The 975175-nt window shown below is 47.6% G+C and overlaps 5 protein-coding genes across 8 annotated transcripts; 3 read left to right on the forward strand and 2 right to left on the reverse strand.

The window, feature by feature from the left end:
- Positions 1–481137: 481137 nt before the first annotated feature.
- Positions 481138–514916, forward strand: TMEM106B (transmembrane protein 106B). The gene is made up of 8 exons (XM_063924406.1): positions 481138–481362; positions 485094–485309; positions 495748–495811; positions 510563–510722; positions 510834–510974; positions 511065–511114; positions 512271–512324; positions 513740–514916. The coding sequence occupies exons 2-8, from the start codon at positions 485102–485104 to the stop codon at positions 513843–513845; spliced, it is 783 nt and encodes a 260-aa protein (XP_063780476.1). The 5' UTR covers positions 481138–481362; positions 485094–485101; the 3' UTR covers positions 513846–514916.
- Positions 514917–546068: 31152 nt separating this feature from the next.
- BZW2 (basic leucine zipper and W2 domains 2) lies at positions 546069–753206 on the reverse strand. Of its 4 annotated transcripts, none has more exons than XM_063924410.1 (12): positions 753114–753206; positions 606074–606138; positions 603797–603973; positions 597623–597726; positions 589697–589762; positions 588806–588941; positions 584960–585069; positions 578017–578187; positions 574618–574764; positions 562130–562268; positions 561279–561401; positions 546069–546487 (listed from the first exon to the last, which is right to left on the reverse strand). In XM_063924410.1, the coding sequence occupies exons 2-12, from the start codon at positions 606129–606131 to the stop codon at positions 546459–546461; spliced, it is 1260 nt and encodes a 419-aa protein (XP_063780480.1). In that variant the 5' UTR covers positions 606132–606138; positions 753114–753206; the 3' UTR covers positions 546069–546458. The 4 variants fall into 4 exon arrangements, with proteins under 4 accessions (XP_063780480.1, XP_063780477.1, XP_063780478.1 ...); XM_063924407.1 differs by lacking the exon at positions 753114–753206 and adding an exon at positions 742661–742851; XM_063924408.1 differs by lacking the exon at positions 753114–753206 and adding an exon at positions 662777–662874.
- A 304-nt stretch (positions 753207–753510) lies between these two features.
- On the forward strand, positions 753511–855840 carry ANKMY2 (ankyrin repeat and MYND domain containing 2). Its single transcript, XM_063924412.1, has 10 exons — positions 753511–753711; positions 792481–792545; positions 805910–806048; positions 811969–812067; positions 818325–818485; positions 828930–829144; positions 831693–831828; positions 839004–839132; positions 840700–840841; positions 854043–855840. Exons 1-10 carry the CDS (start codon positions 753648–753650, stop codon positions 854231–854233), a joined length of 1341 nt encoding a protein of 446 aa, XP_063780482.1. The 5' UTR covers positions 753511–753647; the 3' UTR covers positions 854234–855840.
- Positions 855841–856301: 461 nt separating this feature from the next.
- Positions 856302–954378, reverse strand: LRRC72 (leucine rich repeat containing 72). Its single transcript, XM_063924414.1, has 9 exons — positions 954293–954378; positions 951049–951122; positions 946717–946786; positions 909424–909505; positions 887332–887445; positions 862057–862146; positions 860838–860996; positions 858167–858197; positions 856302–856728 (listed from the first exon to the last, which is right to left on the reverse strand). The coding sequence occupies exons 1-9, from the start codon at positions 954356–954358 to the stop codon at positions 856563–856565; spliced, it is 852 nt and encodes a 283-aa protein (XP_063780484.1). The 5' UTR covers positions 954359–954378; the 3' UTR covers positions 856302–856562.
- Positions 954377–974622, forward strand: SYF2 (SYF2 pre-mRNA splicing factor). Its single transcript, XM_063924413.1, has 7 exons — positions 954377–954536; positions 955763–955864; positions 961933–962058; positions 963635–963752; positions 972197–972287; positions 973228–973326; positions 974333–974622. The coding sequence occupies exons 1-7, from the start codon at positions 954492–954494 to the stop codon at positions 974496–974498; spliced, it is 747 nt and encodes a 248-aa protein (XP_063780483.1). The 5' UTR covers positions 954377–954491; the 3' UTR covers positions 974499–974622.
- The last annotated feature ends 553 nt before the right edge of the window (positions 974623–975175 follow it).

Consider the following 975175-nt stretch of genomic DNA (forward strand, 5'->3'; position numbering starts at 1 on the left):
CCTGCTCTAAGGTGTCAAAGTCGAAAAATATTGCAGTACACACATCATGTATAAACTACACACAGATGGCCTCCATGCGCGTACTTGCTCTGCTTTGCGTGCGCATATTCGCAATTTGCGTATGGTCGCTCCCGCGGTCCTGCTCATTAGCGCGTGGTATGAGTATTTACGGTAGAGTTTGTTAACACATGGAAGGCTATCAAAATACATTACATATTTAATCCAAATAGTGCACAATGTACACATAGTCTCCTTGCACCACATCAGAAATTAACATCAGTTTAAATTGTAACAGAACAAAGGGATTCACCCTTACAGGATAGGAGGGGACAGAACAAGGTTACAAGGTGATGTTTGGTATCCAGCTGTAGGGTATTTTAAGGGAAACATTCCGGTGTTGGTTTGAGGAAGATTGCATGTTCCTGCGGATAGTTGTGTGCAGGAGCAGAATATAGATATAAACTGTATTTACTGTACATTATGTATGCGGCGGGAATCCAGAGGAGACCACCCACAAGAGCAGTGAAAATAGACATCGCCCACCTATTCAAACAGACCTATGACCTCTCCTGTACTGTAAATGACCACCCCTGTGTCCAATGGACAAAGAGATTACAGTATCCATTGTGTTATGTTTTGGATGAAGTGAATAAAGAGAGCCTGCAGCAGGCCTGGTCAGACACAAGGCTCACCAAGTTATGTATCAGATGATCGAGGACCGGCCGGGTTGCGCAAGCTTGTCCACTCACGTATGTACCATTGACTGTAGCCATTTACTCGGTTATATTGTATTGTATTATTTGTATTGTAACCCCCTTTCAGCAATAATACCCTGTGGTGTCGGATCCCAGAGGTTTAATTACAATCTGGTGTCGTGTCTTCATTGCCCTGCTAAGGTTTAAAGTGTATTATCATTGCATTGCATTGCTGTATAAGGTTTAAAGTGTATTAAAGTGTATTATTATTGCATTGTATTGCTGTAAAAGGTTTAAAGTGTATCTCTGGGTGTGTACGGGCTGTGAGTACTTTGTACCGTCAGCGCGGCATTTGTACGCTAAGTCCGTACACAGCACGGGACTTTGTACGCTAATAGCGTACAAAGTACGTAGAGTGTGTATTAAGTACAGCGGCCGCAGCGGCTCCATGGTAAAATGTATTAAGGTGTGTTTAAGGTATAGCTTTCATTCCTGCATATAAAACGGCATTGTCAAAGGGAAAGGATTGGGGCAAAGTTGGCCCATGACCTTAGAACAATTAAAGTCAGTGCAGAGACTAGGTGTGGTGCCAAGAGCTGGGCCATAAAAGCTGGAATTGTCCATATAGGCCAAGACCAGTGAGGGCCGGGGTGACTACTAGGCCCAAAGTGAACTTAAAAACATTCTCTAGTCCAGAGTTGGTTAAGGTCAGGTGTCACAAACACCCAGACAAGAATGAAGCAACTTCCTCAGTAGCCAGTAAATCTGAGCCCTATACGGGAAACATCCCTAAAGGTGGAAAGGTGAAGAGAAGAGGAATTTTAGTGGGCAACAGGAAGTTGTCCATTAAAATGACCACTTCGGCCACTATGCGAAAGGGAAGGTGGCACAGTGGAGTCAGTGCCACAACCTTTAATGGGAATAGTTTCCAAGGCCAGTTAAAAGGGCCTCAGGCGTGTACTTGGGAGAGGAACTTGGGACACAGGTGTATGGGCCCAAGTTATGTCCCAAAGATTTATCAGCCTAAAGTCACTGGCAAATGTGAAACCTTGCCAATGTCACATGCCGCTTTTCTGAGCTAGGAAAAGCTGAGGGAAAGGGTATGTGGCAGGAGAGGTACTTTGCCACCTGTAAGCAATACACAGGGAAGTGTGGATGGACCAGGTTCCCATCCATTTGGCCCAGAACAGGTCTTACAGGCTTCTTAGCCCAAGAAGCTGCTTCATCAGTCAGCACCTGGGTGCTGGGTTAAAAAGCCTCTCCCATGAGTCAGGGCTCCCGAAGGCAGTTAGTGTCCAGGTGATAGGCCTGCTAGGGACAGAGGGATCTGGAGGGCTGGGCCACTAGTATCAGGATGCTGGGACCTGAAGGGTTCCTTATTAAGTAAGAGGGAGTGAGGCAGAGCCTATCCTCCCTGGTAGTTTATACTAAAGACATGGTGGTCATTCCGAGTTGTTCGCTCGTTGCCGATTTTCGCTATACTGCGATTATCCGCTAACTGCGCATGCGCTTAGTTATTTTACACAAAAGTTAAGTATTTTACTCACGGCATTACGAAGTTTTTTCATCGCTCTGCTGATCGTAGTGTGATTGACAGGAAGTGGGTGTTTCTGGGCGGAAACTGGCCGTTTTATGGGAGTGTGCGGAAAAACGCAGGCGTTCGAGTTCCAAAACGCGGGAGTGTCTGGAGAAACGGGGGAGTGGCTGGACGAACGCTGGGTGTGTTTGTGACGTCAAACCAGGAACGAAAAGGACTGAGCTGGTCGCAATGGCTGAGTAAGTCTGGAGCTACTCAGAAACTGCGGGGTAATCGTTACGAGAAAATTAGCGAAGCTTTCGTTCGCAATTCTGCTATGCTAAGATACACTCCCAGTAGGCGGCGGCTTAGCGTGTGTAATGCTGCTAAAATCAGCTAGCGAGCGAACAACTCGGAATCACCCCCAGTGATCTTTGTTTTATGTATATCTTTGCTTTTGAGCTACCTGAATAAAAGGTATTTGTTGTTTTTGCACAAGCCTGGAGTTGGTCATTGGAATTTTTGTAGCAGAGCACATTATAGCAAGACTCCTGTTACAACACGCAATGACTTGGCTATGCATGATGGTGTTTATATACAAGCTCTAAGGAGAACGTTGATTGTCAGAAGTGCAGAGACACACACTGCGCTAAAGTGTAAACGCCACATCACAGCCCAATCTGACAGTAGCCTGATATATGACTTATACTAAACATGAAAGTGTGGGGACATAAGGTGTATCTTTACTACAGTACATGCAGTATTTCTGTGTGTCTGAAACTTTTTGCTACATTCTTTTATGTATCACATTGTGTGTAGTGCACCAAGAAAATACACCTCTCTGTCAGAGGGCAACATCAGGGCCATCTTAACAGCAGTGTAGGCCATTGGGCAAAGCAATGCACTGGGGCCCCTACCCATTCTCCAGCGGTAGTGGTTGGTGGGTGCTATCAGCGGCAGCTTTGATGTCCCGCAGGCAGTAGGGGGTAATCTCTCTTCCACTCAGCATGTAGGACCTGGAGCAGTAATTTCTGCTAATTACTCCTTTACTCCACAGATGGTGGGAGATGAGGTGGGAGGGAGAACATTAAACTATAGAAGGGGGCATTGGGCTGAATGAAGGGTGGATAGTGGAGTGGGCTTAATATTCATAATTTTCTGGTGGGAGTGCAGCTTGGTTGACTGCAGATATCTCCAGTTCCTGGCAATAGATTTCTTAGCTTTCAAAGGTGTAGAGAGCCCCACCTTTCAGGAGGTACTGGGGACCTGGGGATCAGAATTCAGGAGCCAGAGCAATCCACTGACAAAAATATAAAACTGCATACCAGGCATGTGGAGCTGGAGCAGGGACCAGCTGCTGGAAGGCTGGTTCTGGGCATAGTAGGGACAAGCTACCAGTGTCGACTGAAAGAGGAGAGTCCCAGCTTTTGGAGTATACTCTCAGAAAAACTCTAAGTCAGACAGAACCTGAGATATCTGGCTGGGAAGAGCAATTAATATGCTTGGATGGGGGCCACTACTTTGAAGTCAGATATCTCTGGTTCCCCAGGGCCAATTTTCAAAAATCTGGTACCCCTGGAAAAAGGGAACCCTCAGCTATCAGCCTAGTGCCCTTATACTTCTGGGGTCCTTGGGCAAGAGCCCATATGAAAAGACGGACCTGGGCAACATGGAAGCACATTACAGGTCCCATTGAAAAAAGACAAAACTTGAAGATCAGCAACTGTGCCCCTCCACACAGCAAGGCAAGATCCTTACTATGCATCCCCCTCCCCCCTCCATCTCATTTGATAAGCCTTAGTCTGCAAAATGAAATATTGTTTCTGCCTAAAAAATCCCTACTGCCCCTAACCATAATTGAATTACTTTTTGCGGTTCGCCATTTTATCAAAATAAATTTCTGGGGTATAACCGAAAACACCCCTTTTTGGGTGATATCCGCAAATTTAAAGTATACCCAGAATATATCTAGGAGGGCGACCGCAGCAGATATTGGAAATATCCATCACCCAGAGCAGAGTGCCTAGGGGGTTGCACTGTTGATCCCCCATGGCATCAGCATTTGGCTTTTAGGCTTGTAGGGTGCCTAGAACAGCAACTTACAGCCTCAGTGTGCTGCCGCAGAGCAGTTCATTGTTAGTGCCAGTGGTCCCGTCATTATGTCACATGTGTGGTGGTGGGGCCAAAACAGGGTGAAATCTTGCCCTGCTATGTCCTTATCTATGTATGCAAATTTACGTTAGTACATACAGTACTTGTCAAAAGTCTGAGCACCAGTATAGTTTAAGGAATTGTAAATTTAACTGCACAGTAACAAAATAAAACCTGTTTTATTGGCTTTGTTTACAAAATAAACAACTGTGTGAACAAAAAGGAAACAACAAAAAAATACTTGTAGGCAACTTTATTTAGGTAGTCTGCTTTCATCGAAATGACGACCCTTAGCTTTGATAAGCGCTTTGCATCCTTGGCATCCTATTTACTAATTTTTCCAGCTTTTGGCGATTCATTTGACTCCAGCAGCTTTGAAGAGCCTCCCAGAGGCCCTCAGTGTTGGTAGGCATCTTTTTTCGGACTTCCCTGTCTAGTTTTTCCCACAAAAGCTCGATGGGTGAAACATCTGGTGATTGAGGTGGCCATTCCATTTTTTGTTACGACTTGAGCGTCTTCTTTCTTTTGCAAATAATTAGTACACAACTTGGACGTATGTTTTGGATTGTTATCTTGTTGGAAAACGAAGTTCTGACCCACAAGTCGCCTTCCGGAGGGAATCGCATGACGCACTAATATTTTGTGGTACACCTTTTGATCCATTATTCCGTCAATTCTGACGAAGTCTCCAACTTAGTTGCCCCCCAAACCATCACATTGCTTCTTCCATGCTTATCTGTTGGTGCTACACAGTCTGGGAGAAGCGCTCACCTAGCCGACGACACACAAAGCCCGGCGATGCGAGCCAAAAAGTTCAAATTTATTGGTCCAAAGCATCATCTTCCACTGTTCCTCAGTCCAATCCCTATGCTTCTTAGCCCATGCGTACCTTTTTGCTACTTTTGTATCACGTAGAAGTGGTTTTCTTACCGCAGCCCTACCACTAAGGCCATATTCCTGCAAGCGCCTGGTCACCGTCCTATCGGACACAGGTTGGGAACGACTTTCCCGCAACTCCCTTCCTATTTCCGAAGCGGTCAAACATCTGTTACGCTTGCTTATAGTCACAATGAAGTTGTCCTGACGAACAGTTGTTGTTTTTGGATGACCAGTTCGTTTTCTTGTAACATTTTGACCGGTACTTGACTTTCGTTCAATAGCCCAACGCACGGCCCCAACGGATACCTTCAACCGTTTGTGGATTTGCCGCAAAGAATAACCTTCCCTCAAAACAATGATTTGAGCACATGTTTCCACACTTAACTAACAGTTCTTTTTGGCCATTTTTGTACGATAAACAAGCTTCTTTTTGATTTCAGGAGGTGTGCTCAGACTTTTTACAAGTACTGTCAAAAGTGTCCTGTGCCAACCTCGACCCCTAAGCACATAACAAGTTGATGTCACGCTGAGGGGCGGGACCGCCAGCATAGGGAAGAGCAACACTGCCCAGTGTCCGGAGGACGCTCTGAGTGGCTGCACAGACTGAAGTGTGCCTACCTGCGGCATCAGAAGCAAGGGCCATGTGGCAGTGACGGTGTCGCCCATAGAACACTGTGGCCTGATTCATGTTTGTATGGATTTGCACAGCCATAAGCAGAAGATGCTTGTACAGAATTGCACAGCCGACGACGCAGACCCTGTACCCGTCACACCCTCAAAACGGGGCAACACGTGGTTACAGGTGCCGCCCGTGCTCTGCCCCCAAACGCTGCAGCATATCAATCAGGCCTTGGCTGACTGGGGGCTGCGATCGATATTGCATTTCATATATGCCTATATATGCCTATAGCTTTACATACAACCCTCAACCACGCCTTGTCAGTGCATATCTACAGTACATTGCGTTTTATAAACAGGCGACACCATAATGTAAAGTAAATGCCTTTAGGCTATACAATACATATCAGCTGAGTGTAACGTTTTACGATAATGTAAAGACTTTACCCGGAACTATTCTTTACTGATGTTTGACTCATCTATATTTAAACCTGTTTTATAATCTCAGAAGAAACTCAGTGGAAAAACTGCCAATTATTTCAGCCACCTTCTAGAGGACCTGAACATTTTTCGCCCTAGATCCTAGTAGCCTGGATCCTGCTGTTCATGCTGAAAGGCGCAGTCACTGCACATCAGAGGTTTGACATACGTACCGCTACCGCCTGCATGTCGGCCTGAAACACAGAGGCAGCACAGGCTCTTTCATCATACCCAATTTAAGATATGACTAGTTAATGCTGGGGCTGTAGTCTCCGGCTCATTGTGAGTTTGCTAGGTCTTTAATGCGCTCAGAGTATTTTCTTTTTCTTACAATATAATTTCCTGCTGTATTAATTCCCATTAGTTTGTGCCTACTCTCTTTGACATGACGGCTAATCCTCTGCTTTAGTTCAGTGCAAAAGAAAAAGCTTCCCCGTCTCAAATAATGGAATTTAAAAGTAATGCGTCAAATTGGATTTAAAAAAATTCAGCCTGGGAGTTTTTATCTGTGATTCTTTTCATCCCAGAGGATGAGGCATGAATCGGACACACACAGAAAATTGGACTTGAGGTTGAAGATCAGGTCACTGTCCCTGCGCCGGATAGCAACGCTTATGCTGACCGCGGTGATTTAATCTGCTAATTGGTAGCTAGGAAATAGCTGCACATGCTGCAATATCGGGCAATTAGACAAGATACTGTAATTGAAAAGAGAACGATGCTTGATGATAATCCAGATAGAAAGTGACAGGATTATTTTTGAGCCTGTCGGAGAAAGTGGCCGGAATGTTACCTCTATCATGCGTGTGCGGCCATCATTAGACTTTACTTACAGGCTCCGGGGTAAGCCACATGCTGTCCAGACACCTGGCCTGAGCGCTGAACGGCAGGATTGATCAGATTGTGTATGGGGATGCTTGTAAATAAGGTTGGCCAATGTTCCTATAGATATGTAGTCATTGGTGTCCCATTCCGGGATCCTTCTCAGCCTGTAAATTCAGGGGCGTTACATTTGAAAGATGGGCTCACACTTTCCAATGATGCTGCCCCCTAATAGTCAGTGAGCCTGATTCCATCAGTAGACGTTATGCAAATGCTGCTACAAACTCCTTCCCTTGTGTACATCCGTAAGGCCGAATGTGCAAGGACTGAGATGCCCATATTTAATGCCCATGCACACTACACTACAATACCAATTAGTGCATCCTTATCGCCACCATCGGTCGCACCATCGAAAAATTGCACCCCTATGGCAGGTGCAGTTTCTTTGACCACAGCCTCCTATGCTTGCAGTGGTGCACTTGAGAATGCAGCCTCTTGCACTGACACGCCCTCCATACTCCCATAACACGCCCACTGAAGGGACCACTTTTGTGTGCACTACTACCCACCTCCCAGACGCCGCCTAGGAATGTCCACACTTCTGAAACTGCCTGAATCCTCTGCAATAGCGGCTACACCTGCCTATTAAGTACTGCTTTGGGCACCCAGGTGCCGATTTATCACACATTTCAGCTCACACCTCGGCAGACTGCGAGCTGAAATGTGTACCCCGCACCTATTCGCGCCCAAACGGAGCTACATCTGAATTGCTCTGTTTGACACCATCTAGTGGCAGTCTCAGGGTAGAACAATTGAATTACTTCCATTGTCTGATGATAACCTCCATTGATGGGGGGGAGGGCAAGTTCTCCCCCATACTAACTTGAGCACGTGTGGCGATACCTTTGTTTGGAAGAGTTGAGTCTCTTCTTTCAAACGATTGTTGTTAATCACCATACATTGACAGTGGGGCATACCATGCACGTAAGAGTGGCTGTTGCCAGGATACTTTGCAATATGTAGCCCCTAGGCTACAATGGCTAACAACATTTTCAGATGGCCTGGTCCGACTGTATTATGGCCCTGTACATACAGCCTAAGTGCGCCGTTTATTGGAGCAGATTGGGATTATACTGTATGTAACATGATCCTGGGCTCTTGCCTACAGCTTCTTCCCATACCTCCCAACTGTCCGGATTTCAGTGGGACAGTCCTGGTTTTTGGGCGCTCTCCCGGACTGCAGTGTCCCGCAGGCAGAGGCTGGGAGACACTTCTTCACACCGCTGCTTCATTCAGAGCCAGGAGGAGGCTGGGGGCAACCCAGTAGCTGCCGGAGTGCAGGGCTTCTCCTAGTGTGTCGGACAAAGTCGGTGTGACATGTGGTGACGTCACCTAAAAAATCAATTGGACAATTGAACATGAGGCCATGCCCACTTTTGATGAGACTTCACCCTTTTTTGAGCACTTGCAGCATCTACTCACTAGAGAAAGCCAAGCATGACGAAAACTGGGGGCAAGGCCACACCGCCTTTATTAGACGTCTCTCCTCTCTTCTGAAAAATGGGGGGAGTATGTGGTAGGCAAAACAAATATGGGATGATGGGCATAAAATATATAAGAAAGATGATGGGCAAAGGGGGTGATGGGCATAAAAATATAAGTGAGATGATTGGCATAAAGTCATAGGTGTGCGCAGGGTGGGGTGCCTGGTGCGCACAGGCACCCCCTAATGTCTGGCACCCCGATCTCACATGCCTGATGCAGCGATAGCCGAGCAGGCTGATTACTGTCCCCTCTGCGCTGCACCCTGTCAGGACTGCATTACTGACCGGACGCCTGGGTTAATCAAGGGTGCCACTGCCACCGGCTTTCCACCTCCATGTACAAAAACAGCGTGATGTGATGTGATTACATCATGCTGCTCCCACCCGCCACATGCCCCCCTCTCTCCTTCTATGCTATGCCAACGCCAGCCACTGATGAGGATGAGCATGCAGCCAGTGTTCTTCTTAGGAAGACAAATTCAATACTGGCAGGTGGTCAGCAGCAGCATTGACACGTCACTAGTTTTTCCAGCAGCAGCAGTACTAGTCTGCGACTGTCAGTGTCAGTGAGTGACTGACTTGTAAGTAAGCTGCTGCAGCTTGCAGGGGAAAGAGAGGGGGAGCCAGACGAGGCTGAGGAGGAGCAGTGTAATTGCAGTGAGTGCCATCAGTGGTGTTTGTTTGGTGCACACAACAACATCTGACAATGTATCTGCTTTATTAGGATTGGTACAAGGGTGGATATTTTATATTGCATTGGCCATCAATAGATGGTGCTAGACACGTCCAAAAAGCGGTGCTAATCACACCCCTCCGACGGTGCACCCCCTAATAAAATGTGCTGCGCACGCCTATGCATAAAGTATATACTGTATATAAAAAAATGTTTTTTAAAAATTGTGATATTTATTAATATATTGGGGCACTTTTTCTGGGTCCTATAATTTTTTTTATTGTCAGGCAGGGTCCCAGAGCAAAACAGTCCAAGAACTCTTGCCCTACTCTAACCCTAACACTAAAATTGGGTGTACACATCTGACTGCATACCCCATGAGAAGCAGGAATTGCGCACTGATAGGACACAATGGGGGTCATTCCGAGATGATCGTAGCTGTGCTAAATTTAGCACAGCTACGATCATTCACACAGACATGCAGGGGGACGCCCAGCACAGGGCTATCCCGCCCCACGTCAGTGCGGCCCCAACCCCCGCAGAAGTGCAAAGGCATCGCACAGCGGCGATGCCTTTGCACTGCAAGAGGAGCTCCCGACCAGCGCAGCTTTAGCATGCTGGCCGGAGCTACTCTTCTCTCCCCGGCCCGCAGCGGCTGCGTGTGAGGTCACGTAGCCGCTGCAGCCCGCCCCCCCGTCCCACGAAACGGCGGCTAAACGCCGCCGTTCCGTCCCCCCGCCCAGCGACCGCCTCTGCCTGTAAATCAGGCAGAGGCAATTGTAGCGATTGTAGTGGCCCGACGTCCTTCGGCCGTCTGGCTTGCGCCGGCGCACTGTGGCGCTGGAGCATGCGCAGTTCTGACCCGATCGCACCGCTGCGATAAACTGCAGCGTGTGATCGGGTCAGAATGACCCCCAGTGGCCTGATTACTGCATGCAGCTTCCTGCACTGGATGATTGCACCAGTGACAACTAAATCACCATACAGGGATAGAGGACAAGGTGAGCAGGCGAGGTCCTAATCATACTACACAAAGGATTTCACTGTTACCCCTTATACTAAATACCATTAAACAATATTGTTGAATTATTGATAAGTAGATAAGTATATATTTTTTCCCAGATGTTCAGTGACAAATAGAAATTCTTAAATAATTAAGATCACTTTAGGAAAACTCTTTTTTCACGAGCCGCCTCCCTCCACTAGGACCGTTGTGATGCTGGCCCAGAAATTGTACAACATTTTTTTTTTAAGGCAAATGGACTGAGGAAGTCTAAATGGGTTACGGTCATTAGGTCGACAGCACTTAGGTTGACATGTACTAGGTCGACATGGGGAAAAGTCGACATGAGTTTTTCACACTTTTTTTTCCATTTTTTGAACTTTTTTGTACTGTACGATCCACGTGGACTGCAATTGGGAATGGTAACCTGTGCTGAGCGCAGCGAGGCACCTTGCCCGATGCGAGGGGACACAGTGCACTAATTGTAGTTCCCCGTCACTTTACGAAGAAAACGACACCAAAAACAGTCAAAAAACTCATGTCGACCTTTTTCCATGTCTACCTAGTATATATCGACCTATTGACCATGTCGACCTATTGACCATGTCGACCTACTGCATGTCAACTAATAGTGGTCGACCTAATGACCCATACCTGTTTGAATGGGTGTAGTATGGTTTGCCGGCGGTTAGGGTCCCGGTGACCAGCTGGGCGAGCGCAAATGAGCACCTTGCAGGCTCCCTGCGCTCGCCACACTATCTATTCTCCCTCCAGGGTGGTCGTGGATCCCCAAGAGGGAGAAAATATGTCGGTATGCCGGCAGTCGGGATTCCGGCGCCGGTATGGTGGTCGCCGGGATCCGGCCGCCGGCAACCTGAAGACCACCCGTCTGAATGTATTGTATATTGCACGGTGTGGGAAGCTGTCTCTGGAAGTGATTGGACAAGCCTCTAACAGACGTCCAATCAGCTGCAGCATAGTCTCCTATAGCTGGTAATTTGTATTCCAGTCAGATTATTCAGGCTGTTACTGTTAGACCAGGAGATGCATAAGGTTCCGGAACTGGTAACATAGTAACGAGAAAAGTATCTATAACCAAGTGAACCAACTGTAAACTCAGTTGTAGTTTAGGCACAGGGATAAATTGTTTTATAAAACATTAGATATGCACATCGGCTCAAACGTGGGCACCTGCGCTGCGCAATTCTGGGGAGAGAGTTGCTACAGTTATTGTAAAGCAGCAATCAGTTCTAAGGTAACACCAACCGATTTAAATCTAGTGGCTATCTTGGCAGAAACGATCCAGAGCCTGTAGATTATTCCATTCGGTCCACAGATTTAGGGGAAGATGTATAAAAACGTGGAGATAGAAATAAAGTACCAACCAATCAGCTACTAACTTTCATTTTTCAAACACAGCATGTAACATGAGATAGAAGCTGATTGGTTGGTGCTTTATCTCTCTCCACTGTATCTCTCTCCTAGGTTTGATAAATACATCTCTTGACAGAACGACGGCAATTCCACATCAGCGGCACTGGCCACATCATTTGTTGGTTGGAGAAATAGATAAAGCAGGTAGCAGCAGATGATTACTGTATATCTGAGAATGAACATAAGTGCCCAACGGTAAAATACATAAACTAAATGTAGCCAAAGGGGTTAATTCAGGTTGGATCGCAAATCGCGATTCGACCGGAATTATTACAATCGACCCGCGGGCGCATGCGCAGCTCCTGTCCTGTGCATGCCCCTGCACTCTCTGCGGGAGGGCGCAGAAAATGCGATCGACTCTGCCTGTCAGTCAAGCAGAGGCGGTTGCGGGGCGGTGGCAATGCTCAGTTTCCAGGGCGGAGACGGAGCATTGCGGGGGTGGTGCGGTGCAAAGAGGAGGTGGTGTGGTGCAAACAGGGGCGTGGCGGGGGCTTGACTGCAGCGGCTGCATAACGTCACACGCAGCCGCCACGATGGGGAACATGGGGGGCGGGCCTCTGCCGGCGCGAGGCATCACTAATTTCTACGATGAAGCAGAAATTGCGATGTGATCGCAATTTCTGCTTCATCAAGAGGGGGGAGGTGGCGGTCAGCATGCTGGGCGGCCTTACCTTGCAATGGGCGGCCCCCAGCGTGCTAGCAAAAGGATTGCAAATTTGCAATCCTTACTGAATTAGGCCCAAAGTACGGAGCAGATTAATCACTTAATATTAGCCCGTCAAATTGATAAAAGTACAGTGGGATCTGAATTACAGAAGCTTCAGCATTGTCTAGTGTTACTGACCAATGTGGTCTCACTGACGAATGTATATCCTACCTAGGAGCCACTACATTTTCGATAAACTAACATTGGGCTACAACTCCCGGCATTAACGCCCAGATCTATTCAATTAGCAGCCTGTTTTCTCATGTGATAAGCATTTGCCGGTCAATGTGTTCTAACCCACAAGAATCTGGGTGCCTGGAGCTATGTGTTCAGGGCCGTATTAAGGCTAGTGGAGGCCTCGGGAAACAAAGGCGTGGAGGCCCCCACCAATAAAATTGACTATGCTCCCCGCCGCTGTCACTACTACGCCCCTTAGCAGAGTAGGGAGATAGTGAGGGGAGTGAGAGACAAAGAGGGTGTCAGGGAGAGAGAGAGAGGGGGGGCTAAGGTAGACAGAGAGGGGGGAGAACAAGAGAGAGAGGGGGGTCAGGGAGTCAGAGAAGGTGTTGGAGCGAGAGAGAGAGAGAGAGGGTGTCAGAGAAAGAGAAGGAATGAGAGAAAAATAGGGTGTCGGAGAGAGAGAGGGGGAGAGGGCGAGAGATTAAGAAAGTGTCAGGGAGAGAGAGAGAGAGAGAGCGAGAAAGAGGGTGTCAGAGAAGGAGAGAAAGACACAGATAGAGAAGGGGGAGCAAGAGGGAGAGAGTGAGGAAAACGAGAGAGAGGGAGGGGGAGTGAGCAGGAGAAAGTCAGTGATGGAGAGAGAGACAGAGCAAGAGGGAGGAACATAGAGAGAGGGAAAGAGAAAGAGAGTGTCAGTGAGGGAGAGAGAGAGAGGGGAGCAATAGAGAGAGGGAGCGAGTCAGGAAGACAGGGGGAGAAGGACCAAGCGGGAGAGAGAGAAAGGGTATCAGTGAGGGAGAGATAGAGGGAGGATAAACACTACCTGTTAGGCTACAGCAATAGCAGCATCAGGTCACTTTAGGAAGTTAGGCCCCGCCCCCTTCCCCATAAACCCGTGAATCGCGGCATTATACTACAAGCTCCTGGGTTCAGCTTGCTTTTACCCAAGGTTTATATACAATTTTGTTATGTCTCTTATTTGAGTTCATATATAAGGTGTGTCCCCATAGTGCCCTTAAAGTCATGCATTCATTATTTTATTATCTTTTAATTAGAAAGCGCTGACATATTGTGCAGCTCGCTATATAAAGGGGATCATGACATAAACTAATGACATACCAATATATGAAACCAAAAGAGTAAGATAGCCCTGGCAGAATGAGTTTACAATCTGGGAGAGGAACACTTGATATATAAGGTAATGAAATAACAATTGTACCTGCTTGTGGGGAAAAGTAAATCACTATTACAATGAGGAGACAGCAGAAAGCGGAGACACGAAACATGAACCAGTCCCAGCCGATGTCACCCTTTCTCTGTCCTTCACTATTTATCTAACGGAGGAGATGATGCAGAGCTGGGAACAGAGCAAAACCAGTAAGTTTGCACCTTGGCAAAACCATGGTGAACTGCAGGTGGGGCAGGTGTAAAACGTGCAGAGAGGTAGAGAGCTGGGAGGGACGTGTGTCTTAGATGAACTAAATTGCAGTGTAACAATAAAGCTATCCAGCAATTGTAGGCTACATGCAAATACAGACAGTATTTACCTTCCATGCAATTTTTGTTTTTATGTATTTGCCCCCAACATAATTTGTCCAGGTGTAAAGTTGCACATATTTCTGCAACCAAGTCACTCTTATCAATCAGCTTGTTCACAGAGCCACCATCATTATCAGCAAACACTTCAGAAGTGCTATACCTGGGCCGGGATGTAATTAAGGGCCTAATTCAGACCTGATCGAAGCAATGCAAAATTTTGCACGGCTACGATCAGTTACTCAGACATGCGGGGGGACGCCCAGCACAGGGCTAGTCCGCCCGGCATGTCTGGCTCTGCCTCCCCCCCCCGCACACGTACAAAAGCATCACACAGCGGCGATGCTTTTGTACTTGACGCGTAGCTCCCAGCCAGCGCAGCTCCTGCGCGCTGGCAGGGAGCTACTCATCGCTGTCCGGGTCGCAGCAGCTGCGTGTGACGTCACACAGACGCCGTGCCCCCCCCGCACTGTCCGGGCATGCCTGCTTTGCCCGGACCGCACCCCCAAAATGGCGGGCAAACTCCATTGGCCCGCCCCCTTCCGCCCAGCGACCGCCTCTGCCAGTCAATCAGGCAGAGGCAATCGCTGGACTGAGATGGCCATCGGCTCTCTGGCATGCGCAGTTCAGACCTGATCGGCTGCTGTGCGAAAACGCACAGCAGCGATCAGGTCTGAATTAAGCCCAATGTCCGAGTTCGGCGGCTGTGTGGGAGGCCGGCCGAACTCGGATGTTTTTTAAAGGGGCAATCATTTGCAAGGCATGGTTTAGCCGTGTAAATTATTATCCTTTTAAAAAAAAGTCAGAGTTTGTCGGGCATCCCGCACGGCCACCATACGCGGACTTTATTACATCCTGCCCCTCGTGCAAGAAATCAGATGGATCTCCATGAACATACAATTCAGCATTGCCCACTATTACACCCCTGGCACACACTCACACAATATTGCCTATGCACAAACACCCTGCAACGCTCATTCACCCGCAAGAGGACGTGTCTTTGCCCATGGATGCATCCTTTCCATATCACTGGGACAACTAATGAACTCTGTGTAGCCTGGCACACACTGTTGCAAACTCAGCCCCAATCACAGTAATTGATTGCAGTTGGGATCTGTTTCAGAGGGATCTCTTCTGCCCACCCATGGAGCTGGAGGAAGTCCAGATAATAATGATAATGGCTGAAGCACGAACGCAAAATTACAGAGGAGTGGAGTGAACAAATGACAAAAGCTTTTCTTTAAAAGAGCTGGTCACATGTGAGAGGCATGTAGGGGAGGTCTGATGGGAGTATGGGGGGGGGGGGGAGTCTGATGGACATATTGAGGAGGTCTGATGGACATATGGGCGATGTCTGATGAGCATATGGAAGAGTTCTGATGGTTATATGGGGGAGGAGTGATGGATGCATGGAGGAGGTCTGATGGGCATATGGAGAAGGTCTGATGGGCATATGGAGAAGGTCTGATGGACATATGGGGGAGGTCTGATGGACATATGGGCGATGTCTGATGAGCATATGGAAGAGTTCTGATGGTTATATGGGGGAGGAGTGATGGATGCATGGAGGAGGTCTGATGGGCATATGGAGAAGGTCTGATGGACATATGGGGGATGTCTGATGGACATATGGGGGAGGTCTGATGGACATATGGGGGATGTCTGATAGACATAAGGAGAAATTCTGATGGTCATATGAAGGATGCCTGATGGTCATATGGGGGAGGGCTGATGAGCATATGGAAGAGTTCTGCTGGTCATATGGAGGACGTGTGATGGACGTATGAAGGAGGTCTGATGGGCATATGGAGGAGGTCTGATGGGCATATGGAGGAGGTATGATGGGCATAGGGGAGATGTCTGATAGACATATGGAGAAATTCTGATGTTCATATGAAGGATGTCTGATGGTCATATGGGCTGATGGGTATGTCAGGAAGACTGAGTGACATATTGTGGTGATATTTGACTAGCATGTGGGAGAAATTTGGAGCACATGGGGGGTCTGAGGGTTTGGGTGTAAGTGCATGTGCATACCTCCCAACCATTCCAGTGTTGGCAGCACAGTCATAATTTGAGTGGACTGTCCTGTTGTCCCACACTCTGAACATTTGCCGAGATTTGAGAAGGGTGAATGGTTTAGGAGGTATGCCTCCCTTGCATGGACCAATCCAGGGGCGGATTGGGACGCCGGGACCACGGATCAGATCCCGGCCAGCCAGGTCCCATGCTCCCCTCATTGGCCATTCTCCCCACCACGCATGGCTGTCGCACACGAGTGAAGCTCATTAAAGCCGGAGGGCGGGATGCATCAAAGGTCTCCGGTAGGGCTGGGAGGTACGCTCCTTACCGGTGCGCTACAAATTCTGCTAGCGCCGGCATGCACCATTTCTCCTTCAGCATCGCGGTGATTGCGTTAGCAAGCAGTCACCGCGATGCCTCTGTCATCCGTGCTGTCTGTTTCTTCATGCTGCGCAATACAGACATGCGCAATAGCATCTCTGGCGCTGCCCGCACAAAGGGGTCTATTCATGTAAGAATGCGATGTTTATGTTTAACTTATCACTAAACATCGCATTCTTATTTCAGGGTTTTTTTCAGATGTTTAACGCAATTCATTAATACTTACCTGTTCCCTGATGCGATGCGGTATCCGGCTGTTCCGCGATCCCGGCTTCCCCAGTCTTCTCTCTTCATACCGCGGCTGGGATCTTCTGCACATGCGCAGTGTCCCCCTCCTGCCTCCAGGTGTCATCTGCGCATGCGCCGGGGAAACGAGACCTCCAGCGGCGGGCAAGGGCAGCAAGGAGGAGGTGACCCGGCATATGCAAATGCATATGCACTGGGCTCCTCTGATTGGCTCTTGTCACGGAAGGGGGCGGGGAGAAGGCAGGAGATGGACGTCTTCACTGCTCTTCTCCTGTACAAGCCTCCCCATCGCCTGTCTGAGATGGCGATGAGGTTTTGCGAAGGGTAACGGAAAGCTGGGCTTTCCGTTCCTACATGAATTGCAGTCACCATACAAACGTATGGTGATGCGATTCAGCCACAGAGCGGGGGTGCCGCTGGGGAAGTCAGGGACTTCTCAACGGTAACCCGCTCTGTGAATTGCGGTAAGCAGAGAAAAGCCCTGTTTACCGCAAAACAGGGCTTTTCTCTGCTGCATGAATAGACCCCAAAGTGTTAATTGAAATCCTCTGCCTCCTCACTAGCTCCCGCGCTGTCATTCCCCGAGTCCTCACATTGTCTGTGCTGCCGCTGAGTGCCGGCCGGCCATTGACTGAGGAGCCGGTTAGTAAGTTTACTGTGGTGGGACAGCAGCTCCTGGGTGAGCAGGAGGAGTGGGGGTGGGGGGGGGTCGTGGGGTGGTAAGAGACAGCGTCCTGGTGAGTGTGTGGGGGGTGGGTAGTAAGAAACCAAAATTTAGAAATAAAATTATCCATATAATACCAAGGCGTACTATTAATGTAGCAGGAGGGGTCTAATAAACAATGTATTGTTTTGTTTGCCATCCTCTTATTTAAATGTGGAAACAGGATGAATAAATTATTGTAATATATTGTGTTAATATATTATAAAAAATGATTTAACCTGTGTCTTCATTTAAATAACATGATGGTAAACAATAAGTCATTATTGTTTATTAGTCATCTCATGCTACATTAATAGTACCTGGTTCTTATGATTTGCCGATGGACGGTATGCCAGTATATCGAATGTGCTTTACCTGGCGCAAAGTGTATAACTTGCTCTACCTGGCGCAAAGTGTATAACATGCTCTGCCTGGTGCAAAGTGTATAATATGCTTTACCTGGGGCAATGTGTATAATGTGCTCTACCTGGTGCAATGTGTATAACGTGCTTTACCTGGTGCAATGTGTATAACGTGCTCTACCTGGCGCAATGTGTATAACGTGCTCTACCTCGCGCAATGTGTATAATGTGCTCTACCTGGTGCAAAGTGTATACCGTGCTGTACCTGGTGCAAAGTGTAGAACGTGCTCTGTCTGGCGGAATATGTATAACGTGCTCTATCTGGCGCAAAGTGTATAACGTGCTCTACCTGGCGCAATGTGTATAATGTGCTCTGCCTGGCGCAAAGTGTATAACGTGCTCTACCTGGCGCAATGTGTATAACGTGCTCTACCTGGTGCAAAGTGTATACCGTGCTCTACCTGGTGCAAAGTGTAGAACGTGCTCTGTCTGGCGGAATATGTATAACGTGCTCTACCTGGCGCAAAGTGTATAACGTGCTCTACCTGGCGCAATGTGCATACCGTGCTCTACCTGGTGCAAAGTGTAGAACGTGCTCTGTCTGGCGGAATATGTATAACGTGCTCTACCTGGCGCAAAGTGTATAACGTGCTCTACCTGGCGCAATGTGTATAATGTGCTCTGCCTGGCGCAAAGTGTATAACGTGCTCTACCTGGCGCAATGTGCATAACGTGCTCTACCTGGTGCAAAGTGTAGAACGTGCTCTGTCTGGCGGAATATGTATAACTGCTCTATCTGGCGGAATATGTATAACAGGTTCTACCTGGTGCAATGTGTATAAGCGGCACTACTGTTTGGTGTAATGTGAATTGGCATTATTATGTGGCCAAGCACCTCCCCCATGAATCCACACCCCTACAATTTGCAGCGCGCATTTTCCTTCCTTCGTATTAACAGGCTTTCTGCGCAGTAATTCCTCCAACTTGACAGACTCCACCACCCTCAACAGACCCCACCCCCTATTAGGGCTGCTTCCATACATTTCCCAGGCTGGTTTTCGATCCCAATCCACCCCTGCACCAATCAAATGGTGTTGTGTTATTCTGAAATGTGGTACAACTTTGCAGTAAGTGAGGGGGCATGTGGGAACATTTTGGGATATGTGAGATGAGTGTTCTGAAGTCGCTTTCTGGTTGATTTTTCATTCTTGAAACTAAAGACATACACCAGACCAACTAGTTGGTTAGTTGGAATGAAAATCTGGCAATGTATGGGAGGAAATAACAATCAGAAATTTGCCCACAAATGCCAGAAAATGGACAAAAACTGTTGTTCAGTCAAGTTGTTTAAATTAAACAGATTTACAGTGACAAATTAATTGTTTGTTTTCCACAGGTTAGGAGCAAGTTGCAGATTGTCATTTGCTCCTATACATTACCAGATTTGAAATCCAACCAACTAACTAGTTGGATTAAGTTGGTCTAGTGCACGGCCGGCTTTAGGGTAATTTAAGCAACTTTTGAAGGTTGGAGTACTTCACTGGCATCCCTGGTGTCGGTGTTACCCAGTGCTCCAATTAGACCCAGGAGTGTGTCGAAGGTGCATGTGGCCAAAAACAAGGGAGCATGGCCACACGGCAAATGGTGGATGACCTCATGGCACACCCACATTGTCATTACTCTGGGGGCGTGCCCAGCACTCCTAGAGATGCTGGGCTGCCCCCGAAGACTCCCCTTCAATGTCAGCTCCTGCTCAGTGACCCAGAGGGGTGCGCTACACCACAACACCACAGGCACCCGGTCACTGAGGCAGCGTCTGCATTTTGGTGTCACCCCCTCAGATGGTGACATCTGGTGCGGTCCGCACCCCCTTTAGTGACACCACTGGAGAACTTGAAGTATACCCAGTTGCCCATCATTGACTTAAGTTATAGGAGCTCTGACTTAAGTTATAGGAGCACTACAGATTGACCCCCATGACTTAAACACGCGTGTACTGTATAATTGTGACAGTCCAGAAAGAATATATCATGGAGATGCCTCTATGAACTATGACGTTCATTTGGATGCTACCATAAAATTTACTACCCCTTATATCCCGGTCTAGCTAAGATTCATGCTTGCAAGAGGCATTGCAAACAGTTTCTTAAGTCCGATTCTTAAGGAGGTCAAACATGAGAGATAAATTTGATGTTCTGATAAAACAGCACCTTGGAAGGAGAAATTATTTGCATATATATTATACTATTAATCAGCTGTGACCCTCTTCGTTGTCATTAGCCATCCATTCAGTATGCTAATATCTTCTATGGCACAGACTATAATTTACAGATCTCTCTTATGACAACTGTGAAACATATTTAATACAGACACAATATAAAGTGCATTTGGGACATTGCAAACTACAAACAGATAATTCATATGGACATAAACTCTTCCTGGCAATAATACTGCAAATGCATCAAGTTATTCAAAATGCAAAATGTATATAAAAATTGTTGCTGACATATAAAACCTGCTTATAGTAGAACTCCATATTTGCATCCTAAATCTGCGCTTTTGGAAGTGTTCATCTAGTAATAATAACTCTTTATGTCCATAAGATATACATTTGGTACATGCTAATTGGGAGTTTAATGCTTATAACACTTTTGGACCAATTTTCTGTTTTAATAAATCTCACTTGCAATTTCCTCCTCTTTAATCTCTGGCATCACCTGGCTGTTCCCATCACCCCATCACACCCCTAAGCACCTGCAGTCACACACTCCTTTATGTAAGGCATACATTTCAATATACTCTTATACTTCCCATACAGGAGCAAATAGTTCCATGAGTAAGGTGTATGACTGCAATGTGGAAGGTCATGGTTTGAATCCTCTATGACAATATTTTGAAATGTGTGCTTTAAATAAAGGAGGATGTGACTGAAGGTGTTGGGTGTGACTGCTAAGAAATGTACAATGTAACCAAATGAGCTCTATAATTAAGTATATAAATAATGGTATAAGAGGATTTTCCTGGGAGTGTTCTGTAAGTATAGGTGTTCTTTAATTATATACAGTGCCTTGCTAAAGTATTCACCCCCTTGGCTTATTACCTATTTTGTTACATTACAACCTGTAATTTATTTATTTTTTTATCTGAATTTTATATGATGGATCTGCACAAAATAGTGTAAGTTGGCGAAGTGTAATGAGAAAAATTGATATAAAAAATATTTTTTTAAATAAAAATCAGAAAATTGGCATGTGCATATGTATTCACCCCCTTTGCTATGAAGCCCCTCAAAAGTTCTTGTGCAACCAGTTACCTTCAGAAGTCACATAATTAGTGAAATGAAGTCCACCTGTGTGCAATCTAAGTTTCACATGATCTATCAGTATAAACACTAGGGATGTGCACTTGAAATTTTTCGGGTTTTGTGTTTTGGTTTTGGGTTCGGTTCCGTGGCCGTGTTTTGGGTTCGACCGCGTTTTGGCAAAACCTCACCGAATTTTTTTTGTCGGATTCGGGTGTGTTTTGGATTCGGGTGATTTTTTCAAAAAACCCTAAAAAACAGCTTAAATCATAGAATGTGGGGGTCATTTTGATCCCAAAGTATTATTAACCTCAAAAACCATAATTTCCACTCATTTTCAGTCTATTCTGAATACCTCACACCTCACAATATTATTTTTAGTCCTAAAATTTGCACCGAGGTCGCTGAATGACTAAGCTAAGCGACCCTAGTGGCCGACACAAACACCTGGCCCCTCTAGGAGTGGCACTGCAGTGTCACGCAGGATGGCCCTTCCAAAAAACACTCCCCAAACAGCACATGACGCAAAGAAAAAAAGAGGCGCAATGAGGTAGCTGTGTGAGTAAGCTAAGCGACCCTAGTGGCCGACACAAACACCTGGCCCATCTAGGAGTGGCACTGCAGTGTCACGCAGGATGGCCCTTCCAAAAAACACTCCCCAAACAGCACATGACGCAAAGAAGAAAAAAAGAGGCGCAATGAGGTAGCTGTGTGAGTAAGCTAAGCGACCCTAGTGGCCGACACAAACACCTGGCCCATCTAGGAGTGGCACTGCAGTGTCACGCAGGATGGCCCTTCCAAAAAACACTCCCCAAACAGCACATGACGCAAAGAAGAAAAAAAGAGGCGCAATGAGGTAGCTGTGTGAGTAAGATAAGCGACCCTAGTGGCCGACACAAACACCTGGCCCATCTAGGAGTGGCACTGCAGTGTCACGCAGGATGGCCCTTCCAAAAAACACTCCCCAAACAGCACATGACGCAAAGAAGAAAAAAAGAGGCGCAATGAGGTAGCTGTGTGAGTAAGATAAGCGACCCTAGTGGCCGACACAAACACCTGGCCCATCTAGGAGTGGCACTGCAGTGTCACACAGGATGGCCCTTCCAAAAAACACTCCCCAAACAGCACATGACGCAAAGAAGAAAAAAAGAGGCGCAATGAGGTAGCTGTGTGAGTAAGATAAGCGACCCTAGTGGCCGACACAAACACCTGGCCCATCTAGGAGTGGCACTGCAGTGTCACGCAGGATGGCCCTTCCAAAAAACACTCCCCAAACAGCACATGACGCAAATAAAAATGAAAGAAAAAAGAGGTGCAAGATGGAATTGTCCTTGGGCCCTCCCACCCACCCTTATGTTGTATAAACAGGACATGCACACTTTAACCAACCCATCATTTCAGTGACAGGGTCTGCCACACGACTGTGACTGAAATGACGGGTTGGTTTGGACCCCCACCGAAAAAGAAGCAATTAATCTCTCCTTGCACAAACTGGCTCTACAGAGGCAAGATGTCCACCTCATCATCATCCTCCGATATATCACCGTGTACATCCCGCTCCTCGCAGATTATCAATTCGTCCCCACTGGAATCCACCATCTCAGCTCCCTGTGTACTTTGTGGAGGCAATTGCTGCTGGTCAATGTCTCCACGGAGGAATTGATTATAATTCATTTTAATGAACATCATCTTCTCCACATTTTCTGGAAGTAACCTCGTACGCAGATTGCTGACAAGGTGAGCGGCGGCACTAAACACTCTTTTGGAGTACACACTTGTGGGAGGGCAACTTAGGTAGAATAAAGCCAGTTTGTGCAAGGGCCTCCAAATTGCCTCTTTTTCCTGCCAGTATAAGTACGGACTGTCTGACGTGCCTACTTGGATGCGGTCACTCATATAATCCTCCACCATTCTTTCAATGGTGAGAGAATCATATGCAGTGACAGTAGACGACATGTCCGTAATCGTTGTCAGGTCCTTCAGTCCGGACCAGATGTCAGCATCAGCAGTCGCTCCAGACTGCCCTGCATCACCGCCAGCGGGTGGGCTCGGAATTCTGAGCCTTTTCCTCGCACCCCCAGTTGCGGGAGAATGTGAAGGAGGAGATGTTGACAGGTCGCGTTCCGCTTGACTTGACAATTTTGTCACCAGCAGGTCTTTGAACCCCAGCAGACTTGTGTCTGCCGGAAAGAGAGATCCAAGGTAGGTTTTAAATCTAGGATCGAGCACGGTGGCCAAAATGTAGTGCTCTGATTTCAACAGATTGACCACCCGTGAATCCTTGTTAAGCGAATTAAGGGCTCCATCCACAAGTCCCACATGCCTAGCGGAATCGCTCCCTTTTAGCTCCTCCTTCAATGCCTCCAGCTTCTTCTGCAAAAGCCTGATGAGGGGAATGACCTGACTCAGGCTGGCAGTGTCTGAACTGACTTCACGTGTGGCAAGTTCAAAAGGTTGCAGAACCTTGCACAACGTTGAAATCATTCTCCACTGCACTTGAGACAGGTACATTCCACCTCCTATATCGTGCTCAATTGTATAGGCTTGAATGGCCTTTTGCTGCTCCTCCAACCTCTGAAGCATATAGAGGGTTGAATTCCACCTCGTTACCACTTCTTGCTTCAGATGATGGCAGGGCAGGTTCAGGCGTTTTTGGTGGTGCTCCAGTCTTCTGTACGTGGTGCCTGTACGCCGAAAGTGTCCCGCAATTCTTCTGGCCACCGACAGCATCTCTTGCACGCCCCTGTCGTTTTTTTAAAAATTCTGCACCACCAAATTCAAGGTATGTGCAAAACATGGGACGTGCTGGAATTTGCCCATATTTAATGCACACACAATATTGCTGGCGTTGTCCGATGCCACAAATCCACAGGAGAGTCCAATTGGGGTAAGCCATTCCGCGATGATCTTCCTCAGTTGCCGTAAGAGGTTTTCAGCTGTGTGCGTATTCTGGAAACCGGTGATACAAAGCGTAGCCTGCCTAGGAAAGAGTTGGCGTTTGCGAGATGCTGCTACTGGTGCCGCCGCTGCTGTTCTTGCTGCGGGAGTCCATACATCTACCCAGTGGGCTGTCACAGTCATATAGTCCTGACCCTGCCCTGCTCCACTTGTCCACATGTCCGTGATTAAGTGGACATTGGGTACAACTGCATTTTTTAGGACACTGGTGAGTCTTTTTCTGACGTCCGTGTACATTCTCGGTATCGCCTGCCTAGAGAAGTGGAACCTAGATGGTATTTGGTAACGGGGGCACACTACCTCAAGAAATTGTCTAGTTCCCTGTGAACTAACGGCGGATACCGGACGCACGTCTAACACCAACATAGTTGTCAAGGCCTCAGTTATCCGCTTTGCAACAGGATGACTGCTGTGATATTTCATCTTCCTCGCAAAGGACTGTTGGACAGTCAATTGCTTGGTGGAAGTAGTAAAAGTGGGCTTACGAATTCCCCTCTGGGATGACCATCGACTCCCGGCAGCAACAACAGCAGCGCCAGCAGCAGTAGGCGTTACACGCAAGGATGCATCGGAGGAATCCCAGGCAGGAGAGGACTCATCAGAATTGCCAGTGACATGGCCTGCAGGACTATTGGCATTCCTGGGGAAGGAGGAAATTGACACTGAGGGAGTTGGTGGGGTGGTTTGCGTGAGCTTGGTTACAAGAGGAAGGGATTTACTGGTCAGTGGACTGCTTCCGCTGTCGCCCAAAGTTTTTGAACTTGTCACTGACTTATTATGAATGCGCTGCAGGTGACGTATAAGGGAGGATGTTCCGAGGTGGTTAACGTCCTTACCCCTACTTATTACAGCTTGACAAAGGCAACACACGGCTTGACAAATGTTGTCCGCATTTCTGGTGAAATACTTCCACACCGAAGAGCTGATTTTTTTGGTATTTTCACCAGGCATGTCAACGGCCCTATTCCTCCCACGGACAACAGGTGTCTCCCCGGGTGCCTGACTTAAACAAACCACCTCACCATCAGAATCCTCCTTGTCAATTTCCTCCCCAGCGCCAGCAACACCCATATCCTCCTCATCCTGGTGTACTTCAACACTGACATCTTCAATCTGACTATCAGGAACTGGACTGCGGGTGCTCCTTCCAGCACTTGCAGGGGGCGTGCAAATGGTGGAAGGCGCATGCTCTTCACGTCCAGTGTTGGGAAGGTCAGGCATCGCAACCGACACAATTGGACTCTCCTTGTGGATTTGGGATTTCGAAGAACGCACAGTTCTTTGCGGTGCTTTTGCCAGCTTGAGTCTTTTCATTTTTCTAGCGAGAGGCTGAGTGCTTCCATCCTCATGTGAAGCTGAACCACTAGCCATGAACATAGGCCAGGGCCTCAGCCGTTCCTTGCCACTCCGTGTGGTAAATGGCATATTGGCAAGTTTACGCTTCTCCTCCGACAATTTTATTTTAGATTTTGGAGTCCTTTTTTTACTGATATTTTGTGTTTTGGATTTTACATGCTCTGTACTATGACATTGGGCATCGGCCTTGGCAGACGACGTTGCTGGCATTTCATCGTCTCGGCCATGACTAGTGGCAGCAGCTTCAGCACGAGGTGGAAGTGGATCTTGATCTTTCCCTAATTTTGGAACCTCAACATTTTTGTTCTCCATATTTTAATAGGCACAACTAAAAGACACAGAGGTAGCTACAGCCGTGGACTACCGTACTGTGTCTGCTGCTAATATAGACTGGATGATAATGAGATGAAATCAATATATATATATATAATATCACTAGTACTGCAGCCGGACAGGTATATATATTTATTATGTAATGACTGATGACGGACCTGCTGGACACTGTCAGCTCAGCAGCACCGCAGACTGCTACAGTAAGCTACTATAGTAGTATGTATAAAGAAGAAAGAAAAAAAAAAAAACACGGGTAGGTGGTATACAATTATGGATGGACGAGCGACTGCCGACACAGAGGTAGCTACAGCCGTGGACTACCGTACTGTGTCTGCTGCTAATATAGACTGGATGATAATGAGATGAAATCAATATATATTATATCACACTAGTACTGCAGCCGGACAGGTAGATATATTTATTATGTAATGACTGATGACGGACCTGCTGGAAACTGTCAGCTCAGCAGCACCGCAGACTGCTACAGTAAGCTACTATAGTAGTATGTATAAAGAAGAAAGAAAAAGAAAAAAACCACGGGTAGGTGGTATACAATTATGGATGGACGAGCGACTGCCGACACAGAGGTAGCTACAGCCGTGGACTACCGTACTGTGTCTGCTGCTAATATAGACTGGATGATAATGAGCTGAAATCAATATATATATATATATATAATATCACACTAGTACTGCAGCCGGACAGGTAGATATATTTATTATGTAATGACTGATGACGGACCTGCTGGACACTGTCAGCTCAGCAGCACCGCAGACTGCTACAGTAAGCTACTATAGTAGTATGTATAAAGAAGAAAGAAAAAAAAAAAACACGGGTAGGTGGTATACAATTATGGATGGACGAGCGACTGCCGACACAGAGGTAGCTACAGCCGTGGACTACCGTACTGTGTCTGCTGCTAATATAGACTGGATGATAATGAGATGAAATCAATATATATTATATCACACTAGTACTGCAGCCGGACAGGTAGATATATTTATTATGTAATGACTGATGACGGACCTGCTGGACACTGTCAGCTCAGCAGCACCGCAGACTGCTACAGTAAGCTACTATAGTAGTATGTATAAAGAAGAAAGAAAAAGAAAAAAACCACGGGTAGGTGGTATACAATTATGGATGGACGAGCGACTGCCGACACAGAGGTAGCTACAGCCGTGGACTACCGTACTGTGTCTGCTGCTAATATAGACTGGATGATAATGAGCTGAAATCAATATATATATATATATATATATAATATCACACTAGTACTGCAGCCGGACAGGTAGATATATTTATTATGTAATGACTGATGACGGACCTGCTGGACACTGTCAGCTCAGCAGCACCGCAGACTGCTACAGTAAGCTACTATAGTAGTATGTATAAAGAAGAAAGAAAAAAAAAACCACGGGTAGGTGGTATACAATTATGGATGGACGAGCGACTGCCGACACAGAGGTAGCTACAGCCGTGGACTACCGTACTGTGTCTGCTGCTAATATAGACTGGATGATAATGAGATGAAATCAATATATATATATATATAATATCACACTAGTACTGCAGCCGGACAGGTAGATATATTTATTATGTAATGACTGATGACGGACCTGCTGGACACTGTCAGCTCAGCAGCACCGCAGACTGCTACAATAAGCTACTATAGTAGTATGTATAAAGAAGAAAGAAGAAAAAAAAACACGGTTAGGTGGTATACAATTATGGATGGACGAGCGACTGCCGACACAGAGGTAGCTACAGCTGTGGACTACCGTACTGTGTCTGCTGCTAATATAGACTGGATGATAATGAGATGAAATCAATATATATATAATATCACTAGTACTGCAGCCGGACAGGTATATATATTTATTATGTAATGACTGATGACGGACCTGCTGGACACTGTCAGCTCAGCAGCACCGCAGACTGCTACAGTAAGCTACTATAGTAGTATGTATAAAGAAGAAAGAAAAAAAAACCACGGGTAGGTGGTATACAATTATGGATGGACGAGCGACTGCCGACACAGAGGTAGCTACAGCCGTGGACTACCGTACTGTGTCTGCTGCTAATATAGACTGGATGATAATGAGATGAAATCAATATATATTATATCACACTAGTACTGCAGCCGGACAGGTAGATATATTTATTATGTAATGACTGATGACGGACCTGCTGGACACTGTCAGCTCAGCAGCACCGCAGACTGCTACAGTAAGCTACTATAGTAGTATGTATAAAGAAGAAAGAAAAAAAAACCACGGGTAGGTGGTATACAATTATGGATGGACGAGCGACTGCCGACACAGAGGTAGCTACAGCCGTGGACTACCGTACTGTGTCTGCTGCTAATATAGACTGGATGATAATGAGATGAAATCAATATATATATATATATAATATCACACTAGTACTGCAGCCGGACAGGTAGATATATTTATTATGTAATGACTGATGACGGACCTGCTGGACACTCAGCTCAGCAGCACCGCAGACTGCTACAGTAAGCTACTATAGTAGTATGTATAAAGAAGAAAGAAAAAAAAAACCACGGGTAGGTGGTATACAATTATGGATGGACGAGCGACTGCCGACACAGAGGTAGCTACAGCCGTGGACTACCGTACTGTGTCTGCTGCTAATATAGACTGGATGATAATGAGATGAAATCAATATATATATATATAATATCACTAGTACTGCAGCCGGACAGGTATATATATTTATTATGTAATGACTGATGACGGACCTGCTGGACACTGTCAGCTCAGCAGCACCGCAGACTGCTACAGTAAGCTACTATAGTAGTATGTATAAAGAAGAAAGAAAAAAAAAAAACCACGGTTAGGTGGTATACAATTATGGATGGACGAGCGACTGCCGACACAGAGGTAGCTACAGCCGTGGACTACCGTACTGTGTCTGCTGCTAATATAGACTGGATGATAATGAGATGAAATCAATATATATATATATATAATATCACTAGTACTGCAGCCGGACAGGTATATATATTTATTATGTAATGACTGATGACGGACCTGCAGGACACTGTCAGCTCAGCAGCACCGCAGACTGCTACAGTAAGCTACTATAGTAGTATGTATAAAGAAGAAAGAAAAAAAAAACCACGGGTAGGTGGTATACAATATTATATCTATATTATATACAATTTTATATATATATATATATATATATATATATTAAACTCACTGGTGGTGATTATTAAACTGGTGGTCAGGTCACTGGTCAGTGGTCACACTATCAGCAACTTGCAAGTAGTACTCCTAAGCAGACAATCACAATATATATTATACTGGTGGTCAGTGTGGTCACAATGGCAGTGTGGCACTCTGGCAGCAAAAGTGTGCACTGTACGTTATATGTACTCCTGAGTCCTGCTCTCAGACTCTAACTGCTCCCCACTGTCAGTGTCTCCCCCACAAGTCAGATAATACAGTCACACTATCTATCACTTCAGCAAGTAACTACTAGTACTCCTCCTAATGCTCCCCAAAATTACTACTGTGTCTCTCTCTACTGTCTCACTCTCTTCTCTATAAACGGAGAGGACGCCAGCCACGTCCTCTCCCTATGAATCTCAATGCACGTGTGAAAATGGCGGCGACGCGCGGCTCCTTATATAGAATCCGAGTCTCGCGATAGAATCCGAGCCTCGCGAGAATCCGACAGCGGGATGATGACGTTCAGGCGCGCTCGGGTTAACCGAGCAAGGCGGGAAGATCCGAGTCGCTCGGCCCCGTGTGAAAAAAACTGAAGTTCGGGCGGGTTCGGATTCCGAGGAACCGAACCCGCTCATCCCTAATAAACACACCTTTTCTGAAAGGCCCCAGAAGCTGCAACACCACTAAGCAAGAGGCATCACACCGTGAAGACCAAGGTGCTCTCCAAACAATTCAGGGGCAAAGTTGTTGAGAAGCACACGTCAGGTTTGGGTTATAAAAAAATATCCAAATCTTTGATGATCCCCCGGAGCACCATCAAATCCATCATCTTCAAATGGAAAGAATATGGTACCACAACAAACCTGCCAAGAGACCTAGACGGCCACCATAACTCACAGACCGGGCAAGGAGGGCATTAATCAGAGAGGCAGCACAGAGACCAAAGGTAACCCTGAAGGAGACTGGTGTATCTGCACATGTGACCACAATAAGCCATAAACTCCATAGAGCTGGGCTTTATGGAAGACTGGCCAGAAAAAAGCCATTACTTACTGTTAAAAATAAGAAGGCATGTTTTGAGTTTTCCAAAAGGCATGTGGACTACTCCCCAAATGTATGGAGGAAGGTGCTCTGTCAGATGAGACTAAAATTAAACTTTTCGGCCAACAAGGAAAATGCTATGGCGCAAACCCAACACTTTCCATCACCCCAAGAACACCAACCCCACTGTGAAACATGGTGGTGGCAGCATCATGCTGTGGGGATGTTTTTCAGCAGCAGGGACTGGGAAACTGTTTCGAGTCGAGGGAAAGATGGATGGTGCTAAATACAGAGATATTCTTGAGCAAAACCTGTTTCAGTCTGCCTGTGATTTGAAACTGGGACGGAGGTTCACCTTCCAGTAGGAAAATGACCCGAAGCATACTGCTAAAGCAACACTCGAGTGGTTTGAGGGGAAACATTTAAATGTGCTGGAATGGCCTAGTCAAAGCCCAGATCTTAATCCAACTGAGAATCTGTGGTCAGAGTTGAAGATTGCTGTTCACAAGCGGAAGCTATCCAACATGAAGGAGCTGGAGCAGTTTTGCCTTGATGAATTGGCAAAAATCCCAGTGGCAAGATGTGGCAAGCTCATAGAGACTTATCCAAAGCGACTTGCAGCTGTAATTGCCGCAAAAGGTGACTCTACAAAGTACTGACTTTAGGGGGGTGAATACTTTAGCAAGGCACTGTATATATACAACCATTACGGTATGTAAAGGGTACGTCTATTATTATCGATGTGTATTGTCTCCATAGCAGCCTGATTATCCAGCAATAGTTTCACCTTCTGTCTGGGCAGTATTAATTCTCCTTCCTGCCACTCTGATCTCACAAGTTGGTTATGAACCTGGAGTGATGGATTGCAGTTGTATAGGAACTTCATTCCCTGGAGGTGTTATGATAAAGGTAATACGTTCCCACTCCTGGAGGATACTTGTGAGGCACCTGAGAAAGATCAAAGATCCACCAATGAATGTGATCAAATGGTTCCTAAAGATATATATCTAGCGCCTCCTACCATTCCTTCTACACTCCCAAAAAAATATTGGCAGGTTAACTTTTTTTTTTAATCAAAAAGTTAACCCTAGTGTGTACAGTATGTGTGACTTTGTAATATAGATTGTGAGCTATACTAGGGCAGATGCTGGTGTGAATGGCTGAAATCTGTGTAGCACTGCATAATACGTATGCTCAAGATCAGTGCTTCTCAAACTGTGTTTCGCGGCATCTAAGTGCATCACAAGTTGGTCCCTGGTTTGTCACGCACAATGACTGGGAAGTTTGAAAAAAAAAAACTGTCTGAATCCTGCAGGACACGCTCTGGCAATCAGCAGAGCAAGGGGAGGAAAGTGTGATTTCATGCTTTCCCCGTCCTGGGACACGCTCTGGCCAATCAGCAGAGCAAGGATAGGAGAGTGTGATTTCATGCTCTCCCCGTCCTGTGACACGCTCTGGCAATCAGCAGAGCAAGGATAGGAGAGTGTGATTTCATGCTCTCCCCGTCCTGGGACACGCTCTGGCCAATCAGCAGAGCAAGGGAAGGACAGTGTGCTTTCCCGCTCTACTCCTTGCTCAACTGGATACTGCGTGGGTTTGTCCAAACAAAGTCCCATCCATCCCTGGCTTCATGCAGCATCAGAGAGGATCCAGGAGCAGGTAGCCGAAGACTCAGTAGGAGGGAGACTAACACCCCTTTTCCAACTAAGGGGGTAATTCCAAGTTGATCGCAGCAGGAAATTTTTTAGCAGTTGGGCAAAACCATGTGCACTGCAGGGGGGGCAGATATAACATGTGCAGAGAGAGTTAGATTTGGGTGTGGTGAGTTCAATCTGCAATCTAAATTGCAGTGTAAAAATAAAGCAGCCAGTATTTACCCTGCACAGAAACAATATAACCCACCCAAATCTAACTCTCTCTGCAAATGTTATATCTGCCCCCCCTGCAGTGCACATGGTTTTGCCCAACTGATAAAAAATTTCCTGCTGCGATCAACTTGGAATTACCCCCTAAGTACCGGATCTGACCCAACATTTGGAACACAGTTCCAAACTGGGTCAGACCGGGGACTGACCCCTTCCACTGTGGCTCCGACTCAGATAATTCCCGAGTCAGAGTCATTTACACTGCACATGTATGCAGTAGCACTGGGAGTCCTCTCTGCAGCAGCTGCATTAGCGATGGCACCAAAACCTACTCCGCCCCCTGATGTCACTAGCCCCGCCCCTGGTTCAGTAAACGCGCGGCAGGAAGTTCAGAACAGCGTCCTGTGTGCAGGTATACCCGTTTACACTGCCCCTTAACCCGGGTCCTTCCCAGGACCAACCCTGCAAGGTATCCAGGTTGGATTCATGGGTCACTGGACCTTAAGGCACCTTAATGCAGGGCCGGATTAAGCCTTGCGGGTGCCCAGGTCACTTAAGACAGGGGGGCCCCGTTGGAAGGTGTATATTAAATTGTGCATACCTCCCAACAGGGGAGGATTGGGAACAAAAAGCGGCCCTGGAAAAATTTGTACTAGTGGCCCCACATGGGCAGCACCAGAGGTGTAAGGTCTAGCCATGGGCCATGGCAGCAACACCCTCCCCTCAAGACTTTCCAGATAGTGGGCATGTCCAGCATCAAGGGGGAAGTTAAAAAGAAATAAAATTAAATATTATGAGCACATTATATGATACACCTTCAGAATTTAGGAAACTATATAATTCTTTAGAAAGATATACAGGTTGAGTCTCCCTTATCCAAAATGCTTGGGACCAGAGGTATTTTGGATATCGGATTTTTCCGTATTTTGGAATAATTGCATACCATAATGAGATATCATGGTGATGGGACCTAAATATAAGCACAGAATGCATTTATGTTACATATACACCTTATACACACAGCCTGAAGGTCATTTTAGACAATATTTTTTATAACTTTGTGCATTAAACAAAGTGTGTGTACAGTCACACAATTCATTTATGTTTCATATACACCTTATACACACAGCCTAAAGGTCATTTAATACAATATTTTTAATAACTTTGTGTATTAAACAAAGCTTGTGTACATTGAGCCATCAAAAAACAAAGGTTTCACTATCTCAGTCTCACTCAAAAAAGTCTGTATTTCGGAATATTCCGTATTTTGGAATATTTGGATATGGGATACTCAACCTGTATTTTCTTGCTTATTACACCAACCATATCCCAATCACTATTCAATCAATCTTATATGTCAGCCAAGCAGGCAGACAGAGCATACACTAGATCATCTGCAATCACAGGCTAAGTGGCAAAGTCATTTTCATATATGCAAATTAGTTTGCATCTTATTCATTATGTCTATAAAAAGGACCACATGTGCTCAAACAAAACAGGCCCCACGGGGGAGTCGGCCCACCGGGAATCTGCCCTGTAGGCCCTATGGCCAATCCGCCTCTGCCTCCCAACATGTCCCATTCCAGGAGGGACAAAATGCTCTCTACCTGGACTTTCCACTAGGGATGAGCGGGTTCGGTTCCTCGGAATCCGAACCCGCCCGAACTTCATGTTTTTTTACACGGGGCCGAGCGACTCGGATCTTCCCGCCTTGCTCGGTTAACCCGAGCGCGCCCGAACGTCATCATCCCGCTGTCGGATTCTCGCGAGGCTCGGATTCTATCGCGAGACTCGGATTCTATATAAGGAGCTGCGCGTCGCCGCCATTTTCACACGTGCATTGAGATTCATAGGGAGAGGACGTGGCTGGCGTCCTCTCCGTTTATAGAGAAGAGAGTGAGACAGTAGAGAGAGACACAGTAGTAATTTTGGGGAGCATTAGGAGGAGTACTAGTTACTTGCTGAAGTGATAGATAGTGTGACTGTATATTATCTGACTTGTGGGGGAGACACTGACAGTGGGGAGCAGTTAGAGTGTGAGAGCAGGACTCAGGAGTACATATAACGTACAGTGCACACTTTTGCTGCCAGAGTGCCACACTGCCATTGTGACCACACTGACCACCAGTATAATATATATTGTGATTGTCTGCTTAGGAGTACTACTTGCAAGTTGCTGATAGTGTGACCAGTGACCTGACCACCAGTCACCACCAGTTTAATATATATATATATATATATATATATATATATATAATTGTATATAATATATATATAATATTGTATACCACCTACCCGTGGGTTTTTTTTTTTCTTTCTTCTTTATACTTACTACTATAGTAGCTTACTGTAGCAGTCTGCAGTGCTGCTGAGCTGACAGTGTCCAGCAGGTCCGTCATCAGTCATTACATAATAAATATATATACCTGTCCGGCTGCAGTACTAGTGATATTATATATATATATATATTGATTTCATCTCCTTATCATCCAGTCTATATTAGCAGCAGACACAGTACGGTAGTCCACGGCTGTAGCTACCTCTGTGTCGGCAGTCGCTCGTCCATCCATAATTGTATACCACCTACCCGTGGTTTTTTTTTTTTTCTTTCTTCTTTATACATACTACTATAGTAGCTTACTGTAGCAGTCTGCGGTGCTGCTGAGCTGACAGTGTCCAGCAGGTCCGTCATCAGTCATTACATAATAAATATATATACCTGTCCTGCTGCAGTACTAGTGATATTATATATATATATATTGATTTCATCTCATTATCATCCAGTCTATATTAGCAGCAGACACAGTACGGTAGTCCACGGCTGTAGCTACCTCTGTGTCGGCAGTCGCTCGTCCATCCATAATTGTATACCACCTACCCATGTTTTTTTTTTTCTTTCTTCTTTATACATACTACTATAGTAGCTTACTGTAGCAGTCTGCGGTGCTGCTGAGCTGACAGTGTCCAGCAGGTCCGTCATCAGTCATTACATAATAAATATATATACCTGTCCGGCTGCAGTACTAGTGATATTATATATATATATATTGATTTCATCTCATTATCATCCAGTCTATATTAGCAGCAGACACAGTACGGTAGTCCACGGCTGTAGCTACCTCTGTGTCGGCAGTCGCTCGTCCATCCATAATTGTATACCACCTACCCGTGTTTTTTTTTTTTCTTTCTTCTTTATACTTACTACTATAGTAGCTTACTGTAGCAGTCTGCGGTGCTGCTGAGCTGACAGTGTCCAGCAGGTCCGTCATCAGTCATTACATAATAAATATATATACCTGTCCGGCTGCAGTACTAGTGATATTATATATATATATATTGATTTCATCTCATTATCATCCAGTCTATATTAGCAGCAGACACAGTACGGTAGTCCACGGCTGTAGCTACCTCTGTGTCGGCAGTCGCTCGTCCATCCATAATTGTATACCACCTACCCGTGGTTTTTTTTTTCTTTCTTTCTTCTTTATACATACTACTATAGTAGCTTACTGTAGCAGTCTGCGGTGCTGCTGAGCTGACAGTGTCCAGCAGGTCCGTCATCAGTCATTACATAATAAATATATATACCTGTCCGGCTGCAGTACTAGTGATATTATATATATATATATTTTGATTTCATCTCATTATCATCCAGTCTATATTAGCAGCAGACACAGTACGGTAGTCCACGGCTGTAGCTACCTCTGTGTCGGCAGTCGCTCGTCCATCCATAAGTATACTAGTATATATCCATCTCCATTGTTTACCTGAGGTGCCTTTTAGTTGTGCCTATTAAAATATGGAGAACAAAAATGTTGAGGTTCCAAAATTAGGGAAAGATCAAGATCCACTTCCACCTCGTGCTGAAGCTGCTGCCACTAGTCATGGCCGAGACGATGAAATGCCAGCAACGTCGTCTGCCAAGGCCGATGCCCAATGTCATAGTACAGAGCATGTAAAATCCAAAACACCAAATATCAGTAAAAAAAGGACTCCAAAATCTAAAATAAAATTGTCGGAGGAGAAGCGTAAACTTGCCAATATGCCATTTACCACACGGAGTGGCAAGGAACGGCTGAGGCCCTGGCCTATGTTCATGGCTAGTGGTTCAGCTTCACATGAGGATGGAAGCACTCAGCCTCTCGCTAGAAAACTGAAAAGACTCAAGCTGGCAAAAGCACCGCAAAGAACTGTGCGTTCTTCGAAATCCCAAATCCACAAGGAGAGTCCAATTGTGTCGGTTGCGATGCCTGACCTTCCCAACACTGGACGTGAAGAGCATGCGCCTTCCACCATTTGCACGCCCCCTGCAAGTGCTGGAAGGAGCACCCGCAGTCCAGTTCCTGATAGTCAGATTGAAGATGTCAGTGTTGAAGTACACCAGGATGAGGAGGATATGGGTGTTGCTGGCGCTGGGGAGGAAATTGACAAGGAGGATTCTGATGGTGAGGTGGTTTGTTTAAGTCAGGCACCCGGGGAGACACCTGTTGTCCGTGGGAGGAATAGGGCCGTTGACATGCCTGGTGAAAATACCAAAAAAATCAGCTCTTCGGTGTGGAAGTATTTCACCAGAAATGCGGACAACATTTGTCAAGCCGTGTGTTGCCTTTGTCAAGCTGTAATAAGTAGGGGTAAGGACGTTAACCACCTCGGAACATCCTCCCTTATACGTCACCTGCAGCGCATTCATAATAAGTCAGTGACAAGTTCAAAAACTTTGGGCGACAGCGGAAGCAGTCCACTGACCAGTAAATCCCTTCCTCTTGTAACCAAGCTCACGCAAACCACCCCACCAACTCCCTCAGTGTCAATTTCCTCCTTCCCCAGGAATGCCAATAGTCCTGCATGCCATGTCACTGGCAATTCTGACGAGTCCTCTCCTGCCTGGGATTCCTCCGATGCATCCTTGCGTGTAACGCCTACTGCTGCTGGCGCTGCTGTTGTTGCTGCTGGGAGTCGATGGTCATCCCAGAGGGGAAGTCGTAAGCCCACTTTTACTACTTCCACCAAGCAATTGACTGTCCAACAGTCCTTTGCGAGGAAGATGAAATATCACAGCAGTCATCCTGTTGCAAAGCGGATAACTGAGGCCTTGACAACTATGTTGGTGTTAGACGTGCGTCCGGTATCCGCCGTTAGTTCACAGGGAACTAGACAATTTCTTGAGGCAGTGTGCCCCCGTTACCAAATACCATCTAGGTTCCACTTCTCTAGGCAGGCGATAGCGAGAATGTACACGGACGTCAGAAAAAGACTCACCAGTGTCCTAAAAAATGCAGTTGTACCCAATGTCCACTTAACCACGGACATGTGGACAAGTGAAGCAGGGCAGGGTCAGGACTATATGACTGTGACAGCCCACTGGGTAGATGTATGGACTCCCGCCGCAAGAACAGCAGCGGCGGCACCAGTAGCAGCATCTCGCAAACGCCAACTCTTTCCTAGGCAGGCTACGCTTTGTATCACCGGTTTCCAGAATACGCACACAGCTGAAAACCTCTTACGGCAACTGAGGAAGATCATCGCGGAATGGCTTACCCCAATTGGACTCTCCTGTGGATTTGTGGCATCGGACAACGCCAGCAATATTGTGTGTGCATTAAATATGGGCAAATTCCAGCACGTCCCATGTTTTGCACATACCTTGAATTTGGTGGTGCAGAATTTTTTAAAAAACGACAGGGGCGTGCAAGAGATGCTGTCGGTGGCCAGAAGAATTGCGGGACACTTTCGGTGTACAGGCACCACGTACAGAAGACTGGAGCACCACCAAAAACGCCTGAACCTGCCCTGCCATCATCTGAAGCAAGAAGTGGTAACGAGGTGGAATTCAACCCTCTATATGCTTCAGAGGTTGGAGGAGCAGCAAAAGGCCATTCAAGCCTATACAATTGAGCACGATATAGGAGGTGGAATGTACCTGTCTCAAGCGCAGTGGAGAATGATTTCAACGTTGTGCAAGGTTCTGCAACCTTTTGAACTTGCCACACGTGAAGTCAGTTCAGACACTGCCAGCCTGAGTCAGGTCATTCCCCTCATCAGGCTTTTGCAGAAGAAGCTGGAGGCATTGAAGGAGGAGCTAAAAGGGAGCGATTCCGCTAGGCATGTGGGACTTGTGGATGGAGCCCTTAATTCGCTTAACAAGGATTCACGGGTGGTCAATCTGTTGAAATCAGAGCACTACATTTTGGCCACCGTGCTCGATCCTAGATTTAAAACCTACCTTGGATCTCTCTTTCCGGCAGACACAAGTCTGCTGGGGTTCAAAGACCTGCTGGTGAGAAAATTGTCAAGTCAAGCGGAACGCGACCTGTCAACATCTCCTCCTTCACATTCTCCCGCAACTGGGGGTGCGAGGAAAAGGCTCAGAATTCCGAGCCCACCCGCTGGCGGTGATGCAGGGCAGTCTGGAGCGACTGCTGATGCTGACATCTGGTCCGAACTGAAGGACCTGACAACGATTACGGACATGTCGTCTACTGTCACTGCATATGATTCTCTCACCATTGAAAGAATGGTGGAGGATTATATGAGTGACCGCATCCAAGTAGGCACGTCAGACAGTTCGTACTTATACTGGCAGGAAAAAGAGGCAATTTGGAGGCCCTTGCACAAACTGGCTTTATTCTACCTAAGTTGCCCTCCCACAAGTGTGTACTCCGAAAGAGTGTTTAGTGCCGCCGCTCACCTTGTCAGCAATCGGCGTACGAGGTTACTTCCAGAAAATGTGGAGAAGATGATGTTCATTAAAATGAATTATAATCAATTCCTCCGTGGAGACATTGACCAGCAGCAATTGCCTCCACAAAGTACACAGGGAGCTGAGATGGTGGATTCCAGTGGGGACGAATTGATAATCTGTGAGGAGCGGGATGTACATGGTGATATATCGGAGGATGATGATGAGGTGGACATCTTGCCTCTGTAGAGCCAGTTTGTGCAAGGAGAGATTAATTGCTTCTTTTTCGGTGGGGGTCCAAACCAACCCGTCATTTCAGTCACAGTCGTGTGGCAGACCCTGTCACTGAAATGATGGGTTGGTTAAAGTGTGCATGTCCTGTTTATACAACATAAGGGTGGGTGGGAGGGCCCAAGGACAATTCCATCTTGCACCTCTTTTTTCTTTCATTTTTATTTGCGTCATGTGCTGTTTGGGGAGTGTTTTTTGGAAGGGCCATCCTGCGTGACACTGCAGTGCCACTCCTAGATGGGCCAGGTGTTTGTGTCGGCCACTAGGGTCGCTTAGCTTACTCTCACAGCTACCTCATTGCGCCTCTTTTTTTCTTCTTTGCATCATGTGCTGTTTGGGGAGTGTTTTTTGGAAGGGCCATCCTGCGTGACACTGCAGTGCCACTCCTAGATGGGCCAGGTGTTTGTGTCGGCCACTAGGGTCGCTTATCTTACTCACACAGCTACCTCATTGCGCCTCTTTTTTTCTTCTTTGCGTCATGTGCTGTTTGGGGAGTGTTTTTTGGAAGGGCCATCCTGCGTGACACTGCAGTGCCACTCCTAGATGGGCCAGGTGTTTGTGTCGGCCACTAGGGTCGCTTAGCTTACTCACACAGCTACCTCATTGCGCCTCTTTTTTTCTTCTTTGCGTCATGTGCTGTTTGGGGAGTGTTTTTTGGAAGGGCCATCCTGCGTGACACTGCAGTGCTACTCCTAGATGGGCCAGGTGTTTGTGTCGGCCACTAGGGTCGCTTATCTTACTCACACAGCTACCTCATTGCGCCTCTTTTTTTCTCCTTTGCGTCATGTGCGGTTTGGGGAGTGTTTTTTGGAAGGGCCATCCTGCGTGACACTGCAGTGCCACTCCTAGATGGGCCAGGTGTTTGTGTCGGCCACTAGGGTCGCTTAGCTTACTCACACAGCTACCTCATTGCGCCTCTTTTTTTCTTCTTTGCGTCATGTGCTGTTTGGGGAGTGTTTTTTGGAAGGGCCATCCTGCGTTACACTGCAGTGCCACTCCTAGATGGGCCAGGTGTTTGTGTCGGCCACTAGGGTCGCTTAGCTTACTCACACAGCTACCTCATTGCGCCTCTTTTTTTCTTCTTTGCGTCATGTGCTGTTTGGGGAGTGTTTTTTGGAAGGGCCATCCTGCGTGACACTGCAGTGCCACTCCTAGATGGGCCAGGTGTTTGTGTCGGCCACTAGGGTCGCTTATCTTACTCACACAGCTACCTCATTGCGCCTCTTTTTTTCTTCTTTGCGTCATGTGCTTTTTGGGGAGTGTTTTTTGGAAGGGCCATCCTGCGTGACACTGCAGTGCCACTCCTAGATGGGCCAGGTGTTTGTGTCGGCCACTAGGGTCGCTTAGCTTACTCACACAGCTACCTCATTGCGCCTCTTTTTTTCTTCTTTGCGTCATGTGCTGTTTGGGGAGTGTTTTTTGGAAGGGCCATCCTGCGTGACACTGCAGTGCCACTCCTAGATGGGCCAGGTGTTTGTGTCGGCCACTAGGGTCGCTTAGCTTAGTCATCCAGCGACCTCGGTGCAAATTTTAGGACTAAAAATAATATTGTGAGGTATTCAGAATAGACTGAAAATGAGTGGAAATTATGGTTTTTGAGGTTAATAATACTTTGGGATCAAAATGACCCCCAAATTCTATGATTTAAGCTGTTTTTTAGGGTTTTTTGAAAAAAACACCCGAATCCAAAACACACCCGAATCCGACAAAAAAAATTCGGTTAGGTTTTGCCAAAACGCGGTCGAACCCAAAACACGGCCGCGGAACCGAACCCAAAACCAAAACACAAAACCCGAAAAATTTCAAGTGCACATCCCTTCTTTCCACTTAATATATGATTGGCGTCACCTGTGTTGAACTATTTATTTAATTGATAAGAAAGGTATTTCAACACAGGTGATTGCAATCATAAATTAAGAAGGAAGTCCAGGAAGAAAGCATTTTGTCCCTCCTGAAATAGGTCAGGGTGGGAGGTATGAATTGTGTATAATAAATTAAACCAATGGTGTATATTAGTTTTAAACTAATAGTTTAATAATGCCTGGGTAGATCCACCTTTGAAAGATAACTATTTTATAAAAAAATTCTTGTAGTGGAATAAAGACAACTTAACCTTAAAATTAGTGATGAGCGGGTTCGGTTCCTCGGAAACCGAACCCCCCCCAACTTCACCCATTTTACACGGGTCCGAGGCATACTCGGATTCTCCCGTATGGCTCAGTTAATCCGAGCGCGCCCGAACGTCATCATCCCGCTGTCGGATTGTTGCGAGATTCGGATTCTATATAAGCAGCCGCGCGTCGCCGCCATTTTCACTCGTGTATTGGAAATGTTAGGGAGAGGACGTGGCTGGCGTCCTCTCCGTTTATTAATCTTGAATTCTTGATGCAAAAATATTTGTGCTTATTGCTTAATTGTAGGGACTGGGGAGCAGCAGCTGTATTATATAGGAGGAGTACAGTGCAGAGTTTTGCTGACCAGTGACCACCAGTATACGTTGTCTGCCTGAAAAACACTCCATATCTGTGCTCGGTGTGCTGCATATATCTGTGCTCACACTGCTTAATTGTGGGGACTGGGGAGCAGCTGTATTATATAGGAGGAATACAGTGCAGAGTTTTGCTGACAGTGACCACCAGTATACGTTGTCTGCCTGAAAAACACTCCATATCTGTGCTCAGTGTGCTGCATATATCTGTGCTCACACTGCTTTATTGTGGGGACTGGGGACCACCAGTATATTATATAGGAGGAGTACAGTGCAGAGTTTTGCTGACCAGTGACCACCAGTATACGTTGTCTGCCTGAAAAACACTCCATATCTGTGCTCAGTGTGCTGCATATATCTGTGCTCACACTGCTTTATTGTGGGGACTGGGGACCACCAGTATATTATATAGGAGGAGTACAGTGCAGAGTTTTGCTGACCAGTGACCACCAGTATATATAGCAGTACGGTACGGAAGGCCACTGCTCTACCTACCTCTGTGTCGTCAAGTATACTATCCATCTAGATTCTATACCTGTGGTGCATTTTAGTTTTGCAGTTTGCTGACAGTGACCACCAGTATATATTAGAGATGAGCGGGTTCGGTTTCTCTGAATCCGAACCCGCCAGAACTTCATGTTTTTTTTCACGGGTCCGAGCGACTCGGATCTTCCCGCCTTGCTCGGTTAACCCGAGCGCGCCCGAACGTCATCATGACGCTGTCGGATTCTCGCGAGGCTCGGATTCTATCGCGAGACTCGGATTCTATATAAGGAGCCGCGCATCGCCGCCATTTTCACACGTGCATTGAGATTGATAGGGAGAGGACGTGGCTGGCGTCCTCTCCGTTTAGAATAGATTAGAGAGACACTTGATTTACTAATTTTGGGGAGCATTAGGAGTACTCAGTACAGTGCAGAGTTTTGCTGATAGTGACCAGTGACCACCAGTTTTATTTATAATCCGTTCTCTGCCTGAAAAAAGCGATACACAGCACACAGTGACTCAGTCACATACCATATCTGTGTGCACTGCTCAGGCTCAGGCCAGTGTGCTGCATCATCTATTATCTATATATAATATTATATATATCTGTCTGACTGCTCAGCTCACACAGCTTATAATTGTGGGGGAGACTGGGGAGCACTACTGCAGTGCCAGTTATAGGTTATAGCAGGAGCCAGGAGTACATAATATATTATATAGTGAGTGACCACCAGACACACAGTGCAGTTTATTTAATATATCCGTTCTCTGCCTGAAAAAAGCGATACACACAGTGACTCAGTCAGTCACATACCATATCTGTGTGCACTGCTCAGGCTCAGGCCAGTGTGCTGCATCATCTATATATATTATATATCTGTCTGACTGCTCAGCTCACACAGCTTATAATTGTGGGGGAGACTGGGGAGCACTACTGCAGTGCCAGTTATAGGTTATAGCAGGAGCCAGTAGTACATAATATTATATTAAAATTAAACAGTGCACACTTTTGCTGCAGGAGTGCCACTGCCAGTGTGACTAGTGACCAGTGACCTGACCACCAGTATATATAATATTAGTAGTATACTATCTCTTTATCAACCAGTCTATATATTAGCAGCAGACACAGTACAGTGCGGTAGTTCACGGCTGTGGCTACCTCTGTGTCGGCACTCGGCAGCCCGTCCATAATTGTATATACCACCTAACCGTGGTTTTTTTTTCTTTCTTTATACATACATACTAGTTACGAGTATACTATCTCTTTATCAACCAGTCTATATTAGCAGCAGACACAGTACAGTGCGGTAGTTCACGGCTGTGGCTACCTCTGTGTCGGCACTCGGCAGCCCGTCCATAATTGTATATACCACCTAACCGTGGTTTTTTTTTCTTTCTTTATACATACATACTAGTTACGAGTATACTATCTCTTTATCAACCAGTCTATATATTAGCAGCAGACACAGTACAGTGCGGTAGTTCACGGCTGTGGCTACCTCTGTGTCGGCACTCGGCAGCCCGTCCATAATTGTATATACCACCTAACCGTGGTTTTTTTTTCTTTCTTTATACATACTTACTAGTTACGAGTATACTATCTCTTTATCAACCAGTCTATATTAGCAGCAGACACAGTACAGTGCGGTAGTTCACGGCTGTGGCTACCTCTGTGTCGGCACTCGGCAGCCCGTCCATAATTGTATATACCACCTAACCGTGGTTTTTTTTTCTTTCTTTATACATACATACTAGTTACGAGTATACTATCTCTTTATCAACCAGTCTATATTAGCAGCAGACACAGTACAGTGCGGTAGTTCACGGCTGTGGCTACCTCTGTGTCGGCACTCGGCAGCCCGTCCATAATTGTATATACCACCTAACCGTGGTTTTTTTTTCTTTCTTTATACATACATACTAGTTACGAGTATACTATCTCTTTATCAACCAGTCTATATATTAGCAGCAGACACAGTACAGTGCGGTAGTTCACGGCTGTGGCTACCTCTGTGTCGGCACTCGGCAGCCCGTCCATAATTGTATATACCACCTAACCGTGGTTTTTTTTTCTTTCTTTATACATACATACTAGTTACGAGTATACTATCTCTTTATCAACCAGTCTATATTAGCAGCAGACACAGTACAGTGCGGTAGTTCACGGCTGTGGCTACCTCTGTGTCGGCACTCGGCAGCCCGTCCATAATTGTATATACCACCTAACCGTGGTTTTTTTTTCTTTCTTTATACATACATACTAGTTACGAGTATACTATCTCTTTATCAACCAGTCTATATATTAGCAGCAGACACAGTACAGTGCGGTAGTTCACGGCTGTGGCTACCTCTGTGTCGGCACTCGGCAGCCCGTCCATAATTGTATATACCACCTAACCGTGGTTTTTTTTTCTTTCTTTATACATACATACTAGTTACGAGTATACTATCTCTTTATCAACCAGTCTATATATTAGCAGCAGACACAGTACAGTGCGGTAGTTCACGGCTGTGGCTACCTCTGTGTCGGCACTCGGCAGCCCGTCCATAATTGTATATACCACCTAACCGTGGTTTTTTTTTCTTTCTTTATACATACATACTAGTTACGAGTATACTATCTCTTTATCAACCAGTCTATATATTAGCAGCAGACACAGTACAGTGCGGTAGTTCACGGCTGTGGCTACCTCTGTGTCGGCACTCGGCAGCCCGTCCATAATTGTATACTAGTATCCAATCCATCCATCTCCATTGTTTACCTGAGGTGCCTTTTAGTTGTGCCTATTAAAATATGGAGAACAAAAATGTTGAGGTTCCAAAATTAGGGAAAGATCAAGATCCACTTCCACCTCGTGCTGAAGCTGCTGCCACTAGTCATGGCCGAGACGATGAAATGCCAGCAACGTCGTCTGCCAAGGCCGATGCCCAATGTCATAGTACAGAGCATGTCAAATCCAAAACACCAAATATCAGTAAAAAAAGGACTCCAAAACCTAAAATAAAATTGTCGGAGGAGAAGCGTAAACTTGCCAATATGCCATTTACCACACGGAGTGGCAAGGAACGGCTGAGGCCCTGGCCTATGTTCATGGCTAGTGGTTCAGCTTCACATGAGGATGGAAGCACTCAGCCTCTCGCTAGAAAAATGAAAAGACTCAAGCTGGCAAAAGCAGCACAGCAAAGAACTGTGCATTCTTCGAAATCCCAAATCCACAAGGAGAGTCCAATTGTGTCGGTTGCGATGCCTGACCTTCCCAACACTGGACGTGAAGAGCATGCGCCTTCCACCATTTGCACGCCCCCTGCAAGTGCTGGAAGGAGCACCCGCAGTCCAGTTCCTGATAGTCAGATTGAAGATGTCAGTGTTGAAGTACACCAGGATGAGGAGGTTATGGGTGTTGCTGGCGCTGGGGAGGAAATTGACCAGGAGGATTCTGATGGTGAGGTGGTTTGTTTAAGTCAGGCACCCGGGGAGACACCTGTTGTCCGTGGGAGGAATATGGCCGTTGACATGCCAGGTGAAAATACCAAAAAAATCAGCTCTTCGGTGTGGAGGTATTTCACCAGAAATGCGGACAACAGGTGTCAAGCCGTGTGTTCCCTTTGTCAAGCTGTAATAAGTAGGGGTAAGGACGTTAACCACCTCGGAACATCCTCCCTTATACGTCACCTGCAGCGCATTCATAATAAGTCAGTGACAAGTTCAAAAACTTTGGGTGACAGCGGAAGCAGTCCACTGACCAGTAAATCCCTTCCTCTTGTAACTAAGCTCACGCAAACCACCCCACCAACTCCCTCAGTGTCAATTTCCTCCTTCCCCAGGAATGCCAATAGTCCTGCAGGCCATGTCACTGGCAATTCTGACGAGTCCTCTCCTGCCTGGGATTCCTCCGATGCATCCTTGCGTGTAACGCCTACTGCTGCTGGCGCTGCTGTTGTTGCCGCTGGGAGTCGATGGTCATCCCAGAGGGGAAGTCGTAAGCCCACTTGTACTACTTCCAGTAAGCAATTGACTGTTCAACAGTCCTTTGCGAGGAAGATGAAATATCACAGCAGTCATCCTACTGCAAAGCGGATAACTGAGTCCTTGACAACTATGTTGGTGTTAGACGTGCGTCCGGTATCCGCCGTTAGTTCACAGGGAACTAGACAATTTATTGAGGCAGTGTGCCCCCGTTACCAAATACCATCTAGGTTCCACTTCTCTAGGCAGGCGATACCGAGAATGTACACGGACGTCAGAAAAAGACTCACCAGTGTCCTAAAAAATGCAGTTGTACCCAATGTCCACTTAACCACGGACATGTGGACAAGTGGAGCAGGGCAGGGTCAGGACTATATGACTGTGACAGCCCACTGGGTAGATGTATGGACTCCCGCCGCAAGAACAGCAGCGGCGGCACCAGTAGCAGCATCTCGCAAACGCCAACTCTTTCCTAGGCAGGCTACGCTTTGTATCACCGCTTTCCAGAATACGCACACAGCTGAAAACCTCTTACGGCAACTGAGGAAGATCATTGCGGAATGGCTTACCCCAATTGGACTCTCCTGTGGATTTGTGGCATCGGACAACGCCAGCAATATTGTGTGTGCATTAAATATGGGCAAATTCCAGCACGTCCCATGTTTTGCACATACCTTGAATTTGGTGGTGCAGAATTTTTTAAAAAACGACAGGGGCGTGCAAGAGATGCTGTCGGTGGCCAGAAGAATTGCGGGACACTTTCGGCGTACAGGCACCACGTACAGAAGACTGGAGCACCACCAAAAACTACTGAACCTGCCCTGCCATCATCTGAAGCAAGAAGTGGTAACGAGGTGGAATTCAACCCTCTATATGCTTCAGAGGTTGGAGGAGCAGCAAAAGGCCATTCAAGCCTATACAATTGAGCACGATATAGTAGGTGGAATGCACCTGTCTCAGGCGCAGTGGAGAATGATTTCAACGTTGTGCAAGGTTCTGATGCCCTTTGAACTTGCCACACGTGAAGTCAGTTCAGACACTGCCAGCCTGAGTCAGGTCATTCCCCTCATCAGGCTTTTGCAGAAGAAGCTGGAGGCATTGAAGAAGGAGCTAAAAGGGAGCGATTCCGCTAGGCATGTGGGACTTGTGGATGCAGCCCTTAATTCGCTTAACAAGGATTCACGGGTGGTCAATCTGTTGAAATCAGAGCACTACATTTTGGCCACCGTGCTCGATCCTAGATTTAAAGCCTACCTTGGATCTCTCTTTCCGGCAGACACAGGTCTGCTGGGGTTGAAAGACCTGCTGGTGACAAAATTGTCAAGTCAAGCGGAACGCGACCTGTCAACATCTCCTCCTTCACATTCTCCCGCAACTGGGGGTGCGAGGAAAAGGCTCAGAATTCCGAGCCCACCCGCTGGCGGTGATGCAGGGCAGTCTGGAGCGACTGCTGATGCTGACATCTGGTCCGGACTGAAGGACCTGACAACGATTACGGACATGTCGTCTACTGTCACTGCATATGATTCTCTCAACATTGATAGAATGGTGGAGGATTATATGAGTGACCGCATCCAAGTAGGCACGTCACACAGTCCGTACTTATACTGGCAGGAAAAAGAGGCAATTTGGAGGCCCTTGCACAAACTGGCTTTATTCTACCTAAGTTGCCCTCCCACAAGTGTGTACTCCGAAAGAGTGTTTAGTGCCGCCGCTCACCTTGTCAGCAATCGGCGTACGAGGTTACATCCAGAAAATGTGGAGAAGATGATGTTCATTAAAATGAATTATAATCAATTCCTCCGCGGAGACATTGACCAGCAGCAATTGCCTCCACAAAGTACACAGGGAGCTGAGATGGTGGATTCCAGTGGGGACGAATTGATAATCTGTGAGGAGGGGGATGTACACGGTGATATATCGGAGGGTGAAGATGAGGTGGACATTTTGCCTCTGTAGAGCCAGTTTGTGCAAGGAGAGATTAATTGCTTCTTTTTTGGGGGGGGTCCAAACCAACCCGTCATATCAGTCACAGTCGTGTGGCAGACCCTGTCACTGAAATGATGGGTTGGTTAAAGTGTGCATGTCCTGTTTTGTTTATACAACATAAGGGTGGGTGGGAGGGCCCAAGGACAATTCCATCTTGCACCTCTTTTTTCTTTTCTTTTTCTTTGCATCATGTGCTGATTGGGGAGGGTTTTTTGGAAGGGACATCCTGCGTGACACTGCAGTGCCACTCCTAGATGGGCCCGGTGTTTGTGTCGGCCACTAGGGTCGCTAATCTTACTCACACAGTCAGCTACCTCATTGCGCCTCTTTTTTTCTTTGCGTCATGTGCTGTTTGGGGAGGGTTTTTTGGAAGGGACATCCTGCGTGACACTGCAGTGCCACTCCTAGATGGGCCCGGTGTTTGTGTCGGCCACTAGGGTCGCTAATCTTACTCACACAGCTACCTCATTGCGCCTCTTTTTTTCTTTGCGTCATGTGCTGTTTGGGGAGGGTTTTTTGGAAGGGACATCCTGCGTGACACTGCAGTGCCACTCCTAGATGGGCCCGGTGTTTGTGTCGGCCACTAGGGTCGCTAATCTTACTCACACAGCTACCTCATTGCGCCTCTTTTTTTCTTTGCGTCATGTGCTGTTTGGGGAGGGTTTTTTGGAAGGGCCATCCTGCGTGACACTGCAGTGCCACTCCTAGATGGGCCCGGTGTTTGTGTCGGCCACTAGGGTCGCTAATCTTACTCACACAGCTACCTCATTGCGCCTCTTTTTTTCTTTGCGTCATGTGCTGTTTGGGGAGGGTTTTTTGGAAGGGACATCCTGCGTGACACTGCAGTGCCACTCCTAGATGGGCCCGGTGTTTGTGTCGGCCACTAGGGTCGCTTATCTTACTCACACAGCGACCTCGGTGCAAATTTTAGGACTAAAAATAATATTGTGAGGTGTGAGGTATTCAGAATAGACTGAAAATGAGTGTAAATTATGGTTTTTGAGGTTAATAATACTTTGGGATCAAAATGACCCCCAAATTCTATGATTTAAGCTGTTTTTTAGTGTTTTTTGAAAAAAACACCCGAATCCAAAACACACCCGAATCCGACAAAAAAAATTCGGTGAGGTTTTGCCAAAACGCGTTCGAACCCAAAACACGGCCGCGGAACCGAACCCAAAACCAAAACACAAAACCCGAAAAATTTCAGGCGCTCATCTCTAGTATATATAGCAGTACGGTACGGAAGGCCACTGCTCTACCTACCTCTGTGTCGTCAAGTATACTATCCATCCATATCTGTGGTGCATTTCAGTTGTGCGCAGTATATATATAGTAGTAGGCCATTGCTATTGATACTGGCATATAATTCCACACATTAAAAAATGGAGAACAAAAATGTGGAGGGTAAAATAGGGAAAGATCAAGATCCACTTCCACCTCGTGCTGAAGCTGCTGCCACTAGTCATGGCCGAGACGATGAAATGCCATCAACGTCGTCTGCCAAGGCCGATGCCCAATGTCATAGTAGAGAGCATGTTAAATCCAAAAAACAAAAGTTCAGTAAAATGACCCAAAAATCAAAATTAAAAGCGTCTGAGGAGAAGCGTAAACTTGCCAATATGCCATTTACGACACGGAGTGGCAAGGAACGGCTGAGGCCCTGGCCTATGTTCATGGCTAGTCGTTCAGCTTCACATGAGGATGGAAGCACTCATCCTCTCGCTAGAAAACTGCAGTGCCACTCGTAGATGGGCCAGGTGTTTGTGTCGGCCAGTTGTGTCGCTTAGCTTAGTCACACAGCGACCTTGGTGCGCCTCTTTTTTTCTTTGCATCATGTGCTGTTTGGGGACTTTTTTTTTGAAGTGCCATCCTGTCTGACACTGCAGTGCCACTCCTAGATGGGCCAGGTGTTTGTGTCGGCCACTTGTGTCGCTTAGCTTAGTCACACAGCGACCTTGGTGCGCCTCCTTTTTTCTTTGCATCATGTGCTGTTTGGGGACTATTTTTTTGAAGTGCCATCCTGCCTGACACTGCAGTGCCACTCCTAGATGGGCCAGGTGTTTGTGTCGGCCACTTGTGTCGCTTAGCTTAGTCACACAGCGACCTTGGTGCGCCTCTTTTTTTCTTTGCATCATGTGCTGTTTGGGGACAATTTTTTTGAAGTGCCATCCTGCCTGACACTGCAGTGCCACTCCTAGATGGGCCAGGTGTTTGTGTCGGCCACTTGTGTCGCTTAGCTTAGCCATCCAGCGACCTCGGTGCAAATTTTAGGACTAAAAATAATATTGTGAGGTGTTCAGAATAGACTGAAAATTAGTGGAAATTATGGTTATTGAGGTTAATAATACTATGGTATCAAAATGACCCCCAAATTCTATGATTTAAGCTGTTTTTGAGGGTTTTTTGTAAAAAAACACCCGAATCTAAAACACACCCGAATCCGACAAAACATTTTCAGGGAGGTTTTGCCAAAACGCGCCCGAATCCAAAACACGGCCGCGGAACCGAATCCAAAACCAAAACACAACACCCGAAAAATTTACGGTGCACATCACTACTTAAAATACACATAGAAAAATAAAATAATGTATCTTGTCACATGCAAGAATAGTAGCAGCCTCTGTACTACTTACACACTGGACAGGACTCAGGAGGACTCTCTGTGTGTCTCTATCTCTAGACCCAAATGGTTTAGTTGCATAACAGTTTACACAAGACTCACACACCCAGGCAGGGAAGAGGAGAAGCTGAGATCCCTGTGTCACTTACAGCTCTCTCCACCCTCCTATCTCTCCTCTGGTCAGAAGGCTCCGTCGGTAACTCATGAAACATAATACTCCTGTATCTCTCCCTGCACTGCATACTGTCCTGCTCGCTTTCTGGTTGTTGGTTCTGCTGCTGCTTAAGAGGGAAAGCTAGTGATGTCAGTGTGCTCTGCCCGGGGGGGGGGGGGGCCTGACAAAGTGGGGCCCGGGGTACAGTATGCCCTGCATTCCCCCTTAATCTGGCTATGTCTTAACGGCCCAAGTTTTATGGATAGCCGTGATCACAGGTGAATTAATTAGCACTTCAGTCATTATCATTAAGCCATCTGTGCTCAGCAATGGGCATCCCTAAATCCTGGACTGTTAGGGTGCCTAGAGGACGGTGTTTGGGAACCTCTGTGTTAGGAGATTAGAAGGCAGGATCTCCTGTTTGGACCTGTAGAGGCATAAACCTCCTAATGACTGATGATGGCCCTGTGCATGAATCAGTGATAACACTTTAACCTTAATAAAATAACGGCACAGAGACTTAGATTTGGCAGAAACTGTTAGCTTATTTATTTCAATTAGCTATAACTTTAAATAGCTGTAAGGAAAAAGAATTAGAGAATGGTGGCAAAGAACGAACGGCTAAAGTCCTTCCACAACCCGCAAAAACTGACAACATCATCATAACCATAAACCAAACAAGCTACACACACAATGGTATCCACTCAACTTTCTACCTTGACTACCCACCCGTATGGGTGATGAGGCTGCTCCTGTTCGGGTGGTCCAGCAGATATAAACAGTCAACAAAGGTGAGTGCACCAACAACTAGGAAGTAGGAACCAATCAAAAACCAATCTATGGGCCTAATTCAGACCTGATCGTAGGAGCAACTTAGTTAGCAGATGGGCAAAACCATGTGCACTGCAGGTGGGGCAGATATAACGTGCAGAGAGAGTTAGATTTGGGTGGGTTATTTTGTTTCTGTGCAGGGTAAATACTGGCTGCTTTATTTTTACACTGCAATTTAGATTTCAGTTTGAACACCCCCCACCCAAATCTAACTCTCTCTGTACATGTTATATCTGCCCCCCTGCACTGCACATGGGGCCTAATTCAGACCTGATTGCAAGCAGGCGATTTTTGCACTGCTGCGACCAGGTAGTCACCGCCTACAGGGGGAGGGTGTATTCGCTGTGCAGGGGTGTGATCAGGTGTGCAGGGAGCTGGACAAACAAAAGTTTGTGCAGTCTTTGCACAGCCCAGGACTTACTCTTGCCGTGCGATGATCGGGGCAGGAGCTGATGTCAGAAACCCTCCTTCCAAACGGGTGGACACGCCTGCGTTTTCCCGGACACTCCCTGGAAACGGTCAGTTGCCAGCCACGAAGGGCCTCTTCCTGTCAATCTTCTTGCGTTCGCCGGTGCGATCGCTTTCTTCGTTCATCCTGCCGCTGTCTGGCGATCCCCGCCGCCGGGGAGCGACGCACCTGCGCATTGCGATGCATGCGCAGTTCAGACCCGATCACTGCTGAGCAAAAACGCACACCAGCGATCGGGTCTGAATGACCCCCATGGTTTTGCCCAACTGCTAACAAAGTTGCTGCTACAATCTGGTCTGAATTAGGCCCTATATACGCCCTAAAACAGGTAACCTGCTGTTCTTTCCCGCCAATCACAGCTAACGCAACACCTAAATCAAAGCAGAGCCAACAGCAACAAACAAGGGGAGGGAGGGTGGGAAGACAAAAGCTAAAGAGGCTGACTCCACCCCAAACAAGCCCTAAAGATGAAATCTAACCCCCTCTTTGCTTTACTATTGGATTACAACTACCGGCTGATATCATACAAGGCCCTCCCCAGCCTCTGAGGTTTAACCCTCTCCTTTCCTATCTAGTCAATACGCTCTTTACGTAATACACCGGATCGGGGATCACAGGTAAGTCCGCTTTTCTTATCTAACATTTAATTTTACCCAACAATCAATATTTAATTTTTGGTGCAATTCTCCTTAACCACTTAACTGATGATTTTTTTCCCCAAAAAAACACTCAGAAATTTGTTGGGGGTGTTATGAGTGAATTAAGTGAAGAACATGAATTTAACCCTGGCCCTCATTCCGAGTTGTTCGCTCGCTAGCTGCTTTTAGCAGCTTTGCACACGCTAAGCCGCCGCCTACTGGGAGTGAATCTTAGCTTTGCAGAATTGCGAACGAAAGATTCGCATAATTGCGAATAGAAATTTCTTTGCAGTTTCTGAGTAGCTCGGGACTTACTCTGCCACTGCGATCAGTTCAGTCAGTTTCGTTCCTGGTTTGACGTCACAAACACACCCAGCGTTCGCCCAGACACTCCCCCGTTTCTCCAGCCACTCCCGCGTTTTTCCCAGAAACGGCAGCGTTTTTCCGCACACACCCATAAAACGGCCAGTTTCCGCCCAGAAACACCCACTTCCTGTCAATCACACTCCGATCACCAGAACGATGAAAAATCCTCGTTATGCCGTGAGTAAAATACCTAACTTTTGAGTAAAATAACTAACCGCATGCGCTCTGCGAACCTTGCGCATGCGCAGTAAGCGACTAATCGCAATATAGCGAAACTCGGCAACGAGCAAACAACTCGGAATGAGCGCCCCTATCCAAAATGATTTTACTTAAAAGAAAAAAAAGAAAAAATAAGATTTTAAAACCTACCGGTAAATCTTTTTCTCCTAGTCCATAGAGGATGCTGGGGACTCCGTAAGGACCATGGGGTATAGACGGCTCCGCAGGAGATATGGGCACTTTAAGACTTTAGAATGGGTGTGCACTGGCTCCTCCCTCTATGCCCCTCCTCCAGACCTCAGTTAGGACTGTGCCCAGAGGAGACAGACAGTACGAGGAAAGGATTTTTGTTAATCTAAGGGCGAGATACATACCAGCCCACACCATACACACCGTACAACATGGTATATACTAAACCAGTTAACAGCATGAACAACAGCATCAGCCCGAGACTGATCTCAACTGTAACATAACCCTTATGTAAGCAACAACTATATACAAGCCTTGCAGAATTTTTCCGCACTGGGACGGGCGCCCAGCATCCTCTACGGACTAGGAGAAAAAGATTTACCGGTAGGTTTAAAATCTTATTTTCTCTTACGTCCTAGAGGATGCTGGGGTCTCCGTAAGGACCATGGGGATTATACCAAAGCTCCAGACTGGGCGGGAGAGTGCGGATGACTCTGCAGCACCGATTGAGCAAACATGAGGTCCTCATCAGCCAGGGTATCAAACTTGTAGAATCTTGCAAAAGTGTTTGAACCCGACCAAGTAGCAGCTCGGCAAAGCTGTAATGCAAAGACGCCTCGGGCAGCTGCCCAAGAAGAGCCCACCTTCCTAGTGGAATGGGCCTTTTCCGAATTTTGGAACCGGCAATCCAGCCGGAATGAGCCTGCGGAATCGTGTTACAGATCCAGCTAGCAATAGTCTGTTTAGACGCAGGAGCGCCAACCTTGTTGGCTGCATACAGGACAAACAGTGCTTCTGTTTTCCTAACCCTAGCCGTTCTGGCGATAGAAGTCTTTAAGGCCCTGACTACATCAAGGGACTTGGAATCCTCCAAGGCACCCGTAGCCACAGGCACCACAATAGGTTGGTTCATATGAAATGACGAAACCACCTTAGGCAGAAAATGAGGACGAGTCCTCAACTCTGCTTTATCCGCATGGAAAATCAGATGGGGGCTCTCGTAAGACAAAGCCGCCAAGTCGGACACCCGCCTTGCAGATGTCAAGGCCAATACCATGACCACTTTCCAAGTGAGAAACTTCAATTCAACTGTTTGAAGAGGTTCAAATCAGTGTGATTTAAGGAACTGTAACACCACGTTAAGGTCCCACGGTGCCACTGGAGGCACAAAAGGAGGTTGGATGAGTCACACTCCCTTTACAAAAGTCTGGACTTCTGGGAGAGAAGCCAATTCCTTCTGAAAGAATATAGATAAACCCGAAACCTGCACCTTAATGGAGCCTAACTTCAGGCCCATATCCACACCTGACTGCAGAAAATGGAGATAACTACCCAGTTGAGAATCATCCTTAGGGCATTCTTGGCTTCACACCAAGACACATATTTTCTCCCGATACGGTGATAGTGTTTCGCCGTTACCTCCTTCCTAGCTGTAATAAGAGTAGGGACAACTTCATCCGGAATACCTTTCCTAGCTAGGATTTGGTGTTCAACCGCCATGCCGTCAAACGTAACCGCGGTAAGTCTTGGAACATACAGGGCCCCTGTAGTAACAGGTCCTCCCTGAGAGGAAGAGGCCACGGATCTTCTGTGATCATTTCCTGAAGATCTGAGCTCCAGGCCCCTCGAGGCCAATCTGGAACAACGAGTATTGTCTGCACTCTTGTTCGTCTTATAATTCTCAATATCCTTGAGATGCGAGGAAGTGGAGGGAACACAGAGACCAACTGATACACCCACGGTGTCACCAGGGCGTCCACTGCCTGAGGGTCTCTTGACCCGGAACAATACGTCCGAAGCTTTCTTTTGAGGCGTGACGCCATCATGTCTATTTGAGGAAGTCCCCAACGACTTGTCACCTCTGCAAAGACTTCTTGATGAAGTCCCCACTCTCCTGGATGGAGATCGTGTCTGCTGAGGAAGTCTGCTTCCCAGATGTCTACTCCCGGAATGAAGACCACTGACAGAGCGCTTTCATGATTTTCCGCCCAGCGAAGAATCCTGGTGGCTTCTGCCATTGCTGCTCTGCTTCATGTCCCGCCCTGGCGGTTTACATGCGCCCCGGCTGTGACGTTGTCTGACTGTAACAGAACAGGTAGGTTGCGAAGAAGATTCTCCGCCTGTCGGAGGCCGTTGTATATGGCCATTAATTCCAGTATATTGACGTGTAGACAAGCCTCCTGGCTTGACCATATTCCCTGAAAATTGTTTCCCTGTGTGACTGCTCCCCATCCTCGGAGGCTCGCGTCCGTGGTCACAAGAACCCAATCTTGAATGCCGAACCTGCAACCCTCTAGAACGGGAGTACTCTGGAGCCACCGCAGGAGAGAGAGAGAAAGAGAGACCCTGGCCCTGGGGGACAGGATATCTTCCGATGTATCCGCAGATGGGACCCTGACCACTTGTCCAGAAGGTCCCACTGAAAAGTCCTTGCATGGAACCTGCTGAATGGAATGGCCTCGTAGGCCGCCACCATCTTTCCCAATACTCGAGTGCATTGATGAACTGACACTCTGTTTGGCTTTAACAGGTCTTTGATCATGTTCTGGAGTTCCTGGGCTTTTTCCAACAGGAGAAAAACCCCTTTGTTTTCCCGTATCCAGAATCATGCCCAAAAAAGACAGCCGAGTTGTCGGAACCAACTGCGACTTAGGTAGATTTAGAATCCAGCTGTGCTGTTGTAGTACTCTCAGGGAGAGAGACACGGTTTTTAATAACTGTTCCCTTGAACTCACATATATCAGGAGATCGTCCAAGTATGTGATACTTGTGACCCCTTGCTTGCGCAGGAGCACCATCATTTCCGCCATTACCTTGGTGAAAATTCTCGGGGCCGTGGAAAGCCCAAACTGCAACGTCTGAAACTGGTAATGACAATCCTGTACAGCGAATCTTAGGTACGCCCGATGAGGAGAATATATGGGGACATGAAGGTATGCATCCTTTATGTCTAGTGACACCATAAAATCCCCCCCTTTCCAGGCTGGATATTCTTGCCTTGAGAGATTCCATCTTGAGTTTGAACCTCTTTAAAATAGGTTTAGGGATTTTAGATTCAGAATTGGTCTGACCGAGCCATCCGGCTTTGGGACCATAAATAGGGTTGAATAAAACCCTTTTCCCTGTTGCACTAGGGGAACCATGATAATCACTTGCTGTTGACACAGCTTTAGTATGGCATCCAAAACTATTTTCCTCTCCGGGAAAGTAGCTGGCAAGGCCGATTTGAAAATCGGTGTGGAAGCACCTCTTTGATGGATTTGGTAGAGGCCGGGGAGGACATTTTTCCTGTGAACTAGCCATAGCCGGTGTTCTTTTCCCTCTACCTCTGGCGAGGAAAGAAAGCCACGCCCCTTACTGAACTTACGCGACCGAAAGGACTGCATCTGTTATTAGGGTGTTTCCTTTTGCTGTGGGGGAACGTAAGCCAAAATTGAAGGCTTACCCGCGGTAGCTGTGAAAACCAGGTCCGCGAGGCTCTCCCCAGATAAAACTTCACCCTTGTAAGGTAAAGCCTCCATATGACTCTTTGAGCCAGCATCACTTGTCCATTGACGGGTCCGCAGGGACCTACTAGCAGAACCTGCCATGTCATTGGCTCTTGAACCCAAAAGCCCAATATCTCTCGCAGCCTCTCCCATATATAATGCTGCGTCCTTGATGTGACCTAAGGTCAACACCATACTATCTTTATCCAGGGTATCAATGTCATAAGACAAGTTATCAGCCCAAGCTGTAATTGTGCTACCTACCCCTGCCGACGCTACTGCAGGTCTAAATAGGGCTCCCGTAGTTGCATAAATTGATTTTAAGGTAGATTCCTGCCTACGATCCGCAGGATCCTATAGAGCCACCGTATCAGGGGACGGAAATGCTACCTTTTTGGACCAGCGCTTTAACGCCTTGTCCAGCGTGGGCAAGGATTCCCACCGTAACCTGTCCTTTGAGGGGAAAGGATACGCCATAATAATTCCCTTGGGAACCTGCAGTCTAATGTCAGGAGTCTCCCAAGCTTTTTTTATTTTATTTTAAATAAAACGATCAGTTTAAACATGCCGACCCTCGTGTCAGGGACAGAGGAATCCTCTGTGATATGCAGAACCTTTTATTGCAATAATCATATATTGAATACTTTCGCAACCCATGGGTGCAACCTTGCATCATCCTAGTCGACACTGGAGTCGGAATCCGTGTCGGTATCAGTGTCTGCTAACTGGGTAAAGGGACGTTTATGTGACCATGAAGGGTCCTGGGACACAGTAAAAGCCATGGGTTAATTCCCTGCTTGTCTTTGGACTCTGCTTTGTTTAATCTGTAATAAAGCCACATTAGCATTCAAAACATTCCACATGTCCACCCAATCAGGTGTCGGCTGTGCCGACGGAGACACCACCACCATCTGCTCTGCATCCTCCCTAGACGAGCCTTCCGCTTCAGACATGTCGACACACACGTACTGACACCCACACACACACTGGGATAGATAAATAAATATGGGGACTGACCCACATTAAGGCCCTTTGGAGAGACAGAGAGAGAGTATGCCAGCACACACCCAGCGCCACAATATACTGAAACCAAGGTCCCAGCCTAAATAGCGCTTTATATATATAAATATATGTACAATCTGCACCAAATAAATGTGCCCCCCCCTCGTTTTTGACCCCTGTTATTGTTCAGCAGGAGAGAGTCCGGGAGCACTTCTTGGTTAATGCTGGAGGATCAAGCCCCGCCTCCTCGACGGCGGGCTTCGGTCCCGCTCAATTTCTTTATACTGGCGGGGATTTTATACTATACTGCCTCCGCAGTATCTGAGACCTGTGCCAGTGCTGTTTTTGAGGTAAAAATTGCTGCCCAGGGCGCCCCCCCCTGCGCCCTGCACCCGTACAATGCCTTCTGTGTGTGTGTGTTGGGAGCAATGGCGCGCAGCGTTACCGCTGCGCGTGTACCTCATTGAAGATCTGAAGTCTTCTGCCGCCTTTGAAGTCTTCTTTCTTCTCATACTCACCCAGTTTCTATCTTCCGGCTCTGTGAGGAGGACGGTGGCGCGGCTCCGGGACGAACGGCGAGGGTGAGACCTGCTTTCCGACCCTCTGGAGCTAATGGTATCCAGTAGCCTAAGAAGCAGAGCCTATCATTTAAGTAGGTCTGCTTCTCTCCCCTCAGTCCCATGATGCAGGAAGCCTGTTGCCAGCAGTGCTCCCTGAAAATTAAAAACCTAACAAAAGTCTTTTCAGAGAAACTCAGTAGAGCTCCCCTGCAGTGCATCCAGTCTCCACTGGGCACAAGATCTAACAGAGGTCTGGAGGAGGGGCATAGAGGGAGGAGCCAGTGCATACCCATTCTAAAGTCTTAAAGTGCCCATGTCTCCTGCGGAGCCGTCTATACCCCATGGTCCTTACAGAGTCCACAGCATCCTCTAGGACGTAAGAGAAAAAAAATAGATTTTTTTTTTATGTTTTCAAACATCAGCACATTGATCGGGAACATAGCGACTATTGGAACATCGGTAACATTGCGACTTTAGTTTTTAGAGCCCGGACAGCTGGCAGCTTCACATGGCGGGGCTTGGGGGCAATGATTTACACTTACCAGTGGCTGCTATTGTCTGCAGCCGCTGGGGGTGGGCAATCCTGCCGTACTGGCCGGTCAGCAATGACCGGCAGCACAGCAAACACTGGGGGCTGGAAGGTAGAGGGACCTTACGATCCCTCTGACAGCAGCAGCGGAGGGAAGTTTCCCTTCCCTGTCGCTGCTAACAGAGTTTATCTGACTGGTCGCATCCTGTGCGACCAGGTCACATAAAGCACTGGCATGCATGGTCGCATCTGATGCCACCATGCCTGGCAAGGGGTTAATCGCGGTTTTCCACAGACTTCTACTAGCAGATCTCATCTAAAAACTTCCGCACTCCAAATTATCCTACGCCCGTGTCTGCCTCACTTAAACCATGCATATTTCTATTCCATTGAGTTAGTAAGTTAGTCTCCATCTCATTAGGAATTCTCCAGCCATTTCCATTTGTTAACCTAATCAGCCACCGAATTTCAGCCTCATTACACAAAAACAGTACACAAAACTATTACACTATTCACTCACGCAATTACCTGATTTAATAGAGTGCAGATGGTTTACAGAACACTAATTATAAATGTGCTTATATCTTCTTAGGATTCATGTGCGTAATTGGTACAACTAAAACATCCAGCCATATTTGGGATTATAACAGTGGTATAATTACATCCAGCGCTGCTATGATTTGTAGAGAAACAAAATAAACTGTCTCATATTGGCCATTGTTCAATCAATATGATGTGGTTCTGCAATCATTGCTCTGCCTGCTGTAACACGGCCAGAGAATCACTGAGCAGTACATTAAAATGCAGAGACGGTATAACAGTCCGTACGGTGCCTGGGTTCTAAGAATGACTCCTGGTTTCCATAATAAACAGGCTTGCTGTGGGTATGTCAGGGAGATAAGGCCCCAGTGCCTGGGATCCGGTAGAGGTTTGTATCTGGATGACTGACATGAAAACAATCACAAAAAAATATAAGGGTAATCTGTGACAGTCATCTTGTTCTCAGATAAACAGGGATGTGTGCTGAATTGTAATTCCTAGGGAAATTGTATATGTTACTTATTAAGGTATATAGCCAGGGGCGTAACCAGAACTTTGGGGGCCCCATAGCAACATATTGAAGGTACCTCTGTCCCCCTCTCCACAGCAGTTAGTAATTTTATGCCCCATAGCAGTGCCCTAATTAATTTTCTGAACCATAGTAGTTCCCTAGTTTACATGATGTCACTTGTAGTGCTGCCAGTACACATTATGGCACACCGTATTCCCAGTTCACCTTATAACATACAGTGCCCCAGTTCATATTATGCCACGTTACAGTGCCTCAATTCATATTATGCCACGTTACAGTGCCTCAATTCATATTATGCCACGTTACAGTGCTTCAATTCATATTATGCCACGTTACAGTGCCCCAGTTCATATTATGCCACGTTACAGTGCCCCAGTTCATATTATGCCACGTTACAGTGCCTCAATTCATATTATGCCACGTTACAGTGCCTCAATTCATATTATGCCACGTTAGTGCCTCAATTCATATTATGCCATGTTACAGTGCCTCAGTTCATATTATGCCAAGTTACAGTGCCTCAGTTCATATTATATCACTCTATGGTGCCTCCATTTCCCATTGTGCTACATTACAATGCCCCCAGTTCTTATTATGTAACTTTGTGCCCTCCACACTACAATGAGCAGATCAGATTATGGGACATTACAGTGCCCTCCAGGTCATATTGTGCACTGACCGCTGTGCATATTGTGCCACATTACCTTACATGCACTACACACTCCTCTCACTGATAATGTAATGTCACGCAATTCAGGCTGGGCGCTGGATCAGACCCAACTGCTTAGCAGGCAAATCAGAGAAATTGGTAGGCAACTTTATAACCTGGGTCCAGGCCCCTCCTAAGCTCTGGGCCCCATAGCAATGGCACCCCTTGCACCCACTATAGTTACAATCATGTATATATCACACAGAACATCATATCTCTCTCGCTTTAAATATATATATAATGTATATGTTTATTTCACTGATACTTCTAATTCTTACAACTAAGGGTATCCGTTTGGATGGTTGACCATGTTAAGGTCGACAGTCATTAGGTTGACCACTATTGGTCGACATTGACATGGTTGACATGGATATATGGCCGACACATCAAAATGGTTGACAAGTGGCAGGTCAACACATGAAAAGGTCGACGTGGCTTTTAAAAAAAAAAAAAAAAATTTTTACTTTTTCATACTTTACCATCCACGTGGACTACGATTGGGAATGGTAACCTGTGCTGAGCGCAGCAGCAGGGGAGCGAGGCACCTTGCCCGCAGCATGGCGAGCGAAGCGAGTCATGCAAGGGGACGCGGTACACTAATTGGAGTTTGTGGTCATGTTAAGGAAAAAATTACACCAAAAACAGTTAAAAAATCCATGTCAAACTTTTCATGTGTCGGCCTGCACCGTGTCGACCATTTTCATGTGTCGACTATTAGTCCATGTTGACCATGTCTATGTTGACCAATAGTGGTCGACCTTAACATGGTCGACCATTCATACCAGAACCCAACTAAGAACATATTTATACAGCATTAGTTATCTCTATACAGTATTAGCCATCTCTATACAGCATTAGTCATCTCTATACAGCATTAGTTATCTCTATACAGCATTAGTCATCTCTATACAGTATTAGTCATCTCTATACAGTATTAGTCATCTCTATACAGCATTAGTTATCTCTATACAGTATTAGTCATCTCTATACAGCATTAGTCATCTCTATACAGCATTAGTCATCTCTATACAGTATTAGTTATCTCTATACAGCATTAGTCATCTCTATACAGCATTAGTCATCTCTAAACATTATTAGTCATCTCTATACAGTATTAGTTATCTCTATACAGTATTAGTTATCTCTATCTCTATACAGCATTAGTTATCTCTATACATCATTAGTCATCTCTATACAGCATTAGTTATCTCTATACAGTATTAGTTATCTCTATACAGCATTAGTTATCTCTATACAGTATTAGTTATCTCTATACATCATTAGTCATCTCTATACAATATTAGTTATCTCTATACAGCATTGGTCATCTCTATACAGTATTAGTCATCTCTATACAGTATTAGTCATCTCTATACAGCATTAGTTATCTCTATACAGCATTAGTCATCTCTATACAGTATTAAGTCATCTCTGTACAGCATTAGTTATCTCTATACAGTATTAGTTATCTCTATACATCATTAGTCATCTCTATACAGCATTAGTTATCTCTATACAGTATTAGTTATCTCTATACATCATTAGTCATCTCTATACAGCATTAGTTATCTCTATACAGTATTATTCATCTCTATACAGCATTAGTTATCTCTATACATCATTGGTCATCTCTATACAGCATTAGTTATCTCTGTACAGTATTAGTTATCTCTATACAGCATTAGTTATCTCTATACAGTATTAGTCATCTCTATACAACATTAGTTATCTCTATACAGCATTAGTTATCTCTATACATCATTAGTCATCTCTATACAGCATTAGTCATCTCTGTACAGTATTAAGTCATCTCTGTACAGCATTAGTTATCTCTATACAGTATTAGTTATCTCTATACAGTATTAGTTATCTCTATACAGCATTAGTTATCTCTATACATCATTAGTCATCTCTATACAGCATTAGTCATCTCTATACAGTATTAAGTCATCTCTGTACAGCATTAGTCATCCCTGTACAGTATTAGTCACCTCTATACAGCATTAGTCATCTCTATAAAATATTAGTTATCTCTATACAGGATTAGTCATCAGTCTATACAGTATTAGTCATCTCTGTACAGCATTAGTCATCTCTATACAGTATTAGTCATCTATATACAGCATTAGTCATCTCTATACAGCATTAGTCATCTCTAAACGGCATTAATCATCTTTATATGGCATTAGTCATCTCTATACGGCATTAGTCATCTCCATACGGCATTAGTCATCTCTATACAGCATTAGTCATCTCTATACAGTATTAGTCATCTGTATACAACATTAGTTATCTCTAGACAGTATTAGTTATCTCTCTACAGCATTAGTTATCTTATTCTTTATACAGTATTAGTTATCTCTATACAGTATTAGTCATCTCTATACAGCATTAGTAATCTCTATACAGTATTAGTTATCTCTATACAGCATTAGTCATCTATATACAGTATTTGTCATCTCTATACAACATTAGTTATCTCTATACAGTATTAGTTCTCTCTCTACAGCATTAGTTATCTTATTCTTTATACAGTATTAGTTATCTCAATACAGTATTAGTCATCTCTAAACAGCATTAGTTATCTCTATACAGTATTAGTCATCTCTATACAGCATTAGTTATCTCTCTACAGCATTAGTTATCTCTATACAGTATTAGTTATCTCTATACATCATTAGTCATCTCTACACAGTATTAGTCATCTCTATACAGCATTAGTCATCTCTATACAGCATTAGTTATCTCTATACAGTATTAGTTATCTCTATACAGCATTAGTTATCTCTATACAGCATTAGTTATCTCTATACAGTATTAGTCATCTCTATACAACATCAGTTATCTATATACAGCATTAGTTATCTCTATACATCATTAGTCATCTCTATACAGCATTAGTCATCTCTATACAGTATTAAGTCATCTCTGTACAGCATTAGTTATCTCTATAGAGTATTAGTTATCTCTATACAGTATTAGTTATCTCTATACATCATTAGTTATCTCTATACATCATTAGTCATCTCTATACAGCATTAGTTATCTCTATACAGCAAAAGTTATCTCTATACTGTATTAGTCATCTCTATACAACATTAGTTATCTCTATACAGCATTAGTTATCTCTATACATCATTAGTCATCTCTATACAGCATTAGTCATCTCTATACAGTATTAAGTCATCTCTGTACAGCATTAGTTATCTCTATACAGTATTAGTTATCTCTATACAGTATTAGTTATCTCTATACAGCATTAGTTATCTCTATACATCATTAGTCATCTCTATACAGCATTAGTCATCTCTATACAGTATTAAGTCATCTCTCTACAGCATTAGTCATCCCTGTACAGTATTAGTCACCTCTATACAGCATTAGTCATCTCTATAAAATATTAGTTATCTCTATACAGTATTAGTCATCTCTATACAGTATTAGTCATCTCTCTACAGCATTAGTTATCTCTATACAGTATTAGTTATCTCTATACATCATTAGTCATCTCTATACAGCATTAGTCATCTCTATACAGTATTAAGTCATCTCTGTACAGCATTAGTTATCTCTATACAGTATTAGTTATCTCTATACATCATTAGTCATCTCTATACAGCATTAGTCATCTCTATACAGTATTAAGTCATCTCTGTACAGCATTAGTTATCTCTATACAGTATTAGTTATCTCTATACAGTATTAGTTATCTCTATACAGCATTAGTTATCTCTATACATCATTAGTCATCTCTATACAGCATTAGTCATCTCTATACAGTATTAAGTCATCTCTCTACAGCATTAGTCATCCCTGTACAGTATTAGTCACCTCTATACAGCATTAGTCATCTCTATAAAATATTAGTTATCTCTATACAGTATTAGTCATCTCTATACAGTATTAGTCATCTCTTTGCAGCATTAGTTATCTCTATACAGTATTAGTTATCTCTATACATCATTAGTCATCTCTATACAGTATTAGTCATCTCTATACAGCATTAGTTATCTCTCTACAGCATTAGTTATCTCTATACAGTATTAGTCATCTCTATACAGAATAAGTCATCTCGATACAGTATTAGTCATCTCTATACAGCATGAGTAATCTCTATACAGTATTAGTCATCTCTATACAGCATTAGTTATCTCTATACAACATTAGTCATCTCTATACAGTACTAGTCATCTCTATACAGCATTAGTTATCTCTATACAGCATTAGTCATCTCTATACAGTATTAGTTATCTCTATACAGCATTAGTTATCTTATTCTTTATACAGTATTAGTTATCTCTATACAGTATTAGTCATCTCTATACAGCATTAGTTATCTCTATACAGTATAAGTTATCTCTATACAGTATGTCATCTCTATACAGCATTAGTCATCTCTATACAGTATTAGTCATCTCTATACAACATTAGTAATCTCTATACAGTATTAGTTATCTCTCTACAGCATTAGTTATCTTAATCTTTATACAGTATTAGTTATCTCTATACAGTATTAGTCATCTCTATACAGCATTAGTTATCTCTATACAGTATTAGTGTATTAGTTATTTCTATACAGTAATAGTCATCTCTATACTGCATTAGTTATCTCTCTACAGCATTAGTTATCTCTGTACAGTATTAGTTATCTCTATACATCATTAGTCATCTCTATACAGTTTAAGTCATCTCTATACAGCATTAGTCATCTCTATACAGTATTAGTCATCTCTATACAACATTAGTTATCTCTATACAGTATTAGTCATCTCTATACAGCATTAGTTATCTCTATACAGTATTAGTCATCTCTATACAGCATTAGTTATCTCTATACAGTATTAGTCATCTCTATACAGCATTAGTCATCTCTATACAGCATTAGTTATCTCTATACAGTAATAGTTATCTCTATACAGCATTATTCATCTCTATACAGTATTAGTTATCTCTATACAGTATTAGTCATCTCTATACATCATTAGTCATCTCTATACAGTATTAGTTATCTCTATACAGTATTAGTCATCTCTATACAGCATTAGTTATTTCTATACATATTAGTTATCTCTATACAGTATTAGTCATCTCTATACAGCATTAGTCATCTCTATACAGTATTAGTTATCTCTATACAGCATTAGTTATCTCTATACAGCATTAGTCATCTCTATACAACATTAGTCATCTCTATACAGTATTAGTCATCTCTATACAACATTAGTTATCTCTATACAGTATTAGTTATCTCTCTACAGCATTAGTTATCTTATTCTTTATACAGTATTAGTTATCTCTATACAGTATTAGTCATCTCTATACAGCATTAGTCATCTCTATACAGCATTAGTTATCTCTATACAGTAATAGTTATCTCTATACAGCATTATTCATCTCTATACAGTATTAGTTATCTCTATACAGTATTAGTCATCTCTATACATCATTAGTCATCTCTATACAGTATTAGTCATCTCTATACAGTATTAGTCATCTCTATACAGCATTAGTTATCTCTATACAGTATTAGTCATCTCTGTACAGCATTAGTTATCTCTATACAGCATTAGTTATCTCTATACAGCATTAGTTATCTCTATACATCATTAGTCATCTCTATACAGCATTAGTCATCTCTATACAGCATTAGTTATCTCTGTACAGTATTAGTCATCTCTATACAGCATTAGTAATCTCTATACAGTATTAGTTATCTCTTTACAGCATTAGTTATCTCTATACATCATTAGTCATCTCTATACAGTATTAGTCATCTCTATACAGCATTAGTTATCTCTATACAGTATTAGTTATCTCTATACAGCATTAGTCATCTCTATACAGCATTAGTTATCTCTATACAGTATTATTTATCTCTATACAGCATTAGTTATCTCTATACAGCATTAGTCATCTCTATACAGCATTAGTCATCTCTATACATCATTAGTGTTCCTTCTAGGCTGTTTCAGCAGGGTGCTGCACCCTGCCCATTTTTTAAATGTGAAAAATCCCCCTGCCCTTTTTCAGTGCACCCTGCAGGACCATAAATCGCCCCCTTGTATACAGAATGCAACAATCAGAGTGCATGTTACAATGTTGTCGTCTACTCCTTGCCCATCTCTGAAATTGGAACACAATTTCTATCCTTAGCCAACTGGATGGCAGAGGAGGCACTGTAAATAACACAGCACTCTGATAAAGAGGGAAAGAACAGGGTAAGCAGTGAGCATGTACTGCTTACAGTATTTCCCTAGTAGAACAGACTTATTTTTTCCTCTGTATTTTAACCCATTGTTTAACTTTTCTGTTTTATAACACATACGGATTATAACTACTTCAGCACTGGAAAAGACATTTATAATTATCTACATATGCTACAGCCGATCTTTCAAGAAGACTGGACACATACAGTATGTTTCTCAGTACAGATGTTAGGTGTCTTATATGCATGGGTATATGATTTACTAAGGGCAACATGTATATACAAAAACTATAAACATATGCACTATGCTTTGTGCGCAAAGCGTCACATCAAAAATGTGCCCTTCAAAATAAAAATGTGCCCTCTTCAATGCTCAGCACCCTGCCCTAAAAAAAATCCTAGAGTGAACACTACATCATTAGTTATCTCTATACAGTATTAGTTATCTCTATACAGTATTAGTTATCTCTATACATCATTAGTCATCTCTGTACAGTATTAGTCATCTCTATACAGTATTAGTCATCTCTATACAGCATTAGTTATCTCTATACAGTATTAGTCATCTCTATACAGTATTAGTTATCTCTATACAGCATTAGTCATCTCTATACAGTATTAGTTATCTCTATACAGTATTAGTCATCTCTATACATCATTAGTCATCTCTATACAGTATTAGTCATCTCTATACAGTATTAGTCATCTCTATACAGTATTTGTCATCTCTATACAGCATTAGTCATCTCTATACAGCATTAGTTATCTCTATACAGCATTAGTAATCTCTATACAGCATTAGTTATCTCTGTACAGCATTAGTTATCTCTATACATCATTAGTCATCTCTATACAGCATTAGTAATCTCTATACAGTATTAGTTATCTCTTTACAGCATTAGTTATCTCTATACATCATTAGTCATCTCTATACAGTATTAGTCATCTCTATACAGCATTAGTTATCTCTATACAGTATTAGTTATCTCTATACAGCATTAGTCATCTCTATACAGCATTAGTTATCTCTATACAGTATTATTTATCTCTATACAGCATTAGTTATCTCTATACAGCATTAGTCATCTCTATACAGCATTAGTCGTCTCTATACAGTATTAGTTATCTCTATACAGCATTAGTTATCTCTATACAGCATTAGTTATCTCTATACAGTATTAGTTATCTCTATAAAGTATTATTTATCTCTATACAGCATTAGTTATCTCTATACAGCATTAGTTATCTCTATACAGTATTAGTTATCTCTATAAAGTATTATTATATCAATAAAGTATTAGTTATCGGGGGGAGTGACCTGGATGTGGAGAGGAGAGGACGTGCTGTGCCTGGGCTCCTACCCTAGATTGAATTTAGAACCCTACTGGCCTCTGAATTGTCTCCAGGACCCCCACTACTAAGCTGTTGAGATCTCCCTGTTCTGGGCAGGGTGGGTTGCGGAGCCGGCGGGTGCCCCCTGCGCCCGTGCGGGTTGCGGCCTACCTGCCAGGAAGAAGCCGGGGGGCCAAATTTGTGTGGTGCCTGGACCGGAGGTGATGCGGCGGGGAGCCTTTACGGGGGCTGTATCATCTCCCCCCTGAGCGGCTCTGTTACCGGCGCTGCCCCTGCTGCACTACCAGGCTCCCGGACGCTGCTTCTGACCGCCGCTGATTGAAGTGCCGGAGCGGGAGAGCGGGTCCGCGATTGCGCCGCCCGATCCCCCTGCGGTGACCGCTGCTGCCCGCTACAAGCACAGATCCCCGCCCGCAGCTGATGGAGACCCTGGGGCCCCGAAAATATTTGCCGCTGATACCACCAATGAATCAGGAGGTCTCAGACTATCAGAGCTCCTGAAGTCTGTGACGGGAGCCGGGCGGCGCCATTTTGTTTCCTGGCACATAGCCCACAGTGGAGGCACATTCACTCTGCTTCTCGGCCCTTCTGTCCCTGCACGGCTGTACACTTATATTAGCTCCCGGATCGTGGTATCTCTCTGTCCCCCCGTGGGTGCATGTTACATTGCTCTTTGAAGAGACCACCTGATATTGCTGTTTTTATTAACCCTTCAGGTTTACTTGGCCGGTTTTCATATCGCTGCACCAGGAAACTGGGTGCCGCAGGGAGACTTGTCTCTGCCCGAGCCGTGCTGATGTGACCTTGGATGCGATGGCTGAACCTCTCCCCCACTCCTGATGCTGTAACCCCGCCTCAGATGCATATATGAAGTAGACATAGATCTCTTTATCCTCCTTCCGATTTCTCTTGTCACAACTACTACTGCGGTGGGGGATACCCTCTGGGATAATGCCGCCTAAACGCCAAAAAGACCCGACCCCGGTCCGCCCGGTCGCTTTTTTCAAGCAGTCTCCGACTTCCCAGAAACAGAAAACTACCGTGGTGTCGGATTCCCTATCCAAGCAATTCCAGGGTAGTGATGAGGATTCTGTGACTCCCTGAGTGCATCAAACAAAACTCTCTCAACTGGATGACGACGCACCCCTCACACTCGGCTCTATGCGGCAGCTTTTGGCTTCCTTTAAAGATGATATTACAATGGAAGTTAAGACAGCGCTCCAAAGCTGCCAGCAGACAGTCGACGCTATAGGTCAACGTACGTACCACCTTGAGAATAAGTGTGAGGAGGTGGTGAAGTCTCATAATGAGGTGATTAACCAACTTGAAGAGCTCCAAGCAGAGGTCGCGGACCTTAGGCGGAAGACCTGTGACCTTGAGGACAGGTCACGCCGTAATAATATAAAGCTTCGCGGCATCCCGGAAACAGTCTCCAACTCAGAGCTCAAACAATTTGCAACGGACCTCTTCATGGCTCTTCTTCCTACCGGCTCTATTGATGACTTTCTTATTGACCGCATCCATCGCCTACCGAAGGCTAGAAATGCCCCGAAAGATGCTCCGAGAGACACTCTGATGAGGATGCATTACTTCCATGTCAAGGACCAAATCCTCCGGGCAGCTATGCGTCCGGACCTGCCGCCCACGACCTTGGGAGATATTCAAGTGTATGGTGACCTCTCTGCAGCTACCCTTGCTATGAGACGTGCGTTCTACCCGGTGACTACAGCCCTCAAGAGAGCTGATATTCTTTACCGTTGGGGCTTTCCGACGAAATTGCTGGTCAGACGTAACGGTGTCATGCACGCGATACTCATGCCGGAGGCTGGGCTGAAACTGTTGGATTCCTGAAAGAGGAAGGATACGCCTGAGAAGACACCCTCAACCCTTCAGTTGACCCAGGAGTGGTCGATGGCTGGCAAATGACTCTAGAGACTGGTTATCTCGTTCAGGTTGTATGCTGTAGCCGGCATTGATTTTCCTGTCTCCATTTAAGTTAATGTTTGCTCTTCATGTACCCTCCCGGGCAATGCTTCGAATGGGCATAAAGCTAGATTTATATCACTACATACGTATGGTGTTAGCTGGGCTTGGGTTGCTTATATTGTATTATTTCTGTTACCAACCTGCTACCCGCTGCTCGTCCTACGTTCCCCTTGCGAGACACCTTTGCTTCCATTAACACTGTGTATGTAGATTTGGTGCGGCCCGGGAGGAGGAGATGTGTACCGTATGTCTTCTTGATGTTGTTTTTCTTTTTATGTCTATGTTGATTGTTCTAGGAGTGGGGGGGGGGGGATATCTCCCCACACCTCGCCCCGACCCCATGTGTTGCCTAGTTAGGCAACCTTGTTTGGCATCCTTGCGATGCCCGCTCTGTCCCCCTTTCTTACTGTTTCTTCCACCTTCCCTGTTTTTCCTGCCTCTCCAAGTTCCGGTACACAAACACCCTCGTAGATCCCGTTACATAGCTTATGTATGTAGAATGATTTTTGCATTGTTCACTGACAGGTCTAATGGTTAATGTTCTATCCTTAAACGTGAAAGGGCTGAATTCCCCACATAAACGGCGTTTGGCCTTGCGCCATTTTGCCAAATGTAAGGCGCACATAGTGGCCTTACAGGAGACTCACTTCGTGTCCTTGTCACCCCCCTCTCTTAAGGATAACAAATTCCCCACAGGTTACATGTCCAATGGCCCGAAGAAGAAAGCTGGGGTGGCCATATTATTTTCTAGTGCCTGTGATTTCTCTCTGGATCATCAAATCACTGACCCAGAGGGTAGATACCTTATTCTGACAGGTAAACTGGAAGATAGGCCGGTCACTATTGGCACGGTGTACGCTCCTAATACCAAACAAATACCCTTCCTTAGGAAATTTTTGAAACTTCTCCAGATGCACTTATCGGGTGCTTTGTTACTGCTAGGGGATTTTAACATGGTCCTTGATCCAGCGGTAGACAAATCCTTACCCCGCCCTTCTCTCACAGCGAACTCGCAGCGAGACAGTTCCCAAGCTTTTAGGAATATATTACACGAGTATGACCTTTATGATGTTTGGAGAGCTAAGAATCCGACCTGTAGGGATTATTCATTCTTCTCCCCGGTACATGGCTCTTTTTCTAGGATCGATTTAGTGATTTCGGATAAGTGGACTCTTCAACAGGTGTCGAGGGCTTCTATCCTGCCAGTATCGTGGTCCGACCATTCTGCCCTCTCAGTCCATTGGAACCCCCGCCGTGTGCGGTCTTCTCCTACCTTATGGCGCCTTGGAGATTATCTCCTCACAAATTCAGATGCTCACCGGTCTATTGCACAGGCCCTCTCCCTGTACATCGAAACCAATGTTCCAGCAGACACGTCCATATTTACGCATTGGTGTGCCCTTAAGGCGGTGGTCTGGGGAGCGGCAATCCAGGCGGCTGCTTATATTCGCAGGTCCTCCCGAGAAAAACAGTTAGAACTCGAAACCCGCCTTAAAGATTTAGATACCCTACTTAAGCTGAATCCCTCTAATAAGAAAACTTATCGAGATCTGCTTCGGGTTAGAGATGAGATGAATAAATTAGCTTTAACTGAGGTCCATAAAAACCTTTTCCGACTGCGGCAAAAGTTCTATACGCAGGGGGACAAGGCGGGTAGAATGCTTGTGCGCAAACTGAGGGGGAAAACTGCTAAAGAGAGGGTGAAATCTATTGTCACTTTAAACAATATCAAGGTATCCGACCCGTTAGATTTTGCTAACTCCTTCGCCACATACTATTCCTCCCTATATAATCTGAAAGACGACGTATCTATCCCACAGCCCACACCAGCTAATATAGCGGCCTTCCTGAAGGATATCAACCTCCCCTCCATTGACTCGCTTACTTTACAGACTTTAAATCAACCCTGGTCCTATAAAGAAATTACCCAGGCAATAGACTCACTCCCATTAGACAAAGCTCCAGGCCCGGATGGGTTTATAAATAAATTCTATTAATGTTTCAAAGACACTATTAGCCCAGTCCTGGAGGGAGTCTATAATCATGCTTCCTCCGTGGGGAATTTCCCGGTGGAAATGCTGGAGGCTCGTGTAGCCGCCTTTCCTAAGCCAGGGAAGAATCCCGCTATGATGCCTAATTATCGCCCCATAGCTTTATTAAATACTGACTTAAAAATCTATGCGAAGCTAGTGGCCAACAGGATCAACCCCCTGCTCCCCTCGCTCATTCATTGTGATCAGGTGGGCTTTGTCCCTGGAAGACAGGCCCCCGATAACACCAGGCGGGTGTTAGACGTGCTGGATGCCTTTTCCCCATCTGATTCTCAACTAATGTTGTATAGAGATGACTAATACTGTATAGAGATAACTAATGCTGTATATAGATAACTAATACTGTATAGAGATGACTAATACTGTATAGAGATGACTAATGATGTATAGAGATAACTAATACTGTATAGAGATGACTAATGCTGTATAGAGATGACTAATACTGTATAGAGATAACTAATGCTGTATAGAGATGACTAATGCTGTATAGAGATAACTAATGCTGTATAGAGATGACTAATACTGTATAGAGATAACTAATGCTGTATAGAGATAACTAATGCTGTATAGAGATAACTAATACTGTATAGAGATAACTAATGCTGTATAGAGATAACGAATGCTGTATAGAGATGACTAATGATGTATAGAGATAACTAATGCTGTATAGAGATAACTAATGCTGTATAGAGATAACTAATACTTTTTTTTTTAATATTGATTTTTATTATTTTACGGGTAAGCTAAGCAAAAGAGGGAGGGGTACAGAAAGGAGAAAAGGGGAAGGGGAAGGGTGTGGGGGGTACACATTCTGCTCAATAAAAATACAGAAATACATAGAAGATACATGTATAAAAAAAAAAAGGGAACATCGTACAGCAAAACATCGTGAGGCCAAATCCGACCAACAGTAACTACATAACAAAATGATAACATATACTCCTAAGTGCCGGGAGGGGGTATGAAGTCTGAAGGACGATTTTGCCAATAAGTAGACCATGAAAACCAGCGGAGCAATGGCCAGGACGGTGTAGAGGCATAGGCCACTCCCGCTGTCTCAAACTCGCAATGCGACTGTACGGCCATCTCTATCGCTGATATATGGGGAACCTCAGTGGAGCGCCCTAGGCGAGCAATCAATAGTTTCGCCGAGACAAGAATATGACCCAAGATGTAATGATCGCCCGGCGATAAGTCGCCATAATATAAATTGAGAAGAGCCAGTCGCGGGTGGGGAGTTACAGAATGGCCCAGCACTAACTCTATGAGATGGAAGACAGAGGTCCACATTGGGGTGAGTATAGGGCAGTCCCAAAAGATATGCACCAAGGTACCGACCTTGCCACATTTACGCCAGCATAAATTGGATGTGGAGGGCTGTATTGCATGTAAGCGGGATGGGGTGAAATACAAGCGGTGGAGAAGTTTATAAAATAGCTCTATGTGTGATATGCATTTAGATACAGTATAGCAGGATCGAAAAATCCCCCCCCATTCCTCCTCCGAAATAGAGCATCTGAGGTCCGCCTCCCATTTCAACTGGAAGGGGTCTTTCTGCAGTGTTTGGGAAGTAATAATGTAATCATACCATTTTGTGATGCCTCCCCTGCCCTCCCCGGCAACCAGGAACCTCTGAACGAAGTTAGGCAAGGAGGAGTGGGTGAGGGGGGGCATTGAGAGCCCTTGCAGCCAATGTCTGAGTTGCAAATATTTATAGAATTCTCTATGGGGCAGAAGGAATTTTTCCTGAATCTGAGCAAAAGATAGAAGGGTATTATGTGCCATTATATCCTGTATAGACAGGATTCCCTTTAATATCCACGACTCAAATCTCAATTCAGGGATCAAGGAGGCTAGGCCCGTCAGTGATAGTGCTGGGGAGGGGAGAGTTATATCATTTCTACTTTGCACAACGTTCAGCCAAGCCTTCCTAGCAGAGTGGACAGAGAGGGATCTACTGATTATTAGCTTGCCCTCCGATTTTGGGAGTAGCAAAACATCAGTCAGGGGTAGTGGAGCAACGAGCCCTTGTTCAAGTTGAACCCACGACTTGAATGGAGGATGTAGATACCATGCCCCTATCTGCGCCAGTCGGCAGGCCAGTTGATAGGAATGCAAATCCGGGTACGCCAGGCCCCCTTCTCGTTTGGGTCGGGTCATTGTTTTCCTGGCTAACCTCGGTTTCCTACCTTTCCAAACATAAGAGTTAAACTCGGCATTAAATTTGGACAAAAGGTAGTCGGGTAAAAGGAGAGGGATGGCCCGAAATAAGTACATGAGTCTCGGGAGTACCGACATTTTTAGTGCAGCTATTCGCCATAGCCATGAAACATGATGCATCATCCAGTCCGAGACCAGAGCAGTAAATTTGCGCAGCAGGGGGGTGTAGTTAGCAGAAATTAGATCATCCAACTTCTGGGTGATATGGATCCCCAGATATTTGAGGCTCCTATCCTGCCAGGAGTACGAGTAAGAAGCCTTCAGTGTGGATAGGAGGGGGGGGGCGGAAAGTTAATAGGGAGTGCCTCCGTCTTGGTACTATTAAGTTTGAAGTAGGATACTGCCGAATATTCTGACAAGAGCGTGCGCAAAGCTCGGAGGGAAGTCGTAGGGGCAGTGAGTGTCAAAAGGACATCATCCGCGAACAGACATATCTTGTGCGATTGTCCCTGAAACTCCACTCCTTTAATCAATGGAGAGGATCGTATTTTCTCAGCCAAAGGTTCTATCGCCAAAGCAAATACCAGTGGGGACAGAGGACACCCTTGGCGAGTGCCATTCGTGATCCTAAAAGAGGAGGAGAGGAGTCCATTTACACACACCCTTGCTGAGGGAAGAGAATACAAAGCTAAAACGGAGGAGAGAATCCTACCCGTAAGGCCAAATTTACAGAGAACAGCCTGTAAATACCCCCAGTGAAGGCGATCGAACGCCTTCTCCGCGTCTAATGAAAGCAGCAATTAGGGAGAATCAGATGGGGAAAAGGAGTTTCTGGGACAATCGCACAAGATATGTCTGTTCGCGGATGATGTCCTTTTGACACTCACTGCCCCTACGACTTCCCTCCGAGCTTTGCACACGCTCTTGTCAGAATATTCGGCAGTATCCTACTTCAAACTTAATAGTACCAAGACGGAGGCACTCCCTATTAACTTACCGCCCCCCCCTCCTATCCACACTGAAGGCTTCTTACTCGTACTCCTGGCAGGATAGGAGCCTCAAATATCTGGGGATCCATATCACCCAGAAGTTGGATGATCTAATTTCTGCTAACTACACCTCCCTGCTGCGCAAATTTACTGCTCTGGTCTCGGACTGGATGATGCATCATGTTTCATGGCTATGGCGAATAGCTGCACTAAAAATGTCGGTACTCCCGAGACTCATGTACTTATTTCGGGCCATCCCTCTCCTTTTACCCGACTACCTTTTGTCCAAATTTAATGCTGAGTTTAACTCTTATGTTTGGAAAGGTAGGAAACCGAGGTTAGCCAGGAAAACAATGACCCGACCCAAACGAGAAGGGGGCCTGGCGTACCCGGATTTGCATTCCTATCAACTGGCCTGCCGACTGGCGCAGATAGGGGCATGGTATCTACATCCTCCATTCAAGTCGTGGGTTCAACTTGAACAAGGGCTCGTTGCTCCACTACCCCTGACTGATGTTTTGCTACTCCCAAAATCGGAGGGCAAGCTAATAATCAGTAGATCCCTCTCTGTCCACTCTGCTAGGAAGGCTTGGCTGAACGTTGTGCAAAGTAGAAATGATATAACTCTCCCCTCCCCAGCACTATCACTGACGGGCCTAGCCTCCTTGATCCCTGAATTGAGATTTGAGTCGTGGATATTAAAGGGAATCCTGTCTATACAGGATATAATGGCACATAATACCCTTCTATCTTTTGCTCAGATTCAGGAAAAATTCCTTCTGCCCCATAGAGAATTCTATAAATATTTGCAACTCAGACATTGGCTGCAAGGGCTCTCAATGCCCCCCCTCACCCACTCCTCCTTGCCTAACTTCGTTCAGAGGTTCCTGGTTGCCGGGGAGGGCAGGGGAGGCATCACAAAATGGTATGATTACATTATTACTTCCCAAACACTGCAGAAAGACCCCTTCTAGTTGAAATGGGAGGCGGACCTCAGATGCTCTATTTCGGAGGAGGAATGGGGGGGGATTTTTCGATCCTGCTATACGGTATCTAAATTAGAGATGTGCACTTGAAATTTTTCGGGTTTTGTGTTTTGGTTTTGGGTTCGGTTCCACGGCCGTGTTTTGGGTTCGACCGCGTTTTGGCAAAACCTCACCGAATTTTTTTTGTCGGATTCGGGTGTGTTTTGGATTCGGGTGTTTTTTTCAAAAAACACTAAAAAATAGCTTAAATCATAGAATTTGGGGGTCATTTTGATCCCAAAGTATTATTAACCTCAAAAACCATAATTTCCACTCATTTTCAGTCTATTCTGAACACCTCACACCTCGCAATATTATTTTTAGTCCTAAAATTTGCACCGAGTTCGCTGGATGACTAAGCTAAGCGACCCTAGTGGCCGACACAAACACCTGGCCCATCTAGGAGTGGCACTGCAGTGTCACGCAGGATGGCCCTTCCAAAAAAAACACTCCCCAAACAGCACATGGCGCAAAGAAAAAAAGAGGCGCAATGAGGTAGCTGTGTGAGTAAGATAAGCGACCCTAGTGGCCGACACAAACACCTGGCCCATCTAGGAGTGGCACTGCAGTGTCACGCAGGATGGCCCTTCCAAAAAACACTCCCCAAACAGCACATGACGCAAAGAAAAAAAGAGGCGCAATGAGGTAGCTGTGTGAGTAAGATAAGCGACCCTAGTGGCCGACACAAACACCTGGCCCATCTAGGAGTGGCACTGCAGTGTCACGCAGGATGGCCCTTCCAAAAAACACTCCCCAAACAGCACATGACGCAAAGAAAAAAAGAGGCGCAATGAGGTAGCTGTGTGAGTAAGGTAAGCGACCCTAGTGGCCGACACAAACACCTGGCCCATCTAGGAGTGGCACTGCAGTGTCACGCAGGATGGCCCTTCCAAAAAACACTCCCCAAACAGCACATGACGCAAAGAAAAAAAGAGGCGCAATGAGGTAGCTGTGTGAGTAAGATAAGCGACCCTAGTGGCCGACACAAACACCTGGCCCATCTAGGAGTGGCACTGCAGTGTCACGCAGGATGGCCCTTCCAAAAAACACTCCCCAAACAGCACATAACGCAAAGAAAAAAAGAGGCGCAATGAGGTAGCTGTGTGAGTAAGATAAGCGACCCTATTGGCCGACACAAACACCTGGCCCATCTAGGAGTGGCACTGCAGTGTCACGCAGGATGGCCCTTCCAAAAAACACTCCCCAAACAGCACATGACGCAAAGAAAAAAAGAGGCGCAATGAGGTAGCTGTGTGAGTAAGATAAGCGACCCTAGTGGCCGACACAAACACCTGGCCCATCTAGGAGTGGCACTGCAGTGTCACGCAGGATGGCCCTTCCAAAAAACACTCCCCAAACAGCACATGACGCAACGAAAAAAAGAGGCGCAATGAGGTAGCTGTGTGAGTAAGATAAGCGACCCTAGTGGCCGACACAAACACCTGGCCCATCTAGGAGTGGCACTGCAGTGTCACGCAGGATGGCCCTTCCAAAAAACACTCCCCAAACAGCACATGACGCAAAGAAAAAAAGAGGCGCAATGAGGTAGCTGTGTGAGTAAGGTAAGCGACCCTAGTGGCCGACACAAACACCTGGCCCATCTAGGAGTGGCACTGCAGTGTCACGCAGGATGGCCCTTCCAAAAAACACTCCCCAAACAGCACATGACGCAAAGAAAAAAAGAGGCGCAATGAGGTAGCTGTGTGAGTAAGATAAGCGACCCTAGTGGCCGACACAAACACCTGGCCCATCTAGGAGTGGCACTGCAGTGTCACGCAGGATGGCCCTTCCAAAAAACACTCCCCAAACAGCACATGACGCAAAGAAAAAAAGAGGCGCAATGAGGTAGCTGTGTGAGTAAGATAAGCGACCCTAGTGGCCGACACAAACACCTGGCCCATCTAGGAGTGGCACTGCAGTGTCACGCAGGATGGCCCTTCCAAAAAACACTCCCCAAACAGCACATGACGCAACGAAAAAAAGAGGCGCAATGAGGTAGCTGTGTGAGTAAGATAAGCGACCCTAGTGGCCGACACAAACACCTGGCCCATCTAGGAATGGCACTGCAGTGTCACGCAGGATGGCCCTTCCAAAAAACACTCCCCAAACAGCACATGACGCAAAGAAAAAAAGAGGCGCAATGAGGTAGCTGTGTGAGTAAGATAAGCGACCCTAGTGGCCGACACAAACACCTGGCCCATCTAGGAGTGGCACTGCAGTGTCACGCAGGATGGCCCTTCCAAAAAACACTCCCCAAACAGCACATGACGCAAAGAAAAAAAGAGGCGCAATGAGGTAGCTGTGTGAGTAAGATAAGCGACCCAAGTGGCCGACACAAACACCTGGCCCATCTAGGAGTGGCACTGCAGTGTCACGCAGGATGGCCCTTCCAAAAAACACTCCCCAAACAGCACATGACGCAACGAAAAAAAGAGGCGCAATGAGGTAGCTGTGTGAGTAAGATAAGCGACCCTAGTGGCCGACACAAACACCTGGCCCATCTAGGAATGGCACTGCAGTGTCACGCAGGATGGCCCTTCCAAAAAACACTCCCCAAACAGCACATGACGCAAAGAAAAAAAGAGGCGCAATGAGGTAGCTGTGTGAGTAAGATAAGCGACCCTAGTGGCCGACACAAACACCTGGCCCATCTAGGAGTGGCACTGCAGTGTCACGCAGGATGGCCCTTCCAAAAAACACTCCCCAAACAGCACATGACGCAAAGAAAAAAAGAGGCGCAATGAGGTAGCTGTGTGAGTAAGATAAGCGACCCTAGTGGCCGACACAAACACCTGGCCCATCTAGGAGTGGCACTGCAGTGTCACGCAGGATGGCCCTTCCAAAAAACACTCCCCAAACAGCACATGACGCAAAGAAAAAAAGAGGCGCAATGAGGTAGCTGTGTGAGTAAGGTAAGCGACCCTAGTGGCCGACACAAACACCTGGCCCATCTAGGAGTGGCACTGCAGTGTCACGCAGGATGGCCCTTCAAAAAAATACTCCCCAAACAGCACATGACGCAAAGAAAAATTAAAGAAAAAAGAGGTGCAAGATGGAATTGTCCTTGGGCCCTCCCACCCACCCTTATGTTGTATAAACAGGACATGCACACTTTAACCAACCCATCATTTCAGTGACAGGGTCTGCCACACGACTGTGACTGAAATGACGGGTTGGTTTGGACCCCCACCAAAAAAGAAGCAATTAATCTCTCCTTGCACAAACTGGCTCTACAGAGGCAAGATGTCCACCTCATCATCATCCTCCGATATATCACCGTGTACATCCCCCTCCTCACAGATTATCAATTCGTCCCCACTGGAATCCACCATCTCAGCTCCCTGTGTACTTTGTGGAGGCAATTGCTGCTGGTCAATGTCTCCACGGAGGAATTGATTATAATTCATTTTAATGAACATCATCTTCTCCACATTTTCTGGAAGTAACCTCGTACGCCGATTGCTGACAAGGTGAGCGGCGGCACTAAACACTCTTTCGGAGTACACACTTGTGGGAGGGCAACTTAGGTAAAATAAAGCCAGTTTGTGCAAGGGCCTCCAAATTGCCTCTTTTTCCTGCCAGTATAAGTACGGACTGTCTGACGTGCCTACTTGGATGCGGTCACTCATATAATCCTCCACCATTCTTTCAATGGGGAGAGAATCATATGCAGTGACAGTAGACGACATGTCCGTAATCGTTGGCAGGTCCTTCAGTCCGGACCAGATGTCAGCATCAGCAGTCGCTCCAGACTGCCCTGCATCACCGCCAGCGGGTGGGCTCGGAATTCTGAGCCTTTTCCTCGCACCCCCAGTTGCGGGAGAATGTGAAGGAGGAGATTTTGACAGGTCGCGTTCCGCTTGACTTGACAATTTTCTCACCAGCAGGTCTTTGAACCCCAGCAGACTTGTGTCTGCCAGAAAGAGAGATCCAAGGTAGGTTTTAAATCTAGGATCGAGCACGGTGGCCAAAATGTAGTGATCTGATTTCAACAGATTGACCACCCGTGAATCCTTGTTAAGCGAATTAAGGACTCCATCCACAAGTCCCACATGCCTAGCGGAATCGCTCCGTGTTAGCTCCTCCTTCAATGTCTCCAGCTTCTTCTGCAAAAGCCTGATGAGGGGAATGACCTGACTCAGGCTGGCAGTGTCTGAACTGACTTCACGTGTGGCAAGTTCAAAGGGCAGCAGAACCTTGCACAACGTTGAAATCATTCTCCACTGCGCTTGAGACAGGTGCATTCCACCTCCTATATCGTGCTCAATTGTATAGGCTTGAATGGCCTTTTGCTGCTCCTCCAACCTCTGAAGCATATATAGGGTTGAATTCCACCTCGTTACCACTTCTTGCTTCAGATGATGGCAGGGCAGGTTCAGGCGTTTTTGGTGGTGCTCCAGTCTTCTGTACGTGGTGCCTGTACGCCGAAAGTGTCCCGCAATTCTTCTGGCCACCGACAGCATCTCTTGCACGCCCCTCTCGTTTTTTAAAAAATTCTGCACCACCAAATTCAAGGTATGTGCAAAACATGGGACGTGCTGGAATTTGCCCATATTTAATGCACACACAATATTGCTGGTGTTGTCCGATGCCACAAATCCACAGGAGAGTCCAATTGGGGTAAGCCATTCCGCGATGATCTTCCTCAGTTGCCGTAAGAGGTTTTCAGCTGTGTGCGTATTCTGGAAACCGGTGATACAAAGCGTAGCCTGCCTAGGAAAGAGTTGGCGTTTGCGAGATGCTGCTACTGGTGCCGCCGCTGCTGTTCTTGCGGCGGGAGTCCATACATCTACCCAGTGGGCTGTCACAGTCATATAGTCCTGACCCTGCCCTGCTCCACTTGTCCACATGTCCGTGGTTAAGTGGACATTGGGTACAACTGCATTTTTTAGGACACTGGTGAGTCTTTTTCTGACGTCCGTGTACATTCTCGGTATCGCCTGCCTAGAGAAGTGGAACCTAGATGGTATTTGGTAACGGGGGCACACTACCTCAAGAAATTGTCTAGTTCCCTGTGAACTAACGGCGGATACCGGACGCACGTCTAACACCAACATAGTTGTCAAGGCCTCAGTTATCCGCTTTGCAACAGGATGACTGCTGTGATATTTCATCTTCCTCGCAAAGGACTGTTGGACAGTCAATTGCTTACTGGAAGTAGTTCAAGTGGTCTTCCGACTTCCCCTCTGGGATGACCATCGACTCCCAGCAGCAACAACAGCAGCGCCAGCAGCAGTAGGCGTTACACGCAAGGATGCATCGGAGGAATCCCAGGCAGGAGAGGACTCGTCAGAATTGCCAGTGACATGGCCTGCAGGACTATTGGCATTCCTGGGGAAGGAGGAAATTGACACTGAGGGAGTTGGTGGGGTGGTTTGCGTGAGCTTGGTTACAAGAGGAAGGGATTTACTGGTCAGTGGACTGCTTCCGCTGTCGCCCAAAGTTTTTGAACTTGTCACTGACTTATTATGAATGCGCTGCAGGTGACGTATAAGGGAGGATGTTCCGAGGTGGTTAACGTCCTTACCCCTACTTATTACAGCTTGACAAAGGCAACACACGGCTTGACAAATGTTGTCCGCATTTCTGTTGAAATACTTCCACACCGAAGAGCTGATTTTTTTTGTATTTTCACCAGGCATGTCAATGGCCATATTCCTCCCACGGACAACAGGTGTCTCCCCGGGTGCCTGACTTAAACAAACCACCTCACCATCAGAATCCTCCTTGTCAATTTCCTCCCCAGCGTCAGCAACACCCATATCCTCCTCATCCTGGTGTACTTCAACACTGACATCTTCAATCTGACTATCAGGAACTGGACTGCGGGTGCTCCTTCCAGCACTTGCAGGGGGCGTGCAAATGGTGGAAGGCGCATGCTCTTCACGTCCAGTGTTGGGAAGGTCAGGCATCGCAAACGACACAATTGGACTCTCCTTGTGGATTTGTGATTTCGAAGAACGCACAGTTCTTTGCTGTGCTTTTGCCAGCTTGAGTCTTTTCATTTTTATAGCGAGAGGCTGAGTGCTTCCATCCTCATGTGAAGCTGAACCACTAGCCATGAACATAGGCCAGGGCCTCAGCCGTTCCTTGCCACTCCGTGTGGTAAATGGCATATTGGCAAGTTTACGCTTCTCCTCCGACAATTTTATTTTAGATTTTTGAGTCCTTTTTTTACTGATATTTGGTGTTTTGGATTTTACATGCTCTGTACTATGACATTGGGCATCGGCCATGGCAGACGACGTTGCTGGCATTTCATCGTCTCGGCCATGACTAGTGGCAGCAGCTTCAGCACGAGGTGGAAGTCGATCTTGATCTTTCCCTATTTTTGGAACCTTAACATTTTTGTTCTCCATATTTTAATAGGCACAACTAAAAGGCACCTCAGGTAAACAATGGAGATGGATGGATACTAGTATACTTATGGATGGACGAGCGACTGCCGACACAGAGGTAACTACAGCCGTGGACTACCGTACTGTGTCTGCTGCTAATATAGACTGGATGATAATGAGATAAAATTAAAATATATATATATATCACACTAGTACTGCAGCCGGACAGGTATATATTATGTAATGACGGACCTGCTGGACACTGTCTGTCAGCACTGCAGACTCCTAAAGTAAGCTACTAGTATCAAGAAGATAGAAAAAAAAAAAAACACGGGTAGGTGGTATACAATTATGGATGGACGAGCGACTGCCGACACAGAGGTAGCTACAGCCGTGGACTACCGTACTGTGTCTGCTGCTAATATAGACTGGATGATAATGAGAAAAAATTAAAATATATATATATATCACACTAGTACTGCAGCCGGACAGGTATATATTATGTAATGACGGACCTGCTGGACACTGTCTGTCAGCACTGCAGACTCCTAAAGTAAGCTACTAGTATCAAGAAGATAGAAAAAAAAAAAACCACGGGTAGGTGGTATACAATTATGGATGGACGAGCGACTGCCGACACAGAGGTAGCTACAGCAGTGGACTACCGTACTGTGTCTGCTGCTAATATAGACTGGATGATAATGAGATAAAATTAAAATATATATATATATCACACTAGTACTGCAGCCGGACAGGTATATATTATGTAATGACGGACCTGCTGGACACTGTCTGTCAGCACTGCAGACTCCTAAAGTAAGCTACTAGTATCAAGAAGATAAAAAAAAAAACCACGGGTAGGTGGTATACAATTATGGATGGACGAGCGACTGCCGACACAGAGGTAGCTACAGCCGTGGACTACCGTACTGTGTCTGCTGCTAATATAGACTGGATGATAATGAGATAAAATTAAAATATATATATATATCACACTAGTACTGCAGCCGGACAGGTATATATTATGTAATGACGGACCTGCTGGACACTGTCAGACTCAGCACTGCAGACTCCTAAAGTAAGCTACTAGTATCAAGAAGATAGAAAAAAAAAAAAAACACGGGTAGGTGGTATACAATTATGGATGGACGAGCGACTGCCGACACAGAGGTAGCTACAGCCGTGGACTACCGTACTGTGTCTGCTGCTAATATAGACTGGATGATAATGAGATAAAATTAAAATATATATATATATCACACTAGTACTGCAGCCGGACAGGTATATATTATGTAATGACGGACCTGCTGGACACTGTCTGTCAGACTCAGCACTGCAGACTCCTAAAGTAAGCTACTAGTATCAAGAAGATAGAAAAAAAAAAAACCACGGGTAGGTGGTATACAATTATGGATGGACGAGCGACTGCCGACACAGAGGTAGCTACAGCCGTGGACTACCGTACTGTGTCTGCTGCTAATATAGACTGGATGATAATGAGATAAAATTAAAATATATATATATATCACACTAGTACTGCAGCCGGACAGGTATATATTATGTAATGACGGACCTGCTGGACACTGTCTGTCAGCACTGCAGACTCCTAAAGTAAGCTACTAGTATCAAGAAGATAGAAAAAAAAACCACGGGTAGGTGGTATACAATTATGGATGGACGAGCGACTGCCGACACAGAGGTAGCTACAGCCGTGGATTACCGTACTGTGTCTGCTGCTAATATAGACTGGATGATAATGAGATAAAATTAAAATATATGTATATATCACACTAGTACTGCAGCCGGACAGGTATATATTATGTAATGACGGACCTGCTGGACACTGTCTGTCAGCACTGCAGACTCCTAAAGTAAGCTACTAGTATCAAGAAGATAGAAAAAAAAAAAAAAACACGGGTAGGTGGTATACAATTATGGATGGACGAGCGACTGCCGACACAGAGGTAGCTACAGCCGTGGACTACCGTACTGTGTCTGCTGCTAATATAGACTGGATGATAATGAGATAAAATTAAAATATATATATATATCACACTAGTACTGCAGCCGGACAGGTATATATTATGTAATGACGGACCTGCTGGACACTGTCTGTCAGCACTGCAGACTCCTAAAGTAAGCTACTAGTATCAAGAAGATAGAAAAAAAAAAAACCACGGGTAGGTGGTATACAATTATGGATGGACGAGCGACTGCCGACACAGAGGTAGCTACAGCCGTGGACTACCGTACTGTGTCTGCTGCTAATATAGACTGGATGATAATGAGATAAAATTAAAATATATATATATATCACACTAGTACTGCAGCCGGACAGGTATATATTATGTAATGACGGACCTGCTGGACACTGTCTGTCAGACTCAGCACTGCAGACTCCTAAAGTAAGCTACTAGTATCAAGAAGATAGAAAAAAAAAAACCACGGGTAGGTGGTATACAATTATGGATGGACGAGCGACTGCCGACACAGAGGTAGCTACAGCCGTGGACTACCATACTGTGTCTGCTGCTAATATAGACTGGATGATAATGAGATAAAATTAAAATATATATATATCACACTAGTACTGCAGCCGGACAGGTATATATTATGTAATGACGGACCTGCTGGACACTGTCTGCAGAATGCGTTTATAAAAACACCACACGACGAGTGTTTAACTTTTTCAGGCAGACAATCACAATATACTGGTGGTCAGCAGACAATCACAATACTGGTGGTCAGTGGTCACTGGTCAGTCACACTGGCAGTGGCACTCTGGCAGCAAAAGTGTGCACTGTACTTAAATGTACTCCTGCTATAACTGCTCCCCAGTCTCCCCCACAATTAAGCTGTATGAGCAGTGAGCACTCAGCAGTCAGATAATGATATACAGTATATGATGCAGCACACTGGGCTGAGCACAGATATGGTATGTGTGACTGTGTCACACTGTGTATCGTTTTTTTTCAGGCAGAGAACGGATTAATTAAACTGGTGGCACTGGTCACTGGTCACACTATCAGCAGCAAGTAGTACTCCTCCTATATGCTCCCCAAAATGTGTGTCTCTCTCTAGTACTCTAGTCACGTGTAAAAAAACCTGAAGTTCGGGCGGGTTCGGATTCCGAGGAACCGAACCCGCTCATCTCTATTCTAAATGCATATCACACATAGAGCTATTTTATAAACTTCTCCACCGCTTGTATTTCACCCCATCCCGCTTACATGCAATGCAACCCTCCACATCCAATTTATGCTGGCGTAAATGTGGCAAGGTCGGTACCTTGGTGCATATCTTTTGGGACTGCCCTATACTCACCCCAATGTGGACCTCTGTCTTCCATCTCATAGAGTTAGTGCTGGGCCATTCTGTAACTCCCCACCCGCGACTGGCTCTTCTCCATTTATATTATGGTGACTTATCGCCGGGCGATCGTTACATCTTGGGTCATATTCTTGTCTCGGCGAAACTATTGATTGCTCGCCTATGGCGCTCCACTGAGGTTCCCCATATATCATCGATAGAGATGGCCGTACAGTCGCATTGCGAGTTTGAGACAGCGGGAGTGGCCTATGCCTCTACACCATCCCGCCCATTGCTCCGCTGGTTTTCATGGTCTACTTATTGGCAAAATCGTCCTTCAGACTTCATACCCCCTCCCGGCACTTAGGAGTATATGTTATCATTTTGTTATGTAGTTACTGTTGGTCGGATTTGGCCTCACGATGTTTTGCTGTACGATGTTCCCTTTTTTTTTTTATACATGTATCTTCTATGTATTTCTGTATTTTTATTGAGTACCCCCCACACCCTTCCCCTTCCCCTTTTCTCCTTTCTGTACCCCTCCCTCTTTTGCTTAGCTTACCCGTAAAATAATAAAAATCAATATTAAAAAAAAAGTATTAGTTATCTCTATACAGCATTAGTTATCTCTATACAGCATTAGTTATCTCTATACATCATTAGTCATCTCTATACAGCATTCGTTATCTCTATACAGCATTAGTTATCTCTATACAGTATTAGTTATCTCTATACAGCATTAATTATCTCTATACAGCATTAGTTATCTCTATACAGTATTAGTCATCTCTATACAGCATTAGTTATCTCTATACATCATTAGTCATCTCTATACAGCATTAGTTATCTCTATACAGTATTAGTCATCTCTATACAGCATTAGTCATCTCTATACAGTATTAGTCATCTCTATACAGTATTAGTCATCTCTATACAGTATTAGTTATCTATATACAGCATTAGTTATCTCTATACAGTATTAGTCATCTCTATACAACATTAGTTATCTCTATACAGTATTAGTTATCACTATAAAGTATTAGTTATCTCTATACAGCATTAGTTATCTCTATACAGCATTAGTTATCTCTATACAGCATTAGTCATCTCTATACAGCATTAGTTATCTCTATACAGTATTAGTCATCTCTATACAGCATTAGTTATCTCTATACATCATTAGTCATCTCTATACAGCATTAGTTATCTCTATACAGCATTAGTTATCTCTATACAGCATTAGTTATCTCTATACATCATTAGTTATCTCTATACAGCATTAGTCATCTCTATACAGTATTAGTCATCTCTATACAGTATTAGTTATCTCTATACAGTATTAGTCATCTCTATACAGAATTAGTTATCTCTATACAGCATTAGTTATCTCTAAACAGCATTAGTTATCTCTATACAACATTAGTCATCTCTATACAACATTAGTTGTCAAATAAGGAGCATTTACAATTTTAAATTCTTGTATCTGATTCCAAGGTAAATGTTATGAAATGCCATGTGTTGTCACTTTCTACGTGTGATTAGTATCACAATAGACAGCTCTCCTCATCACTGCTGCCCTTTGCAAAGAGCTGCGGCTACTGGAGTTCCGGGTCTATGACCCAGGAGTCCATCTGTATATGTGCAGACCACTGCCGGCCGCGGGGGATGCTGGGAGGATGCTGTGATGAAACCCTCTCCACATCGCATTGTGGAAGAAACCCAGTAGGCTTCTACAAGGTACTTGCGTGGCGGAGACACGAGGGACGAAGGTAAGTACATACAAAGATGCTGTAAAAACCCATAAAACGTGGTTTTTAGCGCATTTTCCCATTAATACATCCCGCCGTCTCAATTTAAATACCATAAATATACGATTGATATATGTGACCCAGTGTTGTTACTCCCTTTGGTTAGAGTACAGTACATGTATTGGCTAATGTATGTAACTTGTGCTTCTGAGTGAATAATTACTGTAGGTTAGAAGTTGTGTATAATGTAGTTGAAAAAAACAAAACAAAAAAACAACAACACAGTGGAATTCCCAAATAGCCCATCCCAAAGAAAACTAAAATTAACTTGACAAATCCTCATTCCCTGATTGTATTAGTATTGTGGGTATTAGACTTTATAGCTACTAACAATTTACAGTTTTATCATGTGCATAACTTTAGTATTTGACCATTTAAAAGAAAAAAGGAAAAAAGAAAAAGAATTGATCCATTTTAGCATTGCCAGCGGGCTAGTGAATTAAAAAGCTATATTATTTTAAATGGTAATAAAGTACTATATATATATATATATATATATATATATATATATATACACACAGCAGAGTAATTTGGCTCTCCGGACAAAACTGCATAGTATAGGGTGCCTTCCCAAAAGAAATTAATAATCTCTAATATTTTACGCATAAGAATGAGGTGGCACTCTAGGGTAAGTCAAAAATCCTGGGTATTGATAATTCTGCATTATTCCAAACACGTTAACGTTTCAATGTGCGTAGACCTTTTCGTCAGGACATACAACAAAGTGAAAATGACATACAACAAAGTGAAAACAGGAGAAACATTGTTTCTCCTATTTTTACTTTATTGTACGTCCTGACGAAAAGGTCTGCGCACCTTAAAACGTTGACGTGTTTGGAATTATGCTGAATAATTATTAAGATATTGGTGAATATATATATATATATATATATATATAGTGCATCTGGAAAGTATTCAGAGTGCTTCACCGTTTCCACATTTTGTTATGTTACAGCCTTATTCCAAGATGGAATAAAATAATTTTTTCCTTCAAAATTCTACACACAATACCCCATAACGACAACATGAAAAAAGTTTTTAGAGATTTTTGCAAATGTATTAAAAATAAAAAACTAAGAAATCACATGTACATAAGTATTCACGGCCTTTGCTCAATACTTTGTTGATGCACCTTTGGCAGCAATTACAGCCTCAAGTCTTTTTGAATATGATGCCACAAGCTTGGCACACCTATCTTTGGCCAATTTCGCCCATTCCTCTTTGCAGCACCTCTCAAGCTCCATCAGGTTGGATGGGAAGCGTCAGTGCACAGCCATTATCAGATCTCTCCAGAGATGTTCAATTGGATTCAAGTATGGGCTCTGGCTTGGCCACTCAAGGACATTCACACAGATGCTGCCACCACAATGCTTCACTGTAGGGATGGTATTGGCCTGGTGATGAGCGGTGCCTGGTTTCCTCCAAACATGATGCCTGGCATTCACGCCATAGAGTTCAATCTTTGTCTCATCAGACCAGAGAATTTTGTTTCTCATGGTCTGCGAGTCCTTCAAGTGCATTTTGGCAAACTCCAGGCAGGCTGCCATGTGCTTTTTACTAAGGAGTGGCTTCCGTCTGGCCACTGTACCATACAGGCCTGATTGGTGGATTGCTGCATAGATGGTTGTCCTTCTGGAAGGTTCTCCTCTCTCCACAGAGGAATGCTGTAGCTCTGACAGAGTGACTATCGGGTTCTTGGTCACCTCCCTGACTAGGGCCCTTCTCCCCCGATCGCTCAGTTTAGACAGCCGGCCAGCTCTAATAAGAGACCTGATGGTTCTGAACTTCTTCCATTCACGGATGATGGAGGCCACTGCGCTTATTGGGACCTTCAAAGCAGCAGATATTTTTCTGTACCCTTCCCCAGATTTGTGCCTTGAGACAATCCTGTCTCTGAGGTTTACAGACAATTCCTTTGACTTCATGCTTGGTTTGTGCTCAGACATGCACTGTCAAGTGTGGGACCTTATATAGACAGGTGTGTGCCTTTCCAACACATGTCCAATCAACTGAATTTAACACAGGTGGACTCCAATTATGCTGTAGGAACACCTCAAGGATGATCAGTGGAAACAGGATGCACATGAGCTCAATTTTGAGCTTCAAGGCAAAGGCTGTGAATACTTATGTACATGTGATTTCTTAGATTTTTATTTTTAATAAATTTGCAGAAATAAAAAAACAACAACTTTTTTCACATTGTCATTATGAGGTATTGTGTGTACAATTTTGAGGTAAAAAATTAATTTATTGCATTTTGGAATAAGGCTGCAACATAACAAAATGTGGAAAAAGTGAAGCGCTGTGAATGCTTTCCGGATGCAGTGTGTGTGTGTGTGTGTGTGTGTGTGTGTGTGTGTGTGTGTGTGTGTGTGTGTGTGTGTGTGTGTGTGTGTATATATATGCAATGTTTAGAGGATTGTTTCAAAGTGAATGAAATCGAATTTGTTAATTATAGGTGCATAGAAAATATTTTAACAAACTATTTTCAAAAATACTTATAATGACGCTACTTTGTCCATGTCATACATACATACATACATACATACATACATACATACATACATACATTTGTCACGGTTTTTAACACATTATTAAATGTCACGTCAAAGAGAGTAGACAAAAACTTCCAGGGATGACGACAGGAAGAAATTATATTATAAGAATAAGAAGACACTCCACGTGCATTAGCAAAATCTCAATGAGCCGGAGATTTCAGCCAAAGCATTAAATGATCATATCTTAAATTGGGTATAATGAGAGCAAAGAGCCAGAGCTGCCTCAGTGCTTTAAGCAGAGATGCAGGCGGTAGCTGTACTTACTGTATGTCATGCCTCTGATGCAGGGCCGTAACTAGGTGTGTGCGGAAGGGGCACCGCACATAGCGCTGCAAGATAGGGGGCGCTGTTGGTAGCACTTGTAAATTATCTATTTTAATTCCTTTTCACTTGCAGCTTTCTCCCTTTGTGAAATCCACCATCTCCTGTCCGCCCCTGTCTCCTACCCTGACCCATTCTGTCTCTAATACCAATACAACATTCATGAACTCAACTTGAGATTCCTTTGTTAGTCAATCACACTGTCCTTTATTACATTTCAAGATGCTGACATACCCGGGATTCAAACCCATTGCCTGTGGCATTGCAGTCCGACAATCTATTAATTGAGCTGTTGGCCTTGGCATAGAAAGCTAGAGAATTTTAAGCTAGAGAATTCTAACTATTTGAAGCTTACCTTGTACTTTGTGAAAAATATTCAGCATTGCAGCTGAGCAGATCTATGTAGTGTGTGGCTGGAAGGGATTGGATGTGTGGCTGCACACTACATAGATCTGCTCAATTGCAATGCTGATTCTTTTTTTATACAAAGCACCAGTAGCTTCATATAGTGTTCATAGTTTTAATGTAGGATCAAATAGCTCAATGAGTAGGGTGTGTGATTAGAATTCAACAGGTTATAGGTTTGAATCCTGGGTATGGCAGTATATTCAATACTGCCATACCCAGGATTTAATAAAGGGTATTGTAACTGAATAACAACGAGCTCTCAAGTTAAGTGCATGAATGTAGTATAAAGAGGATTCTTGTTAAATGTGTGTGTAATATATACTGTATATATAATGTGGGAATGGGATTCATAACATGGGCTTTCTCTTTGTATCAATCTTGTCATGCCCCTTCCCCATGAGGCATGTACCTTATGCCCCTATTGGAAAAATGAGGAGGGGGCCAATTCTCTCTATGGCACAAGGAACCAAAAAGTCTAGTTACGGCTCTGGGCGCTACTGTGCGGTGTAATTTGAATAATGGAGACTACTGTGCAGCGGACTATAAATTGGTATTATTTTGTGGCCACGCCCCTTCCCCATGAAGTCTCGCTCCTATATTTTGCCTTACTCAAAATATGAATGGGGGGGGGGGGCGCCGATGATATTTCTTGCACACAGCGCTAAAATGTCTAGTTACGGCACTGCTCTGATGTGCAGTAACTGCGCCTTTCAGCAGGAACCAGGTTACAAGGGTCTAGGGCGAACATTTTTCAGGGTCACTAGTAGGTGACTGAAATAATTGGCGGTTGTATAGTAAGTATCTTCTGATATTATTGAACTGGTTTAAATATAGATGAGTCAAACATCGGGAAAGAATGGTTCCGAGTCTTTACATCATAAAAAATGCTTATACTCAGCTAATATATATGCAGGCCAAATTAATCTATTTTAAATGTGGCATTGAATTTATAAAATGCTCTGTGGGTAGCCATCAGTGGCGGCTCTAGAGGAGGGGCTGCAGCACAGTTCAAATTTCAAATAGGAGAACCTGTTATGCACACCAGTGCCTGCAGGAATGTACTGGTGTTTGAACTGTTATACACACCAGTGCCTGCAGGAATGTACTGGTGTCTGAACAGAGAGGGATGCAAAACAAATGAACTCACAGACAGACTGGGAAATATGACATAACGTACACAGAAGGTGATAGGGTAACAAAACCAACACAGAGTGAACAGAGAAGCCCAGAGGCTAAGAAACTGGGTGTCTCCCTAGTATTAGAAATGCTCAGATGGAAAAAAGCAAGATGTTGTGTTTTAATACGTAGAGAACCCGAAATGCTGTTGCTATGGGCAACAGCAAAACCCTAAAGGGTTACCAACGGGTGTGGCAGTAAACTCCTTGGTCAGGATGGAATAATAGACACAAGGAGAGTCTCCACAATCCTAATTCTCACTTGCAGGGCCCAGGTTCAGCTTACTGCCACTAAACTGACACATGGACGCCCTGCACAGTGAGAGAGGATTAAGCAGGCAGGTCTGAAAGTACAGCCACAAACCTGCTGGGTTCACAGAATAGCAAAAGAACCTCAGCAGGCTAAACGACTGACTCCAGTCTTACTGCTAGGTCTGGATTGGCAGAGTGTAGTACCAAATGCCCAGGCCTATTTGCAGTAAGCAACAACAAAATACAAAGCTACACAGTACTGGCTAACTTTCAGGAACTGACTAACCAACAGAGATTCAGCAGCATCTGCTTAACCTGAGAAGAGGCCTTATAAAGCAGGTGCTGTCCACGCCCCCCTCAGACCTCACAGACTGTGAGCACAAAAACCAGCACCGGATCCCATGCCTGTAACCACTGCACAGCAAAAGACCCGAACCGGAGTATCAGCTGCGCTCAGGTTACTCCGCTAGCACTTGTCTCCCGGTTGCCATGACGACGTGGCAGCACAGGGCAGGAGACCCTAACAGTACCCCCCCTCTGACGAGGGGTCAAAGAACCCCTACCACCGGGTTTATCGGGGTACTGCGAGAAGAAAGAGCGTATTAGTCTGGGGGCATGAAGATCACAACTGCGCACCCACGACCGCTCCTCCGGGCCATACCCCTTCCAGTGCACCAAAAATGACAGCCGACCCCGAACCATCTTGGAGTCAAGAATCCTTTCAACAACAAACTCCCTCTGGCCACGTATCAGAAGAGGGGAAGGTCTTCCTCTGGAAGAAGGATTACTAATCGCCCGTTTTAAAAGGGAACAATGAAATGTTTTATTGATACCCAAAGAACGGGGCAGATCTAACTGAAATGCCACCGGATTGATAACCCTGGTGATCTTATAAGGGCCGATGAACCGGGGGCCTAACTTATGAGATGGCTGTTTCAACTTCAAATTCTTGGTAGACAACCAGACGAAGTCTCCTAATTTGAAGCTGCAGGGTCTTTTCCGCTTATCAAAAACCCTTTTGGTCACTAATGACACAGACACAAGGGCTTTCTTCACTTTCCTCCAAATACCTCTAAGGACCGAAACGACAGAGGAACCACCAGGCGTGGAGTCCAGGGGGTCAAAAGAATTGGCCTTAGGATGATGCCCATACACACAAAGGAAGGGAGAGATCCCTGTAGCAGAGTAAGCCGCGTTGTTATAGGCAAACTCCGCCATTGACAGATGAGCAACCCAGTCAGTCTGACACTTGGAGACATAACACCTGAGGAACTGCTCCAAGGTCTGGTTCACCCTTTCAGTCTGCCCATTAGACTGCGGATGGTAGCCTGACGACAAGCTGACAGAAATCTGGAGTTCGGAACAAAATGCCCTCCAGAATTTGGCCACAAACTGGGATCCGCGGTCAGAGACCACATCAAGTGGCACTGGCAACCCGTGGAGGCGCACAACATGCAGCATAAATAATTCAGACAGGCGTCTGGCCGATGGCAGCCCAACCAGTGGAACGAAGTGCGCCATCTTCGAAAACCTGTCAACGACAACCCAGATGGCTGTCATCCCAGAGGATTTGGGCAAGTCCACAACAAAATCCATTGAAATGTGGGTCCATGGCTTAGATGGAATAGAGAGTGGATGTAATGGGCCAACAGGAACCCCTCTAGGAGTCTTATTTCGGGCACAGATGTCACATGCCCGAACCCACTGATCCACATCCTTAGCCACCGAGGGCCACCACACCGCCCTAGATAGCAACTCCCGAGTTCTGGCAATACCCGGGTGACCTGCCGACTTCTTGGCATGGAATTCCAGGAACACTCGCTGTCTTAACCTAGGAGGCACAAACAAAAGACCTACCGGAAGGTCTGGAGGAGCCTGCTCCTGTGCTCTAAGGACTAATGACAAGAGGTCCTGGGTAATGCCCACTTTAATACATGATGGGGACACAATGGGCAACGGCTCCTCGGTGGTCTCCTGGACTGGAGCAAAACTCCGCGAGAGCGCATCAGCCTTGATGTTTTTTGACCCAGGGCGATATGTTATCAAAAAATTAAAGCGAGCAAAAAACAAAGCCCATCGTGCCTGCCTGGCATTGAGACGCTTCGCTGACTCTAAATATGCCAAATTCTTATGGTCGGTGAGAATTGAGACCACAAACTTAGCCCCCTCAAGCCAGTGTCTCCACTCCACGAGTGCATCCTTAATAGCCAACAATTCCCGGTTACCCACGTCATAATTCATCTCGGCAGGCGAAAATTTACGGGAAAAGTAAGCACAGGGATGAAGGCGATTATCAGACACTCCCATCTGAGAGAGCACTGCCCCAATACCCATCTCAGAGGCATCCACCTCCACCACAAAAGGACGCTCTGGATCTGGGTGTCGCAGCACCTTGGCCGAGACAAATGCCCTTTTGAGACGGGCAAAAGCCGCTTTGGCCTCACGAGACCAGTGAGCAACATCCGCCCCTTTCTTAGTGAGTGCCACCAAGGGCGCCACTATAGACGAAAATCCAGCGATAAATCGTCTATAAAAATTTGCAAAGCCCAGGAAACGCTGAAGCGCCTTCAAACTAGTGGGCTGCACCCAATCCAGGACTGCCTGTACCTTGGAACCCTCCATTTGGAAACCTTCTGGGGAGATAATATATCCTAGAAATGCGATTTGCTGAACTTCAAATTCGCACTTCTCCAGCTTCGCCCCAAGCCGGTGGTCTCTGAGTTTCTGGAGGACTAAGCATACATGCTTCCGATGTTCCTCCAGGGAATGGGAGAAGATTAGCATGTCATCTAAGTATACAACTAAGAATCTATCCAAATATTCCCTGAGCACATCGTTCATGAAATCCTGGAAGACTGCCGGGGCATTACAGAGCCCAAAAGGCATCACCAAATATTCATAATGCCCTGAGTGGGTATTAAAGGCAGTCTTCCATTCATCCCCCTCTCTTATTCGGATTAGATTGTACGCACCGCGTAGGTCAATCTTAGAAAAAATGGTGGCAGTACGAAGCTGGTCAAACAAGACCGAAATGAGAGGCAGTGGGTATGAGTTTTTAATCGTGATACGGTTCAATTCCCTGAAGTCGATGCAGGGTCGCAATGAACCGTCCTTTTTACCCACGAAGAAGAACCCCGACCCAACTGGAGACTGTGAAGGTCTGATAAATCCTTTAGCCAAGTTCTCCTGAATGTACTCTGCCATAGCCTGAGTCTCAGGACGTGACAGGGAGTACAACCTGCTCTTGGGAAGCTTAGCATTCGGCAACAAATCAATGGCACAGTCATAGGGGCGATGGGGAGGTAGTACCTCTGCAACTTTTTTGGAGAACACGTCCGCAAAATCTGCATAACACCCTGGCAATCCTGGCAAACTTAGCTGCGAGAGCCTGACTGGAAGGCTCAAGCAACTCCTGAAACAATCAGTACCCCAACTAAGAATCTCCCCAGAGACCCAGTCAAATTGAGGATTGTGGGCCCTTAACCAGGGTAACCCCAACACCAATGGGGCAAAAGTACAGACAGTCACATAAAAGGACAATTTTTCAGAGTGTGTGGCTCCAATAAACAAAGAAATCTGGCTAGTGCAAGAGGTAATTTTACCCTGGGATAATGGTTCCCTGTTTAACCCACAAATCTCAATTTTCAACGCCAAGGGTACTAAGGAAACAGAGTGTTTCAGGGCGAATTGGCGGTCCATAAAAACCCTGTCGGCCCCACTGTCCACAAAGGCCTCAGTCTTGACAGTTTGACCGAGGATCTTCAAGGTCACCGGAATGATAAAAGTCTTCTTGGGAAATTCTGACTTCTGGCCTGACAGGATATTTCCCATCACCCTCAGGCCCTGAAGTTTTCCGGCTTTTCTGGGCATGATACTACCACATGACCCTTATTCCCACAGTACAAACACAACCCCTGCTGTCTCCTCCGCGTCTTCTCACGCGAGGAGAGGCGGGTAGCCCCAATCTGCATAGGCTCCTCGGAAAATTCCTCAGAGTCTGAGGTTCCCTTGGGAAAGAAGGAAACCTCGGTCTCCCTTTCAAGCCTACGCTCTCTCAGCCGTCTATCCACCCGGATGGATAACTGCATGAGCTGATCCAAGCTATCAGGCAAGGGATATTGTACCAGTTGGTCTTTTATCTGGTTAGAAAGACCTCTTCGGTACTGGTGTCTCAGGGCTGGGTCATTCCACTGGGTATCATGGGCCAACCTCCGAAACTCCGTACAGTAAACCTCAACTGGCCTTCGCCCTTGCTTAAGGATCGAAATCTGAGCCTCGGCTGAGGCCGTCTTGTCAGGGTCATCATACAACATGCCCAGTGCCGTAAAAAAAGCATCAACACTTTTAAGCGACGGACAGTCAGGCTGCAACCCATATGCCCAGACCTGTGGGTCTCCTTGTAGCAAGGAAATCACTATGCCCACCCGCTGAATCTCTGACCCAGAAGACTGAGGCCTAAGCTGGAAATATAACTTGCAGCTCTCCTTGAAACAAAAGAACTGCGAGCGATCTCCAGAAAAACGATCCGGAAGATTTACTTTCGGCTCCTTAACCGCTGAAGGTGCTGCTGCTGCGGGAGCTCCGCCAGCGGCCTGGGAGGTGTGCATTTTAATGGACAAATCATTAAATTGACGAGTCAGGACCTGCACCTGATCGACCACCTGTTGCAACGTATTTTGAGGGGTATGCTCCATATTCCCACAAAATTTCAACAGGAGTATTGGGCTGCTGAATATGTTATGCACACCAGTGCCTGCAGGAATGTACTGGTGTTTGAACTGTTATACACACCAGTGCCTGCAGGAATGTACTGGTGTCTGAACAGAGAGGGATGCAAAACAAATGAACTCACAGACAGACTGGGAAATATGACATAACGTACACAGAAGGTGATAGGGTAACAAAACCAACACAGAGTGAACAGAGAAGCCCAGAGGCTAAGAAACTGGGTGTCTCCCTAGTATTAGAAATGCTCAGATGAAAAAAAGCAAGATGTTGTGTTTTAATACGTAGAGAACCCGAAATGCTGTTGCTAAGGGCAACAGCAAAACCCTAAAGGGTTACCAACGGGTGTGGCAGTAAACTCCTTGGTCAGAGATGGAATAATAGACACAAGGAGAGTCTCCACAATCCTAATTCTCACTTGCAGGGCCCAGGTTCAGCTTACTGCCACTAAACTGACACATGGACGCCCTGCACAGTGAGAGAGGATTATGCAGGCAGGTCTGAAAGTACAGCCACAAACCTGCTGGGTTCACAGAATAGCAAAAGAACCTCAGCAGGCTAAACGACTGACTCCAGTCTTACTGCTAGGTCTGGATTGGCAGAGTGTAGTACCAAATGCCCAGGCCTATTTGCAGTAAGCAACAACAAAATACAAAGCTACACAGTACTGGCTAACTTTCAGGAACTGACTAACCAACAGAGATTCAGCAGCATCTGCTTAACCTGAGAAGAGGCCTTATAAAGCAGGTGCTGTCCACGCCCCCCTCAGACCTCACAGACTGTGAGCACAAAAACCAGCACCGGATCCCATGCCTGTAACCACTGCACAGCAAAAGACCCGAACCGGAGTATCAGCTGCGCTCAGGTTACTCCGCTAGCACTTGTCTCCCGGTTGCCATGACGACGTGGCAGCACAGGGCAGGAGACCCTAACAGAACCCCACCAAATGCCATCCCAAACTGACTCACTGGCAGTTGGTGTGGCACCCCTATTTCAAATTTGAACTGCCTCCGGAGCCACCACTGGTAGCCACTAAAAAGATCTGCAACCTCAGAGCTGAATTAGGATTCAGGGATAAGGGGGATAGAGCAGACCTAATTGCATGTTAATACCCAACATCATTTGTGTAAGAGCCTTCTTCCGCTCAGTCTCGTCCTCCCGAGGATGGCCACGCACTGGCAAATATTTAGAAAAAAGTGGAAACACCTTAATACGTACATGGACCTCTATGTACATTCATTTTTCAATTGTTTGTTGTTAAAGAGGTTTCACCAATATTTTAAGCTTGTTACCGTGCCTATTGGCATTATTAATGTGTTTTATTTTTGAGACTAGTACTTCTAGGGTTTTTTTGTTTTTCTTTGCAGTGGGATAAACTATTGGTAACGCTGATATATTTCATGTTAATACAAAACGCTGGTAAAAATGCATAAGAAATACACAAATATTGCTCACTGTAAGCTGCTAGTAGGTACATGGCCTAAGAGGTAACAAATATTTACAGAGTGTATATATATATATATATATATATATCCTAAATTGACATTTATAGCTAACCCTTACATGGAAGTATATAAGTAGTGTATGGTATTGGCTCTCTGCAATTATGTGGTTCCACGTGACTGTATGGCATAAACATTGCCTAATACATATAAAGTACACATTCATCTAACCCTGCAGAGATACGGTACGCTAATCTCAGACAAACAGTGCGGTAAATGTAGAATATTCCCCGATATAAGAATATATAAAGGGTTTAGATCTGTTATTTGGAGGCCTGGTATTCAAAGGGCTCTGAGCACCAGAAAGAGAAAAAGTTAATTATTGATGCTGCATGGTAATGATGTGTAGAATCCGTTTATCTGGGTCTGTGATCTATTACCGGCTATAACTTGTAGAGTAGAAGATGGATGGAGATGAGACAGACGTATGACTAACAGGCACAGAGCCTTTTCGCTTGGGTAAGATGTTTTAAACATTGCTTAGCTGTTGCTTTCTGGTCTTTGTAAGATGTTTTCTCTTAATATGTTGCGTAGCTGTCAGGAATATAGAGTTTGTGTCTCCGGTAACGTATGTGTATTACCATATATGGATTTGTCACTTCTGCAATTAGACAGGATAATAAGACTGTTTCCTTTGACAAAAAGGGGCGAGAGCGGCTTCCTATTGTTTTGCTTAATGTCTTTAGGGATCATTCAGACCTGATCGTTCGCTAGCGTTTTTGGCATGCCTGCGATCAGATCAGAACTGCGCATGCGTATGCAACGCAATGCTCAGGTGCGTCGCTCGGGTACAAAGCGGATCGTTGCAGGGCGATAGGTTTTACGAAGAATCCATTCGCACAGTCGATCGCAAGGAGACTGACAGGAAGACAGCGTTTGTGGGTGGCAACAGACTGTTTTCAGGGAGTGTATGGAAAAACGCAGGTGTGTCCAAGCATTTGCAAGGTTGGTGACTGACGTCAATTCCGGTCCCGGACAGGCTGAAGTGATCGCAGCGGCTGAGTAAGTTCTGCCAACTCAGAGACTGCACAAAGTTTTTTTGTAGAGCTCGGCTGCACATGCGATCGCACACTTGCACAGCTAAAATACACTCCCCGGTGGGCGGCGACTATGTGAACGCAGGACTGCATAAACCAGCTAGCGAGCAATCAGGTATGAATGACCCCCATTGTTCCTCTTTCTCTGATGGATCCATCTTGTTTTGCTGACTAAAAGCAACTTCTGAAGTTCTGATCAATCACATCCCCGCCTATGTGTTATTTTCACAAGAGATTCATACAGATGTGACCATTTAGCCTTTTATCACTACTAACAAGTGTATATGGGGTAAGACAAGATTAAAAAAAAAATTAAATTTACTATGGCCCTCATTCCGAGTTGATCGCTCGCAAGGCGATTTTAGCAGAGTTACACACGCTAAGCCGCCGCCTACTGGGAGTGAATCTTAGCTTCTTAAAATTGCGACCGATGTATTCGCAATATTGCGATTACAAACTACTTAGCAGTTTCAGAGTAGCTTCAGACTTACTCGGCATCTGCGATCAGTTCAGTGCTTGTCGTTCCTGGTTTGACGTCATAAACACACCCAGCGTTCGCCCAGACACTCCTCCGTTTCTCCGGCCACTCCTGCGTTTTTTCCGGAAACGGTAGCGTTTTTAACCACACGCCCCTGAAACGCCGTGTTTCCGCCCAGTAACACCCATTTCCTGTCAATCACATTACGATTGCCGGAGCGAAGAAAAAGCCGTGAGTAAAAATACTATCTTCATTGTTAAATTACTTGGCGCAGTCGCAGTGCGAATATTGCGCATGCGTACTAAGCGGAATTTCACTGCGATGCGATGAAATATACCGAGCGAACGACTCGGAATGAGGGCCTATATCCCATACTTGCCTACTCTCCAGGAATGGCTGGGAGGCTCCCAAAAATCGGGTAACCCTCCCGGCCCCCCGGAAGAGCAGGCAAGTCTCCCGATTCTTCTGGTCTCCATAGCCCGGCCGCCCACTTAGTGAGCAAAATGGGCGGTCTGGGCAGTCGATGATATGATTCTTGTTGAATCGCGTCATCATAGCCACGCCCCCTGCAGTATAATGCCTGTAATATCGGCATTACAGAGCGAGGGCATGGCTTAAATGACACAATGTGGTGACCACACCCCCGTACCACCTCCACCCGCCCTCATTTTGCATCCGCCCAGCCCCCTCTGCTCATCATTGCCCTGACCCGCCCCCCTGCTGAGCCAACCTGGCTGCTCTCTCCCGGAGAGAGTAGCCAGGAAGTTGGTAAGTATGCTATATGCTAGGCATGGTGCTCCAACTGCTGAACCTCTTATCAGTAACATTTGAGACAATAGGTCCCAATCCTATCTGTAGTGGACTGGATGCAGTCATAATGTCAACATTTATATGTGGACATTGAAATGTGGGCATGTGAAATGTTGACATTCTGCGAGGACTGGAGGATTAGGGTTAGGCTATGGGACGGGGGGGGTTAGAGTTAGGCTGTTGGAGGGGAGAATTAGAGTAAAGCTAGGTACACACTGGGCGATATATCGACTATTCAAGTGAACAAATGGTATACCGCAAGCCTATCGGTAGGTGTGTACACCAGATGTCCGTGAACGACACCTTCACAGACATCGCGTCAGCTATGTAGCATGGCTAATATATCTGCAGATACAGTATATTGGTGCATCTGGCTGTGTGTACAGGTGGTCCACCGACCACCAGTATAAATGCTGCAGGAACTGACCTCATAGCTGGGTGGGCAAATTCAATTGCCTGCCCAGCTGCTTGTCAGTAGACATGTCGAGAGGCTGCTTGGTAAGTGTATATGCTTTCCTGAATCCGCTGCTCTGTCGGTGCAACGGCCGATCTGCCGACATCTCGCCCTGGTGTGTACCCAACCTTAGGCTGATGAAGGGGAAGGTGAGGCTAAGGGATAGAAGGGAAAAATGCTGCAAAGCTGCATGATTCAAAGAGAATTGCGTAGACTACAGAGTAAGGCGTTGCAATAGTCTAGTTTGTATATGTTGAGACTGCACACACAACTATTTCAATCGTATCATGTTAGTGAAAATTATGAATACAAAAGATGTTTTTAAGCTAAAGGCAGCAAAAAGTTGCTCAAGCATGAATATAGGGAGTGACAGACAAGGGACAGACAAAGATTACTTTCATAAAGCAAATCTGAGGAGATGGAAAGATTGGAGACTGGAAGATAAAAAAGTGAAATTTCAGTGGAAAGGGGTATCAAACCTTCTAAAGAGGAAATATGGAGGAACCAATCAGCTTCTAGCTATCATTTTATAGAATGCATGTGATAAATGATCGCTAGAATCTAGTTGCTATGGTGAACTTCTCCACTTGTCCTCTATAGAAGGTTTGACGCATCTCACCCTTGGAGAGGACAGTCAAATTTAAGCTATGGAAAATAATGTATTAACAGTTTAATATTGTGAAGATGACAAGGGTTATGTGTCAAAAATATGTTTGCTTCTATCTTTGTTCTTTTTTAAATAGATGGCAAAGTTCTCTGACATGATGAAGGTGGGTGGACATGTAGGTGACATGTAAGAAGTCCTCTTGCATTGGTTTTCCCCATAGTCCTATTGCACAGAACTGTTTGGGGTTTGTTTGTTTATTTTTATTTTTTAATTTTTTGGGGGGGGTCTACAAAGTGTTTATTAAATTGATGTATAATACGAGGTGAGGCTATTAAATAACAATACTGTATTTCATTGTGTAAATAAACCATACTGCGTGAGTTAAAGGGAGAGTGGAAACACTGCTCTTGTGGGATATAGTTATGTGATGGTCACAACACCTCCCCTTATATCCCGACCCCTGAAAATCCCGACAGTCGCCATGCCAACTAGCAGGGACTAATCCCACTTGTGGGTGTCCATGACACCCAGAGAGTGGATAAAGAACCTGCGGTCGCCACCAAGCCCGCTGTGTGGCGAGCGCAGCAAGCCCGCAAGGGGCTTGTTGTTGACCCCCCCACGGCATTCCGCTGCCGGAATTTGCCGGTCACCCATACCCAATCCGACCTTGTACTATCCCAAAACGGTTTTCCAAGTGTCACCCCTCTCGCACAGATAGTTTGCTGTCAGACAGCGATCACAGGCATTGTGTTTTTCCTGTGCTTCGTAAAAAGTTTAAGTTCAAAAAGTAGAGCAACGTGTTAGCTTAAAATTTTTGGTAAATTGAATAAAATGCCCATCGTATGCTAACCGAGGCTTACGGAGCAGATTGTATGTCACGTGCATGAGTGTTTGCGTGGCACAAAAGATTGAGTGACGGTCATGTGGAAATTGATGAACATCCCGGAAGTGTCCCAACTGAGGGTTGAGGCGGACCTGGGTAAGCCTCAGGTGTAGGGGCTGGCGTGTAGGTGAACCGGGAAGGTAGAATTGGGTTCCTAAACATACAGCAGATCTGGCACCATCTGCCCGAAAGCGTGACCACGACAACGGAGTTATAAAAATAAAAGTCAGTTTATTGAACGCACAGTATAGACACCTTGGTTATGCAATGACTTCACAGTAGATGTGCAGAGAGATATTACAGTACAGTTCCTGGAAGCGCAGAGGTAAAAAGTGCTGTGGCTTTGCAGAACAGTATGTTAAAGTCCTTGCTAAATCCGTAGCTGGTATGTCCGTATACCACAGCTAACCGCTGAAGTGAGGAACGAGCTGGTACTGCCCAGCAGATGATGCACAGAGGCTGGGGTAAACACAGGTGCACAGAAGTTGAGATGGTACTTGGTAGAACTGCAGAGAATACTGGATGGAACTGGTGTGAACAAAAGGTATACTGAACTCACCGCTGAAGTTTAGAGTCCGATGGTGAGTATCGATGGAGACTGTGGTTCGATGTTGTGTGGTCACAGATGCAGAGCGATTTTGGAATACCGCTGGTAATGTAGAATGATACAAGCGATAATGTAGAACACTGCTTGAAGGCTGATAGTGACACATGAGCACTGTAGAGAGCTGGTAGCCAGTGATGAATTCACTATGAAGCATAGAGAGCGATGCTGCAGGGAATAGAAGCTAGAAGCAAAACCAGGACACAGCTGGAGGCGAAGCAGGACCAACGCTGTGAGCAGGAAGCCGGTGTCCGATCGCAGCAGGTAACCGGGAGCAATGCTGGAACACTGCAGAAGTCAGGCTGCACTGCAGGATGGTAACTGGTTCAAGTCTCTTAGTGGAGCTGGATCACAGGAGCTGGAATACCTGGAGAAACGGGCTGTAGAATCCACAAACAGGAGAGACATGTGTACAAGTTTAGACAACCAAAGCACTGACGATCATCCAGCCCTGGAGCAGGATATTTAAACCAGCTGATAAGCAGGTATTGGCTGGGTAATTAGGCAGAGTCCAGAGTGCAGTGGATAGGCTGTAGAATAACATGTGATGGGAACAAACATGGCTGCACCCATGTTTGAATCTGGAGGGAAAGTGTGTTTGTACATACATGTGGTAATTAGTAGTAATGGCAGAAGACGCCATTGTTTAAAACAAATGAGTTTAACTGTAAAGTTGCCATGACAGCGCTGCCGGGATCACAGAGAAGAGACTTGAGGCAATGATATGCAACGCGCTGCCCGCAGACAGCGCAGGTGAAATCCAGGCTTGGAACACTGGGCCAGTCTCAGGAGACACTTAGAAGGTAAATAGTGATGGCTAATTACCCGGATCGTGACAGGAAGGCCTTGCACATCAAAAACTAACGATAATGTGGAGAAAAGTAGAGAAAATTGTTTAAATTGACCGTCAACTCAGCATCCGAATGCTGGTAGAGATGGTAAAAGTCGACAAAGTACAGTAACTGTTAGGCAACTTTTGCATCTAGATCTTAATATGACAAAAGTTTGTGCTGAGATGATTCCAAGGCTTCTCACTGCCGAGCAGAAAGAAAATTGAAAGAAAATTTGTACAGACATTTTGGATCAAATTCAAGCGGATTTGCATTTTTTACATAAAGTTACTACCTGTGATGAAACCTGGATCTTCCAGTAAGATCCTGAGGCAAAACACCAGTCCATGCACTGGAAAACACCATCACCAAGAATGAAGAAGGAATATCAAAGCAAATCAAAAGTCAAAGCCATGTTAAGTGTTTTCTTTAATATCAAGGGTGTAATTTTGGCAGACTGGGTACCAGAAGGCGCAACAGTGAACCCGTTTTGCATCAGTTACTGAGGTGAAGAAGAAAATGACGGCGCTGCTGAGACAGCTGACAGATAATGAGCTATAGCACGGCTTTGACTAATGGAACATAAGAATGCAGCGGTGTGTGGATGCAGAAGGGGAGTACATAGAAGGGAATTGGAGTTAATGTACTTAATATAATTAAACGTAATTATAGCATCAGTCTCGTTATTCTCAGTTTACATCAAGGCCGTAACTATTGGTATTGAAGTAATGCCGCTGTCCAGGGTACAACGCCCTGTGTCCGGCACCATCACTGCCCTGTGGCACCAGCAATTGGATTACTGTGTGCCTGGCACAGCACCCTGCAGCTGGCAGAGCTGCCCCGAGCGCCATAGAGACACCCTGAACTGTGCTTTTCTTACTGGTGCCAGCGGTGTTCTGTGCCAATACAGGCAGATAATCACCCTGCTCCGACATTGGTTTACATGTACATCCTTTGGCCATTATTCTAAAAGATCTTTTTTTGTATGACTGCATGCGTCTTAGAGCCAATGGCACAGGAGGGTGGAGTGTACACTTTACCTGCCGCGGGCTTGTGGAAGGGCCCTGTTGGGACCAGGCTGGATCAGTTGCTGAGCAATGCTGTGTGGGACTATGCTTCTTTGTGAACAGTGGCCCAGGTCAGTTGCTGAGGGGGATAATTGCCCCCCCGTAGCACATGCCACCGTCCATAGTATTTTTCACTTTTTTTAAAGGTATCATGGCAACGCCTCCCCAGTACCCAGGCCTGGTCTTGACGGCCCTAGTTAGAGCAACCATAGTCTTATACATAATTTACTCAGACTCCCTGAAATGTTGATTATATTATGAGTGAATAACAAAGATGAGTGAAAGAGAAATATTTAAATTCCCCAAAATAAATCAATCAGACTAATGCAAATTGAACAACTTTGTAACCAAGTAAAACAAAATGAAAATATAACCGGTATCAGTCAGACTGATTAAACACCAAATTAAAAAGCGTAAGAGTGGTCAAATTAAAATATATGTAAAGCTCCTGTAAACAGCGAGTTCTAATGCCCTAGCTTATAACTGGGGAGTTCCAATGCCATCACCACTGGCGTGTGCAGCACATTTTATTAGGGGGTGCACCGTCGGAGGGGTGTGTCTAACACCGCCTTTTGGGCGTGTCTAGCACCATCTATTGATGGTCAACGCATATAAAATATCCACCCTTGTACCAATCCTAATAAAGCAGATTCATTGTCAGATGTTGTGGTGTGCACCAAACAAACACCCCTGATGGCACTCACTGCAATTACACTGCTCCTCCTCAGCCTGGTCTGGCTCCCCCTCTCTTTCCCCTGCAAGCTGCAGCAGCTTACTTACAAGTCAGTCACTCACTGACAGTCGCAGACTAGTATTGCCGCTGCTGGAAAAACGAGTGACGTGTCAATGTTGCTGCCGACCGCCTGCCAGTATTGAACTTGTCTTCCTAAGAAGAACGCTGGCTTCATGCTGCTCCTCATCAGTGGCTGGCGTTTGCATAGCATAGAAGGAGAGAGGTGGGCATGTGGCGGGTGTGACGGGTGGGCGTGCGAGCAGCATGACGTAATCACGTCACATCACGCTGTTTTTGTACATGGAGGTGGAGCCGGGAGTTTGAAAGCCGGTGGCAGTGGCACCCTTGATTAACCCAGGCGTCCGGTCAGTAATACAGTCCTGACAGGGTGTAGCGCAGAAGGGACAGTAATCTGCCTGCTCGGTGATTGCTGCATCAGGCATGTGAGATCGGGGTGCCAGACATTAGGGGGTGCCTGTGCGCACCAGGCACCCCCCCCCCCCTGCGCACACCTATGGCCATCACATTCCTGTTCATTAGGTATTATCCACTCCACTGCAGATGATTATGGGCCTAATTCACCATGGATCGCCAAAGCAAAATCTTTCTCTAATGGGTAAAACCATGTGCACTGCAGGTGGGGCAGATGTAACATGTGCAGAGAGAGTTAGATTTGGGTGGAGTGTGTTCAAACTGAAATCTAGATTGCAGTGTAAAAAATAGGGCAGCCAGTATTTACCCTGCACAGAAACAATATAACCCACCCAAATCTAACTCTCTGCACATGTTACATCTGCCCCACCTGCAGTGCACATGGTTTTGCCCATTAGAGAAAGATGTTGCTTTTTGCGATCAATCCTAAATTAGGCCCCAGGGTTATTAGACGTCACCTCAGAGATCTGTGACCTGTAAAGATGATGTTTGCCCTGCTGTAAATTATAAGGATTTTATAATCATTAAACATCTCCATTAAAAACCATGCAGTTTATTATGTGGCATATATTGCATGTTGGGATGCAGATAAACTATTTACTACATTATATATATATATATATACTAGGTGATTAATCGCGCCCTACGGGCGCTCTTCACACCGTCGTACAGGGCTACGCCCCCTTAACCCTTGCACACCCTTGTGGCGTGCAATATTTTTATTATATGGAGTATTACCTCCAATCATAATTGTGTGAGTGGTTAAATATTGCATGGACAAAGGGCGTGCAATGGTTAAGGGGTTGAAGCCCCTTGCAATGGAGTGAACAGTGCATGCAGGGCCTGATGAATCACCTAGTAGGTGCTTTGGTTGGGGGAGTGGCGGGTGCGGGGAGGACGCGGATGGGACCCGGGGGTGCCGCGGGAGGGGCGGTTGCGGTGGTGCTGCAGGTGGGGGAGGGGCTGGTGCGGTGGTGCCGTAGGTGGGGGTCCAGAGCCACCGCGGGTGGGGGAGGAGCAGTTGCAGGGGTGCCCCGGGTGGGGAGGGGCAGATGCGATGGTGCGGCGGGAGGGGCGGGTGCGAGGTTGCTGCGGGTAGAGGAGGGGGTCCGGAGCTACCGCGGGTGCTGGACGGGGTGTGTGTGAGTGCCGCGGATGGGGCCCGGAGGTACTGTGAGTCGGGGAGGGGCGGGTAATGCTTATCCTGCTTCTCCTCCTGTCAGCAGGTAAGCTGCTGTCCTCCCTTTGGCAGTGGCTCTCCCGGAGACTCGCACAGCAGCCAGTCACTATTGTTAGCGCCGGTGTCCCAACGCGCCGCATTACAGGGAAGAAGATGTAAGCAATAAACTACAGCTCCCAGCAGCCCTAAGGGCTGGAATGCTTTGGCACTAAGGTCTGCTGGGAGTTGTAGTTTATTTAGTGCGTCTGCTTCCCTGTAATGCGGCGCGTTGGGACACTGATGCTAACAATAGTGACTGGTTGGCAGAACTGAGTGACTGGCTGAATCAATGTAAAAGGTGAGAGTGCTGTGCAGTGTCAGTGACACTGCACACAGGCCCGGCGCTAGCCGCTCAGCAAAGGGATGCAGTGCAGGGAGGCACCAGGAAGGAGAGGCGTTCTCCCTGCTCTGCATCCCTGTGATGAGCTGCTGCTGCTATCCCTGCTGCTGCTGCCGGCTGCTGTCACACATGCAGCGGCGCCGGAAGCACAAAGCCTCCTCTCCCCCTTGGCGCCGGCAGCACAAAGCCTCCTCTCCCCCTCCCCTGTGTGACATTCAGTGGCCGGGCGGGAGCCACAGGGGGAGGAGCTGGATGGGAATAAGAGGCGGAGCCAGACGGGACCATGCTGCAGCAGGAGGATGAGCTGCTACAGCTTTGGCCAGCCAGACTTCATTAGGTAAATGTCTGGAAAGAGAGTGAGTGTGTGTGTGTGTGTGTGTGTGTGTGTGTGTGTGTGTGTGTGTGTGTGTGTGTATATATATACAGTGTCTGTGAATACTGTATATATGTGCGACTGTGTATGTGTGTAATGTATGTACAGTATGTATGTGTGTGTGTTTGTGTGTGTATATATATATATATATATGTGTGTCTGTGTGTGTGTGTGTGTGTGTGTGTGTGTGTGTGTGTGTGTGTGTGTGTGTGTGACTGCTGCATAATGTGTGTAAGCGTCACTGGTACAGGAGGCGTTACGTTTGTGTCACTGGTACAGGGGGCATAACTCGTGTAAGCGTCACTGGTACAGGGGGCATAACTCGTGTAAGCATCACTGGTACATGGGGCACTACGTGTGTAAAGCGGCACTGGTACAGGGGGTGTTATGTGTGTAAGCGGCACTGCTACAGGGGGTGTTATGTGTGTAAGCGTCACTGGTACAGGGGGCGTTATGTGTGTAAGCGTCACTGGTACATGGGGCACTACGTGTGTAAGCGGCACTGGTACAGGGGGCATTACGTGTGTAAGCGGCACTGCTACAGGGGGTGTTACGTGTGTAAGTGGCACTGGTACAGGGGGCGTTTCACGTGTGTAAGCGGCACTGCTACAGGGGGCATTGCGTGTGTAAGCGTCACTGGTACAGGGGGGGCGTTACGTGTGTAAGCGGCACTGCTACAGAGGTCATTACATGTGTAAGAGTCACTGGTACAGGGGGCGTTACGTGTGTAAGCATCACTGCTACAGGGGGCGTTACGTGTGTAAGCGTCACGGGTACAGGGGGTGTAAGCGGCACTGGTACAGGGGGCGTTATGTGTGTAAGCGGCACTGGTACAGGGGGCAATACGTGTGTAAGCGGCACTGCTACAGGGGGTGTTACGTCTGTAAGCGGCACTGGTACAGGGGGCGTTACGTGTGTAAGCGGCACTGGTACAGGGGGTGTTACGTGTGTAAGCGTCACTGGTACAGGGGGGTGTTACGTGTCTAAGCGGCACTGCTACCGGGGGCATTACATGTGTAAGCGTCACTGGTACAGGGGGGCGTTACGTGTGTAAGCGTCACTGGTACAGGGGGGAGCGTTACGTGTCTAAGCGGCACTGGTACAGGGGGTGTTACGTGTCTAAGTGGCACTGCTACAGGGGTCGTTACGTGTGTAAGAATCACTGCTACAGGGGGCGTTACATGTGTAAGCGTCACTGGTACAGGGGGGCGTTACATGTGTAAGCGTCATTGGTACGGGGGGTGTTACGTGTGTAAGCGGCACTGGTACAGGGGGCGTTAGGTGTGTAAGTGTCACTGGTACAGGGAGCGTTAGGTGTGTAAGCGTCACTGGTACAGGGGGTGTAAGTGGCACTGGTACAGGGGGGCGTTACGTGTGTAAGCGTCACTGGTACAGGGGGGCGTTACGTGTGTAAGCGTCACTGGTACAGGGTGCGTTACGTGTGTAAGCTGCACTGCCACAGGGGGCGTTACTTGTGTAAGCGGCACTGGTACAGGGGGCCTTACGTGTGTAAGCGGCACTGGAACAGGGGGCGTTACGTGTCTAAGCGGCACTGGTACAGAGGGCATTACGTGTCTAAGCGGCACTGGTACAGAGGGCGTTACGTGTGTAAGCATCACTGGTACAGGGGGGCGTTACATGTGTAAGCGTTAATGGTACAGGGGGGTGTTACGTGTGTAAGCGGCACTGGTACAGAGGGCATTACGTGTCTAAGCGGCACTGGTACAGAGGGCGTTACGTGTCTAAGCATCACTGGTACAGGGGGGCGTTACATGTGTAAGCGTTAATGGTACAGGGGGGTGTTACGTGTGTAAGCGGCACTGGTACAGGGGGCGTTAGGTGTGTAAGCGTCACTGGCACAGGGAGCGTTAGGTGTGTAAACGTCACCGGTACAGGAGGCGTTACGTGTGTAAGCGTCACTGCTACAGGGGGTGTTACTTGTGTAAGCGTCACTGCTACAGGGGGTGTTACTTGTGTAAGCGTCACTGGTATAGGGGGGGCATGACATGTGTAAGCGTCACTAGTTCAGGGGGCATTACATGTGTAAGCGTCTCTGGTACAGGGGGCGTTACATGTGTAAGTGTCTCTACTACAGGGGGTATGATGTGTGCTCTGCCTTTGTAAAGTATGCGATGGTGCAAATTTATAGTTTGATGGGGGGCGCCGAACACCCTAGCACCGGCCCAGACTGCACACCCACTGCACTGCACAGCACTGTCACCTTTTACATTGATTCAGCGTCCAGACATTACCCTCCGTGATATCACCCACTCTATCCGTTACATTAGCCATCTCGGGGCTTCCAGGCCGGCAGCCCAGGTGCTGTGTGGTGGAGTCAGGGCCTCTGGAGATCTGGGCGTGGCTGTGGCGGGGAGGCACTTCTAGAGATGAGCGCCTGAAATTTTTCGGGTTTTGTGTTTTGGTTTTGGGTTCGGTTCCGCGGCCGTGTTTTGGGTTCGAACGCGTTTTGGCAAAACCTCACCGAATTATTTTTGTCGGATTCGGGTGTGTTTTGGATTCGGGTGTTTTTTTCCAAAAACACTAAAAAACAGCTTAAATCATAGAATTTGGGGGTCATTTTGATCCCAAAGTATTATTAACCTCAAAAACCATAATTTACACTCATTTTCAGTCTATTCTGAATACCTCACACCTCACAATATTATTTTTAGTCCTAAAATTTGCACCGAGGTCGCTGTGTGAGTAAGATAAGCGACCCTAGTGGCCGACACAAACACCGGGCCCATCTAGGAGTGGCACTGCAGTGTCACGCAGGATGTCCCTTCCAAAAAACCCTCCCCAAACAGCACATGACGCAAAGAAAAAAAGAGGCGCAATGAGGTAGCTGTGTGAGTAAGATTAGCGACCCTAGTGGCCGACACAAACACCGGGCCCATCTAGGAGTGGCACTGCAGTGTCACGCAGGATGGCCCTTCCAAAAAACCCTCCCCAAACAGCACATGACGCAAAGAAAAAAAGAGGCGCAATGAGGTAGCTGACTGTGTGAGTAAGATTAGCGACCCTAGTGGCCGACACAAACACCGGGCCCATCTAGGAGTGGCACTGCAGTGTCACGCAGGATGGCCCTTCCAAAAAACCCTCCCCAAACAGCACATGACGCAAAGAAAAAAAGAGGCGCAATGAGGTAGCTGACTGTGTGAGTAAGATTAGCGACCCTAGTGGCCGACACAAACACCGGGCCCATCTAGGAGTGGCACTGCAGTGTCACGCAGGATGTCCCTTCCAAAAAACCCTCCCCAAACAGCACATGACGCAAAGAAAAAAAGAGGCGCAATGAGGTAGCTGTGTGAGTAAGATTAGCGACCCTAGTGGCCGACACAAACACCGGGCCCATCTAGGAGTGGCACTGCAGTGTCACGCAGGATGTCCCTTCCAAAAAACCCTCCCCAAACAGCACATGACGCAAAGAAAAAAAGAGGCGCAATGAGGTAGCTGACTGTGTGAGTAAGATTAGCGACCCTAGTGGCCGACACAAACACCGGGCCCATTTAGGAGTGGCACTGCAGTGTCACGCAGGATGTCCCTTCCAAAAAACCCTCCCCAATCAGCACATGATGCAAAGAAAAAGAAAAGAAAAAAGAGGTGCAAGATGGAATTATCCTTGGGCCCTCCCACCCACCCTTATGTTGTATAAACAAAACAGGACATGCACACTTTAACCAACCCATCATTTCAGTGACAGGGTCTGCCACACGACTGTGACTGATATGACGGGTTGGTTTGGACCCCCCCCAAAAAAGAAGCAATTAATCTCTCCTTGCACAAACTGGCTCTACAGAGGCAAGATGTCCACCTCATCTTCACCCTCCGATATATCACCGTGTACATCCCCCTCCTCACAGATTATCAATTCGTCCCCACTGGAATCCACCATCTCAGCTCCCTGTGTACTTTGTGGAGGCAATTGCTGCTGGTCAATGTCTCCGCGGAGGAATTGATTATAATTCATTTTAATGAACATCATCTTCTCCACATTTTCTGGATGTAACCTCGTACGCCGATTGCTGACAAGGTGAGCGGCGGCACTAAACACTCTTTCGGAGTACACACTTGTGGGAGGGCAACTTAGGTAGAATAAAGCCAGTTTGTGCAAGGGCCTCCAAATTGCCTCTTTTTCCTGCCAGTATAAGTACGGACTGTGTGACGTGCCTACTTGGATGCGGTCACTCATATAATCCTCCACCATTCTATCAATGTTGAGAGAATCATATGCAGTGACAGTAGACGACATGTCCGTAATCGTTGTCAGGTCCTTCAGTCCGGACCAGATGTCAGCATCAGCAGTCGCTCCAGACTGCCCTGCATCACCGCCAGCGGGTGGGCTCGGAATTCTGAGCCTTTTCCTCGCACCCCCAGTTGCGGGAGAATGTGAAGGAGGAGATGTTGACAGGTCGCGTTCCGCTTGACTTGACAATTTTGTCACCAGCAGGTCTTTCAACCCCAGCAGACCTGTGTCTGCCGGAAAGAGAGATCCAAGGTAGGCTTTAAATCTAGGATCGAGCACGGTGGCCAAAATGTAGTGCTCTGATTTCAACAGATTGACCACCCGTGAATCCTTGTTAAGCGAATTAAGGGCTGCATCCACAAGTCCCACATGCCTAGCGGAATCGCTCCCTTTTAGCTCCTTCTTCAATGCCTCCAGCTTCTTCTGCAAAAGCCTGATGAGGGGAATGACCTGACTCAGGCTGGCAGTGTCTGAACTGACTTCACGTGTGGCAAGTTCAAAGGGCATCAGAACCTTGCACAACGTTGAAATCATTCTCCACTGCACTTGAGACAGGTGCATTCCATCTCCTATATCGTGCTCAATTGTATAGGCTTGAATGGCCTTTTGCTGCTCCTCCAACCTCTGAAGCATATAGAGGGTTGAATTCCACCTCGTTACCACTTCTTGCTTCAGATGATGGCAGGGCAGGTTCAGTAGTTTTTGGTGGTGCTCCAGTCTTCTGTACGTGGTGCCTGTACGCCGAAAGTGTCCCGCAATTTTTCTGGCCACCGACAGCATCTCTTGCACGCCCCTGTCGTTTTTTTAAAAATTCTGCACCACCAAATTCAAGGTATGTGCAAAACATGGGACGTGCTGGAATTTGCCCATATTTAATGCACACACAATATTGCTGGCGTTGTCCGATGCCACAAATCCACAGGAGAGTCCAATTGGGGTAAGCCATTCCGCGATGATCTTCCTCAGTTGCCGTAAGAGGTTTTCAGCTGTGTGCGTATTCTGGAAAGCGGTGATACAAAGCGTAGCCTGCCTAGGAAAGAGTTGGCGTTTGCGAGATGCTGCTACTGGTGCCGCCGCTGCTGTTCTTGCGGCGGGAGTCCATACATCTACCCAGTGGGCTGTCACAGTCATATAGTCCTGACCCTGCCCTGCTCCACTTGTCCACATGTCCGTGGTTAAGTGGACATTGGGTACAACTGCATTTTTTAGGACACTGGTGAGTCTTTTTCTGACGTCCGTGTACATTCTCGGTATCGCCTGCCTAGAGAAGTGGAACCTAGATGGTATTTGGTAACGGGGGCACACTGCCTCAATAAATTGTCTAGTTCCCTGTGAACTAACGGCGGATACCGGACGCACGTCTAACACCAACATAGTTGTCAAGGACTCAGTTATCCGCTTTGCAGTAGGATGACTGCTGTGATATTTCATCTTCCTCGCAAAGGACTGTTGAACAGTCAATTGCTTACTGGAAGTAGTACAAGTGGGCTTACGACTTCCCCTCTGGGATGACCATCGACTCCCAGCGGCAACAACAGCAGCGCCAGCAGCAGTAGGCGTTACACGCAAGGATGCATCGGAGGAATCCCAGGCAGGAGAGGACTCGTCAGACTTGCCAGTGACATGGCCTGCAGGACTATTGGCATTCCTGGGAAGGAGGAAATTGACACTGAGGGAGTTGGTGGGGTGGTTTGCGTGAGCTTGGTTACAAGAGGAAGGGATTTACTGGTCAGTGGACTGCTTCCGCTGTCACCCAAAGTTTTTGAACTTGTCACTGACTTATTATGAATGCGCTGCAGGTGACGTATAAGGGAGGATGTTCCGAGGTGGTTAACGTCCTTACCCCTACTTATTACAGCTTGACAAAGGGAACACACGGCTTGACACCTGTTGTCCGCATTTCTGGTGAAATACCTCCACACCGAAGAGCTGATTTTTTTGGTATTTTCACCTGGCATGTCAACGGCCATATTCCTCCCACGGACAACAGGTGTCTCCCCGGGTGCCTGACTTAAACAAACCACCTCACCATCAGAATCCTCCTGGTCAATTTCCTCCCCAGCGCCAGCAACACCCATATCCTCCTCATCCTGGTGTACTTCAACACTGACATCTTCAATCTGACTATCAGGAACTGGACTGCGGGTGCTCCTTCCAGCACTTGCAGGGGGCGTGCAAATGGTGGAAGGCGCATGCTCTTCACGTCCAGTGTTGGGAAGGTCAGGCATCGCAACCGACACAATTGGACTCTCCTTGTGGATTTGGGATTTCAAAGAACGCACAGTTCTTTGCGGTGCTTTTGCCAGCTTGAGTCTTTTCAGTTTTCTAGCGAGAGGCTGAGTGCTTCCATCCTCATGTGAAGCTGAACCACTAGCCATGAACATAGGCCAGGGCCTCAGCCGTTCCTTGCCACTCCGTGTGGTAAATGGCATATTGGCAAGTTTACGCTTCTCCTCCGACAATTTTATTTTAGGTTTTGGAGTCCTTTTTTTACTGATATTTGGTGTTTTGGTTTTGACATGCTCTGTACTATGCCATTGGGCATCGGCCTTGGCAGACGACGTTGCTGGCATTTCATCGTCTCGGCCATGACTAGTGGCAGCAGCTTCAGCACGAGGTGGAAGTGGATCTTGATCTTTCCCTAATTTTGGAACCTCAACATTTTTGTTCTCCATATTTTAATAGGCACAACTAAAAGGCACCTCAGGTAAACAATGCAGATGGATGGATTGGATACTAGTATACAATTATGGACGGGCTGCCGAGTGCCGACACAGAGGTAGCCACAGCCGTGAACTACCGCACTGTACTGTGTCTGCTGCTAATATATAGACTGGTTGATAAAGAGATAGTATACTCGTAACTAGTATGTATGTATAAAGAAAGAAAAAAAAACCACGGTTAGGTCACTGGTATATACAATTATGGACGGGCTGCCGAGTGCCGACACAGAGGTAGCCACAGCCGTGAACTACCGCACTGTACTGTGTCTGCTGCTAATATATAGACTGGTTGATAAAGAGATAGTATACTCGTAACTAGTATGTATGTATAAAGAAAGAAAAAAAAACCACGGTTAGGTCACTGGTATATACAATTATGGACGGGCTGCCGAGTGCCGACACAGAGGTAGCCACAGCCGTGAACTACCGCACTGTACTGTGTCTGCTGCTAATATATAGACTGGTTGATAAAGAGATAGTATACTCGTAACTAGTATGTATGTATAAAGAAAGAAAAAAAAACCACGGTTAGGTCACTGGTATATACAATTATGGACGGGCTGCGGAGTGCCGACACAGAGGTAGCCACAGCCGTGAACTACCGCACTGTACTGTGTCTGCTGCTAATATATAGACTGGTTGATAAAGAGATAGTATACTCGTAACTAGTATGTATGTATAAAGAAAGAAAAAAAAACCACGGTTAGGTGGTATATACAATTATGGACAGGCTGCCGAGTGCCGACACAGAGGTAGCCACAGCCGTGAACTACCGCACTGTACTGTGTCTGCTGCTAATATATAGACTGGTTGATAAAGAGATAGTATACTCGTAACTAGTATGTATGTATAAAGAAAGAAAAAAAAACCACGGTTAGGTCACTGGTATATACAATTATGGACGGGCTGCCGAGTGCCGACACAGAGGTAGCCACAGCCGTGAACTACCGCACTGTACACTGGTTGATAAAGAGATAGTAGTATACTCGTAACAACTAGTATGACGACGGTATAAAGAATGAAAAAAAAACCACGGTTAGGTGGTATATAATACAATTATGGTTGGACGGACTGCCTGCCGAGTGCCGACACAGAGGTAGCCACAGCCGTGAACTACCGCACTGTACACTGGTTGATAAAGAGATAGTAGTATACTCGTAACAACTAGTATGACGACGGTATAAAGAATGAAAAAAAAACCACGGTTAGGTGGTATATAATACAATTATGGTTGGACGGACTGCCTGCCGAGTGCCGACACAGAGGTAGCCACAGCCGTGAACTACCGCACTGTACACTGGTTGATAAAGAGATAGTAGTATACTCGTAACAACTAGTATGACGACGGTATAAAGAACGAAAAAAAAACCACGGTTAGGTGGTATATATTATAATACAATTATGGATGGACGGACTGCCTGCCGAGTTCCGACACAGAGGTAGCCACAGCCGTGAACTACCGCACTGTACACTGGTTGATAAAGAGATAGTAGTATACTCGTAACAACTAGTATGACGACGGTATAAAGAACGAAAAAAAAACCACGGTTAGGTGGTATATATTATAATACAATTATGGATGGACGGACTGCCTGCCGAGTTCCGACACAGAGGTAGCCACAGCCGTGAACTACCGCACTGTACACTGGTTGATAAAGAGATAGTAGTATACTCGTAACAACTAGTATGACTATGACGACGGTATAAAGAAAGAAAAAAAAAACCACGGTTAGGTGGTATATAATACAATTATGGATGGACGGACTGCCTGCCGAGTGCCGACACAGAGGTAGCCACAGCCGTGAACTACCGCACTGTACTGTGTCTGCTGCTAATATAGACTGGTTGATAAAGAGATAGTATACAATACTACTAATATACTGGTGGTCAGGCACTGGTCACCACTAGTCACACTGGCAGTGGCACTCCTGCAGCAAAAGTGTGCACTGTTTAATTTTAATATAATATTATTTATCATGTACTCCTGGCTCCTGCTATAACAACCTGCAGTGCTCCCCAGTCTCCCCCACAATTATAAGCTTTATATACAATACATTGATGTGCAGCACACTGGGCTGAGCAGTGCACACAGACTGAGTCACTGTGTGACTGTGTATCGTTTTTTTCAGGCAGAGAACGGATATATTAAATAAAACAAACAACTGCACTGTCTCTGGTGGTCACTGGTCACTGTGGTCGTCAGTCACTAAACTCTGTCTGCACTCTGCACTCTCTTCTAATCTACAGTATCACAGCAATCTCTCTCTCTCTCTCTCTTCTAAATCTAATCTAAATGGAGAGGACGCCAGCCACGTCCTCTCCCTATCAATCTCAATGCACGTGTGAAAATGGCGGCGACGCGCGGCTCCTTATATAGAATCCGAGTCTCGCGAGAATCCGACAGCGTCATGATGACGTTCGGGCGCGCTCGGGTTAACCGAGCAAGGCGGGAAGATCCGAGTCGCTCGGACCCGTGAAAAAAAAAGTGAAGTTCGTGCGGGTTCGGATTCAAAGAAACCGAACCCGCTCATCTCTAGGCACTTCTGTGACATCACGCGCAGAGGAGGCTCCGGGGCTCAGAGAGTATGTGACGCAGGGAGGGCTATGAAAGCCTTCTGCTGCGCCGCTTTCATACACATCTATGCCGGTGGCTGCAGCAGCTTTTGTTCCACCTGCGCTGCGGTTAGGGAGTGGGGATTGTTGATGGCGGAGGGGGCAGGCGGACTGACAGCAGGACATAGGGAAAAAACATCCTTTTACTGCAGCGTCCTATCTACAGCTCAGAGACCTGCTGCAGGTACACTGGCATACCCTCCAGCTGCACCTTTTTGGCAGGTACAGGACCTTTTTTTATGGTCTGTACTGATTTTTGACTCTCCAAGCTTCCATTGAAAGTATATGAAAAGGGGCGTGGCCACGCTGCTGTACCCGTGGCCACGCCCCCTTTTCGAATGTGTATCAATGTTTATGTGTAAATTGTTGGAGGGTGTGTTGCTGCAGATGCAGTGGGACTATATTGGGGTGTGGAGCTGGAGCTGGAGCTCTATCAGTCCCATTGCTAATCCTCCTCTGTGAAAACACAGCAGCCAAAGGGCAGAGCCTCCCATTGGATGCAACCTGTGTGGGAGGGCGTTTCTCACCCAATCAGCTGTGGACTGGGTGTGATAGACCTGCTGCTAACCCAATGAGAGCTCCTAGACACGCCCAGCGTTAGAGGTCCAGGCACAGAGTCACAGGCAGTGGTCGAAGTGGGGCAGTATACGGCGGTATGGTATACCGCCACTTCTCCACAGACCCGGAAGTTTTGTTTTTTTCAATTGCAGAAGCACACAGGGGACCTGCGTCCCCTACAGGGCTCTGCAGCAGACAGCGCTGGGGCAGTGTGTCTGTCCCCAGTGCTGGTGGACTGGCAGGACGTGGCGGCGGACAGCGCTGGGATCAAGTGTCTGATCCCAGCGCTGATGAGGCTGCAGCGGCGGAGGCATTTAAAGATTGGCACCATCTGTGAGCCAATTGCTGCTCACGGATCGGCGGCCAATCACAGGCGGCCGTGGTGAGCCAATCAGCGCTCGCCGCGTCATAGGCCCCGCCCCCGGCATTTGACGTCAGATGATGCTGGGACGAGGAGAAGAGAGGAGGCCACGCGGAAGAGCGGCGAAGAGGTCCGGTGGCCGCGGAAGAGGTTGAAGATGCGCTCCAGGAGAGGAAGAACAGTCGGCACCGCTGGCCAGGACAGGCCAGCGGCAGAAGACAGAAGAGGTGCCGCCACTGGCCAGGACGGGCCAGCGGTAGAAGACAGAAGAGGCAGCGCCGCTGGCCAGGACGGGCCAGCGGCAGAAGACAGAAGAGGTGGCGCCGCTGGCCAGGACGGGCCAGCGGCAGAAGACAGAAGCTGAGGACCGGAGAGGCCACCAGGGGTGGAAAGGAAAAGAGCTAACGAAACTCCCCCCTGGTGCCTCTCCCACCAGGACAGGTAGGCCCTCGGTGAGGGCACTTCCCCCCCCCCCTCCCTAGACCATCAGGGTTCGGGCACTAGGCCCGTGGGCACAATCAGGCTATAGGTCTGTGGCGCAGTAGGCGGGCACTAGGCCCATGGGGTTAATTCAGGCATTAGGCCTGTCCCAGAGCCGGCCATAGCTATAGGCAAACTAGGCAATTACCTAGGGCATTTGATATGCCCAGGGGCATCAGCAGCTTCTGCTGATTAAAATGATATGCGGCATGCCTATATTCTGTGTGTAGCATTTCATATGCAGATACAGCCACAGTCTCACACAGTATAAAGGCATGCTGTATATCATTTTAATCAGCAGAAGCTGCTTGTGCATCCTAGCCACATAACAATGCAAATAAGATGCATTTTCATTAAAAAAATGTGCCCGACGTTAGCACTGAGGCAAGATTTATGAGGACACATCTGTATCCAAGCAGAGGTCACAGTGTTAGTGGAAGTGTGAGTGCTGTGTGCATGTGAGTGGGTTGGTTGTGCAGTAGTGTTCGGAATATGTGTAAGGAGCATTATGTGTGTCATGTAAAAATGCATTAATGTGCAACATATGTATAAGGGGCACTATGTGTGTCATTATGTGTATAAGGGCATTAATAATGTGTGGCATACAGTATGTGTAACAGGGTACTACTGTATTTGTCATTATGTGTATAGGGGCACTAACAATTTGCAGCAAATGTGTAGGGGGCACTATGTGTGTCATTATGTGTATTAGGGCATTAATAATGTGCGGCATATGTGTAAGGGACATTATGTGTAAAAGGGCATTAATAAAGGTCGTCATAATGTGTAAGCACATTATGTTTAGAAGGACATTAATAATGTGTCTCATATGTGTTAGGGGCATTACTGTGTGGCATTATGTGTTTAAGGTGCTCTTCTATGTGGTGTTGCGTATAGAAAGGGCACTACTGTGTCGTCTAATGTGAATAAAGAGCAATAGGGTGTGGTGTAATGTGAATAAGGAGCAATTCAGTGTGATGTAATGTGAATAAGGGGCTCTACTGTGAGGAGTAACGTTTATAAGGTAAAGTGATACTACTGTGGGATGTAATATTAATTATGGAAACTATCGCATGATCAAATGTGAATAAAGTGCAGTACTGTGTGGCGTATTTGGAATTGGGGTTACTGTTGTGTGGCCATGCCCCTTGCCAGCAAAAACACACCCCTTTTTGGGCTGCGAGCCAAATGTGCGAACTGTTCCTATTTAAAATATAGGGGGTACAAACACCAAAATAAGGCCTGTTATGGCTGAGGGGTGATGGTTCTGGGAAAGAAGTGCAAGGTCAGAGGCGGAACCAGGGGTGGTGCTAGGGGGCACCAGCCAAAATCTTGCCTAGGGCATCATATTGGTTAGGGCCGGCTCTGGCCTGTCCCCATGTAGATGGCATAAGGCCCTATTTCAGAGTGGCCCTTTTAGGTAAATAAGGTGACCCTGGGCATTAGGCCCACGTCACCCAACTGGCCCCATGTTAGGCGGGTGCTAGGCCCGTGGGTGAAGTCAGGCCTCTGGCCTATGCACAGTTAGGGGGAGCGAGGCCCAGTTAATAAGTGCCCCCCCTCAGGTGATTAAGGGTGATCTGGGCGCAAGGCCCAGGTCACTCCAACCTGTCCCTGGGGCAATGTGCCTATAATCAATAGGGGATAGGTAGGGGTCTCACTCTCTCTGTCACTGCTGTCACTCTCTCTGTCACTGTCCCTGCTGTCACTCTTCCTGTCACTCTCTCTGTCACTGTCCCTATGTCCCTGCTGTCACTCTCCCATAATTGTGGATCATACCGTGTGTCATAATGTGAATTGTGGATCATACCGTGTGCTATAATGTGAATTTTGGCTCATTCTTTCAGCGTGCAATAATGTGAATTTCGGCTCATTCAGTGTGCTACAATGTGAATTTTGGCTTATTCAGTGTGCTATAATGTGAATTTTGGCTTATTCAGTGTGCTATAATGTGAATTTCGGCTCATACTGTGTACTATAATGTGAATTTCGGCTCATTCAGTGTGCTATAATGTGAATTTCAGCTCATACTGTGTGCTATATTGTGAATTTCGGATCGTACCGTGTGCTATAATGTGAATTTCGGCTCGTACCGTGTGCTATAAGGTGAAAGGGGCACCAGTACTAGATAGTATAAGGGGTTCTACTACACTGACCACGCCCCCTTTTGAGTGGCCACGCCCCCTTCTCTGGAGCACGTACCTTCGGCGCGCGCATAATTGCATCCTTAACTCTTGCATACCCCCACTTCAAAATTTCCACTTCGTACCTATATTTTTATATAATTAATACAAACATTTCTCTTACGTCCTAGAGGATGCTGGGGACTCCAACAGGACCATGGGGTATAGACGGGATCCGCAGGAGACATGGGCACACTATAAGACTTTGAATGGGTGTGAACTGGCTCCTCCCTCTATGCCCCTCCTCCAGACTTCAGTTAGATTCTGTGCCCAGGAGAGACTGGACACACACTAGGGGAGCTCTACTGAGTTTCTCTAAAAATACTTTTTGTTAGGTTTTTTATTTTCAGGTAGACCTGCTGGCTACAGGCTCCCTGCATCGTGGGACTGAGGGGAGAGAAGTCAGACCTACTTCTTCTGAGTTAAAGGCTCTGCTTCTTAGGCTACTGGACACCATTAGCTCCAGAGGGTTCGATCACTTGGTGCGCCTAGCTGCTTGTTCCCGGAGCCGCGCCGTCAACCCCCTCACAGAAGCCAGAAGAAAGAAGCCGGCTGAGTATGCAGAAGACAGAAGACTTCAGTGACGGCAGAAGACTTCAGTAATGGAGGTACAGGGCAGCGGTCGTGCTGCGCTCCATGCTCCCACACACACAACAACGGCACTCGCAGGAGCGCCCTGGCCAGCAGGTTACTGGAGTTTCTTCACAGAGAAAAACGCATATTAGAGGTGCCTGGGCACTATATATGAGACCCCCGCCAGTATAATAGTTTAAATTTGAGCGGGACTACAGCGCGCCGGGTGGGGGCATGGCTTAGCCGCACAGCTTACCAGCGCCATTTTCTCTCTTCACAGAGCATGCAGAGGCGCTGGACCGGACCTCCACTCTCCTTTACAAGTACAGGGAGCAAAACGGGGGGGGGGGGGGGGGCACAGTCAATTGATGCTATATATATATATATATATATATATATATATATAAATATTAGAACAGCGCTGTGAACATATATTATTTTGTTTGTAGTATATGGGCGCTGGGGTGTGAGCTGGTAAACTCCCTCTGTGTTCTCTCTAACAGGCTTCCCTGTGGGTCTGTCCCCTATTGCCAGTGTGAGTGTGTGTGTGTCGGTACAGAGTGTCGACATGTCTGAGGCTGAGTGCTCCTCCCCGGAGGAAGTTACTGGGGGCGCAGAGAAGGATTTGGGAGTGACTCTGTCGGCACAGCCGACTGCTGATTGGGTGAATTTGTTGAGTACATTGAATGCAAATGTGGCGTTGTTGTCTAAGAGGCTGGATAAATCTGATTCTCAGACACAAACGTGGAGAAAATCCATGGAAGACGCCTTATCTCAGGTACAGGCCCCCTCAGGATCACAAAAGCGTTCCTTTACCCAGATGGCAGATACGGATACCGACACGGACTCTGATTCCAGTGTCGACTTTAGTGAGGCCAGTTTACATCCAAAATTGGTAAAGAGTATTCAGTACATGATTGTGGCTATTAAAGATGTTTTACATATTTCTGAGGAACCTCCTGTTCCAGATACAAGGGTTTGTTTATTTATTTAAAGGGAAAAAGCCTGAGGTGAAATTTCCCCCCTCTCATGAACTGAACGCTCTTTGTGAAAAGGCTTGGGAGTCGCCGGACAAAAGATGGCAGATTCCCAAGAGAATTTTTATGGCATATCCTGTCCCCTCTGAAGACAGGGAAAAGTGGGAGTCATCCCCCAATGTGGACAATATTCTGTCCCGACTGTCCAAAAAGTGGCGCTTCCGTCTCCTGACACGGCTGCCCTCAAGGATCCTGCGGATCGCAAGCAGGAAACGACATTAAAGGCCATTTATGTCACTACGGGTGCACTCCGCAGACCTGCCGTGGCGTCGGCATGGGTGAGTAGTGCTATTGCTAAGTGGGCTGATAATTTGGCATCTGACATGGATATCCTTGATAAGGATAACATTCTTTTGACTCTCGGTTATATCAGGGACGCTGCAGCTTACCTGAAGGATGCGGCGAGGGATACTGGCCTCTTGGGTTCAAGGGCCAATGCCGATTCCGACTCCAAGAAAGCTATGGAAGCTCTCCATTTTAAAGGTAGTGTCTTGTTTGGTGACGGCCTCGCTGACCTGGTGTCTACAGCTACTGCGGGTAAGTCATCTTTTCTTCCTTATGTTCCCACACAACAGAAAAAGGCGCCCCATTATCAGATGCAGTCCTTTCGGCCTAATAAGTACAAAAAAGGAAGGGGCTCGTCCTTCCTCGCTTCAAAAGGTAGAGGAAGGGGAAAAAGGTCGCCTGCTGTGTCTGGCGCCCAGGACCAAAAGTCCTCCCCCGCCTCTGCCAAGTCCACCGCATGACGCTGGGGCTCCCCTACGGGAGTCCGTGCCGGTGGGGGCCTGTCTCCGAAACTTCAGTCAGGTCTGGTTTCAATCAGGCCTAGATCCTTGGGTCTTGGACATAGTGTCCCAAGGGTACAAACTGGAGTTTCAGGAGATGCCCCCCCCCCCCTTCCACCGATTTTTCAAATCAGCCTTGCCAGTTTCTATCCCAGAAATGGAAGTAGTAAGTGCAGCGATACAAAAGCTGTGTCAACAGGGTCATTGTTCCTGTTCCCCCGTCCCAACGGGGGGAAGGGTTCTATTCGAGCCTTTTTGTCGTGCCAAAGCCGCACGGCTCGGTTAGACCGATCCTGAACCTAAAATCCCTCAATCTGTACTTGAAATCTTTCAAGTTCAAGATGGAATCTTTTCGGGCTGTGATCTCCAGCCTAGAAGCGGGGGATTTTATGGCGTCAGTCGACATAAAAGATGCCTACTTACACGTCCCGATATATCCTCCACATCAGGCCTTTCTGAGATTTGCGGTGCAGGATTGTCATTACCAATTTCAGACATTACCGTTTGGGCTTTCCACGGCCCCGAGGGTCTTCACCAAAGTGATGGCGGAAATGATGGTGCTCCTACGCAAGCAAGGTGTCACAATTATCCCATACTTGGATGATCTCCTGATAAAGGCGAGATCGAAGGAGCAGTTGCTAAGAAATGTGGAACTCTCTCTGATCGTTCTCCGACATCATGGTTGGATTCTAAATTTGACAAAGTCTCAGTTGATCCCGACAACTCGGCTGCCCTTCTTGGGCATGATCCTAGACACGGAACTACAGAGAGTGTTTCTTCCGGTGGAAAAAGCTCTGGAAATCCATTGCATGGTCAAGGAGTTTCTAAAACCGGCAAGAGTGTCGATTCATCAATGCACTCGAGTGCTAGGGAAGATGGTGGCGGCTTATGAAGCCATTCCGTTTGGCAGGTTTCATGCCCGGGTGTTTCAGTTGGACCTGCTGGAAAAATGGTCCGGGTCTCATCTGCACATGCGCCGGAAAATAAGTCTATCTTCCAGGACCAGAATTTCTCTACTGTGGTGGCTGCAAAGTTCTCACCTTCTAGAGGGACGCAGGTTCGGAATCCAGGATTGGGTCCTGCTGACCACGGATGCAAGTCTCCGAGGCTGGGGAGCAGTCACGCTAGGAAGAAGTTTCCAGGGAAAATGGTCAAGCCAGGAAACTTGTCTCCACATAAACGTTCTGGAGTTAAGAGCCATTTACAACGGCCTTCTGCAAGCGGAACACCTGCTTCGAGGTCTACCTGTCCTGATTCAGCCAGACAACGTAACAGTGGTAGCGTACGTAAACCGCCAGGGCGGAACAAGGAGCAGAGCAGTGATGGCGGAGGCCACAAGAGTTTTCCGCTGGGCGGAAAACCACGTGAGCACTCTGTCAGCAGTCTTCCTTCCGGGCGTGGACAACTGGGAAGCAGACTTCCTCAGCAGACACGATCTCCATCCAGGAGAGTGGGCTCTTCATCAGGAGGTATTTGCAGAAGTGACAAGGCATTGGGGAATTCCTCAAATAGACATGATGGCGTCTCGCCTCAACAAGAAGCTTCCGAGGTACTGTTCCAGGTCAAGGGACCCCCAAGCCATTGCAGTGGCTGCCCTGGTAACTCCGTGGGTGTTTCAGTCGGTATATGTGTTCCCTCCTCTTCCTCTCATTCCAAAAGTGTTGAGGATCATAAGACGAACAAGGGTTCCAGCAGTACTCGTCGTTCCAGATTGGCCACGGAGGGCCTGGTATCCGGATCTTCAGGAATTGCTCATAGAAGATCCTTGGCCGCTTCCTCTCAGAGAGGACCTGTTACTACAGGGGCCATGCGTATTTTAGGACTTACCGCGGCTGCGTTTGACGGCGTGGAGGTTGAACGCTAAATCCTAGCTCGAAAGGCTATTCCCGGGGAAGTCATCCCCACTCTCCTTAAGGCTGGAAAGGAGGTCACGGCGAAGCATTATCACCGTATTTGGAGAAAATATGTGTCATGTGTGAAGCCAAGAAAGCTCCTGCGGAGGAGTTTCAGCTGGGTCGTTTCCTCCATTTTTTGCAGGCAGGCGTGGATGCAGGCCTGAAATTGGGTTCCATCAAAGTGCAGATTTCGGCTTTATCTATTTTCTTTCAAAAAGAATTGGCCGCCCTTCCTGAAGTTCAGACTTTCGTGAAGGGAGTTCTGCATATCCATCCTCCGTTTGTGCCACCCGTGGCACCGTGGGATCTTGACGTGGTGTTACAAATTCTTATGTCTCACTGGTTTGAACCTTTGCGAAAGGTTGAGTTGAAATTTCTCACTTGGAAAGTGGTCATGCTTTTAACCTTGGCGTCCGCCAGACGGGTGTCGGAATTGGCGGCTTTGTCTCACAAGGGCCCATATTTGATTTTCCATGTGGATAGAGCGGAATTGAGGACTCGTCAACAATTTCTGCCGAAGGTAGTTTCTTTGTTTCACATAAATCAACCTATTGTGGTGCCTGTGGCTACGGATGCCGTGGCGGTGCCAAAATCTCTCGATGTCGTAAGAGCTTTGAAAATTTATGTCGCCAGAACGGCTCTTGTTAGGAAAACGGAGGCTCTGTTTGTCCTGTATGCTTCCAACAAGATTGGAAATCCTGCTTCCAAGCAGACTATTGCACGCTGGAATTGTAATACGTTTCAGCACCTTCATTCTACGGCTGGATTGCCGTTGCCAAAGCCAGTGAAGGCCCATTCTACCAGGAAGGTGGGCTCATCTTGGGCAGCTGCCCGAGGGGTCTCGGCACTTCAGCTTTGCCGAGCAGCTACGTGGTCGGGTTCAAACACTTTTGTTAAGTTTTACAAGTTTGATACCCTGGCTGATGAGGACCTCATGGTTGCTCAATCGGTGCTGCAGAGTCGTCCGCACTCTCCCGCCCGGTCTGGAGCTTTGGTATAGACCCCATGGTCCTGTTGGAGTCCCCAGCATCCTCTAGGACGTAAGAGAAAATAGGATTTTAATACCTACCGGTAAATCCTTTTCTCCTAGGCCGTAGAGGATGCTGGGCGCCCATCCCAGTGCATACTGTTTTCTTGCAGTTGTATTGTTGGTTGTTTTTTCGGTTACATGAAGGTTGTGTATCGGTAATGTTCAGCTTGTTGCTGTTTTTCGTTCATACTGTTATCTGGTATTCCTGCTAATCCAGTTGTACGGTGTGTTTGTGGTGTGGGCTGGTATGTATCTCACCCTTAGTTTAACAAAAATCCTTTTCCTCGAAATGTCCGTCTCCCTGGGCACAGTACCTATAACTGAGGTCTGGAGGAGGGGCATAGATGGAGGAGCCAGTTCACACCCATTCAAAGCCTTATAGTGTGCCCATGTCTCCTGCGGATCCCGTCTATACCCCATGGTCCTGTTGGAGTCCCCAGCATCCTCTACGGACTAGGAGAAAAGGATTTACCGGTAGGTATTAAAATCTTATTATTACTTATTTACTGAATTGATAGATTAAATTATCATTATCATTGTAATAAACCTGTGTTACTAGAATATTTTATTAACACCAGACCAGCATGACTAGAAATGCATGGAATACTAGTGCGGCAGGCCTGGCATTTACCCAAATTTTGCTATGCACTGTTCCGCCCCTGATGAAACTTATCCTACCTACGGAAGGGAATAAAGATGAGCAAACTTCCAAATGGCTGGAACACGCAGTATGTTAAGTATTAAATGTAAAAAGTTAAATTCAGTGAAGGGTCATTCTAAAGTGGTAAAGGGCTTTTAAAGAGATGTTTTTACTAGTTCTATAATGCTGGACCTTCAATCATACTAACTTTTGCGGGTCAATTCCCAAAAGTATAACAACAAGTAGCTCCGTTATGGCACGGTTGGATTGTGTTCAGCATTGCTGCCTCACTGAGCGATGGGGTCGATTGTAACCAGAGCGTGTGCCCTTAGTTCTCTGTACACAACAAAATATATGTACAAGAGGGTGTATTCAATTGTAGTCGGAAACTGCCATCTTGCCAGAAAGACGTCAGTTTACGACTTTTTTAGGTCGGAAACTGTCCGACCTATTCAATGGGGCTGCTTTTTTTCCCAAGTCGGCAACTCCAACTTGTTGGAAAACATGTGGATTGGCGGATTAGCCTCGGATCCACGTGTTTTGTCGGATTCCGCGGCCAAAGCTTAAAAAGAGTCGGATTGGCATTGTCGGGAATGGCCAAATCTGACAGGTTTTGGCCGCTCATTGAATACTGCATTGTCAGATCCTTTCCGTCGGAAAGTATCCGACAAGCATTGAATACCCCCCAAGGTGCATAATGGGTACATGGAAACTCCAGGTGAGGATCAAAAGATCGACAATGGATAGGTCAACACCATATGGTCTACATGCAGTAGGTCAAAAGGTCAACAGGGTTAAAAGGTTGACGTGGACAAGGTAGACAGTACAAATGGTCGACAGGGTCAAGATGCTCAACTCAATTTTTTTGTGCTTTTTTTGTTGTTATTTTGTATATCTAATCATAGCTAAGCCAAATTAGTGGACACGTGTATTCCCGCCTCGCTTTGCACTACGCAGTTCAGTCAAGGTGGCTCGCTTTACTGCTGCTGCGCTCGGCACAGGTTACTATTCCCAGTCATGCTCCATGTGGATGATAAATGATAAAAAAGTAAACAAAAAAAAACACCTTGTATCGACGCAATTGGCCTCATTATCTGTCAGCAGGCCCATGAATTACGGCATTGTTCTTTTGGTGGGGCTGGGGCCTGATAAAAAATAAAGTCAGTTACTAATGTTAAATGTTTTTAGTTCCATTTCATATAAGCCAATTTAAAGAGCCTAAACACATTCTGATTCACTTTGGGTTTATAGAAACATAGAATTTGGTGACAGATGAGAACCACTTGGCCCATCTAGTCCTCCCATGTAAACGCACACAATAGGGTTAATTTTTTGTGTTGGAAGCCAATTAACCTAACATTATATTTTGGTATTGTGGGAGAAAACTGGAGTACAGTGGGGACACCCACACTAGCACAGGGAGAATATACAAACTGCGGTCTGTAAGAGTCCAGCTTCCTCCGCAGACACATCTTTGTGTTGTCACAGATCGATACACTAATGAAATATCATCAGAGTGCATTGGATTTCAGATGACATATAAAGTGCATTGCCTCCATTAATCCTTCAATAATACATGCAGAAGAATGTTTGTGGTTAAAGTAATACCCAGGGTTGTATTTATCGTCTATAGAACACCGGAGCGCTCAGCAGGCACAGCAGGGAACGCTGCTCATTTTCCTTACGTCCAGTTATTTTAGTTTACGCTGGGATGGGTGCGAACGCTTACAGCGGTTATAGCGCATTTTTTCTATAGCGCATTTGTCAATGACATTAATTAGGCAATACCAAAATTTATGAAAATGTGACCATAATGGCCCTGATTCTGAATCCGACGCATCTGTGAAAATGGATGCATCTTCCTCTCTCTAGCCTGGTGCACACGCTTCTCAATCGCAAAACATGGTGTGCGCATGGCTAGAAAGATGTTGCAAAAAAGTGCGTGCTGCATCTACCGTTTCTGGGTGGATGTCAAGTATCAAGATGTACAAAGCGGCTATTTCTGATGGGAGTTTCATGGAAGTGCCGGGGGCGTGTATCTACAGCTCTGCGTGAGTCGTGCGTACAGGTAAGGGACACCTGTTTCGTACTAATGGATGTGTCTGCAGACGCTAGAACAAGGGGCAGGATAGCCGTGCATAGATTTACGCCTAATTCAGTCCTGATTGCAGCAGCAATATCTTTCTCTAATGGGCAAAACCATGGGGGTGATTCAGACCTGATTGCTGCTGTGAAGGCATATGCACCGCAATGCACACGCGTGTCGGCAAACAACAACAGGCATCGCCGGACAGCGACAGGCTGGTGCGAAAAGTTCGATCACACAGGTGTTCGCAAGGTGATTGACAGGAAGTGGCCGTTTGTAGGTGGTAACTGACCATTTTCTGGGAGTGTCAGGGAAAACGCAGGCGTTCCCAAGCGTTTTCAGGGTGGGTGTGTGACGTTAGCTCCGGCACCGATCAGCCTGATTCTATTGCACTGTAGGAGTAAGTCAGGGGCTGCGCACACACTGCACACACAGAGCAAATCATTCAATGTTGAGTGAGGTGTGAACGGATTTGCAGCTGGCCGCTGTCTGGTGGAATTTTCGCACGGCGTACACATGCATTCACACACTTGCACGGGGCGGGTTTTCACTCTCTATGAGCGGCGGCTATCTGATCGCAGACCTCTGCAAAAACACACAGCAGCGATCAGGTCTGAATCGGCCCTTTGGCCCAATACCATTGAGAAGAAACAGGGATCTAGGACCTGAAATAAGGTGCTCATAACTGTATTCAGACCTAAAACATATTTATCAATATGCCCTTAATGAGTTGCGACATCAGATACCAAATTACCAGAGCAAATTACGATTGCCCCTGCGCAGGGATGGCCGCTCTGAAGACCAGCTGTCCCCGCGATCCCGGACACCTGCAGTCGCGCTGCTAATTAGTAGAGACGTAATGTTACACTGGGGGTAATTCAGACCTGACCGTAGATGTGCTAAGTTTAGCACATCTACGATCAGTTTCTCTGACATGCGGGGGGGGGGGTGTCCGAGCACAGGGCTCTGTGTGTCGTCCCCCCCCGCGCGCGCTTTCGCACCCGCCAAGTAGCTCCCTGCCAGCGCAGGTCCGGACACGCTTGCGTTGTCAGGACCGCGCCCCACCAACGGCGTTCTAATGCCGTTGCCACGCCCCCTCCCACCCAGCGACCTGATTGACAGGCAGAGGCGATCGCACCAGTGAGATCTCACTGGGTCTTACTGAGTGCGCACGCTGTGAGAGCGCACTCCAGAATAGGCTTCAGGCTGCGATCGCTGCTGCTGCAGCGATTGGGTATGAATTAGGCCCACTGACAGGTGTGACCCAGCAGTGTTAGTGCCCATGTCTGACCTGACTTCACGCATGGTTACGTAGGGCGCCGGCACGGCCAGATATTCTAAATGTAATGAGAGGTTTGCCAATATCAATTTGTGTGGATAAATTGTGTTTATATATTGTATATACATTTTGTTGTGCACATGTATCATTAAGCGCATATTGGGAATATCTATCCAATCAGCTGCTGATATACAGCTATTAGAGCCTCATTCAGTATAGTGCCCTCAAGCTATTTTTCTGTTGTTATATAGCGAGGAAGGGGTCTACTATGGTACGTCGGCGCACAGCATTCCGGCACAGGGATACCGACCACCGACACGCCGGCAGCGGGGCAAGTGCAAAAGAGCCCCTTGCGGGCTCGCTGCGCTCGTCACGCTATTTTTTTCTCCCTCCAGGGGTGTCGTGGTCACCCCAAGAGGGAAAATAGTTGTCCGTATTTCAGCTGTCAGAATTCCAGCGCCGTATGCTGAGCGTCGGGATCCCGACAGCCGGCATATCAAACGCTTCCTTGAGGAAGATAAGCCTCGCAGCTGCATTCAGAATGGATTGTAGTGGTGAGAGCCTATGTTTGGTAAGACCAGTAAGAAGACAATTACAATAATCAATGCGGGAGATAATGAGAGCGTGGATTAGAGTTTTTGCAGTGTCTTGTGTAAGATATGGTCGTATTTTGGATGTTTTTTAGCTGCATGTAACATGATTTTGAGACAGATTGAATGTGGGGAACAAAGGACAGTTCAGAGTCGAGGATAGGGCCAGACTAGGACTAAAAATAGGCCCTGGAATTTTTGAAGCACACAGGCCCACCTCAGCGTCAGCACCTGGCTCCTGGCATAGACTCCTCCCCTGACTCCTCCTACTTCTTAGTCTGCGGTCCTACAAATATAATTAATATTATAACAACATACAAGCGTACATAATTCTCTATTAACATACACACAACAAAACTCATCCTGCAGGGGATCACACATGTGCCATAGTCAGACCTTTGGTATTTGGTTGGTTCTGTTAGGTAAAGTTGGAGCATCATTGGGGTAGGTCACACTCAAAGAAAAGAGAAGGCATTTTCCCAAATGACCAAGTCCTAGTTTAGCAGTTGTAGAGGATTAGATAGTTCTCACTGTAGGAATTATTTAGGGCAGGGGGCTGGTCACAGAGGAGGACACATCTGTATATACCAAAGCAGAGCTGTAACTAAACGGTTCGGTGCCCTGTGTACAAAAGCACTGGTGTCCCTGTCCATACCTTAAGTAGAGATAGTGCGCACCGAATAACAGGGTGTGGTCTCACTGGGTAGAGACGTCACCACACAATAGTACCCCAATTCAAATTATGCCAGACAGTAGTGCCCCTTAATCACATTACAAAGCACAGTACTGCCCCTTATTCACGTTACATTATTATACAGTAATGCCCCTTACATCTTCATATGTCCCACACAGTAATGCCTCTTAGACCTCAGTATGTCCCACACAGTAATGCCCCTAGGACAATATCATGCCCCACAGTAATGCCCTCTGCACCTTAGTATGCCCCACACTGTAATGCCAATAACACCATATTATGCAACACACAGTAATGCCCCTTACACCTTATGTCCCACACAGTAATGCCCCTAGCACAATATTATGCCGCACACTCCCTCCTCATCAGGGGGAGGATTAAGCACACCATGGGAAGATAGTGTTAGGCTGTGGGAGGGGAGTTTAGGAGGGAAGTTAGGGTAAGGCTACGGGAGTGGAGGCTATGGTTAGGAGTGAGGTTATGATTAGGCTGCGGGAGTGAAGGCTAGAGTTAGGGAGGAGGTTAGGGTAAGGCTGCTGGAGTAGAGGCCAGGGTTAGGGAGGAGGTTAGGGAAAGGCTGCAGGTGTAGAGGCCAGGTTAGGTTAGGACAATGCTATGGGAGTGGAAGCTATGGTTAGGGGTGAGGTTATGATATGGCTGTGGGAGTGGAGGCCAGGGTTAGGTAGGTTAGGGTAAGGCGGCAGGAGTATGAGGTTAGAGTAAGGTGGCAGGAGCTGAGGCCAGTGCTAGGGAGGAGTTTGTGGTAATGCTGCAAGAGTAGAGGCCATGGTTAGGGAGGAGGTTAGGGTAAGGCTGCAGGTGTAGAGGCCAGGTTAGGTTAGGGTAAGGCTACAGAAGTGGAAGCTATGGTTAGGGGTGAGGTTATGATTAGGCTGCGGGAGTGAAGGCTAGAGTTAGGGAGGAGGTTAGGGTAAGGCTGCTGGAGTAGAGGCCAGGGTTAGGGAGGAGGTTAGGGAAAGGCTGCAGGTGTAGAGGCCAGGTTAGGTTAGGAAAATGCTATGGGAGTGGAAGCTATGGTTAGGGGTGAGGTTATGATATGGCTGTGGGAGTGGAGGCCAGGGTTAGGTAGGTTAGGGTAAGGTGGCAGGAGTATGAGGTTAGAGTAAGGTGGCAGGAGCTGAGGCCAGTGCTAGGGAGGAGTTTGTGGTAATGCTGCAAGAGTAGAGGCCATGGTTAGGAAGGAGGTTAGGGTAAGGCTGCAGGTGTAGAGGCCAGGTTAGGTTAGGGTAAGGCTACAGAAGTGGAAGCTATGGTTAGGGGTGAGGTTATGATATGGCTGCGGGAGTGGAGGCCAAGGGTTAGGGAGGAGGTTAGGATAAGGCTGCAGCAGTAGAGGCCAGGTTAGGTTAGGGTAAGGCTGCAGGAGTAGAGGCCAAGGTTATGGAGGAGGTTAGGGTAAGGCTGCAGGAGTAGAGGCCAGGTTAGGTTAGGGTAGGGCTGCAGGTGTAAAGGCCAGGGTTAGGGGGAGGCTAGGGTAAGGCTGCAGGAGTAGCGGCCAGGTTAGGTTAGGGTAAGGCTGCAGGAGTAGAGAACAGGGTTAGGGAGGAGGTTAGGGTAAGGCTGCAGGAGTGGAAGGTATGGTTAGAGGTGAGGCTATGATATGGCTGCAGGAGTGGAGGCCAGGGTTAGGAAGGAGGTTAGGATAAGGGGGCAGGAGTAGAGGCCAGGGTTAGGGAGGAGTTTAGGGTAAGGCTTCAGAAGTAGAGGCCAGGGTTAGAGAGGAGGTTAGGGCAAGGCTGCAGGTGTAGAGGCCAGGTTAGGTTAGGGTAAGGCCACGGAAGTGAAAGCTATGGTTAGGGGTGAGGTTATGATATGGCTATGGGAGTAAAGGCCAGGTTAGGTTAGGGTAAGGCTGTAAGTGTAGCCAGGGTTAGGGGGAGGCCAGGTTAGGTTAGGGTAAGACTTTCATACGGAACTGTCCGGTCACAACAGGCCCGGTTAGGGTAAGGCTGCAGGAGTAGAGACCAGGGTTAGGGAGGAGGTTAGGGTAAGGCTGCAGGAGTAGAGACCAGGGTTAGGGAGGAGGTTAGGGTAAGGCTGCAGGAGTAGAGGCCAGGGTTCAGGAGGATGTTAGGGTAGGGCTGCGGCAGTGCAGGTGCTTACTACTGTGTGTCTCTTCAGCAGCCTGTAGCAGGCACGGGCGGATTAGTGGATCCTTGGAGGGAGATGCGGTTCCTCCAGTCAGTGATGCCCCACCCCCGACACCTTGGCCCGCGGTCTGCAGTTGTAGCCGGCACTTCCTGGTACCGCGTGCTGTTTTCAATGCCCCCTTTACTTGGTCCTCTAGTGTCGACACAATTGTCTCCTGTGCTGCAGCGGCCATTTTGGGTGGGACAGTTTTAATGATATCTGCTGCAGATGGCCAGACCGGCCCATCTGGCCATCGGCCCTTCTGGCATTGGCCAGAAGTGCCAAATGGCCAGTCCGACCCTGGTCGAGGATGACACACGGCAGCGAGCTTGTGGGGTACAGTAGGATTGATTGTTGAGTTCTCAACAGTGATAGAGATATCAGGTTGGTAACTACTAATGGTCGGTGGAAATATAATTAACTCTGTTTTGGAAATATTAAGTTTGAGGTGTTGAGATGACATCCAAGAGGAAACGACCGAAAGGTATTCAGTGACACGGACCAATACAGATAGAGACAAATCTGGGGAGGATAGGTAGATTTGAGTATCACCCACATACAGATGATACTGAAATGCAAAAGAGCTGATTAGTTTACCAATAGATGTTGTGACTGGACGGTCCCGTGTGTCTAAGCCCTCGCCGCCTCGTGTCCCGCCCCAGTCACGGAATGGGGATTTAGGTCACACGGGACCTGGCCATTTAGGGGAATCCTGTATACTGTCAGTAACCGCCTGGTACTGACTCCACCCACAGCGCAGTGGGCGGGTACTATGCTGCCACCACCAGACTACTCCCTGCCGTGCCATCTAGAACAACGGTTCTGCTCAGGCTCCTACCACCGGCACCTGAAAACCGCTTGCTGCTGTGTATGCGTCGTACCACTTGCCACACCTCCTGTCTGGCATCAGTTGTCCCCCACTGGTCGTAGACCTAGACCAGATCCAGTATGGTAGCCTGGCAGAGGGTTGAAATTGGAGACGCTAGGTTTCCCTGACAGATGAAGAACGGGGCTATGTTTGCCATACCCCTGCAGGTCACAAGATGAAGCGGTCCTCTTGAGGCAAATTATGTTTATTTGCAATAGTTCTAAAGAGAACTCTTCCCTATTGCTAGGGGAAACAGCATACAGCAAGGTGTTCACATCAGAATGAAAATGGTATAATACACTTTTCATAGGGCAGCAGCCCTCCTTTTTATCCTACTCCAATACACAATACTACAGGGGGTAAGCCCACCCTGTTGTTCTCAACCAATCATTGTTTAATCATGTGCTGTGCATGCTTTGGCCATTTATGGAAAAGTGGGGAGTGGTCACTCTCCTTTGACTGTCCCATTCTGGAGGGTTGGTATCTGCCCTGGTAACGTTCAGTCTAGGCTGGGGGAAGTTTTCCCGCCTAAACTTACTTCCAGGAATATACCCGGGACCCAGCTCACCATCTGCAGCCTGAAATCAGGCTCCAGAGATGGGCAGCCTAGATCCCAGATCAGGGTTTCTTGCCCACCAAGGGTGATCCCTATGGAGCTCCAGAAAACCACTCAGCTTGTTTTAAAGCTGAGCTTCCCACATGGTACTTTCATGTGGGAAGCTAGAGGGGAAGGCATTCCGTTTTTGGGGAAAAGGACTGGAGGAATCCAACAGCCTGCACAGCAATGGATTCCCCTCTACTGGGACACAATCAACCAAGTAAGTGCATTTCACTTTAACATACATTTAAATACACTGTACATGTTTCTTTAAATATACACTGAGCCTGTGCCCTGCACTAGGCTCTACATACCCAGGCACTGCAGTGCCTCACAGCACAATATATATATTAAATTTAAATACATTGTTTTTTACAGACTGTGCTCAGCGCTGGGCTTCCTTAGCCCTGCAGTCCAGGAAAATCATCCTGTCTGCAGTGGCAACTTAACTGTTTAATGGCTGCACTGTTTAATGGCTGCGCATAGGGAGCCGGCTAGCCCGTTCTCCCGTGAGCGGTGCACTCTGGTCTCCCCGCCGCACAGGGATCCGGCTAGCCTGGTCCCCTGTGTGCGGCGCTTAACTCTGTGGCCTCGCCGCAGCGTCCGGTGGTGATCTGCGCTGCAACGCATCCCCCTTCTGAAGCCCTGCAGCCCAGGATGCTCGTCCCAGCCGCCGTGGCTTTGTGCCTCCCTGCAGCGCTGAGGTGCCAGGAGCTTAGCTCCCCGACCTCAGTGCCTGGCGCACCATCTCTCCCCCTGCCGCAGAGGGAGCCAGCTAACCTGGTCCCTCTTCTGTGCAGCGCACTCTCTGGATGGTGGTGGTGGCTCTCCTTCTAAAGCCTGGCAGCTCGGGACACCCGCCCCGGCTGCTGCGAGCTTCCTGACTCCTGGCAGCGCTGATGCCGGGGACGCCGGGAGCGGAGCTTCCGGTCCCCAGCCACCGATCTCCAGGCCCCTCTCGCCGCCGGCGCAGCACACCAGGAGCCGGAGGTCCTGGACTTCAAGCCGCCGCACCGGCGGCCACAGCAACCTCCTCCACCCTGGGGGTTACACTCACTGCCGCGGTCGCCAGAGAGGTCCAAGACCGCGGCGCACACATAAAATACAATTTAAAACATTATAAAACACTCGGCACCTAGCGCCTATACTATTTAAAAATGGCGCCTAGTGCCAGTGCCTTATTAAAAGTGGCGCCAAGCACCCATTGTTCATTAAAATGGCGTCGGCAGCTGAGGGTTAACCCCTTCAGTGCTGCGGCGGCCATTAACCATGTGGCTGACAGGGTCTCCGAAAAGCAGAAAAGCAGAGGACCGGAGACTGAGCCTTGCGGTACTCCTGCTGAAAGAGGTAGTGAAGCGGAGGTGGAATCAGAGAAGCGGACACTGAAAGAGCGATTAGATAGGTAGGATAGGAACCAAGAAAGGGCTGTGTCCTGATGACCTAGATATTGTAGTGTTTGCATGAGAAGAGAGTGGTCAACAGTGTCAAAAGCAGCAGAGAACTCTAGAAGAATAAGAACTGTGTATTGGCCTTTAGACTTTGCAGTGATCAGATCATTCACTACCTTAGTCAGTGCTGTCTCTGTGGAGTGTTGGGCAAGAAAGCCTGACTGAAGTGGGTCCAATAAGTTGTGTAAATTAAGAAAGTGTGTGAGGTGAGTGTAGGCAAGTCTCCCAAGTAGTTTGGAGAGACATGGGAGCTGAGAGATGGGATGATAGTTTGAGAGAGAGTTAGGGGCGGAATCTTTTTTTCAGAATGCAAGTAATCACTGCATGCTTGGACAGTCAAGGAAAGATACCAGTAGAGAGAGAGAGAGAGAGAGAGAGAGATTACAGATGTTAGTTAAGGTTGGGATGAGCACGTTACAGAGATTTACTTATTTGTGAGGGTATAAGATCAATAGGAGAGTTAGTAGAGTAGCAGGATGAGAAAAGTGTTGATACGTCATCTTCATTTGTTGGATCAAATGAAGAGAAGGTGCCAGAGGGTTCTGGTAGAGAATTGAGCAGGGAACTGGTTGAGGAAGAGCATACTGTACCATTTCATCTCAGATCTTATCAATCTTGTGCTTGAAGTAGGAAGCAAGATCTTGCGCACTGATAGTGGCTGGTGAGTTTGATGAGGGAGGGTTGAGAAGTGATTTAAATGTATTAAAAAGTAGTTTGGGGTTAGAGGCTTCAGCAGAGATGAGAGTTTGGAAATACGTTTGTTTGGCAGTGTCCAGAGCATTACGATAAGAGTGGTAATTACTAGTCTTATATGTGAGGAAGTCGCTTTGTGTAAGAGATTTACGCCACTGACGTTCAACTTTATTAGTTGCTAATGCTATGGACAACTCCTAAACTCTTTAGAAGGTCTGATAAACCTCCTGCTAATTCACGGTTTTGTAATTTCGCCTTTCCACTTTCTGGACCTCAAAATGATTCCACGTGGCTAGCAAGAGGCAGGACATAGGAGTGACTTAGGATTTCACCCTCTACTGTACAATGTGTCCTCACTAGTTGTTGCTGTGTAGAGCAAAGTGTCCTGTCGCTGCTTACCCTTTGGTAGCATGCTGCGGCCCTGGCTCCCCCGTACTAGTGCATTACGCACGCTTCCACAACCACCTGCCATGCTACAGCACAGTGCCAGTGATGAGTATGCATCACAGGCAGGGCTGCCAAGAGAAATCCTGGGCCCCGATACAATAATTTTCTGGGGCCCCCTGCCCCCACTGGAGCTGGTGTGACCACAGCATGCTGAGGGCATGGCCACTCCTCTTTGGGGGCGTGTCTAGCACATCAGAAGCACCCACTCACAGGAGCCATAGCATGCCTCCTAGCCAGGGCAGTAGAGACTGGTTGGGCTCCGGTACTTTTCAGGGGGCATGGTCTAATCAAAGGAGGCATGGACCTGGGCCCCCACTGGGCCCCTCCAACAGACCCAGGTAATTTGTACCCTCTCCCCCCCTCTCTCGACGCCACTGATCACGGGAAACAACAAATAAGGACATATCTCTATGTTGCCGAAATGTAGTATTGGCTGAACCAATATCCAGTCTGTCTTCGCCAGGGCAGAAAGGAGCGTTCATTCATTCATAGTACTTTCAATAGTTAGCCGTGAACTGATAAAGAATATTTTGTAAACATTCTTTCAGCTCATAAAATGTCTCCCTGCGCCGAGAGAAGGTGACAAGTGTCACTTAAACATGTCAGCTCCTAAAGCAATCATTGCGGCCAATGTGTATAAGAAGTCACGATGATAAAAAATATTGGCAAGGCCACCAGGCATGTGCAAGGCCGCCTCCCGGTGCATCAGCAATCTAATTGCGGGCGCATCGAAACTAAGGTTGACCCCTGGCAGTGCAGCCTTGCTGTGCTGACAGGCGGTCAGTGGCCATTTTCTTAATCGTAGCGGCTGCAAGTGATGTCGCGCAGCAGCGCTGCAAGCGGTCCCGGTCCACCCCTGTTCGCCCTGCCCCCCTCAACGCTGCATCGCTGCCCCGCAAACGCCTGCCGCTATCAATCACATTGCAGTTGCATCCTTCATGGATGCAGCTGCTGCAGTCATGTGGCCACTGCGCATACGCAGTTTGCCGCCATCACAGTTTGCAGCCAGCGGCCTGGTTTGAATGACCCTCAATATTTCATGCCGCAGATGGCAACGATTTAATTTTACTGCACTTTCCCTTGGATATATTGATATAGATGGGGTAGCACTGTTTTACAGTGGTTAATATTGCTGTCATACAACACTGGGGTCATGGCCTAAATTACAATCAAGGCTCTATCTGTGTGGAGTTTGTATGTTGATATTAAGTCTGTGTGGGTTTGCTCTGGGCGATCCCAGAGCCAACCATAGTGTTTATGTGTGTGTCCATGTAGTAGGTATGTAAGCTCTGTGGAACATGTGTGCGCTATATAAATGACTGTCCTCCATTCAGGATCTCAGTGCTGTCACATACATGCATGGATCCTGTCTGCCAGCTGGCTTGCTCATGCTGATGAATGAAGATATTGGCTAACTCTCTGCTATGGCACAATTGCAGCTACATCACAAAGGTCTCAAAGTTCTGAAAGGAACAAACCACCCTCGTGCCCGCACAGGAACACGGCACATCACATGTGGATGCTAATTAAATAATCATAAAGTTAGAATCCTTATTGTTGTGCTGTCACCGCGAGATGCGGACTCCGTACAGGCCGGAACTTGGTTCACGTCACACGTAAACGTTGGTACATCTCTCCAGAAACCACGGAGAAAGCATAGATTAATGAAGCATGCTAATTTGGAGTAATAAGGGGCAATTTAAGCAAAGCACGTTCCTTAAGGATGGATAATTTGCCGGAGAAGAGACATGCATTAAAAACTGACATTTTCTAATTGTGCTGTAGCCATTTGGGAACTATATTGGGGCACATCAGGCAACAACTAATAAGGAACGTAGAGTGAATTATTGGTAAGCTGCACTCACACTGGAGACCCGCAGCGCAGAATACAGGACAACCGCTATTAATAACAGCATCTCCGAATGATAGTTTAGAGACACGATCAACCTCGGGCATTTAAGCACATGATATTTTCAGAAGAACTTCCCAACTGGGGAACTATTAAACGGCGTGGAAAAAAATGACTAGAAAACTTTAAATGCCATTGAGTCTCATACTAAGTACAGATCAGACTGATGATCAGGCTGTTATAACTTTTCTTTCACGTATCCTTATATACAGTGCTTAGGGGCCCATTTATCAATGAGTTTTAGCTATTTAAAACTCCTTGTGTATGATAAATGCAACTTCAGCCAATCAGCTCCTGTCTAAATGGTGCTCCAGCCAATCAGCTCCTGCCATGTGTTTGAAAAATATCAGTTGGGAGATGATTGGCTGGAGAACTATTTATCATACACAATGGGGGAAATTTACTAAGCTCCCGATTTTGACCGAGATGCCGTTTTTTCATCAAAGTGTCATCTCGGTAATTTACTAAGCACTAATCACGGCAGTGATGAGGGCATTCGTAATTTTTTGCAAGTTCAGGTAAAAAATTACGAATGAATACACCATCGGTCAAAACGCGGCTGTTTAAGTATGAATCTCGGTCATTTACTAAGAAGTGCAAAGCAAAAAAAGAACAAACACTGCCGTGAAAAATTACAACTCGTAAAAAAGTGCTAAAAAAAAACAGACCTGCTTTTTTTATTCGTGATTGGATAGGCATGCACGGATCCATGAGATCCGTGCATGTATATCAGTGGGAAAGTGCTTATTTTTTCAAAAAAAATTGCGTGGGGTCCCCCCTCCTAAGCATAACCAGCCTCGGGCTCTTTGAGCCGATCCTGGTTGCAGAAATATGTGGGAAAAAATGACAGGGGTTCCCCCATATTTAAGCAACCAGCATCGGGCTCTGCGCCTGGTCCTGGTCCCAAAAATACGGGGGACAAAAAGAGTAGGGGTCCCCCGTATTTTTAAAACCAGCACCGGGCTCCACTAGCTGGACAGATAATGCCACAGCCGGGGGTCACTTTTATATAGTGCCCTGCGGCCGTGGCATCAAAAATCCAACTAGTCACCCCTGGCCGGGGTACCCTGGGGGAGTGGGGACCCCTTCAATCAAGGGGTCCCCCCCCCCAGCCACCCAAGGGCCAGGGGTGAAGCCCGAGGCTGTCCCCCCCCCCATCCAATGGGCTGCGGATGGGGAGGCTGATAGCCTTTGTTGTAAAAGAAAAGATATTGTTTTTAGTAGCAGTACTACAAGGCCCAGCAAGCCTCCCCCGCATGCTGGTACTTGGAGAACCACAAGTACCAGCATGCGACGGAAAAACGGGCCCGCTGGTACCTGTAGTACTACTACTAAAAAAATACCCAAAAAAACACAAGACACACACACCGTGAAAGTATAATTTTATTACATACATACACACATACATACATACTTACCTTATGTTCCCACGCAGGTCGGTCCTCTTCTCCAGTAGAATCCAAGGAGTACCTGTTGAAGAAATTATACTCACGAGATCCAGGGGTCCAGGCTCCTCGGGAAATCCAGGGGTAATCCACGTACTTGACAAAAAAAACAAAACGGTGTCCCGACCACGAACTGAAAGGGGACCCATGTTTGCACATGGGTCACCTTTCCACGAATGCCAGAAAGCCACTCTGACTTCTGTCTAAGTGGGTTTCTTCAGCCAATCAGGGAGCGCCACGTTGTAGCACTCTCCTGATCAGCTGTGTGGTCCTGTCCTCACTGACAGGCGGCACACGGCAGTGTTACAATGTAGCGCCTATGCGCTACATTGTAACCAATGATGGGAACTTTCTGCCCTGCGGTTGACCTAAAGTGACGTCACCGCTGAGCAGAAAGTTCCCATCATTGGTTACAATGTAGCGCATAGGCGCTACATTGTAACACTGCCGTGTGCCGCCTGTCAGTGAGGACAGGAGCACACAGCTGATCAGGAGAGTGCTACAACGTGGCACTCCCTGATTGGCTGAAGAAACCCACTTAGACATCAGTCAGAGTGGGTTTCTGGCATTCGTGGAAAGGAGTCCCATGTGAAAACATGGGGCCCCTTTCAGTTCGTGGCTCGGCTTTCCGTTTTCTTATTTTATGCAAGTACGTGGATTACCCCTGGATTTCCCGAGGAGCCTGGACCCCTGGATCTCGTGAGTATAATTTCTTCAACAGGTACCCCTTGGATTCTACTGGAGAAGAGGACCGACCTGCGTGGGAACTTAAGGTAAGTATGTATGTATGTGTGTATGTATGTAATAAAATTATACTTTCACGGTGTGTGTGTGTCTTGTGTTTTTTTGGGTATTTTTTTAGTGGTAGTACTACAGGTACCAGCGGGCCCGTTTTTCCGTCGCATGCTGGTACTTGTGGTTCTCCAAGTACCAGCATGCGGGGGAGGCTTGCTGGCCCTTGTAGTACTGCTACTAAAAACAATATCTTTTCAATTACAACAAAGGCTATCAGCCTCCCCATCCGCAGCCCATTGGATGGGGGGGGACAGCCTCGGGCTTCACCCCTGGCCCTTGGGTGGCTGGGGGGGGGGGACCCCTTGATTGAAGGGGTCCCCACTCCCCCAGGGTACCCCGGCCAGGGGTGACTAGTTGGATTTTTGATGCCACGGCCGCAGGGCACTATATAAAAGTGACCCCCGGCTGTGGCATTATCTGTCCAGCTAGTGGAGCCCGGTGCTGGTTTTAAAAATACGGGGGACCCCTACTCTTTTTGTCCCCCGTATTTTTGGGACCAGGACCAGGCGCAGAGCCCGATGCTGGTTGCTTAAATATGGGGGAACCCCTGTCATTTTTTCCCCCATATTTTTGCAACCAGGATCGGCTCAAAGAGCCCGAGGCTGGTTATGCTTAGGAGGGGGGACCCCACGCATTTTTTTTAATGATTTTACAGTGTTTAATTTGAAAAATAAATAAAAATAAACACCAGCACGGATCACACAGATCCGGCCGAGATTGATTGTAAAAAAAGTCGGCAGTGTTTTGCTAATCACTGCCGTAAAAATAGGTTAAAAAAAACGAATGACATCGACATCGGAAGAAAAGAAAAACCCGAATACGACAGCTTAGTAAATCCATCGTAATCAATTCAAAAAGTTGCAGTTTTACACTGTCGATGTCATTCGTGATTGAACTTTGACCTTTTTTCGGAAATTACGAATCTTAGTAAATTTACCCCAATGGGTAGCGTCTAGATTCTCTTCGTGCAGAGGACCTTTCCCATAACCCCCTGGGTCCATGTCACAATCTATTTGGAATAGAAAAGTGTGGCAAGCGGAGCGTAGCGAGACACCGAGCCCGATGCGTGGTGAGCGAAGCGAGCCCGCGAGGGTCCAATGCTGCATAGAAAAAAAAATACCCCAGACGATCGGAGAACGAAGAAAACATTTAGGAGCTTTAAGGGCAGAAGTTCTCTCATGCCCACTCGTTTTGTCACGTCCAGGTCCTTTGCACGAAGGCAACATAGACACAACCATACACAATGAGGTTTAAATAGTAAAAAATTATTGATAAATGGGCCCTTTAGTGAGGCTGAGGAGAATTCAAATTACGGTGATCTAAAGGAAGGCAAAAAATAAAGTCCCCAGTGAGGTAACTGGTTTATAATTACTGCCATTTTGGCCCAGTTAATTAACATCTGCTATTGGCACTGGGGGTAATTCCAAGTTGATCGCAGCAGGAATTTTTTTAGCAGCTGGGCAAAACCATGTGCACTGCAGGGGGGGGGGGGGGGGCAGATATAACATTTGCAGAGAGAGTTAGATTTGGGTGGGTTATTTTGTTTCTGTGCAGGGTAAACACTGGCTGCTTTATTTTTACACTGCAATTTAGATTGCAGATTGAACTCACCCTACCCAAATCTAACTCTCTCTGCACATGTTATATCTGCCTCCCCTGCAGTGCACAACTGCTAAAAAATTTCCTGCTGCGATCAACTCAGAATTACCCCCACTGTTTTTTTAATGAGCACAAGGGAAAAGGGCGTATTGGGGGCAAATGGTAGGAAGCTGGGAAATAAGAGGGGGAAAAGGGGGACAGACACATAATAGGAAGAAAGAAAGGATACACTTACACACTGTGGAGATGGGTGAGAGGGTTAAACGGAGACTACGGTCTACATACAAAATTACAGACAAGCAGATGGCGAAAGACCGATGGACTGACAAACGGAGGCAGAGGCACATATGGGGGGGAGGTACAAATACAAAATTGGAGAAAGGGAGGCATACAGGAAGGGGGAGGGGACAGAGGCAGGAGATGTAGTCAGAGTGGGGAGTAGACACAGGAGATGCAGTGAGGGAGGCAAACAGATAGGGGGGGGAGACACAGGTAGGATATCTAGTAAGGGGGGCAGACACACAGGCAGGGGGTGTAGTAAGGGGACAGACAGACTGGCAGGGAATGTAGTGAGGGGGGCAGGCACACAGGCAGGAGATGTAGTGAGGAAAGCAGACAGGCAGGAGATGTAGTGAGGGGAGCAGGCACACAGGCAGGGGATGTAGTAAGGGGAGCAGGCACACAGGCAGGGGATGTAGTGAGGGGAGCAGGCACACAGGCAGGAGATGTAGTGAGGGGAGCAGGCACACAGGCAGGAGATGTAGTGAGGGGAGCAGGCACACAGGCAGGAGCTGTAGTGAGGGGAGCAGGCACACAGGCAGGAAATGTAGTGAGGAAAGCAGACAGGCAGGATATGTAGTGAGGGGAGCAGGCACACAGGCAGGAGCTGTAGTGAGGGGAGCAGGCAAACAGGCAGGATATGTAGTGAGGGGAGCAGGTACACAGGCAGGAGATGTAGTGAGGGGAGCAGGCACACAGGCAGGGGATGTAGTGAGGGGAGCAGGCACACAAGCAGGAGATGTAGTGAGGGGAGCAGGCACACAGGCAGGAGATGTAGTGAGGAAAGCAGACAGGGAGGAGATGTAGTGAGGGGAGCAGGCACACAGGCAGGAGATGTAGTGAGGGGAGCAGACACACAGGCAGGAGATGTAGTGAGGGGGACAGGCACACAGTCAGGGGATGTAGTGAGGGGGGCAGGCACACAGGCAGGATATGTAGTGAGGGGAGCAGACAGACAGGCAGGAGATGTAGTGAGGGGAGCAGGCACACAGGCAGCAGATGTAGTGAGGGGAGCAGGCACACAGGCAGGAGATGTAGTGAGGGGAGCAGGCACACAGGCAGGAGATGTAGTGAGGGGAGCAGGCACACAGGCAGGATATGTAGTGAGGGGAGCAGACAGACAGGCAGGATATGTAGTGAGGGGAGCAGACACACAGGCAGGAGATGTAGTGAGGGGAGCAGACACACAGGCAGGAGATGTAGTGAGGGGAGCAGGCACACAGGCAGGAGATGTAGTGAGGGGAGCAGACACACAGGCAGGAGATGTAGTGAGGGGGAGCAGGCACACAGGCAGGATATGTAGTGAGGGGAGCAGGCACACAGGCAGGATATGTAGTGAGGGGAGCAGATGGACAGGCAGGATATGTAGTGAGGGGGACAGGCACACAGGCAGGATATGTAGTGAGGGGAGCAGGCAAACAGGCAGGATATGTAGTGATGGGAGCAGATGGACAGGCAGGATATGTAGTGAGGGGAGCAGATGGACAGGCAGGGGATGTAGTGAGGGGAGCAGACACACAGGCAGGATATGTAGTGAGGAAAGCAGACAGGCAGGAGATGTAGTGAGGGGAGCAGACACACAGGCAGGAGATGTAGTGAGGGGGACAGGCACACAGTCAGGGGATGTAGTGAGGGGGGCAGGCACACAGGCAGGAGATGTAGTGAGGGGAGCAGACAGACAGGCAGGATATGTAGTGAGGGGAGCAGACAGACAGGCAGGATATGTAGTGAGGGGAGCAGGCACACAGGCAGGAGATGTAGTGAGGGGAGCAGACAGACAGGCAGGATATGTAGTGAGGGGAGCAGGCACACAGGCAGGAGATGTAGTGAGGGGAGCAGGCACACAGGCAGGGGATGTAGTGAGGGGAGCAGGCACACAGGCAGGAGATGTAGTGAGGGGAGCAGGCACACAGGCAGGGGATGTAGTGAGGGGAGTAGGCACACAGGCAGGGGATGTAGTGAGGGGAGCAGGCACACAGGCAGGGGATGTAGTGAGGGGAGCAGGCACACAGGCAGGAGATGTAGTGAGGAAAGCAGACAGGCAGGAGATGTAGTGAGGGGAGCAGGCACACAGGCAGGAGATGTAGTGAGGGGAGCAGACACACAGGCAGGATATGTAGTGAGGAAAGCAGACAGGCAGGAGATGTAGTGAGGGGAGCAGGCACACAGGCAGGAGATGTAGTGAGGGGAGCAGACACACAGGCAGGAGATGTAGTGAGGGGGACAGGCACACAGTCAGGGGATGTAGTGAGGGGGGCAGGCACACAGGCAGGAGATGTAGTGAGGGGAGCAGGCACACAGGCAGGAGATGTAGTGAGGGGAGCAGACACACAGGCAGGATATGTAGTGAGGAAAGCAGACAGACAGGCAGGATATGTAGTGAGGGGAGCAGACACACAGGCAGGATATGTAGTGATGGGAGCAGACAGACAGGCAGGATATGTAGTGAGGGGAGCAGACAGACAGGCAGGATATGTAGTGAGGGGAGCAGGCAAACAGGCAGGATATGTAGTGAGGGGAGCAGGCACACAGGCAGGAGATGTAGTGAGGGGAGCAGGCACACAGGCAGTAGATGTAGTGAGGGGAGCAGACACACAGGCAGGATATGTAGTGAGGAAAGCAGACAGACAGGCAGGATATGTAGTGAGGGGAGCAGATGGACAGGCAGGATATGTAGTGATGGGGAGCAGATGGACAGGCAGGATATGTAGTGAGGGGAGCAGATGGACAGGCAGGATATGTAGTGAGGAAAGCAGACAGGTAGGGGATGTAGTGAGGGGGACAGGCACACAGTCAGGGGATGTAGTGAGGGGGGCAGGCACACAGGCAGGAGATGTAGTGAGGGGAGCAGGCACACAGGCAGGAGATGTAGTGAGGGGAGCAGACAGGCAGGATATGTAGTGATGGGGAGCAGACAGACAGGCAGGAGATGTAGTGATGGGGAGCAGACAGACAGGCAGGAGATGTAGTGATGGGGAGCAGACAGACAGGCAGGATATGTAGTGATGGGGAGCAGACAGACAGGCAGGAGATGTAGTGATGGGGAGCAGACAGACAGGCAGGAGATGTAGTGAGGGGGGCAGGCACACAGGCAGGATATGTAGTGAGGGGAGCAGACAGACAGGCAGGATATGTAGTGATGGGGAGCAGACAGACAGGCAGGGGATGTAGTGAGGGGAGCAGACAGACAGGCAGGATATGTAGTGAGGGGAGCAGGCACACAGGCAGGAGATGTAGTGAGGGGAGCAGGCACACAGGCAGGAGATGTAGTGAGGGGAGCAGACAGACAGGCAGGATATGTAGTGAGGGGAGCAGACAGACAGGCAGGATATGTAGTGAGGGGAGCAGACAGACAGGCAGGGGATGTAGTGAGGGGAGCAGACAGACAGGCAGGATATGTAGTGATGGGGAGCAGACAGACAGGCAGGAGATGTAGTAAGGGGGGCAGGCACACAGGCAGGATATGTAGTGAGGGGAGCAGACAGACAGGCAGGATATGTAGTGATGGGGAGCAGACAGACAGGCAGGGGATGTAGTGAGGGGAGCAGACAGACAGGCAGGATATGTAGTGAGGGGAGCAGACAGACAGGCAGGATATGTAGTGAGGGGAGCAGACAGACAGGCAGGATATGTAGTGAGGGGAGCAGACAGACAGGCAGGATATGTAGTGATGGGGAGCAGACAGACATGCAGGGGATGTAGTGAGGGGAGCAGACAGACAGGCAGGATATGTAGTGAGGGGAGCAGACAGACAGGCAGGGGATGTAGTGAGGGGAGCAGGCACACAGGCAGGATATGTAGTGAGGGGAGCAGACAGACAGGCAGGATATGTAGTGAGGGGAGCAGACAGACAGGCAGGATATGTAGTGAGGGGAGCAGACAGACAGGCAGGATATGTAGTGAGGGGAGCAGACAGGCAGAATATGTAGTGATGGGGAGCAGACAGACAGGCAGGGGATGTAGTGAGGGGAGCAGACAGACAGGCAGGATATGTAGTGAGGGGAGCAGACAGACAGGCAGGGGATGTAGTGAGGGGAGCAGACAGACAGGCAGGATATGTAGTGATGGGGAGCAGATAGACAGGCAGGGGATGTAGTGAGGGGAGCAGGCACACATGCAGGATATGTAGTGAGGGGAGCAGACACACAGGCAGGATATGTAGTGAGGAAAGCACACAGGCAGGAGATGTAGTGAGGGGAGCAGACACACAGGCAGGAGATGTAGTGAGGGGGACAGGCACACAGTCAGGGGATGTAGTGAGGGGGGCAGGCACACAGGCAGGATATGTAGTGATGGGGAGCAGATGGACAGGCAGGAGATGTAGTGAGGGGAGCAGACAGACAGGCAGGATATGTAGTGAGGGGAGCAGACAGACAGGCAGGATATGTAGTGAGGGGAGCAGACAGACAGGCAGGATATGTAGTGAGGGGAGCAGGCAAACAGGCAGGATATGTAGTGAGGGGAGCAGATGGACAGGCAGGGGATGTAGTGAGGGGAGCAGACACACAGGCAGGATATGTAGTGAGGAAAGCAGACAGGCAGGAGATGTAGTGAGGGGAGCAGACACACAGGCAGGAGATGTAGTGAGGGGGACAGGCACACAGTCAGGGGATGTAGTGAGGGGGGCAGGCACACAGGCAGGAGATGTAGTGAGGGGAGCCGGCACACAGACAGGAGATGTAGTGAGGGGAGCAGACAGACAGGCAGGATATGTAGTGAGGGGAGCAGACAGACAGGCAGGATATGTAGTGAGGGGAGCAGACAGACAGGCAGGGGATGTAGTGAGGGGAGCAGACAGACAGGCAGGATATGTAGTGATGGGGAGCAGACAGACAGGCAGGAGATGTAGTAAGGGGGGCAGGCACACAGGCAGGATATGTAGTGAGGGGAGCAGACAGACAGGCAGGATATGTAGTGAGGGGAGCAGACAGACAGGCAGGGGATGTAGTGAGGGGAGCAGACAGACAGGCAGGATATGTAGTGATGGGGAGCAGACAGACAGGCAGGATATGTAGTGAGGGGAGCAGACACACAGGCAGGATATGTAGTGATGGGGAGCAGACAGACAGGCAGGGGATGTAGTGAGGGGAGCAGACAGACAGGCAGGATATGTAGTGAGGGGAGCAGACAGACAGGCAGGATATGTAGTGATGGGGAGCAGACAGGCAGGGGATGTAGTGAGGGGAGCAGACAGACAGGCAGGATATGTAGTGATGGGGAGCAGACAGACAGTTTGGGGATGTAATGAGAAGGTACAGGAAAAAATGGCTGCAGCTGTGGAGATATAGGAGGCAGGCAGGAGTCTTACAGACAGGGGCGATGCTGAGAGACTGGAGTCCTCACCACAGATCCAGGGAACAGAAAGCAGCATGTGCTGATCTCCACCAATCAGGAGCTCCCCTAGTCAGCTTGTGCTGAGCTCCTCCAATCAGAACTCAGCATATGCTCCAAAGAGCCTTGTCTCATTGCAGGGAGACTCATTGCAGTAAGAGACTCTTCTCAGGGACTCCCCTTCCCACTGTCTCTCTGGTAGAGATGGCCATTGTAAGTTAATCATACATGGTGCTATTGGTGGTTAACCTTGATGGTATGAAACCATCAAGAGGGAACCATCAATTGTTTTAACCACTGATGGTCATCCCTGCACTAGTACTCAATGGTCAGCTTGCCATTCAGCTTTGGAGATGGAGATTCGCAGGTCACTTTGGGGTGCAGAGCTAGGCTCTGTGTTCCAGCACCAGGGAGAAAAAAAGAAACAACATTTCAGGGTCTGAGCCATTGGCCGATGGCCATCCCTACTCTCTGGATCAGAATTCCTGAACTAGTTCTCAACACCACAATCTCCCCTCTTCCATCACGTGCATGGCTCTAGGCGGTCACCTATAGTATGTACTCCAGGCTTGGAGTACTCTTTCGGACAGTAGAGAAGCCCATCGGCTCCAGCAACTGACAGGGCCAAGGTCCTAAAAGCAAAGCTTTCAGAGCTTGGTAAGGTGACCCAGACTGCAGTCTTCCCTGAGGACAGTGGGAACTGCGGTCTTCTTTGTCACTTAGCTGAGCGCAGGAGAAAAGGACCTTACTCATACAGAAATCGCCATCTCCACTTAATTTTAGCTTCATATGTAGGCTCCCAAAAAACATAAGAAACTGAACTTTTCTCTATAGAATCCATATGTGTTATCCGGTAGTGTAAGTCTGGCGGCCAGGATCCCGGCGCCGATACGCATGTCCGCCGGGATTGTGACTATCCTGACTGTGTCCGCTACTGTACAGTAGCTGTACTGTATTAATTATTAATTATTCATTAATAATGTTCACATATGACATGCAGTGTCACTGCCATCTAAACTTAGATTACATTTTCCATTTAGATTATATTACTATATTGCCATGTATCAGATCAGAAAGTTTATGCTATATAAACTACATTAAAACTGTTATATAGTTTATTTGTGTTGTAACACTGTATGTGTATATCACTGTATTACACCTGTACAAGAGTCACCAATGTATTACACCTGTACAAGAGTCATCACTGTATTACACCTGTACAGGAGTCAACACTGTATTACACCTGTACAAGAGTCGTCACTGTATCACACCTGTACAAGAGTCATCAATGTATCACACCCGTATAAGAGTCATCACTGTATTACACCTGTACAAGAGTCATCACTGTATTACACCTGTACAAGAGTCATCATTGTATTACACCTGTACAAGAGTCATCACTGTATTACACCTGTACAAGAGTCATCACTGTATTACACCTCTACAAGAGTCATCACTGAATTACACCTGTACAAGTCATCACTGTATTACACCTGTACACGAGTCATCACTGTATTACACCTGTACACGAGTCATCACTGTATTACACCTGTACAAGAGTCATCACTGTATTACACCTGTACAAGAGTCACCAATGTATTACACCTGTACAAGAGTCATCAATGTATTACACCTGTACAAGAGTCATCATTGTATTACACCTGTACAAGAGTCATCACTGTATTACACCTGTACAAGAGTCATCAACGTATTACACCTGTACAAGAGTCATCACTGTATTACACCCGTACAAGAGTCATCACTGTATTAAATCCGTACAAGGGTCATCACTGCATTACACCTGTACAAGGGTCATCACTGTATTACACCTGTACAAGAGTCACCAATGTATTACACCTGTACAAGAGACATCACTGTATTACACCTGTACAAGAGTCACCAATGTATTACACCTGTACAAGAGTCACCAATGTATTACACCTGTACAAGAGTCACCAATGTATTACACCTGTACAAGAGTCATCACTGTATTACACCTGTACAAGGGTCTTGTAGAAATGCACAGTTTTTAAAATGTAACAAAACGGACCTTGGAGCATTATTATTCCTATATTGCATCACTTAGCAATCATTTAATGAATAAAGTGCTCTGTAACTGTATGCTACTGACTGCTAACAGGATCATGGCTCTTTAGCTTATAATGAGCTCATTAGGGAGCAGTCCATATATAAGAAGCATTACTTATTAACCATTTGCAGTTATGGACACACAGTACAGTACATCAGTGAGATGGGTATGAAAAGTCAATGACGATATGTTTACAAATAGAACATACGCTTATTGGCCCAGGAAAAATAACAACAAAATACAACTTAATATATTTGAGAACACTTTTGTTCAGTAGGGACAAGTGCAGGGTGTGTGTATGTGTGTGGGGGAAGGGGGGGAGGGGGGGGGTCTACCACAATGTCTACACCTACATTTATGTGTATCTTAGGCTTGCGGCCCTGTTAAGGATCCATAATTTTATTATTCCCCTCATAATTTATCTTAGATACAGAGCAAGATGGCTATAATTATAATCACAGCAAGACAAAGATCTGCATAAGGCAGGAATGACCTGCAGACTGCAGTCAATGGTGGCACAGTTGTTAGCATTTATGCCTCACAGCTGTAGGGTCCCAAGCAGGGCCCTAACTGTGTGCGAATTCACAAGGCGGCCAATTATCGAACGACTGCGTATGCATACAGATCATAGTGGGGCCAAACTGCGAAAAAATCCAGTGATTTTTAAGATTGCTAGGCGAACGCAGGTTGATTGACAGGAAGAGGACATTCGTGGGGGGTAAATGGCCATTTCCTGGGAGTGTCTGGAAAAACGCAGGCGTTCCCAATCGTTGTCAGGGAGGGTGTGTGACGTCTGCTCCGGCCCTGATCAGCCTGTTCTCATCGCACTGTAGGAGTAAGTCCTGGGCTACGCACACACTACACACACTGGAAAAAAATAAGATTTTACTCACCGGTAAATCTATTTCTCGTAGTCCGTAGTGGATGCTGGGACTCCGTAAGGACCATGGGGAATAGCGGCTCCGCAGGAGACTGGACACAACTAAAGAAAGCTTTAGGACTACCTGGTGTGCACTGGCTCCTCCCACTATGACCCTCCTCCAGACCTCAGTTAGGATACTGTGCCCGGAAGAGCTGACACAATAAGGAAGGATTTTGAATCCCGGGTAAGACTCATACCAGCCACACCAATCACACCGTATAACTCGTGATACTATACCCAGTTAACAGTATGAAATATAACTGAGCCTCTCAACAGATGGCTCAACAATAACCCTTTAGTTAGGCAATAACTATAAACAAGTATTGCAGACAATCCGCACTTGGGATGGGCGCCCAGCATCCACTACGGACTACGAGAAATAGATTTACCGGTGAGTAAAATCTTAATTTCTCTGACGTCCTAAGTGGATGCTGGGACTCCGTAAGGACCATGGGGATTATACCAAAGCTCCCAAACGGGCGGGAGAGTGCGGATGACTCTGCAGCACCGAATGAGCAAACTCCAGGTCCTCCTCAGCCAGGGTATCAAACTTGTAGACTCTTAAAAAATGTTTGAACCCGACCAAGTAACAGCTCGGCAAATTTGTAAAGCCGAGACCCCTCGGGCAGCCGCCCAAGAAGAGCCCACTTTCCTCGTGGAATGGGCTTTTACAGATTTAGGGTGCGGCAGTCCAGCTGCAGAATGTGCAAGTAGAATCGTGCTACAGAATCAGCGAGCAATAGTCTGCTTAGAAGCAGGAGCACCCAGCTTGTTGGGTGCATACAGGATAAATAGCGAGTCAGTTTTCCTGACTCCAGCCGTCCTGGAAACATATACTTTTCAGGGCCCTGACTCCGTCCAGTAACTTGGAATACTCCAAGTCCCAAGTATCCGCAGGCACCACAATTGGTTGGTTCACATGAAAAACTGATACCACCTTAGGAAGGAATTGGGAACGAGTCCTCAATTCCGCCTTATCCATATAAAATACAGATAAGGGCTTTTGCATGACAAAGCCGCCAATTCTGATACACGCCTGGCCGACGCCAAGGCCCACAGCATGACCACTTTCCACGTGAGGTATTGTAGCTCCACGGATTTAAGTGGCTCAACCCAATGCGACTTCAGGAAATCCAACACCACGTTGAGATCCCACGGTGCCACTGGAAGCACAAACGGGGGCTGACTATGCAGCACTCCCTTAACAAAAGTCTGAACTTCAGGCAGTGAAGCCAGTTCTATTTTGGAAGAAAATCGATAGAGCCGAAATCTGGACCTTAATGGAACCCAATTTTAGGCCCATAGTCACCTCTGACTGTAGGAAGTGCAGAAATCGACCTAGCTGAAATTCCTCCTTTGGGGCCTTCCTGGCCTCACAGCACGCAACATATTTCCGCCATATGCAGTGATAATGGTTTGCGTTCACTTCTTTCCTAGCTTTAATTAGCGTAGGGATAACTTCCTCCGGAATGCCCTTTTCCTTCAGGATCCGGCGTTCAACCACCATGCCGTCAAACGCAGCCGCGGTACGTCTTGGAACAGACAGGCCCCCTGCTGCAGCAGGTCCTGTCTGAGCGGCAGAGGCCATGGGTCCTCTGAGATCATTTCTTGGAGTTTGGGTACCAAGCTCTTCTTGGCCAATCCGGAACAATGAGTATAGTTCTTACTCCTCTCCTTCTTATTATTCTCATTACCCTGGGTAAGAGAGGCAGAGAAGGGAACACATACACGACTGGTACACCCACGGTGTTACCAGAGCGTCCACAGCTATCGCCTGAGGGTCCCTTGACCTGGCGCAATATCTTTGTAGCTTTTTGTTGAGGCGGGACGCCATCGTGTCCATCTGTGGCCTTTCCCAACGGTGTACAATCATTTGGAAGACTTCTGGATGAAGTCCCCACTCTCCCGGGTGGAGGTCGAGTCTGCTGATAAAGTCTGCTTCTCAGTTGTCCACTCCGGGAATGAACACTGCTGACAGTGCTAACACATGATTTTCCGCCCATCTGAGAATCCTTGTGGCTTCTGCCATCGCCATCCTGCTTCTTGTGCCGCCCTGTCGGTTTACATGAGCGACCGCCGTGATGTTGTCTGACTGGATCAGCACCGGCCGGTGTTGAAGCAGGGGTCTAGCCTGACTTAGGGCATTGTAAATGGCCCTTAGTTCCAGAATATTTATGTGTAGGGAAGTCTCCTGACTTTTCCATAGGCCTTGGAAGTTTCTTCCCTGTGTGACTGTCCCCCAGCCTCGAAGGCTGGCATCCATGGTCACCAGGACCCAGTCCTGTATGCCGAATCTGCGGCCCCCTAGAAGATGAGCACTCTGCAGCCACCACAACAGCGACACCCTGGCCCTTGGAGACAGGGTTATCCGCCGATGCATCTGAAGATGCGACCCGGACCACTTGTCCAACAGATCCCACTGGAAGATCCTTGCATGGGACCTGGCGAATGGAATTTCTTCGTAAGAAGCTACCATCTTTCCCAGGGCTCGCGTGCATTGATGCACCGACACCTGTATTTGTATTAGGAGGTCTTTGTCTAGAGACGACAACTCCTTGGACTTCTCCTCCGGGAGAAACCCTTTTTATCCTGTTCTGTGTCCAGAACCATACCCAGGAACAGTAGACGCGTCGTAGAAACCAGCTGCGACTTTGGAATATTCAGAATCCAGCCGTGCTGTTGTAGCACTTCCCGAGATAGTGCTACTCCGACAAACAACTGCTCCCTGGACCTCGCCTTTATAAGGAGATCGTCCAAGTACGGGATAATTATTTCGGCCATTACCTTGGTAAATACCCTCGGTGCCGGGGACAGACCAACGGCAACGTCTGGAATTGGTAATGACAATCCTGTACCACAATTTTGAGGTACTCCTGGTGAAGAGGGTAAATAGGGACATGCAGGTAAGCATCCTTGATGTCCAGTGATACCATGAAATTCTCCAGGCTTGCAATAATCGCCCTGAGCGATTCCATTTTGAACTTGAACCTTCGTATATAAGTGTTCAAGGACTTCAATTTTAGAATGGGTCTCACCGAACCGTCTGGTTTCGGTACCACAACATTTTGGGTTAGTAACCCCGGCCTTGTTGAAGGAGGGGTACCTTGATTTCACCTGCTGGAAGTACAGCTTGTGAATTGCCGCCAATACTACCTTTCTCCGAGGGCAGTAGGCAAGGCTGATGTGAGGTAACGGCGAGGGGGAGTCGCCTCGAACTCCAGCCTGTATCCCTGTGATACTACTTGCAGAACCTAGGGATCCACCTGTGGGCAAGCCCACTGGTCCCTGAAGTTCCCGAGACGTGCCCCCACCGCACCTGTCTCCACCTGTGGAGCCCCAGCGTCATGCGGTGGACTCAGAGGAAGCGGGGGAAGATTTTTGATCCTGGGAACTGGCTGTCTGGTGCAGCTTTTTCCTTCTTCCCTTGTCTCTGTGCAGAAAGGAAGCGCCTTTGACCCGCTTGCTTTTCTGAAGCCGAAAGGACTGTACCTGAAAATACGGTGCTTTCTTAGGCTGTGAGGAAACCTGAGGTAAAAAAATTTCTTCCCAGCTGTTGCTGTGGATACGAGGTCCCAGAGACCATCCCCAAACAATTCCTCACCCTTATAAGGCAGAATCTCCATGTGCCTTTTAAAGGCAGCATCACCTGTCTACTGCCGGGTCTCTAATACCCTCCTGGCAGAATGGACATTGCATTAATTCTGGATGCCAGCCGGCAAATATCCCTCTGTGCATCCTTCATATATAAGACGACGTCTTTAATATGCTCTATGTTAGCAAAATATTATCCCTGTCTAGGGTATTAATATTATCTGACAGGGTATCAGACCACGCTGCAGCAGCACTATTTATGCTGAGGCAATTGCAGGTCTCAGTATAGAACCTGAGTGTGTATATACAGACTTCAGGATAGCCTCCTGCTTTTTATCAGCAGGCTCCTTCAAGGTGGCCGTATCCTAAGACGGCAGTGCCACCTTTTTTGACAAACGTGTGAGCGCCTTATCCACCCTAGGGGATATCTCCCAACGTGACCTATCCTCTGGCGGGAAAGGGTACGCCATCAGTAACTTTTTAGAAATTACCAGTTTCTTATCGGGGGAACCCACGCTTCTTTACACACTTCATTCACTCATCTGATGGGGGAACAAAACACTGTCTGCTTTTTCTCCCCAAAAATAAAACCCCTTTTATGTGGTACTTGGGTTCATGTCAGAAATGTGTAACACATTTTTCATTGCCGAGATCATGTAACGGATGTTCCTAGTGGATTGTGTATATATCTCAACCTCGTCGACACTGTAGTCAGACTCCGTGTCGACATCTGTGTCTGCCATCTGAGGTAACGGGCGTTTTTTGAGCCCCTGATGGCCTTTGAGACGCCTGGGCAGGCGCGGGCTGAGAAGCCGGCTGTCCCACAGCTGTTACGTCATCCAGCCTTTTATGTAAGGAGTTGACATTGTCGGTTAATACCTTCCACCTATCCATCCACTCTGGTGTCGGCCCCACAGGGGGCGACATCCCATTTATCGGCCTCTGCTCCGCCTCCACGTAACCTTCCTCATCCAACATGTCGACACAGCCGTACCGACACACCGCACACACACAGGGAATGCTCTGACTGAGGAGAGGACCCCACAAAGTCCTTTGGGGAGACAGAGAGAGAGTATGCCAGCACACACCAGAGCGCTATATAATGCAGGGATTAACACTATAACTGAGTGATTTTTCCCCCAATAGCTGCTTGTATACATATATTGCGCCTAAATTTAGTGCCCCCCCTCTCTTTTTAACCCTTTGAGCCTGAAAACTACAGGGGAGAGCCTGGGAGCTGTCTTCCAGCTGCACTGTGAAGAAAAAATGGCGCCAGTGTGCTGAGGGAGATAGCCCCGCTCCTTTTTCGGCTGACTTTTCTCCCGCTTTTTTCATGGATTCTGGCAGGGGTAATTTATCACATATATAGCCCTGGGACTATATATTGTGATGATTTGCCAACCAAGGTGTCTTATATTGCCCTCAGGGTGTCCCCCCCCAGCGCCCTGCACCCATCAGTGACCGGAGTGTGAGGTGTGCATGAGGAGCAATGGCGCACAGCTGCAGTGCTGTGCACTACCTTGTTGAAGACAGAAGTCTTCTGCCGCCGATTTTCCGGAACACTTCTTGCTTCTGGCTCTGTAAGGGGGCCGGCGGCGCGGCTCCGGGACCGAACACCAAGGTCGGGTCCTGCGGTCGATCCCTCTGGAGCTAATGGTGTCCAGTAGCCTAAGAAGCCCAAACTACCACCATTTAGGTAGGTTCGCTTCTTCTCCCCTTAGTCCCTCGCTGCAGTGAGTCTGTTGCCAGCAGATCTCACTGTAAAATAAAAAACCTAAAATATACTTTCTTTCTAGGAGCTCAGGAGAGCCCCTAGTGTGCATCTAGCTCAGCCGGGCACAAGATTCTAACTGAGGTCTGGAGGAGGGTCATAGTGGGAGGAGCCAGTGCACACCAGGTAGTCCTAAAGCTTTCTTTAGTTGTGCCCAGTCTCCTGCGGAGCCGCTATTCCCCATGGTCCTTACGGAGTCCCAGCATCCACTTAGGATGTCAGAGAAACATTCAATGGTGAGTGAGGTGCGAATGGATTTGCAGCTGGCCGGTGTTTGGAAAGCTTTTTGCACGGCGTACGCAGACTTGCACGGGGCGGTTTTTCACTCTGTCTGGGCGGCGATTATCTGATTGCAAACCTCTAGGAGTGACCAGGCCTGAATTACAGTAGGTCCTTAGACTGTGAGTTCCAATAGGGCAAGAACTTATGTAGGCCATACATCAAAGCCCCGTTTTGCCAATCTGATCTGCAAAATGGCGATAATATTAATTTACTGGCAGCCATCGTTGGATGGAGATCTGTTGGCGGATCGGGGAATAACAGCATTTTAAATTTCAGGAAATCCAACATGTTGGATTTCTCGGATCCCCTAAGCCCGGCTTCGCCAGAACGGGGAATTGCCCTGATTTCTACCTTGATCACTGCTCCCTGTGGCTTGGCCCTGGGGGTAGATGTACTAAATCTTTTAAAACAGACAAATTTATGGGGATACGGTCATTTATTACCAGTTGTTTATATAGCGCACACACATTCCGCTGCGCTTTACAGACAGTATTTGGCCATTCACATCAGTCCCTGCCCCAGTGGAGCTTACAATCTATATTCCCTATCACATGTACACATACACACATTCATTTCATACTAGGGTTCATTTTTGTTTGAAGCCAATTAACCTACCAGTATATTTTTGGATTGTGGGAGGAAACCGGAGCACCTGGAGGAAACCCACGCAAGTACGGGGAGAACATACAAACTCCACACAGTTATGGCCATGGTGGGAATCGAACCCATGACCTCAGTACTGCCCAAAGTGGTCATTAGGTCGACCACTATTGGTCGACATGCATTAGGTTGACATGGTCAATAGGTCGACATGTACTAGGTCGACATGGAAAAAGGTCAACATGCATTTTTCACATTTTTTTTATACACAAATTGCTAACATTATGCAGTGCTGTACAGTGATGAGAACACATGATACATAAGATAGCGGGAAGCAGCAGCGTACTAATGAGTCAGAAAAAACTCATTATAAAGGGCCACAGGTCTCTTCATAGCAGACGGGCTGACATTATGGGGCAGATGTATTAAGCACCAGCCAATCAGCTCCTAACTGTAAATTTACATATTGGAGCTGATTGGCTGGTGCTTTATGACCGTGCACTTATCACTGCTTTATCACTTCTTAATACATCTGCCCCTATGTGGCTAGCAGGCTGCGGCTCACCCCCGTGCTCAGAGCTGCAGCATCAGGAAGTTCCTAAGTAGGCGTGGCTGCAACTGTAAGTTACAGGGGGCAATCACCCTGCTTCCCCCCCTAAATTGGTCAGTGTGCAATGGAGGTGCTTCACTGCCGGCGGCCGGAGACAAGATCTAATGCGAGACCACCCTCCTTCCCCCAGGGAATACTTGCCTACGTGTCCCAGAATGGCTGGGAGGCTCCCAAAAATCAGGTGGCATTCTCTGCTGCGCAGAAGAGTGGGAAAGTCTCCCGAAGCTGCCGCTCACCAGGCTGCGGGAGATATGGGTGGTACAGGCTGCAAATGGCGACATTCACAGTGAATCGCATCATCATGGCCCTGCAAATGCATTGCCATGTCCCCAGCACCCCCCTACTGCCACAACACGCTCCCCGCAAAGCAGACCTAGCTTTCCCTTCCTGAGGTGGCAGCCCAAGTGTCGGCAAGTATGCCCCAGGGACCGGGTTTAAGTACACTCCCCAGCGCTGAAATGGTCATTCTCAGCTCTAACACAGCACATGGCCCAGACAACAAATACCAGTCACCTGAGTGGGACCCTGAAGTCTGGAGATGCTTTCACCCTCTTGGCCACCCTGCAGGCCCCAACTCCTGATCGCCTGAGGCGAACGTTTCCTTTGCCTATTAGATTTATGCCACTATCGCGCGGAGTAATATTGGTGGTCATTCCGAGTTGATCGCTCGCTAGCTGTTTTTAGCAGCCGTGCAAACGCTAAGCCGCCTCCCACTGGGAGTGTATTTTAGCTTAGCAGAAGTGCGAACGAAAGGATCGCAGAGCGGCTACAAAGTTTTTTTTGTGAAGTTTCAGAGTAGCTCAAAACCTACTCAGCGCTTGCGATCACTTCAGACTGTTCAGTTCCTGTTTTGACGTCACAAACACGCCCTGCGTTCGCCCAGCCACGCCTGTGTTTTTCCTGGCACGCTTGCATTTTTACGAACACTCCCTGAAAACGGTCAGTTGACACCCAGAAACGCCCACTTCATGTCAATCACTCTGCGGCCAGCAGTGCGACTGAAATGCTTTGCTAGACCTTGTGTGAAACTACATCGTTCTTTGTAATAGTACGTCGCGCATGCGCATTGCGCCGCATGCGCAGAAGTGCCGTTTTTTTGCCTCATCACTGCACAGCGACCGAATGCAGCTAGCGATCAACTCGGAATGACCCCCATAGGCATTTGTAGGCCTGAAGCCAAAATACTGCTCAGTTTGAGTTGGACAAATCTCAAGATATGTACAACTCAACATACACAAGAAATTGAGCCTTTTTTTGCTACATAATTTTATAGTGTACATCAAGGATGCCTATTATGTAGATTGCTGAAGACATATAAAGACCGACTGATTAGGCTAATTATATTTATGTAGATTGAGACCATTGATGGTTTTTATTGCCACAGCTCCTGGAAGTCTTTTCCAAGCACTTTCTCTGTAAATTCACAATGCTTTATCTTGGGCTGGGAAATACTTGTACAGTACAGAGCTGGGATAAAATCTATAAAACATGGCCCTCCTTTCACCTATTGCAACATGTGCATTACTGATAATGGAGAAATGATTATCCGACTGCGAGTACAGAAACTTATAGCATTCAGTGGCTTATTATGTACACAGTAGATGGTGTTCTACACACACATACCATACTTGCCGACTTCTAGGCTGCGCTCTCCGGGAGAGAGCAGCCAGGTCGGCTCAGCAGGGGGGTGGGCAATGAGGTTACGTCCAGAGGGGGGCGGACCAGAGGCTAGACGGGGCGTGGTGGAGGCGGGACAGGGGCGTGGCTGTCAGATCATGTCATGTAAGCCACGCCCCCGCTGTGTAATGCCGCTATTACCGGCATTATACAGCAGGGGGCGTGGCTATGATGACGCGATTCAACAAGAATCGCGTCATCTCCTTTACTTTACTCGCTAAGTGGGCGGCCGGGCAGAGAGGACCCCTGAAATCGGGAGACCTGCCTGCTCTTCCGGGGGGCCGGGAGGCTCACCCGATTTTCGGGAGCCTCCCGGCCATTCCGGGAGAGTAGGCAAGTATGCGAGAGCCGGCGCTTTCATTAGGCAGCTGCCTATGAGCGCCGGGACCTGAGGGGGCGGCCCGCTGTGACTGACTGGTGGAAAAATTAAGAGTGACTTCTCCCCCCCCCCCTTCAAAAGAGGACAGTGCAGCATAAATCCCTTAACTGGGCTGCCCCACCCGCCCCCGTAGCTTGCTGCCGCAGTTAGTAAGAGGCGCAACCCCCCCGGGGATCCCGTAGCTTGCCATTTTATTCTTGCTGCATAGCCTGCCCTGTCCTGCAGTGCAAGCGTTGGAAGCTCCGCCCCTGACCTGTAGTAAGCCTCCGCCCACCAGCCGCAACTTGCCCCCGCTCCCCTACGTGGATCAAGCACCAACATAATCTGGAGACGCCGGGTTCAGAGCAACTTGAGCTCCCTGTCCCGCATAGTGTCTTGGAGCTCCCTCCGCACCATGTGACATCACATAATTGCTGCCGCCACGCCACCTAGAAGTTTAAAGGAAGCGGCAGCCCGGTTGGGTGAGTTCAGGGTGACAGATAATTCTACTACTGTGTATGTTAGCCCGGTTTAGTTTTGTCTTGCTGCAGTGATTGGGTGAGTCCACAGTACTGTTGCTGGCTGCTGTTCTTCACTAGTATGCAGTGCACTGACACACACACACACACACACACACACAGTGTATATATGTCTATATATACATATATACAGTGTATATATGTCTATATATATATATTTATATCTATATCTATATATATATATACAGTGTATATATGTCTATATATATATATATATATATATATCCAGTGGTCGAAGTGGGGCAGTATACGGCGCTATGGTATACCGCCACTTCTTCCACTGACCCAGAAATGCACTGAAAGTGCAGCAGGAGGCGAGGGAAGTGGCCATCCTGCTGCACATTGTGCTCCCCATCCCTGCGCGGCGGCCGGCAGCTGTGTAGAGCGCTGTATTAGCTCACAGCCGCCCGCCGCGGCACGCCGCTCACCGCCAGCCGCCCACCGCTCTCCGCTGCCAGCCACCAGCAACAAATGAGGTAATGTTCCCCTGCTGTCACCTCTCTCCCTGTCGTCACTCTCTCTCCCTGTCGTCACTGTCGTCACTCTCTCTCACTGTCGTCACTCTCCCTGTCGTCACTCTCTCTCCCTGTCGTCACTCTCTCTCCCTGTTGTCACTCTCTCTCCCTGTCGTCACTGGCGTCACTCTCTCTCCCTGACGTCACTGTTGTCACTCTCTCTCCCTGTCGTCACTCTCTCCCTGTCGTCACTCTCTCTCCCTGTCGTCACTCTCCCTGTCATCACTGTCATCACTCTCTCTCCCTGTCGTCACTCTCTCTCTCCGTCGTCACTCTCTCTCTCCGTCGTCACTCTCACTGTCGTCACTCTCTCTCTCTGTCGTCACTCTCTCACCCTGTCGTCACTCTCTCCCTATCGTCACTCTCCCTGTCGTCACTGTCGTCACTCTCTCACTGTCGTCACTCTCTCTCTCCCTGTCGTCACTCTCTCTCCCTGTCGTCACTCTCTCTCTCTCCCTGTCGTCACTCTGGTTGTCCCTGCTGTCACAATTTCAGCTCATTCAGTGTGCTATAATGTGAGTTTCGGCTCATTCAGTGTGCTACAATGTGAGTTTCGGCTCATTCAGTGTGCTACAATGTGAATGTCGGCTCATTCAGTGTGCTACAATGTGAGTTTCGGCTCATTCAGTGTGCTACAATGTGAGTTTCGGCTCATTCAGTGTGCTACAATGTGAGTTTCGGCTCATTCAGTGTGCTATAATGTGAGTTTCGGCTAATTCAGTGTGCTACAATGTGAATGTCGGCTCATTCAGCGTGCTACAATGTGAGTTTCGGCTCATTCAGTGTGATGCAATGTGAATTTCGGCTCATTCAGTGTGATACAATGTGAATTTCGGCTCATTCAGTGTGCTACAATGTGAATTTCGGCTCATTCAGTGTGCTACAATGTGAATTTCGGCTCATTCAGTGTGCTACAATGTGAATTTCGGCTCATTCAGTGTGCTACAATGTGAATTTCGGCTCATTCAGTGTGCTAGAATGTGAATTTCGGCTCATTCAGTGTGCTATAATGTGAATTTCGGCTCATTCAGCGTGCTACAATGTGAGTAGTAGATAAAGTCAACCTTTCTGTCAAACTTGACAGTTGTTAACGCCCCCTTGCCCTAGGACCCGCCCCCTTTTAATATTAAATGATAGTGTTTTATATCGCTTAATATAAAATTAATATAAATTTATAGTGTTCGATATTAAAACGTATTAAAAATTGTCGCGTAACACCAGTCGCAGAGTGTCGCGCAACACCCCGTCGCAGTATGTCACGCAACGCGGCGCGTCAAATCAGGCGGATGAAAGATGCATATTACACAGTGTTAAAACCAGGTAGTTTTAGCGGTATTGATAAATATTATGAGTCGGTTAAAAATAAATTTAAAAGATCCGACGTAAGAAAGTGGTTACAAGAACAAGACGCCTACACGCTGCACAAGCCAGCAAGAAAAAACTATAAAAGGAACATGATTTGTGTATCGGGTATAAACCAACAGTGGCAATGCGATTTGGTCTCGCTGATAGATTTGTCAAAATACAACGATGGCGTTAAATACATATTAACAATCATCGATATATTCAGTAAGAGGGTGTGGGGTGAAAGTCTGACCGCTAAGAATGCAGCAACAGTCGCTAATGCTTTTGAAAAAATATTCCAGCGCGGTGATGTGCCGATGAAGCTACAAACCGATAATGGTAAAGAGTTTCTAAACAGAAGCCTAAAAAAGGTGTTAGAAAAATACGGTATAAAACATTTCACGACCAATAACGATGTGAAAGCGGCTGTTATAGAGCGCTTCAATAGGACTTTAAAAACACGCATGTGGCGCTATTTCACGGCAAAGAATACCTACAGATATATAGACGTTTTACAAGACTTCATACGCAGCTATAATAACACATACCATAGAACGATTAAGTGCGCTCCAAACGATGTGAATGACTCTAACGCGTTGAGTGTCTTCAAAACGACCTACGGTGATTACTTTAGAAGTAAGAAAGCCCCAGTTTGTTTAGGAATCGGTGACCACGTCCGTATTTCTAAATATAAGGACATATTTCAGAAAGGTTACGAACAGAGCTTTTCTGAGGAGATTTTTGTTGTACATAGTGTGAACACTAAAGGGATTAAACCGCTTTATAAGTTGGCAGATCTGTACGGTGAAGTTATAACAGGTAGTTTTTACCCCGAAGAGCTTCAAAGCATACCAAAAAACTATAACAGAGTTTACAAAGTGGAAAAGATTTTAAAAAATAAGACGGTCAGAGGCCGTAAATACGCGTTAGTCAAGTGGCGCGGTTACCCCGCAAAATTTAACAGTTGGGTCGCAGCATCGGTGATAAAAGACATATAAAGATCATCAGTATCTAACAAGACGAGCGATGGATGACAAATCGTTCTACATAACCTTACCCAGCAACGCATCGGCTGTTACCTTCCCGCAAAATAAGATTTCTAACTATACGACAAAGTTGGCTAAACCGATAGACTTAAATGGCGAATGGGAAGTGGCACTTACTGAGATACAATACCCGCATACGTGGAATACATTGGATTTACAAGATTGTAGACTGCAATTATCATGGGATGGAACGGCGGACCAGCCGGTGGCGAGAGTCGCGAGTTTGTGCATTAAACCCGGTTTTTATGAAACAATCGAGGCGTTACTGAACGTAATCAACGCTGAAATTGTACAACTGAAACTGGACGTTGGATTAAGACTAACGTATGATCCATTTGCACGCGTTGTAACATGTGACAGCAAACTGTTGTATCAAATCCACGCCGGTTCTAAGCTGACATGGATACTGGGTTTACAGCCTAAAACTAATATTTCTAAACCATGCGCCGACATCAAAGGCGGCCAATATACGATGTACGTGTACACAGACATTATCGAACACCAACGGGTCGGGGATAGTTATGTACCGCTACTTCGCACTGTTGAAATGAAGGGTTATAACAATGAGGTTGTCACAATACGATACGAGAAACCCGATTACGTACCATTGTGCAAAACACATTTTGACACGATAGCCATAGAGATAAAGAACGACCAAAACGAGAACATGGCATTTAAGTTTGGGAAAGCGATCGTGAAGCTACACTTCAGACGCCGCAAAACTGAATTTTATTAACTAAGCAGAATGGTCGCTGTTAAAAATTATGGCGATCCGGGGCTCTATGCGCAATATTATAAATCTCAAGCCGGTAATGGATTACCAGGTTTTCACGGCAGCGCATACATGTACGGCTGCGGTTTAGGCGGTATTTTTCGAAGTCTTTTCAGAAAAGCTGTTCCTCTTTTCCGGAGAGGTTTAGAGTTGGCTAAACCGCATATGAAGACAGCGGTTCGTAATATAGCGAAAGATGTTATCGGGCAAGCCACAACGGCCGTTGTGAATAAGATACACGAGGCGAACCAAGCAAAGCAAGACGGTTCAGGACTAATATATACAAGAAAAGGCGTGTCTAAAAGAAAACGGAAGCGTATGATAGCGCTTCCGCCTTGGGACATACCCTTTTTAAATAAAAAACAGAGACGACGCAACTCAAAGAAGAAGAGAAAGCCGAAGAGTGCCGTTGGTGATATTTTTTAAACATGTCTTTCATACACCACGAATCCGTTGAATGTGCAAAAACAGAGCTGGATCTTTTTGACGTGCCCCCGACACAAACTAGCATAGAGAAAAGTCTATACGTCGAAGTTCAACCTTTAGCGGCGTTATCCGACACAGCTCCGCTTGAATTTTATATAGCAGCCAGCGGTGAACACTACTACGATCTGAACAATACGCTGTTGTACGTGACATGCAAGATCGTACGAACCGATAACACGCCGATACCGCAAGGTGCGCGGGTCGCGCTTATTAATTACCCAATAGCGACCTTATTCAACCAAGTGGATGTAACTCTGGGCGACAGGCTCATATCACAATCCAACAATCTTTACGCATACCGCGCGTACATTGAGACTATATTAAATTACAGCTCGGACGCATTGTCAACAAAACACACAACAGGACTATTTTACAAAGATGTGGATGGTGAATTTAACAACACGGCGCTGGACGGCCCGAATACGGGATTCAAAAAACGAGCAGGCGCAACAGCGCAGAGTCGCACTGTTGAACTGCTAGGCCCGCTTCACTGCGACCTCTTCCATCAACATAAACTAATTTTAAACGCCGTTGATCTGAAGATTAAACTAACCAGAAACAAAGATGCATTCTGCTTAATGACGTCTGAGGCGGATGCCTTTAAAATACAGATCACAGCTGCATCCCTGTTCGTGAAAAGAGTTCAGGTCTCACCGGCCGTGCGGATTGGGCACGCGCAGGCTCTGTTAAACGGTAACGCGAAATACGCGATTGACCGCGTTGGGATGAAAATCTACAGCGTACCAACAGGCAGTAGAGTATTTAATCTAGAAAATTTATTTTTAGGACAAGTACCGAAAACAGTTATAGCAGGTTTCGTGGATAACGAATCATTTTCAGGAATCCATAACCGGAACCCCCTGTGCTTTGAACATAAAAATGTAAGTTTTGCGTCCCTTTATCTGGATGGAACGCCGCACCCCGCCAAGCCATTTCAACCCGACTTTGAAAGCGGTAATGCTGTAAGAGAGTATATGTCACTCATACAAATCACAAATAAGCAGAAATCTGACAATGGTATACTGATTGACCGCGAAGAGTACCTCAGGGGCTACACGCTATTCGCTTTTGACCTTTCACCAGAACAGGAGTGTGGAGAACACCTTTCCCTGATAAGAACAGGCAATCTACGTGCCGAATTCCGCTTTGCAGAAGCGTTGGACCGGACAGTCAATGTGATAATATACGCACTATTTGATAACATCATCGAGATTAATCAAAGGCGCGATGTGCTGTACGATTATCTATAAATGAAATAAACTAACACTACGCTGCTGAAAAAATGAACACATTACAGATAAACTGTATTCTGTACGCCGTGCAAAGCACAAGGCATGTTTTTAAAGGAACGTATCCGTGCGATATGTTACCGGTCAGTAAACTGTTGCAATATCCCTGCGCGTTTGTAATCAATACGCATAGCAGCGGGCAGCCGGGTGAGCACTGGTTGGCAGCTTATTTTAACGAACAACGTGAATGTTACTTTTTTGATTCTTACGGGTTAGCCCCTGACAGCCCCCTATTCCCAAAGGCAATAATACATTTTTTAAACTTGAATTCAAAAAGTGTTTATCACCAAAATATGCAGTTGCAAAATTTTAACAGTACCGTTTGCGGTCAATATTGCATATACTTTATATTTTACATGTGTAAAAAATACAAATATGTGGATGTACTGGCCCGTTTTAGTGATGACACAAAACGTAATGATTGTTTTGTTTCAAATTTTGTAAGACGACTACCAAGAAGCCATTGTCTGAATCATTATGCATATAGATATATACAGAATTGCGTAACTTGTAACCAGCGTTGTGCGTGAAACACGCTTCACACACAGCGTTGTGCGTGAAACGTTTTATGTACAACGTGTCATGTGCGTGAAACGTTTTATGTACAACGTGTCAATGACACGTTGTACATAAAACGTTTCACGCACAACGCTGTGTGTGAAGCGTGTTACGCACAACGTTGTATTGTTTGTGTAACTTGTAATCAACATTCTGTTTGATACGTTTTATGTACAACGCATCATACCTATGATGTTTTTCTAATAAACAACGTTGTTTATTAAACTTTATATCGTGTGCTTGAAATTTCTTCCGTTTACAGCAATAGAAACAAAGAACAAAACGTTGTTTTATAAAGCATAAGCATATTTTATTGATATATGTATATATATATATATATATAACACGGTAAAGATGAGTTTAAAACATTACATAAAATATTATTGACATAAGTTAAACATTGTGGCGCAAAATACCAACACAAAATACAGTGTATAAAAATAATATAAATTAGTTATATGTTATAGTTTCAGCCACTGTGAATCCTGAAATAGATTTACGGATCTTTTCCTAGGCAGTAAGTAACCATGCGGTGTTGTTAAACCTGGGGGACTTAAAACATTTATTCGCCCTTTGTTAAGGGTTTGTAACGACATGGGCGATGTCACAGCGCCATCAGAGTCATCCTGCATCTCAGCTTTTAATCGTTCTAAACACATTCTATTCCCCGCATTGGCTATGACGGTTGAGGGAATATTCAATTCAGACATAGCCCGCATAAATTCAGGCCAACCATTCGGTATATTACGGATCGACACACCGTTACTTTGCGTGATGCTTCTTATTAAATCTAACATGTTGGAACCAGGCACAGTGACGCCTTTGTACAGAAACTCCCCTTTACTGTTCCAGTCTGTGATGTGTTTAGAGCGTGTCATTTTACTCAATAGTATTTCACAGTTTTTCTTATACCGGTCATTAACACCGCTCAAAAGCTCATGATAAACAGCATCGGGGGCAATAGGCTGTGTCGTATTATTTGATTCATCAACAGATTTTGCAACGGGTGATAAAAGAGCTAAAGTTGACATTTCACTATCAGCCTGCTTACTCAACACCAGGTATCTCTGCAACAACATTGTATATCGCTTTGCTTTTTCATATTCTGATAAATCATTATTCTGTAGTATTTTCACGATCTCTACATCTAGACCGTGCGTTGCTGTTTTACGTATGTCGTCGCTGTTCGTTTTATTATGTAAACGTTCTATCTGATTCTGAGGCACCAGATACATTTTCTCAGCGTACTCCATCAGCGATTAGACAATAGTCCTGTAATTAGCGGTATAGCAAAACCAAGCAGCGAGCCGATAAAACCACCCGACTGTTTAACCAGAATCTTCTTTTTTCCAATGGCACATTTCTTATTACAAAGTGATTTTATAAGCGCACGCTTCTTTTTAAGGTAGTTCAGCTGCCGTTGAGACAGCGGTATTTTGCCTTTAAGCGTGTTGAGCGCTATCTCACAAATGGCCGTGACTAAATCGTTTGAAGCGTTGGATAAAATAGCATTTCTTTGGATTGGTGTGGCTTTAATTAACGTTTTTAAAAGCACCCAATTACGTCTTATCCGCCCCGACATGTTCACCGTTGTTAGAATGGCAACAAATGACTAAAGGTTGTACTGTTATAGCTTTATAGAACCACGCTTCTTAATGACAAAAGCGACAGGCTTGTCTGGTGGGAATAAGCCGCTTCGTAAACGATAATCGTCAAGAGCGTTGTTTCTTAAATCAACCAGCAAATACCCATAAGGGGCAGCCGTCGCGGATTCATAGGATTCGAGAAAAAAACGATGTTTCGATGGGTACATTTGTCTAGCCAGAATGCCCACCTGCATTTTATCCCTGGGGTTTTTGAACAGGACCATATATTTTGTGTTTAAATGTATAGTTCTGCTCTTTTTACCTTGACAAAATATGTTTTGGACAAGGTACAGGATACTGAGATTACGATGATGTACATACTTTGTGAAAGCCTTCTCAACCTCAGAATTATTACTTGCAGCGTCCATCAAATCATCAATCACTGTTAAATTAACCTTATCAGGGGGAAAAAGTTGATCATCGCTAAAAGACTCTGGTAACCCCTCTATAAAGCGCGTACAGGGGTAATCACGCAGAAGTTGGTCGTATATAGGTTGCCAACAGGTGTAAAACCAAACAACATTATCAGGTACATGAGTCATATGTGTTGCAGCGTGTTGCAACAGCGTTTTGACAAAATAACTTTTACCCGAATTGGACGGCCCCGCTAAAATACATGAGAAAGGGTGTTGAAATCTGGTGTCCATCTTAATAGCCGAACGGCAGTGTTGTGAAGTTGTCCGTAAGAGACCGTTTAGTATAAACACACCTTTGCGTCTTCTGCAAAGTACGCGTCTCTATCTGCCAGCACTTTTTCACACGTACTATACCGGGTTGACGGATCACAACCTTTTTCTGGTCATCGCCTTCGGGGTTTAAAGGATAATCTAAGACCAGTTCTTTCAGGCTGTCAAAGTTAACGTGCTGCGCATTATCAACATTGAGCGTTATACCTTTAACTTTGAAACAGGTCTTTCCGTTGTTTAGTCGATAGCCGTATGACTTGGGACCGGCTGAGACAAATTCTGTTATATGGGTGCCTGTGGGCAGTTCGCTGGTCAACTCACCTAAATAATCACCCAATGGCGGGCTCCAGTCACCGGGTCTACTGACAAAAATTACAGAATCGGTGTCGTGATAAAGACATCTATCTTGTAATCTATACAGTAGTTTGTACAGTTCAACACGGGCATAAGCTGTTGTAAAGATGGCTATAGTTACATTTGAAATTGCACCCCTGGTGTAATGGTCTTTGGCATACTTCCAATTTACCATAACTGTATCATCGTCAATAAAATCCAAAGCGGACACGTCATAGTACGGTAAGAACGCGTATTCAAAAAGTTTGTCGGGGTCGGTCACTAGACACGTATTGGGCATGTTGCTACGTTGACCAAATTTACCCCATAAGGAATTTAAAAACAATTTTGAAATTTGTCTTTTAGCGGGGTTGATTTCTATGTGTTCGGGTCGTAAAGACAAGCCTTCATTCTTTTGATAGGCGTCTATATACTCTTGGCGTTTCTCGGCGTCTGTACACCATTCGGGATAACCAGAGGCCTCTTGTTTATCCCTGAGGTGCGTTTTAATGTAGCCTGAAAACAATTTGTCAGATCTCTCATCAAAATGCCACACCTCATAGATTTTACATACCTTGTACCCCATTTCTACAGCCAAGTTTAGTTCCACGGTACACCATGTACCGATGAGCGCACGTTTTTCTGAATCATGAACGCACGGCTCAGTCTGTCCAGACTCAGCGCATGTGCGACATAATGGAAACATTAACTTGCCGCCCATTTTAACTGGCAGAACCGGAAAGAATAGGCCACGAGGTGGATAAACTTTAACCCTGGCAAAACCGAAATACTTTGTGACATCACCAAAGTCCTTATAAATAATGCGTGGGTGCTGTATAGGATACGTTTTGGTTTTATTAACATACGGATAGAGACTGGTGAAATCAAAATAGTGTATTTTTTCATCACAGCCTGTTTTGTGATACAGCTTTATGGCGTTTGTGCGCCCGCCATAAAGAGCATCACGTGGCTCCAAGGGTTCGGGTAAATCTTTACCCTTCAGAAAAGCCTGTAGATCCGCATCAGAATCTAGCATAGACTTCCATTCACAACCCCAGATTTCACGTATCTGAAATCCACAACGTTTAAGGTAGTGCAACTTTACCTGCGTCTTGTGGTGTAATTGACCGTAGGTCGTTTTAGTCAGTTTGTTTTTATCATCGGCGTTGTAACAAGCACCACAGCCGTGGTAAAAACAACCTTGGAATTCAAATGCAGTTGGTGTGCCGTTAATCACGGCATAACCATCCAGGCTGTATTTACCAACTTTCTTCTCACCCCCTTGTAAAGCGTGTCTTATACTCACCCCTTCTTTGTGTTCTATGTACATTAACCACTGTATGGCGGGCGTTGAGTAACGCTTCTGCGTCTTGTGATAGTTATCACCCGGTACAAGCGCCAGTGTCTTTTCCTGTAAAAATTTACACCGGTACATGGCCATGCATACGCTCGCCAACGTGACTAATTGAAAAGCCTCGATGTGACGTTTAACCACAACCTTTTTTTTTTTCTTTGTTATTAGAAACTCCTGTTCTGTCATGGCTATAACAGCAGATCTGAAAGCATCACAAGCTTTTTGTAATATTTTCACATCGTCTTTACAATATCGCACGAGCTCTTTTTGAAAGTTAAACGGTTTGTGTACACACTGTTTATACCAAGCTGTAAACTCAGATAATTCATCAGGCATCATGTATTGTGGACCAAAATACTCTATTGACGGCATAGTTCCTATGTAATTTTGGTTATCAGCTGTGTTAAAAAAATGTGGGAAATAACCTTTGGTACCGTCAAACCCCATCGCCTTTGGTAACTTGCTAAGCCGCATGGGTAAAAAATTTAAAGAGTCGATAAATCTTATCTTCAAATCTTTTACCGTGATGCACATTATGTTGCCGCCTCTAGATAATAATTCAATCTTTAATTTCTCCTTAATCAGCTGGCGCAGCACAAAATATGCATCATAGCGACCTGCATTATGGGCTATGAATGTGTAATGCTCAAATTTTGGTTTCATGAACGTCTTTACAAAGTCTTCGATACACGCAACACCCTTAAACTCCCAGTCTTTCTCACCCGTTAATGTTAAAGCGTAACAGTAGTTTGGTATGTGCACACCCGTCTCCTGCATACACTCAAAATCATAAAAGATGTATTTCTTTGTGGGCTCTTCCGGCTTGATGGTTTGTATATAGCACAAATGGTTCGAAAACCCATCAACGAACACCTTACAAATGGGGCACTTTAGGCCTCTGCAGTTATGATCTGTTCGCCTGTAGAGACAACACTTGTCACAATATACATGTTCAAGACAGGATATTTTGTGATCAAGAGCTAAAGCTTTGTGTAGCTCTAAACACTCGTTTGATCGACAAAATACCCTACACACCGAACACCTTAAAGCCGTCACACCGTCGTCAATACAAGCCGGCCTGTGACAAGCCTTACAAAAGAAAAGACAATCGTGATTATTTCTATGATGGTAAGCGCTATGACAACGGACGCAGTAATATCGGGCACCAATAAACGCTTTGATATCGAGTATCCCATAAAAGTGACAATCGTGATATAGCACAAAGATCGTGTCTTTGTAACGACTGTCTGCACTGTAGTATTTCCAAGACCCTTGACTGTAATAGAGGAGATTGATGGATACTTTTAAATAATTTTCAAAAATTGCAACATCGCTAAAGCTGACCGCTTTATCAAGCGGCAGATTCAAAGCTTTATGTAGTTGTATCGCTCTCTCCTGTATTACATGATCATTGGCATTGTTACCTTTATCCAGAAGTTTACAGACGCTAGCGGCCAAACACAGGTTATTACCTACGCGTCTGAAGTCATAGAGATATCTCTTTCTTTTATCTATTATTAAACTTTGGGGCAGGCGTTGTAAACTACGCCCAGTCAAACCAGACCCTGATCTGTTCATAAAAATACTGATCACAAATCTTAAGCCTGTGGATAATAAGAATTCAGCGTTACTTTGAAGCGTGTTTGTAATCTGATTCAAAAAACTGGCAGCGTCTAATGTTTCTTGCGGCTTACGATGCGAATAGATGGCATTGTGTAACCCACCCCCCTCCAATCTAAGCTGAACGCGGTCGGCAGGATCCACGCCCGCAAGGACATCATCGAGCATGGCCTGTATAGCCGTATGAATGGCTCGAACTCCCTCTACAAATGATGTAACCCTATCCAAATTAACAAACCGATAGTGATTGTGGTACTCAACGGCTCTGAAATTCGGTCGTTGTCGTTCATAGCGGTTAATTGCTTCTAAGTATACATGTTGCCGACCTTCGTCATTACCGGGTGACTCAACACGGCCTGCATCATCATATATGGGGCTTGCATCGCGCTCAATATTGTCAGCCTGTGATTCGTCATTCGGTAATGCATGGGGTGGAGATTGATCTAAATCTACATGCCTCGCACTGTGCTGACCTCCTACCACATGTACCCTGTGACGCTTGCGTTTTCTCAATTGACCACCTACCGCATGTTCCCTGTGCCGCTTGCGCTTTCTCGATCTGATTAATGTTGTTACAGCCTGTTTCACCTTTGCGCGTCGGAATAACTGTGAGATCTTGTATGTTAAACAAGGTTTAATTCGTGGTTTTTTTTTACAGTCATTTAAATTTAAAACACGTTTCAAACCATTGCCTAGCATGCCTAGTCACGGATCAGTTTCATTTATTTCTGCAAAATGATGTATGTTGGCTTTAATAAATTCAGTTGTCTTAACCGACCGATCTATGTATTTTGACATGACATTCATATACGTCTCAACAACTTCTTTAACAATGTCTTGTTTACATTTACTACCGTGGCACACACCTTTAATGTGTTTTAACAAATATCCGGCTTTTACGCCCATGTTCTCAACATCTTCCCGTATCTTACCCAACAACGCGTAAAATTGTATTTCAGCGTCTTGGCCTAATTGTTCTGAATTTTGACATTCATCAACTATGTCGGGCGCTAGCCCTCGCGCCGGTACACAAGCATCAGCCGATGCGTGTACCAGGGCTGTCGTTGTAAAAATATTGGGCATTGATGTTACACAATCAACCGTTGTAGTATTACCAGGTATTCCTGCAACGGCTGATAATACTTCATCAGAGCTATTCTGCGGATCTTGTGTCGTTGACTCTACACAATTTGTAATAAGCTCTTGCCCATTTATGTCATCAATATCTGATATCACAGGATTACCGGCTATGTGTCTTGTTTCTGTTTCAGAGCAATCCTGTGTATCGGTAATAGTGATGACATCGGATTGCGACAATTGCTTAACATTACTTCTTGAGTCAATATTTGATAACAAACCAATGCCTGCTATGTGCCTTGTTTCTGTTTCAGAACAAACCTGTGTATCTGGAATTGTGATTACAGCGGATTGCGACAATTGCTTAACATTACTTCTTGAGAGACGCGATGCCCTCTTAACCTTTACAGTCTTTGTATTACCAGCGACACCCCGGTCTGCAGTGTTAAACGCTGTGTGTTTTGATGTTACAGCAACATCATTACTTACGCATGATACAGTTTGTAACGCGATCCTTCTCCGTTGTGGCTTATCATTTTCGGAATATGACAATTTTCTTTTCAGATCTGTAAATGTTGAATTATGACTTCTCTCATTCGTTCTTGGTCGAGCCGGCTTTCGTTTGTTCGGTACGATACAGCCGTTATGCACAGCCATAACTGATGACCTAGCAACGTTCTTATGTACAATTGCCGGCGTTACGAATTGATGGTTCTCCGCTTCAGCGGCGGTTGTGCGTTTTGATATTTTCCCGCTTGTACTAGGCCTGTGTATCTGCGAGCATGTATCACTGACTGTTGGTATCAAAGGAGCATAGCGTCTTGCTACAGCGTCATCTGTAATACATATATTATAAAATAAATATAAACGACTCTGCATGTAAATCAGTATTTAAATCACCGCATAACAATATACCATATAACAGCGTTTGATTACACACCTGCTGCTGCGAATTGATGGCTTTCCGTTTCAGCGGCGGTTGTGCGTTTTGATATTTTCCCGCTTGTACTAAGACGGTGTATTTGCGCTACTGAATCACATCCTGATGGTATCGTCGGCGCATAACGCATTGCTACAGCCTCATCTGTAATACCTATATTATAAAATAAATATAAACAAAGCTGCCTGAAAATCAGCATTTAAATCAACGCATAACAATATACCATATAACAGTGCTTGATTACACACCTGCTTTATATTCGAATGTTTTAGCACGACCCCCTGTCGCGTGTGGGAAAAACGGTTGCTCATCAACAACATTGCTGTTCTGTATAGATGTGTTGTGACAATAATCAGGTTTGTTCAATATATCCCGTAGAATAACATCAGCCGTCGCATCATCCATTTTTGTGGCATCTTTAACCGGTGAAAAATGAAAAATAAAAATAAAAAAATAAAAAATATTACATACGGTATAAAATTAGAATAACATGAAAAAGCGATTCATTACTGAGAATATAAAGTGTGTACAGTTGACAACAAATCAGCACAACTGTACAAGGTTTATTTTTAATTCTTTAGCCGTGGAAAAATAAATAAATAAATAAAAAATAAAAATAAAAAATAAAAAATAAAATAAAAAATAAATAAAGATATCATGTTACTCACAATCTGGCGCCAATTCCAAAATATTATTAAAATCCGGTATAGCGCTGAAGTCTAAGCCAAAGGGACTATCAACAGACAAATCGAGATTCTCTGTATTTGTGATTACTGTCAAATCGGGGGAAATAAAAATGAGAAAATAATAATTATTTAATAATTACTATTTAATAATTACTTATCAATGTATCCAGACTGTTGTACGTTCATACTATTTAAACTTTTAAAAATGAACAAATTGTAGACCTTGACTATAATTTCATACTATTTAAACTTGAAATATAAATAAAAACGCGTCAATGTCCTTTATAGACATAGCTTACTTTGAGAGGTTTGATAACTTGGCAAAGCATCATCATCATCAGAAGAAGAAGATCTGTTTCTAACCATGAAAGTGTTTTTGTTGTTGATGTTCTGCATTGTCTGTCTCTGAACCAATAATGAAAATGAGAGACGGTTAATATCTATCAAACGAATTAGTTGAAATATTGTGTTGGCGCATTCCCAAAATGAACCACTAGATGTCGCTATTACCACATATTTAAATAACATTCAGACAGCCACATTATTAAAACTATATGTTCTATGTGTTACAATGCATCGCATTGATGTTGCTGTTTAGCGATGCATTTCACATATGAGTGCATACTGCGATTTGCAACTGTCCAATAGGTTTGAAATATTAACATATTATACATGTATGCCTAAAAACAAAGGATGCAATGGCAGGACAGAATCGTGTAACAGTGTGTATATCGCGGCATAGAAACAACATATTTAAACAGCCTTCAGAGCCATATTTGTAAAATAAAATAAATAAATAAATAAATAAAATAAAAAATGCAATATGTATAAATATAATAATAATAATAATAATAATAATTATGATAATAATAATAATAATAATCTTTTGCTGTTGATGTTCTGCATTGTCTGTCTCTGAACCAATAATGAAAATGAGAGACGGTTAATATCTATCAAACGAATTAGTTGAAATATTGTGTTGGCGCATTCCCAAAATGAACCACTAGATGTCGCTATTACCACATATTTAAATAACATTCAGACAGCCACATTATTAAAACTATATGTTCTATGTGTTACAATGCATCGCATTGATGTTGCTGTTTAGCGATGCATTTCACATATGAGTGCATACTGCGATTTGCAACTGTCCAATAGGTTTGAAATATTAACATATTATACATGTATGCCTAAAAACAAAGGATGCAATGACAGGACAGAACCGTGTAACAGTGTGTATATCGCGGCATAGAAACAACATATTTAAACAGCCTTCAGAGCCATATTTGTAAAATAAAATAAATAAATAAATAAATAAAATAAAAAATGCAATATGTATAAATATAATAATAATAATAATAATTATGATAATAATAATAATAATAATAATAATAACACTTACCATAATGTCTTCACGTGTGTATAGCTGTGCAGCTTCAGTTGAAATTTCTTCTTCTCAGTGCTCTGTCCCACTTCAGTGATGTGGTCTGTTCTTATAACACTGGCTGTGAGCCATATGGCCCCCACCAACCTGTGGTACGCCGTCCCACATTTCCAAGATGCTTGGGGCGGGACTTTTAAACATATAATCTTTGGTTTATACATTAGTAAATGTGATAATTATTTTCAGTTACAATAAAGATATAATCTTTTAGCTGTTTCTTAAATGTCATACACAGCGCATCAAACGCATACCAAATACATTTATATTATATATACAGAAGAAAATAAATAAATAAATAAATAAAAAATAAAAATCCTGAGTGGTCTAAACTACTTGTATAGATTGAATGGAAGTCATTCCAAATGGGTATATCTTATACTGTAGAATATGAGGCTCATAAAAAGCGCATAAATTATTTAATAATAAAATGAATTTATAAAAAGCATTATACAGAAGTTCTTATGAACTAATGTACATGAATACAAAATTATTTTATGATTCCATAAATATACACTGGCTTACTGATTTGTAGCTAAAATTACAAAAAATATTGTCTTTGTACATGAATACAAAATTATTTTATGATTCCATAAATATACACGGGCTTACTGATTTGATTAGGACCCATCACCATGATATCTCATTATGGTATGTAATTAATCCAAAAGATGGAAAAATCCGATTTGAGTCAACACATAAACCTGTAGGTGGTGCTAATGTTCCTCTACAGAGATAACAATCGAAAATGGTTTTGATTAGGAACCATCACCATGATATCTCATTATGGTATGTAATTAATCCAAAAGATGGAAAAATCCGATTTGAGTCAACACATAAACCTGTAGGTGGTGCTAATGTTCCTCTACAGAGATAACAATCGAAAATGGTCATGGTCAAATTATAAGCAATGGTCATGGCCAAATTTGCACATCGTGCTTCTGAGGGGTTTCTGTGACATTTAAAATGACCTTTTAAATTAGTACCATGTGTGATGAACCCTTGCTTCTAAGAATGTTCATGGTTAAATTGTACATCGTGGCTTCTGAGGGTTTCTGAGCATTTAAAATGACCTTTGTGACATTTTAAAATGACCTTTTAAATTAGTGCCATGTGTGATGAACCCTTGCTTCTAAGAATGTTCATGGTTAAATTGTACATCGTGGCTTCTGAGGGGTTTCTGAGCATTTAAAATGACCTTTGTGACACGGTCATTAGTGATTATCCTTTTTAAAACTGTAACATGTGTGACTCATGAAGTTTCAGCTGCTGGAATGTAAGAACATTTTGTGTTACAAAAAAAAAAAAAAAAAAAAAGATGTATTTTAAAGTGTGTGTCATATGTGACATTCTGCGACTGGTGCTGCTTGACACTCTGCGACTGGTGTTACGCGACAATTTTTAATACGTTTTAATATCGAACACTATAAATTTATATTAATTTTATATTAAGCGATATAAAACACTATCATTTAATATTAAAAGGGGAGGGGTCCTAGGGCAAGGGGGCGTTAACAACTGTCAAGTTTGACAGAAAGGTTGACTTTATCTACTAATGTGAATTTCGGCTCATTCAGTGTGCTACAATGTGAATTTCGGCTAATTCAGTGTGCTACAATGTGAGTTTCGGCTCATTCAGTGTGCTAAAATGTGAATGTCGGCTCATTCAGTGTGCTACAATGTGAATTTCGGCTCATTCAGTGTGCTACAATGTGAATGTCGGCTCATTCAGTGTGCTACAATGTGAGTTTCGGCTCATTCAGTGTGCTACAATGTGAGTTTCGGCTCATTCAGTGTGCTACAATGTGAGTTTCGGCTCATTCAGTGTGCTATAATGTGAGTTTCGGCTCATTCAGTGTGCTACAATGTGAATGTCGACTCATTCAGTGTGCTACAATGTGAGTTTCGGCTCATTCAGTGTGATACAATGTGAATTTCGGCTCATTCAGTGTGCTACAATGTGAATTTCGGCTCATTCAGTGTGCTAGAATGTGAATTTCGGCTCATTCAGTGTGCTACAATGTGAATTTTGGCTCATTCAGTGTGCTACAATGTGAATTTCGGCTCATTCAGTGTGCTAGAATGTGAATTTCGGCTCATTCAGTGTGCTATAATATGAATTTCGGCTCATTCAGCGTGCTACAATGTGAATTTCGGCTCATTCAGTGTGCTACAATGTGAATTTCGGCTCATTCAGTGTGATACAATGTGAATTTCGGCTCATTCATTGTGCTACAATGTGAATTTCGGCTCATTCATTGTGCTACAATGTGAATTTCGGCTCATTCAGTGTGCTCCAATGTGAATTTCGGCTCGTATTGTGTGCTATAATGTGAGTTTTGGCTCATTCATTGTGCTCCAATGTGAATTTCGGCTCGTACTGTGTGCTATAATGTGAGTTTCGGCTCATTCATTGTGCTCTAATGTGAATTTCGGCTCGTACTGTGTGCTATAATGTGAGTTTCGGCTCATTCATTGTGCTCCAATGTGAATTTCGGCTCGTACTGTGTGCTATAATGTGAATTTCAGCTCGTACCGTGTGCTATAAGGTGAAAGGGGCACCAGTACTAGATAGTATAAGGGGTTCTACTACACTGGACATGCCCCCTTTTGGGTGACCACACCCCTTTTTGGGTGAACACGCCCCCTTTTCTGGAGCGCGCACGCAAAATTACGTCCTTGACTTTTGCATACCCCCACTTCAAAATTTCCACTTCGACCACTGTATATATCTATAGGTACGATATGCCGGCATTTGGTATGCCGGCGGTCAGAAGACTGACCGCGGCATCCGATGCTTAGATTCCTGAAAGGAGTTAGGCAATTACACTTACATTCCCCCAATACCCCTCTAACCCTCTCTGGCAGCAGCCTAAACCTAATCCTGCATCCTATCCCTAACCCTCCCTTGCGGTGCCTAAACCTAACCCCCCCTCCCCGCAGTCTAACCCTCCCCCCTCCCACTAAATCTAAACTCCCCCCCCTACCCCCTGCTGCTTACCTGAGCGCAGCCCTACTGAGCGGTCGTTCGGGATCCCAGCGGGTTGTTTCCCTATTTGACAACGGCAGCTGGAAAGTGGGTATAGGTGCGTGTGTGTATGTGGGGAGGGGCGTTGGGGTGGAGGGGGGGCAGTAGGAAGACGGTTTGCCTAGGGTTCTAAGAATCCTTGCACCGGCCCTGCAAGTATGACACATACCTGTAAATGCAATGAGCTAAGAAATAGTGGAGACCCACACAGAACAAGACACGAGTCTAGTCAATGAATAGAGCTTTGCTCAGGGCATGAAAAATGTGTGACAATCATCTCAAAGCAGCGCCAAAATCACATCTACATAGAGCACTGCGCCACTTGCCTTCCAGGAGAGGAGTAAATGGCTTCTTATTAACAAACAATTAAAATGTGATGAACATATTCTGGTAGAAATGCAATTTACATTCGTTATTTGATGATAATTTCATTTTAAGTTAATTGTACATCATAGCTGGACATGAGACTGAGTTAAATATGCATTAATGAAATAAAAATGTGAAAATTACATTTCCCTCTTATGCCAGGCTAAGTACTATATAATACAGCTACAGCACGTTTAACGTTGCATTATTTTGTCTCTGAATTATTACAAAAGAATATTCTTGCACAGAATTAATGGAGACTACAGGGCGTTTCGACTAGAATTTTGATAAACTCTTAACTACTAAATGACTGAGAGCAATGGTATACAGATTACTTGGATTTGTCAGTTAGCAACTAGGTCAGTGGTTTTGCTTATAACTAGGATTGCATGAAGTTCCAGAAATTTCCTTCACATCGGATGAATTTAGGGTCTAATACAGACCCGATCACAGCAGCAAACTTTTTCTCTAATGGGCAAAATCATGGGGGTCATTCCGAGTTGATCGCTCGCTAGCAACTTTTTGCAGCGCTGCAATCAGATAGTCGCCGCCTATGGGGGAGTGTATTTTGGCTCTGCAAGTGTGCGAACGCCTGTGCAGCCAAGCGTTACAAAAACAGTTTGTGCAGTTACTGAGTAGCTCTGGACTTACTCAGCCGTTGCGATCACTTCAGTCTCTTTGGTCCCGGAATTGACGTCAGACACCCGCCCTACAAATGCTTGGACACACCTGCGTTTTTGCAAACACTCCCAGAAAACGGTCAGTTGACACCCATAAATGCCCTCTTTCTGTCAATCACCTTGCGATCGGCTGTGCAAATGGATTCTTTGTAAAATCCATCGCCCAGCACCGATCCTCTTTGTACCTGTACAACGCGCCTGCGTATTGCGGTGCATACGCATGCGCAGTTTTGACGATTTTTAACCTGATTGCAGCGCTGCAAAAAGCTGCTAGCGAGCGATCAACTCGGAATGACCCCCATTTGCACTGCAGGGGGGGCAGATATAACATGTCCAGAGAGAGTTATATTTGGGAAGGGTGTGTTCAAACTGAAATCTAAATTGTAGTGTAGAAATTATGCAGCCAGTATTTACCATGCACATGTAACACCCCGGTCCAAAGATGTGTACTGCTCCAACTGCAGCTGATGATCTTCAGGAATTTCGTCGTATTAAGCACACTGTGACAGAGAGGCAAGAGTGAAAATCTCCTTTCTTGAGCAGACGCAGAATGACCCGCAGCAGGTACAACGCAATTTTATTGTAACACACTAAGCAATTACAATTCTAAGGGTGATATTGACAAAGTAAAAATTATAAACAGAGCACCTATGTTTACATACACAAGAGAAGAGGAAACTTGGGCATAAGCTGGCTTCGTCTTTAAAAGCACAGTCTCATATAATCATCAATGACAATAGGCAGGTGAGTTGCGGGAAACAGGTAAGCAAGCTGTGTTGTATCTATAATAGCACACAGGTATGATACTTTAACAGGCACTGCTGGGCGGAGCTTGCATAACACAGTATTACACAACATTTCTCTACCCCAAATCGCCCAATAAACACGAGCAGACTACTTAATCAGCCTTTCGGTCTTGTATTCACTCAGTGGAAATTACCAAAATAAAACATGAATCGTCTGAGTACATCACCAGCAATACAATTACTTGGCCGAAATACCTTGGCTTTAGGTTAACTAAAAGCTTAACTAAGGGGCCCTACTCATTTGACGATGCGCCGCCGAGGTGCCCGACGGCCGAAACGGCCGACGAGCGACCCGGGGGCGGGGGGGGCAGTGACGGGGGGAGTGAAGTTTCTTCACTCCCCCCGTCACGCGGCTGCATTGAAGTGCAGGCAAATATGGACGAGATCGTCCATATTGGCCTGCATGCACAGCCGACGGGAGACCAGCGATGAACGAGCGCGGGGCCGCGCATCGTTCATCGCTGGAGTCTCCACACTGAAAGAGATAAACGAGTTCTTGTTCATTTATGAACGAGATCGTTCATATCTTTCAGAAAATCGGCCAGTGTGTAGGGCCTATTTGTTAGCAGTTGGGCAAAACCATGGCCCTCATTCCGAGTTGTTCGCTCGCAAGCTGCTTTTAGCAGCTTTACACACGCTAAGCCGCCGCCTACTGGGAGTGAATCTTAGCTTCTTAAAATTGCGAACGAAAGATTCTCAAAATTGCGACCACACACCTCTTAGCAGTTTCTGAGTAGCTCCAGACTTACTCGGCATCTGCGATCAGTTCAGTGCTTGTCGTTCCTGGTTTGACGTCACAAACACACCCAGCGTTCGCCCAGACACTCCTCCGTTTCTCCAGCCACTCCCGCGTTTTTCCCAGAAACGGTAGCGTTTTTTCACACACACCCATAAAACGGCCTGTTTCCGCCCAGAAACACCCACTTCCTGTCAATCACATTACGATCACCAGAACGAAGAAAAAAACGTGAGTAAAAAACCTACCTGCATAGCAAATTTACTTGGCGCAGTCGCAGTGCGGATATTGCGCATGCGCACTAAGCGGAAAATCGCTGCGATGCGAAAAAATTTACCGAGCGAACAACTCGGAATGACCCCCCATGTGCACTGCAGGGGAGGCAGATTTAACATGTGCAGAGAGAGTTAGATTTGGGTGTGGTGTGTTCAATCTGCAATCTAATTTGCAGTGTAAAAATAAAGTATCCAGTATTTACCCTGCACAGAAACAAAATAACCCACCCAAATCTAACTCGTTCTGCACATGTTATATCTGCCTCCCCTGCAGTGCACATGGTTTTGTCCAACTGCTAACAAAATTCCTGCTGCGATCAACTTGGAATTACCCCCTAAGTTCAATATCAATATCTCAATACTGCAAGAGTAAACATCTCGGGGAATTTACGCCCCTACCCTTTTTTACAGACAATGGGGCTCTGCACTAGTAGGAAACAACCCCCTTTTACATGGACTGGAAGGGCACTGTCCGGTGGAGAGCCTACCTGAGTACTGCAGAGGGGTGTTATAATTAGGGGAGCCTACCGCCTTTTCTAATAAAGATGTTGGAGCTGTAGAACTAGTGGGGAGCCTACCCCCTTAAATGTGTCCCCAAATGCAGTGTTACACAGCGGTGGGCAAATCAGGGCAGAGTTATGCAGTGGAAGGTGTACCAGTACTCTCACTACTTGCTGCAGTGCTTGTGCCACCTCCGACCCGGGCCAATAGTTACTAAAAAATCGAGTTTGTCCGATTTGTGGGTTTTTTTTCTAAGTCCAACACGGGAATTCACTAAGCACAAATCTCGGCAGTGTTTGGACTATTCGTAATGGTTTGAATGACAAAGGTCAGAAATACGAATGAATAGACCATCGGTCAAACGCGGCTGTTATTTCATACAATACGGGTATTCACTATTCATTCGTATTTGGCTGTTAGTCTCTGAGTGGTCAAATGCGGGTGTATTTTTTTGCGAATCGTTAAAAAAAGCAGCAAAAAATAGACCTGCTTTTTCCAGTCGAGATTGGACAATCATGCACAGATCAGTGAGATCTGTGCATGGTTATCTATGGGAAAGGGTCTGTTAACTGTAAAAAATTGTAAAAAAAATTGCGTGGGGTCCCCCCTCCTAAGCCAAACCAGCCTCGGGCTCTTTGAGCCGGTCCTGGTTAAAAAAAATGGGGAAAAAATTGACAGGGGTTCCCCCATATTTGATCAACCAGCACCGGGCTCTGCGCCTGGTCCTGGTGCAAAAAATACGGGGGACAAAAAGCGTAGGGGTCCACCGGATTTTTTGAACCAGCACCGGGCTCTACTAGTCAGAGAGATAATGCCACAGCCGGGGGACACTTTTATATAGGTCCCTGCGGCCCTGGCATTAAATCACTAACTAGTCACCCCTGGCCGGGGTACCCTGGAGGAGTGGGGACCCCTTAAATCAAGGGGTCCCCCCCTCCAGCCACCCAAGGGCCAGGGGTGAAGCCCGAGGCTGTCCCCCCCATCCATGGGCTGCGGATGGGGGGGCTGATAGCCAAGTGTAAAATAAAAGAATATTGTTTTTTGCACAAGAACTACAAGTCCCTGCAAGCCTCCCCCGCTAACTGGTACTTGGAGAACCACAAGTACCAGCATGCGGGGGTTAAACGGGCCCGCTGGTACCTATAGTTCTTCTGCAAAAAAAAATAAGAATTTACTTACCGATAATTCTATTTCTCATAGTCCGTAGTGGATGCTGGGGACTCCGAAAGGACCATGGGGAAAAGCGGCTCCGCAGGAGACTGGGCACAAAAGTAAAAAGCTTTAGGACTACCTGGTGTGCACTGGCTCCTCCCCCTATGACCCTCCTCCAAGCCTCAGTTAGGATACTGTGCCCGGACGAGCGTACACAATAAGGAAGGATTTTGAATCCCGGGTAAGACTCATACCAGCCACACCAATCACACCGTACAACTTGTGATCTGAACCCAGTTAACAGCATGATAACAGAAGGAGCCTCTGAAAAGATGGCTCACAACAACAATAACCCGATTTTTGTAACAATAACTATGTACAAGTAATGCAGACAATCCGCACTTGGGATGGGCGCCCAGCATCCACTACGGACTATGAGAAATAGAATTATCGGTAAGTAAATTCTTATTTTCTCTAACGTCCTAGTGGATGCTGGGGACTCCGAAAGGACCATGGGGATTATACCAAAGCTCCCAAACGGGCGGGAGAGTGCGGATGACTCTGCAGCACCGAATGAGAGAACTCCAGGTCCTCCTCAGCCAGGGTATCAAATTTGTAGAATTTAGCAAACGTGTTTGCCCCTGACCAAGTAGCTGCTCGGCAAAGTTGTAAAGCCGAGACCCCTCGGGCAGCCGCCCAAGATGAGCCCACTTTCCGTGTGGAATGGGCTTTTACAGATTTTGGCTGTGGCAGGCCTGCCACAGAATGTGCAAGCTGAATTGTACTACAAATCCAACGAGCAATCGTCTGCTTAGAAGCAGGAGCACCCAGCTTGTTGGGTGCATACAGGATAAACAGCGAGTCAGATTTTCTGACTCCAGCCGTCCTGGAAACATATTTTCAGGGCCCTGACTACGTCCAGCAACTTGGAATCCTCCAAGTCCCTAGTAGCCGCAGGTACCACAATAGGCTGGTTTAAGTGAAATGCTGAAACCACCTTAGGGAGAAATTGAGGACGAGTCCTCAATTCTGCCCTGTCCGTATGAAAAATTAGGTAAGGGCTTTTATAGGATAAAGCCGCCAATTCTGATACACGCCTGGCTGAAGCCAGGGCTAACAGCATTACCACTTTCCATGTGAGATATTTTAAGTCCACAGTGGTGAGTGGTTCAAACCAATGTGATTTTAGGAATCCCAAAACTACATTGAGATCCCAAGGTGCCACTGGAGGCACAAAAGGAGGCTGTATATGCAGTACTCCCGTGACAAACGTCTGAACTTCAGGAACAGAAGCTAGTTCTTTTTGGAAGAATATTGACAGGGCCGAAATTTGAACCTTAATGGACCCTAATTTGAGGCCCATAGACAGTCCTGTTTGCAGGAAATGCAGGAATCGACCCAGTTGAAATTCCTCTGTAGGGGCCTTCCTGGCCTCGCACCACGCAACATATTTACGCCAAATACGGTGATAATGTTGTACGGTTACATCCTTCCTGGCTTTGATCAGGGTAGGGATGACTTCATCCGGAATGCCTTTTTCCTTCAGGATCCGGCGTTCAACCGCCATGCCGTCAAACGCAGCCGCGGTAAGTCTTGGAACAGACATGGTCCCTGCTGGAGCAGGTCCTTTCTTAGAGGTAGAGGCCACGGGTCTTTCGTGAGCATCTCTTGAATTTCCGGGTTCCAAGTCCTTCTTGGCCAATCCGGAGCCACGAGTATAGTCTTTACTCCTCTCCTTCTTATGATTCTCAGTACTTTTGGTATGAGAGGAAGAGGAGGGAACACATACACCGACTGGTACACCCACGGTGTTACCAGAGCGTCCACAGCTATTGCCTGAGGGTCCCTTGACCTGGCGCAATATCTGTCCAGTTTTTTGTTGAGGCGGGACGCCATCATGTCCACCTTTGGTTTTTCCCAACGGTTCACAATCATGTGGAAGACTTCTGGGTGAAGTCCCCACCTTGCGTGGAATCTGCCGAATGGAATCGCTTCGTAAGAAGCCACCATCTTTCCCAGGACCCTTGTGCATTGATGTACTGACACTTGGCCTGGTCTTAGGAGGTTCCTGACTAGGTCGGATAACTCCCTGGCTTTCTCTTCCGGGAGAAACACCTTTTTCTGTACTGTGTCCAGAATCATCCCTAGGAACAGCAGACGTGTCGTCGGAATCAGCTGCGATTTTGGAATATTTAGAATCCATCCGTGCTGTCGTAGTACTACTTGAGATAGTGCTACTCCGACCTCTAACTGTTCTCTGGACCTTGCCCTTATCAGGAGATCGTCCAAGTAAGGGATAATTAAGACGCCTTTTCTTCTAAGAAGAATCATAATTTCGGCCATTACCTTGGTAAAGACCCGGGGTGCCGTGGACAATCCAAACGGCAGCGTCTGAAATTGATGGTGACAGTTCTGTACCACAAACCTGAGGTACCCTTGGTGAGAAGGGCAAATTGGGACATGGAGGTAAGCATCCTTGATGTCCAGCGACACCATATAGTCCCCTTCTTCCAGGTTCGCTATCACTGCTCTGAGTGACTCCATCTTGAACTTGAACCTTTTTATGTAAGTGTTCAAGGATTTCAGATTTTAATGGGTCTCACCGAGCCGTCCGGCTTCGGTACCACAAACAGCGTGGAATAATACCTCTTTCCCTGTTGTAGGAGGGGTACCTTGATTATCACCTGCTGGGAATACAGCTTGTGAATGGCTTCCAATACCGCCTCCCTGTCGGGGGGAGAGGTTGGTAAAGCAGACTTCAGGAACCGGCGAGGGGGAGACGTCTCGAATTCCAATTTGTACCCCTGAGATACTACCTGCAGGATCCAGGGGTCCACTTGCGAGTGAGCCCACTGCGCGCTGAAATTCTTGAGACGGGCCCCCACCGTGCCTGAGTCCGCTTGTAAGGCCCCAGCGTCATGCTGAGGACTTGGCAGAAGCGGGGGAGGGCTTCTGCTCGTGGGAAGAGGCTGTCTGCTGCAGTCTTTTTCCCCTTCCTCTGCCCCGGGGCAGATATGAGTGGCCTTTTGCCCGCTTGCCCTTATGGGGACGAAAGGACTGAGCCTGAAAAGACGGTATCTTTTTCTGCTGCGAGGTGACTTGGAGTAAAAAGGTGGATTTCCCAGCCGTTGCCGTGGCCACCAGGTCCGATAGACCGACCCCAAATAACTCCTCCCCTTTATACGGCAATACTTCCATATGCCGTTTGGAATCCGCATCCCCTGACCACTGTCGCGTCCATAATCCTCTTCTGGCAGAAATGGACATCGCACTTACTCTTGATGCCAGAGTGCAAATATCCCTCTGTGCATCTCGCATATATAGAAATGCATCCTTTAAATGCTCTATAGTCAATAATATATTGTCCCTGTCCAGGGTATCAATATTTTCAGTCAGGGAATCCGACCAAGCCACCCCAGCACTGCACATCCAGGCTGAGGCGATTGCTGGTCGCAGTATAATACCAGTATGTGTGTATATACTTTTTAGGATATTTTCCAGCTTCCTATCAGCTGGTTCCTTGAGGGCGGCCGTATCAGGAGACGGTAACGCCACTTGTTTTGATAAGCGTGTGAGCGCCTTATCTACCCTAGGGGGTGTTTCCCAACGTGCCCTAACCTCTGGCGGGAAAGGGTATAATGCCAATAACTTTTTAGAAATTAGCAGTTTTTTATCGGGGGAAACCCACGCTTCATCACACACCTCATTTAATTCATCTGATTCGGGAAAAACTACGGGTAGTTTTTTCACACCCCACATAATACCCTTTTTTGTGGTACTTGTAGTATCAGAAATGTTCAAAACCTCCTTCATTGCCGTGATCATGTAACGTGTGGCCCTACTGGAAAATACGTTTGTTTCCTCACCGTCGACACTGGAGTCAGTGTCCGTGTCTGTGTCTGTATCGACCTGAGGTAACGGGCGCTTTAGAGCCCCTGACGGTGTTTGAGACGCCTGTACAGGTATTAACTGATTTGCCGGCTGTCTCATGTCGTCAACAGTCTTTTGTAAAGTGCTGACACTATCACGTAATTCTTTCCATAAGACCATCCAGTCAGGTGTCGACTCCCTAGGGGGTGACATCACTAACACAGGCAATTGCTCCGCCTCCACACCATTTTCCTCCTCATACATGTCGACACAACGTACCGACACACAGCACACACACAGGGAATGCTCTGATAGAGGACAGGACCCCACTAGCACTTTGGGGAGACAGAGGGAGAGTTTGCCAGCACACACCAGAGCGCTATATATATATATAGGGATAACCTTATATAAGTGTTTTTCCCTAATATAGCTGCTGTATATATTTATATGCCAATTTAGTGCCCCCCCTCTCTTGTTTTACCCTGTTTCTGTAGTGCAGGACTGCAGGGGAGAGTCAGGGAGCCTTCCTCCAACGGAGCTGTGAGGAAAAAATGGCGCCAGTGTGCTGAGGAGATAGGCTCCGCCCCCTTCTCGGCGGCCTTTCTCCCGCTTTTTTATGGAAAAATTGGCAGGGGTTAAATGCATCCATATAGCCCAGGAGCTATATGTGATGTATTTTTTGCCAAAAAAGGTGTTTTTATTGCGTCTCAGGGCGCCCCCCCCCCCAGCGCCCTGTACCCTCAGTGACCGGAGTGTGAAGTGTGCTGAGAGCAATGGCGCACAGCTGCGGTGCTGTGCGCTACCTTATTGAAGACAGGACGTCTTCTGCCGCCGATTTTCCGGACCTCTTCAGTCTTCTGGCTCTGTAAGGGGGCCGGCGGCGCGGCTCTTGGACCCATCCATGGCTGGGCCTGTGATCGTCCCTCTGGAGCTAATGTCCAGTAGCCTAAGAAGCCCAATCCACTCTGCACGCAGGTGAGTTCGCTTCTTCTCCCCTTAGTCCCTCGGTGCAGTGAGCCTGTTGCCAGCAGGTCTCACTGAAAATAAAAAACCTACTTTAAACTTTTACACTAAGCAGCTCAGGAGAGCCCCTTAGCCTGCACCCGTCTCAATCGGGCACAAAAATCTAACCGAGGCTTGGAGGAGGGTCATAGGGGGAGGAGCCAGTGCACACCAGGTAGTCCTAAAGCTTTTTACTTTTGTGCCCAGTCTCCTGCGGAGCCGCTATTCCCCATGGTCCTTTCGGAGTCCCCAGCATCCACTAGGACGTTAGAGAAATACCCAAATAAAAACAGGATACACACACCTTGAAAGTACAACTTTATTACATTCATTCCGACACACACATACTTATGTTCAGATGCCGACTCGGCCCACATCTCGACGTCGATTCCAGGGTACCTGAAAATAAAATTATACTCACCTAAATCCAGTGTGTCGTGTCCTTTGTTTATAATCCACGTACTTGGCAAAAAAACAAACCGCATACCCGATCCACGCACTGAAAGGGGTCCCATGTTTACACATGGGACCCCTTTCCCCGTCTGCCGGGACCCCCCTGACTCCTGTCAAAGAGGGTCCCTTCAGCCAATCAGGGAGCGCCACGTCGTGGCACCCTCCTGATTGGCTGTGATCTCCTGTAGTGTCAGTGAGGCTGTGCAGTGAAGATACAATGTAGCGCATAGGCGCACCATTGTATCCAATGATGGGAACTTTGCGGTCAGCGGTTGAGGTTACTCGCGGTCAACTGCTTCTCTTCTGGGTCCGGCAGTGACCCGGGCAGCTGTCTTCAACCCCGGAATCCTCTCGCGCTCCGACCTGGCGAGTATCCCGGTCTCTGCTCTCCAATCGGGGGGCCCCGCGGACACGGAGGGCGATCCGGCTGGCTTCCCAATGTCAACAGCTCCCTTCCTTGCTCCGATCCCAGCAGGTAGTTCTTCTTCTTCCCTCACAGGCTACTCCTCGTCCCGCGCTACGGTCTCTCTAATAAAGGTCAGGGCTCTCTAAGACCACCCCCATACTCAGTGGTCACTGGTTCCTAGGCCCCGGCAACAGCCCGCCCCAGGGTTCTTTAACCCTGCAACCTGGGGGGGCCAATCAGTGAGAGGCCCAGTTTCCCGGGCTCCGTTGTTGCTGAGCAGGGGAACTAATTATAGGGGAAAGTGGTGCCAAACTGTCCCTGTGTTAAGCTGACCGGGACAGCAGAAGTGCAGCTATGATTTTTCTATGAGCTATGTTGATTTCTACACATATGTGAGGGGGCAATTGTACCCAGGGGACCCTTGCATACGCAAATAAAAAAAAATTAGTGTGGGGGTATTACACACAGAAACAATATAACCCACACAAATCTAAAGGGCCCCATACACTTATACAACCGCATGTCGGAGGCAAGATCGCCCAAGATACATTGGATGCTGTCCTTTTGCATCCGATGTATCTTGGGCGATCCCAGCCATGCCCCCAGGTCGGACCTGATTGAATGTGCAGCACATTCAGTATGGAGGATCCAATGCTTACGGGAACGCGCATCGGATCGGACCTGAAACAACTCAAAAATGCCAGATTTCAACCGATATATTGGGCCGAATGTCCGAAATCGGATGAAATCGGGCATTATCGCTCTAGTGTATGGGGCCCTTAACTCTTTAACTTATGCTAGGGACACACCTAAAGATATATCTGCAGATCAACCGATCTGCAGATATACAGTATCTGTAGATGGTACACACTGACCAACCACCACTGCCATCTGCAGATATATCTGTTGTTGTAGACATTGGTGGTCATTCCGAGTTGTTCGCTCGCAAGCTGTTTTTAGCATCTTTACACACGCTAAGCCGCCGCCTACTGGGAGTGAATCTTAGCATCTTAAAATTGCGAACGAAAGATTCTCAAAATTGCGATTACACACCTCTTAGCAGTTTCTGAGTAGCTTCAACCTTACTCGGCATCTGCGATCAGTTCAGTGCTTGTCGTTCCTGGGTTGACGTCATAAACACACCCAGCGTTCGCCCAGACACTCCTCCGTTTCTCCAGCCACTCCCGCGTTTTTCCCAGAAACGGTAGCGTTTTTCCGCACACACCCATAAAACGGCCAGTTTCCGCCCAGTAACACCCACTTCCTGTCAATCACACTACGATCACCAGAACGAAGAAAAAGCCGTGAGTAAAATTCCTAACTGCATAGCAAATTTACTTGGCGCAGTCGCACTGCGGACATTGCGCATGCGCACTAAGCGGAAAATCGCTGCGATGCAAAAAAAATTACCGAGCGAACAACTCGGAATGACCCCCATTGGCCAATTCATCTTTCCTCCATACACACCGTCAGATCATCGTTGTGTTGTGAAATGTGCCACATATTCCTGCAATTGACATAATGGGTTGGCCTTCTACAGAGCACACTCTACAATTTACTGTATGTGATGACAACGGCAGCTTTGCAGGCGTCTCTAGTCAGCGGCACATTTGAGAACAGAGGTTGAAAAACGCTGAAGTAAAAAAGCAGTGGCCAAAAAGTAATAACACACATTGGCCCCCACAATAAAGTACACACATTAGACCACACAAAAAATAAATCACACCACATTGGCCCCCACAATACATTACATACTTGGGCCCCCTCAATATTTGGCATACACAGCCCAATACAACAATTATTACACACCCTGCCATGCTCAATACTAGCCTGGGAGGACCGGCTCTCACGTGGACATTTTACAAAATCTAAATTGCAGAAACTAGCCCTACAAGCGGATTAAAAAAAGCACATACAAAAGGTGGAGATATTGCTATAATTTTTTTTTTAAATATCCTTCCCTACTGCCCATTTCATTAAATGTAAAAAAAGATTTTAAATAAATGAAAATATCCTCTTTTAATTTTAATTAAAAATAAATAAATAAAATTAAGATCTCCAATAGGTACTATGGTGGTCATTCCAAGTTGATCGCTAGCTGCCTCGATGAGGCAAAAAAAGGCACTTCTGCGCATGCGTATGTGGCGCAATGCGCACGGCGAAGTAATATTACAACGAACAATGTAGTTTCACACAAGGTCTAGCGAAGCTTTTCAGTCGCACTGCTGGGCGCACAGTGATTGACATGAAGTGGGCGTTTCTGGGTGTCAACTGACCGTTTTCAGGGAGTGTTTGAAAAAACGCAGACTTGCCTTGAAAAACGCAGGCGTGGCTGGCCGAACGCAGGGCGTGTTTTGTGATGTCAAAACAGGAACTGAACAGTCTGAAGTCATCACAAGCGCTGAGTAGGTATTGAGCTACTCTGAAACTGCACAAAAAAATTATGCCGCCGCTCTGCGATCCTTTCGCTAAAATACACTCCCAGTGGGAGGCGGCATAGCGTTTGCACGGCTGCTTCAAACTGCTAGCGAGCGAACAACTCGGCATGACCACCTATACTCTAAGCAGCTCAGCAGGGACTGAAGTATCCAGGATGAGTCCTGTGGGCTCTGCACCGCTGCCTACTCCACCACATCTGTCCCACGCTGACACTGGCTCCCAATAGGACAACACTGCTTCCAAGCTGATGCTGCTCCCGACAACACCTCTGATCCCATGAGGACTCCAAGGCAAGCCGCTCTCATCCAGTCCACGCTGATACTGACAGTACCACGCTGACGTCGCCCTCACCAGTGATCCCAGGACACGTGAGCATTTACATCATCCAGTCCTCTAGACGAGAGACTAGCCAGCCACCCTATGGCGCATCAGCCATACACACAGAACGATGCACCAGATATAGTGGTCATCGTCTGTGCAGCACAGCCGACGCGATATGTCTGTGAGCGATGCTGTTCATTTACATATCATTTGTATATACCCGCCGATCAGTGAATGATATACAGTATCATCCGAACAATTGATCAGGTGATATATCGTTTACTGTGTACCCAGCAATATATCTAGTGCCCACAGACAGTTATAATAGAATAAAGATGCATCAGAGCAAATACTGGGCATCCCTGCCTAAACTCAAGGAACTAAGGTGGTGATTCCGAGTTGTTCGCTCGTTGCCAATTTTCGCTATGAGGTGATTTGTTGCTAAATGCGCATGCCCTAAGTTATTTAACACAAAACTTAGTAGATTTGCAGGTGTTCGTACGACGCTTTTCAGTCGCACTGCTGATCGGTAAATGATTGACAGGAAAGGGGCGTTTCTGGGTGGTAACTGAGCGTTTTCACGGCGTTAGCTAAAAAACGCAGGCGTGTCAGGAAAAAACGCGGGAGTGGCTGGAGAAACGGGGGAGTGGCTGGCCGAACGCAGGGCGTGTTTGTGACATCAAACCAGGAACTAAACGGACTGAGGTGATCGCAATCTGTGAGTAGGTCCGGAGCTACTCAGAAACTGCTAAGAATTATTTAGTAGCAGTTCTGCTAACCTTTCGTTCGCTATTCTGCTAAACTAAGATACACTCCCAGAGGGCGGCGGCCTAGCATGTGCACTGCTACTAAAACCAGCTAGCGAGCGAACAACTCGGAATGAGGGCCTAAAGTATTGAAAACTGATGCGCAAATCAACCCTCCCCCCACACACACACACCCCCTGTGGCTACCTCTCTCTGGTCGGGCCACACGCTCTGCACATCACCTGCACCCACACGCTGAGCTCCCGCTGGATACCTTCTGAATCCCCCCCCCCCCCCCAGGGTGGTATTCATGTGACCTCCCCCAAAATGCCGGCCCCTCACTATCCCGACGGAAGCCCGCAAGGGGTTTGCTGCACTCGCCCCTCCCTGCCGGGATCCCGGCGTCAGTATGCTGCTGGGATCCCGCCGTCGGTATGGTGAGCGGCGGTCAGGAGACCACTGGTCAGCCATACCACACACTGCCAGCAGTGGCCCCACCCCCCTTGGCTGTGTGCTGCAAGATGCCCAAACTCATCAGCTCCAGGGCATGCCAACTCTAGACAGTGGCGGTGGGATAGAGTCTGTGCACGGAAGATCCTGTCCCACGCTGACTACGGATGCACTGCTGCTGCTCCCACGTGCAGGTGTAGTCATGGGGGGGAGAAAGGAGACAGGTGTAGGCACAAGTGCCCGTGTAGTTGGAGGGGAGGGAGGCACAAGTGCAGGTGTAGCCACAGGGGGGGAGGGGGGCACAGGTGCAGGTGTAGTCACGGGGGGGAGAGGGGGCACAGGTGTAGGTGTGGGGCGGCAAAAGTGCAGGTGTAGTCACAGGGGGGGAGGGGGGCACAGGTGCAGGTGTAGTCACGGGGGGGTAGAGGAGAGGCACAGGTGCAGGTGTAGTCACAGGGGGGGAGAGGTACAAGTGCATGTGTAGTCACGGGGGGGGGGGAGGCACAGGTGTAGGTGTGGGGAGGCGGGTCTGCTGGCCCGGGAGGATTTTCTGCAGTAAGCCCAGGGCACAGAATGGGTGGAGAGGACGGTGGCAACAGCAGAAAGCCAGGCACGCACCGCGTACATGAAGAGGCCACAGCAACAGGTTTGTTCTGGAGGATTGCGATCTCTCCTTCAGCAGCCTTGCAGTGACAGGCGCCGTCAATGTACACTGGGGACAGGGGCGCTGTATGGAGCAGACCGCTGACCACACCAATTTTGGGACACAGATTATTTAAATAATCCCGCACACCTGAAGACGGCCGACATATCGAGCGACTCTGGGTCGGCCGTACACACAGAATGATGCACCAATGTATCTACAGATATATTGGTCATCGTCTGTGCAGCAGGGCCGACACGATATGTCTGTGAACGACGTAGTTCACAGACATATCGTTTATACACACCCGCCGACCAGTTGACGATATATTGGCCGATCAATTGATCGGCCAATATATCTGCCAGTGTGTACCCACCTTTAGTCTTAAAACAAGCACATAGTTATACAATACTGCTTTAATACTACTATACAAGGGACATGGTCTTGTGGGGAAGGAGCGTGGCCACACAATAGTACCCCCAATTCAAATTATACCACACAGTAGTGTCCCTTATGCACATTACACCGCATAGTAGTGTCAATTACTCACATTACACTGCACAGTAGTGTATCTTATTCACGTTATGCCGCACAGTAGTGTCTCTTATTCACGTTATGCCGCACAGTATTACCACTATAGGAAACACCACCTATAGAAGGGATATGAGGAATGCGAATAGAAAATAGAAATGTGGACAAGGTGCTAATAAATATAATTCTATTTGTATATGGGGAATAAGGTCAAACCGCATTTTGCTATTAGTACATCTGATACCACCCATAGGCACACACATATACACTTACGTACATACTGTCACACACCTATACACTAACATACATAGTCACACACATATACACTTACGTACATAGTCACACACATATACACTTACGTACATAGGCACACACATATACACTTACATAGTCACACACATATACACTTACATACATAGGCACACACATATACACTTAAGTACATAGGCACACACATATACACTTACGTACATAGGCACACACATATACACTTACATACATAGTCACACACATATACACTTACATACACACTGTCACACACATATACACTTACGTACATACTGTCACACACAAAACACATACATACGATATACAGTCACACATACAGTATATACAAATACATGGTTGCACACATGCACACACATGTATACAGTCACATACAGTCACATGGTTGCACACATGCACACAAATGTATACAGTCACATGCATAGCAACACACATACTAACACACTTATTCACATACAGTCACACACTAATACACACGGGGGGTCATTCTGACCCATTCGCTCTCTGCTTTTTATCGCAGCAGAACGAACGGGTACCCACTGCACATGCGCCGGCGCCGTAGGTCGCCGGCGCATGCCAGACGGCCGAAGGCCATAGCTGGGCTGCGATTGCCTCTGCCTGGTTGACAGGCAGAGGCGATCGCTGGGCGGGAGGGGGCGGAATGGTGGCATTTGGCCGCCGTTTCGTGGGCGCGGACCGGCCAACGCAGGCGTGGCCAGACCGTTCGGGGAGCGGACCGCAGCGCCTGCGTGACGTGATACGCAGCCGCTGCGGGCCGGGGAGCGACGAGTAGCTCCCGGCCAGCACGCTAAAGCTGCGCTGGTCGGGAGCTACTCTTGAAGTGCAAAGGCATCGCTGCTGTGCGACACCTTTGCACTTCTGGGGGGGGGGCGGCACTGACATGCGGGGCGGACTAGCCCTGTGCTGGGCGTCCCCCCGTGGAATGAGGGCCATAGTCAGATACTTATACACACACAAACATACATAGTCATACATATACCTAAATGCAGTCTCAGACTCACAGACAGACTATATAGTGCTCCCCCCTCACATCACACACAGGGTGCACTCGCTGTATGTAGTACCTCCTCTGTCTCTCCATGCTGCTGGGCTGGCCTGGCACTGACTGAGTGCCCGTCCCCTGCTTTCACTCCACTTCCGTAATACAGCTCACAGCCGTGCAGTGCAGTCCTGTGGGCAGGCCCGGTGCTACCCGCTCAGCGAAGGGATGCAGTGCAGGGAGGCGCTGGGACGGAGAGGCGCTCCCCCTGCTCTGCATTCCTTCCCTGCTGCACCGTCCTGTCTACCCTGCTGCTGCTGCTGCTGTGCCTGTCACTGTTTGACAGGCACTGGCAGTGGCGCCTGCAGCATGAAAGCTTCCCCCCTCCCCTCACCTGTGTGACAGCGCTGTGTACGGGACAGAAGGGGGCGGAGCTACACAGGATGGAAGGGGCGGGGCAAAATGGGACAGAAGGGGCGGAGCTATGTGAGGGGACACCAGGCTGGGGGAATGAGGGAGGTCTCTCACCTCAGTCTTCCCCGGACAGGCAGCGGCGGAGCGCGACGTGAAGTGGCGTTGCGGCGAGTTTCCGGCACGGAGGGGCTTGCATCCGCTGGGATTCAAGCCCCTCCAATCGTGTCGCGGCTATTTGAATTTGGCGCCAGCGGGAGCCAATCGGGGCTCGCGCCCGGTCAGCCAATTTGAACGGGCCGCGACGAGCCAACCAGGGCTTGTCGTGTCATAGCGCCGCCCCTCCCAGCGTCATATAACAGACGCTGCGGAGCGGGAGCAGTCAGTCGGGCGCCGGACACGGAGCGGTGAAGAGCTCCAGAGGAAAGAAGAAGCGGTGGCCGGAAAGAAGAGGCGACGGTGGCAGAAGAGAAGAAGAAGCGGCGGCGGAAGAGGAGAAGAAGCGGCGGCGGGAGAAAAGAAGCAGCGGCGGCCGGAAAGAAGAGGGATCGGCGGCCGGAGAAGAAGAGAAGGTGGAGCCCGGGATCCAGCGCGGAGGTCCGGCGGAGAGTGCTGCAGTGTGTGGGTAGCAAAAGAGCTGATGAAGCTCCCCACTGCAGCCTCTCCCTGCGGTCCGGGTAAGCGGCCTTGTGCCAAGCCTCTAATCCCCCTAGACCACCAGGGTGTCAGGCATTAGGCCTGTGGATGCGGACGGGCAATAGGCCCGAGCAGCAGATAGGAGAAGGGGCCCCACATTCATTAAGTAATCCTGGCGTTAGGCCAGGATTGCCAACGTCCACAGTAGGCAGGCACTAGGCCTGAGGTGACAAATGGGCACTAGGCCTGTGGCGGCCATAGGAGGGAGGGGCCCACAATCTATATCAATAGTCTTGGCATTAGGCCATGACTATCCCACTTGACAGGCAGGCACTAGGCCTGAGGTGACAGACAGGCACTAGGCCTGTGAATCCAGATAGGCGGGCATTAGGCCCGAGGGGCAATATTGGCCGTAGGCCACGGGAAAGATAGGGTCCGGATGGTTAGCTGTGCTGTAAGGAGCTGTAATCTCGAGTTGGCGTGCCGTCACCACTTTGGGGGTCCGGAATAACCGTGGAGAGACTGTCCGGCCTCCCACGGTCGATCCCGTGATTCCAGAGTGGGCGGTGGCCCCCGTAGGGAATTAGGTTGTAACAGCGATTATTCTCCAGGCGCGAAGCAGCGGAATCTTCATCAGACCAGACTGGAGAGGTAACTCCCATTTTGTTCTATTGTCATACTGTTATCCTGTATTCGCTTGTACTGTTTGCTGGAGTTAGGTGAAGTAGCTAACCAGAGTTCATAGCAAATTGGCTCAGTTCCGTTGTTTGCCATTTATTATTTTGTAGGGAGGCTGCTGTCATTCTCTTTCCAGGAGCAGCGACTCGCAGCAAGCAAGCTGACAAGAGTACCAGTGTGAGTATACTCTGTGGGTGTGTGTGTCTTGGTCCGCGTTGAGCGCCGGTTGCGAGACCCCGCTAGGCCTAGTGGGCTCGTTTTCACCTAGGTGCGCAAGTGCCGAGTAGGTGACATTTGGGTGGCTGAGGCCCGCGGGCCAGTGACGACATTCACCTAACCGGTGAACGTCGCGGCCACCCCGGTGTGCCACTCTTCCCCCGTCGTGGAAGGGGTGGGCACACGGTGATAGTGTTTCTTTTTCCTCTAGCCGTCGGTCCTCCAGGCCGAGTTCCTGTGTAGAGGTCCCGAGGAAGAATTTCGCCCGGACAAAACAGAAAAAGAGCGGTCTGGAAACGAGGAAAGCATCTTGCGGTAAGGAGTGCGGTACACCTGCACGGCAGCAGGCACTACACCGCATCGGCACCCTTACAGCTACACGGACCAGGCTGCTGTAGTGTAGGGAGACTGGCTTAGGTAAGTGAAGTGTGAGAGGGAAAATAAGATTTTACTCACCGGTAAATCTATTTCTCGTAGTCCGTAGTGGATGCTGGGACTCCGTAAGGACCATGGGGAATAGCGGCTCCGCAGGAGACTGGGCACAACTAAAGAAAGCTTTAGGACTACCTGGTGTGCACTGGCTCCTCCCACTATGACCCTCCTCCAGACCTCAGTTAAGATACTGTGCCCGGAAGAGCTGACACAATAAGGAAGGATTTTGAAACCCGGGTAAGACTCATACCAGCCACACCAATCACACCGTACAACTCGTGATACTATACCCAGTTAACAGTATGAAATATAACTGAGCCTCTCAACAGATGGCTCAACAATAACCCTTTAGTTAGGCAATAACTATATACAAGTATTGCAGACAATCCGCACTTGGGATGGGCGCCCAGCATCCACTACGGACTACGAGAAATAGATTTACCGGTGAGTAAAATCTTATTTTCTCTGACGTCCTAAGTGGATGCTGGGACTCCGTAAGGACCATGGGGATTATACCAAAGCTCCCAAACGGGCGGGAGAGTGCGGATGACTCTGCAGCACCGAATGAGCAAACTCTAGGTCCTCCTCAGCCAGGGTATCAAACTTGTAGACTGTTGCAAAAATGTTTGAACCCGACCAAGTAACAGCTCGGCAAGTTGTAAAGCCAAGACCCCTCGGGCAGCCGCCCAAGATGACGCCCAAGAGCCCACTTTCCTCGTGGAATGGGCTTTTACAGATTTAGGGTGCGGCAGTCCAGCCGCAGCATGTGCAAGTTGAATCGTGCTACAGATCCAGCGAGCAATAGTCTGCTTAGAAGCAGGAGCACCCAGCTTGTTGGGTGCATACAGGATAAATAGCGAGTAAGTTTTCCTGACTCCAGCCGTCCTGGAAACATATACTTTTCAGGGCCCTGACTACGTCCAGTAACTTGGAATCTGTTGAAATATGGACAACAGACTATGGTTTTGTTTACATGCATGTAGTTACCGTACAGGGGCAGCAGATGGCGCTGTATAGTTACAGAGATGTAGTGTTTGTCTGTTGCATATGTTATGTACTTGTTTGTTTTACCTCACATGTGTTATTCTAGAAGAGTCTCTGAGGGAGAAGGAGATAAGCTGATGATACTGAAACCTGTTGTATTGATCCTGCTATTTCAGTACTATATAAAGGAGATATACATCTCAAGTCTCGTTCTGTCTGTATACAAGGTAACTCCTGAGGTAATACTTTATCTAAGGCTCCCCACTGCACACCTATGGTATCGATCCATCGCACTATACCAACAGGTTATGGGCCCAGACTGGAGTCTGTATAAGATAAAGTTTTCAGGAGTGCATCCCAAGCAGCATCCAGATCACGAGTCGCACTGCAAGTCCCAGCAGGCGCAGACAGCAGACTGTGTAACGCACAAGAAACAACCCAGGAGAACCTTGGAAAGAAAACTGTGAGTAAAACAAGTTTAATACCACAGAAGAATAGAGAGATCTATACAAGGAAGGGTTATGGCAAATTACACAGATCTCAGACTAGCTGCAAGCAAGCTTTCTAATGAGAACTATCAAACATGGAAGTTTAAAGTAGAAATGCTATTAACCAGAGATGATTTATGGGATGTTATAAATGCAGACAGACCTGAAGGAGAGGATCAGCAGTGGATTAAGAAGGACAGACAGGCAAGAGCCACTATAAGTTTACTAGTGGAAGATGAACAGCTTATACACATAAGACAAGAGAGTACAGCTAAAGGCATGTGGTGTGCTTTGCAGAGAGTGCATGAAGGAGCAAGTTTGAACAGCAAACTATTCCTATTAAGAAAATTATATCAAATGAGATTTAATAAAGGCAAGACAATGCAAGAACACATCAGTGCACTACTAGAGATAACCATACAGCTCAGGTCAATGGGAGAAGAAATCAAAAGCAACCACATAGTAGCTATCATCCTTTGCAGTTTACCAGATACATACAGTGCACTAATAAACGCACTAGAAATGAGACCTGAAGCAGAAATCACACCAGACTTTGTGAAGAACAGGCTCATAGAGGAGTATCAACGCAGAAAGGAGCTTACAGAGTGCAATACTGAAAGTGACACAGAGAAAGCACTTAAAATGGTGGACACTAAGCCACACACCAGGGAAACAAGAGCATGTTTCAGATGCAAGAAAGTGGGTCACCTGAAAAGAGATTGCACCATATGGAAGACAGAGCAGTACAAACCACCAGAAAGATTACACAAACAAAGAGCCAAAGCCACACTTACAGATACAGGAGCACACAAGTGGAATGGAACATTTAAAGCGACAGTAAACCAATTATCAGAAAAGTGGTATGTAGACTCAGGAGCGACTAGTCACATGACAAATAACAAGGACTTCTTTACTGAACTTGATTTGAACCATAAAGAAACAATCTACCTAGCAGATGGAACAAATATCATTGCAGAAGGGAAAGGGAATGGTCAATTCCTATGCTCCAAGGGTAATGGCAGCTATGCAGAAATACCCGTAACAGATGTGCTATATGTTCCCAAGCTTGAGGGAGCACTGCTATCAGTAAAGAATCTAGTAGAAAAAGGACTTACTGTAAAGTTTCAGAATAATAAGTGTTTTATCCAAAACGGAAGAGAAACACTAGCTACAGCCAGAATAAAAGAACATTTATACTGTCTGGATATCGCAGCACAGCAGGCAAAGCTGAGTACACAGAAACACGCTGACTGTATTCATAAGTGGCATAGAAGATTAGGACACAGACACCCAGATTGCATAAAGGAAATGCAGAAGAGAGACCTAGCCAGGGATCTCAAAGTGTCAGACTGTTCAGAAATGATGAAGTGTCAATGTTGCATAAAAGCGAAAGCGACAAGGACAACAATTCCTAAGAAAAGTGAAAACAGAGCTTCCAGACCACTAGACCTGGTACATAGTGATGTATGCGGACCTATGAAAACGCGAACCGTAGGAGACAAAAGGTATATGCTGACATTCATTGATGACTACTCCAGGTTCACAGTCACTTATCTAATAAAAAGTAAAGATGAAGTCTTTGAAAAGCTGCAAGACTACGTGAACATGACCAGAAACAGATTCAAGCGGAATATGCTAACTCTTCGCAGCGACAATGGAGGCGAGTTCACAGGACACAAAATAGAACGGTACTTAAGAGGACTCGGTATTGAGCATCAGAAGACAGTACCATATACACCAGAGCAAAATGGCGCATCTGAGAGGAAAAACAGATCACTAACAGAAATGATAAGGTGCATGCTTACAGATTCAGGACTACCTGATAAATATTGGGGTGAAGCAGCAGCAACAGCCACCTATCTTCAAAACAGACTACTTTCCAAAGCAGTAAGGAAGACACCATATGAGCTGTGGCACGGTAAGAAACCCAGCTTAAAGCACATTAGAGTTTTTGGATGCAGAGCCTTCGTTTACATTCCTGCTGAAAAACGAAGCAAGTTGCAGAACCGAGCAGAAGAGGGAGTTCTAGTCGGCTATAGTGAACATTCAAAAGGCTACAGAATCTTAAATCCAAGAACTGGAAAAGTAGTTATAAGCAACAGTGTGACATTCATAGAAGAAACACGAGATGATGTCATAACTCCAGTAGACTCTACTGAAGAAGAAGAAAGCACCAAATTCAAAGAAACAGATGAAGTAGAGATCATTCAAGAAGTTGAAGTACAACACAAGACAAATACCAGCGACACTCATGAGAGTGCATCCGAGGGGGTGAGACGCTCTTCAAGAGAAAATAAGGGAAAAGCACCTACACGTTTATCTTACAAAGCAAAAGCCATTAACATGCAAGAACCTGCATCACGAGAAGAAGTTGCTAAAGGATATTCACAGAAATTTGGAGAAGATTATGATGAAACGTTTGCTCCAGTTGTGAAGCACACTACCATTAGAACCTTACTCCTAACAGCAGCCATAAAGGGTATGAAAGTGAAACATTTCGATGTAAAGACGGCTTTCCTACATGGTGAACTAAAGGAAGATATATACATGGAACAACCACCAGGCTTCGTGAATTCTCAGAACCCAGATCACGTATGTAAACTGAACAAGAGTATATATGGTCTTAAACAAGCAGCAAGAGCATGGAATACAAAGATAAATGGAGTTCTGACAGAAAAGGGATTCATCAGAAGCAAAGCAGACCCATGTCTCTATACAAAGTTGATAGATGAAAGATGGTTCTATGTATTAATTTACGTGGACGATTTGCTAGTTTGTTTTGAACAAGAAGGGGACGAAGTTGAATTGTTACAAGAACTAAACCGTCAGTTTGAAACAAAAGACCTCGGCCACATAACGCATTACTTGGGAATGCAAATCTCAAGAGAAGGTGATGGAACATTCACACTAAGTCAGAAATACAAAATTCAGGAAACCATTGAGGAATTTGGTATGCAAGATGCAAAGACAGCAAGCACTCCTATGGAGACAAGTTATGAAAAGGAACAAAATGATCAGAGCAACCTGTTAGAGGACAACCATCTATACAGAAAAGCTATAGGAAAATTGCTATACATTGCAACCGTCACCAGACCAGATATCTCCACAGCAGTCGGGATTTTAAGCAGAAAAGTCTCAAAACCCACAAAGATGGATTGGAACGCAGTTAAGAGAGTAATTCGTTACTTAAAAGGAACGATTAACAAGAAGCTTAAGCTCTCAGCAAACACAAGTCACAAGTTAACAGGATACGTTGACGCAGATTGGGCTGGAGACACAAGTGACAGAAAATCCACAAGTGGATATCTATTCTCTATTGGAGAAGGATTAATCAGCTGGACAAGCAAGAAGCAGTCTACCGTAGCACTATCTTCTACAGAAGCTGAATATATTGCAGCAGCTCACGCCAGTCAAGAAGTGGTATGGTTAATGCAACTACTATCAGACCTAGGAATGCCTCAAGAAGAACCTATCAAGATATATGAGGATAATCAAGGATGCCTTGCATTAGCGCAAACAGAAAGAGTGAACCCAAGAACCAAGCACATTGATGTCAAGCATCACTTCCTGAGGGATCTACAGGAACAAGGTCTTATAGAGTTGAACTATTGCCCAACAGAAGATATGACAGCTGATATCATGACTAAGCCTCTTACCAGAGAGAGACATTGGAGACTTACGTCAAAGATGGGTCTAACTGAAGAAACCCAGTCTGTTGAGAAGGGGTGTTGAAATATGGACAACAGACTATGGTTTTGTTTACATGCATGTAGTTACCGTACAGGGGCAGCAGATGGCGCTGTATAGTTACAGAGATGTAGTGTTTGTCTGTTGCATATGTTATGTACTTGTTTGTTTTACCTCACATGTGTTATTCTAGAAGAGTCTCTGAGGGAGAAGGAGATAAGCTGATGATACTGAAACCTGTTGTATTGATCCTGCTATTTCAGTACTATATAAAGGAGATATACATCTCAAGTCTCGTTCTGTCTGTATACAAGGTAACTCCTGAGGTAATACTTTATCTAAGGCTCCCCACTGCACACCTATGGTATCGATCCATCGCACTATACCAACAGAATCCTCCAAGTCCCAAGTAGCCGCAGGCACCACAATAGGTTGGTTCACATGAAAAACTGATACCACCTTAGGAAGGAATTGGGAACGAGTCCTCAATTCCGCCTTATCCATATAAAATACAGATAAGGGCTTTTGTATGACAAAGCCGCCAAATCTGATACACGCCTGGCCGACGCCAAGGCCCACAGCCTGACCACTTTCCACATGAGGTATTGTAGCTCCACAGATTTAAGTGGCTCAACCCAATGCGACTTCAGGAAATCCAACACCACGTTGAGATCCTACGGTGCCACTTGAGGCACAAACGGGGGCTGACTATGCAGCACTCCCTTAACAAAAGTCTGAACTTCAGGCAGTGAAGCCAGTTCTATTTTGGAAGAAAATCGATAGAGCCGAAATCTGGACCTTCATGGAACCCAATTTTAGGCCCATAGTCACCTCTGACTGTAGGAAGTGCAGAAATCGACCTAGCTGAAATTTCTCCTTTGGGGCCTTCCTGGCCTCACAGCACGCAACATATTTCCGCCATATGCGGTGATAATGGTTTGCGTTCACTTCTGTCCTAGCTTTAAATAGCGTAGGGATAACTTCCTCCGGAATGCCCTTTTCCTTCAGGATCCGGCGTTCAACCGCCATGCCGTCAAACGCAGCCGCGGTACGTCTTGGAACAGACAGGCCCCCTGCTGCAGCAGGTCCTGTCTGAGCGGCAGAGGCCATGGGTCCTCTGAGATCATTTCTTGGAGTTCTGGGTACCAAGCTCTTCTTGGCCAACCCGGAACAATGAGTATAGTTCTTACTCCTCTCCTTCTTATTATTCTCATTACCCTGGGTAAGAGAGGCAGAGAAGGGAACACATACACCGACTGGTACACCCACGGTGTTACCAGAGCGTCCACAGCTATCGCCTGAGGGTCCCTTGACCTGGCGCAATATCTTTGTAACTGTTTGTTGAGGCGGGACGCCATCATGTCCACCTGTGGCCTTTCCCAACGGTGTACAATCATTTGGAAGACTTCTGGATGAAGTCCCCACTCTCCCGGGTGGAGGTCGTGTCTTCTGAGAAAGTCTGCTTCTCAGTTGTCCACTCCGGGAATGAACACTGCTGACAGTGCTAACACATGATTTTCTGCCCATCGGAGAATCCTTGTGGCTTCTGCCATCGCCATCCTGCTTCTTGTGCCGCCCTGTCGGTTTACATGAGCGACCGCCGTGATGTTGTCTGACTGGATCAGCACCGGCCGGTGTTGAAGCAGGGGTCTAGGCTGACTTAGGGCATTGTAAATGGCCCTTAGTTCCAGAATATTTATGTGTAGGGAAGTCTCCTGACTTTTCCATAGCCTTAGAAGTTTCTTCCCTGTGTGACTGTCCCCCAGCCTCGAAGGCTGGCATCCGTGGTCACCAGGACCCAGTCCTGTATGCCGAATCTGCGGCCCCCTAGAAGATGAGCACTCTGAAGCCACCACAAAAGCGACACCCTGGCCCTTGGAGACAGGGTTATCCGCCGATGCATCTGAAGATGCGACCCGGACCACTTGTCCCACAGATCCCACTGGAAGATCCTTGCATGGGACCTGGCGAATGGAATTTCTTCGTAAGAAGCTACCATCTTTCCCAGGGCTCGCGTGCATTGATGCACCGACACCTGTATTTGAATTAGGAGGTCTCTGTCTAGAGACGACAACTCCTTGGACTTCTCCTCCGGGAGAAACCCTTTTTATCCTGTTCTGTGTCCAGAACCATACCCAGGAACAGTAGACGCGTCGTAGGAACCAGCTGCGTCTTTGGAATATTCAGAATCCAGCCGTGCTGTTGTAGCACTTCCCGAGATAGTGCTACTTCGACGAACAACTGCTCCCTGGACCTTGCCTTTATAAGGAGATCGTCCAAGTACGGGATAATTATTTCGGCCATTACCTTGGTAAATACCTCGGTGCCGGGGACAGACCAACGGCAACGTCTGGAATTGGTAATGACAATCCTGTACCACAATTTTGAGGTACTCCTGGTGAAGAGGGTAAATAGGGACATGCAGGTAAGCATCCTTGATGTCCAGTGATACCATGAAATTCTCCAGGCTTGTAATAATCGCCCTGAGCGATTCTATTTTGAACTTGAACCTTCGTATATAAGTGTTCAAGGATTTCAATTTTAGAATGGGTCTCACCGAACCGTCTGATTTCGGTACCACAACATTTTGGAATAGTAACCCCGGCCTTGTTGAAGGAGGGGTACCTTGATTTCACCTGCTGGAAGTACAGCTTGTGAATTGCCGCCAGTACTACCTCCCTTTCTCCGAGGGCAGCAGGCAAGGCTGATGTGAGGTAACGGCGAGGGGGAGTCGCCTCGAACTCCAGCCTGTATCCCTGTGATACTACTTGCAGAACCTAGGGATCCACCTGTGGGCAAGCCCACTGGTCCCTGAAGTTCCCGAGACGCGCCCCCACCGCACCTGTCTCCACCTGTGGAGCCCCCGCGTCATGCGGTGGACTCAGAGGAAGCGGGGGAAGAGTTTTGATCCTGGGAACTGGCTGTCTGGTGCAGCTTTTTCCTTCTTCCCTTGCCTCTGTGCAGAAAGGAAGCGCCTTTGACCCGCTTGCTTTTCTGAAGCCGAAAGGACTGTACCTGAAAATACGGTGCTTTCTTAGGCTGTGAGGAAACCTGAGGTAAAAGGTTTTCTTCCCAGCTGTTGCTGTGGATACGAGGTCCCAGAGACCATCCCCAAACAATTCCTCACCCTTATAAGGCAGAATCTCCATGTGCCTTTTAAAGGCAGCATCACCTGTCCACTGCCGGGTTTCTAATGCCCTTCTGGCAGAATGGACATTGCATTAATTCTGGATGCCAGCCGGCAAATATCCCTCTGTGCATCCTTCATATATAAGACGACGTCTTTAATATGCTCAATGTAAGCAAAATATTATCCCTGTCTAGGGTGTTAATATTATCTGACAGGGTATCAGACCACGCTGCAGCAGCACTCTTTATGCTGAGGCAATTGCAGGTCTCAGTATAGAACCTGAGTGTGTATATACAGACTTCAGGATAGCCTCCTGCTTTTTATCAGCAGGCTCTTTCAAGGTGGCCGTATCCTAAGACGGCAGTGCCACCTTTTTTTTCAAACGTGTGAGCGCCTTATCCACCCTAGGGGATATCTCCCAACGTGACCTATCCTCTGGCGGGAAAGGGTACGCCATCAGTAACTTTTTAGAAATTACCAGTTTCTTATTGGGGGAACCCACGCTTCTTTACACACTTCATTCACTCATCTGATGGGGGAACAAAACACTGGCTGCTTTTTCTCCCCAAAAATAAAACCCCTTTTATGTGGTACTTGGGTTCATATCAGAAATGTGTAACACATTTTTCATTGCCGAGATCATGTAACGGATGTTCCTAGTGGATTGTGTATATATCTCAACCTCGTCGACACTGGAGTCAGTGTCTGCCATCTGAGGTAACGGGCGTTATTTGAGCCCCTGATGGCCTTTGAGACGCCAGGGCAGGCGCGGGCTGAGAAGCCGGCTGTCCCACAGCTGTTACGTCATCCAGCCTTTTATGTAAGGAGTTGACATTGTCGGTTAATACCTTCCACCTATCCATCCACTCTGGTGTCGGCCCCACAGGGGGCGACATCAATTTATCGGCCTCTGCTCCGCCTCCACGTAACCTTCCTCATCCAACATGTCGACACAGCCGTACCGACACACCGCACACACACAGGGAATGCTCTGACTGAGGACAGGACCCCACAAAGTCCTTTGGGGGGACAGAGAGAGAGTATGCCAGCACACACCAGAGCGCTATATAATGCAGGGATTAACACTATAACTGAGTGATTTTTCCCCCAATAGCTGCTTGTATACATATATTGCGCCTGAATTTAGTGCCCCCCCCCCCTCTCTTTTTAACCCTTTGAGCCTGAAAACTACAGGGGAGAGCCTGGGGAGCTGTCTTCCAGCTGCACTGTGAAGAGAAAATGGCGCCAGTGTGCTGAGGGAGATAGCCCCGCCCCTTTTTCGGCGGACTTTTCTCCCGCTTTTTTATGGATTCTGACAGGGGTAATTTATCACATATATAGCCCTGGGACTATATATTGTGATGATTTGCCAGCCAAGGTGTCTTATATTGCCCTCAGGGCGCCCCCCCCCCCCCCCCCCCCAGCGCCCTGCACCCATCAGTGACCGGAGTGTGAGGTGTGCATGAGGAGCAATGGCGCACAGCTGCAGTGCTGTGCGCTACCTTGTTGAAGACAGAAGTCTTCTGCCGCCGATTTTCCGGAACACTTCTTGCTTCTGGCTCTGTAAGGGGGCCGGCGGCGCGGCTCCGGGAACGAACACCAAGGTCGGGTCCTGCGGTCGATCCCTCTGGAGCTAATGGTGTCCAGTAGCCTAAGAAGCCCAAACTACCACCTGTTAGGTAGGTTCGCTTCTTCTCCCCTTAGTCCCTCGCTGCAGTGAGTCTGTTGCCAGCAGATCTCACTGTAAAATAAAAAACCTAAATATACTTTCTTTCTAGGAGCTCAGGAGAGCCCCTAGTGTGCATCCAGCTCAGCCGGGTACAAGATTCTAACTGAGGTCTGGAGGAGGGTCATAGTGGGAGGAGCCAGTGCACACCAGGTAGTCCTAAAGCATTCTTTAGTTGTGCCCAGTCTCCTGCGGAGCCGCTATTCCCCATGGTCCTTACGGAGTCCCAGCATCCACTTAGGACGTCAGAGAAATATGTGTGTGTGTGTGTGTGTGTGTGTGTGGTATGTCTGTGTGCGTTTATGTGTGCTTTAAGGACGCTACTACTACAGGGGGGGCATTACGTGTAACGACGCTACTAATGGGGGGGGCCATTGCGTGTAACGACGCTACTACTGGGTGGTCATTACGTATAAGGACGATACTACTACTTGGGGGCATTATGTATAGGACGCTACTATTACTGGGGGGGCATTACGTATAACAATACTACTACTGGGGGGGCATTACATATAAAGATGCTACTACTGGGGGGTGGCATTATGTATAAGGACGGTACTACTACTGGGGGCGCATTACGTATAAAGACGCTTCTACTACTGGGGGTGCACTACGTATAAGGATGCTACTACTAATGGGGGGGCATTATGTATAAGGATGCTACTACTACTGGGGGGGCATTATGTATAAGGATGCTTCTACTACTGGGGGGGCATTATGTATAAGGATGCTACTACTACTGGGGGGGCATTATGTATAAGGACGCTACTACTACTGGGGGGGGCATTATGTATAAGGATGCTACTACTACTGGGGGGGCATTATGTATAAGGATGCTACTACTACTGGGGGGGCATTATGTATAAGGACGCTACTACTACTGGGGGGGCATTATGTATAAGGATGCTTCTACTACTGGGGGGGCATTATGTATAAGGACGCTACTACTACTGGGGGGGCATTATGTATAAGGATGCTACTACTACTGGGGGGGCATTATGTATAAGGATGCTACTACTACTGGGGGGGCATTATGTATAAGGACGCTACTACTGCTGGGGGGGCATTATGTATAAGGACGCTACTACTACTGGGGGGGAATTACGTGTAAGGACGCTTCTACTACTGGGGGGGCATTATGTATAAGGACGCTACTACTACTGGGGGGGCATTATGTATAAGGATGCTACTACTACTGGGGGGGCATTATGCATAAGGATGCTACTACTACTGGGGGGGCATTATGTATAAGGACGCTACTACTGCTGGGGGGGCATTATGTATAAGGACGCTACTACTACTGGGGGTGCACTACGTTTAAGGACGCTACTACTACTGGGGGGGCATTATGTATAAGGACGCTACTACTACTACTGGGGGGGCATTATGCATAAGGATGCTACTACTACTGGGGTGCATTACGTATAAGGACGCTACTACTACTGTGGTGCATTACATATAAGGATGCTACTACTACGGGTGAGGCATTACGTATAAGATGAATAAGATTGTGCTACACTGTGGCGTAATTTTGAATGGGGGTACTATTGTGTGGCTATGCCCCTTACTTGTGAGACCACACCCCTTTTCCCAGCGCGCGCCAAAGAAATATGGGAGGGCGCAAATTTATAGTTTGCAGGGGGGGCGCCAAACACCCTAGCACCGGCCCTGCCTGTGGGGATCTCTAGTGTCTGGAGGAGAGCAGGGAGACAGATGCTAGAGGTCAAGTGGGATCTCTAGTGTCTGACTCTGACTGTCTCCCTCGATGGTGTCGGGTGCACCAGAGAAGAGGAGGCAGGAGCAGCAGCTTGGTGTGTCTGGAGACAGGGGACCTGCTGCATCCGGAGAGCTGGTAAGACACACACACCTCCACCACACACACACACACCTCCTCCACCACACACACACACCACTCCCCTCCCCCCTCCACTCTCTCCTAAGAGGCTCTACCTGGCGCAATGTGTACAAGGGTCTACCTGGTGCAATGTGTGTAAGGGTCTCTACCTGGCATAATGTGTTTAAGTGCCTCTACCTGGCGCAATGTGTACAAGGGTCTACATGGTGCAATGTGTGTAAGGGGCTCTACCTGGCATAATGTGTTTAAGTGCCTCTACCTGTCGCAATGTGTACAAGGGTCTACATGGTGCAATGTGTGTAAGGGGCTCTACATTGCATAATGTGTTTAAGGGCCTCTACCTGGCACAATGTGTATAAGGGTCTACCTGGTGCAATGTGTGTAAGGGGCTCTACATTGCATAATGTGTTTAAGGGCCTCTACCTGGCGCAATGTGTATAAGGGTCTACCTGGTGCAATGTGTGTAAGGGTCTCTACCTGGCATAATGTGTTTAAGAGCCTCTACCTGTCGCAATGTGTACAAGGGTCTACATGGTGCAATGTGTGTAAGGGGCTCTACATTGCATAATGTGTTTAAGGGCCTCTACCTGGCGCAATGTGTATAAGGGTCTACATGGTGCAATGTGTGTAAGGTGCTCTACATGGCATAATGTGTTTAAGGGCCTCTACCTGGCGCAATGTGTATAAGGGGCTACCTGGCGTAACGTATTTAAAGGGCTCTGCTCTACTGCAGTGTATTGTGTGTAAGGGGCTCTAACATGGTATTAGGGGTACTAGTGTGTGGTGTAATGTGACTGACGGACACTTCTGTGCGGTGTAACGTGAATTAGTACTATTCTGTGGCCACACCCCTTCCCCATATAGCCACACCTCTATTTTTGCAGTGCACCTTTGGCATGCACCAATCCTGGAGGGGGGGAGGGAAGGGGGGGGAGGGGGCAAAGGAAACTTTTGCCCCGGGCGCCACAAGGTCTAGAACCGACCCTGGATTTATCTATAAACACATGCAGGCATATTATTTATCAATATTATTTTTACTAGAATAATGTGAAAATCTGTGTTTTCACAGCCTTTTTTACATTATTTTAGTATCACCTGAATGTACTAAAGGGCAAGTGGAGGTGAATTCACAAAATTATCCTCCAAGCCTTTAATATCAATTTTTTTTGTGAGCAGATCACATTTCCAATACTTGCAATGGGAAACGCAATCTGCTTCAGATTTACTAAAATCCAATTGTGAAAAAACTACTGGAGGGATCCCTGTGATAATAATGCCATCTTCAGATATCATTACGCAGGCTTTCCCTCATTTCACCTACTGTAGCTGAGCTCTGTGTCATTGCCTGTGATCAACCATGTGGGTTTGCTAGACAACAGGCTGATCACAGTGTGAAAAAAAAACAAAAAACACATACCTGCACCCAGGGACTGGTGGTCGATGATGGCAGCCGGTCAGCTGATCACTGTGCTCAGTAATTCCGGCAGTGAAGTGAACTCAGATGCTGTGAAGTCTTGGCCGGAATCTCACTTTACTGCACCAGTGGTCACAGCAGCAGCACAGGATTAGATGACCAGAGCCTAAGGAACACTGGTCCTGGGTGCGGGGGGCAGTCGGTGGTTTATGCGCAGTCACACTCTCAGGTTATTTTTTGCAAACAATTGTGTGGAGAAGATTTGCAGGGACAGAGTTTTCGTGCAAGCTCTGCCTCTGCATGTGACATTTGATACATCCTTGAGATGCATTCAAATGTCGCATTGCGGATTTGGGCGAATTTATCACATCCTATCTGCATCTGAGATGCGGATTGTAATAAAAATGTCCCATGTAGAGTACATGCAAATAATATATATGTACAATTATGTCCATGAGTAAATATTTACAATATGAAAGTAAATATTATGATACAAGTGGAAACAGTGGAGTACACCATGAGTAGAGCACCACTTGTGCAGTTCCGTCACCCCAGGCTGGAGCATATTTTGGCCTACCACAAATCCGGGGGTGGGAACAGCCAGAATAACATATTACAGGATAAATAAATCGGCAATAACTCACTCTATTCTTTTATACAGTATATTAAGACTTTAAGATGTCAACGAAAAAGGATGACAATCTCTAAAGCAGACATTTATCTATCGTATCCTTAAATAGTAGCGCGTCTGTCGCTCTTCATTACAGCTGATGCCTTAGACTTGGCAGAGGAGAGCTCATCTCACATCAGCCCACTACATAACAGCGCCGAGCCCCCAATGAGCACTTAACATTCTGCACACAAGTCATTTTCCAACTGTTCAAACACTTAAAGAAACATCATTTGAATTGCACTGAATTACACATAGACCACTGGCGGCTCCGGCACACACATAAACACGGGACGCTATATTTCTCAGCCCATTTTCCTTGTATTGTTCCGCTGCCTTAAAGTGAGTCTGTCAACAGTGATTTATTTTGCTTGCACGAGTAACCCCGTGCTATTTTATTCATGAAACTTGGATTGTAAGCCTCCAGTAATTTTCACTCTGTGTAAAATGTGATGTTAAGGAATATTTCACATGACAGTTCCCCTTTCGCAGAACTATCTTGTTCTCATCTACATCTAAATAACAACTGCCAATCTGCGACTTCTGACCGCGGTGCATATTTGCTTCACAGAAAAAGCGCCTTGTTGTAACAAGCTATCCGGGCCCTGGCCCCGGCAGCCATTAGTGTTTCATCATTAGGGTCACGTAGAGAACGTTTGGGAGGAAGGTTCATAGTGAATAATGCAAAAAAACCCAGAAGATATCTCTGTAAATGCAGGCGATGCAGGTCACTAGGCGCCAGCGCGCTGCATGGAGAGCGTAAACACTTCTAAATGAGGGGACTATAAATAATTACTGAAGGTGTTTGCAGAAGGTTCACAAAGAGAGCAGTGCTAATGGGATCTGCTGTACATAGCAACATTCCTTACTTTAATTGGCAAAACGTGGACATTTAAGGGGTCTACCCAAGAGTTTGTGTAAATGTAAAGGAATATTCCAGTTTTTTTTTTTTTTTTTTATGTCCTCTATCATTCCCCTCATTATTTCTAGAGAATCATTGGGGCAGATGTATTAAGCCTGGTGAAGTGATCAAGTAGAAGGTGATAACGCACCAGCCAATCAGCTCCTAACTGTCCTTTTTCAAACCTGTAATGATTGGCTGATGCGTTTTCACCTTCCACTTATCACTTCTTTATCACCGGTTTATCACTTCTCCAGGCTTAATACATCTGCCCCAATGATCCTCTAGAAATAATGCACACGCATAAATACAAACAAGCACTGACTGACTCACAGAAGTAACAGTCTTAATTGCTCCCGTTACTGTGGGGGAGATGTATGAAGCAGTGAATAGAGAGGAGAAATGGGCCAGTGGAGAAGTTGCCCATGGCAACCAATCAGCTTTGAGGTAACATTTATCAAGTACATTCTACAAAATTACAGTATACGTAGCAGATGATTGGTTGCCATGGGCAACTTCTCCAATGGCTCACTTCTCCACTGCTTCATACATCTACCCATGTGAGCTATACTTGCCTGCTCTCCTGGAATGTCCAGGAGACTGCCGAATCTCAGCTGGCTCGCTCGGACTCAGGAAAGAGCAGGCAAGTCTCCCAGAATCCTGTGCTGCCACCTGCTGACCACCCACTTCATGTGTAAAAGTGAGCAATGAATTGCCTTGATGCAGTACTTGCACAGATCCTGGTGCCGTAGGCAACTGCTTAAAGCTGCCTAACGATAGAGCCGGCCCTGGGTAGCAGGAGGGTGCGTGGAAGGTGGCAACTCCATCAGGATTGAGGATAAAGACAGAGGTTGATCTTCGAATCTTGCATGTGCGGTGTTAGCCTTCAATAGGGCAGCCCTGCCAGAGAGGGATCCTGTGGTGAAGTGGAGGACCAACCAATGTGCACCGTGACCTCTGCATTGTATGCACAGCTGGATAGTGCAAACGGATCTGAAAACTAGCAGTCTAGTGATCGCCGGGACTCTTATTGGAACCCATATCCTGGCAATCTGAATTAGTATATTCCCTGAAAAAAGAATCCTTGTTGCCATGATATGTGGTGGTAAGGATCCTTAACTATCGGAGGTTATCCAATATCCACACTGCTTAATAATTCTGTCCTACAGTATGGAGAAAAACAATGGGGGTAATTCCAAGTTGATCGCAGCAGGATTTTTGATAGCAACTGGGCAAAACCATGTGCACTGCAGAGGAGGCAGATATAACATGTGCAGAGAGAGTTAGATTTGGGTGGGTTATATTGTTTCTGTGCAGGGTAAATACTGGCTGCTTTATTTTTACACTGCAAATTAGATTGCAGATTGAACACACCCCACCCAAATCTAACTCTCTCTGCACATGTTATATCTGCCTCCCCTGCAGTGCACATGGTTTTGCCCAACTGCTATCAAAAATCCTGCTGCGATCAACTTGGAATTACCCCCAATGTACTGTTCAAAGACATAACAACCACAACATGATAGCATTATCGGACATTTTGGGGAGAGAAAAAAATCTTACCACCCCCACGTTCCACCAAGCTACTCCCCATTACAAACACAGGGGTCTATGTACTACGCCCTGGAGAGAGATAAAGCACCAAACCCAGCCTGTGACATGACAGCTGGGAGCTGATTGGCTGGTGCTTTATCTCCGTCCACTTTATCTCCATCCAAGGTTTAGTGCATAGACCCTTCAGACTTGCAACCCTTTCTGTTAGACCACACCCAAAAATTGGCAAGCCCCGTCACTTTCAGCAGCCAAAAATCAGGACTGTCTCTCAAAAGTCATTAAGGGCCTAAGTGCAAGACAGTATCCAGTTATTATAACGGGATCCCCTATAATCCAAAATATTAGAGGTTCCCACTCTTCTCCAGTGGTGTCATTACAAGAGAAGGAACCTGGCAGCAGTAAAGTAATATAATCGTCATTCATATATTATACTCATTGTAATATGTATTAAAACAAGGACATAATTGCTAAAGGCAATAATTATAGTAATTATGGGTATGGGTCATTAGGTCGACCACAGTTAGGTCGACAGTCATTAGGTCAACCACTGTTGATCGATGTGCACTAGGTCAGCATGGTCATTAGGTGTACATGAACACGGTCGACATGGAAAAGGGTCGACAGGAGTGTTTTTTTTACTTTTTGTGTCGACGGTCATTAGGTCGACCACTATTGGTCGACGTGCATTGGGTCGACATGGTCATTAGGTGTACATGAACACGGTCGACATGGAAAAAGGTTGACGTGAGTTTTTTTACTTTTTTTGGTGTCGTTTATTTTCGTAAAAACTGACGGGAAACCCCAATTAGTGCACTGTGTCCCCTCGCATGGCTCACGAGCTTCGGGCAAGGTGCTTCGCTCCGCTACCGGTGTGCTCGGCACAGGTTACCGTTCCCAATCGTAGTCCATGTGGTTCGCAAAGTATGAAAAAGTTCAAAAAAATTTTTAAAAAATTTGAAAAACTCATGTACACCTTTTTCCACGGCGACCTTGTTCATGTTGACCTAATGACCGTGTCTACCTAATGCATGTCGACCAATAGTGGTCGACCTAATGACTGTCGACCTAAGTGAGGTCGCCCTAATGACCGTATCCCGTAATTATTCTCAATGTGCTGTTGCGCAGCTGTTTTTCCCATTTCCTGTCTGCATTGGACACTTGATACAAGTAAGTGAAATAATACATAGAAATGATGAGTAGAGATTTTACAGAAAACTAATCTAAATGAAGTAATGACGGAAAGTGCTTATTAGGCATTAAATCCGAGGAAAGAACAGATTAGAAAAGTTTTCAAATAAAGCCGTATTCACCCGCAGCACGGCAGGAGGGGAGGCTGAGGGTGACATGGGTGAAATAGTTTTGCTGATCTAGTAAAAGCATTAACAGTGATATAATGCTTGGCTTTCACAAAGCACTGGTGTCTGAAATGTAAGGCTGTCAATACTTATAAAAACCTAACATAGGTTACAAAGATAAACCTTGACATCATTGAGCAAAGCCTGAAACACCAGCAAATTGAGACCTTCTTAAGGTATAGATCGCTGTATGGCGTTTGGATCTCATATTTCTATATAAGAGAATCTATAGCATAGTATGGAGCACGGAATTGGATTAACAGTCAGGAAGTGATTATATTGACAGGCAAGTGTAACATACCGCAGAGAGGCATTTTTACACATTAGCAAAAATGATTTTCCAGCCATAAAACACGTAGCTTGGCCAAAATGAGCGAAACACAGTGTCCTGTATCTTATGGTGCAAATTGAGCGAAACACAGTGTCCTGTATCTTATGGTGCAAATTGATGGCGCCGCGCAGCTGATAATACCAGCCGCACTCCTTTACTTCCCTTGTACTGCTGAATTATTTTAACTAACGCTGTTGTATCCATTTATATGATGCCTCAGGTATAGATCAATGATATAGCGAGCGTGCCCCAACACAGAGTCTTTCTTTCGTCTTCCCGTATACCTATGTGTTCTACTGACTCTGGGAGCACCACCAACCTTAGGAAGTTCTGACACCCATTCTGGGGTCCAAATAAGATATCTACTGATAGCTGGTTTTCAGGGACCTTACATAATAGAGCCCTTTTACGACATCACATGGTCTAGTGCAGAACCAAACAAACCCTTTTCTGGTGTACATAGATCAATGGCCCCCAGATATCAGGGAGCAGCTGCGTACACAAGACGTTACTGGACTGGATGAAGCTGCAAGGGATGTAGTGAAAAGGTCGACAATAAGAATGTCAACACCACAATGGCGACGGTTATGATGCTGACATTGTTAAAATGATGGCAGACAACATGTCGTCATTCTCAGAATGTTGACATGAGGGTTAGGCTGCAGGAGGGAGGTTAAGTGTTCAGCTGCAGCGGTAGGTTAGGGTTAGGCTGTGGGGGGAGGGTTAGGATTAGGCTGCAGAGGGAGGTTAGGGTTAGGCTGTGGGGGGAGGGAGGCTAGGCTGCAGACATAGGGATTACAGTTAGACTGCAGGGGGAGGTTAGGGTTAGGCTGCAGGGGGAGGTTAAGGTTAGGCTGCAGGGGGGGTTAAGATTAGGTTGTAGGAGATAGACGTAAGGGTTAGGCTGCAAGGGGAGGGTTAGGCTGCAGGGGGAGGTTAGGGTTAGGCTGCATGGGGAGGGAGGTTAGGGATTATGTTGCAGGGTAGGGATAGGGGTTATTCTGCAGAGAGAAGTTAAGGTTAGGGTGCAGGGGAAGGTTAGGGTTAGGCTGTTGGGGGAGGGTTAGGCTGCAGGTGAAGGTTAGGATGTGGGGGAGGGTTAGGCTGCAGGGGAGGTCAGGGTTAGGCTGAGGGGGGAGGGGGGTTAGGGCACTAGAAAGAGTGTTAGGGGTAGGGATTAGGGTTATTCTACAGAGAGAGGTTAGGGTTAGGATGCAGGGGAAGGTTAGGGTTAGGCTGTGGGGGAAGGTTAGGCTGCAGGGGTGGTTAGGGTTAGGCTGAGGGGGGAGGGGGGTTAGGGCACTAGAAAGAGTGTTAGGGGTAGGGATTAGGGTTATTCTACAGAGAGAGGTTAGGGTTAGGATGCAGGGGAAGGTTAGGGTTAGGCTGTGGGGGAAGGTTAGGCTGCAGGGGTGGTTAGGGTTAGGCTGTGGGGGGAGGGTTAGGCTGCAGGGGAAGGTTAGGGTTAGGCTGTGGGGGGAGGGTTAGGCTGCAGGGACGGTTAGGGTTAGGCTGAGGGGGGTTAGAGCACTAGAAGGAGTGTTAGGGATTAAGGTTATTCTGCAGAGAGAGGTTAGGGTTAGGATGCAGGGGAAGGTTAGGGTTAGGCTGTGGGGGAAGGTTAGGCTGCAGGGGTGGTTAGGGTTAGGCTGAGGGGGGAGGGGGGTTAGGGCACTAGAAAGAGTGTTAGGGGTAGGGATTAGGGTTATTCTACAGAGAGAGGTTAGGGTTAGGATGCAGGGGAAGGTTAGGGTTAGGCTGTGGGGGAAGGTTAGGCTGCAGGGGTGGTTAGGGTTAGGCTGTGGGGGGAGGGTTAGGCTGCAGGGGAAGGTTAGGGTTAGGCTGTGGGGGGAGGGTTAGGCTGCAGGGACGGTTAGGGTTAGGCTGAGGGGGGTTAGAGCACTAGAAGGAGTGTTAGGGATTAAGGTTATTCTGCAGAGAGAGGTTAGGGTTAGGCTATGGGGGGAGGTTTAAGTTGCAGGGGAGGTTAGAGTTAGACTGAGGGGCCAGGGGGGTTAGGGCAGTAGAAGAAGGAGTGTTAGGGGTAGGGATTAGGGTTACGGATAGCGAAGAAATACCAGAAAAACGGAGGATAGGAGCTCTGACAGTCACATGACTACCGGGAGCTAGAAGACCCCAGTGGAGCCGCTGCAGCTGCCAGGAGAAGGCAAGGCCCTGCTGGGCCACCAAAACGAAATATTGACATTCCTCTACATCACTGTCTACATTATAACAGTCGACATTGTGATTCCTAAGAATGCAGTCAATTTACGTAGGTAGGAAGAATGGAGGAACATGAAGGTATTCAGCTGTAGGGTACAGATTCATTATTTCCAATGTAGGCAACTTTTATTCTCTGTCTGTAGGTATATTATGTAGGTATATATATATTATGAAGGAATATGTACAGTATGTATATTATCATGTAGACATTTGTTGGAATATTATGTAGGTATATGAGGTATCTTACTGAGAGAAGTATAGGGAACATTTATTACATGGCATTTTGTTTTCATTGTTTAGCATTTGCCTATTTATTTTGGTCCAGTGGTTATTTACATTTGTTCTACTTTGTGTTATTAATTACACTGCTTAACTGTAATAAAATCTAGAACAAATTCAGACGTAGAACAATGCTAATTATTTTGAGTACGTTTTCAAGTACACCTGAGAGAGAACTACACTCCTCAAAAAAATAAAGGGAACACTAAAATAACACATCCTAGATCTGAATGAATGAAATAATAAGATTTTACACTTACCGGTAAATCTATTTCTCGTAGTCCGTAGAGGATGCTGGGACTCCGTAAGGACCATGGGGAATAGACGGGCTCCGCAGGAGACATGGGCACTTTAAGAAAGACTTTAGACTCTGGGTGTGCACTGGCTCCTCCCTCTATGCCCCTCCTCCAGACCTCAGTTAGAGAAACTGTGCCCAGAGGAGATGGACAGTACGAGGAAAGGATTTTTGTTAATCCAAGGGCAAGATTCATACCAGCCACACCAATCACACCGTACAACTTGTGATAAACTACCCAGTTAACAGTATGAACAAACAACATAGTCTCGGTCCAAACCGATGAACTATAATATAACCCTTATGTAAGCAATAACTATATACAAGTCTTGCAGAAGAAGTACGCACTTGGGACGGGCGCCCAGCATCCTCTACGGACTACGAGAAATAGATTTACCGGTAAGTGTAAAATCTTATTTTCTCTAACGTCCTAGAGGATGCTGGGACTCCGTAAGGACCATGGGGATTATACCAAAGCTCCCAAACGGGCGGGAGAGTGCGGATGACTCTGCAGCACCGATTGAGCAAACAGGAGGTCCTCCTCAGCTAGGGTATCAAACTTATAGAACCTTGCAAAGGTGTTTGATCCCGACCAAGTAGCTGCTCGGCACAACTGTAATGCCGAGACCCCTCGGGCAGCCGCCCAAGAAGAGCCCACCTTCCTAGTGGAATGGACCTTAACCGATTTTAGCAATGGCAATCCTGGCGAAGAATGTGCTTGCTGAATCGTGTTACAGATCCAGCGAGCAATAGTCTGCTTTGAAGCAGGTGCGCCAACCTTATTGGCCGCATACAGGATAAACAGCGCCTCTGTCTTCCTGACTCTAGCTGTTCTGGCCACATAAATCTTCAAAGCCCTGACCACATCAAGTGACTCGGAATCCTCCAAGTCTCGCGTAGCCACAGGCATGACAATAGGTTGGTTCATATGAAAAGATGAGACCACTTTAGGCAGGAATTGAGGACGAGTTCTCAATTCTGCCCTATCCACGTGAAAAAATAGATAGGGACTTTTATATGACAAAGCCGCTAATTCCGAAACACGCCTTGCAGAAGCTAAGGCCAACAACATGACCACCTTCCAAGTGAGATATTTCAACTCCACTGTTTTGAGTGGTTCAAACCAAGGTGACTTGAGGAAACTTAATACCACATTAAGATCCCAAGGCGCCACCGGAGGTATAAAAGGAGGCTGAATATGCAGCACTCCCTTCACAAATGTCTGTACTTCAGGAAGAGAAGCCAATTCTTTTTGAAAGAAAATGGACAAGGCCGAAATTTGAACCTTTATGGATCCTAATTTTAGGCCCAAATTCACTCCTGTTTGAAGGAAGTGAAGTAAACGGCCCAAATGGAACTCCTCCGTAGGAGCAGTCCTGGCCTCACACCAAGAAACATATTTTCGCCATATGCGGTGATAATGTTTCGATGTCACGTCCTTCCTAGCCTTAATCAGGGTAGGAATGACCTCCTCCGGAATACCTTTTTCCGCTAGGATCCGGCGTTCAACCGCCATGCCGTCAAACGCAGCCGCGGTAAGTCTAGGAACAGACAGGGCCCCTGTTGCAGCAGGTCCTGCCTTAGAGGAAGAGGCCACGGATCTTCTGTGAGCAACTTTTGCAGATCCGGATACCAAGTCCTTCGTGGCCAATCTGGAACAATGAGGATTGTTCTCACTCTTCTTTGCCTTATTATTCTCAACACCTTGGGTATGAGAGGCAAAGGAGGGCAAAAGACACCCATGGTGTCACCAGAGAGTCTACAGCTACCGCCTGAGGGTCTCTTGACCTGGCGCAATATAGCTTTAGCTTTTTGTTGAGACGGGACGCCATCATGTCTATCTGAGGCAGTCCCCACCGACCCGCGATCTGTGCGAAGACTTCGTGATGAAGTCCCCACTCTCCCGGATGCAGGTCGTGTCTGCTGAGGAAGTCCGCTTCCCAGTTGTCCACCCCCGGGATGAACACTGCCGACAGTGCGCTTACATGATTCTCCGCCCAGCGAAGAATCCTGGTTGCTTCTGCCATGGCCACTCTGCTCCTTGTGCCGCCTTGGCCACTGCTGTGACATTGTCCGACTGAATCAGAACCGGTTTGTCCCGAAGTAATGCCTCCGCTTGACGTAGGCCGCTGTATATGGCCCTCAACTCCAGGACGTTGATGTGGAGACAAGTCTCTAGAGTTGACCAGAGACCTTGGAAATTTCTTCCCAGTGTGACTGCTCCCCAACCTCGGAGGCTTGCGTCCGTGGTCACCAGGATCCAGTCCTGAATGCCGAACCTGCGGCCTTCCAGGAGGTGAGCACTGTGCAGCCACCACAGGAGAGATATCCTGGCTCTGGGAGACAGGGTGATCCTTTGATGCATTTGTAAATGAGACCCGGACCATTTGTCCAGTAGGTCCCATTGAAAAGTCCTTGCATGGAACCTGCCGAAGGGGATGGCCTCGTACGATGCCACCATCTTCCCCAGGACACGTGTGCAGTGAAGCACTGAAACCTTTTTTGGCTTTAATAGGTTCCTGACCAGAGCTATGAGCTCCTGAGCCTTTTCCATCGGAAGAAAAACCTTTTTCTGTTCCGTATCCAGAATCAGGCCCAAAAAGGTCAGACGCGTTGTAGAAACCAGCTGTGACTTCGGATTATTGAGAATCCAGCCGTGCTGTTGCAACGTCCTCACAGACACGCTGTCCAGTAACTTCTCTCGAGATCTCGCCTTTATGAGGAGATCGTCCAAGTATGGGATAATTGTGACACCCTGCTTGCGCAGGAGCACCATCATTTCCGCCATTACCTTGGTGAAAATTCTCGGGGCCGTGGAAAGCCCAAACGGCAACGTCGGAAATTGGTAATGACAGTCCTGTACCGCAAATCTCAGGAACGCCTGGTGAGGAAGAAAAATCGGAACATGAAGGTAAGCATCCTTTATGTCCAGGGAAACCATCCAATCCCCCCCCCTCCAGGCTGGCGATGACCGCTCTGAGCGATTCCATTTTGAACTTGAACTTTTTCAAGTACAGGTTCAGGGATTTCAGATTCAAAATGGGTCTGACCGAACCGTCCGGTTTCGGAACCACAAACAGGGTTGAGTAATACCCCTTCCTTGCTGGAGAAGAGGAACCTTGACTATCACCTGTTGCAGATACAATTTTTGAATTGCAGTTAACACTAACTCCCTTTCTGACGGAGAAGCTGGCAGAGCCGATTTGAAAAACCGGCGAGGAGGCATCTCTTCGAATTCCAGCCTGTATCCCTGAGAAACAATCTCTATTGCCCAGGGATCCACCTGTGAGTGAACCCGGACGTGGCTGAAAAATCGAAGACGTGCCCCTACTTGAGCTGACCCCCCCAGGGAAGCCCCAGCGTCATGCGGTGGATTTTGCAGACGTAGGGGGGGACATCTGCTCCTGGGAACTAGCTGTGTGCAGCTTTTTTCCCTTGCCTTTACCTCTGGCAAGAAAGGACAATCCCCGTACCTTTTTGCTTTTATTTGAACGAAAGGACTGCATTTGGTAATGAGGTGCCTTCTTAGTATGTTGTGGGGGAACATAAGGTAAAAAATTCGATTTACCAGCCGTAGCAGTAGAGACAAGGTCCGAGAGGCCTTCTCCAAACAACTCCTCCCCCTTGTAAGGCAACGACTCCATATGCCGCTTTGAGTCGGCATCCCCCATCCACTGTCGGGTCCACAAGAGCCGCCTAGCAGAAATAGACATAGCATTTATTCTGGAGCTTAGTAAACAAATGTCTCTTTGAGCATCCCTCATATATAACGCAGCATCCTTGATATGCTCTAGGGTCATTAGAATGGTATCCTTATCTAGTGTCTCAATCTCCGTAGACAAGGAATCTGTCCATGCTGCGACAGCACTACAAGCCCAGGCCGATGCCATAGCCGGCCTAACAATAGTACCAGAATGTGTGTAAATGTACTTCATGGTAACTTCCTGCTTACGATCCGCAGGATCCTTGAGGGTAGCAGTATCCTGGGAAGGCAGTGCCACCTTCTTGGATAAGCGTGTCAACGCCTTGTCTACTTTAGGCGAAGATTCCCATCGTATCCTGTCCTTTTGTGGGAAGGGATACGCCATAAGAATCCTTTTGGGAACTTGTAGTCTCCTGTCTGGAGATTCCCTAGCCTTTTCGCACAATTCGCTTAGCTCAAATGAGGACAGAAAGGTGATCTCAGGCTTTTTCTCTTTATACATGTGTACCCTCGTGTCAGGGACAGGGGGTTCCTCAGTAATATGCAAAACCTCTTTAATAGCAATGATCATGTAACGAATACCTTTAGCCACTTTTGGCTGTAATTTTGCATCCTCATAGTCGACACTGGAATCTGAATCCGTGTCGGTATCTGTGTCAGTGATCTGGGATAATGTGCGTTTCTGAGACCCAGAAGGTCCCGGTGCCACTGGGACAGGCATGGTCTGACTACCTGACTGATCCCTGGCCTCAGTCTTGTCTAATCTCTTATGCAATAAATTTACATTAGCATTCAAGACATTCCACATATCCATCCAGTCCGGTGTCGGCGTTGCCGACGGCGACCTGACATTCATGCACTCCCCCTCCTCCTTAGGCGAGCCTTCATCGTCAAACATGTCGACACACGCGTACCGACACACTCCACACACACACAGGGAAACTCTTTTCTGAAGCCAGCACACACCCCAGCGCTATATGTCCCCGGAGAAAAACACAGAATGTTTACCCAGTAGCGCTGCTGTAATGTATAATCGCCAATTATGTGTCCCCCCCCCCCCCCCCCCTTCTACTTTAAAACCCTCTTTCACCGTGTGTCAAGCAGGGGAGAGTCCGGGGAGCTTCCTCTCAGCGGTGCTGTGGAGAGAAAATGGCGCTGGTGAGTGCTAAGGGAGAAGCCCCGCCCCCTCGGCGGCGGGCTTCTGTCCCGCTCAAACTTTGTAAAACATGGTGGGGGCTCTTTTATATACATGTACAGTGCCCACCTGTACATGTATATAGGTCATTTTGCCATAGGAGAGGTATTCATTGCTGCCCAGGGAGCCCCCCCTGCGCCCTTACAGTGACCGGAGTGTGTGAGGTGTATGGGAGCAATGGCGCACAGCTGCAGTGCTGTGCGTTACCTCAGTGAAGCACCCGAAAGGCTTCTGCCGCCTCAGAGTCTTCTTTCTTCTTTTCTTCCGGCTCTGTGAGGAGAACGGCGGCGCGGCTCTGGGATGAACGCTCAGGACGAACCTGTGTTCCACTCCCTCTGGAGCTAATGGTGTCCAGTAGCCGAGAAGCAGAGCCTATCATTTAAGTAGGTCTGCTCCTCTCTCCTCAGTCCCTCGATGCAGGGAGTCTGTTGCCAGCAGTGCTCCCTGAAAATAAGAAAAAACCTAACAAATATGCTTTCTTAGCAGGAAACTCAGGAGAGCTCCCTGCAGTGCACCCATCTCTTCTGGGCACAGTCTAAAAACTGAGGTCTGGAGGAGGGGCATAGAGGGAGGAGCCAGTGCACACCCAGAGTCTAAAGTCTTTCTTAAAGTGCCCATGTCTCCTGCGGAGCCCATCTATTCCCCATGGTCCTTACGGAGTCCCAGCATCCTCTAGGACGTTAGAGAAATTCTTATTAAATACTTTGTTCTTTACATAGTTGAATGTGCTGACAACAAAATCACACAAAAATTATCAATGGAAGTCAAATTTATTAACCCATGGAGGTCTGGATTTGGAGTCACACTCAAAATTAAAGTGGAAAAACACACTACAGGCTGATCCAACTTTGATGTAATGTCCTTAAGACAAGTCAAAATGAGGCTCAGTAGTGTGTGTGGCCTCCACGTGCCTGTATGACCTCCCTACAATGCCTGGGCATGCTCCTGATGAGGTGGTGGATGGTCTCCTGAGGGATCTCCTCCCAGACCTGGACTAAAGCATCCGCCAACTCCTGGACAGTCTGTGGTGCAACGTGGCGTTGGTGGATGGAGCGAGATATGATGTCCCAGATGTGCTCAATTGGATTCAGGTCTGGGGAACGGGCGGGCCAGTCCATAGCATCAATGCCTTCGTCTTGCAGGAACTGCTGACACACTCCAGCCACATGAGGTCTAGCATTGTCTTGCATTAGGAGGAACCCAGGGCCAACCGCACCAGCATATGGTCTCACAAGGGGTCTGAGGATCTCATCTCGGTACCTAATGGCAGTCAAGCTACCTCTGGCGAGCACATGGAGGGCTGTGCGGCCCCCCAAAGAAATGCCACCCCACACCATTACTGACCCACTGCCAAACCGGTCATGCTGGAGGATGTTGCAGGCAGCAGATCTTTCTCCTTGGTGTCTCCAGACTCTGTCACGTCTGTCACATGTGCTCAGTGAGAACCTGCTTTCATCTGTGAAGAGCATAGGGCGCCAGTGGCGAATTTGCCAATCTTGGTGTTCTCTGGCAAATGCCAAACGTCCTGCATGGTGTTGGGCTGTAAGCACAACCCCCACCTGTGGACGTCAGGCCCTCATACCAACCTCAAGGAGTCTGTTTCTGATCGTTTGAGTAGACACATGCACATTTGTGGCTTGCTGGAGGTCATTTTGCAGGGCTCTGGCAGTGCTCCTCCTGTTCCTACTTGCACAAAGGCGGAGGTAGCGGTCCTGCTGCTGAGTTGTTGCCCTCCTACGCCCTCCTCCACGTCTCCTGATGTACTGGCCTGTCTCCTGGTAGCGCCTCCATGCTCTGGACACTACGCTGACAGACACAGCAAACTTTCTTGCCACAGCTCGCATTGATGTGTTATCCTGGATGATCTGCACTACCTGAGCCACTTGTGTGGGTTGTAGACTCCGTCTCATGCTACCACTAGAGTGAAAGCACCGCCAGCTTTCAAAAGTGACCAAAACATCAGCCAGAAAGCATAGGAGCTGAGAAGTGGTCTGTGGTCACCACCTGCAGAACAACTCCTTTATTGGGGGTGTCTTGCTAATTGCCTATAATTTCCACCTGTTGTCTATTCCATTTGCACAACAACATGTGAAATTGATTGTCAATTAGTGTTGCTTCCTAAGTGGACAGTTTGATTTCACAGAAGTGTGATTGACTTGGAGTTACATTGTGTTGTTTTATAGGCCCTACACACTGGCCGATTTTTGGAAAGATATGAACAATCTCGTTCATAAATGAACGAGAACTCGTTCATATCTTTCAGTGTGGAGGCTCCAGCGATGAACGATGCGCGTCCCCGCGCTCGTTCATCGCTGGTCTCCCGTCGGCTGTGCATGCAGGCCAATATGGACGATCTCGTCCATATTTGCCTGCACTTCAATGCAGCCGCGTGACGGAGGGAGTGAAGAAACTTCACTCCCCCCGTCACTGCCCCCCCGCCGCCGGGTCGCTCGTCGGCCGTATCCGCCGTCGGGCAGCTCGGCGGCGGATCGGCTAGTGTATAGGGCCCCTAAGTGTTCCCTTTATTTTTTTGAGCAGTGTATATGATATTTGTGGTCAGCTTTTTATGCACTGATCTCCAGGAAAATGGTTTGGGCACCATTTTCCCGGTGATTCCTGTAGTGCACATGCGCAGATCTCCGGAAATATGGCGCCTGCTCTAATATCTTCAGCACTGACAGGGAGGTAAGTATTTTGAATGGGTGCAGGATGCACCCATTATAGATACGCCAAGGATTATGGAGTTACAGTATACAACTAAGTAACAATAATAATAGTAACAAAAATCATATACAGTGTCCCTTTGTGAACAGATAATCTATGAGGCACTGAGCACTGTAAAACTAGCTTTGAACCCAGTATGTGGCGTGTTTAGTGATAATGGATACTATATACTTGCTCTCTCTCCCCTAAAATCCTAGATATTCCCAGATTTGGGGGATTGGGAAATTGAGCAATGATTATAACCCTCATCCCACTAGTGCCATTATCTCTCAGGTGAAATAGGTGGAGCACAGGAGGAATGTTGAGTCAATTAACAATGAATTGCAGACCTACCGCTAGCAATATAGATCTGTGAATCATTGCAAAATGTTGCCGTGGGAGGAGCTGCAACTTCACTATTCACAGCTCCCAGCCTGCTCCCATTCTTCTAGACCTTTGTCTTCATGGCCCTTCTGGAGACAAGCACTCAACAAGAATGTATTTCTAAAATGGCGCACCTGTTTTGGGTAGCAAGCAGCTCTTGTAGAGGAGCAAAAGTTTGCAAAGTAAGCCATGAATATGTTCATTACTCTAGCAAAGCATGCACCTCACAATGGGGCTGATTCTGAGTTGGGAATATTGGCAGATGCCTAAAAGTTGGTAGGTGCGTAGCGGATGTTAGCAAGGAGATTAGTTCACACGTCGATTTCAATGCCAGAGTAGGTTTTATTGAAGATAACAGGACACAGGTGATAGAAGATAGACAGCAGTCACTATGATACGGTATCAATCTCTCCTCGGCCTAGTACTGTATAGCTGTACAGTACTATGATGCTCCAACAACACAGTGACAGTCTTTGGCATATGCAGACCCTTTTATAGAGCCAAATAAACGACATGCACCCGCAGTCCGATCAGCCTGGCTTTTAAGTCTGGTGACTCAGACATGTGATGTTATTGAGGCTGATGAGCCACGCACAATAACACAGACATGTGAGATCGAAATTGTAGTGTAAAAATAAAACTGTCCATCAACTGTGGGCTACATACAAAAGCAGCCAGTATTTACCACACGTGCAAAAACAATAAATGCATTTACACCTGATGCACTGCACCTTTTCTTTGCTTTGCACCCATCTCAAATAAGCCCCACTGTGTCTGCTATGCACAGATCATACAGTATACTCAGGTGACAATCTGCGATTTAAGAAAAACAAGAAAATGCTTTGTGGAATGAAATGCAAAGTAACAAGGAGGCAGCAATGGAGGAGCACCCAGCATATTATACAGCAGCTCTTTCAATTAGTATAAACAGTAATGCCAGCAGGTGCTCACAACGTTTAATATGTGTGCGCTGAACGGAGCCTAATGAATGCGGATCCCAATGATCTATTTACAGACCATTAGGTAGAGGAAACAATAGACGGGCAAGCGTGGAGAAGCTTCATTTCACAAATGGGACAAAAAGAAAATAAAAAAAAACCTTAAAGGATAATTCTGCACACTACTCTAAATTTTGTCAAATAATGTCACCAAAGGTTTTAACTTGGGGTCCCGTGTTGTGTTACGGCACACCAGTGGGTACCCCGTCATCCTGCATTTGCCTCCCACTATTCCACCAGTAATTGAACGCTTACGCAGATAGAGGCCCAGATTTATCAAGCCTTGAAGAGTGAAGAATAGCACGGTGATAAAGTACCAACCAATCAGCTCCTAACCAGTGCCATAACTAGACATTTTAGCGCTGTGTGCAAGAAATAGCATCGTTAGGCAAATCTCCCTTTTACACAGTATGGCAGGTATAGTCCCCTTTTTACACATTAAGCAAGCAGAGTCCCCTATTTTACACATTAGGCAGGCAGAGTATCCCTTTTTTACACATTAGGCCGACAGAGTCCCCCTTTTTTACACATTACGCAGGCAGAGTCCCTTTTTTTTTTTTACAAATTAGGCAGGCAGAGTCCCTCCTTGTTTTGCACATTACATCAAAAGAGTCCACTTTTTTTTTACACTTTAGGCAGTGTCCCTCTTTTTTACACATTAGGCAGGGTCCCCCTTTTTTACACGTTATGGCAGTAGATTCCCCCTTTTTTACACATGACAGTAACATTTTCACATAATAAGCAGGCAGGGGGTGAGTGAGTGTGTGTGTGTGTGTGTGTGTGTGTGTGTTTTACTCACGTGCGGGGAGGCCACAATCCAGCATCCACAGAATGCAGGCTCTCTCCTTGGGGATGGCAGCTGCTGCGTTGCTCCGATGCCCTATACAGCGGCAGCTACACACAGCCGGCGGTGCAAGCTGGACTCAGGGCCGGAGCGGGGGTAGCGACGAAGCTCCGCAGCCCTTAACAGCAACAGCACGACACAGCCGGCGGCACAAGCGGGACTCAGCACGGAGCGTGGGGATGACTGCTTTCATATGACGGCTGCGCAAGACCTCCACTCCCTTGTAGACACAGAGGGACTCAGGGAGGGCGGCGGCTGCAGGACAGGGGGGAAGGTGTGCGCTGTCAGATGACATCTATTACAGCGCTCAATGGCAGGGACACAAGAGGCGGTAGAACACAAGCGCCGAGGACACAAGAGGCGGGACACAAGCGCCGGCAGCAGGACTTAAAGTAAAAACTTGCTGGTGAAAAATAAGAATTTACTTACCGATAATTCTATTTCTCGGAGTCCGTAGTGGATGCTGGGGTTCCTGAAAGGACCATGGGGAATAGCGGCTCCGCAGGAGGCAGGGCACAAAAAGTAAAGCTTTAGGATCAGGTGGTGTGCACTGGCTCCTCCCCCTATGACCCTCCTCCAAGCCTCAGTTAGGATACTGTGCCCGGACGAGCGTACACAATAAGGAAGGATTTTGAATCCCGGGTAAGACTCATACCAGCCACACCAATCACACTGTACAACCTGTGATCTGAACCCAGTTAACAGTATGATAACAGCGGAGCCTCTGAAAAGATGGCTCACAACAATAATAACCCGATTTTTGTAACTATGTACAAGTATTGCAGATAATCCGCACTTGGGATGGGCGCCCAGCATCCACTACGGACTCCGAGAAATAGAATTATCGGTAAGTAAATTCTTATTTTCTCTATCGTCCTAGTGGATGCTGGGGTTCCTGAAAGGACCATGGGGATAATACCAAAGCTCCCAAACGGGCGGGAGAGTGCGGATGACTCTGCAGCACCGAATGAGAGAACTCCAGGTCCTCCTTAGCCAGGGTATCAAATTTGTAGGATTTTACCAACGTGTTTGCCCCTGACTAAATAGCCGCTCGGCAAAGTTGTAAAGCCGAGACCCCTCGGGCAGCCGCCCAAGATAAGCCCACCCTCCTTGTGGAATGGGCATTTACATATTTTGGCTGTGGCAGGCCTGCCACAGAATGTGCAAGCTGAATTGTATTACACATCCAACTAGCAATAGTCTGCTTTAGAAGCAAGAGCACCCAGTTTGTTGGGTGCATACAGGATAACAGCAAGTCAGTTTTCCTGACTCCAGCCGTCCTGGAACCTATATTTACAGGGCCCTGACAACATCTAGCAACCTGGAGTCCTCCAAGTCCCTAGTAGGCGCAAGGCACCAAAATAAGCTGGTTCAGGTGAAACACTGACACCACCTTAGGGAGAGAACTGGGGACGAGTCCGCAGCTCTGCCCTGTCCAAATGGACAACCAGATATGGGCTTTTTTGAGAAAAAAACCACCAATTTGACACTCGCCTGGTCCAGGCCAGGGCCAAGAGCATGGTCACTTTTCATGTGAGATGCTTCAAATCCACAGATTTGACTGGTTTTAAACCAATGTGATTTGAGGAATCCCAGAACTACGTTGAGATCCCACAGTGCCACTGGAGGCACAAAAGGGGGTTGTATATGCAATACTCCCTTGACAAACTTCTGGACTTCAGGAACTGAAGCCACTTCTTTCTGGAAGAAAATCGACAGGGCCGAAATTTGAACCTTAATGGACCCCAATTTGAGGCCCATAGACACTCCTGTTTGCAGGAAATGCAGGAATCGACCGAGTTGAATTTCTTCGTGGGGCCTTTCTGGCCTCACACCACGCATCATATTTTTGCCACATGTGGTGATAATGTTGTGCGGTCACCTCCTTTCTGGCTTTGACCAGGGTAGGAATGACCTCTTCCGGAATGCCTTTTTCCCTTAGGATCCGGCGTTCCACCGCCATGCCGTCAAACGCAGCTGCGGTAAGTCTTGGAACAGACATGGTACTTGCTGAAACAAGTCCCTTCTTAGCGGCAGAGGCCATAAGTCCTCTGTGAGCATCTCTTGAAGTTCCGGGTACCAAGTCCTTCTTGGCCAATCCGGAGCCATGAGTATAGTTCTTACTCCTCTACGTCTTATAAGTCTCAGTACCTTAGGTATGAGAAGCAGAGGATGGAACACATACACCGACTGGTACATCCATGGTGTTACCAGAACGTCCACAGCTATTGCCTGAGGGTCTCTTAACCTGGCGCAATACCTGTCCCGTTTTTTGTTCAGACGGGACGCCATCATGTCCACCTTTGGTATTTCCCAACGGTTTACAATCATGTGGAAAACTTCCCGATGAAGTTTCCATTCTGCCGGGTGGAGGTCGTGCCTGCTGAGGAAGTCTGCTTCCCAGTTTCCATTCCCGGAATGAAACACTGCTGACAGTGCTATCACATGATTTTCCGCCCACCGAAAAGTCCTTGCAGTTTTTGCCATTGCCCTCCTGCTTCTTGTGCCGCCCTGTCTATTTACGTGGGCGACTGCCGTGATGTTTTTCCCACTGGATCAATACCGGCTGACCTTGAAGCAGAGGTCTTGCTAAGCTTAGAGTATTATAAATTTACCCTTAGCTCCAGTATATTTATGTGGAGAAAAGTCTCCAGACTTGATCACACTCCCTGGAAATTTTTTCCTTGTGTGACTGCTCCCCAGCCTCTCGGGCTGGCCTCCGTGGTCACCAGCATCCAATCCTGAATGCCGAATCTGCGGCCCTCTAGAAGATGAGCACTCTGTAACCACCACAGGAGAGACACCCTTGTCCTTGGATATAGGGTTATCCGCTGATGCATCTGAAGATGCGATCCGGACCATTTGTCCAGCAGATCCCACTGAAAAATTCTTGCGTGAAATCTGCCGAATGGAATTGCTTCGTAGGAAGTCACCATCTTTACCAGGACCCTTGTGCAATGATGCACTGATTTTAGGAGGTTCCTGACTAGCTCGGATAACTCCCTGGCTTTCTCTTCCGGGAGAAACACCTTTTTCTGGACTGTGTCCAGAATCATCCCTAGGCACAGCAGACTTGTCGTCGGGATCAGCTGCGATTTTGGAATATTTAGAATCCACCCGTGCTGTTGTAGCAGTATCCGAGATAGTGCTACTCCGACCTCCAACTGTTCCCTGGACTTTGCCCTTATCAGGAGATCGTCCAAGTAAGGGATAATTAAGACGCCTTTTCTTCGAAGAAGAATCATCATTTCGGCCATTACCTTGGTAAAGACCCGGGGTGCCGTGGACAATCCAAACGGCAGCGTCTGAAACTGATAGTGACAGTTCTGTACCACGAACCTGAGGTACCCTTAGTGAGAAGGGCAAATTTTGGACATGGAGGTAAGCATCCCTGATGTCTCGGGACACTATATAGTCCCCTTCTTCCTGGTTCGTTATCACTGCTCTGAGTGACTCCATCTTGATTTGAACCTTTGTAAGTGTTCAAATTTTTTTAGATTTAGAATAGGTCTCACCTAGCCTTCTGGCTTCAGTACCACAATATAATGTGGAATAATACCCCTTTTCTTGTTGTAGGAGGGGTAATTTGATTATCACCTGCTGGGAATACAGCTTGTGAATTGTTTCCCATACTGCCTCCTTGTCGGAGGGAGACCTTGGTAAACCAGACTTCAGGAGCCTGCGAAGGGGAAACGTCTCGACATTCCAATCTGTACCCCTGGGATACTACATGTAGGATCCAGGGGTCCTGTACGGTCCCAGCGTCATGCTGAGAGCTTGGCAGAAGCGGTGGAACGCTTCTGTTCCTGGGAATGGGCTGCCTGCTGCAGTCTTCTTCCCTTTCCTCTATCCCTGGGCAGATATGACTCTTATAGGGACGAAAGGACTGAGGCTGAAAAGACGGTGTCTTTTTCTGCAGAGATGTGACTTAGGGTAAAAACGGTGGATTTTCCAGCAGTTGCCGTGGCCACCAGGTCCGATGGACCGACCCCAAATAACTCCTCTTCCTTTATACGGCAATACACCTTTGTGCCGTTTGGAATCTGCATCACCTGACCACTGTCGTGTCCATAAACATCTTCTGGCAGATATGGACATCGCACTTACTCTTGATGCCAGAGTGCAAATATCCCTCTGTGCATCTCGCATATATAGAAAATGCATCCTTTAAATGCTCTATAGTCAATAAAATACTGTCCCTGTCAAGGGTATCAATATTTTTAGTCAGGGAATCCGACCAAGCCACCCCAGCTCTGCACATCCAGGCTGAGGCGATCGCTGGTCGCAGTATAACACCAGTATGTGTGTATATACTTTTTATGATATTTTCCAGCCTCCTGTCAGCTGGCTCCTTGAGGACGGCCCTATCTATAGACGGTACCGCCACTTGTTTTGATAAGCGTGTGAGCGCCTTATCCACCCTAAGGGGTGTTTCCCAACGCGCCCTAACTTCTGGCGGGAAAGGGTATACCGCCCATAATTTTCTATCGGGGGGAACCCACGCATCATCACACACTTCATTTAATTTATCTGATTCAGGAAAAACTACGGTAGTTTTTTCACATCCCACATAATACCCTCTTTTGTGGTACTTGTAGTATCAGAAATAATAATAATAATAATAATAATAATTTTATTTATATAGCGCTCTTTCTCCAACAGGACTCAAGGCGCTTGAAATATGTAACACCTCCTTCATTGCCCTTAACGTGTGGCCCTAATAAGGAATACGTTTGTTTATTCACCGTCGACACTGGATTCAGTGTCCGTGTCTGTGTCTGTGTCGACCGACTAAAGTAAACGGGCGTTTTAAAACCCCTGACGGTGTTTCTGAGACGTCTGGACCGGTACTAATTGTTTGTCGGCCGTCTCATGTCGTCAACCGACCTTGCAGCGTGTTGACATTATCACGTAATTCCCTAAATAAGCCATCCATTCCGGTGTCGACTCCCTAGAGAGTGACATCACCATTACAGGCAATTGCTCCGCCTCCTCACCAACATCGTCCTCATACATGTCGACACACACGTACCGACACACAGCACACACACAGGGAATGCTCTGGTAGAGGACAGGACCCACTAGCCCTTTGGAGAGACAGAGGGAGAGTTTGCCAGCACACACCAAAAACGCTATAATTATATAGGGACAACCTTATATAAGTGTTTTCCCTTATAGCATCTTTTATATATTTCTAACGCCAAATTAGTGCCCCCCCTCTCTGTTTTAACCCTGTTTCTGTAGTGCAGTGCAGGGGAGAGCCTGGGAGCCTTCCCTCCAGCCTTTCTGTGAGGGAAAATGGCGCTGTGTGCTGAGGAGATAGGCCCCGCCCCTTTTTTGGCGGGCTCGTCTCCCGCTCTTTAATGGATTCTGGCAGGGGTTAAATATCTCCATATAGCCCCCGGAGGCTATATGTGAGGTATTTTTAGCCAAAAAAGGTTTTCATTTGCCTCCCAGGGCGCCCCCCTCCCAGCGCCCTGCACCCTCAGTGACTGCCGTGTGAAGTGTGCTGAGAGGAAATGGCGCACAGCTGCAGTGCTGTGCGCTACCTTAAGAAGACTGAGGAGTCTTCTGCCGCCGATTCTGGACCTCTTCTCGTTTCAGCATCTGCAAGGGGGCCGGCGGCGAGGCTCCGGTGACCATCCAGGCTGTACCTGTGATCGTCCCTCTGGAGCTAATGTCCAGTAGCCAAAGAAGCCAATCCATCCTGCACGCAGGTGAGTTCACTTCTTCTCCCCTAAGTCCCTCGTTGCAGTGATCCTGTTGCCAGCAGGACTCACTGTAAAATAAAAAACCTAAGCTAAACTTTTCTAAGCAGCTCTTTAGGAGAGCCACCTAGATTGCACCCTTCTCGGCCGGGCACAAAAATCTAACTGAGGCTTGGAGGAGGGTCATAGGGGGAGGAGCCAGTGCACACCACCTGATCCTAAAGCTTTACTTTTTGTGCCCTGTCTCCTGCGGAGCCGCTATTCCCCATGGTCCTTTCAGGAACCCCAGCATCCACTAGGACGATAGAGAAATGACCGTACGGGGGTGTGATACCTGATGGTGCGCCTTCAGTGCATTTGCGCTGTTAGCAAGGCACCATCAGCACACACCTAGTTATGGCCCTGCTCCTAACTGTAATTTTTCAAACACAGACTCTGACATGTAAGTTATGAGCTGATTGGTTGGTACTTTATCACTGTGCTATTTATCATTCTCTTAGGCTTGATAAATGGGGGCCAGAGTATTTTTAGTTGAGCGAGGAGAGTCCTTCGATGTCTGATGCACCCTCCCTGCTGCTGCTGATCCGCTCAGTTCTCAGACAGTCAGCAGGTTGCCCAGAGCCAATGTCAAGCATGTGTGTTCAAGCGTAAGGCGCCTGTCTGTGCGTTAACAAGAGACATGTTCCAGTACAGGAAGGCAGAGGCTATTGATAGTCTGAAGTATTCTTAGAAACTCTCTAGAAATGTCTGGAGACTGTGAGTGCAGTCCCCCAAATCCACCCACTTTACATGTGGATCTCCCCATCGTGGCCTGCTGCCTGGATGGCAGTCAGATTTACCAAGCTTGTTCTCAGCAGCTAACGCCACTAGCCCATTTAGTAAGCTGGGTATCACCACTGGATGAGCCACTCTGTCAGGCTTCCTGACCAAACAGACAGGGTCCACACTCACTCCACTACAGGTCCTGCTTTCTGGGTTCCCATCTTCTGGTTTGGCACCCCTACTACGTCAGACTTAACTTGGCATTTTGCCCATACCTGTACAGTACCTAGTTTGATTGGTCAGAAGTGGATCAAGTGGCGCCCATTTATTGTATTTCGTACCCCCCCCCCCCCTCTTATTAAAATAGGAGGGTCGGGTTGACGCTGATTGTCCTAAATGCGGTTCACTTGATGCTGAGTTTTAGCACCTCCTTTGGGAATGCCATTGAGTCTTTACATGCTAGGAACGTGTTTGGGCTCACATTGAATTGACCACCCCTTCCCTCTCCCCCATGGACCCTAGGTTCTGCCTCTTTGGTCTTGACCTTGTGTAGACCCACTTTATGATGCTCTATAAATATATATTATGTCTCATCACAGCATAGTTTGCCCGGAAATTCCCTAATATATTCCGTGGGAGAGAGAGCCCTAGTCAGTGAGGTGTCTAATCATGAGCGCTATTTTCATACAAGTAGAAATACTCTTCCCAAGTACCATAAAGTGTGAGATAGATGGTGTCACTTTAGACATAGCATCTCCATGGAACCCACCTCCGTTTCTTAACTCATCGCTCTTCGGTTCCCATGGGTTGCCAACAACTGCACGGTTTCACACGCAATTCAGTCTAGTACAGTATATATGAACATACACTTGCCTGTATTATACGTCTAGATTCCATAATTTGTGTGTGTGGGGAAGGGGGTGGGAGTTTTCATTTGCATGTCATCTTGATATTTTAGATGCCAATAACCCGAAAAGTTTTTATTTTTAGGTGACCCTCATTCTGGATTTGAAAAATTGGTCAATACTAGTCTGGGTGTTCTCCATTGTGTTTTATAAAATAAAACTTCCTCCTTGTAATACACGGAGTGCGTCTTGCATAATCATGTAATTGGCTTGAGAGGAAATTATGTTTCTTACCAACTAATAGAAACAAATGTGACTACTGAAAGAGACACCGCAAGAGGCCGGTAGCTACAGGCACAGTTGGTGGATATGAGCAAATAAATACATATGTATCCGTCAGCGCCGCTGATTCCAAACACTGACTGAGCAATAAAGAGATTAATCATCAGAGCTGCTGCTACTGCCAAATATGTAACGGGTTCTCTGCCAGATATGGAAGAAGTGCCAGTAATAAGCCGCTCTGCATATAGGTCACAGGCTCATATTAAATCCACATGTGTAAGAGATACATAGGGTTACTTAACTGTGTGTAAAATGTACTAATCACTGATTAACAGACTATGGGCAAGATTTACTAAGATGAGGATTTGAGAGAGTTTAAAAACTGATGGCACCAACCGTAGATTGATGGCAAGGTCTATGTCAACACCACAGCATTTACTAAAGGTCGTTTTGATGACCTTCTAAACCCACCGTCGTTCCCGTACCCTGATCCTGCCACAATGGTCTGTACAGCTTTGTATATACATTTCTTGTAAAAGTTTTAATTCTTAACAAAAAAAACAGCTTGATGATTCCCCTGCAATCTGATAATCAGCATTAGACATTGAAGACTAGGCTGGTAGTGGAAAAATCAGGGGGAGCAAAGATCATGAGGTCCCCACAAACTTTCCACTAACCAGCCCGGGTGTGGATCGTTGGGTCGACAGTAACTAGGTCGACAGTCATTAGGTCGGCCACTATCGGTCGACACCTGAAATAGGTCGACACGGTCATTAGTTCGACCTGGATAAGGTCGACATGTAAAATGGTCGATATGAGGGTTTGTTTTAAATTTGGTATAGTTTTCTTCGTAAAGTGACCGGGAACCTCAATTAGTGTCCACTCGCATGGGTCGCTTTGCTCGCCATGCTTCCGGCAAGGTGCCGCTCTCCGGTACCGTTGCGCTCGGCACAGGTTACGATTCCCAATCGTAGTCCACGTGAATCGCAAAGTATGAAAAAGTTCAAAAAATTAAGAATTTTTTTTTCAAAAAATGCATGTCGACCTATTCATGTGTCGACATTTGAAGTGTCGACCTAGTGACCAAGTTGACCTAATGACTATGTCGACCTAATGCATGTCAACCAATGCTGGTCGACCTAATGAGTGTCGAACTAAGGGGGACATTTACTAAGCAGTGATAAGAGTGGAGACGTGAGCCAGTGGAGAAGTTGCCCATGGCAACCAATCAGCACTGAAGTAACATCTATAATTTGCCATTTATAAAATTATACAGAGCTGCTGATTGGTTGATGGGGCAACTTCTTCACTGGCTCACTTCTCCGCTCTTATCACTGCTTAGTAAATGTCCCCCTAAGTGTGTTGTCGACCTAAAGACCGGATACCAGCCAGCCCTAGGCTTTACCAATGCTGCCCCATGTCTCTTGCTTCTGGTTATTCAAGGTGAATGGAATGGCCCAGGATTGCTGCTGCAATGTCAAACAGAGAGTCCTTTGAACCCTCCTCCAGGCACACACTCTGCAGTCTGTACAGGCTTACAGCCGTCTTGGAGTGACCTCAGGATCCTCCCTTCCCAGTGCTGTTGTCCCCGCCCCCTCTGTGTGATGTCATGACGTTATGCATTAAGGGGACGGGCTAGCACAAGTGCACTGCTGCGCTGTTATGAAGATGAACATTCTGAGGTCACCCTCCTCTCCCCGACATTGAAGATGTATGCTGTATGTGGATGGTGGAAGTTGCATCCTTGCCATCACGTTAAACAGGAAGTGTTTTGTTTTCCAGGAAGTGCTTCTGTAGACATTGTTAAGTATGATTTGCAGCTAATCAAGTCACACTTCTGCAGTTCTCCAGAGTGATTTGCACACACACCCATTTACTGTCACAGTGCCTGCCATACAGCCCTAGGTGGGAAATCAGTGCAACAGAAAAATGTTCTGGGTACCTTACTTGGGAGAAGAGACCGTACAACACAACACGTGCGTAAATCTGCCCCTCAGAAAAAACTTTTGGGGCCGCCAGATAGATATTACCAGTTTCTTGCATGACAAGCCGCATTCTGCTTCATGAATAGACACCTAAGGGGAGATGTTTTAAGTAGTGAAAAGAGTAGAGAAGTGAGCCAGTGCAGAAGTTGCCCATGGCAACCAATCAGCTGCTCTGTATAATTTTATAGAATGCAAATGATAAATGTTACTTCAATGTTGATTGGTTGCCATGGGCAACTTCTTTACTGTCTCACTTCTCCACTCTTTTCACTGCTTAGTACATCTCCCCCTTAATTTGGCCACAATATGACCAGCATCATTTTCATACACAATAGGCATTTAATATCACTAAGGTCAGGTGATGCTGTCCAGCATCCCCATTGGCTAGCCAACTTTATTTACGTCTACCTGGAACCTATGGATGGTCTATTATAATATAAATCCCTTTATATCAAGGGGGTCCGCTTCACATCTCGCTCATATCACAGTGACCATTGCCATGCTGCTCTTTTGTATCTACCACTTTGTACTCAGCTGTTATGCCACATACCGCTCTGCAGTGTCCCATACCACCCTAAACTACCCTTATATGTACAAGATCATTTAGAATTAAATGATGGTACTCCCAGTGGAAATACTGCGTGGGAAGAATGATAACAAAACTAACAATAAAAACTCTCCCCTGTACTGTGTCCTGTGTTCCGCTTCTATTTCCTACTTACAAGTACTTACATAACACTGAGGTTCCTTCCAGGGAAACCGCTTGCTGCAAACAGATTAAGCCTAGTGATCTCTGAACCACAGGATAAGGCAAAACAATACTTTTGGTACCATTGTGGGGGTCATGACGTCTTCAATATCCCATCCACCCCCCCCACCCCCGAGGCATGCCAGAGATTTGCTAACCCAAAAATTTACTTCATTCCACTACTACAGCAAAATCAATGCTGTCATGTGCACAGCGATCAATAGAAAGACTGAGTGACATTGAGACCCTGGCAGGACAGCACTAAGAGGAGACATGCAGCAACACCTGAGAACGCTACAGCCTGGCACATAACGCTACGCCAGCGCATCACTTGTACAAATATAAGAGCACTGACAGTTATAGTGACAGGAGGGGGGTGGGCACCTGCTCAGAAGGGTGCACTCCGATATCTCAGAGTCAATCTTAGCATACTGTCAGTATAGTGAGTTTATTCAGTATTATTCTTACCTGAGTTTATTCCTAAGCACCACAGCAGGTCCTCAGTCTGGGAGAACAGAGTTGTAGCACTCAGTGGCTGTGGCTCAGAGGAGACATCAGATTAGCTGATCAGCAGCCTCACAGAGCTCCCACCGAGACCCTCCAGCGCTGTTTATACCACAGCTGAGTGATAATAACCTGTAAGGGGAAATGCCAAGGACAGGAGACGGGGAACCTTCTGCAGTGCGACTGAGAGAGGCAGAGCAGGCTGCCGGAGGGAGGGAGGGGATGTCGGCAGAAGGAAAGGACAGGAGGGCAGGGGAAGGAGAATGGAAATACAGAGTAGGAATTGGGCAGTATGCATACAGGCTAGGCAGGACACAGAGTAACATCTGTATTCATGGTCTTAGATGGAATATACTTTCTATTCAGCGATATCAATGATCAAAGGTCCACGACTCAATTTATTATCATTATATTAATCATTATTATTAGTATTATTCATACTGTGCTACAGTGCTCAACTCGTGGTGTTGCCAGCTTTTTAGCCACTCCAGCCGAAATGTTTCAAAATCCAAATATCAACATCCTTAAATGCAATATTTTCCAAATTACATTAATAACAACCCCTAACATAACATTAATTGTTCCCCAAATACACATTCATTCTACACAAACAATATAAAGCAACATAGACTGCATCACAGTGACTGCCATACAGTACATCACAGCATCACAGAGACCACCATACAGTACATCACAGCATCACAGAGACCGCCATACAGTACATCACAGCATCACAGAGACCGCCATACAGTACATCACAGCATCACAGAGACCTCCATACAGTACATCACAGCATCACAGAGACCGCCATACAGTATATCACAGCATCACAGTGACTGCCATACAGTACATCACAGCATCACAGAGACCTCCATACAGTACATCACAGCATCACAGAGACCTCCATACAGTACATCACAGCATCACAGAGACTGCTATAAAGTACATCACAGCATCACAGAGACCGCCATACAGTACATCACAGCATCACAGAGACTGCTATAAAGTACATCACAGCATCACAGAGACCGCCATACAGTACATCACAGCATCACAGAGACCGCAATACAGTACATCACAGCATCACAGAGACCGCCATACAGTACATCACAGCATCACAGAGACTGCTATAAAATACATCACAGCATCACAGAGACCGCCATACAGTACATCGCAGCATCACAGAGACCGCCATACAGTACGTCACAGTATTGCAGAGACCGCCACACAGTACATCACAGCAATAGGCTGCATGGGGAGGGTAGAAGTAGTAATGTGCATCATCTGGGTGGTGGCCAGACATAGTTCGCCTGGCCACCTGTCTATCAACCCACTCCGTCACAGCTCCTCTGTTTTCAGACTCCAACACCCAATCACAAAAGCAGCCTAATCCTAACCTGCAACCTAACCCTTACCCTCTCCCTGCAGCATAATCCTAATCCCCACCTGCAGTGTAACCCTAATCCTCCCTCTAGTGCCTAATCCTACCCCCCCCCACCACCTCCCACAGCCTAACCCCAACACTCCCGTTTGCAGCCTAACACTAATGTTGACATTCTGACAATGTTGACATTATAATTTACAACATTCTGGTGTTGACAATATGAATTGAAACTGACATTGTTATTGTCGACCTTTTGAATACATCCCGGACTTCTATGTGCTTCATGTACTGTGCATCTCCTGACTGTGCGCCTGTTTACACATTGGGGCAATATAAACAGATTCTCAATTTGCAAATGCCAAGCCCCCAATCAGTATTACAACCATACACAAAAGGCTAGATCTGTCAGTGAGGCCCTTTTTACCTGGTATGAAGTAAGACAGTCAGACAATAACATGACTGCCATGGAGACGGACTGGGAAGCAGCTGTAAGACTGATGGAGACACTGGTTTCAAGAAGCACCCGGCCGATAGGAGATCAGCATTTACATTCTGGTCTGTATATTGACCAAAGAGAAAACTGAAACCCCAGATAAAGAGGACCAAAGCGGGGATTACGTTCTACCTGGGGCATGTTTATATCCCAGCTCCCCGTTCCTCATCTATACTGTCCATTGCCCCCAATCTGCTATATCCCCAGTAGCCATGACCTCATAACTTTTTGCAGTTGATTTTGTTAAAAGAATTATAACGTAATTTTCTTCGCACAGAGTGAAAATAGAGCTATTTTATGGCTGTATGTCCCACAGCAAACCATACACACCAGCTTACACATAAGCAGCGGCAAGGGGGCAGATACACATAAAGCTCTATTTTAATATATAATACACTTTTCAATACAATCCTTTTATTCAAAAATAAGGTATTTGCCTAGACCGAGGCTGACCGATGTTCCTTCTGTGCCCTTATGGTCTTTTGGGAGATCCTGTAGCATTTTTTGTTGTGGAAAAAGCTTTCAACGGGATTCGGCGCGGTCACGTGTCTTCATGACATAGATACTCAAGGGTTTAGTTTCTACAACAAGGAAATACAACCCAAATGCTTAGCTTTGGTTATTTTGTATCTTGTGGTGGTTTTATTCAATGCAGATATAAAGCGCTTTGAGTCCTATTGGGAGAAAAGTGCAATACAAATAGCATTATAATTATTATTATTGTAACGAAACGAGATGGACTTGGACTGAGAACCTTTTAATTCATCACTCGTTTCTCACAGTATAATGTACTTTTAATCCTTGGCCCAGTCTAGGTATATACACCAGAGCATAGGTGTATCATGTATACCAGGGATGGGGAACCTTCGGCTCTCCAGCTGTTGTTGAACTACACATCCAAGCATGCCCTGCAACAGCTTTAGCATGGCCAAATAGCAAAACTGCAGCAAGGCATGCTGGTATGTGTAGTTCAACAACAGCTGAAGGGCCGAAGGTTCCCCATCCCTGATGTATACTATTATTTCATGTTATTAGGTTAGCCTTTGCTATTACCTGCAATATGGTGTGTATTGGAGATATAAAGACCATTGCCATACTGTGTGACTATAGCAGGACAGGCCATAGTGTGTGACAGGAGGAGAGCCAGGCTGCTGTGCTAGCTCATTACCATGTGTATCACATATGCGAGTCCATTGTGTGAGGTGTGATAGGTGTTGCTGGTAATGTAATCAGAACAATGACTGAGTGACTGGTAAGATAGCTAGCTGCCTGCCCAAGTTATTTATCTAGGTCATCTGGGAGGTAATTAGGGTAGAACTCCCAGAGGATGTACAATGGGTCTCCACAGCACTATACTGGCTGAAATAGCCTTGGGATCTCCAGACCCAACCTCTTGAGTAGACTGTTTGGCACCAGAGGGGATCTGCCAGTCAGGTATATAAGGAGAGCAGGTCTCAATGGAAGGGAGTCTATTGTGGGGGATCCTGTGAACCAGACATCAGCAGGAAACACTCTGAGCTGGGCATCGCTGTGCCACCAGAGGAAACCCTACCAGGACAGGGTCAGTGTGAGCCAGTACCCCAGGCTGGGGGACACAGGACTGTCTAGCAAGAGGTAGTGGTAAGGATACAGATTACTGCTATTGCTGCTTATGGATGCTGACTGCAAGAGGCTGCTGGAGGATACGTGCTACCAATTACCCTGTAACATGTGACTATTTTATGGTGCTGTGCTGTCATAATAAAGACTTATTTTTTATATATTCTGATCTGCCCGAGTGAATTGAATCCCACAGAGGGTAACCACCATCCCAGCGAAGCTTGGTTTCCTCACAATTATTATTGTTAACGAAGAAAAAACACGGAACGTAGACGGATAACCATAGTTTGAAGTTGAACTATGAATGGTCATTACTAGCTGGATATATGTAAATGTAGTCGGCCAATCAGAGGGGTATGGGTCGTTGAGTCGACTCAACTTAGGTCGACAGTAATTAGGTTGACCACTGAAGGTCGACATGGGCATTAGGTCGACATGCACTAGGTCGACATGGGAATTAGGTCGACATGTACTAGGTCGACAGGTGAAAAGGTTGACATGAGTTTTTGGACTGTTTTTGGTATCATTTTCTTCGTAAAGTGACGGGGAACCCCAATTAGTGCACCGTGTCCTCTCGCATGGCTCGTTTCGCTCACCATGCTCCGGGCAGGTTACCGTTCCAATCGTAGTCCACGTGGATCGTCACTTATGGAAAAATGAAAATAAGTGAAGATTTAAAAAAAAAAAACTCATGTCGGCCTTTTGACCTGTCGACCTAATGACCATGTCTACCTATTGACCATGTCGACCTAATGCATGTCGACCTTCAGTGGTCAACCTAATGACTGTCGACCTAAGCTTTATCGACCTAAGACCGTCCCCCAATCAGAAAAGGAGGGTGGTACTAACCTCCATGCAATTGGTAAAAAAAACATTGCCCCATCAAACCTCTACATCGATGGTGGACAAACATAGGACCTCTGCCATTGATGGAAATACCATAGACCAGAGGTTCCCAAACTGTGTGCCGTGGCTCCCTGCGGTGCCTCGGTACACTTGCAGGGGTGCCCTGGGTTGGTGGTCCAGGACCAATTCAAATTATTCATTGTCAATATAATAGGCAAAACCAGTGCTGGTGGCTGCCAGTCATAAAATATGTGGCCAAACAGAAGCAAATCCTGTCCCTCACCACACAACTGACCCTAAGGATGACATATAAACTAGTGATGTGCACCGGAAATTTTTCGGGTATTGTGTTTTGGTTTTGGATTCGGTTCTGCGGCCGTGTTTTGGATTCGGACGCGTTTTGGCAAAACCTCCCTGAAAATTTTTTGTCGGATTAGAGTGTGTTTTGGATTCGGGTGGTTTTTTTTACAAAAAACCCTCAAAAACAGCTTAAATCATAGAATTTGGGGGTCATTTCGATCCCATAGTATTATTAACCTCAATAACCATAATTTTCACTCATTTTCAGTCTATTCTGAACACCTCACAATATTATTTTTAGTCCTAAAATTTGCACCGAGGTCGCTGGATGGCTAAGCTAAGCGACACAAGTGGCTGACACAAACACCTGGCCCATCTAGGAGTGGCACTGCAGTGTCAGGCAGGATGGCACTTCAAAAAAATAGTCCCCAAACAGCACATGATGCAAAGAAAAAAACAGGCACAGCAAGGTCGCTGTGTGACTAAGCTAAGCGACACAAGTGGCCGACACAAACACCAGGCCCATCTAGGAGTGGCACTGCAGTGTCAGACAGGATGGCACTTCAAAAAAATAGTCCCCAAACAGCACATGGTGCAAAGAAAAAAAGGGGCGCACCAAGGTCGCTGTGTGACTAAGCTAAGCGACACAAGTGGCGACACAAACACCTGGCCCATCTAGGAGTGGCACTGCAGTGTCAGGCAGGATGGCACTTCAAAAAAATTGTCCCCAAACAGCACATGATGCAAAGAAAAAAAGAGGCGCACCAAGGTCGCTGTGTGACTAAGCTAAGCGACACAAGTGGCCGACACAAACACCTGGCCCATCTAGGAGTGGCACTGCAGTGTCAGGCAGGATGGCACTTCAAAAAAATTGTCCCCAAACAGCACATGATGCAAAGAAAAATGAAAGAAAAAAGAGGTGCAAGATGGAATTGTCCTTGGGCCCTCCCACACACCCTTATGTTGTATAAACAGGAAATGCACACTTTAACAAACCCATCATTTCAGCGACAGGGTCTGCCACACGACTGTGACTGAAATGACTGGTTGGTTTGGGCCCCCACCAAAAAAGAAGCAATCAATCTCTCCTTGCACAAACTGGCTCTACAGAGGCAAGATGTCCACCTCATCATCATCCTCCGATTCCTCACCCCTTTCACTGTGTACATCCCCCTCTTCACAGATTATTAATTCGTCCCCACTGGAATCCACCATCTCAGATCCCTGTGTACTTTCTGGAGGCAATTGCTGGTGAATGTCTCCACAGAGGAATTGATTATAATTAATTTTGATGAACATCATCTTCTCCACATTTTCTGGAAGTAACCTCGTACGCCGATTGCTGACAAGGTGAGCGGCTGCACTAAACACTCTTTCGGAGTACACACTGGAGGGAGGGCAACTTAGGTAGAATAAAGCCAGTTTCTGCAAGGGCCTCCAAATTGCCTCTTTTTCCTGCCAGCATACGTACGGACTGTCTGACGTGCCTACTTGGATGCGGTCACTCATATAATCCTCCACCATTCTTTCAATGGTGACAGAATCATATGCAGTGACAGTAGACGACATGTCAGTAATCGTTGCCAGGTCCTTCAGTCCGGACCAGATGTCAGCACTCGCTCCAGACTGCCCTGCATCACCGCCAGCGGGTGGGCTCGGAATTCTTAGCCTTTTCCTCGCACCTCCAGTTGCGGGAGAATGTGAAGGAGGAGATGTTGACGGATCACGTTCCGCTTGACTTGACAATTTTCTCACCAGCAGGTCTTTGAACCTTTGCAGACTTGTGTCTGCCGGAAAGAGAGATACAACGTAGGTTTTAAATCTAGGATCGAGCACGGTGGCCAAAATGTAGTGCTCTGATTTCAACAGATTGACCACCCGTGAATCCTGGTTAAGCGAATTAAGGGCTCCATCCACAAGTCCCACATGCTTAGCGGAATCGCTCTGTTTTAGCTCCTCCTTCAATGTCTCCAACTTCTTCTGCAAAAGCCTGATGAGGGGAATGACCTGACTCAGGCTGGCAGTGTCTGAACTGACTTCACGTGTGGCAAGTTCAAAGGGTTGCAGAACCTTGCACAACGTTGAAATCATTCTCCACTGCGCTTGAGTCAGGTGCATTCCCCCTCCTTTGCCTATATCGTGGGCAGATGTATAGGCTTGAATGGCCTTTTGCTGCTCCTCCATCCTCTGAAGCATATAGAGGGTTGAATTCCACCTCGTTACCACCTCTTGCTTCAGATGATGGCAGGGCAGGTTCAGGAGTGTTTGGTGGTGATCCAGTCTTCAGCACGAGGTGGCTGAATGCCGAAAGTGGCCCGCAATTCTTCGGGCCACCGACAGCATCTCTTGCACGCCCCTGTTGTTTTTTAAATAATTCTGCACCACCAAATTCAATGTATGTGCAAAACATGGGACGTGCTGGAATTTGCCCAGATGTAATGCACGCACAATATTGCTGGCGTTGTCCGATGTCACAAATCCCCAGGAGAGTCCAATTGGGGTAAGCCATTCTGCGATGATGTTCCTCAGTTTCCGTAAGAGGTTGTCAGCTGTGTGCCTCTTATGGAAAGCGGTGATACAAAGCGTAGCCTGCCTAGGAACGAGTTGGCGTTTGCGAGATGCTGCTACTGGTGCCGCCGCTGCTGTTCTTGCTGCGGGAGGCAATACATCTACCCAGTGGGCTGTCACAGTCATATAGTCCTGAGTCTGCCCTGCTCCACTTGTCCACATGTCCGTGGTTAAGTGGACATTGGGTACAACTGCATTTTTTAGGACACTGGTGAGTCTTTTTCTGACGTCTGTGTACATTTTCGGTATCGCCTGCCTAGAGAAATGGAACCTAGATGGTATTTGGTACCGGGGACACAGTACCTCAATCAAGTCTCTTGTTGCCTCTGAATTAACGGTGGATACCGGAACCACGTTTCTCACCACCCAGGCTGACAAGACCTGAGTTATCCGCTTTGCAGCAGGATGACTGCTGTGATATTTCATCTTCCTCGCAAAGGACTGTTGGACAGTCAATTGCTTACTGGAAGTAGTACAAGTGGTCTTCCGACTTCCCCTCTGGGATGCCGATCGACTCCCAGCAGCAACAACAGCAGCGCCAGCAGCAGTAGGCGTTACACTCAAGGATGCATCGGAGGAATCCCAGGCAGGAGAGGACTCGTCAGACTTGCCAGTGACATGGCCTGCAGGAATATTGGCTTTCCTGTGTAAGGTGGAAATTGACACTGAGGGAGTTGGTGGTGTGGTTTGCAGGAGCTTGGTTACAAGAGGAAGGGATTTAGTGGTCAGTGGACTGCTTCCGCTGTCATCCAAAGTTTTTGAACTTGTCACTGACTTATGATGAATGCGCTGCAGGTGACGTATAAGGGAGGATGTTCCGAGATGGTTAACGTCCTTACCCCTACTTATTACAGCTTGACAAAGGCAACACACGGCTTGACACCTGTTGTCCGCATTTGTGTTGAAATAATTCCACACCGAAGAGGTGATTTTTTTTGTATTTTGACCAGGCATGTCAATGGCCATATTCGTCCCACGGACAACAGGTGTCTCCCCGGGTGCCTGACTTAAACAAACCACCTCACCATCAGAATCCTCCTTGTCAATTTCCTCACCAGCGCCAGCAACACCCATATCCTCATCCTGGTGTACTTCAACAGTGACATCTTCAATTTGACTATCAGGAACAGGACTGCGGGTGCTCCTTCCAGCACTTGCAGGGGGCGTGCAAATGGTGGAAGGCGCAAGCTCTTCCCGTCCAGTGTTGGGAAGGTCAGGCATCGCAACCGACACAATTGGACTTCCCTTGGGGATTTGTGATTTAGAAGAACGCTGTTAGGGTCTCCTGCCCTGTGCTGCCACGTCGTCATGGCAACCGGGAGACAAGTGCTAGTGGAGTAACCTGAGCGCAGCTGATACTCCGGTTCGGGTCTTTTGCTGTGCAGTGGTTATAGGCTCTTTGCACGGCAGGGGATCCGGTGCTGGTTTTTGTGCTCACAGTCTGTGAGGTCTGAGTGGGGCGTGGACAGCACCTGCTTTATAAGGCCTCTTTTCAGGGTAAGCAGATGCTGCTGAATCTTTGTTGGTTAGTCAGTTCATGAAAGTTAGCCAGTACTGTGTAGCTTTGTATTTGTTTGTTGCTTACTGCAAATAGGCCTGGGGATTTGGTATTACACTCTGCCAATCCAGACCTAGCAGTAAGACTGGAGTCAGTCGTTTAGCTTGCTGGGGTTCTGTTACTACTCTGTGAACTTAGCAAGTTTGCGGCTGTATTCTAAGACTTGCCTGTCTAATCCTGTCTCACTGTGCTAGGTGTCAGGGGTCAGTTTAGTGGCAGTAAGCTAAAACCTGTGCACTGCAAGTGAGAATCAGGATTGTGGAGTCTCTCCTTGTGTCTATCATTCCATCTCTGACCAAGGAGTTTACTGCCACACCCGTTGGTAACCCTTTAGGGTTTTGCTGTTGCCCTTAGCAACAGCATTTCGGGTTCTCTACGTATTAAAACACAACATCTTGCTATTTCCATCTGAGCAGTTCTAATACAAGGGAGATACCCAGTTCCTTAGCCTCTGGGCTTCTCTGTTCACTTTGTGTGTATTTTGTTACCCTATCACCTTCTGTGTACGTTATGTCATATTCCCCAGTTTGTCTGTGAGTCCATTTGTTTTGCATAACAGTTCAAACACCAGTACATTCCTGCAGACACTGGAGTGCATAACAGTTCTGACACCAGTACTTTCCTGCAGGCACTGGTGTGCATAACATATTCAGCAGCCTAATACTCCTGTTGAAATTTTGTGGGAATATGGAGCATACCCCTCAAAATACGTTGCAACAGGTGGTCGATCAGGTGCAGGTCCTGACTCGACAATTTAATGATTTGTCCATTAAAATGCACACCTCCCAGGCTGCTGGCGGAGCTCCCGCAGCAGCAGCACCTGCAGGGGTTAAGGAGCCGAAAGTAAATCTCCCGGATCGTTTTTCTGGAGATCGCTCGCAGTTCTTTTGTTTCAAGGAGAGCTGCAAGCTATACTTCCGGCTTAGGCCTCAGTCTTCTGGGTCGGAGATTCAGCGGGTGGGCATAGTGATTTCCTTGCTACAAGGAGACCCACAGGTCTGGGCATATGGGTTGCAGCCTGACTGTCCGTCGCTTAAAAGTGTTGATGCTTTTTTTACGGCACTGGGCATGTTGTATGATGACCCTGACAAGACGGCCTCAGCCGAGGCTCAGATTTCGATCCTTAAGCAAGGGCGAAGGCCAGTTGAGGTTTACTGTACGGAGTTTCGGAGGTTGGCCCATGATACCCAGTGGAATGACCCAGCCCTGAGACACCAGTACCGAAGAGGTCTTTCTAACCAGATAAAGGACCAACTGGTACAATATCCCTTGCCTGATAGCTTGGATCAGCTCATGCAGTTATCCATCCGGGTGGATAGACGGCTGAGAGAGCGTAGGCTTGAAAGGGAGACTGAGATTTCCTTCCTTCCCAAGGGAACCTCAGACTCTGAGGAATTTTCTGAGGAGCCTATGCAGATTGGGGCTACCCGCCTCTCCTCGCGTGAGAAGACGCGGAGGAGACAGCAGGGCTTGTGTTTGTACTGTGGGAATAAAGGTCACGTGGTAGTATCATGCCCAGAAAAGCCGGAAAACTTCAGGGCCTGAGGGTGATGGGAAATATCCTGTCAGGCCAGAAGTCAGAATTTCCCAAGAAGACTTTTATCATTCCGGTGACCTTGAAGATCCTCGGTCAAACTGTCAAGACTGAGGCCTTTGTGGACAGTGGGGCCGACGGGGTTTTTATGGACCGCCAATTCGCCCTGAAACACTCTGTTCCCTTAGTACCCTTGGCATCGGAAATTGAGATTTGTGGGTTAAACGGGGAACCATTATCCCAAGGTAAAATTACCTCTTGCACTAGCCAGATTTCTTTGTTTATTGGAGCCACACACTCTGAAAAATTGTCCTTTTATGTGACTGTCTGTACTTTTGCCCCATTGGTGTTGGGGTTACCCTGGTTAAGGGCCCACAATCCTCAATTTGACTGGGTCTCTGGGGAGATTCTTAGTTGGGGTACTGATTGTTTCAGGAGTTGCTTGAGCCTTCCAGTCAGGCTCTCGCAGCTAAGTTTGCCAGGATTGCCAGGGTGTTATGCAGATTTTGCGGACGTGTTCTCCAAAAAAGTTGCAGAGGTACTACCTCCCCATCGCCCCTATGACTGTGCCATTGATTTGTTGCCAAATGCTAAGCTTCCCAAGAGCAGGTTGTACTCCCTGTCACGTCCTGAGACTCAGGCTATGGCAGAGTACATTCAGGAGAACTTGGCTAAGGGATTTATCAGACCTTCACAGTCTCCAGTTGGGTCGGGGTTCTTCTTCGTGGGTAAAAAGGACGGTTCGTTGCGACCCTGCATCGACTTCAGGGAATTGAACTGTATCACGATTAAAAACTCATACCCACTGCCTCTCATTTCGGTCTTGTTTGACCAGCTTCGTACTGCCACCATTTTTTCTAAGATTGACCTACGCGGTGCGTACAATCTAATCCGAATAAGAGAGGGGGATGAATGGAAGACTGCCTTTAATACCCACTCAGGGCATTATGAATATTTGGTGATGCCTTTTGGGCTCTGTAATGCCCCGGCAGTCTTCCAGGATTTTATAAATGATGTGCTCAGGGAATATTTGGATAGATTCTTAGTTGTATACTTAGATGACATCCTAATCTTCTCCCATTCCCTGGAGGAACATCGGAAGCATGTACGCTTAGTCCTCCAGAAACTCAGAGACCACCGGCTTGGGGCGAAGCTGGAGAAGTGCGAATTTGAAGTTCAGCAAATCGCATTTCTAGGATATATTATCTCCCCAGAAGGTTTCCAAATGGAGGGTTCCAAGGTACAGGCAGTCCTGGATTGGGTGCAGCCCACTAGTTTGAAGGCGCTTCAGCGTTTCCTGGGCTTTGCGAATTTTTATAGACGATTTATCGCTGGATTTTCGTCTATAGTGGCGCCCTTGGTGGCACTCACTAAGAAAGGGGCGGATGTTGCTCACTGGTCTTGTGAGGCTAAAGCGGCTTTTGCCCGTCTCAAAAGGGCATTTGTTTCGGCCAAGGTGCTGCGACACCCAGATCCAGAGCGTCCTTTTGTGGTGGAGGTGGATGCCTCTGAGATGGGTATTGGGGCAGTGCTTTCTCAGATGGGAGTGTCTGATAATCGCCTTCATCCCTGTGCTTACTTTTCCCGTAAATTTTCGCCTGCCGAGATGAATTATGACGTGGGTAACCGGGAATTGTTGGCTATTAAGGATGCACTCGAGGAGTGGAGACACTGGCTTGAGGGGGCTAAGTTTGTGGTCTCAATTCTCACTGACCATAAGAATCTGGCATATTTAGAGTCAGCGAAGCGTCTCAATGCCAGGCAGGCACGATGGGCTTTGTTTTTTGCTCGCTTTAATTTTTTGATAACATATCGCCCTGGGTCAAAAAACATCAAGGCTGATGCGCTCTCGCGGAGTTTTGCTCCAATCCAGGAGACCACCGAGGAGCCGTTGCCCATTGTTTCCCCATCATGTATTAAAGTGGGCATTACCCAGGACCTCTTATCATTAGTCCTTAGAGCACAGGAGCAGGCTCCTCCAGACCTTCCGGTAGGTCTTTTGTTTGTGCCTCCTAGGTTAAGACAGCGAGTGTTCCTGGAATTCCATGCCAAGAAGTCGGCAGGTCACCCGGGTATTGCCAGAACTCGGGAGTTGCTATCTAGGGCGGTGTGGTGGCCCTCGGTGGCTAAGGATGTGGATCAGTGGGTTCGGGCATGTGACATCTGTGCCCGAAATAAGACTCCTAGAGGGGTTCCTGTTGGCCCATTACATCCACTCTCTATCCCATCTAAGCCATGGACCCACATTTCAATGGATTTTGTGGTGGACTTGCCCAAATCCTCGGGGATGACAGCCATCTGGGTTGTCGTTGACAGGTTTTCGAAGATGGCGCACTTCGTTCCACTGGTTGGGCTGCCATCAGCCAGACGCCTGTCTGAATTATTTATGCTGCATGTTGTGCGTCTCCACGGGTTGCCACTTGATGTGGTCTCTGACCGCGGATCCCAGTTTGTGGCCAAATTCTGGAGGGCATTTTGTTCCGATCTCCAGATTTCTGTCAGCTTGTCGTCAGGCTACCATCCGCAGTCTAATGGGCAGACTGAAAGGGTGAACCAGTCCTTGGAGCAGTTCCTCAGGTGTTATGTCTCCAAGTGTCAGACTGACTGGGTTGCTCATCTGTCCATGGCGGAGTTTGCCTATAACAACGCGGCTCACTCTGCTACAGGGATCTCTCCCTTCCTTTGTGTGTATGGGCATCATCCTAAGGCCAATTCTTTTGACCCCCTGGACTCCACGCCTGGTGGTTCCTCTGTGGTTTCGGTCCTTAGAGGTATTTGGCGGAAAGTGAAGAAAGCCCTTGTGTCTGTGTCATTAGTGACCAAAAGGGTTTTTGATAAGCGGAAAAGACCCTGCAGCTTCAAATTAGGAGACTTCGTCTGGTTGTCAACCAAGAATTTGAAGTTGAGACAGCCATCTCATAAGTTAGGCCCCCGGTTCATCGGCCCTTATAAGATCACCAGGGTTATCAATCCGGTGGCATTTCAGTTAGATCTGCCCCGTTCTTTGGGTATCAATAAAACATTTCATTGTTCCCTTTTAAAACGGGCGATTAGTAATCATTCTTCCAGTGGAAGACCTTCCCCTCTTCTGATACGTGGCCAGAGGGAGTTTGTTGTTGAAAGGATTCTTGACTCCAAGGTGGTTCGGGGTCGGCTGTCATTTTTGGTGCACTGGAAGGGGTATGGCCCGGAGGAGCGGTCGTGGGTGCGCAGTTGTGATCTTCATGCCCCCAGACTGATACGCTCTTTCTTCTCGCAGTTCCCCGATAAACCAGGTGGTAGGGGTTCTTTGACCCCTCGTCAGAGGGGGGGTACTGTTAGGGTCTCCTGCCCTGTGCTGCCACGTCGTCATGGCAACCGGGAGACAAGTGCTAGTGGAGTAACCTGAGCGCAGCTGATACTCCGGTTCGGGTCTTTTGCTGTGCAGTGGTTATAGGCTCTGTGCACGGCAGGGGATCCGGTGCTGGTTTTTGTGCTCACAGTCTGTGAGGTCTGAGTGGGGCGTGGACAGCACCTGCTTTATAAGGCCTCTTTTCAGGGTAAGCAGATGCTGCTGAATCTTTGTTGGTTAGTCAGTTCATGAAAGTTAGCCAGTACTGTGTAGCTTTGTATTTGTTTGTTGCTTACTGCAAATAGGCCTGGGGATTTGGTATTACACTCTGCCAATCCAGACCTAGCAGTAAGACTGGAGTCAGTCGTTTAGCTTGCAGGGGTTCTGTTACTACTCTGTGAACTTAGCAAGTTTGCGGCTGTATTCTAAGACTTGCCTGTCTAATCCTGTCTCACTGTGCTAGGTGTCAGGGGTCAGTTTAGTGGCAGTAAGCTAAAACCTGTGCACTGCAAGTGAGAATCAGGATTGTGGAGTCTCTCCTTGTGTCTATCATTCCATCTCTGACCAAGGAGTTTACTGCCACACCCGTTGGTAACCCTTTAGGGTTTTGCTGTTGCCCTTAGCAACAGCATTTCGGGTTCTCTACGTATTAAAACACAACATCTTGCTATTTCCATCTGAGCAGTTCTAATACAAGGGAGATACCCAGTTCCTTAGCCTCTGGGCTTCTCTGTTCACTTTGTGTGTATTTTGTTACCCTATCACCTTCTGTGTACGTTATGTCATATTCCCCAGTTTGTCTGTGAGTCCATTTGTTTTGCATAACAGTTCAAACACCAGTACATTCCTGCAGACACTGGAGTGCATAACAGTTCTGACACCAGTACTTTCCTGCAGGCACTGGTGTGCATAACAAACGCACAGTTCTTTGTTGTGCTTTTGCCAGCTTAAGTCTTTTCATTTTTGTAGCGGAAGGATGAGTGCTTCCATCCTCATGTGAATCTGAACCACTAGCCATGAACACAGGCCAGGGCCTCAGCTGTTCCTTGCCACTCCGTGTCGTAAATGGCATATTGGCAAGTTTACGCTTCTCATCAGACGCTTTCAATTTTGATTTTTGGGTCATTTTACTGAACTTTTGTTTTTTGGATTTTACATGCTCTCTACTATGACATTGGGCATCGGCCTTGGCAGACGACGTTGATGGCATTTCATCGTCTCGGCCATGACTAGTGGCAGCAGCTTCAGCACGAAGTGGAAGTGGATCTTGATCTTTCCCTATTTTAACCTCCACATTTTTGTTCTCCATTTTTTAATGTGTGGAATTATATGCCAGTATCAATAGCAATGGCCTACTACTATATATACTGCGCACAACTGAAATGCACCACAGGTATGGATGGATAGTATACTTGACGACACAGAGGTAGGTAGAGCAGTGGCCTTCCGTACCGTACTGCTATATATACTGGTGGTCACTGTCAGCAAAACTCTGCACTGTACTCCTCCTATATAATATACTGGTGGTCCCCAGTGCCCACAATAAAGCAGTGTGAGCACAGATATATGCAGCGCACTGAGCACAGATATGGACTGTTTTTCAGGCAGACAACGTATACTGGTGGTCACTGGTCAGCAAAACTCTGCACTGTACTCCTCCTATATAATACAGGTGCTCCCCAGTCCCCACAATTAAGCAGTGTGAGCACAGACATATGCAGCACACTGAGCACAGATATGGAGTGTTTTTCAGGCAGACAACGTATACTGGCGGTCACTGGTCAGCAAAACTCTGCACTGTACTCCTCCTATATAATACAGCTGCTCCCCAGTCCCCACAATTAAGCAATAAGCACTGCAGTAGCACAAATATTATTAATAAACGGAGAGGACGCCAGCCACATCCTCTCCCTAACATTTCCAATGCACGAGTGAAAATGTCGGCGACGCGCGGCTGCTTATATAGAATCCGAATCTCGCGAGAATCCGACAGCGGGATGATGACGTTCGGGCGCGCTCGGATTAACCGAGCCATACGGGAGAATCCGAGTATGCCTCGGACCCGTGTAAAATGGGTGAAGTTTGAGGGGGTTCGGTTTCCGAGGAACCGAACCCGCTCATCACTAATATAAACACGATCTACTTAATGTAATATTTCTTTCTAAATTTCTCAATAAGAAATGTTTGGCCTAGGGGTGCCGTGAAAAAAATTCTGATGTTCTATGGTGCTGTGATTCAAAAAACTTTGGAAACCACTGCCATAGACCATAGGTTCTCAAATGCGGTCCTCAAGACACCCCAACGGTCAAGGTTTTAAGTTTATCCATGCTTGGCCACAGGTGACTTAATAAGCACCTCAGTCAATTTGATTTAACCATCTGTGCTGAGCCATGGATATACCTAAAACCTGGACCGTTGGGGTGCCCTGAGGACCGTGTAGGGGAACCTCTGCCATAGACCACTTATGGCAATCAATTGATGATTGCTAACCATCGATGATGTCTGGCCTCCCCATGATTAATGTACCGTCTACTGTATTTAACTAAAAGTACTAAATTCCTTTTAAAAAGTATACTTAAAGTAAAGGTGAGGAGTCGAACACCGACGGATCCACAAATATGCAGTAAAGCCATACCTCCTCACAACGGGATCCAGTCATGTGACCGGCACTCAGGACCCGGGTGGTCACCATGCCGATGCCAGGATCCTGAGCAATCAAAAGTCCAACAGTTGGCATGCTGACTAACAGGCACTATTCCCATGACACGACACCCATATAGTGGAATAGAACCTGTGGCGAGTACAGCAAGCCACCGAGCCCGCAAGGGGCATTGTTGCGCTCCCCCACCTCTGCCGGCATTCAGCTGCCGGGATCCCGGGGTCGACATGCTGACCGGCGGGAGCTCCACTGTCGGTCACCTAGCCCCAACCCCTCCCAACACCGGTGGCTGGAGATGCGGGGCTGAAAAAGGGGTGGAGCCTCACAGAACTATGTTTGCATCACCGTAGGAGCCGACAGCACTCTTCGAGATGCTGGGCTTCCTCCAGGCTCTTCCTGCTCTGCTGTGAATAGATGCCATGGGCATTTGCACGTCATCTATTCACTTGCCGATCTGCTCTGCTAAGCAGCGGTGTCAGTGCTCTCCTCAGCTCCCCCCCCCCCCCCCCCCCCGCGGGACGTTGCAGCCGACAACAGCCGGAGGGCCACCTGTTGAGCACCCCTGGGTATCGTGACTACCAGCTAACCCTTATACAGTATAAACTCAGTAATTTAATTTGCTTGTAGTTGCTGTTAGTAAAAAAAAGCCCTTTAACTGCAGTACCTTGCATAGTGACATTAGTGTTGGTACATTTACCGAACACTGAATCTGCTGCACATCACCCATCTCCCGTATACTACATTACATGTGGAACAGAAGTCTCTGCAGCGAGACGCAGCACAGGAGGGAATTACAGTCATTTCCCCATTGATTTTTTGGTTAGACCCTGGTTTATACATAAGAGACTCTTGACTCGCAGAACAATGCCGTACGGAGTCTTAAGCAGATCTAGTGTAATATGTATTAGCTCAATGGGCGAAGTGCCACCAGCAGGTCACAGAATCCTTCCCTTCTCAAGTGAGCTGCAATTAAACGTAGTGGGAAAATACTACGGAGAAGAAAGATAGATGTATTCCATTGTTCTAACTTCCTTCTATTCAGATGTGTGCTAAATATAGTGATGTGGGAATATTTCACCCTGCGTAACTACCTGGCTGCAGTTCCAGCAACTGCAGAAACAATAAGTACAATGGGGGTCATTCCGAGTTGATCGCTCGCTAGTTTTTAGCAGCCGTGCAAACGCATAGTCGCCGCCCACTGGGGAGTGTATTTTCGCTTTGCAGGAGTGTGAACGCCTGTGCAGCCGAGCGGTACAAACACTTTTTGTGCAGAACAAGGCCAGCCCTGTAGTTATTTATCCTGTGCGATGATTGCTGCGACGAGTGACACGGTAATGACGTCAGATACCCGCCCAGCAAACGCCCGGCCACGCCTGCGTTTTTCCAAACACTCCCAGAAAACAGTCAGTTGACACCCAGAAACGCCCTCTTCCTGTCAATCTCTTTGCATTCAGCTGTGCGATCGGAATCATCGCTAGAACCAGTGCAAAACCACAATGGACTTCATACCCGTACGACGCGCGTGCGCACTGCGGTGCATACGCATGCGCAGAATAGACTTTTTTTTCACTGATTGCTACGCAGCGAACAACGGCAGCTAGCGATCACTGGGAATGACTCGCACAATACAAACTCACAAAGGGCCTAATTCAGACCTGATCATAGATGTGCTAAATTTAGCACATCTACGATCAGCTACCCTGACTTGTGGGGGCCGACCAGCACAGGGCTAGTCCGCCTCGCCTGTCAGGCCCTACCCCGTCGCACAAGTACAAAAGCATTGCACAGCGGTGATGCTTTTGTACTCGAAGAGTAACTCCCTGGCAGCGCAGCTCCTGCACGCTGGCAGGAGCTACTCGTCGCTGTGAGGGTCGCAGCGGCTGCATGTGACGTCACGTTGCCACCGTGGCCCGCCCCCCCATCGGTCTGGGCACGCCTGCGTTGCCCGGACCGTGCCCCTAAACAGCGACCAAACGCCGCCGGCCCGCCCCCTTCCCCCCAGCGACCACCTCTGCCTGTCAATCAGGCAGAGGCGATCGCAGGGCTAAGACAGCCGTCAGCTGTCTGGCATTCGCCGGCGCACTGCGGCGCTAGTGCATGCGCAGTTCAGACCTGATTGCTGCTGTGCGAAAACACACAGCAGCGATCAGGTCTGAATTAGCCCCGACGCGTGATTGGTGCAGAGGAAATATAACGTACAGGTGTTACAGTCACACACACAATACTGGATTAATGTAAAGTACTTAAATTACAAACTGGTATATTTTGCCCACATTCATCATGCCGACATTAATAATGTTGACATGAGAATGTCAACATGGTCATAATGTCAATATGCAGCATATCGACATGTTTGGTATGTCGACATTGACCACATCAGGATTCGCTGGAAGTCATCAAGACGTCACCGCCGGACTCGGAAGACGCCACTGGAGCCGTCGTACCAGGCAAGTCACCATTAGGCCACCAGGGACATTTTGGTGATATTCTAATTATGCCGACATTTCGTTGGTGTTGACATTAGTCATGTCAACACATATGAAATGTCGACGTGGTTAGAATGTCACTAAAACGAACCTGGTGGTCTAGTGGTGACTTGCCTGTTACCAGCTGTATTTTTTGAGCCCAGCAGTGATGTCCTGATGACTTCCAGTGGATCCAACGCAATTTTTGGTGGTCAGGATTGCTAATCCTAACCCTCCCCCTAGTGCCTAGCCTTTACCAATCCCCTCGCATAGCCTAACCCTCCCCCTAGTGACTAGCCGCTACCATTCCCTCTAATAGCCTAACCCTTACCCTCCCCCTAGTGCCTAACCCTTCCCTCCTGCAACCTACCCCTAACCCTCCACCTAGAGCCTAGCCCTTACCATCCCCTCCAATAGCCTAACCCTCCCCCTAGTGACTAGCCGCTACCATTCCCTCCAATAGCCTAACCCTTACCCTCCCCCTAGTGCCTAACCCTTCCCTCCTGCAACCTATCCCTAACCCTCCACCTAGAGCCTAGCCCTTACCATCCCCTCCAATAGCCTAACCCTCCCCCTAGTGACTAGCCCTTACCATCCCCTCGCATAGCCTAACCCTCCCCCTAGTGACTAGCCGCTACCATTCCCTCTAATAGCCTAACCCTTACCCTCCCCCTAGTGCCTAACCCTTCCCTCCTGCAACCTACCCCTAACCCTCCACCTAGAGCCTAGCCCTTACCATCCCCTCCAATAGCCTAACCCTCCCCCTAGTGACTAGCCGCTACCATTCCCTCCAATAGCCTAACCCTTACCCTCCCCCTAGTGCCTAACCCTTCACTCCTGCAACCTATCCCTAACCCTCCACCTAGAGCCTAGCCCTTACCATCCCCTACAATAGCCTAACCCTCCCCCTAGTGACTAGCCCTTACCATCCCCTCGCATAGCCTAACCCTAACCCTCCCCTAGTGCCTAACCCTTCCCTCCTGCAGCCTACCGCTAACACTCCCCCTAGTGATTAACCCTAACCTTCCCTACCATAGCCTAATCCTCCCTCTAGTGCAGTGGTTCCCAAACTTTTTTGAGTCACGGTGCCCTAGAGCAACAGAATTTCTTTCACGGCACCCCTGGGCCAAAGGTTTCTTACTGAGAGAGTTTAAATTAAGTATATTTTGTTTCTATGTCATCCTTAGGTTCAGTTGTGTGGTGGGGGACAGGATTTGCTTCTGTTTGTCCACATATTTTATGATTGGCAGTCACTGGCACTGGTTTTGCTTATTACATTGGCCATAAATAATTTGAATTGGTCCTGTACTATCAACTCACCCCTGTAAGTGCCCTGAGGCACACCAGGGTGCCACGGCACACAGTTTAAGAATTACAGCCCCAGTGCCTAACCCTAACCTCCCCTCCTGTAGCCTAACCCAACCGTAGTGCCTAACTCTAACCTCCCATCCCTTAGCCTAACCCAAGCCCTAACCAAAGTGCCTATCCTTAACAGAGAGGAAATATTGTAGCAGCTTTATTACTTAGAGGACATACAGAAGTAGCCACGCTCATCGTGGCTATATCTCAGCACATCTGGGGCGCGCACGAGCCCCATTCCCTGAGACTGCCCGTTTGTCGCAGATGTTGCCACAATTAGTGTGGCTACATCTGTACATAAAATATAATGAGCAGTAAGAAGCTAGCAGTTTAGATATCATATACTGTATGGGGAAAATTCTGGAGATACAGTTCTAGAGGAAAGAAAATTATTTTAGTAGAATTAAATGAACACCAGTTGAAGGAATTCAATTGAGGTTTTCCTATTCAATTAAAGGACAGAAAATGTTTCACACAACCCCAAAGCAAAACTAATTTTTCCTAAAACCTTTATTTTTAGGAAAAATCACTGGGACTACCCACCTAAGGACTAATTGTTAGTACATATGCGATTAGTATGAATGCGATGTGTTGCAGGGTGTACTGCCATTGGTTAGTACACATGAACAGGCTAATATAGAGGGTGCCATAGCACCCATGGGGCACATGCAACATCCTGATATCACAGAACAAGTGGCAGGAGCAGGAAGATGGATACACGTCCTACATTTCCATGTAGTCGGGTACCTCTCCAGGCACTCCACAAGCCAGAAAAAAAGTGCAGACAGAGTAGCGGCTGGGATGACCCCTCGGCAGGGACGTGCAGTCAGGGGAGGCAGTGCCTCCTCTGTCATAAATGATTAAAATAATACAAAGAAGATACTTATGACACATATTATGTGTCATAAGTATGTGCTTTAGCCTTTATATTATTTTAGTCAGCTTTACTATGTAATAAACCAGTTTTACAGGCGAATCGGAGGCACCGCTCTCGGTGCCTCCCGCTGTCTATGTGAAAGCTCCGGAAGCAGGGGGGCGGGGCCAGGTATCGGGCAGTAAAATCCCATTAAAAAAGACCTGCAAGCGGCACCTCTAGAAGTGCCACTGTGACAAGGGGCGTGCTCTCAGATATGAGAGCACTCCACTGTCACTGAATGATTGGGCAGTGGGCAGTGCAAAGCTCAATGGCCACCCCCCACCTGAGCTTATACCAGTGGCTGCCGAGAGTGTGCCCCCCCCCCCTCCCCCTATCCCCCAGCCACCGCCGCCGCCGCTGCTGCTGCTGGGGGGTGGGAGCCTGGGAGGGATGAGAGGGAGTGAATTACCGATGTTCCGCCTCATCCAGCCCACCCACCTTGCTTTGCGCATGGCTGCGCTGCCGTCTGCCAGAATCAATATCACCGCTGGGGACTGGGAGCGGGCCTTCAACATTACTCAGGCTTGCTTCTAGTTCGGGGCTTCCCTATGGCTGTGCTGCGCCACCCACGAGCGCCGCGGCCGCCCATATTAATGATGTTTTGGTGGGTGGGCGGTGCTAAAGAATGATTAATTTGGCTCACCCCGCCTACTTCGGTCTTTCTGCTGGCAGCGCCACTGTGCGTGTGAAGTGCGGTCTGCGTCTCCTCCTGTATTGAACCCATGCAGACGCTGATGGAAGGGACAGGTCTGGGACTCTATCAGGTGATTCTGAGATATTTTACTGGTTCAGATATATCCTGCTGTTTCTTTAAACATATGCATTAAATTAGTTTTTTCCACATCTCCTGCAACTTTCCGTCTTCTATGCAGTCTGGTGTGCATCCTGCTCTTCCAATCACACTGACATCCAGCTATAGTAGTCAGCCCTGCCCTAATATTTGTTCTGCCACTTCTGTGCATGACATTGGGGGTAAGGAGAGCATCTCCCATCAATTACTGTATGTGAAAGTCGACTCCTATGATGACACTGGCTACTATCTTCTGAAGGGTTCAGTATGATATGCCAGCTGACGGGATGCCGGCTGTCAGGATCCCGCCAGCACCATCCCGCCAGCCGCAATACCAAGAGCAAGCGCAATGAGTCCCCTTGCGGGCTCGCTATGCTCACCACACTTCAGGCCTGGTGATGAGCATAGCTAGCCTGCGAGAGGACTCGCTATGCTCGCTACCAGTATTGCCCGGTGGTTTCTATTCTCCCTCGGGTGGTGGTGTGGACCCACCACCCAAGCGGGAATACCAGGGAGCAGTCGGTATTCTGACCACCAGCATTTTACCGTCTGTCAGGATTCCGGCGTCAGGATCCTGATCACCGGGATCCTGACAGCCGGTATATTAACTAGAGATGAGCGGGTTCGGTTTCTCTGAATCCGAACCCGCCCGAACTTCATGGTTTTTTTCACGGGTCCGAGCAGACTCGGATCCTCCCGCCTTGCTCGGTTAACCCGAGCGCGCCCGAACGTCATCATGACGCTGTCGGATTCTCGCGAGACTCGGATTCTATATAAGGAGCCGCGCGTCGCCGCCATTTTCACACGTGCATTGAGATTGATAGGGAGAGGACGTGGCTGGCGTCCTCTCCATTTAGATTAGAAGAGAGAGAGAGAGAGAGAGAGAGATTGACCTGATTTACTGGAGCTTAGGAGTACTGTAGAAGTGTAGAGAGTGCAGAGTTTACTAGTGACTGACCACAGTGACCACCAGACAGTGCAGTTTTATTTAATATATCCGTTCTCTGCCTGAAAAAAACGATACACACAGTGACTCAGTCACATACCATATCTGTGTGCACTGCTCAGCCCAGTGTGCTGCATCATCTATGTATATATATCTGACTGTGCTCAGCTCACACAGCTTATAATTGTGGGGGAGACTGGGGAGCACTGCAGTGCCAGTTATAGGTTATAGCAGGAGCCAGGAGTACATATTATATTAAAATTAAACAGTGCACACTTTTGCTGCAGGAGTGCCACTGCCAGTGTGACTGACCAGTGACCTGACCACACTGACCACCAGTATAGTTAGTAGTATACTATATTGTGATTGCCTGAAAAAGTTAAACACTCGTCGTGTGACTTCACTTGTGTGGTGTTTTTTTTTTTATTCTATAAAAAACTCATTCTGCTGACAGACAGTGTCCAGCAGGTCCGTCATTATATAATATATACCTGTCCGGCTGCAGTAGTGATATATATATATTTTTTATATCATTATTTATCATCCAGTCGCAGCAGACACAGTACGGTAGTTCACGGCTGTAGCTACCTCTGTGTCGGCACTCGGCAGTCCATCCATAATTGTATACCACCTACCCGTGGTTTTTTTTTCTTTCTTCTTTATACATACATACTACTACATCTCTTTATCAACCAGTCTATATTAGCAGCAGACACAGTACAGTACGGTAGTCCACGGCTGTAGCTACCTCTGTGTCGGCACTCGGCAGTCCGTCCATAATTGTATACCACCTACCCGTGGTTTTTTTTTCTTTCTTCTTTATACATACATACTACTACATCTCTTTATCAACCAGTCTATATTAGCAGCAGACACAGTACAGTACGGTAGTTCACGGCTGTAGCTACCTCTGTGTCGGCACTCGGCAGTCCGTCCATAATTGTATACCACCTACCCGAGGTTTTTTTTTCTTTCTTCTTTATACATACATACTACTACATCTCTTTATCAACCAGTCTATATTAGCAGCAGACACAGTACAGTACGGTAGTTCACGGCTGTAGCTACCTCTGTGTCGGCACTCGGCAGTCCGTCCATAATTGTATACCACCTACCCGAGGTTTTTTTTTCTTTCTTCTTTATACATACATACTACTACATCTCTTTATCAACCAGTCTATATTAGCAGCAGACACAGTACAGTACGGTAGTTCACGGCTGTAGCTACCTCTGTGTCGGCACTCGGCAGTCCGTCCATAATTGTATACCACCTACCCGAGGTTTTTTTTTCTTTCTTCTTTATACATACATACTACTACATCTCTTTATCAACCAGTCTATATTAGCAGCAGACACAGTACAGTACGGTAGTTCACGGCTGTAGCTACCTCTGTGTCGGCACTCGGCAGTCCGTCCATAATTGTATACCACCTACCCGTGGTTTTTTTTTCTTTCTTCTTTATACTTATACATACTACTACATCTCTTTATCAACCAGTCTATATTAGCAGCAGACACAGTACAGTACGGTAGTCCACGGCTGTAGCTACCTCTGTGTCGGCACTCGGCAGTCCGTCCATAATTGTATACCATTTACCCGTGGTTTTTTTTTTCTTTCTTCTTTATACTTATACATACTACTACATCTCTTTATCAACCAGTCTATATTAGCAGCAGACACAGTACAGTACGGTAGTTCACGGCTGTAGCTACCTCTGTGTCGGCACTCGGCAGTCCGTCCATAATTGTATACTAGTATCCATCCATCTCCATTGTTTACCTGAGGTGCCTTTTAGTTGTGCCTATTAAAATATGGAGAACAAAAATGTTGAGGTTCCAAAATTAGGGAAAGATCAAGATCCACTTCCACCTCGTGCTGAAGCTGCTGCCACTAGTCATGGCCGAGACGATGAAATGCCAGCAACGTCGTCTGCCAAGGCCGATGCCCAATGTCATAGTACAGAGCATGTCAAATCCAAAACACCAAATATCAGTAAAAAAAGGACTCCAAAACCTAAAATAAAATTGTCGGAGGAGAAGCGTAAACTTGCCAATATGCCATTTACCACACGGAGTGGCAAGGAACGGCTGAGGCCCTGGCCTATGTTCATGGCTAGTGGTTCAGCTTCACATGAGGATGGAGGCACTCAGCCTCTCGCTAGAAAAATGAAAAGACTCAAGCTGGCAAAAGCAGTAGCACCGCAAAGAACTGTGCGTTCTTCGAAATCCCAAATCCACAAGGAGAGTCCAATTGTGTCGGTTGCGATGCCTGACCTTCCCAACACTGGACGTGAAGAGCATGCGCCTTCCACCATTTGCACGCCCCCTGCAAGTGCTGGAAGGAGCACCCGCAGTCCAGTTCCTGATAGTCAGATTGAAGATGTCAGTGTTGAAGTACACCAGGATGAGGAGGATATGGGTGTTGCTGGCGCTGGGGAGGAAATTGACCAGGAGGATTCTGATGGTGAGGTGGTTTGTTTAAGTCAGGCACCCGGGGAGACACCTGTTGTCCGTGGGAGGAATATGGCCGTTGACATGCCTGGTGAAAATACCAAAAAAATCAGCTCTTCGGTGTGGAGGTATTTCAACAGAAATGCGGACAACAGGTGTCAAGCCGTGTGTTCCCTTTGTCAAGCTGTAATAAGTAGGGGTAAGGACGTTAACCACCTCGGAACATCCTCCCTTATACGTCACCTGCAGCGCATTCATAATAAGTCAGTGACAAGTTCAAAAACTTTGGGTGACAGCGGAAGCAGTCCACTGACCAGTAAATCCCTTCCTCTTGTAACCAAGCTCACGCAAACCACCCCACCAACTCCCTCAGTGTCAATTTCCTCCTTCCCCAGGAATGCCAATAGTCCTGCAGGCCATGTCACTGGCAATTCTGACGAGTCCTCTCCTGCCTGGGATTCCTCCGATGCATCCTTGCATGTAACGCCTACTGCTGCTGGCGCTGCTGTTGTTGCTGCTGGGAGTCGATGGTCATCCCAGAGGGGAAGTCGTAAGACCACTTTTACTACTTCCATCAAGCAATTGACTGTCCAACAGTCCTTTGCGAGGAAGATGAAATATCACAGCAGTCATCCTACTGCAAAGCGGATAACTGAGGCCTTGGCATCCTGGGTGGTGAGAAACGTGGTTCCGGTATCCAGCATTACTGCAGAGCCAACTAGAGACTTGTTGGAGGTACTGTGTCCCCGGTACCAAATACCATCTAGGTTCCATTTCTCTAGGCAGGCGATACCGAAAATTTACACAGACCTCAGAAAAAGAGTCACCAGTGTCCTAAAAAATGCAGCTGTACCCAATGTCCACTTAACCACGGACATGTGGACAAGTGGAGCAGGGCAGGGTCAGGACTATATGACTGTGACAGCCCACTGGGTAGATGTATGGACTCCCGCCGCAAGAACAGCAGCGGCGGCACCAGTAGCAGCATCTCGCAAACGCCAACTCTTTCCTAGGCAGGCTACGCTTTGTATCACCGCCTTCCAGAATACGCACACAGCTTAAAACCTCTTACGGCAACTGAGGAAGATCATCGCGGAATGGCTTACCCCAATTGGACTCTCCTGTGGATTTGTGGCCTCGGACAACGCCAGCAATATTGTGTGTGCATTAAATATGGGCAAATTCCAGCACGTCCCATGTTTTGCACATACCTTGAATTTGGTGGTGCAGAATTATTTAAAAAACGACAGGGGCGTGCAAGAGATGCTGTCGGTGGCCAGAAGAATTGCGGGACACTTTCGGCGTACAGGCACCACGTACAGAAGACTGGAGCACCACCAAAAACTACTGAACCTGCCCTGCCATCATCTGAAGCAAGAAGTGGTAACGAGGTGGAATTCAACCCTCTATATGCTTCAGAGGTTGGAGGAGCAGCAAAAGGCCATTCAAGCCTATACAATTGAGCACGATATAGGAGGTGGAATGCACCTGTCTCAAGCGCAGTGGAGAATGATTTCAACGTTGTGCAAGGTTCTGCTGCCCTTTGAACTTGCCACACGTGAAGTCAGTTCAGACACTGCCAGCCTGAGTCAGGTCATTCCCCTCATCAGGCTTTTGCAGAAGAAGCTGGAGACATTGAAGGAGGAGCTAACACGGAGCGATTCCGCTAGGCATGTGGGACTTGTGGATGGAGCCCTTAATTCGCTTAACAAGGATTCACGGGTGGTCAATCTGTTGAAATCAGAGCACTACATTTTGGCCACCATGCTCGATCCTAGATTTAAAGCCTACCTTGGATCTCTCTTTCCGGCAGACACAAGTCTGCTGGGGTTGAAAGACCTGCTGGTGAGAAAATTGTCAAGTCAAGCGGAACGCGACCTGTCAACATCTCCTCCTTCACATTCTCCCGCAACTGGGGGTGCGAGGAAAAGGCTCAGAATTCCGAGCCCACCCGCTGGCGGTGATGCAGGGCAGTCTGGAGCGACTGCTGATGCTGACATCTGGTCCGGACTGAAGGACCTGACAACGATTACGGACATGTCGTCTACTGTCACTGCATATGATTCTCTCACCATTGAAAGAATGGTGGAGGATTATATGAGTGACCGCATCCAAGTAGGCACGTCACACAGTCCATACTTATACTGGCAGGAAAAAGAGGCAATTTGGAGGCCATTGCACAAACTGGCTTTATTCTACCTAAGTTGCCCTCCCACAAGTGTGTACTCCGAAAGAGTGTTTAGTGCCGCCGCTCACCTTGTCAGCAATCGGCGTACGAGGTTACATCCAGAAAATGTGGAGAAGATGATGTTCATTAAAATGAATTATAATCAATTCCTCCGCGGAGACATTGACCAGCAGCAATTGCCTCCACAAAGTACACAGGGAGCTGAGATGGTGGATTCCAGTGGGGACGAATTGATAATCTGTGAGGAGGGGGATGTACACGGTGATATATCGGAGGATGATGATGAGGTGGACATCTTGCCTCTGTAGAGCCAGTTTGTGCAAGGAGAGATTAATTGCTTCTTTTTTGGGGGGGGTCCAAACCAACCCGTCATATCAGTCACAGTCGTGTGGCAGACCCTGTCACTGAAATGATGGGTTGGTTAAAGTGTGCATGTCCTGTTTTGTTTATACAACATAAGGGTGGGTGGGAGGGCCCAAGGACAATTCCATCTTGCACCTCTTTTTTCTTTTATTGTTCTTTGCGTCATGTGCTGTTTGGGGAGGGTTTTTTGGAAGGGACATCCTGCGTGACACTGCAGTGCCACTCCTAAATGGGCCCGGTGTTTGTGTCGGCCACTAGGGTCGCTTATCTTACTCACACAGTCAGCTACCTCATTGCGCCTCTTTTTTTCTTTGCGTCATGTGCTGTTTGGGGAGGGTTTTTTGGAAGGGACATCCTGCGTGACACTGCAGTGCCACTCCTAAATGGGCCCGGTGTTTGTGTCGGCCACTAGGGTCGCTTATCTTACTCACACAGTCAGCTACCTCATTGCGCCTCTTTTTTTCTTTGCGTCATGTGCTGTTTGGGGAGGGTTTTTTGGAAGGGCCATCCTGCGTGACACTGCAGTGCCACTCCTAGATGGGCCCGGTGTTTGTGTCGGCCACTAGGGTCGCTAATCTTACTCACACAGCTACCTCATTGCGCCTCTTTTTTTCTTTGCGTCATGTGCTGTTTGGGGAGGGTTTTTTGGAAGGGACATCCTGCGTGACACTGCAGTGCCACTCCTAAATGGGCCCGGTGTTTGTGTCGGCCACTACGGTCGCTAATCTTACTCACACAGCTACCTCATTGCGCCTCTTTTTTTCTTTGCGTCATGTGCTGTTTGGGGAGGGTTTTTTGGAAGGGACATCCTGCGTGACACTGCAGTGCCACTCCTAAATGGGCCCGGTGTTTGTGTCGGCCACTAGGGTCGCTTATCTTACTCACACAGTCAGCTACCTCATTGCGCCTCTTTTTTTCTTTGCGTCATGTGCTGTTTGGGGAGTGTTTTTTGGAAGGGCCATCCTGCGTGACACTGCAGTGCCACTCCTAGATGGGCCCGGTGTTTGTGTCGGCCACTAGGGTCGCTAATCTTACTCACACAGCTACCTCATTGCGCCTCTTTTTTTCTTTGCGTCATGTGCTGTTTGGGGAGGGTTTTTTGGAAGGGACATCCTGCGTGACACTGCAGTGCCACTCCTAAATGGGCCCGGTGTTTGTGTCGGCCACTAGGGTCGCTAATCTTACTCACACAGCTACCTCATTGCGCCTCTTTTTTTCTTTGCGTCATGTGCTGTTTGGGGAGGGTTTTTTGGAAGGGACATCCTGCGTGACACTGCAGTGCCACTCCTAGATGGGCCAGGTGTTTGTGTCGGCCACTAGGGTCGCTTAGCTTAGTCATCCAGCGACCTCGGTGCAAATTTTAGGACTAAAAATAATATTGTGAGGTGTGAGGTATTCAGAATAGACTGAAAATGAGTGGAAATTATGGTTTTTGAGGTTAATAATAATATGGGATCAAAATGACCCCCAAATTCTATGATTTAAGCTGTTTTTTAGGGTTTTTTGAAAAAAACACCCGAATCCAAAACACACCCGAATCCGACAAAAAAAATTCGGTGAGGTTTTGCCAAAACGCGGTCGAACCCAAAACACGGCCGCGGAACCGAACCCAAAACCAAAACACAAAACCCGAAAAATTTCAGGCGCTCATCACTAATATTAACTACTGTACATCCCCTTCTGAAAGATATTCTTGTGTAGCTTATACTCCTATACCTGTACAGCCTGCAGTTGATCATTGTATCTCACTCCCTTACCTCTTGCTGTGAACAGTATATAGCTGGGAATTTTGTATTTTTGTCTCTAGTACAGTTTAAAAATACATTCTAATGGGTTATGAAAAGCTATTTTAATCTGCTTGTGAACTTGCAATAGGCTGTTTTTCTGGACATGGAATCTTAAGGACAGTGGTGGTCATTCCAAGTTGTTCGCACGCTGCAACTTTTTGCAGCCCGTGCGATCAACTAGACGCCGCCTATGGGGGGGTGTATTTCTGCAGAGCACGGATGCGATCACTTGTGCTTTGCAGAAAAAGTTTTGTGTACAACAAGACCAGGGTAAGAGTTACTTACCCTGTGCGATTGTTCCAGCGATGCAGGTCTTGGAATTGACGTCAGACACCCACCCTCCAAATACCTCGACATGTCTGCGTTTGGATGTCCACGCCCAGAAAACGTTGAGTTGCCGCCTAGTTCCGCCTTCCTCCTGTCAATCTTCTTGCGGTCACCGCTGCGACCGCTTTCTTCGCTAGCGGCATCGCTGCCCGTCGCCGGGCAACAACACAAAGTGCAATGCGGCTGCAGCACATGCGCAGTTCCGACCCAATTGCACGGGGCTGCGACAAAATGCAGCGTGGGATCGGGTCGGAATGACCCCCAGTGTGTGTGATCCAGTTTGACATTTCATTTGTGGAAACTTTTAACCAAATTGTTTATTCCAGGGGTTAAAGTGAGCCGGAATGGGGCGGAAATGCGTTCCGTCAGTTCCACTTGGAGACGGAACGCAGTTCCGCCTCCTCCGGCTCACCTCACCCGATGTGTGCCGGCGCCACACAGGGAGATGCTGGGCGCCCGCTGAGATTGTGTTACCAGCGGCGCCCGGCTCACCCTGCATTGCGGAAGCCGGCGGCAGGAGCTCACTACTGAGCTCTAGCTTAGTCAGTGCGCGCTGTGAGAGAGACGTCATGACGTCTCTCATAGTGCTGGGAAGCCGGATGCTAGCAGGATCACAGCGGTCAGACGCAGGAACGGGCCTTGGTAAGTATGGTGGCTTTTTAAAAAAAAAACATGTGTGACTGTATTAGCAGTGCGGGTACAGGTGGCAAGCTACAGGGGGATAACCACAAGGGGCAAGCTACAGGGGGATAACCACAGGGGGCAAGCTACAGGGGGATAACCACAGGGGCAATCTACTGGGGGCAAACTACTGGGTCTGAGATGCAGGTTAGCAGCTGGGGGTCAGGCAGTTGATGGCAGCGATTTTGTAGGCCATTGGCAGGGTCGGCGTCCATTAGTGGCGGCAGTAGTGAGCATTGGCATGGCGGCGGTAGATGACATCGACGGGACTCCACAGAGATTATGGCTGCAGTGCCTCACCAGCCACTGACCTCACCGCACGCCACTGCCCCTCGGCCTTGTACCCTGAGTTCGAGGACTGGTTGAACACCTCTTGTAAGGCCCTTGTTCCATAGTAGACATGGAGGCACACCAACAGGGAGAAATGAAGTGTCCTTCAACAATTATAAAAAATGAGCATCAGATTGGCAGCCACAGATGGTGCTGCTGATAGGCTCCTGAGCACATCCTGCCAACTGCAGGACCCCAATTGTTTTCCTCTAAAGTCTTCTACATTTGCATACACATCATCATTACCTTGTCTTCACCTTATAATTACCTTGTCTTCACCCCAACTTCACTGCATCAGTACCTTGTCTTCACCTCAACATCACCTCATCATTACCTTGTCTTCACCCTGACTTCATATTATCTTTACCTTGGGCAATATTTACTAATATTCGTGTTTGAGTCGGTTTGTGTAGTGTTTAAACTCGTTTTGTATCGGGTGCATTTTCATGCAACTTTTTGAATCCATATACTCAAATTTACGGAGCAGTCGACTTTATGGTTGTCGTGTTTTCCGATGTCGATGCCAGTCGTTTTTTTTTGGCACATTTACGGCCGTCATTGTTGTTTGCGTACGTGTTTTTGTTGTATTTGCTGTTTTTTTTCCTAAGTTAAACGCGGCAGGGTTTTATTTTCCAGCGGACGCATTTTCACTTTCAGTTTCGATTTTCATCCCCGGTCGTGATTGGTTGTGTTTCAGATGGTAGGAGTGCCATGCGCAACCATATAAATACGCCCCAAACCGTCCGCACCTCGTGGGTTTAGTTAGTGGTGAGGAGGAGGGAGGTTGTGCTGTGGAGGTAGGTGAATTTGTGGTTTGGTGAGGAGTGTTGGTAGCGATTTCTGAGTGTGGTATTGTGTTTGAAAGTCGTCTTGTCATTCTTGTTGTCTTGTATTTTGTGGTTTTGTTTCATTTTTAGTCCAAGTTATTTTTCTTTATAGTCCCTTGTCAGTGTGTGTGTGTGTGTGTGTGTGTGTGTGTGTGTGTGTGTGTGTGTGTGTGTGTGTGTGTGTGTGTTGTGTAGTGGTAGTGGAGGAGTGTGTTTGTCATTTTTTTTCTGTGTTAACTGTTTAGACACACAATTATGTGTGACTCAGAGGTGGGTGAGGTGGAGGGTGTGAGTGAGGGGGAGGAGGATGGTCAGGTGGAGGAGGTGAGTGTTAGTGAGGTTAGTGAGGTGGAGGAGGTGGGTGAGGTTGCTGCAGCAGCCTCAAGTGATAGTGACAGTCAGAGTGCTCCGCAGCCACGCACCACTACTAAGACTGGGCGGAATGTAAAGTTTAGTTTTGCAGAAAATGTGGCATTGGTGCGTGAGCTGATGAAGTATCAGAGGCAGCTATTTGGCCCTGAGTCCGCCAAAGTGCCAACACGGAGGAAGACAGTGTTGTGGGCAAAAGTTGTTGCTGCTGCCAATAGTGAGGGGGTGGTCAAGCGGACGGAGGACACGTGCCGCAAACGGTACTATGACATAAAGCGACGTGTCAAGTCCAAAATGGCCAAGGAGGCCAAGTCGGCTCGGAAAACCGGTGGTGGGCAGCCCTATATTGCAAGATATCTGGAGTATGAGGAGCCCATGCGGAGTGTAATACCTCCTGAAGTTGTCTCTGCAACCCATGTCCGGGATTCAGATAGGCCCAGGAAGAATGGTGAGCATGTGTATTTGCATTTACATTCTATGTTTTTTTTGTTTTTGTTTTTTGAAATGTGTGTCATGTGACGTTGCATATTACTCCCATCTTCAAGTGTGTGTCAGCAAATACATTGCTTTGGTTAATGTTTTATACAAAAGCCAATGTAACATCTTACTTTAGTGTATGTCATGTGTTTTTCAGAAAGATATTTTGCATGTGTAGTTTGGACTTGGTGTGTCTCTGAATTGTCCTGCAATAATGTTTTCCTTTTGGGCGTTTTTTAATTAAAAATTGTGACTATGTTTTATATTTAAGTGATCCATGTGCAATGTTTAAAAAAAAACAGTGGTTGTCATGTTAGAGGCAGGAGTAGTGGAAAGTGGTTTGGAAACCACTTACATGTGTAATGTCATTATTAGATAATGTTGATTTTTTTTATTAAAATAACACTATTTCTTTGATAATTTTTTGCTTGTATTTGTACCGTGACACCACACTGCAGTGTAATTTTTAAAAAATTGCTAAATTTTGTTTTGGCTCATATAGTGGTACTGTGTCTTTGGAGTGCCACATCACAGAGCAATTTATATATTGCATCTGTAATATTTATCCTTTCAATACAAAATGAAGATGTGTGTGTTTTTGGTTTTTTTTTTCTTTTTTCTTTAACTTGTGGCCTATGTCAATGTCCTGTACATGTTTTCCTGTGTTGATGTTGCCATAGTGCATATGTCTATTGGACAATGTTTATTGTTTTATGTTTTTTATTTTGGTTTTTCCAGTCCTTATGTTTTTTTAAAAAACAAACCAAGCATTTCTAAAAGAATAAATGTTTATAAGCATAATGGGTGGATGTATACACAATAGCATTAAAAAAAATTTTTATTTTATTTTATACAGTGTTAGAAAAAAGCAGTACTACTCGTCGGCCAGTAACTCCTATCACATCTGATGATGATGACGCTGCGGAAGCAGGTAAAGTGTCCATTGTAGTATAGTGTATGCTTGTAAAGGAATGGCCATAACAAAATTGCACTTTCATTAAAAAGTCCATCAAAAGAAGTATGGAGCAGCAGAAGTGGCACTTCTGTAAGACATCACCACAAAAAACCTGTGGCCGAAAAGAAAGCAAGGTCGTATGTCCTGGCCCAAACACAGCAGGCTACCCCGCCACGAAGATTATCGTCCGTATGTTCTGTCCCCCCACTCCAAATTTTGGACACACCTCCAAGACGTCATCCACACTCCCCTCATCTTGATTGTGAGTATCAAACTGAAATAAATGAGTACAATTTCAGAACGTAATCAAAATATTTCATAACCGCATTAAGTCAAAACACATCAAAAACTTAAATACTTACCGCAGTAAGTAAAAGCTAAAATGGAATCCAAGCTAAATGGCCTTGTCCACATCCAGTAAAGATATGTATGTCCACTTGAGCCATACAGTATGACATTGTGTGTAAGATGCTGCAACAAAAAAGCATGTTTTTTTTTATTGCAAAAAGTAAGGTTGTTTTTCCAAATTTCACATGTGTGTTTGAGGTAACATTGCAAAATACATATAAAAACATTACTATGTTTGTTTGAACAAAGCTATAAGGTAACACATTATGTATTCCAATGTGTTTTTATGGTGGAGTATGAGTGAGCTACAATAAAACTAAAGTGTTTGCTTTCACAATTAAGTAACCAGACACATTTGCCACAAACAGGCATATGTATGTATTTAAGCTATGAGTGATGATGTTGCTAGGCAGAATAGTTGAAAGCAACAGTGAATGACATGTGTTCCATGTGTAGTGATTTGTTTACATTTCACAAACATATGGATAGCTAATGGAGATTTGTTTAACATTTCAGCTTTTAGTCCTGGGAACAGCATCCCTCCGCAACAACAGCAACACAGTGACATGGAGGAGACAAACATCTTAGAAATGCAGCCATTAAGGCAAGGAATGAGCCCCCCAGCACCTGTGAGTACACCACCACAGCAAAGCACACCACCACCACCACAACACAGCCCAACAACACCAGGAACACAAGGCCCTGATCAGGTGTTTTGGTCCATTTGGGCTAGACAGCAGGCCACTAATGAAGATTGCCTGCGTAAGCAGACACAAATGTTTGCAAGCCTACCATCTCACCTCAGAAGAATATCAAGAAATCTGAGTAGACAAAATGAACAAACAACCAGAATAGGCAATACCATGGAACTCATGCGTACAGACATTACACAGGTCATGGGCAACTTACAGTGCATAATGGAAGAACAGCACAGACTAATGGAAGAACAGCACAGACTAATAGAAGAACAGCACAGACAACAGCAAAGTTATATGAACATTTTTCAAAACAATCAAAAGATTAATGAAAGTTTATTCCGAATAGTAGACAATAAAAATGCTGCTACACGTGAACTTAATGCCACCCTCACTAACCTGAATGAAACACTCAGATGCATGCACCAACAGCAAACAAGCAGCAGTTCTGGTACGACTACTCCAAATATCACGCCAGTCTCATCACCACCAAGACGCTCCACCAGAGCATGACAACATGACAGTGCTAAAGGCAAAGGGCAGGACAAGCAGCCACCAAAAAAAACGTGAAAAAAATACAAATTAGACATTTGTGATAAGTAACTCAAAATAGTTAGTAAGTGTATTTTTGGCAAAAAATATATAACACTTAGCTCCTTGACAATTTTTACGACATCATTAATTATAAGTGGTACAAACAACAACATAAAATTTGTACGCACATTTATTCTTTACCATTTTTGGGGGGGATTGGAGGAGGGAAATGTTGATGGAGCCGCACATACATGTTAGCAGGAAGTAAACTGACCACTTGATTTTTTTCTAATCATTACTCTTTCTAGATTCCAATCATTCTCTTTTCCTGCAGACACAATAATTGGCAGCCAGGCAGAATGTCTTTAGCAGGAAGTAAACTGACCACTTGATTTTTTTCTAAACATTACTCTTTCTAGATTCCAATCATTCTCTTGTCCTGCAGACAATCCAAATTACAATGTTATTGATACATATTTTACCTTTCTTCTCTATACAACATTACAAGAAGAACACAATTGAGTTGCGTAAAAAGCTTTTAATATGTTTGCTTTGTTTTTTTTAACAAAAACATTGACAAAATGAATGTCAGTATTGTTGGGACATGTTTGTGTGTGTTAAAAATTAGTAAGAATGTTATTACACATGATGCTGAAACAAACAAATATGTACTTTTACAACAAAAATCAAAGAATGTGTATAATAATGTATATATGTGGCAAACTGTGTATTTACTTACACATCATCAAGTTTACTGCATCAAACATTAGGAAATAAATTATTCCTGATTACAGTAAGTTTGTGTGTCTTAAATATGATGGTGCATCACACATAGGGACACATGTATTCTTCAAGGCTAACATATTATATGTTGAGGAGTGTTTTTTGGGAACACAGGTTCACAAACTCGGCCCTCAGGAACCCACACAGTGCATGTTTTGCAGGTCTCCTCACAGAATCACAAGTGACATAATTAGCTCCACCTGTGAACCTTTTAACATATGTCTGTGAGTAATTCATACACCTGTGCTTCTACTGGGTTACGAGAAAAACATGCACTGTGTGTGGTCCTGAGGGCCGAGTTTGTGAACCTGTGCATTAGGACGTTACACACAATGATAAAGTGAAATACTAAATGGATTATGTGGACTTGTAAGAAATTAGCACTGCAAGTTTATGATCACTTATCCAGACTTAATGCATGCCACTCATAATCTGTTGTTTTGAGTTTAAAAATACACACAATACACATGCGACATTTGTTTTTCATAAAGCGAGGGTATGTTTGTATGTGTCAAGGAGACAGACACATTCTGAGTAATGGTTTTGGCAAAAAAAATGCCAAAACATCTATTTATGATTACACAACAAATGAAATAAGCAAACCAAACTTACCTTAGAAATAGCGAGTGATGATCTCTTGCCTAACCTGCCTCCCTACATCTGTACTCCAAGTATCACCAGATGTCTCTAATTCCTCTGCTTGCTGGCTGCTTTCTTCCTTCTCCTCCTCCTCCTCAACATGTGGCAGATGTTGTTGCAAACACATGTTATGAAGAAAGCAGCAGCAGAACACAATTTGAGTCACCTTGGAGGGACTATACAACAAAAGGCCACCAGACTTATCCAGACACCGAAACCTAGATTTCAGCACACCAAAACATCTTTCTATCACATTCCGCGTGGACTTATGTGCATGATTGTAATTGTGTTCAGCAGGGGTATCAGGTCGGGACAATGGAGTTAGAAGCCAAGAGAAACAGCCATATCCTCCATCACCTAAAAGACAGATATAGTAACGTGATTCATGTTAAGATACAGCAACACATAAGTAACACACTGTGGGGCAGATGTATTAACCTGTAGAAGGCATAAGGAAGTGAAAAACCAGTGATATGTGCAAGGTAATAAAGGCAGCAGACAATCTGTTCCTAAATGTTCATTTACATATTGGAGCTGATTGGCTGGTGCCTTTATCACCTTGCACAGATCACTGGTTTCTCACTTCCTTATGCCTTCTACAGGTTAATACATCTGCACCTGTATTTGGACAAAGTATACGCAGGCCTACACATATCAAATTACATACCCAGCAGCCATCCATCTGGCATTTGTCCGTCCTCAAACTTATCAAAGAGGGATGACTGACTGAGGATGAAGGAGTCATGGCAGCCCCCAGGGTAACCAACAACAACACTCATTATTTTGAGATTTGCATCACAAACCACCTGCACATTTGTGGAGTGTTCGAAATGGCGATTTGTATATATGTGCTGCCTGCCCCTAGGTGGTCTCAGCTGAATGTGTGTGCAATCTATGGCTCCAAGCACATTGGGCATGCCAGCCAGCTCATAGAAATCTACCCTGGCGGCATGCCACTGAGACTCCTGGGTAGGGAAGCAGATTGAGGCCTCGATGTGGGGCTGCAAAACAGCCAACACCTGTGTGTATATTTTAAAGAACAATAAACATGAGATTTTAGGACAGAACTGGCCACCGAGAAATGAAAACAAACACAAAACAGAAGAGGTAGTTAGGTATACATCACCTGTGTTAAGATTCTGGAAAATGAGGGCTGTGAGATTCCTATGACATCCCCAGACACAGCCTGAAAGCTGCCAGTAGCCAGAAAGTGCAACACAGCCAGGAGTTTGTGCAGGCCTGAGACAAAGCGAGAGCGTGCTGTCTCAGGGTCTAGGCCCAGTTTGAAAAGGTCATACAGACGGAAAATGTTGTTACGATTTAGACGGAACATCTGTATGACCTTATCATCGGACAATGCGTTCAAGTTTAAACGCCCCCTAAAAAAACGAGGCCTCCGCGGAACCTGTACAACCTGCTGACCATGTTCAGTTTCTTGGCCCTGGGTACTTACAGGCTGATGTCTGAGTCTGAGGAATCCCACAGCACACAAAAGATCACTGGCCCACAGTCCTGCTGCCATTTCTGAGTGTAGGTGTATTGAAATGGGCCTAACATCCTTTTATAGGCATCCTAATTCAGGTGTGAGTGATTTTTTATTTGCAACACATGTAAACACGCCTGAAAAAAGCAGGTCTATTTTTTTGCCGCTTTTTTTAACGAATCGCAAAAAAATACGACCGCATTTGAGCACTCACAGACTAACACCCAAATACGAATGAATAGTGAATTCCCGTATTCTATGTAATAACAGCCGCGTTTGACCGATGGTCTATTCATTCGTATTTCTGAACGTTGTCATTCAAACCATTACGAATAGTCTAAACACTGCCGAGATTGGTGCGTAGTGAATTCCCGGATTAGGACTTAGAAAAAAAAACACAAAACGGACAAACTCGAATTCTTAGTAAATATTGGCCCTTGTCTTCACCCAGACTTCACCTCATCATTACCATGTCTTCACCCCGACTTCACCTCATCATTACTTTGTCTTCACCCCGACTTCATCTCATCTTTACCTTATCTTCACCCCGACTTCACTTCATCATTACCTTGTCTTCGCCCCGACTTCACCTCAACATTACCTTATCTTCACCCCAACTTCATCTCATCTTTACCTTGTCTTCCCCCCGACTTCACCTCATCATTACCTTGTCTTCACCCCCAACTTCACCTCATCTTTTCCTTGTCTTCATCCCAACTTCACCTCATCATTACCTTGTCTTCACCCCAACTTTACCTCATCATTACTTTGTCTTCACCTCATCTTTACTTTGTCTTCATCCCAACTTCACCTCATCATTACCTTGTCTTCATCCCTACTTCACCTCATCTTTACCTTGTCCACCCTGACTTCACCTCATTACCTTGCCTTCAACCCGACTTCACCTCATAATTACCTTGTCCTTATCCTGACTTTACCTTATCTCCACATTGTCTTTACCTCATCTTCATCTCGACTTTACCCCCGACTTCACCTCAACATCAATTTGCACCCCCATATGGCTGCACAGGGTAATATGTTAAGTTGAGGTGAAGATGTACTGTAATATCACATGGAATTAAAATGCCCCCTTAATGTTGAGCCTTCATACATAACTTAGGGTACTCACAGGCGATTCAGAGACTTACGAATCTTACTTACAGCTCAACTTCTGACTGAGTGGTGTTACTGTGTGACAGTGAGGAATTTCCAAGTAGATTGTGTTCTGTGAGCATAAGCAGAGACCCGGGCACTTTCAGTTCCATTGCTGATAGGCTGGTGCAAATGCATGATGAAAAAGAAGCCACAGTGAGCATTTATTTCTGAACACTTAAATTGACGGAAATTACTGCCCCTTTACATGTGACTGAATCAGGACCAGTATCAGTATTATAGTTGATGCCTCTGCAACAGGCATTAATGCACCGATGGTGCCACCAATACTCCCCATTCACAAGACCACCGCCAAAAAAATAATTTATGCATAAGAGTGCATTATAGAACTTCTCATTTGAGGACTTCATACACCCTGGTGGCCTCAATGGAACAGAAGACTTGGCTAATATTAGGGTATATATATAAGGTTAGAAGCACATCAAATCTCACTAATTTTCTTTTTTTTAAATAGTAAAATATTATTAACTTTATGACGATGGAGGGCATGCACGATTGCAGGACGGACCTTCTACCCCTCTTCTGTTAGATGACAGGGTGAACAGACAGATGCATGAGAGTGAAGAGTTTAGAACTTTGGTATGTTAGCCAATAGTTAGTGATAGAGATGGGATTAGTGGTGGAGTATTATTAGTTTGTGTGCACACAGGAACCTGCCTCTTTCAACATTTTCCCTCCCTAATTTTTTTATTTTATTTTTTCAATGCGTCGTCTTTTTTTCTTTGGCATGTTGGCAGGAAAGAACTGCGGCCGAGAGGTCAGTGAGCTGTTTAATAGGTCTCTCTCCCCACACACTCCTATTAAGGTAGCTTTGGCTGAGTATCCATTCTGGGATCAGATGCCTTGGTTTTCTAACCGGGCATTGATGATATTGGTGGGGGGGATTGTTTGTCCTATGTACTTGCATTAATGGGCAATTGGTCCTACAAGCTTTGGTAGACACTGACCTCTGTCGGCTGCTGTTTTCTTTCCATTGCCACCATTACCATTATTATTCAATAAATATAAAAGGCCGACGACTTGTCTAAACACCACATCTGTGTCTATGTCTTTATTTTAGAGAAGCTTGTTTAGCTGGTTTGGTTCAGCTGTCAATGGCACTAGAGCGTTTCTTTAAGGTCTTATGTGTCAGTTTTCCTACTTGATTTAAGATTTGCATTTCCAAGCTTAGATTCCGGAGGTGCCTTTGTGACTTGCTATCTTATTTACTGTTCAATCAGCTGCTTGGTCCATTAGAATGAGCGCATAAAGCATTGAACACAGGTAAGGTGTCCTATCCGGTCTCTTCATTCCCATATCAGCAGTTCTGAAAGCAGAATTTATTGGTTTAATGCTGCCTGGAACAAAACCTAATGTACCTTACAGGGAACGTGCCAGCGCAGTATTGACGAGATTTACGGAGCAATTGCTTGTACGTTACAAGTGCAGATTATTATTCTCTATTGTTTGTATTGTTCAAATGTGTCCATGTTTCTGGTTTCCTAATTATTACATATTTAATGCATTAAACACCAGCAATGATCCGTTTAGCTTGGCGACCATGTCTATACTGCATGTGCATACCATATCTCTGCCGTTAAACTAACATTTAGGGGACCATTTATTAAGAATCGCATTTGCAGTGCAAACTGGGTGCGGTCCCTGCGATGTGCTGTCGGGGCTCCTGCACATGCGTGGCGGTCATTGCTGGGGAGGGTTCTAATCAGGGACGGCAGTGCCTCCCCTGTCATAATGATTAAAATAATACAAAGAAGATACTAATAACACAGATTATACTTTGTATTATTTTAAATAGGATTTTAATACCTACCGGTAAATCCTTTTCTCCTACTCCGTAGAGGATGCTGGGGACTCCAAAAGGACCATGGGGTATAGACGGGATCTGCAGGAGACATGGGCACACTATAAGACTTTGAATGGGTGTAAACTGGCTCCTCCCTCTATGCCCCTCCTCCAGACCTCAGTTATAGGAACTGTGCCCAGGGAGACGGACATTTCGAGGAAAATAATTTTTGTTAAACTAAGGGCGAGATACATACCAGCTCACACCACAACACACCGTACAACTGGATTACCAGGAATACCAGATAACAGTATGAACTAAAAACAGCAACAAGCTGAATATAACGATACACAACCTTCGTGTAACCGAAAAAACAATCAACAATACAACTGCAAGTAACAGTCCGCACTGGGATGGGCGCCCAGCATCCTCTACGGACAAGGAGAAAAGGATTTACCGGTAGGTATTAAAATCCTATTTTCTCTTACGTCCTAGAGGATGCTGGGGACTACAAAAGGACCATGGGGTCTATACCAAAGCTCCAGACCGGGCGGGAGAGTGCGGACGACTCTGTAGCACCGACTGAGCAAACATGAGGTCCTCCTCAGCCAGGGTATCAAAATTGTAGAACTTAGCAAAAGTGTTTGAACCCGACCACGTAGCTGCTCAGCAAAGTTGAAGTGCCGAGACCCCTCGGGCAGCCGCCCAAGATGAGCCCACCTTCCTGGTAGAATGGGCCTTCACTGACTTCGACAACGGCAATCCAGCCGTAGAATGAGCGTGCTGAATTGTATTACAAATCCAGCGTGCAATAGTCTGCTTGGAAGCAGGATTTCCAATCTTGTTGGAAGCGTACAGGACAAACAGAGCCTCCGTTTTCCTGACACAAGCCGTTCTGGCGACATAAATTTTCAAAGCTCTTATGACATCGAGAGATTTTGGCACCGTCACGGCATCCGTAGCCACAGGCATCACAATAGGTTGATTTATGTGAAACGAAGAAACCACCTTCGGCAGAAATTGTTGACGAGTCCTCAATTCCGCTCTATCCACATGGAAAGTCAAATATGGGCTCTTGTGAGATCTTGAGGATTTGGCGTTCAAACTCCACGCCATCAAACGCAGCCACGGTAAGTCTTGAAATACGCATGGTCCCTGCAGTAACAGATCTTCACTGAGAGGAAGCGGCCAAGGATCTTCTATGAGCAATTCCTGAAGATCCGGATACCAGGCCCTCCGTGGCCAATCTGGAATGACGAGTACTGCCGGAACCCTTGTTCGTCTTATGATCCTCAACACTTTCGGAATGAGAGGAAGAGGAGGGAGCACATATACCGACTGAAACACCCACGGAGTTACCAGGGCATCCACTGCACTGGCTTCGGGTCCCTTGACCTGGAACAATACCTCGGAAGCTTCTTGTTGAGGCGAGACGCCATCATGTCTATTTGAGGAATTCCCCAACGCCTTGTCACTTCTGCAAATACCTCTTGATGATGAGCTTACTCCTGGATGGAGATCATGTCTGCTGAGGAAGTCTGCTTCCCAGTTGTCCACGCCCGGAAGGAAGACTGCTGACAGAGCGCTCACGCGCTTTTCCGCCCAGCGGAGAACTCTTCAGGCCTCCGCCGTCACCGCTCTGCTCCTTGTTCCGCCCTGGCAGTTTACGTACGCCACCGCTGTTACGTTGTCCGACTGAATCAGGACAGGAAGACCTCGAAGAAGGTATTCCGCTTGCAGAAGGCCGTTGTAAATGGCTCTTAACTCCAGAACGTTTATGTGGAGACAAGTTTCCTGGCTTGACCATTTTCCCTGGAAACTTCTTCCTTGTGTGACTGCTACTCAGCCTCGGAGACTTGCATCCGTGATCAGCAGGACCCAATCCTGGATCCCGAACCTGCATCCCTCTAGAAGGTGAGAACTTTGCAGCCACCACAGGAGAGATATTCTGGTCCTGGAAGATAGACTTATTTTCCGGTGCATGTGCAGGTGAGACCCGGACCATTTGTCCAGCAGGTCCCACTGAAACACCCGGGCATGAAACCTGCCAAACGGAATGGCTTCGTAAGCCGCAACCATCTTCCCTAGCACTCAAGTGCATTGATGAATCGACACTCTTGCCGGTTTCAGAATCTCCTTGACCATGCATTGGATTTCCAGAGCTTTTTCCGCTGGAAGAAACACGCTCTGCAGTTCCGAGTCCAGGATCATGCCAAAGAAAGGCAGCCGAGTTGTCGGAATGAACTGAGACTTTGTCAAATTTAGAATCCAACCATGATGTTGCAGAACCATCAGGGAGAGTTCCACATTTCTTAGCAACTGCTCCTTTGATCTCGCCTTTATCAGGAGATCGTCCATGTACGAGATAATTGTGACACCCTGCTTGCGTAGGAGTACCATAATTTCCGCCATCACTTTGGTGAAGACCCTCGGGGCTGTGGAAAGCCCAAACGGCAACGTCTGAAATTGGTAATGACAATCCTGTACCGCAAATCTCAGGAAAGCTTGATGTGGAGGATATATCGGGACATGTAAGTAGGCATCTTTTATGTCGACTGACGCCATAAAATCCCCCCCTTCTAGACTGGAGATCACTGCTCGAAGAGATTCCATCTTGAACTTGAAAGTTTTCAAATACAGATTGAGGGATTTTAGGTTCAGGATCGGTCTGACCGAGCCGTCCGGCTTTGGCACGACAAAGAGGCTTGAATAAATACCTTCTTCCCGTTTGGACGGGGGTACCGTGACAATGACACTCGACACAGCTTTTGTATCGCAGCACTCACTACTTCCCTTTCTGGGATAGAAACTGGCAACGCTGACTTGAAAAATCGGTGGGTGAGACCTCCTGAAATTCCAGTTTGTACCCCTGGGATACTATGTCTAACACCCAAGGATCTAGGCCCGAGGAAACCAGACCTGACTGAAGAGTCGGAGACGCGCCCCCCAGGTACGGACTCCTGTAGGGGAGCCCCAGCGTCATGCGGTGGACTTGGCAGAGGCCGGGGAGGACTTTTGGTCCTGGGAGCCTGACACAGCAGGCGATCTTTTTCCCCTTCCTCTGCCTTTAGAAGCAAGGAAGGACGAGCCTCTTCCTTTTTTGTATTTATTAGGCCGAAAGAATTACATCTGATAATGGGGTGCCTTTTTCTGTTGTGCTGGAACATAAGGAAGAAAAGATGACTTACCCGCTGTAGCGGTAGACACCAGGTCAGCGAGGCCGTCACCAAACAAGACACTACCTTTATACGGGAGAGCTTCCATAGCTTTCTTGGAGTCAGCATCAGCATTCCATTGATGAATCCACAGCGCTCTCCTGGGCGAGACTGCCATGGCATTGGCCCTTTATCCCAAGAGGCCAATATCCCTCGCCGCATCCTTTAGGTAAGCTGCAGCGTCCCTGATATAACCGAGAGTCAAAAGAATGTTATCCCTACCCAGGGTATCCATGTCAGATGCCAAATTTTCAGCCCACTTAGCAATAGCACTACTTCCCCGTGTCTGGAAAAACGCAGGCGTTCCCAAGTGTTTCCGGGGAGGGTGTGTGACGTCAGCTCCGGCCCCGATCAGCCTGTTCTCATCGCACTGCAGGAGTAAGTCCTGAGCTGCGCAGAGACTGCACAAAGTGTTTTTTGCAGCTTTGGGTACAAATGCGATCGCACACTTACACAGTGGATTTACACTCCCCCTGGATGCGGCAACTATCTGATCGTGGGACAGCAAAATTAGCAGCCCAGCGATCAGGTGTGAATCACCCCCATAGTGTGCTGCTGCCAGGTGAGTACAGGGCCTCATGTTTTGTAGCACTAGCTGTGCTGGTTATGGAGAGTGTGACTAGTAGCTGGGGAATTTCCACTGTGCAGTCAGTAAGGACATTTGCCAGGCAGCGACAGGTTGGGTACGGGATCCCAGTGGTCAGAATACCGACACCGGGATCCCGAACACCAGAATGCCGGCAGGGGGATGAGCGCAACGCGCTGCATAGGGAGGCCAATCCCGGGCCATTTTTTCAATCCCGGGTATCGGGATTGAAAAATGGTCAATCCCGGGATTCCCGGGATTGGCTTTCAACTGTTTCCGGCCATCCCCCACGTCCCTCCCCACCTGCCCTGCAGACATTAAAAAAAGTACAAACCTGCACAGCTGGGTATCTGGGTAGGAGGAGGCGGCGGGGTAGTGCAGGGGAGCCGGTGGTTGAGTGTAGGGAAGCCGGGAGGAGGCGGCGGGTAAGTGCAGGAGGAGCCGGCGGGTAAGTGTGGGGGAGGCGGGAGGAGGCAGCGGGTGAATACCGCCGTACCTCCTGCTCTGCGGCACCTCACAGGCCCAGGTCACGCTGCGCAGGGGGAGCCGAGAGGAGGGAGCCGGGCAGCGTCTGAGCGTCCCGTATTTTAGCAAAACTGCAACTGATGCTGAATAAGGCCCCTAGTACAACACCTCCTGGCATAGCTACTAGAAAACATGTCACCTCTGGCTGATCCGGGAAATAACTTCCCCATCGTTGTGCATATACATGTGCTGCTGCTCACTTTAGCCAATGCCTCCCCAGGAATATACCTCACCGCACGTCACTGGTTCTAATGCAATATGTAGCCCATCTTCAGATGGCGGTAGCTGTGGGGGCCAATCTCCGGAATGTTCCGCTTTCCAGATGTTGGTAAATCCTGCAGCAAAGCATCCCACGTGGAATCCTATCGGGGTTCCAGCTGCTGGTGAGAATGGAAGGATTGCAGCATGTATTGGAGGGGTGTAGTACTGGTGACCGGCGGTCTCCTGACCGCCGGTCACCTTACTGACGCCGGGATCCCGGCAGCATACTGACGCCGGGATCCCGGCGGGGAGGGGCGAGTGCAGCAAGCCCCTTGCGGGCTCGCTGCGCTCGCCACGCTGCGGGCTCGGTGGCGACCTGCGGTCGCCACGGGTTCTATGCCCACTCTATGGGTGTCGTGGACACCCACGAGTGGAAATAGTCCCTGTTGGTCGGCATGCCGACCATCGGGATAGTGAGCCGTCGGGCTCACGGAGGAGGTCATGTGACCGCCGGTCAGGTGACCGGCGGTCACATGAATACCACCCTATTGGAGATATCCGCTGTGGCCCCTCAGTAATACATTGTGGTGATACTAAGGGGCAGGGCCGGATTAACAATGGGGCGGATGGAGCTGCAGCTCCAGGCCCCCCATTGAAAATAGGCCCACAGATCCCCTGCAGTGGAGACAGGAAAAAAAAATCCTGTCACCACTGGCAGCTCACTCACCACACGGCTGCTCAGTTACCTTGAGCCCGAACTGGCTGGCCGAAGTCCCGAGACTCCCGACCACTCCAGGGCCTGCCTGACCAAAACTGGCTGCCCCGGCATGATGAATCTGCCCGAGGCTCCGCCCCCAGACCCGTTCGAGGCCCCGCCCCCATACTGCCGAAGCTCCGCCCCTATCATCCGAGGAGTCACACTGGCAGCACGATAAGCCTTGCTTGCACCATTTACCCTGGCTGTTGTGGGGCTGCACATGAGAAATCTAACAGGACAGCAAAAGAGCAAGGTGGGTGGTGGGGTGGTGTGATAACTTCACTACATATACAGTATATTATGCAAGAGAACAGGAGGCAAAAGTCAATTAATTATATTATAAAAGGGAATACATGATGCTCAAGTTGTATAAATAGATAAAGGGGATATAGTGGGGGATAAGTTAAATAAACATATAAGGAGAAACAAGGCCACAAGTTTAATATAAAGAATGTCAGGAGGCACAACTTAAATATAAAAGGAGGGGATCTTGGTACAATGCAAATAAATATATATAATGGGGCAAGTGACAATATAATTAAATATGTAAGGGAGCATGTAGAATAAATTAATAAAAGTATACATTAATATATTATTTAAGATGATATAGCGGCATGAGTTATATATATATATATATATAAGGGCGGGCGGGCACAAGTTAAATTAATATGTAAGGGGGACAGGAGGCACAACTTAAATATAAATGAGTGGGGGTGCAGGTGATAGAGCAATATATTCTAAGGTAGGGACAGGGGCATAAGTTAACTATATAAGGGAGAATTGGAAGCACAAGATAATAAATAAAGGGTGGACAGGGGACACATTTGAAATATAAGGGGAGACCGGGGGTACAGCTTAAATATACAGTATATAAATATGTAAGCGGAGGACAGGTGACATAAATAAAGTACACATTAATTACACATAAAAGGGGACAGGTTGCACAAATTAATTATATATTATATAAGGAGCGAAGGCAGGTGGCATATAAGAATTAAATACTGTATAAATATTTATTTACAGGGAAATTACACAAAAATTAAATTGGTTCAGTTGTTTAACCCCAGGTATTGGCACAGTTTTAGTATGCCCTGGCGGTCTATGGGGCTAACTGCATGGTCAGACATTATGGGCCGGATTTAAATGTTCCCCCCTGCGATTCTGCTCAGTTATTCTAATGTTGCTGTGGACGGGCGCGTCAAGTTCATTTCAGCTTGCTACCCCCAGCGGTAGCGATCTGAAATGCGCATAAAGAGACCCGTTTGGGTGCCCAAATGGGTATTTTCACGATCGCGCCCATTAGTTTAGTCGGGTTTAGGTGCTTTGCGCGCCTAAGCCCAACCTCTCTGGGCGCGATAACGGGGGCCATTTGAATATCGCCCTTTAGACGGGAGATAGGGGGTGCGTTAATATTTTAATTCTTCACTACGTGTTTCTTACTCAAGTTTTATGGTGATTTTCTTTAAACCAGGCTGTTGTTGCTGTTGGTTATTGTACAGTATGGTGTGCTTGATATTGCTTTCATATCATAGAAAGAAACTCATGTGGCTAATCTGTGTATTATAGAGAGATGGAGTTTTCTCCAATTAAAGGTCATTTTTGTGTCATAAAGTTATAGATGTGTCCATTTATTCACACCACTGAGGTTGTGGGTTTGATTTCCACCCTGGGCCTAATTGTGTGGAGTTTGTATATTCTCCCCGTACTTGCGTGGGTTCCCACCAGATGCTCCACTTTCCGCCCACAGGTTAACTGGCTCCCAACATAAATTAACTCTATTGTGTAAGCGTGTGCGTGTACATGTGGTAGGAAACGGGCCTAATTCAGTACAGATTGGAGCAGCTTTGCAAATGCAAGCCTTAGCAATGCAATGCAGGAGGAGGTGCATAGCACCTCCTGCCTCCATACCACCTCCTCCCTGCACAGCACTTCCTTCCTGCATTTGCGATCTCTAAACTGCGATGCGATCGCAGTTCTGTGACTGCAGACTGAGTAAGCCTCAGCTTACTCAGACTAGCAGTCGCTGTGCGGCTTGCGAGGCCAAGGAAACTGAGTCTGGGACGCAGTCCTTGGCCTCGCCACTTTCCATAAATGCCGGGCGTCCGCTCCCCTCCCTCTGAATGCCTCTGTTTGCTCTTAGCAATAACAGTAAGGTGAGTGTGACATATATTAATAATACAATGTAGAACCATTGTTATTGTTGAAGGTCAGTGATAGGTGGCAATATCCCCACTTTAACTAACGCTGCTGCTTGTCACATTTTCTTCACCATATGGTATTGGCCTCCTCCCTGCCAGGCCTAAAGCACCATAGTATGGAGGGCACAGCCCTGTGCCCCCAGCCGTGGGCTGAACATCTGTTCTGGGCTGTGCTGGACTCATCTTCTAGCTCGGGAGCAGCCTGGGATTCCCCTAGACACTCCTCCCACTCTCCCGTCTCCTCCTTCTCTGCATTGAGCAGGAATCTACACCACAGTGTGAAGAGTGTGTGCTGTGTATGATGGCGGGGAGCACATGATATGGATTGATAGCTACCCCCCCACAAACACTCTTGTAGCTCAAATAGTCATAAACTGCTCACCTGTACGGTGTCTGGGCGTAGACAAAAGGGAATTACCAGAGAGAGGCCAATGTTACTGTATTTACAGTACTTAATTTGTGTTTCCAGAGTGGGCTTATTTAATAACCAGTATTAGCATTCCGGCAGACTTTGAAAGAATAGTTTTCAAGGAGCATCATTTTCTTATTTCCCTTATGTTTCACACTGGCTGCGCAGCCTGCAGGGGTAGAGGGGGCAGGCATGGAAACATGCAAGGAGCGGCTGCAATACTGCAGACCTGCTCTCTCTGACATTTACTGAGTACTGCAGCTGTAAAGTAAGGCGGGTAATGGAAGAGAGGATGGGCCAGAATGTGAGGGATGGAGCAGAGTGATAGTGGAGAGGAGGGGATCAGAGTGGGGGGGAAGGTGCTTGTGATGGAGGAGAGATGGGGCCAGAGTGTGAGGGATGGAGCAGAGTGATGGAGGAGAGGAGGCGCTGGAGTGTGAGGGATGGAGCAGAGTGATGGAGGACAGGAGGGGCCAGAGTGTGAGGGATGGAGCAGAGTGATGGAGGAGAGGAGGCGCCGGAGTGTGAGGGATGGAGGAGAGGAGGCGCCGGAGTGTGAGGGATGGAGCAGAGTGATGGAGGAGAGGAGGCGCCGGAGTGTGAGGGATGGAGGAGAGGAGGCGCCGGAGTGTGAGGGATGGAGCAGAGTGATGGAGGAGAGGAGGGGCCAGAGTGTGAGGGATGGAGCAGAGTGATGGAGGAGAGGAGGGGGCCTGATGTGTGAGGGATGGAGCAGAGTGATGGAGGAGAGGAGGGGGCTGGATGTGTGAGGGATGGAGCAGAGTGATGGAGGAGAGGAGGGGCCGGAGTGTGAGGGATGGAGCAGAGTGATGGAGGAGAGGAGGGGGCCGGATGTGTGAGGGATGGAGCAGAGTGATGGAGGAGAGGAGGGGCCGGAGTGTGAGGGATGGAGCAGAGTGATGGAGGAGAGGAGGGGGCCGGATGTGTGAGGGATGGAGCAGAGTGATGGAGGAGAGGAGGGGGCCGGATGTGTGAGGGAAGGAGCAGAGTGATGGAGGAGAGGAGGGGGCCGGATGTGTGACAGATGGAACAGAGTGATGGAGGAGAGGAGGGGGCAGGATGTGTGAGGGATGGAGGAGAGGAGGGGCCGGAGTATGAGGGATGGAGGAGAGGAGGGGCCGGAGTGTGAGGGATGGAGCAGAGTGATGGAGAAGAGGATGGGCCATAGTGTGAGGGATGGAGCAGAGTGATGAAGGAGAGGAGGGGCCGGAGCATGAGGGATGGAGGAGAGGGGGGCAGAATATGAGGGATGGAGCAGAGTGATGAAAGAGAGGACGGGCCGGAGTGTGAGGGATGGAGCAGAGTGGGGTGGTATGTGGGTAACAAGTCTCCTCTCCAATATTTATTCATTAAGTGGTGTCTGTCTCAGTAACTGGTATCTGTATTAGTAAGTGGTGTCTGTTGTATGTGTCAGTATGGGGTATCTGTGATAGTAAGGGGTATCTGTGTCAATAAGTGTGACTGTCAGTATGTTTGTCAGTAAGTGGAATCTGTGTCAAGTAAGGGGTGTCTGTGTTAGTAAGCGGTATCTGTAAGGGTTGTCTGTGTCAGTAAATGTGTCTGTCAGTAAGTGGTATCTGTCATTAAGGGCTGTTTGTGTCAGTAAATGTGGTTGTGTCAGTAAGTGTGTTTGTGTCAGTAAGGAGTGTCAGTAAGTGTGTATGTGCTAGTAAGTGTGTCTGTATCAGTGCTTTTGTGTCAGTAAGTGGAATTTCTTTTAGTAAGGAGAGTCTGAGTCAGTAAGGGGTATCTGTCAGTAAGGTGTGTTTGTGTCAGTAAGTTGTATCTGTGTCAGTAAGGGGTGTCTGTCATTAAGTATGTATGTGCCAATAAGTGATGTTTGTGTCTGTAATGGGTATCTGTCAGTAAGTGGTGTTTGTGTCAATTCATAAGGATAGATGCCTGGCTGAACAACAGCCAGCTGAACAGGGCTTTATTAGAAGGGCTTATTTAAAAGGGTTATGAAAATATTACAATATAGACTTACCCAGGACTTCTACATAGTGACTGTATGTTTGCCATATACTGAAGGGCTGTGCCGGACTAATATGACAATTGCTCTCCTTTCTCTGCAGGTAATCTACACTCATTTGCATTTTGGATCTGCTCAGAATATATATGCATCAGTGATAGTGTTATTATAACTAGGTAATCTACACTCATTTGCATTTTGGATCTGCTCAGAATATATATGCATCAGTGATAGTGTTATTATAACTAGGTAATCTACACTCATTTGCATTTTGGATCTGCTCAGAATATATATGCATCAGTGATAGTGTTATTATAACTAGGTAATCTACACTCATTTGCATTTTGGATCTGCTCAGAATATATATGCATCAGTGATAGTGTTATTATAACTAGGTAATCTACACTCATTTGCATTTTGGATCTGCTCAGAATATATATGCATCAGTGATAGTGTTATTATAACTAGGTAATCTACACTCATTTGCATTTTGGATCTGCTCAGAATATATATGCATCAGTGATAGTGTTATTATAACTAGGTAATCTACACTCATTTGCATTTTGGATCTGCTCAGAATATATATGCATCAGTGATAGTGTTATTATAACTAGGTAATCTACACTCATTTGCATTTTGGATCTGCTCAGAATATATATGCATCAGTGATAGTGTTATTATAACTAGGTAATCTACACTCATTTGCATTTTGGATCTGCTCAGAATATATATGCATCAGTGATAGTGTTATTATAACTAGGTAATCTACACTGTCAATGTGTATATTATAAGCTATATTGTATTCTAGGATGAAACTTTATTGCAGCTTTGAAATAGTTGGTAACTGCTATCTTAGTGTTTGTTTTTAGTTGAGTTTTATGGCATGCTCTGTAAATGGGGGTGGGATGTTAGGCCTTGATTGCAATTACTAGAGACACATGGATACTTACCATTCATAAGGATAGATGCTTGGCTGAACAACAGCCAGCTGAACAGGGCTTTATTAGAAGGGCTTATTTAAAAGGGTTATGAAAATATTACAATATAGACTTACCCAGGACTTACCAGGACGAAAACAGACGGAAACAACCCACCGACAAAACAGAAAACATCGTCCCTTCCTTTCATTCCCAATCATCTGTGTATTTCAGCGTATGTAAATATTTTACCAACTAAAATCCTCATGACCCCTAAGAACAAAATGCAACCAATTTGGTAGACAACTATATACTTTGTGATTTACATGCGATTGTACATACCTGTTTGTCACTTTGCTCTATAATGCACAGTTAACATACAGCAGAACAACACCAGTAAATAGGCACCTGAACTTTTAACTTGAACAGGTAAAACCTTACACTCTCAGCCTAAAAAACACTGGCTTCATCTCAAACTAACTATGTTCCACAAATTGATTTTCTGCATTGCTCTTCATGGAGTATTCATAAAGGCCATTGCATCATTCAGTCTCCCAGCAACTCAGCCCTCTGTACATGTTGCCCCCTCAATTCTACACTCCCCTCTTATTAGCACTCATGAGCTTTTTACTTCCCTATACTCATTGACAATAACATCTACAACCTCTCACCATAAAAAACTTTCACAAACCTCTGACACCCACATTTATCTCTCTCTTCTGCTTCTGATAGCTGGTGACATTTCACCAAATCCAGGACCCAGCCACTTGCATCACTCACATTCACCTGATTCACAGCAACATAGAAATACAGCTAACCTCATAAACATCACATGTCTTCCATCACCCTCCAGATCACTAAAATGTGCCTTATGGAATGCACGCTCTGTTTGTAACAAATTAACATCTATCCATGACCTCTTCATATCTAACAACATCAATCTGCTGGCTATAACAGAAACCTGGCTCACACAATCTGACACAGCCTCCCCTGCAGCACTGGCACATGGTGGTCTCCACTTTACACACACCTCCAGATCCGATAACCATAAAGGAGGAGGAGTTGGACTTTTACTTTCCCAATCTTTTGCATATACTGTTCTACCACAGGTTCCATCACTCACATTTACATCATTTGAAGTACATTCCATTAGGGTTTACTCTCCTTTCTCTCTGCGTGTTGCAGCTATCTACCGCCCACCTGGGCATCCAAAACAATTTTTGGAAGATTTTTCTGCCTGGCTCCCTCACTTTCTATCCTCTGACATCTCCACCATTATCATGGGTGATTTCAATATTGCTATTGATTGTCCAAAATCTGCTGCGCATGCCTCCAAACTACTCTCTCTAACCTCCTCTCTTGGCCTCTCCCAATGGACTGACTCCTCTACTCATCAGGCGGGCCACTGCCTTGATCTAGTATTCACCAAACTATGCTCCATCTCTGAACTCACTAACACTCCTTTCCCCCTATCAGATCACAACCTTATCACCTGCATGCTTTCCTCTGTTAATTCAAACCCTGTGTTGCGGAAGTTCTCCAATCTTCCTCAAACTCGCAGAAATATTAACACCATTAATCTTCAAGAACTTTCCACTTCACTCCAACAACTGCTTTCACCTATTTCTGCATTCACCTCTCCTGAGATGGCTGTATCACACCTTAATAAGACTCTAGAACTAGCCCTTGATGAAGTGGCTCCAGCTACCCATCACACTCCACGTAGGCCTAGATGTCAACCATGGCACTCCAAATCAACAAGACAACTACAAAAACTCACACGAAAACTTGAACGTCAGTGGCGTAAATCTCGTATTTCAAGTGACTTCCTCACATATAAGACAGTCTACCATTCTTATAAAAATGCCCTGGACAATGCCAAACAAACATATTTCCAAACTCTTATCTCTGCTCAAGCCTCTAACCCCAAACGACTCTTTAATACATTTAAATCACTTCTGAATCCTCCCGCACCTACCCCACCAGCCACTATCAAGGCACAGGATCTTGCTTCCTACTTCAAGGAGAAGATTGATAAGATCCGAGATGAAATGGTATGCTCTTCGGCAGCCAGTGACCTGCTCCGTTCTGTACCTGAACCCTCTGGCACTCTTTCTTCATTTGATCCCACAAATGAAGATGAAGTATCATCACTCTTCTCATCCTGCTTCTCTACTACCTCTCCTCTTGATCCTTTACCCTCACAAATAAGTAAAGCTCTGTCTCTGGTGCTCATCCCAACCTTAACTAACATCTGTAATCTCTCTCTCTCTACTGGTATTTTTCCTTCACTTTTTAAGCATGCAGTGATTACTCCCATTTTAAAAAAACAAAATTCTGACCCTAATGCTCTCTCAAACTACCGCCCTATCTCTCAGCTCCCTTGTCTCTCTAAGCTACTTGAGAGACTTGCCTACACTCGACTCACACACTTTCTTAACTCATACACTTTGTTGGACCCACTTCAGTCAGGCTTCCGTTCCCAACATTCCACAGAGACGGCACTGACTAAAGTGGTTAATGATTTGGTCACTACGAAGTCTAAAGGCCACTACTCTCTACTTATTCTTCTAGATCTATCTGCTGCATTTGACACTGTAGACCACTCTCTTCTCATACAGACACTACAATCCCTAGGTCTTAAAGACACAGCCCTTTCTTGGTTCCTATCGTACCTATCTAATCGCTCCTTCAGTGTTCGCTTCTCTGAATCTACCTCCTCTTCGCTACCTCTTTCAGTTGGAGTACCGCAAGGCTCAGTCTTGGGTCCTCTGCTTTTCTCTATCTATACCTCATCTCTTGGTAAACTAATCAGCTCTTTTGGTTTTCAGTATCATCTGTACGCAGATGATACTCAAATCTACCTATCCTCCCCTGACTTGTCCCTATCTGTACTGGACCGTGTCACTGAATGCCTTTCTGCCATCTCATCCTGGATGACATCTCGCCACCTCAAACTTAATATTTCAAAGACAGAGTTAATTATATTTCCACCAGCCAATAGTAGGTACCAACCTGATATCTCTATCACTGTTGAAAACTCGACTATCTACCCTACCCCACAAGCTCGCTGCCTAGGTGTCATCCTTGACTCTGATCTGTCCTTTGTTCCCCACATTCAATCTGTCTCAAGATCATGTTACATGCATCTAAAAAACATATCCAAAATACGACCATACCTTACACAAGACACTGCTAAAACTCTAATCCACGCTCTCATTATCTCCCGCATTGATTATTGCAATAGTCTCCTAACTGGTCTTCCCAAAACAAGACTCTCACCACTACAATCCATTCTGAATGCAGCGGCGAGGCTTATCTTCCTCGCTAGACGTTCATCGTCTGCAGATCCACTCTGTCAGTCCCTCCATTGGTTACCTGTACTCTACCGCATTCAATATAAAATACTTTTACTCACACACAAGGCCATTAACCAAACTACACCAACGTACATCACTTCGCTTATCACAAAATATCTCCCAACCCGACCTCTTCGCTCTTCACAAGATCTGCGTCTCTCATCCACACTCATTACTCGCTCCCACTCACGACTGCAGGACTTTCATCGGGCTGCACCCACCCTGTGGAATGCCCTACCACGCACAATAAGACTCTCCTCTAGTCTCCAAACCTTCAAGCGTTCCCTCAAAACTCACCTCTTTAGGCAAGCGTATCAAATTCCTGAACCGCCCACATAACTTTCATAAACCTTCCTATCAAATTACATCCACTCTTTACAGTCCACACATATCCTCACATGTCTTCTCATTCTATGCAATAGATAGCACCTTTCCTTGTGTACATATGCCTATTTCCCTATAGATTGTAAGCTTACGAGCAGGGCCTTCCTACCTCTATGACTGTTATCACCCAGTTTGTTATTGTTATTTCAAATTGTAAAGCGCAACGGAATTTGCTGCGCTATATAAGAAACTGTTAATAAATAAATAAATAAATAAATAAATGTGTTTATCAGTAAGGTGTGTCTGTATGTGTCAGTGGTGTGTGTCAGTAAGTGGAATCTGTGTCAGTAGGGGGGGTATGTACCGTAAGTGGTGCCTGTGTCGGTAAGTGTGTCCCAGGAGCCTTCAGTTCCCTGTCTGCTCTATATTGCCCCCATATTTTCTAATCTCTCCACATGTGCTCTGTTTTGCCTCATCATTGCTCCCCTTTCTACTTCTGTGCATGTTGATACAGCTCTCTGTATTATATGGTGGTCACTGCGATGCTCCCTGCATGATATGGCTGTTACTGATGCTCTATATTATATGGTGGTCACAAACTTTTTCTTGTTATAGTTAACTATTAATTGGTTGAAGGTAGGCCCTAGCTATGATCTTCATGGAGATAGCCACACTCATAGCACGGGCCACACCCCCTATTTAGACCATACCACACATATCACATGTAGTCATACCACCGCAGCGCTTCTCACACCTCTTTCCGGGGCACACAATAGGCCCTTCATAAATTTCAGCTCCAGGCCCATGTGAACCTTAATCTGGCACTGCTAAGGGGTAAATTTACTAAGAGGGGAGTTCTATTTGAGATGGGATGTTGCCTATAGCAACCAATCAGATTCCAGCTATTATCTTCTAGAAGGAATAAATTATTCAGGTTTCCATAGAAACATTAAGGAGCGCTACTAATATATAAATAAAAAATATTTATTGATATTATTGAGAACAATAAAAACAATTTGAACGCTAATTTGCAAGATAAAATACTACCACAATACTGTTATTAAATATAAACGGTATATGTATAAATGCAGCTGAATTTAGCTCATTTTATATGTATATGTAGGATCTGGATAGACTTAATTACTTTTATTTATCCTTTAGTTAATTATTCACCAGCGCATTCTTTACAGTGTCTTTGTTCAGTTTGTGGCTTGCGATAAACCCTTGCGGGTACACATTTATGCAGCAGAATGACTAGACGCTTGGTCATCATGATCATCAAGAACATTCGTCAACCCTATCTCGCTGGAAGAGATTGTAGGTGTATATGGCATAGCTTGCATCTGTGCTGATGCGCTTTTGGACAAACTCACTTATACAGTGTCCATGCCAACCTATGTCGACATACACAAAAAACAATGAAAAAGTTGTGTCCACATTTTATATGTCGGTATTTTGACCTTGTCTGGATTTGGACTGCCAGTCAATTGTTGTCGGGATTTTGATTGTAGGTATTTCATACCCATGTATCTGTGGATAGGCCCTGTATGTAGCAGATGTATGGACAGGAGTCAGAGACAATTGTGAGACTCAAGTGGCATTTTACTATATTATTTCAACTGTTACGATTGCTGCATATCTCCTCACTGTCCCAATTAGGGTGTGTTAGAGTGGTGAATTCTGCCTGCAGGTGTATGCAGGGGTTTAGTATGATTTCCCGATGGACGGGAAGCCATTTCCCGGTGATCAGGATACCGACAGCAGCATCCTGTCCATCAGAATCCTGACAGCCCCCTCTAAAGTACCCCAACCCTCCTCTGCCCCTACCCTAACACTAACCCTCTCCGGGGTGGTGCCTGCAGGGGCGCCGAGAGGGGCGGGGGTACAAAGTACCCGGGCCCCCTCCTCCTTACCTAGCAGCAGCAGCAGCTGCAGTTCTTCTCCTCAGCCTAGCACATGCTGCTGTGTGCTGGGATGCAATTTGGCCAGGGAGGCGCTTAGAGTACTATGTTTTCAGGGGGTGTTTCTGAGTGTGCAGGGCCACGTCTCCCATGATTAGGCCACGCCCCCTGAAAAGTACCTGGACCTAGCCAGGCTCTCCACTGCCCTTGGTGCCTAACCCTCCCCGCTTGGTACCTAACCCTAACCACCCCTTCTAAGTGCCTAAACCTAACCCTTCCTCCCCAGTACCTAACCCTAACCTTCCCGGCACTGCACCCTAACCCTAACACCCCTTCTCCCGCCTATATCTACCCCCCACCCCCATGGCAGGACACCAGTGTGTCCCGCTGAATGGACGTTTGGGATTCCGGCTGTCAGTATTGTGACGCCGGTATCCCAAGCGGCGTCGGTATCAAGATGCCGGGATTGCGGCATCCTTCGGGATCCGGGCGTCGGGAAGGTAACTGATTCCCGTATGCAGGAATGCAGAGAGAGGAAGAGGCTAAGGGCCTGATTGAGGTCTGTTAGCAAAGCAATAAAGCACACAACTGGGTAAAACCATGTGCACTGCAGTGAGTGGGGTGGGGGGCAGATATAACATGTGCAGAGAGAGATAGATTTGGGTGGGGTGTGTTCAATCTGCAATCTAAATTGCAGTGTAAAAATAAAGCAGCCAGTATTTACCCTGCACAGAAACAAAACCCACCCATATCTAACTCTCTCTGCACATGTTACATCTGCCTACCCCCTGCACTGCACATGGTTTTGTCCAGTTACATGCTTTTTTGCTTTGCTAACATACCTCAATCAGGCCCTAAGGGCAGATACAAGTTATGCAGATCCTGGAGACCCAGGAGTGCAGGGGAGGTGCAGTGTGTATTAGGGACGTGCGGTAAGCTAAATGGCTCAGGAGGCACTGGCTAGCACCAGAGCCAGATTTACATGCAACATATGAGCCATAGGGTACATCTGGGCATTATACACAGGAGCAGCAGTATAAACTCCTGGAAATTTGGTGAGTTTTGATCAGAGAAGTGCAGAAAAATTACCCAGGGGAGTAGAGGCGGATTTAGACCTCATGGGGCCCTAAGCGAAATACCGATTTGGGGCCCCCCTACCTCAAACAATCCATAGCACTATATTTTTGTTCTGACTTATGCCCCCTTACATTACAGATGGAGTTCCGTCTGTGCCTGGGTCTATCACCACGTCTGGGGTGCGCACGTGTCTGTGACACGCACGCGCCCCATTCACTAGAATGAGAACGTCTGTGTGCACTCCCGGCGGGGCTAAGCAGCGACCAATCAGACAGAGAGTGCCCAATAGAGGTACTGTGTGCACGCGCCAAAAAATGGGTGTGGCTAATTAAAATGGGACGTGATACACAGACATATGCCCCCAATAGTGCAGTGCCAGATCCACAATTGCCCCCACAGTGCCAGATATACAAATGCCCCCACAGTGCCAGGTATACAAATGCCCCCACAGTGTCAGATCCACAAATGCCCCCACAGTGCCAGATCCACAAATGCCCCCACAGTGCCAGATCCACAATTGCCCCCACAGTGTCAGGTAATACCTGACACTGTGGGGGCAATTGTGGATCTGGCACTGTGGGGGCAATTGTATACCTGACAGGTATACAAATGCCCCCACAGTGCCAGGTATACAAATGCCCCCATAGTGCCAGATAAACAATTGCCCCCACAGTGGCAGGTATACAAATGCCCCACAGTGCCAGCCAATTGCCCCCACAGTGCCAGGTATACAAATGACCCACAGTGCCAGCCAATTGCCCCCAACAGTGTCAGGTATACAAATGCCCCACAGTGCCAGGTACACAAATGCCCCACAGTGCCAGCCAATTGCCCCCACAGTGCAAGGTATACAAATGCCCCACAGTGCCAGCCAATTGCCCCCACAGTGCCAGGTATAGAAATACCCCCACAGCAGTGCTGCAGCTACTTACCGCTGCTGCTGTGGCTGAAGCTGCTCAGAACGCGGGCGCGCAGCTATGTCTGGCGGCGTGTAGGGACTTCAAACTAGCCGCCGGTTCGTGAGCCAATCAGAGCTTGCGGACCGGCGGCTCCTGATTGGCTGCCGGTTCGTGAGCTCTGATTGGCTCACGAACCGGCGGCTGGTTTGAAATCCCTACACGCCGCCAGACTTAGCCGCGCCCCCGCGTTCTCCTCTCCTGATATCTGAGACACGCTGCCGCCGGACTGAGCGGCAGCGTGTCTCAGTGACACAAGCGGGGGGGCCCGCTTCGGGCCCCTCGCGACCCGCCGGGCCCTAGGCAACCGTTTAGGTTGCCTAGCGGCAAATCCACCACTGCAGGGGAGGCACTGTATAAGTTGAGTAAGTCCAGAGACACTAAGTCCAGAGCTACTCAGAAACTGCAACAAACTTTTTGGTGCTGTCGGCTGCAAAAGCGTTCGCACACTTGCAAAGTGAAAATATACTCCCCTATAGGCGGCGACTATCTGATCGCAGCACAGCAAAAAGTTGCTAGCGAGCGATCAACTCGGAATGACCCCCATAGGGGAGTGTATGTTTGCTTTGCAAGTGTGCGATCGTATGTGCGGCCGAGCGGTACAAAAAAGTTTTGTGCAGTTTCTGAGTAGCTCTGGACTTACTCAGCCGCTGCGATCACTTCAGCCTGTCCGGTCCCGGAATTGACGTCAGACATCCGCCCTGCAAACGCTTGGATACACCTGCGTTTTTCCAAACACTCCCAGAAAATGGTGAGTTGCCACCCACAAATGCCCTCTTCCTGTCAATCTCCTTGCGATCGGCTATGCGAATGAATTCTTCGTAAAATCTATCGCTCAGCAACGATCCGCTTTGCACTCGTACGACGCGCCTGCGCATTGCGGTGCATACGCATGCGCAGTTCGGACCTGATCGCAGCGCAGCAAAAAAACCTAGTGTGCGATCAGGTCGGAATGACCCCCCATGTGCACTGCAGGCGGGGGGGGGCAGATATAACATGGGCAGAGAGAGTTAGATTTGGGCGGGGTGTGTTCAAACTGAAATCTTAATTGCAGTGTAAAAATAAAGCAGCCAGTATTTACCCTGCATAGAAACAAAATAATCCATCCAAATCTAACTCTCTCTGCACATGTTATATATGCCCCACCTGCACTGCACATGGTTTTGCCCAACTGCTAACAAATTTGCTGATGCGATCAACTCCGAATTACCCACAATGCTCTAATGCTCGCTGTCTATTTCACTGGGAATCAGCATAGTGTTAGCCTAACTACAACAGCCTGCTGCCACTTCACAAACATAGGTAATTACTTCCCATGCTTCGATTTGCTAACAAACATACAGTAACAATCCCTCTCTGTAAGACCCATTATGTCACTGCTCACCAAGCATTTTCTGCAGTGAGAAACGGCTAACAATGCATTAAGTGACAGAAAGAAGTGTAATAAGGAGTAACAGCGCCCCCTAGGGAAAGTCAGATAGCACGCATTTAGTAAATGCCTTGTGTAAACACTCATTTGTAAAGACTATATATAACAAATATAACCACACCAGACAAAAAAAAAATTGCATTTGGAAAGACAAGTTCAATGATGCGGGATGTGAACGTGCGTGTAGATGGCGACACTAAAACTATTGGATGATCATTGTGAATGTCTGAGGTATTGATAACAATGCACATTTTTTAGATATTGTTTCTTTTGCAGGTGGAACCATGAGTCGTATACGTGACGTGATTGAATGGCAAAAAAGGGAGCCATTGTTTTTGGCGGAGAGTATGGCCATAGCCTGGAGGAGGTGGCGGTGTTTGTTGGTGCGCCCTCATAGACAGTGAATAGTAACCATCTTCAGTGGAAGAAACATGGACAACAAGAATCTTGGAGAGAACAAGTAGAGAATCTGTGCAGCGGATGGAGGAAGATTAGTCCAAGTAGATCTGTAGGGCCCAGACCACGCTCAACAAAGCTAGATCGTCCCCAACTCGAGAAGGAGCCGATGGAGAAAATTCTGGAAAAACAAATTCTAGAGCGAAGTGGAAAGCCAAAACAACCTGTGGGTGGACTGAAGGAACCACACTATAATGACTATAACGGCGGTCTGCAAGACAAAGCTCCACACTTGGAAATACGCCAGCAGAGGAAATGGCAATGAGGAAAAACAAATTCCAAGAAGTCATCCACCTGTCACGATCCGGGTATCTGGACGCCATTACTTACCCTTCAGATGCCTCCTAAGGCTGGCTCAGCGTTCCAGGACCGGATCCCGCTGTTCCTGAGTTTCCACATGCAGAATGTCAGAGTGGTGATTTCATCAGCCGCGGCCTCCGCTGTGCCCGCGTGGTTAAATGTGCGCTTGTCAGTCTGGCGTCTCCTGTCTCCTGTGGCCGGCGTCGCCAATACTGTTTCAATTCTCACATGGATTACAAACCAAACTTCCCTCCAAGTGTCTGCATGGGCGCAGCCATCTTGGATTTTGTCATCTGATTATTTCCACCAATCTGCTGTCTGTATTGTTGATTTGCATAATTGCCTAGCCAACCCCTTCCTTGCTGCAGGTATAAGTATGCTGTGCCTGAGCAAGGAAGGCGTCAGTGCTTTGGTTGTCTAACCTAGTTCCAGTTTGTCTCTCTCCTGTGGTTGTCTTCCAGGTTCCAGCTCCTGTCTCCAGACTTCTGCTATAGAGACCCGCACCAGCATTCCATCTGCGGTGTAGCCTGACTCTCCGATCCATTCTGGACTCACCTGTTTCCAGCTACAACAATCACCTGCTTCCAGCCCAGCTTCCAGCAGTGTACAGCTTCTCTTAAAGGGCCGGTGTCCTTTCTGCAGTTTACCACTCTCCACCGGTATTATTATTTCACCGCTCTCAAACAATCACCTGCTTCCAGCCCAGCTTCCAGCAGTGTATAGCTTCTCTTAAAGGGCCGGTGTCCTTTTCTGCAGTTTACCACTCTCCACCGGTATTATTATTTCACCGCTCTCAAACTCCAAACTTCATTATTATTTCATCGCTCTCAAGTTCGTTTATTATTTAACTGGTTCCAGCCAGTATCCACTCCGTACCAACAACAGTCTGGTTCCAGCCAGTATCCACAGCAGCCGTTTTACCTTCAGCAGCCCAGCCTTTCCTGGAACATCAGCTGGTACGATCCTGGGTTCTCTCCATTGCTACAGTCAGGCCTGGTAAGGACTTTCCAACTAGAAGATTATAAGAACTGTCTCACACTACCAGTGCCTGTGGCCCTTGCCACCCTGTAGTACCCAGGAATTGTATTTATCCTCTGTTGACTTTTATGTTTCCTTTTACTGCTGCTGTGTTACGGAGTTTGTCATAATAAACATCATTGACTTTTATCCTGGTTGTCGTGGTCACGCCTTCGGGCAGTTATTCTACATGTTACTTACATGTCTAGGGGTCTGATACAACCTCCCAGGTTCCGTTACATCTCAGCCCCTACAACTGAGGCTGCCTCCCGTCAGCTCAGGCCCTCAGTTGTGACAGTAAGCACTGACCTAATGAATCCAGCCGGAGACCAGGATCAAGCGGCCAGGCCGATGCAAGAACTGGCAGCCCGACTTGAACATCAGGAGGCTGCACAGGGCCACATCATCCGCTGTCTCCAGGATCTCTCTACACGGCTGGATGGGATTCAAACGACCCTCCGTGGACCTGGCACGTCCGGTGCGTCCACTACAGTGACACCAGCTGTAACCCCACCCACCTTACCCATTTCCAGTCCACATCTTCATCTTCCAACGCCAGCAAAATTTGATGGATCTCCAAGGTTCTGCAGGGGATTTCTCAATGTGAAATCCACTTTGAGCTTCTACCTGGCAATTTCTTCAGTGACCGTACCAAAATTGCCTATATCATCTCCCTTCTCAGTGGTTCAGCCCTTGACTGGGCATCACCTTTATGGGAGAAGTCTGATCCCCTGCTATCCTCCTATACTGACTTTGTAGCTACATTCAGGCGCATCTTCGACGAGCCAGGCCGGATAACATCTGCTTCATCTGAGATTCTCCGTTTACGCCAGGGAACACGTACTGTGGGACAGTATCTTATACAGTTTAAAATCCTGGCATCCGAACTGGCATGGAACGACGAGGCCCTGTATGCTGCATTCTGGCATGGCTTATCAGAACGCATCAAGGATGAGTTAGCTACCAGAGACTTGCCCTCTAAGTTGGATGAGCTAATTTCTCTTTGCACGAAGGTTGATCTACGTTTCAGAGAGAGAGCAACCGAGCGAGGAAGATCATCTACTCCTAAATCTTCTGCTCCTCCTCCTCGTCAACCATCTCCATCCAAGGATGAGCCTATGCAAATTAGTCGTTCCCGTCTATCTCCCGCTGAGCGCCGAAGACGTCTCTCTGAGTCTCTCTGTCTCTACTGTGCAGCTCCGTCGCACACTATCAATGCCTGTCCCAAACGTCCGGGAAACTCCAGATCCTAGCTCGCCAAGGAGAGGGCCGGCTAGGAGTAATGATCTCCTCTCCATCTCCTCATGACTGTAACCTCCCAGTGTCGCTCCAAATTGCTCAACGTTACAGGAACGTCATTGCCCTCCTTGATTCCGGAGCAGCTGGGAATTTCATAACCGAAGCTTATGTTAAACGGTGGTCCCTACCCACCGAGAGACTGTCCTCGTCCATCTCTTTGACTGCCGTGGATGGCAGCAAGATTTTTGACGCAGTCATTTCCTTAAGGACTCTTCCAGTTCGTCTGAGAGTGGGAGTTCTTCATTCTGAGTATATTTCTTTTTTAGTGATTCCAAGAGCCACACATCCAGTGGTTTTAGGCCTTCCATGGCTCCGTCTCCACAACCCATCAATTGACTGGACGACTACGCAAATACTGGCATGGGGTCCCTCCTGTGCTGAGACTTGTTTAGCCAAAGTTCTTCCTGTTTGTTCTTCCTTCCCCAGGTCATCTGATGTTCCGCCTCCTCCATATCAAGACTTCACGGACGTGTTCAGTAAAGCCTCTGCTGATATCCTTCCTCCTCATAGAGAATGGGACTGCCCAATCGACCTCATTCCAGGGAAGGTTCCACCGCGAGGCCGAACTTATCCGTTGTCTCTGCCTGAGACACACTCCATGGAAGAGTACATCAAAGAGAACCTGGCGAAGGGTTTCATCCGACCATCTTCTTCTCCAGCCGGCGCAGGCTTCTTCTTCGTTAAGAAGAAAGACGGTGGTCTGCGTCCGTGCATTGACTACAGAGGTCTGAACGACATTACCGTCAAGAACCGATACCCTTTACCCCTGATTACCGAGCTCTTTGATAGAGTTAGTGGTGCAACTATTTTCACAAAGCTGGACTTGAGGGGTGCCTACAATCTCATCCGAATCCGTGAGGGTGACGAGTGGAAGGCCGCCTTTAACACCCGTGACGGACATTATGAGTACCTCGTCATGCCCTTCGGATTGAGCAACGCTCCAGCAGTCTTCCAGCACTTCGTGAATGAGATTTTCAGGGACATCTTGTACCGCCATGTCGTGGTTTATCTAGACGACATCCTCATCTTTGCTAATAATCTCGAAGATCATCGTTTCTGGGTAAAAGAGGTTCTTTCCCGTCTCCGTGTCAATCACCTCTATTGTAAATTGGAGAAGTGTGTGTTTGAAGTTAAAACCATTCCGTTTCTAGGTTACATTGTGTCCGGTTCCGGACTAGAGATGGATCCTGAGAAACTCCAAGCAATCCAGAATTGGCCTATACCCTTAAGCCTCAAAGGGGTCCAGAGGTTCTTAGGGTTCGCCAATTATTATAGAAAATTTATACGAGACTTTTCCACCATCGTGGCGCCTATCACTGCATTAACCAAGAAAGGTGCTAATCCGTCCAAGTGGTCCGAGGAAGCTACACAGGCCTTTCACCTTCTGAAGCAACGGTTCATCTCTGCAACAGTTCTGAAACAGCCCGACACCGACTCTCCTTTTATCTTAGAGGTAGATGCCTCCTCCGTTGGAGTAGGAGCAGTGTTGTCCCAGAGGGCCAAAGATGGACATCTACATCCTTGCAGTTTCTTCTCCCGGAAGTTCTCCCCAGCTGAGCGCAACTATGCCATTGGCGATCAGGAGTTGCTAGCCATCAAGCTCGCTCTGGAGGAGTGGAGATACCTGTTGGAGGGAGCTTCCCACTCAATCACCATACTTACCGACCACAAAAATCTTTAATATCTCAAAGGCGCACAATGTCTGAATCCTCGTCAGGCCAGATGGGCACTTTTCTTCTCTAGGTTTGACTTTAAACTCCAGTTCTGTCCGGGTTCTCAGAATCGTAAGGCCGATGCCCTTTCCCGCTCATGGGAGCAAGAAAATGAGTCCGAGTCTGCAGACAAGCATCCTATTATTAATCCGTTGGCATTCTCCACGGTAGGGATGGACTCTACGCCTCCACCAGGGAAAAGTTTTGTTAAGCCAGTTCTAAGGAAGAAGCTCATGCATTGGGCCCATGCTTCCCGTTTTGCTGGACATACAGGCATTCAGAAAACCCTTGAATTTATTTCTAGGTCCTACTGGTGGCCAACTCTGAAGAAGGACGTTATGGAATTTATTGCCTCCTGCCCAAAGTGTGCCCAACACAAAGTCTCCCGCCAGTCGCCTGCGGGGCAACTGGTTCCATTATCTGTTCCCCGTCGACCTTGGACCCATTTGTCGATGGACTTTGTTTCCGATCTACCTATCTGCAACAAGTTTAATACCATCTGGGTGGTAGTTGACCGGTTCACCAAGATGGCACATTTCATCCCTCTCACCGGTCTTCCGTCAGCTTCCAAGTTGGCTCAAGTGTTTATACAAGAGATCTTCCGACTTCACGGTCTTCCTGAAGAGATCATCTCGGATCGTGGAGTACAATTTGTAGCCAAATTTTGGCGAAGTTTGTGTCAAGCCCTCCAAGTCAAGTTAAAGTTTTCCACGGCTTACCATCCTCAGACCAATGGTCAAACCGAGAGGGTGAATCAGGACTTGGAGGCCTTCCTCCGTATATATGTGTCTTCCTCTCAAGATGACTGGGTTCAACTCCTTCCTTGGGCCGAGTTCAGCCACAACAATCAATACCATTCCTCATCTTCTTCTACACCATTCTTCATTAATTATGGATTCCACCCTAAAGTCCCAGAATTCCAACCGCTTCCCGCAACTTCTGTTCCAGCAGTGGATGTCACCTTGCGTCAGTTTTCAAATAACTGGAGGAACGTCCGCGCAGCCCTGCTTAAAGCCTCATTCAGGTATAAGAAGTTTGCCGATAGGAAGCGTAGAGCGGTTCCTGCTCTCAAGGTGGGTGATCGTGTGTGGCTGTCCACGAAGAATTTGAGGTTGAGAGTTCCCAGCATGAAATTTGCACCTCGCTACATCGGACCCTTCAAGATTGAACAAGTCATCAATCCTGTTGCCTACAGGTTACAGTTACCATCCTTCTTGAAAATACCCAGGACATTTCATGTTTCTTTGTTGAAACCGCTGATCCTGAATCGGTTTCATTCCGCACTTCCTCCAGCTCCCAAAGTTCAGACTCAACGGGGAGTCGAGTACGAGGTGGCCAAGATTTTGGACTCACGTTTCCGTTACGGTCAGTTACAATACCTCATTGACTGGAAGGGCTATGGTCCTGAAGAACGCTCTTGGACCAATGCCTCAGACGTCCATGCTCCTGCCTTGGTCCGAAATTTCCACGCAAAGTTTCCTTTAAAGCCTAAGAAGTGTCCTGGGGCCACTCCTAAAGGGGGGGGTGCTGTCACGATCCGGGTATCTGGACGCCATTACTTACCCTTCAGATGCCTCCTAAGGCTGGCTCAGCGTTCCAGGACCGGATCCCGCTGTTCCTGAGTTTCCACATGCAGAATGTCAGAGTGGTGATTTCATCAGCCGCGGCCTCCGCTGTGCCCGCGTGGTTAAATGTGCGCTTGTCAGTCTGGCGTCTCCTGTCTCCTGTGGCCGGCGTCGCCATTACTGTTTCAATTCTCACATGGATTACAAACCAAACTTCCCTCCAAGTGTCTGCATGGGCGCAGCCATCTTGGATTTTGTCATCTGATTATTTCCACCAATCTGCTGTCTGTATTGTTGATTTGCATAATTGCCTAGCCAACCCCTTCCTTGCTGCAGGTATAAGTATGCTGTGCCTGAGCAAGGAAGGCGTCAGTGCTTTGGTTGTCTAGCCTAGTTCCAGTTTGTCTCTCTCCTGTGGTTGTCTTCCAGGTTCCAGCTCCTGTCTCCAGACTTCTGCTATAGAGACCCGCACCAGCATCCCATCTGCGGTGTAGCCTGACTCTCCGATCCATTCTGGACTCACCTGTTTCCAGCTACAACAATCACCTGCTTCCAGCCCAGCTTCCAGCAGTGTACAGCTTCTCTTAAAGGGCCGGTGTCCTTTCTGCAGTTTACCACTCTCCACCGGTATTATTATTTCACCGCTCTCAAACAATCACCTGCTTCCAGCCCAGCTTCCAGCAGTGTATAGCTTCTCTTAAAGGGCCGGTGTCCTTTTCTGCAGTTTACCACTCTCCACCGGTATTATTATTTCACCGCTCTCAAACTCCAAACTTCATTATTATTTCATCGCTCTCAAGTTCGTTTATTATTTAACTGGTTCCAGCCAGTATCCACTCCGTGCCAACAACAGTCTGGTTCCAGCCAGTATCCACAGCAGCCGTTTTACCTTCAGCAGCCCAGCCTTTCCTGGAACATCAGCTGGTACGATCCTGGGTTCTCTCCATTGCTACAGTCAGGCCTGGTAAGGACTTTCCAACTAGAAGATTATAAGAACTGTCTCACACTACCAGTGCCTGTGGCCCTTGCCACCCTGTAGTACCCAGGAATTGTATTTATCCTCTGTTGACTTTTATGTTTCCTTTTACTGCTGCTGTGTTACGGAGTTTGTCATAATAAACATCATTGACTTTTATCCTGGTTGTCGTGGTCACGCCTTCGGGCAGTTATTCTACATGTTACTTACATGTCTAGGGGTCTGATACAACCTCCCAGGTTCCGTTACATCTCAGCCCCTACAACTGAGGCTGCCTCCCGTCAGCTCAGGCCCTCAGTTGTGACACCACCAAAGCCAAAGGGGACCGGAATAAGAACCCACGAGCCACCTACAGACAAAATGGCAGGTCAACACGCAACACACCTGGTAAAAAGGTATAAACGCCTTGAAGAAGGGCCAGGCGTCGCAGGTAATAAAGTGACAAAGTCTAAATCTGCACACTAAGGAACAAAGCCATAATAAATCGTCCACCAAGCCTCCCTAAAGGAAGGCCAAGAAATGAGGAAGGAGAAACTTGTGCCTGTCTTTATACCACCTGATGTCAATCTTCCAGAAGTTCTTAACAGAAACATCTGTGTAGCTTTGGAGGAGGTCCAACCGGCAGAGGAATGGCAACTGCAACATCCACTGTAGCACTGGAACAATAATACACCACAGCAGTACAGTCATGGACAAGCTCTGCTTTCCATGCCTCCAACTCTCCACTCACAAGTGTACTTCCACACCTCCTGGGGAAAACAGCTTACCACATCCACTGGAGCGTTCATACTCCCCAACAGGTTAGCCACCACAGAGACCCGGCAAAATGGTGTCGCCATTCAGGAGAGCGCTGCCCCCTTGCACCCTCTAAAAGAGTGAGAGAGTTCTGCAGTCCCCGGGTTTAGAGAGAGAGAGATCAGAGTGCCACTTGGGAAGCGACCTTCAAATATCCCGGTATCAAAAGTTAGGCTGGCGTAGACAACCGATTAAGGTCCTCAAGCAGAAATGGACCCCGCAGCTGCAGATCTGGCCATAGGGGAAGACTCCATCTGGGACCTGAACAGCAGGTCCAGTGTCCAATTTTCCACTCCCAGTATGAACACCGCTGAGATCACTTGAGCCAAGGCCTCTGCCCAAGAGAGAATGTAGGCCACCTCCCCCATTGCCCCCGCACTTCTGGTCGCCCAGATTATTTACATATGTCACCGCTGCAGCAACCTCTGACTGAATCCGTACTGGTGGCTCAGCCAGGATGGACTGGGCTGCACAAAAGCCAGAAAGAAGGTTTGGGCTCAAGCCACATGATCCATTGTCCCCCCGCATGGATGAAAGAGAAAAGAGGATTTTTGGTTGCTTACAGTTGAATTCTCCATCTGGAGGACACTGTGTTCCTTCTCATGCTCAGTCATGCGGTGTATTGTATTGTAATACCGACCCCTGCATCCCGCCTGCTCAAAATCCCAAGTCGGCATATTGACTAGCAAGGACTATTCCCACTCCTGGATGTCCAAGACACCCATAGCGTGGGAATAGAACCTGTGGCAAGTGCAGTTCACCACCAAGCCCGCAAAGAGCTTCGTTGCACTCTTTCTACCCACCAGCATTTTGTGGCCGGGATCCTGGCGTCGACATGCTGAGCACTGAGATCCCGGCTGCCGGTAACACAACCCCAACCCCTATGGTCTAGTGTCCCCCAGCCAGATACAGAGAAAAATATTCAACAGTAAGTACCAACAATCACTTTTTTTTTTTTTACTTCCGCCGTACAAACGCTTGGACACGCCTGCGTTTTTCCAACCACTCCCAGATAATGGTCAGTTGCCACCCAAAAAACGCCTTCTTCCTGTCACTCTCCTTGCGAAAGGCTGTGCAAATGGATTCTTCGTTAACTCCATCGCTCAGCAACGATCCGCTTTTTGTACCTGTCTGAAGCGCCTGCGCATTGCGGTGCATATGCATGCGCAGTTCTGACCTGATCGCAGCGCAGCGAAAAAAGCTATCGTGCGATCAGGTCTGAATGACCCCCATAGTCTAATAGACAAATAAACCTAACCTCCAAAATCAGAGACAGTAGCTAGAAGTACTGTAAGCGCCACTCACTGCGCATTTAATAAAAGCTTTTACCATCATAGAGCTTCTACATCCAATGCTCACTGCGACCACAATTAAAATAATTAGTCTTCATTTGTGCTTATCTATTCAACTGTACAAAGCGTAAAATCCCAAATTAGGACTTGGAAGGTGAGCAGAACAAGGACTGAGAAGAGCAGTTTATTCTGAGTTAATCCTCACTGTAAGTACAATCATATAAGCTCCCTGTTTGCATAATTTCATGTTGTGAAGGGAAGATAAATGATCACGGCTCAGAGCACTGAGACCCTGGCTCCTCCATGTGTTAGCAAAGTCACTAAGACCTTGGATGACCTGCTGTGTAAATGTCAGTCATCGGGCTCAACGCCTGACGCTTAAATAGCAATTTTACTTGGTTATGAGAAAGGGAATGGTGGAAATCTGCATTTGTTACAAATGCACAGAAAAAAGGTATGAGATACTGTAATATTATTTATCCAGACAGTTGTAAGAACCATGAGATGCGGAAACCAAACATTCAATAATGATGAGAAACAGAATAGAAAGGTAATGTGAGAAGAAAATGTGGTAAGAATGAAAATTGAAATTGAAGACAATGGGGGTCATTCCGACCTGATCACGCTATTTTTTGCAGTGCTGCGATCAGGTCAAAACTCTGCAAAACTGCACATGCGTATGCACCGCAATGCGCAGGCGCGTCGTACAGGTACAAAGCGGATCGTTGCTGGGCGATGGATTTAACGAAGAATCCATTCGCACAGCCGATCACAAGAAGACTGACAGGAAGAAGGCGTTTATAGGTGTCAACTGACCAAAACGCAGGCGTGTCCAAGCGTTTGCAGGGCGGGTGACTGACGTCAATTCCGAGACCGGACAGGCTGAAGTGATCGCAGCGGCTGAGTAAGTTCAGACCTACTCAGAAACTGCACAAAACTTTTTTGTACCGCTTGGCTGCACATGCGATCGCACACTTGCAAAGCAAACATACACTCCCCTATGGGCGGCGACTATCTGTTCGCAGCGCTGCAAAACATAGCTAGCGAGCGATCAACTCGGAATGACCCCCAATGTACAATACAATATATTCCCCAACTGATGAGAACATGATCTGCAAACGGTTTTATACATTTTCTAATGACTTTTGGAAAAGCAACATTTAAACATCTCAACTTCTCTACAGCATTAATGCTGGGTACACATTAGGGTTCCAGCCCAGTTACCTTATGTAATACCAATTGCAGCACAGTTGCCTCATACAATATTGGTCCGAGCCCGGTTACGCCAATATGCATTGCCGGTTCAGCCAAGTTACTCTATATGCACTACTAGCTCCTCCCTGCTTTCTACACATGGTACAGGTGCATAAAAATCCCCAGTTCTTGTTACGTTCTTTGTGCTCCGAACGTAAGATACTGAGTGGGTAAGTCCCGAGCACAGGAACGTGACGCTGAAATAAGGACAAAGTATAGCAGTAACCCTTAGAACCCTAACTCCGTTGTTCCACCCGTGTGGTCAGTCTACGCCTGCGAGACTGTGTGTTCTTGGGCCCACGGCAGCCGCGTTTGAAGGGCGGATTAAGTCTGCCCAACTCCGATGCCCCCCGGTCTTAATATGAGACAATGCGAAAACTGAGACGGGATGAGTACAAGGGGACCTCTAACTAAACAAAACACAGAGCTAGGGGCTACTTCAGAACTAAAAACTAAATGTATGTGCGGCACGGCCGCCAATGGAAAAAGGCAACAAAGGTAACACTGTCCACATCCTACACGGCACCGTCGTGTACCGGGGAGGACAGCTATGGCGGAGCACCTCCGCAAAAACACTGGCAATAAGTATAACAGGAAATCTACGGCCAAGGCCGCTACTCACAACACCAGGGAAACAACCGTAGGTGAACCGGAACCTGGAGATCTCGGACACAGGTTTCTAACAACAGGAAGGCAGGAAGGACTCCAATGATTGGCTTCCGAAGACCAGGACTCAGTACCACAGGAACAAGGTAGACCGGACCACAGAACACCAGACGGGGAATTTCTCCAGAGCAGGAACAGCTCACAGGAAGCTATCACCGGCGTCTGTGTCAGGCACTGAGGGAGAATATAAGAGGGATCTCCTCCAATAGCTGAAGGGAACCCAAATTAGAGATGTCGTGCAGCTGCTCTGCTGCACGACCCAGCGCTGACAGGTGAATCTAATTGCAGGACAACGGGGAACGCGGTCCGTCTCCGGCGTCCCCGTTGCTAAGGAGCCGGTGGCTTTCCACGCACAGCGTCCTCTTGTTGCCAGGTGCAGTGCGGGGAGCAGAGGGAGGTGTGGCGGATGTGACGCGCCGGCCCCGTTGCCTAGCAACGGCCGGGCGGCGGTGAGACCCGCTGCGCCTAACAGGACCCCCCTTGAGGAGGGGTTAAGGAACCCCTACACCCAGGTTTATGAGGAAATTCCCGAAAGAAATCCATGTAAATCCTTGTCCTGGACTCAAGACCTCTCTTCTGGGCCGTACCCTTTCCAATGGACCAAAAAATACAGCAGACCACGAGAGAATTTAGAATCCAACACCTTCTCTACTGAGAATTCCTGTTGGCCCAGAACATCCACTGGACATCTACCCCGGAAAATTTTCCGAGGGAACTTCCTGGAAAAAACATATGGCTTAAACGGAGAACAATGAAAGGTGTTGGCGATTTTAAGTGACTTTGGCAACTGTAACCGAAAAGCCACTGGATTAACCTTTTTGATAATCAGAAATGGTCTGATAAATCTAGGTCCTAATCTAGCCGAAGGCTGTCGGAGCTTGATGTTGCGGGTCGACAACCACACCTTATCTCCTACCTGTCACAACTGAGGGCCTGAGCTGACGGGAGGCAGCCTCAGTTGTAGGGGCTGAGATGTACCGGAACCTGGGAGGTTGTATCAGACCCCTGGACATGTAAGTAACATGAAGAATAACCGCCCGAAGGCGTGACCACGACAACTTGAATAAAAGTCAATGATGTTTATTTATGACAAACTCCATGCATCACAGTAGCAGTAAAAGAAACATAAAATCAGCAGAGAAATAATACAGTTCCTGGGTACTACAGGGTGGCAGGGACCACAGAGCTCTGGTAGTATGAGACAGTTCTTATTATCTGCGAGTTGGAAAGTCCTTACCAGGCCCGACTGTAGTAATGAAGAAAGCCCAGGATCGTACCAGCTGGTGTTCCAGGGAAAGCTGGACTGCTGTAGATAAAATAGCTGCTGTGGGTTCTGGTTGGAACCAGACAGATGTTGGCACGGAGTGGATACTGGCTGGAACCAGTTAAATAATAAATGAAGCTTGAGAGCGATGCAATATGAATGAAATGTAGAACTTGAGAGCGGAGAAATAATAATACCGGTGGAGAGTGGTAAACTGTAGAAAGGACACCGGCCCTTTAAGAGAAGCTGTACTCTGCTGGAAGCTGGGCTGGAAGCAGGTAAAGTTGTGGCTGGAAACAGATGAATCCAAAACGGATCGGAGAGTCAGGCTACACCGCAGGTGGAATGCTGGTGCGGGTCTCTATGGTGGAAGTCTTGAGACAGGAGCTGGAACCTGGAAGACAATCACAGGAGAGAGACAAACAGGAACTAGGTTTGACAACCAAAGCACTGACGCCTTCCTTGCTCAGGCACAGTGTATTTATACCTGCAGCAAGGAAGGGATTGGCTAGGCAATTATGCAGATTAACAATACTGACAACAGATTGGAGGAAATGATCAGCTGACAGAATCCAAGATGGCTGCGCCCATGCAGACACTTGGAGGGAAGTTTGGTTTGTAATCCATGTGGTAATGAAAACAGTAATGGCGGCGCCGGCCACTGGAGACAGGAGACGCCAGGCAGACAAGTGCACATCCAACCACGCGGACACAGCGGAGGCCGCGGCTGACGTAATCCACTCTGACACTCTGCATGCAGAAGCTCAGGGACGGCGGCGGAGGCCGCGGGAAACGCCATGCCAGATGTATTATGGCGTTACTGTGACAGCGTCTCAGAGAGACAGGAGAGGATGCAGGAATGTGAACATTAGGATAACAGACGGGATCCGGTGCTGGAGCGCTGAGCCAGCCTTAGGAGGCATCTGATGGGTAAGAAATGGCGTCCAGATACCCGGATCGTGACAGCACCCCCCCCTTTAGGAGTGGCCCCAGGACACTTCTTTGGCTTTTGAGGAAACTTGGAATGGAATCTCCGGACCAAGGCAGGAGCATGGACATCAGAAGCATTGGTCCATGAACGTTCCTCAGGGCCGTAACCCTTCCAGTCAATAAGATATTGTAGTTGACCGTAACGGTGACGTGAGTCCAGGATCTTAGCCACTTCATACTCAACGCCTCGTTGAGTTTGGACTTTCGGAGTTGGAGGAAGTGAGGAATGAAACCGATTTAAGATCAGCGGTTTCAACAGGGAAACATGGAATGTCCTGGGTATTTTTAAGAAGGGAGGCAACTGGAGTCTGTAAGCAACAGGATTGATGACTTGTTCAATCTTGAAAGGACCGATATAGCGAGGTGCAAACTTCATACTGGGAACTCTTAACCTCAAATTCTTCGTGGATAACCATACCCGATCACCCACCTTGAGAGCAGGAACTGCTCGACACTTCCTATCCGCAAACTTCTTGTACCTGAACGATGCCTTGAGCAGAGCTGATCGTACGCTCTTCCAGATATTGGCAAACTGATGCAAGGTGATATCCACTGCGGGAACAGAAGTTGCTGGAAGCGGTTGGAACTCAGGGACTTTAGGGTGGAATCCAAAGTTAGTGAAGAATGGTGTTGAAGCAGATGAAGAATGATACTGGTTGTTATGACAGAACTCGGCCTAGGGAAGTAATTGAACCCAGTCATCTTGAGAGGAGGACACATAGATGCGGAGGAAGGCCTCCAAGTCCTGATTCACCCTCTCGGTTTGACCATTGGTCTGAGGATGGTAAGCCGTGGAAAACTTTAGCTTGACTTGGAGGACTTGACATAAACTTCGCCAGAATTTGGCTGTGAATTGAACTCCTCGATCTGAGATAATTTCTTCAGGAAGACCGTGGAGTCGGAAGATCTCTTGTATGAATACTTGAGCCAACTTGGAAGCTGACGGAAGACCGGTGAGAGGAATGAAGTGTGCCATCTTGGTGAACCGGTCAACTACCACCCAGATGGTATTGAACTTGTTGCACATGGGTAAATCTGTAATAAAATCCATCGACAAATGGTTCCAAGGTCGACGGGGAACAGATAGTGGAACCAGTTGTCCCGCAGGCGACTGGCGGGATACCTTATGTTGAGCACACTTTGGGCAAGATGCAATAAACTCCAAGACGTCCTTTTTCAGAGTTGGCCACCAATAGGACCTAGAGATAAACTCCAGGGTTTTTTGGATACCTGTATGTCCGGCAAAACGGGAAGCATGGGCCCAATGCATGAGCTTCTTCCTTAGCATCGGTTTCACAAAACTTTTCCCTGATGGGGGCGTAGAGTCCATCCCTGCCGTGGAGAATGCCAACGGATTTATAATAGGATGCTTGTCTGAAGACTCTGACTCATTTTCTTGCTCCCATGAGCGGGAAAGGGCATCGGCCTTGCGATTCTGAGAGCCCGGACAGAACTGGAGTTTAAAGTCGAACCTGGAAAAGAAAAGTGCCCATCTGGCCTGACGAGGGTTGAGACATTGTGCGCCTTTCAGATATAAAAGGTTCTTGTGGTCTGTAAGTATGGTGATTGAATGAGAAGCTCCCTCCAACAGATACCTCCACTCTTCTAGAGCGAGCTTGATGGCTAGCAACTCCTGGTCGCCAATGGCATAGTTGCGCTCAGCTGGGGAGAACTTCCGGGAGAAGAAACTGCAAGGGTGTAAATGGCCATCTTTAGCCCTCTGAGATAACACCGCTCCTACTCCAACGGAGGAGGCATCCACCTCTAAGATGAAAGGAGAGTCGATGTCAGGCTGTTTCAGAACAGGCGCAGAGATGAACCTTTGTTTTAACAGATGAAATGCTTGCATGGCTTCTTCAGACCACTTGGACGGGTTAGCACCCTTCTTAGTGAAAGCAGTAATAGGCGCCACAATGGTGGAAAAGTCTCGTATAAACTTTCGGTAATAGTTGGCGAACCCTAAGAACCTCTGGACCCCTTTGAGGGTTAAGGGTACCGGCCAATTTTGGATTGCTTGTAGTTTCTCAGGATCCATCTCTAGTCCGGAACCGGACACAATGTACCCTAGAAACGGAATGGACTTGACTTCAAAGACGCATTTCTCTAATTTGCAATAGAGATGATTGACACGGAGACGGGACAGAACCTCTTTAACCCAAAAACGATGTTCCTCTAAATCGTTGGCAAAAATGAGGATATCGTCTAGATAGACCACAACATGACGGTATAGAATGTCTCTGAAGATCTCATTGACAAAATGCTGGAAGACAGCTGGAGCATTGCTCAATCCGAAGGGCATGATGAGGTACTCATAATGTCCGTCACGGGTGTTAAAGGCGGTCTTCCACTCGTCACCCTCACGGATCCGGATGAGATTGTATGCACCTCTCAAGTCCAGCTTTGTGAAGATGGTAGCTCCGCTAACTCTATCAAAGAGCTCAGTAATCAGGGGTAAAGGATAGCGGTTCTTGATGGTAATGTCGTTCAAACCTCTGTAGTCGATGCACGGCCGCAGACCACCATCTTTCTTCTTTACAAAAAAGAAGCCTGCGCCGGCTGGAGAAGAAGAAGGTCGAATTAACCACTTTGCTAGGTTCTCTTTAATGTATTCCTCCATAGAATGCGTCTCAGGCAGAGACAACGGATAAGTTCGGCCTCGAGGTGGAACCTTCCCTGGAACGAGATCAATCGGGCAGTCCCATTCTCTATGAGGAGGAAGGATATCAGCAGAAGCTTTACTGAACACATCCGTGAAATCTTGATATGGAGGAGGTGGAACATCAGACGACCTGGGGGAGGAAGAACAGACAGGCAATACTTTAAACAAACATGTCTCAGCACAGGAGGAACCCCATGCCAGAATTTGCGTAGTCGTCCAATCAATTGTAGGATTGTGAAGACGGAGCCATGGAAGGCCCAGGACCACAGGATGTGTGGCTCTTGGAATCACTAAAAAAGAAATAAGTTCGGAATGAAGAACTCCCACTCTCAGACGAACTGGTAGAGTCCTTAGAGAAATAACTGTATCAAAAATCTTGCTGCCATCCACGGCAGTTAAGGAAATGGATGAAGGAAGTCTTTCGGTGGGTAGGGACCACCGTTTAACATAGGCTTCGGTAATAAAGTTCCCAGCTGCTCCGGAATCAAGGAGGGCAATGACGTTCCGATAACGTTGAGCAATTTGGAGCGACACTGGGAGATTACAATCATGAGATGGAGAGGAGATCATTACTCCTAGCCGGCCCTCTCCTGGGCGAGCTAGGGTTTGGAGTTTTCCCGGACGTTCGGGACAGGCATTGATGGTGTGAGACGGAGCTGCACAGTAAAGACAGAGAGACTCGGAGAGACGTCTTCGGCGCTCAGCAGGAGTTAAACGGGAACGGCCAATTTGCATGGGCTCATCTTTAGATGGTGACAGTTGGCGAGGAGGAGGAGCAGAAGATTTTGGAGCAGATGATCTTCCACGCTCAGTTGCTCTCTCTCTGAAACGTAAATCAACTTTCGTGCAGAGTGAAATTAGCTCATCTAACTTGGAAGGTAAGTCTCTGGTAGCTAACTCATCTTTAATACGCTCAGATAAGCCATGCCAGAATGCAGCATACAGGGCCTCGTCGTTCCAGACCAGTTCGGATGCCAGGATCTGGAACTGTATCAGATATTGTCCTACAGTACGTGACCCCTGGCGTAAACGGAGAATCTCGGATGAAGCTGAGGTTACCCGGCCTGGCTCGTCGAAGATGCGTCTGAATGTTGACACGAATGCAGTGTAAGAAGATAGCAGGGTGTCGGACCTCTCCCATAACGGTGATGCCCAATCAAGGGCTGAGCCACTGAGAAGAGAAATAATGTAGGCAATTTTTGTACGGTCACTGGGAAAATTGCCAGGTTGTAGCTCAAACTGAATCTCACACTGGTTGAGAAATCCCCTGCAGAATCTTGGAGATCCGTCAAATTTTGCTGGCGTTGGAAGATGAAGACGTGGAGCAGAAATGGGTAAGGTGGGTGGGGTTATAGCTGGAGTCACTGTGGTTGACGCACCAGACGCGCCTGATCCACGGAGAGTTGTCTGAATCCCATCCAGCCGAGTAGAGAGATCCTGGAGACAGCGGATGATGTGGCCCTGTGCAGCCTCCTGATGTTCTAGTCGGGCTGCCAGTTCTTGCATCGGCCTGGCCGCTTGATCCTGGTCTCCGGCTGGATTCATCTGGTCAGTGCTTACTGTCACAACTGAGGGCCTGAGCTGACGGGAGGCAGCCTCAGTTGTAGGGGCTGAGATGTACCGGAACCTGGGAGGTTGTATCAGACCCCTGGACATGTAAGTAACATGAAGAATAACCGCCCGAAGGCGTGACCACGACAACTTGAATAAAAGTCAATGATGTTTATTTATGACAAACTCCATGCATCACAGTAGCAGTAAAAGAAACATAAAATCAGCAGAGAAATAATACAGTTCCTGGGTACTACAGGGTGGCAGGGACCACAGAGCTCTGGTAGTATGAGACAGTTCTTATTATCTGCGAGTTGGAAAGTCCTTACCAGGCCCGACTGTAGTAATGAAGAAAGCCCAGGATCGTACCAGCTGGTGTTCCAGGGAAAGCTGGACTGCTGTAGATAAAATAGCTGCTGTGGGTTCTGGTTGGAACCAGACAGATGTTGGCACGGAGTGGATACTGGCTGGAACCAGTTAAATAATAAATGAAGCTTGAGAGCAATGCAATATGAATGAAATGTAGAACTTGAGAGCGGAGAAATAATAATACCGGTGGAGAGTGGTAAACTGTAGAAAGGACACCGGCCCTTTAAGAGAAGCTGTACTCTGCTGGAAGCTGGGCTGGAAGCAGGTAAAGTTGTGGCTGGAAACAGATGAATCCAAAACGGATCGGAGAGTCAGGCTACACCGCAGGTGGAATGCTGGTGCGGGTCTCTATGGTGGAAGTCTTGAGACAGGAGCTGGAACCTGGAAGACAATCACAGGAGAGAGACAAACAGGAACTAGGTTTGACAACCAAAGCACTGACGCCTTCCTTGCTCAGGCACAGTGTATTTATACCTGCAGCAAGGAAGGGATTGGCTAGGCAATTATGCAGATTAACAATACTGACAACAGATTGGAGGAAATGATCAGCTGACAGAATCCAAGATGGCTGCGCCAATGCAGACACTTGGAGGGAAGTTTGGTTTGTAATCCATGTGGTAATGAAAACAGTAATGGCGGCGCCGGCCACTGGAGACAGGAGACGCCAGGCAGACAAGTGCACATCCAACCACGCGGACACAGCGGAGGCCGCGGCTGACGTAATCCACTCTGACACTCTGCATGCAGAAGCTCAGGGACGGCGGTGGAGGCCGCGGGAGACGCCATGCCAGATGTATTATGGCGTTACTGTGACAGCGTCTCAGAGAGACAGGAGAGGATGCAGGAATGTGAACATTAGGATAACAGACGGGATCCGGTGCTGGAGCGCTGAGCCAGCCTTAGGAGGCATCTGATGGGTAAGAAATGGCGTCCAGATACCCGGATCGTGACACTACCTTAAAGGTGCATGGGCGTCGGAATCTATCCGAAAAATTTTTTATCTCGGAAAGCAGCTTTCTTAAGGGCAAGGTGTACCTTCCTCCAAATAACTCTGAGACGGGAGGTTAAGGTCAAAGAAGAAGCTGGATAATGAGGCATAAAGGAATTAGCTCTAGGGTGAAAGCCCAGGACCGAAAAGAATGGAGACTCCTTGGTGGATGAATGACAAGAGTTATTGTAGGCAAACTCGGCCAGAGGAAGAAAATCTGACCAATCGTTCTGAAGTTTGGAAATATAGAGACGTAAATATTGTTTTAGTGATTGATTCACATGTTCCGTCTGCCCGTTAGACTGTGGCTGGTATCCAGAAGTTAAACAGAGTTTCATGTTTAACGAGGCACAAAAATGTTTCCAAAAACGGGCAATAAACTGTGGTCCCCGGTCACAGACTATATCCACAGGTAAACCATGAAGCCTGAAGACATGGCGGAGGAACAGAACAGCCAAAACTTGAGCGGAAGGTAACCGGGGTAGGGCAATGAAGTGGGCCATCATGCTAAAACGGTCCACAACTACCCAAATCACCTGGAACCCGGATGAAAGAGGAAGATCCACCACAAAATCCATGGAAATGTGTGACCACGGCCGCCGCACCTCCTTCCCTGCCCGCCCGACGCCTAGCAACGCTGGGACGCCGTGCGCGCTGAGCCGCCGGGTCCCTAGCAACGCTAGGACGCCGTGCGCGCTGAGCCGCCGGGTCCCTTGCAACGCTAAGATGCTGTGCGTGCTTAACCGCCGGACCCTTAGCAACGGGGACGCCACTGATTACCGCGTTCCCCGTTGCTTCCTGCCAATCATTACACTTGTTAACTCTGGTTGTACAGCAGGGCAGCTGCACGACATTACTAATCAGGCTTCACTGCAGCTATTGGAGGGTTCCCTGTTTAATTCTCCCTCACTACCTGGCACAGACGCCGGTGATAGCTTCCTGTATGCTGTTCCTGCCTGGTAACGTCTGTTCCTGGTTTAGCTGTATCTGGTCGATCCTGCTCCCTGTGCTCCCGTGTCCTGGAGTTCTGAAGCCGGTCCTGGGAATCCTTCCTGTCCAAAACGAACCTGTTGCAGTCATCCGTGGGTTCTCGTTACTTGGGGTTCTCTCCCGGTTTGTGAGTAGCGGCTTCTGCCGCGAGTTGCGGCCTAGGCCGCTTAATCCTTGTATTACTTTTGTGTTGGTGGTTTTTGCGGAGGTTTCCGCTTTTCACTGTCCTCCCCAGAACTCGGCGGTGCCGTGTGGGGGAACGGACAGTGGTATCTTTTGTTGTTCTTTTCCTTTCGCGGCGTGCCGCACATATATTTAGTTTCAGGGTAGTTAGTAGCCCCTAGCTTTTGTTTGTTTTAGTTAGAGGTCCCCTTGTTATTATCCTGTCTCGGTTCACGCTTTGTCTCACGCTAAGACCTGGGGGCATCGGAGTTGGGCAGAACTAATCCGCCCTTCAAACGCGGCTGCCGTGGGCCCAAGAAACCATAGTCACTCAGGCGTGAATTGACCACACGGGTAAGACAACGGAGGTAGGGTGCTAGGGGCTATTCTCGTACCACTCCTTAGTTGAGCGTCGCGTCCTGGTGCTCTGAACTCACCTTGCAACATCTCTCCAGTTCTGAGCATCAGGAACGTAACACCAGGATGGCCAGCAACCTTATTATCATGAAATTCTGCAAGGACACTGCGTCTTAGGAACTCGGGAACGAAGAGACGACCAACAGGAGTATTACTGGGAGTCTGCTGCTGAACCTGGACAAGTTATGTGAACAAATCCTGTGTGAGGCCGGGCCGGATGACAGATGTTGAAACAATGGGAGTTGCGGAAGAGTGGTTATTGTGAGCTGGAAGAAAACAACATGACAGGGCCTTGGTGTTCTTAGAACCGGGCCTGTAGGTGATGATAAACTTGAATCGTGTAAAAAACAGCGCCCAACGCGCCTGCCGAGCATTAAGCCATTTAGTAGATTCAATATACTGTAGATTCTTGTGGTCAGTGAATACCGTAATGGTATGCTTAGCTCCTTCAAGTCAGTGCCTCCATTCCTCAAATCCCATTTGACTGCCAGCAATTCTCGATTACCAACATCATAGTTGGATTCAGCAGAAGAGAATTTCCTGGACATGAAGGCACAAGGGTGTAACACCAGAGACTTGGGGTCTTCCTGAGAAAGAATGGCTCCCACTCCAACCTCTGAGGTGTCCACCTCGACAATAAAGGGAAGATCAGGGTTGGGGTGTCTGAGAACTGGAGCTGAGACAAAGGCCTGTTTGAGGGCCCGGAAAGCAGACTCGGCTTGGGGCGACCAGTTGGAAGGGTCAGCTCCATTTCTTGATAACGCCACAATAGGAACAACTAAATCTGAAAAGGCATGAATAAAACGTCTATAATAATTCGCAAAACCCAAAAATCGCTGGATAGCCTTCAAGTTAGTGGGTTGCGTCCAATTTAGGATAGCCTGAAGTTTCTTAGGTTCCATAAAAAACGCCTTTGGAGAAATAATATATCCTAAAAAGGACACCTCAGTGATGTGGAAATCACATTTCTCCAATTTGGCGTACAAATTATTCTCCCATAACCTTTGAAGCACTTGTCACACATGGACAACATGCTGTTCTGGAGACTCGGAATAAATTAGAATGTCGTCCAAATAAACGACCACGAACTTCCCTAGAAAGTCGCGAAGGACATCATTAATAAGATCCTGAAACACCGCAGGAGCATTAGACAGACCGAACGGCATCACAAGATATTCGGAATGTCCGGACTGTGTACTGAAAGCCGTCTTCCACTCATCCCCAGATCTTATTCGGATGAGGTTGTAGGCTCCTCTGAGATCGATTTTGGAGAAAATAACCGCAGTGCGGAGCTGATCAAACAACACCGAAATCAACGGCATGGGGTAGGTTTTTTTTAATAGAAATTTTATTCAAGGCCCGATAGTCTATGCACGGTCTTAGAGATCCGTCTTTTTTCTCAACAAAAAAACCCCCTGCACTTAAGGGAGATTTCGAAGGCCTAATAAACCCCTTCTTCAGGCTCTCCTGTATATAATCATCCATGGCCTTAGTCTCGGGGCCAGATAGTGCATAAAGTCTCCCTTTTGGCAGAGTGGCACCAGGGACAAGGTCAATGGTGCAGTCATATGACCGGTGGGGTGGCAGGATATCGGCGTTACCCTTAGAGAAAACATCAGCAAAATCCTGATATACCGAAGGTATGAGTTCCGGAGTGACAGCCGCGACCCGGACTGGACGAGAAATACATCCTTTAACACAGAAGGAACCCCACCAAGAAATTTCCCCAGACCGCCAATCTATGATGGGATTGTGAAGGGCAAGCCAAGGGTGACCTAAGACGACAGGCACAGCCGGACAATGGGTGAGATAAAACTCAATTTTTTCGGAATGTAATGCCCCCACTGTCAGTTGTACTGGAGGGGTCCGATGAGTAGTTACCCCATTAGAGAGTGGACCACCGTCTAGTCCGTGCATAGTGATAGGTCTATCTAATTGAAGCTGCGGAACTCCCAAAGCCTGAGCCCAAGCAAAATCCATAAAGTTCCCGGCAGCTCCGCTATCAATGAAGGCTGAACTGAGACTTCCAGAAGAAATTTTTACAGGAACTAACAAGGAATCATTTGAGGAGATTAACTGCAGACCCAAGTGAACCCCCTCACAATTCACTTGGTCAGAGCGTTTCCCTGTTTATTTGGGCAGTTACGCGCAACATGTCCCTTGCCACCACAATATAAGCAGAGCCCTGAATTTAGCCTTCTGGCTCTTTCTTCTGGAGACAGCCGGGAGAGACCCACTTGCATGGGCTCCTCGACGTCCTCAGGGAGAGCATACACACATGGACTAGACCTGAAATTTGCCCCTCTTTCAGCCCTCCGCTTTCGGAGACGATGATCAATTTTGATAGCAAGCTCCATGAGCTTATCTAAAGTCTCCGGAGCTGGATACTGAATGAGACTATCCTTGATTACTTCTGACAGACCAAGGCGAAACTGACTGCGCAGGGCACGATCATTCCAGCCACAGTCGTTCGACCAACGGCGAAACTCTGTACAATACGCCTCAGCGGGATTTTTACCCCATTTAAGTGCACGTAGGTGGCTTTCAGCTGACGCTTCCCTATCTGGGTCATCATATAAAAGGCCTAACGACTTAAAGAAGGCATCTACTGTTAACAAGGCTGCATCATCGGATTTCAACCCAAAAGCCCAGGTTTGTGGATCGCCTTGAAGCAAAGACATCACAATGCCCACCCGCTGAGACTCAGGACCGGGGCCTTAACCGAAAATAAAGTTTACAACCCTCCTTAAAATTAAAGAAATCTTTTCGGTTACCCAAAAAGCGATCAGGAAGGTGCATCTTAGGTTCAGGAATCATACCCGGGGAGGCTCGTAAAAGATCTTCCTGCGACCTCACCCGAAGGATAAGATCCTGAACCATCTGAGTGAGTTCCTGAATCTGATTGGCCAAAAGCTGGCTGGGATTCTGTCCTAGTACTGCCGGATTCATGAGGACCGAATTTCAAGGCCACCCTGGTTAAATAACAGATTTAGTGTTTTTTTTTTGTTTTTTTGGGCCGGTGATAATGTTACGTTCTTTGTGCTCCGAACGTAAGATACTGAGTGGGTAAGTCCCGAGCACAGGAACGTGATGCTGAAATAAGGACAAAGTATAGCAGTAACTCCTAGGACCCTAACTCCGTTGTTCCACCCGCGTGGTCAGTCTACGCCTGCGAGACTATGTGTTCTTGGGCCCACGGCAGCCGCGTTTGAAGGGCGGATTAAGTCTGCCCAACTCCGATGCCCCCCGGTCTTAATATGAGACACGGCGAAAACTGAGATGGGATGAGTACAAGGGGACCTCTAACTAAACAAAAAACACAGAGCTAGGGGCTACTTCAGAACTAAAAACTAAACGTATGTGCGGCACGGCCGCCAATGGAAAAAGGCAACAAAGGTAACACTGTCCACACCCTACACGGCACCGTCGTGTACTGGGGAGGACAGCTATAGCGGAGCACCTCCGCAAAAACACTGGCAATAAGTATAACAGGAAATCTACGGCCAAGGCCGCAAGACGCGGCAAAGGCCGCTACTCACAACACCAGGGAAACAACCGTAGGTGAACCGGAACCTGGGATCTCGGACACAGGTTTCTAACAACAGGAAGGCAGGAAGGACTCCAATGATTGGCTTCCGAAGACCAGGACTCAGTACCACAGGAACAAGGTAGACCGGACCACAGAACACCAGACGGGGAATTTCTCCAGAGCAGGAACAGCTCACAGGAAGCTATCACCGGCATCTGTGTCAGGCACTGAGGGAGAATATAAGAGGGATCTCCTCCAATAGCTGAAGGGAACCCAAATTAGAGATGTCGTGCAGCTGCTCTGCTGCACGACCCAGCGCTGACAGGTGAATCTAATTGCAGGACAACGTGGAACGCGGTCCGCCTCCGGCGTCCCCATTGCTAAGGAGCCGGCGGCTCTCCACGCACAGTGTCCTCTTGTTGCCAGGCGCAGTGCGGGGGGCTGCCATTACCAGTGCTATATTTGCACGACCCTGTTCAGCGCCTAAAAACCTTTTTTCTGCAGTGCGGGGAGTAGAGGGAGGCGCGGTGGACGTGACGCACCGGCCCCGTTGTCTAGCAACGGCCGGGCGGCGACGAGACCCGCCGCACCTAACAGTTCTGACATTCAGGGTTTGGGTTGTTTCCTGTTGTGACCTTCCACAGCTTCTCATGCTTTAACTGCATTTCTATAGCGAATTTACATGTACTGTACATAGGCCCTCATTCCGAGTTGTTCGCTCGCAAGCGGATTTTAGCAGATTTGCTCATGCTAAGCCGCCGCCTACTGGGAGTGAATCTTAGCATCTTAAAATTGCGAACGATGTATTCGCAATATTGCGATTACACACCTCGTAGCAGTTTCTGAGTAGCTCCAGACTTACTCGGCATCTGCGATCATTTCACTGCTTGTCGTTCCTGGTTTGACGTCACAAACACACCCAGCGTTCGCCCAGACACTCCCCCGTTTCTCCGGCCACTCCTGCGTTTTTTCCGGGAACGGTAGCGTTTTTTCCCACACGCCCATAAAACGGCCTGTTTCCGCCCAGTAACACCCATTTCCTGTCAATCACATTACGATCGCCAGAACAATGAAAAAGCCGTGAGTAAAAATCCTAACTGCATAGCAAATTTACTTGGCGCAGTCGCAGTGCGGACATTGCGCATGCGCATTAAGCGGAAAATCGCTGCGATGCGAAGATTTTTACTGAGCGAACAACTCGGAATGAGGGCCATAGAGTAGTTCTCTGGGCCTTTCAATTTTATGAAACTTATACTTGCACTTGGATTGTACATTTTCACCTTCAAAGTTGTAATCCTGTTAAATGTGTCTTTCACAGCTGCAGTCTTGGGCCTATATCCCAAAGTTTTATTGAAGATGAAAGGATATAGGTGATCAAAGATAAACAGCAGTCAATATTATAAAGTATCAATCTCTGTGGGGCTGGTCTCTTCCAAGTGCTGCTTGGATTTCTAAGTGTGAGTTGGAAACAGTAAAAAGGTGAGTTTTATAATACACAATCAGGAACACACATTTGCAGTACCAGTAAACTTCTGGTGAGGCTGCAAGGGGCTGACCTTGTGAGTGAGTGAGAGGGTCTCTTACTTGGAGTAGCAGAGGGGCTGTGATTGTGCGGGTGTGAGGGGCATTTTTTTTTTTTTTCTTAGCAGGAGCTGGAAGCCGAGTGAAAAGGAGGTGCAGTGAGCTGGAACAACTGCTAAGTGGAGAATAGGTGCCGCAGGAGAGAGTACTACGGCTGCATAAAAGTGAAGGACCAAGAACCGCACAAAGATAGATAAGTATAAGCCAGCTTAATTATTGTATAAGTGATATTGCTTGTCTTCTATTTTTTATTTTTGCTGCTTTTTCTTTGAGTGTAACAGGGAGTTAGACCTTGCAAACAATATGGGAGGGGCTGTGATTGAGGACCTCACTCAGTGCATGTCGTGCAAGATGTATGCACACCTGGAGCTACCGGCCCAGTGTGAATACATCTGCACGAGGTGTGTGCGAACGGTTGCCCTGGAAGCCCAGGTAACTGATCTAGAGCAAACCGTTACGCGACTGAGGGAGATTCACAATCTCGAGCGTAGTTTAGACAGAACGGTGGAGGAGTTGCGGGAGGGGTCACTGGTAGAAGAGGATGATGATCAGGTAGCCAGTTGGGTCACAGTTAGAAGGAAGAAAAAGAGGGGGAGGCACGACATCTCCGAACTATCAAACCCGAACAAATTTGCCCGATTGGACGAAGAATCGGAGGATGATAGTGAAGAAATGACGGTGCCGGAGGAGACTGCTCCCTCTAGCATCCAGAGGTGCGGTCCCTCTGGCGCGGTTGGGATAAAAGATAGAGAGGTACCTAGTCAAATGGTGGTGGTAGGGGATTCTATCATCAGGAAGGCAGATAGGGCAATCTGCTACCGGGACCGTGATCGCCGTACAGTCTGTTGTCTCCCGGGTGCTCGGGTACGGCACATCGCGGACCGGGTAGATAGATTGTTGGGAGGGGCTGGCAAAGACCCGGCGGTCTTGGTGCACGTTGGCACCAATGACAAAGTTAGCGGAAGGTGGGATGTCCTTAAGAAAGACTATAGGGACTTAGGAAAGAAACTGAAGGCAAGGACATCTAAGGTAATATTCTCGGAATTATTACCCGTGCCACGCGCTAGCCCAGGGAGGCAGAGGGAGATTAGGGAGGTAAATGTGTGGCTTAGAGATTGGTGCAGGAAAATAAGAATTTACTTACCGATAATTCTATTTCTCATAGTCCGTAGTGGATGCTGGGACTCCGTCAGGACCATGGGGAATAGCGGGCTCCGCAGGAGACAGGGCACATCTAAAAAAGCTTTTAGGTCACATGGTGCGTACTGGCTCCTCCCCCTATGACCCTCCTCCAAGCCTCAGTTAGGTACTGTGCCCGGACGAGCGTACACAATAAGGAAGGATCTTGAATCCCGGGTAAGACTCATACCAGCCACACCAATCACACCGTACAACTTGTGATCTGAACCCAGTTAACAGTATGATAACACAAACGAAGTAGCCTCTGAACAGATGGCTCACAACAACAGTAATAACCCGATTTTTGTAACAATAACTATGTACAAGCATTGCAGACAATCCGCACTTGGGATGGGCGCCCAGCATCCACTACGGACTATGAGAAATAGAATTATCGGTAAGTAAATTCTTATTTTCTCTAACGTCCTAGTGGATGCTGGGACTCCGTCAGGACCATGGGGATTATACCAAAGCTCCCAAACGGGCGGGAGAGTACGGATGACTCTGCAGCACCGAATGAGAGAACTCCAGGTCCTCTTTAGCCAGAGTATCAAATTTGTAAAATTTTACAAACGTGTTCTCCCCTGACCACGTAGCTGCTCGGCAAAGTTGTAATGCCGAGACTCCTCGGGCAGCCGCCCAGGATGAGCCCACTTTCCTTGTGGAATGGGCCTTTACAGATTTAGGCTGTGGCAGGCCTGCCACAGAATGTGCAAGTTGGATTGTACTACATATCCAACGTGCAATCGTCTGTTTAGACGCAGGAGCACCCAACTTGTTGGGTGCATACAATGTAAACAACGAGTCAGATTTTCTGACTCCAGCTGTCCTTGAAATATATATTTTTAATGCTCTGACAACGTCCAGTAACTTGGAGTCCTCCAAGTCGCTAGTAGCCGCAGGCACCACAATAGGCTGGTTCAAGTGAAATGCCGAAACCACCTTAGGGAGAAATTGAGGACGTGTCCTCAATTCTGCCCTGTCCGAATGGAATATCAGATATGGGCTTTTGTATGACAAAGCTGCCAACTCCGAAACTCTCCTGGCTGAAGCCAGGGCCAACAGCATGGTTACCTTCCATGTAAGGTATTTTAAATCTACCGATTTTAAAGGCTCAAACCAATGAGATTTGAGAAAATTTAGAACCACGTTCAAATCCCACGGTGCCACTGGAGGCACTATTGGGGGTTGTATATGTAGTACACCTTTGACAAAAGTTTGTACTTCAGGCACTGACGCCAATTCCTTCTGGAAGAAAATTGATAAGGCCGAAATTTGAACTTTAATGGACCCCAATTTGAGGCCCATAGACAATCCTGCTTGCAGGAAATGTAAGAATCGACCCAATTGAAATTCTTCCGTTGGAGCCTTCTTGGCCTCACACCACGCAACATATTTTCTCCAAATGCGGTGATAATGTTGTGCGGTCACTTCTTTCCTGGCTTTAATTAAAGTAGGAATAACTTCCTCAGGAATGCCCTTCTCTTTTAGAATCCGGCGTTCAACCGCCATGCCGTCAAACGCAGCCGCGGTAAGTCTTGGAACATACAAGGTCCCTGCTGAAGCAGATCCCTTCTTAGAGGTAGAGGCCACGGATCCTCCGTGAGCATCTCTTGAAGTTCCGGATACCAAGTTCTTCTTGGCCAGTCCGGAGCTACCAGTATTGTTCTTACTCCTCTTTTCCGTATAATTCTCAGTACCTTTGGTATGAGAGGCAGAGGAGGGAACACATACACTGACTGGTACACCCACGGTGTTACCAGAGCGTCCACAGCTATTGCCTGAGGGTCTCTTGACCTGGCGCAATACCTGTCCAATTTTTTGTTGAGGCGAGACGCCATCATGTCCACCTTTGGTTTTTCCCAACGGTTCACAATCATGTGGAAAACTTCTGGATGAAGTCCCCACTCTCCCGGGTGAAGGTCGTGTCTGCTGAGGAAATCTGCTTCCCAGTTGTCCACTCCCGGGATGAACACTGCTGACAGTGCTACGACATGATTCTCCGCCCAGCGCAGAATCCTTGCAGCTTCTGCCATTGCACTCCTGCTTCTCGTGCCGCCTTGTCGGTTTACGTGGGCGACTGCCGTGATGTTGTCGGACTGGATCAACACCGGCTGACCCTGAAGCAGCGATTTTGCCAGGCTTAGAGCATTGTAGATCGCTCTTAGCTCCAGTATATTTATGTGAAGAGACGTCTCCAGGTTTGACCACACGCCCTGGAAGTTTCTTCCCTTTGTGACTGCTCCCCAACCTCGTAGGCTGGCATCCGTAGTCACCAGGACCCAGTCCTGTATGCCGAATCTGCGGCCCACTAACAGATGGGCAGTCTGCAACCACCACAGGAGAGACAACCTTGTTCTCGGTGACAGTGTTATCCGCTGATGCATGTGCAGATGCGATCCGGACCATTTGTCCAGCAGATCCCACTGAAATGTTCGTGCATGGAATCTGCCGAATGGAATCGCTTCGTACGAAGCCACCATCTTTCCCAGGACTCTTGTGCATTGATGTACTGACACAGTTCCTGGTTTTAGGAGGTTCTTGACAAGTTCGGATAACTCCCTTGCTTTCTCTTCCGGGAGAAATACCTTTTTCTGAACCGTGTCCAGAATCATGCCCAGGAACAGCAGATGTGTTGTCGGGGTCAATTGAGATTTTGGAAGATTTAGAATCCACCCGTGTTGCTGAAGCACTACTTGTGTTAGCGCTACACCGACTTCCAGCTGTTCTCTGGACTTTGCCCTTATCAGGAGATCGTCCAAGTAAGGGATAATTAATACGCCTTTTCTTCGTAGAAGAACCATCATTTCGGTCATTACCTTGGTAAAGACCCGAGGGGCCGTGGACAACCCAAACGGCAGCGTTTGAAACTGATAATGACAGTCTTGTATCACGAACCTGAGATACCCTTGGTGTGAGGGGTAAATCGGGACATGTAGATAAGCATCTTTTATGTCCAAGGACACCATGAAGTCTCCTTCTTCCAGATTCGCTATCACTGCTCTGAGTGACTCCATCTTGAACTTGAATTTCTTTATGTACAGGTTCAAGGATTTCAGATTTAGAATAGGCCTTACCGAACCGTCCGGTTTCGGTACCACAAATAGTGTGGAATAATACCCCTTTCCCTGTTGTAGGAGGGGTACCTTGACTATCACCTGCTGAGAATACAGCTTGTGAATGGCTTCCAAAACCGACGTCCTTTCTGAGGGAGACGTTGGTAAAGCAGACTTTAGGAACCGGCGAGGGGGAGACCTTTCGAACTCCAGCATGTAACCCTGAGATACTATCTGCAGGACCCACGGGTCCACTTGTGAGTGAACCCATTGATTGCTGAAAATCTTGAGTCGACCCCCCACCGTTCCTGAGTCCGCTTGTAAAGCCCCAGCGTCATGCTGATGGCTTTGTAGAAGCCGGGGCGGGCTTCTGTTCCTGGGCAGGGGCTGCTTGCTGCCCTTTCTTACCCTTTCCTCTGCCTCGCGGCAGATAAGACTGTCCTTTTGGTCGCTTTTTATAGGAGCGAAAGGACTGCGGCTGAAAAGACGGTGTCTTTTTCTGTTGGGAGGGGGTCTGAGGTAAAAAAGTGGATTTGCCGGCAGTTGCCGTGGCCACCAGGTCCGAAAGACCGACCCCAAACAATTCCTCTCCTTTATATGGCAATACTTCCATATGTCTCTTGGAATCCGCATCACCTGACCACTGTCGCGTCCATAAACTTCTTCTGGCAGATATGGACATCGCGCTTACTCTTGATGCTAGAGTACAAACATCCCTCTGAGCATCTCGCATATAAAGGAAAGCATCCTTTAATTGCTCTAGAGTCAATAAAATACTGTCCCTATCCAGGGTATCAATATTTTCAGTCAGAGAATCCAACCACACCACCCCAGCACTGCACATCCAGGCTGAGGCTATTGCCGGTCGCAGTATAACACCAGTATGTGTGTATATACTCTTCAGTGTAGTTTCCAGCCTCCTATCTGCTGGATCCTTGAGGGCGGCCGTATCAGGAGACGGCAACGCCACTTGCTTTGATAAACGTGTGAGCGCCTTATCCACCCTAGGGGGTGTTTCCCAGCGCGCCCTAACCTCTGGTGGGAAAGGGTATAATGCCAATAACTTCTTGGAAATTAGCAGTTTTCTATCGGGGTTAACCCACGCTTCATCACACACGTCATTCAATTCCTCTGATTCTGGAAAAAATACAGGTAGTTTTTTTACCCCCCACATAATACCCCTTTTTGAGGTACCAGCAGTATCAGAGATCTGCAAAGCCTCCTTCATTGCCGTGATCATATAACGTGTGGCCCTATTGGAAAATACGTTTGTTTCTTCACCGTCGACACTAGATTCATCTGTGTCGGTACCCGTGTCGACTGACTGAGGTAAAGGACGTTTTACAGCCCCTGACGGTGTCTGAGACGCCTGAACCGGTACTAACTGGTTTGCCGGGCGTCTTATTTCGTCAACTGACTTTTGTAATGTGCTGACATTATCACGTAATTCCATAACTAAAGCCATCCATTCCGGTGTCGACTCCCTAGGGGGTGACATTACCATCATCGGCAATTGCTCTGCCTCCACACCAACATCGTCCTCATACATGTCGACACACACGTACCGACACACAGCAGCCACACAGGGAATGCTCTAATCGAAGACAGGACCCCCTAGCCCTTTGGGGAGACAGAGGGAGAGTTTGCCAGCACACACCAAAAGCGCTATAAATGTATATAAACAACCCTAGAAGGTGTTGTTTACTATATATGCGCTCTTAATATATAAATATCGCCAATTTATGCCCCCCTTCTCTTTGTTACCCTGTTTCTGTAGTGCAGTGCAGGGGAGAGACCTGGGAGCCTTCCTCACCAGCGGAGCTGAGCAGGAAAATGGCGCTGAGTGCTGAGGAGAATAAGCTCCGCCCCTTTTTCGGCGGGCTTTTCCCCGGTTTTTAAGAAACTGGCCTGGGTTAAAATACATACATATAGCCTTAATGGCTATATGTGATGTATTTATTTTGCCACTAAAGGTAATTATATTGCTGCCCAGGGCGCCCCCAGCAGCGCCCTGCACCCTCCGTGACTGAGTCAGTGAGCCGTGTGACAACAATGGCGCACAGCTGCCGTGCTGTGCGCTACCTTCAAGAAGACTGAGGAGTCTTCTGCCGCCTGCTTTCCGGACCTCCGTTCTGCCGTCTCTTCAGCGTCTGTAAGGGGGATCGGCGGCGCGGCTCCGGGACGAACCCCAGGCTGACCTGTGTTCCGACTCCCTCTGGAGCTAAGTGTCCAGTAGCCTAAGACTCCAATCCATCCTGCACGCAGGTGAGTTGGAAATCTCTCCCCTAAGTCCCTCGATGCAGTGATCCTGTTGCCAGCAGGAATCACTGAGATTGAAACCTAAAAGAAAACTTTTCTAAACAGCTCTTTAGGAGAGCCACCTAGATTGCACCCTCTCGGACGGGCACAAAAACCTAACTGAGGCTTGGAGGAGGGTCATAGGGGGAGGAGCCAGTACGCACCATGTGACCTAAAAGCTTTTTTAGATGTGCCCTGTCTCCTGCGGAGCCCGCTATTCCCCATGGTCCTGACGGAGTCCCAGCATCCACTAGGACGTTAGAGAAAGAGGGGTTTGTGTTCCTGGAACACTGGGCGGACTTCTCAGTCAGGCGCCATCTCTTTTGTCGTGACGGATTGCACCTGACTGAGGAGGGGGCAGCGGTGCTGGGGGGAAGGATGGTTAGAAGGTTGGAGGAGATTTTAAACTAGGAGCCTGGGGGGAGGGTTTAGCTAGAAACTACGGGTCATGCAGTGAGAATAGTGGGGATGGCGGTAGTAAACGAAATGGGGGAGAAGTTGGGGGGAGGGTAAGAGCAGGCAGTAAGGTTACTAACATGGGTACTAAAAGGGATTTTACCAAAGCACTAACCAATGACGATTACAGGTCATCCTTGCCACATAAGGTGAAAGATGTCCCTAACGCAAGGGAAAATACTTATCTTAGTTGTATGTATGTAAACGCCAGAAGCATTACTGGTAAAAAGGGTGAACTAGAAATACTTGCAGCAAGCAAACAGTATGATATTATAGGCATTACTGAAACTTGGTGGGATGAATCTCATGATTGGACAGTCAATCTAGAGGGCTATACACTGTTTAGGAGAGACAGACTAAATAAAAAGGGTGGAGGGGTGTGTCTGTACGTAAAGCCGTTTTTAAAACCTTATATATGGGAAGATCTTCAGGAGGGGACTGTAGACACTGTTGAGACATTATGGGTAGAAATTGCATGCGGGGAAAAAGGAACAAAAAAGTTAGTATTGGGTGTATGCTATAGGCCGCCTGGTATCAACGCATCTGATGATGAATTGTTACTAAAGCAAATTGAAAAAGCAGCAGGAGTAGGAGACATAGTAGTGATGGGAGATTTTAACTATCCAGAGATAAACTGGAAAAACGATTCATGTGATACTGCTAGGGGCAGTATGTTTTTAAACACACTAAATGATAACTACCTAGTCCAACTAACTGAGGAACCAACTAGGTACAATGCAATCTTAGACCTGGTATTAACAAACAATCAGGATTTGGTATCGGGTATTATAGTAGGGGAACCCATAGGACACAGCGACCACAATATGGTCACATTCAATATCAGTTTCTACAAACAGCCCTATACTGGCTCAACTAGGACTTTAAACTTTAGCAAAGCCAACTTTGAAATGATGAGGGTATTTTTCAGGGATATTGAATGGGAAGGTTTGTTTTTAGGAAAAAATACTACGGAGAAATGGGAGGTACTAAAATTCCTGCTAGCTAAAAATACACTCAAATATATTCCTATGAGTAGCAAAAAAGGGAATAAAAATCATAAACCGATGTGGCTTAACAAAAAGATTAAGGAACTTATGGGCAAGAAAAGGCGAGCATTTAAAAAATACAAATCTGACGGGGATGCAGAGTCATTTCAGCACTATAAGGAATGTAACAAAAATTGCAAAAAGGAAATAAGAGCGGCTAAAGTAGAAACTGAAAAACTAGTAGCAAAGGAAAGCAAAGTGAATCCCAAAAAATTCTTTAAATACATTAATAGCAAGAGATTAAAAAAGGAGAGTATAGGCCCTTTGAAAGACAAGTTGGGAGTCTTAAGCAAAAATGATAATGACATAGCGGACACACTAAATGAGTGTTTTTCAACAGTATTCACTAGAGAGGACCCAATTCAGGGACTGACACACAATCTTAATAATGACAATATCACACTGATAGGTACTTATTTAAGCGAGGAAGTAGTCTGTGACCGATTAAAACATTTAAAGATTAATAAATCACCAGGGCCCGATGGTATTCATCCAAGGGTTCTAATGGAGCTTCACTCTGAACTGGCAAAACCGCTATCTTTGATCTTTGAGGATTCAGTTATATCAGGTATGGTTCCCAAAGACTGGCGTATAGCGGAAGTAGTGCCTATATTCAAAAAGGGAAGTAAAGCTGAACCAGGTAATTATAGACCAGTTAGTCTTACATCTATAGTGGGGAAAGTATTGGAAAGTATTCTAAGAGATAGTATTCAGAAGTTCCTTGAAACCAATAAGGTCATTAAAAGGAATCAACATGGGTTTATGAAGGACAGATCCTGTCAAACCAACTTACTTGGCTTTTATGAAACAGTAAGCGCAAACCTAGATCAGGGTAAAGACGTGGATGTAATCTTTTTAGACTTTGCCAAAGCGTTCGATACTGTACCACATATGAGACTTATATACAAGCTACAAGAATCAGGGCTAGGAAGCACAATATGCACTTGGGTCAAAAACTGGTTAGATAATAGGAAGCAGCGCGTTGTGGTTAATGGTTCTTTTTCAACTTGGACTGAAGTGCTAAGTGGTGTGCCGCAAGGCTCAGTATTAGGACCGCTATTGTTCAATATTTTCATTAACGACCTAACAGAAGGTCTAGAGAGCATGGTGTCAATTTTTGCAGATGATACCAAATTATGTAAGGCTATAAATACAGAGGAGGATGCCGAGTCTCTTCAGAACGACTTAGTTAAATTAGAAGCATGGGCAGCCAAATGGAGAATGCGCTTCAACACAGACAAGTGTAAGGTAATGCACTGTGGTAACAAGAACAAAAATTACACCTACCTACTAAATGGGGTAAAATTAGGGGATTCTGTACTGGAAAAGGACTTAGGTGTCCTCATAGATAGCAAGCTAAGAAGTAGTATCCAAAGTAGGACTGCAGCAAAGAAGGCTAATAAGATATTAGCATGCATAAAACGGGGTATTGATGCTAGGGACGAGAATATTATACTCCCGTTATGTAAATCACTAGTGAGGCCACACCTTGAATACTGTGTACAGTTCTGGGCACCGTACTACAAAAAGGATATCCTGGAGCTTGAAAAGGTACAGAGGAGGGCGACCAAACTAATTAAGGGCATGGAGACGATGGAATACAAGGAAAGGCTTGAAAGACTAGGCATGTTTACATTGCAAAAGCGGAGACTAAGAGGGGATATGATCAACATCTACAAATATATAAGGGGACAATACACAGAGCTTGCGCGGGACCTGTTTTTGGTTAGATCAACACAGAGGACTCGTGGACACTCGCTCAGGTTAGAGGAGAGGAGATTCCGCACAATACGGCGTAAAGGCTTTTTCACGGTAAGGACAATACGTGTTTGGAATTCCCTGCCCGAGGGAGTTGTAATGGCGGAATCTGTCAACACCTTTAAGAATGGGTTAGATAAATTCCTATTGGAAAAGGATATCCAGGGGTATGGTGCATAGTCATGCATTATAGTTACTATAAATAGGGATAAAATGCAATGGCTGACAGCAGCATCAGTCAGAAATTTTAGTCAAATCATCATGCATAGGACACCACAAATAGGTTGAACTCGATGGACAATTGTCTTTTTTCAACCTCAGATACTATGTTCTATGTTCTATGTTCTCTCCTGGGCTAACTACTGTACAGCTGTGACGCTTCATTAACACTGAGACAGGCTTGGACATATGCAGACCCTTTAGAGAGCCAAGTAAACAACATGCACCTGCTGCAATCAGCCTGAACTTTAAGTCTAGTGACGCAGACATGTGATGTTATTGTGGCTGATGAGTCGTGAACAATGGCACTCAGCTAAAAGAAACTTGTAGCGTTTAACCATTGAACTCCATGTCAACAGCTATCTTCTTCTCTACCTCCTTCTCCCACTTTCTCTCTCTCTCCCTTCCACTGTCTTTCTCCTGCTCACTCTCTCTTTATCTTCTCTCTCTCTCCCTCTACCTTGCGTTCCCTTTCTTTCCCTCTTTCCCCGTCCCTCACTTTCACTCTGCTTCTCTCTCTCACTCCCTTTCTCTTGCTGTCTCCCACTCCCTTGATCTCTCTTTCCCTAGCTCCACCTCCCTCTTTTTTCTCCTTCCATCTCTCTATCTATATCCCTCTCCCCCTCTTTATCGCTTTCCCTCCCTCCTTCCCTGTCTTTCTCCTCTCTCACTCTCCCTCCCTTTCTACCTCTCCACCTACCTCCCCCCTCTCTCAACCTCTCTCTATATCCCTCCCTCTCTCTGTGTCCCTCCTACCCCCACTCCGTCTTTCTCCTGCTCTCTCACTCTCCCTCCTTCTGTCTTTCTCCTGCTCTCTCTCACTCTCCCTCCCATTCTATCTTCTTCTTCTCCCCTCTTCCAATCTCTTCTTCTCTAAAGGTGGGTACACACTATTAGATATATCTGCAGATCAATTGATCTGCAGATATATCTATGTACGGATCGGGCAGTATGCTGTGCATACACACAGCCCGATCCGTCGGGGGACTGACGTCATGAACGAGCGCCCGCCCAGTTCAGCTGTCAATCACCGCCGGCCGCCGCATGTGTACGGGTGGTCGGACGACCGCCCCGTACACACACAGCGACGCGCCAATATATCGTTAGATATATTGGCTGTTGGCTGTGCTGCGCGGCCGACACGATACGTCTGTGAACGACGGAGTTCACAGACGTATCGCCCGTACACACTGGCCGACGGTCCCGCTATGTATCGGCCGTTCAAGAGAACGGCCGATACATCGACCAGTGTGTACGGGCCTTAACTCTCTCTCAATCTCTTGAACTGTTTTTGCTGTTATGATTTTCAACAGCACTGAACCAACCATGAGATAATGACGATCTCCAATAAAGGCCACAGCTGTGAAAGCAGATGCAAATCAGTTTATATTTCTAATATACTTATCATAGCCAAAGAATATGTTGATATCAAACACTTTTTATGGAAAAAAAATAAGAATGGATTAGAATGTTTGTGATGTTTTTACAAGATAATATTTACTTACATCTATTTTTGTTTACAAGTACCATGTATAGGAGAAGAGTATCCAAGTCAGCGGCTGACTGCGTACCAAAAGAGGATTTAACATGAAAATATCTGCATACCAAAAACACACAAATATATATATATTAAAAAAAATCAGCAGACATGATATGCTGGTAATTGCAGTGCTCCAAAGTCCACTAAGACGTTATCACGTGTGATATGTTTAGGCGCACCAGCTCAGCGCCAATATTTCCCTGGAAAACCAATGCAAAGTGTTCGTGCACATTAATTATTCTGTAAAATGACAGCGGTCCTTATTACCTAAATACTTAAGCTGAATAACAATAATTGTAGCGTCCACAAGTCATATAATAAAACTGCCGTTAGCCCCTTCATTTCATAATCCTTTTGCTCATTTGTTTTTCTTTTTTAAACTCTATTTTGTGACAAGTAATTTATCATTAGACCCCTTGCTGTACTTCATGGCATAGCAATCTTATAATGAAGGTCACACTGTCCTCTGCCATGACAGATGACATCATTATAGTTATATTCCACTGGAAACCTAAATCACAGATGCTACCCGGAGTGCTCTGTGCGATCCGTATACATTTGTGCCTTGTCTGAGGCGGCCGTGTGTGATGTTCTTTCACAAAAAAAAAGAAAAAAAAGTATTTTGATTAATTAAATGTCAAAATTGTTGTAAATAACCGTTAGTAAAGAGTAGAGAGCAGCCACTAGGTTTCAGCGGTACGTATGTATTGTGGGTATAGCATTGTCTTTATTCCTTTTATTCATCATTTAAAAGCTGCTATTATACGTAAAGATGGACATGACTCATGAGGACATAGAAATATCAGTTAATAGTTATTGATTGCGTAATATTTGGTGTTTTACATAGGAAAGTACCAGGGGTTGTCTTAGGCAGTATATTTTGGATGGGGTGTAATATGGTGATTCGGTCAGGATCCCGGCTGTCGAAAGAGAGACGCCGGAATCCCGACACTGATCGGAATGCTGTCACGGCATCCAGTTAGGATCACAATGCCAGCGCTGGCAGCCTGACAGCAGGTGTGGATCATAGAGTCGACAGTGACTAGGTTGACATGGAAAAAGGTCGACATGAGTTGTTAACATTTTTTGGGTGTCGTTTTCTTCGTATAGTGGGCCTAATTCAGAGTTGATCGTAGATGTACTAAATTTAGCACATCTACGATCAGCTTCCCTGACACGCGGGGGGATGCCCAGCACAGGGCTAGTCCGCCCCGCATGTCAGTCCCTGCCCTGTCGCACAAGTACAAAAGCATCATACTGCGTCGATGCTTTTGTACTTGAAGAGTAGTTCCCAGCCAGCGCAGTTCCTGCGTGCTGGCAGGGAGCTACTGGCTGCTGCTCGTGTGACGTCACACAGCCGCCGCGGCCCGCTCCCCCCAACGGTCCGGCCACGCATGCATAGGCCGGACCGCACCCCCCTAAAGGACGGCCACACGCCGGCGGCCCACCCCCTCACGCCCAGCTACCACCTCTGCCTGTCAATCAGGCAAAGGCGATTGTAGGGCTAAGACAGCTGTCAGCTGTCTGGCATGAGCCTGCGTACTGCGGCACCGGCGCAGTTCAGACCTAATCGCTGCTGTGTGAAAATGCACAGCAGCAATCAGGTCTGAATTAGCCCCAGTGACCGGGAACCACAATTAGTGCACTGCTTTGCTCGCCATGCTTCGGGCAAGGTGTGTCGCTCCGCTATCGCTGCGCTCTGCACAAGTTACTATTACCAATCGTAGTCCACGTGGATCATAAAGTATGAAAAAGTTCAAAAAATGAAAGAAAAAGTGAAAAACTCATGTCGACCTAGTGACCATGTTGAACTATAGACCATACGAGTCCTAGTCCTATAGACCTAATGAATGTCAACCTAACTGCTGTTGACTTAAAGACCGGATACATGACAGCCGGGATCCCGATGGAGTAGCTGCCCGGACAGCAGAGAGGGAAGCTAAGGGAAAGGGTAGACAGATTAGGGTTAGGCTGCTGTAGAAGGGTTAGGCTGCGGGGGCGGGGGTTAGGTTTAGGCCCCCCTTGAGGTGTTTAGGGTTAGGCTGCGGGCAGTGCGGTAACTAGACATTTTAGCGCTGTGTGCAAAAAATAGCATTGGCGTCCCCCCCCACACACATAAAATAGGGCCAGTGTGCGCCATTGGCGCGTACCAAACAATTAGGGGAGTGGCTTCATGGGGAATTCATATTACGCCGCACAGTAGTCTCCATTATTCAACTTACACCACATAGTAGTGCCACCTATACACATTACACCAGGTAGAGCCCCTTATATACATTACGCCAGGTAGAGCCCCCTTTCACACATTAAACCACAGTAGAACATAGCCCCTTGTATACATTACGCCAGGTACAGCCCCCTTTTAAACATTACTCCAGGTAGAGCCCCTTTTACACATTGCACCAGGTAGAGTCCCCTTTTACACATTACACAAGGTAGAGTTGCCTCCTGTTCCAGCCCACACACTCATGCTCTGATCCTGTGACACAGAGAGGGGCAAGTCTAAAGCTGGGCACAAGCCCGCCAGCAGTTGTGTACCCGATATGTCTGTGAACGACGTCGTTCACAGACATATCACATCGGCTCTATCAGAATAGAGAACATATAGCGCTGTCATGGAGCGCTATTAACAACTTGTTTACATTGAAATAACCAGTAACAATCAAAGTGGATACAATTTTACTGTGGCAAAATACAACATGGATACATTTGTATACAAATTGGCTTATGTGGGCAACACAATGTAGAATTCAGAGAACAGAGGATTGTTGAACTATAGCTGCACAGCTAACTCTAATCATTTGATATCTTCATAAGTATATGAGCAGTTGTATCCACACTGACAGCACGAGATTGATATTAAGAATCTGACTCCTGGGAACAGTCATTATAAAAAAATAAAACTGCAAGAGAACTGATTTATATACATTCCAATCAGGCTGATATTACAGCGAATATTAGAGTTTAAATATATTAATTTTGTGATTGACAGAATGGTTATCGATATTTTGAATCACTAATTAAGCAATTATCAGGAGTGTTCCTTGACATCCCGGTGCGATATATTTTAACACTTTTTTCTTTACTTTATATCTATCTTTTAATATTTCGCCTTTTTAGCTTCAATACATGGGGATTTATTAATTGCATATATCTAATAAAAGTTATGTTTTATAATTGATCATTAAATGAGAGTGTTGTTGTAGGTGGGGAATAATTAATTTAACTATATATATTTAATAAAGATATATTTGATATTGATTGCGAAACTTCAATCGACGTTGTGCACCATAATGCTACCACCTTTCCCCTGTTTGTAACTTCATTGTTCAAGAGGTAGCAGGTAGCACGCCCCCATACATGGCTACAATTTCTTTTGGGCTGACATTGTGAATGGGAGGTAATCGTCGATTTGAACTTGTGCGGGAACATTTGTCTGTTTATCGCGTCCACAGCTACTGCCTGAGGGTCTCTTGACCTGGCGCAATACCTCTGTAGCTTTTTGTTGAGGCGGGATGCCATCATGTCCACCTGTGGCAGTTCCCACCGACTTGTAATCTGTGCGAAAACTTCCTGATGAAGTCCCCACTCTCCCGGGTGGAGGTCGTGTCTGCTGAGGAAGTCTGCTACCTAGTTGTCCACTCCCGGGATGAACACTGCTGACAGTGCGCTTACGTGATTCTCCACCCAGCGAAGAATTCTGGTGGCTTCCGCCATCGCCACTCTGCTCCTTGTGCCTCCTTGTCGGTTTACATAAGCCACTGCGGTGATGTTGTCTGACTGAATCAGAACCGGTTGGTCGCGAAGCAGGGTCTCCGCTTGACGCAGGGCGTTGTATATGGCCCTTAGTTCCAGGATGTTGATGTGAAGGCAAGTCTCTTGACTTGACCACAGACCTTGGAAATTTCTTCCCTGTGTGACTGCTCCCCAACCTCGGAGGCTTGCGTCCGTGGTCACCAGGACCCAGTCCTGAATGCCGAATCTGCGGCCCTCGAGAAGGTGAGCACTCTGCAGCCACCACAGGAGAGACACCCTGGCCCTGGGGGATAGGGTGATTAACCGATGCATCTGAAGATGTGATCCGGACCACTTGTCCAGTAAGTCCCATTGAAAGGTCCTCGCATGGAACCTGCCGAAGGGAATGGCCTCGTATGATGCCACTATCTTTTCCAGGACTCGAGTGCAGTGATGCACTGACACCTGTTTTGGTTTTAATAAGTTCCTGACCAGGGTCATGAGTTTCTGAGCTTTCTCTATTGGGAGATAAACCCTTTTCTGGTCTGTGTCCAGAATCATGCCCAGGAAAGGCAGACGAGTCGTAGGAACCAACTGCGACTTTGGAATATTTAGAATCCAGCCGTGTTGCCGTAACACTTCCAGAGAAAGTGATACGCTGTTCAGCAACTGCTCTCTTGATCTCGCTTTTATGAGGAGATCATCCAAGTACGGGATAATTGTGACCCCTTGCTTCCGCAGGAGTACCATTATTTCCGCCATTACCTTGGTAAATATTCTCGGTGCCGTGGAGAGACCAAAAGGCAACGTCTGAAATTGGTAATGACAATCCTGTACCACAAATCTGAGGTACGCCTGATGAGGTGGATAAATGGGGACATGAAGGTATGCATCCTTTATGTCCAGAGACACCATAAAATCCCCCCCTTCCAGGCTTGCGATGACCGCTCTCAGCGATTCCATCTTGAACTTGAACCCTTTCAGGTATATGTTCAGGGATTTTAAATTCAATATGGGTCTGACCGAACCGTCCGGTTTCGGGACTACAAACATGGTCGAATAATAACCCCTTCCCTGTTGAAGGAGGGGAACCTTGACCACCACCTGTTGAAGATACAATTTGTGAATTGCAGTTAACACTATTTCCCTCTCGTGGGGGGAAGCTGGTAGGGCCGATTTGAGGTATCGGTGAGGGGGCATCTCTACGAATTCCAGCTTGTATCCCTGAGACACAATTTCTATTGCCCAGGGATCCACCTGGGAGTGAACCCACTTGTGGCTGAAATTTCGAAGACGTGCCCCCACCGGGCCTAGCTCCGCCTGTGGAGCCCCAGCGTCATGCGGTGGATTTTGTAGAGGCCGGGGATGACTTCTGTTCCTGGGAACTAGCTGTGTTGTGCAGCTTCTTTCCTCTGCCCCTGCCTCTGGCAAGAAAGGACGCACCTCATACTTTCTTGTTTCTTTGTTACCGAAAGGACTGCATTTGATAATGTCGTGCTTTCTTAGGCTGTGCGGGAATATAAAGCAAAAGATTAGAATTACCAGCTATAGCTGTGGAGACCAGGTCCGAGAGCCCTTCTCCACACAATTCCTCAGCCTTGTAAGGTAAACCTTCCATATGCCTCTTTTAGTCGGCATCACCTGTCCATTGCATGTTCCACAGGACACGTCTAGCAGAAATCGACATAGCGTTGACTCTAGAACCCAGTAGACTAATGTCTCTTTGGGCATGTTTTTTTATATATATATATATATATATAAGACAGCATCTTTTATATATATATAAATATAATTATATATACATATATACACATATACTAGGGTCTCAATCTCTGCTGATAAGGTATCTGTCCACGCTGCTACAGCGCTATAAACCCATGCCGACACAATCGCCGGTCTGAGTAGTGTACCAGAATGTGTGCAAATGGACTTCAAAGTACTTTTACTGCATGCTATCTGCAGGATCCCTGAGGATAGCTGTTAAGTCAGCGCTACTTTTTGGGTAAACGTGACAAGCTTTGTCCACCCTAGGGGAAGATTCCCATCGTATCCTGGCCCTAATAGGGAAAGGATACTCCCTGAGAATTATTTGTGGGAATCTGCAGTCTCTTGTCTGGAGATTCCCGCTCTTTTTCTTCATGAGAGGAGGGAAATTTACCTCAGCTTTCTTCCCCTTAAACATGTGTACCCTCGTGTCAGGGACAGATGAGTCATCAGTGATATGCAGAACATCTTTTATTACAATAATCATATATTGAATACTTTCCTGCCATTTTGGCTGTAACTTTGCATTATCGTAGTCGACACTGGAGTCAGACTCCGTGTCGAAATCAGTGTCTATTATTTTGGATAGTGAGCGTTGTGAGACTTTGAAGGTCTCTGCGACATAGGGACAGACATGGGTAGATTCCCTGTCTGTTCTCTAATCTTTTGTGCAATAAATTTACCTTAGCACTTAATTTCACATATCCAAACAGGTGTCGGTGTTGTCGACGGAGACACCACTCACACACACATTTGCTCCATCTCCTCCTTAGGGGAGCCTTTTACCTCAGACATGTCGACACACACGTACCGACACACCACACACTCAGGGAATGCTCATCTGAAGATAATTCCCCCACAAGGCCCTTTGGAGAGACAGAGAGAGAGTATGCCAGCACACACCCCAGCGCTATATGACCCAGGAAAAAACACAGCAATTTAATGTTTACCCAGTAGCGCTGTTATTATCTGCGCCGAATTATGTGCCCCCCCTCTTCTTTAAAACCCTCTCTTCTACCGTGGTATAAGCAGGGGAGAGACCGGGGAGCTTCCTCTCAGCGGTGCTGTGGAGAAAAAACATGGCGCTGGTGAGTGCTGAGGGAGAAGCCCCGCCCCCTCGACGGCGGGCTTCTGTCCCGCTAAAAGTGTAAAATTGGCGGGGGCTCCTGCATATATACAGTGTCCAGCTGTATATATGCTCCATTTGCCAAATAAGAGGTTTATATTGCTGCCCAGGGCACCCCCCCCCCCCCCCCCCCTGCGCCCTGCACCCTTACAGTGACCGGAATATGTGAGGTGTGTGGGAGCAATGGCGCACAGCTGCAGTGCTGTGCGTTACCTCAGTGAAGATCATGAAGTCTTCTGCCGCCTGTGAAGTCTTCTTTGCTTCTCATACTCACCTGGCTTCTGGCTTCCGGCTCTGCGAGGGGGACGGCGGCGCGGCTCTGGGACCGGACGGCGAGGGTGAGATCCTGCGTACCGATCCCTCTGGAGCGAATGGTGTCCAGTAGCCTAAGAAGCAGGACCTAGCTTCAGAGAGTAGGGCTGCTTCTCTCCCCTCAGTCCCACGATGCAGGGAGTCTGTTGCCAGCAGAGCTCCCTGAAAATAAAAAACCTAACAAAATACTTTCTCTCAGCAAACTTAGGAGAGCTCACTGAAAAGCACCCAGCTCGTCTGGGCACAGTATCAAACTGAGGTCTGGAGGAGGGGCATAGAGGGAGGAGCCAGTGCACACCAGAACCTAAATTCTTTCTTAAAGTGCCCATGTCTCCTGCAGAGCCCGTCTATCCCCATGGTCCTTACGGAGTCCCCAGCATCCACTAGGACGTTAGAGAAAAACAGTTTTTTTGTTAACCATCTGTGTGTAGTTTGTACGTGATGTGTGTACCGCAATATTTTTCGACTTCGACAGTCCACACTTTGGCAGTCACCAATAACTGCCACTACCTAATCAATAAACAGAAAAATATCTATACAATATCTACAGTAGCTTGGATGGTTGGGGGAGAGTTGTAGGTGAGAAATGTATGACCTAGTGGGATAGTAAAAAGCATGTATGTATGAATCCATGTCTGAGGGGCATGGATCATCGTGCCGTATATGTTCTACATAGGCTTCGAGGTATTGCGAAGTATACATTAAATCCTTCTCATCCCGTATTAAGGGTCTGTACACTATCGAGCTCTTTTCGGCTTCTTGTTCCAACAAATGGGGTGCACATTTAGATGATGATACATGGAGGGGGAAAATAAGATTTTAAACCTACCGGTAAATCTATTTCTCCTAGTCCGTAGAGGATGCTGGGGACTCCGTAAGGACCATGGGGTATAGACGGGCTCTGCAGGAGATAGGGCACCTAAAAGAACTTTGACTATGGGTGTGCACTGGCTCCTCCCTCTATGCTCCTCCTCCAGACCTCAGTTAGAGAACTGTGCCCAGAGGAGATGAACACTACAAGGCAGGATTTGGAAATCCAAGGGCAAGATTCATACCAGCCCACACCAATCATACTATGTAACCTGGATCATACATAACCAGTTAACCGTATGAACAAAAAACAGCAACGGTCCAAGACCGATTCCAACTGTAACATAACCCTTATGTAATCAACAACTATATACAAGTCTTGCAGAGTTACCGCACTGGGACGGGCGCCCAGCATCCTCTACGGACTAGGAGAAATAGATTTACCGGTAGGTTTAAAATCTTATTTTCTCTTACGTCCTAGAGGATGCTGGGGACTCCGTAAGGACCATGGGGTTTATACCAAAGCATCCAATCGGGCGGGAGAGTGCGTATGACTCTGCAGCACCGACTGAGCAAACGCTAGGTCCTCATCAACCAGGGTATCAAACTTGTAGAATTTAGCAAAAGTGTTTGACCCCGACCAAGTCGCCGCTCGGCAAAGTTGTAATGCCGAGACGCCTCAGGCAGCCGCCCAAGAAGAGCCCACCTTCCTAGTGGAATGGGCCTTAACCGAATTTGGTACCGGCAATCCAGCCGTAGAGTGAGCCTGCTGAATCGTATTACAGATACAGCGAGCAATAGTCTGCTTCGAAGCAGGTGCGCCAATCTTATTGGCCGCATACAGGACAAACAGGGCCTCTGTTTTCCTAATTCTAGCCGTCCTGGCTACATAAATCTCTAAGGCCCTGACTACGTCCAGGGATCTGGAATCCTCCAGGTCACTTATAGCCACAGGCACCACAATAGGTTGATTCACATGGAATGAAGAAACCACCTTAGGCAAAAATTGCGGACGTGTCCTCAATTCAGCTCGATCCACATGAAAAATCAAGTAGGGGCTTTTGTGTGACAAAGCCGCCAATTCTGATACTCGCCTTGCCGATGCCAAGGCCAACAACATGACCACCTTCCAAGTAAGAAATTTCAACTCAACCTTGTTAAGCGGTTCAAACCAGTGTGATTTTAGGAACTGCAACACCACGTTGAGGTCCCATGTTGCCACTGGAGGCACAAAAGGGGGCTGGATGTGCAGCACTCCCTTTACAAACGTCTGGACTTCTGGAAGAGAAGCCAATTCCTTCTGAAAGAAAATCGAGAGGGCCGAAATCTGCACCTTAACAGAGCCTAATTTCAGGCCCATATCCACTCCTGTTTGTAGGAAGTGGAGAAAACGACCCAGATGAAAATCTTCCGTAAGTGCATTCTTGGTCTCACACCAAGACACATACTTTCGCCAGATACGGTGATAATGCTTAACCGTCACCTCCTTCCTAGCCTTTATTAAAGTAGGGATGACCTCTTCCGGAATTCCCTTTTTTGCTAGGATTCGGCGTTCAACCGCCATGCCGTCAAACGTAACCGCGGTAAGTCTTGAAATACACAGGGCCCCTGTGGCAACAGGTCTTCCCTCAGCGGAAGAGGCCAGGGATCTCCTGTGAGCATCTCTTGTAGATCTGAGTACCAGGCCCTTCGTGGCCAGTCTGGGACAACGAGTATCGTCTGTACTCTTCTTCGTCTTATGATCCTCAACACTTTTGTGATGAGAGGAAGAGGAGGAAACACGTAGACCAATTTGAACACCCACGGTGTTATCAGAGCGTCTACTGCTACTGCCTGAGGGTCCCGAGACCTGGCACAATACCTCCGAAGTTTTTTGTTGAGGCGTGACGCCATCATGTCTATTTGAGGAGTTCCCCAAAGACGTATTATGTCTGCAAAGACTTCTTGATGAAGTCCCCACTCTCCTGGATGGAGATCGTGTCTGCTGAGGAAGTCTGCTTCCCAGTTGTCCACTCCCGGAATGAAGACAGCCGACAGAGCACTCACGTGATTTTCCTCCCAGCGAAGAATCCTGGTGGCTTCCGCCATCATGACTCTGCTTCTTGTCCCGCCTTGGCGGTTCACATGAGCCACTGCTGTGACATTGTCTGACTGAATCAGAACCGGTAGGTTTCGAAGAAGACTCTCCGCTTGTCGAAGGCCGTTGTATATGGCCCTGAGTTCCAACACATTGATGTGTAGACATGACTCCTGGTCTGACCAAAGTCCCTGAAAATTTCTTCCTTGTGTGACTGCTCCCCATCCTCGGAGGCTCGCGTCCGTGGTAACCAGGATCCAATCCTGAATTCTGAATCTGCGACCCTCCAGTAGGTGAGCACTTTGCAACCACCACAGGAGAGACACCCTGGCCCCTGGGGACAGAGTTATTTTTCGAAGTAAGTGTAGATGGGACCCGGATCACTTGTCCAGAAGGTCCCATTGAAAAGTCCTTGCATGGAACCTTCCGAATGGAATGGCCTCGTAGGCAGCCACCATCTTTCCAAGAACTCGAGTGCACTGGTGAACAGACACCCTTTTCGGTCTCAGCAGGTCTCTGACCATATTCTGGATGTCCTGGGCTTTCTCCATTGGAAGGAAGACCTTCATTTGTTCCGTATCCAGTATCATACCTAGGAACGGTAGTCGAGTTGTCGGAATCAACTGTGACTTCGGTAGATTTAGAATCCAACCGTGTTGCTGGAGCACTTTCAGAGAGAGCGCCACACTGCTCAGCAATTTCTCCCTTGATCTCGCTTTTATCAGGAGATCGTCCAAGTATGGGATAATTGTGACTCCATGCTTGCGCAGGACCACCATCATTTCCGCCATTATCTTGGTGAAAATCCTCGGGGCCGTGGAAAGTCCAAACGGCAACGTCTGAAATTGGTAATGACAATCCTGTACAGCGAATCTCAGGAATTCTTGATGGGGGGGATATATGGAGACATGAAGGTACGCATCCTTTATGTCCAGAGACACCATAAACTCCCCCTCCTCCATGTTGGCTATTATCGCTCTGAGCGATTCCATTTTGAATTTGAATCTTTTTATGTACAGGTTTAGGGATTTCAGATTCAAGATAGGTCTGACCGAACCGTCCGGTTTCGGGACCACAAAGAGGGTTGAGTAGTAACCTCTTCCCTGCTGGTTCATGGGAACCCTGATTATCACTTGCTGTATACACAGCGTTTGAATTGCAGCTAACACTACATCCCGTTCCGACGTGGAAACTGGTAGGGCCGACTTGAAAAATCGGCGCGGGGGCACCTCTTCGAATTCCAGTTTGTAACCCTGGGAAACTATTTCTAACACCCAGGGATTCAGGTCTGAGCTGACCCAGACCTGGCTGAAAAGTCGAAGACGTGCGCCCACCGGTGCTGACTCCCTCAGGGGAGTACCGGCGTCATGCTGTGGGTTTTGGAGTAGCCGGGGAGGACTTTTGTTCCTGGGCGCCTGCCGAAGCAGGTGCTCTTTTGCCTCTGCCCTTACCTCTGGCAAGGAAGGAGGATCCCCGACCTCTTCTGGACTTGTGCGACCGAAAGGACTGCATCTGATAGGGTGGCATTTTCTTTTGCTGTTGGGGAATATATGGTAAAAAATTTGATTTACCTGCTGCGCTGTGGAAACCAGGTCCGTCAGCCCATCCCCAAACAATACATCACCCTTATAGGGTAGTACTTCCAAATGCTTTTTGGAATCCGCATCACCCGTCCATTGGCGAGTCCATAAGGATCGTCTCGCTGAGATCGACATGGCATTGGCCCTAGAAGCCAGCAATCCAATGTCTCTTTGAGCATCCCTCATAAATAAGACTGCGTCTTTTATATGGCCTAGAGTTAAGAATATAGTATCCTTATCCATATTTTCAAAATTATCTGTCAGCTCATCTGCCCAAGCTGCAACTGCGCTTCACACCCATGCCGACGCAATAGTCGGTCGTAGTACAGCACCCGTATGAGAATAAATACACTTTAAGGTAGTTTCTTGCCTGCGATCTGCAGGGTCCTTAAGGGCAGATGTGTCAGGAGACGGTAGCGCCACCTTCTTGGACAAGCGTGTCAGTGCCTTGTCCACAGTGGGAGGTGATTCCCAAATCTCCCTGTCCTGTTTAGGGAAGGGATATGCCATATAAATTCTTTTGGGGATTTGCGGCCTCTTCTCCGGAGTCTCCCAAGCTTTTATAAAGAATTCATTTAATTCATGAGATGTGGGAAAATTAATAATCTGTTTCTTTTCCTTAAACATGTGTACCCTTGTGTCGGGGACCAAGGGTTCATCCTCAATATGGAAGACATCCCTAAAAGCCACAATCATACACTGAATGGTTTTAGTCACCCTAGGGTGCAATTTTATTTCGTCATAGTCGACACTGGAATCAGAGTCCGTGTCGGTAGTAGTGTCTTGTGTTAAGGGACGTTTTTGAGACCCCAACGGGCCCTGTGAATCGGTCCAATCCGAGTATTGACCCCCTGATGTTCCCCTTAATTCAGCCTTATCAAGCCTTTGATGTTAAGATGTCACACTTGCATTTAACCTATGCCACATGCTCATCCAATCCTGAGTCGGCACCAGCGACGGGGACACACCACTCATTTGCTCCACCTCCTCCTTGGAGAAGCCTTCCGCTTCAGACATGTTGACACACACTTACCGACACCCCACACACACAGGGGGTTACCTATAAGGGGACAAAACCCCAACCAGGCCCTTAGGGGAGACAGAGAGAGAGAATGCCAGCACACACCCAGCGCCCAAACACTGGAATATATGACCAGATAGCGCTTTTATATATTTATAATGTTAATCTCCACTCACTGCGTCGCCAATGTGCCCCCCTCCTCTTTTTTTCCAGCCTGTGAAGCTCAGCAGGGGAGAGAACAGGGAGCCAGCGTTTTCTCATGCAGCCTCTGTGGAGAAAATGGCGCTGGTTAGTGCCGAGGATCAAGCCCCGCCCACCCGACGGCGGGCTTCGGTCCCCTCATGATATTGTAAGAAATGGCGGGGATCCGTGGATTTACTGTCCCACAGCCTAATCCAACATATTTATGCCCAAATAGAGGTTTATTGCTGCCCAGGGCGCCCCCCCCCCTGCGCCCTGCACCCTACAGTGCCTCGTGTGTGTGTGTGTGTCTGGGAGCAATGGCGCGCAGCTTACCGCTGCGCGCTTACCTCATGAAGATCTGATGTCTTCTGCCGCCTGAAGTCTTTTCCTCAATACTCACCCGGCTTCTATCTTCGGCATCTGTGAGGAGGACGGCGGCGCGGCTCCGGGACGAACCCCAGGTGAGACCTGTGTTCCGACTCCCTCTGGAGCTAACGGTGTCCAGTAGCCTAGAAGCAGTGCCCAACCTTACAAGCCAGCTCTGCTTCTCTCTCCTCAGTCCCACGATGCAGGGAGCCTGTTGCCAACAGGATTCCCTGAAAATAAAAAACCTAACAAAATTCTTTAAAACATCAAACTCTTAAGAGCTCACTGCTTTGTACCCTTTCTCCTCTGGGCACAGAATCTAACTGAGGTCTGGAGGAGGAGCATAGAGGGAGGAGCCAGTGCACACCCATAGTCAAAGTTCTTTTAGGTGCCCTATCTCCTGCGGAGCCCGTCTATACCCCATGGTCCTTACGGAGTCCCCAGCATCCTCTAGGACGTAAGAGAAACATATGTGAGTGCTAGTATATGTGGATATCACCTGTCGACTATGTGTGCCATTAACTGGAGGTTGCAGAGATGAAGACACATATCTAAAAATACATTCACATAAACATTTTGGGTAGGGCTGATGTCTTTTTCCGGATGGATGTATCTGGGCAGAGGGGGAGACAAAAGAAAAACGGGTGAAAGAATCAGGCCATGAAATTAATTTGCAATCCTTATTATAACACTGTCTCTATGGATGGGTCGTAAATTAAATCTGCTGCTATAACAGCGCCCTCGCTCCTTAGACTCATCAAATTTGTGCTGTGCTTGCGCCGCATTAGAATTTGAACACGCCTAAATATCGAACCAATAATTATGACGACTCCCAGGATACAAAGGAGAAACTTCCCAACACTCAAAATGACATTCTGAGCCCACTCTCCTAAACCTGAGAACCATTTGCGTGGGTTCAACCATGAGACCCAGCCGGTCAGTTCATTACTCACAGTCGCTAAGGTAAGGTTGTGCTTCCTCCTGAACTCCCACTTCAACTGCAAGATATCGTCCATCTTTTGATCGATAATCTCCGTTGGGTCGTCAGTGCTGTTTGTAATATAAGTACAGCAATTCACACCATATTGAGTTGCCAATCAGTTTCTTCTTGTAAGCTTGTAACTCCCTTCCCGTATACCTGAAGGTGTCGTCATACATCTCAGTGATATTATCTATCAAGTTTGCTAGCGCATGGATATACCTATAATTTATAGTTCCTCTGGCAGTACGGGTAATGTGTAGTGCGAGAAGGAACTGAATCCCGGTGGATTCGTGGATCAAATCAGAGGCTGCGTGCTCTGCCCTATCTATGAGGTGTCTCTTGATGATGTGTTCATAGTGAGAATGAGTATAAGGAGCCTGAGCACTGCGGTGAACGTCTTTCATGTTCTCATGGGTTATGGTCATGGCCTCTGGTAGTACTCTCCCAATATAACACAATCCCTCTGAGCTCGGGGCAAGCCACTTGTACGCCTTCCTCCCACATATGAAATAGGCATCATCTGGGAGAACACAGGGGACAAAATATAACATCACCATATTACAAACTTTCCAAGTAAAGAAACCAACTAGTTCTCCCATCTGCTCAGTACAAGTATCGGGCTGGATGATATGAGCACAATACCCTGACGATACTTTTCCAACCCACATGGTCTTGCTTCCACGAGTATACCTATACCGAAAATACCTCCCACTGTTGGCTATTTGGCGTACAAGTTCAGAATCTATGGGTATCCTATCAGCTCTGTATGAAAAGGTCATTGTCTGGTTATTCCATGTCACTTCCCAATTTCCCGGATTTCGGTAATTGGAAATATTAAAACACAATAAGGACCTGTCTACATGATACTGGTGGAGCTTCAAACTAGGGGGCCTAGAGATATTGAATTTCTTGTCCACCGGTCTTCCACCCCGCAATTCGAGTACCTCATCTATTGCTTAAGGGTATGGTACTAATCTTGACTTACTCTGACCTTGAGGTACTTGTGAGCACACCCAGCATTCTGTCTGGTTTAAGACCTTACCCACTAGTGAGTGGTAATCACTCAACGGATGGCGGTCCATGTCGATATTAAGGTTGGACTGACATCTCTGGATGCACCCATCCTCTACTATATTCTCACAATTCCTACAAATACAATATTCATCAGACAATAACCCCTCACAGTGCCTCCGAGCTCCCTGACTACCAGAGCGCTTACTGATGCCAGCCTTTACTAAAGTGATGTGCTGCTCCTGAGATCCTACAACTTCGTACTCGCCATCAGAACCCATTCCAGATCCCTGCTCGACCTCTCTGGGACCCTCACCAAAACAAACTGTCCTGATCAAAACCAGAATTACTAACAGAACCCGAAACGCAGTCTCTTGTGATCGATCCATTTCGTTAGGGGAAAGGAGGAAAATAAGAAGGAGAAAAGTAAGGAAAATGCAGGGGGAGGTGAAAAAAAGAAAATGGTGCGACAACCGTTCTAGATCTTGTTACTCTCTGTGCTCAGATGCCCTTCAACAGTCCTGCCTCTCAACTTTCCTGGAACAAACACTCCATTTCGTTAGGGAAAAGGAGGAAAATAAGAAGGAGAAAAGTAAGGAAAATGCAGGGGGAGGTGAAAAAAAGAAAATGGTGCGACAACCGTTCTAGATCTTGTTACTCTCTGTGCTCAGATGCCCTTCAACAGTCCTGCCTCTCAACTTTCCTGTAACAAACACTCCAGTGAAACGAGATTCTCTGTACTCTGCTCTTTGTCACGAGTTCTCTCCGGGTCAGCGACCTTCTTGCAGTGGGACGAGTGGACCCAAGTCTCTCTTTCGGCGACCTTCAATGCTATCGTGCTGGTTAACAAGACTTGGTATGGTCCTTCCCACCTGTCTATGAGGCAACCTGAGCGTAAGAAATTTCGAATCATCACATAATCCCCAGGCTCAATGTCATGACAATTACTGTTTGGTAGGTCAGGGATCACAAGCTTTAAATTTCTTTGTTGATTTGTCAGCTGCTGGCTCATCCCAACCAAATACACTGCTCAAAAAAATAAAGGGAACACTAAAATAACACATCCTAGATCTGAATGAATGAAATATTATTATTAAATACTTTGTTCTTTATATAGTTGAATGTGCTGACAACAAAATCACACAAAAATTATCAATGGAAATCAAATGTATTAACCCATGGAGGTCTGGATTTGGAGTCACCCTCAAAATTAAAGTGGAAAAACACACTACAGGCTGATCCAACTTTGATGTAATGTCCTTAAAACAAGTCAAAATGAGGCTCAGTAGTGTGTGTGGCCTCAACGTGCCTGTATGACCTCCCTACAACCCACACAAGTGGCTCAGGTAGTGCAGCTCATCCAGGATGGCACATCAGTGCGAGCTGTGGCAAGAAGGTTTGCTGTGTCTGTCAGCGTAGTGTCCAGAGCATGGAGGTGCTACCAGGAGACAGGCCAGTACATCAGGAGACATGGAGGAGGCCGTAGGAGGGCAACAACCCAGCAGCAGGACCGCTACCTCCGCCTTTGTGCAAGGAGGAACAGGAGGAGCACTGCCAGAGCCCTGCAAAATGACCTCCAGCAAGCCACAAATGTGCATGTGTCTACCCAAACGATCAGAAACAGACTTCACGAGGGTGGTATGAGGGCCCGATGCCCACAGGTGGGGGTTGTGCTTACAGCCCAAAACCGTGCAGGACGTTTGGCATTTGCCAGAGAACACCAAGATTGGCAAATTCGCCACTGGCGCCCTGTGCTCTTCACAGATGAAAGCAGGTTCTCACTGAGCACATGTGACAGACGTGACAGAGTCTGGAGACGCCAAGGAGAATGTTCTGCTGCCTGCAACATCCTCCAGCATGACCGGTTTGGCAGTGGGTCAGTAATGGTGTGGGGTGGTATTTCTTTGGGGGTCGCACAGCCCTCCATGTGCTCGCCAGAGGTAGCCTGACTGCCATTAGGTACCGAGATGAGATCCTCAGACCCCTTGTGAGACCATATGCTGGTGCGGTTGGCCCTGGGTTCCTCCTAATGCAAGACAATGCTAGACCTCATGTGGCTGGAATGTGTCAGCAGTTCCTGCAAGATGAAGGCATTGATGCTATGGACTGGCCCGCCCGTTCCCCAGACCTGAATCCAATTGAGCACATCTGGGACATCATGTCTCGCCCCATCCACCAATGCCACGTTGCACCACAGACTGTCCAGGAGTTGGCGGATGCTTTAGTCCAGGTCTGGGAGGAGATCCCTCAGGAGACCATCCGCCACCTCATCAGGAGCATGCCCAGGCGTTGTAGGGAGGTCATACAGGCACGAGGAGGCCACACACACTACTGAGCCTCATTTTGACTTGTTTTAAGGACATTACATCAAAGTTGGATCAGCCTGTAGTGTGTTTTTCCACTTTAATTTTTTAGGGTGACTCCAAATCAGACCTCCATGGGTTAATAAATTTGATTTCCATTGATAATTTTTGTGCGATTTTGTTGTCAGCACATTCAACTATGTAAAGAACAAAGTATTTAATAATAATATTTCATTCATTCAGATCTAGGATGTGTTATTTTAGTGTTCCCTTTATTTTTTTGAGCAGTGTATTGCACAGTCACTTCATTATTGCATTTCAAATCATCCTGGGGGTCTATCATTACATGAGGTTGTCGACCAAAAAGAATTTCAAAGGGTGATAAGTTAAGTGGAGACCTGGGAGTGATTCTGATGCTGTACAACACTAGTGGCAAAGCTTCTGGCCACAGCAATCCAGTCTCATCCATTAATTTGCTCAGCTTGTTCTTAATAGTGCTGTTCACTCTCTCCACCTTTGCACTCGCCTGTGGGTGGTACGGAGTGTGCAGCTTGCTATTAATTCCCATCAGTTTGCACATGACCTGAAAGACTTCACCTGTAAAATGGGTACCCCTGTCACTTTCAATTATTCTAGGGATACCATATCTACACACAAATTCTTGCACAATTTTCTTTGCAGTGAACGTAGCAGTATTTGTGGCAGCAGGGAACGCTTCTACCCAGTTGGAAAATACATCAATACAAACTAACACATATTTCAAATTCCTACAGGGTGGTAACTGTGTGAAGTCGATTTGTATTACCTGAAAAGGTCCGTCTGTCGGAGGGATATGGGATGGCTCTGTTGGTACTGTCTTTCCAATATTCTTCCTCAAGCAAATAAAGCATGTCATTGCTCTCTTACCTGCATGGGAAGAGAATCCTGGCGCACACCAGTAGGCTCTTACCAATTTGCACATACCATCTTTACCCAGATGAGTCAGTCCGTGTGCCGCCTCAGCTAGGCTTGAAAGATATGCTCTGGGGGCCACCGGCTTACCTTGTCCACCTGTCCACAGTCCTGAGGACTCCTGGCCATACCCCTTTGCCCTCCAGACTGCCTTTTCCTGTAAAGAACACAAATTTTGCATTTCAATTAATTGTTGTGTGTTGATTGTGTTAAATGTCATCAGTGATGTGATGTTCATCTGTATGGGGTGCTTGCTGCTGATTTAGCAGCTTCATCTGCCCAGCTGTTACCAAGTGAAATTGGGTCTTAGTTGTAAGTATGTGCTTTGCACTTGATAACAGCCACTCTGTCTGGTTCCTGTATCGCTGTCAAAAGCCTTTTAATGTGGAACGCATGCGCTACAGGTGTGCCAGCTGCCGTCATGAAATTTCTGAGGCGCCATAGAGCCCCGAAATCATGCACCACTCAAAAGGCACACCTAGAATCTGTGTATATATTAGCTGACTTACCCTTGGCCAATTCACACGCTCTGGTTAGTGCGACCAACTCAGCAACTTGTGCTGAGTGCGGTGGGTCCAGGGGTTCAGCTTCTATAATACCTTCGTCATCTACAACTGCATATCCAGTGCACAAGTCTCCCGATTCTGTCTGTCTGTGGCAACTACCGTCAGTGTAGAAGGTAAAGTCTACTCCTTCCAGTGGGTTGTCACTGATGTCAGGTCTCGCTGTGAAAGTCTGATTCAGGTATTCCATACAATCATGCATATCAGTGTCTGCACTAAATCCTCCTTCACCATCATTATCATCCTCCACCCTTTGTGCCTGTCCAGGCACACTTGGCAAGTAAGTTGCAGGATTTAGTGAGCTGCATCTCTTAATGGTGATGTTTACCGGGGCCATCAGTGATAATTCCCACTTTGTAAACCGAGCAGATGAGAAATGTCTGGTTTGGGCTGAGTTTAGTAAGGCTGATACTGCATGAGGTGTATGAATGGTCAGGTCATGTCCTAACACTACGTCCTCGCTTTTACTTACTAGCAAAGCTATCGCTGCAACACTTCGCAACCAAGTGGGGAGAGACCGTGCTACCGTGTCTAACTGTGCACTGTAGTAAGCTACCGGCCTGCTGGCATCACCATGTCTCTGAGTTAAAACACCTGCCGCGCACCCTGCACTTTCTGTACCGTACAATTCAAAGGGCTTCTCATAATCTGGCATACCTAATGCAGGTGCCTGTGATAGGCACTGTTTGAGTCTCTCAAATGGCAGTTCGGACTCATCTGTGTGCGAGATCCGTTCTGGTTTGTTCGAAGAGACCATTTCTTGCAAAGGTAAAGCCAGTATAGAGAACCCTGGAATCCACTTTCGACAGTACCCACACATTCTAAGGAAAGTGCAGATCTGTTGCTGAGTTTGTGGCAGAGTTATGTCGTGAATCGCCTGTATTCTATCAGCAGTGAGGTGTCTAAGTCCTTAAGTCAAGCAATGTCCCAAATATTTGACCCTGGTCCGACACAACTGCAACTTATCCTTTGAAACCTTGTGTCCCGTTTGTGAGAGATGAAACAGAAGCTGTTTCGTGTCTTTCAAGGACGATTCGAGTGAGTCAGAACACAAGAATAAGTCATCAACATACTGTATTAGTACTGATCCACTCTCAGGTTGAAAGGATTGTAAACAGTCATGCAAAGCCTGAGAGAAAATACTTGGGCTGTCAATGAAACCTTGGGGGGAGACGAGTCCAGGTATACTGTACTCCCCTGTGTGTAAATGCAAACAGGTATTGGCTGTCAGGGTGAAGAGGGACAGAAAAGAAAGCAGAACAGAGGTCAATGACAGTGAAGAATTTTGCAGTAGGGGGAATTTGCATGAGGATGACAGCTGGATTGGGCACTATGGGGAATTGGCTCTCAACTATCTTGTTTATCCCCCTTAGATCCTGCACTAGCCTTTAACCCCTCCCCCACTCTTTTTCACAGGGAAGATGGGACTATTGGCGGTGCTGGACGTCCTGACTAGGATGCCCTGCTGTAGCAGCCGCTCTATGATGGGGTACACTCCTAATTCTACCTCTGGCTTCAGAGGATACTGAGGGATTTTTGGAGCTATCCTACCATCTTTTACTTGTACTACTACTGGAGCTACATTCGCCATCAATCCAGTGTCTTGTCCATCTTTGGTCCAAAGGGAACCCAGTATTTGTGAGATAATTTCCTCTACCTTTGATGGACACTTGTCTATAACAGTAGAATGTGACATTAACCTTTGAGGGGTGTCTAATATATCTTGCACTTCTTGAGCATGGTTCTCAGGTATATCCAAGAAGACACCCTCAGGAGTACAGTATATGACACACCTAATTTTACACAATAAATCTCTGCCGAGTAGATTAGTCGGAGCCGATGCAGCCAACAGAAAAGAATGTTTGGTTTGCAAGGGCCCTATCGTAATCTCTGCAGGTCTACTCAAAGGGTATTGTTGCACCGTTCCTGTTACTCCCATTGCCCGAATCATCTTTCCCGTGGTCTTTATACCTGATGTGGAATTCAACACTGACCTGGCCGCCCCTGTATCTACAAGAAATGGTAATGGTACACCAGCTACATCAACCATGACCTCAGGTTCGCTACCAAGGCTAGCAATCAATTTCACTGGCTGCAGACTACAGGTGTGGCCCCACCCCTATTGTGTATGGGTACCCTCTCGCAGCGCATTGGCAGCTACAATATGTATGGGGGGTAACTGAGAATTTTCGGAGGTCTGCCAATCTCTCCTTGGTGGGTACCTCCTTGTTTCCCCTCTATGTGGCTCATAATCTCTTCTATATGGCCCCTGATCCCAATTATGTAAATTGTAGTGTGGTTCGTATTCTGGCCTAGGGGATCGGTATACGTTATGTGTACCTTTATTCCTACAGTCCCTTGCAAAATGTTTATTCCATTTGACAACAGTAGGGAAATACACTCCTAGTTGCAGATTGATTTGTTTTACGTTCTCCTGATTGTATTCATCAGTGAGAGGTACTTCTGCATCTAACTTACTGTCTGCTATAAATTTCGTGATGTCAATATTTGAGGGTAAACACACTCGTAGCACTGTTCGCCAATCTTTATTTGTAGGCTCATGGGCATTACCTAACTCTTTAATGAATCTCTGGCATCCGACTAGATCTTTCCTGGGATCCGGAAATTCAGACATAATTGACCTTAACTCTGCCCGGGACCAGGGACAATGCATGGCAATGTTCCTGATGGGAGTTACTCCCTGAGCGTCAGTTCTCCCGTTGGGAACTGCAATCACCCTGACAGGATTTAATTCAATTACGTCCTTCTGGTTTGATTCTACAATGTGGGGAGCTATTGTTTCTGCATAGTGTATGGTACCATACTTACCTGTGGTACACGACCTCACTTATCCCTCTGCTAGGGGGCCTTGCTACAACTCTTGATGGGTGGGCCGTGCCCACTTGAGTATCGTGTATGGTGGCTGCTAGAGAGAGTGCCGATATCGTGCTGGGATCATCTTCCTGCTCATAATCCTGTGGAGAATTTAAAATGGGATACAGCTGGCAAGGGTTAGCGTTAGTACATTTATCGATCACATTTCTATCCTGTACCAATGCACCATTGCTTGTAGCCACTTTCTCCCCAACAATATATGGTGGTGGTGGTGGTGAGGTCGCCATTGTTTTCCCGCTAGGTTTGGAACCTGCTGCGCGAGCTAATTCCCTTTGCACATCCCCCTCTTGCTGCCATAAATTTAAACAATCTGTATGTCTAATCCTTTGTTTTCTGGATTTTATCAGACATATCCTTATCCTTAAGTTCTGCAATACCTCCGGTTCAAAGCTGTCCACCTTAGGGAATGGTACCCTATCTTTGTCAGTCATACATAACCATTCATTGCAAAAAACCTCTGTGTGTGAACCATACTTTTCACACATAATAAACCTTGCTGACCCTCTCGGTCGCAATTCTGACCTTTTCGGTCCCACTTCTTCAGCCTGAACCCTAGCTACTAAACGCCCACTGCTTGTGCAATTGGATCCCATCGCGGACTTTTTGCCAATAAACGCAATCCCCAATGCACACCGCAGATAGACGGTGAAAGACACCTAGCGCTTTCACTCGCTCCTTCTCTGCTGAGTACCACGACTCACTCCAATAGTGAACACTGCGTACCCAGTGAGGCCCTATCTAGTTTCTATTTACTGGAAGTGTTAGGAGTGACTTACCTTTTCCAGTAAATATCTGCCGCTGGAGATTTTCCTGAGAGAGACCAGCGAAAACTCCCTATCCACTTATACACAAATCACGCTTGCGTATGCTCTATACAGCGCTAATGATACCGCGATTCTACGCAAAAAGCTCGTAAAAGGGGTATCAAGTTGAGCTATATATCGCACCCACAAACGCGCGGTCCAATCGCACAGCGTATAGGTACTTGTTACCTATCTGCCGTACAACCACGGTTCGATGTACAAACTGCGACCCTTAGCTCGGAGCGTAACAAAAAACCTTTTTACTTCAATACTACACAATGCACAATTCCCTATTACACTCCTCTGCAAATCTCCTCACGATTTGCGTATTTCAATCTATATTAACGTGAGTCAGCCGCCTCACGCCACCAAGCCCCCACTTACTTGGTGTACCACGGGACACGATTTCCTGGGTTCAAATCCACTCACTCCTACGTTCGCTCACTCGAATACACTTTGGTTTTTCTGTACAGAAAATTTTAATTAATTCAGATAGGCAGCTTTACCCCCAGAGGCAATACAGTTTAAACAACAGTTTTATACTAATCTGCTTTAGAAACCGAGTAGTTTTGTGCTATTGTAGCATGGCTACTGTCCCACCTTTGAACTTAACGACACTATTGTGTAATTTGTACTTCGCGCCCGCACTCTTACGCACTTTGCGTAAACACGCGACCGTGCATGTCTCTTACGCTGCATGTACATTCCTGTACTTTGTCCGAGACACGTGTACAAAACCGTGCGTCTGCAGTAAAACAAATCCCACAACTTCTATAAATGTGAGCAATGCTAAATATAATCGCTCACTTAACACAACACCCAGTTTTTTCTGTATAAACCTTTACAACCAGGCCAGACTGCGTTTGTGTCTTTACACTTACTTCCTTAAACACTTATTTTAGTTTTAACTATAAAGCAAATGTATCCGGTATCACACAGATCTAAATGAATCTAGCACTCTGAGTCTTTATGGCAACAATGTGAGAGGGTATGCAAAGTATGGGTGTCTTTTGTGTACGCTTTTTGGCGCCAAAAAAAAGTAACAGATTTTTAAATAGCTTTTTTCCTGTTGTATTACGGGTTCTACCAGCACCTCTGCAAACTATACAGAGCAGACGTCATCTAATCAGCACACAAGTAGGGTTTTCAGTGTATCCATCGACCACGAAAAGGTTACGTAGGATACTTACTGTCCACCCTTTGCTGATAGATTAAGTCTGCTATGACCTGTTAGGCTGTGACTATGTGGATAATCGGATGAGCCCCCAATTGTAAACGCTGATTTACATACAGGACTAAAAGCAACACTTTAAAAAGACATTTCATACACTTTAAATTAAGCCGCTGCGGCCGCTATACTTAATCCACAACCTACGTACTTATTACACCATTAGCGTATAGAGTCCCGTACCGTGTACGGACTTTGCGTACACACGCCGCGCTGGCTGTACAAAGTACACACAGCGCGTACACACCCAAAGTTACACAGTGAACCCTTAACAGATATGCATGCGATAGTAATACACTTTAAACCTTAGCAGGGAAAGGAAAACACGACACCAGATTTGTATTTAAACTGCTGGGTTCCGACACCACAGCATATTATTACTGGAAGGGGATTACAATCACAAAGCAATACAATACAAAAGAATAATGGCTACAGTCAATGGTACATACTTGTTTGAATTTCGCCGCGCTACCCAGTCTGGTCCTCGGTCATCTAGATAGATAACTTTGTGAGTCTTGAGAGAGAGAGAGAGAGAGAGAGAGACCAGGCCTGCAGCTGGCTCCTTTTATACAATCTTCCAAAACTTAACACAATGGATACTGTAATCTCTTTGTCCATTGGACACAGGGATTGTCATTTACAGTACAGGAGAGGTCATAGGTTGGTTTGAATAGGTGGGCGATGTCTGTTCAAGATGCACTTGTGAGTGGTCTCCTCTGGGTTCCCGCCGAATACCTAATGTACAGTAAATACAGTTTATATCTATATTCTGCTCCTGCGCATAACTATTCGCAGGAACGTGCGATCTTCTGCAAACCAACACCAGAATATTACCCTTAAAATACCCTACAGCTGGATACCAAACACCACCTTATAACCTTGTTCTGTCCCCTCCTATCCTGTAAAGGTGAATCCCTTTGTTCTGATACCATTTAAACTGTTGTAACTTGCTGGTGTGATGCAGGGAGACTATGTGTACATTGTGCACTATTTGGATTAAATATGTAATGTGTTTTGATAGCTTTTCCATGCGTCCACAAACCCTACCGTAAATACTCATACCACGCGCTAATGCGCAGGACCGCGGGAGCGACCATAGGCAAATTGCGAATATGCGCACGCACGGCAGAACAAGTACATACACGGAGGCCATCTGTGTGTAGTTTGTACGTGATGTGTGTACCGCAATATTTTTCGACTTCGACAGCTATATGAACAATTTCTCGTTCATTACTGAACGAGATCATTCATATTGCCCGCACACATCGGTAAGTCAGAGAGACACTTGGGAGAGAGAGCTGTGGATAAGACATGGAGGAAAAACAGACATGGAGGAAAAAAATGTGTAGGGAGAAAGCGAGAGACGTGTGGGAGAGCGAGAAATGAGACGTGGAGGAGAGTAAGAGATGAGATGTGGGGGAGAGCAAGAGATGTGGGAGAGTGGAACATGGAGGAGTGGGTGAGATATTGAGGGGGGAGAGCGTGATGGGGTGAGACGGGTGGGGGAGAGATGTGGGTTAGACAGAGACATGGAGGACAGAGAGATGCATAGGGAAGAGAGCAAGAGATGAGACGTGGGGGAGAGAGCAAGAGATGAGACATTGGGTAGAGAGCAAGAGACGTGACGTGGGGGAGAGAGCGAGAGACGAGACGTGGGGGAGAGAGCGAGAGACGAGATGTGGGGAAGAGAGCGAGAGATGAGACGTGGGGGAGAGAGCGAGAGACGAGACGTGGGGGAGAGAGCGAGAGACGAGACGTGGAGGAGAGAGTGAGAGACGAGACTTGGGGGAGAGAGCAAGAGACGAGACGTGGGGGAGAGAGCCAGAGACGAGACGTGGGGAGAGAGCGAGAGGAGACGTGGGGGAGAGCGAGAGGAGACATGGGGAGAGTGCGAGAGGAGACGTGGGGGAGAGAGCGAGATGAGACGTGGGGGAGAGAGCCAGAAGAGACGTGGGGGAGACAGCGAATGAAAAAACGCGGGGGAGAGAGCGAGAGATGAAATGCGGGGGAAAGAGAGAGAGAGAGAGACTAGACGTTGGTGAGAGCAAGAGACATGTGGGAGAGTGAGACATTGGGTAGAGTGAGACACGGAAGAGTGGGCGAGATGTTGAGGGGGGAGAGTGAGATGGAGCGAGAGAAAGGGGTTGGGGAGAGATGTGGGTTAGACAGAGACATGGAGGTGAAAGAAATGCGTAGGGAGACAGCAAGAGACAAGACGTGGGGGAGAGAGCGAGATATGAGACGTGGGGATGAGTGAGAGATGAGATGCGGGGAAGAGATCAAGAGACGAGACATGGGGGAGAGCGACAGAGACGAGATGCGGGGGAGAGCGAGAGAGACGAAACGCGAGGGAGAGTTGAGACGTGGGGGAGAGTGAGAGATGAGACGCGGGGGAGAGCGAGAGAGGAGACGCGGGGGAGGGCAAGAGAGACAAGACGCGAGGGTGAGTGAGAGAAGTGATGCAGGTGAGAGCGAGAGAGACGAGGTGCGAGGGAGAGACGAGACCCGGAGGAGAGCAAGAGACAAGACACAGGGGAGAGCGAGAGATGAGACACGGGGGAGAGCGAGAGATGAGACGCAGGGGGGGGAGAGTGAGAGATGAGACGCGGGGGAGAGCGAGAGAGGAGACGCGGGGGAGGGCAAGAGAGACAAGACGCGAGGGTGAGTGAGAGAAGAGATGCAGGTGAGAGCGAGAAAGACGAGGTGCGAGGGAGAGACGAGACCCGGAGGAGAGCAAGAGACAAGACACAGGGGAGAGCGAGAGACGAGACACGGGGGAGAGCGAGAGATGAGACGCGGGGGGGAGAGTGAGAGATGAGACGCGGGGGGAGAGCGAGAGATGAGACGCGAGGGTGAGCGGGAGAAGAGATGCGGGTGAGAGCGAGAGAGAGAAGGTGCGAGGGAGAGCGAGAGCCGAGACGCGGGGGGAGAGCGAGAGTCGAGACGCTGGGGAGAGTGAGAGACGACACGCTGGGGAGAACGAGAGACGTCACGCTGGGGAGAGCGAGAGACGACACGCTGGGGAGAGCGAGAGACGACACACTGGGGAGAGCGAGAGACGACACACTGGGGAGAGCGAGAGACGAGACGCTGGGGAGAGCAAGAGACGAGACACAGGGGAGAGACGAGACACGGGGGAGAGCGAGAGACGAGACGCGGGGGAGAGCGAGAGACGAGACGCGGGGGAGAGCGAGAGAGACAAGACACGGGGAGAGAGAGAACAGACATGTGAGAGAGATGACATGTGGGGGAGAAAGCATTAGAAGAGACATGGGGAGAGTGAGAGAGACGAGATGCGAGGGAGAGAGTGAGAGACATCGGGGAGAGTGAGAGGTGAGATGTGAGGGAGAGAGTGAGAGACATCGGGGAGAGTGAGAGGTGAGACGTCGGGGAGAGAGTGAGAGACGAGATGTGAGGGAGAGAGCGAGAGACGTTGGGGAGAGTGAGATGAGACGTGGGGGAGAGCGAGAGACGAGACGTGGGGGAGAGCGAGAGAGACGAAACACGAGGGAGAGTGAGAGATGAGACGCGGGGGAGAGCGAGAGATGAGATGTGGGGGAGAGCAAGAGAGACAAGACGCGAGGGTGAGTGAGAGAAGAGATGCGGGTGAGAGCGAGATAGACGAGGTGCGAGAGAGAGACGAGACGCAGGGGAGAGCAAGAGACAAGACGCAGGGGATAGCGAGAGATGAGACGCGGGGCAGAGCGAGAGATGAGACGCGGGGGAGAGCGAAAGATGAGACGCGGGGGAGAGTGAGAGATGAGACGCGAGGGTGAGCGAGAGAAGAGATACGGGTGAGAGCGAGAGAGACAAGGTGCGAGGGAGAGCGAGAGACGAGACGCGGGGGAGAGCGATGTTATGATTCCAGCACTCTGGTCAGAGGAGATCTTAAGGCAAGGACCGGAGCACTGGAACGGAATGCTGGGGAAGGGAGCAGGACAGGAAAATAGCCCCTGGCGCCCTAACTCTGTTGTCTCACCCGTGTTGTCAGAAATCCCCTGCGAGACTATGGTTTCTTGAGCCCTTGGCAGCCGCGTTTGAAGGGCGGATTATGTCTGCCCAACTTCGATGCCCCCCGGTCTTAATGAGAGACAAAGGGAAACCCGAGACAGGGTGATAACAAGAGGCCCTCTAACTAAACAACCAGGCCAGGGGCTAAGCAAACTCAAAACTATAATATGTGCGGAGAAACCGCCAAGGAAAAGGACAACCAAAATATCCACTTGTCCAATTCTCCTACCTGGCACCGCCGAGTACCAGAGAGGACTTGTGGAAGCGGAACCCTCCGCAAATGCTCCAAACACAAAAATATAAAAGGTAAAGCGGCTGAGCCGCAACACACGGCAGAGCCGCAACTCACGAACACCACTGGATATAAAACGGTGATCAGTCAGGACTCCAGGGACGAGATGGTAACTCCCGAGTACAGGACTTCTGAGGACTGGAATGACCGGATACAGCAGGACTGGAAACAGACTCTCAGCAAACAAGGACAGCATGCAGGAAGCTATTACCGGCGTCTGTGAGAAGCCCTGGGAGTGTACTTAACAGGGAGTCCTCCAATCAGCTGTTTAGAGGCTGATTGGACTAAATGCCGTGCAGCTGCCTTGCTGCACGGCCAGAGAACAGGTGAATGCATAAAATCCTAAAACCCAGCAACGGGGAACGCGGTCCGCCAGTGGCGTCCCCGTTGCTAGGGTCCGTGCGGCTTCAGCGCGCCCAGCGTCTAGCGTTGCTAGGGAGCCGGCGGCTGTACGTGCACGGCGTCCCTAGTTGCTAGGCGCCGGGTCGCGTGGACAAGCGGACCCCGGCGCCTAACAGTACCCCCCCCCCCTTGAGGAGGGGTCAAGGAACCCCTAAAGCCAGGTTTCCGAGGAAATTCCCGAAAAAATGCCCACTTGAGCCTCGGGGCATGAAGATCCTTATCCAGGACCCAAGACCTTTCCTCCGGACCATAGCCTCTCCAGTGAACCAGAAAATAAAGCCGGCCCCGGGACAATTTGGAATCGAGAACCTTCTCCACCAAGAACTCCTGTTGTCCCTGTACATCCACCGGAGATCTACCCTGAGAGATCCTCCGAGGAAATCTACTGGAAGAAACGTATTGTTTCAACAGGGAACAATGAAACGTATTTCCAATCCTGAGAGATCTTGGTAAACGTAACCGAAAGGCAACTGGGTTAACTCTTTTAATAATAAGAAATAGCCCAATAAATTTGGGTCCCAATCTAGCCGAGGATTGTCGAAGCCTGATGTTACGAGTCGACAACCATACCCTATCTCCCACCTTAAAAGTGCAAGGACGTCGGAGCCTGTCAGAAAATTTCTTCTCTCGAAAGGCCGCTTTTCTGAGAGCAAGGTGCACTTTTTTCCAAATGGCTCTGAGATGGGAGGTTAAGGTTAGCGAGGAGACTGAGGAATGATGAAAAAAAGAATTAGCTCTGGGGTGAAAACCAAAAACTGAAAAGAATGGAGACTCTTTAGTGGAGGAATGACAAGAATTATTGTAAGCCAACGGAAGAAACTCGGACCAATCATTCTGGAGTTTGGCAGAATACAAGCGCAAATACTGTTTCAATGATTGGTTAACTCGCTCGGTTTGCCCGTTGGATTGTGGGTGGTAACCGGATGTTAACGACAATTTCATCTTTAATGAGGCACAAAAACATTTCCAGAATTGTGCGATGAATTGTGGACCCCGATCAGAAACAATATCAGTAGGCAACCCATGAAGTCTGAAAACATGGCGGAGAAACAAAACTGCCAACCCTTGGGCAGAAGGCAATCGGGGGAGAGCAATAAAATGAGCCATCTTGCTAAAACGGTCCACTACCACCCATATGACTCGGAATCCGGCTGAAAGGGGAAGGTCAACCACAAAATCCATGGAAATATGGGACCATGGCCTGAGAGGAACATTTAAGGGCATAAGTTGCCCGATAGGCAAGGAACGGGGAACCTTATGCTGTGCACAAACCTGACATGAATAAACAAACTCCTTAACGTCTTTAGAAAGACCAGGCCACCATACTGAGCGAGAGACTAACTCCAAAGTCTTAGAGATTCCCGGATGCCCGGAAACTTTGTTATCATGGAATTCCGTTAAAACAGTAGCTCTCAAAAACTCAGGGACGTAAAGACGACCAGCAGGAGTATTTCCAGGAGCTTGGTGTTGAAGCTGTTTTAACTGGGTAAATAAATCTTGTGTGAGGCCTGCCCAAATGACCGAAGATGGAAGTATGGGAGTAACAGGACTGTTATTGTGAACCGGAAGAAAGCTGCGTGACAGGGCATCAGCCTTAGTATTCTTGGAACCAGGCCTGAAAGTGATTATAAATTTGAAACGAGTAAAAAACAAAGCCCAACGTGCCTGCCGGGCATTAAGCCGTTTAGCCGATTCGATGTATTGCAGGTTTTTATGGTCAGTCAATACTGAAATAGTATGTTTTGCTCCCTCCAGCCAATGCCTCCACTCCTCGAAAGCCCACTTTACCGCCAGTAGCTCCCGATTACCAACGTCATAGTTGGATTCAGCGGAGGAGAATTTCCTGGACATAAAGGCACAAGGATGTAACTCCAGAGACTCCGGATCCTTTTGAGAAAGGATAGCCCCCACTCCAACCTCCGAGGCATCAACCTCCACAACAAAGGGCAATTCCGGATTGGGATGTCTAAGGACTGGAGCCGAGACAAAGGCTTGTTTCAAGGCCCGGAAGGACAACTCAGCTTCACGCGACCAGTTGGTAGGATCCGCTCCTTTCTTTGTCAGAGCTACAATGGGAGCAACCAGGTCAGAAAAAGAATGAATGAACCTCCTATAATAATTCGCAAACCCTAAAAAGCGCTGAATTGCTTTTAAATTGGTGGGTTGCGCCCAACTAAGGATGGCCTGGAGCTTCTTTGGTTCCATGGAAAATCCCCGAGGGGAAATAATGTACCCTAAAAAAGATACTTCCGTGACATGAAACTCACACTTCTCCAGCTTGGCATATAAATGATTCTCACGTAACTTTTGAAGAACCAGACGCACCTGGGTAACATGTTGTTCCATTGATTCAGAATAAATCAGGATGTCGTCTAAGTAAACGACCACGAATTTCCCTAGGAAGTCACGGAGCACATCGTTAATGAGGTCTTGAAAAACTGCTGGAGCATTAGACAAGCCGAACGGCATCACCAGGTACTCGTAGTGACCCGACTGAGTACTGAAGGCCGTTTTCCACTCATCTCCAGATTTAATTCGGATGAGGTTGTACGCTCCTCTAAGGTCAATTTTAGAAAAATTCACAGCAGAACGTAACTGATCAAAGAGTACAGAAATCAACGGCAAAGGATAGGTGTTTTTAACTGAGATCTTATTCAAGGCTCTAAAATCAATGCAAGGTCTAAGCGAGCCATCCTTTTTCTCCACAAAGAAGAAGCCTGCACTTAAAGGAGATTTTGATGGTCTAATAAATCCTTTCTCAAGGCTCTCCTTTACATAATCATTCATAGCCGCAGTTTCTGGCCTGGATAATGCATATAATCTTCCCTTTGGCAATGCGGCACCAGGAATTAACTCAATAGCACAATCATAAGGCCGATGGGGAGGCAGAATGTCCGCATTGCCTTTGGAGAAAACATCAGCAAACTCCTGGTATTCCACCGGAATGGGTTCTGGAATGATAGCTGCTACTCTGACTGGAAACGTGATACATTCCTTATCACAAAAAGTACCCCATTGTGAAATCTCCCCCGACCGCCAATCAATGGTGGGATTATGAAAGGCCAGCCAAGGGTGACCAAGTACAACTGGAACTGCTGGGCAATGTGTAAGAAAGAACTCGATTTTCTCGGAATGTAGATCTCCTACTGTAAGTAGTACAGGGGGTGTACGGAGAGAAATAATCCCATTAGACAGCGGACTCCCATCTAAGCCATGCATGGTGACACACCTACCCAAAGGTAACTGAGGAATGCCTAAGGCCTTAGCCCAAGTTAAATCCATAAAGTTTCCTGCAGCTCCACTGTCAACAAAAGCTGACACCGAAGAACTGAGGCTGCCAAAGGAAACTTTAACTGGGACTAAAAGGGAGTTATTCGAGGAGATAAGCTGCAGACCTAGGTGAACCCCCTCACATTTCACCTGGTCAAAGCGTTTTCCCGACTTGTTCGGACAATTACGAGCAAAAATAAGAATTTACTTACCGATAATTCTATTTCTCGTAGTCCGTAGTGGATGCTGGGAACTCTGTAAGGACCATGGGGAATAGCGGCTCCGCAGGAGACTGGGCACAAAAGTAAAGCTTTAGGACTACCTGGTGTGCACTGGCTCCTCCCCCTATGACCCTCCTCCAAGCCTCAGTTAGGATACTGTGCCCGGATGAGCGTACACAATAAGGAAGGATTCATGAATCCCGGGTAAGACTCATACCAGCCACACCAATCACACCGTACAACCTGTGATCTGAACCCAGTTAACAGCATGATAACAGAGGAGCCTCTGGAAAGATGGCTCACAACAACAATAACCCGATTTAGTTAACAATAACTATGTACAAGTATTGCAGACAATCCGCACTTGGGATGGGCGCCCAGCATCCACTACGGACTACGAGAAATAGAATTATCGGTAAGTAAATTCTTATTTTCTCTGACGTCCTAGTGGATGCTGGGAACTCCGTAAGGACCATGGGGATTATACCAAAGCTCCCAACCGGGCGGGAGAGTGCGGATGACTCTGCAGCACCAATGAGAGAACTCCAGGTCCTCCTCAGCCAGGGTATCAAATTTGTAGAATTTAGCAAACGTGTTTGCCCCTGACCAAGTAGCTGCTCGGCAAAGTTGTAAAGCCGAGACCCCTCGGGCAGCCGCCCAAGATGAGCCCACCTTCCTTGTGGAATGGGCTTTTACAGATTTTGGCTGTGGCAGGCCTGCCACAGAATGTGCAAGCTGAATTGTACTACAAATCCAACGAGCAATAGTCTGCTTAGAAGCAGGAGCACCCAGCTTGTTGGGTGCATACAGGATAAACAGCGAGTCAGATTTTCTGACTCCAGCCGTCCTGGAAACATATATTTTCAGGGCCCTGACTACGTCCAGCAACTTGGAGTCCTCCAAGTCCCTAGTAGCCGCAGGTACCACAATAAGCTGGTTCAGGTGAAACGCTGAAACCACCTTAGGGAGAAATTGAGGACGAGTCCTCAATTCTGCCCTGTCCGTATGAAAAATCAGGTAAGGGCTTTTATAGGATAAAGCCGCCAATTCTGACACACGCCTGGCCGAAGCCAGGGCCAACAGCATTACCACTTTCCATGTGAGATATTTTAAGTCCACAGTGGTGAGTGGTTCAAACCAATGTGATTTTAGGAACCCCAAAACTACATTGAGATCCCAAGGTGCCACTGGAGGCACAAAAGGAGGCTGTATATGCAGCACCCCCTTGACAAACGTCTGAACTTCAGGAACTGAAGCCAGTTCTTTCTGGAAGAAAATCGACAGGGCCGAGATTTGAACCTTAATGGACCCCAATTTTAGGCCCATAGACACTCCTGTTTGCAGGAAATGCAGGAATCGACCCAGTTGAAATTCCTCTGCAGGGGCCTTCCTGGCCTCGCACCACGCAACATATTTACGCCAAATACGGTGATAATGCCTTGCGGTTACATCCTTCCTGGCTTTGATCAGGGTAGGGATGACTTCATCCGGAATGCCTTTTTCCTTCAGCATCCGGCGTTCAACCGCCATGCCGTCAAACGCAGCCGCGGTAAGTCTTGGAACAGACAGGGTCCTTGCTGGAGCAGGTCCCTTCTTAGAGGTAGAGGCCACGGGTCCTCTGTGAGCATCTCTTGAAGTTCCGGGTACCAAGTCCTTCTTGGCCAATCCGGAGCCACGAGTATAGTTCTTACTCCTCTCCGTCTTATAATTCTCAGTACCTTGGGTATGAGAGGCAGAGGAGGGAACACATACACTGACTGGTACACCCACGGTGTTACCAGAGCGTCCACAGCTATTGCCTGAGGGTCCCTTGACCTGGCGCAATACCTGTCTAGTTTTTTGTTGAGGCGGGACGCCATCATGTCCACCTTTGGTTTTTCCCAACGGTTCACCATCATGTGGAAGACTTCTGGATGAAGTCCCCACTCTCCCGGGTGGAGGTCGTGCCTGCTGAGGAAGTCTGCTTCCCAGTTGTCCACTCCCGGAATGAACACTGCTGACAGTGCTATCACATGATTTTCCGCCCAGCGAAGAATCCTTGCAGCTTCTGCCATTGCCCTCCTGCTTCTTGTGCCGCCCTGTCTGTTTACGTGGGCGACTGCCGTGATGTTGTCTGACTGGAACAGCACCGGCTGACCTTGAAGCAGAGGTCTTGCTAGGCTTAGAGCATTGTAAATGGCCCTTAGCTCCAGGATATTTATGTGAAGTGATGTCTCCAGGCTTGACCACAAGCCCTGGAAATTCCTTACCTGTGTGACTGCTCCCCAGCCTCGCAGGCTGGCATCCGTGGTCACCAGGACCCAGTCCTGAATGCCGAATCTGCGGCCCTCTAGAAGATGAGCACTCTGTAACCACCACAGGAGAGACACCCTTGTCTTTGGTGACAGGGTTATCCGCTGATGCATCTGAAGATGCGATCCGGACCATTTGTCCAGCAGGTCCCACTGAAAAGTTCTTGCGTGGAATCTGCCGAATGGGATTGCTTCGTAGGAAGCCACCATTTTTCCCAGGACCCTTGTGCATTGATGCACTGAGACTTGGCCTGGTTTTAGGAGGTTTCTGACTAGCTCGGATAACTCCCTGGCTTTCTCCTCCGGGAGAAACACCTTTTTCTGGACTGTGTCCAGGATCATCCCTAGGAATAGAAGACGTGTCGTCGGGATCAGCTGCGATTTTGGAATATTGAGAATCCAACCGTGCTGCCGCAACACTACCTGAGATAGTGCTACCCCGACTTCCAACTGTTTCCTGGATCTTGCCCTTATCAGGAGATCGTCCAAGTAAGGGATAACTAAAACTCCCTTCCTTCGAAGGAGTATCATCATTTCGGCCATTACTTTGGTAAAGACCCGGGGTGCCGTGGACAATCCAAACGGCAGCGTCTGAAACTGATAGTGACAGTTCTGTACCACAAACCTGAGGTACCCTTGGTGAGAAGGGTAAATTGGGACATGGAGGTAAGCATCCTTGGACACCATATAATCCCCTTCTTCCAGGTTCGCAATCACCGCTCTGAGTGACTCCATCTTGAACTTGAACCTCTGTATGTAAGTGTTCAAGGATTTTAGATTTAAAATAGGTCTCACCGAGCCGTCCGGCTTCGGTACCACAAACAGCGTGGAATAATACCCCTTTCCCTGTTGCAGGAGGGGTACCTTTATTATCACCTGCTGGGAATACAGCTTGTGAATGGCTTCCAATACCGCCTCCCTGTCGGAGGGAGACGTCGGTAAAGCAGACTTTAGGAAACGGCGAGGGGGAGACGTCTCGAATTCCAATTTGTACCCCTGAGATACCACCTGAAGGATCCAGGGGTCCACTTGTGAGTGAGCCCACTGCGCGCTGAAATTCTTGAGACGGGCCCCCACCGTGCCTGAGTCCGCTTGTAACGCCCCAGCGTCATGCTGAGGACTTGGCAGAGGCGGGAGAGGGCTTCTGTTCCTGGGAACCGACTGTTTGCTGCAGCCTTTTCCCTCTCCCTCTGCCACGGGGCAGAAAAGAGGAGCCCTTTGCCCGCTTGCCCTTATGGGTCCGAAAGGACTGCGCCTGATAATATGGCGTCTTCTTATGTTGAGAGGCTACCTGGGGTAAAAATGTGGATTTCCCAGCAGTTGCCGTGGCTACCAGGTCTGATAGACCTACCCCAAATAACTCCTCCCCTTTATAAGGCAATACTTCCATATGCCTTTTGGAATCCGCATCACCTGACCACTGCCGCGTCCATAACCCTCTTCTGGCAGAAATGGACAGCGCACTTACTCTTGATGCCAGTCGGCAGATATCCCTCTGTGCATCACGCATATATAGAAATGCATCTTTTAAATGCTCTATAGTCAGTAATATACTGTCCCTGTCTAGGGTATCAATATTGTCCGTCAGGGAATCCGACCAAGCCACCCCAGCACTGCACATCCAGGCGGAGGCGATTGCTGGTCGCAGTATAACTCCCGTATGAGTGTATATACATTTTAGGATATTCTCCTGCTTTCTGTCAGCAGGTTCCTTAAGGGCGGCCGTCTCAGGAGAGGGTAGTGCCACCTGTTTAGACAAGCGTGTGAGCGCTTTATCCACCCTAGGGGGTGTTTCCCAACGTGCCCTATCCTCTGGCGGGAAAGGGTATGATGCCAATAACCTTTTAGGAATTATCAGTTTTTTATCGGGGGAAACCCACGCTTCATCACACACTTCATTTAATTCCTCAGAAGCAGGAAAAACTACAGGCAGTTTTTTCTCACCAAACATAATACCCTTTTTAGTGGTACTTGTATTATCAGAAATATGTAAAACATTTTTCATTGCCTCAATCATGTAACGTGTGGCCCTACTGGAAGTCACATTCGTCTCTTCATCGTCGACACTGGAGTCAGTATCCGTGTCGGCGTCTGTGTCTGCCATCTGAGGTAACGGGCGTTTTAGAGCCCCTGATGGCCTTTGAGACGCCTGGACAGGCACAAGCTGAGTAGCCGGCTGCCTCATGTCATCAACCGTCTTTTGTAAAGAGCTGACACTGTCACGTAATTCCTTCCATAAGCCCATCCACTCAGGTGTCGACTCCCTAGGGGGTGACATCTCTATTACAGGCAATTGCTCCGCCTCCACATCATTTTCCTCCTCAAACATGTCGACACAATCGTACCGACACACAGCACACACACAGGGAATGCTCTGATAGAGGACAGGACCCCACTAGCCCTTTGGAGAGACAGAGGGAGAGTATGCCAGCACACACCAGAGCGCTATATATAAACAGGGATTAACCTTATAGAAGTGTTTTTCCCCTTATAGCTGCTGTTATGTTAATACTGCGCCTAATTAGTGCACCCCTCTCTTGTTTTACCCTTTTCTGTAGTGCAGGACTGCAGGGGAGAGTCAGGGAGACGTCCTTCCAGCGGAGCTGTGAGGGAAAATGGCGCCAGTGTGCTGAGGAGATAGGCTCCGCCCCCTTCTCGGCTGACTTTTCTCCCGCTTTTTGCTATATTCTGGCAGGGGTTAAAATAAATCCATATAGCCCTGGGGGTTATATGTGATGTATTTTCGCCAGCCAAGGTGTTTTTATTGCTGCTCAGGGCGCCCCCCCCCCCCCCCCAGCGCCCTGCACCCTCAGTGACCGGAGTGTGAAGTGTGCCTGAGGAGCAATGGCGCACAGCTGCAGTGCTGTGCGCTACCTTGGTGAAGACTGGATGTCTTCTGCCGCCGATTTTCCGGACCTCTTCTTGCTTCTGGCTCTGTAAGGGGGCCGGCGGCGCGGCTCTGGGACCGGACTCCGAGGCTGGGCCTGTGTTCGGTCCCTCTGGAGCTAATGGTGTCCAGTAGCCAAGAAGCCCAAGCTGGCTGCAAGCAGGCAGGTTCGCTTCATCTCCCCTTAGTCCCTCGATGCAGTGAGCCTGTTGCCAGCAGGTCTCACTGAAAATAAAAAACCTAAAACTAAACTTTTTCTAAGAAACTCAGGAGAGCCTCCTAGAATGCACCCTTCTCGGCCGGGCACAAAAATCTAACTGAGGCTTGGAGGAGGGTCATAGGGGGAGGAGCCAGTGCACACCAGGTAGTCCTAAAGCTTTACTTTTGTGCCCAGTCTCCTGCGGAGCCGCTATTCCCCATGGTCCTTACGGAGTTCCCAGCATCCACTAGGACATCAGAGAAATGTCCCTTACCCCCACAGTACAGACAAAGACCAGAATTTTGCCTTCTGGCTCTTTCTTCAGGAGACAGCCGGGAGAGACCCATCTGCATGGGCTCCTCTACGTCTTCAGGAATGGAATATACACACGGAGTTGACCTTACAGGTGCTCCTTTTTTAGCCCTCCGCTCTCTGAGACGACGATCAATCTTAATAGAAAGCTCCATGAGTTTATCGAGAGTCTCAGGAGCGGGGTACTGAAGGAGACTGTCTTTTATAGACTCTGATAAGCCGAGGCGAAACTGACTGCGCAGGGCTGGGTCATTCCAGCCACAGTCGTTCGACCAACGGCGAAACTCCGTACAATAAACCTCCGCAGGATTTCTACCCTGTCTGAGAGCGCGCAACTGACTTTCAGCGGACGCCTCTCTATCAGGGTCATCATACAAGAGCCCTAAAGACTCAAAAAAAATGTCAACTGACAACAATGCCGGATCCTCTGCTCTTAAACCAAATGCCCAGGTCTGAGGATCCCCCTGGAGCAAAGAAATAATAATCCCGACCCGCTGAGATTCAGTACCTGAGGAAGTTGGTCTTAAACGAAAATAAAGTTTACAGGATTCTTTAAAATTAAAAAACTCTTTTCTATCACCAGAAAAACGGTCAGGCAAATGCATCTTTGGTTCAGGGACTACCCCTGGGGAAGCTCGCAAAAGATCTTCCTGCGACTTCCCCCGAAGAGAAAGATCCTGAACCATCTGAGTAAGTTCTTGAATCTGGCTGACTAAGAGCTGACCAGGATTTGGCCCTAAACCTGTCGGATTCATGAGGCCGATAAACTCTCACAAAACTGAATGAGAAAAAATTAAACCCCGTTTAACTTTAAGTTTTGGTATGGCCGGTAATAATGTTATGATTCCAGCACTCTGGTCAGAGGAGATCTTAAGGCAAGGACCGGAGCACTGGAACGGAATGCTGGGGAAGGGAGCAGGACAGGAAAATAGCCCCTGGCGCCCTAACTCTGTTGTCTCACCCGTGTTGTCAGAAATCCCCTGCGAGACTATGGTTTCTTGAGCCCTTGGCAGCCGCGTTTGAAGGGCGGATTATGTCTGCCCAACTTCGATGCCCCCCGGTCTTAGTGAGAGACAAAGGGAAACCCGAGACAGGGTGATAACAAGAGGCCCTCTAACTAAACAACCAGGCCAGGGGCTAAGCAAACTCAAAACTATAATATGTGCGGAGAAACCGCCAAGGAAAAGGACAACCAAAATATCCACTTGTCCAATTCTCCTACCTGGCACCGCCGAGTACCAGAGAGGACTTGTGGAAGCGGAACCCTCCGCAAATGCTCCAAACACAAAAATATAAAAGGTAAAGCGGCTGAGCCGCAACACACGAACACCACTGGATATAAAACGGTGATCAGTCAGGACTCCAGGGACGAGATGGTAACTCCCGAGTACAGGACTTCTGAGGACTGGAATGACCGGATACAGCAGGACTGGAAACAGACTCTCAGCAAACAAGGACAGCATGCAGGAAGCTATTACCGGCGTCTGTGAGAAGCCCTGGGAGTGTACTTAACAGGGAGTCCTCCAATCAGCTGTTTAGAGGCTGATTGGACTAAATGCCGTGCAGCTGCCTTGCTGCACGGCCAGAGAACAGGTGAACGCATAAAATCCTAAAACCCAGCAACGGGGAACGCGGTCCGCCAGTGGCGTCCCCGTTGCTAGGGTCCGTGCGGCTTCAGCGCGCCCAGCGTCTAGCTTTGCTAGGGAGCCGGCGGCTGTACGTGCACGGCGTCCCTAGTTGCTAGGCGCCGGGTCGCGTGGACAAGCGGACCCCGGCGCCTAACAAGCGAGAGATGAGATGCGGGGGAGAGTGAGAGACGAGACGCGGGGGAGAGTGAGAGAGACGAGACGCGGGGAGAGCGAGAGAAGAGACGTGTGAGAGAGATGAGATGTGGGGGTGAGAGCAATAGAAGAGACATGGGGAGAGTGAGAGAGACGAGATGTGAGGGAGAGAGCGAGAGACGTCAGGGAGAGTGAGAGATGAGACGTGGGGGAGAGCGAGAGACAAGGCGTGGGGGAGAGCGAGAGATGAGACGCGGGGGAGAGCGAGAGATGAGACGCGGGGGAGAGCGAGAGATGAGACGCGGGGGAGAGCGAGAGATGAGACGCAGGGGAGAGCGAGAGATGAGACGCGGGGGAGAGTGAGAGAGACGAGACGTGAGGGAGAGAGCGAGAGACGAGATGTGAGGAAGAGAGCGAGAGACGAGACGCCAGGGAGAGTGAAAGATAAGACGTAGGGGAGAGCAAGAGAGATGAGACGCGGGCACGGGCGGATTGGGACGCCGGGACCCCGGATCAGATCCCGGCTAGCCGGGTCCTCTGCTCCCCCACGCATGGCTGCCGCAACCGTATCTTCTGCACATGAGCAGAAGCTGATTAAAGTCGGAGCCACGGTAATTTCCTGTGAGCGACTGTCCGCACACAGCGTTCAAGTACTCCAGTCCTTTTTAGCTCCGCCTCCACTAGCTCCCGCCTGCCTTGTCACTCTCCTCACTTGTCTGTGCTGCTGCTGAGTGCCGGGCACAAGTGAGGAGCCGGCTGGTGAGTTTACAGCGGTGGGACAGCAGCTTCTGGTGAGCACTTGGGAAGTGGGACAGCGGCCGTGTGAGTATGTGGGGGTGTGTGGGTTGGTGGTAAGAGACAGCGGCTGCGGGAGTGTGTGGGGGTTGGGTAATAGTAAGAAACTGCTGGGTGAGTGCTGAAGGGGGGGGGGGGGGGGGTGCTTTATAAAAGTAAAATTATCCATAGAATAGCAAGGGCTACAATTAATGTAGCAGGAGGTGACCAATAAACAATGTTTGTTTGTTTTTCTCTAACATCCTAGTGGATGCTGGGAACTCCGTAAGGACCATGGGGGATAGACGGGCTCCGCAGGAGACTGGGCACTCTAAGAAAGATTTAGGACTACCTGGTGTGCACTGGCTCCTCCCCCTATGACCCTCCTCCAAGCCACAGTTAGATTTCTGTGCCCGGCCGAGCTGGATGCACACTAGGGGCTCTCCTGAGCTCCTAGAAAGAAGGTATAGTTTAGGTTTTTTATTTTCAGTGAGACCTGCTGGCAACAGGCTCACTGCATCGAGGGACTAAGGGGAGAAGAAGCGAACCTACCTAAGTGGTGGTAGCTTGGGCTTCTTAGGCTACTGGACACCATTAGCTCCAGAGGGATCGAACACAGGACCCGACCTCGTCGTCCGTTCCCGGAGCCGCGCCGCCGTCCCCCTTACAGAGCCAGAAGCAAGAAGGTGGTCCAGAAAATCGGCGGCTGAAGACTTCTGTCTTCTCCAAGGTAGCGCACAGCACTGCAGCTGTGCGCCATTGCTCCTCATGCACACCACACACTGCGGTCACTGATGGGTGCAGGGCGCTGGGGGGGGGGCGCCCTGAGCAGCAATACTAACACCTTGGCTGGCAAACTGGCACCATATATAGCCCCAGGGGCTATATAGGTGCTTTTTAACTCCTGTCAGAACTTTTACATTAGTGGGAGAAAGCCCGCCGAAAAAGGGGCGGAGCCATCTCCCTCAGCACACTGGCGCCATTTTTCCCTCACAGCTTCGCTGGAAGGAAGCTCCCTGGCTCTCCCCTGCAGTCCTGCACTACAGAAAAGGGTAAAAAAGAGAGGGGGGGCACAAATTAGGCGCAGTATAACTATATGCAGCTATAAAGGGAAAACACACTTCTATAGGTGATATCCCTGTGATATATAGCGCTCTGGTGTGTGCTGGCATACTCTCCCTCTGTCTCCCCAAAGGGCTTTGTGGGGTCCTGTCCTCTGTAAGAGCATTCCCTGTGTGTCTGCTGTGTGTCGGTACTGCTGTGTCGACATGTATGAGGAGGAAAATGATGTGGAGGCGGAGCAAATGCCTGTGAATGTGATGTCACCCCCTGCGGGGTCGACACCTGTGTGGCTGGACTTATGGAAGGAATTGCGTGAAAGTGTCAACTCCTTACACAAAAGGTTTGACGACATAGGACAGCCGGCTACACAGCTTGTGCCTGTTCCAGCGTCTCAAATGTCATCAGGGGCCTTAAAACGCCCGCTAACTCAGGTGACAGATACAGACGTCGACACGGATACCGACTCCAGTGTCGACGATGATGAGACAAGTGTACCCTCCAATAGGTCCACCCGTTACATGATTGAGGCAATGAAAAATGTTTTACGCATTTCTGATAATACCCCAGGTACCACAAAAAAGGGTATTATGTTTGGTGAGAAAAAACTACCAGTAGTTTTTCCTGCATCTGAGGAATTAAATGAGGTGTGTGAGGAAGCGTTGACTTCCCCTGATAAGAAATTGATCATTTCAAAACGATTATTGGCAGCGTACCCTTTCCCGTTAGAGGATAGGTCACGTTGGGAAACACCCCCTAGGGTAGATAAGGCGCTGACACGCTTATCAAAGAAGGTGGCACTACCGTCTCCGGATACGGCCACCCTGAAGGAACCTGCTGATAGAAAGCAGGAGACTACCCTAAAAGCTATTTACACACACACGGGCATTATATTACGACCAGCGATTGCATCAGCTTGGATGTGCAGTGCTGCTGCTGCGTGGTCAGATTCCCTGTCAGATAATATCGATACCATGGATAGGGACAATATTTTGCTGACGATTGAGCATATAAAAGATGCAGTCTTATACATGCGTGATGCACAGAGGGATATTTGCCGGCTGGCATCAAGAATAAGCGCTATGTCCATTGCCGCCAGAAGGGGGTTATGGACTCGACAATGGGCTGGCGATGCCGACTCAAAGCGGCATATGGAGGTTTTGCCCTATAAGAGGGTGGAACTGTTTGGGGATGGTCTTTCGGACCTCGTGTCCACAGCTACTGCTGGGAAATCGACCTTTTTGCCACAGGCTGCCCCACAGCAAAAGAAAGCACCGTATTATCAGGTACAGTCCTTTCGGCCCCAGAAAAGCAAGAGGGCTAGAGGCTCATCCTTTCTGCCGAGAGGCAAAGGTAGAGGAAAAAAGCTGCAACACACAGCTAGTTCCCAAGAGCAGAAGTCCTCCCCTGCGTCCGGTAAGTCCACAGCATAACGCTGGGGCTGCTCAGGCGGACCCGGGTACGGTGGGGGCCCGTCTCAAAAATTTCAGCACACAGTGGGCTCTCTCACAGGTGGATCCCTGGGTCCTTCAAGTAGTACTTCAGGGGTACAGACTGGAATTCGAGACGTCTCCCCCCCGCCGTTTCCTAAAATCTGCCTTACCGGCAACTCCCTCTGCCAGGGAGGCAGTGTTGGTGGCTATTCAAAAACTGTATTCACAGCAAGTGATTGTCAATTTACCCCTCCTTCAGCAAGGAAAGGGTTACTATTCCAAAATGTTTGTGGTACCGAAACCGGACGGTTCGGTGAGACCCATCTTAAATTTAAAATCCTTGAACACTTATATCAAAAGGTTCAAGTTCAAGATGGAATCGCTCAGGGCGGTTATTGCGAGCCTGGAGGAGGGGGACTACATGGTCTCCCTGGACATCAAGGATGCGTACCTACATGTCCCCATTTACCCTCCTCACCAGGAGTACCTCAGATTTGTGGTACAGGACTGTCACTATCAGTTCCAGACGCTGCCGTTTGGGTTATCCACGGCACCGAGGGTCTTTACCAAGGTAATGGCCGAAATGATGATACTCCTTCGCAAGAAAGGAGTTTCAGTTATCCCGTACTTGGACGATCTCCTGATAAAGGCGAGGTCCAAGGAACAGTTGATAGTGGGGGTAGCACTTGCTCGGGAAGTGCTACAACAGCACGGCTGGATTCTCAATATTCCAAAGTCACAGCTGGTCCCGACGACACGTCTTCTGTTCCTGGGAATGATTCTGGACACAGACCAGAAAAGAGTGTTTCTTCCAGTGGAAAAAGCCGAGGAGTTGTCATCTCTAGTCAGAGACATCCTAAAACCGGGACAGGTGTCGGTACATCAATGCACACGAGTCCTGGGAAAGATGGTAGCTTCGTACGAGGCAATTCCATTCGGAAGGTTCCACGCAAGGACTTTCCAGTGGGACCTGTTGGACAAATGGTCCGGGTCCCATCTCCAGATAAAACAGCGGATAACCCTATCGGCAAGAACCAGGGTGTCGCTGCTGTGGTGGCTGCAGACGGCTCATCTACTAGAGGGCCGCAGATTCGGAATACAGGACTGGGTCCTGGTGACCACGGACGCCAGCCTTCGGGGCTGGGGGGCAGTCACACAGGGAAGAAATTTCCAAGGACTATGGTCAAATCAGGAGATTTCACTTCACATAAATATTCTGGAGCTAAGGGCCATTTACAATGCCCTAAGTCAAGCAAGACCCCTGCTTCAGAACCGGCCGGTGCTGATCCAGTCAGACAACATCACGGCGGTCGCCCATGTAAACAGACAGGGCGGCACAAGAAGCAGGAGGGCAATGGCAGAAGCCACAAGGATTCTCCGATGGGCAGAGAATCATGTGTTAGCACTGACAGCAGTATTCATTCCGGGAGTGGACAACTGGGAAGCAGACTTCCTCAGCAGGCACGACCTCCACCCGGGAGAATGGGGACTTCATCCAGAAGTTTTCCGAATGCTGGTCAACCGTTGGGAAAAACCACAGGTGGACATGATGGCGTCCCGCCTAAACAAAAAGCTAAAAAGGTATTGCGCCAAGTCAAGGGACCCTCAGGCGATCGCTGTGGACGCTCTAGTGACACCGTGGGTGTACCAGTCGGTTTATGTGTTTCCTCCTCTGCCCCTCATACCCAAGGTACTGAGAATAATAAGAAGGCGAAGAGTGAGAACTATTCTCGTGGCTCCGGATTGGCCAAGAAGGACTTGGTACCCGGAACTTCGAGAGATGCTTGCAGAGGACCCTTGGCCTCTGCCGCTCAGACAAGACCTGCTGCAGCAGGGACCCTGTCTGTTCCAAGACTTACCGCGGCTGCGTTTGACGGCATGGCGGTTGAACGCCGGATCCTGAAGGAAAAAGGTATTCCGGAGGAAGTCATCCCTACCCTGATCAAAGCCAGGAAGGATGTCACCGCAAAGCATTATCACCGCATTTGGCGGAAATATGTTGCTTGGTGTGAGGCCAAGAAGGCCCCAACGGAGGAATTTCAACTGGGTCGTTTCTTACACTTCCTACAAGCAGGTGTGACTTTGGGCCTCAAATTGGGGTCCATTAAGGTCCAGATCTCGGCCCTGTCGATTTTCTTCCAGAAAGAACTGGCTTCACTGCCTGAAGTTCAGACTTTTGTCAAGGGAGTCCTGTATATTCAGCCTCCTTTTGTGCCCCCAGTGGCACCTTGGGATCTCAATGTGGTCTTGGAATTTCTAAAATCACATTGGTTTGAGCCACTTAAGACTGTGGATTTAAAATATCTCACGTGGAAAGTGGTTATGTTGTTGGCTCTGGCTTCAGCCAGACGGGTGTCAGAATTGGCGGCTTTGTCCTGTAAAAGCCCCTATCTGATTTTCCATATGGATAGGGCAGAGTTGAGGACTCGTCCTCAGTTTCTCCCGAAGGTGGTGTCAGCTTTTCACTTGAACCAACCTATTGTGGTGCCTGCGGCTACTAGGGACTTGGAGGATTCCAAGTTTCTGGACGTAGTCAGGGCCCTGAAAATTTATGTTTCCAGGACGGCTGGAGTCAGGAAAACTGACTCGCTGTTTGTTCTATATGCACCCAACAAGCTGGGTGCACCTGCTTCTAAGCAGTCTATCGCGCGCTGGATTTGTAGCACTATTCAGCTGGCGCATTCTACGGTGGGACTACCGCAGCCTAAAAATGTGAAAGCCCATTCCACAAGGAAGGTGGGCTCATCTTGGGCGGCTGCCCGAGGGGTCTCGGCTTTACAACTTTGCCGAGCTGCTACTTGGTCAGGGGCAAACACGTTTGCAAAATTCTATAAATTTAATACCCTGGCTGAGGAGGACCTGGAGTTCTCTCATTCAGTGCTGCAGAGTCATCCGCACTCTCCCGCCCGTTTGGGAGCTTTGGTATAATCCCCATGGTCCTTACGGAGTTCTCAGCATCCACTAGGACGTTAGAGAAAATAAGAATTTACTCACCGGTAATTCTATTTCTCGTAGTCCGTAGTGGATGCTGGGCGCCCATCCCAAGTGCGGATTGTCTGAAATACTTGTACATAGTTATTGTTACAAAAATCGGGTTGTTATGGCGAGCTATCTGTTCAGAGGCTCCATTGTTATCATACTGTTAACCGGGGTTCCTATCACGAGTTATATGGTGTGATTGGTGTGGCTGGTATGAGTCTTACTCGGGATTCAAAATCCTTCCTTATTGTGTCAGCTCTTCCGGGCACAGTGTCCTAACTGAGGCTTGGAGGAGGGTCATAGGGGGAGGAGCCAGTGCACACCAGGTAGTCCTAAATCTTTCTTAGAGTGCCCAGTCTCCTGCGGAGCCCGTCTATCCCCCATGGTCCTTACGGAGTTCCCAGCATCCACTACGGACTACGAGAAATAGAATTACCGGTGAGTAAATTCTTATTTTTGCCATCCTCTTATTTAAATGGAGACACAGGATGAATAAATGATTGTAATATAATGTGTTAATACATTACAATAAATTATTTTCCCTGTGTATTCATTGAAATAAGATGATGGTAAACCAGAAGTCATTATTGTTTATTAATCATCTCATGCAACATTAATAGTACCTGGTTCTTTGAACCAGTATGATTTTCCGATGGACGGGATGCCGGCTGTCAGTATACCGACAGCGGCACCCCCTCTATCGGAATCGCAACAGCCCCCCATTAAGCCCCCTAACTCTCCTCTGCTCTATCTGGTGCAATGTGTATAACGTGCTTTACCTGGTGCAATGTGTGTAACGTGCTCTACCTGGTGCAATGTGTATAACATGCTCTACCTGGTGCAATGTGTATAACGTGCTCTACCTGGTGCAATGCGTATAACGTGCTCTACCTGGCACAAAGTGTATAACGTGCTCTGCCTGGCGTAATGTGTATAACGTGCTCTACCTGATGCATTGTGTATAACGTGCTCTACCTGGTGCAATGTGTATAATGTGCTCTACCTGGTGCAATGTGTATAACGTGCTCTGCCTGGCGTAATGTGTATAACGTGCTCTACCTGATGCATTGTGTATAACGTGCTCTACCTGGTGCAATGTGTATAATGTGCTCTACCTGGTGCAATGTGTATAACGTGCTCTACCTGGTGCAATGCGTATAACGTGCCCTGTCTGGCGGAATATGTATAACGTGCTCTATCGGGTGCAGTGTGTGTAACGTGCTCTACCTGGTGCAATGTGTATAACGTGCTCTACCTGGCGCAAATAAGAATTTACTCACCGGTAATTCTATTTCTCGTAGTCCGTAGTGGATGCTGGGGACTCCGTAAGGACCATGGGGAATAGACGGGCTCCGCAGGAGACTGGGCACTCTATAAGAAAGATTTGGTACTATCTGGTGTGCACTGGCTCCTCCCTCTATGCCCCTCCTCCAGACCTCAGTTAGGATACTGTGCCCGGAAGAGCTGACACAACAAGGAAGGATTTTGAATCCCGGGTAAGACTCATACCAGCCACACCAATCACACCGTACAACTCGTGATATTATACCCAGTTAACAGTATGAAATATAACTGAGCCTCTCAACAGATGGCTCAACAATAACCCTTTAGTTAGGCAATAACTATATACAAGTATTGCAGACAATCCGCACTTGGGATGGGCGCTCAGCATCCACTACGGACTACGAGAAATAGAATTACCGGTGAGTAAATTCTTATTTTCTCTGACGTCCTAGTGGATGCTGGGGACTCCGTAAGGACCATGGGGATTATACCAAAGCTCCCAAACGGGCGGGAGAGTGCGGATGACTCTGCAGCACCGAATGAGAGAACTCAAGGTCCTCCTCAGCCAGGGTATCAAATTTGTAGAATTTAGCAAACGTGTTTGCCCCTGACCAAGTTGCAGCTCGGCAAAGTTGTAAAGCCGAGACCCCTCGGGCAGCCGCCCAAGATGAGCCCACCTTCCTCGTGGAATGGGCTTTCACTGATTTAGGATGCGGCAATCCAGCCGCAGAATGCGCCAGCTGAATTGTGCTACAAATCCAGCGAGCAATAGTCTGCTTAGAAGCAGGAGCACCTATTTTGTTGGGTGCATACAGGATAAAAAGCGAGTCAGTTTTCCTGACTCCAGCCGTCCTGGAAACATAAATTTTCAAGGCCCTGACTACGTCCAGTAACTTGGAATCCTCCAAGTCCCTAGTAGCCGCAGGCACCACAATAGGTTAGTTCAAGTGAAAAGCTGATACCACCTTAGGGAGAAACTGGGGACGAGTCCTCAATTCTGCCCTATCCATATGGAAAATCAGATAAGGGCTTTTACATGACAAAGCCGCCAATTCTGACACACGCCTGGCCGAAGCCAAGGCCAATAACATGACCACTTTCCACGTGAGATATTTCAGATCCACAGTTTTAAGTGGTTCAAACCAATGTGATTTTAGGAAACTCAACACCACATTGAGATCCCAAGGTGCCACAGGAGGCACAAAAGGGGGCTGAATATGAAGCACTCCTTTTACAAAAGTCTGAACTTCAGGCAGTGAAGCCAGTTCTTTCTGGAAGAAAATCGACAGAGCCGAAATCTGGACCTTAATGGAACCCAATTTTAGGCCCATTGTCACTCCCGACTGTAGGAAGTGCAGAAAACGACCCAGCTGAAATTCCTCTGTAGGGGCCTTCCTGGCCTCACACCACGCAACATATTTTCGCCAAATACGGTGATAATGGTTTGCGGTTACTTCTTTCCTGGCTTTTATCAGCGTAGGAATGACTTCCTCCGGAATGCCCTTTTCCTTTAGGATCCGGAATTCAACCGCCATGCCGTCAAACGCAGCCGCGGTAAGTCTTGGAACAGACAGGGTCCCTGCTGTAGCAGATCCTGTCTGAGCGGTAGAGGCCATGGGTCCTCTGATATCATTTCTTGAAGTTCTGGGTACCAAGCTCTTCTTGGCCAATCCGGAACCACGAGTATCGTTCTTACTCCTCGCCTTCTTATTATTCTCAGTACCTTTGGTATGAGAGGCAGAGGAGGGAACACATAAACCGACTGGTACACCCACGGTGTCACTAGAGCGTCCACAGCTATCGCCTGAGGGTCCCTTGACCTGGCGCAATATCTCTTTAGCTTTTTGTTGAGGCGGGACGCCATCATGTCCACCTGTGGCCTTTCCCAACGGTTTACCAACAGTAGGAAGACTTCTGGATGAAGTCCCCACTCTCCCGGGTGTAGGTCGTGTCTGCTGAGGAAGTCTGCTTCCCAGTTGTCCACTCCCGGAATGAACACTGCTGACAGTGCTAGTACGTGATTTTCCGCCCATCGGAGAATCCTTGTGGCTTCTGCCATCGCCATCCTGCTTCTTGTGCCGCCCTGTCGGTTTACATGGGCGACTGCCGTGATGTTGTCTGATTGGATCAGAACCGGCTGGTTTTGAAGCAGGGGCCTTGCCTGACTTAGGGCATTGTAAATGGCCCTCAGTTCCAGAATATTTATGTGTAGGGACGACTCCTGACTTGACCAAAGTCCCTGGAAATTTCTTCCCTGTGCGACTGCGCCCCAGCCTCGAAGGCTGGCATCCGTGGTCACCAGGACCCAGTCCTGTATGCCGAATCTGCGGCCCTCTAGAAGATGAGCACTCTGCAGCCACCACAGTAGAGACACCCTGGTCCTTGGAGACAGGGTTATCAGTTGATGCATCTGAAGATGCGATCCCGACCACTTGTCCAAGAGGTCCCACTGGAAGGTCCTTGCATGGAACCTGCCGAATGGAATTGCTTCGTATGAAGCCACCATTTTTCCCAGGACTCGTGTGCAGTGATGCACCGATACCCGTTTTGGTTTTAGGAGGTCTCTGACTAGAGATGACAGCTCCTTGGCTTTCACCTGCGGGAGAAACACTTTTTTCTGTTCTGTGTCCAGAATCATCCCCAGGAACAGTAAGCGTGTGGAAGGAACCAGTTGTGACTTTGGAATGTTTAGAATCCAGCCATGCTGTTGTAGCACTTCCCGAGATAGTGCTACTCCGACCAGTAACTGCTCCCTGGACCTCGCCTTTATTAGGAGATCGTCCAAGTAGGGGATAATTAAAACTCCCTTTTTTCGAAGGAGTATCATCATTTCTGCCATTACCTTGGCAAACACCCTCGGTGCCGTGGACAGTCCAAACGGTAGTGTCTGGAATTGATAATGGCAATCCTGTACCACAAATCTGAGGTACTCCTGGTGAGGAAGGTAAATGGGGACATGCAGGTAAGCATCCTTGATGTCCAGGGATACCATGTAATCCCCCTCGTCCAGGCTTGCAATAACCGCCCTGAGCGATTCCATCTTGAACTTGAATCTTTTTATGTATGTGTTCAAGGATTTCAAATTTAAAAAGGGTCTCACCGAACCATCCGGTTTCGGTACCACAAAGAGTGTGGAATAGTAACCCCGTCCTTGTTGAAGTAGGGGTACCTTGACTATCACCTGCTGGGAATACAGCTTGTGAATTGCCTCTAGCACAGCCTCCCTGCCCGAGGGAGTTGTCGGTAAGGCCGATTTGAGGAAACGGCGAGGGGGAGGCGCCTCGAATTCCAGCTTGTACCCCATAGATACTACTTGAAGGATCCAGGGATCCACCCGTGAGCGAACCCACTGATCGCTGAAATTTTTGAGGCGGCCCCCCACCGTACCTGGCTCCGCCTGTGGAGCCCCACCGTCATGCGGCGGATTTGGAAGAAGCGGGAGAGGACTTTTGTTCCTGGGAACCTGCTGTGTGTTGCAGCTTTTTTCCCCTTCCTCTGCCTCTAGACAGAAAGGACCCGCCTTTTCCCCGCCTGTTTTTCTGGGGTCGAAAGGACTGTACCTGATAATACGGCGCTTTCTTAGGCTGTGAGGGGACATGGGGCAAAAATGCTGACTTCCCAGCTGTTGCTGTGGAAACAAGGTCTGAGAGACCATCCCCGAATAACTCCTCACCCTTATAAGGCAAAACTTCCATGTGCCTTTTAGAATCTGCATCCCCTGTCCACTGCCGAGTCCATAAGCTTCTCCTAGCAGAAATGGACAATGCACTTATTCTAGATGCCAGTCGGCAGATCTCCCTCTGTGCATCTCTCATGTACAAGACAGAGTCTTTTATATGCTCTACGGTTAGCAATATAGTGTCCCTGTCTAGGGTGTCAATATTTTCCGACAGGGAATCTGACCAAGCAGCAGCAGCACTGCACATCCACGCTGAAGCAATAGCTGGTCTCAGTATAACACCTGTGTGTGTATATATAGACTTTAGGATAGCCTCCTGCTTTCTATCAGCAGGTTCCTTTAGGGCGGCCGTATCCGGAGACGGTAGTGCCACCTTTTTAGACAAACGTGTGAGCGCTTTATCCACCCTAGGGGGAGTTTCCCAACGTGACCTATCCTCTGGTGAGAAAGGGAACGCCATTAGTAATTTTTTTGAAATCACCAATTTTTTATCGGGGGAAGCCCACGCTTCTTCACACACTTCATTTAATTCTTCAGATGGGGGAAAAACTATTGGTAGTTTTTTCTCCCCAAACATAATACCCTTTTTTGAGGTACCTGGGTTTATATCAGAAATGTGTAATACCTCTTTCATTGCCTCAATCATGCAACGAATGGCCCTAGTGGACATTAAATTTGACTCATCGTCGTCGACACTGGTATCAGTATCCGTGTTGACATCTGTGTCTGCCATCTGAGGTAGTGGGCGTTTCAGAGCCCCTGATGGCCTTTGAATTGTCTGGGCAGGCACGAGCTGAGAAGCCGGCTGTCCCGCATTTGGCATGTCGTCAAATTTTTTATGTAAGGAGTCGACACTTGCACGTAATTCCTTCCATAAGTCCATCCACTCAGGTGTCTGCCCCGCAGGGGGTGACATCACATTTATAGGCATCTGCTCCGCCTCCACATAAGCCTCCTCATCAAACATGTCGACACAGCCGTACCGACACACCGCACACACACAGGGAATGCTCTTAAGGGAGACAGGACCCCACAAAAGCCCTTTGGGGAGACAGAGAGAGAGTATGCCAGCACACACCAGAGCGCTATATAATGCAGGGACTAACTGAATTATGTCCCCTTATAGCTGCTATAAGTTATACTGCGCCTAAATTTAGTGCCCCCCCCCCCTCTCTTTTTTACCCTTTCTGTAGTGTAGACTGCAGGGGAGAGTCAGGGAGCTTCCTTTCAGCGGAACTGTGAGGGAGAAATGGCGCCAGTGTGCTGAGGGAGATGGCCCCGCCCCTTTTTCGGCGGACTTTTCTCCCGCTTTTTTCTGGATTCTGGCAGGGGTAATTACCACATATATAGCCTCTGGGGCTATATATTGTGGTTATTTTGCCAGCCAAGGTGTTTTTATTGCTGCTCAGGGCGCCCCTCCCAGCGCCCTGCACCCTCAGTGACCGGAGTGTGAAGTGTGCATGAGGAGCAATGGCGCACAGCTGCAGTGCTGTGCGCTACCTTGGTGAAGACTGAAGTCTTCTGCCGCCGATTTTCCGGACCATCTTCTTGCTTCTGGCTCTGTAAGGGGGACGGCGGCGCGGCTCCGGGAACGAACACCAAGGACGGGTCCTGCGGTCGATCCCTCTGGAGCTAATGGTGTCCAGTAGCCTAAGAAGCCCAAGCTAGCTGCAAGCAGGTAGGTTCGCTTCTTCTCCCCTTAGTCCCTCGTTGCAGTGAGCCTGTTGCCAGCAGGTCTCACTGTAAAATAAAAAAACTAACATATACTTTCTTTCTAGGAGCTCAGGAGAGCCCCTAGTGTGCATCCAGCTCGGCCGGGCACAGAAATCTAACTGAGGTCTGGAGGAGGGGCATAGAGGGAGGAGCCAGTGCACACCAGATAGTACCAAATCTTTCTTATAGAGTGCCCAGTCTCCTGCGGAGCCCGTCTATTCCCCATGGTCCTTACGGAGTCCCCAGCATCCACTAGGACGTCAGAGAAATGTGTATAACGTGCTCTACCTGGTGCAATGCGTATAACGTGTTACCTGGTGCAATGCGTATAACGTGCTCTACCTGGCACAATGTGTATAACGTGCTCTGCCTGGCGTAATGTGTATAACATGCTCCACCTGATGCACTGTGTATAACGTGCTCTACCTGGTGCAATGTGTATAATGTGCTCCACCTGGTGCAATGTGTATAACGTGCTCTACTTGGTGCAATGCATATAACGTGCTCTGTCTGGCGGTATATGTATAACATGCTCTACCTGGTGCAATGTGTGTAACGTGCTCTACCTGGTGCAATGTGTATAACATGCTCTACCTGGTGTAATGTGTATAACGTGCTCTACCTGGTGCAATGCGTATAACGTGCTCTACCTGGCACAAAGTGTATAACGTGCTCTGCCTGGCGTAATGTGTATAACGTGCTCTACCTGATGCATTGTGTATAACGTGCTCTGCCTGGCGCAAAGTGTAAAACGTGCTCTACCTGGTGCAATGTGTATAATGTGCTCTGCCTGGCGCATAGTGTATAACGTGCTCTACCTGATGCTAAGTGTATAACGTGCTCTACCTGGTGCAATGTGTATAATGTGCTCTACCTGGTTCAATGCGTATAATGTGTGCTACCTGGTGCAATGTGTATAACATGCTCTATCTGATGCAATGTATAGAACGTGCTTTACCTGGTGCAGTGTGTATAGGAGGTTCTACCTGGTGCAATATATATAATGTGCTTTACCTGGTGCAGTGTGTATAATGTGCTCTGCCTGGTGCAAAGTGCATCAGGTGCTTTACCTGGTGCAATGTGTATTATGTGCTCTGCCTGGTGCAAAGTGTATACCGTGCTCTACCTGGCGCAAAGTGCATAACGCGCTCTATCTGGCTGAATATGTATAACTTGCTCTACCTGGCGCAGTGTGTATAGGAGGTTCTAACTGGTGCAATGTGTATAAGCGGCACAACTGAGTGGTGTAATGTGAATTGGCAATATTTGGACCCGCCCCTTCCCCACAAAGCCATGCCCCTGAAATTTTGCTGCGTGCATTCAGGCCTTCTGAACAGTAATCCCTTCCACTTGACAGACTCCACCCCCTCAACAGACCCCACCCCTATTAGGGCTGCTTCCATAAATTCCCCGGACTGGTTTTAAATCCCAATCCACCCCTGGACACGGGGGAGAGCAAGAGAGATGAGACGCGGGGGAGATCGAGAATGTGACATGAGGGAGAGCAAGAGCCATGTGGGAAAGTGAGACATGGGGGAGTGGGTGAGATGGGTTCACTACGGCTGGCCGGCTGTTGGGCTCCCGGCGACCAGCATACCGGCGCCGGGAGCCCGACCGCCGGCTTACCGACAGTGTGGCGAGCGCAAATGAGCCCCTTGCGGGCTCGCTGCGCTCGCCACGCTACGGGCACGGTGGCGCGCTACGGGCGCCACACTATTTTATTCTCCCTCTATGGGGGTCGTGGACCCCCACGAGGGAAAATAAGTGTCGGTATGCCGGCTGTCGGGCTCCCGGCGCCGGTATACTGAGCGCCGGGAGCCCGACCGCCGGCATACAGAAGACCACCCGGTGAGATGTGAGGTGGGGAGAGAGATGGGGATGGGGGAGAGATAAAAAAACCTGCAATCTAAAATAACCCCCATTTCAGTGTGTGACCGACCTGCAGCTTGGTGTCCTCACAGTTACTCACGGTGGAGGAGGAGAGGGTCCCGCAGCCGGCTTCCGCTGCATTTGTGGTGCGAGGAGGAGCCACCAGTGAATACAATAAGTGGCACTGCTGTGCGGCTGTGGCCACTGGCCATACAGGCTGCAATACACCGCTGCGCTATTTAGGACATAAGGCGACGGGGCAGAGTAAGGGACTATCGTGGCACGAGGAGGAGGCGGTCCTATGAAAAACCCCGGGGCGGTAAGGAGGAGGAGGCGCGCAGTGAATAGAAGCACAGAAGGCCGGGGAGGAGGAGTAAACAGCACAGGTAGGAGGTGCTGACTGATGCTGCTGCGCTGAGCGGGCTCATTTTAACCCCTGAGCGGCGGGCGGTCATGCGGGTGGTGTTGCCAGATAGTGCGCCCACAGTGCATATGCGCTGTGGGCAAGGCACCTCTGGCACACACCTAGTTACGGCCATGGCTGCGGGGGAGGGTTAGGTTTAAGCTACAGAAAGGGAGGGTTGGGGTAAGGGGGTGAGGGGTAGAATGCTTAACAACCCCTGTTCGGATTCTAGACAGCGGGATGCTGCAGTCGGTAATCTGACCACCGGAATTTCGCCCGCCGGCTTTTCAGACCCAACTCCTAATATGAATTACTGTGATGCATTACAATGGGAGTCCTCTACAGTGCACATAGGCCCTCATTCCGAGTTGTTCGCTCGCTAGCTGCTTTTAGCAGCATTGCACACGCTAGGCCGCCACCCTCTGGGAGTGTATCTTAGCTTAGCAGAATAGCGAACGAAAGATTAGCAGAACTGCTACTAAATAATTCCTTGCAGTTTCTGAGTAGCTCCAGACCTACTCACAGATTGCGATCAGCTCAGTCCGTTTAGTTCCTGGTTTGACGTCACAAACACTCCCTGCGTTCGGCCAGCCACTCCCCCGTTTCTCCAGACACTCCCGCGTTTTTCCCTGACACGCCTGCGTTTTTTAGCACACTCCCTGAAAACGCTCAGATACCACCCAGAAACGCCCCTTTCCTGTCAATTATTTACCGATCAGCAGTGCGACTGAAAAGCGCCGCAGAAGCCACAGCAAAACTGCAAAGTTTTGTGTTAAATAACTAATCGCATGCGCCCTGCGTGCCTTGCGCATGCGCAATTTGCAACAAATCGCAGCATAGCGAAAATCGGCAACGAGCGAACATCTCGGAATGAGCCCCATAGAGTAAGAAACTTCAGAAACAATCAGCCAATCCCCGTCCGCACATTCCAAGCGAGAATGGAAGTTGGCCCGCACTCCCACTAGATGGAGCTGTGTCATGCGTCTCCACAGTATCCGCCAAGTCGCGCCCCTAAAATGCCCATTTTGCACAGAGAGGGATCCAACTCTGGACAGAACACATAGGGGTACATTTACTAAGAATCGTATTTTCCAAATTCATGTCCAAGTTCAATCACGAATGACATCGACAGTGTAAAATTGCAACTTTTTGAATTGATTACGATGGATTTACTAAGCTGCCGTATTCGGGTTTTTCTTTTGTTCCGATGTCGATGTCATTCGTGGTTTTTTACCTATTTTTACGGCAGTGATTAGCAAAACACTGCCGACTTTTTTTACAATCAATCTCGGCCGGATCTGTGTGATCCGTGCTTGGGTTTATTTTTTTTATTTTTTAAATTAAACACTGTAAAATAATTAAAAAAAATGCGTGGGGTCCCCCCTCCTAAGCATAACCAGCCTCGGGCTCTTTGAGCCGATCCTGGTTGCAAAAATATGGGGGAAAAAATGACAGGGGTTCCCCCATATTTAAGCAACCAGCATCGGGCTCTGCGCCTGGTCCTGGTCCCAAAAATACGGGGGACAAAAAGAGTAGGGGTCCCCCGTATTTTTAAAACCAGCACCGGGCTCCACTAGCTGGACAGATAATGCCACAGCCGGGGGTCACTTTTATATAGTGCCCTGCGGCCGTGGCATCAAAAATCCAACTAGTCACTCCTGGCCGGGGTACGGGGTCCCCCCCCCAGCCACCCAAGGGCCAGGGGTGAAGCCCGAGGCTGTCCCCCCCCATCCAATGGGCTGCGGATGGGGAGGCTGATAGCCTTTGTTGTAAAAGAAAAGATATTGTTTTTAGTAGCAGTACTACAAGGCCCAGCAAGCCTCCCCCGCATGCTGGTACTTGGAGAACCACAAGTACCAGCATGCGATGGAAAAACGGGCCCGCTGGTACCTGTAGTACTACTACTAAAAAAATACCCAAAAAAAGACAAGACACACACACCGTGAAAGTATAATTTTATTACATACATACACACATACATACATACTTACCTTAAGTTCCCACGCAGGTCGGTCCTCTTCTCCAGTAGAATCCAAGGGGTACCTGTTGAAGAAATTATACTCACGAGATCCAGGGGTCCAGGCTCCTCGGGAAATCCAGGGGTAATCCACGTACTTGCATAAAATAAGAAAACGGAAAGCCGAGCCACGAACTGAAAGGGGCCCCATGTTTTCACATGGGACTCCTTTCCACGAATGCCAGAAACCCACTCTGACTGATGTCTAAGTGGGTTTCTTCAGCCAATCAGGGAGTGCCACGTTGTAGCACTCTCCTGATCGGCTGTGTGCTCCTGTCCTCACTGACAGGCAGCACACGGCAGTGTTACAATGTAGCGCCTATGCGCTACATTGTAACCAATGATGGGAACTTTCTGCCCTGCGGTTGACCTAAAGTGACGTCACCGCTGAGCAGAAAGTTCCCATCATTGGTTACAATGTAGCGCATAGGCGCTACATTGTAACACTGCCGTGTGCTGCCTGTCAGTGAGGACAGGACCACACAGCTGATCAGGAGAGTGCTACAACGTGGCGCTCCCTGATTGGCTGAAGAAACCCACTTAGACAGAAGTCAAAGTGGGTTTCTGGCATTCGTGGAAAGGTGACCCATGTGCAAACATGGGTCCCCTTTCAGTTCGTGGTCGGGACACCGTTTTGTTTTTTTTGTCAAGTACGTGGATTACCCCTGGATTTCCCGAGGAGCCTGGACCCCTGGATCTCGTGAGTATAATTTCTTCAACAGGTACCCCTTGGATTCTACTGGAGAAGAGGACCGACCTGCGTGGGAACTTAAGGTAAGTATGTATGTATGTGTGTATGTATGTAATAAAATTATACTTTCACGGTGTGTGTGTCTTGTCTTTTTTTGGGTATTTTTTTAGTAGTAGTACTACAGGTACCAGCGGGCCCGTTTTTCCGTCGCATGCTGGTACTTGTGGTTCTCCAAGTACCAGCATGCGGGGGAGGCTTGCTGGGCCTTGTAGTACTGCTACTAAAAACAATATCTTTTCTTTTACAACAAAGGCTATCAGCCTCCCCATCCGCAGCCCATTGGATGGGGGGGGACAGCCTCGGGCTTCACTCCTGGCCCTTGGGTGGCTGGGGGGGGGGGACCCCTTGATTGAAGGGGTCCCCACTCCCCCAGGGTACCCCGGCCAGGAGTGACTAGTTGGATTTTTGATGCCACGGCCGCAGGGCACTATATAAAAGTGACCCCCGGCTGTGGCATTATCTGTCCAGCTAGTGGAGCCCGGTGCTGGTTTTAAAAATACGGGGGACCCCTACTCTTTTTGTCCCCCGTATTTTTGGGACCAGGACCAGGCGCAGAGCCCGATGCTGGTTGCTTAAATATGGGGGAACCCCTGTCATTTTTTCCCCCATATTTTTGCAACCAGGATCGGCTCAAAGAGCCCGAGGCTGGTTATACTTAGGAGGGGGGACCCCACACAATTTTTTTTGAACAAATAAGCACTTTCCCACCCCTTCCCACTGATATACATGCACGGATCTCATGGATCCCTGCATGCCTATCCAATCACGGAAAAAAAAAGTAGGTCTGTTTTTTTTTAGCACTTTTTTACGAGTTGTAATTTTTCACGGCAGTGTTTGTTTGTTTTTTGCTTTGCACTTCTTAGTAAATGACCGAGATTCATACTTAAACAGACGCGTTTTGACCGATGGTGTATTCATTCGTAATTTTTTACCTGAACTTGCAAAAAATTACGAATGCCCTCATCACTGCCGTGATTAGTGCTTAGTAAATTACCGAGATGACACTTTGATGAAAAAACGGCATCTCGGTCAAAATCGGGAGCTTAGTAAATTTCCCCCATAGAGGCAATTGTAACAATGAGTGATATTCTCCAGCCAATCAGCTCCTGTCATTTACTGGAAAAATGACAGTTAGGAGCTGGTTGGCTGGAGCACCATTTATCATACAAGTGAAATTCAGCCCTGACAATAACCAGTCTTTGTAATGTATGCAAAAATGTAAATACATTTCAGTGAATATTACTGTGTTCTCTTACACTCTACATATGTTACTTATGTCACAATGGCGTGACTTGAAGGAAATACTCTTGGAATATTCTTTAAAATGTGCAGAATTACAGCTACAACCTGAAAACAAACTACACAAAAGTGCATCGTAAGATCCTTCTAGCAGACCTGCAATTTCATACAGTAAACAGTGAAACAACTGCGCCGCCTCTACATAATACACGTTCCCTCTCATGTGGTGTCTACGCACGGTACAGGAACAAAGAGGAGACATTTATCTTACATTAAAAAGGAATTATGGTTAATTACCTGAGTAAGTAAATATCGAGTGAGGCTGTAAATCAAATTCACAGAGGCACAAATAGCTTTAAAATGATGCTTGGGAACAAATGTCTAAATGTGTGCACCCGGCCACACGTTACTAACAGTATTCATCAAAGAACAAAGCGGTTATTGATGTTTGTATGTTGTTAGAAGTAACTGGAATAAGAAGTATTTAAGACACAATGGCTGGCAGTAAGAAAATGTATTTTTGAACAAATTGTTGGGTTTATTTTTGTACCGCACACGGGGGGTAATTCAGAGTTGATTGCAGCAGCAAATTTGTTAGCAGTTGGCCAAAACCATGTGCACTGCAGGTGGGGCAGATGTAACATGTGCAGAGAGAGTTAGATTTAGAATTATCGCCCAGTGTGTAGGGCCTATTAGATTTGGGTGGGGTGTGTTCAAACTGAAAATAAGAATTTACTTACCGATAATTCTATTTCTCGGAGTCCGTAGTGGATGCTGGGGTTCCTGAAAGGACCATGGGGAATAGCGGCTCCGCAGGAGACAGGGCACAAAAAGTAAAGCTTTAGGATCAGGTGGTGTGCACTGGCTCCTCCCCCTATGACCCTCCTCCAAGCCTCAGTTAGGTACTGTGCCCGGACGAGCGTACACAATAAGGAAGGATTTATGAATCCCGGGTAAGACTCATACCAGCCACACCAATCACACTGTACAACCTGTGATCTGAACCCAGTTAACAGTATGATAACAGCGGAGCCTCTGAAAAGATGGCTCACAACAATAATAACCCGATTTTTGTAACTATGTACAAGTAATGCAGATAATCCGCACTTGGGATGGGCGCCCAGCATCCACTACGGACTCCGAGAAATAGAATTATCGGTAAGTAAATTCTTATTTTCTCTATCGTCCTAGTGGATGCTGGGGTTCCTGAAAGGACCATGGGGATTATACCAAAGCTCCCAAACGGGCGGGAGAGTGCGGATGACTCTGCAGCACCGAATGAGAGAACTCCAGGTCCTCCTTAGCCAGGGTATCAAATTTGTAGGATTTTACAAACGTGTTTGCCCCTGACTAAATAGCCGCTCGGCAAAGTTGTAAAGCCGAGACCCCTCGGGCAGCCGCCCAAGATGAGCCCACCTTCCTTGTGGAATGGGCATTTACATATTTTGGCTGTGGCAGGCCTGCCACAGAATGTGCAAGCTGAATTGTATTACACATCCAACTAGCAAAAGTCTGCTTAAAAGCAAGAGCACCCAGTTTGTTGGGTGCATACAGGATAACAGCAAGTCAGTTTTCCTGACTCCAGCCGTCCTGGAACCTATATTTTCAGGGCCCTGACCACATCTAGCAACTTGGAGTCCTCCAAGTCCCTAGTAGGCGCAAGACACCACAATAAGCTGGTTCAGGTGAAACACTGACACCACCTTAGGGAGAGAACTGGGGACGAGTCCGCAGCTCTGCCCTGTCCGAATGGACAAACAGATATGGGCTTTTTTGAGAAAAAAACCACCAATTTGACACTCGCCTGGTCCAGGCCAGGTCCAAGAGCATGTTCACTTTTTATGTGAGATGCTTCAAATCCACAGATTTGACTGGTTTTAAACCAATGTGTTTTGAGGAATCCCAGAAATACGTTGAGATCCCACAGTGCCACTGGAGGCACAAAAGGGGGTTGTATATGCAATACTCCCTTGACAAACTTCTGGACTTCAGGAACTGAAGCCAATTCTTTCTGGAAGAAAAATCGACAGGGCCGAAATTTGAACCTTAATGGACCCCAATTTGAGGCCCATAGACACTCCTGTTTGCAAGAAATGCAGGAATCGACCGAGTTGAAATTTCTTCGTGGGGCCTTCCTGGCCTCACACCACGCAACATATTTTCGCCACATGTGGTGATAATGTTGTGCGGTCACCTCCTTTCTGGCTTTGACCAGGGTAGGAATGACCTCTTCCTGAATGCCTTTTCCCTTAGGATCCGGCGTTCCACCGCCATGCCGTCAAACGCAGCTGCGGTAAGTCTTGGAACAGACATGGTACTTGCTGAAACAAGTCCCTTCTTAGCGGCAGAGGCCATAAGTCCTCTGTGAGCATCTCTTGAAGTTCCGGGTACCAAGTCCTTCTTGGCCAATCCGGAGCCATGAGTATAGTTCTTACTCCTCTACGTCTTATAATTCTCAGTACCTTAGGTATGAAAAGCAGAGGATGGAACACATACACCGACTGGTACACCCACGGTGTTACCAGAACGTCCACAGCTATTGCCTGAGGGTCTCTTAACCTGGCGCAATACCTGTCCCGTTTTTTGTTCAGACGGGACGCCATCATGTCCACCTTTGGTAATTCCCAACGGTTTACAATTATGTGGAAAACTTCCCCATGAAGTTCCCACTCTGCCGGGTGGAGGTCGTGCCTACTGAGGAAGTCTGCTTCCCAGTTTCCATTCCCGGAATGAAACACTGCTGACATTGCTATCACATGATTTTCCGCCCAGCGAAAAGTCCTTGCAGTTTTTGCCACTGCCCTCCTGCTTCTTGTGCCGCCCTGTCTATTTACGTGGGCGACTGCCGTGATGTTTTATCCCACTGGATCAATACCGGCTGACCTTGAAGCAGAGGTCTTGCTAAGCTTAGAGCATTATAAATTTACCCTTAGCTATATTTATGTGGAGAAAAATCTCCAGACTTGATCATACTCCCTGGAAATTTTTTCCTTGTGTGACTGCTCCCCAGCCTCTCGGGCTGGCCTCCGTGGTCATCAACATCCAAAACTGAATGCCGAATCTGCGGCCCTCTAGAAGATGAGCACTCTGTAACCACCACAGGAGAGACACCCTTGTCCTTGGATATAGGGTTATCCGCTGATGCATCTGAAGATGCGATCCGGACCATTTGTCCAGCAGATCCCACTGAAAAGTTCTTGCATGAAATCTGCCGACTGGAATTGCTTCGAAGGAAGTCACCATTTTTTTACCATGGCCCTTGTGCAATGATGCACTGATTTTAGGAGGTTCCTGACTAGCTCGGATAACTCCCTGGCTTTCTCTTCCGGGAGAAACACCTTTTTCTGGACTGTGTCCAGAATCATCCCTAAGCACAGGAGACTTGTTGTCGGGATCAGCTGCGATTTTGGAATATTTAGAATCCACCCCTGCTGTTGTAACAGTATCCGAGATAGTGCTACTCCGACCTCCAACTGTTCCCTGGACTTTGCCCTTATCAGGAGATCGTCCAAGTAAGGGATAATTAAGACGCCTTTTCTTCGAAGAAGAACCATCATTTCGGCGATTACCTTGGTAAAGACCCGGGGTGCCGTAGACAATCCAAACGGCAGCGTCTGAAACTGATAGTGACAGTTCTGTACCACGAACCTGAGGTACCCTTAGTGATAAGGGCAAATTTGGGACATGGAGGTAAGCATCCCTGATGTCTCGGGACACCAGATAGTCCCCTTCTTCCCGGTTCGTTATCACTGCTCTGAGTGACTCCATCTTGATTTGAACCTTTGTAAGTGTTCAAATTTTTTTTTTTTTTTTTTTTTTTAGATTTAGAATAGGTCTCACCTAGCCTTCTGGCTTCAGTACCACAATATAGTGTGGAATAATACCCCCTTTTCTTGTTGTAGGAGGGGTAATTTAATTATCACCTGCTGGGAATACAGCTCGTGAATTTTTTCCCATACTGCCTCCTTGTCGGAGGGAGACCTTGGTAAAGCAGACTTCAGGAGCCTGCGCAGGGGAAACGTCTCGACATTCCAAACTGTACCCCTGGGATACTACTTGTAGGATCCAGGGGTCCTGTACGGTCTCAGCGTCATGCTGAGAGCTTGTCAGAAGCGGTGGATCGCTTCTGTTCCTGGGAATGGGCTGCCTGCTGCAGTCTTCTTCCCTTTCCTCTATCCCTGGGCAGATATGACTCTTATAGGGACGAAAGGACTGAAGCTGAAAAGACGGTGTCTTTTTCTGCAGAGATGTGACTTAGGGTAAAAACGGTGGATTTTCCAGCAGTTGCCGTGGCCACCAGGTCCGATGGACCGACCCCAAATAACTCCTCTTCCTTTATACGGCAATACACCTTTGTGCCGTTTGGAATCTGCATCACCTGACCACTGTCGTGTCCATAAACATCTTCTGGCAGATATGGACATCGCACTTACTCTTGATGCCAGAGTGCAAATATCCCTCTGTGCATCTCGCATATATAGAAATACATCCTTTAAATGCTCTATAGTCAATAAAATACTGTCCCTGTCAAGGGTATCAATATTTTTAGTCAGGGAATCCGACCAAGCCACCCCAGCTCTGCACATCCAGGCTGAGGCGATCGCTGGTCGCAGTATAACACCAATATGTGTGCATATACTTTTTATGATATTTTTCCAGCCTCCTGTCAGCTGGCTCCTTGAGGACGGCCCTATCTATAGACGGTACCGCCACTTGTTCTGATAAGCGTGTGAGCGCCTTATCCACCCTAAGGGGTGTTTCCCAACGCGCCCTAACTTCTGGCGGGAAAGGGTATACCGCCCATATTTTCTATCGGGGGGAACCCACGCATCATCACACACTTCATTTAATTTATCTGATTCAGGAAAAACTACGGTAGTTTTTTCACATCCCACATAATACCCTCTTTTGTGGTACTTGTAGTATCAGAAATATGTAACACCTCCTTCATTGCCCTTAACGTGTGGCCCTAATAAGGAATACGTTTGTTTATTCACCGTCGACACTGGATTCAGTGTCCCTGTCTGTGTCTGTGTCGACCGACTAAAGTAAACGGGCGTTTTAAAACCCCTGACGGTGTTTTTGAGACGTCTGGACCGGTACTAATTGTTTGTCGGCCGTCTCATGTCGTCAACCGACCTTGGCGCGTGTTGACATTATCACGTAATTCCCTAAATAAGCCATCCATTCCGGGGTCGACTCCCTAGAGAGTGACATCACCATTACAGGCAATTGCTCCGCCTCCTCACCAACATCGTCCTCATACATGTCGACACACACGTACCGACACACAGCACACACACAGGGAATGCTCTGATAGAGGACAGGACCTACTAGCCCTTTGGAGAGACAGAGGGAGAGTTTGCCAGCACACACCAAAAACGCTATAATTATATAGGGACAACCTTATATAAGTGTTTTCCCTTATAGCATCTTTTTTATATATTTCTAACGCCAAATTAGTGCCCCCCCTCTCTGTTTTAACCCTGTTTCTGTAGTGCAGTGCAGGGGAGAGCCTGGGAGCCTTCCCTCCAGCCTTTCTGTGAGGGAAAATGGCGCTGTGTGCTGAGGAGATAGGCCCCACCCCTTTTTCGGCGGCCTCGTCTCCCGCTCTTAACGGATTCTGGCAGGGGTTAAATATCTCCATATAGCCCCCGGAGGCTATATGTGAGGTATTTTTAGCCAAAAAAGGTTTTCATTTGCCTCCCAGGGCGCCCCCCTCCCAGCGCCCTGCACCCTCAGTGACTGCCGTGTGAAGTGTGCTGAGAGGAAAATGGTGCACAGCTGCAGTGCTGTGCGCTACCTTAAGAAGACTGAGGAGTCTTCTGCCGCCGATTCTGGACCTCTTCTCGTTTCAGCATCTGCAAGGGGGCCGGCGGCGAGGCTCCGGTGACCAGCCAGGCTGTACCTGTGATCGTCCCTCTGGAGCTAATGTCCAGTAGCCAAGAAGCCAATCCATCCTGCACGCAGGTGAGTTCACTTCTTCTCCCCTAAGTCCCTCGTTGCAGTGATCCTGTTGCCAGCAGGACTCACTGTAAAATAAAAAACCTAAGCTAAACTTTTCTAAGCAGCTCTTTAGGAGAGCCACCTAGATTGCACCCTTCTCGGCCGGGCACAAAAATCTAACTGAGGCTTGGAGGAGGGTCATAGGGGGAGGAGCCAGTGCACAACACCTGATCCTAAAGCTTTACTTTTTGTGCCCTGTCTCCTGCGGAGCCGCTATTCCCCATGGTCCTTTCAGGAACCCCAGCATCCACTAGGACGATAGAGAAATGTAAATTGCAGTGTAAAAATAAAGCAGCCAGTATTTACCCTGCACAGAAACATAATAACCCCCCCCAAATCTAACTCTCTCTGCACATGTTACATCTGCCCCACCTGCAGTGCACATGGGGGGTCATTCCGAGTTGTTCGCTCGGTAAAAATCTTCGCATAGCAGCGATTTTCCGCTTAATGCGCAATGTCCGCACTGCGACTGCGCCAAGTAAATTTGCTATGCACTTAGGAATTTTACTCACGGCATTTTCATCGTTCTGACGATCGTAATGTGATTGACAGGAAATGGGTGTTACTGGGCGGAAACAGGCCGTTTTATGGGCGTGTGGGAAAAAACGCTACCGTTTCCGGAAAAAACGCAGGAGTGGCCGGAGAAACGGGGGAGTGTCTGGGCGAACGCTGGGTGTGTTTGTGACGTCAAACCAGGAACGACAAGCACTGAACTGATCGCAGAAGCCGAGTAAGTCTGGAGCTACTCAGAAACTGCTACGAGGTGTGTAATCGCAATATTGCGAATACATCATTCGCAATTTTAAGATGCTAAGATTCACTCCCAGTAGGCGGCGGCTTAGCATGAGCAAATCTGCTAAAATCCGCTTGCGAGCGAACAACTCGGAATGACCCCCATGGTTTTGCCCAACTGCTAACAAATTTGCTGCTGCGATCAACTCTGAATTACCCCCACAAACAGAATTCCTTCGCATATTAGCTTGGGATCACATGGTTGTGTTTAGTACATAGAGGTGGAATGGAGGATTTAGGGGCATGAAACAATGATTGTCAAGACAGTACAGTAAAGATGTCTCATGTAGACAGGGCCGTCTTTTTGTATGGGCTCAATGGGCTCTTGCCCAAGGGCCCCAGGAGTGTAAGAGCCCTAGGCTTATAGCTGAGGGTCCCCTCTTTCCTGGGGTACCAGATTTTTGAAAATCGGCCTTGGGGAACCGGAGATATCTGACTTCAAAGCAGTGGTCCCCATCCAAGCCTGTTATACTGCAAAAGCAGGGGCTCTCCTCTTTTGGTGGACACTGGGAGCTTGTCTCTAATACTGTATGTCCAGAACCAGAAATATCAGCCTTCAAGCAGCTGGTTCCTGCACCAGATCCACCAGCCTAATATGCTGTTTTATATTTTCATTGGTGGATTGCTCTGGCTCCTGAACTCTGATCCCCAAGTCCCCAGTACCTCCTGAAAGGGGGGACTCTATAGCTTTTTTATCCCATTCAAAGCTAAGAAATCTATTTCCAGGAACTTAAGATACATTATCTGCAGTCAAGCAAGCTGCCCTCCCATCTATCCACCCGTCCTACGTATTAAACACCCCCTACCACCCTGTAAGTCAAGTACCAGGGCCCCTTCATTCATCCCAATGCCCCCTTCAACAGATTAATGTTCTCCCTTTCGCCCCATCTGTGTAGTAAAGGAGTAATTAGCAGAAATTACTGCTCCAGGTCCTACATGCTGAGAGGAAAATAGAACACCCCCTACCGCCCACGGGACATCAAAGCTGCCGCTGATAGCAGCCTCACCCCTATCGCTGGAGGATGGGCAGGGGGCCTACACTGCTGTTAAGATGGCCCTGCATGTAGATCACTATAAATGTTCTTATGGAAGGTCTACAGTAGAAGGGGAACTTCTGCCCCTTATAACTGGCTGCAGTGCAGTGTGAGCTTGTGCGTTATACTTTGTGTCCCTGTGATACACTCCTTGTTGTTCCTTTGTTTGGATTTGCTACAGATAAGTCATGATGTACACTGAATACAGCTGTTCTTGTTTCCGAAGATTGTCCACCTGTCCTTATATACACAAAACCAGAACTTTACAGATTAGTATCCAAGGAAAGATTTATTAAGCCTTGGAGAGAGATAAAGTGAAGAAAGTATCAACCAATCAGCTCCTATCGTTTTTCAAACAGCCTGTAAAATGACAGGAGCTGATTGGTTGGTATTTTATCAGACTTGCCTACACTCCCGGAACGGCTGAGAGGCTCGCGAAAATCAGGTGGCACTCCTGGCGACCCGGAAGAGAAGGCAAGTCTCCCAGAACTGGCCAGCCACCCGCAACCCCCCCCCCCCCCTCCCCACTACCCCACGCACTCCCTCCCTCATCCGCCCACTGCAGAGTTTAAGTGGACAGGACGAAGACGCAATTCGCGCTGAATGGCGTCAACGTAGTCCTGCCCCCGCTTTACAATACCAGTAATCTGGTCATTGTACAGCAGGGAGCGGGGGCAGCGATGACGCGTCTCCATGTCCTCCGCACTGCCACCTATGCCCCCTGTTGAGCCGACATGGATGCCTCCTGCTAGAGGGGTCAAACAGAAAGTTGGCAAGTACAGTATGACTTTATCTCTCTCTCCGAGCTTTGAAACATCTCCCCCTCAGCCTGTTATCTTATGCAATATATCACTGTGGCAGATGATAAGGTACGTGTGTCTTGTGTTTTAAAATAAAACTGACACAAAGTACATTTTCCCAGAGAATAACCCAGAGCAGATCAATTCAGCCTTGGGAGAAAGACTGACACAGCTGCATAAGACTTGCCTGTGCCTAGCAACCCCGGCGTGATGATCAGGACACGCAATTAGTCAGTGTCATTGTTCTTTTCTAGAAACTGAAATTGGTACATGTCGCTGTAAACTAACATTGGTGACAATCACATCTGTCCTCCTGTGTAATTGCCTTCGGTCCAGTCTCTCTCTCTGAAGGAAAACTCCTAGGTCATCGCTGAATTCATTACTGGCGTTGCGCCGGAAGGTGTGAGACTGCGCTGTCTGAGGTTCCGCTGCCTCTTACTTCAATGAAACAAACTTCTGTAGGGCACACTGACTGCAGTGTCTTAGTATACAGGTAAGGAGACAGTATATTGAGTTAGCCCCAAATGGGGCGATTAGGGTGGTTTTTTGTCTTTCAGGTTTATAAATAAATAAAAAAATTACAAAAAAAATAATAATAAGAATTTACTTACCGATAATTCTATTTCTCGTAGTCCGTAGTGGATGCTGGGGACTCCGTAAGGACCATGGGGAATAGCGGCTCCGCAGGAGACAGGGCACAAAAGTAAAAGCTTTAGGATCAGGTGGTGTGCACTGGCTCCTCCCCCTATGACCCTCCTCCAAGCCTCAGTTAGGATACTGTGCCCGGACGAGCGTACACAATAAGGAAGGATTTTGAATCCCGGGTAAGACTCATACCAGCCACACCAATCACACTGTACAACCTGTGATCTAAACCCAGTTAACAGCATGATAACAGCGGAGCCTCTGAAAAGATGGCTCACAACAATAATAACCCGATTTTTGTAACAATAACTATGTACAAGTATTGCAGACAATCCGCACTTAGGATGGGCGCCCAGCATCCACTACGGACTACGAGAAATAGAATTATCGGTAAGTAAATTCTTATTTTCTCTGACGTCCTAAGTGGATGCTGGGGACTCCGTAAGGACCATGGGGATTATACCAAAGCTCCCAAACGGGTGGGAGAGTGCGGATGACTCTGCAGCACCGAATGAGAGAACTCCAGGTCCTCCTCAGCCAGGGTATCAAATTTGTAGAATTTTGCAATGACCAAGTAGCAGCTCGGCAAAGTTGTAAAGCCGAGACCCCTCGGGCAGCCGCCCAAGATGAGCCCACCTTCCTTGTAAAATGGGCATTTACATATTTTGGCTGTGGCAGGCCTGCCACAGAATGTGCAAGCTGAATTGTACTACACATCCAACTAGCAATCGTCTGCTTAGAAGCAAGAGCACCCAGTTTGTTGGGTGCATACAGGATAACAGCAAGTCAGTTTTCCTGACTCCAGCCGTCCTGGAAACCTATATTTTCAGGGCCCTGACAACATCTAGCAACTTGGAGTCCTCCAAGTCCCTAGTAGCCGCAGGTACCACAATAAGCTGGTTCAGTTGAAACGCTGACACCACCTTAGGGAGAAACTGGGGACGAGTCCGCAGCTCTGCCCTGTCCGAATGGACAATCAGATATGGGCTTTTGTGAGACAAAGCCGCCAATTCTGACACTCGCCTGGCCGAGGCCAGGGCCAACAGCATGGTCACTTTCCATGTGAGATATTTCAAATCCACAGATTTGAGCGGTTTAAACCAATGTGATTTGAGGAATCCCAGAACTACGTTGAGATCCCACAGTGCCACTGGAGGCACAAAAGGGGGTTGTATATGCAGTACTCCCTTGACAAACTTCTGGACTTCAGGAACTGAAGCCAATTCTTTCTGGAAGAAAATCGACAGGGCCGAAATTTGAACCTTAATGGACCCCAATTTGAGGCCCATAGACACTCCTGTTTGTAGGAAATGCAGGAATCGACCGAGTTGAAATTCCTCCGTGGGGGCCTTCTTGGCCTCACACCATGCAACATATTTTCGCCAAATGCGGTGATAATGTTGTGCGGTCACCTCCTTCCTGGCTCTGACCAGGGTAGGGATGACCTCTTCCGGAATGCCTTTTTCCCTTAGGATCCGGCGTTCAACCGCCATGCCGTCAAACGCAGCCGCGGTAAGTCTTGGAACAGACATGATCCTTGCTGAAGCAAGTCCCTTCTTAGTATCTCTTGAAGTTCCGGGTACCATGTCCTTCTTGGCCAATCCGGAGCCACGAGTATAGTTCTTACTCCTCTCCGTCTTATAATTCTCAGTACCTTGGGTATGAGAGGCAGAGGAGGGAACACATACACCGACTGGTACACCCACGGTGTTACCAGAGCGTCCCAGCTATTGCCTGAGGTTCTCTTGACCTGGCGCAATACCTGTCCAGTTTTTTGTTCAGACGGGACGCCATCATGTCCACCTTTGGTCTTTCCCAACGGTTCACAATCATGTGGAAGACTTCCAGATGAAGTCCCCACTCTCCCGGGTGGAGGTCGTGCCTGCTGAGGAAATCTGCTTCCCAGTTGTCCACTCCCGGAATGAACACCGCTGACAGTGTTATCACATGATTTTTCGCCCCGCGAAGAATCCTTGCTGCCATTTCCCTCCTGCTTCTTGTGCCGCCCTGTCTGTTTACGTGGGCGACTGCCGTGATGTTGTCCGACTGGATCAGCACCGGTTGACTTTGAAGCAGAGGTCTTCCTAGGCTCAGAGCATTGTAAATTGCCCTTAGCTCCAGTATATTTATGTGGAGAGAAGTCTCCAGACTTGACCACACTCCTTGGAAATTTCTACCCTGTGTGACTGCTCCCCAGCCTCTCAGGCTGGCATCCGTGGTCACCAGGACCCAGTCCTGAATGCCGAATCTGCTGCCCTCTAGTAGATGAGCACTCTGCAGCCACCACAGAAGAGACACCCTTGTCCTTGGAGACAGGATTATCCGCTGATGCATCTGAAGATGCGATCCGGACCATTCGTCCAGCAGATCCCACTGAAAAATTCTTGCGTGAAATCTGCCGAATGGAATCGCTTCGTAAGAAGCCACCATTTTTCCCAGGACTCTTGTGCATTGATGCACTGACACAGTGGCGTAACTAGAAATTTTTCTCCCCCAAGCCAAAAAATTCTTCGGCGCCCCCCCCCCCCCCCCCCATAATTGGCACCAGGAGAGGGACAAACATGTGCGCGCCGAAGGCGCGCGGCGCCAAAAAGGGGCGTGGTTTTGTTTAAATGGGCGCGGCTTCGCATAAAGAGGCGTGGCATTGCAGGAATGGACTACCTTATACCCCAGTTTTGCAACCTGCACGCCCAGACGTTAGCCACCACAGGAAAGAAAAATAATCCTGATTCATGCCCCTTCCATTATTTGTCATTTTTCCTCCTTATAGTAATGCCCAGCATACATTATGCCACATACTGCAAAGGCCCTCAGACATTATGCCACACACAATAATGCACATGACACAATATGCACACACCGTAATGCCCCCGACACATTATGCCACACACCGTAATGTCTATGACACATTATGACAGGAATCGCAATGCCCGGTTTACATTATGCTACACACTGCAATGCCCCTGATACATTATAGCACATACCACAATGCCCATGATATAGTATACCACACACCGCAATGTCCGTGATACATTATGACACACACCGCAATGTCCGTGATTCATTATGACACACTGCAATGAACCTGAGACATTATACCACATACCACAATGCCCATGATATAGTATACCACACACCGCAATGTCCGTGATACATTATGACACACACCGCAATGCCCGTTATACATTATGCCACACTGCAATGACCCTGAGACATTATACCACATACCACAATGCCCGTGATATAGTATACAGACACCGTAATGCCTGACACATTATGCCACACACCGCAATGCCCATTATACATTATGCCACACACTGCAATGACCCTGAGACATTATACCACATACCACAATGCCCGTGATCTAGTATACCATACACCGTAATGCCTGTGACACATACCGCAATGCCCGTTATACCCTATGCCACACTGCAATGCCCCTGAGACATTATACCACATACCACAATGCCCGTGATATAGTTTGCCACACACCGTAATGCCTGTGACACATTCTGACACACACCGCAATGTCCGTGATACATTATGCCACACACCGTAATGCCCATTACACATTAAGTCCTACATTAAGGCTTCTAATTACTTTTAAATTGCCTGCTCGTTGCCAGGGGTTTCATGCTCTTGGTTCCATGCACGGTGCCAGGGGTTTTCATGCTCAGGGTGTCATGCTCGTTGCCAGGTGTTTCATGCACTCGGTGTCATGCTCGTTGCCAGGGGTTTCATGCACTGGGTGTCATGCTCATTGCTAGGGGGTAGTGCTTGTTGCTAGGGCTGTGCTCCCAGTGCCACATATGTCCTCAGTGCCAGATATTCCCCCACGGTGCCAGGTACTCACATGCCCCCAGTGCCAAATATAGCCTCTCCCCCCAGTGCCACATATGCCCCCAGTGCCAGATATTCCCCCACAATGCCAGGTGCTCACATGCCCCCAGTGCCAAATATAGCCCCCCATGTGCCAGGTACACATACAGTGCCATATATGCCCCCTCAGTGCCCCCCCAGTGCCATATATGCCCCCTCAGTGCCTCCCCAGTGCCATATATGCCCCCTCAGTGCCCCCCAGTGCCATATATGCCCCCTCAGTACCCCCCAGTGCCATATATGCCCCTCAGTGCCCCCCAGTGCCATATATGCCCCCTCAGTGCCCCACCAGTGCCATATATGCCCCCTCAGTGCCATATATGCCCCCTCAGTGCCTCCCCAGTGCCATATATGCCCCCTCAGTGCCCCCCAGTACCATCTATGCCCCCTCAGTGCCCCCCAGTGCCATATATGCCCTCAGTGCCATATATGCCCCCTCAGTGCACCCCGCAGTGCCATATATGCCCCCTCAGTGCCATATATGACCCCTCTGTGCCCCCCCAGTGCCATATAGGCCCCCTCAGTGCCCCCAGTGCCATATATGCCCCCTCAGTGCCATATATGCCCCTCAGTGCCACCCCAGTGCCATATATGCCCCCTCAGGCCATATATGCCCCCTCAGTGCCCCCCCCCCCCCTGTTCCATATATGCCCCCTCAGTGCCCCCCCCAGTGCCATATATGCATACCTCCCGCAGTGTCCCGCGATGGGGGGGGGCAGTTGGGAGTCTCCTACAGTCACTGCTCTGCATAGCAGAGCAGTAGTGAATAGACGCTGTGCGCATGCGCACAGCGTCTATTCAGCGCAGACAGTGGGAGAGAGGGCATGCCAGCAGCTCACAGAGCGCTGGGCATGCCCCCTCAGTGACGAAACGGGGGCGTGACCCGCGATCGCGGGTCCTCCGCGAAGCCACGCCCCCTTTTCATAGGACACGCCCCCCGACACGCCGGAGACAGTCTCAGAGGGACACAGGAGAGGCGCACGCTGTGCCCTCCGTGTCCCTACTTCACAGCGGGGGGCTAGTGACAACAGATTGACATGCGGACGTTCGTCCGCATGTCAATCTGCTCTAAATCAGTGGCGGCGCCCCCGCAGCCCCTCGCCCCCAAGCCACCGCGAGGGCTGCGGGGGCAGTAGTTACGCCACTGCACTGACACTTGGCCTGGTTTTAGGAGGTTTCTGACTAGCTCGGATAACTCCCTGGCTTTCTCCTCCAGGAGAAACACCTTTTTCTGGACTGTGTCCAGAATCATCCCTAGGAACAGCAGACGTGTCGTCGGAATCAGCTGCGATTTTGGAATATTTAGAATCCACCCGTGCTGTCGTAGAACTACTTGAGATAGTGCTACTCCGACCTCCAACTGTTCTCTGGACCTTGCCCTTATCAGGAGATCGTCCAAGTAAGGGATAATTAAGACGCCTTTTCTTTGAAGAAGAATCATCATTTCGGCCATTACCTTGGTAAAGACCCGGGGTGCCGTGGACAATCCAAACGGCAGCGTCTGAAACTGATAGTGACAGTTCTGTACCACGAACCTGAGGTACCCTTGGTGAGAAGGGCAAATTGGGACATGGAGGTAAGCATCCTTGATGTCCAGGGACACCATATAGTCCCCTTCTTCCTGGTTCGCTATCACTGCTCTGAGTGACTCCATCTTGATTTGAACCTTTGTATGTAAGTGTTCAAAGATTTCAGATTTAGAATAGGTCTCACCGAGCCGTCTGGCTTCAGTACCACAAATAGTGTGGAATAATACCCCTTTCCTTGTTGTAGGAGGGGTACTTTGATTATCACCTGCTGGGAATACAGCTTGTGAATTGTTTCCAATACTGCCTCCCTGTCGGAGGGAGACGTTGGTAAAGCAGACTTCAGGAACCTGCGAGGGGGAGACGTCTCGAATTTCCAACCTGTACCCCTGGGATACTACTTGTAGGATCCAGGGGTCCACTTGCGAGTGAGCCCACTGCGTGCTGAAACTCTTGAGACGACCCCCCACCGCACCTGAGTCCGCTTGTACGGCCCCAGCGTCATGCTGAGGACTTGGCAGAAGCGGTGGAGGGCTTCTGTCCCTGGGAAGGGGCTGCCTGCTGCAGTCTTCTTCCCTTTCCTCTACCCCTGGGCAGATATGACTGGCCTTTGCCCGCTTGCCCTTATGGGGACGAAAGGACTGAGGCTGAAAAGACGGTGTCTTTTTCTGCTGAGATGTGACTTGGGGTAAAAAAGGTGGATTTTCCAGCTGTTGCCGTGGCCACCAGGTCCGATGGACCGACCCCAAATAACTCCTCTCCCTTTATACGGCAATACTTCCATGTGCCGTTTGGAATCTGCATCACCTGACCACTGTCGTGTCCATAAACATCTTCTGGCAGACATGGACATCGCACTTACTCTTGATGCCAGAGTGCAAATATCCCTCTGTGCATCTCGCATATATAGAAATGCATCCTTTAAATGCTCTATAGTCAATAAAATACTGTCCCTGTCAAGGGTATCAATATTTTCAGTCAGGGAATCCGAGCAAGCCACCCCAGCGCTGCACATCCAGGCTGAGGCGATCGCTGGTCGCAGTATAACACCAGTATGTGTGTATATACTTTTTAGGATATTTTCCAGCCTCCTATCAGCTGGCTCCTTGAGGGCGGCCGTATCTGGAGACGGTAACTCCACTTGTTTTGATAAGCGTGTGAGCGCCTTATCCACCCTAGGGGGTGTTTCCCAACGCGCCCTAACTTCTGGCGGGAAAGGGTATAACGCCAATAATTTTCTATCGGGGGAAACCCACGCATCATCACACACTTCATTTAATTTATCTGATTCAGGAAAAACTACAGGTAGTTTTTTCACACCCCACATAATACCCTTTTTTGTGGTACTTGTAGTATCAGAAATATGTAACACCTCCTTCATTGCCCTTAACATGTAACGTGTGGCCCTAATGGAAAATACGTTTGTTTCTTCACCGTCGACACTGGAGTCAGTGTCCGTGTCTGTGTCTGTGTCGACCGACTGAGGTAATGAGCGTTTTAAAGCCCCTGACGGTGTTTGAGACGCCTGGACAGGTACTAATTGGTTTGCCGGCCGTCTCATGTCGTCAACCGACCTTGCAGCGTGTTGACATTATCACGTAATTCCCTAAATAAGCCATCCATTCCGGTGTCGACTCCCTAGAGAGTGACATCACCATTACAGGCAATTGCTCCGCCTCCTCACCAACATCGTCCTCATACATGTCGACACACACGTACCGACACACAGCACACACACAGGGAATGCTCTGATAGAGGACAGGACCCCACTAGCCCTTTGGGGAGACAGAGGGAGAGTTTGCCAGCACACACCAAAACGCTATAATTATACAGGGACAACCTTATATAAGTGTTTTCCCTTATAGCATCTTAATATATAATAATATCGCCACATAAAATGCCCCCCCCCTCTCTGTTTTAACCCTGTTTCTGTAGTGCAGTGCAGGGGAGAGCCTGGGAGCCTTCCTAGCAGCGGAGCTGTGTAGGAAAATGGCGCTGTGTGCTGAGGAGAATAGGCCCCGCCCCCTTTTCGGCTGGCTTCTTCTCCCGTTTTTCTGACAACCTGGCAGGGGTTAAATACATCCATATAGCCCCAGAGGCTATATGTGATGTATTTTTAGCCAGCATAGGTACTTTCATTGCTGCCCAGGGCGCCCCCCCCAGCGCCCTGCACCCTCAGTGACCGTTGGTGTGAAGTGTGCTGAGAGCAATGGCGCACAGCTGCAGTGCTGTGCGCTACCTCATGAAGACTGAGAAGTCTTCAGCCGCCGGTTTCTGGACCTCTTCTCTCTTCGGCATCTGCAAGGGGGTCGGCGGCGCGGCTCCGGTGACCCATCCAGGCTGTACCTGTGATCGTCCCTCTGGAGCTAGTGTCCAGTAGCCTAAGAAGCCAATCCATCCTGCACGCAGGTGAGTTCACTTCTTCTCCCCTAAGTCCCTCGTTGCAGTGAGCCTGTTGCCAGCAGGACTCACTGAAAATAAAAAACCTAACAAAACTTTTACTCTAAGCAGCTCTTTAGGAGAGCCACCTAGATTGCACCCTTCTCGGCCGGGCACAAAAACCTAACTGAGGCTTGGAGGAGGGTGATAGGGGGAGGAGCCAGTGCACACCACCTGATCCTAAAGCTTTTACTTTTGTGCCCTGTCTCCTGCGGAGCCGCTATTCCCCATGGTCCTTACGGAGTCCCCAGCATCCACTTAGGACGTCAGAGAAATATAGTACTAGGTGATTCATTGCGCCCTACTGGCGCTCTTCACACCGTCGTTAGGGGCTACGCCCCGTTAACCCCTGCACGCCTTTGAACATACGCAGGCCGGTAGATATCAGATTCAGAAATGCAGGGCAGTATAGAGGGCATACAGAAATGGGGTCCGGTTGAGAAAAAATAGAGAGGCGTAAGGGGGAAGAAAGGGAATGTACAAAAACGCTGTGCGATTGGTAAAGGATAGGGAGAGTCAGGGTGGTAGGGAGAGGATAAAGAGAGGTAAGGTGTTAGACAGAAAATACCGTTGCAAGAGGCTACGACCAGTTAACCCCTGCACGGGCTTCAGCTGTGCTATAATTGTTATTATATGGAGTATTACCTGCAAAAAAGTTTATGCTAGTGGGTAAATATTGCAAGGGGGAAAGGCGTGCGATTGTCAAGGGGGCGTAGCCCTTTGTGAGGGCGTGAAGTGTGGTCGCAGGGCACAATGAATAACATAGTGTAGTATATACTGCTAGTGTATGCAGCGCAGCTTACACACACAGTGGTCACAGGTATCAGAGCCGCGTATACACACAATGGACACAGGTAGCTGAGCCGCTTATACACACAATGCCCACAGGTAACGGAGCCACGTATCCACACAGTGGCCAGAGGTAGCTTATACACACAATACCCACAGGTAGCAGAGCCGCTTATACACACAATACCCACAGGTAGCAGAGCTGCTTATACACACACAATACCTACAGGTAGCAGAGCCGCTTATACACACAGTGGCCACAGGTATCAGAGACACGTATCCACACAGTGGCCAGAGGTAGCAGGGCAGCTTATACACACACAATACCCACAGGTAGCAGAGCCGCTTATACACACAATACCCACAGGTAGCAGAGCTGCTTATACACACACAATACCTACAGGTAGCAGAGCCGCTTATACACACAGTGGCCACAGGTATCAGAGACACGTATCCACACAGTGGCCAGAGGTAGCAGGGCAGCTTATACACACACAATACCCACAGGTAGCAGAGCCGCTTATACACACAATACCCACAGGTAGCAGAGCTGCTTATACACACAATACCCACAGGTAGCAGAGGCGCTTATACACACAGCGCCCACAGGTAGCAGAGCCGCTTATACACACAGTGGCCACAGGTAGCAGAGCCGCTTATACACACAGTGGCCACAGGTAGCAGAGCCGCTTATACATACAGTGCCCACAGGTAGCAGAGACGTTTATACACAACGTGCCCACAGGTAGCAAAGCAGTTTATACACACAATGACCACAGGTAGCAGTGGTGCTTATACACACAATGGCCCCCGGTAGCAGTGCCACTTCTACACACAATTCCCATAGGTAACAGAGGCGCTTATACACACAGTGGCCACAGGTAGCTGAGCCGCTTATACACACAGTGGCCACAGGTAGCTGAGCCGCTTATACACACAATGGCCACAGGTAGCAGCACAACTTATACACACAATGGCCACTTTTAGCAGCACCGCTTATACACACAAAGGCCACAGGTAGCAGTGGCGCTTATACACACAATGGCCACAGGTAGCAGCACCACTTATACACACAATGGCCACAGGTAGCAGTGGCGCTTATACACACAATGGCCACAGGTAGCAGTGTCACTTATACACACAATGGCCACTGGTAGCAGAGCAGCGTATACACACAGTGCCAACAGGTAGCAGTGCCACTTATACACAATGGCCACAGGTAGCAGTGTCGCTTAGACACATAATGGCCACAGTATTACTTTTTTATTTATCCAATGTACACTGGTAGCAACTATACTCACAGAAGTTCAGTGTGTGTGGGGGGGGTTTGGAAAGGGGGTGGGTTCAGTGAGGTAGAGGTGCCTATACGTGCCGCTGATGACCCCGATTCAGGGAATCACTTGTAGCGGCTGCGGATGGTGTCCGAAGTGCTACGTGTGGTGGAGGGGTGGGTGCGGGAGGGGGTCCAGAGGTGTTGCGGGTGGTGGAGGGGTGGATGCAGTGGCACGGATGGTGGAAAGGGTGCAGAGGTGCTGTGGGTGGGGGAGGAGTAGGTGTGGAGGGGGCGCGGATGGGGGAGGGGGTCTAGAGGTGCTGCGGGTGGGGGAGGTGCGGATGCGGAAGGGGAGTGTAGATGCTGTTGGGGGAGGGGTGGGGGCGGGGTGCTGTGGATGAAGGAGGGGGTCTGGAGGTGGTGTGCGTGGGGGAGGGGCGATGTAGTGTGGGGGTGTTTGGGGAGGTGGAGTTGCAGGGGGGGTGAGGTTGGGTGATAGGTTCTAGAAGTACTGTGGGTGGAGGAGGGGTGGCTGCAGGGGAGCCGTGAATGGGGTCCGGAGGTGCTGTGGGAGGTGGTCCAGAGGTGCTGTGGGTGGGGGAGGTGTGGTAGGTCCACGAATGGGGGAAGGTGTCTATAGATGATGTGGGTGGGAGAGGGGGCCTGAGGTGCTGTGGTTGGGGGGAGTGGCGGCTGCGGGGGTGTGGTGGGGGTCTGGATGCGCTGCGGGCAGGGGAGTGGGCAGGGGGTGCTGCGGTTGTGGGTGCTACGGGTGGGGGAGGGGGCGGGAGTGCCGCGGGTGGGAGGGGGATGTGGTGTAAGCTGTGGGAGGGAGGGGGGGCGTGTGCAGCCGGTGGGGGGCGGATGAGGTGGATGCTGTTGGTGGTGGGGGAGGGGTGGGTGGGGTGGAGGGGTGTAGCGGGGGGAGAGGTGGGTATGGGGGTGCCGCGGCTGGGGGAGGGGTGGTGGGTACTACGGGTGGGGTGGAGCATGTGCCACGGGTGGGGGGCGGATGTGGTGGGTGCCGCGGGTGGGGTGGAGGGTGCGGGGGTGTAGCTGGGGGGAGAGGTAGTAATGGGGGTGGGGTGGGGGAGGTGCGGGGGTGCTGTGGGTGGGGGGAGGGAGTGCAGCGGGCGGGGGAGGGGCGTGTGCCATGAGTGGGGGGCAGATGTGGTGGATGCTGTGGGTGCCGTGGGTGGGGGAGGTGCGGGTTTGGTGGAGGGGGGGGGGGACTGGGTATGGGGGTGGGGGAGGTGCAGGGGTGCCGCGGGCGGGGGAGGGGTGGGTGGGGTGGAGGGGGGAGAGGTAGTAATGGGGGTGGGGGAGGTGTGGGGGTGCTGCGGGTGGGGGAGGTAGTGCAGCGGGCGGGGGAGGGGCGTGTGCCACGAGTGGGGGGCAGATGTGGTGGATGCTGTGGGTGCCGTGGGTGGGGGAGGTGCGGGTTTGGTGAAGGGGGGGGAGTGGGTATGGAGGTGGGGTAGGTGCTGCAGGTGGGGGAGGGGCGGGGGATTTGCGGGTTGTGGGTGATGCGGGTGGGGGAGGAGTGTGGTGGGGTGAGGGACGGATGTGGTGGGTGCGGTGAATGGGGGAGGGGCAGGAGTGCTGTGGGTGGGGGAGGGGTGGGGGTGCTGCGGGTGTGGGTGCTACGGGTGGGGGAGGGGGCGGGAGTGCCGCGGGTGGGGGGCGGATGTGGTGGATACTGTGGGTGCCACGGGTGGGGGAGCCGTGGGGGGGAGGGTGCGGGGGTGTAGCGTGGGGAGAGGTGGGTATGGGGGTGTGGTGCACCGCGGTTTGTGGGTGCTATGGGTGGGGGAGGGGGCGGGAGTGGCGCGGGTGGGAGAAGGGCGTGTACCACGGGTGGGGGACAGATGTGGTGGGTGCCGCGGGTGGGGGAGGGGCGGGGGGTGCTGCAGGTGGGGGAGGGGGCGGGAGTGCCGTGGGTGGGGGAGGGGGCGGGGGGTGCTGCAGGAGTGGGTGCTACGGGTGGGGGAGGGAGTGATGTGGGTGGGGGAGGGGCATGTGCCGCAGGTGGGGGAGGGGCAGGAGTGCCGCAGATGGGGGAGGGGCGGTGGGTGCTGCAGGTGTGGGTGCAACGGGTGGGGGAGGGGGCGTCTTCCGCGGGTGGGGGAGGGGGTGCTGCAGATGTGGGTGCTATGGGTGGGGGAGGGGGTGGGAGTACTTGCGGGTGGGGGAGGGTGTGCTGCAGGAGTGGGTGCTACGGGTGGGGGAGGGAGTGACGTGGGTGGGGGAGGGGCGTGTGCTGCGGGTGGAGGAGGGGCGGAGGAGTGCCACGGGTGGGAGGGCGCGGGGAGGAGGGAGGCGTGTGCTGCGGGTTGGGGTCGGATGATGTGGAGGCTGTGGTTGCCGCGGGTGGGAGGAGGGCGGGTACGGCAGTCAGAGGTCGTCCACAGCATTCTCCTCCGGACTGTGCGGCAGCCGCAAGACTCACCGGCTGCAGTGTCACCAGGGTGCAGGGAGTGTACAGGGAGGAGGGAAAGAGGGGACTGGGCGGAGATGGGGAGGAGACTGGGTGGGGATGGGCGGACCGAGGGAGGGGACTGTTCCTGGCCTGCATCCAGCCACCCAGATCTGTGACTGTGACTCCGCCCAGCGTTAGAGGGCCAGGCACAGAATCACAAGGCTATTATATAGGAGATTATATTAGAATATAAATATAAATATAATAATAGCTAAAAGTTTAAAACAAACCTTCTGACATTGAAGAAAAAATAATGCTACATTTACGCTGTTTTCTGTGATTTTTCTGGGGCAAGTAGAACAATTAGCAGAATCGCCGCGATGCATGTTATATAGTGCTGGGGAAACTATTGCCAGGGAACGTCAGTAAATCTGTGACCACCTGGATCAATAGGCTTGACCTGGATAAGGTTGACAGTCAATAGGTCAACATGGATATGATCGACATAGGAAAAAGATTGACACAGTGAAAACGGTCGACACATGACACATGAAACGGTCAACATGAGATTTTTTAATGTTTTTGGTGTCGTATTCATCGTAACATAACCAGGAACCCTAACTAATGCACCGCGTCCCCTTGTATGGCCCACTTCACTTCCCATGCTGCGGACAAGGTTACTATTCCCAATCGCAGCCCATATGAATGGTAAAAAATTATAAAGTAAAAAAAAATAATAATAAAAAATAAGATTTTACTCACGGGTAAATCTATTTCTCGTAGTCCGTAGTGGATGCTGGGTACTCCGTAAGGACCATGGGGAATAGACGGGCTCCGCAGGAGACTGGGCACTCTAAGAAAAATTTAGTACTACTGGTGTGCACTGGCTCCTCCCTCTATGCCCCTCCTCCAGACCTCAGTTAAGGAAACTGTGCCCGGAAGAGCTGACATTACAAGGAAAGGATTTTGGAATCCAGGGTAAGACTCATACCAGCCACACCAATCACACCGTATAACTTGAGATAAACTTACCCAGTCAACAGTATGAACAACAACAGAGCATCAAACAATGGATGCCAACATAACATAACCCTTTATTAAGCAATAACTATATACACGTATTGCAGAAAGTCCGCACTTGGGACGGGCGCCCAGCATCCACTACGGACTACGAGAAATAGATTTACCGGTGAGTAAAATCTTATTTTCTCTAACCTCCTAGTGGATGCTGGGGACTCCGTAAGGACTATGGGGATTATACCAAAGCTCCCAAACGGGCGGGAGAGTGCGGATGACTCTGCAGCACCGAATGGGCAAACACAAGGTCCTCCTCAGCCAGGGTATCAAACTTGTAGAACTTAGCTAATGTGTTTGAACCCGACCAAGTAGCTGCTCGGCAAAGCTGTAATGCCGAGACCCCTCGGGCAGCCGCCCAAGAAGAGCCCACTTTCCTTGTGGAATGGGCTTTCACTGATTTTGGATGCGGCAATCCAGCCGCAGAATGAGCCTGCTGAATCGTGTTACAGATCCAGCGAGCAATGGTTTGCTTTGAAGCAGGAGCACCCAGCTTGTTGGATGCATACAGGATAAACAGCGAGTCAGTTTTCCTGACTCCAGCCGTCCTGGCTACATAGATTTTCAAAGCCCTGACTACATCAAGCAACTTGGAATCCTCCAAGTCACGAGTAGCCGCAGGCACCACAATAGGTTGGTTCAAATGAAAAGATGACACCACCTTCGGCAGAAATTGCGGACGAGTCCGTAATTCTGCCCTGTCCATATGGAAAACCAGATAGGGGCTTTTACATGACAAAGCCGCCAATTCTGACACACGCCTAGCCGAAGCTAAGGCCAATAGCATGACCACCTTCCACGTGAGATACTTTAGCTCCACGGTCTTAAGTGGCTCAAACCAGTGGGATTTCAGGAAACCCAACACCACGTTGAGATCCCAAGGTGCCACTGGTGGCACAAAAGGGGGCTGAATATGCAGCACTCCCTTAACAAACGTCTGAACTTCAGGAAGAGAAGCCAGTTCCTTTTGAAAGAAAATGGATAGGGCCGAAATCTGGACCTTTATGAACCCCAACTTCAAGCCCATAGTCACTGCAGACTGTAGGAAGTGCAGGAACCGGCCCAGCTGGAATTCCTCTGTAGGGGCCTTCCTGGCCTCACACCAGGCAACATATTTTCGCCATATACGGTGATAGTGTTTTGCTGTCACGTCCTTCCTAGCCTTTATCAGCGTAGGAATAACTTCATCCGGAATGCCTTTTTCCGCTAGGATCCTGCGTTCAACCGCCATGCCGTCAAACGCAGCCGCGGTAAGTCTTGGAACAGACAGGGCCCCTGTTGCAACAGGTCCTGTCTGAGAGGCAGAGGCCATGGGTCCTCTGTGAGCATTTCTTGCAGTTCCGTCTACCAAGTCCTTCTTGGCCAATCCGGAACAATGAGTATTGTTCTCACTCCTCTTTTTCTTACAATTCTCAGCACCTTGGGTATGAGAGGAAGAGGAGGAAACACATAGACCGACTGGAACACCCAGGGTGTTACTAGTGCGTCCACAGCTATCGCCTGAGGGTCTCTTGACCTGGCGCAATACCTTTGTAGCTTTTTGTTGAGACGGGATGCCATCATGTCCACCTGTGGCAGTTCCCATCGATTTGTAATCTGAGTGAAGACTTCGTGATGAAGTCCCCACTCTCCCGGGTGGAGGTCGTGCCTGCTGAGGAAGTCTGCTTCCCAGTTGTCCACTCCCGGAATGAACACTGCTGACAGTGCTTGCACGTCATTCTCCGCCCAACGAAGAATCCTGGTGGCTTCCGCCATCGCCACTCTGCTTCTTGTGCCGCCCTGGCGGTTTACATGAGCCACTGCGGTGATGTTGTCTGACTGAATCAGCACCGGTTGGTTGCGAAGCAGAGGCTCCGCTTGACTCAGGGCGTTGTATATGGCCCTTAGTTCCAGGATATTTATGTGCAGACAAGCCTCCTGACTTGACCACAACCCTTGGAAGTATCTTCCCTGAGTGACTGCCCCCCATCCTCGGAGGCTCGCATCCGTGGTCACCAGGACCCAGTCCTGTATGCCGAACCTGCGGCCCTCGAGAAGGTGAGCACTCTGCAGCCACCACAGAAGAGACACCCTGGCCCTCGGGGACAGGGTGATCAGCCGATGCATCTGAAGATGCGATCCGGACCACTTGTCCAACAGATCCCACTGAAAGATCCTCGCATGGAACCTGCCGAAGGGAATGGCTTCGTACGATGCCACCATCTTTCCCAGGACTCGCGTGCAGTGATGCACCGACACCTGCTTCGGTTTTAAGAGGTCTCTGACTAGAGTCACGAGCTCCTGAGCCTTCTCCGCCGGGAGAAACACCTTCTTCTGGTCTGTGTCCAGAATCATGCCCAGAAAGGGCAGACACGTCGTAGGAATCAGCTGCGACTTTGGGATATTCAGAATTCAGCCATGCTGCTGCAACACTTCCTGAGAGTGTGCTACGCTGATCAGCAACTGCTCTCTGGACCTCACCTTTATGAGGAGATCGTCCAAGTATGGGATAACTGTGACTCCTTGCTTTCTCAGGATCACCATCATTTCTGCCATTACCTTGGTAAATATTCTCGGTGCCGTGGAGAGCCCAATCGGCAACGTCTGGAATTGGTAATGACAGTCCTGTACCACAAATCTGAGGTACTCCTGATGAGGTGGATAAATGGGGACATGCAAGTAAGCATCCTTGATGTCCCGAGACACCATAAAATCCCCCTCTTCCAGGCTTGCAATGACCGCTCTGAGCGATTCCATTTTGAACTTGAATCTTTTCAGATAAATGTTCAGGGACTTTAAATTCAATATGGGTCTGACCGAACCGTCCGGTTTCGGTACCACAAACATTGTGGAATAGTATCCCCTTCCCTGTTGAAGGAGGGGAACCTTTACCACCACCTGCTGGAGATATAATTTGTGAATTGCCGCTAACACTACTTCCCTTTCCATGGGGGAAGCTTGCAGGGCCGATTTGAGGTAATGGTGAGGGGTCATCACTTCGAATTCCAGCTTGTATCCCTGAGACACAATCTGTATAGCCCAGGGATCCACCTGTGAGCAAACCCACTGGTGGCTGAAATTTCGGATACGGGCCCCCACCGCTCCTGGCTCCACCTGTGGAGCCCCAGCGTCATGCAGTGGATTTAGTGGAAGCCGGGGAGGACTTCTGTTCCTGGGAACTAGCTGTATGGTGCAGCTTCTTTCCTCTACCCCTGCCTCTGGCAAGAAAGGATGCACCTCTGACTTTCTTGCTTCTTTGTGATCGAAAGGACTGCATTTGGTAATACGGTGCTTTCTTAGGCTGTGAGGGAATATATGGCAAAAAAATTGACTTCCCAGCCGTAGCTGTGGAAACTAGGTCCGAGAGACCGTCCCCAAACAATTCCTCACCCTTTTAAGGTAAAACCTCCATGTGCTTTTTGGAGTCGGCATCACCTGTCCATTGCCGAGTCCACAGGACCCTTCTGGCAGAAATTGACATTGCATTTATTCTAGAGCCCAGTAGGCAAATGTCCCTCTGGGCATCCCTCATATATAGGACAGCGTCTTTTATATGCCCCAGGGTCAGTAAAATGGTATCCTTGTCTAAGGTATCCAGTTCCTCAGACAGATTATCTGTCCATGCTGCTACAGCACTACACATCCAGGCCGACGCAATCGCCGGCCTCAGTAGAGTACCTGAATGTGTATAAACAGACTTCAAGATACTTTCCTGCTTCCTATCGGCAGGATCCTTTAGGGAGGCCGTATCCTGTGACGGCAGGGCCACCTTCTTAGATAAGCGTGTCAGAGCTTTATCTACCCTAGGGGAGGATTCCCAGCGCATCCTGTCCGTTGGCGGGAAAGGGTACGCCATAAGTAACCTTTTGGAAATCAGCACTTTCCTATCGGGGGAATCCCACGCTTTTTCACATAACTCATTTAACTCATGTGAAGGGGGAAAAGTCACCTCTTGCTTTTTCTCCCCATACATATAAACCCTCTTGTCAGGGACAGGGTTTACCTCTGATATGTGCAATACATCCTTCATTGCTATAATCATGTAGCGGATGGCTTTAGCCATTTTAGGCTGCAATTTTGCATCATCGTCATCGACACTGGAGTCAGAATCCGTGTCGATATCTGTGTCAACAATTTTGGATAGTGGGCGCTTCTGAGACCCTGACGGCCTCTGCGCTGTAGGATCAGGCATGGGCTGAGACCCCGACTGTCCCAAAGCATCAGCTTTATCCAACCTTTTATGCAAGGAGTTTACATTATCATTTAACACCTTCCACATATCCATCCAATCAGGTGTCGGCGCCGTCGGCGGAGACACGTCATTCATCTGCACCTGCTCTGCCTCCACATAGCCCTCCACGTCAAACATGTCGACACACGCGTACCAACACACCACACACACAGGGGATGCTCTATATGAGGACAGGACCCCCGCAAGGCCTTTTGGAGAGACAGAGAGAGAGTATGCCAGCACACACCCCAGCGCTATATGACCCAGGAATCACACAGTAACTTAGTGTTTACCCAGCGCTGTATATATGATTAATGCTCTAAATTTATGTGCCCCCCCCCCCTCTCTTTTTACCCTCTTTCTACCGTGAGTCTGCAGGGGAGAGCCTGGGGAGCTTCCTCTCAGCGGAGCTGTGGAGAGAAAATGGCGCTGGTGAGTGCTGAGGAAGAAGGCCCCGCCCCCTCAGCGGCGGGCTTCTGTCCTGCGATTTTGTGTAAAATTAATGGCGGGGGCTCATGCATAATACAGTGCCCAGCTGTATATATGCTGCTTTTTTGCCAGGAGGTAATCAATTGCTGCCCAGGGCGCCCCCCCCTGCGCCCTGCACTCTACAGTGACCGCAGTGTGTGGGTTAGTGTGGGTGCAATGGCGCACAGCTGCAGTGCTGTGCGCTACCTCATATGAAGACAGGAGTCTTCTGGCGCTGATTTTGACGTCTTCTTGCTTCAACCCGCCGGCTTCTGTCTTCTGGCTCTGCGAGGGGGACGGCGGCATGGCTCCGGGAACGGACGACCAAGGTTAGGTTCCTGTGTTCGATCCCTCTGGAGCTAATGGTGTCCAGTAGCATAAGAAGCGCAACCTAGCCGGTTAGTAGGTTTGCTTCTCTCCCCTCAGTCTCACGTAGCAGAGTCTGTTGCCAGCAGAAGCTCTCTGAAAATAAAAAACCTAACTAAAATACTTTCTTATTAGCAAGCTCAGGAGAGCTCACTAAAATGCACCCAGCTCTGTCCGGGCACAGATTCTAACTGAGGTCTGGAGGAGGGGCATAGAGGGAGGAGCCAGTGCACACCAGTAGTACTAAATCTTTCTTAGAGTGCCCAGTCTCCTGCGGAGCCCGTCTATTCCCTATGGTCCTTACGGAGTCCCCAGCATCCACTAGGACGTTAGAGAAAAAGTAATGTCGACTTTTTCATACTTCGACCATTTTTCCCTATGTCGACCAATAGTGGTCAACCTATTGACTGTTGACCTACCATCCGGATACCATATGAAAGTACAAGTATGTTGGACCAGGAGGTTTATTTAAGTGCAGGGTGCTATGTGCATTAAGGCAGTAGTTCCCAAACTGTGCGGTGTAGCACCCTGGGGTGTCTTGGGGTACTTGCAGGGTTGCCCTGGGTTGGTGATCCAGGACCAATTAAAATGACTTATGGTCAAAGTAATAGGCAAAACCAGTGCTAGTGGCTTCTAATGATAAACTGTGTGGGCAAACAGAAGCAAATACTGTTCCTCACCACATAACTGACCCTAAGGATGACATATAAACACAATTTACTGAACTTAATGTTTTACTGGATCTCACAATGAAAAACTTTTAGCCTGGGGGTGACGTGAAAAAAAAAAAAAGACCAGATAAAATGCAAAAATGGAACCCATAGCTTACAATATGCTAATGACATTAGCTAATGAGAAAAGCTAGGATAACTAAGCTTTAATGAGCTTGGTAAATATGGCTTTCATGCATTGGAACCTAAGGGAACTGCATCTGCGAATGTAAAGAGATTGGATGGGGCAAATATCTTCGATATCTTGGTAAATATGCTTGAAGACCACATATGCAGCAAGCCTCCAAAAATAGATATTTCCATAGGATTGACAGCATTTGTGGGTTTAATGTATACACCGGGATCCGGACTGAAAGTCGACAGTAACTAGGTCGACAATGTCTAGGTCGACCACTATTGGTTGACAGTAACTAGGTCGACAGGGTGTCTAGGTCGACAGGGTCTTTAGGTCGACATGTTGTAGGTCGACAGGTCAAAAGGTCGACATGAGTTTTTCACAATTTTTTTCTTTTTTTGAACCTTTTCATACTTAACGATCCACGTGGACTACGATTGGAACGGTAATCTGTGCCGAGCGAAGCGATAGCAGAGCGAAGGCACCATGCCCGAAGCATGGTGAGCGAAGCGAGCCATGCGAGGGGACGCAGTGCACTAATTGGGGTTCCCGGTCACTCTACGAAGAAAACGACACCAAAATAACATGGAAAACTCATGTCGACCTTTTGACCTGTTGCCCTAGACACCCTGTCGACCTAGTTACTGTCGACCAATAGTGGTCGACCTAGACATTGTCGACCTAGTTACTGTCGACTTTCAATACCACACCCGTATACACCGCTATATGTGTGGCATAACCCATAGCAGCTATAATAAAAGCAAATATGCAATTTGTTGCTATGGGTTAGGGCATATTTTTAGATGTAGTAATATTATTTTGTAATCCTATTTTATTTACAAATACAATTACTATTTTTTTCTGTTTCTTTTTCCCATTATAATTTATTTTTACCTTTTAGCATAAGGGAGTTTATTATATTCATCACTTAAAAGAATATAAACACTTCAAAGCATGTGTTCATTAAAAGGACGGTGATCGTGTTGCTGTAGAGATACAAAATAAAAAGACATTCCAAAGCCTTTCTTTAGGAAATCCGGCTAGTTGCTAATTATTTTTGCCATGGTAATGAGTGAGGATTTATTTAAAATTAGCAAATTGGCCGCAACAAAGACCACAAAAGTTTTCTTTGAAGAGATAAAACAGGTTTTGTTGGATTGCAGAGAACCACAGACGTAAGAACAGGAGCACCCCCTGCAGGCTATAAGTAAATACTGCAATTTAGTGGTTCACAAAAAGTCAGTCTTTTACAGTTTTATTATATTTTTGCATCCTTTTGTGAAAAAATTAAATTGACAGCAAACAGTGATATCCATAAATTGTACACTTTATAGGATTCAATGGCACTGCTGCCCTTTACAATTTAGTGTTACTTAATACTAGAGATGAGCGGGTTCGGTTCGTCGAGATACGAACCCCCCCGAACTTCACCTATTTTACACGGGTCCGAGGCAGCCTCGGATCTTCCCGCCTTGCTCGGTTAACCCGAACGCGGCCGAACGTCATCATCCCGCTGTCAGATTCTTGCGAGATTCGTATTCTATATAAAGAGCCGCGCAGCGCCGCCATTTACACTCGTGCATTGGAGATTGAACGGAGAGGACGTGGCTACGTTCTCTGCCTGAAAAGCTCCATATCTGTGCTCAGTGTGCTGCAAATATCTGTGCTCAGTGTGTTGCAAATATCTGTGCTCAGTGTGCTGCAAATATGTGTGCTAAGTGTGCTGCATTTTGGTGACCAACAGTATATAGTTGTACAGTAAAGTAGGCCATTGCTGTATCTTGCAGCTCTGTGTCACTGCAAGTATCCATTCCATATCTGTGCTGCATTTTTGTGAGCAGTATATATAGTAGTGCAGTGCAGCATTTTGGTGACCAACAATATATAGTTGTACAGTACAGTAGGCCATTGCTGTATCTTGCATCTCCGTGTCACTGCAAGTATCCATTCCATATCTGTGCTGCATTTTTGTGAGCAGTATATATAGTAGTACAGTGCAGCATTTTGGTGACCAACAGTATATAGTTGTACAGTAAAGTAGGCCATTGCTGTATCTTGCAGCTCTGTGTCACTGCAAGTATCCATTCCATATCTGTGCTGCATTTTTGTGAGCAGTATATATAGTAGTGCAGTGCAGCATTTTGGTGACCAACAATATATAGTTGTACAGTACAGTAGGCCATTGCTGTATCTTGCATCTCCGTGTCACTGCAAGTATCCATTCCATATCTGTGCTGCATTTTTGTGAGCAGTATATATAGTAGTACAGTGCAGCATTTTGGTGACCAACAGTATATAGTTGTACAGTACAGTAGGCCATTGCTGTATCTTGCAGCTCCGTGTCACTGCAAGTATCCATTCCATATCTGTGCTGCATTTTTGTGAGCAGTATATATAGTAGTACAGTGCAGCATTTTGGTGACCAACAGTATATAGTTGTACAGTAAAGTAGGCTATTGCTGTATCTTGCAGCCCCCCGTGTCACTGCAAGTATCCATTCCATATCTGTGCTGCATTTTTGTGAGCAGTATATATAGTAGTACAGTGCAGCATTTTGGTGACCAACAGTATATAGTTGTACAGTACAGTAGGCCATTGCTGTATCTTGCAGCTCCGTTTCACTGCAAGTAACCATTCCATATCTGTGCTGCATTTTTGGGAGCAGTATATATAGTAGTACAGTGCAGCATTTTGGTGACCAACAGTATATAGTTGTACAGTACACTAGGCCATTGCTGTATCTTGCAGCTCCGTGTCACTGCAAGTATCCATTCCATATCTGTGCTGCATTTTTGGGAGCAGTATATATAGTAGTACAGTGCAGCATTTTGGTGACCAACAGTATATAGTTGTACAGTACAGTAGGCCATTGCTATTGATATAATAATATTACTGATATATAATTCCACACATTAAAAAATGGAGAACAAAAATGTGGAGGGTGAAATAGGGAAAGATCAAGATCCACTTTGACCTAGTGCTGAAGCTGCTGCCACTAGTCATGGCAGAGACGATTCAATGCCATCAACGTCGTCTGCCAAGGCCGATGCCCAATGTCATAGTAGAGAGCATGTAAAATCCAAAAAAACAAAAGTTGGGGGCGTGGCCTGGCTGTTGTGGAGGGTGGCTGTGCATCTCCTCTGCTCCTGCAGGCATAGCCCTTTGATTGGTTTTTACCCCCCCCCCCCCCTATCTGCCCCCTAAGTACCCCAGAAACCCCTCTGTGGCCTCTCCTGCCTAGCTGTTGGTGTTTCGGGGACCCGCGGAGACGGGGAGCGCTTCTAATCGCTCCTGCGGATTGCGGCCTTTCCCCCAGACGGAAGCCGGGGCCTGGAGTTTGGTGAAGGCCCAGACCGTCCTTCCGGAGGTGAGCCCCTGCCATGCGTCGGCTGCTGGCGGACCCTGCTGCCCTGCCCGGACCCCCTGTGCCCTACCTGGGGAGCGGTGAGCCGGACCTGTCTGCGGGGGTGAGTTCGCTCCAGGTACGGAGCTCCGTTTGCGTCCGCCGCGCCTGCTACCCTTCCGGAGCTGCCGGGCCGCCTGCGTGTTTGCCTCCCCTGCCGCCTCCTTCCTCCCGGCTGCCGGAGTCCCGCGGCGCTGTGCGATCTGCCGCCCGGACTTCTCGGCCTCCTCTACAGCAGCCCGCTCGCTTCCCGCTCCTCTGCGCTGCAGGCTCCGGAGCTCCTTCTGTCCCCTGGCGCGCTGCTGCGGGGTCCCCCGGTGCTCCCTGCGGGGGGAGACGGGGCTTGTGAGTTCCACTGCCAGCCAATTGATATTGACTGCCGGGGTCCTGGGGGAGCAAGGGCACTTGTATGCATTTAATGTGCCAGGCAGGGCTTTCTGCCCTATAGGCTGCCTGGTCACGCGGTGCACTCCCTGCTGCTTTCCTTGCTGGGTCGGCAGACAGTGCTCTCAGGCAGGTTCATTGGTGTCAGCACTGCTCCCCCCCCCCCCCCCCGCTACCTGGCTGATCTCAGCTCTCTGAGTGGCACCTGCACCTGGTGTATTGGTTTTGGGTTCAGGGGTGCCCAGCTGCCCCGCTGTGTATCGGTGCCCCCCAGCACCCGGTTGCCCATGCAGGGTTCTACGCTGCGGCTCCCGCCTCATTCTGGTGCTCCTGTGTTAGCGCCTCACTATAGCTGGACTGCTCCTCATTTACATGCTCCTGTGCGCCTGCCCCGGGCTCGCTGACGGGATGTGAGTGCGACCGCTCTCCACTGGCTATGCTGTTCAACTAGTGGGGGAAAAGTGCCCCCCGCCATCCATCCGGCTGCGAACATGATGTTGTCCTCTTGACATGGTCCTTCTCCACCCCCTCTTCTGATGGCCAGAGTCAAGAAAAATCAACAGGGAAAATCCGCTCGGTCTACACGTAGTACCCCGTCTCAGTCGAACCTCCGATCCTACTTATCTGTACGGCCGGTCGCTGATCCCTCTCCGCCTGTGCCTGATGTGGATATCGACCCGGCTACGATGGCTTCCTCCCCCACAACAGGAGATCTTCGGGCTCAAATGACCCAAATGCGGAGTGAGATAGGGGAAATTCTGACTCATGTCCGCTCCCTTCCTTCCAAACAAGACATGCAAGCCCTTGAATGTCGACTCCAGGACTCTATTCAAGCCCAGATCTCGTCGGTGCAATCTGATATTAAACACCTGGGCACCAGAGTCGTCTCTTTGGAAGAGGAAAGGGACACAGTCGAAGAACAACTCCTCCAGCTTCAGGATACGGTCGCTCAGCAGGGGGCGGACATGGCAATGATGCAGAACAAGCTTGATGACCTGGACAACAGAGGCCGTCGGAATAATATTAGGGTCCGGGGCCTTCCGGAAGAGGTACCTCCGTCCGGCCTCGTCGACGCGCTCACCAAAATATTCTGTGACATCCTAGGCCTGGACCCCTCTGATACGATTGAATTCGACTGTGCGCATAGAGCCCTCAGGCCGAAAGGCCCGCCCTCTGACCAACCGAGAGATGTCATCTGTAGTCGATTTTAATGGTACCCGCATTCAAATCTTTCAAGATCTCTCCTGGCGTACGCTCCAACAGAGAAGGATTTTGAAGCCTCTGACCGAAGCATTACGCAAGCACGGCCTAAAGTATAGGTGGGCATTCCCGTTCTCCCTGCAAGTCTCCCATGCTGACAAGGCCCTCCATCTCCAATCTCCGGAAGATCTACCTGGATTCTGCTCCTCTTTGGGACTGGGGGATGTTTCCCTCCCGGACTGGCGAGCTTTCACTATCCCCACTTTGGCCTCTGCCAACCCATCCAGAAGAGAACGGTGGCATAAAGTCCAGAATCCGAAGAGGAAATCCAAAGGCGAAGACTCCCCCAAGTGTTCAATCCTACCTGACGAGGGTCCAGCTGTGGGTCGTGCTGGTCTTTTTCGTGTTATGGCCTTGACGGCCTCTTACGCCGGGTTTGAAGTCAGACCCTCCTTGTGAGACGCCATTGTTCAGTTTCTCAGTTGATTTTGCCTCTTGACCCCTGATTTATTGTGTTTTTCTTCCTTTCTTCCCTCCCTTTCTCCTCCCCCCCTCTTTTTTCTTTCTTTCTCCTCCCTATTACCCCCCTCCCTTCTAAGGACCCTCTTAGTTTTTTTTTCCTTTTTCTTATTTCTTGCCGTTGTTATTATTATTAGTACTGCTACAATTGCTTTTCTCCACGGCAACACTCTTGCACTGTTTACCCAACACCGGTTCACTTGGCTGCTTTTGTTTTATTCCAAATGTTTGTTGTTAGGATGGCAGGGCCGCGACCCCCTACTGCTATGGCTTTTCCGAGACAGGGACACCCTTATGGTCCCATCCCTGTCCGGCTGCGGTATCTTACTGTCCGACCTACTTTGGTCCGTCACTTTTTTCTTTTCTGGTTCTTGACACTTCTCTCTCCTCGTTCTTTCCTTTACATTCTCCTGTTTTCTTCCTTTTCCTTTCTTCACCTGGCCCACGGCCTTAGAGCTCAGATGCCCCCTACCTCTTTGACATATGGCTTCCACACTTAGGATTCTCTCTATAAACGCTAGGGGTCCGAATGTCCCCGAGAAGAGAGCCGGTGCCCTCCGCACATTTCATGCGGAGAGGGCAGATATTGTCCTAGTTCAGGAGACCCACTTCCGGCACTCTCCCTCTGCCCCCATATGAGGAATAGGTTCTTCCCCACCGTGTACTACTGTAATTATTCCCACTCTAAGTCCAAGGGAGTAGCCAGCCTTTTTGCTAAACACCTGCCCGTCACCAATGTAGTGGTCCACAGGTTGGAGGAGGGGAGGTGCCTCTTACTTGTATGCTCAATTTTCAATACAACTTTTACCATTGTCAACATATATGCCCCTAACCAAGGTCAATTTGCCTTCCTCGAGGCTGTTCTGGACAGGGTGGATGCGCTGAAGCAGGGGATCCTGATTGTGGGGGGGGCGACTTCAATTTGACTCTCGACTGCACCCTTGACACCTCCTCCGTACCCACGTCACCGCAGCGCCACTTATCCGGGAAGGTGGGACGCCTGCTCCACCTTCACCAACTGACGGACGTCTGGCGTATTCTCCACCCGTCTGACCGGGATTACACGCATTATTCAGTCTCTCGCCGCTCTTATTCCAGACTGGATCTTATTCTTCTTGGTCATAGACACCTGTCCCTGGCCTGCGACGCAACCATTGGCCAAATAACATGGTCCGACCACGCTCCAGTGCGACTTGACATTGCCTTCGGACCCTCATCTGCCCAGCGACGTTCGTGGCGCTTCAACGAATCTCTACTGCATGATCCGTATTACAAAGCCCAACTTGACGAAGCCCTTGATACGTATATCGCGTGCAATGTCTCTCCCGATGTTTGATTTGACGATCTGGGAGGCTCATAAATGCATAATCCGGGGTAAGTGCATCCAGTTGGGCTCCTATCTAAAGAAACAACGTCTGGGCCAAATTGAGGGACTCCTGCGGCAAATAGAGTCACTTGAGGCCGCCCACAAGGCTACCCTCTCCCCGGACACCTACGTAGAGCTGATCACTGCCCGTTCGTCTCTGAATAAATTGCTTTTGGACAAAGTGAAATTCTCCTTTCGGAAGTGTCGTAATCGGTTTTATCGATGGGGCAACAAGCCGAGCAAAATGCTTGCTCGGGCTCTCCGGATTCGGAGGGCGCTCTCGTTCATCCCCTCCATTAAAGCATTAAAGATACACACGGGCGCTCCTTCCACGACACGGATAAAATCGCAGAGACTTTCTGTTCATACTACACTTCCCTCTACAATCTCCCTTCTTTCGACCCGACCGGCGCTAGGTCACGCGATGTGGGCACTTACCTCACAAAGATTGGCTTCCCTAAACTCTCCGAGGAGGCGGGGGAGGAGTTGGAAAGGCCTTTTACCTCCCAGGAACTTGAAGAGGCTATCAAATCTACTCCTTCTGGGAAGAGTCCGGGCCCTGACGGATTCCCCATCACTTACTATAAAGCCTTTAGGGACAAACTGCTTCCTCTCCTTTTAGACGCGTGCAACACGGTTTCTGATACTAATCCTTTCTCTAAGCAGTCTCTTGAGGCCCACATCGCAATCATCCCTAAGGAAAGCAAAGACCCCACCCTGTGCCCTAGCTACCGGCCTATATCCCTTCTTAATGTGGACGTCAAACTTTACGCCAAACTCCTAGCTAATAGGCTTAGGTCCCTCCTACCCTCCCTTATACACAGCGACCAAGTGGGGTTTGTCCCTGGCCAGGAAGCAAAGGACAATACGTCTAAGATCATTGCTCTCATGCACCATGCCTCCCTACAGGGCTACCCGGCAGTCCTCTTATCCACTGACGCTGAAAAAGCGTTCGACAGAATAGATTGGAGTTTTTTGGCCGGGGTGCTGCGGCACATGGGTCTGGGTCCGACCTGCTTACATCGCATCCTGGCTCTCTATACCTCCCCTTCAGCCAGAATCGTGATTAACGATTCCCTGTCTGGGTCGTTCGCTATTAATAATGGAACTCGGTAGGGCTGCCCTCTGTCCCCAATGATTTTTATTCTCTGCATGGAGGCCCTAGCTAGGTCTATTAGGTTGAACCCCAACATTTCTGGGATCAGGCTTCAGGATAATGAATATAAGCTTGCTCTCTTCGCTGATGATCTACTGGCTATAATCACGAATCCTATTGTTTCCTTACCTAATCTGATGGCCGAGTTTAAGCTCTTTGGCGAGCTCTCTAACTTTAAAATTAACTATTCGAAATCTGTGGCCCTGAATCTAACTGCCCCGCCTGCCATGGTATCGGGGCTCCAAGCGGCACTCCCCTTCACCTGGCATACTTCTCAATTGAAATACTTAGGGACCACTATTACCAGGGACCTTTCCCGTCTCTTTGACTCCAACTTTACTCCTCTACTAGCCAAGCTTCGTGCGGACCTCCAGTCCTGGACTTCTAAATCTTTTTCTTGGTTAGGTAGACTGGGGGTCCTCAAGATGAACTCCCTCCCTAGAATCTTATACTTACTGCAGACCCTACCGATTTCGATCCCTTCCACTTGGTTTAAGGAGATCCAAAGGTTGCTTAGAGAATTCATCTGGGGGGGCAAGAGACCCCGCGGCAAAGGCGGCCTTCGTCTGCCAGATATACACGGTTATTACCAGGCCTGCCACCTTCAACGGATTCTTTGGTGGTCCAGAGCCGCTTCATCAAAACAGTGGGTGCAGATTGAGAGCCAGGTGCTTTCCCTGCCTATTGTCGTTGCTCCGTGGCTACACACCCTCCCAGCCACCTCCCACCCAACTGTTGGCCCCACTTTGGCATGTTGGAAGGTGGTGAGGAAACTCCCCTCTGTGTCCTCGCCTACTTCCTCTTACATGTCTTTCTTATTTAATGAACGATTCCCCCCGGGAATGGATCCACGGGCCTTTCAGCACTGGTTTGGCCTAGGACTCTGTAGGGTCGGACAGCTAGTGGATGGGGGTGGGGTAGTCTCCTTTTCGGATTTACAGGTGAAATGGCACTTGCCACCTAGGGATTTTTGGCGTTACTTGCAAGTCCGGCACTTTTTGGTTTCCCAAGGTAATCTGGGAGGGAGGCCCGCGGCCCTTACGCCGTTCGAGTGCCTCTGCTACGGTCCGTCACCCCCGGCTCATTCTATTTCCTTGCTATATAACCTGCTCTTGGCAGACTCTAGCACAGCTCTCCCATCCTATACTGAGACGTGGGACAGAGACTTCGGACGGGAGCTCGGGGAAGATGTCTGGGAGAAAATATTCAAACTGGCCCATGCTTGCTCTCCTAGCACATTGGTTGTTGAGACCCAGTACAAATTGATTTCTCGATGGTACAGATGCCCTGACGTTCTCTCTAAAATGGGTCTGGGTCTCCCTGACACCTGCTGGCGTTGCTCTTCTGGCCCAGGGAACCCGCTCCACATATGGTGGTCGTGCCCCTTACTCCAACTGTATTGGAAGGAGGTACTTTCACTCACTGCTGACATAACGGGGGAGGTGGTACCGACGGATCCTTAGTTTTGGCTGTTCCACTACTCGTCTAGACTTGTCCCGGGCTACAAACATTCCCTGCTATGCCATCTCAACAACGCTGCCAAAGCGGTGATCCCTGTCCGTTGGCGATTCTCCTCCCCTCCAACTGTTAGGGACTGGCTGACCAGAATAGACCTATATATGGACTTAGATGATATAATGACCTCCGCTGATGGAGACTACTCGTCCTTCAGGGACACGTGGGCCCGTTGGCTACTTTTCAAAGACTCCCCAACCTTTAGGTCCACCCTCGCTTCTAGATCGCCCTCGTTTTCATAGACGCTTCCTCTCTTCTACGTATTGCTCTCCATTCTATGGCTAGCAGGAGGTCCGCGCATGGACCAGGTGAACCTGACGCTGTACCTGAATCTGAACCTGATTTGAGTTTGCTACTGACGCTCCTTCTTCTTCTTCTTCTTCTTCTTCTTCTTCTTCTTCTCTTTCCCCTCTTCTTTTTCTTCTTTGTTTCTCTCTGTACCTCTTTTCTTTTTTCTTTCCTTCTCTTCTTCACGTAGTTCTTTGTTTTTGATTAATACGACCAACATGATGTGTTTGCCTCCAAATAGTATTTATCCGTGTGTTGTGTTGTTGTATTACTTTGATATAGGCTTTTCTGCTAATGGCTTCGGTGGCTTAACAGACCTCCAGTTATTCTACGACAATGTTCTTCGTCACGATTGTCTGTATGTTGCCGTTTGTTACTGTAATTGGTCTTTCAATAAACACATTTTTCACTAAAAAAACAAAAGTTCAGTAAAATGACCCAAAAATCTAAATTAAAAGCGCCTGAGGAGAAGCGTTAACTTGCCAATATGACATTTACGACACGGAGTGGCAAGGAACGGCTGAGGCCCTGGCCTATGTTCATGGCTAGTGGTTCAGCTTCACATGAGGATGGAAGCACTCATCCTACCGCTAGAAAACTAAAAAGAGTTAAAATGGCAAAAGCACAGCAAAGAACTGTGCGTTCTTCTAAATCACAAATCCCCAAGGAGAGTCTAATTGTGTCAGCGGTTGCGATGCCTGACCTTCCCAATACTGGACGGGAAGAGGTGGCTCCTTTCACCATTTGCACGCCCCCTGCAAGTGCTGGAAAGAGCACCCACAGTTCAGTTCCTGATAGTCAAATTGAAGAAGTCACTGTTGAAGTCCACCAGGATGAGGATATGGGTGTTGCTGGCGCTGAGGAGCAAATTGACCAGGAGGATTCTGATGGTGAGGTGGTTTGTTTAAGTCAGGCACCCGGGGAGACACCTGTTGTCTGTGGGATGAATATGGCCATTGACATGCCTGGTCAAATTACAAAAAAAATCACCTCTTCAGTGTGGAATTATTTTAACAGAAATGCGGACAACAGGTGTCAAGCCGTGTGTTGATTTTGTCAAGCTGTAATAAGTAGGGGTAAGGTCGTTAACCACCTAGGAACATCCTCCCTTATACGTCACCTGGAGCGCATTCATCAGAAGTCATTGACAAGTTCAAAAAATAAGATTTTAAACCTACCGGTAAATATATTTCTCCTAGTCCGTAGAGGATGCTGGGGACTCCGTAAGGACCATGGGGTATAGACGGGCTCCACAGGAGATAGGGCACCTAAAAAGAACTTTGACTATGGGTGTGCAGTGGCTCCTCCCTCTATGCCCCTCCTCCAGACCTCAGTTAGAGAACTGTGCCCAGAGGAGATGGACAATACAAGGCAGGATTTAGCAATCCAAGGGCAGGATTCATACCAGCCCACACCAATCATACCATGTAACCTGGAACATACATAACCAGTTAACAGTATGAACAAACAACAGTAACGGTCCAAGACCTATTCCAACTGTAACAGAACCCTTATGTAAGCAACAACTATATACAAGTCTTGCAGAGATTCCGCACTGGGACGGGCGCCCAGCATCCTCTACGGACTAGGAGAAATAGATTTACCGGTAGGTTTAAAATCTTATTTTCTCTTACATCCTAGAGCAGGCTTTTTCAACCAGTGTGCCGTGGCACACTAGTGTGCCGCGACCAGTTGCAAGGTGTGCCGCGGAGCTAGAGCAGCTTCCTGCACCTTCAGAATGAACTGTTGGCCAGGGCTCTTCTTAGAGGATCAGTCGTGCTCCAGCCGTGACGTATGCCTTGAAGACGCGGCGGTGTGATATCATAGGTCACGGCCACCGCGTCTCACCACCCAGCCAGCCCACCCACATCTTCCAGTTCCTGCCTGCCTACACAGCTTTCCTTGCCCACCCACATCCACACCTGCCCGACCGCCCACTGATCAGTATTCGCAGCACTCCTCTATGAACAATCCCCGCCACTGAGGGACAGGGAGGAGGACAGCTGACCGGTAGGGGCTAATATTTGTTATTTTTTTTCTCCTGTGGGGAACAATAGGATTTATGTGGGGAGAATAAGGATTTATGGGGGGAACAATGTGAATAATTCATGTAGGGAGCAATATGATTTATGTAGGGAGCAATAGGATTTATGTGGGGAGCAATAGGATTTATGCAGGGAGCAATATGATTTATGTGGGGAGAAATGTGATTGTTTTTTCTGTGTAGGCCAATGTATGTGTGGATTTTTTTTTGCTATGAGGGCCAATGTGTGTTTTTTTTATTTTTTTTATGTGGGGAACTGATGGTGTGCCTTGGCAATTTTAAAATATTGTTTGGTGTGCCGCGAGAAAAAAAAGGTTGAAAATCACTGTCCTAGAGGATGCTGGGGACTCCGTAAGGACCATGGGGTTTATACCAAAGCATCCAATCGGGCGAGAGAGTGCGTATGACTCTGCAGCACCGACTGAGCAAACGCTAGGTCCTCATCAGCCAGGGTATCAAACTTGTAGAGTTTAGCAAAAGTGTTTTACCCCGACCAAGTCGCCGCTCGGCAAAGCTGTAATGCCGAGACGCCTCGGGCAGCCGCCCAAGAAGAGCCCACCTTCCTAGTGGAATGGGCTTTAACCGAATTTGGTACCGGCAATCCAGCCGTAGAATGAGCCTGCTGAATCGTATTACAGATCCAGCGAGCAATAGTCTGCTTCGAAGCAGGTGCGCCAATCTTATTAGCAGCATACAGGACAAACAGAGCCTCTGTTTTCCTAATTTTAGCCAATCTGGCTACATAAATCTTTAAGGCCCTGACTACATCCAGGGATCTGGAATCCTCCAGGTCACTTGTAGCCACAGGCACCACAATAGGTTGATTCATATGGAATGAAGAAACCACTTTAGGCAAAAATTGCGGACGTGTCCTCAATTCAGCTCGATCCACATGAAAAATCAAGTAGGGGCTCTTGTGTGACAAAGCCGCCAATTCAGACACTCGCCTTGCTGATACCAAGGCCAACAGCATGACCACCTTCCAGGTAAGAAATTTCAACTCAACCTTGTTAAGCGGTTCAAACCAGTGTGATTTTAGGAACTGCAACACCACGTTCAGGTCCCATGGTGCCACTGGAGGCACAAAAGGGGGCTGGATATGCAGCACTCCCTTTACAAACGTCTGGACTTCTGAAAGAGAAGCCAATTCCTTCTGAAAGAAAATCGAGAGGGCCGAAATCTGTACCTTAACAGAGCCTAATTTCAGGCCCATATCCACTCCTGTCTGTAGGAAGTGGAGAAAACGACCCAGATGAAAATCTTCGTAGGTGCATTCTTGGTCTCACACCAAGACACATACTTTCGCCAGATACGGTGATAATGCTTAACCGTCACCTCCTTCCTAGCCTTTATTAAAGTAGGGATGACCTCTTCCGGAATCCCCTTTTTTGCTAGGATTCGGCGTTCAACCGCCATGCCATCAAACGTAACCGCGGTAAGTCTTGGAATCACAGGGCCCCTGTTGCAACAGGTCTTCCCTCAGAGGAAGAGGCCAGGGATCTCCTGTGAGCATCTCTTGTAGATCTGAGTACCAGGCCCTTCAAGGCCAGTCTGGGACAACGAGTATTGTCTGTACGTTTCTTTGCCTTATGATCCTCAACATTTTTGTGATGAGAGGAAGAGGAGGAAACACGTAGACCGGTTTGAACAGCCACGGTGTTATCAGAGCATCTACTGCCACTGCCTGAGGGTCCCGAAACCTGGCACAATACCTCCGAAGCTTTTTGTTGAGGCGTGACGCCATCATGTCTATTTGAGGAGTTCCCCAAAGACGTGTTATGTCTGCAAAGACTTCTTGATCCCACTCTCCTGGATGGAGATCGTGTCTGCTGAGGAAGTCTGCTTCCCAGTTGTCCACTCCCGGAATGAAGACAGCCGACAGAGCGCTTACATGATTTTCCGCCCAGCGAAGAATCCTTGTGGCTTCCGCCATCGCGACTCTGCTTCTTGTCCCGCCTTGGCGGTTCACATGAGCCACTGCTGTGACATTGTCTGATTGAATCAGAATCGGTAGGTTTCGAAGAAGACTCTCCGCTTGTCGAAGGCCGTTGTAAATGGCCCTGAGTTCCAACACATTGATGTGTAGACAGGACTCCTGGTCTGACCAAAGACCCTGAAAAATTTTTCCCTGTGTGACCGCTCCCCATCCTCGGAGGCTCGCGTCCGTGGTAACCAGGATCCAATCCTGAATTCCGAACCTGCGACCCTCCAGCAGGTGAGCACTTTGCAACCACCACAGGAGAGACACTCTGGCCCCTGGGGACAGAGTTATTTTCCGATGTAAGTGCAGATGGGACCCGGACCACTTGTCCAGAAGGTCCCATTGAAAAGTCCTTGCATGAAACCTTCCGAAGGGAATGGCCTCGTAGGCCGCCACCATTTTTCCCAGAACTCGAGTGCATTGGTGAACTGACACCTTTTTCGGTTTTAGCAGGTCTCTGACCATGTTCTGGATGTCCTGGGCTTTCTCTATTGGGAGGAAGACCTTCATTTGTTCCGTATCCAGTATCATACCTAGGAACGGTAGTCGAGTTATCGGAATCAACTGTGACTTCGGTAGATTTAGAATCCAACCGTGTTGCTGGAGCACTCTCAGAGAGAGCGCCACACTGCTCAGCAATTTCTCCCTTGATCTCGCTTTTATCAGGAGATCATCCAAGTATGGGATAATTGTGACTCCATGCTTGCGCAGGACCACCATCATTTCCGCCATTATCTTGGTGAAAATCCTCGGGGCCGTGGAAAGTCCAAACGGCAACGTCTGAAATTGGTAATGACAATCCTGTACAGCGAATCTCAGGTATTCCTGATGGGGGGCATATATGGGGACATGAAGGTACGCATCCTTTATGTCCAGAGACACCATAAACTCCCCCTCCTCCATGTTGGCTATAATCGCTCTGAGTGATTCCATTTTGAATTTGAATCTTTTTATGTACAGGTTTAGGGATTTCAGATTCAAAATAGGTCTGTCCGAACCGTCCGGTTTCGGGACCACAAAGAGGGTTGAGTAGTAACCTCTTCCCTGCTGGTGCAGGGGAACCTTGATTATCACTTGCTGTATACACAGCGTTTGAATTGCAGCTAACACTATATCCCTTTCCGATGTGGAAGCTGGTAGGGCCGATTTGAAAAATCGGCGCGGGGGCACCTCCTCGAATTCCAATTTGCAACCCTGGGAAAGTATTTCCAACACCCAGGGATTCAGGTCTGAACTGACCCAGGCCTGACTGAAAAGTCGAAGACGTGCCCCCACCGGTGCGGACTCCCTCAGGGGAGCCCCAGCGTCATGCTGTGGGTTTTGGAGCAGCCGGGGAGGACTTTTGTTCCTGGGCACCTGCCGAAGCAGGTGCTCTTTTGCCTCTGCCCTTCCTCTGGCGAGGAAAGAGGATCCCCGACCTCTTCTGGACTTGTGCGACCGAAAGGACTGCATGTGATAGGGTGTTACTTTCTTTTGCTGTTGGGGAATAATAAGAATTTACTTACCGATAATTCTATTTCTCGGAGTCCGTAGTGGATGCTGGGGTTCCTGAAAGGACCATGGGGAATAGCGGCTCCGCAGGAGACAGGGCACAAAAAAGTAAAGCTTTACTAGGTCAGGTGGTGTGCACTGGCTCCTCCCCCCATGACCCTCCTCCAGACTCCAGTTAGGTACTGTGCCCGGACGAGCATACACAATAAGGGAGGCATTTTGAATCCCGGGTAAGACTCATACCAGCCACACCAATCACACCGTACAACTTGTGATCTAAACCCAGTTAACAGTATGACAACAGAAAGGGCCTCTTAAGATGGCTCCTTAACAATAACCCGAATTAGTTAACAATAACTATGTACAAGTATTGCAGATAATCCGCACTTGGGATGGGCGCCCAGCATCCACTACGGACTCCGAGAAATAGAATTATCGGTAAGTAAATTCTTATTTTCTCTATCGTCCTAAGTGGATGCTGGGGTTCCTGAAAGGACCATGGGGATTATACCAAAGCTCCCAAACGGGCGGGAGAGTGCGGATGACTCTGCAGCACCGAATGAGAGAACTCCAGGTCCTCCTTTGCCAGGGTATCAAATTTGTAAAATTTTACAAACGTGTTCTCCCCCGACCACGTAGCTGCTCGGCAGAGTTGTAATGCCGAGACCCCTCGGGCAGCCGCCCAAGATGAGCCCACCTTCCTTGTGGAGTGGGCTTTTACAGTTTTAGGCTGTGGCAGGCCTGCCACAGAATGTGCAAGTTGAATTGTGTTACAAATCCAACGAGCAATCGACTGCTTAGAAGCAGGTGCGCCCAACTTGTTGGGTGCATACAATATAAACAGCGAGTCAGATTTTCTGACTCCAGCCGTCCTTGCAATGTATATTTTTAAGGCTCTGACAACGTCCAACAACTTGGAGTCCTCCAAGTCGCTAGTGGCCGCAGGCACCACAATAGGTTGGTTCAGATGAAATGCTGATACCACTTTAGGGAGAAAATGCGGACGAGTCCGCAGTTCTGCCCTATCCGAATGGAAGATTAGATAAGGACTTTTATAAGATAAAGCCGCCAATTCAGATACTCTCCTGGCAGAGGCCAGGGCTAGTAACATAGTCACTTTCAATGTGAGATATTTCAAATCCACCTTTTTCAATGGTTCAAACCAATGGGATTTGAGGAAATCTAAAACTACATTTAGATCCCACGGTGCCACCGGAGGCACCACAGGAGGCTGTATATGCAGTACTCCCTTGACAAAAGTCTGGACCTCAGGGACAGAGGCCAATTCTTTTTGGAAGAATATTGACAGGGCCGAAATTTGAACCTTAATGGATCCCAATTTGAGACCCATAGATAATCCTGATTGCAGGAAATGTAGGAAACGACCCAGTTGGAATTCCTCCGTCGGAACCCTCCGATCCTCGCACCACGCTACATATTTTCGCCAAATGCGGTGATAATGTTTCACGGTGACTTCCTTCCGTGCCTTAATCAAGGTAGGAATGACTTCTTCTGGAATGCCTTTCCCTTTTAGGATCTGGCGTTCAACCGCCATGCCGTCAAACGCAGCCGCGGTAAGTCTTGAAAAAGACAGGGACCCTGCTGTAGCAGGTCCCTTCTCAGAGGTAGAGGCCACGGTTCGTCCGTGAGCATCTCTTGAAGTTCCGGATACCAAGTCCTTCTCGGCCAATCCGGAACCACTAGTATTGTTCTTACTCTTCTTTGCCGTATGATCTTCAATACCTTTGGTATGAGCGGCAGAGGAGGAAACACATACACTGACTGGTACACCCAAGGAGTTACCAGTGCGTCCACAGCTATTGCCTGTGGATCTCTTGACCTGGCGCAATATTTGTCCAGTTTCTTGTTGAGGCGAGACGCCATCATGTCTACAATTGGTCTTTCCCAACGGTCTATTAACATGTTGAAGACTTCTGGATGTAGACCCCACTCTCCCGGATGAAGATCGTGTCTGCTGAGGAAGTCTGCTTCCCAGTTGTCCACGCCCGGGATGAACACTGCTGACAGTGCTATCACGTGATTCTCCGCCCAGCGAAGAATCTTGGCAGCTTCTGCCATTGCACTCCTGCTTCTTGTGCCGCCCTGCCTGTTTACATGGGCGACCGCCGTGATGTTGTCCGACTGAATCAACACCGGCTTTCCTTGCAGGAGAAGTTCCGCCTGGCTTAGAGCATTGTAGATTGCTCTTAGTTCCAGAATGTTTATGTGAAGAGACTTTTCCAGACTCGTCCATACTCCCTGGAAGTTTCTTCCTTGTGTGACTGCTCCCCAGCCTCTCAGGCTGGCGTCCGTGGTCACCAGGATCCAATCCTGAATGCCGAATCTGCGGCCTTCTAATAGGTGAGCCTTCTGCAACCACCACAGAAGTGACACCCTTGTCTTTGGTGACAGGGTTATTCGCAGGTGCATCTGCAGATGCGACCCTGACCATTTGTCCAACAGATCCCTTTGGAATATTCTTGCATGGAATCTGCCGAATGGAATTGCTTCGTAAGAAGCCACCATTTTTCCCAGGACTCTTGTGCATTGATGTACTGACACTTTTCCTGGTTTTAGGAGGTTCCTGACCAGATCGGATAACTCCTTGGCTTTTTCCTCTGGAAGGAAAACCTTTTTCTGAACCGTGTCCAGAATCATTCCTAGGAACAGCAGACGAGTTGTCGGGATTAAATGGGATTTTGGAATATTCAGAATCCACCCGTGTTGTCTTAGCACCTCTTGAGATAGTGCTAAAGCTGTCTCCAGCTGTTCTCTGGACCTTGCCCTTATTAGGAGATCGTCCAAGTATGGGATAACTAATACGCCTTTTCTTCGAAGAAGAATCATCATCTCGGCCATTACCTTGGTAAAGACCCGAGGCGCCGTGGACAATCCGAACGGCAGCGTCTGAAACTGATAGTGACAGTTTTGAACAATGAACCTGAGGTACCCCTGGTGTGCGGGGTAAATCGGAACGTGTAGATACGCATCCTTGATGTCCAAGGATACCATAAAGTCCCCTTCTTCCAGGTTCGCTATCACTGCTCTGAGTGACTCCATCTTGAACTTGAACTTTTTTATGTAGAGGTTCAAGGACTTCAGATTTAGAATAGGCCTTACCGAGCCATCCGGCTTCGGTACCACAAATAGAGTGGAATAATACCCCTTTCCTTGTTGTAATAGGGGTACTTTGACTATCACCTGCTGAGCGTACAGCTTGTGAATGGCTTCCAACACCCTCTCCCTTTCGGAAGAGACGGTTGGTAAGGCAGACTTCAGGAAACGATGAGGAGGATCCGTCTCTAATTCCAACCTGTACCCCTGAGATATTATCTGCAGGATCCAGGGGTCTACCTGCGAGTGAGCCCACTGCGCGCTGTAATTTTTGAGACGGCCCCCCACTGTCCTGGGAAGGAGCTGCCTGTTGGTGTCTCTTCCCTCTTCCTCTGCCTCGTGGCAGATACGACAAGCCCTTTGCTCTCTTATTTTTGTAGGAGCGAAAAGGCTGCGGTTGAAAGGTCGGTGCCTTTCTCTGTTGGGGAGTGACTTGAGGTAAAAAAGTGGATTTCCCGGCAGTAGCCGTGGCCACCAAGTCTGATAGACCAACTCCAAATAACTCCTCCCCTTTATACGGCAAAACCTCCATGTGACGTTTTGAATCCGCATCGCCTGTCCACTGTCGTGTCCATAAGGCTCTTCTGGCTGAAATGGACATAGCACTCATCCGAGATGCCAGTGTGCAAATATCCCTCTGTGCATCACGCATATAGATAAATGCATCCTTTATTTGTTCTAACGACAGTAAAACATTGTCCCTATCTAGGGTATCAATATTTTCAATCAGGGATTCTGACCAAACTACTCCAGCACTGCACATCCAGGCAGTTGCTATAGCTGGTCGTAGTATAACACCTGCATGTGTGTATATATTCTTTTGAATAACTTCCATCTTTCTATCTGATGGATCCTTAAGTGCGGCCGTCTCAGGAGAGGGTAACGCCACTTGTTTGGATAAGCGTGTGAGCGCCTTGTCCACCTTAGGGGGTGTTTCCCAGCGCGCCCTAACCTCTGGCGGGAAAGGGTATAATGCCAATAACTTTTTTGAAATTATCAACTTTTTATCAGGAGCAACCCACGCTTCATCACACACGTCATTTAATTCTTCTGATTCAGGAAAAACTGTTTGTAGTTTTTTCACACCATACATAATACCCTGTTTTACGGTATCTGTAGTATCAGCTAAATGTAACGTCTCCTTCATTGCCAAAATCATATAACGTGTGGCCCTACTGGAAAATACGTTTGAATTTCTACCGTCGTCACTGGAATCAGTGCCCGTGTCTGGGTCTGTGTCGACCGACTGAGGCAAAGGGCGTTTTACAGCCCCTGACGGTGTTTGAGGCGCCTGGACAGGCATTAATTGATTGTCCGGCCGCCTCATGTCCTCAACTGACTGTTTAAGGGAAGATAAACCATCACGTAATTCCACAAATAAAGGCATCCATTCTGGTGTCGACCCCCTGGGGGGTGACATCTGCATATTTGGCAATTGCTCCGCCTCCACACCAATATCGTCCTCATACATGTCGACACCACGTACCGACACACACCGCAAACTCACAGGGAATGCTCTAATGAAGACAGGACCCACTAGCCCTTTTGGGGAGACAGAGGGAGAGTCTGCCAGCACACACCACAAAGCGCTATATATACAAGGGATATCCTTATATTAAGTGCTCCCTTATAGCTGCTTTAATATATATATATATAGCCATTAATGTGCCCCCCCTCTCTGTTTTACCCTGTTTCTGTAGTGCAGTGCAGGGGAGAGACCTGGGAGCCGTTCTGACCAGCGGAGCTGTGACAGAAAATGGCGCCGTGTGCTGAGGAGATAGGCCCCGCCCCTTTTTCGGCGGGTTCTTCTCCCGCTATTTTTCCAGTCAGGCAGGGGTTAAATATCTCCATATAGCCCCTATGGGCTATATGTGAGGTATTTTTAGCCTTGTATAAGGTTTATATTTGCCTCTCAGAGCGCCCCCCCCCAGCGCTCTGCACCCTCAGTGACTGCCCAGTGAAGTGTGCTGAGAGGAAAATGGCGCACAGCTGCAGTGCTGTGCGCTACCTTATGAAGACTGAGGAGTCTTCAGCCGCCGGTTTCCGGACCTCTTCACGCTTCAGCATCTGCAAGGGGGTCGGCGGCGCGGCTCCGGGACCGGACTCCACGGCTGGGCCTGTGTTCGATCCCTCTGGAGCTAATGGTGTCCAGTAGCCAAGCAGCAAATCCACTCTGCATGCAGGTGAGTTTACTACTTTCCCCCTAAGTCCCACGTTGCAGTGATCCTGTTGCCAGCAGGACTCACTGTAAAGAAAAAAACCTAAACTAAACTTTCTCTAAGCAGCTCTTTAGGAGAGCCACCTAGATTGCACCCTTCTCGTTCGGGCACAAAATCTAACTGGAGTCTGGAGGAGGGTCATGGGGGGAGGAGCCAGTGCACACCACCTGACCTAGTAAAGCTTTACTTTTTTGTGCCCTGTCTCCTGCGGAGCCGCTATTCCCCATGGTCCTTTCAGGAACCCCAGCATCCACTTAGGACGATAGAGAAATATGGTAAAAAATTTGATTTACCTGCTGTAGCTGTGGAAACCAGGTCCGTCAGCCCATCCCCAAACAATACATCACCCTTATAGGGTAGTACTTCCATATGTTTTTTGGAATCCGCATCACCCGTCCATTGGCGAGTCCATAAGGATCTTCTCGCTGAGATAGACATGGCATTGGCCCTAGAAGCTAGCAAACCCATGTCCCTTTGAGCATCCATCATAAATAAGACTATGTCTTTTATATGGGCTAGAGTTAAGAATATAGTATCCTTATCCATATTATCAAATTGATCTGTCAGCTCATCTGTCCAAGCTGCAATTGCGCTACACACCCATGCCGACGCAATTGTCGGTCTTAGCACAGCACCCGTATGAGAATAAATACACTTTAAGGTAGTTTCTTGTCTGCGATCTACAGGGTCCGTAAGGGCCGCTGTGTCAGGAGACGGTAGCGCCACTTTCTTGGACAAGCGCGTCAGGGCCTTGTCCACAGTGGGGGATGATTCCCAAATCTCCCTGTCCTGCTTAGGGAAGGGGTATGCCATATAAATTCTTTTGGGGATCTGCGGTCTCTTTTCCGGAGTCTCCCAAGCTTTTCCAAAGAAATCATTTAATTCATGAGATGCGGGAAAATTAATAATCTGTTTCTTTCCCTTAAACATGTGTACCCTTGTGTCGGGGACCAAGGGTTCATCCTCGATATGCAACACATCCCTTATTGCCACAATCATACACTGAATGGTTTTAGTCACCCTAGGGTGCAATTTTACTTCGTCGTAGTCGACACTGGAATCAGAATCCGTGTCGGTAGTAGTGTCTTGTGTTAAGGGACGCTTTTGAGACCCCGACGGGCCCTTTGAGTCGGTCCAATCTGAGGATTGACCCCCTGATGTCCCCCCTAATTCAGCCTTATCAAGCCTTTTATGTAAAGATGCCACACTTGCATTCAACATATGCCACATGTCCATCCAATCCGGAGTCGGCACAACCGACGGGGACACACCACTCATTTGCTCCACCTCCTCCTTGGAGAAGCCTTCCGCCTCAGACATGTCGACACACACGTACCGACACCCCACACACACAGGCATTAACCTATAAGGGGACAAAACCCCAACCAGGCCCTTAGGAGAGACAGAGAGAGAGTATGCCAGCACACACCAGCGCTTAAAAACACTGGAAAAAATATGACCAGATAGCGCTTTTTTATATATAATATACCAATTCCCACTCACTGCGTCGCTAATGTGCCCCCCTCCTCTTTTTTCCAGCCTGTGAAGTTCAGCAGGGGAGAGACCAGGGAGACAGCGTTCATGCATGCAGCTTCTGTGGAGAAAATGGCGCTGGTTAGTGCTGAGGATCAAGCCCCGCCCACCCGACGGCGGGCTTCGGTCCCAGTGACTTTTCTATTAAAATGGCAGGGGATCTTAGATTTACTGCCTCCGCAGCCTAATCTATCTGAATTTGCCCAAAAGTGAGGAATATTGCTGCCCAGGGCGCCCCCCCCCCCCCCCCCCCCCTGCGCCCTGCACCCTTCAGTGCTGCTCTGTGTGTGTGACTGGGAGCAATGGCGCGCAGCTTACCGCTGCGCGCCTTGCCTCATGAAGATCTGATGTCTTCTGCCTTCTCATACTCACCCGGCTTCTATCTTCGGCATCTGTGAGGAGGACGGCGGTGCGGCTCCGGGACGAACCCCAGGTGAGACCTGTGTTCCGACTCCCTCTGGAGCTAATGGTGTCCAGTAGCCTTAGAAGCAGTGCCCAACTTGACAAGCCAGCTCTGCTTCTCTCTCCTCAGTCCCACGATGCAGGGAGCCTGTTGCCAACAGGACTCCCTGAAAATAAAAAACCTAACAAAATTCTTTTTCAACAGAAAACTCTGGAGAGCTCTCTGCAGTGCACCCATTCTCCTCTGGGCACAAGATCTAACTGAGGTCTGGAGGAGGGGCATAGAGGGAGGAGCCAGTGCACACCCATAGTAAAAGTTCTTTTTAGGTGCCCTATCTCCTGCGGAGCCCGTCTATACCCCATGGTCCTTACGGAGTCCCCAGCATCCTCTAGGACGTAAGAGAAACTTTGGGTGACAGTGGAAGCAGTCCACTGACAACTAATCCCTTCTTCCTCTTGTACCCAAGCTCCCAGTGCAAACCACACCACCAACTCCCTCAGTGTCAATTTCCTCCTTAGACAGGAACGCCAATAGTCCTGCAGGCCATGTTACTGGCAAGTCTGACGAGTCCTCTCCTGCCTGGGATTCCTCCGATGCATCCTTGAGTGTAACGCCTACTGCTGCTGGCGCTGCTGTTGTTGCTGCTGGGAGTCGATCGTCATCCCAGAGGGGAAGTCGGAAGTCCACTTGTACTACTTCCAGTAAGCAATTGACTGTCCAACAGTCCTTTGCGAGGAAGATGAAATATCACAGCGGATAACTCAGGCCTTGGCAGCTGTGTTGGTGTTAGACGTGCGTCCAGTATCCGGCGTTAGTTCACAGGGACTTAGAGAATTTCTAGAGGTAGTCTGTCCCCGGTACCAAATACCATCTAGGTTCCACTTCTCTAGGCAGGCGATACAAAGAATGTACACAGACGTCAGAAAAAGACTCACCAGTGTCCTAAAAAATGCAGTTGTACCCAATGTCCACTTAAACACGGACATGTGGACAAGTGGAGCAGGGCAGACTCAGGACTATATGACTGTGACAGCCCACTGGGTAGATGTATTGCCTCCCGCAGCAAGAACAGCAGCGGCGGCACCAGTAGCAGCATTTCGCAAATGCCAACTCGTTCCTAGGCAGGCTACGCTTTGTATCACCGCTTTCCATAAGAGGCACACAGCTGACAACCTATTATGGAAACTGAGGAACATCATCGCAGAATGGCTTACCCCAATTGGACTCTCCTGTGGATTTGTGGCATCGGACAACGCCAGCAATATTGTGCGTGCATTACATGTGGGCAAATTCCAGCACGTCCCATGTTTTGCACATACATTGAATTTGGTGGTAAAGAATTTTTTTTAAAACGACAGGGGCGTGCAAGAGATGCTGTCGGTGGCCCGAAGAATTGCGGGCCACTTTCGGCATTCAGCAACCGCGTGCCGAAGATTGGAGCACCAGCAAACACTCCTGAACCTGCCCCGCCGTCATCTGAAGCAAGAGGTGGTAACGAGGTGAAATTCAACCCTCTATATGCTTCAGAGGATGAAGGAGCAGCAAAAGGCCATTCAAGCCTATACATCTGCCTACAATATAGGCAAAGGAGGGAGAATGCACCTGACTCAAGCGCAGTGGAGAAGGATTTCAACGTTGTGCAAGGTTCTCCAACCCTTTGAACTTGCCACACGTGAAGTCAGTTCAGACACTGCCAGCCTGAGTCAGGTCATTCCCCTCATCAGGCTTTTGCAGAAGCAGCTGGAGAGATTGAAGGAGGAGCTAAAATGGAGCAATTCCGCTAGGCATGTGGGACTTGTGGATGGAGCCCTTCATTTGCGTAACCAGGATTCACGGGTGGTCAATCTGTTGAAATCAGAGCACTACATTTTGGCCACCGTGCTCGATCCTAGGCTTAAAGCCTACGTTGTATCTCTCTTTCCGGCAGACACAAGTCTGCAGATGTTCAAAGACCTGCTGGTGAGACACTTGTCAACTCAAGCGGAACGTGACCCGTCAACAGCTCCTCCTTCACATTCTCCTGCAAGTGGCGCTACGAGGAAAAGGCTAAGAATTCCGAGCCCACCTGCTGGCGGTGATGCAGGGCAGTCTGGAACGATTGCTGACATCCGGTCCGGACTGAAGGACCTGCCAACGACTACTGACATGTCGTCTACTGTCACTGCATATGATTCTGTCACCATTGAAAGAATGGTAGAGGATTATATGAGTGACAGCATCCAAGTAGGCATGTCAGACAGTCCGTACGTATACTGGTAGGAAAAAGAGGCAATTTGGAGGCCCTTGCACAAACTGGCTTTATTTTACCTAAGTTGCCCCCCTCCATTGTGTACTCCGATAGAGTGTTTAGTGCAGCCGGTCACCTTGTCAGCGATCAGCGTACAAGGTTTCTTCCACAAAATGTGGAGAAGATGATGTTCACCAAAATTAATTATAATCAATTCCTCCGTGGAGACATTCACCATCAATTGCCTCCAGAAAGTACACAGGGACCGGAGATGGTGGATTCCAGTAGGGACGAATTAATACTCTGTGAGAAGGGGGATGTACACAGTGAAAGGGGTGAGGAATCGGAAGATGATGATGAGGTGGACATCTTGCCTCTGTAGAGCCAGTTTGAGCAAGGAGCGATTCATTGCTTCTTTTTTTGGTGGGGGCCCAAACCAACCAGTCATTTCAGCCACAGTCGTGTGGCAGACCCTGTGGCTGAAATGATAGGTTTGTTAAAGTGTGCATGTCCTGTTTAAACAAAATATGGGTGGGTGGGAGGGCCCAAGAACAATTCCATCTTGCACCTCTTTTTATTTATTTATCTTTGCATCATGTGATGTTTGGGGCCAATTTTTTTAAGTGCCATCCTGTCTGACACTGCAGTGCCACTCTTAGATGGGCCAGGTGTTTGTGCCGCCCACTTGGGTCGCTTAGCTTAGTCATCCAGCGACCTTGGTGCAAATGTTTGGACTAAAAATAATATTGTGAGGTGTGAGGTGTTCAGAATAGACTGGAAATGAGTGGAAATTAAGGTTTTTGAGGTTAATAATACTATAGGATCAAAATTACCCCCAAATTTTATGATTTAAGCTGTTTTTGAGGGGTTTTAAAAAAAAAACCCACCCAAATCCAAAACACAGCCGAATCCGACAAAAATGTTTCAGTGAGGTTTTGCCAAAATGTGTCCGAATCCAAAACACAGCCGCAGAACCGAATCCAAAACCAAAACCCGAAAAACTTCCGGTGCACATCTCTACTTAATACAGGTCAATTGTACAGAACCACTCCTATTATTATCCTTTATTTATATGGCGCCACAAGGGTTCCGCAGCGCCCAATTACAGAGTACATAAATAATCAAACAGGAAAACAGCAACTTACAGTTGATGACAGTATAGGACAAGTACAGGGCAAATAAACATAGTTACATCAGCAGATGACACTGGAATAAGTATCAGGTGGCAGAAGACTGCTGGAGTTGATGCAGTTGAAGATTATTAAAGTAAGAAAGGATAAGCACATGAGGGAAGAGGGCCCTGCTCGTGAGAGCTTACATTCTATGGTTTTGTGCTGATATACAGTAATTATCACTAAGTGTTTTTACTCTATGTTCTGCTTGTTGGACAGAATTCTCAGTATCTTTAATTCTGTATATATGGACAACTGCACCTTGCAACATCCTATATATATATATATTAATAGGACAACTGATATGAGTGACATATTTGTATGATGCCGATGTCTGAGCACATCATATACCAAATTAAAGCTCTTGGTCCGTAGATTTTCATAAAAATATTGGAGTTATAATTGGTTGCTTTGTTTCGGAGTTATGTGACAAAACATCCTCCTGCAATTTACAATACATCACCATTATGCTCTGGGAAATGTGACAGCTGGTGAACTCTCCCTGTGCACCTGCTGGGTGACCTGGAACATGTGACCTGCTGGGTGGTCTGGAAACTGTGACAGTTATTTGCAGCCACCCACTAAGCAGGGATGTTTCCAAATTCGACTCCTAAGGGGACGGAAAAATAGGATTTTAATTACTTGAACGGTAAATCCTTTTCTCGTAGTCCGTAGAGGATGCTGGGGTCCATATTAGTACCATGGGGTATAGACGGGTCCACCAGGAGCCATTGGCACTTTAAGAGTTTAATAGTGTGGGCTGGCTCCTCCCTCTATGCCCCTCCTACCAGACTCAGTCTAGAAACTGTGCCAGAGGAGACGACATACTTCGAGAGAAGGAATTACAGATAGTGGCGAGATTCATACCAGCTCACACAACAGGCAAATCCGGCCAACATACAGGAACAACTCAGCAACAGTTGAAACAGTACTGAAACAGTAAGCAGCGCAGAACTTACCTAGGAACCAGGCAGTACTGAACTATAAAAACCAATGCAGGAAAACGAAGCGCTGGGCGGGCGCCCATCATCCTCTACGGACTACGAGAAAAGGATTTACCATTCAGGTAATTAAAATACTATTTTCTCTTACGTCCTAGAGGATGCTGGGGTCCATATTAGTACCATGAGGATGTACTAAAGCTCCCAGTATGGGAGGGAGAGCGCGGAGGCTCCTGCAACACTGCTTGACCAAACTTGAGGTCATCAGAGGCCAAAGTATCGAACTTGTAAAACTTGGCAAATGTGTTCATCCCAGACCAAGTAGCAGCTCAGCAAAGTTGTACAGCCGAGACACCCCGGGCAGCCGCCCAGGAAGAGCCCACTTTACGAGTAGAATGGGCCTTTACAGATTTTGGACACAGCAATCCAGCCGTAGCATATGCATGCTGGATGGTGAACCTGATCGACTGCTTAGAAGCAGGACACCCAATTTTCTTGGGATCATAGAGGACAAACAAGGAGTCAGTCTTTCGATGACGAGCTGTCCTCTTCACATAAATCTTCAAAGCCCTCACAACATCCAAGGCCCTTGAAGCAATTGAGGAGTCAGTAGCCACTGGCACCACAATAGGCTGGTTGATATGGAAAGCCGATACAACCTTAGGCAGGAACTGTGGACGAGTCCTAAGTTCCGCCCTATTTTCATGGAAGATCAGATAGGGACTCTTACAAGATAAAGCCCCCAATTCCGACACGCGTCGAGCAGAAGCTAAAGCCAACAAAGTGACCACCTTCCACGGGAGAAACTTGATGTCAGCCTCCAGCAGATGCTCAAACCAAGCAGATTGCAGGAACTGCAGCACCACGTCCAGATCCCAGGAAGCCGTCGGTGCCACAAAAGGAGGCTGGATGTGTAGAACCCCTTTCAAAAAGGTCTGAACCTCAGGGAGGACAGCCAATCGTTGGAAGAAGATGGACAAAGCAGAGATTTGGACCTTGATGGAGCCCAATCTCAGGCCCATATCCACACCTGCTTGCAGGAAAAGGAACAAAAGTCCAAGTTGAAACTTCACCGCAGAAATTTTTTGGGATTCACACCAAGAAACATATTTTTTCCAAATACGATGGTAATGCTTAGACGTTACCCCCTTTCTAGCCTGTATCAGGGTAGGAATAACCTCACTTGTGTCGAAGTCAAAAATATTACATAGAGAGAACATACAGACTCCACACATTATGAGTCGCTATGCTTGCAAATACGCGCAGCGAGCACAGCAATATATGGTAACATATGCATTTACACAGACATGCCACAAAGATAGATTCAACACATATTTCATACAGCAAATAATTATAACATATCAAGCGCCAGACATCATAATGTTTTAAAATTATATAATAGAGTAACGTCATGTATGTGTATTATTGGAACGAAGCAAGATGGACATGTCGTGTTTGTTATTAAAGGAACCAGATTAATGCGTATATCAATTTGATGCCTGTTATTAAGTTGTAGCTCATTGCAACAAGTAGATATGATTAAATGTATGAAAGCTAAAGTCACTCTTATTAGAACAATGGATTTCCTGGAAGACAGCATGATTGTAGCCTGGAGCCAGTGGCTATCTCCTGTAATTACACCATCAAGGCTGGACGTTGCTTGCATATGAACTGACCAATGACTCATCATGAATGAGAAAGTTCCCTCCCCTAGACTAGTTACAAAGAGATCTGTATACGCCCCCAAGAGACTCAGTGTATTGCTGAAGAGACACACAGAAGCATGCTTTTTCCCCTGGGTCCTGAACGAGATGGGTTTCTGTCGATACTCAGCTCCTTTGAGCATGGAGGGGGAGCGCAGTGAGCATTGAGGGAGATGGTAATTGTATCGCAATTGTATTGTAATTTTCTCTTATGGGATGCAGTGTTTTGCGATGTATAGCGCACATTCATAGCACATGGTAATAAGATGCGCAGGCGTCCAAGTATATATTAGAGCAGACATTTTAAATATTTGTTAGAAAGTAATTTGGCATTTACAGATGGGGGCGCGTCCACGATATCACGTTCTTGATTATGCACTGTACAGGCGCTGCTGTGATCGACCAGCTAACGATGGACGCATCGCGACACTGACGAATCACATCCACGTGTTCTGTTGTGTTACCAGTAAGCCGCTGATATGAAATTCAAGGGACAATGTGTTTCTCACAATATTTCAAATGCTAAAACTTATTTGAACTTTGTTTTGCAACAATAAAAATAAGTCATATTGTGTTTGATTCAGATTGGATTGTTTATCTGTTAAGTAGAATTTAAAGTACATTTAAAAGTTGCTGCATAGCCATGATATAGCTGTGTTAGCATGCTGAGAAAATGTGTATATTTTTAAACTCAGGCCTAAAGTAACATTGGTGCCTGTGTGGAGTGTGATTTCTTTGTGACAAAGGAGCCACATGGTGTGTCCACCATCTTGTGTAAACCTCGTGGATGTGGAAGGGGGAGGATCAGTGGCCATTTTGGGAAGGTCACTTTCTAAATTGCTGATTTTCAGTCTGCTCAGAACAATCAGTTTCCTTTGTCACAAAGTTTCAACATATGTACAAATCCAGCACCATTTATGAGTTACCAATGAATTTATTTAACCCATGCCATAATCAATTACAAATAGTTTCAATTGGGCCGAGTGAGAGTAAATGATGAGATAAGTGAATTATTTTTTTCTTCTTGTCTGTGTGTAATAACCTTACATCAAGTGGGGGGGGGGGGGGAGGGGTTGCACGCAGATAGAAAAAGGAAAAAAAAGAGTTTTGTTTTTTTTCTTTCTTTTCTTCCAAGACTTGTGGAGTATAGGCATTGAAATGCAAATTAACACGTGTAACTACTTTTTTTTTTTAGTATTGAAAAGCAAATATCTTTGATATGCAAATTAGAGGCAGTAAAGAGGTGAGGTGTCTCATAGGACAGCAGTAAATGGTATATATAGATAATATTATTATAATTATGTGTATATTTATATCAGTGTATGTTCTGCAAGATAGCTATCCAATCTGGATCATAGCATTTAAATTATAGATTATTGCAGTCATTATAGATCTGTGTGAAATCGGATACATTTGTTTGCTATATATATATACTTGAATTAGTGTGTTAAGGGAGTAATTATAAAAACACAAAACGCAGTTCTGGCCTAGTCATAAAGGTTTATACAGAACAAGTGTGGGTTGTGTTTGTGAGCGACAATAGTTTGTATTGCTCACATTTATAGAGATTGTGTGGTTTGTTTTATTGCAGACGCACTTTTGTACACGTGGTACGGACAAAGTACAGGGTCGCACACGCGCCGTAAAAGGCACGCACAGTAGCGTGTGTACGCAAGGTTGCGTAGGAGTACGGACGCTAAGTACAAATCACACAATAGTTGTTCAATTAAAAGGCGGGATAGTATACATTTAATACAATAGCACATAACTATCCGATTTCAAAAGCAGATTAGTGTAAGACTTTGTTTAAACGGTACTGCCTTTGGGTTAAAACCATCAATCGAAGGGAGTGGTATTTTCTGTACAGAAAAACACTGTGTATTTGTGTGAGCTGAAAGTCTGAGTGAGTGTATTGAACCCCGGGAATTCGGGATCCCGTCGGTGACACCAAGTAAGTCGAGGCTTGGCGGCGTGAGGCGGCTGACTCACGTTAATACAGATAGTGAAATACGCAAATCATGAGGAGATTTGCAGAGGAGCGTAATAGGAAATTGTGCATTGTGTAGTAGAGAATTGTGGACTGAAGTAAAGGTTTTTTTGTTACGCTCCGGCTGAGAAGCGCAGCTTGTATATTCGACTCCAGTGGTCGTAGAGCGGATAGGTAACAAGTACCTATACGCTGTGCGACTGGACCGCGTGTTTGTGGGTGCAATATGTGGCGCAACTTGATACCCTTGTGCGAACTTTTTGCGCAAAACTGCGGTATCATTAGCGCCGTGTAGAGCATACGCAAGCGTGATTTGTGTATAAGTGTATAGGGAGTTTTCGCTGGTCTCTCTCAGGAAAATCTCCAACGGTAGATATTCACTGGAAAAGGTAAGTCACTTCTAAAACTTCCAGTGAATAGAAGCCAGGTAGGGTCCTCACTGGGTATGCGGTGGTCACTATTGGAGTGAGTCGTGGTACATCAGCGGAGAAGGAGTGGGTGAAAGCGCTCTGAGAACTTTCACCGTCTATTCATGTCGTGCATTGGGGATTGCGTAAAAGGAAAAAGTTCGCGATGGGATCCAATTGCACAAGCGGTGGGCGTATTGTAGCCAGGGTTCAGGCTGAAGAGCCGCGGCCCAGGGGGTCAGCGAGGTTTATTATGTGTGGGAAATACACGCAGAGACATTTTGTTCTGAATGGGTACGTATGACTGCTGATGATAGGGCATCATTTCCTAGGGTTGGTGAGTTTGATCCTAAGGTACTGCAGGTGGTATGTCTAACCAAAGTCATATAAGACAAGAACGGAAATTATAAGAACTGTTTGAACTTGTAACAACAACAAACAAGTAGGAAGAAAAAGAGAAAGCAAGTATACCGCCATATGTAGATGTGGAAGCAGTTACGACCAGCATACAAACTATAGAAAATAATAAAAATATGAAAAATATGAATGTAACCTATATATGTACTAATGAATGTCAAAGTTTTATCTAGGAAGAGAAGGCGACCTGACTGCTTTCAGCCATTTCTCATGCACTCAGAGGAGTATCCAACCGGTAAAAGAAGAGCAGTAGTCTGCGGGGGAAGTGGCTGAGACCAGTGGAACTGGTAAGTATGGTGTCATTCGTGTACATATATAATAAAAACCCCCACACAAAAAAAAAAAAATCAAGAAAGTAACGTCAGAAATGGAGAAAAACCTGTCCGCACATTAGTATTTGCCAGTAGGAAAGCGGACAGAGATAGGGTAAATCCCGGGTATTTCTTTTAGTTACCATATAAGAAGTATTCATTCCTAGTAATGCCCCTAGTCAAGATGAGCTCGGAAATGTTTATTGGACCATGTACAGACCCTTAATACGGGATGAGAAGGATTGAATGAATACTTCGCATGACCTAGAAGCTTGTTAATTTTTTTATTTTTTTTTGTCTTTTGCAGTAATAGATAATTCTCTGTCTGGATAGGAAGAACGATGGGAGGAACGAAAGAAGTGCAACATTACCCTTTGACAAAATACCTGCTGAAGTTTCGATTGGGCCCCTACAATGCTAAACCCTTTCCTTTCCTTCTTTTTCCTAACAGAAATGGCCCCTGACTAACGTAACAGAGATTTTGTTAAATGTGAAATACATATATTGTACTCCCGCTCAGGAAGTACAAGTTATGTTAGATACCCTCAAATACTAATGTTGCATTACACTGTTCTAGATTCATGTCCATCACAGGTAGAGGAAATTATCTCACAAATACCGGGTTCCCTTTGGAACAAAGATGGACAGGACACTGGATTGATGGCGAATGTAGCCCCAGTAGTAGTACAAATAAAAGGTGGCAGGATAGCTCCAAAAAATCCCTCAGTATCCTCTAAAGCCAGAGGTAGAATTAGGAGTGTACCCCGTCATAGAGCAGCTGCTACAGCAGGGCATCCTAGTCAGGACGTCCAGCACAGCCAATAGTCCCATCTTCCCTGTGAAAAAGAGTGGGGGAGGGGTTACAGGCTAGTGCAGGATCTAAGGGGGATAAACAAGATAGTTGAGAATCAATTCCCCATAGTGCCCAATCCAATTGTCATTTTAATAAAATCTTCTCCACCTCTACAAACTCATCTGTCACCAACCTCTATTCTGTTTCTCCACAGTTTCCTCTTCATCTTTTGCGTTCAAACAGGGTGGTACAATACATGGACCCGATTACAGTTCAAACACTACATGCCTAATTGGTCCTTCAGAGTTCTGCCTGAACCCAGTATATCTCACCAGCACGATAACACCAGTATTACTGCAGTGTGCCTTGTCATGCACAAAGGGTGGAGGAAGGATGAGAATACTGGTGAAGGGAAATTTTGTATAGACACTGATATGCCTGTTGGTGAATGGCAAACCTGACATTTTCTTTTTAATTTTCTCCTTCTTTCTCTCCTCTAGAGATTTTTTTTTGAGTTATGCTCATGGTACTCTAAATTAAGATACAAATTTGTGTTCCCTACAGGAAAAGGAGGTCTGGAAGTCGAATGGGTATGGTTAGGAGTCCCCAGGACTCTGGAGAGATGGACACGGTAAGCCAGTGGCCCCCAGAGAATATCTCCCAAGCTGGTAAGAGCCTACTGGAGTGCACCAGGGTTCTCTTCTCATACAGGTAAGAAAGCAATGACATGTCATACTTGATTGAGGAAGAACATTGGTAAGGCAATACCAACAGAGCCATCCCATATCCCTCCTGCAGACGGACCTTTTCAGGTAATACAAATCGACTTTGTACAGTTAACACCCTTTAGGAATTATTGTTATGCATTGGTGTGCATTTATGTTTTCTCAAACTGGGTAGAGGCATTTCCTGCAGCCACGGATGTGTAGATAATGGTACCCCTAGAAGTAGGAGCTATTGTGGTCATAAACATTGCCACTAGTATTATGTAGCATCGGAACCACTCCCAGATCTTCACTTAACGAATCACCCTCTTCGAAATGTATCTTTTTGTTTTTGGTTTTTGTGTCTTTTTGTTTGTTTTTGGAAGACAACCTCATGTCATGATTGATCCGCACAATGATCAGAAATACACCAATGATGTGACAATACAGTACTTTATCGAGATGAGCCAGCATTTGAGAACCTGACAAAATAACTTGAAACTGTTTGTTGCTGGTATGCCAAATACTAACTGTCTTGATTGTTAACCAAGAGAATGTGTGATTGTTCTTACGCTCAGGTTGCCTAATAGACAGGTGGGAAGGACCGTACCAAGTTTTGTTGACAGCACTATCCCAGTGAAAGTAGCCGAGAGAGAGACTTGTGTCCACGATTCCCATTGCAGGAAAGTCGGTAGTCCGGAAGGAATTCGTAAATGGAGTGAGATCGCAAAAGTATCACCAGAGAGTCTGTTCCGTGAAGACTGAGAGGCGGCACTGTTTAACACTACCTGAGCGTGCTGAAGGATTGCAGAAAGACCAGTCGTTGTAATTGATTTGCTAAGGACAAGATTTGTTTTGTTCTATTTCTCTTTTTCCCGCTGACAAACATTTACTTCAGGACATTCTATTTTTGCGAGGTTTTTCATGAGGAGTCGAGTGTGGGACTGGAACTGGTTCTGTAGGAAGGAGTGATTTCCTTATAGGATCCCAGGATTAGCCGATCAGTTTGTTAAAGCCAGAGAAAAATCAAAGGTCTAGTAGTTACGGAGTTCGGAGATAACGTGATAGGCTATTGTCTGAGGAATACTGTATTTTGTAGTTATTGTGACACCATATTTGAAGATGAGAGCATCCAGAAATGTCAGTCTAGCAATAAGGTCACAGACATCCCTTGAGTGATTACCACTCACTAGTGGGTAAGGTCTTAAACCAAACGGAATGTTGGATGTGCTCACAGGTACCTCTAAGACGAAAGATGCAGGATTAGTGCCATATTTTTTTTAGAGTTAGCTGAGGTACTTGAATTACACAGAAGGGGGAGGGGACCGGTGGACAAAGAATATAATATAACTAGACCCCCTAGCCTTAAGATCCACCAGTACCATAGAAAAATCCTTGGTATGTTTAAATCTCACCAATTTCAGGAAATTGGGAGGTAATCAGGAACAATCAGACAATGGCTATTCACACATAGCAGATAAAGAGCTCATTAATATATGTGGAAGAAAGGTTTATGAGTGGCTCTCCCCGAACTCCGAAGGTTTATGTTATCTAGGAAGGACACTACTAATAACCCTTGTTCAATGATTAAACAGACCTAGCATACGTTCCAGAAATGGAAACAATGTTCAGAAAATGATAGGAATATGTAAATCATGAAAATTTTATATGTCACTTTCATGATTTGTTTGTGTCTTCTCCCTCTACCCAGTAGAACCTCAATCAAATCCGAACATCAGTGTACAAAGACGTAGGTACATGTATGTGTGAAATGTTCGTCCAAATCAGACATTATAGGCCAAAGCACTGTCCCAGCATACTCTATAGCAGAGATTTTCAACCTTTTACAACTCGCGGCACACTTAACAAGATTTAAATATTGCCAAGGCACACTCAAATATAATGGTGATGCATGGTGCAGTTGCGTGTCCTAGGATGTCATGTCGCAGCTTCTCCATAGGTAACGCCTGAGCCACATCTGAGAAAGCCAGAAGAGCCCAACACTGCCCAGGCCCAAAATGAGAACTGGCTCTGCAACCACTAAACCCACCAGTATTGATTTGTCCCAGGGCCTCAGTAGCTGCAAAACACTGACAGGCCTGGCTGTGCTTCTATGGTGGCACACCTGGAGACTGCTCAGGGCACACTAGTGTGCCATGGCACAGTGGTTGAAAAACACTGCTCTATAGGTTGAATATTGTCCCACACCCAACCAGTGGTCCCGTGACCGCTGAGTGCATATAGAGGATGTCTCGTCCTCCTCCCTGTCTTCCCCAAATATAGTCAAATGTCTGATTTGCGAAATGTATCATACGTGTGTCTAGGTCACTGATTATTGTCTAAAATATTTTTCTTATGTTAATAATTTATGACAGCTATTGTTTACTGCCAAAGGGTGGACTGTCGAAGTCAAAAATATTACATAGAGAGAACATACAGACTCCACACATTATGAGTCGCTATGCTTGCAAATACGCGCAGCGAGCACAGCAATATATGGTAACATATGCATTTACACAGACATGCCACAAAGATAGATTCAACACATATTTCATACAGCACATAATTATAACATATCAAGAGCCAGACATCATGTTTTAAAATTATATAATAGAGTAACGTGTGTATTATTGGAACGAAGCAAGATGGACATGTCGTGTTTGGTATTAAAGCAACCAGATGAATGTGTATATCAATTTGATGCCTGTTATTAAGTTGTAGCTCATTGCAACAAGTAGATATGATTAAATGTATGAAAGCTAAAGTCACTCTTATTAGAACAATGGATTTCCTGGAAGACAGCATGATTGTAGCCTGGAGCCAGTGGCTATCTCCTGTAATTACACCATCAAGGCTGGACGTTGCTTGCATATGAACTGACCAATGACTCATCATGAATGAGAAAGTTTCCTCCCCTAGACTAGTTACAAGAGATCTGTATACGCCCACAAGAGACTCAGTGTATTGCTGAAGAGACGCACAGAAGCATGCTTTTTCCCCTGGGTCCTGAACGAGATGGGTTTCTGCCGATACTCTGCTCCTTTGAGCATGGAGGGGGAGCATAGTGAGCATTGAGGGAGATGGTAATTGTATCGCTGACCTGTAACTGTATGGATTCCTGATTCCTGTGTAGATTGTAACCATGTAACTATATATATATATATATATATATATATACTGTACATTGTGATATATTGAATACATATCCTTTTAATAACAAATATATAAATCAATGAGTTTTGGAACTCAGATAATGTGTGGGTGTATTGTTTTCTCTTATGGGATGCAGTGTTTTGCGATGTATAGCGCACATTCATAGCACATGGTAATAAGATGCGCAGGCGTCCACAGTATATATTAGAGCGGGCATTTTAAATATTTGTTAGAAAGCAATTTGGCATTTACACTCGGGATACCTTTCCGAGCTAAGGTCTGGCGTTCAACCGCCATGCCGTCAAACATAGCCGTGGTAAGTCTTGATAAGCGAACGGCCCCTGCAGTAGCAGGTCCTCCTGAAGAGGTAAGGGCCTTGGATCCTCTAACAGAAGATCCAGCAGATCCGCGTACCAAGCCCTCCTTGGCCAGTCCAGAGCAATGAGAATTGCCAGAACCTTTGTTCTTCTCACCAGCTGAAGAACCTTTGGTATCAGAGGAAGTGGAGGGAACACATACACTGACTTGAACACCCACGGTGTTACCAGTGCGTCCACCGCCACTGCCTGTGGGTCTCTTGACCTGGAACAGTACCTCCCCAGCTTCCTGTTGAGGCGGGAGGCCATAATGTCTATGTGAGGAACCCCCCTCCAACCGGTTACCTCCTCGAACACCTCCGGGTGGAGGCCCCACTCTCCCGGATGGAGATCGTGGCGGCTGAGAAAGTCTGCTTCCCAGTTGTCTACTCCCAGAATGAAGATTGCCGACATCGCCACCGCGTATCTTTCTGCCCAGATTAGGATTCTTGACACCTCTGACATGGCAGACCTGCTCTTCGTTCCGCCTTGTCGGTTTATGTAGGCCACCGTGGTCACGTTGTCCGACTGCCCCTGAACAGCCCGATCCTGTAGAAGGTGTGCTGCTTGCAGAAGGGCGTTGTACACGGCCCTTAGCTCCTGGATGTTTATTGGGAGAAGGGATTCTTGATTCAACCACCTTCCCTGAAAGGTTTCCCCCAGAGCGACTGCTCCCCAACCTCTTAGACTTGCATCTGTGGTTAAAAGGATCCAGTCCTGAATTCCGAACCTTCGGCCTTCCAGAAGGTGTGGAAGTTGTAGCCACCAGAGGAGTGAAATCCTGGCTTTCGGAGACAGGCGTATCCTCTTGTGCATGTGTAGGTGAGAGCCCGACCACTGGTCCAATAGGTCCAGCTGAAAAGGTCGAGCATGAAACCTGCCGTACTGCAGAGCCTCGTAGGCGGCAACCATCTTCCCCAGAAGGCAGATGCATTGATGAACTGATACCCGGGTAGGCTTTAAGACATCCCGGACCATTGTTTGAATTACCAATGCTTTCTTCACCGGGAGAAAAACCCTCTGCACCTCCGTGTCGAGGATCATTCCCAGGAAAGACAGCCTCCTTGTCGGCTCCAGATGAGACTTTGGAAGGTTCAGGATCCAACCGTGCTTCCTGAGCATGATGGATCGCAACAACCTCTCCCTGGACGACGCCTTGATCAGGAAATCATCCAGATACGGAATTATGTTCACGCCCTGCTTGCGGAGGAGAACCACCATCTCCGCCATCACCTTGGTGAAGATCCTTGGTGCTGTGGAGAGGCCAAACGGCAGAGCCTGGAACTGATAGTGATCATCCAACAGTGCAAACCTGAGATATGCCTGATGCGTCGACCAAATAGGAATGTGGAGGTAAGCATCCTTGATGTCCGACACCAGGAACTCCCCCTCCGTGAGTCCTGAGATGACAGCTCTCAGAGATTCCATCTTGAATTTAAACTCCCTGAGATAAGGGTTCAAAGACTTAGGATAGGCCGTACCGAACCATCCGGTTTTGGTACCACAAAAAGGTTCAGATAATAACTCTTGTTCCACTGCTGAGGTGGAACTGGAACAATGACCTCTGACACCATCAATTTTCTGATGGTCTCCAGAAGAATTGTTCTGTCCGCCAGCAGAGCTGGCAAGCCTGACTTGAAGAAACGGTGAGGTGGGGGATCTTGAAACTCCAGTCTGTACCCCCTGGACACTATATCCAGGACCCAGGGGTCAAGGCCAGACTACACCCAGATATGGCTGAACTGCCGGAGTCTCGCCCCCACCTGACCTTCTTCCAGGCCTAGCTATCCACCATCATGCAGAGGACTTAGGCGTATCAGAAGCGGGCTTCTGGGTTTGGAAACCTGTGGGAGCAGGTTTCTTTCCTTTGGCACGACCACCTCTGAAGAAGGTGTTCGAAGGCTTGTTCTTTCTAGACCTTGTGGGCCGAAAGGACTGTGACGTGGCTGGTGTAAAAGGCTTCTTCGTAGCCGGTGCAGCTGAGGGGAGAAAAGGAGACTTACCCACAGTAGCCGCATCCAGCACCTCCCCAAAGAGAGCCTGACCTTTGTATGGTAGGCCCTCCACACACTTCCTGAATTCCGCCTCCACAGACCAGTTGCGCAGCCAGAGACCCCTGCGAGCCGAGACGGACATGGAGGAGATCCCCGCAGCCATGGAACCCAGGTCTTTCATGGAATCCACCAGGTACCCTGCAGATTCCTGAATATTACGTAAAAATAAATCAACGTCACCTTTGTCCAGCATAGTCGATTCCTCCTGCAGAGTGGTTGACCACGTGGCAATAGCTTTAGCAATCGAAGCACAGGCTATAGTAGGCCGCAATATAGCCCCAGAAGCAGTGTAAATGGATTTCAGCGTAGCATCCACCTTGCGATCTGCCGGGTCCTTTAACACGGTAGATCCCGGGACCGGTAATGCCACCTGTTTGGACAGCCTGGAGACAGAGGCGTCGACTATCGGTGGAGACTCCCATCTCTTCCTATCCTCCTCAGGGAAGGGAAAAGCCACCAAGACTCTCTTGGGAACCTGGAATTTCTTTTCCGGAGTTTCCCATGCCTTTTCAAAGATAGCATTTAATTTTTTGGATGCCGGGAAGGTGAGGGGGAGCTTCTTATTATCCGTAAAGAAGACCTCCTCCACCTGTTCCGGAGCTGTGTCCGAAATGTGTAAAACATCCCTAACAGCCTCAATCATCAACTGCACCCCCTTGGCAAGTGATGCCGTCCCCCTCAACACATCCCCATCACCGTCTGCAGCGTCAGAGTCCTGCATAATTGCAAGTGCACGTTTGTCAGAATGTACCGCAGGGAACCCCGAGGAGGCAGTATCAGACCATACAACCATAGAGGACTGGAGGACCTGAGTGGCATGCTCAGTCCTAGCCACCCTATCAGAAATCTGAGAAATAGTCCCCCTCAGAGAGACTAACCATTCTAGCTCTCTAGCTGGGATCTGCGCTAACACAGTGCAATCCTGATTACATGGTATGGAGTCTTCCTGGGAAGACAAATCCTCTGCAACATATGAAACATTGTCCCTAGACATGTTGCACACACACTCAAACACTCCACAGACACACAGGGTATTATGAAGACAGAGTTTTCCCCCAAGAACGGCAGAGAGACACAGAGATTGGAGCCAACCCACACACAGCGCTATCAAAGGTATAGGGAGTCCCTAACCAGCGCTGACTGTGTCCCTTAATAGGTGACACAGCCTGTATACAGCTTCCCCCCCCCCACCCCCCTTCTATAACCCCCTTGGTACCGTACAGATAGCTGGAGATTGCTCTGGAGGGACCTGGTTCCACTTGTAGTAAGTGCAGGCAGGAGAAAATGGCGCTGAACGCTGCTGGGTCCGCTCTGAGGAGAAGCTCCGCCCCCTCAATGGCGTTGTCTTCCCGCTCACCGAAAGATTATACTGGCCGGAGGAGTTGCGCTGGCCTGGATCCGCAGACCCCGACAGACTTCAGTGGACAGTGTAGGGTCCGGCGCTGGCCCAGGGCGCCCCTCCCAGCACCGCTCCGCAGTACCGCTGAGCCATCACGGAGCGTGGGTGAGACCGCGCTCCCTACCCTAAGGCCGCCTTCTTCACACTGTCCCCCAGCTTGCAAGGGAGGACAGTGACTCACTCGCCATCTTCAGCTCCCGAGGGGATGGCGGCCGGCTGCCGGGGCGCGATCAGACCCCTCTGAAGCCGAACATTCAGTCAGCGGGAGCAGTGGCTCAAGACCCTGCAGGGCGGACACTCCTCCCCCCCCCCCCCCTCCCCCCTCAGCCTCTCTGTAAAACAAAAAACTCTGAAAAGAAAGAAAATAAACTTTTTCTAAAGAAGCTCTGTAGAGCTCCCCTAGCTGTGACCGGCTCCTTCGGACACATTATCTAAACTAAGTCTGGTAGAAGGGGCATAGAGGGAGGAGCCAGCCCACACTATTAAACTCTTAAGGGGGGTACAGACAGAGCGATAATCTAAGCAATCTGACTAGATTGCTTAGATTTTCAGCAAGATCGCTCCGTGTGTAGCCCTAACAGCGATAGCGATGCGCGGGGCTATCGCTGCTGCTAGATTGGCCTGCATGCCGCTGGGTGAAGTGAGCGGCCCCCCCGTCTCCCCCCGCACGCTCAGCACAGAACGCGCTGTGCTGAACGCCGGGAGAGATGTGTGCTGAGCGGTTCGCTCAGCACACATCTCTCCAGCATCGGGCCGTGAGTACTGGCCTTTAAAGTGCAAATGGCTCCTGGTGGACCCTTCTATACCCCATGGTACTAATATGGACCCCAGCATCCTCTAGGACGTAAGAGAAAAAATGTTCCACCCAGCAAACCTTTGCCCAGTTGAAACCGGGCACATCAACTAGTGTTTTGTTATTATATGATGTAATTCCCAGTATCTGTTACTGGATGCAAGAGACATTACATGGAAATTCAAAACAATAGTACCGTAACTTTGTTAGTGTAATGCACCATAGTAGTGCCCTAGTTTATTTTATGAACCATAGTTTTGCCCTAGATCACATTATGACACACTGTAGGGCTGCCAGTACACAATATGCCACACAGTACCCCCAAGTCACATTATGACATAGTATCCCCAGTTTATATTATAACACATATACTCACACATACTGTATACAAAGATATATACACATAAACACACATATGCACACAGACATATACACACACAGTATACATATACACATAGTATACACACATTAATATTTTCACCAAGTGGGCATCAGCTGAGCAGCTCCTGGTTCTTGCCTGGAGGAGGCGAGCTTCCATGTGATTGACAGGCTGGGCCTTCCTGAGTAGAAGGAAAGGACTGAGGAAAGGGAAGGGGTGGCCATCACACTGCCTGCATGTTCCAGATCACTGAATGCAGATACCTGACAGCCAGGAAGCTTCTTCTGACAAGCCTCCAAACCTCCCCACCAGGGTCGGTTCCAGGGCTTCTGGCGCCTCGGGCGGCATTGGGGGCGTGGCTTCATACAGGGGGCGTGGTCATTTACGCCCCCTGTACAGACTGGAATGATGCGCGGTGCGCGATGACGTCATCGCGCACCGCACATCAAAGGTCCTTTCAACGAAGAGAAACTAGATGCGTAGCGTCTAGTTCCCTTCGTGGAGAGGACCTTGGCCGTGCGGTGCGCGATGACGTCATCGCGCACCGCACAGTAAAGGACCTCTCCACGAAGGGAAACTAGACGCGTACGCGTCTAGTTTCCCTTCCCAGTGGCCAGCGGCAGCAGGGCGACAGCGGGTGCCGGGGGGCACACACTGCAGCAGCGGATCTTGCCCTGGTGCGGCGCCCTCCGGAAGGCGCCCTGCGCCCTCCGGAAGGCGGCGCCCCGGGCAAAAGTACTGTTTGCCCGTGGCAAGATCCGCTACTGCTCCCCACTTCCCTAACAAAAACTGCACTGCACTGCACTCTCTGCACTGCAATCAGTGACATGGAACATGCAGGCAGTACGGTGGCCACCCCTTCCATCTCTTCTAGTCATCTCCTCCTACCCAGAGCATACCCTCCAACATGACCCGCCCCACTAGGTACAAAATGCTCTGTTTCTGGACTTCCCTCTTAATTTATGATTGCCATCACCTGTGAAGAAACAGCTCTCTTATCATTTAACTAGTTCAACACAGGTGATGGAAATCATAAATTAAGAGGGAAGTCCAGAAACAGAGCATTTTGTACCTAGTGGGGCGGGTCATGTTGGAGGGTATGCCAGAGTCTCTGCTCCCAGCTCTGTGTTACAGGGAGCCGGCGCCTTCTGTCCCCTGTGGCGCCTGGAGCTCGAGCTCCACTCTCTCCACCAGAGGCGTAACTAGGGTTTTCGGAGCCCAGGCCAAGATGAAGAGTGGCGCCCCCCCCCCCCCCCCCAAAAAAAAAACACACACACAAAGTATGTGCCCCAAAAAAATGGGCGTGGCCACGCACCAGAAGGGGTGTGGCCACTGAAAATGGGGCATGCCAACATGACTATCACCTACCCCCTGTGTTGCCTTTCAGCACACTATCACCTACCCCTTGTGTCGTCTCTCAGCACACCTTCATTCAATTTTTGCACAGTACGCATGCAGAGTCCCCTTTTTACACAGTGCCAGATACACAGTGCCAGATACACAGTGCCCCGCAGTGTCAGATCCACAGTGACAGATACAGCGCCCCACACATATTGCCCCACTCCGCCAGATACATATTGCCCCACAGCGCCAGATACAGTGCCCCACAGCGTCAGATACAATGCCCCACAGTGCCAGATACATGCCCCACAGTGCCAGTTACAATGCCCCACAGTGGCAGATACATGCCCCACAGTGCCAGTTACAATGCCCCACAGTGCTAGTTACAATGCCCCACAGTGCCAGATACATGCCCCACAGTGCCAGTTACAATGCCCCACAGTGCCAGATACAAAGCCCCGCAGTGCCAGTTACAATGCTCCACAGTGCCAGTTACAATGCCCCGCAGTGCCAGATACATGCCCCACAGAGCCAGATACATGCCCCACAGAGCCAGATACATGACTCGACTCCCCTTCCCCCCGCTTACTTCAGTCAGGATCCCGGCCGTCAGTCACCGCTGCCCTCTGCTATCTTAAATGTGGCGCCAGTTCGTTAGCCAATCAGAGCTCGCGGACAGGCAGCCAATCAGAAACAGGTCCGCAAGCTCTGATTGGCTAACGCCATCCGGAGACCCACCGGACAGACACGCAGCGCCGCTGGCAGCGGCAGTGAGGACATTGAGGGGCAGGAGAGACGCTGCGCTCTCCTCCCCTCACATTGCAGCGGGACGAGGGCGGGTGGGCATGATGCCCTGGCCGCCGGCGGCGCCCCCCTCTGCTGGGCCTGCCATGGCACCCAGGGCACGTGCCCCACTCGTCCTACCTTAGTTACGCCTCTGCTCTCCACCCTCCCTACGCCCCTGTATATAACACCATAGCAGTTGCACTCCCTGCACTGATGATAGCTACGCCCTTGTATATAACAAATGTAACTGTGACAGGGAAGGTGGCCCCGCTCAGCTCTGGGCCCCATAGCAGTTGCACTCCCTGCACTGATGGTAGATAAACCCTTGTATAGAACACATGTAACTGTGACAGGTAAGGTGGCCCCTTTCTGCTCTGGGCCCCATAGCAGCTGTACTCCCTGCATTGATGGTAGATACACCCTTGTATATAACACATGTAACTGTGACAGGTAAGGTGGCCCCTTTCTGCTCTGGGCCCCATAGCAGCTGCACCCCCTGCACCTATGGTAGATACACCCTTGTATATAACACATGGAACAGTGACAGGGAAGGTGGTTCCGCTCAGCTCTGGGCCCCATAGCAGCTGCACTCCCTGCACCTATGGTAGCTACGCCCTTGCCCAATGCATCTTTGGTTATTATTTATTTATTTATTACCAGTTATTTATATAGCGCACACATATTCCACAGCGCTTCGCAGAGAATATTTGCCCATTCACATCAGTCCCTGCCCCAGTGGAGCTTACAATCTATATTCCCTATCACATGTACACACACACACATTCACACTAGGGATAATATTGTTGGGAGCCAATTAATTTACCAGTATATTTTTGGATTGTGGAATGAAACCGGAGTACCCAGAGTAAACCCGCACAAGTATGGGGAGAATATACAAACTCCACACAGTTAGGGCCATGGTGGGAATCAAACCCATGACCTCAGTGCTGTGAGGCAGTAACGCTAACCATTACACCATCCGTACTACCCCACTAGTACTGGGGCTTGGACGATACCTTGGTCACCTCATTATCGAATAAACAACACAGTATGTAGCAATATGATTGTAACTAGAACTAACGTGTTAGTGGGAGTATCACTATTAGAAATGGCGTTTCAGGGTCTTGCTGTTGTTCATGTGAGCAGTGGTGAGAGTGTTAATCAGATGCGATTTGTGTCCAGGTCAGATGTGTCCAGAGAATAGGAGTACAGATAAGGCTGTGTTTCCCGTCTTGTGCTGTAATGCGGCCCATTCCTCTCACTTTGTGATGTGTCACATATATTACTGATGACTTATGGTTTTATCAGCTCTTACAAGGTAAATATATTGGATACTGTATTAAGGAATGAGAAATAATGTGTATAAAGTTGTAGCTTCTCCAGTTGCTGAATCAGAAGCGTATTAAAGAGCCCGAGGGAGGGGGTCTGCATGTAGATTCTAGAGGGAGGACCCGCTGCACAGCACCAGTCCGGTTGCATGGTGCACAATGTACAGCCCATACTTGCCTACTTTTGAAAACTAGTTTCAGGGAGATTCCAGGCAGCAGAATACGCCACGCAAAGCGTGGCGCGCCGTTGAGGTGGGGAAGGGGGGATGTAGTGGCATGCTTCGCCCAAAGTGCGTGTTGAGGACTACCTATTAGCGTATTTATTGACACTCCGGGGCAGTGGCGTAACTAGAAATGTTCCTCCCCCAAGCCAAAAGGGGGCATGGCTTTGTTGAAATGGGCGTGGTTTCACATAAAGGGGCGTGGCATTGCAGGAAAATACTACCTTATACCCCAGTTTTGCAACCTGCACGCCCAGACGTTAGCCACTACAGGAAAGAAAAATAATCCTGATTCATGCCCCTTACATTATTTGTCATTTTTCCTCCTTATAGTAATGCCCAGTATACATTATGCCACATACTGCAATGGCCCTTAGACATTATGCCACACACAATAATGCACATGACACAATATGCACACACCATAATGCCCCCGACACATTATGCCACACACCGTAATGCCTGTGACACATTATGCCACACACCGTAATGCCTGTGACACATTATGACAGGAATCGCAATGCCCGTTATACATTATGCTACACACTGCAATGCCCCTGATACATTATAGCACATACAATGCCTGTGACACATTATGACACACACCGCAATGACCCTGAGACATTATACCACATACCACAATGCCCGTGATATAGTATACCACACACCGTAATGCCTGACACATTATGACACACACCGCAATGTCCGTGATACATTATGCCACACACTGCAATGACCCTGAGACATTATACCACATACCACAATGCCCGTGATATAGTATACCACACACCGTAATGGCTGTGACATATACCGCAATGCCCGTTATACCCTATGCCACACACCGCAATGCCCGTTATACATTATGCCACACTGCAATGCCCCTGAGACATTATACCACATACCACAATGCCCGTGATATAGTATGACACACACCGTAATGCCTGTGACACATTATGACACACACAGCAATGCCCATTACACATTAAGTCCTACAGTAAGGCTTCTAATTACTTTTAAATTACCTGCTCGTTGCCAGGGGTTTCATGCTCTTGGTTCCATGCACGGTGCCAGGGGTTTTCATGCTCAGGGTGTCATGCTCGTTGCCAGGGGTTTCATGCACTGGGGGTCATGCTCGTTGCCAGGGGTTTCATGATCTTGGTTCCATGCTCGTTGCCAGGGGTTTCATGCACTGGGTGTCATGCTCGTTGCTAGGGGGTAATGCTTGTTGCTAGGGCTGTGTTCCCAGTGCCACATACGCCCCAAGTGCCAGGTACACACATGCCCCCAATGCCAAATATGCCCCCCCCCCAAGTGCCAGGTACATATATACCCCTCAGTGTCACATATGCCCCCTCAGTGCCACATATGCCCCCCAAGTGCCAAATAAGTTCCCCCTCCCCAGTGCCAGGTACAGCTCCCCCCCCCGCTGATTTGTGAAGGAGGGACACGGAGAGCACAGCGCGCGCCTCTTCTGTGTCTCTCCTGCGTGTCTGTTGAATGAAGTGCCGGTACGTGAGCCAATCAGAGCTCACGAACGGGCACTTCATTTAATAGACCCACCGGAGACGCAGGAGGGACACAGGAGAGGCGCGCGCTGTGCCCTCCGTGTCCCTCCTTCACAGCAGCGGCTAGGAAAGGATGGAGACAGCAGACTGACATGCGGACGGCTTGTCCGCATGTCTATCTGCTCTAAATCAGTGGTGGCGCCCCCCGCAGCCCTGCGCCTCCAAGCCACCGCGAGGGCTGCGGGGGCAGTAGTTACGCCACTGCTCAGGGGTGTGTCCTGCAATGACAGGTGAAAAGTAGTACTAAAAGCAGCAAAAAATAAAAAATAAAAAAAGGGTAATACTATAGGTACACTAGAGTAATAATACAGGTGCACTAAATTATGATACCGTGTACATTTCTGAGAAGAAACGGACAGTATATTACACCCAGTACACACAGCCAGGGCCGGAGCTTCCACTAGGCAGCTTTAGGCAGCTGCCTAGGGGCGCCAGGACCTGAGGGGGCGGCCTGCTGCAGCTGCCTAAAAAAGGTAGCATAGTCCTACCTTTCACAGCAACTGCAATCCCCCAGAATGCGTATCTTACAGTAGCCGTAGCTGCTAAGATCCCGTATTGCAGCCTCCAGCTCCACCTCCACCCGGCACAGGCAGTAACTTTGACAGCTCCTGGAGTCCCGGCTGGGGGTGACATGGAGCACTGCTCTTCATTCCAGGCTCTTCACAGACTACTCAGTTCCAACTCTGCACTGCAGCCTGCAGGTAAGGTGGCTGCACAGTGCATTCTCTGCATTGATAAGGAAAGAGAGCGAGAGCAGCGGTGGGGTGAGGGGGGGGGGGGGAGATAAGGAGCAGGCATGCACACAGTCTGGGGGGATGAGCAGCAGCATGCACACAGATTTTTTGGGGGGATAGAACAGCAGACATTTAACAGAGTAGGGGGGAGGGGGTGAGAGCAGCATGCCTTTCATCTGAAGGATGGGTAGGGGGAAGGGGCAGAAGGCAGAAGTTTTGCCTAGGGTGCCGAGTAACCTTGCACCGGCCCTGCACACAGCATATAATACATTATATTATACACAGCCCCCCTCCCCATATTGTACCCAGTACCATATTACATTACATTATACACAGCCTCACTCCCCCATATTACAGCCAGTACACCCGGTACCACATAACATTACATTATACATAGCCCCAGTCAGTGCCTTAAATAGACATTTTTTTTTAGCACTGTGTGCAAGAAACAGCATCGGTACCACCCTATAACAAAAACTGGGCAAGTGTGTGCCGTAGGCGCGTGTGCCAAAAATGTAGGGGCGTGGCTTCATGGGGAAGTGGCGTGGCCACAGAGCTCCCTTTTGCAGATTACTGCAGGCAGAACTCCATTTTACGGCTCCCGGACCGTCAGCTAATGAGAAGCTGCCACTTGGCAGCTCACGCCAGATTTTAAAAAGCCGCCCCTATTTTTGATTGGTGCTGCAGCTGGTCCGCGAGCCGGGATTGGCTGGCGGCCGCTGCCACCATTACAATGCAGCAGGGACCTGATGCTGTGGCTGGGCGAAGGCGGAAACTGGTTCCGCCTGCAATTAGAGGTGACGGAACGCAGTTCCGCCCCACTTTAACCACTGCATTACATTATACATAGCCCCAGTCCCCCATATTGCAGCCAGTACACCCGGACCCATATTTCATAAAATTATGCGCAGCCTACACAGTCCCCACAATCAGTGCCGTAACTAGGCATTTTAGCGCTGTGTGCAAGAAATGGCATTGACGCCCCCCCTATACAAGACAGGGGCAGTGCGCGCCGCAGGCGCGCAAAAAATATATAGGGGTGTGGCTTCATGGGGAAGGGTGTGGCCACAAAATAATACCAATTCATACTACGGTGCACAGTAGCGCCACTACACCAGGTAGAGCCCCTTTTACACATTACAGCAGACAGCGTCCCCCTTTTTACACATTACGACAGACAGCATCCCCTTTTTTACACATTACGGCAGACAGCGTCCCCTTTTTACACATTACGGCAGACAGCATCCCCTTTTTACACATTACGGCAGACAGCATCCCCTTTTTTACACATTACGGCAGACAGCGTCCCTTTTTACACATTACGGCAGACAGCGTGCCCTTTTTACACATTACGACAGATAGCATCCCCTTTTTTACACATTACGGCAGACAGCGTCCACTTTTTATACATTACGGCAGACAGCGTCCCTTTTTTTACACATTACGGCAGACAGCGTCCCCTTTTTACACATTACAGCAGACAGCGCCCCCCTTTTTTACACATTACGACAGCCAGTCCCTCTTTTTACACATTGCGTCCTACAGCACATGAGCTGCTTCCTTCTGGGACCTATTCACCTGCGTTACATATTACATGCCCACAGCTACCTGTATAATGACACAACCCAGACGGGGCTGCTCTCACTGCCACAGCACCATGCACAGTAGCACACCAGCACACCTTATATATTACACCAGCACACCTTATATATTACACCAGCACATCTTATATATTACAGGCCCACAGCACACCTTATAACATGCACACAGCACACCTTATATATAACATGCCCATAGCACACCTTATATATTACACCAGCACATCTTATATATTACAGGCCCACAGCACACCTTATATACAGTATTACATGACCACAGCACACCTTATATATTACATGCCCACAGCACACCTTATATATTACATGCCCACAGCTACTGAACCTGTATGATGCCCTCACTGCCACAGCACACCAGGCAGGGACACGTTGGAGCCACTGGATGTGCAAGCAAGTGGTGAGAAGTTGCCGCCCGTGCAGAGTGCATCCCGCCGCCGGTGCCCGCTCACCTTTTACTGCCTCCATGTCATGTCGGTGGGCTGCTTGAAGATGTAGAGCTGCAGCCGGTTCTTCCGCTCCCTCTCCTCCCGCTGCGCCCATTTCTGCTCTCCCCTCACTGCTGACAGACGGGCTGGGGCCGGCGGGTCTCGATAGGGTGGAGCGTCAGCAGTGTCTCTGGGATCCGGAGCAGGTGTATGTAGAGGCCGGTTAGAAGAGGAGACCCCGCCTCCAGCTGACCGCCTGTGGCAGCGCGCACTTCCCCTTTCGCTGTCAGATGCACGATCCCTGGAGCTGGCTGAGCGGGCGGGGGAGAGTATGGGGGTGTGCTGCCGATGGTGCGCCTTCAGTGCATGTGCGCTGTGGGCAAGGCACCATCGGCACACACCTAGTTACGGCACTGCCCACAATATTACACCGAGTAGCACATTACATTTCACACAGCCCCCCCCCCTATCACAGATAGTACACAGCACCATATTACATTATATTATACACCGCACAACCCCCCCCCCCCCCCCTAATATTACACCCGGTAGCACATTACATATCACACAGCCCCCCCTCCCCCTTATTACAGAAAGTACCATGTAACATTACATAATGCACAGTACACACTCCCTTCCCCTGACCACACTATACACATCCCCCCTTTCTCATAAACACCCCCAGCACATACAGCACCCACCTGGCTATGGCTGCTCCTTCCTATGAACTTAGAGCAGGGGCCGGGACAGTGTGGTGGAGGGAGGCAGCAGCACTGTGAGTGTGCAGGAACATGAGGAGGAGATGGGCTGTGTGTTACACGCAGCACTGAGTGTGGTGGGCGGAGCCAGCAGCAGTGAAGCAGAGCATTGGATGTCAGCAGACCAGCTGCTCTGCTGTTCCGCTCAGGCTGCCGGCTCTGTGTGCACACTGCACAGCAGGAGTCAGGACGGCCACCACGGACGGCTGTGACCTCTTACGTGCAGGCACCGCCCCCCGCATTTCCGGACTCGCGCATGCGCAGTCCGGCTTAACAGGGAGCTCGTTTAAAAAGCGGGAGGGCAGGCAAGGTTTGCGGGGCAGCGGGAGGCTCATTGAAAAATCGGGAGCCTCCCGCTGAATCCGGGAGGGTAGGCAAGTCTGGTACAGCCCCCCCCCCCTCCCCCCCCCCTTATCTTAAGTGCCCATGTGCTCCGCACACCCCTACTCCAGTAGCCTACCTCCCAACAAACGGATTTGGAAATTCGAGACTTGGGATGCATGCAAAAGGCACTGGGTATTCAGCATTGGGCGAGATGGTGGGGGTGTGCAGGGGGTGCCCCCAACCACCAAACACTTCCTTGTGATAACCACCCCAACACTTATCCATCTCACTGCGTTGCCAGGGGCAATTTGCAGAGAAAAGACCTGTTATTCTAGTTAAAGTTTTCCTATTGGACTACTTTGGTTCAAGACAGGAACAAGGAGCCAATAATGAAAAAAGGCAATTTTATTTCTATAGCATTATCAGGGGGCCACATTTATATTATTAATTTAATAAGGTGCACCTTTTATTTTTAAAGAGGGAAACAATTATACTGTTTGTTTTCGGTGCATTTATTTTATTTGAAACATAAAGCCACAAATAATATTATATTAATTACTAGGTGATTCATTGCGCCCTACGGGCGCTCTTCACACCGTCGTTAGGGGCTACGCCCCGTTAACCCCTGCACACCTTTGAACATACGCAGGTGCGGGGGTGTAGCGGGGAGAGAGGTGGGTATGGAGGTGGGGAGGTGCAGGTGGGGGAGGGGTGGGGGGTTTTGCGGGTTGTGGGTGATACGGTTGGGGGAAGGGGCGGGAGTGCCACGGGTGGGGGAGGGGCGTGTGCCGGGGGTGGGGGGAGGGATGTGGTGAGTGCTGCGGGTGGGGGAGGGCCGAGGGGTGCTGCAGGTGGGGGCAGGACTGCCGTGGGTGGGGGAGGGGCGGGGGGTGCTGCGGGTGTGGGTGATACGGGTGGGGGAGGGGGCGTGAGTCGGATGTGGTGGATGCCGCGGGTGGGGTGCGGATGTGGTGGATACTGTGGGTGCCGCGGGTGGGGGAGGGGTAGGTGGGGTGGAGGGTGCGGAGGTGTAGCGGGAAGGAGAGGTGGGTATGGGGGTGGGGTGGAGGAGGGGCGGGGGAGAGGTGGGTATGGGGGGTTGGGTGGGGGAGGGGCGGTGGGTGCCGCGGTTTGTGGGTGCTACGGGTGGGGGAGGGGGACCGGAGTGCCGCAAGTGGGGGAGGGGCGTGTGCCGTGAGTGAGGAACGGATGTGGTGGGTGCTGTGAGTGCCGCGGGTGGGGGAGGGGTGGGGGGTGTGCGGCGGGTGGGGGGAGGGGCGGGGAGAGTTGCAGGTGTGGGTGCAGTAGCGGATCTTGCCACGGGCAAGCAGGACTTTTGCCCGGGGCGCCGCCTTCCGGAGGGCGCCATCGCCGTCCAGAGGGCGCCGCACCAGGGCAAGATCCGCTGCGCTGGCCGCTTGTGAAGGGAAACTCTAGAGCCCTAGAGTTTCCCTTCGTGGAGAGGTCCTTTACTGTACGGTGCACGATGACGTCCATCGCGCACCGCACATTAAAGGACCTCTCCACGAAGGGTTTCACAGCGGCCAGCGGGGGGCACATTTCAGAGCGCTACAGTAGTCTGTACAGGGGGCATAAATGACCACGCCCCCTGTACGAAGCTACGCCCCCCATTGCCGCCCGGGGCGCGCAAAGCCCCAGAACCGGCCCTGTGTGGGTGCTATGGGTGGAGGAGAAAGTGCCGTGGGTGGGGGAGGGGCGGTGTGCTGCGGGTGGGGGAGGGGCGGGGAGTGTCGCGGGTGGGGGAGTTGCAGGGGGTGATTGCAGGTGTGGGTGCATCGGGTTGGGGAGGGGACGGGAGTGCCTGCGGGTGGGGGAGGGGCGGGAGTGCCGCGGGTGGGGGAGGGGTGGGGGGTGCTGCAGATGTGGGTGCATTGGGTGGGGGAGGGGGTGGGAGTGCCGCGGGTGGGGGAGGGGCGGGGGTGCCGCGGGTGGGGGAGGGGTGCTGCAGATGTGGGTGCTATGGGTGGGGGAGGGGGCGGGTGTGCTGTGGGTGGGGGAGGGGCGGGGGGAGCTGCAGGTGTGGGTGCAGGGCGTGTGCCGTGGGTGGGGGGCGGATGTTGTGGAGGCTGTGGGTGCCGCGGGTGGGGCAGGCAGAGGTCGTCCACGGCATTCTCCTCCGGACTGTGCGGCAGCTGAGCAGTCACCGGCTGCAGTGTCACCAGGGTGCAGGGAGTGTACGGGGAGGAGGGAAAGAGGGGACTGGGCGGAGATGGGGAGGGGACTGGGTGGGGATAGGCGGACCGAGGGAGAGGACTGTTTCTGACCTGCATCCAGCCACCCAGATCTGTGACTGATTCCGCCCAGCGTTAGAAATGCAGGCACAGAGTCACAAGGCTATTATATAGGAGATTTCAGGGGCTATTCAGCATTGGGCCATTTCTTTGTAGAATAGGAAGGGGGGGTGGGGGTTGGTCAGGGTTGTTTGCTCCCCATCAAGACTAGGGAACAGAGCCCCTGGGGTCTTCGGTTTCATTCCCACCAAAGCTCTAACTTTAGAGTTTGTATGTTCTCCTTGTGTTTTCGTAGGTTTCAACAGGGTACTCCAACTTCCTAACACACAGCTAAAACAGTCAAATTTACAAAGGTGTGTTAGGCGCTGGTATTGAATAATAATTTATTGTAATGATCAGTTTCAATATATTAGAGTAGCAAGCACCCATAGTGTGTTTGCGGCTATACACTGATTAAAACAAGGCCAATCTCCGATCAGACCTTAATCATAGAATGAAAAACCATATGGAGTGATGCGCTAATTGACTGATAGGTACTACACACTTACCGATTACACTGAGTGATATGAAGGATCTCTTTCATTAATGAACGATATATCGTTCATATCTTTCAGTGTGTAGGCACCAACGATAAACGATACGCGGCCCTGCGGTCGTTCATTGTTGGTGCCGGATCATTTATACATGCAAACCAATATGGACAATATCGTCCATATTAGCTTGCACTTCTATGGAGTCGGGTGACGTCAGGGGGCGCCGGGGCGTGTAGGGCCCTGAGACTCTATGGCTAACTAAACAGAAACTGCAACAATGTATAATAAACAGATAATAGCTTTATTCTAAAAATTGTTTCCTTAGAACAAACAGTGATCAAGTAAATAATATAAAATCACCGAATCAGTGCAATAATGATTTGACATTTATGAGCGCTCAACATGTAAACATTTGTCACAAAAATACTAAGATTATATACCTTCAAAAATGCACTTTTTATGTAGTTTTTTTCTTTTAGAGTATTAAATTGCAACACTGCTGTATTAACTATTTTATCTCTCTCTCTATTTGTAGGATGTAAACACAATAACTTTACACATGACTGACTGAGCCACAGCCACACCGACCTTTCACACCATGCTTCCTGCAACATGAGTCACAGTGCACACACAGGGTTAGGCAGCTTAGCAGTGTGGGTAAATTTGTCCCCGGCGTCTCCCCGTACTCCGTGACGTCAGAGGCCTGATCCACAACAACACAGAGCACAGAAGCAAGGAGGAGAGAGAGGGGGATAGTAGTGGGATCTGTGGTTACCTGGTACTGTGAGTATCCGGCTCATTGTTACTCTGTGTCCATGTCTCCCTATATCACTCCCAGGAGGGGCCTGGCTGCTGTCCCTCACCATGTACAGCTACACATAGGTAGGCTGACCATACTAGCTCTTTAACCTGGGACACTCATGAATTACACGGGTTCGGTGGCCGGCTGAGCTCAAGCCTTCATGTCACCTGGTTTTAGTCAGCCCCAGAACCTGTGTAATTCATGATTGTCCCAGTTTAAAGGGCTAGTATGGTCAGCCTACCATAGGCACCACTTACTATTGTGATTAGTGTGACCACTGGGCTTATGGCTGCTCAGTGACGTCTGATGGGCTCAGCTGATGCAGAACCTCCTGACCAGGCAACTTGTACCTCTCAGGCTGGTGTGGAACTATAAGTGTCAGCATGCAGCGCGCCATAGGCAACCAGTGTTCCTGTTGTATGAATTGCTGTAATACAGTAACCCATGTACCCAGTAACCCACCATGCCTTGTGTCCTATTGGTGAAAGTGTTACACAAATATTATTATTATTATTATTATTATTATTATTAGTGTTTTCTGGGGGTTTCAGTGACCAGCTGGCTATTAGGGACTTGTCATTGTGTGTATTGTGTCCTCTCCTGTTTAGAACTGTTCTGTATATGTGTCAGTGTAACATGCGAAGTCTCTTGTGTCTGTTCATTATCTTCAAAGTAACCTAAAACCAATAAATAAAAGCAGAAGCAGAACAGAAACACATGATATTTCTCTATAGCAAGAGCAATGGCTGGGATATTATTAGGAAGTGAAGTAGATGGTTAGAACAAAAGAGGATGTGCTAGGAAAACTCCCCCCGTCTAGTAATCTAGCACATACAGTACTATAAGATATAGGTGTATCCTGGGATCGGTGGTAAAGCAATGGGACAGATATGGTGGACACTGTCTGATTAGTGTTAAGTGCATGTACGACGGTGTAATGGTTAGCATTACTGCCTCACAGCACTGAGGTTGTGGGTTCGATTTCCACCATGGCCTTAACTGTGTGGAGTTTGTATATTCTCCCCGTACTTGCGTGGGTTTCCTCCGGGTAGTCTGGTTTCCTCCCACAATCCAAAAATATTCTGGTAGGTTAATTGGCTCAAAAAAAACAAAAATTAATCCTAGCGCGGCGCGCGCGTGTGTGTGTGTGCGTGTGTGTGCGTGTGTGTGTGCGCGCGCGTACATGTGGTAGGGAATAGATTGTAAGCTCCACTGGGGCAGGGACTAAATAAAACACAAAAAGATTTGGTCTAGGCGCTGACTTAATTTAGGGAAAATTCCCTACTAATATCTGGGTGTATTGCTGCTCCAAATGGGGCAGGGACTGATGTGAATGGGCAAATATTCTCTGTAAAGCGCTGCGGAATATGAGTGCGCTCTAGAAACAACTGGTAATAATAAATGTACAAATATTCCCTGTAAATATTCTCTGGCCGCAGCAGTAACCGCACAGTAAATGCATGACCAATAAATACTGCGAGGTCTCCTGAAACCCCCGACAACCCTGGTCACATGTTCCTTCATAGGATTCAATGGCATTGTGTGCTGTATTTATACACAACTGATTGCAGCGCTTCTAAAGGGAGGTACACATGGAGAGATGTGTGCTGAGCGATCTATCACAGAACGCTCAGCACACATCTCTCCCCCCACTCAGCATACAGCGTGATGTGTGCTGAGCGGGGGAGACGCTCACTTCACACATCGGTGAAGAGAGCGACCTGACTAGATTGTGCCTGCATGCAGGCACAATCTAGACTCAGCGAGAGTGATGTGCATGGCCCCTTTACTCCTTAGTTTGAACCTCTCAGACATTCGGCTATTTTCCAATTCTGTATTCTTCCATAAAGGGAGAAAATAATGTATTTTTATCTCCGTATTTAGCAGTTCCTCCATCCATGAGAATCAGTTACTAAATAAACAAAACAAATAAATTGTGTTTGTATTTACCTTGAAATAATTGTCCCTTTATAGTATAAATAATTTCTCTGATCATTTCATAGGTCATCATTTATTGGCTCTTGAAACGGCACAATAATAATAAGCCTGTTACTGTGTACAGAGAGGTGAATGGTTGGTTTACCGTATAACGGGGTTTATTTCTACCGGAAGCAGCTGACATTGTGGGCCTAATGCGGAGTCGATCGTAGCAGCACATTTGTTAGCAGTTGGCCAAAACCATGTGCAGTGCAGGTGGGGCAGATATAACATGTGCAAAGAGAGGAAAGGGCCCTACACATTTAACGATCCGCTGCCCGACAGCGGATACGGCTGACGGGCAACCCGGCGGCGGGAAGGGGGGGGGGGGGGGGGCAGTGACGGGGGGAGTGAAGTTTCTTCACTCCCCCCTTCACACGGCTCCATAGAAGTACAGGCAGATATGGACGAGATCGTCCATATTGGCCTGCATGCACAAGCGACGGGGCACCGGCGATGAACGAGCACGTGGCCGCGCATTGTCCATCGCTGGTGCCCCCACACTCAAGATATGAACGGTATCTCGTTCATTAATGTACGAGATCATTCATAGCTTTGAGAATTATCGCTCAGTGTGTAGGGCCTATTAGATTTGGGTGGGGTGTGTTCAAACTGAAATCTAAATTGCAGTGTAAAAATAAAGCAGCCAGTATTTACCCTGCACAGAAACAATATAACCCCCCCAAATCTAACTCTCTCTGCACATGTTACATCTGCCCCACCTGCAGTGCACATGGTTTTGCCCAACTGCTAACAAATTTGCTGCTGCGATCAACTCTGAATTACCCCCTGTGTGAGAGTCGCCAGCACTGCAGTTTTGGTGCACTGAGTAGTTGTATAAGCTGAGCAGCATTTGTCACATACCTGCTCTGTCACTTGGTATACTGTATGTATTTCTTAACTATCCTTGAAAAAGCTCCAAGAAATGACGCAGATCTTACAGAGAGTGTCTTTCATAAATTACGTCTGCTCCCACCCTAGTGGGCAGCAGCAATGCAGCTGAAATATAATGGGGGAAAAAATACCCTGCCTTTACAAAGAAAGCACGGACTGACTGTTTTTGGAAACGTCCCCTGAATAGCATTATGCACTAGTGCTATGCCAGTGATGGCCTGACTTAGGATAAGGGCTTAGCTAGTGTAAAGGCCCATATAGACGGGCCGATGCGGGGAGAGATGTGTGCTGAGCGAACCGCTCAGCACGCATCTCTCCCGCCGCTCAGCAAAGCGCAATGTGTGCTGAGCGTGCGGGGGCAGACGGGGGGGCCGCTCACTTCACCCAGCGGTTGAAGTGAGCGACCCAATCTAGCAGCAGCGATAGCGATGCGCGGGGCTGCGCATTGCTATCGCTGTAAGGGGTACACACGGAGCGATCAGGCTTATATTCTAAGCAATCTAGTCAGATTGCTTAGAATATCACTCTCCAGAATACCCCCCTTTAGTGTTCCAGCAAGTAATGCTTTCCTTTGCTAAATTTTGCACCACAGGCCCCCCCCCCCCCCCCTAATCGAAGTTCCTTCATTATTTGTATGAATATTTATGAGAAGGTGGCCTGTAAATTCACTGGGGACCAGGGACATCACTGTGACACGAGGCACAAAGTACTCATCTGCACCATATGTCGGTGACCAGGCACTTTGTATTGTGGTGGAAATCCCGGCAAAGCACTAGTGACATTCGTGTGAAGACTTTGCATTTTTTTGTTCTGCTCACAAACACTTTCTGTTTTCTTGTAGTAATAATTATGGGGAAGTCGTACTCCCACATGCCGCCGCAGAAGGACGGGCTGAAGGAGACCTGCTTGCCATCAGATGACACCAGCGCCTTGGTTAGCTCGGACGCACACGAAGAGAGCAGGAACGGGGATGTGTCCCACTTCCCTTACGTGGAGTTTACCGGGAAGGATAGTGTGACCTGTGCCACGTGTCAGGGCACAGGACGCATCCCGAGAGGTGAGAGTGGGTTTATACGTACTCTGGGATCATTTATTTCTTTTTATTGAAAACTCCACCTGTCCCTATATGGGTCAGACTTCTGTTACCGGAATTTTTTGTTGCTGCTCCCTGCCTCCTCTACCCTCGTTGGCAATGGCTGCGTTTGCTTATTGGGGCATTACAGAATATAGATGTTTCAAAGTCATCGACCAATCAGCTGCATTGACAGTAATTTGGTTCAGCCTTTGTACATTTCATCACAAGGCTCTTGTGTCGGAAAAGTGCCCGTATAATGGAAAAATGTTTTGTTTTTATTTTTTCAAAAAGATATATTATCTACAACATTTATACAATGTAAAATGAGCATCGGCCGGCGTACTTTATAATATCCTGATTTTAACACAATTAAAATTCAGCAGCGCAAATAACAATATATTGCTCAAAAGATCATGGCGGCTATGGTGATGCTGGGACTAGAGGCGTAGCTATGCGCATTGGGGCCCCATAGCACAGTTAGCCAGGGCCCCCCATCCCCCCCCCCCCTTCCGCTCTGCCCCGCCCCGCTTGACTGCAAGAGGCACCCTCTCCCAGCGGGTGGGCACTCACCAATAGGGCGCCGTTTTCTGAAGTGTGCTGCTGCCTCATCTGCTGCTCTCCCGGCCAGCTCCATCTAGAGGAGGAGGAGGTGGACGCTGAGAGGAGGAGGAGGTGGACTCTGAGAGGATGAGTGGTGGACGCTGAGAGGAGGACTGGTGCCCGTGGTCCAATGATGTCCCTACAGACTCAGCCACGCCTCCTCCCAGCGTTAGTTAGGACTCAGGAGAGGCGGAGCCAGCCGGGGGTGCAGCAGCACAGCATGAGCACACTTCTAGTGTAAAAGCAGCCGGTGCAGGGGAAGGGCAGGGTCCCAGAGACAGGTCGGGGCCCCATAGCAACCGCATCCCCTGCACCTATGGTAGCTACGCCCATGGCTGGGACGCTCGCGCTGTATCCGGCGGTAAGGTTCTCTCTGTGGTACCGGCAAGGACTGGTGCCTTGCGGAAACAATAGGCACAGCGGTAGCGGGGAATCGTCCTTGCCTGCACCACAGAGAGCACCTTACCGCCGGACATATACCAGCGCTTTTCTTCTTTGTAAATATTTCATGGTAGTTTTGGGTTGAGTATATCCATAGAAAAGCAGCAGGTGTTTGTGCAAACTAATACAGGATACTCAACCTGTAGGCGCCTGATCAATTGTTGTTTTTACTTCACTGCCAGATATGACTAGCGGCCAACTCAGGGAGGTTCCAGGCACCTGACTACTGCTGGCTGGAGGAGAGGGGCTACCGAAATAATGTATTCTGTTCCCTTAAACACTTGGGAGGAGAATTTAATTGTGGCCGATGTACCAAGAGATCGCTGTGGTGTCCCGTCTGCACACATTACCATTTGTTACTGTAGTAAGAGGAGTAAGGATTGGAGATAGTGGTCGCACAAAATGCCATTTACTTGCTCTTCCCTGGTTTATGCCCAAATCCCCTCCAGCTACTTCTGCCACGACCTCTGCACTCACTGCACTACTATTGTTATATTGATCAGGTACCGTCACTCACCGGGTGTAGCCTGTAACATGCCTACTGTATTTGGCTTTGTCACAGCAGCAGTGTTTATTTCAGGGTTCTCCTGTACCTGGAACCTAAGTGACTCCATACCTCATGTACAGTATGATGTAGGCTCAGCAGATAGGGTCATAGTTTGGAACTCTATGGACTCTTTACAGACCCCATGTATTACTATGGGGGATTGGAGAACAGTGAGAAGCAAGGTGCAGACTTTCAGGTACTGAGCCTTGGGAAAAATATTAAAATAAACATCTCCGAAAGGAGCGGAGACTTCTGGGAAATGTCATTGACATGTTATGAGTCGATGCCTTGCCCAGTGGGGGTTGGGACTTGTGCTGACGTAGAACATCCCCCTCCAGAGAGGTCTGTTGTTTGTGCGCCCGAGATACTTTGGTCTGGTTTAGTGTCCGCCTCTATAGCCACAGCAGATATGTTCCCCAAATCCCACACCCGTAGCCCGCTGTGTTGTCACCTGGGGAACATCCATTGGCTGTATTGTGTAGTACACACACGTGTGATGTATATAGGGGACATTCTGTGCTGATAGCTTGGTGTAAGAGAGAACAACTAGCAGTTACGACTAGAGTTGACCAGTACGACTAGAGTTGATGCTGCACATCATCCACCTGGACCGCCATCCGGATCACTACCACCTCCAAGGCAGCTATTTGTGCAGTTAGAGGATGACTGTTGCACACAGAGGCTATTGGCAGTCCACTTCCAACTGTACCCTCTGCCTTATCTGGTACCATTGTAAGCCTGCGAGCAGGGTTCTCTTACCTCTTTGTCTGTTAGTTAATATCCAGTCCCGTTTTATTATTGTGTTCTTCCCAATTGTAGAGCACAGTATGCAGGCTCTATATAAGTAACTGTTAATAAATAATCATCAAGGTTCCCTGTCGTTTACAGCCGGCACACTCTGAAATGTCTGTCCAGTTTTAGCTGCAATATTACATTATGATTGTGCACTTTAACCACTTGCCTGGTGTGGTCGCATCAGATGCGACCATGCCAGGCTGGGCTTACCCTGACATGATCATATCTGATGCGACCAGTTAGAAACGCCCACTGGATAGCTGCTGGAAGATAATCTTCCAGCAGCTGCCACTCTCAGAGGGACCTCCCGACCCCTCTGCTTCCTGGATCCCTCCTCCAGTGCCTGTCCTGCAGCTGATCACTGCTGATTGGGCTGAGATTTGCCTCCACTGGGGAAATGTAAATGAAACTGCTCTCACCTTTCCTATGCACACCTGGCGGCTGCAGAGAGAGGAGCAGATGCTGGGGAAGAGCAAAGCCCCGATTATCGGTGATCTAATATACATTGGCCACAGTGCTTGAAAGAAATTGATATTCAGTCATAAAAAATTTTTTAAAAATTGCACAGTTTTTGGAAAAAATATTAGCCAATGAAGTGGTTAAGGGGAGAATGGAGGAACCGCTGACGGCATATATACTCCATGGCGTAATAATTATAGTAACCAGCAGCTACACACTTACCCATCACTTAGCCTAGTGACTGGAAAGAGGAAGAGACGAAGTTGCAACAGACGGCAGATTCCTCACTCACTCCCTCTGTGTGTCTTTATTACACGTATCTGAGTGGTGACAGGGATTTACCAGTAGTTATTGTCACACAGTCTGTTTTATGAAGCCAGTCACAGTCTAAATAAAATGCACATTTGGCCTGATTTGGAGGTGCATGTAATGTTTATGAATTTGGGTGCAATTGCTGTGGACTTGGTTAGGCAAATATAGGAGGCGTGGGTGGAACAAAACTCCAGGTTGCGGCTTCTAGCCCTGGATGGGATAGGCTCAGGATGAGCGCTGTTATCTGTAATAAGTCTCCACCATTGTCTAAGGGTACTGGCATGTCATTGCTAGTTGAATTCATTTAAGGCTGTAAGAACAAATAGTTGGATAAACTCGAAATTGTCCCCGTATTTTCTGTATTGCATTGTCCCAGCGCTGACATCTATTATTTCATAAAATCATGAACTTCTTGTCTTGTTTTGTTTTAATACTAGACACAGGCTGGCAGTGTGTGCTGGGACTTGTAGTTCTCGGCAAGCTGCAGATTGACTAAGATTACCCAGAATGTTGGCGGCAGGTGTACAGACAAAGCAAATCGATGGCCTCCCCTTTATAAGTGTACAGATGACATGAAACGCGTTGGTATGGGCCGGGATGGTGACTACATCCCAACGAGACTAGTATATTGTAAAGATAATGTGTAACGGAAATTATATGATTGAAAAAGGTCAACTTGGATTTACAGTGTTCTTGCTGTATTTTACAGTATCGCTCAGAGAATTAGCAGATGTGACTTGTAGCCTGTGTCGCATGTGATCGCAGGACTTGGTTCTTTGAGAGGCACCCAGTTTCTCTAACGTCCTAGTGGATGCTGGGGACTCCGAAAGGACCATGGGGAATAGCGGCTCCGCAGGAGACTGGGCACAAAAGTAAAAAGCTTTAGGACTACCTGGTGTGCACTGGCTCCTCCCCCTATGACCCTCCTCCAAGCCTCAGTTAGATTTTTGTGCCCGAACGAGACGGGTGCAGGCTAAGGGGCTCTCCTGAGCTGCTTAGTGTAAAAGTTTAAAGTAGGTTTTTTATTTTCAGTGAGACCTGCTGGCAACAGGCTCACTGCACCGAGGGACTAAGGGGAGAAGAAGCGAACTCACCTGCGTGCAGAGTGGATTGGGCTTCTTAGGCTACTGGACATTAGCTCCAGAGGGACGATCACAGGCCCAGCCATGGATGGGTCCCAGAGCCGCGCCGCCGGCCCCCTTACAGAGACAGAAGACTGAAGAGGTCCGGAAAATCGGCGGCAGAAGACGTCCTGTCTTCAATAAGGTAGCGCACAGCACTGCAGCTGTGCGCCATTGCTCTCAGCACACTTCACACTCCGGTCACTGAGGGTGCAGGGCGCTGGAGGGGGGCGCCCTGAGACGCAATAAAAACACCTTTTTTGGCAAAAAATACATCACATATAGCTCCTGGGCTATATGGATGCATTTAACCCCTGCCAATTTTTACATAAAAAAGCGGGAGAAAGGCCGCCGAAAAGGGGGCGGAGCCTATCTCCTCAGCACACTGGCGCCATTTTTTCCTCACAGCTCCGTTGGAGGAAGGCTCCCTGACTCTCCCCTGCAGTCCTGCACTACAGAAACAAGGTAAAACAAGAGAGGGGGGGCACTAAATTGGCATATTAATATATACAGCAGCTATATTAGGGAAAAACACTTATATAAGGTTATCCCTGTATATATATAGCGTTCTGGTGTGTGCTGGCAAACTCTCCCTCTGTCTCCCCAAAGGGCTAGTGGGGTCCTGTCCTCTATCAGAGCATTCCCTGTGTGTTTGCTGTGTGTCGGTACGTTGTGTCGACATGTATGAGGAGGAAAATGGTGTGGAGGCGGAGCAATTGCCTGTGTTAGTGATGTCACCCCCTAGGGAGTCGACACCTGACTGGATGGTCTTATGGAAAGAATTACGTGATAGTGTCAGCACTTTACAAAATACTGTTGACGACATGAGACAGCCGGCAAATCAGTTAATACCTGTACAGGCGTCTCAAACACCGTCAGGGGCTCTAAAGCGCCCGTTACCTCAGGTCGATACAGACACAGACACGGACACTGACTCCAGTGTCGACGGTGAGGAAACAAACGTATTTTCCAGTAGGGCCACACGTTACATGATCACGGCAATGAAGGAGGTTTTGAACATTTCTGATACTACAAGTACCACAAAAAAGGGTATTATGTGGGGTGTGAAAAAACTACCCGTAGTTTTTCCCGAATCAGATGAATTAAATGAGGTGTGTGATGAAGCGTGGGTTTCCCCCGATAAAAAACTGCTAATTTCTAAAAAGTTATTGGCATTATACCCTTTCCCGCCAGAGGTTAGGGCGCGTTGGGAAACACCCCCTAGGGTAGATAAGGCGCTCACACGCTTATCAAAACAAGTGGCGTTACCGTCTCCTGATACGGCCGCCCTCAAGGAACCAGCTGATAGGAAGCTGGAAAATATCCTTAAAAGTATATACACACATACTGGTATTATACTGCGACCAGCAATCGCCTCAGCCTGGATGTGCAGTGCTGGGGTGGCTTGGTCGGATTCCCTGACTGAAAATATTGATACCCTGGACAGGGACAATATATTATTGACTATAGAGCATTTAAAGGATGCATTTCTATATATGCGAGATGCACAGAGGGATATTTGCACTCTGGCATCAAGAGTAAGTGCGATGTCCATTTCTGCCAGAAGAGGATTATGGACGCGATAGTGGTCAGGGGATGCGGATTCCAAACGGCATATGGAAGTATTGCCGTATAAAGGGGAGGAGTTATTTGGGGTCGGTCTATCGGACCTGGTGGCCACGGCAACGGCTGGGAAATCCACCTTTTTACCCCAAGTCACCTCGCAGCAGAAAAAGATACCGCCTTTTCAGGCTCAGTCCTTTCGTCCCCATAAGGGCAAGCGGGCAAAAGGCCACTCATATCTGCCCCGGGGCAGAGGAAGGGGAAAAAGACTGCAGCAGACAGCCTCTTCCCACGAACAGAAGCCCTCCCCCGCTTCTGCCAAGTCCTCAGCATGACGCTGGGGCCTTACAAGCGGACTCAGGCACGGTGGGGGCCCGTCTCAAGAATTTCAGCGCGCAGTGGGCTCACTCGCAAGTGGACCCCTGGATCCTGCAGGTAGTATCTCAGGGGTACAAATTGGAATTCGAGACGTCTCCCCCTCGCCGGTTCCTGAAGTCTGCTTTACCAACGTCTCCCCCCGACAGGGAGGCGGTATTGGAAGCCATTCACAAGCTGTATTCCCAGCAGGTGATAATCAAGGTACCCCTCCTACAACAGGGAAAGGGGTATTATTCCACGCTGTTTGTGGTACCGAAGCCGGACGGCTCGGTGAGACCTATTTTAAATCTGAAATCCTTGAACACTTACATAAAAAGGTTCAAGTTCAAGATGGAGTCACTCAGAGCAGTGATAGCGAACCTGGAAGAAGGGGACTATATGGTGTCGTTGGACATCAAAGATGCTTACCTCCATGTCCCAATTTGCCCTTCTCACCAAGGGTACCTCAGGTTTGTGGTACAGAACTGTCACTATCAGTTTCAGACGCTGCCGTTTGGATTGTCCACGGCACCCCGGGTCTTTACCAAGGTAATGGCCGAAATGATGATTCTTCTTCGAAGAAAAGGCGTCTTAATTATCCCTTACTTGGACGATCTCCTGATAAGGGCAAGGTCCAGAGAACAGTTAGAGGTCGGAGTAGCACTATCTCAAGTAGTACTACGACAGCACGGATGGATTCTAAATATTCCAAAATCGCAGCTGATTCCGACGACACGTCTGCTGTTCCTAGGGATGATTCTGGACACAGTACAGAAAAAGGTGTTTCTCCCGGAAGAGAAAGCCAGGGAGTTATCCGACCTAGTCAGGAACCTCCTCTAAGACCAGGCCAAGTGTCAGTACATCAATGCACAAGGGTCCTGGGAAAGATGGTGGCTTCTTACGAAGCGATTCCATTCGGCAGATTCCACGCAAGAACCTTTCAGTGGGATCTGCTGGACAAATGGTCCGGATCGCATCTTCAAATGCATCAGCGGATAACCCTGTCTCCAAGGACAAGGGTGTCTCTCCTGTGGTGGTTACAGAGTGCTCATCTCCTAGAGGGCCGCAGATTCGGCATTCAGGATTGGGTCCTGGTGACCACGGATGCCAGCCTGAGAGGCTGGGGAGCAGTCACACAGGGAAGAAATTTCCAGGGCTTGTGGTCAAGCATGGAAACGTCACTTCACATAAATATCCTGGAACTAAGGGCCATTTACAATGCCCTAAGTCAGGCAAGACCTCTGCTTCAGGGTCAGCCGGTGTTGATCCAGTCGGACAACATCACGGCAGTCGCAAACAGACAGGGCGGCACAAGAAGCAGGAGGGCAATGATGGAAGTGGCAAGGATTCTTCGCTGGGCGGAAAATCATGTGATAGCACTGTCAGCAGTGTTCATTCCGGGAGTGGACAACTGGGAAGCAGACTTCCTCAGCAGACACGATCTTCACCCGGGGGAGTGGGGACTTCACCCAGAAGTCTTCCACATGATTGTGAACCGTTGGGAAAAACCAAAGGTGGACATGATGGCGTCCCGCCTCAACAAAAAACTGGACAGATATTGCGCCAGGTGAAGGGACCCTCAGGCAATAGCTGTGGACGCTCTGGTAACACCGTGGGTGTACCAGTCAGTATATGTGTTCCCTCCTCTTCCTCTCATACCAAAAGTACTGAGAATCATGAGAAGGAGAGGAGTAAAGACTATACTCGTGGCTCCGGATTGGCCAAGAAGGACTTGGTACCCGGAAATTCAAGAGATGCTCACGGAAGACCCGTGGCCTCTACCTCTAAGAAAGGACCTGCTCCAGCAGGGACCATGTCTGTTCCAAGACTTACCGCGGCTGCGTTTGATGGCATGGCGGTTGAACGCCGGATCCTGAAGGAAAAAGGCATTCCGGATGCAGTCATCCCTACCCTGATCAAAGCCAGGAAGGATGTAACCGTACAACATTATCACCGTATTTGGCGTAAATATGTTGCGTGGTGCGAGGCCAGGAAGGCCCCTACAGAGGAATTTCAACTGGGTCGATTCCTGCATTTCCTGCAAACAGGACTGTCTATGGGCCTCAAATTAGGGTCCATTAAGGTTCAAATTTCGGCCCTGTCAATATTCTTCCAAAAAGAACTAGCTTCTGTTCCTGAAGTTCAGACGTTTGTCAAGGGAGTACTGCATATACAGCCTCCTTTTGTGCCTCCAGTGGCACCTTGGGATCTCAATGTAGTTTTGGGATTCCTCATCACTGTGGACTTAAAATATCTCACATGGAAAGTGGTAATGCTGTTAGCCCTGGCTTCAGCCAGGCGTGTCTCAGAATTGGCGGCTTTATCCTATAAAAGCCCTTACCTAATTTTTCATACGGACAGGGCAGAATTGAGGACTCGTCCTCAATTTCTCCCTAAGGTGGTTTCAGCATTTCACTTAAACCAGCCTATTGTGGTGCCTGCGGCTACTAGGGACTTGGAGGATTCCAAGTTACTGGACGTAGTCAGGGCCCTGAAAATATATGTTTCCAGGACGGCTGGAGTCAGAAAATCTGATTCGCTGTTTATCCTGTATGCACCCAACAAGCTGGGTGCTCCTGCTTCTAAGCAGACGATTGCTCGTTGGATTTGTAGTACAATTCAGCTTGCACATTCTGTGGCAGGCCTGCCACAGCCAAAATCTGTAAAAGCCCATTCCACACGGAAAGTGGGCTCATCTTGGGCGGCTGCCTGAGGGGTCTCGGCTTTACAACTTTGCCGAGCAGCTACTTGGTCAGGGGCAAACACGTTTGCTAAATTCTACAAATTTGATACCCTGGCTGAGGAGGACCTGGAGTTCTCTCATTCGGTGCTGCAGAGTCATCCGCACTCTCCCGCCCGTTTGGGAGCTTTGGTATAATCCCCATGGTCCTTTCGGAGTCCCCAGCATCCACTAGGACGTTAGAGAAAATAAGAATTTACTTACCGATAATTCTATTTCTCATAGTCCGTAGTGGATGTTGGGCGCCCATCCCAAGTGCGGATTGTCTGCATTACTTGTACATAGTTATTGTTACAAAAATCGGGTTATTGTTGTTGTGAGCCATCTTTTCAGAGGCTCCTTCTGTTATCATGCTGTTAACTGGGTTCAGATCACAAGTTGTACGGTGTGATTGGTGTGGCTGGTATGAGTCTTACCCGGGATTCAAAATCCTTCCTTATTGTGTACGCTCGTCCGGGCACAGTGTCCTAACTGAGGCTTGGAGGAGGGTCATAGGGGGAGGAGCCAGTGCACACCAGGTAGTCCTAAAGCTTTTTACTTTTGTGCCCAGTCTCCTGCGGAGCCGCTATTCCCCATGGTCCTTTCGGAGTCCCCAGCATCCACTACGGACTATGAGAAATAGAATTATCGGTAAGTAAATTCTTATTTTTTCTGGCCTCCTAATGCATAGCAGTCATTTCTTCTCTGCTTCCTGATTGGTCACGCTGCTTTGTAACAAGTGGCTCATTATGCGCTACTTGACTTACACAGTGCGTAACGCCCAAAGGGTTAAAAATCTGTAAAATAAAAATATCACGTGATAAATGCTGACCAGAAGCTGTTTGGCAAGTCCAGATTCCCTCATTCCATTGTTATTTATCCCAGAGATCAAATAATGTTACAGAAACATTCTCCACGTATGTAGTGACTTATGGGCTTCCGTTAAAGAGATATCCATCTGTAAGCTATAGTCTTCCAGTAACACAGTCAGCCACTTGCAGACCATCACACAACCTGCTATCTTGATGCCAGTGAGGTGAGGAGAGAGGTCTCTGAGCACAGTGTTGTGCCTAGGAGCAGCCGGACCTTTAAATCCATGGTTGCCAATTCCTGCTGTCAGTGTGGGGAACATCTAGGGTTGGAAGAGGTCGTCATTCAGTTAATGGTAAAAAAAAAAAAAAAAAGTGCAACAAAATGATTCACGAGATTCCCTGAGATGTTTGAGGCGCTGAGCGGTTCTGCACTGGTGGAACTGAGCGGTCTTTTGTAAGCACTTGTCTCCACCATCCATGTCATCTTCATCACATATGAGGTAAAGAACAGATATCCTTCTACCTTTGTCTGGTTAAAAAGGCAAATTGTATCTGTCTTTGGAGTTGGATGTTTTCCTATGTACATGCTGCATTCTGTAATCCGCTGTCACACTGACCATACATAATCCATAGCTGCTTTGATCATGTTTTCATTTTCAAAAAAAGTCTCTTGTCATTTATTTTCTTGTTACAGGCCGTGAAAATCAGCTCGTGGCTCTGATTCCGTACAGTGATCAAAGACTTCGTCCCAGGCGAACGTAAGTAAATTGTAGCCGAGTTGAAGACTAAAATATCAAGAACAAAAGTTTTGCTCCAGCGAGTCAGGCCCCCTCCATTTTTATTGGTGTCACTACTAGAAGTTTTTGTGGCTGACAGCCGATGAACCTCTGCACTTAATGTTTTCTAGCATCCTTTAATTTGTATTGTATTTCCCTATAAGTAAATCTATTTTCAGGAAATCTCACAAGCAGCTGTAGCAGCATGAGCATGAATGTGGTAAAAAAAAAAAAAAAAATATTTCTTTTTGAGCAAGGCTGGTGGGACACTGGACTATGGGATTGCAGGTTCGGCTAGAGCTAGGCACTTGAACTGTAACTTTAATTCTATGCTCCTCCCCCCTGCAACCCCATTATGACAAGTCTTCTTTAGGTTGCACCCGGAGCAGAGTGTGTTTTAGGGGCTGCTCTGCAGCCCTTACTGTAGGTCTTCCTTATGGCTATTGCCTCAGCTCGGCGAATTGGGGGCTTTGTCTTGCAGTCACTACCAATTCCAGGCCATACCTTCCAGAATAGCAGTGTCTGAGCCAGTCATCAAGATGATGTCTGTGGTGACGAGCTTATTGCACAAAGGAGGTACCACGGTCATAACTTATTTGGATGATCTGTTTGTGAAAGCTTTGAAGTTCCAACAGCACCTAGATCGCATGGTTCAAATATTTTGGGATCACCGTTGATATTGAATTTGGAAAAGTCTTCAGTTTCTGGGGGTGGTCTTTGACACCTCTCTCCAGCGAGTTTTCTTGCCTGAGTCCACAGCACAGACCCTGCAGAACTTGATTGTTGTGCATGAAGCTGTTGAGAATGATGGTCTCCACCTTTGAGATCATTTAGTATGCCAATTTTCCATTCACGGGAATACCAGGCTCTCACCTTGGTTTCTCGTTCTGTCCAACAGAACTCGTCAGTTTACAGTGGTGGCCAGTTTCCGATCATTTCCAAGGACAATCCTTGGTCACTCCAAAATTGGGTAATTTCTCTAACGTCCTAAGTGGATGCTGGGGACTCCGTCAGGACCATGGGGTTTAGCGGCTCCGCAGGAGACAGGGCACAATAATAAAAGCTTTAGGATCAGGTGGTGTGCACTGGCTCCTCCCCCTATGACCCTCCTCCAAGCCCCAGTTAGATCTTTGTGCCCGGCCGAGAAGGGTGCAATCTAGGTGGCTCTCCTGAGCTGCTTAGAATAAAAGTTTAAGTTAGGTTTTTTATTTTCAGTGAGTCCTGCTGGCAACAGGCTCACTGCTACGAGGGACTTAGGGGAGAGAAGTAAACTCACCTGCGTGCAGGATGGATTTGCTTCTTAGGCTACTGGACACCATTAGCTCCAGAGGGAGTCGGAACACAGGTCTCACCCTGGGGTTCGTCCCAGAGCCGTGCCGCCGACCCCCCTTGCAGATGCCGAAGTTGAAGAGGTCCAGAAACAGGCGGCAGAAGACTTTCAGTCTTCATAAGGTAGCGCACAGCACTGCAGCTGTGCGCCATTGTTGTCAGCACACTTCATACCAGCGGTCACTGAGGGTGCAGGGCGCTGGGGGGGGGCGCCCTGGGCAGCAATGTATTATACCTTTTTTATGGCTAAAATACATCACATATAGCCCTTGAGGCTATATGGATGTATTTAACCCCTGCCAGATCTCACAAACTCCGGGAGAAGAGCCCGCCGTTTTAGGGGGCGGGGCCTATTCTCCTCAGCACACGGCGCCATTTTCCTGCTCAGCTCTGCTGTGAGGAAGGCTCCCAGGCTCTCCCCTGCACTGCACTACAGAAACAGGGTTAAAACAGAGAGGGGGGGCACTTATTTGGCGATATGATTACATATGTGAAAATGCTATAAGGGAAAACGCTTGTATAAGGGGTTGTCCCTGTATAATTATAGCGTTTTTGGTGTGTGCTGGCAAACTCTCCCTCTGTCTCCCCAAAGGGCTAGTGGGGTCCTGTCCTCTATCAGAGCATTCCCTGTGTGTGTGCTGTGTGTCGGTACGTGTGTGTCGACATGTAGGAGGACGATGTTGGTGAGGAGGCGGAGCAAATTGCCTGTATTGGTGATGTCACTCTCTAGGGAGTCGACACCGGAATGGATGGCTTATTTAGGAATTACGTGATAATGTCAACACGATGCAAGGTCGGGTGACGACATGAGACGGCCGGCAAACAAATTAGTACCTGTCCAGGCGTCTCAGACACCGTCAGGGGCTTGTAAAAACGCCCATTTACCTCAGTTGGTCGACACAGACACGGACACTGACTTCAGTGTCGACGGTGAAGAAACAAACTTATTTTCCTTTAGGGCCACACGTTACATGTTAAGGGCAATGAAGGAGGTGTTACATATTTCTGATACTACAAGTACCACAAATAAGGGTATTATGTAGGGTGGGAATAATCTACTTGTAGTTTTTCCTGAATCAGATAAATTAAAGTGTGTGATGATACGTGGGTTTCCTCCGATAGAAAATTATTGGCGGTATACCTTTTCCCGCCAGAAGTGAGGGCGAGTTGGGAAACACACCTTAGGGTGGATAAGGCGCTCACACGCTTATAAAAACAAGTGGCGTTACCGTCTCCAGATACGGCCGCCCTCAAAGAGCCAGCTGATAGGAAGCTGAAAAATATCCTAAAAAGTATATACACACATACTGGTGTTATACTACGACCAGCAATCGCCTCAGCCTGGATGTGCAGCGCTGGGGGGGCTTGGTCGGATTTCCTGACTGAAAATATTGATACCCTTGACAGGAACAATATTTTATTGACTATAGAGCATTTTAAGGATGCATTTCTATATATGCGAGATGCGCAGAGGGATATTTGCATTCTGGCATCAAGAGTAGATGTGATGTCCATATCTGCCAGACGATGTTTATAGACACGACAGTGGTCAGGTGATGCAGATTCCAGACGGCACATGGAAGTATTGCCGTATAAAGGGGCGGTCCATCGGACCTGGTGGCCATGGCAACAGCTGGAAAATCCACTTTTGTTACCCCAAGTCACATCTCAGCAGAAAAGGACACAGTCTTTTCAGTCTCAGTCCTTTCGTACCCATAAAGGCAGGCGGGCAAAAGGCCAGTCATATCTGCCCAGGGTTAGAGGAAAGGGAAGAAGACTGCAGCAGGCAGCCCATTCCCAGGAACAGAAGTCCTCCACAGCTTCTGCCAAGTCCGCAGCATGACGCTGGGGCCATACAAGCGGACTCAGGTGCGGTGGGGGGTCATCTCAAGAGTTTCAGCACGCAGTGGGCTCACTCGCAAGTGGACTCCTGGATCCTACACGTAGTATCCCAGGTGTACATTGGAAATTCGAGACGTCTTCCCCTCACAAGTTCCTGAAGTCTGCTTTACCAACGTCTCCCTCCGACAGGGAGGCAGTATTGGAAAAAAATTCACAGGCTGTATTCCCAGCAGGTGATAATCAAAGTACCCCTCCTACAACAAGGGAAGGGGTATTATTCCACACTATATTGTGGTACTGAAGCCAAATGGCTCGGTGAGATCTAAAAGATTTGAACAATTACATACAAGGGTTCAAATCAAGATGGAGTCACTCAGAGCAGTGATAGCGAACCAGGACGATATGGTGTCACTGGATATCAGGGACGCTTACCTACATGTCCAAATTTTGCCCTTCTCACCAAGGGTATCTCAGGTTCGTGGTACAGAACTGTCACTATCAGTTCAGACGCTGCCGTTTGGATTGTCCACGGCACCCCGGGTCTTTACCATGGTAATGGCCGAAATGATGATTCTTCCTAAAAGAAATATGGACGCTTTCCTGATAAGGGCAAGGTCCAGAGAACAGTTGGCGGTCGGAGTAGCACTATCTCAAGTAGTTCTACGACAGCACGAGTGGATTCTAAATATTCCAAAATCGCAGCTTTTTCCGACGACACGTCTAATGTTCCTAGGAATGATTCTGGACACAGTCCAGAAAAGGATGTTTTCTCCCGGAGAAGAAGACCAGGGAGTTATCCGAGCTAGTCAGGAACCTCCTAAAACCAGGAAAAGTATCAGTGCATCATTGCACAAGGGTCCTGTGAAAAATGGTGGTTTCTTACAAAGCGATCCCATTCGGTAGATTTCACGCAAGAACCTTTCAGTGGAATCTGCTGGGAAAATGGTCCGGATCGCATCTTCAGATGCATCAGCGGACAACCCTGTCTCCAAGGACAAGGGTGTTTTCTTCTGCGGTGGCTGCAGAGTGCTCATCTATGAAAGGGCCGCAGATTCGACATTCAGGACTGGGTCCTGGTGACCACGGATGCCAGCCTGAGTGGCTGGGGAGCAGTCACACAAGGAAAAAATTTCCAGGGAGTGTGATCAAGTCTGGAGACTTCTCTCCACATAAATATACTGGAGCTAAGGGCAATTTACAAGGCTCTAAGCTTAGCAAGACCTCTGCTTCAAGGTCAGCCGGTATTGATCCAGTGGGACAACATCACGGCAGTCGCCCACGTAAACAGACAGGGCGGCACATGAAGCAGGAGGGAAATGGCAGAAACTGCAAGGATTCTTCGCTGGGCGAAAAATCATGTGATAACACTCTCAGCAGTGTTAATTCCGGGAGTGGAAAACTGGGAAGCAAACTTCCTCAGCAGGCATAACCTCCACCCGGGAGAGTGGGGACTTCAGCGGGAAGTCTTCCACATGATTGTAAACCGTTGGGAAAAACCAAAGGTGGACATGATGGCGTCCCGCCTGAACAAAAAACTAGACAAATATTGCGCCAGGTCAAGGGACCCTCAGGCAATAGCGGTGGACGCTCTGGTAACACTGTGCGTGTACCAGTCAGGGTATGTGTTCCCTCCTATGCATCTCATACCAAAAGTACTGAGAATCATAAGAAGGAGAGGAGTAAGAACGATACTCGTGGTTCCGGATGGGTCAAGAAGGACTTGGTACCCGGAACTTCAAGAGATGCTCACGGAAGAACCGTGGCCTCTACCTTTAAGAAAGGACCTGCTCCAGCAGGGGCCTTGTCTGTTCCAAGACTTACTGCGGCTGCGTTTGACGGCATGGCAGTTGAACGCCGGATCCTGAAAGGGCATTCCAGATGAAGTCATCCCTACCCTGGTCGAAGCCAGGAAGGATGTAACCGCAAAACATTTTCACCGCATTTGGCGAAAATATGTTGCGTGGTGTGAGGCCAAGAAGGTCCCTACAGAGGAATTCCAACTGGGTCGTTTCCTACATTTCCTGAAAACAGGACTGTCTATGGGCCTAAAATTAGGGTCCATTAAGGTTCAAATTTCGACCCTGTCAAATTTCTTCCAGAAAGAACTGGCTTCAGTGCCTGAAGTTCAGACGTTTGTAAAAGGGCTACTGCATATACAGCCTCCTTTTGTGCCCCCAGTGGCACCTTGGGATCTCAATGTTGTTTTGAGTTTCCTAAAGTCACATTGGTGATCCACTCACCACTGTGGAATTAAAATATTTCACATGGAAGGTGAAGATTCTATTAGCCCTGGCTTCAGCCAGGCGTGTGTCAGAATGGGCGGCTTTATCATATAAAAGCCCTTACTTAATTTTTCATTCTGACAGGGCAGAATTGAGGACTCGTCCTCAATTTCTCCTTAAGGTGTTTTCTGTTTTTCACATGAACCAACCTATTGTGGTACCTGCGGCTACTAGGGACTTGGAGGACTCCAAGTTACTTGACGTTGTCAGGGCCCTGAAAATATATGTTTCCAGGACGACTGGAGTCAGAAAATCTGACTCGCTGTTTAGCCTGTAGGCACCCAACAAGATGGGTGTTCCTGCTTCTAAGCAGACGATTGCTCGCTGGATTTGTAGTACAATTCAGCTTGCACATTCTGTGGCAGGCTTGCCACAGCCAAAATCAGTAAAAGCCCATTCCACAAGGAAGTGGGCTCATCTTGGGCGGCTGCCCGAGGGGTCTCGGCTTTACAACTTTGCCGAGCTGCTACTTGGTCAGGGGCACACCCTGACTGAGGAGGACCTGGAGTTCTCTCATTCGGTGCTGCAGAGTCATCCGCACTCTCCCGCCCGTTTGGGAGCTTTGGTATAATCCCCATGGTCCTGACGGAGTCCCCAGCATCCACTTAGGACGTTAGAGAAAATAAGAATTTACTTACCGATAATTCTATTTCTCGTAGTCCGTAGTGGATGCTGGGCGCCCATCCCAAGTGCGGATTGTCTGCAATACTTCTACATAGTTATTGTTACAAAAATCGGGTTATTCTTGTTGTGAGCCATCTTTTCAGAGGCTCCTTCGTTGTTATCATACTGTTAACTGGGTTCAGATCACAGGTTGTACGGTGTGATTGGTGTGGCTGGTATGAGTCTTACCCGGGATTCAATATCCTTCCTTATTATGCACGCTCGTCCGGGCACAGTATCCTAACTGAGGCTTGGAGGAGGGTCATAGGGGGAGGAGCCAGTGCACACCACCTGATCCTAAAGCTTTTATTATTGTGCCCTGTCTCCTGCGGAGCCGCTAAACCCCATGGTCCTGACGGAGTCCCCAGCATCCACTACGGACTACGAGAAATAGAATTATCGGTAAGTAAATTCTTATTTTTGACCACGGATGCAAGTCTCTAGGCTGGGGTGCCATAACATTTATCTTCGGCCTCAGGGCCTCTGGTCACCAGCAGTTCTGTCGATCAATGTGCTCGAGCCATCTGTCTGGTTCTCGTGAAAGCACAGTCCATCCTGGCCGGCCAGTTCGTACTCAGTCAGACAACGCCACGTTAGTGGCATGTGTACAGTACATTGTCAAGGAGACAAGAAGAGCGCGGCATCGATGGCAGAGGCGGCTCGAATACTCTCCTGGGTGGAGACCTTTTGATTCAGTGTTATCTGCGATGTTCATTCCGGGAGTGGAAATTGGGAAGCAGACTATCTCAACAGAAACATGTTTCACCTGGGGGAGTGGTTTCTCAATCCAATAGTTAGTTCAGAAGTGGGGCCTTCCACAGGTGCATCTCATGGCCTCTTGACACAACTTCAAGGTTCCATAGTTTTGTGCGAGATCCAGGGACCCACTAGTTTTTGCATGACAGATCCATGGGACTTTCATCTATCTATCAACGAGTGACCGGTAATCCTAGTGGCTCCAGACTAGCCTCGCAAGTCGTAGTACGCTGACATTCTCAAAAGGTCAGCAGGTCCCAGGTGGCATCTTCCACTTTGTACAGACCTGCTACACAAGGTCCATTTCTACACGAGGACCTTCCTTGGTTGGCCTTAACATCCTTGCTTTTGAAACCGAGCTTTTGACAGCTAAAGGGTTTCCTCCCTGAGTAGTCCGTACTATGCTGCGAGCCCATTTTCATTGCGGAATTACCGCATGGTATTGAAACTGTACATCTTGTGGTGTGAACAGAGAAGGGTTCATCCAAGTTTTGCCTCTCTTGGGTTTTGGTCTTCCTTCGGTCTAAAACTTTGTTCTTTGAAAGTACTCGATTTTGGTCCTGTCAATGTATTTCCAACGACGTTTGGCGCTACTTCCTGAGTTCTGAACCTTTTTATAGGGTGTGCTGCATATTCAACCACCTTTTCGTCCACCGATAGGATCAGACTGAGATCCCACGATGCTATCAACTCTCAATCAGGCTCCATTTGAGCCTTTACATTCAGTGGCTCTACAGTTTGTTACTTGGAAACAAGTTTTCTCTTATGTCCTAGAGGATGCTGAGGACTCCGTAAGGACCATGGGGATAGACGGGCTCCGCAGGAGACATGGGCACTTTAAGAAAGACTTTGGCTCTGGGTGTGCACTGGCTCCTCCCTCTATGCCCCTCCTCCAGACCTCAGTTTGATACTGTGCCCAGTAGAGACTGGGTGCTTTCAGGGAGCTCTCCTGAGTTTCCTGTCGGAAAGTATTTTAGTTAGGTTTTTTATTTTCAGGGAGCCTGCTGGCAACAGACTCCCTGCATCGAGGGACTGAGGAGAGAGAAACAGACCTACTTCTCTGAGTTTCAAGGCTCTGTTTCTTAGGCTACTGGACACCATTAGCTCCAGAGGGATTGGTACGCAGGTCTCACCCTCGCCGTCCGTCCCAGAGCCGCGCCGCAGTCCTCCACGCAGAGCCGGAAGATAGAAGCCGGGTGAGTATGAGAAGAAAAGAAGACTTCAGAGGCGGCAGAAGACATCTTGATCTTCATAGAGGTAATGCACAGCAGTGAAGCTGTGCGCCATTGCTCCCATTCACCTCGCACACATCTGTCACTGTAAGGGTGCAGGGCGCAGGGGGGGCGCCCTGGGCAGCAATATAAACTTCTCCTGTGGCAAAAGTACATATATACATGTACAGCTGGGCACTGTACATGTATATAAAGAGCCCCTGCCATGTTTTTAAGAATTTTGAGCGGAACAGAAGGCTGCCGCCGAGGGGGAGGGGCTTCTCCCTCAGTACTCACCAGCGCCATTTTCTCCACAGCACAGCGCTGAGAGGAAGCTCCCCGGACTCTCCCCTGCTTACTCACGGTGACAGAGGGTTTTCAAGAGGGGGGGGGGCACATAATTGGCGCATATACATACATAAAGGCGCTACTGGGTAAACATTCTGTGTTTTTTTCTGGGTCATATAGCGCTGGGGTGTGTGCTGGCATACTCTCTCTCTGTCTCTCCAAAGGACCTGGTGGGGAACCTGTCTTCAGAAAAGAGCTTCCCTGTGTGTGTGTGGTGTGTCGGTACGCGTGTGTCAACATGTCTGAGGTTGAAGGCTCACCTAAGGAGGAGGGGGAGTGTATGAATGTAAGGTCTCCGTCGGCAGCGCCGACACCTGACTGGATGGATATGTGGAATGTCTTAAGTGCTAATGTAAATTTATTGCACAAAAGATTAGACAAAGCTGAGGCTAGGGAACAGTCAGGGAGTCAAACCATGTCTGTCCCAATGTCGCCGGGACCTTCGGGGTCTCAGAAGCGCACACTATCCCAAATAGTTGACACAGATACCGACACGGATTCAGACTCCAGTGTCGACTACGATGATGCAAAATTGCAGCCAAAAGTGGCTAAATGTATTCGATATATGATTATTGCAATAAAAGATGTTTTGCATATCACAGAGGAACCCCCTGTCCCTGACACGAGGGTTCACATGTATAAAGGAAAGAAGCCTGAGGTCACCTTTCCATCCTCACATGAGCTGAACGAATTATGCAAAAAAGCTTGGGAAACTCCAGACAAAAAACTGCAGATTCCCAAAAGGATTCTTATGGCGTATCCTTTCCCGCCAAGGGACAGAATACGGTGGGAATCCTCCCCTAGGGTAGACAAAGCATTGACACGCTTATCAAAAAAGATAGCGCTGCCATCCCAAGATACGGCTACCCTCAAGGATCCTGCTGACCGCAAGCAGGAGGTTACCTTGAAGTCCATTTACACACATTCTGGTACGATACTCAGACCGGCAATTTCGTCGGCCTGGCTTTGTAGTGCTGTAGCAACATGGACAGATTCCTTATCAGCGGAAATTGAGACCCTAGATAAGGATACCATTTTAATGACCCTAGGGCATATAAAAGATGCTGTCTTATATATGAGAGATGCTCAAAGAGACATTAGTTTACTGGGTTCCAGAATAAACGCTATGTCTATTTCTGCTAGGTGAGTCTTATGGACCCGACAGTGGACAGGTGATGCCGACTCAAAGAGGCATATGGAGTTTTTACCTTACAAGGGTGAGGAATTATTTGGAGAAGGCCTCTTGGACCTCGTCTCCACAGCTACGGCAGGTAAATTGAATTTTTTGCCTTATGTTCCCTAACAACCTAAGAAAGCGCCTCATTATCAAATGCAGTCCTTTCGTTCAAATAAAAGCAAAAGAGTACGTGGATCGTCATTTCTTGCCAGAGGTAAGGGCAGAGGGAAAAAGCTGCACAACACAGCTAGTTCCCAGGAACAGAAGTCCTCCCCGGCCTCTGCAAAATCCACCGCATGACGCTGGGGCTCCCCTGAGGGAGTTCCGCTCCAGTGGGGGCACGTCTTCCACTTTTCAGCCACATCTGGGTTCACTCACAGGTGGATCCCTGGGCAATAGAAATTGTTTCTCAGGGATACAAGCTGGAATTCGAAGAGGTGCCCCCTCGCCGGTTTTTCAAATCGGCGCTACCGACTTCTCCCCTAGAAAGGGAGATAGTGTTACATGCGATTCACAAATTGTGTCTTCAACAAGTGGTAGTCGAGGTTCCCCTGCTTCAAAGAGGGAAGGGATACTACTCAACTCTGTTTGTGGTCCCGAAACCGGACGGTTCGGTCAGACCCATTTTGAATTTAAAATCCCTGAACCTTTACTTAAAACGGTTCAAGTTCAAAATGGAATCACTCAGAGCGGTCATCGCCAGCCTGGAAGGAGGAGATTTTATGGTATCTCTGGACATAAAGGATGCATACCTGCATGTTCCTATATATCCTCCTCATCAGGCGTACCTGAGATTTGCGGTACAGGATTGTCATTACCAATTTCAGACGTTGCCGTTTGGGCTTTCCACGGCCCCGAGGATTTTCACCAAGGTAATGGCTGAAATTATGGTGCTCCTGCGCAAGCAGGGTGTCACAATTATCCCATACTTGGACGATCTCCTCATAAAAGCGAGTTCACGGGAGAAGTTGCTGAACAGCGTATCACTTTCACTGAAGGTGTTACAGCAACACGGCTGGATTCTCAATATTCCAAAGTCGCAGCTGAATCCTACGTCTCGTTTGACCTTCTTGGGCATGATTCTGGACACAGACCAGAAAAGGGTTTTTCTTCCGACAAAAAAAGCTCAAGAACTCATGACTCTGGTCAAGAGCTTATTGAAGCCAAAACAGGTGTCAGTGCATCACTGCACTCGAGTCTTGGGAAAGATGGTGGCATCATACGAAGCCATTCCCTTCGGCAGATTCCATGCGAGGACTTTCCAATGGGACCTACTGGACAAGTGGTCCGGGTCACATTTACAATTCATCAGCGGATCACCCTGTCCCCCAGGGCCAGGGTATCTCTCCTGTGATGGCTGCAGAGTGCTCACCTCCTAGAGGGCCGCAGGTTCGGCATTCAGGACTGGATCCTGGTGACCACGGACGCGAGCCTCCGAGGTTGGGGAGCAGTCACACAGGGAAGAAATTTCCAAGGTCTTTGGTCAAGTCAGGAGACTTGTCTCCACATCAACATCCTGGAACTGAGGGCCATATACAACGCCCTACGTCAAGCGGAGGCATTACTTCGCGACCAACCAGTTCTGATCCAGTCAGACAACGTCACCGCAGTAGCTCATGTAAACCGCCAAGGCGGCACAAGGAGCAGAGTGGCGATGGCGGAAGCCACCAGAATTCTTCGCTGGGCGGAGAATCATGTAAGCGCACTGTCAGCAGTGTTCATTCCGGGAGTGGACAACTGGGAAGCAGTCTTCCTCAGCAGACACGACCTACATCCGGGAGAGTGGGGACTTCATCAGGAAGTCTTCACGCAGATTGCAAGTCAGTGGGGACTGCCCCAAATAGACATGATGGTGTCCCGTCTCAACAAAAAGCTACAAAGGTATTGCGCCAGGTCAAGAGACCCTCAGGCGGTAGCTGTGGATGCCCTAGTGACACCGTGGGTGTTCTGGTCGGTCTATGTATTTCCTCCTCTTTCTCTCATACCCAAGGTGTTGAGAATAATAAGAAAAAGAGGAGTGAGAACAATCCTCATTGTTCCAGATTGGCCACGAAGGACCTGGTATCCGGATCTGCAGAAGATGCTCACAGAAGATCCGTGGCCTCTTCCTCTAAGACAGGACCTGTTGCAACAGGGGCCCTGTCTGTTCCAAGACTTACCGCCGCTGCGTTTGACGGCATGGCGGTTGAATGCCGGATCCTAGCAAAAAAAGCTATTCCGGATGAGGTCATTCCTACGTTAATAAAGGCTAGGAAGGACGTGACATCGAAACATTATCACCGAATATGGCGAAAATATGTTTCTTGGTGTGAGTCCAGGAATGCTCCTACGGAAGAATTCCATCTGGGCCGTTTTCTTCACTTCCTACAAACTGGAGTGAATTTGGGCCTAAAATTAGGATCTATTAAGGTTCAGATTTCGGCCTTATCCATTTTCTTTCAAAAGGAATTGGCCTCTCTCCCAGAAGTACAGACGTTTGTGAAGGGAGTACTGCATATTCAGCCTCCTTTTGTACCTCCGGTGGCGCCTTGGGACCTTAACGTGGTGTTAAGTTTCCTTAAGTCACATTGGTTTGTACCACTTAAAACGGTGGAGTTGAAATATCTCACTTGGAAGGTGGTCATGTTGTTAGCCTTGGCTTCGGCTAGGCGAGTTTCGGAATTAGCGGCTTTATCACATAAAAGCCCCTATCTGGTTTTCCATATGGATAGGGCGGAATTGCGGACCCGTCCTCAATCCCTACCTAAAGTGGTCTCATCTTTTCATATGAACCAACCTATTGTCTGTGGCTACGCGTGACTTGGAGGATTCCGAGTCCCTTGATGTGGTCAGGGCTTTGAAAATTTACGTGGCCAGAACGGCTAGAGTCAGGAAGACAGAAGCACTGTTTGTCCTGTATGCAGCCAACAAGGTTAGCGCTCCCGCTTCAAAGCAGACTATTGCTCACTGGATCTGTAACACGATTCAGCAGGCGCATTCTACGGCAGGATTGCCGTTACCAAAATTGGTTAAGGCCCAGTCCACTAGGAAGGTGGGCTCTTCTTGGGCGGCTGCCCGAGGGGTCTCGGCACTACAGCTGTGCCGAGCTCCTACTTGGTCGGGGTCAAACACCTTTGCAAAGTTCTATAAGTTTGATACCCTGGCTGAGAAGGACCTCCTGTTTGCTCAATCGGTGCTGCAGAGTCATCCGCACTCTCCCGCCCGTTTGGGAGCTTTCTTATAATCCCCATGGTCCTTACGGAGTCCCCAGCATCCTCTAGGACGTAAGAGAAAATAAGATTTTAAACCTACTGGTAAATCTTTTTCTTGTAGTCCGTAGAGGATGCTGGGCGCCCGTCCCAAGTGCGGAGTATTTCTGCAAGACTTGTATATAGTTCTCGCTTACATAAGGGTTATGTTATAGTTTCATCGGTTTTGGACCGATGCTATGTTGTTTTTTCATACTGTTAACTAGATAGTTTATCACAAGTTATACGGTGTGATTGGTGTGGCTGGTATGAATCTTGCCCTTGGATTAACTAAAATCCTTTCCTCGTGCTGTCCGTCTCCTCTGGGCACAGTTTCTCTAACTGAGGTCTGGAGGAGGGGCATAGAGGGAGGAGCCAGTGCACACCCAGAATCCAAAGCTTTCTTAAAGTGCCCATGTCTCCTGCGGAGCCCGTCTATTCCCCATGGTCCTTACGGAGTCCCCAGCATCCTCTACGGACTACGAGAAAAAGATTTACCGGTAGGTTTAAAATCTTATTTTTACTCCTTCATCAATTTCCTGGGACTGGGATGATTTAGCTTTGGTAGATATTGTCCGAGCTCTGCAGATTTAATTGGATAGAACTTCTTCAGTCTGCCACACAGATTAAGTTCTTCTTCTTTACAATGCACATATGCGCGGTGGGCCAGCTACAAAGCAGACCATTGTGTGTTGGATTTGCTCGGTCATTTCTGGTACCTATACTAGTGCAGAGTGACCGGCACCAGATCAGGTGTCAGTGCATCTCACTAGGGTGGTGGCGACCTCCTGGGCAGCGCGCAGGGGACTTTAGTGGAACAGGTCTGTTGTGCAACTACATCACTTTGTTCACACGTATGCTAATTTTTTACCATTTTCAGGTTTTTGGGCATACAGTTGTCCAGTCAGGCAGCCTGGGGGTGGCCGTTGAACATCCCATGGTCCAGTGTCCCACCAGCCTTGCTGAAATAGAATTTTTGGTCACTTACTGTGTAATCCTTTTCTCTGAAGCAGGCTGTGGGACACACTGCGTTCCTTCCCTCACCCTCAGTCATGCTAGGTTTAGGTTCTTGACTGTTTTTTCCCTACTGGTTTGTTTGATTGTTCTAAAAGTTTCACTGGGTAACTGCTACTCCTTACCGGACTCAACTAAAGAAGTACTGGCATTATGGTGGTGTAGGGGGAGGAGCTTAGAATTAAAGTTACAGTAGTTCAAGTGCCAAACTCCAGCCCCTACCTGCAATCCCATGGTCCAGTGTCCCACAAAATCCTGCTCATGGTTTATACAGGTTTTCTCTTTCATATCTCCCATCTAATCTTGATGAGCAGCCGCACGGATCAGAGATGGATAAAACAATGTATAAATGACTCTGATGCAATGTATCCATAAATAATTGTATAAAATAGTTTCACTTGAAGACGACAGTGTAGACACTAGAGATACTCAAATCAACCACATATCCTTTGTCGCAACAGTTCAGCAAATTTGTTCAAAAATTTGAAGATTCACCAGTATTTCTTGAATTTCAAATCTGTTAAAATGAAAAAATAAAATAAATCAGGCTATAAATGAACAGAGTTCAAGCTTAAATAAATACATTTCAGCGGTTTTGAATTGTGAACCTGGAATGTGAATGACAAACTTTGAACGCAGTAGTACTTACAGTTTGAATTTTAAGTTCTAATATAAAAATAAAATAGGATTTTTTTAAAAAAAATGTATTACATTTTATTTTATTAGCATGAGCTTGGTACTATTTGTGGCCTTACCAATATGTCTAACATGTTTCTTGGGGATTGTTACAGGAACCACCAGATGGAATTTTGGTCTCTGTAAGTTCTGATGTTTCTCTAATCAATGGACTGAACTTAATGTAACTTTATTTCCTTGTGTTGCAGAAAGCTGTACGTCATGGTTTCGGTCAGCGTTTGCTTGCTGCTGTCCGGGCTGGCGTTGTTTTTCTTCTTCCCGCGTTCCGTTGATGTTGAGTACGTTGGTATTAAGGCTGTTGTCGTAACTTACGATGAACATGGCCCCTCTGTGTTTCTGAACATCACGGTGAGGCGTATTCAGCATTGGTCAAGTATAAATGCACAATCGCTAGTTATGTGTGTACCCTTTTCTTCACAATGGAGCTCATTTGTTGAATTGCGTTTTTATTTCCCTCAGAACACGCTGAACATCACCAATAACAACTTCTACCCTATAGAAGTGGAAAACATCACCGGACAAGTACAGTACTATAAAACCGTCATTGGGAAGTCAAAATTAAACAACGTCACTAGAATCGGCCCCCTCGATACAAAACAAGTAAGTTGTGTAACATCTTGTGTTTTTGTCTGGTTTGTGCTGCTTTTACGCTGCTTTTGACTATTTTCTTTCCTTATCCTTCAATTGCAGATTGACTACACTGTGCCGACCAAAATTGGGAAAGAGTTTGACTATATGTAGTAAGTATTGTAGTCGTTATAGACCGTTATCAGGCAGGTAAATGTGCACAGTTAAGTTTCCGATTTGTTACCCTATATCTTGTCCTCAATCATTACCCCCCACACTCAGTTCCCTCTAGCAACCTCCCTGCTCTGCTACCTCTGACATTTCCCCCTCTCTGCACCCCCCTCCCCCCACTGCTCTGTCCATGGCCCCGCCCTCTGCCCATATTGTCCTCTTTCATTACCTCCCACGCTCTGCTCTTTCCACCAACCTCCCTGCTCTATCTCTGACATTTCCCCCTCTCTGCACCCCCCTCCCCCCACTGCTCTGTCCATGGCCCCGCCCTCTGCCCATATTGTCCTCTTTCATTACCCCCCACGCTCTGCTCTTTCCACCAACCTCCCTGCTCTGCTATCTCTGACATTTCCCCCTCTCTGCACCCCCCTCCCCCCACTGCTCTGTCCATGGCCCCGCCCTCTGCCCATATTGTCCTCTTTCATTACCCCCCACGCTCTGCTCTTTCTACCAACCTCCCTGCTCTGCTATCTCTGACATTTACCCCTCTCTGCATCCCCCTGCGCTCTGTCCATGGCCCCGCCCTCTGCTCTGACTGGTGCTGATCTTGTCCTCTCCCATTCCTCCCAACGCTCTGCTCTTTCCACCTCTCCAACATTCACTCTCTCTGCCCCCCCCCCCCCCCACCCCCGATTATAGGCATTTACACAATGCACGCAATGCAGGAGCCGTTAGTTCCGACACCGGTATTGTACCTCCAGTACAGGGTAAGACCTGCGCTCTGAGAAGTCACTGCGGGGCATGTCACGTCTCGGGCCTTCCTCACGTCGTCCTCTCTATTATCACAGAACGTGTCATTTCTCTGCATTACTCCTTAGGGGAGATATGTTAAACCTTCTAAACAGGGTAAGTGGAGGCGTTGCCCATAGCAACCAATTGGATCCTAGCTATACTTTATTTCAGACAGAATGACAGGTAAGAGCTGATTGGCTGTTATGGACAACACCTCCTCTTCTTCTCCTCCTCTCTAAAAGGTAAGATACATCTGCCCCTTACTGAATGATACTGGTGCTCTTTTATCGTTCTCCTTCTGAACATGCAGTGACAATGTACCCGGCTGGATCAGTGCTTATATAAGATCTGTCTTTCCCCCTACAGCACCTACTGCACCCTGCCGAGTATTAAGGTGCACAACATTGTGGTGAATATGCAGTGAGTATTGCCCTGTCCTGGTGTCTGTTATTACAGGGTCCTGGTAGAGAGGAAGAGATGCACAGAACGGGTTCTGCTCCATCTGCATAAATGCCAGATACATACTCTATAGATGATCTCTCCTTTGGCCTAATCAGCTCTGCCGTACTAATAACAGTGGGACCTTATAGTGTATAGAGCGAGGTGTGTGCAGCTGAGAAGTATTGCATAATGTAAGGAACCAGAACATTGCTGATACGGTACTGAGATAGAGGCATAATGTAAGGCAGTCAGTGTAATATATCAGCGCTATATAAATGATAATATAAGAGGAATAATTTACACTTCTGTCATTGTTGGCCACTTTAGTAAGAGCAGTTTCGGCAGAGTGGAGAGTGCGGAAGCCCGATTGTAGCGGGTCACATAGAGAATGATCTGGGAGGTTGTACAAGTCGTTCCAGTGGATTAGAGGAAAAGGGGATAGAGATGTGGTGGTTGCTAAAGATGGAGGAAGGGTCTGGAGTGAGTTCCTTGTGGGCAGGGCCGTCTTAACAGCAGTGTAGGCCCGTGGTCAAAGCAGTGCACTGGGGCCCCTACCCATCCTCCAGCGGTAGCGGAGGGGGCTGCTATCAGCGGCAGCTTTGGTGTCCCGTGGTCGGTAGGGGGTGTTCTATCTTCCGCTCAGCTTGTAGGACCTGGAGCAGAAATTTCTGCTAATTACTCCTTTACTGCACAGATTGGAAGGAGATGGGGCGGGAGGGAGAACACTAAACTATCGAAGGGGGCATTGGGCTAAATGAAGGGGCCCCGGAACATGACTTCCAGGGGTGGTAGGGGGTGTTTAATACACAGGGGAGGGTTGGATAGTGGAGTGGGCTTAATATTCATAATTTTCCTGTGGGCAGATTGCATGACTGCAGATATCTCCAGTTTCTGTAAATAGATTTCAACGGGATAAAATACGAAAAGAGTCCCACGTTTCAGGAGGTTCTGGGGACTTGGGGATCAGAGTTCAGGAGCCAGAGCAATCCACCGACGAAATTATAAAACTGTATACCAGACGTGTGGAGCTGGAGCAGGGAGCAGCTGCTGGAAGGCTGATATCTCTGTATCTGGGCATAGTAGAGACAAGCTGCCAGTGTCCACCAAACAGGGAGAGTCCCAGCTTTTGGATTATACCCACAAAAAAACTCTAAGTCAGACAGAAACCGAGATATCGGGCTGGGAAGAGCAATTAACAGGCTCGGATGGGGACCACCACTTGAACAGAGGGTGGGATGAAAGGGGACAATGTGGGAAAGGGGAACTAAAGACAAAGCATATTTGATACGCAGAGCCTGACAGGTTGAGATATGTAGTTCTGAAGCACCTGTAAGAAAATGTAATGGTAGACGTATAACATCCGCTGACTGTGTTTCCGTGTCGGCTTTCTGCAGAGTGACGGTGACTATTTCGTACTTGGGGCACCCCGAGCAGCTGTCCCAGGAGGTCTATCAGTACGTAGACTGCGGTGGCAACGCAACCTTCCATCTCGCACTATGAAGTCCCAGCAGTCTCAGACAGCCGTAGCAACAGCCACGCTGGAGAAGAGTCGGTGTCCTGCAGATTTGATGTGGCCGTGTGTACAGTATGGCTGTGCGTGATTTGCCACGTGAGCTCACAGCTGGTTAGCGTCTAGTCCTGTAACCTAGACTGATGGTTTCCATTCACCAATGCCTCTCGGACGGCCCGTCACATAAACACAACCTCTGTATAGTAACTCGTTTCTGTAGATGTCTAGCAATGCAATGTATGTAACATAAAAAGTCACTGCAGCTTGATCTGCGCTTAAGATCAGATTATCGGTTTCTTTTAACCATATTAAGATACTTGTTTCTTTTAATCATGAAAAACGGTTTTGGTGTTTGTTTTATTTTAATTTATTAGAAACGTTATAGGTTGGACGGTTCTGTGTTTTGTTTCTGGTTTGTGTTCTTGCCTGTCAGGCGCACAGTGGCCCGTGTTGTACTCTCCACTGTGCTATTACTATGTGAGGAACCGGATTACTTCCCTAAGTAGGTACATAGACCGATCCCTCCGCGGTGCCTGACGGATGATGTAACTATCGCTGTACCCTGTGACCACTTTCCTAATGCAGATTAATTACTATGTGTATTTAACTTTGAATTAACTTAGTAACCGGTGATTTTTGTTGTGGCGTTGTATGATACAACATGTATGGGCGCATTGATTATAGTGTACAGTCTGCTATGGGTTACACAACTGCAGCTTCTAGAGCAGCATTAATCTCCGCCTGCTAGAGGACTAAAATCCCAGCATGCTATGTCATCTGTACATGCTGGGATTTGTAGTCTGCTGCAGCTCCCTATTGCTGATCTAGAACATGAATATGCTGTCTGTAACTACTCTTTTTTACACTAAATCCTCTTTTGCATTGGGGTGTGATATGTGCTATATAACGCATGTGGTCTATACTCTATAGTCCCATTCTACCCCTGTATTTCTGTGGAAGGTGACTTAGTTTATTCTCTGTGGATAGGAACCTCTGTGAAAAATGGCTTATCTGGATTTGGCATGTAAATTACATTAATAAATTGCTTTTATTGTGGGTCATCAGTAGCCGGCCTTTACTTTCTCGGAAAAACAGGTATTAATCAGATCCAGGTTGGAGGAGTACCACTCCTTCACCATGAACATAAAAGATACATTACATGTATGCATACACCCAATATTTGGACATTGCCGGGACACGGGGGTGTGACTGCTGCATATTGAGGGAGTGAACTCAACATTCTTTTGAAGGCTTCATACATTTCCCCCTTAAAGTGCAAGGTTGCCTCCACCCTGCTGTACAGAAAAACACATTTTATTACCCCAGACACCTGAGTACGGCAGGGGAATTCTCCCAGGCTACCTGACCTCATTGCGTGCAGCAGGGGAATTCTCCCAGATTTCCTGCCCTCATTGCTTGTGGCAGGGGAAATATCTCCCAGACTTCCTGCCCTCATTGCTTGTGGCAGGGGAATTATCTCCCAGGCTACCTGCCCTCATTGCTTGTGGCAGGGGAAATATCTCCCAGGCTACCTGCCCTCATTGCGTGCACCAGGGGAATTATCTCCCAGGCTACCTGCCCTCATTGCGTGCAGCAGGGGAATTCTCCCAGGCTACCTGCCCTCATTGCGTGTGGCAGGGGAATTATCTCCCAGATTTCCTGCCCTCATTGCTTGTGGCAGGGGAAATATCTCCCAGACTACCTGCCCTCATTGCGTGCGGCAGGGGAATTATCTCCCAGACTACCTGCCCTCATTGCGTGTAGCAGGGGAATTATCTCCCAGACTACCTGCCCTCATTGCGTGTAGCAGGGGAATTATCTCCCAGACTACCTGCCCTCATTGCGTGCGGCAGGGGAATTATCTCCCAGGCTACCTGCCCTCATTGCGTGTGGCAGGGGAATTATCTCCCAGACTACCTGCCCTCATTGCGTGCGGCAGGGGAATTATCTCCCAGACTACCTGCCCTCATTGCGTGTAGCAGGGGAATTATCTCCCAGACTACCTGCCCTCATTGCGTGCGGCAGGGGAATTATCTCCCAGGCTACCTGCCCTCATTGCGTGTGGCAGGGGAATTATCTCCCAGACTACCTGCCCTCATTGCGTGCGGCAGGGGAATTATCTCCCAGACTACCTGCCCTCATTGCGTGTAGCAGGGGAATTATCTCCCAGACTACCTGCCCTCATTGCGTGCGGCAGGGGAATTATCTCCCAGACTACCTGCCCTCATTGCGTGTGGCAGGGGAATTATCTCCCAGACTACTTTCCCTCATTGCGTGCGGCAGGGGAATTATCTCCCAGACTACTTTCCCTCATTGCGTGCGGCAGGGGAATTATCTCCCAGGCTACCTGCCCTCATTGCGTGTGGCAGGGGAATTATCTCCCAGACTACCTGCCCTCATTGCGTGCGGCAGGGGAATTATCTCCCAGACTACCTGCCCTCATTGCGTGCGGCAGGGGAATTATCTCCCAGGCTACCTGCCCTCATTGCGTGTGGCAGGGGAATTATCTCCCAGACTACCTGCCCTCATTGCGTGCGGCAGGGGAATTATCTCCCAGACTACCTGCCCTCATTGCGTGTGGCAGGGGAATTATCTCCCAGACTACTTTCCCTCATTGCGTGCGGCAGGGGAATTATCTCCCAGACTACCTGCCCTCATTGCGTGCGGCAGGGGAATTATCTCCCAGACTACTTTCCCTCATTGCGTGCGGCAGGGGAATTATCTCCCAGACTACCTGCCCTCATTGCGTGCAGCAGGGGAATTATCTCCCAGGCTACCTGCCCTCATTGCGTGCACCAGGGGAATTATCTCCCAGGCTACCTGCCCTCATTGCGTGCGGCAGGGGAATTATCTCCCAGACTACCTGCCCTCATTGCGTGCGGCAGGGGAATTATCTCCCAGACTACTTTCCCTCATTGCGTGCGGCAGGGGAATTATCTCCCAGACTACCTGCCCTCATTGCGTGCGGCAGGGGAATTATCTCCCAGACTACTTTCCCTCATTGCGTGCGGCAGGGGAATTATCTCCCAGACTACCTGCCCTCATTGCGTGCAGCAGGGGAATTATCTCCCAGGCTACCTGCCCTCATTGCGTGCGGCAGGGGAATTATCTCCCAGACTACTTTCCCTCATTGCGTGCGGCAGGGGAATTATCTCCCAGGCTACCTGCCCTCATTGCGTGCGGCAGGGGAATTATCTCCCAGGCTACCTGCCCTCATTGCGTGCGGCAGGGGAATTATCTCCCAGACTACTTTCCCTCATTGCGTGCGGCAGGGGAATTATCTCCCAGACTACCTGCCCTCATTGCGTGCGGCAGGGGAATTATCTCCCAGACTACTTTCCCTCATTGCGTGCGGCAGGGGAATTATCTCCCAGACTACCTGCCCTCATTGCGTGCGGCAGGGGAATTATCTCCCAGACTACTTTCCCTCATTGCGTGCGGCAGGGGAATTATCTCCCAGACTACCTGCCCTCATTGCGTGTGGCAGGGGAATTATCTCCCAGACTACCTGCCCTCATTGCGTGCGGCAGGGGAATTATCTCCCAGACTACCTGCCCTCATTGCGTGTGGCAGGGGAATTATCTCCCAGACTACTTTCCCTCATTGCGTGCGGCAGGGGAATTATCTCCCAGACTACCTGCCCTCATTGCGTGCGGCAGGGGAATTATCTCCCAGACTACTTTCCCTCATTGCGTGCGGCAGGGGAATTATCTCCCAGACTACCTGCCCTCATTGCGTGCAGCAGGGGAATTATCTCCCAGGCTACCTGCCCTCATTGCGTGCACCAGGGGAATTATCTCCCAGGCTACCTGCCCTCATTGCGTGCACCAGGGGAATTATCTCCCAGGCTACCTGCCCTCATTGCGTGTGGCTGGGTGAATTATCTCTCGACACCTGCAAATTGGGATAAATGTGCCGGATACAGGACTGCCCCAATGACTTTAGGAGATGTGTAGGACTTCATCCATTGATGGGGTATAACCATTCTCACCTCCATCTCTGCTTCTTCCATGTTACATTGAGTGAATGATTTCTCCTTCCCATCGTACAGCACCGTTCATACCAAGGGGGTATGTACCAGAGCTTCTGAAGAGGACAAGTAGAGGTGATTATCAGGGGGGATGCGGTCAATTTACCTACAATCAAAATCCAGACGGTGAAAATCCCGACAGCCATTGACCGACGGTCAAAATCCCGACATGGTAAAAAATGCTGAAATGTAAAATACCGACAGGTCATTGGAACCGACTTGTTCATACTTTACCATGCCAGTGGACCTGGAGGGGGAATATAATAGTGTTGTGAGGCGCAGTACACTTATACGGTGTCCATGTCGACCTATGTCGACATACACAACAAAACCCCAATGAGAACATTGTGTCGACTTTTTGACCTGTCGACATTTAAAATGTCTGTATTTTGACCTTGTCGGTCAATTGTCAGGATTTTGACCGTCGGGATTTTGATTGTAGGTATTTCATACTAAACCCAATCAGATTCTAGCTATCATTTACCTAGTACATTCTAGTACAATTCTATACAATGATAGCTACAGTCTGATTGGCTGCTCTGGGTAACTCCTGTACTGGTCTCTGTGACAAAGTTTGAGAAATGTTCTCCTCAGGGATGTGTCCCAAAGTGTAAGTGACCTGTCTGGGGGGCCACACTCACACATCCCGGATAAGATTTGCAAGTAGGAGATACGGGTTAGTCCAAGCCGTTAACGCTACCTGTATGAAACACTGCAGTGGGCCGGCTTGTCTCCCTGTCATGGTGGCCGGTTATAGGCCAGACGGGCGATCCCTCAGTGATAATATACCAGGAGTTCTGTTGTATATTATCACTGAGGTGTTTTGTGTATATTGGCCCTCATTCGAAATTGTTCGCTCGCAAGCTGCTTTTAGCAGCTTTACACACGCTAAGCCGCCGCCTACTGGGAGTGAATCTTAGCTTCTTAAAATTGCGAACGAAAGATTCTCAAAATTGCGATTACACACCTCTTGGCAGTTTCTGAGTAGCTTCAAACTTACTCGGCATCTGCGATCAGTTCAGTGCTTGTCGTTCCTGGTTTGACGTCACAAACACACCCAGCGTTCGCCCAGACACTCCTCCGTTTCTCCAGCCACTCCCGCGTTTTTGCCAGAAACGGTAGCGTTTTTTCGCACACACCCATAAAACGGACAGTTTCCGCCCAGAAACACCCACTTCCTGTCAATCACATTACGATCACCAGAACGAAGAAAAAACCGTGAGTAAAATTCCTAACTGCATAGCAAATTTACTTGGCGCAGTCGCACTGCGGACATTGCGCATGCGCATTCGCGACTAATCGCTCCGTTGCAAAAAAAAAATAACGAGCGAACAACTCTGAATAACCCCCATTGTTGCTAGGCAACTTCCCAGGAATCAGGGAGCGCGTCACCTGATGGTGACCTAATCGGGACCCAACCTGATCCAGGAGGAAGCCGCCAGCACACCATGGTGAGGGTATAAAGGAAAGACCTGCGTAATCCGATTCTGAGGAAAGTTAAATATAACTGAAACGTTCATCAACAGGTTGGAGTAGCGTCTTCTGTTTTATTTCTGAACTAAAAATGTTCTGTGAGTGCTATTATTTATATATATATATATATATATATATATAGCCCACTGACAGAGTCCAGTGACGAAACGCGTATGGGCGTGGTTTGACGCAAGGAGGAGAATCCGGTCGGAGGACGCGGTGTTCATGCCTCGGGTAACTCTGTAATATCTAACATACCAGCGGTAGTGTGACCGCCAGCCTCGGTACGGGTTCTGCCTGCCGTGGTTATTTCTGTTTTGTAATAAAACATTTATTCTTTTAATGCACTATCTGGCGCCCCTGCTTTCTTATTGTTTTTTATTTATATATATATATATATATATATATATATAATACCTTTGCGGCTTGCCGGAATGTGACTACTTGTATTCGCAGTCAGCGATCGCTCCGTTAATTCCTAATGGGATTAATTAAGCTATTCCCCCAGCTGTGAATAGTCGCAGCATGGCACATTGCATGGCTACAGATGAGCATGGCTACATTTGTATATGTGTGTGAAGTTATTTTATCAATCGGCCCCTTTTGATCATATATCACACTCCTGTGGTGGGGGGGAGGGGAGGGGAGGGGGAAAGAGTCCTGGCACGGCACGGCACCCTTACGGTTCTGCTAAACTGGGGAGAGCAAGTATCGGGTATAAATTAGATTTGACCTGGGATTAACATTTCAAACACGTTTAATAGTATAGGATGTCTGTATTCTTTATAATATGATTAATGCATTTAACAAAAACTATCTGCTATGTTTGAAGAATGTATGATGTTTTATTTTGATTATGCCTATGAAAGTGACTCCTAACTGTGGCTGCTACTATGAATGAAATCTGTAAGTGATTGTTTATATAGATGTGTTTAAATTGCCCTGATTTACATTTGACCAGGTAATAAGTAGTTTGGTGTTGGCTCACATGTGGTACCCTAATATCTCGTTAGCACATACGCACAGCGGTTACAGGAATATGGTTATCACTCACTCCTGTATTTCTCATTAACTGCATTAACCTTAACACTTACCAGCTTGTGTATTGTGTTTCTATGCCACAAGTACCAATAAAGTTTTGTTTGAAAATTTATATTTGTATACAAAGTCTGTTTTTTTGTTGTTGTTTTTTTAATGTTTTTAAAGCGAAACAAGAAAGTATATTTTAGGAATTGTATTGCATACACCATACCATCCTATCAGGGGAGACTCCGGAAACACAGTCTCCTCTGATTGGTCAGCATTGTGCAATAGCTGTCTTGATCAGCTGAAGTCATACAGATGAATACTGGGAGGCCAGAGCTCCGCCGCCAACCTTCCAATCAAGTGGTTGGAGTGGGGGTTGGGGGTTTTGGGCAACTGACTGTAGATTAAAAAAAAACAGTTAGCAAATTATAGATTTATAAATACTCAGCTGCCGTACATAAGATTTTACTGTTACATAATGCTATTACTCTAGAATTCCAGTAATCATGTTCAATTTTATTTTCTGTATTGCGCCTGAGGAAGGGGCAGATGCCCTGAAATGGCTGTTGCCAGTCAATCAATCAATACAAGTCTGTTGTCAGCCCTTGTTGTCTCCAGTGCCGTTCTTCTTGGATATATATATATATATATATATATATATATATATATATATATATATAAATAAAAATACAGTTGTAGTGCCTTATTTATGAGCCACAAGGGTTCCGCAGCGCTTAACACAGCATATAAACAAATGAGCAAAACAACAAAACCGCGACATACATTATAAGACAATGTATATAATATTCCTGCATCAGCGGACATGACACTGAAATAATCATCGGGGTGGCAGAAACTGATGTAGTTGTAGGGAGTAAGGAGTAGAAGATAGTCTAATTAAGAGAAGAATAAGCACATGAGGGAAGAGGGTCCTGCTCGTCAGAGCTTACATTCTGAAGGGGAGGGGCAGACAGAGAGGGGTGACACGGGGTAGAAGTGAGCATGAAATAGATGGTTAGGATGAGAGCTGGCTGGGTTTGATGAAGATGTGGGTCTTGAGGGCTCGTTTGAAGTTTTGTAGAGAGGTGGAGAGTCGCTTATGCAGAGGTGGAGAATTTTACAGGTAGGGAGCACCGCAGGCAAAACCTCGGAGGCAGGAAGAGAGAGGGGGGAGGGGAGGATATGCGTCAAATATGTAATCTATGACCAGTGACTATTCCTAAGGGCAAACACAAGGATTTACTAGTACCAATCCAGTGCTTACAGTGCTATCCTTTTACATCCCTATTGAGCGACCTACGTTTATATGTTATATGTTGTATTATGACCATGTCCTTGTGACCGTTATTACTTTGGCAAACTTTCAGCTGCATTCAGCGGATGCATTCTGGACCATAAGTCCAGCCGGCCATTGGACAGACCAAGTTGAATAAGCTAGTCATAGGGTAGTTTTTAGAGATGCAACATTTTCTGCTGAGATGTGATTACTGAGCTCCCTCTAGTGGTTGGAATTGGGATTGAAGTCCTACGAATTGTTATTCCCACCCAAAGAAAACATCTGATGACCAATACCCTGAGTACATGTGTTTTTGATGGGTACATATTTAGAACCAATAATTTATCAGATGTGTTTGGTTATGGTCAAAGCACCTATTGCGTACTTCTAACAAAATTAGGGCTATTTAAAGTTGAAGGTGCCAAACGTATAGTATGTCGTGTGTGATGTGTACAATACCAAAGATATACAGGTGGAATTGGACTCAGTGACCTTAATTTAATTTATATTTTAGAACAGCACCTTCAGTGTGAGCCTCTTGCAAAGGTTCAAAGAGACCAGATATTAGAGAGTCATAGGCCAAATAAAGGGGGAGATTTACTAAGTAGTGATAAAAGTGGAGAAGTGAGCCAGTGGGGAAGTTGCCCATGACAACCAATCAGCTGCTTTGTATACTTTTATAGTATACAAATTTAAATGTTACGTCAATGCTGATTGGTTGTCATGGGCAACTTCTCTCCTGGCTCACTTCTCCTCTTTTATCACTGCCTGATACATCTCCCCCTTAAGTCCCCACAGTGCTATAAAAACGTGATAGGAGTCCTAATTCTGTTTATGGATTGAAAAGAAAGAATAAAGTCTGTCAGATGACAGCTTGGTGCTCAGGACAGCACTTAGTACAGACACCGGGACTTACAGTACTGAGAGCAAGGCCCTTGTGCAATCCATCCTGAAGACTCTGTGGGACGTTGGCAGAAGTAGCATCCACTGGTTTACGTTTGCAACACAAAATGGATATTTTCCAAATCCTATAGTAAATAGTGATGAGCGGGTTCGGTTCCTCGGGATCCGAACCCCCCCGAACTTCACCCTTTTTTTCACGGGTCCGAGCAGACTCAGATTTTCCCTGCCTTGCTCGGTTAACCCGAGCGCGCCCGAACGTCATCATCCCGCTGTCGGATTCTCGCGAGATTCGTATTCTATATAAGGAGCCGCGCGTCGCCGCCATTTTTCACTCGTGCATTGGAGATGATAGTGAGAGGACGTGGCTGGCGTTCTCTCAGTTTCTGTGTTCAGTGTGCTGCAAATATCTGTGCTCAGTGTGCTGCAAATATCTGTGCTCAGTGTGCTGCAAATATCTGTGCTCAGTGTGCTGCAAATATCTACGTTCTCTGCCTGAAAAACGCTCCATATCTGTGCTCAGTGTGCTGCAAATATCTGTGCTCAGTGTGCTTTATTGTGGGGACTGGGGCCACCAGTATTATATAGTAGGAGGACAGTGCAGAGTTTTGCTAACCAGTGACCACCAGTATTATACGTTCTCTGCCTGAAAAACGCTCCATATCTGTGCTGCATTGTAGTATATAGTAGGAGGACAGTGCAGAATTTTGCTGACCACCAGTATATAATATATAGCAGTACGGTACAGTAGTCCACTGCTCTACCTCTGTGTCGTCAAGTATACTATCCATCCATACCTGTGGTGCATTTAAGTTTTGCGCAGTATATATATAGTAGGAGGACAGTGCATAATTTTGCTGACCACCAGTATATAATATATAGCAGTACGGTACAGTAGGCCACTGCTCTACCTACCTCTGTGTCGTCAAGTATACTATCCCATCCATACCTGTGGTGCATTTAAGTTTTGCGCAGTATATATATATATATATATATATATATATATATATAGTAGGAGGACAGTGCATAATTTTGCTGACTACCAGTATATAATATATAGCAGCACGGTACAGTAGGCCACTGCTCTACCTCTGTGTCGTCAAGTATACTACAAAAGTTCAGTAAAATGACCCAAAAATCAAAATTAAAAGCGTCTGATGAGAAGCGTAAACTTGCCAATATGCCATTTACGACACGGAGTGGCAAGGAACGGCTGAGGCCCTGGCCTATGTTCATGGCTAGTGGTTCAGATTCACATGAGGATGGAAGCACTCATCCTCTCGCTAGAAAACTGCAGTGCCACTCCTAGATGGGCCAGGTGTTTGTGTCGGCCACTTGGGTCGCTTAGCTTAGTCACACAGCTACCTCATTGCACCTCTTTTTTTTCTTTGCATCATGTGCTGTTTGGGGACTATTTGTTTGAAGTGCCATCCTGTCTGACACTGCAGTGCCACTCCTAGATGGGCCAGGTGTTTGTGTCGGCCACTTGGGTCGCTTAGCTTAGTCATCCAGCGACCTCTGTGCAAATTTTAGGACTAAAAATAATATTGTAAGGTGTGAAGTGTTCAGAATAGACTGGAAATGAGTGGAAATTATGGTTATTGAGGTTAATAATACTATGGGATCAAAATGACCCCCAAATTCTATGATTTAAGCTGTTTTTGAGGGTTTTTTGTAAAAAAACACCCGAATCCAAAACACACCCGAATCCAACAAAAAAAATTTCAGGCAGGTTTTGCCAAAACGCGTCCGAATCCAAAACACGGCCGCGGAACCGAATCCAAAACCAAAACACAAAACCCGAAAAATGTCCGATGCACATCACTAAAGTAAATAATAAGAATGTAAGAATGTTGTTTACTGGCTCTAAGAATTAGGGTTTGGATTAAGAATCTGTCTCCGGTGCAGAAGATCTTACAGAAGCATTACCCAAGCCACTGGAAAGCAGGAACAGAATGGAAGAATCCACCTATACAGCTTGCTTCTAGGTGTTCCACAACCTGTGGGCAATGAGAGGAAAAGGGGGAATATACACCCCAGCTGAGGCATACACTGCATCAACAAAGCAATTACCCCTTCCGCTCTGGGGTCCCTGGGATGGGATAGAACAGTTACTTTGTCGTATGAAGACGTTACCATCAGGTCCATTTGCAGATGTCCAAACTCCTGCACTTATAGTTGAAAAACCAACATCCGAAGGGACGACATCTGTTCTGCAATAGGCTGTCCTGTACCTTATTGTGTTTTATCCACCCTTGCTAATATCATATGTGATTACATATATCATATACTAGCTGAATACCCGTGCTTCAGTACGGAATTTCAAGTATAATCACAAGGAGATGAAAAGTGCTGGTATGTAAGTAAATTGAATACTGCTTTTAAAAATTTTTACATCTAAAACACAAAACTACACATATAACATTTGTGATAAATATGAATAAAATCAACAAATTACTAAAATGCAATTAATAATAGATATATTTATTATAGTGGCATGCCACTTTAATTTTGAAGGACTTCCTTGTAAACTATATTTATAAAGGATAAAAAGGTTGTGAGACAAATCCGCACTCGACTTCTCCTGTCCCTAGGGAATCCTCCCAAAGAGGGGAGGAAAAACTCAGCAGGAGAATAATTATTCAAAATATAACCAAATGCCTCAAAAATATTTAGATCAAAAATTCAAACAAATTTTTTTGGGTTGGTGGTGCTCCCCAGAGTCAGAATTAGCATATATTGTTATAGGAAAGAAAAGAAGACTCTTTGTTGGGGGCAATCTTCTTTATTGGTTCTAATGCACAGGTTCTCAAACTCGGTCCTCAGGACCCCAAACGGTCCATGGTTTCCAGGTCACCTGTAGATTTTTGAAATGTGACAGCTGGTGACACACAGTACAGCTGCTGGGTGACATAGAAAACGTGAACCGTGTGGGGTCCTGAGGACCGAGTTTGAGAACCACTGTTCTAATGTATTGGACAGGGTGGTGCCGCTATATTTAAAATGTAACCTTTATTATATAAATGTTAAGATAAGTGGGACTGTGTTACATTAACGACAAGGGACGCACAACACTTATAATAACAACAAAAAATTTAAATGAATTGAGCAGCAGTGTAGTGATGCCCTGCGTATTGTTTGAGTAAGTAGATATTCCCAAGGTGGATATGTTGTAAAATGTGTGAACCCAGAGGCAAATACCTAAATCGCCTTTGTTGTTATCCCCTTCCACAGGCACTATTAGATGTTGATTTAGAAGAATGACCTATAATTGTCTAGGGCAGGGGTGGCCAACCAGTCAGAGGCAAAGAGCAGAAAAGATCCGTAGTAAAGGGCAAGAGCCACGGCGCGCGCACAAAAATGGGGCTTGGCCTAGTTTTCACAAAGCCACACCCCATTTTTGTGCTCGCACCTTTCGGTATGACATTTGTAGGAATATGACTGTGACCGGACGGTCTCGTACGAAAAGCAGTCACCGCTTTCGCGTCCCGTCCCCAGTACACAGATTGGATGTTCAGGTCACACGGGACCTGGCCACATAGGGGATTCCCGCTTACCGTCAGTAACCGCCTGTTACTGACTCCACCCACTGTGCTGTGGGCAGGTTTATGCTGCCACCACCAAACTCCTAACCTGCCAAGGCGTTTGGAACCACGGTTCTGCTCTGTATGTGCCGACACGCTACCTTACCACACCTGTGTGGTATGGACGAATCCCCACTAGTCCTCTACCGGTAGCTGGCGGAACTTGGAGACGTTGGGGTGCTCCCGGAACAGCCGGAGAACGGGGCTATGTTTTGCATAGGCCTGCAGGTCACAAGATGAAGCGTCGTCTTTAGGCAGTAGATCTTTATTTGCCCAAATACAGCCTTCAAAAAGGCTGGGCAATACAGCAAGATGTTCACAGCAGAAAGTAGTTGGTATAATACACCCTGGAGGCTCACAGGCCTCCTCTTTTTATACAGTAAATCACAAACCACAGTCCTTTCCATCCAATCAGGATATCTCACAAAATATAAATAAATTAAATTTTCAAAGGATACAAGTTCTTTAAACAATTTCCTCTTTCCTGTCACACACAAAGTTTTGTATAATTTAAACTCCAATTCCTACCACCTGCGAGTTTACACTTCGCCATTGAGACATTTAACACATAGCTTCAAATACAAATGTTTCTGTCTCATTCACATCTCCATGCAAACCCAGTGTTTGGGATTACAACAGGAAAGGCTGCAACACAACAAACAGTCTTCCTTCCACCTTCGTTTGCATTTCAAAGATGTTTGGCCACCAAGAGGCCGGCTAATTGACACTCACTTGTACATAGCAAGTCTGGAGTTAGGACAATTACCATACGACTTCCTATGCAAAAAGTGTCTCACAAACTATTTTCAAGGCCTTTTTAGAAACAAAATACCTTGTACTTTCCTCATAAGTGCCCTGTCTATGAGTTCATCATTCTCCAACTGCGCACTGTGCAGCGATATAACATATGACACATTATTAAACATATTTTAAAAACCCGGTGCCTAGAACCCACAATACATTTAAAGATGGCGACTAGCGTCAGTGCACAGTTTAAAAGTGGCGCCAAGCGCCCATTGTCCTCCTAATGGCGCCGGGCACTAGGGGTTAACCCCTTCAGTGCCGCGGCCGCCATTACACGTGTGGCTGGTTAGTCTCTCAGGCCACAATGACCTTGTGTCATAACCCCGTTTTTAGTCATGTTGTACAGTGCCACATACATATAATGCCCCAGTACAGTGCCACGTAAATATAAAAATGCCAAAAAATGGGTGCCTCCACAGTGCCAGATACATATACCCCCCTCCACAGTGCCAGATACACATATGTCCACACAGTGCCAGATAAATATATACCCCCCAGTGCCTGATACACATGCCCCCACAGTACCAGATACACATGCCCCCACAGTGCCAGCTATGCCCCCAGTGCCAGATACACATGCCCCCACAGTGCCAGCTATGCCCCCAGTGCCAGATACACATGCCCCCACAGTACCAGATATGCCCCCAGTGCCGATACACATGCCCCCACAGCGCCAGATATGTCCCCAGTGCCAGCTACACATGTCCTTACAGTGCCAGATATGCCCCCAGTGCAGATACACATGCCCCCACAGTGCCAGATATGCCCCCAGTGCAGATACACATGCCCCCACAGCAGATACACATGCCCCCACAGTGCCAGCTATGCCCCCAGTGCAGATCCACATGTCCCCACAGTGCCAGCTATGCCCCCAGTGCAGATCCACATGTCCCCACAGTGCCCCCCCCAAGTGCTGCTCACTGTTGTGCTGCTGCCATGAGGGGAGGGGAGGAGACCGCAGCGCGCGACTCTCCTGTTCCTCTGACTACGGCGGCAGTAATAAGCACCTTGAGTCCTATTGGAGAAAGAGCGCTATATAAATAAAATTATTATTTCTCTTACGTCCTAGAGGATGCTGGGGACTCCGTAAGGACCATAGGGTATAGACGGGCTCCGCAGGAGACATGGGCACTCTAAGACTTTAGATGGGTGTGAACTGGCTCCTCCCTCTATGCCCCTCCTCCAGACCTCAGTTAGATCTTGTGCCCAGAGGAGACTGGATGCGCTGCAGGGGAGCTCTACTGAGTTTCTCTGAAAAGACTTTTGTTAGGTTTTTTATTTTCAGGGAGCACTGTTGGCAGCAGGCTCCCTGCTTCGTGGGACTGAGGGGAGAGAAGCAGACCTACTTTACTGATAGGCTCTGCTTCTTAGGCTACTGGACACCATTAGCTCCAGAGGGTCGGAACACAGGTGTCGTCCTCGCTGTTCGTCCCGGAGCCGCGCCGCCGTCCTCACAGAGCCGGAAGATAGAAGCCAGGTAAGTATAGGAAGCAAGAAGACTTCAAAGGCGGCAGACGACTTCAGATCTTCATGAGGTACCGCGCAGCGGTCGCACTGCGCGCCATTGCTCCCTCACACACACACAGGCACAGCAAGGGTGCAGGGCGCAGGGGGGGCGCCCTGGGCAGCAATTTTTACCTCAAAATAAGTCTGGCACAGATATATAGATACTGCAGAGGCAGTATACAATAAATCCCCTGCCAGTATAAAGAAAAAGAGGGGGCGGAGATTGATCCTCCAGCACTAACCAGCGCCATTTTCTCCACAGCAAGCTGCAGAGAAGCTGCTCCCGGACTCTCCCCTGCTGAACAAGTAACAGGGGGCAAAAACGAGGGGGGGGGGGCCACATTTATTTGGTGCTAAATTGTGTATATAAACCGCTTTACATGCTGGGACTTTGTTTCAGTATCTAGTGGTGCTGGGTGTGTGCTGGCATACTCTCTCTCTCTGTCTCTCCAAAGGGCCTTATTCTGGGTCTGTCCCCATATTCAGATATCCCAGTGTGTGTGGGGGTGTCAGTACGTGTGTGTCGACATGTCTGAAGCGGAAGGCTCATCTAGGGAGGATGCAGAGCAGATGGTGGTGGTGTCTCTGTCGGCACAGCCGACACCTGATTGGTTGGACATGTGGAATGTTTTAAATGCTAATGTGACTTTATTACATAAGAGCAGTGCCGTTTCTTGCGGCGGGCGTGCCGTGCAACCGCACAGGGCGCCCGCCGCGGCACTTTACGGGTCCCAGATTCCCCCCTCCTCCCTTTTCCCAAGTACTCCTGCTCAGGGGGCGGAGTTTCGCAGGAAATGACGCAACCGCGTCAATTCGCAAAACTCCGCCCCCCGAGCAGGAGTACTCGGGGAAAAGGGAGGAGGGGAAGCCAACTCAGCCAAGCTGTTGAGAGGAGGCGCCGGCGGCCGGCGCAAGCAGCGGGAAGATCTTCTTGACATGTAAGTTGATCATCTCTCTCCCCCCTCCCTCTCCCTTCCTCCCCCCCCCCCCCCCACTTGACACGTGCCTGCCGTACTGCATAGAATGGGGACACTTTCCTACCGCAATGTGTAAAATGGAGGCACGTGCCTGCCGCAATGTGTGAAATGGGGACACCTGCCTGCCGCAATGTGTAAAATGGGGGCACGTGCCTGCGTACTGTGTAATATGGGGACACGTGCCTGCCGCAATGTGTGAAATGCGGACACCTGCCTGCCGCAATGTGTAAAATGGGGACACGTGCCTGCCGCAATGTGTAAAATGGGGACACGGGCCTGCCGCAATGTGTAAAATGGGGACACGGGCCTGCCGCAATGTGTAAAATGGGGACACGTGCCTGCCGCAATGTGTAAAATGGGGACACGGGCCTGCCGCAATGTGTAAAATGGGGACACGTGCCTGCCGCAATGTGTAAAATGGGGACACGGGCCTGCCGCAATGTGTAAAATGGGGACATTTGCCTGCCGTACTGTGTAAAATGGGGACACTTGCCTGCGTAATGTGTAAAATGGGGACACTTGCCTGCCGTAATGTGTAAAATGGGGACACTTGCCTGCCGTACTGTGTAAAATGGGGACACTTGCCTGCGTAATGTGTAAAATGGGGACACTTGCCTGCCGTAATGTGTGAAATGGGGGAACGTGCCTGCCGCAATGTGTAAAATGGGGAACGTGCCTGCCGTACTATGTAAAATGGGGAGTCTTGCCTGCGTAATGTGGGGACACTTGCCTACGTACTGTGTAAAATGGGGACACGTGCCTGCTGTAATGTGTAAAATGAGGACTTTTTTTTTTATCCTGTGGTGGCTGTGATGATGAGATCAGATGAGGCCACGCCCATCTTAACAAAGCCACGCCCATTTTAACGAGGCCACACACCCTTGTCGGGAGCGCACGCCTTTGGCGCGCGCATGTTTTTCCTCTTTATATCTATGGGGGGGGGGCGCATTTTTAAATCTCGCACTGGGAGCCAAATTGGCTAGAAACGGCCCTGCATAAGAGATTGGACAAAGCAGAGTCCAAGGACAAAGCAGGGAGTCAATCCATGGCTTTGACTGTGTCACAACACCCTTCAGGGTCCCATAAACGTCCCTTTTCCCAGGTAGCAGACACTAATACCGACACGGATTCTGACTCCAGTGTCGACTATGATGATGCAAGGTTGCACCCAAGAGTATTCAATATATGATTATTGCAATAAAAGATGTTTTGCATATCACAGAGGACCCCTCTGTCCCTGACACGAGGGTCTGCATGTTTAAGGAAAAGAAACCTGAGGTAACGTTTCCCCCATCTCATGAGCTGAACGCTTTATTTGAAAAGGCTTGGGAAACTCCTGACAAGAGACTGCAGGTTCCCAAGAGAATTATTATGGCGTATCCTTTCCCCTCAAAGGACAGGTTACGGTGGGAATCCTCGCCCACGCGCTTGTCCAAAAAGGTTGCACTACCGTCCCCGGACACGGCGGCCCTAAAGGATCCTGCGGATCGCAGACAGGAAACTACCTTAAAATCAATTTATGCGACTACGGGAGCCCTGCTCAGACCTGCAGTAGCGTCGGCATGGGTGGGTAGCGCAATGCAGCGTGGGCAGATAACTTGTCATCTGACATAGACACCCTAGATAAAGATAGTATTTTGTTGACCTTGGGTCACATTAAGGACGCAGCGTTATATATGAGAGAGGCTGCGAGAGATATTGGGCTGTTGGGTTCAAGAGCCAATGCCAATGCCATGGCAGTTTCTGCTAGAAGGACCCGTCAATGGACAGGTGATGCTGATTCAAAGAGACATATGGAGGCTTTGCCTTACAAAGGTGAAGTTTTATTTGGGGAGGGCCTCACGGACCTGGTTTTCACAGCTACCGTGGGTAAATCTTCTTTTTTGCCTTATGTTCCCCCACAGCAAAAGAAAACACCTCAATACCAGATGCAGTCCTTTCGGTCGCATAAGTTTAGAAAGGGGCGGGGCTCTTCCTTCCTCGCCAGAGGTAGAGGTAGAGGGAAAAGAACACCAGCTACGGCTAGTTCCCAGGAACAAAAATCCTCCCCGGCCTCTACAAAATCCCCCGCATGACGCTGGGGCTCCACTACGGGAGTCCGCACCGGTGGGGGCACGTCTTCGACTCTTCAGCCAAGTCTGGGTTCAGTCGGATTTGGATCCTTGGGTGGTCGATATTGTATCCTAAGGCTACAAACTGGAGTTCGAAGATGTGCCTCCACACCGATTTTTCAAATCGGCCTTGCCAGCTTCTCCCCCAGAGAGGGAAATAGTTTCAGCTGCCATACAAAAGCTGTGTCAACAGCTGGTGATTATCAAGGTTTCCCTAGTACAACAGGGGAAAGGGTTTTATTCAACCCTATTTGTGGTCCCGAAGCCGGATGGCTCGGTCAGACCAATTCTGAATCTAAAATCCCTGAACCTATATTTGAAAAGGTTCAAATTCAAGATGGAATCTCTCCGGGCAGTGATCTCCAGCCTGGAAGGGGGAGATTTTATGGTGTCGCTAGACATAAAGGATGCATACCTGCATGTCCCCATATATCCCCCTCATCAGGCGTACCTGAGATTCGCTGTACAGGATTGTCATTATCAGCTTCAGACGTTGCCGTTTGGGCTTTCCATGGCCCCGCGGATTTTCACCAAGGTAATGGTGGAAATGATGGTGCTCCTGCGCAAGCAGGGGGTCACAATTATCCCATACTTGGACGATCTCCTGATAAAGGCAAGATCAAGAGATCAGTTACTAAAAAGCGTGTCTCTCTCGCAGTTGGTTCCGACAACTCGGCTGTCATTTTTGAGCATGGTTCTGGACACGGAAAAAAAGAGGGTTTTTCTCCCAATGGAAAAAGCCTAGGAACTCCAGAACATGGTCAAGTACCTGCTGAAACAAAAAAGAGTGTCAGTTCATCAATGCACTCGAGTATTAGGAAAGATGGTGGCGGCCTACAAGGCCATTCCGTTCGGCAGGTTCCATGCGAGAACTTTTCAGTGGGACCGTCTGGACAAGTGGTCAGGGTCCCATCTACAGATGCATCGGAGGATAAGCCTGTCCCCCAGGGCCAGGGTCTCTCTCCTGTGGTGGCTCCAGAGTGCTCACCTTCTAGAGGGTCGCAGGTTCAGCATTCAAGATTGGGTTCTTTGATCACGGACGCAAGCCTCCGAGGATGGGGAGCAGTCACACAAGGAAAAAAATTTCAGGGAATATGGTCAAGCCAGGAGGCTTGTCTGCACATCAATGTGCTGGAATTAAGGGCAATATACAACGGCCTGCAACAGGCGGAGAATCTTCTTCGCAACCTACCCGTTCTGATCCAATCAGACAACGTCACAGCCGTGGCGCATGTAAACCGCCAGGGCGGGACAAGGAGCAGAGCAGCAATGGCAGAAGCCACCAGGATTCTTCGCTGGGCGGAAAATCATGTAAGCGCTCTGTCAGCGGTCTTCATTCCGGGAGTAGACAACTGGGAAGCAGACTTCCTCAGCAGACACGATCTCCATCCAGGAGAGTGGGGACTTCATCAAGAGGTCTTTGCAGAGGTAACAAGTCATTGGGGACTTCCTCAAATAGACATGATGGTGTCACGCCTCAACAGAAAGCTTCGGACGTATTGTTCCAGGTCGAGGGACCCTCAGGCAGTGGCGGTGGACGCCCTGGGGACACCGTGGGTGTTTCAGTCGGTCTATGTGTTCCCTCCACTTCCAATTATCTCAAGAATACTGAGAATCATAAGACGAACAAGAGTGCAGACAATACTCATTGTTCCAGATTGGCCTCGAAGGGCCTGGTATTCAGATCTTCAGGAAATGATCACAGAAGATCCGTGGCCTCTTCCTCCCAGGGAGGACCTGTTGCAACAGGGGCCTTGTGTGTTCCAAGACTTACCGCGGTTACGTTTGACGGCATGGCGGTTGAACACCAAATCCTAGCTAGGAAAGGTATTCCGGGGGAAGTCATCCCTACTCTAATCAAAGCTAGGAAGGAGGTAACGGCGAAGCATTATCACTGTGTCTGGAGGAAATATGTATCTTGGTGTGAAGCCAAGAATGCTCCTACGGAAGATTTTCAGCTGGGTCGTTTTCTCCATTTTCTACAGACAAGAATGGATATGGGCCTAAAGTTAGGCTCCATTAAGGTGCAGATTTCGGCCTTATCTATATTCTTTCAGAAGGAATTGGCTTCTCTCCCAGAAGTCCAGACTTTTGTAAAGGGAGTGCTGCACATCCAGCCTCCTTTTGTGCCTCCGGTGGCACCGTGGGACCTTAACGTGGTGTTACAGTTCCTTAAATCACACTGGTTTAAACCGCTTCAAACAGTGGAATTAAAATTTCTCACTTGGAAGGTGGTCATGTTGTTCTCCTTGGCATCTGTGAGGCGGGTGTCCGAATTGGCGGCTTTGTCTCACAAGAGCCCCTATCTGATTTTCCATGTGGATCGAACAGAGTTAAGGACTCGCCTCAATTTCTGCCTAAAGTGGTTTCGTCGTTTCATATGAACCAACCTATTGTAGTGCCGGTGGCTACGGGTGACTTGGAGGATTCCAAGTCCCTTGATGTAGTCAGGGCCTTAAAAATGTATGTAGCCAGGACGGCTCGGGTTAGGAAAACAGAGGCACTGTTTGTCCTGTATGCAGCCAACAAGGTTGGCGCTCCTACTTCTAAGCAGACTATTGCTCGCTGGATCTGTAACACGATTCAGCAGGCTCATTCTACGGCTGGATTGCCGTTACCAAATTCGGTAAAGGCCCATTCCACTAGGAAGGTGGGCGCTTCTTGGGCGGCTGCCCGAGGCGTCTCGGCATTTCAGCTTTGCCGAGCATCTACTTGGTCGGGTTCAAACACTTTAGCAAAACTTTACAAGTTTGATACCCTGGCTAATGAGGACCTCATGTTTGCTCACTCGGTGCTGCAGAGTCATCCGCACTCTCCCGCCCGGTCTGGAGCTTTGGTATAATCCCCATGGTCCTTACGGAGTCCCCAGCATCCTCTAGGACGTAAGAGAAAATAAGATTTTAAACCTACCGGTAAATCTTTTTCTCCTAGTCCGTAGAGGATGCTGGGCGCCCGTCCCAGTGCGGACAATTTCTGCAAGGCTTGTATGTAGTTGTTGCTTACATAAGGGTTATGTTACAGTTGAGATCAGTCTCTGGCTGATGCTGTTTTGTTCATGCTGTTAACTGGTTTAGTATATACCATGTTGTACGGTGTGTATGGTGTGGGCTGGTATGTGTCTCGCCCTTAGATTAACAAAAATCCTTTCCTCGTACTGTCCGTCTCCTCTGGGCACAGTTCTATAACTGAGGTCTGGAGGAGGGGCATAGAGGGAGGAGCCAGTTCACACCCATCTAAAGTCTTAGAGTGCCCATGTCTCCTGCGGAGCCCGTCTATACCCCATGGTCCTTACGGAGTCCCCAGCATCCTCTACGGACTAGGAGAAAAAGATTTACCGGTAGGTTTAAAATCTTATTTATTATTATTATTATTATTATTATTATCTTCAATTCAGCGCCGGCCCGTGAGCCAATCAGAGCTTGCGGTCCAACAGTCAATCAGGAGCTTAGCTGCTGGACCGCAAGCTCTAATTGGCTCATGGGCAGGCACCGAAAAGAAGATAGACACAGCAGGAGTCAGAGGGGCAGGAGAGGCGCGTGCTGCGCTCTCCTCCCCTCTCCTCGCATGCCAGAGAGACCTTAAATTAACACACAGCAACTTCTAAGCCTTATAAGTTGCTGTGTGTCGGGCAGCGGTGGCCGGGAGCGGATCGAGCCGCATGCGGAGGATGAAAGAGCTGCATGCGGCTCGAGAGCCGCGGGTTGGCCACCGCTGGTCTAGTGGATATAGTGTAACTAGGATGAAGGGACTGAAACCTCAGAATCTCTTGTCCATACCACAAGAGCTGTTCGGGAGGGACTAGAGTGAAAGTAACAGTTTGCATCGGCTCAATATCTGACTGTTATGCTGTAGCAATTTTCACACTGGGTGCAACAGTGCATCGAAGTTCATAATTCAGTTGCACAATAAAGAGAACAATGTATCCGTGTGGTTGACATCAGCTGCTGTGTCTCGTAATAGTAGGGAAGATGTATACCTTCTAATGAAATGTATGGGTTATTACCCACTTGCTCACTAATTATTGCTGTTATGATCAATCACAGCATTTAGTTATACCGTTACCTCACAAAATCTAATCTAATGTTCAGTTCAAACTTTACCCATGCTAACGTATTTACATATTTACATCTGACATGCTATGACTTACAAACAATAGTAATGGTACAGAAATAAGGAGGTACAAGGCTGTTATAACCTGTTTAATAATAACAGGAACCGTGCTGGTTAGAACGGAACAAAGTTTTTATGCGTGCACAAACATACATGGACATGATCCAATGTTTTCTATGTGCGACTCTATTAGATTTTGTGAGGTAACGGTATAACTAAATGCTGTGATTGATTATAACAGCAATAATTAGTGAGCAAGTGGGTAATAACCCATACATTTCATTAGAAGGTTATACATCTACCCTACTATTACGAGACACAGCAGCTGATGTCAACCACACGGATACATTGGGGTATATTTACTAAAATTCGTATTTTCCCGTTTGAGGTCAAAGTTCAATCACGAATGACATCGAAAGTGTAAAGTTGCAACTTTTTGAATTTAGTACGACTAATTTACTAAGCTGCCGTATTCTGCATTTTCGGATTTACCGATGTCGATGTCATTCGTTTTTTTTGGCAGTGTTTTACGGGAGTGACTTGTAAAACACTGCCGACTTTAATACAATGAATCTCAGCCGGATCTGAGAGATCCGTGCTGGGCTTCATTGTGCACCTTTTTAAAAAATAAAATCAGTGTTAAAATCCCCCCAAAAATTGCGTGGGGTCCCCCCTCCTAAGCATATCCAGCCTCGGGCTCTTTGAGCCGGTCCTGGTTGCAAAAATATGGGGGGGGAAATGATAGGGGTTCCCCCATATTTAAACAACCAGCACCGGGCTCTGCGCCTGGTCCTGGTTCCAAAAATACGGGGGACAAAAAGCGTAGGGGTCCCCCGTATTTCTGAAACTAGCACCGGGCTCCACTAGCCAGATACATAATGCCACAGCCGGGGGACACTTTTATATAGGTCCCGGCGGCCCTGGCATTACATAACCAACTAGTCACCCCTGGCCGGGGTACCCTGGAGGAGTGGGGACCCCATCAATCAAGGGGTTCCCCCCTCAAGCCACCCAAGGACCAGGGGTGAAGCCCGAGGCTGTCCCCCCCCCCCCATCCAAGGGCTGCGGATGGGAGGCTGATAGCCGTTTTGTAAAAAAATGAATATTGTTTTTAGTAGCAGTACTAAAAGTCCCAGCAAGCCTCCCCCGCAAGCTGGTACTTGGAGAACCACAAGTACCAGCATGCGGTGGAAAACCGGGCCCGCTGGTACCTGTAGTACTACTACTAAAAAAATACCCCAATAAAAACACAAGACACACACCTTGAAAGTAAAACTTTAATACATACATACACACCTCCATATACACATACTTACCTATGTTCACACGAGGGTCGGTCCTCTTCTCCATGTAGAATCCATGGTGTACCTGTTGAAAAAATTATACTCACAAAATCCAGTGTAGAAGGCTCCTCTTGTAATCCAGGTACTTGGCAAAATAAAAAAACGGACACCCGACCGCGCACTGAAAGGGGCTTTTCACATGGGACCCCTTTCCCCGAATGCCAGAAACCCCCTCTGACTTATGTCTAAGAGGGTTCCATCAGCCAATCAGGGAGCGCCACATTGTGGCACCCTCCTGATTGGCTGTGTGCTCCTCTACTGTATGACAGGCAGCACACGGCAGTGTTACAATGTAGCGCCTATGCGCTCCATTATGACCAATGGTGGGAACTTTGTGGTCAGCAGTTGACCGAAAGTAACCAGACTTACTCCTAGCTAGCGATCACTTCAGTCTGTTTAGTTCCTGTTTTGACGTCACAAACATGCCCTGCGTTCGGCCAGCCACTCCCCCGTTTCCCCAGGCACGCCTGCGTTTGTATCTGACACGCCTGCGTTTTTCAGCACACTCCCGGAAAACGGTCAGTTATCTCCCAGAAATGCCCCATTCCTGTCAATCACTCACCGATCAGCAGTGCGACTGAAAAGCATCGCTAAACCTTGTGTGAAACTGCATCGGCTTTTGTGAAAGTATGTCGCGCCATACGCATGCACAGAAGTGCCGATTGTTTGCCTAATTGCTGCGCTGCGAACAACGGCAGCTAGCAATCAACTCGGAATGACCCCCTTTATTCCAAAGGGTCCTAGGTCTCCTTGCTTAGCTTCTCACTCTACTTAGGTCTCCTCCTATGAGGTAAAAATTTTAATATTTCCGCACAACAGTTAAGGTCACTGGGAGAGCTGTTGGTGCCCTTTACACAGCAGATAAACAGTTGCTGACTATCAAGCTTTCCTTTAATGCATTTAAGAGTCAAAATATCTCTCTCTCCTTTCCTCCTATTGCTCTATGAGAGGTTCGGCAATGTTTAGTACAAGTGACGAGTTAACTTCTGATAATTGAGACACTATCCTCTCCTGACTGGAAATAGGTTGGTTTAGTACTTATATTTGAAATAAATATATATATATATATATATATATATATATATATAGCAAATACCACAGACTCATCACAAAATCTCCTGAACCATAAGGCTATATTTCCTTGCCAGTGGCTGTTGCAGAGCAGTCCATTATTCAAATAGGGGAGTCATACCCAGCAAAGTTTGACAGTGCCTGGCAGTGGCAGTTGATGTAGCGCCCCTACTTGAATAAAGGGCTGCTCTGCAACTGCCACTGGCAAGGAAGTCTGGGAACAAAGCATTGTGTGCCCCCCCCCCCCCGTGACTTGTTATCACCTGCACCATGTATTCTTTATTTCTTTATACCCTTATCTGGGTGGGCTGTCGTAACTTTCCTTTGTGAAGGGGGAATTCCCAATAATCATCTCATCCCTTTTAACCCCTTTGTGGGGGGAAATTTGAAAAATCCCTTCTTAGTGGGTGCCTATGTCACAAAAGAAAGCTACTAGCCAAATGTCAAGTTCCTAGTCCTTACGGTTCAGGAGAGTTTGTGATGAGTCAGTGGTATTTGCCTTTTATATAATAGACTAGCTGAGTACCCATGCTTCGCTATGGGATAAGGATGGTAAATTCGAATTATAGTTGTTCGTTAATTAAGTTGGTTGGAGATCTAGTATATAGTCATATCTTGCTTCCCTGACCCACTTTGTGTCGTGGCTGGACCTCTTTTTGGTCCCCCAAGAGACCCTTCTCTTCCTACTATACAACTCTCAGTCTGTGGCTTCCTGCTGCCTCCTTTCCCCTCCTCACATCATGTCAGCGCTCCTGTGAAATTATCGATTTATTTACAGTTTCTTATATAGCGCAGCACATTATGCATCTCCTGATATACTCTGTGCTGCTGTGGGACCCTGCTACTTCCACTATATAACTCTCAGTGTGTGGGTTCGTGCTACCTCCATTCCCCTCCTCACATCATAGCACTGGCCCTGTCACATGCAGCCCTGTCATCACTGACATATCATGCATCTCCTAATATACTCTGTGCTGCTGGGGACCCTGCTCCTCCCACTATATAACTCTGTGTGTGACTTCCTGCTACCTCCATTCAGGGTAGTACGGATGGTGTAATGGTTAGCATTACTGCCTCACAGCACTGAGGTCATGGGTTCGATTCCCACCATGGCCCTAACTGTGTTGAGTTTGTATATTCTCCCTGTACTTGCGTGGGTTTCCTCTGGGTGCTCTGGTTTCCTCCCACAATCCAAAAATATACTGCTAGGTTAATTGGATCCCAACAAAAAGTATCCCTAGTGTGAATGTGTGTGTACATGTGATAGGGAATATAGACTGTAAGCTCCACTGGGGCAGGGACTGATGTGAATGGCCAAATATTCTCTGTAAAGCGCTGCAGAATATGTGTGCGCTATATAAATAACTGATAATAAGCAATAACAATTCCCTTCCTCACATCATGTCACTGCCACTGTCACATGCAGCCCTGTCCTCACTGACATATCATGCATGTCCTGTTATAGTCTGTGCTGCTGGCCCACCCCTAGGGGTGCTAGGGATGTCTGCGCAGCCCAGTGTGTAAGTCATCTGTGTAACGAGTTTGGTGTAAATTGCACCAGGCATTACGGATTTATGCTGTCTCCTGAAATACTCTGTGCTGCTGTGCCACCCCTACAGTGTTTGGTCCCAGATTGTAAATCATATGTGTACCAAGTTTGGTGTAAATTGCTCCAGGCATTCCCGAGTTATGCTGTCTACTGAAATACTCTGTGCTGCTGCCTCACCCCTAGGGGTGCTAGGGGTGTCTTACCGCACCAGTGTTTGGTCCCAGATTGTAAGTCATATGTGTACCCAGTTTGGTGTAAATTGTTGCAGGCATTCCGAGTTATGCTGGAACATACATACATACATACATACATACATACATACATACATACATACATACACACACACACACACACACACACACACACACACATCCATTTTTTCCAATTTCCGAGGATGGACAGTGACATTTGTAAAACCGGTTCTTAGCAAGCACCTGGGACCTAAGGAGAAGCTACCTGCCAAGTTGCAAGATTGTAGGCCTTGTGGTTTAAGAGATTTCGTGATGAGTCAATCAGTGAGTCAATCTCCTTTTTTGCCTTTTATATATATAGATTACTGCCTTTTGTGCTACACTGTAATATAAATTTATGGGGTCATTTCCGGCGGGAAGGATCCGACAAGCATTGAACACACCCCTTAGTAGTGAATACTTCTGTTAACTTCCAAATTATAATATCTGAAATGCGTTAAGCTACTGATCATTTTTCTGGGTGTACCTGCTCTGTGAGGACCGTGACCTGGACAAGGAGGCTTAAACCCTTGAGGACCCTGATTCCATCTGGGAGGGTAACCTGGCCAGTGTCAGAGTATGGATGACCTTTATAACCACTGAAATGTGGTGATAAGCTTTTATCTTTTTTTGTAAATGTGAGTGATGTATGCAAGGCCGGTGCAAGGTTTCTCGGCACCCTAGGCAAAACTTCTGCCTACTGCCCCTTCCCTCTACCCGAGGGCTGCTCTTTTCTCCCCATCTACCCAGTCTGTGTGTGTGCCTGCTGCTCTCACCAACTCCCCCCCTTTTTAAATGTCTGCTACTCTATCCCCCCCACCATCTGTGTGCGTGCTGCTCCTCATCCCCCCCCCCCCCCCCCCCAGACTGTGTGCATGCCTGCTGCTAATCTATGATGGCTATGATGACGCGATTCAACAAGAATAGCGTCATCGCCGGCCCGGACCGCCCACTTTACTCGCTAAGTGGGCGGCCGGGCAGGGGGTGACCCCTGAAATCGGGAGACTTGCCTGCTCTTCCGGGGGGCCGGGAGGGTCACCCGAATTTCAGGAGCCTCCTGCCCATTCCGGGAGGGTAGGCAAGTATGAGTTGCTGCGATCATATAGTTGCCGCCCAGAAATAGATTAAAAACACCCGTTGCAGAAATTGTGAATGCATCGCAATATGCGGGCTGATTGCAAAACCATACGCAATTTAAGGGACATCGAAGATTTTTTTCTATTTGCGCCAGGCAAGGTCATTCACAATTCTTGCGACACAAGAGGCTGGAAGTGGTCTGTGCTGACGTCAGAGGCCCTCCTTAAAAACGCATGGGCACTCCTGCGTTTTTTCAGACACACCCAGAAAACAGCAGGTTTCCGCCCAGAAACGCTGCTTCTTGTCAAACAGCGGCTGCATTGCGATCACGATCTGTACGCAATTTCTGTCGCTGTTTTTGCTTGCGCATGCGCAGTCATTCGACAATCAGCTGCCAAAGGCTGCAATCGTACAGCAATGCGCAGTTGAAATTTTATATTTATTTACAGGGCCGCCATCAAGGGGGTGCCCTGTGTACAGTTGTCCCGGGCCCGGCCACTCTGACAGAATGGAGGGCCCGGGCTGCACACACAGCCAGCCGTGGCTATTCGCGGATGCTGCCCCTTCATATCCCACCACTGATCACAGCAAGCTACAGCTTGCGGTTTGGCTCAATAAAGTTTATTTTATTCTGATGCGACGCAGCTTTACGTCATGATGTCACGCCGCGTCGGGTGAAGAGGAGCCGCGGAGCTAGGGACAGGAGGAGACCAGCAGCAGCAGACAGCGTGGGAGAGACTGAGAGAGAGCAGAGAGGACGGATTTGTAGGTAAGTATGTATGTCTCTGTCTGTGACTGTGTGTTTTGTGAGAAGGGGGCCCGGGGCTGTGAGGACATGTGTATCTGGCACTGGGGTCTGGGGGCATATCTGGTACTGGGGAGTGGGACATATCTGGCACTGGGGGCATATCTGGCACTAAGGCAGGCACTGTGGGGTATTTCTGTATCGCACAGGGGGCATATCTGTATCTGGCACTGGGGGCATATATGTACAGTATCTGGCACTGGGGGCATATCTGGCACTGGGGGCATATATGTATATGGCACTGGGGGCATATCTGGCAGGCACTGTGGGGGCATTTGTGTATCGCACTGGGGGCATATCTAGCAGGCACTTTGGGGAATTTCTGTATCTGCAGTGGGGGCATATATGTATCTGGCACTAAGGGCATATCTTGCATGCACTGTGGGGGCATTTTTGTGTCTGGAACTGGGGGCATATATACACAGACTTGAGACTTGAGGGGTGGCTTCGTGTCTGCATAGAAATTTTATTTTTGGAATATATCTTTATTTTCATTCCTATCTTGTTAGTCCCAGGCCCCACAATTTCTGATGGCAGCCCTGTTTATATTTGAAAGTTTCTATCATGTCCCCCCTTTCCCTTCTCTGCTCCAAACTATACATGTTAAGATCTTCTAGTCTTTCTGGGTATGTTTTGTGATGTAGGCCCTGCCAGGGCCATCTTAACAGCAGTGAAGGCCCCTGGGCACAGCAATGCACTGGGCCCCCTACCCATCCTCCAGCGGTAGGGGTGGGGGGTGCTACCAGCGGCAGCTTTGATGTCTAGTGGGCAGTAGGGGGTGCTCTATCTTTCGCTCAGCATGTAGGACCTGGAGCGGTAATTTCTGCTAATTACTCCTTCACTGCACAGATGGGGCTAAACTGTAGAAGGGGGCATTGGGATGAATGAAGGGGCCCTGGTACATGACTTCCAGGGTGGTAGGGGGTGTTTCATACGTAGGGGAGGGGTGGATAGTGGAGTGGGCTTAATATTTATAATTTTCCGGTGGGAGGGCAGCTTGCTTGACTGCAGATATCTCAAGTTCCTTAAAATATATTTCTTAGCTTTGATTGGGATAAAAAGGCGTGTGGAGCTGGAGCAGGGACCAGCTGCTGGAAGGCTGATATCTCTGGTTCTGGGCATAGTAGAGACAAGCTGCCAGTGTCCAGTGAAAGGGGAGAGTCACAACTTTTGGATTATACCTCAGAAAACTCTACGTCAGACAGAACTCGAGATATCTGGCTGGGAAGAGCAATTAACAGGCTTGGTTGGGGACCGCTACTTTCAAGTCGGGTATCTCCGGTTCCCCAGGACCGATTTTCAAAAATCTGGTACCCCTGGAAAGAGGAGACCCTCAGATATCAGCCTAGGGCACTTATACTCCTGGGGCCCTTGGGCAAGAGCCCATTGAGCCCATACGAAAAGATGACCCTGGGCCCTGCACCATTTTAGTTGCCCTTCTTTGTACAGTCTCTAATGTATTAATATCCTTTTGGAGATATGGCCTCCAGAATTGAACACGGTATTCTAGATGAGGCCGTACCAATGACCTATACAGGGGCATTATGACTTCTTTCTTTCTGTTGCTGATTCCTCTCCCAATGCAGCCAAGCATCTGACTAGCCTTCCTCATTGCTTTCTTACATTGCTTACCTGCCTTTATATCACCTGAAATAGTGACTCCTAGATCCCTTTCCTCCTCAGTAGTTTCCAGTATAGTGACATTAATACTATATTTAGCCTTAGGATTTTTGAGCCCCAAGTGCACGATTTTGCATTTTTTGGGGCATTAAACTGTAATTGCCACGCTCTTGACCATTCCTCTAGTCCAGGCCTGGCCAACCTGTGGCTCTCCAGCTGTTGTGAAACTACAAGTCCCAGCATGCCCTGACACAGTTTTAGCATTCCCTAATAACAAAACTGTGGCAGGGCATGCTGGGATTTGTAGTTTCACAACAGCTGGAGAGCCACAGGCTGGCCAGGCTTGCTCTAGTCTACCTAGATCCTCAATCATTTTTTTTACCCCTGCTAGTGCTTCTACCCTGTTGAATTTGTGTCATCTGTAAAAAGTCATACTTTCCCGCAAGTACCATTTGCAATGTCACTAATAAAGATATTAAAAAGCACTGGTCCAAGTACATATCCCTGGGGTACTCCACTGGTAACATATCCCTCCTGTGAATGCACTCCATTTACTACAACTCTATGTTTCCTATCCTGCAACCAAGATCTTATCCATTCAACCATTTTAGTAACTAATCCCATGCTTTCAAGTTTATTTAGCAGTCTGCGATGTGGGACATTTTCAAAAGACTTAAGATGCCCATACACCTAAAGATTTATCTTCCAATCTGGCTGGTTGGAACGAAAATCTGGTAATGGATGGGAGCAAATGACAGTTGACCATTTCAAATGTCATTTGCTCCCATCCATTACCAGATTTTTGTTCCAACCAGCCAGATTGGAAGATAAATCTTTAGGTGTATGGGCACCTTTACTAAAGTCTAGATAAACTATATCTCTGGACACCCCCCCCCCCCCCCCCTATATCTATTACTTTAGTCACCCAGTCAAAAAAAGTCAATAAGATTTGATTGACATGATCTTCCCCCCAGTAAATCCATGCTGTTTGGGATCCTGTAAATTGTTGGATTTGAGATAATCTACAACTGTTTCTTTTTAGAGTGTTTACATCAGTTTCCCTACTACTGATGTAAGGCTTACCACGTCGGTAGTTGCTTGCCTCTTCCTTGCTTCCACTTTTGTGCAGTGGGACTACGTTCACTCTTTTCAAGTCCTCAGGAATTGCTCCTGTAGCTAGTGACTGGTTGAATAATTCTGTTAATGGTGCTACTAGCACCCCTTTAAGCTCTTTTAGTATCCTTGGATTTATCACATGTGGGCCCATTCATTTATCCAGCTTTGAGAGTTCTGTTAGGACCTTCTCCTCTGTAAATGTACTTATTTCATTTTTCTAAATATAGTTACATTGTCTCTTAACAAGACTCCCAGTCTCTGGCTCTAGTCTTATTATTCCGCCTTGTTTTTCTACTATCGCTGATATAGCTGAAAAAAAGTTTTGCCCTCTTTACCCACTGACTGGACCATTTTCTCCTCAGCTTGTGCCTTTGCACATCTGATTACTGTCTTAGGGGCCCATTTACCAATGATCGTATATGCAATGCAGTCCTGGGCGCTATTATCGACCCATGATCCCATTGCATAATGCGATCATATTGGGTGGATATATCACCTGGCACAGGCAGGGACAGGGGCTCCGAAAGGAGCCTGTCTGTGCGATGCACCAAGTGTGCTGCCGGGGATGCTGTGCATGCACAGTCAACGTAACCGCTGTGCACAGGGGCCATTTCCATCGGAGGGTTCCTGGGGAACTCTGCCAGAACGACTTCTCCTGAAGTGTAGCCCATAGGTTTCCAGATATTGATACATTAGGCAGTATCACATCCCCCATAAAAACCTGCAGTAATCCCTCTTCCTTACATTGCTGAGGTACATATTGTAATATTTGTGGCTAGCCCTCTAGAACACCCATTTTAGCCGCAAATATTGTATGATAAATGGTCCCTTTAGTCTCCTTTTAACTAGATGCTCCTATTTGCTTATATTCCCTAAAGGCCATCTTTTTCACTTTCACAATACTTGGTACTTCTTTCACAATAACACACTGGCTTCCTTTTCCTTGTATTTTTTTATCCCTTATGATGTAAGGGTTTGTTGCCTTTACCATTGCACTTTTTATATTTTCCTACCTCTCCTGCACTCCTTCCAAGTTCCTCCACTCTGCCAAAGAACCATTTACACATTTACCCATCCCTACAAAGTCAGCCTTCCTAAAATCTAACACCTTTGTTTGTGTGTTGGATGAGTTGGTCTCTGTCTTTATGCTGAACCATACTGCTTGATGATCACTGGATCCCAGGTTTTCACCCACTTTTACGTCAGATATTCTGTCTCCATTTGTAAGTATTAAGTCTATCATTGTGTCTTTCCAAGTGGGCTACCCTCACCAACTGCAGGATGCTCCCTGCAAGGAATTCAGAATGTCCCTACTTCTGGTGGAACTTGCAACAGACACCTCCCAGTTTACATCAGGAAGATTAAAGTCTCCCGTGGCTATTACCTCTCAATGCCATTGCGCAGCTGCAGGTTAACGATAATCTACGTGGATGCAGTACCTGTGCAACAAACTTTGAATCACGCCCAGGATCACAGGTGAAATATTATATGCGTATAATATGACAGAATGACTGATTTATATGCCTGTGCTCCTGCCACAGATCGGGAAACATACCCTATACCTCCAGGAGGCAATATAATCAATATATAAAAAAGCAGAAGCCGTTAGAAATAAAAAGCCTTTATTCAAAAAGGGAAATAAAAGTATTTCATATCACATACACAAGCAGATATTGCGCTACGATCACAAACTAAAGAACTGTACACAAGGAATTTGGAGTTTTGTTCATTCGGTGCTTGAAAAACACTTAAATGTAGGAGTCCATAGAGATTGTGTGTCTCTCTTGCCAACTGGCTCCTGGATGTATGGCCTGGCCTATCACCACATTGGACGGAGCAGAGGTAGAGTTCCAGCTGAAGTACCCAATGGCCTGAGGGCACCAACTAAAACCACGTTTCCTATAAATAAAGGGAACTGCTAGCTGATCATTTTCGGTCAGATACTAAAGGAAAGCCTGCCTGGATAATACAGGACATGTCCCAGGCACACCTGGCTCAGTTCTCTTCTCCTTCAGACTCGGATTCTAGAACACAGAGACAGAGAGACAGTGTCACACAATCAATCACATGGGTTTAAGTTTACTTCTATAGCGTCATCGCTGTACTGCTTGGTAGAAGCTGCTTTGGCTAAAGTCAGCCTCTACCAGCTATATGAATATATATATACACATTTATCTAGCATCCATTTTACATGGTGTATCTTAAATCAAACAACTTACAGGTTCCAAAACAGCATGGATTTACTGGTGGGCGATCATGCCAAACAAATCTTATTGACTTTTTTGACTCTGTGATGAAAATAATAGATCAAGGGGGAGCTGTAGATGTAGCATATCTAGACTTTAGTAAGGCATTTGACACTGTCCCACACAGAAAGCGTGGGGGTGGATTATAAATCAGTTAAATGGATAAGAACCTGGTTGCAGGATAGGAAACAGACAGTTGTAGTAAATGGAGTGCAATCTATGGAGGGAAATGTTACCAGTGGAGTACCCCAGGGATCTGTACTTGGACCAGTTCTCTTTAATATCTTTGTTGGTGACATTGCAAATGGTATTGAAGGGAAAGTATGCCTTTTTGCAGATGATACAAAGATATGCAACAGGGTAGACACACCAGGAGGGGTAAAACAAATGATTGATGACCTAGCTAGACTTGAAAAATGGTCAAGAACATGGCAACTACAGTTTAATGCTAAAAAATGCAAAATCATGCACTTGGGTCTCAAAAACCCAAAGGCTAAATATAGTATCACGGGTACTATAATGGAAACTACTGAAGAGGAAAGGGATTTAGGAGTCACTATTACAAGTGACTTAAAGGCAGGAAAGCAATGCAACAAAGCAATGAGAAAGGCAAGTCAGATGCTTGGTTGCATAGGGAGAGGAATCAGTAGCAGGAAAAAAGAAGTGATAATGCCACTGTATAGGTCATTGGTGCGGCCTCATCTGGAATACTGTGTCCAGTTCTGGAGACCATATCTCCAGAAGGATATAAATACATTAGAGAGTGTACAAAGAAGGGCAACTAAAAATGGTGCATGGCCTACATCACAAAACTTACCCGGAAAGGCTAAAAGATCTTAACATGTATAGTATGGAGGAGAGAAGGGAAAGGGGAGACATGATAGAAACTTTCAAATACACCAAAGGTTTTAACAAAGTTCAGGAGGGAAACATTCTTCAAAGGAAGAGAAGTATTAGAACTCGAGGACATACACTGAAACTGGAGGGAGGCAGGTTCAGGGGAAATTTAAGGAAAAATTACTTCACAGAAAGGGTAGTGGATAGGTGGAATAGCCTCCCGTCAGAGGTGGTAGAGGCTAAGACTATAGAGCAATTTAAACATACATGGCATATGAATATCCTTACAAAGAATTAAGGTTCAAAAAGGGTTGAGATTACCTAAAGGATAAAAAAAAGGGGCAGACTAGATGGGCCAAGTGGTTCTTATCTGCCGTCAAATTCTATGTTTCTATTCAATCTTTACTAGTCATTTGCAGCAGTTTTGCAAAGTTGCAGTCATTTTCTACATAGATAAGTTACCGCTTTTCCATAATATTTATTTACTTGAATTTAACTAGCTTATACATTTTCTGTTTCTCAAACCTATCACTGTAATATAGATACAATATTCTCTGGAACATTTTTTACTAAAAATGATAAAGAAAAAAAAGAAGTGAGTGATAACCACCAGGTGGCAGCAAACACCAACATAATATACTGTACAAGTTTGTAGAGCCTGTGCTTGTGGGGAAGAGTGGGTTCTTGATGTAGAGTGAGCTACATCAGGTGGTGCTGTGCATCCTGCGTTTATATAGCTCTGTGCCCGCCCATTACAGTGATCATATGCATACGTGCCCATGTAGGTGTGTGTCTGCTACTGACGCCTAGGTAGGTGAGACCTGGAAGATCTAACGTAGCCTGAGTGGAGTATTATTATCAGGTGATATAGGGCAGGTGCAGATAGTGTATTATGACAATGACGGTCCTCAGTGCTAGTGAACTGCCTGTGATTGGCTGTTTGTGAATGTTCCACTGAAGCTGATTGAGGATTTCTTCGTCACTCAGGGAGATATGTTTTTATGTTCATGTTTAACCATCTGCATGGCACTAACGCATGAGATGTTACCGCAGCCAGAAGTGCATTACCTGACAAAGGGGGTCATTCCGAGTTGGTAGCTCGTTATGTTTTTCTCGCAACGGAGCGATTAGTCGCTAATGCGCATGCGCAATGTCCACAGTGCGACTGCGCCAAGTAAATTTGCTATGCAGTTAGGTATTTTACTCACGGCATTACAAGGTTTTTTCTTCGTTCTGGTGATCGTAATGTGATTGACAGGAAGTGGGTGTTTCTGGGCGGAAACTGTCCGTTTTATGGGTGTGTGCGAAAAAACGCTACCGTTTCTGGGAAAAACGCGGGAGTGGCTGGAGAAACGGAGGAGTGTCTGGGCGAACGCTGGGTGTGTTTGTGACGTCAAACCAGGAACGACACTGACTGAACTGATCGCAGATGCCGAGTAAGTCTGGAGCTACTCAGAAACTGCTAAGAAGTGTCTATTCGCAATTCTGCTAATCTTTCATTCGCAATTTTGATAAGCTAAGATTCACTCCTAGTAGGCGGCGGCTTAGCGTGTGCAAAGCTGCTAAAAGCAGCTTGCGAGCGAACAACTCGGAATGACCCCCAAAGTCGCATCTCATGCATTTGTGCAGACCTGCTGCATCCCCCATGTGTAATGGAGGAAAACCTTTCTACACATGTGTAAAAAGGGGAAGGGAAGGAAGGGGTGGGTTATGGTGGGGATCTTATACCACTGAAGGGAGAGGGGTATTTCTCATTCTTCATCTGTCCTTCTATTCCTTATTCACCAGTCCTTCACTTTCTTATTCTCCCAGGCCTTCTCTTCCTCATTCTTACCCTGTCCTTCTCCTCCACTTTCTCATTCTCTCCCAGTACTTCTTCTCCAGACCTCCACTTTCTCATTCTCTCCCAGTACTTCTCCTCCAGACCTCCACTTTCTCATTGTCTCCCAGTACTTCTCCTTCAGACCTCCACTTTCTCATTCTCTACCAGTACTTCTCCTCCATACCTCCACTTTCTCATTCTCTCCCAGTACTTCTCCTCCAGACCAACACTTTCTCATTCTCCCCCAGTACTTCTCCTCATTCTACCCCAGTACTTCTCTTCCCCATTCTACCCCAGAACTCAGCTTTCTCATTCTCCCCATGTCTTTCTCCTCCTCATTCTCCCCCCTGTCCTCAACTTCCCCATTCTCCCTTTGTCCTTCTCTCTATCACACTACCCCAGTTCCCTGTTTCCTCATTCTACCCTGTCCTTCTTCCTACTTATTTTCCCCATTCCTTCTCTTCCTCATTCTCTCCCTTGTCCTTCTCGTCCTCATACTCCCCAGAGTTCTTTGCTTCCTCATTCGCACCCTTGACTTTCTCTTTCTCATTCTCCCCCTTGTCCTTCTCTTACTCATACTCCCAGTCAGTAGCAGGAAAAGAGAAGTAATAATGCCACTGTATAGGTCATTGTGCGGCCTCATCTGGAATACTGTGTCCAGTTCTGGAGACCATATCTCCAGAAGGATATAAATACATTAGAGAGTGTACAAAGAAGGGCAACTAAAAATGGTGCATGGCCTACATCACAAAACTTACCCAGAAAGGCTAAAAGATCTTAACATGTATAGTATGGAGGAGAGAAGGGAAAGGGGAGACATGATAGAAACTTTCAAATATACCAAAGGTTTTAACAAAGTTCAGGAGGGAAACATTCTTCAAAGGAAGAGAAGTATTAGAACTCGAGGACATACACTGAAACTGGAGGGAGGCAGGTTCAGGGGAAATTGAAGGAAAAATTATTTCACAGAAAGGGTAGTGGATAAGTGGAATAGCCTCCCATCAGAGGTGGTAGAGGCTAAGACTGTAGAGCAATTTAAACATGCTTGGGATAGGCATATGAATATCCTTACAAAGAATTAAGGTTCAAAAAGGGTTGCGATTACCTAAAGGATAAAAAAAAAATGGGCAGACTAGATGGGCCAAGTGGTTCTTATCTGCTGTCAAATTCTATGTTTCTATGTTTCCCCCCTGTCCTTCTCCTCCTCGGACTCCCACGAGTCCAGCGTTTCCTCATTCTCTCCCTAGACCACCGCTTCCTCATTCTCAATCCTTCTCTTCCTCATTCTCACTCAGTCCTTCTCTTCCTCATAAACCATAGTTTTCTGCTTCCTTATTCTCTTTCAGTTCTGACTCTTCCTCAGTCTCCCCTTTGTCCTTCTCCTCCTCCCCCTATCCTTCTCTTCCTTGGACTCTCCCCAGTCCACCGCTTCCTCATTCTTCCCCAGTCAACAGCTACCTCATTCTCCTCCAGTCCTTCTCTTCCTTATTATCACTCAGTTCTCACTGTGTCACGCTCTGCATAAGTTGGGGTTCCGACAACAGAGTTTTGGCTGAAGGGATAGCTACCTGTGAGAAGAGTAAACAAGGTGGTTGAATGTAATTCCTCCTCATGGGGTGGAGGCCAAACTAAGTGTTAACGTTGGCCGGAGGGCGTAAAGAAAAGGAGGACTTCGTAGGAAGATAACTGTCGTTTTAATGAATAACAGGCTGTACACGAATATTAGAGAAATTGACAAAACTGGAAGAATTAGAGTCTATGGTTACATGACTTGAAGAGTGAAGCTGAAGAACTCCGGTAAAAAGGAACTGAAGACTGTGATTAAAAGACGAGGCTGAAGAACTTGGACTTAGAAGAAATTAAGACTTGTGATTTGTGATTGAAAGACGAGGCTGAAGAACTTGGACTTTGAAGAAATGAAGACGTCTGCGAGAATCACCGTTAGCACCTGGAGCTCCTCTACGACCTGGGACCCCGCGAGCGCTTCCATGAGGGGTGATGGACTTAGACAGCAGGACTGCAGCAGCATTTAGGTAACCGATAGATGAGAGCAACCAGGACCAGGGCACCAGAAGTAACCTGGGAACACAGAGCTGGAGAACCTTTCACAAGGAGGTAACTTGAAGCACTGGCACTCTCCCTCTGAGCCAGTTCCCTTTTGTAAGGGGAGAACACGCAGGATTGGCTGGACACAGAATGGTAACTTAATTGGTAATGCTCTGGTCTCCAACATGGCTGCCCCCAGCACAGGAGACATACTCAGCTGTTAACCCACAGCTTTAGCCAGCTACTGTCTCTGACACACTATACCGTGGTCACCACTAAAGGACTTTACCGCAGCGATCCCCGCCGCAGCGCCCGGCTCTCCAGACCCCCGGCCCTCGGCAGCCGAACATCCGTCCAGGAGGACCCGCCGCCAGCAGCTCCCTTCCGCCGCAGCCAACCAACGGGATGGCAACCCCCGGAGCACCCGCCGGAGGTAAGGCTCCGGAGCCTGACAGTACCCCCCCTTTTTTAGGGTGGGCTCCGAACACCCTTGTGCTTTCATTAGGTTCTTGGTATGAAAGGCCCGGACTAATCTTGGAGCGTGAACATCCTCTTCAGAAACCCAGGACCTTACCTCTGGTCCATATCCCTTCCAATCAATAAGATATTGGAGACGACCATATCTTTTACGACAGTCAAGGATCCTATGAACTTTAAATTCTTCTCCTTGAGCAGCTTGCACCTTGGGAGGTCTAGGGAGCACAGCCCGAAAACGGGCAAGTATGAGAGGCTTCAGTAAGGAGATATGAAATGCATTTGGGATTTTCAAGTACGGAGGCAACGTAACCTTGTACGCTACTGGATTCAATACTTTTTCAATAGGATATGGTCCAATGAATCTGTGGGCAAATTTCTTGGAAGGGCATTTTAGTCTTAAGTTTCGGGGTCTGGGACTCCAGGTCGACAACAAAAAGGTCGACACACCTTAGGTCGACGACAATTGGTTGACACACCTTAGGCCGACATGGACAGAAGGTCGACATGGACAAAAGGTCGACAGGAACAAGGTCGACATGGACAAAAGGTCGACATGAGTTTTTTATGTTTTTTTTGGTGTCGTTTTCTTCGTAGAATGACGGGGAACCCCAATTAGTGCACCGCGTCCCCTCGCATGGCTCGCTTCGCTCGCCATGCTTCGGGCATGGTGCCTTCGCTCCACTTCGCTCGGCACAGATTACCATTCCAATCGTAGTCCACGTGGATCGTTAAGTATGAAAAGGTTCCAAAAAAGAAAAAAATTGGGAAAACTCATGTCGACCTTTTTCCATGTCGACCTTGTTCCTGTCGACATTTTGCCCATGTCGACCTAAGGCGTGTCGACCAATTGGCGTCGATCTAAGGTGTGTCGACCTTTTTGTTGTCGACCTGGAGTCTGGATACCAAGTTTCGGGTAGAAATCCAGACTTGATCCCCCACTTTGAGACTAGGGACAGCCTTCCATTTCCGATCTGCAAAAAAATTGTATTTATTGGATGTTTTAAGCAAAGCCTCATGAACTTGTCACCACATCTTAGTGAATTGCTGAAGGGCTAACTCTGTGGCAGGTAGAAAAAAACTAAGCGCTCAGGTGAGTAGCACTGCACTTAGATTGTCAGCAGCCTCCTGATAAAGGGAATTGCCAATCCCTTAAAACGAAAACTAACCAATAAATAACAAGTGGCGCTTGACAATCAGACAATTAAAAAACATTTATTTATATAAAATGTATGTAAATTACAATTACCTCCCGGGAGTAAAAAACAATGATGAGAATGTCACAACAATATGAATGTGCACTAGATTAATACTTCATAATCAATTAAATAAAAACCTAATTAATAAATCTTACTTGCACGTGACTTATTTATTAGCAACACCTGGAAGGTTTTAAACCGTGCTGGGTTCACTCAGTATACACAAATAATAATATATGGCTGTTATATATTGGATCTAAACAAGAGTCACTCACGGCTGTATGTTTTGGAAGAATTGCGTATAGCACAAATCCATAGCAGTAATCAGCTGGTATATAAAAAGTTATGTGAAAAATACAACCTCCGCTGGGCAGGAGCCTGTTCTGTCCTTGCTCCCTGGTGTCGTCCCGCCGTCCCGTCAGAGACACACACCAGAGCCTCAGCGGGTATGACTGATGCTGCGCCGTGCAGGGAGCCCCGACAAGCCGTCCCCGATGGTCCACGCCACCTCCGGTACCTCCGCACTTTCAAAACGGAGGCTGTAAGCTGATACTCCGGAGTACACCGGTCTACGCCGGGCTGAGAGGGAACGGAGGCTGTAAGCTGATACTCCGGAGTACACCGGTCTACGCCGGGCTGAGAGGGAACGGCACCTGTTGCTTCTACCTCCCCAAGTTTAGTGGACGGCTGTGGTTACAGGGGTTAGAGCTGCAATGAAGGTGTTCCTGATTGCGGTGGTTGGAACCGGGCTCCTGTGCACGGATCGAAGATAAATGTGCAGCCACTACCAGTGTTGATCCTTGGAAGAAAAAAGCCTGTGTCCTTCTAACTCTGTGGCAGGTACTTCGAGAGCTGGAAGAGACTGAAAAACAGGAACACATGTATGAGGTCCATAATTCACATAAAAGGGTGTGGAATGGGTAGCGGAATGGTAAAGATTATTATGAGCGAATTCAGCAAATGGAAGATAGTCCAGCCAATCGTCCTGAGAAGAAGGCATGAAGAGTCGTAGGAAAGTCTCTAACTCTTGGTTCATTCTCTCAGTCTGGCCATCTGATTGGGGATGGTATGCAGAGGAGAAACTTAATTTCATTCCAAGGGCTTAACTCAGTGCTCTCCAGAATTAAGCCACAAATTGAGGTACTCGTTTAGAAACTCTCTCTTGTGGAAATCCATGTAACCGGAAGATGTCTGATATGAACAATTTTGAAAGCTGTGGAGTGGTTGGAAGACCTGTGAGTGGGACAAAGTGCGCCATCTTGGAAAAATCGGTCCACAATGACCCAAATGGTGTTTCGTCCTCTAGAGACAGGCAGGTCAGTTATAAAATCCATGGAGATGTGTGTCTAGGGTCTTTGTGGAACCGACAGCGGATGAAGAAGACCAGATGGTGATCTTCTTAGACTTTTATGTTGGGCGCACTTTGGCCAGACATACATGAATTCCAAAACATCTGTGTCAGATGAGGCCACCAATAAGAGCGTTGGATGAACTTAAGAGTCTTGAGGCTACCTGCATGACCCATACAAGGTGAGGTATGAGCCCACGTGAGCAGTCTTTTTCGGAGTTCTGGTGCAACAAAGGTTCTTCCCGGTGGAGGAAGTGAAGTAGTATGAGTTGCAGCAAAGGAGGCAGGATCTAGGATGAATTGTCTGTCCGGAAGATCTGTGGACTCATCTGAATTCAATGAACAAGAAAGTGCATCTGCTTTCCAATTAAGAGACCCTGGACGATAACTGAGCTTGAAAGAAAAAACGTGAGAAGAAGAGTGCCCACCTGGCTTCCCGTGGGTTTAAACATCGGGCGGTCTGAAGAGATAAAAGATATTTGTGATCTGTGGTTACAGAGATTGGGTGCTGAGCTCCTTCCAGCAAGTACCTCCACTCTTCAAAAGCAAGTTTTATGGCAAGCAATTCTTGTTCCCCAATGGCGTAGTTTTGTTCTGCCAGAGAGAATCTTTGGGAAAAATAAGCTCAAGGATGAGCTTTCTGATCCTCGAAGAACTGGGATAAGACGACCGCCACTCCTACTGAAGAAGCATCCATCTCTACCTGAAAAGGACGACTGAGATCAGGTTGCCGAAGGATAGGAGCTGACATGTAAGCCTCTTTCAGAAACAAAAAGGCTTTTAGTGCCTCAGGTGGCCAAGCTGCAGAATTAACACTTTTCTTGTTAGTGCTGTAATCGGAGCAATGATGGAGGAGTAATCTTTAATGAACTTCCTATAGAAATTGGCGAAGCCCAAAAAACGCTGGATTCCCTTCATAGTGGTAAGAAGGGTCCAATCTCTGATTGCTTGGACTTTGACAGGATCCATCTGTAATTCCCTTCCGGAAATGATGTAACCTAAGAAGGAGATGGAGGATACCTCAAACATGCACTTCTCCAGTTTACAAAAGAGTCGATTTTCCCATAGACGTCTCAAGTAGAGATGTGTATCTCACTCTTGAGCCGCTCTTTTGAGCCGGCTCTACGGAGTGAGCCGGGTGAGCCGTGAGCCGTTTCAAGTGAGCGGCGGTTCACTCACCAGTTCACCAGGCTGTGTCAGCTGAGCTCCCTCTGTCTGTAGCTAATTTGCATGATTCATGACTCATGAGAAGAACGGAGTGACTCGCTCCCGGCTCAAGGCATGAAGTGGAACTGAGCCGGCGCAGTGAGCTGCGCGGTTCTTCACTGAGTCAGTGGAACAGAGCCGGCGCAGTGAGCTGCGGTTCTTCACTGAGTCAGTGTATCATGACTCAGTGAAGAACCGCAGCTCACTGCGCCGGCTCTGTTCCACTTCCTGCCTGGAGCGAGTCGGTTCTTCTCATGAGTCATCATGAATGATCTCAACAGGGCATGCGCGCCTCCGCCACCGGTGTTGTGACGCAGTTTCCCCGCTGATGCTGTGCTCGCTCCGCTATCGCCGCCGCAGATCTAGCCGGTGATTCTACTCCCCCCACGTTAGGGGCAGTTGCTGAGAGACTTGTACTTTCCCTCCCTCCTCTCATAACAGTTCACACAGGCAGCAGATAGAGCGAGGCAAGAGCAGACAGACACAGCAGGTGAACTAACAACCGCCGCTCACGTGGAGTCTTTATTGGTTGGGTCAGGTCACACAGTGACAGGTGTGTAATTATAAATATATGTAGTGTTGTACAGTTTGTGTGCTTTGCGTTCGTTTTTTTTAAAAGAGAGGATGTGTAAAAAGGGCGGCTTTTTATTTTCCTCCCCTGGAGAAGAGGGGCAGGGGGTGATAAAGTGGGTGCTGCAGCTGCTGCATTTCACCTTCCTTCCCTGACAGCGGCAGCTAAACACCAAGGGGGGCAGTGCGGGGATGTGAGTGTGACTAAATAAAAGCCACCAGGGAAAAACAAAGGCACAAATGGAATTATATAGGTACAGTGACATATATTTTTTAATACCGAATACCAATATTAATGTAATTAGTGAGCCGTGAGCCGTTCAAAAGAACCGTCTCTTTTCCATGAGCTGAACCGTTCAGAGCCGCTCACGGAAAAGAGCCGAGTTGCCCATCTCTAGTCTCAAGACTTCTCTGACCTGTTCCCTATGTACCGTCAGATCTTTGGAAAATATTAGAATATCGTCCAGATACACAACCAGGCACTTATAGAGAATATCTCGAAATAATTTGTTGACATAATTCTGGAAGACTGCTGGAGCATTGCATAAGACAAAGGGCATCACAGATATTCGTAATGCCCGTCGCGAGTATTGAACGCAGTCTTCCACTCGTCTCCCGTGCGAATGTGTATAAGGTTATAGGTTCCACGCAGGTCCAATTTGGTGAAAATGGTAGCCCCCTTTACTCGGTCAAATAGTTCGTGAATCAAGGGCAAGGGGTATCTATTCTGAACTGTAACTTCGTTGAGGCCCCAGTAGTCAATGTAAGGCCATAGGCCCCCGTCCTTCTTCTTAACTAAAAAAAAAACCCTGCCCCGGCTGGAGAAGAGGAATGGCGAAGGAACCCTTTGGCCAAATTCTCTTGTATATACTCAGACATCGCTTGGGTTTTCGGAAGAGATAAAGGGTACGTTCAGGCCTCTGGGAGGTGTTTTACCAGGCAGTAAATCGATAGGGCAGTCCCAACTTCGGTGGGGAGGCAAGGTATCCGCCCCCTGCTTACTGAAGACATCCAGAAAGGGCTGATAGGGATCCGGGAGATCAGTGGAGTGTAGGGTAAGGAGTGGCTTGATGGTGGATAAACAGCTTTGATAACACGACTCCCCCAAGCGAGTACATCCATAGTTTGCCAATCCAAGTGGGGGTTGTGCTCCTGTAACCATGGGAACCCTAGGATTATTTTTTGAGAGGCTTTGGGAATTACCAGGAAAGAGATAGCTTCAGAATGGAGAATACCAACTTTTATCTTCAGAGGAACCGTACGGTGGGTGATATCCCTTCAGGGATATAACTTCCATCAACCGCGGTGATAGAAATAGAATGGTTGTTATTTCAGACTGTTGGACTAAGGCGGAAGTAATGAAACTTTCTGCAGCTCCAGAATCCAAAAGTGCTGCAACATGAAGGGAGATAGAGGGAAGTTCCAGACATACAGCCAACAGTGATTCTTTCCTGATAAATTGGTTGGGAAATGCTCCTAGCTTAACCTCTCCTGTGTAAGCTAGGAGCGGGAGTTTCCCGGTCGCTGAATAAAAGACTTAAAGTGGTCGGCCGCCCCACAATACATGCAGAGGTTGCCCTGTCTGCGTCTTTGACGTTCCTCATTGGTGAGACGAGAGCGGTTAACCTGCATGGGTTCTTCAGTGAAGATGGTCTAGGAGTGGGACAGGCCCGAGGTTTAGGTCACTCGGACCTTGTTCTCTCAAGACAGCGCTCCTTGTATCTTAGATCAATCTTGTTACATAAAGAAATAAGCTGATCGAGCTTAGCTGGCACATCCTGAGTGGTCAGGTCATCTTTACATGTGTCGGAGAGATCGTTCCAAAAGGCGGCAATGAGAGCCTCTTCATTCCAGCCCACTTCGGAAGACAGAGTACGGAAAAGGGATCACGTACTGGGCGACGGAATGGGTTCCCTGACGCAGAATCTCCAAAGAGGCAGAGGTGGAATGGCCTGGCTTGTCAAAGATTTTACGAAAAGTTGCTTTGGGAATGGGGGGTCCTGCTTCGGGGTCCAAGTGGGAGGGCCTTTATGCTCATAGTATTTGTGCCCTGGCCAAAGTGTGCATTGCGCGGTCATGGATGGCCCCGCGTCGCCCTACTGTACCTGCCTTTAAGGCTCTGGTTAATTACACTCTCCTTAAAGACTGCTACATATACATGAAAAATAATGCCATTTCTAAATATGAGAAAATATGGTCCCCTTGGATTACCTCTGTATACTCCTCTCCCGCCCTTGCGCTATGAGAAGCACTGCGCCCTGGTAGCGATGTGCTTCCTAGGCTCATGCAAGGCCAGGTCATGATATTAATCTATATTCCATATACCTCCGCTATTTTATTGTAATACTACTTCTTGTTGTTTTTTCCTCTCTCTCTCTCTCTCTCTCTCTCTCTCTCTCTCTCTTTTTTTCTTTTCTATTTTCTCTTCTTTTTTTTTTCTATGTTGTAAAAGTATCCGTAGGCTATACTACGGCCTACTAGTTGAGTTGTAATTGCTAAATAACTGGGGAGAAAATTAAAAATGTTTAATATGTGATTTACGACCTGTTTACGGATATTAGATTTTCCTTACACCGTGAGCTTGGTAGCACTATGGGAGTAATTGTGCATGTGATGTAATGTATTATGCTTTTGGAGTTTACACAAGCTAAAAACTGTTGCATTGCTTATTCTGTATTATCCGATTTCCCATGTTTAACGCTATGTCTGTACTGGTGACCCTTTTTCGAATAAACAAACTCTATTTAAAAAAAAAAAGTGAAATGATGTATGCGATTTTGGTCCAATCAGATGGAAAGTTAGCTGACTGAAGCTCAAACTGGATCTCGCATTGCTTTGGACTACTGTCACATTTACTGGGTGGCGGTAGTTGTAAACGAGGAACTGGAATCGACACAGGAGGATTAGGTGCTGGCGGATTGGAAGCTGGAGCCGGAGTCCCAGATGTGGATATGGCTACGTGAAGAGAATCCAAACGAGTGGACATATTCTGCATGAACTGTACAATCTGTGCCTGCATGGTCTCCTGTTTATTTAGACGAGTCAGAATATCCACAGAGGCATCGCCCCCGGTAGCCTGCTCATTCGCCGGATCCAAGTTGGGGTTTCAGACAACAGAGTTTTGGCTGAAGGGACAGCTACCTGTGAGGAGAGTAAACGAGGTGGCTGAATGTAATTCCTCCTCATGGGGTGGAGGCCAAACTAAGTGTTAACATTGGCCGGAGGGCGTAAAGAAAAGGAGGACTCCGTAGGAAGATAACTGTAGTTTTAATGAATAACAGGCTGTACACGAATATTGGAGAAATTGACGAAACTGGAAGAATTAGAGTCTATGGTTAAATGACTTGAAGAGTGAAGCTGAAGAACTCCGGTAAAGAGGAACTGAAGACTGTGATTAAAAGACGAGGCTGAAGAACTTGGACTTTGAAGAAATGAAGACGTCTGCGTGAACCGCCGTTAGCACCTGGAGCATCTCTACGACCTGGGACCCCGTGAGCGCTTCCATGAGGGGCGACGGACTTAGACAGCAGGACTGCAGCAGCATTTAGGTAACCGATAGACGAGAGCAACCAAGACCAGGGCACCAGAAGTAACCTGGGAGCACAGAGCTGGAGAACCTTTCACAAGGAGGTAACTTGAAGCACTGGCACTCTCCCTCTGAGTGAGCCCCCTTTTGTAAGGGGAGAACACACGGGATTGGCTGGACACAGAATGGGAACTTAATTGGTAATGCTCTGGTCTCCAACATGGCTGCCCCCAGCACACGAGACATACTCACAGCTTTAGCCAGCTTCTGTCTCTGACACACTATACTGTGTCACCACTAGAGGACCTTACCGCAGCGATCCCCGCTGCAGCGCCCGGCTCTCCAGAGCCCCGGCCCTCGGCAGCCGCACATTCGTCCAGGAGGACCCGCCGCCAGCAACTCCCTGCTGCCGCAGCTGCGCCAAACAGCGGGACAGCGACCCCCGGGAGCACCCGCTGGAGGTAAGGCTCTGGAGCCTGACAGACTCTTCCTCATTCTCCCCCAGTCCTCTTCCTCATTCTCACTCAGTCCTTCTCCTTCTTCCCAAGTCCTTCTCCTTCTCATCCTCCCCTAGTCCTCCGCTTCCTTATTCTCCCCCTTGGCCTTCTCTTCCTCATTCTTCATTTTGTCCTCCACTTCCTTATTCTCCCCCAGTCTTTCACCTCCTCATTCTCCCCCTTGTGCTTCTCTTCCTCTTTCTGCCCCAACCTCTCTGCTTCCTCATTCTCCAAAATATGACCACAAAATAAGAACTGGTGGACACATTTCCATGCTTCATAACTGACTTTAGAGGTTGTATACCTCACAAAAATAGAAGTTAGTCGATCTATGTCTGGCATTAGGTTTATCCAATTAGCACACGTGTACTATAAATATCAGGAACTGTGTGAGCCTTTCGATGCCATGAAAAAGACACCACTGGGTGTCAAAACCGGTTGGCAGAAAGGACTTGTTATTCTGGGGACGATTGGAATCCACCTAACAGACGGGCAGTGCATTTCCAAGGACGTCTGATGTGCCATTTGTAATCTTGCTCTTTTTGTCTACTTGGGTTGTAGGCAATATGTGACGGTAAGATACCAATCATTACCCCATGTTAGCATGTTGTTATGTTTGTAATAAAACTGTATTATACCATTGGAAGTTTCTATTGTCTCCCATATGTATCACTACCTAACCTGAGGTGACGGCGAGGAGGGGAGTCTCTGTCAAGAAAGGAACATACAGATGGTGGTTGAATCTGCTTCAATAGATACGCTTTTGTCTACTTATATCAGTAGACCAACACTTGCGGTACGACTCCCCCTAAATATGTGTTCACATCCATTTGGTTTTATTCTGGATCAACTTAAATACTACACTATGAGTGTTTTTATGTTTTATGTTTCAGTATTTAATAGATCTCTCAGAAGACGCAGCATTTGTATCATCTAACATTAAGCGCCTGTGAATCCGCTGGTGAATTTTTTGCTTTCACATTTACATGTTTAATGGTGCGTGAAACAGAAAATATAATTATGACTGGATCTAGATAGTGTTACCTTCTTCTGCATTTTGCAGCCACTCAACAAATTTCTTCATCTGGTCAAGAAAGACGCTTTTCCCCTTTGCGATGTGTGCTTCCTTGTACCACTTCAAAATGGCTTCTTCACCGAGGACATCGGCTGTTACACAGGAGAACATGCAATTACTACACAGCATCAACTTTACTGTACATTCTACACCGCAATCAAAGCTACAGCTCTGAGGGCAGAGCATAAACTACACACTATCTACTATAAAACGTTATGGATTTTCTTCTGTGTTCCTGACCTTACAACTGACCATTACCGCCCTCACACACGGGGGTAAATTTACTAAGATGGGAGTTCTGTTTCAGATGGGATGTTGCCCATAGCAACCAATCAGATTCTTCTTCTCATTTATCTAGCACCTTCTAGAAGATAATATCTGGAATCCGATTGGTTGCTATGGCAACATCCTATCTTAAATAGAACTTCCATCTTAGTAAATTTACCTCATGGTCGAATGAAAGCAGATGTCAGATTGATTTGTAGATACAGTATGATATATTTGTGTGGTTTATACAATGTCAATGTCAAAGTCTACACACAGTGATGGGAGCCTCTTTTCTAAATTGTACCAATATTCTTCAGAACACAGCTCATCATCACACTGGGAACCAGTGACATCACCAGAGCACATCAGCAGCAGCTATGTTCTGTGTTAAGATCCAGATTCACTAGGAGTTACCATTGGCAACCATGAGAGTCTTACTGGTTGCTAAATATTGGTTCAGCCAATAGAATAGCTGCCGCCATTGAGTGTGACTATGAGTGCACATGAAATACCTCGGTGAGGGCTGTGATACACTACATGGACAGGGCGCTACCTTTATAGAAAAGGACTACAATCTTCTGGAAGGCCTTCATGAAATGGATGTTGTCGTAACAGTATTCCTGGACTTTCTGCAGTAAGACGAGTTCCGATTGGCCCTGAGTGCTGAATACTGCCAATACCGGAGCGTATTGCTGGAAGACAAAGGTGATAGGTGAGGATCTGCCGCAGGTCATATCATCGGCAATACACACGTTACCTTTATCATGCCATGATCTAATAATCACCACAGCAATGACTTCAGTACAAATAGAGTAATGAAATCCCTTATTCCCTATCCATAATCCCCTACGTCGGCTAGGTGCCATTATTGCATTTGTTTCACATGGTCATCAGGAAAACAAATACACTGAAACATTGGAACGTCTTTATTGGCCGCCTTTATTCTTTGGAGAGACCAGAGTGCTGCCCTTGCCTTGTATTTAGTCCTCCATCCAGGGTCAGGAGAGCATCAGGCCTAGTAACGGAGCCTGTGTATTTGTGTATATTTTTATATATGCATCTGTGTATATAATTTCCACATATATCGGCACTCAATAAACCACAAGTAAATACCTAGGTGCTGCAGTATATTCACATATGCAGTGAACATGTAAATCCCAAAGAAAAAGGACGGCACTCACTCACAAACATGTTTGTCACTTCTGTTTTGTCTACATGCATCCTGATGACGGTGGATTAACACCGAAACGTTGATGGAATCTTAAAGAGAATTTACTATTGGAGAATACATGCTCTACAAAAATCCTGTGAGTGCCATCTGTGAATATATATATTTTATTATTATTTATTTTTTTATTATTATTTCTTCATTACATTTTTTTCTCTTCAATACTCTCACAGAGTGGCAGATCCTAGCAGGGACAGTACTCAGGCGGTACCTGTAGCACATATTGTAGCTCACAGCTTGGTTTGATCATAGAGCCAAGTGAACTGAGATCACGGAAATAATAAGAATTTACTCACCGGTAATTCTATTTCTCGTAGTCCGTAGTGGATGCTGGGAACTCCGTAAGGACCATGGGAATAGACGGGCTCCGCAGGAGACTGGGCACTCTAAAAGAAAGATTAGGTACTATCTGGTGTGCACTGGCTCCTCCCTCAATGCCCCTCCTCCAGACCTCAGTTAGGGAAACTGTGCCCGGAAGAGCGTACACAACAAGGAAAGGATTTGGAATCCAGGGTAAGACTCATACCAGCCACACCAATCACACCGTACAACTTGTGATAACCATACCCAGTTAACAGTATGAATAACAACTGAGCCTCATTCAACAGATGGCTCCTACAATAACCCTTTAGTAAGCAATAACTATATACATGTATTGCAGAGAGTCCGCACTTGGGACGGGCGCCCAGCATCCACTACGGACTACGAGAAATAGAATTACCGGTGAGTAAATTCTTATTTTCTCTGACGTCCTAGTGGATGCTGGGAACTCCGTAAGGACCATGGGGATTATACCAAAGCTCCCAAACGGGCAGGAGAGTGCGGATGACTCTGCAGCACCGCATGAGCAAACTCAAGGTCCTCCTCAGCCAGGGTATCAAACTTGTAGAACTTAGCAAACTTGTTTGACCCCGACCAAGTAGCAGCTCGGCAAAGCTGTAAAGCCGAGACCCCTCGGGCAGCCGCCCAAGAAGAGCCCACCTTCCTTGTGGAATGGGCTTTCACCAATTTTGGATGCGGCAATCCAGCCGCAGAGTGAACCCGCTGAATCGTGCTATAGATCCAGCGAGCAATAGTTTGCTTCGAAGCAGGAGCGCCAACCTTGTTGGCTGCATACAGAATAAACAGCGAGTCAGACTTTCTGACTCCCGCCGTTCTGGAAACATAAATTTTCAAAGCCCGGACTACGTCCAGCAACTTGGAATCCTCCAAGTCCCTAGTAGCCGCAGGCACCACAATAGGCTGGTTCAAATGAAATGATGATACCACCCTAGGAAGAAATTGGGGACGAGTCCTCAATTCTGCCCTGTCCATATGGAAGATCAGATAAGGGCTTTTACATGACAAAACCGCCAATTCTGACACACGCCTAGCCGAAGCTAAGGCCAATAGCATGACCACTTTCCACGTGAGATATTTTAGCTCCACGGTCTTAAGTGGCTCAAACCAGTGGGATTTCAGGAAATCCAACACAACGTTAAGATCCCAAGGTGCCACCGGTGGCACAAAAGGAGGCTGAATATGCAGCACCCCCGGAACAACGTCTGAACTTCAGGCAGTGAAGCCAGTTCTTTTTGAGAGAAAATGGATAGGGCCGAAATCTTGACTTTTATGGATCCTAATTTTAGGCCCATAGTCACTCCTGACTGTAGGAAGTGCAGGAATCGACCCCGCTGGAATTCCTCTGTAGGGCCTTCCCAGCCTCACACCAAGCAACCTATTTTCGCTATATACAGTGAAAAAGTCTTGCTGTCACGTCTTTCCTAGCCTTTATCAGCGTAGGAATAACTGCATCCGGAATGCCCTTTTCCGCTATGATCCGGCGTTCAACCGCCATGCCGTCAAATGCAGCCGCGGTAAGTCTTGGAACAGACAGGGCCCCTGTTGCAACATGTCCTGTCTGAGAGGCAGAAACCCTGAGTCCTCTGAGAGCATTTCTTGCAGCTCCGGGTACCGAGTCCTTCTTGGCCCATTCGGAGCAAAGAATATTGTTCTCACTCCTCCTTTTATTACAATTCTCAGCCCTTGGGTATGAGAGGAAGAGGAGGGAATACATAGACCGACTGGAACACCCATGGTGTTACTAGTGCGACCACAGCTATCACCTGAGGGTCCCTTGACCCGGCTTAAAACCTTTTTTAGCTTTTTATTGAGGTGGGACGCCATCTAGTCCACCTGAGGCAGTTCCCATCAATTTGCAAACTGCATGAAGACTTCCTGATGAAGTCCCCACTTTCCCGGGTGGAGGTCGTGCCTGCTGAGGAAGTCTGCTTCCCAGTTGTCCACTCCCGGAATGAACACTGCTGACAGTGCGCTTACTAGATTCTCCGCCCAGCGAAGAATTCTGGTGGCTTCTACCCTCGCCACCCTGCTCTTTGTGCCGCCTTGGCGGTTTACACGAACCCCTGCGGTCTGACTGGATCAGAACCGGTTGGTCGCGAAGCAGGATCTCCGCTTGACTTAGGGCGTTGTATATGGCCCTTAGTTCCAGGATATTGATGTGAAGGCAAGTCTGTTGACTTGACCACAGACCTTGGAAATTTCTTCCCTGTGTAACTGCCCCCCACCCTCGGAGGCTTGCATCCGTGGTCACCAGGATCCAGTCCTGAATGCCGAATCTGCGGCCCTCGAGAAGGTGAGCACTCTGCAGCCACCACAGGAGAGACACCCTGGATCTGGGGGATAGGGTGATTAACCGATGCATCTGAAGAGGTGATCCGGACCACTTGTCCAGTAAGTCCCATTGGAAGGTCCTCGCATGGAACCTGCCTAAGGGGATGGCCTCGTATGATGCCACCATCTTTCCCAGGACTCGAGTGCAGTGATGCACTGACACCTGTTTTGGTTTTAATAGATTCCTGACCAGTGTCATGAGCTCCTGAGCTCTCTCTATCGGGAGATAAACCCCTTTCTGGTCTGTGTCTAGGATCGTGCCTAGGAGAGGCAGATGAGCTGTAGGAACCAACTGCGACTTTGGAATATATAGAATCCAGCCGTGTTGCCGTTACACTTCCAGAGAAAGTGATACGCTGTTCAGCAACTGCTCTCTTGATCTCGCTTGTATGAGGAGATCGTCCAAGTACGTGATAATAGTGACACCTTGCTTCCGCAGGAGCACAATCATATCCGCCATTACCTTGGTTATGACAATCCCGTACCGCAATTCTGAGGTACGCCTAATGAGGTGGATAAATGGGGACATGAAGGTATGCATCCCTTATGACCCGATTCACGATAAAGTCTCCCTCTTTTTAGGCTTGCCCTGACCGCTCATAGCGATTCCATCTTGAACTTAAACCTTCTCAGGTATATGTTCAGGGATTTTTAATTCAATATGGGTCTGACCGAACCGTCTGGTTTCGGGATTACAACATGGTCGAATAATAACACCCTCTTGTTGAAGGAGGGGACCCTTGACCACCACCTGTTAAAGATACAATTTGTGAATTGCAGTTAACACTGACTCCCCCTCTTGGGGGGAAGCCAGCAGGGCCGTCGGTGAGGGGGCATCTTATCACAGTCCAGCTTGTATCCCTGAGACACAATATCTATTGCCCAGGGACCTAACAGGGAGTGAACCCACTTGTGGCTGAATTTACGAAGGCGTGTCCCCACCGGGCCTAGCTCCGCCTGTGGAGCCCCAGCGGCATAGGTGGATTTTTGTAGGGGCCGGGGAGGACTTCTGTTCCTGGGAACTAGCTGTGTTGATCCCGGCTCTGACAAGAAAGGACGCACCTCAGACTTTCTTGTTTCTTTATTCGAAAGGCTGCATTTAATAATGTCGTGCTTTCTTAGGCTGTGCAGGAATATAAGGCAAACTAGCAGAATTACCAGCTATAGCTGTGGATACCAGGATCGAGAACCCTTCTCCACACAATCCTCAGCCTTCCATATGCCTCTTAAGTCGGCATCATCTGTCCAATGCATATTCTACAGGACACGTCAAGCAGAGATCGACATAGCTTTGACTCTAGGACCCAGTATACTCATGTCTCTTTGGGCATGCTTTATAACTATATATCTATCACTTAAGACAGCATCTTTAATATATTTACTAGGGTCTCAATCTCTGCTGATAAGGTACCTGTCCACGCTGCCACAGCGCTATAAACCCATGCCAACACAATCGCCGGTCTGGGTAGTATACTAGAATGTGCACGCTATCTGCAGGATCCCTGAGAATAGCAAGTGCTACCGTCTGTGCAAACAGGACACCCTAGGGGAAGATTCTCAACACATCCTGGCCCTAGTGGGGAAAGGATACAGCCTGAGAATTCTCTTGTGGGAAGCTGCCGTCTCTTGTCTGGAGATTCCCGCTCTTTTTCCTCATGAGAGGAGGGAAATTTACCTCAGCATTCTTCCCCTTAAACATGTGTACTCTCGTGTCAGGGACAGATGAGTCATCAGTGATATGCAAATCATCTTTTATTTCAATATCATATATTGAATACCTTCTAGCCATCTTGGCTGTAACTTTGCATTATCGTAGTCGACAGTGGAGTTAAACTCCGTGTCGATACCAGTGTTTGTTATTTTGGATAGTGAGCATTGTGAGACTCTGAAGGTCTCTGTGACATAGGGACAGACATGGGTAGATTTCCTGTCTGTTCCCTAACCATTTGTGCAATAAATTCATCTTAGCACTTACACATATCCAAACAGGTGTCGGCGCTGTCGACGGAGACACCCTCTCACACACATATCCGCTCTATCACCTCCTTAGAGGAGCCTTTTACCTCAGACATGTCGACACACGCGTACCGACACACCACACACACAGGGGATGCTCTATTTGAAGACAGTTCCCCCACAAGGCCCTTTGGAGAGACAGAGAGAGAGTATGCCAGCACACACCCCAGCGCTATATAACCCAGGGATTACACTACAACTCAGTGTTTACCCAGTAGCTGCTGTATATACAATTTTTGCGCCTAAATTTATGTGCCCCCCCTCTCTTTTCACCCTTTGTGTACCAGGATACTGCAGGGGAGAGCCTGGGGAGCTTCCGTCCAGCGGAGCTGTGAAGAGAAAATGGCGCTGGTGTGCTGAGGAAGAAGGCCCCGCCCCCTCAGCGGCGGGCTTCTGTCCTGTTTCTGACTAAAAATGGCGGGGGTTTTACACATATACAGTCACAGACTGTATTATGTGTATTTTTATGCCAAAGGTATTTATATTGCTGCCCAGGGCGCCCCCCCCCCCCCCCAGCGCCCTGCACCCTACAGTGACCGGAGTGTGTGGTGTGCTGTGGGAGCAATGGTGCACAGCTGCGGTGCTGTGCGCTACCTTAATGAAGACAGGAGTCTTCTGCCGCCGATTTCATCGCTTCTCTTCTGTCTTCTGGCTCTGCAAGGGGGACGGCGGCGCGGCTCCGGGAACGGACGATAGAGGTCAGGCCCTGTGTTCGAACCCTCTGGAGCTAATGGTGTCCAGTAGCCTAAGAAGCACAAGCTAGCTGCAAGCAGGTAGGTTTGCTTCTCTCCCCTCAGTCCCACGTAGCAGTGAGTCTGTTGCCAGCAGATCTCACTGAAAATAAAAAACCTAACAAATACTTTCTTTCTAGCAAGCTCAGGAGAGCCCACTAGGAGCACCCAGCTCTGGCCGGGCACAGATTCTAACTGAGGTCTGGAGGAGGGGCATAGACGGAGGAGCCAGTGCACACCAGATAGTACCTAATCTTTCTTTTAGAGTGCCCAGTCTCCTGCGGAGCCCGTCTATTCCCATGGTCCTTACGGAGTTCCCAGCATCCACTAGGACGTCAGAGAAATGAAAATGGCTATTCAGCAACTTGCCACTATTTTTTCCCTTAGGAAGTAGAAATACAGTATCTCATTTACGCCGGTATCCCATTAGTTGCAATCCTTTTTCAGCTGATAAAAACAGCCTGATAATGCAATAATAAACATTAGTCAGAAATCGCGCTATCCAATTATAGGCCGTTTTTATCGGCCTAAATAGGAGCTACGGTCGTGCAATATCATATGGGATCTGTGACAAGTACTAGATCCTATGTGTTATCTCGCCTCCAGCGGCTGCTTATCATAGATTATGCAGGTACCTGATGCATAATCCACAATAAGTGCCACGTATCGGGGCTAATTGAATAGCTGTAAATTACCGCAGCTAATTGGATACCGGCGTTATGATCCAATAATATTAATTTAACCTCAGCTACCAAGTCTCAAGGTTACTTTATTTTGTTGATAACTGGTAAGGTTTGACAACAGGTCTAATGGTGCATACACGCTAGGTGATATTTTAGACGATCTCGCTCATTTTCAGCCTTCTGAGCGATATTGTTTACAATATCGCCCAGTGTGTACGCTACGACCAATGAACGATGTGTGCTCCCACAGGTCATTATCGACCCCCTCTGTCATCTGTAAATACAGTTGAATTCTGATTTATCATCCAAAAGTGCATGTACGGGCCGGTGGCGGCGTGACATCATTGAACGATAGCGTTAGCGATATCGTCCATTGTATACGCACTATAAATCAGCCAATCGGGAGTCTAGGGAAAACACTAGACGATATCGCTCACGGAGTGTATCGTCAAGTGTGTACCCACCTTAAGACCGAGGTGAAGAAATGAGTACCACCTCATCCTTTAATTCTGGACACATATTAATTACACAGGTTCTGTGGCTGATTAAAACCAAGTGAAATGGAGTCTTGAAGTCAGCCAGCCACAGAACCCGTGTAATTAATATGTGTCCAGAATTAAAGGGATGAGGTGGTAACCCTAGGCTAGAGGCAGAATGATGCTCTGGAACTGCTAACTGCAGAAGAGAAACCAGCTCACTCTGGGGTTGATCCAGAGTCAGATACAGCTAATGCCACTTACAAAATCAGTCCTTGGTGTACATCTGTGCATTATTATTTTTTTTATTATTATTACATTTTATTTATAGGGCGCCACAAGTGTTTCGCAGCGCCGTACAAAGGACAGTACAGGGAGACAAAACTTAGCATAACAGTAAATAAATAACAAAAATGGAGTGCAGGTAACAAAGAGCAACACAATTCTCAAAACATAATACAGCTTAGATGTAAGTAGCGAAGGAGTAATCATTGTACTACTTGGGGCTGGCGGCCATAGATAGAGATGAGCCTTTACCAGCAGGAGAGAAAGCAGGTAAAGATGGTCGCTGAGTGAAATGTGTCAAGAAGAGGGTTTAGACAAGAGGAAAGAGGGCCCTGCTCTGAAGAGCTAACAATCTAGTGGGGAGGGGCAACAGACAGATGACATGAGGTGCAAGCAGGTAAGCCTGATGGTGGTATGCGAGCAAAGCAGAGATGTCCAAGGCATGGGGCAGGGGGATGGAGGAGCAGCCTAAGGACTAGGTTATGCATTGGAGGGGTACGCTTTGATGAATAGGTGGGTTTTCAATGCCCGTTTGAAGCTTTGCAAGGTCGGGGAGAGTCTAATGGAGCGGGGGAGCGCATTCCAATGAAGGGGTGCAGCACGGGCAAAATCCTGAACTCGTGCATGGGAAGCAGTGACCAAGGCAGAGGAGAGGCGACGGTCATCAGCCGACCGTAGTGGGCGGGAGGGAGTATGAAGGGAGAGGAGGTTGGAGATGTAGGGAGCAGTGGAATTAGAGATGGCCTTGTATGTGAGGGTGAGGAGTTTGAAGAGGATTCTGTAGGGGGATGGGAGCCAGTGTAGATTTTGTTGAAGGGGAGTGGCAGAAGTGGTGCAGCGGGAGAGGAAGATGAGCCTAGCTGCAGAGTTGAGGACAGATTGGAGGGGAGCGATGTGGGAGCAAGTGAGGCCAGTGAGGAGCACATTGCAGTAGTCAAGTCGTGAGATGACCAGTGAGTGGATGATTAGTTTAGTTGCACTCTGGGAGAGAAATGGCCTGATGCGAGCAATGCTGCGTAGCTGGAACCGACAAGATTGCGCCAGAGCTTGGATGTAGGGTGCAAAGGAGAGGGAGGAGTCAAGAGTGATGCCCAGGCAGCGGAGTTGGGGAACGGGGGAGATGATAGTGTTGTCAACAGTGATAGAGATGTTTGTAGGGGGTGTTGCTCTGGCTGGGGGAAAGATAAGTTCAGTTTTATCCATGTTGAGCTTCAGAGAGCGCTCAGACATCCAGGAGGAGATGGCAGAGAGGCAGCTGGAGACCTGAGAGAGGACAGAGGGGGACAGATCAGGAGAGGAGAGGTAGAGTTGTGTGTCATCAGCATAGAGGTGGTATTGAAGGCCAAAGGAGTTAATGAGCGCACCCAGGGAAGAGGTGTAGAGGGAGAACAGAAGGGGGCCTAGGACAGAACCCTGAGGGACACCAACAGGAAGGATGGAAGGGTGTGAGGTGGTTCCGGAGGCAGACACAGAGAAGGAGCGGTTAGTGAGGTATGAGGTAAACCAGTCAAGGACGGTGCTAGAGAGGCCAACATTTTGGAGTGTGCGGAGGAGGAGAGGGTGATCCACGGTGTCAAAGGCAGCAGAGAGGTCCAGAAGGATGAGCAAAGAGAAGTGGCCCTTGGATTTGGCCAAAAGCAGGTCACTGGTGACTTTCACCAGGGCAGTCTCGGTGGAGTGGAGTGGGCGAAAGCCAGATTGTAGTGGATCAAGGATGGAGTGGTCAGAGAGGTAGCTTGTGAGACGGCTGTAGACCAGTCGTTCAAGTAGTTTGGAGGCGAAAGGGAGAAGAGAGATGGGGCGGTAGCTAGTGAGTGATGAAGGGTCGAGGTTGGCTTTTTTGAGAATAGGGGACACCCGAGCATGTTTGAATGGTGAGGGAAAGATGCCAGTAGAGAGCGATAGGTTAAAGAGGTGAGCAAGGTGGGAGCATGCAGAGGGGGGGAGGGAGCGGAGAAAACGGGAGGGGAGGGGGTCCAAGTGGCAGGTTGTGGGGGGAGAGGATAAGATGAGGGAGTGGACTTCCTTGTCTGAGGTGGGACGGAAGCAGGACAGAGTGGGATAGATGGACGGGAGGGATGGTGGGAGCAGGGGGGCAGCAGAGGGGTGACGGGAGGAGATGTAATTTTGAATATCCTCAATTTTGGAGATGAAGAAGGAGGCAAAGTCAGTGGGAGTGAGGGAAGAGGGGAGGGGAGGAGGAGGGGGGCGAAGGAGAGTGTTGAAAGTTTCAAAGAGTCGGCGTGGATTGGAGGACTGAGAAGAGATGAGTGTTTGGAAAAAGGATTGCTTGGCTAGAGAAAGAGCAGAGCTATAGGAAGAGAGGATAAACTTGAAATGGAGAAAGTCCGCCAGAGAGTGGGATCTCCTCCAGGAGCGTTCTGCAGACCGTGAACATTTTTGTAGGAATCGTGTGAGTTTGGTGTGCCAGGGTTGGGGTTTGGAGCGGCGGAGGGGGACAGATGAGAGGGGGGCCACAGAGTCAAGAGCAGCAGTAAGGGAAGAGTTATAGAAGGAGGCTGCCTGGTTGGGACAAGTCATAGTGGAAAGAGGAGAGAGGAAGGTTACGAGGGAGGACATGATAGTGGGGTTGAGAGACCCGAGATTGCGTCTGGTGATGGTGGTTCTGGGTGTGGAGCAGAGAGGGGAAGATGAGAGGGTGAAAGAAAGCAGATGGTGGTCAGAGAGAGGGAAGGAAGAGTTAGAGAAATTAGAGAGATCACATCGGTGGGTGAAGACAAGGTCGAGGGAGTGGCCGAGATTGTGAGTAGGGGTGGAGGACCATTGAGAAAGTCCAAAGGAGGTGGAAAGAGCAAGAAGGTTAGAGGAAGCTGCATTAGTGATGTCGATAGGGATGTTAAAGTCACCGAGGATGATAGAGGGGAGGTCGGAGGAGAGAAAGTGGGGAAGCCAGGCAGCAAAGTTGTCAAGGAAAGGTGTACAGCGGCCAGGGGGACGGTAGATCACTGCCACATGGAGGTGAATGGGGTAGAAGAGGCGGATAGTGTGGACCTCAAAGGTGGAGAAGGTGAGGGAGGGCTCAGGTGGGATGACACGAAAGGTGCAGTTAGGAGAGAGAAGAATGCCCACGCCTCCACCCTGGCGGCCATCAGGTCTGACCGTGTGGGTGAAGGAGAGGCCTCCGTAGGAGAGGGCAGCAGGGGAGGTGGTGTCAGAGGAGGAGAGCCAGGTTTCAGTGATGGCGAGAAGGTTAAAAGAGTGGGAGATGAAGAGGTCGTGGATAGTTGGCAACTTGTTGCAGATAGATCTAGCATTCCAGAGTGCACAGGAGAAGGGAAGGGAGGGGACGGGGGAAATGGGGATCAGGTTGGCTGGGTTCTGAATGCGTGTGGGTAGTCTGGAAATTTGGGTGGCGGGTGATCTAGCAGTGAGGATTGGTATGGGACAGGATCGAGGAGCCATAATTCCTGCTCAGTAGTGTTGTTCTGAGGAATAGTATTGAATGGAGTGGCTGTAATAAAGAAATAACAATAAGAAGGGGGATGTAGTCAAAGCAGAGACAGTGGAGACAATTTTTTTTTGTAAATAATGGAGGTAATGGAAACACAGAGAATGTTACACAGTGGTTGAAGAGAGTATAAATGAGGAGCAGAAAGCAATGTGTGAGAGCAGTATGGCTGTTACTAAAGCAGACAGGGAGGTCAGTGTCCAGGCTGTGTGGATTGCAGGCGTTGGTGGTACTGGATTAGGTTACTCTCTGTAGGCTGTTGTTTGCAGGTGTGGAATATAGTCTGCTGTCCTTCTGTCCGCATGTGTAAGGACTGAGGTGCCCACCACTTGGTGCATCTTTTTGCACACCATCAATACTTGCATCATGGCCTGCTGGGTGAGCTGCCCAAGAAGCAACAATTCTGTGCGTCTTTTTATCCCCCCCCCCCCCACCTCCCCAAACTTTCCAGTCACAGCTGTGCTGTAGCTCATTATCTGTCAGATGTCTCAGCAGCTCCGTCATTTTCTTCTTCACTTGCAAATCGGGTTCCCTTCAGTACAGATTTGGCTTTAGGGAGAAGAAAGAAGTCACACGGTGCTAGATCTGGCGAGTATGAAAAATGTTCTAGCCCTGCAATCTGTTTCTCGGCCAAAAACTGCTTCAGAGAGAGCTGTGTGGGCTGCTGCGTTGTCCTGATGGAGGATGAAACCGTTTTTTCCACAACTCTGGCCTCTTTCTTCTAATTCTTTCCCGCAAAGTTGCTAGAACATGTTTGTAGTAATGTTGAGTCGCCGTTGAGCCTTCAGTTACCCAGTCTGCCAAAATAACACCCTTGATATCAAATAAAGACATGAACACGGCTTTGAATTTGGATTTGCGTTGACATGCTTTCTTCATTCTTGGCGATGATGGTGTTTTCCAGTGCATGGACTGGCGTTTTGTCTCAGGATCGTACTGGAAGTTTCATGTTTCATCACAGATAATAACTATCTAAAAATACGATTTTGCTTTAATTTGTACTAAAATGTCTGCACAAATTTGCTTTCGATTTTATTTCTGCTTTTGAACTAAGAATTTTTACAGCGCATGGGAAAAACCAAACTTCTGCTAACACTGTGACAGCAATCTATCTGTGTGAGAGGGGTGAAACCTGCAAAACCGTTTCTGTATAGTCTAAAGGTCAGTGTTCCCCCACTTCCTGTTAACTCGTGCAGTATGGTTTACTTTTTACAAGTAGGGACGTTATTTAATAGCCACACCTCGTACACAGACAAGGAAAAGATTGCTTAAGGAATAAGCTCATTTCATACAATCGTTTACTTCTGTTGTGTGAAAGCTCCGCAGGTCTCTGCACTGCTCTGTGTAATAACTACACTCAGAGAGAGAGAAAGAGGGGCACAGGTGGGTGCATTCCTGCTAAACCATTACCATGCATAATGCTGTTCCTGACCCCTAACCCAAACCATCCCAACTCCTCTGTATAATACAACTCCCCCACCTTCAAATGCTTCAGTGCCTGTTCTGCTACCAGCTCCTCTTTCTTATTCCATTCCACCGCATTCATCACACAGGTCCACAGGAGACCGATCACTGCAGGCTCTGCTAACTCATTCCGTTTCATTTCTTCTTTCAAATACAGCACAACCTGTGAAGAGTGGGACTGTCAGTGGTAATTACAAGCATATGTACAAAAGAAAGGCTTTCCGTTTTAAGAAAGGTGACCCATACACCGGGCCACCGATCTGCACTTGACTGGTGGTGTGGTGTCAAGTTGGAATTATATTTAGCCAATGAATGTGTGACTAGTTTCTATGAGTTACTATGTATTTGCATTCAATATCCTCACCACCACGAGACCATAACAGACTTGCCAGGGGTAAAAAACACAGCAAATTAATAATTCTCACGATGTCCACAAAGAAATGAGCTCTTGCATTTGATTCTGTTTCTAGGCGCTATCTGCAAGGAACCCGTATTAACTCCCAATGACCAATAAGTGTTTCTATGGATCGTCATGTTTACTGAAAGACATGAAGGATGAAATGTAACATCCTGTGGCTTGTAGAAAGTGACAATGAATTTGTGAGATTTAAAGCTGCAATAAAATATATACAGGTTGAGTATCCCATATCCAAATATTCCGAAATACGGAATATTCCGAAATACGGAATTTTTTGAGCAAGAGTGAGATAGTGAAACCTTTGTTTTCTGATGGCTCAATGTACACAAACTTTGTTTAATACACAAAGTAATTAAAAATATTGTATTAAATGACCTTCAGGCTGTGTGTATAAGGTGTATATGAAACATAAATGAATTGTGTGAACGTACACAAACTTTGTTTAATGCACAAAGTTATAAAAAATATTGTCTAAAACTACCTTCAGGCTGTGTGTATAAGGTGTATATGAAACAAAAATGCATTCTGTGCTTAGACTTAGGTCCCATCACCATGATATCTCATTATGCAATTATTCCAAAATACGGAAAAATCCCATATCCAAAATACTTCTGGTCCCAAGCATTTTGGATAAGGGATACTCAACCTGTGTGTATATATATACACACACACACACACACACACACACAGTACTTCTGAGGAATCTGCGCGTCATTATGTGGTGAAACGCGTCAAACACATTGCACTTTGCTGGATCATTGCTATGTTGGCCTTTGTGGATACTAGATGCGCTCCATCCGATATAAAACAGCTATTGTGGGCACGCACTCAAGTCATGTAAAATGCAGGTTTATCCAGACATTAGACAAATTAATCCCACGTCATTTTGAGAACATTCAGTCATTGCAAATGACATGTGAAGGTGCAGCTGTCACTTATCTGCGAGAAAGCAGATGGCAATGAGGCAATTTATAAATTCACAAATTCCAGATTAAAAGGATGCAACCGTCTCGGTGTATCTGGGCTGTAGAGTGTTGAATCTTTCTATGTTATTCTTCCCATTTATTATTACTAATTGATACACTGAAAGGTTTTCAATTATCCTACTCTTCCCTAATCATTGTGTCAAGGCTTGATTACATCTTCGTGGAATGCCATAACAAGTCCTTCCAATGATTGTTAAGCAAAACAGACAAATTAACACTTGGGAGAGTGCCTGTAAGCGTGTGTGTGTGTGTGTGTGTGTGTGTGTGTGTGTGTGTGTGTGTGTGTGTGTGTGTGTGTGTGTGCGTGTGTGTGTGTGTGTATTATACACAGATCTACACACATTGATGCACACATAGTGACTAGAAATTACTCACCTCTAATTGACGCCACCTGTATCCTACACCTACACACTGGAAATAGATATTTTGTGGCAAGACAATGACACAAGTGATCTAGGCCACATTTACACAATGACTTGCACATGCTAATTCCTGACATCCCGATAGGCTACAGTATGTTCTGCATGAATGAGCATTTTCAGCAAAATAATGATGGATGTCACACGGCTAAATAACTCAAAGTGGTTCCAAGAAAACGTCCATGACTCCGGTGTAATGCACAAGTCACCTGATCTACAAGGTGGTTCGAGCTACTGGCAGCAGGAATTCCCAGAGAGCTGATTCATTACAGTACGGGTCACAAATTAAGTATCAGGGGCCAAGGCAGTCTTGTGTCATCATGCCAGACAAAGCTGAACTGCTCTGAGGGCAAATAGACGGGGAGCAGTTCACTTTTGTTAGATATTGGTGGAGACTGCATGAAGGGTTTTGGGTGGTAGACCAGGGCTAAGAAGTTTTGGGACTGGCTGTATATTCCAATGAACTTGGTTAGAGGCTATTACTGTTGTTTTTTTTGAGAAATGCGTGGGGTCATGTGCCACCTGCTGTGTATATTGAGAACGTTTTGGAAAGTGATTTCCTGTGTGTTAAAATTAAAAGAATGAAAAAAAGTCTCAGTTACTATAAATAATTATAACTGTTTAAGTGCACATTCCAGCACTTTAAAGTAAATGGAATGGGAGTATGTCCCCCAATCCAAGTCCAATTATCTCTTTTAAGGTTACACTTGTACCAGTGAGTTATAATGGGGATCTACCAAGTGATCTACCTAAGGCCCCTTATTTATCAAGCCTTGGAGAGTGATAAATTGGTTCGTACTTGATTACTGTGCTATTTATCACTCTCCAAGGCTTGATAAATCTGGGCCTAAATTCTATTTATAATAAGGAAATGTCACTATATGGCCAGCTGTGCATTAGACCAGTGGTTCCCAACCTCGCTCCTCAAGTACCCCCAACAGTTCATGTTTTCCAGGTCTCCTCACAGGATTGCAAGTGAAATAATTAGCTCCACCTGTGGGTCTTATATAATGTGTCAGTGAGTAATGAATACACCTGTTCAACTGCTAGGTGACCTGAAAAACATGAACTGTTGGGGGTACTTGAAGACAGGGGTTGGGAACCACTTTATCAGACTATGCTATGGGATATAAATTTTTGGTATATAATAGTTCAAAAACTTTAACGCCTGAAACGTATCCGGTTAGTTACTTTTGACATAAATGCGCTAACAAAGCAAAACAACAACATGTAACTAAGAGAAGCTAATTAGTAAAAATCATTAATTGCAAACGCTACATCAGAAATAGAGAAGAAATGTTATAGCAGAAAAAGTTATCTTCCACTAATCAGAGTGTGCCATGCAGCGTGGATGATATACCACGGTAATGATGTCATCAGATGACACCATGCAGCCTAGTCCGATGGATCAGCCAGGAAACACTTCAAGAAGGGTGGCACGCTACTAATCTTTCCGAGTTTGGTTTATTCGAGGAGAAGCAACTTCTGAAATAACCTTCGCTGTCATGGTTGTGGTCTCCTTACAGTGGTTGTGTACTTTATGGTCAAGAAAACAAGTCCTAGAACCTGGAACCCTACTCGCTGACACTTGCCTCTTTGATCGGACATTCTTGAGATAAGCGTTCCTGTAGCTCTTTCTGCAGCTCTTTGCGTGTGCCTAGGGACTGCTGGACTCTTAGGAAATCAGAGAGTTCCTTCAGGCCCGCATCAGTGAAATACTTCGCAAAGTGTTCAACCGTTTGCCGATTGGCTGGAAACAGCTCCTATAAGGCAAAGATATATTTTAACACTCACAAACGCAGAGACCTGCTCACAGTACAATACTTACCTGTCTGCAAACAACGTGTTTGCAAAAGACCAAATGGAAATCAACAGAAATAAGTGGTAACACTTTATTAAAAGTGACATCCATCTAAACATAACTTGTGGGACCACTAGGGTCCCATCCCTGGGTCTATTCCGATGTTTTATTTACCCCTGCACTATAAGGGACATTTCAAGGCTCACACATAGTAGGTTTTAACGTTGAGACATTGAATGTTTGTCCCTTCAGCCGATTGGTTGGCTGCTCCACTTTGACCAATCAGTTTTCTTGACAACCTTTCAAATGTGTTAAGTTTACATTTGAACTTCTCTGTATGGCCGTACTGGGACAAAACAGGATTTTGATACCTACCGGTAAATCCTTTTCTCCTAGTCCGTAGAGGATGCTGGGGTCCACTTCATGACCATGGGGTATAAACGGTTCTGCAGGAGCCATGGGCACTCTTAAGACTTTTCAATGGGTGTGAACTGGCTCCTCCCTCTATGCCCCTCCTCCAGACCTCAGTTATAGGAACTGTGCCCAGGGAGACGGACATTTCGAGGAAAGGATTTACTTTAAACTAGTGGTGAGATACATACCAGTTCACACCTCAACCATGCCGCACAACATGGCATTCAACAGAACACACGCCAACAGGCATGAATCAATTACAGCAACATGCTGAAACTAATATAAAAGAACTTGTGTATCTAATAACAAAAAACTGCAGGTAAAGTACGCACTGGGACGGGCGCCCAGCATCCTCTACGGACTAGGAGAAAAGGATTTACCGGTAGGTATCAAAATCCTGTTTTCTCATACGTCCTAGAGGATGCTGGGGTCCACTTCATGACCATGGGGTTTATACCAAAGCTCCAGTACGGGCGAGAGAGTGCGGATGACCCTGCAGCACCGATTGACCGAACTTGAGGTCTTCATCGGCCAAGGTGTCAAACTTGTAGAATTTTGCAAATGTGTTTGACCCCGACCAAGTAGCTGCTCGACAAAGTTGCAATGCCGAGACCCCCCGGGAAGCCGCCCAGGATGCGCCCATCTTCCTAGTGGAATGGGCCTTCACCGACATCGGTAACGGCAAACCAGCCGTAGTATGAGCGTGCCGAATCGTACCTCTGATCCAACGCGCAATAGTCTGCTTGGAAGCAGGTCACCCAATCTTGTTGGGAGCATACAGGACAAACAAAGACTCTGTTTTCCGTATTCGAGCTGTTCTAGCTACGTAAATCTTCAAAGCCCTAACCACATCTAGAGACTTTGACTCAGTAAACGTGTCAGTAACTACTGGCACCACAATAGGTTGGTTTATGTGGAAAGATGAAACCACCTTTGATAGAAAATGTTGACGAGTTCTCAACTCTGCTCTATCTTCATGGAAGATCAGGTAAGGACTGTTGTGAGACAAGGCCCCCAACTCAGACACCTGCCATGCGGATGCCAATGCCAAAAGCATCACCACTTTCCAAGTAAGAAACTTAAACTCTATCTCTTGTAGAGGCTCATACCAATCCGATTGAAGGAACTGCAACACCACATTAAGGTCCCATGGTGCCACTGGAGGCACAAATGGAGGCTGGATGTGCAGAACCCCTTTCACGAAGGTCTGAACCTCTGGAAGAGAGGCCAGTTGTTTTTGGAAGAACACTGACGAGGCCGGAATCTGGACCTTGATTTACCCTAACCTGAGGCCCGCCTCCACACCAGCCTGCAGAAAATGGAGAAAATGTCCGAACTGAAACTCTTCCGTAGGAGCCTTCTTGGATTCACACCAAGACACATATTTTCTCCAAATACGGTGGTAATGTTTCGACGTTACTCCTTTCCTGTCCTGAATAAGGGTGGGGATGACTTCATTGGGAATACCCTTACGGGCTAGGATCCGGCGCTCAACAGCCATGCCGTCAAACGTAGCCGCGGTAAGTCTTGATACACGCATGGCCCCTGCTGCAGCAGGTCCTCGCGAAGAGGAAGAGGCTGAGGATCTTCTATGAGCAACTCCTAAAGATCTGGGTACCAAGCCCTCCTTGGCCAGTCTGGGGCAATGAAGATTGCTCGAACTCTTGTTCTCTTTATGATCCTGAGCACTTTTGGGATCAGCGGAAGTGGAGAGAAGACATGCACCGACCGGAACACCCACTGGGCCACTAGCGCATCCACTGCTATTGCTTGAGGGTCTCTTGACCTGGAACAATATTTCTGAAGCTTCTTGTTGAGACGAGATGCCATCATGTCTACTTGAGGAACTCCCCAAAGACTTGTCACCTCTGCGAAGACTTCTTGGTGGAGGCCCCACTCTACTGGATGGAGATCGTGTCTGCTGAGGAAGTCTGCTTCCCAGTTGTCTACTCCCGGAATGAAAATTGCAGACAGAGCCTTTACATGTTTTTCAGCCCAGAGGAGGATCTTCGTCACCTCAGCCATTGCCGCTCTGCTTTTCGTTCCGCCCTGCCTGTTTATGTACGCGACTACTGTTACATTGTCCGACTGGATCTGCACGGAATGATCTTGAAGAAGATGTACCGCTTGTTGAAGGCCGTTGTAAATGGCTCTCAATTCCAGCACGTTTATGTGAAGGCAGGCTTCCTGACTTGACCATTTTCCTTGGAAGCTTTCCCCCTGAGTGACAGCTCCCCAGCCTCGGAGACTTGCATCCGTGGTTACCAGGACCCAGTCCTGAATCCAGCGCCTGCGTCCCTCTAGTAGGTGAGAACTGTGTAGCCACCACAGGAGCGAAATCCTGGCTTTTGACGACAGGATTATCTTCCGGTGCATGTGTAGGTGGGATCCCGACCACTTGTCCAACAGGTCCCACTGGAATACCCTGGCATGGAACCTGCCAAACTGTATGGCCTCGTAGGCCGCCACCATCTTCCCCAACAACCGAATGCACTGATGGATTGACACACTTGATGGTTTCAATATCTGTTTTACCATTTTCTGGATTTCCAGAGCCTTTTCCACCGGAAGAAATACTCTCTGAACTTCTGTGTCCAGAATCATCCCGAGAAAAGACAATCTTGTCGTCAGTTCCAACTGTGACTTTGGATAATTTATGATCCAACCGTGTTGTTGGAGTATTGACAGGGAGAGTGTGATGTTTTGTAACAACTGCTCCCTGGATCTTGCCTTTATCAGGAGATCGTCTAGATAAGGAATTATATTGACTCCTTTTTGACGCAGGAGAACCATCATCTCCGCCACCACCTTGGTGAATACCCTCGGCGCCGTGGAGAGACAGAAAGGTAACGTCTGGAATTGGTAATGGCAATCCTGAACCGCAAATCTCAGATAAGCCTGGTGAGGAGGATAAATGGGAACATGTAGGTAAGCATCTTTTATGTCTACAGACACCATGTAGTCCCCCTCCTCCAGACTGGAAATCACTGCCCTCAGTGATTCCATTTTGAACTTGAATCGTTTCAAGTAGAGATTCAGATTTTTCAGGTTTAGGATCGGTCTGACCGAGCCGTCCGGCTTCGGAACTACAAAAAGGCTTGAATAAAACCCCTCCCCTTGTTGTGACAAAGGTACCAGGACTATGACCTGATCCTGACATCATTTTTGGATTGCCGCTGTTACTGCTTCCCTTTCTGGAAGAGAAGCTGGCAAGGTCGATTTGAAAAATCGGCATGGGGAAACGTCTTGAAACTCCAGCTTGTATCCCTGGGACACTATTTGTAACACCCAGGGATCCAGGCCAGACAGAATCCAACCTTGGCTGAACAGTTTGAGATGTGCCCCCACCCGAGCGGCCTCCCGCAAAGGAGCCCCAGCGTCATGCTGAAGATTTGGCAGAAGTAGGGGTAGACTTCTGCTCCTGGGAACGTGAAGCTGCTGTGGACTTCTTTCCCTTTCCCCTTCCTGCAAAGAAGGGGGAACCTCTCACTTTTTTGTATTTATTGGGCCGAGAGGACTGCATGTGCAGGTGATATGTCTTTTTTTGCCAGTGCAGGCGCAGAGGGCAAAAATGTCGACTTACCTGCGGTAGCCGCCGAGACTAACGCATCCAGTCCATCGCCAAATAAGGCCTCACCTTTATATGGGAGAGCCTCCATATTTCTTTTGGAATCTGCATCCACGTTCCACTGGCGAATCCACAACGCCCGCCGAGCCGATACTGCCATGGTAGCGGCCTGTGAACTCAAGAGTCCAATATCTTTCATCGCTTCTAACATGTATGCGGCAGCGTCTTTGATATTCCCTAACTTAAGGAGTATCTCATCTTTATCAATCGTGTCAATTTCTGATGACACGCTTTCTGACCATTTTTCAATAGCGCGATTCACCCACGCGCAAGCAATTGTGGGCCTGAGCAGCGTACCATTGGCAACATAAATGGATTTCAATGTAGTTTTCATCTTTCGGTCTGCCGGCTCTTTTAGTGAAGCCGTGCCAGGTGCAGGGAGAATTACCTTCTTTGTCAACCTGGACAGTGCACTGTCTAACACAGGGGGTGACTCCCATTTTTTCCTGTCCTCCACCGGGAAAGGATAAGCTATCTGAATTCTCTTGGGAATACGAAATTTCTTTTCGGGATTCACCCACATCCCTTCAAAGAGTGTATTAAGCTCGTGGGAAGGAGGGAAAGTGACCTTAGATTTCTTTTCTTTATAGAAATAAGCCTTCTCCTGAGGTACAGGAGTGGCTTCCGTGACTTCCAGAACTTCCCTTATAGCCACAATCATATATTGTATATTTTTTGCCAATTTATGATCTATTTCTCTGGAGTCACTATCGTCGACACAAGAATCAGTGTCGGTATCAGTATTCACAATATTCGCAAATGGTCTCTTATGTGACCCAGAGGGGTCGCCTGCGGATGGAAGAACAGAGCCCTGAAAAATCACATCCTCCACAGATTTTCTCCAGCACTCAGCATGAGATTCAGACGTATCTAATCTCCTACTGGTATGATGCATACTATCACGTATTTCTTTCACCCATGCAGGCTCTTGGTGTGCCGGCAGCGCCACCACATTACACTTCTGTGTCCCTAAAATGGTTTCCTCCGGGGAGGAACGCCCTGCCTCTGACATGTCTTACACACGTGTACAACACACACACACACACAGACACACTGGGACTTATAGGGGACAGACCCACAGTAAAATCTGTCAGAGGGACACAGTTTAGGAGCAGCCAGTTCACAACCCCAGCGCCAGTATCTAATGCCTGTGAACACAGAATGCCCACTGACATGCAGCGCTTTTTACACAGTAAAACACACTTGTAAAGCACCAAATTCGCTTGTGCCCCCCCCTCTTTTGCACCCTGATACTTGTAGTCAGAAGTGAAGGAGGACCAGCGATGTCTCTGCAGCCTGAGGAGAGAGAACATGGCACTGAGCAGTGTGCTGGCTGCCTGAGGAAGAAGATCCGCCCTTTTTACCTCAGAAACTTTTCATAATATTTATACTGGCGGGGGTAGGGCTGTGCCTGGGCATATTATGCCCCCTTTTTGCCAGTTTATAGAGGTGTTTTTGTTGGCCAGGGCGCCATATCCCCCCCCCCCCCCCAGGGCCCTGCACCCTACAGTGCCTGAGTGTGTGGGCAGCAATGGGGCGCTGCGCTCCCGCCAGCCGCGCTGTACCTCAGTCGTCACTTTTCTTGATAGAAGATCTGTCTTCTACTACTCACCTGTCATCTAACTTCTGGCTCTGTGAGAGGGGTGACGGCGTGCTGTGGGAGTGAGCATCTAGACACGGCTAGCATTCAGTTCCCTTCAGGAGCTAATGGTGTCCTGTCAGCCAGAAGCAGAGCCATGAAACTCTTCAGGAAGTTGGTTCCTACTTCTGCCCCCTCAGTCCCACGAAGCAGGGAGACTGTTGCCAGCAGTTCTCCCTGAAAACAAAAAACCTAACATAAGTCTTTTCAGAGAAGCTCAGTAGAGCTCCCCTAGAGTGTATCCAGTCTGCCTGGGCACATTTCTAAAACCGAGGTCTGGAGGAGGGGCATAGAGGGAGGAGCCAGTTCACACCCATTGAAAAGTCTTAAGAGTGCCCATGGCTCCTGCGGAACCGTCTATACCCCATGGTCATGAAGTGGACCCCAGCATCCTCTAGGACGTATGAGAAATATCAATTACAGCCCCGTCAGAGATCAGTAGTTACTAAACTATGTAAACCAAGTCATTTTATTAGTTGAGGGGGATGAGTTATTGTAAAAATTTTGTGTTATTCCCTTTCAAGGGGGAAAAAAATGAGTTTATATCCAGACCCTCTATAAAAGCATTATCCCCTTACATTTTACTCATATGATAGAATAAAAAGAAAAGAAAGAAAAATATAGATGAACTTAGGAGCTTTAGAAATACTCTGCTTGAGAGGGTCAATGGTAGGTGTATAGCTATTGGTGGCTTCCTACACCATGCGATGAGTTGGTCATTTTTCCCAAGGGCCCTGTCAGGTTATTGAGTGGCCCTAACCATATTCTGAAATGCTTAATACACAAACAAGTAGCTTGCAGTAGTAATACAGTATAATATAGTAATAGAGCAGGGCCTTCTCCCCTGATGTGCCTTTCCTTCTCTTTCTTATACTCAATTCTTCCTTTGATGGCACCTAACCCCTGGTTTTCCATACCTGTCCTAAATTGTCTTGAACTGTAAGTGCTGTTTTGTTCATTTGTTTATGTACTCTGTAATGGGTGCTGTGGATCCCTTGTGGCATCATATAAAGGATAATAATAATAATAATAATATAACAGCAATATGCTGACCAGTAATCTCTTGTCCAGATTCGCTTTTCTTAAAGAAGATGTAACAGCGGTGTCATCCTTCTCCGCCATCCATGCTTTGAAGAGTTTTACGGAGAAGGACGCAGAAATACCTAAACATCAGACATCTAAGTTACAACTGGGAGTAAATCACTGATCTGTCTGTAGACTATCAATTCTGACTACTAGGGATAGATTTACTAAAGGTCGATTTTTGATCGATCGATCTTAAACGATGTTGGGTTTCCAGGGATAAAAGATACATTTACTAAAAGATGATTTGTTAATATTCATTTTTAAATGTTAGTAAATGTGTATTTTTGCCCTGGAAGCCCAACATCGATTAAGATCGATTTTAATCGATCTGAAATAGATAAAAATCGATCACAATCGATCTTTAGTAACTACACCCCCTAATGTGTTAAACTAAGCTACTGGTTGAATGTTTTGGAGCCATCTTTCATTATTGGTCTGCCAACTTTAAACTTTTATATTATGTAATGTGTTATTAATTTACCCTCATCTGCAAACTTTAAGTCTTGGAGCGATGAAACAAGCCCAGATTTATCAAGCCTTGGAGAATGGTAAATGGCACATGGATAAAGTACAAACCAATCAGCTCCAAACTGTCAGGTGACAGTCTGTGTTCGAAAAATGACAGTTAGGAGCTGATTGGTTGCTACTTTATCACCATGCAATTTATCAATCTCCAAGGCTTGATAAATCTGGGCCATAATTTTAAATCTTTGTTTGATCACGCACAGTTTTTGTACACAGTCGAGAAGGCATGTATGGTTCGTCAGTGTATGGGGTTTATTTACTAAGCGGCTTAAGCACACAGGGCAGCGGTGGGATTTACAAGTCGCCGCTTAGTAAATAAACCACTGTGACACCAACTGTCAAACATGGAGAAAGGAAGCGTGACGGTCTGGTGCTCTTTAGCTGGATCCCGTGTCGGAAATTTGCACAAAGTGACTGGCACCCTGAGCTAAAAGGGGAACCACAGCATTTTACAGCACCATGCATTGAGTTCTATACATTAATTTGACCGATGGGCCAACAAAAATGTCCACATGTGAAAACGTTGACAGACATGTCGACATTCAGCATGTCGACACTGATGAAACGTTGACATGGTGACAGTGTCGACAAGCCACATTTAAAGTCACATTTTATTCTTATTCAACATTTCAATCATGTCGGCATTATCCCATTCCACATTCTGAGGTCAACATTACGGTCTATTCAGATCTACTTTTGCAGAAGAGAAGAAGACTGTATGTTTCATATCATGGAATGTCGGCAGTGTCTCCAGGCTTGCACCCCACGAATCTGGTTTAGGATAAGCTGGACTGAAGGGTGAAAGAAACGTAGCCTACAGGTGCAGCACATTTGTGGGACTGGCACGAGTGTGTTCGGCAGTTATACAGATGCGACCTCCACTATACATAGTTATACTTTGTCTGCGACTTTACACAGTACCTGTGTAGAGATGTGCCCTGTGGGCACATCAGTGGTGCTGTACCTGGCTGGGGACAGCGCTGGGGCAGCTTGTCTGTCCCCAGCGCTGGGTGCGTGGCAGCGTCGGGTGTCCGGTGCAGGGATTACCCTTTTCCCTGCACCGGACCGGAGGCTGCGGAGAGGTTCAAATGTTGGCGCCCTCCGGGAGCCAATCGCGGCTCCCGGAGCGGCGGCCAATCGGAGGCGGGCGCGGCGAGCCAATCGGCGCTCGCCGCGTCACAGGCCCCGCCCCCGGCGTCAGACGTCAGACGCCGGGCGGGAGCCAGAAGAAAAGACCGCACGCGGGGGCGCGAAGTCAGAAGAAGACGCCGGGCGGGAGCAGCGGAGAAGGTCGTCGGCGCGCCGGAGCGCAGAAGATAGTCCGGCGCGGAGGAGAAGACGACGGCCGTGGGAAGAAGAGCTCCGGTGGCCGGAAGACGTCGGGCTCCTGGAAGAAGATGTCCAGCAGCGGCTGGACGCAGCGAGGAGACGGCGGCGCCGCTGGCCAGGACGGGCCAGCGGCAGAAGAGTTCATCCAGGCCGAGAAGCGCTGCAGTGGTGGGAAGCAATTGAGCTGTGCAGTTCCCCACTGCAGCCTTCTCCACCGCAGGTAGGCCCTTCTAAGGTGCCCTCTTATCTCCTCCCTAGACCACCGGGTGTTCGGGCATTAGGCCCGTGGGCACAGTCAGGACCTCCCGGCCTGTGGGCATTTAGTCGGGCCCTCCCGGCCCGTGGGCATTTAGTCGGGCCTCCTGGCCCGTGGGGCATTTAGTCGGGCCCTCCAGGCCCGTGGCCACGAGTAGCCGGGGAACCCCCCGGCCCGGATAGGCAGGCACTAGGCCTGGGGCACAGTTGGGCACTAGGTCCTTAGGAATAGTCAGGCCACAGGCCTGTGGGACGGTTAGGCGGGCATTAGGCCCGAGGGGCATATCAGGCAATAGGCCTGTGGGGCATTAGAGGGCATTAGGCCCTAGTGTATTCTGGCCGAATAGGGTAACATAAGGTGACCCTGGGCGCTAGGCCCAGGTCACCCAACTGGTGACAAGTTAGCCAGGCACTAGGCCCGTGGGTGAAGTCAGGCCTCTGGCCTGTGTGCAGTCAGGGGGTGCTAGGCCCAGGGAATAAGTTCCCCCGAGGTGAATAAAGGTGGCACTGGGCGCTAGGCCCAGGCCACCCTGAGGTATTTAGGTAGGCAGGCCTGAGGCCCACATAAGGGAAGGTACAGGAGGTGGGTAGGCTGTGCGGCGTCCACCCCCCCCCAGAGTGTAGGTAGGGATCTAAAGGGACCGCACCGTTTGATGTTGTACTCCGATGTGTGTGTTGTTACTGTGCAGGGCAAAATGTTGTTATAGAGTTTGTGCATAGTTTGTGTTGCACCACCCACACTTGAGCCAGTTTGAGGGCTTTGTTTATGTAGTTAGTGTAGCGGATGCACACTAGGCTAGAGTGAGGCCCTGCACGGCTGTTTCTCTCTTTGCCTCCTTACAGGGACCTGTAAGTGGAGAAGATCGGAGTACAAGACGTAGGACGGCGAGTAACATCGGTCTGTGTGTTCCTTCTGTGTGTGTCCCTATCTGTCTCCCTTCCTTCAGGGCGAACGGTGAGCCTTGCACGCCGGTGCAAGGTAGATTTTCCACCTGGTGCGAGAGTGCCAATAGGTGAAATTCGGGCTCTGAGGCGGACGCCTGGGATGACCCTCACCTAGCCCGAAAGCGTTATTTTTCTCTGGGTCTGAGGGCGTTTCGGTCCACAGTTAGGAGGACGGCACTCAGCAATCTCCTTCCTCCTAGGTCGTCGTGTCTGGGTCCGACGGAAGATTTGCCAGGTCCGTTTAAGGTTCCGGTACCTGAAGGTGAGAGAGAGCGGCGCCTGGTGAGTACCGAAAATACACCTGCACGGCAGCAGGCACCAGCTCACGCACCGCAGCCGCACCTCTTACACCTGTTCCTTTGCTACAAAAAAATACTAACCCTAAGTACCCAGGGTTAATAAGATGCAAAACTGTGGATAAAGTATGCAGTATGGGAATTGCACCAGGTGTCTCGCTGGGACAGAAGTTACTCTGCAAAACATTTCTATGCTAGAATTTGGGAGTACACTAAGAAATGCATAAATTTCAATCAAAACTTGAAAACTTGGGGTGTTCTAGAACCTTTGACTGGTAGTATGTATGGAAATCACTTTTATTTCTACATTTCAAACTGATCTGTCTGTGTGTGGACTTCTTTCCTGGCATCATGAAGACCAATAGGAAACAGTGACCCTTATTATGAATGGATGTACTGAATATATACAGCATATTCCCCTGCAGTAAACTTTCCATGCATTAATATAAAACGCTTATTGTACCTTCTTTCACTATGTTTTCAGTGAACAGGCTGGTTAATATGGAAGCTGGCAGAGTTCCGCCAGCCAGTAAAATTCCAGTCAGCACGGCTAACTTGGTTTGTTCGGCTTCAGAAAAGGCCTTAAGAAACAGCAGGAGCTGTATGGGAACAAACACACACACAGCACATACATAATATCAGGTTGGCTCGCCTCGCATTTTACATAATGGTGCGAAAAAAAACTGGGACAAGTTCCGCACCTTTATTTGCAACGGCACTCGGAGTCTTTTATCAAATTAAAGTGTATTCCAAAATAGTATCACAGCATCTTTTCCATGTTGTTATTTTTTATATATATATATATATATATATATATATACACACACACACACACACACAAAGATACGTGCATGCATACATACATACGTACATACACTGTACTTCCTTGGTGAAAAATTCATTTCTATGTATACCAATATAGTAGTATTGTAATATTTATTTAATTTAAAAAAATATAATTTCATTTATTGTAATATTTTAGAATGGCGGAACCCCCGCAACCACCGCCTAGAATTTGCAGTGACATTAAACATAAATGGTGTAATTAGCTGATTAGGGGATGTCTGCTATCTGGTACCCAGGACCCCTGCTTGTGTCAGATAGAAATCGTACCACTGTCTCTGTAATGGACAAGTCTTCCATAGATATCTTGGAGATCCATCATTTTTCACCTTCCGCTAAAAATGCTGCAGCTCATGGCTCTCATTAGAAGGCAGCATTGAGCATCTTGTGTTAGGGGTCCTGGATAGCTCTGCTTGTGGGGGAAGGATGCTTTGATGTGCAATTTCAGGTTAGGGTGGGGATCCTACTGTATATAACCTTACACATTATTATCTAAGTAAAAGCTTCTCACCTTCTTGATTTCTTCTTCAAAGGCTTTTTCCAGATATTTATATCTTCGGATCAGCTTGCTGAAGACCTAGAAGAACAGCACCAAAGATAACTGGGTAATATGAAGGGTCTACTACTAGGATAAAACAGTGATCTTCATGGTCTGGAATATAATAAGAATTTACTTACCGATAATTCTATTTCTCGGAGTCCGTAGTGGATGCTGGGGTTCCTGAAAGGACCATGGGGAATAGCGGCTCCGCAGGAGACAGGGCACAAAAGTAAAGCTTTTACAGGTCAGGTGGTGTGTACTGGCTCCTCCCCCTATGACCCTCCTCCAGACTCCAGTTAGGTACTGTGCCCGGACGAGCGTACACAATAAGGGAGGATTTTGAATCCCGGGTAAGACTCATACCAGCCACACCAATCACACCGTACAACTTGTGATCTAAACCCAGTTAACAGTATGATAACAGAGGAGCCTCTGAAAGATGGCTTCCTAAACAATAACCCGAATTAGTTAACAATAACTATGTACAAGTATTGCAGATAATCCGCACTTGGGATGGGCGCCCAGCATCCACTACGGACTCCGAGAAATAGAATTATCGGTAAGTAAATTCTTATTTTCTCTATCGTCCTAAGTGGATGCTGGGGTTCCTGAAAGGACCATGGGGATTATACCAAAGCTCCCAAACGGGCGGGAGAGTGCGGATGACTCTGCAGCACCGAATGAGAGAACTCCAGGTCCTCCTTTGCCAGGGTATCAAATTTGTAAAAATTTACAAACGTGTTCTCCCCTGACCACGTAGCTGCTCGGCAGAGTTGTAATGCCGAGACCCCTCGGGCAGCCGCCCAAGATGAGCCCACCTTCCTTGCGGAATGGGCCTTAACAGATTTAGGCTGTGGCAGGCCTGCCACAGAATGTACAAGTTGAATTTTGTTACAAATCCAACGAGCAATCGACTGCTTAGAAGCAGGTGCACCCAACTTGTTGGGTGCATACAGTATAAACAGCGAGTCAGATTTTCTGACTCCAGCCGTCCTTTAAATGTATATTTTTAAGGCTCTGACAACTTCCAACAACTTGGAGTCCTTCAAGTCGTCTGTAGCCGCAGGCACTACAATAGGCTGGTTCAGGTGAAACGCTGATACCACCTTAGGGAGAAAATGCGGACGCGTCCGCAGCTCTGCCCTATGTCGAATGGAAAATTAAATAAGGGCTTTTATAAAACAAAGCCGCCAGTTCAGATACTCTCCCGGCCGAAGCCAGGGCCAGTAACATAGTCACTTTCCATGTGAGATATTTCAAATCCACATTCTTTAGTGGTTCAAACCAATTGGATTTGAGGAAATCTAAAACTACATTTAGATCCCACGGTGCCACCTTAGGCACCACAGGAGGCTGTATATGCAGTACTCCTTTGATAAAAATCTGGACCTCAGGGACTGAGGCCAATTCTTTTTGGAAGAATATTGATAGGGCCGAAATTTGAACCTTAATAGATCCCAATTTGAGACCCATAGACAATCCTGATTGCAGGAAATGTAGGAAAACGACCCAGTTGAAATTCCTCCATCGGAGCACTCCGCTGCTCGCACCACGCAACATATTTTCGGCAAATACGGCGATAATGCTTCGCGGTGACTTCCTTCCTTGCCTTTATCAAGGTAGGAATGACTTCTTCTGGAATGCCTTTTCCTTTTAGGATCTGGCATTCAAACGCCATGCCGTCAAACGCAGCCGCGGTAAGTCTTGAAAAAGACAAGGACCCTGCTGAAGCAGGTCCCTTCTCAGAAGTAGAGGCCACGGATCGTCCGTGACCATCTCTTGAAGTTCCGGGTACCAAGTCCTTCTTGGCCAATCCGGAGCCACTAGTCTTACTCCTCTTTGCCGTATAATCCTCAATACCTTTGGTATGAGAGGCAGAGGAGGAAACACATATACCGACTGGTACACCCAAGGTGTTACCAGCGCGTCCACAGCTATTGCCTGCGGATCTCTTGACCTGGCGCAATACCTGTCCAGTGTTTTGTTGAGGCGAGACGCCATCATGTCCACCATTGGTTTTACCCAACGGTTTAATAGCATGTGGAAAACTTCTGGATGAAGTCCCCACTTTCCCGGGTGAAGGTCGTGTCTGCTGAGGAAGTCTGCTTCCCAGTTGTCCACGCCCGGGATGAATACTGCTGACAGTGCTATCACGTGATTCTCCGCCCAGCGAAGGATCCTGGCAGCTTCTGCCATTGCCCTCCTGCTTCTTGTGCCGCCCTGTCTGTTTACATGGGCGACTGCCGTGATGTTGTCCGACTGGATCAACACCGGTCTTCCTTGAAGCAGAGGTTCCGCCTGGCTTAGAGCATTGTAGATTGCTCTTAGTTCCAGAATGCTTATGTGAAGAGACTTTTTCAGGCTCGACCACACTCCCTGGAAATTTCTTCCCTGTGTGACTGCTCCCCAGCCTCTCAGGCTGGCATCCGTGGTCACCAGGATCCAATCCTGCATGCCGAATCTGCGGCCCTCCAATAGATGAGCCTCCTGCAACCACCACAGAAGGGATACCCTTGTCCTCGGCGACAGGGTTATCCGCAGGTGCATCTGAAGATGCGACCCTGACCATTTGTCCAACAGATCCCTTTGCATGGAATCTGCCGAAAGGGATTGCTTCGTAAGAAGCTACCATTTTTTCCCAGGACTCTTGTGCATTGATGTACAGACACCTTTCCTGGTTTTAGGAGGTTCCTGACCAGGTCAGATAACTCCTTGGCTTTTTCTTCGGGAAGAAAAACCTTTTTCTGAACTGTGTCCAGAATCATCCCCAGGAACAGCAGACGAGTTGTCGGCATTAATTGGGATTTTGGAATATTCAGAATCCATCCGTGCTGCTTTAGCACCTCTTGAGATAGTGCTAAACCCATCTCTAGCTGTTCTCTGGACCTTGCCCTTATTAGGAGATCGTCCAAGTATGGGATAATTAATACGCCTTTTCTTCGAAGAAGAAATATTATCTCGGCCATTACCTTTGTAAAGACCCGAGGTGCCGTGGACAAACCAAACGGCAGCGTCTGAAACTGATAGTGACAGTTTTGTACAACGAACCTGAGGTACCCCTGGTGTGAGGGGTAATTGGAACGTGGAGATACGCATCCTTGATGTCCAAGGATACCATAAAGTCCCCTTCTTCCAGGTTCGCTATCACTGCTCTGAGTGACTCCATCTTGAACTTGAACTTCTTTATGTACAGGTTCAAGGACTTCAGATTTAGAATAGGCCTTACCGAGCCATCCGGCTTCGGTACCACAAAAAGAGTGGAATAATACCCCTTCCCTTGTTGTAGAAGAGGTACCTTGACTATCACCTGCTGAGAATACAGCTTGTGAATGGCTTCCAAAACCGTCTCCCTTTCTGAGGGGGACGTTGGTAAAGCAGACTTCAGGAAACGGCGAGGTGGCTCTGTCTCTAATTTCAACCTGTACCCCTGAGATATTATCTGCAGGATCCAGGGATTTACCTGCGAGTGAGCCCACTGCGCGCTGTAATTCTTGAGACGACCGCCTACCGCCCCCGAGTCCGCTTGCGAAGCCCCAGCGTCATGCTGAGGCTTTTGTAGAAGCCGGGGAGGGCTTCTGTTCCTGGGAAGGAGCTGCCTGTTGCTGTCTCTTCCCTCGTCCTCTGCCTCGTGGCAGATATGAATAGCCCTTTGCTCTCTTATTTTTAAAGGAACGAAAGGGCTGCGGTTGAAAGGTCGGTGCCTTTTTCTGTTGGGGAGTGACTTGAGGTAGAAAGGTGGATTTCCCGGCCGTAGCCGTGGCCACCAAATCCGATAGACCGACCCCAAATAACTCCTCTACGCATCGCCTGTCCACTGTCGTGTCCATAAAGCTCTTCTGGCCGAAATGGACATAGCACTCACCCGTGATGCCAGTGTGCAGATATCTCTCTGTGCATCACACATATAAAGAAATGCATCCTTTATTTGTTCTAACGACAGTAAAATATTGTCCCTGTCCAGGGTATCAATATTTTCGATCAGGGACTCTGACCAAACTACCCCAGCACTGCACATCCAGGCAGTCGCAATAGCTGGTCGTAGTATAACACCTGCATGTGTGTATATACCTTTTTGGATATTTTCCATCCTCCTATCTGATGGATCTTTAAGTGCGGCCGTCTCAGGAGAGGGTAACGCCACTTGTTTTGATAAGCGTGTTAGCGCTTTGTCCACCCTAGGAGGTGTTTCCCAGCGCTCCCTAACCTCTGGCGGGAAAGGGTATAAAGCCAATAACTTCTTTGAAATTAGCAGTTTTTTTATCGGGGCACCCCACGCTTCATCACACACGTCATTTAATTCTTCTGATTCGGTAAAAACTACTGGTAGTTTTTTCCCACCCCACATAATACCCTGTTTAGTGGTACCTGTAGTATCAGCTAAATGTAACATCTCCTTTATTGCCAAAATCATATAACGTGTGGCCCTACTGGAAAATACGGTTGATTCGTCACCTTCACCACCGGAATCAGTGCCTGTGTCTGGGTCTGTGTCGACCGACTGAGGCAAGGGGCGTTTTACAGCCCCTGACGGTGTTTGAGGCGCCTGGACAGGCACTAATTGAGTGTCCGGCCGCCTCATGTCGGCAAACGACTGCTTAAGCGAGTTGACGCTATCCCGTAATTCCACAAATAAAGGCATCCATTCTGGTGTCGACCCCCTAGGAGGTGACATCCTCATATTTGGCAATTGCTCCGCCTCCACACCAATAACGTCCTCATACATGTCGACACATACGTACCGACACACAGCAGACACACAGGGAATGCTCTATACGAAGACAGGACCCACTAGCCCTTTGGGGAGACAGAGGGAGAGTCTGCCAGCACACACCAAAAAACGCTATATATGACAGGGATAGCCTTATGATTAAGTGCTCCCTTATAGCTGCTTTTATATTAATATACTGCCATTTATTTTGCCCCCCCTCTCTGTTATACCCTGTTTCTGTAGTGCAGTGCAGGGGAGAGACCTGGGAGCCTTCCTGACCAGCGGAGCTGTGACAGAAAATGGCGCCGTGTGCTGAGGAGATAGGCCCCGCCCCTTTTTCGGCGGGCTCGTCTCCCGCTATTTAGTACATTTAGGCAGGGGTAAATATCTCCATATAGCCTCTGGGGCTATATGTGAGGTATTTTTAGCCTTTTTAAAGGTTTTCATTTGCCTCCCAGGGCGCCCCCCCCCCAGCGCCCTGCACCCTCAGTGACTGCCGTGTGAAGTGTGCTGAGAGGAAAATGGCGCACAGCTGCAGTGCTGTGCGCTACCTTAAGAAGACTGCAGGAGTCTTCAGCCGCCGATTCTGGACCTCTTCTTGCTTCAGCATCTGTGAGGGGGCCGGCGGCGTGGCTCCGGTGACCATCCAGGCTGTACCTGTGATCGTCCCTCTGGAGCTTCATGTCCAGTAGCCAAGAAGCCAATCCATCCTGCACGCAGGTGAGTTCACTTCTTCTCCCCTCTGTCCCTCGTTGCAGTGATCCTGTTGCCAGCAGGAATCACTGTAAAATAAAAAACCTAAGCTAAACTCTCTAAGCAGCTCTTTATGAGAGCCACCTAGAATTGCACCCTTCTCGGCCGGGCACAAAAATCTAACTGGAGTCTGGAGGAGGGTCATAGGGGGAGGAGCCAGTACACACCACCTGACCTGTAAAAGCTTTACTTTTGTGCCCTGTCTCCTGCGGAGCCGCTATTCCCCATGGTCCTTTCAGGAACCCCAGCATCCACTTAGGACGATAGAGAAAATGGTAATACGTATGGGACACCAGTATAAAACAGACTGTGCACCGTTGTCTGGGACACTCTGTGAGTTGAGTCTACTGGTGCAAAATAAAAAAACAGACAAAAAATAATACATTTTTACTTGAGCTGACTTTGGGTGGGTGGTGTAACCTTACTGAGAAGAGCAGGAGAAAGACCAGTTCCCACTGTAACCCAGAGCCCATGTCTGGCAATGCTAGCGTGTGTGACGTGCCTCCTTCCCTTCTGTTCCTAGGTAATCCCAGTGTCTGAGGGGCAGATTTATTAAGCCTGGAGAAGTGATAAAGTGGAAGGTGATAACGCACCAGCCAATCAGCAACTAACTTCCATGTTACAGGCTGGGTTTGAAAAATGAAAGTTAGGAGCTGACTGGCTGCGCGTTATCACCTTCCACTTTATCACTTCACCAGGCTTAATAAATCTGCCCCTGAGTGCCTATGAAACACATTCTTACGCCCAAAAAGTCTTCAGCTGTACGCTTTATCTTGCAGGTGCAGCTAATCATGCTTCATATTAAACGGTTTGGTACTTGTTAATTATATGGGAGCCAACATAAGTCACCGACACGGCTTCCACATTTCCTGGGGTTTACGGGTTGTGACTAACTACACCCTGTTCAGAACACCCTACAAACACTTACTCCACCTTACTGTGGCCAATGCGTCCAATCTGGAGTTCTTTCTCGTTCTGAAGGTGTGCACACTTCTGCAAGCATGGTACTATAGGTTTTGTAATACACTTATTTGTCATTTGCACTTTGTTATTTGCAAGGTCACATTAAAAAGGTTGCAACAAAGACCTAATATTATACAAAAATGTGATGGGGGCCACAGACTGAAACCTTGCAGCATTGGGAATACTCCCCGCTCAGCAATGAGAGAGGGTCTTCTAAGCCTGGGTGCAGACTGTGTGCGACTTTTACATTCACCGTAATTTTTTTTTTTAAATCGTTTATTTAATTTTCAGGTTATAAGGTACAACAGTGACCCCCCACAAAGCGTGGGGAGAGTATATCCATAAAACATTATGTATAGAGTAGAAATGGGATCCGGACTGAAAGTCGACAGTAACTAGGTTGACAATGTCTAGGTCGACCACTATTGGTCGACAGTAACTAGGTCGACAGGGTGTCTAGGTCGACAGGGTATTTAGGTCGACATGTTCTAGGTCGACAGGTCAAAAGGTCGACATGAGTTTTTCACAATTTTTTTCTTTTTTTTAACCTTTTCATACTTAACGATCCACGTGGACTACGATTGGAACGGTAATCTGTGCCGAGCGAAGCGAAGGCACCATGCCCGAAGCATGGCGAGCGAAGCGAGCCATGCGAGGGGATGCGGTGCACTAATTGGGGTTCCCGGTCACTCTACGAAAAAAACGACACCAAAATAACATTAAAAACTCACGTCGACCTTTTGACCTGTCGACCTAGAACATGTTGACCTAAAGACCCTGTCGACCTAGCCACCCTGTCGACCTAGTTACTGTCGACCAATAGTGGTCGACCTAGACATTGTCGACCTAGTTACTGTCGACTTTCAATACCACACCCAGTAGAAATACACCCTTAAAAGAGAGGTCATAGGGTTCCCTGAGTAAAAAATATTACACTGATAATAAAAGAAATAAAAAAGAAATAAAAAATTAGACATCGTGAGTAACAGAGGCAAACCAATGAAAGAGGAACCATAGAATAATTTCGTAACTGTACAAGTAAAGAACGGAAGGGTAAAGAAAAGGCAAGAGAAGAAAAAAGGGGGGAAAAGAGTAGAGGGGGAAAAGACAGAAATGGAGGATCCGCCGGTACGCCTCTGTATACAGCAAATACAATTCGTCAAAGCAATGCAAGGTTCAAGGTAATAGCTGAACTACATGATAAGGTAATATAGGGGACGTCCCCATGTCCACTCGATAGGATAGGGGTTTACAAAGGTCACAGGAGGAGTGTCGGTGAACCCCCAGAGGAGCGTGAGCTACGTGTGGGAGCTTAAGATTTGAACCATATGTCCCATATCAGTAGGAACTGGAAAGATCTGTTATGGAGGTATGCAGTAATTTTTTCCATGCTTGCTAAGTACCATTCATCGTCATTTTGTTTATTAGGTAACTACAAGAAGCCATATCCCCCTCCACTCAGCATTGCTTACCTGGGCATAATTACGCATCGTCTCATAGTCCTCATCTGCTCCAAAGACACAGTTACTGGTCACCTTGGTTTTGTCGCCATCATCAATACGTGTGCCGCCCGGCGCTGAGAAGAATATATTGAACAGGGCTCTCCGTCACATACATGACCAAAGGTCACAATGAAAGAAGAAATATCTTTTCAGAATTTTAAACAGAGATATTTTATTTCTCGATCAATGGCTGAAGTACAAGCTTTAGACTCATTAAACTTAACTCAATTAGAAGTGATGTCCGATTGCATGTTCTGGCGCGTGGTGCGGGAGATGTGTCCGGGGCATACGGTGGGCCTACATCCTGCTTGTTCCTGCACACCACTATGGGGCAATGAGGTAAAAAGCAGACATGGAGGTGTTATATGTTAAAGATCCCGGAAGTCAAAATACCGACACCGGCATCCGAAAACCAATCAGAATACAGACGCTGGAATCCCGACCAGGTCAACATCCCGACACCGGTATATAGACAGCCGAGATCCCGAAGACAAGTATAACAGGGAGGGTTAGGATTTGCCTGCGGGTGTGTCTGTGTGTGGTGGGGCTGCTTAGGGTTAGGCACCACCGGAGGGGGGTGGTTTTAGGTTTAGGCACTAAGGGGAAAGGTTAGGGTTAGGCTGCAGTAAGGAAGGGTTAAGTAGAATACTTACCTCACCCCTGTCGGGATCGTGATACCAGCGTCGGTATTGTGACTGGCGACATCCCGTCCGCTGGGATCGCATACCGATCCTGTGGAGGCGATATAGGGGTGAAGTGGGGTGTCATTGCCGGTGTCCAAACGCCATCACTCGTATATTGCTTTTAATTGTCCGATAAGCTCTGAAGTACTTTAGAGTAAATGGTTTTGTACAAAGCTGAAACACTGTTGTAACAAAGGGAAGTATGCATCTACAGCCGCCATTCCTCGAGCCGCCGGCACCGCTGATCTGCCGAAAACAGTCAGGATCGGGGGATCTCGGATGTATGGAGCCGTAACTTATCAGAATCCTGAGTCCTACCACAGCGAGGATGTATGACCAGGACCCACTTGGTACAAAGGGCCTGACCCAGAGGTGGGCACAGAAGCGTTTGCTGGTGTGCCTACCGGCGGTCGCCCGTCTGCACCATTATGCAAATGCCGGTACAAAGTCCTTCCTCTGTGTACATCTGTGCGTACCAATGTGCCACACCTGTGGCTTGTGCAGTTTCCCCAGCTGAGTATGGCCTTCTATGTGAGCGGAAGAGCGCCTGTGTACGCAATCACTTTCACTAACGCGGCAGTCCCTCAACACGCCCAGAAGACAGGCCATCTCTGTGCCTGGGCTAATACGCCTCCCTGTCACCGGCCACGAACCCCCGCTACATTTTCAGTACACTTCTTTCTGCACACGTCTGAAGTCACACATCTCTCCCACATTGGCCCATCTATATGGGCCTTAAGGCAGGCGGATGTCACATAAGCAGACAATGAAGATTTACACGGCTTTTCATTATTTAAATGTTCCCTGCACAACCCCCTCCCCTCCCAACTTCCCAACTGGACCTGAGATCAGACTGATTTATAACTAACCTGACAAAACAAGAAGTCATCTGGTTACATAAATCAGGGATTCTGCCAACACCTAGTCACATCAGCGGACAAGAGTTAATTTAGAAGAAACCTTTTTCCCTGGGAAGGAGCGATGAGTTATTACCCAGGCAGACAGCTCCATCAGCTAGTGACGCTGGGGGAACTCTCCAGATCATTAGGCTTACCCAGGGCTTAAAGTGGTCCCGGTGACGTGGTGGAACTCATGGAGGAGGACCATGGAGGCACCAGGACCTGAGGAAGGAGTAGGTGGCTGCAGCTCATCAGCAACACTAGTGCCACCTGTATCATCGATTGATGCAGATGATGGGGTGGGCTTTTCTCTTGAAATTACTGTGCAGGGCAATGGAGATGGTGGAACTAGTTCCCCATACCATTACAGGTGGTGGAACTCAGTTCCACCTCGTTCCCCCCCACTTTAACCTCTGCCGCTTACCATCCTCACCACTCTCCAGGCTGGAGCCAGCACATCACATTATTACTACCCCCCTCAAGCGGTCTCTTCTACCACCTAAGTATCTGCAAACAATATTTTGCAGCTTCGTGTGTCTGTAACTGAGGTAATAACTGGATCACGCTCTAACAGAAAACCTCCTTTACACCAATTCCCACAATGTCCGCAGATCTGTAAATCTAACACTACCCAGGACTGCTGCAAAGCCGCCGCTCACAACGCGTCACGTCTCGCACCCTGCCATGAAAATCAGGAAAGACGGGAAATGGGCAATTTGAGCGAATGTGAGCAATGATTCCAGCGCGAGAACCCCCAGCTGAGACAGAAGAAAAGAAAAAGGCAAACAATGGGCTGAGCGTGACAATCTTTAGCAAATATCACAGAAAGTACAGATTACAGCCATTGGGTTATTTTTGCTTCAGTGGAATTCATTTTTTTCTGCGTATTCTAAACGACACAGAAAATAATGGGTTTCTATGTTTCAGCTTCTCAGATTATATAAAATACACAAATAGCCCCTGTCAGTGAGTCAGGTCTCGGGAGACTTGGCTGCGCAGATTGTCTTTTTTGGCTCAAAATCTGCATTTTATTCACATAAATAAAACCACAAAACTATGGGCCTAATTCAGACCCTGTCTCAAGGGCGCAAAAATCATTATGAAGCGATTATTGCACATCTGCGCATGCTGGTACGCAAATGTGCAAGGTCCTAAACTGCGTTCTCTTCAGAACACAGTTTAAGACCCGGAGTGGGGCGGGAACGGGGCATCAACACTCCGTTTAAGGGACGCGGTCTGAACAACAGAGACGTGTCCGGACCGTTACTGGGGTGAGTTGCGGCGGCTATTAACATGGCGGGTAGCAGTCTGCCTTCTGTGTAGGCAGAGGCAGTGTCGGACTGGGGTATGAAGGGCCCACCGGGGGAATGCAGTTATAGGGGACCATACTCAGGGGTGTGGCCAGCCTACAAAGGGTGTGTGGCCAGCCTACAAAGGGGGTGTGGCCAGCCTCCACAGAGGCTTGAAATACACAATAGTTCAGTGCAGTGTAATGCATCATATCTACCCTGTATAATACAAGTGCACAGTCTAGAACCTGATCCCCAGAAGGAGTGGGCCCTCAGGCAGTGGGGCCTACCGGTGGTTTCCCTGGTACCCCTGTGGGCCAGTCCGTTCCTGGGCAGAGGTCTACTCGAATCATGCCAAAAAATCACCACCGTGCGATGCTTTTGCATGTCTGTGTGTGTGTGGGGGGCTGGATCTGGCATGCAGGCCGGACTTGCCCTGTGCTGGGCGACGCCCTGTATGTATAAGAAGTTGATCGTAGATGTGCGTTTTTTCGCCAGGGGTACTTGCTATACTTGTACATCTTTGTGCGGTTGAGCCTGAATCAGTGTACCGAGGGCTCCGATATGGCCGTCCACTGATTTTCCTCCTGCCAAAGTTCCGCTGCGCTTCATCTGCAACTTTGTACGGGCGTTATACCAATTTCTAGGGGATATGTACTAAGCCTTGAAAAGTGCTAAATTTCACGGTGACAAAGCACCAGCCAATCAGCTCCTAACTGTCATGTCACAGGCTGTGTTTGAAAAATGACAGTTAAGAGCTGGTTGTTTCGGTACCTTATCTACGTGAAATTGATCACTTTGCAAGGCTAAGTACATCTGGCAGAGAGCCTGTGTGCGTAAAGTCGCAGCCCAGACACTGTGAGCGGCTTTTCACTGCGTCTATGATGCAACTCAAACTTTAAAGTAAAATACGGTACTACTGCTAGTCTCAGTCGCGCCAGACGTGTCCTGCTAGATGGTGCAAATGCGCTGGGTGTATAAGGAACACATATGTACATATTCCATTTTAATAATAAATTATTTTATATATTATAACTCATTGGAGACAGGTCATTTTACTGTATTTTTATACTCCCATTTGTGACTAATCCATTAAAACACTACTATAATGAGGATTCCTCGGTCTACATGTGAAATAATATTATTACCCAGAGAGATTGTTGCCGCCAGTCTATGGATGGGCACCAGCTTAAAAATCGCCACCTCCCTCCTCAGTGTTTGTCCTGGGTCAGAGAGCGTGTGACAATAATACAGACCTCAGGAGTAAGACAGGGATGCCGACACAAGCAACTGGCGACAGACAGCACCGCAGTCATGCAGTTACCTGCTGCTCCCAACACAACTCATCCTGTCACAGAGCAAGCCACATCTCTATGACCACGTGCAACTCACTCATCACACAATCTGTATTTAAAAATGAAACATTGATACTCTCAAATTATATTTTCATTCTAAGGGGGACATTTACTAAGCAGTGATAAGTGCGGAGAAGTGAGCCAGTGGAGAAGTTGCCCATGGCAACCAATCAGCACTGAAGTAGCATCTATAATTTGCATACTATAAAATGATACAGAGCTGCTGATTGGTTGATGGGGCAATTTCTCCACTGGCTCACTTCTCCGCTCTTATCACTGCTTAGTAAATGTCCCCCTACCCCTTGAATAAACTGCAGTCAGCAACGGACACCTCCACTTGAATCCAGTAACTTGTTACATAGTAACTCTCATCTAAGGTAAATACTGTACCTACCCTTGTACAGGCCGTTGACAAAAAACAATAATATAAAAATAATCATATATATATATATATATATATATATATATACATACACAGCAAACTTTGTAAACAAATTATGCAAACACCGCAACATAAGGTATCTCCATACAGGAACAGCACTTGTGTATGTCACACATAATTGCAATACTAGCCAGACACCTGATCTTTAGTTTACTCTACAAGCTCAAGCTGTCAGCACTCAGCAGCATCACATATATAAATGAAAAGGGTTTTCCCACTTCCACACAGATGCTGCATTCAGATCGCAAATGCCGAATCCTACCCGGTAAGAGAAACGTGTACTTACCGGGTGGGATCCGGCATTTGCGCTCCGTTGCTGGCTTTCCGACCCGGCAATATACCGGGTCGGTTGCCATAGCAGCGGAGGGCGCAGCAGCAGGGGCGGGGTTGGAGGCGGTGCCAGGAGATGAGCTCATCTCCTGCGCCGCCTCTGCCTATGCTGTGAATGGGAGCCATGTCGCATCGGAACGGCTCCCATTCACACTGCGCCTGACCCGGTAATCAACCCGGTAATAACCCTTCTTTTTTACTGGGTTGAATTACCGGGTCAGGCGACCCGCTAATTCTGAAAAGGACCTTTCACATCGCACACTGACCCGTTTCGACACGGCAATATGCCGTGTCGATACCGGGTTTTTAGTGCGATGTGAAAGGGGTATTAGTGATGCATAAGAACACGCTAAAGCTTTCATCCATATGGAGCTTGGGGGTCTATGGGCCTAATTCAGACTTGATCGCAAAAGCAAAATCTTTCTCTAATGGGCAAAACCATGTGCACTGCAGGGGAGGCAGATATAACGTGCAGAGAGAGTTAGATTTGGGTGGGTTATTTTGTTTCTGTGCAGGGTAAATATACTGTCTGCTTTATTTTTACATTGCAATTTAGATTTCAGTTTGAACACACCCCACCCAAATCTAACTCTCTCTGCACATGTTACATCTGTCCCCCCTGCAGTGCACATGGTTTTGCCCATTAGAGAAAAAGTTTGCTGTTGTGATCAGGTCTGAATTAGGCCCTATGTACTAAGCCTTGAAAAGAGATAAAGTGGACAGAAATAAAGCAGCTCTTGTCATTTTTCAAACCCAGCCTGTACATGACAGTTAGGATTTAGGAGCTAACTGGTCTGGCTGATAATTTAGCTCTGTCTCCAAGGCTTAGTACACAGACCCCTTGGTTTTTATTTGGACTCACTAGTTATTTTATGTGTGACATACATTGGGGGAGTATCCAATTAGCCGCTGTTATTTACCGCGGCTACTTGGTTCACCGGGGGGCTATCCAATTAGCCCCAATAAGATGGAGCTAATCCCCAATGCCGGCATTTACCAGGGATTATGCATCGCGTGCATAATCCATAAATGGCCCATAGACCTGCGATAAGTGCCGGGAAAATACATAGGTCCGCTGTTTTTTGTGGGACTTAAATGTTGTTTAATGTATTATGTTCCAGGAGAAGACTTGTAATGAGGACTTACCTAGCATGCTCCCAGCTATGAGAATGTCAAACAGCGTGTCGGCATAGCGGCGATAGTCCAGACGCGAGCCTGTCGTGTCAAGAAATTTTGCTACTGCTTCCAAATCGTTTCCTGCTTCATTAAGACCCTGGATGATGGTATCCCGGAATACTGTAGGTTCAAACTTCTCTTTCTCATCTAAAGAAGCAGAAACCGTTATCACTTATGCATTCACCAACTGTCTGTTTCTATAACGGAAATACAAAGAGAATGGGACAAAGAAGATCAATTATCACAGAACAATGGGCATCATTCCCCAGTTATCTTTATTAATGCGAGAAAAAGGTTTCAATTGATGGAATTTTCTCTTGTCATGAAACATTCACAATGATCAAGGGATACGCTGCTATGGGACATTTATGAAAATCATTTCACAAGGTAATTATGAAGGAAATTGGTAGGAAAATAGTAAAATAATGGTCAGCGTTAGTACAACTGTCACTTAAAAAGGATAAAGAGGATATTTTTCCTGCCTTTATTCAGAAGTGCGGATACCCACACAGATCAGTGTTCTGGGACCTTTATCGAAGACAGTGCCCATAACGACTGGCAATGACAGCTACTGTATAATCTAATTGGTGCGACAAGCACCAAGATATTCTATAAGAGGAATTCAATTAGCCGTGGAACCTACTGTGCACTTTTTAGCTCCCGGTTAAAAGTTTGGATCTATTCAATTACTGCTCACGCAGCATGTGACTCGATGCGGGTTGCTGTTTGCACCTCGGGAGAGTGCAAACAGTAATCCGTATTGAGTTCACACATGGCGCTTACTACGAGCTTACTGCGAACGGTAACTGATTAGCTCAGGGCACTATGTCTTACTGCGGGATATAATTGAATAGCTCCGAGCACATAACCCAGGGAGCTAAAAGCCCGCTGTAACTCCCGCAGCTAACAGAATCCCCCTTTCCCTGTTGTTAATTATGTGTTTCCCCTAACCCTGCACTGTAACCTGTGGCAATTATAGGAGCATTTATAATTATGCAACAATAATATTTAATTAAGCTTCACTGGTTCATAATGTTGTGCAGTAACAAAATATAAAGCAGATTTATTTTCATAGATTTTCCTAATATTTAATAATATTTAATATACTTACAGGAGCCCACTTGGCTCAGAATATTCCTTCTCATCCCATCTCTACCAATTATATAGCCACAGAGGGCTTGGTACGGAGGTGGGAGGAAAGCAGGAAAGAGCAAGTACCTGTGCACCTGGCTAAAACCATGCTGAGCTGCAGGCGGGGCAGATGTAACATGTGCAGAGAGAGTAGTCAGATCTGAGAGGGGCATGTCCAGACTCCAGCCTGCAGTGCCGTGCAAAAATAAAGCTGCCCAGTACTTGTGGGATGCATGCAAACACAATAAATTATGTACTTGCTACCCCTGCATTGCTGCATAGTTTGTCTAGGTGCACAGTTAGGGGGTCATTCCGAGTTGATCGCTACCTGCTTTCGTTCGCTGCGTAGCGAGCAGGCAAAAAATCAGCACTTCTGCGCATGCGGCGCAATGCGCATGTGCGTCGTACTATTACAACGGCCGATGTAGTTTCACACAAGGTCTAGCGAAGCATTTCAGTCGCACTGCTGACCTCAGAGTGATTGACAGGAAGTGGACGTTTCTGGGTGTCAACTGACCGTTTTCAGGGAGTGTTCGAAAAAACGCAGGCGTGGCTGGGCGAATGCAGGGCGTGTTCGTGACGTCAAAACAGGAACTGAATAGTCTGAAGTCATCGCAAGCGCTGAGTAGGTATGAAGCTACTCTGAAACTGCACAAAATTATTTTGTAGCCGCTCTGCGATCCTTTCGTTCGCACTTCTGCTAAGCTAAAATACACTCCCAGTGGGAGGCGGCCTAGCGTTTGCACGGCTGCTAAAAACTGCTCGCGAGCGAACAACTCGGAATGACCACCTTAGTTCCCACTTCAGAATAAGGCCAGACGGACAGACACTGGCTGCGGACAGATCCCCAATTGCCTATGGCACAATTTTATTTTGCCATGATTAACTTTGAAATCTACTTGCAAGTACCAGAACAGCCCAGAATTGAACAAAGACAATAACACTAGAAAATGCCATTTTAATAAATAACAAACTAATATTAATCTACGTTTAGGGCTTTACATGGCACAGAAAATGCAAAGGTTATGTGGAACACGTGTATAAACCTATTAGCAGTATCAAAGCCAACCGTCTTGTCCCACTGAGCTTACATTCTAACCAGTGCTGTAAACTTACCCCTCTTTCTGGTTTTAAACCTCTGGCCCGTTAGCACTGGCTTCTGGTGCTTATTCATAAAATGTCTGTAACAGATACAACAATCATTTTAAACACACCTATTATATGTATCTCTCACACACTGTATATATGTCAATTAGACAATGAAATGTACAGATAAAAAAACAAACAAACAAGTGACATCTGGTCAGACAAGAGCAGTGTAACATTTAGCATTGCCGTCAATGCGCTGAGGTGACTATAATCAATGGAATAAATATAACTAGGGGTTATAATAGCACATTACAGCCACTAGGATATGCCTAATGCACCATGTATGTTTGGTATGGCAAAAAAAAGGATATACAGTACTTGTGCTGTAACAGTTCATAGTTAGCATGTTTTGTATGGTCATCTCCTGATATACTCTGCGTTGCTGTGTGGTCCTTCTCCTCTTACAATATAGCTCTCAGTCTGTGGCTTCCTGCTGCCTCCATTTCCCTCTTCACATCATGTCACTGCCCCTGTCACATGCAGCTCTGTCCACACTAACACATCACCCATCTCCTGATATAATCTGTGCTGCTGGTGACCCTGCTCCTTCCACTATATAACTCTCAGTCTGTGGCTTCCTGCTGCCTCCATTCCCCTCCTCACATCATGTTACTGCCCCTGTCACATGCAGCCCTGTCCACACTAACTAGAAAAATCTCTTTGGCGCGTTCGTGCGTCAATCAATGGGTGTGGCCACATTCCACACAGGGTGTGGCCAATGAAAATGGAGGCGTGATACACATATGGGGGCCAGATACACATATGACCCCAATAGTGCAGTGCCAGATACACAAATCCCCAATAGTGCCAAATACACATAAGTCCCCAATAGTGCCAGACATGCCCCCACAGTGCATGGTACACACATGTCCCCACAGTGCCAGATATGCCACAACAGTGCCAGATATGCCCCCCCCCCCCCATTGCCAGATAGGACATATGCCCCCCAGTGCCAGGTACACATGCACCCCCCCCCCCAGTTCTGCTTACCGCTACTGCTGATGCTGTGTGTGAGGGGAGGAGAGCGCAGTGTGCGCCTTTCCTACCCCCTCTCTTCACCCCCCAGCCATTTGTTGAAAAGAAAGAAAAAATTTTTTTTTTTATTCATAATTACTAATTTCCCAATGCTCTGTGCAATGAATGCTATAGTGTAAAATGTATTTGACCGTGTAAAGTACTCTGATTACTGCGATAGTATCTGTGATCCTATCAACTCTAAATTTCTCTTTAGGACTCGTTAACTGAATTATTACCTAAGTATCAAATTGGGAATAACACGGACGTAGGCTGGTTCCTGTCATGCATATAAAGTGGTATATCAATGCTGTAACAAGGCACTTACAATAGTGCGTTACTGGACCCACCAGGCAGTCGTTATCCGTTATGGACAGACAGAGCCGGCCCTAGGCATAGGCAAACTAGGCAAATGCCTATGGCATTTGGAATGCCTAGGGGCACACGCAGATTCTGATTATTAAAATGATATGCAGCATTCTGTGTGTGACTGTGACTGTATCTGCCTATGAAATGCTACGTTGCAGTGTATTCCTGGAAATCACTGTAACATAGCATTTCATATGCATATACAGCCACAGTTGCACACAGAATATAGGCATGTTAACAATCATTTTAATCAGCAGAAGCTGCTTGTGCATCCTAGTCACATAGCAATGAAAATAAAATGCATTTTCTGCAAATAAAGGCGACCAACATTAGCAGAGCTAGAAGGAAGCTGCATGGCATATTGAGGCAAGATGTATGAGGACACATCTGTTTCCAGGCAGAGGTCACAGTGTTAGTGGCCGTGTGAGTGCTGTGAGTGGGTAGATTCACTATGCAATAGTGTTCACCATATGTGTAAGGGCATTATGTGTGTCTTGTGTATAAATGCATTAATAATGTACGACATACATGTAAGGGGCATTGGGGGTCATTCCGAGGTGATCGCTCGCTAGCTAGTTTTAGCAGCCGTGCAAACGCTATGCCACCGCCCACTGGGGAGTGTATTTTAGCTTAGCAGAAGTGCGAACGCCTGTGCAGCCGAGCTCTGCAAAAACAGTTTGTGCAGTTTCAGAGTAGCTCTGACCCTACTCAGCGCTTGCGATAACTTCAACCTATTCGTGTCCGGATTTGACGTCATACACCCGCCCAGCGAACGCTCAGCCACGCCTGTGTTTTTTAAGACACGCCTGCGTTTTTGCAAACACTCCCTGAAAACGGTCAGTTGGCACCCAGTAACGCCCCCTTCCTGTCAATCTTCTTGCGGCCGCCAGCACGAAGGAAAATTTTGCTTGAACCTGAGCACAACCACAAAGAGCTTTGTACCCGTACGTCGCGCGTGCGCATTGCGGGGCATACACATGCGCAGAAATTACATTTTTTCACCTGATTGCTGCGCTGCGAAAATCGTCAGTGAGCGATCAACTCGGAATGATTCCCCTTATGTGTGTCATTATGTGTATAAGGGCATTAATAAAGGTTGGCATAATGTGTAAGGTGCATTATGTTTATAAGGACATTAATAATTTGGTCATATGTCTTAGGTGCATTACTGTTTGGTATTATGTGTATATAGGCATCACTAAAGTGTGGCATTATGTGTATAAGGTGCTCTACTGTGTGGCGTAATGTATAGAAAGGGCACTACTGTGTGGTCTAATGTGACTAAAGAGCAACATGGGCCCTCATTCCGAGTTGTTCGCTCGCAAGGCGATTTTAGCAGTATTGCACACGCTAAGCCGCCGCCTACTGGGAGTGAATCTTAGCTTCTTAAAATTGCGAACGAAAGATTCGCAATATTGCGATTACACACCTCGTAGCAGTTTCAGAGTAGCTTCAGACTTACTCGGCATCTGCGATCAGTTCAGTGCTTATCGTTCCTGGTTTGACGTCACAAACACACCCAGCGTTCGCCCAGACACTCCTCCGTTTCTCCAGCCACTCCCGCGTTTTTTCCGGAAATGGTAGCGTTTTTTCCCACACGCCCATAAAACGGCCTGTTTCCGCCCAGTAACACCCATTTCCTGTCAATCACACTACGATCGCCTGAGCGAAGAAAAAGCCGTGAGTAAAAATCCAAACTTCATAGCAAATTTACTTGGCGCAGTCGCAGTGCAGACATTGCGCATGCGCACTAAGCGGAAAAACGCTGCGATGCGAAGAAATTTTCCGAGCGAACGACTCGGAATGACCTCCATGGTGTGGTGTAATGTGAATAAGGATCAATTCAGTGTGATGTAATGTGAATTAGGAGCACTACTGTGATTAGTAATGTATATAGGTAAAAGTGGTACTACTGTGTGATGTAACGTGAAGAAGGGACACTATTGCATTATGTGAATAAAGTTGCACTACTGTGTGGCGTAATTTGAATTGGGGGTACTATTGTATGGCCATGCCCCTTCCCAAAAGAACACAGCCATTTTTGGTCTGTGCGCTGAATGTGCGCACTGTTCCTGTTTAAAATATAGGGGGTAGGAGCACCAAAATGAGGACTGCTATGACTGAAGGGTGAATGTGATGGGAAAGGGGTGCAGGGTCGGAACTAGCAGCGGTGCTAGGGGGCACCAGCCAAAATCTTGCCTAGGGCATCATATTGATTAAGGCCGGCTCTGTGGACGGACGGGTAATAATAGAGAGCGCAATACCAGGAGGCGGACATTTTTTATACACAGGAACTCTCTGCAATTGGAAAACTTTTTGTTCTGAAGTTTTATTATTCATAAACTTCCCATCATTGTAACTGCAGGACGCAGGCTGTGACCTTCTTGTAAACATTATGATTGAAGAACTACCCAGTAGAACATACAGGGCCTGTGTCAGAGCCGCCCGCTCACGTCGATCAGCGATTCACTGATGCTCAAAAATCCCTACAAACTCCTACGGCGTCTTACACAGAGTGCACACACACACAGGCGCTGTTGTGATTGAGACGCACAAAATCAGAGGGTGTGGTATATAAGATATACAGTGCCTAGGTAGACAGTCATTGTGTCGCCCCCATACGGTCGACATACATAGGGTCAAAAGGTCGATAGGTAAAAGGTAAACAGCGGGTAAGGTTGACAGGGTCAAAAGGTCGACACAAGTTTGTTTTTTTTATACGTTTTTGGTTGCCATTTTGTATGATTCATGATATGTGATCACAATTAGTGCAAACGTGTGCCTTGCGATCTCGCTGTGCCTCGCCAAAGATTACCATTCCTAATCACAGTCCATGAGAAACAAAAACTTGTTGACCTTTTGTGTGTTGACCACCATCACGCAACCTCTTAAACTTGTCGGCATTCTGTACTAGTCGACCTTAATGCATGTCGACCTAATGCATCTATTATCATAAGTGCCGATTTATGTTTTTGCTAGTGGGTGCTCGAGAGCGGGAATGAACGGGCAGCCGCGGCAGTGACTAATGCCCATTACACATTATGCAACACACAGTAATGCCCATCACACATTATGCAATACACAGTAATGCCCATTACACATTATGCAACTGTTAGGGTCTCCTGCCCTGTGCTGCCACGTCGTCATGGCAACCGGGAGACAAGTGCTAGTGGAGTAACCTGAGCGCAGCTGATACTCCGGTTCGGGTCTTTTGCTGTGCAGTGGTTATAGGCTCTGTGCACGGCAGGGGATCCGGTGCTGGTTTTTGTGCTCACAGTCTGTGAGGTCTGAGTGGGGCGTGGACAGCACCTGCTTTATAAGGCCTCTTTTCAGGGTAAGCAGATGCTGCTGAATCTCTGTTGGTTAGTCAGTTCATGAAAGTTAGCCAGTACTGTGTAGCTTTGTATTTGTTTGTTGCTTACTGCAAATAGGCCTGGGGATTTGGTATTACACTCTGCCAATCCAGACCTAGCAGTAAGACTGGAGTCAGTCGTTTAGCTTGCTGGGGTTCTGTTATTACTCTGTGAACTTAGCAAGTTTGCGGCTGTATTCTAACACTTGCCTGTCTAATCCTGTCTCACTGTGCTAGGTGTCAGGGGTCAGTTTAGTGGCAGTAAGCTTAAACCTGTGCACTGCAAGTGAGAATCAGGATTGTGGAGGCTCTCCTTGTGTCTATCATTCCATCTCTGACCAAGGAGTTTACTGCCACACCCGTTGGTAACCCTTTAGGGTTTTGCTGTTGCCCTTAGCAACAGCATTTCGGGTTCTCTACGTATTAAAACACAACATCTTGCTTTTTACATCTGAGCAGTTCTAATACAAGGGAGATACCCAGTTCCTTAGCCTCTGGGCTTCTCTGTTCACTGTGTGTGTATTTTGTTACCCTATCACCTTCTGTGTACGTTATGTCATATTCCCCAGTTTGTCTGTGAGTCCATTTGTTTTGCATAACAGTTCAAACACCAGTACATTCCTGCAGACACTGGAGTGCATAACAGTTCTGACACTAGTACTTTCCTGCAGGCACTGGTGTGCATAACATATTCAGCAGCCTAATACTCCTGTTGAAATTTTGTGGGAATATGGAGCATACCCCTCAAAATACGTTGCAACAGGTGGTCGATCAGGTGCAGGTCCTGACTCGACAATTTAATGATTTGTCCATTAAAATGCACACCTCCCAGGCTGCTGGCGGAGCTCCCGCAGCAGCAGCACCTGCAGGGGTTAAGGAGCCGAAAGTAAATCTCCCGGATCGTTTTTCTGGAGATCGCTCGCAGTTCTTTTGTTTCAAGGAGAGCTGCAAGCTATACTTCCGGCTTAGGCCTCAGTCTTCTGGGTCGGAGATTCAGCGGGTGGGCATAGTGATTTCCTTGCTACAAGGAGACCCACAGGTCTGGGCATATGGGTTGCAGCCTGACTGTCCGTCGCTTAAAAGTGTTGATGCTTTTTTTACGGCACTGGGCATGTTGTATGATGACCCTGACAAGACGGCCTCAGCCGAGGCTCAGATTTCGATCCTTAAGCAAGGGCGAAGGCCAGTTGAGGTTTACTGTACGGAGTTTCGGAGGTTGGCCCATGATACCCAGTGGAATGACCCAGCCCTGAGACACCAGTACCGAAGAGGTCTTTCTAACCAGATAAAGGACCAACTGGTACAATATCCCTTGCCTGATAGCTTGGATCAGCTCATGCAGTTATCCATCCGGGTGGATAGACGGCTGAGAGAGCGTAGGCTTGAAAGGGAGACTGAGATTTCCTTCCTTCCCAAGGGAACCTCAGACTCTGAGGAATTTTCTGAGGAGCCTATGCAGATTGGGGCTACCCGCCTCTCCTCGCGTGAGAAGACGCGGAGGAGACAGCAGGGGTTGTGTTTGTACTGTGGGAATAAAGGTCATGTGGTAGTATCATGCCCAGAAAAGCTGGAAAACTTCAGGGCCTGAGGGTGATGGGAAATATCCTGTCAGGCCAGAAGTCAGAATTTCCCAAGAAGACTTTTATCATTCCGGTGACCTTGAAGATCCTCGGTCAAACTGTCAAGACTGAGGCCTTTGTGGACAGTGGGGCCGACGGGGTTTTTATGGACCGCCAATTCGCCCTAAAACACTCTGTTCCCTTAGTACCCTTGGCATCGGAAATTGAGATTTGTGGGTTAAACGGGGAACCATTATCCCAAGGTAAAATTACCTCTTGCACTAGCCAGATTTCTTTGTTTATTGGAGCCACACACTCTGAAAAATTGTCCTTTTATGTGACTGTCTGTACTTTTGCCCCATTGGTGTTGGGGTTACCCTGGTTAAGGGCCCACAATCCTCAATTTGATTGGGTCTCTGGGGAGATTCTTAGTTGGGGTACTGATTGTTTCAGGAGTTGCTTGAGCCTTCCAGTCAGGCTCTCGCAGCTAAGTTTGCCAGGATTGCCAGGGTGTTATGCAGATTTTGCGGACGTGTTCTCCAAAAAAGTTGCAGAGGTACTACCTCCCCATCGCCCCTATGACTGTGCCATTGATTTGTTGCCAAATGCTAAGCTTCCCAAGAGCAGGTTGTACTCCCTGTCATGTCCTGAGACTCAGGCTATGGCAGAGTACATTCATGAGAACTTGGCTAAGGGATTTATCAGACCTTCACAGTCTCCAGTTGGGTCGGGGTTCTTCTTCGTGGGTAAAAAGGACGGTTCGTTGCGACCCTGCATCGACTTCAGGGAATTGAACCGTATCACGATTAAAAACTCATACCCACTGCCTCTCATTTCGGTCTTGTTTGACCAGCTTCGTACTGCCACCATTTTTTCTAAGATTGACCTACGCGGTGCGTACAATCTAATCCGAATAAGAGAGGGGGATGAATGGAAGACTGCCTTTAATACCCACTCAGGGCATTATGAATATTTGGTGATGCCTTTTGGGCTCTGTAATGCCCCGGCAGTCTTCCAGGATTTCATGAATGATGTGCTCAGGGAATATTTGGATAGATTCTTAGTTGTATACTTAGATGACATCCTAATCTTCTCCCATTCCCTGGAGGAACATCGGAAGCATGTACGCTTAGTCCTCCAGAAACTCAGAGACCACCGGCTTGGGGCGAAGCTGGAGAAGTGCGAATTTGAAGTTCAGCAAATCGCATTTCTAGGATATATTATCTCCCCAGAAGGTTTCCAAATGGAGGGTTCCAAGGTACAGGCAGTCCTGGATTGGGTGCAGCCCACTAGTTTGAAGGCGCTTCAGCGTTTCCTGGGCTTTGCGAATTTTTATAGACGATTTATCGCTGGATTTTCGTCTATAGTGGCGCCCTTGGTGGCACTCACTAAGAAAGGGGCGGATGTTGCTCACTGGTCTTGTGAGGCTAAAGCGGCTTTTGCCCGTCTCAAAAGGGCATTTGTTTCGGCCAAGGTGCTGCGACACCCAGATCCAGAGCGTCCTTTTGTGGTGGAGGTGGATGCCTCTGAGATGGGTATTGGGGCAGTGCTTTCTCAGATGGGAGTGTCTGATAATCGCCTTCATCCCTGTGCTTACTTTTCCCGTAAATTTTTGCCTGCCGAGATGAATTATGACGTGGGTAACCGGGAATTGTTGGCTATTAAGGATGCACTCGAGGAGTGGAGACACTGGCTTGAGGGGGCTAAGTTTGTGGTCTCAATTCTCACTGACCATAAGAATCTGGCATATTTAGAGTCAGCGAAGCGTCTCAATGCCAGGCAGGCACGATGGGCTTTGTTTTTTGCTCGCTTTAATTTTTTGATAACATATCGCCCTGGGTCAAAAAACATCAAGGCTGATGCGCTCTCGCGGAGTTTTGCTCCAATCCAGGAGACCACCGAGGAGCCGTTGCCCATTGTTTCCCCATCATGTATTAAAGTGGGCATTACCCAGGACCTCTTATCATTAGTCCTTAGAGCACAGGAGCAGGCTCCTCCAGACCTTCCGGTAGGTCTTTTGTTTGTGCCTCCTAGGTTAAGACAGCGAGTGTTCCTGGAATTCCATGCCAAGAAGTCGGCAGGTCACCCGGGTATTGCCAGAACTCGGGAGTTGCTATCTAGAGCGGTGTGGTGGCCCTCGGTGGCTAAGGATGTGGATCAGTGGGTTCGGGCATGTGACATCTGTGCCCGAAATAAGACTCCTAGAGGGGTTCCTGTTGGCCCATTACATCCACTCTCTATCCCATCTAAGCCATGGACCCACATTTCAATGGATTTTGTGGTGGACTTGCCCAAATCCTCGGGGATGACAGCCATCTGGGTTGTCGTTGACAGGTTTTCGAAGATGGCGCACTTCGTTCCACTGGTTGGGCTGCCATCAGCCAGACGCCTGTCTGAATTATTTATGCTGCATGTTGTGCGTCTCCACGGGTTGCCACTTGATGTGGTCTCTGACCGCGGATCCCAGTTTGTGGCCAAATTCTGGAGGGCATTTTGTTCCGATCTCCAGATTTCTGTCAGCTTGTCGTCAGGCTACCATCCGCAGTCTAATGGGCAGACTGAAAGGGTGAACCAGTCCTTGGAGCAGTTCCTCAGGTGTTATGTCTCCAAGTGTCAGACTGACTGGGTTGCTCATCTGTCCATGGCGGAGTTTGCCTATAACAACGCGGCTCACTCTGCTACAGGGATCTCTCCCTTCCTTTGTGTGTATGGGCATCATCCTAAGGCCAATTCTTTTGACCCCCTGGACTCCACGCCTGGTGGTTCCTCTGTGGTTTCGGTCCTTAGAGGTATTTGGCGGAAAGTGAAGAAAGCCCTTGTGTCTGTGTCATTAGGGACCAAAAGGGTTTTTGATAAGCGGAAAAGACCCTGCAGCTTCAAATTAGGAGACTTCGTCTGGTTGTCTACCAAGAATTTGAAGTTGAGACAGCCATCTCATAAGTTAGGGCCCCGGTTCATCGGCCCTTATAAGATCACCAGGGTTATCAATCCGGTGGCATTTCAGTTAGATCTGCCCCGTTCTTTGGGTATCAATAAAACATTTCATTGTTCCCTTTTAAAACGGGCGATTAGTAATCCTTCTTCCAGTGGAAGACCTTCCCCTCTTCTGATACGTGGCCAGAGGGAGTTTGTTGTTGAAAGGATTCTTGACTCCAAGGTGGTTCGGGGTCGGCTGTCATTTTTGGTGCACTGGAAGGGGTATGGCCCGGAGGAGCGGTCGTGGGTGCGCAGTTGTGATCTTCATGCCCCCAGACTGATACGCTCTTTCTTCTCGCAGTTCCCCGATAAACCCGGTGGTAGGGGTTCTTTGACCCCTCGTCAGAGGGGGGGTACTGTTAGGGTCTCCTGCCCTGTGCTGCCACGTCGTCATGGCAACCGGGAGACAAGTGCTAGTGGAGTAACCTGAGCGCAGCTGATACTCCGGTTCGGGTCTTTTGCTGTGCAGTGGTTATAGGCTCTGTGCACGGCAGGGGATCCGGTGCTGGTTTTTGTGCTCACAGTCTGTGAGGTCTGAGTGGGGCGTGGACAGCACCTGCTTTATAAGGCCTCTTTTCAGGGTAAGCAGATGCTGCTGAATCTCTGTTGGTTAGTCAGTTCATGAAAGTTAGCCAGTACTGTGTAGCTTTGTATTTGTTTGTTGCTTACTGCAAATAGGCCTGGGGATTTGGTATTACACTCTGCCAATCCAGACCTAGCAGTAAGACTGGAGTCAGTCGTTTAGCTTGCTGGGGTTCTGTTATTACTCTGTGAACTTAGCAAGTTTGCGGCTGTATTCTAACACTTGCCTGTCTAATCCTGTCTCACTGTGCTAGGTGTCAGGGGTCAGTTTAGTGGCAGTAAGCTTAAACCTGTGCACTGCAAGTGAGAATCAGGATTGTGGAGGCTCTCCTTGTGTCTATCATTCCATCTCTGACCAAGGAGTTTACTGCCACACCCGTTGGTAACCCTTTAGGGTTTTGCTGTTGCCCTTAGCAACAGCATTTCGGGTTCTCTACGTATTAAAACACAACATCTTGCTTTTTACATCTGAGCAGTTCTAATACAAGGGAGATACCCAGTTCCTTAGCCTCTGGGCTTCTCTGTTCACTGTGTGTGTATTTTGTTACCCTATCACCTTCTGTGTACGTTATGTCATATTCCCCAGTTTGTCTGTGAGTCCATTTGTTTTGCATAACAGTTCAAACACCAGTACATTCCTGCAGACACTGGAGTGCATAACAGTTCTGACACTAGTACTTTCCTGCAGGCACTGGTGTGCATAACAGCAACACACAGTAATGCCCATTACACATTATGCAACACACAGTAATGCCCATTACACAATATGCAACACACAGTAATGCCCATTACACATTATGCAACACACAGTAATGCCCATTACACAGTATGCAACACACAGTAATGCCCATTACACATTATGCAACACACAGTAATGCCCATTACACATTATGCAACACACAGTTATGGCCCTGACACCATTTTATGCCCCACACACAATAATGCCACCTTGCATGCTCTGGGTTCCATGCTCGCTGGGGGCCCCTGAGCGTTGCCAGGGATCTCCAACACATTGCCAGGGGTCTCCTGCGCGTTGCCAGGGGTCTCCTGCGCGTTGCCAGGGGTCTCCTGTACATTGCCAGCAAAGTATGGGAGGGTGGGTGCAGGCGGGCATCACTAAGTATACTGTGCTGCTAGTATGCTGCTAGCCCAGGGGCAAACGCAGGATTTTCCTGGGGGGGGGTTCCATACATGATTGTTAGGAGTAAATGCAGGTTTTGTAGGGGAGGGGTGGTGGGTAAGTTTCATACACGTTACATAAAACACATACATGTACACACTCAAACTCACAAATACACGTACAGTGTACACACTCAAACTCACACATATATGTACACACATATAATACATACAAACACACACACAAAGACAAACATATAACACACACAAACACATAGAACACACACACCTACATATACACACACAGAACACAAACACACATACAAAGTAAACACACACACACAGAGACACACATATAATACATACACATACGCGCCTACATATACACACATACATACACGCATATATACAAACATATACAGTATAACCACACTTACATGTGATGCCCTGACGGTATGCCCCATGCTGGTGCTGTAGCCGGGTGAGGTGTGCTACCGACGGGCTTCCAGGAGCTCAGAAACAAACATTTGGACCTCCCTGCATGCGCTAAGCCCCTACAGTGGATTGAGACGCGCTGGGGGCTGCTGAAGGGCTTCCGTACATTGCTGTTTAAAAAAAAACCTTAAAATGTCTACCGCCAGGGAGACAAGTGCTAGAGGTCAAATGTGACCTCTAGCGTCTGTCTCCTCCTTGGCGGCGGCCATATTTGGTGGGTCTATTTACACTGCAATGTATGGAAGCCCCCAGCGCGTCTCAATCCACTGCGGGGGCTAGCTTTGCTGGGTTGCTGGTTCCGTGGGTGCTCCTCGATGTCTGTGGGTGCGCGGCTCCAGGAGCACCCACAGAATCGGCGCCTATGTCTATTATCTATATGGTGTTGACCTATCATCCGGATACTGGTATCAGAAAGGTCTTGCAAAAGTGATGGATATTCGTGGGAGGTGGCTAAAAAGACACACGGAGATTGTCCATCTTATGGGCGTGTCGCTGAAGTGTTCGTATACATTGACGCTCAGTCGTTCACTTTGGTGCCCGTACTCTGGGGGTAATTCCAAGTTGATCGCAGCAGGATTTTTGTTAGCAATTGGGCAAAACCATGTGCACTGCAGGGGAGGCAGATATAACATGTGCAGAGAGAGTTAGATTGGGGTGTGGTGTGTTCAATCTGCAATCTAATTTGCAGTGTAAAAATAAAGCAGCCAGTATTTACCCTGCACAGAAATAAAATAACCCACCCAAATCTAACTCTTTCTGCACATGTTATATCTGCCTCCCCTGCAGTGCACATGGTTTTGCCCAATTGCTATCAAAAATCCTGCTGCGATCAACTTGGAATTACCCCCTCTGATGGAAATTCTGCACCTGAAATAAGGACTAATGGTAAGAAGGCACGAGGCGGTATCGCAGCGTCTACAGACGCTCAAAGTGGGTGCCTCAGTCCTTGCACATTCAGGCGAACATTTGTAGAAGAGGGAACAGCTTTGTAGTGCCATTTGCATAAAGTCGCATATGGAAGCCCACCAAAATATTCATGTCCGGATTGTTCTGTATGCTGGGCGGAGTCTGTTCCCATGGAACTTTGCTGGAACACATCACTAGAGGCAGAATTATTGTACTTGAAAAATGTAAACTTTCATGTGGCCCAAATAAACCAGAGATTTAGGATTGTACACACTTGCCTTTTGCCCCCAGGCCAGATTTTAAAGTTTTCCTATTTTTAATTCTGACCAATTGCTCTGTAAAATTGCTCTTTTATTGCATGCTGCACCCAGTTCCTACTACCTAGCCTCATTATCTGGGCGTTACAAGTCAATAGTTACAATAAGGCTTATCTGATAAGCAAAATATAAGTATGTTGTATTCAGACAACAAGATATGATGGAGGTGATTGTCCACGGGAGACAGATTACTTTGTCCGATGCGCTCATCAGCAGCCACGTGTTGACAGTGACTGACAGTCTAAGGCTGTTTGGGGGCGGGGGGGCGGCGATGAGGCCAGGATCTGTCAGAGGATGGAGATTTCATGGCTTCTTAGTTGCTGCGTCAGCGGATGGCTTGAACGTAGATGATCCGGTATTGCGTCCTAGGCGTCACACTTCCCTGCTGCATTACCATACTGGGTCTGGGACTCCAGGTCGACAACAAAAAGGTCGACACACCTTAGGTCGACACCAATTGGTCGACACGCCTTAGGTCGACATGGACAAAAGGCCGACATGGACAAAAGGTCGACAGGAACAAGGTCGACATGGAAAAAGGTCGACATGAGTCTTTAATGTTTTTTTGGTGTCGTTTTCTTTGTAGAGTGACCGGGAACCCCAATTAGTGCACCGCGTCGCTTCGCTCGCCATGCTTCGGGCATGGTGCCTTCGCTCCGCTCAGGTTACCGTTCCAATCGTAGTCCACGTGGATCGTTAAGTATGAAAAGGTTCCAAAAAAGAAAAAAATTGCGAAAAACTCATGTCGACCTTTTTTCCATGTCGACCTTGTTCCTGTCGACCTTTTGGCCATGTCGACCTAAGGTGTGTCGACCAATTGGCGTCGACCTAAGGTGTGTCGACCTTTTTGTTGTCGACCTGGAGTCCGGATACCACCATACTAGTGCTATCGCTACTGCTTTCATGTAAGCAGCAGCGATAGCTAACCCGGCCACATCTGAATCAGACCCATTGTGCCCCTTACGGGACAGCTTCTAGGGCCAGTTAATGATGGGCGTTGCCTAGTTGCAGACTGAAGGGGAGAGAGGGAACAGGATATAAAGAGGGGGCTGTTAGGAAACAGGGCCGGATTTAGGGGGGGGGGGCGAAGGGGGCGATCGCCCCCCCTAACACAGTCATAGCCACGTCCACTTTTAAGCAGAAGAGAGCTCTCCAGGGAGAGCCTGAGGCAGAATGATGTGCTGCAGCCTATATCACAGCAGCACAGAGGAGCGAGGAGAGCAAGGGTTACAGAGCATTTGCCCCTCTCTTGCAGGTGTGCGGGTACTAGGGCTAATAAATACAATTACCCCACAGCACAGTCACATGTACATAGAACAATCACAAAGCGCTATCTCAGTCTCACTCAAAAAGTTCAGTTTTTCAGGAATTGAGAGAGGAGGAGTTAGGATTGCAGATGGGAGGAGTTGGGACTGGAGAGAGGAGGAGTCAAGAATAAACAGTAAACCGCCCCCCCTAAAAGAAAAGTCTAGATCCGTCCTTGTTAGGAAATAGCATATATTTTTGTATCTGGTTAGGTTGAAGCAAGAATAAGACTGCGTTCCCTTTTTTTTTATAATCATGTGCTTACGTAGCGGTTTTGTGCTTGGATTTTATATTAAGATCTAGAAACACAGAATGTGACGGCAGATAAGAACCACTTAGAAACATAGAAACATAGAAACATAGAATTTGTCGGCAGATAAGAACCACTTGGCCCATCTAGTCTGCCCCTTTTTTTTTTTTTATATATTATTTTTTTTTTTTATCACTAACCTTATTTGTTCCTTATTTCTTTGTAAGGATATCCTTATGTCTATCCCATGCATGTTTAAATTGCTCTACTGTCTTAGCCTCTACCACCTCTGATGGGAGGCTATTCCACTTGTCCACTACCCTTTCTGTGAAATAATTTTTCCGCAAATTTCCCCTGAACCTCCCCCCCTCCAGTCTCAGTGCATGTCCTCGTGTCCTATTGCTTCTCTTCATTTGGAGAATGTTTCCCTCCTGGACTTTGTTAAAACCCTTCATATATTTGAAAGTTTCTATCATGTCCCCCCTTTCTCTTCTCTGCTCCAAACTATACATATTGAGATTTCTTAGTCTTTCTGGGTATGTTTTGTGATGTAGGCCATGCACCATTTTAGTTGCCCTCCTTTGTACAGTTTCTAATGTATTAATATCCTTTTGAAGATATGGCCTCCAGAACTGAATACAGTATTCTAGATGAGGCCGTACCAATGACCTATACAGTGGCATTATTACTTCTTTCTTTCTGCTGCTGATTCCTCTCCCAATGCAGCCAAGCATCTGACTAGCCTTCCTCATTGCCTTGTTACATTGCTTACCTGCCTTTAAGTCATCTGGAATAGTGACTCCTAGATCCCTTTCCTCCTCAGTAGTTTCCAGTATAGTGCCATTAATACTGTATTTAGCTTTAGGATTTTTGAGACCCAAGTGCATGATTTTGCATTTTTTGGCATTAAACTGTAATTGCCAGACTCTTGACCATTCCTCTAGTCTACCTAGATCCTCAATCATTTGTTTTACCCCACCTGGTGTGTCTACCCTGTTGCATACCTTTGTGTCATCTGCAAAAAGGCATACTTTCCCTTTAATCCCATTTGCAATGTCACCAATAAAGATATTGAAAAGCACTGGTCCAAGTACAGATCCCTGGGGTACTCCACTGGTAACATTTCCCTCTTGTGAATGCACTCCATTTACCACAACTCTCTGTTTTCTATCCTTCAACCAAGATCTTATCCATTCAATAATCCTAATATCCAATCCCAAACTTTCAAGTTTATTTAGCAGTCTGCGATGTGGAACTGTGTCAAAAGCCTTACTAAAGTCAAGATAAGCTATATCCATGGCTCCACCTTTATCCATCACTTTAGTCACACAATCAAAAAAGTCAATAAGATTTGTTTGACATGATCTTCCCCCAGTGAATCCATGCTGTTTGGGATCCAGTAAATTGCCGGATTTGAGATGATCTACAACTCTTTCTTTTAAGAGTGTTTCCATCAATTTCCCTACTACTGATGTAAGACTCACTGGTCTGTAGTTGTTTGCCTCTTCCTTGCTTCCACTTTTGTGCAGTGGGACTACGTTTGCTCTTTTCCAGTCCCCTGGAATTTCTCCTGTAGCTAATGACTACACTTGGCCCATCTAGTCTGCCCCCTTTTTTTTTTACATTATTTTTTTCTCTAACCTTGTTTGATCCTTATTTCTGTGTAAGGATATCTTTATGTCTATCCCATGTATATTTAAATTGTTCTGCTGTCTTAGCCTCTACCACCTCTGATGGGAGGCTATTCCACTTGTCCACTACCCTTTCTGTGAAGTAATTTTTCCTCAAATTTCTCCTGAACCTGCCTCCCTCCAGTCTCAGTGCATGTCCTCGTGTCCTATTGCTTCTCTTCATTTGGAGAATGTTTCCCTCCTGGACTTTGTTAAAACCCTTGATATATTTGAAAGTTTCTATCATGTCTCCCCTTTCCCTTCTCTGCTCCAAAAGTATAAGATCAAAGTATAAGATCTAAGTATAAGGACTTCCGGTGGGCGGGGCATCTTGCATGGCCGCTTTTTAACAACTCTCCCGACATAGCCTCCAGCTATCTGCCTCCATCTACCTCCTACTGTGCTGTTTCGTGTACTTTAACTACCTTATCGGATAGCTTAAGTGGGGTGGATGCCGGTACACTCTTTACAGGGTCGGGACTGACTTTTCCACGGATGTCTGACCACTGATAGTGGTGCTCTCCCTAGATTCCACATTTTGGCGCGAACCTCAGCCTGGCTGTTGGAGTGTCTCTGTAATACCGCTCCGTATAGCTGGAGATCTATCTGCCTATTCTCTGTGTGGCTGAGGACTAACATAGCCTTCCCCTTTTTGTTTTCGCTCCTATGCATCTGCTGACGCATCCAGCCGGCGATATGACACCCCTTGAATGAGACTGCAGACGCCTGTCGGACGGGGCTGCGGTGTCGCTCCCGGGATGGAAATATATACCTAGTAGGCGGTCTTGTGCCCTGCGGCTGTGCTTCACTGCGGGCCCCCACCACCGCTCTGCTTGGCTCCCTCTCCGGCTGCTTCCCCGGACTGGGTTTGGAGCTCCAGAGATGTGGTGCCTTTGCCTCCTGTAACCAGCAGTGCCCGGCTGGAACCCTCCCCGCTAATTGGCGGCCCGGCCGCCCGGGACTTCCTCTAGGTTGTGACCCGACGACTCTAGCAAGCACCCTCTATTGATCTTACCGGCTGGATCCTAACGGCGGCTCCTACATTGAACCCTGACATTGCTGTGACCTGCGGGGCTGGAGTGGAGGAGCTGTCCCATCTTACCTCCGTCCCGTATGACCTGTCCTCCGATTCAATACCGCACCAACCTGCTACTGGACGCCCGGGAAATCACTGCCTTGCTGCTGAGAGTGGGTGGGATCCCTGCTGCCTGGATACATACTCTCCTCACACGACGCTACAGCTGAGACACCGGGACCAGGCAGACGAATGCTGGCAAAAGTGATCCTGGCTGGCGGTGTCTGATACCTCGGGGTGAAAGGATCTTTCCCTTCTCCCTGGCAGGGTTTACTATCTCCCTGCCTGGCATATTGTTTGGTGGGAGCTGCTTGCTGCAATATATCCGGACCTCATCTCCTACTTACCCGGTATTTGTCTTTACCCCTACTAATACCCTTTTACCTCCCTACCTTGTGTTTTAACCTCCCCCCTGAACCTCTCTACCCATTCCCCTTTCTTTTTTCCCTGTCCCACCCTACATGCACCCCTGGTGGCTGCACTAACTGCATCTGGCTGGTAGCCTAGCACAGGCTGATTGCCCTCACCTCATTCTACAGGCGCAACGGGTTTACTGAGACCCTTTAATCAAGACAGGACCGAACTGCTATTGATCCTCAGTGTGTGACTGTCGTTTTTTCTTTTTATAATAGGATTTTGATAACTTACCGGTTAATCCTTTTCTCCTAGTCCGTAGAGGATGCTGGGGACGACATCAAGACCATGGGGTATAGACGGGATCCGCAAGAGACATGGGCACTCTAAAGACTTTTCATTGGGTGTGAACTGGCTCCTCCCTCTATGCCCCTCCTCCAGACCTCAGTTGTAGGAAATGTGCCCAGGGAGACTGACATTTCGAGGAAAGGAATTACTTAACTAGTGGTGAGATATCTACCAACTCACACCCTCAACCATGCCGCACACATGGCATTCAACATAACACACGCCAACAGGCATGAACTAATTGCAGCAACATGCTGAAATCAAGATAACACAACTTGTGTAACTGTAATAACTAAACTGCAGGTAAAGTACGCACTGGGACGGGTGCCCAGCATCCTCTACGGACTAGGAGAAAAGGATTTACCGGTAGGTTATCAAAATCCTATTTTCTCATACGTCCTAGAGGATGCTGGGGATGACATCAAGACCATGGGGTATATACCAAAGCTCCAGTACGGACAGGAGAGTGCGGATGACCCTGCAGCACCGATTGACCAAACTTTAGGTCCTCATCGGCCAAGGTGTCAAACTTGTAGAACTTAGCAAATGTGTTTGACCCTGACCAAGTAGCTGTTCGGCAAAGTTGTAATGCCGAGACCCCCCGGGCAGCCGCCCAGGATGAGCCCACCTTCCTAGTGGAGTGGGCCTTTACCGACGTCGGTAACGGCAATCCAGCCGTAGTATGAGCTTGCTGAATCGGATTTCTAATCCAACGTGCAACAGTCTGCTTGGAAGCTGGACAGTCAATCTTGTTGTGATCATACAGGACAAACAGAGCCTCTGTTTTCCGTATACGAGCTGTTCTAGCAACATAGATTTTCAAAGCTCTAACCACATCTAGACACTTTGAATCAGTGAATGTGTCAGTAACTACTGGCACCACAATAGGTTGGTTTATGTGAAAAGCAGAAACCATCTTTGGAAGAAAATGTTGGCGAATTCGCAACTCTGCCCTATCTTCATGGAAAATCAGGTAAGGGCTCTTGTGAGACAAGGCCCCCAATTCAGACACCCGCCTTGCGGACGCCAATGCCAAAAGCATCACCACTTTCCAAGTGAGAAACTTAAACTCTATCTTTTGTAGAGGCTCAAACCAATCCGATTGAAGGAACTGCAATACCATGTTAAGGTCCCATGGTGCCACTGGAAGCACGAATGGAGGCTGGATGTGCAGAACCCCTTTCACGAAGGTCTGAACCTCTGGAAGAGAGGCCAATTGTTTTTGGAAGAAAACTGACAAGGCCGAAATCTGGACCTTGATTGATCCCAATCGTAGGCCCGTCTCCACACCATCCTGCAAAAAATGGAGAAAACGTCCTAAGTGAAACTCTTCCATAGGAGCTTTCTTGGATTCACACCAAGACACATATTTTCTCCAATTACGGTGGTAATGTTTTGACGTTACTCCCTTTCTGGCCTGAATAAGGGTGGGGATGACCTCCTTAGGAATACCCTTCCAGGCTAGGATACGGCGCTCAACAGCCATGCCGTCAAACGTAGCCGCGGTAAGTCTTGGTACACACAGGGCCCCTGCTGCAGCAGGTCCTCCCGAGGAGGAAGAGGCCGAGGATCTCCTATGAGCAACTGCTGAAGATCTGGGTACCAAGCCCTTCTTGGCCAGTCTGGGGCAATGAAGATTGCTCGAACCCTTGTCTTTCTAATGATCCTGAGTACTTTTGAGATCAGCGGAAGTGGAGGGAAAACATACACTGACGGAAACACCCACTGGGTCACCAGTGCATCCACTGCTACTGCTTGAGGGTCTCTCGACTTGGAACAGTATCTCTGAAGCTTCTTGTTGAGACGAGACGCCATCATGTCTATTTGAGGAACTCCCCAAAGACTTGTCACCTCTGCGAAGACTTCTTGGTGGAGGCCCCACTCTCCTGGATGGAGATCGTGTCTGCTGAGGAAGTCTGCTTCCCAGCTGTCTACTCCCGGAATGAATATTGCCGACAGAGCTTGTAGATGTTTTTCTGCCCAGCGGAGGATTTTTGTCGCCTCTGCCATTGCCGTTCTGCTTTTCGTTCCGCCCTGCCTGTTTATGTATGCGACTGCTGTTACATTGTCCGCCTGTATCTGCACGGGACGGTCTTGAAGAAGATGTACCGCTTGTTGAAGGCTGTTGTAAATGGCTCTTAGCTCCAGAACGTTTATGTGAAGGCAGGCTTCCTGTTGTGACCAAGGTCCCTGGAAGTTTTCTCCCTGAGAGACTACTCCCCAGCCTCGGAGACTTGCATCCGTGGTTACTAGGACCCAGTCCTGAATCCCGAACCTGCATCCCTCTAGCAGGTGAGAGCTGTGCAACCACCACAGGAGCGAAATCCTGTTTTTTGACGACAGGATTATCTTTCTGTGCATGTGTAGGTGTGACCCCGACCACTTGTCCAACAGGTCCCACTGGAATACTCTGGCATGGAACCTGCCAAACTGTATGGCCTCATAGGCCGCCACCATCTTCCCCAACAACCGAATGCACTGATTGATCGACACACTTGATGGTTTCAATATCTGTTTTACCATTTTCTGGATTTCCAGAGCCTTTTCCAGCGGAAGAAATACTCTCTGAACTTCTGTGTCCAGAATCATCCCGAGGAAAGACAACCTTGTCGTCGGTTCCAACTGTGACTTTGGGTAATTTATGATCCACCCGTGTTTTTGGAGTATTGACAGGGAGAAGGATATGTTTTTTTATAACTGCTCCCTGGATCTTGCCTTTATCAGGAGGTCATCCAGATAAGAGATTATATTGACTCCTTTCTGACGAAGGAGGACCATCATCTCCGCCATCACCTTGGTGAATACCCTCGGCGCCGTGGAGAGACCGAAAGGTAACGTCTGGAATTGGTAATGGCAATCCTGAATCGCGAATCTCAGATAAGCCTAGTGAGGAGGTTAAATGGGAACATGCAGGTAAGCATCCTTTATGTCCACCGACACTAAGTAGTCCCCCCTCCTCCAGACTGGCAAGCATCCTTTATGTCCACCGACACTAAGTAGTCCCCCCTCCTCCAGACTGGCAATCACCGCCCGAAGTGATTCCATCTGGAACTTGAACCTTTTCAGGAAGAAATTCAGATCTTTTAGATTTAGGATCGGTCTGACCGAGCCGTCCGGCTTCGGAACAACAAAGAGTTTTGAATAAAAACCCCGCCCTTGTTGTGACAACGATACCAGGACTATATCCTGGTCTTGACATAATTTTTGGATTGCCGCTGTTACTGCTTCTCTCTCTGGCGGAGAAGCTGGCAAGGTCGATTTGAAAAATCGACATGGGGGAACGTTTTGAAACTCTAGTTTGTATCCCTGGGATACTATCTGCAACACCCAGGGATCCAGGCCAGACAGAATCCAATCCTGGCTGAAGAGTTTGAGACGTGCCCCCACCTGAGCGGCCTCCCGCAAGGGAGTTCCAGCGTCATGCTGGGGATTTGGCAGAATTAGGGGTAGACTTCTGCTCTTGGGAACCTGGATCCAGTGTGGGCTTCTTTCCCCTTCCCCTATCTGCAAAGAAGGGGGAACCTCTCGCCTTTTTGTATTTATTTGGCCGAAAGGACTGCATTTGCGGGTGATAAGTCTTTTTTGCCGGTGCAGGCGCAGAGGGCAAAAATGTTGACTTACCTGCGGTAGCCGCCGAGACTAACGCATCCAGGCCATCGCCAAATAAGGCCTCACCTTTATATGGGAGAGCCTCCATGTTTCTTTTGGAATCTGCATCCACGTTCCACTGGCGAATCAATAACGCCCGCCTAGCCGATACTGCCATGGTAGCGGCTTGTGAACTCAAGAGTCCAATATCCTTCATTGCTTCCAGCATGTAGGCGGCAGCGTCCTTGATATTCCCTAACTTAAGGACTATCTCATCTTTATCAATCGTGTCAATTTCTGATGACACGCTTTCTGACCATTTTTCAATAGCGCGATTCACCCATGCGCAGGCAATAGTGGGCCTGAGCAGTGTACCATTGGTAACATAAATGGATTTCAATGTCGTTTCCATTTTGCGGTCTGCCGACTCTTTAAGAGAAGCCGTGCCAGGAGCAGGGAGAATTAAATTCTTTGTCAACCTGGAAAGTGCACTGTCTAACACAGGGGGTGACTCCCATTTTTTTCCTGTCTTCAACGGGAAAGGATAAGCTATGTGAATCCTTTTGGGAATACGAAATTTTTTATCAGGATTCACCCACATCCCTTCGAACAGAGCATTTAGTTCGTGTGAAGGAGGGAACGTGACTTTGGATTTCTTTTCCTTACATAAATAAGCTTTCTCCTGAGGTACAGGAGTGCTTTCTGTAACCTCCAACACGTCCCTTATAGCCACAATCATATATTGTATACTTTTTGCCAATTTATGATCTATCTCTCTGGATTCACTATTGTCGACACAAGAATCAGGATTCGTATCAGTATCAGTGTTTACAACATTTGCAAATGGTCTCTTATGTGACCCAGAGGGGCCGTCCGCATAAGGAATAACAGCATCCTGAAAAAATCACATCTTCCACAGATTTTCTCCAGCATGCAGCCTTAGATTCAGACTTATCTAATCTACGGTTAATCAGATGCATACTGTCACGTAGCTCTTTCACCCATGCAGGCTCTTGGTGTGCCGGTAGCGCCACCACATTACAACTCTGTGTCCCTAAAATGGCTTCCTCCGGGGAGGAACTCCCTGCCTCAGACATGCCTCACACGTGTACACCACACTCACAGGCACACTGGGACTTATTTTGGGGACAGACCCACAGTAAAATCTGTCAGAGGGACACAGGATAGGAGCAGCCAGTTCACAAACCCAGCGACAGTATTGCCTGTGAACACAGTATGTCCACAGCCCAAAAGCGCTTTTAAATAGTAATATACACTATCAAATGCACCACAATCGCTTTGTTGCCCCCCTTTATAGCACCCTGTACTTGTCAGAAGTGGAGGAGAGGAGCAGCGTGTTCTCTGCAGCCTGAGGAGAGAGAGAAAATGGTGCTGAGTTGTGTGCTGGCTGCCTGAGGAAGAAGCTCTGCCCCTCAGTATCCATGACAATATTTATACTGGCGGGGGTAGGGCTGTGCCAGCGGCATCTTATGCCCCCTTTTAGCCAGTTTGAGGTATTTTTCTTGCTGCCCAGGGTGCCCCCCCCGTGCCCTACACCCTGCAGTGCCTGTGTGTGTGGGCAGCAATGGCGTGCTGCGCTCCCGCCAGCCGCGCCGCACCTCAGCCATCACTTACTTGATTGAAGATCATTCTTCTCATACTCACCTGTCTTCTGGCTCTGTGAGGGGGGTGACGGCATGCTGTGGGAGTGATCATCTAGACACGGATAGCGTTGAGTTCCCTTCAGGAGCTAATAGTGTCCTGTCAGCCAGAAACAGAGCCATGAAACTCTGAGGAAGTTGGTTCTGCTTCTGCCCCCTCAGTCCCACGAAGCAGGGAGTCTGATGCCAGCAGATCTCCCTGAAAATAAAAAACCTAACATAAGTCTTTTCAGAGAAACTCAGTAGAGCTCCTCAGAGTGCATCCAGTCGACCTGGGCATATTTCTAAAACTGAGGTCTGGAGGAGGGGCATAAAGGGAGGAGCCAGTTCACATCCAATGAAAAGTCTTTAGAGTGCCCATGTCTCCTGCGGATCCGGTCTATACCCCATGGTCTTGATGTCGTCCCCAGCATCCTCTAGGATGTATGAGAAATTTTATTTATTCTGCGTTATATACTGAGCTCCACAGCTAATGTAATGGTGTCACCTAGCGGTCCTGATTGTCACTGCTGATGCTCTACCCACTACACTGATTCCACAATTGATCTGTTCTACTCAAGGTTTCATTGTATAAACTAGAGCATTAATTGCTGGAGCAGTGCCATCTAGTGGCTCTCTACTTGATAGATCAAGGCTAATTGTGACTTTAATTATTTTTATCCCATTCAAGGTTCACCCTAATTCCCATCTCCCTTCCTTGCTATAATTTAGAGTTATAGCTGATGCAGTAGCGCCCTCCAGTGGCTCCCTAACTGATTGTTCATGTGACGTTTGTTATTTTTCTTCTATTGAAGACCATATGTGAAGTTTATTATTTTTCTTCAGACATTTCTATTCTATATTGCTCACTTCTCGATGTATTTTCACTGTTTATACGCAAACAGCATGTGATGTTTGTTATTTTTCTTCCATAGAAGGTCATATGTGACGTTTATTATTTTTCTTCAGACGCTTCTATTCTACATTGCTTGACACCTCTGATTGTTCCATAGCGTCCATTTATCCATCGTTGCTATTGATGTAATTTCAATGTTCTTTTTTGCTTACATATGTTGGTGGTGATGCTGCCAATTAGACCATGTCCTAAATAACTTTGTTTAGTCTCATACAACCGCCCAAACCCAGTGTATAGATTTTGTATTTTGATACTGCTGCCAGTGACTGTTAGATTTTTGGTCTCAGGAGACACCACCTTTTCTTTGCCATATCCCTTATGGTATGGACAAATACCTTGACAAGAACATGCCTCCAAAACAATCGAACACCTTCTATAAAGCGGGGATGGGGAAAGAAGCACCCCCTAAGTCGGGTCCACCTTCTCCGGCTGGTCCTGGGGTGGAAACATCTAGCTTAGCTGGGGATAAAGTTCCTCCCCTGACAGCTAGAGAAATCTCGGATTTCCTTATGCCCCTACTGGACAAACGATTTGACGACCTCCAAGCCCGCTTAGATATGGGGCTAGCTCGCATAGACTCACATACGACACGTCTCTCCACATTAGAGTCAAGAGTGAGTGATGTCGAGGACCTTACCAACTCTTGCCAGGAGGAGGTCTCTACCCAGGGTGAATTCATTCATACAACTACAGGACAAAATAGAGGACCTGGAAAATAGGTCCCGTAGGAATAATAGCATCTATTTTTTATTAGATTTATAGATATTAGTAATAGTGTTCAGTGTGCGCACCGCTAGCCCTAGTTGGTGCCCACCATGCTGATGGTTGATAGGAAAAGATTAGAAAAAGGAGTAATGAGTCATCGTGGATTATCGATAATGTTTCACACAGTGTTGTTATGCTATGTATTTTATGTCACCGTGTTGTTCATGCTTTTAAAATTTTCTTTGATGTAGAAGCCTTGGGTTGAGGGGGGAGCCACATTTACTTACCTAGAGATGTAGATTTTTGGTCAGATGTTTCCCTGCCCCTTTGGGGTTGAGTAGCCATGCCGTCCGCTATTACTTCCTCATCTGAGATACTGCCTCCAAAACCCATACAATTCATTTCCTGGAATGTTGATGGTCTAAAATCCCCAGTCAAATGACGTCGTGTAGCCACACACCTCAAACGTTTTCACACTGATGTGATTTTTTTTTACAGGAGACTCACTGGCAGACAGGGGCCCCTGTATATCTGCTCCTTTTCGTACGAAAGCCAGAGGAGTAGCCATACTTTTCCGAAGAAACCTTCCTGTAACGGTTTTGGAAGAAATTATTGATCCTGAAGACAGATACATAATATTGGATATCGAGCTTTTTCAAAATAAATTTACCCTGGTCAATCTGTATGCCCCGAATATTAATACGCATTTATTTATTCAGAACATTGGTCATATTCTCCAAAGTAGGTTAAATTTCCCCTTGATAGTGGGAGGAGATTACAACGTGGTGGATGATCCCACAGTCGATACATCACCAGTTCTACCAAGGACCACTGACCCTTATAGCAAGCACTTAATGGCTTTTCAAGACTCTTTAGACCTTTCTGATCCATGGAGACTGTTGCATCCTAGCGACAGAACACACACCCATTTATCACTGGCTCATGGAACTTTATCTCGTATAGACAAGTTCCTAATTGCAGATGAATTAATCTCTAATGTTAGTAGGGTGGATATACTTGACATATTGATTTCTGACCATGCCCTCGTAACTCTGGCCCTAACTCATCCTCACATGTACCCAACGGATTATATAATGGCACTTCCCGCAATATTTGGCTAACTCTGAGGATTTTAAATTATATCTTACATACCACTGGACTAATTATGTTGATGAAAACTTAGAATATTGGGATCGACCTAACATATTTTGGAGCTAAAAAGGAATATTACGCACTAAAAGCAGCATTGTCTATGGCTTTCCAAAAATACACTTCCGCCCCCACAGATGCCACTCTTACCGACTACAAACAGGCGAGACGCTTGCTTGAAACTTATTTAGCGACTCAGGCGATACACTCCCTAGAATACACCAAAAACAAATTCTATAGATGGGGTAATAAGGCAGGTAGGTTACTAGCGGTTATTTCCCGAACTCCTGAAAAGAGATATACTATAACCGCTCTTCGTCATCCCACATTGGGTCACATCGCTACACCGGTGGATGCCAAGGTACAAGCACAATTGCTTATAGACAATGTGCTACCTCCGTTAACTACGGATCAAAGGGAGGCCTTAGTGGGCAAAATAACAGAGGAGGAAATTAACTCTGCCATCCTAAACCTGCCCCACGGTAAATCTCCTGGTCCTGATGGTCTGTCAGGGGACTACTATCGTACGTTACAGACTCACATAGTACCAGCTTTATTAGAGCTGTTCCAGGCTATACATGAACAAAGCTGTCCCTCTCCTTTATTTAATGAAGCGTTCATCACCCTCATACCTAAACCTGGTAGGGACACGAACCTCCTTTCCTCTTATAGGCCGATCAGTTTACTGAATGTCGACTATAAATTATTAGCAAAAATAATGGCGATACGGCTTCAGTCTATTCTCCCAGATATTCTCACCACGACACAAATGGGGTTTGTGACTGGCAGACACGAGGTTAAGGCAATTCGTACTGCACTGGCCGCTGTGGCAGCATCCCAATCTCCATGTATAGATTCAAACATGCTCCTTAGCCTCGACGCCAATAAGGCTTTTGACATGGTCCTGTGGCCACACTTGTTTACTGTGTTGGAAAAAAGGGGTTTTGATCCCGGATTTATTGACTATATTCATTTTATCTACAATAAACCATCTGCCTCTCTTTTGATAAATGGGATCAGGGGTCAACGCTTCTTTTTGGAGAGGGACACCCATCAGAAATGCCCTCTATCACCATTACTATTTAATCTAGCTCTCGATCCTTTGCTTCGGACGTTGCAGGATTGTTCGGCCTTTCGGGGTATAAGAGTGGGCAGACAGGAAATTTAGATATCGGCCTTTGCTGACGATATTCTTCTTCTTTTCTCCATATATCCGACCCCGGGCTTTAGTGTTAACATGGACAAACCTAAAGCACTACTGCTGTATGGCAATAATACGTGCCCGCGCTGGACTACACATTTCCCACTACGCTGGGAATCTACGTATATCTCGTACCTAGGCATTATAGTGCCAAGGCACATTTCGGAATTATATAACCTCAATGTGGGTAAAGCCATACGCACTCTGACTGACGATATTAAGAGATGGGAACATTTGCCGTTGTCTTACTTGGGTAGGGCCAATTTACTTAAAATGGTGGCTATCCCGCGCCTATTATACCCCCTGCAAACACTCCCTGTTTTACTGACGAAAACGGACGCACAACTGATCAATAAACTCATCAGAACTTTTATATGGAAGGGAAGCCATGCACGTATAGCATTACGTAAACTTGTCCAGCCTTAAATCCAATGGAGGGATCAATTTCCCCGATGTGGTAGTTTACAACCAGGCTGCGCTTCTGAGACATTTGAGGGATTGGCTACAAAACAGCTCTGTTTACACGAATACGTCTTTGGAACAGAGCTTCTTGACAAACGTTGACTTGACGTGTTTTCTCCATCAACATGATCAGGAAATCTCGGACCATATCAAATCGAATCCGCTTTTATGGTCTACCAGGAGAATGTGGCACATCTTGCGTCATAATGCGGGGTTGTGTCAATATCATTCCCTACATCTACCTTTAACCCAAAATCCTGAATTCTTGGACGGCATGGCTGCTCACCCCTTTGCTATGTGGGGGGAGGCTGGAGTAACATTGATTCGATCATTAGTTTCCACAGATGGACGCCGCATGCTGATCTTTTCTGAGGTATTCGCAAAGCACACTGTGGTTGCTCAGTCTCCTCTGCCATTCCTGCAAGCACGATTTTATGTTAGACATGTTCTCACACACTTTTCGGAAGGGGACTGGAAAAACTCGATGGACAGTCTTTTATTACACCCCGTACAAGTCATAAAGCCATATCTATACACTATACATTTTTAAGAACTATAATGGATCATGCTACTATAACAGGTGGCATGTCCAAGTGGTTGACACATTTCCCTAAACTGACTATATCCATACTGGAAAAGAAGTAGAAATATATATATCAAGTATATATACAGGCGTTGTGATGGGTGGCTTGTCCTAGTAGCTGTATGGATAAGGGGTAGTCAAGCCCTTTTAAGAACAAGGTGAGTGAAGAAAAATATACAGCGCTATTTGACACAGTATGATCTAAGCAAATAATAAGAATTTACTCACCAGTAATTCTATTTCTCGTAGTCCGTAGTGGATGCTGGGAACTCCGTAAGGACCATGGGGAATAGACGGGCTCCGCAGGAGACTGGGCACTCTAAAGAAAAGATTAGGTACTATCTGGTGTGCACTGGCTCCTCCCTCTATGCCCCTCCTCCAGACCTCAGTTAGAATCTGTGCCCGGCCAGAGCTGGGTGCTCCTAGTGGGCTCTCCTGAGCCTGCTAGTAAAGAAAGTATTTGTTAGGTTTTTTTATTTTCAGTGAGCTTCTGCTGGCAACAGACTCACTGCTACGTGGGACTAAGGGGAGAGAAGCAAACCTACCTGCTTGCAGCTAGCTTGTGCTTCTTAGGCTACTGGACACCATTAGCTCCAGAGGGTTCGAACACAGGCACCTGTCCTCGATCGTCCGTTCCCGGAGCCGCGCCGCCGTCCCCCTCGCAGAGCCAGAAGAACAGAAGCTTTTTGACACAGCGCTATTTGACACAGTATGATCTAAGCAAATATGTATTTAATGTTAATTTAAAAAAGCTAATACAAGTAAAAACATATCAAACTGAGATGAATAAACATAAAATCTATGTCTCACAACTGAATCTTTGGTGGACTTTGAGACCTAGTGAATACTAGCACCAACTAGTATATATGAAAGCACCAATTAGCATGAATATACCAAGCGTGAATACAGTCATGAATACGGACCAAGTGTATAATAATTCATCCAAAAGGTCCTTTTTTTGACAAAGCTTGGAGCAGCGAAACGCGTTAGTTTGGGACCTTCCGTGGACCTTGTTGACCAGCACCACCATCTACAGTCAGGAACCTGCAATTCATTGCCTTCGTGAACCAGGACTCCACATTGGCACTGTCATCGCCTACTATTCCTATAGGAGAACCCATACATTGGAACACGGAGCACCCATTGAACTGTGAACCAGGACTCCACCAATTGCTGCCGTTGCTATACGAACTTGCATCTATGGGAGCCTCTTTAAACGGAACACAGACTTGGTAACCACATCCAATTGGATGAATTATTATACACTTGGTCCGTATTCATGACTGTATTCACGCTTGGTATATTCATGCTAATTGGTGCTTTCATATATACTAGTTGGTGCTAGTATTCACTAGGTCTCAAAGTCCACCAAAGATTCAATTATGAGACATAGATTTTATGTTTATTCATCTCAGTTTGATATGTTTTTACTTGTATTAGCTTTTTTAAATTAACATTAAATACATATTTGCTTAGATCTTACTGTGTCAAATAGCGCTGTATATTTTTCTTCACTCACCATACTGGAAAAGACCCTAGTGTATTCCCGAAAGGTCTTGCCTGCGAGTATGTATACCGAATTATTTTTAAATATATACCATAACACTTATTTATCCCCATTGCAACGTTTTCATATGGGAACATCAGAGACACACTCATGCCCAAAATGCCATCAGAGTGAGGCGGACACTTATCATTGTTTATGGGCATGTCCTATTGTGCAGTACTTCTGGCATCTCATTAGAAGATACGCAGAAGCTAAATTGATAAACTTTGTGCCATTTACTCCTGAATGGGCGGTACTGGGTATCATTGACCCTGATCTTCGGATGCCATCAGAATGTAAAAAACTATTATTGGCCCTTAGTGCTGCGGGAAAAAGACGATACTTCAGGGGTGGATAGATAGTACACCTCCACAGATACCATTGTTTCTGACTAAATTGCACCACCTATTCCGGATGGACTGGGTGGAAGCCATTGTGGATAAGGGTATTCAAGTAGGTCGTTTTTTCACTCTATGGGATTCCTATATTTCCAGTTTGCCCCTCACCACGCGATTACAAATCTACAATAGTTTAAAAAACACTACGTGGTACCTAACCAGATTGGCAGCACAAGACCAACCTATATCTTTGGTTTGAGGATTGGCGGTTATGGTGGTTTCCCCCAAGGCTCCTTTTAATGTTCACAACCACACGCGTGACTTTAGTGTATGACTACATACTGTGTGTTATCTCATCTTGATTTTATGTTTTAATGTGATAATATGAGAATTTATTGTACGACCTCTATGTATAAACTCTTTATTTGTACATGTCATTGTACCTAAACTGTACTTACCTGAACAATCCATGATGTCTCAATAAAAATTGTTTAAAAAGAAGTTCTAAGTATAAGAAAGCATATACATGCTACACAGAATACAGTATATGGATTATTTCCAATGTGGATATTTTGGAGACAGGATAAACCATAGTAATTACAGCTGAATGTATAAATGGAATAAGATGTATTGTTTGATAAGTGATAGCTAGATTCTGATTGGTTGCTATGGGCAACTTCTGCTAACTATGTAATCAGCAAACCTAGAGCCACTGGGAATGATGCCGAGTGAGCACTAGGGGGCTAATTCAGAGTTGATCGTAGCAGCAAATTTGTTAGCAGTTGGGCAAAACCATGTGCACTGCAGGTGGGGCAGATGTAACATGTGCAGAGAGAGTTAGATTTGGGTGGGTTATTTTGTTTCTGTGCAGGGTAAATACCAGCTGCTTTATTTTTACACTGCAATTTAGATTTCAGTTTGAACACACCCCACCCAAATCGAACTCTCTATGCACATATTATATCTGTCCCCCCTCCCCCCATCTTGCAGTGCACATGGTTTTGCCCAACTGGGCAGTGATCCAGTCTGAATTAGGCCCAAAGTCAAGTGTCAATCAACCAGGCTATCTGTAAAATAAATAGTTAAAAGACTGGAGAGTAAGAGAACCCCCCCACACACACACACACACACACACACACACACACACACACACACACACACACACACACACACTTATAGTGTTCTAACAGTACTCTGACGTTTATTAGAATCACTGGGGTTTATAAAGCTTTTCTGAGTAGGCATCACCTCATATTCTGAGCATGTGAGAATTATTTCTAATCAAGATACCAATGTCCCGTACACACTTTAAGCTCAATTTTATATTAACAGCAGGGGACAGTACTGTCTAAATGAATAATAGGCAAGTTACTCATTTTTATGCGAAGATATAAAACCATAGACCATGTTCCTGTTTAATTAAGGGATGGTAGCAGATCTAAAAGCAACTAGAATCCAAATGGTACTTTTAATTTAGCTATGGTACATCCAAGGGGCTTCAATGATGTTTGGGTCTTCATTACTTTTTATGATTGCTAGTATCACAATATATTTTAGAGGTATCTGTGCAGTCTTGGTTCTTTATACAATGTCTATTATTACTACATTAGAGTGATACATAACGAGCTACAGCAAAATTTATACAGGTGTTGAATTTGTATATTTGCATTATTTATAGTTTATTGTAGCCAGAGGGGGAACTTGGGGGGTCATTCAGATCTGATCACTGCTGTGCGTTTTAGAACAGAGGGTGATCAGGTCATAACAGCGCAATGCGCACGTGCGTCAGACAACAACACCGGGTATCGCCGGTCAGCGACGGGATGGTGCGAAAAATCAGTTTGCACGGGCGTTCACAAGGTGATTGACAGGAGGAAGCCATTAGTGGGTGGTAACTGACCGTTTACTGGGAGTGTTCGGGGAAAACTAAGGCGTTACCAAGCATTTTCAGGGAGGGTGTCTGACGTCAGCTTCGGCCCCGATCAGCCTGATTCTATCGCACTAGAAGAATAAGTCCTGGGCTGCACAGAGACTGCACACACAACATTTTAGCAGTTGGCGTACACATAGCATCGCACACTTGCACGTCGAAAATACAATTCCACTGTAGGCAGCGACTATCTGAACGCAGGACAGCAAAAAACGCAGCCAAGCGATCAGATCTGAATGACCTTCCTGATTTTTATGGGTATGCTCCATTTATATTTTTCACATTTTAATTATGGAAGATTCACATTTCTTTTTACGTGGTACACCTTCAGTTTTAATGTGTGTGCACTTAGGGCGGGATGTAATGAAGTACAAGTTCGGCGGCCGTGCAGAAGGCTGGCTGAACTCGGACATTTTATTTTTAAAGAGGCAATCATTTACGAGGCTAAACCACGCCTTGTAAATGACTGCCCCTTTAAAAAACATCCTCATTGTTGTTTTATATGTATATTATTGTTTATTTCATAGTGTTCACTTGCACTGTTTTTTTCATTATTTCATATATTCACCCTAGCTAGCAACATAGGGGGTAATTCCGAGTTGATCGCTCACTGACTATTTTCGCAGCGCCGCGATCAGGTGAAAAAAAACGGCATTTATGCGCATGCGTATGGCCCGCAATGAGCACGCGCGACGTTCTAGAGAAATTTTAAGTCGCATTGACGGGCGCAACAAGATTGACAGGAAGGGGACGTTTCTGGGTGTCACCTGACCGTTTTCAGGGAGTGTTTGCAAAAACGCAGGCGTGGCTCGGCGTTCGCTGGGCGGGTGTATGACATCAAATCCGGACACGAACAGGCTGAAGTGATCGCAAGCGCTGAGTAGGTTCAGAGCTACTCAGAAACTACAAGAACTGTTTTTGCAGAGCTCGGCTGCCCATGCATTCACACTTCTGCTAAGCTAAAATACACTCCCCAGTGGGCGGCGGCATAGCATTTGCACGGCTAAAAACTGTTAGCGCGCGAACAACTCAGAATGACCCCCCCAGCACATCTGCTGCGATTTCTAGTGGATGTTAGTATTCACAATTTACAGCGCATTAGGGCACTTCGATGCATGGATTTAGAGTGCAGCGTTTTTCTTGTTGCGCACATAGGTGTGCGCAGGGAGGGTGCCTGGTGCGCACAGGCACCCCCTAATGTCTGGCCCCCCCGATCTCATATGCATGATGCAGCGTTCGCCGAGCAGGCTGATTACTGTCCCCTCTGCGCTGCACCCTGTCAGGACTGTATTACTGACCGGACGCCTGGGTTAATCAAGGATGCCACCGCCCACCCATCACACCCGCCACATGCCCACCTTCTCCTTCTATGCTATGCCAATGCCAGACACTGACGAGGAGCAGCATGCAGCCAGCATTCCTCTTAGGAAGACAAGTTCAATACTGGCAGGCGGTCGGCAGCAACATTGACACGTCACTCGTTTTTCCAGCAGCGGCAATACTAGTCTGCGACTGTCAGTGAGTGACTGACTTGTAAGTAAGCTGCTGCAGCTTGCAGGGGAAAGAGAGGGGGAGCCAGACCAGGCTGAGGAGGAGCAGTGGAATTGCAGTGAGTGCCATCAGGGGTGTTTATTTGGTGCACCTCACAACATCTGACAATGTGTCTTCTTTATTAGTATTGGCACAAGGGTGGATATTTTATATTGCGTTGACGTCAATAGATGGTGCTAGACACGCCCAAAAGGCGGTGCTAGAATCACCCCTCCGACGGTTCACCCCCTAATAAAATGTGCTGCGCACGCCTATGGTTGTGCATGTGGGGTTAGTATGGTTACTGTTACTGTTTACAGCCCTCCCACCGTGGTCGCTGCTGATGGGTCCGAACACGTTACTTCTGGTGAGGAGGTTCCCGCTTCAGCTGAAAGTGACTGGGCCGGAAACCAGGACAGCATGGAAGTGGTGACGGCTGGGGGTCCAAAGGGGAAGTTACTTATTGTGTTATATTTGGTATCTGGGCTCTAGATCGACCATGAAATGGTTGACAGTCATTAGGTTGACAACTAATGGTCAACAGGAAGTACATCGACATGGTCAAAAGTTCAACATGGTCTACACACATACGGTCAATGCAGCTTTTTTTTTGTTTTAAGCATTTAAATCCACTTTTTCATACATTGCCATACACGTGGACTACGATTGGGAAAAGTAACCTTGCCCAAAGCTACGAGGGGATGCGGTACAGTAATTGGGGTTCCACATGCTTTAAACGGCAAAAACGACCCAAAAAAACAAACCCTTACCAATGATGTGTCGATCATTTTAGACGTCGACCTTTTCTCATGTCAATTATTTGACCACGTCGACCTTTCTCAGGTTGACCTTTTCATGCGTTGACCTTTTGACCCTGTCGACCCACTACATGCCGACCAATTGTGGTCGACCGAATGACTGTAGACCTTTGTAATGTAGAACTGGTGATCCATACCCATTTAATTTGCACTGTACACTTGTTTTATATCCTGAAGAAGGGGAACAATTTTTTTTCTGTACACTACCCTAAACATAACCCGAGAGACAAAATAAAAAAAAACACAAAAACAAAAGCACACAGCTATAATGGATACAAAAATGGCCGCTCTTCCTGACAGCAGAGTGTGCACAAGAGCTAGCACTCACCAGGGACAGTAACAGAGATTATGAGACCTGCAGAGAAACAGGATTATCCCCAGTGACAGATCTAAGTGACCTGAGAGAGAAAGCAGATTATCCTTAGTGACAGGGAACGCATCGCATGGCAGCTCTCTTAGGACAAGTCTCTCCTGTCACAATATTGTTTTGAGCAGAGGAGCTTGCGGCTATATTTGGCACTCAGCTATCTTTAGCTCTCGGTTCAGTGTCCTCTAATCATCTCTGGAGTATAAGGGTCAAGCTTTATAAGGTACGGTGCTCTGTTCTAAAGGCAGCGATAATAAAACTTAAAACAAGGCGACAAAATCCTATTTAGTAGCAGAAAAATACGGTACAGCTGTCTCCATTTCAAAGACAAAAGAATATACTTGCCGCCTGTTCCTTATAATACTGGCAAACACTTACATAGGTATAACAAGGGCACACGCGGCCGCTTCATAATAAGGCATTAGGATGTTAAACCAACCTTTGCCACTGCAGAAATAGTAAAGTCAGCCCAAATTGGTTCTCTGTGCTGTCTATAATTATCAGGCAGGGGTGAATCCGAAAGGGTTGCTGAGTTCCATTACACTGGTCACCTACGTAGCCTATGTGGATGTCCTATCGTATTACAGGAGTTGGGGTATATTCCGTAACACAGAGTCCCAAGCTCAGACTCTCCATGAACTTGACTTCATAGAATTTTTGGCTCTATTTAAGGTAAGAGCCACAACCAGTTTAGCACTCGCCACAGGGGTCAGGAGCTTCGTAGAGTATTTAGCAATCACCGGTAAGCTTAGCTTACTGCCATTTGTGACTGTACCACTTACACCATCTACAGATGGCGTTAGCAGAACAGTCCCCATTGCCGGGAATAGGGACGAAGGAAAAACTTTTGCAGTTTCAGCGAAAGCCATCCAGGCTTTACCAAGTGCCTGATGGCTGAAGTGCAATTACTTATTAAACCGTGGCGGGCAGCGGTAGACTGCCGTCAACACAGCAGCGGACAGCGCAAAGGAGGGGAAAGTTATACTAAGTACCGGCAGCATATTCAGTAGTATCATTGTGGTCAGGCACGTTTCTAGACAATTTGGTCCCAGTGCGACCACTAAAAAATGCGCCCCTACCCCCCTTGACATTGTAAAAATAAAATATTTGCATGCGCGAAAAACATATAGGGGCGTGGCTTCATGGGGAAGTGGCGTGGCCACAAAATAATAGCAATTCATACTACGGTGCACAGTAGTCTCCATTATTCAAATTACGCTGCACAGTAGCGCCACTACACCAGGTAGAGCCCCTTTTATACAATACAGCAGACAGCGTCCCCCTTTTTACACATTGCGGCAGCCAGTCCCCCTTTTTACACATTGCGGCAGACAGCGTCCCCTTTTTTACACATTACAGCAGACAGCGTCCCCTTTTTTAACATTACGGCAGACAGCGTCCCCTTTTTACACATTACAGCAGACAGCGTCCCCGTTTTTACACATTACGGCAGACGGTGTCCCCCTTTATACACATTGCGGCAGCCAGTCCCCCTTTTTACACATTACGGCAGCCAGTCCCCCTTTTTACACATTGCGGCAGCCAGTCCCCCTTTTTACACATTGCGGCAGCCAGTCCCCATTTTTACACATTACGGCATCCAGTCCCTATTTTTACACATTGCGGCAGCCAGTCCCCCTTTTTACACATTACGGCAGCCAGTCCCCATTTTTACACATTACGGCAGCCAGTCCCCATTTTTACACATTGCGGCAGCCAGTCCCTATTTTTACACATTGCAGCAGCCAGGCCCCCTTTTTACACATTGCGGCAGCCAGTCCCCCTTTTTACACATTGCGGCAGCCAGTCCCCCTTTTTACACATTATGGCAGACGGTGTGCCCCTGAGAGAGAGAGAGAGAGAGATACATACTTACCATCTCCCCGCTGACAGGCTCCTCGTGCAGCTCCCTCGGTGCTGCTGTGGATGCTGGGATGGAGGAACCGCATCCCAGCATCCACAGCAGCGCCGGGCAGCCAATACGGAAGGAGAGGGGGCTGCTGCAGCGGCGCTTACTACCAATGAAATAGCGCTGCTGCGGCTCCAGTCCCCCTCCCTCCTCCTCCTTCTCCGCTGCCCGGCGCTGTAGCTCTCCTCCACAGCGCAGCGGCGCACGGCGCAGACTTCAGAGGCATGTAATGAGTCAATTTGACTCATTACATGCCGCTGGCCGTGCGCCCTCAGGGCAACTGCGCTGTGTGCCAAGCCCACTTGGCACACACGTAGTTACGGCCCTGCTTCCTTATGCCTTCTGCAGGTTAATACATCTGCCCCACTGACTGAAACAGACAGTGGCTGTGGCTGCAGATGTCCCATGCAAAACGGCCCTGATTGTGGTACTAAACAAAATAAGTTGGCAATATTTAGGGGGTCATTCCGAGGTGATCGCTCGCTAGCTACTTTTAGCAGCCGTGCAAACGCATAGTCGCCGCCCACAGGGGAGTGTGTTTTCGCTTTGCAAGTGTGCGAACGCGTGTGCAGCCGAGTGGGACGAAGACGTTTTCTGCAGTTTCTGAGTAGCCCTGGACTTACTCAGCCCTTGCGATCACTTCAGTCTTTTTGGTCCCGGAATTTACGTCAGACACCCGCCCTGCAAACGCCTGGACACGCCTGCGTTTTTCCAGACACTCCCTGAAAACGGTCAGTTGACACCCAGAAACGCCTTCTTCCTGTCAATCTCCTTGCGATCGGCTGTGCGAATGGATTCTTCGTTAAATCCATCGCCCAGCAACGATCTGCTTTGTACCTGTACGATGCGCGTGCGCATTGCGGTGCATATGCATGCGCAGTAGTAACCTGTTCGCTGCGCTGCGAAAAACGGCAGCGAGCGATCAACTCGGAATGACCCCCTTAATATCACTGTGAAATGGAGCCCTTCAATCTAAACCCAGCGCATTTTGGGTGCGACAAGCGTAAAAAGTATTGGGCGCCAAGTTATTCGCACCTGCCAGCACGAACAATTACTGCCCCATCACTTTAGATGGGAGAGCAGGCAAAAACGCAGGGTCCGCATAACACAGTAGATCAAGCATAAGATATATATCCTTATAATGAAGGATGAGAGTTAAACCAAACACAGGGGGTCATTCCGAGTTGTTCGCTCGTTAGTTTTTTTTCGCAACGGAGCGATTAGTCGCAAACTGCGCATGCGCAATGTTCGCAGTGCGCCTGCGCCAAGTAAATTTGCAAAAAAGTTTGGTATTTTACTCACGGCCTAACGAAGATTTTTCTTCGTTCTGGTGATCGTACTGTGATTGACAGGAAGTGGGTGTTTCTGGGCGGAAACTGGCTGTTTTATGGGTGTGTGCGAAAAAACGCTGGCGTTTCTGGGAAAAACGCGGGAGTGTCTGAAGAAACGGGGGAGTGTCTGGGCGAACGCTGGGTGTGTTTGTGACGTCAAACCAGGAACGAAACTGACTGAGCTGATCGCAGTGTAGGAGTAAGTGTGGAGCTACTCAGAAACTGCTAAGAAATTTCTATTCGCAATTCTGCTAATCTTTCGTTCGCAATTCTGCTATGCTAAAATACACTCCCAGAGGGCAACTTAGCGTGTGCAATGCTGCTAACAGTGCCGTTTCTTGCGGCGGGCGAGCCGTGCAACCGCACGGGGCGCCCGCCGCGGCACTTTGCAGGTCCCGGTTTCCCTGTTCTCCGTCTTTCCGAGTACTCTTGCTTGGGGGGCGGAGTTTCGCGGAATGACGCGGTTGCGTCGTGACGTCACGACGCAATCGCGTCATTCCGCGAAACTCCGCCCCCCGAACAGGAGTACTCGAGAAGACGGAGGAGGGCTGGAAGGAGGAGGCGCGAGGAAGCTGGAAGGAGGAGGCGCGACGAGGAAGGAGAGACGGCCAACCCGAAGAGCGGGAAGATCCTTCATATGTAAGTTGTCTCTCTCTCTCCCTTCCTCCCCCCCACTTGACACTTGCCTGCCAGCTGCCACACTGTGTAAAATTTGGACTCTTGCCTGCTGCACTTTGTAATTGGGGACACTTGTCTGCTGCACTGTGTAATTGGGGACACTTGCCTGCTGCACTGTGTAATTGGGGACACTTGCCTGCTGCACTGTGTAATTGGGGACACTTGCCTGCTGCACTGTATAATTGGGGACACTTGTCTGCTGCACTGTGTAATTGGGGACACTTGCCTGCCATAATGTGTAAAATGGGGACTCTTGCCTGCCGCAATGTGTAAAATGGGGACTCTTCCCTGCCGCAATGTGTAAAATGGGGACTCTTGCCTGCCGCAATGTGTAAAATGGGGACTCTTGCCTGCCTACTGTGTAAAATGGGGACACGTGCCTGCCGCAATGTGTAAAATGGGGACTCTTGCCTGCCGTAATGTGTAAAATGGGGACTCTTGCCTGCCTACTGTGTAAAATGGGGACACGTGCCTGCCGCATTGTGTAAAATGGGGACTCTTGCCTGCCGTAATGTGTAAAATGGGGACTCTTGCCTGCCTACTGTGTAAAATGGGGACTCTTGCCTGCCTACTGTGTAAAATGGGGACATGTGCCTGCGTAATGTGTAAAATGGGGACTCTTGCCTGCCGTAGTGTGTAAAATGGGGTCTTTTTTTTTCTTTTTTTCCCTGTGGTGGCCGTGATATCAGATGAGGCCACGGCCATTTTAATGAGACCACGCCCATTTTAATAAGGCCACACCCCCTTGTCGAAGGCGCGCGCATTTTTTGTTTTTAGATCTTAGGGGGGGGGGGCGCATTTTTACATCTCGCACTGGGAGCCAAATTGCCTAGAAACAGCCCTGGCTGCTAAAAGCAGCTAGCGAGCGAACAACTCGGAATGAGGGCCACAATCCCCATCCTTCTGCCCTCTACATTAATTTTTCTTTACACCAATCTTACTACAAATTGCATTGATTACGTATTTACTAAGTCTTTCACACAATGGTTCAAATAACGACTGTAAGAAAATAATTTTGTGACAGACTTTTTATTTGTTCCAGTTCATCCAATAAATAAGTATACATAAAATGACATGTCATTTTATCTCAGGCCCTTTAAGGGCTGGGTTCAATTAACAGCTGTAATTTACAGCGCAGGGGAAATGGTGGTAGACTCGGGCTTTTACGCCCAGCGCTATTCATTTACAGTCCCTTTCCCTTGCTCGATAAGTTTGCGCAGGTATGGGTTAACACGTTTGCAGCACCTGCGATCAGGGCATTTAACGCAGAATTCTGTTGGAGCCTCCTCAGGCTTGAGCAGAAATCAGCATTAATTGAATAGCACCAGCAGATCAATAAGCCCACCATAATTAACCGTGGCTAACTGAATCTGGCCCCAAGCATCCCGTACATCAGGCATTCCCAACCACGGTCCTCAAGGCACACCAACAGTGCAGGTTTTAGTGATATCCAGGCTTCAGCACAAATGGTTAAATCAAAATAACTGAGCTACTAATTAAGTCACCTGTGCTGAAGCCTGGATATCACTAAAACCTGCACTGTTGGTGTGCCTTGAGGACCGTGGTTGGGAAACACTGCTGTACATTCAGGGCATGGATTCAGGGAAAGGAGCAAATCAAAAAAAGGATCAAGTTGCTCCTGGAAGAAACCATGCTGCAATACAAGGGGTGCTAATAATTTTTTATTATTATTATTATTATTATTTATTTATTTATTTTTTGCATGCAGGGTAAATACTGGCTGCTTTTGCATACAGTGACCAAACACTGGGCAACTTTGTTGTAACACTGAAATTTAAGTTAAGCTAGGACACAGCCCTTCCCAACTCTAATTTCTCTAAGGGATATTGGGGGTAATTCAGAGTTGATCACAGCAGCAAATTTGTTAGCAGTTGGGCAAACCCATAGGGGTCATTCTGACCCGATTGCACGCTGCAGTTTATCGCAGCGGTGCGATCGGGTCAGAACTGCGCATGCGCCAGCGCTGCAGTGCGCCAGCGCATGCCAGACATGTCGTGGGCGCAGTCCGGACAATGCAGGCATGACCGGACCGTGCGGGGGGCCACGGGCCACAGCGGCTGTGTGACGTCACACGCAGCCGCTGCGGGCCGGGGAGCGACGAGTAGCTCCCAGCCAGCACGCAAAAGCTGCGCTGTGCTGCGTGAGGGGGGGGGGGGGGCGGCACTGACAGGCGGGGCGGGATAGCCCTGTGCTGGCCGTCCCCCCGCATGTCTATGGTCATGATCGTAGCCCTTCAAAATTTTGCAGGGCTACTATCAACTCGGAATCACCCCTCATGTGCAGTGCAGGTGTGGCAGATATAATATTTGCAGAGAGAGTTAGATGTGGGTGGGTTATTTTGTTTCTGTGCAGGGTAAATACTGGCTGCTTTATTTTTAAACTGCAATTTAGATTTCAGTTTGAACACACCCCTCCCAAATCTAACTCTCTCTGCACATGTTACATCTGCCCCACCTGCAGTGCACATAGTTTTGCCCAACTCCTAACAAATTTGCTGCTGCGATCAACTCTAAATTACCCCCATTGGGGGAAACTAGTACGATGGGGTATAGACGGGTCCAAAGGAGCCAGTGCACTTTAAATTTCTTCAACTGGGTGTGCTGGCTCCTCCCCTCTATGCCCCTTCCCACAGGCAGTTTAGAAAAAAAAATGCCCTCAGGAGACGATGCACATCTCTGCAGCTCCAGAGAGTTTTTCTTCAATTTCATTTAAAATTTATTTTTTTCTGTATGCTGTCTGGGCAACAGCATACCTGCAACATGGGAGTCAGGGGGGTGACGGTCACCAGCCTTACGGGGTACAGAGCCGCTTCTCCGCTGCAGGACCACCGTCCTGAGGGGCAGTTTGTTCAGCGGGGCATTGGTCTTGGCTGTCACAGCTGCAGCACGCTGCACACCCCTAACACTGTCTGAAGGTGACATCGGTGGTGAGAACAAACCGGGGACCCTACTAGGGTTTGTTCTCACCACCGAAAGTTGGTCCAGTCCCACTACCGCAACGCGGCAAAGGGTTTGTGGTGCCGAAACCGAACGGTTCGGTCAGACCCATTCTGAATCTGAAATCCTTGAATCCTTATTTGACGGTGTTCAAGTTCAAAATGGAATCTCTGCGAGCAGTGATTGCGGGCCTGGAAGAACAGGAATTTATGGTCTCCTTGGATATCAAGGATGTCTATCTCCATATTCCGATTTGGTCGCCTCATCAGGCGTATCTATGGTTTGCCCTGCTGGACAATTACTTCCAATTCCAGGCACTGCCCTTCGGCCTCTCTACAGCCCCGAGGGTATTCACGAAGGTGATGATGGAGATGATGCTTCAACTCTGGGTCCAGGAGGTCAATGTGGTCCCTTATCTGGATGACCTTTTGATAAAGGCGAAATCCGGGGAGCTTTTGTTGCTCCATATCGACCGCACCATCCCTCTTCTGTCAGACCATGGGTGGATCCCATCTGGAGCCAACTCAGAGGCTCCTGTTCCTGGGGATGTTGCTGGATACTGTGGCCCAGAAGGTGTTTCTACCAGAGGACAAGGCGAAAACACTTGAGGAGATGATCCGCATGGTGCTCCGACCCACTCGAGTGTCTGTACATCTTTGCATAAGATTGTTAGGCAAAATGGTCGCCTCATATGATGAGATCCAGTATGGGAGGTTCCATGCCAGGACATGTCAGTTGGATCTTCTGAGCAAATGGTCTGGCTCACATCTACAGATGCACCAGATGATTCGGCTGTCACCTCAGGCCAGGATTTCCCTCCGGTGGTGGCTACAGCCTTCCAATCTCCTGGAAGGCCGGTGTTTCGGGATTCAGGATTAGACCCTCCTCACGATGGGTGCGAGTCTAAAGGGATGGGGAGCTATCACCCAAGGGGCACAGTTCCAGGGCAGGTGGTCAGTCCACAAAAGCCTCCTTCCGATCAACATTCTGGAACTTCGGGCAATCTACAATGCTCTGCTTCAAGCCTCTCCTCTGCTCAAGGATCACACGATCCAGGTACAGTCGGACAATGCCACGGCCGTGGCGTATATCAATCGACAAGGAGGGACAAAAAGCAGAGCCTTAATGCGAGCGGTATCAAGGATACTCCTCTGGGTGGAAAGAAATGCAAGAGCCATGTCAGCAATCTTCATTCCGGGTGTGCACAACTGGGAGGCGGACTTCCTGAGTTGTCACGATCTCCACCCGGGGAGTGGGGACTCCACCATCTGGTGTTCCAGCAGATCATCGACCGGTGGGGTTGCCCACAAATAGACTTGATGGCTTCTCATCTCAACAAGAAACTTCCCTAGTATTGCTCACAAACCAGGGACCCTCAGGCGAGGGCAGTGGACGCACTGACGTCTCCTTGGCCGTACCGGCTAGTCTACCTGTTTCCTCCGATCCCATTGCTCCCAAGAGTGCTCAAGCGACTCAGGAATCAAGGTGACCAGGCAAGTCTAATTGCCCCAGATTGGCCTTGGAGGGCATGGTACGCGGATCTTCTTGACATGTCCGTCCAAGACCCTTGGCCTCTACCACTCAGAAGCGATCTTCAACAAGGACCGTTGGTCTACCCAGACTTACGGTGTCTTCGTTTGACGGCATGGAGGTTGAGCAAAACATCCTAGCTCACAAGGGCCTTTCCAAGGTTATTGCAACCATGGTTCAGGCCAGGAAACCTGTGACGTCAAAACACTATCATCATATCTGGAGGAGATATGTTTCTTGGTGCGAGGAACACACGTATCCACCTGCAGAGTTTCACTTGGGCCATTTCCTATGTTTTCTGCAGGCTGGAGTGGATAAGGGCTTATGTCTGGGTTCCATTAAAGTCCAGATTTCAGCTCTCTCCATTTTCTTTCAGAAGAAATTGGCAGTGTTGCCAGAAGTACAGACCATCTTGCTAGGGGTACTCCACATACAACCTCCCTTTGTGCTGACTACGGCACCCTGGGATCTGGATGTAGTGTTGCAATTTCTACAGTCCTCCTGGTTTGAACCGCTGATGATGGTAGAAGACAAGTATCTCACGTGGAAGACGGTGATGTTACTGGCCCTGGCTTCTGCTCGACGTGTTTCAGAATTAGGGGCCTTATCGTGTAAAAGTCCATAATTGGTCTTTTACTAGGACAGAGCGGAGCTCCAGACTAGACAGCAGTTCTTGCCGAAGGTTGTCTCCACGTTTCCCCTGAATCAACCTATTGTGGTTCCATCCAGTTCTGACACTTCTGCTCCTCCTGTGGCTTTGGATGCTGTACGTGCCTTGAAGATCTATGTCAAGCGTACAGCTCGGATCAGAAAGACGGATACTTTGTTCGTGCTCTATGATGCGCGGAAGAAGGGTTGCCCTGCTTCAAAGCAGTCCATTGCTCATTGTATTAGACTTACTATCCAACAGGCCTATGTGTCGGAAGCCATACCTGTTCTTAAGTTTCTAAAGGTCCACTCTACTAGATCGGTGAGCTCTTCCTGGGTGGCTGCCCATGGAGTCTCGGCCTTGCAACTATGCCGAGCTGCTACCTGGTCGGGGAAGAACACTTTTGTGAAGTTCTACAAATTTGATACCCTGGCCAAAGTGGATGCCCAGTTTGAGCAGACGGTGCTGCAGCAGTCTCCGCACATTCCCGCCCGTTCTGGAAGCTTTGGGACGTCAACATCGTACTAGTTTCCCCCAATATACCTTATGGATGCTAGAGAAAATAGGATTTTAATACCTACCGGTAAATCCTTTTCTCTTAGTCCGTAGAGGATGCTGGGGATGCTTCAGGAACCATGGGGTATAGACGGGATCCGCAGGAGACATGGGCACTTTAAGACTTTAAATGGGTGTGAACTGGCTCCTCCCTTTATGCCCCGCCTCCAGACTCCAGTTATAGGAACTGTGCCCAGGGAGACGGACATTTCGAGGAAAAGGATTTATTGTTAAGCTAAGGGTGAAATACATACCAGCTCACACCACAAAAACGCCGTACAACAAGGCATTAGCAAAAAGTCCAGTCAACGGCATGAACAAAATCAGCAACAGACTGACTATAACAGAAACACAACCTTTGTGTAACACAAGCAATAACTAGTAAACAAGTACTGCAGATAGTGTCCGCACTGGGACGGGCGCCCAGCATCCTCTACGGACTAAAAGAAAAGGATTTACCGGTAGGTAATAAAATCCTATTTTCTCATACGTCCTAGAGGATGCTGGGGATGCTTCAAGAACCATGGGGTTTATACCAAAGCTCTAGAACGGGCGGGAGAGTGCGGATGACTCTGCAGCACCGATTGACCAAACAAGAGGTCCTCATCAGCCAGGGTATCAAACTTGTAAAACTTCGCAAAGGTGTTTGATCCCGACCAAGCAGCAGCTCGGCAAAGCTGTAATGCCGAGACCCCTCGGGCAGCCGCCCAGGATGATCCCACCTTTCTGGTAGAATGGGCCTTCACCGATTTCGGTAACGGCAATCCTGCCGCAGAATGAGCCTGCTGAATCGTATTACAGATCCAGCGTGCAATAGTCTGCTTGGAAACAGGAGCCCCAATCTTGTTGGGAGCCAACAGGACAAACAGAGCCTCTGTTTTCCTAATCTGAGCCGTTCTGGCGACATAGATTTTCAAAGCTCTGACCACATCGAGAGACTTCGATTCCGCCAAGGCGTCAGTAGCCACTGGCACCACGATAGGCGCTGGTTTACGTGAAACGACGAAACCACTTTTGGCAGAAATTGCTGACGAGTTCTCAACTCCGCTCTATCTGCATGGAAGACTAAATAGGGGCTTTTGTGAGACAAAGCCGCCAATTCAGACACCCGACTTGCGGATGCCAAGGCCAACAGCATGACTACTTTCCAAGTAAGGAATTTCAACTCAACCTTACGCAAAGGTTCAAACCAATGAGATTGCAGGAACTGCAACGGGTGTAGTACGGTATGCTGGCGGTCGGGCTCCCGGCGACCAGCAAACCAGCGCCGGGAGCCCGACCGCCGGCATCTTGACAGTGTGGCGAGCGCAAAGGAGCCCCTTACGGGCTCGCTGCGCTTGCCACACTGCGGGCACGGTGGCGCTCCCTCCAGGGGGGTCGTGGACCCCTACGAGGGAGAATAGCTGTCGGTATGCCGGGTGTCGGGATCCCGGCGCCGGTATACTGTGCGCCGGGATCCCGACATTCGGCATACTGAAGATCACCCACTGCAACACCACATTAAGATCCCATGGTGCCACTGGGGGCACAAAGGGAGGTTGGATGTGCAGCACGCTCTTCACGAAGGCCTGAACTTCTGGAAGGGAGGCCAATTCTTTCTGAAAGAAAATAGATAAGGCCGAAATTTGTACTTTAATGGAGCCTAACTTCAGGCCCGCATCCACACCTGCTTGCAAAAAAATGGAGTAAACGCCCCGGCTGAAATTCTTCCGTAGGAGCCTTCTTGGATTCACACCAAGACACATATTTTCTCCAAATACGGTGGTAATGCTTCGCCATTACCTCTTTTCTAGCCTGAAGCAGTGTGGGAATGACTTCACTGGGAATACCCTTTAGGGCTAGGATTTGGCGTTCAACCGCCATGCCGTCAAACGCAGCCGCGGTAAGTCTTGATACACGCACGGTCCTTGCTGTAACAGGTCCTCTCGTAGAGGAAGAGGCCAGGGATCTTCTATGAGTAATTCTTGAAGATCTGGATACCAAGCCCTCTTTGGCCAGTCCGGAACAATGAGGATCGCCTGAACCTTTGTTCTTCTTATGATCTTTATCACCTTCAGAATGAGCGGAAGTGGAGGGAACACATAGACCGACTGAAACACCCACGGTGTCACCAAGGCGTCCACCGCTATTGCTTGAGGGTCCCTTGACCTGGAACAATATCTCTGAAGTTTCTTGTTGAGGCGAGATGCCATCATGTCTATTTGAGGAATTCCCCAACGACTTGTCACTTCTGCAAAGACCTCTTGATGAAGACCCCACTCTCCTGGATGGAGATCGTGTCTGCTGAGGAAGTCTGCTTCCCAGTTGTCCACACCTGGAATGAAGACTGCTGACAGAGCGCTTGCAGGTTTCTCTGCCCAGCGAAGAACTTTTGTGGCCTCCGCCATCGCCGCTCTGCTCTTTGTTCCACCCTGGCGGTTTATGTACGCCACTGCTGTTACGTTGTCTGACTGAATCAAGACGGGCAGAACGCGAAAAAGATGTTCCGCTTGCTGAAGGCCGTTGTAAATGGCCCTCAATTCCAGAATGTTTATGTGCAGACAAGCTTCCTGGCTTGACCATTTTCCCTGGATATTTTTCCCCTGTGTGACTGCCTCGCAGACTTGCATCTGTGGTCACCAGGATCCAATCCTGAATCCCGAACCTGCACCCCTCTAGGAGGTGAGAACTGTGCAGCCACCACAGGAGAGAGATTCTGGTCCAGGAAGATAGGATTATTTTCCGGTGCATGTACAGGTGAGACCCGGACCACTTGTCCAACAGGTCCCACTGAAACACTCTGGCATGGAACCTGCCAAACTGAATGGCCTCGTAGGCCGCCACCATCTTCCCCAGCAACCGAGTGCACTGAAGAATCGACACTCTTGCCGGTTTCAGAATCTGTTTTACCACGTACTGTATTTCTAGAGCCTTTTCCACTGGAAGGAAAACTCTCTGTAATTCTGTATCCAGAACCATACCCAAGAATGACAGTCGTGTCGTCGGAACCAACTGTGACTTTGGCAAGTTTAGGAGCCAACCATGTTGCTGCAAAATTGTCAGTGAGAGCGTGACGCTTTTCAGTAATTGCTCCTTGCATCTCGCCTTTATCAGGAGATCGTCCAAGTACGTGATAATTGTGATCCCCTGCTTGCGCAGGAGAACCATCATTTCCGCCATATCCTTGGTGAAAATCCTCGGAGCCGTGGACAGGCCAAACTGCAACGTCTGAAATTGGTAATGACAATCCTGAACAGCGAACCTCAGGTAAGCCTGATGTGGAGGATATATGGGAACGTGTAAGTAGGCATCCTTTATGTCAACCGACACCATAAAATCCCCCTCCTCCAGACTGGAGATCACTGGAGAGATTCCATCTTGAACTTGAATTTTTTTTACAAATTGAGGGATTTTAGGTTCAAAATCGGTCTGACTGAGCCATCCGGCTTCGGGACCACTAACAGGCTCGAATAAAAGCCTTCCCCCTGTTGCGATGGGGGTACCGTGACAATGACATGATTTTGACACAGCTTTAGTATTGCAGCTCATACTACCTCCCTTTCCGGAAGAGAAGCTGGCAAGGCCGATTTGAAAAATCGGTGAGGGGGCACGTCTTGAAACTCCAATTTGTACCCTTGGGCTACTATTTCTTCTAATACCCAAGGATCCAGGGCCGAGCTAACCCAGACCTGACTGAAGAGTTGGAGACGTGCCCCCACCGGTGCGGAATTCCCGCAGAGGAGCCCCAGCGTCATGCGGTGGATTTGGTAGAAGCCGGGGAGGACTTCTGCTCTTGGGAACTTGACACAGCCTGTGACCTTTTCCCCTTTCCTCTTCCTCTCGTAGCAAGGAAGGAAGACCCTTGTCCTTTTTTTGTATTTATTGGGCCAAAAGGACTGCATCTGATAGTGGGGCATTTTCTTTTGTTGTGCAGGCACATAAGGTAAGTTAATAGATAAATATTGTGATAACTGCGCAAAACATACAGTATTTAAAAAAGCAGCATATACACTTAAAGAAAAAATCACCAAATTTTCAAAGAAATACAGTACGTGGTAGATAAAGTGTATTATTGCGCTTACACTGTATAAGATGAAACGATTCTATATATGGAGTTCTCATGTAGTCAAAGGTATGGAACACTGAGTCATAAGGGAATGAGCCCTTAAAAGATGCAACTATAAAAAAGAATGATACAATAGTGCAAATATGCTAATAAAAATAAGAATTTACTTACCGATAATTCTATTTCTCGGAGTCCGTAGTGGATGCTGGGGTTCCTGAAAGGACCATGGGGAATAGCGGCTCCGCAGGAGACAGGGCACAAAAGTAAAGCTTTTACAGGTCAGGTGGTGTGTACTGGCTCCTCCCCCTATGACCCTCCTCCAGACTCCAGTTAGGTACTGTGCCCGGACGAGCGTACACAATAAGGGAGGATTTTGAATCCCGGGTAAGACTCATACCAGCCACACCAATCACACCGTACAACTTGTGATCTAAACCCAGTTAACAGTATGATAACAGAGGAGCCTCTGAAAGATGGCTTCCTAAACAATAACCCGAATTAGTTAACAATAACTATGTACAAGTATTGCAGATAATCCGCACTTGGGATGGGCGCCCAGCATCCACTACGGACTCCGAGAAATAGAATTATCGGTAAGTAAATTCTTATTTTCTCTATCGTCCTAAGTGGATGCTGGGGTTCCTGAAAGGACCATGGGGATTATACCAAAGCTCCCAAACGGGCGGGAGAGTGCGGATGACTCTGCAGCACCGAATGAGAGAACTCCAGGTCCTCCTTTGCCAGGGTATCAAATTTGTAAAAATTTACAAACGTGTTCTCCCCTGACCACGTAGCTGCTCGGCAGAGTTGTAATGCCGAGACCCCTCGGGCAGGCGCCCAAGATGAGCCCACCTTCCTTGCGGAATGGGCCTTAACAGATTTAGGCTGTGGCAGGCCTGCCACAGAATGTACAAGTTGAATTTTGTTACAAATCCAACGAGCAATCGACTGCTTAGAAGCAGGTGCACCCAACTTGTTGGGTGCATACAGTATAAACAGCGAGTCAGATTTTCTGACTCCAGCCGTCCTTTAAATGTATATTTTTAAGGCTCTGACAACGTCCAACAACTTGGAGTCCTTCAAGTCGTCTGTAGCCGCAGGCACTACAATAGGCTGGTTCAGGTGAAACGCTGATACCACCTTAGGGAGAAAATGCGGACGCGTCCGCAGCTCTGCCCTATGTCGAATGGAAAATTAAATAAGGGCTTTTATAAAACAAAGCCGCCAGTTCAGATACTCTCCCGGCCGAAGCCAGGGCCAGTAACATAGTCACTTTCCATGTGAGATATTTCAAATCTACCTTCTTTAGTGGTTCAAACCAATTGGATTTGAGGAAATCTAAAACTACATTTAGATCCCACGGTGCCACCTTAGGCACCACAGGAGGCTGTATATGCAGTACTCCTTTGATAAAAATCTGGACCTCAGGGACTGAGGCCAATTCTTTTTGGAAAAATATTGATAGGGCCGAAATTTGAACCTTAATAGATCCCAATTTGAGACCCATAGACAATCCTGATTGCAGGAAATGTAGGAAAACGACCCAGTTGAAATTCCTCCATCGGAGCACTCCGCTGCTCGCACCACGCAACATATTTTCGCCAAATACGGCGATAATGCTTCGCGGTGACTTCCTTCCTTGCCTTTATCAAGGTAGGAATGACTTCTTCCGGAATGCCTTTTCCTTTTAGGATCTGGCATTCAAACGCCATGCCGTCAAACGCAGCCGCGGTAAGTCTTGAAAAAGACAAGGACCCTGCTGAAGCAGGTCCCTTCTCAGAAGTAGAGGCCACGGATCGTCCGTGACCATCTCTTGAAGTTCCGGGTACCAAGTCCTTCTTGGCCAATCCGGAGCCACTAGTCTTACTCCTCTTTGCCGTATAATCCTCAATACCTTTGGTATGAGAGGCAGAGGAGGAAACACATATACCGACTGGTACACCCAAGGTGTTACCAGCGCGTCCACAGCTATTGCCTGCGGATCTCTTGACCTGGCGCAATACCTGTCCAGTGTTTTGTTGAGGCGAGACGCCATCATGTCCACCATTGGTTTTACCCAATGGTTTAATAGCATGTGGAAAACTTCTGGATGAAGTCCCCACTCTCCCGGGTGAAGGTCGTGTCTGCTGAGGAAGTCTGCTTCCCAGTTGTCCACGCCCGGGATGAATACTGCTGACAGTGCTATCACGTGATTCTCCGCCCAGCGAAGGATCCTGGCAGCTTCTGCCATTGCCCTCCTGCTTCTTGTGCCGCCCTGTCTGTTTACATGGGCGACTGCCGTGATGTTGTCCGACTGGATCAACACCGGTCTTCCTTGAAGCAGAGGTTCCGCCTGGCTTAGAGCATTGTAGATTGCTCTTAGTTCCAGAATGCTTATGTGAAGAGACTTTTTCAGGCTCGACCACACTCCCTGGAAATTTCTTCCCTGTGTGACTGCTCCCCAGCCTCTCAGGCTGGCATCCGTGGTCACCAGGATCCAATCCTGCATGCCGAATCTGCGGCCCTCCAATAGATGAGCCTCCTGCAACCACCACAGAAGGGATACCCTTGTCCTCGGCGACAGGGTTATCCGCAGGTGCATCTGAAGATGCGACCCTGACCATTTGTCCAACAGATCCCTTTGCATGGAATCTGCCGAAAGGGATTGCTTCGTAAGAAGCTACCATTTTTTCCCAGGACTCTTGTGCATTGATGTACAGACACCTTTCCTGGTTTTAGGAGGTTCCTGACCAGGTCAGATAACTCCTTGGCTTTTTCTTCGGGAAGAAAAACCTTTTTCTGAACTGTGTCCAGAATCATCCCCAGGAACAGCAGACGAGTTGTCGGCATTAATTGGGATTTTGGAATATTCAGAATCCATCCGTGCTGCTTTAGCACCTCTTGAGATAGTGCTAAACCCATCTCTAGCTGTTCTCTGGACCTTGCCCTTATTAGGAGATCGTCCAAGTATGGGATAATTAATACGCCTTTTCTTCGAAGAAGAAATATTATCTCGGCCATTACCTTTGTAAAGACCCGAGGTGCCGTGGACAAACCAAACGGCAGCGTCTGAAACTGATAGTGACAGTTTTGTACAACGAACCTGAGGTACCCCTGGTGTGAGGGGTAATTGGAACGTGGAGATACGCATCCTTGATGCCCAAGGATACCATAAAGTCCCCTTCTTCCAGGTTCGCTATCACTGCTCTGAGTGACTCCATCTTGAACTTGAACTTCTTTATGTACAGGTTCAAGGACTTCAGATTTAGAATAGGCCTTACCGAGCCATCCGGCTTCGGTACCACAAAAAGAGTGGAATAATACCCCTTCCCTTGTTGTAGAAGAGGTACCTTGACTATCACCTGCTGAGAATACAGCTTGTGAATGGCTTCCAAAACCGTCTCCCTTTCTGAGGGGGACGTTGGTAAAGCAGACTTCAGGAAACGGCGAGGTGGCTCTGTCTCTAATTTCAAACTGTACCCCTGAGATATTATCTGCAGGATCCAGGGATTTACCTGCGAGTGAGCCCACTGCGCGCTGTAATTCTTGAGACGACCGCCTACCGCCCCCGAGTCCGCTTGCGAAGCCCCAGCGTCATGCTGAGGCTTTTGTAGAAGCCGGGGAGGGCTTCTGTTCCTGGGAAGGAGCTGCCTGTTGCTGTCTCTTCCCTCGTCCTCTGCCTCGTGGCAGATATGAATAGCCCTTTGCTCTCTTATTTTTAAAGGAACGAAAGGGCTGCGGTTGAAAGGTCGGTGCCTTTTTCTGTTGGGGAGTGACTTGAGGTAGAAAGGTGGATTTCCCGGCCGTAGCCGTGGCCACCAAATCCGATAGACCGACCCCAAATAACTCCTCTACGCATCGCCTGTCCACTGTCGTGTCCATAAAGCTCTTCTGGCCGAAATGGACATAGCACTTACCCGTGATGCCAGTGTGCAGATATCTCTCTGTGCATCACGCATATAAAGAAATGCATCCTTTATTTGTTCTAACGACAGTAAAATATTGTCCCTGTCCAGGGTACCAATATTTTCGATCAGGGACTCTGACCAAACTACCCCAGCACTGCACATCCAGGCAGTCGCAATAGCTGGTCGTAGTATAACACCTGCATGTGTGTATATACCTTTTTGGATATTTTCCATCCTCCTATCTGATGGATCTTTAAGTGCGGCCGTCTCAGGAGAGGGTAACGCCACTTGTTTTGATAAGCGTGTTAGCGCTTTGTCCACCCTAGGAGGTGTTTCCCAGCGCTCCCTAACCTCTGGCGGGAAAGGGTATAAAGCCAATAACTTCTTTGAAATTAGCAGTTTTTTATCGGGGCACCCCACGCTTCATCACACACGTCATTTAATTTTTCTGATTCGGTAAAAACTACTGGTAGTTTTTTCACACCCCACATAATACCCTGTTTAGTGGTACCTGTAGTATCAGCTAAATGTAACATCTCCTTTATTGCCAAAATCATATAACGTGTGGCCCTACTGGAAAATACGGTTGATTCGTCACCTTCACCACCGGAATCAGTGCCTGTGTCTGGGTCTGTGTCGACCGACTGAGGCAAAGGGCGTTTTACAGCCCCTGACGGTGTTTGAGGCGCCTGGACAGGCACTAATTGAGTGTCCGGCCGCCTCATGTCGGCAAACGACTGCTTAAGCGAGTTGACGCTATCCCGTAATTCCACAAATAAAGGCATCCATCCTGGTGTCGACCCCCTAGGAGGTGACATCCTCATATTTGGCAATTGCTCCGCCTCCACACCAATAACGTCCTCATACATGTCGACACACACGTACCGACACACAGCAGACACACAGGGAATGCTCTATACGAAGACAGGACCCACTAGCCCTTTGGGGAGACAGAGGGAGAGTCTGCCAGCACACACCAAAAAACGCTATATATGACAGGGATAGCCTTATGATTAAGTGCTCCCTTATAGCTGCTTTTATATTAATATATTGCCATTTATTTTGCCCCCCCTCTCTGTTATACCCTGTTTCTGTAGTGCAGTGCAGGGGAGAGACCTGGGAGCCTTCCTGACCAGCGGAGCTGTGACAGAAAATGGCGCCGTGTGCTGAGGAGATAGGCCCCGCCCCTTTTTCGGCGGGCTCGTCTCCCGCTATTTAGTACATTTAGGCAGGGGTAAATATCTCCATATAGCCTCTGGGGCTATATGTGAGGTATTTTTAGCCTTTTTAAAGGTTTTCATTTGCCTCCCAGGGCGCCCCCCCCCCCCAGCGCCCTGCACCCTCAGTGACTGCCGTGTGAAGTGTGCTGAGAGGAAAATGGCGCACAGCTGCAGTGCTGTGCGCTACCTTAAGAAGACTGCAGGAGTCTTCAGCCGCCGATTCTGGACCTCTTCTTGCTTCAGCATCTGTGAGGGGGCCGGCGGCGTGGCTCCGGTGACCATCCAGGCTGTACCTGTGATCGTCCCTCTGGAGCTTCATGTCCAGTAGCCAAGAAGCCAATCCATCCTGCACGCAGGTGAGTTCACTTCTTCTCCCCTCTGTCCCTCGTTGCAGTGATCCTGTTGCCAGCAGGAATCACTGTAAAATAAAAAACCTAAGCTAAACTCTCTAAGCAGCTCTTTATGAGAGCCACCTAGAATTGCACCCTTCTCGGCCGGGCACAAAAATCTAACTGGAGTCTGGAGGAGGGTCATAGGGGGAGGAGCCAGTACACACCACCTGACCTGTAAAAGCTTTACTTTTGTGCCCTGTCTCCTGCGGAGCCGCTATTCCCCATGGTCCTTTCAGGAACCCCAGCATCCACTTAGGACGATAGAGAAACATGAGATTTCCTTTAATATTCTGTAGGTTCAACTCACAAACGCAGGTTTATAAAGGGCGTATCACAATTGGGATGGTTCACAGCTAGAAGTAACCAAGCGAATCCAAAATACTTTCTTGTGACAAGATGGAGAAAAACTGTAATGGAAGAAAAGTGCAATAGTGCAAAACCGGATTTGCAAATAAACAAATTTAATTAGCACCAAATGCACTCACAAACAAAGATTTAAAAAAGCTTGTAATAAAAGACTGGATGGAGGGAGCCACATATACTTATCGGCAGATAAGTTCCACAATTGTCCCACAGGGTCCCGGATACTCAGGGGGGTTTCTTTCAGAGGTGCTCCGATTCCAAACAGTTCCAGAATAGCCACAGCTGCTTAATGCATTTCGAACCAACGGGTTCTTCCTCAGAAGCGTTGAAATGATGACTTTCACCCGGTAGACGTAGATACCAGGTCAGTGAGGCCGTCACCAAACAAGACACTACCGTTAAACGGCAGAGACTCCATAGTCTTCTTAGAGTCAGCATCAGCATTCCATTGATGAATCCACAATGCCCTCCTAGCTGAGACTGCCATGGCATTGGCCCTTGATCCCAAAAGGCCAATATCCCTTGCAGCTTCCTTTAGATAGGCTGCAGCGTCTCTGATATGACCCAGTGTCAAGAGCACGCTATCCCTGTCCAGGGAATCTATCTCAGATGACAAGTTATTTGCCCACTTTTCAATAGCGCTACTCACCCATGCCGATACAACGGCAGGTCTGAGCAGTGTACCTGTAGTGACATAAATGGATTTTAGTGTATTTTCCTGCTTACGATCCGCAGAATCTTTTAGGGCTGCCGTGTCAGGAGACGGAAGAGCCACCTTTTTGGACAGCCTCGATAGAGCTTTGTCCACCGTGGGGGTCGACTCCCACTTATCCGTGTCCCCAGAGGGGAACGGATATGCCACCGGAATTCTCTTGGGAACCTGTACTTTCTTGTCAGGATTTTCCCAAGCTTTTTCAAAAAGCGCGTTAAGCTCATGAGAGGGATGAAACGTCACCTCAGGTTTCTTTCCCTTAAACATGCAGACCCTAGTATCAGGAACAGCAGGGTCTTCTGTAATATGTAATACGTCTTTTATCGCCACAATCATGTACTGAATGCTTTTAGCCAGTTTAGGATTCAATCTGGCATCACTATAGTCGACACTGGAATCAGAGTCCGTGTCGGTATCTGTATCCGCCATCTGGGTAAATGAACGCTTCTGTGACCCCAAGGGGGTCTGTACTTGTGATAATGCATCCTTCATGGATTTTCTCCATGTCTGGTTCTGAGACTCAGATTTATTCAATCTCTTATTCAAGCGAGTCACGTTTGCATTCAAAACACTCAACATATTTACCCAATCAGCCGTCGGCAGTGCCGACACGATCACTCCCACAGTCTTTTCTGTCCCCCCTAAAGCCTCCTCCTGGGAAAAGCACTCAGCCTCAGACATGTCGACACACGCATACCGACACCCACAACCACACTGGGGCTATATGGGACAGACTCACAGCAAAGCCTGTTAGAGAAACACAGAGGGAGTTTTGCCAGCTCACAACCCAGCGCCTATCCCGGTACTGAAAGTATTAAACAATGTCTCAGACCTGTTAGCGTATATATATATATATATATATATATAAAAATCAGCACCAAAATACTGATTAGAGCTGTGAGGGCTAAGCCACGCCCCCTCGATGGCGCGCTTCAGCCCCGCTATTTTTCACATTTTTTATACTGGCGGGGGTATGGTTTTTAGTGCCCAGGCACTGTAATCCTCTTTTGCCAGATTATTATTGAAAATTCATGCTGCCCAGGGCGCCCCCCCCCCCTGTGCCCTGTAGTGCCGCTGTGTGTGTGGGAGCATGGCGCGCAGCTCGGCCGCTGTGCGGTACCTCAAAGCCATCACTGAAGTCTTCTGTTCTTCTTCTACTCACCCGTCTTCTGACTTCTGGCTCTGCAAGGGGGGTGACAGCGTGGCTCCGGAAATGAGCATCTAGGCGTACCTAGCGATCAGATCCTCTGGAGCTAATGGTGTCCAGTAGCCTAAGAAGCAGAGCCTTGAAACTCACAGAAGTAGATCTGCTTCTCTCCCCTCAGTCCCACGATGCAGGGAGCCTGTTGCCAGCAGGTCTCCCTGAAAATAATAAACCTAACACAAGTCTTTTTCTGAGAAACTCTGGAGAGCCTCTCAGTGTGCATCCAGTCTCACTGGGCACAGAATCTACCTGGAGTCTGGAGGAGGGGCATAGAGGGAGGAGCCAGTTCACATCCATTTAAAGTCTTAAAGTGCCCATGTCTCCTGCGGATCCCGTCTATACCCCATGGTTCTTGAAGCATCCCCAGCATCCTCTAGGACGTATGAGAAAATGGGATTTTAATACCTACCGGTGAATCCTTTTCTCGTAGTCCATAAGGGATATTGGGTGCATTTACTTTTCTGCAGGTTTTTGTTCTATAGTTACTGTACCTGTTCAGCTGTTGCTGTTGCCAGACGTTTGCTGGTTGTTGTATGTTAGTGGTGTGCTGGTGTCTAAATCTCACCACCTTTTCTGTTATCATGTTCCTTCTATTATATATGTCCTTTTTCCATCGGGCACGTTTTTACCTGCCTGTGGGAGGGGGTATAGAGGGGAGGAGCCAGCACACCTAGTTGAGGAAATTTAAAGTGCTCTCGCTCCTTTGGACCCCGTCTATACCCAGCGTACTAGTTTCCCCCAATATCCCTTATGGACTACGAGAAGAGTATTTACCTGTAGGTATTAAATTCCCAATTTTCTCTGCACATATGAAGTCTGCTCCACCTGCAGGGCTTCTAAGTTCATACCAGGTGCTGGCTCTGGCTTGCACATGAGCAGTAGCACAGCTGAGGGGGAAAAGGAGGAAAGAAATGTAATTACAATGTGATTACATTACTTCTCAGTTTGTTGCTGGGATGGGCTCCTATTGGAGCCCCTGTTTCAGTGACTCATTAATGGTACATCTGGGAGAATTCCTTATTGCTGCAAATTGCGGCATATTTATTTTCAGGTGCTGGCTACAAATTATAATAGAGCCCTAAAATTTGTATTTTAACAACTAGTGAACTTCCTTAAAACAACTGATCTCCTTTCTTTCATCATATAAGACACAGCAGCAGTCCCTGTAGCTCAGTGGTGTAACTGCCAAGGGGTGACACCAAAATGCTGACTCCTGACTGTAACATTACGTGCAGCCCCCGGCTCCTGTCACAGTGTAGGAGCCGGTACTGCAGACTGACTGGTCTCCGGGGTCAGCCTACATCTCCAGGACCACTACAGTAATGAAAATGGGGGGCCAGGATAACAGGCCACGCCCCTACCACAAAGCAACGCGCATATGGCATGCAAAGAACAGTCCGTCCCGCACCAGGTGTCACCAGAGGTAACGGCGCCACTGCTGTAGCTCACCGTATACATACTGTAATGTGCCCCACTCTGCTGCTGCTTCTGCTGCTTCTACTTCATGTAGATTTAAAAAAAAACAAGTGTTTAAAAATAATTGTGTTGTCATATTACTTCGCACACATTCTCTGTGGGGAGTCTTGCTTAGCACAAAGTCACTGCAGAGAGACCTTCTGACCTATCTGTACATTCCATTACTCTTCAGCTCAACGTCCTGCTGGGGGGCCACCAATCGGGCTTGTGAGCTAGGACAGCAGTCACTGCAGCAAATCACTACGAAATGACTGGAGAGAGATCTGTCCTTGCATAGCAGCCCTCTCTGTCCTTCCTCCTTGGTGGCCCCCTGACAGCTGGAGCCCAGAGGCCAATGCTTCCACTGTCTCCAGGAGTTATGCATTGCTCTGTATCAGGCCCTCAATCTCCTCAGGAAAAGGAAACCTGAAGTGGGTTCTGTATGAATGACCGACGGCAAGGATGCTGGTGGTCACAATACCGACGCCGGCATCGCGATCTGTGAAATCCCGACATGGGAAAGGTAAATATGTTCCCCCCTATCCCCTAACCTCCCACTTAGTGCCTAAACCTAACCTCCCCTCGGTAGTGCCTAACCCAAACTCCCACCCCCAGTTCTAACCCTAACCCGACCGTTATACATACAGTTGGGATGCCGGATGTTGGTATTCCGATTACCGGGATCCCGACAGCTGGTATCTTAACAGCATCCCCCTGAAATGACTAGGAATAATGCCATCATAAAGAGGTCCTGCCCCATCAGAGCCGGCCATAGGCATAGGCAAACTAGGCAATTGCCTAGGGCATTTGATATGCCTAGGGGCATCAGCAGCTTCTGCTGATTAAAATGATATGTGGCATGCCTATATTCTGTGTGTACCATTTCATATGCAGATACAGCCAGAGTCTCGCACAGTATATAGGCATGCTGCATATCATTTTAATCAGCAGAAGCTGCTTGTGCATCCTAGCCACATATCAATGCAAATAAGATGCATTTTCTTTAGAAAAATGTGCCAGATGTTAGCATTGAGGCAAGATTTATGTGGACCCATCTGTATCCAAGCAGAGGCAGAGGTTACAGTGTTAGTGGCAGTGTGATTGCTGTGTGCAGGTGGGTTGGTTGTGCTATTGTGCTCGGAATATGTGTAAGGAGCATTATGTGTGTCATGTAAAAATCCATTAATAATGTGCAACATATGTGTAAGGGGCATTATGCGTGTCATTATGTGTATAAGGGCATTAATAATGTGCGGCATATGTGTAAACGGTTACTACTGTATGTGTGTCATTATGTGTATAGGGGCACTAATAATGTGCAGCAAATGTGTAGGGGGCACTATGTGTATAAGGGCATTAATAAAGGTTGTCATAATGTGTAAGGCGCATTATGTTTATAAGGACATTAATAATGTGTCCCATATGTGTAAGGGGCATTACTGTGTGGAATTACGTGTATAAATGCATTACTAATGTGTGGCATTATGTGTATAAGGTGCTCTACTATGTGGCGTTGCGTATAGAAAGGGCACTACTGTGTCGTCTAATGTGAATAAAGAGCAATAGGGTGTGGTGTAATGTGAATAAGGAGCAATTCAGTGTGATGTAATGTGAATAAGGGGCTCTACTGTGAGGAGTAATGTTTATAAGGTAAAGTGATACTACTGTGGGATGTAATATGAATTATGGACACTATCACATGATCAAAAGTGAATGAAGTTGCAGTACTGTGTGGCGTATTTGGAATTGGGGTTACTATTGTGTGGCCATGCCCCTTGCCAGCAAAAACACACCCCTTTTTGGGCTGTGCGTCAAATGTGCAAACTGTTCCTATTTCAAATATAGGGGGTACAAACACCAAAATAAGGACTGCTATGGGTGAGGGGTGATGGTGCTGGGAAAGAGGTGCAAGGTCAGAGGCGGAACCAGCGGTGGTGCTAGGGGGCACCAGCCAAAATCTTGCCTAGGGCATCATATTGGTTAGGGCCGGCTCTGTGCCCCATGGACACAGTGTAAGCAGCCACAGTCACCACACCTTTGTCATACCACTTAAAGAGCTGTAAGTCTCCAATCTAAAGGATATTATCCCCGCCCATAAAATGGCAGCCTCCACCGCTCTTGGTATACAGGTACTTTATAAAGACTCCATTCAAATATATTACGTGTTTAAGTGCCAGAAGCTTTCCCATGTATATTTATGTTCAATATAAAACAACGTGCAGTTTATTTTTAACAACGGAACACATAATCTTTGTAGCTGCAGAACTCAAGTGCTATGTATGATTATCTATGTCAGCAACCCTTCACCCTTTTTCCAATACCAAAACACGGATATGAATCCTCAGCCGGATATATATTCCACAGAATTTATATATAAATTCTTGGAATAACATTCCGGAAAATAGAACACAAACACTTAAACGTTGGGACTCGCGCGGATGGAAACCTCACATGGGAAAGGCCTTAGACAACCCTGTCATCAGTTTTAATAAGACTCGTCCAATCAGAAGAGAGGATCTCATCCTCAGGAACGTTAGCGACATATGGAGAGGAGAAACAGAAATTTCTGGTCAATGGGTTTCTGGAAACACAAAACCTACTTTCTAGGACTGTGGCAGAAGAGTTGCCCAAAACAATCAGATTTTGGCTGTCACTTTTGTAATGGAGTTTAAAAAATACAAGGAAACATCTGATTGGTTGCTATGGGCAAGATCCCTTTTTTCAGTATTCTGGTGCATTAGTTTTCATAGATGTACCGACATTATCTCCTCTATAGTATTACTAGCAGCTGCACCTGAAGCCGCAAGGAAAAGTTCACGCATGAGTGACTCCCCGCTAATTAGACCAGGCTATTGTGGCTAAATGAATATGCCCCTTTGACAGTTCGCTGTCTGACACATGAAGGCTAAGTGAGCTATATCTTGTAAATTTTTTAAAGCCCTGGAAAAAGCCAGGAAGCCTGGTCTACACACTTAGGGGTGATGTTAATCTTGGCCCTCAGAGCGCCTTATCAGCTATCAGTATCTGCTGGGCAGAAGGCATCTTCAGATGCTCTGGTTGCAGAGTTTGCAGATCTGTTTTTAAAGAATCAACCTGGTACGACACAATGGTGGTCATTCCGAGTTGTTCGCTCGCTGCTATTTTTAGCAGAATGGCTAATAGGCTAAAATCCGGCAGTTCTGCGCATGCGTATGCACCGCAGGGCGCACAGGCTAAGCAATTTTACACAAAACTATGCTATTTTACTCACGGGCGAACAAAGCTTTTCAGTCGCTCTGTTGATCGGAGAATGATTGACAGGAAGTGGGTGTTTCTGGGTGGTAACAGAGCGTTTTCCGGGAGTGTGCTAAAAAACGCAGGCGTGCTAGCAGAAAAGGCAGGAGTGGCTGGAGAAACGGGGGAGTGGCTGGCCGAACGCAGGGCGTGTTTGTGACGTCAAACCAGGAACTAAACGGACCGAGCTGATCGCAATCTAGGAGTAGGTCTGGAGCTACTCAGAAACTGCAAGGAAATACTTAATAGCAGAATTGCTAATCTTTCGTTAGCAATTTTGCTATGCTAAGATACACTCCCAGAGGGCGGCGGCTTTGTGTTTGCATTTCTGCCAAAAGTAGCTAGCGAGCGAACAACTCGGAATGACCACCAATGTCGTTACACCGATTGGAGTCATTCTTCATCAAAGTCCCTATAGAGTCCAAGAACGGAAAATGGTAGTAGTAGTGAACAAGGAGATTCAAGATGTGTTCAGTCTGGCGGTCACTGTTGAGTTTACGAGTGGTGAAGCCCCACTGGATTAGACCCAAATCTAGACACCAGTTTGTGCCTGGCCTCTCAGTGTCCACATTTGATACCCGAATCGCACTGCAAGTATATGAACTCCTTCACCTACGTGAATCTCCCAGCCTAGTTCCACCATGCCCACCTGAAGTTGTTGCCACTCCGGGATCTGGAGCTTCAGCCCTCTCCTTTTATCAGGTATGTCATTATTCTAGATACAGTAACTTTGCCTCAAAAGGTTTTGGTTTTTTTCTCAGACAAGACTGGAACGCACCGTTTTCATCCCAGCTGGACCACTGTCTAATGGAGGCGGCATATGGGAGCTTGTCATATCAGAAGAACATCCCAAGAAGCACGGATTCCTCAACGCTGGGTGGTCTTATGGCATTTATAAGACCTAGCAAGCCCGGAATGACATAGAACACATTATCTCCTATCCTCAGTTTGTCTCAAGTCCTGTGTATATTGTATAAAACCATCCTTACTCCTCTCAATGTTACTGCTCTTAAAAAAATATAAAGCTACAGCTGAACTGCACGTCTGTCCCTGGAGTTCTGACCCCCGACCCCTGCCCTCCACAGTCTGTGTATGGCAACGCCTACAGCGCAGGTTGTAGAGAAGGAAAGCGACATTCTGTCACCATTTACGTAGCAACATTTATTACAGTAACAAACACAAACAGCACGCCCTAAAACCAACACATTACGCACTTGTGTAAATATTTAGGCATAAATCAGTGAAGAGAAACTAAATACCAAGATTCGCTCTTCTAAATAAGACATGGAGGCAAAAGAGAAAACATTTGTTGTAAAAAGAGAAAGAAAAGGTAAACGGGAATACATATCCCATCCTATTCCACAGCAAAGTACAGACAGAGGATAATGGTAGGCACTGGTAAGTTTCATGTAGCATATACTGTATGTAGTGGAATTACTGATTGTACCAATTACAGGGGCTGATTTATCAACGAGTTTTATCATAATCAGCGCGTTATAAAACTTGTTGCATGTGATAAATGTTGCTCCAGCCAATCAGCTTTTGTCATAGGTTTAAAAAAATAAGATTTTAAACCTACCGGTAAAATCTTTTTCTCCTAGTCCGTAGAGGATGCTGGGGACTCCGTAAGAACCATGGGGATAGACGGGCTCCGCAGGAGACATGGGCACTAAAAAAGAACTTTAGGTATGGGTGTGCACTGGCTCCTCCCTCTATGCCCCTCCTCCAGACCTCAGTTAGAGAAACTGTGCCCAGATGAGACGGACAGTACGAGGAAAGTATTTTTATTAATCTAAGGGCAAGATTCATACCAGCCCACACCATCCACACCGTATAACTTGGAATATACGAACCAGTTAACAGTATGAAACAACACAGCATCAGTCCGAGACTGATCAAAACTGTAACATAACCCTTATGTAAGCTAAAACTATATACAAGTCTTGCAGATGTAGTCCGCACTGGGACGGACGCCCAGCATCCTCTACGGAGTAGGAGAAAAAGATTTACCGGTAGGTTTGAAATCTTATTTTCTCTTACGTCCTAGAGGATGCTGGGGACTCCGTAAGGACCATGGGGATTATACCAAAGCTCCTAAACGGGCGGGAGAGTGCGGATGACTCTGCAGCACCGACTGAGCAAACAGGAGGTCCTCCTCAGTCAGGGTATCAAACTTGTAGAACTTTGCAAAGGTGTTTGAACCCGACCAAGTAGCAGCTCGGCACAATTGTAATGCCGAGACCCCTCGGGCAGCCGCCCAAGAAGAGCCCACCTTCCTAGTGGAATGGGCCTTTACCGATTTTGGTAACGGCAATCCAGCCGTAGAATGAGCCTGCTGAATCGTGTTACAGATCCAGCGAGCAATAGTCTGCTTCGAAGCAGGAGCACCAACTTTGTTGGCTGCATACAGGATAAACAGTGCTTCTGTTTTTCTGATCCTAGCCGTTCAAAGCCCTGACCACATCAAGGGACTCGGAATCCTCCAAGTCTCGTGTAGCCACAGGCACCACAATAGGTTGGTTCATATGAAAAGAAGAAACCACCTTAGGCAAGAATTGAGGAGGGGTCCGCAATTCCGCTCTATCCACATGGAAAACCAGATAGGGGCTTTTATGAGACAAAGCCGCCAACTCCGACACTCGCCTAGCCGAAGCCAAGGCTAACAACATGACCACTTTCCAAGTGAGATATTTTAATTCTACCGTTTTAAGTGGTTCAAACCAGTGCGACTTAAGGAAACTCAACACCACGTTAAGGTCCCAAGGCGCCACCGGAGGTACAAAAGGAGGCTGAATATGCAGCACTCCCTTCACAAAAGTCTGTACTTCTGGGAGAGAAGCTAATTCCTTCTGAAAGAAAATGGATAGGGCCGAAATCTGAACCTTAATGGAGCCTAATTTTAGGCCCAAATTCACTCCAGTTTGTAGGAAGTGAAGGAAACGGCCCAGATGGAATTCTTCCGTAGGAGCATTCCTAGCCTCACACCAAGAAACATACTTTCGCCATATACGGTGATAATGTTTAGCTGTCACGTCCTTCCTAGCCTTTATCAGAGTAGGAATGACCTCATCCGGAATGCCCTTTTCCGCTAGGATCCGGCGTTCAACCGCCATGCCGTCAAACGCAGCCGCGGTAAGTCTTGGAACAGTCAGGGCCCCTGTTGCAACAGGTCCTGTCTTAGAGGAAGAAGCCACGGATCTTCTGTGAGCATTTCCTGCAGATCCGGATACCAGGCCCTTCGCGGCCAATCTGGAACAATGAGAATTGTCTGTACTCCTCTTTTTCTTATTATTCTCAACACCTTGGGAATGAGAGGAAGAGGAGGAAACACATAGACCGACTGGAACACCCACGGTGTCACCAGGGCGTCCACTGCCACCGCCTGAGGGTCTCTTGACCTGGCGCAATACCTCTGTAGTTTCTTGTTGAGGCGGGACGCCATCATGTCTATCTGGGGCAGTCCCCACTGACTTGTAATCTGTGCGAAGACTTCATGATGAAGTCCCCACTCTCCTGGATGTAGATCGTGTCTGCTGAGGAAGTCTGCTTCCCAGTTGTCCACTCCCGGAATGATCACTGCTGTCAGTGCGCTTACATTATTTTCCGCCCAGCGAAGAATCCTGGTGGCTTCCGCCATTGCCACTCTGCTCCTTGTGCCGCCTTGGCGGTTTACATGAGCCACTGCGGTGATGTTGTCTGATTGAATCAGAACTGGTAGGTCGCGAAGCAAAGTCTCCGCTGGACGAAGGGCGTTGTATATGGCCCTCAGCTCCAGGACGTTGATGTGAAGACAAGTCTCCTGGCTTGACCAAAGACCTTGGAAGTTTCTTCCCTGTGTGACTGCTCCCCAACCTCGGAGGCTCGCGTCCGTGGTTACCAGAATCCAGTCCTGAATGCCGAACCTGCGACCCTCTCGAAGGTGAGCACTCTGCAGCCACCACAGGAGAGATACCCTGGCCCTGGGGGACAGGGTGATCATCTGATGAATCTGTAGATGTGACCCGGACCACTTGTCCAGTAGGTCCCATTGGAAAGTCCTCGCATGGAACCTGCCGAAGGGAATGGCCTCGTAAGACGCCACCATCTTTCCCAGGACTCGAGTGCAGTGATGCACTGACACCTGTTTTGGCTTCAATAGGTCCCTGACCAGAGTCATGAGTTCCTGGGCCTTTTCTATCGGAAGATAAACCCTTTTCTGGTCCGTATCCAGAATCATGCCTAAGAAGGTCAACGAGTCGTAGGAACCAACTGTGACTTCGGGATATTGAGAATCCAGCCGTATTGTTGTAACACCTTCAGTGAAAGTGACACGCTGTTCAACAACTGCTCTCGTGATCTCGCTTTTATGAGGAGATCGTCCAAGTACGGGATAAATGTGACACCCTGCTTGCGCAGGAGCACCATCATTTCCGCCATTACCTTGGTGAAAATCCTCGGGGCCGTGGAAAGCCCAAACGGCAACGTCTGAAATTGGTAATGACAATCCTGTACCGCAAATCTCAGGTACGCCTGATGAGATGGATATATGGGAACATGAAGGTATGCATCCTTTATGTCCAGGGATACCATAAAATCCCCCCCTTCTAGGCTGGTGATGACCGCTCTGAGCGATTCCATCTTGAACTTGAACCTTTTCAAGTATAGGTTCAAGGATTTTAAATTTAAAATGGGTCTGACCGAACCGTCCAGTTTCGGGACTACAAACAGGATTGAGTAATACCCCCTCCCTTGTTGAAGCAGGGGAACTTTGACCACCACCTGTTGAAGACACAATTTGTGAATTGCATTTAAAACTATCTCCCTTTCTGGGGGAGAAGCTGGTAGGGCCGATTTGAAAAACCGGCAAGGAGGCACCTCTTCGAATTCCAGCTTGTAACCCTGGGAAACAATTTCTACTGCCCAAGGATCCACCTGTGAGTGAACCCAGATGTGGCTGAAAAGTCGAAGATGTGCCCCCACTGGGGCGGACTCCCTCAGCGGAGCCCCAGCGTCATGCGGTGGATTTTGTAGAGGCCGGGGAGGACTTCTGCTCCTGGGAACTAGCTGTGGTTGGCAGCTTTTTCCCCCTGCCCTTACCTCTGGCAAGAAAGGACGATCCTCGTACTCTCTTGTTTCTATGTGACCGAAAGGACTGCATCTGATAATGTGGTGCTTTCTTAGGCTGTGAGGAAATATAAGGCAAAAAAGTTGATTTACCTGCCGTAGCTGTGGAAACCAGGTCCGAGAGACCTTCCCCAAACAATTCCTCACCCTTGTAAGGTAAAACCTTGGGATGGCAGCGCTACCTTTTTGGATAAGCGTGTCAACGTTTTGTCCACCCTTGGGGAGGATTCCCACCGTATCCTGTCCTTAGTCGGGAAAGGATGCGCCATAAGAATCCTTTTGGGAATCTGCAGTTTCTTGTCTGGAGATTCCGAAGCCTTTTCAAATAACTCGTTCAGCTCATGAGATGGGGGAAAGGTTACCTCAGGTTTCTTTCCCTTATATATGTGCACCCTCGTGTCAGGGACAGGGGAGTCCTCTGTGATATGCAGTACATCCTTTATTGCAATAATCATATATTGAATAGTTTTATCCAATTTTGGCTGTAACTTTGCATCATCGTAGTCGACACTGGAGTCAGAATCCGTGTCGGTATTAGTGTCTACTATTTGGGATAGTGGGCGCTTTTGAGACCCCGAAGGTCCCTGCGACATAGGGGCAGGCAGGGCTTGACTCCCTGTACATTCCCTGGACTCAGCTTTGTCCAACCTTTTGTGTAATAAATTCACATTAGCACTTAAAACATTCCACATATCCAACCAGTCAGGTGTCGGTGTTGCCGACGGAGACACCACACTCATTTGCTCCACCTCCTCCCTAGGAGAGCCTTCTACCTCAGACATGCTGACACACGCGTACCGACACACCACACACTCAGGGAATCCTCTTATCTGAAGACAGTCCCCCCACAAGGCCCTTTGGAGAGACAGAGAGAGAGTATGCCAGCACACACCCAGCGCCAATGACCCAGGAAAAAAAACAATATGTTTACCCAGATAGCGCTTTTATCATATATCTGTGCCAAATTATGTGCCCCCCCCCCCTTCTTTCAAACCCTGTTTCACCGTGGTAAGCAGGGGAGAGTCCGGGGAGCTTCCTCTCAGCGGTGTGCTGTGGAGAAAATGGCGCTGGTGAGTGCTGAGGAACAAGCCCCGCCCCCTCAGCGGCGGTCTTCGGTCCCGCTGAAATTATTCAAAAACTGGCGGGGGATCTCTTATATACAGTGCAGAGCCTGTATATATTGATTTTAGCCAGATCGGAGGTTTCTATTGCTGCCCAGGGCGCCCCCCCCCTGCGCCCTTACAGTGCCTGCCGTGTGTGTGCTGTGTGGGAGCAATGGCGCGCGTTACCGCTGCGCGTTACCTCAGTGAAGATCTGAAGTCTTCTGCCGCCTCTGAAGTCTTCTTTCTTCACATACTCACCCGGCTTCTATCTTCCGGCTCTGCGAGGAGGACGGCGGCGCGGCTCCGGGACGAACGGCGAGGGTGAGACCTGCGTTCCGTTCCCTCTGGAGCTAATGGTGTCCAGTAGCCTAAGAAACAGAGCCTAGCATTAAAGTAGGTCTGCTTCTCTCTCCTCAGTCCCTTGATGCAGGGAGTCTGTTGCCAGCAGGCTCCCTGAAAATAAAAAACCCAACAAATATACTTTCTTTTCAGGAAACTCAGGAGAGCTCCTGTAATGCACCCAGTCTCCTCTGGGCACAGTAATAAACTGAGGTCTGGAGGAGGGGCATAGAGGGAGGAGCCAGTGCACACCCATACCTAAAGTACTATTTTAGTGCCCATGTCTCCTGCGGAGCCCGTCTATCCCCATGGTCCTTACCGAGTCCCCAGCATCCTCTAGGACGTAAGAGAAATAACAGTTGGGAGCTGATCAATCAGCCTCATGACATGTTACCTGCTGTTGTAATGCGGAGACTTACCTGGAACCAAAACACAAAGAGAACAGCTAAAATAACTCCAAACTTAATATTAGTTTCCTTTATTTAGAAAGCGACTACATATTATGTAGCGCTGTACACTGAGGCGATCAGGATACAATTACATATACATACCAACTTCCATGCTCATTGGTAGTCTGTAGATGCTGATGGGACGCCTGTTACAGATGGACTATTGGGTGCAAGTTCCAGTACTACGGCGGCTATGGGCATAAACACAGTGTGCAGGATGGACTTTAACATTCAGACACACAGATGCTACCTTATGCTATTGTGATTTTTTTTTACTGTATTTCTAGATTTAGGGCCCGATTCTGAGTCACACGCAAAGTGACTGCAAGTGCAGATAGCTGCGACAGACAGGTATACTACCTTACGCTATTGTGATTCTCTGCACGGCATCATTCGTAGTGACAATGCCCACTATTTTTCCATCATAGCAGTATCGGCAGGAACAGTGGTCCCAGCAGCATAGGCCTGACCCATTATAGCACAGAAGTCTGACTACATGCAATCAATACAGCCATGAAACTGATCTAGCTGCACTGCTGATACCCAGAACTGTCTATTCCACGGACAAAGAGCTGGGAGGGACAGGAGGTTCCGGCAAGGTGTGAGTGCAGCGGCATGAGCAGTTTGCTGAAAATCACGAGATGCGTTGGCGCACATGAAGTCTAAGCGGTTATTTGTATGGGCAAATGAAAAGCATAATCTTGACAGTAAATTAACATGAATTTGTATTGATGGCTCTATTTCTTTGAATGAAATACTGACATATAGAGGCAGATGTACTAAGCCTTGGAAAGTGATAAAGTGGAGAGAGATAAAGTACCAGCCAATCAGCTCCTTCAGTAAACGCCCTTTTTCAAACAGCCTGTAACATGACAGTTGGGTGCTGATTGGTTGGTAATATGGGCCTAATTCAGACCTGATCGCTCGCTAGGTTTTTTTTGCACTGCTGTGAATAAATAGTCGCCGCCCATAGGGGAGTGTATTTTAGCTGTGCAAGTGTGCGATCGCATGTGCAGCCGAGCGGTACAAAAAAAAACTTTGTGCAGTTTCTGAGTTGCCCAGAGATTACCCAGCCGCTGCGATCACTTCAGCCTGTCCGGGGCCGGAATTGACGTCAGACACCCGCCCTGCAAACGCTTGGACACGCCTGCGTTTTTCCATCCACTCCCAGAAACGCCTTTTTCCTGTCAATCTCCTTGCGTTCGGCTGTGCGAATGGATTCTTTGTAAAACCCATCGCACAGCAACAATCCGCTTTGTACCGGTGCGGCGCGCCTGCGCATTGCGGTGCATACGCAGTTCTGACCTGATCGCAGCGCTGCAAAAAAACGCTAGTGAGCGATCAGGTCTGAACTGCCCCCTTTGTCACTCTCAAAGGCTAAGCATATCTGGCCCAAAGCCTTCTGGTGCCACCATTACAGTTTCTATAAAAAAAAAAAAAGTAATGTATCTCATTTAGCCTAATCAGTCAAAAAGCCCCCCCCCCCCAACCACCACCACCACAGATAGCAAATATTTGCAGAACACAATGCACTGTACTAGAGGCATCATACGCTAAACATTGCATTTATAGACTAGCAATGAATGATGGCGAACTGCTTTTATTTATCTAGTGCAAATCAGACAATGAAAACAAGTGTCGCAAAGTTTGCCGCTCAATGAAATGTTAGTAAATAAGCCCTTCCATAACCATGGCATTCTGAAATGCGCAGCCTTTGGCTAGGTGAGGTATGCGACCGTGAGGTCTACAGAGGAGAATGAACATTGTTATGCCGAGCGCTAGTTTATAGCTCGGAACACAAACACATAGAGAAACAAAAATACCAACGGATTAGTAACGGCGAGGATTACATAACACAACAAGACCTGCTCCCCCAGGACCACACACGCTGTGCTCGACAGAAAGCAACTTTCCAGCGTACTACATTTTCTCATATAGAAACCAACATGACAGAATATTTGTATTATGTCTTAGCTATTAAATGGAGGACATCGCTCTGTGCGCGATACTACACAACTCAAAATGTTTTCTTACACTTTTTTTCCCTTACATACGGGCGAGCAGAATATTTGTCAGGGGAGTTGCAGCTCTTCATACTGAGTTAAAAGATTTTGTTCATGTCTATTTAGGTGAGCAAGACGCATTTCACACCTTCAAGTCGTACTTTGCAGAAAGGTGTACTTCTAGGCATACTTCCATTAATTCAAGAAAAACGTCAAACACACCAAGCATGGGGGGTCATTCCGAGTAGTTCGCTCGTTATTTTTTTCTCGCAACGGAGCGATTAGTCGCTAATGCGCATGCGCAATGTCCGCAGTGCGACTGCACCAAGTAAATTTGCTATGCAGTTAGGTATTTTACTCACGGCATTACGAGGTTTTTTCTTCGGTCTGGCGATCGTAATGTGATTGACAGGAAGTGGGTGTTTCTGGGCGGATACTGGCCGTTTTATGGGTGTGTGCGAAAAAACGCTACCGTTTCTGGGAAAAACGCGGGAGTGGCTGAAGAAACGGAGGAGCGTCTGGGCGAACGCTGGGTGTGTTTGTGACGTCAAACCAGGAACGAAACTGACTGAACTGATCGCTACTCAGAAACTGCTAAGAAGTGTCTATTCGCAATTCTGCTAATATTTCGTTCGCAATTTTGCTAAGCTAAGATTCACTCCCAGTAGGCGGCGGCTTAGCGTGTGCAATGCTGCTAAAAGCAGCTTGCGAGCGAACAACTCAGAATGACCCCCATGGCCATTACAATGTGCCTATACTCTAATCTGGCCTATACTCCCAGAATGCCCCAGGAGACTGATGCAGGGCCGGATTAAAGTTTGTAGAGGCCCCGAGGCAACTAACTAGTTGGGGCCCCTACCAATAAAATGCTCAATAAGTTGTGCTTGTGAGGTTATTAAAACATAAAGGAGAGATGCACTAAGCCTTGTAGTGTGATAAAGTAGAGAGAGATCAATTACCAACCAATCAGCTCCTGTCATTTTTCAAACACAGCCTGTAACATGGCAGTTAGGAGCTGATTGGTTGGTAGTTTATCTCCACTTTACCACTCTCCAAGGCTTAGGGGTCTATTAAATTCTAGTCGGCAATGCCGTCTAGTTGGGAAGACGGCAGTTTCCAACTTTTTTCAATCTATTCAATGGGGCTGCTGTTTTTCCGACTTGTCAGCAATTCCGACTTGTCTGAAAACACGTGGATTGGCGGATTAGCCGTGGATCCACATGTTTTGGCGGATTTGTGGCCAAATCCAACAGGTTTTTGGTCCGTTTTTGACAATGTCAATCCGACTTTACAAAAAAGTCGGCTTTACATTGTCGGAAACGGACAAAACCTGTTGAATTTGGCCTCAAATTGAATACTGAACTATCGGATCCTTTCCGTCGGAAAGGATCCAACATCAATTGAACAGACCCCTATGTACATCTCCCACCCACATAATCTCATTTGTGGAGACAAATATGCCCAAATGCGGCTTCCTGTAATCACAATACAACGTATCTATATATAGTTTTGCAGCACAGAGCAATATGTAGTAAAGGCTTAAGGGTCAGGTTATCAATATATAAAGGTGCTATATACCATTTGGTTTTGCTGCTGTTTAGGATTATATCACTGGGATTTATAAATGCAATGTGCTGTGGCGTCTCCCTCCGCAGCTTATATTTTCTTGGTTGCCAACAGCCTAACATTGCTGGCAAAGGGTCAATGCAAGGCTTCCCAAACCCAGTCCTGAAGGAACCCTAAGCGCCAGGGTCGGACTGGCCATCTGGCACTTCTGGCAAATGCCAGAAGGGCCGATGGCCACGTGGGCCGGTCCCGCCGACCCCCTCTTGTGTCACTGAGACACGCTGCCGCTCAGTCCGGCGGCAGCGTGTCTCAGCAGTCAGAAGCTCAGAGCGCGCCAGCGCGGCTATGTCTGGCGGCGTGTACTGGACTTCAAACCAGCCGCCGGTTCGTGAGCCAATCAGAGCTCACGGACCGGCAGCCAATCAGGAGCCGCCGCTGCCGGTCCGCGAGCTCTGATTGGCTCACGAACCGGCGGCTGGTTTGAAGTCCGCTACACGCCGCCAGACATAGCCGCGCTGGCGCGCTATGAGCTCCTGACACCTCACATCAGAGCCGGAGGAGCAGCAGCAGCGGTAAGTAATCTGCTGTGGGGGCAATTGGCTGGCACTGTGGAGGGCACTGGGGGCATTTGTATACCTGGCATTGTGGGGGCAATAGGCTGGCACTGTGGGGGGCACTGGGGGCATTTGTATACCTGGCATTGTGGGGGAAATTGGCTGGCACTGTGGGGGGCACTGGGGGCATTTGTATACCTGGCATTGTGTGGGCAATTGGCTGGCACTGTGGGGGCATTTGTATACCTGGCACTGGGGGGCAATTGTTTACCTGGCACTGTGGGGGCATTTATGGATCTGGCACTATGGGGGCATTTGTATATCTGGCACTGTGGGGGCATTTGTGGATCTGGCACTGTGGGGGCATTTATATACCTGGCACTGTGGGGCATTTGTGGGTCTGGCACTGTGGGGGTATTTGTATACCTGGCACTGTGGGGGCATTTTACCTGGCACTGTGGGGGCAATTGTGGATCTGGCACTGCACTATTGGGGGCATATGTCTGTGTATCACGTCCCATTTTAATTGGCCACACCCATACCTCTATGGGACACTGTCTGATTGGTCGCCGATTGGCCCCGCCGGGAGTGCACACAGACGCTCTCATTCTAGTGAATGGGGCGCGTGCGTGTCCACGCCCCTTTTCTGGAGCGCGCGCTTAGTAACAACCTTTATTTTTCCATACCCCCACTTCAACATTTCCACTTCAACCAATGGTTGTGTGTATTTTAATACAGAATGATGTACACTTGTATGTTGTTATAATATTAATTATGGCCCTCATTCCGAGTTGTTCGCTCGGAGTTTTTCATCGCATCGCAGTGAGAATTCTCTTAGTGCGCATGCGCAATGTTCGCACTGCGACTGCGCCAAGTAACTTTACTATGAAGAAAGTAAGTTTACTCACGGCATTTTCATCGCTCCGACGTTCGCATTGTGATTGACAGGAAATGGGTGTTACTGGGCGGATGCACGGCGTTTTAGGGGCGTGTGGCTGGAAACGCTACCGTTTCCGGAAAAAACGCAGGAGTGGCCGGAGAAACGGTGGGAGTGCCTGGGCGAACGCTGGGTGTGTTTATGACGTCAGCCAGGAACGAAAAGCACTGAACTGATCGCACAGGCAGAGTAAGTCTGAAGCTACTCAGAAACTGCTAACTCGTTTGTAATCGCAATATTGCGCGTACGTCGGTCGCAATTTTAAGAAGCTAAGATTCACTCCCAGTAGGCGGCGGCTTAGCGTGTGTAACTCTGCTACATTCGCCTTGCGAGCGAACAACTCGGAATGAGGGCCTATATTTGTAAGAGCATAGACTAAGAAGTAGGAGGAGTCGGGAATAGTAAGGGGAGGAGTCAGATGCTGACACCGAGGTGGGCCTGTGTGCTTCAAAAATGCCAGGGCCTATTTTTGGTCCCAGTCCGGCCCTGCTAAGCGCCCAGGATTTTAGGATATCCATGCTTGTGCACAGATGATGTAATCAAACTGACAGAGGCACTTATTCACCTGTGCTTAAGCATGGGCTTTCTACAGTTAGGGTGCCTTGAGGACCAAGCTTGGGAAACACTGGTGAAACACACTTGCCCAGCAGGTGTCCACGCTTGTGCTGCCTAGTTAAACCCAGCACGGATTGAGTAACCTCAAGATGACTTTACCCAGGGCTTTTCAGCTTGATAAATATGGTTTAGCTGCTAATCCATTTATTTATTTATTTATTTATTTATTTCACTATTGATTTATTCTCCTTGGAGCTACTTTCACGTTTATACATGTGTAATTACTTTTTTCTATACATTTTGCCATAATACATGTTTTTTTTACTATTTTTTTTTTTTTAGTTTAATAGCAAGTGTGCAATACGTTAATACATAGTAATACATGTTAGAGAAGGGCTGGCCAAACCAGTCCTCGAGATCTACCAACAGGTCACATTTTCCAGACCACCTAGCTGGTGCTCAGGTGTAGTCATTACTAATTAAGATGTGCTGCATTCATTCCTAACTGACAATTCTACAGATCTCCAGGAGGCCTGGAAAACATGAACTGTTGGTAGATCTCGAGGACCGGTTTGGCCAGCCCTGTGTTAGAAAAGCCCTGACACTTACTACGTAAATAGGCTAAACAAATAGACAACTGTTGTGTCAATGCTTCTACTTGTGACTAGGGGACACAAATCTGTGTGTTCTTTATAACCAATAAGAAGACTCCTTGTGTGCAGATCTGCTTCACTGCCTTCTGCCACAAGAGGCGGCATCAGTAATCTGTGGTCTGCACCCCCACCCAGCCACAGGTAACGCATACCTCACAACATGACCCTCTCCAGGAGGGACACAATGCTCTGCTTCTGGACTTTCCTCTTAATTTATGATTGCCAGCACCTGTGTTGAACAGGTTAATGAATAAGAAAGGTGTTTCAGCACAGGTGATGGCAATCATAGAGTAAGAGGGAAGTCCAGGAGCAGAGCATTCTGTCCCTCCTGGAGCGGGTCATGTTGGGAGGTATGTTAACGCACTACCAGAACAAGCACGGTAACTGACACGAGTACAGGAGATGTGGTAGAATGTTTCCCCTCCTTCTATTGTCCCTACTCTCACGCTGCCACTCACCATGATGGCACCTGCAAGGGTTGGGCAGTGCTCCTGGAATGGTGTCTTCTGAGTTCTGACTGCATGGGAAGAACCCTGCCCATGATGGAATTCTGGTCAGCCTGCTTGACCACCAAATAAGTAGATCCCACCAATTTGGCCTTCTACGCATATCACAATAATATAGAGATATGGTTGCTCTGTGAAGGTTAGGACAATCTGATATAAATGGATTTGGCCAACTGTCATGACTAGATTGACTATTACTGTGTACTAAAACTAGAAATAAACATTTATAAGTATCTCCAGTGCCGCCCCTGGGGGTGGGGGGTTAATCCCGGGCCCTGACAGAACAAGGAGCCCACAGCAGCAGCATATTATCAAGGCTTGATGGAATGGTATCCCAAGGGCCAACCTCAGTCTTTTCCTCCCTCTCTCTCACACCCTCTGTCTTTCTCTCCCCCCTCCCCCTCAGTGTCTCTTTCTCACCCTCACTTTCTCTCATCCTCAGTCTCTTTTTCTCTGACGTCCTAGTGGATGCTGGGAACGCCGTAAGGACCATGGGGAATAGCGGCTCCGCAGGAGACTGGGCACAACTAAGAAAGATTTAGGACTACCTGGTGTGCACTGGCTCCTCCCTCTATGCCCCTCCTCCAGACCTCAGTTAGAATTTTGTGCCCGGCCGAGCTGGATGCACACTAGGGGCTCTCCTGAGCTCCTAGAAAAGAAAGTATATTTTAGGTTTTGTATTTTCAGTGAGATCTGCTGGCAACAGACTCACAGCTACGTGGGACTAAGGGGAGAGAAGCGAACCTACCTGCTTGCAGCTAGCTTGGGCTTCTAGGCTACTGGACACCATTAGCTCCAGAGGGATCGAACACAGGCCCAGCCTCGGTCGTCCGGTCCCGGAGCCGCGCCGCCGTCCCCCTTACAGAGCCAGAAGCAAGAAGACGTTCCTGGAAATCGGCGGCAGAAGACTTCGGTCTTCATCAAGGTAGCGCACAGCACTGCAGCTGTGCGCCATTGCTCCCCATGCACACCACACACTCCGGTCACTGATGGGTGCAGGGCGCTGGGGGGGGGGGGCGCCCTGGGCTGCAATAAGAGTACCTTGCTGGCAAATACCACATAATATAGTCATAAAGACTATATATGTGTAAAATACCCCTGCCAAATATACATTTAAAAAGCGGGAGAAGTCCGCCGGAAAAGGGGCGGGGCTATCTCCCTCAGCACACTGGCGCCATTTTCCCTCACAGCTCCGCTGGAAGGACGCTCCCAAGGCTCTCCCCTGCAGTTTCCAGACTACATAGGGTAAAAAAGAGAGGGGGGGCACTAAATTTAGGCGCATATAATATATATATAGCAACTATAGGGAAAAATCACTTGTGTAGTGTGTATCCCTGCATTATATAGCGCTCTGGTGTGTGCTGGCATACTCTCTGTCTCCCCAAAGGACTTTGTGGGGTCCTGTCCTCGTTCAGAGCATTCCCTGTGTGTGTGCGGTGTGTCGGTACGGCTGTGTCGACATGTTTGATGAGGAGGCTTATGTGGAGGCGGAGCAGGGGCCGAAAAAATGTGATGTCACTCCCTGCGGGGTCGACACCTGAATGGATGGACATGTGGAAGGAATTACGTGACAGTGTCAACTCCTTACATAAAAGGTTTGACGACATAGCAGATGTGGGACAGCCGGCTTCTCAGCTCGTGCCTGCCCAGGCGTCTCAAAAGCCATCAGGGGCTCTAAAACGCCTGCTACCTCAGATGGCAGACACAGATGTCGACACGGATACTGACTCCAGTGTCGACGATGATGAGACTAGTGTACATTCCAATAGAGCCACCCGTTACATGATTACGGCAATGAAGAATGTGTTGCACATTTCTGATATTACCCCAGGTACCACAAAAAAGGGTATTATGTTTGGGGAGAAAAAAATAAGATTTTACTTACCGATAAATCTATTTCTCGTAGTCCGTAGTGGATGCTGGGGACTCTGTCAGGACCATGGGGAATAGCGGCTCCGCAGGAGACAGGGCACAAAAGTAAAAGCTTTAGGATCAGGTGGTGTGCACTGGCTCCTCCCCCTATGACCCTCCTCCAAGCCTCAGTTAGGATACTGTGCCCGGACGAGCGTACACAATAAGGAAGGATTTTGAATCCCGGGTAAGACTCATACCAGCCACACCAATCACACTGTACAACCTGTGATCTGAACCCAGTTAACAGCATGATAACAGCGGAGCCTCTGAAAAGATGGCTCACAACAATAATAACCCGATTTTTGTAACAATAACTATGTACAAGTATTGCAGACAATCCGCACTTGGGATGGGCGCCCAGCATCCACTACGGACTACGAGAAATAGATTTATCGGTAAGTAAAATCTTATTTTCTCTGACGTCCTAGTGGATGCTGGGGACTCCGTCAGGACCATGGGGATTATACCAAAGGTCCCAAACGGGCGGGAGAGTGCGGATGACTCTGCAGCACCGAATGAGAGAACTCCAGGTCCTCTTTAGCCAGGGTATCAAATTTGTAGAATTTTACAAACGTGTTCTCCCCCGACCACGTAGCTGCTCGGCAGAGTTGTAATGCCGAGACCCCTCGGGCAGCCGCCCAGGATGAGCCCACCTTCCTTGTGGAATGGGCCTTGACAGATTTAGGCTGTGGCAGGCCTGCCACAGAATGTGCAAGTTGAAATGTGCTACAAATCCAACGAGCAATCGTCTGCTTAGAAGCAAGAGCACCCAGTTTGTTGGGTGCATACAGGATAACAGCGAGTCAGTTTTCCTGACTCCAGCCTTCCTGGAAACCTATATTTTCAGGGCCTTGACAACATCTAGCAACTTGGAGTCCTCCAAGTCCCTAGTAGCCGCAGGTACCACAATAAGCTGGTTCAGGTGAAACGCTGACACCACCTTAGGAAGAAACTGGGGACGAGTCCGCAGCTCTGCCCTGTCCGAATGGACAATCAGATATGGCTTTTGTGAGACAAAGCCGCCAATTCTGACACTCGCCTGGCCGAGGCCAGGGCCAACAGCATGGTCACTTTTCATGTGAGATATTTCAAATCCACAGATTTGAGCGGTTTAAAATGTGATTTGAGGAATCCCAGAACTACGTTGAGATCCCACAGTGCCACTGGAGGCACAAAAGGGGGTTGTATATGCAATACTCCCTTGACAAACTTCTGGACTTCAGGAACTGAAGCCAATTCTTTCTGGAAGAAAATTGACAGGGCCGAAATTTGAACCTTAATGGACCCCAATTTGAGGCCCATAGACACTCCTGTTTGCAGGAAATGCAGGAATCGACCGAGTTGAATTTTCTTCGTGGGGCCTTCCTGGCCTCACACCACGCAACATATTTTCGCCACATGTGGTGATAATGTTTTGCGGTCACCTCCTTCCTGGCTTTGACCAGGGTAGGAATGACCTCTTCCGGAATGCCTTTTTCCCTTAGGATCTGGCGTTCCACCGCCATGCCGTCAAACGCAGCCGCGGTAAGTCTTGGAACAGACCTGGTACTTGCTGAAGCAAGTCCCTTCTTAGCGGCAGAGGCCATGAGTCCTCTGTGAGCATTTCTTGAAGTTCCGGGTGCCACGTCCTTCTTGGCCAATCCGGAGCCACGAGTATAGTTCTTACTCCTCTACGTCTTATAATTCTCAGTACCTTGGTTATGAGAAGCAGAGGAGGGAACACATACACCGACTGGTACACCCACGGTGTTACCAGAACGTCCACAGATATTGCTTGAGGGTCTCTTGACCTGGCGCAATACCTGTCCAGTTTTTTGTTCAGGCGGGACGCCATCATGTCCACCTTTGGTCTTTCCCAACGGTTCACAATCATGTGGAATACTTCCCGATGAAGTCCCCACTCTCCCGGGTGGAGGTCGTGCCTGCTGAGGAAGTCTGCTTCCCAGTTGTCCACTCCCGGAATGAACACTGCTGACAGTGCTATCACATGATTTTTCGCCCAGCGAAGAATCCTTGCAGTTTCTGCCATTGCCCTCCTGCTTCTTGTGCCGCCCTGTCTGTTTACGTTGCCGACTGCCGTGATGTTGTCCCACTGGATCAATACCGGCTGACCTTGAAGCAGAGGTCTTGCTAAGCTTAGAACATTGTAAATTGCCCTTAGCTCCAGTATATTTATGTGGAGAGAAGTCTCCAGACTTGATCACACTCCCTGGAAATTTTTTCCCTGTGTGACTGCTCCCCAGCCTCTCAGGCTGGCATCCGTGGTCACCAGGACCCAGTCCTGAATGCCAAATCTGCGGCCCTTTAGTAGATGAGCACTCTGCAGCCACCGCAGAAGAAACACCCTTGTCCTTGGAGACAGGGTTATCCGCTGATGCATCTGAAGATGCGATCCGGACCATTTTTCCAGCAGATCCCACTGAAAAGTTCTTGCGTGAAATCTACCGAATGGAATCGCTTCGTAAGAAGCCACCATTTTTCCCAAGACCCTTGTGCAATGATGCACTGACACTTTTCCTGGTTTTAGGAGGTTCCTGACTAGCTCGGATAACTCCCTGGCTTTCTTCTCCGGGAGAAACACCTTTTTCTGGACTGTGTCCAGAATCATCCCTAGGAACAGCAGACGTGTCGTCGGAAACAGCTGCGGTTTTGGAATATTTAGAATCCACCCGTGCTGTCGTAGAACTACTTGAGATAGTGCTACTCCGACCTCCAACTGTTCTCTGGACCTTGCCCCTATCAGGAGATCGTCCATTTTCTTTGAAGAAGAATCATCATTTCGGCCATTACCTTGGTAAGGACCCGGGGTGCCGTGGACAATCCAACCGGCAGCGTCTGAAACTGATAGTGACAGTTCTGTACCACGAACCTGAGGTACCCTTGGTGAGAAGGGCAAATTGGGACATGGAGGTAAGCATCCCTGATGTCCCGGGACACCATATAGTCCCCTTCTTCCTGGTTCGCTATCACTGCTCTGAGTGACTCCATCTTGATTTGAACCTTTGTATGTAAGTGTTCAACTATTTCAGATTTAGAATAGGTCTCACCGAGCCGTCTGGCTTCAGTACCACAATATAGTGTGGAATAATACCCCTTTCCTTGTTGTAGGAGGGGTACTTTGATTATCACCTGCTGGGAATACAGCTTGTGAATTGTTTCCACTACTGCCTCCCTGTCGGAGGGAGACGTTGGTAAAGCAGACTTCAGGAACCTGCGAGGGGGAGACGTCTCGAATTTCCAATCTGTACCCCTGGGATACTACTTGTAGGATCCAGGGGTCCACTTGCGAGTGAGCCCACTGCGTGCTGAAACTCTTGAGACGACCCCCCCCACCGCACCTGAGTCCGCTTGTACGGCCCCAGCGTCATGCTGAGGACTTGGCAGAAGCGGTGGAGGGCTTCTGTTTCTGGGAATGGGCTGCCTGCTGCAGTCTTCTTCCCTTTCCTCTATCCCATGGCAGATATGACTGGCCTTTTGCCCGCTTGCCCTTATAGGGACGAAAGGACTGAGGCTGAAAAGACGTTGTCTTTTTCTCCTTTATACGGCAATACTTCCATGTGCCGTTTGGAATCTGCATCACCTGACCACTGTCGTGTCCATAAACAACTTCTGGCAGATATGGACATCGCACTTACTCTTGATGCCAGAGTGCAAGTATCCCTCTGTGCATCTCGCATATATAGAAATGCATCCTTTAAATGCTCTATAGTCAATAAAATACTGTCCCTGTCAAGGGTATCAATATTTTCAGTCAGGGAATCCGACCAAGCCACCCCAGCGCTGCACATCCAGGCTGAGGCGATCGCTGGTCGCAGTATAACACCAGTATGTGTGTATATACTTTTTAGGATATTTTCCAGCCTCCTATCAGCTGGCTCCTTGAGGGTGGCCCTATCTGGAGACGGTACCGCCACTTGTTTTGATAAGCGTGTGAGCGCCTTATCCACCCTAAGGGGTGTTTCCCAACGCGCCCTAACTTCTGGCGGGAAAGGGTATACCGCCAATAATTTTCTATCGGGGGAAACCCACGCATCATCACACACTTCATTTAATTTATCTGATTCAGGAAAAACTACAGGTAGTTTTTTCACACTCCACATAATACCCTTTTTTGTGGTACTTGTAGTATCAGAAATATGTAACACCTCCTTCATTGCCCTTAACAAGTAACGTGTGGCCCTAAAGGAAAATACGTTTGTTTCTTCACCGTCGACACTGGAGTCAGTGTCCGTGTCTGTGTCGACCGACTGAGGTAAAAGGACGTTTTAACGCCCCTGACGGTGTTTGAGACGCCTGGACAGGTACTAATTGGTTTGCCGGCCGTCTCATGTCGTCAACCGACCTTGCAGCGTGTTGACATTATCACGTAATTCCTTAAATAAGCCATCCATTCCGATGTCGACTCCCTAGAGAGTGACATCACCATTACAGGCAATTGCTACGCCTCCTCACCAACATCGTCCTCATACATGTCGACACACACGTACCGACACACAGCACACACACAGGGAATGCTCTGATAGAGGACAGGACCCCACTAGCCCTTTGGGGAGACAGAGGGAGAGTTTGCCAGCACACCCCAAAAACGCTATAATTATACAGGGACAACCTTTATATAAGTGTTTTTCCCTTATAGCATTTTAATATATATAGTCATATCGCCAAATAAGTGCTCCCCCTCTCTGTTTTAACCCTGTTTCTGTAGTGCAGTGCAGGGGAGAGCCTGGGAGCCTTCCCACCAGCATTTCTGTGAGGGAAAATGGCGCTGTGTGCTGAGGAGAATAGGCCCCGCCCCTTTTCGGCGGGCTTCTTCTCCCGTTTTTCTGAGACCTGGCAGGGGTTAAATACATCCATATAGCCCCCAGGGGCTATATGTGATGTATTTTTAGCCAGAATAAGGTACTATCATTGCTGCCCAGGGCGCCCCCCCCAGCGCCCTGCACCCTCAGTGACCGCTGCTATGAAGTGTGCTGACAACAATGGCGCACAGCTGCAGTGCTGTGCGCTACCTTATGAAGACTGAAAAGTCTTCTGCCGCCGGTTTCTGGACCTCTTCACTTTTCGGCATCTGCAAGGGGGTCGGCGGCGCGGCTCCGGGACGAACCCCAGGGTGAGACCTGTGTTCCGACTCCCTCTGGAGCGAATGGTGTCCAGTAGCCTAAGAAGCCAATCCATCCTGCACGCAGGTGAGTTCACTTCTCTCCCCTAAGTCCCTCGATGCAGTGAGCCTGTTGCCAGCAGGACTCACTGAAAATAAAAAACCTAACAAAACTTTTACTCTAAGCAGCTCTTTAGGAGAGCCACCTAGATTGCACCCTTCTCGGCCGGGCACAAAAATCTAACTGAGGCTTGGAGGAGGGTCATAGGGGGAGGAGCCAGTGCACACCACCTGATCCTAAAGCTTTTACTTTTGTGCCCTGTCTCCTGCGGAGCCGCTATTCCCCATGGTCCTGACGGAGTCCCCAGCATCCACTAGGACGTCAGAGAAACTACCAGTGGTTTTTCCCCCTTCTGATGAATTTAATGAAGTATGTGAAGAAGCGTGGGCTTCCCCCGATAAGAAACTGGTCATTTCTAAAAAGTTACTAATGGCGTACCCTTTCCCGCCAGAGGATAGGTCACGTTGGGAGACATCCCCTAGGGTGGATAAAGCGCTCACACGCCTGTCAAAGAAGGTGGCACTACCGTCTCCGGACACGGCCGCCCTAAAGGAACCTGCTGATAGGAAGCAGGAGGCTATCCTGAAGTCTGTATATACACACTCAGGAATTATACTGAGACCGGCTATTGCTTCAGCATGGATGTGCAGTGCTGCAGCTGTGTGGTCAGATTCCCTGTCGGAAAACATTGATACCCTAGACAGAGACACTATATTGCTAACCGTAGAGCATATTAAAGACGCTGTCTTATACATGAGAGATGCACAGAGGGATATTTGCCGGCTGGCATCTAAAATAAACGCAATGTCCATTTCTGCCAGGAGAGGATTGTGGACTCGGCAGTGGACAGGAGATGCAGATTCTAAAAGGCACATGGAACTTTTGCCTTACAAGGGTGAGGAGTTGTTTGGGGATGGTCTCTCGGACCTCGTTTCCACAGCAACAGCTGGGAAGTCAGCATTTTTACCCCATGTTCCCTCACAGCCAAAGAAAGCACCGTATTATCAGGTACAGTCCTTTCGGCCCCAGAAAGGCAAGCGGGTTAGAGGCGCGTCCTTTCTGCCCAGAGGCAGAGGTAGAGGGAAAAAGCTGCAACATACAGCCAGTTTCCAGGAACAAAAGTCCTCCCCCGCTTCCTCTAAGTCCACCGCATGACGCTGGGGCTCCACAGGCGGAGCCAGGTACGGTGGGGGCCCGTCTCAAGAACTTCAGCAACCAGTGGGCTCGTTCACGGGTGAATCCCTGGATTCTACAGGTAGTATCTCAGGGGTACAAGCTGGAATTCGAGACGTCTCCCCCTCGCCGTTTCCTCAAATCTGCCTTGCCGACAGCTCCCCCGGACAGGGAGGCAGTGCTGGAGGCGATTCACAAGCTGTATTCTCAGCAGGTGATAATCAAGGTGCCCCTCCTTCAACAAGGATGGGGTTACTATTCCACAATGTTTGTGGTACCGAAACCGGACGGTTCGGTGAGACCCATTTTAAATTTAAAATCTTTGAACACTTATATAAGAAGGTTCAAGTTCAAGATGGAATCGCTCAGAGCGGTGATTGCAAGCCTGGACGAGGGGGATTACATGGTGTCACTGGACATCAAGGATGCTTACCTGCATGTCCCCATTTACCCTCCTCACCAGGAGTACCTCAGATTTGTGGTACAGGACTGTCATTACCAATTCCAGACGTTGCCGTTTGGTCTGTCCACGGCACCGAGGGTATTTACCAAGGTAATGGCCGAAATGATGATACTCCTTCGGAAAAAGGGAGTTTTAATTATCCCGTACTTGGACGATCTCCTTATAAAGGCGAGGTCCAGGGAACAGTTGTTGATCGGAGTAGCACTAGCTCGGGAAGTGCTACAACAGCACGGCTGGATCCTGAATAATCCAAAGTCGCAGCTGGTTCCTACAACGCGGCTACTGTTCCTGGGGATGGTTCTGGACACAGAACAGAAAAAAGTGTTTCTCCCGGAGGAGAAGGCCAAGGAGTTATCGTCTCTAGTCAGAGACCTCCTAAAACCAAAACAGGTGTCGGTGCACCACTGCACGCGAGTCCTGGGAAAGATGGTGGCTTCTTATGAAGCAATTCCATTCGGAAGGTTCCATGCAAAGATCTTTCAGTGGGATCTGTTGGACAAGTGGTCCAGGTCGCATCTTCAGATGCATCGGCTGATAACCCTGTCTCCAAGGGCCAGGGTGTCGCTACTGTGGTGGCTGCAGAGTGCTCATCTTCTAGAGGGCCGCAGATTCGGCATACAGGACTGGATCCTGGTGACCACGGATGCCAGCCTTCGAGGTTGGGGGGCAGTCACACAGGGAAGAAACTTCCAAGGACTATGGACAAGTCAGGAGACTTCCCTACACATAAATATTCTGGAACTAAGGGCCATTTACAATGCCCTAAGTCAGGCAAGACCCCTGCTTCAACACCAGCCGGTGCTGATACAGTCAGACAACATCACGGCGGTCGCCCATGTAAATCGTCAGGGCGGCACAAGAAGCAGGATGGCGATGGCAGAAGCCACAAGGATTCTCCGATGGGCGGAAAATCATGTGTTAGCACTGTCAGCAGTGTTCATTCCGGGAGTGGACAACTGGGAAGCAGACTTCCTCAGCAGGCACGACCTCCACCCGGGAGAGTGGGGACTTCATCCAGAAGTCTTCCAAATGATTGTACACCGTTGGGAAAGGCCACAGGTGGACATGATGGCGTCCCGCCTCAACAAAAAGCTAAAAAGATATTGCGCCAGGTCAAGGGACCCTCAGGCGATAGCTGTGGACGCTCTAGTGACACCGTGGGTGTACCAGTCGGTTTATGTGTTCCCTCCTCTGCCTCTCATACCCAAGGTACTGAGAATAATAAGAAGGAGAGGAGTAAGAACTATACTTGTGGTTCCGGATTGGCCAAGAAGAGCTTGGTACCCAGAACTTCAAGAAATGATCTCAGAGGACCCATGGCCTCTGCCGCTCAGACAGGACCTGCTGCAGCAGGGACCCTGTCTGTTCCAAGACTTACCGCGATAGCGTTTGACGGCATGGCGGTTGAACGCCGGATCCTGAAGGAAAAGGGCATTCCGGAGGAAGTCATCCCTACGCTGATTAAAGCTAGGAAGGAGGTGACCGCAAACCATTATCACCGCATATGGCGAAAATATGTTGCGTGGTGTGAGGCCAGAAGGGCCCCAACGGAGGAATTTCAGCTGGGTCGATTTCTGCACTTCCTACAGTCAGGGGTGACGATGGGCCTCAAATTAGGTTCCATTAAGGTCCAGATTTCGGCTCTGACGATTTTCTTCCAAAAAGAACTGGCTTCACTGCCTGAAGTTCAGACGTTTGTTAAAGGAGTGCTGCATATTCAGCCCCCTTTTGTGCCTCCAGTGGCACCTTGGGATCTCAACGTGGTGTTGAATTTCCTTAAGTCACATTGGTTTGAGCCACTTAAAACCGTGGAACTAAAATATCTCACGTGGAAAGTGGTCATGCTGTTGGCCTTGGCTTCGGCCAGGCGTGTGTCAGAATTGGCGGCTTTGTCATGTAAAAGCCCTTATCTGATTTTCCATATGGATAGGGCAGAATTGAGGACTCGTCCCCAATTTCTTCCTAAGGTGGTATCTGCTTTTCATTTGAACCAACCTATTGTGGTGCCTGCGGCTACTAAGGACTTGGAGGATTCCAAGTTGCTGGACGTAGTCAGGGCCCTGAAAATCTATGTTTCCAGGACGGCTGGAGTCAGGAAAACTGACTCGCTATTTATCCTGTAGGCGCCCAACAAGCTGGGTGCTCCTGCTTCAAAGCAGTCTATTGCTCGCTGGATCTGTAGTACGATTCAACTTGCACATTCTGCGGCTGGACTGCCGCATCCTAAATCTGTAAAAGCCCATTCCACGAGGAAAGTGGGCTCTTCTTGGGCGGCTGCCCGAGGGGTCTCGGCTTTACAACTTTGCTGAGCAGCTACTTGGTCGGGTTCAAACACGTTTGCCAAGTTCTACAAGATTGATATCCTGGCTGAGGAGGACCTGGAGTTCTCTCATTCGGTGCTGCAGAGTCATCCGCACTCGCCCGCCCGTTTGGGAGCTTTGGTATAATCCCCATGGTCCTTACGGAGTTCCCAGCATCCACTAGGACGTCAGAGAAAATAAGAATTTACTCACCGGTAATTCTATTTCTCGTAGTCCGTAGTGGATGCTGGGCGCCCATCCCAAGTGCGGATTGTCTGCAATACTTGTATATAGTTATTGCCTAACTAAAGGGTTATTGTTTAGAGCCATCTGTTGAGAGGTTCAGTTATTTTTCATACTGTTAACTGGGTATAGTATCACGAGTTATACGGTGTGATTGGTGTGGCTGGTATGAGTCTTACCCGGGATTCCAAAATCCTTTCCTTACTGTGTCAGCTCTTCCGGGCACAGTATCCTAACTGAGGTCTGGAGGAGGGGCATAGAGGGAGGAGCCAGTGCACACCAGGTAGTCCTAAATCTTTCTTAGTTGTGCCCAGTCTCCTGCGGAGCCGCTATTCCCCATGGTCCTTACGGAGTTCCCAGCATCCACTACGGACTACGAGAAATAGAATTACCGGTGAGTAAATTCTTATTTTTTTCTTCCTGATATCATCAGTCTTTTTCTCTTTTTGTGCCGCTAGGTGCGAGTGCTATAATGTTACAGTGAATTGAATCACATTTTTCATTTGAAAATACTGGGAAGTCTGCAGTTTGCGATGTCTTTCAGTAGATAAAGTGTTAAATAATGGATTTACAGAATAGATGCCGAGAATAATAAAAGTATGCATCATTTCTACAACCTACTTAAAAATGAAGGTGAGTGTAACACTTTCCTCTATGCGGACAGCACCAAAGCTGCGATTACAGCCTTTATTACAAACACGCAAATGGTGTACGGATAATTACATTTATAGAGGTCCCGGATATAAAAGGGAGGATTGCAACTTATTCTCTCATACTATAAACAGCATTAATAAAGGTGTAGGTGCTTTATTTAATAACACGTCCTTAATAAAGGCAGCTGTCGTTTCCCTTCTCCGGCACGGGGCTTGGCGCTTACGCAGCTTCTTGTGATATATAGCCATGACTGATACTTGGCAGATAAGTTACATGACATGGACAATCTATTTGCCGTATGCTCCTTGTATTTCATCCAGGAACCATGTTTATGAAAGCAACCCTCTAAAAAAAAACAACCTTTATAGAATGCAGGACTGATGTGGATGAAAAGAAAAAATAGAAAATGTGCTTTTTAATTATGCAGCCAAATCTGTGCAGCAGTAATGCGATGCGGCCCTCACGCCCACACTGGCTACATTTGTTATACAGTATATGGATCAATAATCCTTTCAATGCCTGTAACTCTTATAGAGGAAGAAAAGAATACAGCATGGACACTTACGGACAAGTTAAACGCCCCAACAGCTGATGACAGCTTCGGCTCAAAGTGCGTAGTAAATAACCATTAGCCCTAAACACTGTATAAATACAACTTTATATGAATAACAACACAAGACATAAGTGGCATGAAAATTGGCCAGCTTTATTAATCAAATAAAATTGTACGATGGACGAAGAAAGAACAACCAGCTAATCAGTGGGGCCACTTGACTTAATGCAAGATCACTGGGAGCAACATCTGCTTGGCCAATTGCTCTAATAACAACGGTTTTGCAGGGCGGGTGTCTGTCGTCAATTCCGGGACCTCCGTCGCAGGATTAATCGCACAGGATAAATAACTACAGGGCTGGTCTTGTTCTGCACAAAATATTTTTGTACCGCTCAGCTGCACAGGCGTACACACACTTGCAAAGCGAAAATACACTCCCCCGTTGGAGACAACTATGTGTTTGCACGGCTGCTAAAAGTAGCTAGCGAGCGATCAACTCGGAATGAGGGCTTGTGTGCAGTGCAGGTGGGGAAGATGTAACATGTGCAGAGAGAGTTAGATTTGGGTGGGTTATATTGTTTCTGTGCAGGGTAAATACTGCCTGCTTTATATTTACACTGCAATTTAGATCTAAGTTTGAACATACCCAACCCAAATCTACCTCTCTCTGCACATGTTACATTTGCCCCACCTGCAGTGCACATGGTTTTCCCCATTAGCTAACAAATTTGCTGCTGTGATCAGGTCTAAATTAGGCTCTTAGGGGGTCATTCCGTGTTGATCGTAGCCGTGCTAAATTTAGCACAGCTACAATCATCTTCCCTGACATGCGGGGGGACGCCCAGCACAGGGCTAGTCCGCCCCGCATGTCAGTCCGGCCCCCCCGCACAAATACAAAAGCATCTCACAGCGGCGATGCTTTTGTATTTCTGGAGTAACTCCCGGCCAGCGCAGCTCCTGCGACTGGCCGGGAGTTGTTTGTCGCTGCCGCTGGCCGCAGTGGCTGCGTGAGACGTCACGCAGCCGCCACGGCCCGCCTCCCCAACAGTCCGGCCACGCCTGCATTGGCCAGACTGCTCCCCCTAAACGGCGGCTTAACACCACCATCCAGCTCCCTCCTGCCCAGCGACCGCCTCTGTCTCAGAGGCGATCGCTAGTCAACGTCGACTGCCATGCGCCGGCATGCGCAGTTCAGACCCGATCGCTGCGCTGAGACAAACTGCAGCGAGCGATCGGGTCGGAATGACCCCCTTAGTTACCAGACTCAGGGTAGTTAATGTAAAAAAAAACAAGTTGTGAATTCCACTTAAGAAACTTCATCAATCGATAACTTTATCCTTTCGATGGTGTGAACTTTTCTATATTCTACGGCTTACACTCATCCACATATAAAAGGAAAAAACAAGGGCGTATATAGTGAAGTACAGTTGAATATTTTTTTTTTTTTTAATAATAGAATCACTAAAACATCCAAAGCATTTGTAGGTACATATAAATTCCACCAATAAAAATGCCAACGTGCGTACCAGATAGTGTGGGGTATTCAAGAATGCCCACCCAAAATAGCATGATGATGTTAATCAGTCCCCTCCCGGGTTCAGAATTATTTATCAGCACTGGAATGGGAGCCTCCTAATTCTCCACACAAAGGGACTGGTAGGTCTGCCTGGTGGCCTCAAGAGGCGTTTCAACATTAGCAAACCCCTAGCTGTTCCCTTAGTGCTGGTTGCGCACACCGGTACTTAGGGCCTACCTGGACTTAATTCCACCAGCAGTTGGAGCTCATCCAATAGACCACTGATCCCAGACAGCACAGGATAACAGCAGCAGGATAGGACCAGGTTTGCAGGATAGACTGTAGCGTGGATTTGCATGATATGACTGATAGACCAGGTTTGCAGGATAAACTGTAGAACACAGAAGGGCTGGAAGATCCAAATTAACCCACAGAGCAACAAGGGCTCCAGCAGTAACAGACGACTATAACTGGCAAGGCTAGACAGGAGTGTCTGGGAGATATAGGGGATGAGAGCCAATGCAAAGGCCTGCTGGGACAAGCCCCCTCCAGATTAAGCATTCCATGCAGCTGGATCGCTGCACGTTCCCTCCGGCAACCCACAACCCTCCACAGCCACCCGGCGTCCCTGGGGACTAGCGCTGAGCCACTGAAGCGGCTCATAACACCTAGCCAGTGTACTGAAGGGGAGCGCACCTCACCAGTGCAGCAAGATGGCTTCAGGGCTGCGATTATTTCCTGCCAACTACTCACAAATGTGATGGAGGGAAGGAAATCAGGAAACAAGGAGGCAGATCACAGCCCGCTATAAACCTGAAGTCAAACCCAACCTCTGCCTCCATACAGCTAACATTGTACATTGTACAAAAAAATGTCTATACAGCTGGAGATGATTTCTCAAACTGTATAACCTGGCGCTTTGTATAATTGGGTTAATAAATTGAAAAATTTCAAAGAAGTATAAAAGCTGAGGAGCTGCTGAGCAAAAACAGCTGGTTAGACTGAAAGAATATAGGTACAACAAAAGAGAAATATGCTCTGCGCTCCAGATTTATTAGTAATTAATTAAATAATAAATTAATTAATTAAGTGCAGTCTAGCAGGGTGAATAATTGACTCAATGCAACTATTTTATATCACAAATGTTTATATCAAATTATTAAACTCAACAAATACAAAGAATCGGTTTACATAGAAAACATATTAAAAAGACACGTATATCCTAACTTTATAATGTGCACATTAAAGAATAATAATGTGTCTAGCCTAAAAATGTGCTGGTTCTAACAACAGACTGTAAACTCACTGTTGATTTAAACAGGGAAAAGCTCTTTATAGTATCAACTTCTAAAAACACTGGCGTCCCAGTGTGATTATAGATGGTATGACTCTGCAATAGGTTAAAGTTACTTTAGGTATATATGCCGTGATAGTTACCACCGTGCTGGTTCCTGAGTGATGCTGCAGGGTCCTGTGTGAAATTACACGGGGTGAGACAAGGTGCTGCAATTAGTGTCTCTGATGATCAATGTGAAACTGACCCGCTTGTGATATAATGTAGCTAAATTCAAGGCCGTCAGTCCTCAACGGAATGTAGCTGACTCCAGAAAATTCACAGCGGAGGACGTCACCCGTATGATAGATAATTCGGTGAATGGCTATGTGGCTACAACTTAGCCGGCACTGACTCGACCTCACTGCGGGGGTCCGTGGATGAATGGCTGTATAGTTCCACTTGGCCAGCGCTGACTCAACCTCACTGCGGGGGTCCGTGGATAAATGGCTGTATGGCTCCACTTAGCCGGCACTGACTCGACCTCACTGCGGGGGTCCGTGGATATCCGTCTCGCGGGTCTGTTTCTCCAAAAGCAGCTGCGGCTGTGGCTGTACCAAGTTGGAAATGGCTATACTGTAGGTAACCAGCGGAGTGCGGGAATTTCAAACATAAAGAGCTGATCCGTGCTGTGTTAATGTTCAATCAATCACACTCAGATGTGAGAAAGGGGCGTCAACGCATTTCGTCTCCTAGCAACCGGAGACTTCCTCAAGACGCGGCGGGGGGGAGACGCCTCGAATTCCAGCCTGTACCCCTGAGATACTACTTGAAGGATCCAGGGATCCACCTGTGAGAGAGCCCACTGTGCGCTGAAATTTCTGAGACGGGCCCCCACCGTACCCGGGTCCGCCTGTGAAGCCCCAGCGTCATGCTGTGGACTTACCGGACGCGGGGGAGGACTTCTGCTCTTGGGAACTGGCTGTATGCTGCAGTTTTTTCCCTCTACCTTTGCCTCTCGGCAGAAAGGATGCGCCTCTAGCCCTCTTGTTTTTATGGGGCCGAAAGGACTGTACTTGATAATACGGTGCTTTCTTTTGCTGTGGGGTAGCCTGTGGCAAAAATGTCGATTTCCCAGCCGTAGCTGTGGAAACGAGATCTGAAAGACCATCCCCAAACAGTTCCACCCCCTTACAAGGCAAAACTTCCATGTGCCTTTTTGAATCGGCATCACCTGACCACTGCCGAGTCCATAACCCCCTTCTGGCGGCAATGGACATTGCGCTTATTTTTGATGCCAGCCGGCAAATATCCCTCTGTGCATCACGCATGTATAAGACAGCGTCTTTTATATGCTCTATTGTCAGCAAAATATTGTCCCTATCCAGAGTATCAATATTATCCGACAGGGAATCTGACCACGCAGCAGCAGCACTGCACATCCAAGCCGATGCAATCGCTGGTCGCAATATAATGCCTGTGTGTGTATATATAGCTTTTAGGGTAGCCTCCTGCTTTCTCTCAGCAGGTTCCTTTAGGGCGGCCGTATCCGGAGACGGTAGTGCCACCTTTTTTGATAAACGTGTAAGCGCTTTATCTACCCTAGGGGGTGTTTCCCAACGTGACCTATCCTCTGGCGGGAAAGGGTACGCTGCCAATAACCGTTTAGAAATTATCAATTTCTTATCGGGGGAAGTCCACGCTTCCTCACACACCTCATTTAATTCCTCAGATGCAGGAAAAACTACTGGTAGTTTTTTCTCACCAAACATAATACCCTTTTTTGTGGTACCTGGGGTACTATCAGAAATGTGTAATACATTTTTCATTGCCTCAATCATGTAACGGGTGGCCCTATTGGAAGGTACACTAGTCTCATCGTCGTCGACACTGGAGTCGGTATCCGTGTCAACATCTGTGTCTGCCATCTGAGGTAGCGGGCGTTTTAAAGCCCCTGATGACATTTGAGACACTTGGACAGGCACAAGCTGAGTAGCCGGCTGTCCTATGTCGTCAAACCTTTTATGTAAGGAGCTGACACTGTCACGTAATTCCTTCCATAAGTCCATCCACACAGGTGTCGACCCCGCAGGGGGTGACATCACATTCACAGGCATTTGCTCTGCCTCCACATCATTATCCTCATCATACATGTCGACACAGCAGTACCGACACACAGCACACACACAGGGAATGCTCTGACAGAGGACAGGACCCCACAAAGCCCTTTGGGGAGACAGAGGGAGAGTATGCCAGCACACACCAGAGCGCTATATAACACAGGGATATCACTATACAGAGTGTTTTCCCCTATAGCTGCTTGTATTATATATACTGCGACTAAATTTATTGCCCCCCCTCTCTTTTTTACCCTTTCTGTAGTGCAGGACTGCAGGGGAGAGCCAGGGAGCGATCCTTCCAGCGGAGCTGTGAGGGAAAATGGCGCCAGTGTGCTGAGGAAGATGGCTCCGCCCCTTTTTCGGCGGGCTTTCTCCCGCTGTTTGTGTAAATCTGGCAGGGGTAATTTACACCTATATAACCTCTAGGGCTATATATGGTGTCAGTTTTGCCAGCCAAGGTGTTAATATTGCTGCTCAGGGCGCCCCCCCCCCAGCGCCCTGCACCCATCAGTGACCGGAGTGTGTGGTGTGCATGAGGAGCAATGGCGCACAGCTGCAGTGCTGTGCGCTACCTTGGAGAAGACAGAAGTCTTCAGCCGCCGATTTTCCGGACACTTCTTGCTTCTGGCTCTGTAAGGGGGACGGCGGCGCGGCTCCGGGACCGGATGACGAGGTCGGGTCCTGTGTGCGATCCCTCTGGAGCTAATGGTGTCCAGTAGCCTAAGAAGCCCAAGCTACCACCAGTTAGGTAGGTTCGCTTCTTCTCCCCTTAGTCCCTCGTTGCAGTGAGCCTGTTGCCAGCAGGTCTCACTGTAAAATAAAAAACCTAAAATATACTTTCTTTCTAGGAGCTCAGGAGAGCCCCTAGTGTGCATCCAGCTCGGCCGGGCACAGAAATCTAACTGAGGTCTGGAGGAGGGTCATAGGGGGAGGAGCCAGTGCACACCAGATAGTCCTGAATCTTTCTTTAATTGTGCCCAGTCTCCTGCGGTGCCGTCTATTCCCCATGGTCCTTACGGAGTCCCCAGCATCCACTAGGACGTCAGAGGAATTATTCAATCCATGATTGACATGCACGACATACTGACTGTGTTTATCTCCTTGTCTACCCGTTTGTCTTCGTCTAGCCCTCGTCCCCCCCGTCCCCCCCCCATATTTGCTTACTTGATTGTAAGATTGTCTGGTTTCGTACAATGGGCCTAATTCAGACCCGATTGCTACTGTGTGTTTTCGCACAGCAGCCGATCAGGTCTGAACTGCACATGCGCCGACGCATGTCAGACAGCCGACAGCCATCTTAGCCCTGCAATCACCTCTGCCTGATTGACAGGCAGAGGCAGTCGCTGGGCAGGAGGGGGCGAGCCGGTTTGGCCTCCGTTTTAGGGGCACGGTCCGGGCAACGCAGGCGTACCCGGACCGTGTAGGGGGCGGGCCGCGGCGGCTTCATGACGTCACACGCAGCTGCTACGACCCGGACAGCGACGAGTAGCTCCTGCCAGTGCACAAGAGCTGTGCTGGCAGGGAGCTACTCTTCAAATACAAAAGCATCAGCCGCTGTGCGATGCTTTTTGTACTTGTGCAGTGGGGCAGGCACTGACATGCCGGGCGGACTAGCCCTGTGCTGGGCGTCCCCCCGCATGTCAGGGAAGCTGATCGTAAATTTACATCTACGACCAGGTCTGAATTAGGCTCAATGTACTGTATTTATGTCTCTGTAATTGGAGTCTTGTGATATTTGACCACAGCATTGCTTGTACTTTGCTAACATACTATGCTTAGTTACTGCTTTAAATCAATAAAAAAATAAAAATAAAAATCAGAAATTAACATTTTACATTTACAATCCTTTTTTCATATGCTGGGGGCAACCCATAGCAGGGAAAGGCCGTTCAGCATGCAACCCCCCCCCCACCCATCCACTGCGATCACACTGTAATTGCGATCGCGCCTCAATTACAGCGTGCTTGCAGAAATTATGGAAGACTCCTGCTGTTCAGGGCGGCTGCGTGTGATAAAACGCTGTTGTTCGCGTCACCACGCCCCCTGCGACGTTCCGTCTTGGAAACTGAGCGTTGCGGCCCCGTGGACGCCTATGCTTGTCAATCAGGCAGAGGCGTTTGCATTTAATGCGGGCCACCCGCATTAACTGCAGGCGCACGGGCAGGAGGAGACCTGCGCATGTGTATCCCATCGCCGATTTTGCGGTCGCATGGCGTTTGCGATGCGACCTGAATCGGTCCCTATGGTTGTAAAAAGAAATGCTGATCTCTCAAAAAACACACAAACCAAAAACTAAAAATAAAATGACGTTTGGCAGACTAAAAACATGAAAGAGATCAAATGGAGTTTGCACCACATGATGGCATGGCCTCCTGGCATATAAACCAGGACTCAACCTAGGTCCAGACAGGCCATCTGGCCCTTATGGCAAATGCCAGAAGGACAAATGGCCTGTTAAGCCGGCCCAGCGGCTCCGCTCAGTCACACAGCACGCAGAAAGACCAGGGGTGGCTGAGCCCTCCCAACGCTCTGCCTAGCTGCCCGACACCCAGCATAGAGACTGGGGTTTACACAGACTGGAATACCAGGGCTCCGTCCCGGCCTGAACCTCAGACAGAAAAGGGTTAAAGGCCACTCTACCTGGCTACTGGAATTTGTACGAAACACAGCAAATACAGTGTGCTTATATCTCATCACACAGTTGTAGAAGCTGTAATAAATGTTGTGGAAAAGGGGAACAAGATAATTTACAGCTCCTATAATAAACAGTATTGTCAAGGTCACTAGTGATTGGGGTGTGTGCAGTAATGTTCAACATTTCATCAAAAGTACAACTTATCCATGCAAAATAAATGTAATTTACCCCCCTCCCCAACTAACCACCAGGAATGGGGTAACAGCGGGGATTGGTAGATTTATCAATGGGAGAAAAAGGTTATGTCCTTTATATAAAGATAGTTATATACAGTAAAGTGTTTATTCTAGTACCCTGCTCCTGTCACAACTCGCGCAGTTCCTCTTTCTTGCCTGCTGTGACGGTCTCTGCTCTGGTGCTTGTATGTCAACATTGCAATACAGACCAGTGTACTAGAAGCACCAGAGCAGAGAGTGACCCTCCCCCCCAGGCAGGAAAGAGGAACTGCACGGGTTGTGACAGGTGAAAGGGGGCTAGAATGAACGCTGTAAACACACATATATTGTATATCCAGGACAGAGGTATTGATGTCTCCATCTATTGATGTTTCTGCAGGTAAAACATATACTGTATCACCGATTCTCGCAAACGATACAGAATGTGATAGCACTGGTATGTATCAAATATGCAAACGCAAGAGAAGTCCTAATGATACCTCTCCAGCAATTTAATTTTGCAGAGCGATATCATCGCAAAAGGAATGTGAGGTGGAGGCGCTCTGTGTGGACAATACGGTTTATGTGCGAGACGACAAGTCCACACATGGCAACTCATTGAAAGGGGGGGCTGATAACACTGCTGCTGCTTTTGGTGGATTCCAGAGTATTTTAAGCAGCCCTCTGGATGTGAGTGGTCCCAGAAGACTCGGAAGAGATGCACTGCACAAAAGTGTAGATGTTACACAATAGCCCTAGTCTACCACCAATTCAGTACCAGTCCTTTTGTTACACAAAAATAGCTTTTCTACTAAATCGAGAGAGTTGGTAGGTATGGAGTCCATGCCTCGATGGGTCAGAACTAGCCTCGATGAGTCAGAGCTGTTTTCTGGGGGACCTACAACAGTACTAGGCAGGGGCTTTTATTGTTATGGCTGATCAGTGTATGTATAAAACAGACTATAAATATATAGTTAGCATACCTCCCAACTTTTCAATTAATGGAGTATGGACCCTCGCGCAACCCTAAAATGGGGAGTGGCTTCTGCTGAGTGGGCGTGACCTCACGCCATGGACACGTTTTTCCGTCATTTTGTGTGTGTGTGTGTGTGTTGGGGGGGGGGGGGGGGGGTTGGGGGTGCCCAGCAAGCGCTCCACAAGCAGCTGGGAAGCCCCCTGCTCCCCTACCAGCACTGAATAGATGCCGTGCGATGTATTCAGGGATCACTTGCTGCTTTGCAGAGCAGAGGGTAAATCAAAGGATCCACCAACTGCCCCCTGCCCGTGACCCACAGGTAGGACAGCGGGATAGTGTCCGAATAGCAGGACTGTCCTACTGGAATCGAGACAGTTGGGAGGTATGAATTAGTCTGCAGGCACAGTTGTTTTGTATTGCAATACTGGGACTACACTGGTTCCCAGTGCTTAAAGTGACCCTAGAGAGGTGGTGGTGCCTTAGTCATAAAGGGATTGCGCATGCTGCAAATAAGGGGCGTGGTCTCAAAAAGAAAGGGGCGTGACCACGCAACAGTATCCCCAATTCAAATTATGCCGCACAGTAGCACAATCTTATTCACATTACACCACATAGTAATGTCCCTTATTCATGTTATGACACACATTAGTGCCCTTTATACACAAAGCCCACAGTAGTAGCAGACCTAATACACATAATGCCTACAGCAGTAGCGCCCGCCCCTTATACAATGTTCACTGTAGTGGTGGTGCCCCTTATGTGGAGCACATAATAGCGGTGCCCCTTATGTAGAGCCCATAGTAATGGTGCCCCTTATACCCCAGGAGTGATGCCCCTTATGAAGTGCCCCTATACAATGCCCTAATAAGTAGTAGCCCCAGTAGTAATGGCCCTGTGTAGTATTGCCCCTAGTAGTAATGCCCCTGTGTAGTAGTGCCCCCTGAAGTATTCCCTGTGAAGTAGTGCCCCCAGTAGTAAAGCCCTGTAGTTATGCCCCATGTAGTATTGCCCCCAGTAGTTCAGCCCGCTGTAGTTTAGCCCCATGTAGTTTGCCTCCAGTAGTTTAGCCCCATGTAGTTTAGCCCTATGTAGTGCCGCTTACACTCACACATGACATAACAAAAGAAACACAATACTCACCAAGCCCCGCTCCTGCGTCCGGCCGCTGCAGTCCTCCTGGCATCTGCTCCTCGGAAATATGGGAGAGACGTCATGAATGCAGTTGCTCCCCGCTCCGGCTCACTTTAACCCCTGCCGGTTCCCATGTTATACCTTGGTGCAGTTCACCACTAACCAAAAACAGTTACCCGAGCGGGGACCAAGCAGCAGGAAGTACTCGCATCTACTGAGCATGTAAAAGTCTTGGGTGTGGCTTGTTCCTATGGCATATGTGTGAGCAGGAGAGCCAAATACATTAATATGCAAATAGCCTAGTGTGGCCACCTTCAGCCATCTTGCCGTGTGTTTTAGCATTAGTAAATCTAAATCACTGGAATAGCGATGGGGAAATTATATGTAATGACAAATCATTAAAGTACGCAAGTCCTTTCTATGTTATTTCTAAATGTGTACTTGTGAGGAAACGTAGGAAGTTGTCATATTCTGTGACATATTTAGACGTTTGTGGACCTGACCACCCCACCACCAGCAATAACATCATAGCCTGAATGGTATAGTGGTTAGCATTACTGCCTCACTTAGTTGAGGAGATCAATTGTCAGTCATTAACCATCAGTGTGGTGTTTGTATTGAGAAGTTCGATAGACTTCTTGGAAAGTAGCCACTAACCCCTATTGCACACTGTAACTGAAGCCGCTGCGGCCGCTGTAATAAATCCTTTACCTACGAACTCTGTCCCCAGTTAGCGTACACAGTCCCGTACTGTGAACGCACTTTGCGTACACACGCCGGAATAGCCGTGCAGCTTACACTCAGTGCATACACACAGACCGACACGCTGAGAGCACGAGGCAGCTCTAGGTGTGGCAATTACACTATACAAACGCTCAACAGAAACTGAATGCGACACCAGTATTTGATTGTATGTTGTGGTCCAAAGCAGCAACAAGTAATAATATATTTGTAAAAGGGGATTACAATAAGTTACAATATAAATGGTACAACACAATACAATTCAATCACAGAGAGAGAGTCACACCCAATGATACGTACGCTTTGTCGCTTGCACTACCCGGATCCGATCCCCAGTCGTCTGGCGAGACGACCTATGAGTCTTTTAAAAAGCAGAGAGAGTGACCGGCCCAGGTGCAAGGTTTATATACCCTTGCCCAAAATACAATACAATGGGGTTGTATGCTCTCCACTGATTGGTTGGAGGGATGGTCGTTTACAGTACAGGAGAGGTCATTGGTCGGTTTGAAGAGATGGGCGATGCCTTGATCCAGGGGTGTCTACAGCTGGTCAGCTCTGGATTCCAGCCGCATACCAAGTACATAATAAACACAAATATACCTTTAATCTGCCTTTGCGAATAACTATTCGCAACGACATGCGATCTTTTCCAAACCAACACCGGATTATTACTCATAATTATCCGAACACGTAGATACCATGCATGATGCTCTGATCAGTTACTGTCCCCTCGCATACTGTAAAGGTGTAGAATTCCCTTGTTGAGCCTTGTAAATAAGTAAAAGTTGCATGAGGGGAAAGGGGAGACAATGTGAAATGTGTGTACTAAGTTTGGGAAATATGTAATGTGACACAGATATTTCCATGTTCATTAGGTTACTTTGTTATTTTATCTCCAGGCAACATGATCCTACACATGAAATGACCAACCATTCTCAAGATACATACATATAAATAAATATATATATATATATATATATATATTTATTTATAAGTGTTTCCCTGCTATTATATCAAAGGTTTCCTAGACTGCAGGCTACCTGTAGTTAATAATTTGAAAATGCAGGCTTATGTGTATCTATTGGGATATTTGTCTCCCATTGTTCTGGCTCCCACCAAACGATGACTTGTTCGGTTTGTGTTTGTCTTTCTTCACAGACCAGGGGGTCTGTTCAAACATTGGAGTGAACAAGACATTGTTTTGGAAGGATGTGCATGTTTGGTTAGATTAGTGTGTGTGTGAACAGTGACTCGACACAGGCTGGGCACTGTGGCATGTGTCTAATCATTTCCATTGCAAGTAAGAATCTTTCTGTAATTGCTCATACCGTGCCTGTACGCGCACTCCCGTGGGAGGCGATTGTACGCAATTTGCGAGTATGCGCACGCACGGCAGACTGAGTACATGCATGGATGCCATCTGTGTGGTGTTTGCATGTGGTGTGTGTATTGCAATATTTTCCAACTTCGACAGTCCACCCTTTGGCAGTCAACAATAACTGCCACTAATATTAATAACAGAAAAAAATATTTACATGCTATACATTACAATGGGCGAGTATGTACCTTGGAAGAGGGAGAAAAGGTCATAGGTGAGAAATGAATGGCCTAGTGTGATAGGAAAAACGTGTATGTATGAGTAACTGCCTGAGGGGGATGTATCATCGTGCATCACTAGCTTCTAGGCTTTGCAAAGTATTCATTATATTCCTTCTCATCCCGTATTCAGGGTCTGTACATGGTCCAACAAACTCCACCGAGCTATATGATAAATGGGGAGCACATTTATCTGATGATACATCGTGGGGATCCATATGTGTGAGCAATTATGTGTCCCTATTATCTAATGACTATGTGTGTTTCACTAACCTAGCCCTACAGAGATGAACAGAAGACATGTAACGGTACATACAAAAATGACATTTTTGGTGATTGATGAGTTGGGTTCCGGTTTGTGGATTTCCTTTTTTTGGTGCTAGCCTTGGTGAAAGTGATACGCTGATCCTGGGGTCCTACCAACCCGTACTCTCCATCAGAACTCACTCCAGATCCTTGCTCGACGTCTCGGGGGCCCTCACAAAAACAAATTGTCCTGCACAAAAACAAAACCACCAGAAAAAGCCGGAATACAGTCTCTTGGGATGGATCCATTTCGTTAGGGACAAAAATAGGAAGATGAGGGGGAAAAACAAAGAGAAAGTAGTGGGGAGGTGAATTAAGAAAAACTGGTGCGACAACCTTCCTTGATCTTTGTTAACCGTCTCTGGCTGCACCAACCGTCTTTGCTCTTTCCGCTCCCTACGCTCGGGTGCCGCTCAACAGTCTTGCCTTTTTAGTTCTCCCGGAATAGCTGCTCCAGCGATACAAGGTTCTCTTCACCTTTCTCCTTATCATAAGCTGTCTCCGGGTCTGCAACTTTCTTGCAATGGGACGAGTGGACCCAAGTCTCTCTTTCGCCGACCTTTAGTGCTGTTGTACTGGTCAATAAAACTTGGTACGGTCCTTCCCACCTGTCAATGAGGCAACCTGAGCGTAGAAAATTTCGAATCATCACAAAGTCCCCAGGTTCAATGTCATGATAATTACTGTTTGGTAGGTCAGGAATCACCAGCTTTAGATTTCTTTGTTGATTTCTGAGCTGCTGGCTCATCGTAACAAAATATTGACCAGTCACTTCATTATTACATTTCAAATCATCCTGGGGGTCAATCATTACGTGAGGTTGTCGCCCAAAAAGAACTTCAAAGGGTGATAGGTTAAGTGGTGACCTGGGAGTGGTTCTGATGCTGTACAACACTAGTGGCAATGCCTCTGGCCACAACAATCCAGTTTCAACCATCACTTTGCTAAGCTTGTTCTTAATAGTGCTATTCATTCTCTCCACCTTTGCGCTCGCCTGTGGCCTGTACGGAGTATGTAGCTTGCTATTAATACCCATCAGTTTGTACATGACCTGAAAGACTTCACCTGTAAAATGGGTACCCCTATCACTTTCAATTATTCTAGGGATACCATATCTACACACAAATTCCTGCACAATTTTCTTTGCAGTGAACGTAGCAGTATTTGTGGCAGCGGGGAATGCTTCTACCCAATTTGAAAATACATCTGTACACACTAGGACATATTTCAGATTCCTACAGGGTGGTAACTGTATGAAGTCTATTTGTATTACCTGGAAGGGTCCTTCCGTAGGAGGGATATGGGATGGTTCCGTCGGTATTGTCTTCCCAACATTCTTTCCCATGCAGGTAATACAAGCCATTACCCTCCTACCTGCATGAGATGAGAACCCTGCTGCACTCCAGTATGCCCTGACCAGTTTGCACATACCTTCCTTGCCCAAGTGGGTCAGGCCGTGAGCTGCTTCCACTAGGGCTGGAAGATGTGCCTTAGGGGCCACTGGCTTACCGTGCCCATCTGTCCAGAGGCCCGAAGACTCTCTTCCATATCCCTTCGCCTTCCAGACGGACTTCTCCTGCAAGGAACACAAATCTTGCATTTCAATGAGTTGTTGTGTGCTTATTGTGTTAAATGTCATCAGTGGTGTGATGTTGGTTAGTGTGGCTGAACTTGCTGCTGCTTTGGCAGCTTCGTCTACCCGGCTGTTACTAAGTGACACTGGGTCTTGACTGTAAGTGTGGGCTTTGCACTTGATAACAGCCACTCTGTCGGGGTCTTGTACTGCTGATAGCAATCTTTTGATGTGGGTCGCATGCGCCACGGGTGTGCCAGCTGCTGTCATGAAATTTCTAAGGCGCCATAGGGCCCCGAAATCATGCACCACTCCAAAGGCATACCTAGAATCTGTGTAAATATTAGCTGACTTACCCTTGGCCAGTTCACACGCTCTGGTTAGGGCGACCAGCTCAGCAACTTGTGCTGAGTGCGGTGGGCCCAGGGGCTCAGCTTCTATGATACTTCTGTCGTCTACAACTGCGTACCCAGTGCACAGGTCTCCCGAGTCCGTCTGTCTGTGGCAACTACCGTCAGTGTAAAAGGTAAAATCTACGTTTTCCAGTGGGTTGTCACTAATGTCAGGTCTCGCAGTGAAAGTCTGGTTCAGATATTCCATACAATAATGCGTATCAGTGTCTGCACTAAATCCTTCTTCACCATCATTCTCATCCTCCACCCTTTGTGCCTGTCCAGGCACACTTGGCAGATAAGTTGCAGGATTTAGTGAGCTGCATCTCTTTATGGTGATGTTTACAGGGGCAATTAGTGATAATTCCCACCTTGTAAACCGCGCAGATGAGACATGTCTGGTTTGGGCAGAGTTCAGTAAGGCTGATACTGCATGAGGTGTATGGACGGACAGGTTGTGTCCTAACACTACGTCTTCGCTCTTACTCACTAGCAAAGCTATCGCTGCAACACTTCGCAAGCATGTGGGGAGAGACCGTGCTACAGTGTCCAACTGTGCACTGTAGTATGCTACTGGTGTTAGGCGCCGAGGGTCCGCTCGTCAGTGCGGCCGGCGCCTAGCAACGGGGACGCCACTGTCGGATCGTGTTCCCCGTTGCTGGGTCTAAGTTTATATCATCACTGGTTTCCTGGCTGTGTAGCATGCAGCTGCACGGCATGTTGTAATGATCACTCATCTGTTTCCCTGGCCATGCAGCTTGTCAGCTGCATTGCATTTAATCCAATCAGCCTCCAAACAGCTGATTGGAAGACTCTCTGTTAAAAGCACTCCCAGGACTCCTCACAGACGCCGGTGATAGCTTCCTGTTTGCCTGATTCTGCTGCAGAGAGAGTTCCCAGTCCCGGTCTGTTCGTTTGTTCCTGTTCTCAGTGATCCAGTACTCGGAAGTTACCATCTGTTCCTGGAGTCTGACCGAGCACCTTTAACATCTGGTGGTGTTCGTGAGTCGCGGCGCAGCCGTGTGTTGCGGCTTGTCCGCTACTATTTATTATTGTGTTTATTTTGAGTTCTGGAGCTTTGCGGAGGATTCCGCTTCCACAAGATCCACTCTGGTGTCCAGCGATGCCGGACAGGAGTGTCGGATCCGTGGATCCTTGGTTGTCCTTTTCCCTGGCGGCTAGTCCGCACATACCTTTTGATTTAGTTAAGTTAGCTTGTAACCCCTGGCTTGGTTGCTTAGTCAGAGGGCCCCTTGTTATCACCCTGTCTCGGACTTCCCCTTGTCTCCCATTAAGACCTGCGGGGGCATCGGGGTTGGGCAGACATAATCCGCCCTTCGAACGCGGCTGCCATGGGCTCAAGCAACCATAGTCTCGCAGGGGATTTCTGATAACACGGGCGAGACAACGGAGTTAGGGCGCCAGGGGTTACTAGGCTCTCCAGCTCCCACAACCTGTATTTCATTTCTGTACTCAGATCTCTGCCATAAGATCTTCTCCAGTCTGGAGTACAGGAATCGTAACATTATCACCGGCCAGACAAAAGAAAAAATTTCAACAGGAGTTAATTTTTTCACTTATCCAGTAGGGAGAATTTTGTCGGCCTCATGAATCCCACCGGTGTTGGGCCAAATCCTGGCCAGTTTTTGGTTAGTCAGATTCAGGAACTTACCCAGATGGTTCAGGATCTGTCCCTCCGGGTGAGCTCACAGGAAGATCTGTTACGGACTTCCCCGAGGGTCATCCCTGAACCAAAAATGCATCTGCCTGACCGTTTTTCTGGGGATAGAAAACAGTTTTTTAATTTTAAAGAGTCTTGTAAACTGTATTTTCGTTTAAGACCAGTTTCCTCAGGTACGGAGGCTCAGCGGGTTGGAATTATAATTTCTCTGCTTCAGGGGGATCCTCAGACCTGGGCTTTTGGTTTAAAGACAGACGATCCGGCCTTATCGTCTGTAGACGCTTTTTTGAAATCTTTAGGGCTATTGTATGACGACCCTGATAGAGAGGCATCCGCAGAAAGTCAGTTGCGTGCTCTAAGACAGGGTAGGAATCCTGCAGAGAATTATTGTACGGAGTTTCGCCGTTGGTCGAACGACTGTGGCTGGAATGATCCTGCCCTGCGCAGTCAGTTTCGCCTCGGCTTATCTGAATCTATAAAAGACAGCCTCCTTCAGTATCCCGCTCCTGAGAACCTTGATAAACTCATGGAGCTCTCTATTAAAATAGATCGTCGGCTCAGAGAGCGGAGGACTGAGAAAGGGGCATCTGTAGTTTCTTTTCCCTGTGTTTCTTCCATTCCGATAGACATGGAGGAGCCTATGCAGATTGGTCTCTCCAAATTGTCTCCGGAAGAAAGAACCAGGAGGCAAAATTCTGGTCTGTGTTTGTACTGCGGAGGTAAGGGACATTTTGCCCGTAGTTGCCCAAACAAGTCGGGAAACTTCCTGACCAAGTGAATAGTGAGGGGGTTCACTTTGGTCTACAGCTCATCTCCTCAAATAATTCACTATTGGTTCCTGCTAAAGTTTCTTATGACAGCCTCTGTTCCTCGGTCTCTGCTTTTGTGGACAGTGGAGCTGCAGGAAACTTTATGGACTTAACATGGGCCAAGGCCTTAGGTATTCCTCAGTTAACCTTAAGTAGGTGTATCACCATGCATGGTTTAGATGGGAGTCCCTTATCCAATGGGGTTATTTCTCTATGTACACCTCCTGTTTTGCTCTCGGTGGGAGCTCTACATTCTGAAAAGATTGAGTTTTTTCTTACCCATTGTCCAGCAGTTCCTGTGGTTCTGGGTCACCCTTGGCTGGCCTTTCATAATCCCATCATAGATTGGCAGTCTGGGGAGATTCTACAATGGAGTACCATCTGTGATAAAGAATGTATTACACTTCCTATCCGAGTAGCTGCTGCCAGGTCCGCACATATTCCTGGAGAGTACCAAGATTTTTTGGATGTGTTTTCCAAGGGCAATGCGGATATTTTGCCTCCCCATAGGCCTTATGATTGTACCATTGAGTTAATTCCTGGTGCCACGTTGCCTAAAGGAAGGTTATATGCATTGTCTGGTCCTGAAACTGTGGCCATGAATGAGTATGTGAAAGAAAGTCTTGAGAAAGGGTTTATCAGGCCATCTAAATCCCCTTTAAGTGCAGGTTTTTTCTTCGTAGAGAAGAAGGATGGTTCCCTCAGTACAGGAGAGGTCATTGGTCGGTTTGAAGAGATGGGCGATGCCTTGATCCAGGGGTGTCTACAGCTGGTCAGCTCTGGATTCCAGCCGCATACCAAGTACATAATAAACACAAATATACCTTTAATCTGCCTTTGCGAATAACTATTCGCAACGACATGCGATCTTTTCCAAACCAACACCGGATTATTACTCATAATTATCCGAACACGTAGATACCATGCATGATGCTCTGATCAGTTACTGTCCCCTCGCATACTGTAAAGGTGTAGAATTCCCTTGTTGAGCCTTGTAAATAAGTAAAAGTTGCATGAGGGGAAAGGGGAGACAATGTGAAATGTGTGTACTAAGTTTGGGAAATATGTAATGTGACACAGATATTTCCATGTTCATTAGGTTACTTTGTTATTTTATCTCCAGGCAACATGATCCTACACATGAAATGACCAACCATTCTCAAGATACATACATATAAATAAATATATATATATATATATATATATATATATTTATTTATAAGTGTTTCCCTGCTATTATATCAAAGGTTTCCTAGACTGCAGGCTACCTGTAGTTAATAATTTGAAAATGCAGGCTTATGTGTATCTATTGGGATATTTGTCTCCCATTGTTCTGGCTCCCACCAAACGATGACTTGTTCGGTTTGTGTTTGTCTTTCTTCACAGACCAGGGGGTCTGTTCAAACATTGGAGTGAACAAGACATTGTTTTGGAAGGATGTGCATGTTTGGTTAGATTAGTGTGTGTGTGAACAGTGACTCGACACAGGCTGGGCACTGTGGCATGTGTCTAATCATTTCCATTGCAAGTAAGAATCTTTCTGTAATTGCTCATACCGTGCCTGTACGCGCACTCCCGTGGGAGGCGATTGTACGCAATTTGCGAGTATGCGCACGCACGGCAGACTGAGTACATGCATGGATGCCATCTGTGTGGTGTTTGCATGTGGTGTGTGTATTGCAATATTTTCCAACTTCGACAGTCCACCCTTTGGCAGTCAACAATAACTGCCACTAATATTAATAACAGAAAAAAATATTTACATGCTATACATTACAATGGGCGAGTATGTACCTTGGAAGAGGGAGAAAAGGTCATAGGTGAGAAATGAATGGCCTAGTGTGATAGGAAAAACGTGTATGTATGAGTAACTGCCTGAGGGGGATGTATCATCGTGCATCACTAGCTTCTAGGCTTTGCAAAGTATTCATTATATTCCTTCTCATCCCGTATTCAGGGTCTGTACATGGTCCAACAAACTCCACCGAGCTATATGATAAATGGGGAGCACATTTATCTGATGATACATCGTGGGGATCCATATGTGTGAGCAATTATGTGTCCCTATTATCTAATGACTATGTGTGTTTCACTAACCTAGCCCTACAGAGATGAACAGAAGACATGTAACGGTACATACAAAAATGACATTTTTGGTGATTGATGAGTTGGGTTCCGGTTTGTGGATTTCCTTTTTTTGGTGCTAGCCTTGGTGAAAGTGATACGCTGATCCTGGGGTCCTACCAACCCGTACTCTCCATCAGAACTCACTCCAGATCCTTGCTCGACGTCTCGGGGGCCCTCACAAAAACAAATTGTCCTGCACAAAAACAAAACCACCAGAAAAAGCCGGAATACAGTCTCTTGGGATGGATCCATTTCGTTAGGGACAAAAATAGGAAGATGAGGGGGAAAAACAAAGAGAAAGTAGTGGGGAGGTGAATTAAGAAAAACTGGTGCGACAACCTTCCTTGATCTTTGTTAACCGTCTCTGGCTGCACCAACCGTCTTTGCTCTTTCCGCTCCCTACGCTCGGGTGCCGCTCAACAGTCTTGCCTTTTTAGTTCTCCCGGAATAGCTGCTCCAGCGATACAAGGTTCTCTTCACCTTTCTCCTTATCATAAGCTGTCTCCGGGTCTGCAACTTTCTTGCAATGGGACGAGTGGACCCAAGTCTCTCTTTCGCCGACCTTTAGTGCTGTTGTACTGGTCAATAAAACTTGGTACGGTCCTTCCCACCTGTCAATGAGGCAACCTGAGCGTAGAAAATTTCGAATCATCACAAAGTCCCCAGGTTCAATGTCATGATAATTACTGTTTGGTAGGTCAGGAATCACCAGCTTTAGATTTCTTTGTTGATTTCTGAGCTGCTGGCTCATCGTAACAAAATATTGACCAGTCACTTCATTATTACATTTCAAATCATCCTGGGGGTCAATCATTACGTGAGGTTGTCGCCCAAAAAGAACTTCAAAGGGTGATAGGTTAAGTGGTGACCTGGGAGTGGTTCTGATGCTGTACAACACTAGTGGCAATGCCTCTGGCCACAACAATCCAGTTTCAACCATCACTTTGCTAAGCTTGTTCTTAATAGTGCTATTCATTCTCTCCACCTTTGCGCTCGCCTGTGGCCTGTACGGAGTATGTAGCTTGCTATTAATACCCATCAGTTTGTACATGACCTGAAAGACTTCACCTGTAAAATGGGTACCCCTATCACTTTCAATTATTCTAGGGATACCATATCTACACACAAATTCCTGCACAATTTTCTTTGCAGTGAACGTAGCAGTATTTGTGGCAGCGGGGAATGCTTCTACCCAATTTGAAAATACATCTGTACACACTAGGACATATTTCAGATTCCTACAGGGTGGTAACTGTATGAAGTCTATTTGTATTACCTGGAAGGGTCCTTCCGTAGGAGGGATATGGGATGGTTCCGTCGGTATTGTCTTCCCAACATTCTTTCCCATGCAGGTAATACAAGCCATTACCCTCCTACCTGCATGAGATGAGAACCCTGCTGCACTCCAGTATGCCCTGACCAGTTTGCACATACCTTCCTTGCCCAAGTGGGTCAGGCCGTGAGCTGCTTCCACTAGGGCTGGAAGATGTGCCTTAGGGGCCACTGGCTTACCGTGCCCATCTGTCCAGAGGCCCGAAGACTCTCTTCCATATCCCTTCGCCTTCCAGACGGACTTCTCCTGCAAGGAACACAAATCTTGCATTTCAATGAGTTGTTGTGTGCTTATTGTGTTAAATGTCATCAGTGGTGTGATGTTGGTTAGTGTGGCTGAACTTGCTGCTGCTTTGGCAGCTTCGTCTACCCGGCTGTTACTAAGTGACACTGGGTCTTGACTGTAAGTGTGGGCTTTGCACTTGATAACAGCCACTCTGTCGGGGTCTTGTACTGCTGATAGCAATCTTTTGATGTGGGTCGCATGCGCCACGGGTGTGCCAGCTGCTGTCATGAAATTTCTAAGGCGCCATAGGGCCCCGAAATCATGCACCACTCCAAAGGCATACCTAGAATCTGTGTAAATATTAGCTGACTTACCCTTGGCCAGTTCACACGCTCTGGTTAGGGCGACCAGCTCAGCAACTTGTGCTGAGTGCGGTGGGCCCAGGGGCTCAGCTTCTATGATACTTCTGTCGTCTACAACTGCGTACCCAGTGCACAGGTCTCCCGAGTCCGTCTGTCTGTGGCAACTACCGTCAGTGTAAAAGGTAAAATCTACGTTTTCCAGTGGGTTGTCACTAATGTCAGGTCTCGCAGTGAAAGTCTGGTTCAGATATTCCATACAATAATGCGTATCAGTGTCTGCACTAAATCCTTCTTCACCATCATTCTCATCCTCCACCCTTTGTGCCTGTCCAGGCACACTTGGCAGATAAGTTGCAGGATTTAGTGAGCTGCATCTCTTTATGGTGATGTTTACAGGGGCAATTAGTGATAATTCCCACCTTGTAAACCGCGCAGATGAGACATGTCTGGTTTGGGCAGAGTTCAGTAAGGCTGATACTGCATGAGGTGTATGGACGGACAGGTTGTGTCCTAACACTACGTCTTCGCTCTTACTCACTAGCAAAGCTATCGCTGCAACACTTCGCAAGCATGTGGGGAGAGACCGTGCTACAGTGTCCAACTGTGCACTGTAGTATGCTACTGGTGTTAGGCGCCGAGGGTCCGCTCGTCAGTGCGGCCGGCGCCTAGCAACGGGGACGCCACTGTCGGATCGTGTTCCCCGTTGCTGGGTCTAAGTTTATATCATCACTGGTTTCCTGGCTGTGTAGCATGCAGCTGCACGGCATGTTGTAATGATCACTCATCTGTTTCCCTGGCCATGCAGCTTGTCAGCTGCATTGCATTTAATCCAATCAGCCTCCAAACAGCTGATTGGAAGACTCTCTGTTAAAAGCACTCCCAGGACTCCTCACAGACGCCGGTGATAGCTTCCTGTTTGCCTGATTCTGCTGCAGAGAGAGTTCCCAGTCCCGGTCTGTTCGTTTGTTCCTGTTCTCAGTGATCCAGTACTCGGAAGTTACCATCTGTTCCTGGAGTCTGACCGAGCACCTTTAACATCTGGTGGTGTTCGTGAGTCGCGGCGCAGCCGTGTGTTGCGGCTTGTCCGCTACTATTTATTATTGTGTTTATTTTGAGTTCTGGAGCTTTGCGGAGGATTCCGCTTCCACAAGATCCACTCTGGTGTCCAGCGGTGCCGGACAGGAGTGTCGGATCCGTGGATCCTTGGTTGTCCTTTTCCCTGGCGGCTAGTCCGCACATACCTTTTGATTTAGTTAAGTTAGCTTGTAACCCCTGGCTTGGTTGCTTAGTCAGAGGGCCCCTTGTTATCACCCTGTCTCGGACTTCCCCTTGTCTCCCATTAAGACCTGCGGGGGCATCGGGGTTGGGCAGACATAATCCGCCCTTCGAACGCGGCTGCCATGGGCTCAAGCAACCATAGTCTCGCAGGGGATTTCTGATAACACGGGCGAGACAACGGAGTTAGGGCGCCAGGGGTTACTAGGCTCTCCAGCTCCCACAACCTGTATTTCATTTCTGTACTCAGATCTCTGCCATAAGATCTTCTCCAGTCTGGAGTACAGGAATCGTAACATTATCACCGGCCAGACAAAAGAAAAAATTTCAACAGGAGTTAATTTTTTCACTTATCCAGTAGGGAGAATTTTGTCGGCCTCATGAATCCCACCGGTGTTGGGCCAAATCCTGGCCAGTTTTTGGTTAGTCAGATTCAGGAACTTACCCAGATGGTTCAGGATCTGTCCCTCCGGGTGAGCTCACAGGAAGATCTGTTACGGACTTCCCCGAGGGTCATCCCTGAACCAAAAATGCATCTGCCTGACCGTTTTTCTGGGGATAGAAAACAGTTTTTTAATTTTAAAGAGTCTTGTAAACTGTATTTTCGTTTAAGACCAGTTTCCTCAGGTACGGAGGCTCAGCGGGTTGGAATTATAATTTCTCTGCTTCAGGGGGATCCTCAGACCTGGGCTTTTGGTTTAAAGACAGACGATCCGGCCTTATCGTCTGTAGACGCTTTTTTGAAATCTTTAGGGCTATTGTATGACGACCCTGATAGAGAGGCATCCGCAGAAAGTCAGTTGCGTGCTCTAAGACAGGGTAGGAATCCTGCAGAGAATTATTGTACGGAGTTTCGCCGTTGGTCGAACGACTGTGGCTGGAATGATCCTGCCCTGCGCAGTCAGTTTCGCCTCGGCTTATCTGAATCTATAAAAGACAGCCTCCTTCAGTATCCCGCTCCTGAGAACCTTGATAAACTCATGGAGCTCTCTATTAAAATAGATCGTCGGCTCAGAGAGCGGAGGACTGAGAAAGGGGCATCTGTAGTTTCTTTTCCCTGTGTTTCTTCCATTCCGATAGACATGGAGGAGCCTATGCAGATTGGTCTCTCCAAATTGTCTCCGGAAGAAAGAACCAGGAGGCAAAATTCTGGTCTGTGTTTGTACTGCGGAGGTAAGGGACATTTTGCCCGTAGTTGCCCAAACAAGTCGGGAAACTTCCTGACCAAGTGAATAGTGAGGGGGTTCACTTTGGTCTACAGCTCATCTCCTCAAATAATTCACTATTGGTTCCTGCTAAAGTTTCTTATGACAGCCTCTGTTCCTCGGTCTCTGCTTTTGTGGACAGTGGAGCTGCAGGAAACTTTATGGACTTAACATGGGCCAAGGCCTTAGGTATTCCTCAGTTAACCTTAAGTAGGTGTATCACCATGCATGGTTTAGATGGGAGTCCCTTATCCAATGGGGTTATTTCTCTATGTACACCTCCTGTTTTGCTCTCGGTGGGAGCTCTACATTCTGAAAAGATTGAGTTTTTTCTTACCCATTGTCCAGCAGTTCCTGTGGTTCTGGGTCACCCTTGGCTGGCCTTTCATAATCCCATCATAGATTGGCAGTCTGGGGAGATTCTACAATGGAGTACCATCTGTGATAAAGAATGTATTACACTTCCTATCCGAGTAGCTGCTGCCAGGTCCGCACATATTCCTGGAGAGTACCAAGATTTTTTGGATGTGTTTTCCAAGGGCAATGCGGATATTTTGCCTCCCCATAGGCCTTATGATTGTACCATTGAGTTAATTCCTGGTGCCACGTTGCCTAAAGGAAGGTTATATGCATTGTCTGGTCCTGAAACTGTGGCCATGAATGAGTATGTGAAAGAAAGTCTTGAGAAAGGGTTTATCAGGCCATCTAAATCCCCTTTAAGTGCAGGTTTTTTCTTCGTAGAGAAGAAGGATGGTTCCCTCAGACCCTGCATTGACTTTCGAGCCCTGAATAAAATCTCAGTAAAGAATACTTACCCTCTGCCTCTGATCTCTGTCCTCTTTGATCAGCTACGTTCGGCTGTTATTTTTTCTAAGATTGACCTGAGAGGAGCATATAATCTCATTAGAATCAGATCGGGGGATGAGTGGAAAACGGCATTCAGTACTCAATCAGGTCACTATGAGTATCTGGTCATGCCTTTCGGCCTATCTAACGCTCCGGCAGTCTTTCAGGATCTCATTAATGATGTGCTCCGTGAGTTTCTGGGAAGATTTGTTGTGGTCTATTTAGACGACATTTTGATTTATTCTGACTCTATAGAACAACATGTTACCCAGGTGCGTCAGGTACTTAAGAAATTACGTGAAAATCACTTGTATGCCAAACCGGAGAAGTGTGAATTTCACGTCACGGAGGTATCCTTTTTAGGGTACATTATTTCCCCTCGGGGATTCCGAATGGAACCTAAGAAGCTCCAAGCCATCCTGAGTTGGGCGCAACCCACCAACTTAAAAGCAATTCAGCGCTTTTTAGGGTTTGCGAACTACTACAGAAGGTTTATTCACTCTTTCTCTGACATAGTTGCTCCCATTGTGGCACTCACTAAGAAGGGAGCAGATCCTACCAATTGGTCATGTGAAGCTAAAGTATCTTTTCAGGCCTTGAAACAAGCCTTTGTCTCAGCCCCTGTCCTTAGACATCCCAACCCAGAATTGCCTTTCATCGTTGAGGTAGATGCCTCGGAGGTTGGTGTAGGGGCTATCCTTTCTCAGAAGGATCCAGATTCCCTTGAGTTACATCCTTGTGCCTTTATGTCCAGGAAATTCTCATCTGCTGAATCCAACTACGATGTTGGTAATCGGGAGTTGCTGGCTATTAAATGGGCTTTTGAGGAGTGGAGACATTGGCTTGAAGGAGCGACCCATACCATTTCTGTTTTGACAGATCACAAAAATCTTCAATACATTGAATCAGCTAAGCGACTGAATGCCCGACAGGCTCGTTGGGCTTTATTTTTCACTCGTTTCAAATTCATTATCACCTTCAGACCTGGTTCCAAGAATACCAAGGCAGATGCCCTCTCACGCAGTTTTCTTCCCGCTCAAGACAACAGTCCTGTTACTCTCATACTTCCGCCTTCAGTCATTCAGGCAGGTCTCACACAGGATGTTTTTTCTCAATTGAAGCTGCTTCAACATCTAGCTCCGGGAAATACTCCTGCTGGTCGTCTTTTTGTTCCTGAGTTTTTGAGAGCAACTGTTTTGGAGGAATTTCATGATAGCAAAGTTGCAGGGCATCTGGGAGTCGCTAAAACTTTTGAATTGGTATCCCGCTCAGTGTGGTGGCCTGGTCTTTCTAAAGACATTAAAGAGTTTGTTTTTTCGTGTCAGGTCTGTGCACAGCATAAAGTTCCCCGTTCTTTGCCTATTGGTCAACTTATGCCATTGAATGTTCCTCTTAGACCATGGTCGCATATCTCCATGGATTTTGTGGTGGATCTCCCTCTGTCAGCTGGATGCACAGTCATATGGGTGGTAGTGGACCGTTTTAGTAAGATGGCTCATTTTATTGGTCTTCCCCGATTGCCATCTGCCCAGGGATTGGCAGTCTTGTTCCTCCGTCATGTTTTCAGACTCCATGGGTTACCCACTGATATTGTTTCTGACAGGGGTCCACAATTCATTGCACAGTTTTGGAAGTCTTTTTGTGCTTCGTTAAAAATGAAATTATCATTAACCTCCGGTTATCATCCACAATCAAATGGACAGACTGAGCGAGTGAACCAATCCTTAAAACAATATTTGCGTTTGTACTCGGCCAAACTCCAAAATGACTGGTCTGAGTTTCTTCCATTGGCAGAGTTTGCTTATAATAATGCCTGTCATTCCTCCACCAATGTGTCTCCATTTTTTGCAGTTTTTGGTTTCCACCCCAGAGCTAATTCATTTTTCCAACATTCCTCTGTCTCCTCTCTGGCCCTGACCTCTCATCTTAAACTTATTTGGAAAAAAGTGCACATAGCTCTCAGAAAAGCAGCTTTCAAGGAAAAAGATTTTTCGGACAGGTTCCGGCGGCCGTGCACTTTTAGAGTAGGAGACAGGGTGTGGCTGTCGACTCGCAATATCAAGCTTCGACAAACCTCAGCCAGATTGGGTCCTAGATTTATTGGACCATTTCTCATTATCAAAAAAGTCAATCCAGTTGCTTTCCGGTTACAGCTACCAAAAACGTTACGAATCGGAAATACCTTCCATTGCTCTTTGCTCAAACCATATGTTTCATCTAGTAGATTTCCTCGTAAAAAACCTCAGGGGAGATCACCAGTTAATGTACAGGGTCAGCAGGAGTTCGTGGTTGAGAAGGTTCTCGATTCCAAGCTGTCCCGGGGTCGGCTTTATTTTTTGGTGCATTGGAAAGGTTATGGTCCTGAGGAAAGGTCGTGGGTCCTAGATGAGGACCTTCATGCCCCAAGGCTCAAAAGGGCATTTTTTCAAGAATTTCCTCAGAAACCCGGATTTAGGGGTTCCTTGACCCCTCCTCAAGGGGGGGGTACTGTTAGGCGCCGAGGGTCCGCTCGTCAGTGCGGCCGGCGCCTAGCAACGGGGACGCCACTGTCGGATCGTGTTCCCCGTTGCTGGGTCTAAGTTTATATCATCACTGGTTTCCTGGCTGTGTAGCATGCAGCTGCACGGCATGTTGTAATTATCACTCATCTGTTTCCCTGGCCATGCAGCTTGTCAGCTGCATTGCATTTAATCCAATCAGCCTCCAAACAGCTGATTGGAAGACTCTCTGTTAAAAGCACTCCCAGGACTCCTCACAGACGCCGGTGATAGCTTCCTGTTTGCCTGATTCTGCTGCAGAGAGAGTTCCCAGTCCCGGTCTGTTCGTTTGTTCCTGTTCTCAGTGATCCAGTACTCGGAAGTTACCATCTGTTCCTGGAGTCTGACCGAGCACCTTTAACATCTGGTGGTGTTCGTGAGTCGCGGCGCAGCCGTGTGTTGCGGCTTGTCCGCTACTATTTATTATTGTGTTTATTTTGAGTTCTGGAGCTTTGCGGAGGATTCCGCTTCCACAAGATCCACTCTGGTGTCCAGCGGTGCCGGACAGGAGTGTCGGATCCGTGGATCCTTGGTTGTCCTTTTCCCTGGCGGCTAGTCCGCACATACCTTTTGATTTAGTTAAGTTAGCTTGTAACCCCTGGCTTGGTTGCTTAGTCAGAGGGCCCCTTGTTATCACCCTGTCTCGGACTTCCCCTTGTCTCCCATTAAGACCTGCGGGGGCATCGGGGTTGGGCAGACATAATCCGCCCTTCGAACGCGGCTGCCATGGGCTCAAGCAACCATAGTCTCGCAGGGGATTTCTGATAACACGGGCGAGACAACGGAGTTAGGGCGCCAGGGGTTACTAGGCTCTCCAGCTCCCACAACCTGTATTTCATTTCTGTACTCAGATCTCTGCCATAAGATCTTCTCCAGTCTGGAGTACAGGAATCGTAACAACTGGTCTGCTGGCATCACCATGTTTCTGTGTTAAAACTCCTGCTGCGCACCCTGCACTTTCTGTACCGTATAATTCAAAAAGCTTCCCATAATCTGGCATACCTAATGCAGGTGCCTGTGATAGGCACTGTTTGAGTCTCTCAAAGGCCAATTAGGACTCATCTGTGTGCGAGATCCGATCTGGTTTGTTCGAGGAGACCATTTCTTGCAAAGGTAAAGCCAGTATGGAGAATCCTGGGATCCAGTTTCGGCAGTACCCACACATTCAAAGGAAAGTGCGGATCTGTTGCTGGGTTTGTGGCAGGGTCATGTCGCGAATCGCTTCTATTCTATCAGCAGTGAGGTGTCGTTGTCCTTGTGTCAAGCAATGCCCCAAATACCTCACCCTTTTACTGCACAACTGTAATTTATCCTTTGAAACCTTGTGTCCTGTCTGGGAGAGGTGAAGCAGCAGCTGCTTCATATCTGCCAAGGACGTTTCAAATGAGTCAGAGCACAACAATAAGTCATCAACATACTGTAAAGGCACTGAGCCATTTTCAGGTTGAAAGGATTGCAAACAGTCATGCAGTGCTTGGGAGAAGATACTTGGGCTGTCAATGAAGCCTTGGGGAAGACGAGTCCAGGTGTACTGTACTCCCCTGTAAGAGAAGGCGAAAAGGTACTGACTGTCGGGGTGGAGAGGGACAGAAAATAAGGCAGAACAGAGATCAATGACAGTGAAGTATGAAGAGGTTGCGGGGATCTGCATCAAGATGACAGCTGGATTGGGCACTACAGGGAATTGACTCTCAACTATTTTGTTCGCCCCTCTTAAATCCTGCACTAGCCGGTAACCCCTCCCCCCACTCTTTTTCACAGGGAAGATGGGACTATTGGCTGTGCTGGACGTCCTGACTAGGATGCCCTGTTGTAGCAACCGCTCTATGACGGGGTACACTCCTAATTCTACCTCTGGCTTCAGAGGATACTGAGGGATTTTTGGAGCTATCCTACCATCTTTTACTTGTACTACTACTGGGGCTACATTCGCCATCAATCCAGTGTCATGTCCATCTTTGGTCCAAAGGGAACCCGGTATTCGTGAGATCACATCCTCTACCTTTGATGGACACTTGTCTATAACAGCAGAATGCGACATTAGCCTTTGAGGGGTGTCTAATATATCTTGCACTTCTTGAACGTGATTCTCGGGTTTATCCAAGAAGACACCCTCAGGAGTACAATATATGACACACCGCATTTTACACAATAAATCTCTGCCGAGCAGATTAGTCGGAGCCGATGCAGCCAGCAGAAAAGATTGTTTGGTCTGCAGGGGCCCTATCATAATCTCTGCCGGTCTACTCAAAGGGTAGTGTTGCACCGTTCCTGTTACTCCCATAGCCGAAATGGTTTTGCCCGTGGTCAGTAAATTGGTTGGAGCTTTGAGTACAGATCTGGCCGCCCCTGTATCTACAAGAAATGGTTGTAGTGTTCCTGCTACTTTGACCAAGACCTCAGGTTCATTCCCAGGGCCAGCAATCAGCTTCACAGGCTGCAGACTACAGGTGTGGCCTAACCTCTATTGGGGCCGTTGACCCACCCTTTGGGCGTTGGCGGCTATGATATGTGAGGGGGATAACGGTAAGTCTTCGGGGGCACGCCAGTCCTCCCATGGTGGGTACCTCCTTGTTTCCCCTCTATGTGGCTCGTACTCTCTCCTGTATGATCCCTGATCTCCTCTATGTGTATAATTACTTTGCTCGTGTTCTTGTCTAGGGGGTCTGAATTTTTGTGTGCTGTTACAATTGCTGGCATAATGCCCTTCCCTTTTACACAGATAACAAACTCTTGGCTTTTTCCATGTGTCAGGGGCCTGGGGTTTTGGTCGAGTTGGTGCTCCTTCCAGTGCTTGGATGCTCATCACCATCAACCGCTCCCCCTGTGCCTCCCTGGTTTTCTGGATATTACGGTCATGCTCCAGTGCCGATTCCCTAAGTGCAGTCACCGTAATACTCCTCCAGTTTGGCATAGAAGTTTGCACCCTGGTTTTCAGTGCCTCCTTCAATCCCTCCATTAATACAGAGACAGCTACTTCCCTGTGGTTGACATTGTCTCTAATATCCTCAACCCCAGTGAATTTAGCCATTTCCATCAAAGCTCTGTGGAAATATTCGGATGCCAGTTCATTCTCTTTCTGTCTTATGGAAAAAATCTTATTCCATCTAACTACGGCTGGGAAATACAAACCTAGTTGTATATTGATTTGCCTGACATTCTCCTGATTGTAAGCATCAGTGAGTGGCACTTCTGCATCTAGGTTGCAGTCTGTAATAAATTTTGGGATGTCAATGTTAGAGGGGAGACTCGCTCGCAACACCGTCCTCCAATCTCTGTTTGTGGGTTCTTGGGAAAGTCCTAAATCTCATATATTTCTGGCATCCGACTAAATCCTTTCTGGGGTCAGGGAATTCTGCCATAATTGACCTCAGCTCCATACGGGACCAGGGACAGTACATTGCAATGTTCCTGATTGGGGTCACCCCCTGAGTGTCAGTTCTCCAGTTAGGGACTGCAATCACCCTAACTGGATGCAACTCAACCACATGTTTCTTGTCTCTACAATACGGGGAGTCACTGTTTCTGCATAATGGACGGTACCGTACTTACCAGTCGCCACGATCTCATCTGCCCCCTCACTGGCTGATGTGGCCACTGCCCTTGGTGGTTGGGCAATGCCCACCCTTGTGTCGTGTATGGTGGCAGCCAGGGCAAGGGCTGAGATCATGCTAGGCTCATCCTCTACGTTGCTGTAATCTTGGGGAGAAGGTAAAACAGGGTACAAGGTACAAGCGTTAGTTTTAATACATTCGCTGCGCATTTCCCTGACCTCTACCTTTGTATCATTGGTGGTGACACTCTTCTCTCCATCAACATATGGTGGTGGTGGTGCTGTCGCATTCACGCTTCTGCCTGGTTTGGAACTTGCTGTGCGAGCAAGCTCCCTTTGCACATCCCCCTCTTGTTGCCACAAGTTTAAACAATCTGTATGCCTTACCCTATGCTTTCTGGATTTGAGCAGGCATATTCTAATCCTTACATTGTGTAGTACCTCTGGATCAAAACTACCTATCCCAGGAAATGATGCTTTATCCCCCACAGTCATTCGTGTCCATTCATCACAAAAGGTCTCAGTGTGGGAACCATACTTCCCCCACATTACCAACCGAGCTGACCCCCTGGGTCTCAATTCTGCTGTCTGAACCCTGACTGAGGAACGTCCCTGTGTTGTGCACTTGGCTCCCATTGTGGACCTTTTTAACACGGGAAAACTTCCTAAAATGCTCCAAACACAGTAGTCTAACGGTGGAAGTCCTCAAAGTTCTTCCACTAACTTCTTCTGCTCCGAGTACCACGGATCCGCCCTTTTTAGCAGACACGCGTAGCCAGTGCAGGCCCTACTTCGGCCTATATCCCCTGGGCCTTTAGGAGTAACTTACCGTACCCAGTGAATATCTGCCTAAAAGACAATTTTTACACAAATCACGCTTGCATGTGCTTTACACAACGCGTATGATGACGAGATTTACGCACAAATATGCAAAACTTCGTATCACGTTGCGCCACGTATTGCTCACACAACCGTGCGGTCCAATCGTACCGCTTATAGACACTTGCTATCTATAAGTTGTAGGATCACTGGAGTCTTCACACTGTGCTCCAAAACAGCCGGAGAGTAATACCAAGAAAAAAAAACCTTTAAAACAACAACTTCACAAAGCTTTATCACACTCCTTTGCACGTGTTCACCTAGACCGTGCTCACCAAGTTCACCGAGTTTCACCGAGTTCACCAAGCGGTGTTCAATACATTCACACCTTTTTCAGCCCACACTAACACTATAGTTTTCTGATCAGAAAAATATCCTTTCCTGTTAACTGATAGCTTTCCCCAGAGGTAACACACTTTATCAATGTTATTCTAATCTGCGTTTGAAACCGGATAGTTATGTGCTATTTGTAGATAAACATCTACTACTCCGCTTTAAATTGAACTATTGTGTGGTTTGTCCTTGGCGTTAGCGATCTTACGCAACTTGCGTAATTACGCAACCGCACGTGCCTTTTCACGCTTGTGCGCGCTCACGTACTTGGTCCGGGCCACGTGTACAAAAGTGCGCCCGCACTAAAACAAATCACACAGTATAAATGTGAGCGATATAAACTATTGTCGCTCACGAACACACCCCACAATTGCTCTGTTTAACCTAAAAGACTAGGCCAGAGCTGCGTTTTGTGTTCTTACAACTATATCATTAACACAGTTACTTCAAATGTATATAGCAACACAGATGTATCCGGTTTCAGACAAACCTATAAATGACCGTTATAACCTATGGCAACAATATGTGGGATGGATGCAAAGTATGGGTACGCTGTGTGCGCCTTTACGCAAGGTTACATGTGCAAAAGAAAAAAAAAGAAAAAACTTTTAAATGGCTTTTTTTTTCCTTTGTCCTTGCGGTTCACGCCAGCATCCCTAACCAATGCAGTACAGGCGCGGTTCAGCAGCACAAGATAGATCAACACAATATAATAATGCTAATCCACCCTTTGCTGCTGGCAAGCGCCTGCAATGTTGTGCAAAAGCCGGGTATGAGACGAGCCGGACGATGCCCTCAACTGAGAAGTTCGATAGACTTCTTGGAAAGTAGCCACTAAACCCCTATTGCACACTGTAACTGAAGCCGCTGCGGCCGCTGTAATAAATCCTTTACCTACGTACTCTGTCCCCAGTTAGCGTACACAGTCCCGTACTGTGCACGCACTTTGCGTACACACATCGGAATAGCCGTGCAGCTTACACTCAGTGAATACACACAGAACGACACGCTGAGAGCACGAGGCAGCTCTAGGTGTGGCAATTACACTATACAAACGCTCAACAGAAACTGAATGCGACACCAGTATTTGATTGTATGTTGTGGTCCAAAGCAGCAACAAGTAATAATATATTTGTAAAAGGGGATTACAATAAGTTACAATATAAATGGTACAACACAATACAATTCAATCACAGAGAGAGAGTCACACCCAATGATACGTACGCTTCGTCGCTTGCGCTACCCGGATCCGGTCCCCAGCCGTCTGGCGAGACGACCTATGAGTCTTTTAAAAAGCAGAGAGAGAGAGTGACCGGCCTAGGTGCAAGGTTTATATACCCTTGCCCAAAATACAATACAATGGGGTTGTATGCTCTCCACTGATTGGTTGGAGGGATGGTCGTTTACAGTACAGGAGAGGTCATTGGTCGGTTTGAAGCGATGGGCGATGCCTTGATCCAGGGGTGTCTACAGCTGGTCAGCTCTGGATTCCAGCCGCATACCACGTACATAATAAACACAAATATACCTTTAATCTGCCTTTGCGAATAACTATTCGCAACGACATGCGATCTTCTCCAAACCAGCACCGGATTATTACTCATAATTATCCGAACACGTAGATACCATGCATGATGCTCTGATCAGTTACTGTCCCCTTGCATACTGTAAAGGTGTATAATTCCCTTGTTGTGCCTTGTAAATAAGTAAAAGTTGCATGAGGGGAAAGGGGAGACTATGTGTAATGTGTGTACTAAGTTTGGGAAATATGTAATGTGTGACAGATATTTCCATGTTCATTAGGTTACTTTGTTATTTTATCTCCAGGCAACATGATCCTACACATGAAATGACCAACCATTCTCAAGATACATATATATATATATATATATATAGATAGATAGATAGATAGATAGATAGATAGATAGATAGATAGATAGATAGATAGAGAGAGAGAGACTTTGAACAAATGCACACTCTCCAGCAATTCTCATATGGTGCTCCCTTCAGTCCGTTCCTTCACAGGTACAGGATATTTAAATTTTATAGTTAAAGGGCACTCAAACTTCTTAATTAGTATATGAAAGTTTATTATTTCCAAAAGAAACACTTTTTTAAAAGCAAAAAAAGGCAAAAAACACTGCAACCAAGCACGGATCACACCGTTGCCACTGCCATCCACGTGGATGGCAGTGGCAACGGGGTGATCTGTGCTTGGATGCACAAGTCTTTGACGGTCATTAAATGACCGAGGTCGACAACGGATAAGTTTGACTTTCTATCATATATTTCTAAAGTGCTGCATTGATGTTGAAAATCTCTTGGATTGGACTTCCGGTGGGCGGAGCATCGTGATGGCCGCTTTTTACTGTTAGCTCCGTCTCCCTTCTCTACAATCTATTTCCATCCTCCTGCAGATGTGCCGATCTACTGACACAAACTGTATGATTCTGCAAGGAAGGAAGAGCTCTACCTAACTATCCATCAGCGAGGGAGATTGGAGCTGCCTACCGCCGGAATCTGGCTTGCAAAGTTGAGGCCTACCAGCTTGTCAGCGGAGTGGGTTGCCGCATGTGCCTCGGCCGGAATTACCTCCGACCTGATACCTAGACCCTCTGGTTGAATTTACTACGGTACCGCTGGCACCCATAGTAACCCCCGCTGACTGCTGATAATTATTCACCGTGGACACAGTGTAGCCAGGACCCGATCGCGCAGACAAGACTCACCGCGTGTGATCCCTGGCCTCTGGAGGTGTAGCGCAGACCCTCTCCTGCGGTCGGCGGCGGTGTCAGTCGCTGGTAGTAGCTGGTCGGCAGGGGATCCTGCTGGCACTGACTGCCAGGGATAGTCCACGGCTGCACGGATCGGCTGCTGCGGTCTGGGAGAGACGCGGTGCGGTGCGCGGAGGCTGTTGAACCCTGTAGTGGCATCTGTGGGCGATGTGGATTACCCGGAGACGCGGAGACCGCTGAAGACGACACTGGCGGCCACACTCCGGCTGCCACAGCCCGGAAGCGTCGTGGTGAAGAGGCTGCCTACCCCTGGAGGAGCTCTCTGGACGGAGTGAGAAGTGCTCCTGACACAGTGCCTCTGCCCTACACTTTCGCTATTGAGCTACATTGATCAAGCAAGAACCTTCTGCACAACCTAGTTCTGGGTCGGTGCTGCTTACCCTATGCGTCAGGCGGGGAAGGACGCCGGGGTAAACACTGGGACACTGAAGTGCGGAGCTTGCTGCCGGGACCAAGACTTATTCCTGCAGTGTGTGCCTGTGGATCGGCTTGGGTTGGAGAGACTCTGTGTGAAACACGCTGCTTTCCCTTACTGGTAACCATGTCTTGTCATTTTCCCTGCTAATAGCCCTCCCTTCCCACCTCGTGTTCTCCCTCCTCTCTTTGCCACTTTCCCCTCTCCTGATTCTTTATCTGCTCTACCCTTTCTTGTTGGGGGGAGATCAGTATCCCCTTGGAGAAACAGAAACTTCTCGATGTCCTATACTTGATCTATTGACTACATCTAATGCTATACCTCTACCTTGCACTTTCATTCTCAAGAAACGCCAATCAGGCAAGAGCCGTACATACAGCCTGACTCTGACTTAATAACTTGTTATTTGCTGTGATGGCGGGGTTATTGAGGGGGTTTGCCTTCCTGCGGCAGTGATCCTGTATTAACAGGCAAACAATACCATCTTGTGGCATCTGATTGTAGGGACCAGGAGTCTTCCATACAACTTGCCTTGGGTGGTTTGGGGGGGGGGGGGGGATTCCTTTACTGTTACCTATATATTTCTGTATTTAATGGAAAAATCATATACAAAGCGCAACAACCAAAGTAGGTGAATCCTGGTCAAATTTCACGCTTTGTATAACATCCTTCACAGGGTTACTTTATTATTGCCTATATATCCCTGTATTTAGTGTGCGGTTCACATATAAAGTGTAATAGCTAAGAAAGGAGACTCCTAATCAAATCCTTCATCTCAAAAAGCATAACTTACCTTTAACAGACCAGTGGTTGAACCCAACCTTTGTCCTTTGGGGCCCCCCGCCCCCTCCCCCCCTCCTTTTTTTTTTTTTTGTCCTCCTCTCTTATCTAACTATGTAGTTGTCTCAAAAACTCCTATCCATAGGTGGTACAGAATCTCTAGCTACACTGGTCATTGTCCCATAGTATGGATAAATTTGTAGATAAATATCCAACTGATACCATGGTCAGAAACGGGAAATCTCAGTCTAAAAATCCCTCTATTAAGGAAAAGGTGAACACACCCCAACCCAGTCGTTCATCCCCCTCCACATCTCAAGATCTTTCTTCCTCCCCTGTGATACCTTCCCTGTCCGTGGAAGGCTCATTGCCTTTAAACCCAACCCTGGAAAAAAAGCTGGATGCAATTCAAACGACTATAAATACGGTTCTGTCCCATTTAGAATCACATACCAAACGGTTAGTGGAGGTGGAACAAAGGGTTAGTACGGCGGAAGATGCTATTGTATCTCTGCAAAATTCTGATGACTCTCACTTTCAACAAATAGCCTTCTTGACCTCAAAGATTGATGACCTTGAAAATAGAGATAGGCGAAACAATCTTAGATTTATAGGCATCCCAGAATCAATCTCAGGTTCGGATCTTTTTGATTTATTAAGTGTTGACATAATTCAAGTCCTTAAAGTTCCTAGTACCTCGGGAACAGTGCTTATCGAAAGGGCACATCGTATTGGCCCTGATAGAGGTCCCCCCTCATCCCAAATACGCCCTCGCCCTGTGATTGCCAAATTTCTTAATTTTAGAGATAAAGAAAACATACTTATGGCATACAGGAAAAGGCGCACTCTTGAAGTGCGGAATTTTAAAGTGCTGATATTTCAAGACTTCTCGGCCTCTGTAGCTCAGAGGAGGAAAGAATTCACCCCAATTTGCAAACATTTATTTACTGAGAATGTTAAATTTGCGCTTCTATACCCAGCTAAACTGCGGTTCTTCACTGATGGGAGAACCCTTAATTTTGACACTCCTGACCAAGCTAGAGATCACCTAAAGATTCCGTTGCAAGGTTCCTCTAAAAATCCACCTCCAAATGGATGAGTTGATGGTTTACCATTTTAAATATTTACACTTTATCCTAATTTCCTAAGGGAAAGGAAAGGGAAAGAAAGAGAGAAATAGTAGCTTCATACCTCTCTTGTGACGGAGGGGTTACCCTCCCACAGATAAACTGTTGGAATTATCATAATGATTACATGCTTACTATTGTTGCGATGTGTTACAATTTGATTATGTGTCATTTTTGGTACTCTTTGTTCTTTGCTTCTTTTTCTTCTCTTCTTCTTCTTTTCTCATGGATCGCCTGTGGCCCCTCTCCACTCTCACCTTGCAGTTATTATTCCTAATTGATATTCGAAACGCCGGTCTCACTCGCTGGGATGTGACGGGCACTCTAATCAAAGATACCCTACCTACAATCTCCATTGGTAAGTGTGGAATTGGATGACAGCCCATATTGATTCTTCTACTTTAGCCCCCCAACTGACATTGAATGCTATCTGAATGTTGTCATGGAACGTAGCTGGATTGAATTCCGCATGTAAGCGAAGAAGGGTATTGTCTCATCTCAAACGATTAGCCCCTGATATTATTTTATTGCAGGAGACACACTGGTTGCGTGGTCCCCATGCAACCCTTAAAGCGACATGGATTCAGGAATGTGTCTCAGCCTCCCTTGATAAAAAGAAACGCAGCGTGGCAATTTTATTTAGTAAACATCTTCAATATACCATTGATAATGTGGTGGCCGATGGAGAGGGACGATTTTTGTTGGTGCATCTTACAGTCCACGGTGAGAAATTCACTATTTTAAATATCTATGCTCCTAACACACCTAGTTTGGCCTTTTATAAAAAACTATCAAATCTTCTTATGAAGCATGATACCCCTAATCTGATAATTGGCGGGGACTTTAATTGTTTACATAATCCCCTATTGGATCACTCGGCCCCTACCTCTCCTACCTCTTCAAACCGTGTGAACGGGGTTGACTTTCTCTGTTCCAACCATGATGTGGTTGATCAATGGAGACTACATAACCCTTCTTGTAAGGATTTCCCGTTTCATTCTAAGGTTCATGATGTGTTTACCAGAATAGACTACATTTTGGTAGCGGATACGTTATTCCAACGAGTCTGCAATACCATAATAGACCCTATCATTATATCGGATCATGCACCTATACTTTTCGACTTATCTAGGTCTACTCCCTGGCATTCCTCACGCCTTTGGCACTTCCCCTCCTTCCTGTCCCAGAATGATGATTTTCAATTATATTTGAAGACTAAATGGAGGGAATATGTAGACGATAACTTAGAACATTGGAATGACCCTGTTCTATTTTGGGAGGCCTCAAAGGCAGTGATGAGAGGGCATGTGATCTCCTACATAGCTAAGCGCAACCGGAATCACAGGAAGACATTACATTCTTTAAAAAACAAACTGAAAGAAACCTACAACCATTATTTACGATTTTCCACAGCGGATAATAAAACTAACTATTTACATCAAAAACAAATTATGGAATCTTTCCTTATGAAAGAGGCTCAAACCAAATTAGATTACTCTAAAAATACTTATTACCACTGGGGGGGCAAGTCGGGGAAAGTATTAGCTTACATGGCAAGTCGACAACGGAAGAAACAATTTATTATGAAAATTTTAGATCCAAACCTTAATGTAATGGCTGCCAAACCTGCTGACATTAACAACATATTCCATTCATATTTTACTTCCCTTTACAAGGAATCTTCAGTTGACCCCCTCTTATCAGACTCCTTTCTTAAAGAAGCCAATTTACCATATCTAACGGATCAACAGAAAGAGGTCCTCTCTAGTGATATAACAGAGGAGGTGATTGGGTTTGCTATTGATAGCCTACATCTTAACAAATCACCTGGTCCTGACGGGTTTAATGGAAACTACTATAAGATACTAAGAGATGATATAATCCCCTCCTTGACTCATGTTTACAAACAGATTCAAGAGGGAAATCTTAAATATCCTACATTTAATGATTCTTATACTACACTATTATTGAAACCCAATAAAAATCCTGATTTAGTAGCCTCGTATAGACCCATTACTCTCCTGAATCAGGATTACAAAATTCTTTCCAAGATTCTGGCTATTCGCTTGCAAACAATCCTTCCTTCTCTCCTGACGTTTCACCAAGCTGGTTTCACTCATGGCAGAAACATGGTTCGCAACGTTCGCTTGGCGGTAGCGGCTTTATATTCTTCAACAACTCAGGACCGTTCCAATAATATTTTGTTAAGTTTGGATGCCGAAAAGGCATTCGATAAAGTTTTATGGCCCCATTTATATGCTATACTTCAACAACGAGGGTTTGATTCTTCCTTTATTAATTTAATTAAATATCTATATAGCTCCCCCAAGACGAAATTGTTAATTAATAGCCTTTTGGGTGATCCTATTCAATTGTTCAGGGGAACTCGACAAGGATGCCCTTTATCCCCCTTACTTTTCAATCTGGCATTAGACCCTTTGTTAAGAGTTCTCCAATCCTGGCCCCTTTTCCGAGGAATGTCCTATGGCAATACAGAAATTAAGGTAGCTGCCTTTGCAGATGACCTTCTTCTTTTTATTTCCAACCCACACGAATGTTTAATGCCCCTTCTTTCTAAATTAGAAGATTTTGGTACGATATCAGGATTCGCTATAAATCACTCTAAATCTACCATTATGGCCCTAAGCGCTTCCTTTCGTAAAAGTACATTACAGGTTGGTAATTTGAAATGGGCAGATACTTATATCTCTTACTTAGGGATTCGCCTCCCTAAAAATATCTATGATTTATATACTATTAATATAAAAAGTACTATTGATACAGTCCTTAAAGAGTTGGATGACTGGCAGCATTTACGGTTATCATACCTGGGACGAGCAAACCTTATAAAGATGATTACCTTCCCGAAGCTGCTGTATCCTATTCAGGTTCTACCACTTGTGTTTACCAAGACAGATCTTAAACGAATAGATGCAGCCTTCCGACAATTTATTTGGAAAAAAACAAAACCTCGCCTCAGTCTACAGTTGTTACAAAGAACTAAATCTGAGGGAGGTATTAACTTTCCAAATATGGAAATCTACAACTATGCTGCTGTATGTAGACATATTAAAGATTGGATTTCACACTCTGAATTATATTCCAATTATTTAGTAGAACAATCCTTCCTTACCAATATAGATTTGGTCTATTTTCTACATTCTCATAAATCTGACATTACAACAGAAATATTGGACAACCCTCTCTTAATGTCAGCATGGTCAGTTTGGCATACGATCCGCAATAAATGGAGACTTAACGCTTCATACTCTTTGTTTCTTCCTTGGCTTGGCAATATGAACTTTCAACACGGGTTAGCTTCTGCTCCCTTTACTCTATGGGCTCAACAGGGGCTTACTACAACTCGTCAGCTTACTGATGCAACCACAAAACATACTCTTACTTTTTCTCAGGCTCAATCTAAATTTTCCTTTTTACAAATTCACAATTTTGCCTTTATGCAAGCACAACATTATGTCTCCAAAGTGACTTCTTATCTTTCTCCCGTGGACTGGGTGAACCAGTTGGATATAGCCTTTCAATCCTTAGTTAACGCTAGAGGAGCTATCTCTATGTTTTATAAAATACTAAGAACACCGTATTATGAAGGCCACTACGACACAGGCATTACTAGATGGCAGAGACACTTTCCTGATCTTAGTGAAGCAACCATTCTAAAAGCACTTTTATATTCCAATCGTACCCTCCCAACTATTATATACCAGGAAATGTTCTTTAAAATTTTCTATAGGGGATACCTATCACCTTCTCGCTGTCAGTTGATGGGGTTGTCTCCTGGTTCGACATGCTCAAAGTGCAATCGACCAGAGGCTACTCTTTTTCACTGTTTATGGGATTGTATCCACATTAAAAAATTCTGGCTTCAAATAAAGCAATTTGCTATTTCAGATTTGGTTAATTTTCTACCTTTATCCCCTGAATGGGCCATTTTTGGTATACTGACAACCACTTCTAGAATATCTCCAGGTTGTCGTAAGCTATTGTTAATTATATCAGCTGTAGCGAAAAAATGTATCTTACAGCAATGGATACATTCATCTCCTCCCTCCTTACAAATGTTTAAAAATAAACTTTTTCACGTGTTTAAAATGGATTGGATGGAGACCTCACTACATAAAGAACAACGCATTGATAAATTTTTTGAGATATGGGAATCCTTTATTGATACTCTAAACATTTCAACAAAAACTCAGATTCATAATTGCTTTCATACAACTTTATGGTATGAAACTGCAGTGTTTCTATCTGAACCCCCCATTCAATTGAGTTAACATCTCTCCCCCTCCCCCCCCTTTTTTTTTTTTTTTTTTGTGGGGCTACAGGCGACCTCTCCTCTCTTCTTTTCTTTACATCATATATCCTTTCTTTCTCCTTGTCCTGCTCTTCCATACCTTTCTCTTCTCTTCCTTTCTCTTCTCTCTTTATTCTCTCTTCTTGGAAGATTACTTTCTTCCTGATTGATAATATATCGTCTTGATACTTTATGGATTCCATAAATTGGATGAAACATTTTGTACTACAGTAATTTTCTAGTATATTGGTCATTTACTCATTGTTCCACCTACTGCTTTGTTGGCATTATAACGAAAAATGTTTATATGGAAAATTGAAAATAAAAACATTTTTGAAAAAAGAAAGAAAATCTCTTGGATTGGATAGAAGTGTTTTTTGCCTTTTTTTTGCTTAAGAATTTATGGATATATAAGCATTTTTCCTTCACCATTGCCATTTGATATGGTTTTTTAAAAAGTGTCTCTTTTGGAAATAAAACTTTCATATACTAATTAAGAAGTTTGAGTGCCCTTTAACTATAAAATATATATATATATTTATAAGTGTTTCCCTGCTATTATATCAAAGGTTTCCTAGACTGCAGGCTGCCTGTAGTTAATAATTTGAAAATGCAGGCTTATGTGTATCTATTGGGATATTTGTCTCCCATTGTTCTGGCTCCCACCAAACGATGACTTGTTCGGTTTGTGTTTGTCTTTCTTCACAGACCAGGGGGTCTGTTCAAACATTGGAGTGAACAAGACATTGTTTTGGAAGGATGTGCATGTTTGGTTAGATTAGTGTGTGTGTGAACAGTGACTCGACACAGGCTGGGCACTGTGGCATGTGTCTGTATTTCCATTGCAAGTAAGAATCTTTCTGTAATTGCTCATACCATGCCCGTACGCGCACTCCCGTGGGAGGCGATTGTACGCAATTTGCGAGTATGCGCACGCACGGCAGACTGAGTACATGCATGGATGCCATCTGTGTGGTGTTTGCATGTGGTGTGTGTATTGCAATATTTTCCGACTTCGACAGTGTGTACTCTCTGTGTTTGTGTGGGTTCCTCAGGGTGCTCCAGCTTCCTCCCACACACTATAGATATAATGGTAGGTTAATTGGCTTCTGACAAAATTAACCCTAGTATATATGAGCAGGGGTCCATCTAGAAAAGAGGAGGCGCATGTGCAGGCTCCGTCTGAGCCCCCCTCCTTTCTATCTGGCAGCGCTGTAGCTCTGGACACTAGGGTCATTAGAAGACCCTAGCACTGTCCCAGAGTCTAGAGAGTGTGCACAGTTCTCCGGAAAAATGGCGCAGTGGTTATTTTTCCAGTGAGTTTCCTGCTGCACATGCGCAAAACACTGGGAAAATGTCTGCCGCATCATTTTCCCAGTGATTTCTGCAGCGCTGCTGCTGCGCCACGGGACTCTGGGGTGTAAGTATTGAATAGCCTACCCCCCAATGATGTATGCATTACCTGAAGGGTGTGTAACAAGCTACTGAGTAACACCTCAATACTAATGACAGGTGGGCTCTGAGGGGGATAAAGGGATTCTGATCAAAAGAAGGCAAACAATGGAACCATACTGAATCATGAATTTTTTTTTTTTTTTCATTTAACCCGTAATATTCACATTACATATACACACAAAAAAAATAAAATACAAAAATGCCTGGATTGGGTGCCTTTAAATCCGTTTCTTTCACACATCCATAATTTGCCAACTCTTACTATAAATAGAATGTGATCTTTGAACACCAAAATGGGTTCCAGCGAAGCAGAATCCTGTTGTGCAATGAGAAGGAATTTTTTCTGTTTTGCTTTAATTTGTCTCCCGACAGCCTTATCTCAGCTGTGCTGCAATTACATTTGGAATCACCGTGTGTGAATGGAGACAGTAGGAAGGGTTGCCTGACTGCATTATGTATCAGGGTAGGGAAGAGGTGGTCAGGTGCTAGTTAGGCAACGGCACTTGCTGCGGTGTCACGCTGTGAGATGCAGATTCTGCCTCCTCCACGGAAGTATTTTGGGAAACAGATTTGAAGAAAATGTAGATATAAATAGATAAGGAAGAGAGATATGGGGGCTAGAAGGATTTTGTGTGCAAGGAAGGAAGAACTCATTAGGAGCGTGGTAACAGTTAGGAGGGAACGGACACTTTCAATATCTCCCCCACCATCAGTAACCCTTTTACCAGTATTCCCTTTAACCTATGAACATCATCTTTCTCTTCCTTCTTTTTTTTTTTTTTTTTGGGGGGGGGGGGGGGGGTGTTTGGTGTCTGATGGAAAACTTACAAAGGTATTTTCAAAAGAGTGGTCTCATCAAATTAATCAGCACAGTCCCCTGATGCGTCCTAGCCGCAGAGCGCTGTGCCTAAGACGCATTTGCAGCACTAAAAAACCCTGATGCTAGCAGAGTCCCACGGGACCTGGCACGAAGAGAGGGGCTGTTTGGCTCGACCAGGGGTTAAAGTGAGCTAGTATGGGGCGAAACTGTGTTCTGTCAGTTTCATTTGGAGACAGAACCATTTCCGCTTCCTCCGTCTCACCTAACCCGGAATGTCTGCCCGGAGCCGCAGGGAGATGCCGGGCGCACACTGAGATTTTGTTACCAGCGTGCGCCCGGCTCCTTCCCCACAGCGGCAGCTGGAAGCAGTAGCTCACCCCTGAGCTCCGGCTGCCGGGTCTGGCAGTGTGCGCTGTGGGAAAGACATCATAATGTCTCTCCCATAATGCCGAGGAGCGGGGCTTAAGGTAAGTATTGTTTTGTTTTTTAAGTTAAGTATTGTTTTGGGGCAATACTACATGGGGGCACTACTTATGAGGGCATTGCATAGGGGGGTATTCATAAGGGGCACTACTACTATGGTCTCTACATAAGGGGCACTACCACTACAGTGGACATTGCATAAGGGGCACTACTACTGTGGGCATTGTATAAGGGGCACTACTGCTGTGGGAATTGTGTGTATTACGGGGTGCTAGTACTGTGGGCATTATGTGTATTAGGGGTGCTACTACTGTGGGCTTTGTGTATAAGGGGCACTAATGTGTGCCATAATATGAATAAGGGACACTACTATGTGGTGTAATATGAATAAGATTGTGCCACTGTGCGGCGTAATTTGAACTGGGGAGACTATAGTGTGACCACGTCCCTTTTTTTAGCAGCGCACGCAATTCCTTTTATGCCCGGGGTGGGGGTACTTACGGGGAGGGGGGGGGGGGGTCAGGAGTTTCACCCCCTCTCTAGGACCACTTTAAGCACTGGGCGTGACTGCAGCAATGATGTATGAGAACATATCTGTAGCTCACAAATGCTGGACAGCTCTATTATTACCCTGCATTTAAGGTTTCAGTTAGGACATGCCCTTCCCAAATCTCTCTGCACAGGTTACATCTGCCCCACCTGCAGCGCAGCACGGGTTTATCCAGGTGCACAGTTATTTGCCGTCTTGCTTTTCTCCCCACCCAGGATCAGTCTCTCTAGGTTTAATCATGAACTTGATTATCATTATGATTAGATAATTTGCGACTCTATATGTAGATTATCTATTCTCATTGTTCCTGCAGATTTTCTTGTTAGGTCTGTGCATGAAATTGCAAATCAATGAAGAGTTGCAAACTGATGCACCGTCCGGCCTCGGCATTCAGGTAACATTGTGGATTCCTGGGGGGGCTAGGTGGATATGTATACTATAGACAGGAGAAGTAATCAAGTTGCCCATTGCAACCAATTAGTACCTAGCTAGCATTTATCAAGTTCCTTCTATAAAACGATAGGTCAAAGCTCATTGGTTGCTATAGATAACTTCTCCGCTCTTTTGAAGGTTGATACACTTCCCCCTAGAAAGACACATTATCATCCCTCCCAACTGTCCCGATTCCAGCGGAGCAGTCCCTCTATTCAGATACTGTCCCGTCGTCCCATCCTCAGGCCGCAGTGTTCCATGGACAGGGGGGGAGCCTTTGATCACCACTGATCCGAAAAAGCACAAGTAATCCCTGAATAGATGCCGTGCAGGGAGGCAATTAAATGCAAGGGCTACTAAAACCCCCAGTCCATCTCTGCTTCCAGACGGGATGCAGTAAAAATGGCGGTGGTCAGGATCCCGGCGTTAAGGAGACAGACGACGGAATTCCGGCAGCCGGCATTTTTCTGACCGCCAGCATACTGACACCCGTCCCTAATTCCCACTCGGTTGGTGGGTCCACGCCTCAAACGGAGTGGGAACAGAACCTGTGGTGAGCTAACCTTGCCACCGGGCCCGCAGCGGGGCGAACGCAATGAGCCCGCAAGGGGACTCAATGGCAGACGAGATGCCGTGATCAGTATACTGACAGCTGGTATCCCGTCTACCGGAATATCTATCCTGACCCTTCCAGACACAGCAGTACAGAAAGCAGTGCTTATGTCACCAAGTACTGTTCAGTACCAGAAATACCCCGCTGAGACACATTGGGCCTAATTCAGACCTGATCGCTAGGCTGCGTTTTTCGTACAGCCTCCGATCAGATCTGAACTGCGCATGCGTATGCACCGCAATGCGCAGGCGCGTTGGTCCGCAGTGACGGGGATCGGCAGGCAGTGACGGGATGGTGCGAGAATAGAGACTGCATGGGTGATTGCAAGGTTACTGACAGGAAGAGACCGTTTGTGGGTGGCGACTGTTTTTAAGGAGTGTCTAGAGAAACGCAGGAGGGAACAGGCGTGTGAAGGGAGGGTTTCTGACGTCAGCTCCAGCCCTGATCATCGCACTGGAAGAGTATGTCCTGAGCTGTGCCGAGACTGCATAAACTCCTGTTTGTGTAGCTCTCCTGCACATGCGATCGCACCCCTGCACAGCGATTTCCCCCTCCCCCTGTAGGCGGCGACTACCTGATCGCAGGGATGCAAAAAACGCACCCTAGCGACCAGGACTGAATTAGGCCCATTGTGCAAGCCTCCAACCGAACCTTGTATTTAATTGAAAAGCCCTTATGTGCAGCATTTAAATATCTTTGGCGCTCTGTAAATATACTTACAGTAAATAGTTCTACAAACAGTCTTAAAAAACCATCAAAATGGTTCTGGAAAACCACAATCCCACTCAAACCTAGCACTACTGATATATTCACAAATGCGTAATATATGCAAATATTGAGCAGCTGGGGAATAAATATAGTCCACATTATATTGTTAGGTCGACAATCATTAGGTCGACAACTGAAGGTCGACATGTACTAGGTCGACATGAGTTTTCCCCCAAAAAAAAATTATTTTTGGGATTTTCCCATACTTGACGATCCATGTGGACTACGATTGGAACGGTAACCTGTGCCGAGCCAAGCGGTAGCGGAGTGAGGCACCTTGCCCAAAGCTCGCGAGCCATGCGAGGGGACATGGTGCACTAATTGGGATTCCCCGTCACTTTCCGAAGAAAACGACACCCAAAAAAGTTAAAAAACTCATGTTGACCTTTTCACCTGTCGACCTAGTACAAGTCGACCTTCAGTGGTCGACCTAATGACTGTCGACCTAAGTTGAGTCGACCCAACGACCCATACCCCATTATATAAGGGGGAGATTTATCAAAGCTTGAAAAAAAAGTACCAACCAACCAACCAACCAGCTCCTGCCATTGATAAAACACAGCCTGTAACATGGCAGCTAGGAGCTGAGTGGTTGGTACTTTATCTCCCTCATAATACTTAGAAAATGTGGAAAATGCGCATTCACAAAAGGTAAATGAATGCTGAAGAGTGCAATTGTGTAATGTCTGCAATGTATTTTCCATAGTTAACCATACTTGCCTACTTACGGGCTGCTCCGAGAGGAGGCAGCCAGGTGGCATAGGAAAGGGCGGTCCGGGGACGTTGAAGAAATGGGGTGGGGGCATGGAGGAAGCAGTACGGGGGTACGGTGACACAAACGCGTCATCCTAGCCCCGCACACCACTTTACAATGCCCAATTAACAGCATTGTAAAGCAGGGGGCGGGGCTACGATGACGCGATCCAGAGCAAATTGCAACATTGCCCCAGGGGGGAGCCGATGAAAGGGGGGTGCGGGCAGTGGGGGGATGGATGCGGGAGACTCGTCTACTTCCCCTAGCATGATTGCTAAAGTCCTAACTACTGAAACGTAGTGGTGGTATAACTATATAACTATACATATAATAAAACTGTAAGGGTTGTGTCTGTACATAGCAACTATTTATTTTCTTTTTGAGAAATACACTTCCCGGACAAACGCTGGTATGGAATAATGTTTAAAATGTCTATACGGATTTGTTCTTAAAGTGCACACAACTGATGTAGCAATGCATACAGGGTGAGATGTCAGCTGCTGAACACACTCCTAATGAAACGGTTAGCATTTTTGTCGGATCAATGGACTGACTAAAGGGCCGTATTCACGGGCCGATTTGGGGCGAGATGTGTGCTGAGCGTGCGGGGGGAGACGGGGGGGGGGGGGGGGGCTCATTTCACCCAGCGGGTGAAGTGAGCGACCTGCTAGTTTGGCCTGAATGCAGGCCAATCTAGCACCAGCGATAGCGATGCGCGGGGCCGCGCATCGATATCGCTGTGAGGGGTACACACGGAGCGATCGATGCTTAAAATCCAAGCAATCTAGTCAGATTGCTTAGATTTTAAGCAGCGATCGCTCCATGAGTACCCCCCTTTACAGTAAGAGCACATCAGTTTGCCTTTCTGATCAATACATCTGCCAGTAAATATCGGGGCTCATGTAGAACCAGCTTTGGCTAGTTCCTGAATCAGGATATGACAGAGCGTGAGCGACAGGATAATTAAAAAATATATATACTTATCATAATGATTCCTGTTCTGTACCATTATCATCACATCTCTGTCTATATGGGGTCCGGTGCCGAATAAGACATTTATCACTATTAAAAGTGATAAATCCCTTCTACTCCCTTCACTGGCTGCCTGTACGATGGCGAATCATCTTCAAGATTGGCTTACTGAGTTTCAAAGCATTACATGACCAAGGCCCAAGGTACCTGAAACAGCTTCTGACCCCATACTGCCCAACTCGATTACTGCGATCTGTAGATGAAGGACTTTTAGCAGTACCTAGAATCTCCCGTAATTCATCTGGGGGTCGAGCTTTTAGTCATGCGCAGTGCCAGATTAAGGTCCAAATGGGCCTGGAGCTGAAATTTATGAAAGGCCTATTGTGTGCCCTGGCAGGAGGCATAACAATCGCTGCGGTGGGGGTGGTCTAAATAAGGGGTGTGGCCTGTACCATGGGTGTGGCTAACTCCATGGAGGTCATAGCTAGTGCCTACCTTCAACCACTTAATAGAGGAGCAGAGCAACAGATCCATACACACACATACATACGGTTGGCGAATGACATACTTCTCCAAAATACCAAGATTTAAGCAATTAAGTTTTCATATAACAATTTCTTAACAGACCAGTTTAAAAGGAAAACATTTTTTAAAGCGTGTAATGCACGCGACTTTCTGCTCACTTTCTGGAGAATCACCCCACTGGTTGTCGAAGTGGGAATTTGAAGTGGGGGTATGGAATAGTGAAGGTTGTAATTATGTGTGTGCCTCGCTGTGGAAAAGAGGGTGTGGCCACTCAAAAGGGGCATGTCCATAAGTTTAGTGTACCATACCATATACCCCTTATACACATTACGCACCACAATAGTAGGCCCCTTATATTATCTAGTACTGGTGCCCCTTAAACATTATATCACACAGAATGAACCTAAATTCACATTATGCCACACAGTATGAGCCAAAATTTCCACGGAATGAGCCAAAATTCACATTATGCCACACTGAATGAGCCAAAATTTCCATGGAATGAGCCAAAATTCACATTATGCCACACAGTATGAGCCAAAATTTCCACGGAATGAGCCAAAATTCACATTATGCCACACAGTATGAGCCAAAATTTCCACGGAATGAGCCAAAATTCACATTATGCCACACTGAATGAGCCAAAATTTCCATGGAATGAGCCAAAATTCACATTATGCCACACAGTATGAGCCAAAATTTCCACGGAATGAGCCAAAATTCACATTATGCCACACAGTATGAGCCAAAATTTCCACGGAATGAGCCAAAATTCACATTATGCCACACTGAATGATCCAAAATTCAGGGACAGGGAGATTGACAACAGGGACAGGGAGAGTGACAGCAGGGACAGGGAGAGTGACAGCAGTGAAAGAGAGAGTGACAGAGGGACAGAGAGGGGGACAGTGACAGAGGGACAGAGAGAGTGGCAGCAGTGACAGAGAGAGGGACAGGGAGAATGACAGAGGGACAGAGAGAGTGACAGCAGTGACAGGGAGAATGACAGAGGGAAAGGGAGAATGACAGGAGGGACAGGGAGAATGACAGGAGGGACAGGGAGAGTTACAGGAGGGACAGAGAGAGTGACAGCCGTGACAAAGATACTGACAGCAGTGACAGGGAGAGTGACAGAGGGACAGTCAGAGTGACATCAGGGACAGAGTGACAACAGTGACAGAGAAAGTGACAGCAGCGACAGAGTGACAGAGAAAGTGACAGCAGTGACAGAGAAAGTGACAGAAGGACAAAAAGAGTGACAGGGAGAGTGACAGAGGGACAAAAAGCACGACAGAGGGACATAGGGGAGCAGGGTAACATTACCTAATGAGCAGCAGAGGTGCGGAGGGGATTGTGGTCGGCGGCGGTGCAGAGGCTGTAGTTGGCAGCGGTGAGGAGCCCATGGGTGGCGGCGGTGCGGAGAAGGCCATGGGCGGCAGCGTTGCAGAGGAGACTATGTGCGGCGGCAGTGTGGAGAGGAGGCCTTCGGTGTTGCTCTGGTGAGGTCCCTATGACCGCCATCTTTTAATGGGAGGGCACAGTATTATTGGCTACTCCCCACCCCCATCACAGGGCATGCGGCATCTCTCCCCCCTCCCCATGTCAGAAACAAAGGCATTTCTCTATTCTCTGCCCTCCCCCCACCTGTGCTACACAGAACACAGCACCCCTCCCCTCTGTGCACAAACAGTAGCACCCTCCTATACTCTGCAGGCAGCTTCTTCCCACCTCCAGAGCAGCGCAGCGTTCAGGCATCCACTGTCACTCCCTCCCTCTCTTCATCCCACCCTGTAGTGTCCACTATTACATATGAACAGCAGACGAGCGGCCTGCTCCGGTGCACATCACCCCGCTCGGCTGACAGACAGGGATTGCAGGAAGCCGGCCGGGAATGGAAAGCAGCAGCGCTGCCCAGGCGGCGCCTGCACACATACCCGCGGCTGGCCGTAAGGACTCCGCCCCCCGCAGCTGCCAGCCCGCCAGCCCAGTACTCTCTCCCTCTGCATCCCTGCTGCACTCTACTACCTCCCACGCATGTTCGTAAATATCCCTCTAAGTCTGGGGGGAGGAGCTGATAGTAGTGGGGAGAATGTCCTCCCCCCACGTCACTGAACACAGTAGCGGCAGCATCACTGCGCTAATAGGCTGGGGGGAGGAGACGCTCGGAGAAGGGAGAGCGGGTCCTCCTCGCGCTCCGGCCGTGAGTTCGGGACTTAAATGTACAGACTGGGGCACTGTGTGGCGACGGGGGCTGTGCTGGTGACGGCATACAATGAGTCAGTTTGACTCATTGTAATGCCGGCGTTTATGTGGCTTCACTGTGGCGGTATGTGGGCCTATTTTCAGTGGGGGGCCTGGAGCTGCAGCTCCATCCGCCCCATTGTTAATCCGGCCCTGGTCATGCGGCTCCGACTCTATGGAACTCACTTCCCCGCACAGTGCGAGAGGCCCCAACTATAGAAACCTTCAAAAGTAGACTCAAGACTTTTCTGTTTACTCAAGCATTCCTATAGTGTCCCTTTTAGTATCTTCATGCTTCTGTATTTTATGAAAATGTACTTCATTATTTTCTGTACTATATTATGCTATGTAATGTTAAGCGCCTTGAGTCCTATTGGAGAAAGAGCGCTATATAAATAAAATTATTATTATTATTATTATATTAAAAGTGGCCTGGTTGTTCTATGGTGTGACACAACTTTGTAGGAATAAAGCTGTGTTGTATCTATGTGGCGGTTTCAGTGTAATTATAGTAAATATGACTCTGCATGACCAACTACAGGCCAGTATCAAACCTGCCTTTTCTAGGAAAGGTTACTGAGAAAGTGGTTGCAACTCAACTAGAAACTCGCTTGTCAACCCATGACATTTATGATCCATTCCAGTCAGGATTCAGGAGAAGACATAGCACCGAAACAGCCCTGGTATATGTGCTTATGATCTACGAATGGCAAGAGACAGAGGTGACTGTGTAATCTTAATCCTTCTGGATCTCTCCGCAGCATTTGACACAGTGGACCATGGGATTCTAATTGAGTGCCTGAAGAATTTTTGTGGACTGGATGGCACAGTCCTTAGCTGGTTCAAATCATTTCTCGCCGGCAGGTCACAGAGAGTTTCGTCTGGAGTAAACTCGTCATCACCAGTGCCACTGCCATGTGGTGTCCCACAGGGATCTATACTATCCCCAATGCTACCACTGGGAGAAATAATCAAGACGTCACGGCCTGGTCTACCACTGCTATGCAGATGATACACAACTGTACCTGTCCTTTGCTCCAGGTACTGATAACCCAATAACAACCCTAAATGGCCATGGGGCGTATTCATTTAGTGCCGTTTTCTTCGGCTAGCCAAAAAAAACAGCACTAATTTGACATTAGTGTATTCAATTGCGGGCGTTTTCGCCCATTTTGGAGTCACTTTTCGCTCATGCCTTTTCGTTTTTTTGTGGACGAATCGGCATGGGCGAAAATGGACCCAAAAAGGGGCGAAAATACCTGCAAATTCGCCAGAACACGTGGATCGGTGGCGAATTTGCCGCCGATCCACGTGGCTTTCATCTGACATTTTTTTCCTCCAGACGAAAAAACGGCATAGCCATTGAATAGGTCGAATGTAAATTCAACCTATAAACAGCCGAAAAGTGCTATTGTTCGCCAGGACGAAAGAACTGGCACTAAATGAATACGCCCCTATCTAGCTAAGCTCCAGGAGTGGATGAGTGCCAGTTGGCTGTGACTGAACCCTGATAAATAGAAGTCCCGATGACAGGTCACAGGACAAGACTGCAGCATAGGCAACCAACTGGACTTGCGCTTGGGGTTCAGAACTACAAAACACTGAACATGTGCGGAATCTTGGCGTTGTCCTGGATGGTGGCCTGACACTTAAACATCAGGTTTCAGCCACAATCAAATCCTCATTCTTTCATCCGAGGAACATAGCTAGAATCAAGCACTTAATTCCCTCAGATGATCTGCCTAAAGTCATACATGCATTTATATCATCACACCTAGACTACTGCAATGCCCTCTACTTTGGTCTCCCAGCAAAAGAATTGCACCGCTTACAGCTGGTACAAAATGCAGCTTCCAGGCTGTTACCCAACCAGCCCCATCCAGCCACATAACGTCCATTCTATACTCCCGCCACTGGCTGCTGGTAAAATGGCGAATCATTTACAAGATTGGCTTACTGACATTCAAAGCCCTACATGACCAGCGCCCAAGGTACTTGAAGCAGCTTCTGATTCCCTACTGTCCCACTCAACTACTGCGATCTGTGGATGAAGGACTACTAACAGTACCTAGTGGGGGTCATTCCGACCCGATCGCTCGCTGCAGTTTGCCGCAGTGCAGCGATCGGGTCAAAATTGCACATGCGCCGGTGCCGCAGTGCGCCGGCGCATGGCAGCTTTCGTTACCTAGCGATCGAGACAGAGGCGGTCGTTAGGCGCGCGGGGGGGGGGGGGGGGGGCTGCGCTGGCCGGGAGCTACTCCTCAAATACAAAGGCATCGCCTCTGTGTGCGATGCTTTTGTATTTGTGCGGGGATGGCAGTCACTGACATGCGGGGCGGACTAGCCCTGTGCTGGGCGTCCCCCCGCATGTCTGAGTTAACGATCGTAGCTGTGCTAAATTTAGCACAGCTACGATCAACTGGGTGTGACCCCCAGTATCTCCCTCAATTCATCTGGGGGTCGAGCTTTCAACTTTGTGGCTCCGACTCAATGGAACTCTCATCCCCGCACAGTGCGAGAAGCCTCCACTCTAGAATCCTTCAAAAGTAGACTCAAGGCTTTCCTGTTTACTCAGCATTTCACTAATATCTACTGGTAAGTTTGTTTTGTATTTTGAGCTGTAAAGACAAATTGTAAAGCACTTTGGGGGAGATTCAAATGTTTGAAAAGTCGGTTGGGTGTCTGTCTATTAGATAGGAAAAAACAGACACCCAACTGACTTTTCAAACATTTGAATCTCCGCCTTTGAGTCCTATTAGGAGAAAAGTGCTATATAAAATTGATTATTATTAACCAATGTTTTTGGCGGTGGGAGCATAAATGTGGATATTCAATTGCAGCATATGGTTCGGCTTTGAGGTAAAAGGAATGTTTTGGCAGATATTAAGAAGAGGGTGGACAAATCAATTCTCATGCAAGAATTTAGCACCTGGGCTAAGTTATCTAGAAGCTATTCAATTAATTCCCACAACAGCCACTATTCTGTGCGAGGATGCCTGGGATTAGCTGTGTGAAACCGATTCTCCCATGCCAAGTGCCAAGCTCCATGCAGGTTCTCCCATGCCAAGCTCCATGCAGTTACGGCACTCCAGCACTTGCAACAAGCACCTGAGCCCTAATTAGGGCCTAATTCAGCATGGATCGTTATTCTGAGACATTGCAGTTGTCTGCGAGTAGAAAGGCGCCGCCCCATGCAAGTTTGCAAAAGCATCACAGATCGCTATCCACTCGCAGATGCATACGCAACTTCCGGAACATCGAAGATTTTTTGCAGACTGAGCAAATGTGAATAGGTCTGAGCCTGACACTATTCTGTGACTGAGACGGCCTAGAAGTGGTCTGTGCTGACGTCAGAGACCCTCCCCAAAAACGCCTTATTTCTGACACACCCAGAAAACTGCAGGTTTCCGCCCAGAAATGCCGACTTCCTGTCAGTCAAACAGCGTCTGCATTGCAATTACGATCTGTGAGCAAATTCTGTCGCTATTCCTTCTCGTGCGTTCTCAATTTGTGAATTCTCTAATTAGCGATCCATGCTGAATTAGGCTTATAATGCAGATTTCTGCTCGCACCTCAGGAGTGTGCAATCAGAGATCCGGGATAAATGCAGCCGTGGGCTAGTTGCAGGAAATACATTGAATAGCTCCTGGTGGCATTTAGCCAGAGAGCTACATTCCCGTGTAATGCTGTACAATTATCTGGCAGATTATCTGCACCATCTGGCTGGTTGGAATGAAAATCTGGTAATGGATGAGGTTTTGCACAGACTAATTATTACCTATTATTTGTAAGGTGCCACAAGGATGTTTTAGCACCGTACAAGGCAATAAAATTGACTTTCACCTATAGTGCAATGGGGATCCGGTCTCTAGGTTGACAGTAACTAGGTCAACACTATCTAGGTCGGCCACAATTGGTCGACAGGGTTTCTAGGTCAACAGGTCAAAATGTCGACATGAGATTTTCACAATTTTTAACTTTTTTTAAAACTTTTTCGTACTTAACGATCCACGTGGACTACGATTGGCAATAGTAACCTGTGCCAAGTGCAGCGGTAGCGGAGCAAGGCACCTTGCCTGAAACATGGCGAGCGAAGCGAGCCATGCGAGGGGACATGGTGCACTACCTGGGGTTTCCGGTCACTGTACGGAGAAAACGACAACAAAAAAACATTTAAAAAAAAAACAACTCATGACAACCTTTTGACCTAAAACATGTCGACCTAGTTACTGTCGACCTACTGTAGTTACCATTTACCTTCCATACCACACCCAGTGCAATGTGCAACTTTTTTATTTACAAACTGACCAGCTCTGGAGCTCACACAGGAATTTTAGGCTAAAGAAGCCCAAAAACACGAGTCTATTGCAGGACCGAAGTGTTGGCCTTTTCTTATAGTACAGGGTGATATATCATGGCCCCCTACCAGGCTAGGGTTGTCCCTGGATGGGGCACCTACCCGCTCCCCCTTTCCTTGGCATTCCAGCTCCCAGGCATACCAGGGAACCTTATTACAGGTTGACTGTATTTTTATGGGTATCCGTTCACATGGTCGACCATGTTATGGTAGACAGTCATTAGGTCGACATTGACATGGTCGACACATGAAAAATGATCGACGCATGAAAGGTCGACACATGAAAAGGTCGACATGAGTTTTTTAACTTTTTTTTCTTTTGGGGAACTTTTCCATACTTTACGATCCACATGGACTACGATTGGAACGGTAAAGTGTGCCGAGCGAAGCGGTAGCGGAGCGAAGGCATCATGCCCGAAGCATGGCGAGCGAAGCGAGCCATGCGAGGGGACGCGGTGCACTAATTGGGGTTCCCAGTCACTTTACGCAAAAAACGACACCAAAAAAAAAGTTAAAAAACTCATGTCGACCTTTTCATGTGTCGACCATGTGTCCATGTCGACCATGTCAATGTCGACCAATAGTGGTCGACCTAATGACTGTCGACCATAACATGGTCGACCATTCATACCGGAACCATTTTTATGTCATACACAGAGCACAGTGAACAAGGGGTGGTCTTCAGGTTGCAGACTGTCGGGATCCCGGTGCACAGTATACCAGCGCCGGAATCCCGACAGCCAGCATACCGACAGTTTTTCTCCCTCGTGGGGGTCCACGACCCCCCTGGAGGGAGAATAAATAGCGTGGCGTGCCACCGTGCCCGCAAAGTGGCAAACACAGCGAGCCCGCAAGGGGCTCATTTGCGCTTGCCACGCTGTCGGTATGCCGGCAGCTGGGCTTCCGGCGCCGGTATGCTGGTCGCCGGGAGCCCGGCCGCCGGCAGACCATACTACACCCGGAAAAAGTACATGTAGAGAACATTATCTCAGAAATGACAGGTCCCCTTTAAAAATCGAAGTTAAAATAGATAAAGGAAATTGCATTGCTCTAAGCAGAACAACAGCACTCCGAGCCCTGAACGTGACTCCCGACAGAGCATAATAATTAATCTGCAATACTAAAGGAACACTGAAGGCTTTCAAATCAGACCAGACTGCGTACAAGCGAGAAAGAAAAAAAAAGTCCTTAAAAAAAATAATTAAACTATACAAATTTAAGAAAACAGAATTCTGATTTTATAAATAATACCAAAATAATTGGCTGCATCGGAAGGCAGCAAGGACTGCTGCCTTTACATTTTATAACGGACTAAGCTTTCCGGATATTATAGAAATCACGTATGAATTGCGAGCCAGTTTCAGCACATTAGTCAGTCCTGCGCATTACAATTTATCTTGTTGCCCGCCTGCATGAGAGTAGTTTTCCTACAAGAACTTTAGGTCCAGGCTATGGAAAGGGAGGGTTAGGGGGCAACTAACCGTCCCCTGTCAGGATTCTAACCATCGGAATGTCGTGATCGCTATTCTGGTCGCCGCTATCCCCAACACCAGCAAGTCAATCCCAACCAGTCACAAAGGCACTTTACCAGCTTCAGGATGGCTCACGTCTCATTTCTTACGGCTTATAATGTGCACCTGAAAACCTCAGTGTGATAGTGCCTGAATTCAATATTGCGCCCTTCAAATGTGGAGCAAAAACTGCTTGTGTGACACTGCCCTATGACATGGAGGGGGGCCTATTGGACCGAGATCACACAGCAGGTGAATCATAGCGAGAGTGGCTCAGTACCCAGTGGGGACCTGCTCCTGAAAAGGTGCAGACCTGGGATAACTGCCAAAGAAGCAGAAGGCGCTACTGCAGGCATAGGCATGCGCAGCACATTTTATTAGGGGGTGCACCGTCGGAGGGGTGTGTCTAGCACCACCTTTTGGGCGTGTTAGCACCATCTATTGACGTCAACGCAATATAAAATATCCACCCTTGTGCCAATCCTAATAAAGCAGATACATTGTCAGATGTTGTGGTGTGCACCAAACAAACACCCCTGATGGCACTCACTGCAATTACACTGCTCCTCCTCAGCCTGGTCTGGCTCCCCCTCTCTTTCCCCTGCAAGCTGCAGCAGCTTACTTACAAGTCAGTCACTCACTGACACTGACAGTCGCAGACTAGTACTGCTGCTGCTGGAAAAACGAGTGACGTGTCAATGCTGCTTGCCGGCCGCCAGCCAGATTTGAATTTGTCTTCCTAAGAGGAACGCTGGCTGCATGCTGATCCTCATCAGTGTCTGGCGTTGGCATAACATAGAAGGAGAGAGGTGGGCATGTGGCGGGTGGGCGGTAGCATCCTTGATTAACCCAGGCGTCCGGTCAGTAATGCAGTCCTGACAGGGTAGACAGAGGGGACAGTAATCAGCCTGCTCGGCGATCGCTGCATCAGGCACGTGAGATCGGGGTGCCAGACATTAGGGGGTGCCTGTGCGCACCAGGCACCCCCCCTGCGCACACCTATGACTGCAGGAGGTCAGTAGCTGGCGGGCAAGCAGGAGCGATTACAAACAAGCTTGGGTGGAAATGGGTATTTTTTTTTTTTTTATGGGGGTGGGGGGTGGGGGGGGGGTTAACCAGTAAAAGGAACTTTTCAGGAATACAAACACATGATAAAACATAAACACAGTTCATCATATCGTAAAAGAAAAGAAAAAAGCATCTACCATAGGAGTTTCCCAAACTCCGCCATTACAATCCAGGTTTTAAGGATATCCATGCTTGAGCAGAGCGGAGTTAGAAACTCAGTAAATTTGATTTAACCATCTGGGCTCAGTTATGGATATCCTTACAACCTGGAGTGAAGTAGCAGAACTTGGAAAAGTCTGTGCTATGACTTAAGAATGGAGTAGAAGGTACTAGCACATATAGATTAATCCATGCAGACATTGATTTCATCTGTGCAAAGTGCATGACACAAATATGTGGCAACATCCATGTAACTACATTACTGTGAGCGTTCGCACGGATTTCAGATTTTTTTTTTACTTTAAGTTATTGCTGTTCAGGAATCTGGAGCCCTGGCTGCAGCCTTGTTTACAGAGAGAGAGAGAGAGAGAGAGAGAGAGAGAGAGAGAGAGAGAGAGAGAGAGAGAGAGAGAGAGTGTGTGTGTGTAGTGTGTGTCCCATGCCTGTGTGTGACAGGTACATTTACCTGTGTGCACTGTGCGTCCCCCATGCCTGTGTGTGACAGGTGTATTTACCTGTGTGCAGTGTGTGTGTCCCCAATGCCTGTGTGTGACAGGTGTATTTACCTGTGTGCAGTGTGTGTGTGTCCAATGCCTGTGTGTGACAGGTGTATTTACCTGTGTGCAGTGTGTATGTGTGCCCCATGCCTGTGTGTGACAGGTGTATCTACGTGTGTGTGTGTCCCATGCCTGTGTGTGACAGGTGTATTTACCTGTGTGCAGTGTGTGTGTCCCCATGCCTGTTTGTGACAGGTGTATTTACCTGTGTGCAGTGTGTGTGTCCCCAATGCCTGTGTGTGACAGGTGTATTTACCTGTGTGCAGTGTGTATGTGTGTCCCATGCCTGTGTGTGACAGGTGTATTTACCTGTGTGCAGTGTGTATGTGTGTACCATGCCTGTGTGTGACAGGTGTATTTGTGTGTGTGTGTGTGTGTGTGTGTGTGTGTGTGTGTGTGTGTGTCCCATGCCTGTGTGTGACAGGTGTATTTACCTGTGTGCAGTGTGTGTGTGTCCCCATGCCTGTGTGGACAGGTGTATTTACCTGTGTGCAGTGTGTGTGTCCCCATGCCTGTTTGTGACAGGTGTATTTACCTGTGTGCAGTGTGTGTGTCCCCAATGCCTGTGTGTGACAGGTGTATTTACCTGTGTGCAGTGTGTATGTGTGTCCCATGCCTGTGTGTGACAGGTGTATTTACCTGTGTGCAGTGTGTATGTGTGTACCATGCCTGTGTGTGACAGGTGTATGTGTGTGTGTGTGTGTGTGTGTCCGTGTCCCATGCCTGTGTGTGACAGGTGTATTTACCTGTGTGCAGTGTGTGTGTCCCCATGCCTGTGTGTGACAGGTGTATTTACCTGTGTGCAGTGTGTGTGTCTCCATGCCTGTGTGTGACAGGTGTCTTTACCTGCGTGCAGTGTGTGTGTGTCCCATGCCTGTGGGTGTCTTTACCTGTGTGCAGTGTGTGTATCCCCAATGCCTGTGTGTGACAGGTGTATTTACCTGTGTGCAGTGTGTGTGTCCCCCATGCCTGTGTGTGACAGGTGTATTTACCTGTGTGCAGTGTGTGTGTCCCCCATGCCTGTGTGTGACAGGTGTATTTACCTGTGTGCAGTGTGTATGTGTGTCCCCATGCCTGTGTGTGACAGGTGTATTTACCTGTGTGCAGTGTGTGTGTCCCCATGCCTGTGTGTGACAGGTGTATTTACCTGTGTACAGTGTGTGTGTCCCCATGCCTGTGTGTGACAGGTGTATTTACCTGTGTGCAGTGTGTGTATCCCCCATGCCTGTGTGTGACAGGTGTATTTACCTGTGTGCAGTGTGTGTGTCCCCCATGCCTGTGTGTGACAGGTGTATTTACCTGTGTGCAGTGTGTATGTGTGTCCCCATGCCTGTGTGTGACAGGAGTATTTACCTGTGTGCAGTGTGTGTGTCCCCATGCCTGTGTGTGACAGGTGTATTTACCTGTGTGCAGTGTGTGTGTCCCCATGCCTGTGTGTGACAGGTGTATTTACCTGTGTGCAGTGTGTGTATCCCCCATGCCTGTGTGTGACAGGTGTATTTACCTGTGTGCAGTGTGTGTGTCCCCCATGCCTGTGTGTGACAGGTGTCCTCACCTGTGTGCAGTGTGTGTGTGTGTGTGTGTGTGTGTGTGTGTATATATATATATATATATGCAGAGGCAAGAGACTTATGTCACGTATATGTTTGTGTGTGTGTGTGTGTGTGTATATATATATATATATATATACTGTATCTATATGTATATATATATATATATATATATGCAGAGGCAAGAGACTTATGTCACGTACATGTTTGTGTGTGTGTGTGTGTGTGTGTGTGTGTGTGTGTGTGTCCCATGCCTGTGTGTGACAGGTGTCCTCACCTGTGTGCAGAGTGTATGTGTGCGTGTCCATGCCTGTGTGTGACAGGTGTCCTTACCTGTGTGCAGATCTTGCTGGCTCCCTGTCACACACTGGCAGACAATAGGACACTGCTTGAAGGGCAGCAGCAGCCTCTCAGGACTGACTCCCACAAGCAGCAGCAGCAGCAGCAGCAGCAGCAGCAGCAGCAGAAGCAGTGAGCGCAGACTGGCGGGCGCTACCAAGTCAGCCATAAGGGAAGGGGGGAGCTTGCTGGACCCCAAACCTCAGCCTTTTCCATTCTCACTTGCCCAAATCCCCACATGGGACTAATATTATGCCTTATACTGCAGGAGGTGATTGGCAGGTAGTGTTCCTGCGGATTGCTGCACACGTTTATGTGTATGTATTAGTATGTCCCCCCCACCCCCCCTGTGAGGAAGCGGAGTGGTTTGCTCCGTGAGCTGTCTCAGCTCCGTGATGTGCAGCTGCCAGTACTAGTAATGGCTGCCTGGAGAATCTGATACAGTGTCAGGGCACCGGGTGTTACATTGTTACCCGCCCGTACTCGCAGCTGTGCGCCCGGTGTGGTCACAGCCCCGCAGCCCGCAGCATGGCCCCGAAGAAAGGAGACCTGACAGACGAGGAGAAGCAGCTGATCTCAGCTATTTCTAAAGGTGGGTGAGCGCAGGGTGCTGGTATGGAGGGTGTCTGTGATGGGGCAGTGAGATTGCTCCTCTTGCAGTTGTTGGTGTGTAAAGCTGGCTGGAGCCTGGCATGTGTCTAGAGATGGTGCCAACCTGGCCTGTGCCTAGAGATGGTGCCACCCTGGCCTGGGTAAAGAGATGGGACCACCTTGGCCCGGGTCAAGAGATGGGACCACCCTGGCCCGGGTCAAGAGATGGGACCACCCTGGCCCGGGTCAAGAGATGGGACCACCCTGGCCCGGGTCAAGAGATGGGACCACCCTGGCCCGGGTCAAGAGATGGGACCACCCTGGCCCGGGTCAAGAGATGGGACCACCCTGGCCCGGGTCAAGAGATGGGGCCACCCTGGCCCGGGTCAAGAGATGGGGCCACCCTGGCCCGGGTCAAGAGATGGGGCCACCCTGGCCCGGGTCAAGAGATGGGGCCACCCTGGCCCGGGTCAAGAGATGGGGCCACCCTGGCCCGGGTCAAGAGATGGGGCCACCCTGGCCCGTGCCGTGCCTAGAGATGGAGCCTGGGCCGTGCCGTCATCCTTGGTGGATGCGATCACAATGTGGACATTCATGATGTGGACAGTTATGATGTTGACAGCTACAAAACGTCGACATGTTCACAATCTTGAAATTTATGATATCTGCTTTTGTGAACATGTCAAAATTTAGCAAAATGCCAAAATGAGGTTTAGGGTTAGGATGAGGGGTAGATTTACAGGGCGGCTTTAGTGACAGGCTGCAGCTAATGTTGCAAAACTGCGACTGAAGCCACAACCGCTGGAATGTTAGCCGCAGGGTCAGGGTACTTATCGCTGGAACAGCCTCATCGCTGCACTGTCAACATTGTTAATATGTCGACTTTTCATCAGTGTTGACATGCTCAATGCAGCCATGAACAAAGTAGACTGAAACCCCTCCATAGTGCATCTGAATGTAATGCTCAGCAGTAATGCGCTGTGTGTCTGTGGATCTGGGGATTATGTGACCTGTCTAGCTGTGCTCTGAGCACACAGTAATATACATTGGTTTACCGTCTGTACCATGATGTGCTGCTGTCTGATCACATTTACCTTGGTTCTGTTTAATCTATTTCCAATTGTTCTGCACACATGAAAGGGGAGATGCATCAAGCCTTGGAGAGAGCTAAAATAGAGAAGTTGCTCAAAGCTCCCAGCGTCTGTTATTACATAGACTGTGCTAGATAAATGGCAGAAGCTGATACGGTGCTTCTTCTTTACCTCTCCCCAAGGCTTGATGCAACTCCTCTGAAGAGTTCCGTTTGTCTTAACATTTTGGTCACAAGTTGATTTAGGGCTTGTGGCCTGTTTTCTGGACCTCTGCATCCATCTGTTATCTGTGCCTGTTTACTGCGTTGAAAGAAGGAGCGCTAGAACTGTTTGGCTTGTAGTGCATTTTAGTGGGAATCAGCCAAGTGGTCAGTATTGCCTATGCGAGCTATAATATTGCATGCATTCTTTTATTATCTTAAATGATCTGCATTGTTTTATAGTTTCTGTATTAAATGTAGCGCAGGCGGCAGTGGCAAACGCAGGATCTCTAGAGGGGGGTTTCCAAATGAAGTCTACAATCTCCTCTCCACTCTGCTGAATATTAGAGCAAGTGTGGGGGAGTGGCAGAAGAACCTAGTAACAACCCTGGACATTAATGTAAACATTGATCTTTTTATATACTGGATACTGTATAGAATGAAGTATTACAGGTAGAGTATCTCTTATCCAAAATGCTTGGGACCAGAGGTATTTTGGATATTGTTTTTTTCCATATTTTGGAATTATTGCATACCATAATAAGATATCATGGTAATGGGACCTAAGTCTAAGCACAGAATGCATTTATTTTTCATATACACCTTGACTGAAGGTCATTTTCGCCAATATTTTAAAAAAAAATTGTGCATTAAACAAAATGTGTGTACGTTCACTAATTCATTTATGTTTCATATACACACAGCCTGAAGGTCATTTAATACAATATTTTTAATAATTTTGTGTAATAAACAGTTTGTGTACATTGAGCCATCAGAAAACAAAGGTCTCACTATCTCACTCTTACTCAAAAAATTCCGTATTTCAGAATATTCCGTATTTCGGAATATTTGGATATGGGATACTCAACCTGTAATATCTAACACTATAGGTGGTCTCTAACTATACATGGTCTCTAGTATAGGCTGTATCAAACATTTAAATAATATAAATAAGTGGTCAGGAAAATGTTAAACATTCCATAATAAATTAATATAAAAACATAAGAGAAGCAATAGTGCACTTTCTAAGCACACATTCTCCCACCTCATGATAAGGCTCCTGTCTCTACTACCTAGTAGCGACTCTCTGGTCCAGTGCACTGATTGAGGATCCACTCACAGCAATCTTGCTAGGAGATGCTGCTACTATTCGACATGTGCAATAGCTCTGTCCCTTAAACTGCATAATGTGGCTGCAGCTCTTGTAACTGTATTACAGTATATACCATTGCTATTGTCATAATATGAGGCACTTGCCAAGAGAAGGGGGGTTTCTGTGCAACCGGAACCCCCCCCTGCGTTTGCCTATGGGCGGGCAGAGACATATAGAAGGATGGTTCTGCTGTTTATATAACTAACTACGTTATTATCAGTAGAATGTAAGTACATTGGGGCAGATGTATTATGCCTGGAGAAGCAATAAAGCAGTGATAAGGCACCAGCCAATCAGCTCCTAACGGTCAATTTACATATTGGAGCTGATTGGCTGGTGCGTTATGACCTTGCACTTATCACTGCTTTATCACTTCTCTAGGCTTAATACATCTGCCCATTGTTGGTGAAGACTGCATAACATAAATGCCATTAAAGCAGACCTGTCTCCTACGCGCAGTGGGCAGCCTTGTGATGCGCTGAACCAGGAGGCAGCCGTGTGGCGTGATGGGCTGGGCCAGGAGGCAGCCGTGTGGCGTGATGGGCTGGGCCAGGAGGCAGCCGTGTGGCGTGATGGGCTGGGCCAGGAGGCAGCCGTGTGGCGTGATGGGCTGGGCCAGGAGGCAGCCGTGTGGTGTGGTGTGATGGGCTGGGCCAGGAGGCAGCCGTGTGGTGTGGTGTGATGGGCTGGGCCAGGAGGCAGCCGTGTGGTGTGGTGTGATGGGCTGGGCCAGGAGGCAGCGGTGTGGTGTGGTGTGATGGGCTGGGCCAGGAGGCAGCCGTGTGGTGTGGTGTGATGGGCTGGGCCAGGAGGCAGCCGTGTGGTGTGATGGGCTGGGCTGGGCCAGGAGGATGGAGAAGGATACCATGAGCGCAAATTCTTGGCTAACACCTGGAAATATCTTCCAGGTCTCGCGGCAGACATTGGTTGGCTTACAAGTCCGCACACGTTGTACGGAAGCTACATGACCAGTCTTGGCCACAAAAACAACCACCATCTGCTTGGCCTCGATGCGCTCACGTCAGAACTTCTGTGGCGGCTCACCTCCAAGTAGGGTACGCTAGGCCGACTGTTTGGCCTCACGGTCAAAACTATAGATCCAGGATTCATCGCCACTGATTATCTCCCAGACAGAGTTTGAGCGACTGCCATTAAACTGTGCCAGCATGTTGCGGCATAAAGTCACCTGAGCTTGCTGTTGATCTTGAGTCAGCTAGTGGGGCACTCAGAGTGCGGAAACCTTGCTCAGGCCAGGTTTTTCATAAAGTATCAAGCGGATGGTTCCCGAGGAGTTGCCCGTCTCCTCTAACTGGGCCACGGATACCCTGGTGTTTACCTCAACTATGGCCCCCATGAAGTAACGTTGTCCTTGGTGATGGCTGTCACAGGTTAGCCGCAGCGCTTCTCATCTTCCAGGCACTGTCTGCCATGCCAAAATTCTGCAAGAACTCAAACACAGTGGTTTGGGATGGTGGTCCTGGAATGGGGATTTATATTATCCTCGATGTTTGCATAATTGAGTAGCGTAAAGGAGTATTCCCTCCAACAATAAAACCACAGTCTCTAAAACTAATTTCACACTGCCAAAATAATCTGGGTTAACCCGGGTTGTGGCTCTGTGTGAAATGGTCCCAGAAAAAATAACCCTGGTCCATGCCCAGGAATCCAACCCAGGTAGTGAGCAGAGTGGACATGGGAAGGAGCTAGGTTACTGGGCAGTGTGAACGGGTGACCTGGGTCATCGTACACGCATCCTGTTTACATCATAGGAAGAGCCGGTTCCCAGGCGCTTGCATGTTGTTGAGGCTGCTCCCGTGGGCAGTATACATGGGGCCGACCCAGGAATAACCCCGGTCGGAGCTACGGTGTGAATAGGGTCTAACTCGGGTTGGAACAGTGACACTTGACTGATCATTGGTGATTTAGTGCTGATGGGCCTGATCCAGTGATGTAGGCCTAAGCTAGTATCAAAGTTCTGGGTATCCCTTATGGTTGCGCAGCATGGCCGCAAGGAGTAAGATGCCGGAGACGTTGCAGATGCGTACAGGATCACAGTCGCAGCCTCAAACACGCCCCCAAGATGGCCGTGACGCACCCGCATTATTCCGCCGCTAACCGTTTCATTTCCCAAATACTCCATGACTGTCAGTCTCTTTAAGAATAAATCTGAGACCACCTTCGTAAGACTATCGCGGCACCTGCACAGCGCGGCTTTGACGTATGTACAGACTGCCGATAGTCGCTCAACTGCGAAAAAAATTGGTATGCGTACATCTCTGTATCGGGCCCGACATGCAGTGCAACAATCAATCAGTAATATGCTGGTGACTGAGATCAAATGTCTGTTAATAAAGTTATGGCTGGGCGAGGCCCAAGCCAGAAAGAAAGGATTAAAGTATTCACTTAAAACCAAAATTATATATAACTATTGCTGTTGCTACTGGTCCTTCCACAGTACTTAAACCGGGATCCGGTCTGAAGATCGACAGTGTCTAGGTCGACAATGTTTAGGTCGACAGTCACTAGGTCGACATGGATGAAGGTCGACGGGGTTTCTAAGTCGACGTGTGCTAGGTCGACAGGTCTAAAGGTCGACATGAGTTTTTCACATTTATTTTTTGGGGGGGGGGATTTTTTCATACTTAACGATCCACGTGGACTACGATTGGAACGGTAAAGTGTGCCGAGCGAAGCGGTAGCGGAGCGAAGGCACCATGCCCGAAGCATGGCGAGCGAAGCGGTGCACTAATTTGGGATCCCGGTCACTCTACGAAGAAAACGACACAAAACAAATAAAAATCCTCATGTCGACCTTTAGACCTGTCGACCTAGCACATGTCGACCTAGAAACCCTGTCTACCTTCCATCCATGTCGACCTAGTGACTGTCGACCTATAGTGGTCGACCTAAACATTGTCGACCTAGACACTGTCGATTTTATGAACCACACCCCTTAAACCGACTTGTCCTGTGGACCAGCCTGAGATACTAGCTGTGTGGCCAGATAGAGCTTATGTTTGGCTAGTTTGCTCTCTGTAACATCACAATTACCATTGGCCATAGGGCTCACCAGGAAGATTCCAGTTAGGCCGATGTGTCTGTGGGGCCTGTTTTGTGTGTTGTCATTTGGCCCCACCCCCAACATGACAGACAGCCCAACGGACTCATTACACCGCATTGTCCCCTGCACTCATTACACCGCATTGTCCCCATTCATTCTGTTATTCCATCTCTGCAGTACAGCAACTCTGCCATCCAGCGATGCTGCCATGGCTACACTGTATGTTACACCTCTCGCGCTGCACATGTCGGGCCACTTCTACGGATTTTCACAGGCCCACTTTCAGTTTCCAATCCTCCCCTGGTCTCAGACACAACTGCAAAAGCAAAATAAGCTGAGCGCTCAGTGAGTGGTGGTGTATAAGTGATTTGTCAGCAGCGACTTGGGAAGGGAATGCCAATCCCCTGAGATAAACCTATGTAAAAAAAAAAGTACCAAGTTGCGCTCAAAAATCAAAAGTAAGAAACATTTATATTAGTACATATAATGGTTACAACAAATCTCCCGGGAGTATAATTATAACAATACGACATAAGAATTCCTTATCTCTATGCCTGAATGATTGATGCTACTCTTTTGACTAGAATGAGTATTCCTGTTATTCCAAAACATATACCCCGGAGGTGTCGTTTTACATATAACAGCAGCAGTGATTAGTAACTGTTAAAAATGGATTAAAAGTCTGTATTTACATACATGTAACTCACTTGGTCCATGAAAGTCCCAAACAGTCCTGAGTGTATATAACGGAGTGTTAATTCCAATGGTCCTAGAATGAAAAGGACCGATAGAATGACTCTCAAATGAATGATAATATGAGCAGATGCACTGTATCGGAAACCTCAGGCCGCTGTCTTGATGACGGGAGGGAGAGCCCGGAGCGATGTTGCTGCGGTCAGCCGCTGACCCCTGCACGGGAGATGGAGAGCAGTGCCTGGTGTAGCCGCCGGGCTGGATGGAATACGGCTGTGGAAGGCCAGCAAGCGGCTGCAGTATCCGAACGGCTGGATGTTACCTTGCTTGGCACGATGTAGACGAGCTCTAAACAAAAGGCGGCTGACCTATGCTCCCACGGGCAGCTCCGAGTGAGCCTCCCTGCGGTCACCGGTGTATATAAAAGACGAATCAACACTCTAACAGCGGCTGGTCGGTGGTATGCCGTATAATGATGGAAGAGTTGGTCTCCTACACGGGCTCAGGCTGAGCCAAACTCCAAGTGGTGTTGACAATGACAAACACCTGTTTTCTAACGCGTTTCAACGCCAGCAGGGTGTCTTTTTCCAAAGACACAACTGCAGCAAAAGACGCAAGAAAGGCCGCAACTGCATACAGTGTCAGGCCCTGTGTGAAGGAATCCCGCCCTCCTCAACAGACCCCACCCCCTCATCAGACCGCATCCTCATTAGGGCTGCTTCCATAAATTTGCCGGAATTAGGTGATCACTGCGGCTGGTGTCATATATATATATATATATATATATATATATATATATATATATATATATATATATATATATATATATATATATATATATATATATATATATATATATATATATATATATAGGCCCTGTGCTTACTGTATTTGCTGACAGGAGGACACAAAGGCCCGACCATTAAGTGATACTTGTGGAATGTGAGGATATGTGTTTGAGTGTTACTGCAAGTGTGAGTGGATGATTTGAGAGTTTTCTAGATTATCACATGACCCCTGCTCAGATTTAGCAAAGTGTGACACCCAGAACCTATCGGTTATCACGCGTTACCTGCACAGGGAGGAATTTGCATACTAATTGAATAGCTCTGGACATTAAATTTAGCCGCGTGGTAAACACAGTGGCTAGCTGAAACTGCCCCTGTGTGTGTCTACTGCCAGCCGGTGTGATTGTGTTTTCTGACGAGACAGCATTACGCAAATAATCTATGATAAATCCAGAATACCTGACTTCTTTAAATCCTAATTCTTTTGCGGAATGATCTGCAGCCAGGGCCGAGTGTACAGCTGGAATTATAAAATCAGATCAGTGTTTATGAGTTCTCTAGATTGCACAAATATTTTGTCTAATGGGCAAAATAATGTAGTCACTAACGAGACCCTCTGCATGTTACAGAGAACGCTAGAGTGCATCTGGGATAAAATCCCTTCAGAGAGTGCGTTCTGGAAGATTAATGGCAATTATTCAAGGGTACGAGGCCCGTGTCCAGTGCGTTCTGAGCTATAACTGCGGGGAACGGCCAGAGAATATACCTGGCAGCTCTGCATGCTAAACGTTCATTATTATTAGGCTGTAACATCTTCTAGCACGCCATCCAGTCATTTTATGATCAAAAACAGTCTACAAAAAAATGTAATAGATAGATAGAGATATATATGGTCTAGGCACCGTCAGGGAGGGTTAGGCTGCTGGAAGGGTAGGGGGGGAAGGCAAATATACTTACCAGACAGACCCATGTCTCGCTTCTCACCTTCGGGATGCAACTGTAGTTTTTTTGACCGCCAGCATCCCGAACGCCGGTCAACCCAGGTTTGGGGTACACAGTGGAATGTGACCATGTTATTTAATATAAAACACAGAGCAGAGCACTCACCATAATAAATAATAAAATAAATAAATTTTGGCTCATGAATTGACAAATTAATTTTAAGCTTGCAGCCCACATCAAGAGACCCTATTTTTCTGCCAGTCCTACTCAGAAGTAAACTTAAAGGATGCTAACTGGTTAAGAGCTAGTATATACAGTATATGTATAAATGTGTATGCAAAAAACACCTCCCTCTATAGCAGACTTTGTTACTACAGCATTGGACCTGGGGATGGGCCAAACCAATCATGGTGATGACCAGCCCATTGCTAAGCAGCTCTGGGCTTCTTCTGGTACCCCAGGCCAATGTGTTTTAGAGAATTGGAAAGTACTGTTAAAATGTCTCTGAAATTATGGGTTTTGCTCCAAACCTTTCTGTAGTTGTAGTGGGATGAATACAGTATATACTGACCTGGATTGTTTCTCAGTCTATCATGGATTAAAAAAACCTTTCCTAGCGTTTAGTGACTGCTCACGGTAACATCCAGCAAAGAGCGGCCTCTCATCTCTGAGAAGGGCAAACTGTATTCAGCGCGGAGGCCTCCTTCCGGGTATTACGTATTACGGTAAGTAAGACATATACCTTTTGTGCCTCACACCCAGTGCCAGATTAAGGTTCAGAAGGGCCTGGAGCTGAAATTTGTGAAAGGCCTATTGTGTGCTGCCGCAGGGTATGTGACAAATATTTTGTGTGTGTGTGCGCGCGCTGTGACTGGTTATCTGTGGGCGTGACCACTACTATTAACATGTGGCCTGTACAGGGAGTGTTGGGTGTGACTAGCACCAAGGAGGGAATAGCTAGTGCCTATCTTCAACAATCTCAATCTCCCTCCTCTCTTCATAAATTAATTGTGGAAAGCAGTGCCGTTTCTTGTGGCGGGCGAGCCGTGCAACCGCACGGGCGCCCGCCGCGGCACTTCTTGAGCACTAAATCCCCCCTACCCTCTCCTCCTGAGTGCCCAGCTCGGGGGCGGGGTTTCGCGGAACGACGCGTCATTCTGCGAAACCCCGCCCCCCGAGCTGGGCACTCGGGAGGAGGGAGAAGAGGGAGCCAAGCCGGCCGGCGCCGCGCAGACGAGGGAGAGGCGGCTGAAGAGCGTGAAGAACCGCTTCAAATGTAAGTCAGCCCCTCTCCCTCTCCCCCCCCCCCCCCCCCCCACCACCACGACCACCTGCCGTACTGTGTAAAATGGGGACACCTGTCTGCCGTAATGTGTAAAATGGGGACTCTTGCCTGCCGTAATGTGTAAAATGGGGACACTTTCCTGCCGTAATGTGTAAAATGGGGACACTTGCCTGCCGTAATGTGTAAAATGGGGACACGTGCCTGCCGCAATGTGTAAAATGGGGACACTTGCCTGCCGTACTGTGTAAAATGGGGACACGTGCCTGTCGCAATGTGTAAAATGGGGACACTTGCCTGCCGTACTGTGTAAAATGGGGACACTTTCCTGTCGTACTGTGTAAAATGGGGACACTTTCCTGCCGCAATGTGTAAAATGGGGACACTTTCCTGCCGCAATGTGTAAAATGGGGGCACGTGCCTGCCGCAATGTGTAAAATGGGGACACTTGCCTGCCGTATTGTGTAAAATGGGGGCACGTGCCTCCCGCAATGTGTAAAATGGGGACACTTTCCTGCCGCAATGTGTAAAATGGGGACACTTGCCTGCCGTACTATGTAAAATGGGGGCACGTGCCTGCCGCAATGTGTAAAATGGGGACACTTGCCTGCCGTACTGTGTAAAATGGGGACACGTGCCTGTCGCAATGTGTAAAATGGGGACACTTGCCTGCCGTACTGTGTAAAATGGGGACACTTTCCTGTCGTACTGTGTAAAATGGGGACACTTTCCTGCCGCAATGTGTAAAATGGGGACACTTTCCTGCCGCAATGTGTAAAATGGGGGCACGTGCCTGCCGCAATGTGTAAAATGGGGACACTTGCCTGCCGTATTGTGTAAAATGGGGGCACGTGCCTCCCGCAATGTGTAAAATGGGGACACTTTCCTGCCGCAATGTGTAAAATGGGGACACTTGCCTGCCGTACTATGTAAAATGGGGGCACGTGCCTGCCGCAATGTGTAAAATGGGGACACTTGCCTACCGTGCTGTGTAAAATGGGGACACTTAACTGCCGTGCTGTGTAATATGGGGTCGCGTGCCTGCTGTAATGTGTAAAATTAGGACTTTTTTTTTTTTTTATCCTGTGGTGGGCGTGATGATGAGATCAGATGAGGCCACGCCCATCTTAAAGCCATGCCCATTTTAATGAGATCACGCCCCCTTCCTCTTTATATCTATGGGGGGGGGACGCATTTTTTCTTATGTGAATGGGGGGGGGGGCGCATTTTTAAATCTCGCACTGGGAGCCAAATTGGCTAGAAACAGCCCTGGTGTAAAGTGAGAGTCTAAACAAAAAAGTCAGAAAAAGTCCTTCCATATGTCTGGACTGTATGTATTTTATTGGTATCACTCCCATATCTTGATTTTGTTGTACAAAGCCTCACTATACTGTATGTATTGTATTGTGCTACCTCTCAGCTGTGTATTCTGTACTTTGCCTTTTGTGGTGCTTGCCCCCCAACTGTATGTCCTGCTAGGTGGCGGCAGTGTGAGCTGGTCCAGCTATCCGTGAAAGTCTGCCCGCCCGCAGGGTGAGGGGACTATGGGACCTGGAGGTAGAGCTAAAGCTGCCCAGAGTAGTGTCAGGAGGCCACAGAGGAGACTATATATATATATATATATATATATATATATATATATATATATATATATATATATATATATAATATAATATAATATAATATAATATAATATAATATAATCTCCAATATGTACGGCACTCAGAGACTGGCATAATAGATAAAGGTTTTATAGTCACGTCAAACGAACGTTTTCGGGGACACAACCCCTTCCTCAGGACCACAGACAATAGGTTATTGTCTGTGGTCCTGAGGAAGGGGCTGTGTCCCCGAAAACGTTCGTTTGACGTGACTATAAAACCTTTATCTATTATGCCAGTCTCTGAGTGCCGTACATATTGGAGATAGATATATAATTATAATTACTGCATATCTATAAATAAATATGTAAATAGAATGAATATTATAGTTTAAAGAAAACATTATATATATATATATATATATATATATATATATATATATATATATATATATATATATATATAATATAATAAGAATTTACTTACCGATAATTCTATTTCTCGTAGTCCGTAGTGGATGCTGGGAACTCCGTAAGGACCATGGGGAATAGCGGCTCCACAGGAGACTGGGCACAACTAAAGAAAGCTTTAGGACTACCTGGTGTGCACTGGCTCCTCCCCGTATGACCCTCCTCCAAGCCTCAGTTAGGATACTGTGCCCGGACGAGCGTACACAATAAGGAAGGATTTATGAATCCCGGGTAAGACTCATACCAGCCACACCAATCACACCATACAACTTGTGGTCTGAACCCAGTTAACAGCATGATAACAGAGGAGCCTCTGGATAGATGGCTCACAACAACAATAACCCGATTAGTTAACAATAACTATGTACAAGTATTGCAGATAATCCGCACTTGGGATGGGCGCCCAGCATCCACTACGGACTACGAGAAATAGAATTATCGGTAAGTAAATTCTTATTTTCTCTGACGTCCTAGTGGATGCTGGGAACTCCGTAAGGACCATGGGGATTATACCAAAGCTCCCAAACGGGCGGGAGAGTACGGATGACTCTGCAGCACCGAGTGAGAAAACTCCAGGTCCTCCTCAGCCAGAGTGTCAAATTTGTAAAATTTTCACAAAAGTACTTGACCCTGACCAAGTAGCAGCTCGGCAAAGTTGTAAAGCCGAGACCCCTCGGGCAGCCGCCCAAGATGAGCCCACCTTCCTTGTGGAGTGGGCTTTTACAGATTTTGGCTGTGGCAGGCCTGCCACAGAATGTGCAAGCTGAATTGTACTACAAATCCAGCGAGCAATAGTCTGCTTAGAAGCAGGAGCACCCAGCTTGTTGGGTGCGTACAAGATAAATAGCAAGTCAGATTTTCTGACTCCAGCCGTCCTGGAAACATATATTTTCAGGGCCCTGACAACGTCCAGCAACTTGGAGTCCTCCAAGTCCCTAGTAGCCGCAGGTACCACAATAGGCTGGTTCAGGTGAAACGCTGAAACCACCTTAGGGAGAAATTGAGGACGAGACCTCAATTCTGCCCTGTCCGTATGAAAAATCAGGTAAGGGCTTTTACAGGATAAAGCCGTCAATTCTGACACACGCCTGGCCGAAGCCAGGGCCAACAGCATGACCACTTTCCATGTGAGATATTTTAAGTCCACAGTGTTGAGTGGTTCAAACCAATGTGATTTTAGGAAACCCAAAACAACATTCAGATCCCAGGGTGCCACTGGAGGCACAAAAGGAGGCTGCATATGTAGCACTCCCTTAACAAACGTCTGGACTTCAGGCACTGAAGCCAGTTCTCTTTGAAAGAAAATCGACAGGGCCGAAATCTGGACCTTAATGGATCCTAATTTTAGGCCCATAGACACTCCTGCTTGCAGGAAATGCAGGAATCGACCCAGTTGAAATTCCTCCGTCGGGGCCTTTTTGGCCTCGCAGCACGCAACATATTTCCGCCAGATGCGGTGATAATGCTTTGCGGTTACATACTTTCTGGCTTTTATCAAAGTAGGGATGACTTCTTCTGGAATGCCTTTTTCCTTTAGGATCCGGCGTTCAACCGCCATGCCGTCAAACGCTCGCCGCGGTAAGTCTTGGAACAGACAGGGTCCCTGCTGGAGCAGGTCCCTTCTCAGAGGTAGAGGCCACGGGTCCTCTGTGAGCATTTCTTGAAGTTCCGGGTACCAAGTCCTTCTTGGCCAATCCGGAGCCACGAGAATGGTTCTTACTCCTCCCCGCCGTATAATTCTCAGCCCCTTGGGTATGAGAGGCAGAGGAGGGAACACATACACTGACTGGTACACCCACGGTGTTACCAGAGCGTCCACAGCTATTGCTTGAGGGTCCCTTGACCTGGCGCAATACCTGTCCAGTTTTTTGTTGAGGCGGGACGCCATCATGTCCACCTTTGGTTTTTCCCAACGGTTTACAATCATGTGGAAGACTTCTGGGTGAAGTCCCCACTCTCCCGGGTGGAGGTCGTGCCTGCTGAGGAAGTCTGCTTCCCAGTTGTCCACTCCCGGAATGAACACTGCTGACAGTGCTATCACATGATTTTCCACCCAGCGAAGAATCCTTGCAGCTTCTGCCATCGCCCTCCTGCTTCTTGTGCCGCCCTGTCTGTTTACGTGGGCGACTGCCGTGATGTTGTCCGACTGGATCAGCACCGGCTGACCTTGAAGCAGAGGTCTTGCTTGGCTTAGAGCATTGTAAATGGCCCTTAGCTCCAGGATATTTATGTGAAGTGATGTCTCCAGGCTTTACCACAAGCCCTGGAAATTTCTTCCCTGTGTGACTGCTCCCCAGCCTCGCAGGCTGGCATCTGTGGTCACCAGGACCCAGTCCTGAATACCGAATCTGCAGCCCTCTAGGAGATGAGCACTCTGCAACCACCACAGGAGAGACACCCTTGTCCTTGGGGACATGGTTATCCGCTGATGCATCTGAAGATGCGATCCGGACCATTTGTCCAGCAGGTCCCACTGGAATGTTCTTGCGTGGAATCTGCCGAATGGGATTGCTTCGTAGGAAGCCACCATTTTTCCCAGGACCCTTGTGCATTGATGCACTGATACTTGGCCTGGTTTTTAGGAGGTTTCTGACTAGCTCGGATAACTCCCTGGCTTTCTCTTCCGGGAGAAACACCTTTTTCTGGACTGTGTCCAGAATCATCCCTAGGAATAGAAGACGTGTCGTCGGGATCAGCTGCGATTTTGGGATATTGAGAATCCAACCGTGCTGCCGCAGCACTACTTGAGATAGTGCTACTCCGACTACCAACTGTTCCCTGGATCTCGCCCTTATCAGGAGATCGTCCAAGTAAGGGATAATTAAAACTCCTTTCCTTCGAAGGAGTATCATCATTTCGGCTATTACTTTGGTAAAGACCCGGGGTGCCGTGGACAACCCAAACGGCAGCGTCTGAAACTGATAGTGGCAGTTCTGTACCACAAACCTGAGGTACCCTTGGTGAGAAGGGTAAATTTGGGACATGGAGGTAAGCATCCTTGATGTCCAGAATCACCATATAATCCCCTTCTTCCAGGTTCGCGATCACCGCTCTGAGTGACTCCATCTTGAATTTGAACCTCTGTATGTAAGTGTTCAAAAATGTTAGATTTAAAATGGGTCTCACCGAGCCGTCCGGCTTCGGTACCACAAACAGCGTGGAATAATACCCCTTTCCCTGTTGCAGGAGGGGTACCTTGATTATCACCTGCTGGGAATACAGCTTGTGAATGGCTTCCAATACCGCCTCCCTGTCGGAGGGAGACGTCGGTAAGGCAGACTTTAGGAAACGGCGAGGGGGAGAAGTCTCGAATTCCAATTTGTACCCCTGAGATACTACCTGAAGGATCCAGGGGTCCACTTGTGAGTGAGCCCACTGTGCGCTGAAATTCTTGAGACGGGCCCCCACCGTGCCTGAGTCCGCTTGTATAGCCCCAGCGTCATGCTGAGGACTTGGCAGAAGCGGGAGAGGACTTCTGTTCCTGGGAACTGTGTAAGTGTTAAGCAATAGATGTACAGGCGCTAACTCTATATCCTAAATATATGATGTAAACTTCCCTTAATTACTGTAGTTCAAGGCGGTCTACAGTCCCTCCAGGGTCCTGTCTCAAGAGTGTCTTCTACCGGAATCGACTCCGATGTTCCCCGAGTTCATATAGAAAGGAAAGAAAGAACCATATGGTGTAGTACGCAAAGGTAACGGGTAGTGAATGTATGGTGGAGTGCCTCTTCCCAAAATGACACCCGAACAGTGGTGTGCAAAACAGAATCACTGGCCCAATTACCGAATTTGTGGACTCAGAAAAACGTGTAACCACTATCCTTTTAATTGGTCCCGGTGTGAACTCCACAAAGACCAAACCTGGTGGTTTAGTGTTTCAGACCTCTTCCCCAAACATCTCCATATATATGGTACAATAAAAATTGGCTTAATTACCAGACTCAGGTATTTGCTCAGCATATATCAACGTCCTTTGTGGTGTTCATGGACGAAAATTCATCAACAAACCGGTCCAGATATACCATGGGTTTACATAAATAAGAATATAAAAAACCGCATAGCATAATACGTTTTTTATTTTTTAAAAGGGGTAAAAATAGCTGGTACAATGATTCCGTGCTGGTAATTGTTTACACCTTATATTTGGATTCCAGCACGGAATCATTGTGCCAGCTATTTTTACCCCTTTTAAAAAATAAAAAACGTATTATGCTATGCGGTTTTTTATATAGAGACGGGCTGCCAACAAAAAGCGCACATTAGGACACTCCAAAACTAAAAAGTTCCTGGGAACTGGCTGTTTGCTGCAGCCTTTTTCCTCTCTCTCTGCCACGGGGCAGAAAAGAGGAGCCTTTTGCCCGCTTGCCCTTATGGGGCCGAAAGGACTGCGCATGATAATACGATGTCTTCTTTTGCTGAGAGGCGACCTGGGGTAAAAACGTGGATTTCCCAGCAGTTGCCGTGGACACCAGGTCTGATAGACCTACCCCAAGTAACTCCTCCCCCTTATAAGGCAATACTTCCATATGCCTTTTAAAATCGGCATCACCTGACCACTGCCGCGTCCATAACCCTCTTCTGGCGGATATGGACAGCGCACTTACTCTTGATGCCAGTCGGCAAATATCCCCTAGGGGGTGTTTCCCAACGTGCCCTATCCTCTGGCGGGAAAGGGTATGATGCAATAACCTTTTAGGAATTATCAGTTTTTCTCTGACGTCCTAGTGGATGCTGGGAACTCCGTAAGGACCATGGGGAATAGCGGCTCCGCAGGAGACTGGGCACAAAAAGTAAAAGCTTTAGACTAGCTGGTGTGCACTGGCTCCACCCCCTATGACCCTCCTCCAAGCCTCAGTTAGTTTTCTGTGCCCGAACGAGAAGGGTGCAAGCTAGGTGGCTCTCCTGAGCTGCTTAGAAGTAAAAGTTTAAATAGGTTTTTTATTTTCAGTGAGTCCTGCCTGCAACAGGCTCACTGCATCGTGGGACTAAGGGGAGAAGAAGCGAACTCACCTGACTGCAGAGTGGATTGGGCTTCTTGGCTAATGGACATTAGCTCCAGAGGGACGATCACAGGTTCAGCCTGGATGGGTCCCGGAGCCGCGCCGCCGGCCCCCTTACAGAGCCAGAAGAGCGAAGAGGTCCGGAGAAAGCGGCGGCAGAAGACGTTCCTGTCTTCAAATAAGGTAGCGCACAGCACTGCAGCTGTGCGCCATTGCTCTCAGCACACTTCACACTCCGGTCACTGAGGGTGCAGGGCGCTGGGGGGGAGCGCCCTGAGACGCAATAAAAACGATATAAAAACCTTATATGGCTAAAAAAAATGCATCACATATAGCTCCTGGGCTATATGGATGCATTTATCCCCTGCCAGTTTCCTGAAAAAAGCGGGAGAAAAGGCCGCCGTGAAGGGGGCGGAGCCTTTCTCCTCAGCACACAAGCGCCATTTTCTTTCACAGCTCCGCTGGAAGGACGGCTCCCTGACTCTCCCCTGCAGTCCTGCACTACAGAAACAGGGTAAAACAGAGAGGGGGGCACTATTGGCAGCTAATATATAAATACAGCAGCTATAACAGGGAGTAACACTTATATAAGGTTATCCCTGTATATATATAGCGCTCTGGTGTGTGCTGGCAAACTCTCCCTCTGTCTCCCCAAAGGGCTAGTGGGGTCCTGTCCTCTGTCAGAGCATTCCCTGTGTGTGTGCTGGGTGTCGGTACGATTGTGTCGACATGTATGAGGAGGAAAATGATGTGGAAGCAGAGCAATTGCCTGTGTTAGTGATGTCACCCCCTAGGGAGTCGACACCTGACTGGATGGTAGTAATTAAAGAATTACGTGACAATGTCAGCACTTTGCAAAAAACTGTTGACGACATGAGACAGCCGACAAATCAATTAGTGCCTGTTCAGGCGTCTCAGACACCGTCAGGGGCGCTAAAACGCCCGTTACCTCAGATGGTCGACACAGACCCTGACACGGATACTGAATCCAGTGTCGACAGTGACGAGACAAACGTAATGTCCAGTAGGGCCACACGTTACATGATCACGGCAATGAAGGAGGCATTGAACATTTCTGACACTACAAGTACCACAAAAAAGGGTATTATGTGGGGTGTGAAAAAACTACCAGTGGTTTTTCCTGAGTCAGATGAATTAAATGAGGTGTGTGATAAAGCGTGGGTTTCCCCCGATAAAAAACTGCTGATTTCTAATAAATTATTGGCACTATACCCTTTCCCGCCAGAGATTAGGGCACGTTGGGAAACACCTCCTAGGGTAGATAAGGCACTCACACGCTTATCAAAACAAGTGGCGTTACCGTCTCCTGATACGGCCGCTCTCAAGGAACCAGCTGATAGAAGGCTGGAAAATATCTTAAAAGGTATATACACACATACCGGTGTTATACTGCGACCAGCGATCGCCTCAGCCTGGATGTGCAGCGCTGGAGTGGCTTGGTCGGATTCCCTGACTGAAAATATTGATACCCTGGATAGGGACAGTATATTATTAACTATAGAGCATTTAAAGGATGCATTACTATATATGCGAGATGCACAGAGGGATATTTGCACCCTGGCATCTAGAGTAAGTGCGATGTCCATTTCTGCCAGAAGAACGTTATGGACGCGACAGTGGTCAGGTGATGCGGATTCCAAACGACATATGGAAGTATTGCCGTATAAAGGGGAGGAGTTATTTGGGGTCGGTCTATCGGACCTGGTGGCCACAGCAACGGCTGGAAAATCCACCTTTTTACCCCAGGTCACCTCTCAGCAGAAAAAGACAGTCTTTTCAAACCCAGTCCTTTCGTCCCTATAAGGGCAAGAGGGAAAAAGGCCGCTCGTTCCTGCCCCGGGGCAGAGGAAGGGGAAAAAGACTGCACCATGCAGCCTCTTCCCAGGAGCAGAAGCCCTCCCCCGCTTCTGCCAAGTCCTCAGCATGACGCTGGGGCTCTGCAAGCAGACTCGGGCACGGTGGGGGGCCGTCTCAAGAATTTCAGCGCGCAGTGGGCTCACTCGCAAGTGGACCCCTGGATCCTGCAGGTAGTATCACAGGGGTACAAATTGGAATTCGAGACGTCTCCCCCTCGCCGGTTCCTGAAGTCTGCTCTACCAACGTCTCCCTCCGACAGGGAGGCAGTATTGGAAGCTATTCACAAGCTGTATTCCCAGCAGGTGATAATCAAGGTACCCCTCCTACAACAGGGAAAGGGGTATTATTCCACGCTGTTTGTGGTACCGAAGCCGGACGGCTCGGTGAGACCAATTTTAAATCTAAAATCTTTGAACACTTACATAAAAAGGTTCAAATTCAAGATGGAGTCACTCAGAGCAGTGATAGCGAACCTGGAAGAAGGGGACTATATGGTATCTCTAGACATCAAGGATGCTTATCTCCATGTCCCAATCTACCCTTCTCACCAAGGGTACCTCAGGTTTGTGATACAAAACTGTCATTATCAGTTTCAGACGCTGCCGTTTGGATTGTCCACGGCACCACGGGTCTTTACCAAGGTAATGGCCGAAATGATGATACTTCTTCGAAGAAAAGGCGTATTAATTATCCCTTACTTGGACGATCTCCTGATAAGGGCAAGGTCCAGGGAACAGTTAGAGGTCGGAGTAGCACTATCTCAGGTAGTGCTACGTCAGCACGGGTGGATTCTAAATATCCCAAAATCACAGCTGATTCCAACAACACGTCTACTGTTCCTAGGGATGATTCTGGACACAGTCCAGAAAAAGGTGTTTCTCCCGGAGGAGAAGGCCAGGGAGTTATCCGAGCTAGTCAGGAACCTCCTAAAACCATGACAAGTGTCAGTGCATCAGTGCACGAGAGTCCTGGGAAAAATGGTGGCTTCTTACGAAGCGATTCCATTCGGAAGATTCCATGCAAGAACTTTTCAGTGGGATCTGCTGGACAAATGGTCCGGATCGCATCTTCAGATGCATCAGCGGATAACCCTATCTCCAAGGACAAGGGTATCTCTCCTGTGGTGGTTACAGAAGGCTCATCTTCTAGAGGGCCACAGATTCGGCATTCAGGATTGGATGCTGGTAACCACGGATGCCAGCCTGAGAGGCTGGGGAGCAGTCACACAGGGAAGAAATTTCCAGGGCTTGTGGTCAAGCATGGAAACGTCTCTTCACATAAATATCCTAGAGCTAAGGGCCATTTACAATGCCCTAAGTCAAGCAAGGCCTCTGCTTCAGGGTCAACCGGTATTGATCCAGTCGGACAACATCACGGCTGTCGCCCACGTAAACAGACAGGGCGGCACAAGAAGCAGGAGGGCAATGGCAGAAGCTGCAAGGATTCTCCGCTGGGCGGAAAATCATGTGATAGCACTGTCAGCAGTGTTCATTCCGGGAGTGGACAACTGGGAAGCAGACTTCCTCAGCAGACACGACCTCCACCCGGGGGAGTGGGGACTTCATCCAGAAGTCTTCCAAGTGATTGTAAACCGTTGGGAAAAACCAAAGGTGGACATGATGGCGTCCCGTCTCAACAAGAAACTGGACAGATATTGCGCCAGGTCAAGGGACCCTCAGGCAATAGCGGTGGACGCTCTGGTAACTCTGTGGGTGTTCCAGTCGGTATATGTGTTCCCTCCTCTTCCTCTCATACCAAAAGTACTGAGAATCATAAGGAGAGGAGTAAGAACGATACTCGTGGCTCCGGATTGGCCAAGAAGAACTTGGTACCCGGAGCTGCAAGAGATGCTCACGGAGGACCCGTGGCCTCTACCTCTAAGGAAGGACCTGCTCCAGCAGGGACCTTGTCTGTTCCAAGACTTACCGCGGCTGCGTTTGACGGCATGGCGGTTGAACGCCGGATCCTGAAGGAAAAAGGCATTCCAGATGAAGTCATCCCTACCCTGATCAAGGCCAGGAAGGATGTAACTGCAAAACATTATCATCGCATTTGGCGAAAATATGTTGCGTGGTGTGAGGCCAAGAAGGCCCCTACGGAGGAATTTCAACTGGGTCGTTTCCTACATTTCCTGCAAGCAGGATTGTCTATGGGCCTAAAATTAGGATCCATTAAGGTACAAATTTCGGCCCTGTCGATCTTCTTCCAGAAAGAACTGGCTTCAGTGCCTGAAGTTCAGACGTTTGACAAAGGGGTACTGCATATACAGCCTCCTTTTGTGCCTCCAGTGGCACCTTGGGATCTCAATGTAGTTTTAGGGTTCCTAAAATCACATTGGTTTGAACCACTTGCCACAGTGGATTTGAAATATCTCACATGGAAAGTGGTAATGCTGTTGGCCCTGGCTTCAGCCAGGCGCGTATCAGAATTGGCGGCTTTATCCTATAAAAGCCCTTACCTGATATTTCATTCGGATAGGGCGGAATTGAGGACTCGTCCTCAATTTCTCCCTAAGGTGGTTTCAGCGTTTCACATGAATCAACCTATTGTGGTACCTGTGGCTACTAGGGACTTGGAGGACTCCAAGTTGCTGGACGTAGTCAGGGCCCTGAAAATATATGTTTCCAGGACGGCTGGAGTCAGAAAATCTGACTCGCTGTTTATACTGTATGCACCCAACAAGCTGGGTGCTCCTGCTTCTAAGCAGACGATTGCTCGTTGGATTTGTAGTACAATTCAACTTGCACATTCTGTGGCAGGCCTGCCACAGCCAAAATCTGTAAAAGCCCATTCCACAAGGAAGGTGGGCTCATCTTGGGCGGCTGCCCGAGGGGTCTCGGCTTTACAACTTTGCCGAGCAGCTACTTGGTCAGGGGCAAACACGTTTGCCAAATTCTACAAATTTGATACCCTGGCTGAGGAGGACCTGCAGTTCTCTCATTCGGTGCTGCAGAGTCATCCGCACTCTCCCGCCCGTTTGGGAGCTTTGGTATAATCCCCATGGTCCTTACGGAGTTCCCAGCATCCACTAGGACGTCAGAGAAAATAAGAATTTACTTACCGATAATTCTATTTCTCATAGTCCGTAGTGGATGCTGGGCGCCCATCCCAAGTGCGGATTGTCTGCAATACTTGTATATAGTTATTGTTACAAACAAATCGGGTTGTTTATTGTTGGAAGCCATCTTTTCAGAGGCTCCTACGGTTATCATACTGTTAACTGGGTTCAGATCACGAGTTGTACGGTGTGATTGGTGTGGCTGGTATGAGTCTTACCCGGGATTTAAGATCCTTCCTTATTATGTACGCTCGTCCGGGCACAGTATCTTAACTGAGGCTTGGAGGAGGGTCATAGGGGGAGGAGCCAGTGCACACCAGCTAGTCTAAAGCTTTTACTTTTTGTGCCCAGTCTCCTGCGGAGCCGCTGTTCCCCATGGTCCTTACGGAGTTCCCAGCATCCACTACGGACTATGAGAAATAGAATTATCGGTAAGTAAATTCTTATTTTTTTTATCGGGAGAAACCCACGCTTCATCACACACTTCATTTAATTCCTCAGATGCAGGAAAAACTACAGGTAGTTTTTTCTCAACAAACATAATACCCTTTTTTAACGGTACTTGTACTATCAGAAATGTGTAAAACATTTTTCATTGCCTCAATCATGTAACGTGTGGCCCTACTGGAAGTCACATTCGTCTCTTCATCGTCGACACTGGAGTCAGTATCCGTGTCGGCGTCTGTATCTGCCATCTGTGATAGCGGGCGTTTAAGAGCCCCTGATGGCCTTTGAGACGCCTGGACAGGCACAAGCTGAGAAGCCGGCTGTCCCATGTCATCAAACTTCTTTTGTAAATAGCTGACACTTTCACGTAATTCCTTCCATAAGCCCATCCACTCAGGTGTCGACCCCCTAGGGGGTGACCTCTCCACTACAGGCAATTGCTCCGCCTCCACATCATTTTCCTCCTCATACATGTCGACACAGCCGTACCGACACACAGCACACACACAGGGAATGCTCTGATAGAGGACAGGACCCCACTAGCCATTTGGGGAGACAGAGGGAGAGTATGCCAGCACACACCAGAGCGCTATATATATACCGGGATAACACTATACAGAGTGTTTTTCCCTTTATAGCTGCTGTATATATTATACTGCGCCTAATTAGTGCCCCCCCTCTCTTGTTTTACCCTTTTCTGTAGTGCAGGACTGCAGGGGAGAGTCAGGGAGACGTCCTTCCAGCGGAGCTGTGATGGAAAATGGCGCCTGTGTGCTGAGGAGATAGGCTCCGCCCCCTTCTCGGCGGCCCTTTCTCCCGCTTTTTTCTGGAATCTGGCAGGGGTTAATATACATCCATATAGCCCTGGGGGTTATATGTGATGTATTTTTGCCAGCCAAGGTGTTTATATTGCTGCTCAGGGCGCCCCCCCCCCCCAGCGCCCTGCACCCTCAGTGACCGGAGTGTGTGGTGTGCATGAGGAGCAATGGCGCACAGCTGCAGTGCTGTGCGCTACCTTGATGAAGACTGATGTCTTCTGCCGCCGATTTTCCGGACCTCTTCTTGCTTCTGGCTCTGTAAGGGGGCCGGCAGCGCGGCTCTGGGACCGGACTCCGAGGCTGGGCCTGTGTTCGGTCCCTCTGGAGCTAATGGTGTCCAGTAGCCTAAGAAGCCCAAGCTGGCTGCAAGCAGGCAGGTTCGCTTCTTCTCCCCTTAGTCCCTCGATGCAGTGAGCCTGTTGCCAGCAGGTCTCACTGAAAATAAAAAACCTAAAACTAACTTTTTTCTAAGAAGCTCAGGAGAGCCTCCTAGATTGCACCCTGCTCGGTCGGGCACAAAGATCTCAGGGAAGACCTACCTGTGTCGAAACAGCTGTTGGGCTGTGCCTGTTTGTACATCCACTATCCTGATATGGAATAAATCCTCTTCTTCTTTTCATCAAAATCGTGAGTGCTGGCTGTTTTGTTTTTCCTATGAGCTGGAAAAGCGAGTGCCTATATATCGTTTTACTGCCTTGCACCAACGCTGCATTGTGTATTATGGTTTAGAGTGCTGTCATTTTTGTTTTTGTTTGTTTATTTATATATATATATATATATATATATATATATATATATATATAATATATATATATATTAATTAATTGTAATATCTTTAACTTTTTAACCAACAGTACCTCAGCATGCCACATTACTATATAAGAGTAGCAGCAGCTAGCAGGTGACAGGTTTTACACCACTCCTTTGGTACGTGGATCAGGCACCCTACCTGCAGCTGACAGACATGACCGCCTTCACGGATATGCTGCTTAGACTGCCAGCCCGGCCAGCCCTGGGATGTGTTCATTGCAGAGGCTCAGAGCAGTATTGGAGGAGCGGGACCTTTGTGATGCTGCCCGCTGTGATGTCATGTGACGCGAAGCAGGCGGCGAGTCACAGTGCTTATGCGGCGCTGGGAGATCCGGGAAAGCCTTTCAGTTCTTACACTGCGCCGCTGCCACCATGATAGGGAAAGCATATCTGCCACCAGCGGCATTTCACTCATCAGCGCCGGTGAAGGGGGGGAGGGGGCGGAGCCCAGGATGCTGCAGGCTGCAGTTGAAGGAAATGGTATTTCCTGTCTACTGCAGCACAGAGTTCTGCAGATGCCGTGGGCCTATTTTGGAGGGTGGGCCTGGAGCTGCAGCTCCATCAGCCCCATTGTTAATCCGGCCCTGCTCACACCTATGGCATGTCCGGAAACAGAAGCAATGTTTCTTTTCGGTAACCGCCTGCAAGGCACCTATGAGACCATTCGCCAATATTCAATCACTCCCAAAATGAGTCAGAGGAACGAAGCAACACAGTGGTACAAGAACAGCTGCAGCTTCAACAATAAAACCGCAATAACTGACCCTTTCTAGCACAATGTGGTCCCCACCAAACAACTATTAACACTGTTCTTCCAAAGGCTATATTTCCATGTAACACTATAAGATATTTATGGTGTCCATTTAAACAGATATTTTTAGGGCGCCACGCTATGTATTCTCCCTCCAGGGGGGGTCGTGGACCCCCAAGAGGGCGAAAAAAAATGTCTGCTGGTGGTCGGGATTCCGGCGCCGGTATGCTGGTCGCAGGGACCCCGACCGTCGGCAACCTGAAGACCACCCCCATGCCGTACTACAGGTCACCGTAAAGCAAACAGGCAGTGATGGAGTGAGCACAGGCCGCCTGTACATGGTAGACCTGGCAGGATCATAGCGGGCAAGCCAAACTACCAACAGCGGCAAGACCATGAAAGAAGGAGGTTACATCAACCGCTCCATTCTCGCCCTCAGGAACTGCATCATGGCACTGCGCGAGAGACCAGGCAGCCATATAAACTATCGAGACAGTAAACTGACCTGGCTGCTAAAGGGCGCACTGAGCGGAAAAAGCAGAATGGTCATGATTGCACACATCAGTCCAGCAGATAGTGCCTATGAAGATACACGCAGCACAATGACCTATGGGAGCAAGGCCAAATTCATCAAAACACGGGTGGAGAGGAACAGTGTCCCCCATGGTACTGCTGAGAGGGGCAGGGGGGGCAACGTGCTGCAGAATGACTCCCACCCTCCAGAGGCCAACCATATGACCAGAGCGCCCAGTGCCAAGGATATGCATTTTATTATGAGACGCACTATAGCAGTGATTTTCAACCTTTTTTTACTCGCGGCACACCAAAATATATTTCTCTGACGTCCTAGTGGATGCTGGGAACTCCGTAAGGACCATGGGGAATAGCGGCTCCGCAGGAGACTGGGCACAAAAGTAAAGCTTTAGAACTACCTGGTGTGCACTGGCTCCTCCCCCTATGACCCTCCTCCAAGCCTCAGTTAGATTTTTGTGCCCGGCCGAGAAGGGTGCACACTAGGGGCTCTCCTGAGCTTCTTAGTGAAAGTTTAGTTTTAGGTTTTTTATTTTCAGTGAGACCTGCTGGCAACAGGCTCACTGCATCGAGGGACTAAGGGGAGAAGAAGCGAACCTGCCTGCTTGCAGCCAGCTTGGGCTTCTTAGGCTACTGGACACCATTAGCTCCAGAGGGACCGAACACAGGCCCAGCCTCGGAGCTCGGTCCCAGAGCCGCGCCGCCGGCCCCCTTACAGAGCCAGAAACAAGAAGAGGTCCGGAAAAATCGGCGGCAGAAGACATCAGTCTTCAACAAGGTAGCACACAGCACTGCAGCTGTGCGCCATTGTTACTCAGGCACACTTCACACTTCGGTCACTGAGGGTGCAGGGCGCTAGGGGGGGGCGCCCTGAGCAGCAATGTAAACACCTTGGCTGGCATAAATACACCACATATAACCCCCAGGGCTATATGGATGTATTTTAACCCCTGCCAGAACTCACCAAAAAGCGGGAGAAAAGGCTGCCGAGAAGGGGGCGGAGCCTATCTCCTCAGCACACGGGCGCCATTTTCCATCACAGCTCCGCTGGAAGGACGTCTCCCTGACTCTCCCCTGCAGTCCTGCACTACAGAAAAGGGTAAAAAAGAGAGGGGGGGCACTAATTTGGCGCAGTTTTAATACTAACAGCAGCTATAAAGGGAAAAGCACATTTTATAGTGGTATTCCTGTCTATATATAGCGCTCTGGTGTGTGCTGGCATACTCTCCCTCTGTCTCCCCAAAGGGCTAGTGGGGTCCTGTCCTCTATCAGAGCATTCCCTGTGTGTGTGCGGTGTGTCGGTACGATTGTGTCGACATGTTTGAGGAGGAAAATGAGATGGCGGCGGAGCAATGGCCTATTATAGAGTTGTCACCCCCTAGGAAGTCGACACCTGAGTGGATGAGCTTATGGAAGGAATTGCGTGACAGTGTCAGCTCTTTACGACAGACAGTTGACGACATGAGACAGCCGGCTACTCAGCTTGTGCCTGTCCAGGGGTCTCAAACGCCATCAGGGGCTTTAAAACGCCCGTTACCTCAAATGGCAGACACAGACACGGATACTGACTCCAGTGTCGATGATGAGGAGACAAACGTGACTTCCACTAGGGCCACACGTTACATGATTGAAGCAATGAAAAATGTATTGCATATCTCTGATAATACAAGTACCACTAAAAAGGGTATTATGTTTGGTGAGAAAAAACTGCCTGTAGTTTTTCCTGTATCCGAGGAATTAAATGAAGTGTGTGATGAGGCGTGGGCTTCCCCCGATAAAAAACTGATAATTCCTAAAAGGTTATTAGCATCGTACCCTTTCCCGCCAGAGGATAGGGCACGTTGGGAAACACCCCCTAGGGTGGATAAAGCGCTCACACGCTTGTCTAAACAGGTAGCACTACCCTCTCCTGATACGGCCGCCCTAAAGGAACCTGCCGATAGAAAGCTGGAGAATATCCTAAAATGTATATACACTCACACAGGTGTTATACTGCGACCAGCAATCGCCTCAGCCTGGATGTGCAGTGCGGGCCTGGCGTGGTCGGATTCCCTGACTGAAAATATTGATACCCTAGATAGGGACAGTATATTACTGACTATAGAGCATTTGAAGGATGCATTTCTATATATGCGTGATGCACAGAGGGATATTTGCCGACTGGCTTCAAGAGTTAGCGCGCTGTCCATTTCTGCAAGAAGAGGTTTATGGATGCGGCAGTGGTCAGGTGATGCGGATTCTAAAAGGCACATGGAAGTATTGCCTTATAAGGGGGAGGAGTTATTTGGGGTAGGTCTATCAGACCTGGTAGCCACGGCAACTGCTGGAAAATCCACATTTTTACCCCAGGTAGCTTCTCAACCTAAGAAGACGCCGTATTATCAGGCGCAGTCCTTTCGGCCCCATAAGGGCAAGCGGGCAAAAGGCGCCTCATTTCTGCCCCGTGGCAGAGGGAGAGGAAAAAGGCTGCAACAAACAGCCAGTTCCCAGGAACAAAAGCCCTCTCCCGCCTCCGCAAAGTCCTCAGCATGACGCTGGGGCTTTACAAGCGGACTCAGGCACGGTGGGGGCCCGTCTCCCCCTCGCCGTTTTCTAAAGTCGGCTTTACCGACGTCTCCCTCAGACAGGGAGGCAGTATTGGAAGCCATTCACAAGCTGTATTCCCAGCAGGTGATAATCAAGGTACCCCTCCTAACACAGGGAAAGGGGTACTATTCCACACTATTTGTGGTACCGAAGCCGGACGGCTCGGTGAGACCAATTTTAAACCTAAAATCCTTGAACACTTACATACAAAAGTTCAAATTCAAGATGGAGTCACTCAGAGCAGTGATTGCAAACCTGGAAGAAGGGGACTATATGGTGTCTCTGGACATCAAAGATGCTTACCTACATGTCCCAATTTACCCTTCTCACCAAGGGTACCTCAGGTTTGTGGTACAGAACTGTCACTATCAGTTTCAGACGCTGCCGTTTGGATTGTCCACGGCACCCCGGGTCTTTACCAAGGTAATGGCCGAAATGATGATACTCCTTTGAAGGAAGGGAGTTTTAGTTATCCCTTACTTGGACGATCTCCTGATAAGGGCAAGATCCAGGGAACAGTTGGAAGTCGGGGTAGCACTATCTCAGATAGTGCTGCGCCAGCACGGTTGGATTCTCAATATTCCAAAATCGCAGCTGATCCCGACGACACGACTTCTATTCCTAGGGATGATCCTGGACACAGTCCAGAAAAAGGTGTTTCTCCCGGAGGAGAAAGCCAGGGAGTTATCCGAACTAGTCAGAAATCTCCTAAAACCAGGCCAAGTCTCAGTGCATCAATGCACAAGGGTCCTGGGAAAGATGGTGGCTTCTTACGAAGCAATCCCATTCGGCAGATTCCACGCAAGAACCTTCCAGTGGGATCTGCTAGACAAATGGTCCGGGTCGCATCTTCAGATGCATCAGCGGATACTCTTGTCACCAAGGACAAGGGTGTCTCTCCTGTGGTGGTTGCAGAGTGCTCATCTTCTAGAGGGCCGCAGATTCGGCATTCAGGACTGGGTCCTGGTGACCACAGATGCCAGCCTGCGAGGCTGGGGAGCAGTCACACAGGGAAGAAATTTCCAGGGCTTGTGGTCAAGCCTGGAGACATCACTTCACATAAATATCCTGGAGCTAAGGGCCATCTACAATGCTCTAAGCCTAGCAAGACCTCTGCTTCAAGGTCAGCCGGTGCTGATCCAGTCAGACAACATCACGGCAGTCGCCCACGTAAACAGACAGGGCGGCACAAGAAGCAGGAGGGCAAAGGCAGAAGTTGCAAGGATTCTTCGCTGGGCGTAAAATCATGTGATAGCACTGTCAGCAGTGTTCATTCCGGGAGTGGACAACTGGGAAGCAGACTTCCTCAGCAGACACGACCTCCACCTGGGAGAGTGGGGACTTCACCCAGAAGTCTTCCACATGATTGTGAACCGTTGGGAAAAACCAAAGGTGGACATGATGGCGTCCCGCCTCAACAAAAAACTAGACAGGTATTGCGCCAGGTCAAGGGACCCTCAGGCAATAGCTGTGGACGCTCTGGTAACACCGTGGGTGTACCAGTCAGTGTATGTGTTCCCTCCTCTACCTCTCATACCCAAGGTACTGAGAATCATAAGAAGGAGAGGAGTAAGGACTATACTCGTGGCTCCGGATTGGCCAAGAAGGACTTGGTACCCGGAACTTCAAGAGATGCTCACAGAGGACCCGTGGCCTCTACCTCTAAGAAGGGACCTGCTCCAGCAGGGACCCTGTCTGTTCCAAGACTTACCGCGGCTGCGTTTGACGGCATGGCGGTTGAACGCCGGATCCTGAAGGAAAAAGGCATTCCGGATGAAGTCATCCCTACCCTGATCAAAGCCAGGAAGGATGTAACCGTACAGCATTATCACCGTATTTGGCGTAAATATGGTGCGAGGCCAGGAAGGCCCCTACAGAGGAATTTCAACTGGGTCGTTTCCTGCATTTCCTGCAAACAGGACTGTCTATGGGCCTAAAATTAGGGTCCATTAAGGTTCAAATTTCGTCCCTGTCGATTTTCTTCCAGAAAGAACTGGCTTCAGTTCCTGAAGTTCAGACGTTTGTCAAGGGGGTACTGCATATACAGCCTCCTTTTGTGCCTCCAGTGGCACCTTGGGATCTCAATGTTGTTTTGGGGTTCCTAAAATCACATTGGTTTGAACCACTCACCACTGTGGACTTAAAATATCTCACATGGAAAGTGGTAATGCTGTTGGCCCTGGCTTCGGCCAGGCGTGTGTCAGAATTGGCGGCTTTATCCTATAAAAGCCCTTACCTGATTTTTCATACAGACAGGGCAGAATTGAGGACTCGTCCTCAATTTCTCCCTAAGGTGGTTTCAGCGTTTCACCTGAACCAGCCTATTGTGGTACCTGCGGCTACTAGGGACTTGGAGGACTCCAAGTTGCTGGACGTAGTCAGGGCCCTGAAAATATGTTTCCAGGACGGCTGGAGTCAGAAAATCTGACTCGCTGTTTATCCTGTATGCACCCAACAAGCTGGGTGCTCCTGCTTCTAAGCAGACTATTGCTCGTTGGATTTGTAGTACAATTCAGCTTGCACATTCTGTGGCAGGCCTGCCACAGCCAAAATCTGTAAAAGCCCATTCCACAAGGAAGGTGAGCTCATCTTGGGCGGCTGCCCGAGGGGTCTCGGCTTTACAACTTTGCCGAGCAGCTACTTGGTCAGGGGCAAACACGTTTGCTAAATTCTACAAATTTGATACCCTGGCTGAGGAGGACCTGGAGTTCTCTCATTCGGTGCTGCAGAGTCATCCGCACTCTCCCGCCCGTTTGGGAGCTTTGGTATAATCCCCATGGTCCTTACGGAGTTCCCAGCATCCACTAGGACGTCAGAGAAAATAAGAATTTACTTACCGATAATTCTATTTCTCGTAGTCCGTAGTGGATGCTGGGCGCCCATCCCAAGTGCGGATTGTCTGCAATACTTGTACATAGTTATTGTTACAAAAATCGGGTTATTATTGTTGTGAGCCATCTTTTCAGAGGCTCCACTGTTATCATGCTGTTAACTGGGTTCAGATCACAGGTTGTACGGTGTGATTGGTGTGGCTGGTATGAGTCTTACCCGGGATTCAAAATCCTTCCTTATTGTGTACGCTCGTCCGGGCACAGTATCCTAACTGAGGCTTGGAGGAGGGTCATAGGGGGAGGAGCCAGTGCACACCAGGTAGTCCTAAAGCTTTACTTTTGTGCCCAGTCTCCTGCGGAGCCGCTATTCCCCATGGTCCTTACGGAGTTCCCAGCATCCACTACGGACTACGAGAAATAGAATTATCGGTAAGTAAATTCTTATTTTTTTCTGAGGTCCTAGTGGATGCTGGGAACTCCGTAAGGACCATGGGGAATAGACGGGCTCAGCAGGAGACTGGGCACTCTAAAAGAAAGATTAGGTACTATCTGGTGTGCACTGGCTCCTCCCTCTATGCCCCTCCTCCAGACCTCAGTTAGAATCTGTGCCCGGCCAGAGCTGGGTGCTCCTAGTGGGCTCTCCTGAGCTTGCTAGAAAATTAAAGTATTTGTTAGGTTTTTTTATTTTCAGTGAGATCTGCTGGCAACAGACTCGCTGCTACGTGGGACTGAGGGGAGAGAAGCAAACCTACCTGCTTGCAGCTAGCTTGTGCTTCTTAGGCTACTGGACACCATTCGCTCCAGAGGGTTCGAACACAGGGCCTGACCTCGATCGTCCGTTCCCGGAGCCGCGCCGCCGTCCCCCTTGCAGAGCCAGAAGACAGAAGAGAACGTCGAAAACGGCAGCTGAAGACTCCTGTCTTCATTAAGGTAGCGCACAGCACCGCAGCTGTGCGCCATTGCTCCCACAGCACACCACACACTCCGGTCACTGTTGGGTGCAGGGCGCTGGGGGGGGCAATTAGATTACCTTTTGGCACTAAATACACATAATACAGTCTGGAAAACTGTATATGTGTAATAAACTCCGCCATTAAGTTATACAAAATGCGGGAGAAGCCCGCCGCTGAGGGGGCGGGGCCTTCTTCCTCAGCACACCAGCGCCATTTTCTCTTCACAGCTCCGCTGGAAGGACGCTCCCCAGGCTCTCCCCTGCAGTATCCTGTACAAGAAGGGTAAAAAAGAGAGGGGGGGCACATAAATTTAGGCGCAAAGTGGATAATAAGCAGCTATTGGGAAAAATCACTTATTATAGTGTAAATCCCTGTGTTATATAGCGCTGTGGTGTGTGCTGGCATACTCTCTCTCTGTCTCCCCAAAGGACTTTGTGGGGTCCTGTCCTCAGTCAGAGCATTCCCTGTGTGTGTGTGCGGTGTGTCGGTACGGCTGTGTCGACATGTTTGAGGAGGAGGGTTACGTGGAGGCGGAGCAAGGGCAGATAAGTGTGGTGTCACCCCCGACAGGGCCGACACCGGATTGGATGGATATGTGGAAGGTCTTAAAAGACAGTGTCAACTCCTTACATAAAAGGTTCGATGACGCAGCAGCCTTGGGACAGCCGGGATCTCAGCCCGCGCCTGCCCAGGCGTCTCAGAGGCCATCAGGGGCTCATGGTAAACACAGATGTCGACACGGAGTCTGACTCTAGTGTAGATGAGGATGAGACAAATGTACAGTCTACAAAGGCCATCCGATACATGATTACTGCAATGAAAAATGTATTGCACATTTCTGATGTTAACCCGGTTACTACCAAGAAGGGTATTATGTTTGGGGAGAAAAAGCAGCCAGTGACTTTTCCCCCATCTGATTAATTAAATGAATTGTGTGAAGAAGCGTGGAGTTCCCCTGATAAGAAACTAGTGATTTCTAAGAGGTTACTGATGGCGTACCCTTTCCCGCCAACGGACAGGTTACGTTGGGAAACATCCCCTAGGGTGGACAAGGCGCTCACACGCTTATCAAAAAAGGTGGCATTGCCGTCTCAGGATACGGCCGCCCTAAAGGAGCCTGCGGATAGAAAGCAGGAAGCTATCCTGAAGTCTGTGTATACACACTCGGGTACTATACTGAGACCAGCTATTGCTTCAGCATGGATGTGTAGTGCTGCAGCAGCATGGACTGATACCCTGTCAGACAACATTGATTCCCTCGACAGGGATACTATTTTGCTAACCATAGAACATATAAAAGAAGTCGTCTTATATATGCGGGATGCCCAGAGGGACATTTGCCTGCTGGCATCTAGAATTAATGCAATGTCCATTTCTGCCAGGAGAGTATTATGGACTCGGCAGTGGACAGGTGATGCTGATTCTAAAAAACACATGGAGGTTTTGCCTTTTATAAGGGTGAGGAATTGTTTGGGGACAGTCTCTCGGACCTCGTATCCACAGCAACAGCTGGGAAGTCGACTTTTTTTTACCTCAGGTTCCCTCACAGCCTAAGAAAGCACCGTATCATTATGTACAGTCCTTTCGGCCTCAGAAAGGCAAGCGGGTCAGAGGCGCATCCTTTCTGCCCAGAGGCAGGGGTAGAGGAAAGAAGCTGCACCAGGCAGCCAGTTCCCAGGAACAAAAATCCTCCCCTGCTTCCATTAAGTCCACCGCATGACGCTGGGGCTCCACAGGCGGAACCAGGTGCGGTGGGGGCGCGTCTCCGAAACTTCAGCAACCAGTGGGCTCGCTCACAGGTGGATCTCTGGGCTGTACAAATTGTCTCTCAGGGATACAAGCTGGAGTTCGAGGCGACTCCCCCTCGCCGTTACCTCAAATCAGCCTTGCCAGCTGCTCCCAGGGAAAGGGAGGTAGTACTGGCGGCAATTCACAAGCTATACCTCCAGCAGGTGATACTCAAGGTTCCCCTCCTTCTTCAACAGGGACGGGGTTACTATTCCACAATGTTTGTGGTACCGAAACCAAACGGTTCGGTGAGACCCATTCTGAATTTAAAATCCTTGAACACTTATATAAGGAAGTTCAAGTTCAAAATGGAATCGCTCAGAGCGGTGATTGCAAGCCTGGAAGAGGGGGATTTTATGGTGTCGCTGGACATCAAGGATGCTTACTTGCATGTCCCCATTTACCCACCTCATCAGGAGTACCTCAGGTTTGTGGTACAGGACTGTCATTACCAATTCCAGACGTTGCCGTTTGGCCTGTCCACGGCCATTACCAAGGTAATGGCCGAAATGATGATACTCCTTCGGAAGAAAGGAGTTATAATTATCCCGTACTTGGACGATCTCCTTATAAAGGCGAGGTCCAGAGAGCAGTTGTTGGTCAGCGTAGCACTCTCTCAGGAGTTGTTGCAACAGCATAGCTGGATTCTGAATATCCCAAAGTCGCAGCTGATTCCTGCGACGCATCTGCTTTTCCTGGGCATGATTCTGGACACAGAAAAGAAAAAGGTGTTTCTCCCGGTGGAGAAGGCCCAGGAATTGTCATCTCTGGTCAGGGACCTCCTGAAACCAAAACAGGTGTCTGTGCATCATTGCACGCGAGTCCTGGGAAAGATGGTGGCTTCTTATGAAGCAATTCCCTTCGGCAGGTTCCATGCAAGGATCTTTCAGTGGGATCTGTTAGACAAATGGTCCGGATCGCATCTTCGGATGCATCGGTTGATCACCCTGTCCCCGAGGGCCAGGGTGTCTCTGCTGTGGTGGCTGCAGAGTGCTCATCTTCTCGAGGGCCGCAGATTCGGCATACAGGATTGGGTCCTGGTGACCACGGATGCAAGCCTCCGAGGATGGGGGGCAGTCACTCAGGGAAGAAACTTCCAGGGACAGTGGTCAGGTCAGGAGACTTCACTACACATAAATATACTGGAACTAAGGGCCATTTACAACGCCCTGAGTCAAGCGGAGCTCCTGCTTCAAAACCAACCAGTGCTGATTCAGTCAGACAACATCACGGCGGTCGCCCATGTAAACTGCCAGGGCGGCACAAGAAGCAGGATGGCGATGGCAGAAGCCACAAGGATTCTTCGATGGGCGGAGAATCACGTGCTAGCACTGTCAGCAGTGTTCATTCCGGGAGTGGACAACTGGGAAGCAGATTTCCTCAGCAGGCACGACCTCCACCCGGGAGAGTAGGGACTTCATCCAGAAGTCTTCACACAGATTGTAAATCGTTGGGAACTGCCACAGGTGGACATGATGGCGTCCCGCCTCAACAAAAAGCTAAAAAGATATTGCGCCAGGTCAAGGGACCCTCAGGCGATAGCTGTGGACGCACTAGTGACACCGTGGGTGTACCAGTCGGTTTATGTGTTCCCTCCTCTTCCTCTCATACCCAAGATACTGAGGATAGTAAGAAAGAGAGGAGTAAGAACAGTACTCATCGTTCCGGATTGGCCAAGAAGAACTTGGTACCCGGAACTACAGGAAATGATCTCAGAGGACCCATGGCCTCTGCCTCTCAGACAGGACCTGTTACAGCAGGGGCCCTGTCTGTTCCAAGACTTGCTGCGTTTGACGGCATGGCGGTTGAACGCTGGATCCTAGCGGAAAAGGTCATTCCAGATGAAGTGATTCCTACGCTGATAAAAGCTAGAAAGGATGTGACAGCAAAGCATTATCACCGCATATGGCGGAAATATGTTGCTTGGTGTGAGGCCAGGAAGGCCCCAACAGAGGAATTCCAGCTGGGTCGATTTCTGCACTTCCTACAGTCAGGAGTGACTATGGGCCTAAAATTGAGGTCCATAAAGGTCCAGATTTCGGCCCTATCTATTTTCTTTTAAAAAGAACTGGCTTCACTGCCTGAAGTTCAGACGTGTGTTAAGGGAGTGCTGCATATTCAGCCCCCTTTTGTGCCTCCAGTGGCACCTTGGGATCTTAACGTTGTGTTGGATTTCCTGAAATCCAACTGGTTTGAGCCACTTAGGACTGTGGAGCTGAAGTATCTCACGTGGAAAGTGGTCGCTATTGGCCTTAGCTTCGGCTAGGCGTGTGTCAGAATTGGCGGCTTTGTCATGTGAAAGCCCTTATCTGATCTTCCATATGGACAGGGCAGAATTGAGGACTGGTCCCCAATTTCTCCCAAAGGTGGTATCAGCGTTTCATTTGAACCAACCTATTGTGGTACCTGCGGCTACTCGGGACTTGGAGGACTCCAAGTTAGTTGATGTAGTCAGGGCTTTGAAGATCTATGTAGCCAGGACGGCTGAAGTCAGGAAAACTGACTCTCTGTTTATCCTGCATGCGCCCAACAAGCTGGGTGCTCCTGCTTCAAAGCAAACTATTGCGTGCTGGATCTGTAACACGATTCAGCAAGCTCATTCTGCGGCAGGATTGCCACATCCTAAATCAGTAAATGCCCATTCCACGAGGAAGGTGGGCTCTTCTTGGGCGGCTGCCCGAGGGGTCCCGGCTTTACAGCTTTGCCGAGCTGCTACTTGGTCGGGTTCAAACACATTTGCTAAATTCTACAAGTTTGATACCCTGGCTGAGGAGGACCTTGTGTTTGCTCATTCGGTGCTGCAGAGTCATCCGCACTCTCCCGCCCGTTTGGGAGCTTTGGTATAATCCCCATGGTCCTTACGGAGTACCCAGCATCCACTAGGACGTCAGAGAAAATAAGAATTTACTCACCGGTAATTCTATTTCTCGTAGTCCGTAGTGGATGCTGGGCGCCCGTCCCAACTGCGGACTCTCTGCAAAACATGTATATAGTTATTGCTTAACTTAAGGGTTATTGTTATGAGCCATCCATTGAACGAGGCTCAGTTATTGTTCATACTGTTAACTGGATATAGTTATCACAAGTTATACGGTGTGATTGGTGTGGCTGGTATGAGTCTTACCCTGGATTCCAAATCTTTTCCTAGTAATGTCAGCTCTTCCGGGCACAGTTTCCCTAACTGAGGTCTGGAGGAGGGTCATAGAGGGAGGAGCCAGTGCACACCAGATAGTACCTAATATTTATTTTAGAGTGCCCAGTCTCCTGCGGAGCCCATCTATTCCCCATGGTCCTTACGGAGTTCCCAGCATCCACTACGGACTACGAGAAATAGAATTACCGGTGAGTAAATTCTTATTTTTAAAATTGCCAAGGCACACCATCAGTTCTTCACAGAAAAAAAAAACAAAAAACACACATTGGCCCTCATAGTAAAAAAAAAAAAAATCAACACCTACATTGGCCTACACACAAAAAACAATCACATTTCTCCCCACATAAATCATGTTGCTCCCTACATGAATTATTCACCTTGTTCCCCCCATAAATCCTTATTCTCCCCACATAAATCCTATTGTTACCCACAGGAGAAAAAAAAATAACAAATATTAGCCCCTACTGGTTGGCTGTCCTCCCTGTTCCTCAGTGGGGGGGGGGGGGGGGGGGGCTGGGGGGGTGTTCAAAGTGGAGTGCTGTGAATACTGAGCAGCAGGCGGTCGGGCAGGTGTGGATGTGGGTGGGCAAGGAAAGCTGTGTATGCAGTCGGGAACTGGAGGATGTGTATGCGGGTGGGTGGACTGGCTGGGTGGTGAGAAGTGGCGGCCGTGACCTATGAAGCCACCCTGCCGCGTCTTCAAGGCATATGTCGCCCGGGCCAACAGTTCACTCTGAAGGTGCAGGAAGCTGCTCTCTCCGCGGCACACCTTGCAACTGGTCGCGGCACACTAGTGTGCCATGGCGCACTGGTTGAAAAAGCCCGCACTATGGCCCCGCTGAATAATTTGCCCCGCGTAGTCTCTATGGCAAAGAATTTACAGTCTGCACATGAGATCAAGGCTACAGCTCGTGCCAGTGCAAATTCTTACGCTTATCTAGAAATCGCACGTAGATGGCTGCAGGAACACCACTAGGGCTGGCAGGAACACCACTAGGGCCGGAAGCACAGGAGCACGACTCGGGTCGATTACACCATCGAACTCCTAAAAGAAACACATTGCCAATTATATATAAATTGTACTGTTAGTGTTTTTTGTATTCTTCTTATGTAACGTGATGCTTATATCAGGAGGTTTATGTTAGGGCAGTAAAATTATTATTAGTTACTTATACAGCACCAGCAAATTCCATTGCGCTTTACAGTTGGGAACAAACAGTAATAGAACAAGACTGGGTAATATCAGACAGAGAGGTCGGAGGGCCCTGCTCACGGGCCTAACACTCCATATGGAAATAGGCCTTTATACACAGGTACAGGTGCTACATATTGCGTATCGGTGAAGCCAGTTCGCAGAGGCTCCTGCTGGGCTGTATGATATAGTCACACAGCAATATTGGCCTGGGGTCAGGAGAATGTGACAGTGAAGAGAGATAATACTGTATGTGCTTGTATAAAACCGTGTTTGCAAATAGAAGCTTGATCAGGAACCAGTCTGCCATTTCCCCAATTACACCAGTAGCAGAATTATCCACCTTCTGTCTGCCTGGCTATAATCACTGCACAATTTATCTTTAATTATGTCAAGTGGGGCTTACTGTGCCTCGCAGATTTCACGTGCGCTGCGTAAACCCTGTTAACCCTATAAAAATATTTTATTCCCAGATGGAAAAACAGAAAAACAAAGGGGATGATTCAGCTTCATTTGTAAAAGTGCGGAAATCACAGACTTCTGCGCATGCGCACACACCTCTGAGAGCATGCACGAGGACTTAAACGTCGCAGTCTTAGGGGTCATGTACTAAGCAGTGATAAAAGTGGAGAAGTTGCCCATGGCAACCAATCAGTTGCTCTGTATACTTTTATAGTATGCAAATGATAAATGTTACATCCGTGTTTATTGGTTGCCATGGGCAACTACTCCACTGGCTCACTTCTCCACTTTTATCACTGCTTAGTACATGTCCCCCATAGTGCCTGAGGGGGGGGTGGAGACGGGGCGAGGTTGCGAAGGCAGGGGGGATATACTAAAGAGGCAAGCACTTCGCTGTTTAGCGAATCGCTCGCATTTCAGCGCGGGGGAGGAACCGGCACGCGGGGCGGCCTTGTCCTGTGCTGAGCAGCCACCCGCATGCTAGTGAAAGGAGTTGTAGTCGTGCTGAATCAGGCCCATAATACTGCCGTGCGACTGATAAACACAATGGGGTAAATTTACTAGGGGGGAGTAAATAGAACATCACCAGTTCTAAAAAAAAATTAAAAAAAATTCCCACCTTAGTAATACCGCTTTCACACCGCACAAATAGCCCGGTGTCGCCCCGACGTATTGCTGGGTCGACACGGTTCGGGGTGCGGTGTGAAAGGGCTATGGTCGAATTTCTCGGTCGCTTGACCCGGTAATTCAACCCAGGAATAAAGCAGTGTTATTCCCGGGTTGAATACCGGGTCAGTGGCAGCGTGAGCGGGCTCCCGGGACTCTTCCCTTCACTATATAGGAAAAAGGCGGCGCTGAGATGAGCTCATCCACCAGTGCTGCCTCTGCCCCAGGCTCCTCCCCCCTCCCTGCCTTTTTGGCAACCGGCCCGGCATATTGCCGTGTCAGGAAGCCAGCAATGAAGTCCAATGCCAGATCCCACCCGAGAAGGACCCGTTTCCAATTCCCGGGTGGGATTCGGCATTGGCGGTATAAATTTACCCCAATGCTGCTTACCGAAACATTGAATTAAACCGTATAGATCATTTATTTATTTGACTTTTTGGATCTATTACATGTAAATACTTAAAAAACAAAAATTCTTTTAAATCTGATAAAAGGTCGCGCCAGTATCTATAAAGATAAAAAACTAAAACCGGTTATTGATTGTCTGTTTGTTCCCTCCGACAGGCAATGTGCAAGAAGCAGTGAGCCTACTGGGTAGTAAAGATGTCCGGGTGAACTGTCTGGATGAGGTAAGAGTCTCCTGTATTATCACTATGCACAGTGGGGCGGATAGCGCCTCAGGGTGTGACATTGAGACTTATAAGGCTCATTGATGGGATTGGTCAGTAAACTAAAGTTGCTTCATTTCTGTTTTTATTTGATTTACTTTGTTTGCAGTTTATTTGTACTGTGACGCAGTCGTATTGATACGCTCTTGTCTTTCACTCTTACTGCATTCATTAGATTTGCTAATACTCAGAACCTGTGGGGCGGTTATTCCATATATGTTCTGTAAATTGCAGTCAGCGTGTGGCTCGGGATTGGGGCGTGTAGTCCCGAATTTACACCACAGTAAATATACCAAACTTGCTGATGGCTGTGGTATGGAGGGTCGACGGTAACTAGGTTGACCACTATTGGTCGACAGTAACCAGTTCGACAGGGATGCTAGATCGACAGTGTCTGTAGGTCGACAGGTCAAAAGATTGCCATGAGGTTTTTTATGTTTTTTTTTTTTTTTTTTTGGTGTAGTTTTCACCGTACGGTGACCGGAAATCCCAGTTAGTGCACCATGTCCCCTCGTATGGCTCGCTGCACTTTGCACAGGTTACTGTTCCCAGACACCCTTGCTGATATTGGAGATGTGGGTTCAGGAGCAGTATTCCTGCGGCAAGATAACGGCAACTAATAATGTCTAGTGCAGGGGTGGCCAGACTTTTGGAGTCGGCGATCTACTTTGAAAGCTAAAAAGCTTTTGTGATCTACCCAGGAGGCATAATAGCGCGCGCCACAGGCGTGCGTGCAAAAAAAGGGGCGTGGTATAACAAAAAAAAGGGACGTAGCCTTGCTGCACAGTGTGTAATGACTGCCTCACACGAAATAACACATTGGCCCCCACATGTAAAAACCTCAAACACATATGCCCCCACAGTGCCAGATATGCCCCCTCAGTGCCAGATATGCCCCCACAGTGCCAGATATGCCCCCACAGTGCCAGATACAGATATGCCCCCACAGTGCCACACATGCCCCCACAGTGCCATGTGCCCGCATAGCCAGATATGCCCTCACAGTGCCACATATGTCCCCACTGAGCCATGTGCCCACAATGCCAGATATGCCCCCATAGTATAGCTCACCATTGCTGTTTGGTGAGCGCAGCGTGCACTTCTCCTGCCCTCCGCCCTGCTTTTCAGTCTGATCTCCGGCGGTGACGGCAGCGTGTATGTCTCAAATCAGGCGCCAGTCCGCGAGCTCTCATTGGCTAACGAACTGGCGCCTGATTTGAGCTATACACTCCGTCGTCACTGCCGGAGACCAGACAGAGGGGCAGGGCGGCAGGCAGGAGAGGCGCGGCTTCGGGTGGCTGGGCGGAGGATCGCGATCGACTGTTTGGCCACCCCTGGTCTAGTGTGTGTGTGTGTGTGTATAGCCATCACAAGATGTTTTGCAGTTCTGCACCAGTAGCGTATGCCAGTTTTACTCCAGGCCTATCTCACCCTTCAGAAAAAAACAAACAAAAAACATTTGTTTTGCTTGCAAAATACCCTTTTGCTATTAGTCTTCAGAATAACTAATGCAGCAGAAACTTCTCCCCTTCTCTAGTGTGCAGCGAAAATGCATTCTAAGCAAGAGATATGGAGAGAGCATCGGTCCGTTGGGCATTAGCCAATCAGTGGGATAGCTAGTGCTAGCGCCCAGCATTATCATCATTGTGCATTTAATTATGCAAACATGCCCTTCCTGTACTCGCCCTAAATTACATCACCCCTCCCCATCCCACTACTGTAAGCGTCAGACCCTCACAACGGACAATTTTCTGGACATGTGCAGAAACGTGTGTGTGTGTCCCACTTTGAGTCTGTATCATGTGGGGAGTGTCCTCTCCTGCCTATGCCTGGCCTTCCCAAAGGGCCTAATATCATTATTCTATTACCTGGGCTGTGCTCTGGAACAACGGACCCCCACACGCTATCACTGGAAGCAGATATTGCAGAGACACCGAGCAACAAGGTGTGGGCGGAGGGACAGATATGGCAGAGACACTGAGCAACAAGGTGTGGGCGGAGGGACAGATATGGCAGAGACACTGAGCAACAAGGTGTGGGCGGAGGGACAGATATGGCAGAGACACTGAGCAACAAGGTGTGGGCGGAGGGACAGATATGGCAGAGACACTGAGCAACAAGGTGTGGGCGGAGGGACAGATATGGCAGAGACACTGAGCAACAAGGTGTGGGCGGAGGGACAGATATGGCAGAGACACTGAGCAGCAAGGTGTGGGCGGAGGGACAGATATGGCAGAGACACTGAGCAACAAGGTGTGGGCAGAGGGAAGGGGGCAGTACAGCCCCTGTACAGTGGCAATGCCTGAATCTGGCATATGTAGTGCATGACCTGCATCAGTTAGAGCACTGCAGAAACCCCTGTGTAACCTCTGAGAAGTCAGGCAGCTCCTTACAGTCGGACACCTTTGATAAATAGCCTTATGTAGCTAGCCTGATGTTCCTGGATCCATTCCTGATCTCTAACTTCTGTTCTGACGCTGATCAGGGACCTAATGTATGAAGCACGAATGAGCTCCATTGCTGCATAGGGCTGCAGAACAAGATGAAGAGACACAGACTCTTGCACTGGAGGGGTTAGACAGAATGAAGACCTTGCTGTAGTCTGGAAGCAGGGTTGCAGTATATGTGAGCAGTGCAGAGCATAATAATTGTAATGCGATAAAAGGATGGATAGTACGGTTCTGACTTTTATACTTTGTAAAGGGAAATGTTTAGAAACTGCATTTGCACAGCAGCAAAGAAGTGCATTTGCCGGGGCTCTCACAGTAATGTAATAACACGCGTCACACCCGTCACGTTGTATAAGTGGGCAGTTCTTATGCTTAGTGTGCTGTAAAAGAATAAATGTGCTTAATACCACCCTCTCAACATCTTCAATCTTAGCGCTAGTCAGCCATGGCTGTATTACGCTAATACAGGAGCATGGTATTCGCCTGCCATATCCAGAACCACCTCCAGCCTGGTCATTGTAGGGTCCATGACAGGTGAGTGGGGTGGCCTGCAAAACAGAGAGGCCACCAACCCTACCCTGGGGTCTTTCCTTTCTCTTCTGGCCTTGGGGTAAAGCTTCCAGTATAAACTGAAAACGTCCTCTTCCTGCCCATGTCAGCTACCTAGTAACCTACCCCTGCTGGAACGTATAACCCTGTGTTCTCTGGGGCTCGATACAATGCATCCACATCAACTTCTCCAGGTATTAGTAACTCTGACTGGTCCATGACAGATGTGCAGGAAGTGAGAACAATGCACTAAGGGAGCGAAAAGCCTGGAGAAGTTGCCCACGGCAACCAATCAGCATTGAAGTTGCATACTATAAAATTATACAGAGCAGCTGATTGGTCGCCGTGGGCAACTTCTCCACTTGCTCACTTCTCCACTCTTTTTACTGCTTAGTGTATCTCCGCCTAAGGACCTTAGGGGGACATGTACTAAGCAGTGATAAAAGTGGAGAAGTGAGCCAGTGGAGAAGTTGCCCACGGCAACCAATCGGCATCGACGTAACATTTATAATTTGCATACTATAAAAATGTAAAGAGCAGCTGATTGGTTGCCATGGGCAACTTCTCCACTGGCTCACTTCTCCACTTTTATCACTGCTTAGTACATGTCCCCCCTAGTCAGAGATTTACAGAACATCAATGTAATGAGATGTCTGTAGGGTTACCACCTCATCCCTTTAATTCTGGACACATATTAATTACACAGGTTCTGCGGCTGATTAAAACCAGGAGAAATGGAGTCTTGAAGTCAGCCAGCTGCAGAACCTGTGTAATATGTGTCCAGAATTAAAGGGATGATTGAGCTGTAGCTGGCGTTTTGGGACGGTGACATTTTCTGGGCGTGGCAAAGCCAGTGGCTGTGTCTGCCGACGAATGTGTACTGGCCTCACCAGCGGAATTGTGGTGGCCATTCTTGGTAACCTTAAGGTTATTCAGATGACCGATGCCTCCCTGGTGGTTGCAATGGTGACCAGATGCTGCGTCTTTTGAGGCAGGCGGTGGATCTGAGAAGCCGGCAGTGGCCGTTTTTGACACTTGACGCCTCCTGCGGCTTTTGCATATTATCGCACAGCCGCTGCGCACAATGATGTACTGGTGATGATGACATTAGCGTCCAACTCTCAATCAGCCCCGAAGTGCTGTAATTCAGGCTTCTCCAGGGTGTTAGTCCCTTTATATCTGCCGGCAGGAGTGGAGGCTGAGGTATTCGGAGACTGTGGGGGGCTTCTTTAAGGGAGCTGCTGACGTATTCAAAGTAAAATAAGATTTTACTCACCGGTAAATCTATTTCTCGTAGTCCGTAGTGGATGCGGGAAACTCCGAAAGGACCATGGGGAATAGCGGCTCCGCAGGAGACTGGGCACAACTAAAGAAAGCTTTAGGTCACCTGGTGTGCACTGGCTCCTCCCACTATGACCCTCCTCCAAGCCTCAGTTAGGACACTGTGCCCGGAGGAGCTGACATAATAAGGAAGGATTTTGAATCCCGGGTAAGACTCATACCAGTCACACCAATCACACCGTATAACTCGTGATACTATACCCAGTTTACAGTATGAAAACAACTGAGCCTCTCAACAGATGGCTCAACAATAACCCTTTAGTTAACAATAACTATGTACAAGTATTGCAGACTATCCGCACTTGGGATGGGCGCCCAGCATCCACTACGGACTACGAGAAATAGATTTACCGGTGAGTAAAATCTTATTTTCTCTGACGTCCTAGTGGATGCTGGGAACTCCGAAAGGACCATGGGGATTATACCAAAGCTCCCAAACGGGCGGGAGAGTGCGGATGACTCTGCAGCACCGAATGAGAGAACTCCAGGTCCTCCTCAGCCAGGGTATCAATTTTTTTAGAATTTAGCAAACGTGTTTGCCCCTGACCAAGTAGCAGCTCGGCAAGTTGTAAAGCCGAGACCCCTCGGGCAGCCGCCCAAGATGAGCCCACTTTCCTCGTGGAGTGGGCTTTTACTGATTTAGGATGCGGCAGTCCAGCCGCAGAATGCGCCAGCTGAATTGTGCTACAAATTCAGCGAGCAATAGTCTGCTTAGAAGCAGGAGCACCCAGTTTGTTGGGTGCATACAGGATAAACAGCGAGTCAGTTTTCCTGACTCCAGCCGTCCTGGAAACATAAATTTTCAAGGCCCTGACTACGTCCAGTAACTTGGAATCCTCCAAGTCCCTAGTAGCCACAGGCACTACAATAGGTTGGTTCAAGTGAAAAGCTGATACCACCTTAGGGAGAAACTGGGGACGAGTCCTCAACTCTGCCCTATCCATATGGAAAATCAGATAAGGGCTTTTATATAACAAGGAGGGGAAAATTAGCTGAGCGCTCAGTGAGTGGTGGTGTATTAATGATTATCAGCAGCAGCTTGGGAAGGGAATGCCAATCCCCAAAAGAACACTTAAATAGAAAAAATTACCAAGTTGCGCTAGACAATCAAATAAAAAAGCATTTATTTTAATGCATAAAATATATTCTGATAACAACAATTCTCCCGGGGTACAATACACACTTTAAAATGACATCTCTATAACTGTAAACCTACTGCTCATTATATAACAGAAGTACAAATTAATACTCTTCCAGAGCTTAGAGCCCCAGGGATATCACTTTAAATAGGATATTAGCATCAGAAATAATTAATATCTATTAAAAGAAAAAGAAAAAGTCTGTGTTGACATACATAGACTCACTTGGTCCACATGAATACTGGACAGTTCTGATCAGTAATAACTGTGAGCTTGATCCAATGATCCTGTAGTAGACCGGAAAAAAATGTAGAAACTCACGTAGTTGATACTGTGAGCAATTGCATAATTAGGTAAGCCACTGGCCGCTGTGACAAGGGGGAGAGCCCGGAGCGATGTTGCGGTCAGCCGCTGGCCCCTGCACGGGGAGTGGAGAGCCGTACCTGAAGTGACCGCCGGACTGGATAAGTATGCGGCTGTGTATAGCTGACACGCGGCTGCAATATCTGGACGGTTGGCTGCTACCTTGCGTGGCACAACGTATGGGCTCTCAACAGCAGGCGGCTGACCTGTGCTCCCACGGGCAGCTCCGATTGAGCCTCCCTACAATTGCCAGTGTATGTAGAAGGTGGATAAACACTCAGGCGGCGGTTGTTCCGTAATCAGTGGTATACCGTAGTAGCAATGATAAAGATAGCTGATCTCTCACACAGAATAAAGCTGGATGAGGCTCCAAGTGACTTGTCACAGCGGCCAGTGGCTTACCTAATTATGCAATTGCTCACAGTATCAACTACGTGAGTTTCTACATTTTTTTCCGGTCTACTACAGGATCATTGGATCAAGCTCACAGTTATTACTGATCAGAACTGTCCAGTATTCATGTGGACCAAGTGAGTCTATGTATGTCAACACAGACTTTTTCTTTTTCTTTTAATAGATATTAATTATTTCTGATGCTAATATCCTATTTAAAGTGATATCCCTGGGGCTCTAAGCTCTGGAAGAGTATTAATTTGTACTTCTGTTATATAATGAGCAGTAGGTTTACAGTTATAGAGATGTCATTTTAAAGTGTGTATTGTACCCTGGGAGAATTGTTGTTATCAGAATATATTTTATGCATTAAAATAAATGCTTTTTTATTTGATTGTCTAGCGCAACTTGGTAATTTTTTCTTTTATATAACAAAGCCGCCAATTCTGATACACGCCTGGCCGAAACCAAGGCCAATAACATGACCACTTTTCACGTGAGATTTTAGATCCACGGTTTTTAGTGGCTCAAACCAATGTGATTTTAAGAAACTCAACACCACGTTGAGATCCCAAGGTGCCACTGGAGGCACAAACGGGGCTGAATATGCAGCACTCCTTTTACAAATGTCTGAACTTCAGGTAGAGAAGCTAGTTCTTTCTGGAAGAAAATCGACAGAGCCGAGATCTGTACCTTAATGGAGCCTAATTTCAGGCCCATAGTCACTCCTGCTTGTAGGAAGTGCAGAAATCGACCTAGTTGAAATTCCTCTGTTGGGGCCTTTTTGGCCTCACACCAAACAACATATTTCCGCCATATGTGGTGATAATGTTTTGCAGTTACATCTTTCCTGGCTTTAATCAGCGTAGGAATGACTTCCTCCGGAATGCCCTTTTCCTTTAGGATCCGGCGTTCAACCGCCATGCCGTCAAACGCAACCGCGGTAAGTCTTGGAACAGACAGGGCCCCTGCTGCAGCAGGTCCTGTCTGAGTGGCAGAGGCCATGGGTCCTCTGATATCATTTCTTGAAGTTCTGGGTACCAAGCCCTTCTTGGCCAATCCGGAACCACGAGTATCGTTCTTACTCCTTTCCTTCTTATTATTCTCCATACCTTTGGTATGAGAGGTAGAAGGGGGAACACATAACCCGACTGGTACACCCACGGTGTCACTAGAGCGTCCACAGCTATTGCCTGAGGGTCTCTTGACCTGGCGCAATATTTCTCTAGTTTTTTTGTTTAAGCGGGACGCTATCATGGCCACCTGTGGTCTTTCCCAACGGTTTACCATCAGTTGAAAGACTTCTGGATGAAGTCCGAACTCTCCCGGGTGTAGGTCGTGCCTGCTGAGGAAGTCTGCTTCCCAGTTATCCACTCCCGGAATGAACACTGCTGACAGTGCTAACACGTGATTTTTCGCCCATAGGAGAATCCTTGTGTCTTCTGTCATCACCATCCTGCTTCTTGTGCCGCCCTGTTGATTTACATGGGCGACTGCCGTGATGTTGTCTGATTGGAACAGTACCGGCTGGTTTTGAAGCAGAGGCCTTGCCTGACTCAGGGCATTGTAAATGGCCCTCAGTTCCAGAATATTTATGTGTAGGGAAGTCTCCTGACTTGACCAAAGTCCCTGGAAGTTTCTTCCCTGTGTGACTGCCCCCCAGCCTCAACGGCTGGCATCCATGGTCACCAGGACCTAGTCCTGTATGCCGAACCTGCGGCCCTCTTGAAGATGGGCACTCTGCAGCCACCACAGTAGCGATACCCCGGTCCTTGGAGACAGGGTTATCAGTCGATGCATCTGAAGATGCGATCCGGACCACTTGTCCAACAGGTCCCATTAAAAAGTTCTTGCATGGAACCTGCCGAATGGGATTGCTTCGTAGGAAGCTACCATTTGTCCCAGGACTCGCGTGCAATGATGCACCGATACCTGGTTTTGCTTCAGGAGGTCTCTGACTAGAGATGACAGCTCCTTGGCTTTCTCCTCCGGGAGAAACACTTTTTTCTGGTCTTCCAGAACCATCCCCAGGAACAGCAGACGTGTCGTAGGAACCAGCTGTGACTTTGGAATGTTTAGAATCCAACCGTGCTGTTGTAGCACTTTCCGAGATAGTGCTACCCCGACTAACAACTGCTCCATGGACCTCGCCTTTATAAGGAGATTGTCCAAGTACGGGATAATTAAAACTCCCTTTTTTTGAAGGAGTATCACCATTTCGGCCATTACCTTGGTAAACACCCTCGGTGCCATGTACAGTCCAAACGGCAGTGTCTGGACTTGGTAATGGCAATCCTGTACCGCAAATCTGAGGTACTCCTGGTGAGGATGGTAAATGGGGACATGCAGGTAAGCATCCTTGATGTCCAGGGATACCATGTAATCCCCCTTCCAGGCTTGCAATAACCGCCCTGAGCGATTCCATCTTGAACTTGAATTATTTTATGTATGTGTTCAAGGATTTTTAATATAAAATGGGTCACACCGAACCATGCGGTTTCGGTACCCCAAACAGTGTGGAATAGTAACCCCGTCCTTGTTGAAGTAGGGGCATCTTGAGTATTACCTGCTGGGAATACAGCTTGTTAATTTGCCTCTAGCACAGCCTCCCTGCTTGAGGGAGTTGTTGGCAAGGCAGATTTGAGGAAACGGCGGGGGGGAGATATCTCGAATTCCAGCTTGTACCCCTGAAATACTACTTGAATGAAACAGGGATACACCTGTGAGCAAGCCCACTGATCGCTGAAATTTTTCGAAGCGGCCCCCCACCGTACCTGGCTACACCTGTGGAGCTCCCGCGCCATGCTGTGGACTCAGAGGAAGCGGGAGAAGAATTTTGATTCTGGGAACTGGCTGACTGGTGCAGCTTTTTCCCTCTTCCCTTGTCTCTGTGTAGAAAGAAAGCGCCTTTGACCCGCTTGCTTTTCTGAAGCCGAAAGGACTGTACCTGATAATACAGTGCTTTCTTAGTCTGTGAGGAAACCTGAGGTAAAAATATTTCTACCAGCTGTTGCTGTGGATACGAGGTCCCAGAGACCATCACCAAATAATTCCTCACCCTTATAAGGCAGAATCTCTATGCGCCTTTTAAAGTCAGCATCACCTGTCCAGTGACAGGTCTCTAATATCCTCCTGACAGAATGGACATTACATTCATTTTGGATGCCAGCTGGCAATATATCCTTCTGTGCATCCCTCATATATAAGACGACGTCTTTAATATGTTCTCATGTTAGCAAACTAGTATGTTTGACAGGGTCACCGACCACGCTGCAGCAGCACGCTCTGCAGGTTTCAGTCTAGTACCTGAGTGTGTAAATACAGACTTCAGGATAGCCTCCTGCTTTTTATCAACAGGTACCTTCAAAGTGGCCGTTCCTAAGACGGCAGTGCCACCTTTTGACAACCGTGTGAGCGCCTTATCCACCCTAGGGGATATCTCCCAGCGTAATTTATCCTCTGGCGGGAAAGGGTACGCCATCAGTAACTTTTTAGAAATTACCAGTTTCTTATCGGGGGAACCCACGCTTTTCACACACTTCATTCATTCATCTGATGGGGGAACAAAACACTGCCTGCTTTTTCTCCCCAAACATAAAACCCATATTTAGAGGTACTTGGGTTAATGTCAGAAATGTGTAACACATTTTTTATTGCCGGGATCAAATCACGGATGTTCCTAGTGGATTGTGTATATGTGTCAACCTTGTCGACACTGGAGTCAGACTCCGTGTCGACATCTGTGTCTGCCATCTGAGGGAGCGGGCGTTTTTGAGCCCCTGATGGCCTTTGAGACGCCTGGGCAGGCGCGGGCTGAGAAGCCGGCTGTCCCACAGCTGTTACGTCATCCAGCCTTTTATGTAAGGAGTTGACACTGTCTGTTAATACCTTCCACCTATCCATCTACTCTGGTGTCGGCCCCATAGGGGGTGACATCACATTTATCGGCATCTGCTCCGTCACCACATAAGACTCCTCATCAAACATGTCGACACAGCCGTACCGACACACCGCACACACACAGGGAATGCTCTGACTGAGGACAGGACCCCACAAAGCCCTTTGGGGAGACAGAGAGAGTATGCCAGCACACACCAGAGCGCTATATAATGTGGGGATTAACACTATAACTGAGTGAATTTTCCCCAATAGCTGCTTGTATATACAATATTGCGCCTAAATTTAGTGCCCCCCCTCTCTTTTTAACCCTTTGAGCCTGAAAACTACAGGGGAGAGCCTGGGGAGCTTTCTTCCAGCTGCACTGTGAAGAGAAAATGGCGCCAGTGTGTCTGAGGGAGATAGCTCCGCCCCCTTTTTCGCGGACTTTTCTCCCGTTTTTTTCTGGATTCTGGCAGGGGTATTTACCACATATATAGCCTCTGGGGCTATATATTGTGGTATTTTTGCCAGCCAAGGTGTTTTTATTGCTGCTCAGGGCGCCCCCCCCCCCCCAAGCGCCCTGCACCCTCAGTGACCGGAGTGTGAAGTGTGTATGAGGAGCAATGGCGCACAGCTGCAGTGCTGTGCGCTACCTTCGTGAAGACTGATGTCTTCTGCCGCCGATTTTCCGGACCTCTTCTTGCTTCTGGCTCTGTAAGGGGGACGGCGGCGCGGCTCCGGGACCGAACACCAAGGACGGGCCTGCGGTCGATCCCTCTGGAGCTAATGGTGTCCAGTAGCCTAAGAAGCCCAAGCTGGCTGCAAGCAGGCAGGTTCGCTTCTTCTCCCCTTAGTCCCTCGCTGCAGTGAGCCTGTTGCCAGCAGGTCTCACTGAAAATAAAAAACCTAATTCTATACTTTCTAGAAGCTCAGGAGAGCCCCTAGTGTGCATCCAACCTCGGCCGGGCACAAAATCTAACTGAGGCTTGGAGGAGGGTCATAGTGGGAGGAGCCAGTGCACACCAGGTGACCTAAAGCTTTCTTTAGTTGTGCCCAGTCTCCTGCGGAGCCGCTATTCCCCATGGTCCTTTCGGAGTTCCCAGCATCCACTAGGACGTCAGAGAAAAGTTAATATTCATTGCCAGTTCCACTTACATTGATTATGTTCCTTGTTCCCATGACAACGCGGAGGTATGAAAGCTTGGCACTGGCTGCCCAGTGATTCTGTGAACAATACCTCCGGCAATTTACCTGCCTCCCATGTGCTTTAATCCGAAGCGGAATTGTGGGGTTTGGAGAGCTCGGTGCCTGAGCAGACAAATGTCTTTTCTACTGATCTATTCATAAACAATACTGGCCCCAGCTAACCAGTGCGATGTGATGGGGCGGGAGTGGGCAGCGGCAAATAACGGGGAGTCTGGGGACCATTGCAGCGGGGGTCGGCTTTCAAACAGGTTTTTGCAAAGTTATCTAAGAAAAAATTGAATGCAGCTAATATTAGCATGCGGAGGAATATGGGGCCTGATGCAAACCTGATCGCGGCTGTGCATTTTCTGAACTGCGCATCGGCACCTCTGCCCAGTGATCGCCTTTGCCTGATTGACAGGCAGAGGTGTTCGCTGGGCAGGCCGCCGGCGTTGGGCTGCCGTTTTTGGGGCGCGGTCTGGGCAATGCAGGCGTGCCCGGACCATGCGGGGGGAGGGCCGCTGCAGCTGTGTGACATCACCCACAGCCGATGCGACCCGGAGAGCGACTAGTAGCCCCCTGCCAGTGCACAGGATCTGTGCTGGTAGGGAGCTACTCTTCAGGTACAAAAGCATCGCTGCTGTGCGATGCTTTTGTACTTGTGCGGCGGTGGGAGGGCCTGACATGCGTGGCGTACTAGCCCTGTGCTGGGCATCCCCCCCGGTATGTCGGGGAGGCTGATCGTAGCCGTGCACGCTACGATCAGGTCTGAATTAGGCCCATGGATTCTGCTTCTTCCTGTTGCCCTTCACAGCGTAGGAGAATTGGATATGTGCATTTGCTAAACCTTGTATTTTCAGTCTGGAAAAGCAAGTTTCCTGTACGAGGTTCATGTCCTATGGAGGGATGTTTAGCGTTACAACCTTCCACCATATCACTCAGAGGGGTGTATTTACTAACCACTAACCAGCATTTTGACAACCTACTGGTTAGTAAATAGACCGGTCTGTGGCTTCCTGCTGCCTCCATTCACCTCACATCACAACTCTGCCCCTGTCACATGCAACTACAGTATGTCCATCTCTCATCTGCTGATATACTCTGCGCTGCTGGGGACCCTGCTCTTCTTCCACATAACTCTCAGTCTGTGGCTTCCTGCTGCCTCCATTCACCTCACATCACAACTCTGCTCTGTCACATGCAGCTATGAGTGATGGACGTAGCTGCATGTGACAGGGGCAGAGCAGAAGAGATGAACGGTTACGAGCGAGAGGAGATGTTAGTATAGACATTCGCTGAGTAGTAGAGAGCTGTAACTGAAGTGTGAGGGTTGTGAGAACAGGAGGCCTGCTCCATGGAGCTTACAATCTAGGGGGAGGGGGGAAACAGTCAGGTGACATAAGGTGTGAGCAAGCTGAAGGTGGCCTGGTGGCAGGAAGTAAGCGAGGCAGAGATGGCCAGGGCATTAGGCAGGGATTAGGAAGAGTGGCCTTGAGACTAGGTTATGAGGTGGAAGGGTACGCATTGAGGAACAGGTGGGTTTTCAGTGCCTGTTTAAAGCTTTGCAAGGTCAAGGAGAGTCTAGTAGAGCGAGGGAGCTCGTTCCAGTGAGTGGGGGCAGCACGGGCAAAATCTTGGATTTGCTCATGGAATGCAGTGACCAGGGGAGAGGAGGGGCGACTGTCATTGGCTGACTGGAGAAGGCAGGAGGGACTATGTGGGGAGATGAGGTTGGAGATGTAGGGAGCAGTGGCGTTACAGGGGGCATTGTATGTTAGGGTGAGGACTTTGGATAGGATTCTGTAGGGGAGTGGCAGGCGTGGAGCAGTGGGAGAGGAAGATGAGTCTAGCTGCGGAGGGGAGCGTGGAGGTCAGTGAGGAGAATAGAACTCTCTCTTGCCTTGCTGCCACCACTCAGTCCTATGTACATGTAATCTGCTAGAACACCATGCTGCACAATCTGTTCTCCTATTATTATATCCCTATAGCTGTGATGCGGACTGATGACGTGTTCTGTCTCTTACAGTATGGCATGACGCCTCTCATGCACGCCGCCTACAAGGGGAAGGTGGATATGTGCAGCCTACTCCTGCAGCACGGCGCAGATGTCAACTGCAACGAGCATGAACATGGGTACACGACGCTGATGTTTGCTTGTCTTTCAGGTATTGTGCGTTGTACATCTGACTCTGCCTCATTTCATCCCTGATCCTACATAAGGATACATCAGGGTTCCATCATATTTTGTACTTACATATTTGCACAATGATTTTCCATCCTACGTCTTATAGGCTTCCAGCTCCGTTATTTTGTCGGCTAGAGCCACATGAATTCAGATAAAGGGTTTCTATAGTGTCCGTGGCACAATCTTCAGAGGTCGGGAATCGGGGTTGAGCCCTACCGACGCTCCGTCAGCGGGTTCACCCAAGGTGACATTTTAGACCTTTATCTCCTGGGCCTGAGTAGTCCCCTGCACCTCTTGCTTTCCCTGCCTCTCTAAGAAGTCTATTTACTAAGCCTTGGAGAGAGAGAATGTAGACTGAGATAAAGTACAAGCCAACCAGTTCCTGTCTTTTTTTTCAAACCCAGCCTGTAGTTCGGAGCTGATTGGCTGGTACTTTATCTCCACCCACTTTATCTACATTCAAGGCTTACTAAATAGACCCCTAAGTTACCAAGGAGACCCTTCCCCTATATAAGCCTTCCCCTATATAAGCCTTCCCAGATACATTACATTTCTTCTTGAAGCACAAATGATTACACCTTATAGTATGTTCATATCCTGTCTTCCCTTTCCTTTCTGTTACCTTTTTGTTTAGGGTTCAGTCTGTTTTTCATCATGTCGACGTGGATCCCGATGTCAACATGCAGCGTGTCGACATGTTTAGCACATACTCTACCACAAGTTGCAGGAGGCTCCAGATTTTTGCGGGCAGTCCCCATGCAACCACAGGGGAGTGGCCAGATCTCCCACTTCCTGGGGGAATTATGATGCCGTATGAAGGGGGCGGGGCTAATTGATGCAAATGTGTGTCATTTAGCCCCGACCCTACCCGTGGACCAGCGAATCGTGCCATTTTGTGGGAGGGGGCTAGTGATGCGCAGTGGCAAGATGTGTCTCCTCTTCGGGCATCTCCCAGAGAGGAGATTTTTTTACGGGTCTGCAAGTATGGTTTAGCATATCGACATTGACCATGTCAGCGTTCAGCATGTTGGCACTGATGAAATGGTTGAAATGCTTAGACTGTCCACAAAGCTCACTTACCGTCACACTGCACCAGTGTCTCCAGGGTCTAACGGTATCCTATGATACAGAGTTCCGGTAGTGTTATTGAATCAAGCAGTTCCGGCAATGTGTACCCTAACCCCAGTTCTGCACCATGGCACACGTCCATATTGTGAGCATACCGACGTTCTGCAGATCACTGTGGTGACTGCATCCCTTTCCTTCTGCTTAGGATGGGATTTGGGGGAAAGTGCCTAGAAGTGGGTCATAGCCAGCATATGCCCTATTACAGACACCATTAAGCATGTGGTGTTTTTCTGTTTGTGTGTGTGAATGACTTGCCCATTATTAATGTGTGTACAGGTTGAGTATCCCTTATCCAAAATGCTTGGGACCAGAGGAATTTTGGATATCGGATTTTTCCGTATTTTGGAATAATTTCATACCATAATGAGATATTATGGTGATGGGACCTAAATCTAAGCACAGAATGCATTTATGTTACATATACACCTTATACACCCAGCCTGAAGATAATTTTAGCCAATATTTTTTATAACTTTGTGCATTAAACAAAGTGTGTGTACATTCACACGATTCATTTATGTTTCATATACACCTTATACACACAGCCTGAAGGTCATTTAATACAATATTTTTAATAACTTTGAGTATTAAACAAAGTTTGTGTACATTGAGCCATCAAAAAACAAAAGTTTCTCTATCTCAGTCTCACGCAAAAAAGTCCGTATTTCGGAATATTCCGTATTTCGGAATATTTGGATATGGGATACTCAACCTGTATTACTTTATTATCTTTGGTTCCTTTTGTAAATGCGCCACCAGGGGTCTCACACAGAGACAGCCAGCAAGCGCTCCATTAACTGGTTAGTCGGAGCTCTTGGCCGTAAATGTCAGATCGAGGGACTGCTGTAAATAGAAGCTAGGCAGCGCAGCACAATGGTTGATGATTGTGTAGGGGCTGGAGGCCTCCTCAGATATATTTTTGGTATGTTGTTTTGTCGATTAGATTTGATTATTGCAAATGGTTTATCTGGCCCTGGGACGCCTGATTGGGTCCTGCTGAGGAGATCCGCTCCAGTCTACGTGTCACCATCTCCCCTAGTCATCCAGCCCTGGGAGCAGATTAATCAAGGAGCTCTTATAATTACATAGGTTAAAGGAATGTTAAACATGGATCTCTTTGCTAGAATACCGGTTATGGGTGGTCATTCCGAGTTGATCGCTAGCTGCATTCGTTCGCTGTGCAGCGATGAGGCAAAAAACGTCACTTCTGCGTATGCGGCACAATGCGCACGCGCGTTGTTCTATTACAAAGACCGATGTAGTTTCACACAGGGTCTTGCAAAGCTTTTCAGACACACTGCTGGCCGCAGAGTGATTGACATGAAGTGGGCGTTTCTGGGTGTCAACTGACCGTTTTCAGTGAGTGTTCAGAAAAACGAAGGCGTGGCTGGGCGAACGCAGGGTGGGTTTGTGACGTCAAATTAGGAACTGAACAGTGTGAAGTGATCGCAAGCGCTGAGTAGGTTTTGAGCTACTCTGAAACTGGACAAAAAAATGTTGTCGCCGCTCTGCGATCCTTTCGTTCGCACTTCTGCTAAGCTAAAATGCACTCCCAGTGGGAAGCGGCATAGCGTTTGCACGGCTGCTAAAAACTGCTAGCGAGCGATCAACTCGGAATGACCACCGTGGTTCAAAGGGTCAATAGGTCGACCACTGTTCATCAACATGGGAATAGGGTCGACATTACATTTTTTACCTTTTTTGGTGTCATTTTTTTGCGTAAAATTACCAGGAATCCCAATTAGTGCACCGCGTCCCCTTGCATGGCTCTATTCACTCACCATACTGTGGGCAGGTTACTATTCCCAATCGTAGTCCACGTGGATGGTAAATTATATACTGGGGACCTAGAACCTATTTTTGAGGGGTACCCACTTTTTTTCGATTTTATTTTTAATTTTGTATATATACTTTCCCTGGGTTCTTAGATAAATGTGACAAACAGCGTTGCCAGTTTACCCTCGGAAAATACTATATTTTGCCCAAACAGAAGCAAAACTAATACAGGTTGAGTATCCCATATCCAAATATTCCGAAATACGGACTTTTTTGAGTGAGAGTGAGATAGTGAAACCTTTGTTTTTTGATGGCTCAATGTACGCAAACTTTGTTTAATACACAAAGTTATTAAAAATATTGTATTAAATGACATTCGGGCTGTGTGTATAAGGTGTATATGAAACATAAATGCATTCTGTGCTTATGTTTAGGTCCCATCACCATGATATCTCATTATGGTATGCAATTATTCCAAAATACGGAAAAATCCGATATCCAAAATACCTCTGGTCCCAAGCATTTTGGATAAGGGATACTCAACCTGTATATATACTGCTCAAAAAAATAAAGGGAACACTAAATAACACATCCTAGATCTGAATTAATGAAATATTCTTATTAAATACTTTGTTCTTTTACATAGTTGAATGTGCTGACAACAAAATCACACAAAAATTATCAATGGAAATCAAATTTATTAACCCATGGAGGTCTGGATTTGGAGTCACACTCAAAATTAAAGTGGAAAAACACACTACAGGCTGACCCAACTTTGATGTAATGTCCTTAAAACAAGTCAAAATGAGGCTCAGTAGTGTGTGTGGCCTCCACGTGCCTGTATGACCTCCCTACAACGCCTGGGCATGCTCCTGATGAGGTGGCGGATGGTCTCCTGAGGGATCTCCGCCAACTCCTGGACAGTCTGTGGTGCAATGTTGGTGGATGGAGCGAGACATGATGTCCCAGATGTGCTCAATTGGATTCAGGTCTGGGGAATGGGCGGGCCAGTCCATAGCATCAATGCCTTCGTCTTGCAGGAACTGCTGACACACTCAAGCCACATGAGATCTAGCATTGTCTTGCATTAGGAGGAACCCAGGGCCAACCGCACCAGCATATGGTCTCACAAGGGGTCTGAGGATCTCATCTCGGTACCTAATGGCAGTCAGGCTACCTCTGGCGAGCACATGGAGGGCTGTGCGGCCCCCCAAAGAAATGCCACCCCACACCATTACTGACCCACTGCCAAACCGGTCATGCTGGAGGATGCTGCAGGCAGCAGAAAGTTCTCTTTGGCGTCTCCAGACTCTGTCACGTCTGTCACATGTGCTTAGTGAGAACCTGCTTTCATCTGTGAAGAGCACAGGGTGCCAATGGCGAATTTGCCAATCTTGGTGTTCTCTGGCAAATGCCAAATGTCCTGCACGGTGTTGGGCTGTAAGCACAACCCCCACGTGTGGATGTCGGGCCCTCATACCACCGTCATGGAGTCTGTTTCTGATCGTTTGAGTAGACACATGCACATTTGTGGCTTGCTGGAGTCATTTTGCAGGGCTCTGGCAGTGCTTCTCCTGTTCTTCCTTGCACAAAGGCGGAGGTAGCGGTCCTGCTGCTGGGTTGTTGCCCTCCTACGGCCTCCTCCACGTCTCCTGATGTACTGGCCTGTCTCCTGGTAGCGCCTCCATGCTCTGGACACTACGCTGACAGACACAGCAAACCTTCTTGCCACAGCTCGCATTGATGTAACATCCTGGATGAGCTGCACTACCTGAGCCACTTGTGTGGGTTGTAGACTCATGCTACCACTAGAGTGAAAGCACCGCCAGCTTTCAAAAGTGACCAAAACATCAGCCAGAAAGCATAGGAGCTGAGAAGTGGTCTGTGGTCACCACCTGCAGAACAACTCCTTTATTGGGGGTGTCTTGCTAATTGCCTATAATTTCCACCTGTTGTCTATTCCATTTGCACAACAGCATGTGAAATTGATTGTCAATCAGTGTTGCTTCCTAAGTGGACAGTTTGATTTCACAGAAGTGTGATTGACTTGGAGTTACATTGTGTTGTTTAAGTGTTCCCTTTATTTTTTTTGAGCAGTGTGTATATGTATCTCCTATATAATAGGCCAGGTCTGTGACTCTGTGCCTGGCCGTAACGCTGGGTGGAGTCACAGTGGCTGGATGCAGGCCAGGAACAGTCCCCTCCCTCGATCCTCCCCGTCTCCACCCACTCCCCTCTCTCCCTCCTCCCCGTACAGTCCCTGCACCCTGGTGACACAGCAGCCGCTGACTAAAAGCGGGATTTGCAGTAACCTCTGCCGCACAGTCCGGAGGAGAATGCCGTGGACGACCACTGACATCCGCACCCGCCCCCCCTCCCACCCGCTGCACCCACAGCATCCAACACATTTACCCCCCACCCGAGGCACACACCCCGCACCCTCCCACCCGCGGCACCCACAGCATCCACCCCCCCCACCCACTGTACTCCAGCCCCTCACCCACCCAGTAGCACCCAGAACCTGCAAAACCACCCACCCGTGGAACCCCTGTACCTCCCATACCCACCTCTCACCCCCCCCACACACACACACACACACACACACACACACACTCCACCCCCCCTCCCCGCCCCTCTCACAGCATCCACCACATCTGACCCCCACCCGCAGCACATGACCCTCCTGCCCCCCGTCCCACCCACAGCATCCACCACATCCACCCGCGTCACACGCCTCTCCCCCACCCGCAGCACCCACCCCCATACCCACCCTACCTGTGGCATCCACTACATCCGCCCCCCACCCGCGGCACACGCCTTTCCCCCACCCACGGCATCCACCACGTCCGCCTCCCACCCCAGGCACACACCCCTCCCCCACCCACAGCACCCACCACATCCGTCCCCCACCCGCGGCACACGCCCCTCCCACACCCGCAACACTCCCACCCAGTTATCTCCTCTCAGGAGAGTAACGCCTGTCCGTTGTGTTACAGGCAACAAGAAGATTGTGTGGATGATGCTGGAGACCGGCGCTGATACCAACGTGGTCAACTCTGTGGGAAGAACCGCAGCACAAATGGCAGCTTTTGTAGGTAAAACCTTTTTCTTTTTCTAGTAGAAAGTGTTACCTAGAGAAACTTCCATACTCCATTTTATTTTAAATACTTGCCATTGTTTCAGAGGTGCACCTCCCAATTGTGCAGTAACAATGGATAATTACAATGGATAAATATGTTCTTTTTCTGTGTATATGTACCAAGATCTGCTGTTTGCTAATGGTGGTTAAAGAAGCTACAGACACTGGTTTTGTGTCCTATACTTACACGGTTTGTTAAAGGGTAAATCCACTGAAAATGTATTTGACCAGATGCTGGGTACTATAATTCACTGAAATAAATCCTGTTACTTGAAATAGGATGTCTGCAGGAAATAGTCTGCTAGAAATAGAAAAAATAAGAATTTACTCACCGGTAAATCTATTTCTTGTAGTCTGTAGTGGATGCTGGGAACTCCGTAAGGAACATGGGGAATAGACGGCTCCGCTGGAGACTGGGCACAACTAAAGAAAGCTTTAGGTCTATCTGGTGTGCACTGGCTCCTCCCCCTATGACCCTCCTCCAAGCCTCAGTTAGGATACTGTGCCCGGACGAGCGTACACAATAAGGAAGGATTTTGAATCCCGGGTAAGACTCATACCAGCCACACCAATCACACCGTATAACTCGTGATATTAAACCCAGTTAACAGTATGATAACAACGGAGCCTCTGAACAGATGGCTCTCAACAATAACCCGATTATTTAACAATAACTATTTACAAGTATTGCAGACAATCCGCACTTGGGATGGGCGCCCAGCATCCACTACGGACTACGAGTAATAGAATTACCGGTGAGTAAATTCTTATTTTCTCTGACGTCCTAGTGGATGCTGGGAACTCCGTAAGGACCATGGGGATTATACCAAAGCTCCCAAACGGGCGGGAGAGTGCGGATGACTCTGCAGCACCGAATGAGCAAACTCCAGGTCCTCCTCAGCCAGTGTATCAAATTTGTAAAATTTAGCAAAAGTGTTAGACCCTGACCAAGTAGCAGCTCGGCAAAGTTGCAGTGCCGAGACCCCTCAGGCAGCCGCCCAAGATGAGCCCACCTTCCTTGTGGAATGGGCTTTTACTGATTTTAGGCTGCGGCAGTCCTACCGCAGAATGCGAAAGCTGAATAGTGCTACAAATCCAGCGAGCAATAGTCTGCTTAGAAGCAGGAACACCCAGCTTGTTGGGTGCATACAGGATAAACAGCGAGTCAGTTTTCCTGACTCTAGCCGTCCTGGAAACCTAAATTTTCAGGGCCCTGACTACGTCCAGTAACTTGGAATCCTCCAAGTCCCTAGTAGCCGCAGGCACCACAATAGGTTGGTTCAAGTGAAAAGCTGATACCACCTTCGGGAGAAACGGAGGACGAGTCCTCAACTCTGCCCTATCCATATGGAAAATCAGATAAGGGCTTTTACAAGACAAAGCCGCCAATTCTGATACACGCCTGGCCGAAGCCAGGGCCAACAGCATGACCACTTTCCACGTGAGATATTTCAAATCCACGGTTGTAAGTGGCTCAAACCAATGTGATTTCAGGAACCCCAAAACCACATTGAGATCCCAAGGTGCCACAGGAGGCACAAAAGGAGGCTGAATATGCAGAACTCCCTTGACAAATGTCTGAACTTCAGGCAGTGAAGCCAGTTCTTTCTGGAAGAAAATCGACAGAGCCGAAATCTGGACCTTAATGGACCCCAATTTGAGGCCCATCGTCACCCCTGCTTGCAGGAAATGCAGGAATCGACCCAGTTGAAATTCCTCCGTTGGGGCCTTTCTGGCCTCACACCAAGCAACATATTTCCGCCAAATGCGGTGGTAATGTTTTGCAGTTACATCCTTCCTGGCTTTGATCAGGGTAGGGATGACTTCCTCCGGAATGCCCTTTTCCTTCAGGATCCGGTGTTCAACCGCCATGCCGTCAAACGCAGCCGCGGTAAGTCTTGGAACAGGCAGGGCCCCTGCTGCAGCAGGTCCCGCCGTAGCGGTAGAGGCCATGGGTTCTCTGAGAGCATCTCTTGAAGTTCCGGGTACCAAGCCCTTCTTGGCCAATCCGGAACCACGAGTATAGTTCTTACTCCTCTCCTTCGTATTATTCTCAGTACCTTTGGTATGAGAGGAAGAGGAGGGAACACATAAACCGACTGGTACACCCACGGTGTCACTAGAGCGTCCACAGCTATCGCCTGCGGGTCTCTTGACCTGGCGCAATATCTTTTTAGCTTTTTGTTGAGGCGGGACGCCATCATGTCCACCTGTGGCCTTTCCCAACGATTTACAATCATTTGGAAGACTTCTGGATGAAGCCCCCACTCTCCCGGGTGTAGGTCGTGCCTGCTGAGGAAGTCTGCTTCCCAGTTGTCCACTCCCGGAATGAACACTGCTGACAGTGCTAACACGTGATTTTCCGCCCATCGGAGAATCCTTGTGGCTTCTGCCATCGCCCTCCTGCTTCTTGTGCCGCCCTGTCTGTTTACATGGGCGACCGCCGTGATGTTGTCTGATTGGATCAGCACCGGCTGGTTTTGAAGCAGGGGTCTTGCTTGGCTTAGGGCATTGTAAATTGCCCTTAGCTCCAGAATATTTATGTGTAGTGAAATTTCCTGATTTGACCACAGTCCCTGGAAATTTCTCCCTTGTGTGACTGCTCCCCAGCCCCGAAGGCTGGCATCCGTGGTCACCAGGACCCAGTCCTGTATTCCGAATCTGCGGCCCTCTAGAAGATGAGCACTCTGCAGCCACCACAGTAGAGACACCCTGGTCTTTGGCGACAGGGTTATCCGCTGATGCATCTGAAGATGCGATCCGGACCACTTGTCCAACAGGTCCCACTGGAAAGTCCTTGCGTGGAACCTGCCTAATGGAATTTCTTCGTATGAAGCTACCATCTTTCCCAGGACTCTCGTGCATTGATGCACCGACACCTGTCCTGGTTTTAGGAGGTTTCGGACTAGAGATGACAACTCCTCTGCTTTTTCCACTGGAAGAAACACTTTTTTTTTTCTGGTCTGTATCCAGAATCATTCCCAGGAACAGAAGACGTGTCGTCGGGACCAGCTGTGACTTTGGGATATTGAGAATCCAGCCGTGCTGTTGTAGTATTTCCCGAGAAAGTGCTACCCCTACCAACAACTGTTCCTTGGATCTCGCCTTTATCAGGAGATCGTCCAAGTACGGGATAATTAAAACTCCCTTCTTCCGAAGGAGTATCATCATTTCGGCCATTACCTTGGTAAAGACCCTCGGTGCCGTGGATAACCCAAACGGCAGCGTCTGGAACTGATAGTGACAGTCCTGTACCACAAACCAGAGTTACTCCTGGTGAGGAGGGTAAATGGGGACATGCAGGTAAGCATCCTTGATGTCCAGGGAGACCATGTAGTCCCCCTCGTCCAGACTTGCAATAACCGCCCTGAGAGATTCCATCTTGAACTTGAATCTTTTTATATATGTGTTCAAGGATTTTAAATGTAAAATTGGTCTCACCGAACCGTCCGGTTTCGGTACCACAAACATTGTGGAATAGTAACCCCTTCCTTGTTGAAGGAGGGGTACCTTGATAATCACCTGCTGTGAATACAGCTTGTGTATAGCCTCCAACACTGCCTCCCTGGCTGAGGGAGTTGCAGGTAAGGCAGATTTTAGGAAACGGCGGGGGGGAGACGTCTCGAATTCCAGCATGTACCCCTGAGAGACTACTTGAAGGATCCAGGGATCCACCCGTGAGCGAGCCCACTGTGTGCTGAACATTCTGAGACGGGCCCCCACCGTACCCGGGTCCACCTGTGTAGCCCCAGCATCATGCGGTGGACTTAGCGGAAGCGGGGGAGGACTTCTGCTCCTGGGAACTGGCTGGATGCTGCAGCTTTTTCCCTCTACCTCTGCCTCTCGGCAGAAAGGATGCGCCTCTAGCCCTCTTGTTTTTATGGGCCCGAAAGGACTGTACTTGATAATACGGTGCTTTCTTTTGCTGTGGGGTAACTTGTGGCAAAAATGTTGCTTTCCCAGCCGTTGCCGTGGAAACAAGGTCCGAAAGACCATCACCAAACAGCTCCACCCCTTTATAAGGCAAAACTTCCATGTGCCTTTTTGAATCGGCATCACCTGACCACTGCCGAGTCCACAACCCTCTCCTGGCGGCAATGGACATTGCGCTTATTTTCGATGCCAGCCGGCAAATATCCCTCTGTGCATCACGCATGTATAAGACCGCGTCTTTTATATGCTCTATTGTCAGCAAAATATTGTCCCTATCCAGGGTATCAATATTATCCGACAGGGAATCTGACCACGCAGCTGCAGCACTGCACATCCATGCTGAGGCAATAGCTGGTCGCAGTATAATGCCCTTGTGTGTATATATAGACTTAAGGGTAGCCTCCTGCTTCCTATCAGCAGGTTCCTTTAGGGCGCCCGTATCTGGAGACGGTAGTGCCACCTTCTTTGACAAACGTGTAAGCGCTTTATCTACCCTAGGGGGTGTTTCCCAACGTGACCTATCCTCTGGCTGGAAAGGGTACGTTGCTAATAACCGTTTAGAAATTACTAATTTCTTTTCGGGGGAAGCCCACGCTTCTTCACACACCTCATTTAATTCCTCAGATGCAGGAAAAACTACTGGTAGTTTTTTCTCACCAAACATAATACCCTTTTTAGTGGTACCTGGGGTAATATCAGAAATGTGTAATACATTTTTCATTGCCTCAATCATGTAACGGGTGGCCCTATTGGAAGTTACATTGGTCTCCTCATCGTCGACACTGGAGTCGGTATCCGTGTTGACGTCTGTCTGCCATCTGAGGTAGCGGGCGTTTCAATGCCCCTGATGGCTTTTGAGACGCCTGGACAGGCACAAGCTGAGTAGCCGGCTGTCCCATGTCGTCAAACCTTTTATGTAAAGAGCTGACACTGTCACGTAATTCCTTCCATAAGTCCATCCACTCAGGTGTCGACCCCGCAGGGGGTGACATCACATTTACCGGAATTTGCTCCGCCTCCACATCATTTTCCTCATCATACATGTCGACACAGCAGTACCGACACACCGCGCACACACAGGGAATGCTCTGATAGAGGACAGGACCCCACTAAGCCCTTTGGGGAGACAGAGGGAGAGTATGCCAGCACACACCAGAGCGCTATATAACACTGAGATATCACTATACAGAGTGTTTTCCCCTATAGCTGCTTGTATTACATATACTGCGCCTAAATTTAGTGCCCCCCCCCTCTCTTTTTTACCCTTCTGTAGTGCAGGACTGCAGGGGAGAGCCAGGGAGCGATCCTTCCAGCGGAGCTGTGAGGGAAAATGGCGCCAGTGTGCTGAGGGAGATGGCTCCGCCCCTTTTTCGGCTGACTTTCTCCTGCTTTTTCTGTAATTCTGGCAGGGGTTAATTTACACCTATATAGCCTCTGGGACTATATATGGTGTATTTTTTGCCAGCCAAGGTGTTAGTATTGCTGCTCAGGGCACCCCCCCCCCCCCCCCAGCGCCCTGCACCCATCAGTGACCGGAGTGTGAGGTGTGCATGAGGAGCAATGGCGCACAGCTGCAGTGCTGTGCGCTACCTTGTTGAAGACCGAAGTCTTCTGCCGCCGATTTTCTGTACCACCTTCTTGCTTCTGGCTCTGTAAGGGGGACAGCGGCGCGGCCCTGGGACCGGACGACGAGGTCGGGCCCTGTGTTCGATCCCTCTGGAGCTAATGGTGTCCAGTAGCCTAAGAAGCCCAAGCTAGCTGCAAACAGGTAGGTTCGCTTCTTCTCCCCTTAGTACCACGTTGCAGTGAGTCTGTTGCCAGCAGATCTCACTGAAAATAAAAAAACTAAACTATACTTTCTTCTAGGATCTCAGGAGAGCCCCTAGTGTGCATCCAGCTCAGCCGGGCACAAAAATCTAACTGAGGTCTGGAGGAGGGTCATAGGGGGAGGAGCCAGTGCACACCAGATAGACCTAAAGCTTTCTTTAGTTGTGCCCAGTCTCCTGCGGAGCCGTCTATTCCCCATGGTCCTTACGGAGTTCCCAGCATCCACTAGGACGTCAGAGAAACACACTGCTACTGTCAGCTGACAGCTATAATGTGCATAACTGACCTTCCTTAGCGACATCGGTGCAGATTGTTACCATGATTACAGATGTTGCTATGCAACAGTATTTCAAAGATTTCAACAGGCGATTTCAGGCAAAAGTATTATTTCAAAGAGCAGAAGTTACTCTGGAATAAAGGCATGACTTTACTAATTGTGCTTTTGTGTTGTAGGCCAACATGACTGTGTAACTGTAATAAATAACTTCTTCCCACGTGAAAAACTGGATTATTACACCAAACCGCAAGGATTAAGTAAAGAACCAAAGTTACCTGCTAAATTAGCCGGTCCTTTGCACAAGATTATTACGACGACAAACCTCCATCCTGTAAAGGTAAATCCCATTTGCAACACATTATTATCACCATCGTCCTCTTCGCATTTGCAGCCCTATATTTAAGCAGGCGATGAATGATGTAACTAGTTACAATATTTACTGAATAGGTGTAACCCAGCCTTCAATGTTAATGTTCCTCTTTCTCTGTAGTTTTGTCACCTTTTAAGAAATGCCACCTGAAGTATGGTTCTCAATAGACAGCAATGACCATTATTGAATGAGTTAACGACCCTTTAGATGACTTGTGTGCACCATGATCAACTTTTACTAAATAGAATACTTGAACTTTTTATGGTATGTGCTTTTCATCATTGCACATATATCATCAAGCACAGCTGTTGTTTATTTTTGTTTCCCTGTGATAGAAAACCACTGTGCTTTGCTCTCTACAACTGCCCATTTAAGCATATTTCATAAGTGAAGCATTTCCCCAAAACATCATCTTATGTTCTGCAGCCAAACCAGCTGCCGTCAACCATATCTTTCCTCTGCAGGAGCCCCGTTCAGTACCGATGTTTCACTGAGCGGTTTCCCAGGAATAACTAGACAAAGAGGCGATTGCAGATAAGCGTACAGGCCAGATAGTGGCTGAATTGGTCTCTGCCGCTACATGAAAAGACATCTCACTATAAAATCCTATTAGAAAATGTGACTGTTTTACAAAGCTAAAGGCTTATTTCGCAGGGCTGCTGCGTTGTCTGCATCAGATAGGAGAGAAACTTTAGGTCTTAGCTGAAGAAATTGAAAATAAAGAATTCTGACTAATATACAGATGTGACTGAAAGCACAGAAAAAGTGAGAGAGGTCGCCGTGTGTTTAGTGAGTGTTGCTGGAGGGCGCACACAAATGGATAAAATAAGTCATCTGATGGTGGCAAAACACAAACTGCTTCAGTGTCCTATAGATATGCGGCTTCTGGAACTTTTCTGATGTGAGGCTTTAACCAGTGACCTGTAACATGGTAGTGTAACCTCCTGCCACTAATACCTCTTCCTGCACAAGTGATTATTCTGCTGGCTTTTACCACTGATGTTCTACACATGACGTCTATGTCCTGGGTGCCTTGTGCTGTTGATATTACACTACAGTGATTTATCTCTTATATATTTGCTGTAAATGCGCGGGGGCGCGCATTTACCCGTGTTTTTTTCCTAATGGAAACTGACCCCCTGCAAATTCCCGGATCAAGTGATCCGGGAATCCTACCCGGGTAGCTTGCCGGGTTGAAGGTTGAACAAGTGTTCAACGCGTTAAGCTGTGTAGTGTGAACGGAAGTCGTGTCGATGCGACACTGCTCCCGTTCACACTGTATGGAAGGGCGGCGCTGGGATATCATGTGATCTCCCATCGCCGCCGCGTCAGCAGCGTCACCATCCCGGCAATATGCCGGGTTGGTGGAGCTAGTGTAGAAGGGGGCTGTAGCACAGGTTGCAGCCGTGTCAGGCTCCCGGCTGCGACCCGTGCTACAAGTTGAACAGGGGTATCGGTGTATAACGCTGGGTGGGGCTCTAGCAGGGGTTGCCCTTCTGAATCACAGATCACTGTGAGCTAAAAACACCCCCCTTCCCCACAGGTCCACATCATTACTAGCCGTGGGCCAGATACACAGGCTGCAGCCATATGCTGCGGTGGTGGCAGTTCCATAAGCGAGGGGGTTATAGCGCGGCACCCCTTCCTCTCCCCCCCTCCACAGGTTACACAGCCACTGGGCCACATACACAGGCTGCAGCCATATGCTGCGGTGGTGACAGTTCCATAAGCGAGGGGGTTATAGCGCGGCACCCCTTCCTCTCCCCCCCTCCACAGGTTACACAGCCACTGGGCCACATACACAGGCTGCAGCCATATGCTGCACTGCTGACAGCTCCTTATCTGCTGGTTACAGCGTGGCTCCCCATCCCGTCCCCAGGGACGATGACGGCGACTGCTGGGTGTGGCATGCGGAGGGCGGCAGCGGCGTTCCACCGTGCCACCGATACTTGGCCCAGAACCCGGTGGAAGATACAGCGCGAAAGCAACAACGCGAGGGCCGGCCGCAGCCAGTGCCTGACCGCGGCGGACAGTGACATCACAGGGTCGAGCCTTCTGCTGTGCTCTGGCGGCTGCTGCTGTACACAAAGCGTGGTGGCTGCCGGGTGCTGCTGGGGGCAGCGGTGATGTCACGGGGGTGGGGTTTTCAGTGTGCTCCGCCAGCTGCTGCTGTACACACAGCGTGGTGGCTGCTGGGGGCAGCGGTGATGTCACGGGGGTGGGGTTTTCAGTGTGCTCCGCCAGCTGCTGCTGTACACACAGCGTGGTGGCTGCTGGGGGCAGCGGTGATGTCACGGGGGTGGGGTTTCCAGTGTGCTCCGCCAGCTGCTGCTGTACACACAGCGTGGTGGCTGCTGGGGGCAGCGGTGATGTCACGGGGGTGGGGTTTCCAGTGTGCTCCGCCAGCTGCTGCTGTACACACAGCGTGGTGGCTGCTGGGGGCAGCGGTGATGTCACGGGGGTGGGGTTTCCAGTGTGCTCCGCCAGCTGCTGCTGTACACACAGCGTGGTGGCTGCTGGGGGCAGCGGTGATGTCACGGGGGTGGGGTTTCCAGTGTGCTCCGCCAGCTGCTGCTGTACACACAGCGTGGTGGCTGCTGGGGGCAGCGGTGATGTCACGGGGGTGGGGTTTCCAGTGTGCTCCGCCAGCTGCTGCTGTACACACAGCGTGGTGGCTGCTGGGGGCAGCGGTGATGTCACGGGGGTGGGGTTTCCAGTGTGCTCCGCCAGCTGCTGCTGTACACACAGCGTGGTGGCTGCTGGGGGCAGCGGTGATGTCACGGGGGTGGGGTTTCCAGTGTGCTCCGCCAGCTGCTGCTGTACACACAGCGTGGTGGCTGCTGGGGGCAGCGGTGATGTCACGGGGGTGGGGTTTCCAGTGTGCTCCGCCAGCTGCTGCTGTACACACAGCGTGGTGGCTGCTGGGGGCAGCGGTGATGTCACGGGGGTGGGGTTTCCAGTGTGCTCCGCCAGCTGCTGCTGTACACACAGCGTGGTGGCTGCTGGGGGCAGCGGTGATGTCACGGGGGTGGGGTTTCCAGTGTGCTCCGCCAGCTGCTGCTGTACACACAGCGTGGTGGCTGCTGGGGGCAGCGGTGATGTCACGGGGGTGGGGTTTCCAGTGTGCTCCGCCAGCTGCTGCTGTACACACAGCGTGGTGGCTGCTGGGGGCAGCGGTGATGTCACGGGGGTGGGGTTTCCAGTGTGCTCCGCCAGCTGCTGCTGTACACACAGCGTGGTGGCTGCTGGGGGCAGCGGTGATGTCACGGGGGTGGGGTTTCCAGTGTGCTCCGCCAGCTGCTGCTGTACACACAGCGTGGTGGCTGCTGGGGGCAGCGGTGATGTCACGGGGGTGGGGTTTCCAGTGTGCTCCGCCAGCTGCTGCTGTACACACAGCGTGGTGGCTGCTGGGGGCAGCGGTGATGTCACGGGGGTGGGGTTTCCAGTGTGCTCCGCCAGCTGCTGCTGTACACACAGCGTGGTGGCTGCTGGGGGCAGCGGTGATGTCACGGGGGTGGGGTTTCCAGTGTGCTCCGCCAGCTGCTGCTGTACACACAGCGTGGTGGCTGCTGGGGGCAGCGGTGATGTCACGGGGGTGGGGTTTCCAGTGTGCTCCGCCAGCTGCTGCTGTACACACAGCGTGGTGGCTGCTGGGGGCAGCGGTGATGTCACGGGGGTGGGGTTTTCAGTGTGCTCCGCCAGCTGCTGCTGTACACACAGCGTGGTGGCTGCTGGGGGCAGCGGTGATGTCACGGGGGCGGGGTTTCCAGTGTGCTCCGCCAGCTGCTGCTGTACACACAGCGTGGTGGCTGCTGGGGGCAGCGGTGATGTCACGGGGGCGGGGTTTCCAGTGTGCTCCGCCAGCTGCTGCTGTACACACAGCGTGGTGGCTGCTGGGGGCAGCGGTGATGTCACGGGGGCGGGGTTTCCAGTGTGCTCCGCCAGCTGCTGCTGTACACACAGCGTGGTGGCTGCTGGGGGCAGCGGTGATGTCACGGGGGTGGGGTTTTCAGTGTGCTCCGCCAGCTGCTGCTGTACACACAGTGTGGGGGCTGCCTCGTGCTATGGTGTAGCGGGGACAATATCATCGCCTCAGGTACTATTAGATAGCAAACATGTTGTTGCATAGTCTTTGTACTGCTGTGATACAGCCAATGGGGCGCAGTTGTTAACAGGGTGTCACACATAGTATTGCGCCAGCCGGCAGCCCAGGTGTATGAGGCATTACATAAACACTACCCTGCTGTATGCATGCCCACAGGGTACAGGGCAACCCCGGGTGGGTCCTATTGCCAATGGCCAGCCCCTTCTCTATGGATCAGGTTCTACATTGTGCAACTATACGTTATACTGCACAGGACTAGGGTGTATTCTCTACCGTACATTACACACTATACATGTGATACATTATACTGCACAGGACTAAGGTGTATTCTCTACAGTACATTATACACTATACATGTGATACATTATACTGCACAGGACTGGGGTGTATTCTCTACCGTGCATTATACACTATACATGTGATACATTATACTGCACAGGACTAGGGTGTATTCTCTACCGTGCATTATACACTATACATGTGATACATTATACTGCACAGGACTAGGGTGTATTCTCTACCGTGCATTATACACTATACATGTGATACATTATACTGCACAGGACTAGGGTGTATTCTCTCCCGTGCATTATATACTATACATGTGATACATTATACTGCACAAGACTAGGGTGTATTCTCTACCGTACATTACACACTATACATGTGATACATTATACTGCACAGGACTAGGGTGTATTCTCTACAGTACATTATACACTATACATGTGATACATTATACTGCACAGGACTGGGGTGTATTCTCTACCGTGCATTATACACTATACATGTGATACATTATACTGCACAGGACTAGGGTGTATTCTCTACCGTGCATTATACACTATACATGTGATACATTATACTGCACAGGACTAGGGTGTATTCTCTACCGTGCATTATACACTATACATGTGATACATTATACTGCACAAGACTAGGGTGTATTCTCTACCGTGCATTATACACTATACATGTGATACATTATACTGCACAGGACTAGGGTGTATTCTCTACCGTGCATTACACACTATACATGTGATACATTATACTGCACAGGACTAGGGTGTATTCTCTCCAGTACATTATACACTATACATGTGATACATTATACTGCACAAGACTAGGGTGTATTCTCTACCGTGCATTATACACTATACATGTGATACATTATACTGCACAGGACTAGGGTGTATTCTCTACCGTGCTTTATACACTATACATGTGATACATTATACTGCACAGGACTAGGGTGTATTCTCTACCGTGCTTTATACACTATACATGTGATACATTATACTGCACAGGACTAGGGTGTATTCTCTACCGTGCATTATACACTATACATGTGATACATTATACTGCACAGGACTAGGGTGTATTCTCTACCGTGCTTTATACACTATACATGTGATACATTATACTGCACAGGACTAGGGTGTATTCTCTACCGTGCATTATACACTATACATGTGATACATTATACTGCACAGGACTAGGGTGTATTCTCTACCGTGCATTATACACTATACATGTGATACATTATACTGCACAAGACTAGGGTGTATTCTCTACCGTGCATTATACACTATACATGTGATACATTATACTGCACAAGACTAGGGTGTATTCTCTCCCGTGCATTATACACTATACATGTGCTACATTATACTGCACAGGACTGGGGTGTATTCTCTACAGTACATTATACACTATACATGTGATACATTATACTGCACAGGACTAGGGTGTATTCTCTACCGTGCATTATACACTATACATGTGATACATTATACTGCACACGACTGGGGTGTATTCTCTACCGTGCATTATACACTATACATGTGATACATTATACTGCACAGGACTAGGGTGTATTCTCTACCGTGCATTATACACTATACATGTGATACATTATACTGCACTGGACTGGGGTGTATTCTCTACCGTGCATTATACACTATACATGTGATACATTATACTGCACAGGACTAGGGTGTATTCTCTACCGTGCATTATACACTATACATGTGATACATTATACTGCACAGGACTAGGGTGTATTCTCTACCGTGCATTATACACTATACATGTGATACATTATACTGCACAGGACTAGGGTGTATTCTCTACCGTGCATTACACACTATACATGTGATACATTATACTGCACAGGACTAGGGTGTATTCTCTACCGTGCATTATACACTATACATGTGATACATTATACTGCACAGGACTAGGGTGTATTCTCTACCGTGCATTATACACTATACATGTGATACATTATACTGCACAGGACTAGGGTGTATTCTCTACCGTGCATTACACACTATACATGTGATACATTATACTGCACACGACTGGGGTGTATTCTCTACCGTGCATTATACACTATACATGTGATACATTATACTGCACAAGACTAGGGTGTATTCTCTCCCGTGCATTATACACTATACATGTGCTACATTATACTGCACAGGACTGGGGTGTATTCTCTACAGTACATTATACACTATACATGTGATACATTATACTGCACAGGACTAGGGTGTATTCTCTACCGTGCATTATACACTATACATGTGATACATTATACTGCACTGGACTGGGGTGTATTCTCTCCAGTACATTATACACTATACATATGATACATTATACTGCACAGGACTAGGGTGTATTCTCTACCGTGCATTATACACTATACATGTGATACATTATACTGCACAGGACTAGGGTGTATTCTCTACCGTGCATTATACACTATACATGTGATACATTATACTGCACTGGACTGGGGTGTATTCTCTCCAGTACATTATACACTATACATGTGATACATTATACTGCACAGGACTAGGGTGTATTCTCTACCGTGCATTATACACTATACATGTGATACATTATACTGCACTGGACTGGGGTGTATTCTCTCCAGTACATTATACACTATACATGCGATACATTATACTGCACAGGACTAGGGTGTATTCTCTACCGTGCATTATACACTATACATATGATACATTATACTGCACTGGACTGGGGTGTATTCTCTCCAGTACATTATACACTATACATATGATACATTATACTGCACTGGACTGGGGTGTATTCTCTCCAGTACATTATACACTATACATATGATACATTATACTGCACAGGACTAGGGTGTATTCTCTCCAGTACATTATACACTATACATATGATACATTATACTGCACAGGACTGGGGTGTATTCTCTCCAGTGCATTATACACTATACATATGATACATTATACTGCACAGGACTGGGGTGTATTCTCTCCAGTGCATTATACACTATACATATGATACATTATACTGCACAGGACTGGGGTGTATTCTCTCCAGTACATTATACACTATACATGTGATACATTATACTGCACTGGACTGGGGTGTATTCTCTCCAGTACATTATACACTATACATGTGATACATTATACTGCACTGGACTGGGGTGTATTCTCTCCAGTACATTATACACTATACATGTGATACATTATACTGCACTGGACTGGGGTGTATTCTCTCCAGTACATTATACACTATACATGTGATACATTATACTGCACTGGACTGGGGTGTATTCTCTACAGTACATTATACACTATACATGTGATACATTATACTGCACTGGACTGGGGTGTATTCTCTCCAGTACATTATACACTATACATGTGATACATTATACTGCACTGGACTGGGGTGTATTCTCTACCGTACATTATACACTATACATGTGATACATTATACTGCACTGGACTGGGGTGTATTCTCTCCAGTACATTATACACTATACATATGATACATTATACTGCACAGGACTAGGGTGTATTCTCTCCAGTACATTATACACTATACATATGATACATTATACTGCACTGGACTGGGGTGTATTCTCTACCGTGCATTATACACTATACATGTGATACATTATACTGCACTGGACTGGGGTGTATTCTCTCCAGTACATTATACACTATACATATGATACATTATACTGCACTGGACTGGGGTGTATTCTCTCCAGTACATTATACACTATACATGGGATACATTATACTGCACTGGACTGGGGTGTATTCTCTCCAGTACATTATACACTATACATATGATACATTATACTGCACTGGACTGGGGTGTATTCTCTACCGTGCATTATACACTATACATGTGATACATTATACTGCACTGGACTGGGGTGTATTCTCTCCAGTACATTATACACTATACATGTGATACATTATACTGCACTGGACTGGGGTGTATTCTCTACCGTGCATTATACACTATACATGTGATACATTATACTGCACTGGACTGGGGTGTATTCTCTCCAGTACATTATACACTATACATATGATACATTATACTGCACTGGACTGGGGTGTATTCTCTCCAGTACATTATACACTATACATGGGATACATTATACTGCACTGGACTGGGGTGTATTCTCTCCAGTACATTATACACTATACATATGATACATTATACTGCACTGGACTGGGGTGTATTCTCTACCGTGCATTATACACTATACATGTGATACATTATACTGCACTGGACTGGGGTGTATTCTCTCCAGTACATTATACACTATACATGTGATACATTATACTGCACTGGACTGGGGTGTATTCTCTACAGTACATTATACACTATACATGTGATACATTATACTGCACTGGACTGGGGTGTATTCTCTATCCTGCATTATACACTATACATGTGATATATTATACTGCACTGGACTGGGGTGTATTCTCTCCAGTACATTATACACTATACATGTGATACATTATACTGCACTGGACTAGGGTGTATTCTCTCCAGTACATTATACACTATACATGTGATACATTATACTGCACAGGACTAGGGTGTATTCTCTACCGTGCATTACACACTATACATGTGATACATTATACTGCACTGGACTGGGGTGTATTCTCTACAGTACATTATACACTATACATGTGATACATTATACTGCACTGGACTGGGGTGTATTCTCTCCAGTACATTATACACTATACATGTGATACATTATACTGCACTGGACTGGGGTGTATTCTCTCCAGTACATTATACACTATACATGTGATACATTATACTGCACTGGACTAGGGTGTATTCTCTCCAGTACATTATACACTATACATGTGATACATTATACTGCACAGGACTGGGGTGTATTCTCTCCAGTACATTATACACTATACATATGATACATTATACTGCACAGGACTAGGGTGTATTCTCTCCAGTGATTTGCTGCTACTAATCTGGGACTCTATCACGCATACACTAGTAACTCATTGTATAACGCTGGCCGGGACTCTAGCAGGCACTGCCCTTCTGCACCACAAACCAGGGACTGTACTACAATGTGATTCATCGTTGCCTGCGGCCACTATTCACGTTGTTGCAAGGAGCTACGCCCCCTTGACCATTGCATGCCCTTTGGCCGTGCAATATTTAACCACAAACACAATTATGATTGCAGGTAATACTCCATATAATACAAATATAGCAAGGCCTAAGGGCGTGCAGGGGTTCAGGGGGCGTAGCCTGTTGTGTAAAATACAAAGATTTCACGCACAAAGGGCGTAGCCCCTTATGACGGTGTGAAGAGCACCCGTAGGGCGCAATGAATAACCTAGTTATTATTATAATTATTATTATACTTTATATGGCGCCACAAGGGATCCGCAGCACCCAATTACAGAGTACATAAACAAAATACACAAAACGGGAAAACAGTCACTTACAGTAGAAGACAATATAGGACAAGTACAGGGTATATACACATAGCTACACCAGCAGATGACACTGACATAAGTATCGGGCTGGCAGAAAATCGCAGAATTTGGTGCTGTTTCGGATGGTTTAAGTAAGAGAAGGATAAGCACATGAGGGGTTGAGGGTCCTGCTCGTGAAAGCTTACATTCTAAAGGGGAGGAGCAGACTGGTGACACAGAGAGAGTGGAACAGAGGGTTAGGATTAGAGACGGGTGGGTTTGGTGAAGAAGTGGGTCTTGAGAGCCTGTTTGAAGTTTTGTAGAAAGTTGGAGTGTCTGAGGGGTGAGGTAGAGAATTCCAAGGGTAGGGAGCAGCACGTGAGAAATCTTGGAGGTAAGAGTGGGAGGAACTAATCAGTAGGCAGGAGAGGCGGTGTGCATTAGCAGAGTGAAGAGGACGGGTAGGTGAGTGTGAGAAGTTGAATTGGACTGTTTGCTCTGTTACTTGTCTTGTCATCTTCAATTCTTGCTCCAGGTCATTTTCCTGATAAAAGAGAACCCGCTTCTGTTGGAGCCAGAGGCCCTGAAGAAATGCGGCACAGTCTTAGATCTGATCTGTGAGAAGTGCATGAAGCAGAAAGACATGAATGAAGTCCTGGCCATTAAAATGCATTACTACAGCTGTATATTCCAGAGATGCGCCAGTCATCTGCAGGAGCAGGAAAACAAGCTGGACGCACTCATAAAGAGGTAATGACCGGAGTGCTGGACCTCTGACCTTGTTTTAGGCACTTTGTCGCCTCTCGTAAATGGGGGCGGGGGGGGGGGGGGGGCGGGGGGAGTTGGGGCGCACCTTAAACTACAGTCCGTAATGCTCCTTACTCTAAATATACAGAATGTTTATGGTTGGAATAGTTTTGATAGGTCGGGGCATGGGGTGGTCTTCAGTTTGCTGGCGGCCGGGCTCCCGACGACCAGCAAACTGGCGCTGGAATCCCGACCGCGAGCATACCGACAGCTTTTCTCCCTCTTGGGGGTCCACGACCCCCCTGGAGGGAGAATCGTGTGCCATCGTGCCTGCAGCGTGGCGAGCGCAGTGAGCCTGCAAGGGGCTCATTTGCGCTCGCCCAGCTGGCGGTATGCCGGCGGTCGGGATTCCAGCGCCGGTATGCTGGCCGCCGTAAGCCCGACTGCCGGCATAACATACTACACTTGGGGCATGAATTTCTTCTTGTGTCATTTACAAAAGTTGGAGATATTCCGGTAAGGAGAAACATAATTAATTTTAATGTTGGGAGCTCATTGGGTGGATTTGTGGACTTTACAATGACTTGTGTTACATGGGGGATGATTCAGAGATGATCGTAGATCTACGATAAGTTACTCTGACATGCGGGAAGACGCTCAGCACAGGGCTAGTCCACCCCACATGTCAGGCCCTACCCACCCCGCACAGGTACAAAAGCATTGCACAGCATCAGTACATATGTACTTGGTGAGTAGCTCCCTTCATGCGCTCTGGCAGGGAGCTACTGGCCGCGTCTCGGGTTGCAGCGGCTGTGTTCTAACGCCTTTGGCACGCCTCCTCCCGCACCGCCTCTGCCTGTCAATCAGGCAGAGGCGATCGCAGCCCAGATATGCAGATAGCTTCTCACTGGGCTCCCGGGGTGTGCACGACTCCACAAAAAGATTGAGACTGAATTTTCCCCCTGGTCAATAAGATGTAAGAGTATCTGTAGAAGGAAGCAAGTTATTTGGCCCATGTTTCCCTTTATAATGCGCATAAAATGAAGATATAACACAGTATGGTACAGAAGAAAAACCCTGTGTCCTCTGAAAAACACAATATAAGCGTTATTCTTGACAAATAGCCAAATAAACAAAAATTGTTTGGTCATCAATGTGCAAATCACCTCCTGTTATCGAAGGGTTAAGAAATTAGTCTGCTCCACTCTCTCTGTGTCACCAGTCTGCTCCTCCCCTTTAGAATGTAAGCTTTCACGAGCAGGACCTTCAACCCCTCATGTGCTTTTCCTTCTCTTACTTAAACCATCCGAAACATATATATGTGTGTATATATATATATGTGTGTGTGTGTGTGTGTGTGTGTGTGTGTGTGTGTGTGTGTGTGTGTGTGTGTGTGTGTGTGTGTGTGTGTATATATATATATGTGTGTGTGTGTGTGTGTGTGCGCGCGTGTGTGTGTGTGTGTGTGTGTATATATATATATATATATATATATATATATATATATATATTTTCACACACACACACACAAATGATCCTCGGCACTCCGTTACCAAATGCTGGTGCAACCTGCCCGGTGCCCTCCACAGCCAAACAGCAATATAGAAATAAAGTTGGCGGCACTCCTGGGACTAATTCAAATGAATAAACGAGGCCACCCCCGTTTATTCCAGCTTAACGTTTCGGTCTTTATTGACCGTCTTCAGAAGCAACAATGAATATGTGTGTGTGTGTGTGTATATATATATATATATATATATATATATATATATATATATATATATATATATATATATATATATATATATATATATATATATATATATACACACACACACACACACACACACACACACACACACACACACACACACACACACACACACACACACACACACACACACACACACACACACACACACATCTATATCTCTATAATCTCAACAAGGCACAGTTTTTGCGCAAATACCAGTCCACCTTGCAAGCCCTTTTTAGTTTTGTTTTTTTGTGGAAAGTCCCAGCTACTGTTATAAGGTAGACCATCCACAATATTCAGTGGTTTCCAATATGTCTCCTTTTGCACTCAGATTCTTAAGATCGGCAGCTCCCTTTACACACCAGTATCCACAATTGGTAATTAAATCTGTAATTCAATCAAAAAGAGGAGTGCTCCATAGTGCATAGCTGTATTTAATATTTGACTTACAGTATTTAACACCTATGTGTCTAATCTTTTAAATAAATCCAATATTAAATACAGTTATGCACTATGAGCGCTCCTCTTTTTGATTGTGACCCTGTAAACTATGTGAGCTGAATTAAAAGAATTTACCTTTCACTATTGAAGTCTGGTGAGAGCGTTCTTTGCTACTTTTCCTATTTCTGGGACAGTTTTTGGAATGGACTGATCTCTGGTTAATGCACCCCAGCGGCTGTGGTATTTCAGTATGAGAGTGCAACTTTTCTGGACTATATATATTCTTTGTAAAGCGCTGTGGACTATGTGTGCGCTATATAAAAAATTCTAACGGACTGTTCTGTGATTGTTCAGTTTATTGAAGGAGCGAGATGGTGACGGGTTCCCTGTGTTTCAAGAGAAGTTCATCCGAGAAAGCATCCGGAAGTTTCCATACTGCGAGGCCACACTCCTTCAGCAGTTGGTCCGGAGCATCGCTCCGGTGGAGATAGTAAGCGTCCTACGCTCATAATGGGGATCTATGGGGCTGATTCAGAGGTGACGTTGGTACCTGGCTGCGTGTGCACCTGTAAAACCCCCCCCCCCCCCCTTACTGGTACCTGGCTGCGTGCATCTGTGAGACCCTCCCTTACTGGTACCTCGCTATTTGCATCTGTAAGACCCTCCCTTACTGGCAGGGACGGACTGGGACCACTTTTCGGCCCTGGTATTTGTGTGTGTGTGTGTGTGTGTGTGTGTGTGTGTGTGTGTGTGTGTGTGTGTGTGTGTGTGTGTGTGTGTGTGTACGTGCAATGTTAAAGATGCATGCGGACACTGATCAGGGGAGCGTGCCACGAGTCAGGGGGGCGTGGACTCGCGACACTCCTCCATTTTGCTTAGCAGTTGGGTACTACGGGCACAGTGGGCGGCGTTTGCCAGAAGTCCCAGATGGGCAGTCCGGCCCTGCTTACTGGTACCTCGCTACCTGCATCTGTAAGACCCTCCATTGCTGCATTTATCAGAGACCCAGGCCCAGGTAATTGCTACCCACTTCCCCTCCTTGGCGCCGCTGATAACAAAAAGGGGTGTTCAACTGTTCTAAAACTCCTCATGTTGTTTTGTTTTGTTTTTTTGTTTGGGGGGTGGGGGGGGGGTTTAAATACTAAAAATGGTGTGTTTTTGTTTTGTTGGGGTGTTTGCTGCACTATGGCCCTCATTCCGAGTTGATCGCTCGCAAGCTGCTTTTAGCAGCATTGCACACGCTAAGCCGCCGCCTACTGGGAGTGAATCTTAGCTTCTTAAAATTGCGAACGAAAGGTTCTCAAAATTGCGATTACACACCTCTTAGCAGTTTCTGAGTAGCTCCAGACTTACTCGGCATCTGCGATCAGTTCAGTGCTTGTCGTTCCTGGTTTGACGTCACAAACACACTCGGCGTTCGCCCAGACACTCCCCCGTTTCTCCAGACACTCCCCCGTTTCTCCCAGAAACGGTAGCGTTTTTCCGCACACACCCATAAAACGCCAGTTTCCGCCCAGTAACACCCACTTCCTGTCAATCACATTACGATCACCAGAACGATGAAAAAGCCTTGAGTAAAAATCCTAACTGCATAGCAAATTTACTTGGCGCAGTCGCACTGCGGACATTGGGCATGCGCGTTAGCGATTGATCGCTCCGTTGCGAAAAAAAAACAACGAGCGATCAACTCGGAATGACCCCCTATGGCCATTAGGCTTATTTCAAATGTAATAAACTTTGGGCATTTATATCTAACAGTTTTGTATGACGGTGAATGTAGTAACAAGAGAGGTTAGGATTGTATGGAAAGTTTGCCCCCTATCGTCTGATTACATTTTAGGGTGTGGGTTAAGTTTTTATTTCCTGGTACAATCCTGCTCTTATATTTTCTCTGACGTCCTAGTGGATGCTGGGACTCCGTCAGGACCATGGGGATTAGCGGCTCCGCAGGAGACAGGGCACAAAAATAAAGCTTTAGGATCAGGTGGTGTGCACTGGCTCCTCCCCCTATGACCCTCCTCCAAGCCTCAGTTAGGTTTTTGTGCCCGTCCGAGCAGGGTGCAATCTAGGTGGCTCTCCTAAAGAGCTGCTTAGAAAAAGTTTTTAGGTTTTTTATTTTCAGTGAGTCCTGCTGGCAACAGGCTCACTGCATCGAGGGACTTAGGGGAGAGAAGTGAACTCACCTGCGTGCAGGATGGATTGGCATCTTAGGCTACTGGACACCATTAGCTCCAGAGGGATCGAACACAGGCCCAGCCATGGAGTCCGGTCCCGGAGCCGCGCCGCCGACCCCCCTTGCAGATGCCGAAGATTGAAGAGGTCCAGAAACAGGCGGCAGAAGACTTTTCAGTCTTCATGAGGTAGCGCAAAGCACTGCAGCTGTGCGCCATTGTTGTCAGCACACTTCACACAGCGGTCACTGAGGGTGCAGGGCGCTGGGGGGGGCGCCCTGGGCAGCAATGTATAATACCTTTCTTATGGCTAAAAATACATCACATATAGCCCTTGAGGCTATATGGATGTATTTAACCCCTGCCAGATCTCACAAACTCCGGGAGAAGAGCCCGCCGAAATAGGGGGCGGGGCTTATTCTCCTCAGCACACAGCGCCATTTTCCTGCTCAGCTCCGCTGTGAGGAAGGCTCCCAGGACTCTCCCCTGCACTGCACTACAGAAACAGGGTAAAACAGAGAGGGGGGGGCACTTTTTTTGGCGATATTACTATATTTAAGCTGCTATAAGGATACAACACTTATATAGGGTTGTTCCCATATATATTATAGCGCTTGGGTGTGTGCTGGCAAACTCTCCCTCTGTCTCCCCAAAGGACTAGTGGGGTCCTGTCTTCAATAGAGCATTCCCTGTGTGTCTGCTGTGTGTCGGTACGTGTGTGTCGACATGTATGAGGACGATGTTGGTGTGGAGGCAGAGCAATTGCCGGTAATGGTGATGTCACCCCCCAGGGAGTCGACACCGGAATGGATGGCTTTGTTTATGGAATTACGTGATAATGTCAGCACATTACAAAAATCAGTTGACGACATGAGACGGCCGGCAAACCAGTTAGTACCTGCCCAGGCGTCTCAGACACCGTCAGGGGCTGTAAAACGCCCTTTACCTCAGTCGGTCGACACAGACCGAGACACGGACACTGAATCTAGTGTCGACGGTGAAGAAACAAACTTATTTTCCAGTAGGGCCACACGTTATATGATCACGGCAATGAAGGAGGCTTTACATATCTCTGATACTGCAAGTACCACAAAAAGGGGTATTATGTGGGGTGTGAAAAAACTACCTGTAGTTTTTCCTGAATCAGAGGAATTGAATGATGTATGTGATGAAGCGTGGGTTAACCCAGATAGAAAAGTGCTAATTTCAAAAAAGTTATTGGCATTATACCCTTTCCCGCCAGAGGTTAGGGCGCGCTGGGAAACACCCCCTAGGGTGGATAAGGCGCTCACACGCTTATCAAAACAAGTGGCGTTACCGTCTCCTGATACGGCCGCCCTCAAGGATCCAGCTGATAGGAGGCTGGAAACTACCCTAAAAAGTATATACACACATACTGGTGTTATACTGCGACCAGCCATCGCCTCAGCCTGGATGTGCAGTGCTGGGGTGGTCTGGTCGGATTCCCTGACTGAAAATATTGATACCCTGGATAGGGACAGTATTTTATTGACTTTAGAGCAATTAAAGGATGCTTTTCTTTATATGCGAGATGCTCAGACGGATATTTGCACTCTGGCATCGAGAGTAAGTGCGATGTCCATATCTGCCAGAAGAAGTTTATGGACGCGACAGTGGTCAGGTGATGCGGATTCCAAACGGCATATGGAAGTATTGCCGTATAAAGGGGAGGAATTATTTGGCGTGGGTCTATCGGATCTGGTGGCCACGGCAACTGCCGGGAAATCCACCTTTTTACCTCAGACCCCCTCCCAACAGAAAAAGACACCGTCTTTTCAGCCGCAGTCCTTTCGGTCCTATAAGAACAAGCGGGCAAAAGGACAGTCATATCTGCCCCGAGGCAGAGGAAAGGGTAAGAGAGGGCAGCAAGCAGCTCCTTCCCAGGAACAGAAGCCCTCCCCGGGTTCTGCAAAGCCCTCAGCATGACGCTGGGGCTTTACAAGCGGACTCAGGAGCGGTGGGGGGTCGACTCAAGAATTTCAGCGCGCAGTGGGCTTGCTCACAGGTGGACCCCTGGATCCTGCAGGTAGTATCTCAGGGTTACAGGTTGGAATTCGAGAAGTCTCCCCCTCGCCGGTTCCTAAAGTCTGCTTTGCCAACGTCTCCCTCAGACAGGGCGACGGTATTGGAAGCCATTCACAAGCTGTTTTCTCAGCAGGTGATAGTCAAGGTACCCCTCCTACAACAGGGAAAGGGGTATTACTCCACGCTATTTGTGGTACCGAAGCCGGACGGCTCGGTAAGACCTATTCTAAATCTGAAATCTTTGAACCTGTACATACAAAAATTCAAGTTCAAGATGGAGTCACTCAGAGCAGTGATAGCGAATCTGGAAGAAGGGGACTTTATGGTGTCCCTGGACATCAAGGATGCTTACCTGCATGTCCCAATTTGCCCTTCACACCAAGGGTACCTCAGGTTCGTGGTGCAAAACTGTCATTATCAGTTTCAGACGCTGCCGTTTGGATTGTCCACGGCACCTCGGGTCTTTACCAAGGTAATGGCCGAGATGATGTTTCTTCTGCGAAGAAAAGGCGTATTAATTATCCCTTACTTGGACGATCTCCTGATAAGGGCAAGGTCCAGAGAACAGCTGGAAGACGTAGTAGCACTAACCCAAGTAGTGCTGCAACAGCACGGGTGGATTCTGAATTTTCCAAAATCTCAATTGAACCCGACGACACGTCTGCTGTTCCTGGGAATGATTCTGGACACGGTTCAGAAAAAGGTGTTTCTTCCGGAGGAGAAAGCCAGGGAGTTATCCGAACTTGTCAGGAACCTCCGAAAACCAGGAAAAGTGTCTGTGCATCAATGCACAAGAGTCCTGGGAAAGATGGTGGCTTCTTACGAAGCGATTCCATTCGGCAGATTCCACGCACGAACTTTTCAGTGGGATCTGCTGGACAAATGGTCCGGATCGCATCTGCAGATGCATCAGCGGATAACCTTATCGCCACGGACAAGGGTGTCTCTTCTGTGGTGGTTGCAGAGTGTTCATCTGTTAGAGGGCCGCAGATTCGGCATACAGGACTGGGTCCTGGTGACCACGGATGCCAGTCTGAGAGGCTGGGGAGCGGTCACACAGGGAAGAAACTTCCAGGGAGTATGGTCAAGCCTGGAGATGTCTCTTCACATAAATATACTGGAGCTGAGAGCGATTTACAATGCTCTAAGCCTGGCAAAACCCCTGCTTCAGGGTCAGCCGGTGTTGATCCAGTCGGACAACATCACGGCAGTCGCCCACGTAAACAGACAGGGCGGCACAAGAAGCAGGAGAGCAATGGCAGAAGCTGCAAGGATTCTTCGCTGGGCGGAAGATCATGTGATAGCACTGTCAGCAGTGTTCATTCCGGGAGTGGACAACTGGGAAGCAGACTTCCTCAGCAGACACGATCTACACCCGGCAGAGTGGGGACTTCATCCAGAAGTCTTCCACATGATTGTGAACCGTTGGGAAAAACCAAAGGTGGATATGATGGCGTCTCGCCTCAACAAAAAACTGGACAGGTATTGCGCCAGGTCAAGAGACCCTCAGGCAATAGCTGTGGACGCTCTGGTAACACCGTGGGTGTTCCAGTCAGTGTATGTGTTTCCTCCTCTGCCTCTCATACCAAAAGTACTGAGAATTATACGGCAAAGGGGAGTAAGAACGATACTCGTGGCTCCGGATTGGCCAAGAAGAACTTGGTACCCGGAACTTCAAGAGATGCTCACGGAGGATCCGTGGCCTCTACCTCTAAGACGGGACCTGCTTCAGCAGGGACCGTGTCTATTCCAAGACTTACCGCGGCTGCGATTGACGGCATGGGGGTTGAACGCCGAATTCTAAGGGAAAAAGGCATTCCGGAAGAGGTCATTCCTACACTGGTAAAAGCCAGGAAGGAGGTGACTGCACAACATTATCACCGCATTTGGTGAAAATATGTTGCGTGGTGTGAGGCCAGGAAGGCCCACACGGAGGAATTTCAACTGGGTCGATTCCTACATTTCCTGCAAACAGGATTGTCTATGGGCCTCAAATTGGGGTCCATTAAGGTTCAAATTTCGGCCCTGTCGATTTTCTTCCAGAAAGAATTGGCTTCTGTTCCTGAAGTCCAGACTTTTGTAAAAGGAGTACTACATATACAGCCCCCGGTTGTGCCCCCAGTGGCTCCGTGGGACCTTAATGTAGTTTTGGATTTTCTCAAATCCCATTGGTTTGAGCCACTCAAATCGGTGGATTTGAAATATCTTACGTGGAAAGTAACCATGCTACTGGCCCTGGCTTCAGCCAGGAGAGTATCAGAATTGGCGGCTTTATCGTATAAAAGCCCATATCTGATTTTCCATTCGGACAGGGCAGAACTGCGGACGCGTCCTCAGTTTCTGCCTAAGGTGGTGTCAGCATTTCACCTGAACCAGCCTATTGTGGTGCCTGCGGCTACTAGCGATTTGGAGGATTCCAAGTTGCTGGACGTTGTCCGGGCATTGAAAATATATATTTCAAGGACGGCTGGAGTCAGAAAATCTGACTCGCTGTTTATACTGTATGCACCCAACAAGCTGGGTGCTCCTGCTTCTAAGCAGACGATTGCTCGTTGGATTTGTAGCACAATTCAACTTGCACATTCTGTGGCAGGCCTGCCACAGCCTAAATCTGTCAAGGCCCATTCCACAAGGAAGGTGGGCTCATCCTGGGCGGCTGCCCGAGGGGTCTCGGCATTACAACTCTGCCGAGCAGCTACGTGGTCGGGGGAGAACACGTTTGTAAAATTCTACAAATTTGATACCCTGGCTAAAGAGGACCTGGAGTTCTCTCATTCGGTGCTGCAGAGTCATCCGCACTCTCCCGCCCGTTTGGGAGCTTTGGTATAATCCCCATGGTCCTGACGGAGTCCCAGCATCCACTAGGACGTCAGAGAAAATAAGATTTTACTTACCGATAAATCTATTTCTCGTAGTCCGTAGTGGATGCTGGGCGCCCATCCCAAGTGCGGATTGTCTGCAATACTTGTACATAGTTATTGTTACAAAAAAATCGGGTTGTTATTGTTGTGAGCCGTCTGTTCAGAGGCTCCTACGTTTGTCATACTGTTAACTGGGTTCAGATCACAAGTTGTACGGTGTGATTGGTGTGGCTGGTATGAGTCTTACCCGGGATTCAAAATCCTTCCTTATTGTGTACGCTCGTCCGGGCACAGTATCCTAACTGAGGCTTGGAGGAGGGTCATAGGGGGAGGAGCCAGTGCACACCACCTGATCCTAAAGCTTTATTTTTGTGCCCTGTCTCCTGCGGAGCCGCTAATCCCCATGGTCCTGACGGAGTCCCAGCATCCACTACGGACTACGAGAAATAGATTTATCGGTAAGTAAAATCTTATTATAACCTTCATCAACATAATAAAAACTAAATATATCGAAGTATAATGAATAACTAGTGACCTTGTTTGTAAACCTGTCATTGTACTGATTGTACGGACGCCTGTTGTTTCAGGGTTCCGACCCCACCGCGCTCTCCGTCCTCACACAGGTCATCACAGGACAGGTGGGCTTTGTGGACGCAGAGTTTTGTACCACCTGTGGGGAGAAGGGGGCAGATAAACACTGCTCTGTCTGCAAGCTGGTGAGTGTTTCTCGCATCTGCGCTACGCTGGCATAAATCTGTAGCTGGTAGATTCTCATTAAATACTGACTGATCGCTGCTGTTTTAGATAATGTCAAATTAAACACTGGTACAAGGAAAATCAATTCAAATTACTGTGTTCTCCTAATTAGGGCTAACGACCGTCCCAATCCGACCCAGTTTTCAGAAGTGGAGTAAAGACAAACAAGCAGTATTTATTACAGACACATGAACTATGGCTCAATAATAATCTCTAAATTAGCAGAAGAAGAGCAGCAATTGATAGTAATAATAATAAAATTCAATGGTCCTCCAAACTGGCCTATCTTTATGAATGCAATATGTACCTGATTATACTGATAGTCCCTTATGGAAAATAATAGGATTTTAATACCTACCGGTAAATCCTTTTCTCGTAGTCCATAAGGCATATTGGGGGACATTCTGACCCGATCGCACACTGCAGTTTATCGCAGCAGTGCGAACGGGTCAGAACTGCGCATGCGCCGGTGCATGCCAGACAGCCGAAGGGCGTCGGGCCGCTTCGATCGCCTCTGCCTGATTGACAGGCAGAGGCGGTCGCTGGGGGGGGCAGAACAGCGGCGTCTGTCCGCCGTTCCACGGGCGTGGTCCGGCCAATGCAGGCGTGGCCGGACCGAACTGTTCAGCTGTTGTTGTTGTTGTTGTTGTTACCAGCCGTTAGTGGTGTGCGGTATGTAAATCTCACCACCTCTTCTGTTATGTTCCTTCTCTCATATATGTCCTTTCTCCTTCGGGCACCTCTAACTGCCTGTGGGAGGCGGCATAGAGGGGAGGAGCCAGCACACCCAGTTGAAGAAATTTAAAGTGCACTTGGCCGCCAGTGCGCAAAACACTAGCAGTCCCTCAATAGAGGTGAGGAGCAGCTGTAGTCTTTTATTATAAAGGATTGTTTTTATTTGTTGCGTATACATACTTTACCTATAGTAGGTTTCTGCCTTACTGCATGACCTGCATCTAGAGCCAATACATCTCTGAAAACATTACCTGGATGTGCCCCCCCCCCCCCCCCCGCCGGTACCTGGATGCCGGTACCTGGATGTGCGTCTCCCCCCCCCTCCCTGCCGATACCTGGAATACCTGATTGTATTGCTCATGGATCATGCAACAACTTGTGTATGGTGACCAGATATGGTAAGGGTGTTTTTTTTCCTTGCACCCTTGCAGTTTTTTTCCTTGCACCCTGTTGAGGTGCACAAGAACATTTGCCACTGGCCGGAATGTATTTGCCCCCTTAGTGTGTTGTACTGGCTGACTATGTGCTACCAGGTGGGCCAGTTTCCTCGCCCTCCTCATGTCAGTCAGCAGCTGCCTGTGGTGAGCAATATTTGGGTTATACACGGTGAAACGCGTTACTTCCTTGTTATGGGTTCCTGATGAAAGGTGAGTTTCTGAGTAGACATTGTCCCTTATAGCGCAAATTGCTAGCAGCATAGCGATCCGCGTCTAAGTGGAACATTACAGCATTAAGGTAACACGTGCAGAGATGTGCTCTAACATTTCATGGGAGCAAACGCGTCTCTTTCAGGCGGTCTACTGTAACCAGAGCTGTCAGAAGCTACACTGGTTTACACACAAAAAAGTCTGTAAGATCCTGAAGGAGAAGAGGGAGAAGCAGGAACAGGAAGCTGCCAAAGAGAAGAGGAGGCAGGAAAAGTTATCTGCAAAAGGTCAGTGGATTAGCTAGACTTTGTCATGTTGCCGAATGACATGTTAGTGACATTATTGCAGCGCTCCTGTCTGCGCATTCTGTGGGCTGAGTCAGCAGTCATAGCAATGCATCTGCTCTGCTCACTAGGAACCACAGACTGAATGCAATGTACCAATCCCATAATCTGTAATAATATATGTGCCTCACCCTTATTAACTTCATTGGGCATCCGATAATATATAGGTAATGGTAAGTAGAATCCAAAGTGCAGCCATGCTATCCAACCTTATATGGCCATATACTGTCGGGGTGAATATACTCCGGTGGCTCCTGTTAATAATACCATAGGGAGCCAGAAGCAGGTCGGTCAGATGAGACAAGTTCTGCCATAGATGTCATTTTATTTCTGAATTGCCAAAGTGTACAATATTTCAGAGGCTCTGCCCCTTGGCGCCCAGGAAATATGGTGCTGCGCTTACTGGGGACCCTGTGATTCATCAGACTGAGCTGGGCCTTCTTCATTCAGTTGCATGTTGTATTTGCAAGGTTTAGCATCAATGATCTAAAAGTCAGTGTCTCTGTGACACCCACGCATTTCTCCATGCACCCTGATTAGCTACTTTAGGATGGACAGGCTGCTGATTCATCCTTATAGAGGTGATGGGTGTAGTGCATCACATGACATCCCACCATGACCTTCTCTGTGTGGAGGTTGTATGTGCTCCCCACATGTTTGTGTGGATTTCTTCCAACATTCCAAAATGATGCTTTAGGTTAATTGGCTTCTTACAAAGTGTGTGTGTGTGTGTGTGTGTGTGTGTGTGTGTGTGTGTGTGTGTGTGTGTGTGTGTTAAAGAATTCCATTGTTTGACTTTGGTTTGTTAAATATCAAGCTAATGGGCCTGATTCCAAGTCCAGATGCATCTCGCGATTTTCCGCAGACTGCACATGCTTCGCACAAAGCCTGTTTCGGACAGACCTTTCACTTCCAGCATGGGACGGATGCAAGTGCTTAATGATGACAGCTGCGACCAGACACACAATGAGCATTGTTACCATAGACATGAACCCAGACGCATAGTCACATGGGAAGCAGTCAGGATAACGGCAGTCAGATTACCGACGCCGAAATCCCGCCACTATTCGGAATGGCGACACCGGCATCCAGAATGGGTGCACTATCCCAGCGCCGGTAGCCGGGATGCCGAAGAAACAGACACCGCAGCGCAGGAGAGATAAGCTGGGGAGAGGCTTAGGTTTAGGCAGCGGGGACGGGGGTTAGGTTTAGGCAGCGGGGACGGGGGTTAGGTTTAGGCAGCGGGGACGGGGGTTAGGTTTAGGCAGCGGGGACGGGGGTTAGGTTTAGGCAGCGGGGACGGGGGTTAGGTTTAGGCAGCGGGGACGGGGTTAGGTTTAGGCAGCGGGGACGGGTTAGGTTTAGGCACTAAGGGGAGTGGTTTGGGTTAGGCTGCGGGTAGGGAGGGTGGGGAGAGGGGAGAACACCCCTTACTCACCCATGTTGGCTCTTTAGCCAGCGGGGTCCCAGCGTCTGTATTTCGAACGCCGGGATGTCATACTGATCCCGTTCACATTAGCGGAAATTAGTAAATGTGGCTGCCGTAATAGTAGAAGAAATACAGGGATAATTAGCAAATCTTTTTTTTATTTCCTAGAAAAGTGCTCCTTGTCCTGAATGGGAAGATATATACTCTACTTCTCACAGCCTTCAATTTATTAATATTCTTTTATATGGCGCCACAAGGGTTCCGCAGCGCCTAATAAAGTACAAAGCAAATGAGCAAAACAAACAGCGACTTACGGTACAAGACAATGCATGTATGTCTGTGCATTCCTGCTGCTCCTTCGTTGGCTATAGCAACTGCAAGAGTTAATCTGGCGGCAGCGTCTCCGCCGTACATCCGTTGTATCAGAAGAGTGATGTGCTGGGTGATTACATTTCCATGCAGACCAGCCTAGGGAGCGAGCGCCTGCTACTCCCCCCTCCAATCCCTCTGATACACATCTATGGGAAGAAGTGTAAGAACATGATTGTGTGATCGCTGCTTAGCGGGAGAAGCCTTTGTGCAGCTTCGTGCCTTACGTTGAATAGCCTGGAATGGAGGCCGGCTGTAATCCGTCCATTGTTACATTCTCCATTACCCGGCAATATGCAGTGTAATTGTTACCTGCAGCATTGTGGCCCCGCGGGGATCCGCTGCAGTGGGTGTTTATATTCCCTCTGAAAGCTTTCCTCCCGCAAAGTGTGTTCCTGCTGCTACGCTTTCTTGTAAAGGCGGAAAGTTCATAATTGGATCTATACCTCAGATACAAAAAAGTAACACAAAATGATAAAAATACAATGAACGTGATCTTATCCGGATATAATGTGGGAAGCGGCTTCTGAATCAGCAGACGTGACTCCTGCTGCCTGTTCTGTGTGTTACAGGGAAGTAAGGGCAGGGCTTGTTACACCATCATGTGACCTTAATGTATGACCTTGCCCCTAGGCCTACACGGGCTTCTACTAACACGTAGCTTTTTTCCGTGACCACATACGGTTGTTTTACGTTCTTTCCCTGGGTTATGTAACCCATTGGCTCTCCGAATAAGAGTGTATCTGTGGGCAATGGAAAGAATCGGCGCTGACTGAAGAATCCGCGCCAGATTAGCAGGAAGACGTGAGAAGACCAATGAGATTAATGCAGAGAAAATCATTCATAGTTTATTAAAATCATTCATAGCGGTTTAGTAAAACCCGGAGTGCAGAGCAGACGCTATAGTGTATGAAAGGATATGTGCGCCGTCTACGCTGCTGGTAGGGACTCGTCAGTCCCCGAAAGACACTGGCTGGCAGAGAACGAATATTAAAACCAGCGCTGAAAGAGTTGTTGGTTACGTTAATAATATGATGGACGGAAGTATTACAAATACACAGGTTTATTATAAATGGATTAAAAATGTTCTTTAACAAACTGAAAATTCGTGTATGAGGCAGTAATGTCACATTAAGCCACAGTCCCAACTCCTAATACCTCAATGCCGAAGTCCCGGGACATGAATTAAGTCCGTTTAGGGTAGGTGCCAGGTGGAATCCAGCATTAGCAGCCATAAGGTTAGTGGAGGAGCGGGAAGGTGGAATACAAGCAGTCCCGTAGCAGAAGGCCTTTGCAGATAGTAGGCTGCAGGCTGTATCCACCAGGTACCACGTGCACTGCAGAGATCTGGTCCGGATGAGAAACTGAGTCTGGGTCCCAATGTGGCAAACAGCTTGACCCGTTTCACTGGACAATAGAAGCCCCTCTTCCTCAGAAGCATATGTTTGGCTGTAGTGTTTGTATCCATCCTTGTCTTTGTAGTCACTTGATAATTGCTAGAACCATCAGCCAATCTTGCAATGGGCCTGATTCAGAGGTATCCGGACTCCAGGTCGACAGCACAAAGGTCGACGCCAATTGGTCGACACACCTTAGGTCGACATGGACAAAAGGTCGACATGGACAAAAGGTCGACATGAGTTTTTCACGATTTTTTTCTTTTTTTTAACCTTTTCATACTTAACGATCCACGTGGACTACGATTGGAACGGTAATCTGTGCCGAGCGAAGCGGCAGCGGCGCGAAGGCACCATGCCCGAAGCATGGCGAGCGAAGCGAGCCATGCGAGGGGACGCGGTGCACTAATTGGGGTTCCCGGTCACTCTACGAAGAAAACGACACCAAAAAAACATAAAAAACTCATGTCGACCTTTTTCCATGTCGACCTTGTTCCTGTCGACCTTTTGTACATGTCGACCTTTTGTCCATGTCGACCTAAGGTGTGTCGACCTAAAGTGTCGACCTTTGTGCTGTCGACCCGGAGTCCCAGACCCGATTCAGAGGTGGCCACATCTTATGACACAGAAGCACCTGAGCCCTATGCTAATGCCGCATGCAGGGCCTTGTGCCTGTGGAAATCCGCAATTTCTTCACCTGAACATTGCATCCTGTGTCAGTGCTACAGCGTCTTTAGACGCATCCACTGTCAGCGACACACCTGCTTCTAGTTAGACGCCTCACTGATACCTCCCAGGAACACCCACTGAAGTCCACCGCTCTTGCGTACAAATTCATTGTACATTCTGTGGTAACCATCAGGACGTATGTGATATGGAGCTCATCACATGCGCAGCGGTTCCACCTTCAGCCAACGTGGTGTAGAGTCGAATCCTGTGTAATGCTGTAATGTTCCTCTGTAGTCTGTCATTTTCCTCCCATGTCCCCCAGCTATGACAGACCCGTGTTAAATGCCCAGTTCACATCTAAACTGGTCATGCCCAGATTGGGCCGTGAAACTCCCCATATGCTGCCTATAAATAATATTTATTGACTGGTCCACATAAAGTCCTGATCAACGTTTTGTTACGTCCTTCTTATAAGACGGGCATCTTTCCTTACATCTTCCCTATAGCTTATGGCAGCAAGAAAACGGTGTTCTAACTAAACGATGTAATGAGGCTTCTATTCCGCCATTTTGGCAAGGGCGACTCAAGTTATAATTTGCCCAAAGGCCCAGGACGCACCTCAGTCTCCTATTGTATGGTCACTTTTGTCCTTGCAGTAATTTTTACTATCCATAGTATCAAAGTGGCTTTATACCCAGTGGTGGATCTGTGTAACCTACGGGAGGATCTGACCCCTTCACAGGCCACCCACATACTACCATTTGATTTTATGGTAAATATGTAATTGCTTCAAGAGTCTTTTTAGGTATTTTTGGTCTGATTTAGAGGCGGACGCAGTTGAGAGAATGAACGCACTACGTGCATGTAGTTTCCTTGGCCTTGCAAGGCCACCTACGACGACAATCCTGAGTAAGCTCAGGCTTCCTCAGCCTGTCGTTGCAGATGAACATCGCGACTGGTGGTCGCAATGTTTATCTGATACGCGATCGCATTGCAAATGCAGGGAGGAGGTGATATGCTGCAAACAGCTTTGCAATTGCGATCCTTAGTAAGTTAGGCCCAGAGTGCGATGGCTGATGCATTTGCGTACAACATCACTATTACTTGAGGGCATCTGCGATCCATGGGCAGTTCAGGTTGGAGACTTGGGTGGTGACCTAAAGTCTTCACTAAAAGAGGAGTCATGGGCATGTTATGGGAGTGTCAGGGGGCGTGTCATCATGCAGCTGGAATCTCTCTTGCAGCACCTCAGCCACCGTGGCCGTATCTTATGAAAGTTACAAGGGAGACTCCCCAGATTAAAGTTATGTTATTTTCTCTGGATTTATCATGGAAATATAACTGGCAAACTGTGTGTGTATTATCTTAATACAGGTCGGGTCTCCCATACGGAAAACCGGAATATTCCAGCCCTGTAGTGATGTCATGATGTGACCCGACGTCACATCATGGCCCGTCAACCATTCCCTCGCTGCTAGCCCTTCCAGGGCCTTATACAGCGCTGATCACAATCCTGGGCTGTGGTTTTGGTGTCTGCGCACGTGCACTGGCTGCAGTGTGCGTGCGCAGGCTATCATGATGCAGTCACATCCTGGAAGGATGCAATCGAGTTATGATTGACAGGTGACGAGCATCCGGGGGCGGCAATGCAGTGTGGGGGAAGGGGTGGGTGGAAATGCAGGAGGGTCATGGCTGTTTTTGGGGTCGGCCGATGATGTCGCCTGCGTTTCCTGCGTGTGGAAACATGGAGGCGGTACCTCTGCCTAACAGGGGTCAGCCTCTATTGGATGCGATCGCAATGTGGGGTAGTGCAAAGAAGAAATATGGAAAGGTGATACCATCTCACACATCCTACATTGGGGCAGATGTATTAACCTGGAGAAGGCATAAGGAAGTGATAAACCAGTGATATGTGCAAGGTGATAAATGCACCAGCCAATCAGATCCTAACTGTTAATTTACATATTGGAGCTGATTGGCTGGTGCCTTTATCACCTTGCACATATCACTGGTTTATCACTTCCATATGCCTTCTCCAGGTTAATACATCTGTCCCATTGTATGGCGTCTTATTTTCCCCTATTATTAGAAATGAGAACTGTTTTCCCAGCTTATTCCTTCTCCCTGTGTCTTTGGTGCATTCCGCTAATGAGCTCTGAATAGGTAAAGCTTAATCCTAGCCACGGTGTATTTCACAATGTATTTAATGTTACTCGTTCTCTCTCCGCTGGTAAAGCTAGATGGAGGTAGATTTGTTGCTGGGCCTGTACTACTAATTGTTAATGAGTACAAAGAGCACTACTTCATATACAATGTCACTGGAAACTTACCATCGCTGCTAATTAATGTCCTTTCAGAGATCCATAGAATGTACAATAATAACTTCTCCGGTGCAAATAGACTTTCTCTGACGTCCTAGTGGATGCTGGGAACTCCGTAAGGACCATGGGGAATAGACAGGCTCCGCTGGAGACTGGGCACTCTAAAAGAAAGATTAGGTACTATCTGGTGTGCACTGGCTCCTCCCTCTATGCCCCTCCTCCAGACCTCAGTTAGAATCTGTGCCCGGCCAGAGCTGGGTGCTCCTAGTGGGCTCTCCTGAGCTTGCTAGAAAAGAAAGTATTTGTTAGGTTTTTTATTTTCAGTGAGATCTGACAACAGACTCACTGCTACGTGGGACTGAGGGGAGAGAAGCAAACCTACCTGCTTGCAGCTAGCTTGTGCTTCTTAGGCTACTGGACACCATTAGCTCCAGAGGGTTCGAACACCGGGCCTGACCTCGATCGTCCGTTCCCGGAGCCGCGCCGCCGTCCCCCTTGCAGAGCCAGAAGACAGAAGAGAACTCCTGTCTTCATTAAGGTAGCGCACAGCACCGCTGCTGTGCGCCATTGCTCCCACAGCACACCACACACTCCGGTCACTGTAGGGTGCAGGGCGCTGGGAGGGGCGCCCTGGGCAGCAATTCTAATACCTTTTGGCAAAAATACGCATAATACAGTCTCATAACTGTATATGTGTAAAACCCCCCGCCATTAAAGTACATAACAGCGGACAGAAGCCTGCTGCTGAGGGGGCGGGGCCTTCTTCCTCAGCACACCAGCGCCATTTTCCCTTCACAGCTCCGCTGGAAGCAGCTCCCCAGGCTCTCCCCTGCAGTATCCTGTTACAAAAAGGGTAAAAAAGAGAGGGGGGCACATAAATTTAGGCGCAAAATAATATATTTAAGCAGCTATTGGGTAAATCACTTTTTGTAGTGTGAATGCCTGTGTTATATAGCGCTGTGGTGTGTTCTGGCATACTCTCTCTCTGTCTCCCCAAAGGACTTTGTGGGGTCCAGTCCTCAGTCTGAGCATTCCCTGTGTGTGTGCGGTGTGTCGGTACGGCTGTGTCGACATGTTTGATGAGGAGGGTTACGTGGAGGCGGAGCAGGGGCAGATAAGTGTGGTGTCGCCCCCGACGGAACCGACACCTGATTGGATGGATATGTGGAAGGTCTTAACCGACAGTGTCAACTCCTTACATAAAAGGTTCGATGACGCAGCAGCCTTGGGACAGCCGGGGTCTCAGCCCGCACCTGCCCAGGCGACTTAGAAGCCGTCAGGGGCTCATAAACGCACGCTAGCTCAGATGGCAGACACAGATGTCGACACGGAGTCTGACTCCAGTGTAGATGAGACAAATGTACAGTATACAAAGGCCATTCCGATGCATGATTACTGCAATGAAAGATGTATTGCACATATCTGACGTTAACCCGGTTACCACCAAGTGGGGTATTATGTTTGGGGAGAAAAAGCAGCCAGTGACTTTTCCCCCATTTGATGAATTAAATGAATTGTGTGAAGAAGCGTGGAGTTCCCCTGATAAGAAACTAGTGATTTCTAAGAGGTTACTGATGGCGTACCCTTTCCCGCCAACGGATAGGTTACGTTGGGAAACATCCCCAAGGGTGGACAAGGCGCTCACACGCTTATCTAAAAGGGTGGCACTGCTGTCTCAGGATACGGCCGCCCTAAAGGAGCCTGCGGATAGAAAGCAGGAAGCTATCCTGAAGTCTGTGTATACATACTCTGGTACTCTACTGAGACCTGCTATTGCTTCAGCCTGGATGTGTAGTGCTGTAGCAGCATGGACTGATACCCGGTCAGATAACATTGAGTCCCTCGACAGGGATACTATTTTGCTAACCATAGAGCATATAAAAGACGTTGTCTTATATATGCGGGATGCCCAGAGGGACATTTGCCTCCTGGCATCTAGAATTAATGCAATGTCCATTTCTGCCAGGAGAGTATTATGGATGTTTGGGGACGGTCTCTCGGACCTCGTATCCACAGCAACAGCTGGGAAGTCGACTTTTTTACCTCAGGTTCCCTCACAGCCTAAGAAAGCACTGTATTATCAAATGCAGTCCTTTCGGCCTCAGAAAGGCAAGCGGGTCAGAGGCGCATCCTTTCTGCCCAGAGGCAAGGGTAGAGGAAAGAAGCTGCACCAGGCAGCTAGTTCCCAGGAACAAAAATCCTCCCCTGCTTCCACTAAGTCCACCGCATGACGTTGGGGCTCCACAGGCGGAGCCAAGTGCGGTGGGGGCGCGTCTCAGAAACTTCAGCAACCAGTGGGTTTGCTCACAGGTGGATCTCTGGGCTGTACAAATTGTATCTCAGGGATACAAGCTGGTGTTCGAGGCGACTCCCCCTCGCCGTTGCCTCAAATCAGCCTTGCCAGCTGCTCCCAGGGAAAGGGAGGTAGTACTGGCGGCAATTCACAAGCTGTACCTCCAGCAGGTGATAATCAAGGTCCCCCTCCTCCAACAGGGAAGGGGTTACTATTCCACAATGTTTGTGGTACCGAAACCGGACGGTTCGGTGAGACCCATTCTAAATTTAAAATCCTTGAACACTTTTATATAAAGAAGTTCAAGTTCAAAATGGAATCGCTCACGGCGGTTATTGCAAGCCTGGAAGAGGGGGATTTTATGGTGTCGCTGGACATCAAGGATGCTTACTTGCATGTCCCCATTTACCCACCTCACCAGGAGTCCCTCAGGTTTGTGGTACAGGACTGTCATTACCAATTTCAGACGTTGCCGTTTGGTCTCTCCACGGCACCGAGAATATTTACCAAGGTAATGGCCGAAATGATGATACTCCTTCGGAAGAAGGGAGTTATAATTATCCCGTACTTGTACGATCTCCTTATAAAGGCGAGGTCCAGAGAGCAGTTGTTGGTCAGCGTAGCACTCTCTCTGGAAGTGTTGCAACAGCACGGCTGGATTCTGAATATCCCAAAGTCGCAGCTGATTCCTACGACGCGTCTGCCTTTCCTGGGCATGTTTCTGGGGACAGAACAGAAGAAGGTGTTTCCCCCGGTGGAGAAGGCCCAGGAATTGTCATCTCTGGTCAGGGACCTCCTGAAACCAAAACAGGTGTCGGTGCATCACTGCACGTGAATCCTGGGAAAGATGGTGACTTCTTATGAAGCAATTCCCTTCGGCAGGTTCCATGCAAGGAATTTTCAGTGGGATCTGTTGGACAAATGGTCCGGATCGCATCTTCAGATGCATCGGTTGATCACCCTGTCCCCGAGGGCCAGGGTGTCTCTGCTGTGGTGGCTGCAGAGTGCTCATCTTCAAGAGGGCCGCAGGTTCAGCATACAGGACTGGGTCCTGGTGACCACGGATGCAAGCCTCCGAGGATGGGGGGCAGTCATTCAGGGAAGAAACTTCCAAGGGCAGTGGTCAAGTCTGGAGACTTCACTACACATAAATATTCTGGAACTAAGGGCCTTTTACAACGCCCTGAGTCAAGCAGAGCCCCTGCTTCAAAACCAACCAGTGCTGATTCAGTCAGACAACATCACAGCGGTCGCCCATGTAAACCGCCAGGGCGGCACAAGAAGCAGGATGGCAATGGCAGAAGCCACAAGGATTCTTCGATGGGCGGAGAATCACGTGCTAGCACTGTCAGCAGTGTTCATTCCGGGAGTGGACAACTGGGAAGCAGACTTCCTCAGCAGACACGACCTCCACCCGGGAGAGTGGGGACTTCATCAAGAAGTCTTCACACAGATTGTAAATCGTTGGGAACTGCCACAGGTGGACATGATGGCGTCCCGCCTCAAAAAAAAGCTAAAAAGATATTGCGCCAGGTCAAGGGACCCTCAGGCGATAGCTGTGGACGCACTTGTGACACCGTGGGTGTACCAGTCGGTTTATGTGTTCCCTCCTCTTCCTCTCATACCCAAGGTACTGAGGATAGTAAGAAAGAGAGGAGTAAGAACTATACTCATCGTTCTGGATTGGCCAAGAAGAACTTGGTACCCGGAACTACAAGAAATGATCTCAGAGGACCCATGGCCTCTGCCTCTCAGGCAGGACCTGTTACAGCAGGGTTCCTGTCTGTTCCAAGACTTACCGCGGCTGCGTTTGACGGCATGGCGGTTGAACGCCGGATCCTAGCGGAAAAGGGCATTCCAGATGAAGTCATTCCTACGCTGCTAAAAGCTAGGAAGGATGTGACAGCAAAGCATTATCACCGCATATGGCGGAAATATGTTGCTTGGTGTGAGGCCAGGAAGGCCCCAACAGAGGAATTCCAGCTGGGTTGATTTCTGCACTTCCTACAGTCAAGGGTGACTATGGGCCTAAAATTTGGGTCCATAAAGGTCCAGATTTCGGCCCTATCTATTTTCTTTCAAAAAGAACTGGCTTTACTGCCTGAAGTTCAGACGTTTGTTAAGGGAGTACTGCATATTCAGCCCCCTTTTGTGCCTCCAGTGGCACCTTGGGATCTTAACGTTGTGTTGGATTTCCTGAAATCCCACTGGTTAAGACCGTGGAGCTAAAGTATCTCACGTGGAAGGTGGTCATGCTGTTGGCCTTGGCTTCAGCTAGGCGTGTGTCAGAATTGGCGGCTTTGTCATGTAAAAGCCCATATCTGATCATCCATATGGACAGGGCAGAATTGAGGACTTGTCCCCAGTTTCTCCCAAAGGTGGTATCAGCGTTTCATTTGAACCAACCTATTGTGGTGCCTGCGGCTACTCGGGACTTGGAGGATTCCAAGTTGCTGGACGTAGTCCGGGCTTTGAAAATTTTATGTTTCCAGGACGGCTGGAGTCAGGAAAACTGACTCGCTATTTATCCTGCATGCACCCAACAAGCTGGGTGCTCCTGCTTCAAAGCAGACTATTGCTCGCTGGATCTGTAGCACGATTCAGCTGGCACATTCTGTGGCTGGACTGCCGCATCCTAAATCAGTAAAAGCCCATTCCACGAGGAAGGTGGGCTCTTCTTGGGCGGCTGCCCGAGGGGTCTCGGATTTACAGCTTTGCCGAGCTGCTACTTGGTCGGGTTCAAACACATTTGCTAAATTCTACAAGTTTGATACCCTGGCTGAGGAGGACCTTGAGTTTGCTCATTCGGTGCTGCAGAGTCATCCGCACTCTCCCGCCCGTTTGGGAGCTTTGGTATAATCCCCATGGTCCTTACGGAGTTCCCAGCATCCACTAGGATGTCAGAGAAAATAAGAATTTACTCACCGGTAATTCTATTTATCGTAGTCCGTAGTGGATGCTGGGCGCCCGTCCCTAGTGCGGACTCTGCAATACATGTATATAGTTATTGCTTAACTAAAGGGTTATTGTTATGAGCCATCCGTTGAATGAGGCTCAGTTATTGTTCATACTGTTAACTGGGTATGGTTATCACAAGTTGTACAGTGTGATTGGTGTGGCTGGTATGAGTCTTACCCTGGATTCCAAATCCTTTCCTTGTTGTGTCAGCTCTTCCGGGCACAGTTTCCCTAATTGAGGTCTGGAGGAGGGGCATAGAGGGAGGAGCCAGTGCACACCAGATAGTACCTAATCTTTCTTTTAGAGTGCCCAGTCTCCTGCGGAGCCCGTCTATTCTCCATGGTCCTTACAGAGTTCCCAACATCCACTACGGACTACGAGAAATAGAATTACTGGTGAGTAAATTTTTATTATAATATTGAAAACAGAATATAGACATAGGGCATAATTTAAATGTTATCGCCGGTCCCGGCAGCTATTCAAATGCGAATTCCCCCCCATAATGTCACCTTGTTCACTATGTCGGCATGTGAAATGTCAACATTCTGCAGGGGCAGAGGGTTAGGCCTTAGGGGAAGGTTTAGGTTTCAAGAGGGTAGGGTTATGCACTAGGTGGAAGGTTAGGCACTGGGGGAGGTACAGGTTACAGGAGGGGAAGGTTGAGATTAGGCTGTGGCAGCGAAAGGTTAGGGCTAGGCCACGGGAGGAGGTATAGTTTAGGCTGCAGCAGTGAAGGGTTAGGATACAAGAGCGGAAGGTTAAGGCTATGCTGCGGTAGTTGGTGTTTGGACACGGGAGGGGGAAGGTTAAGGTTAGATTGTGGCAGCAGAGGGTTAGGCACTAGGAGGAGGGTTACGGTAAGACTAGGAGGCGAAGGTTAGGCACTAGGGGGAGGGTTACGGTGAGACTAGGAGGCGAAGGTTAGGCACTAGGGGGAGGGTTACGGTGAGACTAGGAGGCGAAGGTTAGGCACTAGGGGGAGGGTTACGGTGAGACTAGGAGGCGAAGGTTAGGCACTAGGGGGAGGGTTACGGTGAGACTAGGAGGCGAGGGTTAGGCACTAGGGGGAGGGTTACGGTGAGACTAGGAGGCGAAGGTTAGGCACTAGGGGGAGGGTTACGGTGAGACTAGGAGGCGAGGGTTAGGCACTAGGGGGAGGGTTACGGTGAGACTAGGAGGCGAAGGTTAGGCACTAGGGGGAGGGTTATGGTGAGACTAGGAGGCTAAGGTTAGGCACTAGGGGGAGGGTTATGGTGAGACTAGGAGGCGAAGGTTAGGCACTAGGGGGAGGGTTACGGTTAGACTAGGAGGCGAGGGTTAGGCACTAGGGGGAGGGTTACGGTGAGACTAGGAAGCGAGGGTTAGGCACTAGGGGGAGGGTTACGGTGAGACTAGGAGGCGAAGGTAAGGCACTAGGGGGAGGGTTACGGTGAGACTAGGAGGCTAAGGTTAGGCACTAGGGGGAGGGTTATGGTGAGACTAGGAGGCTAAGGTTAGGCACTAGGGGGAGGGTTATATTGTAGCAAGGTTAGGCTACGGGAGGAGAGGAATAGGTTAGGTTTCAGCAGCGGGGGGTTAGGCTCCGGGATGGTTAGAATACGGGAGGGGAAGGTTAGGGTTAGGCTACGGGAGGGGAAGGATAAGGTTAGGCTGCGTCAGTGGGGATACATGATAAACCTTACACAACGAAATCTATTCTTAATTACAGAGGCTCAAACTGCTGCACCAGAAGAGAGGTGTGAGGCACCCGAGGAGGAGAAAACCGAAGCGCCCAAAGAAAGCGAGAACCCTGAGTCCACAGAAGGTGACGTGACGGAGAAGCCTGCAGCCTCCCCACCAACAGACCAAGCCTCTAGCGACGCGCACCAGTCACTCACACCTGATGCGTCAGAGGAATGAGCCCCTGATCACCGCTACCCTCTAAAGGAAGAAACCTGTCGCTCTGCCATGGAGCTCAAGATCCCAGAATGCCCTGTGAGCGGGAACCTTGCAAGACACAATGGGACTTGTAGTTCTACAAAGAAAGGAGGTCCAAGGATTGCCCGAGCCAGCTGTAAAGGTGTGAGAACCCAGATTTGTGCAGCTGTGTTGGGATCCCCCAGATTTTCGCACTTTTACAAACTTTAGCCCTAAGTGAGGAAAACTGCTTATACTGTCCCTATTAGATTTCTTTATGCTGCCTCTATCCGTGTGTCACAAGTGTCATGTATACATTATTCTGTGTAATGAAGTAGCTACACGTTATATATTTCACTTGGAAAGGAGTGTGATAAACCTCTACTGTACTTTCTGTTCTGCCACACAAGAAAGCATAGCCTCCTCCTAAGAGCCACCATGATGGCTAAGTTCCGCAGTTCCGTCTTGTAGCTGGTAATTGCTAAGCCTGGCCAAATCGTGCCCTCATGAAGCTCAAATAGGGGGCAGAACATTCAGGTTTCTTGCTGCCTTATCGTGAGGGGCAACAGTAAAGTACTTTAATTACAGCTACATCTGATGATGCATTTTGTTAAAGCTACAAGATGTCACCACCAGGTAATTGTCAATCTGACTAGACCATGCAGTCCACTGGGGGAACATTTCAGAATTATTCTACTACTACTGACAGCATAAAGCAGCAAACCCACATAAGAGGGTTTTTTTTACCTTTAAATTCTTCTTATGTTGTTTTCATAGCTCTTCCAAATCATGACTTCCTTTTCAAAATCTCTCTGGAGGGAAGATTAGTATGGTTGCCAGTGGCACACAGACACACACACTCACAGCTCCCAGTTTGTTATGACAGAGGGGGCACCCCGAGCTAAGGGAGGTGTCCCAAAGCTGCTCCGCTCACTACATCAGTGTGACTGGTTGCCATGGGAGTTTTCATGATACTGTGCGGAAAAAAATCACTGATAGCAGCCTGAGGAACCAATCTAAGGGACAAATGGTAACTACCTTCCTTTCACCACAGTGATTTCCTTTAAAACTTGGATTGCTGCTTTACAGGATAACTCCACCCAAAGCAAACATGTGAGTTTGGGTGGTCAGATAACATGAGTAAATATGAGATGGCTATCTCCACATTCCCGATGGGAAGGATCATTTCCTAGCAGTATGTTTAGGTACCACTTCCTCCTCAGCCCTTCCCAAGTTTTCCATTAACTTTTTTACTTTATATCTTTAGAAAATACATTCTTGATCCGCTCTGGATCCTGCAAGGCATCTGCCGGCCCAGACAATGATGCAGTAAACAAATGGGTTTTATATGCCACAAAAATGCAGAACTGAAAACAACTGAATCCCGAGTACAGGTTTATGCAAATGTTTTCCTGTTCCATCCAGAGGGACTGCGGACGGTCTTCCATGAGGCGTCCTGTTTATCGCTTCTGCTCCTGGTAACTGATGTGTGTGAAACCTGTCTCCATCTGGATTATAACAGACGTTTCATTTGAGCAAACTGCTTTTCTTTATTGCTTTCTGTGTCCTGTTTTGACAGTTTATATAATAAAATATTTTCTGACTTGAAAGATTTATTGGCTGCACACACAATGGAGGTAGAGAGTTTGTGGGGTGTGGTTCGTTTTATCGACAATGTTTAGGTCGACAGTCACTAGGTCGACATGGATGGAAGGTCGACAGGGTTTCTAGGTTGACATGTGCTAGGTCGACAGGTCTAAAGGTCGACATGAGGACATTTTTTTTTATTTATTTTTTGTCGTTTTCTTCGTAAAGTGACCGGGATCCCAAATTAGTGCACCGCGTCCCCTCGCATGGCTCGCTTCGCTCGCCATGCTTTGGGCATGGTGCCTTCGCTTCGCTCGGCACACTTTACCGTTCCAATCGTAGTCCACGTGGATCGTTAAGTATGAAAAAATCCAAAAAATAAAATAAAAAATTGGAAAAACTCATGTCGACCTTTAGAGCTGTCGACCTAGCACATGTCGACCTAGAAACCCTGTCGACCTTCCATCCATGTCGACCTAGTGACTGTTGACCTATAGTGGTCGACCTAAACATTGTCGACCTAGACACTGTCGATCTTCAGACCGGATCCCGAGTTTGTGAGCATGTTTAATCCTTTAGGCTTGCAATGCATACTGGGAGTCATAGTTCCAAACAGCACGGGGCTTTCAGTGTTACTGTGGTGACAGTAATAGTAAGGGAAGGAACACTGTGGATATTGATGCTTGTTATACTGGGTAAGGGAGGAACTCTGGTCACCCTCAGACTCGCCTCTTTCTGCTCGTCATTACCGAAACACAACCGTTATTAATTGAGGCAGTTCTTTGGGCTGATCTTTGCTGCGTTGATGTTTTAAGGGTGGGACTGTTCTCCAATCCAAGAGTGTAAACTGCATAATGGATCTTTGGTACGACCTTAGTAAGACTTTATCTTCTAAATTATGCAAGTCTTTGCTGTGGAAAAAAATAAAACTGTTGGTAAGTGCATTGGAAGGTTCACACTGTGCTTCTAAGCAACCCGGTCAGGGTAATACACCAGAAATACGGAGAGTCAATTGTCTTCTATGATGGGGCGTGCACTGACTACTATAAGTTATGGTACTGGCAAAAAGAATTATACGTAGACATATACATAAGTCACTATTTTCTGCAGTCTGTTCCAGCTTCTTCATGCCTGCATGCAATTCTTCATATGGGACACTGAAGGGCCCATTTACTATATAATACATGTTGAATATGTTCTGGGAGGGATCTTACTGCTCAGGATCGCATTCCAATATGTGATCCTATCGGGTGAATGTATCACGCAGCACCTGCAGGGAGAGCGACTCCGAAAATGACCCCATCTCTGCGATGTGCTCTACGGGCCTCCTAAGCATGTGCAGTGACCGCAATGCACCGAGGAATTTTTGGCGGAGGGTTACTGGGGGGGGGAGGTGGGGGTGGCTGCCGGATCTTCTTTCTTCACATATCCAATATTGATACATCGGGCAGCATTGCATTCCCTATAAAAACCTATGGGGGATGCGGCTGCGGGCAGAAATGGAGGGACCTGCTGCGATCCCTCCTTTATACATACCAGGGATACTTAATATTTACGGCTAACCCCCGGTTAGCCGTAAATATTATTTCATAAATGGGCCCCTATCTCCTACTTGAATTCTGCGCGGGATATGAGCAGCGGCAGGCTGACCGCACATCAACGTTCGTTTATCACGGATGTTCTAGTCAGTGGAGCGAAACAGGTCACATTTCACGACAGATCTTTTCTAGGCAAAGGATTGGATCTGTACAAACATTTCTTATAACTTAACCACGTGCCTGGCATGGTCGCATCAGATGCCTGCAAGTGCTCTATCTGACCTCGACGCACAGGATGCGACCAGTCAGATAGAGAGTGTTAGCAGCGGCAGGGAAGGGAAACTTCTCTCCGCTGCTGCTGTCAGAGGGAACATAAGGTCCCTCTGCCTCCCTGCATTCTCCCCTAGTCATTGCCGTGCTGCCGATCACCGCTGATCAGTCAGCACGGCAGGACCCCCCCCTCCCTCCAGCAGCTGCAGACAATGGCAGTGGCTGGGGAGTGTAAATTAACCCTCCCAAGCCCCCTCCCCCCCCCCCCCCCCCCCCCCCACCTCCTGAGTACCTAGAGGCTGTCCTGGCTTTCAATATGAAAGCCATGATGTTCCCGATCGATGTTTCAATGTTTGACAAAAAATATATGTTTTTTTACATATATTTTTTTTTTTTTACTAAAATCATTTTGGATAGGGTTAAATTCATGTTCACCTAATTCACTCATTAAAAAAAGACAATTTCGGAGTGGTTTTTGCGGGCAAAAAACGTTAGGTGGTTAAAAAACGTTCAGCAATAAACACATTGGGTTAGTACATACCTGCTTGCCTTGCATGTCATAGCCCGATCTCCTGCAATTATACAAAGGTTTCATTCTCATATCTGCACTTCACAATTAAAGGATTTATGGTTTTATTTGCCTTAATCCTTTATGACCCATTGCATGTTTCCGGTGTATCCTAGTGATGACACTGGAAGATGAATGCGGCCCTAAGTAACCCCCCCAAAAAATATGGTTTGGTCATTTAGACCCAATGTCCATCCTAATGAACAACGATTTTCTAGCGTCGCAGCTCGTACCCCAAAACATTGCGATTTGTTCAATTACTGTTGGCATAACAATTTTGCAGAAATCTGATTAAGCACGTCGTTTTACTTGTAAAGTGGGATATTCCCCTCGTGGTGATCTCTCTGAGCAAAGCCAGCTTTCAAACCCGCAGTGGCCGCGGCTGCCATCTGCCGGAAAATGTTCACCTCGCTTTCATACATGGGATTTGAATGGCAACCGTCATCTCAATACAGTCTAGCAATCATTTGATTAATAATGTCCATTTACATGGACATGGGGTCATAAAGGGTTAAGCACATTTACTAAAACACAACAGTCTGTATCTTTGCTGTTGTTTTCTGTACTTAAAATAGGACAATCTGTTTAATACATGCTGCTAATAAAAGTATGTTTAGTACAATAACGCAGTGTATAGCATGACACCCCCAAGTGAACGTCAATACCCAAACGATATTTTGCATACTGAAAAGTGCTGCAGCGGACATACAGCCCAACAGTGGGATATTGCAGTGTGAGTATTTAGTCATGCGGCTCCGACTCTATGGAACTCACTTCCCCGCACAGTGCGAGAGGCCCCAACTATAGAATCCTTCAAAAGTAGACTTGAGACTTTTCTGTTTACTCAAGCATTTCCATAATGTCCCTTTTAGTATCTTCATGCTTCTGTATTTTATGAAAATGTACTTCATTATTTTCTGTACTATATTATGCTATGTATCTGTTAAGCGCCTTCAGTCCTATTGGAGAAAGAGCGCTATATAAATAAAATTATTATTATTATTATTATTCTGCATACTGGAAAGTGCTGCAGCGGCCATACAGCCCAAACAATAGGATATTGCAGTGTGAGTAATATCCACGTCACCCAGGTAACTGCTAGTAGATAGTTGCTGGCCAACAGGACGCTCTACTGCAGGTACTCCTCCTACGGAAAGCACTAGGTTGTGTCTTCAACTTCACCTTAATCACATATATATCCTACAGGGCCAGACTGCACCATTATGTGCTTGTTGAACATGTCCTGCCAAAGCCATGGGTATTAATATGGAGTTATGGCGTCGCCCCACTTTTGCTGCTATATCAACCTACACACTACAGCATGCCCTAATAGCATAACTGTGGCAGGACATGCTGGGATGTGTAGTTCCACAGCAGCTGGAGGGCTGCATGTTGAATACCCCTGCTCAACTGGGAAGGTTTCCCCCTAGATTTTGGAACATGATTGAGAGGATTCGCATCCATTCAGCCACAAGATTATTAGTGATGGGTGACCAGGTCTGGAGTGCGGTCTGCTTTTGGATGGGGCTTTAGACAGGGCTCCAAAGAGTGCATTTATACTGCTCTGGAACCCAATGACTCTATATAGTACTTATACAGCACTATAGCTGACGTTTAGTATTGTGCACATTGATCTGAGATTCGTGTGCGGCTATTCGTCCATGGAAAGCCAATCCACATAAATCCCAATGAACCGCTTCTGTGGTTAGTGACCGCTGCAACTGAGGACAGACGATGTGTAAGAGCTACACACCCAACACTTGCTGATCTCGCTATGAGCAGTTATTGGCCTAGACCTTACCACTCCACAATAACCGTGCTTACAGATATCCTCATACAGCTACCCTTTTATCTACATATGGTGCAACACTTCTGACGTAATTCCAATGCTGTGCACTCTTTCCTCACTCAATTGTGTGTCTTTGGTCCCTTACAGTGTACTTAAGATTAGTGCTTTGGCACGGCTAAGTCACAAAGTCCAGGGAGCGCTAAATGGGGCTATTTGGCATGATCTGAGGACACATTTACTAACAAATGATATTTGACTTTTTTATTTTATTTATTTTTTAAAGGATTTCAAAAGTGACCTGTTGGTAAATCGGGTATGGGTCGTTGGATCGACACAACTTAGGTGGACAGTCATTAGGTCGACCACTAATGGTCAACAGGGTCATTAGGTCGTCATGTACTAGGTTGACAGGTCAAAAGGTCGACATCAGTTTTTTTTTGGGGGGGTTGTCGTTTTCTTCGTAAAGTGACGGGGAACCCCAATTAGTGCACCGCGTCCCCTCGCATGGCTCGCTTCGTTCCCCATGCTTGGGGAAGGATTACTAGTTAGAAAAACTCATGTTGACCTTTTCACCTGTCAACCTAGTACATGTCGACCGAATGACCCTGTCGACCAATAGTGGTCAACCTAATGACACTTGACCTAAATGACCGCATCCCGGTAAATGTGTGATTGAGACCCTGAAACACAAAATCAATCAAGATTGACTCAAATTGACTTTTAGTAAATGTACCTCCTTGTGTGCAGTTACAGGTCCACATAAGGTAATGATATAACATACCTACCTTCTCTAATCCACCACATAAGCATCATGTGTACATATAATAACATGTCACTACATCCACACTGACTCACGTGAGAGCTGAGATGAGTGTCGGGCTGCGGAGCTCTGTGCGCTGTGTCGGCTGCTGAGAACAGAGTGCGTTCTTCTCCCGAAGCCCAGCGACTGCATCACGGCCGTCCTCTCCAGGTTAAAGAGCTTGAACGCATCTTCTCTTTCTTTATGTTTCACATCTACGGCAGGAGAGATATTAATCACCTTCAAAACATTTTGACTGCGCTTCATTTTCATTTGTGAATCACAGTCCAATCAATATCGATATTGTTAAAATGTTGACGGAGACATGTTGACATTGTCAGAATTTCGGCATTGGGGTTAGTTAGGCTTTGGGACGGGAAGGTTAGGGATAGGCACTAGGGCAGACCTGGACAACCTGTGGCTCTACAGCTGTTGCGAAACTACAAGTTCCAGCATGCTTTACCAGCTGATCAGTGGGATGGTTTGCTTGGACTTGTAGTTACACAATAGCTGGAGAGCCACAGGTTGGCCAGGCCTGCACTAGGGGGAAGTTAGGGGGAGGGGCCAGGGTACGCTCCAGGATGCTGCTCCGGAACTGACAGTCACATGACTACTGGGACCAGGAAGATTCCGCCTGGAGCAGGAAAGTCAGCACTGGGCCCCAGCGATGATATACCAACATTCTATCATGTCGTCATTTCATCAGTGTCAAAAGGACGAATGATGTTGACATTATGACTGTCGACATAACACACCAACTATAACCAATTCTACCATTCAGACTAGTGACAAGAAGGCCACTTTAAGTGTTAAATATGGTTCGTTCCGCTTTAAGAAAACTTTTTTTAAGCTGCTTTTCTCTCTGTGATTCTACAGCGATAACAGATCTGCAGAGCATTTCGCCAATTCCGTTACTGCACAGAGCTCCCTCAGTGTTCCTCCGTGTCGTGCCGGGACTATACACTGAGGCTAATGCAGAAAGACAGATGGAAATTTCCTGCCACACAAGTTTAAACAACACAAACCAGCGACGGGGCTTCAACAGATTTTCTGCATTCTAATTGTGCAAATCCAACATGATTTGTGTCTGTGCTGTGTCACTGACTTCACAAAGTTTCTACAATGCCAAACAAAATGTGAATCGAGGGCAGAAAATCTGCTTCCATTCAGGGCTCATGTGGGTTTCGTCTCGTTCCGTATATATTTATATCTAGCAAAAAACTTTTTCTTTCCAAGTGTAGCAGGAAATAGTAAGAGACATGATGGACCACTTACGCTCGCGATCGAGAATCTGCACTGAAGGAAGGTGGTGTATGACGTACGGTCGGTAGCCTACGTCCTGCTCCAGCGGGTTATGGAATAAGTCTGCATGTACAGAGAGAATACAGATTTCAGTGCAAGATGTAAGTAGAACGTAGTACGATTTCTAATTTGCAAAGGCGTCTTCTTATTGAAGGTGCACAAGTCACTTATAGGAGGCAGATATCTTGTTCAGCCTATTTACCAAGATCAAGTGACATCACTGAGGTATTAAGGATGAGGTCTATTAAGCCTTGGAGCGAGAAAGTACCAGCCAATCAGCTCCTGGCAATTACAGTTAAGAGCTGATTGAGCCGTAGCTTATCACTCTCCAAGGCTGTGCCCCTATTTAGGTTGTTACCCTATCCAAGCTGCTATATCACTTAGTAAAATATCTAAGCTGCACCCCGCTCTACCCCCTTTACCCTCCCACACACACATGCCGGACAAAGCCCTGTATCCCATACAGCAGACTTCTCCAATGTTCTTACAGCCCTGGCTGAAAGCCGGGGGAAGGGAGTGTGTGAGCATAAGCTGCAATCAAAAGATTCATTGAGCTTCCCACTCATACACCCTCTCCATATACTTGCCTACTGTCCTGCAACATTTGCAGGACTCCCGCATTGTGGGGAGTCCTCCCAGACCCCCAAGAGAACAGGACACTCCTCCCACATCTCGCCCAGTTCCTATTGGGCAGGATATGGCTTGTGATGTTGCGATCCTCTGTTGATCCCACGGTTCAAGAAGGAGGTCATGATAACTCCAACAATGGCCACCCGCGTAAAAATAGGTAAGTGCCTCTCCACTGTTTTATATAGGCCAACAATAGTCTTCTTACTGGTCTTACCAAGAAGAGACTCTCACCATTACAATCCATTCTGAATACAGCTGTGAGGCTAATCTTCCTCGCTAGACGTTCATCGTCTGCAGACCCAATATGTCAGTCCCTCCATTGGTTACCTGTATTCTACCGTATTCAATATATATACGTTATGGTAAGAACTTACCGTTGATAACTGTATTTCTCCTAAGTCCACAGGTTCCACAGGATAACAATGGGATATGATGGAGCGACAGCGGATTGGCACCAAACGATCACAAGCTTTCAGTCCTCCCAGGATGCAACGGGCCATTCCATATATCCCCGCCCACTGGCTTAGGCAAATCAGTTGTATTCCAAAGCATTTAGGCAGGAGCATCATGTAGAGCCCTAATCAGGCGAGAAGAAAACACATGCACACCCTTCCATACAAGAAGGAAGAGGTTTAGTGAGTAGAAAGAGCCTCAAATCAGGTGCGTCAGAGTGGGATCCCTGTGGAACCTGTGGACTTAGGAGAAATACCATTATCAACGGTAAGTTCCTTACCATAACGTATATTTCTCCGGCAGGGTCCACAGGATAACAATCGGATTTCCCAAAGCAATTTAGTGGTGGGGACGCTCCTGATTGGACAGGAGAACCTTTCGCCCGAATTCAGCGTCATGAGAGGCAAAAGTATCCAAGGAATAATGTCTAATGAATGTGTTAATGGAAGACCATGTGGCTGCCTTACATATCTGTTCTGCTGAAGCACCATTTTGTGCTGCCCATGAAGGACCTACCTTACGAGTAGAGTGAGCACAGACATTATCCGGAACAGGGAGATCAGCTCGAGAATATGCTTCTGAAATAGTCATTCGAAGCCATCTTGCCAGCATCTGTTTAGTAGCAGGCCATCCTCTCTTGTGAAATCCGTAGAGAATGAAGAGAGAATTTGTCTTTCTGATGGTACTGGTACGATCCACGTAGATCCTGAATGCCCGGACTACGTCCAGCGAGGCATCTCCCGCAGAAAGTCCCGATACCCGAAAAGCCGGGACTACAATTTCTTCATTAAGGTGGAATATAGACACCACCTTCGGAAGATACCCAGACCTAGTTCTGAGAACTGCTTTATCTGGATAAAAAGTCAGAAAAGGAGAACAACAAGACAGCGCTCCTAAATCTGATACTCTTCTAGCTGATGCCATAGTCAGTAGAAAGAGAACTTTAGCTGTCAACCATTTAAGATCCACTTTATTAAGTGGTTCAAATGGAGCAACTTGAAGGGCTTTCAGGACTAAATTTAAGTCCCAAGGCACTGTAGGAGGAACAAAGGGAGGTTGAATGCGCAGCATTCCCTGGAAGAAAGTACGCACATCCTGTAAATTGGCAATTTTCTTTTGGAACCATACAGTCAATGCTGATACTGAAGGAAATCTAAGACCCTAGAAATTTGGAAAGATTTCGGGTCCATATTTCTTTCACTGCACCAATGAATATAGGCCTGCCATATTCGGTGATAAATGCGAGCTGAGGAGGGTTTCCTTGCTCTGAGCATTGTTTGAATTACCCTTGTGAGAATCCTCTTGACTTCAGGATAGAGGTTTCAAGAGCCACGCCGTCAACGATAGTCAATCCAGATGCCTGTGGTAACAAGGACCCTGCATTAGAAGATCTGGACGTTGAGGGAGCAGTAGTGGAGCATCCATCGACATTCTCTGCAGATCTGTGTACCATTGCCTTCTAGGCCAAGCCGGGGCTATTAGAATCACGGAACCCTTTGCTTCTTTTATCTTCCTCACCACTCTGGGTAGCAGGATGATCGGAGGAAACAGATACGCCAGATGAAAATCCCATTTCACTGACAGGGTGTCCACAAAGATTGCTCCGGGATCCTTTGTTCTTGACCCATATACGGGTACTTTGTTGTTTAGATGGGACGCCATGAGATCTATCTCTGGCAATCCCCACTTGTCTACTAGAGTCTGAAAGACTTCCGGATGTAGAGCCCATTCGCTTGCTTGAATGGCGTGTCGACTGAGAAAGTCTGCTTCCCAGGTTAGGACTCCCGGAATGAATACTGCGGACAATGCTGGAAGATGGAGTTCTGCCCATTTTAGTATGTGACTTACCTCCTTCATTGCTGTTTGACTGCGCGTTCCTCCCTGATGGTTGAGGTACGCTACCGCCGTTACATTGTCCGAGTGGATCTGGACTGGTCTTCCTTCAAGAGTGTCCTTTGCCTGAATCAGTGCTATGTATATGGCCCGAAGTTCTAACAGATTTATTAGCAGGCAACTTTCTTCTGTGGTCCATTGTCCCTGGAACCATAATCTTCTGGACACTGCTCCCCAGCCCTGAAGACTGGCATCTGTTGTCAGGATCTCCCAATCTGATATCCAAAAGGGTCTCCCTTTGTCTAGATGGGATGTTTGTAGCCACCAGGCTAATGACTGTCTTACCTTGTGTGAAAGTACCATAGTCTGTTTCTTTAATGTCTGATGTATTCCATTCCATCTGGCCAGAATCAGACGCTGCAGAGGTCTTGAGTGGAATTGTGCATATTCCACCATGTCGAATGTTGACACAATCAAACCCATCAGTCGCATCGCTGCGTGGATTGATATTGTTTGACTGTGTAACAACTCATGAGTCCTTGACTGTACCTTGGCTATCTTGTCCCAAGGAAAAAATATTTTCTGCAGACTTGAACCCAGTACAGCCCCCAAGTGAGTCATCCGTTGTGACGGAACTAGAGACGATTTTGCCCAATTTATGAGCCATCTGTGCCTCTGCAGACATGTTATTGTCTGTTGGAGATGGTCCAGGAGCATTTCCTGTGATTGTGCTAGAATTAACAGGTCGTCGAGGTATGGAAAAATTCTTATCCCCTGCTTGCGAAGATAAGCTGCCATAACCACCATGATCTTGGTAAATACTCTGGGTGCTGTGGCTAACCCAAAAGGTAATGCCTGGAACTGAAAATGCTGCTGGAGGATAGCGAACCTGAGATAGCACTGATGGGACAGTGCTATATGAACATGTAGGTAAGCATCCTGAATATCCAGGGATACCATATAATCCCCTGGTTCCACGGCCAAAACTATGGAGCGTAACGTCTCCATGTGAAAGCTAGGTACCCAAATGTATTTGTTCAGCATTTTGAGATTGAGAATTGGCCGGAATGACCCTTCTGAACCAAAAGCAGGTTGTAGTAAAACCCCTGTCCCTGTTGTGCAGGGGGTACTGGAATGATTACTCCTGACTGAAGCAATTTCTGAACTGCTTCTTGCAAAGCCCTGGCCTTTGTCTCTACCAGAGATGGGCTGGTGCAGAAGAACCTTCGAGGAAGATGCTTCTTGAAGGGAAAAACATAACCCAGAGATACCACTTCTTGCACCCAGGCATCTGTTGTAGACTGCTGCCATATCTGTGCAAACTGAAGAAGTCGGCCCTCTACCATGGGGTCCCCCAGGAGGAGGCCCGCACCATCAAACTGATGGCTTATTCTCTGGTTTTGAGGCTGGCGTTCTGGTAGCCCATTGCTTTTTTGCCTTACCAAATTTATTATATTGGGGCTGCTTACGATCACTTTTTCCTTTTGCTTTTCCTTGTGACCCAAAGGGCCGAAAAGCGGGACCCCTACGTTTGGGGTTATATGTGGAAGGAAATTTTACCTTTTTGGAGTCTGCTTCTGACTCCAGAATATCTGTCAATTCTTTACCATACAGAATGCTTCCAGTAAAAGGCAAAGATTCCAGAACCTTCTTAGATTCTGAATCAGCTTTCCATGTACATAACCAAAGTGCTCTGCGAGCAGCTGTTGTTGAAGCTGATGCCCTGGAGGCAATAGTGCCCATATCTATTGCTGCTTCTTTCAAGAATATTGCAGCCTGTTTTATGTGAGCTATATCAGATTCTTGCTCCCTTGAAGGTGCTGAAAGACCGACTTCCAGTACCTCTATCCAGGCAGCAACTGCTTTTGCCATCCAAGCTGAAGCCATGGCTGGCCTTATGACTGCCCCAGAGAAAATATGGTTTTCAGAAAACCATCCACTCTCCTATCCGTGACATCATCCAATGACGTTGATGGCAAAGGCAATATAGATTTTCGCACTAATCGAATGACATGCGTATCTACTTTGGGAGCCATTTCCCATTTTAAACAGTCCCCAGCTGGAAAAGGATAATTGGAATCCCTTTTTTGGGGAATTCTAGATTTTTTAGTGGGTGTAGCCCAAGCCTCTTCCATGATTTCCGGTAGCGAAGCTGTAGGAATTACCCGTTCAGCTATACTGGACAAGGTCTGTGCAAACATCGCCCAAGGTGGATCTATCTGTACCTGACGTTGAACAGGGATCTGCCTTGTAATCTGCTGAAACGCAAAACAATTTGCACATAAACCATCCTGTACCAGATCCTGAGAGGATAATACAGTTTTGCAAGACAAACATGATATGAGTGTTGGTGTTAATGTGAGTGTACCCTCGTCACCTTTGCCACTCTTAGACATGATAAATAATCAGCACTTTCAGTGTACTACACAATTTGTGACTGTAATCACTTTAACCTTCTAAAGTGATATCAATCTGACCCTACCCATGCACCAGCATTGAGGACCAGAAGAAACAACTTACAAACATATATTAAAGTCAGCAATCACACTAGCAGTCAGTCACATGTTATATATTAGTCATGTGAGCACATAATCAACTACAAACACATTTTAAAGCATGTAGGAGTACATATTACTGAATTCTGTTTTATACAGATCTTAAAGTATGCAGACGCAATCCGAAGAAAACCACAGTAATGACACAGACTCATATGCAAAAGGCACTTAAATTTAACTATTCATACTGACAAAAGTAAATAGAAATTTAGTGCTGTATAACCCGTACTCAGTAGAGTGGGATACAGGGAGAATCACCTCACTTCCAAGATCGATCGATACGTTAGCGAAAGCAGAGTGGATCCAGGCGCTACTAGTGTACACTGCCGCTCCGGGAACCCTTAAGTGGACACAGACGCATTGTGCATACAGACGCACCGGTCATACAGACACCTGTACTGCGACCGGGTCTCCTCGCGGTAGCGCTTAGTGAACACAGATGCAGCCGCCTATACCGAGACCCCTTGTTGTAGCGTCTGAGACGGAAGTGAGGCAACAGTCCAAGGCGGGAGACTCGCGGCAACTGGTCATGAACTTGGGGGAGGGGCGACCAGGAGAGTGTCTAACTCCCCACCGCTGACATCAACCCTAGGGATCGCAGCCTCATAGTAATCCTGGTGCCTTATGATCCCTAAGGCCTAGCGCTGGAGCACCTGTGGTGGCGGCGCGTCAGCTACTGTTTGGTAGTCTCCTCCCAATACAGTGCGGCTGTGTCCGTATTCCCCGACTACGTGGAACCGATGCCTTACCTTCTCCCCGTGCTCCGGCCACAGCCTGGTAACGTCTGCTGGACCTGCTAGTATATCCGACACAGACGCTCGTCGAGACAGCACTGTACACATGGGTAAGCGTTGTTGCGACCCGGCGGAGAGTTGTTGGAGCGACTCTTTCCAATATGCGTATAAGACGCTGTTAAGAAAGATTGCTCAAAAAACATAGTAAGACTATAAAAATAAAATAAGAAAGCTTAAGGCTGCCAAGAACAGCAGCCCTCTGACCATGGTCCGGCTCCTGCCGCACCAAACAAAAAACTGATTTGCCTAAGCCAGTGGGCGGGGATATATGGACGGGCCCGTTGCATCCTGGGAGGAATGAAAGCTTGTGATCATTTGGTGCCAATCCGCTGTCGCTCCATCATATCCCATTGTTATCCTGTGGATAACCTGTGGACCCTGCCGGAGAAAAAATAAGATTTTACTCACCGGTAAATCTATTTCTCGTAGTCCGTAGTGGATGCTGGGGACTCCGTAAGGACCATGGGGAATAGACGGGCTCCGCAGGAGACTGGGCACTCTAAAGAAAGATTTAGTACTACCTGGTGTGCACTGGCTCCTCCCTCTATGCCCCTCCTCCAGACCTCAGTTAAGGAAACTGTGCCCGGAAGAGCTGACATTACAAGGAAAGGATTTTAGAATCCAGGGTAAGACTCATACCAGCCACACCAATCACACCGTATAACTTGTGATAAACTTACCCAGTTAACAGTATGAACAACAAACAAGCATCACTCAACTGATGCCACATAACATAACCCTTTAGTAAGCAATAACTATATACACGTATTGCAGAAAGTCCGCACTTGGAACGGGCGCCCAGCATCCACTACGGACTACGAGAAATAGATTTACCGGTGAGTAAAATCTTATTTCTCTGACGTCCTAGTGGATGCTGGGGACTCCGTAAGGACCATGGGGAATAGACGGCTCCGCAGGAGACTGGGCACATCTAAAGAAAGATTTAGGACTATCTGGTGTGCACTGGCTCCTCCCCCTATGACCCTCCTCCAAGCCTCAGTTAGATTTCTGTGCCCGGCTGAGCTGGATGCACACTAGGGGCTCTCCTGAGCTCCTAGAAGAAAGTATAGTTTAGGTTTTTTATTTTCAGTGAGACCTGCTGGCAACAGGCTCACTGCAACGAGGGACTAAGGGGAGAAGAAGCGAACCTACCTAAGTGGTGGTAGCTTGGGCTTCTTAGGCTACTGGACACCATTAGCTCCAGAGGGATCGAACACAGGACCCGACCTCGTCGTCCGTTCCCGGAGCCGCGCCGCCGTCCCCCTTACAGAGCCAGAAACAAGAAGGTGGTCCGGAAAATCGGCGGCTGAAGACTTCTGTCTTCTCCAAGGTAGCGCACAGCACTGCAGCTGTGCGCCATTGCTCCTCATGCACACACCACACTGCGGTCACTGATGGGTGCAGGGCGCTGGGGGGGGGGCGCCCTGAGCAGCAATAATAACACCTTGGCTGGCAAAACTAACACCATATATAGCCCCAGAGGCTATATAGGTGTATATTAACCCCTGCCAGAAACGATAAAATAGCGGGAGAAAGCCCGCCGAAAAAGGGGCGGAGCCAACTCCCTCAGCACACTGGCGCCATTATTCCCTCACAGCTTCGCAGGAAGGAAGCTCCCTGGCTCTCCCCTGCAGTCCTGCACTACAGAAAGGGTAAAAAAGAGAGGGGGGGCACAATTTAGGCGCAGTATATATATATTATAGGCAGCTATAGGGGAAAACACTCTGTATAGTGATATCACTGTGTTATATAGCGCCCTGGTGTGTGCTGGCATACTCTCCCTCTGTCTCCCCAAAGGGCTTTGTGGGGTCCTGTCCTCTGTAAGAGCATTCCCTGTGTGTCTGCTGTGTGTCGGTATTGCTGTGTCGACATGTATGATGAGGATAATGATGTGGAGGCGGAGCAAATGCCTGTGAATGTGATGTCACCCCCTGCGGGGTCGACACCAGTGTGGATGGACTTATGGAAGGAATTACGTGACAGTGTCAGCTCCTTACATAAAAGGTTTGACGACATAGGACAGCCGGCTACTCAGCTTGTGCTTGTCCAAGCGTCTCAAATGTCATCAGGGGCTATAAAACGCCCGCTACCTCAGATGACAGATACAGATGTCGACACGGATACCGACTCCAGTGTCGACGATGATGAGACGAGTGTACCCTCCAATAGATCCACCCGTTATATGATTGAGGCTATGAAAAATGTTTTACACATTTCTGATGATACCCCAGGTACCACAAAAAAGGGTATTATGTTTGGTGAGAAAAAACTACCAGTAGTTTTTCCTGCATCTGACGAATTAAATGAGGTGTGTGAGGAAGCGTGGACTTCCCCAGATAAGAAATTGATCATTTCTAAACGGTTAATGGCTGCGTACCCTTTCCCGCCAGAGGATAGGTCACGCTGGGAAACACCCCCTAGGGTAGATAAAGCATTGACATGCTTATCAAAGAAGGTGGCACTACCGTCTCCGGATACAGCCGCCCTAAAAGAACCTGCTGATAGAAAGCTGGAAAGTACCCTTAAAGCTATATACACACACACTGGCATTATATTGAGACCCGCTATTGCATCAGCTTGGATGTGCAGTGCTGCTGCTGCGTGGTCAGACTCCCTGTCGGAAAACATTGATACCATGGATAGGGACAATATTTTGCTAACGATTGACCATATAAAAGACGCGGTCTTATACATGCGTGATGCACAGAGGGATATTTGCCGGCTGGCATAAAAAATAAGCGCTATGTCCATTGCCGCCAGACGGGAGTTATGGACTAGGCAATGGTCAGGTGATGCCGACTCCAAGCGGCACATGGAAGTTTTACCCTATAAAGGGGTGGAACTTTTTGGGGAAGGTCTTTCAGACCTCGTTTCCACAGCTACTGCTGGGAAATCGACTTTTTTGCCACAGGCTACCCCACAGCAAAAGAAAGCACCGTATTATCAGGTACAGTCCTTTCGGCCCCAGAAAAATAAGCGGGCTAGAGGCTCATCCTTTCTGCCGAGGGGCAGAGGAAGGGGGGAAAAAGCTGCAGCACACAGCTAGTTCCAAGGAGCAGAAGTCCTCCCCTGCGTCCGGTAAGTCCACAGCATGACGCTGGGGCTGCTCAGGCGGAATCGGGAACGGTGGGGGCACGTCTCAGGTTTTTCAGCACACAGTGGGCTCTCTCACAAGTGGATCCCTGGGTCCTTCAAGTAGTATCTCAGGGGTACAGGCTGGAATTCGAGACGTCTCCCCCCCGCCGTTTCCTAAAATCTGCCTTGCCGGCAACTCTCTCTGCCAGGGAGGCAGTGTTGGTGGCTATTCAAAAACTGTATTCACAGAAAGTGATCGTCAAGGTACCCCTCCTTCAGCAAGGAAAGGGTTACTACTCCACAATGTTTGTGGTACCGAAACCGGACGGTTCGGTGAGACCCATCTTAAATTTAAAAACCTTGAACACTTATATCAAAAGGTTCAAGTTCAAGATGGAATCGCTCAGGGCGGTTATTGCGAGCCTGGAGGAGGGGGATTACATGGTATCCCTGGACATCAAGGATGCGTACCTGCATGTCCCCATTTACCCTCCGCACCAGGAGTACCTCAGATTTGTGGTACAGGACTGTCACTATCAGTTCCAGACGCTGCTGTTCGGGTTATCCACGGCACCGAGGGTCTTTACCAAGGTAATGGCCGAAATGATGATACTCCTTCGCAAGAAGGGAGTTTTAATGATCCCGTACTTGGACGATCTCCTGATAAAGGCGAGGTCCAAAGAACAGTTGATAGTGGGGGTGGCACTTTCTCAGGAAGTGCTACAACAGCACGGCTGGATTCTAAACATTTCAAAGTCACAGCTGGTCCCGACGACACGTCTTCTGTTCCTGGGAATGATTCTGGACACAGACCAGAAAAGAGTGTTTCTTCCACTGGAAAAAGCCAAGGAATTGTCATCTCTGGTCAGAGACATCCTAAAACCAGGAAAAGTGTCGGTACATCAATGCACACGAGTCCTGGGAAAAATGGTAGCTTCGTACGAAGCAATTCCATTCGGAAGGTTCCACGCAAGGACGTTCCAGTGGGACCTGTTGGACAAATGGTCCGGGTCCCATCTCCAGATGCAACAGCGGATAACCCTATCGGCCAGAACCAGGGTGTCGCTGCTGTGGTGGCTGCAGAGGGCTCATCTACTAGAGGGCCGCAGATTCGGAATACAGGACTGGGTCCTGGTGACCACGGATGCCAGCCTTCGGGGCTGGGGGGCAGTCACAAAGGGAAGAAATTTCCAAGGACTGTGGTCAAATCAGGAGATTTCTCTTCACATAAATATTCTGGAGCTAAGGGCCATTTACAATGCCCTAAGCCAGGCAAGACCCCTGCTTCAAAACCAGCCGGTACTGATCCAGTCAGACAACATCACGGCGGTCGCCCATGTAAACAGACAGGGCGGCACGAGAAGCAGGATGGCGATGGCAGAAGCCACAAGGATTCTCAGATGGGCAGAGAATCATGTGTTAGCACTGACGGCAGTGTTCATTCCGGGAGTGGACAACTGGGAAGCAGACTTCCTCAGCAGGCACGACCTCCACCCGGGAGAATGGGGACTTCATCCAGAAGTCTTCCAAATGCTGGTCAACCGGTGGGAAAAACCCACCGGTTGACCAGCATTTGGAAGAGGTAGACATGATGGTGTCCCGCCTCAACAAGAAGTTGAAAAGATATTGCGCCCGGTCAAGAGACCCTCAGGCGATAGCGGTGGACGCTCTAGTGACACCATGGGTGTACCAGTCGGTTTATGTGTTTCCTCCTCTACCTCTCATACCCAAGGTACTGAGAATAATAAGAAGGCGAGGAGTGAAAACCATACTCGTGGTTCCGGATTGGCCAAGAAGAGCTTGGTACCCGGAACTTCAAGATGCTTACAGAGGACCCTTGGCCTCTGCCGCTCAGACAAGACCTGCTGCAGCAGGGACCCTGTCTGTTCCAAGACTTACCGCGGCTGCGTTTGACGGCATGGTGGTTGAACACCGGATCCTGAAGGAAAAGGGTATTCCGGAGGAAGTCATCCCTACCCTGATCAAAGACAGGAAGGATGTCACCGCAAGACATTATCACCGCATTTGGCGAAAATATGTTGCTTGGTGTGAGGCCATGAAGGCCCCGACGGAGGAATTTCAACTGGGTCGATTCCTGCACTTCCTGCAAGCAGGGGTGACGTTGGGCCTCAAATTGGGGTCCATAAAGGTCCAGATTTCGGCTCTGTCGATTTTCTTCCAAAAAGAACTGGCCGAAGTTCAGACTTTTGTCAAAGGAGTACTGCATATTCAGCCTCCTTTTGTGCCCCCAGTGGCACCTTGGGATCTCAATGTGGTTTTGGCATTCCTGAAATCACATTGGTTCGAACCACTTAAGACTGTGGATTTAAAATATCTCACGTGGAAAGTGGTCATGCTGTTGGCCTTGGCGTCGGCCAGGCGGGTTTCAGAATTGGCGGCTTTGTCTTGTAAAAGCCCTTATCTGATTTTCCATATGGATAGGGCAGAATTGAGGACTCGTCCTCAGTTTCTCCCAAAGGTGGTCTCAGCTTTTCACTTGAACCAACCTATTGTGGTGCCTGCGGCTACTAGGGACTTGGAGGATTCCAAGTTGCTGGACGTAGTCAGGGCCCTAAAAATGTATATTTCCAGGACGGCTGGAGTCAGAAAGACTGACTCGCTGTTTATCCTGTATGCACCCACCAAGCTGGGTGCTCCTGCTTCTAAGCAGTCTATTGCGCGCTGGATTTGGAGCACTATTCAGCTGGCGCATTCTGCGGTAGGCTTACCGCAGCCTAAATCTGTAAAAGCCCATTCCACACGGAAGGTGGGCTCATCTTGGGCGGCTGCCCGAGGGGTCTCGGCTTTACAACTTTGCCGAGCAGCTACTTGGTCGGGGGCAAACACGTTTGCAAAATTCTACAAATTTGATACCCTGGCTGAGGAGGACCTGGAATTCTCTCATTCGGTGCTGCAGAGTCATCCGCACTCTCCCGCCCGTTTGGGAGCTTTGGTATAATCCCCATGGTCCTTACGGAGTCCCCAGCATCCACTAGGACGTCAGAGAAAATAAGAATTTACTCACCGGTAATTCTATTTCTCGTAGTCCGTAGTGGATGCTGGGCGCCCATCCCAAGTGCGGATTGTCTGCAATACCTGTACATAGTTATTGTTACAAAAATCGGGTTTTGTTGTGAGCCATCTCTTCAGAGGCTCCATTTGTTATCATACTGTTAACCGGGGTTCCTATCACGTGTTATATGGTGTGATTGGTGTGGCTGGTATGAGTCTTACCCGGGATTCAAAAATCCTTCCTTATTGTGTCAGCTCTTCCGGGCACAGTTCCTAACTGAGGCTTGGAGGAGGGTCATAGGGGGAGGAGCCAGTGCACACCAGATAGTCCTAAATCTTTCTTTAGATGTGCCCAGTCTCCTGCGGAGCCGTTTATTCCCCATGGTCCTTACGGAGTCCCCAGCATCCACTACGGACTACGAGAAATAGAATTACCGGTGAGTAAATTCTTATTTTCTCTGACGTCCTAGTGGATGCTGGGAACTCCGAATGGACCATGGGGAATAGCGGCTCCGCAGGAGACTGGGCACAACTAAAGAAAGCTTTTAGGTCACCTGGTGTGCACTGGCTCCTCCCACTATGACCCTCCTCCAAGCCTCAGTTAGATTTTGTGCCCGGCCGAGGTTGGATGCACACTAGGGGCTCTCCTGAGCTTCTAAAAAGAAAGTATATAATTAGGTTTTTTATTTTACAGTGAGACCTGCTGGCAACAGGCTCACTGCAGCGAGGGACTAAGGGGAGAAGAAGCGAACCTACCTGCTTGCAGCTAGCTTGGGCTTCTTAGGCTACTGGACACCATTAGCTCCAGAGGGATCGACCGCATGGAACTGGCCTTGGTGTTCGGTCCCGGAGCCGCGCCGCCGTCCCCCTTACAGAGCCAGAAGCAAGAAGAGGTCCGGAAAATCGGCGGCAGAAGACATCAGTCTTCACCAAGGTAGCGCACAGCACTGCAGCTGTGCGCCATTGCTCCTCATACACACTTCACACTCCGGTCACTGAGGGTGCAGGGCGCTAGGGGGGGGCGCCCTGAGCAGCAATAAAAACACCTTGGCTGGGAAAAATACCACAATATATAGCCCCAGAGGCTATATATGTGATAATTACCCCTGCCAGAATCCATAAAAAAGCGGGAGAAAAGTCTGCGAAAAAGGGGCGGAGCTATCTCCTTCAGCACACTGGCGCCATTTCTCCCTCACAGCTCCGCTGGAAGGAAGCTCCCTGGCTCTCCCCTGCAGGCTACACTACAGAAAAGGGTAAAAAAGAGAGGGGGGGCACTAAATTTAGGCGCAGTATATATAACAGCAGCTATAGGGGACATAATTCAGTTAGTCCCTGCATTATATAGCGCTCTGGTGTGTGCTGGCATACTCTCACTCTGTCTCCCCAAAGGGCTTTTGTGGGTCCTGTCCTCTGTTAGAGCATTCCCTGTGTGTGTGCGGTGTGTCGGTACGGCTGTGTCGACATGTTTGATGAGGATAATGATGTGGAGGCGGAGCAGATGCCTATAGAAGGGATGTCACCCCCTGCGGGGCAGACACCTGAGTGGATGGACTTATGGATGGAATTGCGTGCACGTGTCGACTCCTTACACAAAAAATTTGACGACATGCCAAATGCGGGACAGCCGGCTTCTCAGCTCGTGCCTGTCCAGGCGTCTCAAAGGCCATCGGGGGCTCTAAAACGCCCGCTACCTCAGATGGCAGACGCGGATGTCGACACGGATACTGACACCAGTGTCGACGACGAGGAGTCTAGTCTAATGTCCACTAAGGCCATTCGTTGCATGATTGAAGCAATGAAAGAGGTGTTACAAATTTCTGATATAAACCCAGGTACCACTAAAAAGGGTATTATGTTTGGGGAGAAAAAACTACCCGTAGTTTTTCCCCCATCAGAAGAATTAAATGAAGTGTGTGAAGAAGCGTGGGCTTTCCCTGATCAAAGATTGGTAATCTCTAAGAAGTTACTAATGGCGTTCCCTTTCCCGCCAGAGGATAGGTCACGTTGGGAGACACCCCCTAGGGTGGATTATTCGCTCACACGTTTGTCTAAAAAGGTGGCACTACCGTCTCCGGATACGGCCGCCCTCAAGGAACCTGCTGATAGAAAGCAGGAGGCGATCCTGAAGTCTGTATATACACACTCAGGCATTATACTGAGATCAGCTATTGCGTCAGCATGGATGTACAGTGCTGCCGCTGCGTGGTCAGATTCCCTGTCAGAAAATATTGACACCCTAGACAGGGACACTATTCTGCTAACCATAGAGCATATAAAAGACTCAGTCTTATACATGAGAGATGCACAGAGGGAGATCTGCCGGCTGGCATCTAAAATAAGTGCATTGTCCATTTCTGCTAGGAGAGGCTTATGGACTCGCCAGTGGGCAGGGGATGCAGATTCAAAAAGGCACATGGAAGTTTTGCCTTATAAGGGTGAGGAGTTATTTGGGGATGGTCTCTCGGACCTAGTTTCCACAGCAACTGCTGGGAAGTCAGCATTTTTACCCCATGTTCCCTCACAGCCTAAAAAGGCGCCGTTTTATCAGGTACAGTCCTTTCGGACTCAGAAAAACAGGCGTGGAAAAGGCGGGTCCTTTCTGTCCAGAGGCAGAGGTAGGGGAAAAAGGCTGCAACAAACAGCAGGTTCCCAGGAGCAAAAGTCCTCCCCCGCTTCTTCCAAGTCCGCCGCATGACGGTGGGGCTCCACAGGCGGAGCCAGGTACGGTGGGGGGCCGCCTCAAAAATTTCAGCGATCAGTGGGCTCGCTCACAGGTGGATCCCTGGATCCTGCAAATAGTATCTCAAGGGTACAAACTGGAATTCGAGGCGTCTCCACCCCACCGGTTCCTAAAATCTGCCTTGCCGATTACTCCTTCAGACAGGGAGGCTGTGCTAGCGGCAATTCACAAGCTGTATTCCCAGCAGGTGATAATCAAGGTGCCCCTACTTCAACAAGGACGGGGTTACTATTCCACACTGTTTGTGGTACCGAAACCGGACGGTTCGGTGAGACCCATTTTAAATTTGAAATCCTTGAACACATACATAAAAAAATTCAAGTTCAAGATGGAATCGCTCAGGGCGGTTATTGCAAGCCTGGACGAGGGGGATTACATGGTATCCCTGGACATCAAGGATGCTTACCTGCATGTCCCCATTTACTATCCTCACCAGGAGTACCTCAGATTTTTGGTACAGGATTGCCATTACCAATTCCAGACGCTGCCGTTTGGCCTCTCCACGGCACCGAGGGTGTTTACCAAGGTAATGGCGGAAATGATGATACTCCTTCGAAGAAAGGGAGTTTTAATTATCCCGTACTTGGACGATCTCCTAATAAAGGCGAGGTCCAAGGAGCAGTTGTTGGTGGGAGTAGCACTATCTCAGGAGGTGCTACACCAGCACGGTTGGATTCTGAATATTCCAAAATCACAGCTGGTTCCGACGACACGTCTACTGTTCCTGGGTATGATTCTGGATACAGTCCAGAAAAAAGTGTTTCTCCCGGAGGAGAAAGCCAAGGAACTGTCATCTCTAGTCAGAGACCTCCTGAAACCAAAACAGGTATCGGTGCATCACTGCACGCGGGTCCTGGGAAATATGGTGGCTTCTTATGAAGCAATTCCTTTCGGCAGGTTCCATGCCAGAATCTTTCAGTGGGACCTGTTGGACCAATGGTCCGGATCGCATCTTCAGATGCATCGCCTAATAACCCTGTCTCCAAGAACCAGGGTGTCTCTGCTGTGGTGGCTGCAGAGTGCTCATCTTCTAGAGGGCCGCAGATTCGGCATACAGGACTGGGTCCTGGTGACCACGGATGCCAGCCTTCGAGGCTGGGGGGCAGTCACACAGGGAAGAAACTTCCAAGGACTATGGTCGAGTCAGGAGACTTCCCTACACATAAATATTCTGGAACTAAGGGCCATTTACAATGCCCTAAGTCAGGCAAAATCCCTGCTTCTACACCAGCCGGTACTGATCCAGTCAGACAACATCACGGCAGTCGCCCATGTAAATCGACAGGGCGGCACAAGAAGCAGGATGGCAATGGCAGAAGCCACAAGGATTCTCCGATGGGCGGAAAATCACGTACTAGCACTGTCAGCAGTGTTCATTTCGGGAGTGGACAACTGGGAAGCAGACTTTCTCAGCAGGCACGACCTCCACCCGGGAGAGTGGGGACTTCATCCAGAAGTCTTCACGCTGATTGTAAATCGATGGGAACGGCCACAGGTGGACAAAAACGAGGAGTAAGAACAATACTCGTGGTTCCGGATTGGCCAAGACGAGCGTGGTACCCGGAACTTCAAGAGATGATCTCAGAGGACCCATGGCCTCTGCCGCTCAGACAGGACCTGCTGCAGCAGGGGCCCTGTCTGTTCCAAGACTTACCGCGGCTGCGTTTGACGGCATGGCGGTTGAACGCCGGATCCTGAAGGAAAAGGGCATTCCGGAGGAAGTAATTCCTACGCTGATTAAAGCCAGGAAAGATGTAACTGCAAAGCATTATCACCGCATATGGCGGAAATATGTTGCTTGGTGTGAGGCCAAAAAGGCCCCAACAGAGGAATTTCAACTAGGTCGATTTCTGCAGGAGTGACTATGGGCCTGAAATTAGGCTCCATTAAGGTACAGATCTCGGCTCTGTCGATTTTCTTCCAGAAAGAACTAGCTTCACTACCTGAAGTTCAGACGTTTGTGAAAGGAGTGCTGCATATTCAACCCCCGTTTGTGCCTCCAGTGGCACCTTGGGATCTCAACGTGGTGTTGAGTTTCTTAAAATCACATTGGTTTGAGCCACTTAAAACCGTGGATCTAAAATATCTCACGTGGAAAGTGGTCATGTTATTGGCCTTGGCTTCAGCCAGGCGTGTGTCAGAATTGGCAGCTTTGTCATGTAAAAGTCCTTATCTGATTTTCCATATGGATAGGGCGGAATTGAGGACTCGTCCCCAGTTTCTCCCTAAGGTGGTATCAGCTTTTCACTTGAACCAACCTATTGTGGTGCCTGCGGCTACTAGGGACTTGGAGGATTCCAAGTTACTGGACGTAGTCAGGGCCTTGAAAATTTATGTTTCCAGGACGGCTAGAGTCAGGAAAACTGACTCGCTATTTATCCTGTATGCACCCAACAAACTGGGTGCTCCTGCTTCTAAGCAGACTATTGCTCGCTGGATTTGTAGCACAATTCAGCTGGCGCATTCTGCGGCTGGACTGCCGCATCCTAAATCAGTAAAAGCCCATTCCACAAGGAAGGTGGGCTCATCTTGGGCGGCTGCCCGAGGGGTCTCGGCTTTACAACTTTGCCGAGCTGCTACTTGGTCAGGGGCAAACACGTTTGCAAAATTCTACAAATTTGATACTCTGGCTGAGGAGGACCTTGAGTTCTCTCATTCGGTGCTGCAGAGTCATCCGCACTCTCCCGCCCGTTTGGGAGCTTTGGTATAATCCCCATGGTCCTTTGGAGTTCCCAGCATCCACTAGGACGTCAGAGAAAATAAGATTTTACTCACCGGTAAATCTATTTCTCGTAGTCCGTAGTGGATGCTGGGCGCCCATCCCAAGTGCGGATTGTCTGCAATACTTGTACATAGTTATTGTTAACTAAAGGGTTATTGTTGAGCCATCTGTTGAGAGGCTCAGTTGTTTTCATACTGTTAAACTGGGTATAGTATCACGAGTTATACGGTGTGATTGGTGTGGCTGGTAAGAGTCTTACCCGGGATTCAAAATCCTTCCTTATTATGTCAGCTCGTCCGGGCACAGTGTCCTAACTGAGGCTTGGAGGAGGGTCATAGTGGGAGGAGCCAGTGCACACCAGGTGACCTAAAAGCTTTCTTTAGTTGTGCCCAGTCTCCTGCGGAGCCGCTATTCCCCATGGTCCTTTCGGAGTTCCCAGCATCCACTACGGACTACGAGAAATAGATTTACCGGTGAGTAAAATCTTATTTTTCTCTAACGTCCTAGTGGATGCTGGGGATTCCGTAAGGACCATGGGGATTATACCAAAGCTCCCAAACGGGCGGGAGAGTGCGGATGACTCTGCAGCACCGAATGGGCAAACTCAAGGTCCTCCTCAGCCAGGGTATCAAACTTGTAGAACTTTGCAAATGTGTTTGAACCCGACCAAGTAGCAGCTCGGCAAAGCTGTAATGCCGAGACCCCTCGGGCAGCCGCCCAAGAAGAGCCCACCTTTCTCGTGGAATGGGCTTTCACTGATTTTGGATGCGGCAACCCAGCCGCAGAATGAGCCTGCTGAATTGTGCCACAGATCCAGCGAGCAATAGTTTGCTTTGAAGCAGGAGCACCCAGCTTGTTGGATGCATACAGGACAAACAGCGAGTCAGTCTTCCTGACTCCAGCCGTTCTGGTCACATAAATCTTCAAAGCCCGGACTACGTCAAGCAACTTGGAATCCTCCAAGCCACCAGTAGCCGCAGGCACCACAATAGGTTGGTTCAAATGAAAGGATGACACCACCTTTGGCAGAAATTGCGGACGAGTCCGCAATTCTTCCCTATCCATATGGAAAACCAGATAGGGGCTTTTACATGACAAAGCCGCCAATTCTGACACACGCCTAGCCGAAGCGAAGGCCAACAGCATGACCACTTTCCACGTGAGATACTTTAGCTCCACGGTCTTAAGTGGCTCACACCAGTGGGTTTTCAGGAAACTCACCACCACGTTAAGATCCCAAGGTGCCACTGGTGGCACAATAGGGGGCTGAATATGCAGCACTCCCTTAACAAACGTCTGAACCTCAGGCAGTGAAGCCAGTTCTTTTTGGAAGAAAATGGATAGGGCCGAAATCTGGACCTTTATGGACCCTAATTTCAGGCCCACAGTCACTCCTGACTGTAGGAAGTGCAGGAATCGACCCAGCTGGAATTCCTCTGTAGGGGCCTTCCTGGCCTCACACCAAGCAACATATTTTCGCCATATACGGTGATAATGCTTTGCTGTCACATCCGGCGTTCAACCGTCATGCCGTCAAACGCAGCCGCGGTAAGTCTTGGAACAGACAGGGCCCTTGTTGTAACAGGTCCTGTCTGAGAGGCAGAAGCCACGGGTCCTCTGTGAGCATTTCTTGCAATTCCGGGTACCAAGTCCTTCTTGGCCAATCCGGAACAATGAGTTTTGTTCTCACTCCTCTTTTTCTTACAATTCTCAGCACCTTTGGTATGAGAGGAAGAGGAGGAAACACATAGACCGACTGGAACACCCACGGTGTTACTAGTGCGTCCACAGCTATCGCCTGAGGTTCCCTTGACCAGGCGCAATATCTTTTTAGCTTTTTGTTGAGGCGGGACGCCATCATGTCCACCTGTGGCAGTTCCCATCGCTTTGCAATCTGTGTGAAGACTTCTTGATGAAGTCCCCACTCTCCCGGGTGGAGGTCGTGTCTGCTGAGGAAGTCTGCTTCCCAGTTGTCCACTCCCGGAATGAACACTGCTGACAGTGCTAGTACGTGATTCTCCGCCCAACGAAGAATCCTGGTGGCTTCTGCCATTGCCACCCTGCTTCTTGTTCCGCCCTGGCGGTTTACATGGGCCACTGCCGTGATGTTGTCTGACTGAATCAGCACTGGTTGGTTTTGAAGCAGTGGTTTCGCTTGACTCAGGGCGTTGTATACGGCCCTTAGTTCCAGGATATTGATGTGCAGACAAGTCTCCTGACTGGACCACAGCCCCTGGAAGTTTCTGCCTTGAGTGACTGCCCCCCATCCTCGGAGGCTTGCATCCATGGTCACCAGGACCCGTCCTGTATGCCGAACCTGCGGCCCTCGAGGAGGTGAGCACTTTGCAGCCACCACAGAAGATACACCCTGGCACTGGGGGAAAGGGTGATCAGCCAATGCATCTGAAGATGCGATCCGGACCACTTGTCCAACAGATCCCACTGAAAGATCCTCGCATGGAACCTGCCGAAGGGAATGGCTTTGTATGACGCCACCATCTTTCCCAGGACACGCGTGCAGTGATGCACCGATACCTGTTTTGGTTTTAGGAGGCCTCTGACCAGAGTCACGAGCTCCTGGGCCTTCTCCTCCGGGAGAAACACCCTTTTCTGGTTTGTGTCCAGGATCATGCCCAGGAAGGGCAGACAAGTCGTAGGAATCAGCTGCGACTTTGGAATATTCAGAATCCAGCCGTGCTGTTGCAACACTTCCTGAGAGAGTGCTACGCTGATCAGCAACCACTCCCTGGACCTCGCCTTTATGAGGAGATCGTCCAAGTATGGGATAATCGTAACCCCTTGCTTCCGAAGGAGCACCATCATTTCCGCCATCACCTTGGTAAATATTCTCGGTGCCGTGGACAGGCCAAACGGCAACGTCTGGAATTGGTAATGACAGTCCTGTACCACAAACCTGAGGTACTCCTGATGAGGTGGATAAATGGGGACATGCAAGTACGCATCCTTGATGTCCAGAGACACCATAAAATCCCCCTCTTCCAGGCTTGCAATGACCGCTCTGAGCGATTCCATTTTGAACTTGAATCTTTTCAGATAAATGTTCAGGGATTTTAAATTCAATATGGGTCTGACCGAACCGTCCGGTTTCGGTACCACAAACATTGTGGAATAGTATCCTCTTCCTTGTTGAAGGAGGAGAACCTTTACCACCACCTGCTGGAGATATAACTTGTGAATTGTCGCTAACACTACTTCCCTTTCTATGGGGGAAGCTGGCAGGGCCGATTTGAGGTAACGGTGAGGGGGCATCACTTCGAATTCCAGCTTGTATCCCTGAGACACAATCTGTATAGCCCATGGATCCACCTGTGAGCGAACCCACTGGAGGCTGAAATTTCGGAGACGCGCCCCCCACCGCTCCTGGCTCCTGTGGAGCCCCAGCGTCATGCGGTGGATTTAGTGGAAGCCGGGGAGGACTTCTGTTCCTGGGAACTAGCTGTGTTGTGCAGCTTCTTTCCTCTACCCCTGCCTCTGGCCAGAAAGGACGCACCTCTGACCTTCTTGCTTCTCTGTGATCGAAAGGACTGCATTTGGTAATACGGTGCTTTCTTAGGCTGTGAGGGAATATATGGCAAAAAGTTTGACTTCCCAGCCGTAGCTGTGGAAACTAGGTCCGAGAGACCGTCTCCAAACAATTCCTCACCCTTGTAAGGTAACACCTCCATGTGCTTTTTGGAGTCGGCATCACCTGTCCATTGCCGAGTCCACAGGACCCTTCTGGCAGAAATTGACATTGCATTTATTCTAGAGCCCAGTAGGCAAATGTCCCTCTGGACATCCCTCATATATAGGACAGCGTCTTTTATATGCCCCAGGGTCAGTAAAATGGTATCCTTGTCTAAGATATCCATTTCCTCAGACAGATTATCCGTCCATGCTGCTACAGCACTACACATCCAGGCCGACGCAATAGCCGGCCTCAGTATAGTACCTGAGTGTGCATAAACAGACTTCAGGATACTTTCCTGCTTCCTATCTGCAGGATCCTTTAGGGCGGCCGTATCCTGTGACGGCAGGGCCACCTTTTTAGATAAGCGTGTCAGAGCTTTATCTACCCTAGGGGAGGATTCCCAGCGCATCCTGTCCGTTGGCGGGAAAGGGTACGCCATAAGTAACCTTTTGGAAGTCAGCACTTTCTTATCGGGGTAATCCCATGCTTTTTCACATAATTAATTTAACTCATGTGAAGGGGGAAAAGTCACCTCTTGCTTTTTCTCCCCATACATATATACCCTTTTGTCAGGGACAGAGTTTTCCTCCGGTATGTGCAATACATCCTTCATTGCTATAATCATATATTGGATGGCTTTAGTAATTTTAGGCTGCAACTTTGCCTCATCGTCATCGACACTGGAGTCAGAATCTGTGTCGACATCTGTGTCAACCAACTGGGATAGTGGGCGCTTTTGAGACCCTGACGGCCTCTGAGCTGCAGAATCAGACACGGGTTGAGACCCTGACTGATTATCCAACCTTTTATGCAAGGAGCTTACATTATCATTTAACACCTTCCACATATTTATCCAATCAGGTGTCGGCGCCGTCGGCGGCGACACCACAGTCACTTGCACTTGTTCTGCCTCCACGTAACCGTCCTCGTCAAACATGTCGACACAAACGTACCGACACACCGCACACACACAGGGAATGCTCTAATTGAGGACAGGACCCCACAAGGCCTTTTGGGGAGAGAGAGAGAGAGAGAGAGAGAGAGAGAATTTCCCAGCACACACCCCAGCGCTATATAACCCAGGGATTACACAGTAACTTAGTGTTTACCCAGTAGCTGCTGTTTATGATAATTTTGCGCCTAAATTTATGTGCCCCCCCTCTCTTTTTACCCTTTTTCTACCTTGATACTGCAGGGGAGAGCCTGGGGAGCTTCCTCTCAGCGGAGCTGTGAAGAGAAAATGGCGCTGGTTAGTGCTGAGGAAGAAGGCCCCGCCCCCTCAGCTGCGGGCTTCAGTCCCGGGTCTGTGTAATAAAATGGCGGGGGCTCGTACATATATACAGTGCCCAGCTGTATTTATGTGTCTTTTTGCCAAGAGGTATCCTAATTGCTGCCCAGGGCGCCCCCCCCTGCGCCCTGCACCCTACAGTGACCGGAGTGTGTGGGTTGTGTGGGCGCAATGGCGCACAGCTGCAGTGCTGTGCGCTACCTCATGTGAAGACAGGAGTCTTCTGCCGCCGATTTCGATATTTTCTTGCTTCTGCCGGCTTCTGACTTCTGGCTCTGCGAGGGGGACGGCGGCGCGGCTCCGGGAACGGACGATAAGGTCAGGTCCTGTGTTCGATCCCTCTGGAGCTAATGGTGTCCAGTAGCCTAAAAAGCGCAACCTAGCCGCAGTTAGTAGGTTTGCTTCTCTCCCCTCAGTCCCACGTAGCAGAGAGTCTGTTGCCAGCAGAAGCTCTCTGAAAATAAAAAAACCTAACTAAAATACTTTCTTATTAGCAAGCTCAGGAGAGCTCACTAAAAGCACCCAGCTCTGGCCGGGCACAGATTCTAACTGAGGTCTGGAGGAGGGGCATAGAGGGAGGAGCCAGTGCACACCAGGTAGTACTAAATCTTTCTTTAGAGTGCCCAGTCTCCTGCGGAGCCCGTCTATTCCCCATGGTCCTTACGGAGTCCCCAGCATCCACTAGGACGTTAGAGAAAATACTTTTACTTACACACAAGGCTATTAACCATACTACACCAATATACATCTCTTCTCTTATCTCAAAATATCTCCCAACCTGTCCCCTTCGCTCTTCACAAGATCTACGTCTCTCATCCACACTCATGACTTGCTCCCATGCACAACTGCAGGACTTTCTTTGGGCTGCACCCACTCTGTGGAATGCCCTACCATGTACAATAAGACTCTCCTCTAGTCTCCAAACCTTCAAGTGTTCCCTGAAATCTCACCTCTTCAGACAAGCCTATCAAATTCCAGAACCACTCACATAACCTTCATAAGCTTTCCTATCCAATTATATCACCACTGTACAGTCCACACATATCCTCCACATATTTTCTCTTTCTTCACTTTCCCATCCTCCTGACCCTGGTTCATCATTGTTGTGATGTGATATCATGCAGCCCACCAAGAACCTTTGCAATCTGGTGGACAACTATGCAATAGATAGCACCTATCCTTTTGTATCAAAGCCTATTTTCCCATAGATTGTAAGCTTGCGAGCAGGGCCTTCCTACCTCTGTTTGTTATTACCCAGTTTTGTCTTATCATTGTGTCCAGTTGTAAAACGCAACGGAATTTGCTGCACTATATAAGAAACTGTTAATAAATAATAAATATAGGCCAACAAGATACCCCTGTCGGCTCTATGTTACTTTATCTGGGTTGTGGGCAGGGGAGGACGGCACGGGCGCCTTAAAAGTTGCACTTAGACGGTAGAGCAGCTTTAATTAAAATTTATCATGATTAATTCATAGAACTCTGCCATTTTTATTATTTTATTATACCATTAATGACAGATCTTGTTTCTGCACCTTACACAGATCCAAGGGGAAGTATAGTCAATTAAATTTAATTCAAAATATGATTACATTTAATAGTAAAGACTGAAGCAGATGGAAAACTAAGGGAGATTGTTAAAATGTCTAAAGGGGTAATTCAGACCTGATCGCTCACTAGCGTTTTTTGCAGCGCTGCAATCAGGTCAGAACTGCGTATGCACCGCGATGCGCAGGCGCGTCGCACAGGTACAAAGCGGATTGTTGCTGTGGGATGGGTTTTACAAAGAATCCATTCGCACAGCCGATCATACGGTGATTGACAGGAAGAAGCCAGTTGTGGGTGGAAACCGACCGTTTTCTGGTAGTGGTTGGGGAAATGTAGGTGTGTCCAAGCGTTCGCAGGGCGGGTGTCTGACGTCAATTCTGGCCCGGACAGGCTGAAGTGATCGCAGTGGCTTAGTAAGTCCTGGGCAACTCAGAAACTGCACAACGGTTTTTTGTACCGCTCGGCTACACATGCGTTCGCACACTTGCAAAGCTAAAATACACTTCCCTGTAGGCGGCGACTATCTGTTCGCTGGACTGCAAAAGAATGCTAGCGAGCGATCAACTCTGAATGAGGGCCTAAATGTAGAAGGAAGGACTCAACATGCATGTTACTCTGAGTATACTAACACACTGTAATAAAAGCCATCTGACCCAGGACAATGTGATTTGCAGCAAATCCAGGAAGGTGGCCTACTCTCCAGGAATCCGGGAGGAGTACCTGAGAATCAGGAGTCTCCCGTACAGTCCAGGAAAGTAGGAGGGTGCTCAAACCTAGACATGATTCCAGTAGACTAATGAACGAGAGAAAGTGGCGCTCTCGGCAGGATCAGGGAGTCTCCAGATAATCATTAGATTTGTGAGATACACGACTATAAAGTAGGCTGGTGAATGAGCTCAGTGATTACTTAAAATACGGAGGTTACTCATTCCCTTCAGTTCCTTTACAGTCGCTTGCAGCTTTGTGAGATGATTGCCATTGAGCATCAGGGTGTGCAATGAGGTTAAATGCTTAAGAGAACCTGGAATCGAGAAAAATGCAAACATTACCAGTAGCAGTTATAATAATCCATCAGTAACTAAAGAATGAAATCAATAAATGTGACAAGTCAGAAGGATGTTCTCCACATATATAGTACTATCCAAGCTCCTCCTATCTAAAGCTGCATACACATGGTATGATTCTAGATAACGAGATGGACTATATAGTCTATATCAGGGCTGTCCAAACCGGTCCTCGAGATCTACTGACAGTTCATGTTTTCCAGGCCTCCTGGAGATCTGTAGAATTGTCAGTTAGGAATGAATGCAGCACATCTTAATTAGTAATGACTACACCTGTGCACCAGCTAGGTGGTCTGGAAAATGTGTACTGTTGGTAGATCTCGAGGACTGGTTTGCCAGCCCTGGTCTATCTCATAGGTTCTCAAACTCGGTCCTCAGGTCCCCACACAGTGGCGCACCCAGGGGGGGTTTCCGGGCACCCAGAAACCCCCCTCCACCAAAAAAAATTGTTTTTATTTTTTTTTTAGCTGCATGAGTATTATTAATGGCTATCTAGCGTCCTCTGCACCACAAAAATATTCTTCTGATGAAGCTGCTGATGATTATAGGCGGATAAATGCATAAAGAAGTACACATCTGGTGTTGCTGTGTTCTGCACTTTAAAGTCTGCTGCCTAGTGGACGAAGGATACTCTTCATTAAACGCTGCTCGGCTGGAGTGGGTGAGATCAATATGGGAGTGTGCCGCTAATTGTCCACGCCAACTTTGGAGCGCTTACCTGGGGACTGCATTTTGATCCATGACTTTGTCTCAGTTGGACCTATTCAATCCAAGGTCATATTAAATATTCCTATAAGGGTCCCCAATAAATACTCAAGGAAACCAGCTTTAATTATTGGCAGGATTCAGCAGAGACAGAGAGTGATTGTCTCATTTCAGTAACATACGAGAGACTGTCCATCATCAGCTACATTCTTTGCTATATGTAGCTATAAAAGTGTTTGGGAACTGTTACAATATTGGCAACAATTGCTTCCTTATGAGTTATATTGAAAGAGAAAGTAGAATTATTGGTATTAAGTGTTGAAGCATGCATGCTTATTATAAATGATTTTATTAATGTGATTGTGTATACAAAACACCGGCCGTGTGTATTAAGTGCTTAATTAAATATTTTTATTTTTGTTTTGGATAAATGTATTTCATTCTGGGACAGCAGCGCTTTACATAATTTTTGTGGTGTATGTTAAAATCTTTAAGGATTAAGTGGTCCCTTCTTTAGAGCTGCAGCTATCTCAGAGTTAAATTAGAAATATAGAATCTTACAGAGAAATTTGGTCAACGCCCGAGTGTGTATGTTCTCCACCACGAAAGTGGAAAAAAGGGGAACACGGCACATTTATTTATTTATTTTGCATCTTAGTGTCCTCTGCAGCATGCTGTCTTCCTGGTGGCACTTGTAATTGCTTAATAAAAGTTTACTTTATTTTAATTATAGTACATATATATCCATGTGCATACATATATACACATGTATATACATACATATAAACACACACACACACACACACACACACACACACACACACATGATATATATACATGTGTGTATATATATATATATATATATGTGTGTGTGTACTGTATATATAGATATATATATATATATATATATGTAGATATGTATATATGTGTGTATATGTATATATATATATATATGTATATATACAAAGACACACTAGTTTTACGGAACCAGCATATACTGGGTCACCTCAGTCCCCACCCCCGTGCTTGGCTCCGCCCAGTTCTGGAAACCCCCCCTTGAAAATCCTGCGTTTGCCACTGCCCACACAGTGCATGTTTTACAGGTCTCCTCACAGAATCGCAAGTGAAATAATTAGCTCCACCTGTGGACCTTTTAAAATGTGTCAGTGAGTAATTAATACACCTGTGCACCTGCTGGGTTACCTGCAAAACATGCACTGTGTGGGCTCCTGAGGACCGAGTTTGAGAACCTGTGCTCTATATCATTAGAAAAAGTAGTGCATACAGGGGGTCATTCCGAGTTGATCGTAGCTATGCTAAATTTAGCACAGCTACGATCATTTACACGCGGGGGGACGCCCAGCACAGGGCTAGTCCGCCACGCATGTCAGTGCCGCCCCCCCCCCCCCCCCCCCGCACAAATACAAAAGCATTGCAATGCTTTTGTATTACTGGAGTTGTTCGACGCTGCCGCTGGCCGCAGCAGCTGCGCGAGACGTCACGCAGCTGCCGCACCCCCCCCCCCCCCCCCCCAGCGGTCCGCACCCCCTAAACGGCGGCTTAACACCACTGGTCAGCCCGCTCCCGCCCAGCGACCGCCTCTGTCTCAGAGGCGATCGCTAGGCAACGGCGACTGCCATGCGCCGGCGCAGTTCCGACCCGATCACTGCGCTGCGACAAACTGCAGCGATCGATCGGGTCGGAATGACCCCCATTGTGCCGTGTGTACAGAACCAACGATGAACGATGCGCGCTCCCGCATATCGTTGTCGTTGGAAAATATAGACTGTCCCAACCCCTCCTAACATTCCAGCCCACTCAATAGCCAAAATCGTTCAAAGCTAAAATCGTTGAGTTTGTATACTATAGTCAGTATCGTTGGTTCTAGACTCCAGGAGCTTCAAGGGAAATCGTTAAGCTAAAATCGTTCACAGCCAGAATCGCACTGTGTGTAGGCCTCTTACAAAGTATCTGTCCCATGGCTGAATTAAGCCTTGGAGGTGCCCGGGACACTTAAGACAGGGGGGCCCCGGTGGAAGGTAGGGGATGTATATTAGATTGTGCATACCTCTCAACATGTCCCATTCCAGGAGGGACAAAATGCTCTCTGCCTGGACTTCCCACTTAATATAGGATTGGCGTCACCTGTGTTGAACTATTTAATTGATAAGAACGGTGTTTCAACACAGGTGTTTGCAATCATAAATTAAGAAGGAAGTCCAGGTAGAGAGCATTTTGTCCCTTCTGGAATGGGTCATGGTGGGAAGTATAGATATAAACACTTGTTTAATAATACCTGGGTACTGTTTATACAGTAGCTCCACTTAATTGAAAGACAACTATTTTATAAAATGTTCTTGTAGTGGAACAAAGACAACTTAAACAATCTTAAAATATACATAGAAAAATAAAATGTATCTTGTCACACGCAAGAATAGCATCAGCCTCTGTATTACTTACATATTGGGACAGGACCCAGGAGGACTCTCGGTGTGTGTGTCTTTTTCTCTAGACCCAAATGGTTTAGTTGAATAAAAGTTTACACAGGACTCAGACACCCAGGCGGGGAGGGGGAGAAGCTGAGATCCCCGTGTCTCTCCACCCTCCTATCTCTCCTCTGGTCAGAAAGCTCTGTCGGTAGCTCATGAAACATGATATTCCTGTGTCTCTGCCTGCACTGCCTACTGTCCTGCTCACATTCTGGCTCTCACATTAAGAGGGAAAGCTAGTGATATCAGTGTGTTTTGGCCGGGGGGACCCTGACAAACGGGGTCCAGGGGTACAGTGTGCCCTGCATCCCCCTCTTAATCTGGCTATGATCTGTCCTGATTGACAGAGCAGTGTAGCGCAGAAGGTCCATTTACTATTGCTTTAACTACAAAGTACTTGAGGAACTTTGGTTTACCCTTGTGTGTTTTGGTTTTATCTCTAGCTGCTATTTGTATGTGATCATCAGGAAGCACCTGGCCCTTATTATTGGGATAATGTTTGTCAATGTTGGATCATTTCTCTGACCTGCTATAAAACAAAGTGAAAGTGTATTGCAGCAGGAATAGCAGACAGAGATTTCCATCCTTACACCCTGCGCTGTTCTTCACTCAGAGCCATAGAAGGGGCACAGCGCAGAGGAAAGCAAAGTGAAAGTCAAACATTGGCCGAAAGCGGAGCTGAAGGAAGGATTATCTCACAGTGGAAGATAAATCACTCCATGCACACTGCTACATCCAAGCAAAGCAACTGCAGGCTTGTATCAATCTGTGTGATTCCGACATCACAGAGGGGGTGCGTCTGACGCGATGACAAAAATCCACTGTCTGAAATTGAAAGTTCCACTGAACATCTCCAATGAGCAAATTATTAGCAAGATCAATACATGTTGTTCTATGACTATATGTTATCTTATGTACTGTAAAAGATTTACTGATGGCATTCGCCAGTACAGTGGTGCTTGAAAGTTTGTGAACCCTTCAGAATAGTCCATATTTTTTCTGAAATTTTGCCTAAAGATACCTCAGATTTTCACACAAGTCCCAAAAGTAGATCACCAAAGAGACCAAATCAAACAAATGAGACCAAAAAAATTAGACGTGCTCATTTTTTTATTGCGGAAAATGATCCAATACAGGTATTACATATCTATGGGGGTCATTCCGAGTTGTTCGCTCGTTATTTTTCTTTCGCAACGGAGCGATTAGTCGCTAATGCGCATGCGCAATGTCCGCAGTGCGACTGCGCCAAGTAAATTTGCTATGCAGTTAGGTATTTTACTCACGGCATTACCAAGTTTTTTCTTCGTTCTGGTGATCGTAATGTGATTGACAGGAAGTGGGTGTTTCTGGGCGGAAACTGGCCGTTTTCTGGGAGTGTGTGAAAAAACGCTACCGTTTCTGGGAAAAACGCAGGAGTGTCTGAAGAAACGGGGGAGTGTCTGGGCGAACGCTGGGTGTGTTCGTGACGTCAAACCAGGAACGAAACTGACTGAACTGATCGCAGATGCCGAGTAAGTCTGGAGCTACTCAGAAACTGCTAAGAAGTGTCTATTCGCAATTTTGAGAATCTTTCGTTCGCAATTTTGATAAGCTAAGATTCACTCCCAGTAGGCGGCGGCTTAGCGTGTGCAAAGCTGCTAAAAGCAGCTTGCGAGCGAACAACTCGGAATGAGGGCCTATGAGTGGCAAAAGTATGCGACCCTTTAGGTTTAGCAAATATTCTGAAGATGAAATTAGAGTCAGGTATTTTCTGTCAGAGCTGCTGCAACTTGTGAATCCGGAAGTGTGGCTTGGGGTTCGATGTCTGAGACTTTAGTCAGGATTAGCCAGGCGGGCCGAATGAAAGTCCTTTTCATAAGTCTCTATAGACATATCACTGGTGTAACGACTCGTCTGACTGCCGGAAATGGATGACCCAGAAGGACACGGACTCCCGTGGACGAACACCTGGCATTCTCTCGTGGACGGAGGGCTGTGGGACAAGGACGAAGCTGAGGTTCGCTGGAAGAGAGGATATCGCAGGAGGACAAGCAGAGCTAAACCTGGACCTACAGGTTACTGGATGAAATTGGTCAGGTGACCCTTCCAAGATGGCGGCGCCCATACCGCACCTCTGCAGCTGGGAGCTGCACATACGAACACTGCTGCCTCTGCTCCTAAAACCTTCCAACACACCTGCAAGCTGTGCACCCTCCAGCAGCCTGCAGCCCCCGCGGAGGGATCGACCAAGAGCGTATGGACGGGTAAGTAGCAGCGCTCCCGGGACCCGACCTGCCGGACCGTGACATTACCCCCCCTTTTCGGAATGGCCACTGAACAGCCACCTGGTTTACTGGGATTCTCTTCATGAAACTTGCAAAGCAGGAGCATGAACATTCGAAGAGTCCTCCCAGGAACGTTCCTCAGGGCCATAACCCTTCCAGTCTAGAAGATACTGTAACCGTCCATGTCTTATTCGGGAATCAAGGATCCTCTTGATCTCAAATTGAATTCCACGATCTGTGACAACTCTTGGAGAGCGAGGAAGGACTTTACAAAATTTGTTCAAAACTAGTGGCTTCAAAAGTGAAACATGAAAGGTTGGAAAGACTTTTAAATATGGAAGTAACTTGAGCCTGTAAGTTTCGGGATTGACTATATTTTCCACGGGAAAGGAGCCAATGTAACGGGGTGCAAATTTCATGGATGGGACTCATAACCTCAGGTTGCGAGTTGAGAGCCAAACTTGATCTCCCACTTTCAACTTAAGCACTAACCTCCCCTTCTTGTCTGCTCTGAGTTTATAACGAGCAGAAGCCTTTTGTAGATTTTGATGAACTTTCCTCCAAATTCCAGAAAACCTCTTGAGTGAATTCTGAACTGCAGGAAGATCCAGAGTGAGTAAGTCTAAAAACTGAGGAACCCGAGTATGGAAGCCGTATACAGTATAAAATGGAGTATGACCTGTAGAGGAGTGGTAAGAGTTATTGTGAGCAAACTCTGCCCATGGTAACAGTTCCAGCCAGTCGTCCTGAGTGGAGGAAACATGGATTCTGAGGAACATTTCTAAATCTTGATTGACCCTCTCTGTGCTACCATTGGTCTGTGGATGGTATGCTGTTGAGAATTTGAATTGAATTCGTAGAGCAGCACAGAGAGTCCTCCAAAATTTAGCCATGAACTGGACTCCTAGGTCCGAGACGATATCACGAGGAAGACCATGGGACTTGAAGATCTAAAGAGTTGAGCTAACTCGGGGGCAGTAGGAAGACCCTTGAGGGGCACAAAACGAGCCATCTTAGAAAAGCGATAGATGATCACTCAAATGGTGGAAAATCCTTTTGATGATGGTAGATCCATGATGAAGTCCATGGAGAGATGTGTCCAAGGCAATTTTGGAATAGTAAGAGGAATTAATTCCCCGGCAGGTCATTGATGAGGGTCTTTGTGCTGCGCACACTTGGTACAGGAGGCAATGAATGTGGCGACGTCAGACCTTAAAGAAAGCCACCAGTATGAGCGTCGAATGAAGTCTGTGGTTTTATGGACTTTTTTTTTTTACGGAACGAAAATTTTCCACACTGGGGGTTGAACTTTCGTAGTGGCAAAGTTCAACCCACAGGTTGTTCGAAGACACATTTATCCAACTTGCAATACAAATGATGTTGACGAAGTCTCCGCAGGACCTCTTGAACTTGTGAACGATGATCTTCTAGATTGGTTGAGAAAATCAAAATGTCATCTAAATAAACTACGACAGATCTATAAAGTAAATCTCTGAAAATTTCGTTGACAAAATTTTGAAAAACGGCTGGCGCATTGTTAAGTCCAAAGGGCATAACAAGATACGCAAAATGCCCATCTCAAGTATTAAATGCTGTTTTACATTCGTCTACTGCTCTGATTCGAATTAGGTTATATGCTCCTCTTTTTTGGTGAAAACAGACGCTCCCTTATCGATCAAATAGCTCTGTGATTAAGGGCAGCTGATAACGGTTCTTTATCGTTATTTGAGACCCTGGTAATCAATGCCAAGGCGAAGACCTCCATCTTTCTTCTGGCAAAGTTCTTCTTGCTGTATTCCGACATGGACTCTGTTTCCGATACTGAAAGAGGATATACCCGGCCTCTTGGGGGAATATTCCCAGGAATTAATTTTATAGGGCAATCCCAGGGTCTATCTGCCGCTTGCTTTCTAAAGACATCCGAAAAAGATGAATACTGAGGCGGAACTTGCGGAAGGATTTCCAGTTGACTTTTATTCAGAGGTTTGACACATGTAAGACAGGAAAAGGAACAAGACTCTCCCCAAGCCAAAACTTGCATATTAACCCAATCGATTCTTGGGTTGTGCTTCTAAAGCCAGGGGAACCCCAAAACAATTCTATGATTAGCCTTCGGAATAACTAAGAAATTATTTAACTCCTTATGGAGAGCTCCAACACATAACTGAAGAGGGAGAGTCTAACGGGTAACAACACCACTGGGTATTCGACTGCCATCAACAGCGGAGAGGGAAATCGGACATGGAAGATCAACTGCAGGAATCTGTATTTGTTGGACCACATCTGCCGTGATAAAGTTCTCAGCGGCTCCCGAATCTAGAAGAGAGAGAAACTCTTTAGAACCTTGCGGCAATCTCAAGGTAACTTCTAAGAAAGGTTCAGAATGGGATGGAGACGGTTTTAGTATTCCTAACCTAGTGTCTCCTCTACTGGTCAGGAGGATTGGTTTCCCGGACGCTGGGTGCAGGAAGCTACCATATGTCCCAAAGCCCCGTAGTACAGACACAAGTTCTCCCTGCGCCTTCTTTGACGTTCTTCTGTAGTTAAACGAGCCCTATTTACTTGCATAGGCTCATCCTAGGTTGTCTCGACTGGTGAACTGACGGTAGAAGGTAGTGGAGGACGGAATCTTAGGCGCTCCCCACGACTCTTTTCTGTCTGGCGTTCTCTGAAACGCAGATCCACCTTGGGATGACAATCAGGTGTGAGTGGACAACCTGTCTTTTCAAAAGAACAGGGCAGAGCCGTAACTAGACTTTTTGGTGCCCTGTGCCAAAGAGAGAATTGGCGTGGCGCATCCCCACATATATTTCCAATAGGGGCATAAGGCGCATGCCTCACGGTAAAGGCGCATGACAAAATTGATCCAAGAGAAAGCCCATGCAATGATGCCCCTTCCCATATATATATATATACAGGTTGAGTATCCCTTATCCAAAATGCTTAGGACCAGAGGTATTTTGGATATGGGATTTTTCCGTATTTTGGAATAATTGCATACCATAATGAGATATCATGGTGATGGGACCTAAATCTAAGCACATAATGCATTTATGTTTCATATACACCTTATACACACAGCCTGAAGGTAATTTTAGCCAATATTTTTTGTAAGTTTGTGCATTGAACAAAGTGTATCTACATTCACACAATTCATTTATGTTACATATACACCTTATACACACAGCCTGAAGGTCATTTAATACAATATTTTTAATAACTGTGTGTATTAAACGAAGTTTGTGTACATTGAGCCATCAGAAAACAAAGGTTTCACTATCTCAGTCTCACGCAAAAATGTCCGTATTTCGGAATATTCCGTATTTCGGAATATTTGGATATGGGATACTCAACCTGTATATATATATATATATATATATATATATATATATATATATATATATATATATTATACACACACATTTATAGAACACTGCAAAAAAAAATATTTGGACACAACTCTCCTCAATCAGCCACAATACCCCTCAATGAATAACATATTTCAATGTGCTGCCCCCCTCATGACTTAAACCCACAACCTGCTGCATCCGAGCCACTTGATTCAGCATAAAAACGATGAGATTTCTAACTCTATGAAGCTACCTTTTACACCGTAAAAAAATAACCATCACCATAATTAAGCAGATCCATGCAGTGTGCAGTCACACATCCAATCCCTTGCAGCAACACAATACATAGATCACCCCTTCACAAAGTACAAGGTAAGCTTCAAATAGTTAAAACTCTCCAGCTTGGAATTCTCTAGCTTTTTATGCAAGGGCAGATAGCTCAGTGAATAGAGTATCCAACTGCAAAGACATAGGCAATGGGTTCGAATCCTGGGCACATCAGCATCCTGAAATGTAATAAAGGACAGTGCGACTTAACCACAAAGAGCTCTCAAGTCAAGTCGATGATTGCTGTATAGGCATTAGCGAAAAAAGAGGTGGGGGTAGGAGACAGGAGTGGTCAGGTGATGCTGGGCTTCAAAAATGGGGAAGCTGCAAGTGAAAGTAATTACATAATTCATAACTGACAAGTGCTGCCAACAGCACCCCCTACCCTGCAGCACTATGTGCAGTGCACACTCCACACACACCTACTTATGGCCCTGGAACAGGGATCTATCAAAGTCTGATGTTCACAACACTATCAAAGTCTGATGTTCTCAACTGGCTGGAAAAGGTTACAAAATCATCTCTAAAGAGATCAATCAACAGTCAGATTGTGTACAAATGGAGGAAATTCCAGACCATTATTACCCTCCCCAGTAGTGGTTGACCAACAAAGATCATGCCAAGAGCAAGGCGTCTCATTGTTCGTAGGGTCACAAAGGAACCCAAGGTAGCCTCTAAGCAACTGAAGGCCTTTCTCACATTAGCTAATGTTAATGCTCATGAGTCCACCATCAGGAGGACACTGAACAACAATGGTGTGCATGGCAGGATTAAAAGGACAAAGCCCTTGCTCTCCAAAAAGAACATTGCTGCCTGTCTGCAGTATGCTAAAGATCACCTGGACAAGCCAGAAGGATATTGGAACAATGGGGTATATTTACTAAAATTCGTATTTTCCCGACTGAGGTTAAAGTTCAAACACAAATGACATCGAAAGTGTAAATTTGCAACTTTTTGACTTTTTTACGACTAATTTACTAACCTGTCGTATTCTGCATTTTCGTATTTACCGATTTCGATGTCATTCGTATTTTTTGGCAGTGTTTTACGGGAGTGAATTGTAAAACACTGCCGACTTTAACACAATGAATCTCGGCCGGATCTGTGCGATCCGTGCTGGGCTTCATTGTGCATCTTTCGTAAAAAGTAAAACTTTGTTAAAATGTAAAAAAAAAAAATGCGTGGGGTCCCCCCTCCTAAACAAAACCAGCCTCGGGCTCTTTGAGCCGGTCCTGGTTGAAAAAATATGGGGAAAAAAGTGACAGGGGTTCCCCCATCTTTAATCAACCAGCACCGGGCTCTGCGCCTGGTCCTGGTTCCAAAAATATGGGGGACAAAAAGTGTAGGGGTCCCCCGTATTTTTAAAACCAGCACCGGGCTCCACTAGCCAGGTACATAATGCCACAGCCGGGGGACACTTTTATATAGGTCCCTGCGGCCCTGGCATTACATACCCAACTAGTCACCACTGGCCGGGGTACCCTGGAGGAGTGGGGACCCCTTCAATCAAGGGGTCCCCCCCCTCCAGCCACCCAAGGGCCAGGGGTGAAGCCCAAGGCTGTCCCCCCCATCCAAGGGCGGCGGATGGGGGGCTGATAGCCTTTTTGAAAAGTGTTGAATATTGTTTTTAGTAGCAGTACTACAAGTCCCAGCAAGCCTCCCCCGCAAGCTGGTACTTGGAGAACCACAATGCCTATGCGCTCCATTGTAACCAATGGTGGAAACTTTGTGGTCAGCGGTGAGGTTACTTTCAGTCAACCGCTGAACACAAAGTTCCCACCATTGGTTACAATGGAGCGCATAGGCGCTACATTGTAACACTGCCGTGTGCTGCCTGACAGACACTTCAGGAGCACACAGCCAATCAGGAGGGTGCCACGACGTGGCGCTCCCTGATTGGCTGAAGGAACCCTCTTAGACAGAAGTCAGGGGGGGTTCCTGGCAGTCGGGGAAAGGGGTCCCATGTGAAAACATGGGGCCCCTTTCAGTGCGTGGTCGGTGTTCGTTTTTTTATTTTGCCAAGTTCGTGGATTACAAATACAACAGAAGAGGGCCGAGCTACACTGGATTATGTGAGTATAATTTTTCCAACAGGTACCCCATGGATTCTACATGGAGAAGAGGACCGACCCTCGTGTGAACATAGGTAAGTATGTATGTATGGAGGTGTGGATGTATGTAATAAACTATTACTTTCAAGGTGTGTGTGTCCTGTTTTTATTGGGGTATTTTTTTAGTAGTAGTACTACAGGTATCAGCGGGCACGGTTTTCCACCGCATGCTGGTACTTGTGGTTCTCCAAGTACCAGCTTGCGGGGGAGGCTTGCTGGGACTTGTAGTACTGCTACTAAAAACAATATTCAACACTTTCCAAAAAGGCTATCAGCCCCCCATCTGCCGCCCTTGGATGGGGGGACAGCATCGGGCTTCACCCCTGGCCCTTGGGTGGCTGGAGGGGGGGGACCCCTTGATTGAAGGGGTCCCCACTCCTCCAGGGTACCCCGGCCAGGGATGACTAGTTGGGTATGTAATGCCAGGGACCTATATAAAAGTGTCCCCCGGCTGTGGCATTATGTACCTGGCTAGTGGAGCCCGGTGCTGGTTTCAAAAATACGGGGGACCCCTACGCTTTTTGTCCCCCTTATTTTTGGAACCAGGACTAGGAGCAGAGCCCGGTGCTGGTTGATTAAATATGGGGGAACCCCTGTCACTTTTCCCCCCATATTTTTTCAACCAGGACCGGCTCAAAGAGCCCGAGGCTGGTTTTGCTTAGGAAGGGGGACCCCACGCATTTTTTTTTAACAAATGTAACACTTTCCCACCCCTTCCCACTGATAAACATGCATGGATCTCATAGATCTGAGCATGCATATCAGAACACGGTAAAAAAAAGCAGGTCTGTTTTATTTTAGCACTTTCTTACGATTTGTATTTTTCACGGCAGTGTTTGGGTATTGCCGGCAGTGTTTGTGAATTACACTTTTTAGTAAATTACCGAGTTCTACCAAATTGCAGGTGTATTTGACCGATGGTGTATTAATTCGTATTTTTTTTCTTGGATTTTAAAAAAAATACGAATGACCTCATCACTGCCGTGATTTGAGTCTAGTAAATTCCCGAGATGACACTTTGAAGAAAAAACACCATCACGGTCAAAATCGGGACCTTAGTAAATATACCTCATTGTTTTGTCAGATGAGTCCAAAATAGAACTCTTTGGTTTTAAATGAGAAGCATTATGCTTGGAGAAAGGAGAACACTGCATTCCAGCATAAAAACCTAATACCATCTATAAAACATGGTGGTGGTGGTGGTGGTGGTGGTGGTGGTGGTGGTGGTGGTATCATGGTTGGGCCTGGTTTGCTGCATCTGGCTCAGGAAGACTTGTCATCATTGATTGGACAATGAATTATGAATTGTACCAGAATATTCTAAAGGAAAATGACAGGACACCTGTCCATGAGCTGCATCTAAAGAGAACATGGGCCATGCAGCAAAACAACAATTCAAAGCAAGTTTTGGAATGGCCAAGTCAAAGTCCTGACCGTACTCCAATGGAAATGTTGTGGAGGGGCCTGAAGAGAGCAGTTCATGGGAGGAAACCCACCCACATAACAGTGTTGAAGCTATTTTGCACGGAGCAATAGAATAATATTCCTCCAAGCCCATGTTCAGGACTAATCAACAATTACCGGAAACGTTTACGTGCAGCTAATGCTGCACACGGGGGAAGGGGGAAGGGGGGGGGGGGGGGGGGGGTCATACCAGATACTGAGAGCAAAGGTTCACATACGTTTGACACTCACAGATGTGTGATATTGGATCATTATCTTAAAATGAGCACTTTTTTTGTCTCATTTGTTTGATTTGGTTCTTTATCTACTTTTAGGACCTGTGTGTAAATCTGAGGTAGTTTTAGGCCAAATTTCAGCAGAAATATAGAAAATTCTGAAGGGCTCACAAACTTTAAAGCACCACTGTATATACATGTAAATGTTTCAGGGACTTATCAGAATTGATTAAGGGGGGAGAGATATTTCTCTCTGCACGGTAGACTTCCTGCCATTTGAAAGACCCGAAAAGTGGTCCTGGGCATGGGATGTGTATCAGTCACTCTCTAAGGAGCTTTCTCCCAATTCTAGGAGACCACTGCACAATTAGGATCCTATCACTGCTGTGTATGTAGCGCTAACATGTGGCATAGTAATAAAATAGTGGGGGCATGGCATTCTACAAGGCTTTTCTTGTATACAGTACAACCTCCATATGACCAATGTCACTTGCCCACCAGAAAAGCTGAGCCCATTCCGGTTTAGTGTATCTGGTACCAATTAATCAATATGGTACTGTATATCTGGTGCCAATTATATACTGTAAATACTATGGCATATCTGGTGCATACTACAGAGCAATATCTGTTGCCAATTATAATATACTAAACCATAATTGCCGGCAGTAATAATATACTGAGCCATCACCGGTGCCAAACAATAATTGTTAACCTTTACATAGTGCCCACATATTACCCGGTGCCTTAGCGATAACAGTTAATCATTGACATTAGTCCCTGCCCCTGTGGACCTTACAAGCTATACTCCCAACTACATGAGCACACACTAGGGTTAGTTATATAAGCAGCCAATTAACCTAGTATGGAAGGAAACTAGAGGAACTTCACACGGATAGGGTGCTTGTTAGACTTAAACCAAAAGCCCCAGTGATGAGATGCATCAATGCTAACCACTGTACTACCAGCCAGGCCATATTGGGCATCAAATATAAGAAAAGCAGGTGCTTCCTAATGCTTGCTGCCTGTGAAGGCTCCTCTATCCCATCGGTGCCAGTATTAGCTGTTACTGCTATGTACAACTGTGATAAAGATAAAGGGGGAGATGTATCAAAGCTTGTAGAGAAAGAAAGTGGAGAGAGATAAAGTAAAAACCAACCAGCTTCTGTCATTTTACAGGCCAGTAAGCCAGTAATAGGGTCACAGGCTTTATCGCCTTCAGCTGCTTGCTGTGGGCTAGTGGGCGCCCCCGGTTGGTGACATCATAAGTATTCTGGATATGACCTGGAGAGCAGCAAACCTGTAACAGCCCAGCATCAGCTTAGGTGTGTAGCCTCTTCCATCACACTTATTTACACATGGACACATAGGAACTGGCTGTGCTAAAATACTCTGTGTTGCTGTAAATAATAAGAATTTACTTACCGATAATTCTATTTCTCGTAGTCCGTAGTGGATGCTGGGGACTCCGTAAGGACCATGGGGAATAGCGGCTCCGCAGGAGACTGGGCACATCTAAAGAAAGCTTTAGGACTATCTGGTGTGCACTGGCTCCTCCCCCTATGACCCTCCTCCAGACCTCAGTTAGGATACTGTGCCCGGACGAGCGTACACAATAAGGAAGGATTTTGAATCCCGGGTAAGACTCATACCAGCCACACCAATCACACCGTACAACTTGTGATCTGAACCCAGTTAACAGCATGATAACAGAGGAGCCTCTAGAAAAGATGGCTCACTACAGCAATAACCCGATTTTTTGGTAACAATAACTATGTACCAGTATTGCAGACAATCCGCACTTGGGATGGGCGCCCAGCATCCACTACGGACTACGAGAAATAGAATTATCGGTAAGTAAATTCTTATTTTCTCTAACGTCCTAAGTGGATGCTGGGGACTCCGTAAGGACCATGGGGATTATACCAAAGCTCCCAAACGGGCGGGAGAGTGCGGATGACTCTGCAGCACCAAATGAGAGAACTCCAGGTCCTCCTCAGCCAGGGTATCAATTTTGTAGAATTTTACAAACGTATTTGCTCCTGACCAAGTAGCTGCTCGGCAAAGTTGTAAAGCCGAGACCCCTCGGGCAGCCGCCCAAGATGAGCCCCCTTCCTTGTGGAGTGGGCATTTACAGATTTTTTGGCTGTGGCAGGCCTGCCACAGAATGTGCAAGCTGAATTGTACTACAAATCCAACGAGCAACAGTCTGCCTAGAAGCAGGAGCACCCAGCTTGTTGGGTGCATACAGGATAAACAGCGAGTCAGTCCTTCTGACTCCAGCTGTCCTGGAAACATATATTTTCAGGGCCCTGACAACGTCTAGCAACTTGGAGTCCTCCAAGTCCCTAGTAGCCGCAGGCACCACAATAGGTTGGTTCAGGTGAAAACGCTGAAACCACCTTAGGGAGAAACTGAGGACGAGTCCTCAATTCCGCCCTGTCCGAATGGAAAATCAGATAAGGGCTTTTACAGGATAAAGCCGCCAATTCTGACACGCGCCTGGCCCAGGCCAGGGCCAACAGCATGACCACTTTCCATGTGAGATATTTTAACTCCACAGATTTAAGTGGTTAAAACCAATGTGACTTTTGGAACCCAAAAACTACATTGAGATCCCAAAGTGCCACTGGAGGCACAAAAGGAGGCTGTATATGCAGTACCCCTTTTACAAACGTCTGAACTTCAGGGACTGAAGCTAGTTCTTTTTGGAAGAAAATTGACAGGGCCGAAATTTGAACCTTAATGGACCCCAATTTCAGGCCCATAGACACTCCTGTTTGCAGGAAATGTAGGAATCGACCCAGTTGAATTTCCTCCGTCGGGCCTTACTGGCCTCGCACCACGCAACATATTTTCGCCAAATGCGGTGATAATGTTTTGCGGTTACATCCTTCCTGGCTTTGATCAGGATAGGGATGACTTCATCCGGAATGCCTTTTTTTTCTTCAGGATCCGGCGTTCAAAACCGCCATGCCGTCAAACGCAGCCGCGGTAAGTCTTGGAACAGACAGGGTCCTTGCTGGAGCAGGTCCCTTCTTAGAGGTAGAGGCCACGGATCCGCCGTGAGCATCTCTTGAAGTTCCGGTTACCAAGTCCTTCTTGGCCAATCCGGAGCCACGAATATAGTGCTTACTCCTCTCCATCTTATCAATCTCAGTACCTTGGGTATGAGAGGCAGAGGAGGGAACACATACACTGACTGGTACACCCACGGTGTTACCAGAGCATCTACAGCTATTGCCTGAGGGTCCCTTGACCTGGCGCAATACCTGTCGAGTTTTTCCCAACGGTTTATAATCATGTGGAAGACTTCTGGGTGAAGTCCCCACTCTCCCGGGTGGAGGTCGTGCTGAGGAAGTCTGCTTCCCAGTTGTCCACTCCCGGAATGAATACTGCTGACAGTGCTATCACATGATTTTCCGCCCAGCGAAGAATCCTTGCAGCTTCTGCCATTGCCCTCCTGCTTCTTGTGTCACCCTGTCTGTTTACGTGGTTGACTGCCGTGATGTTGTCCTACTGGATCAACACCGGCTGACCTTGAAGCAGAGGTCTTGCTAAGCTTAGAGCATTGTAAATGTCCCTTAGCTTCAGGATATTTATGTGAAGTGATGTCTCCAGGCTTGACCATAAGCCCTGGATATTCCTTCCCTGTGTGACTGCTCTCCAGCCTCGCAGGCTGGCCTCCGTGGTCACCAGGACTTAGTCCTGAATGCCTAATCTGCGGCCCTCTGGAAGATGAGCACTCTGCAACCACCACAGGAGGGACACCCTTGTCCTTGGTGACAGGGTTATCCGCTGATGCATCTGAAGATGCGACCCGGACCATTTGTCCAGCAGGTCCCACTGGAAAGTTCTTGCGTGGAATCTGTCGAATGGGATTGCTTCGTAGGAAGCCACCGTTTTACCCAGAACCCTTGTGCACTGATGCACTGAGACTTGGCTCGGTTTTAGGAGGTTCCTGACTAGCTCGGATAACTCCATGGCTTTCTCCTCCGGGAGAAACACCTTTTTCTGGACTGTGTCCAGGATCATCCCTAGGAACAGAAGACACGTCGTCGGAACCAGCTGCGATTTTGGAATATTGAAAATCCAATCGTGCTTCCACAACACTACCTGAGATAGTGCTACACCGACCTCCAACTGTTCCCTGGATCTTACCCTTATCAGGGAATTGTCCAAGTAAGGGATAACTAAAATTCCCTTCCTTCGAAGGAATATCATCATTTCGGCCATTACCTTGGTAAAGACCCGGGGTGCCGTGGACCATTCATACGGCAGCATCTGAACTGATAGTGACAGTTCTGTACCATAAACCTGAGGTACCCTTGGTGAGAAGGGTAAATTTTGACATGAAGGTAAGCATCCTTGATGTCCCGAGACATCATGTAGTCCCCTTCTTCCAGGTTCGCAATCACTGCTCTGAGTGACTCAATCTTGAATTTGAACCTCTGTATGTAAGTGTTCAAAGATTTTAGATTTAGAATCGGTCTCACCGAGCCGTCCGGCTTCGGTACCACAACAGTGTGGAATAATACCCCGTTCCCTGTTGCAGGAGGGGTATCTTGATTATCACCTGCTGGGAATACAGCTTGTGAATGGCTTCCAAAACTGTCTCCCTGTCAGAAGGAGACATCAATAAAGCCGACTTTAGGAAACGGCGAGGGGGAGACGTCTCGAATTCTAATTTGTACCCCTGAGATATCACCTGAAGGATCCAGGGGTCTACTTGCGAGTGAGCCCACTGCGCGCTAAAATTCATTGAGACGGGCCCCCCACCGTGCCTGATTCTGCTTGTAAAGCCCCCGCGTATACTGAGGGCTTGGCAGAGGCGGGAGAGGGTTTCTGTTCCTGGGAACTGGCTGATTTCTGCAGCCTTTTTCCTCTCCCTCTGTCACGGGGCAGAAATGAGGAACCTTTTGCCCGCTTGTCCACGAAAAGACTGCGCCTGATAATACGGCGTCTTCTCATGTTGAGAGGCGACCTGGGGTACAAACGTGGATTTCCCAGCTGTTGCCGTGGCCACCAGGTCTGAAAGACCGACCCCAAATAACTCCTCCCCTTAATAAAGCAATACTTCCAAATACCGTTTGGAATACGCATCACCTGACCACTGACGTGTCCATAACCCTCTACTGGTAGAAATGGACAACGCACTTAGACTTGATGCGAGTCGGCAAATATTCCGCTGTGCATCAACGCATATATAGAAATGCATCTTTTAAATGCTCTATAGGCAAAAATATACTGTCCCTATCTAGGGTATCAATATTTTCAGTCAGGGAATCCGACCACGCCAACCCAGCACTGCCCATCCAGGCTGAGGCGATTGCTGGTCGCAGTATAACACCAGTATGTGTGTAAATACCTTTTAGGATACCCTCCTGCTTTCTATCAGCAGGATCCTTAAGGGCGGCCATCTCAGGCGAGGGTAGAGCCCTTACAAGCGTGTGAGCGCTTTATCCCCCCTAGGGGGTGTTTCCCAACGCACCCTAACCTCTGGCGGGAAAGGATATAATGCCAATAACATTTTAGAAATTATCAGTTGTTATCGGGGGAAACCCACGCATCATCACACACCTCATTTGATTTCTCAGAATCAGGAAAACTACAGGTAGTTTTTCCTCACCGAACATAATACCCCTTTTTGGTGGTACTCGTATTATCAGAAATGTGTAAAACATTTTTCATTGCCTCAATCATGTAACTTGTGGCCCTACTGGAAGTCACATTTGTCTCTTCACCGTCGACACTGGAGTCAGTATCCGTGTCGGCGTCTATATCTGCCATCTGAGGTAACGGGCGCTTTAGAGCCCCTGACGGCCTATGAGACGTCTGGACAGGCACAAGCTGAGTAGCCGGCTGTCTCATGTCAACCACTGTCTTTTATACAGAGCTGACACTGTCACGTAATTTCTTCCAACAGTTCATCCACTCAGGTGTCGACCCCCTAGGGGGTGACATCACTATTACAGGCAATCTGCTCCGTCTCCACATTATTTTTCTCCTCATACATGTCGACACAAAAGTACCGACATACAGCACACACACAGGGAATGCTCTGATAGAGGACAGGACCCCACTAGCCCTTTGGGGAGACAGAGGGAGAGTTTGCCAGCACACACCAGAGCGCTATATATATACAGGGATAACCTTATATAAGTGTTTTTCCCCTTATAGCTGCTGTATAGTTTATACTGCGCCTAATTAGTGCCCCCCTCTCTTTTTTAACCCTTTCTGTAGTGTAGTGACTGCAGGGGAGAGCCAGGGAGCTTCCCTCCAACGGAGCTGTGAGGGAAAATGGCGCCAGTGTGCTGAGGAGATAGGCTCCGCCCCCTTATCGGCGGCCTTATCTCCTGTTTTTCTATGTATTCTGGCAGGGGTTAAATGCATCCATATAGCCCAGGAGCTATATGTGATGCATTTTTTTTGCCATCTAAGGTGTTTTTATTGCGTCTCAGGGCGCTCCCCCCCAGCGCCCTGCACCCTCAGTGACCGAAGTGTGAAGTGTGCTGAGAGCAATGGCGCACAGCTGCAGTGCTGTGCGCTACCTTGTTGAAGACAGGACGTCTTCTGCCGCCGATTTTCCGGACCTCTTCTGCCTTCTGGCTCTGTAAGGGGGCCGGCGGCGCGGCTCTGGGACCCATCCAAGCTGGGCCTGTGATCGTCCCTCTGGAGCTAATGTCCAGTAGCCTAAGAAGCCCAATCCACTCTGCACGCAGGTGAGTTCGCTTCTTCTCCCCTTAGTCCCTCGATGCAGTGAGCCTGTTGCCAGCAGGTCTCACTGAAAATAAAAAACCTAAACTAAAACTTTCACTAAGAAGCTCAGGAGAGCCCCTAGTGTGCACCCTTCTCATTCGGGCACAGAGATCTAACTGAGGCTTGGAGGAGGGTCATAGGGGGAGGAGCCAGTGCACACCAGATAGTCCTAAAGCTTTCTTTAGATGTGCCCAGTCTCCTGCGGAGCCGCTATTCCCCATGGTCCTTACGGAGTCCCCAGCATCCACTTAGGACGTTAGAGAAATTGTAATGTTTCATAACTTCAAAAATTATTTTTGCCATTTGTGAGGAAAGGCCCGGCAGTCCTCCTGCACGCTTTCCTTCCTGTGGGAAATTGCCATAGACAGTCTGTAAGATCCATCTATGACGCACCCAAGAAAATGTCTATGGACCTTATTCTGCTTTAGTTGCAATTTTGCTAAATCGCAGGTCATCCTAATATCGGACGACTGCGCATGCGCGACCTGCGATTCCTCTGCGATCGCATCTTGCCGGGATGCGACTGCAGGCTGATTGACAGGCGGCGAGCGTTCGTGGGCATACGCATGGTGTTTGTGGGGAGTGCATGAGGAAATGCAGGCGTGTCATGGCCATTATCAGGGAGTGCATCTGACATCAGCTGCGATTCCTGCGATCCGGCTGTTAAATGATCAGTAGGTTGTGTGCAAATGTTTCCAAAATGTGGCAAAATGTTACTGTTATTCTCATGGCTTTGTGAGATTCTGATTGTATTTTCATTGACCTTTTCGTTGTCGATTTTGTTAATGACAAATAAAGTATATTATTATTATTATTATTATTATTATTAAAACATGGCGCCCGGTGCGACTGCATTCTCATTATTCTGAGTAGCCCCGAGTCATCCGCAACTGTCGATGGAGCTCGATTTCTTCGTACGCATCGCAATTTTGCAACTGCATACACAATTTTGCACATGGCGGTGATGCTTTAGCATGTTTCGAGTAGCCTTCTGCCTGCGCAGCCTACCATCAATGGTGTAGATATGCCTCTGTTGTCTGGACCGCGCCCCTTAAACGGAGCGTTAACGCCCACAAAACGGAGCATTGATGTCCACAAAACGTGGCGTCGATGCCCCATTCCCGCCCTCCTCCAGGTCTTAAACTGCGTTCTGAAGAGAACACAATGTAGGCCCTTCCACATGCACGTACCGGCGTATGCGCATGTGCAGATGTGCAAAAATTGCTTTATAGCGCTTTTTGCACATCAGCGACAGGGTCTGAATTAGGCCCTATATTTGGTTGATTTGCCTTCAATGTTATTTTCCAGTATATGCTGTTACATTTTGTTTGGGATTTACTTTTTTTTTATACCTACTAAGCACAGATAAATACTTTTATTTGTGCTGTAACCTTGGGGCACCTTACAGAAAGCCGTTACTTTACAGGGGGGTACACACGTAGAGATGTGCGCTGAGCGATCTATTACAGACCACTCAGCACACATCTCTCCCCCCGCTCAGCACTCAGCGCGATGTGTGCTGAGCGGAGGGGGGGGGGGGGGGGGGGGGAGGCGCTCACTCCACACAGCGGTGAAGAGAGCAACCTGACTAGGTTGCGCCTGCATGCGGGCCAATCTAGAACCGGCGTGGGGCCGCGCATCGCTATCGCTGGGGGGCATACACATGGAACGATGTATGCTTCTTTTCATTGCTTAGAAATGAAGCAAAACTCGCTCCGTGTGTACCCCCCTTAAGATCCAGCAGAGAGCCACCATGAGAGTCTAATTATGCAGCTATGGCAGTAACACAGCTTTCAGGCAATATCCCATACAGACCCTGAGCATGATTAGTAAAAATCTTATGAAAAGTTAGTGCATATCTCAAGGTGTTAGGCAGCCTGTGATACCGATTTGACCCCGATGAGCGCTCCCGCGGGGTCGGTATCGTAAGGCTAGATAGACTGTGCAGGCCAGTCAATCTTGACTATCTAGTGTACTATCTAGTACAAAGTATAGTCACAATTGGCACTTAGTCAAAATCGTACATAGACAAAATCTATAGTACAGATAGTCAAAATCTGTCCTATCTGGGCTCTGGGAGAGTTCAAGGGAAATGGCATAGCCAAAATCAGGCATAGCAAAAGAACATAGCTTACATCAATTGTCCAGCAGATCTATTTCTATTCTATGAAAAGGTCAGCAGTGAAGAATACACCAAAGCGGTGCACTGTAACCACTGTATACGAGTGTGCAGGAGGGGAATGTGACACTGTACCTGTGATATCACACAGCTCATTGTTGTTCAGGTATAGCTCCGACAGCCGGAAATTATTGCCTAGAACATTGATCCTTGATATCTGAAAAGCAGGAAACAATGGAAACATAACAATCCTATTACTTCTTATAATGGTTATAGAAATCTGTAGAAAGACTACGCACCTACGCAGTGAAGACCAGTGTTTCCCAGGCTCTGCCCTCAAGGCACACTGACAGTCCAAGTTTTAAGGATAGCCATACTTGAGCACAGGTGGCTTAATAAGTACCGTGGTTATTTTAATTTTAAGCAATTATGCTCAAGCATGGATATGCTTAAAACCTGGGGCGCTAAATTTAGCATATCTACGATCACTTACTCTGACATGTGGGGGGACGTCCAGCACAGGATCAGTCCGCCCTGCATATCAAGCCCTGCATGGTGGCAATGCACCTGGCGAGTAGCTCCGTGCCTGTGCAGCTCCTGCGTGCTGGCAGGGTGCTACCCGCTGCATCCCGGGTCGCAGCGGCTGCGTGTGACGTCACGCAGCTGTCACGGCCCGCCTCGCAACAGTGCGGACATGCCTGCGTTGTCAGGACCGCACCCCGCCAACTGCGTTCTAACACTATTGCACACTCCCTCCCTTCCCACAATCGCCTCTGCCTGTCAATCAGCCAGAGAGGATCACAGCCCAGAGATGCTAACAGCCTCTCACTGGGCTCCCGGGGTGCTGCGCGTGCGCACTCCACATAGGGATTCAGACTGCGATCGCTGCCGCTATCCAGTCTGAATGACCCCCTTGGACTGTTAGTCTGTCTTGAGGACCTAGGTTGGGGAACATTGGTGTGGATCAGTACCATACTTGCTGTCTATAATTCGGACAGAGGGGGTCATTCCGAGTTGTTCGCTCGCAAGGCGATTTTAGCAGCATTGCACACGCTAAGCCGCCGCCTACTGGGAGTGAATCTTAGCTTCTTAAAATTGCGAACGAAAGATTCGCAACATTGCGATAAGACATCTCTGTGCAGTTTCTGAGTAGCTCGAGACTTACTCTGCCTGTGCGATCAGTTCAGTGCTTGTCGTTCCTGGTTTGACGTCACAAACACACCCAGCGTTCGCCCAGACACTCCTCCGTTTCTCCAGCCACTCCCGCGTTTTTCCCAGAAACGGTAGCGTTTTTCCCCACACGCCCATAAAACGGCCTGTTTCCGCCCAGTAACACCCACTTCCTGTCAATCTCACTCCGATCGCCTGAGCGATGAAAAAGCCGTGAGTAAAATACCTAACTTCATAGCAAATTTACTTGGCGCAGTCGCAGTGCGAACATTGCGCATGCGCACTAAGTGGGAAATCGCTGCAATGCGAAGAAATTTTCCGAGCGAACAACTCGGAATGACCACCAGAGCAAGGTTTAATAGATTTGTTCCTGGAAATGTCTTCAGTACTGACAAATGGCACAGCATAATTCCTGATTTCTGGACGGAGTGCGATGACGGACCGCTATTTGATATCATGGCCACGCCCCCTCTGACAGGTTGACAATCGGGCAGGGACTTTAGTTTTGCCTAGGGTGCCTAGTTCTCCATGGCTGGCCACAGTGATGGGTCTATTTTAGTGCAGCATCAGCAGCCAGGTATGGCAGAGATGATTCATAAGCTGCCTACTACTGTGTGTTATCATTACATGTCATTCATACGATGCGAACATTCTATTAGGGAAATTCAGCCCAATTATTTTATAGTGGCAATAGTTATTACCACTTTACATAAAAATGATTGTCATTTTAAAAAAAAATCAGTCAGGTTCACTCAGATGCCTGCATCTCACAGGCTATTGCATTACCCACTATATCTATGATGGGCGATAAGAACTCTGATCAAGCCCGGTAGGGCAGACAGGGGTGGATTTATGATACTTTGGGGAAAATTTAATAATGTGCGGGATTCAGCGCAATTCCAGCGAGTCTGCAGAATGGGGGTAATTCCAAGTTGATCGCAGCAGGATATTTTTTAGCAGTTGGACAAAACCATGTGCACTGCAGGGGAGGCAGATATAACATGTGCAGAGAGAGTTAGATTTGGGTGGGTTGTTTTGTTTCTGTGCAGGGTAAATACTGGCTGCTTTATTTTTACACTGCAATTTAGATTGCAGATTGAACACACCCCACCCAAATCTAACTCTCTCTGCACATGTTATATCTGCCCCCCCCCCCCTGTAGTGCACATGGTTTTGCCCAACTGCTAAAACATTTCCTGCTGCGATCAACTTGGAACTAATGTTTTAAATGGGCAATCATTCCAAAAGGCAAAACCAGGTTGATTTTGCCTTGAAAATCGTTGCTAATTAAAACATCGAGTTAACTCACGGTGATGCCATGAAGCGGACTTGAACTCACAACCTCAAGCACCACAGCCAGACACTTAGCACATGGTTATTTGTTCCTAAACAGGAAGCCTTGTAATTCTAACTATGGGCCTAATTCAGGTTGGATTGCAAAAATTGGTAATGCACAAAAATGCGATCCAGGCAGAGGCGTTCGCGGGGCGGGGGAAAGCAACGCTGTGTTTCCAAGGCGGAGACGGAGCGTTGTGGGAGCGGTGATGGAGAAACAGGGATATGGCGGTGCAAACGGGGGGGCAGGGCGGGGGCATGATCGGGGCAGCTGTGTGAAGTCACAAATGGCGGCTGGCCTCCTGTGGGCACAGTCAAGTTGCGCTGGCAGGAGGCTACCTCATTTTTAACAATCACGCTGAAATCGCGATGCGACTGCAATTTCAGCGTGGTCAAGGGGGGCTGTTAGCATGCTGGGCGGCCTTGCCCAGCGATGAGCGACCCCAGGCATGCGATCCAAAGGATTCTTAAGTAAGAATCCTTACTGAATCAGGGGGGTAATTCAGACCTGACCGCTGTCCTGTGATCAGATAGTCGCTGCCTCCAGGGGGAGTGTAAATTCGCTGTGCAAGTGTGTGTTCGCATGTGTATGCCGAGCTGCGGAAATTCACTTTGTGCAGTGTGTGCGCAGTGCGATGAGAACAGGCTGATCGGGGCCGGAGCTGACATCAGACACCCCCCCTGAAAACGCTTGGGAACGCCTGCATTTTTCCGAACACTCCCAGTAAATGGTCAGTTCCCACCCGCAAACGGTCTCTTCCTGTCAATCATCATGTGAATACCAGTGCAAATTGATTTTTCACACCATCCCGTCACTGACTGGCGATGCCCATTGTTGTTGCCCGACATGCGTGTGCATTGCGGTGCATACGCATTTAGAACCTGATCGCCCGCTATGCGAAAACGCACAACAGCAATCAGATCTGAATGACCCCCCAGGTCCTATATATGAGTTAGTTGTCATTTTTAGTTTTAACCATAGCAGCTAAGCACATCTATGCCACACACACTACATACAGCCACACACACTACATACAGCCACACACACTACATACATCCACAGCCACACACACTACATACAGCCACACACACTACATACAGCCACACACACTACATACAGCCACACACACACACACTACATACAGCCACACACACTACATACAGCCACACAGGGCCGTTTCTAGACAATTTGGCTCCCAGTGCGAGATTTAAAAATGCGCCCCCCCCCACATTGCTATAAAAAAAAATTGCGCCCCCCCCCCCCCCATATAGCTATAAAAAGAAAAAGCATGCGCGCGCTCCCGACAAGGGTGTGTGGCCTGATTAAAATGGGCGTGGTCTCATTAAAGTGGGCGTGGCCTCATCTGATATCATCACGCCCACCAAAGGGGGGAAAAAATAAAAAAGTCCACATTTTACACATTACAACAGGCAAGTGTCCCCATTTTACACAGCGCGGCAGGCTGGTGTCCCCATTTTACACAGTGCGGCAGGCAGATATCCCCATTTTACACAGTACGCAGGCAGGTGCCCCCATTTTACAAAGTGCGGCAGGCAGGTATCCCCATTTTACACAGCGCGGCAGGCAGGTGTCCCCATTTTACAAAGCGCAGCAGGCAGGTATCCCCATTTTACAAAGCGCAGCAAGTAGATAAAGACAACCTTTCTGTCAAACTTGACAGGTGGTGACACCCCCTTGCTCCTAGGCGCCACCCCCTTTAATATTAAATTATAGTGTTTTATATCGCTTTAATATTAAATTTTATATAAATTTATAGTGTTCGATATTAAACCGTATTAAAAATTGTTGCGTAACACCAGTCGCAGAGTGTCACGCAACACCAGTCGCAGAGTGTCACACAACACCAGGCGCAGAATGTTCAATAAAGATCACAAGTCAGTTTGTGATGAAAAAATTCACTATTTTGTCTGTATACTTTGTTATAGTTCAAACATTCCAACAATTTAAACATCACGTTTGGTACACATGGTGTCGTTTTAAAAGTCATAATGACTAATGACCATGTCCATTTTCTTAGATGTACGGAAACATCACACATGGCAATAATTTAAAAACATATTGCTTTTAATGACCAGGAGTGATGAATGATGATCTGACATCTTTTAATGGGCATGAGTTATGAATGATGATCTGACCATGGCCATTTTCTTAGATGTACGGAACCATCACACATGGCACTAATTTAAAAACATATTGCTTTTAACGGCCAGGGGTGATGAATGATGACAGCACATTTAAAAAAAAAAAAAAAAAAAAAGCAGTTTGTTATCTCTGTAGAAGAGCATTAGCGCCACCTACAGGTTTATGTGTTGACTCAAATCGGATTTTCCGTATTTTGGATTAATTAGATATCATAATGAGATATCATGGTGATGAGTCCTAAATCTAAGCACAGAATGCAAGTACATTAGTTCATAAGTACTTCTGTATAATGCTTTTTATGAATTATTTTTGTTATTAAATAAATTTATTCTAAATTTAGAAGGACAGCCATTCAATCTATACAAGCACTTCAAGCACATACCAAATACATATATATGCATATATATGTATTTGGTATGTGCTTGAAGAGCTGAGTATGACATGTACGGTACCGCTAACAGATTATATCTTTATTGTAACTGAAAAGCATGATTACATTTACTAATGTATAAACCAAAGATTATATGTTTAAAATCCCATTTTCCGTATTTTGGATTAATTAAATATCATAATGAGATATCATGGTGATGAGTCCTAAAACTAAGCACAGAATGCATTTATGGTACATGTACACATTATACACACATGGACATTTATGGAATCATAAAATAATTTGTATTCATGTACATTAGTTCATAAGTACTTCTGTATAATGCTTTTTATGAATTATTTTTGTTATTAAATAAATTTATTCTAAATTTGGAAGGGCAGCCATTCAATCTATACAAGCACTTCAAGCACATACCAAATACATATATATGCATATATATGTATTTGGTATGTGCTTGAAGAGCTGAGTATGACATGTACGGTACCGCTATCAGATTATATCTTTATTGTAACTGAAAAGCATGATTACATTTACTAATGTATAAACCAAAGATTATATGTTTAAAATCCCATTTTCCGTATTTTGGATTAATTAAATATCATAATGAGATATCATGGTGATGAGTCCTAAAACTAAGCACAGAATGCATTTATGGTACATGTACACATTATACACACATGGACATTTATGGAATCATAAAATAATTTGTATTCATGTACATTAGTTCATAAGTACTTCTGTATAATGCTTTATATGAATTATTTTTGTTATTAAATAAATTTATTCTAAATTTGGAAGGACAGCCATTCAATCTATACAAGCACTTCAAGCACATACCAAATACATATATATGCATATATATGTATTTGGTATGTGCTTGAAGAGCTGAGTATGACATGTACGGTACCGCTATCAGATTATATCTTTATTGTAACTGAAAAGCATGATTACATTTACTAATGTATAAACCAAAGATTATATGTTTAAAAACCCCGCCCCAGCATCTTGGAAATGTGGGACGGCATACCACAGGTTGGTGGGGGCCATATGGCTCACAGCCATGGCTATAAGAATAGGAAACGGAGCTGTATTGAGACAGATCACTGAGAAGAAAATTCAAACGAGTTTGCATCGCTATACACACGTGAAGACATTATGGTAAGTGTTATTATTATTATTATTATTTATTATTATCATTATGGATCTAGCATGTTATATTTTATTTTTTATTTTACAAATATAAATGTGAATCAAAGTGTGTAAAGTGCAGAAATTATATATGAAATGTTAGGAAGCGCTTCCTAACATTTCAAATATAATTTCTGCACTTTAATCTACAATTGGTATTTAGTAAGTACCATTGGGAGCCGCTTAGTATTGATTAAATTAATTAATATTGTGTAAGATAAAATGCACAGGCTAGTTGATCACACAAACAACAGTCATTTATTTTGGTTTTTAATTAATATGATTGCCTGAATGTTGTTTAAAATGTGTCGAGTACCAGGTATTTGTTTTGGATTTTAATTAATGTGACTGCCTGAAGGTTATTTAAATATGTGGTAATAGCGACATCTAGTGGTTCATTTTGGGAATGCACCGACACAGTATTTCATCTAATTCGTTTGACAGATATTAATCGTATCTCATTTTCATTATTGGTTCAGAGACAGACAATGCAGAACATCAACAGCAAAGATGCTTTCATGGGTAGAACCAGATCTGATGATGATGATGCTTTGCCAAGTTATCAAACGGCACATGGTAAGCTATGTCTATAAATGCCATTGACACGTTTTTATTTATATTTCAAGTTTAAATAGTATGAAATTATAGTCAAGGTCTACAATTTGTTCATTTTTACTTATTTTTAAAAGTTTAAATAGTATGAACGTACAACAGTCTGGATACATTGATAAGTAATTATTAAATAGTAATTATTAAATAATTATTATTTTCTCATTTTTATTTCCCCCGATTTGACAGTAATCACAAATACAGAGAATTTCGATTCGGTTGAAGATAGCCCATTTGGTTTAGATTTCAGCATTATACCCGATTTTACTAATATTTTGGAATTGGCGCCAGACTGTGAGTAACATGATATCTTTATTTATTTTTTATTTATTTATTTTTTATTATTAGTTTTATTTATTTATTTATTTTTCCACGGCTAAAGAATTAAAAATAAACCTTGTACAGTTGTGCTGATTTGTTGTCAACTGTACACACTTTATATTCTCAAAAATGAATCTCTTTTTCATGTTATTCTAATTTTATACCGTATGTAATATTTATTTTTTCATTTTTTCACCGGCTAAAGATGCCACAAAAATGGATGATGCGACGGCTGACGGTATTCTACGGGATATATTGAACAAACCTGATTATTGTCACAACGCCACTATACAGACCAGCAATGTTGTTGATGAGCGACCGTTTTTCCCACACGCGACAGGGGGTCGGGCTAAAACATTCGAATATAAAGCAGGTGTGTAATCAAACACTGTTATATGTTATATTGTTATGCTGTGATTTAAATGCCGATTTATATGCATCGACGTTTATATTTATTTTATAATATATGTATTTCAGATGATGCTGTAGCAAGGCGCTATGATCCTACGATACCAACAGGCCGTGATACAGTCGCGCAAATACACAGGCCTAGTACAAGCGGGAAAATATCAAAACGCACAACCGCCGCTGAAACGGAGAACCATCATTTCGCAACAGCAGGTGTGTAATCAAACACTGTTACATGTTATATTGTTATGCTGTGATTTAAATGCCGATTTATATGCATCGACGTTTATATTTATTTTATAATATATGTATTTCAGATGATGCTGTAGCAAGGCGCTATGATCCTACGATACCAACAGGCCGTGATACCGGTGCGCAAATACACAGGCCTAGTACAAGCGGGAAAACATCAAAACGCACAGCAATCGCTGAAACGGAGAACCAGCAATTCGTAACGCCGGCAATTGTACATAAGGACGTTGCTAGGTCATCAGTTATGGCGGTGCATAACGGCTGTATCAACCCGAACAAACAAAGGCCTGCTCGACCAAGAACGAATGAGAGAAGTCATAATTCAGCATTTACAGATCTGAAAAGAAAATTGTCATATTCCGAAAATGATAAGCCGCAACGGAGAAGGATCGCGTTACAAACTGTATCATGCGTAAGTAATGATGTTGCTGTAACATCAAAACACACAGCGTTTAACACTGCAGACCGGGCTGTCGCTGGTAATACAAAGACTGTAAAGGTTAAGAGGGCATCGCGTCTCTCAAGAAGTAATGTTAACCAATTGCAGCAATCAGAGGTAATCACAATTCCAGATACACAGGTTTGTTCTGAAACAGAAGCAAGCCACATAGCAGGCATTGGTTTGTTATCAAATATTAACTCAAGAAGTAATGTTAAGCAGTTGTCACAATCCGATGTCATCACTATTCCCGATACACAGGATTGCTCTGAAGCAAGACACATAGCTGGTAATTCTGTGATATCAGATATTGATGACATAAATGGGCAAGAGCTTATTACAAACTGTGTAGAGTCAACGACACAAGAACCGCAGAATAGTTCTGATGAAGTATTATCAGCCGTTGCAGGAATACCTGATAATACTACAACGGTTGATTGTGTAACATCAATGCCCAATATTTTTACAACGACAGCCATGGTACACGCATCGGCTGATGCTTGTGCACCGGCGCGAGGGATAGAGCCCGACATAGTTGATGAATGTCAAAATTCAGAACAATTAGGCCAAGACGCTGAAATACAATTTTACGCGTTGTTGGGTAAGATACGGGAAGATGTTGAGAACATGGGTGTAAAAGCCGGATATTTGTTAAAACACATTAAAGGTGTGAGCCACGGTTGTAAATGTAAACAAGACATTGTTAAAGAAGTTGTTGAGACGTATATGAATGTCATGTCAAAATACATAGATCGGTCGGTTAAGACAACTGAATTTATTAAAGCCAACATACATAATTTTGCAGAAATAAATGAAACTGATCCGTGACTAGGCATGCTAGGCAATGGTTTAAAACGTGTTTTAAATTTAAATGCCTGTAAAAAAAAAACACGAATTAAACCTTGTTTAACATACAAGATCTCACAGTTATTCCGACGTGCAAAGGTGAAACAGGCTGTGACAACATTAATCAGATTGAGAAAGCGCAAGCGGCACAGGGAACATGTGGTAGGCGGGAAGCAGAGTGCGATGTATGTAGATTTAGATCAATCGCCACCCCAAGCATTACCGAATGACGAATCACAGGCTGACAATATTGAGCGCAATGCAAGCCCCATATATGATGATGCTGTCGGTGTTGAGTCACCCGGTAATGACGAAGGTCGGCAACATGTATACTTGGAGGCGATTAACTGTTATGAATGACAACGACCGTATTTCAGAGCCGTTGAGTACCACAATCACTATCGGTTTGTTAATTTGGACAGGGTTACATCATTTGTAGAGGGGGTTCGAGCCATTCATACGGCTATACAGGCCATGCTCGATGGTGTCCTTGCGGGCGTGGATCCTGCCGACCGCGTTCAGCTTAGATTGGAGGGGGGTGGGTTACACAATGCCATCTATTCGCATCGTAAGCCGCAAGAAACATTAGACGCTGCCAGTTTTTTGAATCAGATTACAAACACGCTTCAAAGTAACGCTGAATTCTTATTATCCACAGGCTTAAGATTTGTGATCAGTATTTTTATGAACAGATCAGGGTCTGGTTTGACTGGGAGGAGTTTACAACGCCTTCCCCAAAGTTTAATAATAAATAAAAGAAAGAGATATCTCTATGACTTCAGAAGCATAGGTAATAACCTGTGTTTGGCCGCTAGCGTCTGTAAACTTCTGGATAAAGGTAACAATGCCAATGATCATGTAATACAGGAGAGAGCGATCCAACTACATAAAGCTTTGAATCTGCCGCTTGATAAAGCGGTCAGCTTTAGCGATGTTGCAATTTTTGAAAATTATTTAAACGTTTCGATCAATCTCCTCTATTACAGTCAAAGTGATTGGAAATACTACAGTACGGACAGTCGTTACAAAGACACGCTGTTTGTGCTATATCACGATTGTCACTTTTATGGGATACTCGATATCAAAGCGTTTCTTGGAGCCCGATATTATTGCATCCGTTGTCATAGCGCTTACCATCATAGAAATAATCACGATTGTCTTTTCTTTTGTAAGGCTTGTCACAGGCCGGATTGTATTGACGATGGTGTGACGGCTTTAAGGTGTTCGGTGTGTAGGGTATTTTGTCGATCAAACGAGTGTTTAGAGCTACACAAAGCTTTAGCTCTTGATCACAAAATATCCTGTCTTGAACATGTATATTGTGACAAGTGTTGTCTCTACAGGCGAACAGATCATAACTGCCGAGGCCTAAAGTGCCCCATTTGTAAGGTGTTCGTTGATGGGTTTTCGAACCATTTGTGCTATATACAAACCATCAAGCCGGAAGAGCCCACAAAGAAATACATCTTTTATGATTTTGAGTGTATGCAGGAGACAGGTGTGCACATACCAAACTACTGTTACGCTTTAACATTAACGGGGGAGAAAGACTGGGAGTTTAAGGGTGTTGCATGTATCGAAGACTTTGTAAAGACGTTCATGAAACCAAAATTTGAGCATTACACATTCATAGCCCATAATGCAGGTCGCTATGATGCATATTTTGTGCTGCGCCAGCTGATTAAGGAGAAATTAAAGATGGAATTATTATCTAGAGGCGGCAACATAATGTGCATCACGGTAAAAGATTTGAAGATAAGATTTATCGACTCTTTACATTTTTTACCCATGCGGCTTAGCAAGTTACCAAAGGCGATGGGGTTTGACGGTACCAAAGGTTATTTCCCACATTTTTTTAACACAGCTGATAACCAAAATTACATAGGCGCTATGCCATCAATAGAGTATTTTGGTCCACAATACATGATGCCTGATGAATTATCTGAGTTTACAGCCTGGTATAAACAGCATGTACACAAACCGTTTAACTTTCAAAAAGAGCTCGTACGATATTGTAAAGAAGATGTGAAAATATTACAAAAAGCTTGTGATGCTTTCAGATCGGCTGTTATAGCCATGACAGAACAGGAATTTCTGATAACAAAGAAAAAAAAAAAAGGTTGTGGTTAAACGTCACATCGAAGCTTTTCAATTAGTCACGTTGGCTTCCGTATGCATGGCCATGTACCGTTGTAAATTTTTACAGGAAAAGACACTGGCCCTTGTACCGGGTGATAACTATCACAAGACTCAGAAGCGTTACTCAACGCCAGCCATACAGTGGTTAATGTACATAGAACACAAAGAAGGTGTGAGTATAAGACACGCTTTACAAGGGGGCGAGAAGAAAGTTGGTAAATACAGCCTGGATGGTTACGCCGTGATTAACGGAACACCCACTGCATTTGAATTTCAAGGTTGTTTTTATCACGGCTGTGGTGCTTGTTACAACGCCGATGATAAAAACAAACTGACTAAAACGACCTACGGTCAATTACACCACAAGACGCAGGTAAAGTTGCACTACCTTAAACGTTGTGGATTTCAGATACGTGAAATCTGGGGTTGTGAATGGAAGTCTATGCTAGATTCTGATGCGGATCTACAGGCTTTTCTGAAGGGCAAAGAATTACCCGAACCCTTGGAGCCGCGTGATGCTCTTTATGGCGGGCGCACAAACGCCATAAAGCTGTATCACAAAACAGGCTGTGATGAAAAAATTCAATATTTTGACTTCACCAGTTTATATCCATATGTTAACAAAACCAAAACGTATCCTATACAGCACCCACGCATTATTTATAAGGACTTTGGTGATGTCACAAAGTATTTTGGTTTTGCCAGGGTTAAAGTTTACCCGCCTCGTGGCCTATTTTTTCCGGTTCTGCCGGTTAAAATGGGTGGCAAGTTAATGTTTCCATTATGTCGCACATGCGCTGAGTCTGGACAGACTGAGCCGTGCGTTCATGATTCAGAAAAACGTGCACTCATCGGTACATGGTGTACCGTGGAACTAAACTTGGCTGTAGAAATGGGGTACATGGTGTGTAAAATCTATGAGGTGTGGCATTTTGATGAGAGCTCTGACAAATTGTTTTCAGGCTACATTAAAACGCACCTCAGGGATAAACAAGAGGCCTCTGGTTATCCCGAATGGTGTACAGATGCCGAGAAACGCCAAGAGTATATAGACGCCTATCAAAAAAATGAAGGCGTGTCTTTACGCCCCGATCACATAGAAATCAATCCCGCTAAAAGACAAATTTCAAAATTGTTTTTAAATTCCTTATGGGGTAAATTTGGTCAACGTAGCAACATGCCCAATACGTGTCTAGTGACCGATCCCGACAAACTTTTTGAATACGCGTTCTTACCGTACTATGACGTGTCCGCTTTGGACTTTGTTGACGATGATACAGTTATGGTAAATTGGAAGTATGCCAAAGATCATTACACCAGGGGCGCAATTTCAAATGTAACTATAGCCATCTTTACAACGGCTTATGCACGTGTTGAACTGTACAAACTACTGTATAGATTACAAGATAGATGTCTTTATCACGACACAGATTCTGTGATTTTTGTCAGTAGACCCGGTGACTGGTGTCCGCCATTGGGTGATTATTTAGGCGAGTTGACCAGCGAACTACCCACAGGCACCCATATAACAGAATTTGTCTCAGCCGGTCCCAAGTCATACGGCTATCGACTAAACAACGGAAAGACCTGTTTAAAAGTTAAAGGCATAACGCTCAATGTTGATAATGCGCAGCACGTTAACTTTGACAGCCTGAAAGAACTGGTCTTAGATTATCCTTTAAATCACGAAGGCGATGACCAGAAAAAGGTTGTGATCCGTCAACCCGGTATAGTACGTGTGAAAAAGTGCTGGCAGATAGAGACGCGTACATTGCAGAAGACGCAAAGGTGTGTTTATACTAAACGGTCTCTTACGGACAACTTCACAACACTGCCGTTCGGCTATTAAGATGGACACCAGATTTCAGCACCCTTTCTCATGTATTTTAGCGGGTCCGTCCAATTCGGGTAAAAGTTATTTTGTGAAAACGCTGTTGCAACACCCTGCAACACATATGACTCATGTACCTGATAATGTTGTTTGGTTTTACACCTGTTGGCAGCCTATATACGACCAACTTCTGCGTGATTACCCCGGTACACGTTTTATAGAGGGCTTACCAGAGTCTTTTAGCGATGATCAACTTTTTCCCCCTGATAAGATTAATTTAACAGTGATTGATGATTTGATGGACGCGGCAAGTAATAATTCTGAGGTTGAGAAAGCTTTCACAAAGTATGTACACCATCGTAATCTCAGTATCCTGTACCTTGTCCAAAACATATTTTGTCAAGGTAAAAAGAGCAGAACTATACATTTAAACACAAAATATATGGACCTGTTCAAAAACCCCAGGGATAAAATGCAGGTGGGCATTCTGGCTAGACAAATGTACCCATCGAAACATCGTTTTTTTCTCGAAGCCTATGAATCCGCGACGGCTGCCCCTTATGGTTATTTACTGGTTGATTTAAGAAACAACGCTCTTGACGATTATCGTTTACGAAGCGACTTATTCCCACCAGACACGCCTGTCGCTTTTGTCATTAAGAAGCGCGGTTCTATAAAGCTATAACCGTACAACCTTTAGTCATTTGTTGTCATTCTAACAACGGTGAACATGTCGGGGCGGATAAGACGTAATTGGGTGCTTTTAAAAACGTTAATTAAAGCAACACCATTCCAAAGAAATGCTATTTTATCCAACGCTTCAAACGATTTAGTCACGGCTATTTGTGAGATAGCGCTCAACACGCTTAAAGGTAAAATACCGCTGTCTCAACGCCAGTTGAACTACCTTAAAAAGAAGCGAGCGCTTATAAAATCACTTTGTAATAAGAAATGTGCCATTGGAAAAAAGAAGAGGTTGGTTAAACAGTCGGGTGGTTTTATCGGTTCGCTGCTTGGTTTTGCTATACCACTAATTACAGGACTATTGTCTAATCGCTGATGGAGTACGCTGAGAAAATTTATCTGGTACCTCAGAATCAGATAGACCGTTTACATAATAAACCGAACAGCGACAACATACGTAAAACAGCAACGCATGGTCTAGATGTAGAGATCGTGAAAATACTACAGAATAATGATTTATCAGAATATGAAAAAGCAAAGCGATATACAATGTTGTTGCAGAGATACCTGGTGTTGAGTAAACAGGCTGATAGTGAAATGTCAACTTTAGCTCTTTTATCACCCGTTGCAAAATCTGTTGATGAATCAAATAATACGACACAGCCTATTGCACCCGATGCTGTTTATCATGAGCTTTTGAGCGGTGTTAATGACCGGTATAAGAAAAAATAAGAATTTACTTACCGATAATTCTATTTCTCATAGTCCGTAGTGGATGCTGGGACTCCGTCAGGACCATGGGGAATAGCGGGCTCCGCAGGAGACAGGGCACATCTAAATAAAGCTTTTAGGATCACATGGTGCGTACTGGCTCCTCCCCCTATGACCCTCCTCCAAGCCTCAGTTAGGTACTGTGCCCGGACGAGCGTACACAATAAGGAAGGATCTTGAATCCCGGGTAAGACTCATACCAGCCACACGAATCACACCGTACAACTTGTGATCTGAACCCAGTTAACAGTATGATAACAACAAATGAAGTAGCCTCTGAAAAGATGGCTCACAACAATAGTAATAACCCGATTTTTGTAACAATAACTATGTACAAACATTGCAGACAATCCGCACTTGGGATGGGCGCCCAGCATCCACTACGGACTATGAGAAATAGAATTATCGGTAAGTAAATTCTTATTTTCTCTAACGTCCTAGTGGATGCTGGGACTCCGTCAGGACCATGGGGATTATACCAAAGCTCCCAAACGGGCGGGAGAGTGCGGATGACTCTGCAGCACCGAATGAGAGAACTCCAGGTCCTCCTTAGCCAGAGTATCAAATTTGTAAAATTTTACAAACGTGTTCTCCCCTGACCACGTAGCTGCTCGGCAAAGTTGTAATGCCGAGACCCCTCGGGCAGCCGCCCAAGATGAGCCCACTTTCCTTGTGGAGTGGGCCTTTACAGATTTAGGCTGTGGCAGGCCTGCCACAGAATGTGCAAATTGGATTGTGCTACAGATCCAACGTGCAATCGTCTGTTTAGACGCAGGAGCACCCATCTTGTTGGGTGCATACAATATAAACAACGAGTCAGATTTTCTGACTTCAGCTGTCCTTGAAATATATATTTTTAATGCTCTGACAACGTCCAGTAACTTGGAGTCCTCCAAGTCGCTAGTAGCCGCAGGCACCACAATAGGCTGGTTCAAGTGAAAAGCCGAAACCACCTTAGGGAGAAAATGAGGACGTGTCCGCAGTTCTGCCCTGTCCGAATGGAAAATCAGATATGGGCTTTTGTACGATAAAGCCGCCAACTCTGAAACTCTCCTGGCTGAAGCCAGGGCCAATAACATGGTTACCTTCCAAGTAAGGTATTTTAAATCTACCGATTTTAGAGGCTCAAACCAATGAGATTTGAGAAAATTCAAAACTACGTTCAAATCCCACGGTGCCACTGGAGGCACCATTGGGGGTTGTATATGTAGTACACCTTTGACAAAAGTTTGTACTTCAGGAACTGAAGCCAATTCCTTCTGGAAGAAGATTGATAAGGCCGAAATTTGAACTTTAATGGACCCTAATTTTAGGCCCATAGACAATCCTGCTTGCAGGAAATGTAAGAATCGACCCAATTGAAATTCTTCCGTTGGGGCCTTTTTTGGCCTCACACCACGCAACATATTTTCGCCAAATGCGGTGATAATGTTGTACAGTCACTTCCTTCCTAGCCTTCATCAAGGTAGGAATAACTTCCTCTGGAATGCCCTTTTCTTTTAGAATCCGGCGTTCAACCGCCATGCCGTCAAACGCAGACGCGGTAAGTCTTGGAACATACAAGGTCCCTGCTGAAGCAGATCCCTTCTTAGAGGTAGAGGCCACGGATCCTCCGTGAGCATCTCTTGAAGTTCCGGATACCAAGTTCTTCTTGGCCAGTCCGGAGCCACTAGTATTGTTCTTACTCCCCTTTTCCGTATAATTCTCAGTACCTTTGGTATGAGAGGCAGAGGAGGGAACACATACACTGACTGGTACACCCACGGTGTTACCAGAGCGTCCACAGCTATTGCCTGAGGGTCTCTTGACCTGGCGCAATATCTGTCCAATTTTTTGTTGAGGCGAGACGCCATCATGTCCACCTTTGGTTTTTCCCAACGGTTCACAATCATGTGGAAGACTTCTGGATGGAGTCCCCACTCTCCCGGGTGAAGGTCGTGTCTGCTGAGGAAATCTGCTTCCCAGTTGTCCACTCCCGGGATGAACACTGCTGACAGTGCTATGACATGATTTTCCGCCCAGCGCAGAATCCTTGCCGCTTCTGTCATTGCTCTTCTGCTTCTCGTGCCGCCTTGTCGGTTTACGTGGGCGACTGCCGTGATGTTGTCCGACTGGATCAACACCGGCTGACCCTGAAGCAGCGGTTTTGCCAGGCTTAGAGCATTGTAGATCGCTCTTAGCTCCAGTATATTTATGTGAAGGGACGTCTCCAGGTTTGACCACACGCCCTGGAAGTTCCTTCCCTGTGTGACTGCTCCCCAGCCTCGTAGGCTGGCATCCGTAGTCACCAGGACCCAGTCCTGTATGCCGAATCTGCTGCCCTCTAACAGATGGGCACTCTGCAACCACCACAGGAGAGACAACCTTGTTCTTGGTGACAGTGTTATCCGCTGATGCATGTGCAGATGCGATCCGGACCATTTGTCCAGCAGATCCCACTGAAATGTTCGTGCATGGAATCTGCCAAATGGAATTGCTTCGTAAGAAGCCACCATCTTTCCCAGGACTCTTGTGCATTGATGTACTGACACAGTTCCTGGTTTTAGGAGGTTCCTGACAAGTTCGGATAACTCCCTTGCTTTCTCCTCCGGGAGAAACACCTTTTTCTGAACCGTGTCCAGAATCATTCCCAGGAACAGCAGACGTGTTGTCGGGGTCAATTGAGATTTTGGAAGATTCAGAATCCACCCGTGTTGCTGAAGCACTACCTGGGTTAGTGCTACACCGACTTCCAGCTGTTCTCTGGACTTTGCCCTTATCAGGAGATCGTCCAAGTAAGGGATAATTTATACGCCTTTTCTTCGTAGAAGAACCATCATTTCGGTCATTACCTTGGTAAAGACCCGAGGAGCCGTGGACAAACCAAACGGCAGCGTTTGAAACTGATAATGACAGTCTTGTATCACGAACCTGAGATACCCTTGGTGTGAGGGGTAAATTGGGACATGCAGATAAGCATCTTTTATGTCCAGGGACACCATGAAGTCCCCTTCCTCCAGATTCGCTATCACTGCTCTGAGTGACTCCATCTTGAACTTGAATTTTTGTATGTACAGGTTCAAGGATTTCAGGTTTAGAATAGGTCTTACCGAACCGTCTGGCTTCGGTACCACAAATAGTGTGGAATAATACCCCTTTCCCTGTTGTAGGAGGGGTACCTTGACTATCACCTGCTGAGAATACAGCTTGTGAATGGCTTCCAATACCGACGTCCTTTCTGAGGGAGACGTTGGTAAAGCAGACTTTAGGAACCGGCGAGGGGGAGACCTTTCGAACTCCAACATGTAACCCTGAGATATTATCTGCAGGATCCACGGGTCCACTTGTGAGCGAGCCCACTGATTGCTGAAAATCTTGAGTCGACCCCCCACCGCTCCTGAGTCCGCTTGTAAAGCCCCAGCGTCATGCTGATGGCTTTGTAGAACCCGGGGCGGGCTTCTGGTCCTGGGCAGGGGCTGCTTGCTGCCCTCTCTTACCCTTTCCTCTGCTTCGCGGCAGATAAGACTGTCCTTTTGGTCGCTTGTTTTTATAGGAGCGAAAGGACTGCGGCTGAAAAGACGGTGTCTTTTTCTGTTGGGAGGGGGTCTGAGGTAAAAAAGTGGATTTGCCGGCAGTTGCCGTGGCCACCAGGTCCGAAAGACCGACCCCAAATAATTCCTCTCCTTTATATGGCAATACTTCCATATGCCTTTTGGAATCCGCATCACCTGACCACTGTCGCGTCCATAAACTTCTTCTGGCAGATATGGACATCGCGCTTACCCTTGATGCTAGAGTACAAATATCCCTCTGAGCATCTCGCATATAAAGAAACGCATCCTTTAATTGCTCTAGAGTCAATAAAATACTGTCCCTATCCAGGGTATCAATATTTTCAGTCAGGGAATCCAACCACACTACCCCAGCACTGCACATCCAGGCTGAGGCTATTGCCGGTCGCAGTATAACACCAGTATGTGTGTATATACTCTTCAGTGTAGTTTCCAGCCTCCTATCTGCTGGATCCTTGAGGGCGGCCGTATCAGGAGACGGCAACGCCACTTGCTTTGATAAACGTGTGAGCGCCTTATCCACCCTAGGGGGTGTTTCCCAGCGCGCCCTAACCTCTGGTGGGAAAGGGTATAATGCCAATAACTTCTTGGAAATTAGCAGTTTTCTATCTGGGTTAACCCACGCTTCATCACACACGTCATTCAATTCCTCTGATTCTGGAAAAGCTACAGGTAGTTTTTTCACCCCCCACATAATACCCCTTTTTGAGGTACCAGCAGTATCAGAGATCTGCAAAGCCTCCTTCATTGCCGTGATCATATAACGTGTGGCCCTATTGGAAAATACGTTTGTTTCTTCACCGTCGACACTAGATTCATCTGTGTCGGTACCCGTGTCGACTGACTGAGGTAAGGGACGTTTTACAGCCCCTGACGGTGTCTGAGACGCCTGAGCCGGTACTAACTGGTTTTCCGGCCGTCTCATTTCGTCAACTGACTTTTGTAATGTGCTAACATTATCACGTAATTCCATAACTAAAGCCATCCATTCCGGTGTCGACTCCCTAGGGGGTGACATCACCATTACCGGCAATTGCTCTGCCTCCACACCAACATCGTCCTCATACATGTCGACACACACGTACCGACACACAGCAGCCACACAGGGAATGCTCTAATCGAAGACAGGACCCTCTTAGCCCTTTGGGGAGACAGAGGGAGAGTTTGCCAGCACACACCAAAAGCGCTATAAATGTATATAAACAACCCTAGAAGGTGTTGTTTTTGATATAGGCGCTTTTAATATATCAATATCGCCAAATTATGCCCCCCTTCTCTTTGTTACCCTGTTTCTGTAGTGCAGTGCAGGGGAGAATCCTGGGAGCCTTCCTCACCAGCGGAGCTGAGCAGGAAAATGGCGCTGAGTGCTGAGGAGAATAAGCTCCGCCCCTTTTTCGGCGGGCTTTTCTCCCGGGTTTTAAGAAAACTGGCCTGGGTTAAATACATACATATAGCCTTAATGGCTATATGTGATGTATTTTTCGCCACTAAAGGTATTTAATATTGCTGCCCAGGGCGCCCCCAGCAGCGCCCTGCACCCTCCGTGACTGAATCAGTGAGACGTGTAGCAACAATGGCGCACAGCTGCAGTGCTGTGCGCTACCTTCATGAAGACTGAGGAGTCTTCTGCCGCCTGCTTTCCGGACCTCCGATCTTCAGCGTCTGTAAGGGGGGTCGGCGGCGCGGCTCCGGGACGAACCCCAGGATGACCTGTGTTCCGACTCCCTCTGGAGCTAAGTGTCCAGTAGCCTAAGACTCCAATCCATCCTGCACGCAGGTGAGTTGGAAATCTCTCCCCTAAGTCCCTCGATGCAGTGATCCTGTTGCCAGCAGGATTCACTGAGATTTAAACCTAAAAAAAAAAACTTTGTCTAAGCAGCTCTTTAGGAGAGCCACCTAGATTGCACCCTTCTCGGACGGGCACAAAAACCTAACTGAGGCTTGGAGGAGGGTCATAGGGGGAGGAGCCAGTACGCACCATGTGATCCTAAAAGCTTTATTTAGATGTGCCCTGTCTCCTGCGGAGCCCGCTATTCCCCATGGTCCTGACGGAGTCCCAGCATCCACTAGGACGTTAGAGAAACTGTGAAATACTATTGAGTAAAATGACACGCTCTAAACACATCACAGACTGGAACAGTAAAGGGGAGTTTCTGTACAAAGGCGTCACTGTGCCTGGTTCCAACATGTTAGATTTAATAAGAAGCATCACGCAAAGTAACGGTGTGTCGATCCGTAATATACCGAATGGTTGGCCTGAATTTATGCAGGCAATGTCTGAATTGAATATTCCCTCAACCGTCATAGCCAATGCGGGGAATAGAATGTGTTTAGAACGATTAAAAGCTGAGAAGCAGGATGACTCTGATGGCGCTGTGACATCGCCCATGTCGTTACAAACCCTTAACAAAGGTCGAATAAATGTTTTAAGTCCCCCAGGTTTAACAACACCGCACGGTTACTTACTGCCTAGGAAAAGATCCGTAAATCTATTTCAGGATTCACAGTGGCTGAAACTATAACATATAACTAATTTATAATATTTTTATACACTGTATTTTGTGTTGGTATTTTGCGCCACAATGTTTAACTTATGTCAATAATATTTTATGTAATGTTTTAAATGCTTCTTTACCGTGTTATATATATATATATATATATATATATATACATATATCAATAAAATATGCTTATGCTTTATAAAACAACGTTTTGTTCTTTGTTTCTATTGCTGTAAACGGAAGAAATTTCAAGCACGCGATATAAAGTTTAATAAACAACGTTGTTTATTAGAAAAACATCATAGATATGATGCGTTGTACATAAAACGTATCAAACAGAATGTTGATTACAAGTTACACAAACAATACAACGTTGTGCGTAACACGCTTCACACACAGCGTTGTGCGTGAAGCGTTTTATGTACAACGTGTCATAACTATGACACGTTGTACATAAAACGCTTCACGCACAGCGTTGGTTACAAGTTACACAATTCTGTATATATCTATATGCATAATGACTCAGACAATAGCTTCTTGGGAGTCGTCTTACAAAATTTGAAACAAAACAATCATTACGTTTTGTGTCATCACTAAAACGGGCCAGTACATCCACATATTTGTATTTTTTACACATGTAAAATATAAAGTATATGCAATATTGACCGCAAACGGTACTGTTAAAATTTTGCAACTGCTTATTTTGGTGATAAACACTTTTTGAATTCAAGTTTAAAAAATGTATTATTGCTTTTGGGAATAGGGGGCTGTCAGGGGCTAACCCGTAAGAATCAAAAAAGTAACATTCACGCTTTTCGTTAAAATAAGCGGCCAACCAGTGCTTACCCGGCTGCCCGCTGCTATGCGTATTGATTACAAACGCGCAGGGATATTGCGACAGTTTACTGACCGGCAACATATCGCACAGATATGTTCCTTTAAAAATATGCCTTGTGCTTTGCACGGCGTACAGAATACAGTTTATCTGTAATGTGTTCATTTTTTCAGCAGCGTAGTGTTAGTTTATTTCATTTATAGATAATCGTACAGCACATCGCGCCTTTGATTAATCTCGATGATGTTATCAAATAGAGCGTATATTATCACATTGACTGTCCGGTCCAACGCTTCTGCAAAGCGGAATTCGGCACGTAGATTGCCTGTTCTTATCAGGGAAAGGTGTTCTCCACACTCCTGTTCTGGTGAAAGGTCAAAAGCAAATAGCGTGTAGCCCCTGAGGTACTCTTCGCGGTCAATCAGTATACCATTGTCAGATTTCTGCTTATTTGTGATCTGTATAAGTGACATATACTCTCTTACAGCATTACCGCTTTCAAAGTCGGGTTGAAATGGCTTGGCGGGGTGCGGCGTTCCATCCAGATAAAGGGACGCAAAACTTACATTTTTATGTTCAAAGCACAGGGGGTTCCGGTTATGGATTCCTGAAAATGATTCGTTATCCACGAAACCGGCTATAACTGTTTTCGGCACTTGTCCTAAAAATAAATTTTCTAGATTAAATACTCTACTGCCTGTTGGTACGATGTAGATTTTCATCCCAACGCGGTCAATCGCGTATTTCGCGTTACCGTTTAACAGAGCCTGCGCGTGCCCAATCCGCACGGCCGGTGAGACCTGAACTCTTTTCACGAACAGGGATGCAGCTGTGATCTGTATTTTAAAGGCATCCGCCTCAGACGACATTAAGCAGAATGCGTCTTTGTTTCTGGTTAGTTTAATCTTCAGATCAACGGCGTTTAAAATTAGTTTATGTTGATGGAAAAGGTCGCAGTGAAGCGGGCCTAGCAGTTCAACAGTGCGACTCTGCGCTGTTGCGCCTGCTCGTTTTTTGAATCCCGTATTCGGTCCGTCCAGCGCCGTGTTGTTAAATTCACCATCCGCATCTTTGTAAAATAATCCTGTTGTGTGTTTTGTTGACAATGCATCCGAGCTGTAATTTAATATAGTCTCAATGTACGCGCGGTATGGGTAAAGATTGTTGGATTGTGATATGAGCCTGTCGCCCAAAGTTACATCCACTTGGTTGAATAAAGTCGCTATTGGGTAATTAATAAGTGCGACCCGCGCACCTTGCGGTATCGGCGTGTTATCGGTTCGTACGATCTTACATGTCACGTACAACAGCGTATTGTTCAGATCGTAGTAGTGTTCACCGCTGGCTGCTATATAAAATTCAAGCGGAGCTGTGTCGGATAACGCCGCTAAAGGTTGAACTTCGACGTATAGACTTTTCTCTATGCTAGTTTGTGTCGGGGGCACGTCAAAAAGATCCAGCTCTGTTTTTGCACATTCAACGGATTCGTGGTGTATGAAAGACATGTTTAAAAAATATCACCAACGGCACTCTTCGGCTTTCTCTTCTTCTTTGAGTTGCGTCGTCTCTGTTTTTTATTTAAAAAGGGTATGTCCCAAGGCGGAAGCGTTATCATACGCTTCCGTTTTCTTTTAGACACGCCTTTTCTTGTATATATTAGTCCTGAACCGTCTTGCTTTGCTTGGTTCGCCTCGTGTATCTTATTCACAACGGCCGTTGTGGCTTGCCCGATAACATCTTTCGCTATATTACGAACCGCTGTCTTCATATGCGGTTTAGCCAACTCTAAACCTCTCCGGAAAAGAGGAACAGCTTTTCTGAAAAGACTTCGAAAAATACCGCCTAAACCGCAGCCGTACATGTATGCGCTGCCGTGAAAACCTGGTAATCCATTACCGGCTTGAGATTTATAATATTGCGCATAGAGGCCCGGATCGCCATAATTTTTAACAGCGACCATTCTGCTTAGTTAATAAAATTCAGTTTTGCGGCGTCTGAAGTGTAGCTTCATGATCGCTTTCCCAAACTTAAATGCCATGTTCTCGTTTTGGTCGTTCTTTATCTCTATGGCTATCGTGTCAAAATGTGTTTTGCACAATGGTACGTAATCGGGTTTCTCGTATCGTATTGTGACAACCTCATTGTTATAACCCTTCATTTCAACAGTGCGAAGTAGCGGTACATAACTATCCCCGACCCGTTGGTGTTCGATAATGTCTGTGTACACGTACATCGTATATTGGCCGCCTTTGATGTCGGCGCATGGTTTAGAAATATTAGTTTTAGGCTGTAAACCCAGTATCCATGTCAGCTTAGAACCGGCGTGGATTTGATACAACAGTTTACTGTCACATGTTACAACGCGTGCAAATGGATCATACGTTAGTCTTAATCCAACGTCCAGTTTCAGTTGTACAATTTCAGCGTTGATTACGTTCAGTAACGCTTCGATTGTTTCATAAAAACCGGGTTTAATGCACAAACTCGCGACTCTCGCCACCGGCTGTTCCGCCGTTCCATCCCATGATAATTGCAGTCTACAATCTTGTAAATCCAATGTATTCCACGTATGCGGGTATTGTATCTCAGTAAGTGCCACTTCCCATTCGCCATTTAAGTCTATCGGTTTAGCCAACTTTGTCGTATAGTTAGAAATTTTATTTTGTGGGAAGGTAAGAGCCGATGCGTTGCTGGGTAAGGTTATGTAGAACGACTTGTCATCCATCGCTCGTCTTGTTTAGATACTGCTGATCTTTATATGTCTTTTATCACCGATGCTGCGACCCAACTGTTAAATTTTGCGGGGTACCCGCGCCACTTGACTAACGCGTATTTACGGCCTCTGACCGTCTTATTTTTTAAAATCTTTTCCACTTTGTAAACTCTGTTATAGTTTTTTGGTATGCTTTGAAGCTCTTCGGGGTAAAAACTACCTGTTATAACTTCACCGTACAGATCTGCCAACTTATAAAGCGGTTTAATCCCTTTAGTGTTCACACTATGTACAACAAAAAACTCCTCAGAAAAGCTCTGTTCGTAACCTTTCTGAAATATGTCCTTATATTTAGAAATACGGACGTGGTCACCGATTCCTAAACAAACTGGGGCTTTCTTACTTCTAAAGTAATCACCGTAGGTCGTTTTGAAGACACTCAATGCGTTAGAGTCATTCACATCGTTTGGAGCGCACTTAATCGTTCTATGGTATGTGTTATTATAGCTGCGTATGAAGTCTTGTAAAACGTCTATATATCTGTAGGTATTCTTTGCCGTGAAATAGCGCCACATGCGTGTTTTTAAAGTCCTATTGAAGCGCTCTATAACAGCAGCTTTCACATCGTTATTGGTCGTGAAATGATTTATACCGTATTTTTCTAACACCTTTTTTAGGTTTCTGTTTAGAAACTCTTTACCATTATCGGTTTGTAGCTTCATCGGCACATCGCCGCCCTGGAATATTTTTTCAAAAGCATTAGCGACCGTTGCTGCATTCTTAGCGGTCAGACTTTCACCCCACACCCTCTTACTGAATATATCGATGATTGTTAATATGTATTTAACGCCATCGTTGTATTTTGACAAATCTATCAGCGAGACCAAATCGCATTGCCACTGTTGGTTTATACCCGATACACAAATCATGTTCCTTTTATAGTTTTTTCTTGCTGGCTTGTGCAGCGTGTATGCGTCTTGTTCTTGTAACCACATTCTTACGTCGGATCTTTTAAATTTATTTTTAACCGCCCCATAATATTTATCAATGCCGCTAAAACTACCTGGTTTTAACACTGTGTAATATGCATCTTTCATCCGCCTGATTTGACGCGCTGCGTTGCGTGACATTCTGCGACTGTTGTTGCGTGACACTCTGCGACTGGTGTTGCGTGACACTCTGCGACTGGTGTTACGCAACAATTTTTAATACGGTTTAATATCGAACACTATAAATTTATATAAAATTTAATATTAAAGCGATATAAAACACTATAATTTAATATTAAAGGGGGTGGCGCCTAGGAGCAAGGGGGTGTCACCACCTGTCAAGTTTGACAGAAAGGTTGCCTTTATCTACTGCAGCAGGCAGGTATCCCCATTTTCCACAGTGCGGCAGTCAGATATCCCCATTTTACACAGTACGCAGGCAGGTGCCCCCATTTTACAAAGTGCGGCAGGCAGGTATCCCCATTTTACACAGCGCGGCAGGCAAGTGTCCCCATTTTACAAAGCGCAGCAGGCAAGTACCCCCATTTTACACAGTGCGGCAGGCAGGTGCCCCCATTTTACACAGTGCGGCAGGCAGGTGCCCCCATTTTACACAGTGCGGCAGGCAGGTGCCCCTATTTTACACAGTGCGGTAGGCAGGTATCCCCATTTTACACAGTGCAGCAAGCAGGTGCCCCCATCTTACACAGTGCAGCAGGCAGGTATCCCCATTTTACACAGTGCGGCAGGCAGGTGCCCCCATTTTACACAGTGCAGCAGGCAGGTATCCCCATTTTACACAGTGCGGCAGGCAGGTGCCCCCATTTTACACAGTGGGGCAGGCAGGTGTCCCCATTTTACACAGTGCGGAAGGCAGGTGTCCCCATTTTACACAGTGCGGCAGGCAGGTATCCCAATTTTACACAGTGCAGCAGGCAGGTATCGCAATTTTACACAGTGCGGCAGGCAGGTATCCCCAGTGTGGCAGGCAGGTGTCAAGTGGTGGGGGGGAAGGAAGGGGGAGAGAGAGAGATAGATATACTTACATGTTCCCGCTCTTCGGTTCCCGCCGCCTCACGTCCCTCGCGCCGGCCGCCGCCGCCTCCTTCCAGGCTTCTCTCCTCCCTCTCCCCGAGCGCACCTGCTCGGGGGGGCAGGGCTTTGTGGAATGACGCGTTTGCGTCATGATGTCACGACGCAAACGCGTCATTCCACGAAACTCCGCCCCCCCGAGCAGGAGCGCTCGGGGAGAGGGAGGAGAGGGGAAACAACACACAAAGTGCCGCGGCGGGCGCCCAGTGCGGTTGCACGGCTCGCCCGCCGCTAGAAACGGCACTGCAGCCACACACACACTACATACAGCCACACACACACTACATACAGCCACACTCACTACATACAGCCACACACATACTACATACAGCCACACACACTACATACAGCCACACACACACTACATGCAGCCACACACAGTCACACACACTACATACAGCCACACACTTTACATACAGCCACATACTCACTACATGCAGCCACACACACTATATACAGCCACACACACTACATACAGCCACACACACACTACATGCAGCCACACACATAGCCACACACACTACATACAGCCACCCACACTACATACAGCCACCCACACTACATACAGCCACACACACTACATACAGCCACACACACACTACATGCAGCCACACACATAGCCACACACGGGTGTAGTATGGTATGCAGCATACCAGCGCTGGGAGCCCGACCTCCGGCTTACTGACAGTGTGGTAAGCGCAAATGAGCCCCTTGCGGGCTCGCTGCGGGCACGGTGGCACGCTACGCTATTTTATTCTCCCTCCAGGGGGGTCGTGGACCCCCACGAGGGAGAATAAGTGTCGGTATGCCGGCTGCCGGGATTCCGGCGCCGGTATACTGTGCGCCGGGATCCCGACAGCCGGCATACTGAAGACCACCCGCCACACACACTACATACAGCCACACACGCTACATACAGCCACACACACACTACATGTAGCCACACACATAGCCACGCACACTACATATAGCCACCCAAACTACATACAGCCACACACACTACATACAGCCACACACACACACTACATGCAGCCACACACATAGCCACACACACTACATACAGCCACACACACACACTACATACAGCCACCCACACTACATGCAGACACACACATAGCCACACACACTACATATAGCCACCCAAACTACATACAGCCACACACACTACATACAGCCACACACACACTACATGCAGCCACACACATAGCCACACACACTACATACAGCCACACACACACACACTACATACAGCCACCCACACTACATGCAGCCACACACATAGCCACACACACTACATACAGCCACAAACACTACATACAGCCACACACACACACTACATACAGCCACCCACACTACATGCAGCCACACACATAGCCACACACACTACATACAGCCACAAACACTACATCCAGCCACACACACACTCGGGGCCGGACTGGGACTAAAAATAGGCCCTGGCATTTTTGAAGCACACAGGCCCACCTCTGTGACTCCTCCCCTTACTATTCCTGACTCCTCCCACTTATTAGTCTATGCTCTTACAAATATAATTAATATTCTAACAACATACAAGCGTACATCATTCTCTATTAAAATACACACAACCAGTGGTTGAAGAGGAAATTTTCAAGTGGGGGTATGGAAATGTGAACTTTGTAATTAAGCGCGCGCGCACTCCGGATAAGGGGGCGTGGCCTTCAGTGTAGTTTACCACACCATACACCCCTTATACGCATTATGCACCACAATAGTAGAAGCCCTTATACTATCTAGTACTGGTGCCTCTTTCACATTATACCACACAGTATGAGCCAAAATTCACATTATAGCACCCGGTATGAGCCGAAATTTACATTATATGCCCCCAATAGTGCAGTGCCAGATCCACAACTGCCCCCACAGTGCCAGGTATACAAATGCCCCCACAGTGCCAGGTATACAAATGCCCACACAGTGCCAGGTATACAAATGCCTCCACAGTTCCAGGTATACAAATGCCCCACAGTGCCAGGTATACAAATGCCCCACAGTGCCAGGTATACAGATGCCCCCACAGTGCCAGATCCACAAATGCCCCCACAGTGCCATATCCACAAATACCCCCACAGTGCCAGGTATACAAATGCCCCCACAGTGCCAGATTCACAATTGCCCCCACAGTGTCAGATCCGCAATTGCCCCCACAATGTCATGTAATACCTGACACTGTGGGGGCAATTGTGGATCTGACACTGTGGGGGCAATTGTATACCTGACAGGTATACAAATGCTCCCACAGTGCCAGGTAAACAATTGCCCCCACAGTGCCAGGTATACAAATGCCCACAGTGCCAGCCAATTACCCCCACAGTGCCAGGTATACAATTGCCCCCACAGCAGCCAGTGCTGCAGCTGCTTACCGCTGCTGCACTGCTGCTGCTGCTGCTGCTTCTCCTCTGGGCTCCGGCTGTGAGTGACGGGTGAGTCAGGAGAGGTAGCGTCCGCCAGTGCGGCTGTGTCTGGTGCGGCGGCGTATAGCGGACTTCGTTCAAACCAGCCGCCGGTTCCTGAGCCAATCAGAGCTCGCGGACCGGTGGCTTCTGATTGGCTCACGAACCGGCGGCTGGTTTGAAGTCCGCTATACGCCGCCGCGCCAGACACAGCCGCGCTGGCGGGCGTTCTCCTCTCCTGACAGCTGAGACACGCTGCTGCCGGACTTAGCGGCAGCGTGTATCAGTGAGCGCTGGACCGGCCCACGTGGCCATCGGCCCTTCTGGCATTTGCCAGAAGTCCCAGATGGCCAGTCCGGCCCTGCACACACTACATGCAGCCACACACACTACATACAGCCACCCACACTACATACAGCCATACACACACACTACATGCAGCCACACACACTACATACAGCCACACACACTACATACAGCCACACACACACTACATGCAGCCACACACACACTACATGCAGCCACACACATAGCCACAAACACTATATACAGCCACACACACACTACATGCAGCCACACACATAGCCACGCACACTACATACAGCCACACACACACACTACATGCAGCCACACACACAGCCACCTACACTACATACAGCTACCCACACTACATACAGCCACACACACACTACATGCAGCCACACACATAGCCACAAATACTATATACAGCCACACACACACTACATGCAGCCACACACATAGCCACCTACACTACATACAGCCACCCACACTACATACAGCCACACACACACTACATGCAGCCACACACATAGCCACGCACACTACATACAGCCACCCACACTACATACAGCCACACACACACTACATGCAGCCACACACATAGCCACAAACACTACATACAGCCACACACACACTACATGCAGCCACACACATAGCCACACACACTACATACAGCCACACACACACTACATACAGCCACACACATAGCCACGCACACTACATACAGCCACCCACACTACATACAGCCACCCACACTACATACAGCCACACACACTACATGCAGCCACACACACTACATACAGCCACACACACTACATGCAGCCACACACACTACATGCAGCCACACACACACACTACATGCAGCCACACACACTACATGCAGCCACACACACTACATGCAGCCACACACACACTACATGCAGCCACACACACTGCATTGATCTGTGTAGCTGCAATTACTTAAACTAACAATTACAGCTAGCTATGTAGTTAGAATTTACAAGGCCTGGGATACAGGAGCAAATAGCTCACGTATTATATGTCTGACTGTGGTGTATGAGGTTGGGTGTTTAAGTTCCATGTAGTGTAACCTGAGCAATGTGTGTTTAAAATACAGGGGGCTTTAACTAAAAGTTATTATTGACAAGATACACACAAATCACACTGGGTGGATGCAGTACCGATGTTTGCAGAGCTTAGTGATTTTTGGATACTGCGCCTGCATGATAAGTCTAGGACACCATAACTGCGCAAGAGCAAACCAAGGTGCGAGATGGCTTACGTATTGCATACAACATCGCTATTACTTGAAACAGAGTCAGCGACCCATGGGTGTATCCAGGGTGAAGACTGGGAGGTGACCTAAAGTGATCGTAATAAGAGGGCGTGTTTCAGCAGGCGACTGTGGTCACTTTCGCAGTACTGTAGCCACAATGGCCACATCTTCATAATGTTACAAGGGAGACTCTGCACCAGGCAGGGGATACTCGAGGTGTCTATAGTGCGACCAAAGGTGTGTTGATGGTGGAGTGATGGAATCTAGTGTCACAGTTGAGCAATGCTCAGATATGCAGAGTGGGCATTGCGGGGTTGTTCAGTCTGTAGCACGGTAGTGCACAAGGAGAATGCTTACACCAGCAGTTGTATATTTCTGCACCTGAGAATCCATAACAAATCTAAACCACACATGATCTGTGCGCATCTCCGAATCAGGGCGACTGATCACAACTTAAGTGTATGAGTATGGTATATGAGGGCTGGTGTTCAAATTCCTTGGTGTCCAGAAAGTAAATGTACTGGTATCCGGTCTATAGATCTACACTAAAAAGGTCTACAGTCAATAGGTAGACCACTAATGGGTGACATGTATTAGGCTGACAGGGTCAAAAGGTAGAAAGTTCAAAAGGTTGACACACATATTGTCGACACAAATTTTTCCATTGTTTTTTCATACTTTACCATTGGGAATAGTAACCTGTGCCGAAATGCAGCAGTAGCGGAGCGAGAGGACATGGTACACTAATGGGGGCTTGTTTGTGAAAAAAAGTGCCAATACACCCCAAATAGCAAAAAAATAAACATTTATTGTGTCTACCTTTTTTTGGTGTCAACCTTTTGACCCTATCGACTTTTTCTACTATCTATTCAATGTCGACCTTTTGACCCTGCTGACCAATTGACTGTAAACCTTTTTAATGTAGATCTAATAATCCACACCCAATGTAACATAGGCTGCCCCAGCAGCCTTCATCTTCAATACATTCAATGGGGGTCATTCCGACTCGATCGCTCGATGCAGTTTCCCGCAGCGTAGCAATCGGGTCGTTGGGGGGGGGGGGGGCGCGGCGAGCCGCTGCATGACGTCACACGCAGCCGATGCGGGCCGGGGAGCGACAAGTAGCTCCCGACCAGCACGCTAAAGCTGCGCTGGTCGGGAGCTACGCTTGAAGTGCTTTGCACTTCTGCGGGAGGGCCGGCACTGACATGTGGGGCGCACTAGCCCTGTGCTGGGCGTCCCCCTGCATGTCAGTGTGAATGATCGTAGCTGTGCTAAATTTGGCACAGCTACGATCATCTCGGAATGACCCCCAATGTGTGAGTGTTTGTCTTACTTGCGATGCATCTAATAATAAGAATTTACTTACCGATAATTCTATTTCTCGTAGTCCGTAGTGGATGCTGGGGACTCCGTAAGGACCATGGGGAATAGCGGCTCCGCAGGAGACTGGGCACAAAAGTAAAGCTTTAGAACAGGCCTGGCCAACCTGTGGCTCTCCAGATGTTGTGAAACTACACATCCCAGCATGCCCTGTCACAGTTTTAGCCTTCCCTAATAGCAAAACTGTAGCAAAGCATGATGGGACTTGTAGTTTTACAACAGCTGGAGAGCCACAGGTTGGCCAGGCCTGCTTTAGAACTACCTGGTGTGCACTGGCTCCTCCCCCTATGACCCTCCTCCAAGCCTCAGTTAGGATACTGTGCCCGGACGAGCGTACACAATAAGGAAGGATTTTGAATCCCGGGTAAGACTCATACAAGCCACACCAATCACACCATATAACTTGTGATCTAAACCCAGTTAACAGCATGATAACAGAGGAGCCTCTAGAAAAGATGGCTCACTACAGCAATAACCCGATTTTTTGGTAACAATAACTATGTACCAGTATTGCAGACAATCCGCACTTGGGATGGGCGCCCAGCATCCACTACGGACTACGAGAAATAGAATTATCGGTAAGTAAATTCTTATTTTCTCTGACGTCCTAGTGGATGCTGGGGACTCCGTAAGGACCATGGGGATTATGCCAAAGCTCCCAAACGGGCGGGAGAGTGCGGATGACTCTGCAGCACCAAATGAGAGAACTCCAGGTCCTCCTCAGCCAGGGTATCAAATTTGTAGAATTTTACAAACGTATTTGCTCCTGACCAAGTAACTGCTCGGCAAAGTTGTAAAGCCGAGACCCCTCGGGCAGCCACCCAAGATGAGCCCACCTTCCTTGTGGAGTGGGCATTTACAGATTTTTGGCTGTGGCAGGCCTGCCACAGAATGTGCAAGCTGAATTGTACTACAAATCCAACGAGCAATAGTCTGCTTAGAAGCAGGAGCACCCAGCTTGTTGGGTGCATACAGAATAAACAACGAGTCAGATTTTCTGACTCCAGCCGTCCTGGAAACCTATATTTCCAGGGCCCTGACAACGTCTAGCAACTTGGAGTCCTCCAAGTCCCTAGTAGCCGCAGGCACCACAATAGGTTGATTCAGGTGAAATGCTGAAAACCACCTTAGGGAGAAACTGAGGACGAGTCCTCAATTCCGCCCTGTCCGAATGGAAAATCAGATGAGGGCTTTTACAGGATAAAGCCGCCAATTCTGACACGCACCTGGCCCAGGCCAGGGCCAACAGCATGACCACTTTCCATGTGAGATATTTTAACTCCACATATTTAAGTGGTTCAACCAATGTGACGTTTGGAACCCAAAAACTATATTGAGATCCCAAGGTGCCACTGGAGGCACAAAAGGAGGCTGTATATACAGTACCCCTTTTACAAACGTCTGAACTTCAGGGACTGAAGCTAGTTCTTTTTGGAAGAAAATTGACAGGGCCGAAATTTGAACCTTAATGGACCCCAATTTCAGGCCCATAGACACTCCTGTTTGCAGGAAATGTAGGAATCGACCTAGTTGAAAATTCCTCCGTCGGGGCCTTACTGGCCTCGCACCACGCAACATATTTTCGCCAAATGCGGTGATAATGTTTTGCGGTGATATCCTTCCTGACTTTGATCAGGATAGGAATGACTTCATCCGGAATGCCTTTCTCCTTCAGGATCCGGCGTTCAACCGCCATGCCGTCAAACGCAGCCGCGGTAAGTCTTGGAACAGACAGGGTCCTTGCTGGAGCAGGTCCCTTCTTAGAGGTAGAGGCCACGGATCCTCCGTGAGCATCTCTTGAAGTTCCGGTTACCAAGTCCTTCTTGGCCAATCCGGAGCCACGAATATAGTGCTTACTCCTCTCCATCTTCTAATTCTCAGTACCTTGGGTATGAGAGGCAGAGGAGGGAACACATACACTGACTGGTACACCCACGGTGTTACCAGAGCGTCTACAGCTATTGCCTGAGGGTCCCTTGACCTGGCGCAATACTTGTCGAGTTTTATAAACATGTGGAAGACTTCTGGGTGAAGTCCCCACTCTCCCGGGTGGAGGTCGTGTCTGCTGAGGAAGTCTGCTTCCCAGTTGTCCACTCCCGGAATGAATACTGCTGACAGTGCTATCACATGATTTTCCGCCCAGCGAAGAATCCTTGCAGCTTCTGCCATTGCCCTCCTGCTTCTTGTGCCACCCTGTCTGTTTACGTGGGTGACTGCCGTGATGTTGTCCGAATGGATCAACTCCGGGTGACCTTGAAGCAGAGGTCTTGCTGAGCTTAGAGCATTGTAAATGGCCCTTAGCTTCAGGATATTTATGTGAAGTGATGTCTCCAGGCTTGACCATAAGCCCTGGAAATTCCTTCCCTGTGTGACTGCTCCCCAGCCTCGCAGGCTGGCATCCGTGGTCACCAGGACCCAGTCCTGAATGTCGAATCTGCGGCCCTCTAGAAGATGAGCACTCTGCAACCACCACAGGAGAGACACCCTTGTCCTTGGTGACAGGGTTATCCACTGATGCATCTGAAGATGCGACCCGGACCATTTGTCCAGCAGGTCCCACTGGAAAGTTCTTGCGTGGAATCTGCCGAATGGGATTGCTTCGAAGGAAGCCACCATTTTTCCCAGAACCCTTTCATTGATGTACTGAGACTTGGCTCGGTTATAGGAGGTTCCCGACTAGCTCGGATAACTCCCTGACTTTCTCCTCCGGGAGAAACACCTTTTTCTGGACTGTGTCCAGGATCATCCCTAGGAACAGAAGACGAGTCGTCGGAATCAGCTGCGATTTTGGAATATTGAGAATCCAATCGTGCTGCCGCAACACTACCTGAGATAGTGCTACACCGACCTCCAACTGTTCCCTGGATCTTACCCTTATCAGGGGATCGTCCAAGTAAGGGATAACTAAAATTCCCTTCCTTCGAAGGAGTATCATCATTTCGGCCATTACCTTGGTAAAGACCCGGGGTGCCGTGGACCATCCATACGGCAGCGTCTGAAACTGATAGTGACAGTTCTGTACCACAAACCTGAGGTACCCTTGGTGAGAAGGGTAAATTGGGACATGAAGGTAAGCATCCTTGATGTCCCGAGACATCATGTAGTCCCCTTCTTCCAGGTTCGCAATCACTGCTCTGAGTGACTCAACCTTGAATTTGAACCTCCGTATGTAAGTGTTCAAGATTTTAGATTTAGAATCGGTCTCACCGAGCCGTCCGGCTTCGGTACCACAACAGTGTGGAATAATACCCCGTTCCCTGTTGCAGGAGGGGTACCTTGATTATCACCTGCTGGGAATACAGCTTGTGAATGGCTTCCAAAACTGCCTCCCTGTCAGAGGGAGACGTCGGTAAAGCCGACTTTAGGAAACGGCGAGGGGGAGACGTCTCGAATTCCAATTTGTACCCCTGAGATATCTGAAGGATCCAGGGGTCTACTTGCGAGTGAGCCCACTGCGTGCTGAAATTCATTGAGACGGGCCCCCACCGTGCCTGAGTCTGCTTGTAAAGCCCCAGCGTCATACTGAGGGCTTGGCAGAGGCGGGAGAGGGCTTCTGTTCCTGGGAACTGGCTGATTTCTGCAGCCTTTTTTCTCTCCCTCTGTCACAGGGCAGAAATGAGGAACCTTTTGCCCGCTTGCCCACGAAAGGACTGCGCCTGATAATACGGCGTCTTCATATGTTGAGAGGCGACCTGGGGTACAAACGTGGATTTCCCAGCTGTTGCCGTGGCCACCAGGTCTGAAAGACCGACCCCAAATAACTCCTCCCCTTTATAAGGCAATACTTCCAAATGCCGTTTGGAATCCGCATCACCTGACCACTGTCGTGTCCATAACCCTCTACTGGCAGAAATGGACAACGCACTTAGACTTGATGCCAGTCGGCAAATATTCCGCTGTGCATCACGCATATATAGAAATGCATCTTTTAAATGCTCTATAGGCAATAATATACTGTCCCTATCTAGGGTATCAATATTTTCAGTCAGGGAATCCGACCACGCCAACCCAGCACTGCACATCCAGGCTGAGGCGATTGCTGGTCGCAGTATAACACCAGTATGTGTGTAAATACATTTTAGGATGCCCTCCTGCTTTCTATCAGCAGGATCCTTAAGGGCGGCCATCTCAGGAGAGGGTAGAGCCCTTGTTCTTACAAGCGTGTGAGCGCTTTATCCACCCTAGGGGGTGTTTCCCAACGCACCCTAACCTCTGGCGGGAAAGGATATAATGCCAATAAAATTTTAGAAATTATCAGTTGTTATCGGGGGAAACACACGCATCATCACACACCTCATTTTAATTTCTCAGATTCAGGAAAACTACAGGTAGTTTTTCCTCACCGAACATAATACCCCTTTTTGGTGGTACTCGTATTATCAGAAATGTGTAAAACATTTTTCATTGCCTCAATCATGTAACGTGTGGCCCTACTGGAAGTCACATTTGTCTCTTCACCGTCGACACTGGAGTCAGTATCCGTGTCGGCGTCTGTATCTGCCATCTGAGGTAACAGGCGCTTTAGAGCCCCTGACGGCCTATGAGACGTCTGGACAGGCACAAGCTGAGTAGCCGGCTGTCTCATGTCAACCACTGTCTTTTATACAGAGCTGACACTGTCACGTAATTCCTTCCAACAGTTCATCCACTCAGGTGTCGACCCCCTAGGGGGTGACATCACTATTACAGGCAATCTGCTCCGTCTCCACATCATTTTTCTCCTCATACATGTCGACACAAACGTACCGACACACAGCACACACACAGGGAATGCTCTGATAGAGGACAGGACCCCACTAGCCCTTTGGGGAGACAGAGGGAGAGTTTGCCAGCACACACCAGAGCGCTATATATATATACAGGGATAACCTTATATAAGTGTTTTTCCCCCTATAGCTGCTGTATTTTTAATACTGCGCGTAATTAGTGCCCCCCTCTCTTTTTTAACCCTTTCTGTAGTGTAGTGACTGCAGGGGAGAGCCAGGGAGCTTCCCTCCAACGGAGCTGTGAGGGAAAATGGCGCCAGCGTGCTGAGGAGATAAGCTCCGCCCCCTTCTCGGCGGCCTTATCTCCCGTTTTTCTGTGTATTCTGGCAGGGGTTAAATTCATCCATATAGCCCAGGAGCTATATGTGATGCATTTTTTGCCATCCAAGGTGTTTCTATTGCGTCTCAGGGCGCCCCCCCCCCAGCGCCCTGCACCCTCAGTGACCGGAGTGTGAAGTGTGCTGAGAGCAATGGCGCACAGCTGCAGTGCTGTGCGCTACCTTGTTGAAGACAGGACGTCTTCTGCCGCCGATTTTCCGGACCTCTTCTGTCTTCTGGCTCTGTAAGGGGGCCGGCGGCGCGGCTCTGGGACCGAGCTCCATGGCTGGGCCTGTGATCGGTCCCTCTGGAGCTAATGGTGTCCAGTAGCCTAAGAAGCCCAATCCACTCTGCACGCAGGTGAGTTCGCTTCTTCTCCCCTTAGTCCCTCGATGCAGTGAGCCTGTTGCCAGCAGGTCTCACTGAACATAAAAAACCTAAAACTAAACTTTTCACTAAGCAGCTCAGGAGAGCCACCTAGTGTGCACCCTTCTCGTTCGGGCACAAAAATCTAACTGAGGCTTGGAGGAGGGTCATAGGGGGAGGAGCCAGTGCATACCAGGTAGTTCTAAAGCTTTACTTTTGTGCCCAGTCTCCTGCGGAGCCGCTATTCCCCATGGTCCTTACGGAGTCCCCAGCATCCACTAGGACGTCAGAGAAAAACTGTTTTCATTACATAGCAATGGATACGTACAGCTGTATTTCTTCTTATTTACTGTTTTATTACCTTGTTATGGTTAAGCCATAAATATTTTAACATACGAAACCTTGATAGATCAGCGACTTCTCTCAGTCCCCTGTAGGGAGATAAAAGATAAAAAGAGTTTAAGGCAGTGGCTCTTGAGCCGCATGAGGCTCTTTCTTTATTTAAATGTGGCTCCCAACACTCTAAATCATGTGACCACAACAGATACAGAAACCGCTGCACTCCAGCCAGACACGCAGCGGCACTACAGGGACTGAAAATTGAAGGAGCCAGATACTAGAGGCGAGACACCCACTGGCAAACAGAGAACAAATAAGGGGCTGCAGCAATGGCACGACTTGGTGGGAGAACTTTAGTGACACATGAGGGTGGGCTAGAGTGACACAAGGCGGAGCTGGCTGGAGTGACACAGAACGGTCCTGGAAGGAGTGACACATGGAGGAGCTGACTGGAGTGATGAAGGAGGGTGCTGGCTGGAGTGACATTGGGGGAAGCTGGCTGGAGTGACATAGGAAGGTGGTAGCAGGAGTGACACATGGGGAGCTGGCTGGAGTGACATGGGGGGTGCTGGCTGGAGTGACATAGGAGGGTGCTAGCAGGAGTGACAATGGGAGAGCTGGCTGGAGTGACATGGGGGGTGCTGGTAGGAGTGACATAGGAGGGTGGTAGCAGGAGTGACACATGGGAGAGCTGGCAAGAGTGACATAGGAGGGTGGTAGCAGGAGTGACACATGGGGAGCTGGCTGGAGTGACATGGGGGGTGCTGGCTGGAGTGACATAGGAGGGTGCTAGCAGGATTGTCGCATGGGGAGCTGGCTGGAGTGACACAGGAGGGAGCTGGCTGGAGTAACACATGGGGGAACGTAAGTTTATTATGTGAAAGTGGTTTTTTCAATGGATCTGACTTTAATTTTTTTTTATTTTATGTTGTTCTGACTTTTTCAATGTATTTTATACCAGGGGCGTGGCCTGGCAGGCACAAGGCCACATTCCATTTTTGCATGTCTGCCTTCGGCTCGATGTCGGCTCTTTGACACTGACTGGTTGGCCGCCCCTGGCTTAGGGGGTTATTCTCAGTTGGACGCTATGTTGCTAAAATCACAGACAGTCGATTTTCGTCCGTTTTGCGAATGTGCCGCAATCACATCGCATACACGCGGATGTTCACAATGCGATTGCATCCCGGAAGGATGCGATCACAATGTGACTGACAGGTGGCGGGCGGTCGGCACTGGCAACGCGGTATTGGTGGGGAGCAGTGCAAGAAACTCAGGTTTATCATGGCAGTTTTCTGGACAGCCGGAATAACGTCGCCTGCGTTTACTGTGACGGGAAACACGTGGCGGTGCGCCGGTATACGCAGACTGGCTTCATATACAGGGACTGACCTCTATTCGCTGCTTTCTGAGATGCAAATGCAAATGAATTGCTATCGTATCGCTGGGTGGCGCTACACATGCTGGGCGGCCTTACCCTATACTGGGTGGCGCTACACATGCTGGGCGGCCTTACCCTATACTGGGTGGCGCTACACATGCTGGGCGGCCTTACCCTGTACTGGGTGGCGCTACACATGCTGGGCGGCCTTACCCTATACTGGGTGGCGCTACACATGCTGGGCGGCCTTACCCTATACTGGGTGGCGCTACACATGCTGGGCGGCCTTACCCTATACTGGGTGGCGCTACACATGCTGGGCGGCCTTACCCTATACTGGGTGGCGCTACACATGCTGGGCGGCCTTACCCTATACTGGGTGGCGCTACACATGCTGGGCGGCCTTACACTGTACTGGGTGGCGCTACACATGCTGGGCGGCCTTACACTGTACTGGGTGGCGCTACACATGCTGGGCGGCCTTACCCTATACTGGGTGGCGCTACACATGCTGGGCGGCCTTACCATGTACTGGGTGGCGCTACACATGCTGGGCGGCCTTACCCTGTACTGGGTGGCGCTACACATGCTGGGCGGCCTTACCCTGTACTGAGTGGCGCTACACATGCTGGGCGGCCTTACCCTGTACTGGGTGGCGCTACACATGCTGGGCGGCCTTACCCTGTACTGGGTGGCGCTACACATGCTGGGCGGCCTTACCCTGTACTGGGTGGCGCTACATATGCTGGGCGGCCTTACCCTGTACTGGGTGGCGCTACACATGCTGGGCGGCCTTACCCTGTACTGGGTGGCGCTACACATGCTGGGCGGCCTTACCCTGTACTGGGTGGCGCTACACATGCTGGGCGGCCTTGCCCTGTGCTGGGTGGCGCTACACATGCTGGGTGGCCTTACCCTGTACTGGGTGGCGCTACACATGCTGGGCGGCCTTGCCCTGTGCTGGGTGGCGCTACACATGCTGGGCGGCCTTACCCTATACTGGGTGGCGCTACACATGCTGGGCGGCCTTACCCTGTACTGGGTGGCGCTACACATGCTGGGCGGCCTTACCCTATACTGGGTGGCGCTACACATGCTGGGCGGCCTTACCCTATACTGGGTGGCGCTACACATGCTGGGCGGCCTTACCCTGTACTGGGTGGCACTACACATGCTGGGCGGCCTTACCCTGTACTGGGTGGCGCTACACATGCTGGGCAGCTTTGCCCTGTGCTGGGAGGCGCTACACATACTGGGCGGCCTTGCCCTGTGCTGGACGGTGCTTCTCATGCTGGGCGGCCTTGCCCTGTGCTGGGTGGCGCTACACATGCTAGGCGGCCTTGCCCTGTGCTGGGCGGTGCTTCTCATGCTGGGCGGCCTTGTCCTGTGCTGGGCGGTGCTTCTCATGCTGGGCGGCCTTGCCCTGTGCTGGGCGGTGCTTCTCATGCTGGGTGGCCTTGCCCTGTGCTGGACGGCCCCCAGCATGTGAGTTTCTCAGTAGCGGTTTTTGCAAAACTACTACTGACTCTAAATAACCCCCTTAGTTTGTTATACATCGGGGGGAATGCAAATGTTTGAAAAGTCAGTTGGGAGTCTGTTTTTTGCTATCTAATAGACAGGGGGAAAAAGACACCCAACCGACTTTTCAAACATTTGAATTCCCCCCATTATGTTTCCATAAACTGTTTGATCTTACACACGGTATAATGCAGGTCAGAGGTCTGTTGGGGATCCTGCTTCTTTCAGTATGTCTCAGTCTTTGACATCCATTCCCCTCCTCACATCATGTCACTGCCCCTGTCATAGATATGCAGCCCTGTCCTCACTGACACATCACTCATCTGATATACTCTGTGCTGCTGGGATACTGCTCCTTCCACTATATAACTCTCAGTCTGTGGCTTCCTGCTGCCTCCATTCCCCTCCTCACATCATGTCACTGCCCCTGTCACATGCAGCCCTGTCATCACTGACACATCACTCATCTCCTGATATACTCTGTGCTGCTGGGGACCCTGCGTCTTCCACTATATACCTCTCAGTCGGTGGCTTCCTGCTGCCTCCATTCCTCTCCTCACATCCTGTCACTGCCCCTGTCACATGCAGCCTTGTCCTCACTAGCAAATCACTAATCTCCTGATATACTCTGTGCTGCTGGGGACCCTGCTCCTTCCACTATACAACTCTCAGTCTGTGGATTCCTGCTGCCTCCATTCCCCTCCTCACATCATGTCACTGCCCCCGTCACCTGCAGCCCTGTCCTCACTGACACATCACTCATCTCCTGATATACTCTGTGCTGCTGGGGACCCTGCGTCTTCCACTATATAACTCTCAGTCGGCGGCTTCCTGCTGCCTCCATTCCTCTCCTCTCATCCTGTCACTGCCCCTGTCACATGCAGCCTTGTCCACACTAACACATCACCCATCTCCTGATACACTCTGTGCTGCTGAGGGGCCCTGCTCCTCCCACTATATTAGTCTTAATCTGTGACATCCTGCTGCCTCCATTCTCCTCCTCACATGTCACATGCATAGCTCCCAACACTGCAAAATCGGGACTGAGTCAAAGTCCCCCTGTGACCCCCCCCCCCCCCCCCCCCCTCCCCCCCCCTCCTGGAAATGTGGTGTCAGATAAGGGGGTAGGTCTGCTGGCATGAAAATATGTAGAGCTGCCCACACACTATACACTGTATGGCACCTGTATGCAGAGTCCTTTGAACACTCCAAGCTGCACTGCTGGAGCATTACTGGCTGCAGGGTACCATTACAGGCAGATGCAGGGGCCGCAGGGCAGCGATGGTGCCGCTCCCAGGTCCGTGGGCGATGACACTGCTGGCACACCCCTCCCTATGTCCTTGCGTATGTCTGAATTAACAGTTACTCAAAATTGTCAAGACCCAGTATATCATGTAAATAACTTACACACCCAAGTTGATGAGGATATAATAGTTACTGTATACCTGACATACTCACTTTCTGCCTAGGTACAGCTCAGACACATCAGAGTCCGTCTTGTACGCACGTTGCTGCATCTGTTCTTCTATCATCTGCATCAATATATTTACAGATGTGTTATTATTGTACATACATACAGTATATAGCACTTACTGAGCCTCTTTCTTACATATAGGTAAATGTATTATAGCGGTACGGATCATGCCACTATAACACTTTCTGCTTCGCCTCACTACCGATGCAAAGCAGGAAGGGACAAGGACAAGATGTATAAACATCTTGTCTGCCGAAGCGGGGGAGCGAACAGCTCCCCCCTCCGGCGATGCCCCCCTGAGCTGACAGCACATGGGCTTAGTGCTGATGTGCTGTGTCTTGGAATGAAAATCTGGTAATCAATAAAAGCAAATGACAATCAACCATTTGCTCCCAAACACTGGGAAATGGACAAAACCTGTCGTTCAGACAAATTGGTTAAATCATGAAGTCATCATGTAGCGGTCAGTCTGTGAGATATAGCAGCTGGTATGTAGCGGTCAGTCTGTGAGATGTAGCAGCTGGCATGTAGCGGTCGGTCTGTGAGATGTAGCAGCCGGCATGTAGCGTCAGCCTGTGAGATGTAGCAGCTAACACGTAGCAGCCGGCCTGTGAGATATAGCAGCCGACACGTAGCGGTCAACCTGTGAGATATAGCAGCCGGTCTGTAGCGGTCGGCCTGTGACATATAGCAGCCGGTCTGTAGCGGTCAGCCTGTGAGATATAGCAGCCGGCACGTAGCGGTCAGCCTGTGAGATAAAGCAGCCGCCACTTAGCGGTCAGCCTGTGAGATATTGCAGCCGGCACGTAGCGGTCAGCCTGTGAGATATAGCAGCCAGCATCTAGCGGTCAGCCTGGGAGATAAAGCAGCCGGCATGTAGCAGTCAGCCTGTGAGATATAGCAGCTGGCACATAGAAGTCAGCCTGTGAGATATAGCAGCGAGCACGTATCGGTTGGCCTGTGAGATATAGCAGCCGGCATGTGGCGGTCAGCCTGTGAGATATAGCAGCCAGCATGTAGCGGTCAGCCTGTGAGATATAGCAGCCGGCAAGTAGCGGTCAGCCTGTGAGATATAGCAACCGGCACGTAGCGGTCAGCCTGTGAAATAAAGCAGCCATCACATAACGGTCGGTCTGTAAGATATAGCATCCAGCACGTAGCGGTCAGTCTGTGAGATATAGCAGCCAGCACGTAGCAGTCAGCCTGTGAGATATAGCAGTCAGCACGTAGCGGTCAGCCTGTGAGATATAGCAGCCGGCATGTAGCGGTCAGCCTGTGAGATATAGCAGCCAGTATGTAGCGGTCAGCCTGTGAGATAAAGCAGCCGACGCTTAGCAGTCAGCCTGTGAGATATAGCAGCCGGCATGTAGCGGTCAGCCTGTGAGATACAGCAGCCGGCCTGTATCGGTTGGCCTGTGAGATAAAGCAGTCGGCACGTAGCAGTCAGCCTTTGAGATATAGCAGCCAGCATGTAGCGATCAGCCTGTGAGATATAGCAGCCAGCACGTAGCGGTCAGCCTATGAGATATAGCAGCCGGCACGTAGCGGTCAGCCTGTGAGATATAGCAGCCGGCATGTAGCGGTCGGCCTGTGAGATATAGCAGCCAGTATGTAGCGGTCAGCCTGTGAGATAAAGCAGCCGGGACGTAGCGGTCAGCCTGTGAGATATATCAGCCAGCATGTAGCGGTCAGCCTGTGAGATAAAGCAGCCGACACTTAGCAGTCAGCCTGTGAGATATAGCAGCCGGCATGTAGCGGTCAGCCTGTGAGATATAGCAGCCGGTCTGTATCGGTTGGCCTGTGAGATAAAGCAGTCAGCACGTAGCAGTCAGCCTTTGAGATATAGCAGCCAGCATGTAGCGGTCAGTCTGTGAGATATAGCAGCCGGCACGTAGCGGTCAGCCTGTGAGATATAGCAGCCGGCATGTAGCGGTTGGCCTGTGAGATATAGCAGCCAGTATGTAGCGGTCAGCCTGTGAGATAAAGCAGCCGGGACGTAGCGGTCAGCCTGTGAGATATATCAGCCAGCATGTAGCGGTCAGCCTGTGAGATAAAGCAGCCGGCATGTAGCGGTTGGCCTGTGAGATATAGCAGCCAGTATGTGGCGGTCAGCCTGTGAGATAAAGCAGCCGGGACGTAGCGGTCAGCCTGTGAGATATATCAGCCAGCATGTAGCGGTCAGCCTGTGAGATAAAGCAGCCGACACTTAGCAGTCAGCCTGTGAGATATAGCAGCCGGCATGTAGCGGTCAGCCTGTGAGATATAGCAGCCGGTCTGTAGCGGTCAGCCTGTGAGATATAGCAGCCGGTCTGTAGCGGTCGGCCTGTGAGATAAAGCAGTCGGCACGTAGCAGTCAGCCTGTGAGATATTGCAGCCAGCACGTAGCGGTCAGCCTGTGAGATTCAGCAGCCGGCATGTAGCGGTCAGCCTGTGAGATATAGCAACCGGCACGTAGCGGTCAGCCTGTGAATTAAAGCAGCCGGCACGTAGAGGTCGGCCTGTAAAATATAGCAGCTGGCAGTGGCACGTAGAAGTCGGCCTGTGAGATATAGCAGTTTGCATGTAGCGGTCAGTCTGTGAGATATTGCAGCCGGCACGTAGCGGTCGATCTGTGAGATATAACAGCTGTCTATCTACATTGACTAACTCGACATTCATAATGTCAACATCGCAGAATTATCAACATAACCGCTACCCTTACCCCTAACCTTAGCATAACTCCTAATCCCTAAACCTAACCTTAAAGCTAACGCAATGTTAGGGTTAACACTAACTCTAATCTTAACACCAATGCCATCATCATAACTGTCAACATTCTGGTGTCGATATAATGAATGTCGGCATAGTGCCTGTTGACTATATGACTGCATGCCGTATACAGAATACCATCCCCTCCAACATGACCCGCCCCACTAGGTACAAAATGCTGTGTTTCTGGACTTCACTCTTAATTTATTTTTGCCATCACCTGTGAAGAAACAGCTTTCTTGTCATTTAACTAGTTCAGCACAGGTGATGGAAATCATAAATTAAGAGGGAAGTCCAGGAACAGAGCATTTTGTACCTAGTGGGGCGGGTCATGTTGGAGGGTCTGGAATACATGTAATGGTTATAGAGAGGTAATTGCTCAGTGTTAACCCCCAATATGCGTCATGTGACATTCCGTTGCGGCAGTGAGGCAGACGCCTGTACATATCACACAGTAATAACTACCGTCACTGCACTCACCTCGGCCGCCATCTTGGCTTCATTCGTTGCTAGGAGACGACGGGAGCGCGCAGGCTGCCTCATCATCTGTAGTCACTGTGGTGACGGCGCTGGGGGGAGACACCGGAAGTGCGTCATACGCAGGGAAGGGCGGTTGCTGCGCCTGTGGTGGAGCTCAGTGAGGGCGGAAGTGTTGTTGGTAGTGACGATAGTGACGATAATGGCGGCGACCGAGGCTACTGAGGTGGTGGCAGAGAGTGAGCAGGTAATTACGCCTGTGGTACCTCACTAGAGCTTGCTATGACGAGCATGGGCTAATGATACACCACTAGAGCTTTTCATGGCATACTGGGACTTGTGGTACCTCACCAGAAATTGCTGGGGCTTTATGATACAACAACAGAGATTGGCATGGCTTGCTGGGACTTGTGGTACCTCGCCAGAGCTTGCTATGGCGAGCTGGGGCTTATGATACAACAACAGAGATTGGCATGGCATGCTGGGACTTGTGGTACCTCACCAGGGCTTGCTATGGTGAGCTGGGGCTAATGATACAACAACAGAGCTTGTTATGGCATGCTGGGGCTTGTGGTACTTCACCGGAGCCTGCCATGGCTCGCAGGTCCTAGAGGTACTACATCAGCTTGTCATGGCATCATGACGCTTGTAGTACCACAGCAGAACCTGTCATGGTGTTCTAGGACTTGTAGCACCAGAGCTTGTAAAGATATGCTGGGACTTGTGGTTTCACACCAGTGCTTGTCATGGAGTGCTGAGATTTGTGACACTACGCCAGAGATTTTTGTGGCTTGCTGGAAATTGTAGTACTACACCAAAAGATTGCCATGGTTAGTCGGCACTGACAGTACCACAGCAGAGTTTGTTATGGTGTGCTGGGACTTGCTCCGGCGTCGTGGGTTTTATTTGCCTTGTGTTTTCCTGGATTTTTCTCTGTCTCGTGTTGTGGGAGTTATGTACTATTCGCTCTTTATGATCCAGAAAACTTCATATGTCCAGATTAAATAGCTTTTTATTTTCACTTAAAAATACAGCACCATTTATTTCCAAGATGTCCTATAAGGTGCCATTTCTCATCAATTTGACGTGAACTTGATATAAACTTTCAAATTTATCAAGGGTCTTAAAGTTCAGGAGAGAAACATTCTTCCAAGGAAGAGAAGTATTAGAACTCGGGGGCATACACTGAGACTGGAGGAAGGGAGGTACAGGGGAAATTTTAAGGAAAAATTACTTAACAGAAAGGGTAGTGGGTAAGTGGAATAGCCTCCCATTAGAGGTGGTAGAGGCTAAGACAGTAGAGCAATTTAAACATACTTGGGATAGGCATATGAATATCCTTACAAAGAATTAAGGTTCAAAAAGGGTTGAGATTGCTTAAAGGATAAAAAAAAAAAAGGGTCAGAGTAGATGGGCCAAGTGGTTCTTATCTGCTGTCAAATTCTATGTTTCTATGTAACTCCCACTTTGTAGGTGTCTTCAGATGAAGAATCGCCCTCTACATCCGCAGAAGACCTGGCAGCGCAGAAAAGAGAAGAGCGATTAAGAAAGTTTAGAGAGCTTCACTTAAAAAGGGTAAGAGATCCCCCAGATATTTACCATTCAGCACAGAGACTCATGTGAAATACCAAACTGCCTTCTGGAGAGGGCAGACCACTGTGTGATACTTAGAGATGAGCGCCGGAAATTTTTCGGGTTTTGTGTTTTGGTTTTGGGTTCGGTTCCGCGGCCGTGTTTTGGGTTCGACCGCGTTTTGGCAAAACCTAACCGAATTTTTTTTGTCGGATTCGGGTGTGTTTTGGATTCGGGTGTTTTTTTCAAAAAACACTAAAAAACAGCTTAAATCATAGAATTTGGGGATCATTTTGATCCCAAAGTATTATTAACCTCAAAAACCATAATTTCCACTCATTTTCAGTCTATTCTGAATACCTCACACCTCACAATATTATTTTTAGTCCTAAAATTTGCACCTAGGTCGCTGGATGACTAAGCTAAGCGACCCTAGTGGCCGACACAAACACCGGGCCCATCTAGGAGTGTCACTGCAGTGTCACGCAGGATGTCCCTTCCAAAAAACCCTCCCCAAACAGCACATGACGCAAAGAAAAAAAGAGGCGCAATGAGGTAGCTGTGTGAGTAAGATAAGCGACCCTAGTGGCCGACACAAACACCGGGCCCATCTAGGAGTGGCACTGCAGTGTCACGCAGGATGTCCCTTCCAAAAAACCCTCCCCAAACAGCACATGACGCAAAGAAAAAAAGAGGCGCAATGAGGTAGCTGTGTGAGTAAGATAAGCGACCCTAGTGGCCGACACAAACACCGGGCCCATCTAGGAGTGGCACTGCAGTGTCACGCAGGATGTCCCTTCCAAAAAACCCTCCCCAAACAGCACATGACGCAAAGAAAAATTAAAGAAAAAAGAGGTGCAAGATGGAATTGTCCTTGGGCCCTCCCACCCACCCTTATGTTGTATAAACAGGACATGCACACTTTAACCAACCCATCATTTCAGTGACAGGGTCTGCCACACGACTGTGACTGAAATGACGGGTTGGTTTGGACCCCCACCAAAAAAGAAGCAATTAATCTCTCCTTGCACAAACTGGCTCTACAGAGGCAAGATGTCCACCTCATCATCATCCTCCGATATATCACCGTGTACATCCCCCTCCTCACAGATTATCAATTCGTCCCCACTGGAATCCACCATCTCAGCTCCCTGTGTACTTTGTGGAGGCAATTGCTGCTGGTCAATGTCTCCACGGAGGAATTGATTATAATTCATTTTAATGAACATCATCTTCTCCACATTTTCTGGATGTAACCTCGTACGCCGATTGCTGACAAGGTGAGCGGCGGCACTAAACACTCTTTCGGAGTACACACTTGTGGGAGGGCAACTTAGGTAGAATAAAGCCAGTTTGTGCAAGGGCCTCCAAATTGCCTCTTTTTCCTGCCAGTATAAGTACGGACTGTCTGACGTGCCTACTTGGATGCGGTCACTCATATAATCCTCCACCATTCTTTCAATGGTGAGAGAATCATATGCAGTGACAGTAGACGACATGTCCGTAATCGTTGTCAGGTCCTTCAGTCCGGACCAGATGTCAGCATCAGCAGTCGCTCCAGACTGCCCTGCATCACCGCCAGCGGGTGGGCTCGGAATTCTGAGCCTTTTCCTCGCACCCCCAGTTGCGGGAGAATGTGAAGGAGGAGATGTTGACAGGTCGCGTTCCGCTTGACTTGACAATTTTCTCACCAGCAGGTCTTTCAACCCCAGCAGACTTGTGTCTGCCGGAAAGAGAGATCCAAGGTAGGCTTTAAATCTAGGATCGAGCACGGTGGCCAAAATGTAGTGCTCTGATTTCAACAGATTGACCACCCGTGAATCCTTGTTAAGCGAATTAAGGGCTCCATCCACAAGTCCCACATGCCTAGCGGAATCGCTCCGTGTTAGCTCCTCCTTCAATGTCTCCAGCTTCTTCTGCAAAAGCCTGATGAGGGGAATGACCTGACTCAGGCTGGCAGTGTCTGAACTGACTTCACGTGTGGCAAGTTCAAAGGGAATCAGAACCTTGCACAACGTTGAAATCATTCTCCACTGCACTTGAGACAGGTGCATTCCACCTCCTATATCGTGCTCAATTGTATAGGCTTGAATGGCCTTTTGCTGCTCCTCCAACCTCTGAAGCATATAGAGGGTTGAATTCCACCTCGTTACCACTTCTTGCTTCAGATGATGGCAGGGCAGGTTCAGTAGTTTTTGGTGGTGCTCCAGTCTTCTGTACGTGGTGCCTGTACGCCGAAAGTGTCCCGCAATTCTTCTGGCCACAGACAGCATCTCTTGCACGCCCCTGTCGTTTTTAAAAAAATTCTGCACCACCAAATTCAAGGTATGTGCAAAACATGGGACGTGCTGGAATTTGCCCATATTTAATGCACACACAATATTGCTGGCGTTGTCCGATGCCACAAATCCACTGGAGAGTCCAATTGGGGTAAGCCATTCCGCGATGATCTTCCTCAGTTGCCGTAAGAGGTTTTCAGCTGTGTGCGTATTCTGGAAAGCGGTGATACAAAGCGTAGCCTGCCTAGGAAAGAGTTGGCGTTTGCGAGATGCTGCTACTGGTGCCGCCGCTGCTGTTCTTGCGGCGGGAGTCCATACATCTACCCAGTGGGCTGTCACAGTCATATAGTCCTGACCCTGCCCTGCTCCACTTGTCCACATGTCCGTGGTTAAGTGGACATTGGGTACAACTGCATTTTTTAGGACACTGGTGAGTCTTTTTCTGACGTCCGTGTACATTCTCGGTATCGCCTGCCTAGAGAAGTGGAACCTAGATGGTATTTGGTAACGGGGGCACACTGCCTCAATAAATTGTCTAGTTCCCTGTGAACTAACGGCGGATACCGGACGCACGTCTAACACCAACATAGTTGTCAAGGCCTCAGTTATCCGCTTTGCAGCAGGATGACTGCTGTGATATTTCATCTTCCTCGCAAAGGACTGTTGGACAGTCAATTGCTTACTGGAAGTAGTACAAGTGGGCTTACGACTTCCCCTCTGGGATGACCATCGACTCCCAGCAGCAACAACAGCAGCGCCAGCAGCAGTAGGCGTTACACGCAAGGATGCATCGGAGGAATCCCAGACAGGAGAGGACTCGTCAGAATTGCCAGTGACATGGCCTGCAGGACTATTGGCATTCCTGGGGAAGGAGGAAATTGACACTGAGGGAGTTGGTGGGGTGGTTTGCGTGAGCTTGGTTACAAGAGGAAGGGATTTACTGGTCAGTGGACTGCTTCCGCTGTCGCCCAAAGTTTTTGAACTTGTCACTGACTTATTATGAATGCGCTGCAGGTGACGTATAAGGGAGGATGTTCCGAGGTGGTTAACGTCCTTACCCCTACTTATTACAGCTTGACAAAGGCAACACACGGCTTGACACCTGTTGTCCGCTTTTCTGTTGAAATACCTCCACACTGAAGAGCTGATTTTTTTGGTATTTTCACCAGGCATGTCAACGGCCATATTCCTCCCACGGACAACAGGTGTCTCCCCGGGTGCCTGACTTAAACAAACCACCTCACCATCAGAATCCTCCTGGTCAATTTCCTCCCCAGCGCCAGCAACACCCATATCCTCCTCATCCTGGTGTACTTCAACACTGACATCTTCAATCTGACTATCAGGAACTGGACTGCGGGTGCTCCTTCCAGCACTTGCAGGGGGCGTGCAAATGGTGGAAGGCGCATGCTCTTCACGTCCAGTGTTGGGAAGGTCAGGCATCGCAACCGACACAATTGGACTCTCCTTGTGGATTTGGGATTTCGAAGAACGCACAGTTCTTTGCGGTGCTTTTGCCAGCTTGAGTCTTTTCAGTTTTCTAGCGAGAGGCTGAGTGCTTCCATCCTCATGTGAAGCTGAACCACTAGCCATGAACATAGGCCAGGGCCTCAGCCGTTCCTTGCCACTCCGTGTGGTAAATGGCATATTGGCAAGTTTACGCTTCTCCTCCGACAATTTTATTTTAGGTTTTAAAGTCCTTTTTTTACTGATATTTGGTGTTTTGGATTTGACATGCTCTGTACTATGACATTGGGCATCGGCCTTGGCAGACGACGTTGCTGGCATTTCATCGTCTCGGCCATGACTAGTGGCAGCAGCTTCAGCACGAGGTGGAAGTGGATCTTGATCTTTCCCTAATTTTGGAACCTCAACATTTTTGTTCTCCATATTTTAATAGGCACAACTAAAAGGCACCTCAGGTAAACAATGGAGATGGATGGATACTAGTATACAATTATGGATGGACTGCCGAGTGCCGACACAGAGGTAGCTACAGCCGTGGACTACCGTACTGTACTGTGTCTGCTGCTAATATAGACTGGATGATAATGAGATGTAGTATGTATTAAGAAGAAAGAAAAAAAAAACCACGGGTAGGTGGTATACAATTATGGATGGACTGCCGAGTGCCGACACAGAGGTAGCTACAGCCGTGGACTACCGTACTGTGTCTGCTGCTAATATAGACTGGTTGATAATGAGATGTAGTATGTATAAAGAAGAAAGAAAAAAAAAACACGGGTAGGTGGTATACAATTATGGATGGACTGCCGAGTGCCGACACAGAGGTAGCTACAGCCGTGGACTACCGTACTGTACTGTGTCTGCTGCTAATATAGACTGGATGATAATGAGATGTAGTATGTATAAAGAAGAAAGAAAAAAAAAACCACGGTTAGGTGGTATACAATTATGGATGGACTGCCGAGTGCCGACACAGAGGTAGCTACAGCCGTGGACTACCGTACTGTACTGTGTCTGCTGCTAATATAGACTGGATGATAATGAGATGTAGTATGTATAAAGAAGAAAGAAAGAAAAAACCACGGGTAGGTGGTATACAATTATGGATGGACTGCCGAGTGCCGACACAGAGGTAGCTACAGCCGTGAACTACCGTACTGTGTCTGCTGCTAGTATAGACTGGATGATAAATAATGATATAAAAAATATATATATATATCACTACTGCAGCCGGACAGGTATATATTATATAATGAGGGACCTGCTGGACACTGTCAGCAGAATGAGTTTTTTAATTTTTATAGAATAAAAAAACACCACACAAGTCACACGACGAGTGTACTTTTTCAGGCAGACAATCACAATATACTATACTGGTGGTCAGTGTGGTCAGGTCACAGTGGTCAGTGGTCAGTCACACTGGCAGTGGCACTCTGGCAGCAAAAGTGTGCACTGTTTAATATGTACTCCTGGCTCCTGCTATAACCTATAACTGCTCCCCAGTCTCCCCCACAATTAAGCTGTGTGAGCACAGTCAGATATTATACATAGATGATGCAGCACACTGGGCTGAGCACAGATATGGTATGTGAGTGTGACTGAGTCACTGTGTATCGTTTTTTTCAGGCAGAGAACAAGAACAGAACGGATTATTAAATAATAATAAATTATAAAACTGCACTGGTGGTCAGGTCACTGGTCATCAGTCACTAGTATAACTCCTCCTAAGCTCCAGTAAGTAAATGAAGTGTCTCACTCTCACTCTATCTATTTTAATTTCTAAACGGAGAGGACGCCAGCCACGTCCTCTCCCTATCAATCTCAATGCACGTGTGAAAATGGCCGCGACGCGCGGCTCCTTATATAGAATCCGAGTCTCGCGATAGAATCCGAGCCTCGCGAGAATCCGACAGCGTGATGATGACGTTCGGGCGCGCTCGGGTTAACCGAGCAAGGCGGGAAGATCCGAGTCGCTCGGACCCGTGTAAAAAAACATGAAGTTCGGGCGGGTTCGGATTCAGAGAAACCGAACCCGCTCATCTCTAGTTGATACTGTGACAAATATTGGTCTGTGGTGGAGGTGGGGGATCTATTTGAAACACTGGTGGTTGGTAAAGAACTGAGGCTGCCAAAAGAGGGACAAACCTTTTTAATATATTTAAAAGCAAAATATACCAGCTGCTTATGTCACAAGTATACCATAGGGATCTGTCTTTTCAATCCGCTATTACAGAATTCAAGTACTTTCTACAATTGGTAGCAAGCATTAAACATTCGGTATAAGGAGAACTAATGCATACCTTAACACCAGCTCTTATTTTGCAGTACGAAGCGTCCAATTCAAATCGCAGGGAGCTCTTGGAGGAGGAGAAGCGGCAGAAGTTACCGAGTAATTGGGAGGCGCGGAAAGCTCGGGCAGAGTGGGAGCTGAAGGAGAACGAAAAGAAAAAGGTGAGTTCATGGAAAAATGAGGAAAACATTTCACATTGTTCCTTAACAACAACAAAAAAACTTTTACGAATTAACTTTAAATTGTCTATTTAATTATAGCACAGCCTCAGGCATTTATATACATAGGTGCTCATCATAACTGATTTGCTTCTGTTAATTTGATGTCTTTAGAAAGATTGTTTCCACTAACCCTCAGATCTTGGGGGGGACTTAGATTAGGTGCTTTAAGGCTAAACTTGAGAAACGGAAGCATTTGCTAAAAAACTGTGGCCCTCATTCCGAGTTGTTCGCTCGGTAAATTTCTTCGCATCGCAGCGTTTTTCTGCTTAGTACGCATGCGCAATGTTCGCACTGCGACTGCGCCAAGTAAATTTGCTATGAAGATAGTATTTTTACTCACGGCTTTTTCTTCGCTCCGGCGATCGTAGTGTGATTGACAGGAAATGGGTGTTACTGGGCGGAAACACGGCGTTTTATGGGCGTGTGTATGAAAACGCTGCCGTTTCCGGAAAAAACGCAGGAGTGGCTGGAGAAACGGAGGAGTGTCTGGGCGAACGCTGGGTGTGTTTGTGACGTCAAACCAGGAACGACAAGCACAGAACTGATCGCAGATGCCGAGTAAGTATGAAGCTACTCTGAAACTGCTAAGACGTGTGCTAATCGCAAAATTGCGAATACTTCGTTCGCAATTTTAAGAAGCTAAGATACACTCCCAGTAGGCGGAGGCTTAGCGTGAGCAACTCTGCTAAATTCGCCTTGCGAGCGATCAACTCGGAATGAGGGCCCGTATGAGGTACCGTAGCCGTACAGGGGGTAAGTGGGTGCTTTACACTGCTATTGTTTAATTCAGTTTGGCAATCTCAGCCTTAGTTGTCTGGCAGCTACTATGAGGATAACGGGCCTAATTCAGATCTGATCGCAGCAGCAAATTTGTTTGCTAATGTGCAATTCCATGTGCACTGCAGGTGGGGCAGATATAACATGTGCAGAGAGAGTTAGAGTTGGGTGGGTTCTATTGTTTCTGTGCAGGGTAAATACTGGCTGCTTTATTTTTACACTGCAATTTAGATTTCAGTTTGAACACACGCCACCCAAACCTAACTCTCTCTGCACATGTTACATCTGCCCCCCCTGCAGTGCACATGGTTTTACCCATTATCTATTAAATTTGCTGCTGCAATCAGATCTGAATTAGGCCCAAAGTTCCATATATAATAATTGCACATATCGTGGGTTTGTCGAATTGTCATTTGGAAATGGGCCCAAGAAGTGATGATGCGTTTACTGCTTCATAACTTCATGGATATGTCTGGAAATTGGTGCCCACAGTTTGGGGATCAATCGTGGCCTACATCATATTTAAACAATTGCCATATTCTTGGGTCGGCTGTGTTCACGTAAGTACTTGTTGCTTATTGTATGCTTACATGGCTGAGGCTGAGAAACCCAGTATAGATTGTAGGGCTCCTAGGATTGATGCCTAGTTAGGATGACATTGATCCCAATGTTTAGTCTGTGCAGTGAACACTCTCTTCCTGGCTGTTGAGCTGACGCCACTCTATGTAATCTGTGCTAGGAATGTGAGGCTAACGGGGTGGATTATCACAGAGCGAAGGTACTGGAGATCAGTGCGGAAGACGCAGAAAGATGGGAGAGGAAAAAGAAGAGGAAGAACCCTGATAATGGCTTCTCAGGTACAGTATGTTATCTCTACCCAGAGCGTGACTAGACATGTTGGTGCTCTGTGCCAGAAAGAGAACTGATGCCCCCCACCCCCCATATTTAAAGGGGGACAGTGTGCTGAAGGGGCGTGGCCACATAATTGTACCAATGCGCATTACTCCGCACCGTAGTGTCCAATGTTCAAGTTACGCCACACAGTAGTGCCACTTACATACATTATGCCACACAGTAGTGCCACTTACATACGTTACGCCGGGTAGAGCCCCTTTCACACGTTACGCCAGGTAGAGCCCCTTTCACACGTTACGCCAGGTAGAGCCCCTTTCACACGTTACGCCAGGTAGAGCCCCTTTCACACGTTACGCCAGGTAGAGCCCCTTTCACGCGTTACGCCAGGTAGAGCACCTTTCACACATTACGCCAGGTAGAGCACCTTTCACACATTACGCCAGGTAGAGCCCCTATCACACATTACGCCACAGTAGAGACCCTTAAGGTGCATACACACTAGGCTATATTTTAAACGATAGCGCTCGTTTTCACTCTTTTGAGCGATTATCGTTTGTAATATCGTCCAGTGTGTTCACTGTATCGTTAACGATGCACGCTCCTGCGGGTTGTTAACGATATAGCCATCATCTGTGAATTCAGCTCAATTTGGACTATATCGTCCAAAACCGCATGTTCGTCCAGGCAGCACGGTGACGTCACTGATGTTAGCGATATCGTCCAGTTTGTACGCACTATATCGTCTGCCTGGGAGTCAAGGGAAAACACTAGGCGATATCGCTCATGGAGCATATCGTCTTGTGTGTACCCAGCTTTACACACATTACACCAGGTAGAGCTCCTAGGAGATCCCTGATATTGGCTTCTCAGGTACAGTATGTTCTCTCTACCCAGGGCCGTAACTAGATATTTTGGTGCCCTGTGATGAGTAGAGGGGATGGATGGATGGCTGTGTCCCTGCTACATCTGTACCGGTGATTAGTAGAGTGGATGGATGGATGGCTGTGTCCCTGCTACATCTGTACCGGTGATGAGTAGAGGGGATGGATGGATGGCTGTGTCCCTGCTACATCTGTACCGGTGATGAGTAGAGGGGATGGATGGATGGCTGTGTCCCTGCTACATCTGTACCGGTGATGAGTAGAGGGGATGGATGGATGGCTGTGTCCCTGCTACATCTGTACCGGTGATGAGTAGAGGGTACGGATGGCTGTGTCCCTGCTACATCTGTACCGGTGATGAGTAGAGGGGATGGATGGATGGCTGTGTCCCTGCTACATCTGTACCGGTGATGAGTAGAGGGGATGGATGGATGGCTGTGTCCCTGCTACATCTGTACCGGTGATGAGTGGATGGATGGCTGTGTCCCTGCTACATCTGTACCGGTGATGAGTAGAGGGGACGGACGACTGTGTCCCTGCTACATCTGTACCGGTGATGAGTAGAGGGGATGGATGGCTGTGTCCCTGCTACGTCTGTACCGGTGATGAGTAGAGGGGATGGATGGATGGCTGTGTCCCTGCTACATCTGTACCGGTGATGAGTAGAGGGGACGGATGGCTGTGTCCCTGCTACATCTGTACCGGTGATGAGTAGAGGGGACGGATGGATGGCTGTGTCCCTGCTACGTCTGTACCGGTGATGAGTAGAGGGGATGGATGGCTGTGTCCCTGCTACATCTGTACCGGTGATGAGTAGAGGGGATGGATGGATGGCTGTGTCCCTGCTACATCTGTACCGGTGATGAGTAGAGGGGACGGATGGCTGTGTCCCTGCTACATCTGTACCGGTGATGAGTAGAGGGGACGGATGGATGGCTGTGTCCCTGCTACGTCTGTACCGGTGATGAGTAGAGGGGATGGATGGATGGCTGTGTCCCTGCTACGTCTGTACCGGTGATGAGTAGAGGGGATGGATGGCTGTGTCCCTGCTACGTCTGTACCGGTGATGAGTAGAGGGGATGGATGGATGTGTCCCTGCTACGTCTGTACCGGTGATGAGTAGAGGGTACGGATGGCTGTGTCCCTGCTACATCTGTACCGGTGATGAGTAGAGGGGATGGATGGATGGCTGTGTCCCTGCTACATCTGTACCGGTGATGAGTAGAGGTGATGGATGGCTGTGTCCCTGCTACGTCTGTACCGGTGATGAGTAGAGGTGATGGATGGCTGTGTCCCTGCTACGTCTGTACCAGTGATGAGTAGAGGGGACGGATGGATGGCTGTGTCCCTGCTACGTCTGTACCGGTGATGAGTAGAGGGGACGGATGGCTGTGTCCCTGCTACGTGCCCCCGGGTTCGCATGGCCAGCATAGATGTGGAGGACTCTTCACATGAAGATTATTATTATTATTATTTGGATCTAGAAAGCAGAGCTGTGCCCCTGTATAGAAACACATGAAGATGTTCAGCTTCATTTGCCGCATCTGTAGGTTGTTGCCTGTTCATGCAGCACGCGTTAGTTCACCATAATGGGCAATTCCACTGCCTTGTTCTGTGGCTTAAATGGGAGTTATGTGGTTTTCTCTAACGTCCTAAGTGGATGCTGGGGACTCCGTCAGGACCATGGGGTTTAGCGGCTCCGCAGGAGACAGGGCACAATAATAAAAGCTTTAGGATCAGGTGGTGTGCACTGGCTCCTCCCCCTATGACCCTCCTCCAAGCCTCAGTTAGATCTTTGTGCCCGGCCGAGAAGGGTGCAATCTAGGTGGCTCTCCTGAGCTGCTTAGAATAAAAGTTTAAGTTAGGTTTTTTATTTTCAGTGAGTCCTGCTGGCAACAGGCTCACTGCTACGAGGGACTTAGGGGAGAGAAGTAAACTCACCTGCGTGCAGGATGGATTTGCTTCTAAGGCTACTGGACACCATTAGCTCCAGAGGGAGTCGGAACACAGGTCTCACCCTGGGGTTCGTCCCGGAGCCGTGCCGCCGACCCCCCTTGCAGATGCCGAAGTTGAAGAGGTCCAGTGGTCCAGAAACAGGCGGCAGAAGACTTTCAGTCTTCATAAGGTAGCGCACAGCACTGCAGCTGTGCGCCATTGTTGTCAGCACACTTCATACCAGCGGTCACTGAGGGTGCAGGGCGCTGGGGGGGGCGCCCTGGGCAGCAATATATTATACCTTTTTTATGGCTAAAATACATCCCATATAGCCCTTGAGGCTATATGGATGTATTTAACCCCTGCCAGATCTCACAAACTCCGGGAGAAGAGCCCGCCGTTTTAGGGGGCGGGGCCTATTCTCCTCAGCACACGGCGCCATTTTCCTGCTCAGCTCTGCTGTGAGGAAGGCTCCCAGGCTCTCCCCTGCACTGCACTACAGAAACAGGGTTAAATCAGAGAGGGGGGGCACTTATTTGGCGATATGATTACATATGTGAAAATGCTATAAGGGAAAACACTTGTATAAGGGGTTGTCCCTGTATAATTATAGCGTTTTTGGTGTGTGCTGGCAAACTCTCCCTCTGTCTCCCCAAAGGGCTAGTGGGGTCCTGTCCTCTATCAGAGCATTCCCTGTGTGTGTGCTGTGTGTCGGTACGTGTGTGTCGACATGTAGGAGGACGATGTTGGTGAGGAGGCGGAGCAAATTGCCTGTATTGGTGATGTCACTCTCTAGGGAGTCGACACCGGAATGGATGGCTTATTTAGGAATTACGTGATAATGTCAACACGATGCAAGGTCGGTTGACGACATGAGACGGCCGGCAAAAAAATTAGTACCTGTCCAGGCGTCTCAGACACCGTCAGGGGCTTGTAAAAACGCCCATTTACCTCAGTTGGTCGACACAGACACGGACACTGACTTCAGTGTCGACGGTGAAGAAACAAACGTATTTTCCTTTAGGGCCACACGTTACATGTTAAGGGCAATGAAGGAGGTGTTACATATTTCTGATACTACAAGTACCACAAATAAGGGTATTATGTAGGGTGGGAATAATCTACTTGTAGTTTTTCCTGAATCAGATAAATTAAAGTGTGTGATGATACGTGGGTTTCCTCCGATAGAAAATTATTGGAGGTATACCCTTTCCCGCCAGAAGTGAGGGCGAGTTGGGAAACACACCTTAGAGTGGATAAGGCGCTCACACGCTTATAAGAACAAGTGGCGTTACCGTCTCCAGATACGGCCGCCCTCAAAGAGCCAGCTGATAGGAAGCTGAAAAATATCCTAAAAAGTATATACACACATACTGGTGTTATACTACGACCAGCAATCGCCTCAGCCTGAATGTGCAGCGCTGGGGGGGCTTGGTCGGATTTCCTGACTGAAAATATTGATACCCTTGACAGGAACAATATTTTATTGACTATAGAGCATTTTAAGGATGCATTTCTATATATGCGAGATGCGCATTCTGGCATCAAGAGTAGATGTGATGTCCATATCTGCCAGACGATGTTTATAGACATGACAGTGGTCAGGTGATGCAGATTCCAGACGGCACATGGAAGTATTGCCGTATAAAGGGGCGGTCCATCGGACCTGGTGGCCATGGCAACAGCTGGAAAATCCACTTTTGTTACCCCAAGTCACATCTCAGCAGAAAAGGACACAGTCTTTTCAGTCTCAGTCCTTTCGTACCCATAAAGGCAGGCGGGCAAAAGGCCAGTCATATCTGCCCAGGGTTAGAGGAAAGGGAAGAAGACTGCAGCAGGCAGCCCATTCCCAGGAACAGAAGTCCTCCACAGCTTCTGCCAAGTCCGCAGCATGACGCTGGGGCCATACAAGCGGACTCAGGTGCGGTGGGGGGTCATCTCAAGAGTTTCATCACGCAGTGGGCTCACTCGCAAGTGTACTCCTGGATCCTACACGTAGTATCCCAGGTGTACATTGGAAATTCGAGACGTCTTCCCCTCACAAGTTCCTGAAGTCTGCTTTACCAACGTCTCCCTCCGACAGGGAGGCAGTATTGGGAAAAAATTCACAGGCTGTATTCCCAGCAGGTGATAATCAAAGTACCCCTCCTACAACAAGGGAAGGGGTATTATTCCACACTATATTGTGGTACTGAAGCCAAACGGCTCGGTGAGATATAAAAGATTTGAACAATTACATACAAGGGTTCAAATCAAGATGGAGTCACTCAGAGCAGTGATAGCGAACCAGGACGATATGGTGTCACTGGATATCAGAGACGCTTACCTACATGTCCAAATTTTGCCCTTCTCACCAAGGGTATCTCAGGTTCGTGGTACAGAACTGTCACTATCAGTTCAGACGCTGCCGTTTGGATTGTCCACGGCACCCCGGGTCTTTACCATGGTAATGGCCGAAATGATGATTCTTCCTAAAAGAAATATGGACGCTTTCCTGATAAGGGCAAGGTCCAGAGAACAGTTGGCGGTCGGAGTAGCACTATCTCAAGTAGTTCTACGACAGCACGAGTGGATTCTAAATATTCCAAAATCGCAGCTTTTTCCGACGACACGTCTAATGTTCCTAGGAATGATTCTGGACACAGTCCAGAAAAGGATGTTTTCTCCCGGAGAAGAAGGCCAGGGAGTTATCCGAGCTAGTCAGGAACCTCCTAAAACCAGGAAAAGTATCAGTGCATCATGGCACAAGGGTCCTGTGAAAAATGGTGGTTTCTTACAAAGCGATCCCATTCGGTAGATTTCACGCAAGAACTTTTCAGTGGAATCTGCTGGGAAAATGGTCCGGATCGCATCTTCAGATGCATCAGCGGATAACCCTGTCTCCAAGGACAAGGGTGTTTTCTTCTGCGGTGGCTGCAGAGTGCTCATCTATGAAAGGGCCGCAGATTCGACATTCAGGACTGGGTCCTGGTGACCACGGATGCCAGCCTGAGTGGCTGGGGAGCAGTCACACAAGGAAAAAATTTCCAGGGAGTGTGATCAAGTCTGGAGACTTCTCTCCACATAAATATACTGGAGCTAAGGGCAATTTACAAGGCTCTAAGCTTAGCAAGACCTCTGCTTCAAGGTCAGCCGGTATTGATCCAGTGGGACAACATCACGGCAGTCGCCCACGTAAACAGACAGGGCGGCACATGAAGCAGGAGGGAAATGGCAGAAACTGCAAGGATTCTTCGCTGGGCGAAAAATCATGTGATAACACTCTCAGCAGTGTTAATTCCGGGAGTGGAAAACTGGGAAGCAGACTTCCTCAGCAGGCATAACCTCCACCCGGGAGAGTGGGGACTTCAGCGGGAAGTCTTCCACATGATTGTAAACCGTTGGGAAAAACCAAAGGTGGACATGTTGGCGTCCCGCCTGAACAAAAAACTAGACAAATATTGCGCCAGGTCAAGGGACCCTCAGGCAATAGCGGTGGACGCTCTGGTAACACTGTGGGTGTACCAGTCAGGGTATGTGTTCCCTCCTATGCATCTCATACCAAAAGTACTGAGAATCATAAGAAGGAGATGAGTAAGAACGATACTCGTGGTTCCGGATGGGTCAAGAAGGACTTGGTACCCGGAACTTCAAGAGATGCTCACGGAAGAACCGTGGCCTCTACCTTTAAGAAAGGACCTGCTCCAGCAGGGGCCTTGTCTGTTCCAAGACTTACCGCGGCTGCGTTTGACGGCATGGCAGTTGAACGCCGGATCCTGAAAGGGCATTCCAGATGAAGTCATCCCTACCCTGGTCGAAGCCAGGAAGGATGTAACCGCAAAACATTTTCACCGCATTTGGCGAAAATATGTTGCGTGGTGTGAGGCCAAGAAGGTCCCTACAGAGGAATTCCAACTGGGTCGTTCCTACATTTCCTGAAAACAGGACTGTCTATGGGCCTAAAATTAGGGTCCATTAAGGTTCAAATTTCGACCCTGTCGAATTTCTTCCAGAAAGAACTGGCTTCAGTGCCTGAAGTTCAGACGTTTGTAAAAGGGGTACTGCATATACAGCCTCCTTTTGTGCCCCCAGTGGCACCTTGGGATCTCAATGTTGTTTTGAGTTTCCTAAAGTCACATTGGTTTGATCCACTCACCACTGTGGAATTAAAATATTTCACATGGAAGGTGAAGATTCTATTAGCCCTGGCTTCAGCCAGGCGTGTGTCAGAATGGGCGGCTTTATCATATAAAAGCCCTTACTTAATTATTCATTCTGACAGGGCAGAATTGAGGATTCGTCCTCAATTTCTCCTTATGGTGTTTTCTGTTTTTCACATGAACCAACCTATTGTGGTACCTGCGGCTACTAGGGACTTGGAGGACTCCAAGTTACTTGACGTTGTCAGGGCCCTGAAAATATATGTTTCCAGGACGACTGGAGTCAGAAAATCTGACTCGCTGTTTAGTCTGTATGCACCCAACAAGATGGGTGTTCCTGCTTCTAAACAGACGATTGCTCGCTGGATTTGTAGCACAATTCAGCTTGCACATTCTGTGGCAGGCTTGCCACAGCCAAAATCAGTAAAAGCCCATTCCACAAGGAAGGGGGCTCATCTTGGGCGGCTGCCCGAGGGGTCTCGGCTTTACAACTTTGCCGAGCAGTTACTTGGTCAGGGGCACACCCTGACTGAGGAGGACCTGGAGTTCTCTCATTCGGTGCTGCAGAGTCATCCGCACTCTCCCGCCCGTTTGGGAGCTTTGGTATAATCCCCATGGTCCTGACGGAGTCCCCAGCATCCACTTAGGACGTTAGAGAAAATAAGAATTTACTTACCGATAATTCTATTTCTCGTAGTCCGTAGTGGATGCTGGACGCCCATCCCAAGTGCGGATTGTCTGCAATACTTCTACATAGTTATTGTTACAAAAATCGGGTTATTCTTGTTGTGAGCCATCTTTTCAGAGGCTCCTTCGTTGTTATCATACTGTTAACTGGGTTCAGATCACAGGTTGTACGGTGTGATTGGTGTGGCTGGTATGAGTCTTACCCGGGATTCAATATCCTTCCTTATTATGCACGCTCGTCCGGGCACAGTATCCTAACTGAGGCTTGGAGGAGGGTCATAGGGGGAGGAGCCAGTGCACACCACCTGATCCTAAAGCTTTTATTATTGTGCCCTGTCTCCTGCGGAGCCGCTAAACCCCATGGTCCTGACGGAGTCCCCAGCATCCACTACGGACTACGAGAAATAGAATTATCGGTAAGTAAATTCTTATTTTATATATAAATGATCTCTAAATGACAGAAATGCGTGATCAGGAATTCCTAGCCTCAACCGGCCATTAGCAACTAATGGCTTTACAGCTGAAAACTACAAGTCCCAGAATGCCCTTCATCCCAGTGGCTGGAACAACATCCACATTTTTATTTTATTTACACTCCATCTCCAGGAGTGTCTATCTCCCTAACCTAGAATTGTACAAAAAGGAGCATATTTTATGACCTTTATGAGGCACTTTTATGCCAGTGTATGTACCCCTCTAATGATTCATGGTATTAGTTACCAGAATTTTCCAGTTCAGCAGTTCTATGGGGGTCTCCCGCGAGCCATGTCTTCATTCTTATCAATCCGTTTCCATCCCTTACAGATTATGCAGCCGCACAGCTGCGCCAGTACCAGCGACTGACTAAGCAGATCAAACCAGACATGGAGGTGTACGAGAAGGAGCGCGAGAAGTGGTAAGAGATGCGTCTTCTCTCTCCCTACACACATGGGGAGATCTATCAATGCTTGGAGAGAGAGATAAAGGGGGTCATTCCGAGTTGATCGCTAGCTAAAAATGTTCGCTGCGCAGCGATGATGAAACAAAACGGCACTTCTGCGCATGCGGCGCAGTGCGCACGCGCGACGTACTTTCACAACGAGCGAAGTGTTTTTACACAAGGTTTTCAGTCGCAATGGCAGCCGCAGAGTGATTGACAGGAAAGGGGCGTTTCTGGGTGTCAACTGATCGTTTTTGAAAAAACGCAGGCGTGCCAGGAAAAACGCAGGCGTGGCTGGGCGAACGCAGGGCGTGTTTTGTGACGTCAAATCCGGAACTGAACAGTCTGAATCATCGCAAGCTAGGAGTAGGTCTGGAGCTACTCTGAAACTGCACAATTTGTTTTTTTGGAGTCGCTCTGCGATACTTTCGTTAGCACTTCTGCTAAGCTAAAATACACTCCCAGAGGGCGGCGGCTTAGCATTTGCACGGCTGCTAAAAACTGCTAGCGAGCGAACAACTCGGAATGACCCCCAGAGTACCGGGCAATCCGCTTCTAACTGCCATGTCACAGGCTGTATTTGATAAATGACAGGAGCTGATTGGTTGGTAGTTTATCTCTCCCAGAGTATCTCTCTCTCTCTCTCTCTCTCTGCTGCTGCTTATTCTTGGATTTCAAATGACATTCTCCCTGTCACTTACAATGATAATCTCCCATTGTACCTGTTCAGCATTTGCTGCCATTCCTTTCTGATATCAGAATGTTTCCCCTCCCGATGCTTTGAGGAACTGGCTTCTTTGTTCTGTAGCCAATACAGTTTCAATAGTACAGTGCTAATATACTGAGTGAAAGAAATATTGTCGCTCTGTTTATTACCTGTCTGTAATGCTGTTGTTTTTATCTTTGTTGATCCTAGTGGAGAAAACTTCTACCCTACTCTAAACAGCCTGTACCATGGAACTCACGTCCCAACCAAAGACGGCATAGACAGAATGGTCACCGACCTGGAAAAACAGTAAGCGCTTCGCGATTTGTTTTTATTTTTTGCGTGACCTGTACATTTTCCATACAGACTATGGATTTTACATGTTTCCCATCTTTTGTGGTACTCTGACTTTTAAAATGCAATAATGTGTTCAGGAAAGCCGTGTATAAATCGGGTTGTTGTTATCGGCATAGTATACAGATGATTTGTTTTACAGTCTATTTCTTCTATGGTGGCTTAGAGCACAGGCGGTTCTTTGCGCTCAGCATCGACTGCGCAGCGTCGCCTGCTGTCAGAGAGATCATCCTGACAGCTCCTAGTATGTAAAATATTAAGGGGTAAATCCACTCAAAAAATATTTAGCTTTTTCTGAATCATCAATTTGGTGGACTAAAACATTTAAAAGAGTTGAAATGGGACTTCTGCATGAAATTACCCGTTGAAAGACACAAAACACACTTGCTGCCATTTAACCACTTGCCTGGCATGGTTGCATCACCAGCAAGTGTCTTATTTGATCTGGAAGCTCAGGATGCGACCAGCCAGATAGACAGCTTGTGCAGCTGCAGGGAAGAGAAACTTCCTGCAGCTGCCGCTCTCAGAGGGACCTCTGTCTCCCCGCACCCTCCCCCAGTGTTTGTTGTGCTGCTGATCACTGCTTATCGGTCAGCACGGTAGCTCCAGACAATAGCAGCCACCGGTCAAGTGTGAGTCAACAACCCTGGAAGCCCAACATCGATTAAGAACGATTTTTGATCGATCTGATATCAATTAAAATCGATCACAATCGACCTTTAGTAAATATACTCCGTAGACTCCGGGGGTGGGGGTTTAGTTAGCCTCAGGGTTCCGGCGGAACTTTGTATGCTACTACATTATGAGTTATCAGAACAGGAATACCTAGTTATTTTCTCGCACACCTGAGAGGGTTGAGCAAGGTAAGTACCCACTACCTGCTCCATTATTTGGTAAAGTTGGGTTTTGCAAGATTTTAGGCTGCATCATAATTTTCTTCTCCTGCCCGTTTGTGTCGCAGGATTGAGAAACGAGAGAAGTACAGCCGCCGCCGCGCCTACAATGACGATGCAGACATTGACTACATCAATGAGAGGAACGCCAACTTCAACAAAAAGGCAGAAAGATTTTATGGGAAATACACGGCCGAGATCAAACAGAACCTGGAGAGAGGCACGGCTGTCTGAGTGCCTCATACCGGAAGTACAGCGGCGTTATTCTCCAGATGCCGTCATTCTTGTTTTGTTTCCCACAGCTTTGTACATAGCTTTATTCACTGTCTATAAATAAACGTTGATGCTTTTAGTGGAAGAGTGAGCGGTCTTTGGCTTTGAAGTCTAATGAACTGCAACACCCAGCATTTTTATTATTCAAAAGCTATGCGGTCATGTGGTTTAACTATCATAAGAGAGCTGGGGAGACATACATGTAAGAAAGTGACAGCAGCTCTTGAGTGTCGGCCGGGACTCTTGAACAATAGCCAGCGCATGCATCATGGGGTACTGGTTCTTGTAATAAATATTACTTTAACCCACAGTATACTCCACTGTGAGTAATCGTATTCATACAGAGATTATGGTAGTTTGCCATCTCTCAGGATTCTGGATCTGATTTTACGGACATGGAAGCGGTCCAGCCCATAGCAGGTATCTAGGATGCCTAGTGTCAGGGAACGTTTGTCAGGGCACAGGCTCCAGTAATATTTAAGCATGACAGTATGCACACACAAATATTCCTGTGTTATCTTCACTATAAATAACACACACCTACCGTGTAATCACCTTTTTCTAATAATCCAAATGTGATATAAATGCCAAGAGGTTGCTTAGTACAGAAGTGTTTGTGAATACCGCTAATAAATACA

Source organism: Pseudophryne corroboree, chromosome 5 (assembly GCF_028390025.1).
Source record: "Pseudophryne corroboree isolate aPseCor3 chromosome 5, aPseCor3.hap2, whole genome shotgun sequence".
In the NCBI taxonomy this organism is placed as follows: domain Eukaryota; kingdom Metazoa; phylum Chordata; class Amphibia; order Anura; family Myobatrachidae; genus Pseudophryne; species Pseudophryne corroboree.

Excerpts from the sequence above, each read along its gene's own strand:
- SYF2 (XM_063924413.1), top strand. The coding sequence starts at position 954,492 with ATGGCGGCGACCGAGGCTACTGAGGTGGTGGCAGAGAGTGAGCAG. Across the intron at positions 954,537-955,762 it reads TGGTGGCAGAGAGTGAGCAG|GTGTCTTCAGATGAAGAATC; the intron begins GTAATTACGCCT and ends CCCACTTTGTAG. Across the intron at positions 962,059-963,634 it reads AGGAGAACGAAAAGAAAAAG|GAATGTGAGGCTAACGGGGT; the intron begins GTGAGTTCATGG and ends AATCTGTGCTAG.
- LRRC72 (XM_063924414.1), bottom strand. The coding sequence starts at position 954,358 with ATGATGAGGCAGCCTGCGCGCTCCCGTCGTCTCCTAGCAACGAATGAA. Across the intron at positions 946,787-951,048 it reads GAGCTGTACCTAGGCAGAAA|GGGACTGAGAGAAGTCGCTG; the intron begins GTGAGTATGTCA and ends ATCTCCCTACAG. Across the intron at positions 858,198-860,837 it reads ACACTCATCTCAGCTCTCAC|GAGATCGGGCTATGACATGC; the intron begins GTGAGTCAGTGT and ends GTATAATTGCAG.
- TMEM106B (XM_063924406.1), top strand. The coding sequence starts at position 485,102 with ATGGGGAAGTCGTACTCCCACATGCCGCCGCAGAAGGACGGGCTGAAG. Across the intron at positions 485,310-495,747 it reads CACAGGACGCATCCCGAGAG|GCCGTGAAAATCAGCTCGTG; the intron begins GTGAGAGTGGGT and ends TTCTTGTTACAG. Across the intron at positions 512,325-513,739 it reads AACATTGTGGTGAATATGCA|AGTGACGGTGACTATTTCGT; the intron begins GTGAGTATTGCC and ends GGCTTTCTGCAG.
- BZW2 (XM_063924407.1), bottom strand. The coding sequence starts at position 742,767 with ATGGCCTTCTCCGCACCGCCGCCACCCATGGGCTCCTCACCGCTGCCA. Across the intron at positions 589,763-597,622 it reads CGATGCGTAATTATGCCCAG|GTCTTCAGCAAGCTGATCCG; the intron begins GTAAGCAATGCT and ends CTGTTCTTCTAG. Across the intron at positions 562,269-574,617 it reads AGGCACTGAAGCATTTGAAG|CAATACGCTCCGGTATTGGC; the intron begins GTGGGGGAGTTG and ends TTTGTCTTCCAG.
- ANKMY2 (XM_063924412.1), top strand. The coding sequence starts at position 753,648 with ATGGCCCCGAAGAAAGGAGACCTGACAGACGAGGAGAAGCAGCTGATC. Across the intron at positions 806,049-811,968 it reads GATGTTTGCTTGTCTTTCAG|GCAACAAGAAGATTGTGTGG; the intron begins GTATTGTGCGTT and ends GTTGTGTTACAG. Across the intron at positions 818,486-828,929 it reads CAAACCTCCATCCTGTAAAG|GTCATTTTCCTGATAAAAGA; the intron begins GTAAATCCCATT and ends TTCTTGCTCCAG.